General features: G+C 39.7%; 11 protein-coding genes across 51 annotated transcripts; 3 read left to right on the plus strand and 8 right to left on the minus strand.

Annotated features, from left to right (window-relative positions):
• Positions 1-16,294: 16,294 nt before the first annotated feature.
• Positions 16,295-373,681, minus strand: LOC117419463 (ELKS/Rab6-interacting/CAST family member 1). Of its 15 annotated transcripts, none has more exons than XM_058986432.1 (22): positions 373,433-373,680; positions 358,853-359,985; positions 310,522-310,938; positions 306,536-306,610; positions 304,609-304,764; positions 298,778-298,861; positions 291,467-291,634; positions 284,321-284,488; positions 263,549-263,686; positions 260,476-260,616; positions 259,343-259,483; positions 256,674-256,709; positions 253,570-253,763; positions 247,154-247,165; positions 215,556-215,691; positions 194,191-194,322; positions 189,123-189,176; positions 180,249-180,409; positions 119,445-119,592; positions 90,436-90,531; positions 48,043-48,228; positions 16,295-24,784 (listed from the first exon to the last, which is right to left on the minus strand). In XM_058986432.1, the coding sequence occupies exons 2-22, from the start codon at positions 359,552-359,554 to the stop codon at positions 24,647-24,649; spliced, it is 3,483 nt and encodes a 1,160-aa protein (XP_058842415.1). In that variant the 5' UTR covers positions 359,555-359,985; positions 373,433-373,680; the 3' UTR covers positions 16,295-24,646. The 15 variants fall into 15 exon arrangements, with proteins under 15 accessions (XP_058842415.1, XP_058842417.1, XP_058842416.1 ...); XM_058986442.1 differs by lacking the exon at positions 16,295-24,784 and adding an exon at positions 88,043-88,110 and having other exon boundaries at positions 48,093-48,228; positions 373,433-373,681; XM_058986434.1 differs by lacking the exon at positions 256,674-256,709 and having other exon boundaries at positions 373,433-373,679.
• A 4,204-nt stretch (positions 373,682-377,885) lies between these two features.
• On the plus strand, positions 377,886-397,157 carry rad52 (RAD52 homolog, DNA repair protein). Of its 3 annotated transcripts, none has more exons than XM_058986447.1 (12): positions 377,886-378,081; positions 378,549-378,656; positions 379,725-379,826; positions 380,857-380,950; positions 381,747-381,814; positions 384,368-384,486; positions 385,051-385,126; positions 385,676-385,935; positions 389,381-389,583; positions 393,769-393,828; positions 394,223-394,450; positions 396,298-397,157. In XM_058986447.1, exons 1-12 carry the CDS (start codon positions 377,971-377,973, stop codon positions 396,360-396,362), a joined length of 1,494 nt encoding a protein of 497 aa, XP_058842430.1. In that variant the 5' UTR covers positions 377,886-377,970; the 3' UTR covers positions 396,363-397,157. The 3 variants fall into 3 exon arrangements, with proteins under 3 accessions (XP_058842430.1, XP_058842429.1, XP_033888633.2); XM_058986446.1 differs by having other exon boundaries at positions 377,887-378,081; positions 393,766-393,828; XM_034032742.2 differs by having other exon boundaries at positions 377,999-378,076; positions 393,766-393,828.
• Positions 397,158-397,625: 468 nt separating this feature from the next.
• Positions 397,626-589,011, minus strand: LOC117420145 (serine/threonine-protein kinase WNK1). Of its 11 annotated transcripts, none has more exons than XM_034033709.3 (32): positions 587,647-589,010; positions 584,869-586,116; positions 493,174-493,346; positions 481,075-481,295; positions 479,286-479,443; positions 464,849-464,937; positions 457,903-458,122; positions 455,134-455,503; positions 452,653-452,813; positions 444,673-446,022; positions 437,048-437,122; positions 436,850-436,885; positions 434,936-435,061; positions 433,335-433,559; positions 430,944-431,017; positions 429,981-430,143; positions 429,572-429,688; positions 426,507-426,659; positions 426,345-426,399; positions 423,784-423,945; positions 421,576-422,783; positions 420,753-420,836; positions 417,656-417,742; positions 417,150-417,219; positions 416,626-416,702; positions 415,693-416,303; positions 414,209-414,411; positions 412,623-412,808; positions 411,469-411,561; positions 406,830-406,871; positions 403,699-403,916; positions 397,626-402,984 (listed from the first exon to the last, which is right to left on the minus strand). In XM_034033709.3, the coding sequence occupies exons 2-32, from the start codon at positions 585,700-585,702 to the stop codon at positions 402,652-402,654; spliced, it is 7,974 nt and encodes a 2,657-aa protein (XP_033889600.3). In that variant the 5' UTR covers positions 585,703-586,116; positions 587,647-589,010; the 3' UTR covers positions 397,626-402,651. The 11 variants fall into 11 exon arrangements, with proteins under 11 accessions (XP_033889600.3, XP_033889594.3, XP_033889593.3 ...); XM_034033703.3 differs by having other exon boundaries at positions 411,490-411,561; positions 433,335-433,760; XM_034033702.3 differs by having other exon boundaries at positions 433,335-433,760.
• Positions 589,012-617,028: 28,017 nt separating this feature from the next.
• Positions 617,029-671,931, plus strand: ninj2 (ninjurin 2). Its single transcript, XM_034033271.3, has 4 exons — positions 617,029-617,188; positions 667,614-667,848; positions 668,262-668,417; positions 670,862-671,931. The coding sequence occupies exons 1-3, from the start codon at positions 617,156-617,158 to the stop codon at positions 668,405-668,407; spliced, it is 414 nt and encodes a 137-aa protein (XP_033889162.3). The 5' UTR covers positions 617,029-617,155; the 3' UTR covers positions 668,408-668,417; positions 670,862-671,931.
• Positions 671,932-679,525: 7,594 nt separating this feature from the next.
• LOC117419839 (dynamin-1-like protein) lies at positions 679,526-710,156 on the minus strand. Of its 4 annotated transcripts, XM_034033103.3 has the most exons (20): positions 709,723-710,156; positions 706,877-707,024; positions 703,249-703,284; positions 701,473-701,519; positions 700,334-700,405; positions 699,742-699,828; positions 699,050-699,212; positions 697,002-697,122; positions 692,675-692,806; positions 692,020-692,226; positions 691,056-691,176; positions 686,500-686,655; positions 685,259-685,348; positions 684,764-684,856; positions 683,936-683,989; positions 683,648-683,728; positions 682,452-682,613; positions 682,069-682,178; positions 680,779-680,938; positions 679,526-679,899 (listed from the first exon to the last, which is right to left on the minus strand). In XM_034033103.3, exons 1-20 carry the CDS (start codon positions 709,822-709,824, stop codon positions 679,843-679,845), a joined length of 2,199 nt encoding a protein of 732 aa, XP_033888994.1. In that variant the 5' UTR covers positions 709,825-710,156; the 3' UTR covers positions 679,526-679,842. The 4 variants fall into 4 exon arrangements, with proteins under 4 accessions (XP_033888994.1, XP_033888995.1, XP_033888996.1 ...); XM_034033104.3 differs by lacking the exon at positions 703,249-703,284 and having other exon boundaries at positions 679,527-679,899; positions 709,723-710,148; XM_034033105.3 differs by lacking the exon at positions 683,648-683,728 and having other exon boundaries at positions 679,527-679,899; positions 709,723-710,144.
• An 8,147-nt stretch (positions 710,157-718,303) lies between these two features.
• On the minus strand, positions 718,304-840,936 carry LOC117973509 (FYVE, RhoGEF and PH domain-containing protein 4-like). 5 transcript variants are annotated; one of them, XM_058986455.1, is made up of 19 exons: positions 840,299-840,936; positions 779,206-779,295; positions 777,389-777,478; positions 754,012-754,167; positions 745,833-746,001; positions 743,985-744,507; positions 738,562-738,651; positions 736,925-737,070; positions 735,513-735,669; positions 730,570-730,708; positions 729,012-729,070; positions 728,420-728,566; positions 726,309-726,481; positions 725,221-725,251; positions 724,659-724,754; positions 723,927-724,052; positions 721,757-721,906; positions 720,974-721,114; positions 718,304-720,125 (listed from the first exon to the last, which is right to left on the minus strand). In XM_058986455.1, exons 1-19 carry the CDS (start codon positions 840,402-840,404, stop codon positions 719,877-719,879), a joined length of 2,838 nt encoding a protein of 945 aa, XP_058842438.1. In that variant the 5' UTR covers positions 840,405-840,936; the 3' UTR covers positions 718,304-719,876. The 5 variants fall into 5 exon arrangements, with proteins under 5 accessions (XP_058842438.1, XP_058842439.1, XP_058842441.1 ...); XM_058986456.1 differs by lacking the exon at positions 840,299-840,936 and adding an exon at positions 817,825-817,916; XM_058986458.1 differs by lacking the exon at positions 840,299-840,936 and adding an exon at positions 817,648-817,751.
• Positions 840,937-848,216: 7,280 nt separating this feature from the next.
• LOC117420152 (protein bicaudal D homolog 1-like) lies at positions 848,217-985,972 on the minus strand. 7 transcript variants are annotated; one of them, XM_058986453.1, is made up of 10 exons: positions 985,472-985,972; positions 920,881-921,093; positions 889,197-889,349; positions 888,133-888,582; positions 872,329-873,432; positions 871,878-872,029; positions 869,577-869,657; positions 868,347-868,554; positions 855,869-855,944; positions 848,217-854,374 (listed from the first exon to the last, which is right to left on the minus strand). In XM_058986453.1, exons 1-9 carry the CDS (start codon positions 985,694-985,696, stop codon positions 855,897-855,899), a joined length of 2,634 nt encoding a protein of 877 aa, XP_058842436.1. In that variant the 5' UTR covers positions 985,697-985,972; the 3' UTR covers positions 848,217-854,374; positions 855,869-855,896. The 7 variants fall into 7 exon arrangements, with proteins under 7 accessions (XP_058842436.1, XP_058842437.1, XP_034782360.2 ...); XM_058986454.1 differs by lacking the exon at positions 855,869-855,944; XM_034926469.2 differs by lacking the exon at positions 869,577-869,657 and having other exon boundaries at positions 848,218-854,374; positions 855,869-855,954; positions 985,484-985,972.
• A 24,601-nt stretch (positions 985,973-1,010,573) lies between these two features.
• On the minus strand, positions 1,010,574-1,017,176 carry LOC117419728 (uncharacterized). Of its 2 annotated transcripts, none has more exons than XM_034032739.3 (11): positions 1,016,696-1,017,176; positions 1,015,401-1,015,688; positions 1,014,736-1,014,840; positions 1,014,482-1,014,629; positions 1,014,087-1,014,388; positions 1,013,623-1,013,830; positions 1,013,402-1,013,542; positions 1,013,165-1,013,316; positions 1,012,838-1,013,053; positions 1,012,487-1,012,725; positions 1,010,574-1,011,820 (listed from the first exon to the last, which is right to left on the minus strand). In XM_034032739.3, coding segments are annotated over exons 1-11 (2,436 nt in total). In that variant the 5' UTR covers positions 1,016,698-1,017,176; the 3' UTR covers positions 1,010,574-1,011,185. The 2 variants fall into 2 exon arrangements, with proteins under 2 accessions (XP_033888630.3, XP_058842444.1); XM_058986461.1 differs by having other exon boundaries at positions 1,017,099-1,017,169.
• Positions 1,017,177-1,021,192: 4,016 nt separating this feature from the next.
• On the minus strand, positions 1,021,193-1,036,604 carry LOC117419421 (V-type proton ATPase subunit E 1-like). Its single transcript, XM_034032151.3, has 9 exons — positions 1,036,338-1,036,604; positions 1,030,565-1,030,630; positions 1,030,105-1,030,214; positions 1,027,699-1,027,765; positions 1,026,626-1,026,715; positions 1,025,431-1,025,499; positions 1,024,158-1,024,252; positions 1,023,079-1,023,166; positions 1,021,193-1,021,897 (listed from the first exon to the last, which is right to left on the minus strand). The coding sequence occupies exons 1-9, from the start codon at positions 1,036,368-1,036,370 to the stop codon at positions 1,021,835-1,021,837; spliced, it is 681 nt and encodes a 226-aa protein (XP_033888042.1). The 5' UTR covers positions 1,036,371-1,036,604; the 3' UTR covers positions 1,021,193-1,021,834.
• A 951-nt stretch (positions 1,036,605-1,037,555) lies between these two features.
• On the plus strand, positions 1,037,556-1,067,718 carry LOC117419500 (bcl-2-like protein 13). Its single transcript, XM_034032289.3, has 7 exons — positions 1,037,556-1,037,714; positions 1,040,034-1,040,220; positions 1,048,009-1,048,107; positions 1,048,805-1,048,961; positions 1,052,190-1,052,259; positions 1,053,720-1,053,863; positions 1,065,199-1,067,718. The coding sequence occupies exons 2-7, from the start codon at positions 1,040,088-1,040,090 to the stop codon at positions 1,066,129-1,066,131; spliced, it is 1,536 nt and encodes a 511-aa protein (XP_033888180.3). The 5' UTR covers positions 1,037,556-1,037,714; positions 1,040,034-1,040,087; the 3' UTR covers positions 1,066,132-1,067,718.
• A 7,161-nt stretch (positions 1,067,719-1,074,879) lies between these two features.
• On the minus strand, positions 1,074,880-1,089,728 carry LOC117419929 (BH3-interacting domain death agonist-like). Its single transcript, XM_034033327.3, has 5 exons — positions 1,089,593-1,089,728; positions 1,083,470-1,083,785; positions 1,081,935-1,082,068; positions 1,080,996-1,081,217; positions 1,074,880-1,075,290 (listed from the first exon to the last, which is right to left on the minus strand). Exons 2-5 carry the CDS (start codon positions 1,083,729-1,083,731, stop codon positions 1,075,279-1,075,281), a joined length of 630 nt encoding a protein of 209 aa, XP_033889218.3. The 5' UTR covers positions 1,083,732-1,083,785; positions 1,089,593-1,089,728; the 3' UTR covers positions 1,074,880-1,075,278.
• Positions 1,089,729-1,097,792: the final 8,064 nt, after the last annotated feature.

Consider the following 1,097,792-nt stretch of genomic DNA (forward strand, 5'->3'; position numbering starts at 1 on the left):
ACTTACTGCGGTATATCTACTCAATATAACACTTCCTGCAGTATACCTACTCAATATAACACTTCCTGCAGTATACCTACTCAATATAACACTTACTGCGGTATATCTACTCAATATAACACTTCCTGCAGTATACCTACTCAATATAACACTTACTGCGGTATATCTACTCAATATAACACTTCCTGCAGTATACCTACTCAATATAACACTTACTGCGGTATATCTACTCAATATAACACTTACTACAGTATTCCTACTCAATATAACACTTCCTGCAGTATACCTACTCAATATAACACTTCCTGCAGTATACCTACTCAATATAACACTTACTACAGTATTCCTACTCAATATAACACTTCCTGCAGTATACCTACTCAATATAACACTTCCTGCAGTATACCTACTCAATATAACACTTACTGCAGTATACCTACTCAATATAACACTTCCTGCAGTATATCTACTCAATATAAAACTTACTGCGGTATATCTACTCAATATAACACCTACTGCAGTATACCTACTCAATATAACACTTACTGCAGTATACCTACTCAATGTAAAACTTACTGCAGTATACCTACTCAATTTAACACTTACTGCAGTATACCTACTCAATTTGTTTCTCTGAGGATACTGTAGGTCTCTTCATATTTATGATAAAGGATTTGCCAAAGTGTCCTCCAATGAATGGGACACTACATAATGCAAGCATAGCACACAATCATCTAATTTACACAGTAAAACAACGTGTTAAATATATCTGTCATTTTAATATTTACGTATAAGCTACACATGCAAGTTTCAGTTACATTAAAGTCCGTGGCATAGGGAGTCCATTTACATTATTTAAACGCTATATTAAAGGAATAATTTATCCCCTGTATTTGCATAATATCCTATGATATGTGTTCTGAATCATCACTATTAAGGATGTTTGATTTATCTTGGGGACTGTCTCTGAGGAAGCCTGAGCAAGGTGGTATTTCAATAATGAGGCCATATAAAAATGACCACTAGGAGTGCACTAATGGGAGGACCAAAGTAGAGACATGGACCAGTGGGTTGGAGACAAAGACAGGCACAGAACAATGGGTTAGAGACCCACACCAGTGATTTAGAGCCCTGGAGCAATAAGCAGGGGCTCCCAACAGGTCAGAGACCTGTCAGTCTGGAACTCATCTAAACGGTACCATCTTAAAGAAGAAGAATTACCACAACACATTAGCTCAGTATCTTCTTTTCTCATATTAATTCATGTATGTCATTCTGCTAAATTATTATTATTATTATTATTATTATTATTATTATTATTATTATTATTATTATTATTATTATTATTATTATTATGTGTTTATTTAGCAGACACCTTTATCCAAGGCAACTTACAGAGACTAGGGCATGTGAACTATGCATCAGCTGCAGAGTCACTTACAACTACATCTCACCTGAAAAACAGAGCACAGGGAGGTTAAGTGACTTGCTCAGGGTCACACAATGAGTCAATGAGTGAGTCGGGAATTGAACCAGGGACCTCCTGGTTATGAGCCCTTTTCTTTAACCACTGGACCACACAGTCTCTGACGTGGTCAATCAGATAAGTTGTGATATCTACAAGAGGGGCCAAGTTATAAAATATTAGGGCTGACTTCCTCCCCTCTCCTCCCCTCCCCTCCCCTCCCCTCCCCTCCCCTCCCATAAGTGATGTTACACAAGTAACATTTATAAAAAACAATCTCCTGGGATTTGAACCCGTGCCTCAAGGAGAGGCTAATCCCTGGCCTCACTGTTTAGATCGCTAAGCCCTGCTTCACAGTGTTCTGTTTCATGATATCCAAACCTGGTTTGAGTGACTAATGTGGATGTTTGCAAGTCCATAACTGCCTAGTGGCCACGGTGGTAATTAAATATTAAATTAAAAAACATTGACAAAAAAATAACTGCTAGAGTTCGAACTACAGTATTTTCATTCCTGACTTCATGTCACTCACCACAAGTTTGCACATACATCTTTATTGACTATGTGTTTACCTTCTTCAACTAGGAGACTTCACTTTTTGACTGCTTACTTCTTTTATAATAGACGGTGCAGGAAACCAGGGCTTGTTAATTGTTTAAAATGTAAACAAAAAATGATTTTCTTTTTAAATGCATTTTCTTTAAATCATTCAGTGATACAAAAACTGCCAAGTCTGGGGTAAGTTCTCCCTAATTGCTGCTTCTTGTTTATTTTGCTAACCCAATTTTGCTAACCCATTTCTAACTTGACAGCTGTGCATTGGAAATGTTTTAAACAGACACACTGTCAAACTAAACCACATATAACCAGACAACAACAGCAAATTTAAGGTCTATTAAACTCCTTCCAATTGTTTGTTTTTCAGTTTTGTATCCTCAACATTAAATTTGTCTCCATTAATAAAATAGGGGCTATTTAGGTTTTATTATACATAGTTGTAAAATTGTGTTTTTAGGACAGTGTTGTTAATATTTTCAACATGTTCACAAAGACATTTTATGCTAAATTATCGAAAGAAAGACAAATGTATAAAATGAAAATATAAATTTAAGAAGCAGACATGGAACATTATAAAAGCTTTGAAGGTTGTTCTCACTGAACCATGATGTGTTTCTTCAGTAAACCAACACATCAGCTATCACATTGCTTTTAAACAGGGCTCTTATTAAATTACATGTAAATGTCCCATTCTAAAGCAGCCAACATTAGTGATCAGCTAGTTCAAAATAGAGTACCTTCAACATCCATACAAGTACAAATGCAAAGGTCATGCTAGGATCAAGCAAGAGCAGAAAATGCAAGTTTAAGGCAAGGACTATGAAAGGATGCTACAAAAAGATAAGGAAGGATTTCATGCACGCCTTGCACAAAAAGTTCAAAAAGGGTAATGCGTAAATGTTGCAAAGGATATATGGATCGCACAAGGGGCTTGAGAAGTGACTGGATGCATTATGCATGCTTTTTGAAAGGCATGCATGGAATTCTTCTTTATCTTTGTGTTTGTTACCCGTGCTTAGCTCTTGCTTTAATTATAGGAAAAATCTTCTGTAGCAAAAGTTTTGCTTTTGTGGATGAGGAAGAAAAGGTACAAGAAATAGATGTCTACAATTATTTATTTCAGCAATTCTTTTTGCAAAACTCCAAAAATGCTAATTTAAAAGTTTTCATACCCTGACTAGGAAAATGAAACGAACAGCTAGTTGAGGCACCTTTAACAATAATAACCTCTTTAGAATATTTGTCAATGAGCTTTTGGCATGATTGTTTAGTGATTTTTGAACATTCTTCAACGCAGAATGGTTCCAGTTCATTCAAATTCCAATTTCTCTTGTGCACAGCATTCTACAACTCATACCAATGATTCTCAATATGATTTAGATCAGGACTTTGACTAGGCCATGCCAGAACCTTGATTTTATTCTTCTTTAACCATTCTGAAGTAGATTTTGATGTGTGCTTTGGATCTCTGTTGTGCTGGAACGTCCAGTTGTGCTTTAAACCAAGTTTTGTAGTGGAGGGTTTCAGATGATTGGCCAATATCTTTTGGTATTCTATACTATGTTACAATACATTAACATGTATTGTAACTAAATTTCCTGTGCCATTAGAGGAAAAACAGCCCCATAGAAGGATATTACCACCTCCATGCTTGACAGTAGGTATGATGTTCTTTTCTTTGTACGCTTCACCAGACTTTCTCCAGCATGACCAAATAACTCGATTTTTGTTTCATCACTCCACAAAACCTTTGACCAGAACTCATATCCATCATTCAAATGCCATTTTGCAAACTTTAAGCGATTGTCCTTGAGATGTTTTCCTAAGAGCGGCTTTTTCCTTGGCCTGCAACCATCGAGACCTTCACCATGCAATACTTGACTTATGGTTAAAATGGAAACCCCAGTCCCACTTGCAGCCAATTCACTTTGAATATCTTTGGCAGTCAATCTCAGATTATTATGAACCTTCCTCACAATTCTTCTGCTTGTTCTTGGTGAAAGAAACTTCTTTCTTCCAGACTGAGGGAGCGTTGTGGTAGTACCATGAGTCTTGTACTTCTTGGTAATAAAAACAATAGTTGAAATTGGGATATTCAAATATTTGTAAATCTTCTTGTATCCTTCTCCAGCTTTATGACAATAAATAATTTTCTGCCTAAGGTCTTCAGATAGCTTTTTACTTTTTCCCATATTGACTTATTGGTAATGACAGCAACATCCTATGCCAAACCCTTTTATAATCTCTAAGAATGTTCACCTACAATCCAGCATTTTCTACACTTTTCTACAATTAGGTTCTGCATTATCATATTGACATTTCTAGCATCTTGTAGACAATACTAACTAAAGGGTATGAATACTTTTGAATGAGCATTTTTGGAGTTTTGCAAAACAATTTCTGAAAAATATTTCTTGTAACTTTTTTTCCTCATCCACAAAAGCAAAACTTTTGCTACAAAAGATTTTTCCTAAAATTCTTTGTTTTCGAGAAATTATAAATTTCCATTGAGGTATGTAAACTTTTGACTACAACTGTACTTCCAAGTCCACCTAAAAGATGGACTAAAATTTTTCTGGTGCACCTTTCCTTTGCTCCAATATTGGGTTATTATTCATTTTCTCTAAATCTACTTTTATCTGGATTTGAGTCCTAATTGTCTGGACTGAACAGTCCTCCTCGTTCCATTCAGCATGTGACAGTGTGACCTTTCCACTCCACTAGCCTAACCTCTATAAATATGTAGAGAAGATGGGGCTGGCAGTTGATTGGTAAGCCTGTCACATGATTTGATTTGATTGGATTTGGGTAGAGTGAGGAAGGCTGTTCAGTCCCAACACTTAGGATTCTCATGGCAAGCACAGTGGAGCTCAAAGCCATGTAAAGAATAACAATTATACTAACTCCATATTGAACCCAGAAGCACTCAGAACAATGGAAGCAAACAGCAGAAACCAGTGAGGGGAGTGTCAAAAAGAAATTATAATGACTGTGATAAATGTGCAAGAGTAAGTAGTAATGCAACATAGAAGGGTGAGGTTCTATAGTTGCATTGCTACAGGGCAATTTATCACAAAGAATATTTTGATACGTCTTTAAATTACCCCACAGAGTAGCTGCCGTAGGGCTCCGCTTCTGGGATGGCTAAAGGGGTTAATTAATAGCAGCAGGAAGGGGGGAGGGGAGCATTATATAAGGTGGCGAATAGCGAGGTATGGGACTGAACAGCAACAGGGCAGTCGGTGCAGGAGAGAGCGTTATTCTTTGTGTGTAGAAACAAGTGCTTAAAAAGTAAGCAACGTGACCAGGAGCGTGGGTTTCGTTTACAATAAAGCATCAGACCAGGAATAAACGGAATACTGTGGAGGATACCAGCGAAACAAACTATGGACACGGGAAGACAACTATGGTGCAGCAAGGTAGTTGAAATAAACTTTTAATATTCTCAACGGGAGTGTGGTTGGGATTTTAGAAGGAGATCCGTGTCGTATATTTTTACGCTGGGAGCTGTGAGTGAAGACAGCAGCCAAAGACTGTTTTATTCCTGCGGTAACACGAGCGTGGAGTGTGTTGACATTGTTTTAAAAAGCGTGTTCACTGAACTTGGAGTGCATGGTTCAGGAGATAACCCGCTTGTAAAATAACGCTGGCACCGGAGACTGTACCATTTTATAACAAGTAGCGCTTTGCGCAAATTGTGCTTGTTTTAAGGACTGTGTACTATTCAAAAGGATCACCAGGACACGCGGTGATGAAAAATCCCTGCAGCATATAACTGTGTGTTGGAACCACAAGTAATGGACTGTTTGATAGAGTAGCCCCAAGCTCACATGACATTTGAAGCAACTTGCTCTTTAATTGCTGTTATGCGGTGTCATGTGTAGACAGTGTAGACAGTGTAGAAGGTGAATAATTTGTATGTGTGAATGGATATGCAGTTGCCTTATTTTGGGGAATTTTTGAAGGACTAACCGGGATTAATGGGAACTACAAGTGAACCAATTGAAATCTCTGATCTTCACATAATTCAGTGAGATTACGGTTTTGCATGTTTTCTTTTTCTAATATATGAAAAGATAACTTTGGAGCACTACAGAGCACATATACTGTAATTCTTACTGTGGTAAGCAAAGGGTTACAGGACCCATACAACCCCGGTCTCTCTTCACCTGCCAATCCTATACTAATGTCTCTGCCTGGACTCGTCAGGCGGCTATATGTAGGTCTTATCAATGAGACGAAGTAACCCAAGCTAGTCTTCTTCACCTTACCCCATGGGAGAGCAAAGGCCAATGCAGCGCTTCCTGTGGGTACACAGCTGAAATTGGGGACTCTGTATTAGCAGGATTCAAAACATGCTTGCATGAGAGCTGCAACCGTCAGTTTGTTTTCTTTACATTTAGCCTCTTTGTTTTATATACAGTGCCTATAGAAAGTCTACACCCCCTTGAACTTTTTTCACATTTTGTTGTGTCAGTGCCTCAGAGTTTCATGCATTTAAATGAGGATTTTTTTCCACTTATCTACACACCATACTCCACACTGTTAAGGGGAAAAAAGTTTTTATTGAGAAAAAATACATTATTTAAAATACAAAACTGAAAGATCATAATTGGATAAGTCTCCACCCCCCTGAGTTAATATTTGATGGAAGCACCTTTGGCAGCAATTACAGCTGTGAGTCTGTTGGGATAGGTCTCTACCAACTTTTCACACCTTGATTTGGCTATATTTGATCATTCTTCTTTACAAAACTGTTCAAGCTCTGTCAAGTTCCTTGGGGAGCGTTGATGGACAGCAATCTTCAAGTCATGCCACAAATTTTCGATTGGATTTAGGTCGGGGCTCTGACTGGGCCACTCAAGGACATTTACCTTTTTGTTCCTTAGCCACTCCAGTGTAGTTTTGGCTGTATGCTTTGGGTCGTTGTCATGCTGAAAGGTGAACTTCCGTCCCAGTTTCAGCTTTCTTGCAGAGGGCAGCAGGTTTTCCTCAAGGACTTCTCTGTACTTTGCTCCATTCATTTTCCCTTCTATCCTGACAAGTGCCCCAGTCCCTGCCGATGAGAAACATCCCCATAACATGATGCTGCCACCACCATGCTTCACAGTAGGGATGGTGTTCTTTGGGTGACGCGCTGTGTTGGGTTTGCGCCAAACATAACGCTTTGCATTTTGGCCAAAAAGTTCCATTTTAGTTTCGTCAGACCACAAATCTTTTTGCCACATGGCGACAGAATCTCCTGAGTGTTTTTTTGCATACTTCAAACGGGATTCAAGTTGGGCTTTCTTGAGTAATGGCTTCCTTCTTGCCACCCTACCATACAGGCCAGATTTGTGGAGCGCTTGGGATATTGTTGTCACATGCACACGCTGACCAGTCTTGGCCATAAAAGCCTGTAGCTCTTGCAAAGTTGCCATTGGCCTCGTGGTAGCCTCTCTGATCAGTCTCCTTCTTGCTCGGTCATCCAGTTTGGAGGGACGGCCTGATCTAGGCAGGGTCTTGGTGGTGCCATACACCTTCCACTTCTTAATAATCGTCTTGAACGTGCTCCAAGGGATATTCAAGGCCTTTTTTTATACCCATTCCCTGATCTGTGCCTTTCAACAACTTTGTCCCGGAGTTCTTTTGAAAGCACCTTGGTGCTCATGGTTGAGTCTTTGCTTTGAAATGCACTACCCAGCAGAGGGAACCTACAGGAACTGCTGAATTTATCCTGAAATCATGTGAATCACTACAATTTAACACAGGTGGAGGCCACTTAACCTGGTGTGTGATTTTGAAGGTGATTGGTTACACCTGAGCTAATTTAGGATTGCTATTACAAAGATGGTGGACACTTATCCAACCAAGCCATTTCAGTTTTTATTTTTAATTAATTTTCTACAAATTTCTAGAATATTTTTTTCACTTGGAAGTTGTGGGGTAGGATGTGTAGATAAATGAGAAAAAATATTTTAATGCATTTTAATTCCAGGCTATAAGGCAACGAAAGGTGAACATTTTGATAGGGGGTGTAGACTTTCTATAGGCACTGTATGTGACTTTGAGAGGTCTGAAAAAAATCATTTTAAAATGCAAAAATAAATATATTGCCTCCTCTCTATTTTAAGTGTTATTTTAGGCTTTTCTTTTTTTTCATGTTTTGCAAGCCGTGTTTTTTTGGCAGCGTCTGCCCAAACCACATCGTTTCAACTCCCACACCCTGCCCTCCTTGCGCCTCGAAAGGGCCCTCTTTCAGCTTCATATGAAAAGAAGGCTTCTCATTTCACTTGGGCCTGAGGTGGATTTGGCTCTCTCCAGCCATTACACAGTAAAGGAATTCCCTCGCCACTGTCCCAGTGGAAGCCACATAAACCGACTGGTTCAAGTAAAGAGACGGATTGTGAAGCCGTCGTCTGACCTGAACTGGAAGAAGCAACCTTCCCAGGCAGGGACTCCTCAGCTCTGCTTCCTGAAGAAGAAGGTGTGAGAGCCTGGATTAACCCTCTGCTCGCTGATAGGACTGTTAGGATTACTGTATGTTAACCACTGTTCTATATTAACCACTATAGACAGTTAGAGGGACTGTATATGTATGTATTGCTGAAGCTTACAGGATGATGCTGTAATTGGAGACTAATCGATTAATCGTTTGTGAATCTAAATTAAACATTCACTGATCGACTGATCGCCCTGGTGCCACTTGGAGCCTCAAGCCTCACCTATATATTTTAATACAAGCACATGCATGTTTTTTACTTCTGTTTAAAAGATTTTGTGAAGAGTGTACTTTTCTTTGCTCCTGCTTTTTAATAGCATTTTTTTCAATGCATATATTAATATGTATACTAATAAGCACATGCATGTTTTCACTTGGATTTGAAGACTTTTGTCCTTCTTGCTTGATTGTGAACCAGCAAGCAAGAAATTATTTGACATCAGTATGTGTTAAATATATCTTTTCTATGTCTTGTAGTGAGGAAAGCAAGTTAAATCAAAGCTAGGTCATATTTAAGTAAACTGCATCTGGACTATACTTGGTTTTTTTTTTTTTCCCCACTACTGTTCCTGAGGAAAATCCTCATTCCTCCCTGCACTTGTATTAGTGAAACAACATCCTCTTTTTTTTTTTTTTTTTGTTAAATATACTTTTCATAGCACGGAAAGTTTTATTATCTAAATTATGAATCACAAAGCCACTCAACCAATCAAAATGCCACATTTCAGAAATTCTAGTACATATCATTAAGTGTCATCTCATGCAGGGTTGACAAAAATTGTAGACAAGGGTAACGACATTAACTATGAGTTCTACAAAAAAAAAAAAAAAAAAAAAAAAAAAAGATTTATATGTACAGATGACCCGGTCTCTTATGTAAGTGTTTCACAGTTTTGCCCACCAAATATTTTCACAAGACAACTATGTTGTACCACAAAAGAATAGGGCTAACTGGACATATTGATTTATAATAGCAAACATTTATCAAAATCAAAGAGTCCAACTTCTTGTACCTGAGCCGTGCTGTACGACGGCTCGGGTCAGGTTGCTCACTCTGCGGCAAGTTATTTCACATGCTGTCAATGTGTGTCGTGGGCACCTGATCTTTTCACAGTACTGACATCTGTGGGGATAAACTTTCAAAGGCTATGGACCCTATTTGTTAAATTTCAAGGACTGTTTTATTGAAGCCCATTTTAATTAATCAGAGTTTACAGTCCAAGAAACCTGTTTTTAAAAAAAAAAAAAAATAATCAATCAATCAACAATACAAGCATTCCTTAAAGTTACCGGTATATCAATATATCTTTTCATTTGAACTTTGCACAGGCATTATGAAAAGTGTGATGGCTGGCTGTCCAGCAGTCCAACTCTTAAGTTTCACTTTATTTCTAGAGAAAGACTTGTCCAGTTGTGATGAAACTCGCTAAGAACATTCTTTAGCACATTTTTAAAGCCATCAGAATCTGGGGGTACAAGAGAGGTGGCATTCTGTTTGTCTGTATGTATGTCAGATGATTTTTACATGTGCATACAGTGGAGAGTGCTTTCTGTTAGTAATGCTGGGGGGGAAGTTAATGGTACTGACATGCTTGTTTTGAATATATTTGTGCTCTTCCTAAAAGAAGGGAAAAGCCACTCTGTTTGAGAGTAGTTGTAAATAATACCCTTTACATTGTTGTAGGATTGTCCAAGGTACCTTGTAAATAAGCTGCCACATTTATACTTACAACTACTATAGTGTGGGTCAGAACTGTGTCTCGGGGTGTGTGGTAAGTATATATGACGCTGTCTTAGTGTGAAGTGCAAAGTGGGGAAAAAAATAAACAGACAAAAAAGGTTGATAATGTAGTGTTTATATATACAAAGGCAAAGATGAATACAATACAATGTCGTCTTTTTTTTTCAGAAATCTCCAAGATATTTTTTTTTTTTGTCACACAGATAGATAAAGGCAGAAAAATACCCAAAAAAATGAAATTGTTAATAAATTGAAGGAGAGCCCATACCAAGACTTGTTTCTTCTTTTGATTTCAAATGTAAATACAAAGTATATGCCTATAAATGATGGACCAGTAAGAGAAAAAAGGCAGGACTGACGGCCAATCAAAAGGCTGTGCAAGCCAGCGTCTCGAAGCACCGAGAGCTTGGGACGTCTAAACCCAGTCCTGGTTCATGGGTAACGGCAGGTGGTGTTTGTGGTATGGCAAGAATCACATCCCACCCTCCGCGTGCTCGAGTCAGGGCTCTGCTGTCCCTGTGTAGAGCTGAAACACTCGCAGAATGTGTACTAGGCACCGGTTTTAACATAATGAAAATGATTTTGTCTCTAAGGGATTACACTGGAGATGCCTGCTGTCTGTCGTACAGAATCAGTGGAAACGTGTGACATTTTCTTTTCCTTGTAGTCGACAAAACACTTCAGCCTCTGGTCTCGGTTGAGTTTGTCTTTCCTAATTTATATAGTGGGTGGTGGAATAAACCTTTGGATCCTGTTATAACTGAATGGTATTTTCTGTATTTAAATAATACCCTCAAAATATAATTGACAAGCGGTGGACCTAATTCCAGTAAAGATCCAATCAGTACATTTTTTTTTTTTTAAAACCCACACTAGACTGTATATATTTTCCTTATTTTTCATCTTGTAAAAGCTGCCCAATCTGTTCCTCAAGCTCTATCCTAATTCCAAAATACTTATAAATACAAAAACACCTTCAACATACACTTTGTACTGTAAGTTAAACATTGTAATCGACTTGTAGGTAATAATGAGTTGAAATAATTAGCAGAACAAAACTGGAACTGCTGCTTGAAAAGACGTCAGCAAAATGTGCAGATAAAGAAAGGCAGCTCAATGATTGAATACAAGATTGATCGATTAATTGACCATGTATTGGCATCACAGTCTATAGGAAACAGTCTTATTCATTAGCCTATAAGAAACAAACCCTGGTTGGAGCTCTCCTCTGTTAGACACATACATGATTTTCAGTTATGCTTATATAAAACACATCGTAGTTTCAATACCGCAGTCTCAGAATCACACAGACATTATTTCCATCAACAGCCTGCAAAAAAAAACTAAAGAAATAAAGAAATACAGAGGTACCAAGTACAGAGTCACAGTACTTCTTCAAACACGCGTACATTTCTGAAAATCTTTGCGTTTACATCTTGTTTTGACACAAAGTTTTTAAACAAGTTTCTATTTATTATTTTTTTTTAAAAAGACCTCAGCGGTAACCGTTATGTTCAGAAAGGTAACCCTCCCTCACATTCTGTGCAAAAGTTTACATGAATTCTATATATCTATACATATATATGTATGTTTGGTAGAAAGTGCACTGCTACTAATGCTTACTTATTGGCGCCTTCATCCTGAATATATATCTTTATAACACTTGAAGACAGGAAACCAACACGCACACACATACACCACTAGACATGGTTAATATATTGTCAATGATGAAAATCCCTTAAAAAAAACAACTAATTTTAAATAATGGAACACTTGAATTTTCAAAATGGACCATTAGTACACGCTACAAGTTCACTGGGGATTTTCATGTGTTATACATTACAATATTATTTATTGATTGATTTATTTATTTATCAATGGGACCTTAACATTGGAAACATTTTACAAATCCACAGAAGCTGTATTGGACAGATTCCTTCACTAAGTCCAGACTAATGAACCCCTTTGCTAACCCTCCATATCTGACTACTTAAATAGTGTACTTTATTCACAACAGCTCAATGGTCCTTTTGACCACATGGGACTCCAATTTGAATGCTTTTATAATAATTACAACAAATCACTATTGAATCATCCACCCAATACAGTTGTAGTGCTATTATTATTTCTTCACAGCTCAGATAATCGGTTTAATTATATTTGACGCTCCATTGGTTTAAGGTATGTATAAATCAAGACCCTCTTTTCCGCCATCTCTTTTTTCAAACTGTAATTCTATATATATATATATATATATATATATATATATATATATATATATATATATATATATATACACACACACACATACAGCTCTGGACAAAAGTTTTGCATCACCTAGAATTTTAGGATTGAGACATACAAAATTCAGATACTGTATCAAAAGGGAGAGACAGAAATGGAAGTTGGACTGAAAAGTTGTTAACAGTTTGAACAACACCGGTACTGTATTTACTGTAGAAATATTGCATGAATCACAAGTATAGGGAATTGGGGGACATGCTGTAGAAGCGTTGTATCCGAGCCGCGTTATAACCGAGAGCCTTATAGCGAGGGAGCACTGTATATAATATATATATATATATATATATATATATATATATATATATATATATAATCATCATTTAGATCTGTTATTTAATATCACGTACTAAAAAATTATATTGCAAAAGTCTATCGGAAGCCATAATAGTAGTAAAATATTTCATGTTTGATTTTGAAATGCCACATTTTTTTTATTTTTGTCCGTTTCTCATGGAAAACTACAAAGAAGTATGTCATTCAGAATGTTAACGTAACATTATTTAGCAGGTTTCATTCGACTTTATGAGGCAAAATGAGTCCATATAGGGTGATGCAAGGCCATAGCTCTCTCTCTCTCTCTCGATATATATATATATATATATATATATATATATATATATATATATATATATATATATATATATATATATATCTATATATATATATATACACACACACACAGGGCCGGGCTTAGGGGAAGGTGAGCAAGGCAGTGGCCTAGGGCCCCACACCTAAGGGGGCCCCGCACGCGTCACAAATTTAATGCCGTCTTCAGAGTCGAAGCAGTCCCGAGTATTATGTCGGCCCCTCGCAAGTACGAGTCGTGTCATTGTAAAAGGAAAATATAAAGAAATTCAAGTCAAGCGGCAACAAGGAGCTCTGCTGCCGTATCTAGACAAACCACCAAATAAAAACCTGCTTCGGGAAGGAAATGAATCCGATTCAGACTCTTCACAATAATCATCTCCAAAATATTGATTTCTGCTTACCAATGCAACGTTACCACATTTGAACTTTCTGACTGACCAAGTGGACGTCCTCATGTGAGTGCACCCCACCTAGGGCCCCACACAGGATAAGGCCGGCCCCGATGAGTACTGTCAATTAATCAGTTAACTTCTCCGATTAATGCGTTCATTTATTTGGAGAATTTTTTTTTTAACGCGCGTTAATCACGCGTTTGTTTTTATTATTTCTTGACGTTTACTTTTTTAAGCTTATTTTTGTAATACACCAGGCTTTTATTACCATCTAGTTTGTTTGTGCGCTGTGCCGATTGCTTCCCGACTGGTAACAGAGGGGAGGGGAAGCCTGTGTAGAAACAAACAAACAAAAAAAAAAAACCCTCTCGTTTGCAATAAGTGTCTCTTTCTGTCACAGCTGATATGCGATGTGACAAAAGAATTCTACCCAACGTAGCATCGCCTGTTTACAGAATATTCTTCTCATTAGTGAATCGACTACTATTGCAGGTACGTTTTTTGAAACGCATACGTATATATTTGAATATCAGTGAATAAAAACGGTTTTGGTATATTAATGATGACAGTCTATACATTACTTGGACCTGAAAACTTAGCAATTCATCTCAACCTGACAAATACTGTGTCGCCAAAATAAATAACATAGTCATCCCGGCCGTACCCAGCCATGAAAAATGACCCAGGCACTTGCCCGTGCCCTCCGCCACTAAAGTTTTTATAAACAGAAGAAAAAAGATACAAGGGCATTGTTAATATATGTTATTTATTTAAATACAAAGGTTTAGTTAACAGGTTTTTTTTCTGAATAAGATACTATTATTGAATTTTGAGTACCTGACGTTCTAAATTTGCAGGACCTATGTACAGTGCAAACAAGTAGCCTTTTCTTTGCAAGTGTCTGAAATAAAGAAGTATCCCATTTACTTCAAATGCAAAGTCAATTCTAAATACACCAGAACGGATATTTAGGGTTTGTGGTTTTTTGGGTTTTATTTTTGAGCGCTATATGCACAACGAAGGATGAAATGCATTTTATTTGTGGCAAAGCAACATGTAAAAGGGCCTAAATATTATTTGTTTATTTAGCAAACACCTTTTTCCAAGGCAACTTGCAGAGACTAGGGTGTGTGAACTATGCATCAGCTGCAATCATTTACAACAGCGTCTCACCTGAAAGACGGAGCACAAGGAGGTTAAGTGACTTGCTCAGTGTCAGTGGCAAGTTAAAATCATTTTACTCAGACACTGCAAGAGGCATCTGGGGCCTCATTAGAAAGAGCAGGCATGTGTACTGTGGTAACCAAGGAGACCATTCTCCCAAAACACAAGCAGTTGATCGAAAGTTTAGGGGTTCTGCATACATGCCAACAGTCCCTATATGGTCCCGATTTCCTAGCAAATGTCCCGCGTCCCGATGCATAGGAAGAAAGTCCCGATATTTACCCATAGAAAAAAAATCGTTTATTCTGCAGAGTAGAGTTAGTGAAAACCACACGCTGTGCTCTTCGTGCGGCTGACACATCTGCTGATCACTAACTTATACAAAGGTAAGAACGCTTCATTGGGTCTATTTCCATGCGTTTATGGATTTGTCAAAGAAAGTGCTCTATAATATGCCAGCACAACAAGATGAAACAGAGAGCAATGCCTATGATCTGTCTAATGACTACTATCATTTTCTTTTTATAAAATAATTATTATTATTATAAACAATGATATTTAAATATTCTTCAGAAAGTTTACATCATTATCTTCAGTTAGATGCTGCCAAGCGGAATAAACTCTTGCATGTGCAAAGAACAAATTTATGGCGCACACAAAACATTAATATTTAATATAGTGTCTTCATTGTATTTTTTCTAAAAAGACATAGCGATCTACCGGTTTTGGCACAAATGTGCCTTCTCCTGATGAAACAATAAAGAAACGATTCAATATTAATATTTTGTGTGCACCATAAATTTGTTCTTTGCACATGCAATAAATTGTATATATATATATATATATTAAAGGAAACAGATATGAAAATATACAGTATAATTTGAAATGCATTAAGGTAAGTAATGAACTGACTTCACTGTGATTTAGCAGTTGGTTCAAACAATTTAACAAGGGCAACAATATTAATCCAGAAATAAGACAACAGGTTTTTTTATGCTAGGTTGTTTTGCTAATAATAATAATAATAATAATAATAATAATAATAATAATAATACAATATAAATTTCACTTATATAGTGCTCTTCATGCAAGCATTCCAGGGCGCTTTACCAAAGAAATATAAAAAGCCTGTGTCTAATATATAATCCAGCTACAAATAAACAGACCCAAAAAAATACGTTTGCAAACAGAATTTAAAAGATTCAATTGTGCTAGCATTCCTGATATGAATGGGGAGCAAGTTCCAGCGACGATGGGCATTACAACTAAATGCCCTGACTTTTTACGGAGTTCAAATTAATTTTAAGGACTGTCAGAAGATTAGCATTTTCCGATCTCGGAACGACCAGGGACATGTGGGGCGAGCAGAGCTTGAACATAAAAAGGTTCAAGACCATGTAAGGCCTTCTAGGTAATAAGAAGAACTTTTAAATAATAACAACAACAACAACAACAATAATAATAGCATCAGTAATAAACATGAATGAGATGGATGCAGTAATTGTATCAATTAAATATGTGATTAAAACCGAGATTAACTAAGATTTTTTTTTTCGCTTGACAGCCCTAATATATATATATATATATATATATATATATATATATATATATATATATATATATATATACATCCAGAATCTATGCCCTCTGCTGAATCCTTAAAAGTTGAAAACAAACTAATCTCTGCAAGGCAGAAGGAAGCTGCTAAACCAAGTGCACCCTCTCCTATTTTAAAACATCACAGAACATTGTGTCTTTTTAAAATAAACAAATTCCTATACTGCTATATTACTTCCAAAACAATAAAACAGTAATGAGTAAGGAGTTTATTATAAAAATAAAATAAAAAACACACCAGGTTCTCAATGCTTCAGCTCAGAAATCTATTTACCATTTAAAACAATCTTCAGTGTCATAGCTGTAAAATATTGAGCATCAGTATTTTCTGTATTACGGCTTTAACTAGCCATGCTTTCTCCCTGTAAGTATAATCAAAACAATCACTTAAGTTACGCAGACTTTAAAAATCAAAACAAAAAGAACGTCTTCTAAAAAGAATGTACATCACAACACCCAAAACGGGAGTTTCAACATCTTTACTAATGGCCTTGGGTCTTACAGATCTATAACATTGCTGTTTTAGTATCCCAACATATGTGACTAACGACATTTTGAAACAGGGTTATTTTGGATTTTTGTTAGTGTTGAGAGTTTTAGCATTGAATACCTTTTTCGCTAACCGTTAAGAAATCAACAAATTATTATAATTAGTATGCATTGGCAATAAAAGGACAATTTATTATTCTTTCATAACACTAACCATAGTTTATGAAAGAAGTAAAAGCACAGTAGGTAAAGATTGTAACCGAGTCAACGGTGGCTTGTGTGCCATTGTAGCGGTTGTGTAGTTTTATTTTTTGTATTACAGTTTTATCTTGTACGTCAGTGAAATCCAAACTATTTAGCAGCAATCACAATATATCTTTCCCTCGTGTCTTCACTTCACTTGAAATTATACTCTTGCATAGCCACTCTTCTCTAATGTTTTAATGCCTCATTGTTTCTTTTTGAATGCACCCTCCAAACGACCTAACTTTTTGCTCTTTACAAAGTATATTCCAGTCCTCCTCGTTCCGATTCCTGAATCGAAGGCTTTGCTGGCATTACGTCTGTACTAGACTTCAGGTTTCTCTCCCTGCATCTCTATTGCTCCAGTACGTCTGTGCCTCTCCAAGTGTGAATACCATTTTTTCAGCTAAGCCTCGCTGGCTTTAGAACAGTAACAGTCTCTGTCCAGCAACTCCCTTTAATAGGTGACTTGTGGTCAGGGAGCAACCAATAATCAAAACCATAGGGTCCAGAACTGAAGTGATGCATGCCCATTTCACACCGAGAAAGGCTTGTTTGACATGAAATAGAAACTGTGTAAGGGCAGCAGAGAGTGCCACTTGAGCTGAAGAAAAGCCCCATTTTAATTATTATTATTTGTTTATTTAGCAGACGCCTTTCTCCAAGGCGACTAACTGAGACTAAGGTGTGTGAACTATGCATCAGCTGCAGAGTCACTTACAACAACGTCTCACCCGGAACACGGAGCACAAGGAGGTTAAATGATTTGCTCAGGGTCACACAATGAGTCAGTGGCTGAGCTGGGATTTGAACTGGGAACATTCTGGTTACAAGCCATTTTCGTTAACCACTGAACCACACAGCCTCCTTGTAATTCACTGTTAAGATGATTCTTTTAATTCCATCACTACCTCTGTAAAGTCCCTTCGGCTGATCTAGCAAGGGCTACGTTATGCTTCTGCCAGGCAACTTGAATAGCAGCTCATAATAGCACCCAAACTGGGGATTAAAACACCTTAACACTGAATCTATCTATCTATCTATGTATCTAATATATATATATATATATATATATATATATATATATATATATATATGTGTGTGTGTGTGTGTGTGTGTGTGTGTGTAGACACACACACACACACACACACACACAGTCTAACTTCACTGTAACAAACCCTTCTTATAATGAACCCCCTTTTTTTACCGACCCAGGCAGTAAGAAACGTTTTTTTTAATGGAAATTAGCCCTATTAGAACGATCACTTTTACAAAATCTACCCGGATAAAACTATCTTCGTAGTGACTGACCCTGAACTTTCTCCAGTGTGACTGTGTTATTCTCTCAGTGAAAGCAAAGACCTTGGTAAGCTAATTCGAAGAGAAGGCTGCTTCATAGATAACCTATTGTAGTGCGAATCACCTATGACGTATGCAACCGTTGCCATCTTCAAACAAACCAGATCCCAATAGAAAGGTTAAGGGGACAGTGAAAATGTGTTCATCTGGACACCCAGATCCCAATAGAAAAGGTTAAATAGGTGTCAACATTAGTAGACCACTTCAGTTTTAGACCCTCCAATTTTGTACAATTTACAGAACCATAGTTATCTACAGTACACAAGGGCTCCAGAAAACAAGCTATAGGGACCAATTTGCTTGTCAAGCAATCAATAAAATAGCTGTTATTTTTATGGTTATTGCTTTTATAGTAGCGTATTCTTAACAGTCAGACAGTTTTAAAAACAGCACTTGAAAACAAAATCTGTTCCGCAATGCAAATTATCCACCAATCTTGTTTAATATACAAAGGGACCTGCACTTCTTCCATTATAAACTGGTATAAACAGTCTTCAGTTGGCATGGCTCATGAAACAGTGACTGCGCAAACAAAGCATTAAGTTCTGTTTATCAACTGACCAAGTGGTCTGTCTTTAGGGTGACATGTTAATGATTTCACAGGCCCCTTCCCAGATTCAGAAGAACACACTCTGGCAGCAAGCGACTCTAACCCGGAGCTGTAAAACATGAAGGAGTCTGAGAATGTTTGAGAACGACTTTTATGACAGGTACGTTCATGGGAAGGAAACAAAACACAGCTTTATAAGGACACTGAGCTCTGCTTCAGCACATTGGAAAGGATTAAAGGCATTGTATATATTATAGCAAAAAAGAAAAAGGAAAAGAAAAAACGCTGCCCGAGTTTGAGCTCTGTGTTTGTTTGTTTGTTTTCTTAGCCAAAATAGCCAGTAGTTTAAGATAACACCCCCGATCTCGAGAACATCACAAATGAATATATTGAATTCAGTGCTTTTGTATGAAAGCTTTGCCTCAAACTACTTGGTCGAGGGGATTGTCAAGCACACTGGGAGAGGCAATGCAGAGATTGATGAGTCTTTGTGAACGAACATGACTGTAAGGAAAGGTCTTGCTGGTTAATGAACAGTTACTGTCTCTACTCTTGAAACCTGACATGACAAGAATAGAGGAACTGATTCACTTGACAGCCAGTTCACTTTGGTAGGGGTGAGGATGCCATTTTATAAGCACACTAATACCATGGCCATGGTGTTCAAATACTGTATGGTCCACAATCTACAGGCCTAGGCTGGCAACAGGCCTTGGCTTTGCCTTGTGTTGAACACCACCCCTAGGTCTGCGGATACTGAACCCTGTATGAACACCCCGGAGAGTGTTACTGCATTCACGGCCCTTCACTTCACTAACAATGACAGCACAAAGAATTCGGCAAAACTCATTTTAAGAAATACAACCTTGTCATTATTCTCACAAGCACAGTCTTTCTTGGCTTCAAAACATTAAAAGTACAAGCAGGAGATAAGTTTTATAGAGTACTGCTGTATACCGTTGCCCGTTTACGATCTTGTTTATAAAAAATGATTACCACCAATAAAGTATTAATGGAATTTTTCCCACAACTAAAAAAAGGTTACATAAATAAAATATCCTATTTGTTCCGGAGGGTAAACAATACAGCACAGTAACTTATTCTCATTTAGGAATCAAAGGCATCAGCTGAAATATTGGTCTACTTGATAGTTTCTTACAGTAGTTTTACCTCTATAAACAAAGCAAATCATCAAACGCATTGCTGAGCAGTAAGAAGTCTCTGTATATGCTGGTGGGCATGCCTGCAGTTGTGTCAATGGAGCGGTTCATGAAGGGGTTTGTACTGTCTATGCCTCCGGCTAGCTTTGTTTGTTTTGCCCTTTTCGTTGTTGTGGCTAGCCTCTCCGTTTGATCTGACTAATGTGGTTTTCCTGTGTAAAATGATAACTGTGTAACCAAGAAAACCTCTGACTTCAGAACCCTCACCGCTGAAGCTCTGGAGATGAGAGGGCAGTCCTTACAGACCAGCTTCAGTAATCGTTGCCTGAGGAAGACACCACAGCCAACCACCACTCCAACCACCCCGATGATGAATCAGCCAACTGAGCTCCTAACTAGCACCTGAGTCACCAGCCGTGTCATTACCTAGCGCGGGAGTTCTGCGCATTTCATAAATATCGACAGGAACTCTCCCTGAGGAAAGCAGCGTGCGATCACCCTGCTCAGACAGCTGCTGACCTCTGCACGGCTGTGTGTCTAGTTCCTCTACACTGTAATTGCTGAATGGGGGGTGATTGTTTATGGATGCCGATGATGTGTACTGGGAAAAATGTGCACTCTGTCTCATTTACGTGATACAGTGTTTTTTACAATGTGCCACAATTGCCCAAGGTGGAAGAGTCATTTCTGTGGTTACCATTTTCATTCATTCCTTCTTCCTCTGATTATAGGTGAGGTGCTTCCTGTAAAATGTTATCGGTATGTTAAACAATATTTCTATAAAGAAGTAAGCATTCCTTATAAAAAGTTATAAAACGTAATCATTAAGTCAAAAACTAAACTAGCTAAACCTACATTTGCAGTACAGTAAAGGCTAAACTATGGTGAACAGACGCCATTGAATTATATGGTACTGTAACATCAAGTCAAATTGTGGACCTCTCATGAAATAGACCGTAATGTAAAGCAAGAGAGCCCAGCAGGCTATGGAGTTCTCCTAAGACTTGTTCAAGGTAAGCCTTGTATATTAGATTGGAATGACATGCTGTAGGTTCACCAGGGGAATGGGGCAACTGCGCGCAGGAACGTTCTGGTTGTGATCTGGGTGGGCTAACTTCACAACCCCAATTTCTGTTACGAGAAGCTTTGACTCACATCCGCTTTTAATGGCAAAAAAATTAAATGCTAAGGGAATGAAGTTTATTCTGAATAGAATACTTAGACCCACTTTCCTTTTACAAAACTCCAGGGGCTTAATCCTTTCAAACACAGGAAGAGGACAAACACAGTATAGAGAAAGAAAAAAAAAAAAATTCTCAGCCCACAGACTATGGTTAACTGGCCCTAATGATATAACCCTAATACATTTCCAAGTATACAGTGTAATATTGTTTTATAAAACTGAGGTCATGCACAGTTCAATTGGATACTGCCATGGAGACTTGCTGTCAGATTGTAGAAGCCTAGTGTTAGATACCAACAATGACAGCATCTACCTATTATTAAAAGAGATGAGCCCAACGCCATTGTGCAATGATACAGGCAGTCAAGCTCTGTCCACTACTTAAGTTTGTTATTTTAAGTTGTCAGCTGGAATATCATCTATTCCAGTTCTGACTTGTAGGTGTATTATTTAGAAAGTGCTGTGTTTTAATGTTATTAAAGTTTCCTTAAAATAAATGTCAGTTTATTTTATTTCATTTACAAAACCCTAACTGAAGATTCATACAAAGTAGAAACCACGAAGCACCTGTTGTGTAGTGGGTTGTGTTCTTCTGTGCCTTTTGTCAGAAATCTGGCATTTACAAAAAACTTATTAAAAAAGAACAATGTTTAGAAAGTTAGCAGCACAACTTTGAAAATATGTGGCATTTCTGACAAAACTGCCACACTGCATACTGTATTATTCTATGACAAACACATGCAAAACCATGCCTTTATCTTCACGGACATAGTGTTGTGTCAACTTTTAAATTCCTGATATAAATATGATAAGATGGGTGATTTAACCTCTAAAAGACTAGTAACATATAATAACACACCCTTTCATCCTTATTTATAACAGTCTGTAGTATACTTAATAAATATATTGTAGTTTTAAAGGTTTTAATTAAAAAATAGCATACGTTAGTGCCACTTTCCTGTTTGTTACAGCCAGGGAAACTGTCATTCAGCATACTTCCACCTTTCAATAGCTACTCAACAGCTATTCAGTGCGAGCAAAACTAAAAACATTCCCTCAGAAGCTCGCTTTCAGGTCAAGGGTTTGTAAATAATAATGTAAATAATAATATTAATAATAAAATCAATTCCTTTATCAATCATCAGTACTAGCAATCACCACAACCTCCGCTAGTCTATATTTAGAGAAAGGGGACGTTATGCAACCACACATTTTTATGAGCATTATTTTGGGTCAGCTGCCAGTCTGAAATGACCAGTTACTCAAAAATTCAACCATATAAATAAATACAGTTTGACCCAAAAAATGTGAACTTTCAGGGTGAAGTTTCCTTACCTCCACTTTATGTAAACCCCTCTGCTTGTACTAAACCAATTTTCTGCTTTATGGACTGAAAATAATTGAGTAGCTTGGTAACGTTTCCTCAAGTCATCTTTTACTGTGGCCTTGTTGAAACATTTGTCTGCTGGAAATGAGTTTCTTTAACTGATGCAGGTTTTACAGTTAAATTACAATCGCACGATGAGCTGTGAGTAACATGGATCTGCTGAACTTGTTTCCATTAATTCAATGTATTCTCTGTCTTGTGTCCCCCCATGCTAGGAGTCACACACCCTGTTCTGTGCGGTTAAATACTTAACATGACAATGAAACCATCTTTACGCATGTTAGCCAAACTGAGGTGCCCTGATCTTATCTACATACGCATCAGTTTGAAATAATACTCTGATGACTGGAAAGTTCAAGTCTTGCCCTGCTACTTTTTGATTGCAGAGCAGAGAAAAAGCAACATGGCATTTTAATAGATGTTTTACATCCCCCTTTCTGTTTTAAAGTGTTTGCAATTATTCTGAGTGGTTCTGGGTTCTGCTGCTCCCATAGTGAGTTTTCTTTCTCAAAATCTGCCTTTACCTGCTTTGAGATTACCTGGAGAATCCCAAGTGCCAGGACTGAACAGTCTTCCTCATTCCCTTCCAACCATGTGAAAGTTCAACCTCCGCCCTGTAGGGCTGTGCAGACAACCTCAAAGCCAGGTAATAAACCACTCTAAATTATTGCAAACAAGGTGGTTGTTTAAAAAAAAAAGCAATTAAAATGGCTAACGGAGGAGAGGAAACATGTCCTGTTGACATCCACGCCTGCATCGCCCTACCAATGCAGCTGTTAGGCCAGGCTAGCCCTGCCTGTGCAGCTGGAGCCATGTTGCGGACGTGTAGTTGGTATTATGGGTGGTCCACCTTTTTTGCATGATTTCAGACTCCAGGTGATGCTCCATAAACAGCCATTGCTGACCAGAGATCATCTTCGCAGATGTCTCGTGTTTCTGCCCAGTTAGAGGGACTAACAAAACTTTGCACGATGCAATATCGTCAAGGCCGGACTGCAAACCTGGTCGCACTGCACTGGCTGTGCTTGCACTATCAGGAATGAACTTGGTTGGATCTGTAGCTAGAAAGCCTGGGGAAGGGCAAGAAGTTTTCCTTTTTGGAAATACTACTTAATTATATGAATGGACGACAGCTATGGCCAAAAGTTTTGCATCACCTAATTTTAGGATTGAGACATAATTTAAACTATATGAACATAATTTAGATCTTTCATTTAACATCATGTAATCAAACAAACTACAAAATGATATTGCAAAAGTTGACCGGAAGCCATAATAGTAGGATTTCAAAATGCCGAATGTTTAAATTTGTCAGTTTTCGTTAAGTATATGGAAAACTACAAAGCGGTATGTAATGGAATATGTTAACGTAGCATTATTCAGTAGGTTTCAATTGACTTTAGTAAGCAAAGTTTGTTAATTCTAATGGTGATGCCAAACTTTTGGCCATAGCTGTACAGTACTAAGTCAGTTTTGTAATCAGGCAAATCCATGAATACATTAAATAATACTTTCCTCCACACCCAATCGTCAAAGACCAGACAAGGCGCTTGCAGTTGCTATATGTTTTTTTCTTCTTCTTTATGTTCATTTATTTATTATTTTGCTTCAACAATAGAAACCATTGTATCTATCCTGTGACATGGGAATAAATCATTGTATTAATAAAGGGGAATTGTAAAACTACAGTATGTTATTTTTTTCTTTCTTTCTATAAACACTGCAAATCACAAAACACTGATTTGACAGATAAATTGAAGCCTGCAAAACCACCGGGGATGGAGGGGGAGAGGCGGTTTTCCAGTCCCAAATAAAGGGTGTTTTACATAACAGATGTTACTGTGTTAAGTGACTGGGGTAGCAATCAGACCTGTCCCTTGATCCCCCCCCACACACACAGATACCAGACTGAGCAGAGCGAGGGATCAGACGAGTCCCCTTCCTTCCTTTCTTCCTTCCTTCCCGTCACGACGACTCCTCCAGCGCGTTGACGACTTGTTCCAGGATGTCAGGGCAGTGATCGGCTATCTGTTGGAGGACTGTGTTGGCATATTCCTGGAGTTCCGCGCTCTCCTTCTCGCATTTCTCCAGCTCGGCCTCCAGCTGTGTGAGGGAAACAAACACGTATTTTATTTTGCCATGTGCTAATAAAAACAAAACTAAATCAAAAACAAAAACAGCGTGTTGAAGTCTTATGATAAATTGTTTATCCACGATAGCTGCCCAACTTGGTGGTGGATTCAAATAAAAAAACACAGTGAAAGTCTATAACTTCTCCTTCAACGCTTTCACACAAACTTCAAGACATGTAGGATGACACGCCAAATGTTAACATGAAAGTTTATGCTTCGTATTTCATTAAGATGAATCAAACTTCTTTTGTGTGTTTTTCAATGTTCAAGTTACAGGATATTAGTCTGAAGCAGCATAAGGGAATCATGTAAACACTCAAGTTCAGTCAACTAAGTTCATGTACAGGGAGTACTGTAAGATGCATTGATTTTTTTGTGTAGGATTTTCCATAAAGCCATGTCAGGGAAATAGGGTGCTCAGCTTGCTGTTTCTAACAATACAGCAGGTGTAGCTGAAGGTGAACTCGCTCAGTATAGCTTATTACCAAAAAATTGGAGTTATCCCATTTTGAAGTCTCTTTCCTAAAAGGAGCTTTGTTGTAATTTCAGCTGTTTTGTGGCGCTGTTGAATTCCTTCTATAAGTGCCATGGAGCCATGAGAAGTTCACCAAGTCAAAATATACATTACATTAATACATACATGTGAGCAGGGAAATAAACAAACAAAAGAGCCTGGAAAATTGAACTGCTCCTGCCCTCCTTGGAAGAGATCTCACAAGAGATAACATGACACCACAGTATTCCCACCCCAGGGATGAGAAGCCCGAATCTATATATGGAATAGCCACCGTGCTCCTGTTGAGCATTCCACCAGCCTGGCTCAGCGGAACCTCCGCAGGGGTCAGAGGGCGCAGGAAAACGACCGGCAGGTGCAACATCAAGTGACTAGGAAAGAGTCAGAGGGAGGTATCTTCAGGAGTGATTTACCACTTTTTGCACTGGTAAGCTCAGTGAATTAACACACACTTAAACACATTGGCCTTCTGACCTGTGGGGCCCCTCTCCTTGCAATCTAGTCCCAGCTATGGATTATCCTGCATGGTGAAAATGGCCATTAAAATGTACAGTATTTTATTATGTATCTAGAAGAGTTTCGTATGAAAAGTTGACCCAGTCTCTTATTGTCTTCTCTTGAGAACTTTTTTTGGGTGGGCAATAGGAATGTTTGTAGTACTGCAATACTGTACATATCTGCAGTTCTACATGAGGTTTAAGACTTCTCTTCCTTGGTCACCCTAAAATGAAAGCCTTCTTTCCTTTCATTAGCCAACCCGCCCGTTTTCTCTATTGACCAGCATGCATTGCAGCCAGTAACATGCCCCTGAAAACACTGTGGAGGGGAAATTATACACAAAGTGAGTCGATTACTTCCTACAAGGGAAATCAAAAAAACGAAATCGAAAACCAAGACCTTGCCAGCTGCTACCAACATTGAGGCAAAACAAAAGGATGATCAATGTAAATGTACAGTTAAAGCAGTGACGGTGCTGTAGCAGAATGGAATTAAAGGAAGACATTACATACTAGATAGTATACTACAGTATACAGTATTGCAATACAGGCTGATATCCACCACATGGGGGGTTTCTTTCAGGCCTCCATGACTCTGATTAGGGTGAAATGGTTTGCTTCTTACACAGAACTGTAGACTATTTTATAATATACAGGTAAATAAGAATATTTAAACAGTACGGCTTATCCTGATGCAACATCATTGCCATCTGATACAAACTAAGACATGTTTAGATGGCTGTATCACAGCACTATCGGGGTCTGCTGTATATTATAAAGGTGCTTTACCTGCACCAGAGAACGTAACATTCCCAGAACCCCAGCCTTCATCGCCTGACATTTACTGAACTAAAAAAATAAATAAACCCACCAAAAAAATATATAAACACAATAAAAAGAAAATAATTTGTCAAAATGAAACTCTCTTTCATCAACTCTATAAGAAAGAAAGGAAATCATTGAATAAGAAACATCTCAGGGATCCTTCTCTCCCGACCTTGCTGTTTATACAGCACACTCTAGCTGTGTCAGGCAAATGTAACATTAGCTTTATATTATATTTAAATTCCATGACTCCAAAACCCATAGTTTTTAGACCATAGAAAATTGAATATTTGGCAGGTCATGTAAATTATTATTATACTTGGCTTAAAAACACAAAATGTCAAAACTTACCAAGGTTAATGCTGAAGACATCTGTAACAATATACACGGCTCGGAACAAATTTTGTATATCTTTTTTCATTAGCTAAGGGCACGCTACAATTTAAAAATTAAATACAATTCAATTAGCTGGAATAACAGACCTGAGTTGTCAGATGAATATTTGCTCTGCCTGGTCTTTACAGTGCTCTGTATTGGAAGCTTGAGACTGTTACCACTCACAAAATTACATATAAAAGGGTGTCTACAAAACATGCCATTTGTTTTCCACCATTTTCCTGTCAATCAGTGTTAGGGAAGTTACTTTTAAAAAGTTACTTGAAAATAATTGTAACTAGTTACAGTAACATTACTTTGAAAAAAAAAAAAGTTACAGTTGCCTCTATCACTCCCCTCCTCAAAAAACCTACCCTTGACCCCACCTCCCTCCAGAGCTACCGTCCTGTCTCCCTCCTACCCTTCCTCTCCAAAACCCTCGAGCGGACTGTACACCGCCAGCTCTCTGCTTTCCTGTCCAACCACTCTCTGCTTGACCCTCTCCAATCTGGCTTCCGCTCTGCTCACTCCACTGAAACCGCCCTCCTGTCTGTCACCAACTCACTTAAGTGTGCCCAAGCTGCCTCTCTCTCCGCTGTCCTAATTCTCCTCGACCTCTCTGCTGCCTTTGACACTGTTGATCACTCTATTCTACTATCATCTCTTGCTGACCTGGGGATCTCTGGCACTGCTCTGGCCTGGTTCTCCTCCTACCTCTCCAACCGCACTTACCAGGTAACCTGGCGTGGAGCAACCTCCACACCTCACCCTCACTTAACTGGAGTCCCCCAAGGGTCAGTCTTGGGTCCTCTCCTGTTCTCTCTCTACACCCGCTCCCTGGGCCCCCTCATCGCATCCTATGGTTTCTCATACCATTTCTATGCTGATGATGCTCAGATTTTCCTCTCCTTCCCCACCTCTGACTCCACCATCTCCTCCCGTATCTCTACCTGTCTGTCTGCTATTTCCTCCTGGATGCACTCGCTGGCTCAAACTCAACCTCTCTAAATCTGACCTCCTTTTCTTTCCCTCCTCCTCCCCCTCCTCTGATCTCTCTATCTCTGTTCCTCTGGAATCTACCACACTCTCTCCCTCTTCCTCAGCTAAGAACCTTGGAGTCACCCTGGACCCCTGCCTCTCTTATTCCCAGCACATCTCCACTCTGGCACGCACTTGCCGATTCTTCCTGAGCAACATCCGAAGAATCCGACCCTTCCTCACCAACTATGCTACCCAGCTCCTGGTCCAGGCCCTGGTACTCTCCCGCCTAGACTACTGCAACTCCCTCCTGGCTGGCTTCCCTGCGTCCGCCACCCGTCCGCTCCAGCTCATCCAGAACTCTGCTGCCCGCCTGGTGTTCTCTCTGCCTCGCTTCGCCCACGCTACCCCACTACTCCGCTCGCTCCACTGGCTCCCGATCACCGCTCGCATCCAGTTCAAAACTCTTGTACTAGCCTACAGATGCATTGACCAGACTGCACCCAGCTACCTCCAGACCCTCATCTCTCCCTACACCCCCACTCGACCTCTCCGCTCCGCCTGCACTAGAAGACTGGCTCTACCTCCGCTACGCTCCCCTGCCTCCAGAGTCCGCTCCTTCTCCACCCTTGCTCCGCAGTGGTGGAATGACCTTCCTACAGATGTCAGGACTGCCCAGTCCCTGACCACATTCCGGCGCCTCCTTAAGACTCACCTCTTCACACAGCACCTGTCGAACTCCTCTGTTTGTGTCCTGGGACACTATCACCCTTCATTTAAATGTGCTTTATTTTGTTCTTATCTGCCCCCTATTTTACTGCATTTAATCTTGTACTTCAAAGTACTGTAATCTGCCAAGTGTTTAACCTGTAGTATTTTGTATTTAATCATATCCTGATGTAACTATCACTATTTAATCATATCCTGATGTAACTATCACTATTATCTGCTGTATTATTGAATTGTGGTTTGTCACACTTGAACAAAAGTTATTGTATTTCTTGCTCTTATTGTATTACTTGTATTGTAACACTTGAAATGTATTTGCTTGCGATTGTAAGTCGCCCTGGATAAGGGCGTCTGCTAAGAAATAAATAATAGGTACTTTTACAAAGATTGCTTCTTTTTTTGGTTTAGTCAGGTTGCAGCTCAAAATATTCTTTGAAGACCCAGCTATTGAACCCACTCGTCCCCTTGTTTGTTTTTCATATAAAATGTAATCCGTTACATTTTGTTATCCATCTGAAGAAAGAACCATTACAGTTACAAGGTACTGAAAATTGTAATCAGTCATAATATCTCAATCTAATCGTCCAACAAACATCTGATGCTCTATTGCATAAACTAGTGTAAAGTACACTTATCTTACACAAATATGTTTTTCCCCCAATTTAGAATGTCCAATTATGTTTTTTCTCCTCTATCCACTCTGAATGTGTTCGGTGTCTGGTCAGTAGGGTTCGATGACGAGAATAAGTCCCTGCCGGTTTCCCAACCCCCACCCAGGGAACGTCAGAGCCAATGTGACGCCCCCTTTGGAGTCCCCAGAAGAGTTCGGCCTCTTTGCACAGCCTGGACATGAACCGGCGCCGTCCAAGCTGTGTGGCTCATCCTGTGCTCCTTGCAGCAGTGCTTTAACTGGATGAGCCACTCTGGGACCCCCTCACTTTACACAAATATGTTAATATGTAGTACTGTAAATATGCCTACCACAATACAGATACAGCAGTCTCCATATACAGGAACACCTCCTAAGAGAACACTTCGCCTAAGGGAACACCCTTGTGGTGAAACTGATTTTTCCCATTGTAAATGCTCCGGCTAAAGCAACAGGAACTTCACTTAAAAGAAAACCTTCTTGGCACTGATAGCGATTTGTTCACAACTGATACAGTACTGTTTTATAACCTGATAACTCATCATCATCAAACTTAAATTAAAATGGTTTATTCAGTCTTCAAAAGCGACTTGTCATCGTGAGAGTGTCTGGAGGCACACTGATTGGTTTATTAAATCTTTGCATAAGCGCAGTCATATCATTGATTAGTTTTTTATTCTGATTTCCACAAGTGCACCTCATTGCTACAAAATGGCATGCAAACAAAAGGTGAAATGTGGCGCTGTTTCTCTTGCTACAAAAAGTTGGAAATTGTTCGAACTCCTGAAAAAAACCTGAATCAGACACAAGTCACCAAGCCATCTGGCGTTTCCCGATCTGGTGAGTTCCTTCATCTTGTATATTGCTGCTGCATTTTTTAACGTGTGTAGGGGTGCTGTGTTAAATTAGTTTACAGTTGGTTTACTAACGTTAGTTTGTCTGTTACTTTATTATTATAGTTTATTAACATACACTTGGCTATTGTTTTGCTTTTATTTATTCAGTTCATTTCATATGTTGATGCACGTGCATCATGACAAGTAATACATATGTATTTATTTATTTATTGATTAATATAGTGTCTGGTGGCTAACTCTGTTTTAGAGAACACTTCGGCTATAAGAACACTTTGCTTGCTTCCCGAGGGGTGTTCTCTTAGCTGAAGACTATTGTATTAAAAATAATTACTAAGATAACAAATGTAATCTCACCAATGGGTGTACCGATTCACTATGTATCAATGAATCGCTTCTGTCTTTACATGCTGTATCATACTGTAATCGAGGTATATATCGTTTGTATTATGATACAAGACCAAAAGCACAACATAGCTCATTGTAGGTTACCAAACGGCTCTCGAATGAAGAATAAGTGTGTTTTATAGTTCGTATGACTACAGACTCTTCCTAGTGATTTGTTTTTTGTCTTTTAACAAAAATAGTCCATCGTTAAATGATCACTTGATTTTGCTATACATCGTACAAGCAGCCCACCTGGACCCTCACATGTATCGACCTGCATATCGCGACACGTATCGTGACAATAGTGTACCATCACAGCCCTGCCTAGGAAGCACTGTGCATAAGGCTTGCTAACCACGTTAGAAATCATTTTTTAAAAACACCGCCCTTAAAGGAAGAAAAAAAAGGAAAAGAATAGCTGTTTGTACAATATATAGCGGTCTATTCAACTGATCTAAACATTGGTGGACTTAAATTTCACCCTCAAATAGATCACAAACTATGACCCTCTGGCATTTTTTTAATTTAGTCGTCGCCAATGGTTTTTACCCCAGTTTTCTCCCCAATTTGGAATGCCCAATTATTTTTTTTTTATCCCGGTTCACCGCTGCAGCCCCCTGGCGACTCAGGAACGGAGGCTGAAACACGTGTCCTCCGAAATGTGTTCCTGCCAATCTGTCATTTTTCGCACTGCGGATCCACAGTGAAGCCCCCCAGCCCGGGGGGAGGGAGGGTTAGGTCGGCCAGGGTGTCCTCGGGTCACCGCGCACCAGCGACCCCTGTAGTCTGGCCGTGCGCCTGTGGGCTTGCCTGTAAGCTGCCTGAGGGCTGCGTTGTCCTCCGACGCTGTAGCTCTTGGGTGGCTGCATGGTGAGTCCGCAGTGTGAAAAAAAGCGGTCGGCTGACGGCACACGCTTCGGAGGACAGCATGTGTTCGTCTTCGCCCTCCCGAGTCAGCGCAGGGGTGGTAGCGGTGAGCTGAGCATAATAAAATAATTGGCCATTCCAAATTGGGAGAAAATAATAAAAATAATTGGCAACGACTAAATTTAAATAAAAAAAAACAAAAACAAAAACAAAAAAAATTCTGAATGGCCCATCAGTTACTACTAGTGCTATTGATTTTTGTTCTTTCGTTCATTGAGCGTTTCGGTTGCATATAAAAAGGATAAGTAAAGTAGGGATGTTAGATTCTTGTTTAACTTCCTAAATGTTTAAAATTTAAGATTAAATACATTTACAATTTAAAAAAAAACAACATATTGGGAATACTGGAAACTCAGATAACCCATAACAAAAAGCCCTCCAATAAAGTTCAAATAAATGACAACATTACTGTGTATAAGACTACATGAATACAACACTAATGTCTATATGTAATAGATTGTAAAGAACATATATACATATATATTTCACACATGCATTTTTCTGATAATACTTAAACTTTTGCCAAATTGCTCACCAGTGATTAAAAAAATTAATGCATAGGGTAGTGTGTGACAAGAGAACTGAATGCCCACCTGGGGGAGGGATGCTACATAAGCACAGAGCCCAAGAATCCCACCCCGAGGGTGGGCATTCAATACTCATTTATCGCACACTACCCGATGCAGTATTTTTTATAATCTCTGGTGAGCAATCTTTTCCTGCTAGAGTTCTACAGTTCTGTGCTGTTATGTGAGATATGGCTGGAATTCCTGTCAGTTTGACAGCTCTCGCTGGGGTCGCACTCTGTGTAACGCTGTGTTTGGAATTGAGTTTAGGTCTCAAGTGAATAGAGTTTGGTGATCTCATATTATTCCCCAGGAGTCCACACAACTGAGCAGGCTCATGAACAGCACTACCAGGCTTGATGGTAATACAAAACTAAGGTTTTCGCAATGTCCATTTGTTACACTGCGACATCATAAAACGTCTGTTAATTTTACAAAAGTATAACCAAACAATGAAGTCATATAATCCAGGTTATCTTAAACACTCTCAGTGGTGTTTGTTTCACATTTTGTAACATTTACATGATTTTTTTTTTATTCCTTTCAAAAAAACAGATGTTAATTTGAGACTGGAGGTAACGCTTTGGCCCACTGTGTTAAAGTCTGTTAAACAAAATGGTGTTGAAACATCTCTGGAAGCTAATGAACCTCGTGTCAGCGGAGCGGTGCGGTTCACAGAATATTTTACCTTTCCGAGTACCCATTATTTTATATGAGATGAATTACAGGAAGCTTAATGTGAATCCCTCTGGGACTGCACAGAATGTATTGGTGAGACTGCTGATGGTTCCTGTCCTTTTGCATTTCTTTTTATACCACTCATGTGGCTGTATTTCCATGAGTTATTTTTATGTTGTCAAGTAAAGTTAGTAGCAAGAACAAAGCATTATATGACGCTCAAATCGCCATATTTCATTTTAAATATCATTTGCTGTCAGTTAACTGCTGTGCTGTAAGTCACATCAAAGTGCACCTGGTGTAAGAGAAGAGAGACGAGGAAGCCATACCCATTGTGTTTATCATCTAGAGAGGGAGCACTGGTAGAAGCCTGGTGCATAAGGAACATGTAAAACAGACCCTCTGATCTGGGAAGGGCACTTCAAGCTGTGAGCTAAGCAGCTGTGTAATCTGTTTAAAAGCACCCCTGCTCAAGAAGTTGGCTGGAGGGGGAGTGCGAGGCTACTGGGAATCCAATTTATTAACTGCAAGTGCTTGCATGGGGAGCCTCTGGTAAAGCGGTGTCTTTCTGTCTCAATTAATATACATGTACATCTGCTTAATAAACCTGTTTAGCCAGGAGGAGAGGACGGGCAGGTGCAGTCAATTTGGAAATACGAAATTAAATGTAATAAATTCAACTCATGAGAAACGGTTTGACTAGAAAGCGTCCAATATTGAAGACTTCCAATTGAAAAGTTTGTCACTGATTTGTATTAAGTTGTGTTTCATGGTCATGGGTGATAGAAAGATTCAGTGCAAAATGTTCAGAATGTAACACACTGTTTATTCAAATGTTTGTTTCATATCTACAGTAATAAAAACATATTATTGCATGTGCTTTCAAAAGTGCACAAGCAGAGCCTGACTGCCATAATTCTTAAATTGACCATTTTACAGATATGGCTACTGGGCAATTTAATTAATTGAATTATTATTGACATAAAAAGGGAACATAAGCTATTCAGATTCATGCAGCCTTTCGCAGTATTTTGTCCAAATGACATTTACTTAATATTAAGGCAAAAGCATTTTACTGTATTGAACTGGGAGCTGGAAGCTGTTATTACGGCACAGGCCAAGTGCGGGGTCATGGCTATTAAGAACTCAATGGGTGAATAATAGATGTGTCGAGCCGACTTCAAAAAAGCCAACTTCCCAACGTTTTGATATGTTTACATACCTTTGTGAAGGGAAAGTGTGTTTGAAAACAAACAGTGGAGGTACTTACAGGCTTTGGATGTCATGGCAACTAAACTTATTTATTTATATATCACATAAATCTATTAATGTGATTGTGACATCATTCACCACATACTGTAGTTGATGATGTAATGATCTACTATTCCTTTCTATTTAAACCTTCAGGCATCATGGTGCTGAGTTTATTTATCCATTTATTTGTACATTGTCTAATTTAATTTGTTCTAAAACTACGAATTTGAGGTCATTCATGTTATGCTTGTTCTTTGTAAAGTGCTGAACCACTGGTTAATTTACTTTTGTATTTCTAATGTTTGATAGGCGATTCTGTATGCGTTTGTATAATGTTGTACCTGTCTCTCCTACATATTTAATTTTATTGCATTTTTGGCAACATATACCATAAACAAGGTTGCTAGTTTTGCATGAGGGATTTTTTAAGATTTAGTACTTTTTTCTCTATTTTCAATTTTATCTTTACAGATATATTTGCATACCTTACATAAGAGCATAAGAAAGTTTGCAAACGAGAGGAGGCCATTCAGCCCATCTTGCTCATTTGGTTGTTAGTAGCTTATTGATCCTAGAATCTCATCAAGCAGCTTCTTGGAGGATCATAGGGTGTCAGCTTCAACAACATTACTGGGGAGTTGCTTCCAGACCCTCATAATTCTCTGTAAAAAAGTGCCTCCGATTTTTTGTTCTGAATGCCCCTTTATCTAATCTCCATTTGTGACCCCTGGTCCTTGTTTATTTTTTCAGGTCGAAAAAGTCCCCTGGGTCGACATTGTCAATACCTTTTAGAATTCTGAATGCTTGAATCAGATCTCCGTGTAGTCTTCTTTGTTCAAGACTGAACAGATTCAATTATTTTAGCCTGTCTGCATACGACATGCCTTTTAAACCCGGGATAATTCTGGTTGCTCTTCTTTGCACTCTTTCTAGAGCAGCAATATCCTTTTTGTAACAAGGTGACCAGAACTGAACACAATATTCTAGATAATGTCTTACTAATGCATTGTAAAGTTTGAACATTACTTCCCTTGATTTAAATTCAACACTTTTCACAATATATCCGAGCATCTTGTTGGCCTTTTTTATAGCTTCCCCACATTGTCTAGATGAAGACATTTCCGAGTCAACATAAACTCCTAGGTCTTTTTCATAGATTCCTTCTTCAATTTCAGTATCTCCCATATGATATTTATAATGCACATTTTTATTGCCTGCGTGCAGTACCTTACACGTTTCTCTACTAAATGTCATTTGCCATGGGTCTGCCCAGTTCTGAATGCTGTCTAGATCATTTTTAATGACCTTTGCAGCTGCAATAGTGTTTGCCCCTCCTCCTATTTTTCTGTCGTCTGCAAATTTAACAAGTTTGCTTGCTATACCAGAATCTAAATCATTAATGTAGATTAGGAATAGCAGAGGACCTAATACTGATCCCTGTGGTACACCACTGGTTACCTCGCTCCATGTTAATGTGCTTGCTGTGGTGTATTTAATATCATAAATATAGCAGAACAAACTCACAGCAATTTAAACTTGTTTTTACTGAAGAATAAACAGTATGTAATCATAAGAGCTGTCTGTGTTACTGTCAGATCAGGATGTCACTAACACGGAGCATGGCAGCTGCAGCATGCTGTCTCCATATTACCTGTACAACTGTACACAATTAAAGGTGCAGTCACCAATTCCATACACAACACTTGCAAAATATTAAAAATATAAACATGCAGAGTCCACAAATAAATTAACCATTCAGCAGCACGAGGCAACAAACAAGCGAGTACAGACACAAACCTGGTTGTAATGGGGTAGTTCTCGGTTTTACAACAGCAGTTTAAGACTGCACATAGTTACTGGTACACCTGGTGGTCCCTGCTGGAAACGCTGGTATTTGAAATGAAAAGGTTGAAAACCACTAAACTATAGCATCACCAGCCAGTGAACATCTTCCTTCAGGGTCTTTCACCCACTTCTGGGAGCACAGGAGCTCTCGTGCTTTCCACAGGAGATGCTTTTCACTGCAGACTTTAAACAGCCCCCCATTCTCTCAACATGACAGCCTGTTCGGAATTAACAAAGTAACGTAATTTTACCAAAAAACATTTCTCACCTACGGAATCACCAAATATGCAATTCTCACCTTGATCTTTTTCTTTACCTTTTAATTGTCTACATTTTCCATGTTTGCCATTTTTTCCTTGACTACTGGACTTTCACACCTCTGGAATAATATCAGCAACTCTTTGAGGAGTCACCCAGTGACGTAGGTATGCGACCCAGCACTGAAGACATTGAAAACACTTACAGTCTAAACATTTGTCACTGAAATTATTTCGTTTCTTTGAGTATTTCTACATTGATGATGAAAAACGACAACTTCCCCAAACCACCGCTGATGAGACGATGCCCCCAGCCCCTCCTCTCTCTCTCTCTGTGCCTCCAGCTTGACTTCCCATTAATGGTGGGGTCGGCTGCAAAACCCATCACGCGTGCTTCAATAAATCTGCATACAAAACCCTTCTTCCAAATGTTGAATGTTATATTTTATTCTGAGAGCAAACAATGATTCTTTCAAAAGGAAACGGGCCCTTTTCATGTGCAGACATGGAAGTCCTTTCTCTGGGAGCTGCTGCAGGAGTTTTCTTGAATCCCCAGCTTCAGCTGAGCTCTCATCTGGACATGCTCCGCTCCGCTCCGTCCATCCGTCCGTCCGTCTGTCTGTCCGTCGTTTTGGATATTTAGTATTTAAACTCCAGGATATTTTTCCCTTTCCCTCCTCCGTTCAAGTGATACAAGTTTATTTCCGAATAAACTCATTACTTGTTGCTTTCTAGTGAGGTCCTCTTTGTAGTTACCTCATGTAGGATATTTATATATAAATATATTCCTTAATTTCTGTGTTATTAAGCAAGTAGTTTCAAATATAATTTTTTTGTTGTTGTTGTGTGTGTTTGTTTTAAACATTTCCCTGACTATATTATGGTGTTTGCATTTATTTTTCCACTCGAACACCGCCAGCCAAACCTACTCTACAGAAATGTGAAGTAGGTGGGGGCGGCAGAGCTGAAAAGTCAGACGGCCACCTGATTTTAGAAAGGCTGTTCAATCCCAGGCAGACTGGACAAGCCTAAAGCGGCTCAAAGCCAGGTGAAGGCAGATTTAGAGAAAAATAATAACTCGGTATTGGAAACAGCACTAGAGAATGATTGCGAACACACATAACAGGATATTAAACAGGTAAGAAAATAAATATTATGAACATGTTATAAAGTAACCCTTCAGCATCCTCATATGAATCTTTCTACAGCCTGTCCACAGGCAATGAGATTTAAAAAAAAAAAAAAAAAACCTTTACTTGATCAGTATCTTGCTGTCACATACTGACGTTCTGAAGGTGCTCTTTGGGCCGTCTAACAGAAACCAGAAGAAATCCTCATCAAATTCAGCATCTGTGCTGGATATAACCAGAGAACCGGAACATATAAATATCCACCAAGCTCGTTTCCTTTTAAAAAAAACACCCAAAGAACTACAAAGGTACAGTACAATTAATAACATGTCATTGCTTTAATCCCCAGACAGCAGCAGGCTGATCTGAGACAGAACGGCACAGTAATCAGTGGCACCGGTTCAGAGATTTCTGGGAATCACGTGGAGCTACAATAAGGATGGAATCACTAATTTGTTGCACGGCTATGGCTAGTCTTTCATATTATACAACTTTATTGTGTTTTCCATTGTATTTTCCTTTCCAGAAATAACAAGTGCTCACAAGAGATGTGTGGGATAAAATGACAGTTGAGAACTTGAAATACTGTGTTTTTTGAAACCACAGTGACCCTGGTACCCACTGTACCGTATAGCAGTACTACAGAAAAAATGACAACTGGTTTATATATTCCAAATGAATAGTCTTGTACACCTGTGATATTTATGACTGGTTTCACAGACCCCTATTAGCACTAATTTAGACTACCTAATGTCACCCCAAGTAGGATAGTCCAGAAATGTACAATGTACTAAATGTTGTATTACTGTGTAGTATATGCTAGGTATGGTTGGTAATAGCCTTGTTATTAAAGTATTACACATCTAAAACTGAAAAATAAGCAACCCCCTAAATGAAATGCTTGAGTTGTTTCTTACTTCTGGTTTTGTAACTTCATTGGGCCCCTTTTTCCTTTTTGAACGGAATGCAGTAGTAAAGATGTCATACTTTTACAATCCTAGAATACATCACAAGCTCCCTTCCAAGCTGTAGTACCATAGGCGGTGTGTATAAGAGGCTTGGGGAGGTTAAGCCTCCCCAAAATAAATTGCCCAAACCCTCACAAGAAATTGTTCTGACTAACACAAAACATATTTGTGAAACGTGCAAAGCAGGTCTGACAAACATATTCTCGTTTTCCTCCTGCACAACCGCCAGACCGCTAGGACAGCTGGGATATCAAAATCAACACTGTAGTATAGATACATGATTTAGTTGTATTTCAATGTCATTCGAGGAGACAATGCTTTGCTGGTTTAACGTCCATTCTTCTCGCCGATCTGAGCCCCATATAGATATTCGAAAGTTTACGGTAAGAGAGCAGTTATTTTTTTTTTGCAAATATACCTTATGAAATACGTTGAATGCCCCTTGATTATAAATACCATAGTAAGTGCATGTTTAGAAGCTTAATAGCCAGTATTAATAATTGATTTAAATTGGTGTGAAGTGATGGAAATGGTGTTTGAAATTGGTGTAGGTCCTGTAGGACTGCAGAGCAGGTTAACGGATTTAAAGGTTTTAAAAAACAGTGCAGCTTGTTATCCTGACTGTTTTTCTAATTTGCTTAAATAGGCAGAACATGTTTTAAAGTACAAGCTAGTACTATATTAAACTTTATTTATTTGGCTGCCCTATGTTGGAAAAAATGTCAAATATATATGAAGCATCCCTGAGTGGTTTTGAGGTCTGTTTGGTGCTATACATTATTATACAGTACAAGTTCTCAAAAAGACGCAGGAGAACGAATCAGGTTTACAGCTTTTATTTGTGTCTGTCAGTCCGACTATTTTTCAAACTCAACACAATGAATGTGTTATATATATAAAATGTGTGTGTATCTTACTGTACATCATTCGGTTTAATAAATGCAGGGAGGAAAGTGTGGAATAGCCTCCCCAAACGAAAGACTCACGTGCTGCCCATGTGTAGTATTGTGTGGTATAGGCCACTACACTACTAAATAGTAATACCAAACTACTATAAGGACTACCTTAATCCTATAGAACACACCAGTTCTTCCTTGAAAGAACACCAGAGTAAGTCTGTTTAATCCTCTGGATCACTGATTGATAAAGAGCCAGCAACCCCTCGTCACACACTGTGGATCCCAGTTTGGATTGGAGATCAACCATCCAAATACTGGCAGGGTCAGACTACACGTAGGTACAGGTTGTAATAACGTATACTGATCTTCATGTTTACATTCTGGTAGTGGACTAGTCTTCGGCCTCATTTCCATATGCCACTGGGTAGATCGATTTCAATTGGGACAGTCAGACTCAGTTAAGATTGCAGGCTGGCAGAGCTCAATCTAATATTGATGGTGGAAGTTGAGATTGAGTTTTACAGACTAGTCTCATGGTGCAGATGGGAATATGACAGTTTGAATTAGTTTATTATATTATCTGGGTCCACAGAGCCCTGGGATCCCTGTGGGTATAGCTTGGTGATACTCATTCACCAAGGCCAAAACCTCAGGGGAATCCTTAAAGACAAATAGCCATGGAAACAGGCCCAGGTGGCAAGGGACAAACTAACCCCACCAACTCCCCTGGTCCCTAGCAAAGTTAAGTTAAACAAGAAGCCCCAGTCTTGTAAATAAAAAGTTAACAGCGCACTGAGCACTTGTAAATGTCTCACATTTTTATACATTACAGTTTTTGGATTTTGCCACATCAACATTTTTTAATAAATTTATCTGAATTCCGCTTGGCTGCAATGTCTGGAAGGCCTTCAGGCTTGGTATGCTGAAGGTATGTAAGTTGAGGAGATCGCCAACACTTCACGCATAATAAACTTAAAATAGTGTCAAAAATGGGTGGACTCTCGCAGCAAATCACACCTTAAAGAGAAAAAGGCTTACAAAAAAGATTTTCTGCCTTCCATTAGCAAAATTACATTCTTAAAAGAATCTCCTTTTTTTCTAATATTTTTTGCTTTCATAGATTTTTTTCACAATCCTGTTTACCCCGTCACAAAACTATAAAGTTAATTTCCTGTGTTACGGACAAATCGGACCCCCTCCCCCTATTCATGCCAGCATTTTCAGAGCACATAGGCTCAATTAGGCTCCAAATAACTGTCACACAGAAATTGAACCCAGACAGTGTTTGTCCTCAAACGTATTGTGTTATGGCAGTATAAATGAGCTACACCTGAGTCAAAGTAAAAATAAAAACTGGAAAGGAAACCACTTGTTTTTAAACACTGAGTGTCGTACTGAACTATCTATTACTGACGTGTGTGTGTGTATGTGTGTTAGCTCTGAAATCTTTCTTTTCGTTGTTAACATTCTGATAACTTTTTACATTTAGGACTTTAAAGTCTGTTTGAAAGCTCTTTTCAAAATATTCGCTCTAGTGCACACTGATAGTGTAAGGATTACTGCCCACATTGTCAAACAGGCAACACAGCAATAACGATCCATGATGTGGTACGAACAGAAAAGCCAGAGCACTTATTGTTATGTTTAAAAAATAAATAAATAATGTAATTGCTTCCTGCAGTGATTTAGAGGACAGATCTCAAACCCCAGTGCACTAGACATTGCTGGACATTTTGAAAACAGACTTTAAAGTTCTAAATGTAAAAAGTCGTCAGGATTTTAACAACAGAAAGAAAAAATTCAGGTACGTTATTTAAACAGTTGTAGCAACACGTGGAGCCGTATAACGCTATATTTTTTGGAAACCCGCTACTTTATCTTGTGAAAATAGAGAAACAGTGAGAAAACAATGCTACAGGAAGGCTTGTTGTGACACAGAATCTCATTCGAGGCAGCAGCTGGGTTACAGAGCTAACACACATACACACATGTCAGTAACAGATTGTTCAGTAAGCAGTTCTCAGAAATCCTGCTACCATGTCAACACGAAATGTGCTGCCTGCATGTGTAAAAAGTGGTCAAAAATGATGGACTGAATGGGCTAACACTGCTTCTAAAACACAGAGTAACTATGAGGCACACAAATATAGAGAACATTTTTGAATACCTAAGGCATTTTTTTGTTTTGTTTCAAAGAATATATGTAAAGAAATTTTTTAAAGCTATAAAATTGAAAGGTCACCTTATTACTTTTTTTCTGTATGCCATAGAAGGCTAAAGAAAGCAGATACATTTAATATTTAATTAAAAAAAAAAGATTTTTCTAAGATTTTTCTGCAAAAACCAATGAGGTATGTCTTTGCAAAAGTTCACAAAACAAAATTCAATGTACAGTCATATTTTTTAGACAAAAAATTGGTGAAGAACAAATATGTAAATAGATATTGGTCTTGTTAAAATGCATTACCCTGAAATTTGACCTTTGACCTTTTTTGGTCTCAGAATGCATATAAAACGACCCAATCTTAATTAATTGTTAGTAATTTACTTTACACACCTTAAATAATAAATAGTGAGAAAACAAAAAAAAATCAATCTGTTAGTTATTTTTAAACCCTTTCCTCAGCCCTACCTTTACTCTCTCCGTTAGTTGTAAGCAGTAGTATAGAGGAGTCATCTATTCGGGTGATGATATAATGTTTTTGAAAGCTGTAGGAAAGCACACTAAGTTGATCAAAAGGATAACAGGCTGGCTGTCCAGAGATTCTTGGACAGGACTTTTTTTTCTTTGTTTTTTTCGCTGGCGGGAAATAACTTGTGTGTTCAGTATGCAGACTACAGGGAGAGAAAGGCAGCGCGACGTTGAAGAACTCACATATTCAAACAACCAGGAGCACAAAGAAACATGGACCAGTAAGGTACCTTATCACTAATTAGATCAAATAATTTTACTCTGTATTTCTTGACGTTTGTTAGTCTGAATTAGATAATCGGAGTCAATATGGAGGCTAGGGTTACCACTGTTCATTGCCATTTGGGTATGAGCTGCTCTCTCAAAGCTCCACTGTGCAAAGTTTTTTTTTTTTTTTTGTAATTTACTCCTTTGCAGGATACGATTTCTGAGCATCTAAATTTAAATAAAATTACAAATTCATTTGTAGCGTTGTCTTTGTGATTGCTGCATGTTCCAAACTAAAAGTCTAAAATACAAGCAAAGAACCAAAACATCTTCAACAGAAGAAATGGGGAAGTAGTGACAATACTGCTGCTGTATAATTATGCAAACAGATGCATATACTTTTGTAATGGGAGTTGTATGCAGGGCTATTTTAAGAGAAAGAAAAAAGTGAAAATCTATTAGAAATCCAATTACAAGGCTTTAATTCGGTCTTTTATCAATGTTACAGTCACAGCTTACCAAGCTGGTGCACAGAAAAGCATGCTTATAAACATCTCGACCCACACGCCTTGCATTTATACTTATCTTTAACCATAGGGTTGCCTAGACTCTGAGACAGGCCTGTATATTAAATCAAAGGATTAGCATTTTCAGAGAACAACATGTACCTAAGTGTAGGTCCGTGCACCTATTTGCACGATTATATCATACTGTGGATAAGAGGTAAGGAAATGGATTTTAAAACCTTGGTTAACACTCTGCAAGACAATTTCACACACACACACACACACGCACACACACTGCATCACTCTCAGTCTGATGGCATTCCTACAGGGACGCACGCTTGCCCAGCCAGCATGGGGTGTGACAGGAGCTCCTGGACAGACCTGTTTGGACATGATGACGGGGCTGCCCTGGGATACCCTGTCTAAATATCTTCACTTCCTTACCCCACGAAAACCAATCTCCTCTCCAAAACCCGCAGGTAAAAACACACACAGCACCCCTTGTCATTCAACACATGCTAAAACGCTTAACAATACGATGTGTTCCAAGTAAGTCTTGGATTATTATTGTGGGAAACTGCATTTTAATATTCCTTTTTATGTGATGTAGGAGTAATGCTTCCAGAATTTGTTTTTAACACATTTTAGATACTGTAGACAAAGAAGACGATTCAATTCTTAACAGACTCTATATACAGTAGGTCTAAGAAAGATAAGGACTATAATATAATCAAAAACACAAAAATGGGTTTAATGTTCCTTGTGTTTTATATCCTACAACTTTACCTGGCTGGCTATTACATGCATTTATAACTATGTGTATAACAATGCTTCCTACTTTATGGCCTTAACTTTTACTCAGCTTCCATTATGCCCCCTTGTTCTACTCCCTGACTTTGAAACAGTTTGTCAGCGCTAAAAGAGTGCAACATGGCTTTAGTCTGCACTGGAGCAGAGCCTGGAGATTTAGGAAACACAGGGACCCTATCTTTTAATTATCAGTCTATCCCCCTTCCCCTGTTTTCCGGCCTCACTGACCCCTCTCCCAGGGATCCTCTAAAACACATTACATGCCTGCTTAGCTCACAGCTTGACCCATCACAAGAGTCCGCTGAGACAAGACAGAGGAGACTGAAAGACAATAAAACCTTCTTTACGTTTGTGTGTCCGTGTGTGTGTGTGTGAGTACGGGGTAGAATGTCTACATTAAAAAAAAAACTCACTAAAACCACAGTTCTAGTACTTTTCATTTTCAATAATATAAAATATGTGCTACAGTGTTGCCAGGGATATAGGAATATACCTATTATTTCCATAAGTTTTGGAGAGATTGACTTGTGAACTGTACTGTAGTGCGCGTGATCGAATTCAGCTCCATGTTATTATTTGGGTTTATTCAGCCAAGTTTAATATCTCACAAGACTATATGCCAAAAGGAAATTCTATTAACACTACTACTGGAAATAATGAGTACAGTCTGTTCTTGATGCCGTCATATTTAACCAAAATGCTATAAATCCTATCGACTGTGCGCCACCAATCCCATTAAATTTACACACCACAGCCCACCAGAAGTGGTAACATCCTGCACGCTCTCCAATCATTTTTTTTTTTTTTTTCAAATTGCTTCTCACCCATCTCGTCTTCGTATTCTGGTGTTTCTTATATGTACATTGAGGGAAGAAGGTCGATTAATAAATCCTGGTTATACTGTGTTTAATAAGACACCTCTGACCTTGCTATCTATACACTGGGGCTAATCAAGCTCGTATTAAGACCTGGAATGGGTGAAAATGCTACGCAATAGGGCTCTTATTTCCATCCCTGTAATTCAATAGTAATCTTTTGAAAAAAATGACTCCACTTTAAAACGACCGGCTGCTAGTGCAGTCTAGGAAAAATAACCCGCCCCAGTCTTCGGTATTCCACTGTCATAATCTTCTAGGAGTCATTTGCATAGAAGACACTGAAACCATTCAATTAGTTGAGTCATCTTGTCTTTTTTGCAAAGTTACTAGTCTTCAAATAGTTAATGGCTAAATCTGAAATGTCCCCAATAGATCAATATTGATAAATTAATATGTATTTCCCTAATTTAAAAGTGCTGTGGCTGAAATAAAAATAAATAAATCAAGAAATGTTATCTAAAAGTAAACGTGGAAAAATGCATTTGAAAATGCTGTTATTCCAGGAGGGCATCAGAATATTACACAAAGTCCAACTAGCGCGTTCCTCGTACCAGTGCCACACACTTTGTGGTCTCACTGCCATCAACACACGTGTACTAATTCTGACATATTGAATAACACTGAAAATACTTACTGTAGTGTTTCCATGCAATGTCTGCTTTGCATGAAGGAGCATCTGCATTGCCCTGTAGTCATTACATACAGTAGGTCTGCTTGCAATGTTGTCGTTTAGCGACATTGAGAATAATTTCTAGTAGAAACCTTTGTCATGAAATGTATTAGGTTTATGTTAGTATTTCTGAATTTAACAATATTGAGTGATTAATAATGTATTGATTTAACCCTTTCAGAGAGCACATTCCCTCGTCATTTCTGGGATGCTTACCGCTGTTCCAACATTTGCCAATTTTTTTTGTATATAGCCTAATTATTACTCAGTAGTCTTTGCAGACAAACTTCAAAGTATAGATTCTGTGTGTGGTTATAAGAATCACTTATTTTAATCATCGTGTATATAAAAATGAACTATAGTAACTAACAGCTAATTTGCCCAGGCCTTATATACTGCATACAGTCGTCCAGCTGAGCAGTTTCATGGTTCAGCTCCTCTGCAGTACACTGCCTCATGATCAGGCTGCTTTATCACCTAATAGTTCCTAATAAAGTGTTCACACCCTGAATTACCAGCTATGTAATCAGATTACAGCATGCAGAAAAACTGACTTCAGTGCACTGAATTATACAGCCCTATTACACTATTTTAGAGCACAGGACAGTTTGTTCAGAGAAACACTCTGCTATCGTAACATAAACTGGAGGTTTTTGCTTTCAAAAGTGTCACTAAAAAAACTGGTTGCCTATAATTAGGGCTTCTGATTTTCGGTTTTAACCGATAAAAAACAATAAAACACCCCAATACAAAAATACATATACTGGTGTATATCCAATAAACACTGGAAAAACACTGGAAACGTTCCCAGTGTAGTTGGGCAATGTCCATTCTCCTTGACTTGTATCTATCATTGATTCGTTCTGAATACTTTAAACCCACCCCAACTACTGAGTGGCAGTAAATTCCTACATTTCTATTGGAGGACTGTAACACGCTTGCGAGAGTTAAAACAAGATTACAATTAGAAACAGAGAATTTATTGACTCTTGGTTCCCGTTCCCACATTGGAAGGCAGCATGATCTGGATACACGATGATGCTCTACATGCTCTGGAAGAAACTCCTTCTACAAATTTAAATCAACACTAATGGAAGAAACCTGGAAGACATCATGCAGTACAATTCTAAGACAAAATGCTCCAGTTACACACAGTTTAAATCACAGGTCGTTCAAACCTGTACATTTAAAAGTAATACAGACCTTGATGCTCAACTGACTGCAGTACAAACTTGTATTTTTTTCATGTCTTACCATAGTTTACAGTTGCTAGGAGACGTGCTTGTTGTGGAAGACATTTCCTCTTGTGCACAGAACACAGAACGTAGTAACTTATCTTACCCAGGAACCCAAAAAAAAGAGGTGGTGGTGTTTTTGTCATGATTGTTCCATATGTTCAGATCCTTAACCACTAATCGTTTGATTTCATAAACGTGATTTATAAATCGCTCTAGAGGTGCTGATGTAGTGCAGGGTTTCATGCCCTAGTGACCGAACCTATTTTGTTCCTTACTCGCTGTTTTGCAGGTGACATGCAAATCAGGTGGCAGATGGGTGCAGCGCGATTGCAAGCAATTTGGTTGTGCAACTTTCTGTGCAAGCAGTTGCTTAGATGTTAACCCAGCTTCAGAGTCATTCCCAGTCTAACTGCACTGCATAAACCCTTTAAACAATAAACCTTCCGTAAACAATAATTCATATTCAAGCCCTGACTTTGTGAACAAATGTATTTGGAACCAGTTACGGACTTGACATAAAGAATTCCCTTTAAATCTCAAAGAGAAAAAGCAGTCTAGTTTCCGATACTTCAGAGAATGCACCTTGTTTTAAAATGGATATGATCTCTGTTCTTTATCACGAAACAGGAAAGACCTTGTTTTGAGCTCGTCATACCTTTCAGAATTCACAGCTCTGCTTTCACTTTAGGAATCTCACTCTGCTTACAGAAACAACATTTTAATGAGTTGTGCGCCGCTTGAATTAAAACAAAAAATCCTAGAAAAGGCAAAGGATACTTCTGGTAAGCTAACTGGATTTGTCTTTTATTCAGATGGCAGCTGGCAGACAGAGCAGCAGGAAATGATTCTCAATCTTGTTGAATCTACAGATCATTGCTCCGATTATTCCACTATTCTGATAAAGTAATTGTAGCGAATCATTTTCTCCACCATGCACATCCATTCATTATATAGGTCTCAGATGTGCAGCTTTGAGGTCTCAAAAGCTAGTGTTTGTAAATCACAGTTCTAATAAACAGTATCAGCTCTTAAGATGTGGTATTTAACGTTGATGTATTTTCTCAGTTTCAATATTAATAACATTAAGAACAGTTTTACAATAAGGTGTTTCTTGTAGTATATTTGAATAGTAAAACATACATGTGCATTCAAAGGAAAACATCGTACCCTGTCCTGTAAGAGAATTTCTACAGCAAATTACTTGACTAAAAAGATGTTATGAAAAGCTCATATTACCATTTTAACAAAAGTTTTTTGCTTTAAAGTTTTCATGGGAGCAAATGTATAATAACACTGACCCACAGGTATAACAAACTGGCTGAATAAAAGGCTGTTCTTTAAGATATTTATTAATTTTTTAAAACAAGAAAAACAAAGTCGATTTGAAAGAGAGATTCTTGAAGTCCAGATGTGGTCCAGTTTTGGACAATATTTGATACATTTTTGTTAAAATGGATATTTGTTTTGAAGCCAACCAGTTGTCAGTGAGTACCCCACATGAGAAGATACTATACAATAGAAGACTATATTGTACTGCCAAAAACCTTTTGAGTTGTTCTTACTGCAAAACATATGGGTTCTGTATGTGTTCTGGCAACACCAGCGTTTCATTTTTTTTTCTTATGTGAGGCTTAAAATAAATGCAATTTTGTGACAGGTTTCTTTCCTTATTTCATATTTATATGAAACATTACACAATGATATTTCGAGTGGTACAAATGTTACTGCACCAGAACTTTTCCTACAGTGATTATTTTTCTAAAGGAAAATAAACATATTGAAAACAACAATTTTTTGTGTTACACCAGTCTTCGGTATATTTGTGTTACAAACTGAGTCAGGCCTATTAATAAACAAAGTTATCCCATAGTAACCATGGTGATGAGAAGGGCTCACCTGCTCCAAGCTCATCTTCTGCAGCTCCTCCTCCCAAGCTGCTCGGTCGTCGTGGTGATATGAAGTGGGTGGGGCTATCCCTTGGAGAATCTTGGGGTCCCGGTCTTGGCAAAGTGCGGTCAGGTGTCCGATGTACAGCTTCAGTTTGCTGCGGTTCTGGTTGAGGTCTAAAAGAGGGGGGATAATCTACACATGGGGGGAAGAAGGAACAGAACTTAGAAAAATCCCTGGGTATGGATTTTAAATAATCAAGAGGAAGAATTTATTTTTGGGCTTTGCACGTCTACATGTCTGCCAAATCACCTCCATTGGGGTCCATGACATGATTTGCATGTTTGAAAGCAAATTACACAATTCCAAAATCAAAACAAGTAAAATTTGAACACTGTAGTTGTGTATGGCACGTCTTTTTGAAGCAGATCATAATTAGAATACATGTACAATTTTAATCCATGAAAAGGATATAATAGAAAGTGCCCGAATCAAATCAAGCTTCTTTTTAGGGCCTGGTTGGTTTGGTTGAATAACCTTGACTTAGTGATGATTCTCCCTAGGGATGTGGACAAGATTAACACTTGACATTACCAAAGGGCACTTCCTTTGATAAAGTCCAGCTTGCCGAAACACGAGTGTGCTTGGGGTGAACAGTGAATTTTCTATCTGATAGCTTAAAAACTTTAAAAAAAGCCACGGTTTTACAGATGCAAAATAAAAGAAATAAGGTCCCCCCACCAAATTGAAGACTGGCAACTGAAAGGGTAGAGGGGAGAACAACCTGTGAGCAAATGAAAATGAGAATAACCCAAGTGACAGCGCTGAAACACGACCACAGGGCCAGGAACCTCAGCAAACCCATTACAGAATGTTAGCTTTCCTGCAAACCAGGTCACTATATCAGGGAATGTGTGCTTCGAGTTTTGCATACTGTGCTGAAGACAATAATTCTACAGCTATGTTCGCTGATCTTGTTGTTTTTTGCAGTACGATACCTGATCAGATTAGGGGTGACCTGAACAAATCCGCAGCAGATTCTCCCAGCTCGGATGTCTGCTGCAGAACACATACCGCCTCACTATGGAATTCCACAAAACATATTCAGCATCCACCCAAGTTTAGTTACCAGGGACCAGCAACAAAGAATATGCCCTGTGCTTCTTACAAAGCAACATGCTGTATTTTAAGAAACTTCAAATACTGACGGTAGTTTGCTATTCAAGTTTCACCGTTAAAATAATATTTACTAAAATGTTAGAAAAAGTAATCTTTCTAGGGAGCCACTGTAAGAGATGGGAATCAATCTTGCCTAAAAGAAGTTGTTTTTACTTGTAGTGGAACTACCACTGGGCATAACTGCAGAAATTACTTTCTTAGTCCCCCCCATGTGTATCGAATCCTATGCAGACATTTTTCATATTTCTTTCCTGCTTTGCATACATTTTTAAACAACTTCAGTCTACACTATGTTGTTACTGTAAGCCTACATGTGATCAACATTAAAAGGTTATATTGTTTAAAGATTGTGCTTATATTAAAATAGTAGACAGAATATAACTTTAAAAATGAGCAAAATTGGACAAGTGGGTCACAACAGGATTCTATACAAATGGAAAACATAAGCTAAGTTAATTTCTGCAAATATGTGCTTTGTTTTTCTTGTTAAAGAGAGAAACAAAATCTCCCGTCTCCCAAGTTACTTTCCCTTTCTTAAATATTTTTCACAGTGTTTACGAGTGGTAATAAAAATGTATGAGGTTCCTATATTTTATCAGTACCTATCCAAGTCTACAGCATCCAACAAATTAATTTATAGCATGTAAAATCCTAGGCTGTTAGTATCAAAGAAAAAAAATACACATTTACTTTCAGCTGTGAGTGAATCTATAAAAGTGAGACAGCAAAAGAAACAATCACTTATTGAGGAAATATTACCTTTGAGATTTTAGAACGCTTCCACCCAGTAAAATATCTATTAAAAAAAAACCCTGTCAGTTTACCAGGTCTTAGCTCTTGACACAAATGTAACATTTGCGTCCGCACACTTTAGTAATGATTATTATTACATGGATTTTTTTTTCCAGGGGAGAATGTTATTCTGTTGATGTTGGCATACAGGGTTTTCAAGCCTCTGGGTGTATCTCGGGAAGAGGGAATTCCAGAGTGGGCTTGGGAAGAATTTCTCCCATCAGGAGCCAAAGCCGGTGCTCTGGAATCAATTAGGCACGGCACAGCCCCTCTGCAGACAATGCTGAGGTATCTATAACAGAGAGACCTGCACTCATTACTGCAGGGCTCGCTCCCCTCCCTCTCCAAATGGTTTTCATTTAGGGCTTGATTGCAGTTTTTAACACCAATGACAGAGAGCAGGAGAGAAATGCAGAGAGAGAGGGAGAGAGAGAGAGGGAGAGAGAGAGAGAGAGAGAGAGAGAGAGAGAGAGAGAGAGGGGGAGAGAGAAGGAGAGAGGGGGAGAGAGAGAGAGAGAGGGAGAGAAAGTATAAATGTTATAAAACTACATGATTTAAATATTTGCAACTTAAAATATTTTAAATAAGCAGTTGGAACATCCAATGACTGAACAATACAGTCCTTGGACCCAAAAGTAAAGACACTCACTTTGTAAATAGTTTGGAAAATACTGACATGGTTAAATACAGACAGGGCTACTTATTGCCCAACAGGATATAGAGAACTTTTAATCCTGTCAATTAAAAAAAAAAAAATAAGGACTCCCGAGTGGTGCATCCAGTAAAGGCGCTCCACGTGGAGTGCAGGATGCGCCCTATAGCCTGGAGATTGCAGGTTTGAATCCAGACTATGTCATTTTCGACCATGACCGGGGATTCCTAGGGGGTGGCGCACAATTGGCCAAGCGTCACCCGGGTAGGGAGGGCTTAGGTCGGCAGGGCAATCCACAGTTCACAGCGCACCAGAGACCCCTGTGGCTGATAGGGTGCATGCGGATCTGCAGTGGAGCCATTCAGATCTGTGTTGTCCTTCGGCACTATAGGTCTGGTGGCTTCGCTGTGGATCCGCAGTGTGAAAAATGACAGATTGGCAGGAACATGCTTCGGAGGATGCGTGTTTCAGCCTCCGTTTCCCGAGTCGCCGGGGGGTTACAGTGGTGAACCGGGATAAAAATAATAATTAGAAAAAACCGGGGTAAAAACCATTGGTGACGACTAAATTTTTAATAAATAAATAAATAAATAAAAAAAATGTGGCAGAATTTCAGGTGGAATAGTAGCATGGTATAGAGGAGAGTACACAGGAAAGAGAGGAGTCACACATCTATCTATGTGCAGTGTACCTCCCTCCATCAGACTCCCCTTATTATAATAAAGAATACCTCCAGAATATAGAAGCAGAGGTTGCCCACTGCCAAACAAAAGGAAACAATATTACTGTGTGGGGACTTTAATGCAAGGAGAGAGAGAGATTTTGTTACCACAGATGGGAATAATCTCTTATTTGAAAAAACCTCTTTATATCATAACCCTATCACTAACCAGAGAAACAGCTTTGATAGTATAGTGAAGAAGAATGGAAAGGAGCTGCTTCACCTCTGTAATGGGAGGACCAGGAGGGACTCGCTAGGTAAATATACATACAGCTCCACATTAGGATACCGTGTAGTTGACTATACCATCACAGATTTAGACCCACACAACATAAATGCTTTTGTAATGAAACCACAAACTGTATTGTCAGATCACTGCCAAACAGTGCTCTATCTACACACAGCAAATCTTCACAACATTAACCAGAACACCCTGTCAAACCTGCACAAGCTCCAGCCCACCTACACATGGGCACAAAACAACAAAGAGCAATATGAAAAAAACTATTGCTGAGACAGTCATTAATCAATTTTCAATCAAGAAATTATTATATTAGGCCCTAGAAGATTTTTTTTTTTCAACACTGGCTGAAAAATCAAATCTAAAACTCAACAGAAAAATATGTAACACCCAAAAACGCAACGATAGAAAAATGGTTTGACAATGAATGTAAACTAATGAGGAAAAAGCTAAGAAGTGTAGAGTAGTGGTTAGTGGAGTAGTGGTTAGGGCTCTGGACCCTTCACCGGAGGGTCGTGGGTTCAATCCCAGGTGGGGGACACTGCTGCTGTACCCTTGAGCAAGGTACTTTACCCAACCAAACAACATAGAATTGCACCAAACCTACTGTCATACCCTAAAACAATATAAAACCACTCTTCTGCAGAAAAAACAAAAATATGAGAGCATTAAACTATCAAAAATAGAAGATTTGATTGACAAAAATACCTTTTGGGCTACTTGGCAAAAATTAAACCCCCAAAAAACAGATAGAGAATTAGGAATCCAAAATGGAAACACATGGAAAAATTACTTTGAAAAATTATACAAATCAATTGCAAACAAAGAATTAAATCTCGACCAATTACACATTCTAAACTAACTAAAAACACTAGAAAAAAAATAATTAAAGACAACCAGTCCCCCCCAGACACCCCAATCACAATGCGAGAGGTCAAAGAGAAACTTCAAACCCTGAAATCTGAAAAAGCTTGTGGTCAGGACAGCACCCTCAACAAAATGCTCAAATACAGTAACCCAGCGCCCTGGTAATACTCTTCAGCTTAGTATTAAATACTAGATATTTCCCAGAAACATGGCATATAGGATTAATAACCCCAATATATAAAAAAGGCGATAAATTAAACCCCAATAATTACAGAGGAATCTGTGTAAGCAGTAATCTAGGGAAGATGTTCTGTAGCATTATGAATAACCGAATGCTGCCCTTCCTACAGGAGCACAGTGTCCTCAGTAAAAGCCAAATAGGATTCCTCCCCAACCACCACACTGGAGAACACATCCACACCCTGCACATCCTGATTCATCAACACGTACATCAGAAAATGAAAGGGAAAATCTTTGTCTGCTTTGTTGACTTCAAAAAGGCATTTGATTCAATCCGGCACCAAGAGCAGGGTCTGCAACACAAACTGGTCATACTCAAGCAGGACTGTAAAACCTGGGCTCTGGATGTAAATTTAGAAAAAAACTAAAATCATGATTTTCCAAAAAAAAAAAAAAAAACAGACTTCAGGGAAAAAAAATACCAATTTTGAATAAACAACACCACACTAGAACACACAACTAGCTGCTGCTATCTGGGCCTGTTAATCAGCTCATGTGGGAGCTTCAAATTAGCCATTCTAAAAAATATTATTACCTAAAACCATCTGTAAAGATTTGGACAAAACTGTTTGATAGTGTTATTCTTCCCATACTGCTGTATGGGAGTGAAGTCTAGGACCCCATTATAAATTTCAAATTCGAAAAGTGGGAAAATGGTCCAGTTGAAAACCTCCAACTGGAATTTCGTACAAACATCCTGAACCTCCACAGAAATGCCCCAAACAATGGCTGTCGAGCAGAGTTTGGGCGATTCCCACTATTTCTTAAAATCTAGAAAAGAGCCCTCTGCTACTGGGTGCATTTAAAGCAGAGACCCTGGCTCCTACCACCACAAATCCCTAAAACACAGAGAGCCTTGCCCAGAGAGAGACCCACCATCCAGCTGGCCCTGAAGCTCTGTGAACAGACCCATGCTGATATCACAGCTTCACACCAGCTGGGGCAAAACACACCCATCTCAGCTCAGGAAAATAGTCTCTTCCCAAAAACAAAATTATTTTAACTATTGGACAGACCAAATTAAAAAACAAACTGAAATAAAAGATCCAAAACTGCGACAGACCCTGACAAAATACAGGCTAAGCGACCACAGTCTTGAGGTGGAAACTGGCCGACACAGGCAGACCTGGAAACCAAGAGACAGACGCCTGTGTGGCCAGGTAGAAACAGAGAAACACTTCGCTAGACTGAAGCAAATACAACAAAGTCAAAAATATTTACTACCCCAAATTCATCAGCAGGGTTCCTGGCTTCCACCACTTAGATCAGGAATTCCAATTAAAAATAATCTGGGAGAGAATAAAGAAACAGCTAAAATTGCTGCAGAATTTATAACTAATTGCCACAAAATGAGGGACAAAATATAAATTTAAAATATAAATAACCATGTCTCATAATATTATTAATTTATTTTCTCTTTTTGTAAATATCTATGTTCTATTTCCCTATATACATTTCTTTTTGTTCTGTAAATGCTTTGGCAATACTTGCATAACTGTCATGCCAATAAGGCTAATTTGATTTTGAATCGAGAGAGAGAGAGAGAGAGAGAGAGAGAGAGAGAGAGAGAGAGAGAGAGAGAGAGAGAGAGAGAGAGAGAGAGAGAGAGAGAACCCCTCAATTGTCCCACACAGGAAATTTGCATCTGTCCAGCACATCTGTATTTATCTTAAAGCCAAAGAAACCTCATCATTATTGATGATTTTTAACCCTAGTTAATACCAAAAGATACAAAATAAAAACAGCAATCTTATGAAATCCATAATCTTAGCAATAGTCAATATGTTAGTCTATGTTTTCAATCGGGGTATAGTTTTCCACACAATTCTGTGATACATCTCCACTTGTGGAAGGTCAGTCTGACTCAGGGGGTGTGATACGAATATGAGGGGGAATTTAACTTGAACGAATGATTGCTTCCTTGGAATTTCAAAGGAACAAGTTCTCAAATTTGTATGAAAATACAGCTGACTTCCCACCACTTACTGTAAAACATTTCCACACTGCCAGGCAGAGCAGGCTGACTCAAGCCATTGTTCCCTTGCACAGCTCTGCACTCTCCCCTGCCTCTCTCGCCTGACTGGCACACCTGCCATACCAGTGAGCTGCTGTGGAAATGCCTCTACCTCACTAGCCGCAGCGGAGGGTGCTAATCTCAAAGTCAACAGTTGTTATTTTATACACTGATACCTAATCTTCCCCCGACGAGGCAGCTATATAAACTCACCCTCCTCAGTTAGCGCTCCTTAACTACTGGGGAGCAGCTCAGCGCAGCAGCCAAACTAAAGAAAAAGGACCCGGGCTGGGTTTCCAGAGTGAGCAGATGCACTGCCGAGCTGTCTGTAAATAAGCTGTTTTTAGCTTTAATGCTACAAGAATCTCTTAGAATCATGTACTACTGAGCCCTGTGTTTGTTGACTAATAGATGTCGTGTACAAAGATAATTAAAGGTCATGGGATTTGGGGAACTTCTCCATGACACAAAGGCAACATTCATGCTCTCCTTCAAAAGACTGCATGCAACCTTGGTTTCAAGTCTCTACTGAAATATAGCTCATGGGCCTTGACTCTCCACCTCCCCTAATATTAAGTAGTGTTGAAAAAAAAACCCTTTCATTTAAGTTACTGTGTATATAACAGTTTAAGGAGCATTAAACAATAAATGTATTTTAAGAGTAAAGCAGACTCTCGCTAATCCAAACTGTTTTCTAATCTCAACCATCAAATTATAATGAAATGCAGGCTGATCGCAGCCGTAGAAACCAAACTTCAATATCATAATTCCATTATAAATAATACATGTATTATTAACTTGTGATAAAAAACATATAGAAAAGGCTTTGTTAGTATGACACAGATTACAATCAGCACTAAACTCTAAAAACCTGAACTACTGGGGTCAAAATGCAAAAGCGACACCTACCACAGGGTGTTCAAATATGGGTCAATATCCACACTCCTAGGGGTGCTGTTCAGCACAAAGCAAAGCTATTGTGCATTTAAAATGCCCCCCCCCACACACACTCTATACACCCTTCCCAAAGTGAATTCATTGGTTGCCAAGTGAATCAGGCAGAACACCAACAGCACTTCATAAACTGCAGGTCTTTAAGAGCACACCTACCCAAGTACTTTCCAGGCTCCGCCATGCTTACCATCGGTGATCAAATGTTGTTTTGCAACAATCCTGTTTGGTAGTAACTACAACCATACAACTAGACTACTTCTTACCATTGAGATGCATTGCTATGGCTTTCATTACCATGAGCTGCTGGTATGGTTTGGAAGGGGAAGGGTCAAAGCTTCTGAAGTCCTTCATTCCTTCTGAACACCACGCAGACTGGTCTCCCTGGGTCTGCTGCCTGTTATTTAGACGGTGGACGTTTTTTGGCTTTGAAAGCCTAAATGATGGTTCCAAATGTATAGTGATTATACAAACTTTCAGTACGGTTTCAATCAAGGGAACAAAAACAAAGGGAAGAGAAGGAAGGAGGATTCTTAGCCTGTGGACATACTTTAATTTATAAAAGGGGGGCTACTCTGATCAAAGCCAACAGCTGTGGACATTTTTTGGGATGTGTAACATCCTGGGTAACAGATTTCAGATTTACTTCTCATAAACCATTTACATTGATGCTACTTAATCCATAATCTAGATCTACTTTTAATACAGAAGCCCTAACTATATGATTGTGCAAACATTTTGTTTCCTGCAACTGGGCAGCTTTATACAGACTACTGTTTCACCACTTTGCCATTGAGAATATCTCTAACCTTCTTTACAGCCTGGATTTAATTCACTAAATCCCTATTATGGCCTCCACACACTATACAAGACTGACATGGTTGTCAAAGAAGATCAGGCTGGGAAAGTCAAGGTTGATACCCTCACTCTGGTCTTTCATTTACGACCCAGAGCTCATTCACAAATGTAAAGCTATTGGGCTCTTGGTTTTAAGTCTCAGCTGAAAGACAGGGCCTCCAAACCTCATGGCAGGGTGTTGGCAGATAAAGCACGCCCATGTTGGATTTATAAGGCAGGCTAGCACTCTGTGACATTCTGTCCACCGAGTCGTCAGCATTCCCTCCGTATCAAACTGCCAATCTTCCTCATGCTGAGCAGCCACCCTCTTATCATCTCTTCTTAACAGGAACTGTCTTCGGCGTCTTCTGGTGGAAGCTACCGCTGACCATTAACAACTGGAGCCACCACTGCTGCAGCCGCTGGGCTCCTAAGAGCTGTGCATGGCCTCATTGGGATAGCTTTCTAATGTCAGGGGCAGCCGTTCAACTCAACAGGGTTTAACCAGTTAATCAGCAGTGATACGATATCCCTGGGGGGAGGAATTTGTCATCAGGGAAGGACGCATCAGCAATGTGGTAAGGATATCCACTCAGATTCCAGAGTGTTGGGTAACTACGCTGCTGGTATAAGCAGCTGTAATTCTCTCCTGCCAGAAAACTGCTTGAGTGCTCTCGATTAGGGGGTGAAAGGCTCTCTGGGTTGGGAATGCCAAAGTTGGGGTTTAGAAATCATTTTTTGTGATGTTGAACATTTGCGAGGAGAGTAATTTTACACGACTTCCGTACCCTTCTATTTCAGCAGAAGGCAGGAACAGGGGAGATGTATTTAAGAAATGGCAGCAAAACATTTTGGGCCAAATCTGACACTTGGGTAACATTCAGGAGCTGAAAGAAAAATCCATCTAATCATATAGGAAAAATCTTGCTTCTTGCTTCTAAGAACAACAGATATGAAACACAGTACGTCATTATTGAAAATTACGTTAAGAACAGCATATTAATGAAGTGTATTAAATGTACAATCTATCGCCCACATGGCCTAGCCGTGAATTAGCTGAATGTGTGTATTACTACATCATGAAATAACTAGGAAGCGCTTTATTATTTTCAAACTTTGAGTGGAAAATTCAGATTAATTGTGTCTTTATAGGTTTACAACTGTAAACCTTTTTTAAAGCGCCATATTTAATTTTTTAAATTCACAAAAAAAACTTGGAGATTAAAGGTGGAGATTATGGTTAGGGCTAGGGCTTTATAGAAGGAGCATCTCTCTTGAAGGTCAAAAACAATATGAAAAATAAGAACTTATCACAAAAATATAGGACCTCACTAGTCACAGAAAGGTAGAAAAAGATTCTAATTGTAACCGCTGAACCATGAAAAATCATCAATGGGAAGACTCTAATGTACAGGGTGTAATGTCATAGACATTATCATCTATTATTAGGATGTTCTCTGTCCGGGCGACCACATCCCATTGACTGTCTGCACGACACACCAAAATTAATTTGTTCCTCTTTTCTGAAAGAACAAGAACAACCAATAACAACTAACAGTAACAGAATACTTAAAGAGTATAAATTGGTATATTAATGACTAAAGAATAAACAACTATGCACAATGTTCCAAAAGACACAAGGGACAGTACACGCTTATATACCTCCTTACTGCAAGATGTTAGTGTGTAATGGAGACCCAACATCGAGTTTGCCACAAACTTGGATTGAAGCTGGAAGCAGAAAACAAACCAGCGTGCATGCCTGGGTGGAGCAGGGGCTGCGGCATGGGCAGGGTAAGGAGGGTTCAAACTGAAGGCCCTGAATCGAGAATAAATTCTGTCTCTTAGAATGAAGGAGGAATTGTGGGTGCGCTGTGCTCAGCACGGATCACGTTTCATTTCTGAGAGTAGCTGTCAGTACACTGTCACTGTAACCCGAGCAGAGTGGCCAGAAGCAAACAGCACAGAGCTGCAGGGATCAGGTGGACAGCTATTACTGCCCTGCATACACACACACACACGCACACACACACACGCACACACATTTCTTAAGGCCAATGACTTTTTATTTCACTCAACCTTTTTGTATTTTCTGCCTTGTAAGTTAGAGGCCAGACTTGAACAATATGCACAATATTGTAATTATCAGGCCATCTCACAAGGACAGCGGTGCCCAAAATGTTTCAGTTTTAATAATGTAAAATGCAGCTTTTATAGCCCAGTAATTCAAAACTATATCAGTAAACAAAGCATTACAGATATATAACACTATATCTCGATAATACTCTGTTGAATGGACTGTATTTAATACGCTATAGTCCTTCAGAGACCAAAAAAAACACAAAGCAAAACAGTAGAGCAAAATATTTCAAGCCAACCTAAGCAATTGGTACTAGTCAGGATGATAAAAACTAAAACTTACAGTTCTCAATACAGAGCCATACATGCCAGCTCAAACCACACTCAATAGCTGATATTCAATAACACTGTGATGATATTTATGAATAACTGTTTTTACTGTAATAATATTAGATGGGCCGGAGTCTGTTGCTGAAAAGGCCAGGGATTGTTCTCTTAGCCTGACAAGGTGCCCTTCGGAGGTTAATTCCCATCAGTTTACCTAATAGCAGCTCTGTCTGTGGCTGCAGTGAAATACATTGCTCAGTGCTCCCCTGGGACCCTGCAGCTCAGCTATACCAGATGCTCGCAGTCTGAGAAAATGGAAGCTACAGTATTCTACTTTACTGTGTACAAGCCAGCCTCTGGGGAAACCCACAAAAAGATCCTTCTCAAGGGTTTAGTATTTCTGGTCCATTCTACTCCTGTATTATCCCTTTTCCCAAACCTGGGGATCCCTTCTGCTACCTACTGGTGCTTGCAAGACAGCAACAAAGACATGGACGCTCAAATCTTGCTGTTGGTCATGCAAAAATAATGCCCTGACGTAACCACAGGGATTTATCCAAACAGCACTGAATTATCTTTGTACACCTTGCAGGGCTACCTTCTATTTAACAGTGCTGACTCGTTCAATCTTTGTACGCACGGGACACGTCAGAAATGGTGTATAACGATATTAAAGCAATTTTGCTATAACGCTGTATGTGAAGAAACCGACTGAAAACTTTTTTCTAACTGAGAAAATATCTACAGCTTGCCTTTTAGATTTCAAACCAAAAAAAAAAAAGTGTCAAGGATGTAATGAAATGCAAAAACTTAAGAAGAACTGGAACAAAGGGGTCCCCGAATGGCTCACCTGGTAAAAGCACTGCCGTGGGGTGTGCAGGGTGAGTCATACAATCAGAGATCGCAAGTTCCAATCCTGGTTGTGCGAGGCAGCCGGTCTTCGCTGGGGAGTCCGGGGGTGTGCCGCATTGGCTTTGGCACTCCCGGGGTTGGGGAGGTGGAATCCAGCTTAGACTGTTTCTCCTCACCGCTCTGCGGCGACCCCTACAGGCCAGGCGCCAAGTGAGCATGGGGGCTGAGATTTGCTGGGCTGGTCTTTGTCCTCCAGAGGCTGATAGCCTGCAGAAATCCGCTCTTGAGTTCCTGGGTGTAGAAAGACGCCGATTGGCTCATGGGATCGGAGGACGCCCACTGAGCCTCTGGTCCCTGAGCTTTAAATTATAATTGGGCATTCCAAATTGGGAGAAAATTGGGGGTAAAAAATAATTGGAGATTCTAAATTTAAAAAAAAAAAGAAAATGACCTGGAACAAAATAACATGATTGATACGTGAATATGTAATTTTGCACACCCTATTTATTATGCCTTTAACACTGTGACAACTGAATTATTTTGTGAATACGACACAGTGCATGTTATTTGGAAGTCGATTCCATGAAAAGGACAGGACTGGCATTTGAACCCAAGCTCCCAGCTTGCTGTGCATGCCTTCTGTCAGTTGAGCACCATCTGTTTGTTCCACTCCAAATTCTTCCCGTCACTGCTCCATGTAGCTTTCATCTGGGAAGCATACTCCAGCCAAGAACTTCACCCCTCTATCTCTCCAGCTACACACATGGGCCTGCATTCACTTCGCACCACACAGTCACTGAACTTCTGTGTTCGGGGACACATCAGTTTGGTCGTCTTTAAAGTAAATATTATTAGTTACAGTCCAGTTAATATCTAACTTCATCTGTAATTAATTATGTCGTTCACACACTATTTTTATACAATTTCTTGTCTGGATGTTTGGCTGTTTTTATCAAAGCTTGTGATTGTAGCTTGTGAATGACTTGCTGGACTTTATAACGGTGCCCGAAATAGTTACTGATCCTCTAAAACACCAAAATCACTCGCCTTCTGACTAATATTAGATCAATGAGCATAATCATACTGTGTGCACACACTGGCATGATTTATTGTATAAGGCAAACTCACTTCAAGTCGGGTTATATGAAATTCTCTTTGAGGCGAATGGTGACTGCAACACCTATCAGCCTTGGTTACTCTTATGAGCCCAGGTGAAAGTCTTAGAACCTAGAATGAAAATCTACATGCCTGCTGCTGCATAACTTTAGAAGATAAATATACCCAACTAATGCTGTTTTATGCATTTTTTTTAAATTACAAAAGGCAGAATGCACAACATACATCTCCCGCTGCAAATCAAAAGTGACTTGCACCCACAAGGCACCCACATTACACCCAGATTCTCATACTCTCATTCTAAAGAATGTCTTGGTAGAAGGTTTCATAACTGTCTAGGCAGATACGTGTAGGTGACATGCTCTTTGAGCTCACAGGGTGTTGCTGTTGCTGCAGCACGGGGAGGAGAAACAGTCCTGACTATAGGAACAGCAGCACCGACACAATGCCCTCAGGAAACTCCAGTGAAGATCGCACCCCTGCACTCACCTGACCTGCACACTTCACGGTTGTGCCTTTACAAGGTGAGGGACTCTAGAGCCCAAGTGTGGCTTACTTACATAGAGGCCTTGCCAATATATCCTCAGCAGGGTCAAAAAAATAAAAATCATTAAAGAAACTTCTTAGGCCAGAAGACAAATGTTTCAGCTATCTGCCTTCCTCTGAGTAGTTATGAATAAATGAACCGAGTGGAGATGCTTAACAGTGCAGCTACATCAGGGTCAGTGAATAACTACTAATAGTGGCCAAGACTCACAACGCAGTCTATCAATCCACAGGTCTAGATTCATCCAAGAGAGAAACACTACAGTATGATAAAGCTCTACAGTTTTTCTCCCACATCTCATCGAATAAGCACATCATTAGGGGAACAAATATCCCTGGAAGAAAAATTTAAGAAAATGATAACTGCAAGAACAATATGACTCCCTGATCCTCATGGCTTTCAGCAAATAAATTCAAATAAATAAACAGAAACTCCCCTCTCTAGGACTCCAGCCAGGGAACCCATTACAGGGTGTGAAGTTGAAGTCAAAGCTAGCACCCGGTACCTGGTAGAACGACCACATATCTCAGGGCTGCTTTTAAGCACCGCTGATTAACGGAATAAATGATTACTTTCTTTCTTTTGCTTTTTAATTCCTGGATAAAATGACTTTAAATGTTTGCCAGAGTTATTTCTCAAGATGTATATATAAACAAAAATAAAGATGACTGGATTGATACAAGTGCCTCCTTGGATTTTATATTGTAAAATACGCAATTTAGATCACAACTGAAGAGATTAGTATTATTGTTGTTATTAAATGTCTTCGTATCAGTGCATATCCGATGGTTTTTCCGTCACAATTAGCTATACTGTTTAATTAATGATGTATTATCTTATGGGGTGCTGTGTAAGATACATGCTGATTTCCACCCACTCAAGGGCAGAGTGGCCAGTAAGCCCACTTGTAGCAAAGCTATGATAAGAATGTATTGTAAAGCACCCGATACATTATTCTCTATATATCAGATAGTAGGTATTAGGGTTATATCAGATGGAAATTACGTTACTAAGATCAGCTATTCTTATTTTACTATAGACTGTATTATTAAAGCATAGGGTGCTATAGGGTGTTACAAGTAAGATAATGGTTAATTTTCACCCTCAATCAATGTTACTGTACAATGTTAAAACAAATAAAACACACCAAACTGTATATGTAAGACTGTAATTCCATCTCGACTGGAAACAAATGCAAATGCTTTTAGGTATGAGACTCATTTGCTGGCCATACTAAATACTGACTCTGCTTAAATAATTAAAATATAGCCCTTTGCATACCAAGACTAGGTATGTAAGTCTGTGGTGTATTTTTGTAAAATTACATTAAACAAAGTAAAATTTTTATATTATTTAAACGATGTATCTACTACTGCTTAGATGAACTAAGTAAGGCCCCTGGAATCCAGAATAGCCATTGGATATGATGACTCACGAATATTGACACCAGTGCCAAATCGGTGGCCCACCTCTCTGTCATCCTGTTTTGAAACATTTCACTCTATTAGCTGACAAAGGGGGGCAGCAGAAATCAAGTATATTTTGCCTTTTGCTTAAGATATGACTTGACCATGAAGGTTTTCAGAGCAGAACAGGTTGAGCACAGTTGGAAATTAATCAGAAACAAAGGGTATTTGGGTTTTGGATATGCAATGGCAAACAGCCTAAGAGAATGCGTTTAATATGACGGACGTTCCAGTGACAAATGATCAGTAAAGACACAACACCCTGCCCCGTTAACAGCCCAGGACAGCTTTGTTTGCACTGAGCAGATGCCAGAAGTGATTGAGCGCCAGAGATAAACCCCCCAGCTTCCGATTTCCACCCCAGCACAGTTAAAGATTCTATTTAGGGTGAGAGTTTAAGAGCCACAGTTGGAATGCCTAACACTTCCTATCCTCCCAGATCCATCCAGTTTCCTGTAGTATCACAGCACTAACCAGATCTGCCACTTAAGAGTACTAAAAGGATTAGTAAGCACTAAAAAAGCCTTTCATTCAATAAAACATATACCATACACTACTCCTAACTCCTTTCCTCTCCCCTCCCTCCAGTCAGAGATATGAACATCCTTCAAGACACATTCCACCACTCTGTGGAGTCTACACCATGCCATACTGGGGCTGTAAGTGGCCAAACGTGGTATTAAATACAGGTCCTAATCAAGTGGACAGGCTGTGTACATCTCCCGGCAAGGATATGAGTTATAGTGAACATGTAGCTCTGCATGGTCTACCTCTACAGCATGCAGAATTGTAGGACCATAAGAGTATTTAAAAGGCTAAACTTTGCTGAAATGATCTAGCACCAGAAATAAAGTTGAGGAGTTTGTAACAGTGTAGCTTGGAAAGAAATAGGCCCCTGTTCACCATAGTAACATCTGATAAGTTTTGGCGGAAGACAGGCCCTCCCGAATTCCTGAGCCCGGAATAGGCCTCTGAATGCATAAGAGTTAGCAAGCATGGATGCACCTGGTTTTCAAGATTGGTTGTTGCAGAAAGGAATAATTATAATTAAGCGAGAAGCTGGTCTTTGTTCCAGTGAATTATATAGTCAGTCAGAAAAACGACGATGCTATCAACATCTAGCAAGCAAAGTCAGAGGAAAGGAAAGAGCAGCGGACAACAGCCTAACAACAGCCTAACCGATTAGCTCCTCGCAATATTCAGAAGGAACACTACAGAATTTGGTTAAAATTGTGAGAAACTTAAATAATACAAAAAGGACGGAAAGAGAATAATACCAACTGGACCACCATTGGAGAAAGAGGATCAGTCAACAAACGTTGAACCAATAAATTAATGAACTGATTTGGCCTGCCGGCAGCAGTCAGATTTACAGCAAGATTTCCTATATACTGAGCGAGCCTGGGTTGTCTGACCAGGAATACAGACAAACTCTACTGCAAGTCTGCCTCTGACACAAGTCGAACCACAGAAGACTGAATCATACCCTGCAAGACAAACATTGAGTATTCCCAGTTCAACTGAAAGAGATTCAACAGAATCTATATGTGGGAATGTAATACATATATAAGCAGAGAGAGAGTTATAAAGTATGACAGGGTGTGGCCATAAGTCACTGTACTGTACAAACCAGGGGCCAGTGTAATAGCAGACTGAAATAATTTAACAGTCCGACAGAGTGGAAATAATTGAAGCGATCTACTTAATTGAAATTGGTGCTAGAATAAATATAGAATGAATAAGAACAAATATAATGGGTGTGAATTCTAATTAAGGGATATATATATATATATATATATATATATATATATATATATATATATATATATATATATAATTAAAGAACAAATTGCTAACGACTGATTGTGATTTTGTAATAACCTGTTAAATAGAATTTACTGAGTTTGTATTTTGATAATTTTCCTGACCTCATATATACCGTAAAACTTCGCAATATACCGTAAAACTTGCAATAACTGCATTACACAAATATGCATTACATGTAGGCCTACCTTAAATTACGTTTTCTAGTATTATTTATTAATCCTGAGAGTCACTTTCATTGCTGTCACTTATTAGCAGTTCATTACGCTCAAGCTCCTCCTCATCTTCCTCAGCTTCAATGGCAATGACACAGACCCGCCGTTTATATACAATATTTGCCAGCAGACCCGGTGCATATTGGAGACAGGCTATTTGAGACCCGGCAATTATTTGAAGTTTTACGGTATATATATATATATATATATATATATATATATATATATATATATATATATATATATATAAACAGTTATCCTATTTACATGTTTTAGTCATGCTATTTGAGTATTGATTTAAGAACAGTCTGACAAATATAAATGTTGAAAACTGCTTGCTTTTACTAATTGTTATGCTTTTAATAATTGACATGTCACATTTAAGTTGAAATATTGACTGAATATTATCCATTGTTAAACTTAATGTACTTATTACTTTGACACTAATAAACTTTCTTACTTTTGTACCATATTACTGAACTCACTTTGATGCTAATTAATTAAAACCATTACACATATCAGCTAGTTACTCCTGATTGGGTATTGTAAATGTATTTACATGTTAATACTTCCCACAGAATAGTCCAGAATACCCATCTCACGTTTCTTCTGTGAAGCAATGCCCATCTCATGTTTCTTCTGTGAAGCAATGCCCATCTCATGTTTCTTGTGAAGCAATGCCCATCTCATGTTTCTTCTGTGAAGCAATGCCCATCTCATGTTTCTTGTGAAGCAATGCCCATCTCATGTTTCTTGTGAAGCAATGCCCATCTCATGTTTCTTGTGAAGCAATGCCCATCTCATGTTTCCTCTGTGAAGCAAAGCCCATCTCATGTTTCTTCTGTGAAGCAATGCCCATCTCATGTTTCTTCTGAGAAGCAATGCCCATCTCATGTTTCTTGTGAAGCAATGCCCATCTCATGTTTCTTGTGAAGCAATGCCCATCTCATGTTTCTTGTGAAGCAATGCCCATCTCATGTTTCTTCTGTGAAGCAATGCCCATCTCATGTTTCTTCTGTGAAGCAATGCCCATCTCATGTTTCTTCTGTGAAGCAATGCCCATCTCATGTTTCTTGTGAAGCAATGCCCATCTCATGTTTCTTGTGAAGCAATGCCCATCTCATGTTTCTTGTGAAGCAATGCCCATCTCATGTTTCTTGTGAAGCAATGCCCATCTCATGTTTCTTCTGTGAAGCAATGCCCATCTCATGTTTCTTCTGTGAAGCAATGCCCATCTCATGTTTCTTGTGAAGCAATGCCCATCTCATGTTTCTTGTGAAGCAATGCCCATCTCATGTTTCTTGTGAAGCAATGCCCATCTCATGTTTCTTCTGTGAAGCAATGCCCATCTCATGTTTCTTCTGAGAAGCAATGCCCATCTCATGTTTCTTGTGAAGCAATGCCCATCTCATGTTTCTTGTGAAGCAATGCCCATCTCATGTTTCTTGTGAAGCAATGCCCATCTCATGTTTCTTCTGTGAAGCAATGCCCATCTCATGTTTCCTCTGTGAAGCAATGCCCATCTCATGTTTCTTCTGTGAAGCAATGCCCATCTCATGTTTCTTGTGAAGCATTGTTAATCTAATGTTTCTTCCGTGAAGCAATGCCCATCTCACGTTTCTTCTGTGACACAATCCCAGTGCACCACTACAATCTTATTCTGCTAGGCAAATGTTATTATTACTAATGTGATTAAATATAGTCATATGTTTTGGCCATAACTGTATTTAATTTATTTTTTAAGAATTGTTATGTTTTAAGTATATTTTAAAAAATGGCATCCAATAGTCAGTGCTGTAAGAGTTTGAAAAAAGTGAACTCTCTTTGCTTTATTGTATGTGTTTTTCTTTCTTTGATTTTCATAAAATATAGCAAACATGTTTGTTCTGTTTTTTTTCAGATTTTAGTAATGTAATTTAATAAAAAAAACTAACTGTGACTTACTTTTTCTTATTTATTTATACTCATTAACACTATTTTTCATTAAAAAGTCATTGCCGCAGAAAACACTCTTTTCTCGTTGCAGATTTCCGTGGGGACTAATATAAATATTCACTCTGTTGCATTTACCACTAGAACATGTGTTGTTTAAACAGTGCTCCTTGTTTATTTCACTTCCCAGTGATTCACAAATTTGTAAACAGCACATGTACTATGCTGTGTTGAGAGCCTTTAATAATTCAGAGCTGTCAATATTTAATGTGCAAGTCAGATAGTCAAATAGAGGACGTTCTGTACAGCTATGGCCAAAAGTTTTGCATCAGCTAGAATTTTAGGACTGAGACAGAAAAAAAAAAAAAAAACTATATGAATATAATTTAGATCTTTAATTTAACATCATGTAATTAAAGAAACTACAAAATGATATTGCAAAAGTCTACCAGAATAGTAGTACTGTATTTCATATTAGATTTCAAAATGTCACATTTTTCAATTTTCAGTCAGTTTTTTGTTAAGAATATAGAAAACTATAAAGCGATATGTAAATTAATATATTAACGTAGCATTATTCAGCAGGTTTTAATTGACTTTATGAAGCAAAATGAGTTAATTGTATAGAGTGATGCAAACATTTTGGCCGTAGCGCAGGTAAAATGCAATTGTGATACGCTTACATACAGGCACCTCTATTTACTCATCACAGGGGAATAAAAAATTACAGTTCTGCAGTTGTGTAAAATCTATGTAAAATCCCCTTCATCCAAATGGCTGTAAAAAAACAAACTATTTCCATATCTCTGGAGCAGTTCAAAGACAAGGGGGTTTACGCTATTGAACTAGCCCAGGCGGGTGATCTTTGAGAGGACACTTCTTATCTTCAATGCCTTGAGAGACGTCACAGACTGAAGCCGCAGGACAGACTCAAACCTCTAAATTACACTCCTAGCACGTTACATGAGCACTGACAGCGGAGCAGGCCAGCCAGGGGCAGAGGCACAGTGACATGTAATCAGGAGCAGCATTCCACTGCAAAGATGCCTTACAGGCAACACGTGATTAGCAACAATTATGCTATTAGATTTGTAGATTTTTATTTTTTTTTTCTGACAGGTACATGTTTTATGTGGGACTTGAGTTAAAAGTGGAAATCAAGAGTGGAGATAATCGTGAGCTGATAGTGCCGGAGAAAAGATGTCAAACTGCTGATAGGACTGCTGATAGTCATCTGGGGAGTTTGAGGAGTTTAAGCTTTCTGTCAGAACTTGATCAAGCAGGGCTGGGATAGGGGATCTACAGAGACACCTTTTGTAGTAACTATGAGGACACAAAGCAGCAACACCCTGAGGCAATGCACAGAGAAGCTGAACCACGTGATATGGGAATTAAAAGATCATGTAGTATCTAAGGCCTAGGGCTTGAGAGTCTAAATGGGGGCATGATAATGGGAAGAGCAATCCCTAACCAGTCTGTCAAGACATCTTGTGTGTCCCTGTGAAAGTACAGCATTCGCTTTCATTGCCCTGGGTTGAATACATCCACAGCAGCATTTCAAAGTGTCCAGCTAGCCTCAGCCTCTATGTGGCTTGAAATACATCGGTCTATGGTGTTTAATGATTGTTATCATCCATTAACTATTAAGCACTCAATGGCGCTGAATTTAAAAATACTAAAAGAAACTACAATTCAGTGATAAACTTTGACTTGAAGCGTTGAAAAAGACCCTAGTCTGAACATCTGCCATCGAATCTTAGTTTCTTTTAGTATTCTAAATGGTGGCTGCATTCAAAGGCAATACAAACAACTCACAGTCATACCGGAGGCATTTCAAGACCAACTTGGTCCTGGTATGAGATATCAGTTTTCGTAACTAATGTATTCTTGTTGTTGTTTGGAATTGGTTTGTATATCTTTTTTCTGTTTAGTCATCACATCCTGGGGACTTGTTTAGATTCACTTTGTGCATCATTTGCTGTTTCAGTCATCACATCCTGGTGAATTTTTAATACTCACTAGTTTAAAAGCATCCCTGTGCTTTCAACACAAATCTCAAATGTGTCTTCTCTCTAAATACAGCTGGCACACCAGAACCATTAACCTGTCCCCTTGCAACACTGCCTCAAGTGTATGTAATGGAATACTTATTGTACATCCACTAAGGGTTGACAAGCTAATGGTTACACTCTAATGTACCAGCTGAACTTAGAAGACATGTTTCAGTTTATAGAGATCACAAATGTACTTGAAACAGTATTTATACAGTATGCTTATGGATGTGTAAATAATGTGAAAATAGCCTTCTAAACTAGGGTACAAAAATAGGACTATGAAGAGCTGCACCATGACACAAGCTTATATAAAATGCATTTTTTCCTTAACAAGTAACTGCGACACCTGTTCACTGGAGAAGAATGCAGTTTTAATTTGTGGTGTGTTCAGGGACAGAAATAAAAATCCACGCAACAGCTCCAATGTTTCAAATTAAAAGAGTAAACGAACAGCTCACTATTTTAACCGTAAGCAAAACAAATCTTCTCTTTCTTTGTATTTTAATTCGCAAAATAAAAAGCTGATTATTTGTTTTGAATGGCCCGTGGTTTGATTTTTGAAGATTTTCTTTCTCGCAGAGGGGGCTGAGCACTCCTGGAACCTCTCAAAACCATGACATGAAGCCCTACCTGCCAGGAACCTGCTAACACACAGCTGCATGCTGTTTGGATTTTGTCATTTTGTTTTAAACATGCACAACAGGGCTCTCTTGGCTGCAGTGATCTAGCCTCTTTCAAGTCCTGCTTACAGTATTTCAGTCCCCCATTCCCCTCTCACTCAGGCCTATCCTTTATTGGCAATTCATTATTGCGAAACTATTACTATCCTACTAAAGCCAGCTGGCAAATCAAAGGACCATAGTGCCAACTTCTACTAAAACAACAATGCTTAATGCTTTCTGCTGTACATCTCCCTTATCAGGGCAGACATAATTATCCACCGATGGGGATATAGCAGAGGCGGTCATACGCACGTTCGTTATTGGGAGCGTCTCTCTCTGTCATAATTACATGTATTTATACCTGTATAATTACATGTATCTTGACAACCACTTAACTAATTTTGATGAAACTTGGCGTATTCATTCTTTAGCATATGATGGTACATCGACTATATGTCACTCTATACTATTCTGTAAGTAAAGTAGATATACTTCATGGTCATCAATTTTTTCGTCATACTGACAGCTTTAATGATGAATTTTTTAGACACTTGTTGTTTATTAATAGTAATTACATAGTACACCAGTGGCAGCCATTCATGAATGTCAAAGTAGTTCAGAAGGATATTGTCAGCGAATTCTACTGAGTACTATGCAGCTCCTAATTCTACTTCTGAGTGGCTGTAGTACTTGGTAGTCCAAAGATGTAGTAACAGTGCTGTCATTTAGTCAGGGAGAATTTCTAAGTAATCACAGCTTTGGAGGATAGAGACCAGCAAAGTATATACACACTGTACTGTCAGGGCTTGAAACTGGAACTAGCCATGACCCAGTTCTTGGTTTCAAAACTTCCCTGGTTTGGGTTTATAACTGAAATGACCAGGTACCAGGAGTTTGAACAGTCAGGCCCCTGGTAAATCTGCTCTGAACTCATTGCACTTCTCATCACAGTATGAAGGAGTCACACCTGTCTGTAGGTTTACTAACAGGAGATGCCCATGCAGCTATGAGGGAGGAACAATGTATTTATCATCAATCTCCTGGCTCCAGATCATTTAATCCTTTAAGGAACGGGATCGTGTTAACACGATACGTCTGGTGCAAGCCCAACACTGCACATCACCCAGTCAACACCATCCCAACTGTCAAGCATGGTGGTGGCAGCATCATGTTATGGGGATGCTTCTCTTCAGCAGGGACTGGGAAGCTTGTCAGGATAGAGAGGAGAATGGATGGTGCAAAGTACAGGTGAATCCTTGAGGAAAACCTGTTTGAGTCAGCCAAGACTCTGAAACTGGGGAGGAAATTCACATTTCAGCAGGACAATGACCCTAAGCACGAAGCCAAAGCCACACTGGAGAGGTTGAACAAGAACAGAATTCACGTTCTTGAGTGGCCCAGTCAAAGTCCTGACTTGAATCTAATCGGGAAATTTATAGCAAGGCTTGAAGATTGCAGTCCATCGACGATCCCCAACAAACTTATCAGAACTGGAGCAATTTTCCTGTGAAGAATGGCCAAAAATTTTACCATCCTACTGTGCAAAGCTAGTAGAGACCTATCCAAAAAGATTCAGAGCAGTAATTGCTGCAAAAAGTGCTTCTACCAAGTACTGACTTAAGGGGCTGAATACTTCTGCAACCAGTAAATTTCATTTTGTACATTTTCTTTGCAAGTTTTGCTGACATTTAACCTCCTCCTCATATAACAGTGTTCAGTTTAACCACTACAGCTTTGAATAAAAAAAGTTTGTTTGAAAAACTGTGCATACATTATTTGTAATTCAACAAAATGTGACATTATTGGTAGGGGGTGAATACTTCTGCAAACCACTGTATATTAGAATATTTATTCTGTCTTATGTGTTTTTACAACATTTATAACTATCAAGAAACTAGTGGATATAAGCAGATACTATTTCATGAACTAAATGTATCGGGTATGTTTTTTTTTCCTTATTACTGATAATAATGGAATGAATAACTTATTTTATTTCTAAATATTTATTTTGAGAAAATAAATCGAGAGTAGTGTCCATTATTGCATATAAAGACCCTGAGAATAAACATGTATTATGTCATTGCAATCACTCAGGTGAAATAATGTCTTGTAATTTACCCAAACATCAATATTTTTCAACAAAATTTTCAGGAAGTATTGTACGGTCCCTTGTGTCATAGAATAACACATTTTTATACATGTATCTCTAAGAATATTGTGTTGAAAAAAAATAAATGTAAAGTCTGCATGGTTTATTAAGTACTTTATAGTGTTCCCCAGAGATTTTTGTTCCCCAAAAAACTACACCATTTCCAAAATGCTACTGTAAAAAATAGATTTGTACTCAATTTTTATAGGTACAGGGTCAAATATAGCCAAAAAAAGCCTGGTCCTGGGGGAGCATCCCACTGAAAAATGCACAGTCCTGAAAGGGTTAAAATAACTGAAAGTTCTGAAACCAAAGACCCTGTGCAGGGCTAGTGTTAGTTTCAAGCCATGCCTGTTCAAATGTGTAGGTGGAATGGAACCTGCAAACCGGAGTAGCTGCATCATCAGAAGCGTATAGAACCTCAGATCATCACTAGTGTATAGATCCTCAGATCATCACTAGTGTATAGAACCTCAGATCATCACTAGTGTATAGATCCTCAGATCATCACTAGTGTATAGAACCTCAGATCATCACTAGTGTATAGATCCTCAGATCATCACTAGTGTATAGATCCTCAGATCATCACTAGTGTATAGAACCTCAGATCATCACTAGTGTATAGATCCTCAGATCATCACTAGTGTATAGAACCTCAGATCATCACTAGTGTATAGATCCTCAGATCATCACTAGTGTATAGATCCTCAGATCATCACTAGTGTATAGAACCTCAGATCATCACTAGTGTATAGAACCTCAGATCATCACTAGTGTATAGATCCTCAGATCATCACTAGTGTATAGATCCTCAGATCATCACTAGTGTATAGAACCTCAGATCATCAGAAGCGTATAGATCCTCAGATCATCACTAGTGTATAGATCCTCAGATCATCACTAGTGTATAGATCCTCAGATCATCACTAGTGTATAGATCCTCAGATCATCACTAGTGTATAGATCCTCAGATCATCACTAGTGTATAGATCCTCAGATCATCACTAGTGTATAGAACCTCAGATCATCACTAGTGTATAGAACCTCAGATCATCACTAGTGTATAGATCCTCAGATCATCACCAGTGTATAGAACCTCAGATCATCACTAGTGTATAGATCCTCAGATCATCACTAGTGTATAGATCCTCAGATCATCACTAGTGTATAGATCCTCAGATCATCACTAGTGTATAGAACCTCAGATCATCACTAGTGTATAGAACCTCAGATCATCACTAGTGCATAGAACCTCAGGTCATCACAAGTGTACAGCACAAAAGAACCCTGGAAAACATCAGCAACTTCAAAATGTATGCAGTTACTTTTCACTTCAACCTATAATTCATCCTAAGATGAACTGTACTGTGTACTGTTACAATCCATATTCGAATCACAGCAGTGTTGGCTAAGGATTTGGACCCATCAAATATGATAACATTTTAAAACTCATATAAAAAAAGGATGCCAAATGAAAAAGGTGCATTATAATAAGGCTTTAATTTTGTGCTGGGTGCAGATGTAAACGCAATGAACCTCTTTGTTTACTGACTCGGTTTGTTTTGATAACCTCTGAGAAAAGTTCAGGTACCACAGAAGAGAGCTATAATGGCAAGCAGCATGCACATGTGTATAGAACAGGCAACCAAAACAAATTGAAGAACTCCAATTATATCCCCTTCAGTCACAGCGTGTAGAACTGTACCACGTTAGCGTTCCTATCTATGTATCTATTGTATAATCCATACATGTTTCTTCAAAGTTTTGGCAGGGCTACTTCTCGAACTCCATACGGTTCACACAATCTCTTTTAAAATATCTAAAAATTAAAATAAAAGATTGTGAGCGAAGGGGACATAGTTGTTTCAATTTAAATACCTGACTTGATATGTAGGAATGTGCCTGTTTTATGTAGACGGAGTCTTTGATCAGGGACACCATTTCAGATTTCAGGGGGGGGGGGGGGGGGGCACTTTAAGCAGGGTCCACGGGCCGTTTATTAAGGGAGTTTATTTTCTGTGCTTATTTCCGATATTTTTTATGAATCATACGATAACAGAATTACCAACACAGGACAAACAGGCAACTTTTAAAGCTAAGCATGTGCAGCTGTGGCTGCAGACCCAGTACCAAATAAAGCCTTATTTTTAAGCTTATATATAAGTTCAGAACACACAGGAGATAACATAATAAGATATTACTGATCCCGCAGCCTTGATATATCTTAACACAGATATCAGTCACAAAGTTTGACACATTGCGCACTATTCTTAATAGAGATTTTGTTTTTTTTGTTTTATAAAAAATAATCTACTTTCCCCTGCAATGACTTCTTATCATGTCCCAAATTGAAGCATTTGTTTTCAATAGGCTACAATACAGTTCATATTAGATTTACAAATAATTCTCTCAAGGATGCAAAAATGTAAATAATCAGATTGTTTAAGAACTTTCTTGATCTCTTTGGCAATGAAAGATGTTACTGAAGTGCTGGTTATCTGAGCGTCACTGGCTTTTTCTGTTTTTGTGATCTCTCATGCTTACCACAAACATCACCATTCTTGATCCCACTTCCCACCATTAAAATTAGTCTTGCATAGTTTACAGAAAGTGTGTATTTTTCCAACGTTGCTTAGGATTATCTGAGAATATGTTGTGGTCGAAGCTTGAAATTTGCATCAATATATATATTTTATTTTACAGGACAAAGAGGGCTTATCGCACACGCAGCCATCGTAGATGGTCAACTATGTGAGCTTGCCTCGTGCACTGAATGCATGCCTGCCACAGGGCTCCCCTGGGTCCTAAACCCTGCTGGGTACGGAAATGAAAGGCTTGCTGACATAAAGAGGAGAAAATCTCGGGAATTGTCTGGGAGAAGTGTCCAAAAAATGGCAGAGTCCCAACAAATAAGGGAGAGTTGACAGGTCTGCATTAATGTGTACTGTTACTAAAATTAAAAAAGGCGCCCGTCTTGATGCGCTGTTGTGCACTGGTTTGTGTATGTGTGTGTTTTTAATTTGTATTTCTCTGTTGCCCTTTGCTACCCACTTCTAAACGTGAAATCCCAATACAGTTATAAAGTTTAAAATAAATAAACTAACTCACTTAAAACAGATGAGACTTGTAAGAGTAAACAAGGCTGTATAGTTAACCATTGGGAATTCCTTTCTTGTAGCCCTAAAGTGAAGTACCTTAAGTCATTTGCTCCACTACAGATAAGAACCATCTGCTCGCTCAACTACCCAAGCGCAGACGACTGTGGAATCGAGCACACTTAGCTGTTCTCTGAGACTTACAATACCGTAGCTGGATGTTAAGAGTACCCATGTCATCTCTGTGTGCCGACCTCACAAACCAGCCACTCCAACAGTTCCTATTCCAGCCTCATCCAAATCCTTAGGAAAGCTTCCCAGGCACACACGTCAGAGGCCAGTGTAAGACCCCCAAGACAGACAGTTTTGTTAAATACTGGGTTGCCTGCAGGATAACCCCCTAACGTGCCACACACGTGCTGATTCTCCCCTTCTATCTTTAAGAGCAATGGCCCCACATGATGCCCAGTGAGATGTACAGAGTTATCACTCTTGACACACTCCCTCAAAGGTCAAGAATCCTGCTTCTATAAAAAGGCTGCGGTGAGCTCACCCCCTTAGACAGCCCTGGAAGAGCAGGAGTGAGGTCATAAAGACCTCCGGGCGTGACCTCTCCCTGCTTGACCTCTGGGTGGAGCAGAGGTAGATTTAAAGGCTGGCTTCACTTAATGACTGACTTTTGTTTGTTAGCTCTTACAGATAGACAAGCTAATAATTATAATAAAAAATACTTCTAAGAAGTCAGGCTGACAAACATTTTTGCTACAGTTCCTACATCACTGTTTCAGATTTCTGAAGGCACTAGCTGAAATGTTATTGTGCTTGAGTTAGTTTCTTACAATTTTAAATTTTGTGGATGAAATATATATATAAAAAATAAAATATTGCTTTTGTAATTGTATGGGTTGCCATGCAGTTAGGGGTTAAATACTGTTGTTATTGACTTTATTCACAAAGTTCTTTTCCTGCTTTAAATAAGATATCAAGACTTTGATAAAGACTTCCCATTGATTATTTCATGTATTACTAGTTTATTTTGGGTCCTGCTGTAAATAGAAGTGCATTGTGTCATTGTAGTCTAGACCCAGACACCTGAGTCTCACTTAAATCCCTCTCAATTGAAAATCAGCATGTAGAATGAAAAGATGAAGGCCCTTGTATAAATAGGTGCCTACAACTCCACTTGTTTTAAACAAACAAATTAGCTTATCTTAAAAGATCTCTTAAGACAGCGAGGTAGACAGGATCCTCTCCCTGTCTTTCTCTCACACACACAGTACACACCCTTTTTTTTATCAGAGGAATCCCAGATCATCAATCAAGTTCTCCTGTTTAAAAAGTTATCAAATCATTCTTATCCCTGCCTCAGTCAGAGGACAGGTTCATTTTAACATGCAAACAAACTGGGTCCCAAGTACTTCCCAAGTCTAAATTATTTTGATTAAAAAAGCATTCCTCATTCAAGATTACTTTAATGTCCACATTTAAACTGGATTTCTAATGCATCTCAAAAAGATTCTGCACACATTCAAACTATTTCCAAGTGGAGGGAATGTAAATTAACTCATGGATGTATTTTATCTATGATATTCTTCTAATATATGGATTTATAAATCACAACAAAAGAATGCTTGACCAATGTAAAAAAATAAGTAATATGTTAAATGACATTTCCAACCATTTCAATTCCTAGCCTTAAACACCTTCCCATTGCATTCCTGTAATTTTTATTTTCATTGCTAACTTTTTACACTTGTAACTTTAAAGTCTGTTTCAAAGCTATTTTCAACATGTCTGTTCTAGTGCACTGACAGTGTAAGGATTATTGCCCACATTGTCAAACAGGTAACACAGCAATAATGATCCATGATGTGGAACAGAAAAGCCAGAGCACTTGTTATGTTATCCTGTTGAGATTTAGGATAGATCTCCAACCCCAGTGCACTAGACCGACAATTCAAAAAAAGTGCTTTGAAACAGACTTTAAAGTTATAAGTGTAAAAGGTTGTCAGGATGTTAACAATGAAAAGAAAAATGACAGGTACATTATTTAAGTAGTTGTAACAACACGTGGGGTCGTGTAACTCTGTACTTTTTGGAACCCTGCTTCTTACTGTTTAAAGGTAATGCTGATCTGAAAGCAATCAAAGACATAGATCCCAGCAAAAAAAAACCCTTAGGGGGAGCCTGCTGATTGCTGAAGTACTGTGTTGATCTGGGGTGCTGAGCAAAGAATCCAGGCGCTTTCCAGTCCTGTTCCAAATCAAGGGGAATTTCTCACTTGTGGCATTGCTGAACATCCTCAGCACCTTCCCACTGCGCGAGGGAGGTGGTCTGGAACAGAAACACATTCTGTCACATCAGCAGGAACAGACGCCAGCTGTTTTTCTCTTTCTAGCCTACAAGACGCCTTTAAAATGTTTATGTAGTATAGAACTTGGAGGACCTATATATATATCCCTGTAGTCCCCCCCATGCTCTCTCCCACGGCCCCCTAAGCACGGCTCATCATCCAGTAACTGTGCAGAGAAGGTGGCACTTCAAAGCAGGGCTCATCATCCAGTAACTGTGCAGAGAAGGTGGCACTTCAAAGCAGGGCTCATCATCCAGTAACTGTGCAGAGAAGGTGGCACTTCAAAGCAGGGCTCATCATCCAGTAACTGTGCAGAGAAGGTGGCACTTCAAAGCAGAGCTCATCATCCAGTAACTGTGCAGAGAAGGTGGCACTTCAAAGCAGAGCTCATCATCCAGTAACTGTGCAGAGAAGGTGGCACTTCAAAGCAGGGCTCATCATCCAGTAACTGCGCAGAGAAGGTGGCACTTCAAAGCAGGGCTCATCATCCAGTAACTGTGCAGAGAAGGTGGCACTTCGAAGCAGGGCTCATCATCCAGTAACTGTGCAGAGAAGGTGGCACTTCAAAGCTTTCTCGTACTAGCAAGTGCTTTGAACAGTTTAGAAAAGCCCATGAAATTACTCAAGTTGCTGTTACTTCTGATTTTTACTGTACTTCCTTATTCTGGTTAGTGGATTCCACGGCTACCTGCAGCATCCCTTGACCCCTCAGTGACGTTACTCTAAAAATCCAAAAACAATCAGACTCTATCAGATATCTGACCCAAGAAGTACAATGTGGACTGGACAGTGTAGTAGATTGTATAAACCCTGTGCTGTTATAACATTTGTTAAATTGACACGCCTTAGTATTACTTGAATAAACCCACAATAAAATGGCAGGGACTCCATTTGTGTATAATAAAGTGGGTTCTGTGAAGGGTCAACCTGGGAGATCAAGATGGGTATGTTAAGTTGAGTCTTCAGAGCAGACATGCCATCTATTAATCATTAGCAAGCACGGGGGCAGAGGGTATCCCAATACTACCCCAAAATAAAATAAGGAGACTGTGTGGTCCAGTGGTTAAAGAAAAGGGCTTGTAACCAGAAGGTCCCCAGTTCAAATCCCACCTCAGCCACTGACTCATTGTGTGACCCTGAGCAAGTCACTTAACTTCCTTGTGCTCCGTCTTTCAGGTGAGACGTAGTTGTAAGTGACTCTGCAGCTGATGCATAGTTCACACACCCTAGTCTCTGTAAGTCGCCTTGGATAAAGGCATCTGCTAAATAAACAAATAAACAAAAAAACTAATAATAATAATAAAAATAATTAATAAATACTCCCTTCTATAACTATTAAACACTGAATGGTGCTGAATTTACAAACACCAAAATAAACTTAAAAAATTAAAATGACAAACATTTCAGCTAGAAGTTTAAAAAAAAAAAAAAAAAGATTTAAGACACTGAAAAAGACTTCTAGTCGAAAGGTTTGGTCAGTGAATTTTATTAAAAGTTTCTTTTAGCATTAGTATTACTTGCTGGTAGGTAGTTTATACCAATACAGTGGTATGCATATAATCACCTGGCCTTATTCTTCAGTAAAAACTGCTACAGTTGCTACAGCTTGAGACATATTGATTTGATTATCAGTCCAAGAACAACATCCAGCCTATCAGAGAGCAGTACCTGTAATAACTTGTTCTGTTGCTTCCTCGAATCATGTTGAGCGGTTTCTCATGTACCCTGTAACGTAATACTGTCTACTGATGCACGGTGTTCCCATTACCAAAGTTTATTACATTTTTACCAGACAATGATATTTAAGTAGTGTTTATCCTTGCCAGTTAACAGGCTCTGCAGGTTTCTTCCCACCCAGGAGGCACAATGGTTTCTGTTTGAAAGGACTGAGATACAGGCAGGAGGGCTTTGCAGAACTAAGTCATCTTAGTAATCTGACTTTAAACACATCCTTCAGGAATCCAATGCCAGGGACTAACTCTGTCTTGCGTTCGCATGGCAGTTTAGACTAGAGGACTAGGAGGTGTCTGGAACCTCAGGCTAAAAATAAAATATTCAACTGTACATCACTACACAATGCACTACAGTTATCTGCATGTGTGCTCCTGTGGTGGAATATAGATAATTCAGGAAAGCATTCTGCTCCAGCGTGCTTTCCCGAAAGCAATTTGGTACAATGAAATTTTGAGCACACACCAATGGCCGTTTTTACTTTCTGCTTTATATTTTCAAAAATCACATTATGTTGAGACTGCATCATGGAGGAATCTGATCAAATATAGCTAATATTTTTCCTATATCGTCTCCTGTTCCAAACAGAGAGGACAAATACATAATTCCTTTAAAATAATTGACGACTGCATTGTGAAAAACACGCACATTTACATGCCAAACTTATTCATTTGGCAGGAAGTGCCTGAACTTGGTACATTGTGGAGCCTGTAGTCCCTTTACAGAGACTTATATGCATTGATATATCAGTACTTGCACTGCAAGCATGTAAAGCAGTAAAACCAATCTTTGCACAAAACAAGGCTTGGCTGTAAAACAAGGCTTGGCTGTTTAATGATGGACCTGAATGTGATTGAGTCAGTATGATTAAAACACAACAGAAAAACAAACCGGAGATGAATAATACAGACTGTTAGTTGATGGCTTTTCTAAATGACTAGTAGTAAAGGCAGTTTGTTTGCATTATATAATTATGTCAACTTTACTATTATCTATGATTTTCAATGGTTTCAATTAAAGACATTAGTTGCCTTGTAGGTATTTACCTAAGAAAATAAAAAAGTAAGCAAATAAAAAACATACAAACAATACACATTTTTTAAAAGCTTTGAAAAATGTAAGTGCTTTGTTTCAAGATTTAAAATAATAAACACATTTCAAAAGACACACAACATGGACAGCAAGAAACAAACACACAAACTTTTACTGGAATAATGCAAAGCTATGACGTACTGTACTTAGCAAAATTAAATGTATGTCACTGACTCCCACCCACCCCGATAGCAGTTTACAGAACATAACCTCTTCAGTAACCCTGATCAACATCTGTACTAACAACATCTGGTCAAACTGAAAATGGCAGAAAAAGAAAACTGCCCTTAAAGATTTATACCAAGGTCAAATGCGGACAGAAAACAACAAGAAAATACAAACACGGTACGGAAAGCCTTTGCAGACATTCAGATAATTAAACTACACCTAACTAGCCTGACATCAGCAGGACCCCGCAAATTCATCACACTTCCCAGAGGCAATCCTGGCCAATTTTATACTGTGTGTCTGCAAGAAAGATGCCGCGGAATACCAACTTCTTTCTCTCAGAGGCATGGCAGGCAGTATAGACATGTTTTGCTCTCCACAACTACAAACCTGCAATGTACCTGTAGCTATACCGTTTAATGATTCTTATTTAACTATAAATTATGAAAAAAGAATTACAGGTTGCTGTAAAATCCAAGCAGCTTCACCAAAACTCAACAGAAATGTTCTGAAAGGGAAACTCTCTCTGAAAACAGACAGACGCTCATCACAATACTTTGTAGACAGTTAGGTAAATGTACTGCCTATTACTGTATCCAACACTTTGCGTTCTATGTATTTACTTGCCCACTGGTTCTTAGTGGTGGATGTTTCAGCGCTATCAACAGGTAAAATAATTGCCTTGGGGAGGGAAGAATAATTAAACAAAGGCAACAAAATCAAACAGTGATGATGATGATGATGATGATGATGATGAAGAAGCTGAAAGTGAGATTAAAGTGCCACCAACAATTAAACAAAAAAGAAAATGTTAATACAGCAATCAAATAAAAAAAGAAAAAACAAGGGAGTGTCTTACACAAATATTTGGATACAAACACAAAAATGACCAGTACGCAAGGTTTGAAAACAAACACAAATGTATATATACTTCTTCAGTTTGATCATATATTCTTTTTTTGTAATTAGTTTTTCTTAAAGATGGAAAGTCTTTTTCGCAGTCCATTTCCATTTGGCATGCCTTCCAGAACTGTATTGATTATTAGTCATTGCTGCTGCAGCGGATTGGACTGGCAGACATTAAGGCCAGCAAAGCAATCTCAAGGAGTAAGGTCATGGAGCAGGTGAAGTGATAATCTGTCTTATTTGCCATGTAATTTAAAGAGAAACCTGGTACGAGTGTGAAATGTCACGGGTATCTTTACTGATGTATTATTTTTCTTCAGAATCCCTTTGCATATTGTTTTCAGTTTTAGTCATCACATCCTAGGAACTTTGTTAAAACTCAGAAGTTAAAAGCACCCATGTGACCTCTTGTACGGCAGAGTGTAACCATTAAACTGCCCCCGCCTGCAACACTGCCCACAGTGAATGTAAGAAACACCATATTTTTTCTTTGTGGTATCTCTTCATTTTTTTTTATTTTTTTTTTTATAAATTTAGTCGTCGCCAATTATTTTTACCCCGGTTTTCACCCCAATTTAGCATGCCCAATTATTATCTGTATCCCTGGCTCACCGCTCGCAACCCCCCTGCCGACTCGGGAAACGGAGGCTGGAACACGCGTCCTCCGAAACGTGCTCCTTCCAAGCCGTCATTTTCCACAGCAACGCCACCAGACCTATAGTGCCGGAGGACAACACAGATCTGGCGGCTCCGCTGCAGAGCCACAGGCGCCCTATCGGCCACAGGGGTCGCTGATGCGCGGTGAGCCGTGGATTCCCCTGCCGACCTAAGCCCTCCCTACCCGGGCAGCGCTCAGCCAATTGTGCGCCGCCCCCTAGGAACTCTCGGTCACGGTCAGCTGTGACATAGCCTGGATTCGAACCTGCGATCTCCAGGCTATAGGGCACATCCAGCGAGGAGCGCCTTTACTGGATGCGCCACTCGGGAGCCTGTGGTATCTCTTCATGATTAAATAAATACATCTACACATGTGTTGCAAGGGGGACAGGTTAACAGTTACACTCTGGTGGACCAGCTGTACTTAAGAGAGAAGACATGTTTGAGAGCTATTTTGAGGCCACTGAGGTGTTTTAAATTTCTGAGTTTTAATTAAAGACACCAGGATGTGATGAGTGATACTGAAATAATTTACAAAGTGATATACCAAGTACCAAGTTGCTCTATAAGGTGGTTGAATAGATTTGTATTCATTCTTAGATTTCCAAAAAAAAATAGGTCACTTAAACGGTGGAAGAAATCAAAGATGTATTACTAGAGTTGGATTTTTGGATTCTTTGAGGAAACCAACAATAAGCAATAAGACAAGACAGAGGTTGAATTCCATTCTGGTAGCTAAAAGATTGATCATTTGGAATAATGCTTTTTTATTGAATATTATAATAAATATAATAATCTTGCTCATATCAGTTGATCCGGAAGAACTTACGTGAATTAGCTCAGAGGTTTGGATTGTAAGAGGTTTCATATTGAGAAATTCAAAGCAAAACAGACTAATACATTGCAGTGATAATTAACTTCTTGCAGTGTTTTCCTGCATACTCAAACACCCACCTAAATGTATAATTCACATTTTTTTTTCTCTCCTAAACACAGCTTTCTAACCTTTGAACAGCTGGTAATAAATATATTAGGTGCTGATCTGCTTCTTCCTAAAGCATCTTTTCGAAATGAACTTCCCTAATATTCTTTTACCAGGGAGTCACTTTCCAAGATTCCCAAGTGGGATGAGTCTGGAAGGCACTGTTCAAAAGTTTGTATAAAAAGAAAGCCTTGTGGTACCAAAGAGAAATTCTAACAATGGTGCTTCTTTCTCTATTATGGGAGGATCTGGAAAAACAGATTAAAAAAAGATTTTTTTCCATTTTTTTTTGGTGACCCACGCAGATGGATTTTTAATTTAAAGACCTTTAAAAGGCAGGGGGTTAGGGATGGTTTGGAGAAGTGAAACCCGCAAACAGCAATTCCAACCCTGGCACAGGCTTACAGGACATTAAATAAATATCCCCATTCCTCCCTACTTCTGGGTCAACCATGGTCCAAAAGACTATGTTTATACAATAATTGAAATATATAGCCTCCTGTAATGGAGGGTTTGAGTTATTTCTACAGGGTCTGATCCTGCCCTTCCCAGACAGTACAGCGGAAGTGCTAGAGTTACCACAATCATACCCAAAGTGACCCCTCCCCTCCTCCACATACATAGTGTGAGTGTGTGTGTGTGTGTGTGTGTGAGCGAGTGTGGAAGTTTGTGTGTGTGTGTGTGTGAGTGTGTGTGTGTGTGTGTGAGCGAGTGTGGAAGTTTGTGTGTGTGTGTGTGTGTGTGTGTGTGTGTGTGTGTGTGTGTTTGGGGGGGGGGGCGTGAATGTGTGTGTGTAGGTGCGTGAGTGGGTGTGTGTGTGTGTATGTGTGGATGCATGAGTGCGTGTGTGTGGTGTGTGTGTGTGTGTGTGTGTGTGTGTGTGTGTGTGTGTGTGTGTGTGTGTGTGTGTGTGTGTGTGTGTGTGGCAGGTTTATAGTGCTTGCTGGGTCAAAAAGGTCTCCACAAGGAAGGAAAGTGTGACACAACCTACCTTATGAGGACACAGGCCAAGTCCTTGTAGTGTTTAAACAGATATTAAACAATCATTATTGTTTTTTAAAACAAACTAAAAGTACCCAAATATTTTGTTTGTTGTTGGCTTTCACCCTGTGTTGAGTTTTGTTTAAAATATAGTGAGTCAATGGAAAGTCCTCATAAACACTATAAACGAACGTGTGTGTGCGTGTGTGTGGTGGAGGGGGTCTGGGTTTGGGTTTAGGAGGTGAAGCAGAGACGTGGTCAAAATTGCATCACCTTTAAATGTCTTTTTAATGCATTTTGACATTAGCTGGACACATTTCGTACTTGGTCTGAGGTGGGGTGACAGGGCTACTCATTTGCTGTTTCCCTGTGCACTGTAGTGTGTTTTGATTTATAAAACTATTTAATTGCATTGCCTTTGTGTGCTATAGTGTAGTTCTGGGCAGATACTAGACCTTTTAGAAAAGGTGGTGGCAGCTTGCATACTACCAGTTTAAATCCAGCACACGATTCCATAAATACAGTTGTAGTCAAAAGTTACACACCACAATGGAAATTTATAATTTCTAGAAATCTCTCGAAAAATCTTTTGTAGCAAAAGTTTTGCTTTTGTGGATGAGGAAAAAAAGTTACAAGAAATAGATGTCTACATTATTTATTTCAGCAATTTTTTTGCCCAAAAAAAATGCTAATTCAAAAGTATTCATACCCTTTGATGCTATGATAGGTGCTAGCAATTTCAATATGATAATGCAGAACCTAATTCTAGAAAAGTCTAGAAAATGCTGGATTGTAGGTGAACATTCTTAGAGAGTATAAAAGGGTTAGGCATTGGATGATTGCTGTCATTACAAATAAGTCAATATGAGAAAGTAAAGAGCTATCTGAAGACCTTATGCAGAAAATTATTTATTGTCATTAAGCTGGAGAAGGATACAAGAAAATTTCCAAGCATCTGAGTATCCCAATTTCAACATATTATCAAGAAGTACAAGACTCATGGTACTATCACAACACTCCCTCGGTCTGGAAGGAAGAAGGTTCTTTCACCAAGAACAAGTAGAAGAACTCTGAGGAAGGTTAATAACAATCCGAGATTCACTGCCAAAGATATTCAAAGTGAACTGAGTTGAGTATTGCATGGTGAAGGTCTCAATGGTCGCGTGCCAAGGAAAAAGCCACTCTTAGGAAAACGTCACAAGGACAATCATTTAGTTTGCAAAACAGCATTTGAATGATGGATACGAGTTCTGGTCAAAGGTTTTGTGGTGTGATGAAATAAAAATCGAGCTATTTAGTCATGCTGATAGTCGTTTCGTTTGGAGAAAGTCTGGTGAGGCGTACAAAGAAAAGAACACCATACCTATTGTCAAGCATGGAGGTGGTAATATGCTTCTATGGGGCTGTTTTTCCTCTAATGGCACAGGAAATTTAGTTACAGTACATGGTGGGGCTGCTACGATTAAATCGAAAATCGATTTTTCAATCGAATCCATTCCTCCTTATATACATCAATATAAATACTGGATAATCTATTCAATAATTACATTTTTGTAACGCACATAGTTAAAAACATTATTTAAGTTTATCAACAAAACTGCACCGAATCCTTGCTATTCACAGTATTTCTGCCATAGACAAGCAGTGGGCGTGCTCTTCTTTTCCTGCTCGTGTTAACTAGCATCTGATTTGCTGGTCCCATCCTACCAGCGAATCAGTTTGGAAAGTGTTTTGTAAGTACAACCCTCTGTGTACTGGCTGTATAAACAAACAAAATAAAAAGAAAGAAAGCGTGCCACCTGGTCCAGAGCAGGACGACAGGCTTGTATTCCTGGCAAACAGCCTGTAAATAAATTACACACATTGAAGAAAACTGACTGTATATACGTTTGAGTTTCAAAATGAGCTGTTATATAATGAATATATAACAATATTCAATGACTTTAAAACTAAATAAACAAACGATAGTGATGTTAAACGCAATTTTGGAGAAAGGATCAGCTAGCGGATATGCATGTTGTGGTAAGTATTATTATTATTATTATTATTATTATTATTATTATTATGTTTTAGACAGGTATTTCCATTGTGTGTTTTACAGATAGTGAAGGTTAGGGGGTACAGTATTAACAAGATGCAATGTGTGATGCTGCAGCTGTCATTGAACAGTTTTCATAAACTTGTGTCTAGTTTATATAGATTACATTCCAAAGTACTGTAATCTGTTTGGAATAAATATTTTAGTAACACTCCTGTAGTATGTTAAACTTGCTTTAGGCTTGTTGCGAATGTTGTGGTTTTTTATCTTTTTCTCCTGATGCTACCAAGGCGTAATTACCCCTCACATTCAATTGTTGTGCACAAGCTTTTACTTCACTGCAATGATATTAAAATATTGTTGTGGGAAGAGGAATGCACCGAAAATGTATGGTACAATCATCGACATTTACTCGAACAATTATATTTTGTGTGCCCAATTAATCGATTGCTATTTTGAGGCTTAACTGACAACCCTAACACATGGTAAAATGGATTCCATAGCATAACAAAAGACACTGGCCAAACACCTGAAATGCTCCACTACAAAACTTGGTTTAAAGAGCAACTGGACATTTCTTCAACACAATAACAACCCAAAGCACACATCAAAATCTACTTCAGAATGGTTAAAGGTTCTGGAATGGCCTAGTCAAAGTTCCGATCTAAATCCGATTGAGAATCTTTGGTATGAGTTGAAGAAGGCTGTGCACAAGAGAAGTCCTTGGAATTTGAATGAACTGGAAAAATGCTGCGTTGAAGAATGGTCAAAAATCACTAAGGAATCATGCCAAAAGCTAATTGGCAAATATCCTAATCGTTTAAAAGAGGTTATTATTGCTGAAGGTGCCTCAACTAGATATTAATTTCATTTTCCTTGTCAGGGTATGAATGCTTTTGAATTAGCATTTTTTGAGTTTTGCAAAACAAATTGCTGAAATAAATAATTGTAACTTTTTTCTTCATCACCAAAACTTTTGCTACAAAAGATTTTTCCTAAAATTATTTGTTTTTGAGAAATGTCTAAAAAGTTCCATTGGGGTATGTAAACTTTTGACTACAACTGTATATATGACTTAAGAACATAAGAAAGTTTACAAACGAGAGGAGGCCATTCAGCCCATTTTGCTCGTTTGGTTGTTAGTAGCTTATTGATCCCAGAATCTCATCAAGCAGCTTCTTGAAGGATCCCGGGTGTCAGCTTCAACAACATTACTGGGGAGTTGGTTCCAGACCCTCACAATTCTCTGTGTAAAAAAGTGCCTCCGATTTTTTGTTCTGAATGCCCCTTTATCTAATCTCCATTTGTGACCCCTCGTCCTTGTTTCTTTTTTTAGGTCAAAAAAGTCCCCTGGGTCAACATTGTCTATACCTTTTAGAATTTTGAATGCTTGAATCAGATCACCGCGTAGTCTTCTTTGTTCAAGACTGAATAGATTCAATTCTTTTAGCCTGTCTGCATACGACATTCCTTTTAAACCAGGGATAATTCTGGTTGCTCTTCTTTGCACTCTTTCTAGAGCAGCAATATCCTTTTTGTAACGAGACTTATAGACTTGCTGACTATGAGACCAGGGCTAGAGACTTTACACTGGCTGAACTGTTTTAATTAGTTTTTTGACTAAATCAATTAAATTAATTCCTGCCTTGCCCATTATGTTATGGAGTAATGAGATTATATGATGACATATATACACAGTATGCAAGCCCAGTTTTGAAAACTGCTCTGTACACTCATTGTGTGGGGTACGAGAGTAATGATGAAGATTCTTATTCAGCTAAGCATACAATCTTAGCATCTATTTTATATCAATTCTCTGATTTCTGTGTAGATGTATTCTCAGCAGGGTGTTTTTCTTATCAGGTTTGTGCGTAACTCAATTTTTGAACATCAATTTTAAGGTGCTTGTTTACTTTATTATTTGATAAAAAGTCAAATAGCGACAAGTAATCCATGAGACCTTCTTTATTAGATCCATGATGAACCCTGGCCCTTAACTTTGATTAGAGTAAAGTAATACAAGTGTTCTCAATGGTGAAGCTTGTTGGATATAGTGTATATGCAATTTGATTTCAAACCTTGTCCAAAATGCAACAATAAAAAAAAGCAGTGTTCACAAACTTCTGATCACAACAGGATTTAAATGGTGAAATGAGCAAACACAATGCCACGGCTGCAAAATTCGAAAATGAAACAACAATTAAAAAAGATGCAAGTGATTGGTGGGGGAAAAAATCAATACAAATTAGTTTGTTTTTGGCTTGCTTTGTTCTGTAAAAAGGTGCTCACCCTTCGGAACAAAATGGCTGCTTGTGAGAGCATCTGATTGGCTATGCCCAAATGCCCTCCTCATCATCCTATTGGTTGAGAGATGGCAAGGTTTTGCCCAGTGCAGCATGGGATTGAAACAAGAGTTGGTTAGTGTTATACACAGGTAATGAAGTATTAAGAAAGAATCAATGAAGCTGCAGTATTCCTATTAAGAAGATTAATCAGCAATATTAATCTGTAAGATTGATGGAAATTTGTGTGACGCTATTTGTGGTAAATTTAGAATGTCCAATTACGCCCCCTCACTGCAGCAAATTCCCATAACAGCTCAGAAGATCTGAAAGTCAGTGGGCATCCTCCAATCCCATGACCAAGCCAATTGCCTCTTTACAGCCAGGAGTTCAAGAGCGGATGTCAGATTGCTACTGGCCTGTGGAGGATGAAGGCCAGCCCTGCAGGTGTCTGCTTGAGCACAATGGGTGCCTGGCCAGTACAGTCTGCTGCAGCGCGGTGAGGAGTCCTGCTGTTTTTAACCTTTATAAACTATGGGTGCATCAGAGCCAATCCCCAGTGGAGATCATCATCTTTGCACAGCCAGGACACAAACCTGTGCTCCCCTGACTGTATAGCTCTGCCTGCACACCACATGGCCATGCCTTTACCAGATGAACCACCCAGGGAGCCGTGAGTCTCTATTAAAACACTCAGAAGGCTGGCTTTATTCTAGGCGTGTTGTTTTCTGAAAAGGAAGCAGACTGTGTTGCAGACAGGCACTACAAACGTCACCCAGCCTGCTGCATATTCATTACACAACCAAAAACCACATTTATAAATAGGGAATGGTTAAGGGATACTGCAGCTTAAAATATTCACAAACTAACTGTTTTAAAGCAGAATATGATGCAAAAGGCAGTCAAATGATAAGCAGTTAACTTGTTAAGGAGTTTGCCAATTTCAATTCGAACTAGGTCAGACGGAAAATACCTAAAAAACTTAAAGAATGGCTCATTCTACTGCCTTCATTTGTCTTGGAAAAAGAAAAGAAAAAATGACGCGACTCCAGTCCTCTGGTAAAATCGAGAAATTCAGAAGTGACCCAACAGGCACAAACTTGGAAACAAGAACCGTATAAAGCACCTGTCAGGCACTCGTAAAATGAAATGGTTGTCAGAATCATGCACGTTGAATTTCTGAAGTTGTGCGTTTCTCCCTGTGTGTTGTGAAGGTCTCTGGTCTGTTGTTATGGAGTTCCTGTCTGTGATTCCTATACACTGTTGTGTATTGAGAGACACAGGATGTATATAACTCAATGCACATTTGAAACAAATACTTTACTAGCTTAACAATTTGAAAAGAACAAAGTCAACACAGGGTTGTTGATGATAATGTTGGTGCTGTAATTAAGATGATGTAAATCTTGCAAATTTCAGGGACAGGCTGCATTACATAATGAGGAACACATTATAGACTTTGGTATACAATATACTATGGAGTTAGGTTAGTATACAAGGAATGTAACCCAATGTCAGTGCGAGCTATACAAAGTGTATGCATTATATTTAGAAAATGACAGTACTAAACCTGAAAGAGCAAGTATGGAGTTTCCGAAAAATATAGTGTTACACGTCCCCAGGTGTTGCTACAACTGTTTAAGTAACGTACCTGTAATATTTCATTTCATTGTTAACATCCTGACATCTATTTACACTTAGAACTTTAAAGTCTTTTTCAAAGCTCTTTTCAAAATGATTTAGAGGACAGTTCCCAAACCCAGAGTGGACATTTTGAAAAGAGCCTTGAAACAGACTTTAAAGTTAAGTGTAAAAAGTTGTCAAGATCTTAACAATGAAAAAAAAAAAAATACAGGTACATTACTTAAACATTTGTAGCAATATGTGGGGACGTACAACGCTATATTTTTTGTAATCCCGCTACTTACTCTTTAATGTAGTGTCTTAGAAAATCTTCTGAAGTGTTAGTGAAACCTCTGGTCTTTTACAACCTTGTCATGAGTTACCGTTGCAGCCTCTTCCACAGATATGCAGACCAATCTGTTCTGAGGAGAATACTTTGGGAGCAGTTATGCGGGTTGTGTTACAGTATGTACACAGAGGAGACGGCTACAGTAAGTCGAGAGAACGTTCTAAAATATACACTGTTTTTGATGATGCTTCCTAAAGAAGCACCGTTTCTGGCATCTCATGAAAGCTCATTCAATCCTGCAGGTGTATTTGTAAGTGGTGTCGGGTAAAAGAGAAAGGGAGCGTTCCTTCTGCCCAGGAATCAATAGCCAATCCACCAAGTGCACAATGAAAGGGTTTGGAGAGGTGGCTGGGAAGTAAGGCACTCGAGCGAGTTTCCCAGGCTGGAAGCTGGGCTGACTGAGGTAATAAAGACTGAGACAGCCTCACCTGGTCTGGGGAGGGCTTGTGGTTCGTCTGGTCAGAATGGCTTTTCAGGTGGTCGTCCTCGTAGTTATCAGCCATCAGTTTCATCCGGTTCTGTGTCTGGAAGGTAGAAAGAGAGAGAGAGAGAGAGAAAGAGAAATTTATTTGGGTGAATTTATTGAACTATAGTGTGTCTAGTATAGAAGTATCTTGATTTGATTAATTACAGTTGTAAATATTGCATTAGTTTACATTTTGTAAGTCATTGTTAAGATTTTTAGGATCAAAATATGAACTGTTACAACATTTTTTATGAGTAATGCAAAAGGGTGTTGAAATAGGAGGCTGTGTGGTCCAGTGGTTAAAGAAAAAGGCTTGTAACCAAGAGGTCCCTGGTTCAAATCCCACCTCAGCCACTGACTCATTGTGTGACCCTGAGCAAGTCACTTAACCTCCTTGTGCTCCGTCTTTCGGGTGAGACGTAATTGTAAGTGACTCTGCAGCTGATGCATAGTTCACACACCCTAGTCTCTGTAAGTCGCCTTGGATAAAGGCATCTGCTAAATAAACAAATAATAATAATAATAATACATGGTCGCAAACTTATGATCAGTGCCCTGCACCGCGCTGATCGATACTGGATCCACCGTCACCCTGGTCAGACCCGACATCTTCCAAAGGGCTGGCAAGACCAGCCGGGCTAAAGTAGCACCTACACAGGTGCAACTGCAGACACAGATATATTTGCTCTAGCATGCAGTGCATTGTAAACCCCAAGACATTACATAATATTCCTCTCTTATTTAGTGATCCATTTTTTAAATGTTTTCTTGGGTTATTAAAATAGAGAACTGTTACCATTTATTTCAATACAGTACAATGAGTTTACCAAACAATGCATTACAAATAAAAGCAGTGTAAATGATTTCAGACAAAACCTATACAACTGGAACCTATACCTGCACATTAAATTTATAAAAATGACTCTCTGTTGTGTTTTTTGATTCTTTTTTCTCACACATGAATCACACAAACACACACACGGACACACACTCACCGAATCACACAATACTTTGGAGTATTTTTTTTAAAATGTTATTAGGATGTTTTTTTTAAATTTATTTTAAAGGACGGCGAAGGAATAACAAAAAAAAACCCTACAGAACTAAAATACGCAGTTCGCGTCGTTTGTGGTGTGCAGTAGATTTTTTTTCTCTCTCCATACTAGTCCGGAATGCATTGGTCCCTAAAGAGGTGAATTTCGCGGTGACCCCTCAGTGTCACAATTTTTGCGAAATCGCGAATTAGGTAGATCCCTTCTTTAACCTGTTCTGCAGTATAAAGGGTTACTGTAACAAGGGAGCACTGTACTATGCTTTTGCCCATTTTTACCATGTGTTTGAACACACCTTACATTCGTTTCCAGTAATTCATCATGCCTGCCTGTGCTATCCCGTGTTTCCTATACCCTTTGCTATGCATTACTTTACTTGCTGTACTGCAGTAACCCTTTAATTCAGTAGCCCAGTCTCCACATCAGAAGGAACCCCTGTAGAATTATCATGCTCAAGCCCTGAGTGTCTTGATCTCTGCATTCTTCTGCGACTGTAAAAAAAAAAAACAATAAAAACAAGACAGGCTGAATACAAGAGCTATCTGACCGCTAACTTCCTCAGGACATTAATCACGGTGAGGATCTAATAACAATCTTTATAAAGGGGGTTGGAACCCAGAAGTAAATCAGATGTAAACAGAAATTCAGCTCACCCCATCTCACCTACATTGTGGCCCAACTGAACTCCTGGTTCAGAAGAGGGTTTTGGAACATGATTAAAACAATGTGCGTGGAGTTTTATTAAAATAGCCCAGTCACATTAGTCGACACAGTGGAGGGCCAAATGAAGTACTGTCGACGTTTAAATCCAAAATGTGAAAGCTCCTAACTGAAAAACCTGAAACTTTTATTATTCAAGCCTCAATTAAATATTTCACTTAATCAGCGAATTGTGTTTGGAACTTTTGGATTTGGGATTTGAAAGTCAAATGCACAAATCGTAAACCAAAACTCGAAATCCCAAAACCTGAGAGTTAAATACTCAAAATACAGTATGTTCACATGGTGATTAAATGACTGACAAACGCTTCATTGGGCCTGGCATAATAAAAGTCATGGCGATCAATACATGATAAAAAAAAAAAAAAAAGTATTAGTAAAATAGTTTAATATGGTAAGATAAAGAGATATTGGAGCGGTGCACTTAGCACAGCTGCTCTCTACCGGGCAGCAGTGTTTGACGACTTCAAGGAGAAAAGGGGATGAGCCAGGAACAAACTGGCTGCAAATCTTGTGAACCGCATGGGACAGTGAACCTCCCTGACCCGCCACACTCACTGCAGGCCCGTTTCTCGGCTGAGTCAACTCAACACTGTTTGACTCCAGGACTTCATGAGTGTGTTCACAATGATCTGTGATGACTGCTGTTTATTTAGTCAACGAGTTATGCTGTTACAGTACTATCAAGATGAACTTCAGACATACCTTAAAAGGGGGTTTTGAGAACACGGCAATAAAACCATACGGTCTGGATATCTCTTCCCCGCGAACAGTAAGAACGCATTTTGACTTTACATTTCTTCTACTGCAGTTTTAATTAAAATGATGTGCATTTGTAATATACATTTCTGTCTATCTATCTATCTATATATCTATCTATCTATCTACCTATCTATCTATCTATCTATCTAGATGTGGAATAATGTCTTGCAACTAATGTAAATACAAAGTTTAATCTATACCAGGCAAGTGGTTGCTACGATACAGCCTTCAATAACTCAGACAATAAGCTGTCAGTAGCATAAATAAGTCGGCTAACTTCTAGCAACAAATGTTCATGCAAAGTTACAGGAGAGTGGTTCCTGAGATCCATAAAAAGTAGGTCCCTAGTAGGTAACTATGTCCTGGTACCTTTACTAAGTAATGTCCTGATATATCCGCTGGAAAAGTGGATATATCAGGAATCACGTGGCACGCGAAACGGATTTACGAGCACCTCCTTTCATCAGGGATAACAAAGCATTAGCAATCTGATTAATGAAAGGGACTATTTACTGCTGTGCTGATGTCTTCATTCTTCTGTTGTATTTCTTTCTCCACTAGGCCAGATTAATATAAATGTGATGGTTGATCTCCTCTGTTTGGATTTCTCTTCTTTTGAAATGAAACACCGTAGCTAATAATTTGAATGACTAGCCCCAGCTAGTCTGCATACAGTGCCCACTGGGAGAGCTTTAGCAAAAACGACTTATGCAGGAATACAAGGACGAATTAACATTAATCTCATCATGACTTTAATAAATAGCCAGCGGCTGGAAGAGGACGGCTAACAAGAGTTCCAGGCAACGAGGGGTGCAGTGTGGGGAACATTTTCTTTGTTGCATAGAGGAGGAGAATCCCATGCCCAGCAGACAGGCAGCCTGTATAACCTGGTGCACTGGAGTGGGAATGGGTTGGGCTTAACACTAGGGCAGGGATTTATATGTTCACATTTTCTTTCAAAATTTAAACGAATATTCAAACACTCTTTAACTTTGAATTAGCTGGAAAACAAATGTATAATTCATACCATGATATACTAAAATAAATATATACATAAACCCGGTACCCCATCAATGTATCTATTAAATAAAAGACAGAAAGACTCCTGTACACTAGAATTTTAATTTTTATTTTTGATTTATGCATTATTTTGATACAGTCATATAAAACTGTTATAGGAATGAATATGAACAGGGTCCTTGTTGTCACCGAATGCACTTCAAGCAGTGCTTGCCGCAATCAACAACCAATTTCAATTATCAGCCAGATGATAATGTGTAGACGTCACAAAAGCCTTCAAAACGAACGCACACAAGCATGTGCATTATACATAGTAATATATGCATTGCAAAACAAATATGAATGGAAGAGCTTTATTCTAGCAATGTCACTGGATAGCTGAGGCTCGAAATAGGGCACGTTGGCAATTCATCGATCAAGTGTTTTATTGAAGCTCACAAAATTAAAAAACTGTGCACCTGGACGTGCGTGTCGAGTTAGATTTAACTGTCTGTGCAGTTTTCCACGAGAAAGAATCAGCCTAAAATCAGCTCTCTATCACAGTCGGTAGGATCCGCCGTCTTACAAACAGAAACATTCTTCATCCGAACCTGTGTACTGTATTACACTCAAACTTACAGCCCTGGTGAAGGATCAAAAGACAATCTGAGGTGACGCACCCTGGAAATGGTTTCTTCCGAGTTGATGCTTGGTTTCCTTTTATTACAGGGGACAAGCGTGTAGCACAGCACTGCCAGTCACTGACAAACACTGCTGAAACATCAAAGCCCCTCTCAGTATACTGAATATTTAATTATATACACAGATCGGAATACACAGTACAGTTGTCTTGAGAGCTCTGTGAAGATCACTTGGTTGCACGTTGTTACTTTGCCGCTTTAGGAATCGTATGGATTCGATTTCCAATGAACTTTGAAGTAAAATACAAATGAATAACTTTCTTCTGGGCCTTTAAACCTGGGAGTACTTGTTCCGAGTCTTCACAGAGGTACAGTGCTGTTCTGGGAGTACTTGTTACGAGTCTTCACAGAGGTACAGTGCTGTTCTGGGAGTACTTGTTACGAGTCTTCACAGAGGTACAGTGCTGTTCTGGGAGTACTTGTTCCTAGTCTTCACAGAGGTACAGTGCTGTCTGGGAGTACTTGTTCCTAGTCTTCACAGAGGTACAGTGCTGATCTGGGAGTACTTGTTCCTAGTCTTCACAGAGGTACAGTGCTGTCTGGGAGTACTTGTTCCTAGTCTTCACAGAGGTACAGTGCTGATCTGGGAGTACTTGTTCCTAGTCTTCACAAAGGTACAGTGCTGTTCTGGGAGTACTTGTTCCGAGTCTTCACAGAGGTACAGTGCTGTTCTGGGAGTACTTGTTCCGAGTCTTCACAGAGGTACAGTGCTGTTCTGGGAGTACTTGTTCCTAGTCTTCACAGAGGTACAGTGCTGTCTGGGAGTACTTGTTCCTAGTCTTCACAGAGGTACAGTGCTGATCTGGGAGTACTTGTTCCTAGTCTTCACAGAGGTACTGTGCTGTTCTGGGAGTACTTGTTCCGAGTCTTCACAGAGGTACAGTGCTGTTCTGGGAGTACTTGTTCCTAGTCTTTACAGAGGTACAGTGCTGTTCTGGGAGTACTTGTTCCTAGTCTTCACAGAGGTACAGTGCTGTTCTTGGAGTACTTGTTCATAGTCTTCCTGTTCTTCAGCAGTATGGTCCCCTTTCCTGGATCCTGCTGTCTTAAACTCACCTGCACTCCTTCTTTGAATCTAAATGGAATGCACCTTTCCACAGACATTCAACCCATTTCCACAACAACAAAACACTGAACAGCACCGGCTGTGCTGCTTATTTACTGTCTCAGCTGAAATCCTCTGGAGTTTCCTCAGGCATAAATACTGAAATGTGCTAAAGATTAGATCACAATGTGACCAAATAAGGTTATAGCTTACAGACCTCTACCACTTCTTGGATAATAAACTAGGTCTATTGTATAAGAATTCTGGACTTTCTGATATCAAATTGCAACAATAAAATGAAGGTAATGGATTACATTACCAATAAATGAAAACACCACCTAGGTCATTCACTGCTGTATGTGCAGTGTATGTATTGGCACCCTCATGATAAGAAAAACAAACTTGTGTGTTTTTGTCCATATTTATTCTTATACATAAAGGAATGATGGCTATTCATATTTTGGAAATGTAGATTTCACGCAACTAAAGTAAACTATCAGTGATTTACTGTAGTCAAGCGTTTCTTTTTTAAACTCCAGGAATCCCACAAAAACTACAAACAAACAACCTGATTGGGCTGCACAGATCTTGAATTATATTACTTAACTGCCTGGATATAGTTTTGTAAAATTAAGTATTTTTCTCCTCTAAAAAAAATAGGAGTTAAGTTAACACTGGAGTTAACACTTTGAAAATATGCCTGTATCAAACCAAGGAAAAACTTATCAAGATATTTAATAGACAGGAGTGTACAATAAATAGAGAGTAAGACAGCACCATATTAATTGCAGTTTACGGGACAAGAATCGAATGCAATCCAAATCATCTACAGGGGGCTAGACCTGTATGATAAAGGTTTGGTGAAGATATGGCAGTGCAAAATCAGTGCAGATCGAAGACTGTAAAAACACAGTATACTGCAGCAGTAGGCGCAATGAAATTTAACCCAGCTATGATACACTGTATACAAAATGAAAGGGTGACCAAATAATGTTGGGGCCACTGAAGTCAATGATTTCCCTGGTTCGATGTTAGTCCTGAGAGCCTCATGTGAGTCAGAGGAGCACAGTGGCCTTAATGTTTCAAAGTAAGGATAGCGCCACTCAATAGAAAAGGCTGGTAATGTTCACTGTTTTTAATGTTGAGAGTAAACGCTCTCCCCACTCTTATTAAATCCCCATTCAGGGCCAGTTAAATGAATGCAAAATACATTAAATCTTACCCTGTTGTGTCAGTCCCCTGTGGTTTGTTTATTGAGCCCCAACGGAACCTCAGGGCTTTAGCGATGTAATTCACACCTCTGATATGTGATGAACAGAAACAGGTCGGTTGGCATGGTAACAGGTCGTGATAGAGCTGCCTGGTGCTCATTATTACACAGCTGTTGAGCAGGAGAATGCACACGGCCTCACATCCTGCCTCGTGCTACCTGCAATCTCCCAGCATGTTGTGTTGGGGACCTGGTCTATAGAACGGTTGTCCTGCAGGGGAGTTGCAAGACAGCATTGTGGGTGGCTGGGACATAGCTTTGCAGAAACCCTATTCAAACTGTACAGCACTATTTGTGCAGCTGCACTACAATACTGCAAACTGCAGTGCTTTGGACACAGATGGGGTTTATTCATTTTATTTAAACATGCATATCTGAATACAGACATTAAAATAGGGCCCTTTGTGTACCACACAGTGAATTATCATGGAAACGTTTGTCAAATTTTATTACTTTTAGTTGTGCTGTATATTTTCTGATAAAGTGCATGAAGCAATTGCAGCTGACAATCTAATTCCAAAATACTGACCTCTCCTGTATTTCCCTTCGCTATAAACTGTAGGTCTTGAATGTGCACGTATTTCAATTTGAAACCATGATCTCTTCACGGGGCAGCAGTGTGGAGTAGGGAGTTTAATCCCAGGTGGGGGACACTGCTGCTGTACCCTTGAGCAAGGTACTTTACCTTGATTGCTCAGTGTATAAATGGGTAATTGTATGTAAAAATAATGTGTAAAAAATAATGTAATTGTATGTGAAAATAATGTGATATCTTTAACAATTGTAAGTCACCCTGGATAAGGGCATCTGCTAAGAAATAAATAATAAATAATAATAAAGAATTCTCTGTGAGTGTTCAGGGAGTCTTGCACTTGAAATTGTCCCCACCCCCTCAATGGCTTCTTTCCTGTCATTAATCAACCTGATGGTTCCCCTATTGACTGACATGCTTTGACCCCAAAGACACTGCCAAGGAGAAATGACCTAGGAGGTGAAACTTCAACAAACTTCCTGAAGGTTAAGCAATCCTTACCTATATCTTGAGAACTTACAAGGCAAAGCCTCCAAGAGGTTCTGGAAGGTGTCTCCAGGGATGTTAATCTATTCTTTCATAAATATTTCACGCAACTGGTGCCGACAGCTCGGCAGAGGACTGTGAGAACAAACGTGCCGTGGTCAACTGGATTGAGACCTGGGGATGGCGATGGCCATGGAAGATGCCTGAAGTCACTAAAACCATTCACCCACAGTTTTGGTGCATTGGGTGGGTGCATTAGCGCCTTGAAAGTAGCCATTGTCATCAGGGTACAAGCACAGAATTGTTGGGTGCACTTGATCCCCTACAATGCTTAAGTAAACTACAGCATTTGTTCAGCTTTCCAGAGTAATCAAGGGACCCAGGGTCCTAAGATCTGGCTAGGCAGTGTAATTTGATGAAACTGCACACCTGTAATGATATGCATGTTACTGGCTTGAGACCTAATGTAACTGCACGGACATTCCTCTTGCGTGTTCCTGTTTTATTCGCTGAAGTATCTGGATACAGGATACTGCAGAAAAGGCCGCCAACAATGCGTGACACAAAGGCACCCTCTCCTGCCTTTCATCCAGTCTCTCAACTCCTACATACACCCTCTCCTGCCTTTCACCCACTCGGCTCCTGCATGCACCCTCTCCTGCCTTTCATTCAGTCTCTCAGCTCCTGCATGCACCCTCTCCTGCCTTTCACCCACTCAGCTCCTGCATGCACCCTCTCATGCCTTTCATTCAGTCTCTCAGCTCCTGCATGCACCCTCTCCTGCCTTTCACCCACTCGGCTCCTGCATGTACCCTCTCCTGCCTTTCACCCAGTCTCTCAGCTCCAGCATGCACCCTCTCCTGCCTTTCATTCAGTCTCTCAGCTCATGCATGCACCCTCTCCTACCTTTCACCCACCCTCAGCTCCAGCATGCACCCTCTCCAGCCTGTCAGCTACTCTCAGCTCCTACATACACCCTCTCCTGCCTTTCACCCACTCGGCTCCTGCATGCACCCTCTCCTGCCTTTCATTCAGTCTCTCAGCTCCTGCATTCACCCTCTCCTGCCTTTCACCCACTCGGCTTCTGCACGTACCCTCTCCTGCCTTTCACCCAGTCTCTCAGCTCCTGCATGCACTCTCTCCAGCCTTTCATCCAGTCTCTCAGCTCCTGCACGCACCCTCTCCTGCCTTTCACCCACTCGGCTCCTGCACGTACCCTCTTCTGCCTTTCACCCACTCGGCTCCTGCATGCACCCTCTTCTGCCTCACCCATTCGCAGCTCCTGCATGCACCCTCTCAAGCCTTTCACCTACTCTCAGCTCCTGCATGCACCCTCTCCTGCCTTTCACCCACTCTCAGCTCCTGCATGCACCCTCTCCTGCCTTTCACCTACTCAGTTCCTGCATGCACCCTCTCCAGTCTTTCACCTACTTTCAGCTCCTGCATGCACCCTCTCCTGCCTTTCACCCAGTCTCTCAGCTCCTGCATGCACCCTTCTCCTGCCTTTCACCCAGTCTCTCAGCTCCTGCATGTTTTTCAGGTGCAGTTTTCAACCAAACATCTGCCCGGTTCGGGTTTAAGGTTACAGCTATGTATCAACTGGGCAAGTTTATGTGCGTTTGAAACAGAAACCATATGGCACAGAGACTGCATGACATTGCTGCAGTTTATCACAGGCAGCTCACGTCAGAAGAAAAAGAAAACGGAATGAGAATTTCTCAGAATCCAGCGTGCGTCTCGGCCAGGTTTAGCGTGCACCACGCGCAGGGGATAACCAGGAAAATGATATTCTGCTTTTACGACATTTAACAGAAAAATCTGTTTGAATAGCACATTAAATAATTATGTGTTATGTGGTAATACTGAAGATGTCAGCAATCTTTTTTTTTTATTTTTTTTTTACTGTTGATGTAGTTTTACCAGGTTGCACCAATCAAGAAGCTGCAATGCATGGAACTACCACATGATAGGTGACTGTGGAATATTCAGATAGAATGTCTAGCTTTAAAACCAAGAGAAAGCAAAACATTGGTAAATACATCTATTATTTAAAATGTTTAAAATAACAATAAAAAGTACATTAAAAAATACTAAAGGAAACTTAATAAATTCAATGGCAAATGTTTCGACTAGAAGTATTTCTCAGTGTCTTCAAGACAGATGGTAATGCCCTCTAGTCAGAGTTCTAGCGCTGAGATAAAAAGCTGTATTACCTGTAGCAAGTGTTAAAACAAATATATATTTGTTTCTTTAAATCACAATTTTGTAAAATAATTCTACATTTGCAACACCATTTTTGCATCCGTGTCTTGTCACAGCACCAACATACTGAAAAGCAAATTCTCTTGTGCAAGAAATTCAGGGTTCCTATTTAACTATTTAAACTGCAGTATTTTCAACTTTGCAGTACTGCAGCATATAGAGCATTCGAGCACAAATGCATTTTTCTCCTTTAAAAAGTGACTGCATCCAAAATAAAACGGTGTATTTAGACTTTAAAAGCTGCTACCTGGCTGGGAGTCAGATCAGATTAGTTGTGAAGCTCCATGGAGCCAGGCACGAGTTCCAGGGTGTGGCGCGTGCACTTTGACCTCTTACTGCTTTCCAGCTTGTTCGGCATATAGTTTCCTCTGATCTCCTTCCCTGCTGCCTGTAAGCCAGGGGGTTGCTTTGCTAGCGGTTACTGCTTAATTGACGTCCAGGTTTCCTAATTGCGAACTGCGGTTGCCAATTCAAATAATACCAGCGCATGCGTTATACAGAGCGGCACAGGGCAAAGTAACCACGCAGTAACCTTCAATTCAACCCTAATGGTCAAACTCAAAACAGCATGGCTATTCCATTACATTTTCCTTCCTGAGAAGCCAGTTGGCCAATTAGCACAACTGCTGCTACAGTGGATTTAATTTATTTTATTTTTTTAGAACAAATTAAAAGGGTACCATCCGACAGGCAGGGGGTGTTGTGTGTCCCTGTGGAATTGATGGAGTCTGGTGTTTCTCTATGATGAAGACAAACTAGCCATTTGGATTTTGCTACATCACTATTTGCCACTGGTGGTGGTAGAACTATTATTAAGACTTTACCTAATTAGTGTGACCAAAATATCATGAAAAATAACTCACTTGTTTTAGAAGAAAGTGTTTGTTTTGACTTGGTTTTCTTCACTGAAATATTATCAAACCTGTTAAATGTGCCATATGTTTCATAGGCTTTGGCACTTAATGTGATAACTTTCAATATACTGCTTGTAGCTGGTCAGGTGCAGAAATCTGTGCCTGACTGAGTGGGCGGATGCTAAGTCGGATGTCAATCATATAGGACCTGCATGATCTGCGCAATCCTTCAATAAGGACGCAGTGGGTCAATGACTTACAGTACTAGATCAATACAGGTCTTTCTGATTCACCATGAGCAAGTTAGAAATAAGACAACTACTGTGGGTCCTTACTGTGCTCCCAGTATCTGCCCCACTTTGTCACGCACAGTTAAATGCAGCTGATTAGACACAAAGAGTAAATCTAAAGTTTTCACATTAGGTGGCAAAGCTTTGCGTATTGGCTAGGGTTAACTTGGTCAACTTCTTTTTAAAGATTTTGAAGAATTCAATCTAGTCCCCCTCTAATTCTTCCCTATTGTAGGCTAACTTCGATACCCTCAACCTAGTTCATTCCTTCAAACCCTGGGATTAGTCTGCTTGCTCTTCGATGGACTGTCTCCTAGGGCACACTGTCCTTTTTGGGGAATCCTGTTGCACATTTGGTGCCTTTCAATACTTTTTGGTGAATGTTTTTTTTTTTCTTCTTCCCCCACAGCAGTGTGAAGAATGATTATAATTGATTTAATCCTGGTGTCTTATTTTGACAAGTTCACTCAAGCTCGTGGTTTGAAGCCTTTTTTTTTCTTTCATAGATTTTAAGAGAGCACGGAATATTAATGTGCAATTCTTTATTAATGATGCCTTTTTAAAAGAGAATAACTCACCCAAGAGCCGTTTGTAGTTGAATTAGATCAGAATCACACTATGGGCAAGTCGAGGCAAAAACACTGCATTTACCAAACAAGGACACAATGAGGCACCCAACCTCACTGCCAGACTGAAAACTATACTTCATTCATCACATCTGTAAATCTCTGGGAACATTAGTTAAACCATGCAGTGCGTCTGTTGCTACAATAAAGAAAAAGGACCCGTGCCAAGTGTGGTATTCTTTAACTTAATTCTTCACAAGCATGTCAGCAACAAACACCCTCCTGCTGTAAATACATATGACAGCCATCCGTATCATGAAAAAGTATATGACAGCAACCTACATCCACCCCACATGCCCACATGGAACAGTGCGACATACGCACAGACAGGCACACTACTGCCTCCATATATATTTGTTACCACAATCAGAAAAGCGGGTCTTTAGGTATATGTTAAAGTGTGCGTGTTAAAGACAATGGACAGGCACCTCCAGATTCTGATGCTCACAATAGCTTGTGCTAGAAAAATTCCAATAGTAATACTAAGAGAAACATATAAAAATCCTTTGACACGTTTCGACTAGAAGTGTTTCTCAGTTTTTAAATGAGTTTTGGGTCTTACACCACAGGGCTTGGTGTGGCCTCCACCCCAAAATGACAACATTAAATCTGACCTGCTGTGCGTTTCCATTCGCTATATAGGTCTCAAATGTGCAGTTTTGAAAAAAAACAAAAAAACATGTGTTACACAAAATCTGTCTTATTTTATTCCTTGGTCATTTCACCTGCAGTGAAATTGTCCATACCCCTTCAGGGCCTACTTTCCTGACATTAACCAGCTTCTCCTATTAACCAGCCACAGCCAGTAACATGCTTTGACACTAAAGACACTGGCAAAATGACCTAGGATGATGTGAACCAGTGACAGACTTCCGGAGCGTAAAGAACAGAAACCGATAACTTTCTTAACCTAGTGCAGTATGAGGAATCACCTTTGCCATTTGTTTAAAGACTGCACATTTCAGACCGATATAGTGAATGAAAGTGCAACACATATACAATTGATGGGATTACTATTGTGCTAGCTACAACCACTTAACAAAAACACTTGGCCAGCCAAAAGGAGACACACACTGTACCATACCCTAAAGCTCTTGGCAAACACAAAGAATAGATTTTAAATGTTAACTCTGCTTAATGGCAAGATTCTGCCCAGTATTAAAATTTCATATGATGGTGGTTTTCTGTCCTTAAAAGCCTCTCCCATGCAGCAATCCTACTGCTCAGTTTATAAGTTCAGTTATACTGCAGTTCTATTCTTCAGAATCTAGATCCGACACTTGAAATGCGTCACAAGTAAAATACTGCAATTAAAAAAAAAGAATTTATGACTGGACATGGCTGTTTGATAGTGATAGGCTGTTTTGTATTTACAGCCCTTTTGTCCTTTGACAAGTTTGCCATATTAAAAGCCTAGCAAAGTGCAATAAAGCATTGTGAAAGTATGGTAAAGCCTAGGTAAGCATCGTAAAGCCCAGAGAGGTTTGGTAAAGCATATTATACATGGTAAGCTATGGTAAATGCAAAGTTTAACCACGAGAAAGGCATTGGAAAGCTGCAAAATGAGCATGCAAATGAACTGTGGTAAACTTCCCTTAGCGTATCCAAAGATTTTGTCGTTTTTTATTTTTAAATCACATCAAGTGCTGAAAAATACAACCAATCAACAGAGAAGAAACCAGGGCAAGCCATCCGTCCTATCAAAGCACCAGGAAGGCCACGAAGCTCTACATACATTTATAATACATTTGTGCAGCAGCGCTGGTTAAAATGAGTTCTCTGATAAAGCTTCCAAGCCTGGCAAACCATGAGAACTTCTAAGAGATCATAAGGTGCATGGCATTGTTTATTTGTGTATGTGATTATTTATTGCTGGTGCACTAGTAAATGCTTCCTCTAAAATCAACACTGAATACCCATATCCTATTTGTCATATAACATCTCATGCATGTAAAATCCTGAATCAGCTGGCAGCAAAAAAGTAAGGGGGAGGGTGGGGGGTCCAGGAAACTAGATCCCACTTATTTAATCCTACAGGCCTCTCAGGGGATTGATTTATGTACTACACACACTTTCCAAAATATCACTTCAAGGTGGCAAGCCAGCAGGGGGCATTTGAAATGTAATAAGGTATTCGAGAAACACATGTTAGCTGTAATGTGAAACAACGGAGAGACAGAGTGGGGGAGGGGGCATTGTCTACTTAATAGCCCCCCTCCCCCCCTTCCCAATTCGGAGCTCCACTTACATCCACATATTATAGAATTTACCAAGAAACGTGAACCCGGTTTTATAGAGGTAATTTCAAGGGGAAAAAAAGAAACAAAAATCATATTCATAATACATTTTATATAGCATTTTTGGTATGTATTCCATTAGTAAAGTAAAGGCTATGCAAGGTTAAAGCAATGTTTATGGAGAGTTAACATGCTGCATATATCAAACCCTCCACACCCTTATTTTATATATGTTTTATTTTCTTTGTAATGTAAAAGCCAGTCTTTCAAGCAAACCTGGCTCTGTACTCACGGTAAGGGATTTAGCAGTGCATGTTTACATGACTGGTGTGGTATCTGGGTTTTAAAAGTAGATCCATTGTGTCATTTTTTTTTTCTATGCGCTCAGATTTATTTAAAGCTCTTGCCTTTGGGGGCAGATGCAATTTTATTTTATAGTGTGTGTTTTTCTATATGCTGATTAATAAACTGAGCAGGTTGCTTAGACAGGCAGTCTTTAAAAGCACTGCCGATTTAAATCCTCTGTATGTCCGAGACTTGATACATATGATCATAAAACAATCATACGGTGTGCAGTATATATATATATATATATATATATATATATATAAATGTACAGTGGAAAGCAGCTGTTATGACCACCAAAGGCAGTAAATGGTTTTAATAGAGTTTGAGGGAGTCTCCCAGTTGAAAGGGGTTGACAGACAGTGGTCTTGTTGATCTGGTCTATACAGGAAGCTGGTAAAAAAAAACAAAAAAAAACACATCTGGGTTTCCAAAGAGGTAGTTTCCTTCAGGTATTAGCACCAGCTGTGTTTGGAGGATTAATCTTTTTTCCCCACTAAAGATGACCATTGTGAAATGCAATCTTAATTTTAACTCAAGGACCATGTACACAAGACTTGCTGGATTTAGTTGTGTTCATCACAAGCAGTTTAGTGAAGATGCTTGAAGCAGATCAGAAGCATGTTCATCACAAGCAGCACCAGGACTCCTCAGCGCAGTGCTCTGTTCATGCAGCTCTAGACTGATTGATCCCCTGAGGTTAGCTCACTTGCTTGCAGCTTCACATACTGCTTTTTCTTACCAGCTCTTAATTATTTATATATTTTTAAAATTACTGCAATTGCATTTTAGAGATTGCATTGATCTGAAAACCATAAAACAAATCTCCCTTCAAAAAATGTGTTTTTTGAAAGCGCATCAAAAAACATCTAATAAGTCTTATCCACTGAGCCTTTTGTTATTTTACGACCAATACCATTAATTCAGTGTGATCTTGGACTGTCTCAGTTAAAATGAGTTACAATTAACAAGCAAGGAATTATTATTATTATTATTATTATTATTATTATTATTATTATTATTATTATTATTATTATTATTATTATTATAACTACAATTCATCACCAGTAATCCACTTTTTAATTTATTTTTTCATTTTAACCTGTTGCATCAATGCTTTCCAACTAATGAGAACAGGACGTAACCCACCAGTGTTCCTGCTGCATGCACAGGCTGAGCTATATATCAGGTCAAGGCAGAAGATGCTTTACACAATCCAGGAACATCTACAGGTCCCAACTGAAAGAAATGCTTTAGAAGAAACAATTGGCCTGGAGCCTAAGCGTGATGTCTGTTACCAAGCTGATATGCATGGATTTAAGGCATTTCCTTTGCCTTTGTAATACTTCACCGGTTCCAAGAAGTGGACATGAGATGAAATGTTGGATTTGAAAGAATGCAAGACAGAAAAAAATGGTATCTGGCAAAAAACTCTGTAGCATTGAAAAAAAAAGTTCTTCTACGCTAGGTGTCTCTCAACACTGGATGTATAACACAATTTATTCTGACATTCTCACAGGCCTCCTAAAGCCCTTTGCATTATGAAGTGTGACAAAGAATTTCTATGAGATGCAACTTGATGCACAGCATTGCAACTTGGGTTAGCATCCCTCTTTATAAAGATTCTCCTGGTGAAATTGTAGCATCCTCATCCCAAAGTATGACAAACACCCGGCGTGCGAGACTGACTGTGAGGACGTGAGGTGGGGAAGCATATTAGTGTTGCGCCATAGGAATGCCTGTGCAACGTCAATATGCTTCACCCCCTTACTTTTCCAGCCTTGAGTAATGTTTTCAGAAGCAATTGCTGCTGGACTAGTTCACAGAGAAGCATACATAGCATGATATTAAACAGGTATAAAATGAAATATTAGAAAAATGTTCAGTAGAACCACAGAGTTACGAACACCAGACTTACAAACTGACTAGTCAACCGAATACTTCACTTTTAGCTGGAAGTATGCAATCACTCAACCATGCCTATATCACAACCAGAATCCAGTTTTAAAAAGCACAAGGTTAACCTACTGAAATGGTAAGAACTGGGAAACAGAACCGTGTTACACTTTCTATTGAAAGAAAACATCCAAGAAAAAAGTCCAACAATTTTCAAAGGAAATGAAAGACAGCAGAGCAGATTTCAAAGCAAATACAGGTCATTTTACTTGGAACATTTTAGTTTTAAATAAAGTTAAGTGTTTTTCCCCAAGCCTGAAGGACTAAGCAAGCTGCACAAATGCATTTTGTTTAAAATAAAATAAAAACTACAGTACGTTAACCCAGGTTTTCCTGGACGTTTAAGTCTGTGCTTTTGCTACAGTTACAATCTGAATAGTAAGTTCAATTTAACATTTTCTCATGTATAGTAGGGTTTTAAAACTTTTCAAACACAAATACGAGTACAGTAGTTGTCCACCAGACACAATATGCCAAGCCAATCCCGATATGTATCAATAATTACAAATATATTTATTACGTCATGACATACGTGCATCAACATATGAAATTAACAGAATAAGTAAGAGAAAAACAAATGATAATAATAAACTAACGTTAATCAAGTAACTGGCAAACTAAATTAACAAAACACCCCTACATGTGGTTAAAATGCAGCAGCGACTCCAACAGGAATTATAAATACCAGAATAAATTTGAACACAACGGTCACACAGCACCGCCCTACACAAGCACCAGCTCTAGATTACTCTCGCGATGACAAGTCAGTTGAATAAACCATTTTAAATTTCAGGTTGATGATATTATTATTATTTATTTCTTAGCAGACGCCCTTATCCAGGGCGACTTACAATTGTTACAAGATATCACATTATTTTTACATACAATTACCCATTTATACAGTTGGGTTTTTACTGGAGCAATTTAGGTAAAGTACCTTGCTCAAGGGTACAGCAGCAGTGTCCCCTACCAGGGATTGAACCCACAACCCTCCGGTCAAGAGTCCAGAGCCCTAACCGCTACTCCACACTGCTGCCTTGATATGATAATGATGAGTTATCAGGTTACAAAACAGTACTATATCAGTTTTTAATTGGTGAACAACGAATCGCTAGAGGTCCCAAAAAGGTGTTCTTTTAAGCTAAGTTCCTGTTCCTTTAGCCAGCGCATTTACAATGGGAAAAACCTGTTTCACCACAAGAGTGTTCTCTAAGGAGGTGTTCCTATAGGCGGAGAGTGCTGTATTGCATTACTGTGCTGTATCCTTGCATTTATTCACCAGATTAAGGCGGTAGATAGCAGGTGTACACATTTATTAAAACCATTGAAAACACATTTTCAGAGCTGCAGACATTTCAGAAGGTCCATTCCCAAGGTGTGCGTAATTCTGAGGTTCTACTGTATATGATATAAATGATCTCTTTAAAATGCTCGCCCCACCCTTCTTACTTTTTCCACTGCCTTAGTCAATCCTGTGAGATTGGGTTTGTATTTTGTTAAAATGGTGTTATAATAACCACGGGATGACGCTGTGTCTAGAAACTTAGTGGTGTACTTGCCAACGTTTTCTATCATTAGCAAACCAACATTCTTACAAGTCCCCATTTCCTTTGCTGTGAATATATATATTTTTTCTTTCTTTGAAGCCATTTATCCAGCTTTACACAAAAATTAAATTCCTAGATATCACTTTATTTAAATTTTAAAAATCACTGTAACTATAAATGTTACAAAACAAGGTTTGTTTAAGTAGTGTGCTTGTTTGGCCCAAAATGGTGTAAATTGCATTTTAGTATAAAGACCATGCAGATGAATATAAAACAATAGCACTTGGTTTCTCCATTAACATCCTGTGCTACAAGTAACCTGACCCCACATAGGTTTCTGTCAACACCAGGGCAGTACAAGGAACAGGTGGGGTCATATTACCTGTAACATAGAAAGTGAGTTCACAGCATTGTGGCAGGGAAAATAGTCAAAGTGAAAACAATATCAAGAAAACAGAAAGAGGTAAGAAAACTACACACACACACGCACACACACTCAATAGAGGCGATATTGTAACTATAAATGATAACAGCTAATTTTGAGCTTTTTTATTTTAAGAAGCTATGGCACCAGGAACTGCTGGCAGGAGCTGAATCCCTCTTGCGCTGCAGCCGAGTGCCTCCACAGCTCCACGCTCACCTCGGTGTCTTCATTAACACCTGGGGATTACAGTTCTCTCTTTCAATACCACGAGCAGTGAGGCCATCTCAACAAGCTGCCAAAAGAACGTCAGCCTGGGATCTGTAATTATACATTAGGAGGGGAAGCGTTTGATTTGTCTATGGATCTAGAAAGCCATGTTTTATTAAATCCTTCACATCAACACCACCTAAAACAAACTGGAAAAGGCCTTTGATTCCCAAGATACAATTAAACTGCGTTTAGACCCGTTTCTCTGGGTAGTGAGGGTGGGGGTCAAGCTTCCTCCAAACACCAATTAAAGTATTCTCAGAGATAGGCAACAGCTCCTCCTGAGGGATTAACCCCTTGTCTGCCAGCCAGTTTACACCCACTTTGTAAAGCATCAATGGAGTAACCTTGTAATCCCCTGCAAGTGAAAGACAGGCCAACTGGGACCTTTTTATCCTGAGCTGTGCCAATACATTTGGAGTGGATTTGATGTATTTAAAATAATCCTCAACACAATGAAACACGGTGTCAGTGAATGGAAAATAAAGACAGATAAGTCTGAGTTTTCTGGACTAAAACCCTTTGAAATACCAAGTAATAATACAGGGCTGGCTAAACTGGAAGAGTTGGGATAGTTACCTATTTTCAATTAATGGATTTATATGTAGTGAAACCTTGCTATTAAGGCCAGAAAGGGAAGAACAAAATGTGGCCTTAATCAGGGGGTGTACTTTCAGTTGGTGAGGGGAGGAAAGAAACCTCATGAACTACTGCACAACGCAAGCGACGCAAACTGCGTATTTTTCTTTTGTAGATAGGCTTTTTTTTATTTCTTCGCCTTCCTGTGTGCATTGCACTTTGACAAAAACAAAAACGTAAGAAAAATATAATTAAAAAAAAATAAAAATACTCCAAAACAGTTAACTTTCTTGCTTACTGTTCAGATGACGATGTTTTAATCAGCCTATCAGTGCGTCTGTACTGGCTTTTCTATGACCTGCTGTACTGTGCGTAGCAGGTGGGACAAAGTCAGTGCTGCATTTTTTTGATTTTGGTTGCTAAAATCTAGTTTTCAACATTAGATTTAAAATACCAAAAATGGACGACAAAGCAAAACAAGCAAAGTATTTTGGCTGAGGATCGTGTCAAGACATTTCCCAAATAAACTGTACATGCAGGTGGAGGTAATTGTTTTGCACATCTTGTAATGTGACAAAGAAAATACGAATGATTGCTATAACTTCAGAATCACACATTAAACAAATGGCTACTGCAGAGGCTGCTGAACAGAACGTAAAATAAACAGCTTTCAGAAACCAAACTGGAAAGTCAGTGCAGACAAAAAAAGTATTCCTGCGTTGGTTGTACCCAAGTACCAGCACTTCAGGTACAACCTAGCACAGCCACCTCGGGTCAAACAACCTGCTGTTTACTTTTTAAACACAGTTAAATTTTAGACCTGAACAGGCACGTTTTCTTTGTTTTGACTTGGTACTGCTAAAATAAATTCCTGGATGGGACAAATAACGAGACAACGAACGTGCTGCATATATGGACTTAATTAAAGAATGCCAGATGCCCTTGGGTAATCGAGTTTTGGGGCTGTTTTTAATCGATTTCCACATCTGTATAACTTGGCAAAGCTTTGCCTTACACTTCCAATCAATTCAGTGGATGCAGACATGCAGTCTCAATGTATGGGCAAGTCCACACCAGACAGAGAATGTCAGCAGCAACTGTTGGGAGATGTTGCATGCTTGCCTTTTAACAAATGACAGCACTCTGTTTTATTAAGGAAGCAAGTACCACTATTTTTAGGTTTTTTTAGTGCTCTGAAATATTAGGTGTATTTAATGTTTAAATTGGTCAGCGAAATGTCTGTAAAATCCTAATTATAACCAGGTCCAGACGGAATCTGCAGGGAATTTTTTGAAATTCTGCAGATCACTTTACCTAAATTCTGCGGAAAATCTGCGGAAATTAATATATTTGATTTTATGTAAAATATTATTTTGTTTTATGAATAAAAATAATATGAAACATACTGCAATGTACATATTTGCTGTTTATTAACAAAAATGTGCATTTATCCATAATGTTGAAATCTTAAATTGTAAGATACTTAGTAAAATTAAACAAGATACTGCTTTTTTTTTTTATTACCAGCACGTCACATTTTAGCGTAATAATAATAATAATAATAATAATAATAATAATAATAATAATAATAATATCCCCACACTCTGATACTACAATATTTATTAAGACAGCGTTTCATAACGTTTATTTAAAATTTGGCTGAAACTATCAGATAAACACATTAAAAAATCTATAAAGTTGTGTAACAAAAATAAGCTTTCAGTGTTTAACTAAATGTAAACAATGTATTTAATATTTAATTTATTATAATAGAGAACTCAATTTAACCCCCAACCAAATAGCATTCAATGTTTGCATACAGTAACTATACTAAAGTGATTCATACAGTGTATGCCTGAAATAATAAATGTATACTAGTTGAAACATAGCTACTTGGAGGAATCTTTAAACAAATGAAACTTGACATTAGCTGATCCATAATTTCGTGTGCTCTTAATACTAATATTGATGCTGCTATTGGCTAGTTCACAAAACTTGAAGACAAGATTTGCTATACATGTCTACAGTGCAAAACAGAAACAAATATAGTCGTAGTAGTAATAATAATAGTAATAATAATAATAATAATAATAATAATAATAATAATAATAATAATAATAATAATAATAATAAATGCTTGATTTGTTTTGCTTTTCTGTTGATGTGCCTCTGAGATTTCACGTGTTCAAACACGGTCTTCTTCTGAAGGTAATCGATCGATTTCTGACAGAATGTACTAAAAAGCAAACCCCATCTTCATAGAAATCACCTGGAAATTGTTGAGCATGATCCCGTGCACTAATTTTGGTTGAAATGTATTTTTTTCCTGGCATCATTAGTGTTTTGCTTCCTGTTTTTGTCTGATTTTAGCATTTGTCTTGTTTTTAATAACTACAGTACTCAATACTGGTAGCTATCAATACTGTATTTCAAATCAAATTATTGTGCTCTGATCATGTGAATGGAAATGCAACTGTCATAGCAACGAACTCTGCCAATGCCATGGACAGTGTAATATACATCAACATGAATCCGGATGTAGTTAGTTTACATTAATCTTTACTGTTTTTAGGTCTGTGTAGTGCGTGATTATGCTAGTACTTGTGTTACTGCTGTAGTGTGACACTGTACGTAATGCTTTATTTTGCACATCATTTGAATACATTGAATTCCGCACATTTTCGTCAAAAATCCGGGGACGCGTATTCCGTCTGGCCCTGATTATAACCCTAATCATAATTGGATGACTTGACCATGGGCATATGATTGAATCCATTTTTTCCCCCGCTGCGTTCGGTCTTTTTTGCTTTTTAGTGACAGGCTCGTCAATTTCGCCAGTAAAACCAGACGCACAGGCACACGCACCAAGAAAAACACATTAAGCATACTGCATCATATGACTGCAGGTTAACAACTCACTCAAACAACACACCCTAAACCAGTACTGCGAGACAGTACAGCAGCCACATATACAAAATTTCCTAACGAGAAAATAAAAATGTGACATTTTACACCTGGGTTTTCAACGTTTACTCTAAATGGCATCCCGACAATACCTCGATCGGGATGCGGGACAAAGCCCCTAATATCGGGACAAACCCGATTTTATCAGGACGTCTGGTCATCCTAGTCGAAACATTTGTCAAACAATTTTACTAAGATGTTAATTATTTTACCCCAGATTTCTCTTCAATTTAGAATGTCCAGCGATTCCCCAAACAGCTCGGGAGAACTGAAGGCTCAGTGGGCATCCTCTCATCCCACAACCAAGCCAAATTCCTCTCTTACACCCAGGAACTTGAGAGGTGGTGTCAGCGAGCTACCAGCCTCTGGAGGACAAAGGCCAGCTCTGCAGGTGTTTGCCTGAGCTCCCCAGGAGCCTGCAGCACGATGAGGAGAAACAATCTGTGCCAGTTTTACTAAGCCGTGAGAGCACCAGAGCCAATGCAACGCTCCATCCTTAATCCACAGAGCAGACCAGCGACTTCACACAGCAGGATGTGAACCTGCACTCCCCTTACTGTATGTCCCACCCTGCACACAAGGCGGACATACTTTTATCAGGTGAGCCACTCGGGGACCCCTACTGTTTATTTTATGTTGTTTTTTTGTTTTCTTTTATGCAGACTGTTCTAATTTCTGTTTTAGTTTGCAATACTTTTTTATCTAAATGAAAAGCGTGAATGAGTTACATCACGTTGGATTTCAGAGGTTGGCATTTTAAAGCATCTTGGTCTTGTTAGAGGTGCAATTTAACGATGGTTTGATATGTTTGGGGCGGCTTAACTACAGGGGTGGCCTGCGTTGATTGCAAGGTGGCCTTACTTTTTACTGTGCGTACAGTGATGTGGACCTCAAAGGATTACTATACATCAGGTCCCAACAGCCACCAGATAAGAGGACTTCTCATCGAACTGGGAACCTAAAGGCAAAATACCTGAAATATATCCTATTGGAACAGCTGTTTTTCACTTTGTGAGATGCTAAACAATGAAGACAAAAAAACATTTTCAATGCTGAATTCAAACCAACGAAGGCACTGACGGACACATTCTGTCTAAACATGTGTCTCTTGGATTGCACCTTGAATGTATACGTTTAAACATATGCAGGAATTCGATGTAGGACATGTCTCCTTGTCACGGTACGGACGACTGCGCATCATTAAATCACAGACCTCTAAAAGACACATCAATGTACTAGGACGTGATCTTTCTTCTTATGTGCTAATGCTGGTTTAATGTAAGCTCATTCTTCAAATGTGCATTTGTGCAAAGGAAAATATATGAGCCAACTAGAGATTGAACCCAGGTACTCTGGAACTCACCCAGGCACACACCCTGGTGAGCAGGCGGGCCAAGTGTTTAGCGTGAGGTGACCCTGGTAAATCTCTTTTCTACAAGCCTGCTGATCGTGATGTTTTTCAACAGAAACCTGCATTGTTGGTGAACTTTGTATGTTAGCTCAATGGGAAGAATGCTATTTTTTTTTTTTTTTTACTCTTGAGTGTGCAGAGGTTCAATTGATCTAAAACAGGGGTGAATTTTTAAATTATAACTGTTAGAGACCTGAACAGAGGTTTATTTAAAAAAAAAAACAACATCTATTTAGTTTAATTGAATCAACAGCCTTATTTAAACTGCTGAGAAAAATAAATAAAAAGAAAGAAAGAAAGAAAGAAAGAAAGAAAGAAAGAAAGAAAGAAAGGAACTGTGAGCTAATTTCACAAGTCTTACATCCCTCGTGGCTTAGGTTCCAATCCAGCTAAAGTTTTAAGTAAAATGAGTGTCAAAGTTTAGCTTGTTGACTCCAAATCTTTGGCCGGTATTAAGATAAACACCTCATTTAAGTTCCTCCAAACTATAAGCACCTGAACAGAGATAGCAATACTGAATCATTTATATCGTACTTCTTAACGTTGCTGTTTAAAGTTAAACCAGGGATGGAATCAAGACCCACTGCACAGCAGTTTGATCCAAAGTTTGTGTGACTGTAATGGAAACAGATGCTCAAACTGAACATGACAACAGATAAAGCATCTCCTGTGCAATTAGACAGAAAGAAGACATTACAGTACTGGGTGTATAAAACAAACAACTAAAGAACTAAAGATAAAAAAAGAGATAAAATACTTTCAAATTATAATTAAAAAACAAATTCATTTTAATGACCTGAAAAGTGTAAAACGAATAACAAAATGTCCCCACCAGTCATTCTGCATTGGTAGTAAATGGCTAATATTTTGGATACCAATCCACTTATTGGATGATGGGATGGTTATGTGTATGTTCTGGGATATGTACTGAACAACGGGTCTAAAATGGGCAACAAAAAATGCCCCATTTACTTATCCCACCTAATAGTTGTTGGAGGGTAGTGTATGTAGCTTTTTGTTTAAAACTGTTAAACAAAACCTGTGTGTTCTCTTTTTTAACCTCCCCCAACTTCAAAGGAGGGCTGAAATTGTGCTTTGGGAAACTGTGGCAGCTTTACAGCAAATCTGTGTGACCATTATGTCTGTAACTGCACAGCAGAGCGACGCACAACACAAACCCGCGTGAATCTGTTTCTTATTAAGAGTGGCGACTGGAGATCCCAGAGCAAGGTGAGTGGTGGACACTGCCTGCAGATGAGTTATAACCTGAACAAAGGACAGTAAATCTCCGGTAGACCCTTAAAGCATCTGAAAAAAATAAAAGAGTACTCTGATATCTTTGAGTCTTAATGGGGCCAGTATAGCTTCCATGCGCTACAAAAAGGCATGGGGCGCTAGAGAGAGGCCAAACGGCAAGACCCTGAACTCATAACGCTGTCCCTGAAAAGCGAACCACAGGTACTAAAGTGTGACGGTTTTTATGGGGATATGGAAATAGACGTTTTTCAAGTCCACTGTGGTGAATCAGTCACCTGGCCTGAATGACTGTAACATCTGTTGCACCGTCGATATTTTGAATCTCCTTCGGCTCAGATACAGGTTGACCTGCCTGAGGTCGAGGACTGGTCTGAGGTCACCATCCCGCTTGGGCATGGAGTAGAACCCGTCCTCCAACTGCAGATGTATCATACGAACAGGCTGAGACACCACAGCTGCGTCCTGTGGGTCCATGACTGCAGCATAAATAGCTTCACGCAAACCAACACAGCCCTAAGACAAGAAAGCCTGCTGTCAGAGCCCTGACAGCCTTCGCAATAGTACTGCAAGCAGAGACCAGGGCAGCAGCGAAACACTGCGGGAGACTGCAAACAGAGCTGAGCCCAGCAACTGCTACTGAATCGAGATGGTAACCTCGTTCGTTGTACAGTGTACCGGCGGGCACTTTTGGCTAACCCAAACAGTCTGAAAACTGAGGAAAGCCTACTGTTAGGCTAGTTTCAGACGGATGCTCCAGAGGCATGCCGAAATCAACTGAAATTAAGTACGTGTTAGAGCCGCACTTCATTAAATTCGATGAGCCAGTTTGTTTCATACTGGCGAACCGAAAGCGTATCGCACTTATTCCAAAGGTGTCTTAAATAAAGTCGCATCGTAGACAAATGATGATATGGTTATTATAAAGAAAAACTGCGTTATTTGAGAACAGCAGGCCTACACAGCGCAGTTCAATCGTGTCAAACAAATACAATACAAACACAATACAAACACAACACAAATACAATACAAACACACAGCTAAACAAGTTTTAATGACATTTAACCATCATTTATGTCTCCTTTATTGTAAAATAATAATAATAATACTAATAGATCTGAATTTAAAAGGTTTTCAGTCTTTAGGGACTGTTTTTACCCTTAAGACGACCATGATCTATTCACCGCACTACAATCTAATCACCAGGGCTATCTCCGTTTTCAGAAGCCTTTCAGATAAGGTCAGATCAGCGAGCAGATTCTCCAGGTAGAAGCACGATTTTCGGTCAGTTAAAAAACAGAGCTCGAGTTACAAGAACACGAATCACAGCATCCCCATGCAGTTAAAAAGCCCGTCACTGACAATCTTAGGAAGATCTTAACTATTTTCTTACAAACTTTAAGTTTTGTCTTAAGAAGACTTTCAAGAATACGAATTTGTATATCATTTGTGTACATTAGCATTAAGTGCAGCTTAGTTCAGTTCCCCGCTGGAGCTCCTTATGAAACCAAGGTGCAGCAGAGCCGCTCGGAGCGGCAGAGGAAGGCGTGCTAGCGTCAGAAGTGCGTCGAGGCGAACTTAATTGTTTCAGGCGGTGCTCTACTCATGTACTTAATTGGGACTTAGTCCAAATGTTGAGCTTGAATTGAGTTCGGCACGCCTCTAGAGCATCCGTCTGAAACTGGCCTTGGAGCCCTAACAGCCTTCACAATAATGCTGCAAGCAGAAGTGATGCGGCAACGAGACACCGTGGGAGAAACAACAAGCAGTTTAACCCAAATCGATTCTCGGTCAAATGCGTATTTCTGTGAAAAAAATAGAAAATACACACAACAGAAACACATTTTTCACACAAAACAGTAACAACTCAATTACCGTCAATATTATATAATTTTCGTCACAAAAAAACAAAACATAATTTTTTTTAACTTCAGACGAAGCTAGTAGCCTGAGAGAGAGCACAAGGAGCTGATTAAGGTTTTTCGATCCTGAGGAGCAATCATACTTGCTGGCTTCACGCGGGGCACAAGGTAGCTGACGGAAGTTGACGGAGAAGATCACAAGAATTGAAACAAACACGCCTGGCGGACTAACGAAAACCACGGTTGAGTGCACAACACGTCTAAGTAGAAATTACTATACGCACATAACAATTAAATCACCTTCATTAGCGTAATTTACACAAGTTAAATACAAGTAACTTGATACTTATCTGTTCTTAGTCTCTCCCGTCAGGTTCGGATGAAAGGAAAAATTATGACAATGTCTGTATCTGCAGTCCAGTTATGCCCTCGGGGGCAGGCATGACTGCGTCACAGGCTCTGACATGCGGCTTTGATATATCTTATTCAGGTTATCAGGGTCTTTAGGATAAACACCCATGAGGTAATGGTTACATTTTGTACTTGATAGTGAACTCTAAGAGGCTGGAAAAGGCTCAAAATGGCCAAACAAGCTAACTACAGCCCCCCAAGTGTGGCCCTTTTCAACAGGCACTGGGAACAGCTCTGAGGTACAGTGCCGTTGGTGCTTGAGTGAACATTTTCACATTTCACATTGAAAATTCTGTCAGAATTCAAATGAATATTCAGCTTTCAATTAGCTGGAGAAAAAGGATAATCCATCATTGTATTACAGTATGTGTCAAAATGAGTACTCAGCAAGACTACAAAGTAGAGAAATAGCCAGTAAGAATGCTTTATATAGTTATTACAAGCATGTATACACATAGGCTTCATTAACAAGGTTTTTGAGATACATATATATTGTTTTATGATATATTTTTAGTGTATTAATAGTTTCCGATTTTTGGTTTTAACTGATGAACACTTATAAAACACTGTTTGAACTGCTGTTTATACTATAAACACAGAAAAAAACACTAGAGGCTACTACTTATTTTGCAGTCTCTTCCACCCCCCACACCCCATCACATCACATTCGTATCAGGGTCTACCATGCACTAAAGAAACTTGCATGCACTGTTAGACTTTCATTACCTTGGTGTACAAATTCAAAGTATCTCAGTGGCTGTATTTAGCTGTGGTTAAGATAACAAGATAAAAAATACATGAATCAGACCCACAGCCTCCCCACCAGAGCACCACAGCGATGGAAATAAGACTCCCATTGCATAGCAGTTTGATCCATTCCTGGTTTTACTATGAGTTTAATAAGACACACTTGAGCTTGTTACCTATACACTGTGGCTACTCAAACTCGTAGTAGAACTGCTATGCGACAGGAGTCTTACTTCAACCCCTGCATCACACTGCTGAATGAAAGCTGTGCAGGACCTGGGTTGTGTGTCTCACCGAAGTGAAGATGACAGAGGATGAAAACAATTAACCATTTTGAACTCCAGCACAGATCCTCTGAAGGAATGGGTCTGTATGCATGTGTGTGTGTGTGTGTGTGTGCGTGCTGGAGATCTGGGGAGGAGGAAGAGGTGAATAATCCGAAGATTACGATAACTGACGGGCTGCTGTTCACATCTGCTCTTTGTTAGGCGGCTCTCTGTCCGCCTGTCTATGTTCCCCCTCGTTCTTTATACATTTTTTATTTTGAGCTGCACCCCGGCCTCTCTGAAACAGACAGCCTGTGTTCTTGCCACGATCCAGTCAAGCAGACAAACTGCGCCACAGGAGGTAAATTAGTAGCACATTGATCGGAATCCAGCGCCTGCCTACATGACAGAACGAATCCACGATCTGAAGTGACAGCCAATATTAAAAAGAAAGTACGCTTCTAAAATTTCTACTGAACAAAATAAAAAAGGGGCTCTTCATTAAATTATTACACTATTTTAAAGGCTGGTTTCATAGACCCGGATCAGCACTCATCAGTCCCAAATTAGTAATGAACACACAGGTCGTGTGAAACCAGTCTGCTGTGTTCATAAGTAGGTAATGGAGATTATTCAGAAAGCCTAATTGTCTGTAACCCTGAAATACATTTTCAATAATTAAATAATGTATGCACACTTTATTAAGAGGTCTACACCTTTAACCTGAGAAATAATAATATGAAAACTAGAGAGCTGCATTTAACTGGTAAAATCCCCAGTACCTGCTATTCATGTTCTTTACAGAAAAGTTCCTAATAGATATGTATGCATACATTAATCATTAGACAACATACATACAGACACTCATATGCACAACTGTGTTATTCAAACATTAGTTTGCATCAGTCCTGTCTTTCCCGTAGGCTATAATTTTACTGATACCAGTGATTGTCCAAACCAGTTGAACCTCCATCCTCCAGATAGACGGATACATGGGGAGGGGGTGGAAGGCGGCACGGTTTATAGACTACTTGTGGATTACCCCACCTCTTATCCCCCCTCATGTCATATTTCCAGGAAGTTAATAAATGGTGCCCTCTACCTGCTGCTTGAGTTGCTGCACCAGGCGGTCCTTTTCCCTCTTGAGTGAGGTGACCTCGTCCTGAGTCTTCTTCTTCTTGGAGGAGGAGAGCTCCAGCAGCGCGATGTTGGCATCCTTCTCGCTGATCGCTGCCAGCAGCGCCTCCTGCCTGCAACACAGAGCAACAGCACCCATTAGACACGGCTCAGCCTTATCTACAGTTGGGCTCAATTCCAGTTTTTCCAATTCCTTTTTTTTTTTTTAAATTTGGAATCGGCAATTATTTTTCTTATTTTCTCCCCAATTTGGTAAGCCCAATTATTATTTATTTCTACCTGGCCCACCACTGCCACCCCTGCACTGACTCGGGAGGGACAAAGACGAACACACGCATCCTCCGAAACTTGTGCTGTCAGCCGTCCGCTTCTTTTCACTCTGCAGGCCCGCCATGCAGTCACCTCAGAGCTACAGCGTCGGAGGACCACGGCAGCTCTGGGTACGCAGGCGCCCGGCCAGTCTACAGGGGTCGCTGGTGCGCAATGAGCCGAGGACACCCTAGCCGACCTAAGCCCCCCCCCCCCCCCCCCCCCGGGTGGCGCGCGGCCAATTGTGCGCCGTCCTTTTTAAAATCAATTCCCATTTCCAATTCCCATTCCCTTTTAATCAACGCCAACACATCACTGATCAAAATTGCAATTAGCAGTATTCTGTTAAAATCAGCTTTCCACAGTGGCAACAATTACTTAAATTGAAGTCACTGTTAGTCAATTAAACTGGCTTCAAATGAAAGCCGTTGAACAATGACAACTATTATGTCTCTAAAATATCAATTCCAATCCCTTGGTGACCACGACATAGATCAATAATATGTACAGAACAGTACACATTAAGAATCAACAATTTCATAAGCGATTCTCCAGATATATGCACAAACATAAGAGTAACACACAGATGGACGGATGGACGTACAGACACCCTCATAAATCCCCAGAGAATGTTGATGCCAAGTTTCATGAAGTTCTCCAGTTATATGCAAAAATGTGTATTATACAGATGGATGGATGGATGGACAGACAGAAACCCCCTATATGTCTAGTATCTGATATTCTACATTATTTAAACTAAACAATATTAAGACCGTTTCATGACAAATGGAGAAGCGGTTCTCCAGATAAATGGAAAAACGTAAGTGTGACATACAGATGAACGGACAGACAGACACTTCCATGTATCCCCAGAATCTGATACTCAATAGCTTATGTTAAGTAAATCTGATACCAAGTTAATTGACAGCTGGATAAGTGGTTCTCCAGTTACACTGCCCCCTTGATATTTTCCTCTTTGATAACTCGCTAATTTGGTTCATGCTTGGTTAGACCAGGTTGACAGTACATTGTAAAAGTACTATATTTTACTGCGTAAGGGCACTTCAGTAATTCACCATTTCCAGTATTTCTGTTTCTTGATGTGTAAATCAGATGGCGATATAAAGAGAGAGCATGTTATCTGGTAAAACATTCAGTCAAACAAGGCAGCATGTCTGGTAAATCCTGCACTCTCTGTGGTTCTTCAGTAGACAGTTTTACTCTGTTGGTATTCACAAGGATTTTGCAGTAATAGTGACTGCAGAAATACCAGGGTTGCTGAGAGCTTGAAACAGAATTTACATCCAGGTCAGCTGAAATTTAACCTGTGACCCAGAGGTGAAAGGTCACGGGCTTTTGCAGTCCCTTCTGAACCTGGTGGTAGGTGGTCCACACATGGCAGGTTTCACACAAGCCGGTGCGAGGCCAAGCTGCTGCCAGCGCAGTACCTGCTTGGTGCATTCATATAAACAGAGTCCCAGGCGCCAGCTTGTCAGGATAAAATGCTTCCTTCACTTTAGCCTTCAAAAGGGGGTGGAGTATTTTTAGCTTCTTGACAAGTCTCCCTTCTCCGTCTGTCTGACTAAAATCATTGGTGACTGCTTTCCGTGCAAATGCCTGACTATAATTCAATCAACCTTCTCTCGCTCTCGCTAAATCCCAACAAAACATATCTATTGGCTCACTAGTGGTCCAACACAATCCAGACAGTATTTTGTATTTTATAAGCCATAAAGTAGATTCAGTGGGTTTTTTTTTGTATGTTTCTAGTGTTTTAGATGTTACTGTTTGGTAAACTATTCCAAACATGTTTGCATAAAAAGTGCATCTTGTCTTGTGTTTTAAACATTTACTTATCTTCCATTTGTGACCTACTGTGCCAATTCAGGATTTAATAAACTTCAATTGAACCCCCCCCACTCTGTTTTAATCCCATTCATTTTTCACAACACTATAGAGAGAGTACTAGAAATTAGGAAGTATTGTTAATGTAACTCAATGAACACATGGGACATGCTTTTTATTTATTTATTTCTCCCACGTTTCGTTTTAGTTTAGTTGTAGTTTACTTTTTATCCATAACTCTGTCCATAGTTTCAAATCTCTATGCTGAATAAAAGGGATTAGGGACCAGCGGTAAATATCTTGTAACTTTTCAGAAAGCCTTGCATAAAATCCTTCTGACCTGGGGCAAGAACATTCAGAGATGCCTGAATTGAACTCTGTCATACTTTACATAACATGGATGAGCAGTTTCTTTAAAGCTTGTTTTAAAAGAATACCCAAATGCTGTACTTCTCTGATGAATTACGACTACAAGTAACTATCAGTGCAGTAGCCATGAGTAATCCTATTAGTGAACACAGGACACAAATACCAGACACAGTTGGAAAGTAAGTGGAGACAGACTTAGGACAGCTACTAGGAACTGGACGAGCACCAGTCGGCTGAATGACTTTCTCTTATTCATGAAATTTCTTGTATTGCTATACTGAAGGAGTTTCAAGGTGACTGATTGCTAATAGTAATAATAATAATACACTCTTCATAGTCTCACAGTAAGTTACGGTAATTTTAAAGTAATTTCGAACACTCAATCATCATTTTGGTATATCCTCCTCCAGGATCCAGCAATAGTAGCACAACATAAAAATAACACTGTGAATGATAACAATGGCCAGCACTCCATTCATGATTCATGATTCAGTCCTGCAGCATCAAGGCTCTCCACATCTAGGTCAAATCAAACACAACTGTTTCCATTTGAACGGCCATTTAAAAGACAGATATAAAAGATTGACGGCAGAGGGGCCTGAGTATTCACACACAGGAAATGAGACAATGAAGCTGGCCCGGATGAGAGCAGGGGCTGGAGTCCGCAGGGGAAGGCTAATTTCTACAGCTCCCTAGCGCCCCTCCCACTGTCAGCAGCCAATGGGGTCTCAGCATCCCCTGGGCCCGACAGTCATTTCCAAGGAAAACCAGAGAATAAAAAGCATGTTTAAAATCGATCAAGCACATCCTTGGAGGATTCGCATTACCCACAAGAGCTCGTACAAGCCCATTCCACTTCTCAGTGCGGTACTTTATCGCAAAAAATAAATGTAACATAACAACAAAAACTTTAAAATGTGTAACGAGTTTGATTTGATTTTCAAATATCGTTAGCGCTGATGAAGAAGGGCCCTGCCTGACACTGTAAACAGAACCAGACTTCTCAACTGTTTCTGATTCTGACTCGGTTTTCGCAAACAAAACTATTCAGACAACATCAACAGGCACGCTGAGAAAGTAAATAGAGAGGAGAGAATCATCATACCAAAATTAACATGCATGCCTGTATATTTCTAGACCTCGCATGATTTTCAACATTGGAAACACATACTATTAGAAACAAAACATGAACACCAACAATGACAAATGAATTGTCCTTACCACAGTGCTTCACAAATATTATAACGTACATCATTTTGAGCCGATGAATCCTGACATTTCTGACTACAGAACCAGCACTGACTCGGAGTGCCCCCTACTGGCAACATTATTAGCTGTTGAAAAAATGTGTTGTTACTGTGTCTGGTATTGAACAATAAGCTTCGAAAAGATCCTATTTCTTGTTTATTGTTCTTCCGTGGATTACTTGCATTAAAGTTTATATTTTGGCAATCCAGATATAAATAATAATAATAATAATAAAAGATGAATGCTCCTGGGGCTTACAGTAGATGTTTTTCTCTGCAAGTCATGTCCTGAAAATAGCCTGATCTTGGGTAAAAAAAAAAAAAGGTTTTGGCAACACTGTGCCTTTTTCAGTTACCAAAAAGGCTCATATATAAACACACACGCACTCATACATATTCCCCTTCAAATTGGGTTTAATAGGTCAATCTCGTTAAATAAAGGTGTTGGATGAAAACCAAAATCTCTCCTCACGTTATCTGGATCGTGTCCATGACGAAAATCTCCCATCAAGAGCTAATGAGATGTAATATTTCACTGGCACACACAGATAAAGCTTGTCTGTGGTGGCAGAAACCAGCGTGACTTTAAAGCAACTTCTGGTTTTCAAAGACATGTTTTTACTTGATTTGAACAAAAGCCTCAAAGTTACAGGCGAGGGAGAATGAAAGCAAGCCTTCGTGAGGGGCTAAAGACTGGGTGTGAAAGGAAACTGAAAAGCAGAGAGCTGCATTTATACAGCACGCAGGCTCTCAAAGCACTTTACTAACACTGTACAAATGAAGCACTGGGCAACCAATGGGGTAGATTCAGCTGGTAAAAAGAAAAAAGGATTGCATAGCAAAATAAACTGAAATTGTGGGTTATCACATTTTTCCAGCTCATAATAAACTTATAATAGATGTCCAAACACCCACATGTTTTAATCTACTGCACAAATGAACAATACTGTTATTTTTTCAATTCTAGTGGCAAAGCTCTAAAAAAACAAACAAAAAAAAAAAACGAACAAACACACAGCACATTCACTTGCTTTCCTCGCATCCTAAAAGTATCTGCTGGCATACGAGTTTCCAAAGCATCTGTCGTGCCGCTCTTCCCAATATCAGGCTTGTCACTGTTCCACTCCAGAGGGAATGCACTAAAGCAGCACAGTGGAAGTACCTCCTTGAACCCATCGCAGACAGTCTCTCACAGGTGACCCTTGCAGAGCGGGGGGTTGGCTTTTATCAGCCTGCTTCCTGCTCCTGACAGCCTGCTCTTTTATTGTAGTGATAATGAATGTAGAGGCCAGAGCGACTCTCCGTATCCAACAAAACTTGAGCCTCCCCCCATCCCTATCTCTCTCTCTTAGGAGCCCCAGGACATCCTTAGCACTCCTGACATGCCTCTGTTTAACATCTCTGTTTAACATCAGCTATATAAAAACAACAAGCTGGACAGTCATTGTCTCAGTACTCGACATTGAAGACCTAAGAGATAACCAGTCTCTTTACAGGCGATGCTTGGCACTGACTGCATTTCTAGCAGTGACAAAACTATTTGTCTAAATTACCAGTAACGTGCATTAGCATGCTTTGCATTGTGTAGCTAGTACCTAAGCAAAATATTGCAGACAAAATGAGACCATGAGAGCTCCCCCCCATAGCTCTGTGAGCACCCCGTCATTCAGCGCTGTGCCTCTCTCAATCTGCCAGTTGTCTAATTGCACCAAACTGTGTGGTGCTTTTGGGACTAATGTCAACCACACTTATTTCAGTCATCTACACAGTCCTCTTTAAAAAGGCAAGACCATTGAATTATCTAGCCCTCCATCCATTTCAATAGGTGCTTATCAGGCTTGTAAGAACACAGCCGTCACCCTTTCAAAGGGGCTTCAATCTTCACAGCATCCTTTACATATTTCAGCTGCTCAACTGACTTTACTTTGGGGAAAGCCACTGCCAAAAACAGCTAAACTATTTTCATCTTTTTCAGCCCTTCTTGGTCTTTGAGGCTTTGAACTTCCTGAAAAATTAAATAGTCCTTGATTGAGAATCTTCTTGTATTTTGTGAATAATATTTTCTAAGAATGTATCCAAGAGCCAAAATAAGGATATAGGGGCTGGAGAGATGAGAATGGCATTCAAGTTCTGCAGGTTTTCCACAGTAATTGGAACAGATTAGGAGCTGGCTTTACAGCCTTCTTCAAGAATAGCCTAGATGTTAAATAAGAGACAAAAAATATGCTTTTCACAGGACGGGTCTATTTGAGTAAGCAGACCTCAAGTGTGAAGAAATTCAGTGCCTGTCTGTGAAGGCTATGCTTTCGTCTGCATGAATGGCCTGATCACCCTGCCAAGTTCACACTGTATTTTTCAACAATCCACGCATGAACACTGGAGGCTTGTCAAACGCTTTCCAGCAAGATACAGTATTGGCAAGCTGTCTGCCTGCCAGACACGCTAAGCCAAGCACATCTGAGTCCTGGGAAGTGACAAAGCTCCAGTTCTCTGACTAGGCCTCCCCTGGATACAATGCATACGCTGCCCAGAAATACAGACCGATCGGTAGCGTGCAAATACATGAATCTCATATATCGTATATATGGTTGTACTGTTATAGCGTTGGAACAACAATTGGTTATTGTTATATTATTGATCATTTCCTTAGCATGGGTGCTACTTATGAAGGCCTTTGTTTTCCCATTCCCCTCTCCACCTACAATTACTGTTTTATTCCTGGCCCTGCTGTAAAAAGCAGCCCGGGCACCTGGTCGTTAAGCACTGAATGGAGCCAGCAGTGCTTGGGAAAGCAGCCTGTTTGAATTGGCAGGCCGGCCCTGAGGGCAGCAACAATCACTCAGCTCATTAGCAGAGTGTCACGTGGAACTGGCTTGTCACACATCCCCCTCCCTAGGCATCCCCAGCCAGCCACCTCAGCCTGCCCAGGGCACACATCACAAACACTGCCCAGGTAGCAGCTCCCAGGATGCCAGACCCCAGCCACAAACCTCCAGCTTCCTAGGGCCAAAGGACAAGGGTCCATAAGATGAGAATCTTACCTACAAGTGACAGACAATAATGACATATTTAATATGTTGTTGTTTCACCTTTGATGGAACTTCCATAGGCTGTATTTGCAGAAATGAACTGGTCTATTCTTATTTTTTCCATGTGTATTGACTACAATATGTATGCCCACATGAGCAATTTTGCTAATTTAAAAGGTTATTTTTTCCGAATTTGTATTATATAATGAGCGCCATCTTTGAAAAACTTAAATCTTCATTATGATGTGATGGATATGAAAAGATGATATTATTTAAAGATGGTGCACACCTTAAAAAAAATTATGCAGAGCAGGTAAAATGAGCAAAATTGCAGAAGTAAACCTACACAGGACTCAATATGCATTGGAAAGCTAAGTAGCAATAGACCACTTCATTTCTGCAAATACACACCTTGGTAGTTCCATTAAAGGTGAAACAACTTCCTTCTAATTTGGCCATGCCTGGTGTTACAATAAAATGCATTTGATTGCAGGACAGCTTTAAAACAAAGTCACCTTTCTGTATCGAGGGTCCCCTTCAACTGCTGGAGGGGAGCGGTTTACAAAACTGGGGGTGCGAGGCTGTGGAGGAAGTGGTCCAGACTGGAAAAGGTTAACCCAAAACCCCTGGAGCTGTGGGGCTCCCTCCTACATTTTTCCCATTCCTTCCCTGGAACAGAGATATAAATCTGAGCTGAAGGGTAAGGACAAGCAGTTGTAAACTGATTCATGGTTTTCAATACCCCGCTCCCCCGAGAGTGCCCTGTTTATTAGAGGGAACTTCTGAAATGAAACGCAATTTCCCCTTCTACCCCCCCTCCCCCCATCCCCTTTCAAATCAGGGCACCTCTTTCTCTTTTTCTCCCTCTCGAAACTACTTGTGAATGTTATTCAATACATTTTTCAGGGCTGGCAATTTTTATCTTTGCTATAAAAAGGAGCTGTCAAATCTGCCATGACACGCAGGTTGGCTAGACATCGAGCAAGCCACTGAGCAGGCCCGTGGTGGACCGGTTTGTTTCTGGGGATCCGGGGGCACAAGTCCAAGGTCAGGCACCATAAATCAAGCGATCAGGTGGCCAACCATTGCAAACATGTTTTACTGCATGTATCTATGTGTGTGTACAATCCTAGCTCAGTGCTGCACACAATACAGCCAAGCCTGCTCTATATAGCTCCTCCTGTTACCACAAAATTCAAATGAAACACAATATAGTTAATAGGGGAAAAGCTCCTGATAATATCAATCAAATGTATCAGTCATACAGCTGATTTCCTGCCCACCTAATACCACTATGATTAAAGATTAGAAAGTTTACATGCAAGTACAGTGTGCTGTACTTTATTGAAATGTAGCACAATATACTATAACAAACACTGTAATTTGTAATGTTTTTACTTATTACTATGTATTACATCAGTTGTATTAATGTGTAAAGGTTAATACGTTGTGATATATTCACTTATTATAAATCCCACAAATGAAGATTGTACTCGGGAATAGCTTTAAAACAAAAAATACAAAAAACACTTCAGACCACTTATTCTGGGGGTTTACATCAGCATGGAACATGGAACTTTATGTGCATTCCCTGTATATTCCACTTTCATGTACAGTCCTGCTGTTCCACACTATCACGTACTATAAACCTAACTTTGTGTTACCCAACATTGACTTGGATTGAATTACACATAATCCATTATGTGTCCTCCGCTAACCATTTTATGAACCTACAAATGTAAAATAAAGAGTCTTAAAAGTGTAAGCAAGCAACCAAGTATATATATATATATATATATACACAAAATCACCATGACCTAGATCCACAGCATGTAAAATAGTATGTGGAACAACTTATTCACCATGACCAAGATTCTAATAACCTGAAGAACATGTGCAAAGGTCTATTAGAATTATCTAACCAGTGCCTAATCTTAATACTGCTTAAAATGTATAAACCTGAACCACATTTCACTGTTTGTGTGATGTTAGTGTGGTGTCCCTTTTTTTGAGGGGGGGGCGATGGATGGGTAGACAATACAGGAATAGTCTTATTGCATTGTTGTACAAGGCTAAATTGCGTGCATCTGGACGCTCTCGATGTATTTTGTTCACGCAGTGCGTTCGTAGAATTCAGCATTTATATGTATGTGTGTGTGCGTGAAGTGTTCGCGATAGCTGCATAAGCTCATGAAATGCAGTTTTACTTTGTCTGCATGGTACAGGACGGGTGTGTTTGTTGTGTGCTGACTAATTTGTTGCTTGAGGCTGTGCGTGCACATTTCTTGTATTTTATCTGTAAGGGAAACGCCCCTTTTCACCAGTGTTTGTTTTGTAATTCTGCCTTCACACGCGGCTTGAAATTCAGTACTTTTTTTTTTAATTGTTTTTTTTTTTTTAACTGTTTATTGAATTTGTAACATCAATTCAAGTAAGCTTATACCACTACTCCACACTGCTTATTGGGCAGCAGTGTGGAGCAGTGGTTAGGGCTCTGGACTCTTGACCGGAGGGAGGGTCGTGGGTTCAATCCCAGCTGGGGGACACTGCTGCTGTACCCTTGAGCAAGGTACTTTACCTAGATTGCTCCAGTAAAAACCCAACTGTATAAATGGGTAATTGTATGTAAAAATAATGTGACATCTTGCAACAATTGTAAGTCGCCCTGGATAAGGGCGTCTGCTAAGAAATAAACTGGGTCAACACAATCTCCCATGGAGGAAACTCCAGCATGATGATTACAGAGTTAAATAGTGGTGGTATTTAGAGCTGTCACTGTTTACATTAATACAAATAGCCCCCTCCTCCCCCAAGTGTCACCCCAATTGGACACAACAGAGCCAAGAAAGCATGCCATCTGTACATACTGTAGCACTACACTAAAACGACCTGTGAGGATAATAAAGTGAGCATTGCATAACTGCAATGAGACAATGGTTTACTCACCCATTAAACATGCCCAGCTGTTTTTACATCACAGTGCACATCCCACACTTATGTACGCCTTTACTGCGGTTTACTGAAGGAAGTGACACAGGGCATAATGGAGGGGACACTAAAAGTTTATGAGAACCTCATGATTGGGTTACTGCTCCATTGTCTTACAGTACATCAGACATATTACTAATAGTGTGACCCGCAACCTTCTGAGAAACCAGAAGGCAGGATATTTACAGTAGATGCAGGGACCAGTCATGCCATTACTAATGGATTACAATCCAGAGCCCTAAATTGCTGTTGCTAATACTGAGAGACAATTTAGGTATTTGCCTCTGTGACCATACCCAGAAATTGTATTCCTCATTGCAAATAGTCTACACTGCTACATACAGGTTGAAAGGAGATTAACCCCACAAACTATATTATATTCACGTCTACAGATTTTAAATCTTATTATCATCCGTGGAAAGATGATTTAAAGAACTGCGCGACCAAGGCAAGGCAAATGGAAATTAGATACTATACAACCTCTTCATTTCCATTCATTTTAACGTCCAATTTCAATATTTTAAATGGGTGTTATTTACACAATGCACTGCGTGCAATCATACTGTTTGTCCTTCATTGATAAAACGATGTGTTTTTATACAGTATATATTAGTATAGACAAATAAATAAACCATTAAATACATTTGTTTTGTATTGTACTTCTTGGTTCAACGTACAAAAAAGAGCAAAACATGCAGGATTTGAACCCCCACGGAATATGAAAACAACTTGCAGCAGTTTTTGCCCGCCTGAATGCAGAAACCCATATGGTGATGTTTGTCAACTTGCAAATCAATCAGCGATTATGACTCTGGCTGGGTGACAAAGTGGTCCCTGGAGCCAGCTTCAGGCACAGACACAGCTTGGGGTTCTGTTTCACAACTGCTAAGAGCGGCGCTGCTTCAGCTAGCTCTTACATGGAGGAATCCTCCTTTTTTCACGCATAAATCTGGGCTTAGATGTTTCAGGGGTAGCTGTCTAATCCCATAATTAACATGGCATTCAAGAACCCTTGTACACGGGCACCTTCATTATGATGCAGGAATTTTCCATTATACCATTTAATAACACTGCAGGCTACTCTGTCGTAAATAGCTACCATATTGCAATTTATTAACAACACATATAACTGTGCCCCAGGGTTATTTTAATAGTACACTTCAACATAATTACTTGGTGTGTCTCATTGTCCAGCTTTAAATTGAAAGTTACAATATATGCAAACAGTACAATGCTGTGCAGCTCTTCTCATTGTAACTAACAAACCATTCAGCACCATTCTGAAAATATACAAAAAGCCTTGCATGTTATACATTCCTCTGCAGCAGTGTGGTTCACAAGCACAGAGGGTTTTACGATGGTTTGAGAGCCATTTGGAATGGAGCTGTGTATCTGAGCAGGACAAAGAGGCACTGATCCCACTGGAGAGGGGGGAGAGAGCTTATCCTGAACCACAATAGAAAGGGGCGGGGCTTATCCTGAAGCACAACAGAAAGAGGCGGTGCCTATTCTGAAAGGGCCCATTGTTGCCCAATGACACAAGGGGCGTGGTTCTCACCAGCTGAGCTAGAACACTCTCTTGAGGTTTTTTTTTTATGTGCAATAATTAAGAATTGGTGGTAACGCATTACGTGGCACTAACTACAATGTGCTTGCGCTCTTCCTACATGTTCGTACTTGACATGTTTGGTGGTCCATGTAATACCATCAATGGGTCTTGTAAATATTACCTTCTTTCCCTCTAGTCTCCCCTTGTCATATAACCTAATTTGTTAGAATGGGGCATAAATACAAAATCATTAAACCAAACTGAGTGCTTGTGTAACACACATCCCCCTTCACTGGCTGTAAATAAAAATGTATTTCTATAAAGCGTTGGAACAAAGACTTGGACTGGAAGGGTCAACTTTGCCCACCCTTCACCTATATATACCCCATGCACAAATGTAAATGTGACACACGGATATCACCAGATTCTGATACACTCAATAACTTGTCAAAGAATAACCTGGAAACTAGGACTTCAGACTGAAATTATGCTTGTAATCTCAGGGAGTAATTATCCAGGTTAAAGTAAATTGAAATAAATAAACGTAAACCTAACCGAGTTTCATCAGCCGGATAAGCATTTCTCCAGATGTATGTACGATTGCCATCTGGGATAACTACTGTGAATGGACAGTGTATACAGTATGTTAGTTTGGGTCTACCTGTCCTCCTACTTTGCACTATATTCACCAGACCTAAGCACCATGTTACTGGATGCTGATGCACTATTGCACTACTACATCATTGCAGACATACATGTTTGTAATCCTAACTTGTTGCATCTTATTTGATATTGTACTTGAGCTCTGCATGGGATACAAGTTGTACTACAGTAAAACTTTAACGAACTAAGTCAAGTAGACAACGCATTGGCTAGTGCCTTCTTCAGTGTGCTCAGTGTGTCTGCTTGACTTAGGTTCTCGTAGTTTAACTTTCGAATTCTGACAGAATCTTGACGTTATGGAAACGCTGCAGTGTACGTAGGTTCTCATCCTGACTCAATAACTGGTTTTAGGTTTGCCATTGTTACAACAGTCCTGGAATTAATTTTCAGCAGAAATTTTGCAGTGGTTAAAGTCCATATGGTATTATCCATCACTCAGCATTGTAATATTGCAAATGATTACTTCAATTTAGATTTGGGCGCCAGCCTCCAAATCCATAATGCTAATGACATATTTCTGGCATGATACTTATTTTCTTAAAGTAACTGTATTCTGAGCTAATATATTTTTAATTATTTTATCCAAGTTTTCTATATCACCAAATACAGTGAGAATGAAGGCAACTTAGAGAAAAACATGGATTTTCATTATAAAAAATGCCAGCAACAAACATTGCCCACCATAGCTGTAAACACAAAATTAGAGCTATCAGCGTCATAAAACAGACAGCTCCATCGGAACTCTATAGAAAAATGGGGCATGTTGAGCTTACTTATTTAACATGTAATGACCCATAGGTTAATTCTCTAGATATAAATAAACAGATAAAATTAACATACGTACAAATGTAAAGACAAACATCTCCTTATGATCTCAGATTTCTATACTCTCAATAAGTGCTAAAGAACCTCGGCTTGCAAGTTTCATTACACTTGTATAAGTGGTTCTCTGACTAGATAAAACTCTGAAATGTGAGCAAAAGCACCAGCGTGTAAAGCAGTTCTCCTGGTCAGCGTGCAAGTGATTTTAAGTGAGACGAAAGTGAACAGACCACAAAGTTCTACCTTATTTGGGTGCAGCAGAGACAAACTAGCCTGACACACTTTAACTTTTAGATTACTTTAAAATTTCTCTCATTTTTTTGGAACAATTATTTTTATTCATTTTCCAATTTTCTCCCAATTTTGGAATGCCCAATTATTATTCAACCTGGCTCACAGCGGCAACCCCCAAACTAACTTGGGAGAGACAAAGACGAGCACTCGCGTCCTCCGAAACGAGTGCCGTCAGCCGTCTGCTTTTTTTTCGCTCTGCAAGCCCCATCCAGAACTTACAGCATCGGAGGACCACGCAGCTCTGAATTTGCGTACAGGCTGGCCTGCATGCACCCGGCCAGCCACAGGGGTCGCTGGTGTGCGGTGAGCCAAGGACTCCCCAGCCGACCTAACCCCTACCCCACCTGGGCAGCGCTTGGCCGATTGTGTGCCACCCCCTGGGAAAACCATTAAACGCTCAGCAGCGGTTTTGGCTTCACCCCAACAAGAGGTGGCAACTCTTGTACATATTGATTAAAGATAAGCGACTGTACTGGGGTTAAGCCCAGTGTATGAAAGCTGGGGTCCCCTGTCTCTTAACCACTGGCAGGTCTCACTGATCTGATCTTTTTATGGCAGCCCAGGGAGGGGTCTGAGGTTATCTGAGGTAACATAGCTCAGGAGGTACAAGAACAATTTTTTTCTGTTCCTGTGGAGTCCTGGTCTTTGGGAGATTCAGTAAATAAGGGTGATTCTTCAGGAGACACTGTTTTAAGTTATAAAAGCAGTCTTAGTACAGCCTATCCTCTTACAAAGGCTCTATTGGGCCCCTATTTTCCACAGCGGGCAAACTGCCTGTGTCATACATTTACTATAGAGTGGGCAATTTTCCCATAGTGGAAAATACAGACTAATAGTCTGCCTGCACTCTGTTTAACAGGAAAGACGGAGTGTCGGAGGTATCTGTAGGCAACAATGCTACAATGTCTCGTCATTCTGTAACTTTTCCAGTCATTCAAGTTGACATGGTAGGAGGTTTTCTTAAATTATTATTTTAAAGAATTAAAATGAATCATATCGCAGTGTCTCAGCATGTATTGTTTTTACGTGGTAGCCCTTACATGACTGGCTGTAGGCGCACCTGAATGACAGCTGTAAAGTGTAGCCCCTCCGATTGGCTCAATGGATTGATATTCAATATACGGTTGGGAACTATGTCAGCAACATCGGACCTGTAAATTAATTACAGACATCCTAAAAAGCAGAAGCTTGCCATTTCTCAAACATTTACTTTTACATTTCAGCTGTATTACTCATATATTACCAAATATATGTGTTTTATGTTTATGACAAATAGGATTTACACAGCTTCTCTGTGATGTGTAAAGCACAGTGAGCTAGACTTTAAACATGCCGGTCAGCATGTTACTGAACTGGTGAAGTCAGAGGGCTCTACAAACTTCCCATTTTCTTTTAAAGTGTTTTTTGCTCAAATAATAACCTGGTAGCAAAACATATTTTAAATAAATCTAGTGTAAAGGATTTGAAACTTGATAGGCAAAAAAGGGGGATGTTCCCATCCATTACTATTAAACACTCAATAGTACTGCACTATATCAAATTCAATGACAAATGTTTCAACTAGAAGTCTTCATTCTAGTTGAAATATCTACCACTGCATATTTAGTTTCTTTAGTATTGGTAAAGTAACTATGTTCTTTTGTACAATACATTCCTAACTTTCCATCAGGCCGCCATTAAACTGGGGCTCAGCTCGCACCTACAATAGGTCTCTTTCCTAGTGCTGATTTAAGGAATGGAGTGTAAAACTGCAAAGCAGCTCAATACCACCCCTCTCCCACGAGGCCCGACAGATGGAGGATAAAACGCACAGGGATTCCGAGAGGGTCCGTCAGTTCTTCAAAACCTGACAAAAAAATAAGTTCCAGGCAAAGCTGAGAGCAATTAGTCAGAGTGAATGACAGCTTTAATCAGTTACAAAGAGCATGCTCAACAAGCTAAGCCCCGATGAAAGAAAACGTTAATGTTCCCATTATAAAGCTTTACAGCAGAGGAATTTACTTTTTTTTTTTTTGTTGTTGTTGTCGTTGCTGATTCTTTCCAAATCGAAAGCTGTCCAGATGCATTCCTCCAAACCAGGCTACAGAACAGCACACATGTGATCACCCATCATTAATATATCATGAATCACTTGTCACTTATTTCATAGGTGGGAATGCACTGATCCATCCTTGAACGTGTTCATCAAGGGAGCCAATTCCTTAATTAGGAAAAGATACAAAAATCCAATTTTCCAACCACAATGTATATCACGTAGTACTTAAATACTCACTCTGTGGCCACTTATAATTTAACTCACATTCACAGATTTATTTTATCATAGGCATTCACCTGCACTCGTTTAAAGAAAATTCAGTCTTTAGTCAGCTACTTAAAGTTCCCCTATCTTTAATCACAGTTCAAGTACAAAGCTGATGCCAACGTAAGAAGCTGGACAAAAGAAACATTCTTCCCTTTTACTGCTGTGGATTTTTCATTCTTTTTAATAGTTTTGGTATTGTGTTTTTTACAAGCATATGTGTGCATCTGTAATGCCAAACTGACAATGAGAAGCTCTGTTTTGTACATAGGTTTTCCTGCCGGCCAACAATAAACCATGAAAAACAGAGCCCGCTTGGCTTCAACCTTTACTAGGTAACCTTCCTGAGGAAGAAACATCACTCTATTCTAAAAAGGCGACATCATTAGAAAGTAATGGAAATCCATTAAAGTCAAGCTGAGCACACCTATTCCAATAGTGTAAAAAAACAGCATCGACTTTGTCTGCTTTACCCCCCTTGGAGAAGCAATCAAGATCCCAACTCAGGGGGGAACAGGCTTCTCATTTAGGAGACAAATATATATTTTTTTATTACAGAGTGGTTCACACTGTAAGACTTCAACCCGATTTCAGAAGCCAGATTTCTGGACATACAGTAAAAGTCCATATACACTAAATGCCACCAAATCCACAGAGGACAATCATAAGAGGTTTGACTACACATTCAAAGTACATGACAATGGGGACTCCCGAGTGACGCATCCAGTAAAAGCGCTCCGCGTGGAGTGCAGGATGCACCCTATAGCCTGGAGATCGCAGGCTCGAATCCAGGCTATGTCACTGCCGACCATGACCGGGGGTTCCTAGGAGGCGACGCATAATTGGCTGAGCACCACCCGGGTAGGGAGGGCTTAGGTCGGCAGGGGAATCCACAGTTCACCACGCATCAGCGACCCCTGTGGCCGATAGGGCGCCTGTGGTTCTGCAGTGGTACTTGACAATGACTCTGCCCTTGGGAATCACAATGGTAGTTTTGCAATCTTAGGAAACAACAGGAAGGCAGACTCGTTGTCTCTCATAATTGAAGCTTTCTTTTGTGTAACTGTCTCAGCACAAAGGCCAGCCAAGGTTTTGATGGCCTATCTATTGCAGGGTTTTGTGATTCCTTAAAAAGCGGGTCCTAGTTTATCCGAAATGTCATGTTATGTAGTTTGGGCCGATTTCAACCTACACACAATAACTAAATTATAAATCACAAAAACGAAGACAGTACTTGTTCTTTTTTAAAGTATGTTGTATATTCTGTGCAGAGGATGACTGTACACAAGATGTACTGGGATTATGACACATCCTTAAAGCTGGTTTCTCATAGGCGACTTATGATTTTCCGCATGACATGGGTGTGCCAAAACAAACAGAGGTGCCCAGGACTGAGTAGATTTATAAACACACTGTGACAGGGCATGCGCTGCTGCTGGTTCCTCGGTGCATGCGTGCCGCTGCGTAGGCAGCTAGGACACGCAATGGGAGAAGTGTTGATAGGCAACTGATTAAGCAGGGAGGCTCGGGCCGGGGATGAGCTGATCGTGAGTCCCTGATTGGCTAGGGGGTGTGCCCAGGGAGCCTGCGTGCAGGACATCTCTTTTAGTGGGACTACAGCTCACCGTTTGTGGGCAAACTTTTATTTATTAGCTCAGTTTTATTTTGTCTTTATTAAATTGAATAATACCACTGTTGGTACCCTAGTGTTGGCACTGTTTGCTTATTAAATCTGCGTGCCTGTGTGGCGTGTCACCACCAGTGCTCTGTGTCTGACTGCTTATTAACAGTGATGACCCATACAGGTAACACTCCCCCTGTTACACACACACACAGAACACAGATTCCAATTAGGAATGAAAGGCAGCGGGCGCTAAGGGAAATGGTTTCTTGATAATGCTGTCTGTAGCTTTTTCATGCTCGAGCGTATGTGTTTGTGTCACGCCCAGCTTCACTGGTTTCCAGTTTAATTTTGTACCCACTTCTAGATTACCTGACCCTGCTCCAGAAATATAACTCATCCTTGCATATTTTTTGCTATTGTTTGTTGCATGTTTATATCACCATTGCCTAATTACTATTTCTCATGAGACGAGGTGGGGAAATACTGGCTAAATTCTAAAATATTGCCTTCAAGATCTGAATCTGGGCTGAGATGGCTTCCCACATGTGATCCATCTGGGTCTTAATGGCCCGGTTGCTCGGGGAGTGGCAGCAGCTAGCCTTCCTACACCTCAGGGAAGGGGGGAAGAAGAGGATAAGGTCGATGCCGAAGACCTCGAGGGGCTTCTGCCGCTGTGCTGTCATTTTCTGACTGGAGCACAATCCGCCGGCGGCAGTGCCGCACGCCACGGTGAGGGAGACATATCCCTCTGAGAGGAGGTCGATGGAGCAGGTTCTGCAAAACCGAACGCCTGGTGAACACTGCACAGGCCCCACAAAAGGAGTGATCCTGTAATGCCTGCTGAGCATGCTCAGCACCAAGACACCACACACATTGATCGTGCTTATCCTCTGAAGGGATAGGCTTCTTGCAGGTCGTGGAAGAATGGAACCCAGGCATCGTTGCAGCAAGACTGTAGTAATGCTCACAGGTGGCACAACGGTACAGTGCATGGTATGGACTACGGTACAATGTACGGTGCAATACAGTATGGTATGCACGGTATGGTGTACTACAGTGCACGGTGCAGTATGGTGTATTACCATGCACGGTGCGGTACGGTGCACGGAGGCATGGTGCGGTACGGTGTGGTACAGTGTACAGTGCCGTACAGTGCACTACGGTGCATGGAGGCATGGTATGGTATGGTACGGTGCACCACAGGGTGCAACACAGGGATGCAATGCAAGAAACTGAGAGCGCCTGTTTACAGCTCTCACCCAATGACAAGCCTTTACAAAGCAGTGCCGAAGCTGCCTGTTATTGTGGCATGGGCAGTAGAGCAAAGCTCTCTAACTGCTGGGCTACAGCCCGCAAGTTAGTCTATGCAGCTCGAGAGCTAAACACAGTGCCAATCCAGGAGCACTAGCTTGCAATCAAGTCTGAGCCCAGACTGCTGCGACTGCTTAAGCAATAAGCTGTGCGCACAGCACCTGGAATAAAAAAGTTTTAACCTCAATATATATTTAAACATAGTTTAAATTCTCAATATGCTTGTAAAAAACAAGTCCAGCCGGAGTTAAGGTAGAAAAGAGAGAATGAATAATATTAATAATACTGTGTCCCCGATCTGCGGGTGCAGGAGCAGGCAAGTGTCACGAAAACGAAAATAGTGTCACGGTAAAAAACACAATTCAATTATTTAAACCATTTTTTGCTTCAGCGGTTTATCCCAAGGGGAAAAAACAAGGAAAAATGGAGACAGGTGTGCTGACGTCACAGGCGTAAGACATAGCTTTGGGTAGAGGTGTTAAGTTGAATATAGTATTTGTAGCATTTACTGTCCACATGGCCTGACTGTTAATCAAGTGATTTATGGAATCGTGAAATACCGGAAGGACCGTATATTTTTTTTATGTGGCCGACACAGAAATAACATTGTTTTTCAGAAAGATGATGTGACCAACCAATCAGTTCTGGGGAGTCTCCGTGTGAAGCAACAACACTTGGCTCGAAGCCAACATGACAAAACAGGAGGCTGCAGCCCACGTCCCTTTGAAATACCAAGCCTGCTCAAGCCGCAGCTGAGCTTTGGTCAACTGCGGGTCTCATGCCAAGCGAAATGGAGAACTCAAGGGAGCAAACAGCAAGCAAACTAGAATCAAACCTGCCGTTTAATTCAACCACAGCTTCCTGGCCCTACTGTGTCATACTCCTCTCCGGAGACCAGAAGTCCCTAGCGACTGTGTTTGGTAATCCCAACACAGTCCTTAGCAGTTTCCCCTGTCCCTATCGCTAAACCACTGAGCAACAGGGCACAATTTATCCTGAAATACACAGAAATACATACCGCAGGCTGATAAAAAGTGGAGCCTTGCCTACTCTCTCATTCTCTTCCCTGGCAAAGCGGTTCCATTCTGACTGGGAAAGAAACCCACAACACCCCAGATGTATTTACTCTGTATAGCTGTCATTTGCCATGTATAACCTCTCTCTCTCTGTTTTTTTTGCAGATAACATGTGGGTCTTGCATTGATTTTTATCATCTATAGTATTTTGATGAGCTGTAAACCACTGCAATTCAAAAACACTAAATCAGTCTTTTTCATGACATACTTTAATATGTAATTGACTGTTTACACAGAAGGTTTAAATGCTTGATCTATGAAGGTTTAAATGCTTTATAGCCTTAAACAGAAATACACAAGCAATCATGTAAGATGTTAACTGAAGTGGGCCTTAAGGCTAAATTCTGTAATAGTATGTAATTATAAAAGGCCAATCAGAATAACACATAACAAAGTAAGTAAACAATCTAAGTGTAGTGCGCCCCCCTTTATAACATTGTAATCTAGAGCCATAGTAAAGAGACCTTGCTATTGGTGTTCTGCCTTATAATGAGAATTTTAAGGGCTGAAGGAATGGTATTATGGGTTAATTGGGAGCCATGACAATATCGCTGCAAATTAATGGCTATGGAACAATTTCCACACTGTTTAAAGAATGTCATTGGACAGATCCACTGCACACAGTCTGAGCAGGGGTGTGCTAAAGTTCAATCTGATGGGATTCAATAGTGCAAGAGCGAGGTGCCAGTCATAGGCCACAAAGTCGACCTTTGCAGACCCCTCCAATGCAAAATTAAACCACAAGCAAGCCACGTACAGGCTTGTGGTGCAAACAGGAAATCCATAGTGAAATGTATTCCAGTTACGAGTGATTTTCTAAGAGGCCATCGTGGAGTGAGTGTGCCTGGGAAGTCTCAATACAAAGCAGCTCCATTGTTAGGAGACCAGCGATACTTTAAATGAAAGCATCTTATCCAAAGCAAAAGGTTTTAGCAAGCCTGCGACAAACAGCTGTTCCATTCCGCTGTATTTAAGACATTTTGATGCTTATTATGGATAAATAATAATAATAATAATAATAATAATAATAAACTCCACAAACATAACTGTGGATGCTGCAAGGACACAGAAGGAGCTAGTGTGTATCACAGGAAAAATGAGGGAATCAAAATCTGTCACTGACTAAATGAAGAAAAAGGGCCACAACAGAGGAACTGAGCACAACAATGACTAACAGGCTCCATTACTCAACCAACTATCTGAAATGACTGGTAATCATCCATGTGTCAGTTCTTATTGCTCAAAAAGCTTGTGCGTTTAAAAATGCACATCAGCTATTACAGTGCAGATTGCTCTTGATGTAAAACTTGTTCAGTAATCACTTTGCTTGAATTGAATACCTGTTTCCCCTCCCTTTTTTCCCTTGGCTCAGCTTTAAGGTTTTGGCCAAAAAACCACCTGTTTCAATTTAGGCTGCTGTTTTCTTTTCAAGAGACATAAAAGCCAGTGGAGAGCAAGGCGGCGCATTGTTAGACATTAACATCATGCAGCACAGGCACAGGCACAGGGCAGGGTGAGACGCTGCCAGTTAGGTTGACCAACTTTTTAGAAATTTGTCCACTTTATAAAATCTGACAGCAGGTATGTAAAGGAAACTGAAAAAAATATATAAAAAAGAAAGCAAACAAGAGCATAAACAGATCGGAAGGGCAGGCAGGAAGAAAAATACAACCATGTCCTGCACAACCTGGTTTGGGGAGTTCTCTTAGCTGCCCTGCTACTGTAGATCACAGTGCACTGACTACTAGCGCTGCCAGACTGGACAGGCTGCAGCCCGGGGTCTTTGAGAAAGGACAGTCTTCAGTAAGTGTGCTTAATTTGTATTTCTTAGGGAGTATTAACCCTCAATCAATTGTCTTACCCTTAATATTAGCACTCCATTGAATGTGTTGATAATCTTTTATTTCTTCACTTAATACAGAGTTTCCAAACATTTCAAACAGAGCACTATGGATTATTGGATCCTGGTACCTTCCCGGTCCAGAAGGTTGCAAGGTCTATTGGTATAGCTAGACTATTACAGTGAGTTTGGAGCACACGTGAAGCGAGGAGGTACCAGCAAGCAGCAGAAACCTTTCATCTATAGCATTGTCTTTGTGACTCCTGCATGTTCCAAACTGAAGTGTAAAGTAAAAGCAAAAATTATTCTAGTTACAAAAGGGATACCAGCAATAATATTTTTAGTAAGAGGTAAGAAATGGATTACAGAATGTGGTTAGTCTTCTCTTAACTAAACAATCATTTTTCTGGTGAACAGAAACAGGAATGAATGTCACAGCACTCAGTATTATGGTCTTATTATCAATATACAGATACACACACATATGAACCCGCTTTATATCGTGATTGCCGTGCAGGCACAATTTGTGATATAAAGCGGGCCATGACATGAACAGAGTTTCACGTTTGCCTATGACAGCACATTACGAGTGCGAGAAAAAAGAAAGAAAACTAACGGTGAATTAAAGAGCAGTGTTTTAATGCTGTACATTTAGTTGTTCTTTACATTTAAACAAATGCATACCGTTTACTACACGACAAATAAGTTTTGTATCATTAACTGGAATGAAGCAGTTTATGTCACTATCTAAAAAAGACATGAACTGTCGACTGCTGAGAGCTATCAATTTGACAGACTGCACAAAATGTCAGTTTATCAGCAGAGATGATTACTGGTTGTTATTTGAGTTGGAAATTAATTATATCCTGTGGTTACTTAGTAAAGCCCGGCCACGCAGCATTTGACAGGCTGCACAAAACGTGACAATAAGCGGGTTTGTGAGATTATATTAAGAGAGGTAATTTCTCAAAGAACCAATGGTGCATGGCAAGTGGTTTTCCCCAGCAGGACTCAGCCCAGGCAATTTATAGCCAATTCAGAGACCTGTTTCTCATCTTTCAGGCCAGGGATCTCTGGGCTCACACATCAAATACATGAGCAGATCTGCTTCACCCAACCAGCAGGAAACAGACTCGAGACAAACTGGGATTTCGATTTTATTTCTTTTTGTTACAGCCACCCCCGAGGGCAAAATCGAGGTGACAGCTGGCTGATCAATTGTCTTTTTGCATTCAAGTGATTGTCATTTTCCAAGCCATGCACATCTATACACTGTACAGGTCTCAAATGTAAAGTTATGAAACAAATCCAGGTTCTACCAGACATGTATTTTTACTTCAAAACATGCAGTACTATCTGGTACTACACTAGGTAGTACACTAGAAAATCTCTGTTTACAGGGCCTGCTTTCAGACAGCCATGCACTTTCCTGGTCAAAGTGTCCCCACCCCATCTTTCCTGTTAGGAACCAACCAGCAGCTTCCCTTAATGACAGACATGCTTTGCAGCCAGTAAGATGCTTGACCCCAAAGACAGTAAAATGACCTAGGAAGTGCAAGTGTAACACATTCACTGTAGGGGAAGGAAATGTATATTACAGTAGAGAGTTAATTATCCAAACTAATTGGGACCGATACTAGTTCACATAATAGATTTGTATGGCTAATAGAACAGGTATTAATAACAATTACTGTACTTTTAATAATGTATAGAATAAAGTTAACATACACAAGTACCTACTGGTGATATAGCTAGTAACCTATTCTATCACATTGTGCATACAAAATTACAAAGCTTTACAAATCATTACATGAATGCAGTTCAGTAAAACATTAACACCTACAGTTAAGGTAATGAAATACTAATTAAATGTACCATATATACTGTAGGCTGGGTGGAAAATCCCAGCTTAGCAACTGACCCACTTTGTGTGACCCTGAGCAAGTCACTTAAGTTTCTGTAAGTCGCTTTGGATAAAAGCATCTGCAAAATGACTAATTAATAATAATAATAATAAAATCATCTAAAAGTCAATTTTCTAACCGGGTGTAGCAATGGTGAATAAGCATTCACAAATAATGATAAGAAAACGGAACTAAAACCTCCCTTCATCTCCCCTGCAATGCCAACCCCACTTAATGACATTTTACGTTTGTGTTTGCCCTCTGAGCTGGATGCAAAGTTTATCGTTTTAAGTTACTGAAACACGTTGCATCTTTTAAAGTAAGTGTAAAGTCATTTTACAGTAATGTGTTGATTTATACTGGGTTACGACCCTGACTGATGATGTCATTAGCATAGGGTGCCGGTTGTACTAACAAGGTCAAACAATAGGTCATGTTTTACTAAACATTTTAAAACTAATAAACAAAGAATTACCATAATGAACATTATCGTAGTATGTTGCTTAAAACATAATAACACAATATATTCATAATAAAGTTGAGTTGTTATCTATAAGCAGTAACACGTTTAAAGCTTGGGACTCGCTGTCTGTAGCTTGGTGTTGTTTACATTATCATCAGTATATTTTAAGTGATTGGAAGCTGAAATTACTTTTTTAAAAACACACTTTTCTTATACTAATACAGTATTGGTGAGCGATAATCAGTTCGTTTGAAAACTAGGCTTTAATCACTGATAATAGGTGCACAGGCGGTGATTCTGTGAGCGCTCCGGGGCTCAAGCACCAATGGGGGAAAATAAGGTCCTGCACAGTGCAAATAAATCACCTGTTCTGTTTTTCTTTTGTATTTGTTTTGCTCTCATTAGTATCTATAGTAGATTCAGCGTCCGTCAGTTCTGGAAGATTCTATTGCACTTGCTGAAGTGCTTTTCTCCCACTGCTAATTAAAAATAATAAATAGCCACCTAACAATTTCATCCCGAGTGCTACAGTGAAACGTACTGTCTTTAAATTGGGACTTTAGTGATGACCGCATGTGTACGTGAGTACGTTAATTATTGTAGATAGTAATTCATAGCCAGCCAGCATTTTTGTAAATAGCAACACGTAATGTACAATAAAATAAACATTGTATTTGTGTCATCGGTGTCAATTTCAGGCAGAGCTTCATGGTCGGCAAGGTGACACGGCTGTGAGAATTGTTTTCCTCTGTCATCCCGTCTGGTGCTGTCAGTGTCAGTTTCTCAGCACACAGTACAGTTAGTCGCCCAGTAACGAGGTGCAAACAGGTGATTGATCAATCTATATGAGCGTTTACGAAGGTGTTTTGTTAAAAAAAAAAAAAAAAAAATGTTAATCTAAATTTATAACAGTGTTTATTTTTTAGCAAAATAAAATCTAAGCCTATTTTTAATGGACCCCAACTACTGTTTTTGATGCCAAATTAGGCACTTCACTAAGGACTAGTAAGTTTGCATTAGGACTAGCAAGTCCTTTGGACTAGTAGCACAATATTGTTAGTTTCTAACCCTACTTTGCATTTCAATTAATATCAGGTGCATCTGCCTTACTGACTAAGACTCTTTCCTTGTATTCACAGTAAAAATAAAAGTCACACCAGACCTCTGCGAGTATTCAGTTACCTTTGATTCACTTGCCCCAATGCTTTCCACCTCAATCAATAACACTTTGTTAAAAAAACAATTCTCATGTTTATTTTATTGCTGAAACATTGTAATATCCACACTGGTATACCGTGCTTATTATTTGAGGTGAAGTTTCCATGCAATGGTGTTGAGTTTTACACTACGCTATAATAACTATTGGACGTCTGTTTATTACACTTGTCGAGCGGTTAGCTTTCATTGCACTTTTTATTTTATCAGAAAGAAAGCAGACCTTGTCCACCAAAGGTAGTTGTGGCTGTAGGAAAACAAACATCCTCTTTTAAAACCAGCTTGTCACTACATCCCTCTGAGTCAAACAGGCTACTGATACTACCACTGCTGGTTCTAAATTCATCGCTTTGTATATTAGTTGAGGAAGCTGACACATTAATTTTTGTTATACTTACATTTTACATGAAGTATATATTGAGCCAAGACAGGCTTCAAAGTCCTATCCTAATAGAACTTTAATAGAATAGAAGAGTTTAATACTGATACCGCATTGCAAACTAATTTTGATTGGCACTGCAATTCGTGTACTTTAGAAAAGTACCAAAAACAAAACAACAAACTGTGATAGTATTGGTATTTTAAACTATTGGTATTTTAAATAATTGCACAGAGTCATCAGATTTTGCAATTTCATATAAAGACTGCAGCGCTATAATAAAAATGCAATCAAAGGTCTAATCTCACACACCTTAACAAGCGCCACCCTGGTATTCTGGGTCAGTGTCTTGCACTCTGTCCTTCAGTTCACTGACATTCGTACATGTGCCATCTTTGTGTGAGGCAAGACAGCAGTAATCTTCAATGTCGTGGATCTAGTTAATTAACAGCAGGTTTTACAGTATACATCCGATTACAATTCGGTAGTAGGGCTTTCTGCTCAAAGTGGATATTGTCAAATAAGCTTCTACCCTCATTTTATTACAGTTGTTTCGTCACTGATACAATATGTGATCACCAATCTTTCCTACCAGTTACATGTGCTACAGTACACTAGTTAACATGATTTACAGAAGCGTTCACTCAGATCCCCCTAAATATACAGTACAGGGTCCTGTCATCAGAGCTAATAATACACAGTGATTAAAACGCCTCCTTCCATCTTGAAGGGAACCACAAAGATAACAGTTGTACAGCCGGTTAAGGCCCAGTGCACGCACGGGTAACGAGAAAGGTGCTTGGAGCTCAGAGCTGCCTGTTTTCAGGGCTGGGACCACACAGGTTCACTCAACAGTACTAGCAGCTGAGAAAACTAGAGCAAACCCATATCCTTCACTCAGGGAAACACACACACACACGTAACAAGACATTAGCAGCATTTTTTCCCAGGTGTGTTTACTGCTTTTCCATCTCGAACAGTAAATTAATCTTATCTTCATGGAAAGGTGTTGCTGTTGAAAGCCTTTAAGAATATAAGAAAAAATCCTAGCAGCTGATTGATTCCAGAACTGCGTCTAGTCAATTCTTAAACGATCCCAATGACTATAACTAATACTGAAAGAAACTTGAAGACTGAAGACATTGAGAAAGATTTTGAGTTGAAATGTTTGTCATTGAATTTACATATTTTTTGTAGTATTTATTTCTACATTCCGATGACTCTGCAGCAACAACGTGACTTGGTAACCAATTCCATGCACACTATAAAAAAAAAAAGTCTCTTACCCTTCGTCCTATGTCTGTCTTCACTTAATTTCCAACTGTGTCTCTGTGCAGTGGTTGAAATATTGACTAGGGTATTACCTTTGTCAACTCATTTAAGGCATTTTAAAGGAGTGGATAGAATTAAAAAATACAGCACAACTTTTTGACCTGTATTTTTTTTTCTATTCTATGGTAATATTCAATAACATTACATATGTCACACTTTTATCTTGTAACTGGAAATTGGAATTTTAGTGAACACAGAAAAGAAAACCAAAGAAGCATAATCTACTCATATTATATCAAACATTTACAAACATGAAGTCAAATGAAAATGTGAAAATTAATTGATCTAGAGGTTAAAAACAATGGAGCACTGAAATGGTTGATGTTCACTCGACACCACCTGTAATGGAACTTTGGTGACAGAATCATAGAATACTGTGTACCAACTATAAAGACCTTATGTCACAGCATGTGGTCGTATCATTGATATGGCCAGAGTTTAAAGCAATACGGGTGAAAGGGTTCATTTATACTGGAAATGGAACTTAAGTAAGAAAATCTAAGCATACAGCTGTGTTCCAAACATTAAAGACAATAACTCAAACTGTACAGTCTAAGCAGCTGTACCTTGGCAAGCATATTGGTGTGGTGACTGGTTGACAAACTTATACAAGTCCTCCTACGGGGATACCTTATTACAGCCATGTTGGGGTGCATGCTACCCACATGTCTACCTTGGTCTTGACAGAACAGAGCCAGAGAACATTATAATGTAATTCTTTAAAACGGGAAAAAACAGCACAATATGTACAAGACCATACAGAGAAAAAGGAGCTGTGTATTTCAAATTAAGACAGCTCGTCTGCCCAACACTTTCCTGCAGTAATTACTCTGGTTATTTATAACCCCTCTGAAGCGTACACCACACTTACACAATCAGGAGAAGAGAGACGCTGCCTATTACATTATAAAAAAAAAGCATATAAAAGTAACATACAGGGACATACTGGCTGACAGAGTTTATGAGACCTCACAAATCTTGCAGTGAAGGGGTCGTTATGGTGGCTGTAAATTCTACCCATCTACCCAGAAATATAGCCTCCCTACATGATATATATGCAGTAATGTATGTATGTTCAGAGATTTTCTGTATTTTCTGTATTTTCAGTACAGTTTCGTAAAATACAGAAACATAAAATTAGACTGTTTTATTACATAAACGTGGCACATTTAGCGAATTGAACTCCAATACACACCCCAGACACATACCAAGCGCAACATGATGGACGCCAATAACAGGATTTCTTGTTTTGCTCAACAGGGTATGTGATATTAAAATCAGGATTTTGATGGTCACTTTCTCTGTTTTTTAAAGACAGAAAAATATACAACTGTTTCGGAGAGAATAAGTGACCAGTGCATAACCCAGGTGCACCCCTAGTGGTCAAAACCTGAAATGTGTTCCATAATTAATATTATATTTCAACAATGAACCCAAGTCGGCTCAAAAGAAATCTCTTCTGAAAAGGAGAGTGATTTATCACAGTATGTTGGTGCAGGTAATGTCAGTAAGATATATACCCCAAGGACATGCATAAGACAGGTGTTACTCAGCAACCTATATGTCATGTACAGTAGCACAGCATTCAGTAACAAATGTCCATGCATAGCGTCATCAAAATGGGAGCTGGGATCCTCGAGATGTCCATTGGCTCAGCTGATCAGTATTTTGAAGAAATAGAATGCTGAAACTCAAAGAGTTTGAACACACATTTGCAAACTCATTCACAGAGCTAGATTATTCCTCTCTCGTTTAAATTCCCAGCAGTGAACACAGAGATCATTAAAACACGTTCATTTGTTTTCTCAGGAAACATTCCAGCTACCTTTTCTAACACCCACAGGAGTGATTGGAAGTGATGCGTGAATTCGGATTTGGAGCTGGGAGGGTTGCAGTGTTTTTTTTGTGTGTCATTTTACTAGGCAACAATTTCCTGCGCGAGTAACGCTGTACTCCAGCTCAGCTTCCTGCAGCACGGCGTATCATAAAAACCCATGGGGAGTTTGTTTCTAACCACTTCACCTTATGAATTATATAAATAGCAACCCTCTCCTCCGGTATGTATTGCATCTAAACCATTTCTCACTTTCATCAGCTCTAACACACATAATATCCAAGGTCATATTTCACACTGGATTGTATTGAAACAAGTATGCACTGAAACTTGCTATGGCTGTGAATAACTATGTGTGTAAAAATGTAAACATGACATGCATACGGCAAGGGCGTAGCCACGAGTGCACACAGGCTCACCCAAATCTGCGCCTACGTGAATGCCAAGTTTAAGTACATTTTATAAAAAATAAATAAATAAACGTCAGCTGTGCGACCCGAAGGCGGGTGTTTAAGTTTAAGTCAAATAGGCTATTTTTTTTTTTAACTGCCGCAGGCTTTAGCCAATCAAAGCAAAGCAGTAACTGTGATGGAATATTTGGGTGGGATCTTCCTCTCGCACAACAAATCATGTGCAAGCCACGTTTAATTGACAGCTTGCGAGGCAGTTGGAGCGAATCTGTTGAAAGCCTGTTGAAAAGTCCCAGACGTTTATTTTAATGTGCATTAAAAGTAAGTTAGTAGTAGTGCGGCGGCCAACATCGCAAAACAAATATGCACACACTTTTAAGAGTTTAGTTTAGTAGAAGGGCTCAAGTGAACAGGATTAAGACAGCTGGCCGAATGCTGACAGATATCTTAAAATTGCTGTCCTTTGAGAGATATGTGCGATTTTCTGGAGTGTCATGACTATATAACTGTAAGCCCCGACGCTTTATCCTGTGTAAGGTGGAGCGGAGACGAGAGGATACTAACTAGGCAATGGTAAGTAATTGACTGACTGTCATTGTATTTAGTAATTGCTTAAAATGTAATACTGTGTTCTCGCTGGTTTGGTGACGCTGCCTGTTTGACCTTTTTAAAGTGCATTCACTGTGAATATATGCAAGTACATTTATTTTCTGTCTACTTCAAACATTTTAAATGGTTTACATGGGATACATAGTGTTTGGGTGTGTTCCGTCTATAGACAGTTTTCAGTCTTAAACATATTTTGGGAACTGAAAAATGTGGGTTTGTTTGGAATGTGTACTGTCGCAATGGCGGGCATTGGCGAATCAACAGCTGACATAAGCAACAAATAAAAGTTGCTTTCAGCTTCTTGCAATTTAAAGTGAAAAAATAGGCATTTTATTTTCCTTCCAGTATTTCACACTTTGAATTCATACTTTTAATCAGCGCCATGCATTTGGTTACTATGGCAAAGCGCTAAAATGTTGCTGAATTTGTCACTCAAGGCTGTTTTTAAAAAAATCTATTTTTGTCTGCTTGTTACGTTTTTTGCAGCCAACACAATATCTTTGTTTAGCTGTACCTGAGAAAATGCAGTGAAAATGAAAGCAGCCATATTTAGCTGGAAACGAGGTATTCCCAGCACAATTAAGATTTTAGTTTTGGTTTGAAGGCAGCAGAAGCTTAGCCTGATTTTTATACGATTGTGCCGCGTGGCAAAAGCAATTGTTTTCAATGAAGGCGGTCACGTGCAGCGGCAGAGGGAAGCGGCACTCAAGCAGCACCGCAGAGCGGCGTGCAGGAGATAAAATATTTTCAACTTTCACCGCACCGTGCCGTGATGTAAACTACCAGCAGCCAATCGGGGGAAAGTAGGAGGCTCCTTTGTGAGGAAGAAATAAAAAATAAGAAAATTAAAAATAAAATGGAGGGAAAGCTTGTGGTTCTGATTTCAGAGTCTCTAGAGTTGTATAAAACAACATTAAGTAGGTTTGAAATCTGCCTTTATCAAACCGGAGCTCCTGTATCAGCCGATGATATTCGCCGTACCTTTTTCTTTTCTTGAGGATGTCAAGGACCGACAGCGATCTTACATTTTTTTCTTTCTCCGGTAGAGCACAGCGATCGCAATTCTCTCTTTTTTTTTGCTGTTCATTGTTCCAGGTATTGTGTTGTCAGATGCACAGTACCACTGATTGTTGCCGCTTTTACAGTTCCCCCCCCCAAATGTTTGATATGATGGGATGGCAGTAGCTGCATTTTTTAATCATGTGTATACGATAATGCTCAATAATATCAGTGTATAATGATGCCTTTAACTCACACTCTCTTTGCCTATACCCAGCAAACCAGACAAAACTCACAAAGAAAGAAAATATCTCAATTTTTAAAAGCAACATGTTTTCATTTTATTTTAAACAACACAATTGCCTGATATTTTGGGTAATTATGGGGGGATTATAATGTTTTGCTCCTCATTACTTGAAATATATATTTTTTTACTAAGCTTTGTTTTCCTTTATAAAAAGAGTTTTCCCTTCCCGCTGGCATTTACTGTTTGTTGCTTGGCAACCAAAAGTCACTGTACATGCAGCCGTGACGAAACAACAGACCGCCCACTGACTTTACCCTGCCGCTTCCCTGCCACGTTCGGTGTGAACAGTGGTATGAGGCGACTGCAGAGAGGCCGCATCTGGTGTGAACGCCCCTTTAGAAGGGTAAATGTGTACTATGAAGGACCAGCCTTTACTAGCTCTGTGATGAGAAGCCATAGCCATAACCATTTAGGTGCAGTGGGCCACTATTCAAGATACAGTAAAACCTTTTAGTATCATTTAGTTAACATACGGAATCAGTAAACGGGCACAGTGATCTGTATGGTACAGTGTTTCAATACTGTACAGCAACTTACATGTAAGCCCTTAAGCTTCTATTTCCTAAAGTGATATTAGGTAGAGGGAATATCAGTATGACTGATATTTGAGATAATAACCAAAATGATATTATCAGGCGTTGTCCTCACTGACTACAATTGTACAGTATTGTAGCATTTGGGACATTTCAATGCAGTGATAAGCAGATTTTTGACAGTAACAGGAGTTACAAGCAAAGGACTGCCCGTTAACTGATAAAGTTAGTGTATGTTAAAATAGTGCACTATGCAGAGAAAAAAAATGAATTCAAGAAATAAGTACATCAGGACACAGTCAATATATTTTCCCTTCTAATCTCTCTTCTAAAATAATTGCCTGTCAGAGCACTTTTTTTTTTCTTGGAAACATTTTAAATAGATATTTAAGGAAGATAATTGCTTGGCGCTCGCAGCATATAATCAAGTTAAAAACAGCCTGCTTGGGGTTTTTTTTTTTTTTTTTGTGAAATATATTCTGTTAAGTGAAGATATCCAAAAAAGTGTCAATACCCGAGCAATTTAAAATAAAAACATGGTGATTAAAGAGCTATTTGATTGTTGAGTTTTTTATGTTTCTTCTTAAATAAAAAAGCAATAAAAAAAGCCAAAGAAAGGTATTTGGACTTCCTTATAGCCTAAAATACTGGTTTAAATTTGTTTTCTTGTGAATAGTTCACAATATCATTCTTACCAAGCAGAGACCCTAAACACAGTTAATATATACAGCTGAACCTGTATAAACCATAAAGAAACCTAGTATAGCTAAATACCAGTGTTATGTGTACATGCGTGTTCTTGTTGTTTAAATTAATTGTGTATAATGTTCTGTGCCAGTCATCGCATCTTGGTGTCTTTTTAAAGTAGACCTTGTGACTTCTATAGAACAGAGTGTAATCTGTGACCCTGCAACACCATGTGGTATTGAGTAAATGTAGTGTATTTCAATTGAGGGTAAGTTAAAAGCTTAAAATACATGGTGCTAACAAAATAACTCAAGTACATCTTACCTGATATATATATATATATATATATATATATATATATATATATATATATATATATATATATATATATATATTTATATATATTTCTTAGCAGACGCCCTTATCCAGGGCGACTTACAATTGTTACAATATATCACATTATTTTTACATACAATTACGCATTTATACAGGTTTTTACTGGAGCAATCAAGGTAAAGTGCCTTTACCTTTACATTTTAAATAGTGAGCAGATAGGTTTGTTGATTGTTTGAGTAGTATTGTTCCTTGGGATAACAAAATACTGAGCTCAAGTCATGTGATTTCATAAAAACGCCAGGTGCTCAGTGTTTGGTATCTGAGTTGAGTTAAAATTGCCAAAATGAGTTGATAAAGAATCTATATAAATATCCATTCAAAAAGATGATTTTAATTAACACAAGAACAGCGAAAGATACGACCGTGCCCCGCTTGAGTAATGAAGATCGCCTGGTTGCTATCGGCATGACTGAAGGCGGCCTGTCTGTGAGAGAAGTTGCCCGGAAAATTAGATGTTCTGCTTCAACAATCAGCAGACCAGAGAAACCAGGAAACTGGCTCTGTGAGGGACAGGCAACGTCCTGGAAGGCAGAGGGTCATCACACCGGCCCAGGACTGTCACACCCGACTGATCCATCTGTTTAATCGTTTTCATATTGCAGTGGCTACAGCACGAGAAATTCCAGGAAGAAATAACCCGTGCATCAGCAGAATGACTGTAGCTCGTCGTCTTGATTACAATTTCATGACTTCAAGAAAACATGGCCAGCTTTTTCTTCTGACCTGAGTCTAACAGAACATCTGTGGGACCAAATCGCCAGTGCCATTCACAGGAGACAACTGCAACCAGCAAACTACACAGGAAGAGTGGCGGAACATCCCACAGCAGTCTATCCAGAGGCTGATCAGGTCTATGCGTCAACACTGCCAGGATTGTGTTAATGCTTAGGGAAGTCATACCTGATACTAACTTTGTCATTTTTTTCATTTTGACAGTGTGTCACGTTTCATACTGAAAACTTGTGACTGTTTGATCTGTATTTTTGTTCACATTTTCTGTGATTTTGTTTGATATCTATGTTTAGAATATTTGATTAAATCCATTAGACCTGAGTGTTGCGTTTTTTTTGTGCATCAGTATATAATTAAAAATCAAATAGACGTTTAACATAATCTGTGCCTCTACATAAAGCAAAATGTGAAATCTACAAAGGGATGGGAATAGACATCTGATAAGATTTAGTATAATTATTTTGTTAGCAATATGTACTTTAAGGAGGCTGTGTGGTCCAGTGGTTAAAGAAATGGGCTTGTAACCAGGAGGTCCCCGGTTGAAATCCCACCTCAGCCACTGACTCATTGTGTGACCCTGAACAAGTCACTTAACCTCCTTGTGCTCCGTCTTTTGGGTGAGACGTAATTCTAAGTGACTCTGCAGCTGATGCATAGTTCACACACCCTAGTCTCTGTAAGTCGCCTTGGATAAAGGCGTCTGCTAAATAAACAAATAATAATAATAATAATACTAGGGGTTCTATTAAAGTAGCAGTTTGGATAAATAGTGTTCTACTGTACGAAGAGCTGTAATGTTACTAAATACTATAATAGATCACTCCTTTGTCGCTTTCTTTTTATTTTCTTTGAAAGCTCGGCTGGCTGAACCTTTTAGTTCATTATCCCTGTATTGTCACATCTGGTAGGAATGAATGGTGAGAAAATTCTGGTGCCTGATCCGTATTAGTGTCAGCTACGGCTGAGCCTCCACAGGGACTGACACTAATGGGTGGAACTAAGCCCTTAACCTCACACATAAGCGCTAATGTTGGAAAATTGTTACGCCAGCCCCACCACGTAATGGGAACCAATTGCACCCAATCTCATGATCAAAGTGACAAAATAAGAACAAAGAAATTCCCCAATAATGATGAGAAGGAACCCAACCTTCTCTTCTACACCTACTACAACAGTGGGGTTTTCAATCCTGGTCCCTAAGTTCCGCCAGCGGGACAGGTTTATATGTGCACTGGAACAAACTGTTACATTTAAACAAATATTACATTTCTTTGGAAGCAAAACCATGTACTACACATAGTGATGATCTACAGAGTACAGGTTATCTTCTACAATAATGACGGCCAACAGTTCATGTAATTTCACTTGCGTGAGGATAGGGCTACTACCACATTTAAAACTTCCAGAGGAATACAAGTGAACTGTAGGCCCTCTTTTTTATTAGTGACCATGTAGGGGATGAACATCAATAAACATATTCATTGAGGACCACTGAATTATTAATGAGTCATTTAGCAGACACTTCTGTTCAAAGTGACTCACAGAGACTAGGGGGAGAGCTACGCATCAATAACTGCTGCTGCAAAGTCACTTACAATAGGACCTTGGTTTTACATCTCATCTGAAGGATGAGAATAAATGAATGAATGAATAAATCTGTGCCTATACTTTTTTTGTACATTACATGTACCTTGCAAAGAGAAGCCTTAACTACTTTAAACTCGGTCCATTTACTGCAAACAACACCCTGAATGGAGAAAGCAAACACACATCAGTAACCACTACACCCTGGCACAAAACCAACCACGTCAGATGGTGTGATTGTACAGTATATGTGTGCATGTTGTACAGTATGTAATTATATTCAGTGTGACATTTTCCTGATGTCCCTTTCAAGATGTCATAACTTCCTCAGCAATATGTTTTGATCTTGCTCAACTAAAAAGGCATCATAAAGGTATGTCTTTCAGGAAAGTTGTTCTGTCATGTTATTTACAAGGACCTGTCGTTACAGATTGGGATTCTCCAGTCCCATACTTGATTAAGGCAAGAAGAGAGTTCAAAACCTTAGTTACTTACTGTATTTCTTTTACAAACGATAAGGCAGTGGCCATGCGTTTTTAGAAAGTGAAAAAGAAATTGTACAAATATGACGTGGGAACTAAAGATGAAGTCCCTTATAAATGATGTATTTTTAAATAAAAATACATTTTGTATTAAAGAAAGAAAGAAAGAAAGAAAGAAAGAAAGAAAGAAAGAAAGAAAGAAAGAAAGAAGGAAAGGGGATGGCACTTGATGCAGTTCCATGGCATGGAGCGAACGTTAATGACCCAAGCGGCTCTAATGACTCCTATCATATCGGACGTGACTAAGCAGCATTACCGCTAATCTGCCCAGGAATTCTCAAATGGCTGCTGTCTCGTAGAGTTGACTGCGGGAGGCAGACCTCCGGGGGAAGGGGCAGCGCTGGGAAGACACGCCAAGGGTCAGGCGATAATCAATGAGATCAAACACAAAAATAAATCACACACCTGACAGGAAGCTCTTCTCAGTAGAGCAGGGGTTAAAAATGAAGTGGGTAAACTAACCGTTTTGGTGTTCATGGCCAACACTAAGGGTGTGCAGAGATTACAGATTACACGCATGGTGGACGTGCAGAATTTTGAGTTAAAGGTTAAATCAGAAAAGATTCGGACCATCATTAATGCATGCTATATAATACATTGGAATATGCCTTGGCTTTAACACTTGGTATAGCCAGGATTTGCTTATAGCAGACGTCTCAGAGACATTAATTAACGTTATTAAAGTTATATTGATTAATAATTTATAAACTTTCCTAAAACTCAGCTTTACGTTTCAGCATTTTATACCATATATATACATACATATATGACTATAATGACATGCCTGCGATTCCCAGTACAGCATATTCTTGAATTAGCTGTCTTCTGTCTGTCAGGAGTGAGGAGCCGCAGCAATTTGTATTTATTTTTTTATTTTTATAGTAACCGTAATCGTAACACACACACACATATATATATATGTGTTATACATATGTAATTAACCTTGATTTTAATAAATAACACAGGGAAGTATTGAGGTTCAAGATATGAAGAACGAAAAAAAAAGGTTTGCCCTCTCAACATCCCAATTCACAAATATGCACAGACTTAATTGTAATAAATCAAGTAATCTCTAAAACTAAACATTCATTTTTTTAAAAAAAAAATTTGGAAATCGCCAATTGTATTTTACCCCGTTTTCTCCCCAATTTGACATGCCCAATTCGTAAGCCTGGCTCACCGCTGCAACCCCCACACTGACTCAGGAGAGATGAAGACGAACACACGCGTCCTCCGAAACGTGTGCCATCAGCTGTCCGCTTCTTTTCACTCTGCAGGCCCGCCATGCAGCTACCTCAGAGCTACAGCGTCGGAGGACCACACAGCTCTGGGCCGCTTGCAGGCCCACAGACACCCTGCCAGTCTACAGGGGGTCGCTGGTGTGCGGAGGGTCGAGGACTCCCTGGCCGATCTAAGCTCCCCCACTCCGGGGCGGCTCTCGGCCAATTGTGCGCCGCCCCCTGGGAACTCAGCCACAGCCGGCAGTGGACTAGCTGGGACTTGAACCAGTGAAGTCCAGGCTATAGGGTGCACGCGGAGTGCCTTTACCAGATGCACCACTCGGGAGCCCTAAAACCAAACATTCTTAACATTCAGATTACATTATATGTTTATTTTCGGTAGGTTAAAGGTCCTGTCCATATGTGTTTCTTCAGTGGGAGTTTTGATCTGTATCACTAACCGAGGCCTCTGAAACATCCTCACTTCTAAGTAGCTAATTGGCTACCGGGCAGCGATGACTTAGTGTGAACCGCTCTTAGTGATAAATTAACAAGTATTGTCCTGTGTGTGGTGCAACTGTGGTGCAACTGAAATAAGAGAGTGCTTAGTTATAAACTAACTAGTAACAACTAAGGACTTAGTACAGACTTTACGTTCTAACTTAGGAATGAACTTACACATAGCTGGTGCAACCCAGCCCTGAGATATAAAAGCAGCCTTCTCAAGCGAGACATGCTTGTACTGTATCTCTGATCATGGGGTCCTGGGAGAAAGGTGGGGGGGGAGAGGGGAGGGGGGGTGCAGCGCTGTGTAATGGGTTTACCAGAACACATGGCAGGGAGTTCCCAGTGCAGATGGAACTGATACTGTGAGTAATAGCAGCGCAGAGGAACAGGGGGAAGGCTGCACGATCTGAAAATAAAGGAAACCCCTTGAGAAACACTCCTCCTTTGATCTACAGATCCAATTTCCACACCCATAAGTGATCCAAAAACACAGATTCAGAGCCTCTACGGGTGCGTTGCCCCTCTCATCATCCACAGGGCTCTGGTGTGATTCACTGGAACCCTAGCTCTCTGGTGTAGATACAGGATTTACCAGCAGGTCTGGTACCCAAACAATTGAGGATGTACTTCTCCCACAATACAGTAAATGATTACAAAATATACGTAATAACAGTATGTTGTACAATACTTAGATCTACTTTAACAATCCTATTAAACTGAGCAAAACTTCATTAGGTTTAAGAGAAATGGAGCCTTCAACTTAGTTATGAAAATCAGGCTGTATATTTTGTGATTGCTATACATAAAGTAGTGGCACATGCAGTGCTGCATAAAAAGCAACCTTGTGTTTACAAAAACAAACTTGTGTGTTTTGGTCTGGTCGGTCTGGTTTTCAGTAAATCCCAGGTGGTCTTATAAATATCCACTTCCACACACCTCTTGAACAAACAAGCTCTGTGCCGACCAACATTCTAGCTGCTATTTATCCTATTCTTATTCCGAAGAAGGAATCCATCACTGCTAAAATGTAAACACAGGTTGCCATTTGCAATTTTACCTAAAAGAAAAGTTTGTTTTTGTTTGACAGCTGTATTTGTATCTCGGTCAGCTAATAATGGGGGGTAAACTGTTGGGTTAGATGCTATTTTCCTCGGTAACCAGGATCCCCCAGACTATCCATAGCAACAACGTAAATAAGTGACCACATTCACCTTCAATTAGTCTCTTTTTAAACATTTAAAACATGAAAATTAACAAAGCTCATTTTATTACAGAATCTCAGAATAGCCAGAATGTCCACTTATTCACCTACTTGAATTACAAATTCCACATTATTTTCATTCAGCAGTCTGTCTATCTTGCTATCTGTGATAGCGTTTCTACAGCAAACCGTAGCCACTAAGGCTGCATTCACACTGGGTCCGTTTCAAACTGACTCGGTCTGGTTTTGTTTTGTTTTGTCCAATTTAGCAAGATTTTGGTTTCTGACCAAATTTTCTACCAGAGCTTCAGTTTCTCGCACTGTCCATGTAGTTTAGGATTATCAGATTTCCACAGTGTTTAAAAATTCAACATCGGGTAAATTTATTGCATATCATAACAACTCATAATTTTCTTAATATTGTCATCTAGTCTAAAATCATCTAGATTTAAAAAATAGATCAGCTATTACCATTTAAACAGATGGTATACACATAATCAGAATGATTAAACAAAATCCATAAGATTGTTTATTTTATTTTTGAATGGCGCTAACACACAACCTAATACATTACTCTGCTATTAACTTGCTGAGCATGCTGATACAGTTTTGTACTTAATAAAAAAATATATATATACAATAACAAAACTAGGACGATTAACAATTTTACTGTTTCCAACCGGAACAAAAAATTAAGGCTGAAAACTGACAATCTCAATTTTTCTAGGATGTCTGGTAACCTTAATGCAGTTCCCCGAGACGTTGTTTGTTTACTTCTGAGTCAGGTTACCTTGTATAGTTTGCTTCCCATGTGCAGAAGGACCGAGTCCAGGTTCACATTGAGGTTTGGCAAATGCACCAAGCCCACCTCTTTAGGTGGACTCAGTACAGTTCGCTTTCCAAGCAGACTTTGCTGTTCACACTTCACACCAAACATACCGAACCGTAACAAGTGCGGACCAAACCCTCTAAACAGACCCAGTGTGAACACAGCCTAAGATGCTTGAGTAAATATCACTATAAATGCTACACATAAGGAAACAATAAGAGCTGTGTACCGTATTTCATGTACATAAAGGCTACCTTTCATACTGGGCTATCAACCCCAGGCACAAACACTTGCTGTTTTAATTTGAAACAGCCGTTGTGCATAAAGGATGCTGTCTCTCAAAGGTCACGCTGGCTGCTACAGCAAGTGCGAGAGCGGCCCGACATCATGGAGATATGACCGATGCCCAGGTGGCTCGCTCTTGGGAGGTCTTACCTCCAAGCTGGCAGCGGTTCAAGCACAGGGAGGCAGCGCTGCTTCAGAAACGTACACATCAGGTGTATGGTTTCACAGATTTAATGCCTCACTGCTTCACGACTGGGCTCTCTTTCAGGGGTTGACACCTCCATTGGTTGTCATGAGGTTTCTTTCTGGGAACTGGATACTAATGTTGCTGCAGTTGAGCTCTGGGGTTTTACACCTGGGATATGGGCAGCCAGCCCTGTTGACTTCTGTAACACCCCTTTCTACTGTGGCTGCCTTGTGCGTTTTAGTTTAAGTTCTAGTTCTTTCTTTTCTTTCTTTCTAAAGTTCAGTTCACTTCTTCAAACATGATTCAACGATCCAACAGAAAGAACTCTGGAACTCTCTAAAATACACAAAAGAATCACAAAAAGGAACTGTTTGTTTGAAGCCTATGTGGCACCAGGCTACTTTTCAAGCATGTTGTTGCATTTTTAAACATTTATTTCTTTAGATATTGCTGCTTGAACCACTACAAAAATACCTAAAAATGTCGTCTTCTTTAGAGTCACTTTGTAGATTCATTGCTGTTTCTGTCATCACATCTGGGTGACTTTTTAAAACTTTTAAAGCTTAAACCAACCCCTCAAAAACTTGTCTTATCTTGTCTCAGCTGGTATACCACAGTGTAACAAAATAACCTGCCCCCCTGTGTTCAGTGTGGAATGTCTTAATAATGTATTTCTAACATCCGCTGGGGAGTGTTTCAGGGGGGCAGGTTAATGGTTACACTCTGGTGTACCAGCTGAACTAGTGCACTTAGCAAGAAGGTTGAGAGATCCTTTTTAGGTCAAAGGGGGGCTTTTAATTTTAGAATTAAAAAAAAAGGTCACCAGGATATGATGAGTGAAACAGAAAAACATTTACAAAGTGAATCTAAAGAAGAATGCATGTTAATAAAAACTGTGATACTTCATACGCATATCAAGTTGCACTTTAAAACACCTGCTCATTGGAATGAGACTACAAAACGTACATTACGTAGCCCCAACAGACGGTAACAGCTCTAAAAGACAGGACTGGATCGGAATCAACTACAATCTACCTATTTATATAGTAAAGGGATAGCATGAAAAATAAACATAAATCACTCAGAGAGGACACCGAAGGCTCAAGCCGAATGTTCCAGTAATGCATTTTCTCTGAGTGCGGCTACTGAGACATCACTTCATCTTGCAGACTGTGGTCGTCTCCTTCCAGCACTGCTGCTATTTGTTACCAATTATTTCTATCTTCATATATCTCGTCCCCCAGGTTACAAGTCACCAGCTTTACTTATAAACGAATCCCTCCAATGATTCTTCTGGCTGTTTTTTTTAATGCACTGTGACATTTTATTTGTATTTATTTATTTATTTATTTATTTATTTATTGGTTGGTAAAAAGGGGCAAACAAAAAAAAAAAACTAAAGTCTGCTAGAGTTTTATTTCCAGAAGTAAAAAACAAAATAAAGATAATAAAAATGAAAGTAGAAAGTGGGGTATGATCTCACATAACTTCCATATAACTTCATTCCCACTGAAACTCGGGCCATCTACCGCCAGTGACCACAACATCTGCAGCCTTCTTTATGGATTACTGCTGGGCCAACACAGGGTTTGGTCAAAGCCACAGCTCATTTCTCTTCTCTCTTGACGGCACTTTGGGTTGGGAGGCTCAGCAGCTTGTTAACAGGGGCACGGTGTCTATTTCACCCCTGGATAGTCTGGCTTGACTGCAGCCCTCGGAAGCCCCAGTGGTCATTTCACACAGCATTCCAGAGTAGGGTCTGATCTGAAAAGGAGTCGTCTTCTAGTGGCCCACCACTGGCAAAGGACGAGGGTCTGTAAGCTAGGAATCTGCCTACAAGTGACGGCCGAACGTCAGTCCCGGGCCCCTAATTTGGATCGATATCAGATTCGGCACAGATTTTTGGACAATGGATCTTTCCTGAAGCACAGAAGTGCAAAGTAGTTGCCAGCAGTTTTTTATTTTTATTTTTACAGAATTACCCTGCTGTAAAAAGGCACGTTTTCACATGTATGTTTGTCATCTCCAAATCACAGTCAAGAAACTGGTTTCATTAAAAAAAAAAAAAAAAAAAACAGCAATGCTACTGTATGTACGGTATGAACAAGATGTCGAGAAGTCAACCCTACATCTCTGCATTCCTTACCTGAAGGGCACATTCTAAACCCCAGGAATTCCACTATGGAGGCACTCTAGTACAGTGTTCTTGAGAACAGGGGCTGCTATTTACATGCATGCCAGGGTGGAAAGGGTTAAGCACAACTAGCACTGTCTGAGACACAGCATTGCACTGTCTTGCAAATGTCTCAGCCAGATTGATGAAGTTCAGCCACATGCATTTGCTCCATCCGTCTGCCTTTCCCCTTTACAAAAAAAAAAAAAATAATCATGAAATAGCCCTCCCACAGGTGCGATAAAAACAGAACTTACAAGCTTTTCCTTGAGACAGTGGAATAATATTTAAAGGTGCACTGTGTGTAGGATTTCCTTTAAAGAAAATTGAAATATGGCTGCCACTAGCCATTAAACTAAGCCTCCTGTACTCCCGAGGAATGTGCCGTATAAATTCTGTCTGATCAATTCCATGCCATCTCCAGGTTTTCGAGACACACATGTACTGCTGCTCATGTAGACAATTGCAAAAGGCTAAACCCCATAAATATTCTATGAACAGCCGAGCAAATTCTGAAACATGTTATGCTCCTTCAAAACACAGGACTGCCGACTGTGTCAGAAGTCAGGGATGTGTTTTGCATGTGGTGGACAGGTTTCTCTACCACTCAGGGAAACTTCCCTCCACCGGTACTACTTCAGTACAATTCTCCCTAAACCTGACCAGTGAAACTATTGCTCCTCAGTATTTGTATTAGTTTACGCAAGCCTGAAACATCATGCCATGCCACCCAGTGACATCTGACACATTTTATACGCAGCAGCAACTATGGTAAAACTCTACAACATTTTTAAAACCTTCCTTCTGATTATTCTTATATCAGACATTCTGGTATGAGTAGCTGAGTAGTAATTTAACTTGCTGTTCCTGTCTTCCCTTCCTTTTTTGTGATGTTTGTAAGATTTTATTCTGATGTTCCAATACAGATTTATTTATTATTTTTCCCCCAATTTGCAATGTCCAATTATGTTTTTTCTCCTCAACGCAGCGAGTCCCCACACAGCACAGACGTTCTGAGGGCGTGTGAGCGTCCTCCGATCTCATAAGCCTAAAGCCACAATCACTTTTACGCTGAGCAATCCGGAGCAGAGGTGGGTGGGCTACCGATCCCGGAGAACGGAGATCAGCCCTGGCAATTATCCACTCTGAATGTGCTCGGTGTCCAGTAGGGTTCGCTGTTGCGCGATGAGGAGAAGGAGTCCCTGCAGGTTTCCCACCCCCACTCCGAGAGCCTCAGAGCCAATGTGACGCCCCCCTTGGGGTCCCCAGCAAAGTTCAGCCTCTTTGCACAGCCTGGACGCGAATTGGCACCTGCGCTTCAAGCAGCAGTGCTTTAACTGGATGAGCTACTCGGGGACCCCTCCACCAGAACTTTTTACCCAGCTGAAAATCCCAGTAACTGTATGTGATGTGGTGACCAGCAAGAGTTAGAAACTGGGACACACATTTACTGGTTCCTTACATATATATTTTTATTTTAGTTTAAAACATGGTTAGGCAGGCGACAAAAGAAGAAAGCACTGCGGCTATTAAGCCTTCGTCAGCGCATCTCAGGATATTGCCACGGTTCTCTTTAAAAATATTTTTGTTAGCTTTTTATTTTTATTTTAAATGACCTCCTATCCATTGTATAATCACAATATGGCACTCCAGGGTGTGTGTCATTGAGGGATATTGCCACTTGGTGTAGTGATATCCCACAGCGACACACACCCTGTTGTGCTATATTGCTATATTGGTTAAATATCACATTGCAGCCGCAATCTACCTACTTCATTGATCCCGTTATGGGCCCAAATCCCGTAAGACACCTGCAGGCATGCTGGTCCTACAAGCTAACAAGCAAAGCAAACTGCATTTGCATGTCAAACGAATTCATTCGAAAATGATGACTAAACCATTCTGCAGCGTAGTGGTACGTGCATTGAATATTGGGAACAAGGTCTGGAATCCCTTCACAGGCATTTCTTCATTCACGTACATGCAGAAAGTATTCCAAAAACTCTTTATATGTGCTTTATATATGCTTTTTAAAGTTTAGTACGCATGTCGTCACTCTCTGGGTTAAATTTAACTGTAGCCCCAACAGCTCCTAAATTCAAGAAAACCATTCTGGAACCAATAATTTCATTTAATAAATTGAAAGAGGTCTAAACTGAGGGTTTGGACCCACTCCCGGTTTTTATTTTGCTTGGCCAGCGTTGACCAGCTTTGTTTTATTGCAGTAACTCAACCTGTGATCTCTTCTTTCATCTTATCAACCACCTGCTTGAGAAATGTCACTATTCCTTTGTTTCGGACTGTTGAAACCAGACCTATTTATTTCTTTCCACGCTTTCCTTGAATGTGGACCTTCCTCGTCCAACAAGCATTCGCCAAAACAAACCACAGGTTGCAGGTGTGGAGGATAGGTCAGGGAGTCAAACACGCACACACAAACACAATAGGAATGTGCAGAGTTTTAAAGTTAATAAGCACAGCTGATACAATCTCCTTGTGAGAATTGGCTGAACAAGAGCGTGACTGAGAACAGCCAACAATGACCACAAAGTCTTTCACCATTAGAGAGAGAAGGCCAAAGCTTTTAATATCACTCATTTGTCTCAACTGAAAGGGAAATTCATTCTACATCATTTATAACTTTAGATTCAAAATGAGACCAAACGAAATTCTTAGTCCAGAAGATACATGCTACCAGTCAATCAGTAAAAAAAAAAAAAAACTAAATAAGATTTTGTAGTCTGGCTTAGAACAAATGTTCGATAGAGGATTCTACATGAACAATCATGGAGTACTCCAGTTATTCTGCAAATGACAATAACCAACATGTTGTTTTTACTGCCATCCTCATGTGTGGTTATGGAGTAGTCTTTTTATATAACAAGTACAATATATGGAAAAGAAAAAAATATTTATACGTTTAAATGGCTTTATTCAGGAAAAGTCTTTAAATATCTAGATCTGCATGTCTCCGTAAATTATTATAGATCAGAAAGAACTGTTTAAACAATGCATGTGTATATTTTTCATTATGTGATGGTGCTTTTGTGAATAATGCATCCCTGGTTAGTTTTGGGATATTTCTGCATTACCCAATTAGAGCCATCTGTCACCCTTTCTGAGTCAAGTATCGTAAGGTAAATCAGCATATAGTACAGCTGATCTCCATTAACACCACTGCGTGACCCAGGCAAACGCTGGCACCTAGGTCCTTATTAATTGAAAATGGTCATGAGATTATTGCTTTAAGAAGATTTTATGCACTTTATTTGCTGTCGAGTTCTGTGCTGCTGATACAATTAAATCACTACAATTAAATCACAGCTTACACCGACTCAAAGCATCAGCCACTCCTTTTGCAATGTGAAACCTTTGAAGGCAGGCCAGAGCTCTTTTTTACCTCTTCTCTAGCAATGGTTTAAGAAATATGCGCTTTGGCCACAGCCAGCAAATTTGGTCAACATTTAAGTGGTTTCTGACACTTGGTTAGGCAATCATACTACACACCAACCAGCTGCAATATTGCAAATGATATGCCATCTGTATTCATTTACACTGGTATAGTATATACTAGGGGTAGAAAGACAGTGACTGCAACACTTTGCAACACTTTACTGTTTGTGCCATGTATTCCAAAACTGCTTGGTATTTTTAAAAACTATGTATTAATGTTCTAAAAGGATTTATATGCAAATTGATTGGAACCGCAACTGCAATTCCGTCCATCTGAAACCACACGCTTCATAATTACCTCACAATCATTTGACGTGCAATTAGCCAACTTGCATGTTTCTATTCGATTAGTATGTATGTATGTATTATTATTTGTTTATTTAGCAGACGCCTTTATCCAAGGTGACTTACAGAGACTAGGGTGTGTGAACTGTGCATCAGCTGCAGAGTCACTTACAATTACGTCTCACCCAAAAGACGGAGCAGAAGGAGGTTAAATGACTTGCTCAGGGTCACACAATGAGTCAGTGGCTGAGGTGGGATTTGAACCGGGGACCTCCTGCTTACAAGCCCTTTTCTTTAACCACTGGACCACACAGCCTGTATGTCTGTACATGTATCCATGTAGACATACAGTACATGTACAAATAAAGCACATACACAACAGTTGACAGGATATTTTCCAGTAATTTCTTCACATGTTTGTGCTGGTAGCCCTGCAGTCTTGTTGCCTCAGGCTGCCACGTTTCATTGCCCGTGAAAAGACAGTGAATAGTTTCTCCACAACAGCAGGTCTGAATGGGGCGCACAGCTGCTTCGTCTCACAGGACAGAGGGGGGCGCCGTACCGAGCCCACCCAAAGGAAATTCCATGGAAAACGCAAAATCTGCCATCGATAAGAAATATGGATGTCTGTCTGACCCCGGAATGAAGAGTCCATGAGAAACAATGAGGCTACTGTTTGGATGAACATCTATCATTGAACAGCAATTCATTTCCACTTGTTTTCTCTTTCTGTGGACCCACCCCAGAATTACTTTACTGTCATTACTCAAGGAATACAAGCGTCTAAACTAAAGTTATTATGTCTACCTGCTCAAAGAAAGGGCCATTCTTTTATCAGCATTCTCTCCACAGAAGGTTTTTTTTAAAGGACGCACAATACCTCATAAAGGAGTTTAGTAATGCCCTTTTACGTGTGAGAAGAGGGTCTGGTGTTGTAGACACTTGACTTTGGGGGTGTAGCCCCAGGAGGAAAGGTCAGAGCATGCTCTTATAGGTACACAATTCAGGATCGATATCACACTGAACTGTTGACTCACACCCTTTAAGATATGTGCCTTACTTATATTAACTATTGCAAAAGTGTTACCATTTTGAATGGTGTTTTGTGTGACTGACTCAGAGTATATGGTCTTTAACACACTGCTGTTAAACACTTGTTTGTCTGCAGTTAGGCTGGCATTCACAAATAGCTCTGTAAACAGCTCGCCACCCATCCCAGTGCACTAGTTTCTCCACCAGGCTACATGTTTATTTGAGGCAGTGAACTGGGGGAGGCAAGTGGGGGGAAACTTCCTGCCCTGTGCTGTGTTTTCAGCTAGCCCGGCTCACTTGTAGTTCTGAATACACTGCAGCTAAAGCTCTTTACACTTTCAATAGGGGTCATTCATTTAGGAAGTATTATCAGCAGAAATGGTAAATAGTACATGGAAAAGGCATTACCCTATATGTCTGTAAATTTGACTTCTTACAAACTATTTGTTATTTGACCGTTACAATCCAAGCGTTGGTTATTATGGATAATTTGCAAGATTCATTAATTAAGTAATAGCTTTTTTGTGCTGTTTTAACCTGATTAATTCTGATTAGGTCTGCTGTACTAGATTACTAGATTAACTTACTAGATGTATGCAAATATATCTTCTTTTTTTGTTTTTGATATGTAATGAAACATAGCAGTTTGTGATCTTACCATTGTAGCAATCCTTATGATAGGACTGCCCTTCATACAGAATTATTGTATTGCCATTGACAAGCCAATTACAGCCTAAGAATTGTACTTAAACACAATGGTGCTAAACATCAGTGCTATACAAAGGAAACTATCTGCTAAGGCATCCTTTCAGTAAAAGTAAAATAAGGCATACTTCAAACAGAAGTGTGTATGTGTGCATGCTGTGTGAATTAGCAGCATTACTGTAGTACATGAAACACTGAACAAGTGAAATTTGTGATTGATTCTACATATGTGTACATGCTCCTTTTTACCTCATGTTATCTGGTGTGTTTTAAATTCCTCAGTACACTTTCCACAAAGTGTCCCTGCACATTATACTTCATGACACTTTGGATATCTTTCCTTCTCCGTACACCCCGCTGTCAGGTCTTCAGAATACATTCACTGCGCTGTGCTCTATACACTACATTAAACGCACCAATACATTGCAATCGGATACCATAATGCTTTCATTTGTATCAGAGCTCAACATGCCCTCAATCCTTATTGTCTGGCGCAATGTGCAGCACGAGGGAGCTTGATTTATTTTCTGCAAGCTAAGTCTTGCACCCTCGCCTCCATCCGCAGAGAGGTCAACAAATTACTTCATCAAGACGTACCTGCAAACAAGTGCTCGGGGACTTTCACGTCTTCTGAAAAATTAATTTCAAAGAGTTTTACACAAGCCAGCGGAAAAATCTGTTTTATTGAGCTGGAGAGCTGCGCTGCTGCTTTTTACAGATGATGCTAATAAGAGATAATTACTTACTTATGTAACTCTGTTTATACAAAATACATTTCATACTTGTAAAACTTCATAAAAAGACCATTACTACAGAAAGCGGAATAGACTATACCATAGATTTGACATGCATCATAGTACTACAAAGTACATGGGATTTCTCTTAGACATAAGGATTTAAACTGGACTAGATGTACTGTACGCATACATCTTTTTTTGTTTATGATCTGTAATGAAACACAACACTTATTTTGCAGTAAAACGGCAAGTTCATTCACACTGTAACTATAAAACACTGAATAGTGGTATATGTAGTAAAAAAAAATGTAAGGTGACTGTGTGAAGTGTCAAGCACATTACATCCTGTGTTCATAATTTCTGTGAAAGAGCTATTGTATTGTAGTATTTGGGATTTTTAACATGTGAGGCACAGTATTCATGTTTTAATATCACACACTAAAGTACCCATTCAATCTGAGAACGTCATGATAAAAACAAAAGTCTTTGCATTCAATAAATTATTTGTTTTCAACTTGGGAACTGAGTTACTGTCAGAAATAATAAAATAAGCTTATTAATGTTCAATGACAAAAGTTTCAACAAGAAGACGTTTAGGGCAGGATTTTCAAAAGTTCATAAATGAGAATTCCAGTGTCAATCAACAAATCATTATGTAGCATTGATTTTGGCATTTTCAAGAGGTCGTTATGCCTATCTCGTTAGTAAATAATCATGCTAACGTGATTTCTGAAATTATGTTGATTATATTAACATTATGAAATAACGTTAATATCTTAACAAGCAGTGCTTTTTGCAACTATTTCTTTTGTTTGCGTAGGAATTTAAAAGCAAATCCGGGTTAATTGTCATAATTTATCAGGAGTTAATTTGCACTTGGAAAAGGAGGGTTTTAATTAACGAAAGACTGCAACTCACCTTGAAACTGAAATTTAACAGACCGTGGCTGTGAGGCAGGCGATACAGAGGCTACCTAGATAATTCAATATTTGCACTTATGGAAATATTTTATATACTTGTGGTTGTGAATGAGATTTGTTCACTTGTTTTAACAATTTGTAACCTTAAGCCCGGAACACACTGCCTGATGACATCACAGGAAGGGATGCATGGATGCATAAAGTACAGTGGCAATGGGGCGAATCAATAGAAAAAAGATAAGGCTATGGCAGTAATACATATCTGCAATGTTGGCTAGAACTTAAGGCAACGTGATCGTGAAAACCACATATGACTGGAGACATGCATGTATTCTCTCTCCCTCTATTAAACACACACACGGTATTCCATTGGTTTGTATATAATGTCCATGCCAATATTTTTTGAAAACAAGAAACAGTGCCAGAGAAAATGCATGATAAGAGGAATTCACCAAACAATTAATTATAAACAAATTGTGTATTGGGTTGGGGAGTTATATCGTAATTTTAGAAGCGTAATAAATGTATAATGAAGTGTTACTTACATGGTATACATGTACTGTATAATAACTAACAACTACAAACACAAATGACACAAATGTACTTAATTATAGCCTACAATCGTAAAATACTAAAATACATACAAATGTAAATGTCAACATGAGAAAATAAATTCCAACCGATATAGATAGATGGCTTACCCCCCTCGCCCCATCCAAAAAATAAATACATAAAAAAAATCTGTGCCGTCCGATTTTTACCCCACACGCCAGATAATCGGAAATTGCATAGTATATAAGAACATAAGAAAGTTTACAAACGAGAGGAGGCCATTCGGCCCATCTTGCTCATTTGGTTGTTAGTAGCTTATTGATCCCAGAATCTCATCAAGCAGCTTCTTGAAGGATACCAGGGTGTCAGCTCCAACAACATTACTTGGGAGTTGGTTTCAGATTCCCACAATTCTCTGTGTAAACAAGTGCCTCCTATTTTCTGTTTTGAATGCCCCTTTATCTAATCTCCATTTGTGACCCCTGGTCCTTGTTTCTTTTTTCAGGTCGTAAAAGTCCCCAGGGTCGACATTGTCAATACCTTTTAGAATTTTGAATGCCTGAATCAGATCGCAGCGTAGTCTTCTTTGTTCAATACTGAATAGATTAAATTGGTTTAGCCTGTCTGCATATGACATGCCTTTTAAACCAGGAATCATTTTTTTTTATAGCTTCCCCACATTGTCTAGATGAAGACATTTCTGAGTCAACACAAACTCCTTGGACATTTTCATAGATTCCTTCTTCAATTTCAGTGTCTCCCATATGGTATTTATAATGAACATTTTTATTGCCTGCGTGCAGTACTTTACACTTTTCTCTATTAAATGTCATTTGCCATGTATCTGCCCAGTTCTGAATGCTGTCTAGATCATTTTGAATGACCTTTGCTGCTGCAACAGTGTTTGCCACTCCACCTATTTTTGTGTCGTTGCAAATTTAACAAGTTTGCTTACTATACCAGAATCATTAATGTAGAAGTCATTAATGTAGATTAATACTGATCCCTGTGGTACTCCACTGGTTACCTCGCTCCATTTTGAGGTTTCTCATCTAATCAGTACTTTCTGTTTTCTACATGTTAACCACTCCCTAATCCATGTGCATGCATTTCCTTGAATCCCTACTGCATTCAGTTTGAGAATTAATCTTTTATGCAGGACTTTGTCAAAAGCTTTCTGGAAATCTAAATAAACCATGTCATATGCTTTGCAATTATCCATTGTCAATGTTGCATCCTCAAAAAAATCAAGCAGGTTAGTTAGACACAATCTCCCTTTCCTAAAACCATGCTGACTCTCTCCCAGGATACTGTTACCATATAGGTAATTTTCCATTTTGGATCTTATTCTAGTTTCCATAAGTTTCCATATAATCCATATAAAAGTCAAGCTTATTGGTCTGTAGTTACCTGGTTCGGTTTTGTCTCCCTTTTTGTGTCTCAAGAGACTTTTGCATGATCTTAGTTAGCGGTTTGTAAATAACTTCTTTCATTTCTTTGAGTACTATTGAGAGGATCTCATCCAGCCCAGGGGATTTGTTTATTTTAAGAGCTCCTAGTCCCTTTAACATTTCTGCCTCTGTTATGCTAAACTTATTTAAAACTGGATAGGAACAGGTTGACATGTGGGACATGTGGGGCATGTTGTTTGTATCCTCCTCTGTAAAAACTTGTGAAAAGTAATCATTTAATATATTTGCTTTTTTCTTCTCTTCCTCTATGATGTTGCTATTTGTATCTCTTAGACATTTTACTTCCTCCTTGAATGTTCTTTTGCTGTTATAATATTGGAAAAACGTTTTGGAATTGGTTTTAGCCTCCTTATCTAAATAAATGTACATTCTGTATGACAAAATGCACAATTTTAATTGAAGTTTACAAAATAGATATTCCCATTCTTTTTTATTTCATTTCCATTTGGCTGCTGCTCGCTGGTGGGAGAGAAGTCTCACTGTATGCTAGTAGTTTCCATAACAGCGAATTATGCTTCCATTGACTCAATTTCAAAGCATTAACAGATTGATTTAATTAAAACATTTCATTTGAAAATCACTTGCTACTAAACCACGTTACTATACCACAAGTTCGATACAATAACACTGTTTTTTGAAAATCCTGCCCTTAAAGTCTTTAATTGACCTTATTAAGTTTATTTTAGTATTTCCAAATTTGGCATTATTAATAGTTTTGGATGATGCTTTGCAGTGAAACAAACTATCAACTACATTCTGCGACTATTGAGGAAAAAAATAAATAAAAAAAAGTTCAATTTCACTTTTCTGGTTTTAAATTCTAAACAATATAAATTGATGGCAAACACACTTTAAAACACTTACCGGTATAGAACCTTGGAATGGACTCGTTGTTCCTTTACAACGTACAAGAACATTAAAACTCACCTCGTCTATTTTGCCATCAATCACAGCTGACCACCGGATCTGCTGCCAGTCCCCACCCTTGCTAAACCAGACTCTAACTGGGTACTTTATCAGTCTATTAGCCTCATTCAGAAAGAAAGCAAGCAATTTGTCCGCTTTACTAAGTGAATTATCTCCACCAACTGACAGAAACTCCTGTTTGCATAGAGTAAGCCGTCCGTTTAAACCCAAAAGGGTGCTAATGATCCTAAAGCTGTCAGAGTAATTAATGGTGGGACTACAGATTCCCCTCTCCCAATGAGGGTCCTGTGGTTAGGGGCTAGATTAACAATCAGACAGGAGACTGAGCAGGCAGCATGGAGACACAACCTTCACACCCGCGTGTGGGCATGCACAAGTGTATGCTTTTATTTATTTAAACTGTTCGCATTAACCAGCTTACACCGGGCAATTTCTGATCATCGGATGATTGCAAGTTTAACGTAAATCAATCAATTATACGTCGATGCCTGAATCAGTGCGAATTGCCTGACAGAATCCTTCTAGCTCTGGCTGAACTCCTTCTAACCATTAAAACATATTCTGCAGCAACACTGCTTTGTCTTTTTACGACCATAGTCTGTTTTTCAGGGGTTTTTTTTACATTGAAAAAAATCCGTTTTTAACAGGCTTTTATTTTTCATACTGTCCGATAAGTGAATTAATTGTTTCTTTCTGCTATTGACGTGCTGAAGCATCCTAGACACTGCTCAAATCGAATCACAGATTGCAACAAAATACAGCAAAGTGCTCCATGACGGGAGATGTAGTCGTCTCTTGTGTTCTTTTTGTACTCACGAGATAAACACCTTAGCTATGCAGTTCAATCTTGTCACATTTCATAGAATCTCACTTGGGGTTAATATTTTTGCTCAACAAAAACTCAAGCTTTGACTGTGTGTATATAATACATATTAGAAAATGATTGGTCAAAACATCTCAAATCCCTAGTAAAGAACCTTGAATGTTACCCTTCAAACTATGTTTGATCGCTGTTCCAAATCAATCTGCCGGGAAATATGTAAATATTCATTTTTGTAATTCACCCTTTTCTGCGTGATGAAAGGAAATCTCCATTTTAGTACACACCCTCTGAATGCTGTCTTTGAAATCGTGTCAACTAAAGACTGCTTCCTCTGTGTCCTTTACAATCAATCTACCTACAGTATATAAATCGAGTTTAGCAAATAAAGAAGAAAAAAGAGAAAACCACATTACTCTTGGAATATTGAGGAAAAAGGTTGTATTCATTTGCAACTAAAACTGCATAAATCATGAGAAAAAAAAGGAGACACTTTAAAATGTTCATTTTTTAACATAGCCACTTTCTAAAATTGCTTAAATATAAACAATGCGGCAATGACAGCAAAACTGTACTGTGGAACACTATTCTGGTGACATTATCGCATTACTGAGTATCCTCCCAACACTTAAACAGGGGGTGAATGAAGTGACAGCCTAAACAAATACTGTTTGTTGAACAAGATGGGACAGAGTCATCAGCTCATCACACCAATTTGAACAAGTACCTGAAGAATTGACTCCCTGCGGTTTCAGACACTCAATCAATCATTTAGATGCCCGTTCACTTATTAATTCATACATTCCAATGGCAATACATATTTGCTACCAATAGTCCAACATAAAAATGAGCAGTAATCTTATAGTAAAGGACATTCTTGTTAAGTACAAACACCCATTCAGTGCGTCTATTACAATTTGTGCCACTCCCTTTGGGTTTATCATAGCTTCTATAGAGCTTGTCACAGCAGGCACATTGCATAAAGAGGGTCTTCTTTCCCAGCCACGGTCGATTGAATTGCAATGGTCCTCATTTAATGGGTACAAGATAAAGATATTATGCATACAGAATGGTGCTTGTGTCTAATTCAGTTTTGTGTGGGGTTTAGTTTTGTGTTTTATTAAGGGTTATTCATTGTGGGCATAATGCAAATTATATAATAAACACAAAGAAAGTTACATTTAATTATTATAGCAAACACAAAAAAGCATGTTTTGCTATTGGTTGTGTTTGTTATATGATTGGACAAAATGTGATCAGATAGTTCTGTTTATTTAGGTAGTCAGGGACAGGTTATAATGTATTATTTGTATTTATTTGACAGACACCTTTATTCGAGATTAAATGTCAAAATACACTGCTTTCAAGGCAGTCAAGGCAGATAACTTTGCTAGTGACTTATGACTTTGCTTTGCTTCTGAATTGCTATAATACCTGCATAAATTAATAATTTTACCACTTCAATGAAATTTAAGAAGAAGAAATAAGAAACTACTGCAAATAAAAAGAAAATATGAATTAATATTACTACCGGGATCAAAAACACATGCAGGAAAGAGTTTAGGATATACCTACTATAATAAACACTTCATACAACTCACACTGCATACCTTGTCCTTGTCTGAAAGTGGGTTGAGGCTTTGTTTTGTACCTTGTCTGGACTTAGACTGCCCCCTACGGATGGTGAATAGGGAGACTCACTGGACTCCTAATGGGAGAAACTACACACAACTATACGCATAAACTATACACAGCAAGCTAGAGTTTAGGAAGGCAAAGAGAAAATACAGTGCATGCCACAAATATTACATCATCTTCCATTTTCATGTTGTACAGGAGTCTCCACGTATAGGAACACCTGCTAAGAGAACACCCTTGTGGTGAAAGATTTTTTCCCTTGCAAATGCTCCGCCTAAAGGAGTGGGAACTTCGCTTAAAAGAACACCTTTTTGGCACCGATAGCATTTCGTTCACAACTGACACAGTACTGTTTTGTTACCTGATAACTCAAACATTATCAAACTTAGATTTAAATTGTTTATTCAATCTTTATTCAAATGTGACTTGTCATCGTGAGAATGTCTGGAGGCACACTGTTTGGTTTATTCAATATTTCCAGAACCGCCGTCATATCATTGCCTCGTTTTGTATTCTGATTTCCACGAGTGCTCCTCATCGCTATAAAATAGCATGCAAACAAATGGCGAAAAGCCCTGCTGTTTCTCTTCGAGGAAATTGTTTGAGCTCCTGAAAAAACTTGAATTAGAAATATTGCCAAGCAATTTGGTGTTTTACTTATTGGTTCATACTGTGTCTGGTGGTCAACTCCGTCTTAAAGAACACGGCTAAGAGAACACTTGGCTTGCTTCCCGAGGGGTGTTCTCTTAGCCGGAGACTACCGTATTGTCAAAATATGGTTTAACAGCATTGAATAAACAATAGCGAGAAGTCACTGTTTCTTTCATCACAATTCAATGCACTTTCCTTGGACCTTTTTAAAGTCCGGTGAGAAGGCACCCCTTTCTCTGCCTGGTTTCCTAGTGTTTAGAAGGGCAATCTAATGGCTAAGCCATTCATCATTTCCCTGGTGAGAATGCTGCACAGGCAGTGGTGAGCTCCCACCCTGCCTCATGCAAATCTCCAACTGCTGCTGTGCCCACACACACTTGCCAACAAAGCTGTTTCTGGGCACATGATATATCATGTTCCCAGTACACTGTGTACAATTCAATCAATTCTGCTAATGTAATCCAAGAGATGCAAGGCAACAAGCATAGCAGCCTGAGGGAGGAGTCAAAAACCTAACAGGTCACTACCTCCTTCAACATACTTGGTATACAACTTCACCCAATATACTGTACGTATATAATTCGACATTCCAGTTACCATGCCACCAATTATTATTATTCAGCACATGCTTTTATCCAAAGCGACTTACAGAAAATATAAAAATGAATTATAAAGTAAATACAAAAAGATATATAAATAGGAATTTAATAAAGATTGAATAAGTGGGATTTGAGAAGACGGCGAAAAGCAGTAAAAGACTGAACAGTCCTGAGGATAACCGGTAGCTGGTTCCACCACAGGGGAACAAGGGAAGAGAAGGAACGAGCATGGGAGGAAGGAGAGTGAAGAGGAGGAGCGAGCACGGGAGGAAGGAGAGTGAAGAGAAGGAGCGAGCACGGGAGGAAGGAGAGTGAAGAGAAGAAGCGAGCACGGGAGGAAGGAGAGTGAAGAGGAGGAGCGAGCATGGGAGGAAGGAGAGTGAAGAGAAGGAGTGAGCACGGGAGGAAGGAGAGTGAAGAGAAGGAGCGAGCACGGGAGGAAGGAGAGTGAAGAGAAGGAGCGAGCACGGAAGGAGAGTGAAGAGAAGGAGCGAGCACGGGAGGAAGGAGAGTGAAGAGAAGGCATAACAAGTCGGCCATTAGAGGATGAGCGGAGAGGGTGAGAGAGAATATAAGGAGACACGAGGGATTGGAGATAGGAAGCCAGTGCAAAGCACAGGGGTAGCGTGAGAGTAGCATATTAGCATACCAGACGAGCAGCATATTTTTTAATAAGTTGAAGAGGGAGAATAGCCAAAGCAAGGAGACCAGCAAGGAGAGAGTTACAGTAATCTAATCTAGAAAGAACAAAAGCTTGGACCAGTTGAGTGGAATAAGTAGATAGAAAAGAGCGGATTCTATAGATGTTGCTAAGAAAGAATAGACAAGTAAGTGTTAGTGAAGAGATGTGTTGAGAATAGCAGAGGGAAGGGTCCAGAATAACACCTAGGTTTCTTGCAGGAGGAGAAGGAGAAAGATTGATAGCATCAAAGGAGACTGAGATAGAGAAGTCAGAGGAGAAAGGAGAAGAAGGAATGTAAAGGAGGTCAGCTTTAGAAAGGTTGAGTTTGAGGTGATGTGAATGTGTCCAAGCTGAGACTGCCAAGAGACAATCTGAAATGCGGGAGGAGATATGGGAGTCAAAGGAAGGAAGAGAGAAAGATCTGTGTATCGTCAGCATATGGTGATATGAGAAGCCAAAAGAGATGAGTACCTAGTACGAATCACATTAAACACCGAAAACATAAGGGGAAAGTACCAGTTTCCTCACCTTGGTGAATATGTTTTTGTTTTGCTTTTTAAATGCATCCAGTCTACAGACCTCTTCACCATTTGTCAACACAGTCAACTCTTAAATGCAAAACCTTGAGTCCAGATTTGAGTTTTTCTGAGAGTTTTGATAAGCTGCTCAGTGCCAAGTACAACAGCAGACGAAGCTGCGTTATTGATTTCACGTTGGCTCCGTTTCGCTCGTCACAACCCACTCAGCAGCAAGCTGGTCTCTGCTTCGGGGGCTCATTTCAGATTTATGGACTGTTTTAAAAGTTTTTATTTTTAAATGTGCAGTTTTCTAAACTCTCACAGATACACAGTCTCCCTCTTGCCAGCTCCAACCTCACCGTTTTATTATAGGGCTTGGAAGGGATTCTGTGCTAAGCAGCTATTTGCTGCCTCCGTACTTGGGGAGTGTTTGGCTTGTATGGCAGCGCACACGTTGCATTAATTCAAACAAATTATATCAAGATAAGGATCCCAAGTGTGCTCTTCTAGTTTTATCTTCCAAAACAATGAATTAATGCCGTGTGTGGCCTGCCATAAAAGCCAACTGCTCCTAAAAAGGGCAAGATTCAAAACACTAGATCACAATTTCAGAAGTATGAAGCTCGAGTGGAAGGATACTGTAGTGCCCTGTTTAACACTGAGATTAACAAAAAAAAAGTCTACTTAACTTTGATTTAATGGTTTATAATGGTTCAACACTGTGTCAGTACTGTATAACTCACACTAGTTACCAAGATCGTGTCAGATCTGCATATACGCCAGAAACTCAAAGTATTTAAGGTTAACAGAGTTTTACAAATATTTGTTTTGTTTGTATAAATATTAAAGTTCCCAAAAGGTTAACTCTTGAATTCTAGTTTATATTATAGTGTATAAATGACTACGATCCACTGAAGCTTTAAATGCAGTCGACTGACAGCTGACCGACCACCTACTGCTGTATAGCGTGTGGAGCTGCTGTGCTGGTTGACTGGTCCTGAGAAGATGATAAAATCAACAATTCCTAAAACACTGCAAACTTCCTCTGTAAAGCTAGGAGAAGAAGGGTGCAATTCCATGGGCGCTTGGGCAGGGAGCCCCCATTGCCAGCCATACAAGGACACACATGTCATGTTCGTGTCCCCGCTGGACTGCCGATACCCGCTGGCAGGCTGCCTTGGATGGCATCAATCCTTCTGATGCGTGGAGCCCTGGGTGCCAGCTTGAGAGTTCTCAGAGCGATGGTGTTCAAGAAGCACTGCAAATCTGTTCTAGTGCACAATGTCATGGAGGCCCTTACTGCATTGGGAGGAGTGGCAGGAAAGCTCATGTACGCACTGTAATGCATCTGACAAGCACTATGAATTCTAAGTCTAAGTCAAGTTACTTTGTTTATTCAATAACCTGTAAAAAATTCAAAACAAGGATACCTGGTTGTACTTTTAATAGTGCAAATGTTGACGTTACTACATCCATTCACAGAAAGTCAACAGTAGATGTTTTACATTGAACTGCAGTCCACTTAAAAAAATAACTCCTTTCCAACTCCAAGTTTCTTGCCTTTTCTTATCAGTCACTGCGTTGTTCTGCTTAACATTTAGTATGTCTTTATATTCATGATGATGATAACGTAATTGCCTTTCTAATTTCGATGTTACCCAAATTACTTCTTTTAGCACTTGCTATATACATTATTTTATTTCAGTTCACACATTCAAAGTTCGCCGGTGCCACGCTCCCAGAACTGTTTCACGACTGGCTAGCAACAGCTGCAGAAGCTGCTATGTACAGCCATTACAGAGGAACTCAAGCAGGGATCTGTTAGCATTAGCTAAAAACAAGGCAATACAATTGGCAACAATTTCAAACAGAATACGATTACTGTAGAATGTTGCTATTACAAGCATTACATAACTAATTAGTCTTATGTTTAATATGCAAATAACAACGGGTTTAAGACTGACATAACATGTGTTAAGCGTCAGCATTAAAAAATTAAATAAAAGAAAAATGTGTTTGCTTCTAGTAGCTAATGTATAAGGTATAATGTTTTTTTTTTGTGTGTGTACTCAAATATATAATATGCTATTATAATAGTTTTTATTTATTTATTTTCCTGTAATTGTGTATTTGACTACACTGACCCATCCCTAATTAGGATTATTATAATTCAGTTTTAGTGTTGCTGTGACCATATGGTAACAGCTCAGTTGCGGGTTTGCTTGTGAATATCATTTGCACACATACATTTCAAATCTTGAATACAGTATTTTCATTTTCCGGAAAGCACACAAATGTGTGCATGTTAAATGGCTGAAGTAACATATATTGAAAGGCTTTGTTTAGCCACTTTCTTTTGAGACGTGGGCTCTCTTTGGTTACCATACACAGTTAGAAACAAACAGAAAATAAAAACCGTCATGAAAAAATATATAAATATATTGGGCCAGATAAAATTGCATCCGGACCAGTAAAAACACTAGCTCAGTGGCCCAAGGGCCAGTAGTTAAAAATCTAAACGTAGAGCCCTGTTATATATCAGAGATTGTAAAAGATTTGTAATAAACGATTGACCTTGCTTTTAAGATTTCATATATACTGTGTTACAAAAGCTTAAATAAGTGCTACACATTTATTTAAAATAAAAAAGTACTGATAAGTAATGTTATAAACTATTTATTTATATATCTGCTTTGCTTGTTTTTTTCTCACAACTTACAGTACCAGAACCGCTGTTTTTTTTGTTTGTTTTTTTATCTGATGAGATCAAATGTGGCAGAGCCAGGAAAAAAATAATATTCAGACTACAGTGTAAAATTACATTGTCCAGAACTGCCGGCAGATAGTCTTTAAAAATACATTAAAAAACAATTACAATTGCACTTATATAGTTCTTAAATTGGTGACAAATAAAAAAATAACTTAGGGTTTGTGAAATTCGTAATTTTAGTGGATGCAGAGCTCCAGAAAAAAAGATGGAGGGAGTATGTGATAAACTATACAGGACATCGTGGTGATTGGAGTTCTGCGCTGATGATGACCTCAATCGAAAGGAACAGAAAAAAGCATGATAAAAATAGCCAAAAAATAACCAAACCACCAAAGACAACATTTACCCTCTAGATGCTTTCAGAAAACACTGGCAGCACTGATCAGAGGGGCGAGACGCATGCATTACCTGTTAAATGTTACTTCAAGTTCAATGTACAAATAAAACGTGAATTCAAATCATTTGGTTTAAAAAAAAACCAATATTTTAATTGGAGTTCCGGTACTTTAAGATGTAGGACTACACCACTGTATGTAAGGTTGGTGGTACCGCCAGTATTGTACTTCAGCCTTGCATAAATAACATACCGCAATGTTTGATGCTATACAGCTCAAAATCTCAGGCTGGTTCTTTCATATTTTCTTTTGTGTTAGCACAGCTCGCAATACGAGTTCTCTTTTTTATAACATAGTGGACACAGAAGAGGGTATACCATATACATTACATATATAGCGTAACAGAAGCACGTGTTGTGTGAAATACTGTGACAATGCTTTAGAATTCAGTGTATGATTGGCCAATGGCAAGTTTTTATTGTAAAGCACCCTGGGAAACTCTGCGTGAAGAGCGTTGTATAAAAGTTAATTGTATTGTATTGTGTATGCATATGCCAAGTACCACAATGTGATGATGAAAAACATGTTTAATCATTCACACAAAAACCTTGTAACCCAATTACTTGGCCAAGGGAGAAAAAAACAAAGCTTTATAATTCATTTCACAGTTTTCCTGGAAAATATCAGAGCACCACTGGGGTTTGGACAGGAACGGGTCGGACAGGAACACAGTTCACCTGCTTCTATTCACTGTGAACGGTGGCACCTGTCTCAGTGACCATCATTAACCTGTAACAGTACTACCATATTTGAAACCAAAAGAAATATCTAAAACTAAAGGGCCCTGGTTATTTACCTAACAAAGACTTTGCATTTGTAACTACTGAAAATGATTACAAACATCACAAAAAGCTAAGGGAACAGAAAAAATAAAATAAGACAGTGTGATTTGAAACTACTTGCTCTTTAAATATTAAAATATTTACATAACTACATACATAAATAAATGAACTAATAAATAAATAAATACAAAAACAATTGCATGAATGTTGGAAGAAAAAAAAAAACAGTGTTTCTTACTTCATCTCCAACACCTCCTCCAGGTGTTTCCTGCGCTCTGCGCGGAGGGTGGTGAGGTGAGCTTCCTTCTCCGCCAGGGACTGCTGAGTGGACGACAGCTTGGCTTTCATGGACTCCAGCTCCTGCTTCACCTTCTCCATGGCGGCCATCAGCTCCTCCATCTGCACAGAAACACAACACAGTCAGCCTGCGAAGCCAGCAGGGCTGCCACCTTGAGCCTGCATGCCTGTTTCCAAAGAGAGGACCACTGGTGCGGCTCCATGCTGTGGATGTAGGTAAGGCAGAAAAGATCGAATGGCACAAAGGATACAGCTCTGAGATTTGAGCATGCATATTACTTTCAGCAAAGGGCTATCTCCTATATATTGGGTTTGATAAAGGGGAGCCCCTTTGAGAGTGCATGAGTGTTTCCAAAGAGGTCTCCATGCTTGGGTTCAGGAATTGAAGGGGACTCCACTGTATAGGGTTGCCCTTTGATGCATGCAGTTTGCAAAGAGGATTGATCTCCCATGCTTGAGTAGGAAAGGGGGGGACAGAATAACACAGCCTGACTTTGATTTGCAAATACAGCGTTATCTCTGTAGTAAGAATTCACATAGTTATGACCAGCACGAACAGACGAACAACGTCCTGGCAGAGTTTACTGCTGACTGTCATTCATTACAAGAATGGAAATAAGATTCAAAATGTATAGCTGTTTGATCCATTCCTGGTTTCACTATGAGTTTAAGACAACACATCTGAGCTTGTTACTTATACACTGTGGCTAATCAAGCTTGTTGTAAAACCTGGAAAGTGTGAAACTTTATGCAGCAGATATTTCAAAGAACACACTATAATGTACATGAAAACTTACTGCCGTTTCTTGGTCCCTAATCATTTAACTCAGTTCACTGGCTACAATCAGACCCACATCAGAAGTTGCAGCACTTCATCTATAGTGTAGTGTTTTAATATTTGCATATTAACAGTAAAAACTGATCAACAGGGGCTCCTGAGTGGCGCATCTGGTAAAGGTGCTCCCCGTGGAGTGCAGGATGCACCCTATAGCCTGGAGGTCGCTAGTTCAAGTCCAGGCTATTCCACTGCCGACTGTGGACGGGAGTTCCCAGGGGGAGGTGCACAATTGGCCGAGTGCCACCCGGGGGGGGAGGGCTTAGGTCGGCCAGGGTGTCCTCAGCTCACCGCACACCAGTGAACCCTGTAGACTGGCTGGGCACCTGTGGGCTTGCCTGTAAGCTGCTCAGAGCTGCGTTGTCCTCCGACGCTGTAGCTCTGGGTTGGCTGCATGGCAGGTCTGCAGAGCGAAAAAAGAAATAGTCAGCTGGCGGCACGCGTTTATGAGGACAGTGTGTGTTCATCTTCACCGCTCCTGAGTCAGCGCAGGGGTGGTAGTGGTGAGCTGAGCCTAAAAATACAATTGGATATTACAAATTGGGAGAAAAACGGGGTAAAATCAATTGCCGACTACTAAATTAAAAAACAAACAAACCAAAAAAAAAAAGATCAACTAATGAATAACCTAAACTCCACATCAGGAAAGCTGAGTGCTCAACTTGCTGTTTCTAATAGCCCCATTCCAGGTGGGCTGGTGGAACTAATGGAAGGTGTTACAGTGCAGAAAGCCAGGTTTGCTTATTAGTCTGTTATAAAACAACAACTCTGCTACATTGATATGGAGCCTAGAGAGGACCATGCAATAGCCAAGCTTCTGTATTAAACCCACTAAAACAAGCAGTTTCTCCAATTCACCATCCGTCTATTAATCTGACTAATTCTCAAATTTGAATGAGCTCACAAGCCATCAATGTAAAAAGCACTGTGCTAGATACTTCAAGGTGATGAAGGCACACATGCTGTTGTCTCTGTCTGCTGCACCGAGGGAATCCCAGTCACCTGCAGCCCGCTACACTGCAATGAATTCCATGCACAGCCATGCCTGCTTGTTAAGAATTCTTCCTTTTGTTTCGGTCTCCATGGGCTTTAGAAATGAAGAGCACTGAATCTGTTCTATTGAACAAATTGGTCTGCCGTACCTCTCCAGGCCTCGAGGATACAAATCCTCTGGCTGTCATCTTCTCTCCGTTTCATCACAGCGTGCCAAGATGTGAGCTATTAATTAGGCCTGTTCACTATTATTAGATCCTGGAGCCTCGAACAGTTACAGACATACTTTTTTTTTTTTTAAATCCAAAACAACCTAATTGGGCATAGAGAATTTAAAAAGGTCGATAAAAAGCCCTATGTGATGCTGCAATGCTTCAACACACTGACCTCTTTGTTTAAGTTATTATTATTTTTTAACCCCACCTACTGCAGAATATTATTTTACATAGAGACACACCACTCTACCAGCCAGCAAAAACAAAAACATTAAGCATTCAGCCACACTTAAAGTATCTCGTTCCAGGCTTCAATTACAATCACTAGGCCACTCTCCTTACATGCTTATACACATTGCTTATCTAGTCCCTCTGCTGTAACCACTAAGCCATACTGCTTACCTCCCAGTCCCACAGCTCTAACCATAAGGCCACAATACTTCTTACACTTTCACTTCTAACACTACTTCCCAGTCCTCAGATTTTTAACATTGGGTCAAACTCTTCCTTAGCCATCAGCTATAACCACCAGGCCACCCTGCCTTCCAGTTCTTCAGCCCTGACAACTGGGCCAAACTGCATCCCAGAACTCGGCTCTAACCACTGGGTCAACACTGCTTCCCAGTCCCTCATCACCAACCACAAGGCCACACTGCCTCCTTGTATCTCAGCTCTAACCACGTGGCCACACTGCTTCCCAGTCCCACATCACTAACCACAAGGCCACACTGCCTCCTTGTATATCTCAGCTCTAACCAATGGACCACACTGCTTCCCAGTCCCTCATCACTAACCACAAGGCCACACTGCCTCCTTGTATCTCAGCTCTAACCACTGGACCACACTGCTTCCCAGTCCCTCATCACTAACCACAAGGCCACACTGCCTCCTTGTATATCTCAGCTCTAACCACTGGACCACACTGCTTCCCAGTCCCTCATCTCTAAACACGTGGTCCGGAGCTCCAACCACTTGGCCACTGTATAACACTACCACACCAATTTAAAAACAAAGCGTCGTCTCTCAGATACATGCAAATTTCTTGTGGCACTGTGCCCTTTTTTGTGTACTTTAATCAACTATAAATACTATATGTTTGCAGTGGATCACTAATATATTCTGTGTGTTGTGGAAAGTTGGCTTCCCTTCCCAGTGAGAGTGTGGATATTGTTGACGCACTGTACTAATCTCCATGACTAACCCCTTACCCCCTTCAAGCCCCGGCAAATGGAACTCATTTGGGCCTGACAGGGGGGCATGGCGGGCTAGGGAGGAATGGCATCTTTCCCTGTAAAAGGCTCTAATCGCTAGCAGGCTGACGGGAAGTGGGAGTTGCGGAGAAGGGGAGGAATAGCCAGCTGTGCTCCCTCACAGCCACACAGATTGGGCACTAACTGTTGTCTCTATTGCTAGATCTGCATAATCGCAGGCTTTCATTATTAGCGGTATTCAGATTGCAAAGCAAATGTTCCATCTCAGTGGATCTGTGCTACTGAAATATCATCCTCTTCTATTAATAACAATAGTTAATTTCAGTTAGACCGGGAACCTGTAATAAAACGTTATTGAGAGAATCACAGAATACACACTGTAAAAGACACTATCCCAAATGATGTGGTCTGTGTATGAAATCACTACCGCAAACAATTTGACATAGGAGGCTTAGACACTGTGGCGGCGGCAATTTTGTATATTTACTGTCAGAACAGGGTTATTGTTTCTTGTACTGTATGATACCCCCAATCTAGTTTAACTGAGAATCACAGAATGCAGTTATGCACAGTGTGGATCCAATATCTCAAAGGATTAGGGCAGCATCACAGGGCTCCAATATGGCAGCCATGCTAAGCCACAGGTCAAAGTGACGGGTACCATTAGATTGTGGTTGCAGAGTTTCCAGAACTAAACATAAAATAAAACATGAAGTTGGGATCTGATAGTTTAAGTGATATTTGCAGTGATGCCGACTAGTGCACAAAAAACATATAAGATGCCCAACAATAAATACCAAGCTTCATCACCTGTTCTCTTGATATGTGTAAAAGCGTGACTGACATACACATGAATAACTCGATAATGTTTTATTACAGGTTGGGTCTAACTGAGACAGTCAGCAAGGTTTCAGGAAAGGGAGATTGCAAAGCATATGACATGGTTTATTTAGATTTCCAGAAAGCTTTTGACAAAGTCCCGCATAAAAGATGAATTCTCAAACTGAACGCAGTAGGGATTCAAGGAAATGCATGCACATGGATTAGGCAGTGGTTAACATGTAGAATACAGAAAGTACTGATTAGAGGAGAAACCTCAAAATGGAGCAAGGTAACCAGTGGAGTACCACAGGGATCAGTATTAGGTCCTGTGCTCTTCCTAATCTACATTAATGACATAGATTCTGGTATAGTAAGCAAACTTGTTAAATTTGCAGATGACACAAAAATAGGAGGAGTGGCAAACACTGTTGCAACAGCAAAGGTCATTCAAAATGATCTAGACAGCATTCAGAACTGGGCAGACACATGGCAAATGAAATTTAATAGAGAAAAATATAAGGTACTTTACGCAGGCAATAAAAATGTCCATTATAAATACCATATGGGAGATACTGAAATCGAAGAAGGAATCTATGAAAAAGACCTAGGAGTTTATGCTGACTCAAATGTCTTCACCTAGACAATGTGGGGAAGCTATTAAAAAAAGCCCAACAAGATGCTAGGATATATAGTGAAAAGTGTTGAATTTAAATCAAGGGAAGTAATGTTAAAACTTTACAATGCATTAGTAAGACCTCATCTAGAATACTGTGTTCAGTTCTGGTCACCTTGCTACAAAAAGGATATTGCTGCTCTAGAAAGAGTTCAAAGAAGAGCAACTAGAATTATTCCTGGTTTTAAAGGCATGTCATATGCAGACAGGCTAAAATAATTGAAACTATTCAGTCTTGAACAAATTAGACTACTTGGCGATCTGATACAAGTATTCAAAATTCTAAAGGTATTGACAATGTCGACCCTGGGGACTTTTTCAACCTGAAAAAATAAATAAGGACCAGGGGTCACAAATAAAGGGGCATTCAGAACAGAAAATAGGAGGCACTTTTTTACACAGAGAATTGTGGGAGTCTGGAACCAACTCCCCTGTAATGTTATTGAAACTAACAACCTTTGGATCATTCAAGAAGCTGCTTGATGAGATTCTGGGATCAATAAGCTACTAACAACCAAACGAGCAAGATGGGTTGAATGGCCTCCTCTCGTTTGTAGCCTTTCTGATGTTTTTATGGTCTTATGAAGTATGGCAGCCGTCTCGTCTGTATCCCCATCACCAGGGACATGCACTCACTGCAGGGACAACAAATTAATCTGTACAGTGGTCCCCGTCTCTGTCTCTGTACAACGCTGTCTTCTTGTATTAACTTGTTATGAATTACATTAGCTGTCACACCTCCCATTGACAAATAGTGTAGGCCTGTCAGGATTCCTGTCCGTTATTGTTTTCCAAGCACGAGAAAGCGACTTTTATGGCAAAATGAGATGTATAGAAATGTTCCTAAATCTGGCTTTTTGATGGATTATGTTGATGGTACTTTGCACACAGGGAAAAGTTCTTCAAAAGTTGCCAGAAAAAAAAAAGAAAAAAGTTGTTGGAAAGCGGCCTTGCGCTACACTGCTCTTCCTTATATTATCCACTAAAACACTAACTCAGTTCCTCTGCTTTAAAGCTGCCTTCCGGTTTGAGACTGTCTTGGCAGCAGAAAGCTAATGCTTTTAAATAACTACATTATTGTTTTTATTTGTGAAGATGTATGAAGTCCGCTTAATTCATTATCTTCAACTAGCGTGGCTTTGCACGAGCTGGCTGTCTTCCCGGTTGCCGTTAGCAACAAGCAGACTTTTCTCATGGGCTTTCTCAGGCAAGGAGGTTTACAATTGCTGTTGTTATCTTTTTATTATACTAATAATTAAACCAATATTAAAACCAACATGAAATTGTACAAGTGCTATGTTTTCATGCTAAGCACTGGGAAAAGACGTTTTCAGTTGTATAAACACCTTCTCACAATTAAAATCGGATTGCATAATCTTTATGTCAGGGGTTTCTAACCCTTGTCCTGCAGAGCACCAATCCTGCAGGCTTTATAAGTTTCTTTACATCATCAATGGCTAAAGATGTTAATCTTGACTAATTAAGCCAATAATTGGTTAAATTAAGTAACTGAGGGCTCGTTTGAACGAAAACCAGAAGACTATGTAGCTCTCCAGTACCAGGGTTGGAGATCAGTGCTTTACATGTACAGCCCTGTTAAAGCTCCACAATCTCACACAAAAAATACAATTGGCTTGCATTTGTTTGCCATTATATCGTCCACAGCTTAGCCTTCTGCTTACTTTATCCCATGGTAGTTATTGCTGTCTGCAATTTCAGTATTGATAGTGCAGTAGTTACCAACCTGGCACATTAAAAAACAAAAACAACAAGTAGCAAGCAAATGTGCAAGAAAAAAAAGACAAAACTTAGAGATATTTAAGAAGAGAAGAAAACTTGTATACAGTATGCTCTAAGGATACTTGCCTCCTTACGCTATGAATGCGGACACAGAGAGAGAAAAAGAGAAAAACAAGAGATAAGACAGAAGGAAGAAAATGGTGACAAACACGAGCAACAACTGCAACAACATTTTGAAAGTGTTTTGATGGAGAGGCTTGTGATGGATGGACTACCAGTTTCCACCATAAATCACTAGTGAGGAGACTCCACTCATGGGCACAGCCTCGCAGTACTGGAGGGAGTCAAACACCATTGCCACATTCCCATTTGCATCAATGAAATCTGTCCTCTTATCTTGTATAATGCAAAGATCACAGATCGTTTACCATTCCCATCTTTCACCTTCCCTCTAGTAGACATTTGATACCAGCCTGCAGTGAGATTTACAATTGAAACTCACTGGGTCACGTGCTTCAATAGAAAGAGTGCTCGAGAGTTCTACCAGCAAGCTTCAATCCCAACTACAGCGGACAAAGTCACATTTCAAACCAGTTTGTTCTCAGTCTGCTTTAGATAAGGGGGGACTTGAATGAAGTCTTCACATTTTAAAAGACATTGACTTTAACCCTAAACAATACAGCACAGAAATAAGGACCAGAGGACACAGTTGGAAATTAAGTGGAAATAACCTCAGAAGGGAAGGTGACACTTCTTCAAAGAGAGTAGTGAAGGTATGGGATGAGTTAACTAGTCATATTGTTGATGCTAAATCCCTGGGATCCATTAAGAGACAACTTGATAAAGTTTTGAGATCAATCAGCTACTTGAAACCAGACCAGCATAGATGGGCTGACAATGGCATTGGCTATTGTCAGTCACGTTCAAGACAGTGCTCTCGTTCACAGTGAGTGAGCTCATCTCTGTTCACCTGAACACCCTCCACTATTCAAGCAGAGACTGAAACTTGTGCTGAACTGTGTGTCGGTTTTGTGAAGTAGACAAATGTCCCCTGGAGGACAGGTTGAGACACAGGCAGACTGGAGCAGAAAGGCACTGGGGTTGGGTAGGGTCCACTCTGGCTGCAGGGTGCTCAGGTTTTGCTATGGAGGTGCAAATGGGAGGAGGGTTGCCATTTTGCACCTGAATTTCCACACCAATTTGAAATCCGCTTAATTCTTTATCAATCTTTGGATTCATTTTAGTATCAAACTGTAAAATTTGCTAGAATCATTCCTTTTGCAAAGTACGTAATGATTCCAAGTCTTTTTTGCATTTGTTTTCAGTGAAATCAGTCGATTAATTTGTATTATAATTAATTTGTTAAATGATCCAAGAATAAGCCTTCATTCTGATGTCTATTTTGCATGACCTTGCTGTAGGTTCACTCTTCTGAAGGGTGTATTGAAACAAATGTCAGGTTTCTACTGCCTGGTTGGATCCACAGCATTTCAATCACTCACTGTAAAATGAAGCAACCACAGGCCATCATTAGTGATGGTACTGAAGCATGTGTACTTAGGCCAAGTAGGAAACACTTCCAGGCTTTAATTTAACATGAACAGCAACTGTGCCAGCCAGCTTTATCACACCTAGTTTGGCCGCTGGATATTTTCCATTTGCAGCTTGTAGACCACAGAGAACAAAGCTTTATTTCTAAAGGTTTATAGGCTAGATCAAAGAAATACAAGTTAAATAGGGTTTTATACAATGAACCCTATTTACCAAAGCTTTTTCCACTCCAGTTGCGATTTGCACCATGTTTGTGAAAAACTGAGAAACAATAAGTTAATTTAAAACCTGCAGACAATTTAAGGTCACCAGTGGTTCCTCCTACCGCGCTGCAGGGGGAGTCAAGCGATCAGGAGCTAGCTGCTTCGAATCTTGGTGGAGCATTGCGTGGGTTGCTGCACTGATGTGGTTTGCTCACGTGGAAAACAAAGGCCTGGGCATCAAGGTCAGGTCGATATTGCCCAGGTTGGGTCCTGGTCTCCAAGGTACAATAGCTTTGTAACATTGATTTCTTATATAAATCTACAGAAGACACCATTGTTCCTGCACTTTATGTAGGCAGGACTATTGGTTTCTTTCATGAGCATTACATTCACAAACACCAAAATGTTGTGAAAAGAAAATATCACAATGAGTTCCACAACATGATTTGAAATGTAAAAAAAAAATTATAACCACCACCACAAAAGATGAAATAAGCACACACAGGAACGATGGTAATATACGTCACCAAAAAAAATGAAATGCCAAAACAAGATGATTATTCATTTCGTACCTTGAACCACTTAAAGCCAGCGTGGTTGGAGTCATGCATTCGTTCATATAATTGCTTCATACAGGCAGTGAGTAGCACAGCAGTGGTAGACAAGAAAAAAGAGAAAAAAAAAACAAGAAAAAAAGAACAAAAATAAAAAGGAAAAAAATCACGCAAAGAAAAAATTAGAAGCAGGGACTTTGAACGCATCAGTGGAAACAGTCGACAGTCAGCATTAAATCACACAAGTAAAGGATCCTGACAACAGCGTTTTAGAGGGAGAATATAAGACAAAGGCAAAGCAAGCACGCTTCTCAAGTCAGGTGCAGAGTGTTAGCAGAGACAGGGAAATAACCTATCAAACTTAATTCAAATTCATTCAACCTGTATTCATTTATTCTGTTTTGAGTCTGCATTAGACAACACATTCTGATTGGGATGTTTTGGATTTTTTATATAAATGGTTTCCAATAAGTCTGGCATCACAGGCATAATTGTTAATATTGGTTGTCTCTCTGTTATTTAACAGAGAACATGCTGATTGGCATACTATACGATATTGCCTATGATGTCTGATATAGGACACACTAAATATTACCGACTCCCAAGCCCCTATCAAGTCTTTTAAAAACGTTTTCCTATGTCATTTTTCCTGTCCCTTGTGTTGTACCCTCACTCTCCTCGTCCTCTCACTCTCTCTCTCTCTCTCTCCCTCTTGTGCTGCGCATTTGTGTGTGTGTGTGTGTGTGTGTGTGTGTGTGTGTGTGTGTCTCTCTGTCTGCCTGGTCCCTGTCAGCGCTGGCAGATTTTTTTTGCAACACCACGCCCAGTTTTGGAAGTACCAGCCAAAAGTAACCAAATTGTGCTTTTTAAACCAGACAAAAACAGCAAAAGACCTAAATATATATTACAAAAGCCTACATAAGTGCTAAATATTTACTTAAAATTAAAAATAACACATGTAAGTAATGTTATGAATGATTTATTTATTTATATATGGGCTTTGCTTGATTTTTTCTCACAATTTACAGTACAAGCAAGCACTACTGTTTCTTACTGTGATGAGATCAAATGCGGTAGATCCACGATAGTTTTGTTTTTATTCAGAAGGTAATGTAAAATTAAAGTGTCCTGAACTGTCGGCGTATAGTCTATAAAACAATAAAGAAAATAATATTCTAATTAAATTTGTACTGATATTGTTCTTAATTTGTTACAAAAAAAAAAAAAAAAAAGCTTTTTTATTTCTCCCTATTTTACACTTAAACAAGAACCCCGGTCAAATGCATACGAGTGTCAATCATCAGTCCTGAGGAAAGAAGTAGGCGGGTTCACAATTTTCTTCAGCCGGATTTGCTGAATGCCAGTGTGGGCATTTGTGTGATTCGTCATTTTATTGGATGCTGAGCTCCAGAACAAAGTCACACCCCGGTGGGGGTGGGGGTATTAGAGTATGCAGGGCATTGTGGTGATAGAAATCCTGCACTGATGACGACCTCATAATCAAAAGGAATAGAAAAAAAACCATGTATGGTACAAATAGCCAAAAAACAGCCAAACCGCCAAAGACAATATTTACCCACTAGATGCTTTCAAAACAAGCCACATTTCTAACTGTTGTCTGTAAAAGGAAGCATTTCTACTATTATTATTTATTTAATTATTTATTTTCAATTTCAAAATTTTCAAGGCTACTCGTAGAGTACAGACACACCGGATGAGGAGACAATTAATTTGAATAATCCTGTAAATTGCTTTGGATAAGGCGTCATCTTAATTAATTAATTAATTAATTAATTAATTAATTAATTAATTAATTAATTAATTAATTAATTAAAAAGAATAATAATAATAATAATAATAATAACCATCATCATCATCACCCTCATCCTCTTCCTCCAGGTCTCTCTTGTTTTGCTTAAGGGGTGAGGACTTTTAGCTCAACTGCTGCAAGTGGATGAACTTATGTCATACTGTGGCGACTGCCTGTCTGTCTGTCCCATAACCACCTTCCAGAGCTTTCTGGCCTACAGATCAGGCATAGACCCCTGTCTGCAGCTGTCTCTGTAAAGATAGCATACACCACCTGTGGCTACAGCCTGTTCTGCAAATAAAGAATGTTTTCAAAGTTGAAACTGATATGTGAAGTTTCTGTTGCATTTTCTTGAAGTTGATATATTGTATGTGTATGGTACAGACTTGACACTTGACCGTTGTGACTTGAGACTTGGCTGTTGGGACTTGGGACATGACAAAAATGACTTGGTTACAACTCTACATTTAGCTATGGCAGGATACATTAACTTGACCAGAGACAACTTGGAAATAAAACCATGGGAAACTATGGGAATTGTAAGAAACTTGTTAGGCTAATGACAGAATTTAATTTCTTACCTGTTTCATACCCCATTGTGTGCGTTCTGTATGATCGTCTATTGTTGTTTCTGCTCAGATCATTACTTAGCAGGAAAAAAAGGCTGCTGAAAAGACTCCTCAAGGCTGATTGTGGGGGTGCATATTAGTACTGCACAGACTTCAGTGCACAATGCTTCTCCTATGCAACCACAAAGCTTTGAGGAGTCTAGTGGTTGCAAGAGGAATTTTACACATCTAATTATTAGTGGTCACGTCTAAAAGAATAAGAGCTTTTTGAGTGTGCGACCAAACTTGTCTCTGCAAGCATCAGAGCAAAATACAAAAATAAGTTTTAAAAAAGTAAACGTCTAGAAATACTAAAGACAAACACGTGTTAAAAAAATTAATCTCCAAATAAATTAACGCGTTAAATCGCAGAAGTTTATATATATATTTATAAAATATTTGATGATGGGTTGAATAATTTAATTAGGCTTTAACTATAGACTGGGAGACTGGGATAAGATCCTTTAGATAGTTATTTGGTTTAAATTTACAATTGCTTTCATGCATACTGTACAAGTTTTGTAGTTAACTATAATTACACTCTTTAGGACAAATTTGTATAAAGATTGAAATTAGTCCAAATTGAATGAAAATTAGTCCAAATTGAGGGATACAATTTTAAAAGCAGAAGCATAGCCTAGTGCTCATGTAACACAAATAATTACACCCTGACGCTATACGCGTGTGGAAGTGATTAAGCTCTGTATGTGTGTGAATTCACAACCCCCTTTAGTCAAACCTCACTGGAGCTTCACCATTCAGAAAAGGCAAGGAAACATACATGAGGAGGCTGTGTGGTCCAGTGGTTAAAGAAAAGGGCTTGTAACCAGGAGGTCCCCGGTTCAAATCCCACCTCTGCCACTGACTCATTGTGTGACCCTGAGCAAGTCACTTAACCTCCTTGTGCTCTGTCTTTCGGGTGAGACGTAGTTGTAAGTGACTCTGCAGCTGATGCATAGTTCACACACCTTAGTCTCTGTAAGTCGCCTTGGATAAAGGTGTCTGCTAAATAAACAAATAATAATAATAATAATAATACATATAGATCACTGTGACCTGCATTCAGTCAATCAAATATAGGCAGGCAGTGACCGTCAATATCTCAGGTCAATGGGTATCATTGATGTCATGACCTTTTGTGGTGAGGGGGGGGGTTCACACCCAGTGAGCTCTGGGGTGCCAGTACACTCGTGGGACATGTTTCTTATTCAAATATATGCCCTATTCCAACACGTATCTATTCAGCAATACCAAGAAAGGTAGTAAACAAGAGTCTGATTGGTTGCCTTGTTGTCATCAATATGTTGGGTACAACTGCTTCTCTGAGACAGTTTGCTCATTCAAATCAATGGTGCATATCTGAAGAGCAGACGATTATCTATTTAGCGACACCAAGATGTTTATTAAGTAAGCGTTGGGTAAAACAAATGTCCTGCCCCCCTTCATAGTTTTACATTTATTTACAATCCAGCATTTGCTGTTAAATTGTTTTAACCAACTGCTAAATCACAATGGAGTCACTCACTTTATTACTCACCTTACTGCAATTACAATCATCAGTTTCCTTTAGTTTCCTTTACTCATAAACTGATGTTTTTCATTGCCGTTTAAATAACAATAAAAATATTAATGATTTTGAATTCTCTTTTATTAATAATATGAATTTGCCTAAATAAAACAAAACATTCACTGAGTCACGGTTATAGCCTTCATAAATGTAAAAAATTAATGTGTTTATTTAAATAAAACAAAGCTTAATGTTAACGGGTCTGCAGTCGGTAGTTGTCCAACAGCACTGGTAATGGTATCGTACTTAGCTTGATTCATGAGTTTGCGATCCTGAATTTCTTTGTTGTATTGACTATTTGTTGTTGTATTGTTGTTGTCTGTAGCAGAAAAACTACTAGAAAGTGTATTTTGAGAAGTGAATGCATGTTTAGCACGCAGGTGGTACAGCAGACTAGACGCACTTCTGTGATACTGGAACTCACTTCTGACAGTAGATACAAGTAACCCTCTTTCTATCCAATGAACCATCAGAACGTTTTTAAAAAATAAACTTCCCATTCACAAGTCCTTCAGTTTGAGAGCTTTGCTACATAATGCGGTTCCGTGACTGATTTTATATTCCAACAATGACTACACTCATTTCAATCCTAGCATGCACTCGATTGTATTAAAATGGTGCCGCAGGAAACGAATTACGGTATGCTAAGAGAGACAAGACAGGAGTGCGATTAACGTGTCTTAAAAAAAAAAAAAATCTCCCAAAAAATTAACACGTTAAACGCAGCCGTTAACTACGATTAATTGACAGCCCTAACATTTACACTATATGGAACAACATATAAGTTTCAACAATTTCTGGCTTTCATAAAAAAGGACCTACCAATCAGAGGCAACCTGAAACACAGAAAAATTGTGCTAAGGAATGCACATACCAGGGTTTCATCACAAATTGCTGAGTGGTTTTCAATATAGTGTTAGACATTAACATGGGCAAGCCGCCTACCTCTAAAATCAGCTAGAGCGGATTATCTTGCTCACTTTGCTCTTGGGCTATTTCAGATCAAATACTGCCCTATGAAGCACTCTCAATATGAGGTACAGCAGGTGTTGAAACACACACACACACACACACACACACACACAGACCAGGAGGACCCACCTGCTTCTCTGCGTGTGAGCGGCCCGATTCCTCCTGGGCCAGCACCATCTCTCGCTCGGCAGTGATCTGTACGCTCTCCCTCAGAGCCTCCTCCAGCTCCTCAATACGATCGTCCTTCTGACGCAGGGAGTCCTACAGGGAGGCACAAAAACCAGCAGGGGAAACGTTAGCAAGGTGCGTTGTTATTTAAATTCTTCCCTTCTTGGACCATTTCCTCCATCACAGGTACTGGTAAATGAAAAGGACAGGGGTCCATAAGATGGGAACAATGATGTAAAAATGTAATGGTTACTGTGTTAGCTTTAATGGAACTACCATAGGGTATATTTGCACAAATGAACGTATCTGTTGATGTACTACCTATTTTTTTGTGTGTATCAAATCCTATGTAGGCCCATTTGAGCAAATGTTGCAATTTTAAGGTACATTTTCCTACATCCATCTTTAAAACACCTTAATGTAAGTCTCCAGCATTATGCAATGTGATAAATATTTTAAAAACAATATTGTTTTTAGATGGGTCTATAAAGATAAAAAAAATATTTCATTGGCCATCATTTCCCATTGGGCCTATAACCTTGTCCTTCAGTGACAACGTTTTTAATAACAGACTGTTATACTGAAATTTTATGGTGGTGGTTTTTCCATTTAAGTGTACGCTACATGCCTCTCGAGCCATGTCCATGCACGACTGAAGCAACGGTCAAGTTTATCAAAGCAGCAAACTAGTGTTTGCTAATGGTTTAGTTTACTTTGCATTAAAACAATGTGTCCGCTTCAATGAGTGGTGAAGCTGTATTGATGCCTGTCCAGAGCGCGCTCACATCTGGACACTCCTAAACACAACTGCATCTCAGTAGGTTTAATCCTGGGCAAACGCATTTAAACAAATCCTTGATTTATCAATACCAGCTGCTTACTCCAGTCCTGATGACTGTGCAAGATAAACAGCAAAAAGATAACAGATCTAATCTAAAAGATCAGTTGATTAGTCTTTCAGCAAGGAATGCCCCTGTGCAGTGAACTATTAGTTTCTAGGGCTTTTATTTTGTGTATTTCCAGATTTAATTGCTCAACCTAAATTTATGCTTTGTTTAGTGTTGGTGTGTGGGTGGTGGGAGGTTAACTTGCCTTTCTGAGTGGCAGGACTTGAAGACTGTTTACACGTTAAGCTGTTCTCATCATATGTGCCCCATGCATCTTTGACATTCTGTCAGTCTTAGTAACGCATCAATCCAGTGTAGTACGCTTCAGTCCTCACAGCTGTGTGCCTGCGAGCGATCAGCCCTGAGATGTAAACTTGGGGTTAGGCCAATAGTGTAAAGATCACTGAGACCGTGTTTATTACAATTCTCCGGTAACAGTCAGCTGGGATGAGCATTCTTCCTGTGTTTATTTGACCTGATCACGCACTGCACTGGCCATCCTTATTAGATCACCTTACATACACCTTCTTGTGATTGAACATTTTGTTGAAGTGCTTACAAATATGTTACTAATTACATAACCTAAATATGACTGAACTATTAAAAAGATTCATATTGAGAAGACAATCGTCCAATTTGGGTATGGCTTTACAAACTGGGAATTATGAACTACAGGTTATTTTAATAAATACTGGAAATGTATAATAAAGGAATTTTCCAATATGATATACCTGCTGTGCTAGCCTTTTATACAGATCTAAAAAAAATAAGGAAACCCAAAGTACAATGAAGAACTTATTTATATTGTGATGCGTACAAGCATGTGTTTCTGGAAAGCTGGGATTCCAGGTCGTATCAGACTTAATGGACCACAGACATATCGTCTTCCTCAATGCAACAATCACTCAAAACCGTGTGGGAATGTGACATGCACGAAGCGCCAGACTGATATTACTGTGATTAGGATGCGGATAAGCAGTTTTAAATGTAGCTTTTCATTTTGACTTAGACAATATTTTCTTATTAAATCATATGAATTAAGAGCAACGCTTCTGGTTCTGAACTAAAAGCTGTGACTTCATCATAGAAATGTATGTGGCATTTGCAAAATGCAACATCGCTGACTTCATTCACCAGGCATACTACAGAGAATGTGATACCAATGGTTTGGTTTGGTTTCTATTGATATGAATTGCTGTTTAAATTATCAGTAACGCTGGATTTTCTTTGGTTTTAAGTTGACAAACATTTTGGCTAAAGTCATCGGTGTTACAACACCTAAACTTTTCGTACTTGGTCGTTTCTATACGTTTTCAAGTGTCTGAATTTGATTGACAAGAATTCAGTTTAATCTGGAAATCCAAATCCATTTGCACATCTTAATTTATTGCTCTGACGAAACTCATCACATTAAAATTACAGCCTTTGTGTGCGTGTATGAGTGTGTGCTAAATTCCGTTTGCAAAAAGTAGTGTAGTTTTATATATGAATACTAGCAGTGCCATTGCAATAAATGATCTATATGTCTTCGGAAAGACAGATCTTATCAGGTTTATGTCATGACAATGTCATTTTTTATAATCATCCGCTAATTAAAAAGACGACTATGGCATTGTCCTTGCAGCAGGCATAGCGGTGGATATCCCATCTGCCTTTCCTGGCTAGCTCCGCCATTTATCATCCTGCATTCAGCTCCTGACAGCCTGAACTTTTCCCTTCAGATTGTCCTCCTGCTACTGCTTCCAGTCTGTCAACACGTGCATTCAGTGTGCAACATCCCCCTAGAAAACAGACCCCTGTCACTGTTCACTTCAGAAATTTATGGGTAACTGGATTAAAATGTCATTCAAATTGCTTTTATGGCGTTTGTAAATAATTCCGAGTGGGTTCTGTTGCTTCCATATTGATTTATCATTTTCTCTACCAGCCCTACCTGCTCTCTGCTTGAATGGAATGAGGAAGGTTGTTCAATCCTGGCCTTCTCCAGACAAGCTCAAAACCAGGTAATGGCAGATTTAGAGAAAAAGTCAATAATGGTGTAATGAAACACAGAACCACTGCAACAGTTACAAACACCATACACAATGAAGGGGGAATGTAAAAATTCAGTGTGCAACATCCCCCTAGAAAACAGACCCGTCACTGTTCACTTCAGAAATTTATGGGTAACTGGATTAAAATGTCATTCAAATTGCTTTTATGGCGTTTGTAAATAATTCCGAGTGGGTTCTGTTGCTTCCATATTGATTTATCATTTTCTCTACCAGCCCTACCTGCTCTCTGCTTGAATGGAATGAGGAAGGCTGTTCAATCCCGGCCTTCTCCAGACAAGCTCAAAACCAGGTAATGGCAGATTTAGAGAAAAAGTAATGAAACACAGAACCACTGCAACAGTTACAAACACCATACACAATGAAGGGGGAATGTAAAAAAAAAAAAACTATTCAAAACAACATTCAAAGCCAATTATTCTTTAATAAAAAACAGGAACACATGGAGACAGCGGCAACTGATACATCAAATCGGCAACCACATCGATTCGGTCTGCTAACCTTGTTGTTTGAAGACTCTTATGGGATCTGAAATCAAAATTGATTCTAGGCGTCCTTCCCAAGGTTATAAAAGTTTATTGGGCAAGCCCTGGTCGGCATTGAGTTCCCATAGCAACTGAATCCTTTATTTCTACTGCCGTATACGAGGTTTAAGTTTATACTGAGAGTTTTTCATTGTATGTTTTAACTGATGAGCGCTGATACAACACCCTTGATACAAATACAAATAAATAAGACAGAAAGAACACTGAGGGCTTATTTTGTGGTCACCCTCCCTCCCTCCCTCCATGGTTCATGGTGCAGTTGACTCTATTTTGTGGCAATGGCGGTACAGCTCACACTGTGATTCCCATCCTGGCAGTTATTTGATTTGAGCAGTTCTGAGAATCACACATCAGTGAGAGATACCGAAAAGAAACTACCAGAGTACTTTTAGGACAGCAAAACGCACATAACCATACAAAATTGTGGCCATTAACAAAAGAACAATCACAGAATAAAACCCAGAAAAACAGAAGCCCCATTTATACTATCCATTGGTTAGCCAGACCTCACAGATTCTTGCCTTAGCATAAACAAAAAATACAAATTGTACATGTTTCCTGTACAGAGACAGTGTCCAGTTAGTATAGGGATCTTCCCCTTCAGCTGTAGAACCTGCTCCAATATGCTGACACAGGTGAGTTTTAGTCATAGCTGGGTTTCCTTGCAATGGGTGCACAAGCTTAGAAAATGTAAAGTCTGAACGTAAAGCCTCTACCCAAGGTAATGTGTAAAAGCAAAGTCCGTTAAGACTTACTGTACACTATGATATTAATAATGAAGCGAAGTCTGAACTTATGCAGCGGGTGCAATAGAAAACTGTTCATTAGTCGCTGGTCTTAAACCCAGTAGCCTCCAAACCAGAAATGACTCAAAAGAAAAGAAAAGGACAGACTGTATACCAAACCTGCTTTTGAAACCAAAAACCATTGATTTAGATGCATTTTATTGGACTCACACTGTTATTGCACGCAGACTGACAGCAACAAAACTGCCCGACTCCTAAACAAAGAGATAGACTATTCATTTAAACACTGTCATTAAATTGTATCTATCTTTTTATTGCTGATATAAACAAGACAGCCCAAGTGAAGGGCTTTAGTTTATATTCGATGAGTCCTCGCAGCAGGAATACAAGGGGGTTGAGGGATGTAGCTTTTCCAAGCTTTGATAGGGTCCTGTGGTACTTTATTTCTCTTATTAAGATGTAGGATGATGTGGCCATTCCTAGCCCGATAGGGCTCTCCTTTTAATGGCGAAAGCAAAACTCAAAAGGAAAAAAGGGGGACATACCTACTTAAACGTTAGTCATTATTATTATTATTATTATTATTATTTATTTCTTAGCAGACGCCCTTATCCAGGGCGACTTACAATTGTTACAAGATATCACATTATTATTTCACATTATACAGATATCACATTATTTTACATACAATTACCCATTTATACAGTTGGGTTTTTACTGGAGCAATCTAGGTAAAGTACCTTGCTCAAGGGTACAACAGCAGTGTCCCCCACTGGGGATTGAACCCACAACCCTCCGGTCAAGAGTCCAGAGCCCTAACCACTACTCCACTACTCCACACTGCTGCCCTAATCATGTTTTGGCAAGCCTGCCTTTACCCCTATCTCACTCCACCCTGTACCATAACCTAAATGAGGGCCACAAGGAGGGGGTTTTGTGTAATAAACTGTAAACTTTTATTTTCCTAAAACATTTTTACCATTCCGTACGTCATAAATGTGGTTCGGGCAAATGTAAACGTTCGCTCTTGGTCATGAGAGACGAGACCACCAAATATAAACAACTACACTGGCATCCACAGAATTCTCCCAACGTTTATTTAGTTTAGCACAGTTATCATACAGTTACCTAAGCAAAGACATTGCTATCGTACAAATGCATGAAATTCTGTCAGATCACTTGGCACTCTCATAGAAAATTCTCACTAAAGCTACAAAATACATAATATGCCACATTCATTTTGCAATTTTCCCATGGTTATACTATGCATTTACTATAGTTTAAATGTTTTGTAATATGCTTTACCACACCTCTCTGGGCTTTACCATGGTTTCACTCTGCTTTATTACACTACGCTATGCTTTTACTGTGACACTTTTGGAAAAATTCACAAAAACCGTACATAAAAGCCTAGAATTACATCTTGGGATCCTGGTTTTTCACCGTATGTTCTGTATTTAGGTGAATCTTTATGCATTAGCATACATGAGCGTCACTCCATAATGCTCAAGACAAGCAAGTGAAAACATACAGCTCAACTTACTCAAGACTTCCTTTCAACTAAAAATGGTTACCTTTTTTATTCCGGTTGAAAATTCTCTTTGCTTTCATTTTTTGAGTTCCATATAAGCAAAAAGGTGGTGTGTTGGATCCCTCACGTTACCTTTTCACCGCTCGGAGTAATTTCTATACTGTGAATAATATTTGCTCTGGGCCACTGCACTGTGAAGTATTTTATTCAACTACACAAATAGACTGTATTCACATGAAAGGATTTACAATTGAACAGTTTAAAGATTAACAAGAGGAATCCATCACCATCCATCACGTATTACACATTACAACAAAATACATGGAAACCAGAAGAAAGATGAGCAGCAATAAAAAAGCCGTTTTTTAAAACCTGGTTGACTTGACAAATATAATCTACTATACAAGCTAGAGTAAAACATCCCCAAAATTAAAACCAGCACAGAGTTTTTTTTCTTTTCTTTTTTTTTATTAACACCAGAAAACTTGGTGAAATTTCTTTGGCTATAAAACAAAAGTAATAGAAAAAAGAAAGAAAGACCATTCACAAATGTATACAGTTTCTGAAAGGCAGAGGAAACACACGGAAATAATAATATTAAACATAACGCAAATTTGTGAAATTTTCAAACCTAAATGTTGACTGCAGCCACAATACATTCGCTTAATTTAAAAAGACAGTAATCCTTTTTGTTCAACGAGATATTTCATTACTGTAATTATACACATGTCAGAATCTATTTAGTGATAATGCTGACACATTGGGTAGCCAAATGAAAGCCATATGCACAGCTAGAGAGAGCTGAGCTGGAATGGGACAATGAATAGACTGAGCCACATCATACTGAGAACATTCATCACGAGAGGGGACAGGCATGACAAATGCACCAGAACTTCAAAAGAGTTTCTTTTTTTCATTAAAATGATTTGAGCCTGACCTGTTCTTAAAATGCTTTTACAATCCCTCCCCCAGCCACCACTTTTTTGATATTGGCTAGGAATCCAGCTCTGATGCCAGGATTCAATTGGATGTGTCTTTGGTTCAGGTATCAATCCTGGGCTTTGCAGAATTGAAAAGGATTGAAAGCTTTGCCTGCCAAAGCCCTTTTGCGTGCCAAGGACTTGATAGAAAAGTGGCACAAACAGGTACACTCCTATATACCCCAATGAAAATGTGCAATTTTGCAGTTTTTGCTTTTCCCCCCAGGTTAAACTATGCATTTACTACAATTTCCCATGGGTTGACATGTTTTTTAATATGCTTTACCATATCTCTCAGTGCTTTACAATGCACCTATGCTTGACTGTGCTTTATTAGACTTTGCTATGCTTTTACTGGGGGGTAACTTTTATAAGGGTAAACATAATCTTTTTTAATCATGATGTAGAGGCAGAGGTTTGCATTGTTTCCATACCTAATGCTTGCAATAGATACAAATCAAATAACAGTGAATTGCAAAAACCGTGCCGGTGTGTGTGTGTGTTTTAGGGATGTAACAATACCCTAATGTTTTTATTTATTTTCTCAAATTGGAACACAGCTTAGTTTACACAAAACAAAAGTATATGCAAGGAGTACATCTTACTGCTCGTTCTCTCGCTTTTCCTATTTATCCATTTTTGTCACATCTAACTTTATTGTTCACTGGTCTCGTTTTGGCAAACACAACAGCCCAAAACGAAACTTAAAAAGGTGCAGTCCTCCAAATCCGAACTGATAAGTAAACATTAATAGTTGTCTTACATTAACATGGCTTCCAAGCAAAGCATGTGAGCATGTTTCTCACACCAATTTAATTTTGTACTTTGCACCGATGCATTATGGAGTGTAGATGCTTTTTCTCAGTAAATCTACTTCATTAAAAAAAAAAAAAAAAAAAAAAAATGGTTATGATTTTTTTTCTGGGGTACACCGTTCATAATACTTTAGTTATCTGTTTATTTATCTTTAAGTAAGGCTTCTTATTTTATCTCTGGTAAGAAACTATATCTGCTCAATAACTGTAGATAAAGCATTCTGTATTGGAAGCCATCGGTTATTATTATTAATGGATGCGACAGGATGGCTGAATGATGACATCACCAGACCAGGAAGCTGACACAGAGGCAGGCCTGTGGGTTGATGAGCTGGGGCGCGTTTTTATTGAATTAAACAAAACAATGCTCACAGAGCCAAAGTAAAAGTTTTAAACAAAAAACGTCTCGCACAACAACACAAAACAAACTACCAACAAGTACCATGCTGGGGCTTTCCACATACAGTCAACACTCACATATCCGATCCTATAAAATTTTGACTTCAGTGACGGTTAAACGAGTGTGACGCATATCTCATTATTTCATCTGATTTGATGTGTATGTAGGTGAGCACGTTGTAACCTACCACCCAAACAACCCCTCGCCCTGCACACACACACACACACACACATATTTTGTACAAAGAAAAAATTTGACTTGGGTTTGAGGAACTGAACAGGGAGACGTTGATTCTTTCATTGAAATTTGTTAGCGCGCGAGTTGGGGGAATAACACAGCAGTAAAGACAAAAACTTGTGAGTTTTTTCAGGGAACACAAAAAAAATACAATGTCAAAAATACATAGCTGAAAGGACTGTGTTTTAAATAAGTAGGCTTCCATTTAGATGCATTGTAGTTGGTTTTGTTGGTACAGTACTATATTTTTAACAGTAGTTGATGTAGTATTTTAAGTAGTATTTTAATTCAGAACGATATGATTCTGAAAATATCACTTGCCAAAACAGACGACTGGAGACGTGAACTGTAATACAGTACATACTTTTAAATCTGATACGTATTGCAGCAGTATGTCAAATTCCCCATTAACGACCCAACAGCAAAATGAAATCAAAATGTTACCCATGCACAGAACTGCTTAAAATGTAAAAGGCAATGCAATTTAGCAAAAGATTTAAAAATATCTACAACACCAGTTTCCACAATTAAAACAGTATCCAAAGTCAGTATTCAAAACTGCAGAATATAGTGCTCGATAAGGCCCTAATGTCACAGTCCACTTGCAAAGGAAAATGCACAAAAGCAACAAAAGATCATAGATTTAAAAAAAAAAAAAAAAAAATGCATCACAGTATCTAAAACTGTTGAAAGATTAACTTTTATATTACTGTGCCTTGTCTTGTTCGCTTTGTTTTTGGAGGAAGTGCTGTGTAACTGCAGTGCACAATAAAGACTGATTTGCCATGCCAGAAAAAAAAAAAACATGGGCTGTGACGCTTAAACAAGTCAGCTGTAACACTGAAGAGATGGGCTTTGGTTTTTGGTTGCATAAGTATTCACCCCCCTGAGTCAATACTTGGTAAAAGCACCTTTGGCAACAATTACAGCTGTGGGTCTTTTTGGATAATTCTCTACCAGCTCTAACATCTGGATCCTGCAATTTTTGCCCATTCTTCTTGGCAAAATTGCTCAAGCTCTGTCAAGTTGGATGGGGACCGTTGGTGAACAGCAATTTTCAAGTCTTGCCACAGATTCTCAATCGGATTGAGGTCTGGGCTTTGACTGGGCCATTCTAAGACATTCAGGTTCTTGTTTTTAAACCACTCCAGTGTAGCTTTGGCTGTGTGTTTAGGGTCATTGTCCTGCTGGAAGGTGAACCTCCGCCCCAGTCCCAGGTCTCTTGCAGACTGAAACAGGTTTTTGTCTAGAATTTCCCTGTATTTGGCTCCATCCATCTTGCCCTCAATCCTGACCAGTTTCCCAGTCCCTGCCGATGAAAAGCATCCCCATAACATGATGCTGCCACCACCATGCTTCACCGTGGGGATGGTGTTCTCAGGGTGATGAGCAGTGTTGGCTTTGCACCACACATAACGTTTTGCGCTAAGGCCAAAAAGTTCAATTTTGGTCTCATCAGATCAGAGAACCTTTTTCCACATGTTTGCTGTGTCTCCCACATGCCTTTTGGCAAAATCCAAACGGGATTTGATATGGGTTTTTTTCAGCAATGGTTTTCTTCTCGCCACTCTTCCACAAAGCCCAGCTTTGTGGAGTGTCCGGGTTATAGTTGTCCCATGGACGGTTTCTCCCATCTCAGTTGTGGATCTCTCCAGCTCCTTCAGAGTTACCATTGGCCTCTTGGTTGCTTCTCTGACTAATGCCCTCCTTAACTGGTCACTGAGTTTTGGTGGACGGCCTTCTCTAGGCAGAGTCGCAGTTGTGCCATATTCTTTCCATTTTTTAATAATGGATTTAACGGTGCTCCGGGGGATGGTCAAAGTTTGGGATATTTTTTTATAACCCAACCCTGATTGGTGCTTCTCCAGAACTTTATCCCGGACTTGTTTTGATAGCTCCTTGGTCTTCATGATGCTGTTTGTTTAGATATGCTCTCTAACAAACTCTGGGGCCTTCCAGAAACAGGTGTATTTAATCTGAGATCATGTGACACTTTAATTGCACACAGGTGGACTCCTTTCAACAGACTTCTGATGGCTGCACCAGAGCTTATTTAGGGGTGTCACAGCAAAGGGGGTGAATACTTATGTTTTTTATTTGTAAATAATTTTGAAAAATATGTAGAATTTTTTCCCCACTTCGACATTATGGACTATTTTGTGTAGATCAGTGACAAAAAATCCTAATTAAATCCATTTTGATTCCAGGTTGTAACACTACAAAATGTGGAAAAGTCCAAGGGGGGTGAATACTTATGCAAGGTACTGTAAACACCCCAGTCCAGCTACAAATCCAAATGGAATCACCGACAGAGGCAACCACTAAATAAAGGTGCCTATAATATTAAACAAACTGTTTTATAACTTACTAATGCATTTCCTTATTTTATTTATATGTATGGCTTTATATTGAAGTTAACATGTTCATGGAGTTTAAGAATTTAATGTTAAAATATAAGTAAGGTAATTAATTTGCAGAGTCAGTGTGATACTTCGAAAAAAATGTGCTGAGCCGATAAAGAACGCGTGGTTGTACAGTAGTTCAAGTAACATTGCAGTTAAAATGGAAGGCTCTTTTTTAGTGCCTACCCCATTTTACCCTCTGAAAATACATTTTACTCTCTCAGTGTTCAAATTAGAGGGTAAGTTACTCCCAGACCCAAAACCTTATCTGGAGCTCTGTGTGTGTGTGTGTGTGTATGTATGTATATATATATATATATATATATATATATATATATATATATATATATAGATATATAGATATATACACACTTACAAGAAATAGATGTCTACAATTATTTATTTCAGCAATATTTTTGCAAAACTCCAAAAATGCTAATTCAAAAGTATTCATACCCTGACAAGGAAAATGAAATTAATAGCTAGTTGAGGCACCTTTAGCAATAACAACAATGAAATTTGTCAATGAGGTTTTGGCATGATTGTTTAGTGATTTTTGACCATTCTTCAACGCAAAATTGTTCCCGGTCATTCAAATTCTGAGGACTTCTCTTGTGCACAGCCTTCTTCAACTCATACCAATGATTCTCAATATGATTTAGATCGGGACTTTGACGAGGTGATTCCAGAACCTTGATTTTATTCTTCTTTACCCATTCTGAAGTAGATTGTAATGTGTGCTTTGGATCTGTCATGTTGGGGCGTCCAGTTGCGCTTTAAACCCAGTTTTGCAGCGGAGGGTTTCAGATGATTGGCCAATATCTTTTGGTATGCTATGGAATCCACGTTACCATGTATTGGAACTACATTTCCTATGCCATTATAGGAAAAACAGCCCCATAGAAGGGTATTACCACCTCCATGCTTGACGGTAGGTATGGTGTTCTTTTCTTTGTACGCCTCACCAGACTTTCTCCAAACTTAATCACTATCAGCATGACCAAGTAGCTCGATTTTTGTTTCATCACTCCACAAAACCTTTGACTAGAACTCACATCCACCATTCAAATGCCGTTTTGCAAACTTTAAGCGATTGTCCTTGTGACATTTTCCTAAGAGTGGCTTTTTCCAAGGCCTGCGACCATTGAGACCTTCACCATGTAATACTCGACCTATGGTTGAAATGGAAACCCCAGTCCCACTTGCAGCCAATTCAATTTGAATATCTTTGGCAGTCAATCTCGTATTGTTATTAACCTTCCTCACAATTCTTCTACTTGTTCTTGGTGAAAGAACCTTCTTTCTTCCAAACCAAGGGAGCGTTGTGACAGTACCATGAGTCTTGTACTTCTTGATAATAGAAACAATAGTTGAAATTAGGATACTCAAATGCTTGGAAATCTTCTTGTATCCTTCTTCAGCTTTAAGACAATAAATAATTTTCTGAATAAGGTCTTCAGGTAGCTGTTTATTCTTTCCCATATTGACTTATTGGTAATGACAGCAATCATCCTATGCCTAACCCTTTTATACTCTCTAAGAATGTTCGCCTACATTATCATATTGAAATTTCTAGCACCTTGTAGACAATACTATCATAGCATCAAAGGATATGAATACTTTTGAATGACCATTTTTGGAGTTTTGCAAAAAAAAAAAAAATGCTGAAATAAATAATTGTAGATGTGTTTCCTGTAACTTTTTTTCTTCATCCACAAAAATTTGTTACAAAAATTTTTTCCTAAAATTCTTTGTTTTCGAGAAATTACATTTCCATTGGGGTATGTAAACTTTTGACTACAAATTAAAATATATAATATTTTTGTTTACAATATTTTGTTTTGGTTTTTTTGTTTTGTTTTTTACAAGCTGTGGTGCTTGGAAAAAAAAAAAATATATATATATATATATATATATATATATATATATATATATATATATATATATATATATATATATATATATATTTTACCTCTCAGCCAAGGTTGATATACAGATATCAAATCAAAGTAGTGCTATGAGGAATCTTGGTAGGAAGTTTAAGCTTGTAAAAAAAAAAGTTTTTCTTTCTAAACCAAGTGAAGACAAAGAAGGTGAGCTTCGGTCAATATGCTTGTCTTTTACCCATGGAAGGCAGGACTGAAATCCAGCTATGACTGGAGCCATACAAACATTCTGATTCTGTTGCTCCCATATTGAGTTATTAGAATTCTCTAGATCTGCCTTTACCCGGTTTTGAGCTGCTCAGTTTGTCTGGAGAATCCTAGGCGCCAAGACTGGACAGCCTTTCTAATGCCATTCCAGTCATGTGACAATATGACCTGGCAGAACTGAAAGGACTCCAGACAACCTGAAAGTCAGGTAATAGCAGATTTAGAGAAAACTGATAACTCAACAGAACCCCAAAGCACTCAGAATAATTACAACCACCATCAAATAGTAAAGGAAATGTTAAAGCAGCAATTAAAATGACTCATTAAAAAAAATACTGGGCAGAACACAACTGAAAGACCTTCGTTTTCAAATAACACATGGGAATGTCAGACTAAGCACTGGACACAGGCTTCTTAAAACCATGGAACTGCACCTGCCAAATGTAGCTAGTTTCAGCAACAGCAGAGGATCTTCAAAGTGCTTTCGCTGTGGAAAAACAGCTGGGGCCGGGGAGAAGGCCTTCACAAGCTACTTAATGGCTTTTAAAGTACATTTCTATCCCACAGGCAAGTGAAAATTAAGACGAGAGATTCAAAATTGTCTTACATGTGATGAAGCTTTCATTTCGTGCCAGGGGTATGACACCACCAGTATATGAGACTAAAAGGAATCAGATGGTGGTTAGAACTTCAGGCAACAAACGAACAACCTTCGGGTCAGAATCGGAAGCTGTGGTGACTACTACACCTGCAGGAAATCTGCATTATGATTATAAATATCCTGAGCAATCACAAGACAAATACAAGCAATAAGAATAAACGGCAAGTTCTCTGCTTACTGCTCCACACTGGAACATGTATATCATAAACCAGAAATCCTTAACAGTGATCACCTGTTTCAGCTCAATTATAGAAATGCTAAACATTAGGTCAAATTAGGTACTGTAATTTATTGAACACTGAATCTCTCCATGTTACACTTTCAATTTAGATTCATTATATTCTATCAGAATTTTATCATTTAGGTTTTCTTTTGTATTGAAATTAATTGTACTGTACATAATATAATATATTACTTTTTATATAATAATGATATCTTTATTTTTATATAACACCTTTTTATATAGTGGACCACCATCACAAAGAGCTTTACACAGTTAGGCTGTGAACTGTGCATTATATGCAGAGTCACTTACAATAGGACATTGATTTAACATCTCATCCAAAGGATGGAGCACAAGGAGGTTAAGAACATAAGAACAAAAGAAAGTTTACAAACGAGAGGAGGCCATTCAGTCCATCTTGCTCGTTTGGTTGTTAGTAGCTTATTGATCCCACAATCTCATCAAGCAGCTTCTTGAAGGATCCCAGGGTGTCAGCTTCAACAACATTACTGGGGAGTTGGTTCCAGACCCTTACAATTCTCTGTGTAAAAACGTGCCTCCTATTTTCTGTTCTGAATGCCCCTTTATCTAAAAGTGACTTGCTCAGGGTCACACAGTGAGTCAGTCAGTGGCAGGGGTGGGATTTGAACCAGTGACCTTCTGGTTACAAATCCTGGACTTTAACCACTGGACCACACTGCCTCCTTAATAATACAATAATATTACACCACGATTGAGGAAGTTCACCATCAATAAAGCGTTGCATAAACCTGCATTAACTATTGTTAATACCCTTCTCTCATTATAATTATAATAATAAAACTATCAGAATGTCTTTAGCCCTCGGAGTAATTGTGTTAATGTTATTATAGCCAAAAATGACATTACTGTCATAAAAATATATCACTTACTGTGAAGAGTAACTAAGCTTTGAAACAAAGCAGGCCTTCCATTCAAAACCCCAAAGTGAAAGAGTGAATTGGCACAGTCGTTCAAGGTTTGACTTTTTCATTTTAAAAGCTCCATCAATAACACGTTTGACATTGTTTCAAATATGATCGTAACAGTTGCTTTTGGCCATATCCATGTATTATTTTTCACACTCGTTTGTTTATGGTGATTTTTGCAGGATGAGCAAGACAACTCCAGCAGCTGCAGCTGTTTTAGGTATTCCGAAAATCCAAAAGCTAGTGCAGCTTGGAAGATCCGAATGCATGGTGTTGGACATTTGAAACAGCAGCAAGCAGCTATCAATGATCTTCCCAACTGCCAAAGGTGCATCACAGTGATTAAATAAAATGGCTGTATGCGAACGGGTTCATTTAAGACAAAGACCGCCTCTAAAGCATTTGAAACAGTAACAGCAGCTCCATCCAGGGAGCTCTCTGAAGGACACAGTATGAAATTGTCAGGTTGCCAGGCAGCACACTACAAACTCTTGAGGGTGAAGCCAAACGCTTTGTGATATGCTGTTGGGCAGTCCCCCCAAAATACGAGCCACTGATATCTTTATACTTTCTTGTCTTTGGAAGTGGGACGGCTGGCCAACCCTTGTGTGGCTGTGAAGGAACAGGGAGTCCAGCTGAGCAGGTGTACGGTACCAAGCACAGAGTGCACCGGGTGTACCGAGCGCCGAGGGCACTATGTGCACCGAGGCACTAGCACTGTGTAAGCTGGGCACCATGCACACCGGGTGCACCGTGCGCTGAGTACTGAGTTCTGTGCAGCACCGTATGCACTGTATGCACTGTATGCACGTGCACCAAGCGCCTTGAGCAACGTTTGCACCGAGCACCGCGTGCACTAAGGCGCTGTGCGACCAAGGTACCGAAATACCATGCGCACTCTTGGGGAACTGTGTTCTCCCAAGAGTGTTGACTAGAAAAGACGTACACACGCACTCCTTTAAATCAATACTGCACAGGCAGCCGTTCACACACAACAGACAGTAAGGAAAGGCAGCCTGCAACGCAAGCGAGCAGGCTGCTGAAAGAAGGAGGAAAGAAAAAGAGGCTTCAATTTTGGAGCTACTGATTCCAGGAAAGCGGCAAGCCAGCTTTCAGCACGAATGCAGGTGAACTGCAGTCGACTCAGAAAAGCTCTTTCACAAAACGCTCAGTTCAACACAGAGGTCTTACCTTACCGTCTTGAGAGGCAAAAAGAGAAATGACTTCTGTGGAATGATGGTTTTAACCCCTCGGTAGGCGGGACCGAGGATGTCATCCAGGAAGGGGCCTATCGGCAGCTCTGATATAGACAGCTCAGTGAATACCTACCAATAGGCAGGCATATCAATGTTTTTGTGCTTATCTTCGAATTGAAAGGGAACCTAAAGTGATACAATGTAAGGGCTCTACATTCTACATGTATTTATATTTCCACAAATGCTATGTACTGTATCACTGGTGTTCCATTTTTGAAACCTGAATTGACAGCTTTATAGCAAGATAACACTCACTTGGAAAATATCTGAAAGCAACTGCTTTGCCTCAAGATCCCAAGTACTGTCTTTTCAGTTTGATATTTTTGGCTCCAAAAACATCTTCATTCAATTTGCTGGCTTAAGACTCCATTGTTGCTTATGTGTATCAGGTTGGATGTGTTTTGCTTCGTTCCAAAAGTCCCAGTTGACACTATAACTTTAGCTTGTGCTAGATGCTATCGGGGTGATTAAAAGCAGCCCTGATCTCAGTTACCCCAGAGTCAGCAGCAACAGCAGCTGTGCTGAGAGCGGCCATCCCATTCGTATTGATTTTAAACCCCTCTGCTTTGGAAACGTGGAAAATAAGCTGAAATGTGAGAATGTTTGTTCAACGGGTTGCTAAAACACAGCTAAGGAATATGGAATATTGCACATATTTGTTTTTTAAGTTGTAATGTTGTTCTATTAATCCAATCCAAGCCGCAGTGACCAAAATTGCCCTTGCCTGGCCCTGTTCTTCCTGACACCAAACCCAAAGGCGGATTATATTTTACATTTTCCTAAGAACACTTTATTTCTATTTAAGAAAAAAATTGTTTATTAGTTACTAGCTGTTCCTGAGCCAAACCGCAGCTTCGCTATCTGAATCAGGATGTGGGGTTCTCAGATTTAAGTCACATCAACAAAGCCATTGTTAGTTTGATAAAAACCAGTTTTGGTTCAAGTCATATCTCACTAACATACAGCAATTTGTTTCATTAGGAGACTCTGTGTCAGGATTTTCATGTTGCCTGTGGCATTCCCCAAGGGTCTCCACTGAGATCCATTCTTTTCTTTTTGTACATGTTACCGCTGGGTGAGATAATCTGTAAACATGGTGTTAATTTTCACTGCTATACCGATGACACACAGCTCTACAGCTCGTAAAACAGGGGTGTCCAATCCAGGTCCTGGAGGGCCGGTATCCCTCCTGGTTTTTGTTCCAACTGGGTCCTAAATTACTTAATTAGAACAATAATTGGTATTAATTGGTCCAATTAAGTAATTTAGGACACAGTTGGAACAAGAACCAGGAGGGACACCAGCCCTCTAGGACCAGGATTGGACACACCTGCTGTAAAACCTGATGATACCCTGGCTGTATCAGCCTTAGCTGAATGCTTTACTGATGTGAAGAGATGGATGTTCCAACATTTTTTTTTATAGTTAAACTCTGATAAGACAGAGGTTCTGTTATTCGGTTCTCAGCAGCAACTAGAATCTCTAAAAATCGATCTGGGCAATTTGACCACAAACATAAAAACGGAAGTGAAATATCTAGGGGTCTTATTTGACTCTGATTTATCTCTGAGTCACATATCCGCAATGTCACCAAAGTGTCATTTTACCATTTGTGGAAAATTAGGTAATTTCCATTTTTGTCTCATGCTGAGAAACGAATTCATGCTTTTGTGTCTTCCCGTCTTGACTATTGCAATGTTCTATTCGCTGGGCTTCCGGGTCAGGTCTTAAATCGCAGCTGCTAGGCTTCTCAGCAGAATGAATAGAAAGAGACCAAATTACACCTGTGCTGGCTTCACTGCACTGGCTCCCAGTGAAGTTTAGAGTTGATTTTAACATTTAACTTATGATTAAAAAAGCACTTAAAGGTGTGGAACCAGATTATATAAAGGAGATTCTAGTCACAAATATACCTTCTTGTGATTTAAGATCAGCTGATGCAGGCTTGCTGTGCCTCCCACAAGTGTACACAAAAAGGGCTAGAGAGCTTTTAGTCCCTGTGCTCCCAGACTGTGGAATTCACTGCCACCTCATATCAGAAGTGCTGCATCAGTTGATGACGAAGTCAAAATTGAAAACGTACTTTTTCAGATAAGCTTTTTTTAACATTTTTAAACTGTGTTTCTCTTTAATCTCTATACAAGTGTATTACATTTTGATGTTCTTCTGTTTTTTTTATATTGGCTTTTTTAAAATGAATTCTAAACTGTTTTTCTTAACCTCTATACACATGAATTGTATTTTGATTTTCTTCTGTTTTGTCCTGTACAGCTCTTTGTTTTTGTTTTTGTATGAAAGGCGCTATATAAATAAAGTATTGATTGATTGATTAATTAATAAGATATTATAAAAACAACCCAGAGTGCTTTTCTCTAATATAAATAGATGATACTGTCCATTCCATACCAATCACAAGACAGAACATCATTCTTACTGCATGTAGGTCACCACAGGATGCATTCAGAGATCCACAAGAATTTGTGTTGAGTCATGTGGACACTATTACAAGTCAATGAGTAGTGATGAATATTAGGGTAAAAAAAGGTAACATATGCATATGCAGGGAGGGATTAAAATACTTGTAATAATAAGCCAGTGTGGCAATGTGCCCCGCCCCTGTGTGTATTCTTGTGTTTTATGTTGTATGTTACATGTGTTAATGTTGGTGTATTGTAGTTGGTACACGGGATATAATGTGGGTAATGAGCAGTATTTAAAATGTATAATTGTATTTAGGCACGGGATTGCACTTCACGTGCATTTAAAGTATTTAATATGTGAGCACGAGGTTGCACATAATTAATTCACGTGCTGGGATTCAAGTGAATAATTAATTAGTAATTGAATCCCAGCACAACGGTGTATACAGATGCACGTTTTACTCACTCGGGGTTGTGTGTTCGGTGAGTGGAGAACGGGAGAGAGAGAAGGAGAAATAAAAAAGATAACAATTGCTATTGCGTGCTGGTAGGACCAGCACGATACTTGTTTGTTTATTTAAACTCACCGTGTTTGTGCGTCTGTCCGTCCACCGTTTGTTAATGTTAGTCCGTTTTGTTTGTCTATTTATTTTGTCTATTTTATTCTTCTGTTTTCTGTTTAAACCTTTATTTATAATAAACTGCGCAACAGCGCTTTCATTCATTATTTTCACTCACAGAGCTGTGTGTTCATTTCTGGTCTGAGGTCACCACTAAAGCCAGCCTGTCACAGCCAGCCACTTAAAATTAAACAGGACTGGATATATAGAATTTGAGGACAATAAAAATGTATTATTTTAAAATCAACTGGTAATCATTTAAAAAGTATATAATAATTGTAATTATATATTATATGTGGCATGACTTTAAAAAAAACACACTACAGAAAAACGAAATCAATGTAACAGAACATGTCTTTTGTGGCGGGGGGCGGTGGGGGGGTTCAGGTACGCACATGGACACCTGGCAGGCATGAACACATATGGTGCTGATGAAAGTGTGCAAGTCATAAGAAAAGTGCTCATAGTTCAGCAGAGGCTATCCATTGAATAGTACCCAGACAGGCCAAAGCCAATGTACCATGTGGTTACGGTGAACAATTTACCATGTGCCAGGCCAATATGTTCTACAATAATGTGTTTTTTTTATACGCTGCACTGTTTATCAAATCACCTTCCATGTAAAGTATAATATAAGTCAACACATCATCTTATGCAGTTTGGGCAAGAGGACAGCAAAACAAATCTAATTGATTAAGTCTATTCAACTAAAATGATTACAATAAGAGACAGCCTCCACAGGAAACACATTACCTTATATAGCAATCACATACGCAGTGTGTCCAGGAATTAAACATTTTAACTGAGCATTATGTTCTATGAACGGGCCGTCATCTGTACACATACACGATGAACAGACATGTTCACAAACCCAGAACGATTTACTTTGTGATTTATAATGAAATTTACAAAAGCACACAGGCTGCAATAGGACTTGACATGGTGGCACAGTGAGCTGTAAACCAGGCCTGTAATGGTTAGCCCAGCCACCGCGAGGTCACGGGTTGAACCCCAGGGTGATTGACGGTGCTCAGGGAAAGGCTGTTAAAGCGGTCAGTCCAGGGCAATCATGAAATACAATATCAGCTTTGGGCCTTGTGGTCCTGCAGCATCTGCTGCTGCATGAGGTAATACACTTTGAATCATCTTTTTTTACATTTGTTTTACACTTGGATGATAATGAATGACAAATATCTCCCCATCATTCTGCATGGAGATTAAATTGATATTTGTGGTGCCACTGCACTTTTGAGACGGTTTGCTCATTAAAATCATTGGCATGTATGTGATGAGAAGCTGATCTATTCATTGTAAAATGGGCAACAAATGCCCCACCACAAAGTATCATATGCCATCAGGGGTGGTGGAATAGTTTTGAGTGTAGTGAAAGTGAAGGAGGACGTCATTCAGTGAGGATTTTATATTCTACATCTCAGTTCTTTGGTAAAAGATTCTTGAGTACTGCCCGCTGAGAAATCTAGAGGTTTGGGAAACTTGTGTCTAATGTGTTTGTCCAGAAAAAGGATTAAATGGTTATTGAGTGTCAGTGTGCAATGAACTGTATTCACTTAACCAACAGGTTGCAGTGAAAACAATCCAATTTTGCTTATTACTATTAAAAAAATAGTTTCTGGAAAATGTCTAAAAAGATGGTGAAAGGGGTCCCCGAGTGTGCAGATTCGCGTCCTGGCTATGCGAAGTAAGCCGGTCTTCGCTGGGGATTCAGAAGGAAGTGTTGCATTGGCTCTGGTGCACCCGTGGGTTAGGGAAGTAAAACCGGCAGAGACTGTTTCTCCTCATCACTCTACAGCGAACCCTGTTGGCCAAGCGCCCAGTGAGCTCAGAGCAGACACCTGCACAGCTGGCCTTTGTACTCCAGAGGCCAGTAGCTCGCTGACATCCGCTCACGAGTTCCTGGGTGAAAAAGGAAGCTGGCTTGGTCGTGGGATGGGAGGACGCCCACTGAACCTTCGGATCTCCCATATGGGGAATTGCTGCGGTGAGGAGAAAAGCGGTTGGGCATTCCAAATTAGGAGAAAAATCGAGATAAAAATTATAATTGGACGCACTAAATTAAAATAAATAAATAAATAAATAAATAAATAAATATAAGATGGTAGAAGAACTCCCTAACCCACAAACAGTTTGCAGTAAATTTGTTTTCGGTAGGTAATAAGGATTTGTTATCTAAACAAAATGAAAATGTGTTTTATCAAGTTTTTACAGGATTTCAGGACAATTTGTGTCTTCCTGTAAGGTACTCAATTTACATAACTTAATTTGCTCCCATTATTGTAACAGAGATCCACCCTCTACCCTTGTTCTGTGTGCCGCGGCCTACCTGGAGCTGTTGGGAGCTCATCAATGCCGCTGCCTACCTGGAGCTGTTGGGAGCTCATCAATGCCGCTGCCTACCTGGAGCTGTTGGGAGCTCATCAATGCCGCTGCCTACCTGGAGCTGTTGGGAGCTCTCGCTGATGTTGTCCTCCCTCTTGCGAGCCTCTTCCATCAGCTGAGCGTTCTTCTTCTTCTCTACCTGCTCCTTGTGCTTCAGGTTAGCCACCTTCTTGCTCTGGTCCTTCATCTGCCTGTAAGGTGGGAAAAGAAGTTGGATATTTGTTAACACTGGTTGCGTCTCTATTAGTTTCAGGTGTAAAATGTCTTTAAATCAATTCAGATAATGGTGATGTGTGGTGCAGCTAGTCAACTAGGCGTGGCCGCCCAATTTAACATCCTAACAGAACGATATATGATATTGCCAATGATGCCTGACTTATGGGACTCCCTGTTCATGACATTACTGGTGCACTCTCATGCATCTGCCCTGCTGGCAGTGACATCAGATCCATTCTACCATTCTCATCTAGAGCAGAGAGAGGCTGACAGATTGACGGCATAATCATGTGCAGCCTCTTGGTTGTTTTTTAGATTTGAGCAGCTGACCCTGTAACAAAATATGCATTACATATTTTTGGCTTTTCTCAACATTTACACAGCTTAGGCAGATAAAGCTGAAGATAATGTGACCATTTCTATCCAATGGGACAGTAGATATCACTTTCTATCCAATGGGACAGGAAATATCACTTCATTATATCCAAGCTAGCTAGGCACCAGATACTGTGTTAAAGCTTAGTTTGTAGCCTCAATTAAACAGCTCTGGTAAACCAAAATCTTCATCTTCCCTCAGTACCCAGAGACAAAATGCTGATGATTTCAATAAAAAGTTGATCACACTGAGCCAGTTACTATGCACATGGCAGACCTGAGCTCTGAAATACTATTCTGCTGCAGTGCTCTTAAATGGCTGATATAGCTTCTGTAATGGACAGCCATCTATTTAAGTTAACATTTCCCTGGACCCTTTCCAAGATGCTAATTCTATGGAAAACACCAGTTCCATATGTCCCAAGCTATTACATTTTTCACACCTTGGCAGTCGCAAGAAAGTTTGCCTGATGGAAGAAGACATCCACTGAGCTCAAAGCTGCAGGAAACATTCCGCCAAACTCCCCAACTATAAAAAAAACTATGCTGCTAAATAACAAGCTTTAAAGTTCCTTTATGTGATATAATAATGATCTCTGGACACCATGATGGCCAATGCATGCACTTGTTAGGTGTGAGTGTTGCCTAGCAACAGTAATGAAGGACCAGGTAAACACAAATGGATAGATGTCAGTTTTTTGCTCTAAATAAAAATGGATGTAGGAGCAATAACCTGTTAACCCCTACTACCGTCACCTTGTGTGGAACCTTTGAAAGGATCTTCAGACCCATGCTTCACTGGTGCACTAAGCAATTGATTGATTACACAACTGTTACTCATAGCTAGCAACAGTATAATATATTGAGATACTAAACGACTGGTTAATTATTAAAAACACAACAAGGACACACAAGGCTTAGGTCTTACACCACTACACTGGGTCAGGTTTCTTCAGTACGAAACTGCCTTGTTTTGAAACACACCAATCTTAGTTTCTCAAGGAGGTGGAGCTTGGGAGTCTGACTCGTTGTGAAACTTGTTTACCAGCCTCACAGTGGGTTTTTGGGTTGGAGTGGAGGCGTTTTGAGAGGGTGAAAAAGAGAGAGACAGAAAGAAAGAACAAGTCTATTTCAGATTCCAGCCCAAGTCGACCACACCGCAGTGAGTCTGAACACAGGACAGGGAAGGTGTGGGGAGAGAAATTACAGGCGCTGGGAGTGTTTCGTGGCTGGCAAACTGACATTAAAGGCTTTAGTTTGGGTCCCATCAAAACGAATGCCCCTTGCAATGCTTCCTCAGCCCTTTTCCTGTCTTACTGTACTGTGTAACACCCCTCCCCACCCTCCTTTCCCCCCCCAAGCACCTATTTTTTCACAAATATAAGTCAGCTGCCTAAGCACTTTAATTAATTGACTCACAGAGGCCAATTGTAAACGTTCCTACCTATTTGGATATCCGATAGACGATAGCCTTTCCCCCTCCCCTCTGCAATACATAGCTTTAACAGGCCATAAATAACTGGAAATGTTTTGCAGTGTTGTTTTTTCGAGGTTCAGCCATCTGCTGGGCTTGGAGTTTCACTCCAAGCTGCTGCTCCGCCTCTCCACACCTTGTGGTAAAACAGACTGCAGCTGTAGACCTCACGCTTCAAAATTACATTTCTCTGCTTATAAAGCTAAGCGTTACCCCTCAGTATAAAGACACAAACTATTAACAAGGAATTAATAGTTTGAAGATCTGCGGTAAGCTGGGGAAGTAGGGTTTGCTGTTTTCATACAGTAACCAGAACGTCACATGTTGTGCACTGACTCCATCTATGTCTATGAAGTCATGGAGGGCACTGCATTGGAATGTAAGTCTTGCAGTCACCATTGGGTTAAAATGAATGTTCTGTCTTTCAGCATTGGTGAGAATATAATATTTTGTGGGCAACCACTGCACTGTGGGATGGACTGCTTATTTGAACAGTGATCTATTCAGGGAAACCCAGATAGGTTAAACAGGGACAAAACATTTATTTTTTATTAGACACCAATAATTAAAGGTGACAGAGAGAATAATGCAGAAGACACAGCTGTGCCCCAAAGACAATGGGGTCTATTCAATAGCTCTGAATGGTATTACTGTTGTTTAAATAATTGACAAAACCAAAATCTACTGTGTGAGTCTCTTAAATGTATTTTTGTCTTTAAAAGTTTCAATAAAACAAAATCACGAACACAAAACACAGGTCAGGCTGGGCAGATTGCTTTCACTGATCCTATGTTTATTTTAATCTCCGTTTCTTTCTCCTCTTGTTCACCCTCGTTCCTCCTCTCGAACACTCACCCAGAGCAAGGAGAGCTGCAGGCTTTTATATGAGTGATTTTAACAAAATAATTACAAACACTTAAACTATAAAATTCAATAAACGGCACCAGCCACATTCTCACAACATGTCTGGCAGATACGAGCTGTTACCATCGCATCTGCCAGACTACATCCAAACCAAAACAATAACAAAGAAACATCGGATTTTTAAATAACACAACATCCATTCAAATCAACAATAACAACACACTCGGCTATTCGCAGTATACATAATAATAATAATAATAATAATAATAATAATAATAATAATAATAATAATAATACAACACAAATATACTAGACCCCAGGCGAAGCAGAGCTGGCAGCGATCTCAGGAGAAGCAGAGCTGGCAGCGACCCCAGGAGAAGCAAAGGAGGCAGCGACCCCAGGAAAAGCAAAGGAGGCAGCGACCCTAGGAGAAGCAAAGGAGGCAGCGACCCCAGGAAAAGCAAAGGAGGCAGCGACCCCAGGTGAAGCGGGACCGCCAGCAACCCCAGGTGAAGCGGGACCGCCAGCAACCCCAGGTGAAGCGGGACCGCCAGCAACCCCAGGCGACCCCAGGCGTCGGTGAGCAGGCGACGGCGAGCAGGTGACCCCAGGCGACGGCAGCAGCGGACCCCCAGGAGGCAACGGCAGGAAGGGAGCCCCTGGCCATGAAGGAGGCAGCAGGAGCTCCACTTCTCCCTCTGGTGGTGGTTTAGGCAGAGGCCCCTCCCTTTCTGGCTGCACAGGTGGTAGGGGCCCATCCCCTTCTGGCTGCAAAGACGGCAGGTGCTCCTCCCCTTCTGGCTGCGAAGGCGACAGGGGCTCGTCCCCCTCTGGCTGCAGGGGCTCCCCCCCCTTGGGTGCTGAAGACGGCTGTGTCTGGTCCACCTCCCAGAACCACTCTGCAGCCTCCCCAACCAGACCCTGGTTCCACGCCTCTTCGTACTGGGGGTCCCCGTAAGGGCAGTCCTCCCAGACGTGCCCAAACTCGCCACTGGCGCTGCACATAGGAGCCCCTTCCATCCTCCACTGCTCCTGTTCGGCTGCCCAGTCCGGGGGACCAAATGGAGTTGGAACCCGGGACTAGGGATGTCACGTATATAAAATTTTGACGGTATAGTAACCATCAAAAAATATACCAAGGTTATCTTCATACCGCGATAAAATGTCATTTTTTTGTAATCCGTTTTTAAATGGCTATTTAAAGAAACACACTGTGGTCAAGTCATTTTTTAACAAAAAATAACTTTACTTTAAAGTTTAAAACAAATCTTAAATGTTAAATTGCTGTAGTTAAATTTCTGCTACAAAACTTGTTGAGAAAATAAAAAGTTTCCATCAATTTGAAAAACAAAATATTACAGCAGAATGTCTGTATTTAATTATACCACACTGATGAACTGGTCTGGCTTTGAAATCTCCTTTTGCAAATGAAAAAGGTGCTATACATTGTACAACAAATCAAATTACAGAGGCAGGAGGTTGTTTTAATAAATTTGCACACACCTACGTACATAATGGAATGCTGAACGTGTAAATAAATTAAAAAAATATATGAATGTACAGCAAGTTATTTTAACAAGGAAGTTCGCTAATCAGTATACTGTTAACAGCAACACGACTGCATACTTATTTTATTACAGCATCTGAGTTAAACGGAACAGCAAAGGGGACATGTTGCAGATATGAAGACTTACATTTTAAATCAGCAATGTTTATTAGGCAGTCAGACACTGTTTGTCTAGATCTGCATAAAAGAAAATTTACAATTCAAATTTCCTCTTGTGGAGGTATTTAATCACAATGCATACTGTATGTTCTACTTCGTAAAGATTATAGTGATTCCACTAAAACAAAACGTGGTGAAAACGCGCTTTCTGTGTGCTACCAGCCTGATTTAAGAGGCAAAATAAAAACTAGGTTGCAAAGGGGAGTAGGGTATCTACATTAATACAGTACAGTTTACACATGCTACGTAAAAACAGAATTTATATTTTCCCAGGACAATTGGCAGCTTACTTAAATAACATACATAATAATAAAGTTGTGTACTTACTGTTCATAAGCCACTTCTCTCACGCAATTTTTTAAGAATATATTCTGTGGTAGAAAGGTATAATCCTTATGCAGCTGTATTTTCTTTATAATGCAGTAGCAATGCGTTATGATCTTGGCAAAACCGAACATGCAACACAATTGTTTTGTTTAGCACTGGGACAAATTACGCAGCTTGAATTAAAATGTATTCTATATACGTCACAGAATTTTAAAATGACAGTATAGAAACTACCATGTAAATGAAACCACTGCATTATAATGAGGCGTGAAATAAATAAAAACAAGCATTACTGTACTTTCTTCAAATTAGTGTTCAAACTATTTTCTTGGAGGGATCTGCTGTTTGCACAAAATCTCACCCAGAGTTTATGCTGTACTGTAATCCTGGAGTTTAGCACATGCTGCCGGAGCCCCGGAGTCTCTCAGCTACTACTGCTACGACAACATAGTAAAATATTCTCGATTGTTTTAAATGTGGCGTTCTATAAGTTAGAGATATATTTTTAAGGTTTGCCATCCGACATCGCGGTTAGCGAAAGCATAATACAGTAAATGCCGTCTCTTGCAGCAGGTGCTGATACGATCAGCGATAGGTTGAAACAATGAACGCCCGCCCTTGCATAATATTGCTTAGTGCCAATTGGTTAATGCTAAATGCCAGCACCCGCACGGCAATTTGCTGAAACAGTTGCTGTACCACTGTCTTGCTCATTCATAAACTAAAATTAAATCGGGAAACAAACAAACAAAACTCCAAAATGCCGGTGCGGTTCACCGCTGGACAAACAGTGAATAAAAAAAACGTGCCGATACCATGAACTCAGTAATGATGGTATAGAAAAATGGTTGTGGTTTCAAAACCTTGGCAGTTTATACCACGGTTTACTGTAAAACCGGCATACCTGGGACCACCACCTCTTAGGCTGCTGCTGCTGTTGAGGCTGCTGCCGCTTTTGCTGCTTCTTGCAGCTCTTCCTCCCCATCCTCTTCTTCCTCACTCCAAAAAGAAAATCAATAATCCAAAAAAAATAATACTTTAAGGCACCTGCAGTGCCTTTTCTGGCCTGAGTCCAGGAGGCACTGGTGAATCCCACTGCTGCCACCACGTGTGACAGGGTGCCTTAGTGGTGACGTCAGGCCAGAAGCAGGAAGAACTCAGAGATACTACAGGTACGATGCAGTGGCACATGCGCCGTTTATTTAAACATATAACAAAAATAAAATAACAGGTTTTAACAAAAAAACACTTTGCTCACAGAGTGAAAATAAAAGTTTAAATAAAACAAAATCACGAACACAAAACACAGGTCAGGCAGATTGCTTTCACTGATCCTATGTTTATTTTAATCTCTGTTTCTTTCTCCACTCGTTCGCTCTCGTTCCTCCTCTCGAACAGCCACCCAGAGCAGGGAGAGCTGCAGGCTTTTATATTAATGATTTTAACAAAATAATTACAAACACTTAAGCAATAATTCAATATACAAGCTGCTACCAGACCACATCACAACCAAACAATAACAAAGAAAACACTGGATTTTTAAATAACACAACATTCATTCAAATCAACAATAATAACACACTTGGCTATTCACTGTCCTTTATATTATTATTTGTTTATTTAGCACACACCTTTATCCAAGGCGACTTACAGAGACTAGGGTGTATGAACTATGCATCAGCTGCAGAGTCACTTACAAATATGTCTCACCTAAAAGACGGAGCACAAGGAGGTTAAGTGACTTGCTCAGGGTCACACAATGAGTCAGTGGCTGAGGTGGGATTTGAACTGGGGACCTCCAGGTTACAAGCCCTTTTCTTTAACCACTGGACCACACAGGCTCCTATTATATATATCATCATCATCATCATCATCATCATCATCATCATCATCATCATCATCATCATCATCATCATCATCATCATCATAATAATACAAAACAAATATACTTTATATTAGCAGAACTTTGCCTTGCCCCCTTTTCATGTGCAGGGCTCCTCACCCTGTTACAGCATAACAGTTCAACAAAAAGGCACGACTTGCATTCAAATTAGAACTCTTCCGATTATAAAAAAAGAAATACAAAGGGCTTGAGTTTTTAACAGCTGAAAAGAATATGCGTGCGTCCGCATCAGATGTCCCTTTAACATTGTTATAATAATGAAAAATACTATATTTTAATAGAAGTCATTTCTATCTGAACTATGGCTGTTAATTACTGTTAACATTTTATGTTAAAAAGCAAAGCACAACATTTGAATTAATCTCACAAATCCTGACTAATTTAACTATCATACAATATTCAGCTTCTGTTTATATAATATTGCCATATAATCCAAAAACAACATGCTTTGAAACAAAAGGTAAAATCACTAGATTTATATTGGCCTTTATGCTGTGTTCTTGTCAATTTTCTGTGCAAAAAAATGCATAGACTTACCAGTGAAGCAACTCAACTCATTTTACACAGGGCATATCCAACGCAAATGTAGAGGCCTAAAGTGTGTATCCTAGCAACCTGCTGACATTGTTTATCTACCGTAATAGTACTAAAAGAAGCGCACGCAAGGTTTTAATGCAAACCGGCAACAGGAGACTTCAAACTGGGATCGAATTTGATGCATCGATTCACCAATATGTAATCCAAGCTCGGGATATTTAAGGACAGATAATCAATAATTGATGCATCGATTAATTGTTGCACCACTGGTGTATACCCATCTTAATTATTTGCTTAAACATTAATGTTAAGCTAATTTTGTGCCCACCACCCCCTTCGATCCCAATCTGCCCTCTCCTCTGGTTGGCACACCATGGCCTTGTTCTGAGCTATCCCCAAGAAATAACATCACGACATTGCATATTAAACTGCCATGGATACCACAGAATGCTTATACATCTTCTGGCGAGAGTCGCCGTTTTATAATTTGAATGCTAAAACTGCATCAACGAGCCTACAGCAATGCATCAGGGGGAATATTAAACTTCCACACCTATCAACAATTGCATGGGCTTTTATAGGGATATTTAGAGCCAATTTTATGACAGTGGATTATTACTGCACTGTACCATTTCCTAGTACATAGCAGAACCTACAATTCTAGTTTTATTAATTACTACTTCGGTTCTCCAGACTGTTCTAGTGTCATCACTTGGGATGGCTTCTTGCAATACAACAGTAATTTGTTTAGTCAAACCGAAGGGCTGCACCCAGCTCTATGAGAATCTGTAAGATCTGGCCCACGGTGACTCAGACAAACATTCTACAGGGTGACTGTCACAGACAGCTTCGTGGGGACGTCAGATCCGGAAGAGAATGGACACAGACAGTCAGTACTGCAGGGTATGAAAGCGCTGATGCTCACTTTTAATAATAAATAAAACGTTTGACCAAAATACAAAACACTGATACAAAATAAACAGTACAGAGGCCAAAAACAAACACACACGGAACCAAACAAGTATAGAGTAGCAATTGCGTCTTAGTTTCAATTAGACTTTTCTCACGACTCACATCTCTTGTTCCGTCTCTGAACACACTAACCTCGATCAGCCAAAGCTGGGGGTTTATATACATGTGACAGTCTCCAAATTAGTAACAAATTTATCAATCTGGAGATGGTCACATTCTGCACGAGTTTAGCATGTAAGAGGAATTTTAACCCCATCCATACTGTAAAATAATGAACAATAAAGCATCATGTTTTTACACAGTAAACAATACCTTTAAATCACAATACAACAAACACAATTCAAAATAACACACAATAAACAAAATACACACAGGGGTCTTGGTCATAGTCCTGGGCCAGGAACACAGACATCCATGGGCCCACAGGGAAATCCCCGGCAGCGGAAACGCTGCCCATGGCAACACTGGCAGCGGCAATGCTGAGAGACAATGCAGTCAGCGGACGTGGCGACAGTGCCAAGGCAGGCTCCCCCAGCTTGGGCGGTTCTAGCAGCGGACATGCTGCCAGTGGCAATGCCGGCAGCAGCACTGCCATCAGAGGAAATACTGACAGCGAGGCAAGGTCCTCCTCCATTGGCCCCGCTTGTAGCGGAAAGGCAGACAGCGGGGTGGCACATTTCCGGCAGCGCAACTACTGCGGGTGGAGATGGTCTTCTCACCTCTCCCCCCCTTTCTCTGTAGCTGGTGGCTCCCTTCTTTTGGGCTCCGGCCCCAGAATTTTCAGAAGTGCCACTGCTGCTGCTAGACATAACATATCCCTGTTCTCCATCCCTGGCCCACAGTAGGTCAATCACAATCTTAGGGTTCTGTAATCAGTCCCATATCTCGTTCGAGGTCGTTGGACGCTCATGCTCCCCCCTCGTGGGTGCTGGAAGCTTGGTCCCCCCTTCGTGGGTACTGGACACTCGGGCTCCTCCCTTGTGGGCGCTGACGCTTGTCCTGGCTTTTTCCGGGGACGACCGCTCCTCTTCCAGATGTGGGGGGTGGCAGTCCAGTGATATATGCCCGTCTTTGCCAACTGCAAACCACCACTCTTCCCCTTTTAGGCATATGAAGCAGGTGTCCTGGTCCGTCTGGGGTGCTGTTACGGCCTTCAGATGGATCCATTTCTCTGCATCTCCACCTCACCCTGATTGAAGGCCTTCATAAAAAGGGGGTCTTCGTAGGGGCATACGTCCGGGAGGTGCCCATACTCTAGACAGACAAGGCACCATTGAGCCCTCTGTCCTCCAACTCCCTCTGATGAGCATGCCACCTCTCCATATACTCCTGCACTTTGTCCATGTCCCCGCAGTATTGTTCCTGGCTCTGTAGAGGCGTTATTTCCCACTTCTGAGCACCATACGTCACAGACAGCTTTGTGGGGTCGTCAGACCCGGAAGAGAATGAACACAGACAGAATACTGCAGGGTATGAAAGCGCTGATGCACACGTTTAATAATAATAAATAAAAGGTTTGAACAAAACACAAAACACTGGTACAAAACAAATGGCACAGTGGCTACAGTGAGTTGCAATTGCCTCTTAATTTCACTTTGACTTCTCTCACGACTCTCGTTCCGCCTCTGAACACACTAACCTCGATCAACCGAAGCTGCAGGTTTATATACATGTGACCGTGTCCAAATTAGTAATAAATTAATAAATCTGGAGATGGTCACATTTCTTAGCATGCTGTAAAATAATGAACAGTAAAACATTGTGTTTTCACACACTAAACAATATCTCTAAATCATAATCCAACAAATACAATACAATACAATTTGTGTTACAAATAACACAAAATAAACACAACACACAGGAGTGGGGTGTACCCCGTCACAGTGACACAGCGTTTAGATATTACTGAATGCATGTGCGGGATGTCATTTGCTTAAAAAGAAAGTGTTATCAGTTGTGTGAAGTACAGCACATTTACACAACTTCTGCACTACATTTTGCAGACATTTTTTTCGTCCAAACTTTGTACATATATCTGAATCAGCCCGTCTATGGGTGTGATCACCAGTAATTTCCCCGGCTCACAATATCTGAGTAATGGCACAAATGCCTCAGGCTAGGATAGCGGAAATCTCTGTTAAACCCAGACTAGGGAGAAGTGAGCTCTGGCAGTGCGGCCAGACTGGTGAAGAGCTGTAAGAAACAGAGTCCCATCTGCATTGTTTGTACAATTCTGTGCAGTTACTTAAGCTTATTAATGGCAAATTGCACTTGAGAGAAAAAGAAAACCAACAAACTGTGACCACAAGCCGTCTTCAAACCCCCAGTCTCAGCAGTCTCAGGAGAGTGAAACCACTGGCAGCTTGCACAAAGCTTTCCTTTAACAACAAGCAGAAGAAGACTTCCCTATTATTCCATTATTCCAAGCGCCCCAGAGTCTTTTCTGGGAAAACGAAATCCATTTGCCAGTTCGGTTTTCATCAGGATCAGAATAGTCATGAACTGGTTCCTGAGATCCACCGTTCAACAGCTGCTCAGACAATCAGGTGTCAATGACAAGCTTTGCAAACTTTTTATTTTTTATTTGTTATAAAATCTCTCTTTTTTTAATTTTAGGGTCCTCACAAGGAAAATGTGAAGGGCCACATCAGTGAAATCATCAGGGGGTAGGATAATGCTGTACTCAACATAAAAAAATGGACAGTTTTCACGCTTTCCTGTTACAAACCACTCCTTCAGGAGTTACATTTGTCAGGAATGCTTCAGATTTCTCAGCTGGTTACAGTGGATACAGTTCACAGTGAGGGGTACTTGCACCATTGTATTAAAGAGGGTAATAGCAGAGATCATAAAACAACACAAGCATAGCAGCGACAGTCACGGCTGTAAACACAATACTAGAGCCTTCAGTAACATGAACATGTAGATCACCCTGACCTATAGCCACTGTATGCACATTCAAAAATCTAAGTTTGACTAACATATGGATATACAGCTCTGGCCAAAAGTTTTGCATCATTTACAATTGAGACATCAATTGATGGCGCCAATTGTGCGCCATCCCTTGGGAGCTCTCATCCACAGTCAGCAGTGGAATAACCTGGACTCGAACCGGCGACCTCCAGGCTATAGGGCGCACCCTGAGCTCCACACGGAGCGCCTTTGCCGGATGCGCCACTCGGGAGCCCCTAAAAGAGTGTTATTTTAGGTTTGTGTTAACCTACAGGGACTGCATGGAGAACAGCATCCTGAGATCTCACAGTAGAGTGCCAGCTGGGGCACAGGGAGAGAGCAATGCAGAGGGACGGTTTGAAGGTCCAAGGCGAGGCAGTGCCTTGTAGGTTAAGAACAAAATGTTAAACTCAAAAAGAAGTTCAAGAAATGTTCTGAGAGGCATGAAAAGATTAACAGATACTAACACGAAACAACTTAGTTGCAGGTACTGTTGAAGCAGTTAATAAAATATTATGTGAACTTTTATACTGTTAAAATCGCATTAAATGATTTAAGGAACTGCGAGTAAGATATAGCATCAATGAAAAGAAAGATTTTTTTTAGGCTTGAACACTTTTTAAGATATAGATCGTCCTAGAGACCCAGTTTGTCAGTCTATCCAGGGTAAAACATTACAAATAAAAACCTCTAATAAACACTCCCCATGACTGAAATAGACAGCTACGTGACAGGAGTATAGACCTCCATGTGACAATATGACCTTAACCCTTTGAAGCCAAAAGCCAAAGCCAAAGCCAAAACTAACTTACAGATAAGCATCTTAACTTTTGCTTCTGTATCAATTTAACTTCTGACAGTCAGAGACCCCGCAGAGATCTAAGGGCGTGTGTGAAATCCTTTTGTTATTGCAAGGAAGTGGAACTCATTTAATCCCCCCCGTGTTGGTGAAAGAGGGGCTTTGTATCTGAGCAAAAAAACAAGGTATATCAGCAACAACGCTAATCGGCCATCTGTCCCCGATATACTCCCTGGGTACCATCAAGGGCAATGTTTTCTCAGTGTTTCAGGAAATAAGCGCCATTAAAGAGACAGTATCTTTTAATCTGGCTCTTTACCTCACCTGTTTGACCCCAACCCAAACGGATTAAGGATTCTTTATACTTTATCAAATCCATAAATCTTTCCTGTTTGGCACTTTTATTAGCTACATAGATCTCAAATGTGCAGTTTTGAAAGAAACACACATGTTATAGCAAATAATTTAGTTTCATTTTAAAACATGACATCTGGTACTACTTTAGGCTAAAGAAAGTTCTCAGTTTCTATGCCTTATTCTCAAGATTCTGTTACACTTGCACTTCCTGGGTCACTTCCAGAGTATTTTCTGGGTCAAAGAATGGCTGAAAAACATCAGCCACCTAGGGAATCTTCTGGTTGGTTCTTGACAGGAAAGAAGCTATTGAAGTTGTGGGACAATTTCACCTTCCAGATGAAATGACCAAGCAAGTGCAACACTAAGCATGAACTGCAAACAGACATTCTTTGACAAAGTGTAGCACCAGATTTCATGTTTTGAAATTAAATACTACATATCTATCTATCTATCTATCTATATCTCATAATCTTCAACCTTTATCAATCCACTGCTGGATGAAGGCCTCCCCAAGATTCTTCCACAAAATCCTGTCTGCTGCATCCCTAATCCACATTGCTCTGGCGTGTTTCCTAATTTTATCTTGCCATCTTCCTGGAGGTCTTCTTCTTGGTTGCTTTATATTTCTTGGGATCCAGTCTAGTATCTGCTTGGTCTGGCGATGGTCTGTTTTTCTTGCTACATGTCCGGCCCACACTGCCACTTGAGTTTTTTCGCTCTTAGAATAACGCTTTTGTTCGCATTTTTATCCATTCCTTCTTTTTCTTGTATCTTCTTGTTATTCCCAGCATGCATCTTTCCATACTCCGTTGAGTCATTTGTAATTACAATGTGCCCAGAAGAATTACAAACAAGAATACAAGAACCACATAAGGCTAGCATCAAAGCAGGTTTGAAAATGAACCTGAAGAATACTCAAGTCATGTTCAATAAATATACCACTCCACAGGCAACTGAAGTCAATGGGATCAAGCTTGAAGTGTGTATGTATACATACATACATACACACACTATATATATATATATATATATATATATATATATATATATATATATATATATATATATATATATATATATATATATATATATATATATATATATATATATATATATATATATATATATATATAGCAGTGTGGAGTAGTGGTTAGGGCTCTCGACTCTTGACCCGAGGGTCATGGGTTCAATCCCCAGTGGGGACACTGCTGCTGTACCCTTGAGCAAGGTACTTTACCTAGATTGCTCCAGTAAAAACCCAACTGTATAAATGGGTAATTGTATGTAAAAATAATGTGATATCTTGTAAGTCGCCCTGGATAAGGGCGTCTGCTAAGAAATAAATTATTATTATTATTAATTATTATATATATACACACACACACACACACACAATCACTATCACACCGTACAGGGTTATTTCGGGCAGCTGTTTATATCGGACTGTGGCAGTGTGCCCCGCCCCTGTGCGTACCTTTGTGTTTCATGTCGTCTGTTATATATGGATATACTGGTGCATGGGATATAAATGGGCCTGCGTAGCACGGGTGATTTAAAATACATAGTTGTATTTGGGCATGAGGATTGCACAATCACCTCATGTGCTGATACAGTATGTAATACTATGTGAGCACGGGGATTGCACAAATTAGTTCACATGCCAGGATTCAAGTGAATAATTAATTGGTAATTGAATCCCGGCACAACTGTATATATAGGTGCACGTTACACTCACTCGGGTTAGTGTGTTCGTGAGTGGAGAACGGGAGAGAGAGAAGGAGAAAGTAAAAATAACAATTGCTCTACGTACCGGCTTTCAACCAGCACGATACTCAACCAGCACGATATTTGTTCTGTGTTCGTTTGTTTTGTTTGTCTGTTTTGGCTAGTGTGCCGTTTTATTTTACAAAGTGTTTTGTGTTTTGTTAAATCTTTTTATTTATTAAATCTGTGCCGCAGCGCTTTCAGTTACCCAAGTCTGTTGTGGTCTCCAGTTACTTACTGGCCTCACGTCACCACTACAGCCAGCTTGTCACACGTGGTGTCAGAACTGGGACAACAGCACCTCCAGGACTCAGGCCAGGAACAGTACTGCAGCTGAAGTTCATTTTTCCTTTTCCTTTTCTTCAAGAGGAGTGGGAGTGGGGGTTTTTTTGAGAAAAAAAGAAATTGAGAACCGGGAGTGCTGGGACAAGGACATGTTACAGCTGTGTATAATGGTATTTAAAACAGGATTCATTTATCTGCCTTTTTACTCTGGTCCCATCGCAGTCAGATATGCGATGGATTACTGTACATTTCATTACATTCATAGGTTTTAATACATCTTTTTTATTAGTGTAATGCGTGTCTTAATAAAGATTTTTAACCGCATACACGCTTGTTTGTTTTGTTTACTGTACTGGTGATTGGGGGATATTTTGAATGTCAGGTTATTGTGGGGAGTTTATACCGTCCATCGCTTACTGCGGGTGAATCACGTTAACACAAACACGCCCGTACTAAGCGGTGGCGACTGTATGTGTATATATATATATATACTGTATATATATATATATACATAAAACATATGGAAGTCCACACCAGTTAAGATTTATGAAATTATTTTGTAAGGTACAATAATTTTTCCTTAACTTCCTTAACGTGTGCTATGTCCAAACCAAGTTTTATTACAATTGGATAAAAACGTTATCTATGTAAGTAAAGCTTTAAGTACAACATGCATACAAATAGACAGTTTGCAAGGAATGTGCTTCTATCTCCAGGATCTCTTAATAACTAGCAAACAGATACACCATGAGCGTTGACATAAGACAGTAATTATTTCATGAATGACGATGGCCGAATGACCCGGACGAGCCGCTGAAGAGGTCGAGTGGGCTGTTTACAGCGTTCCTCACGAGTGAAATAACCAAAGCTCTATGAACATTCATGGAGTATTCGGTTTATATAAGTATAATTGTACAGAAAAGAAAGTATTGTAACCTATGTTAAGCAGGCGAATTTGGAAAATGACTTCTTTGCAATGCAGCATAATTTGGAACAGTGGATTAAAAAATAATAATAAATTGGCACTATGTGTGCTAATTACTGTTGGTGCACGTAGCAGGACATGACACGAAACAGTTCACTTCAAATGACACTCAGACAACTGTAAGGGGTCGTGCTCCCACATGTGTAAACACATAAAACAGCGTCTCAGTCTGAAGCTACACAATTTCTGAATGTGTCAACTTGTGACTTCCTTTGTGTGGAGCGCTGGGAGTCCTCATCCCATTGCAAAGAAAGTGATTTTTGGATGACAAAGAAAGGCTGTAGGAGCTTGCCCTACTGTAGGAAAGGAATGCAGTTTTGTTCAAGTGCCAAATGAAAGTTTTCTGAGATCTCTCTTGTTCCCATCTATCGACCGGACATGAAAGATCTTTGCATTAAATCACAATTTTAGCCAAAGCAAAGCAAGGCTGTCCAAGTTTGGGAATTCATCGGGTATGAACCAAAAATATAGAAACCGCTAATGAAACTTGGAAATTCCCAAATGGGAAATAAACAACCAGTTACAAAAACAGCAGTATGTGCTAATTAACAACCAGGTTGGCCAAGTATTAAATAGAACTTTTTGCTTGAACATCACTTTTATGAGAAATCCCAGATCTGAAATCTGTCTGGATAGTAACTATATATATATATATATATATATATATATATATATATATATATATATATATATAGTAGTCAGAAGTTTACATACCCCAATGGAAATGTATACTTTCTAAAAATTTCTCAAAAACAAATAATTATAGGAAAAATCTTCTGTAGCAAAAGTTTTGCTTTTGTGGATGAGGAAAAAAAGTTACAAGAAGTAGATAATCTACAATTATTTATTTCAGGAATTTTTTTTCTAAACTCCAAAAATGCTAATTAAAAAGTATTCATACCCTTTGATAGTATTGTCTACAATATTTATGGTACTGTCAGTCACAATGCTTCCTCGGTCTGGAAGAAAGAAGGTTCTTTCACCAAGAACAAGTAGAAAAATTGTGAGAAAGGTTAATAACAATCCGAGATTGCCTTCAAAAGACACTCAAAGTGAACAGGCTGCAAGTGGGACTGGGATTTCCATTTCAACTGGCAATGGTCGCAGGCCAAGGAAAAAGCCAGTCTTAGGAAAATTTCACAAGGACAATCGCTTAAAGTTTGCAAAACGGTGTTTGAATGATGGATATGTGTTCTGGTCAAAGGTTTTGTGGAGTGATGAAACAAAAATCAAGCTATTTGGTATTGCTGATAGTCATTACGTTTGGAGAAAGTATGGTAAGGTGTACAAAAAAAAAGAACACCATACCTACTGTCAAGCATGGAGGTGGTAATATCATTCTATGGGTCTGTTTTCCTCTAATGGCACAGGAAATGTTGTTCCAATACATGGTAAATGGATTCCATAGCATACCAAAAGATATTGGCCAATCATCTGAATCTCCGCTAGAAAACTTGGTTTAAAAGCACAACTGGACGTTGCAACACGACAACGATCCAAAGCAAACTTCAGAATGGCTAAAGAAGAATACAATCAAGGTTCTGGAATGGCCTAGTCAAAGTCCTGATCTAAATACGATTCAGAATATTTGGTGTGAATTGAAGAAGGCTATGCACAAGAGAAGTCCTCGGAATTTTAATGAACTGGAACAATTTTGCGATGAAGAATGACATACCAAAACCTCAATTAGGTGTGTTTTAAAAACTACAAACTGATAGAAAACACAAAAAAATAGATAATCTTGTAAAACTTTAGGTGATTTTTCACTTTAGGTCACTGTAGGTTGACCTTTGCCAGGTCATAGCTCGAAGGGGAAATAAAATTTCTGAACTCAACGGGCCCGAAACCCCCAGGTGAATTTTTCTAGTCGGGCACAAAATGCCCCTTTTCTGGTTGAGTTGGCATGGAATGACCCAGTTGTAATACGCATATGTTTGACAGCACGTGGCTATAAAAGTTAACGTCGCATTATATGTATTTTCTTTCTACAGAAGTGTTTTTATTAGTACAAATGCAAAATGTTATTTTCGTGTGACTATGTTGTTAAACAAATGTATAAATTGTTGTCCAGCACACAATACAATACTACGTTATTCTTTGTATTCATTTTCTGAAGTAAACAATACCTGTTCGTTGTTGTCATAAATGCAACAAGCAAACCATATCTGTTCATTTTTTTAACATTTATAATTATAAAACAGTTTAAATATAAGTCCTATGTTTTCTTCTAGTAGTTTACAATAACTTACCTGCTCTATTATTATTGGTATCGGCCGATATGGGGCCATTATTTTGTTTGGTAAATTAGAAACGTAACAATTTTTTCTCCTAAGTATGTTTCAGTGTCTTATACTGAAAAATACATCAAAATGTACATATAAATACAAATATATATTTTACTTGATTAGTGTACTCATCTCTTACATGTTGAAGTGTAAGAGACAAGTACACGAACCAAATAAAATGTTTTGAAAGAGTTAATATTACTTTATACAGTTTAGTTAATTGATTGTTGCTCATTTTTATAGGCTGCTTTTAAGTATTACTAGTGCCCATAACATTCAACACTTTAGAGAAATGAATTTCTTCAACCACTATAAAACCGTCAATGGTAGAATATATATAGCGTTCCGCATTTCCGGAATTTACCAAAAAACTACAGGATTTTTTTTTTTTACTATTTTTTAGGAAATACACAATATTTTGATTAAAATGCTGTTTTATTTTGACATGGTAATAAGCAGCTCCACACCATATCCTAGGATACGTTTAGACAGAGGATCAAATAACGTTTAAACGTCGCACGTGATTGGTTACAAAAAGCCAAATGGCAGAAGTGGGCCACAGATGAGGCAGAGGATGCACAGCGCTGCAAATACTGCTGCATTGAGGTACATGTTCGCGCTGACAGAATAAAAGAACATACTGAAAGTAAGTGACACATTAAACTAAAACAAGAAAGTGAACTGAGAGACAAGCAATCCATTTATGAAGCTTTTACACACGCTTTAATAAAAGAGAGCGCAGAATGACTGTGTTAATGAGTTTGTCAGAGCGCTGTGCTTTGCTGGACAGCCACTGTTTATTGCAGAGGGGTATGTATTGGTGACTTTGTGCGACTGTACTGTCCATCAGCGAAAACACTGCCTAACGCCTACAATTTTAATCGGAAATATTTGACAGAAAATGATGATGCTTTAGTTGGTACTTGGTAAACTTAAGGAACGCATTGATGGAAATGTCCAGTGTGATTTTTGACGCATCTCCCGATGCCTTGAACTGTGCAGTTCAGTCAATTTTCTTTTCTTTTTATGATTTTAAGGCGAATAAACCTGGCTTGTTTTGTGCTGATGTGACGTTCACACCTTCTGCAGATACTAGCTCTGTCAGCACAGTGCTTGCCCAAACGCTCGCAAAAGTACCAGCTAACTTGGGAAAATATGGCCTCGATTTGCACAGATTCTGCTTACATCCCAGGGACGTTAAACTTAATCAGAAACCAGAACTGCTACGGAGATTTTTTCCCTGATTTTTACCAATGTTTCAATTAAAAACACATTCTAACCAATTTTATCCCTATTTTAATATTTGTAAAATAGACTCTGAAATATTCCCGGGAAAAATTTGTTAAGATAAAAAACGAAAATGGGGAACACTAAATATAGTAATACAATAAAAAGAAACTTAAAGACAATGAGAATGACTTTCTGCAGCATATAAGGGATGTTGGTATTGAGAATTGATTAAAACACTGCTTGAGGTTTTTCAGAACTTACAAACCAAGCTTAAGTGCAACCAGCACTGTACACAGCACCACAGTAAAGGTGCATCCAGCACTGTACACAGCACTACAGTAAAGGTGCATCCAGCACTGTACACAGCACCACAGTAAAGGTGCATCCAGCACTGTACACAGCACCACAGTAAAGGTGCATCCAGCACTGTACACAGCACCACAGTAAAGGAGCGAGCAGCACTGTACACAGCACCACAGTAAAGGTTCATCCAGCACTGTACACAGCACCACAGTAAAGGTGCATCCAGCACTGTACACAGCACCACAGTAAAGGTGCGAGCAGCACTGTACACAGCACCACAGCAAAGGTGCATCCAGCACTGTACACAGCACTACAGTAAAGGTGCATAAAGCACTGTACACAGCACCACAGTAAAGGTGCGAGCAGCACTGTACACAGCACCACAGTAAAGGTGCATCCAGCACTGTACACAGCACCACAGTAAAGGTGCATCCAGCACTGTACACAGCACCACAGTAAAGGTGCATCCAGCACTGTACACAGCACCACAGTAAAGGAGCGAGCAGCACTGTACACAGCACCACAGTAAAGGTGCATCCAGCACTGTACACAGCACCACAGTAAAGGTGCATCCAGCACTGTACACAGCACCACAGTAAAGGTGCGAGCAGCACTGTACACAGCACCACAGTAAAGGTGCATTCAGCACTGTACACAGCACCACAGCAAAGGTGCATCCAGCACTGTACACAGCACCACAGTAAAGGTGCGAGCAGCACTGTACACAGCACCACAGTAAAGGTGCGAGGTGATAAGCAGTGTCCTTCATCAATGCATTCCCATCATTATAGATCACATGTGATCTGTTTCCACTGTTTTAATAGAAACAGGTCTTCAGTAGAACACATAAAACTGGTATTGTTGCAGGAATGGAAATAAAACTCCCATTGCATAACCATCCCCTGGTTTCACTATGAGTTTAAGACAACACATCTGAGCTTGTTACCTGTTCACTGTGGCTCATCAAGCTTTATTAAAACCTGGAATGGGTGAAAATGCATGCAATCAGTCTTATTTCCATCGCTGTTGCTGGCACAACGTTTCCAATGAAAAGTATAAAGCATTACTTGTTACTGTTTCAAGCTAGGTGTTTCTTTCTGGACTCGTAACATTAACATTGATTGTTGTAGATGTTAGGCCTAGATACCCACACTAGTCCTGCACCCAGGGTCCTGGGTTTCAGAACCCCCCCTTGTTAGGCACATTATTAAAATGACCCAGTGCTGTGAATCTGACAAATCAGCCGCCTGCAAAGGCTAAACTGATCACACTAACACAGAATGACTAAAGCTCACCTACTGTAAGTTTACTATTAGGAGCTATTCATGTTGTTCAGCTACAGTATAGGGGAAAAACAGTTTGCAACTTGTCAAACCTCGTCTCCTGATCCTTAAAACATTAAAAACAACGTACTTAATTGAAGCCCACTGGTCTTTGGACTCTTTGAACTTCTAATCTTTTCTACAATGGCCTTGAGGCAAATGACGGAAGAGAAAAAGGCATTTTTGGAGAAGGACGAAGGCCGGATGAACATTCTGATCTTGTGGTCTAAGTTTTCCCTCCATTGGATTCTCCCTCCTGGGGAGAACGACACGCTGGGGAGTTGTTTCAGCACCTTTAACGGCCAAACACAACCTGCCCACTGTGCAGCCGGGCCAAAGTGTCTGCCACGAGGGCGCACACAGAGCGAGCCCTGTGCTTCTACAAATACAGCTGTTGGCCGGCCACTCGCTGGCCCGCTGGCTCCATGAGAATTTATTGCCTCCCTTCCTCGCTGCGGCGTGTTATTGTAGTTGTCGTCTCATTAAAGCTGTTACAATTTATTTCTGGGGGTCTTGTTTTTCTTGTACGGGATTCAGCAAGCTCGTCATTTTTACAGCTAAAGCCATTATCTGCCGTAATAAAGCAGGGATTCAAAAGGAGCTGCACACTTTATATGACCTTGTGACAACCTGTATTCAAAGGGATACTCTACTCAATTAAAATCCAAGAGTTACAGATCCTGACAGGGGTCTATTGTAATGCTCTAAACAGAGGCTATGGAGGCTCGTTATACCACAGTTGCCTTTTAGCACTTTATTCCCTCCTCCCCCGCCCCCCCCCCCCCCCAACTAGCGCTCATCTCAGACTAATTTACCTAAAGTATGATTAGATCTGTGAAACCAGCTGTATGTCTTTTATATATTAAACTTATTTTTGCTGTATGTTTCATAGTATTATTTAAATGTCACTATTGTTTTTCATAGACCACTTTGCTAGAGGACACGTATATGTTTACATTCTGTAGCAAGGGTCAAAACCAGTTTTCATTGTACTGTGGATTTGTTGTGGCTGCTTAGGGACTGCACACATTTAATTAATTAATTAATTTTTCATACATGAAAGTAGCTGAACTAGCTGCTTTTCTGAACAGTTTTGGTAGTACCTTGACATACCTGTGTTGACATCACGAAGGTCTGCTGCCAGTGGTCAGTTGTCTCTGTTCAGCTAAAGCCATTTTGTTTCTGGTTATTGCCATAGAAACCTCAACCTCAAAAATACACCAGTGTTTCAGACATTACCAATGAAAACATATGGAAAGAGTAAGTATTGTGTTTAATTTAAAACAGAAAAGTTTTCACACATAAAATATAAGCACCGTAGGTTACATCCAAGTTACAATCCACTAACAAACACTCAATGGGATTCAACACGCCACGAAGGCACAAGTGAATACCAAAAGCCTTAAATCACACATACCAGGGAATTTCAGGAGAGACCTAATTGCATGAGAGTGTCTATGCTGTCTGAATTGAGCTGACTAGTTGAAACTAGTCTTGTTGGATGTCAGCACAGAAAAGGGCATCTTCCGAAGAGAACCATGGGTGGGACCCACAATGGAACAGGATGTGTGTCGGCTCAATTGAAACAGGACACAAAACCTGCAGCCAGCACTGTGGACAGGATCAGCCAATATAAGAAGGCATTGGGGAGGTTTGAAAAACACTAGCATTACATGGTATGAACAAGTATGTCAGAAAAATACATACCCTGCCAAAGTTGTAAATGAAAAATATGAGCCATAAGTATGAAGATAAAGTTTATGACCATGATGAATATCAAGAGTATACAGAATAGTAAAACGTACGCTAAGTAATGTTAATACCAAGTTTCATCACAATCAAGATACACATAAAAATGTGCAACGCACGTACGACCACCTCCCGGCCTCAAGGGATTTCATCTCCTGCAGTGTACAGTAAACCTCAACATAATACTAGAGTTAATAAGTCATGCCCCCACTGGATCAGTAACTATACTTGTATATCTGTTCAGATTGTTGTCTTATGCACAAAGACAGAACTAATATTCTAAACATACAATTCATTAGCAAACTCATACTGGCAACAATGCAAACTGCAAGCTTTTAATAAAATGATTGGCGACTTGCATACAAATAAAGCCCTCTTAAAGCAATATCACTGCGATACATATAAAGATATACTGCACTGGCATTCCCACCTTAGCGTAACACAGCTGGACAAACCTGTGCATCAGTTCCAACATAATAAAAACATTTCACTGCATGAATTCTACAGTGCATTTGCAATACAAGCCATCACTGGCTTATTCCAGTATTCATCCAGGTATTCTGCAAAAATGTGTTTTTATTATCATGAGGGTGTCAATCCTGTTAGGGACACAGTCCACAGTCCTGTATCTACAAACATTCATCATTAAAACCTAAGTCTACCCAGCCATATCCTCCCTGTGGCAAGAGGAAGCCTGAGCACTGCAGCTAAATATGTGGATTTCATTTTCCATATTATTTCTGCACGCCATATATACACATACATACATACAGCTGTAGTCAAAAGTTTACATACCCCAATGAAAAATGTATAATTTCTAGAAATTTCTCCAAAACAAATAATTATAGGACAAATCTTCTGTAGCAAAAGTTTTGCTTTTGTGGATGAGAAAAATTACAAGGAAAATTAAATTAATAGCTAGTTGAGGCACCTCTTTTAAACGATTAGGATATTTGTCAATGAGCTCAATGAGCTTTTGGCATGATTCCTTAATGATTTTTATCCATTCTTCAACACAAAATTGTTCCAGTTCATTAAAATTCCAAGGACTTCTCTTGTGCACTAAACTCATACCAAAGATTCTCAATCGGATTTAGATCGGGACTTTGACTGTTCCATTCCAGAACTTTGATTTTATTCTTCTCCATTCTTAAGTAGATTTTGATGTGTGCTTTGGATTGTTGTCGGTTGGAACGTCCAGTTTCACTTTAAACCAAGTTTTGTAGAGGAAGGTTTCAGATGATTAGCCATTACCTTTTGTTATGCTATGGAATCCATTTTACCATGTATTGGAACTAAATTTCCTGTGCCAAACAGCCCCATAGAATGATATTACCACCTCCATGCTTGATAGTAGGTATGTTGTTCTTTACTTTGTTCGCCTCACCAGACTTTCTCCAAACAATTTCTTGATTTTTTGCTAAGAGTGGCTTTTTCCATGGCCTGCGACCATTGAGACCTTCACCATGCAATACCCGACCTATGGTTAAAATGGAAATCCCAGTTCCACTTGCAGCCAATTCACTTTGAATATCTTTGGCAGTCAATGTTGGATTGTTATGAACCTTCCTCACAATTCTTCTGCTTGTTCTTGGTGAAAGAACCTTCTTTCTTCCAGACCAAGGGAGCGTTGTGGTAGTACCATGAGTCTTGTACTTCTTGATAATAGAAACAATATTTAAAAATGGGATACTCAAATGCTTGGAAATCTTCTTGTATCCTTCTCCAGCTTTATGACAATAAATAATCTTCTGCCTAACGTCTTCAAATAGCTCTTTACTTTCTCATACTGACTTATTCGTAATGACAGCAGTCATCCTGTGCCTAACCCTTTTATACTCTAAGAATGTTCACCTACAATCCAGCATTTTCTAGACTTTTCTAGAATTAGGTTCTGCATTATCATATTGAAATTTCTAACACCTTGTAGGCAATACTATCACGAAAAGGGTATGAATACTTTTGAATTAGCATATTTGGAGTTTTGCAAAAAAAAAAAAAATGCTGAAATAAATGATTGTAGACATCTATTTCTTGTAACTTTTTTCCTCATCCACAAACTTTTTCTACAAATATACTATATATATATATATATATTTCAATTGGGGTATGTACACTTCTGACTACAACTATATATATAGCAGTGTGGAGTAGTGGTTAGGGCTCTTGACTCTTGACCGGAGGGTTGTGGGTTCAATCCCCAGTGGGGGACACTGCTGTTGTACCCTTGAGCAAGGTACTTTACCTAGATTGCTCCAGTAAAAACCCAACTGTATAAATGGGTAATTGTATGTAAAAATAATGTGATATCTGTATAATGTGAAATAATGTATAATGTGATATCTTGTAAAAATCGCCCTGGATAAGGGTGTCTGCTAAGAAATAAATAATAATAATATATATATATATATACAGACGTGCTCAAATTTGTTGGTACCCTTATAGCTCATTGAAATAATGCTTCATTCCTCCTGAAAAGTGATGAAATGAAAAGCTATTTTATCATGTATACTTGCATGCCTTTGGTATGTCATAGAATAAAGCAAAGAAGCTGTGAAAAGAGATCAATTATTGCTTATTCTACAAAGATATTCTAAAATGGCCTGGACACATTTGTTGGTACCCCTTAGAAAAGATAATAAATAATTGGATTATAGTGATATTTCAAACTAATTCGTTTCTTTAATTAGTATCACACATGTCTCCAATCTTGTAATCAGTCATTCAACCTATTTAAATGGAGAAAAGTAGTCACTGTGCTGTTTGGTATCATTGTGTGCACCACACTGAACATGGACCAGAGAAAGCAAAGGAGAGTGTTGTCTGAGGAGATCAGAAAGAAAATAATAGACAAGCATAGTAAAGGTAAAGGCTACAAGACCATCTCCAAGCAGCTTGATGTTCTTGTGACAACAGTTGCAAATATTATTAAGAAGTTTAAGGTCCATGGAACTGTAGCCAACCTCCCTGGGCGCGGCCGCAAGAGGAAAATCGACCCCAGATTGAACAGAATGATAGTGCGAATGGTAGAAAAAGAGCCAAGGATAACTGCCAAAGAGATACAAGCTGAACTCCAAGGTGAAGGTACGTCAGTTTCTGATCGCACCATCCGTCGCTTTTTGAGCGAAAGTGGGCTCCATGGAGGAAGGACCCAGGAGGACTCCACTTTTGAAAGAAAAACATAAAAAAGCCAGACTGGAATTTGCTAAAATGCATATTGACAAGCCACAATCCTTCTGGGAGAATGTCCTTTGGACAGATGAGTCAAAACTGGAGCTTTTTGGCAAGTCACATCAGCTCTATGTTCACAGACGAAAAAATGAAGCTTTCAAAGAAAAGAACACCATACCTACAGTGGAACATGGAGGAGGCTTGGTTATGTTTTGGGGCTGCTTTGCTGCGCCTGGTACAGGGTGCCTTGAATCTGTGCAGGGCACAATGAAATCTCAAGACTATCAAGGCATTCTGGAGCAAAACGTACTGCCCAGTGTCAGAAAGCTCTGTCTCAGTCGCAGGTCATGGGTCCTCCAACAGGATAATGACCCAAAACACACAGCTAAAAGCACCCAAGAATGGATAAGAACATTCTGAAGTGGCCTTCTATGAGTCCTGATCTGAATCCTATCGAACATCTATGGAAAGAGCTGAAACTTGCAGTCTGGAGAAGGCACCCATCAAACCTGAGACAGCTGGAGCAGTTTGCTCAGGAAGAGTGGGCCAAATTACCTGTTAACAGGTGCAGAAGTCTCATTGAGAGCTACAGAAAATGTTTGATTGCAGTGATTGCCTCTAAAGGTTGTGCAACACAATATTAGGTTAGCGGTCCCATCATTTTTGTCCATGCCATTTTCATTTGTTTTCTTATTTACAATATTATGTTGAATAAAAAATCAGTCTGATTTCTATTAAATATAGAATAAACAATGGTGGATGCCAATTACTTTTGTCAGTTTCAAGTTATTTCAGAGAAAATTGTGCATTCTTCGTTTTTTGTGGAGGGGTACCAACAAATTTGAGCACGTCTGTATATATATATATATATATATATATATATATATATATATATATATATATATATATATAAAAAATGAAAATGTCACCTTATACTTTTTATCTATTACACATCTCCCACGGACCTCCAGCTTTCCTCCAGCCCAGGCCGCCCTCCCTGACTCAATGCACTAGGGTTCCTCAGAGAAATGGTTAATTTCCATGAAATGAAGTGTGACTTTCAGGTTGTGGCGCAGCGGCTCCATAGCTATTAGAATTAATCTTTTATACGTGGGTCTGGGTCTGGGGCCGGATCCCTGGTGGAGCCTTGGCCGTGCGCCACCGCTCCTCGCTGATTCGCTGATGGTATGCATTCGGTGCTATTCGGAAGCCGCAGGACAGCTATAAATACAGAGCCCTGGCACAGGCCGGGGCAGCAGAGACACAGACAGAGCCAGGAAGGTGCTTTTTATTGATATTTCTCATTCTTTATAGGAGGCCCTCTGAGTTTACAAAAATACAAGGGCAAAAATCCACACATTGTGACCTACCCTATGGTCACAATGGAGTAATAGTAAATCAAGACTTTACTGCTTTATTAGTACATGTAACTTCTTGGATCTAAATTCTGCCATTGCGTAACACATTAATTAGAACCAAATCTCTCTTTTTACCTACTTCCACTTTAGACTGTACCTGTTTAGGTCAATTAAATAGACCACAGTAAATAAATATGCCTTCGCTTTGGCGCTTCCTTCAACATACTGTAAGGTGTGTGAATAGGCAGCAGGGCCAGTTGAGATGCCCGACTGGCAGAGGGAGGGTGCAGTGCACAGACCTCAAGGACTCGACACTGAGGACGAAACAATGGAGGGAGCTGCCGAGGAATGCCAATAATGCATTTTTCCAAAGTGAAGACATCAGCTCACACCAAGGGACATTACAATGGGTGAATCTTTTTTTTTTTTTTTTTTAACCCACACTCAACTGAAAAAAAGGATGACATGTCTATCAAAAACCCATCAACAATCTGTTAGGGTTGCTTCGAGGCAGTTTACAGTGACAATAGCATAGTGTATTAAAAAAAAAAGGCAGAGCTATAAATGATAGTGTGAAGACAATCGTTTCTGCTAATGTCTGGCCCCGTGGGGTATCATTTTGATCTTGTTGGGAAGTTAATCTCGAGACATGCCCTAACCAACCAGGTTTAATGGAGGTGGGTTTAAACCCTGAGGATTATTTTACAGCAATCTACTTATGATAATACCTGAAGTATTACCCTTAAAATTTAAAACACATGCTAGAAGTCATCTTTCTTACTGTGCAATCAGGATTAGACAGCACTGTTTCTGAAACTAAGAACACACTCAGTCACAAACTCCCCAGTTGCTCCAGATTCCTGATTTCCTGTCTAAATGTATTTTTACTTATTATTATATTAATTTGATAGTGTGACCTCACCGATTTTGAAAGAGTGATGTAAAAGTGCAATTTTTACCGTGGCACAGCAGGAACACAAACATTCTCTTTGTGGAAGTCAAAAGGTTAAAAGGTCAAACCAAAAGTTTGACACTAACATAAAGGAGTTGCTGCCCGTTAACACAAGCCAACACAAACAGTTTCTGTTGCGATGAGCCTGGTTGAACATCAAACCATGCTTCCGAGTGTGAAGACAGGATGCCAGGATATGAACACACCGTACCACCCAGTACTCTCCATTGTACATTGTGCCTGAAATACACAAGCAATTTTTAAACTAAATAAACAAACCTAACATTTCGCCAAACAGGGGTCTAATTAGATGTTTAGATTTCATAAATACTCCGCTGTGTTAAAAATTGTTATAATAATATTTATTATTCTGAAATAAGCAGGGAGGGAGGGAAACAGTATCTGGCCACAATTCTTTAAATTAAAAGTTTTGTTGAGTTAACAAGCTGTTTAATGAAATCATATAAAAATGTTGTTTCTTTTGAGTTTACATATTTTTGCTCACCTTCTTTTAATTATTTGTTTTTAATGTCTACAGTGCCTCAGAAACCATGGAGATTTTAGCAGATATTGAGAGAAGTGTCTCATAAAACTTTGGTACTGTAACTAATACACTAATGGGCTACATTAATATGACCTAATATTGTGTTGGGCCAGTGTTTGTCCTGATTACAGCCTTGACACGATGTGGTACACACTCCACAAGGTGCTGGGAGTTGTCTCTGCACCAGTTCCGTGAAATGTGAATGGATGAGAGGACTGTGATGACGACCATGTCGCTCAAGTTCCTCCCAAACGTGCTCAACTGGATTGTGATATGGGGATCGTTGTGGCCACAGAAGATGCCTGAAGTCTCAGTCATGCTCCTCAGGCCATTCCCGGTGGATGGATGCGCTATCGTCTTTAAATTAGCTATACCCATCAAGGTACAGTGAAGCACTTTGAGTTGATCGACTCTGAATGATGCAGAGTACATGAGAAATACATACTCAATTTGATTAGCCATTGAACACTTATAAACATAAATGCATATAAATAAGTAAATAAATAAATTAATTAAATAAATAAATCTCAAGTCGAATGTAGCTCACATTTCTACATGCAATCTATGGGGTTTTCATTATTTAATGATTTACCTGCCAAATTGAAACTCTATTTTACACCTATATTTTAATTTTGATTCCTACGTTGTCATTATTGCCTATCTTTCACAAATCAAGGAGAAAAAAGGAAAGGTTTTGCTTTTTATAAAAAATTACATGGAAGTTTAAAAAAAAAAAAAATGTACAACCTTGTGTGTTCTATTTATAACCTACCTACCCTAAAACACTTAACAAATCACCCTCCTGTGAATATCAGAACTCCAAACCATAAACCATGTAATTATAACACTTGGATGAAGTCATGATTGTGGTTCACCCACTTGATGTAGTGTACAGTGCTACATTATACAAACTTTTACCATGACACTCCAATCTCCAACATGCATTGTTTGCAGCATGTGATAATTCAGGAAGGAGCTGATGGTACTGGAAATTCCCTGTTGCTTGTGGATGGGGGAATTAACTGGAATGGAATTTGTATAGCAATCACTTAAATCTTTATGGAATGTAACATTACATCTTTACAAAACATAGACAGTAGATTAATAAATCACACACAAGAAATTCCACTATAATGACAATATGAGCCAAATAAGGGATGGAACCCCATTAACCAACCAACCTTGCATAACAATAGAATAACAATAATACTTTGACACAACTATTATTAAAATGCTTGTACAAGCTATCAGGTCACCTTGTACGTCTGCTGAGATAAGACACTATATTAACTGGAAAATGGTCCAGTCTGGTTAAACTCAAGAGTGTCATTACTTATTTCTTTTCAACATGCCTCCCCCTGTTCAAATGATGTCTCCTCAGGACATGTTCACATACAACATACAATACATATCAAGCCTGTGACCAGCTGACACTGAACAGCAGTAACTTGACAGAAGCAGGACCGACAAAGTGCTCATTAGTTTCAGGCTCCACTCAATGCCTGGTTACTTATAAGCAGTGGCCCTGCTTCAGCACATAACATCAGGCCCCAGTGCCTTCATTGTGGGGTGCGATATGCATCAGTTTGCAACCACACTTGATGATCTGTCTGAACCAGTGGTCCTTAGCTGTGCCCCTGGGCTAATCTGATCATGTGAGATCAGAGTGTTGTGCAGGCGATGGCAGCTGACAACTGATGTATTGCTGGGGAGCTAAAGCCATTGTTTTGTCCCATTTAAATAATATGTATGTTAAAGTAATTGTAGCTAAAAAAAATTGTACAGGTTTCAAAAGTGAAACACGTGTTTTAGCGATCATGTATTTTCATTTTCAAACATGATCTGGTACTTAAATATGTCTCTATTTGTAAGCCATGCTTTTGGACTCTTGCGCTTCCTGGGTCAATTCACTGGCTTCTTTCCTGTCAATAACTAATCAGCTGCTTCCCCTATTGACTGACATGCTCTCAGCCAGTAACAAGCTTTGACCAAGAAGACATTGCTGAGGTGAAATGACCAAGGAACTAAAGACTTCATGGAAGGCAAGGCAAGCAAACGGACAACTTAGAGTAATACCAAATGAATGCTTCTTCAAAGACTGCACATTTGAGACCTATGTACTGCAGCCAAGTGCAAAATGGGTACGATTTACAGAATTATTTTGTTACATACAACTACTTTGATGTCCTTTTATTTTACATTTCGGAGTACAGTAAGTAGTTATTATGAATGTGAAAAGAGAAATGATCATGCTTTCAACCTCATGAGTAATACACACATCAGAGGACCCAGAGTCTGGACCATCCCTTGGCATACTGAGGGTTAGAGTCAATCATGAAAAACTACTGTGCGGCTTTGCTTCATAGCGATATTCAGTCAAAGCAGGACACCACAGATAAATAAAGCTGGTTCAGACCTACTTATGCATCACAGATAAGGTCATTTAAATATTTAAAATGGACCATAATATAAGTCAATCTTTGGAGAAGACGGCACCATATTAGTTTTTAAACTAAAGAGTACTTGCATTACTGTAAGCAAAAGGGTAAAAATTAAATACACATCAAATGACACCGTGTAACAAACCGATTCAGTTATATTCCTGCACAGATTAAGAAACGTGTTTTAATTAGAGGTTATTGCCATTAAACAACAGACATGATTTTATATATATATATAAAAAAGTAAAACCAGGCCGCAATGGATGTTCTGCACGAGTCCAAATTGCTTCAGCCTCTGAAATGCTAACTACTGTATATTAAATGAACAGCACGTATCCTCCAGACACTGTATCAGCACTTCAGCTAAGTGATCCTCATTCTAAATGCTCTGAATATTGAATGCAATAACGCATATACCTTATCGATATATAATTCAAACAAAACAGCACTGAATTTGCATATTTGCATATATGTACTGTATGCGAGTGCTACTTACTAAGTCATAACATTTTCAAATTTTTCAACCACACTGCATTGCATGGAATGGACATGGCATAAGTTATCATCCGTAACATTATTTTCCAGAACTTTTTGGTTTACTCAAACCATAGGGCAAAAAATGTATGTACCCTCCGACGGATTTCACCAAAACATTGAATCGGCTATATTATATACAAGAAGTACCAAGAAAAACAAACAGTAATATAAAGTAGATATATGAGTTTGATGTGTTTTAATGTTAGTTCAAAACCATCTACTGACCTTGAAGCCAAGCTGGAGAAGGCAGCAATCCAATGCAGAGATGTGAAGGAAAGAGTTAAGAGAGGGTTAGTGTGCAGGCAGAGATGAAGGGGTTACCAGTAAACACACACACAGCATGAAGCACAGCTCACCAGCAAGACTCAGACAGACAAAGAGGGCAACCCATTAAATTACTGTACGCCACTCAAAGGCGTTGTGCTTCTAAACACTAGACAATAAACACCACCTTTTCTTCCTCTGCAGAATAAAGGTCTAAAACCTTTTACATTCCAAACGATTAACAGACTAAGCTTTAAAAAACCTAGAAACTTTCATAAGATGCATTAACACTTCCAGTCTAGATGCAACATTTGCATCACTTTTGTTTCACATATTCCACGCAGCCAAGGGGTTCACGCCTAGTTTTAAACATTGTTTTTGAATCAGTACATGTGACCATTAAGTGCTCTAAACCCACCACCCAAATCACATAAAACTATTATCCCTCATTTATGTTACAAGTTCACCATCTGTTGGTTAAAAATGGCACTACTGTGCCTACTTATTAGGCAAATGGAAATTTCTATATCACTCTTGGTACTAGATTCACTGTACTGGACAACAGTCGACTTATAATGTATTTTAGTACATTTCTCAAAGGCTTTTGCAGATTGCACTAGTCGGCTTCAAACAGCCAACACTAAATTACAAGTTACAGGAAAAGCACAGTTATGTAAACTATCTGCCAGAGTTTTGCTCGTAGAGAGAACAGTTAATAGATCTTAATGAACCAGATGTTTTTCAAGACTTGGTAACTTCTGACATTTCTGTTAGCTCTCGGCTGCAATCAAAACAATTTGGGTGCTGGGTGAACAAAGGCGGTTATGAAAGAAAACCTAAATCCAAACACCCTTTCTCTCAGATAGATGTCACCCGCTAGTTTACAACGTGCACTAATGAGCCCCGGAATAAAGCTGTGTTAGTCAGGCCCATTGACACGCTGACAATTCACAATGGATTTTTCACAGAAAGGGATTATTTTTACATAATCCATTTTGTTTTTAGGCTTGGTCTTCTATAGTTTGACAGGAGTGTAGTAGTAGGTTAATCACAAGTGAAGGTATCAAAGGTTTCACCCTGCAATAAGTAATTCCTAATCCAACATTGCAATTCTTTGTCATCCATCGTCTTTTTTTCTTAACTGTAGACTGTCTAAGCTTGTTGGCCAATTAAATGTGCATGTCACTTGGCAAAATTATTGAAACATATAAACACATTTTCTTACAGTAGATGATTTGTGATATTGTTATGAATAATTTAAGAAGTGTTTCTCCCACTTTAGTACCCGTGAGTCTGTCTGAAGTCTGCCCAGGAGAGAACCTTCTCTCAAGGGAGCAAATCAGTCTCTGTGGCCCTTCAGACCACTGGCATATCTTCACGAGGCTGTCTGCAAAGGTGCCAAATTGAATGGCAGCTTTGAACCCAGCATGCCTGAAGGCTTGCAGCTTGACCCACTGCAGCACCTTATTGTAAGCAAATAATCAGATTCTGTTTCCATGTTTAGTTTTCCCACACTCTGGGGTCTAAATAATAGCACTTATAAGATAATTAAAATACTGATCTTTGTGGACAAGACACTAACAGTGTTTGCCAGTCTTTTTAGGGTATCGCTTTCTGCAAAAATATGTAAAATGTCAGGGAGGGTCTTATTTGAATGAACGATCAAGGTTATGATGATCTGAACATCGTTCTTACCATGATTACACATTGTTTTACTGATACATGTAACACAGCACTCTTCACAGATTCTTACTTTAAATATAAAAAAAGATCTTGGCACTCCACTGCATCTTCAACTTGGAGCCATGTTTTTTTTTTTTTGTTTTTTTTTTCTAAAAAAAACTAAGCTATAGACTAGCAGCATGATTTACCGGGTATTAAATAAATTAATGATAGTGGTCATTATTTTCCAGAACTTTTTTGTTTACTCAAACCATAGGGCAAAAACATGTACACTCCTCTGGATTTCACCAAAAAATTAATTCATTGAATCACCTAAATATAGCCAAGCAGCACAGAAGAGATACAGCAGCAAGTGACTGACTTTGTTCTGAAATCACATGGAAAAGAGACAAGCACGCCATGCAAAGACAGGTGACAGGCAGTGATGAAGACCCGTACTGGACTGTATCAAGGAACCATGGAGGGACACGGCTTGGTTTTACTGAAAACAAAAAAATAATCTTTTTGGACGATTTCCATTTCTTTAAAATGTGCCTCTATGGCAAATTGACCACATTTTAAGTTTCATCCCAATTGGATTGCCCGTTATCTAGATATGTAAAGTAAAAAGCCTGACGTACGTGCATAGGAGGACACCTCTGTATAGCTCTGTTACCAGGAGTCACAAGAGGCTAAAACACAAGGCAAAGAACTGAATTGTCATGTGTCAACGCATCACAGCCCTGCTAGCAGGATCGACAGTGCCTCATCAGAGCGAGACCCTGTCAAACTCTCAAGGTCAGGTGTGCTGAAGTGCTACAGTGATATTTGAATGCAATGTGAAATCCATGTACACTGCTCCCTCCTTTTCAGTGAGTCACCCTAGCCCTTGAGATCTACAGGACCTTCGCGTTTCATTACCGAACCATGAAATGTGCTGCTCCTTGCACTTGCAGGATGTGGACCTGCTGCAGCTCACTAAGAATACATGGAGGACAAAGTGTCAAGGGAAGTCTCATCCCTTTCAAACTTTTTACTGCTCTCAGGATTTCCTTAGTCTGCTCTGTGCATATTTATAGGCTTGGGGAGATACTGTTGCAGGGCCTCTGTTGTAACTCTACCATGAGATATAGTTTTCCAATTCCACTTCCTGTCTGTCTTATCTGGTGATCCCTGTAATAAACTGTGCTGGGTCTTAATTCAATTGCTACACTCATTTATCATGCTGACTATATACACATATTTTTTGTCCACTCAAGCAAAAATTATTATGTATTTTACATGCAGGTCAAATTAAAACTAAAATAATTGCAGGAAAGGCTACTGCAGTGTGCTCCCTTTCCTTGGCATCAACAACCCTACAAGATAGATGATGGATGAGGGATGGCCATAAAAGTGCACGTCTCACAGTTACCATCAACATTTTCTTTGTTACCCTTTTAAAAAAGACCACTAGAGCGACAACTGTAATGCCTGATGGTTGATGACTGAAAGTATCCCTTTAAGACACAGCCCAGGTAATGCCTCCCCTGCAATGCCTTGCTTTAAGAAGTGTTTATCCACACAATCCCCCTACCATGCAGTCTCTTGAGGTCAGGACTGCCCGTCTGTACAGCCTGCCCTACACTACGTGGAAAGAGCAAGCTAACCTGCATTGTAACACTGCATTCAGGAAGGACCTACAAGTGAAAGCACGGTGAAAGTAGACGTCAGTCACTTATGGACTGTTCTTACAATAAATAAATACTTATATTCAGTTTTACTAACTGCTACTTATTGACCATTGTAATTCATGTATATTGTATAATATTTTATACAAGTCTTACATTGTTTTGTTACATTATGGATTTTATTTACAGTTAACTTACCACTGGGGTACCTAGTATAAGCATTGGCACTCGGATTGCAGGTTGAGTCATGCAAGGGTGTGTTTGAATCCTGCTTACTCTATGCCTGGGAACCCACAGAGTGCTGAGTTGCTCTTTGCAGTCCTGCCAGGTTAGGGAGGGGCAACTTCAGCCATTCCGATCACGCGCCTTGAGAGTCCAGGCAGAGAAAGTAGCTTGTTGTCAAGGTTACATGAGAGAAAAGATGCCAGTAGCAGGACATTGGTCCTCTTGATCGGTTAGTGGGTTGCGGTCGTGAAGCAACATTCAAACTGGGCATTTTTTCATATCGAAAAAGTGCCTTGCAGCACTTTATAGAGGGCACTGCTGGGTGCTTGTAGTAGAAATGTATATTTTTCCTCCAGTGTCTGAACTTTGTTTTCACCTGCGTCCATCACACACCTGTTTCTACTGCCTCTGATTACGGATTGCTATGGACTACTGAACTAGTCAAGCGGATTTTGAACAATCCTGTATACTGATTAAAACATCACAGTGTTTTCTGTGCAACATTTTTTTTTTTTTAAACAACAAAGCAGCAGTGTTGGGAGGGGAGGGGAAGGCCAGGGAACACATTGCAGAGCAGTTTGATCCATTCCTGGTTTTACTACGAGTTAAATAAGACACACCTAAGCTTGTTACTTATGCACTGGGGTTAATCGGCCACATAGTAAAACCTGGAATGGGTGAAACTGCTATGCAACAGGAGTCTGGTTTCCATCACTGCCAGGGAAGCTTAAACAGGTCAGCATGCAGCCAAAAGCTCCATGTATCTCAGACTCACTTTCCAAAGAAGTCCCACACAAACCCCCCCATGTGCTGTGGGGCCGGCACTGCCACCTGCTGGTGAGCCTGAGCGGTGCAGGGAGCTTGCTTTCTGAAGGATAGACATGTCGGAGGGGGAAGAAAAGAGACACACACAAACACAAACACAAACACACAGTTGAGGTGTGGACGGTCGAGGGAGGGCATGGAGAGGGACGGGTAGAGACACATGGCCAAACGAAAAGGTTAAAGAGACACAAAAAACACAAAAGAGCAACAAGATGGCAACGCACATACATGGACACAGAGAGCACAAGAGTTAGTACAGTGAGAAGAGACAAGAATCACAAGCTCCGCTCCGCAGCAAAAGCAACAAACATACGATCACGATGGGACATCAACAGTTTTACTGGCTGTTAGGCTTGTAACCTGCTTTTGTACCCACCCACCCTCTTATTGGCTTTGGAAGTTACCATGTGTTTGAAAAGATCCAGGTTGTTGCCCAGAGAGCATGCCTCAGTGGAGCAATCTTTCTCTTTGGGGGTGAGGGAGCAAGTCAGTCTCCATGCCTCAAGTCTGCTCTGGACTGGAGGGAGCACCCTTTCTCTTTGGGGGTGAGGGAGCAGTTAAATCTCCCTGCCTTAAGCCTGCCCTGGACTGGGCAGGACTGGAGGAGCCACCCTTTCTCTCAGGGGTGAGGGAGCAGTTCAGTTTCACTTGTTACTTGACCTCCAGAGGTGAAAGGCTAGTGTATTATCAAACTCCCCCTCTGCAAAACCACTGTGATAACTAGCATGCAACCTTTCTTAGTTTACACACACAATTCTTCATGCAAAAAGAAAACGTAAGTATCAAAATTATTGCATTTCAACAAATGCCACTGAAAGCAATTGTAATGCTGCATACGTGTCGCACTGTCATTTTAAAATTGATTCAACCTTATTCCCAGCTAGAAACTATTAACCAACCTCCCAGGTGCTAACCACTAGAGGCCAGCTGACTTCCAACAGAACATCATTCTGTCATCAGCATTGAGCATTAAATGCATGTTTTAATCTCATTTAAAGCCATCTGATCAATATCTAAATCAGTCTTTTTTGGTCAGTTTATAAAACCACCATACGTTACCTCATTTTGTTATAAAATGTCTTTGGAAACCTGGTTCTATACATTGTGCCCTACTGAACTGTATACTGAACCAAACAAGCTCTGTTAGCGCTCTTGTAAATGTTTCAGTCTGGTCATCACAAAAACAGAGTTCATTCCAGTAAACCATATAACTATCTATCTCTCTATAAATATCTATCTATCTAGCTATAGCTTAGTTATAGGCATGTAATTGGACTCAAGCTACCTATCTGAGGACTTGATCCCCAAACCTTCTCTATATATCCTGCATACAAGCCCACCTGGAACTGAAGTCGGGTTAGGGATTTTAATTGTATTCTAGTGCACACAGGTTCAGAATCATCGACTCCTCCAAACCTGTCTGAGTTTGGCATGTATATTGTTTTTTTGGAATCAAAACAACTATTAAATCAACTATATATATATATATATATCAGACTGACTACTGGTAAAGTGATATGGTGTCTCTTATATGTTATATTTATACTGTATTCAGGGTTAAGTAAAACTTCACACTAGTACTGCACCCAGTCCTGGATTTCAGAACTACCAGTGTTTAGGTATTATTGAAATGACCAGGTGCATCCAGGCCCCTGCTTAATCTACTCTGAACTGACTGCTCATGAATAAGTCTTACCTGTGCCTTAATATTAGTAGATGTTCATGCAGCTACAGCGGAGGAATACTTTATTTAATAAGGGTCTGATTGTATAAACTCCTGCCTCCTGATCATTTCAAAAACTGACCTACTTGAGGGTAGTTCTGAAACGCAGGACTGGGTGCAGGCATGTGCAAGTTTATAACCTTGGTATGTGTCTGAAACAGGATGCCTCCTTATAAATGAGACCTTGGTCTCAGTGAGTGATATCCCAGTTCACTTTGAAAACTCACTCACGACAAACCCACACAGACAGGCACAGACAGACAGACTCCTACCTCTCCAGCTCAGTGATCTTCTTGTCCTTGTCATTCTTCTCGTTCTCCATCTCCCGCAGGATCTCCAGCAGGCGGTCCACCTCTGCCTGTGCCTTGCTGGCCTCGTCCCTGTGCCGTGCCACCTCCCTCTCCAAGCCCTGGATCCGATCCGACAGCTCTGTGCTCATCCGCGCCTCCATCGCAGATTCCAGGGCCTGGAGAGACGATGCAGAGATCAATTCTCTATTATTTTACCCACTGAGAATGTTCGAAGGGACACCAGAACACAAAAGCACTCAATCAGTAACAAACAACAAAAAAGGATATATTCCAAAGTAACTGGTATTATCTAGGGTTACAATTTTAACAAATATCTTTTTTTTTGCCACTGGTTGGTGTTTCATCTGAGGTGTCAGGAAATCAAAATCAAAAAGCAAAAGTTGTCTCGTTGAGCCCCAACACATTTCAGAAGCACATCTGCATATTTCAGCCTACAGTATGAGGTTTCTAACACAATGGATATGGTCTACCCCTGTGTATGCAATTTAATTCGGATTGGACTGGTCCATCTTCTATGCATTTCTTGGTTCGGATTTGGTTAAACATGTTATAAAAGCATTTCAAGTTCAGTGCAGTATGTTCTTATGGCAGGGCTGAGGCCTTACATGCGAAGAATGCTTTGTGTATTTTGTTTGATTTTTCGTTTTGTGTTTATTGCTGCAAATAATTTGCGAGCCAGACTCTTCCGCCGGAGATGTGTTGCCAGCCGGGTGTGTTTATAGGGAATCCTGGGACTGGCTGGTGGATGTGTCCACTCCCCGGGGCTACAAGCCAAGGACCAGGACTGGCCATGCCATGCCATCACGGACAACAAACCTGTCTTTATAAAGTAAATCAAACCTCCAACAACGTGTGTGGAACCAGGATAAGGGCAGGATTTTAACCTACAAGGAGCAGGTATTAGTTTAGGGAATTTAAATACCACAAAGTACACGTCTATCCGCGGATAACCCACAACCCCCTATCACAGTCCTGCAACCGGTGGTTGGACTCTCAATACGCACTGTACTTTTACTGTATATTGGTGTTTCTTTGCACGTTAGTACAACAAATTTACTGAACTTTTCCACTGCAAGATGTCCTGTTTTGTTGTTAGGAAATATTCCCGGCTTAAAAACCTTTCCCAGATTATGTTTTTTGGATACCACTAAAAAGGGTTGAAGAATTTACTTAAAGCAAAACATTGTTTTCTCAAAAGCAAAAAACAACAAATGGGCCCTATCCCAAATAAAACAGCTATAAATCCAGGATAGACTAAAAGAGAAAGAAACCTCTGATTAAAACTGATGGACCTGACTCTTCAGCACAGCACTGGCTCACAGTCATAGCCAAGACATTGTAGTGAAGTATAGAATAACTAAATTCATTGTTTACCAGTAATAAGGCACATTTAACACAGCAGTGGCAGTAAAAGTATTTATTTGCACTGTATGAAAGCTCCTCTCTTGCCAGGCTGCACAGGATCTCAGAAAGGTTATTAATGCACGTGGTCCCCTTTTCAGCTGGCAGGGAGCTTCCCGTCTTGATTAATGCTCAAAATTAATTAACTGGAAAAGAAGTACAGTTACTAAGTTACGTACAGTATCATGCAGCCCCAGCTGTAACATGCTGCCAGGAATTCGTGTGTTCAGCACTGCTAGGCATTATATGTATTATTATTATTATTAAAGTAGACATTTAAGGACCTTTAATTTTTTACTTATTAAAAGTCTGGGCATAGTTGCAGAATTTTCCATTTCGGGGGCCAAATAACACACTCTGAATATTGTCTGAAAAGCTTGGGCACGTTTCTGACAGCAGCCTTTAAAAGCAGACTCCTATTTGCAGGGTAGGAGGTACTGTGTTTTCAAATGTGTATTTCTGTGTGCAGTGCTACAGATACATATATGCAAGTCCTGTCTGTTGCAAATAGATGAGCCTAGGTGATTTTGTAGAATTTAGAGCCATCTAATGGAAACCTGTGTAGTGTCAGAATTACAAAAAATAAACTTGATCTTCACTACCTGTGCACTAGATGGCGCTGGCTCTTAAGGTAGGGCTAAGGAAAGGTTTTAAAAATAACTAACAGATAGATTGGGTTGATCTAGCCTGGGTCTAAGGCAGGCAAATAGAACCGAATAAGCTTATTCTAACTCAGATCAAAGCACAGTAACACAGGGGTTTTCAGTATTTGCAATAAGAACCACTCGATGACATCATTAAAATTAAGACTGTAAACAGTTGTTTTTTTTTGTTTATTTGTTTTTTCAAGCTACTTTTACGTTGTCTCAATGTTAAAACCCTACCTTAATCCGATTCACAAATCTTTTTTAAGAAATGCTTTTAAAGAGTGCTTATAAATATTTTATGAAACGTGGGCCAGTAAGGCTTTTCCCTTTTTGTCATGAAAACAATGGATAGTTCTTGAATACAACTTTAATATGATGTATACTGCAAGCACGTGTGACTTGGCAAGCATAGTGATTTTTTTCTGTTTTTTTTTTTTACCTACCCTGTATTTATTTTTAAGGAAACATGGTGCAGAGATAAAACCAACTGTATGATAATTGATTAATATCACTGGGCAACACTTCCATCTTCAGTTATTGAACCAGGTTTCAGACTATCAGAAGTTAATTTTACATTAAGCTTTAAAAACACCAGGACAAAGAAGCTGGTTCAATAAATCCAGTCTATTTTAAGGAGTTTATCCGAATAAACTCAACCAGGTTTGTTAAATTGATTCAAATATAAATTGATTAAATTGTACCAGTTGGCTTTGATCAATTAAAAAGCCTATTTAGATTCACATAGGCTTTACTCCAACCCATTCTTGTTTTTGAAAATATTCTGGTTGAATAAGGCTTGAGGGCTACATGTTTTCTGGTTTGAAATCGTCTGCTATTGTCAGATGATCTTCTGGATTTTTTGACGCCCCCCAACCCAAGCATGGTGTCACTTGTACTTAAGCTTGTATCCCAGTTCACACATACAGACACACAGGCAGAGGGGAGGGGATGTGAGAAGATGCAATCAGAGGATCACAATGGAGCAGGCAATGGAGATTCAAATTGTGAGGCACTTACGAGTTTGGAGGGATGGCCTGACAAGAGCTCAGTGTGCTTTTGGAGAAAGAAAAAAAAGGCAGGAGGAGACAGAGAGAGAGAGAAAAGGAGGTAAAAAGGAGAGAGGACAAAAAGTATAGAGAACAATGACTAAACAGAGTCTGTCTTTAAAAAAAAAGGCACTAGTTAAGGCACAGTATATACAGTATATTAGGGGTTGGGGACAGTATGGCTCATTCATAAAGTGAAGAAAGTTAAACACAAGGTTCTTATTAAACAACATGTACTATAGGATCCAGTTTAACACATTTCTTAAGAAATACTGTACAGTAATGAACTTATTAAACAATGGCAATTGACAAACCTAACAGGGCTTAGGTTTGTCAATTGCCATTGAACACATAATACTAAACACAGTAGCCTGGATTAACCCTTCTGAATCCACCATCTTTACCGAATTATTTATTTTTGGCATGTTTGACCAAAGTTTTCTTGAGCCATATACATCTCATTGCATTCCACAAAGTGGCTCTTTTGAAGTGTCATGAATCCTTCCTTTAAGGTACAAGGGACATATGTGTCCAACAAATAAAATTATGCTAATTTTCTTTTTTTTGCAATGTGGTGCATGAAACATGGTTTAAAATCTGATCATCCAAATTGTCAGTTTCCTCCTTGTGATACTTGATTCACTCTCAAATATATTAAGAAGAAAACGTTTGAACAACAGCTGAATTTGTATGGCAAGCTAGTAACAGCAGCTAACTGCTCTAGGCTCTCTAGAACACGTCCTCATGATCCACCAGCTGTATTTCTCAATTTGCTCTTTCTTTTTTGAAAAAAGTAAAAAGAAAAAAGGCAGCCCTCTGTGAAACCCTTAGTAACTGTGTCAGAAACAAGGTCAATTATTAATGAAGTACCATGACCGCGCCAGTGAATTACTGATACTGTAGCACAGCTGAGCTTTCCACTGAAAATTCCCTCATTCGAGAATTGAAATCTAGCACTTAAACAGCTGGTAAAACTTCACAAAAAAGTTAAGTTGAGAAGGGATAGAATAAAGACATTACTGTGGATAGCACAATATTTATAATGAATTGATTATTACTTCATAGGTCATTTGATTATTATACCTCACAACTCTGTTGAATGAAATATCCATTTTTTGTCCCGTTGGTCTTGGTTTGTCAGGCCCCAATTTTAACTGTTACCAAGCAGATGTGAATTATTTAAATTAGCGATCGTATTGGGGTGCTAGGATCCCGAAAAGAAAACTATCACCCCATCGATTAAGGTTCATTTTGGATAATTAAAAATGAGTTCAAACAAACATGGTAAAAATGTCCATATTCCTTTATAGAACAGAATTAAGAAATTACTGGTATGAAATATACTTTTGATTTGCAGCAAATTGAAATTAAAGAATATTTGAATATTTCTTTTTTTAAAGAATATACTAACATGAAAAAAGTACAGTAGCCAGTTCTGGATACACACCTGTGCTTGGCAAGCACACAACTCTCCTCGGATTCCCTTATAAAATCAATCAAACGCTGCCTTTAATTGTGGAGTTTGTGTATTCTGTAACAGGAGCTTGTTTCTGCTCACCCTTAACCTCCCTGCAGCCTCGGAGAGCCCGGCCCGCTGCCTGAAGCATTTACAGAAACGACGTCTCCCTGCCAAAATGAATTACTCTGCTCTTGCAGTGTGATTGAGTGCAGGGCGGGTGCTCCCACACTCTGCTTCCACTCATCACTCCCGAGGCTGGGAGGGGAGGGACCTCACCCCGCTCAACCGGCGGCAATGAAGACATCTTCCCGGCAAGGAATCAGAGCTCAGTGGATGGGGAGCGAGTTTACTCATATCCCTCAGGGAGATGACAAGCTGATTTCTTCTCATAGATTAGGAGAATGTTTTCAATCCTGATCTCCACTGATAAACTGTCACCAATTTAAAAGTAGAGAGAGCTACCAAAACAATTCCAGTAAATCATAACTTAATACGTATTGCCATCTCTTCAGAGATCTCACATTTTCCAGTATAAAAAATGCAAGAATTATGGTAAAAGCGTATTTGATTGATTATCGCTCCTTGAAGATATGTCATCACTTCTGGTACATACCTGCGTTCCACTTGTGGAGGTCACTTGAATATTGCATTGATATTGAAAACACACGAGTAATTGGAAAAGCAGTGATTGGTTACTGAGGACTTCTGGGAATTTTAGCTACCAAGTTTTTTCTTGGTAGCATAACCAATAGCTGTTTTTCTTATGACTCATGTGTTTTAACGTCTCTGCGTTCCTTAATGTGACATTAATGTACAAGATGGTAATTTTAGTTCACTAATAGCTTAGAAAAACAGCACCATTATCAAAAAAACAAAATCCATAACATGTGCATCTTTTATAGAGGAAAAAGTGATAACTTTTGAAATCACCGTAACTGATATTAAGTCAAATTTTCCTTACATTATTTTGTTAGGACAATGTATTTTAAAAGTGTAATGAATATCCTATAGTGTGTGGCAAATGGTCAAGGACCCCGCGTCTGGGCCTGGACTCCTGGGTTAAGTGGCTTGGTTAGCTTTGGTTGATATAGTGAACAACACGACTGGTGCCTTCCACTCTTCAAATGGAATGGAATTTGAATCCGTTGACAGTGGTTCCCACATTAGCACAGCGGCATTACCTTTTTAAGTTGTGTTTCCAGTTTGAGGATTTCCTCTTTCTTCTGATCCAGCGCTATCTCCAGACTCTTCAACTTGGAGTCCTTCTTGAGGCCAGAAGAAGCCAGGGACGAGGCGCGCTCCTTCAAGTCCAGAAGAGAAGTCTGGGGAGGTTGGAGGGGGTGTAGAAAAGGGAGCTTGTTAGTAAATGAATAGAACCTTTAAACTTTAAATTACATGTAGACTTATCGATGGCTCAGACAGAGTAACACATTTTAGTATTAAAATGGAAACTCTAGGGAGACACTGTGGTTTTAAAGAGATTTAATAGGATGGAGGCAGGGTACTGTTCTTGGAAGTTGTTTTTAGGAATTCCTCTTAACATTGTTTAAATAATGAATGTTAATATTAACAGCATGATTTTCAAAAGGGGCAAAATAAAAACGAGGTCGGAAAATGATTCTTAAAGCCTGATTAATGTAACCACGTCACTTGATTTATATTTCTAAAGCGTCAACAAGTGAATACACGACTCACTTCATCTACACCCTTTACGCCATATACTTAGTGACCCAAGTCACCTTTTAGTGCTGCTCCTATTGATCTGATAATGCTGCCTCTAATCTTGTGTCTCCTTCCTTCATGAGGGATTCATAAACTGATCAGGTTTCTGCAGATATAGTTGGGTACCCCTCGTTGAGGCCAATGAACAATGGGTACAGACACTAGACTGCTCTCTCTCTCGCAGATGAAGGATCATTGAAATATACTGAATTATCTTCAGAATTAATGGCATTGGATAACAGGTTTTATTTGTTTAATGCAGGGATGGAAATAAGACTCCCATTATTGTTTAGCAGTTTGATCCATTCCTGTTTTTTTTTTTTTATACACACCTGGATTTGTTACCTATACACTGTGGCTAATCAAGCTCGTAGTAAGACGTGGATGGGTGAATCTACTATGCACTGGGAGTCTGATTTCCATCCCTGTTAATGTGTTAGATAGTAGCAGAGTAATGATTTGGGAGTTGCAGTAGATGCAGTTGCATTGTTTTGTGGACATTTCAAGGACCACCTGTGATTTGCTCCTGTATCCCAGGTGGGGCACGCCTGCCTGTGCTGTGCCATGCTGTGCTGTGCTGTGCTGTACCCACCTCTTTGTCGGAGAGGTCTCCTTGCAGCTGGCTGACCTTCTCCTTCAGTTCTTTGAGCTCCTTCTTGTTGCTGTCGATCTCCTCTGTCTTCTCACGCTCGTCCCGATCCCTGTGCTCCTTCAGCCTCTCGATGATGCGTTCCTGCGGATACACACAGACCCACTCAGCTTCCATGCAGCACACTCATTACAAAATAAACTACATTATTAGTAGTAGTAATATTATTATTATTATTATTATGGTTTATTTAATTGCCAGACCTCTTTATCCAAGGAAACTTTAAATGGGAAATCATCTTTCTCAATGTTGTTTTTTTATCACTCGAAAAATTAGGCAAATGTTTAGAGAACTTTAGGCTTCTTGTTGTTTCAGTACTACTCTATATTCTAGGCCCTTAATATACAGATTTCTTTCCTAGGGTTTTACTAAAGCTACAGGTCAGACTGGTTGTTAAAATTTTGTATTCAGCAAATAGAAGCAGGTGAGACGCTTCTGCATCCGTCTCACAATATGGGCATTTCATGTATTGCAATTGTATTGATCTATTCATTTAAATATATATATTTATATGTATATATATATATATATATATATATATATATATATATATATATATATATATATATATATATTATATTATATAAAATTAAAAAAAAAACATGCAAAAAATTGGCTTTTGTATATCTCATAATAGCACATTAAAAGGATCAACTAACAAGGGTTTATACAGTATGTAGCTTCTTTTCAAATTGACAGGGTGATTTGCTTAACTTTTCTAAAAAAACAAAGGCACTATTTACAGATTTCTTACACAGTAAAACCCTGATTATCCAACATGACCTTGTCAGTGCAACCTTCCCAGCGTGGTCCCCTCTACTCGCCGGTAATGCACTCTAATCAGGGGTCTACTGCTTAATTAAATGCTGGGTAGGCATTCCGGAGCACCATGCTTGTATGGTAATAAAGCCTTTAGAAAAGTGGACACAACAAAGCTGAGCCCCATGACAGCTGTGGGGTTCATTTAGCATGTAAAGTCTTGCACTTAACTTTGACCCCGCTTTCAAGCGTTCCTGATGTCTGTTCTTATTAATTATGCATATGCCGTGCCCTAAAGTTGATTTAAAGATAATGGCGGTTTATTCTTTAAGCGTTTAGCTTTAATTAACTATACATTTCACTGAGTAATAAAAAATTGTGGGGCTCCCAAGTGGCGCATCCCATAAAGGTGCTCCGCGTGGCGTGCAGGATGCGCCCTATAGTCTGGACGTCGCCGGTTTGAGTCCAGGCTATTCCTTTGCCGACTGAGGACGGGAGCTCCCAGGGGGCGGCACTCAATTGGCCGAGAACCACCCAGGGGGAGGGAGAGTTAGGTCGGCCAGCGTGTCCTCGGCTCACTGTGCACCAGCGACCCCTGTAGTCAGGCTGGGCGCCTGTGGGCTTGCCTGTAAACTGCCCAGAGCTGCGTTGTCCTCCGACGTTGCAGCTGTGGGTGGCTGCATGGTGAGTCTGCATTGTGTAAAGAAGCAGTCGGCTGACGGCACACGCTTCGGAGGACAGCGTGTGTTCGTCTTCGCCCCTCCGAGTCAGCGCAGGGGTGGTAACGGTGGGCTGAGCCTAAAACTAATTGGACATTACTAAATTGGGGAGAAAACAATAAAAATAATTGGCGACCACTAAATTAAAAAAATAAATAAATTTAAAAAAACAATTAAATAAAATACATTTAGAAATTGAAAAAGACTGAGTCAAAACGTTTGTCACTAAATTTAAGTTTCTTTGAGGATTTCGAGTCAATTTTTAAAAAAAAACAGATACTTTACATTTTAATTAACTTCCATTTAACACACAAGAAAGTATCTCTGATTTATAGCAGCTACACAACATTAGTGAAAAGATCTGTTAACAAATTTGGGGGGGGTGTAAAAATCGAGCTCTTTCAGGACCCCTATTTAGAAATACTCGCCTGTCCTTTCTCTTTTCTTTAATTTTTCTACCTTTTCTTTCCAGAGTTGCCATTTATTCCTTGCTTACTGCACATGACCTACTGTAACTAGCACCAGTCACGCCTCTGCAAGATGAATACATTCCAGTACTTTCAGAATGAGTGGGGTGAAACACTGAAGGCTTGTAAGCAAAATGTTTGTTATTATAACATTTATTTTAGTATTTCTAAATGTACTGCTGTTGAGTGTTGTATAGCTACAGAAAACGTAACATTGTCTCTAGAATGGACTGGCAGCAGGAATGGCTTTTACAAAGAGTAAGGGATTGTGTGGTTAAATACAAGGCAAGCCTCATCAACCTCCAGTAACCTCAAATCACCAGAATAAATAGTGAAGAGGAAAAATACATTACATCGAAACTTACATAACCCTTCATCCCATGACATAATTGCCCCTGCTGTGCGACACTGGGGATATGTGCGTAATGACACTAATGATACAATTAAATGAGTACATATTTCTGTTCCTAAGTGGAAGAATGAGGTTTGAGCTGTGCATTATTTTAGCTTTTTATCCCCACATCCAGGCGATCAGGTGCAGAGTCACCCTGCTCAAGGACACTATTGCATGAATCCAAACAATAGGGGGGCTAGCAGCGCCTCAAACATTCCCTGCATTTCACACAGAGCTGGAATATCAGAACATGGCATTGATTAAAAGTGACAGTGGGAGCGACCCCACAGCACCTCTGTTTGAAACCAGGTCAAGCGCAGTATAATGTTCATGGAATTCCTCCTCGAACACACTGACAGCACAATGCATTCCTCTGTCACCGGCAGGGAGGGGTGTCTGCATCAATGCAAAGGGTCACTTACAAACTTCTAGCTCCTTTTGTTTTGATTTTCAGTTTTAAAAATGCTGTGTTTCTTGTTCTGCTCTGTTTTTTCTTCAGGGAAGAGCCTGATTGTTGCTAGATGGGTTGAGAATCAGCACTCCAGGCTGTACATGCCCGATTGTCTTCCCCGAGACTCTGCCAATGCTGTACTTGATAAGGGAGATTTGATACAGTAGATTCTTATCAGAACGGCCCAGTGTGGGGGACACCCCAGGTTTAGGTGTGGCGCACTGACCTTCTCAGCCAGAGCCTCCTCCAGCGTGGTCAGAGCGGTGTCCGTGTTGGAGGTGTCGGTCTGCAGAGACTTCACCCGCTCCTTCAGGCTGGCCATCTGCTTCTCCTTGTCCCGGAGCTGCTCCTGCAAGTTCTCGATCTGCACAGGAACAAAAACACCAAGAGCAGTATGTTAGCAAACAGGGGCGTAAAGATTCATCATGGATCCATCAATTGTGATACTTTCTTTACGTTACGTCTATATGGTGATTGAAGCCAAAGGAAATCACACTGGACAGCATATGGATAGAAGCCTTTGAATGAGGGACCACAGTGGCCACGATGGGTCAGAGTGGAGCACATTAGCGGCATAACAATTAATTGTGTAGCGATGATTCGTGACACTTTCTTTACAGGATACATCACAGAAGTATGTATCATTTCTATGGTGATACCAGAAAAAAAAGAACAACAACGCTCACTGTAGTTCACCAAGTGGCTCTTGAAGGAATACGTGTTTTATAGTTGGTATGAATACCCTACCATCTGATTTAATTTTTTTTTTTTTTTAACAAAACAGTCCACCGTTGAATGACTATTTGATCGTATTATGCTCCATACATCATACAAGTAGCCAATCTGGACCATGACCTGCATATCACGATGCATGTTGTATAGAGACATTAGTGAATCGTCACACCACTATTAGTAGCATGGCATTGAAAATAAAATTAGAGGCATCAATATTATTATTATTTATTTCTTAGCAGATGCCCTTATCCAGACTTACAATTGTTACAAGATATCACATTATTTTTACATACAATTACCCATTTATACAGTTGGGTTTTTACTGGAGCAATCTAGGTAAAGTACCTTGCTCAAGGGTACAGCAGCAGTGTCCCCCACGTGGGATTGAACCCACAACCCTCTGGTCAAGAGTCCAGAGCCCTAACCACTTCTCCACACTGCTGCCCATCATGAAAAATTTAAAATCACCAAGATCTAGCTCCACAGCACGTAAAACCTGTGTGACATACTGCAGTAGTGACAGCACCCAAGAGCTATTATAACCCTGGCCTGTGCCAATATAGAACATTTTCGGTAATAATACTGGTGCCTTTTTTAGATGTTTGTTTTTCATTGTGCGTTCCCAGTATATATTTTGTTGCACTTGTTTTTGATCATTTAAACCCTTTGCACGCATTTGAAGATGATCTAGTCATGTACACCATGATATTTAATGAGCAAGTCTGAGTGGGGTTATAATTTTAATATGTTTGCAGAAAAGACGATTATCTATTAGGCGACACCAAGTTAGCAGTGGGGTAATGGTGAGCCCACCCCACTCGCGCTGCAGTAATGCATCTGTGCCAATACTAGTTGGAAGGTTTTCTTTATGCTATTTTTATACCTGGGCTCCTGAAATAATAAGTTAATCCATACTAGTATTAGTAGGACACTTTGAATACTTTGTATGCAGGATCCTAAAAAGCCTTAATGCTAATGGTGTGTACCAAACCACAGATTTGTAAAACCCAACTGTAATAGTTAGCATTACTGTTTTTTTTTTTTAAATAGCTGCCAGGGAATGCACTGAAACATATCCAGTAACTCCATTATAAACATTATTTTAACCCAACGCCCGGTGTCCACCAATCAGTTGCTGATTACATTAAACAGAAGATAGCAGAATGTTTGGAAAAAGATTCATTGGATCACGTTTTGCCAGACAATTTTATTTAAAAAAATAAAATTAAAAAGAGAGGAACAAGCTTTGGCTGGTATAGCTGCCAATGAAAGGAGAAAAAACAGCTGTGTTTTTTAAATAATTTGTGACACGTGTCAAGTGTTTTACCTCAACGGCAGGTGACAAGATAATAAATGAAATACATAAATGCAATCCATCAAAGAGTTACAGATAATGGAATCCGTACTGCTGATGAACAGCAGGTCTCGGATTATAACAGCAACACTGCATTTGCTACTTAAAAATAGAAAATGCATTATTCAGAAATATTAAAAAAAAAGATATATATATTTACTTTGGTACTATATTATTAAATATTTCTTAAATCATAACTTGTGCATATGATAAGTCACGCTGGTCCATATACCGGAAAGTACTACACAGTTTGTTTGTTTTTTAAATGATACCTTTAAAAATAGGATCAGCTGAATATGTAGACAACTTACAGGTCAGTAGAGTCTCTGTATTAATTAATAACAGAAAATTATTAAATCATACATTTACAGGAACTGGAAGTTAGGTAAACCTCTTGATCGGTTAAGCAATTAAAAACAGGGCACAGTCTCAGAGTCTCCTGCTCACTGTTCTCTTCATGAGATGTTGCTTGCTCTTCAACCAGACAGCTTCACAGAGAAACCAGGTGGAAATGTGGAGGACCACATTTGGCCACTGGAAGACTTCTAGCTGATGTGTTTTTCATTGAATTGTATATATATTTTTAGTATTGCTACATGGTATGGCTGACATGAGTTTTACAGGGCTTAAAGAAGGGGTTCTCAAACTGGGGGTAACAAGTTGTGCTGTGAAAGTCTATCAGATTAAGCATGTATTTCTTGCTTATACCATAAAAAGAGAGAGAGAGAGAGAAAGAGAGAGAGAGAGAGACGCACGCCGCGTGAAATCCATTCTCAAATTCTGCGGATAACTCTGGGCTCTCTGGCGGATTAGGGGGTCAAGAGCCACAAAATTCTTAAAGCTTCAAATCTGTTCAGGGATTTGGACGGCATTCCTCTGCTTTGATAGAAGAGGAAGTGTAAAAAGCACCTCTTTAGGCACTTACTGTCTGGATCACAGCAACACTCAGAGGATTGTACATCTGTAAACTTCCTTCTCAATTTAAAAGAAAGGAAATCATTTACCAGACTCATTCGCACAATTGGAGATCTATTTACGAGCTACTAGGACACTTTGAAAACAAATGTCTTTAAAGATGTAATCCACATTTAAAAAAAAAAAAACTTAACAGCTCCACTACTAACACCTACTGAAAAGAAATTGTATAATGCCATGCGAGGAAATGTCACGGTTCGATAACTCAAGAATGTAGTTAATTCACAGGTTAGACCATGTTGACAATAAAATGTACACGTACTACACTATAAGGGCCCTTCACAAATTCACTGTTTTAAATATTCCACTATTGGATGTTTACTGCACTGATGCACTAGAAATCAGTTCGCCTTTAACAGTGGCTGGAACAGAGGAGAATACAGCGCATCTTTCTAATTGGAAAGGGGCATATATGCAGTAAAGGATACCGTTAACAAGGCAGAATATACCAAACTCGATCACCTATGGCTAATACAGCTTGGTATACTGGCTACCTAAACTTATTCAAAGTCCCATTACCTCGATATGTCAGTCTTTTGGAATCCTGAACAGCAAGGTTAATTGAGCACATATTTCTTAATTTGTACCAATTGCACAAAGTGGTTGTTTTACATGCATGCTGAAACTACAGGCAGCAGGGGACTTACCCTTGCAACAGTGGAGGAGCAGCTACACGGCGCTCATTGCTGGTGCACCCGAGCCTGCAGATAAAAAGCTTTGTGCTGAAGGCTGAGGGTCAGGAACCTCTCCTCTGGGTGTTCAGATTTGTGTAAATGCCAGCTGACCTTGTCAACATTAAACCATAACCCCCAGATAACAAACACAAAAGTATGAATCATTCGGTGCTAAGTGGACTATGCTTGTATGTTTTGCATGACAGGTGTGACAGTCCAGACATTCAGGAATAAATGTATTAAAATAGGGGGATTTTATATATACAGTGCCTATAGTAAGTATTCACCCCCCTTGGACGTTTTCAGTTTGTTGTGTTACAACCTGAAATCCTGATGCATTTAAATGGTTTTTTTTTTTTCCTTTGATTTACACAACCTACTCAACACTTTGAAGAGGCAAGATCATTTTTATTGTGAAACAACAGTTAATGAAAAATAAAAAACTGAAATGTCTTGGTTAGATAAGTATTCACCCCCCTGAGTCAATACTTGGTAGAACCACTTTTGGCAGCAATTACAGCTGTGAGTCTTTTGGGGTAGGTCTCTATCAGGTTTGCACATCTGGATTGTGCAGTATTCACTCATTCTTCTTGGCAAAATTGTTCAAGTTCTGTCAAGTTGGATGGGGATCGTTGGTGGACAGCAATCTTCAAGTCTTGCCACAGATTCTCAATCGGATTCAAGTCCGGGCTTTAACTGGGCCACTCTAGGACATTCACAGTTTTTAAGCCACTCCAGTGTCGCTTTGGCTGTGTGCTTGGGGTCATTGTCCTGCTGAAAGGTGAATCTCCGTCCCAGTCTTAGGTCTTTTGCAGACTGAAGCAGGTTTTCCTCAAGGATTTGCCTGTATTTAGCTCCATCCATTTTGCCCTCTACCCTGACAAGCTTCCCAGTCCCTGCCGATGAAAAGCATTCCCATAGCATGATGCTGCCACCACCACGCTTCACAGTAGGGATGGTGTTACCTGGGTGATGTGCTGTGTTGGGTTTGCGCCAGACATAACACTTTGCATTTAGGCCAAATAGTTCAATTTTTGTTTCATCGGACCACAGAATCTTGCCACATATTTTCAGAGTCTCCCACATACCTTTTTGCAAATTCCAAGCAGGATTTTACATGGGCTTTTTTCTGAAATGGCTTCCTTCTTGCCACTCTTCCATACATGTCAGATTTGTGGAGTACCTGAGCTGCTGTTGACACATGGACAGTTTCTCCCATCTCAGCCATGGAACGCTGTAGGTCTTTCAGAGTTGTCATTGGCCTCTTGCTGGTTTCTCTGACCAATGCCCTTCTTACCCGGCTGCTCAGTTTGGGAGGATGACCTGCTTTAAGCAGATTCTGGGTGGTGCCGTATACCTTCCACTTCTTAATGATCGACTTGACTGTGCTCCAAGGGATATTCAATGCCTTTGAAATCTTTTTATACTCCTTCCCTTATCTGTGCCTTTCCACAACTTTATCCCGGAGTTTTGAAAGCTCCTTGGTCTTCATGATAGTATATTTGCTTTGAATGAACTACCCAACTGTGGGACCTTACAGAGACAGAAGTATTTAATCTGAAATCATGTGAATCACTTTTATTGCACACAGATGGACTCCATTTAACTTATTGTGTGAATTCTGAAGGCAATTGCTTGCACCTGAGCTTATTTAGGAGTGTCATAGCAAAGGGGGTGAATACTTATCTAATGAAGACTTTTTCACCCCCCCCCCCCCCCCACACATTTTTTCACACACTGAAAGTGTTGAGTAGGTTGTGTAAATCAAAGGAAAAAAAATCCCATTTAAATGCATCAAGATTTCAGTATATAATACAAGATTTCATTGTATATAATCTCTGACTATTCATGTAGTTATCTTTCACCAAAATTGTGCAGAAGCAGTTAGACAAATCTGTTTAAGCCAGTTGTGATTTTGCAAGCTGTGTTACTGTAATTCATTATGGGACATTATTTTGAAGCAAGCATTAACAATTGTAACGTTTTAAACCAACAATGCAACTACTTGCAGTATGTAATGAGACCCTTCCAATGCTGAAGAGTTTGTGGCACTAGTGGAGTGCCAGATTGCACCCGAAGAGCTCGCCAAGCCACCACCCTCACCAAAGAGCACTGCAGTTAACCCACTTCGGGGTGTGGGGGGGTAATCAGGAAAGCACCAGAGATTTTAGCACTTACATCTGTTATAAGTGTCAGAAACCAGGATATATAGCCAGATATTGTCCCGGAATAGAAGAACCGATGCAATGCAACACAGTACAACATTTCTGTGGTAGTATTATTGTACCAGGGTACCAAACGGAAATAAGCCATATATTGCAAATGCAAAGGTGAACGGAACTGAGGCAAAAGCACTCATAGATTCTGGAAGTGCATTGACTTTGGTGACACCCGAATTTGTGGGTACTGGAAAAATTGATCATAATCTCAAAACCGGTATTACCTGCATCTATGGGGATGTCAAATACTACCCTACCACTCTGCTTAAAATCTCTTGTGAAAAAGCTGAACAAGAGATGAGGGTAGGAGTAATTCCCAGGCTGCCCCACCAAGTAATACTGGGTAGAGATTATCCTGGGTTTAAGAAACTGGTACAATTTAGTGGGAAACTGGATAGCCCTGAGGTAAACAAAGAAGTGGAATTTTCATCATCATCAGAGTCTTTTTAATCTTTTTCCCTTCACTGATGCAGAGATATTTTCAGAACCAGGAAAGAGGGTACCATGAAAATCACGCCGACAGCGCAGACTGGAGAAAGAATGGAGAAAGAATGAGGTTCCCCGGGTAATGGTAGGAGAGAATACCAAAAGAGGACAGAAGGGGGTAGGAACACCATGCTGTAGTGAAGAAACAGTTCATGAAACAAGCAAAATAGTGCTGACCCAGGATTTCGAACAGGAAGAACGGTATGATACTCTGCAACGTGGTAGTAAACAGTTCTGCAGGGAACAACATAATAACCCTACACTAGTGAACACTAGGGAAAGGGCAGTAGAGGTAAACGGTGTGCCGGTAGAAAATGCAGTAGTAAATCCACAAGAACGCTTCACTGTTAAAAATGATTTAATATACTTATCGAAATACGATGATTAATGGTGCTCCTGTTGAACAGTTGATTGTGCCAAGAGGGTTCCGAAACATAGTGTTAAAACTAGCACACTATCATCTGTTTGGTGCACATTTAGGGGGAGGGAAAACCTTACAACTCATTCTCCAACGGTTTTATTGGCTCGGTATAAAAAACGATGTTGATCGGTTTTGTAAGTCCTGTAGCACCACTGGAATCCATGCCCATTATAGACGTTCCCTTCGAGCATATCGCTATGGATCTGGTGGGGCCCTTGAATAAACCAGCTCGAGGGCATGAATACATCCTAGTAATTATGGATTATGCCACTCGATACCCAGAAGCCATACCATTGAGGAATACAACCTCAAAGTCAATAGCTAAAGAAATCATACAACTGTTTTCAAGGAGATCCTTACTGATCAGGGAACCCCCTTTGTCAGTAAGTTAATGAAAGATCTGTGTGGGTGTTCTGGAGATGGCCACAACTGCCTGCAAAGGTGACCTGAGTGCCAATTACTGCCAGGAAATAAACCTGCTTGCCTGCATCTTTTAGATTGCTATAACTTCCATGGCAAAATGTGTTTAGAAAACTGTCAGATATCGTAGATTGAGCACGAGCATTCAGGCCCACATTAAACCTGTTCTGAAATGGTTAAGGTGTGAAAAGGAATCACACAATTGTGACAATATAAAACTAGCAAGAAACAACTTCTGCCACACTTCCACCTGCCTCTGAGACTGATATGAGTGGACTTGAAATCAGACGTGTTCACCTCCGTCAGAAGCAGATCCAGATTAAATCCATTTCAACTGGGACTTGTCGCCCCTATTTATTATTATTTGTATTTGTTTGCAGTGCGGATAAAAGCGCAGCGTCTTTTGTTATTGTTTTTTATATTTATATTTTAAAACCCCGTGAGGATGCATGACTGATCAGCTACTGATTATTTAACTAGCTGACAGTCATGCATCCTTACCAAACGCGTGCAGACTGTGGCCGAGGGGTAATAAGATAATTAACAGCTAGTTAATCCCTCCGCCAGAGTATAAGAACCTGCAGCTGTCCGTGCTGCAGGGTTGGGTGCACAGAGAGGAGGTACGGGGAGATAGAGAGAAGACAGAATTTAACAATTGCTAAAACGTGCTGGATTAGCCAGCACGACACTTACTTGTTTGTCTGTCTGATTCGTTTGGCCCTCGTGCCCTTTGTTTTGTTGATTGTTTAAATCTTTTGTTTTGTTTATTTATTTATTAAATACGCTGAGTGCAGAAGCATTCAGCTTCACCCGCCCGTCCACTGTTTTGATTCAGTTACTTCCTGGTCCGTGACGTCACCACACCTCACCACTGCGAGCCATCCTGCCACAGGACTCTATAAATGTAAATAGCAATTATACAGTACAGAACTGCCCCAGTTTGATACTGGAACAAGAAGATAATGAGTTTTACAGACTGGTGTCATGGTGTACATGGAAATGTGGCATGTGTGAAAATGCTGTTACAATATTATTCTGAGTAACTTCTTATTTTTATACTGTTTAAATGATAGTATTGCTGAGAATATGCCTTGACTGTTTAAAATAGATATCCTCAAGACTCTAGTGAGACTTATAACTGGTTCAATAACTCAATGTCAGGACAGAACTGGGAAATATTTATGTTTCAGTCCCAAACCGAATCCGTATTAAAAAACAAAAAATGCAGCGCTCCTCAATCTGATCTTCATGCCTGGGTGATTTATGGAATGTTTATAATCGCTGGTTCCCATGTTTTAGCACAGATCACTCATCCAGACTGGGATGAGACCAATGACAGCAATGCATGTGGAGAGCCACAGCAATTCAAATTCACAGGAATATGATTATTGTCCATCTGTCATACATTGTTTCCTTGTATTTCTACTTTTAACTTCAAAAACATTCAAACACATGTTTACTTAAAGAAATCTGTCTTCTAAAACAATATCTCATTCTCGGCGCCTGCTACAATGTCACTGCAGCAACTTGGAGAACAACAAAGAAGGCCTTCTTAAAGCATTATCGTTATATAGTCCTTCATTTTAAGATACCAGTAATTGGAAAGGATTAGTAGCTGCAGTACACTTTAATGATAGGTACTTGCTAACTCTGTTTTAAAACAGCTATGGTCCACTAACATAACACAGTGAAATGATCACAGTATCCATTAGTAATTGTAGGACAGTATTGCCACGTGGGAAAACTTTAACAATAAAGCCAAAACAAAAATGCTTTAAATTTAAAACTAGTTAATAGACGAGCAAGCACTGACAAAATCAACTCATTTTATATGGTGCAGAACTAATTTATTTTGACATATTGTTTAGGGATGTTGCGATACCTGCACGGTGGGTGTCTTATTAGTCGTATCTACAACGAATCGACGATAACAATCCAAAGCAAATTTGCACCATTTTGTTACAGACTTTCAAACAAGTTTGGAATAAACTGTTTTGTCTGTTACAGTACTTAATTAACCCCTTGTAAAAAAAAATAAAAAAAATAACACAAAACAGCTTAACAAAAAAGAGCAGTCGTACAGGTACCACAGTAGCAGGCGCAGTTTACACTGCCTCAGAGTTCCTGATCACATCACAAATTCCAGATTTTCTAAATCCACTGATGTAAATGTCCGGTCTGCTTTTAATTTATTCAAGCAAATTGGCTTCATCACCCACTGCCATTCTCATATTCACTTTGACATTTGACACATTCTTTCCCTTGCCCAGCGCTTCTTTACCATCTGCATACCGTCTCTCAGAGGTCGGGATCACTTACTGTATTCCACACTCTGATTGGTGGAAGAATTAAAACCGCCAATAAAGCCAAAATAAATTCCCCGTTAAAATGTCACAGTATTTTTGCAGTTCCCATACTACGCATTTACCATAGTTTACCATGTTTGTTATTATTATTATTATGCTTAACATATTATTATTTTTTTGTTTGTTTTACAATGCTTACCTATGCTTTACCGTGCTTTCAGTATGCTTTATTACACTTTACTATTATTATTATTGATGTTTTTATAGGTGTTAAATACCCTTATATAACTTTTATAAGGGTATTTAACACCATAATAATAATAATAATAATAATAATAATAATAATAATAATAATAATAATAATAATGATGATGTTCTTAGTCCTGGTGCCGATTTGGCAGTGGCTTTGTGATGCTGAGAACATCAATTATTTTTCACCATTGACGTAAGAAAACCATAATCATTTTTTGGCATCTTGTCTTGATAATCCTACCTAATCCTAGGATTGCCTCTTGTCCTCTGTGTCGTCCCTGACTGGCAGCACAGCTAGCTGATCTCACGCCACAGAAAAAAAGAAACGTGATTGTCGCCTGTTTCCTACTATAAAGAGGGCTGACGATCTGAAGACCTTAGGCAGAAAATGATGTATTGTCATAAAGCTGGAGAAGGACACAAAAAGATTTCCAAGCATTCGAATATCCCAATTTCAGCTATTGTTTCTATTATCAAGAAGTACAAGACTCTGGTACTACCACAACGCTCCCTCGGTCTGGAAGAAAGAAGGTTCTTTCACAAAGAATTGTGAGGAAGGTTAATAACAACCTGAGATTGACTGCCAAAGATATTCCAAGTGAACTGGTTGCACGTTGGACTGGGGTTTCCATTTCAAACATAGGTCGAGTATTGCATGGTGAAGGTCTCAATGGTTGCAGGCCAAGGAAAAAGCCACTCTTAGAAAAAATTTGCTAGGACAATCGCATAAAGTTTGCAAAACGGCATTTGAATGATACGAGTTCTGGTCAAAGGTTCTGTGGAGGGATGAAACAAAAATCGAGCTGATAGTAGTTATGTTTGGCGAAAGTCTGGTGAGGCGTACAAAGAAAAGAACACCATACCTACTGTCAAGCATGGAGGTGGTAATATCCTTCTATGGGGCTGTTGCCCAATCATCTGATACCCTCTGCTACAAAACTTGGTTTAAAGCGCAACTGAATGTTCTGACACGAGAACGAAATCTACTTCAGAATGGTTAAAAAAACAATAAAATCGAGGTTCCGGAAAAGCCTAGGTCAAAGTCCCGATCTAAATCTGATTGCTAATCTTTGGTATGAATTGAAGAAGGCTGTGCACAAAAGAAGTCCTCGGAATTTGAATGAACTAGAACAATTTTACGTTGAAGAATGGTCAAAAATCACTAAACAATCATGCCAAAAACTCATTAACAAATATCCCAATCACTTAAAAGAGGTTATTATTGCTAAAAGTGCCTCAACTAGCTGTTAATTTAATGTTCCTTCTCAGGGTATGAATACTTTTGAATTAGCATTTTTTGAGTTTTGCAAAAAAATTGCAGAAATAAATAATTGTACACATCTACTTCTTGTAACTTTTTCCTCATTCACAAAAGCAAAACTTTTGCAACAAAAGATTTTTCCTCAAATTCTTTGTTTTCGAGACATGTCTCGGAATTATAGATTTCCATTGGGGTATGTAAACTTTTGACTACAACTGTATATGCGTTTTACACATCCAGTTTACAGAATACTAATGGAAGGATAGTCCATCACAACGAATGAAGTGCTTTAAATGCAAGAAGAAAATAGATTTTCACAATACAGTCAAACCCTTTTAATATCACTTCAAAAGGAACTGAACACAAATGGTGATAGGTTGAACCCTAACCCGAACCCAAAATAATCATTCAAAACACAGAAGAGTGTTGATATTGCACTGTACAACAAATATGCCTGCTTTGCTGTGGAACTCAAAATATAGAACTAGGTTTTACATGAATTACAAAAGTAGTCATCAGTGCAACTGTCTTCTCAAAACGTCGCGTCACCTACATGTACAATATGCAGCTTACCTGCATGTAAACCTTTGTGTATACTTTCTCAAAGGGATCATAAGCAGGCAGGAAATCAGCTGACTGACTGATACATGTGAGTGATACTAACTACTGTGATTCCACTGTGGGGATAATAAGCGGAGGGCAACATTAACAGTGAGTGACATTAAGAGTTTTTATTTATTGCATATAATAAAGACAATAGAGGCTGTGACGAAAGTGTATTGGACTAAACCAGTTATTTGTATTATAACTACAATGTTTAATCCAGGTGGACGGATCATGCACGTCTTTCCAACCCTTACCTGCTGTATATTCATCTCTCTCTCCAAACCAGAATATCAAAGGGACATTAGAAAAGTTCACCTGTGTGCTGCTACATTTGAGCCAACTACTGTACAAAAAAAAGGGGAAAAGAAAGTGTACTGCAGTAGAACGTGCCAAAGACTCCTCTACCCCCTGGAGGGAGGGCCAACCCAGGCTTCATTAATCATCATTACACCCCGACGTGTCTCCCCCACCACCTCGCCCGACAGCTGCTGAAAGAGAATTCAGACAGCAGCAGCCTCAGACGGGAGCACTTCTTATCACTGATCATCAAAGCAACCCCCCCACTCCTGATTACACAGTGTTGATGTTCAAAATCCACCTCCTGATAAGACTAGAAAATGTATTTGTTTGCTGCAACCCTCCCTATCCGTTATTTTAACCTTGTTTTTTGTGCACTCTATTAAAATTCAACGGTATGAAAAATTTCAGCCGCTATTTTTCAAACTCAAATACACACACATCAATTCATTGTTTCTTGGTAAGTGAAAGAATATTTTTTTCTGTTTCTGTGTTTGATGTGCAATGAGGACCTGGGGTGAACCATACACTGAAGTCCCAGTAGATCCAACACACAATTCAATACTGATTCCGGTCCTGATGAGAATGTATGATGTTTAATGAAATACCTATGAGGTGGTTTTCAGTCTTGTATCATGATACACATCTCAATCACAATATATTATAAAAGGCACTTCTCACCATTCACTAATATGCATTTAATCTTTTTCTTAATATATGCACATATATGTTTGTGTGTGTGTGTGTGTGTATATATACATGTATGTATGCATGTACAGTAGGTATGACAAATTAAAGTTTGGTAAAATCAGGTGAACAGAAATGTTGCTTTTTTTCACATTTAGACATTTGATATGATATTTAGAGTGTGTATGTCTAGTTACTGATAGTCACTTTGCAAAACTTTTATTAACAAATCTTTAAGGTTAATACAAGTTTTGTAAAGCAACTGAAAAACTGCAACAAACACACAGACAAGAAGCTAAAAGAAATGTTGTCTTGTACCAGAACACTCACAAACAGGGTAAAGGAAGGGATCAAATCAGAATCATTATAAAAAAAGGCAACACTAGGATTTACACTAAATGTACCCACTAACAAAAAAAGAACGCAGAAACTGCAATATTTCAAATACTATGTACAGTATTGTAAAGGGAAATAAAAAAAAAAGAACAGAACAATTCAAGACTGGTGATTGGGAGAAGTTTACATCTTTTCAGTAAAAATGAAATAGTATATATTATATGTATATAAAAACAGGAATCTCAAGACTTCAAGTTCTGTGAAGTGCCAGAAGCCACCAAGCATACCATGGATTGCATGTCGCTCGGTAATGCAAATGAGACGTCTCAGAGATCATCTCAGAGACGCAGATCAGCAGGGCTTGACAAGTAAGTGGCAGAGAGCCAGGGTGATGTCTCTCTCTGTCTTGGCTTTGAGCACAGAATCCTTCGTTAATTAAAAAAAGTTATATAAAACTTCCAGATGTCAAAGGCAAAGGGAATTGCATTTCTCCTTGTGATATACACTACCCACTGACGCAGCAAGTGTAGCATACAGGGTTTCCAAGTGAATCTCTCAATAGTACAAGCAAAAAAAAGGTTTGGTCCTGATTTTAAATGGTGGGGGTATTCAGAGGTGCCAATGTTTAAATCAATGGAAACAGACCCCATAGAGTACTGGTGAATGTATGTGGTTATTTTCAAATGATATTTGAGTAAATTTGCTTGCCCTTTTTAAAAGTATAAATTTGATGGATCCCAGAGTGGCTCAACTGGTAATAGCAGAACCGCATGGCGTGTAGGGCGAGTCATACAGGTTTGTGTCCTGGCTGTGTGGAGCTGCCAATCATCACTAGTGATTCCGCAGGGTGGAGCCAGCTGGATAGAAAGGCAGAATTGGCAGGGACGGTTTCATCTCACTACGCTACATCATTCCTTACTTGCCAGATGTGGGGCAAGCTCAAAGTGCATGGGCCAGCAGCGTGCCAACTTCTGCTTTCCTTTTGTATTTCAACTTAATCCGTTTTGCCCTGTTAAGTAATGTTGAAGCAATTATGAACAAAATGGGATTTGCATTAGGGGTACAACAATTAAATCGATGCATCGATTATTGATCATCTGTCCTTAAATTGTACAGAGCTTCGATTACATTTTGATGAATCGATGCATTGAATTAGTACCCAGTTTTAAGTCTCTTGTTGCCGGTTTGCATTAAAACCTTGAGTGTGAGTGCGCTGCTTCTAGTGCTAGTACGGTAGATTAGCGTATTGCTAGGATACACACTTCCAGCCTACATTATGCATTGGATAAGACAAATCAGAAGTAGGCCGAAAAAGCAGCTGAATTTAGTGATAGTTACATTAGTCAGAGTTTATGAGTAATTCAAATGCTTTGCTTTTGGACATAAAATGTAAACAGTATTGAACAACCATAGTTCAGAAATTACTTCTGTTAAAATATAGTATTTTTTTATTATTACAATGTCAATCTGATGTGGACGCAGGCATATTCTTTATTATTACAATGTTAATCTGATACAGACGCACGTATATTCTTTTAAGTTGTTAAACTCAAGCCCTTTGTATTTCTTTTTTTATACTCGGAAGTGTTCTAATTTGAATGCAAGTCGTGCCTTTTTGTTTAACTATTATGCACAACGGTATTTTTAGTTATTAGATTTTCTGTTAAAAAACCTAACGTTTGTTTATTTTGAATAATAAAACATCAATGCATTGATTATCGTTGATAAATGTCTTTACGAAATTAGGGTGCTGACTGCACCTCTAATTTGCATTTTTAGTTTCATTATTTTATTATCAGAGATAAGTTACTACAGTTTGAAAATGGCCGCCATTGGGACCGATTTCACAAGGCATGCTTTGTTTTTGTGCTTGCATTACCAGGTGTTGGACAAACATTCTGGCAGCGGCCTCATTAACATGTTCACCTGAGCAATTTTGAAGACAATGCACACGTTTGCCTTTTTAAACTAACATCATTGGAGCAAGACTTACTGAACAAATGGCAGTGCAAAGGTATCAAACACACACGTATAAGAGAAGTGCTTCCAGTGCAGCAGAGACCTTCCATAAAACATCCAGACAGGCCGAAGCCAAATCACGTCAGTCCAGTGGCAAGGTTTCAGTTCAAACATGTTCTGTGATGTCATGGTGTCTATACAGAGTATCAAGAGAAGGGAAGAAAGCTGACAACTGCTAAAAAAATATATATATGTTGGTTCCTTTGAGGTAAACAGCTTCCTGCATAATTCAATTATCTATGCCTTCAGGCACGAATTGTCCAGAGGCAGGCCGATGTCATATTCTGTTAGGACAACGTAATTAACGATAAGCCACTTTCAGCAGAGACCGTGTCACTGCCTGTTCCAACCGCTAGAAGGTGTGGCAATGCGCCCCGTTGTGGCTGTCCTCCTCCCAGCTCGGCATGCAGGATGAGGGCTGCAGCTGTTGTTGTTGTTGCTGCTGCTGCTTCTGCTGCTTCCTGCAGCTCTTTCTTCCCATCCTCGCTTTACTATTTTTTTTTTTTTTTTTTTTTTTCACAAACCCCCCTCTCCTGGTCAGACCAGACAGGAATACACAGACAGAGACGGTGGTGATGATGAGCTGAGTGCAATGGCTGCACTCAGCGTTTATTAACAAAAATAAAAGGTTTGAAACACAAAAAACACTGGACACGGCACTTGCGCCAAAATAAACAGACATACAAAACGGACTAACACTAAACAAACGGTGCACGGACAGACAAACAGACACGGTGAGAACAAACACTTTACGTTTACGATCTTACTTATTTTAACTCTCCTCTCTCTCTCTCTCACCCGTTCTCCTCTTCCGAACACCCAACCCTGACTGACTAAAAATGTGCCTATTTATACTGTTGTGCTGGGATTCAATTACTAATTAATTATTCACTTGAATCCCAGCACGTGAATTAATTCTGTGCAACCCCGTGCTCACATATTACATTTAACCAGCACGTGAAGTGATTTGTGCCCTCCTCGTGCCTAAATACAAATCTACACTTTTTAAATACACGTGAAACACAGACCCGTTTATATCCCGTGTACCAATGACTATACACCAACATTAACACACGCAAGCATACATACAACATAGACAAATACACACAGGGGCGGGGCGCATTGCCACAAAGATAAAAGACAATTCTTATAACGATGCATGTGTGGGCAGCAAACACAAACTTCAATAGACTGCATGAACACACAAACTTTTAAACCATCCCAAACGTTCAACCAAGACCTCATAACTCTCCAGTGACTTGTGCTGAAGCAATAATCTAAAAACTGAGTGGATACATCCAATATACAAGCCAGTAGATTACCTGAGAGACAGGGTCAACTGTACAGAATATCTTATTAGAAATGCCTTTTTAGAGCAAACTAGAAGTAAGTGACTATAAACTAAACAAAATGCATTGCTTTCACAATGCTGCCTTGTAGGACATATCGACATATTATTGTAAGCCACCGAACATTGAAAACATTTTAGTTTTGAAGAATTTCTTAATTTAAAATTCTGAGAAACTGTTTCCAAGATACAGCCTTCAATGGTAAACTACTAAAATTGTAAATGCAAGCTATTTTATAATGCTATTATTTTACACAAAAAAACCCTGCAATTTCGGTAAGAGATAAAGTCCCCCCCGTCCCCCCCTTCAATTAACCCTTTCTTTCACTGGGAGACTCAACAGTCCTCAGGGGAGCCACACGGGCAGATGATTTCTGAATCTGTAAATTAAATGCACTGTTAACTGTGCTCTTGTGCTCCTATTAGAATTCAATGAGGTTGTTGGAGGAGGTAGTGGTACAAACAAGGCGTCTGGTGACCCGTGGCCCAACGCTTCATTAAGCTTCCCAGGTCGGTACAATGAGGCCACTTTCCTCCGCCCCAGCTGGGGAACCGACTCGTGGCACAAGCAAATAATATATACAGCAGCTGGGAGAACCAGGGGAGACAGAGAAGGGACTCCAGTCCGAAATCATGAACGTTTAACCCTTATTGCCACCAAGAAACGAAACATACCTCCTCTCGGACACATGAACACATTCTCTCAGCATGCAGTAGAACTTAGGACATGTGTGGTTTTATATGAGATGGAAATAATATAATATCAGGGATGGAAATAAGAGTCATAGTTCATTGCAGTTCCACCCATTATACGTTTTAATACCAGCCTGTAACAGGGCGAGGAGCCCTGTACAGTGTTCTGTTTATTTATTTTCAGAACGGGGTTTCCCCCTCCGCCCCTGTGTTATTTTGTATTTGTTTTGTATTATTATTATTATTATTGTCGTTATGTATTATTGTTCTTACATGACGGAGAAGCGCCGTCGGTATTGTTTTTGTATTTATTTATGTATTGTATTTAAATATGACGGCGTAGCTGTGCGTTTTTGTTTGTTATTGTTTTATTTAAAAGGTGTTCTGGCAGAAGCGAGAGTGGGTACTCGTCCTCTGCCAGGAATAATTCAATCTCGTGCAGAAGGTGGCCATCTCCTGAATTAATTAAGTGATTCATTTGTTGCTAAGTCAGGAGATGGTCACCTGTATATAAACCTGCAGCTTGCTGCACTCGGGGGGTGTGTGTTAGGAGCGAGAGGAGAGAGAGAAAAACGAAACTAAAAATTAAATATAGGATCAGTGAAGGCTACTGCCCAGCCTGACCGGTGTTGTTTATACTTTGTGTTCGTGTTTTTGTTTTGTTTACCTGTTTTATTTTCGCTCTGTGAGCAAGTTTCTTTTTGTTAAAACCTTTTATTTATTTTTGTATTATGTAAATAAAACGGTCCTGTCTGAAAGTGCCCAGTAAGTATTGGAGCCATTTGGAAAGTCTAGATGAGATGAGGCAACCTGGCAACCTAATTGATTAGCCTATAGACATTATAATAATACTCGGTACTACTGTATTGTTTAGTTTAGCTAACTGCTCCAATAGACTTTCTCCTGTCTGGTTACGGCAGTTCACAGCCGCACAGGAAGGCATAATAACAACGCTTTCAAATTAGACTTTACGTGTAGAATCTACACAAACTACTCCACATTGATAAAGTTAAAAAATGCATATAAAATATAAATAAGTAAGATTTACAGATAAAAACAGTGCACAGTGAAGTCCATCATTAAGAAGTGGAAGATGCATCATACCACCCAGACACTACCCAGATCAGGTCGTCCTCCCAAACTGAGCAGCCAGGCAAGCAGGAAACTGGTTCGGGATGTCACTCTGAAGCCAACAATGACCTTGAGAGATCTCCAAAGTTCTGTGTCTGAGATGGGAGTCAGTGTTCACACATCAACAATAAGCCGGTCCCTACACAAAGCTGGCCTCTATGGACGGGTGGCAAGAAAAAGCCATTACTCAAAAAGCCTCATCTTAAAGCACATATGGAGTTTGCAAAAAAGCATGTAGATGATACTGCAGTCATGTGGAAAAAGGTTATGTGGTCAGACAAGACAAAAATTGAACTTTTTTGGTCTAAATTCCAAGCGTTACGTCTGGTGCAAGCCCAACACTGCACATCACTCAGTCAACACCATCCCAACTGTCAAGCATGGTGGTGGCAGCATCATGTTATGGGGATGCTTCTCTTCAGCAGGGACTGGGAAGCTTGTCAGGACAGAGGGGAGAATGGATGGTGCAAAGTACAGGCGAATCCTTGAGGAAAACCTGTTTGAGTCAGCCAAGATTCGGAAACTGGGGAGGAAATTCACATTTCAGCAGGACAATGACCTGAAGCACAAAACCAAAGCCACACTGGAGTGGTTGAACAAGCAGATAATTAATGTTCTTGAGTGGCCCAGTCAAAGTCCTGACTTGAATCCAATCAAAAATTTATGAAGATTGCAGTCCATTGACGATCCCCAACAAACTTATCAGAACCTAAACAATTTTCCCTGTGAAGAAAATTTCACCATCCTACAGTGCAAAGCTAGTAGAGACCTATCCAAAAAGACTCATAGCAGTAATTGCTGCAAACGGTGCTTCTACCAAGTACTGACTTAAGGGGCTGAATACTTTCTGCAACCAGTAAATTTCGTTTTGTACATTTTCTTTGCAAGTTTTGCTGACATTTAACCTCCTCCTCATATAACAGTGTTAAGTTTAACCACTACAGCTTTGAATAAAAAAAGTTTGTTTGAAAAACTGTGCATAGATTATTTGTGATTCAACAAAATGTGACATTATTGGTAGGGGGTGAATACTTCTGCAAACCACTGTGTGTGTGTGTGTATATATATATATATATATATATATATATATATATTGGGCAGCAGTGTGGAGTAGTGGTTAGGGCTCTGGACTCTTGACCGGAGGGTTGTGGGTTCAATCCCCAGTGGGGGACACTGCTGTTGTACCCTTGAGCAAGGTACTTTACCTAGATTGCTCCAGTAAAAACCCAACTGTATAAATGGGTAATTGTATGTAAAATAATGTGATATCTGTATAATGTGAAATAATGTATAATGTGATATCTTGTAACAATTGTAAGTCGCCCTGGATAAGGGCGTCTGCTAAGAAATAAATAATAATAATAATATATATATATCTATATATATACAGATATATATATACACACACACGTACCTCTAAAGGAATAATCTACTGCATTAACTGCAATAAATGCAACACACTGTATATTAGGGAAACTAAAAGGCGTTTAGCAGACCGGTTTGTAGAACACTTAAGAAGCATTCGGAATCTCGTCACTTCAACAGTGATGATCACACTGCTGAAGGCATCACAGTCTGTGTGATCAATCAGTGCTATGGAACAAATGTTGCTCAGAAACAAAAGGAACGAGAGTTTATCTTCAAACTGGGAACTTTGGAACCTCTGGAAGCGAACATTCTATTCTAATCATCATGACATCATCCACACAATTTTTGTATAGTTACAATTCTTGAATAATAAGAAGTTTACTGCACGGTGTTTACTTTTCTTTTTAAACAGCTGAAGGAGGGCTTTTACCAGAAACGTCCTGAAAATAAAAGATTTTTTAATCTTTTAAACTTTGTGTACATTTTTTAAAAAACCTTTTCTTTCATATGCCTTCAGTTTTGTACACTGCAGTTTTACATATATGTATTTTTTATATGTGTATGTATATAGATATATATATATATATATATATATATATATATATATATATATATATATATAATATACATACACACCACTTTCTGCAGTACTGTACATTAATTTACAGTGACAGTTAACAAAAATAAACAAAAATAGTTTATATGTTTATATGTACAGTACTGCAGAAAGTGGTGACAACATTTTGCCTGTACTGCCGATGTAAGTCACATGAAAGGGATTAACCAATCACTTGCGGCCGTTCGCTGATCAAAAAAGATCAAAGGTTGGCCAAACTCTCTCTATATATACGACTGAGATAAATGATTAGCCCTCTGGTGTCTCATATTTACATAGCAACAAGTAGGCTTGAGATATTAAAGTTGGAAGGAAACCATCAGAAGTGGCCAGCTAATACAGAGATGTTTTCTAGGAACTTCCAGTGAGATCATGACAGACTACAGAAACTCATTCACACAATACAAGGAATATCAATGTTACATGTCAACGCTGAACTATGTATAGTCGTGGTTACGGAACTTAGTTTGAATATCTTATCTAACTCAATAGAACTCTTAACAGCAATGTTCACTTGGGTCTATACATAAACTGTGTTTAATTGAAGGAATCCACAATCCTTTTTGCCATTGTGAAATCTGCAATAATGTACACCCAGTTATCCTCTATTACTTAATTGTATCAGATTGACATATTTAGAAATATATAAATGTGTGTGGTGTGGCAGGTCTAGGACTGGAATTGTGATATCTTCATTAATATATAATATCAGTAAAGCCATGTACATCAGGAACTTGTCAGAACCACAGTCTATAATCAGCGTGCTGGTAGTTTCAGTAACGGTGGAGTCCTACCTTCTTCTGCAGGACGTTGACCTTGCGCTCCTTCACATCCAGCATGTCCTTCAGGTCGTGGATCTCACCGTTAAGCGTGCCCTTCTCCTCGTTCATCTCCTGGATCTGCTTGCTCTTCTTGTTCAGCATCGTCTCCTTCTCCTCAAGACGCAGGCGCAAGGCGTCCACCTGACAACAAGGACCCACAACCACGTTATTGGAAGACATGCCATACCCTCACAGCTAGCATACAGAGGTGTTTCATCATTAGGCCAGTGTTTCTACAAGACTCACTCCCAAGCAATTACTTAAAGGGTTAGGAGCTTGACATGTTTAATTATTTCTTTTTTTTCACCTAACCCCTACCTTTTTATGATGTTTGCCATTTCAGTTACTTTTCTATGTAGTATCAGAATCCACCTGGCATTATCTGAGCCTGTAGACTCCTATCAGAATCCACTTGGCATCATCTGAGCCTGTAGACTCCTATCAGAATCCACCTGGCATTATCTGAGCTGGTAGACTCCTATCAGAATCCACTTGGCATCATCTGAGCCTGTAGACTCCTATCAGAATCCACTTGGCATCATCTGAGCCTGTAGACTCCTATCAGAATCCACCTGGCATTATCTGAGCTGGTAGACTCCTATCAGAATCCACTTGGCATCATCTGAGCCTGTAGACTCCTATCAGAATCCACTTGGCATCATCTGAGCCTGTAGACTCCTATCAGAATCCACCTTGCATCATCTGAGCCTGTAGACTCCTATCAGAATCCACCTTGCATCATCTGAGCCTGTAGACTCCTATTAGAATCCACCTGGCATCATCTGAGCCTGTAGACCCCTATCAGAATCCACCTGGCATCATCTGAGCCTATAGACTCCTAATTGCCGGCTCCTTTTGAGTACTTCCTGATTTCAAAGATGTCACACAATGCATCCATGTGCAACAGTCAGAATGATTGTACAGCAGACATCATAAAGAGGTTAAGGGAAAAAAACACAACAAAACAAAAAAAAATACAAATTTGAAGATCTTTCATTCTTTAGTCAACCTTTAAATGTCGTTGCTAATGGTAACTGCTATTCAGCATTCATACACCCCCACTGCATTGCTCTTGTCATGGCTTGTATACTGATTTATCATACAGCCCTCATAATGTATATAAATTGTGTCTGACAAATCTTTTGCTTTGAGAACCATTGTACAATATCCCCTCTTGCACAAGAGCAATTGGGTTTTGGTGGCACTGCATTGCACTGGTTTAAGAATTACTTAGCAGGTAGATTACAGTCAGTCAGCGGTCACTCAAGGATTCAAGGCAGATTCACCAGAGGTACCACAAGGTTCTGTGTTAGAAGTACCGGTACACACACACACACACACACACATATATACACACACACATATATACACACACATACATATACACAGGGTTATCCCCAGGCCTTTTCTGCCGGCTGTTGCCGCCCGGCTGAAAAAAACAGATATGCCCGTCTTGCAGATGCTACTGTGCATTTAACAATAAGGATTGATTTCGCTTCTAGCAGACTAGATCAGTTGCGCGTTGCTCTCTGAAAAAAAAAAAATCCTGGAACCACATGACAGCTGTGTTATGTTTTGACACACCATTTAACCAATCAGAGAGTTGAAGGGGCGGTTTTTCTGTGTTAAGCACTTCGAGAGGCTAAAACTTTAAAAATGGCTGCTAAAAAAATAATGACAATGAATGCAGGGGGTCAAAATAAAATCTGACAATCGACGCAATCCACCGCCTAATACTATATTTGCACCGGCTACTTTATTAAAAATATATTAAGATTATTTTCGGTTATTATCATTCAGTCCATTTTTTGTCGTATTATTGTACTGTAAGGTGATATATAGTATAGAATAGCTATACATATGCACCAAAAACAAAACAAACAAACAAAAAAGCGTATTCCTTTTGTTGTGACATCGTAACAATATGTACCCAGGTGCTTGTGAGAGATATTGGGGGTTCATGTAAAGAGGCTGTACACCTTTAAGAAGAAAGGCGTGATGGGATATCAGCTGAACACTTATCAGCTGACATACAAATGCTTAAGTGCAGAGGTGCTGGATTATTACACTGCGGTTTCATGCAACAGTTATGATGGTGACCAAACGTGTGTGAGTACGGTTGTGTATAAAAAAAAGGTTAAAATGAACAGCTGCATTACAAAAATGTAGAACAGCGAAAAACAACAATAGACGTGGATTAACAAAATGCCCTGAAAACTTAAAGAAAGCAATTTAAATGAAACAATGAGCCTAATAATGAAGCTAAAAAGGAAGCGAAAAGGTTACCTTTTTTTTTTTTTGTGAACGCCAATAAACCTGCGTTATCTTTCCCCTGTCAAATAGTAGAGTGCCTAAATAAGCACAGTAATTTACCATCAACCAGATAGTCTACAAAAGACAACACATTATTCAAATTCTTTGTCGTATTATATATTTAAGGTAAGGCAAGTTTATTTTATCCTTTAAAAGTGCTCCCAGCTATAATGTTCTGCCGGCCAGCTGTACAGAATTCCTGGGGAGAACCCTGATATATATATATATATATATATATATATATATATATATATATATATATATAGATAGATAGATAGATAGATAGATAGATAGATAAAGGGGCCTGAGTTTTTGGCATTTTCAATGCTCTTCTGGAAGTTCAACTGAATAGTGCCATAAAACAGACTCCCCCTAAGTTTATTTAAAAAGAAAAAAAAAGGGAAAAGGTAGGCGCCATATAGAGAAATCCACAACCAAACAACTCGTTTTTCAAAAGGACTATAAAAACACAAATTTTAAATTAAATAAAATTTAAAAAAACACTGGATAGTGAATATTGTGCTTTTGTGAGCACCAACGCTCAGCACTGCCGCCCTGATAAAGAGAAGCAACGCACTCCAGTCCCGATCATACACGGAGATGTGTGCCACCCTGATAAAGAGAAGCCCCTCGCTCCAGTCCCGGTCATACACAGAGATGTGTGCCACCCTGATAAAGAGAAGCCCCTCGCTCCAGTCTCCAGGACATACACAGAGATGTGTGCCACCCTGATAAAGAGAAGCCCGTCGCCCCAGTCTCCAGGACATACACAGAGATGTGTGCCACCCTGATAAAGAGAAGCCCCTCGCTCCAGTCCCGGTCATACACAGAGATGTGTGCCACCCTGATAAAGAGAAGCCCCTTGCTCCAGTCTCCAGGACATACACAGAGATGTGTGCCACCCTGATAAAGAGAAGCCCCTCGCTCCAGTCTCCAGGACATACACAGAGATGTGTGCCACCCTGATAAAGAGAAGCCCCTCGCTCCAGTCTCCAGGACATACACAGAGATGTGTGCCACCCTGATAAAGAGAAGCCCGTCGCCCCAGTCTCCAGGACATACACAGAGATGTGTGCCACCCTGATAAAGAGAAGCCCCTCGCTCCAGTCCCGGTCATACACAGAGATGTGTGCCACCCTGATAAAGAGAAGCCCCTCGCTCCAGTCTCCAGGGCATACACGGAGATGTGTACCACCCTGATAAAGAGAAGCCCCTCGCTCCAGTCTCCAGGTCATACACGGAGATGTTTGTACACAATCTCACAGCTGGTGGCTCAGTGAGGGCCAATGGAAGCTCGCTGACCCTGAACAGCTAAGCACAATGTGAGCTGCCTCCTCTCAGTAATCCCATTCCAGATTAGCAGGGTTTTTTCTTATTCATTAGCTGAATATGCTGCAAACCATCCAGCTGTAGATGCCAGACAGCTTCTCAGTTAATCTTCTTTTCTTTGATATGTGAAAACAGATGATTTGTCATTTTAAAAAAGGACTTGCTGATGCCATCAGAAAAACATTTCCGCAGGGAATCGTCTGGCTCAGTGGCGACACAGACTTTGCAATTGTCTTGGCTGATCCTAACAGATGTATCCTCAGACTAATATCCGACATTCTTACTTGAAGGAAAAACTAATATTTTATAAAGAAATGTAATGATTGAACACAGATGTTTGACAATACCTCATATGTAAGCGTCAATGCAGTTCCCAAGCAAATGTTACAACTGGATGACCTGTGCTAAACGCTGTTTGACCTGGGACACTTCTGTTCCCTTACAGCGTAAATTCACAAGAGATCGTGAGAACTGAAGGTCCGTGGTTGTCCTCCGATTCCTCTACCAAGCCAATTACACCCAGGAGCTCGACAGCACATGTTGGCGAGCTACTGGCCCCTAAAGGACAAAGGCCAGCCCTGCAGGTATCTGCTCAAGCCCACTGGGCATCTAGTCAATAGGGTGTCCTCGGCTCACCGCGCACCAGCGACCCCTGTAGTCTAGCCGGGCGCCTTCGGGTTTGCCTGTAAGCTGCCCAGAGCTGCGTTGTCCTCCGACGCTGTAGCTCTGAGGTGGCTGCAGGGTGAGTCTGCGGTGAGAAAGAAATGTGGTCGGCTGACGGCACACGCTTCGGAGGACAGCGTGTGTTTGTCTTCGCCGCTCCCGAGTCAGCGCAGGGGTGGTAGCGGTGAGCTGAGCCCAAAAAAAATAATTGGATATGCCAAATTGGGAGAAAATAATAAAACAATTGGCGATTACTAAATTAAAAAAAATAAAACATAAATACTTTTATTCTTGCATATTTTGAAGTAAGAACGTATACATATCCTAGGATAAAAACACCCATTTTGCACTTTTGGCATTGTCATAATGCACAGAGAGGGAAAACAAGTCACTTTTTGTTTTATTTCTGCTTTACTTTATAAGCTACAATAGGGCTTGAAGGTGTCATTGTTAACCTACTACTACTAGTTATACTACTTTGCTCTAGACTGGCACTTGGATCACAGACTGACATACAGGAAAGAAGGTTGAAAGTAGGGAGGAAACCGTTGTCCCCAAAGTTGAAACTACAAGGGAATGCAAACATACTGGACTGTCTACAAGCTTTGGCGTGCAGAAAAGGTCCAAATCAATGAAAGAACATAGTAAACCGACAACAAGGAACGCAATGGTTAAGGAACGTTGCAGCTTTAATGTGAAATCCAGGAGCTCATTAAAAGTCACGTCTGGTAAATAGGGCTGACTCAACAGCAGACAGGAGGGTCAGGCCGGCGCTCAGCGGCTGCTGTTCTGTAGATCCATGGGTGGGGCAGGAACTGTATACTTAGCAGGTGATGAAGTAATATTAAAAAAACACAAGTGTTGGTGCATTTTTTCCCCACAAGCTCCTGAAATCTGATTGTATCATAGCATGTGACACGACTGAGGTCTTTGTGTGGTTTCGGATGGAAAAATAGTGCTGCTATGTGAACTGATTTGTATTATTACTATGAATATGGAAGATTATCTTATTGTGTCTATGCTTATAAGCAGCACTTCAAAGCGGTCCCTATAGACAAACAAATAAAAAGCTGTGGTAGTTATTATTAATTTATTATTACTACTACTACTACTACTAATACTTCTATTATTATTATTATTATTATTATTATTATTATTATTACTTCTCAATCAAGCAGAATAGTCTGATTATCTGGCTATAAACTAAACTAGGTCTATTACGATCACCTGGACTGTCTTGCTTAAAGTGTCTTCTCAGTGAATTTAGTGTGAGGTTGACACCAAACTGTGATACAGCACTGCCCTCTGGTGGCCAATAGAAACTACTACACATTGGATTTTTATACTTGTATGATTTTTAATGTACAGTAATCCGTTGCATATTCGACTGTGGTGGGACTTGAGTAAGGGCGGATATGTAAAAAGTCGGATAAATGAATCCTGTTTTAAATATCATTATACACAGCTGTAACAATTATTATATTCACACAATTGTTTTGAGATTCAGCTTTTATTAGGGAGCTCCCCTAAATCAAATGTTTAGAAAGATACAGGGTATTAATGCTTGTGACAGAGTAGCCGTCTGCCATGTGGGTGCGTGCATTCGCTGCTGAGTGACAGGCAGGAGAGATTGAGACGGCGGTTGAAGGTGATACGCCCCGCAGGCGAACAGGATTTATTTACATATCAACACACTGAACAGCTCACGTGACACTACCAGCAATGGCAGCGCACAGAGCACATACAACACAGTGTACGAAAACTTTGGTAGGACCTACAATCTCTGAACGAACCTTCTCTGTTCAATAATAAACTAACGTTGCTGAAGAGGTTGATCATGGCGGATAAACGTTTAGGGTGGATACGCGACGGATTACTGTACTGCATAAATGTATAAATATGTTTTACCACTCATTTAACATCAATAGATTTCAAAATAGCATTAGGTATTCATTTGTATTTATTTATTTATTTAATGTTGAAAATATTTAACCTTTTTAGTGTCAATGAAGAACTCCTATTACACACAGTGTTCCCAAGCGGGGGGTCGGGGACCCCTGGGGGGGACAGCAAGGGTAGCAACACATAGAGAAATGTTGTGGTGTTTGGGGTCATACCCAGCCACCTTGACCTCAGCTCTACTGGGTCATACCCAGCCACCTTGACCTCAGCTCTACTGGGTCATACCCAGCCACACCTGACCTCAGCTCTACTGGGTTATACCCAGCCACCTTGACTTCAGCTCTACTGTACATGTATGGTCTTCATTTCCAATGCCTGCGCTAACAGTGTGTAGAACACAAGGAAGCGAGGGTCAGGACAGATTTCAGCGTCATTGGGAGCCAAGAATGTTTGGGAGCCCGTTTTAGACAATCTGTAACCCCAGCAGAGGTGCATCCTAAAATGTCGGTTTGTGTTATGCTTTAGTTATTTCATTATAAAATCACAAATAACACTTCAAAATAAAGCTAACTATCAGTTACTTTTGATATTGTAGTTTGGTCTGTACAGCTGCTACAGTATCAGCATGTATTTCATTGTAAACCTGGTTCAGATTACAGGTTAAGTCAGACCAGCGGTGTTGGGATTAGCGAAGGTCTGCTATATCTCTCAAAAGAGATAAAGTAAAACATTTCAAAAAGATCAATGTTTTAATAGGTAGTTATCACATAGAAAACCTTCCGTCCATAATTATTAAACATTCAATCGTGCTGAATTTGGAAACACTAAAAGAGACCATGAATTCAAAAGGCAAGAGTCCCTACCTCTGTCTGGAGAGTCATGCAATGCAGTGTATTTCTCCAGGGTCCCTACCTCTGTCTGGAGAATGGCTGATCTCTGCTCCTTGGCAGTCAGGGACTCCTTCAGGACCTCAATGTGCTGCTTGCTGTCTGAGAACTGGTTGGTCAAGGTCTCCAGTTTGGTCTGCATGGCCAGCAGCTCCGTGTCCCTCCGAGACAGATCCTGCTTCACCTGGTCAATCTGTAAGGGAGGGAGAAACATCAATCAGTACCCAGAAAACAACACTGATACCCTGTATGGACATTTACACATGGCGTACACGTGTGTACTGCATGATGGTATTCTTCTGAAGTAGATTTCTCCAAGAGGGACCAGAATAAAAAAAAAAATCCAAATCCAAAAATAAAAATAAACAAACAGTTTAGGTAAACTCCCAGTTTCGGTCTCACAGTTACCTAAACAAAGGTATTTTGTTTAAATGTATACGTTTAAAAGCACCTCTTTGGCCTAGAACAGGCTCCATAATGTGTCTTCTCTTCAAGTACAGCTGGTACACCAGGGGGTAACCATTAACCTGTCCCCCAGTGAAGGTAAGAAATACAGTAATAAGAAATAATGCATAGAGCAAACATGGCATTTGTTTTTTTTACATTGGTTAATGGTTCATCTCTCTTAATTGGGGCAGCAGTGTGGAGTAGTGGTTAGGGCTCTAGACTCTTGACCGGAGGGTTGTGGGTTCAATCCCTGGTGGGGTTGAGCAAGGTACTTTACCTAGATTGCTCCAGTAAAAACCCAACTGAATAAATGGGTAATTGTATGTAAAAATAATGTGTAAAAAAGAATGTAATTGTATGTAAAAATAATGCGATATCTTGTAACAATTGTAAGTCACCCTGGATAAGGGCGTCTGCTAAGAAATAAATAATAATAATAATAATAATAATAATTCAGACTTATAGCAAGTTGCTCTTTGAAAACCCTTCTCATCTATAAAAACGTTAACAGTGTTCAAAGAAGAAGTCAAACCATAACAAAATCCACCGACCCTGGGAGATTAAATCTAAAAACACATCTAACAAACTGCCCAGGTTAAATTGAGAGAATGCGAGAATGAAACTACTAAATACAAATTGAAAAGGTTATGTCGTTTTGCCTCACACAAGCTTTTTAAAATCTCTGTAGACAGATAGGAAAGTCAAATGTACTACCTTCCAGCTAGAGCATGTAGGGTCGTTTTAGAGCAACAAAGTTTTGAAGGAAACTGAACAATTCCACAGAAACAATAAGTGCGAAAATAAAGGAAAAGTTTGTGTCAGACAAAAGTTGGAACACATTTGCATTTAGTTTTTGAATCAGTTGAATTCAGGATTGAATTGACTTTTTAGAGGTTTTGTAATTATGTTATTACAGTACTTTGTACACCAGTAGCATTGTCCAGAGGTAATACACAGCTGATCAGTAGAAAAACATTACAATGCTTACCACTGGTAAAGTACGAGACTGGAAAGCAATGTTAAGGCATAGGAATTCATTGTGTTTTCAATGTTAAGAATTAGTGGCATTTTAATAGCATAGAACAAAATATAACTGACCACTCATGAATTGGCAATGGTACTAGTTAGAACCTGTAAACATGAAATTCAGGGGACAGGCGCATGAGTTACTTGTTAATCCTAATTCTGTATTTCACAATTACAGTACAGTAATAAAACACACACAAGAACTGTTGTGTTTCATTGGTTACTGAAAAAAAAAAAGTCCAGCTATTAAGTCACGTTTTAGAAAGTAAACCAACACATTACATCGATTTGTTTGAAATCTCTCTTTTCAAGATATTCATGGCGTTCATTCCAGTCTTTAAATTAACTCAGATAAAACACCTTTTAGTTTTACAAAACTAGAACCAAACAACCAAGTGATATATTCAAACATTACCAGGGGGTCTTGTTTTTCTTTTCGTAGCATGAACAGGATTGTTTCTGCTAAATATAGGAGTTAATTAAATAATGAAAGAAACGCTTTAAAGATACAAACCAATGCACAACAACCTGCAATGCTGGGTTACCAGCTTGCTGTGTTGCTTAGCAACAGCAATCTACAGCACAAGGGGACCCTATCTTCCATCGCCAGATTCTGATACTCTCAAGAATTTCCAGTCTAACCAATACTGCAGTACTTTATATCATTGAAAGACAAGGACTTTGACAAAACCAAAATCTCTAACAATGAGTCTCTTACTGTATTTTTGTGCAGGTATTTAGCTTCTACACATACATAAACAGCTAGTATAGCGTTACATACATGTTCATAGAAAGGGGTTACAATTGACTAGGTCACCTTTCATTTAAATAATCGCGCTTCCTCCCATCCGCTTGCAACTATTCACTGTTCAGTTCTTGTGCAGGTACTTAGATTCACCACTGTTTAGATCAATTGAATAGACTTTGCTATGTGCTGAAGAATGTCCTTACCATAATTGATCATAATTGTGTAAACGGTTCTATAAACAGGAGAGAATGAATCGGAACTGTAAATTTACCTCCCGACCTGGAAGGGCGCCAAGTAAGGTTGGTGGTACGCCTTCACAGGGATGGGCCAACTCGATGGTAGGACATTTTGGTGAAAGGGCGTAGCTGTAAGACTGCTGAACAGCTCTGTTGTGATCAGCTGTGCTGAGCGTGGCGCCGTACTGATCACAGGGAGCAATTTAGCAGTACAAATGGGATACAGCAAGACGCCGGAGCGTTGTTTTGTTGTTTTGTATTTGTGAGCAGACAAACTCCACGGGAGCTGAAGCTACGAAGCCAGCACAACCACCCAGAGCATCTGCACTAACCCCCCCCCCCCCCCCCAACCTGTTACAGCACCATGGAGCACCGGCACTGCACCCTGGAACAGTGCTTCCTGTTTATTTTTTTTGGGACCTCAAGCCCACTGTTTAACTGCCCGATACAATTGCTGTTAGAGGGGATAGTTTACTGAAAATTGGCCTGCGTGGTTTGATGGTGACAGGGTTCCAAAACATTTCCAGCGGCCAATGACAGGTACATGTCACTTCGGATATCAAACCTCGATTCTGGCCGGAGCTTTTTCTAACTCCAGGGGACTGGGATAGAAATTCATTCCAATCTCTGTCACTTGAAGAACGTACTTTAGCTGGAGGGCAAGGAGAGATCAGATAAAGTTTACAGTCCAGATTAATGGTATAAAGCAGCGCTTGTGCTGGGTTTAATACTGCCTGACATTGAAGACACTGCAGTGATGAGCTGCACAGGAAATGCTGTGTTTTTCTTTTTTATAGACATACAGCACTCCAAACAGTGGGGGGCCATAAACACCTTGTAACAGAAGAGATGCAAGCACACACCTCCGTGTTCGTGTAAAACACTGTACTGCAGCCAGGGTTAGAGACACTCAGCCCTGCACTTAGTACTGGGCTTCAGGTAGGTTTGGGCATAGGTTTGAAATGATCAGGTGAGGTGCCAGGAATTTGAATAGGATTTTCAATGTTAAGAATAAGTGGCATTTTATTAGCATATAATAAAATGGCATTTACCATTCCTCAATTGGTAATGCATTTGTAACCTGTAAACATGAAATCCAGGGGGCAGCACAGAGGAAGGCAGTCATTGGAACAGCACAGTGCTTTACTGCCCATTCTCCTCACAGAGACCTGAATGAACCTGCTTGCAGAGGGAGGGGAGGGCAGTCATTGGAACAGCACAGTGCTTTACTGCCCATTCTCCTCACAGAGACCTGAATGAACCTGCTTGCAGAGGGAGGGGAGGGCAGTCATTGGAACAACACAGTGCTTTACTGCCCATTCTCTGCACCGAGACCTGAAGGATTCTGCTTGCAGAGGGAGGGGAGGGCAGTCATTGGAACAGCACCGTGCTTTACTGCCCATTCTCCTCACATAGACCTGAATGAACCTGCTTGCAGAGGGAGGGGAGGGCAGTCATTGGAACAGCACAGTGCTTAACTGCCCGTTCTCCTCACAGAGACCTGAATGAATTTGCTTCAGGGATGGAAATAAGACTCTCACTGCATAACTGTTTGGTTTATTCCTGGTTTTACTGTGAGTTCAATAAGACACACCTGAGCTTGTTAACTATACACTGTGGCTACTCAAGCTTGTATTAAAAACTGGAATGGGTGAAACTGCTGTGCAATAGGAGTTTAACTGCCTTCCCTGCCTACAGATCCACGAACGCCTGGTACTTCCTACCCTGCGGTATGTCAACCTTTTCATGTGGAGTAGTGGTTAGGGCTCTGGACTCTTGACCGGAGGGTTGTGGGTTCAATCCCCAGTGGGGCACACTGCTGTTGTACCCTTGAGCAAGGTACTTTACCTAGATTGCTCCAGTAAAAACCCAACTGTATAAATGGGTAATTGTATGTAAAAAATAATGTGATATCTTGTAACAATTGTAAGTCGCCCTGGATAAGGGCGTCTGCTAAGAAATAAATAATAATAATAATAATAATAGGGTTATTATTAGTGGGAATCAAAGCAGCTATAGATTCGGGACAGTGTATTTAACAAAACTCAAAATCTTGTTCTTTTAAATAACATGCTCAACAGACTATAGTTCTGAGAGCCAGGACTGGGTGCAGGACTAGTGTGCGTTTCTAATACTGGAGGAAAGTTGTGCGTTCAAGCCCTGGAAGAAATCAGTGCTCAGGTCATGATAATAATGAAAGATTTAACGAACGGACTGTGTTCCCCGGTAATCCCAGACGTGAATGGCACTACAGTACAAGCTTGCATTAAAACTTAAGAATGGATGAAAGGAATCCCAAACTTCCTGAAGGGGATACCTGCTGATTGGGACATCCAGGCATTGCTATAGATTACGGATGTGGATTGCATCAGTAATTTGTAGGCTTTTTAAAAGGCTTTTCTGACTGTAGAACTCAATTCAATTCAAATGGAAGAAAGGCCATTTTTAAATCAACAAATTGTGCCGTGAGGACAGTTTGATTACATTTGTATTCTACCCAGAATAATGAGAACAAAAAAACACCACAATGCAATTGTGTGAAGGAAGGTGTACTTTTCCCTCCCTGAATCAAGGCTCTTTTTTAGCTTCTGTGAAGTGCAGCAATCGTAACAAATTTAAGCAGCTTTGTTTTCACTTGTTTAAGTTGAAATTGTAAATTAACTCAATCAACGCTGCTGATCAAATAATCAAATTATCAGTTTGTGCAGCTTGATTATCCAGTGACAGTGAATTAACCAAACACTGCACACACTAAAGAAACGAAGAGGCGACCTCTTGACCATCACATGACCTTGAAAACAGGTTTTATATATAAAAAAAAGCAAAAACAATCTTGAGGCTGTATTCATAAAAGTTAGCGTGTGTACCAGCAATATGCTAAATTCCATCTTTCTAGAAGATGTGCAAAATGATTTTAGCAAATGTCTATATTTAGCCTGCTACAAAAATCTGTCTATCTATCTATCTATCTATCTATCTATCTATCTATCTATCTATCTATCTATACACATACAATTTGCAGCAAATATTATTTTGCAAAATATACATTTTTTAAAAGCATTTTGCTGAAACACAAGCTAGCTTACTGTATATGAGTTCAGCCCCTTACACATGTAATATACTGCATCAATAACTATTAAACTCTTAACAGTGCTAAGTGTTAAATAAGTGCTAAAAGCCTTCTAGTCGAAACATGTTTCATACTGTACTCCATGCATGCCACACCAGTTAGACAGCTCTACTGTGAATCCAAGTCTTGTCGCCAGGTGAAAAGGTGGGTTAATGTTTTATTGCAGGAAGACACTAAAAGGCTAGGCGGTTATTGGTAAACAGCTCTAGGAGTGCCACAGAGGGAGTGAGAGAAACACAGAGAGAGGGAGCGAGTTAGTAAACCAGAGGCTGGAGGAATGCCAACGTCTCCTAGGGAGGGGTTTGTAGAGGCGCTTATTCAATCTAGGGAGGGGTTTGTAGAGGCGCTTATTCAATCTAGGGAGGGGTCTGTAGAGGCGCTTATTCAATCTAGGGAGGGGTTTGTAGAGGCGCTTATTCAATCTAGGGAGGGGTTTGTATAGGCGCTTATTCAATCTAGGGAGGGGTTTGTAGAGGCGCTTATTCAGTCTAGGGAGGGGTTTGTAGAGGCGCTTATTCAATCTAGGGAGGGGTTTGTATACACGCTTATTCAATCTAGGGAGGGGTTTGTATACACGCTTATTCAATCTAGGGAGGGGTTTGTAGAGGCGCTTATTCAATCTAGGGAGGGGTTTGTAGAGGCGCTTATTCAGTCTAGGGAGGGGTTTGTAGAGGCGCTTATTCAATCTAGGGAGGGGTTTGTATAGGTACTTATTCAATCTCTCGATGCAATGCACCACGGATATTTAGTTGACGATTCACATGCTAAACCTGGAACACTAAGCAGCAGCTCACGACTCGAAAAAGTCCCACTGATTGCAAAGCAAGTCCTCAAACTGTCTGAACTGTGTTTATTGTTTCTGAAAACCCATGCTGCTTATTAACACAGATCTGAAGTGTTACATGACATAAAATCAGCAGGGACATTCCTGCGGCGCACATGTTTTATGTAACAAAAAAAAAACACACACTGATAACAGCAATGATGGTCATGAATATTGCATTGCCTCACATTTGCCAGTAATTATCACATTTCTGTTTCTGCAAAATATGTTTTATCACCTAAATTCAGTATCATGACTGAACTGTTGCAGTGCCACTTAGTTATACGATTTGGTTATCATTTACTGGGTATAGAGAATGTTGTTTCAGTAACCTCCTGCGATGTCAAAACAGCATTTTATTAAAGAGTAAAAAGATTTGACAATCATGTATCAACGCATTTTTACTTGCCCTGGTCTAGCTTTTCATCCTCGATTTTCAGAGCAATTGGCTAAGCTAGAGGTTTTTGTGGGTAACGCAAAATAATTCAATATATTTGAGTTACCTACTTAATTATAACATTTGAGTTACCTAGAACCTTTTCTGTTTATATCACGCATAATTAACCATTAACTTATGATTATATATTAAGTTAAAGTAGAATTATTTTTGTCTTATGGCTTAAACCTTGCCATTGCTATGGGGAGCACTGAATTCAAAGCTTGGCGATGCAGTTATTAGGACGTCGCCGCTACAAGCTTGCCATTAGAATATGAAAAATAAACGCGTAGGTAGCTCCAGACAATAGCACTGGGACATGCCGATTATACAGTGACCCCCCTGGTGACGTGGCCGAGCCCCCCATCTGCCCGCCACTTGTACAGTACAATTGAAAGAGAGAGAGAAGGAAAGAGAGAGAGTTGGCAGTCGCGTATTCCCCGCCCCAGAATCACTGCAGCGCATTCACAGGAAGTCTTACGACAGAGACCTCGAGCTGGTGGCCAGCCGCCTGCTTTCTCAGCTCCTCCCTCTGGACCTCATTCTGGTGTAGCTCCTCCTTCAGCTGCTCTACCTGTCAGGACAGCGGCCACGGTTAGTGTGACAGGAACAAGCACAGCCAGCAGCACTGGAATCCAGCGACAGTAGCAACGTCGTTTAGAACAGGGGCTCCCAAACTTTACCTGTGGGCCACCCGTTCAGCTGCATTAGGCACTGCAGCCCGCCATTAGCACTTCTTAAGAAAAATTACAAATTTAAAAAAATTTAAACCTGTAACACCGTAAATAACCTTAATCTAAAATGATCTGAATTTTATTTTGTCTTCATTAGTATTTTTTTGTTCCTTTTATATATAAACCTAAAATGTTGTTGCTCCCACGGCCCACAAGGGACTGCAACTTCATTTAAAACAGGAAGGACCAACCAGGTTACAGTGCTGACCTAAAGGAAAGTTAGGTTATTATCATAACCCTGGTTCCCTGAAATAGAAATGTAATCATTCCCGATTGGGTACTTACCCGCTAAAGACCCAAATTCTGAATATTGTAAACCAAAGTTTAATAGCTTTGGATAATTCTCCATTTCCCTTTCAAGTACGAAATGTAACCATTACCGAATGGGTATTTACCTCCTAAAGACCCGAATCCTGAATATTGTAAACCAACACTGCTCTTTGAGCCTGTGACGCAGTCATGGCCCGCCCCCGACTGCTGCAATCATGGATGCACATTTTTATTTCAGGGAACCAGGGTTATGATAATAACCTAACATTCCCTTTCAAATACGAAATGTAACTATTACCGATTGGGTGAGTGTACCAAAGCCGTGTCTGCTATCCATTTGGACAGTCGTTTTTAGACAGGACTTGACCATGGGACTTCACCCCATAGCAGACAAAAAAATTGCCTCCAACTTTTCGACCTGTCAGTATAGTACGCCACTGGGCAGAACGTATGGAGTTGCCGCTCTCTGTCAGACTGGAAGGGAGGTGGATGGAAAGCCTCCAATTCTACAGACTAGTTGACATGGAATGCCGAGATACTCTTTGGGGAAAAGGCAGGACTGGTACGGAGCGTAACCCTTGTCCTGGCCCCTGTTAAGCAGGCAGGGGCTCCCGAGTGGCGCATCCAGTAAAGACGCTCTGTGTGGAGTGCAGGATGCACCCTATAGCCTGAAGGGTCGCCAGTTCGAATCCAGGCTATTCCACTGCCAACTGTGGACGGGAGTTCCCAGGGGGAGGCGCACAATTGGCCGTGCGCTGCCCAGGGGGGCTTAGGTCGGCCAAGGTGTCCCCGGCTCACCGCGCACCAGCGACCGGTTCTCTTGCACGCAGAGTAAAATCTTGCGGGCCACACGATGCAGACTGGGCAACCTGAGTCCGGCCTGGTGGTTGATGTAAGCCACCACTGTTGTGTTGTCTGTATGGACGATAGCATGTCTCCCTCGAACCTCCCGCAAAAAAATCTGCAAGGCCAGGTGAACTGCCTGCATCTCTAAAACATTGGTGGAGACCATGCCAAGGGGGGCTCCCACACACCTTGCACACCCCGGCCATTCCACACAGCTGCTTTGTCCCAGTCAGGCACACGTGCCTGGGAAAGTCAAAGCTGCCTAAGTGCAGCTACCAGCGCAGCCAGGTTTCTACCTACAGCCTGTCTGTTGAGCTTGGACACACAAAGCAGGTTTTTGTTAACCAAGCGCAGCCCACCCAGCTGTTGTGGTGAGGGCCTGTGGTTCTTAGAGAGGGACCGCAGCAAATGTGACTGGTAGGCTACCAGGATGCTGTTGTAGTTCCCTTGCCCTGGGGCGAATGCAGGGGCTGAATAGGCTCTCTTGAGGATCACCTCAAAGACCCGGCACTGCTTGTCAGGGCAGACAGCGTTCTTGGATAGGAGCGCTAAATTAGGTGCATGAACCAAGGCGATAACAGAAACCTCAAGCGGCGGAAAACGGGCTTCTCCGCATCATGCACCCTATATAGGGCATCCATCGATCTGGATACGCAGGGGCTGTTGCTGGATGGTCCCAGGAAGACTGGATCTCAAAGACAAAATCCGGGTGAACTGGGGTGTATATGGGAGAGGCGGTAGGCTCATCATCGAAAATCAACTGCCTTGTTTCCCCTGCTGTAGGCAGTGGCCTTCTTGATTAGCCAACAGAGAAAGCTTAACCGCAGGAGACGTGCTGTCGGACTCCCCGTCCTCAGAAGGGAACACCAGTATGTCCTCCTGTGGCCAATCTGTTCTCGCAGCTTAGTGGGAAACAGCTGCCCAGAGCTTTTCCATCTGCTTCGAGTCTGCCGATCAACTGGAACGATGACTCCTTCTTCTTCCGTGGGGGAGGGGAAAGAGAGGCAGAGCTCGAGGAGGATGAGGAAGTCTGTGAAGACGGCTTCCTGCATGGGCTACTTTCCCGGGTGCGTCGTCCGCTTTCCCTTAGCACAGAGCCATGGGGTGAGGATGCAGTCACCTCTCTAAGAGGGTGATGGGGAAGAGCACTGAGCAGGAGTAAGGGACGCAGAGCACTCTGTAGAGCTGCGGGAGAGACATTTCTCCAGCGTGCGCTTGGAAATAGGGGCACAAAACTCGCAGAAGATGCAATTGGCCAGTGCCTCTTCTTGGCATGCTCTGGACCCCCAAGCAGTAAGAGCACCTGCCGTGCTTGTCCTCAATAGGCAGACTGGTCTAACAGGGATAGAACCTGGGCAAGCAATGCAGTGTAACATACAGTTGTACAGGTGCTTCCTCAATCTGCTTACAGATATCGACCTGGCGGGTCAAGACACGAGCGGGCTGGAACCGGGTCGGTACTGGTTCAGGACTGGTGCAATACAAGTTTGAACCTGGCCAGTTTGGTACCGGTTCCGTGGCTTTTGCACAGTCTAGGAACGGGTCGGTACCGCTTTGGTGACTTTAGCACCGGGACGGTACAGGTACAGTACTGGGTATGGGTCCATCGGTTCACAGTACCCGGGGGTAGCAACGTACAGGGATGCCCATCTGTAAAAGCCACTGGCAAAACCACTCAGTCATTCCTGCACAGTGCTGCTGAGCCCAGAAGTTGCTCTTGCTGCACGTGTAAAAAACAGAAAATTCACAAAGAAAAAATACTTTCTCAACAAAAAACAGTAATTAAACAATTATATAAATAATATAAATGTCTTGTATAAGCTCCAGCCAGAGCTATGAAGCCTGGGGGAGAGCACAAAGTTAGACGACTTATGTTGCTGGGAAGGAGCGACTCGAGCCGCTGGCTTTACATGAGGCACAAGGCCGCAGAGGGAAGTAACGAGCAACAGGCTGTAGTGCACATAATACGCGTAATTAGAAAAAACTATTACAGCGATTACCGCATTCCTTCGAATTTAAGACGCCCTCGAATTTAAGACATAGCCCAAATTTCCCACCCTCAATATGAGAAAAATATTTAAATAAAATATCAAATAAATATGCACTTACAAAGATACAACCTCAATTGCGCATATGGAGGCAGTTTGCGGCAGTCTGCCATTACTCACACCTGTTTTTCTCCCAATTTGTTTACTGTGGTATTGTTTGACATGTCGAAATATACGGGGGTCTGATCTGTACGCATTTCCGATCTGTACAAGCTGGTACTTTGTGAGAAATGCTGAATTTGTAAAAGCTTCTCTATGAATTCCTCAGGAAGCTAATGACGCTTCTTTGAAAATGGCTGCCTGTATGTCATGGATGATTCGAGATCAGGCAGTAACGTTGCTGGTTGTGTATTCGGGCAGGGACGTCTTTTGTTGGCGATTTTAATACACGCATCATTATACTTTACTCTAATTTAATATGCAGGCTATTTTTGAGAATAATAAATAAGTTTAAATATTATATACAGATAAAAGCAATAATGTACTTATCTGAACAAGGATCTCCAATCAGGTCAGTCTTGAAAGGAAAAATGGAGCTGAGATCTATGAGTGCAGTCCTTTTGTGCCCTCGGGGGCGGGGGCATGACTGCGTCACAGGCTCAAAGAGCAGTGTTGGTTTACAATATTCAGGATTCGGGTCTTTAGGAGGTAAATACCCATTCGGTAATGGTTACATTTCGTACTTGAAAGGGAAATGGAGAATTATCCAAAGCTATTAAAGCACTCAACAGTGCTTATATTACAAATGCTAAAATAAACTTAACACATTCAATGACAAACGTTGCGCTGAAGAAACAGAAAAAGACATCTAGTCGTCATTCAATTTCTAGCTGGAGAATGAATCTGGATACATTGAGCTAATAAAATAATTCTTACCCAATATGGGCGTCTGCTAAGAAATAAATAATAATAATAATAATAATAATAATAATAATAATAATAATAATAATAATAATGTATGACTATCACTTTGTAGATCACTCATATTTTTGTTAGTGGAAGATCCACACATTACAAATGTGTATTTCATTTTTTTAATGGTATTTGATTAATAGCAATTAGCTGAAAAAAATTGCAGATCGCCTCGGTAAATATTTCAAGGCTGCACTTCCGATCATAAAATTTGTGACAAATATGGAATGCAGCAATTTGTTACTGAGGAGGAGGAGTTTCTTAGCGCATGAGAGACCTACAAAGTTATGGCAACACATACTGTATTAGGTAAGATTTAGCTTTATTTACTTCAAACTAGGTTAAAATTATATTGACTTGTACAGGGATTTAGGAAGGACACTAGCGTTGATAAGACCCAGATTTGCAAACAAGAGTCCAGAGTAGACATGAACTCAGAATGATGGCACTTTCTACAGCACAGCGCCCCCTAGCACCATTCTGTAGAACTGCACTGGATTAACCCACAGTGCTTCATGGACCTCATCACTTAATTTTCCGAGTACACCAACCCTGCTCAGCCCAAAGCCGAGATCCTCAGATTCAAGGGTGCAGGCTTATTAAAAGCCTTGTTTCAGAGTACCTGCCCCAAAGAGTTTGGGTTTCACCGGATGCTGATCCGAGTAAATCTGGAACCAAATAAAAGGCTTCCAAATTGTTTACAAACTGGCTGAAGACTGATTTGAAACAAGCATTTAAAGTGTTTTTATTTTTTTCATTTTAGGTTTTAATTTCCCACATTCACAGCAGGACACAGTGTGAAGTGAAGTATTCTTTGGCAGTTTCCCATCCAGATCCGTGTTCCATTTACACTGTGTGTCGCTGTGTTCTGAGAGAGACTTCTAAAAGGAATACAAGGTTAGAAAAATACCTGAAGTTCTAGTGGCAAGGCACCTTGATGGTAACAATCAACCCTCTCAGTAGCTCACCTGTCAGCCCCAGCATGGTGCTGACTTGTGTACAGTACTTAGTCACAAACACTGTACAATGACAGCTAACACCTGATGTAAAAGCCCATTGCCCCTATTCCTAGAACACTACAGAGGAACTCATTGGAGGCCAATGTTTCAGCACAGATTCACCCAGCTGCGTTTACTTTAATCAGCAACATCAATACCAATTTAAAAGTACAAAAGAATTGCTAATCCAAACCAGTTGGTATCGGACCCGGTTCATATATATGTACTGATCGCAATCTGTAAAATAGTAAGTGTGTCTTTATTTGTTTTTATATACTGACATTTAAAAAATCAGTAAAACCTTTTTAATTACAAAAACAGCTGTAAACGTTTTACACGCTCATTACAGATTTATGATACTGAAGTTTGTCTTTTTAACAGCTGTTATCTGAAAGCATTTGGTTTGTATTATAAAAAAAAAAAACACACACAGGGTGTTAGATCAGCGACAACTGTACTGTGAAATACATTTCTACGCAGACACACACTGTATCTTTCAAGCCATGCCAGTACCTTATTCTTCATGAACTTGGAATGGCTGCGATAGACCTCCATTTGCTTCATTTCTTCCTCCCGCTCCTCAGTGCTGACGGCTCCGTTTGACTTGAGCATGTGCACCTCCTCTTCCAGATTCAGAAGCTCACGCTCCAGGGAGCTGATCTTAGTGTCCTGAGAGGCAGGAGCGAGAGAGAAACAAGATGATGAAAAAGAAGGCGGTGGCAGCTTCCACATAAACCCAAAGAACAACTCTGATCATGGATCTGCTCGCTTAGAATGCAGAAAGAAACCGAACAATCTCTGAAGGCTGTGGCTAAATGAGGAGGAGGCTGTAGATGGATAAATTTAACAGGATTTAAAAAAAAAAAAAAAAAAAAAAAAAAAAAAAAGCCACTTGTGGGTTGTGCGCCTCTGCCACATGCAAGTGCTAATTGGAGTGGTGACAGACCATGAGCTTTACACAGAAGCATAATTGGAAAGCTGCGGTAATATACACCTGGAGACTGGCAAGCAGGTGAGAAAAATCTATCTGGCAGCTATCCTTCCGAGATGACAGGAATAACTGTATCCAGGGAACCCTATCAGGTGCATTTGTTATAAAAAATGTATGCTGTACTATATATCAGTAGAAACAGATATAGCAGGAAACCCAATGCATAAGCAAGCAGGGATATTTTCCAAGCCCCAATCGATGCATTCAACCAAATTCACTTTTATGTTTATACATGATCTTTAAAAAGTGTCCAAAGTGATTTGTTCACGTGTGATGAGTCAAAAGGGTTTCGGTCTGTAATTCAGCCTCCCGACAGTAGAAGGCATCAAATCAACTTGGGACTTCCCTTACCAAGATCTCGTGACCATGACGAAAGTCATCTTTATGAGGGGCGGCACCTTGGTGAGGGGCGGAAGTACGAGTATGTAAATTCCAGCCACTGGAGTCAAGTGAGGTTCAAGGACACTTGTTAGTTTGGAATTGGTGTTCCACTGACTACCGGGGCGGGGCTTTGCATACTAAAGGGAACGTGCTACTGTGTCCGGGGTTGGTCCCACAAAGTAAAGGCGGAGGAAAGGCTGGAGGGAGAGAAGCAGTGCCGGGTTCTCGTTGTTTTATTATCACGGACGGAAGCTTTACTAACGTTGTTCTTTTTGTTCTGATCCCCTTTTTTTGTTCAGCATATCAAGAAGAGGACTAAGAAGCTTCCGTTCCTTTCGTTTGGTTTCTCCAGCACTCCCTCCCTCACATCCTTCTTTTGTTTGTTTATTTTTGCGTGTAAATATTAATAAAGTAACATTTTTATTTTACACGTAAATTACTGTCTGGAAATTCCATTATTACTCACACGCCTCACATCATGATTTTTTCTTTCTTTCTATTTGCATGATGATTGCATCATGTCTGGTTCTTATTGCAATTACTCTGTTTTGAAGTGTTTTGGTAAGTCTGTTGAGTTCAGGAGCTGCTCTTCACTTCTACTAGCTTGCCTTAAATATATAACATAGGTGAGATCAGCCAAATTGTCTTTTTAGAGTAAGCGCCATCTAGTCATCTTCCTTCTGCTTTTTCTATCAATACACAGCAGTGCACTAGATGGTGCTGGTGCTTACCAATATAAAATACACTAGCTGATCCACGGCAGGCAGGTAGAGCTGAAAAGCAGTTCCTAAACTCCATTTCAAAAGCACCTTAACACTGACTTATCGAATACAAAAAAAAATAATTGTAGTTTGAAGAAGTTTGAAAAAAACATGCAATTTGAAGCTATTTAGTCTTGTGAATTGGGTGACGAACTCTGGCTACAGTCAATCAGATTGCTCAAATTGCTTGGTGCTTTTGTGATTTGAACTGATCTGAACACAGAACTACAGGATGTGAAAAGCGTGACAAATTAGCCCCCTGTTTCACCCAGCCCCGTGATCACTGCTGCCACCTGGAGGAGCTCACCTTCATTTCGATGACGGTCTGCAGAGCCTTGGTCTTGGCAGACTCGGGGGCCCCTTCATACCGCCGATGGATCTCCTGTGAGGAGTAACAGGGAGGAGGGTAAGCAGAGTGACAGGGCGGTGCATTTCAGATTGCAGTTATAAATGGATGGAACAGCCTACACGGTAAAACAGCAGAAATGGATTCTGTCCCATTAAGACAGCTCCCATTAGTAGGGAGCGAATTGTGTGCTAGGAAGGTACGATCCTTGATGGGCCGAAAGGCCTCTTCGCATCCCCAAACTTCTCTTACATTCTGTATTCTGGTCAACGGCTTCTACATTTTAAAAGAGATTTAAATACATGTAAAAATGCTTTGTGAATGTGTGACAAAAACAATAAAGGTGTTAAGCATTTTACGCCTACGATATAAACATGCTTTCTGAATTCTAAATTGAAGATGATATCACCCATTTTGATACCTACAACTTTAAGAACATGCCTAACGGCAGTCTGCACAATACTGCCTTTATTTATTGTTTTCTTTACATAACACAATTTTAAAGCTCTCTGCATTTCCACCCCACTCTCCTTCACAGGCAGGCCTGGTTACAATGGCCTGGGTTCAGATGCATCCTGTGATGATCAAACAGAGCTGAAAGGGCCTTAAATAAACAGCCTCTCACGAAGGGAGTGTTGTGGGAAGATGAGAGGCAGAGTTCGGCTGCAGCTCAGGCGCTGCTCCTCTTCCCTTGCAGGCAGCTCGTGTTAGTCACTGATCAGCTGCTCTCCTGGGCTACTGGGGTGCACTTCATTACCTACGCTCATAACTCACACAGATTTTGTTATAAAGATATAGACTGCAGAAAGGATAATGATCCCGGAGGTTTACAGTTATTCAAAAACCCTGAAGCCAACTTTGACCTGCTTACTAATGGCACGCACAATGTTTTTGTAAGTAGTCTTGTTGGGATGCTTATTTCTATGAACGTTTACAAGGGTTACAGTATAACTTCTCAACATTTTGTTGGCTTTGGCATCATAATGGTGGGTTACAGATTTTTACAACAAACTTTTCCCCCAAAACACCCCCCAAAAAAATCACACACTCACTAATAGATTTAAAACCATAATTATATGTGAGGTGGGTAACAGTTCTTTACGTGATATAGTGTCTCATAATAGAGGTATAAATCGATTGTATTGTGACCAAAAGCACGACACAGCTCACTGTAGTTCACCAAGTGGTTCTTGAAGAAGAAGTGTGTTTCATAGTCGGTATAAACACATACTCTCCCTTTTTTATTTTAACAAAATAGTCCCTCATTAAATGATCATTTGACCTTGTTATGCATCATACAAGTATCCCATCAGGACCATCACACTGCAACGTGACACATATCCTATCGTGACCTGCATATCACAATACATATTGTACTGTGACATTAGTGCATCGTTACACCCTAGTGCACAGTGTCATTTATGTTAGGCAACCACCCATCTAGTTAAATACATAGTGTGTGCTCTATGATTTTGGGGTGTCAACATTTTGTTTCCCAGTAGTAACAACAGAATATTTATGGGGACAAAATTTCTTACAAAGCTTTCTTTGTTTGGAAACAAAACTAAACAAAAAACACAATAGAACTCCCACCCCCCCACCCCCTTCTATGCCATTCAATGGAAATGAATATAATGTTCTCCAAAAAAACAGCAACACAGCAAAACAACATTACTCATGTCTGTATAAGAAAAAACATGAAAACCGAGTTAGTGAAACTAGGAACCGTCTCTGATTTTTATACTAGCATGGGCTTCTATGGCAGATGGCCATCATCTTCTAGAGGAGATGCAGTGTGCGGTGTGTTGGTGCCAGTTTGTGTCAATACTGGCAGGAGATGCAGCTTGGGTAGCTTCCCACTATTGTTAGAGAATGAGTAAAGTGAGATTGTTCTCTATTATGTTTTTTTCAGACTGGCTGCCTGAATTTTGCACTAAAAATCCAAACAAATATCAAATGTAATGTATTGTATTTTCTTAATATAATCATCTATTTATGTACTTGAGTGGTCCAGACTTCGGGTGAAAATCAGTAAAATAAATAAATAAATAAATAAATAAATAGTTTTTTCCAGAAAAATAAGTATAAACTAAAAACGAAGGGCCCTAGGTATGTGTCATTAAACCACGACTGGATCAAACTGCTATGCAATGGGAGTCTTACTTCTACCCCTGTACAACCTATACTTCACTATCAAGGAATAAAGGATTAAAATCAATGTAATTACTTCAAGCCCCCTGCCAGAGCTCTTATATACATTTTAGCTCCATTAGCAATGCGCACAGAGAGTTAATGTTTAACTACGGCAGCTCTCAAGCTAAACACTCACAAACAACTCCTGAGCTGTCATTGTGACTATAGACAAAGGCAAAGGATGCTGTGCTTTGTGATGTCATCACTGAGTGCAGCCACTAGATGGCGATCCTCTCTTCACACTTGTCTCTGATTAAGTTAATCATTTCTAGTTCCGAACATGACAAAACAGGACACTTTGAAACATATTCCGATGGAAAGTTTCATCTTAAAACTTAATTTACATTAAAACGTAGGTTCTCTGTCAGACAAACAGCCCCAAAACTTGGATTTTGGGAACTTAATAATAATAATAATAATAATAATAATAATAATAATAATAATAATAATAATAAAGGTGCCGTACACTGTAATAAGTAGTATCATTTTAGGAATTTATATTTTCGCTAAATGTATTTAAAATGGTATACATTACATGTTTAAACTGTACAACAAAGCATAGAAGAATAAAAGTAAACAGCAACTGTTTTTCCTGCCTGACGTCACAAATGCCACCGTGACTGTCATTTACTGTCCCGGATGTAATTTATTTGTGCAAAATATCTGCCAGTGGAAAAGGAAAATGTTGTATACTGTATATATTAAACTGTACGTATTAAAACTTGTTTTGAAAGATACAGGGTATTAATGCTTGTGACAGAGTAGCGGTCTGCCATGTGGGTGTGCATTCGCTGCTGAGTGACAGGCAGGAGATCGAGACAGAGGTTGAAGTTGATACGCCCCACAGGCGAACAGGATTTATTCATATATCAACACACTGAACAGCTCACGTGACACTTCTAGCAATGGCAGTGCACGGACCACATACAACACAGTGTACGAAAACTTTGGTAGGAGCTACAATCTCTGAACGAATCTTCTCTGTCGAATAATAAACTAACGTTGCTGAAAAGATTGATCATGGCGGATAAACGGTGAGGGTGGATATGTGACGGGCGGATATGTGACAGACTACACTACATGGATACTGTAATTAATAACACAGGACTAGAGATCCTTCCACTCTCCCAGTTAACAGGGAGAGATACATACTTGGCTCCAGTTTAAATAATCAGCTCATCCTCCAGCATCTGCAGCAGTGACTGGCTTTTATAAAACTGCTCTCCGCTGCCTGGCCTGTTTCTATGACGACCGCAGACAATTCATCCATTATCATCTGTGAAAAATCTTCCCTCAACTGCCCTCAATAAAAGGTACCTCATCATTTTGTGTGTGCATGTGTGTGTGTTGCTCCTCTCAAGAAACAGACATTAAAACCAGCTTTCCTTTACATTTACAAAAAGCAAGACACTGGACGATCTGGCACGGACGCTGGTGTGTTTGTGGAGCATTGGCAGGGGTCTGGTGTACCCGACATTCGTGTTCAATTTTATATTTAGAAATATTAAAAGAAACTCTTAAACTCAGTTACACATTTTTCAGCTACAGCTACAATACGTATTAATGCATAGCAGTTTGAACCATTCCAGGTTTTACTGGGAGTTTGATAAGATACACCTGAGCTTGTTACCTATACACTGGCTCATCAAGCTTGTAGTAAAACCTGGAATGACTGGAAGTGCCATTAGCAGCATCACTAAGAATTCTACGAGCTGCTTTGTAAATGTGTGCCTATTCCCTGTACTGTTCGTCACCTCGCGAAGGGCACTGTTCTCCTTCTCCTTCTGGTCCAGCAGGCTGTCCAGATGGTGGACGTGCATCTCTGCCTCGGCCAGGCGGCGTGTGCGCTCGTGGTCCTCCTCGCTCGCCTTGGCCGACATCCCCTTGCTCTGCAGCATCTCCAGCAGCTTCTTGATGGACTCGTCACGGGCGCCCAGCGTCTGCTTCTGGGTGTCGATGCGCAGCTCCATCTCCTCCAGGGTCTTGCGCAGCAGGAAGAGCTCCTTGGCCTGCCGCTCATAATCGGAGTACAGCCGCTGGAAGTTCTCCTCGGTCAGCTCCGAGGCCAGGGGCTGGCTGGGGCGGCTGCAGCTGTCCTGCTGGAAGAGCTGGTTCAGGTCTCTCTGGATCCGCAGCTCATCCTGCAGGGCCTGGATCGTCATCTGCAGGTGCTGGGACAAAGACAGAGACAAGAGTGAATATGTGCAGGGCAGGCACTGACACAGGACAGGCTGTACCCTTGTAAGAGTTTACCATAGTGAAAACTTAGCAAAATGAAAGCACAGGTAAACATTGTAAAGCCCAGAGAGGTAAGGTAAAGCATACTAAAAAACATGGCAAGCTATAGTAAATGCAGGGGATAACTTCAAAAATAGATTTTTTCCAGTTTGGTCAGGCTACAGCTTGAAATATTCTTTGAGGAGCCAGCTATCAAACTACTCTTTACCTCCTCTGACACCATTTTCTAGCAATATGACATGAAAAGTGCGTTCATGAGACATGTAATGCTTGACTTTCAGTGAACGCTTATGGATTTCCAAGTTGCAGAATGCATTAGCTGTAGTCCTTTTTTATGTAACTAAATGTAACTATGTTATTTTTTCACATAAAATGTAATCCGTTACCACATTTTGTTATCTGTCTGAAAAACGAACCATTGCAGTTACTGAAAATTTTAAATCAGAGTACAGCAATGTGTTGCATGTAATGCATTACTCCCCAACACTGTTGGCAAGGGAAATGAATATCAGTAATCCTCAACGACTGATATTGATAATTAATTGTTCAGATAGCTTTGTATTGCTGTGAATGGTGCAGGTTAACATACATTCTGTATTTCTGTTGTTCTAGACCTCTTATCAGGCACGCATGGAATCTGTTTTAAATTAAACTACAGTAAAACTGTGATTCTCCAAACACCTCTATTATCCAAACAGACCCTCAATTTCTGGTATTTACAAAACAGTGCAGTAGTGTAGGTTATATAATTTACAGGTAAAGGTGGTTTCTTCCTTGGCAAAGTCATATAAAAAATATTACATGGAAATAACCTACATCTACTTTATCATCAGCTGTAATCATTTGTGGAATACAGATTAATAGGCGCTGCCAAAATGTATCTGCTAAAATGAAGAAATACATTTTTATGTATAAATGACACACATGATGTGCTGCGATGTTTGGCCTTAGCATTGGGAGACAAGCGCAGCATTACCAACAGGTTGCCACCAATGCCAGCAATATATGACACACGAAGAACAACATTCTTCTGTACAGTGGAGCAACCTCCAAGAAAAGGTGTTAAAACCACGTGGGTTGTCGAGGATTTGTGGCACACTCCACAACCCAGTTTCTCAGAGACAGCGAATTCAGTAGTCAAGTTGCGACGCACAGTAAAGAACTTATCTGAAGCAGCAGAGAGGAGCAGCAACTGGCTGTGGTTGAGACGGAAATATTCTGGCTGGGGATCTCAAGCACAGTAAAAAGAAAGCAACGTCGATGTAAAGGAAGATAAGTAAGCTGGGCTTAGCTGAGTGGGGGACGGAGGGGGGTGTTGCTGGGATGCCAGAATCACTGTCGAGCCCTCTTAAGGTGTTGTGGGCTAGTCGATGAAACACCAAGGATGGAAGGTGCCCACTGAAGACCCCAGAGAAGTTCCCTACTCAGCTCAGTCCAGACGGTTGTCATGCTGATGCGCTAGGGAGGCCGCACTGTGGTTGATCCCCTGAGCCAGCATTGCAGCCATTGTGTGTGCTGATGCACCAAGGAGGCAAAATAGGCTGATCCCTGGAGCCAGCATTAAACTTCAGCCATCAACACCAGGCAGAAGGATATCTACATCATCAGATGGAAGGAAACGCAGATGGATCACATTAGTTTACAATAAAAGAAGCCTTAGTTGGTGCTTATCTTGGCAAGAGCGGAGTCCAATATCAGCATGAAGTTTTACTCTCATGTAATGGAAATCATACCGTACATACAGCTTCTTCTAATTGCAATCTAATTGCAATGACATTCATCCAAACACACTCTGTCATCACATGAGAAAATATTTGGTTCCCAAGGGCTGATTACTGATGAAGGTGAAGGGTACAGTTGTAAACAAAACAGAAAGCTGAAGGACACACAAGTCAAGATGTCTGGGAGTGGGGCTTTCTAACTGGAAAAAATTGAACAATCTGACCATGTTTATCAACCAAAAGTGGGCAGGTATGGAAATAAAACTCCCATTGCATAGCAGTTTGATCCATTGCAGGTTTTACTACGAGTTTAATAAGACTCACCTGAGCTTGTTACGTATATGCGGTGGATAATCAAGCTTATATTAAAACCTGGAAAGGGTGATACTGCTATGCAATAGGAGTCTTATTTCAATATTTTTTTGTTGGAAAGCTCTTGAAATAAGGTTTACAATTATGCTTTCCGTTATTTGCCTTGGTCCCACATGGAGAAAAATGAGCTCATCAGAATGGGGATTTTTATCACCTTCACAAACATTTTCACAACGTGGGCATGAGTTACACCGCCCTTCCTTTTGCACAAACACCACCTAAACAAAGTTAAACATTGTAGACTATGTGTACTTTTCAGTGCCATGCTTTGTTTTTCTGCCATGAGGACACTGTTTACTGTGTGCCCAGCTAACACACTCTGGACCGCTTTAGTCAATAATTGACTTTCACTAAACACGGTTCTGTTGTGCCGTTGGCCTCGGCTCCCTCTAAGTAATGTGGTTACTCCAGGAGGGAAGGCTCTGTTCATCCCTCATCGTTCCCTGAGCACACTGGTTGCCAGGCAACAACAGCTGTCTGTGCAGTGAAAGTGATCTAACTCTTAAACGAGACAAATAAAAAAACCTACAACAAAAAACACTGTGTACTATATTTACATTTAAAAAATGTATCTGATTTTAATCTGTCCATTAGCTTGCAGTACACAAGTGTGTAATGCAGTTATCACTACCACACAGTATTATTATTTTTGTTTATTACAGTTCATGTCAGAGGTTAAACTTTTCCACAGAAAATGCTGCACCATCCAAAATATTTATATATATATATGTATATATAGGTTACCACACAACGATGTGCCTTCTGAAATGAAGGGGGTAATATATACAAAAAATAGGAACTCATAGCCAGTCAAAATCTGTCACAAAACTCCTTTTAATAATATGCTAATACTGCTTCTTAATTAATAAATACCTTTTTGTCACTGTGTTGTCTTTTTGCAGTAGAATTCAGAATTGCTTGTTTCCAGTATAATTACGTAATATCTTTATGAAAAGAACTCAGACAGCCTGAACATATTTAATTTACAACGGGACGTGCAAGGTGACATCGTGTTGGAATTCTATACAATGTAGGCTATGTAGTAACAGCCACACTAAGAGACTGCTTCAGATGTGATTATCTACCATATCGCATGTTTAAATACAACATCGACATGCTGCATTTGGACTGTGCTTGCTTCTGTAGTACCAAAGACTACAGGATGCCCTTGCTTTCTTTTCAAACCCATTAAAAGCCCTTAAATAGGATACTTCAATAGAGCCATATTGTCAAGCTCAATGAGCTCAAAGACAGGACAATAATAATAAAGCAAAGCTGGTCAGTGACGACTGGTATGCAAAGAAAAGAACCTCAGCCACATCATCATTTGCTTTGTTGCAGCATAGCATGAGCTGTAAACTACTGTGCCAACTGGCATCATAACTCTATCCTTAGGGGGGGGCTGTTTGTCTGTACTACTTCATCATTTCTGTCTACAGCTGTCTTCCCAGATAGCGCTTCTATTTTTCTCCCCTTTTTTCTCTATTTTTCTCTTTCATGCCCAGCGGTATCACAGCTCTTGAGACACAATAAGCAATCACCTGAGCGCATCTTGACAGCACTCTCACTTCTCCGGGCGCAGGAGGGTGTTCCTGCCGTTTCGTTAATGCTTGCTGTAACTTCGGCTCCCATTCAGGTACGGAAATATGAGTAATACAAGGAGTATGTGGATGAGCACTGGGAGCTACCTGAAGCTCAGGAGAATGTCAGGAATGCATATAGTGAAGACCACGAATGGGGTGTCAGCTTTCTGTTGTGCAGTAATTCTTTACAAAGGATCCAGTCTATCCTGTATGAATAGCATTGTAACGGTTCATGTTACAATACGAGATGTATCAGGAGTATCAAGAAACTCGTGAATTCTGTCATTTGTTTCCACTCATCGTGAAAATAGGATAGGAGCAGTTAGTGTTTTGAACTGGTTTCAGTGCAAACTTAAAGAACTTCGCAAATGTCAAATAAAGGTGAATACTTACACAGAACTATACAAAAGTGTCAACATTAAATTCTAAGCAACTAGCAGAGCAATATCCCAAACAATTTCATTAAAGTGGAGGGAGCAGCTTTAGAGAAATAAACTTCAAATGAACCGAAGCCTTTTGTGCAGAAAATATACCTCTGCATGCACTTGATAATGCAAAACCTAAAGGGAGGACGGTTTACAGTTCTGCAGAAGCATGAACCCCGATTTACAGATCTTGCAGTCGTTCATCTGAGGTGCTTAACCTGTCAACAGTGTAAATGCAGAACGATCTATCTAATCTTTTAAAGTACATTTTGTAAAACCAAAACCAGAGTGTGTTTAAATAGACACGAACAAAAAGGATATTGTAAAATTCTCAATTTACAACAAGAACTTTTATTTAAAAAAACACACATCGGACAAGGTATAGGCCTACATGTTAATTAAAAGTAAGCATATTCCTGTTACGGTTGTTAAGGTACTCTACAATGAGCCAGATCGGAGTATTCATTATGAATCTGTCAATACGCTACAATGAGCCAGATCAGAGTATTCATTATGAATCTGTCAATACGCTACAATGAGCCAGATCAGAGTATTCATTATGAATCTGTCAATACGCTACAATGAGCCAGATCAGAGTATTCATTATGAATCTGTCAATACGCTACAATGAGCCAGATCAGAGTATTCATTATGAATCTGTCAATACGCTACAATGAGCCAGATCAGTATTCATTATGAATCCGTCAATACGCCACAATGAGCCAGATCAGAGTATTTATTATGAATCTGTCAATACGCTACAATGAGCCAGATCAGAGTATTCATTATGAATCTGTCAATACGCTACAATGAGCCAGATCAGAGTATTCATTATGAATCTGTCAATACGCTACAATGAGCCAGATCAGAGTATTCATTATGAATCTGTCAATACGCTACAATAAGCCAGATCAGAGTATTCATTATGCAATGGCCTACATCTTAAACCATCAGCACACGCATTTAAATCAGTATCAGGCTGCAACTTAATTACTGAATGGGTGAGCCAGGTAAGCCACACGCTTTCATAACTCGCAATGGCAGGTACTGTACTTGCACAGACGGTAAATCTTGTTAAGAATAAATGTAAAATGATGCAATATTTATGGTAACTGCACTGTGTGTTATTTTAGGAACCATGTTGCATTTCAGTCTGGAATGAGAAGCAATGAATGACACCAGTGGCCAGAGGCCTCATTTCTCAAACGTTTAAGCTCTGAAGAAAATGGTCAGTCGACCCAAAGCTTGTACTCTTTGGATCTATTATATAGAAAAATAATCTCTCCTGGCAAGAGTGTGTGGGAGTCCCTTTTCTCTTTCTGAAACTCTGAGCTAACTATGAATCAAATCCAGTTTGTATCAGGAGAGCAGTGGCCTAAATATAATAAGGCTGTAGCTTTCAACTCTTTTGAGATCCTTGCTTCACTTCCAGCCTCATCCATTAGCAGAATGTAATGGGTAAGCTCACTTTAGGGCACTGCCTAACTAGTAACCCACACATCAACTACAAATTCTGATTCTTCATCAGTCATTATAGAAATAGATTTTTAAAAAAAAAACAATTGTCAACAAAAAACAAGCAGCCCAGAGGCTCAATGAAAGGAGATTGACATCTCTAATTGAGTGCTTTATAAACATGAAATAAAAGGTGAAAACAGGTGTGATCTGATTTTTATTTATTTTTATTGGCAGTCCGCAAAATTAAGTTGTGGTCCTTATCCGGATCTGTAGATCACGTACTTGCCCACCTATTGAGTAATCTATCCGAGGTGTTTAAACGTTACAGTATATGAATTGCCCTTTTATGTTTCACTTGCTATTGCAGGGTGTTTACAATCATTCTAAGTCGTTCTTTTGCTCCAATATTTAATGATCATTTTTCTCTAAATCTGACTTTCCCTGGCTTTGAGCTGTTTTGAGCATGTCCAGAATTCCTTTCCAGTCCAAGACACGGGAAAAAGCAAAAGCAGTCCATAAGTCTCCGGCAGAAAAGCCGGAGGAGAATCACATACAGAAGGAAAAAGCTCCTATTGCGCAGCACATTTCACCCTTTCCAGGTTTTACTATGAGCTTGATTAACCACAGTGTATAGGTAACAAGCTCAGGAGTGTCTTACTAAACTCATAGTAAAACCAGTGATGGATCAAACTGCTCTGCAATGGGAGTCTTTTTTCAGCCCAAAACTACTCTACATTAACTGTATGTAGACAGAGAGTATGACCGGTTTTAGAAAATGTGTCTTACCGTACGACGAGGTCAAAGTATTTGTTTTTTACAGCACTGGAGAAATATCCCTGGATTGAATCAACCACCTTTGTGGTTATCCCAGGATTACCCATAAAATGCAGCTATACATTTATCCTGGTGGTATAAGTATACTAATAATGAATCTGGAGAATTTTTTTTTGTAATTCAGAAAACTTTAGTTTTTAGGATAGTAGTTTCACAAAAGGCCTAATATAAATCTAGAGAAAACGTACTTTGCAAAGCATGATGTGTGGCCAAAGTGTACAATAAACTCCTTAAACAAATCCTGGTTGTCTGCCCACCTAATTGTTGAAACCAGGTAAATAGCTATATGTTTACCAGTGAGCCTTGAAAACTATGTTATCCTGAACAGGGACCAGGGATGGAAATAGGACTCTCATTGCATAGCAGTTTGATCCATTCCTGATTTTACTATGAGTTTAATAAGAAGCACCAGAGCTTTGTTGTCTATGCACTGTGGCTAATCAAACCTGGAATGGGGGAAACTGCTGTGCAATTGGAGTCTTATTCCTATCCCTGGCAGGGACTGCAAACTGTAAAATATAAAAAAAAGAAATCACAGCAACTAGCTTGTCTTGTGTTAAAACAAGTTCCTGGCCACAGCACTCAGACAGACGGCAGGGAACTGCCAAGTAAACAGAACTCTCTGGTAGAGTTCAGCAGCCAAAGGGATTCTGACATCTGACTCAGCCCATGCAGAGGCTTGCCGAGAGAATAATTAACGACAGAGGTTTCCTGACTGTTTGCTCTGAGGCACGGCCTCGCTGCTCCCCAAACTGCCTTGAAGCCCATGCTCACTCACTCACAGGCAGCAGGCAGAGTCATCATCAGGCCTGTTATTTCAAGGCAAAAAGAAAATGTGCAGGCCTTGGTTTCCGATTACAATCATTCCACGCATTCTGTAGACTCCTGATTCTTCCTGGCTTGCTTTAAACCTAAAAAAGGAGCTGGGTCAGTCTTATTTGAAGACCAAATAGGATACCATTATAAAAATCATCAAAAACTATATTTTGTAGAAGTAGTACATATTAAAAGAAAAATACACCAGGAGTTGTTTTAAGGGGGGGGGGGGGGGGGGAATTAGAGCCAGCAGTAACAAGTACTGTACCTCACAATTAACTACAGTTCTGTACAGGTCACAATTTACTACAGTTTACTGAACCTGTATTTTTACTTTCATTTTTACCCAAAACAACACAAAGCTGGGATCTCGGCGTAGCAAATTCAGTACAGACAACTTTGGGGGCTCAGCAGCTTTCTGCATGTTGATTTTGAGGGGCTTATTCAACCATGCCAGCATCTAGGCAACCAAAGAGCTAACTGGTGTCACCATGACGATTCCTCCAAACAACAGGCTGTACAGTCGGAACTCAACATTAAGAACACACCAGGAATAGAGTTCAGTCTAAAATGTCTGGAACTTTAAAGCATGTGTTATTTTCAATGATTTAATGTCTACTGAGTTAACAAGTAAAATGAGGCCAAGCTGTGTTTTGTGTTGTTTAATTAACACACTTTTAACAGGACTATATGTTTTAATAAATACAGTACCTAGTGACTTAAAAAGGCATTAAAGGGGATTGCTTGAAAAATCCTGGCATCTGCATCCCCCTAAAAAGAACAAGAGAGGATTTTCAAACCAGACAAGGCCATTCGGCCCATCAGTGCTTTTCCAGGTACATGCAACTGACTGATCTCAAAACTGTGTCTAGTCCGGTCTTAATCGATCTGGTAACAATTGAAAATAATGGCACCAAATTCATATGAATTTCAAGAGTTTCCACAGGAGTAACATCAGATTAGAAATGTTTTTTGTAATGATTTTTCTATTGTATTCCTGAAGATGATTGTAAAAAATTGCCACAAATCCATAATGAATTTCAGCAGGAATAGCAGCTAATGCTTTGGAATTGTAAGGCATTATTTGCAAGTGCAACCATACAAAATGATTCAGCATCACCAGCATGGCTAGGTAACCCACTCCATACCCTCACCAATCCCTGTGTAAATAAGTCTCTTCTATAAGTGCATCATTGTTCTCAGAACCTTGAACACTGTGACATTTCAAAATAAAAACTCTCCTTCCCATCTTCTGTGAGTTTTGGTCCTTTCCTGTTACTTATTTTTAGTTATGACAACCTCAATGCATACATTATTTACACTCTTGGTGTGCTGTTCTTGTTATCTGCCCTGTGCTGGTTTTTCCTTTGATTTATTCAGCAGGAGATTCATTCCTCCAGCTTGGCGATGAATCACAGGGGAGTCACAGTCAAACATCCGGATCCATTCAGCTACAGTAACACTGTTGCTTCCCTTTTGGAATCTCTGGCTCATCAGGATTGAAGACACAGGCAAATTGCCCCCACCATAGCAAATGTATTATATGGGCAATTTACCCACAGTGGAAAATCTGGCCCAGAGGGTCATAATTACAGAGCATTTAACAGAATGTAGTCAGAAACAGCCTCCCACTCCCCCCCCCCCCCCCCAGTTTGTTTAGGTTACATTTGTACTGTTTCAAATGAGTCTGCAGTGTTATCTAATTTATATTTTATAAAGTTAAACACTTTAAATATCACGTTAAAAGGGACTGTGCAAAAACAGTGACAATAATATACTTTTTCAGCAGTTCAGCAAATATATATGTTTTCATGTGGAACTCGAAATACAGCACTGAGCAGATCTGCAGTCTGCAATCTACAACAGTACAGTAATTGTGCAATTCGTACTGAATTGCAATTACAATATAATTGTAGTGGAACTGTGGCACATTGTAATTCTACCATATAAAGTGATCGATTTCAGTTCAGTTATGGATTCATTTGTCATTCGATCATTCTTGTATTTTCAACACTTTTGGTGACCCCATTTGTTTGAAAAAAAAACAAAACAAGTTATGCAGTATGTTTCTCCATTTGTACCTGTGATTACTGCTTGGTTATTTAAACTAAATCGAGTAAACATGTTAATGTGTGTAGTTGTTTTATGTTACTTTTTAGTGTAATTGTAATTATAAATTGTAATTTACTGCAGCATAATTGTAGTTGAACAAAATAGCATTGAAATTGTAATTGCAATTTCAGCAAACAATGCTGCTGTAATTGGAATTGTAATTGAGCCCTGGTCTGGTACTAGCTATTATATTGATTAGTGTTTTTTTCTACTAAAACTACTATAGTATACCACATTATATTAATGAATAGCAAAACATTAACCCTCTCTAAAAAAAACCTGAATAGGTTTCATGAATTTCTAACACTGAAAAACAAGCTCTGACTTCTTCAGTTCCTTCCCAGAGCACTCAGACAGATGGCAGGGAACTGCCAAGTAAATAGAACTCTCTAGTAGAAGAAACAAAAAATCAACTTAAAAAGTGCATCAGAGCCTTGCATCGGGGGCCCTCGTGCGTAGCAGACACACGCAGTTCATTATCAGGGGCCCTCGTGGACCAGACAAGCATAGCTCATTATCAGGGGCCCTCGTGTGCAGCAGACAAGTGCTTTTCATTATCAGGGGGCTTAGTGTGGACCAGACGAGCGCGGCCTGTGCTCTCAGTCGTCAAGCTGGTCTGTGGACCACCCACCGTTCTGCAGCCAGAACGTTAAACTATTATCAGATCCTGTTACTCCTGTATCGATTAAACTCTGCTGGCTTCCTGAGCACTTCCTGGTCGATCTTTACAAACCTGCTTTTAATGTCAAAGATCTATGGCCTATTGCTAGAGATGCACTTACCTCTCTGTGCAGTAAGATATACAGACTTTGACAATGATACCTAGTATAATACAAGTATTGACTGAGGCTGTGACTTTGAGGAAAACTGTTGCCCGTAGGTTTAAAAAGTTACAGGCTGTGGGAAATAATGGGCAGACACTAATGCTATATTCACAACCACATACTATTATTATTATTATTATTATTATTATTATTATTATTATTATTATTATTATTATTATTATTATTATTATTATTATTATTATTATTAGTTTCTTAGCAGACGCCCTTATCCAGGGCAACTTACAATTGTTACAAGATATCACATTATTTTTTACATACAATTACCCATTTATACAGTTGTTTTTTTTATACTGGAGCAATCTAGGTAAAGTACCTTGCTCAAGGGTACAGCAGCAGTGTCCCCCATCTGGGATTGAACCCACAACCCTCTGGTCAACCACTACTCCACACTGCTGCCTGCACCATACCATGGTAAAAAGCGTAGAAATAAAAAAAATTAAATATAAATATATATATATATATATAATATATAAAAATCACATACATATATCGAATGCACAGTACCGAGGACGGAAAGGGTACTGCACTGTATTAAAAGCTATTCTACAGTGCAATGCATTTATTTATTCCATGGGCCATTATTTTCACATCTCACAACTGCACATGCTGTCGTGTGTTTTACATCACCCTATAGAATTAACTCATTTTGCTTCATAAAGTCGAATGAAACCTGCTGAATAATGTTACGTTAACATACTGAATTCAGTGGCGTAGCCAGGATTGTGTTTCGGGGGGGTGAAGATTTTTGCAGTACGTTTGTTACACAGGCGCATTTTGTTTTTGCTTAGGTCTACACAAGGTTAGGTAAATCATACAAAACAGAAAAAAAATGTCACAAATATTTTACAGAGGAAATGTAAAAGAACACAAATCTAAAAGGTGCTTGTGCAAGAAGAGCCCTTCAATAAACATTTTGATTGGTTTGTTTCTGGTCTTCCTATCCCAATTCCCTTCTAGAAAGAAATGGTGCAAGAATATTTCAGAAGATTAAATTGAAGGAGAGATCCTCATCCAGCCTGATATCCCACTGCCATTCCTATTGGCTGGGAGGGAGACACACCTCAAATAATACACTGAAACTTGATAATTCCACCCAAGCTTCGGGGTGTGAATTCTTACTGACACACAAGCTAGCTCTGGGAAACATCTCTATTTCGATCATGAGGGCCTGATGCATGAGATAAAACAGACCATTTATAATGTGCCACAGCCACAGTGTACAGTATAGTACACACTTAGTGGAAGGGCAATCTTAACTGACATGTTTTTAATTAGTCTGATCGTTTACAATACTTGGTGATTAACAGCTCTTATTCTTTTATGGTAGTCGGTTCACTAGAATGGCCCATTGATTCATCACTTTTGAGAATGTTCTCTGCAAAACGTTAGCAGTTGATTCAGAAGCACCCGTCACCCGAGTGTGCCATCTGACCTCGAACAAAGCCAGCCTGCTGTATTGCCCATCTTGACTGAAACCGACATGCAACAGGGAGATTAAGCATTTATTACAGAATACATGGAATGGTGTGTGGGTAACAAATCAGGGTCATGTGAAGGACTGCTCATTTACCGTCCCCGTTGGGCAAATATTGCAACCATTATAGTTTCTTATACAGTGCATAACCAGAAGAATCAGATTCACATTGCAATCACTGAAATATATTTTTTCTGTTTTATTTTTGTAAAGTGTGTGGTTAAGGCACTATGGACTGTTCTGGCACTTCTTTACTCACAGTTATATGTAACAAAGCTAGATCAGCCAACCCTTCTCTGTGTTATTAAGTGCTATTAAGGTAATCTACTCTGTACCACCAGCAATACAAAAGAAAACTTGATCCATAGTGGGTGAACACTAACATACATGGTTCTTACTGACAGACTTTGTCCCCTATGTTAAATATGTTTATGGCTGGCAACTGGAACTGAAGAACAGCTTCTAAACTCAGGCAAAAAGCACCTTAACCCCAGATCTTATTAAATTGCAAAACAAACACCATTCTTGAGAAACTGAATGATTGCATACATATAAAATGTAAAAGGGAAAGTAAAACAAAAGAAAAACTCAAAATGAAATGTAAATCTTTAAGGGAACTGTTTGTATGTGTTACAGAAGCACATTTCTAAAACTAACATCCACAAAGCACAACATAAAACAAATAATGCCGTCTCCAATAAAATGACCTAGAAATCAGAATTTTAAAAAACACTCCAAGACTCTTTCCAAGGTTATGGGAAGACAGCTGCCTTTTATTGCTATGTGTTAATCCTGCTGAATATCTCCTCACAGACATACACTTGCCTCCTAGTGTAAACACCTGCAGCCCCTCAGACATACAGTACTCACACAAAATCTATTCTATTAAAGGTGGAACATCTTCCATAGTAAATATTTCATTTTTGGCTGTCACTTGTAGGCACAATTTCCATTCTCTACAGCCTTATTCTTTGTTAATAAATTTAATCAAACTCACTTTGGCCTAAAACAGATGCAATTGTAGGCTGCTAGAGACAAAAGACAAGTGTATTAACCCACAGAAGCATCCGATTCCAGCAGTGCTTCTTGTATAGTAATCATTCCTGTCTGCTTCAATCCTTAATTCCCGTTTCTAAAATACCAGTGCTTGTTAGGCATTCAGAACCATTCAAACAACAACAACAACAACAACAACAACAACAACAACAACAACACCAACACCATCATATATTTAGATTCTGATCGATAGCAGTCTGGTTAAATTTGGATAGCCTACCCTTATCAAGTTTTTAATAATTAAATTGTATTGCACAATACATGCACACTCTCAACCTGTCCCTGGCTTCAGGCCTGGTTCTGCTGCCCTCAAGACTGCCTGAGTAACACCAGTGCTCAAAAACATCTCCCTTGACACGACTGTCTTATCTAACTTCCATCCCATATCCAATCTTCCTTTTCTTTCCAAAACTCTGCTTGAATCTCTGCAGTCTGGCTTCCGGCCACATCACAGTACCAAAACTGCTCTGCTCCAGACTGTAAATGACCTTCTGCTTAATGCCAATGCTGCTGCTTTTGATACCATAAATCATAGCACTCTTCTTGACCGCCTTCAGAAATATGCTGGGATCTCTGGAACCTGTCTCTCCTGGCTATCCTCTTACCTATCTGGACACATGCAGTCTATTTCTATGATGGAAGCAGTGCTGATGCAAACCCTGTCACTTGCGATGTCCCTCAAGGGTCTGTTCTTGGTCCTCTTCTCTTTAACATCTACATGCTTCCCCTGGGTAACCTCATCTGCCAACACAGCCTCATGTTTCACTCCTATGTAGATGGCACCCAGCTCTACTTAAAACTAGACCCTGCATGTCCCTCCGCCATGATCCGACTTAGCTTGCATCCAAGACACCGAGGCCTGGATGTCTGCCAATTTTCTACAGCTCAACACTAACAAATCTGAAAAACATCTAGTAGGATCAAAAACTCAACTCAAGAATCTCACTACTGCTTCCCTGAACCTTGGAAACTGTCTGCTGCTGCCTTTCCCCACTGTATGAAGCCTTGGTGTACTTCTGGATAGTAACCTCTCCTTTGATGCCCAAATCACATAGCACATGAGACCTTAAGAGACAGGGTCACTGTTATTTATGAACTCACATAAATAGCAACTCACAGCCCATTTATATTCTGCTTTTGTTCTCATTTTCTTTACAATAAATTGACTTCAGGGGATGTCCCAGATATCCCAGACAGACATACAAATAGTTGAATTATTAAAGTGGCGTGTGTGACGATGTAGTGTCTGGACATTTACTTACTTATTTATGATTACATATTTTAAGAGGTTGTTGCCTATAAGATCTGTAGATTCATCAATATAGAAAAAACGGTTTTAATTAAATACAGAAGATCCCTGTGTTAAACCAAATTACTGTATATAAATCAGTCAATAAATCTATTAGTACATTTCTGTGTTCCTTATTATATGTAGAATCTTTTGGAAATGTTTCTGCTGAAGCGCTGTGGCTAGCTTCTGATGAAATCTCTCCTACTGATATTTTACTGATATATATATATATATATATATATATATATATATATATATATATATATATATATATATATAAAGAATATTGTAGGTTTGTGGCAATGTGCCCCGGCCCTGTGTTTATTTGTGTGTTGTGTGTGGTGTGTTAATGTTGGTGGTACATGGGATATAATGTGGGTAATTAGCACGAGTGTTTAAAATGTATAATTGTATTTAGACACAAGGGTGGCACAAATCACTTCACGTGCAAATTAAAAGTGTATTGATATGTGAGCACGGGAGTGCACAGATTAGTTCACGTGCTGGGACTCAAGTGAATGATTAATTGGTAATTGAATCCCAGCACAACAGTATACATAGATGCACGAAGCACTCACTTGGGGTTGTGTATTCGAGAGTGGAGAACGGGAGAGAAAGAGGAGAAACGTAAAAAGTAAATAGTAAATAACAAATGCTACTCGTGCAAGAGGACTCGCATGATACTTGTTTAGTGTTCGTCCACTGTCTGTTTTGTTTGTCCATTTATTTTGGCCTCAAGTGCTGTGTGCTGTTTTTGTTTAAAACCTTTTACTTTGTTCATTATTAAACCGCGAAACAGCGCAATTCACATTTCACTTCGCAGTACTGTGTGTTTCTTCAGTTTGTTTTTTATTTTTACACAACTACTATGCCCCTATAAATAAAAAAATTCTGAATATCTAACAAATATTTTTTAACATGTACTTGAACACAAAGATGTTTAAAAAATGGCAAATGAAAGAGAGTTCTGTGTGATATGTGAGATTTAATATAGAAAAAAACACACAGGATCAACACAGCAGCTCTTGAGCATCTATTTGAAAGTTTTAGACAGCAAAAAGTAAACAAACCAGATTATGTGCGTGCAAGCATAGTGCTCTCTATGGAAAGCCATCTGGATCAAAAAAAGTGTTGTGCTGCATTAGAGCGAATCAGAATCTCATGAGACAGAAAAAAGGCAAGCACGTCATTCTGAAATGCCTCGCTTAAACAGTGCCCAACTTGCTGGAAATATTGTGAAGTGATTTTTTATAGATTGTATATATTATATATTTTTTTGGTTGCAACTTTCTGTTATGTGGAATTTAATAAACGAGAACCAAAACGGTGTGTTTTCTTTACCCTTCATTTTAAAACGCCATTTCCACGTTTGTTTTATTTGAAGTGTTTAAAGTTACATTTCAGTTTTCGTTTGCTTGTTCAGCTACAAAAAGGCACACGTAAACCTCATGTTATTACTTTATGAAAACGTGTCTATGGCCACTGTTTACTGTGGAGAAAAGGCAATGGCAAGCAATGAAAAAAGTAAAAAAATAACTCAAATGCAGTGTCAACTTTATGTACTATTTATTTCAGGAATAAACAAAACAACATTTAACGTGAACTGCTATTTGGCATCCTTTGTTTTGTAAGGTAAGGCCTACACAACATATTCTTAATTCCTGGGATATTTTTGTACTTTATCGTGTTACATATTGTAACATCTTGCTGTAAAATAAAGGCACACACACAGGGGCCATGCCCCACCCTCCCCCTGCTATGCTGTCTCTGCCTGCGTTCTGAGCAATATAATGGCTTTTATTACTTTTTGAAAACGAATATCCAAACGAATATCTAAATTACGAATGAATATCCAAACATGAAAACATGAAAATCCTGTGTTCATCCAAGCACTAACTATATATATATATATATTAGTGCTGGGACGAACACAGGATTTTCAGGTTCTTTATCGGCTCAACGCATTTTTTTCGAGATATCACACTGACTCTGCAAATTATTACTTTACTTATATGTTAGCATTACATTCTTAAACTCTGTGAACATGTTAAAACTTAAATACAAAGCCATACAGATAAATAAAATAAGGAAATCCATTAATAAGTTATAAAACAGTTTGTTTAATATTATAGGCACCTTTTTTTAGCGGTTGCCTCTGACGATGGTTCTAGTTGGATTTGTAGCTGGACTGGGGTGTTTACGTTTCAAACGGTAGCTTCAAATATTTCTTATTCTTACTGTGATTGGCTGCAAAGACAACAGGGCTAGCCAGAGATTGGATAATGTGTATTGGCCTAGTTTTTCTTGTGTACAGTTTCCCACTAAGTGAAGACATTGTATTCTGGTAGTTGTTAGTGGAAGTTTTAGGGGAGGCAGACAAGCTGTGCAGCAGAATTGCTCTGCATATTTTTACGCATTAAATTTAAATTGAGTGTGTACTTCAGATTTTTTAATGTGTACAAACGGCAGGTACGCAGCTTATCTGGACCGCTGGGTGTGTATCTATGCAAAAGAGTGAGCGTTCTAATTACACAGCACTACATTCCAGGGGAACAATGAAATGAAGCACACAACTCGGAATCCTGAAATCTGAGAGAAAATATCCTGGCCGAGAGAATTAGTAAGACCTACATTCCCTGCTTCCCTGTTTATAACGTTGTTCCTTGTGTTAGACTGGTTATCCAAATGAAGAGCTAAAACAACAACTCCTGTAGTGGTGCAGTAGGTGCCATATAACTTCACAAGAAATGAAGCTGGACTAATACATAGCTTTGAGTGCAATGATTAACTACGATATATAAAACATAAATCAACTCAAAAGTCTCTTCTTCAAATCATTATCACTATTACCTTGATTAACACAGCAAATACAACTGAACGCTGAAAACTAGGAAGGTAATTTCCATCCCCTCTTTGTATCCCTGTGGCAATGCGCCCCACCCCTGTGTGCATTTGTGTGTTCTGTGTATGTATGGTGCGTATGTTAATGTTGGTGTATAGATTGGTACACGGGATATAAACGGGTCTGTGTTTCACGTGTGTTTAAATTGTATATTTGTATTTAGGCACGGGATTGCACATCACGCACGTGCATTTAAAATATAATATGTGAACACGGGGTTTCACGTAATGAATTCACGTGCTGGGATTCAAGTGAGTAATTAATTAGTAATTGAATCCCAGCACAACAGTATATATAGATGCACGTTTCTGTCACTCGGGATTGGGTGTTCGAGAGTGGAGAACGGGAGAGAGAGAAGGAGAAACTAAATAGCAAAATAAGATCGTAAATATAAGTGTTTATACCCACCGTGTTTGTTTGTCTCTCCGTGCACCGTTTGTTAAGTGTTTAGTACGTTTTGTTTGTCTCTTTATTTTGGCGTGAAGTGCCGTGTCCTGTGTTTTTGTTGTTGCAAACCTTTTATTTTCTGTTCTGTTTATTAAATGCTGAGCGCGATCACGCGCTCAGCTATACCAAAACCCCAAGTCTCTCTGTATTCCTTCCTGCTTCTGGTCTGACGCCACCCACTCTGGCCGTCTTTGTGACAATCCCCCATACACTCTTTCAAACCCACAGACTAATAGTACCTTCTTGTAAGAGAACAGGTCAGTAGCTTAGCTTGAATAAACCAGTAATATCTAAGATCATATTATACTCCCCACTGGTAGTGTTTAATAGCACTTTTACTATTCTTTCCTAAAGCACTTGCCATTCTCTGTCTGGTCTCTCGTCCAAATACAGACCGAGTAAATTAACTGTACAGTAGCTGCTGTGAACATTTTTTTTCCCCTACTGCTCAGCTACAGTGCCACCCAAACAGAGCCTCGTGGCATTTATTAAATGGGAAGCCCTCCACCCCAGACATATATGAAGATAATCTGTATCCTCAGGTGAACAGCAATGTGTGCTATAGCAAGAGGCATGCTTTGTATGAAGGAAGCCTGTGTGCATTGGGTGCAGTGTGTAAACAAATGAATTTTAAAAAGGAGAAGAAATATAAAAAGCTGGAGGGATCCTCTTCGAAGTCGCTGTTCCCTGGCAAGTTTTAATGAAGAGATGAGTGGAACGAGTGCCTGGGGTACGGCAGAACAATCAGAGCCATCTGCTTAGAAGAGCTATGTGCTTACAAGTGTAAATAATCAGCTACCAATATGCCTACGCCTGCTGTCTCTCTCACTCCCTCTCTTCTCCTTTTCCTTTTTTTTGTGAGGGAATTTTTCCTGGAATTTGTTTAAAACTTACGCAACGAGTTCAGATTTGCCAGCCCGCAGCAGGCAGCTGTATAAGTTTAGACAATAACCAGTAACAGCAGGGGCTGCTGGTTCTGTTCATTAGGTTGAGTTGGTTTGCAAACGCTGTAACAAAGCTCTCAATTGTCTCAACTGTGCAGTTTTGAAAGAAACACATGTTGCACTTCCTTGGTCACCTAGAGGGTGAAATCATCCCCTCCAACACCTTGTTTCCTGTCATTATTCTACCAGTCGCTTCCCGTTTTGAGCGAGATGAGCTGTCGGGAGAAACGTCCTTTGACCCAGAAGACACTGCTGAGGTGAAATGACCCTGCATGTGTAAGTGTACAAGGAAACTGAGCACTTTACCTTACCTAATGTCATGCTGTAAAATCAAAACCCATGTTTCCTGCACTTTAAAAACTGCACATTTCAGACCTATATAGCGAATGGAAGTGCACGGCAGGTCAGATTTCTGGAACTATTTTGTTAGCTACAATATCTTCAAGTTGAGGCCACGTGTAATAGGGATGCGGGTTATCCACTGCATGCCAGGCGTGAAGGATTTATTTACCAACGAAAACACAACCATGTGACAATACCAGTAATGGTAGAGCACGGGCAGGCATGTAACAAAACAAAAAAAGTAATAATAATAGAAACCCGCAGTGGGTAAAACAAAACTAAAGCTGGCCACAACACCAGCCAACAGCGCTGCTCCCACAATAAGGGAGGTTCTGCTCCAGGAACCATCTCCCTGGCACACACTTGAATAGACTGGGCAGGATTAAAATCCCCTAAACTAATCCCTGTTCTTGAATGCCAAGGATCCCTGTATCCTCAGGTGTGCTCACGACCCCGGTACACTATGCCAGGTACGCTGAGTGTGGGGGTGTATTACATGGTGCTGCGCTATGACAGGTACGCTGGGTGTGGTGGGGTGTATTACATGGTGCTGCGCTATGACAGGTACGCTGGGTGTGGGGGTGTATTACATGGTGCTGCGCTATGACAGGTACGCTGGGTGTGGGGGTGTATTACATGGTGCTGCGCTATGACAGGTACACTGGGTGTGGGGGTGTATTACATGGTGCTGCGCTATGACAGGTACGCTGGGTGTGGGGGTGTATTACATGGTGCTGCGCTATGACAGGTACGCTGGGTGTGGGGGTGTATTACATGGTTCTGCGCTATGACAGGTACGCTGGGTGTGGTGGGGGTGTATTACATGGTGCTGCGCTATGACAGGTACGCTGGGTGTGGTGGGGTGTATTACATGGTGCTGCGCTATGACAGGTACGCTGGGTGTGGGGGTGTATTACATGGTGCTGCGCTATGACAGGTACGCTGGGTGTGGGGGTAAAATAATTTTGCAAGTACAGGAGCAACCCTACAGTACAGATATAAAGTATATCACCTACAGATGGTACTTCCTAGACTCCAGAATTGAACTTGTTCTTAATATTTCAACACAGCTTTGAAAACATTGGCTTTGTCCATTCTGGGTTATTTGTTATCAAATAGAAAAGCAGTAAAGATTAAAAAATAAATAAATAAATAAAATAGTAACCACAAAAATAAAAGTACTGAATGCAGACCCGAGTCATTGAATTTTGATGTGAACAAGTCTACAGTATTGGAGCACAAATACTGTGAACCACACACAAAATGTAACCGTAACAACTGTATAAAAGATTCAGCTTGTTTTAGTATTACTGTACAAATTACATTTAAAGTACAAATCAATCTAAATCTGGGTAGCCCTAAATTAATCTGAAGGGATAACTGAAGTATGCAGCAGTTTGAGCCATTAAAAGAGTCTTGTACGAAATGTGTGTGTTGTGTCCAGTTATGCTCACATCACAAACGAAAGTCTTAAATCTTACCCTGAACCTGTCTCTATGGGGTCAGATTTACAGCTGGGCAAGTGAGCCCAATAAAGCACAATTAGGCCATAAGCGGTGACCATTTATCGTTCCCTCCCGTGACCTTGAGCGAGGAGTAACTGATTCCAACTGAAAGAACTTGTTTCTGAGTTTTACAACATTCATTGACTTGTTGCCAAGAGCAAAACTTGCACAAAAGCGAGAATTCCTCTGCTGAAAGTGGAAAAATTCAGAATCAATTCAAAGGTCTGCAGTCGACCTATCGAATTGCGAGTTAAGAATGGGTGCAGTCACTGAGTGCACCTTATTTGAGGCAATAACTAGTCCTCCCAAAAATGTAATGGCAGCAGTAGTGGTTAGTGCTCTGGACTCTTGACCGGAGGGTCGTGGGTTCAATACCATGTGAGGGATACTGCTGCTGTACCCTTGAGCAAGGTACTTTACCTAGATTGCTCCAGTAAAAAAAACCAACTGTATAAATGGGTAATTTTATGCAAAAATAAATGTGACATCTTGTAACAATTGTAAGTCGTCCTGGATAAGGGCGTCTGCTAAGAAATAAATAAATAATAATAATAATATGAAACAAAAAATCTTAACTTCAATTTTTGATACTGCAGGGATTTACCACTACTTTTTACTTTGTTGTTTTATTTTTTTTTTGCAATTGAGGGATGTTAAATGCTTTTATATATTTTTTTTATATTTATTTTGATCAACACACTACACTGCTATAAACTCAGGCTACCTTGAATTTTATTAAGGTAACTTAATTAACACTTGAATTAAACTAACTGTGACTGTGACTTTTTCTTATTTATTATATTCGTTCAAACTATTTCTCATTAAAAAGTAATTCCCGCATAATTGAACAAATTATTTGCAGAAAATCTACTTTTATCTTTGCAGATTTTAGTTAATGTTACTGCAGATTTCTATGGGGACTAGATAACAATCAAGATGGAGTCACCCAGTGAGCAGCATGTTGTTGAGCAATCGACTAGAAAAATAAAGTGTTTTCTCCATTTATTTCCCAAAGACACCTGTGCATCCCATTCAAACATACTTGTCTTTGAAACCGCTTTGGCACAGCTACAACTTAAATCAAGCACAAGTCTATATTCCAGGGGATGGGATAACATTGATTTCAATGAGGAGACAGGCTGGGGATCTGTAACCACCCATCACACAAACAGCATTATAGTACAGTTTGGTAATGCTACAGGCAGGCAGACCATTACTCGTCCATCACTCAAGAAAAAGCAAAGGACTTTGAAGACAACAATTCTTCCATTGCTGCTGTATCAGCGCAGGAAAAGACAGGGACCATCCATGCCAGACATGGACATCAATTTATCTTCTGATAATTATGCCCATTACTTTCATCACACCCACTGCATGGCTATGGCGTGCATATTCATGAAGGAAGTTGATCAGGGTTCACACAACCTGCCCAGCTGGACTGATTTCAACACGCTTTTTCATGACACAGATGACTCGACTAAATCTTCCATTGCATGCCTTCCCGTCACCTACAGAAATGGACAGTGAACATCATATTATTGCTCAGCATTAAGAAGCCTGACAAACTGGACAAACTGGTTTTCAATCAAGCCGTCTATGGTTAAAACCCAGGAGATTCTGTGGACAAACTCTGTCTTTAATGAGCGGCTTATACTTCGCCTTGGTGAATTCCATACAAGCATTTCCTTTCTCTCCATACTGGATCGACGTTTCCGTGATGTTGGTCTGTTTGATATTCTTGTGGAGTCTGGGCTTGCAGCGCATGGAACAGTGAACGCTGTTCTTGAAGGCAAACATTACAATAGGGTGATCCATGCTCACAAGCTGATGTTCGAGGCCCTGCAAAGGTTACGATTTTGAGCATTCATTGAATCACTGCCAGATATCAGCAGGGAGAAGATGGTACGATTTCTCAAATACATGGTCGATGCTTTCCCTTCTGCTCTATTCAAAGACTTGTGCCATGACAGTGACTTGGCGGAGATTGTACACATGCTGCTGCTTAAAGTCACATTTCCAGCTCAGGGGAATGGACCATTCAGCAGCAAACATGTTACGGATTCTCGGCGACAGCCTGCGATCAGGTCATATAGCACACAGGCAATTACGATTGTGAAAGGGCGGGGGGCATCACTGGTATAACCCTGAACCGTAGTGCTGTGCACAGATGGATCTTGTCGCAGAGTGAGCAAGCTGCCATTGCACGTAAGTGTGAGAAGATGGCTGGCCTTCATGATGCTGAAAGACTGCGGAAGGATCTCGACCAAACAGTCTGGCTTCGAGATGAGAGAGCTGTGAAAACTATCATTGAATGTATTGATGAGATGGTCAATCCGTTCAGTCATGATAATTCTGAACTGTTGAACATTAGCTCCAGGGTTGTTGCCATGGCATCTGTCAGTAGAGACCTGCTCGATGCCCATGATTGACGGTAAAGGGCATTGATTGAGTTCATGAGTGATCGCAGCCAATCAAAAACAAAGTTGGCTTCCATGATCCCATTCCTAAGATGAAGCTTCAAACGTGTTCTGAACTGAAGCTGAAAACAACAACGACGGGGAAGGAAATCGTTCTTCAGAGTGATCGGAAATTGTTTGCACGACTGCTGATCGTTAGCCGAAGTAGGAATATTGACTTCAGAAAAATTATGTCATTCACTCGGGCGAGGGCTGTACCCTCTGGCGAGTACAAATGGATTGCTGGCTAAAACAACCAAGGCAACACTTCATCACATCGAAGAACAATGCAGCGATCGTCTAGTTGATAGCATCCCAAAAACTTTGGCATTGATATTGGATGCAGTGGCTTTAATCCATACCCTCCCACAACAACTGCCAAATACATTTGTAGAGCGTGCCGTCTTCATCTTGCAACACATTCTTAAAATCAGGTCAGGCAACAACATTATCATCGTGTTGATATTGTCTTTGATAGATACCCGTCAAATCAGCATAAAATAACACATCCGGAGGTCTTCAGCAGATATATGGAGCAGATCAAAGGCTTGCAAAACAGGGGAAATATTTCCTCATGAATGGACAAAAAAAGGAGGCTCTGATTGAGTTTTTCTTTGTTTCCTGGTATCAGATCAGCCCATCCACCTTGGCAGATACAATTCTCTTCATAGCCCGTGGTGAAATCTGCTACCATATTCAAGTCAAGGATGGAACAGTTTTTTTATCAGTAGTGCCAGAACTTGGCTGTGATCATGAGGAAGCCGACACCAGATTAGCTTTTCATAGCAAACATGCAGCTGCTCAGTTTTCTAAATATTGTGATCAGTAGCCCTGACACTAATGTTGCTGTAATACTATTAACTATTATCATGGACCATATTCCCTGTCATCTTTACTTCCATACTAGAATTTGTCTGTCAACTTTATGGACAAATCAGCAGCAATGTGAACGAGGCACGTTGCAAGGCATTCGGTCTACATTCATCCTGCAATCAAAGCTGCCCTCCGCATCAGACTCTCTATTGCTGCACAGTAAGCAGGCTAATTATCAAGTGGCTCTCCACTGCCATGAACTCAATGCACCCAGTCCAATAAGCCATGGTTGGATTTTGACTGAAAGTGGACTTGGATGACACAATAGATGACAAAGGATCCAGTTCCTGAAGACCTGCTGAAATACGTGCACTGTGGTTGTAAGAAAAAACGCTGTGACACTAAATAATGTTCTTGTCGTTCTGCAGACTTGTTGTGCACTGAATGTTGTGGTTGCACAGAGTGCCAGAATGTATGTGTCACATTGCCCGATTAATCCCCTGAGGAAGATATAAATGAAAGTGATTCAGATGAAGACTTGGCCGTGTTAGACAATCATCTTATCTATGATATGTCTCTTTATTACTGTTTATTATTTTGTTATTACTGTTTATTATTGTATTCTTGTAATATATTTTGATGTACTGTATATATAATTCAGATCATAAAAGTAAAGATTGTTGCCCTTCATGGATCTCCTCATGTTCATCTCTACCATTAAGCACTGGCGTGCCATGTTTCCAAGTTAGCCACAACTCATTTCATCATTCATGGAAAGTTGCTTTAGATCACTTATGTTGTAAACCACCTCTCCTGTCTCGAGAAAACCCTGACCCTGACCCTGGACACACCTTCTATGATAGCTAGATCTGCCTCTGGCCTGTTTCTGGCCTCCATCTGATTTCAAGAGTTGGTTACATATTCTCGCTGAATACTTTGTAGTCCTGGTTTGTCATAGATCACCACCATTTGGAGTTATAACATATATCGCATTCCCCAAATTCTGGTGTCTGTACCATTTTGACACACCCCTTAACTCTTCAGACATTGGTAGCAGAAGGCTAAAAGTCCAGGATTGTATACAGCTCAGAACTTATTAGAAGACTATCTAAGAGGTGACATGTGATGCTTAATGTGCCATATATGGCCTGTCCAACATGGATCAGATTACGATATTGCTGCCTAATTAACAAATTTTCATTAATTATAACTTTGTAATTAGTTGACTGAAACATTATGAACTAGCATCATTGTTCTATAGGACTGGCAAGTGAAGTCTCTAGGCCCAGCATGAGCGGAGATATAAGCTTGTGAAAATGGTCCACATGCTAAAAACATAATTTGGCTCGTTGCTACATAGATTCACTGCTGTGTATCACCCGATTGTAATTTGAATAACGCTCCTTTTAATGTAAACGCATAACAAATCCTCCCAATTGTTTCTTTGCTAATTCTGCCTTCTTATTTGCAAAATGTAACAAGGAGGTGTGTCTCCACACAGAATGTCTTTATGAAACAAACAGTGTATAGTGTAGTGACCACATCAGCAAAGTGATCAATTTCCTTCAAGGAATGTACAACTAGAAAAACAGCTTTGAGCTTGTTTCTTCATCGTCAGATAAGAATTAATGGTTATACATTGTGAAGTATAGCTTTATTAAATGCAGGTACAGTGGAAAGTAATAAACTAAACAATAATTCCATCTGCCAGTTGACGTCTTTTTTGCTTTATTGCTCTCTACGTGTTTACAACTGGCAAAATTATCTTTAATGGTACTGACTCATACACGATCAATCGAATGACAGCAACATTTGCAGAATAGTATCCCACCATCCTCATGTAGATAATCAGAACATGTTTTAGCTCTGTCTTTTGCTGAAACTTTTTTTTGTTTTCTCTTCGTTGGTGCAGCCGCCATGTTGAGTTTCAACAGACACATGAGTGAAGACACACGATGAATTAACTCAACTTGGCTGTGTGTAGTGCAAAAATACAGAAAACTGGAGTTACCAGGAGAAAAACACAACTATGCAAAATTCCATTCCCAAATCATAAAATCACAGCCCTAAATAAATAGTAAAATAACACAGAGTAAGAACAAGACGCAGTACAGGAAATTCATTGTCGTTTAAACTCAATCACACCCAGATGTTAAAACTGGGAGTAAACAAAAGCAATATTAATGTTAGAAGTAGGAACAAAATGCATACTAGAATAACTTCACATTGGTATAACTGCAACTCTCTAAGAGGCACATTCTAAAAATGTTCACATTTAGACTGTAAATTCCATGATACAGTATCAGAGTCAACTGTGCTGAATTGTGTGAAGGTTTTGTATGACTGATCAGTCACTTAGTGTTTAGTGGAGATCATTATGAACTGTAATTAAAACCCAGGGGTGAAAAGCTAGTACATTAAACAACTCTGTGAAAACAGAAGCTATATTTTTTTTATAAAGTTGTTTAGCTTTTTCAGCACAAAGCGAGCAAGAAACTTGCACAGCTAAGGTCACACAGTGAGCAAGCTTCTGCACAGGGATTCAAAGTGAAGTTTTGTGTTTGCTAAAATATAATGAAAAGTGCCTTCAGCAAAAACTGCTGCCTATATCATTTTACAGCTGGGTTGTAAAGGTCTGGTCTCCAGGTGTCAAACTGTCAAAAGTCCACAAGCATGTAACTGTGTTGGAATGCAGGAACCTCCCCCCAGCTATCAGTGCGATACAATGCTGTGAGTAATAAAGGCTTCACATGACACCCCCAGCACTGAACTAATTCATTTTACACCCACCTTTAACACTGCTGTCCAAAACCATCTTGCATTAGTAAACAGCAGGATTAGCAGTTCAGGCAAATAGCGAGGAACGATACACTTGGCTTTTAATATAAAAAGTGTGTTCTTAAATCTCATCCAGAAATAACCCTGCTGAGCTGCATGTCATTCTTACATAACCTGCTCCAGAGAACATTACTGCACATTACAGTACCTCGCGGTTTCAAATTGCCTATATATGAGAGTTTGCTGGATCTATACCAGGATAAACTATGTGAATCATGCTTCATATTGTGAAGATCACTCGACACTTGTCATCCGTTTCCTAGGTCAGATTTGCTAGTTGTTGTAAAAGATAACTGTGATCAACCTTGTTGTCTAAGAAACATTAAATTGGGACACATTAACAAAGCTGTGAAGTCTGCACGTTAAAGAATAAACAATATATATATATATATATATATATATATATATATATATATATATATATATAGCCAACTTCCCAACATTTCGGTATGATTAACATACCTTTGTCAAGGGAAAGTGTGTTTGAACACAAACAGTGGAGGTATTTGTAGGCTTTCTGATGCCATGGTAACCACACATTTATTTCTCTTTGAATTTAATGTTTTTGTGATGTCATTCACTATATAGCTAATGATTTAACAATCTACTGTTCTTTTTTATAACCTACAGGCATTGCGGTATCTAGTCTATTTATCCTTTTTTTTATTTCTTCTATATTGTCTGATTTTTTCTAAAACCAAAAACTTTAGGTCATCCATGATGTGTCTGTTCCTTGTAAAGCGCTGAACTATTGGTTCATTTACATTTTTATTTCTTATATTTGGTAGGTGATTCTGTATTCTTTTATATAATGATGTACCTGCCTTTCCTACATATTGTACTTTATTACATTTTATGCAAAGACAGTCTGCAGTGAATTTTCTGGAAAAGTATCCATTGCCATGATTGGTGATATCTGGTTACCTGGTTACGATCTTGCCACCTCTCGCGATAACATGAGTGAGACTTGTCCAGCTCACGTAATAACTTGAGAAACTCAGGAAACCCTGGAAACGCTATTTTTTTTTTTTAGCCAACTCACATTGCCTCAACTCAAGTTTTGGAAAATTCAGGCTAAACGCTATTTACTAATTTGTTTGTTTGTTTATTTATTATTGGGATTTTGTAAACGCACTCGTCGTTTCTCCAGATACAAGGCAGAAAAAAACAAACAAACAAACCTAACAGCGTTACCGCAGCACGCAGTTCAGGGTTAATTCGGCACTGTGTTATTGTATTATGACAGGGTGTACGGACTGTTAATTTTACATTTATTATACATTTTCAAAAGCTCAAAAAAATACTAACAATACAAAATAAACCTGCCATTTTTAAATCTTTCAAAATTAATTAAATAGCTGCAAATGATATTAACATCTTATTTACTGTACCTTTTATATATTTTTAAAATGTTTTCCATTCATTCTGCTGCTCCACAGCTGAGTTTCAATAAAATTATCTGTCGCTATCTGTGAGCTGATTTGACTTCTCTCTTATCTCACACGTGACCAGTGCTGCATTTTGTTTATTTTACTTGGCCACTGGAGCACGTTCGTAGACAAAGCATCACACGTCCTTTTCTGATCAGAAAGTGACATTCCGGTCACATATTGGTAAATTCAGCTAAAAAAAAAAATTTTCTAAAGACTCAGTTATGGACAACAAAGCTCAGAACTAAATGACCACAATTATCATAAGATGTTAAACTGTAATATCAAGCCATTTACATTTTAATTAAAAATAAGTTATAATAAAATGAAGAATTAACATGTAAAATGATAATTAGTCTGAGAATAACAACTAATGCCTGATTATCAGTGCATCTGACATAATGTGTGTTTGTTATGTTTGTTAACTAATTTAAGTTACAATTTAGGTTTGCTTATGTTGAAATGTGTTCATGTGACAACAGTAATGCCCATATTACAATTAAACTGCCTCAGTGAATAGTGAGCACTTGCTATTTAGATAGAGACCATCAACCGATTAGATAACCTAACCAGTACTGTAAAGATAAGATTACAGAATATCATGTAGTATATGGTGGGGTGCCTTTTGTTTTATTTATTGCTTTTTACGGCGTTATTCAATAAAATAAAATAAATAAAAAATGAAAATCGAAATTATCGTATTTGTGCTCGATTATTTAAATATTCGCTCAGCACACCTCGACTAAGCGGTTTACCGGTCAGATACCTTTTCTTCAGGTGCAAACACACCACACCTTCACTGTTCTACACACAGCACTACTACTACTACTGTTACCAGCTCCCTGGTGGTCCTCTCTCTAATGGAGCTTAAATCGTCATTTTTATTTTTATTTCATGTACCTGGTCCCACTTAGCACCAATTACCTCGTCTGAGACCAGCCACATTCTCACATGTACCTTGGCAGGCTGGATTAACCCCATCCCTGCCAACCCACACTATTTACAGGCAGGGATCTACCCTGCCAAAAAAAAAAAAAGTGTGTATATATATTATATATATATATATATATATATATATATATATATATATATATATATATATATATATATATATATATATATAAAGAATTGAGGGAAGATGGTCATGAGCAAACAATTGTCCATATGTGTGTGTGTGTGTACAATAAGTGAAGGCTTTGTATGGTTCTACTATGGTTAGGCTATAGAGACATCACACTGTTGTGAAACTCTTAAGCAAAGCAACACTGTAGTCGTTTTCCTAATTATATAGTGCTTTACTAATTGTACTTTACGGACACACCAATGTCAAGCATGATAGAAATTACAAAAACATTTGTAGACAGCCAGCCTTGTTTGCATTTTATGTTGACCTTGAAGTGGATGCCCAGGATTTAATTGAACAGGTTAAAATGAATGAAATAGCTTCAGTCTACTAACAAACAAACAAAAGCTGGGTAAGGGGAGATTTATATAGTATAATATATTCCACCTAAAACTTGTCTTAGGCTAACAGTATTGGGGTATACTTCATCCATGTGGCAGCCCTAAATACCCCTACCATTTACACTAGCAGTTAAAAAAACAAAAATGAGTAAAACCACAAAGAAAGTGATGTCTATAATTTCTAATTGTTCTATTGAAAGATATACATTACAGTAGAGATTCAGCTTTATAATAACACATTATTACGTAACATACATTATAATGAAAATTAACATGTAAAAACTAATTTTATACTTTGACAAAAGTATTTGGGCAAGCAACATATTTCGTATGAAACCCATTCATTGCTAATTATTGACAATTATATTTGAAAACCAACACCTGATGATAATTACAGAATAAAATACATAATCATCAAGTGCTGACAAATTGGCAATTTATGATTAAAAAATGGTTAAAACTAAAGAGTACAGCAACGATCTCAAAATGGCAGTGCAACTAAACGAAAAAGGAGAAACCACACCAGAAAAATAGCAGAAAGACTCTGTTTACCGAAAAGCACTGTGTGGGCTATTATTGACAAACACAAGCGAACAGGAACTACTGCAACTAGCTCCAGGTGTGGAAGACTAAGAAAGATTTCTGCTAAATCTGGAAGAAGAATTGTTCGAGCAGCCCGGCAAAATCCTTGGAATACTGCAAAAGATTTGACACAGGAATTGAGGGAAGGTGGTCATGAGCGAACAATTGTCCATGGGTGAAAACCAAGATGGAAACCTTTGTTATAAACAATATACGAAAGAAAGCGATTGGAGCTTTCCATTGAATGCTTGAAGCCTGATGATTTCTTCAACCAAATTTTATGGTCAGACTAATCTAAAATAACTTTTTTCACCAAGAAAGTGGCAACATGTTTGGAGGAAGAGAGAAGAATTGAAAGAAAAGTTCATCATGCCCAGTGTTAAACATGGTGCAGGTTGTGTGATGGGATGGGCTTGTTTTTCTTCCTCAGGCACCAACGACCTTTGTATTGTAGAAGGATCAATGAATGCTGCAAAATATCAAAGACATTTTACAATCTCATTTGTTACCCAATGCTAGAAGGCTTATTGGACAGATGTTTGTATTTCAGCAGGATAATGACCCTAAGCATTCTGATTACAGTTATGGATTGGCCATCTCAGTCCCCAGACTTGAATCCCATCGAGATGTTGTGGATTGACTTGAAGGCTGTTGTTGCAAAAAGGAAACCAAAGTCGATTGCAGAACTCAAAGCTGTATGTGTTGAAGAATGGGCAAAAATATCCCCGGAAAGATGCCAGAAACTGGTTTCAAAATACAAAAAGACTGCAAGCTGTAAAGGAAGCAAAAGGGTGGGCACACAAAATACTAATGTAAGGGAGCCCAAATACCTTAGTTAAAAGTATGAAATTAGTTTTTGCATGTTATTTTTCATTTTATGCATGTTATGTAATCATTTGTAGTTTAATTATAAAGCTGAACCTACTTTAATTTATATCTTTCAGTAGAACAATTATACATTATAGAAATCACTTATTGTGGTTTCTCATTTTTCTTTACTTGCCAAATACTTTTGTCTGCGACTGCAAATAATAAAAAAAGGTGTAAACCTGGTGTTTTACTTACTTTTACAGACAAACATAATCTAAAGAGACTCACATACACACACACACACACACACACACACACACACACACACACTGTTACAGTATATACAGTACAGATGTTTGTTTTATCAAAGCTGGCCCCATTGTGTTTTATGTTAAATTGAGAACGACCTGTTGTATGAAAAACACACAAAGGGCAGTTTGTATCCCAGTTACTTCCACTCAGAAAGGCCTAACTTATTGTACTATAACTATTGGAGATAAATTCATTAAAAAATAACGCCTTCATTAATCTTTGAAACTACTAACCAAGCTCAACAGCAAATAAAAGCTCCCAATCAGCCAGCAGGGGATTGTTCTTCAGTGTGTTATTAACCGGACGAAATATACAATTAGCCAGGCAGAGGGAAACGCAGCAAGCCCTGAAACAACCACAATTCATTACACAAAGCTGTGATTAGGCCGCCTTTATTTACACCGGCCTAAATGGACTGAGAGCTACACTTTATCTAGTAATTACCAGTTAAGAACAGTGCAGTTCAAAGCACTGTAGACTGGCATTGGGAGGCAAGACCCTCTTCATTTTACTGATTCTTATTAAAGTAACTTCACAATAGAAGTGATAGGTGAGGCTTTATGAGATGCCCTGTTTACAGTAATGTCCTCCAGTACAGTAGCTTAATATCACACCTGTTAATGTCACCCTCCCACTTCTTATCAACACATTGAAATGACCTGGACAGAATATAATGGGAGTCGATGGAGAAAATTTGGTTATGGATGCTAGTTATCTAGGGATGCTAATAATCTCTAAACAAAATTCTGTGAGTAAAACAAATATGCCATGCTTACAAACTACAGCAACGAAAAAATCAGTAGAAGTTTTGCACTTTCCCAAACCAGCCCAGCTGCAGCAGGCTGGTGCGTAGCAGACACCTCAGGGTACACTGGAATCAGCCCATATGAAACACTGCTGAGAAAAGAGTGGAGCGGAGAAGGGGGAGGGGAATGCTTCCTGACGATAACTGAAGCTTCATTCCTCAGCTACTGTGTCCTCCCCAGAACTCTCCATAGAAGGAATGCAGGCAGCCACACAATCTCCAAACAACCTCTGCCGGGGCCTTGGAGTGTATTTGTATGCGATGAAAAACGGAGATTTGAGTTTTCCTTGATGCAGGGAGGGTTTGCGAGGATATACAGTAATCTGAACTGCTGGGTTTCGTTTACATCTCTAACTAAGCAAACCAAGTTCTCATAGACATGCACTATCAGTATTACTGCAATGGCAGTTAAATGCCATTTTTGTTCTCTTTTTCTTGCTTAGAATAGGACTGGTGGGAGGGACAGGGGTGGGGTGTTTGGTCCTCATCCAAAGCTGTGATGTCACAACACAGAAGAAAGCAGTAGGCAGATGCCAGCTTCCTAGGCTCAACGGGAAACTGTAAATGTTGGCTCCTATGAAACACACAAACCCAGCAGGGTCGTACAGATGGATGGATGAGGTGGCTGAGGAAGTGAAGGAATATATTTCATGACAATCACTGGGCATAATGGAAACATGGGGCTCTGGAGACGACGTGCAAGGGCATTTCAACACAATGAGCAGGCAGGCGACTCTGCACAAGAAAAATCTATTTCAGCAATAGACTTTTAAACCAGGAAGTAATAGCCAATTGGCACTCTGATGTTGCTGCCATATATGTTTTGAAGACATGTCTGAATGTTTTACATATAAAACAAAAATTACTGCAAAAAGCATGATACTGAAGAGATCTCAAACCTAATAAACTGAAAAAAATATTTAAAAATATTAAAAAATGTATATAAAAAGACATAATCCACCCACGTTAATTAATGCATATTTGTTTGTTTCCTCTTTAAACAAGCATATCAGTGCTTGTATAGACAGACAGGCTGACTAACACTATATATATATATATATATATATATATATATATATATATATATATATATATAAAATCAGTAGAACCCCAGAGTTAAGAACACCAAAGTTACAAATGGACCGGTCTACTGAACACCCCTTTCAACTGGAATTACGCAATCACTCACTGTGATCGTGTGGGTTGTAGTGCGTGGTGAATGGGTGATGCAGGTGCTCCAGACAAGGACACAACTCAAAGTTCACGGTTCAAGTTCCTTTTTATTCCTTGACCATCAATTAAATAATAAAGCTGGCTCTACCCAACCATGGGTATTGCCAGCGCCAAACGGGTTTAAATAATAAAGCTGGCTCTACCCAGCCATGGGTATTGCCAGCGCCAAACAGGTTTAAATAATAAAGCTGGCTCTACCCAGCCATGGGTATTGCCAGCGCCAAACAGGTTTAAATAATAAAGCTGGCTCTACCCAGCCATGGGTATTGCCAGCGCCAAAACAAGGGGTTGCAGTCCCGAAATAATAATCTCAAAACACAAACACAACACAAACACGTCTCCGGACAGTGAGTGCTCGAGTGCAGGTGCGGTGCTGGATACAATGTTGCCGGTTAAGTGCAGGTGCGGTGAAGTCCGGGTGAATCGCTGGCCTCGGGCTGCAGCTCCCAGATCCGTGCTTAATCAGTCTGACAAAGACAAAACACACACGATTGCAAAAACAAACCAAACACTTAACTCTCCTTCCAAACAGTCCTCGTTTTCCTCCCATCAACCACAACAAAGGAACCGATTATGGCGTCACGTCCCCCTAAAGTACCCTCAGCCCCGCCCCCTCCGATAGCTAGTTCAATCACGTATCCTCCAATTCATGAATGAAACTTTGCTTACCGTACTAGGGCGGGGACTCCTGGTACCGTGACGCCATTCCTTTCCCTTTCCCGACTGCCCCCGGAATGAACTGCCGAAACATTCAATACAGGGCACGCAATTCCTGCTGTACAGTGCTCTCACAGGTCGAGAGGGAGATTGTTGATTCAGATTCATTCGCTCTTTGTCACACTCACCCATGAGTGCAATGTAACCACATAGGCGCTCCTATAAGCAGCATGCTGGTCACATAGAAGGCAAAATTACTGTACCAACACATCCAGAAAGGTGAGGCAGATTGCAAAGCAAGTGCAGGCAATTTTAATTGGAACATTTAAGTTTTAAACAAAGCACAGTTTTCTTTTTAACTGGTAACTGATGCAGTTAAGCATCATCCAAGAAGTACATCTCAATGCTTTTCCTGAGGCTGCAGTCTTTACAGTGAGTTAGCTCAGCCCTCCCTTTCCACGAACAGGTACCAAGTATTTACATTTCCCCCCTCTGGTGGGTTACAATGTTTTTTCAGCTGTTCAATGCACAGATATGGAAAGCTGCTCTTCATAGGAAGACGCAAACACCTTGTTTCCTCATTGCATCTGGGATGTCAATAGCAAAATCAGTAAAAACACAGAGTCAGTTTAGTGGTTCATTCCAAAAGATTGTGGCTGCACTACTGTACTTTCATTAACAGACTGTTATTATCCATACTGTTACAGTACAAACTTCTTTTTCACAGCTGAATCATTTGACAAGTGGTTTGCAATGATCAACCAATCAGTGCAATCCAGAAAATTAGGACTGACCAATGGAAGGCCACACAAAGGGAAGCAGAAGGAGTAAGAGGAATCTGAATGCAAACAAAGCCCATGCAAATCAAGCTAATGGCAGTTATCGTTAGCAATGTGATTGACAGCTTATCTAGGAAGGATGGGTTCAGAGGTCTTCTAGCTGCACATTTCTGGCAGTTTCATTTTAGAAAACACTAGTCCAGAATTAATGTAGCCACACAAAGATCCCAGTGTTCATATTTGACGATTGACGATGGATCTATACAATATTCGGCTAGTTTCACAGACTCCGATTAGCACTAGTCTTGGATTACTTTACCTAAAACAACATTAGTTAGTCCTGTCGCTTCTATATTCAATTTTTCTTCAAAATCTGTCTTGACGGCTTTCAGAATTGTCTGGAGAATCCTAAGTGCTAATTCCATTAAATGGAACAATATAACCTTTCAGCTCTGTCAGATGCACCTACCGTACTCTCTGTCTATATATTTGTAGAGAGGCGTGGCTAGCAGAGTTGAAGTGTCACACTGTCATATGTAGGGGTCTACTTAAATCGCGGTAAATTTACGTATTTTTCACAGGTATGTTGCGGAATAAAATTAGGATTTCGCGGACATGGTTAAACATTAAATAAACCTAAGTAGACAGTATTTCAGAACACTATAAAGCCTAAAAATAGTGGTACTTGCTTCCTTACTACAGTGTGCTGGCATTTGCTAAAGGCACGCATGCAGCATCCCAATGCAGTTGACTTGCCCGTACATTGAGACTGCACGTCTGCATCCACTGAATTGGTTGGAAGTTAAGGCAAAGCTTTGCCAAGTTATACAGATGTGGAAATCGATTAGAAACAGCCCAAAAACTCGGTTACACAAGGGCGGGCATCTGGCATACTTTAATAAAGTCAATGTATGCAGCACGTTCGTTGTCATGTTATTTGTCCCATCCAATAATTTATTTTATTAGTACCGAGTCAAAACAAAGAAGACGTGGCTATTTGGGTCTAAAATTCCAACTGTAAAAGCAGGTCGAAGCGAGGTGGCTGTGCTGGATCGTTTTAGTACTGATTTAACTTGCAGACAGGAATACTTCTTGTCTGCACTGACTTTCCAGTTTGGTTTCTGAAAGCTGTTTATTTTACGTTCTGTTCAGCAGCCTCTGAAGTAGCCTTTTGTTTAATGTGTGATTCTGAAGCTAAATAGCGAATGGATCGTATTTTCTCCAAATACACATTAAGATATGGAAAACAATTACCTCAGTCTGCATGTACAGTTTCTCTGGGAAATATCTTAAAATGATCATCAGCCGAAATATTCTTTCTTTTTTTGTAGTCCATTTCTACTATTTTACCTCCAATGCTGAAAACTAGATTTTAGCAACCTAAATCAAAACAATGCAGCACCAACTTTGTCCTGCCCCCTCCTGCACAGTACAGATCACATAAAAGCAGTAAAGACGCACTGATAGGCTGATTAAAACTTTGTCATTTGAATAGTAAACAAGAATGTTAACTGCTTTGGAGAATTTATTTTGTAAATGTTACTTGTGGACATTTTTTTGTTTGTTTGTTTTTTGCTTAAGTGCAATGCACACAGGACGGCGAAGGAATCAAAAAGGGCTATCTACAGAAGGAAGATGCGTAGTTTGCGTCACTTGCGTTGTGCAGTAGTTCATTTAAACAAGTTTTTTTTTTTTCCTCTCCTTACTTGTTTGTATGCATTGGCCCCTAAGAGATGAATTTCGCGGTGACCCCTCAATTTCATGATTTCCGCGAAATCGCGATTTAGGTAGGTCCCTAGTCATATGATTTGAAGGGAGTGAGGAAGGATGCTCAGTGCCCGGCACTTTCTCCAGACTAGCTCAAAGCAGCTCAAAGCCAGGTAAAGGCGGATACAGAGAAAAATAATAACTCAAGCAAGCAAGCGCTGTCTTTCTGAAAAACACACTGCCTTTTTCAAGTCATCTGCTACGGGGAGTGCATCTTGCGGGACTTCACATGCGCATCTTGTGAGATTTCACACCAAATCGAGTCAAAACACAGGTTAAAAATATAGATATATGTCAAAGTTATATGTTGATGATGAGCTACTTTTTACCTAAGGGGCTCTGCTTAAGAGAAGACTGGGTATTACACTGACGTCAAGCCCCTGTGCATCCAGTCTTATCACAGATATGAATCTACGCACACAAACACACCTGTGCACTCCCTGTGGTTGTCACCATCTGCTGCTATCATCAGCCCACTGTTATATCACCATGCTGTAGCTGCAAGCCACGATTACTCAGGCCCATTTAACCTGGGCTCTCAATGTATTATTTATCCTTGGTCTGCCTCCATAAACCACACGCTTCAGGAGGAGTTTACTGAGCAGATCATCAGGAATCACAGCCAAAGGATCCTAATTGTGCAAACAAGGGTCTGTTTGAGCAGCGCTGGTTAAACATTGAATCGGTGGACTTCCGAGTCAAACACCTTCCACTTTCTGTCAGCTATTCCTGTGATGCTTCTGAGGTTAGCTTACCAGCTTCTTGTGGTTTTTAAATCGAACCGGACTGGAACAAAAAACAAGAGATTTTATGGACTAAAACTAAATAGGATTGTAGGATTGTGGGACTGTGGCAAAGTGGTTTGCAGTGCACAGGTGTAGTGGTGATGCAGTGCTCAGGAATGATAGACACTAATACAGTTCACAGTCAAACACAGCTCTTTAATCAGTGGGGTTGCTGGTTTGGCACCCTTAAATAATAGTACCTGGCTCTACACAATAATGTGTATTGCGCAGGTAAAAACACGCACAGTCCCGAAATAATAATGCTGTTCACACACACTTTATACACACACACTCACAAGTCCAATAGTGGGTGCTCCTTGTGCAAGTGGTGATTCAATACAGTTAATGGTGTAGAGGGGTCCGGGGTGGGTGCTAGCTTTTAGCAACAGCTCCCGGATTAGTTAGCCGTTTACAAAATGACAAACGTAACAGTTATTAGACAATACAAAACAACACAAAACACTCACGGTGCTATTCTCGCTGTGCTCCACTTACAGGTCCTTTCGTAACCTTAGCAAAGGAACAGATCACTCGGCCACACCCCTTGATATACCTTAAGTCACAGCCCTTTTGGTAGCGACTGCAATCACGTCTCCTTCAATCCATGACTGACACATCGCCTACCGCAGTAAGGCGCTGACTTCTAGTATTGTCTGACTTCCAACTGACCCTGGAATGAACTGTCAAACCATCCAGTCCGGGGCACACTGTTCCTGTTACACAGCGCCCTCACAGGTCGGGAGGGAGATTGTTGACTAGGATTCATTCGCTCTGTCACAGGGACACTGCAGCTTTAAAAAAAATAATTTTAAAAGAAATAAAAAACAGCTTGCTTAAGTTAAAAAACAGAAAAGAATATAAATGAAAAGCTCTGCACACAGCCACTTTTTGTGTAGGAGTGAGAGAATATGCTTATCAGTTTCACGGACAATTATGTCGTTCCAATTAGCATTATACAGCTGGTGTATAACTGTGGCTGCTAAAGTAGGACAACGAGGTGTGCAGTGCAAATCCTGTGCAGATCCTGTGCACATCCCTGTGGAGCTTATCTACACTGTGGGCAATGACAAGAAATGCATTTGTTTGAAGCCATATTATCATAACCTGGGTATTTTACCATCTGTTACACAGACCCATGTTAAGAACTGGGGACAAATTTGCACTCTCCATTATAATTCAGGAATACAATGCCCCCCAGATAAATAAAGATGTATTTATTTAGAAACACGTTGCTGAACCACTTCTTAAAAAAAATAATTACTGATGCTTCTTAATGAAGAAAATCTTATTTTTCAGCAAGTGGGGAGGACACCCACTATTCTAAAAGGTGTAGTTCAGTGGTAAGCCTATAACAAACCACTAGAGTAGAGCAACAGTTTGGCAAATGTCTTCATTTGTGTACAGTATGCTTAAATAGTTTACAGTTCATATTTTTAAAGAGAAATTACCTTAAAATGTAATTTTAGTTTTTTCTCTAAATCTGCTTTCACCAGTTGAGAAGACTAACATGCTATGACCTTGTCCCTTCAGTTGTGAGGCCAGAATTAAGGCCACATTTCGTTGGTCCCTGGCCTGGCCTTAAGCCCTTGCGGTCCTATGTCGTAAAAAACAGGTTTCTAGTCGTTTTTTCTCTGGAAAAGCCGAGAAAACCATTCAATGGCCGCGTGAGACCAATAGGAGCCGAGAGAAGCCGAAAAAAAAAGGGGGCGTCTTTCATGAATACAGATAGCCCCGGCACCACATAGATAACACGGACATAAACAAACAAGAAAGCTGCTTCTGCATCCAGCGCTCAAAGAATATCACAGACATTTGCAGAGCTTTTTTTTAGGTGTTATAGTAATAAAATAATGACTTGGATCGCATTATTGAGGAGTTTGGTGATAAAATGAGTGATCAGGAGATGATTTATCGGAATGCACTACTATGAAGAGGTATGTGAAAAATACAGTGAACAAAGGGTGGGGTGGGGCTGGAGATGCAGTACTGAGTGTCCTGTTGATATGCAGTGCCTTTTAAACCTATTTTACTGTGAAAAAAAATACTTTTGAACAGCGCGTCTAAAATAAACTGCGCGTGTGGAAATAAATTGGACCTGACGCGCCTGAGACTGGCTGAATAAATAGACCGCTAAGGGTTAATATCGAGGTTTCACTGTAAATTAAAACTCAAAATTTCTATATATAAAAAATAAAAAAAGCTGGATGCAAAGCTTAGCATCCTGACCTGACTGTAGTTTACCATTGCAATATCCTTTTGAACCACAATAGTGCTCTGAAGCACAGTCAGGAAAGAAGATAGACACAACACTCAGGAGTTGCAAGAAAAATAAATCATACAATTACTATAAAAACTATTAGGAATTCCAGAGTGGAATTTAGGATGGCAGACTGTTATGGGGATTGGGTACCAAACACGTCTGAATTGCAGGTATTTAATTCTGTGTCAGATGCTTAGAAAATCTACAATAATAAAATGAGAAGCAATTGCTTTCTTTCAGTTTTGCTTTAATGCCTCTGCCTGAAACGGTCTTGAGCAGCCAGGTCATACCAGCCTGTACCGCCTAAACATTTTATATAACTGACAGCAAACTTTTAAAAAAAAAGCTGATCTATGCAAGTTATTGCAAGCCCTAGTTTGCTGTGTCACGTTTGCAGAATGAATAGGCCTATTTAGCTTCTCCTTTTTAATTCCTTTCCCTCAGGTTTCTCAAAAGGTTGATTGACCAGTTTTTTGCTCCATAAGCCAGGAATGTGAAAGCGTTCCTAGAGCGAGCTCCATCACTCACAGTCTATTTTCAGTGCCCACCCCCGCCCCCGGTGGAAGCACAGATTCCAGCTCTGTCTGAAAGCAGCAGCAGCAACAAGCCAGGCTTCAGGCACACAGCAGGCTGCTTTACCCCTCACACAATGTTACTGCCTAGAGGGTTGCCCACGTGAAATTACAGATAGTTCTGCTTCATTTCCCAGAAGTTTAAACTTTTGGATTAAACACATTTCAATCCTTTAAACTTTAACATATTGGGATTTTTTTGAAACCAGTCAAAAATGCCATTATGAGAACTCCTCCATTCGAGTGTGGTTATTTTCATTTTTTTACTACAGTACATCATTAAATGAGGATGCATGTGTACAAAATGTATATGGTTACTGACTAAACACTACAGCTAACCTCTACTGTATGGTTGAAATGCATATCTCTGACAATGATTAAAAGTGTAAGGAAATTTACTTAAATGTTGAAAGTGCAGAACTTGTAGAGGATCCCAAAATATAAAGGGATGTATTGGGTGTACAGCTAATCCCTTTTAATATCACTTCACTCAGCAGAATAAGTTGATAATATTTTTTTTCTATAGAGTCTATGATTGCCCTTGAAATACCAGTCACTTAAACCTATTATAACATTCAATTAGTTTCTTTACAGCTGTAGGGTTTATTAAAAGTATTTCATGTATAGATAATGGAATTATATATTTTCATGTATTTATTATTTTAAATACGATGTGCTGATTTTAGTAGGTTAGTGAAAGTTCTCAGTTTGCAGTTGTTTCAGTTTTACTTCCCAGGTCATTTCACCTCAGCGTTGGGGTCAAGGCATGTAACTGGCTGCAATGTGTGTCAGCCAATAGCAGAAGCAGCTGGTTGGTTAATACCAGGAAAGGCTTTGAAGGGTTGGGGGCAATTGTACAGTAGGAGAAATGGCCAAAGAGGTGCAACTTAACCTGAAAGTAAAGCTTCCAACAGATATGTATCACACAGCAGTATACAGTACTACCAAATACTATTTTAAATGAACATCCTATTGCAAGCACAGAAGAAGCAAACCTAGATGGCTGACACAGTGAAGTACTGTACAGTTGAGCCAGGCAGCTTTCAAGGACAATAAAGCTGGTGTCTGGTGCAGCTACAACTACTTTTGGGGAATGTAAAGAAGAATGCAAAGGCTGCTAGACTGTAGAACACATGCAAAATGGCAAATATGTTTTAGTCTAAAATTAAACAAGCTTATGGGACACTGCATCTTTAACAGACAAGGCATGTTTGACTTTGCAATGAATTAGGGGGGGGGGGGGGGGGGGCACACAAACAAGAAAATCAAATTTGTGGTTTTCTAAATTGGCTAAATAAAAATGTCCTAACAATCTGTCGTCTAGCATTTCTGGCAAGTCTGCAAGCCGGGGATTCATCTTGCAGTTGAGGAAATATCTTCTTAGTCAACCTCTGATAAGAATTTTTACAGCACAAACAGTGATTTATTAAAGAATGAAACAGTAACTCTTGCATTATCATATACAACAAGTCAGAAGAAGAGGATAACTTTGAAACTCAAAAGCAAGGATTAACACTAGATTAACACCACTGTAGAATGCGGTCAGGAGTACAGCAGATAAGCAAAGGTGCTCTACAGTAATAGTTGGAACTACAGTTTTGTTCATTTGGTTTTCAGTGGCAATAAATATTCTGTATACTGTAAAAGGTAGGTTTTCAAAAACTATACCTTACTATTACACGGATACATAGCATCCCAGGATGCTTTACAAAAGAGAAATACAGAGCTTCACAGCATAGCAGCTAAAATCACCAGCACCATTGCTTTAATTGAAAGCCAGGGACTATCAAAAGATCCTAACCCTAAGCCAATCTAGAGAGAGTCAACTAAACAGATGCTGTAAATACACTTTAAGAATGTAGAGTAAAAAACTAATTAATTCTAGTAAATCTTACAGGTCCTAGGATAGTGGTGGTAACTATACAAAGAAACACAACTGCAGTACAGCACACAGGTAGGTTTGCTCACTTCCAGCTGCCAAAAACAAGAACATGTAATGATCTCCATGGATACAATTGGGTTTAAAAGGTCAAAATAAATTATGCAGTGGAATTGAAAGAATCCTACGAATGGCAACTCCAAAAACCCATCAATCAAATACCGGAATGGCCTCTGCGCTCCCCACTTTCTGCTTTCCAGGACTTAAAGCTGAACTGGTTAAAGCTCAGAGGAAACGTTCACTTTTATTTATTTCTATAATTATGCTGTACATCTGCAGCACTTATTCAGGAGAAAGTTCTATACAATGGAAATTTTGCCTATAAAAGTGACAGCCAAAAAGGATATACAGTAGTTAATATGGAAGGTTCTTTCAGCTCTAATGGAAATGAAGTTGTCAACTACCACATTCTTATTGCCTCACCCCCTCCCCATGAGTAACAGATACTATGTAGGCCCACGTGTTAGGATGGGGATTTTAACCATTTAAACTCTAAAGATGTGGTTAAATGTTGAATAATATGCTAGATGTATAACCAGTCACGTGACAAATTTCACCAAGCACATGTTTTTTAATGTATTCATTTTAGAAATTTATCATCATATACGTGGCATATCCAACTGCTGTGGTGCCTGAGTAAGGGCCTAGATTATAAAAAGGAAGGGGTTTGGCAATTGCCACCAAGTAGTTTTTCCAATTGGTCCAAAAGAAAGATTGACACTGGGGCGGGTTTTATTCTCGGTTGATCTGGCGCTTCATTGGTGCACTCTGTGTTCATACTGCAAGAGGGTTAATGACAAGCGTTTTTTTCTGGCGTTTGTTATATATTTTAATAAAATGTCATCTCTAAACAAAGGAACGAGGGAAAGCCACGTTTGGAAGTATTTTGAGGAACCGGACGAGAAAACCATGGTATGTAAATAATTATGCCAAACAAAAGTGGCGTACCACAAAAACACAAGTTCAATGCTTCACCATTTGTAATAAGAACATTCAGAAATTACTGTGGATGGAGCTACTGATGTCAGCGAAAAGCAAACACCCATAACAACATTTGCTATAGATTTGCTATAGAAAGCTATTTGTTTTAAAATGCTCAGAGCCCTTGCAGGTAACGCGCTTCCCCCAAGATGGCCGACTTCAAGCTGCTGCTCCTGCTCTCCTCCCCTTCATCTCCTCCCTTCTCTCTGGCCTCTTTCCCTCTGCCTTCGAACAAGCCTCTATCACCCCCCTCCTCAAAAAACCTACCCCCGACCCAACCTCCCTCCAGAACTACCATCCTGTATCCCTCTTACCCTTCCTCTCTAAAACCCTCGAGAGGGCAGTACACCGCCAGCTCTCTGCTTTCCTGTCTAACCACTCTCTGTTCGACCCTCTCCAATCTGATTTCTGCTTACTTCACTGAAACTGCTCTCCTGTCTGTCACTAACTCGCTAAACTCTACCCGTGCTGCCTCACTCTCCTCTGTCCTAATTCTCCTTGATCTCTCTGCTGCCTTTGATACGGTTGATCACTGTATTCTCCTATCCTCTCTCGCTGATCTGGGAATCTCCGGCACTGCTCTGGCCCCCAAGGATCAGTCTTGGGTCCTCTCCGGTGCTCTCTCTACACCCGCTCCCTGGGCCCCCTCATCGCATCCTGTGGTTTATCATACTATTTCTATGCTGATGATGCACCCTGTCACAGTTGGTTTTTACCTGGAAAGTTAAACGGCAGGACAGCAGAGGTTGATATAAGACTCCAGCTGAATTGGAGTTTGAGCCACTCCAGCTTTTACTGAGAGCGAACATAGTGAGTAACAGCATTCGCACTAGGCCGCGCCATTGCCCCCCTGAAATAAAAAATGTCCAGCTGAATTTCTCGCACCCGCATATCCCCCTTCCCAAAGCAGACGCAATACCAATATGCAGTAAATTAATGCATTTTGTATTAACATGACATGTCTGACAACAGGCTCATCTTTTTTACTTGTTTGTTTACACTTGCGTTTTCATTTTATTCTCCAGTCCAGTAGAATACGCTCGCACCCTCCCTGGTTACAGTCAGTTTCACAGTAAAGCCTGGACGAGAACATCAGGCTTGTTAACAACATGGCCCGGCTGAAATAAAACCTTGTATCCCAGTTACATCCGACCATTCTTCATTACTTCTGGAAGAATAAGTAATCAGCTTCGGCAGTGACTGTTGAAATGTAGGCTATTATATTTGTGCTTAAAAATACAGTGAAATTCATCTGCTGTAAACGTATCTATTTGCTAAACAAAATATATGTCTGATTTGGAGATATGGAGTGACCTAGCAAGTGAATGGGAGAAAGCTGTGCTTCTGTGTACTGCAGTACAGTTTATAGACAAAGTGCAGTAGATTTGTGAAACGAAAACCGCACCATTGATTAAAACAACAAAAAAGTAGCCTGCGGTAACGTTATAACATATGTGAATGTTGTCTTTTCTATGACAGAAAATGCTAAAATCCAGGGCCAAAATATTTCAGTATGTGTTAAGCACCAACTGTCTTTTGGCCATTTCGCCAGTAGGCCTATAACAGCATGATAATAAATATATATACAGTGTATGTGATTTTATACAGCACTGTATATAATACATCTTGCATTGAGGAAACACCACTGGAATCGCAATAAAGGAAATTATTATGTAATACAATGCACGTGCAGTCACGGTTTTGGTAAGTAGCATTTTCAAAAACATTATGTACAGTATCATTATGTACAGTATTAAAATATGTTAAAATATAGCAAATCCACAAAACCAACAAAATACATACTGTATATTTTACATTTTATTTTTAGTGTTCTGCGTAACACGGGCCATCGTTTAACCTTGAAAGAAAATTAAATACAGAGTACCTGAAACAGATATACGCGTTTATCATATCAACAACATCAACGTGTGTTGTAAAAATAAAGCAAAAATGGTTTTGAAAACTGTCCAAAATACTTACTTGGGGGCTAAGAATGAAAAATGTAAAGAAAAAAATGCCATTTTTGATATGGAAATTGTCAAAATAAAGGGGAAGCTGGAAGGTAAGAATTTACCAGTCAGGACAATGGCATTTAAATACTACTACTATTAAACTGTATCTATTGGTAATGTGTTTTCTTCTAGCGGTTTTCAAACTGGGGTACACGTACCCCTGGGGGTATGCGAGAAAAATTCTAAAATGGCGGACAACGTATTTTATTTAGTACCACTTGCCAATCTATTGCAAACTTTTGTCATGTAATCAACGTTTAATCGCTAACACCAGACTGATGTACTGTGACAGAGCGTTCAGTGTACATACGACTAATTTACATATTAAATATGTAAATTTTAAATGAGCCATGTTGTTTAAATGTCATATAAACAGTTGGGCGGTTACTGCAGTCTGTGTTTGGGATAAAAAAAATATATATTACATATTTTAAAAAACTTAAAACATTTAACTCATTTTATTCCCAGTGTGCGTTCGTGCCTGCAAATCGATATTTATTTTTTGCAATGACCCGATTAAAGTTTATTGTAATTTAAGTACTTCATTTCAAAATACAGACTGTATGGCCAATCAGAAACCAAAGTATTGCCATGTGGTCTAGTTTGACATGCCGTTACGTCTGGTGTGAGAGTAGCAAGAGTTTTTAGCTTTCAATCCAGTGAAAAAATATGGATTGTTGGCTCAATACTAGTACATTACTAGCAAAGGGCAATCAAGACGAAATACCGATAGAGATTAAAAATGCCAAAAATGTCTTGAGACTGAAGCTCTCTCCAATATCCCTGCCCTCATCGGTGATTTGTGTGGTAACAAGCAGGGACATCCATCACACTGATACTAAGTAAAAGTTAATATATATAAATATATTTTTATAATTAGCATCAATACTGTATGTTTTAGTCAGCAAGAATTTAAAAATGTCAATATCTTTTCGTAATGAGGTCAGCTGTAGAGATGGAAAGTGAACTTTTCTTTGCCTTGCGTGGAAAGTGAACTTTTCTTTGCCTTTTCTGTAATTTATTATCAATAAAAATACATGATTGCCTTTTGCTATCACAGAATAAGTAGTCCTATGTCATTTCTGAGTGACTGAGTTTAGCATGGAGGCTTCGTTGATTTTAATTAATTAATAAAATGATGATGTTTCCAACAACTAGAAACCAAAAGTAAATAGAACATATTTCTTTCCGTTATAATACTGTAACTTTTATAATTGTATCAATCACACACTACAAAAGTTCTTGTGCGGTTTGGTGTATCATGTTATTGTACAGATCTTTTTTCTGTTTTCATTTTATTATGACTCTGATGGGGGTACGTGGTGGACTACATTTTTTAGAAAGGGGTATGCAACTTAAAAAGACTGAAAACCCCTGTTCTAAATGTGATCTGGTACAATGAATATCCTCTACTCAGTGATACACCAGCATCACTGTGACACGTTTCCCAATAATTTTCCCAAAAGTGACAGTTAGTATTCTAGAGACACCTTGGTTTTATCTACAACTTTACAGTTTTATTTTTTGTTCTTCAGAAACAAAAGGTCAGTAAACTCTGTTGGCACATTTAAAACAAACAAAAATAAGAAATGGTGGTTGGTTCTGAATCATCAGACCTATTGACCCCCTCACTGAAGAAAATGTCCCCCTAAAATTTTGAGAGGGGGCCACATTGACCCTTAGTCTGTAAGTCCTGGAGCAAACACTGGAGTAATTGCTAATGTGTGTCTCAATTATTAATGATCCCAGCTAAACCTCAACTGACAGCTACTTTCCTATGACAGTGTATTAATAGCAGGCTAGGCGTTTCACAAGCAACAGTAACAAAATACCTGACTGTACTGCTGTGTTTCCATTGCCCAAAGTTACCGCTCCCAGGTGCATTCTTGTTGAGCACTACCAGTCTCTTGAGACGAGTAATAGTTTCCACAGACAGTAAGGCATTTCACACACATTTTCAATAAAAAGTAGACAATAAAAAGAATTTTACAAAAATTTTAAAAAATCATTAAGATAAAATTTGGAATCTTCAGCAGACATTATAACATGGGTTTGTCCTAAATTAAGATGTGAATGAGCCAAGAAACGAACAAAACAAGACAATAAGAACAGTCCATGGCAGTACTGCCGTGCACTACCACAGTGATCCATTCATGGTCAGTTGCTTGCATATATGTTTTCTTTTTTTTTTTTACTTCATTAAAACAGTGATTTGAAACCACAAAGCTTGCCACTTTCTGCAAACTGGTGTTTTAGAACTTTGATCTGTATTGTTCTTAAGTATCCATGCATCATCTGCCTCTGCTGGCTACACCCTGACATCCATTAGTGTTAGTAAAACTTATGCCAATATATTGGATGCAGTCAATCTATTCCTGCACATAATCTCTGCACTAATGCATCTAATTTAATATGACTGTCTAGCCTATAGATGCTTTCCGACAGCCCTTGGCTGTATGAATAAACAGCTCTGCTAGATTCTCCATCTGAGATTTTAGCCTTTGACATTTTTGTTGTTAAAAAAAACAAAACAACATTTAAAAAAGAAAGGAGCTAAACTTCTAGAATTGATAGAGAATTCCAATTGTGGACTCCACTTTTTTTTTTCCCTGGTAAAGGGTTTTGACTTTAATAATAAAATATTTTTTCGGGATTGCTAGATTCTAAATCGAAAAAGGAAAGGTAAAGATATTTAGACTACAAGGTAAAAATAGAATTATGACGCGTTAGTAGCTAGTGCTTTCATCAGCTTAATTTATAATACTTTTAATGTATCCCAGGACAGCCACAGATAGATGTAATCCAGGGGGATTCTAACACTGACTACAATAGACATTTGGCGAGACAATTGTCAACTTGAATTAGTTACTTGTAAGCTTTTAGGACACTATTTTTCCCAATGGACAAAATAACACAACACCCATACACATATATAACATATATAAAGCTGAGGAAACATAAAGCCATTTTGTGGCTTGGAACATAGTTTCAGGAGACTAGATTTCAGGCCTCTGCATGGCACACCAGGGGAGATTTGGGGTTTGATACAGTAAAGCTGCCTCAAACTAGGTCTCCTGGAACCAGGTTTCAAGCCACTGCTCCTGAAAAAGTGGCTTCATGTTCCCTCGGCTTAAAAGAGGCAATTCTGAGAATTAAAAGGACTAAATGGGCATTTCCTGCCATGATCCCCGATAATCCCCTCCCTGTACGTTTCAAGAGTCTTACCTGGCCTTCCTCCTGCATGACCCTGAACTGCTCCTTCCAGATGGTGATCTTGGAGACCTCGTCCTTGCGCAGGGCACGCTCCTTCTTCAGCTCGGGGCTCCAGAAGGTCTTGATGCTGTTCATGGAGGAGCTGAGCTTGCTCTCCTTCACCTCCACGTCCTTGCGCAGCAGCTCGTTCTCCCGCAGCACCTCCTTCAGCTGGGTCTGCAGGTCCATGATGGTGTTGTCCCGGGCCTGGCGCAGGGAGTGGGGCACCGTGGAAGCCATGCTGACGGCCGGCAGGTGATGGTCGCCGAAGGCGATGGTGTCGCTGGCTACCCCGCTGTGTGCAGGTCCTCCCGGGCCGCTGGTGACCGTGATATTGGGGCTGCTCCCCATGGCAGTCATGCGCACCCCGTAAGGCAGCCGGCCCTCGGAGCGGCCCAGCGTCATGGTGCTCTTGGGCTGGTCGGACCCCACGCTCTCGTGGTCGCTCAGGTACATGGGGCCTGAGGTGGCGTATGCGGCGTTCAACGATTGGATGTTCTCCATGGACAGCGTCTTCCCACTTCCTCCGCCCACACCACTCCCCGAGCTCCCGCCCGTGCTATTGGTACGTCGGTGGCCCAATCGCGGAGACCGCGGCAGCCTTGGGGAGCGGCCAGGGCTCTGATTGTTCCCGCCCCCGTCCATCCTACCCACTGACCGGCCGCTGCCGTACATGCTTGTTAAAGTAGAGCAGATTTATTTTTAGTTTAGTTTGTGTTTTGTTTTTTCCAAAGAAATCCAATTTTTTTTTTTTTTTAATTATCAGTGTGTTTTTATTTTTTTTTATTTTAATTCAATCACCGTTATATTGTAATGTTTCATATTTTATACAAGTCAACTGATACACTGTAACAATCTTTTTTTGGTCTTATAAAATGACATTGGTTGTTTTGGTTTGGTGTCAAAACAAGGTAAAAAGTTTGCCAAAGTGGTGGTTTTACTGTACAGAAAGAACAAATACTGTGTTGTGAATTTAATCGTAAAAAAAAAATCTGATGAAGTTGATTTTTAAATGAGTGTGTGTGTATTGAACAGGACAGATGCAGCTGAACGTTGAAGACCAGTTCATAAGTAATCCATGATCTGAAAATCTCAAAGCGTATCCACTGCAATGAAAGAGAGGGGGAGAGAGAGAAAAAAGGAGAATAATTAAAATAAATAAAAGCCACATAAATACATTCAGCTAGATCAGATTGCAAAGATTGTTCCTCAGGGATGGAAATAAGACTCCTATTGCACAGCAGTTTCATCCACTCCAGGTTTTAATACAAGCTTGATTAGCCACAGTGTATAGGTATCAAACTCAGGTGTGTCTTATTTCCATTCCTGCAGTACCTTCTGCTCTGATGTGATTTTTGCTTTCCAACAATCACACATTGCAAACAAATTGCTTTTACACTTTAAGGGGTCTGGAAAGAATAAGCCACCTTTATCATAGAATGATGCTGAACAAAAATGTGCTGCGCAGACATCAGGCACAGTATTAGGCAGTGGAAATACAGCAAAACAAATTCATTGCACGAACCCTCCAAGCGGCAAAGCGCTGGTACAGTATGGAGTGCGCTTGCCTGCGGTGTTGAAATGGAAGTCCCAAGCTTGTTCACAGGCGTTCTCGTCGCTACAATGCTAACAGTTCTGCTGGGTGTGGGTTAAGATGGGGTCACACTAAGTGACAAATGTTGTATGCGTCATAAAGCTGATTGTCAGATTTGTGACAGATGGGGGACTAAACTAAATGAGATATCAAATGCCAGTCTTGTTGTCCATTACACGATCATTCATAAAAGTGCAGTGTTATCACAGGTATGTATGTTTATTACGAGTGTAACTATACCCTAACATCACAATACGATATGACATGCATCCTGGTGGGATACGTCTATGATGCATAAGAAGATCGAATGATCATTTAATGAAGGACAAAAATGAAATGTGTTACAGAGTATGTATTTATACCAACAAGGAAACACACTTAGCCAACTCCTACACACCAGACGCGATGCGACAAAATGAATAGAACACATATTTTTGATAAGTATCTTTCACACCACTGGCGACACCACAGGTGACGGGAGGGCGACGCAAATTAAATAGGATTGAATCATATCATGCGACATCTAGGGAATTGACCAATCAGAGAACAGCTTCAATGCACGGTGTCCACCAGGATGAAGCACTATCTAAAATGACGGAGGAAACAATAATACTTACCATGGAATACCCAGAGCTTCAACGACAAAGATCATCGCAATTATAGACACAGAGATGAAGGATAATATATGGGAGTTAATTTCGAAGGAACTGGATGAGTCTGGTATGTATGGTTTATTGCCATATGTGTTGAAACACCATCGGAGAAGACACTCATAATTTCCACATCATGTTGAATGAATATGTGTGACAGAATACCGGCAATGTTTAAAACAAACAAAAGATTACTTGGAAATTGTGTTAAAGGTTTTTTTGGTTTTTTTTTTTTAATTTATTTATTTTTGCTATTGTTGTTACTATTGTTATCAAGAATGTATTTTTGTATAAAATACACAATAGTACACATGTAGAGCGTTTATATAAAACCAGTAAAATGTTACAAGTAAACGATCTGTGTAGGCAGAGTTGTACCGCACATATAAGCACAGTGGTTTTAGTGGGAGTTTAATTTGGAGGTGCTCAGTTTGTCTACTCATCAGGAGCGGTGGCTTATGCAGTTCTAACATCTTAACTAGTAGGGAGCTTTAGAGAGCTTCCATGTTCTGAAGCCAGTGTGACACAGTCAATAAGGGTGGCAATAGTGTGCTAAGGGAGAGGAAAGTGAAACTCATAGTTTGAACCTGTATTCTGTGAAGCTGTGCTATGAACTGTTTGTATCCTGTGCGACAGAATAAACATTCTATTTATCTATGTATAATACCAATGTCCGAGTCTCCAGCGGCTGACGTGATTGTGAGAGGAGGTTGTGGGCTTTTCCACTCCTTTACAATATGTACCAGTCTTGATCATAGTTTTGTCAATCGCAATTGTGAATAGTTTTATAGATCTGGTCATTTTTCAAATCTATCACATCGTGTCTGTGTGGCTTCAGGCGTGTATAGTCATGTCGCTGCAAAAGTATCTTGTTGCCCAGTGGAAAAAAATCGCATCACATCTGTGTAGCGGCCTTTATTCTTCCTTCAAGAACAGCTTAAACTGCAATCAGCTATGTCATGATTCATCACACACACAGAGTAGGTTGCATCATTGTTTATGGAGGACAACGTGGTTGTCCAACGACTCAATATTTCTTTTCACAATGCAAAAAAAAAATTACAAAAAAAAAAATCTCCATTAAAAAATTGTGTGGATAACATTATACAAACATTGGTTATATTGTAACACTCTGTGCCCAGATTCATAGGAATAACGTGGTTGGTTTTAAGGCACTTTCTTATCTATGACAAATTACTAATGATTCACAATTTTTGCCTACATCGACAGAGTTATGGCAGATGTTACACTATCTACGTGCAACAGACTGGTCCCCCTACAGTGTATCGAAGTTCTAATATAACATTCTGAGCTATGCTGCTAATTGCTACTTGCTAATAATCAGCAACACAGAGCATTGTGCTGATTTCTAATGACAGCCATCAAATGAACTACATCATAGGGCCTAATACAAGCAACCATACTGAGATTAGTGGTGATCAGAAGGTTGTGTCTTCTACTCTTACTGCTACTATAGCATAGGACTGGGCGACAGTAACACTTTCAGTTATTAGCAACGTTTTCCCTTGTTCATTGTGCTTTCTCTCTCATTCACGTGTCGGCTTTTTAAAATAAAAACCATACCATTGTATCTCTCCCACAATAATAGCGGGCGGATTGAAAAAAAATCCTTATGCCCAATTCATTTATTAATAAATATTTCTGATGCCCAGTTTAATTACATGGCACTTAGCCCCCACTCATGCCCACCCCACCGCCCCAATTCTCTACAGGAAGTGGAACGAAGCGTCTTGGTAGCAGTGGCGCTTATCCTGATTACCTTTAGAGGACTGTCAGCAACACAACAATCAAAAACATCTTTTCAGTACAATAAATAACTAATGTTGCAACTCTACTACAGTATACCGGTTCAAGAGAGATCCCTATCCCAGCTAACACAGCATCAGGCTCTGCTGGTCAGTAACAGGGCTGCTGTGTGGTTATGTAGTAAGGAACAAAAGCCCAGGAATGTGGAGTTCAACTACTAAGACCTGGGCTGCAGTACCATGCAACCGCAGACAGGCCACCTGACCTCCTGCAGCTGTAAAGCAAGCACAAGCAAGACCCTGCAGATGTTGCAGGTCAGCTTGACATTCCAGGGAAATAATACTCATAACAATTACCACTGGGACAAGTATTTGAATATTTGAAGAAACCCAGCTAGAAATGTATTCAGTGGCAAAAATAACCATGATCTAAATGACTTCTGATATAAATAAATACACACATTCTACTGTGCAAGAGAATTTCTAGCCTGTCTTCAACAGGTAATTAGAAGGGGTTCTGAGTTTATTATTGTTGAGCGTTTTATTTATTTCTTTATTTTATTGTAATATGGTACTAATAATTGTACTTCCGTTTTCCAGCTTATTCAAAATTACACAGTATTTTCATTTTAAAATTTGAAAGGCTATTCAAAACACACAAAAATAATCTACAACCTTACCAACTACACAAAATAAAATGCGTAAGAATGATAATTTAATTATGGTCAGTCTTTCAAAGAAGCAGGTGTTGAGGTATTGAACCCGATGTCCTGGCTGTTCAATACAGGTCAAAGGGTCTGGACAAGCTAAATGACCCATTGCTGGTAAATGTGTAGTATTGGAAGTAGCGGAAGTCTTTTTTTCTCCCATCTACTAATGGGAACAAGACATTGGGTAATATTGGCTCCTAATTATTTTCAGCCTAAAAATTGTGCTTGATTATAAAGTACGCTGCATTACAGAGGTTTTACTGTACCTTAAATATATAAAATGACAAACTATTTGAACACTTCTATTACAGTACATGCAGTGGCAGTAATATTCAGGTATAACCTGTAGTACAAGGCTGGTATTCATTTTAATTTTAATTTACCATTATGTATGCAAGGATTTCTCTGTAGATCAGGAGTCTCCAATCCGGCAGGATTTTATAGGTGTCTTTACGTCACCAATGGCTAACAATCTGTAACACATGCTAATCTTGGCCCAAATATAACTCTGAATTATACAGAATGCTGGTTTGTAGAGTGGCTGGATTGGACAGGTGTATTTGAAGTGGTTTATGCAGCTATTGGGTAGTTTTAAACTCCAGAACTGGGCGCAAGACTAACCCTGCACCAGAACCCCAAGATAAAATGTACAGCCCTATTATGTACAGTGGGGTGCTAGAATTCATTACGATTTCTGTTTTTCGTTGTTGCAGCATTTTCCTTTTGCATACAATTTTTCTCCCTCCTCAGTCAAAATCTGAAGGTCACTTTGATCTGCTTCTTCTGCCTGCTGGTTTGTACAGCTGTTCTGAGATCTGCTTCTTCTGCCTGTTGGTTTGTACAGCTGTTCTGAGATCTGCTTCTTCTGCCTGTTAGTTTGTACAGCTGTTCTGAGGCGAAGTAGGTGAACACGTTGTTTATTAACTACAGGTGGCACGAGCAGTCTTATCTTACAACAGACATGCGACAACTGTTAATAGGGTTGTAAAGGCTATAGTTCAGCCTTTACAACTTACTAATAATAAACTCATTACTTTCTCCTGTTTCCTTCTGCGGTCTGTTTTATTGTGCTACAGTACTTTAATTGTAATGCTAAAACTACATTTGACCGACATGTATCTTGGTTCTACACCAAGAGAGAGACAGAAATTGATTGGCAAAGAATTTCCTGTTGCTCTTTGGGTGATGTCCAGCATTTTACTCACTTTCTCACTGCCAGAACACTATGCAAGAATATTTCTGAATGAAAACGGACCCATGGATATTCATTTTTAAACTCACTGTAGCAATAAGGTCACTTACTCTGACGTCAGTGGTCAATCAATTACCATGCTCCATGGCATTCTTGGATACAATAAATGAATTAGTTATTACTGTCACCACAGAAGAATTTAAATTGACACATTCACGAATACACAAAGGCTCTATCTGTAAATGACACACAAGCTTCATATTCCAAATACAGTAATCCGTCACATATCCGACTGCGGTGGGACTTGAGTAAGGGCGGATATGTAAAAAGACGGATGAATGAATCCTGTTTTAAATACCATTATACACAGATATAACAATTACTATATTCACACAATTATTGTTTTGCGATTCAGCTTTTATTAGAGTGCTCCCTTAAATCCCTGGTTTGGAAAGATACAGGGTATCAATGCTTGTGACAGAGTAGCAGTCTGCCGTGTGGGTGCGTGCATTCGCTGCTGAGTGACAGACAGGAGATCGAGACAGAGGTTGAAAATGATACGCCCCGCAGGCCAACAGGATTTATTCACATATCAACACACTGAACAGCTCACGTGACACTTCCAGCATGGAGCACATACAACACAGTGTACGAAAACTTTGGTAGGATCTACAATATCTGAACGAATGTTCTCTGTTCAGTAATAAACTAACGTTGCTGTAGAGCTTGATCATGGCGGATAAACGGTTAGGGCGGATACGTGACGGATTACTGTATAAATACACAGCCTGGCCACTTTATTAGGACCGGTCTACCCGATCGGATTTTCTCCTGGTAAACCCTGGGTCCCTTGATCACTCCAGAAAGCCGAACTCAGGCTGCAGTTTAAAAGACATTAGAACTGATTAAGTCTATCCAACAATAGGAGCTGTAGTCTGATGTCAGTGGATACTTTCAAGAAGATTATACACAATGCACTAATGGTTTGAGGAGAATAACCATGACAGAGACCTCAGGCATCCTCCAAGCACCACAATCCACAGATCTCAATCCAATGGAGCACGTTTGGGTTGAACTTGAGAGACACATTTGTCATCATGATCTTCTGCCTACCTCTCTACCCATACTGTACACTTATATAACAATGACTGAATGGGTCCACATCCCACAAGACACCTTCCTGCACCTTGTAGAGTCTATGCCTCCTCATGTCAAGGCTGTGATTGTCAAACAGTGGCCAATATTAGGTATATCATGATGTAACTATAGACTCCCATTGCTTAACAGCTGGATCCATTCCTGGTTTTTACTAGTTTAATAAGACACACCAGAGATTGTTGCCTATACACTGTGGCTAATCAAGCTTGCAGTAAAACCTGGAATGGGTGAAACTGCTATGCAATAGGAGTCTTATTTTCACCCCTCTATAGGTCCTAATAAAGTGTATGTATTATTTTTCTTGGATGTGTCAAACATAATCAAGTATGACGCTACTATAAATAGATTATGTATTTATTAATCTGTTCTCAGAATCTAATAAACTATTTCGAGATATATAAAAATATGTTTTACTTATTTTATCCCCCAATTAGCTTTGTTTCAGTCTTTCTAAGCAGCCAATAAACTAGTTTCTAGATTAAGTACAGACAAATAGAAGGAGAGGTGATACCTTTTATTGGACGAACTAAAATGAATCACAAGCAAGACCAATAAAAAGTATCACCCTCCTTCTCTTTGTCTTTCATCACTGGACTTACAAGGCTACCATTTCATCTATCAACTGAGATTAAGTATATCAATTTTATACCACTGTCTGTTGAAGAAAAAACAACATACTGCAAAATCAAAAGCAATTAATCTCAAGGTGAAATTACAAACACTGTAAAGTACATAAAAAGCCATCTGTTACATTTTTCAGAGGAAGGCATCACAATCACTAGCACATTAATGCTTTATGAATATTACACTTTGAAGCAATACAAGCAGCAGGAATGTTCAGAGACGTCTTTACATGACCTGTTAATCACGGTTTCAAGACAGGATTTATTATTTATTTTCTGAACACTTTAGAAGAGTGTGGGGGCTTATATCAACATATGTATTCAAAGCTACCATTCTTGAACCCCACCCCGAACAGCAGATCTACAAGTTTAATACGATACACTTGAGCTTGTTACCTATACACTGGTGCTAATCAAGTACATATTAAAGCCTGGAATGGGTGAAACTTATTTCTGTCCCACAAAACAGCCCAATGTTTTATATGTTGTCCACGTGACTCATCATTAATGTGGTGAAGTGATTTAGCATTTATCTGACTTGGTCTGCACTAGAACATTTTGGGGTCATTCCTAATAAAAGAGACAAGCCTCTGTAAAAAAATAATTATTTCCATCATCCTCATCACAGTCCCTGGAATTCCTTGTGGTATACAGCAATGAGATCAGATTTGCCACAACCACATTCTGCAGCCCCAGTATTATAAGCACATTTCATGAAGATAACTTTCCATACCAGTACTGTAATATGCAAGTATGTACCACTTCTTTAGGCATGGAAATAAGACTATTCAATGTTTTACTACAATCTTGATTAGACACATTATATAGGTAACAAGCATAGGCGTGTCTTACAGGAGATTTACGCACACATGGTTTTCAGTTGTCTGCATCCCCACCGCAGATTATTATAATATTATTATTATTATTATTATTATTTTTTTTTTTTTAAAGCATGCTGGTAACACAGCTGCGTTGTGTGAGGTGCAAGCTTCATAATGTTAGCGAGCTCATATTCTACATTGTAGTTCCTGCTGTGGAGAACTGGAAAACATGGACCTGGGAATGTCTTAAATCGCTGCAGACTGAAGCTGAACCTATAAAAATTCGCACCCCTTTCGAGAGACCTCCTCCGGTTGCGTGTTTTGCCAAAATCCATTTCAGGCTTTCTTACCGACTGCTTCCCAAGCATAAGCAACTGTGTCTGAAAGACGTTAGCGGCTGCTGACAGAAAGAAATGGCTCAGAAGTTCAATGGATTTTTTTCGCTGTCTATTTAGCTGTACTTTAGCAATACAGCTAAGTTTAAGGGTCTACTGATTGCTTGTCAATTAATGGTAGTTCTGATGTTGTGTACCGGTATTTATTTTTATTTTTATGCTACAGCTGTTTCAATAACATACCTGTAATTATTATTGTCATTGTTAACATCCTGATGACTTTCTACACTTATAAAACTTTAAAGTCTGTTTCAAAGCTCTCTTCAAAATGTCTGCTCTAGTGCACTGATATTGTAAGGATTATTGCCCACATTGTCAAACAGGTAACACAGCAATAACGATCCATGATGTGGTACGGAACAGAAAAGCCAGAGCACTCGCTGTTATGTGTTGGGGTTTTTTTTTTTTTGTTTGTTTTGTTTTTTGTTTTAAAAGCACAGAACATTTAAAATAAAAATACATCAATTACAACTAATTAGTCAAAATTCTTACCTTTCAAATGAGCCGTTCACGATCACTCTAGGAGAGTGGTTCCCAACCTTTTTCAATGTAGGGACCACCTTAGTGTTTGGATTTTTCCCCACAGACCACTTGTACGCATTTTTTCACAACAGCATTTTGAAATTAATGTTTATGTGTATATGTATACGTACATGTAGAAAGTAAGGTATTTATATAACGTACCTAACTTATGAGATTCCTGGGTTTGGATCGTCGCTACCAGGTCAGCAATGAATGTGGTCATTGTAAGCATTGAAAGTGACTGATGGCAAAGTTCCTGTTTGTTTTGTTTCAATTATTTCTTCTCATTTGGAATGCTTTGTAGATAAATGGCATCTCAGTGTTGCAGGTTTAAGACAAATTATGCACGGAGGCTCGGGTCGTCCTCGGATCAGGTAAATGTAAATGCCAGTGCTGGTCTCTGCAACCGTTACCTCGTGTAGAAAATTAATCTATCCATTTCTAAAGCATCTTATTTATTATTTGCCAACTTCGATCAACGTACATATAAACACTGGAATAAGAAACCGAGGTGTGTGGGAAGCAATCTGAAACATTTAAAAATGATCGGAGAGTGTACCGGATGTGTCTTATCACTTCTGGTGGGTGATGTGTACATTTTAACAGGATTGGTGGCACACAGCATCATAGCATTTTGGTTAAATATGACAGTGTCAAGAACAGGCGGTACACATTATTTCCAGAAGTAGTGTTAATAGCATTTGCTTTTGGCATTTAGTATTGTGAGATATTAAACCTGGCTGAGTAAACCCATATAATAACACAGAGCTGAAATCGATCATTCACACTACAGTACAGTTCACAAGTCAAGCAACAAATATAGCCTATTTTTGTTTCACATTAACTTTTGTTACTATATGCAGCTAACCTCTCCAAAAACGTATGGAGAGATAGGTATATTCTTATATCCCTGGCAACACTGTAGCACATATTTTATATGGTGAAAATGAAAAGTACTAAAACTGTGGTTTTAATGTTTTTTTGTTTTGTTTTATTAATTTAGGTCATTCCAACGATTTAGGAATATCCAAAGCAGTGCGCTACTTTCATGTGGAGCGAAAAGCCTGGGAGAGCCAGATTACAGTTCTTTCCCCTGAACAGTGAACACAGGCAGTAGAGTGAGCACAGATTAGAAAGATGTGCATTTACGTAAATGCTAGATGTAAAAACATATTTTTAAAGTAATGCTGGCTAAAAAAAAAAAAGTCTGTAATTTTGACAAGACAGATGTGCCTTCATAATGTGTAAGTTATTTAGTTAGTATTTGTTTCACATTTGAAAGCTGTTTCAGTTAATGGCGGCTTTGAAGGTGATGCTTGGTATTGCACCAAAGGGAGCTGTAATATTAATTTATAAACACACCAGTAATAAAAGGAAACAGATAAAGGAGGAAAATGCAGACTACATACATATCTTACAATTACATGTCACGTGGTTAAAGCAGTTTGTTGTGTTGCTTAGTAATAACAGTAGCACAGCGTGTGATTGTGTAGAAATGGGTTTGTGCATGAACTGCGTGGGAGCTGTTTGTGGACCATCTGGAGTTTACTCACAGACCACAGGTTGGGATGACGTCCTCAGTCACGGCTACATCACAATGCAAAAAGCAACTTGACTGGTGATTGGACAGCTGAGATATCATGAGAAAGTGTCAGTTTCAAGTTTGTTAAAAACATGGAGGTGGTTGTGAACTATCGGCAAAAAACGATCCCATAGTAATGTTTCTTCGAGTGACGGTTCACAAGCGAACAAACAGAAGAAACTGTTAAACGAGGGTGATAATGAAGAACAACATATTAACAATGCCCCAGTAGCTGGACCAAGCACTTGTCGGTTTCTGTTGAACGCCAAACCAAAAATTAAAGTGCGGAAGTACCAAGATGATTATTTAAAATGTGGTTTCACTTACAGTTGTGAATAATGAGGAACAACCATAGTGTGTTATTTGTTCAGACATTTTAGCTAATGACAGTATGTGGCCTGTGAAGCTTATGAGGCACTTGCAAACAAAACGCCCATAACATGTCATCGAGTTCTTCAAGCAACATGTGAAACAATTGAAAAGGCAAATCATCTTGCTAGAAAAGCAGGTCACTATTCCATCAAAAGCCTTGAACGCTTCTTTAGAAGCTTCTTATTGGATTGGCAAAATCACGAAGCCACACACTATAGGTGAAACATTAATTCTTCCTGCTGCCATAAAAATGTGCGAGATTGATACACGCATCCGGAACAGTCCGCTTCTTGTATTCGTACAATACTGTTATAAAGAGGATGTATGTGAAGAGCTTCTGTTTCGCCAAGCATTGGAAGGGAGAGCTACAGGGGAAGCTACTTTCTCTCTTGTTGAGGAGTTTTTCACCACAAACAATCTTTGTTGTATTAATTGTGTTGGTGTATGCACCAATGGGGCAGCTGCATTTACAGGAAACAAGAAAGGGTTCAGAGCCAAAGTAAGTGCTGTTGCTCCGGGTGTAACATTTACGCATTGTATCATAGCTTCAAAGAAACTGCAGCCCAAAGAAACAAAGTGCTACAAGATGCCGTGAGTGTTGCGAACTTCGTGAAAGCAAGAGCATTGACCAGCAGGCTGTTTTCCATTCTTTGTGGTGAATTGGGATCCAAGTATGACAAGCTCCTGTTCCACACAGAGATGTCTCGTGGGAAAGTACTCGGACGCACTTTATGGATGAAAAGTGGCTTCTAGTACCGTGCTACCTGGCTGATATCTTTGATAAACTCAACGACCTTAACTTTCACTTCAAGGTATAGCAATAGCAATATTTAGCTGTTGAGTGACAAAGTGTCTGCATTTCGCAAAAAACCTGTGCTGTGGAAAAATCTGTTTAAGAATGGAAAATGAAATGTTTCCAATGTCTCAGTGAATTACTCCAGGAAAATGAGTTGAATCACAGTTTTATTTATGACGTTGTTTAATGAGTTGAATCATAAGAACCACTGGCCCATCCGTTTTGCAGTATTTTGAGGTATGCGCATGCATCAGCAGTTCATTACATTTTGTCCATGTGATTACTGACGCAATTATTAATGTATTTTTAAAATGTGAACTTTCAGTATTATAAATGACATGTACTTTTAACACATCAAAACACATCTCAGAATAATGCAAAATTCGGCATGACACCGTACTTAATACTTTAGAGGTGTCGTGAGTCAGCATTTATACACGATTCAATTACATCCGGATTGGATAAAGTCTGTGCGCAGTGAAGTACTGAAATATTTTGGTGGCTTGAGGTGGCTGATGATGGAATTGTAAAACAATATAACAAGACCTTGTTTTTCTCCATGGATACTGTAAAGCAAAGCACCACTAAGTTAAAGAAAGCTATTGGTTTTCATATGGAAATATCTGTTAATGTCTAATATATATATATATATATATATATATATATATATATATGTGTGTGATATTGCAATTGTGTTATTATATTTCTTTATTTTGGAAGACTTCGAAATACATGCACGATATCGATATAACATTTTCATATCGTTGCCCACCTAGTATAAATGTTTATATGATCATATTCCTATCACTGCATGAGCAAATGGTAACTGTAGTCTCACAAAAGTGTCTCTGGCAAATGGACATTTTTAAAAGCAAATGAAGAGACTTTTTTTTTTTAAACAAGTGTCTTAAATTGGCTGTGTTTTATGGTTGGCACATCCATTATTCACCAAAATGTGATTGTTAGGCCTTGTGCTGGACAAACAGTTGGCCACTCTTTTGGTACCCCTATACTGCAGCTGCTACATCCTATGGTTTTGATTATTTGTTACATGGCATTAAACATAAAAGCTTAGAGAAATTGTTTGTCTGTTACCAGTTTTAAGTTTGCAAAAAAAATAATGTATAATTAATGGTTTGCAAAAAATAATGTATAATTAATGGTTTAAAAAATAATAATGTATAATTAATGGTAAATGTACATCTGTTTGACAACAGGAAAACCCGTCACATCGCAATTGATTGCACCTGTACCAAAATCTCACATCGTACAACTTTACCATTACACGGGTCAAGTTTTGCTAGGCGTACCATATTGTGACGATGCACCACTTTATAACAGTACACCTGTAAAAGTATTAAATAATAATAATAATAATAATAATAATAATAATAATAATAATAATAATAATAATAACAACAATAATAATAATGTTGTTGAATATTGACATAGTACAAAATACAATGCATTTAGTTGACAACAAAGGTATACACAAAGTTATCCATGTTCTTAACCTTATTAACGCAATAATATATTTTAATTCTCATGCTACGCACAGGCACCATAAAGCCAGCGGAACTGTATAGATTGTTCATATTTATTTGCCCTACAGCCAAATGGAACGGTTTAGCCACCCCACAAACAAACAACCCGTCATAATAATAATAATAAAATATTACTTTGTCTTATTTATTGTTAATGTTCTTCACAGTGAAGATGTTCGGATTGTGCCAACAATGTGTTTATGGTTGTCACTCCAAACGAAATCAATGTGTGTGCATTCTACATTATCACAGCATTAGAACTGTATCAGGCTGCTTAATTCAATTAAAGTACAAATAACGATTGATTTTATAAAAGATGTGCGTTTTTGCACATCAAAATAAAACTCTCATACGTTACTTAAGTCTTGAGTAGTGACAATGTAAAATAATGCATTTAGTACCAAAGCACTAGTAAGGAGATATATATATATATATATATATATATATATATATATATATATATATATATATATATATATATCCAGTTCGTACGTGTTTTTAAGCCAATTGCATATATCCCCACCATACCTAGGCAAAGCACAGTCAGAGGAGACACCCAGCTCTTCTGTTCTGTTCTGTCAAGCCAGTCTCAACCGTTCACCAGAGTAAAAAGACTGCTTTATATAATTGTCTATATTTATTTTCATACCGGAATACTATAAAAGGAATCGATGTCATTGTAGAGCCATGCATAACTAAGCTGTTAGTATATACACTAAATACATACAGACGACTCCCCTTGCTTGCTAGAAGAGCTAACATGACAGTCTAGTAGTACTATCAGATGAACCCATTAAATAATAATACAATTAACTACTTATAGCCTACCGTCCAGCTGGAGTCTCATCCAGTTCCGGTTATAACGTTGCTAGTCGCCCAGCATTGCAAGGGAACCGTTAATAATTCCAATTATATCTGATAAGTAGAAGCGCTCTGTTCATTCCCGTTTCTTATTTTCCCCCTCTTGCCAGCACCACCAGCTTCACTTTGCCAGGCGCTTCAATGACGTAGAGGCAATGCGCGTTCACGACACTGGCCTTCGCCGCCGCCGCGGAGAGGGGCCAACAGACGCGCCATGCTGGGAAGGTCATTTCCGCAACATCGACGTTATACTGAGGTCGCATTATTGGAAAATTAAAGCATACATGGAGGGTCACGCTGAGGAATGCAACGCTAGTCGAATTTGTTTGGAAACATGAAGTTAAAATGGACCGAAAGCATGTGATCTGTATCTTACAGCCAGGAGTTGCTGTGTACCAAACAGCTGCAATGGAACGACAGAATCATAGAACACAGCTGTGTATTCCAGATGTGAAGATTACATGTAGTGGAACTTGACTGAGCGAATCATTGAGTACAGCTCTCTACCAAATCTGACATATGTAGGTTTGAGGGTTCAGTGGCTGCAGTTTTGTAATATTACTGCCACTAAAGCGATTTCAACAAAATAAATTATACAGTACGATACCCACAATCGAACCTGCTCTCACACTCCTAGATTAAAGATATGTGCCGCATATGAAGTCAATATCTCGAAGCGTTCGGTCATCATCCGGAAATCAAACAGTCAAATTACCACAATATGACACAAGATTAGAGGTCAAAAGGTACTGTTACATTTTGCATGTCTCCATAATATTGAACATATGAAGTTGGCATTTTAAATGATTTTATGAGTTCTGAGCAGTTGAAAATTGATAGTATAACATTTCAAAATGTTTCCCCCAGATGGCACTAAACAAAATGACATTTTTTTTCTCCTGTAGCTGTAACTGCCCCAATGCAAACAATTATTATTAAGAACAATATCATAGAAAGACTATATGTGGGAAGATGAATGCATGCTTATGAATAATATTACAGTAGCTTCAAATACAGGATGATGAACCTGTGTCATTTTGTTGAGTTCCATCTTGTGTTTTACTACAGCACCATCTAGTGTATGACGTGTACATTGCAGGCAATCATCCTAAGTTTCTTGCATCGCCATCTAGTGTTTGAGATGTACATTGCAGGCAATCAACCCACAACTGCAAGTGTCCGTTCAGTAGTGTACCTGTCTACAACAAAAAGTGACTGAACTTCCATATTATCGCTGCAGTTTAAATAATACAGTGTTATTCTTAACTGGGGAATGGGTGGGGACTTTACAAAGTCACATTTCGCATTTTAACATGTCTTTGGTTGGTGCTGTACAGAGCGTGTGAATGTGGCTTCCCCGCCTGCAATGGCGTCAAACGAACGTTATAATTACTCTATCAGAATCATATTCATTGAAAATATTATATATATATATATATATATATATATATATATATATATATATATATATATATATATATAGTTGAAATAATATGAATACTATTAGTAGAATTATAGAATAACAGTCCGTAAAGTGTTCTAATGTTTTGTGAATAGGGACCACTGTGTTACGACAATGTAGGCCATATTTTCAAAGTATTTGCTTCAATCTTTAATTAACTCCTACTTCTTAAAAGAAAATCAATCATCTCAATGCTACCAAATGAGAGACAAACAACTTTAGGGTGCTTGGCAGACCTTGTATTATATTATCTAGCTGTATCTATTAACATGTTTTCTTCATCCAAAAAAATAGGAGTTAATTCAAGACTGGAGTAAATGCTTTGAAAATATGTTGTAAGGTAATATACCAGTAATACAAGGTCTGTCAAGTTGTTTGTTTCTCATTTGGTATTATTATTATTATTATTATTTATTTCTTAGCAGACGCCCTTATCCAGGGCGACTTACAATCGTAAGCAAATACATTTCAAGTGTTACAATACAAGTAATACAATAAGAGCAAGAAATACAATAACTTTTGTTCAAGCAAAGTACAAGTGTGACAAACCACAATTCAATAATACAGCAGATAATAGTGATAGTTACATCAGGATATGATTAAATACAAAGTACTACAGGTTAAACACTTGGCAGATTACAGTATTCTGAAGTACAGGATTAAATGCAGTAAAATAGGGGGCAGATAAGTGCAAAATAAAGCACATTTAAATGAAGGGTGATAGTGTCCCAGGATACAAACAGTTCTACAGGTGCTGTTTGAAGAGGTGAGTCTTAAGGAGGCGCCGGAATGTGGTCAGGGACTGGGCAGTCCTGACATCTGTAGGATTGGTAGCATTAATGTGCTTTTTTTCTCTTTTAAAAAACTGGAGTAAATTAAAGACGCTTTGAAAATATGTCCCAGTATTCTTTTTAGGGTCCCTATTCAAACTGTGGGCCATTAAATGTGCAATGATCATGTCTATCTGTCTGTCTATCATACTTTACATCAGGGATCTCCAACCCTGGTCCTGGAGAGCCCCTATCCAGCAGGATTTATAGGTGTCTTTACATCATCAATGGCTAAAGATCTGGAACACCTGTTAATCTTGACTAATTAAGCTAATAATTGGTGCATTTAAGTAACTCAGAGCTCAGCTGAAAAGATAACTAGAAGTCCCTGTAGCTAGGGTGGCCAGTGGTGTAGTCGAGGGTATACACAGGTAAACAGCGTTTACCCACTTTTATAGCGTTTACGTACTTATCATATAAGGGATACAGAGTTTACTCACTTCTACTCTCCTGTGATATGCAAATCCTGGGTTAAAGACAAGATATTTTAATCAGTGACCATCTGTGTTGTGTTGCTGCGTGGGAGACTGACAGCTGAGAGCTCTCAGTCACAACTGTGGCACGAGCAGGGGGGCGTGGCCACTGGACTGAGTGTTCTGTTTGTGTGTGTGTGTGTGTGTGTGTGTGTGTGTGTGTGAGTGTTCTGTGATCGGTTGTTTGTGTTCTGTTAATGTTCTGCTGTTAGGCACACTGGACCTGCAGGGCGGTGCTAGTAACCTTCATCCTAGCCCGTGAAAGGACGCTCACAGAACTGTTCAGTAAAGCACACTGTCGGGTCTGTGACTGTTCACATGTGAACAGCACCTGAGAGGGGAAAGAACTGTATAGGGGGCTCTGGTTGGCTGAGGGCCAGTAACAATGTATTTGTTCATGTTTATCTGTTCAATCTATCTGTTCAACTCCACCAAACAGGTTAGTTTACACACTTACCCATGGCTACGGGACAGTCCCTAAATGTAAAGATCAAGTCCCGATCCCGGACTAAATGCCTCCGGGATGGAATATTTGTCCCAGATTCCTATACACAGCGCAATCTTACAGTTTAGCGCTACAGTCAAACTATAGCATATCTATTTGGAGCAAAGCCCCACCCCCGCGGCATAATTTTGCACGGCCTTACATAGTCCCAGAATGATTGACACATTAGATAGCCAATCTAAAGCATAAAACTATATAATCCCACTATCATGTGACTTTTTACACTCACATCACATGTTCCCCAACAGCCTGACACTGATCTGCTTTGGCCAGCAATCAAAATACAATTCGTAAAATATATTAATTTCAGTATTTCCTTTGTTTGTGCAAAATGGCTGACTCTCTAAAGCTGAAGTGACACTGATAGTGATACATTGGTAAAGGAAGGAGTACCATATAAGGCCTACTCCCCCAAAGAAAAAAAAGTAAGCACCTGTGCAAATTCAGAGAGGAATGGGTTATTATACATCATACACGTGGATTAGGAAACGTGCAAATCACTCAACAAGAGTTTTTTCTACATTATGTAGAAAGTAATTTACAATTGGATACTGAGGTGAAAACGTTGTTAATAACCAGTCAAAGTTTAATTTTGAAATATTGTTATTAAATATAAAACATAATACCTCCCCCCCCCCCCCCCCAAAAAATGGCAGGTGTCCCGTTTTTGCATTTTGAAAAGGTGGTCATCCTACCTGCAGCTGACCAGGACATAATAATAATAATAATAATAATAATAATAATAATAATAATAATAGTCTCGCCGGAGGACTGATTCAGTTTTTCAGACAGTGACGTCACAGGTGATAATTAAGTGTTTGGGGTTCAGATGTTTTTTAAATCTCGATATCGGTTTATGTGTAGATGATTCTGGAAGCGCGGGCGTTCCTGTGGTAATATTTGGTAGCAGGTGAACCCAATGTGCGGTCATAGCTTTCACTACTGGCGGCGTCACGGGCTTGCAGTTTATTTTTACCACTTTGAAAAAATGTAAACGATTTAATATGGTATTGGCTGTAATCGTATAAATGCATACAGAATATTTTATTATTTACACTTACTTTATTAATCCTAATAATCAACAACAAACCAGTAATGTATAAAAACAAAACCACACATATACGGGTATACATTTGTAACAGATACGATGACACGAGTCCCAGGTCAGGTACACAGATTTAGTTTTGCCTTTACTAATATGGCCGCCTGTGAGATTGTTTGACCTCACTCCCAGCATGCGCAGTGTTGAGCCGCCGTCTTCCTTCCTACCGGCAGAAGCGGGAATCTACAAAACAGCAGAAGTGTGCATTGCAGAACGGAATAAGCAGCAGTTATCATCAGGTTATGTATGAGCGATTGTGTTAATAGAAAAATGTTGCACCGATTCAAATTTTAAATCTAGCCTACACGAACAATGCGATCGCATGCAGAATTATTTATTTTGCTGCGCTGAGTAGGGAAATGTGTTAGAAATAATGAAATCCACGCAATTCACTGCAGTGCTGTATTTGGTGCTACATAACATACGGGGTTTAGTATTATTTACATTAAGTTTATTACTGACTAACTGTGGCTAATCAAGCCAGTAGTAAAACCTGGAATGGGAGTAACCAATAGCGGTCTTATTTCCGTCCCTGTTTTGATTAAATGAGTTAGAGAATAATAATTGAGGTCAGTGTAACCTTTAAGTAAATAATCATTTGCACAGATTTAAAATAGTGTATGGTCTTTCTATCTCCCTATCTATTTGCAGGAGTACCTATCTATTTCATTGCACAGTACTGACTCAAATTGCTGTACTTTGTCTGCCTAGGAGGAAGACCTGAAGTCAGCTGACAGAACTACTATGATAAATGGCAGTGGAAGCGGAGCTCACATTGAGTTCAAGGGCAGCAACAAGCCCTCAATGTGCTTTGGTCAGGTCTGTCTGTTATGCACCATTCAATTGATTTAGCTAAAATACTTTTCTATACTATACCATAACAAAGAAACAATGTAAAAGGTGATGCATTTTTATTGAATGAACATACTGTATACATTGAAAATATACATGCTTCAAGACTACATACAGTAGGTCCCACTATATACTATGAAGCAGGTAGAATCAACAGGGTTCAAATAGGCCACACAATCGAAGACCAAGGAGCAAAAAAGCATGGCAAAACCACACAGCTAGTTAGAGGTAGAGATCACTGAAAACCACACAGCTCGTTAGAGATAGAGATCACTGAAAACCACACAGCTAGTTAGGGAGAGATCACTGAAAACCCACAGCTAGTTAGAGAGAGATCACTGAAAACCCACAGCTAGTTAGAGATAGAGATCACTGAAAACCACACAGCTAGTTAGAGATAGAGATCACTGAAAACCACACAGCTAGTTAGAGATATTGATGAAAATCACAGTGTTAGAGATAGATCAAGAATAATGAAAACCACACAGCATTAGAGATAGATCGAGATGAATGAAAACCACACAGTGTTAGAGATAGATTGAGGTGAATGAAAACCAGCTCACTGCAGACATTCAGCTTTTAGAAGTGGTTGAAAAAGGACATTCCTAGAATAGTTAGTAAGTCTTGTTTATAATAATAATATGTACCTCACGGACCTGACAAAACAGAGTGTGTGAGAAATACACTTAATTAGAGGCAAACTCTTATAAAGATATGATATCATTAAATCTAAATTTAAAAAAACAGATGAAAAAACTGATATTAACCTTCTAATGTGTTTTTTATAGAACCATTGTGGTTAAAAGGTTTTTTGTGATTGACATTCAGAGTGTGAGATCTCTCAGTGACATTATAAGTGTAGTAGCTGCTAATAGGTTCCAATGGAAATGTGACTTATAATAATGGTATAGAACTAGGGAATTACTGAGAACTCAAGTACTGTGTAATTTGACAGTAAAATGTAATATTCTCAAGATATAAATGCTATAAAGTATACCTTCTGATATTGATGTTTTTCTTTGCTATTTCTACCAGTCCCAGTATACAGCAGAGGAGTACCAGGCAGTTCAGAATGCACTGAGGCAGAAACTAGGGCCTGAATTCATCAGCTCCCGCCAAGCTGGAGGGGGACAGAAGGTACAGTCAGTGGTGCTCTCCTTCCTGAAGCCCCACAGAAACCCCGCTACTGTACAGCCAGTGCTGTCCTACCTGGAGCCCCACAGAGACCCCACTACTGTACAGCCAGTGCTGTCCTTCCTGGAGCCCCACAGAGACCCCACTACTGTACAGCCAGTGCTGTCCTTCCTGGAGCCCCACAGAGACCCCACTACTGTACAGCCAGTGCTGTCCTTCCTGGAGCCCCACAGAGACCCCACTACTGTACAGCCAGTGCTGTCCTTCCTGGAGCCCCACAGAGACCCCGCTACTGTTGTTGGGGGAGGGTGGGGTCTGCCTGGTGAGGCCACCGAAGATTCCTGGAGGCAAACGATGTTCATGAAGCAGCAGTGCATCGATAATTCCATTGAACCTGCATGCTATTGCTTTGTGAACATGGGCCTGGTCCAAATGTCAAGTGCATTGCATGAGATAACCAATTGGCTTCTGAAGAATTCCAAGAAATTGGGATTGATGAGCACTGCTAAATCCAGTAGCTCCTGTGATAAAACCCTGTGGGTTTTATCACAGGTAAGGTACAGTAAAGGGGGTATCATATTTTTTTGGGGTGGAGTTGAACTATCAGTGCTACAGACGTGGTTAAGACATCACATTTTAACTATACAACAAATTCTGCAAACATGGTTTTAGATATTAAAATGATTATTTATATCCTAAAATCTGCTCATCCAATTGGAATGAATCATGGACGTTCCTCAGATAAATGGATTCAGAACATAATGACGGCTTCAGCTTTGCTGAACCTGTGCTTCTACGGATGTTGGTCATTAATTCCTACGTTTCCATCATATTGACGCCTGTAATGTGTCATTTATATCCTTTGTGGGTGACTGTGTGATACCTGCATAATAATTGGTGTACAGTTTCATTATGACATTTGCCTGCAGCAACCATACAGGGCTTTTCAAATAATTATGTTATAACTTTCTGTGTGAAGTTTATGAAGATTAAAGCAAGGCTAACCCGCTTGGATGTATTGTTTTTCTCCCAGGTTTGTTACATTGAAGGACACAAAGTCATCGGGCTGGCCAATGAGATGTTTGGCTATAACGGCTGGTCCCATTCCATCACACAGCAGAATGTTGGTGAGCATCAGTTCCTTCATGCTGTCCCTGGGGGCTGCGAAGCCCATGGAAACAAGACACCAGCCAATTTGAAGGCAACTTTCCTAGCAACTAGTTTCACAATTTTAAAGTGATTTTCACTAAGGGTGTCAAATCACGATTGTTCAGACATTGGAGCTTGAACTCTTCACGCGGTGAAAATTGCTTAAAATGTGCGGCAAGTTGCCTGAATGTTGCTTTGTTTCATGGGCTTAAAGTGCAGAATCTCCTGCAGTGTGGTGTAGTGGTTAGGGCTCTGGACTCTTGACCGGAGGGTTGTGGGTTCAATCCCCGGTGGGGACACTGCTGCTGTACCCTTGAGCAAGGTACTTTACCTAGATTGCTCCAGTAAAATTGTATGTAAAAATAATGTGATATCTTGTAACAATTGTAAGTCGCCCTGGTAAGGGCGTCAGCTAAGAAATAAATAATAATAATAATAATAATAATAATAATAATAATAATAATAATAATAATAATAAAGAAACCAGGAATGGATCAAACTGCTATGCAACGGGAGTCCCTGTTGTATGAAGTACACAGTTAGTTCAATTGTGTAAGGCCATCCTTAGAAAATGCTGGTTTGTTGTATCCCGCTCAGATTTCTGGAACTGGGTAGGTAATTGTTTCAGCTCAATAAAGTATAATGTAAGCAGATTTCTTGTATTAAAAGAAACATATCTTGCCATGTTATTCAGACATCGCTTTGTTGAATTAGCACAGTGTCTGCACTGTAGCACTGGTTTGCCATATTAACCTTTCTGTATCCATTCCTCAGACTTTGTGGATCTTATCAATGGCAGATTCCACGTCGGGGTCAGTGCTTTTGTGAAAGTTCAGCTGAAGGTAAGACCAAACTCTAACGGCGATAATAAGGATTTCAAATATTAGTCATTCATTGGTGTCTGATTTTAGAATTGGGTTTTGTAGGATGGTAAAACCTGGGAGAAAGATGTGTCCTATGATGCATTGACCATCCTTGTGTCAAAAGCCAGGACATTTCACTCCTTTGGTGAAATGGCTGGTGAACTGCTCTTTTGGTCAGTTGTATTAAAAGTTTTTTTTTTTTTTTTTTTTTAATTTAGTTGTTGCCAATTATTTTTATTATTTTCTCCCAATTTAGAATGGCCAATTATTTTTTTAAGCTCAGCTCACCGCTACCACCCCTGCGCTGACTCGGGAGGGCGAAGACGAACACACACGGTCCTCCGAAGCGTGTGCCGTCAGCCGACCGCTTTTTTCACACTGCGGACTCACCATGCAGCCACCCAAGAGCTACAGCGTCGGAGGACAACGCAGCTCTCGGGCAGTTTACAGGCAAGCACGCAGGCGCCCAGCCAGACTACAGGGGTTGCTGGTGCGCGGTGAGCCGAGGACACCCTGGCTGACCTAGCCCTCCCTCCCCCCCCCCCGAGTGGCGCTCGGCCAATTGAGCGCTGCCCCCTGGAAGCTCCCATCCTTGGTCGGCAAAGGAATAGCCTGGACTCGAACTCGCGACGTCCAGACTAGGGCACATCCTGCACTCCACGTGGAGTGCCTTTACTGGATGAACCACTCAGGAGCCCCATAATCATTTAAACTTCGTCAAAAATGTGCAGTTCAAATATTAAGAAGCGGGTGTCTGCAAATAACGGCTACTCAGTGTTTTCTTTTTTTTTTTTTACTTCCTATGTATGTGCCAGGCAGCCATTTCCGGGTTTCTTTGTAACCAATAGACGATCAGCTTTTTCCACAGCTAGCCAATCACAAGTGATAGGGGAGGGATGTAAACACTTTTAAAATGTTTGTGTGTAGGGGCTAGACTTACGCAATTCAGTTTTCAGAAACTTGTGTGGCTCTAGAAATATACCCGGCCTGTCTTTCTAGCAACAAAACGAACATTGGAAAAATAAATCAATAAAAACTATTTGTCCAATGGGCAAAGTATAACGGCAAAACCTGTTGTCCTGGGCGTCGGGCAATATGAATTGCACACCCCCTGTATATAGCGAGGGATCTAAACACCACCAGCATCATCTAAATCAGGGGTCTCCAACCCTGGTCCTGGAGAGCTACTGTGGCTGCTGGTTTTTGTTTCAACCAATCTCTGTTACTTAATTGAACCAATTATTGGCTTAATTAGTCAAGATTAACAGGTGTTCCAGATCTTTAGCCACTGATGATGTAAAGAGACCTATACAACCTGCTGGATAGGGGCTCTCCAGGACCAGGGTTGAAGACCCCTGATCTAAATCATGCAACTATGATTACTAACATGCACATGGTTGAGGTTCCTTCATAGCCATTGGTTGAGGTTCCTTCATAGCCGGTTGAGGTTCCTTCATAGCCATATAGAGCAATTGAATATAACCTAATGTTTGGAAATAGTGGGTACAATTAGTAGCTCTGTAGCAGGGTTAGAAACTCGCACAACCTAAATGCTGCTGAAATGTTCCCAATGATGATCTATTGACCTCTGGTGACCACACATATCAACAAATCAGAAAGGGGCTATCCATGTGAAGAAAAACAACACCAAATATGTAAGGTTATGTCAAGAGAAACCGAAGTTCTAGCCCCATACAGTACGTGACCTCACGCCTCCATTAAAGCCGATTGTGTCACGTGGGGTCGGGTATATCTCAGAACCTGCACCCCTTTGCATTCACAACAGTGACTTTCAGGATTCTCAGGGATTTCTTTAACATAAATGAATATCATATGGAGAACTAAACTGAAAACTAAGGCCCTTCTGGGAAACGACATCTAGTTCTGTGTTTCGGATCTACCCTCAATGAATTCAATTATTGAAATGATTGGGAGCCAGGAGTTCCTTAGTCCTATAACTCCTATTGATCCTACAGACAGGTAAGACTTATTCCTGCTGCAATAATTGTGATCAGAGTAGGTTTAGCAGGGTCCGACGGCTCAGATTCCAGGCACTTCATTTCAATAATATACCTAACAGTGATCTGAGGAAGCTTTTCATTTTGGAGCTTGCCGGCTTCTATTTCTTTATACATGGTCGCCCTGCACTGCATTACATAGGGATGGAAATAAGACTCCAATTGCATAGGAGTTTGATCCATTCCTGGTTTTGCTATGAGTTTATTTCGACACACCTGAGCTAGTTCCCTTTACACTGTGGCTAATCAAGCTCGTAGTAAAACCTGGAATGGATGAAAGTACTATGCAATAGGAGTCTTATTGCCATCATTGTAACATACATATACTTATTGTTCAATATAGTAAAACAATATTCATTAATAACTAATAAAACTTGTACCTAACACAAATGTGCCAGCCCAAGTATGATTTATTTCCACATAGACACACTTGTACAAAGGGATTCTGAAACCCCGGAGTGTGTGTGAGTCTCTTGCCCTGCCTATAGCGAATGTCTTGTTTGCTTGTCACCAGGATGGCTCGTTCCATGAAGATGTGGGGTACGGCGTGAGCGAGGGTCTGAAATCCAAAGCCCTGTCCCTGGAGAAGGCCAGGAAGGAGGCCGTCACCGACGGACTCAAGAGATCACTCAAGTACTTCCTTTTTCACTCTTCTCCATTAGCGACGGCAGTGTCTTTCAGTAGACATCGTAGGGATAATGTGTTACCGCAGGTCCCAGAGAAGTGCTGACCAAGGCTTTGAAGTCAGGATCATCACTGCTCCCCTTCTGTGCTGAAGATCTTTGCAATAAACAACACCCTCACCGTTTAAATATGAAATACTACCAATCCGCCTTACTTTAGATGAAAATACACTGAAGAGACTTGTACATACTTTTCAGGGTTCAAAATAAGACTCCCATTGGATAGCAGTTTGCTCCATTCCTGGTTTTACTATGAGTTTAGTAAGACACACGTGAGCTTGTTACATAATATACTGTTGGATGTGCTGCTTTTCACAAACTAATGATTGAAGCCACAACAGTGCTCAGATCCACCAACGTTTGGGTCAAATGAATACACCCCAGTTGATCTTTCTGTTGGTTAGTAACCAGGTTTATCATCATTGTCCTGATTGCAGTAGATGTAGTTGACTGAAGAAGCACTAGAGGGGGTACAGTTTTCTATTCTAATATATAGGTTTTGTTTTCTGTTCAGGTGCTTTGGAAATGCTCTTGGAAACTGCATCCTGAACAAAGAATATCTCATGGCTATCAATAAGATTCCCAAACAGGTACAGGGTTAATCCCATTGCAGTGACGGCAAGGGGCAAATGACTTGGCTAGAAGTAATGTGACGATGAGAGTGTAGCAGGTCAAGAGTAGGTGTTGATTATCATGCGGAGAGAAGCTGAGAGAACCCTAATCCTTAATGCTGGGATTGAACAGCCTTCCTAATTTCATTCAAGTGTGTATACATGTAGAGCAGGCAGGGCTAGCAGAGTGGAAAGGTCACATCATTTGAATGGACTATGAAGGCTGTTCAGTGTTGCAGGTTGAAGCAACGCATCCCAGAAGCACAGAGAATGATTACATACACTATGAAATAGCAAAGGGGAAAATAATTTAATTGGCAGTTCAAACTACTTAAACTTGAACAGTTAAACATTAGCATATCTGACCACAATGTCCTGTATGCACATTTACTTCCCACTGATGGGCAAGAAGCACAACTTTATAGACCTATTAAATGATCTGTAAGTATAAACTTCCCCTTCAAAAGAAATGGCAACAGCTTTCAGTATATTGTGTGCGACCCCTCCCTGCCTTGTCTCCTGGCTCAGCCCCCAGCCCCTCTCGACCCCTCTGAGACGAAGCGCTCGGACGGCGAGCCCCTTGTGGAGAGGGCCCGGTACAGCAGCCTGCTCCAGGCAGAGAGCCGGAACTGCACTGGAGCCGTGACGGGTCAGACAACTCCCCAGAACCAACACAGAGCCCCCCCTGCGGAGGAGAGCAGAGGAGGGGTGCCCCCGCACTCCCACCCCCAGCCCAGAGCACTGGAGCCAAGGGGGAGCAGTGAGAACAACCAGCCCAGCCTCAGCAGGTGAGACCATAATCGGGGAGAGGTGGATTGCACTGTAGCAAAAGCTACAGGGTAGTGTAGAGTTATTAATCCTCTCGTGGTATTAATTGCCCTGGTGACAGGGCTATAGTTGAGATTACCTTATAAGCAGTTTGAATGGCACACTTTTTTCTACCAAAGTCTTTACCCACATTTCTACCTGTATCTTGATAACCGCTCATCCAAAGGTAATGAAACTTGGTATGTTTAATCTTGACACACCTGTTATACACATACTGTAATGCTGTCACCTGACTCGGCTATTTAGAAAGCTATGTCTTGTAAACTGTGCTGTCTGCTCTGAATGGAGGTCATGATTGGTGAACTGCTTTTCAAGTCACTGAGCCCCTGTAATGGTTAATCTGCATCCTATGTGGAAATGCTACTGAATGGGACTTGCTGTCCCATTCAGTGCTGCTTTTATCGACATGTAAGATCTCAGCTAGGCATTTGTACAGAAACACTTCTGCTTCACCACCACTGAATCTGTGCCCTCCTGAAGGTATGAGGCTGAGGGCAAGCCCAAACACGCCTTTCCAAATTCTCTCCAACGATTATGCTGTGGGATGTTATCACGGTAATTGCGATACAGCACGATATTTTACAAAGAACTAAAAAAAAAAAAAGAATTCTTTCAGATTTAAAATGTTAACTATTTGAAATTTAAAAAAAAAATGGTGCTTAACAACAGATATTTACAAAACAGATTAAATACAGAACTCTCAGAACAGTTTTTTAAACCTCTGCGAAACACAAGTATCAAGTTACTGTAGATAAACTGAAGTGCCATTTTAATCCAGATGTGTCCTTGTTTTTTTTTAAAAAAGGGTTTTGTTCCGTTTCTTTACCAGATTAGTTTGGGTCCTTCTCGTAATTGTTAGTTTGATTTTAAGGATGTTAAATGTCTTATTCCCAAATCCAATAGCTGTGCTATTACTGGGTTAAACGCATTTCTAAATGGAGCGGGTCACGTCAGCCTGCCCTAAGCTTTACTCCAGTACCAGTAATTGAGCATATGAAAATAAATAAATAGAAAAAATGTGAATACAGACTAGCTGCGGTGAGCCTATCCTTACAGCTTTTTAAAATGTTTCTCGTTCAGAACTTACAAAACGAAATAACTGCGTTAAGACAACAGGGGTGCGTTCTATAGGCAGAGCACTCCAGAGAGTTACGTGGCACTTTCTATTGAACGACCTGCATGTCGAGAGCGCTTCGTAACGTTAGCTAACATTCTGAGGTGCTTACTGGGTCGGCGTAGTTAAAAATAATTACAGCTGCAAGGATATAGTGTGTGCTGAGCTTTTAGGGAGTGCCAAATATATTGACGTTTCTGTTCCAGTACACCATAGCCTTGTGTCTGTTTTAAATAGTGTTAAAATGTGTGTCCTCCTTAAGCTATGTAGCTAATATATATATATATATATAATTTGGTTTTTTAATCATAAAACGGGAATAATTAAACACATTAGGATTATTATTATACACATTTTACTTAAGGCTGTTTTTAATGAACACTGTGTTCCTTAACGATGTTGCTTCTTTATAAAGAGCTTGGTGGTGATTGAAATGCGTGAACATATTCGTCATGTTGCTGTCCTTTGAAAGAACAGCTCAACATCAGTTAAAATTGTCCCTCCCTATTCAATAACCTGACCATCGTCTTTTTTTTTTTTTTAAACCAAAATGATCCCAGATAACAGTGTATTTTTAGGAGGAAAGAGTTTGTTTCTGTTGTTCTCACGATTCTCTACATTTGTTGCGCACTGCTCTTGTTGATTTTTTTTTGGCTATATAAAACCCAGTAAAAGATTCATTATCGCCATCTATTGGATGTTCCTATTATAGTTTTTTCTGCATTCTGTCTGGTTGATGCGTCCATCTCAGAGTGGACAAAATCATAAATAAATAAATAAATTACAGCGATAATTAAAACTACTGACGATAGAATAATCGTTAGAATTTATATCGTGATTATCTTTTTATCATCATATCACAACACCCCTACTCCCAGTGTGCAGAACTGTCGATCTCTCCTGACAGACTCCCTGTCTCCCTCTGTGTGTGTGTGTGTGCAGGACTGTCGATCTCTCCTGACAGGCTCCCTGTCTCCCTGTGCGTGTGTGTGTGTGTGTGTGTGTGTGTGTGTGTGTGTGTGTGTGTGTGTGCAGGACTGTCGAACTCTCCTGACAGACTCCCTGTCTCCCTGTGTGTGTGTGCAGGACTGTCGATCTCTCCTGACAGACTCCGTCTCCCTGTGCGTGTGTGTGTGTGTGTGTGTGTGCAGGACTGTCGAACTCTCCTGACAGACTCCCTGTCTCCCTGTGTGCGTGTGTGTGCAGGACTGTCGATCTCTCCTGACAGACTCCGTCTCCCTGTGCGTGTGCGTGTGTGTGTGCAGGACTGTCGAACTCTCCTGACAGACTCCCTGTCTCCTTGTGTGTGTGTGCAGGACTGTCGATCTCTCCTGACAGACTCCCTGTCTCTCTGTGTGTGTGTGTGTGTGTGTGCAGGACTGTCGATCTCTCCTGACAGACTCCCTGTCTCCCTCTGTGTGTGTGCAGGACTGTCGATCTCTCCTGACAGACTCCCTGTCTCCCTGTGCGTGTGTGTGTGTGTGTGTGTGCAGGACTGTCGATCTCTCCTGACAGACTCCCTGTCTCCCTGTGTGTGTGTGTGTGTGTGTGTGTGTGCAGGACTGTCAATCTCTCCTGACAGACTCCCTGTCTCTGTGTGTGTGTGCAGGACTGTCAAACTCTCCTGACAGACTCCCTGTCTCTGTGTGTGTGTGTGCAGGACTGTCGATCTCTCCTGACAGACTCTGTGTGTGTGTGTGTGTGTGCAGGACTGTCGATCTCTCCTGACAGACTCCCTGTCTCCCTGTGTGTGTGTGTGTGTGTGTGTGTGCAGGACTGTCGATCTCTCCTGATAGACTCCCTGTCTCCCTGTGTGTGTGTGTGTGCAGGACTGTCAAACTCTCCTGACAGACTCCGTCTCTGTGTGTGTGTGTGTGCAGGACTGTCGATCTCTCCTGACAGACTCCCTGTCTCCCTGTGTGTGTGTGTGCAGGACTGTCGAACTCTCCTGACAGACTCCCTGTCTCCGTGTGTGTGTGTGTGTGTGTGTGTGTGTGTAGGACTGTCGAACTCTCCTGACAGACTCCCTGTGTGTGTGCAGGACTGTTGATCTCTCCTGACAGACTCCCTGTCTCCCTGTGTGTTTGCGTGTATAGGTGTGTGTGTGTGCAGGACTGTCGATCTCTCCTGACAGACTCCCTGTCTCCCTGTGTGTGTGTGTGTGTGTGTGTGTGTGTGTGCAGGACTGTTGAATTCTCCTGACAGACTCCCTGTTTCCTAGTGTGTGTGCGTGCGCAGGACTGTCGATCTCTCCTGACAGACTCCCTGTCTCCCTGTGTTTGTGTGTGCAGGACTGTCAATCTTGTGGATGTCTCAGGCTCCGTAGGTCCGGAGGCAGACCCCAGGTACCAGAGAAAGCTGAGGCAGCAGCAACTGCAGCAGAAGTTCCGGGAGCAAATGGCAGCAAAGAAACAGCAGGAGGAGCAGCAACAGAGAGCTCAGCAAGAACCCACAGCGCCCCCTTCTGAGCAGAGGCCAGGCAGCCACCGGCAGAGTAAGGGGAACTTGAATATGTCTGGTTGAACATAAGAATTGACATAAGAATTAACAGAAAAAAAGTTATTCTACCATGCAAATATCTTTATCCAAAATTGGATTTTACATACACCCCTCAGTTATCCAAGCAGCCAGCTGTTCATGTTGTGTTCAATGTTCTTCAGCTGCATTGTTATAGAGAAAACAATGTTGAGGTTACTGCAGTTCTACATACGCAGTAAGTGTACAGGGGTGTTATTGTATGTAGCATAGCCTTAACTCTGGCTTTCCAGTAGGTTAGCGAGGCAAAATCTGCAGTGACTTTCTCCTCGTCGTGCTTCAGTGGAGCCTACTGGCCAGGTGCCCGGTGAAAGCAGACACCTGCAGGCCTGGCCTTTGTTGCTATATATATATATATATATATATATATATATATATATATATATATATATATATATATATATATATATATATATAATCATACACACTGATGCACAGTGAAAACGCAACAGTGTAAGTTTTACTTCAGTAGTTCATTGGGTACATACATAATGTTATTTACATTTTAAATAGTGAGCAGATTTAGTGAGTTTGTTAATTGTTTGCGTAGTATTGTTCCTTGGGATAACAAAATACTGAGCTCAAGTCATGTGATTTCATAAAAACGCTAGGCGCAACGTTTTGGTATTTGAGTTGAGTTAAAATTGCCAAAATGAGTTGATTAAGAATCTATATAAATATCCATTCAAAAAGATGATTTTAATTAACACAAGAACAGCGAAAGATACGACCGTGCCCCGCTTGAGTAATGAAGATCGGCTGGTTGCTATCGGCATGATTGAAGGCGGCTTGCCTGTGAGAGAAGTTGCCTGGAAAGTGAGATGTTCTGCTTCAACAACCAGCAGACTAGTTCAGAGAAACCAGGAAATCGGATCTGTGAGGGACAGGCTACGTCGTAGAAGGCAGAGGGTCACCACACTGGCTCGGGACCGTTCAACTGACTGTTGCGTTGTTCAAGCCAACCGGTGGGGACTTTGCAGTCCATTTATTAAGTGCGCGTCAGATCCAATTTATTTTCACACGCGCAGTTTATTTTAGACTGTTGTTTAAAATTATTTTTTTTCACAGTCAAACGGGTTTAAAAGGCCCTACATATCAACAAAGCACTCACTAGGCATCTCCAGCCCCGCCCCACCCCTTTTGTTCGCTATCGCTTTCACATATGCTAATAAATAAATAATAATAATAATAATAGTCGTACATACTGATCGATCATCTCCTGATCACTCGTTTTATCACCAAACTCCTCAATAATGCAATCCAAGTCATTATTTTATTATTATAACATCTCAAAAAAGCTCTGCAAATGTCTGTGATAGTCTCTGTGCGCTGATACAGTACCATTCAGCTTGTTTCCTTATGACCGCCCCTATGTAATGCCAGGGGCATGTATGACTAATCATGAGATACGCCTTTTTTATTTTTTTTTATCGGCTTGTCTCGGCTCCTGTCGCTCCCACTCGGCCATTGAATGGCTTTCTCGGCTTTTTACGGAGAAAAAACGACTAGAAACCCGTTTTTTGTGTTTTTTTGATGATGTCGGACAGGGTTCGACAATGGACCGGATAGGAATAATTGCAATGTCGGACCAGGTCTGACATAGGACCACAAAGGGTTAACACAAGAATGCCTTTGGTGCAGATTGAGGCAACCTTACTGCTCAGCGATACATTGATGAAGTCCTTGAGGCAACAGTTTTTCCGTTCCTGCAAGCCAATCCGGAAGTGATTTTCCAGCAGGACAATGCAAGACCACACAGTGCTAGGATTACAATTGCACGACAATGTTGAGGTCTTGGCGTGGCCAGCTTTTTTTCCTGACCCGAGTCCAATAGAACATCTGTGGGACCAAATTGCCAGTGCCATCCACAGGAGACAACCGCGACCAGCCAACTTAAGCCAGCTGGCTGCAGCTGCACAGGATGAGTGGCGGAACATCCCACAACAGTCTATCCAGAGGCTGATCAGGTCTATGCGTCAATGCTGCCAGGATTGTGTTAATGCTCAGGGAGGTCATAGCTGATACTAATTTTGTAATGTTTCATTTTGACAGTGTTTTCACGTTTCATATTGAAAACTTATGATTCTTTGATCTGTAATTTTGTTCACATTTTCTGTGATTTTGTTTGAGATCTGTTTAAAATATTTGATTAAATTCAATAAACCTCAGTGTTGCGTTTCTTTTGTGCATCAGGGTGTGTGTGTGTGTGTGTGTGTATGTGTGTGTATGTGTATATATATATATATATATATATATATACATATATATATATATATATACACACAGTACTGTGCAAAAGTTTTAGGCAGGTGTGAAAAAATGCTGTAAAGTAAGAATACTTTCAAAAATAGACATGTTAATAGTTTATATTTATCAATTAACAAAATGCAAAGTGAGTGAACAGAAGAAAAATCTACATCAAATCAATATTTGGTGTTACCACCCTTTGCCTTCAAAACAGCATCAATTCTTCTAGCTACACTTGCACACAGTTTTTGAAGGAACTCGGCAGGTAGGTTGGCCCAAACATCTTGGAGAACTAACCACAGTTCTTCTGTGGATTTAGGCAGCCTCAGTTGCTTCTCTCTCTTTATGTAATCCCAGACAGACTCGATGATGTTGAGATCAGGGCGCTGTGGGGACCATACCATCACTTCCAGGACTCCTTGTTCTTTACGCTGAAGATAGTTCTTAATGACTTTCGCTGTATGTTTGGGGTCGTTGTCATGCTGCAGAATAAATTTGGGGCCAATCAGATGCCTCCCTGATGGTATTGCATGATGGATAAGTATCTGCCTGTACTTCTCAGCATTGAGGAGACCATTAATTCTGACCAAATCCCCAACTCCATTTGCAGAAATGCAGCCCCAAACTTGCAAGGAACCTCCACCATGCTTCACTGTTGCCTGCAGACACTCATTCGTGTACCGCTCTCCAGCCCTTCGGCGAACAAACTGCCTTCTGCTACAGCCAAATATTTCAAATTTTGACTCATCAGTCCATAGCACCTGCTGCCATTTTTCTGCACCCCAGTTCCTGTGTTTTCGTGCATAGTTGAGTCGCTTGGCCTTGTTTCCACGTCGGAGGTATGGCTTTATGACCGCAAGTCTTCCATGAAGGCCACTTCTGATCAGACTTCTCCGGACAGTAGATGGGTGTACCAGGGTCACACTGTTTTCTGCCAATTCTGAGCTGATGGCACTGCTGGACATCTTCCGATTGCGAAGGGAAGTAAGCATGATGTGTCTTTCATCTGCTGCAGTAAGTTTCCTTGGCTGACCACTGTGTCTACGGTCCTCAACGTTGCCCGTTTCTTTATGCTTCTTCAAAAGAGCTTGGACAGCACATCTGGAAACCCCTGTCTGCCTTGAAATTTCTGCCTGGGAGAGACCTTGCTGATGCAGTACAACTACCTTGTGTCTTGTTGCTGTGCTCAGTCTTGCCATGGTGTATGACTTTTGACAGTAAACTGTCTTCAGCAACCTCACCTTGTTAGCTGAGTTTGGCTGTTCCTCACCCAGTTTTATTCCTCCTACACAGCTGTTTCTGTTTCAGTTAATGATTGTGTTTCAACCTACATATTGAATTGATGATCATTAGCACCTGTTTGGTATAATTGTTTAATCATACACCTGACTATATGCCTACAAAATCCCTGACTTTGTGCAAGTGTACCTAGAAGAATTGATGCTGTTTTGAAGGCAAAGGGTGGTCACACCAAATATGGATTTGATTTAGATTTTTCTTCTGTTCACTCACTTTGCATTTAGTTAATTGATAAATATAATCTATTAACATGTCTATTTTTGAAAGCATTCTTACTTTACAGCATTTTTTCACACCTGCCTAAAACTTTTGCACAGTACTGTATATATATATATATATATATATATATATATATATATATATATATGTATATATATATATAAAAAAAAAATCAATCACACTTCTCTAAACAAATACATTTTTCACCCCTGGTCCAAATGAGTTCAGGCAGTTGAGGTTCTACTGTGTATTTCAGGAGTGGTGACTGGCTAGCTGAGGGATGTGGTGTGCCATCTCATCCTGTAGAGCAGGGCAGGGTTGAGATCCATTGAAGGAGCGCTTCCCTCCACACTGACCTGGCATTTCTCTTCCCCAGCAGTTAACCACAGCACCCCCGTCGGGGGCAGAGATGAGGCTTTAGGGGACCAGTATCTAGCAGGTAATCAAAGACATGTTTCACATATCAGCACTGACCTTTGTCCAAGTACAAGCACCCCCCCATAGCTAAGTGCAAAGGCAAGATGAAATTAATGAAGGACTATACTTAAAACTTGTCGGTGGATTACTAACAGATGCTTTATTATCTGCCGTATGCGCGCATACCGCATACTGCTTGTATTTATGTGGTTACACAGTAGAGGTAGAAACTCTGCAGTACACTTTGCTCATGTTTGGGGAGGCAGAGCGGGAGACTGGTTCATATTTCTGGTTATGTATTGCTATTAATAAATATTTTATGCTGTTCCTTAGCATCAGTATGTGCTGAGTATTAATAACTCTTCCCTGACCCCCCCCCCCTCTCTCTCTCTCTCTCTCTCTCTCTCTCTCTCCAGATGACCCTCAGATGTGGGATTTCCCCATAGACAGCAGTGACATTGTAGATCTGCCCGCTGCCCCCACAACCCCCCTGGGCAGTCACCAGATGATGACCCGGAGCAAGACCCCCCAACGACAGCAATTCCTGAGACCCCCTGTGAGACCCGGCCACTGCCAGCCCGGCTACAGCCATGGAACCAGCGAGCACAGGCTTCTGCAGCAGCCAGCCAGTGACCAGAGAACAGGTACAGACACTGGAGTGGAGCTCCAATCCACAGAGAACAGGTACAGACACTGGAGTGGAGCTCCAATCCACAGAGAACAGGTACAGACACTGGAGCTCCAATCCACAGAGAACAGGTACAGACACTGGGGAGGAGCTCCAAGGCTGTTAAAGCATCTGCACCTCATAGTACTTTTATTTTCTAAGTTAATACATCATGTGTTTAGTGTCTCTTATATCTTTTATACAAGTTAAGATGTACTGGAAATGTATGGACAAATAATTAACGTGATTTAAAATGTCACTTTTGATTCAATGTAATGCCTATTTTATCAGAACGTCTGTATCCTTTGCTTAAATTTCATTCTCATTGGACAAATCGCCTATTCCCTGGTCTCTCTTTGCCACACACTGCATGGGGTGCACCACCTACTGGAGGTAGGCATGGATATTCGGATTGCTGGGGAGTGCTTTGGGCAGATCATTAACATATTTTATGAGTGCAAAATAAGATAAAGACGCACAAACCAAACAGCAGGTCTACTGTAATTAACGGGCGGACAAGTTTGCAGAGGGTTAACCCTTTGCGGTCCTATGCCAGACCTGGTCCGACATTGCAATTTTCCCCTGTCCGACATCATCAAAAAGACGTAAAAAACTCTTTTTCTCCGGAAAAAGCCGAGAAAACCATTCAATGGCCGAGTGAGACCGATGGGAGCCGAGAGAAGCCGAAAAAAAAAAAAGGGCCGTATCTCATGCTTCTGCATCCAGCTCTCAAAGAATATCACAGGCATTTGCAGAGCTTTTTTTAGATGTTATAGTAATAAAATAATGACTTGGATCGCATTATTGAGGAGGTTGGTGATAAAACGAGTGATCAGGAGATGATTTATTGGTATGCACTACTATGTAGAGGTATGTGAAAAATGCAGCGAACACGGGGTGGGGCTGGGCTGAAGATGCAGTACCTGTTATCCTGTTGATATGCAGTGCCTTTTAAACATGTTTTACTGTGGGAAAAAAATACAGCGCGTCTGAAATAAACTGCGCATGTGAAAATAAATTGGACCTGACGCGCCTGAGACACGCTGAATAAATGGACCGCAAAGGGTTAAAGAAAGTAACTATAAGCTACAAGGGATAAACTCCTGCCTTGTTACTTTAGTTTCATGTAAAAAGAGACCTTTGTTGTATGGTTAACTCGACTATTGATTCATATCCCCAATGATATAGTGGAGGCGTTCATATACTCCAGAACCGCTCATCCGTTTGTGATGAAACTTTGGCATAAGTTCATGAGAGTTTCAGAATGTGGTACTACTTGTGTTTAGTCTCATGTAATTTTGCTGAAACCTTTTAACTTGATGGTTTGATTTATTTTTTTTTTTTTTATAAGACTTACTGCATTCTGTAAAAGTAGGCAACAGAGTTGTCTTTCCCAAATACAACTAATATTCCCAAGCGAGTATCTTAACCACTTCTGCAAAATGATCGATCCTCTGGGTTTGGGGTACTGTGGTCATTCGACATTGTTTACAGCCTCCCTCTGTGGTTTAATGTGGACCAGTGCGATTCACCCAGGCGTGGAATTAATCCAAGAAAGATCTTAAAACGATCTAGAATGAATTCCCTTTGTAGCCGTGAAAGTTTTTCACAGAGTGTAGATAGAGTTCTAGTCTGAATCTCTTCCCCTGTAGTTGCTATTCCCAGCGCCTCGCACTGCATTGAGAGATCAAGTTTTACCTTCTCATATAAATAGCTCTGCTTGTGGAAGAAACCGAGAGTTGGAAATGCTTTTTTTTAAATTACTTACTTTAAAATGACTTTAAACTTATTTTTTTAATTTATTTATTTTTTTAAATAATGCAGTAGAACATGGCAGCCCGTACAGACAAGGACAGCATATGAAAAAACGGAAACTGGAAACGACCTGAGTGATTCAGAGCTGCAGCAGGCAAGGACGTTCGGAGGCAAGGTTATGTCTATTTACATAACTACACTTTGTTACAGGCCAGCGTTTGAATTTATTGATTGTGGTGAAGTTTCTGTTCTGCATTATGCATCTTGTTGAATGTTACTTTGCTTCGCAGCACCCCCTGCTGGTGTAGTTGTTGAAATTATTCAGGAGGAGCCAAGAACTGGAGTTAACCAGAAAGAGGGTAAGCAGGTGCCGGTCCTGAAGCACATTGTACTGAAGGTTTTGATAAATAAAGTGCTTTACTTTGTTCCGTTTTAATAGGTTGTTCAGCCCTACTATGACCATGGCTTTTTGAAGTCCAAGTAATAAATGCCACTGGTCTAAGCTTATATAACAATGACAGTAATCATTTAATTGCTTTAAATCCTTACCCAGAACAAGGTGTTTGGTGCTTCCTTGCAATAATTTTAAACCAATCAAAAGTCTTAGCAGTGGGATAGGGTAGTTTTATTGGTCAAGACTATTAAATTCCACCCTCATATCACATGCACACTGGCACCACCTCAGAATCGGTCAAAGACACCAGTGACTCCCCTTATAGAGACAGGCTCAGTGACACTAATGTTGGCTGATGGTGCGTTTCACCTTTATAGTAAACCTCTCTGGGATTTGAATACTCGCTTGGTAGAAGTGCTCCCATTGTACTCAAATTGTAATGTTTTTTCCTCTGTTGTGAATTGTATTGTGTGCTCTTTGTTAATAATGTGTGTATGATTTAACAATTAAAGATTAATTCATTTTTTTCGATTGATCATTGTTCTCTTCAGTGTTGCAGACTGAGTTTGATTTGTTAGCCAACACTGCCATCTTCAGTACACCACAGGTAACACAGGGTGGGCACAGCACAGCACTTCCACACATTTTCTCCTAAATGACTCTGACAGAGCAATGTTAACCAGTTTCTCAAACGCTGAGAAATGACACTGAACGTAATGAAAGCAGCAGCAGCACTTTTACTGGTAAAGGTATGAACATCTCAATTTTAGCTGGAGCTCCTGATGTCATGGGGGTTTGGGAGCCCCTGCTGTATGCTCCAGTGTGCTACGGTACTTTATACATCAACACATTTCAACGATGCTGCTAGTGAGATACAATATAGAACAACATGAATTTTAAAGTGACGGGTGTTGCTTTCTTCAGCAGGTCTTGCTATTTACTGCTCATGTGGGCATGGGTCATCTTAACAGTGGCAAACAGAAATGCGACTCAAAATGAATCATTTATTTGAATGGTTTTGTTTAATAAGTTTACAAAGAAGGTAACAAATTTTTACTGTAGCGCAAAGCGCAATCTTACATGAAGCTTGAACACCCTTTATTTAGTGCAAATATACAATTAGATGTTGCAGAGGATTCCCTAATTATTATTATTATAACCTTTTGAACAATGTTAAATAGTAAAACGGCCTTCCTAATGACTTTAGCAGCCATTGACAGATCTAGAGACCAAAACCAAAAAAAACAGATATTGCAATACAAGAACAACATAACTTAATGACAGCTCATTAGCATTAAGTAACAGTATTTTGTTTCTTTATTTCCACAGGAGGGATAATGACAAATAAAACCCAGTTTCGATTTGTATTTTCTTTTTAGTTTGTTTTGGAATATGATCCCATGGCCGAACATGCAGTGCTTACAATAGAAAATGCTGAAACTTGGGCTTGTCTTGTACTATATTGCATATCATTTCCAGCAACCGGCACTCTGCAGAAAGCATTCATTACTGAAAGGCATACAAAATAAAATAAAATAATAATAATAGCAGAATCTGCATTCTGATGAAGTAGAATTGCAAATACACATTCTGAAACTCAGTAACATCCCTCCATTTACAAACAGCAAATAACCAGGAAACCGACAGCATGTTTCACTAAGATGCACAACCACAACTTTCAAAAAACATGTTTTATTGCATTGCAGCCACTGTATTACTCTTTAAAAAGTAAAAACACATTGTTTATTTTATTTACCTAGTAGTTTGCGGGTTAAACCAAGTCTCTTCCCTACAGGGCATGGCACTCTTGTGATTTTCTGCACTTAAATGAGCAAAAACACAAAGAAAGTGGTTTATGGGTTTGTTTTGGAGGATTTTCACAGCTTTAAAAAAAATCACAATTCTACTCTGTAATACTGTACTTATCTTTAGTATTTCTCTGGAAAGGGTATCTGCTATCAAGCAAAAGCAACGATACAAGTAAAATGTTGTGGAAACAGTAAAAAAACAAATGCAAACACCCACACAAAAAGTGAACTGTGAGTATTCTATTTTATACATAACCAGTTTCAAGTGATAGGTTCCTGTACCACCAGTATTAATGATTCACTGAAAGCAAGGAGCAAGATGGGAGGTAAGGAGGTTTTGTATTGCCTATACCATTGCAAACAAACCCAGCAACTTCAATGCAAACTGTTGGTCATTACATTGACTTCATGCACGTTATTGGTGTCCAATATTTCACTATAATTGCTTGCAGTATTAGGGGCTGCAAATAAAAATCTTTAAATGAAATATAGGCAGGTGGATATTGCTTCATGAAAGACTTTTCAAAGCTTTTAAAACGTGCCAGCATGAGACTAAATAACAAACATTCTGAATGAATTTTCAGCAGCCTCTGAGTTAATTACACAATACCTGGACTGAATACAACAGTCTTTCCTTACAGCCCACAGCAGAACATCTACAATGCAATATAGAAAATGATCATGCTTTTAGGATACAGCAGTCAAAATAAACAGAATGCATGATCTATTAGCACTGGCCTGTTGAAAAACAGGCTAGCCCGAGAATCTGTAACATGCTTATTTGAAGTAAATAATCCTCCAGTAACCGTTTTGATTACAAATATGGCAAGTAAAAGGAAATTAATTAATTAATATATTTAGAATTTATTCTGCTCTGGCACTGCTGAAAGCACAGGTCTTCTGTGGGAGCATGTCCTGTTTTAGCATTTTGATAACCCTAATGTACAGACGATAATTTGATGGGTGTATTCTGTGAAATACCAGGAACCCACTTTGCCTGAATAGATGTTAATGCTCCCCCACTCTCAGTTTTCTACTCCTAAACGCAGTGAAGGAAAATACTAAAAGTGCTTTCTTAAATCTAATGATCTACACAACATGCCATTACAACCCTCGACAAACAACTCAAAGGAATTACTGAACCTCGCCCGAAAAAATTATACATTTTATTCGGACGAATTTAAAAAGTTGTGGGGTTCTGAAAAATACAGCGTTATCTGTCCCCACGTGTTGCTACAGCTGTTTAAATAACGTACCTGTCATTTCTCTTTTCCTGACATTTTTTACACTTATAACTTTCAAGTCTGTTTCAAAGCTCTTTTCAAAATGTCCGCTCTAGTGCACTGATATTGTAAGGATTATTGCCCACATTGTCAAACAGGTAACACAGCAATAACGATCCATGATGTGGTCTGGAACAGAAAAGCCAGAGCACTTGTTATGTTTTGTTTTTTTAAATTGCTTTTCCTGCAGTCGTTTAGAGGAGAGATCTCAAACCCCAGTGCACTAGAGCGGTTATTTTAAAAATAGCTTTGAAATAAGTTTACACTTAAAATTTAAAGTCTGTCAGTATGTTAAGAATGAAAGGAGACATTACAGGTATGATATTTAAACAGTTGTAGCAGCACCTGGGGATGTATTACACGCTACATTTTTCAGAACCTCGCTACTTACTCGCCAACTCACTTTTCCACAGGATAAATATTGATTCTACTGCACAATAACCCTCTGTCCACCACTCACCTTGACACACAACAAACTGGCTTCTAAACTTCCTTCTAAACTTCCTTCAACCTCAAATAAAATACCTTTTTTTCACACTGGTCAATGACCTCCCCAAGGCTGCTGTGAATTCATTCAGAGTATACATCTACCTCAGGTATTTGACACTTCAATTATTTGTATAATTTTTTTGTAGAATCTGTCACTATAAAGAAACGTGTGGAAACTGCTTCAGGAATCCTTTTAAATCTTCACAAGAACAATATTCGTAACAGAATTATCATGTTGTATCGAGAACCTGTTATTACCAGTATTGAGAAAATCTGGCTACGTTAAACTGTTCTAGACCCAATGTACTTTAAAATCAAATTATGAATCTAAGTAAAAACACATTTAAAAAAAAAAAAAGACTGGATTACCTGGTATTGGAGGGGGGAAAACAGCGTCTCATTTCACAAGTGAAAATCCTTTCCTGACAATCTGTGCCAAGCTTCATTCCAAACGTATCGTCTAACACTGTGTGCGCTCTCGGGAATTCAGCTCCTGTTCCTTGCATTAGGTTTAGCTTCTAACTAGCATTGATCTACGCTTTTCCACTAAGACAAACACTGGCACTGAAATGAATCCCCCTCCTTATACCTCAAACTTGTAACAACTCCTGATCATTTCATACAGCCTCCTCCTCCGTCCCCAAAGGTACAGGCCCCAAGTGCTACTGCAAGTGCGTCAAATATTCCAGCCAAAATTAGAAGCAAAAAAAACAAACAAAAAAAAAAAAAAGACACAAAAGAAAAGTACAAGGCACTATAAATCCAGCAAGCATACTGGGGTCGGGGGGGAAAGGAAAAGACAAGTTATTCAAGTACATTAATTTAATCCATTTTACATTCACATTTATTTATCTAATATAAAGAAAGTACAAAGAAAAAAAAGTTAAAGTGTCTCCAATAAGTACTATATATGGATAGATCTAGCCTTATTTTTATTCTTTTTTTTTTTAATAACCCTCTAAGTTCCATGTTTTTCTTCTTTTTTTAACTAATGTTGTCCAACAACATTTATATAATCACAGTGTTTCAACATCAAAAACTGATGGGTAAATACATGTCCGCACAGAATGCTTTTTTATTTGTTTTTAACCTATTTAATTTAAATTTAAATCCAACTATTTATATAGGCCCCCTAATGCTGTCATGATTATAAAAGCTGTTACCATTAGTAATAGATAGTAGATTTAAAGCTTAAATGACCTCACAAGCAACACTGGTAGAGGCTGACTGCTTTTATACACCATGCAGCTGATGGTCGTATGTGAGAGAGAGATAGAGACACTTCCCTGGACACAGGGCATGTTCACAGACAAGACTGAGCCCACTTTACTGTAACTGACCCGCATTTCATAACCAGCATTAATAAATCAGGACACCTGAGCCCAGCAAGCCTCCCCTCCCCACCCCACCCCACCCCACACACCAAGCCTGGAAGAAGCAGTGAAACCATTCTAAAAAACAACAATTCATTCAAGCTCTGACCCTCCCTCTCTGGTCTGCTTTCAAACACTTCCCTGCACTTACACCAGCTTCTTAAAAATGAACAAACGCCACTAAACACGGTTTGTTCGGGAGATTTATTTTAACGCATCAAACTGCAAACCTGGAGGAGATCAGGCAATGGTAGCCTGATCTCTACAGATCCAGCTTGTATCTAACCTACTGAATTAGCAGTGTCTGTCTTCTTTTTACTGATCCAGTATTGGATCCATGGAGCAATAGTTAGTGTAAAGACACCCATTTTAGTTTCCTTAAAATGCCTGATTGCTTTTATTCTGGACAGGGTGGGGGAGGAGGGAAGCAGGGAGCGAGGAATTTAGAATCTATCTGCATGTATTATCTGCGACTCAAAAAAATTATAATTCTTAAGTAACCAGGGGCGTCCCAGGTTGGCCCTCCCACTCCTGGTCTTTGTTCCAACCCTGTTCTAAATTGTTACCAATTGGACCAATTAAACCTCCATCCAGACCCTGAAATCTTTAAACCTGGAGTGGAATCGCCCTCCAGGACCGTGATTGGACACCTCTGTTCTAACCCATACCTCTTTGATACAGAAAGAACAGCTACCATCACACCGTCTTTGGCCACTGAATATTGCATCCTTGTGTCCATTTCATGTATTTATTTATTTAGTTAGTCATTTCTTTGTGAAAAACCTCAGGTTGGGAAGACCAAACGTGAGTAACCCCAACAAGTCTGTCCGTGAGGGTTAATGTTGATATATATTTTTTAAACAGTATGAAAATCTTCCAGTCAAATAGCGCTGGACGATTCTTGCTTTTCCCTCCCTCTCGCAGCATGGGGTTAAAAAACAAAAAAAACAAAACAGCAACATTGGTCGCCCAGCTTGGTTTCTATACGGAAGCTCCCATCACCTTGTGTTGCACTCCTATCCTCCTCGCACCCCTCCCTCTTGGCCGGACTCCACCTGGCCCCTAGGGTGGGTTGCCTACGTCATGCGCAGGTTTGGTCCAGCCGGATTGCTCATGTGAAAGCCCTGCAGCGAGCCTGTACTGACTGGCTTGAACTGGCCCGGGGGCTGCGATGTGGTGAGGAGGCTCGCCTGCTGCGTGGGGCCTGTGGAGCCAGCCCACTGCGTGCTGTAAGGGGCGGAGGGGAAGCCGTACTGGGGGGTCGGGCACAGTGGGGTCTTCCCGTAGGGACCCAAGGAGGTAGCGGAGGGGGCAGGGATGGGTGTGTGCCCACTCACAGAGGATGTAATATTGGGGCACAGGTGCCCCGGGGCGGAGAACTTTCTTCCCATGGTGGCAGGCGGGATCATCTAGTATTGAAAAAGAAATACAAATGAATAAGTGAATTGTTTGATTTCCAAAGTCCAGGACTTTTTCTGCCAAAGACTGGTAGCACATCGACAAAAAGCCCTGCCCACAGTTCTGCTTTTGCAGACAAATGAAAAGAAATAACAAATATTTCAACTAAATTATTTCCAATGTCTTTAAAATAATTGTAGCTACCAAAATAATTCCATAAAATGTATAAGTCATGCACATTTATTCATTCTATAGGTCTCAACTGTGCAGTTTTGAAAAAGCACATGTTACAGCAAGGTTAAAGTTTGGAAGAAATGCTGTTTGACTTGTCTAGTACTTTGTGGTTCCTTTCACCTGGAGTGTGAAACTGTCCCACTCATCACTGGCTTATTTTCTGTCAATAACCAATCAGCTGCTCCTCTATTGACTGGCACGCTTTCAGGCAGTAACATGCTTTGACCCAGAAGACACTGCTGAGGTAAAATGACCCATGGAGTGCAAGTGTAAACAGATAACCCAAGAATAAGGCACAGAAACTAAATTTCCTTTAACCCAAAACAATATGAGACACCATGTTTTAAAATTAAAATACATGTGCAATATAACAAATGTTTCTCTTACAACTGCACATTCGAGATATATGTAGCTAGTGGAAGTTAGCATTAAATACAATATGAGCAGCCCTGACAACAGGAGGAGGCTGGGTTATTTTGCAGTTGCCTTACATCACAGTAGTTGTGGCCCTGTTGCTGCTGCTGTTGCTGTTGCTGCTGCTTGGAGCCCCGTTTGCCCTGCGACAGGTTCATGGCATCGCGAGCCCAGTTGTCCACCAGTTTGTGTAGATCGTCTGTGAAGGTGCCTTTCCGGGTGGAGGGCTGGGTGGAGGGCTGCGCTGGGGCCTGTCCCGGGGCCCCTCCACTCACTGCGTTTGTGCTGCTCGTCCCTGGAAGACACATAGAGCTCAGTTAACTGAAGGCACGGATACATTTTCTGAACAATATTAGTCTTATTAATAATTCAGTGATTTGGAATACAAGTGCACGTGTACTGCTCGTAATGTGTGTGCGATTTTTAGAGATTTTTTGTATTGTGGAAAAATGTCCACAATAGTATGAGACAACCCCAACCCCTGAACCTCTTTAATTCCAACTTAAGCTGCATTTGAACCCAGGCCGCCAATACTGTACATTGTCGCTAATATGAAAGGGCCAGCTCTGGTTAGTTGTGATTGATTCCACACTAAAAGTGTCTGCTTTAGACTTTGTTTTATGTTTTTCATACTCTTCTGTACTTAAATTTCATCCAAGACCATCCAGAACTACTAAACACTCTTTAAACAAACCTTAGAAGAAAATACGTAAGCTAGCGTTTTGGCAAGTACAGATAGCCATAGGTTTGTTTTTGTTTTTTGTTGTAAATTTAAAATGCTCTTCAAAATTACTTTCAAAGGATGGCGTGCACTGTAATTTACTATATGCAGGTCACTGACTGAACTGAACTTCCACTCAGGAGAACTGGAATATTACTCTCTACAGCTGGTATAGCTGTTTCATTAGTGTGTTTCAGATTATAGGTCATGTTCTTCTGCATTACAGGGCCAAAGAAACCTTAAAGCTCAGCCAAACAGTTTCCCTCAAGATCTGACCCTTTACTGCTTGTTGTACAGAACTGAGTACATTTATAAGCTGCACACACTACCATAGTCTCTCACTAATCAAGCATTATAGCTTAAATGAGTGGAAGTGGGCTTGGTACAAGGTTTACCTTAATTATAAAATTAACTGTTTCAAATCAGTATGAATCCAACACTATTCAAGCAGGTTACATGTTTCTAAATCATGATGGTTTCAAAAATATTCAAGAGTGAAAATGATGCAATTATATATATGTCAAAATTTAGAAAGTATATACTAGACTAGAAGATGCAAATACATTCTAAAGCTCTAACTTTTTGTCCCTAACACTGCAGAAATGATTACAGTAGACATCATAGTTATCATCCCTGATGCTAGGTTTACTCATGTAGAAACTTGTGTTGTAGTTTGTTTGTCGTTAGTTTGAGAAAAGGGAGACATAAATGTACTTTTAATGCAGCAGCTATGGTTGCTCAACATTAATTGAAATTCAAAGAACCATTGAACTAACAATAATTTGGCACAATGCAGCGAATGACATGAGAATAAATAATATTGCAGTGAGCTGTGGAAAAGAATGACAAAAGGAAGAATGAAAAGCAGTAATTGGTTAATGCACAACCCTTGAGAAACCTCACTCAGCCCCATACTGGCACCCATTTTGTTAACTTGCTTGACAATTAATGTCTGCAAATGCATTCTTCTTGTTTTAAGAATAACAGATTCAAAATCCTTTGCGGGGAAATTACTTCAGGGAAATGGTTGCCCATACAAGCAGATGGGATTTATGGAAAAACCGCTTCTGGTATGGGATCCCCTATGGATTATCCAGTGAAGGCAGCATTGGGGATCATGTTTGGAGACCCGCAGGGAGAGATGCATTGGCCTTTGCTCTCCCACAGGGTTAGAGCGACCCCTACTGGTCACGCTCCCAGGGTTCAGCAGCTTTGCTCAGAGAAGCGGGACGGAGTCATCCTTTAACTTCAGCTCATCTGAACACAGTGGGTTGCAGCGGCGAGGATCGTTTGAATTGGGATAAAAAAATAATAACATTTTTGACAAATCTGGAAATTAATGCAAAAAATGGGATCAGCTCTACAATGCAGTACGAAAGGAAGGATTCTGACAGCTTGGGTTTTTGTTGCCAGTGAACTGGAGTGTGGTATTTTAAGAGCCATGCAAATGGAGCAGCCAGCAATATAAAGGCCACATGCAACTCTGTATAATTAAAGTCATTATATAATATAATCCTCTATCCTGTTACTAACACCAAGGCCTGCAATACTGTGCAAGCGTAAAGAATGAGTTCAATCTAGTCTCTGCTTGGCCCTGTTAAATAATAAGTTCTTGCCAAAGCAGAAAAAAACAATTAAAAAAAAACAAAACATATTATAAAAAACAGAGAAGCTATTTTAGCAACACTAGAAACAAAGCATTTGATGAATTGATTTAATTGTAATGCACATTGAATGCTTGGGATTATGGAAGAAGCACTGTACAGTCCTGACTTTAGCATTTAATAAAAGACTTGTTGTGGCCCGGGGGCTATGCTTCAAAATAATGCCATGCTGTACCTGCTAAACCTGCAAGGTATTGAAGGGCAGCACCGGCATCTTCACCACAATCTGGTTAGAACATTAATGTTTACGTGTGTGGTGCTCTCACTTGGCAAGAATGTAGTGATAGAGCTTGTGTTTGAAGCACTGTGGAAGGTAGTGGGTTTGAACTACTCAAAGGTTAAAGTGCTGTGCTGCAGTGTGGAAGGCTGTGGGTTTGAATAGCTTAGTGGTTGGTGCTGGGCTGCAGTGTGGAAGGTTGTAGGTTTTATTAGCTCACTGATTACAGAAAGTATTGGGCTGCAGTGTGGAAGGCAGTGGGTTTGAGTAGCTCAGTGGTGCGAGTGCGGGGCTGCAGTGTGGAAGGTATGCCAAGCACTCAGAAGTCACCTCTTCAGAAACTGATGTACCTTTATTAGACCAGGCTGTTAATGAATGGAATACTACTATGAATACTGCTTTAGCTTGTAGAGCCACTGCCAGCCCGTCCTTTTGAGGAAACCATTGCTATTCAATAAGGCTTTGTAAGGACTGCGCAGATGTAAATGTTAAAGTCAGGCTGACATTGGAGCCAGGCTGGGCAGTGCACACTGCCTCACCCTTGTGTCACACAAGCAGGAAGAGGGGGAGGGGGGGGAAGAGAGATGTTAAAAAAGAGATAATTACTACAGAGCTGGTTGCAGGGGCACACTTTTTTCACCATCTTCCCTGAAGCATGAAGAGAATATTGAATTGAAAAAGGCAGTTAATATCCAGTAATCCATCTAGTTACTGTGATCTTTAACAGTACAGGAACATGCTGTGCTAGTATACTCTGACCTTACAGTAACACCACCCAGACACAGGGGGAAGAGTCACAATGAGGATCTCAACCGGGGCTTAAGCTTCACATCCATGCACACAAACCCTTAGACAGCGTTATGTCAAATACTGGGGAGGGAAACTTTTTTTCTATTTAAGAATTTAACACAAAGATGGTTCTCAGAAATAGTGACTGTATCTCCCTTTCAGGCCACTAATTTGAACAATGTAAGGAATATATTAAAACAGAGATTCTATTTTGACAAAACACACAGTACAAAAACAATGCTTGGACACAACTGGCATACAATTGTGCCCACATATAAGTAAGTCAGTTAAATGTGGATGTTAGCAGGATCAACACAGTAGTTTTCTAATCCACTTTTAAAAATCTCTAGATTTATTTGTTTATTATTTGTTACTGATTTACACTGGCATCCATGAATATTACCTACTATTTTTCCTGTAGTATTATTCACAAAATATTTACATGTTCCAGCAGATACCTGAACTGTTAAATCATCACAATCTCGATCTTAGACATATTTAACATAACGTTTTATCCACCAACTTAACCATTTTTGGATTATTCAATGTGAACCAAATGCATTACTTCGCATTGAAACACATCTAGCGTTGTTTTTTCAATACAAGCAAGAAATTCTAATAGTTCAACCTTATTATTTATAGGAAAACTTGTTAAACAACTGAAAACAAATTAAGTTGATCAAATTCATGATCTCTGCTGCTAATTACATTTTAGAATGATAAAAATGCGGATTTTCAAAGCTGCTTCTTCGCTTGCTGTTGTTTCTACTTGTCATGCAAAGACAGTCCATCTTTCGGTCTTGTTAAACCAGGGAAACAGGTTCAAAGCAAACCCAATTTAGAAATTTGAATAAACGTGGGGGCAGTTTTGACCCCGAAGGATGATGCCCGTTTTCTGCGACGCTATAAAGCGATGCTTCAGATGTGAAACTGACCCAGGTGATACTAGCACACGTCCTGGTAATACACAGATATGACCAGCAGGACTTCTTTAACAAAGCCTCCCGTTGTTTTAAAATCAGCATATTATCCTCCAGTGATGGTGAATGGAATGAGAAACTCTTCAGATAAACAACTAAAACAAAAGGAGAGCTTTGCTTAAGAGGTCTGCTGTAGTTGAAAAAAAGAAAAGAAAACCCTGCAAAATATGGTTGTGACAGCAGTGTTTAATCACTTAAGAAGCAATATTATCAAACACTGCCCACTGCTTGGCCATACCCAGTGCATGCCATGCTTATTCACATACAGCAGCATTACTACCCATGTTTAACAAAGACACATACCTTTCATATAATTAAAAGGCTGCATTACCTGGTTTTATTCAGCAGCCAGAATGCATTAACACATACTTTGAAAAATGGTGTTATGTACCTACATGTTTAAATATTGCAGGTATTTGTATGGGTATTGTATATGCATGCATTAACAGGGTGTCTCAGAAATCTAGTATCATACAGAGCTGGCGTTAGTTCTCTTTGGATGGCACAACATTGCAGTCTGTAGCTGTCAGGCAGAAATAAAGAGACTGCAGGCAGGAAAGCTTTGCAGAACACTGGGCCAGATTTATCAAGGTCTTCACACCAGTAGCTTTTCAAGCATCAGTAGCTTTTAATTTAATTTCATTCTGTTTTTTTTTTTTTTTTAAGTTACTGTGCATCTTTTATGACATCTGCAATAATTCTGAGTTTTTATTATTGCAACTATTCAAATACTGTGCATTTCTGTTATTTGTATGTTTTGAGGGGCTTTCACCTGAGTTTAGGAGCTGCTTCTAAAGTTGGGTCTTAAAGGATCCAAGTGATTCTGCTTTAATAACATTACTAGGTAGTCTATTTATCTTACAAATCTGTTGAATAAGTATCTCCTGCCCGCCTAAGTCTATTTCCAATTACTGTAATGTCCAGTTAATTCTCTCATTGGTCTGCCATAGATCTGTAACACAGGCAAGACCGGACAAAGTTTTAAAAGTAAGAGCCATCCAGTGATCTGGTACTTTGGATCAAGTGTCCTTTTGCTTTGCTGGCAGTACACTGCTGTGCACTAGATGGCGCTAACGCTTAATACAGATAGCAAGTGATCCTCTGGTTGATCTGGCCTACCCTACAAGGCAGGAAACCAGAAGTGCTACACAGGCTTATCAAAAAAACTATCAAAATCAGGAGGAAGTAGCTGCAAACGACATGTTCTTGTTTTAAGTAAAATAAATCTGTTATAAAAAAACATATTGATTCAAAAAAGTGTGTGGATGTTGTTTGTTACCAATTATAAAATTGTTGTATGGTTCTTTAACAAAAAACACTACAAATTGCAATTTGGTGTGAAGATCTTGATAAATCTAATTCTATTGTATTTCTAGGGAACGGTCCCACACAAAACTGACATTTGAAATGTAAACAGGAAGAAATATGTTTAATATAAAAGATATATTCTTTAATGCTTCAGGTCTAATTGAAAGAAAGTGGTTGTAAAACCGCACGCAGTATATTCCAGTATGAGTCCAGCCTTCCAAGATGCCCTGTATGTTAGTTGTAGAATACTTGGAGATACAACATGTCCACCAGATTAGAAAGTGTTATAAAAAAAAATGTGCTTCTCCTAATCCCTTAACAAGTACATTTTAGATATAGCAGCCTCAGGCTAAAAGCAGCTTCAGAGCTGCAGATTTAATCCTCTGGGATAATAACATTGTCAGGGTGTTAGTTCGTTCTGCAATGCTTCACTCTTGTGATGCAGTGCAATGCCGTGCAGGCGGAATGCAACAGATCAAGCGAGCGTTCAGGGCATGCCTTAGAAAAGCATGTTATTATATGAATGTGTGCTCAAAAGTTTCAGAACAGGTACAAGAAAAGATGGCCTTGCTTATATCAACCTATACAATCAACCTATAGTGGTTTTCTGCAGTGGCCATGACAATTGGATCATCTTACATTTTCAGCCATTCTGAAAAGATTTCTGTTTGAAAAAAAAAAATATTCACATGTTTAATCACCTAATTATCACTGCAATGTTGGAAAGAAAAATATATCCGATCAGAAGTTCCAGCAGACTGGGTTATGGTTTGATATGGTAATGGGATTTTATACTGGGTACAGTGGATATCCCAGGCTGCCTCTATTTAATACAGACAGTGCCAGGCATTGATCAAGACCCACCAAAACTCACAGAAACTCAAGCAACTCACAGACGACTTCAAACAACGTTGTCTATTGAAAAATGCATCTTCCTGAAACTTCCCCGGACAGTCTTTAAATTAGACATTGACTGATTTTACATGTAGTTTAAAATAAGATGACGAATTAATCAACCAAATTGAAATAAATGGTAACTTCTAACTATGTTTAATCAATAAATATTGATTACAAAAAGTGATGCAATATTCATGGCCACCACCATACTGTATATATCTAGGAAATGGACACTCAGCAAAGTAAGGCTTTTATGAATAGACTAGGGGGTATCCCCCATCCTCCTCTAACGATGAGAAACAGGACATATTCTCAAAGCTTTACTCCAATTAACTACTGCTTTTCTTAAAGGAGGAACCAAACAGCAAACATGTAATTCAAGGTCTCAAAGTAATTGTAGCTAACAAAACAGTTTCATACATTTTCCCCGCCATGCACATCCATTCATTGTACAGGTCACACATGTGCAGTTTTGAGATAAGCACATGTTTTAGCAAATGTGTTTTCGTTTTTTAAAATGATATATCTGGTATTACACTTGGTTAAAAAAATCTTCTTGGAAACCATGCCTTTTAGATGGTCTTGCACCTGGAAGGTGACATTGTCCCCACTCCTTCACTGGCTTCCTTCCTGTAAATAACCAATAAGCTGCTTTCTATATTGACTGACATGCTTTCAGCCAGTAACATGCTTTGACCCAGAAGACACTGCCGAGGTGAAATGAACAAGGACGTTCAAATGCAAACAGATAACATCTGAATAAGGCAGACAAACCGAGAGGTGCCTTTAATATAAAGTAGTACCTGATATGTGTTGCAATGAAAATACATGTTTCTTTCAAAAATGCACATTTAGTCCTATTTAGCTAATGGAAGTGCAAAACAGGTAAGGGTTATGAAATTATTTTGTTGGCTACAATTGTTTGTTGGCTACAATTAGTTTTTTCTCATTTTGTAATATCAATGTAGTTTTTCTGTTTTGTTTTACCTCCTCATAAACACATTTCCAATTCTAAAAATGCATATAAAAAATAATAATAATAATAATAATAATAATGTGGTCTTGTGGGAAAGGCTAACACAATCACATGTGTCTGTTTTGTGTGTCGGGGTGGGGGGAGGGTACCTGTGCAGAAACTTTAAAAAGGAGTTTACAGAAAATGGAAAACTGATGGATGTAAAAAAAAAAAAAGTATAATAAAATGTCAAAGACAAGTAATGACAACAACAAAATAACAGTCAAGGAGAGAGACAAGGAAAAGCGTTACACACAAAGAGCCAAGCAGGGCGTACTCAGAAATCGCGTCCTCCTGCCACCGGTTTTGAAGGTCACTCGCTCTGACCCACAGCTGAACTTTGCACAGCCTGCGGCACAAAGAGGGAATAGAAACAGAGAGAGAGAGAGAGAAGAGAGGAGGAGAGACGCACACAACACACAGTAAGTATGATACCAAATCACAAGCCATGGACAACAGGGCAAGACACGAGGCGGCAGGATGGAGATGTGGAGACACCTGGGAGATATGCTTCAGGGAGATTCTTGACATCAAGTAGAGTTGGATTAAAAAAATAACAAGACAAACATGATCAACCACAGCCAATCACATCCTGTATCTTATATACCCCCTTTCGTCACTGCGTGCATAATTGAACCGTGTTAAGTTTCCTAACTATGCTTTCATTGATATATTTCTATCTTCACATTGAAACTTCTCATATCTCATGCAAACCGTTTAAAAAAAATGTAAACAAAAGAAATAGTGACCGAAGGATATAAATAAAAATTTTACATGTAATGTGAAGACCAGCATCTTTACAAAGGGCCAAGGATACTAAAAGGGTGCTTGCCTACAATTTCAAGCCAATCTGTCCTTTAACTATCGGCACAGTGCTTTGTGTTTCACTCCACCAACATCGTGAAGGCAAATTTTCCTTCAAAAGCTTTCATAGAAACAAACACCCATACAAGCTAACATATGAAGCAAGTAACACTATAAACAGAATTCCGATAGTGCCCATCGTGGATTGCCTTCCCCTGTCAAATTCAACTGCCCAGTTCTGTTGTTTTCCACAGCTGCAGCATAAAGTGGCCAAATGCACCACCCAATAACTGCAGTTAATACTATCTTAACCTTAATTGCCCATTTTTTTTTTTTTTTTACTACATGCAGGAAATCTATTAGATTCATGTAACTAGACACTATTCCTTGTACCAGACAAACAAAATAGAAAAGCACCCTACATCTGAACGACAGCCCCTTATAAGAAATACGTTGACATGTGACAAAGCATGCTACAGATGATTTAAACTGAATGAGCTAATTCAGGTTTCGGTTCAAACGAACTGCCAAGTGCTACACAAGGATGGGGGATTGCTTGTGAACGTGAACACTGCAGGGCTCATGCTGGCACACTGCCGGGCTCACCTTGCGCAGGGGCGGACAGGCTGGGCACGGAGAGAGCCGCGTCGCTTGTGTAAGCAGAGCACAGGTTCTCACTGGAAGGAGACGGCTTGAGTAGCTGGCAGTGCCCAGTCTCCGGGCCTCCCCCCGGGGGGAGCAGAGTGTGCTGAGGCGGGAACATGGAGGGAGCGCTCTGAGCAGAGAAAGTGCCTGCAAAGGAACAGGATTGCAAAGGAACAGGATTGCAAATCACTCAGTCTCTATTCAAGGATTTAACTAGAATAGCTACCAACCTATCTCTCTTTTTTCAGTTCTGCATTCCTGTCAGCCGCCTTGCTCCAAAACGATCCACTTTGAATCAATGAATCATGACACTCAATGACAGGGCAGCATGTCAAGTTAGCACATATACAAACGTGGAGCCAGCTGGTCTACCATTGCTTATCTCAAAACTCATTCCATAGCATCGCCACTTTGTCAAAAAGTCTTTTGTTACAAGATCAAATCACAAACAATCACATATATATTTTTTTTAAACCTTATTACACGTCATTACAAAAAAAAATAGTGTTGCGACAAACGTGTTTTCATTAGGGGTGCAACAATTAAATCGATTATTGATCATCTGTCCTTAAATTCATGTTGCTGGTTTGCATAAAAACCTTGAGTGTGAGAGAGTGTGCTTCTTTTAGTGTTAGTACGGTAGATTAGCTTGTTGCTAGGATAAACACTTTAGGCCTCTACATTTGCGTTGGACAAGTCCAATCAGAAGTAGGGCTATTGTATTTACGTTTTCTTGATTTAAAAATTAAGGCAATGCGTTTTTTGTTTTAAATCTATTAAATCTACTGATTACCTTATTTTGTTTCAAAGCATGTTGTGTTTGGATTATATGGCAATATTATATAAAAAGAAGCTGAATTAGTCAGGATTTGTGAGATTAATTCAAATGTTGTGCTTTGCTTTTGAACATAAAATCTTAACAGTAATTAGTTCCGATAGAAATTACTTCTGTTAAAATATAGTATTTTTTTATTATTATTACAATGATAAAGGAACATCTGATCCGGACGCACACGTATTCTTTTCAGTTGTTAAACTCAAGTCCTTTGTATTTTTTTTTTTATAAATCAGAAGTGTTGTAATTTTAATGTGTTGTGCTTTTTTGTTTAACTATTATGCACAACAGTGTTTTTATTTATTGTATCTTTTGTTAAAAAAAACAAATGTTTGTTCTTTATTTTGAAAAATAAAACATCAATGCATCGATTGATAAATTCCTATACGATAATTCGAATATTCTTTCAAACTACAAACTTACTTAACTCTTTCATTCAGAATTCGCTGGTACACCATTAAATAGTACAGTAGAATGCATATGTGTTATTTATTTCAAATGTCAATTATGCATTGGTTTTCTTAACATCTTATTGCCACAGTCGCTCATAAATTATTTTATAGGAACGAACACAAACATACATTTAAAGAAGTGAAATGTTGAAATATGTTAACATTTGGTTCAACTAAAGTCTGAGCAGGATTCAATATGTATGGGCTGCATGTTGCAATGGTTTGTGCCTTGGCAGTGGTGTCAGGTGCTCACTCTGTACCTGGCAGGAGAGGGCTCTTGCTGCCCTGGGAGGTGCTGCGGCTGGACTTGCTCCCCTTGCCCTTGGTGGGTCTCCTGCGCCTCCCTGAAAGGGGGGCTGCAGGGGGGATGATGACGGCTGGGGGCACCTTCCCCAGTCTGGTGTAAAGACACTCAATCTCCTGCTTCTGTCGTGACTGCAGAGCCTGGATCTCTTTCAGATGTCTGACAGAGAGTGAACACAAATACATCATCAAAATCAGAATGAATCACAAGGACACGTTCCTGGATGGTCATAGAGAAGTTCACCAGTGAAAATATTACTTCTACTTTATAAAAAGTGTTCACCTTGTGACCTCCACTAGGCACAGCGGCCCACCACTGGTTAGCATGGTTTTGTGAGTTTTGTTTTATTAAAAGTATTAAACAGATAAAAAACATTTACACATAAAGCCTTATGTAAAGTGTTAATTCAGTGTCAAGTATTTCACTTCAGCTACTGTAGAACTGATTCACTGAACAGCAACAGTGGTTTCATTTATTCATTCATGCTCATGTTTTTTGCATAGGTCATTTTGCAGGGATGAAGTTGCATATGTGGCCCGCAATTTGGTAATCACTGCAGTATCAGTACAATTCGAAAAATCACATTGGAGTTGGAAGATATGTAATTAACTGATTTAATCCATTCATATGCACTGTTTGAATGCTTAAAAAAAGGAACCGTCAAGATAATAAAAAAAAATAGTTAAGACAAGAGGTGTTAGTTTCCATTTAATCAGTGCTTCCATTAAACATGCTTACTTTACTACAGGAGTGTTTGTTACTATTCAGACTAGCCCTCATAAGAAGCCCTTACTTATTAAAATACTGCAATATGTATTTGTACATAAGACTGTATCTACAGCATTTAATTCTATATGGAAAAGACGAAGAAATATTAAATATGAAATAAACTGGATTACACTATATACTTACTGCTATATGAAAACATTAACAAGAACACTAAGGGCTGGTTCATACCTCTGTCGCAGATGAATATGAATGCGATGCATCAGCCACAGCAAGCTATAAAAGCTGTACAGCTTTACTCCAACCATGCAGCAAATGTTTTTTCAACATTATCCGACCCTATGCGATTTCAGGTCGCAGACGCGTGAGAAAAGGCTGTACGAAAAGAGACGCGCGTCGGGAGTGTGGATGACGTAACTCCAACCTGAGACCCTTGACTCAGACCAGAAATGATGTCGGAGTCTAAAGTATGGACCAACCTTAACGCCTGTACTTGACCTGCATATCTTTGGATAGACATTCCTGGCAAAATTTGAAATGTTTAAACTTGAAACTATTAACACACCTATATATTGCGTCCTTAACTTAAAAACCCTCAAGAGCACTAAAAACTAAAAGACGAAAGGCACTGAAGACATTAAAAGAGATTTTGAAAAATGTGTCTATTGAATGTATTGTTTCTGCTAGTAGTTACCAGCCCTAGTTCAGACTCACTTCTCCCTGAGCTGATGCAGCTCCTTCTTGAGATCCTCCTCCTCGAACTCCGAGTCGTTGTCACTGCTCATGTAGGAGGAGATGAAAGAGTTGCTGAGGCTGGGCAGGGGCAGGGATCCCTGCAGCTGAGGGGAACTGGGGCTGCCCAGGCTGGCACACACTTCCTGGAGCTGCGATGGTCCGTTGAGCTGTGTTAATGGCTCCGTGGGGCTCTCTATGCTGGGCAGGCCAAGCTGGGTTTCCCTGGCCGGGGTAGTGCTCCCTGCCCCAGCTGCTGCCGGCTCGTCCTGCGCCTTGATCACACAGAAACGGCCCACCCTGGTGTCAGCTTGGGTGGTGACCTGGAACCTGCCGATGGTGGTGGGCGGGGCGGCCTCCTGGCTGGGCTGTGCTGTCCGGTGAGGGGAGGGGTGCAGGATGAGACCATCCACCACATCCGGAGCTGTGTCAGCTCTGCAGTGGGCTGGCGGCTTCACCATCGTGTTCTCTGGGCTGGACAGCAGCGAGGTGGAGGAGGAGGAGGAACTAGAGGAGGTGGAGTCTGTGGAGCTAGGCCTGCTTCTGTCATCCACCTTTGACTGAGGCAAGACCACATCCGGTGTCACTGACACCTGGGAAAGAGAGCGGGAGGGTTTATTGAATGCTACAGATAAATTAAATTAAAACAGACAGCCAAATTCAAAAGTTATATAAAAGGTTTTTAAGGGAATTTGATGCCTCCATATAACCTAATCTGATACATTTAATAGCTTATTGCTACAGAATGTCTAAATCAAGTTCAATCACAATTGGATAAGCTGTTCGAGTTCACTCTAATTAATGTAAATCTCTTAATTGTATGTACAGGACCCTCCTATATGCAGAAACCCACTGAATAATCCAGCATCTATTCTATGAAAAGAAACAGCCTAATTAAAATCAGGAGGAACTCACCTGAAAGCGCCCAAGTTTCACAACTTCAGCTCCTGCACTAGCAGCCACGACAATACTGCTATCTTCCCCTTGAGGCCCTGCCAAGAAAAAGAGGCATGAATTCCACAGTTCGGGGCGTTGCAGCTGTAACCTGCCTGGAGATACTTGTCCAACAAGCAGCATTTGCCACAGAAGCCTTTTATTCATCTCAGGATCTTAGCACCCAGTAAGACCCAAATGTTGGTCATTTAAGCAAAGTATCAGGCTAATTTTGTCGCAACCCTCCAGGTGCACCTGTATCAATCTTGCTCATCTGGAAATCCACAATATGATGCATTCTTAATTAACTGAGGGGTGGTCTGATCAGTTTATAATCATGTTGAGATAAACCACCCCTGGATTTTGTTTTAAACATTTTACAGCACTGAGGAATCACTCAGGTACAGCAAGTGGTTGGGTGATTCCCCAGTGCTGTAAAATGCTGTGGCTTATCCTGGCAGTGCATACATTAGATTGATCAAACTGACCCCTGAATCTTTACTTACCTTCAGCAACAGGCTGTCCGGCAGGATAACTCTGGTCGGACACACTTGTTGGGGGTGCAGTTACTGCAGTCTTAAAAACAAAAGCACATTTCCCACTGACTTTTTAAGCATTATACAGTAAACTTACAATGTAGCCTACAGTTTAAATTAATTTTATCAGACAATAGTAGTATTCATAGTATGCACCAAAAATGATAGGAGGCTAAAACTACACCACCTGCACTTGGCAGAATAGCAGACCTGAGAAAGCCATAAATCAGAAAGGGCCAACACATGCGTTGTTTGAGCAGATTGTTCGAAAATAAAACCCTACTCTAACCTGCTTGCACATTCCTGCTGCAATCCCTATGCATACAGTATGCAGTGATTCCAAGTGCCAGACACCTCTCTCAGACCTTCACAAGTAAAACACATGCAAGTGCAAAATGAGGACGCCGGTTTCCTTGGGTGGTCAGCGCACAGGGAGATGGTGGAGTAGATTTGCGTCTCTCCTTCTGGTTTCTTACCTGAGCAGTCACGGTGTTAAATGGGACCGTCTCTGGACTGAGCGCCCTTCTTAACTGGGCGTCAAGATCTTCCAAAGGCTGCTGAGACTAAAGAAAAACATGAGGTAAAGAAAGCCAAGAACACCACACCCCGAGGAACGCTGGTTCCCTGAAATAGAAATGTAACCATTACCTCGGATATTAATCCTTTAATACCGTCTAACCTGAACAGACATATCAAAGCTGCACATAGTGCTTGTGACGTAGTCGTGCCCACCCCCAAGGACATAAACGACCACTGACACAAATATCATTATCAGACTGCTGCAGTACAGACACAGCGACCTTTAAGGTTAATTGCTACATTTCTATTTCAGGGAACCAGGGTTATGATTTATAACCCAACGTTCCCTATCAAGTATGAAATTTAACCATTAATTACAATTACCATGGGAAGACATACCAAAGCTGTCGCAAGGATTATTGCAGACCAACTGGAATGCTACAAGGCTTGGCCAAGGCCACCTTGCGCGTTACCATGAGGAACCCAATACAAGTAGGGCTATAAAATTGAGGGAGAACTCACCTCTGTTTATGCTGTAAGGGTCGAGCTTGAAGTCACCCTTAATGTCCCCGACAGATGCGCCCTGGAACAAAGCCCACGAAGTTACCATGCCCCTGGTAGAATGGGCAGTGAGCTTCTCTGGAGGGGGCAAGTTGGCTCATTCATATGCAGTCTTAACCGTATCTGTGATCCATCTTGACAGCCTCTGTTTAGACAGAGCTTTCCCATAACGGCTAAAAAAACTGCTCAGACTGCCTCCAACTTTGAGTTTTGTCCACATAACACGCTAGTGTCCGTACCGGGCAAAGCGTATGGAGCTGCCACTCTCCATCAGACTGGAAAGGAGGTGGATGAAAAGCCTCAAGTTCCATTGTCTGGTTAATGTGGAATGCCAAGATGGTTTTCGGCAAAAAAAGCAAGATTAGTGCGAAGTGTGACTTACGCCCTGGCCTCTGCAAAAATTAAGCAGGCTTTTGCAATCGTAAAAGCATGCATCTCACAGACCCGCTTAGCGGATGTGATCACAAGCAAGAAAGCCGCTTTCACAGATAAATATTTCAGCTTCGCTGAATGCAAGGGCTCAAAGGAAGGCTTCACAAGAGCTTCAAGCACCACATTGAGCCTCCAGCGAGGGACTATGTCCTTCATAGGCAGCCACAGCTGCCGAGCTCCTTTCAAAAATTGGCCCGCCAGGAAATGCGTTCCTGGGGAGACCGAATCAATTTTATTATGACAAGCCGAAATGGCTGCCAAATAGACCTTCAATGTAGAGGGGGATTTCCCCTCATCAAAAAGGTCCTGTAAAAATTGCAGTATAACTGCCATGGGACAGTTTGTAGGGTAAAACCCCTTGGGCAGACACCACATTTGAAAAACACCCCACTTGTACCTATACTGAGAACATGTGGACTGTGCTCTGGCATTCTGTAAGGTGTCAATGACCCTATTAGAAAGCCCAAGAGGGCTCAAATGGTGCCGTTCAGGGGCCAGACCCAGAGCTGCAGGCTCGATGGGTCGGGATGCCACAATGTCCCCTGAGCCTGACTGAGCAGGTCACAGTGTTTTGGCCAGCTCCACGGCTAGCCTTTCAGGAGCTGTTTGCAAGCAGATTGACCCAGTGTGAGCGTCTCGGTCTAACGCAGGGCAGCTGTGCCCAGCAGCTGCATTAGTATTTCTGTGGAAAAAGACAGAAAATACAACAGAGAGAAAAATTCTCACACAAAACAGTAACCAAACAATTACCGTTATTTTAATATATTTTTTATAACAAAAAATAAATGTTTTATTTTACGCTTCAACCGAAGCTAGCAGCTTAAGAGAGAGAACACAAGTAGCTGGCTTAAGGCGTTCGATCCGGGGGAAGGGGCAGCGAAGCTCCCGGCTTCGCGTGGAGCACAAGACCGCTGAGGGACTAAACAACCACGGCTGAGTGCACAAAACGTGAAGTAATGTTACTTAAACACGTGAAAACAATCGTAATAAAGTGTAAAAACGCAAGCGAAAAATCTGATACAACACTTTGTGTCACTTATCTGTTTGCAGAGATCTCTTAAGGCAGTGAAAAGATAAATGATAACGATATTTGTGTCAGTGGTCGTTTATGTCCTTGGGGGCGGGCACGACTATGTCACAAGCACTATGTGCAGCTTTGATATATCTATTCAGGTTACACGGTATTAAAGGATTAATACCCATGAGGTAATGGTTACATTTCATACTTGATAGGGAACGCTCTTTAAACATAAATAATAATAACAATGTAAGTGTGACACTAAAGTCCCATAGGGTCTCAATAAATACACTCATGTTAATGTATTAAACTACATTTAAACGTTATGCATGAGAGCCAATTCATCAAGATCAGATGCACGGAATACTTTGTGCTAAACAGTGTCCTTACAAAGTTGCATTACAATTGTACAAGCAGTTCACTAACTATAAGCAAAAATGTAATTTTGCTAAAGAAACACAGTGGTGACCATCCACCACAACAAGAACCCACTAACGAAACACTTTCAATGCCTTTTCCTAATAAAACTGTCTTACTTTATCTCCAGAGGTTTAAAAAAAAAAAAAAAAACACAACTAAAAAACTAAAATCATCCATTTGCATTTCCACTGAACCAGTAAAAATGAAAGTAGATTATTTAAAACGCTTCTTGCCGATTGCAGACCCTTTTTTACCTGTATCCTTTCAAACATAAATGCTTTTCAGGGATGAAATAAGACTCCTATTACATAGCAGCTTCACCAATTCAAACATGTGTACTTGTAACAAGCCCAGGTGTGTCTTATTAAACTCTTAGTACAACCAGGAATGGAGCAAACTGCTATGCAATGGGTGTTCTTTCCATTGCTGCTTTTGGACAGGTACATGAATTTCCTTCTAAACAGAACTCCTGGTTTCGAAGGTTGAAGCAGAGACCATGCTTGAAAGTACTGAAAGGGAACTCCTGCATGCGTAGACTTCTGGATAGTGTTTAACATGCTTGTCACAGAGGAGGAGAGTATGACAGAGAGAAGAGAACAGGACTGTGGGTAGTAAAGAAGCACCTGGGTTAGTGTAGGTCCTGGAAATGGGGGCTGCTGTTCAGTGGGCGGAGTGCCAGCCTGCAATTCTGTGCCTACAGGCAATACCTAAGACAACGAAGGGGAAAGGAAAATGTCTCAATAGGATTTATCAAAATGCTATAAGATTTTATAAATTAAATCTATAAAGGACCAATACATTTAAAACAATGTGAATGTTAAAAGCTACATGGAAATTGTGTGTAAAGTTTTGATTTAACTGGCACGTGACACTTAGAAATGAGAGGTGTTTTGTTGTTGGAAAATCCACTCAACATGCAATTAATGACAGATTTAAAGAACCTCAGACTTGAAAAGGAAGAGAAGCACCTAGCATGCAGCATTCAGTACGTTTGCAATCTTCAGGAATTTTCTTTCAGTCATTGGAGGTTAAAGTAAGGAGGGTTAGAACAGAATTATTCGCAAGAATTTATTCACTTGAGAAACAGGATGTGAAAAGTAATGGCTTTACAACAATTAACACCTTGTTCATTTAAAAAAAACACACCACACATTATTACATATTCGTATTTCTTCTAGCCAATGCATTTCATAATCTCTTCCATCTAACCTCACCAATGCTCTAGGTTCAGTCTTGCATGTATTTCACTTAACCTTTTTTTGTCAAACAAGCCACGAGTGAGTACCATTGTTTTAAAACGTTACTCGTGGCTCTAATATACATATGTGCTTGTAAAATTAGAAGTAATTATGACAATACTGATACTCTCAACACTGTTGTTACCAAGATTTCTCATAAACTGAATAAGTGCTTCTATGTGCAAGGTAGAACTGATAAGGAACCTACCGGTACCCGTCCCAAAGGAGGCTTGGCTTGCACGTAGCTTGCAGGGGTGGCAGCCTGACCGGGGGTGGCTACAGGGGTGGCGGTGGATAACCCTGTGCTTCCGAGGGGCAGGCTGGTTGGGGGCGCTGCCAAAACGCTGGACAAGCCCGCAGCAGCTGCTGTCCCGGATGGGATCTGAGCTCCAGATGGGTCGCTTGCTGTGCCCGAGCCGTGCTCCATGAAGAGATCGCGCAGCTTCTTATCCAGGGTCTTGATGTCATCGATGCCGGGTTCCCCCTCGCACTCTAGGGAGTGTGTATGCGGCTGGTTGGGGACAGAGGCCAGCTGCGGCTCGGTGTGCACTAGTGTCGGCTGGACCACTGGGATGGTAGTGGTGGCCACCTGCATCAAACTGGGGACTGAAGGCACACTTGGTACAGCAGGCAGCAAGGATGGCTGGGACACAGGAGCCTGGGATGCTGACACAGCAATGGGTAGAGAGGTGGAGGCTGGAAACTTGGGCTGCAAGCTGTCAGGCTGGGGCGGTTCTTGCACTGGGGCACCAGTGCTGGTTATTGGAGGACCGGGCAGGGAGGCAGAGGTTTGCACCAGAGGAAGATTTGCGCTGGCGAGGACTTGCTGGGTCGACTGGGACGTCACTGGGAAGGACACTGAAGTGGGGAGGCTGGCGTGAGACGGGAGAGGGGCCGCTTGGGCTGGCTGCGGTGTCACAACTGGAGGAGCTATGGAGGCCGGCATGCTGATGCTAGGTGGAACTCCACCAATCGCCTGCTGAGGGGGTGTGGTGAGAGGTGGGGATAAAGTGCTAGTGCTACAGTAGATCAGCTGCTGTCCAGACTGAGACAGAGGAGTGGTTATGGTGGCCTGTGTGCTAACTCCCTGGCCTGTGATTTGTTGAACAGCAGGAGGGGGCGAGGCTGGAAGGCTGGGCTGCAATGTTGGAGCTGGCTGAGAGCTCGAGCCGGCCTCAGTGACTGTGCTCTGTGCCTGGGTTGAGGGAGGGGATGCAATCTGGGTGCTGGATGGGGTGGAGACTGGGGTCAGTCCTGTTAAGATAGGGAAGGGCAGCATGGTGAGGTTGACCATGGGCGGTGCGGTGCTGGGTCCCTCCTGGTAGGCAGCATTGCGGAGCTCAGCAAAGGCTTGCTGAAGGCTGACGGAGGCAGAGTGGCAGAGGCTTAAGCTCTGACTGTTGGGAACCACTGGAACTGCAGGAAGAAAGAAAGAAAATAAATAAAAATGTCAACAGCAACAAACACACCATTGTTTTTTTTTTTTTTCACTGGCCTGTTGCTACAAGTGATTTTTTTATGACAATACTACTACGACTACTACTACTACTAATAATAATAATAATTATTTTCATGACAAGCCAAGCTCTGTGGATTACGTGAAATATCAATGACTGAATGGACTAACATTTCTTCCAGCACCTTGTGGAGTCTATGTGATGTCATGCCAAGGCTGTGATCAGGGTAAACAGTGGCCCAAAATTATTCTAGGTACAGGTCCTAATAAAGTGGCCAGGCAGTTCATATGCAAGGTAAAACGTAAGAAACTACATCATGACAACAAATATGTTGGAGAGTTCCTTCTTCAGCGTCTACTTTTAACAATCAGCTTCGATATGTAAGAATGTGTAAGAAGCGTGATACATATATCCCCAACTTCTGAAATTTTCTTAAGCAGCTTCAAATACCATTTTAATATATTTATGTATATTTACATTTAACATTTTATGATGGTTCTGTTGCTGTTGCTTTTATCCGGTAAGCTTTCTTGGAGAATGCTAACTGCCGGGCATTGAACAGGCTTTCCCTTTTCTATTCAAATCATGGGGCATATTATTATTATTATTATTATTATTATTATTATTATTATTATGATTATGATGATTTATTTCTTAGAAGAAGCCCTTATCCAGGGCGACTTACAAGATATCACATTATTTTTACATACAATTACCCATTTATACAGTTGGGTTTTTACTGGAGCAATCTAGGTAAAGTACCTTGCTCAAGGGTACAGCAGCAGTGTCCCCTACCTGGGATTGAACACACGACCCTCCGGTCAAGAGTCCAGAGCTCTAACCACGACCACCATGCTGGTCCCACCTTTCTCTATAGCTCTATCCTTATCTTCTGGCCTGTACTATATCCCCAGATAATAGTCTCACTACAACATCAATGCTGCCTCTGGTTTCCTTACCCGAAGCTGGCATCTCCTTGGATGAGGAAGGATCTGGAGGAGGAACAGGGGTGGCCGTGGGACCAAAGAACTGGTCTTTGAGGCGGGCCTCTGGAACAGGGCTCACTATGAACCGGCGACCGGCTGAATGGACCACCTGAGCGGCAGAGCTCACCTGCGCACCTAGAGGAGGAAATTAAACGAGTTAAAGGGGGGGGGGGGGGGTCAGTTTAAACCATCACACAGTTCAGAGCAACTAAACATATGAGCCAAACCCAAGAGATGCAAGCCACTAAAAGCATCCAGTATGTTAATCCCTTTATTGTTAATTAAACTGTTTATTTCTAAATGGGGAGCACTGTCACTGTAGAGCTGAACATTGTACAAGCAATGCTGCTGCTTCTTTGCAAATTTGACACAGTCAATCAATGTAAATGGACAGTTTTACTTAGTACAAGAAGCAGGTATATTTTCAGGGTAGAACGAGTGCTAATCTGAGAGTCGAATGGTTGAGGTACAGTGCCTTGCGAAAGTATTCGGCCCCCTTGAACTTTGCGACCTTTTGCCACATTTCAGGCTTCAAACATAAAGATATGAAACTGTAATTTTTTGTGAAGAATCAAACAACAAGTGGGACACAATCATGAAGTGGAACGAAATTTATTGGATATTTCAAACTTTTTTAACAAATAAAAAACTGAAAAATTGGGCGTGCAAAATTATTCAGCCCCTTTACTTTCAGTGCAGCAAACTCTCTCCAGAAGTTCAGTGAGGATCTCTGAATGATCCAATGTTGACCTAAATGACTAATGATGATAAATAGAATCCACCTGTGTGTAATCAAGTCTCCGTATAAATGCACCTGCACTGTGATAGTCTCAGAGGTCCGTTTAAAGCGCAGAGAGCATCATGAAGAAGAAGGAACACACCAGGCAGGTCCGAGATACTGTTGTGGAGAAGTTTAAAGCCGGATTTGGATACAAAAAGATTTCCCAAGCTTTAAACATCCCAAGGAGCACTGTGCAAGCGATAATATTGAAATGGAAGGAGTATCAGACCACTGCAAATCTACCAAGACCTGGCCGTCCCTCTAAACTTTCAGCTCATACAAGGAGAAGACTGATCAGAGATGCAGCCAAGAGGCCCATGATCACTCTGGATGAACTGCAGAGATCTACAGCTGAGGTGGGAGACTCTGTCCATAGGACAACAATCAGTCGTATACTGCACAAATCTGGCCTTTATGGAAGAGTGGCAAGAAGAAAGCCATTTCTTAAAGATATCCATAAAAAGTGTCGTTTACAGTTTGCCACAAGCCACCTGGGAGACACACCAAACATGTGGAAGAAGGTGCTCTGGTCAGATGAAACCAAAATCGAACTTTTTGGCAACAATGCAAAACGTTATGTTTGGCGTAAAAGCAACACAGCTCATCACCCTGAACACACCATCCCCACTGTCAAACATGGTGGTGGCAGCATCATGGTTTGGGCCTGCTTTTCTTCAGCAGGGACAGGGAAGATGGTTAAAATTGATGGGAAGATGGATGGAGCCAAATACAGGACCATTCTGGAAGAAAACCTGATGGAGTCTGCAAAAGACCTGAGACTGGGACGGAGATTTGTCTTCCAACAAGACAATGATCCAAAACATAAAGCAAAATCTACAATGGAATGGTTCACAAATAAACATATCCAGGTGTTAGAATGGCCAAGTCAAAGTCCAGACCTGAATCAAATCGAGAATCTGTGGAAAGAACTGAAAACTGCTGTTAACAAATGCTCTCCATCCAGCCTCACTGAGCTCGAGCTGTTTTGCAAGGAGGAATGGGCAAAAATTTCAGTCTCTCGATGTGCAAAACTGATAGAGACATACCCCAAGCGACTTACAGCTGTAATCGCAGCAAAAGGTGGCGCTACAAAGTATTAACTTAAGGGGGCTGAATAATTTTGCACGCCCAATTTTTCAGTTTTTTATTTGTTAAAAAAGTTTGAAATATCCAATAAATTTCGTTCCACTTCATGATTGTGTCCCACTTCTTGTTGATTCTTCACAAAAAATTACAGTTTCATATCTTTATGTTTGAAGCCTGAAATGTGGCAAAAGGTCGCAAAGTTCAAGGGGGCCGAATACTTTCGCAAGGCACTGTAAAAATGATTTAATAGGTTGATTAGTCACTACTTTAAAAACGTGTGAACGTACTGTTTTGTAACACTGCTGTTTGTGCACTATATTTTTAAAAACTGCATGGAATTTCTTTAAACTATTAATTAAATGTTCTGAAATGTCATATGTTAATAGTTGCAACAGCAAATGCACTTCTGTGCATCTGAAACTGCATGCTTCGCAATTACTTCAGTCATGTGACATGCGATTCGACTCCTAACAGTTTGAGTTCAAATGTCACTTTGCTTTTTGATTACTTGACTCATAGATTTATGAATAGAAACAGCAAAAAAATAAATAAAGAAAACAAGATTAGACATAGCTGAAATGGTTTCCTTCCCGAGAATGCAAAAAATAAATAAAATAAATAAATAAATAAATAAATAAATAAATAAATAAATAAATAAATATTCTACCTGTCTGCCGAGGAACAAAATATGCAGGTTCCGGACCTCTGAATTCACTCTCCATCTTTAAAAAAAAAAAAAAAAGCAAAACTTTCATATGGAAGTAAAGCATTATGGGAAGTGTAGACAAGATAACACAAGTACTCTTTGCAGTGATGAAGAGCAGCTCACCTGGGTCTTGCCCTTGTCTCTGTTTCCCCCGGGTTCCCCCTCCGGCTCTCCGCTCGCATCCTCACTCAGCATCTCGTCCGCCTTTTCAATGATGTCGCGCACCTGCTCAATGAACGAGTCTCTCTCTGACTCCAGGATGAACTCGCTCTGAACCTGCGGGAGACACACCGCCACATCAGGTGGGCTCTTGTGGGAGCAATTCAAGCAAGCTCTTGTATTTCATATGTATTTATTTAACCACAATATAAGCACTGAGATATTCATCTCATTTGCACCTATACATACAGGACATGCTAAATCTGCAAGCTCCCCTTTAAGATGTATTTTTTTTAAAGATTCTCTATTGGTTACTATCGTACTATTTTATGATGTATTTTTCCTTATTCTATGGTCATTTCCTAGTATTACAGTCTGTGCAAGAAGAGAGTTTTGCTTAGTGTCCCTAAAATACTACCATACTTGTATTTCCTGTTTTATAAAGTTTAACGTCCATAACTATCAATCCTACGACACTTGATGTAGAACTAATTAAAAGAAACTAGTGAAAGTGTTTGACAAACATTTCAACTATGATAGAAGTCCTGATGAACTTGCATAACAGAAACTAATTTATTGAAGTATGTAGAGGAACCAATGTAGAGCTTCTTAAAAGTCCTTTTACAATTCAGATATTAGGGATGTGCTTTTGGTAATTTTTTATGAACATTTAAACTCTTTGCAATATCAGCGTTTAAATGTTTAAACCATATCTACACACACACACACACACACACACACACACACACACACACACACACTCTTTATATTACATTCTGATACTGACAGCCCTGGTTAGTATTTTCTAAGCAAATAAACCCTAAATAAGCAAATAATGTTTTAACATTGCAAAACAAACAAACAAACAAAAAAAAAAAAACACCTACACATCAAAGTATATATTGAAAAGTTTATATTTATGGTTGTAATTAAAGTTGCTAGTGAAGATATAACTTTATACTATATACATATTGAACACATTTTCGGTTAGTATAATGTTTTTAGAATAGCGTGTTTCTTAAAGGTTCATTTAACAAGAAAAAAACAGGAACCTATTACGTTTTTTATTTGTTATAAGTAACTTTGCCCACAATTACACGGTTTAAAAAAAAAAAAAAAAAAAAAAAAAAGGAGACGTGCATCACCCACTGAGAAAGCGAACTGTGCTTACAAATGAAAAAAAAGAAGATGTGCATCACCCACTGAGAAAGCAAACTGTGCTTACAAATGAAAAAAAGAAGATGTGCATCACCCACTGAGAAAGCGAACTGTGCTTACAAATGAAAAAAAAGAAGATGTGCATCACCCACTGAGAAAGCGAACTGTGCTTACAAATGAAAAAAAGAAGACGTGCATCACCCACTGAGAAAGCTAACTGTGCTTACAAATGAAAAAAGGAGACGTGCATCACCCACTGAGAAAGCGAACTGTGCTTACAATTGAAAAAAAGGAGACGTGCATCACCCACTGAGAAAACGAACTGTGCTTACAAATGAAAAAAAGGAGACGTGCATCACCCACTGAGAAAGCGAACTGTGCTTACAATTGAAAAAAAGAAGATGTGCATCACCCACTAAGAAAGCGAACTGTGCTTACAAATGAAAAAAAGTTGGAATTACTTTCTTTCCCTGGTAATTACCAGGGATAAAATAGCACACAATTTTGGAATTTTAAAGAGCATTGTGACTGATATTAAAAAGTGTGCGGTCTTTGATAGTAGCGGTGGGATTTTTTAGATCAATTGTTGCTCGAGACGAGTACTTGAGCATTACAATTTCAGAGTACTCAAATCATACGCCCCTCTCCTCTACATAATGTACTAAACATTGCCACAAGTCCTATTTTAAATGCCAAATTAACACACAATCAAGTAATATATTAAGTAATTAGTATAATGTCTGTCTTTTTGTGCAGTTAATTGTATATGGTCAAGTATTACTAAATAACGTAAAGTATTCAAATTCAAGTATCCACACAACTTTACATTAAATAGTAAAAAGAGATGCCAGGCCTACCTGTTTGAAGTGTGTCTCAGGGGTCCTTTACTTTAGTGCAGTAGTTCCAACATACAAATAAAAACTAAACAAACGGCCGTTTGGTCCAAAAGCTTACAGAACAATTTCAAGTGAAAGAAGCCTTCCACCTATGGGAGGATTGAGGAATCGGGTCACGAGTCTGTGGTAAATGCAACTTTTTCTCCCTTTGAAAGTTTTGATGAACAGCTGCATCATGATTTTATTTTAAGTTTTTCCAGTCTCGCTGTTATTGTTTTATGGGTCGGCACAGTATTGGGATAATCTTACATCGATTTCAAAACTGCAGTATTCACGATTCACACGCACTGTCCTCATAGGGGATAACGTGATCCTGCCCAATGTTCGGCCAGATCTATAGCAAATGTTGTTATGGATGTTTGCTTTTTATTGTCTTCAGTAGCTCGATCCACAATAATTCTGAATGTTTTCATTTCAAATGGTGAAGCATTGAACTTGTGTTTTTGTTGTACGGCAATTTTGTTTGGCATAATTATTTACATACCACGGTTTTCTCGTCCGGTTCCTCAAAATACTTTCAAAACGTGGCTTCCTTTGTTTAGAGATGCCATTTTAAATATAGAACAAACTCAGAAAAACGCTGGTCATTAACGTTATTACCGTGCCGTGGAATTGATACCATACCACGCCTACTACAGGCATGAACACACACAGTGCACCAATGAAGCGCCAGATCAACCGAGAATAAAACCCGCCCCAGTGTCAATCTTTCTGTTGCACCAATTAGAAAAGGTACTTGGAGGCAATTGCCAAACCCCTTCCTTTTCATAATATCCGCCCTTACTGTGGCACTAGAGCAGTCTGATACGCGACGGACTACTGATGATAAATTACTAAAATGAATGCATAAAAAAATATGAGTTTACATTACCGGTTATACATCTAGCATATTAAACATTTACCACTTCTTTAGAGTTTATACGTTTAAACGTTTAAAATTCCCATCCCTATCAGATATGAGCCAAAGGTATTTACCATTATTTCCGCGATTTCCTCTGGATTGTCCCCATCGAGATCAAATTTGAAAGTAACCATTTTCCGGTTGTGTGTCTCCAGCTGGCACTCAGCCACTCGGTCGGGTATGTTTGAAACCTGGTGGAAGAACAATAGGTGGAAACTATGTCTCAAAAGAAAAATCATCACTGCAACTGCAGCAAAAACATTGACTGGATACAAGCATGCACAGGGATTATGAAGTCAAACATTGACGTAGAAGTTAACCATCAAAGTGTTTCTCATGCATGCTGGGAAAATGCTGCAATCTGCCACCTCAGTAAAAAGTCTTGTTTTTTGGTGATACACTTGGTGTCCCTAGAATACTACTACTCATATCCTGTGCTTGTTCTGCACTGTTACACAATGATGGCCTCCCTGTTAAACTCACGCTGAGAATGCGCAGCTTCGCCCGGGACGTCTTCTCGTGGCGCGAGCGGCTCCGGACTGACTTGCGGTTGAGACGCTTGGTGGATCTGCCCTCGTGTCTCTCACTGGAGGCTGTGGCTCCTTCATTCCCGTCGCTCATTCCAGATGCCACGTCCGAATGCACACTACAAACATTTAATGCCACAGCAAACTAACTTGTCTGAAGTGAAAGTGCTATTTTGTTTGCTTGTTTGAATGTGGTACAGAAATTAATACTGGAAAGTAAAGTTTTTTTTTTTTTGTTTTTTTTCTATTTTTTTTATTAAAAGATACAATTTCACCATAAAACATAACTCTTCAACCTTTTGGTTAAATGTGTGATATTGATTACCAGCAGGCTTTTAAACAGTGCATCTCTTTAACTCAATGTAAAAGCACTGGGGGGCAAAGCCTGTATGTATGAGTTGGTCCAAATTACTATATACTTTGAAGATACAGTGAAAACAGATTTAGATTGGACCTGCCACAGTTTAGATAATTACAATATATTCCAAAATGTTCACAAAAAAAGTGGAATAAAACATTTTTTAAAGTTGATTAAACAGTAGCAAAGAAATTGAAACGAAAAACGGTAAAGCTTGAGCAGATTAAACTAAGACACTGCTTCAGTATTAAGCTTTAGGATTTTACGATTATATTTTTCATGACATTTTATAACTATTCCTAAATGGTGTGGAGATACACATGCAAACATCATTCTGCCAAGCGTGGTGCTTGCTAGGATTGATAATGTACAAAAACATATGATAGAGCCAGATTCACAACATTATAGGAGGGGTAACATTTCCAGAGAATGGCAGCTCTATATCAACAAATATTTTGGAGCTCAACAAGCCATCACGTGGACAGTCCAGTCATTTCCATGCCTGCGTTCTTAAAGCCAGTTCACTTTGTACAGATGCCGGATACAGAGTGAGGTCCTTACCTGTCCACAGAGGAGTTCCCCTGAGCCTGCAGACCCTGCATCTGCTCGCTGGACTGAGAAACACTCTGGGGCGCCTGCAATGTCAATGGAGGAGATTAAAGAAAAGATAAAGGTGATTTAGTGCTAAAAGGTAGAGAGTGACTAGGAGGTGGGAGCAAGTGGTTCAAATAGACAGTGATTGGAATTTCTCCACCAGTACAAAAATCAGAGTAACCCTGTATCCTATTCAAAAAGCAGGACCTTGTCCATCAGTCTGTCACTGTTAAACATGCAAAAATGTCTAGAAGTTTCACCAATCTTGCATAATCTGATAAGCTAAACAGTTAAGCTACTAAAGTTAGTTTATTTTTCCCAATGCAGCCCACCCTATCGGTCCACAGGCAAAATTGGCTCTCTATCGGCTGACTCACCCAGCACTAAATGTGGTAGCCGTACTAGCGCCTTTACTAGGGAAGCCTCAGGGGAACCCTTTATATGGTGATTCTGAAGTAGTGCAAAGTACTGTTCAAGGTAAAAGTAACTGGTAGTCATTGGCAGTCATAGTCTTGTATGAAACGTAGAAGTAAAGGTTTATTCAGATCACCGAAATAAGAATATCCAGATCACAGACCTCCACTCGTATTATACAGTGAATGATAAATAAGGAATACATGAGTGGACTGAGGGATATTAACGAATGAAGTACAATACACACACGTAGCTTACTGAACAGAAATCATTCCCCTTTTCAGTTTTCTGTTTTCCAGAATTTGTCTACATTACTTTAGCACAGTGAATGAAAACCCTCGATTACCTCCAAGCAAACAAGGTCTCTAGTTCCTGTCATACCAATGCTTACAAAAAGGGCAGTACCAGTCTGGGAATGCTTTTCATTGAATTTAAACCAGTTTGTTGGTAGCTATGTCTGTCATATTTTCCATATCGCAGAAAGCAAGATGCAGAAATAAAAAATCTACTTGTGGAACAAAACTGTAAAATCCCTTAATCTTGGAGGATGTATCAATGAGACTGTCTTACTTATTGAAATCCTTGCCTCCACTTTTACAAAACAGAATGAATGTTCTTTATTTTTGTTCTATAAACAACAATTACGCGTTTGTGGTCATGCATCAGTTCCTACAGTTCTCTGAGAACTGAACTGAGCCGGGAGAAACCTTCACAACATAAATAACACTCTCAGACTTTGGCGAAAAAGTTATAATTAGTCAAGGATAATTGTGCCCTGCATTTGTTGTTTAAAAACATTCATCATCTTCTCTCTCTCTCTCTCTTGAATTTTCAAGTCACCTTAATATAGTTTAAAACTCAATTTGGAAATAAAATGTACTTACATTCCAACATTTTTGATGTACATTGGACATTCAAAGTAATTTAAAAACAAAAACATCCAATGGCATTGTTTTACAATCAGTGGGAGAACATGCATGTTAGAATGCAGAAGGAGAATACGAGAGAATAGGAAGCTATTCTAGTGAAAGCTTAGATAGAAAATGAACCTCAAGAATGCAGGCTTTGCAGATGCTATTGTGCTGGCTTGACTGAAGCTGGCAGACTAAACTGCTGGTATGCTTATTAAAAATAAATGGGAAAAATTACTGGGACTGTTCTTTGGGAAAAAACAAACAACAAGTTTGCAAGACTTCCAAAAAAACCCAGACCCATTCATTAACTGCGCACACCCTTTTAAACCACACAAAGCCTCTGTTATTACAGCGGTCTGTGTGTATTTGGCAGTGTGGAGGAACAGCCCAAGACAATTTGGAAATACATGTAAAAAAAATATTTATTTAAGTAGAAGACGGTTAATGTCATCGTTGGAAATAATTATTTTTGGTTTAAATTGATCTCTATTGAAGCCATTGGTACTTAGTAAGCCCCACAGCTGTATTCTTTTAGAGCATTTTACTGTAGTAGGAAACCCACCTAGATTGCATCAAGCATGTATTTTGGATACCATGGATAGGTGGTTGATGCACCAGGGTAATCCCCCAGTGCTCTAAAATGCTCCAATAAAACTCAGCTGTGGGATTTATTAAGTACTAGTTTTAATTGTGACCTAATGGTAACCGAACATAATTATTTTAAACTATTACATAAATCAACTTTTACTTAAATTCATTTTTGATAATTCTGATGTGGTACATGTTGATTAAATTGGCCATTAGGTACCATACTGAAGGGTTTTTAACACCTCGACACATCCAACTGATGGTGTTTAACCTCGACACATCAAACTGCATTTCTCTGCCTACCATTCAAGACTCTTACAAAACAAATGCACTGATGGCTTTAACTGTGTCAGCCAAACTGTTCTTGGGTCACCAAACCAGGTGCAATGCCATGGCCTAATGTCCTAATTAAGTGTTAATGAAACCAGGTCCAGATATCTACCTGGTGTAGGATTTCGCTGGGATGAAGGTGTGGCTGGATCAGGAGTTTCCCCATGCTGACTGCTGACACGGAGTAGGCAAGCTGCTGGGGAGACACGTGCGCTGGAAGCCCGGCCTGAGCTCCAGCAGACACGCTCGGCGCTGCTACCATTGCTGGCAACTGCTGCTGCTGCTGGCTAAGGCCGGCTGCCATGGTGACAGGAAGAGAAGGCGAAGGAAAGCCAACCTGAGCAATGGAAAAAGGTGGCATTGATGTCTGCGGCTCACCGGCACCAAGAAGTGGAGGGGGGTAGGAGTAGCTGGGGAGGATCTGCCCTGGCAGGGGGTGGGAGGTCATGGCCACAGAGCTGGGCTGGGTGAGACCCGGAGCCAGGATTGGAGGTAGAGTTTCGATATAGAGGGGATGCATAGGCTGGGACACAGGAGGCTTTGGGGATAAAATGGAAAGAAATAAAAAAAGATGATATAAAAAGAGTGGGGAAAAATACAAGGAAAAGATGTGCAGTTTTGACAACTGGTTGTCTGTCCATGGTTCAATTCATTAGGAATATTCATCATGGTGTTGGTCCTAATCTTTCCCTATACTGTGCAATAGGAATATTCAGGACAATATATTCCCTGATTATAAATTGCACTTTAACCTATGTTGTAAAATCACACAAATAACGCATTGGCTGTTTTGAGTTTGGACCTACAGGGTAATTCACTACTTTATGATTCTTTGTTTCCAATTTATTTGTTGATTGATTTGTATCCATGAAACTGAAAAAGCTAGTTGTCAAAAAGCTGTGGTGAACAGGATAGGGGTTGCAAACATTCAGAGAAAACCCCTTCAACACCTACACAAAACAGGGGCTCTCCTGTGCTTCACAAGCAAGCAAGCAAGCAAGCAAGCAAGCAAGCTCATGATTCAAACAGCAAAAGCTTTCGGACACAGCACACAAACTGAGGGTCCGTGTACACTGGAAAAAGCTTTGACCTTTGCAGAAAATCAAATTACACTAAGACTTTTGTCTCCATTTTCTGAAAAATGTTACTTGGGCTACACGGCTGAGAAAATGGCAGTGTCACACAAATGGTAAAAAAAAAAAAAAAAAAAAAGGTTTACAAATTGACAAGTAAACCAGCTTGTGCCCTTCTTCAACTAGTCTGCAAATACCTGCAACACTGCGAGCTGCGCAGCCTGGTAGAGAAAGTGCAGCTGCTCAGCGAGAAGGGGTAAGACTCTGAGTGCTTAGGTCGCTAGCACACAGCTGACAGCCATGCAAAGTGACAACATGCAATAAAAGAATGGAAATCATAAACAGAAGAAATCAAAAATGCCAGCAGGCTGGAAGACTCTTAAGTTTTCAATTAAAAAACAACAGATCACCTTTAAACTTCCATAACTTTAAAATGCTCAATCAGAATTCTAAGGTAAAACAAAGTCTAGTAGACAAACGGTTTGGCTGGTGATTTCATGGAAGGCGGCACTAGTGGTAACATTTGTCTACAATATTCCGGGAGGTCATCTACAGTGTTGTCTTTAAAATGTCTGCATATTCCAAACTGAAGTATAAGAAGTTAGAATTGTTTGCGATTATTATGAAGAGCAGCCATTACCTGTGTCTGGTTCAGCTGCAGAGAGGGCTGAGTAGCTGCAATGGAAGCTGTTGGCTGCTGCTGGAGTGAGTATTGCGCCATCTGCTGTGCAGGAGGACCACCAAGGGAGGTCTGCTGGGGAGCAGCCTGAAAAAACAAACACAATAAATTGTTTCACAGCATAAAACTGTACATTCGTTTATCTTAAAATATCTTAACTTGTTTTCCCCCAATCTCTTAATGTAGGGCTAGTTTTATAACTTGGCTAGAGCTGTGTAAAGTCTATATATCATTAATAAAATATGTATATTTAAAAAAAAAAGTTTCTCACTGTTATTCAAAATTGTTTTGCTGTTTGTTTTCTATTTGCATGTTTTCATTCTGACTTGGATGGAAAAACATTATTCCAGCGACACTATTATAAACACACACAAAATTTCCTGTGTTACAGATAATAGGACCCTCCTAATGTTCTCTGCTGCCAACAGGATATTCTTCTTGGGACAGGTGGGGTCCTATTACCCTGTAACAGAGGAAGTAAATGGAAAGAGGAAACTATTCCATTCATCTTTTATCAGCTTCACTTGAGTGAAAATAGAGTCACAAAACCAAAAAGAGCAGCAGCTGCAGCACTAGAAATAACTTGATAGAAGGCTATCTTTATGAGGTAAGAAACTTAAAAAAAGATGATTTTACATTGAATTTATCACACACTGGTTACATTTTAAAACTCTTAAAGCACAATGTGGCCTCAACACAGCTTTCAGAACTATGTCTACGTTCCAAGTATTTCAGGTACACTGGTGTTCAATCCTTGACCTCTTCCCCTGCAGAAGTTCAATCCTTGACCTGTCCCCCTGCAGGAGTTCAATCCTTGACCTGCCCCCCTGCAGGAGTTCAATCCTTGACCTGCCCCCCTGCAGGAGTTCAATCCTTGACCTGCCCCCCTGCAGGAGTTCAATCCTTGACCTGCCCCCCTGCAGGAGTTCAATCCTTGACCTGTCCCCCTGCAGGAGTTCAATCCTTGACCTGCCCCCCTGCAGGAGTTCAATCCTTGACCTGTCCCCCTGCAGGAGTTCAATCCTTGACCTGTCCCCCTGCAGGAGTTCAATCCTTGACCTGCCCCCCTGCAGGAGTTCAATCCTTGACCTGCCCCCCTGCAGGAGTTCAATCCTTGACCTGTCCCCCTGCAGGAGTTCAATCCTTGACCTGCCCCCCTGCAGGAGTTCAATCCTTGACCTGTCCCCCTGCAGGAGTTCAATCCTTGACCTGTCCCCCTGCAGGAGTTCAATCCTTGACCTGCCCCCCTGCAGGAGTTCAATCCTTGACCTGTCCCCCTGCAGGAGTTCAATCCTTGACCTGCCCCCCTGCAGGAGTTCAATCCTTGACCTGCCCCCCTGCAGGAGTTCAATCCTTGACCTGTCCCCCTGCAGGAGTTCAATCCTTGACCTGCCCCCCTGCAGGAGTTCAATCCTTGACCTGTCCCCCTGCAGGAGTTCAATCCTTGACCTGCCCCCCTGCAGGAGTTCAATCCTTGACCTGTCCCCTGGCGACACGCTGCCCTTCGTGGATATAAGAAATACCACAATAGTGAAAGTAGGGAAGTCTTCTAAAATAATAATTGAGCTCTCTCTTTTTGTCCGCACTCTTAATAGTGCCTCACACAATTGTTCTTCATGGTGGCAACTGGGTCATTTTAAATCTGGGTGGTTTCAACTATTTCTTACTGACATTGCATAAAATCAAACCTCACTTTTAGTACATTGCAATCTAGGCTTAATCTAATCTATTCTTAACTCAATTTAGAAGCCCCTTGTCCAATAAAAGCAAACTATATTGAGACATCAAATGCTATGGCTTTGCAAAGGCAGCAACAAGCCAGTCAAAACCAGAGTAGAAAGAGGAGCGTTTTGAAATAAAAATGAGTTTCTCTACCTGTGGGGGTTGCGTTGGGGTGTAGTAACCTGCATACTATAAGAAACAAACATAACATTGTGTGAGAGATAAAGAAAGAAAGAAAGAGAGAGAGGCAGCGCTGGCGTTAAGTCGTTCAAATGGGAAAGAGAATGGTTATCTTATTACTCCTTAGGAATACAGTTCTGATACTTTACTCAGGAATGGGGCAAAGGTTACCTGCTGTGTGGAGACTGGTCCAGGCTGAGAGGTGGTAGGCAAAGAGAGACTGGTTGGAGGTTGTTGCCCGGGCGCCTGTTTTAGAATTAGAAAATGGATACAATTCAGAATGTGTTTTTTCTTGTTTGTGCTTAAGTAGTGAAATAAAAAAAATAAAATAAAAATAATATATTATATATATATATATATATATATATAAAATAAATAAATGAGTGTTAGTTAAAATGAGTATCATGCATGTGTGTGTGTATGTGTATATATATATATATATATATATATATATATATATATATATATATATATATATATATATATATATATAACACAAATGAGTAAATAGAGATACTATATATATCTGTGCAGAAACAGACATATAAATTACATTTTAACCCTGTCATTGGCTGGGCATCATTGTAAAGGCATAAAGTCCACCAATACCAGGATTAACCCTTAGAACGCTGCTGACAAGTATACTTGTCTTTAGAGTATCATGGCTGAGAAACTATAGACGAATATGCACCTTGGTGATCGCCTCTCATGGAAACAAGGAGGCACTTACAGTAGCAAGCATGAAATCTAGCATGTTTGTGCACAAGCAGCTGTTAAAACCTGGTCTTACTTTAATAACTAAAGAACGGTGATCACAAGTAACAAGAAAAAAAAAAAAAAGACTGCAACACTATGCCAAGACGTGTGAATTTGTGGTTGTCACATTGCACAACACTAGCATTCTAAGGGTTAACATGCATCTTGTTAAGTTGCAGAAGTCTCAATAGACACTATTGTACGATTCAATGAAACATTGTATTGTTTTCTGAGTGAATCTGAGTATGCTGTATTCACATGTAGTGCAGTGAAAGACATTATGTACATATTTTAACCATTTCCAGCCTAAGAACAGTGTGACTGTTTCCAGAATGACTGATGCCTTGCTTCAGCAGTGGACAGTGTCAGAAGCATACCTTAGTTCTTGTGATGTCGACAACATGCATCAGTAATACGGGAAGAAAAAAGGCAAAAACTGTCAATGATTTTGTATTTGAACCGGCTTAAACTAAATATGTGAATGAATTAATTAATGAATAGATGATTCTTCAAATTAAACCTGTCCAAAAACACACCCTGATGTTACTGTGTGTGCGACAGATGGGTGAAAGCTTTATGAATGAGTAGGAATATTGAAATGAGCATGGGAAGATAATACAAAACCAGGAGGCAATGGGTTCTCCAATGGTTGGATGGATGCCACTGAACCCTACCCTGCACCCAGGTTGCTATGCATGTAGAGCCACACAGGCTTAGCTTCTCTCTGGGATCTAAATATGGCACTGACCATCAGTTCAAAAGAGCTTCTATGCCAAACTTTGGAATAATATTACTTGTATATAAAATATATTGTATATACAAATAAGCACACACGTATGTGTGTGTGTGTATATATATTATATATATATATATATATATATATACACACACATACATATATATATACACACAGTGCCTTGCAAAAGTATTCAGACCCCTGACCAATTCTCTCATATTACTGAATTACAAATGGTACATTGAAATTTCGTTCTGTTTGATATTTTATTTTAAAACAGTGAAACCAATCAATTATTGTAAGGTGACATTGGTTTTATGTTGGGAAATATTTAAGAAAAATATCTATCTTGCATGCATAAGTATTCAACCCCTGTGCTGTGGAAGCTCCCAGTTTACACCGATGAAAGAAATTGCCCTAACGAGGACACAATTACCTTACCATTGGCCTCCACCTGTGAATCATTAAAGTTGCTGTCACATTTTCTGGATAAAAAACCCACTGTTGAGGGATCATTGGTCAGGCTGTGAATCTGAAGGAAAATGAAGACCAAAGAGCATTCTACAGAAGTTAGTGATAAAGTAATACAAATGCATAGATTAGGGAAAGGGTACAAAATAATATCCAAGTGTTTGGATATCCCAGTGAGCACAGTTGGATCAATAATCAGGAAGTAGAAGCTGCATCACACCACCCAGGCACTGCCAAGAAAAGGCCGTCCCTCAAAACTCAGCGCTCAGACAAGAAGGAGACTTGTGAGAGAAGCCACAGAGAGGCCAACAATCACTTTGAAGGAACTACAGAGTTCAGTGGCTGGGAGTGGAGTAATGGTGCACCAGTCAACCATATCAAGAGCTCTGCATAACACTGGCCTGTATGGGAGGGTGGCAAGAAAGAAGCCGTTACTCAAAAAGTACCATCTGAAAGCACGTCTGGAGTTTGCCAGAAAGCATGAGTGTGACCCAGCTGCGATGTGGCAGCAGGACTGGGCATCTAGTTAAAATTGAAGGAAGGGGGCTCCCGAGTGGCGCATCCAGTAAAGGCGCTCCACGTGAGTGCAGAATGCGCTCTATAGTCTGCAAGTCGCGAGTTAGAATCCAGGCTATTCCTTTGCCGATCGAGGACGGGAGCTTCCAAGGGGCGGCGCACAATTATTATTATTATTATTATTTATTTATTTATTTATTTAGCAGACGCCTTTATCCAAGGCGACTTACAGAGACTAGGGTGTGTGAACTATGCATCAGCTGCAGAGTCACTTACAACTACGTCTCACCCGAAAGACGGAGCACAAGGAGGTTAAGTGACTTGCTCAGGGTCACAATTGGCCGAGCGTCGCCCGGGGGGAGGGAGGGTTAGGTCGGTCAGGGTGTCCTCGGCTCACCGCGCACCAGTGACCCCTGTAGTCTGGCCGGGCACCTGCGGGCTTGCCTGCAAGCTGCCCGAGAGCTGCATTGTCCTCCGACGCTGTAGCTCTTGGGTGGCTGCATGGTGAAAAAAAGCGGTCGGCTTGACGACACACGCTTCGGAGGACAGCGTGTGTTCCTCTTCGCCCTCCCGAGTCAGCGCAGGGGTGGTAGCGGTGAGCCGACCGTAATAAAATAATTGGCCATTCCAAAATTGGGAGAAAATAATAAAAAATAATTGGCAATGACTAAATTTATAAAAAAAATAAATAAATAAATAAATAAAATTGAAGGAAGAATGGATGGAGCAAAATACTGGGAAATACTGCAAGAGAACCTGCTTCAGTCTGCTAAAAAACTGAAGCTTGGGAGGAAAATCACCTTTTAGCAGGACAATGATCCCAAGCACAAGGCCAAAGCAACATTGGAGTGGCTCAAGAACAAAAAGGTGAATGTCCTACAGTGGCCCAGTCAAAGTCCTGATCTCAATCCCATTGAGAATCTGTGGCACTATTTGAAAATTGCAGTCCACAAGCATCGTCCAACCAACCTGAACAACCTGGAGCAAATCTGCCAAGAAGAATGTGCCAAAATCACTCCAACACTGTGTGCAAAGCTGGTACATACTTATCCCAAAAGACTTAAAGCTGTTATTGCAGCGAAAGGTGGCTCTACCAAATATTAATGTGTGGGGGTTGAATACTTATGCAAGCAAGATATTTCAGTTTTTTATTTTTCTTAAAAATATTTCCCAACATAAAACCAATGTCACCTTACAATAATTGATTGAGTTTCAGTGTTTTAAAATAAAATATCAAACAGAATGAAATTTCAAGGTACCATTTGTAACTCAGTAATATGAGAGAATTGGTCAGGGGTCTGAATACTTTTGCAAGGCACTGTATATATATATGGTATATACATATGCATATACACATACAATGTCATATACAAACATTACTTACACTTGTATACTTACTGTGTATGCATACATCTAAATATACAGATATATCTACACAGACAGGGAGAAAGCGAGAATACGTGGAATAGAAATGTAACCATTACCGTATGGGTATTTACCTCTTAAAGACCCGAAACCTGAATAAGATATATCAAAGCTGCTCGTCATGCCTGTGATGCAGTCCTGACCCACCCCCGAGGGCACAAACCTCAACGTCATGTTTCCTTCAAGCCCGCTGCAATCATGGACGCAGCGACCTTGAAGGTAAATTGTTACATTTCTATTTCAGGGAACCAGGGTTAGGATAATAACCCAACATTCCCTTTCAAGTACGAAATGTAACCATTACTGAATGGGTGAGTGTACCAAAGCCGTCGCAAGGCAATATTGCAGAATGACCGGACTGCTACAAGGCTGTGCCTTGTGCGTTACCATTCGGAACCCCGGTATCAAGTGGCTACGGCTAAAAAATTGAGGGAGAACTCACCTCTATGTTATGTTATAAGGGTTGACCCTGAAGCCACCCTCAACACTCTAGTTCCAAAGCCAGGGTTTTGGGGATCCATGACATTTAGTCGATACAATCTTGTAAAGGTATGGGGAGTAGCCCAAACCGCTGCATTGTAAATGTCATCGACAGATGCACCCTGGAACAAAGCCCATGAAGTTGCCATGCCCCTGGTGGAGTGGGCAGTGAGCCTTTCTGGAGGGGGCAAGTTGGCCAGCTCATAGGCAATCCCGGCCATTTGGACAGCCTCTGCTTAGACACGGCTTAACAATGGGAATTCGCCCCATAGCAGACAAAAAATAGTTCAGACTGCCTGGGACAGGTGGTTGATTCCTGGGAGGCAAAGAGATTTATCTCTGCTCTCCCGAACCTCTCCCAAATGAGGCTCACCACCTCCTGGTGAAGCCTCCACTCTGAGGCGCTGGGGCTCTCCTTGAGAGGAGGAGGTCCGCCGCCCAGTTTATCACCCTGCCTGTAGTGAGAGGAGGTTTTCGTGTGCCCAGAGCAAAAGCTTGCAGGCCACACAATGCAGACTGGGCGGTGAGACACTGTCAACAGGCGGTCGCGGTTCAACGCAGCTGAAAAACCCTGCTGTTGCGCAGGGGACCCAATGGAAGGGTCTGGGAAGCTGTTGCCATCAAGCCCAGAAGTTTCTGGAATGTTACTACCATGAGCGCTCTGTTGAGCTGAAAGAGCTCTAAACAGGCGGCTAGAGTGGACAGCATTAACCTTGAGTCCAAGTGCACTCCTAGATAGGAGGCTGTCTGAGAAGGCGTAAGCTGGCTCGTCGCACGATTTACTGTAAGGCCCAACCGTTGAAGGTGGCTGGTGACAAGTTCTGTGTGGGCCTCTTCCTGTGCTGGAGACTGGGCACAAATGAGCCAGTCGTCCAGATAATTGAGCACTCTGATGCCTTTGTCTCTCGAAGAAGCCAGGTCAGCTTTCATGCACTTCGAGAAGGCATGGTGAGCTAGGGAGAGGCTTGAGGATAACCTCAGAGACCCGGCACTGCTTGTTGGGGCAAGTAGTGTCCTTGGACAGGAGTGCTAAATTAGGCGCCTGGACCAAAGCGACAATAGAAGCCTCCACCGGCAGAAATTGGGCCAGGCCCAGCTTTTCAGCATCATGTACCCTATATAAGTCGTCCATCGACCGGGAAACAGCAGGAGCTGTTGCCGGGTAATCCCAGTAAAACTGGATTTCAAAAAGAAAATCTGGGTGCACTGTGGGGGACACAGGAGAGATGGTAGGCACATCATCGACAATGGACTGCCTTGTTTTGCCTTCTGTAGACCAGGGCACTTGCAAAATTGCAGTGGCCCTTTTTATCAACGACAGAAGCTCTGCTGACAAAAGAGAGCTTAACTGCAGGGGATGCGCTGCCAGACTCCACATCTTCAGACGGGAATATCAGCTCTTGTTCGCCCTCCTCCTCAGAGGCGGCGATGGACAGTATGTCCTCCTGTCGCCAATCTAAGCTCGGGGGCCCCAAGGGGACAGGCGGCGCTGAACGTTCCCACAGTAATTCTACGAGAAAAGTTCATTGGTGTGAAACAGCTGCCCAGAGCTTTTCCATCTGCTCCGAGACAACACTTCATCTTCCTTGGGGAGAAGGAAAAGCAGAGGAAGATGAGGAAGACTGCTTCCTGCGTGGGCTACTTTCCCGGGTGCGTTGTCTGGTCTGTCTTGGAACAGAGCGATGGGGTGAGGACGCAGCCACCTCTCTAACAGAGGGTGATGGGGAAAGAGCGCTGTGCAGGAGTAAGGGACGCAGAGTGCTCTGTAGAGCTGCGGGAGAGACGTTTCTCCAGCGTGCGCTTAGATAAATGTGCACAAAACTCACAAAAACTGCGGTTCACCAGTGCCTCCTTGGGTGCTCTGGGCCTAGCCAGGAAGAGCATCTGCCGTGCTTGTCCTCAAACAGGCGGACTGACCTTGCATGTGTTGCCAGGGTAAAACCCAGAAATGATGCAGCAATGCAGAGTACAGTATACAGGTGCTACCTCAATCTGCTTATAGATAGCAACCAGGCAGGTCAAGACTCAAATAAGACCGGTTTGGTACTGGACTGGGGGTATTTAGGAACGGGTAGAAACCGGGTCGGTTCGATGACTTTAGCACCGGGTTGGTACGATACAACACCAGATCAAAACCTGGACAGTACTGGGTTGGTTCGGTGACTTTAGCACCGGGTCTGTGCGGTACGGTACCGGGTCGGTACAGTACCGGGATGTTATGGATACGGCACAGAGTCGGAACAGGTCGTGACTTATCACCTGGTTGGTACGGTACTGGGTTGGGAACAGAGCGGGTCGGTGACCTCAATACCGTACGGTACGGGTCCACCAGTTCGCAGTTACTGCGGGTAGCAATGTACAGGGATGCCCACCTGTAAAAGCCACCGGCAAAACCACTCAGTCAGTACTCACACGAGACTGAGGGAATCCTGCTTGTTAGAATGAACTAACAGCCTTCGTAATGGTGATGCTAATGCTGTCACCAAAACGGCATCAAGATACTGTGGGAGAGATTGCAAGCAACCACAACTGAAGCAAGTATCTTGGTCCAGCACAGTGCTGCTATTAGCCCAGCAGCTGCTCTCAATACACATGTGCTGCAGCACCACGTTTCAGACAAGCCTGCTCTTAGTCTATGTAAAAACAGAAAAAACACAATGATAAAAACACTAACAAAATATTAAATGCAACAGTTGCATAAATGATATAAAACGTCTTGTAATTTTAGCCAAAGCCAAAATGAGAAATAAATAACTCCAGCCGGAGCCATTGCAGCCTGGTGGGAGAGCACAAAGTCAGCCGACTTATGTTGCCTGATCTCTAGGAAGGAGCGACCCAAGCCGCTGGCTTCACATGGGGCACAAGGTCGCAGGGGGACATAACAAACAGCAGGCTGTAGTGCACAAATATGCGTAATTAGTAAAACTAATACAGCGATTATTTTTACTATGGACATAGAATTTGTGTAAAAACAAAATAAATGCTAAATATATAGCAAAAAAAAGTAAGTAGTACTTATCTGAACCAGCTCTCCTGTCACGTCAGTTCTTGAAAGGAAAAATAGCATTGAGGGAGTGGGCGCGCCATGACTGCGTCACAGGCTCGATGACCAGCTTTGATATATCTTATACAGGTTTCAGGTCTTTAAGAGGTAAATACCCATACGGTAATGGTTACATTTCGTACTTGAAAGGGAACTGCAAGTTTATATATTATAATATTATTTGTAAGGTAAAGAGCAGGGAAGTTATCTACAGTAAGGAGGTTGTTTTGCTGCATTTAACACATTTTCAAATGAACGCCCAACAAGGACTAGGCATCAAAACCCTTCAAACAGCTGGAAAGGGTTAAAAACATGACCACAAGGAGTGATAGAGGTTTGGGAGAAAACCCTGAAGGTGCATGTAAGTACCAAAGGAAGGACCTGTGCCATGGCTGGCTCAGAGTAACTAAGGTCTTGCTGGATGGCTTGGTGGCACGATGTGGTTCGAGCCCAGGAGCCTTCCAGGACATGGAGGTGGGATCCGGGACCTCCGGAGGAGCACAACGTGTCGGCCGTGGAAAAAACAAAGAAGGCTGGCTTAGCGGGGTGCGGGGGGAGAGTGTTTCCATGGCTCACGTTGAAATAGCCGTGAGGGATGGGCTGGGCAGCCGAGATGTTGCTGGGGTAGCCAGGTGGGGGGGCGGCGGCGTGGGGAGGAGGGGACTGAAACTCCCCGGTGTCGGAGGAGTTGAACTGAGAGGAGGAGTCGCTAAGCTCTGGGCTGCGGTCCTTGTGGAGCAGCAGGTTTCCAGGAGGCAGTGGCAGCTCGGGGCTGATGTAGTTGTACTGTTCTTCTGTGACGGGCTGGAGCCAGCGGCACACCCCGTGGCCTTGAGAGCAAGCGGAGGATGACTGGTCCTCCAAGTTCAGGTCCATGGAGCCCCGGCGGCTTCGGTAAATCCTCTGTGGGGACGAAGAAAAACCTGCCCCGCCGTCTCCCGGCAAGGCATGAACATGGAACTCAAAAACAGAGCCAACACTACTAGTGCTGTCAACAGCCGTAGCCATCACTGGTGGTGCAGAGAGAGGGAAGGACATCTGCTGATACCACGGGCTGCCGTCCATGGAGGCAGCTTGGGAATGTCCAAAAGATGTGCTCATCGGAGGCAGCTGAGCCGCGGTGTTCTGCGCGTGAGTCGGGATATAGGCCTGTCCCGTCTGAGAGGGGTCGTATACGAGGCTGGATGCAGCATGCACTTGCTGCTGAAGGCTGAGTTGGGTGAACGGATGGCCGGTCACAGGGAAGCCTGCATAGGCCAAGGCCTCATATTGGTCTTCAACTGGCTGCACTCCCCTCGCTAGCATAGCCGCGTGAGTCAATCGCCAAAGATTCTCGTCTTGATGAGCCATTTCTGGTCTGGCGTCTTTGTAGCCATACACATGGTCCGGCAATTGGCTTTGCATGCATAAGGGTTCGTTGGCGGATCTGTGTGGCCCCGCCCCTGGCATGGCAAGCACAGAAGATGAGTCATCAGGCCCAGCCAATGGGTCAGCACCGAACGGGTGGAGGGTGTGGCCAAAGTTCCTGTAGGCTGGCTGAAACTGGCGGGTGTGGGCTTCCAAGATGGAGGTGCTCTTGCGGCGCTGGCAACTGGGCATTTTGGGAGTGGAGGTTGGTGGAGGAGAGAAGGAGATGGGCCTCTCCGGGATGGTTGGGAAAAATATCTGGGTGTCCTGGAGGGCAGGGACTCCCCCGTACGGATGCGTCATAGACTGTGGCTGTATTAACATGAACAAGAATGATCATCTTTAAAAAGAACACACATCAGTTTCCATCATCATCATTAACAACAACAACAACAACAACAACAACAACAACAACATTACTGGAGTATGGGAACACATTGTAGAATAAACGTCTTTCAGGACAAAACTAAACAGAACATTAAACGACTGCAGTTTCATTAAATACAGCTGCGGCACTAGCCCCTATGAATAAAGACTGACTGAAGGCTGCTGCATACAAATTCTTCATTTTAAGCGCTCGGTTTACATTTTTGGCTGCATAATATAAACCCCTGAATGGATAAGCTTTACGTTGTTGGTTGCTTTATACAATGCGTAACCTAAGCTAAAATATTTTAATATCATCTCTTACATTTCCATATATGAAAACTTTGGTATTTCGTTATTTCACCTAAAAATAGGTGAAAACTGTTTTGGGGCACTTCAAATCTCTGAGCTGTACCAGGGAACATTTTATTACATTTTCTTTTCTGTAGGGATACTTCGTGTTTACAGCACAGCTCCCGTTCTATAAAATTGCTTAAGTATTCTCAATAGGATCAAATCAAGTCCTTTGTACCTCTTATGCTCCATTCACATGTCTTAAAGTGTTCAATTTAAAAAGACCACCTTAAGTGTTTGAGTTCTGTCTACAACTGAGGATAACAACTTTAATGTGTTCCAATACTGTATAAGAGCTTGAAAACAACGTCAGATGCGATAATGAGAATTCCAAGAGAAAACGAAACCCTTTAAAACGGACATTACACTGATGCAGCAAAGTAGCAGCAGCCCAACCGGATTTAAAAGAGGAAGGCATTGTGCCAGGAACAGGCTGTATTTAATGCTGACTCAGGCCTCCAAATCAGCTATTCAAGGGGACAGTAAACTAGTAAAAACATTCTGCCATTGCCTGCAGTTATTATCAATACTGTCATTGCTTGGATCTAATAAATTGTATTAAGAAAAAAATAACAATGGCTACAATGGTTAAAATCATTAAAACCATTAGAATGTTTTGATTTAGGAGTGCAGCCTGTAACAGTAGTAATCTAATCGTATTACATAGTGTGTGGTAAGATAAAAAAAAAACGCGTTAAATGGGTCATCTGGAACATTGTTTTTCCTTAAGGGAACAACATGAGATGCCAATGTGTATTATTAAAAATGTACTCACACCACAGGATTATATTACCATCAACTGTGCACTGCCAAATATAATTAAAAAAACAACAACATTGAGGGCTACTTCAGGCGAGTGTGTGATGTAGGCTAATAAATCAATTCTTCCTAGCAATCTTCATCAGACACTTCCATTTGCCTCTATATAAAACAGAGAAATAATGAACAGTAAATAAGATTAACCCTTTATGACCTGTGGTGGTCCTGTCAATTTGGTGGCTTTAACTTGCCAAGTTTAATTGCCTTTCACTGAATGGGATTTTAAATTGCAGCAGTGCAGGGTAAATAATCATACGGTACTGTATAGAAATCTACATTTCAAGTCAGTTCAAACATTCTTCTCAGAATTAGGAAGACTGCTTAATATTTAATAATAATAATTATTATCTAAGAGTCAAAGGGCCTTTTTTTGATAGTTGACAAAATGCCCTTTATGTGAATTACACACAGAGACCGCCGTGTGCCTCAAAAAAACCTTTAAATACATTTTCAACTCACAGCACAAGCTTTGTACTGCCAGCACCCAACTAAACCCTGTAGCAAAAAATACTGCTTAACTTTACTGTCCCCTTGAAATAGCTCTTTCCGAGACTATGGTCATGTGACCTGCACCGTGACGCACTAACATACAGGGCTGGCAAAGAGGGCTGGCAGGCTAGCACGCCGCCTCTGCTGCTGCCGTGGTGGTGCTGAGTGCATGGGCAGGACGCCTTCCAGCGCTTTGGAAAGCTTTTCCACAAAGGTCTCTTCAGGGGGGGTGGTCCACAGGCGGGGTGAGAGGGGAGAGGAGAGGGCTGGAGGCGGGGTGGAGGGCAGCTTGGGAGGACAAGACAGAAAGGAAGCGCTGGCAGCGGTGGAGGAAAGATGGGGGACGGAAACTGACATGCTACGACCACGCCGAGGCTGAGGGAATTAAAATAAAATACCCATAAATTAATTAAAACAAAAAAAAAAAATGAAAAAAAAAACCCACACAAAATAAATTGAGCTGACCCACAGCAAACTAAAAAACAGCCTCGTATTTGATAACAAGGTGAAATGGATATTACTGGACTGAATGAAGGGAATAGAATTAATAAAAGCATGACGAGATGAAATGAGGACGGTTGACAGCTCTCACTATATTAGCAGGGTTCAAGATTGTGGCCAGTTTTTTTAATCCTAGGACTGAATGTGGCAAGCCAAGAAATGCATGCAAGGTTAATCCGATTCTGTTTACTACCGGCAGATGATCTAATAATTAAAAAGCCTTGAACCCCTTTGACAGATCATGTTAACACACTAATTATTATACTTCGCAAAACTTGTTTATCAGGAGACAACGAAAGGGCTGGAGGAGATGCAATTAAAAAAAATAAATCAATTAAGGGAATCTATCTGCACCAACTACATTTCTTAATGTCTTGCGACATCATTAACAAAATTACTATCACGAGATATCAAATACACCGGCTGTTATGTTATCGAAAGTATACCTCATTCGTAACATGAGGTATTAACAAGGACAGAAAGCTAATAAATCAATAGTTGGCATTGAATGCAGTGCGTCTCAATTTAATGACGAACTCGCCCCATTTTTCCTTGGACATCCCTGTTGCTAGGAATCATGGTAGTGATAGGAGCCACAGCGATTATACACGCCCTTCCAATTGCAGTGTCTCCTATGAATCATGTGATCATGTGACATCCAAAGAATCAGAGGAAGTACTGGAATGGGTCGTTACCAATTTCAAAATGAAGAATTTGAGCATTGCATCGCATTCAAAGTGCAATTTATGAACAGATTAATTAACGTTATCCTTTAGGAAACTAAAATAACACTAAGAGAAAAAACAGCTGGATTAAATTGGCAGCAGTAATATTATGACTAACAGTCGTGACTTAGTGCCCAATAGTTTTAGTAGTAATAATTGTGTTTTCGTTTTTTTAACAATTCTGAAAACAGGACCCGACGGCATAGCCAAAACAAAAATTGGAAATTCATCGAACAAAACAGTTTGACAAACAAAACTAGGATTTAAAACCAGTAACATTTGACCGGATGTCAAAAAGACATAAGCACAGTAGTGCTTCGAGCGGCTATGTTGTTTGTTGGACATTCTTTGTGATCCAGCCAACACTATAAAAAAAACAAAAAAAAAAAAAGCATAACTTCTGCAGTCCTATTTTTACCATCTTGGTTGACACGCATAACATTTTTCAAATAACCAGCTAAAGAAAGGTTAGCTACATGGTGTACTACAAAAACATCTACCAGATTCAGGAGTTCTGAGTTTTCTTTTTTTTTTCTTTTTTACAGACAAGAATTAAGTGTTAGTACGAAAATTCAATTGGTTTTAAATACTAAAAATAGTAAAAGCAGAAGAAAAGCGTTTTTCCAGCACATGAATCTCGTAACGTTTTTACTGCTGGGCAGATCAAAAACCCAAGTATTAAACCAAGGAAAACAGAACAGAAATAACAATTTAAAAAAAACAGGAATATTTTGGGTATGGTTCTTGATTCTCAGACCGTGCAACACAAACTTTTCAACAGCTAGCCATCAATCCCTATTTTCCACGAGACACAGACTGGATATATTATTTCCCCAGACAATGTTACCCCCCACCTTGTATTAATGAGTGTGGCTGATTAGAGACATTTATATATATATATATATATATATATATATATATATATATATATATATATATATATATATATATATATATATATATATATATATATATAATTTCGTCTGATCTTAACCCTTTACTGCCCTGGGTATGTTCACATATCTATTTAATGGCTATCTTCTCAATGTCAAATATATTGGACACTGGTCAGCAATGGGTTAATAAACCCGAGGCAAAACAGTAAGAAAGAAGTAGATGATCCAGGTCCGATAAATGTAAAAGTGAACTTGATCGGGGACAATGCAGCTTTAAATAGTAGCTCGATTGTGTCAGACGCATTGCGCATGCTCTTAAAATCCTCGGGGACGTGCGAATGAATTATTCTGCTTCACAGCAATCGGAAATAAAAGTGGAAAGCTCCCTCTCTGCAAGCAGACTGTAATGTGCCGTTTGGTTCTGATCTGGGGCAGATGTGGTTTACATTCCAGAGAATATACAGAGCCGAGCCTGCTGGAAACACATGTGGCAGAAACACATGCTGAGGGGGGCGATCGTTGTTTATGCAAAACTATCCCCACGAAATCCAAATCATGAGCATTTACATTCCAGGCTTCCCAAGGGGAATAAATCAGGCCAGCTACCCATAATAAAAATACATTTAACAGGGTTTTGGATAACCTCACTTTTTTTAATGCAGTACTTCTGTGTAAGTATTATGGAGCAGCAGCAGCCTTTTATGACGGTCTCTGTGTTCTATATTTGAATCTGGCTCAGGTTACTTTGGTGGTCTCAATAAGCCCCCAGTGTCTGTGTCAGTAATGTCTCTGAATGGGAGACACACAGCAATGAACAGCAGTGTTCAGGTTAGTTAGTTGCAGAGATTTTATATGGGGACTGCAGGACTATGCAAGTGTATCAGTAAGTGAATGCTTGTCATTGAACCATATGATAAGTAGAGCACTCTCCTGATATGCACATAAATAACTGGGATGATATGCGTAAGGAAGCATACTTAACATATTCATAACTGATCAGCTGGGAATAATGGATTGATGGGCTGCATCAGTTTGAACCTAGGTACATCAAAACAGTTTACAAACTTCATGGCATCAGTTCTGAATGATGGAAACAACGTAGAGAATGATAGAAATAAAGAAATAAAAATGACAGACAGGGTTACACAGCCTACAGAAACTTGAAACAGGGAACAAATGGACTAGGGTGCAGTAGCGTGGCTGGCGAACAAATGAAGAAACTTAAAGAAACAAAGTGTTTTTTTTCACATGCATCATTCTAGAATGATATTAAATTCCAAGTGAGCATGACTCAGGCTTGTCATGTTTCATCGGAAAAATACCATTAGCAATCAAAGCAACATCTCTCAAACCTCGCAAGCATTAATGAATAACAAAATGAACACATTCCCACAAAAAGGTTGCCACAACTTAAGGAGTATGTAGCATTTAAGTATCACAGTGTCATGCAGGTGCAAATCAATTTCAAACATTTGGATTTACCTAAAGAGTAGTTTCAAATGTCATTTGAATTGCCTTTTTACACCCCCTTAATATTTCATGGTGTTGTATGTACTATTTTGATGGTCTGGAGAATCCTAGGTACCAGGGCTGAACTGCCTCTCTCATTCCTTCCAAATTATGTGACCTTTCAACTCTCACTGTCGATATAGAATAATCTGAACTGTCACATGATTTGAACAGAATAAAAAAGGCTGTTCAGTTCCAGGAAATTAGGACTCTCCAGACAGAATTAAAGAGAAGAAAAAAAAAAAAAACACCTCAGTATTGGAGCAACATAACCCAGAACCACTCAGCATGATTGCAGACAAACAGAAATATTAAAAAGCAATAAAAACGACATGTGAAGCTACCTACTCGAAGTAGTTTAGGATCTTCTAAAATGACCAGGCCATTCATTCAAAAACAGGGTGCTCCAGGGGTCTGAGGGAAGGCATTCCTGGCTGTTGGCTGTTTTTTAAAAGGGCTTAGTCTTGGACCCTTGGAGCTTGCATACATCAGGCTAAACCAATTTACCCACTGACCAGCAAACAGGCACTGATTGTTGTTGGATCCAACAAAATCCTACTTTTTCAGAAAACTGATGAATGTAAAACTTAATTGGATTAACCTGTCAACTATTTAGGAACTCTCAACATTCTCTAAAGGATGTCTTCAAGCTGACTGATGGTAAACTCAGGATCACCAGATTTCTGTGATTATGAATTAATTGGCTCTAGAAAGAAGTGAACTAATGTTTGACGTGATTGAAAAGAAGCTAAAGTTCAGTACATATGTTGTGTCAGTCTATTCAAAACACCAATAAAAGGGAGTGTATATTTCAAAGAGAAATCTGTCACAATACAGTGACCTTACTGAACAGAATCCAGTCCAATGTTAATTGGCGTGGTGAAGATATGCTGTGGTATTTTCATGAGGGAAGCCTAAGTAAATGGATCACTTTTGCCCTTGGTTAAACAAGTATGTCTCGCCATTACTTATATTACAAAGTTTACCATGACCTACATCCATAGTATACGGCATATAGACCATGATGTGGGACAACAGAATAATTAAAGCCAAAGTAAAACTTAGAAGAAACTAAACCAAGTTTAGTTCCGGTTAAACTGAGGAAGTCAACAGCTGAAACTCGAGACTTTTTACAAGCTTACATTTTTTGTTTGGAAGTTACAGATTCTAAAAGCTACTACCAGTGTCTCTCCTAAAAGCTGTTGTCCCCAGGATTGTTAAACTCTTGTACTAAGATAATGAAATACACCAGCAGTGCTGCTGACCCACATCACTGCACTCACCACAGCTGGCTGCTGGTACTGCTGCTGCTGCTGTCCTCCAGGGGCCTGGCCCGAGGACACGGGCTGCTCTGGGGGAGAACTGTAAGAGACAGTCTGCTGGCTGCCCAGGTGAGCTTCGGAGAACACAGAGGAGCCCTGGCCACTGTCAACCGTGCCATCCGCTGAGGAAACATAAGGAAGAAAAAATAAAAATTTAAAAAATGTTTTTTTAAATAATAAAATATTCCTGTTTCAAGTCTGAAGGTGATCTTTCATAGTCTTTTTTCATAGTTACTCCATGTTTTTATTGACTGTTTCCCCTTTTGATAGGTGAGTTGTATGTATGTATGTATGTATGTGAGTTTTAATAAAAATATGCTGTCAGAACTACAAATGGCCATATTGTGGATTTGACCCCAAGTACATTCTAATCATTGCAGTATGTAGCATATAAACTGTTCAAATCAGAAAAATTACATAGAGAAATGTTAACTCGTAATGAGGGGAAGATAATATGAACATCTTTTTGCCAAGTGTCCCGATTTTATTTGCCAAACTTACTAACAAGCAAACCCAACAATTAACCAGATTTAGAGGTTGGTTCACTTATTTATATTTCAGTTACATTTTTGAGTTTTCCAATTTTACCAAGCTAATGGCCTTAAATGGGAGGGTCTATTCACATAATTTAAACGAGTTAAAAAACAAACAAAAAGAAAACTTACTTAGTCTATTTTTAGGAATTGAGTACAGTTTAAAATGAAATGTTTCTGGACTGCTTTCAAAAAATAGTCAAGAACATTTTTTTTTTTTTTTTTTTTTTAAACGATCAGGAATGTATTTTTGTAGTGCACTATAGTGAACAGTGTTTTTCAAGACTTTGGAATTAGTTAATTAGACAACCCGCACTTTGCCAGCCAGCTACATACTATGATCTTCTGTAAGCTGTTTATTTCACAGGTTTCCTTACAAGTACTTGTGTTTGGACAATAACACAAAGCAGTAAGACCTGCATGGATTGGATTGAGCCACACAACACACTGGAGGTCTGACAGTGCACAGTTTGTGGAACACTGGAAAGAAAAACACAATGACATCAATTAACAGTACTGTATGTATGTATGTATGTATGTATGTATGTATGAATGAATGAATGAATGAATGCATGTCTAACTGCCACATGCATAATCTTTTAAGACACACCTGAGCTTGTTACCTATACACACTGTGACTAATCAAGCTTGTAGTAAAATCTGGAATGGGTGAAACTGCTATGCAATAGGAGTCTTATTTCCATCCCTGATATGTAACTGAATAGGCACCACTTCCACTGCTTAAAGATTACAGACAACAGTCCCTTTTTTTAAATGATTAAATCATCCAAATATCATTCATTTAGATCAGCGCATGTGAGTCTCTTTAGTCTATTTCTGTCTGTGAAAGTAAGGGAGATGCCAGCAATGGCACAATTAAAATTCAGAGCCAATTAGGTTTAAGAACAGTCAGGAGACCAGGCGGACTAGTTTAATGCACCAGCCCATGACCTCTGGGGGTCTCAGCATGATAGAGGCTCAGGGACTGGTCTGGTAAGCACTGAGGTCACTTGTAGAACTGTGGGGAAGCTATCAGCACCGTGCCTGACTGTATGTAGCTAGTGCTGTCAGCACCGTGCCTGACTGTATGTAACCAGTGCTGTCAGCACCGTGCCCGACTGTATATAGCCAGTGCTGTCAGCACCGTGCCTGACTGTGTATAGCCAGTGCTGTCTGCACCGTGCCTGTCTGTATGTAGCCAGTGCTGTCTGCACTGTGCCTGACTGTATGTAGCCAGTGCTGTCTGCACTGTGCCTGACTGTATGTAGCCAGTGCTGTCTGCACTGTGCCTGACTGTATGTAGCCAGTGCTGTCAGTACCGTGCCTGTCTGTATGTAGCCAGTGCTGTCTGCACTGTGCCTGACTGTATGTAGCCAGTGCTGTCAGTACCATGCCTGTCTGTATGTAGCCAGTGCCCCTCACCACTAAATACACAAAAACATTAATACATGTACTGGAAAGTCAAAGAAAACCCAGAATTATCGATCATTTAGAACTCTAGTTCATATCAAAAGAAGCCAGTATAATGAAATTTAGCCCAGTGATATTTGTCTGGTGAATGGAACCAGCAATGTGGCTTTCTTATTTGCTGTTTTGTTCATGTCACATGATATTTTGAGACACAGTTGCATCCAATGCACCATGCGGTGATGTGGTCAACTTACTTTCTAAATCATCCTTTACATCACACTCAGTGTACAAGACAATACAGCTGCACTTGTCTGGTACTTCCTGGAATTCCAACTTTCCAGAAGCACATCACAAAATGTAAAAAGATAGTAAAATATATGGGTTCATTTCTAGGTGCTTATTCTTAATGATTGGCTTTGTTTGAGTTTTCTTTGACTAAGAGAAAAAAAAAAAAAAAAAAAAAAATCAAGAGAAAGCCCAGTACAAGGAAGGCTCATACATGCGATGGAGATGCCAGCCTGTTGGTACTGATGCTGCTGGTGCTGGTCTACTTCTGGCTCCTCTGGCTCCACTTGGCTTTGGGGGCCTGTGGTGGTGGCGGTGGGGGGAGCCGGGACTTTGAACTGGGTCTGTTGGCCAACTACAGCCTGGGAAGAGGGTGTCTGGGCCTGCTGTACTTGTTGCTGTTGTTGTTGCTGCTGCTGTTGTGCTTTCAGCAGTTCTCCTTCCTGCTCTTCCTGTTTCCTCTTCTCCTGCTCCTCGCGCACCAGCTGCCTCTGCTCTCTCTTGCGTTTGATCAGAGACACGCGATCCTTGATCGCTTTGGCCATGGTCTTGTGATCCCCGTCGCACACGTAGCCAGACTCCACCTGCAAGAAAAAAAAATAGTATGTACTTATTCCTAATGGGGATCACTGTGCTTGCACGTTCTACCTTGTTGTCAAATAGAAACAGCCCAATCTTAGGGGTTACAGTGGTAAAACACAATGGCAATGCAACTGAAAGTAATCAGTGTGTAAAGTAGACCAACAGGTATATAATTACTTGAATCTCTCGCGTTGTACGTGACATAAAAACTAAATAAAATCTGTGGATACCAACTGTATTCAAAACATGCGAGACACATACTAAAATGAACATGGCCTAGATGTTGCCAAAAAAGTGTGTTCCATCCTTGAACAGCCACTACAGTTGCTCATTTTATTTTATGAAATGAAACTTTTACTGATAGTGCCACCCACGCAGGAATTCTATAAAATTACTTCTCCCTAGCTCCCAACCTTCTACTTGATATGTTTACATTTCCCTTATTATTTAACCATTCAGTGTATCGCGTTATTATATTTGATCTGCCTTTTCCTTGTTCTGAACTTGCTTTGAGCTAGTCTGAAGAATCATATATGCCTGTCACTGAACAGACTCCCTCATTCCATTAACTGGGAATCTTCAACTCTTTCAGCCCCATCTACTCTTTCTGTCTCAATAAATGCAAAACAAGCAGGGCTGACAGAGTTCAAAGGTTGATTTGAATGGAATGAGGAGGGCTGCTCAGTGTCTGATAATCAAGATTCCCCAGGCAAGCTCATAGCCAGGGAAAGGCAAATTTAAAAGAAAAAAAAAACAATAAAACACCCACAACCACTAAGCGATTGCAACATCATACAATAGTAAGGGAAATGTAAAAAATCCAATCCAATGACATATGCAGCTATTTACTACCATAAAAACCGTTGTATAAGTCGATTTTCTAGCATTTTTGCGTGGCCCTTTAAAGGGGGGAGCGACTAATACACTGGTGCGACATATGCGCCGGTGTCTAAACTACTGTATCAGTGCCACAATGGGATTACTACAGCCACGGTTATGTCTGACACAAACTTTACTGTGAACCCGATTTATTTGTTCAGGATCTACGGCATTCAGGTCACGTTGCTAGGCAGAAACACAAAACTACTGTTCTAATTAAAAGTTTTAATTTCTTATGCTCAAAACCCTTAGTCATTTTGAATGTTAAACGCAAGCTTTCAGACTTTGAATGTTAAACGCAAGCTGTCAGTTTCTATGAATTGTCTTATTCCCACCCTCCCAAGCCGTTGATTTGTCAACATTCAAACAGAACCCGCCCCTGGGATCCGAAGCAAACAGCTATTGGTTAGAAAGCAGAGTAGTAAACTAAGTCTTCTGTTCGTTGTAACTGCAATGCTATAATAATGCAGGTGACTTTGAGACTGGATAAAGTAGGACAGTCAGACAAAAAAAAAGAAAGTGCTACTCAACAGGTTTGAAATTTGAATTTGCAGAAATACATGTTAATCTCAATGCTGAGAAAACAGTACGTGACGGGAGACTGAACAAAGACAAACTTAAAATGCTGATTGGAGGAATGTGTTTATGGCCCGATGTAGAAAACATTTTGTTTGAATGGAGTACTTTGAATGACTTTAATACATACTGTAACTTGTTCTACATGTCAGTGCAACGCAGTGGTACACTTGTAAAGTATGTGTATGGTTATGTTTCTGATTAACAAAACAAAATGAATGTATTTGTACAGCTGGAAATGTAATGCAATTCTACTGCACTGTATGCAACACTAAAATGTTGTGTTTACTAGTTATTAAATGGCACACTGTTTAGTTTTATTTTTATTTATTTTTTTGCTTTTTTATTTGATGAAGCAGCACTGTTTAATACTTTTCTTTTAAATTTGAATTAATACAACACATTTGTAAAAGCCTATGCAGCGAGAACTATTACCTAAGTATGGTTTTGTAAAGAAATGTTCAGTAAAGCAAAGATGATATGTTTTTGAACTTGTTTAGGTACTTGGTAAGCTAAAACAAAATAGTGGTAGGTTAATACAGATGTGATGTGGGATGTTCAACTTGATGTATTACGTTCTGTTAATTGTTACTTTTTAAATTTTGAAAAACAGAATACTTTCTAGCAGTTTAACTAAAACACTGTACAATTATTAATGGAATAAAATGTTGTAAACAAGAGTTATTTTGAAACTAAACCTGTGTGTATCTCTATATTTATCAGTGTCGAGCATGTAAAAAAAGTATTTTAAAACACAAAAAAGTTGTTTTCCTAAAATTGAAGTCTCAAAAAGGAGGGAGCAACTTTTACACCACGTGAGACCTATAAAACGATTTTTACAGTATGTATTTTTTTATGGCAGCTGCTTGTAAGATCTTCAATAATAAAGCCTGTGTAACCTGTACATGAGAGGAGCTCATCCATGTCAGCTCCACGCTACACCTACCATCTCCTGAGCAACATCCTCAGGCACATCTCTATCCAGGTCGAAGGAGAACTCGATGGCTTCATTGTCCTTGTACTTCCCCTTTAGCTTCTTGATGTCCTCTATCCGAAGCCAGAGCTTGATGGCGATCTTCTCCCCATCGTCCTCCTCTGCCAGCTCCACCCGCACACCGGTCTCCTCCTGGAAGAAGGCGTGGTTCAGCAGGTCCTTGATGGCATACCTAACAAGAGGGGGAAGGAAACCCAGACAGCATTCACAACTCATGCTAAATACGCACTCCCCTTTCATATATTCTTCCCTTGGAATACTGGAGGCTGTGTGGTCCAGTGGTTAAAGAATAGGGCTTGTAACCAGGAGGTCCCCAGTTCAAATCCCACCTCAGCCACTGACTCATTGTGTGACCCTGAGCAAGTCACTTAACCTCCTTGTGCTCCGTCTTTCGGGTGAGACGTAGTTGTAAGTGACTCTGCAGCTGATGCAAAGTTCACACACCCTAGTCTCTGTAAGTCGCCTTGGATAAAGGCGTCTGCTAAATAAACAAATAATAATAATAATAATAATAATAATAATAATAATAATAATAATACAAGATATACAGTGCCTAAAGAAAGTTTACACCCCCTTGAACTTTTTTCACATTTTGTTGTGTCAGTGCCTCAGAGTTTTATGCATTTATGAGGATTTTTTTCCACTTATCTACACACCATACTCCACACTATTAAGGGGAAAAAAGTTTTTATTGAGAAAAAAATTATATATTAAAAATACAAAACTGAAAGATCATAATTGGATAAGTCTCCACCCCCCTGAGTTAATACTAGGTGGAAGCACCTTTGGCAGCAATTACAGCTGTGAGTCTGTTGGGATAGGTCTCTACCAACTTTCCACACCTAGATTTGGCAATATTTGACCATTCTTCTTTACAAAACTGTTCAAGCTCTGTCAAGTTCCTCGGGTAGCGTTGACGGACAGCAATCTTCAAGTCATGCCACAAATTTTCGATTGGATTTAGGTCGGGGCTCTGACTGGGCCACTCAAGGACATTTACCTTTTTGTTCCTTAGCCACTCCAGTGTAGCTTTGGCTGTGTGCTTTGGGTCGTTGTCATGGTGAAAGGTGAACTTCCGTCCCAGTTTCAGCTTTCTAGCAGAGGGCAGCAGGTTTTCCTCAAGGACTTCTCTGTACTTTGCTCCATTCATTTTCCCTTCTATCCTGACAAATGCCCCAGTCTCTGCCGATGAGAAACATCCCCATAACATGATGCTGCCACCACCATGCGTCACAGTAGGGATGGTGTTCTTTGGGTGATGTGCTGTGTTGGGTTTGCGCCAAACATAATGCTTTGCATTTAGGCCAAAAAGTTCCATTTTAGTTTCGTCAGACCACAAAACTTTTTGCCACATGGCTACAGAATCTCCTGAGTGTTTTTTTGCATACTTCAAAACGGGATTCAAGGTGGGCTTTCTTGAGTAATGGCTTCCTTCTTGCCACCCTACCATATAGGCCAGATTTGTGGAGTGCTTGGGATATTGTTGTCACATGCACACTTTGACCAGTCTTGGCCATAAAAGCCTGTAGCTCTTGCAAAGTTGCCATTGGCCTCTTGGTAGCCTCTCTGATCAGTCTCCTTCTTGCTTGGTCTTGGTGGTGCCATACACCTTCCACTTCTTAATAATCATCTTGACCGTGCTCCAAGGGATATTCAAGGCCTTTGATATTTTTTTATACTCATCCCCTGATCTGTGCCTTTCAACAACTTTGTCCCGGAGTTCTTTTGAAAGCGCCTTGGTGCCCATAGTTGAGTCTTTGTTTTGAAATGCACTACACAGCAGAGAGAACCTACAGGAACTGCTGAATTTATCCTGAAATCATGTGAAATCACTACAATTTAACACAGGTGGAGGCTACTTAACTTGGTGTGATTTTGAAGACGATTGGTTACACCTGAGCTAATTTAGGATTGATATTACAAGGGGGGAGGACACTTATCCAACCAAGCTATTTCAGTTTTATTTTCTACTAATTTCTAGAATATTTTTTTCACTTGGAAGTTGTGTGGTAGGATGTGTAGATAAATGAAAAAAAAAATGTATGCATTTTAATTCCAGGCTATAACTCAACAAAAGGTGAAAATTTGGAAAGGGGGTGTAGACTTTCTATAGGCACTGTATAGGGCCATATTTTCAAAGTGTTTCCTCCATTATTTAATTAACTCCTAGAAAAAAAAATCATGTTCATTTTCCAAAATTGTACAGTTCTAAAATAAAATAAAACTGGGGTAAACCCTATAGTTCATATTTTTTTTTAATACAATTTTGTAAAAGCATACATTTATCATTTACATACCATCTACATGTTCAGAATAAATCAGGACTGAAATAACAGATGTGTTTTTTTTCAGAAATCCAGATTTAAGGATTTAAAAAAATGCCCAGGGGTGATAGAGAACACACACAGTAAGATAATAAGTAAGTCTGAAATTAATTATTATGAATATGTAGATTAATTATTATAAAAACGCTGATATGAACTGGATATCTAATTATTATTGTGCTATGTACTGTGTATAGCGACTTCAAATTGTATTTCAATGCATTGATTGAAATTATAATCAGAATACAGGCTAACTTCACCATAACTAGGGACCTAGAAAAATGTTTGTTACAGCAGGGTGTTCACTATCATAGGGTTTGGCAATTTGCTGCATAAGAATTATGACTTTAAATTATCATGAATATATAAGTACTTATTAAGATTACTTCACATTGATCAACAGTTAAACAGTAGGCTATGTTTAAAAGAAAGCAGTAAAGAAATATTTACACTTACATGCGGAATACAGTAATTGCATGTCTTTTCTTTTGAAAAAAAAATCCAACATAGATTGCTTCAGCTTTTTCTTGCTTTTTTCAATGCATGCCGTTTCAATCTTGTTAGCCAGTCCAGTCCAGTTCAGATCCTCAGTTCCAGGTAATGACTGTGTGAAGCTAAGTTGCTATTGCCTTTCTGAACTCATCCAGTGAAGGGATAACTGATCCTGTGACTTCCACGTCACCAGACATGTCCTTATCCTCTCCCCGACTCAATGTCACTGATTCAATAATGTCCTCATCGCTCATAGCTGCTCTTGTAGTGGCTTCTTCAAATTAAATTTCCTTTAATTTTGTTTCTAAAAATTCCCAGTGTACCGCATTCCTCTTCAGCATGTTTAACGCACATCACAAAACATGTTTCTGACACCTGGTCCCATGCTCTGTGTGAATTGCATGGCTTGCACAATGTCCACCTGGATTTTTTTTTAACACTGTCCATGCACTCTAGTAGAAACTTCCTGTACCAGGAATTGAATTACTGAATAACCCCGTTGCCCATGGGCTATAGTACACATGTTGCATTAGGGGGGAGAAAGTGCAGGGTAGCTGTTTTCAGGTTGCTGACTTTCGGATGCGGAGGGGAATTGTCTGAAAAGCAGCACCTTACGGCGTTGAGATTACATTTTGTTTGCCGAACAACCTAATCCATTCAGTCCAGATTTCTCAGTTCCTCCAGGCTTTTTTGTTGTGTCTGTACATTACTGGCAGCGTCTTTACATTTAAAACACCTGGGATTTGCTGTTTTACCAATGATAAAAGGGGGCAGACAATCGGTTCCATCCAGGTTTCCTCCTAGTAGAACAGTCATTCTCTGTTAGCTTCAGCTCAGACATGGTCAGCATTGGCCAGTTTTATGAGCTGATAAAAAAAGTCCAGTTTTCTAAATGTTATAAATGTCTCTTGAATTGCAGTTCTAGATAAGAGATGGAAAAACATCTGGTCAACCATGTGCTAGTCACCTCCATGTAAACTCCAGCATTTTAAATCATGCCGCTATTTAAAGCGATTTAGCCATCCATTTGCCTCCGACGCCTTGAGAAGGCAAAATGTTCACATCACCCGACACAAGAATGATTTAGCAGACTTGATTTTTCCTCTGTTGGCTCGCATGGTTGCAACAGTGCTCTTTGCTAAGTAGAGTTCTTTGCAGACTGATCATTAAATTTTGTTTTCAGAGACAAAGACGATCTCTTACTCGCCATCTTCATGCACTTTGCCTGGTTGCAGATGGCTCCTCCCTGGTTGCAGTTTGTGAGAAGAGGGTGGGCAGGCAACGATTGCATACGTCATGCATGATTCGCACTACAATAGGTTATCTTTGAATTAGCCAACCGTGGTCTTTGTTTTCACTGAGAAAAGAGCATTCACACTGGAGAAAGTTCAGTCTGACTGAGATCGTTGTATCCAGGTCGGTCCTGTAATGTGATTGTTCTATAAGGCTAAATTTCCATTGAAGAAATCTGTTCTTGCTGTTGGGATCGTTAAAACGAGGGTTCGTTGTAAGATGGGTTCATTATAGTGAAGTTAGTCTTTATATTATTTAATTACATACTTCATACATAGTATTGTATGGTTTTATAGACATATATTGCATTGAAAACTGATGGCGATGATTTAAAATAACATTCATAAACAATGTCTACCTCAGCGTTTGCTGCCATTGTCTTTCTGGAGCCATTAGGCACAACTTAAAACAAAGCTTTTGTCTGCCCGGATGAGTCATAAAATGATTTGAAACCACTTCTTATAGAGCAAGCACCACCATTAACCCCTGTAATCTTAAAACCACTGCTGTGTCTGAAGTTTTGAAGGAAATGAGTCAATGAATAATTATTATAGCTGGAAAAATGCGAGTGACTAGGCAGTACCACAAATAACACAAGGCTTTCAAATCAGAAGTGAAGTAAGCCTGGATTAGAACTTCCTTGGAGAGTGTGTAGCTTTTCTGGTTCTAATTGCAACTACACAAATATTCACTCAATAAGCCTGTGTTAAGGAGCTGTTCTTCAGGTCTAGTTCACAGACATACTGTATCTAGGCTAGATCAGCACAAGTGTCTTTATATTAGTAAGCGCCACCAGTGTACTGCCAGAAAAAACTAAGTAAAGTTGATCCAAAGTGGCAGATCACTAGGAGGTGCTGGTTCACACTAGCCTGTGTTACATATATCTGTGGTAGGCAACTGGAACGGAAAAACAGCTCCTGAACTCAGATAAACATTAACATCTGTATTTCAGCACTGCAATAAGAACAACTCAGAATGACTGCAAACCTCACTAAAAGAAACTGCTTTCCCTTTGAATCTTATTTTTATTTCACAAATTTACAGACAGCACCATATGACTTGCACGGTCTTTACCTTGGATAGAAACCAAGCAGAAGACAATACGTTATCAGCTGTGACCACACAACCTACCGTTTTGAAGTACTGAGTCAAACGTATTTACATTTGCAGTATCTGTTTGTGGACTTCATATCTATTATACAGAGCTGGGTGTGTGGGAAAACACCAAGGTCCTTACTAAGCGCTACTGTACACAGTCACATCCATGGGCAGGGTGGCTCAGTTCAATGCTGCACCTTTCCACTGGAATCTTATCAAGAAGACACACAACTTGAATTTTTGTTCAAAAAATATTTCTATAATTTTTCAACCCAATTTTAAAACGGCCAATTCCGAGTGTCGCCTCACCAGGGCAGCCGCCATACTGGTCAGCAGGACCGCCTGGACTTGTTAGGTAGTCAGACCAGTAGGGATCGCCCCTCAGCCAGTTTTCCTCCTTAACCCTTTGCGGTCCATTGTCGGACTGGGTCCGACATTGCAATTATTCCTCACAGGTCCTTTGTCGGACTGGGTCCGACATCATTATAGCAATGCAATAAACGGGTGTTTAGTCGTTTTTTCTCCGGAAAAAGCCGAGAAAACCATTCAATTGTCGAGTGGTAGCGACAGGAGCCGAGACAAGTCGGGGGGAAAGAAAAAAAATAAAAAAAAAAGCGTATTTCATGAATAGTCATACATGGTATCAGGTATCAGATAATGGGCGTCCATAGTAAACAAGCTGGCTAAGTGCGTCAGCGCACTGAGACTATCATGGACATTTGCAGAGCTTTTTTCAGATGTTATAGTAATAAAATAATGACTTGGATCGCATTATTGAGGAGTTTGGTGATAAAACGAGTGATCTGGAGATGATCGATCGGTATGTACGACTATTATTATTATTATTATTTATTTCTTACATAGCTGAAAGCTATAGCAAACAAAAGGCTGGGGCGGGGCTGGAGATGCCTAGTGTGTGCTTTGTTGATATGCAGGGCCATTTAAACCCGTTTGACTGTGAAAAAAAATACTTTTAAACAGCGCGTATAAAATTAACTGCGCGTGTGAAAATAAATTAGACCTGGCGTGCCTGACGCGCGATTAATAAATGGACCGCAAAGGGTTAAATAATTGACAGTGCAAAGTCCAATGCAGCGCTCCCTGTGGTCTGGCAAATTGGTGCTTGCATGACTCCAAGCAACACTGTTTTTACTAGGGCCTGTATTCACTGGGTGCCAGATTAGTAGGGGTCGCTGAAATGCAATAATGTGAATTATATCATTTTCCTCCATTACCCTGTGGAAGCACAAAGTTCAATGCTGCTCTTCCTGTGGGCTTATTCTGATTGAGCTCTCCACCGAAATCAGGTGCTGACAATCAGGCGAGGGTCAATGGTGTGAATTCAAAGTGAAACAAGTGTTGCTTTGATTTGGGATGATTGCTGCATTTCTTAGACTGTGAAGAACAGAATTCTGTTTCTTCAGTTGTGTCACTTGTAATGGTAAATAAGCCCAATCACCTGTGGAGAGCTTGATCCAAATAAATAGGTTCATGCAGCACTACAGTGGGCCATACATTCACACCATTCTAGCATGACTCACTATGTACTCAAAGCAACAGTGCTATTACTAGTGCCTGCAGAAGAAGAAGAGATTATAGAGATGCACAGTTCACACACCCTAGTCTCTAAGTCGCATTGGATAAAGGCGTCTGTTAAATAAACAAATAATAATAATAATAATCATCATCACCTCTCGTCTTTGTTTTGGCGAATGCATCCTTCAATGATCTCTTTCACTTCAGGTATCGCTACCTTGTCAAAGCTGCCGGGCTTTACTCCCTATGAGAAAGAAAAAAATAATAATTAAAAAAAGAAGGAGGGAAGAAACAAAATCACCATAGATCAAGGCTTCCAGCCCTCCCATGTGCTTATGGAAAATTCCAGGTCAGGACTATATTTAGAGTCAGAGCTAGAGAGAACAGGAGCTGCCCATACTGCAGAGCAAGGGCATGAACTTGAGATATTACAGGAATACTTTAGGAGTTTTAAAACATTTATGACTGGTAATGAATGTGACACATTCCACTGGGCTAAGATGTAGAGTAAGCCGTCTCGGTTTGTTAATGAGCAAAGGGGGGGGTTAAGATCCCTGCTTGAGTGAGCGCACTCTCGCAGCCATGAGGGGATGTGGAAGAAACTGCCAATTCTTTGCAGAATATGCCATGTTCAGTATTCTATACCCCTCAACGCTGGGGCTCAACTCTGCTCCATTTCCAGGGTTTTGTTCAGACATGCCCCAACACTTATTTACACTCTGCATTGCTTGACAGTCCACATAAAACACCCTGAGCTAGACTGCAACATTAACATTTGAGTTATCCATTAACTTCACACACACTTCATAGCAGTAATGTATGCTAATATTTCAACGAAAAGTCTCTATCAAGGTCTTTAAGGGACTTTATGGCAATGTTGTTTTCCGCACCAGTGAGCCCAAAGTGACTTTGAAAAGCCACTATACAAGCTATAACAGCTATAAATGGTAGTGTAATTACTGTAGACTCACATTCCTGAATTCCAACTAAAATTCAGCAGATGATCTCTAACCTCAGCTGGAATTGGTATCCCTGTGGCCAAAGGAAAAAGCCAAGGCCCAAGGGGTCTGCTTTTAATGAAGGTGACAGACTACCTTTAACCCCAGCTACGGAAGAACTTAAATAAACAAATTGCAAAACTCTTACGCATGGTCTCGTCAATCAGCTTTCAAGCAGAGCAGTCGTTTTCCTCTTTAGAAACAGTCATTGTAACAAGAGCCTAATACCTTTCATCTAGAAGGAATTACAAACTGGTCTGTCATAATAGGTCCTTAATTGTCTACTGTCAAAGTAACGAGAGACTTACGGGAAAACAGACATCGCAATAAATGCGTAAAAAGCACAGACTCCATAAGCATGAAGAAGCAATCTTTTATTGATTACCCCTTTAACATATTGCTGTTCAGTTGTTTTCAGTACTTTGCAATGCCCTAATCCAGTGGTTCAGGTGGTCCGCGGAAAGGTTACATAATTACAGCAAGGAAGTGGCGGCATAATTCATAGATCCCATTGCAAACCCAAAATTTGAGATCTTAAAAACTCAGCTACAGAAGCAGGGAGAAAATGCAAGCATGGAGAATATCTCCAAGTTAAAAAAGTCTAAACTGTCCATCTTTCTTGTATTGCACTCACGTGCACTCAACACAGCAGCTTGAAAAGTAAGGGATAACACACGACAGGGTGTGTGTTGTGTTGCATTAACATACAGCTGTAGTTGGGTTGGAGACACAAAGCTAAGTGCCTTCAACCAACAAAGCCGTATGTTAATGAAACACAACACACACGCCCTGGAGTGTTATCCCCGCTTATAAAATGGATACAGTAAAAAAAAAAAAAAAAGTGTTTATTTTCAAGAAAAAAATATATATATTATATATCCTTCCGCTTTAGAAAAAAAATAGTCCTCAAACAAGGATCTATTTGTTGTAAACAAACTGGATGTTTTCAACGCTTCCATTTATTGTAACTGTTTACGGTGCGACTGAGACCAGCACTGAGGCCAACATACAAAATTGAGTACTGTCTTGACCAGCCGAATTACACACCGAAGCATATAATTATCCTAACAGCCCGTTTACATTTTCAAGACAAACTGTTTTTAAGTGGATTACCATTTCAATAAAAACACCAGCTGCTTGTAATTCTAGCCACTTGTCTACAGTCATGCCTCAGAAAAGATCAAATGTTACGAAAGGATTGTCACTCATTTTTAAAAACTTTAAAAAGATCTTACAACAATGTGTATATTTATTGCAAGTTTAATAAGCATTGATAATTTATTAATTGAACTGTGCTTTGACAAAAATAAATTCTGCCGTGCACTGTACTATTTTGCATGGTAAAAAATCCTCAACAGCCAATCAGCGCGCAGCATCCAAACATTCTGCTTATAAATAAAGATTATAGCTGGACATTCGTAGCTGTGACTGTGTTGGACCTCATGGATGTATTGTCATTTCAGAGCAAAAAAGTTTGAGAACCACTGCCCTAATCAAAGTGAGCAATGAATTTGTAATTAAAAAATTGATTTATCTTCTGTGATGCGATATGAGATGACTGAATTAAAGCCAGACTGGAATATTAATTAGGAAGAAGAAAATGCACTCAGTGTGCTATAGTCTGGACCAGGGGTAGTCAATTATTTTATGTGAAGGTCCAAAATTCTTAGTTACAGCAAGGTGAAGGTACAGAGCACATTTTTTTATTTATTTATTTATTTATTATTAATTTTTAGCAGACGCCCTTACCCAGGGCAAACTTGGTTCTTCACTTGGTTTAAGAAGTTTTTTGTTTTTTGGTCATCAAAACGACTCTTTCACGAGTCTGCCTTTTTTGCTGACTTGTTTCTACATGACTTCTTTGCCTGCCAAAACTATATAATTGTATAACTACTGCATTCTTACATGTTTCTGTGTTAGCAGACCCACACATTGTGTTTCACCATTGCAAAAACAAAGCTTATTGTAGCTTATAGAAGTCAATTACAATAAATATAAAAACCTAAGAAATAATACAAAAATAGTACTTTTACATTCAGAACATTTGTAATCTGCTAATACTCACAGTAACTTAAGTGGGAGACGTGGTAGGGCCTCAAGGGGCTTGAGTTACAGGTGAGCTCAGTAAGAGCAATACACAGCTATGCACCAGTCAAAACAGAATGTTAAATATTAATACTATGAATAATGTTCATCTTGGAGAATACACACACTCATATCGCTTAAATACTGTGTGCTTTCCCAGAGGAGTATGCTACACAACAACATGAATACACATTTACTTGTACGTGTTTTTAAAAAACATGATATTATGTTTTACCGGTAATATTTTTTAAATTGGCTTGGAAAACCTACTTAATAAAAAAAAAAATTCTTTGTGAAGTGCGATTTTTCTAAACTCGAACCATAAGGTATGACAAATGTATCTGAATTGGGTATTAAAAAAAATAAATAAAAAAAATTACTAATGACATGGTAAAGGATAGCGAGATATGGTAAACCATATTAATAAACATGGCAAACCAGTGTAAAACTATGGCAAGCTTGGGAAAACTTCAAAAAATTATATTATTTATATATACCAAAACATTTATAAGGGTAATTGGATTTCACACCTGATTTAAGAAAGGCAACTAACAAAATCTGCCTTTGAAACGATCCAGCAGTTACTAATCCTAGTATATAGACAGACCTAAATACTGCAACATCTCAGTCAGCTAGCATAAAACATTTTTAAGCAGAGAGAGAGAGAGAGAGAGAGGATACCAAAATTAGTTTCTTTCGGGTATCAAACTACAGCTACAGACAAAAGTTTTGCATCACCATATAGAATTAGATTTTGCTTCATAAAGTCAAATAAACCTGCTGAATAATGTTACATTAACATATTGAATTGCATACCCCTTTGTAGTTTTCCCATACTTAATAAAAAACTGACAAATTGAAAAATGTGACATTTCAAAATCTAAACATGAAAATACTGTACTATAAGAGTTTCCAGTGGACTTTTGCAATATCCATTTGTAGTTTATTTGATTAAATTATTTTAAATAAAAGTGTTCATAGTCTTAAAAAAAAAAAAAAGTCTCAATTCTAAAATTGCAGGCGATGCAAAACTTTTGGCCATAGCTTTATGTTTGGCACCTAGAAACACAGATGTCAAAGCTACAGTACAAAAAAGAATGTGTGATTACAGTACGCCACCCACCTCCTTGGGGAAGTCATTCTTGTCAGCCTTACAACAGCAACAGCACTGGGAATTGACGATTACAAACAAAGGGTAGATGTCTTTCATTCCGAAATCCATTGGAGAAATGTACAGCATGCCCGGGAACAGAAAAAGGCCCGCTCCTTAATGCAGAGTTGAACAGAATCTCACGGCTAGCCTAGCAGAGACCATTGTTCCTGACTCGCACACACACTGCCAAGTTGCATCGAACTTCAGAAAAACCTCCAGGACTCCACAAGTGACAGGACAACTTTCCAAGTGGCAGGTGTGCTAGCTCCAGCTCCTCCTAGCAATTACATCACATGACTATACATTAGCATGTCCTCTAAACTACTCCCTGCCAAGACACGGCTTATTAGAATAGCCTGAAAATAGCCCTTTTTAAAGCAGGGGACCAAAAGGATGCGTTGTGGTGACTAAGTATGCAGCTCTGGGATTGCTTTCTGAAGGACTACTTAAATAATAACCACCTGCCAGGTATTGCAATATTACAATTATTTTAACCTTTTCAGTGCCATTTTACTATTGTAACAGCGTGCCTCTATCTGGCCACATGGTGTCCAGTTTTGATCTTTTTGAGAAGTTGAATTCCCGTGAGAAGTCGTAATTTCTAGATTGTACATGTTTGTATCGATGTAGGTTATTTTTGTATGATTACATTTTTTTCTTTGTGTGATTTAATTCCTCCCCAATCATTTAAATTGCTTTAAAAGGGCAGGAGTAGGGATTAAGATCAGTCCCAGAGAACAAAGAGCCACTAAAAATAACTTGTGCATTAGCAACGGCTGACTGCCCCCCTATCAAGCTGGCAAACTAGGACTGCAAGATCTTCACCAGTAACACGCCAATTCATGTTCTTGCTGAATCACTGTTAAGATGATCAGTGTCTTTACTGTATCATAGCGCATGGGTGTGTTTTAGTGCATCTCATGGATTTTAGCTGTTTCAGGAACGTTCAGAAGAATCTAGTCAAGCCATAAGTCTAGATGTCCAATTGATAACCAGTGGAAAGATTTGTGTATTTCTTAATTTTAAAATTTAAAGATTTTCACTGTGAATTCCACTTTTAGCTCATGTGAAGAAAAAAAAAATCCCTCTATTAACAGTATAGTACTAACTAGTATTATTTAAAACAAATGCCATGTTTCGAGACAATACTCGGAAAATTAAATGTCTTAGAATGGTAGTTTAAATGGATAAGGGAGTTCTATAGGACCTATTCTGTATGTTAAACTCTATTACATGCAGCGATCCAGATAAGCTGTGTACTGGGTGTTTAATGCACTGAAAAAATATGAATTGCATATGATATTTAAAATTTAATGTGTAAAGAATATGCATAGCAATTGTGCAACACTTCTTGAGTTTGCGTGTTATCAAGCTTCTTGTACTTCGCTGGTTTCTTGCATCTCAATTGTCAATTGTGAATATCCTGCAAGTGGTAACAGTTAATTGTAGCCTGCCTGGGAATTGCCAGAAACACTTGACTAATAAGTTTTAAACAACAAAAACTAAAAACACAATGCGTATTTGTGACTGGTGAATAAGCGACTGGATTTTTGATCTTTGGGATTTCTTGGCACAGTCTTAAAGAATAAATAGCGGGGTTCCGAAAAATATAGCGTTACCCGTCCCCACGTGTTGCTACAACTGTTTAAATAACACACCTGTCATTTTTCTTTTCATTGTTAACATCCCGACAACTTTTGAAATGTATAATTTTAAAGTCTGTTTCAAATATCTTTTTACAAATGTCCACTCTAGCACACTGGGGTTTGAGATCTGTCCTCAAACACTGCAGAAGGGCAATTAAACTAAAAAAGAAACATAACATGCTCTGGCTTTTCTGTTCCATACCACATCATGAATCATTACTGCTATGTTACCTGTTTAACAATGTGGGCAATAATCCTTACACTATCAGTGGAATAGAGCGGACATTTTGAAAGGAGCTTTGAAACCAACTTTAAATTTATAAGTGTAAAAAGTTGTCGGGATGTTAACAAATGAAAAGAAAAATTACAGGTACATTATTTAAACAGTTGTAACAACATATGGGACCGTGTAACGCTATATATTTTTCAGAACACCGCTACTTAGTCTTTAAGCCCCTTTCACACTGGCATGTGAGTCGGCTACGCGATTTCACAGTGCTTTTTGAAGAAGCAGGGTTGGCCTGGGTGACAAAAACAAGTACACAATGGACGTACACAATGCCCTGGAAACAGCTTTCTTCGGATGCTTCCTTCCAAGCTTCTCTGGATAGAATGGGCAGCCAAAATGTTGACTAAAGAAAATGTTTCTTCATCCCTGCTGCAATCTGACTCACGGTGTGTCTCAAATCAACAGAAATAAGGATCAACAGAAATGCTCCTGACAGAAGTGAAACCTTTATGCAGGCGTGGCTGTTTATTACCCATCATACATTTTGTCTCGCTCGACCCCAGTCAAAGAGCGTCGACCCACATCCTGAGGTGGGTCGCTGTCAACCCGGGTATGACCCTGGCACGTGGTTTCACGCGGGATTGTGACCCGGGTTAGAAGCGCCAGTGTGAAAGTGGCTTTAGTTCCCCCTCAACCTAACCTACCAAGTTGCCTGTTTTTCAAACACATTTTTTTGGAAGGTAAATCTGTATGATAAATACAATATTCTGTGCTTGAAGAGAGTGGAGATGCTTTATATTGCTATATCATTGCAATCTGTAAGGAATGCAAATATTATTGTTTCTTTATTTGCATTTGTGCAGTATTGGTACAGTTTTTTAAATATTTCTGGACATCTTTTTTTGTTTTTGGGAGCATGTCTGTCAACTTTACAGATTTGCAAAAAACAAATAAACTAACAGCCTAGTACTAGTGAGAGGAGACTCGGGGAAGGCAGTAGCTAACTACATCAAGATTAGTAACTAATATTATTAAGATTATTAAGGCAGGACTAAATTGCTGGGAAATTAGGCAGAAAATGTAAGCCGTAAGTACAGTATATGTTGAAAGTACTCATGACTTCAAGGTAATGATGCATTTTATTCACTCAAAATACATTTTACTCACATAGCATGTAGACTGAAGAGTAAATTACTCACCGAAAACCTTATCTGGAGCGGTGATTACATGGTTTTCAAAATATTAATGCAAAAGGTGCATGTCCGTTTTGTGTGTTTGTGTGTGTTTGTTGAGCAGTCATACATGAGAATACATTGCTTAAAGAGCAAGTAGCTTCCAGTGTCATTAGAATTTCTTTTTTACATTCCCCTTACTATTGTATGGTCTTTGCAATCATGCTGCATGGTTCTGTGTTCTGTTGCTCCAATATTGAGCATTGTAACGTTATATTGGCAGCGGTCAACCCCAAACTCATTTTAATCTTACAACATTGAAAAGAAATTATAAAGGAGAATATTCTACATTCATTCCAAATCAAGTGTCCCAGATATTTTCATTCTAATGTGTTATAGGCATGCCTGTGCTGTATCAAATTCACAAAAGGTGTTATGCTGTGCTCTCCATAGTTTTACCTGAAATCAAATCAGTGACATTCTGAATCTAAATTAAACTAATCTGCATGCCAGTTAGCATACATTTCAACAAGTATACAGGACTTGCGTGTTGTGTCACATTTTTTAAAATGATTTCAGTAATAGGTAACTTTACAGAACGATACCTCTAGAAGAGCCAATTAAAAAAGAAATAAATGGATATACTGTATGGGCATACACAAGATTATTTTACTGGTCCGCTGTTTAGAGTGGAGTTATCTTTCCTATACTACTATAGCAGTCTGCCGTTTTAAATGAGGTTATCTTTCCTAGACATCTATACCTATCCGCAGCATTGAAATAATTGATCAACATAAAAAATATTTTAGAGCTGCAACAGATTGACGTCACAGGACTTTGCTCGTTGCCTGTGTCACTTACAGCTACAACCTACATTTGGAGACTGTAAACAAACTGGACTGGCATCCACACCTGCTTTCTGATAAAGTTGAATGCACTGAAGACCTCACTGAGAATTCTGTAAAACAGACACCAATGATTATATTTGTGTAAAACAGCTTTACTGTAAATGTGTGAAAAAATGAGGTAGCAACACATTCTTGTCAAACATACCAGGCCAAGCCTTGCAACATTGAAAGAAATAAAAACATAAAACAGTAGTGTATCCACATACTAGCAGTGTCCATTATTATCCAGCTGTCAGAATAAATACATAGCTGGATTGGAATAAATCCAAATAACATCATGTGGGTCATGCTGCTCAACAATGGCTTGTAAAACAGTAGCTTCACTGTATCGAATTCAACTTAAAACTGTAACTTGCTCCAGCAGTGGGGGGAAACTGTCTTCAAGCGAGCATTTAAATGCTGTATGAAATGACTGCATGCTTTTTTAAAGGAATATTCACAGCTAAAGTTTTAACTTTAATTGTTTGTTTTTTTAACCAACCATTGTTTTTATAAACAAATTGCAACAGTAGTAATTAGGTGACACAATTTCTGGTGAAACAATTCCTACGTATTAATTGGGACCTTCATAAATCCCCAGATTCTAGGTCTTTCAAGGTAAGGAATGTCCACTAAGATTCATCACAGTCAGATAAGCGGTTCTCTAGATACATATATAAAATATAAATACCGCATGCTTGCCCCTTGGAGGACATGCGAGTTGCCATCGAGACAGTGCCTAAACAAAGAACTGCTATGTTGCCGGTGCTCCAGATAAGCGATCAGAATAAAAACAGAAAAGACCCTAATACAGCTCTCAAGCTGAACTCTAACTGCATTTAGCTATCTTGTGACCCAGCACTGGTTTAAAAAACACTCTGGAAAAGGATGCCCGGCAGCATAGCCAGAATTAGCGTACCGTGACATTCTAAGAAACTGACACTATAACCAAGTTAATAACAATTCGGCTAATGCAGTTTTCTTAAAACGTGCTCCTGAATTCATTTATTCTAAACCGGCTTGCAAACAAGAATCTTGGACAATACTCTAGCAAATATTTGTATTTATAATCCCTTACAAAAGTTTATGATCGTAAACAGCAATGTAGCTTTTCCATGGTTATACTTGCATTTACCATTGTTCAGCCATGTTTTTTTTTTTAATATGCATTATCATACCACTCCTGTGTTTACAAGGTTTGCTTATGCTTTACCATGCTTTGAATATTACAATTGGCTATGCTGTTACTAGGGTACACTTTTAGAAGTGACTTTTCTGTTCTGATAGTTTTAAAGCTTGTAAATTATTTGTGGGAGTTGGTTTACTTAATTAAAATGATGCAAGTCTCAAATATAAAACGAAATAAAATGAAAATATCATTATAAAGCAAACATAGAATGACATTTTTAAATGGGGAGGTTTATACAAAAAACCTGAAGGGAACAGAAGTGGCTACCACTTGTGCAGATGTATAACTTGGAGTGAGTCGTTTGGGAATTAAAATTGTGCTGGAAGAGAAGAGACGTTTGTTTCTAAAATGCCTAGACCGTGCATAACAACGGTGACAAAATAATGATGTGCAAATTTTGCAACTGACGGCTGGAATTCTTTTTGGGGAAAATATGGCTTGTTTACTTCTATTTTGAATTAGTATTGTAATTCTCTGTTTTAATTTCAAGTGGTGCAAACTTTGCACTGGAGCAAATGCTGTTTTGAATTTGAATGAATGAATCTGCTTTGCTTAGTGTTTAAATACCGTGAAACCCCAAGCTTGCTGTATACTGTTATATACTTCTATACCTCCCCAAGATTGAAATACAATTCCTATCATTTTTTTTTAATGGGTAGATTGCAGTATGTGCAATTATTATGACAGCCCCACAATAGTAGTGCAGTGTAAATAAATATATTATATATATATGGTTAATCTTGTATTTTTACAGATGGCATGGGCAGTATCTACTGTAAATAGGCAGTTATTTCAAGAGTGGGGGACTGTATGTTACTGTTACTGCCGCTAATGAGAAATTATGGTAACTAAATTATTTTTTGTGCGAGGTCTGTCTGTCAAAATGTTATAAAAACAGCAGAAAATGTTTAATAAAAAACATGTACGTAGTTCAAACATGATGTACACTACACTATTATTGACACACATCTATTTTAGTTTTATTAATGTGAATCTGTAATAAAATGAAATAATTATATTTGTGAAAAATAAAACAAAAAATTATAAAAAATAAATAAATAAATAAATTTCACAGGGCTCCAGGCATCGTCAATTAGGCAAACATTTGTAGTATTTATTTAAGTGATTAAAAAAAAAATTATATATTTACACAATTCTTTCACATTTAATTTTCACAGGGAACTATGGGTACATTTCATGGAAATTGTGAAATCTTTGATAACTGAAAAAATAAAGCCTTAGTCATAAGTGACAATTGAAGTAGATTTAGAATACAGGTTATAATTTATGAAAGTTAAGATTGACTAGGACAAAAATACAGTAATTTGCAGTATATTAATTATACCATTCTGCAACAAAATAAGTAGATAATACATAAATCACAGATGATCCCAAAATGTATTGGAATCTAATAATATACTTCATCGATACATTATTATATAATGTGGTTTAAGCACAAGAAAATAATTAAAGTATAAAATAATTGAATTACTGTACCAAGCTCAAATGAAACGGACTGGAGTGCTTTATGACAGGTGCTATATTAACGGTGTTGTGCTGTATTACTTTCTCAATCTAAACCAAAAGACATTAAAAATACCGCTAGTCAAAATGTTTGCCATTGAATTTATTAAGTCTCGTTTATAGTGTTTCTAAATTCAGCGCTATTGAGTGTTTAATAGTTATGGAAGCCAAGTTAAGTACAAGCACTACAAATTATCCCCAGGACTCGCACTCACGCATGGCTGCGGAAAAAGCTGTCATTTTCAATGTCACGAAACACACCTAAGAGTGAGTATCGCTCTTACAAAAATCGACAAAGCGTAGTTAGAACTGGTTTTAGAGAAAAGAGCTGGCTTTTCATTAACCTGAAGGGTTAAAGCAATGCTTTTGTCTTTGAATGACAACCAGCTAAATATATGTCATCAAGCTTTTAAAAGCACAGGTTCTATCAACAGGTAATTGGCTCTGCACGACAGACAGTGTAGATTAGCCCTGTGATAACTTTCAGAGGTTGATCAGGAGATACGAATCTGATTTCACAACAAAAACACTGGTGATCACTTCCCCTATTCTTTTCAATGAAGAAAAAAAGAAATTAATAAAACGATGCTGTACGTGAAGCTGATGAAAGACGGTCCTTGGTACAGTTTGCTGCACTGTTAAACGAGCACACGGGTATGATGGGATGATTCAGCATGTGAACAAGGACACAGCGTCCTTCAAGTCAGCCACATAATTAATGTATCCAAGTTTATTAACTAGTGCTGGGACAAATATCTGAATATTCAAACAAATATGGCTTGAGGCAAAAATGACCATGTTTGTTTTCGTACCTCGAATTTATAACTTCATCAAGCAATCGTGCAAAGGAGACCCCTGCATACATGAAATAAACTTCAAACATGCTACGCTGCAGAAGTGTTTCCCTGCACTGCATAGAATAAGTTTTTTTACTGTAATATGTACCATATTAAGAGTTGGTATTTGATCACCCTACAGTATATCCTGCCAGGCTACAGATTAGTTTAGTCCAGCTGTGGGTTACCCCAGTGGTGTACAGAGTGATCATATAAACACCTAACTTTTTTTTTTTTTTTTCCAGCTTATTAACATTGAAAAAATCTGAATATTTCTTTTTAACAAACAACAAACTGTACGCTTGTCTGATCTGCAATGAACCACTGCTCCATCACTATCTTCACAATCCAACCTAAACATCAACACACTGTAAAGTAAGTTAAGGTCCAGTGTACAGAGAGTACAGCACGTTACTGCATGAATGTCAACATGGTCTTGCCACAAATGAACCGGATTTGTGAATGATCAAATCTGAGAGCACTTCATCAAAAACAAAAGCTAAAAGACACTACACACTCGCTGGCAAGGGCCCAGTGACTGTCTGAAAATGCTCATGGATTGCTTGGCCAATAAAGGGTCTCAATTTTAGTCATAAAAGTTTAACATGGAATATCTGCACGGTCATTTTGCAGAGTCCCATGATTTTCTATGGCACAAAAAACAAGTCTAGAATGATCAAAGAGCCTCATCACTGCATCTCCTGCACATGTGGATGGAGGGTTAAGTTTTTCACAGAATTAGCAGAAAGATGAACAAACTTCCCCTAGGCAGTTCTCCATGAAGTGGGGTTTAAGCCTGTTCTGGCTCATTCTTTCACTGACAGACCATTTCATTTACTGCAGAAATATTAAAATATGCCAAAACTGTCATCAGATTAAAACATGCCACAATGTAACAGCCACAGTGTTTAGCTTTGACCAACAGTATGGAACACAGGGAAGAACAGTATGTCTCTGTGTGGGTTATTATTTTCACACACTGCAGCAGTATAATTTAGGCGAGCATGAAATATAAGCTAAACTGTATCTATGTCCAAAAAACAACAGATCCAAAATGAAGACACAAGTTCAAATGTTTGTCTACTTGACTGTGTCAACTCATTATACATACATGACATGTATTACAGAATAGAGGTCAGGGATGACATTTGCAGTAAGAAGCTAAAAAACAACTTGGTTGAGGCATAAAAAACAGTGGAAACCAGACCCCCCCCCATTTGCACAGCATTTTGATCGTTTCATGTTTTTTTTTTTTTTGTTTTTTTTTTATATCCATTCCTGGTTTTACTATGCGTGAAATATTTAATATATTTTGGACACAAATATATTTTCCATATTTTTTTTTCCATTGGTTTATTTGGGGGTAAAAGGCATCCTCATATGAGGTCATCATGCATTTGCATCTTCCAGATGACCCCATACAAAGACTAGAGTTTTTTTTTTTGTCCATCCCCATATTAAACTTGTTACCTAGTCACTGTGGCTAATCAAGTAATAAATCCTGGAATGTGTGAAAATGCTATGCAATAGGAGACTTAATTCCATCCTTGAAATATGGCAGTTATCTTAACTAATGTATTACTCTTCTTGTTTACATTCACTTTGTATATCTTTTTTTTGAGTTTCGTGTTGGTGTGTTTTTAAAAGCCATGGGTCCTCAAAAGGGCTCTCACTGGAGTGTTAACATTAACGTATACAACGCTCTGCCCCCAGTGGATGTATGAAACACCACAACTTGTTCAACGTGGCATTTCTTACAGCCACTAGAGGCAGTGTTGCAGGTGGACTGGTTAATGTTCACAATCTGGAGTACCAGCAAAGACACATTTGAGAGCTCTTTTGACAAACAGAATATGATATACAAAGAGATTATAAACAACAAGAATACATTAGTTAGGTATTGTGTACGAATGTCTTCTGTCAGATGAGGTGTACTACTTATAGCAGGACTTTCAAAAGTTTGGTCAACTTGCACCAGAATAACATGAAATAGGGCAGCAGTGTGGAGTAGCGGTTAGGGCTCTGGACTCTTGACCGGAGGGTTGTGGGTTCAATCCCCAGTGAGGGACACTGCTGTTGTACCCTTGAGCAAGGTACTTTACCTAGATTGCTCCAGTAAAAACCCAACTGTATAAATGGGTAATTGTATGTAAAATAATGTGAAATAATGTATAATGTGATATCTTGTAACAATTGTAAGTCGCCCTGGATAAGGGCGTCTGCTAAGAAATAAATAATAATAATAATAATGAAATAATCAACTGTGAATTAGTGCAGTACAATTAAGTGTCAACGTGGCCCAATTAGTGAATTATCAAATTGTGTAATATGGAGGGAGCACTATTTCAAAGAATCATGCATCAAAATGTTTGTTTGCAACAGATGAACTGGTGGGCATATCATACGCTCGTGCCTAAATAAAACATTTCACAATTGTTGTCTTTCTATTTAGTTTGACATAAAACAACAGTAACCTTAAAACAAACAGCTGAGGAGACCTGATATCTGGAAGCTAGTGTGCACACTGTGCTCCCCCTTATAAGGCATCCCTTTATACTGTGGAATAGTTTATAATGTGGTACAGTTATAACTAGTGCTGCATAAACCGATTAGTCAGATTGAGCTCTCCACAGAAATCAGGTACTGACAATCAGGTGCGGGTCACTGGTGTTGATCGGGCTGATCCACCATTCAGAGTGAAACAAGTGATTTCTGTGGAGAGCTCCCCTTTGCCCCACACTAGCACTAGTATTCTCAAACAGAAATGGCATGGTCTCTTCACTATGGCTACAGCGTTATAAATGGGGAGCACGTATGTGGATTTCTTAATTATTAGTATTTTTTTTTTAAAAAGACACAGGAGCAAAACTCACACTGGTGACTCTGCGGTAGATCTGCGCAGCATTCTGACACTCGGAGTACGGGTACTCAGAAGTTGCCATCTCCAACATACACATCCCGAAAGCGTACACATCCACTGACTCATCGTATTTCTCCTCATACATCTCGGGGGCCATGAACTCAGGGGTACCTTAAATTAAAAGAACGATTCAGACTCTGAGTGTCTCAGAGAGCAGAGAGCCGGGCTGCTCGGCTGTTGCTGCTACACACCGGGGGAGGAGGAGGAAGACGAGACGGAGACCACCTGTGAGGAAGAGAGAGAAGGAGTGGAGGCAAAAAAAAAAAAAAAAAAAAAAAGGAGGGGGAAGCTCTACTCAGTTAGTCTGCTGTGAATGAGGCACAAGTTTCCTCTGCAAGGCCTTTTGGAGCTGGTGTACCAAACAAAAGAGGTCAGGGCCCGTACGTTATTTTACAGAAGAAATATGTAAATTGTAATACAAAAAAAAAAAGAGAGAGACCAGACAAATCCACAAATTATAGCAATGACTGAGGGAAATGTTTTAGTCAAGAACGGACGTTAGCCAATCTAATAAATTAAAAAAAGACCCCCAAATAATATTTGTTAGTTTTCAGAACTGGCTCCTTTAATTTCCCCTGTGATTAATTTTAAGCGAGAATAAAAGGTTAAAAAAGACTAGCTATGGCTATGACAAAACCTAAAATAAAAATATGCACATTTGTTTTTTTTCTACTTACCGTACTGACCTATCAGGAAAAGGGGAAAAAGATTAGATTAGGTAAACCCATAGCTAGTCTTCAACAAGCAATGCTCAGTACACCTTTGAAGCCACTGAATAAAAAAGGCCTTGCACAGAAAAACAGAAATGTCTACATAAAATGAAATTGTAATTTATATTCCATAGTGCTCAGGCCACTTACCAGAGCCCTTTGCTCTCATACTTACTGTCTGAACTGCAGTACATAATTTAATCCTTTACTGCAGATACAGGGACAGAGTTGACGTAACACCCTACAATCAAAATATACTAAGGAATGCAAAACAAAAAAGAACAAAAAACAAAATAGGTTGATTAAAAGAAAAGCAGCAGGTTGTGCAAGGTGACCAGGTACAAAAATATCAATCATGATCAGAAACCTCTCACAAAGGAGCACCACAAATCTGTTAACTATATCGCTGTTTCATAACAAACTGGCCACAGTTTTTAATGAATTGTTTGGCTACTGAATTCAACTGCAGTAAGTAATGTATATCGCAATACATGCACGTAGATTATTATCAGTATTTTACAATTCAATGCTTTAGGTCAGGTCAAATTTAGATTTTTTTTTTTTTTTTTTTTTTTTTTTTTTTACTTAGCTGTGATTGTTAGAGGGAGTTTTTATATGGGAAATAACATATTGGTTTTATAACTTTGTCTATTTTGAAAGAGAGAATGCTTCATTTCCTGTTTAAGAGCACACACACACAGTGCCACGATTTAGGTTTGACAACATATTGAACATTCAATTACTAGCTCTAAAAATGTATTTAGGCCGATTGATTTTTAAAACATTGAAATGTTAGTTTATTTAAAAAATGTACCACGCTTCTGAATGCACAAGATGAAGCGGTAAGTGTGTTAGCCATTTGACAGTTTGCAAAACATTTAAAAAAAAATTGTGGCCCGTTTAAGATGAAGTCTTACATGTGTAGAGAAATACCCATTTGCACCACCCCCTCCCCACATAATGAATTCATTGCATTTCCCCTCTAGAAGATATATTGTACATCTAGCCTGTTCACGACTCGGAGGAACGTACCTATAACGCTCTTGGCAAAGGAGGCTCGTTTGAGCGTGGCAAGACCCAGGTCTCCGATCTTGACTGAGCCAGTGGGGCCGGTGATGAAGATGTTGTCGCACTTGAGGTCCCGGTGTATGATGGGAGGGGTCCTCGTGTGAAGGAAGTGAAGGCCCTTGAGAATCTGCCTGCACCAACTGCGCAGCACTTTGATCTTCATCACCTTGAACCGCTTCAGGTACCTGTAGATTAGAAAGCTGATGTTAAAATGAAAGGGGTCCACCACAAAACGAATGGAATGCAAGCTGCTGCAGTTTGATTCACAACACAGGGATGGAAATAAGACTCCCTTTCCATAGCAGTTTAATCCATACTATGTGTTTAACAAGACATATCTGCACTTGTTACCTATATGCTAATTAAGCTTGTAGTACAAACTGGAATGGGTGAAACTGCAACAGGACTATTTTCATCCCTCTAATGACAATAATGTCCCTATATAGGGGATCTTTTAAGAACCAGGTATGTCCAAACCTCCCCAACTGGTTATAAAAAACTGTAGCGCTACTTCCTGTATCTTGTGTCTGTCATTACAACCGCCCTTTTCAACAGTAAGTAGAGACGATGTTCTCAAAGCCAGGGGCTGTTCATTACTGGTCATCTCCCAGCTCTTATATGTCTCCTCTTGCATGTGAGACTGTATCCTGGCAAGGAAGCGAGGTAGAGGAAACTGGAGAAATGCATTGCTCAAGACCTGAGCACGCACCCAATAAGCTTCTATTCCCACACAAAACCTGTGACCTGATCTGTGCTCTGACAGTGCCTACAGACACAAGAGCGATAAAGCCACTGCAAGCTCAGGGCTCTACAGTTGTCTCTTTGATCACAGGTGATGTGAATTAAATGTAACAAATAATACTAAAAATAATCCTGATTGAGTGTAATCTGTAACACATAGTTTCCCCAATTAGCACTAATTTTAGACTGCCTTGCAGATAGCGGTCTATCTTTCATGGTTTATTTGTTCTACAATAAACACAAATGTTTGTTAACTATATGGCTACAGTAAATAGAGACAGTTACCGTAAAAAAATTTATAGGTCGCACTGGCGTAAAAGTCAAAATATTGTACAGAATCTCATATATAAGCATGGCATTTCTATCATTATAAACATTTGTCAATCTTCATGTTTTAATTCAGTGCGTTTACATGAGCATAAGAATTCCGATATTTTTCGGAAAACTAAGTTTTCCGAAAACTAATTCCGATATCAAAAGTCATGTAAACACAGTTTTCAGAAAATGTATCGGAATATTCCTTAGGTCAGTTTTCAGAAAACAGCACCTAGAAATTTCCGATTCAATTCCGAAAACGAACCAAATGTATATCATGTAAACGCACTTTTCAGAAAACTTATTCCGATAGCGTACTGCACATGTGCAAACTCTGACCTTCATTCCTGCACGTGGTTTTAGAAAACAGAGAAAATAATAACAATATGTAGTCAGTCTGCATGGATCCATTTGCTCCGTTATTTAATCGTATTTTGTCATATACTTGTACTTGCTAGAACTGAAGTCATTGTATTTTATCTTGCTCTTAATATTATTAATACATGTACTGTGATTCTTTAAATGTATTTTTGTTTACGACTGTAAGTCGCCCTGGATAAGGGCGTCTGCTAAGAAATAATAATAACTAATAAGTTAGGAATCAAGTAATTTATCCGTATGTATTTTTTTTAATAGCCCATACTGAAGCAGCACATGTTTTCCAGCTTTAAAATTATGTGATAATTTAAAATAATGTCTGCAAAAGAAACTGGTAATATAGAACAGGATGAGCTGTTGGAAAGGCTGATTGCACATTGTGGGGAATCTGAAGAGGTATAGGATAATAATCTTTGAATTTAAGACCTGACACTTCGATAAAGCACTTATTGGATTGGTCTCCGTTCTATCGCAGAAAAAATGTCCGGTCTGTTCAAATCGTACTTAGGGTACTACAGTACTTTGCATGCGAAAATATCCTGCGTTTTCCGAAAACTTCAATCCATGTATACAGTTGAATTCTAATTAGACTTTCTATCGTTAATCATGTAAACACAGAAAAGTGACGTTTTAAGAAAGTCAGTTTTCTGATTTAGTTTTCAGAAAAAGCTTTGTCATGTAAACGTACTGATTGTTTCACAAATCAATGGATTGTGCATGTGCAATAAATAACAAATCACTTATGTTCAAATTAATATATATATATATATATATATTTTGTTTTAACATAGCATTTAAATATATATATATATGTAAATACGGTAAATAGCAAACTAGGTTAGCAACACTAAATCAAAGAAAAAAAAAATCATTACTTTTTTTGCCCTGGGAAAGTTTGTCTTGAAATGCTTCTAAAGTTTTTTTATTTATTTATTTATTTTTTTTAAACATCCCAACAAGTAAATTACACAACATTTTCTCTAATCCGCTGATACCTTAGCAACTATGGTGCTTGTTTGTTTTTTGTAACTTTACTAGATTGCTGCTAACTTACAAAAAAAGTAAATACCTTAAATTTAAAAGATTAGTCTGCCTTGCCAGAGGCTCTCAGGCAGCAATTTCTGTGTTTCTTTGTAACCAATAGAAGATCAGCTTCATCCACAGCTAGCCAATCAGAAGTGATAGGGGTGGGCCCTAAACACTTTTTGCAATGCTTGTGTGTAGGTGCTAGACTTCCGCAATTCAGTTTTCAGAAAATTTGCGTGGCTCTCTAAAAATATACCCAGAGTGTCTTTCTAGCAACAGAACGAACATAGGAATAATAAATAAATAAAAACTACTTCTCCAACAAAGTATAAAAGTATAAAATGGCAAAACTTGTTGTCCCTCACACAAATCTTGTTGTCCCGGGCATTGGGCGATACGAATTGCACGCCCCTAGAAGGCTACGCCTGAATAAAAATGAAAATAAAGATTTTTCTTTTTCTAAATGTGAAATAAAAAGCTTTATCAAATTGCACAAAAACAGATACCTACCAATCCATCAGTATTGACATCTAAAAGATTATGTAAAGTCACAGGCACAACACGCAGGACTTGCAGGCTGAAAATTATGCTAATTAAATAAAATAAAAAATGTACACCTATTTAGCCATTAAAGAGTAAGTAGCAGGGAACTTTAGAAGTAATGTTAGTTGTAATAGTTGTTTGGCACCTCTGCTTCCAACACTACCTCTTTATGTACAAGACTTGTCTTATCTTGTACAAATAACTGAATTAGCACCCAATTAGAATGTCCTATACAAGAAATCTTCAATGTTACTTGTAAAATCTTAATGTTACAGAATTTATTGTCTTCAGCCAGTTTTACAGGCTGTGTGCAGAATTGTTACCTCCCCAGAACTGACAATGTTCTGGGATTTTTGGCTATCAATTAATGCAGTTGCTTTGTGGGTGCACATTTTTGAAGCACAGCTGAATTTTAAGTAGGCCCAGCAGCCGCTGTGAAGCAGCTGTCACACTCCCTTGGCAGAACAACCAGTTGGCACTAAAAGGTGATAATTACTGGTTGAAAAGTAAAGAAACAGTCCAGCTGCCAACACTGAACACCTCACGACTGGGTCTGGAACAGTCAAAAACCCACAAGAGACATTCCATCCTCCCCGATCTCAGTTGAAAATTGATACATTGATTGTTACAGTGGCATGCATAGGAATTCATTTTCAGTTTAGGGGGGGCACTATCTGTAGGTATTTAGTAACATGCAGCATTAAAAGAATATAATGTAGGCTAATTTCATGTAAATGTCTGCATATGAAACTTTAGCATGGGTTGATGTGGTCCTGTCCACTGATAATCTAAAATAGCATGTGTTTGGGGGCTTTTTTGGAACAGCAGGTTTGTTTATTTTTTCAGGTACCCAACCACTTTGTGCTGCAGGTCACATGATCTGACTAAAGAACTTAATGGGTCCGGGCAGTCAATCGTTATGCAACGCTCGGGTCAGGTTGGAGTCGGATTTATTCAATTAATGTCTTGCAGCGTATCCCATCTCCATAATGCAAAAAGGTATGCATTACTATTAAAGAAAGCAGATTTTCTTTGCCAATATTTTTTTTTACTATTGATAAACTTCTCACAGTACTGCTGTCCTGCCAAATTCAGCATATGCCCGAAAATCAATGTGGTAATGTGTTCCGGGTGTTCAGTGTCCTTAGCAAGAAGCAGTCAAGAAACTGCAGTGCATGGTGGTCAATCTCCAGGGTGAACTCTCTTCCCAGCAGGGAGTATCAAAAGGAGTCCAAGGCCCACTTAATGGCTAAACTGGCTGCAACTGTCCAGGATCTCCTTATAGCAAGACTGCACCAAGACCAACTCCAGATGCATCGGTTTTAAGGCTGAGGCTATACATCGATGTATATTCCATATCCCAGGATACTTTGTGTCACGTTTTGCCAGCGAACACTTTTTTGGATTGACAGCGAGGCCTGCAGCTTTAATCTTTCCCAGCACAATTTTCAAAGTGCTGAAGATGCTTTTCCCAGGACTCACTATAGATGACCATGTCATCCAAATATGCGGCCGCAAAACCTTCAGTACCTGTAGCACTTGGTCCATTAACCGCTGGAATGTCGCTGGTGCTCAATGGAGTCCAAATGGCATCACTGTGAACTGGTAAAGACCACAAAGTGTCTTGAATGTTGTGTATTTTCGACATTTATCCATTAAGTCGAGGTAGTGATATATCGGACATCTCCGAATCGTTCTATTAGGTCATCCAGCCGAGGCATGGGATAGGGGTCAAATTTAGACCCGAGATTGATACCCCAGAAGTCAATACAGAAGCGGATACTTCCATCCTTCTTTGGTACTAGAACCACTGGGCTACACCATTCACTATGGGAGGTCTTGATGACACCCAGCGCTAGCAACACCTCGGTCTCCTCCCGTAGCACTGGCAAGAGTCTTTCAGGAATTCGATATAGCCTTTGCCGCACTGGATTGCTGTGCTCGAGTTGGATGCAGTGCTCCATGATGTTAGTACAGCCAGGTTTTTCTAGAAACAATCCTTGTGGCAAGACATCTCTCAGCTCCAGTTGACTTTGGCTGGGAAGATGAAAAGTCTTGACTTCCAGTGGTATTATCATAGGGAAAGTATTGCTCTAGGGTCTCCTCATTCTTTTTGTCCTGGCTGAAAAGTTAGAGATCGGGCAGCTTGGTCATACTTTTTGTGCCTGTTGGGCCTTTCCCAAGTTCTCCTGAGCCAGTGCGGGCATCTCCTGCAGTTTGTCTCGCATTCTAAGGACATAGGCAACCACACTTAAGTAGGTTGATTGGTTGGTTGCCCCCCAAGTCTCTAAGGATGTCCAGTGGTCCTCTCACCTGACGTCCATACAGCAGTTCAAAAGGCGAGAACCCAGTGGATGCTTGAGGCACCGCCCGATAAGCAAACAATAAATATGGTAGCCAACAGTCCCAATCCTTTCCATTCTCGGCAACACCTTCCGTAGCACACTCTTCAAAGTCGGGTTAAAACGTTCAAACAGGCCATTTGTCTGAGGATGGTAAGGTGTGGTCTTTATCCCCTCAACCCTAGTAACTGACAGACCTGCCTCAACGTTTTGGATAAAAAGTTGGTACCCTGATCAGTTAAAACTTCCTGAGGTACTCCTAGAAAATAATTGCATCAATGCTGCTGCTATCTGCCTAGCCTTGATATCCCTTAAAGCAGTGGTGCACAACACAGGTCATGGAGGGCCGGTGTCCCTGCAGGTTTTCATTCCAACTGCACCCTAAATTACTTTATTGGACCTTATTAGAAGCTTAATTGGTCCAATTAACCAATTTAGGGTATGGTTAGAACAAAAACAAGGAGGGACACCTGCCCTCCATGACCTGAGTTGTGCACCACTGCCTTAAAAGGAAATGCTTCCAGGTATCGAGTAGCAATCACACACGACTAGTATATATCAATTACCCGCTCGGCTCCTCTCTAAGGGTCCCACAATATCCATGGCTATCCGCAAAAAGGGAACATCAGTAACAGGCAACGGCATCAGAGGTGAACGAGCTACCTTTCTGTTGGATGAGATTTGGCACTCTTACAATACTCATAGACTGCTGTATACATGCCTAGCCAATAAAACCTGCCGGCTATTTTTGCAAATGACTTAGTTCTTCCCAAATGTCCAACACAGTATGCCCCAATGCAAGTATTTTCCCTCATAAAGCCCGTGGAACAATTAACTGCTCTCCCTGTATGGTCCTATGATATAATATTCCTTGTTTCATAACATACTTCCCCTCATGTACCAGGCTAGATACTTTTGCCTGTACTACCCCCTCTACTTCAGACAATTTCTCATAAATCAAAAACAAAGACGGGTCATCTCCTTGGAATTTAGCAATATTGCCAGGGACTTCCCAATCTGTCCTAGAGCTGAATTCTGGCTTATGCCTATCTTCCTGAGCCCCGTTCAACATAGTTCCTTGAAACTTCTCTAGCCGTCTCTGGCATTTAGACTTCCTTCGCTTAACCATACCCCCCTTTATTTCCTAATTTCTAAATGGTAATTCATCAAAAAGGATATGGCTCCTGGGCCTGTTCATGGTCATGGCCACATTTCTGGCCTGATTTTGTCGAAGGAGGTCTACTAGGATTGGCATGCCCTGGCCCAGAATTACAGGGCAAGGCAATTCCTCTACTAAACTCACTGTCACCAGAAACATCTGTCCACAGATACCATGCACACATCATATATGTATTTTCATTGCACCATTCCCTTGGTATCCATTTATCTTCCACTATTGCCTGTGTACTACTGATGTCTAGTAATGCATGCAATGGTCTCCCTTTGATTTCTACAGTCTTTTTTTTCTCTTGCCTCTCCCTTCCTATGCCTGCCTGTGTAGGTCTGGGCACACAGCAAAAAATAGTTGTCTTTGTTCACCTTAGTGGGCATTCTGGCTTAAGTCCCTCCTGACAACAATTAAAGCAAATCAATTTACCTTTGTCTGGCCTATTAGTTTGAAAGTTACTAGCCTGAGGGTTAACAAGACCAACACCCTTCCCCTCTCTGCCACCAAATGTTAGGGTAATGTGTTCCAGGCGTTGAGTGTCCTTAGCAAGAAGCAGTCAAGAAACCAAAGTAATGTGCAAAAAAAAATAGGTTTTCTTTTAATTTTTGCAACCTAACAATGAACAGGAACAGAAAACATAACAAAACAAAAAAAAGTTTAAACTTTATCCCTACCCCTACAGCTATCCCTACTGTTAGCTAGACTTTAATGGATATTAGCACTGAGGGTAGACCGCAACCCCCTGTACTCATTCCGTCTCCCTCTCTCTGCATATGAGCTATCTCCCTATTTTAATAACCTTAAGTAATTTAACCCCTCCCCCTGAGTGCTTCTAAAAAGAAAAGATGGGGGCTAACTAACCAAAATTAACTTGGTAACTTCCTCATCTGAGTTAATCATTACCACAAAAGCTTTTAGTTTACCATAGGTATATTCACCATCTTTTGCCAAATTAATTTACATTGCTACATAGTTTCCAGCACAAACCTACTTGCACTACCCTCTTGGGCTAAAACTGAGCCACAGACGTTCATGCGCGCTCCCTCAAAATGGTGGCGCCCATACCCAGCCAAAACAGAAGATCGCCTGCAGACTGCTGGAGAAAAGGTAACCATTGTCTAGTTTACTTTGAGTTTTTATTTTAGAACTAGCTCAGCTGTCTACGACAGACTAAGGGGTTATATCACAGAATATGTGCACCTATTCTGTAAAATAAACACAACATCTACCACCAATATATCTGTGATTAACTTTCTCCTTTCTTTTACAAGCTACGACCCCCAGTCTGACCGAGAGCACACACAACCCTCACCCCCAGGTAAGTTATTCCTCATTATTAATGGTTTTGCTTTTTGGTTTAAAAACACTGCCAAGATACATTATCATTTGAACAGGAAAGTCCAGCGCTTATTTAAAATGTCAGGGCTCAGGCTTAGTGATGGAGAACGGGTTTCTCTCCATCACAGTGAAAAACAAAACAAAAAATATTGACTGTGTTAATATGCATATTACTGATCATGCTATGCTATTCTGCAAAGTTCAACCCAAATGTCATGGTTAAGTTACAATTGTAATTAAACATCCCTGGAAATGTTGCATCTCAGTGGATCAATTATTCTGCTTTAACCCTTAGCGGTCCATTTATTCAGTGCGTCTCAGGCGCGTCAGGTCCAATTTATTTTCACACACGCAGTTTATTTTAGACGCGCTGTTTAAAAGTATTTTTTTTTCACAGTAAAACAGGTTTAACCCTTTGCGGTCCATTTATTCAGTGCGTGTCAGGCCCGTCAGGTCCAATTTATTTTCACACACACAGTTTATTTTAGACGCGCTGTTTAAAAGTATTTTTTTCACAGTGAAACAGGTTTAAAAGGCACTGCATATCAACAGGACACTCAGTACTGCATCTCCAGCCCCGCCCCACCCCTTGTTCGTTACATTTTTTACATACCTCGTAATAGTAGTACATACCGATAAATCATCTCCTGATCACTCGTTTTATCACCAAACTCCTCAATAATGCGATCCAAGTCGTTATTTTATTACTATAACATCTAAAAAAAGCTCTGCAAATGTCTGTGATGTTCTTTGAGCGCTGGATGTGGAAGCAGCTATCTTGTTTGTTTGTGTCCGTGTTATCTATGTGGTGTCGGGTCTATCAGTATTCATGAGATACGCCCATTTTTTTTTTTTTTCCCGGCTAGTCTCGGCTCCAACATAGGACCGCAAGGGTTAATATCTCCCAATAGTAAGCTATTTGGTATGTAGGCTAGCATCACAGGTACCAGTATGAACTTCACTAAAAAATAACTTGTTTCATGGCAGCCTGATGTTTGCTGAGGCTTATTCCTGCATTTCAACTGATGCCCTGTTGACCACCAGAGGGCAGAAGTGTTTAGCAAGTAAGTTTCTCTTATAATCTCCAGGTCATGCGGTGCTGCCACAAACACATGTCAGAACTGAGTCAGAAGTCCTGTCAACCAGGAATGTGAGGAATTTCTCTATTTTAACAGAAGTTGAGTGGGCTGTTTTCCGCCTGCTTTGTGTTTGCTTGAGATTATGTTAAGTGTACAACTTCCTTCTGGGGCAGTACCTGAGCTAAACAGTTGATTATCACATCCCACCCCCTTTCGTTTGGTAAGATTACAAATCAAAATGATTATTATTTTTTTTTTACCATTTTGCCACTCCTAAACAAAATCTGCTTAATGACTGTAGCACTTCCTACTGAAACACTAATTGGGGTCAATTTTACAGATCTAAATATCTAAATAGTGCCATCCTTTACATTCGAAAGGACCCTCCCTGGACATAATTTTTCACACAAAACTTATTATAAATCACTAACACTGATCTAGTACTCAGGAACTGCTATCAAACATACTAACCTTTTTTTTATTTTTTTTATTTTGCTGTATGTTCTATGCATGGGATGACATCTGTACACAGGTTTAGATGTACTGAAATTAACAAATCAGTAATAGTGATTGGTTGCTTTCTTATATGTGATTTATAATAATGATCCCCTGTTAAGATTGATTGAATAGACTTCCTTGCATCTAAGCAGGGCCTTTGCAAGTCCATGAGAATTAGAAACTAAAGCTGAGGGAACACAAAGCCGCTTTTGGCTTGTAACCTGGATCTGGGAGTCCTAGTTTGAGGCAACTTTGCTGCTCCCTCAGCTTAAAACATTCTGTCCTGTGTAAGGTGCCCAAAAGTAGGTTAAAAGAAGCAAAGGATAACCCCTTTTCTTAGGCAAAGTGAAGGCAGACAGAAACTAGATGTAATGGAGTGTGAAATTCACAATGAAGTACAGTTGCCTGATGTAAATTAAGTGTTTTATTCAGCTGTTTCCTTTTTTCACCAGTACAGCAAAGAGTGCATCTTTGCACTGAAGTCTGCAGTGTGAGAACATGCCAAGTCGAGTTCAGAGTCTTGGAATTAAGTGGCCAAAAAACCCTTTGCAAAAAACTGGCGTTTCAGAGCTCTCCGAGCAGTATTTATAGCACATAGACACAGCAAGAACCGGCTAATTGTTGTCATAAATCTGCAGACTGTCAGAAACTTCAGACAAGCTTTGTTCAGTTTCACTAAAGTAGGACAAGATGGTAGCTAGTTGTTTCTAAATGTACCCACATTTTGTGTGGTTTTGTGATGTACTAAAAAAAACAAAAGCAGTATGTCTTTCTAGATACCCCTGTTAGCCCTCCCCTAAATCCTCCTATCATCTCCAGATGACACCCTAGTATGGAAGTCAAGAAATTTAAAAGTGCACTTTCCCACGACAATGCTTCATTTTACACTAAAACATAACTCATTGAAGATAGTGTACTACATTTTTCCAAAGTTAAGACTACTGTACATCTATTTTGCCTTTAAGCCAGCTTGTTTACATTCCCCAAAAGGTAGTTTTAAGAACATAAGAAAGTTTACAAACGAGAGGAGGCCATTCTGCCCATCTTGCTCGTTTAGTTGTTAGTAGCTTATTGATCCCAGAATCTCATCAAGCAGCTTCTTGAAGGATCCCAGGGTGTCAGCTTCAACAACATTACAGGGGAGTTGTTTCCAGACCCTCACAATTCTGTGTAAAAAAAGTGCCTCCTATTTTCTGTTCTGAATGCTCCTTTATCTAATCTCCATTTGTGACCCCTGGTCCTTGTTTCTTTTTTTTCACGTTGAAAAAGTCCCTTGGGTCAATATTGTCAATACCTTTTAGAATTTTGAATGCTTGAATGAGATTGCCGCGTAGTCTTCTTTGTTCAAAACTGAATAGATTCAATTCTTTAAGCCTGTCTGCATATGACATGCCTTTTAAACCCAGAATAATTCTGGTCCCTCTTCTTTGCAATCTTTCTAGAGCAGCAATATCCTTTTTGTAGCGAGGTGACCAGAACTGAACACACTATTCTAGATGAAGTCTTACTAATGCATTGGAAAGTTTTAACATTACTTCCCTTGATTTAAATTCAACACTTTTCACAACATATCCGAGCATCTTGTTGGCCTTTTTTATAGCTTCCCCACATTGTCTAGATGAAGACATTTCTGAGTCAACATAAACTCCTAGGTCTTTTTCATATATTCCTTCTGCAGGTCCGGGTTACAAGTTGCCCCCCTCTTTGAAACCTGCCAGCCGTGTCACTCTGTGTGAGCCAAATACATTGATGGCAGGTAAAAATGCGTGTCTTCTTTTGATGATTCTTATTAACAATGAAGTCCAGTGCATCATATTTTCATGCCCAGTGCAAAAAATGACAATACTGACTGACAGGACTATATGTACAGTAGATCTGGTCTCTATGGGATAAGGCCATCCTTTCTGCATGACAGAACCCCTCAGTTTTATTGTCCTCTTTCCCACCCAACGTGCTCATAAGTGTCACCTAAAACATAGCAGACAGGGTTAGCTGTACATACAGTATTAACGTGGATTTACCCAGCCCCCAGACTAGTACCCAAGCCTACCACTCATTCTTCAGCGAGGTCAGACTCTGTCAACCACTAAACCAGCTACTTGGGAAGTTGTAAGTGGTACAGAACTTCTGCATCTGGTGCAGCGTTTCTCAAAGCTACCACCAGGGAAATGTTGTGCATGCCACAGCAGACCAAAGTAACCCATCCCCTAGTAGACCACTATCGGCGCCTAATCATCTTTTTAAAAGGAATTGGCAATGGTAACTGCGTTCGTTCAGCCCATTTCATTGCTGTTGTCATGATCTGGGCTCTCAGATTCCTACTGCTGCTTTCCTTTGGATTACATTTAAATCACCATAATAGTAGATGGCCACCAAATATTTTGGTCTAGTACGTGGTACCGTAATCCTATGTCTAACACTACACTCGCTAGAATAGGACAGTGTACCAAGTAAGTCCTATGTACAGCACATTGTACAGTAGTCCTATTCTAGCAAGTGTAATACTTCCTAGGTCTAATGCATCGTACTGTAGTCCTATTGTAGCAAGTCTATTAAGTCCTATGTCTACCAAGTGGTACTTAGTACTAGGAGGTCTAGTATGTCCTATACAGCACTGTACAGTAGTTCTACTCACGTTTTCAAGGTCCCGGACGTCATCAACTCCGTCACCAGCACAATGCATTTCTTCCCCTTGTATGTCAATTCCCAGGAATCATAAAACCGGACGATATTCGGGTGCTGGAGCCCCTTCAACATCCCAGCCTCCTCCTTAAACCTCTGTCTCTCTGACTTTGTCAGCTTTCGGTCCTGGAGAAAAGAAAAAGAAAATGACATTAAGCCAATTTAAAAGACAATGAATTGTTTTTAATGCCGACGGCCTAATTTTAAAAGTTTTTAAAGAAAATAAATCAGTTTAGGCTATTTAAAAAAAAAAAAATATTGCATTTATAACCTTTCCTTCGATTAATGAAAGAGTCAATGTAAGTACATTTTTATTAGGACATACAGGTAGTGGACAAAAAAAATGAAAACACCAATGTAGAGTCACTTAATAGGGTGTTGGGCCACTATGGTATCCCACTCTGTGGAGTTCTCGGCGGACCGTTTTTGATGAAACTGGCTGCTCGTGCCCCAGGTTGAAATTTGCAGTCAATTGATCTGCAGTTGTTTGCCTGTTTTGCCTTGCACTTCGAATTAATGCACAGGTATCACGATCCTGGAGTATGCGCTTCCACCCACTGTTGCCCTTTGCCAGTATGGAGTAGTGGTTAGTGCTCTGGACTCTTGACCGGAGGGTCGTGGGTTCAATCCCCAGTGGGGGACACTGCTACTTTACCTAGATTGCTCCAGTAAAAACCCACCTGTATAAATGGGTAATTGTATGTAAAAATAATGTGATATCGCCCTGGATAGGGGCGTCTGCTAATAAATAAATAATAATAATAATGATGTCTTTCCCTCGGAGTTTCATGCCGACATCACCTTAGACACCGTTGCTCGTGAAACATCAGCAAGTTGAGCTGTCTTGGTCACTGAAGCTCCTGCCAAACGCGCCCCAACGCTCTTTCAAAGCCACTGAGGTCTCCTCTTGCAGCCATGCTAGCCATAATTATAGGCAACCAGGCCTGTCCAGCATTTTTACACATGACCCTAAGCATTCTGGGATGTTATTTGCTTAATTAACGCATGAGCCACACCTGTGCGGAAGCCCTTGCTTTCAATATACTTGGTGTCCTTCATTTACCCTGGTGTTTCTATTTTTTTGTCCACTACCTGTAGTAACATCATATTTGGTAACATCTACGTTTGGTTTCATAGACCCCAGTTAACACTAGTCTTGGACTAATTTACCCAAGGTAACACAAGGTAGACCAGGATTAGAGCTAAAATCGGGGTCTGTGAGTCATTTAAGTAAGTATTTCCAGCACTTAAAACCCTGTTCCTCAAATACATCGTTGTTTCACTTTTACTGCAGCATGTGTATAGAAACTACACTTAGAAATACCGGAATGCCTTCATTGTTTCATTAAGATTTATGTTTTTCAACATGAGAATTTACATTAAAAATGATAATCAGTACAGAGAAAATGTAACATTTGTGGATGTGTCATTCTTTGGCACACTAGTGCATAGTGTTAAACTCTTACACAGATATTAGACAGTGAAGCAAGCCCAGTTTCAAAGCTTTACACTGGTTTTATCCGAGCTGTTGGTCTAAGCTTTGATCATCCTAATCTCATGTTGGTTCCTGACACACAGTAAGGGGGTAGGGGGGTTCTCTTGTGCATTTAACTAAACCAGAATGCAGCCCAGCATCTCCCAGGATTTCAGTGGAGTTTTTGTGGTGAGTAAGTTGGCGTGCTGCCTCATAGCTCAGCAAGGAAATGGTGTTTAATCTTTGTCTTGAGGAGTGGGGAGAGTGGTTCTCTGCTCCTTTCCACCAAGGCAGGACATGTGGAATTATTTAGTGAAGTATTAGTCTGTGAGGGAATGCAAGTAAGTAAAGTAAGCAAGCTGGCCAGTCAGCAGCTGAAGAAGATGAGACGTGGATCGAATCTTAGAGACAAGGACAATGACCTAATAGCCACGGATTAACCCTTTGTGCACCTCGGGTCTTGTCTCAAGAACGTGAAGAGAATGCAGTGAATTGTTTCTTGGGTTTACAAAGAAAACAAAAAGGCACCACAACATGGTGAACTTTTTTAAACAAGTTCATCTACTGTTACGTCCCATGTCATCGTAGTAATATTTTAAAATTGTAAAGAAATGTTCACGATTTGTCGATACACAGAGAATCGTTACACACCTACTGTTAGTGTACATTAACTCAATAGGGTTTTCACTTTACTGTTGAAACTAGACCTATAAAAACCACCAGCCTCAATATACTATACCAGAGTTTCATAATGCAATGTTGACAAATATGATTTCCTGTGATGAATATACTGTAATATACTGTGCCCAGAGCAATTCACAAAGGAATATTCTGATCTCAAAACCGTATCAACTGAATCACCTCCCAACATGGTCTGACCAGCTCATGGTTAAATTTACTGGCCCTGTCTGTTTATCTAGTCTGCAATAAAGAGCAAATGAAAGGGGCAGCAAATAATAATTGTCACTAAAATCACAGCGGGATGTTTTCAACATGTCTATTCACCCGTAGTGTAAATAAAGCAGTAGCCACTAGTAGGTTTTATTGGTACTAGGTGGTACCAAAATGAAAATAATTAGGAGCCTTAAAATACATTAATATTTAAAAAAATATAAAATAAACTATATACATTCAATGACAAACTGATTGAAACATTTGTCATGTCATGTATTTAGTTTCTTTTAGCATGCCTAAATTTAGCACTATTGAGTGTTTGATAGTGATGGATGAATCATATTTTAGACCTCAACTGCATCCATCCAGGGTTCGTACACTTCAAAAGAATGCAGAATTATTATTAAATTTCCATGTCCATTTTACCCATCAAGGGACATATTTCACATGACTTAAACAGGGTTGAGTGACAAGATTTGGCCAGAGTATCATGCTTCATGTATTTGGGCAACGCAGCATTCGTCCAGTGTGTTTGTTCGTCTCCCTTTTTCATTTCTTGACTTTTCTTCCTGTTCTTCACTACTTGTGTCACTCGCGTCATTTATATTCTCTTAATTAGCATCACCAGACATCCATTCTGTAGCTATAATTAACTGCTTTCTTAAATTATCCCTCAAAGGCTTGTTTATAAACGAAGTGTCAAGACCAGGAAAGAGACTGCAGGCTCTAAAACAGGGCGACTATTTCTCATGCTTGCTTGTTGTCACAGCACCTGCAATCTGGCACCTGTTGCAAAACAACTAAAGCCGATTTCTTTCATTGGTATTTGTACCACAACAAAATAAAGCTACAGTGACACATTCTCTGAAGTTGCGATCTGCAAACACTAGTCATATTTAAAACTTAAACCTAAATGACTACACAAGGCTGTAGCCAGCTATGAGGCACCCGAGGCACAGGCCTCTGTTAAAATCATACTAAATAGGGGGGCTCCCAAGTGGCGCATCCAGTAAAGGCGCTCCGCGTAGAGTGCAGGATGTGCCCTATAGTCTGGACGTCGCGAGTTTGAGTCCAGGCTATTCCTTTGCCGACCAAGGACGGGAGCCTTCAGGGGGCAGCGCTCAATTGGACAAGTGCCGCCCGGGGGGAGGGAGGACTAGGTCAGCCAGGGTGTCCTCGGCTCACCGCGCACCAGCGACCCCTGTTGTCTGGCCGGGCGCCTGCGGGCTTGCCTGTAAGCTGCCCAGGGCTGCGTGTCCTCCAACGCTGTAGCTCTTGGGTGGTTGCATGGTGAGTCCACAGTGTAAAAAAAGCGGTCGGCTGACGGCACACACTTCGGAGGACAGCGTGTGTTAGTCTTCGCCCTCCCGAGTCAGCGTAGGGGTGGTAGCAGTGAGCTGAGCCTAAAAATAATTGGCCATTCCAAATTGGGAGAAAATAATAAAAATAATTGGCAACAACTAAATTAAACAAAAATAATAAAATAAAAATCATACTAATTATTTATTTAGGCCCTTTTACACGTTGCTTTGCCGCAAAAATAAAATGCATTTCATCCCTAGTTGTGTGCATACATTAATTCCCACAGATATCTATAGCCTCTGTGCTCTTCGACATCTTTACTGTCTATTTACTTATGTTGAGTGATTGATGTGTTTAGTAAGCTACTGTCTGTATTTCAATTTAATATCGTTACTTAAAATATATATAGAGTTTCTGGTTGTTAATAAACCAGTATTGTAGGCTGTGACTACTGGCAATTACTGTGTACAGTAGAGGCATAATCAATGTAAAAAATGTTTGCGTCGTCAATTGCAACGATCGAATGACAATTAAGGCAGACCTCGTTCTCACCCAACATGTTAATATTACGTGCTAACCAATGTAAGACATTGTTTATAGGTAACCGTAGCAGCATTACAGCAGAAAACCAATGAGCCCGATATTTCAACCTCATTCTAACTACTGTATGTTGGGAAACGTTAGGCTATATAACATGAATAGTGGGAAATAACAGGCTTGAAGATCAAAGCCTACATGGGGTGAAACAAAGTACACTATAACTATACTGCATGTAATGTCTGTAGTAGAGGTCTTCACGGGTCCAAATTAATCAACCCGACGACGAACCAACAATTATTTACCCGACCCGATGTAAAATTCTTGTTATTAGACCCGGCCCGAAAAAACAGTGGAACACTTTCCCTTTCCCCAACTTAGTATATGCACTGACTAGACACAGTATTAAAGCATTAAAGCATTGTGGCTGAACTACATGAACCTACACAGATGATTGTAAAATTAAATATATAATATGTTTGTGTAAAAGATAAAAGATAAATACATTATCTAAAAATCAAATGTACTGAAGTACGATCTCGTAAATGGGTAACTATTACAAACTTAACACAAGAGCAAATGGAATTGAGATGTAAAATTTGTGTTTTGCAAAACTTGTTTTCCTTCTTTGTCTACAACAACAACAAATGATTCACACACCGCAGACTTGCATTTTTCTGTGAGCTTTTGTTCATGGAATTTGTTTTTAAGTTTTTCTTTCACGTCCTTCATAAACGAATCCATTACTCCGACTTTTAAGAATGAACTAAAACACCTTCGATATGGGTCACGTGTCTGCTGCTGCACTCTGGAAGCCATGTCATGTACTACTGGAGGAAGCCAATCCATGCAACAAGAATTAAAAACAATGAGTTTTTAGTACCAAAGAGAGCCTCTTTAATAGTAATCAACAGTTTGTGTATTACTAAACAAAAAATCGGACCCAACCCGACCCAATCCGAGTGTTGCGTGACAATTTCGCACCCAAAAACCTGTTCGGTCTCGGGTCCAGGTAGACCCGTGAAGACCTCTAGTCTGTAGTACGCTCGCCCCCTATTTGACATTCCATGGTCTGGAAAACATATTTTATTTTCCCCTGACTTTCCAGAAATTCCATGACCCATATGAACCCTATCCATCTTATGTATATATTCAAATGTCATGGATATGCTTGGTATGAAATCTGCAGAAGGTAGGTTTCAGTTACCCACAGCACAAGGGAACTTGAGTTCAGTACAGCTGTCCCAACAGGCTAAGTTGCCCTTGACAGCAGTTGATATAATCTGTAATACTGACATCAGCAGAAGGACTAAATACATTACAATCTACTACTCTGAGCTCTCAGTAAATGATTGCTTGGTAGTCTACAGTTTGATTTGGCTTGGAAAAAGAAAAAAACACATGAAGATCAGGCCATTGTGATGTCCTTCCATTGGGGAAACCCTCAAAAGAGATTCTTAAAACAAAAAGTGCTGGATTTTAACAGATCAACAAACCATTCCCAAACTCAACAATGGAAAACAAACTGTTTCTGAAACACAACTCCCTGAAAAGTTGATGGATGCCAACTGTGATAAGACATTAGTGCCCAGCAGCTACTGCTATAGGACTGCCCGTTTGGAAACCCTTAACAGTATCCTTACTCAACAGTGCTTGCACACCGTAGATCAATCACTGTTTTTGTTTGTTTTCTTAAGTTGCAACCTGTCAAAACTTGTGTTCTTAAACTGGGGTGAAAGAGAAAACACAGAAAGGCAGTGAGGAGTCTAATCAAAGCCCTCATTGTTTTTCACCTTTCAGTGTTCACCACCTACTGAAATCGCATTGACAATTCCTTATCAACACAAGCGGGTTCCGGCTGCCATGTGATCCTGTTTTTACAGTGTTGGGAGTATTGAAAAGGAGGCGGACACCAGCCATCAGGACAATTGAGTGTTTATTTCAGGACACACCAACTTTTTTGTGGCTGGTTGGCTGGTCTGACCAATTAAAATAAAACAGCAGATTCCAGTAAACAAATCCTCAGCATCCAGAAAAATCAAAATCTAGCAAAGGAAGTATGTACACAGCATCAAACAAAAGCAGCATGTAATGCTGGACTTTAAATCTATTAAAAAATGATCAATAATCTGGTCTCTCCTGATGGTACAAACTTGCTCACCGACTTACTGTGCCTGTTCCATTCCCCCACCATATCAGTCCAAACCTTCTCAGCATTAAGAAGTTACACAGTAAGGGTCACAAGCTTTTTAGAAATCTAACAAACATCCAAAACAAAGAAACCTATGAAAATCATGATGTGTGCTGCAGCTCGTGCACAGAACACTATGTGTAAACAGATTCCAGGCATTCTGCAGTATCATGATTAAGAAAATATCAAAAGTTCTTGGTATGCTGAATGACTTGAAACCTTGCTATGGTTTAAGACTCTTGTTCCAAAGCAGTTTGGGCCAGTTTATAATCATGTACAAAGAGACATGGATAAGAACATCAAGTCAGAACATTTATTGGTTTGAAAAGATTGAAAAGGGTAATCTGTAATCTGTAGTCTTATGTAGAAGCAAGTACAGTCAGAATGCAGCATATTGATGTTGTGTTTTAAACGTGCAACATGTTTCATGAGCAGAAACTTCTGAAGCAGGGTCTTCATGTGCTTGCTACTGTTTAGTCAGCATTTTACTAAACTAAACTTTATTTTTGCTTGTACATTTTTGTATTGCTCTAAAATAACTTTCTGGTTATCTGGCTGGCTTTTTTTTTTTTTATCCCAAAAAGGTTGGACAGCTCTGGTTTAGATAATTAAAACAGGTTCAAAGGCTATTCAAATCAAACATTTAAAAACAGTGGATGGGAGTCTATTTAGCAAAACAGCAGAAAGGGAACCATCATTAAATTGATGGCTGGTGCTTAGATCAATTCAATTGGCCGGCAACTTTAAACCGAGAAAAAATCCTTCCGTGTGCCGAAAATACATTAGCTGTCAAGCCAATTAGTGAGAAGTGATAACCTAGATAGAATCTAGCTGGATACACAAACAATACAACACAGGTTTGTGTGAAGCTTGCTGCACTAAGAGGCTATTGATCAGTGATCAGTCTGACCGAATGTTCCGCGGTATATTGATACCTATGGTATATCATGATACCAAAATCCTACGATACTTAATATCGGGGTAAAATAAAAATAATTGTGTGCTTTAAAAACAATATGAACTAAGCTTACTTATTTCCACTTAGCGGAAGTGACCAACTACCCTGTGAGCTCTGGGAAAGTTAAATTATTGCAGCAGTCATGGCGAATGCCGGAGAAAGAAACTTCGTGTGGAACTATTTTGGATTTCAGTCAGATGACTACGGCAATCTGGTTGAAGGCAGACAGCCAAAATGTCTAAAGTGTTTTAAAAGTAGTGAAAAACAAGGGAGGAAACACCACCAATGTATTGAAAACATCTTTCACATCACCACCCAATCTCTTTGCCGAAGTTTACTTGTTTCTTCAGTCCTTTTAATTTAAGTGAATCCCAGTGTATATTACTTATAAAAAAATTAAAATGGCACAGCAAAGATAACAAATAAACAGGAATGCGCTAGAAGCTGATCAAAAGGAAGTTCATTGATGCTTGTTTATTTCGTCATTACAGTACATTTGCTATAAGCTGCAAAAATATAAATTGCAGGTATGTGTCATTAAACTTAATTGCTGGCATATCAGTTTCCATAGTACAGATAACAGGATCAATGTGACGCTTCACCTGCAGAGGAAAGCACAGGACCTTTAGAAGCTTCCAAATCACACTTGAAAAGTCCGCCAATGCAGACTGCTGCAGGTTCATCATGACCACAATAAAAAAACACTACACTACACTTTTACACTAGCCACGCACAGGTGTCGTTGTCCATTAAATCAACAGTACAAAGGTCACTCTTGAAATCAGCACTTAAAGGATGTGTTGCAGTAAGAATACCTCTCTTAAGAAAGGGGAACAAGACTAAAAGGCTAAAATATGCACAAGAACACAGACATTGGACTATGGAACAATGGTCAAAGGTGCTTTGGACTGTTGATGGATGGACAACGACACCTGTGCCTTCTGCCAGTTCTGTTGTCAATTCAACGCTGGTCTTCTTTCTATTCCTTAAGGATATTATTTTCAAGTATTGCTCATCCTTGTTAGACAGCTTTTCAGGTCTTCCAGTCCTAGGTTTGTCATTTACAGATAATGTTTCTCTGTACTTGTTGATTATGCTTTGGATACCACACCTTAAAAATCAAGTGATGCGAGCTATTCCACTCAATTTTTTTCCTTCTTTATGCAAGGTTGTTATAATAGTAGAAAACACTAGTGGAGGCTTTGAGTAAATTGTTGATGCTCATAATGCATCAGAGTAGAAAAATGCAACGTCAAGATTTTTGCACAGCATTGTAATTTTTTTTTTTACTAAACCTATTTGGAAGTGGCGATTTTCAAAATATCTAACACTATAAAATTGTAAAATGAATGCATAGTGTTTAAAATTAAGGAATACAACGTTTGTGTGTATTCCCTAACGTAACACATTACTATGTTAGTTTAAAAATAAATGTTTTACAATGTACATTAATCAATCAGGCTAGTCTAGTTTAGCATTATACTCTGTGTTTACTTGTTTTACTTTCTAAAAGATGTGAACAGTACAGATTCATGGAGGTGTTATGTTATATGTGACTTTAAGAACATAAGAAATGTTACAAACAAGAGGAGGTCCATTTGGCCCATCTTGCTCATTTGGTTGTTTATTGATCCAAGCAAGAATCTCATCAAGCCATTTCTTGAAGTAACCATGTTAAATCAGCTTCCACAACAGTGCTTCATTCCTTACTCACATTTTTAGGGCACTTCTAAGATACCCCTGTATGTAAAACATCTGGCCTAGTTATAAAAAAAAAGTCTGCTTCAAGGAATGTATTTCTGTGTTATTTTGTTATATATAAGAATTAAGAGATTCCTTGCAGTTGGCGTATTTGAAGCTGGCTGAAACGCCAGAGTTCTCTTTTTATATGTAGGAAATAAAGGAAATTGTGTCTTTTACATTAAGTGTTGCGCTTTCTTACCAGTTTTATTTGAATGTTAGTCGGTGGCAATGACCTTAATAAATATAAAAAAATATATGCATGGTATCGTATCGAGGCTCCTAAATGAGGTATTGCAGAACACTAGTCTGACCTCTCATGGGGTAGATATCAGCTTGTATCGTAAAGCTGTACTATATTACATTATATATGTGTTTCCTTTTAAAAGTGTACCGCTGGATATATGTCATTTTTGCAGTTTTTCTAAGCCTTTCCCATGGTTACAGTATACTATGCATTTACCATAATTTCTTTTTTTTTATAAATGCTTTACCATAACTCTGTGGGCTTTATAATACTTGCCTAAGCTTTACCATGTTTTCACTATGCTTTATTACATTTGCTATGCTTTTACTATAATAAACATTTCCGAGGGTTATTCTTCAAAACATGTTTCCAGTATTTTCTGGGGGACCCCCTGGGCTATCTCAGCAGACACCGGTTTGAGAATAATTGCTGTGTACAGCAACGTGCCAAATAGTTTAAACAGTCAGAGAAGGTTAGCCGGTAAGGAAGCAAACTCATTCTGCAGGCTGTTCAGTGTTGTGGAGGCTGGGCGGGGCTCAATGAACCAGCACTGCAGGATGTGGCTTCTAGCCTAAGTTTCGAGGAATGCTGCTTATTATTATTATTATTATTACTACAGTAATCTCCACATACAGGAACACCTCCCAAGAGAACACTTAGTCTAAGAGAACACCCTTGTGGTGAAACTGATTTTTCCCATTGTAAATGCTCCGCCTAAAGGAACAGGAACTTCACTTAAAAGAACACCTTTTTGGCACCACTAGCGATTTGTTCACAACTGAACGCAGTAGGGATTCAAGGAAATGCATGGACATGGATTAGGAAGTGGTTAACATATAGAAAACAGAAAGTACTGATCAGAGGAGAAACCTCAAAATGGAGCAAGGTAACCAGGGGAGTACCACAGGGATCAGTATTAGGTCCTCTACTATTCCTAATCTACATTAATGACTTAGAATCTGGTACAGTAAGCAAACTGGTATAGTAAGTGGCAAACACTGTTGCAGCAGCAAAGGTCATTCAAAATGATCTAGACAGCATTTAGAAATGGGCAGACACATGGCAAATGACATTTAATAGAGAAAAGTGTAAGGTACTGCACGCAGGCAATAAAAATCTGCATTATAAAATACCATATGGGAGATACTGAAATTGAAGAAGGAATCTATGAAGACCTAGGAGTTTATGTGGACTCAGAAATGTCTTCATCTAGAATATTGTGTTCAGTTCTGGTCACCTCACTACAAAAAGGATACTGCTGCTCTAGAAAGAGTGTAAAGAAGAGCGACCAGAATTATCCCGGGTTTAAAAGGCATGTCATATGCAGACAGGCTAAAATAATTTAATCTATTCAGTCTTAAACAAAGAAGACTACGCGGCAATCTGATTCAAGCATTCAGAATTCTAAAAGGTACTGACAATGTCGACCCAAGGGACTTTTTCAATGTGAAAAAATAAACAAGAACCAGGGGTCACAAGTGGAGATTAGATAAAGGGGCATTCAGAACAGAAAACAGGGGGCACTCCCCATTAATGTTGCTGAAGCTGACACCCAGGGATCCTTCCAGAAGCTGCTTGATGAGATTCTGGGCTCAATAAGCTACTACCAACTAAACAAGCAAGATGGGATGAATGGCCTCCTCTCGTTTGTAAACTTTCTGATGTTCTTATGTTCTTATAAAGTATTGTTTTGTAACCTGATAGCTCACTGTCATCAAACTTAAATTAAAATGGTTTACTCAGTCTTTTCAAAAGCAACTAGTCATCGCGAGAGTGTCTTGAGGCACACTGATTGGTTTATTAAACCTTTCCAGAACCACCGTCATATCATTGACTTGTTTTGTATTCTGATTTCCATGACTGCAGCGCTACAAAATGGCATGTAAACAAAACAGCAAAAAGCGCTGCTGTTTCTCTGTTACTTTATTATTGTAGTTTATTAACATACACTTTCCTATTGCTTTTCTTTCACTTCAGTTCATTTCATATGTTGATGCACGTACATCATGACAAGTAATACATATTTATTTAGTGATTGATTGATAGATAGATACTGTGTCTGGTGGCTAACTCTGTTTTAGAGAACACTTCAGCTATAAGAACACTTTGCTTCCCAAGGGGTGTTCTCAAATTAGCTAGTTATGCTTAGTGTACATTTTTCTTTTTTTTTTTTGCATCAATAAATTAGTGATGGGTTCCAATACTGATATTTTGATATAATATCGATAATTTCCATATTGCAATATCGTGGGATTAAAATAATAATCCACGTACACTCACAGAGACATACTTTTTATTGCTAATACTGCTAAAAATACAACGCAGTATAAATCAAGTTTATTTTATAATTAAGATACCACAAACCCTATACATACCAATCATTGTCAGTCTAGTAGGCAAACGCCACAATGTGGTGTATTCCCATAAAACACAGCAGCAAGTAATTCGATGAACCAAACACTATTAAAAGAAAAGAAGTAACTCGAAGTGTATAAGCTCACTATAGGGGGCTCCCGAGTGGCACATCCAGTACACGGGCAGCAGTGTGGAGTCGTGGTTAGGGCTCTGGACTCTTGACCGGAGGGTCGTGGGTTCAATCCCAGATGGGGGATACTGCTGCTGTACCCTTGAGCAAGGTACTTTACCTAGATTGCTCCAGTAAAAATCCAACTGTATAAATGGGTAATTGTATGTAAAAATAATGTGATATCTTGTAACAATTGTAAGTCGCCCTGGATAAGGGCGTCGGCTAAGCAATAAATAAATAATAATAATAATAATAATAATAATAATAATAATAATAATAATAATAATAATAATAATAAAAGGCGCTCCGACCCTGTAGCTCTTGGGTGGCTGCATGGTGAGTCCGCAGTGTGAAAAAAAGCGGTCGGCTGACAGCACACGCTTCAGAGGACAGCGTGTGTTCGTCTTTGCCCTCCCGAGTCAGCGCAGGGGTGGTAGCAGTGAGCTGAGCCTAAAAATAAATTGGCCATTCCAAATTGGGAGAAAATAATAAAAAATAATTGGCAACGATTAAATAAAAAAAATAAATAAATAAATTTAAATATCACTACAGGGCAGTCATTTTATCCAAATCCTCCTCTGACGCAGTCCCGCGTACCTAGTTGTAAAATATCCAGTAGATGGTGCAATACTCCTTTTTAGGTATAAGGTTAAGACACAACACACACACACACTAAAAGTATTGTTTAACCATTTTATTTCATTGATTGGCGTTTAGGTACCAAACGCTATTTGCATGCTAAGCACTATTGGCCATCCGTTTTGCAGTATTTTGAGGTATGCGCATGCATCAGCAGTTCATTACATTTTGTCCATGTGATTACTGACGCAATTATTAATGTATTTTTAAAATGTGAACTTTCAGTATTATAAATGACATGAACTTTTAAAACATCAAAACATGTCTCAAAATAATGCAAGATTCAGCATGACACCGTACTTACTACTTTTAGAGGTGTTGTGAGCCAGGATGTACACGCAGAGCAGCTGAAGATTCAATTACTTCCGGATTGGCTAAAGTCTGTGCACAGCGAGGATTGAAATATTTTGGTCTTGAGGTGGCTGATGATGGAATAGTAAAACAATATAACAAGACCTTGTTTTTCTCCATGGATACTGTAAAGCAAAGCACCACTAAGTTAAAGTAAGCTATTGCTTTTCATATGTAAACATCTGTTAACATCTGTATATGTTTACATGTTTGATATTGCAATTGTCTTCTTATATGTTTCAGTGTTTTGGAAGATATCGTTGCCCACCACTACAATAAATCTACAAACAAAACAAGCCCCAGCTGTTTGGTTTTATAGCTGAAACCCCGGCATCTAATTCAGATGGTCCCTGACTTTCACAGGACTAGCAATGTATATATTACATTTACTGAACGACACTGGCCACCACCCTGAGGGAGTAAAGATATTGCATTGACGGTATATTGCGTGCCTCCATTAATAAAGCAGTAGAGGTTCAAAGAGAATAACTATATTTAAAAGAGGGTATTTATCACATTGTAACTCTTAACTTGTCTTAACTTAGCTAGGCTAGCTATTAGTCAGTGCTTTAACATTGCATAAAAATGAGTATGCTTTTTTTTTCCAGGAGGGGATTTTAAGGGAGGCAGGAAAGCTGGTGACACAGCTGCAATGTACAATAATGGGTTGACCTCAGGCTGTTGCTCTGTCTACTTCAGGTGCATTATCCAACCAGTAACACTGAAGTCTCATGTGAGTCTGTACTGTACAGTAGTTCTGCAAGTTTAAGGGAGGAACGACAGGATGTGATTCAGGCCCTACCTGATCATACAAGAAAACCAAGTGTAAACTGAATAAGGTTCTAACCAAAGCGTTAGATGTATATACACCCCCCACCCCCGAACGGGTGTAACCTGATCAATTAAGCAATACAAAAAAAAAAGAAAGAAAGAAATTGGCTAAATCCACAACTTTAAAAAAAATATATATATATTTTTTACCCACTACTTAATCAAAAATTAACTAACAAAATTCATGAAAATATGTGGATTTTGTTTTTATGTGGATATAAAACAAAAACATGTGCATTACGTATTATGAAATATATTACGCGAGACCATTTTTGAATAAAACACTGATCCATTCTCAGTAGGGCTTTCTAGTGCAGGCAAACTGAGTGAAGGGTCACAGTGCACCTGGAGCTCCCGGCACGTTGACTGTTCTGAATGAAGAGCTTGAAAACAGCTGCTGCTGTTCTGCAGGAGCTCCCGCCTGCTCTGGAACTGCTACTCAGTCCTGGAAATGGGAAATTCAGAACACGCCAAACAGATGCTTCCAACCGTCAACGCAGCAACGAACCAGCCTACATCTTTAAATACTGTAGCAATTTCCTGTACTGTATCATTGGAATGGTATCTGGGTGCTACCCAAATCAAAGCCAGATAACTGCTGGTACTGCACTGCAGAGGGATGGAGTTCACTGACTTGAAGCTGCAAACACATACACCCGCTACTGAACGTGTGCCTGCCAGTGAACAAATTAAATATTAATAAATGACAGCATTCCAATATAAATTCATCTTTAAAAGCGTACCTTCTGATATGCAACTTCCAGTCACAGACAACAAAGTAGCTGCCAACTGGGGCATGCTTTCCCTTTGAATGGACTTTACTATTCCAGGAATTGTGGTGGTAATACATGGTGGCAATTCCAATAAAAAACATCCTGACACAATATGATGACAATTGACCAAATGTACTAAAGAACCAAGTGAAGAGCCAATGGTTTTGCTGTCTCTATCTCGTGGAGTGGTGTATCAATTCGTAGACTACTAAAAGAAAAGCATGACTCATCTCTTCGTTTAACAAGGCATCTGTAATTATCGGTTTGTCAACATAGGAAGATTGTAATATATACTATAGAAGAAGCCCTGCCAGGTAGCATGTTTTTAAATAAACTACTACAGCATTTATCGCCAAGAATCCACGTTTGTTAGGGGTGCAATAATTAATCAATGCATCCTTAAATTTCCCAAGCTTCGATTACATATTGGTGAATCGATGCATCAAATTAGAACCCAGTTTGAAGTCTCCTGTTGCCGGTTTGCATTAAAACCTCAAGTGTTCTTTTTTTGCTATTACGGTAGATTAGCGCGTTGCTAGGATACACACTTTAGGCCTCTACATTTGTGTTGGACAAACCAAATCAGAAGGCGGCGGCCTATTGTATTCACGTTTTCCTGATGTAAAAATTAAGGCAATACGTTTTGTTGGTTTGTTTTTTAATCTACTAAATCTACCGATTACTCATTTTGTTTCAAAGCATGTTGCATTTGGATTATATGGCATTATATTATATAAAAATAATCTGAATTTAGTACGAAAGTTAAATTAGTCAGAATTTCTGAGATTAATTCAAATGTTGTGCTTTGCTTTTGGACATAAAATGTTAACAGTAATGAACAACCATAGTTCAGACAGAAATTTCCTCTGTTAAAACACTTTTTTAATCATTATTACAATGTTAAAGGGACATCTGATGCGGACGCAACGCATATTCTTTTCTGCTGTTAACTCAAGTGCTTTATTTCTTTTTTTTTTTTTTAATCAGAAATGTTCTAATTTGAATGTGTTTTGCCTTTTTGTTTAACTATTATGCACAACAGTGTTTTTAGTTATTGGATCTTCTGTTAAACAAAAAAAAAAGAATCTTTGTTCTTTATTTGATAAATGTTCTACGTTGATAAATGCCTATACGATAATCGAATCCGAAATTAGGGTGCCGATTATATTTGTCCATGCACTTAAATAACATCATCACAAACAATGTAAATGTCATGAGAAATCCTTAAAGATTTTTTTAAAGCTATTACTAATACTGAATGGCAATGTAAATTATTCTGGTATATATCCCACCCTCAATAGAACAAGAGCCTCTCCACAATATCACACACATTCTTAGTTACTAAGTACAACACTGTGATGATGATTAAACACTGTGTGTTTGTGAGTGTGTGTGTGTACGCTGTTGTTCTCCAATGACAAACACATGACCCTGGGGGTCAGAGGGGAGGGGCTGTTCCACAATACAGTTCATGTCCTAATGGTGAAGACAGCCCTCTTTGTTAAAGCAGACTGAATGAATTCCAGGAATTACACAGTCTCCTCTGCTGCCTCGCCCCCTCCACCCCCAACCAACTTCTTTGCAGACCTCCACTCCCCCAACCCCCAAACTAGAAGGAAAGAAAGCTGATCCTCATATCCTACTGAGTGAAGGACACAGCTCTGGGTGAATGCCTTTGTTTGAACATCCTCTACTGTGAACTAATGCACAGCTCTCTCTTCTCTTCCTCTCTCTTGCACTTACTGTGCCTCTCAGGTTACACAGTACAGTGGAAAGCTCAGCCAGACTAGGGTTTCATTGTCTGATAATCCCAACTTGGATTGATGTTGTGTATGTGTGTGTGTATATATATATATATTATATATATATATATATATATATATAAAATGGATATCCTGGCTCAAAACCAAACAGGACAATTAAACACATCAGTCACCCATGAAGTGCTTGAAAACATTTCAGGAGAGATGAATTTTGGCCTTATTCCCTTCAACTCCGCAAAAGACAGCTGCATACGCAAATGAAACAATTTTATAAGTGCCTAAACAATCTAAATATCGCAATGTTTGTCAGCCGCTTTTGGAAATACTAATACAATAAAAGCTACAATTGGTTTTGCGTGCACAGATGATATCTGCCGAGGTGCACAGAGCTAGGAGGCAATATGGAACGTTTAGGTTACTGCATGTGATCTGAATAAACTTTGCCAACTAGAAAGGCTAATTCCATTTATTCCCTTGTTACCCTCAAATTACACAATGATATTAAAACACAATCTAATTTTGATGAGAACTGCAATGTTGTTTGAATGAAACAGGTTACAGCTCCCTTTGTGAGTGGGTAAGAATTGTCCCACCCCAAGTAATTTGGCATAACATGGACAATGTTTTGGGGTAGCACTGCTGTTGTGAGAGGGCCTGCTCATTGTAATCATTTGGATGTTGAAGAGATGACTATTATCTTCAGTGTGTCTCTAATCCCCGACTAACATGTTCTGTTAAAAACAACAATTAAGCATACGATACCCAGCTAATGGGGCTCCCTCAATTTCAGGGATAAAATTGACAGCAAATGTCCAACTCCCAAGCACACCAGAGGAGCTTTTGAGTAACTGTATTAAAACTCCAACACAACACTAATCTCACTGTGTGCGGACTACTGTGAACCACTGTCCCAGGCAGGGTTGCAAACTCACTCCCCTTGTATAAGTAAATGAACAGGTTGCAGGAATTTGAGTAATCAGGCTCCTGCAAAATCTGCTCGGAGCTGACTGCACTTACCACAGCATGAATAAAGTTCACCGGAGTCTGCAAACTAATTTGTTCAAGTACAGTAGCTACAGGGGAGGTAGAGTTTATTTATTTGTGACAGGTTGCTGACACCCCTGGCTCCTAATGATAAAAACAATGTACTTACTGTAATTAAGGGTGCTTACTGAAACCCTGGGCTGAGTTTCTAACCCTGCTAAAGGGCCAATTCCCCTTTGAGATGATGGAGGCAGTGTAGACAAAGCTATGCTGCACCACCACCACTCTTAAGCCATGTGTGCTGCTGCTACTCCGCTTGCAGTTTTAAGAGCAGGTTACCCAGGGGTGTAGCTAGGAATGGAAATTTGGGTGGGCCCCAACTTCGGATGAACAGGCAAGTACAAAAGGTCTGACGTCACAGGAAATAGTTTACATTACAAACATGATTTAAATCAATTAAAACTCTGATACATCAAATATCTCCCCAGGGTTTGAGCAGCGCAAAGTAGCCAAGACTGAAAATGTATGGTGCCGAGTGAAGCAAGGCAAACATTTTTTGCATTTTGTAACAGTTGCACGTATACACTACAAATACAAAGCACGTATGCATACAACCTACAGAAACAAACACACTGTGCACAATAATTGTAAAAAGCGTTTCATTTGACAAAAAAAATGCAAACAGAAATTAAAAAAATCCCCAGCTGTATTGCCTTTACTTGGCTGTATTGTAATCTCTTAGCTATATTGTAATAACTTGTTACCTCTGTAAGTTGACCTGCATAAGGGCGTCTGTCAAGCAAAAATTTAAAATCATGCTAAGCTCCTGCTGCCTTCAAACCAAAACTAAAATCTAGCTGTGCTGAGAATACCTCGTTTCCAGCTAAATATGGCTGCTTTTCATTTTAAAATCACCCATACTTTTAAATTATTAATAAATTGTATCTTTTTTTTGATTTATTCAAGAAAACATAATAAACATATATAAAATTACAGGCAGATGAGACAAAGTTCCAAGCTAAATTATAACATTATAAGAAATAGTAATACTACGAAAGAAGAAAAAAGAAAATCAACAAAAAAAACCTAGGGTGTAAATTAAAAATCTTATAATATTTTGTTGTAATCAGACAGTTTTTTGTTTGTTTTAAAGAATCTAAATAATATTTAAATACTTCTAAGAAAACTCTGCATTTGGGAATAGAATTTTAAAACTTAGATTTGTGTACATGAAACTTGGCAAGCATTAAAGAGATTTACAATGAATCCAAGCCCTTTGTTAGAATGTGAAGACCTGTTCCATCATAGATACGCAGAAATTGTAACATCATACTTGCCAAAACAACATACGTACTCGCTAGGTCATTGTAGTATGACACAAACACCAATCATGAAGTCGGTATTTGTTTGACCCCGTTGCCAAAGTAACCAAATGCTCGGCGCTGGTAAAAGCATGAATTCACAGAGTGAAATACTGTAAGGAAAATAAATACCTATTTTTTTCCACAGTAAATTGCAAGAAGTTTAAAGCAACTTTTATTTTTTGCTTACGAAATTAAAAAGTACACATTCCAAACACACACTCATTTCTCACGGTTCTGGAAAGCCCAAAGCCCAAAAAAGTCGGAAAACTGTCTATAGACAAAACACTCCCAACCACTCCCATGTAAACCATTTAAAATGTTTGAAGCGACAAAAAAAAAAAAAAAAAAGTACTTACATATGTTCGCAGTGAATGCACTTTAAAAAGGTCAAACAGGCCGCGTCACCAAACCAGAGCGAAAACAGTATTACATTTTAAGCTATTATTATTATTATTATTATTATTATTATTATTAAATGAAAGTCAGTCAATTACTTACCATTGCCTAGTTAGTATCCTCTCGTCTCCGCTCCACCTTACACAGGATAAAGCGTCGGGGTTTACAGTTATATAGTCATGACACTCCAGAAAATCGCACATATCTCTCAAAGGACAGCAATTTTAAGATATCTGTCAGCATTCGACTAGCTGTTTTAATTCTGTTCAATCGAGCCCTTCTACTAAACTAAACTCTTAAAAGTGTGTGCATATTTGTTTTGCGATGTTGGCCGCCGCACTACTACTAACTTACTTTTAATGCACATTAAAATAAACGTCTGGGACTTTTCAACAGGCTTTCAACAGATCTGCGCTAACTGCCTCGCAAGCTGTCAATCAAACGTGGCTTGCACATGATTCGTTGTGTGAGAGGAAGATCCCACCAAAATACTGCATCACAATTACTACTTTGATTTAATTGGCTAAAGCCTGCGGCATTAAACAAAAATAGCCTATTTGATCTAAACTTAAAACACCCGCCTTCGGGATGCACAGTTGACATTTATTATTTTTATTTTTTTTTATATAAATGTACTTAAACTTGGCATCACATAGGCGCAGATTTGGGTGAGCCTGTGTGCAAGTGGCCCACCCAGGCCCACTTGTGGTTACGCCACTGAGGTTACGTCTCTTCTTGCAACAGACTTACCATCACTTAATCCAATAAAACATTTTTTGATTTCTGAGTATTTAGATACTCCTCATTCAAAACAGACCCTTTTAAAAGACTGATGTTACCATGAAGTCAAAACAGATGTTTTAACTCTGATTGCAGACTATGCAGATGTGTAGATTGTTGGCACATTATTTTAGTATCAAATCTAAATAAAAGCCAGGAGAGAGAAAGAAGATTTGTTCAGTCCCTGGGAAGTGACTGGATGGGGGAAACAAACAAACACAAAACAAGCAATTTGGTATTAGGCTTCCTTCGTTTAACAAGTAACAGCAGCCAAAAAAAAAAAATACTCGCCACAATGGCTTCACCCAAAAAGCCCCACGTGATGCAAGCCGTTTGGTGCTGAGCATGCTCGCTCATCTGGTTCGACTGAAAAAAATGGGATAGTTGTTTACAATGACTCAGTCAGTGGTTGCCCAACTACAAGCCTAGGTTGAACATGTCTGTATACTGCAGGAATTTCTTATCAAATGTTATCAGTGTAACTTAAGACAATTGAGGTGTGGTCTACAAAATGTTGATAAATCACAATTCATGTGCTATCAGGGTTATCCCTGATTCTATTTGGCTAACAGTAACATAGGTTGCATTGTGTGCATCTCTTCTACAGCTTAATGTAGGTTTGAGCAATGTAAACAAACACACTGATTTTTTTTTTTTTTAGAACAAATTAAGAATTCAAAAGAAAGCTAAAATATGAAATACAGTACAAGACACCACAAAATGACATTTCAGCGTGAACCTCAACATACCCACTGAAACACCAAATGCTTTCTTTTCACATCAGGGCAGTGTGGAGTAGTGGTCAGGGCTCTGGACTCTTGACCGGAGGGTTGTGGGTTCAATCCTAGATGGGGGACACTGCTGCTGTACCCTTGAGCAAGGTACTTTACCTAGATTGCTCCAGTAAAAACCCAACTGTATAAATGGGTAATTGTATGTAAAAAAAATAATGTGATATCTTGTAACAATTGTAAGTCGCCCTGGATAAGGGCGTCTGCTAAGAAATAAATAATAATTCTTTCTTTTTGTTTGCAAGGAAGGAAACACTCAATGTTAAGTGAAGGAATTTAGTCTGCATAAAAGTGAGCTGGAAGCATTTCGAAACTACAGTGTTACATCAGGGCCAGCAATCCTTTTATAACTACTGACAGACTGAGCAAGTCAATGAGTGACAGCATCAAAAGGTCAAAATGAAGAGAAGCGTATGGGATTGATGTGGCACAAGCAATTGCCAAAGAATTGCAATAGCTGACAAAGGTCTTTCATCTTTCAACGTTAAGTGACATAGGCTGTGCAGTGCTATAAATATAGTAAAAGTGATGACAGGGGTCTGTACTGTAGTATACTTCAAGTACTTTCCAATCTCCCCCTGAGGACTAATCCAATCACAGAAAACAGTTAAATCCTCTAATCCGATCACTTCAATAGCAGTACGGCGTCGGAGATAACAATGGGTCAGAAATCAGGGTATGCAGATCTCAATGTGATAGGTATCACTGGACAAGTTATAGTCCTGATGGGCAACTTTGTATGATGTGTAATAAGATCAAATATTGAATGCAAAACATAAATGACATTAAGGGATACCATGTATTTTATTAATAAGCAGTTCATGCAAACAGAGGGTCTTTGTAATAGCAAGACTTTTTTGTAAAATTTGTATAAAAATGATCAGTTTATCGAATTAAACCATTAAAAAAAACCTTAGCTACATAGTGGGTTGATCGAGCCAGGTCCATGCTATCTCCCTCACATCGACTCACCCTGATCTAGTTACACAAACCCTGGGTGATAACCAGACTGCTACAGGAGATGACATCATCGACACACAGCAGAGCAGTTCACATGTGTGACCCCCAGACCCACACCCCACCCTCCAGAACCAACATGCTCAGGCTCCAGAGCAGATAAAAAATAAAAAAAAATACAAGATTAACACTTGGCCTGCAGATTTACCAATACCAGACAGACTGCAAATCCTCCAGCAAGCTTTACAGTGTCCAGGCAAAATAGACTCAGAAGGGAGTAGAAAAGTCATCCATCGTGACAGATGCTGTGCTTTCTTTACATTAGCAAGCAAGGAAGGTGCCTTTTGCTAAAACCGTCAGCATTACATAGGATTAGCGAGAAGAGAAGCAGCTCCAGGGATGTAACAAACATATCTGTAATCAATTTCGTAGGGGATTAAGGAACGGTTTATTTTATTTCAGATGTCATTTATGCATTCATATTATACAGGATATGGTAAACGCCTATATTAAACTATGGGCTCTATTTAGCAAAAGCAACTAAGACAATGTGAACAGTATACAACTTGCAAGGAATTACTCAGAACAGGAATTGACATGTTCCTAGTTGCATCTACCTTTCCTAGCTACCTTTATACCATCAAAATTGTATTCCTTTCAGAACATTTTCCATTGCTCTTCAATTCCTCCCTAAATAGCGCCCTGTGTGTGTGCGCATTGTGATTTCTCGTGTGCAGTTACTGTACTTAACCTTTACTATGACAAGCCAAGTTACTTGCATCATGTAATACAACAAACTGAATTATGAATCATCGCTTTATATTCCTACAGTACACAGTTCAGGGAACACAGCTCATTTAAGTGTTTCCTAATGAATTATTGGGAAAACCCAGTGAATTCAATTTCCAAGTTGTCTTAGAAAAATGTGTTTCTATCCCACGCACCCCCACCCAAAATCCCTGCACTGTAGCAGCTAATTTACAACACAGGCCTGAATTTAATCAAAGTTGATGGCATCACAACAGTAATACTTTGGCTATGGCACTCAAGTGCTATAGTGCCTGTACATTCTAGAAAACAAGCATGTACAGCGATTACTGAGGCATTCTTGGCTGTCACCATTGCAAAATACTATTTTGAGGGTACATTTAACCCTTTGCAGTCAATTTATTAAGTGCGTGTCAGGTGCGTCAGGTCCAATTTATTTTCACACGTGCAGTTAATTTTAAACGCGCTGTTTAAAAGTATTTTTTTTCCCCACAGTCAAACGGGTTTAAGGCCTGCATATCAACAAAGCACTCACTAGGCACCTCCAGCCCCGCCCCACCCTTTCGTTCGCTATAGCTTTCACTTATGCTAAGAAATAAATAATAATAATAATAATAATAATAATAATAATCGTACATACCGATCAATCATCTCCTGATCACTCGTTTTATAAAGGCCTCAATAATGCGATCCAAGTCATTATTTTATTACTATAACATCTGAAAAAAGCTCTGCAAATGTCTGTGATATTCTCCGAGCGCTGATGCAGTCACAGCCAGCTTGTTTCCTTATGGCCTCCATTATCAGATGCCAGGGACAAGTATGACTATTCATGAGATACACCCTTTTTTTTTTTTTTCGGCTTGTCTCGGCTCCTGTCGCTCCCACTCGGTCATTGAATGGTTTTCTCTGCTTTTTCCGGAGAAAAAACGACTAAAAACCTGTTTTTTGCGTCTTTTTGATGATGTCGGACAGGGTCCGACATTGGACCTGATAGGAATAATTGTAATGTCGGACCAGGTCCGACATAGGACCACAAAGGGTTAAGAATAAATACTTCACCCAGTTGTTGCTAGAAAATGGATAATATTTGGGGTACAACTGCACTACCGGGACGCATTACACATACAACCCTTTCATTTATTTAAAGTGGGGACGTTTATCTATATTATTCTGAAAGGTCATAACAGCACCTTGAGTGGAAAACACATGCACTCAATGTCCCAGTTATGCATTGATTATTTATCCCAATATTTGTTGGTGTTGCAGAGGTCTTTGAAACCTACAGCTACTTTACTGATCCCCCCTGATAAACAAACTGAATACAAGGCCATTTGCAGCTCAGGTCTGTGACAATACCAAAAGTGATGACTGCAACAAGGAATTTTAATGATAGACCTCCGATAGACAGAGATAGCAAGACAGAGAGACAGTAGTAACAGCAACAGAGTTATTCATGCTAACCACTCAATAATATGTTCCTGTAACAACTTACACACAAATGTATCCATAAAAGCAAAGCAAATAACTTAAAGGGAAAATGAATCTACAAAATAAACCGCCCTCCTGCTAAACTGATTATAAAGGGAGATTCATTCTCTATGCCAAGCACCATGTCAACAAGTGTGCAAGGATACTTCCACCTTACTGTTGTGGATCAAACCACTGAGGCCTACTGTATCAGCAGCATTGATGCCTAGATGCAAGATATAGTTGTGGTATAAAACTAAAATGATTCTTGGTACTGGGTGGACCTTTGTGGAAAGTTGGAAGATGCAGATTATGGTTTCGTAGAAATGCAAGACACTTGCTTTATTTTTATTTGTTTTTTTAAACAATATTACGGATGGATTGCTGTGTCATGTACACTGGCTCAATAAAACACTGAACTGCAATAAAACACTACTGCAAGAGCTCCATCAGTACTACAGAGACAAGCTAAAGGCGCTCCTATCAGGAGCGGACCATTTTACTCACTCCTTTCAGTGGTAGAAGTACTTCAGACACTGTTGAGAGCTGACACACAAAGCTATTGGCTGCTAGCAATCTATATGATTTCCTGTAAAGTGGACCATACTCCAAGTACGGTTATGGAACTCAAAAGTGGGGACATTATGAGAGAGGGGTGATCACATATTCATCCAGTGCAATTAAACACCTTACAGACTGGGCTACCCTGTTTACGACACAGTTCTGCTAAAATGTCACTTCTTTTACAAGCGCTAACAACAGCTGCTTAATGCATACTCTGCTGTGACCTAAAAAAATATGCAACAAAAGGAAGTTCTTTTGCATAGACACTTATCCCCGGTAACCACTTTTTCACATCCTTTCTCTGTAGCAGACCAGCACAGTAAAACGGTTAAAATCATAAGCAACTCTAAAACTGCATTTTAAGGTCGTATTACAGTAAGTGATCCATGGCTACCTCCAATCATGTAGAGCGATTTGAGTCATTCTCTGTTTAAGTCATCACTGCCTGCTGACTTTTTAATAGGGTTTCAATAAGGTTCTCAAACATGTCTAATCCCCATGTACTACTGGTACACCAGAGTGTAACCGTTAACCTATCCCAGTGCAGCACATTGCCCCCATCGGGTGTAAGAATTACCACATTTGTTCTATGTGGTATTTCTTGCTGATCTTCCATCCACTGGGGGCACAGTGTTGCAGAGGGTCAGGTTGCTGGCTACATTCTAGTGTACCAGATGAACTTGGTAGGCATGATTCTTAGAGCTATATTGAAGTAATGACACAGGAATTTCACTCTTAAAAAGAAGTAGTGTCCCACAGGGTTTAAAAGATGTAGTGTCCCATAGGCTTTAAAAAGATTACCTTATAAGCCCATGTTGAAATATCTACAGCGCTGTATGCACGTCCTGTACAGTGTTATCAGTATAACACCGTTTAGAAAATCCTGTTTCTGTTTGCTACCCTGAGCTACTGCTCTGTCCTCTCCAGCTGCTGCAGGCACCCGCAGGGGCATCAGGTTCAGCGGCAAGGCGGCTTCAAAAGAGTGAGGTAGATTGCACCCCTGCAGCCCAAACTGCAGATTGAGAATGTAACCAAACCGGAAAGCCAAACAAGCCCAGGGTTTGATGAAATTCAAAAGCACAGAACCGTCCCCTGCAGAGGTACTATCCTAGGACGCTGCAGCTTTAAAAAGAAAGAAAGAATCATGCAAAGAGCTGTTTTACGATTGGTAAGCACAGGTTCCTAGCCGAGGGATGGTGCACACAAGCAGCGATGAGAAACAGCTATCTAACAAGAAACAACCAACCCCAGACTAAACCCAGAGGCTCACTGGAACATTTCAATTCCGACCTCCCCCTGCTAAGAGGATTTTGCAAGCTCCATTTACTGCTAATAAATGTCTAACACTGGTCTATAAAAAAGCTGAAGTATTTCCTCTTATTTTTTAGACAGAGACTGTTTGAAAGACAATTGTTTGTGAAGCGTTGTGCAAGAGGGAAATAAAGAATCACAGCTATAAAACTGCACGCGCAATTACTGCCATTTTTTGGACCAACTCACTACAATGTTGTTTTTCATAGGAAACCCAAAATGCAAGTTAAATGAGCATTAAGGGATTGCAAACCTTTTGGTATTTATTTTGTGAGCATATGATTCTGGAATTCTAGGAAGTACCAGGCATGATAGAACACTGACATACTGTACTGACATCTTTCCTACAAATTCACAATTTTTCATTTATTTATTTTTTGTTTGTTATAAACTAGGGTTCTGAATAACACTGGGTTTTGAGCAGTATTTGAAGTGTTTTAGAAAAGGCTCAATTATATAATTAAGATGATTAATTATTGCAGTACAATGATCCTTCAACATTTCATCATGTAATTTTATAACGCGATTAATTGACCGTTTGGTCATGTTGACAGTAAATTGTAAAAGTCCTATACTTTCCTGTATAAGTGCCCTGCACTAAGTGACTGTTTCACGGTGTTTTGATGTGCAAGTCAGATAGTGAAATAAAGAGGGAGCCATGTACTTATTAATATTTTAGTGTTAAAGCAGGCAGGGCTGAGTGCTTTCAGTGTTTACACAGTATAATTTCCTTGCTTGTTTTTAGAAGGAAGCCAGCAGAGGCTGCAGCTGGACTTCGTGAGATTTACCACCTCAAAAAAAAAAAAAAAACTGCTGACGTCTTTGGATTTTATATATTCATCAAAAACCGTAAAAAAGGTCAAAAAGGAAAAACAATAAATATTCAATTATGAAAAACAAAAACACAAAAGCCCCAGAACAATTAATTTAAAAGCAGAATTTTCTTTTCAATGTCTTTTCTGTGGTATAATACTGTACACTTGAGAATTGCTATTCATCTATTTTAATACTATATACAATTCATTTTTGATAATACGATATGAAAACTGGAAAGAAAATCCATACTATCAAGGATCATGTTTTCTAAAGACTGCAGATATCTCCAGTCTAGAGGCTACAAATCAGAAGGTCTTGGTTGCTAAAGTCCGCTGTAAAAATCAAACTTCATAATTCTGTGTGTAAAACTGTGATTGCATGTTCTATTCAACAAGGTTATCAATTTTATTTTATCACAAAATCAGCATCAAAACCATAAAACAAAGGCATTTTAGTATTGTATGTATTATGATCAGTACCCCAAACAATTATTAATTTGATAGTTTTAGGTTTCAGCCCAGAAGTACTAGTAACAGCAATCAACCACAATGCCACACATTGACTATAGTTTGTGCTTCTCTACATCAATACCCTTTAACCTGGTAATATTATCCCCAAAACTAAGAAATCTGGAGCAAACCTGCCCTATGAACTAAAGAAAGGCCAGAAGAACACCCAACATTACATATCACTCGTTGCTCTGCACAACACTGATGTCATGAATTCTTTATCATTGAAGCCATTAAAAACCTTCATTTGTTATTTGTTTAGTGTTTTCTCAGCTCTAGTCAGCACGCATTGTTCAGCCAGTTCATGGCACCAGCCAAGCCAGTTCTATGGGAATGTTGGGTCATACTGTAGCTGGAATCTGCCTAGTCTTATCCTGCCTCCATTCTTCATTCAGGCGTGTTTCCAAATCTCCACTTGCTACAGCCCAGCCAACTGGCTTTAAGGTAGAGCACAGGGTCTCACTGCTGTTTCGGATGTCTGAACTGCTGACCCTTATTTGCATGCTATGAATGTGCTTCAAAAATGCAGGTCTGTTTAGTGCGGAGGCAGGCTACACTCCCAAGACGACTAGGGCTCCTGCTCTCCCAATGTCAATCAGGGACAGTCGATTGTGGTTTTTGAAAGCAGACTTAAGACTAAACTTTTACCTGGGTACGGACATTCACTATAATTTAGGTTTAATTGTCAAACACTAGCCGTAGTCAACATATGTAACATTCTAAAATGGCATTTAGTGTCAATTTAAAAAAAAAAAGTTTAAAAAGGTATAAATTGGCTTTTTATGATGAAAGAAAACAATCTAATCTGCATTAATGATTTTACCCTGAATAAATAGGAAAATATACATTCCCACTACTACTCTCCAACAAAGTCAACTCTTGACAATACTTGGTGTGGCACAGAAACAAGGCAACACGGGACAATTGCAAAATAAGCAGAGACAGACAGAGGGCTGTTTTTTGTTTTAGTTTTTTTTATATAGCGAGACGAGGGTATGGAATTGGTTACCTACCTATGTTGTTGATGTTAAATCACTGGAATTAGACCCTACATAACAATTTTACTACTAGGAACCAGACATGCACGGGTAGGCCGAGTGCCCTCCTCTTGTTCATAAATGTTCTTTTATGAAATGGAGTCTTCTTTTGCTATAGTTAAGACGCCCCATAAAAGAGATGCAGTGGCAGTACATAGGCAATATTTGGGATACTTGTGGTCCAGATTGCATGAATGGAAGATGGGATAATAGCTTATTTCAAGGATACAAAGAAATTTAAAAGCGAACAAAAACTCTACATATTTAGTACTAAAGCAGTGTATTGAGAGTCCTGCAATTTCGCTCCAATCTCACTGTGATCTTCCCTATTCACAAGTATCTGACTATACACTGCAGGAGTCATTAGAAATTTGTCACTGGATGTTCTGTCAGCTGAGACTGTGTTGATTTCAACGTGGTCATCTGCTTTGGAGTGCAATGCATAAGCTGGCACAAATGAAGCTCTTTAAGAACCCCCGAGAGTGGTACTGCATCAGAAATAAACAGCGCCTTCTTTCTCTCTGCCAGTCCGCCTCATAGTCATGTGTGTTTCACAATCAGCAGGGTTACTAAGGTTTACAATAATACAGTACAAAATAAAAAAAACTGCTCAACACTCTCCAGAAAAACTGCAGAATGACCCAAACAGAAGCCTTCTTGGTTTCCATCTCCCGTGTCCACCCACAGAACCAGCTCGCTGTATTTGACTATCACATTCAGTCTTTTTAGGTTGGTATAAAAACAAAAAATTGTATTAAAATCCCACAAAACCGACCCAATTTGGCACAATGCAGTACAGAGAAAACACAACAGGATTGAGTGGCAGACAGGGGTTCTCTGGTCAGGACTGGGGTGAAGCTTTCATGGTGTCAGTGCAGTTGTCTCACATCTCATGAGAACAAAATTCACACTATTTGTAGATTCAAGTGAGCCATTTTGTATTACATTTATTGTAAACAGCAACCTTGCTTTACACTACAACATCTCTAAGATTCTCACGTCAAGTAAAACTATCAAAGTGCCTTTATCACTAGCCTAAATGTTTATACGGAGGACGGCACAAGCCAAAATGTTTGTCTGCTTCAATTAGTTTCTTTTAAGTTTTACCTTTTATTTTATACCGAGTCTCATGATGTTATGATTGGAAAATAAACAAAAAAATATAGGATTACATAAAATTTGAATTTGTGATTTTAAAATGTATACGCAACTGGCCTAGAGCTTTGGGGTTTCTTTAAATCACGCTAAAAGCAGCATAGACCAAATTCATTCAAGAGCCTCCACATGTTAATCTATACAAGGGGCTTTAAATCAGAGTGGGAGAGTGATGAACTGCTGGCTTCATGGAGATAGCAGGTAAACAGATGTGTTTAGGAAGGCGAGAGTACAGTAAACACCCTGAACAGTTTCAATACAGCACTTCTTATTCCTGAAAACCTTCCATACAGGGTGGCGGTTTAAAAAAAAAAAATTAAATTGAGAACGTCAAAAATACTCCTGAAAAAAAGATTTTTTCTGGGTTTTTTTTTCCTTCTGTTTTAAATTAAAATTTTATTAGGATAACAAAGCCCTCTGTGTAAACATCTAAACCATCCAACACATGACAATGATGATCTTCAGAACTGGGTTCATTTAGGAGTTAAAGATGCAACATGTGATTGTAATATAAATTAAAACGAGAACGCATAAACCAGCCTCCCATCTACAGTATACCAGTGGACCTCGCTTATCTCACTGCTGTAAGGCCATTTTGGTCATAAAATGGACCTAGATCTGGGGTGTTGTTTACTGTGGTTGATTATACATAAACCACATGTGATGATGAAAAGGTTTCCAACCTAAAGGAGACCACATTTAGGAATGTGTCTGCTCTATATGCAGTATTCTCCACTTTGACGCAAATCATGCAAATTACATTTCTTAGTAGTGCTGGGACGAACATGGGATTTTCATGTTCGGATATTCGCTCATAAATTTAAATATTTGTTTGGATATTTGTTCGTTTTCAAAAAGTAATAAAAGCCATTATATTGCTCAGAACGCAGGCAGAGACAGCACAGCAGCAGGGGTAAGGGTGCGTGGCCCTGTGTGTGTTCCTTTATTTTACAGCAAGACGTTACAATATGTAACACGTTAAAGTAAAAAAATATCCCAGGAGTAAATACGTTTCCTTTACCCCAGTGAATTAACTACAACATAAAGGATGCCAAATAGTTCAACAGTGTTTTGTTTATTCCCAAAATAAATAGTACATAAAGTTAACACCGCATTTTATTAACTTTTTTACATTTTTTTTTTTCATTCCTTGCCATTGCCGTTTCTTCACAGTAATAACATGAGGCAAAAGTATGACAGCCTGGAAACAAAGAGCATGGCTATGCCTCAGGGATCCATAATTAAAAGGACAGAAAATTAACTATTTTAAAATGTTGGGTTTGCCTACCCCTGCAGTGCCTGCCCTCAGAGGAATTCACACTAGAGACTTGCAGCAGGTTGCAACATCAAGCAGTAAGGCTGGGTCAATACAGGGTCATTGTGAATTCTCTCTAATTGCAGCTCGAGGGTGTTACGAGGTGCTATCACTTCTCAAACGTTTAAAACATCAGGTACAAAGTCATTTACAGGTTTAAACTTTGAACTGACTGACGTGTCGCACACCGTTTTTTTTTTTTTCTTAGTTTTTACAAGATTAAAGCTAATTAAAGAAATTAAAAGATAAAGTTGAATTCAGGTTTGTTTGTTACTGTCCCTGAGATTACTGGAGATTAGGAGGCTGTGTGGTCCAGTGGTTAAAGAAAAGGGCTTGTAACCTGGAGGTCCCCGGTTCAAACCCCAGCTCAGCCACTGACTCATTGTGTGACCCTGAGCAAGTCACTTAACCTCCTTGTGCTCCGTCTTTCAGGTGAGACGTAGTTGTTAGTGACTCTGCAGCTGATGCACAGTTCACACACCCTAGTCTCTGTAAATCACCTTGGCTAAAGGCGTCTGCTAAATAAACAAATAATAATAATTACAGGGCCAGTGCACCAAACTGAAGAATGCACAGTATTTTGCATAGAAAGGTTTGCTGTATTATGGCCTCAAGCCATCTGGAAAAGACCTCGAACATAGTGTGGCTCAATTTTCATGATTTGGTTAATGGTTTAAAAAAGAGCTATCCAACCTTTTAGGCAAAAAGAGTCATAAAAAAAAAAAAAAGACAAAATTCCATTTTTTGTGCTTAATAAACATATTACATGTTTAACAACTTCATTTGTTTTTACATTATGACAAACCAAAAACTACCAGTTTCCCAATCTTCACCTCTTTTACTGTGGAATTTAAAAGAGCAATAAGGCTCAAGAACACGCCTTGGAGAGCCCAGGTTTAAGCTCTAAGCCATTAAACATCCTGCAGCCTTTATGTAAAATGTAATGAAGGTTCTGTTTTTAAATACCAAGGCAAGGGGCGCAGGTTCAAAGCATGGTAACACAGACATGCTAAAGAAACAGAATAAAAACACACACACACACAATTCAGGAAATACCTGGACTGTGCACTTGAAATTATATTTCCTGGGGAAGCCCACAAGCTGAAACACCATGCTTTACAGCACCGAGGCCAAATCAGCTGGAACGCACTTAGAATGTTTAAAAGAACAGCTACAACCATCACATTACAGCCACTACTCTGCTAGAAGTGGACCAATATACTGGCACCATCCACTGAAGGTATTTTAACTGTAACCTAAAAACATGCGCCACTCATTTATGAGGAATGACAGGAGTCTACAGAGTCAACCTGTGCCATGCCATGCAATCCGACACGGTACTCTCTGCTGTCATCAGGCACTCAGGTTTCCAGTGGATGAGTGAGAATACTTACTTGTTCAATAAACTACTTGCAACTTTATCAAAAGGTTTCATATTTAAGGACCTCTATGGTACTGTTAAATGTTATCAGTATATTTTGGTTACGCCAGGGGTTCCCAAACTGTGGTCCGCGGCCGCAACACAGTCCCGAGTGGGCCGTGGAAGCAATGACATTCTATATATTTTTTTTTTCTATTAATAGCGAAAAGCAGGCGACGGCGGTAGCTGTAATGTAGAAAAATAAAGTGTAGCAAGACAGTATTGGAGGACTGTCAATCAAAGCAGAAATTCACAAAACAGAGCTAACAGATTGTCTACCTGTAGGCGGGATGTAGAGCGAGAGCTCTGACAATAGGGCAGTGTTAAGGCCATATGATCGCTCTGCGTTCAGTATTAATAATTACAGTATGTCGAATCCGCTACCAAACAATACATTTTGCATTCGTCTTTTTTGTGCATGGCAGTTCAGCGTGAGAGGTAATAGTGTTCAGAAATGAGGATTTAAGAGTGTGCACGTTGTACTGGTTTTACTCAGTGATTCCTGTGCAGGTATTTATGAATGGCAATAATAAGAGACATGCACTTCTTTCTTGTTTGATGACCAAGAACAATAACTGCATTTCTAAAATTTTCAATTATACAAAAGGTACCTAATTTAACTCAAACTTGTTTAGTTTTTAGAATTTATTTTATTTACTACAATTAAACTGTTTAATTTTTTTTATTTTCACTCATATATTGCATATTCTATGTGATTTCCATCTTTCACAATATTTATTCAAATTAATAAAAGGACAGTTTAGATTTGGTTTATATTTAATGTTACAGGTTTAAACATATAAAATGTTTTTTTAAATTTGAACATTTTTACAAGGAGTGTTAATTAGTGGGCTGCAGTGCCTAATGCATCTGAACAGGTGGGCCTCAGGTAAAAAAAGTTTGGGAACCCCTGGTCTAAGCTAGTACTGTAACAGGACTTAAGTCATAATAAGAACCTCCTACTGCTGCAAGCTGGCACAGTGGCGTGTCTCAGGGTAGGACAGTAACCAAACTGGACTACTGACAAGCTTGATTACTGATTATATTTCTTTATTGTCTACTGGATTGAGGTGTGCCAAATGTTCAGTTAGCTTAAAGTATTCAATTACAGCAAACACAAAGGTTTCTGTCACTGAAATGACAAGGAGTATGTACATTTTCCCTGGTTTAATGCACATCATCTCCCAAACAGCTACTGTATAAACACGCTGGTCTCCCAGCTATAAAACAAGCAAACTATCAGATCCAAAACAAGCCAACTTCAATGTATTCTAACCTGCTTACAGCAGTACCAAAATCGATATAAAAACTCGAGAACAAATATTTGCAAAGAAATACAGGCTTGGTTCATGAACTGAATATAAATATTGACAGAATGAATCACAATGTATTTCCTTCCCTTGTCAATATGATTTGTGTGTCTATAGATACCAAAATCCAGCACCGCTGTGTCGTAACTGAAATGTCTTTCAGAAAATTCAACTCCAAATGGCCCCCATGGTCTAAAGCTAATACAGAGAAACACCCACTCTGTAAAATACTGGCTGTACTATGCACTATTTTGCTGCAATGATCAATTGAATAACTTGCATCAGTTAATTCATATTTTCACACTCAATTCATTGAAAATGTCCTGCTACATTCTTGTTACAACAGTCAAAAGTGTAGAGGAGGTTTTACATCCCTGTATCAGCCCAAAAGTGCACTTGATTAAACACTTTTACCACTATAGACATGGTCACTTGTAAACTTATAAAACAAAAAAAAACAAGAACAAGACAACCGGCCATATGGCTTTAATTAAATTAAAGTTAGATTTAAGCTACTCATTGTGTTTGGCACTTTCCGCTTGGACTACACAAGATTTAACTTCCAGACCAGTAGGAAGATTCAAGGAAATGTTAGAATTTTATGAAACTGTAGGGTGATGAAAGAAAATCAAAGCTCTTGAAAAAGAAGAGCCGCAAAACTGGCAATCAACACCCTTAGGTGTAGACAGTGCAACAAAATAATATGATGCAAAACATCCCAGGTCTGATTCAAGGCTTTTTTAGATTACAGCAACAGGCTTCCAAAGAGGTCAAATCTGCTTTCAAGACAGTTCCCAGTTCTTTATATGTAACAAAATCTTTTGAAACGTACACTATTTCTTCCCTTCGCTTGATTTCCCTTTGTCCTGTAACTGAATCCATATTTTCGAAGAGATCTGGTTCTAAGGGAGCTTGTTACTGTCTTTACACAATCTGGCGGGCATCTGCCACTACTACATTTATAGAAGGCTTTGATTCATATGTGCACTTTAAATGTGAATATAAATTAATATCTCTCAAATATTCTCGGAATGCACATCTATGGTTCGTCGCCTGAATGCTTCAACTGACTAGCCTGTCTAATGTAACCACCCCCATTGCATATTTCAGTAGTTGTGCTACTTTGGCAGATGTAAGCAATGCCACCCTGAAGCTTAATCGTATTGTATGTACAGGAGTAAGGTGCAACAGTGTTAAGATAGAGTTCATTTAAGTAGCCCTATTATTGAACTCCACAAAACTGTCTAACCCTCACCATTGGGTGTCTACTGTAGATAAGCCTAAAGCAGTTCAATAAGATAATTCCCTTGGAAAAACAACTGTTCATGGCCACTGCATGAAGCTTACAGTAAAAGGCTAGTCACCCTACTGTAACAGCGAATTACACTGTAATAAGGATTACCTCACAACCCAGCATGACTAAAACACCATGTCTAACTGCTTCACTTACACACACTTGGATTCCTACAATTAGAAATGGTTATCGGGAAGAGACTTTTGCTTATGGTTTTATGGGCCACTTAATTTCCCATTATGACCACTGAGGCATCCTAAAATGTTTAGCTTAGAAAAAAGGAAACCAGAGAAGAGAGTTTTATGGACATGTAGTCAAAATCACAATGAACTGTAAACAACCAGTTCAATGTACTGTAAACAACCAGTTCAGTGTACTGTAAACACCCTCCATAATGCCACAGTAGCAGAAAAAGCCTTAAGGCTTTATTCGTGGGTAATGCATGTAATGAAATGCAGCTACTGAAAAGGTACTACAACATGTTAGCTGTAACTTCAAAACTCTCAAACTATTTTACCACAATATGTTACTATCAGACCAGGGGGGAAATGCCAACTTACTAGAAAGTGTTTAATCATTTGTTTCTCATCCATGGGACAGTGAATTCATATGCACCCTTGTGCAGCACATGAACCTCGCCATTCAGCACCAGATCCCTCACTCTGGACAGACTTCAGTTATTCTGATCATTTCTGCTACAAGGGATGCTGCTTCCTTCTGTTCATGCGAGAAAATTAATTTCGCTTAATGCTAAAGGCATGAACACAAATTTGCAGCTTGTGGTACATTTCACATTGCACAGATTCTTGAGCTGTTGTAGTTTTTCATAAATTACATCCTTTTCACACTAGCACACCCGAGCCGAGCCGGAACGGAGCCAAGCCAGAACCAAGCAGAGCCCACCCAGCGCGGTACAGGTGTGATCACACTCCTGTTCAAAGTAGAAGCTGCACTGTGGAACGTGACGTCAAATTTAGTAGACACAGGCACACAGAGGAGTAGTGTGGATTTGTTTTGGAGAACAGATCCCGAGGTTGTACTGTCTGAAACGATAAAGTCTACCAAAAGATTTCACAGGAATTGAGAAATATGGGACTAAACCGCAGCGCAAAACAGTGTTGTGAAATAATAAAAAAACTTTGTATTTGTTTTTCACATGTTGCTGAATGCAAATACAAACCGAATAATTTCATTTAATATTATTATTTAGATTAACTACTACTAATAACTTTCAGTAAACACTTCAGTAAAATAGATTTAAAAGTAGGGATATTAAAAACAAAATCTAAACATAACATTAAAGATATTTTTCTTTGACTTGTTTTTATACATGCAATGTGATGGTATTTTTAAAAAAAATGACCATACTGAATGTGATTTTCATATACTTTGCACATTTCCAATATATGTATCTTATTTATTTAATTTTTTTCTGTTAAGGACCTGTTTATAAAAGTAACCACAAAATAATACGTGCAATTACTGATCAGTTTATTCATTAGAAAAAAAGGTAACGCTTTATAATGCGTGGGATAAATTAATATTGAATAGACATGCAACTGATATTAAGTTAATGTTAAATTAACATTTAACATGCAGTTGCATATTCAATTTACGTTCCATCATTCCTTGTTACTTTCCATCGACTTTTAAATCAGATTAACTATTTTCAATAAGGACATGTAAATAATGGGAAATTATTACACATTTTCAATGGTAACAAAACGTAATATAAATGGACGTGACATGCAAATACATTTTCAATCAACATTTGGTTAACATGTAGCAAGAAACCACCTATTGCATATTTATTAAATATTAATTTAACTAATTTAATATCAATTGCATATCGCATATCTATTTAATATTAATTTATGCCACGCAATATAAAGCGTTACCGAAAAAATATATAGAATACAATTAATGAATAGCAGTAGACCTTGCAGTTCACACACTAAGGTTTTATTTGTTTCTGTTTTAAATTATCCCTGTCAGTGTTAAACAATTTAAAGGAGAAATACTTTCCAGAAGATAAGTCGCCGAATTCAACACATCGGCGTCGGTCGTTGCAGGTCTGTGACCAAAAACTGCGTCCATTAAATCATAATATTTCCTTTTTTGCGGTCTGACCTGCTTTTATTGTTATGATCTTTTGTCTTTTTTGTAATCCTGTTTTATTATTTTTTCACAACACTGTTTCGCGCTGCGGTTTAGTCCCATATTTTTCAATTCCTGTGAAATCTGTTGTTAGACACTATCATTTCGGGAAGTACAAGTTAACCCCGCCCCCAGCCTTGCTCAACCCCGAGCCAGTACCAGATATCTTGCGAGGCCACAGTTTCATAGTTCCGGCTCAGCTCGACAAAATGACCAGTTTGAAACTAGCCGTACCGTGCGGCCTTGGCTCGGGTGTGCTAGTGTGTTCCTCACAAGAACATGAAAAACCATTCTGCTGCAAGTTGCTGATATTACTGAAATTAAAAAAAAAAAACATTTACATTTGACTTATTTCACAAAGGACCCCCCAAAAAAATCTTTTTTTTTCTACTTTGGAGCTAAAAAAAACAAAAAACCAACAGTTTCTGATAACTGCTTGTTTCAGGCTACAAGATAGTCTTGCCTTAAAAGTTCTACAGACAAACCACCATCATTTATGGTTGTGTTTCACCAAGGAATTTAATGGACAGCCAGTCAGATTGAGACAGGTCACAGAATTATCATGACTGACCCTGCCAGACACCCACTTATCTTTTATAGAAATGAATTTGCTTCAGAAAACATTTGAAAAGGACTAGAATACGGCATTAGTAAAGCAAAATGGAATTAAAAACTGAAACTCCACCTTGACATAGACATTTTCCTTTATACTTTTACTGGATTTCAAAAAACAAACAAGATAAATACGCAAGACCTGTTGAAATACAAAGGAGAGTGTGTTAATAAAACCAAGTAGTCAGCCAAGACTTACGATGATGTGACCAGGTACTTTATGCTTAGATCAATGAATTTACCATTACGTTGTGTGGTCTTGGATTTTTATTTCTGTTTAAATGCCTTAACCTTTGCATCTTATTACAAGCTACTAAAAAACTTTGAAAAGGAGTGGCCATACCAAGCTGTATCGTCATTGTTAGTGTTTTGCAAGATAAAACTAGAAATGGGAATGTGACACAGTACAGCGCTTTCATAGCCCAACTGTAACCCCTATGTGCAAATCTGTATTCTGTCATCCTTGAAAAATGTTAGTGTAATGTTTCACAACATACAGTGTGCACAATTCAATGCTGAAAGCCCACTCTATATCAGTATGCCTCAAGTACACAACAATCTCTTTTCCCTGCTCCCCACTGGCCTCTCACAGTTGTTTTCAATTGGTTTTGTTGCTTCTGGGAGACTGAAGCCTGTATGCAATTGTTGATTGAGAAAGTGTTTTTTTGCCCTATACTAACCACAACATATACAAACTTGATTTTATGAAAACAAATACTATGTGCAAGTGTGAAATGCTGTGTGTAACTGGGAGGTAAAAAGGCCACAGAATATATTTAGTGCTTATAAACAGCGGTCAACTAATCTCCACCTTCTGATCCAGTGTCTTACCAGAAATGTTTTATTTCTTCTGCGGATCCTTGTGGAGGACTCCTCACGTTTACTGTAAGCACTTTGTTTCTTTACAGAACACCTTGCACTGATTATAAGAATTACTACACCTAAGCTGTATCCCGTGTTGTCCCAAAAGTAGCATTATATTGTTTAATATAATGCAGATTACTTAGATATCTTAATATCCCACATCATGGCCATAAATAACCTGGGGAATACATTTCTCATCATTTCCTTGGGAGCGCTGGCCGAGAGAAAGAGAATTTATCTTAAACTGTTGTTTTCAGATCAGACTCCCTCACTGCAACAGGGAGATATCAGATCAGGATCATGTTGAAAAATACATTGCTGCGATGTTTCTTGTAAACACTCCCATGTGAAAACATGAACTCTAAAGACGTACTGTATTGGGTAAAGTGTTATCAGTAGCAAAACAAAAACAAAAAAAACACGTTTTTGGATTACAGCGATTGAAATACAGGAGATTGAAACTGTCAATTATAACCTCCCATACTGCAAGTATAGCAGGTGAAACTATTAGGGAACATAAAACTAATGTTAACATGGTATTCTTCGGTAAATGCAGGATATCATATCATTTTATTTGCATGTAGGAAAGGTATTCAAACTATTTGCACAGTTGAGCTGTCCAGAGATCTTACAGGATCTGGAATGTACCAATAAAAGTATAGACAAAACACTGTACTGAACTAGTGTGTGCCAATGGCATATCACTACTGTATCTGTAAAAGTTTGTCAAATCAGCATCTAAGTATTATAGTAAGACCATGCTACAATCTTCTTTCTATCAGTTAAGTGTTTGAGAGCACCAACACTTGATTGTAAAGGCTGCTACACACCAGATGCAATGCGACAAGCAAAACTGTGCAGTGATGCGACAAAATGAATAGAACCTATGTAAGTATCTTCACACCACAGACGACACGACGCGAAATAAATAAAATCCTAATTTTTGCGATTTGTCGTGCAACAACTAGTGAATTGACCAATCACAGGACAGCTTCAATGCACGTGGTCCAGCAGGGTGAAGTAGTATCCAAAATGACAGAGGAAAAAAAAATTAAAAAATAATACCCAGAGCTTTAATGACAAAGATAAATCGCAATTATAAAGATACAGATTTGAAAGGTAACGTATGGGAGTCCATTTCAAAGGCTAAGCCTGGCATCTATGATTTATTGACATATGTGTTGAAATATTGTCAGAGAAGGCACTCAAAAGGCTACATCATATTGACGAATTTGTACCAGTCTTGATCATAGTTTTTGTCATTAGCAATTTATGGTTTTATTGATCTGGCAGTTTTCCAATCTGTCGCAGCTATGTCGCTTCTGGTGTGTATTGTCATTTTGCTGCGAAAGTATCTTGTCGACCAATGAAAAATTACATCTGGTGTGTGGCGGCCTTAACTGTTAGCCCTCACAAAGGGAGCAGCCATCTATACAGAAGTTCACAATCCTGCACTTAATTTCTCTATTACTTATACAGTAATTGGACACTTCCTAAACTGTCACATTTAAAAATAAAACCACCTGCACCTCAGCATTTGGAAAAGCCAGTTCTGATAGTTTAGAGAACTAGAACTGCACAGCAATTCACCGCTTCAGTGTTGATGGGGAATGACTCATGTAGGACTAGTACGATATAGCATATATTTCTTTAAACAAAGGGTTTCAAATGAGGAACTGTTTTTAGAGTGTCCTATGCTTTGCTTGTAACTTCTTTGGTGCTAGAATCCCAGCAGTGACAGCGATTGGTTGTATCATTTTCATGCATTAATATGAATAAAAAAAATATACTGCCGCAACATTGGGATACAGCAACAGTAACAATGTGTTTCTTATAAATGCTGCACTTTTTTTGTAATCTTTCAAATCCAAGCTTGAATAAATCAAGGTTTTATATTTTTGCAGAGGTGGTACTAATAATGTTAGAGCTGTAAATAGGGAGCAGCATTTTTAAACTGCAAGCATAAAATTCAATAAAACTCGTAAAACGCAAATCAGAAGATTTATTAGTGGCTTAAAGGAGGTCTGGTACAAATTTGGATTCCTCAAAAACACCAAACTTAGTGAGAGGTTAACTAGACCCAAGCTATTAGCTCAAGTTATTATTCCATCTAAACATCAGAGCTCCAATGGCAACACAGCTGTACTGTACCATTAGCTAAACAATGCTGAAAGACTTCTGGGATGCTGCATGTATAATATTCCCTAGTGTCCTCTTCCCTGCCTATCCACTGTACAAGAAAAGGATGTGCCGAGAATAACCAGCCACAGACAGACTTGTTTAAAAACAGAGGGTGGGAAAATGTGAATTTATATTTAGGTTTGACTTCAAACTCTGGGGCTACATTCAAACAGAGCCTGCTGTGCCCATTAACCCATTCTACTCCATGCCAATACCAATGTACTTTAATTGAAGTAGGTACAGAATAATTTAATATGGTACAGTATTTACAGTGCCTTGCATAAGTATTCCCCCCCCCCTTGGACTTTTCCACATTTTGTAGTGTTACAACCTGGAATTAAAATGGATTTAATTAGGATTTTTTGTCACTGATCTACATAAAATAGTCTATAATGTCGAAGTGGGGAAATAAATCTACACAAACTTATTTACAAATAAAAAACTGAAAAGTCGTGATTGCATAAGTATTCACCCCCTTTGCTGTGACACCCCTAAATAAGCTCTGGTGCAAACAATTGCCTTCAGAAGTCACATAATTAGTTGAATGGAGTCCACCTGTGTGCAATTAAAGTGTCACATGATCTCAGATTAAATACACCTGTTTCTGGAAGGCCCCAGAGTTTGTTAGAGAGCATATCTAAACAAACAGCATCATGAAGACCAAGGAGCTATCAAAACAAGTCCGGGATAAAGTTCTGGAGAAGCACCAATCAGGGTTGGGTTATAAAAAAATATCCCAAACTTTGAACATCCCCCGGAGCACTGTTAAATCCATTATTAAAAAATGGAAAGAATATGGCACAACCACGACTCTGCCTAGAGAAGGCCGTCCATCAAAACTCAGTGACCAGGTAAGGAGGGCATTAGTCAGAGAAGCAAGCAAGAGGCCAATGGTAACTCTGAAGGAGCTGGAGAGATCCAGAGATGAGATGGCAGAAACCGTCCATGGGACAACTATAACCCGGACGCTCCACAAAGCTGGGCTTTATGGAAGAGTGATGAGAAGAAAGCCATTGCTGAAAAAAACCTGTATCAAATCCCATTTGGATTTTGCCAAAAGGCATGTGGGAGACACAGCAGACATGTGGAAAAAGGTTCTCTGGTCTGATGAGACCAAAATTGAACTTTTTGGCCTTAGCGCAAAACGCTATGTGTGGCGCAAAGCCAACTCTGCTCATCACCCTGAGAACACCATCCCCGAGGGCTCCCGAGTGGCGCATCCAGTAAAGGCGCTCCGCGCGGAGTGCAGGATGTGCCCTATAGCCTGGAGATCGCAGGTTCGAATCCAGGCTATGTCACAGCTGACCGTGACCGGGAGTTCCTAGGGGGCGGCGCACAATTGGCTGAGCGCTGCCCGGGTAGGGAGGGCCTAGGGTCGGCAGGGGAATCCACGGCTCACCGCGCATCAGCGACCCCTGTGGCCGATAGGGCGCCTGTGGCTTTGCAGCGGAGCCGCCAGATCTGTGTTGTCCTCCTGCACTATAGGTCTGGTGGCATTGCTGTGGATCTGCAGTGCGAAAAATGACGGCTTGGCAGGAGCACGTTTCGGAGGACGCGTGTTCCAGCCTCCGTTTACCGAGTCGGCGCGGGGGTTGTGAGCAGTGAGCCGGGGATACAGATAATAATTGGGCATGCTAAATTGGGGTGAAAATCGGGGTAAAATAATTGGCGACGACTAAATTTAAAAAAAAAAAAAAAAAGAGAACACCATCCCCACGGTGAAGCATGGTGGTGGCATCATGTTATGGGGATGCTTTTCATCGGCAAGGACTGGGAAACTGGTCAGGATTGAGGGCAAGATGGATGGAGCCAAATACAGGGAAATTCTAGAGGAAAATCTGTTTCAGTCTAAGAGACCTGGGACTGGGGCGGAGGTTCACCTTCCAGCAGGAGAATGACCCTAAACACACAGCCAAAGCTACACTGGAGTGGTTTAAAAACAAGAACCTGAATGTCTCAGAATGGCCCAGTCAAAGCCCAGACCTCAATCCGATTGAGAATCTGTGGCAAGACTTGAAAATTGCTGTTCACCAACGGTCCCCGTCCAACTTGACAGAGCTTGAGCAATTTTGCCAAGAAGAATGGGCAAAAATTGCAGGATCCAGATGTGCAAAGCTGGTAGAGACTTACCCCAGGGGGGTGAATACTTATGCAACCAACAAATGTCTTTTTTTTTGTTCAATTAACTTTTGTGTCATAATAAAAAATATTTTGCACCTTCAAAGTGTTAAGTTTGTTGTGTAAATCAAATGGTAAAAATCCCAATTAAATCAATTTTAATTCCAGGTTGTAACACTACAAAATGTCGAAAAGTCCAAGGGGGGTGAATACTTATGCAAGGCAATGTATATTCATACTCAACATAGTTTCCTTGTGTTCATCAAAGAATCATTTGGTGGACAACAAGAAGCAAGTATGTAGTGTATCATACAATAATTTACATTAATTCATATACAATGAATTGTTTTTTTACATTTTAACCTCAATACACCTGAACTGCATCTTTTTTTATTGTTCTATCCTAATTTTTATTATAAATTTTTATCCCCGTTGACTACAATAACTAAGGTCTGAAGTTTATAGCAACTGCTACAGATTTACTTTATAATAGTTACGGTGGCAACAGAATTATTTTATTTATTTTGTAACTTATTTAATTGTATTTTTCTACCCAATTTGAAATGCTCAATTCAAATGTTGTCTCACCATTGCAACACACCCACCTAACAGCTGAACCTAAGCAACAGTTACTGATCCTGGAGGCAAGGGCCCAGCCTGGGAAATGTCCACCTAAACCGGGCCTGAAAATGAACATGCCAATGCAGCGCTCCCTGGGGTTGCCAGACAAGATGGGCAACTCAAGATTAAAAAGACAAGTGAAGCACGTCTGCATGACTCACCGTGCACTCCAAGGGGCAGTTCATTTAATAGAGGAGCCCCTGGGGAGCCGCGACACTCCAAATTACAAAGCAGGAGTTGTATTCTGGTTAGCTGATATTTATGACAAGCTGGCGGCACAGATGGACTGCATTGTACTTGACATCTTTTCCCTTTTTCAAAATGACACCAAGTTTTTGTGCAGTGTCAAAGCGTTCAGAGTGATTGAAAGTTCCAATGCTCAAGAATGAAAACTGATGGCTGGTTGATGGACAGAGTTATCCTTGGGGTTTCTGCTTCCCCTGAATCATCATCAGGAGGCTGGAGCAGAAAAGCTGAGCGAACATGCTAAGGGTGCATCAGTAATCTAACAGCTTCCTCTTTGAGGTCTGTGTAACACTGCTTTGACTGCCGCCTCGTGGGGATCTTCCTCTTAAACTGGGCCACAGGTCACCAATGGGACTCGCACTCAATGTCTATCTGTTAGGCTACATGTTTGTTGGAATGTTGAGGTAAAATCACCTTCAATATTAGGTCTTTATTGTTCACTCTCAAAATGTGTACATTGGTAAGCATGGACAAAATCGCAGAAAAATTAACCAGCAACAAATCTTCATTGCAAAAACAACCGCATGAAATGCTGTGTTAATAAGAAAAATAAATCCATACTGTTGGCCCACAACACACTCAAAAATGCTTCAAACTGTTTCAAGATTAACAATTACATCAATACAAGTACCAGTTATCACAAAATCAAAGCAAAAGTGACTAATTTGTTTTTCTAACGTGTACATTGATAAATAAGAACACTGGAAAAGGAGCAAAATACGAATATTATTATTATTATTATTTATTTCTTAGCAGACGCCCTTATCCAGGGCGACTTACAATCGTTACAAGGTATCACATTATACATTATTTTACATTATACAGATATCACATTATTTTTACATACAATTACCCATTTATACAGTTGGGTTTTTACTGGAGCAATCTAGGTAAAGTACCTTGCTCAAGGGTACAACAGCAGTGTCCCCCACTGGGGATTGAACCCACGACCCTCCGGTCAAGAGTCCAGAGCCCTAACCACTACTCCACACTGCTGCCCATTGCAAGACTCAATGCACGAAATACTGTTAATACAAAATAAAAAACTACAAATACACTAAAAGGTAACCCTGTTAATATCAGAAAACAAGTTTGTATTTTACTTACTATCAGCACGCTCAAAAAACTGTATACATTATGTGCACCTTAAAATAAATTAAATTCAGTTTTCTCATTCATCTTGACCCTCAGTGTCTCTTCATCGCTGTTGAAAAACACATTGGTAAGCTCGCTGTACAGCCGTGTGTGTACTGACTGGAACATTCAGTATGATGCGCATTATATTACTATTCATAACCCGCCATTTAAAAGAGACCCGGCGTCTATCTACCATATTTCCCAGAAGCCCTGGGGCTTATTAGAGACCCGCCGAGTATTGGAGACCGGTGATTATTTGAAGTTTTACGGTACTTCAGTAGTAATACCACCCCCCTATTAAGCATGTTCTATTGTTGGTCCTTTGACTGCCTCTATAGGAGTGATGTCACTGAACAGTTATGACAACATCACAGGCAGACCTACTCTGCAGTTTTAGATCAAGCCCTCTTGCTGAATCTGCTTTGAACTGATCGTATAACATCTCATGGTCAGGTTAAGTCTACCAAGCAGGGCTGTGGAAGGTTCATGCAACATACATAATCAATTCATACACATACCCGGATCATTGCTGGCATCCGATTATGATCATGATCACGTTAGTAACAAAAAAGGTGGACTGGGTGAAGGACAAGTGGCTATACCCACACCTGGGTCTTCAGACCACAGAAATGAATTCAATTTCAGACCTACAAAGAGATGAGCCATGACAAAAATCTAACAACCTGAGCTAAAAATAAATAAATAAATAAACCATGCGTCAACTGTCTCTAAATTGCTTCCTCATCACACTACCGTGCCAGTGTCAGCCACCCACTCCAGCATCTGTAATCCATAAAGCTCAAGGGCCAAAATCATACAAACTGTGCTATGCAAAGATTTTAGGAACATTTCACCAAGCTTAATTCACAGACATCAGCAATGCTGGAGCTCAGACTCAACAAGTTTGAAGTGAAACATGCAGCTCCTGCCAATACTGCAGTTGTTTTAAAAGCCGCACTTTAACCATTTATTAATTCTCAAAAATATCCTGCGTCTTAAATTTGAGTACAGTATAGTGTTGCATGTATTAAAAATTGCCAACAAAAGACCATACCCGAGTACACAAACAGCAACGTGACTGACTGCCGAGAAACGATGAACAAAGACGCCATTGCCTGAATACACAAGCAGCAATGTGACTTACTGCTGAGAAAAGACCAACCAAAACGTTACTGCCCGATCTCGAATCATCCATGACATACAAGCAGCCATTTTCAAAGAAGAGTCATTAGTTTCCTGAGGAATTCAAAGAAACTTTTACAATTTTAGGTGTTCCTAACAAACAGTACCAGCTTGGACAGATAAGAAATGCTGAACAGACCCCCATATTTTTCAACATGCCAAGCAATACCACAGTTCACAAATTGGGATAAAAACATGTGCAAGTAATCTCCACGTGTGTATGTTATGTTCTGTTGGTATTGTACATACAGTTCTGACCGTTGTATTTGCAATGCGGTCAATGCTGTTACACGTTGACTGATGTTGTGGAGTGTTGTGTCATGCTTGCAGTTGCTGGGATGCGTGATGTGTGAGTGAGTGAGGGGTGTGTGTACGCAGCACAATAAAACAGGGTCAGTTTTCAGATGCACCAGCATAACTGAGGTTGAATCTTTGTAAATGCATATTTTATGTTTTATTTTTTCCTTAAATTGAGGGTGGTAAATTTAGGCTGCGTCTTAAATTTGGGGGCGTCCTTAAATTTGAAGGAATACGGTACTATAATACAGGCCAAGGGTTAGATAGTTTTTAAGAGGAATGGATCCGACACACAAAACTCCAAGCGACTTGCTAGCCTGCATTGATTCAGGTGTATGCAAATAAAAATGCTCACTGGCTTCAGTCAGGCCTTGGGACCAGGAAACAAAGGATATGAGAGCCATCAGCAAACCCAAACGCTGAGCTGAATACCAGGGTTAGACACTCAGTCACAAGGCATCCCAGTCCTGGGATTCTGAACCACCCTCTATGTCTTGAAATGATCAGAGGCCAGGAGATGGAGCACAATGAGGCTCTGTTAAATAATACCCCAACAGACAATTCAGGATCTCTGGTGAGTTTCCAAAAATATGTAAAATTGAAAGGTTCATAATAAAAATTTTAAAAAAGTGAAATTTGGGATACAGTTCCTAATGTATATCACATTTTTTTTTTTTTTTACAGCAGCGTAGAGTAGTGGTTAGGGCTCTGGACTCCTGATCAGAGGGTCGTGGGTTCAATCCCCGGTGAGGGACACTGCTGTTGTACCCTTGAGCAAGGTACTTTACCTAGATTGCTCCAGTAAAAACCCAACTGTTTAAATGGGTAATTGTATGTAAAAATAATGTGATATCTGTATAATGTGAAATAATGTATAATGTGATATCTTGTAACAATTGTAAGTCGCCCTGGATAAGGGCGTCTGCTAAGAAATAAATAATAATAATAATAATAATAATAATAATAATAATAAATGGACAATTTATTATTCCCTTTATTAATCCCTAGTTCTTTCCAGTGCCATGACAACCAGACAGGTTTTAGCTGTGCATATAAAATTGTACTTTTCATGGAGTTTACCAATGCACACATCGACACTGAGGAATTGCAAATCTGTAGCTTTACATAGCTCAATTGGTTTGATGTTAATCAGTTATGGAAAAAGTACCATGCTCTTTCATTTTCACCTCCTCCCAAACAAGCACAGAATGTCCCTGGTGGTGAGGAGCCCAAATTTCCCCAAGTAGCTTTTTTCACAACTAACAAGGTGATTTGAGTGATTTGAGATGAAATGCACCTGCCTTCATTGGTCATCTCAACTGAGGAAAATTCCTATTAATAACAAATAATCCTGCTTTCATTAACTGCGGCAGGATGTGTTGGTTGTTGACAGCTTAGAGTAACTCAAAAGGCAACCGAGAATCTCAAATCGATGAAGCATTTTATCAAATGTATTTATTTTCTGATTCTCAAAGCCATGACAAACTAGACGATCCAAGTGTCACTGTAGTCATTATTCTGAAACTCTGTCCAGTATCTCGAGCAGACTTAAGATATTATTGTAGCTCTTGATCTCTATTCACACTGAACAGAAACCCTAAACCAGTCAAACAGTTGCTTCCAAATCAATAGAAAGAACAAAAAAAATGCCCACTTGTAAAACTGAATAGTGGTGTTAGATACATGGAGCGTTGATGTGATTACTTTCTAATCACTCTGTATATAAAACGTTTCAACCTGATGTGTATAAATGATCTGTGAATATCAAAGAAATTACCTTACACTGTATAGTTACTACATAAGCACCAAGGGCAATATTTTTTATTTCACATTCATATTTCTGGTATAAATTTAAACGTTCAGACAGAATTCTAAACGATTAACGGTTGGATAAGGTTAAAACCCTTTAACTATTAACGCCCCTATAGATAATATTTGGGGACCCACTGCACTAGAAGGACAGGTTGGTTGTTAAAATATTTTAGTTTTTGAAGACAGAATAATCATTCAGGGAAACTGTTTAGTAGGGAAGAGGCCTGAGTGCAGTTAAATGGGAAATAAATCACCTACCCCCACAGCACCCCTCGCTCTGCATTCCTAGAAAATTGATCCATTTAGAACTTTGCAGAGTGTACAATTACATAACACTCTGAAGTTTTACTCAGTCTCCAGGGAAACTTGAAATATACATTACAGACCAGTGTTGAAATAATCTTAAAAACATATGCGATCAAATACAACCCCACAGTGTCTTCAAACTACTGCAGCTGAGAAAAGCTAATCAAGTTCAGACAGACACCACTAAAGAAATCTAAATATAAACCAGAGTAGATAGAGAAAAACAAACAAGCTGTAGGGCTTTTATTGAATGAGACCTGTGAGCAGTATCTCAATACCAGCAGATAAAGAAACATGCACTTACTGCTCTGCTGCCTTTCTGCTCAAGCATACAAGTTACACTTAGGCTGCAATCATATTCATTTATTTTATTTCATTGATGCAAATATTATAGAACCAATGAGCACTTTTGCCTAGGAGTTGCACACAGTCAAACTCCTGCAGGAATTATGTGCCAGTGGATTTTTTTTTGTTCTTGTTTTGCTTTACGAAATGATCAAATGTAAACCGTGGAAGATTTTAGAAAAAAATTAAATAAAAAAAGGTCAACGCACTTGATTTAGTGCTTATGGGAAACAGATCCATTAAAGCTGACAACATTTAAAAAATAAAGCCATGCAGGCACATACAGAGGGTCCTAATCAAATATTAATCATGCAGTAACTGAAAGGTTAAAACTAAACTGAGCATTGGATCCGAGTCTAGCCAAATGTAATCCGAAACGTCTATAGGAGGCTAGCATTGTATAAGTCTGGGAAGGACTGGTGCAAAATCAAGGCTGTCATGTTCACCATGTGACACAGGCACACATACAGATCAGTGCGTAAGGGTCCCCTTTTTATAATGAGCCCCCTAAAAAAAGGATACATTTTCCTACAGATCTACCAAGCTTTGAATTTGAAACTGGTTACCCACTGGATGTGAAAATGATCTTCCAGGGAACTTAGTGGTGCAGTATTCTTGCTATCCTTTCAATACCCTGGGTTGAATGAGTGAAATGAGTTTGGTCTCAACTAAGCAATCTGGACATTAGCCAACACCACATCATAAAAGAAAAAAAATAAAAATAAAGAGAGGAAAAAACTCTGTTTCCTGATTTCAATGCGCCTGTTGTCTGTTATCAACATTGATCTACTTCTTGATGAGAATTTCTGTTGGCGTTTCATAAGAAAAATCGATCCGATCAGATAGCAAATTGACACTTCATTTTTCCGCATGCTGGAAGACACAGGCTTACAGTATTATCTGAAACTATCAGGAGTGCTGCGGGTACGAGTGCAATCGACCATCAACAGAAATTTAAAAAAAAAACGTTATGTATTTATATTAAAATAAATAATTCATATTAAAATAAATAATTCATGTCTAAATTCAAGAATGAAGCTGAAAGCAGCATTAAGATTCAGGCCAAATGCGTTTGCATATATGTTGGAAGAGACAGGTTTAACACACAGAAACTCAGTGGGGAAAGGGAGGGAACATGAAACCATTTGCCTCAATTTATATTGCATCCCCACATGAATGGCCACAGAATAACTGTAAGCTAACAGAACTAGGTCAAGCCTCAAAGCATCCGCAATTATAATATGGTGTAATGAAAACCTAAATATGGAGAATTTTTTTTTTTCCCAGATAACTGTGCTGGTGGAAATTATTTGGCAGTCAAATGAATGAAGGGCCTAGCTTCTTGTGTTGAATATACTAAGTGGATAACCACCAAGTACAAGACCAGGCATCCAATACCCACAAAAAATTCCAAACCATGATTGCCCTGGAGCCAGGCATGACTGTTAAAGTAAACCGTGCTTGAAACTCGTACTAGCCTGCCCTGGGGTTGAGGTAGGCTCTACTATTGGAATGACCAGGTGCCAGGAGTTTCAACAACCAGGCCCTAGATAAATCTGATCTGAAATGGTCGCATTTCTCATCACAGCATGAATAAAGTTGGTAGGTTTACTAAAAGGAGTTGATCCTGGAGCTACAGGGGAGGAACTAACGATTGATTTAACATCAAACTCCTGGCACCTGATCATTTAAATAAAATACTTAACTGAGGGTAGCTGTAAATCCAGGACTGCATGCAGGGCTAGTGTGACTTTCAAGCCATGCGTGAATATGTACAGTTGACCCCATTTCATCTGAATGTCCCCACATACCATAAAACAGATACCACAAGAGACAGGGTCAACTGTACAACTTATAATTATGCCTGTTATGCCTGTACTTTAATTTTTGTCTCATGAAATTGAAGCCCACAAATTGCAAGCCAGACTCATGAATAAGTAAGTCACCATGACTTAGATACTAATTCTCTCAAGAACGTGTGCGAATTAAAGGATATACCAAGTTTCATCAGATTCTCTCGCTGGATTTAAAAGTGTCAACACAACAGTGTACAACATTTTACAGTTCTTTTTCCTCATCTAACATCTCGTCCCATGATGGCTAACTGGAACACTGCTGCAGCAGGTGATCCCGGTTTCAAACCCTGATGGCATTTTTTTTTGGGAGGGCAACAATCTTTCCCTGCACTACTCTCACTGAAAAATAAATACGTACATACATGAATGAATACACACAAACACATTGCCATGAGATTTACTGTCTTTTTTTTTTTAAATAATAAAATATTCTACAGAAATCTCACATATAAGCATTTCATTTCTATCATTATAAACATTTGTAAATCTTAATGTTTTAATAGGTTTCACAAAGCAATGGATTGTGCATGTGCAATAACTAATATCGCTTCTGTTCAAATCTAGTAACAAAAAATTCTATATATAAACTTTTTTTTAATATAGCATTTAAAATCTAAAAAAAATGTATATGGTAAATAGCAAACTAGGTTAGTAATACTAAAATAAAAGAAAAAAATTCATTACATCTTTTGCCTGGGAAAGTTTGTCTTGAAATGCTTCTAAACAGTAAACCTTTTGTTTTTAAACACCACAAGTACACACTTGACCACAAAGTGTTACAAATTACACAACATGATTTTTTCAATCAGCTTTTTTTTTTTTTTTTTTTTACTAGACTGCTGAATTTAAATGTCAGGTTTGTGTATTAAGAAAGCAGTATCACTTATTTTCTAAATTTACAAAAAACGTATAGAATACCTTAAGTTTAAAAGATTAGTCTGCCTTGCCAGCGGCTCTCAGGCAGCTATTTCTGAGTTTCTTTGTAACCAATAGAAGATCAGCTTCACCCACAGCTAGTCAATCAGGAGTGATAGGGGTGGGACGTAAACACTTTTAAACTGTTTGTGTGTAGGTGGTAGACTTCCGCAATTCAGTTTTCAGAAACTTGCGTGGCTCTCTAGAAATATACCGTGTCGTTCTAGCAACAGAACTACTTTGTCCGACGGACAAAGTATAACAGCAAATCTTGTTGTCCCTCACACAAATGTTGTTGTCCTGGACGTCGGGCGATAGGACTTGCACAGCCCTTCTGTGTTACCTGTTTGACAATGTAGGCAATAATGCTTACCCTATCAGTGCACTAGAGTGGACATTTTGAAAAGAGCTTTGAAACAAATTTTAAAAGTGTAAAAAGTTGTCAGGATGTTAATGAAAAGAAATTACAGGTACGTTATTTAAACAGTTGTAGCAACACCTGGGGACGTTAACACTATTTTTTGGAACCCCACTACTTACTCCAAGTAGGAGGTACTAGTTGTTTAACACTAGAACCGCCACAGCAGTCATTTTTCACTTTTAAAATTTTAATTACTCTGTGTGAAAGATACACGGTTATATGACCTTGACTTTTCCTAAATACATGTATTAAATAGCCTGACGGTGTTTGAAAGGCAGGATCGCAAAAAAAAAAAGTTACAATCCCCTCTACCTAAAACCGCCAGAGCAGTCATTTTGACTGTCTTTTACAAGACATGTTTTTAATTTTGAATATAACCTACAATATTCTATTTTATTTTTATATACAAGCCTGTTATCTCTACTGGACCTGGCAGCCATCAGTTCTTTTGTTTTGTACAAGGAATGTACCAGGAAGAATATCAGTAGAAGAGATTTCATCAGAAGCTAGCCACAGCGCTTTGGCAGAAACATTAATCAGAAAACTGCAAAGCAGCAGGCTGCCGCAGCTCAACCTGGATTCTGTGCTGCACTGAGTGACACACATGCAAGAGAAAACATACTGTTGTTTTAAATTAAGTTAGAAAATAAACCCTTTTACATTTAATTGTTCACTTAAATACGGTGTTTCGGCTGTGCAAATGTTTGATATGACGTGCTTGAATAAAACTTGACTTGTATCCGATAGTTTATCTTCCATTTCAAATACTGATGTTTAAAATGTAACCGTCATAAAGACTGCTGGTGGCAGTTCTAGTGTTAAAGCAACCCACTAAAATAGGATTTCTGGATGAATATTTGAAGTTCCATAATCTCTGTGTACTCTACTTCATCAGACACCAGATACTGTTGGCTCACCAGTTTGTTTACTTTTACCCAGTGTATTTTTAGCTGCTGGCACACAATCTCTCTCCTTTCTTAAAGCCTTCTCTGTGATCTAAACCAGGGGTTCTCAACCGGGCGCCCGTGGCCCCCTAGGGGGCCTTGAGGAGATTTCAAGTGGTCCTCCAAAAATAAACCACAGAATGTGTTATTTTCCCTGCATGTTTATGACACTGAAACCTATTAGCTTCAGCATGCGCAGAAATTAATGCGTTCTCGGGTTATGTATGGTATAATAGAGCTATTTCAGATTACAAAAGCAGGGAGGAAAAAAAAAAAATCACTAGAAACACACACAATAAATACCAGATATGAATACATTTTTCATTCGACCATCAGCATCAAAACAACAAAACCCACAGAATGAGGATACAGAACTTCCTCAACAAGTTCAAATGTAAGGGCTGAAGAACAGCGAGGAGGTGGTGCTGTGAGTAAAAAACATAAATCTGTTATTAATCCTGCAAAATGAAGGAAATACTTAAGACAACTACTTGAATTTCACAGTTTTTATTTCTACGAAGTGGAGATATACCTCAACCGCAGTGTGTATTGTGCACGAGTACTGTCCAGTGAATGTTTGGAAACCTCCAAATTAGAGACATTTAAATTACTAGGCATGAAATATTTAAAAACAAACATTCATTATTTGCGCGAAAGGCTAAGAAAATACTTGCCTCTAAAGCCGTAATGAAATCCACAACTACCGCGGATAAAAAGCTTGTAGTGTCATCGTACATAGTGGCGCAGAAAATTGCTAAAGGAGTTGATAATGCCGTGTGCCAATGACATTTTAAAAGGACATGTTTGGTGAGCAGAAGGCCAAGGAACTGGCAAAAACACCAATGTCAAATGACACTGTCAGAAGACAAATCGCTTTTATGTCAGAAGACATAGTTTCGCAGTGCATTGATCGGCTCATTGGCAATTCAGACAGCTCCCTCAGAACCAAGTTCAGTGAAATGCCGCTGGAAGCATTTTGGTGCGAGTGCTCTGATGAATACAGCACTGCTTCTTCTGCAGCACTGAAAGTGTTGGGCCCATTCAGTACAACCTACTTATGCAAAACCAGATTTTCAGCCATGACATAGGTGAAAACAAAGTACCGAGCCAGGATGAACACTGACCATGACATGCGTGTGTGCTTGGCAAAGCTACCTCCACATCTTGACAGAATTGTTGCTCAGCACCAGCAACAAGTTTCACATTGAGTAAGTAAAACGAAAATATTTTATATATATATATATATATATATATATATATATATATATATATATATATATATATATATATATATATATATATATATATATATACACACACACACACACACACTACCGGTCAAAAGTTTTAGAACACCCCCATTTTTCCAGTTTTTATTGAAATTTAAGCAGTTCAAGTCCAGTGAATAACCTGAAATGGTACAAAGGTAAGCGGTAAACTGCCAGAGGATAAAAAAAAAAAGTTTAGGTTACCAAAAACTGAAAAATAATGTACATTTCAGTGTTATACAAAAATTGCAAAGAAAGCCAAGGTGTCAGTGAGTACAGTTTCCTACACCATCAAAAGGCACTTGGAAACTGGAGGAAACTCTGACAGGAAGAGGTCTGGCAGACCCAAAGCCACAACAGAATCAGAAGACAAGTTTCTGAGAGTCAACAGCTTGCGTGATAGGCGGCTCACAGGACAACAGCTTCAAGCACAGCTTAACACTGGTCGAAGTATGTAAGTCTCAGTTTCAACTGTGAAGAGAAGACTTCGAGCTGCAGGTTTGACAGGTCGAGTGGCAGTAAGAAAGCCATTGCTAAGATGGCAAAATAAGAAAGAGAGGCTTGCCTGGGCCATGAAGCACCGCCAGCGGACTACTGAAGACTGGAAGAAGGTCTTATGGACCGATGAATCAAAATTTAAAATCTTCGGTTCATCACGCAGGGTTTTTGTACGCCGTCGAGTAGGCGAAAGGATGGTTCCTCGGTGTGTGACACCAACTGTCAAACATGGAGGAGGAAGCGTGATGGTCTGGGGCTCTTTTGCTGGATCCAGAGTCGGAGACTTGCACAGAGTGAGTGGCACCCTGAACCAAAACTGCTACCACAGCATTTTGCAGCGCCATGCAATACCCTCTGGTATACGCCTAGTTGGTCAGGGGTTCATCCTACAGCAAGATAATGACCCAAAACATACCTCCAGGCTATGTCAGAACTACCTTAGAAGAAAAGAACAAGATGGTAGGCTTCAAATCATGGAATGGCCAGCACAGTCTCCAGACTTAAACCCCATCGAGCTGGTTTGGGATGAACTGGACAGAAGGGTGAAAGCAAAGCAACCTACAAGTGCAACACATTTGTGGGAACTTCTGCAACAGTGTTGGGAAGAACTTTCCGAACAATATTTGATTTCCATTGTAGAAAGAATGCCACGAGTGTGTTCGGCTGTTATATCTGCAAAAGGTGGCTACTTTGAGTCAAAAATTTAGATTAAATTTTGTTAAACAAAACGATTCCATGATTTATTTTTTATCTCCAATTGTTTATTCGTTCTATGCTTTAATTTCATAGTACATTGAGACATTAAACTCCGTAAATTTCAATAAAAACTGGAACAATGGACGTCTTCTAAAACATTTGACCGGCAGTGTGTGTGTATGTATATATATATATATATATATATATATATATATATATATATATATATATATATATATATATATTTAACCATTTGTGTACATTATTTTTATTTGGTTTTTTAAAAAGATCAACCTATTATATATATATATGCGCATCAGCATAGCAGTTTGATCCATTCTTGATTTTAGTAGTATAAGTTTAATACGACAAACCTGCACGTGTTCACACTGGGGTTAATCACAAGCTGGTTGTAAAACCTGGAATGGCGAAACTGCTATGAATAGCAATAGGAGTCTCATTTCCATCCCTGATGTGTGTATGGTCGACCATGGAATTTTTATAGCGTGACAGGGGCTCAGAAGCAAAAAGGTTGAGAACATCTGATCTAAACAACCACTCTCCGACTTCTACGTACACCAGAACAAGGGGGTCTAAATGGCACGTAGTATGCAATCTCTGTTTTAGCTCAGGGAACATTTGTTTTTGTATAGTGATATAATTTAAGGAGAAACATCTTGGTAAATGTGTATAACTGTATGAAGCTTTGCACCTTTAAAAATCTCATTTTTTTGGAACTCCATTTACAGTTCTCAATAGCCATCTGTTCATCTGAGCAATAGATCGTCAAGTCTGGGTCTAAAGCTGTAACACCTTATTCTTCGTCTTCAGCATTCTGCACTCCAAGTACCACCAAACAATCTGTCTATCTTTCAAGAACTGAAATAAAACGAACAGTTTCAAAACGGGGATTATTCTGGAAGAAAGAGTAAGCACTGACCGAAAGCCAAAGCTCAAAAAGCAAAAGGCAAGAGAGAGGAACTGAAATCTGGGTACATTTTACTTCTACATTCTGTCATAGAACCCTGTGGGGTTGCATCAGTGTCTTAGTCATGCACGTGACTGGGTTAAGCAGGCGATGCAAGGAGAGCGAGGCTGTTGATATTGAAATGAAACGCACTAACTAGGATCTAGATTCTGTGCAGACTACCAACATTTTCCACTGACCCAGCAGCAGCCTCAGTTCTAAAACTATTGCAGCAGGGGCTGCAGCAGCAGATATTGGTATTCTAAAAGACAATGAAAAAAGGCATCAGATGTTTAAAGATTAACTAAAGATCTGTCTGCAAATACGGGGCATGCTATTCCAGGAACAAACAGTTTTGCTGCAAAGGTACACACTGTGCGCCCCAAAGTAACTGGAGCCAATTCAAACAGTTTAACGTGAGTGGCAGCCTCGGCAGCAGCCAGCCCTGTAGCCGATAGATCGTTATTAAATCCTAACGCTGCACAAATGGGTACTGTACCTGTAATTTTAAACATGAATTCAATGGCTGGTTATGCAAGTCACTGTCACATAAAGAGTAGTGTTTCACCTTTCTTGGTTCTTGAGGGGGAAACAAGCGTGTTTCCCCCTCAAAAGCTTCTTTGACCCAATAACTTGAGAGCATCGATTGCGATCTGCAGTATTTGACAGATCGACAGACATTCCTGAAATTGTGCTTCAGAGTGGTCTAGGCATTGTGCTATGTTCACAAAGGTTTGCAACACACCCCAGCACCATTATACAGGGACATGAAGCAGTTGCACAGATTTCCTTTAACAATACTTGAAAACCAAACTATTCTTGTGAGAATCTCCAAACTGGATAAATTCTCTGGAGGATTTCTGTGAATCACACTTTAAGTTTATTCAGCAGTCACAGGGAAAAGGCCTCCAAAGGTCTTATTTCAACTTGGTGCCAATAAAATCAATGTTTTAATTGTGCAGTCTTGCAATAAACATGCAGAATAATGACCAATGATTAAGTGTCAGGGTGCTGTTTCACATGTATTGGGAAAGGATCCAAACAATGGTATAAACCTAGCAAATATTGAAATGTAACAATTGTAAGTTACCCTGGATAAGGGTGTCTGCTAAGAAATAAATAATAATAAATAATAATAATAATAATAAAAGGAAGGATTGTTCTTTAGTCAAAGTGGAAATATAGGTCAGGAAATCTAAAGTAATAGGAAATCGCCACACCTTGTTTTATTTTTATGTATTTTTTAAAATATTTGTTATGCTTTCTTCTCCTTCAGTGCTCCTGGGCTTAAGGGCATGTGCCTATCTTCCCTCAAATATAAATGCATGACCATTCCTGATTGCAAAGTATGTTGGGTCATGAAGGTTTCCTAATACCTGTAACATGGGAAGTGAAGAAGAGGAGGAAACTAGCCAGCCTGCATTAACAGTACTGTGGAGCAGAACAGGAGGGAACAGAAACACACCAAAGTTTCTAAGAATTCTGCAATAATGATGTAAGAGAAGAACGATTAACATGTACCCCTTCACAGCAAGAGTAAAATCCATTAGGGTTTTTTTGCCTTTCCCTGATGATCATGAAAGAACATACACTGAAATCGTTTTTCAGAGCTCCACAATTCCACATTTCTGTGCTCCTACTGGTCGAAGGCATCAGAAAACACTGCGTTTCCTGCCCTACAGTAGCACCACTGCGAATAAGAAAGGACTCTTGCTCGTCTTGGGCCTCTCATATTCCTCTGTATAATACAGGTCTCCAAAGTTCAAAAGAGCACCGCCTGTTACAAGCTCCATGCTGCTGCCAATTATATCAAGGTGCAGATTGTTACTAATTTCCCGGAGTGATTTTGTAATGCTACGTTTTCCTCTGCCAAGTCTGCATATTAAAGCGTTTAAATGAACAGCACCAAAAACTGTTTTTAGCTGAGCTTTTTTTTGCCGCAGAGGTAATGCAAGTCACATGTTTCTGTTATTGATTTTTATCATTAGTAAATGTAACTTATTGTGTAAGCCCAAGAACAAAATGTAGCCGTTTCTAATGCATGTTTACTTAGAATCTCACGTGTTCCTCACATGTATTACTGCAGTGGTCCTTTTTTTGTTGTTGTTTCTGCAACGTTTACGACTTGGGTCTATTTCTGTCTTTGCTCATTTGCCCTTGCAATAAAAGTAGCAATTTGTTTAATTTAAATTCTATTTTTAACATTTATAAAGGTTATCATCTTGCTAAAAATATCTTTATTTCTGTTATGCTGATCAATCTGGCTATTGGGAAATTAGGCCACTTTTGTTTGTTTAGGAATTGGGCCATACCCCTCATTACTACCAAAAGTCTTTTCATGCACTGTACTGCCGATACTCACCGGTACTCTGTACCATGACTTATTTTGATGTCGGTACGGGGTACCGGGACTTATTTAATCTGCTTTTCATCCAACGCGAATGCATTCCATCCACTCAACGTTTCTCAAATGCGCCTTCATTCAGCAGTTTGTGCTGCTTGCATTCTGTTTCCTCATACTGCTTCTGTTAGCTGCTATTGGCCACCATTAACGTCAACTGCATGTTGATTGGCCGAGCTTTCATTCTGATCAGATTTCATTTTGGCATGAGTCACAAACCTCTGCCCATTTCGTTTTGTGTCGGTGCTCATTCGTTGATCAACAAGAGAAGACTTTAGCAGTGCAACGTGAAAACAGCGGTATGAAATAATTCTCATTACTATGAAGTAATAATTATTTTCTAATAAATATTAGAAATAATGATCATAACGCGTTTTGCCTTGCACAGATTTACCACATTGCCAGAATTTGCACAAACTGTTCTAAAATGGCAAGTAATGTGTGGGAAAGTAGGAATTAACAATAACATAAAAAACATGATCAAAGCGCAGCTTCAGATTTCGTAAGCTGGTCAGAATCGGGATACAGATGGAAGCGTGCCTCACGCTTTTCAAACACTGGCCCAACATGCAAGGTACATGTTAAGCATAGTGATCGACGTTTTGTTTTGTTGTGATCCTAGTATTTTCTGTTATGAGGACTGCAATAAACAAAAACAAAAACGGTTAGGTGCTTTTTCTTTGTATAATGTCTCTTTTTCTAAAACATTTTGAAGAGTTTATTTAAATTAAATGTCAGTTTTCACTTGCATGTAAACCACAGTAATGATATTACTTTATGGAAATGTATTTTGCCACTTTGTTTCTTGTGCAGAAACCACAATTCTGCCTGAAAAATCTTTTTCTGGAATAGATCATGGTAATTAATCTACACAAACACAACAGAGAAGCACACAGAACATATTATTGTAAGATACGTAACTACAGCAACTTGGAGAACAACAAAGAAGGCCTTCTAATCAGTTACAGTATTATCGTTCTTATATGGCCATTAATTTTAAGAACCAGCAAACTTTTAATTATGATAAGCATTTGCTGTCTCTCAGTTTTAAAACTATGGTTCACAACATAACACCGTGGAACGATCACAGTACTACCATGCAGTAATTGTAGGTCACTATTGCCACATGCAAAATCTTTAACAATAAAGACGAATCGAAAATGCGTTTATTTGCTTTTAAATCATTTCAAACTGGTTAATAGACTAGCAAGCACTAGCAAAATCAGCTCAGTTTTATACAGTGCAAAATGTTTCAACGTTTTGTTTCTGGACTTTGCCATGCCTGCATTAACAGTCGTATCTACAATGTGCAATATTAATCAACCATTTTGTTACAGACTTTCAACAAGTCTGACACAAACAATTTTGGCTGTTACTTAATTAAACCCTTGTAAAAATAAATAATTAATAAAAATAAAATAAAAACACAAATGCGTAACATATAAAAAAAAAAGGAAAAACAGTCCTACTACAGTAGCAGGCACAGTTTACAGTGCCTGTGGGTTTCTGATCGCATCATAAATTCCAGATTTTTTAAATCCATTGATGGAAATAACCGGTCTACTTCTAATGTTTAATAAAATGGGCTTCATCACTGCCACTCATATCCACTTTGACATCTGACACATTATTTCTCTCGTCCAGCGCATCTTTAATCTTGTCTGTATACCAGTCTGACAGAGGGCGGGATCGCTATGACTACTGCAAGCACCTCTCCGATTGGTGGAAGTATTATTGGCGATCCAATCAAAATAGCCAGTAAGCACAAATAAAGTATCCGTCCGTTATACAGTATAGCCTAGGTTAAGATGTGTGCTGTAATTAAATTAAAAAAATCCTGAACCTTCTAATGCCCCCCAGTTTGAGAACCACTGCCCTAATACAATGGTCTTCAGAGTTAGAGCTTTCAAGTTCAACTCTGTCTAATGAAGCACTGCAATAGTTTGGGGTTTATTTTTTTAGAAGCATGTGGTTTCTCTGCTCGTTTTTGAAGAGCATGGTTAACTGCTAACCATGTATTGTACAAGGTTTGTATTTAAATACCTCAGCAGTGGAACTTAAAGATTACAGAAGGGTGTCTTTTATAAACATCGAGCATTACTGGGGAGTCCCTGTCAGTCCCTATAGTAATTTTGTCATTCACTGCCAAAACTGTTTCTTTGCAAAAAGGCCAACAATCTTATTCAACAGTACCGATGTGCAACACCTTGCAGATACTCTTAAACAGAGTTTCTGTTAACTGGTAAATACCCGTCAGAGATGGCTTCAAGAGCTTGTTGACGGGCAGAGACTGAAGCCGCCCGTCAGTTTGACTGGCAGCAAAAGGTCTGTGACGGGCAGCCAGAAATATTGACTGACACCAACAACAGTGAATGAGTGCGCCTCTAGACTACGCCTTTTAACACTAGAACCACCACGGCAGTCATTTTGACAGGTTGAGGTTTTCACATTTAAATTACTCTGCGTGTCTGAAAGTTATGCGGTTGTCCGTTTCTGACTTTTCCTAAATACATGTATTAAATACCCTGACGGCGCTTCAAAGGCAGGATTGCAAAAATAAAAACATTTATAATCCCGCCCACCAAGCCTGTTGTTCTCTACTGGACCTGGCAGCCATCGATTCCTTCATTTTGTACAAGGTATCCACCGGGGAAAATATCAGTAGTATACCTGTTTTTACACACTAGGTTTTTTTATTTTATTATAGTTTTTCATTTTTTGAAGTAGTGCTTTTTATGTGGCAAGTTAGAAAATAAACCGTTTTATGCTTAATTATTCATTTAAATACGGCGTTTCTGCTGTGCAGATGTTTGAGATGATGTGCTTGAATAAAACGTTTGAGCTGTATCCGACAGTTTGTCTTTCATTTTAATATTGACTGCCGGCGGCGGTTTTAGGTATGAGTATAACCGTGGTGAATAATTCGGCAGTTCCTGTCTTAGCGCTTGCTTATTAACAAAGGAAGTCACGATAGGCCGATTCAATCCACACTCCCTCCTTTCGTTCCTCCTGAAGGGGAGGATTTATTTATTTTGGTTTTCATCCATTATTGTGGTTGACTGTGCCTTGTGTGTTCATTTCAAATAAAAAGCAAGTGCAGTTCATTTTTATATTTTTGTATGTTTTTAGGTCAGTCTAGTCTTAAGGGGATTGCAGTTCATGTCAGCACTATTAAGACACGATGGAAACACCCAAAACCTTACCACGTTCCTTGTCAACAAGAAAGAGGTTCTTTATGTGAATTTAGTGCTCATGAAAAGGTGAGACAGTAGTATTAGTCCTTCGTCAGCAATGGTGTGAACCTCAGTCCTAACCTGAACATGCCCTGCCATTCAGCTTTAGGCTTCTCAAGCACAGAATTTTAGTGTGGTAGTTTACTGATGCAGACTAATATCCACTGGAAATTCAGCCACTTTGTACTCGAGCTGTATTAAAACCTGGCCTCCAGACTGGAAAGGCAGGCTAATGAATTGGACACCATGCCACCAAGCCCCTTTCACATTTTCTAACCATCAAGAAAGACAGTGGCTCATCCAGTTAAAGCGCTGCCACGGGGAGCACAGGATGAGTCACACAGCTTAGACCACGCCAGTTCGTGTCCAGGCTGTGCAAAGAGGCTGAACTTTGCTGGCGACCCCGAGGGGGGGCGTCACATTGGCTCCAACGCTCCCGGGATGGGGGATGGGAAACTGGCAGGGACTTATTCTACTCATCGCGCAACAGCGAACTCTACTGGCCTGACACCGAGCACATTCAGAATGGATAAGAAGCAGGGCTGATCTCTGTCTTCCAGGATGGTAGCCCGTCCACCTTTGCTCTGGATTGCTTGGTGTAAAACCGATTCTGGCTTTAGGTTTGTGAGATCAGAGGATGCTCACACACCCTCAGAACGTTCATGCTGTGTGGGGACTCGCTGCGGTAAGGAGAAAAAACATAATTGGACATTTCAAATTGGGGGAAAATAAAGAAATAATAATTGGTTGCTCTAAAATTTTAAAAAAAGTCAGCTCCATTTCAACCGGTTTGGGGAATTTGTAGATAAAACATTGTGGTTAAAAAGCCAGAGCATCAATGGCCTAATAACATGCACAGATGTAGTCTATTAAATCTAATGCAATTTTGATACACCCAAAGGGCTCTGCTAATGTCAGTAAACTGAATTCTGCAACGCAGTGCGTCACATGCAGTACTGTCCTGGGTATCAGGTTCATTTTCATCAGTAATGCATTTCCAAGTGTCGTTTTATCATCGGGAAGGCTACATGTGCAGGAATGCCGAGCCATTCCATCTTCTTAATACAGATCTGCAGTCACTGGGGAAAGATGCACCATTAACTCTCTGCAAACTTACTTGGCATGCAGTAGTATTACACATTTAATTGAATTTCCTGGCAAGAGGGTCGATGCCAAGGAGGATTTCAGAGAACCAGGATAATTTGACAAGCCACTTAGGAAATAATCTAGAATATATAATAGATCTTGAGATTGAACCCAAGGCATGTGCATTATACACAGGGTGTATTAGATTAGACTAATTTATATCGAAGTTCATCTCTAAAGTGCAATGGTCTTGAACAGATCAATGCCATGCAAGAGGAACAACACACAGAGTAAGCTTTTTACACCATTTGATAGAAGACCAAAGTCCCTCAAGCTTTCAGGTAAGACTTACAAAATCCTCACACTGACATACAGGAGAAACTGCTCTGCAAGTGTAAATACTTGTGCAACAGAACTCATGGTGTTCCTGAACTGATCCCCTCTACTGCAGGGCACAATAAAGATAATTAAAATGATTGCGCCTCTGGACTGAAACAAGCATGCCCAAGGTACAAATTGGTTATTTTAAGAGCTGTCTATTCATTACATACTGCAAGTAGTTGCATTGTTGGTTTAAAACGTTACAATTGTTAATGCTTGCTTCAAAATAATGTCCCATAATGAATTACAGTAACACAGCTTGCAAAATCACAACTGGCTTAAACAGATTTGTCTAACTGCTTCTGCACAATTTTAGTGAAAGATAAATACATGAATAGTCCGAGATTATATACAGTGCCTATAGTAAGTATTCACCCCACGTCTTCACAGTTTGTTGTGTTACAACCTGAAATCTTGATGCATTTAAATGGGATTTTTTTTCCTTTGATTTACACAACCTACTCAACACTTTCAATGTGTGAAAAAAATGGGGGGGGGGGGGGGGGGGGGGTGAAAAAGTCTTCATTAGATAAGTATTCACCCCCTTTGCTATGACACTCCTAAATAAGCTCAGGTGCAAGCAATTGCCTTCAGAATTCACACAATAAGTTAAATGGAGTCCATCTGTGTGCAATAAACATGATTTCAGATTAAATACTTCTGTCTCTGTAAGGTCCCACAGTTGGGTAGTGCATTCAAAGCAAAGATACTACCATGAAGACCAAGGAGCTTTCAAAACTCCGGGATAAAGTTGTGGAAAGGCACAGATAAGGGAAGGAGTATAAAAAGATTTCAAAGGCATTGAATATCCCTTGGAGCACAGTCAAGTCGATCATTAAGAAGTGGAAGGTATACGATACCACCCAGAATCTACTTAAAGCAGGTCATCCTCCCAAACTGAGCAGCCGGGTAAGAAGGGCATTGGTCAGAGAAGCCAGCAAGAGGCCAATGACAACTCTGAAAGACCTACAGCGTTCCATGGCTGAGATGGAAGAAACTGCCCATGTGTAAACAATAGCTCAGGTACTCTACAAATCTGGCATGTATGGAAGAGTGGCAAGAAGGAAGCCATTTCAGAAAAAAGCCCATGTAAAATCCTGCTTGGAATTTGCAAAAAGGCATGTGGGAGACTCTGAAAATATGTGGCAAGATTCTGTGGTCTGATTAAACAAAAATTGAACTATTTGGCCTAAATGCAAAGTGTTATGTCTAGCTCAAACCCAACACAGCACATCACCCAGGTAACACCATCCCTACTGTGAAGCATGGTGGTGGCAGCATCATGCTATGGGAATGCTTTTCATCGGCAGGGACTGGGAAGCTTGTCAGGGTAGAGGGCAAAATGGATGGAGCTAAATACAGGCAAATCCTTGAGGAAAACCTGCTTCAGTCTGCAAAAGACCTAAGACTGGGACGGAGATTCACCTTTCAATGACCCCAAGCACACAACCAAAGCGACACTGGAGTGGCTTAAAAACAGTGAATGTCCTAGAGTGGCCCAGTCAAAGCCCGGACTTGAATCCGATTGAGAATCTGTGGCAAGACTTGAAGATTGCTGTCCACCAATGATCCCCATCCAACTTGACAGCTTGAACAATTTTGCCAAGAAGAATGGGCGAATATTGCACGATCCAGATGTGCAAACCTGGTAGAGACTAACCCCAAAAGACTCACAGCTGTAATTGCTGCCAAAGGCGGTTCTACCAAGTATTGACTCAGGGGGGTGAATATTTATCTAACCAAGACATTTCAGTTTTTTTTTATTTTTCATTAACTGTTGTTTCACAATAAAAATTCTCTTGCCTTTTCAAAGTGTTGAGTAGGTTGTGTAAATCAAAGGAACTCTGTAAAGGCTTATTTTTTTTTTTTTTGGGGGGGGGGGGTTCCTTTTAGGGACTCAAAAATAAAATGATCCTCAAAATATAAAATATTGAGTGAATACATGCGCTCTCATTTATTTATTTATATACGTATATATATTATATACATACACACATACTGTATGTATATATGTATGTATATATATATATATATATATATATATATATATATATATATATATATATATTGTATATGTGTGTGTATATATATATATATATAAAATGAGAGCACATGTATTCACACTTAATATTTCAATATTTTATATTTTGAGGATGATTTCATGTGCTGAGAATGACTTTTTTTGAGTCCCTAAAAGGAAACCCAAAAAGACAAAAAAATAAGTCTTTACAGAGTTGTATTTAGCGTTATGCAAATCACCCTGCTGAGTGAGAGAAACCACAAAAAGTGGAAACGGCGCAATATTGTTCAAAAGGAAATGGCAGAACGCAAATGAAGTGTTTCAGCTCCGTCTTTAATAAAGAAAGACGAGACACAATCACTTTGCCCAAAAAACAAGCCCTCTTCCATTCTGGTAAATAGTACATCTCATTTCTGGAACTGCTCTGCTTGCACCAACACCTTCTTTAGCATACTGGCCTTTTAAAAATATACATTTCACCACGTTGATAAACAGAGGCAGGGAGTTATAGTCGGCTAATTCATTCGTTTTTCACATGGTTCCAATACAGCCCATTTAAAATATCAGCTTGTTGTTTTCAACTTGTCCCTTAATACCACCAATCCCCGATTCGGCACAATCAGTTTTCAGGTCCGGAATGAGGTGCTTTGTGAAGAGAAACGTGCCATAGTGGAAGCCAAAGGCAGGCTGTTCTTCCTATCTTGTCACTGACACTAATTTCTCAAGCACCAAAAATCTGAGGAAAACAATGAAATACTATGTGATTTTCAAAACCTGCTACTACTACTGTAGACAAACATTTTCAGCTAATTTGATAGTTTTGGAAGTTGATAAATTGCTGTCTAATTTACTGTAGCGTGCTGCCAAATGAAATGCATCTAGACATGCAATTATGTGGAACAGAGATGTGAGCTTACAAAACGACTGACGTGCCTCTATAGGAATTTTAAGAATTCTGAAGCGCAAACATAAAATATGTGCTTCAAACAGGAGTCTACATATCAAAAAATATTCTCCTGTCCATTGAAAACCAAATAAAAAAGCATTCTGTATTACCTAGTCAATTTAAATCTCAAATCACCAAGACCCTGGGTTCAATAACAGAGACAGATAGACAAATATATGTGCTTTGAATCGTCATGCATATTTAGCGAACAGTAAGCAAGCAACATGGAAGAAAATGGAATTCAAAGCAATGGTTAGCACTCCTTTCAAACAGCTGTTAATATGTCTATCATTTGAGGGCCAGACATTTGTGCTGGCCCTTCAATAGCACACTCCATGGAGAGGCGAACTGCAACTGCAGAAGCTTCAATCTGCAATTTCAGCATGACAAACCAATAGATACTGGCTATGTTCTTGTCCCTTGTAGCTTTGTGTTGCCTGCCTTGTGACTGACATCACAAACACATAATAGAATTGACATGAGTTGGCATTTCAGCCCATTGAATTGAATGGGAAGGCACGGTCTGTACGCAAACCACAAACCGTAAAGTTCAAAGACGAACGCCTTACCATTCAACTTAAGAGCAAGCGCTGCAGTCGAGGGATGAGTATGTGTCTTAAGTTGATGTCAGTTGAACTCATCAGCTGCTACAAGGTGATTCATTACATTCTCCCCCCACCCCCTCTTTGATAAAAACTGTGATCTGGACTACAGAGCCGGTGTAGTGTTAGAAAGTAGTACATTGTCAGAACGTGGTATGCATACCACAACTTGACTCATGTAATGGCAGAAAGCGGTACGATGTCAGATTGCAAGTTGTGCACCGTCATATTTTGGTACATGTGCAATCAATTACGATCTGATGGGTGTTTTCCTATTGTCATAAGAACATAAGAAAGTTTACAAACGAGAGGAGGCCATTCGGCCCATCTTGCTCGTTTGATTGTTAGTAGCTTATTGATCCCAGAATCTCATCAAGCAGCTTCTTGAAGGATCCCTGGGTGTCAGCTTCAACAACATTACTGGGGAGTTGGTTCCAGACCCTCACAATTCTCTGTGTAAAAAAGTGGCTCCTATTTTCTCTTCTTAATGCCCCTATCTAATCTCCATTTGTGGCCCCTAGTCCTTGTTTCTTTTTTCAGGTCGAAAAAGTCCTTGGGTTGACATTGTCAATACATTTTAGAATTTTGAATGCTTGAATCAGATCTCCATGTAGTCTTCTTTGTTCAAGACTAAACAGATTCAATTATTTTAGCCTGTCTGCATACGACATGCCTTTTAAACCGGGGATAATTCTGGTCGCTCTTCTTTGCAGTCTTTCTAAAGCAGCAATATCCTTTTTGTAATGAGGTGACCAGAACTGAACACAATATTCTAGGTGAGGTCTTACTAATGCTTTGTAAAGTTTTAACATTACTTCCCTTGATTTATATTCAACACTTTTCACTTTATATCTGAGCATCTTGTTGGCCTTTTTTTATAGCTTCCCCACATTGTCTAGATGAAGACATTTCTGAGTCAACATAAACTCCTAGGTCTTTTTCATAGATTCCTTCAATTTCAGTATCTCCCATATGATATTTATAATGCACATTTTTATTGCCTGCGTGCAGTACCTTACATTTTTCTCTATTAAATGTCATTTGCCATGTGTCTGCCCAGTTCTAAATGCTGCCTAGATCATTTTGAATGGCCTTTGCTGCTGCAACAGTGTTTGCCACTCCTCCTATTTTTCTGTCATCTGCAAATTTAACAAGTTTGCTTACTATACCAGAATCTAAATCATTAATGTAGATTAGAAATAGCAGATGACCTAATACTGATACCTGTGGTATACCACTGGTTACTTCGCTCCATTTTGAGGTTTCTCCTCTAATCCGTACTTTCTGTTTTCTACATGTTAACCACTCCCTAATCCATGTGCATGCATTTCCTTGAATCCCTACTGCGTTCAGTTTGAGAATTAATCTTTTATGCGGGACTTGCGGGTCAAAAGCTTTCTGGAAATCTAAATAAACCATGTCATATGCTTTGCAATTATCCATTGTCGATGTTGCAGCCTAAAAAAGAATCAAGCAGGTTAGTTAGACATGATCTCCCTTTCCTAAAACCATGCTGACTGTCTCCCAGGATACTGTTACCATATAGGTAATTTTCCATTTTGGATCTTATTATAGTTTCCATAAGTTTACATATAATAGAAGTCAGACTTATTGGTCTGTAGTTACCTGATTGGGTTTTGTCTCCCTTTTTGTGGAACGGTATTACGTTTGCAATCCAGTGTGCCGGTACAACCCCTGTGTGTCAAGAGACTGTTGCATGATCTTGGTTGGCGGTTTGTAAATAACTTCTTTAATTTCTTTGAGTACTATTAGGACGATCTCATCTGGCCCAGGGGATTTGTTTAACAAAAGAGGTACATTTACGATTGATTATACGTAATTTTTTTGCAAACTTAAAACTGGCAACAGTCATTTCTCCAACAAGAAAAAACAATTCACGAGAAGTCCACCGCAAAGTTGTACAAGTAAAAAAAAAAAAAAAAAGGTACAAGACCCATTGTATTGTATATGATAAATATTCATATACTATTTTCTTAATGGTACATTAAAAACTGGAAAATATGATAAATTAAAAAAAAAAAAAAATGTAAGACCAAAAACAGCATAACGTACCATATTTGAATGGGCGCTTCCCTGCTTTTTTAGCGTAATTTGTTTAGGCATGCACGAGCAAGTGCAGTGTGCAGAGTACCACTACACAGGTAAGAAATTAAAGTTACTTTCACCTGCGACTATAGCATCTACTTTGACTTCAATTCTGGTAATCTGCCAATCTGACTTGGACATTGCCAGAACTGTATATATACTGTGTTCTTCAATAGTACAGTTAGTATTATTTGTTTTGCAAAACAGAAGCGTTATGTTTCACTTTCATTGCATTTGCACTTTTATTAAGTCTGTAATACAATGATGCATTTATGAGACTGTGCTTCAGTTCATTAGATTTCAGGTCATGTAGTAAACAATTAAGACAAAATAACATTAATTTAAAGTTAGACAAAAAGATAGTTACACTTGCACGGTGATCACCATGTTCGCTAACCGGCTGCGCTCCATCCAGACATTTAAGCCAATCATAGCCAGTCCTGGCTGATGGCTGGCTGCTACTGCGCATGTGCACCGTAGATTTGGGCGCTGGCAATTCTGAGCGAGCACAGCCTAGCTTCAGCCCATTAAACAGATGGGATGAGTGGCATTGTTGATGTGCCAGTGTCACGCGAGAGGGGTATATGAATACGCACATCACCCAGAAGGGAAGCGCTATTCATTAATAATAGACTGGGGGTTCGGTGAGCAAGCGAACACTGTTAACTGGCCAACCCTGGTATTTCCCATTTGTGTAGGTTCATAAATGGAACAAAAAAAATGAAGTTCACAGAAGACAGACTTCTAGCTTAACGCTGCACAGCATATTGTTAATGTGTTTTTCCCGCATCCATAATAAATCATTTTCATTTTGGTAAATTTAGTGGTATTAAATTATTCCGTCATTCTTTTTTTTTTTTTTTTTCGCTATCAGTCAGTCCAGAGAGAGATTTTGTAAAGAGCCTATACATTTCTCTTTTGCGTCTAAATACTAAAATGTTCTTAATGCATTGCTTATTGTAGATTACTTATTTGATATTTCATTAGGAAATTGATTTCTGATTGCAACTATGAATAGGCGGATGTTTACTGGTGCATTTGGTAAGGCTGAGGCGATGTATCGATCCATCATATCGTTTGAACACTATCGATTGTAGTGTAAAGGTTTTAAACAAAGGGACGTTTTTTTTGTAAATCGGTAATCATTTATTGGATTCCAGTGCAGAGCTACCCGTCTGACTCCCTGAATCTGCATGCAATAGAGCTCACTTTCTCTACGCCCTCCGCCAAACAGAGCAAGTTAACATTTTTATGCTAAAGTTAACAAATATCGACCGTGATACAATGCCTTCTGATGTTTTGCAATTATTTTCTAAAAAGAGAAGATGGCAAGAAAGTAGTGTCGGATACTCAGGTAACACAACTAATATGCGTGACCATTTAATGAGACGGCACCTTACAAAACTCCAAACAAAATCCGACAGTGATAAAAATAAACATGTACCATCTTTTTAAGGAAAAAAAAAAAAGATCCCAATGGTGACAGAGCAAAGCAGATTACAGGTATGATTGTGAATGTAGAGACGCAAGGCCTGTAAATATTGTTGAGGGAGCTGCGTTTCAAAAATTGGTTACAAATCTTGCACCAGGCTACCAAATGCCTTGCTGAAAGACAAGTAAAATATTGCTTTGATCCTCAACTGGTACAAATTGCGACGGATAAGGTATGAATAATTTTTATTTTTTTTTGGTTACTATATGCACAAACTGATGTATCGTATCATTTAAATCAGTATAATTGTTTTTAAACCTTTACTAGCAATGTTGCACAGTAATCCACAGCTCCACATGTATTACTGCTGTATTGTTTTTTGTGTTACCCTTTCATAAATGTAAATGAATCAATGCATCTCCTTTTTTGGAAAACGATATATCAATGGTGAAAGATTAGGCATCGCCCCAGCCTTACCATTTGGTGTACTTATCCTCCCCCCCCCCCCCCGTCATGCCATGACCATTGTGTCGGGTAGTTTTTATATAAACTATCGTCCCAAGTTGAGATCGCCAAAATAGCTTGAGAGGTATTCTGCTACATCACTTCTGTATTTAACTACTCTGACCCAAAATCTAAAGAACAGCAATAGCTACTGTATGAGTCATAACTCCAGGAAATTGCTCATTTCTAGTGACGTTTAATTACACTACCTATAGGTTGGTCATACCTGCGCTTACAGAGATTACTGGTGTGCATGCAGTGCTGTAGTTCAGAAATAAAAAAAACACACAAATGCAAGGCGTACAAAGGAAGATTTCTTATTTTTTAAAGATGTGTGCAAGTTTAACTCGACAATGTCGCCAAATTCCATCTTGACTTGTTTACCCCCTTTAATTTTGCAGAATAAAAACCGCTTTTGCTCATAAGCTTTAGCCCTGACCCCGACAAAAGCTGTGGAATTACATGAAACTTCGTCACACGCTATAGATCACCACTGAAAGGAAAAAAAAAGCATCCCCTCAGCACCGCAAACAAAATGATCTAGATATGCAGCTCCAGAGTACCCTAAGCCTCCCTAAACCTCAAAAAACACTTCTACCATTTGATATCATCTTCCCCAATTACAACAATTGCATATGCATATTTAGGCTACACAAGCACACACACATATATACACCAGGGCTTGCATTTAAAGTCCATTACAGTATATGTACCCCACTGCCAGGTACATGCATTTCCTGGAAGTGTGACATGTCTAAGGACTTGTATTCCCATTATCAGTCACCAGTTAACTAAAGCAATTTGTGTTGAGAAATGCAATTTGGTGCCGAATTACATAAGACAACAGCAAGTGCCTCAGCCCATGTATTGATTTAGATGGATGCTGCACGATTTCTAAAATGAGAATGCCACGGTAGTCTTTGGTGGTAGGATCTAGAATGCACGATTTTAAAAGCATTCTAGATCCCAGCACCTGCGTATGATTTATAAAGCAAATGCTATAATTTGTTCCAACGTGTCAATTTAAACAACCATGTCACCATGCGTCTCAGATTTTTATGAAACTTGGTACATAATTATGTAATGCTAAGATATGAAAAAATCTAAAGTTTTAGCTCTCAACTCCAAATAGTTTCTGAGATATGGTATATCATAACTTGGGGTTTTCCACCCCGTTTTTGCCTCCCAGATGATGTGATAAATCGCACACATTGAGGTAAAAAGCTAGTAACTTTAAAAATATTTATGATAGGGCTAAAACATTTTCAATATTATTAGAGTTTTAGGAATAGATTCCAAAGATCACATCAGAAACTCTCCAAGTTATACATTTCATGGCTAAATTGAGGTCCAAAGTGAGGTAGTTTTACAGATGTGCAAAAATGAAGATGTGGCTTAGGTGGAATCAAGTTGAGATTTGCTAATAGGGGTCTAACTTTGTTAAGAAATTCATTTTGGGATCTTTCTCTATTCCTGAGATAAGAATTATATATAAATTTTTTTTTAAAAAAGCTTTTTTGGCAGGTGGAATTGCATTTTCAGAGCATATTCTCTTCCAATTTGGGGAAAGAAAGTGTAAAAATGTAAAGTCTTTTGACAGATGTTTAGATTGTATGACTTTGGTTGTGTTTAAAGATTCCTTATGATTTAAGAGTTAAATACTGCTAGTTACCACTGCTATGAATCTTAAACCAAGACAAACCCATTAGACCCGCCCACCCCCCCAAAAAATATTGTAACAATTCACAACTTCTAGCTTAGGTGCCCCATAGGTTTTAAAATATATTTACCTGCTCTTTAACTTCACGATCATGTTTACTTCAAACCAATTACTGTGCAGTTGAAGGCAGAACAATAAAAGACTTTTACTATGTTAGTTCACATTTATGCAAAAACTGCAATTAACATGTACATTAACAATTATGGTGACAGAAAAAAGGAAAAACAGCCTTATTGAATGAAAACTATTTTACAAGATAATGGAGATTTAACTTGAAGTAATAATTCCAAGTTTTTTTCAGCTTTTTCTATTGTGCTTTCTCAAGTTTGTACTGCCTCCCACTGTTACCAGTCATAGTAAGAACAGGAAAACAACACAGGATGTGATCAAAAGACACATGGCATTCATCAGGCTGAGTTGGCCATGACAGCATGCCTGAGGGTTGGCGCATGAACTTTACCAGCACATCACTGTGCTCATCAGACCATTCTTTAGAAAGACAAAACATTTCCATTTCCTCTTTGTTCAGGAGGCACAAACTTGTGATGGCTGCGGGCACCTGTGATGGTCTTGGCAACAACAGGCGCTGCTCAAGTATTGTTGAGTGTTGTTTAACAGCTTCAGGGGAAATGTAAAATAATTTCTCTACCTTGATGTTTTTCTCAGCCCATGTGTACAGTTGATGGGTAGTCAATGTTTGATTTAAAGCAGTAGCTTGCAAATTGGCTCTTGCTACAAGTCATTTTACTGTTCCACCAATGCCGTCGCAGGGGCTTTTTCCATAACTGGTAGCAAAAAAGTTCCACTCCACTTCAATACCAAAACCCTCGTGCTGGCAGCAGTTTTGCAGGCTCTTGCAGTTCTTGTATTGTGCAGCTGCTCCATCACTGAAGTAATATGCATGCAGAAGGGAAGTTTGACTTCAGGTACTGCATTACTGTGGTAATAAAACAGTATACTGTAGCTGCTCCATAAGCCAATTCATTGCTCACTACACACAAGGCAATGAAGTTTATCATTTTCTTTTTGCCGGTAGTACACTGTAAATGGATGGAGTGTTGTTTCGGATGTCTCCCAGTGGAAGCCCTGTACTGCATCTTGACAGATAAATTAATCATTTTCTGTAAAATCTAGCAGGACAATGAGAGAACTTACAGGAAGTGATCAGGCTGCATATCCTTCAGATATGCAGCCTGAGCTTTGGTAATAAAGTGGTGCTTGTCCACTGCAGCGCAAGTAGTGCTGATGAATTTGATAGTGTCAGAGATTCTGCAACTTGGTATGTGCATCATGAGTCCACTGCTTGTATTGGATGTCTTCATCATCCATCTCAGCTTCTTCAAAGAGCCCCTGACAGATTCTCTACCCCAGGGCATTCAAGGCAGCGATGGATCATGCACATGTCTACTCTCTGTGGAGCATGCCATTTGCAGGAATAGTTCCTTGTAATCTAGTTTATCTGAAAGTGCTGAAACCAGCAGCCTTAGACCCCATTCACACTTGTGATTTAAGGCGGTCCAGCGATTACCTGTGAATACTAGCAAGTTGCTATTTCCTGCATTCTAAATACCTCTGTGTTCCTGAGAGAATAATGTGATTGTGGGTGGGGGGGAAGCTCAGACAGTCACCCCATTACAGACCATAACAAAAGGTCAAAATAGTCAATATATGTTTTTTTTTTTTGTTTATTTTATTTGCTACTGTGCTGCATTGAAAAAAATATATATTAATAAGAAACATCTGCTACAAATCAAGGATTACTGTATATCCCAGTAGCTCTTCCATTCTAATTGCAGGCTAGCGTTCCATTAAAAAAAAAAAAAATAGCCACATTTTAGGCCTGCTTTTCAGTCATCTATGTGAACATGCAAAGGCACCTTAAACCACAAATGTGAACAAGGTTGCGGACCTAAATATGTGGCGGCTCTGGGTGACTTGGGTCAGCACAGCAATGTGAATGGGGTCTTAGATTTCAATGAATCTCAGTTATGCAGACACTGTGCATACCACTTGCATCTATAGTCAAGCACCAAGGTGTTCACAGCTTGCAGAATTTTTAAAATCATTATCCTCACAAAATGTGTTCATTGCACTAACAACTTTAGATGTCAGGACATATCCACATTTCTGTGGAACATCAGGCACTATTCCAGAGGATTTCTTAAGTTTTCGGGATTTATTTACAAACTTTTGAAAGTTTTTCAATTGACCAGCTTCACGGGGCAAGAGTTAGCAACTTACATTTTCCTTGTCTTCTAGAAACACAGATTTAATTTTTTTGAGCTTATCCAGAAGTCTTGTTAAATCAGTGCTGCCATCACATGCCTTACTGGTCTGTCCAACATCAAACTGAGGTATACTCATCACTCTTAACATTTTCTTCTCTATTTTATTGGGCTTGATGAAGCTTTCTTTTTCCGTAAGTTTTGCGGCAATGGGAAGGCACTGCACATAGCTTCAGGGGTGAACATCCAAGGTTGCTGATGCTGGTAATCAGTTCACCCTGTTCCTCAATATCATATTCATCTGAAGATTACTTGGTGTTAATGTTATGATCATCTGATATCCTCTGCAAGATCTGCATAACTTTTGACCAGGCTTTATGTCCTTTCCACAGATTCTTTTCAATTGGCTGGCAAAGTGAATGTTGGTTACTCTCAAGGAAGCAGAGTGGAGTGAAGAAATAATAATAAATGGATTAGGAAACTGATTTTTTTTTTTGGTTAAGATTACAGATTTTTTTTTAATTTAAATGTATTTTCTTTTAATTATATTTCACTTACTATTTTGTTATATTGTAATTATTCGAAGTGGTTCTGGTTTGTCACTTCAGTATTGAGTTATTACTATGCTTTGAGCTTGTTTGGAGAATGTTTTGGAACTAAACAGCTTTCCTCATTCCATTAAAATCAAATGAGACTATGACCTTTCAACTCTGCTAGCCCCACCTATGTTCTCTGTTTATATACTTGTACTGTGGAATTTGAAAGGTCACATGATTAACAGAATGAAGAATGCTCAGGGTGAAAATGGGCGTCTACCTGGTAATGTGTGAATTGAAATAAAATAAAATAAAATAAATGAATGAAACCTGTAAAACACTACCCCCTTACAGCTGTATTATTCCTGCTTTTTAAAAATCTAGCTGGAGGATCATTTGTGACTTAAGCATCAAATGCAATCTTTCAAGTTGGCCGTTAGTTATATTGATGCCAGTTTATTTAGCCATTATCTTTTACTCTAACTTATACATGGACTTGTTGGTTCGTGCTTTAGCTGTACATAACCATTTTATAACAATTATGTGCATATTGTCTAAACTGAGAATGTAGTGTCCCAACTATGGAACACTAGGCACAGGTTAATACAGTTTTTCTTTTTTGTGATAACTCAATTCTGAAGATGTTATTGTCTGGTACAATACTTGTGTCTGGTTCAAGACCCTTATATTATTGATTACCCATGTACCAGAAAATAAAATTAAATTGAAAATAGCAAAGGCTAACAAAATAAATAAATACTAGAAATGTTCATAAGTTACATATGCGCACAAGTACACCAAGGTAAACTTTTATAAAAATGTAGGCATGAATGGGTTTAAGTAAAGATTATAATCTAACATTGGAGCAACATAACTTGGAATGATTGCTAACACCAAAGAAAAGGAAGGTACTTGCTCCTCAACTAACTTACAAATCTGATACAGAAAGGCCAAATTAAGTGAATAACATATAGATTAATTAGTACAAAAAACTGTTGAAAAATAAATATCAAAATATAAAAAACAGTACTCAAGTAAGTTTCAAAACTACGGATAAATAAGTTGAAGTGTTCTGTTTAAATTCTTAATAAATATTTAGTAACTTTGAGCTCTTACCTTTGATCACTGCCTTGTGAACTGAAAAGGCATCACAGCACTTCACGTGATGGGTTGAATATCTCTGTAGAAACACTGCCTTGTGATGATGGCACCTAGTTGGATTCTTGCTTACACCATGTGTGCCCTGCGTTTCAGATTTCTAGAGCAGCACCTTTTTATTTTCCTCTCCAAGATCATTAATAAACAGCAGACCTGTGGTCCGTGTAAAAATTATTTGGCGACACTGCTGATTGTCAGTGAGATGGAGCACTTTCTAGCTTGCACTTCAGCCATCCCTAAACAATGACTTTTCAAGCTTATTGTAATGTTGGGTCTGAAACAATTTCGAGTTATTAAATAAGCTCGTAAGTGTAGTTAGACTACCTATTTTATATGAGGGTGTCACCCCATGCATTCTGTGTTGTGGCACGTTAATAAGCAATAGTGGAAAGATTAAGTTGTACAATTGCTAGTGTAGTCATTATAAAAATAATAAAAAGGACAATAAATGTAATACAAATATTTATTGTTTTGAGATGATAACTCCTGTGTTAACATAGAAGGTACATTCCTACTACAGTAGACTGTAGAAAGAAAATAGAATCTTTGTCACTGCTGGTGACTTCTGTATACCTGTTCCCACAGAAAATATCTGGACTGAGAAAATGTGCTGTTTCAACACTTGAGTGTATGCAGTACAGGCTTTAGAAAGAACATGGAAAATGCAATTTTCTGTTGCTGGTGAGCAAAATTACATACATGCCAACAGTCCCTATATGGTCAGGACAGTCCCGATTTCCTAGCAAATGTCCCGCGTCCCGATGCATAGGAAGAAAGTCCCGATATTTACCCATAGAAAAAAATGTATTCTGCACAGTAGTTAGTGAAAACCACACTCTGTGCTCTTCGTGCGGCCGATCACTAACTCATACAAAGGTAAGAACGCTTCATTATGTCTATTTTTACTGTCATGATGGTCGTGTCGAGCCTGTGGACGTAGCAGACTGCTAAAAAAAAAAATCCCTTGATGACCCATTGATCCTCCATTTAACCATGAAATGTATGAATTTCAGTAGCTGTATCATACTTATTTCAAAAGTTATTGGCTTTTAAAAGCACTGTGTGTGTGTGTGTGTGTTCTTTCACAGCATCGGCTACCAGAAAACGGGATGGTACCCCCCTAAGTATAACCTCAGGCACTATTAGTTGACCGCTCAAATTTCAGATCTTTCCATAACATTGCTTTAACTAACTTTGTACCAAGTTTCATCAAAATCAGAGACATATGGTGACATTTTCACAAAATGTTGGGTCGATTTCACACAGAATGACCCAATAAACAAACAGAATACTTTCAGCTCTCGGCACTTCCCGTCACAATTCTACTGAAAATCTTATGGATCTTCTAGACACGTCAGTTTTTATTTATTTATTTATTTTTTTATACCGTTACAACTATCATACACATTTTCAATGAAAAACAGCAGACTTGATTTAGGATTAAATTATCACTCTTATATTTTACTTGTATGTAAAATACTTCATACAGTATTCAAATACTGTGGTTTACAATGCATCAAGACGCTATTAATGAAAATTAAAGAAAAAGCCTCATAATTTTATTCCGTTTAAACTCCACCACCGTTAAAACAAACACAAAATGCAAGGGTTCGAAATTACAGTAAATGCTAAAAAATAAGGGGCTCCCGAGTGGCGCATCCAGTAAAGGTGCTACGTGTGGGGTGCAGGATGTGGACGTCGCAAGTGTTGGTACATTTAAATAGAGATAAATTCATTATTAGATCTTATAATACAACTCATAGATTGAATTTACTATGAAGGTAAATTCTGGTTAAATTTAGATAGAGAGACAAAATCTTTCTGTCTTGAATTCTGGTCAGAACCTGAAGAGCTGATTAAGATCTTTCAGTTGTTCCTGTTCTTACTCTAAACAAAAGGATGACCATAAGGTTGTTCCAGGACAGGTTATCTCCTGTCCTTGCTTTGACTAAAAGGTTAAATTACCTTCAGGCTTAGGAACAAGTTTGATTTATGATGGTGTCGTAAAAGCTAGCCCCACCAGCGAGATCTGGACAGTGTTAGATACTTGGACTGATTAAGAGGTTGTATAACTGTAACCAAAAGAAACTTGTCTTCTTGTGATTGGTTTAAAGAAAAATCATGATGTCACTGAAAGACTGCATTTAATCTCAGAATACTGAAATGTTTTTTGTATTGCTCTGATCTGTGCTTGGAGAGAGGATACCTGCAAACTGTTGTCACCTTTAAGATGTCTGGTTGTAACTTTGCAGAACTTTTATCATCTTCAATAAACTACACTTATCTGGACTCGAAAGCAAGAAGCCCGCAACTTCTATTTCGCGTCTTCTTTTATTGCTTATCACAACAGTCCAGGCTATTCCTTTGCCGACCGAGGACAGGAGCTTCCAAGGGGCGGCGCTCAATTGGCCGTGCACTGCCCGGGGGGAGGGAGGGTTTGGTAGGCCAGGGTGTCCTCGGCTCACCGCTCACCAGCGACCCCTGTAGTCTGGCCGGGTGCCTGCGGGCTTGCCTGTAAGCTGCCCGAAAGTTGCGTTGTCCTCCAACGCTGTAGCTCTTGGGTGGCTGCATGGCGAGTCTGCAGTGTGAAAAAAAGCGCTTCGGAGGACAGCATGTGTTCGTCTTCACCCTCCCGAGTCAGCGCAGGGGTGGACTGAAATATTCAACCTCATAACTATCAAAATAACAACACCTTAAAGATTTAACAATGTTTTTATTTACATTTTTACTACTCTGCAACTATCAAAACACAAAATGTTGTGTAATAGCCAATAATTATTTAAAGCGAGTTACACCTCAAAATCCATTTGCACAAACATACAGTAATGGCGAGTGTCAGATTTTACTTATTGCTGGTGTTTCTTTGTACTTTGTACCTGTGAGTGATACAGTCATGATGCCCACCATGTTTCACAGAGAAGTCTGTCAGTCAGTATTCACACGTTAGATTGAGGCACTCGACCTCTTTTAATGCATGACCATTCTGTGGTAAATTCCTCTCGATATTTCTGACAAGCCAACCTCGATCTTTTGGATGGAGTGACATTTGTTGTTTGATTTGTGATTCCTATTTTAATAACTTATAAGTCTGGGATTTTGTCATGGAAATTTGTACTAAAAATCATAGAGCAGTCACGGTAAATTTGTTCAAAATCACGGAGGAAGGGAAATGTTGTGTGAAGTCACGGGGACGAAAATTCAACTTTTTTTTTTTTTTTTTTTTTTTTTTTAAATACAATATACAGTACCTACATAAACATAAATTAGTCTATAGGAAGTAGGGAAAAGGGAACATTAACTAAATATGTATGTATTTATTTATTTATTATGTTTTTCACATCCGGTTCAAGTTTTAATCCTGTAAATCGGTAAACTTCACAGTATTAGTATTTGTTTTGTTCACAGGGTTCGACATTAACCATGGCTCGGCGGCCCAGGGCCGGTAGTTATGAAGCACCACAGGTCCGACTGGGCCGGTTACATTTAACTAGTATAATATACATAGTGCACATGGCTTCCCTTTCACGAATCCAGGAAAATGGGCCAGTGTGCCAAAAAGCTGAAAACGAATTTACAAACCATTTTTTAAAAACATAACTACAAACTAATCCTAACTTTCCCGCCGCACGTCATATTTGTTGTACAGTCCGACTCAGACTACATACCGAAGTGCTGTGTTGGTATTCGTTCCCGCGACATGGCAAATCTTTTACAAATTGGGTTCTCTACAACTAAGCAACCAATAAGCCAAAAGGAAAGTGCTGAAATCAATAAATCATAAAGAAAATAATTATGAAAAAAATGAAGATGAACATTTAGAGTGGAGGCTTCATCTGGCTCAATTATGACAGTAAAAAAATAATAATGTTATGCCTTGTTTGGCGTCAGTTTCCCAGACTTGCAGATAAAACAGCAGCTTTATTTGTTGTGAATTCATCATTTCATTTACATCATCATATCTAGATACCCAGATACGCGATCGAATTGTCTAACTTTTTGATTTGGGATACGACGTGTTCAGGTCAAAAATGCCATTCACAATCTTTCCAGGACTCGTTGGTATAGTTGGTAAATTGAATAAAAATAAAACTTTTGAAAAAAGGTATGTGTTTTTAGACATCTTCATCGTCTTCCGAGTCCAGCATCTCTTATACGATCGTTAAGGAGGCCTATGCGTATGTTTCTTTTATTAAAGCTATACCACTAAATATGTGTTTTTCTTTTTGTTTGCATGGATACAAAACTTAAATATGTAAATATTATATTCTAACACTCTATTTGGACAAAGTATGTGTTTGCTATGACAATTAAAAACAAAATATTGATGTTCTATGATCATTTAAAAGTTAAATCCACCTGTGCAGTAGGATCACAATAATCCTGGTATTTTGGATCAGTAATCCTGATCTCCTCATTTAAAATTTGAAAAACCCAATTGCAACATTTAATAGTTATTAAAAGTGCGATCGGATTACCAAAACGAAATCCGGATCACAGTAATCCTGATCGCATTTCGATGTTTTGAAAAACCCAATTGCACAATATAATCCATATCAAAATGCGGAAATCCGATTACCAAAGTTTTGAAAAACCGGTCCCAGGGGTTAGAACAATCAGACCCCTGCCAAATCTGCTCTGAACTGATCACAACTATCACACCAAAAGAAATTATCTAAAAGGTGGCAGATTGACAGGTAGTTTCCAGATGACTTAATGCTACAGATCCCTCTGCAGTGTTGCCACTTTTGTATGCTGTGATGTCCGTATCGTTCTGTTTCCACACTATGACACTAATTTCAGTCAGATCACCAGCACTGTGGCAGGGGGAGCATGATCAATACACTGCAGATGGAATTCTCTTGTGCTCCTGACTTACGCTCCCAAATAATATTATTTAACTAGCTAACAGAATATTTAAGGATCTGTTTGCTGAAATTCCAAGTACCTAGTACACCTAAACTGGGACAAAAATGTATTACAGGGTTTCCAGGTCAGTGCTAATTTCTAATCTGTATAAAGCCACACAATTTGGTGAAATGACCAAGGGTAGGTAGCTTAGGCAACACAATCAACTTAAGAAAACAACAAAGAGAGCACTTGGATTTTTAAATAAACGACTCTGTGGTTTCTTTTCTTAAAAAAAATAAATAAATAAAAAACTTAAAAAAAAACAGGTAACTTATTAGCTGATTCAGCTCCTGTCAGTCTGAGATGTATTATATTAGTCACATAAGATTTAAAGAGACACTACGCACTTGTGAAGCAAGCCTTACTAAGTCTGGATGGTAGTCAGACGGAAGGTTTGTTTGTTGTTTTAGCTGGTAATTGGATGGGACCACAATAGAGTGCAGTGCCTGGCTTAGCCCTGCACACTTGTTAAATTGACACTTCCCTCAAGCCCAGATACAGTTTTAACAATTTACTGGGATTAAAAAAAAGTTAAAAATGTATTTTCTTTTCTTGGTACAATGAAACCTCCATTTTAAGCAAATTTGCATGCTGATAGAAGCGCTAATTGTTTAAATAACTTACTGTAGAAAAACAGCAACCTGATTGAAGACTTTAATGATTTGTCTGACTGAAGCTTTGTGGCTAATTTTCACATCAAAATGCTTCAGTGTTTTTTTTTTTTTTAAGACTATTAAAGCACACACTCAAAAATGTAAGACGGCTGTTTACACAAAGACTCCAAAAGAACTGAGAAGACTGATGATTGAACGCTCCTCCCTGCTCTGCCTAAAACTCAAGAGTGGTGCTGCAGTTTCAGCACAGATGCCACTTCTCATCCCAGAAGTCCCAACAATTACAGACACTGCCAGATTTGATCTGCTGTTGTCTGGGGGTCTCTCCAGTAAAATCTGTAACTTATAACCAAGACAATAAAACCTATGTGGGGAACATCACATTTACAAAGGAGTCCTGGGGCCAATGCAGCACAAGTTTTGTTATGCTCTATAGAGCTGCTATGAAGCTTAGGCTGTAGTATAGAGCTGGGTTTCCCAAACTTTTTGATTGGTGACCCAAATGAACACAGGAATAATGAACCACGATCCAAAATGATTTGGTATTTTAACTGAAATAACCAATCAAAAAGCAATGTTTACTTTATTTGTAACTACACTACACTATATAAGCATTCAGGCTGCGATAGTTTTATAGGTTGCTAAAATGTTTGCTTTTATCAAAATTAACTATTAGTTAAAAAAAAAAAAAAAAAAAAAAAAAAGGTATTAAACTATAATGACAAAGGCACACAAACCTGGGTGGGGGACAGGGACCTGGACAGGCACTTAAACATTCTCTCACACGATAGCCAGCCCAGGTTTGAATTAAGGGTCCCCTTCGTGTGGACAACGGCACTGCACACGATCGCAAACATGAATTCGCAGTAGAGCCCCCATGGGGATTAATGGACTATGTGACAGCATTGTGATAATGGGTGGTGGGACGGGAATGCGTGACTGTGATTGCATTTCAGTGTCGGCTCGTGACTTTGACAGGCGAGGTACAAATCACAAAATAGTTATTACCACCCCCACTCAATGGCTAACATACTAAAAGTAAATTTACTTTGTTCAGGTGATTGCATATATGCCTCAGCTGAGAGAATTTTAATGCATTCAAATAACAGACTGCAGTCGCAATGTAAAATATATCTTCACCAATTAAAAAACATTAGCACTGTAAACAACACACAAAGTACAGAATTGCGGATACAAGTTTTTATAATCAATGGGCAAATCAGAACCTTAAAACCAGATATTATTTAGTTCTACAAATAATTGTGACACCAGCGTGGAACATTCGCTATAAAAGACAAATACAATATCACAAAATATTTAATTTCAAAACAAACAAGGCAGATTGTCATGTTGTGACAAGAAATTGACAGTTTTACTCCATGGTAACAAGCAGATCAAGGTCTGTGCGTCATGCAGCAGCACTTTGCTTTCGGGCGTTGCGCTTTCGCTGCTGGTGAAAGCGAGTTGAGACTTTTAAAGAATGTCACTAGCGCTTCTGTGGACTTAAATGTATTTAATATTCTTAAATGTGTATTTCTAAATTAATATGAATACGAATATGCAAAATGTTTTTTTTGCCTTTGGGAATTATTGGTGAGGCCATGCCCCACTTGCCTTGGCTGCTCGTTCTTGTAAAATAAACTGTGCATTTGAGACCAGAATACTTGCCTGGATTGCATCCTTTACCTCCACATTACAATATAAATTTAAAATTGTGTTGCAACATATTGAATACCAGTTTAATTTTCAATTCAACATCAAGCATTGCAAATATACCAACAGCAGTCAGTTGTGGAGTTTTTTGCAATATGCATTGTAAACAGGAAGGATAATACATTCATCTCCTTTTCTGAGACAGTGACTCATTTTAAGAAAGTCTTGCTGTTTAGCTATTTGATCACCTTTTTTGTTTGTTTCTTTGAGCTGCAATAGGATTAATCATTTTCTTGTTTTGCATCCACTTTAACAACTGTTTTTAAAATCCCAAGTAACCGTACATAAAATGTCACCTTACACTTTATTTTTTTGGTTCATATTTAAAGCAGAAGACTGTGTAACAGCAGTTTAAAATGCTTTTTTTTTTTTTTTTTTTTTTTTTAAATCCTGGTAGCTGAATATCTCATGTATAACTATCTACTGCTGTAACTAATGGCGTTCGCATGTCTCACATGGTTTTAGTGACTATGGAGGATGTAAACAAACTGGAATATAGATGCTTGCTTTCACACAAAAGTCTAAACTGCGAGGACATTTTAGTATTTATAAAACTATCCTGGAATTCCATGTATGTACAAATATTGTTTCGGCATTATTATCAGTTTCTTTTTTAAAACTCCATCTTATACTTCTTTCACACAGATGAGTTATGATGGCTTAGAACCGGCAATGATGCGGCACTTTGGTCTGTGTGAATTGCCTATACCGTCACCAAACCGTCATATTTTATGCTGTCTCTGAACCACATTGCGAGGAGGTTCAGAGACGGCACGGAACCGTCTCAACTCCTGTGTGAATGGCTATGCCAGCACTGAAGCGCTATAGCGCAATCTTTTGTAGCTGTTGACAGTATATGCAACAGGTAGAACCTACAACTTTAAAAACACTGCAGTTGGTATCAGACGGCTGAATGAAAATATTAATAATGCGTCCCCACTTAAATATTTTTATTTCAATTTTCCACATATATATTATTAATAGAGGACAAAGCGAGCAGAGGGAAGTTTACAGTGCACTACAGGTCTCCAGCGCCATTCACTAAAGACAAGAAATTGATATATATAACTTTTTTTTACCCATGTTATTCTGCATATTTATTTACAGTGGTTTGCAGAAGTATTCACCCCCTACCAACAATGTCACATTTTGTTGAATTACAAATAATGTATGCAGTTTTTCAAATGAACTTTTTTTATTCAAAGCTGTAGTGGTTAAACTGAACACTGTTATATGAGGAGGAGGTTAAATGTCAGCAAAACTTGCAAAGAAAATGTACAAAATTAAATGTACAGGTTGCATAAGTATTCAGCCCCTTAAGTCAGTACTTGGTAGAAGCACCTTTTGCAGCAATTACTGCCGAGTCTCTTTGGATAGTTCTCTACTAGCTTTGCACAGTAGGATGGTGAAATTTTTGCCCATTCTTCCCAGGAAAATTGCTCGTTCTGATAAGTTTGTTCAGGATCGTCGATGGACTGCAATCTTCAAGTCTCGCCATAAATTTGCGATTCAAGTCAGGACTTTGACTGGGCCACTCAAGAACATTAATTATCTTCTTGTTCAACCACTCCAGCATGACTTTGGCTTTGTGCTTTGGGTCATTGCCCTGCTGAAATGGAATTTAGACCGAAAAGTTCAATTTTTGTCTGTCTGACCACAAAACCTTTTTCCAAATGTCTGCAGTATCATCTACATGCTTTTTTGCAAACTCCATACGTGCCTTAAGATGAGGCTTTTTGAGTAATGGCTTCTTTCTTGCCACCCATCCATACAGGCCAGCTTTGTGTAGGGACCGGCTTACTGTTGATGTGTGAACACTGACTCCCACCTCAGACACAGAACTTTGGAGATCTCTCAAGGTCATTGTTGGCTTCAGAGTGACATCCCGAATCAGTTTCCTGCTTGCCCGGCTGCTCAGTTTGGGAGGACGACCTGATCTGGGTAGTGCCTGGGTGGTATGATGCATCTTCCACTTCTTAATGATGGACTTCACTGTGCTGAGAGGGATAATCAGTGCCTTTGAAATTTTCTTGTACCCTTCTCCTGCTTTGTGCCTCTCTACCACTTTATCCCTGACTTGTTTCGAAAGCTCCTTGGTCTTCACGGTTGCTTTGTTGGATCACTATGTGAGTTGCAACTTGAAAGTCTTTATAAACCTGAGGGAAATTATCTACAAGTTAAACCACTTTGAGTACACACAGGCTGAAACCATTTCACTAATTTCGTGACCTTTCAAACAAATCATTTGCACCTGAGCTGATTTAGGGCTGCAGTAGCAAAGGGGCTGAATACTTATGCAGCTGAAATTAATCTGTTTCTCTGTAAATCTTACTTATTTATATTCTATATGCATTTTTTAACTTTATCAATGTGGAGTAGTTTGTGTAGATTCTACACGTAAAGTCTAATTTGAAGGTGTTGTGGAGTTCACTCAGGTGCCAACAAAATGTGAAAACTTTGCAGGGGGGTGAATACTTCTGCAAACCACTGTATTTGTTTTGTTTTGTTTCCGTTGCCATGAAAACGATTTGTTGACCGACAGGTTTGAAAGTTGTACTCGCAGGATCCCTTGGGCTGTGTGAAAGGGTTATGACGGTATTATAGCGGCATAGATTGAGCAATTTCGTGCTGTGTGAATGGGTATTTTAAAGAATTTTTTAAACGTCTCCGAGACAGCTCAGTAGCTGCTTTTGTGTGTGAAAGTGGTATTATTTAAATTGTTATTTTTTAATATTGTAGGTGCAGCTTGCAGACTGAAGCCTCACTATTTGAACTTCTCTATACAGTGCAATGAAAAAGCACACAAGCAGCTATTTTTCTTACTCAATTTTGTACTTTAGATTTTACATTTAGTTCAGAAAAAATTAGCAAATGCTTAATATATTGACAAATGTTATACAGTGCTCCCCCTTTATATCGCTGTAGTCGGGAGCCATAGTTTAGAGACCATGCTATTTGTGTTCCGCCTTATAACGAGAATACTAGTGTTGGTGCAAATGGGAGCCATGACCATACCGCCTTATAACCTGTTCCACAGTATAACAGGCTGCCTTATAAAGGGGCAGCACTGTATATTTATTGAATGCATGTGCCTTTTCGATCACAGTGTGAAAAGCCTGAAATGGCTCAGTCCTATCCATTTCCCCACATTAAACAGTAGAATTAGATCACTGTTTAAAGTGGAGGGAGGGGTCTCTAGGACTTACACAGGCATTACAATTTCAGGTTACCAATGGCAGAAATGAGTAGGGCTGCAACGAAGGGTACATTTTGACCTTCAAAGGTTCAGAACACATTACCGAAAGAAGTTTCAAACCTTCGATGGTACTCATTTGAATAATTTACTGGTGACATCACCATAGCTACTTGTTTATTTGATTGAAAAACCTATTATTTTACAGGTAAGCATATAAATAGATTAAAACATTCATATGTATTTTAAAAATACATTGTATAGAACGGTAATCCTGTTTTTATAATTTAAATAAATAAAAATACACATTGTTTATTTACATGTATTCAAACTTAATTTAACAGTCACCGCTGCTAGCAGGCTATCAGTCAGTCACATTTTACTACTTCTAGAAATATTAATAATAATACTAATAATAATAATAATAATAATAATAATAATATGAACTTCCGATTGTAAAGTGACCCCAGAGATTGGCTGTGCCTCCATGATACATCAACAGTCACTTGCACAGTTTGCATTCAACTTTTTTTTTGGTCGTCTGGGCATTTAACAAAAAAAATCCCAAACAGCAGAGGGGTTTCGAGACATTTCTATCAATACAGCTTACGCTATACAACGCTTTACTGTCAAGATGGTGAATGAAGAAATTTGCCTCTGGTTAACACAAGCTGGAGGGGGAGGGAAAGGACAGTGCTCAGTTTTTTCAAAATTAAAATTATTATTAGTGTTAGCGTATACTTTGTATGTTTCAAACATATTTTACCATAGCACTTCTCTTACACTGTCCTGTACACTAGGTATTCAGTACCTATTTCACTGAAGCACTACAACCGCTATAGGTACCGCCCCAGTGCTTTGGATATACCCTGCTAGATTTGCTACGTATAATGATTTGGTTGGATTTTAATACAACAACTTTTGTTTATGTAATATGCATTACACAAATAAAAAGATCAAATTGTGCATGCGAGTGACAATTAATGTGATTTATAGTATTCACATATTGTCAAACTATTTCTCTTAACAGAAAAAAAAAAAAAAAAAAAAAAAAAAAAAAAACACAGTGCGTGAATGGCATCTGACAAACCTTCGAAGGTTTAAAACAATCTTCAAATTCCTGGCTAGCGAACGAACTTTCAAACCTTCTAATCAGCCCTAGAAATGAGCATAGTACCTAGAATGGCCTACGCAAGACGGCATTCAGGCAGGTATTAACCTAGCAGGAAGAATCTAACAGAAAGAGGTATTATTTACTGCAGGAGAATGCAGGGATGGAAATAAGACTCCTATTGCACAGCAGTGCCACCCACTCCAGGTTTACTACAAGCCTGATTAGCCACAGGGTATATTTAACAAGCTCAGAGGGGTCTTATTAAACTGGATCAAACTGTTGTACAATGGGGTCTTTTTCTATCTCTGCAATGGTCACAACGGCTCCTGTCCTAACAAGGGGCACTGGAATTTGGTTGACAGACCTATTTAAAGTGGTTGAAGCCAACATAATAATTCCATCTATCTCCTCCGTCACAAACTTCCATTGCTACAAAAGGTCTCAAATTAATTGAGTCATTGCCAATGGTTTTTAATCCAGTTTTCTCCCCAACTTGGAATGCCCAATTATTTTTATCCCGGTTCACCACTGCAATCCCCCGGCGACTCAGGAAACAGAGGCTGAAACACGCGTCCTCTGAAACGTGCTCCTGCCAATCCGTCATTTTTCGCACTGTGGATCCACACCGAAGCCACCAGACCTATAGTGCCGGAGGACAACACAGATCTGAATGGCTCCACTGCAGACCCGCAGGCGCCCTATCAGCCACAAGGGTCGCTCATGCGCGGTTAACCGTGGATTGCCCTGCCGACCTAAGCCCTCCCTACCCGGGCGGCACTCTGCCAATTGTGCACCGCCCCCTAGGAACCCCAGGTCACGGTCGGCAATGACATAGCCTGGATTCAAACCTGCGATCTCCAGGCTAAAGGGTGCATCCTGCATTCCACGCGGAGTGCCTTTACTGGATGCGCCACCCGGGAACCCCTAAATATGCATTTTAAAAACTGGATATCAGGTACTACACTAGGTTAAAGACAGTGTTGCTCCAAGGTCACTTCACCTGGAGAGTGGAACTGCCCCCACTCCTTCAGTGCCTTCTTTCTGTCCAGCAACCAACTGCGCCCCTGAATTATTTATTTATTTAACCAGGAGACGAACCTATTGAGACCAAGGCCTTATTTAAAGGGGTTCTAGAAAACAATAAAAAAGCAATTACAAAGTACAAAACACGATAAAAACATGTGGTTCAAATTTAGCAGCATACAGAGATCAGATAATTGAATAGAGAAGACATATATTTGTTAATGTGACTGAATGAGAAGCATTGGCAGGAGGTTCTAAGCAATTTCCCAAATTCGCTCTTTAAAACCAGAGAAAGAAAGATTATCAAATTCCATCTTCGGACTATGATGGAAACAGTTCCACATGAATGACTTTTCATGCACTCCTTAATTAGAAGTAATTCTGTTAGAAAGCATCTTGCGGCAGGACTAGCAGAGAATTAGTTCACCATGTACCAGGACTCATTTTAATTTGCTTTTATTTTTTTGGGTGCTTTTCAGAGTTGATGGACAATGTCACTGATACTGTCAGGCAGACTAGCAACACAATAGCTTCCCCTCACAGCTCTGACACCGAGGGACAGTGTGCATCTCAATCCTGGCCATCAGTCTAGAAGAACTGGGCACGATCAAACGGTGCTTGGGTACATTCCCTCATTTGCTTAAAACTTGAGCTAGATCATGTCAACTTCCAGATTTAAAATTGTGGCAATTCTTGGGTTAAATGAAATGAGGGCCTCCTGTTATCCCTCCTACAGACACACCCAAACATGCTGTTGAAAGCACAACTATGTGCAAGAAGCTATGTGTTCCAAGAGCAAAAAAACAGCCCCACCTGGTGATCCTGTCATTGATGATTAATCAGCGTCACTTCATGATTATTCAGACTGACCAGCTTAACAGTTAAGGACGCCTCTCTAACCGTGCTTCAATTGAGACTGCGTCAAGAAAAAGAACCTGCCCTCAAGTACCACTCAGTAAACTTCTCATCCCCTTCCCCACCCCAGGACTGACAAACAGTGCCACCTGCCGAGAGAGGTAGGCAGCAGAGTCTGGTCCATCAGTCTGAATACCTATGTACAGTATATGTGTGGATCTCAGATTTCCTTCCTCCCACACAACTTTCCTTCAACTTCTTGAAACATTCTCATTGACAGCTGGGCCTTAAAATTAGAACACTAAACTGGAGGAGCCCGAGCACTCTGGGGTTGTTGTACTTCACTCTAAGCAGAGTGCTGGGAGAATTTTTTTTTTTTTTTTTGGGGGGGCAAAAAAAAAGGCACTTTTGCATATAAAAAACTATATTTATATATATATTTTACTGCATCATCATTCACACTGGTGTTGCTTTAAAATAAGCTGATTTCAGGAGACCTACAGCTGTTCATCACTGTGAGACAGAGCGCTCTCCCATTGCTTTTGCCATTGCCTAACATGAAGTTTTTGCATTCATTCTTTTTAACCAACGCTCCATTTCTTTTTTTATTAACTCTTTACACTCAGCCCTATTTCCACCTGCTTTTCACTGTTTTCACTGTTGTCCTTTAATATTATGGAAGTTGCAACAGGATCAGGCATACTATGTGGAAGAGATGAGGATAGAGGAAAACAAAAACGTTTTTCCAAAATAATCATGTTTGGTCACTGCTATATACATTGCTATCATAGATGGATCCCAAAAAAAAAAAAACACACTGCACCATTGAACCTCAATATTAAATGGGGGGGGGGGGAAGCTGTATCGGCACTTAAAATATCCAGCACTACTTGTATTTATTTATTTATTTTAACCAGAACTACTCAGAATGCGGCTCATAGTGCTTTCATCACCGACACTCACTTCCTTAGAGATTGTTGTAGCGTTTCAGGCATTCTAAATTGGGTGAAAAACACAGTAGCTTGGTGTCATAAAATATCTGCGGTTTTTCCCACACTGAAAGTTGCAGATATGTGGGAGCAACTTGGAAAATGTGCGATTCCCGCAATCCCACGCTGAAATTCAAGCCCTGCTAAGCCCTCGTACCTCACCTTTTGCTCTTAATATGGTTTAAGTACACGCAGAGTTCGATTGCACTATTTAATCCTGTTCAGAACAAGTAGCGAGTAAAATTATTAATTCAGTTTGGTTTGTTAATGCGCAGCAGTTGTACGTGTGTGTGTATTAAAACTGCACTATAACAACCTCAGTAGGTGCTCGGTGGATTTCTGCGCAACTAATGATCGCATCGTTTCAGACATTTCCATGCGATAAACATGACAAAATTATATTATATATATATATATATATATATATATATATATATATATATATATATATATATATATATATATATATATATATATATACACACACACACACACACTGTACTTTCTTCCAAAAGCATAAATAAAAAAAACAGCCTCCGTGCTGGCGCCACACAAACCTAACGAATGTCGTGTAATGGTGGTCTGAGTTCAGGTGTTAGTTTAAACAGGGAGTCACTCACTTCAGTAATGAAAGGTGTGTGTGTGTACAACAAACAACCGCAGTGAATGCAGTTTGTTAATACGGTTGTCGCGCTAACTGCAGTGTGTGTGTGCGAGGCCCGAGTGATATTTCAGGTCCACAAATTAAAGTCACCAAGACAATGGTTACAAGTTTGACAGGCTGGGATTAGGAATTCTTGCTCTGACTAGGTACCATAACCTTTTCCCTTTGGGTCTACAGTCAGTTTAGTCACTTACTTGCAAGAATATTATCTGTGCATGCATGGATGGAATATATGACTGTGGTTATACAACACAGCATGATGTTGGTGGGAATAAAAATAAGTGTTAAGGGTTAAAAGAAAAAAAGTCCCTCACCTGCAACTCACACCAAGCCACCTCCACCGTTGTTTCGGTATCCAACCCCTTATAAACGGTTTTGAAGGATCCTTGGCCAATCTCGATGTCAAACTTGAGGAAGCGCCCGTCGGGGGACGTCCCCACCGCCTTGGTCTCCACCTCTTCATTGTCCTCCTGCTGCTGCTTCTTCTCTGCTGCCTCCCGGAGCTCCGCCTCCGTTTTCACTTGCCCTTCCCCTCTGGAAAATCCTAACCCTGCCTCTTTCAGAACTTCCTTCCCTTTCTCCTGTTTCCCAACCACAACATTGCTGCCAGCGGCACTGCCATCACCAGCATCAATCTTAGACTCCCTGACATGGTTACAAGCTTCTTTGTCTCTGGCAGGAGCGAACACCAATGACTGCCCATCGCTGACCACCAGGACAGGCATGCTCGGCTCTTCCGTGTGCCCGCTGGTCTCATTGCACACCTCTGGGGCTACCTCCACTGGAGGCACCTCTGCGGGCTGGGGGGCCAATGCAGGGGGCTCGCTGGGCTCCACAATGATAGAGGAGAGGGAGCTGTCGGAATCAGGAGGGGAAGACAGGATGCAGGCATTGCTGGGCAGGTCCAGGGCCGTGGCGTTGGAGTCACAAATTACGCTGCGGCGGAAGAAGCGGTGCTCCGCAGCTCTGCTGTCCTTGTCCATGGTGTGCCTGCGCTTTCGGAACTCCACCTCTACGTGTCTGATGTTCAACAGGTTCACCCCCAGCCTCTCCCCCACAGATGTATCCGAACAGGACCCGTTCCCGTTCTTGGGGGGCGCTAAGAATGTCGATATCTTGTCTGAGTTTTCAGACATTTTAGCTAGCATGTACAAGTCTTAAAAAAATATAATAATAATTCCAAACCGCTTCCAGGAAACTCCCCTTTTCAGACTCCTTTTCCAGCCAACAACCCCGCCCCCAAACAGGTGTGTCCTGGTAATTCAGTAGGGACAGTGAATGTAATTACAGTGCAAAGGGTCTGGGCCCTGGACAGGAGGTGTTCTTTTATAGTTCGAAAAGAACAAAATGCAGTCACAGAAAAGGAGTCGCAAACACTGAGAAACTGGGACAGTCCAGACCACACCATCCATTCTACAATGCACCAAAGATAGCCGTCATTGAGCTACAGAAAAACAAAATCTACAAGGCAAGGGCGGGAGGAGAGAGGCGTTCTTGCTTGCTTATTGATGATCAGCAAAAACGTATTTGTAATCCGACACGATCCAGACGGAAAAGGTTTACTGAAAGATAAAAAAAAGAAAAAAAGATTTAAGCTTTGCACATTCACATTTAGATTCTCATTTCCACTAAGCATTACATAGAGTACTTAATCTGGTATGTGACTCTGACCAGGGGTGATTGGAAGTGAATCCCTTGCACCATTAAAAACAAATTAAACCATCACTGATAAATCTCACTTGAATCAGCAGCATACTATCCAATAGTACATTTCATCCCAACCAGAAACCGGCATAACTCTGTGGTATTATCTTGGAGGCTGTTTTCTTCATTCAACACTTTTAAATTTACTTTTTTTTTTTTTTTTTTAAGAATCACTGGAATTGCAATATCTGCAAGCAGCAAACCATTCTCTCATGTTCATATTACTTGCAGTCAACTCCTGGCAATATATGTTTTAATTATCATCATTATTATGCACAGTCCTTGGCTGAGCATATTTATATTACTTCTGAAACAAAACAGGAAACACACACTATCTATCTCAAACTGACATCATTATAGGAGTCAATCTGCTAACCATGGATTGGGGTCTCAACAGTATATTCACACACCCTAAGCTTTCTGCAGGCGGCATCTCCAGCAGTTTGTCAGGTAACCCACCTCAATGCATGCACGTGGTGTTCCACAACAAACTAAAAGGTTAGAATTTCTATTTTAATTTTTTTCTAAAAGACCAACCAGTATTCATACATATCAGAGACTGCAGGAGGTGTCTTTGTTACACGTGCAAGTTGCATTGCACAGCTAATGTAATATATAATAATTCCAAAACAATAGTGGTTGTTAATGAAACCTTCTGCAAAGTGAGCTGCGAAAGTAAAGCGCACTTAGACCAAGGATAGAGCACGGTGACCCACTAACAAGTACGTCTACACACCGCCAGTCAGGCACAAACGGCTCAATTTATAATGCAGTATTTTCAGTCATGCCTTCTGGTCTCGGATTATTTATTTATTTATTTATTTTTGGCCCGTATCTGTGTGCAAGACGGATTTCTGGTTTCCCCGTGTGGGAAATCAAAACGGAAGCTTGTTGGTACTAAACTACGCAAGCTCATTTAGCAGCTGCTGCCACCGATGAGGATGATGGTAATTATTATTATTTGGCCTACCTAAAGCAGGATTAGCGGCAGTGTCGTGCTGTCTCGGATTCAAGATTAAGAAAATACAGGGAAACAAATGCTGCACAAAAACAGCTTAACAAAGAGTCGTCGTTTGCTGTTGTAGCTGCGCAAATCAACCATAAAACATACTGCATCAAACTGCGCCGTATCTTGCACTAAGGCAATCAAGAGCGAAATTGAGATTGCAAATGGAAAGCTACCAGAGTTTATATGGAGGTGCCCATATACCCAGATAATGGGGTAGTGGTCTTATAAACTAGAATACACACACACTACTATTCCACTTGTATGTGCAGGGTTTACACTTTTGTTTTGGTAATGTCACGTTTTCACACACAAATGACACGATCATTCTATGCATATAAACCCAAACTTAGCAAAAGGTTAAAAAAAAATGTAAACTTACTTCTCATGCGAGGTTCACTCTGCAAACTCGTTCATCATAAGAGAAACCCTGGCAACAGAACAAAGTATGTCCACGGACAGGTCGATCTTTGCTATACAGTCGAAGTTATCAAAAGATAATTGTTGTTAATAGTACTGCCAATCCGATTCAGTGTATAGTTCCCATCGCGAGGCAGGACATATTTCAAACACAGTCCGGGCAGAAACCCCACGTCGATAGTTTCACAGTTCAAATGACAGAATTAAACTTTATCTCAACTGTATTTTATTGCCAATGCAAACACAGATACTCGTGCGGTTGGAAGGTTTTTCAATGCGCATCTGCCACCTTCTTCCGTGCTCTACGTGTTTAAATATTTCAGTTCAGCGTGTAGTTTCAACAATACAGCCACATCTTACATCTGCTGAGAACAGCCACCCTGTGATTCGTCTTCCAATTAGCCTTTTTTCTATGAGGTTAATATACCAAGCGCACTTACAAATGGTAGCGATCACAGAGCCGTGTGCCCGTGGATTTTTACGTCAGTATCTATGATCCATGATCAAGACTGGAAAGCAAGCTTGTTACAGGCTGTACCTCCCAGGGCCTTCCCCTGGCCTTGATAGTCGGCTGTTCTTCCTCGCTCCGGGGTAAACCTCACTGACTGTGTGACACGGCCAGCTACTGCTGGATACTGAGAAGCCCGGTTCGGGGAGAGAAACCCTTATATCTAAGGAGAGGACAAGAAACACCTCCACCCGTTCAAAATACTCTCCCTCCAAATACTGTACTGTAATGTAATGTATCCATAATTATTTGGAAACACAATTCAAATAAGAAAGGAAGAATAATATTAAGCGGTTCTAGTAATGCAGTGGCATTATGTTGCCCACAAATGCAGAAAAAAACGATTCCAATCCATGTAATAAAAAAATAAAGAATATCCTTTAAACTAAAAAAAAACAACTTGTTATATTATGGCTTTTCTACTATCTCTTGTAATACCCCAGCGCTCCAAAAATGAGTTTGCGTTTTCAATACCTGAAGCAAAAAATACGAAAATAAATATTTAAATAATAAAAGAAATACTAACTTAATTGCTCACAATTATCACCAAATTATATGTTATTACTTTATTCGTAATGAAGATGTTATCCCTTACACACGCTTTAGCTCTGTCTAAATACTAAATGGCGACTAAAGCTCCTAAACCGACAAGAGTCAGAACTCTCCCCTCCCCTCAATCCTAACGCGAGAGCAACGCGCCTGCGCGACTTGTAATTTGCTCATCGGTTTTGTAGTCTTTTTACCTGAAGAACAGCAACTGTTCCTTGCTGTCAGTGGTCAGAATACTACAGTTCCCGTGGAGCATTTCTGAAACACGCGCGGAGACGCCAAAGAACTTCAGAAGATTTTTGGAAACGCCAACGGTCACAAGCAAAATAACGAACTACACTTCCCTTGGTTCAGTGCAATTTATTTTAAAACTGAGTGCATCATAGGAGTTGTAGTTTTTAATTATGGGAAACTGCCCTTCCAGACTGAAATGCAAAATATTCGTTGGAAAATCTCTGTACTTTACGTACATTATGTAGTTGACTGGGTCGAATATTAACCTGCTTTCAATATTTGCACATTTATGCAGGCATTGAGAATGGGTCAAGAAAAATAGTTACTGCAGACTACAAACATTTAAAAAGAAGCCTTTTTATTGATGTGATTTTGGGCCAAAAACCCCCCACCTTCTTAACATTATATATCTGATACAAAAACACACTGGACATGTGAAAAAATGCCAAGTTATCAAAAGATCAATTCAAGAATTAAGTGATAAAAACGAACTATATACAGAAACAGAATAAACAAAAACTGAATGCTCTGAGTACAGACGTGCTCAAATTTGTTGGTACCCCTCCACAAAAAACAAAGAATGCATAATTTTCTCTGAAATAACTTGAAACTGACAAAAGTAATTGGCATTCACCATTGTTTATTCCATATTTAATAGAAACCAGACTTTGCTTTTGATCTTTTATTCAACATAATATTGTAAATAAGAAAACAAATGAAAATGGCATGGACAAAAATGATGGGACCGCTAACCTAATATTTTATTGCACAATCTTTAGAGGCAATCACTGCAATCAAACGTTTTCTGTAGCTCTCAATGAGACTTCTTCACCTGTTAACAGGTAGTTTGACTCACTCTTCCTGAGCAAACTGCTCCAGCTGTCTCAGGTTTGATGGGTGCCTTCTCCAGACTGCAAGTTTCAGCTCTTTCCATAGATGTTCGATAGGATTCAGATCAGGGCTCATAGAAGGCCACTTCAGAATAGTCCAATGTTTTGTTCTTATCCATTCTTGGGTGCTTTTAGCTGTGTGTTTTGGGTCATTATCCTGTTGGAGGACCCATGACCTGCGACTGAGATAGAGCTTTCTGACACTGGGCAGTACGTTTCGCTCCAGAATGCCTTGATAGTCTTGAGATTTCATTGTGCCCTGCACAGATTCAAGGCACCCTGTGCCAGGCGCAGCAAAGCAGCCCCAAAACATAACCGAAAGCCTCCTCCATGTTTCACTGTAGGTATGGTGTTCTTTTCTTTGAAAGCTTCATTTTTTCATCTGTGAACATAGAGCTGATATGACCTGCCAAAAAGCTCCAGTTTTGACTCATCTGTCCAAAGGACATTCTCCCAGAAGGATTGTGGCTTGTCAATATGCATTTTAGCAAATTCCAGTCTGGCTTTATGTTTTTCTGTCAAAAGTGGAGTCCTCCTGGGTCTTCTTCCATGGAGCCCACTTTCGCTCAAAAAGCGACGGATGGTGCGATCAGAAACTTACGTACCTTCACCTTGGAGTTCAGCTTGTATCTCTTTGGCAGTTATCCTTGGTTCTTTTTCTACCATTCGCACTATCCTTCTGTTCAATCTGGGGTCGATTTTCCTCTTGCGGCCGCGCCCAGGGAGGTTGGCTACAGTTCCATGGACCTTAAACTTCTTAATAATATTTGCAACGGTTGTCACAGGAACATCAAGCAGCTTGGAGATGGTCTTGTAGCCTTTACCTTTACCATGCTTGTCTATTATTTTCTTTCTGATCTCCTCAGACAACTCTCTCCTTTGCTTTCTCTGGTCCATGTTCAGTGTGGTGCACACAATGATACCAAACAGCACAGAGACTACTTTTCTCCATTTAAATAGGCTGAATGACTGATTACAAGATTGGAGACATGTGTGATACTAATTAAAGAAACTAATTAGTTTGAAATATCACTATAATCCAATTATTTATTATCTTTTCTAAGGGGTACCAACAAATGTGTCCAGGCCATTTTAGAATATCTTTGTAGAATAAGCAATAATTCATCTCTTTTCACAGCTTCTTTGCTTTATTCTATGACATACCAAAGGCATGCAAGTATACATGATAAAATAGCTTTTAATTTCATCACTTTTCAGGAGGAATGAAGCATTATTTCAATGAGCTGTAAGGGTGCCAACAAATTTGAGCACGTCTGTATTTTGTGGTACTTGACTGTTAATCAAATACTTCAGGATACTTACATATAAATATATTGAAAAAAATAGCAATAAAAGTATTAAAATAATAACCAATAAATAATCACAATTCACACAAGTACTATTTTCATACTAACCACCTCACACCAATAATTTCTCCTTCAACTACACATTGTAGTACAGGAAGAGAGTCACGTTGACTTGCTTGGCCTTCAGTCTTGAGTGTCTCTTTGAAATGAGCTCTCCAGATTTGGAGAACACCCTCTCACTCTGCACTGATGTCGCTGGCATACACAAGTATTTCCACGCCAGCTTCATCAGATGGGGGAATCTGACACCTTCCGATTTCCAAAACTGAAGAGGACACTGTCTTCTGTCAATGTCTGGGACGGCGAGGTACATCTTGAGCTCCATGGCAGTCCTTATTTGGATTCTGTTGTGTTACCTAACAAACAGAGAAGGATTCATATCGCTATCAGTGTATAGCATTTCTACAGGGTAGGGATTAAGACATGTATAACAATTAACTGAATTGCAATAATTTATACTGACTGAATTACTAAATGAAAAAGTAAACAACAACAACAACAGCAGCAACAACAATGACAAGGTTTTTGCAGTGCTTTAAATCTAAATATACATACCTTTATTGCCTCCTCCATGGTCGTCCAGTCCTGGTGAAAGATCATCAGGAGGGATGCATCCAGGGATGACATGGCAGCTGAGAGGCTCCTTGACTGCACAAAATGCTCCAGCGTAAAAAATGTGTAGTTCCACCTGGTTTCCACCTCCTGAATTCATTGCTTCATATCATGGTGAAAAAGCTGCCAGCTTTTCTTTAACAACGGTGCTGGTTCTGAAATATCCCACGATTTTTTTTACCCTTCTGTGACAGATAGCGAATGAATCCTAGTCAACAATCTCCCCCCCAACCTGTGAGGGCACGGTATAACAGGAACAGTGTGCCTCGTACTGGATGGTTCGGTAGTTCATACCAGTTCATACCAGTATATTTCCATGTTGACAAAACAAGTTAATTGTCATTAAACTCGGATGTCCTGTAATATACATATCTCTTTTGAAAGGAGCCAAAAAAACAAAACAAAACAAAACAAAAAAAAACAATTGGCTTTACAAAAAATAGGAGAATTTACATCTTTCAAAAAATAGGAGTTAATTAAAGAATGGAGTAAAGGCTTTGAGAATGTGGCCCCATGAGTCCTGAGAGCCCCGAGTATATAAAACAAGCCTTGGCGCTGCAGACTGTGTCAAGAAATTTTATTTAGACAGCAGTGATACAAGAGTCCTCACAACAAGAGTGGGCCTTATCCACTACAGTACGCCTCCCAACTCCTGCGTCATAAAAACTCTTCCTGTTTTCCAAGGGAAATGAAAAATAATTTTATACAGTGGAACCAACATGTATTACAGTAGGTTTCAATACCCATAGATCTATGTACTGTGTTACTTTTAAATAAACAAAAAAAGAATAATCTACCTAACTTTGATTCCTAATTTTTTTATTGAAGATGATAAATATATCATGATAAATAAAATAGTTTTCTGCATATAATATATACTTCTAAGTTTAAAGTCTGTTTCAGAGGTCTTTTCAACATGTCAGTTCCAGTGCACTCGGGTTTGAGAGCAGGGGTGTGTCTTCTAAATCACTGCAGAATGAGCAATTATGGGGAAAAAAGAAGATGAGCAATTATGGGGGAAATAAAAAAAAGCTCTGGCTTTTGTGTTCTGCACGACATCATGGGTCGTTATTGCTGTGTTATCTGTTTGGCAATATGGGAAATAATCCTTACACTATCAGCTATAATACTAATAACAGTAAAATAATAATAATAATAATAATAATAATAATAATAATAATAATAATAATAATAATAATAATAATAATGCTGAAAAGACATTTGAAACAGATTTTAAACTTCTAAGTGTAAAATGTTGTCAGGATGTTAACAATGAAAAGAAAAATTGCAGGTACATTATTTAAACAGTTGTAGCAACACGTGGGGACGTGTAACGCTGTATTTTTTGGAACCCCGCTACTTACTCTTTAAGTTTTGGATGCTACAAGTATATACTACTTAAAATGTCCTTATAGCACAAAGGCGTCTTCTTACATTTTTCAACGTAATCTGAACGCCTGCCACTGCCACAAGCAAACTATAATCCAGTTTGTCATGTATTGCAAAAGAGTAGTGAACTCATAAACATGTGCTATTACTGCCCTCGTTGCCTGATGTCATGCTAGAGGTGTGCTCAAAATGCAAAAACTGCACAACACAGCTACTCTGATGCGGGGGACATTGCATGCTGTATTGAGCACCAGCATTCATCATAGTTTGATTTGATGCATGCCACGTTCAGCAGCCCAAACCAAATCAGAGCCATAGTTGTAGAAACTGGGCAAGCATGAATGGAATTGTGCATCCGGTTACGATAAGGGACTTTTTACATAGCGCTCGTTTCAATTAAAACCCAGTTTACCCAGGGAAGAATTTGTTTGCACAATTCACAGAACAATCTATCGAAACTAATACAAAGAAACTTTGGCTGATCTAGGTCACATATATCAGGCAATTTGAACTGAAGAGCAGTTCCTGAAAAAATAAAAAATACTAAAAGTAAAAATACTAAGCTACATACTTTTAGAGCTGAATTTCCTTAAAAATGTCTTACTTTCAAATAAAGATACATTGCACTATGGCATTTAAAAAATGTTTTGGAAACAATGAGCAATTTCAAAAGGGAGTAAAAATTAATCAATTTAAATTAATAAGATCATTTTAAACAATAAAATGCTTAGTATAATTTTAAGGTAAGCACTATGAGATTACCCCATACCTACATGCCTTTGGTCTATAATCCATTGTGTCATATTGTTATTACAAATGAGTAGTGAAATCATATATATTATTGACCCCCCCCCCCAGTCCCTGATGTCATGCTAGAGTTGACGCAATGTGCTCTAAAGGAGCCTGTGTGGTCCAGTGGTTAAAGAAATCCCAGCTCACTCACTGTGTGACCTTGAGCAAGTCACTTAACCTCCTTGTGCTCCGTCTTTCGGGTGAGACGTTGTTGCAAGCAACTCTGCAGCTGATTCATAGTTCACACACCCTAGTCTCTGTAAGTTGCCTTGGATAAAGGCGTCTGCTAAATAAACAAATAATAATAATGCAATAATGCAGGGGACAAAAATAGAAAAGTGTTTCCCCTATACGTTTCCCATAGTAAAATCATAGCACAGTGAAAGCATGGAAAGTACATGTCAACAATATAAAACCCAGAGAGGTACAGTAAAGCATATTAAAAAACAGGGCAAACTTTGGTACAATAAATGCACAGTATACCCCATGGGAAAACTGCCAAATTAGATAAGAAGAAGTAAGAAAATGAATTTTAGAAACATTACTTTTGTACGTTACCTTTCTTTCTATGTTATTATTTGGTTAATGTTGTTGTTAAATGATTGTTACATGTTATTGTGTTGTGCTTTTGTATTACTGTTTTTTCGAGCATAATAAATTAAAAAATAGGGACTTGCCATTAGTGATATCATGAATATAAAGTTAGGTGGCCTCCACGTCTCCAAACTGGATGTTTGGAAGTCTGAATGATTTTTTCTGAAGCTCTGGGGAATAATAGGTACATTTAGGGTATGATTGTGCAGAGGACCCCACAATAGTTAAGAGGCTTCACCAAAATACTGTAAAAGCTATTTGTGGATAACCTGATTTCCATATTTGGGTCAAATAATACAAAATGTGAGACCATGACCCCCCCAGTCATCCCTTGGTATATTGAGCTGTGTTGCCATGGTGTCACGACTCTAATTTGAGCTGTGTTGCCATGGTGTCACGACTCTAATTTGAGCTGTGTTGCCACAGTGTCACAACTCTAATTTGAGGACTGAATTGAAAATTGAGCCCAGTTTCGCCTGTGAAAGGAATATTTTGGCATTAGGTTCCCATGCAGAGGGTCCTCACAGTCACGTCATAATCGCACAGCACCTGAATTGGTAAAAATGTGTGGATAGTTTTTTGGGGATTATAGCCAAATGCAATCTGAAACGAGGCTAGGAGTGTATGATAAAAATTTGGTGAAGTTTGACAGTCAAGGCATTTATGTTCATCATGTATAGTGGGGCAGATAGACAGACAGACGGACATGATCAGCGAATAAGGGACTTTTTTTAATAAGAACCCTTATAAGTACTGGTACTTGATGGAAATAAATATGTCATATTTTGCTGTACTACAAAGTCTTTGCTTAAAGTGAGTGTTTAATGGACACATTTGTATGGGTATGAAATATCGAAGTGGTGTTGTACTGTTGTTTTGATGTGCTTTGTCACATCCTGGTGACTATTATTATTAATTTCTTAGCAGACGCCCTTATCCAGGGCGACTTACAATTGTTACAAGATATCACATTATTTTTACATACAATTACATTATTTTTTACACACAATTACCCATTTATACAGTTGGGCTTATGCTGGTAAAGTACCTTGCTCAAGGGTACAGCAGCAGTGTCACCCTCCTGGGATTGAACCCACGACCCTCCGGTCAAGAGTCCAGAGCCCTAACCACTACTCCACACTGCTGCCCCATTTTTAGAACTTTTTAAGCAAAAGCACCCCAGAAGCTTTAAAAGAGCTCTCGGAATCATGTCGAAGTTCATCTGAAAAACATGATTGAAAGATGATCACAGAAAAAAAAAGAGAAATAACTTTTATTTACAGAATATATATATATATATATATATATATATATATATATATATATATATATATATATATATATATATATATATAGGCCTAACAATGAGTAAAACAATACTCTCTCTCTCTCTCTCTCTCTCTCTATATATATATATATATATATATAGACTAAATCCATCCAACCATAGTATTATTATCAACTAGATTTTCATGTTCTTATTTCATTGTGTATATGATACAACTGTGCCCACTATCAGTTAAACAAGAAGTTAAAGAAACATGACTGGCACATGTCTAAGCCACAGACTTCCTGTGCGCAGTATTCTCCTATGGTCTGAGTTCATCTCGACAGGAAGAGCAGACTACCAGCCAGCAGTAAACATGTTGGCTGTGGCACCAGCTCTCAGCCACAAGCCTGCAGAAAGACACGCAGCTGCGTGATGCTTCTGATCCTGAGATTGCTCTTGCTTTTGTTTCGCAGTGTGCCATTTGGCAGATTGCATTGACATTGCTAAGAAGAAGGACGTGCTGCTGAATCTGAGTAAACCCCAACTACAACCTGAGGGAAGGACACACAAGAAATACAGATTCACTGTAGTTAATACACCGTTCTAAAAGTTTACCACGATTAGCGTTGCATGGTCATTTATCAATGTTTCCATGCTTTTCCCATGGCTATACTATGCACCATAATTTACCACGGTTTGCCATGTTTTTAAATGTACTTTACCATACCTCTCTGCTTACACTATGTTGTTTTAACTTTGCTTTTACTATGAAAAAAGGCCAATGCACTACTACATGCACTTAGGATCCACGGTTTGGTAAATATATCCATATTTTGAAGTGTATTCGAAATTTCTTGAAACAATGTATTTACTTGGGTGGAACTTTTATATTAATGATCACTCTTAACAACTACCATGTTTAAATTTTTGTTTCATATGTGTTAATAATTAATGAACACAAGTTTTTAAAATTAAAGAGGTCTTGGAAAAGAAAGTCTCTTCAAACAGCAGAGTGCTTAGTGATAAGGGTTAATAAAGAAATAAAAGGCAGCAGTTAGGTGTCATTGTCCTCAATTAAGGACAGGCTCCTTTTGAATTTATGGCACATTTTTAACTGGCCTCTACCTGCTATTTCAATTTTATCATAACAATAGAGTTAATTAACTTACTCTAATTTCGTTACCCGCAAAACTTAAATCTAAATGTAATGCATCAAATGACATAAACACAGTCTGTGTTCTGATTTTTTCAAAGAAAAATATATTTGGTATTTAATGGGTTAATATATACCCCATTAAGTTTAGCTAAAGAACTGATATGTTTTATTGAACATATGACTTATTATAATTCTATAACTCATTGTTAGTTATGTCTTAGTGAATTGTATACAAGGCATGTCATTTGTGTACAGATATGGCCAACAGTTTTGCATCACCTAGAAAAAATTCATAAACATAATTTAGATATTTTATTTAACATCATGTAATCAAAGAAACTACTAAATAATATTGCAAAAGTCTACCGGAAGCCATAATAGTAGTACAGTATTTCAAGTTAGATTTCGAAATGTCACGTCTTTCAATTTTTGTCAGCTTTGGTATATGGAAAACTTCAAAGCGGTGTGTAATTCACTATGTTAGTGTAACATTATTCAGCAGGTTTCATTCAGTATTATGAAGCAAAATGTGTTAATTCTATAGACGTTACAACAGAAACAGACCACACAGGGAAGAAACTGTGAGTGATGCGTTTAATAAAACAGACCTTGTTTCTGTATGGGGACTTGAGCGCTGCAAATGTATTTCATTACTGTTGTCCCTGAAGAAAAGATAAGCTGACACCAAACTCTCTATCACAAGGACATCTGCAAGAATCCTACAGATCACTGGTCAATTGGCAGGAGAGCTTCTATAGTCCATAAAATAATTACAACAAAATCAATTTGTGAACACTCCACCTACCTGTTACTCCTTGTGATTTTGATAATATCTTATCTTAAAGGTCAACAGGTCAAAGTTTAAGTCATTATTTCAGAAGCAATCGCGCCCTGAAGCTGTTTGGAGTGCAGGGTGAGTCATGCAAGTGGGTGCTTGCTGGTTCGAAATCTGTTTGTGCTGAGTTGCCTGTCTTGACTGGGGGCCCACAGTCAGCACTGTGGTTGTCTCATGTAGGTAATGGAGGGAAATTGTCTGGGTATAGTTCACCTCATCATCAGTGCCCCCTACTGGTCAGGTGCCCAATCAGGCAAGCGGAGTTTTCAGTCTTCCTAAATGGTAGGTAGATTTCAGTGGTGAATCTGCAATCAAATTGGGTAGAAAACAATGGGTAGAATAATTTCTTCAGATCAATCAATCAAATCAAAACAAAGCCCTCGACTCAGGCTCATCTGAAGCCTTTAAAACACTGACCCAGACACAGACACAGAAACTGGATTTTAGCACAATTGCGCACATTTATTAACCACCAACAAATAATAAATAAACAAAACAAACGCCTAACTCCTCCACCGAGCACTGACTACACTGACTACCACAGAGGACGGCTAAGCCGTTTACCTGTGCCAAAACACTTGTACATACAGTACGCATCAGAACACATAGTACCTTTTTGTAGACCACACAGGTCTCTCTTCCATGCGGCTTCCTCAGCCTGGCACACAGCCCTGACTGCAGGGTTTCGACCCCTTTTATACAGGGGCTCATTCCCGTGGCATTCTGGGGAATGTAGTGTCCCTCACTACCTCTCCTCCCCCTACTCTGCCACACTATATATATATATATATATATATATATATATATATATATATATATATATATATATATATATATATGTATAACACACACACACAGACACACAGTACCGGCAACAACAAATGATTTACATCAAGACTAAGGGTGGGGATTGCATTGCCCATTATTCCTTACTCAGGTCCCTGAATTACTAAATACCCTGGTATCTTTTTAAATATATGCTAAATGTTTTAATGAGCCATACACAAGTAGACTGGTACCCCAAAATGTTCTCCTTTTTCTAGGAAAGCAGTACAACTGGGGATGGGGAGCTTGTTGCCAGATAACCTCAGACTACTTTCTCAGTAAATATTTTGGTATTCCTAAATAGAAAATCATCTGCTCTTTAAAAATATGTAAGATATTTTAATAAACACTCTCCCAGCTGCTGTGGTACCCCAAATTTGACCCTGCCAAGGACAACACTACATTGGATATTGTACCGTTGTATCGTTGCCATAATTGTGTGCCGGTACTGTGTGTGTGTGTGTGTGTGTGTATATATAGTATATATATTTCTCTTTCAATTCGAAGATGACCAACAGATCAGGTATTCTCTGAGCATTTTATATCAAAGCTGCCTATAGGCCCCTCCGCGGAGTGACGTCCTTGGTCCCGCCTCACCGAGGTAATAAATGGTCACTGCATGGAGATCTCACCCTCTTTTGCTTCTCACAAACACGTAAGTAAGGTAGGTATAACTAACCTCTTCCAGTTGTGTGATCGACTCTTTTTTGACCTCTACGGTCAGTTCAGACGAACTGTCTGCAGCCTCGGGGGTCCCGGTCTGCCCCCTCCTCCACCTGCCTTCATGCCTGTTGCAGAGTATACCCTGCAGACTGGCTCCAGCTTGCAGCCACTTAAGCTCTCCAAAGAGTAGCAAGCGGTCGAAGCGTTCAAAGCAGGCTAAAGATATTTCAGACCTGAAGAGTCAGATGGCCCAGGTCAGGCTCTGCCTCTGGCACTTGCTGCGGAACCAACCCCGCTTGCATCGGAGGTTGCCCCGGTCGTCTCAGAGCGAGACGAGGCTATGAGCACGGAGGACAACTGCGTCTGAGAGCCCTAAGGCGGACAGACGGTCCCGTTCAGGGGCCAGACCTACAGTTAGAGTCTGACCGGCTCTGGGTGCCAGAGGGTGCCTTTCGCCTGACTGAGGAGATCCATGCGTAGTGGGATCTCCCAAGGCTGGCCCTGCAGCAGCTGGCAGGTGCTCGAGAACCAGATTCTCTTGGGCCATCTGGGGGCCACCAGGAGAACTGTCACCTTGTCTCTCCTGACCACCTTGAGAAAGGCAGGGAGCAGCGGTAACAGCGGGAAAGCATACAAAAGCGCCTTGGGCCACTCGTAGGCTAGGGCGTCGACGCCTAGTGGACCGCCGCAGCCACGGAGGGAGAACCATAGGGGGCAATGGGACGGATAGGAGATTGAATTCCCTCTGCCCTTTCAGGAATTGAGAGGTTATGTGGATAGAAAGAGAGCGCTGCGTCAGTCTGACCAGCTCTTCGTTTGTCATGGTGAACGGACCAGAGGCCAAGCCCTCTATAAGCAGCGGCTGTCCCATTGGATTGTGGACACGGTCTCGACTGCGTATACTAATGCCGGCCTACCCCCACCTGGGAGGGTGGCAGGACACACTACCAGAGGTGTAGCTACGTCATTGGTCCTCTTCAGAGGTGCTTCATAACCGCCCTGATCAATTAACCGCCTTGCTAAATAAATAAATAAATAAATAATAATAATATGTAAAAATAATGTGTAAAAAACTTAAAAAAATAATGTAATTGCATGTAAAAAATAATGTGATATCTTGTAACAATTTTAAGTCTGCTAAGATATAAATAATGATTTCAGAGGGAAAATGCAGCTGTCTGCAAAAGCAAGCAATAAATGCTTAGGACAAGCAAGCGTACTGAGTTAGTCTTATCCTTCACAGTACTGAGTTAATCCACTTGAACAAGATCATCATGAATCTGATTTGGTACGCTGCAATCTGGATCTTGCTTAGTCTAATTTAGCAGATGATCTACCTGTGATGATTAATTTCTGGTATGCTGCAGTCGGGATTAGAAGGTGTACTAACTGTAGTCCAATTAAGTGGTAAACCTGCTTAATCCACTAGTTAGACACATCAAGTGGACTAAATTTGGTAAGCTGCAATTGACCCATTCAGTCTGACCTTCAGACACAGTCAAACAAAACTCTCTGTATAAAGGGGACAGACTAGCCCTGCTTTCCCCAAAACTGTACAAGCATAGTTCTCAGTTTTTCTGTTTACTTACAATATTTTAGTTTTAGCAGCAACTGCTGTTACACTGTCATTTCTTCTCTCTCTTAACAAACCCCACGCCTCAGCTTTTATACAGACTGGAATCAGGTGCAGCTGATTCCAATTGCCAATTGAGGTAGTTAGGTGAGTGAGCTGCTAATCTGCTCAATCACCTCAGCCACCTTGCCCATACTTCTTCAGGTAAACCCTGGCTTCACCTGCCCTTATTTATTATTTATTTCTTAGCAGACGCCCTTATCCAGGGCGACTTACAATTGTTACAAGATATCACATTATTATTTACATACAATTACATTATTTTTTACATACAATTACCCATTTATACAGCTGGATTTTTACTGGAGCAATCTAGGTAAAGTACCTTGCTCAAGGGTACAGCAGCAGTGACCCCCATCTGGGATTGAACCCACAACCCTCTGGTCAAGAGTCCAGAGCTCTAACCACTATTCCACACTGCTGCCCCAATACCTGCCCATATACACGGTGTACAATTCTTGAAAAATACTTCTTGTCCAGGGGACAAAATGCTAGAAAAATCTATTTGTCCTTCTTAAAAATCTACTTGTCCCTCACCTTCCCACAAAACACACACACACGAATAGAATACAACTTTTAGGAGTTTGCTTTTATTAAACAATGAACACAATCAATTATTATTTGTTTATTTAGCAGACGCCTTTATCCAAGGTGACTTACAGAGACTAGAGTGTGTGAACTATGCATCAGCTGCAGAGTCACTTACAATAACGTCTCACCCGAAAGACAGAGCACAAGGAGGTTAAGTGACTTGCTCAGGGTCACACGGTGAGTCAGTGAGGAGCTGGGATTTAAACTGGGTACCTCCTGGTTACAAGCCCTTTTCTTTAACCACTGGAGCACACACCCTCCTAAAGAGTCACTTCTATTGTATCTTTGACAGATTCAAACTACAAAGCGCTGTGAAAATAAGATTTGAGTCCCCTGGATTCAAACCCAGTCTCTTAGGGTAAAGAGGATTCAAACCCAGTCTTTCAGGGTAAAGAGCATTCAAACACAGTGACCTATCCCACTGTGCCGCCTAGCAGCTCTAGTGATTCAGTGATAAATGATAATTTTGCTTCATGAAATCATATAAAAAAAAACCTACTTCAGTCCAAACATACTTGCCAAAACTGAGCCCATCTAATTTTTGTGAATGACAAATGGCAAAACAAACATGATAATTAAAATAAAATTATTCAAACTACGTCAGACTTCACACACCTTGTATTATGAGGTGCAGCATTTCAGTACCTTATATACTTATACCTATATATCATGATTTTGGTGTAAAATGAAAACCAAACACTGTATTTATAAAATTCTTTCTGATCCTACTTCCTGAGAGTTGTGGCTCCACTGATACTTTTACAGTTTTTAGGTAGGAGATCACTAAATTACACTTAGGGAGACATTTCTAAAGAAAAATACATTTCTGAGTACATTTTAAAACTTTTTTTTTTAAATTCAAACTAGGTAATCGTATTCTATATTTCATCATAGAGTGAAAACGTTATTCTCTTGATAATCTTCAGACTCTATGCTGTTTAGAAAGGTATGATACGGTGTACTTTCGGTGGATATTTGTCCTGATACACAAGCCGAAAGTCAGGTTATGTCAGTCAGACCTCAAACAGGTAGAATGTTCAGTGGAGTGGAAGGGTTAAAGTAAGGGTATTCAATTACATTTACTGGAGGGCCAGATAAGGCAATGTCCAAATCTTGGGGGGCCACAGGGCACTCTTGATGTGCGTAAGGGGGGTCCACTTACAATGATACGATTTATGATTTCCATTTAATAATACAAATACAAAGCAAATATATTTATCACTGTAATGCTATTAAAACTGCATGCTATTAATCGCTATTAAAACTATTACATTAAAATGGACATCTAATTTCCTTTCTTTTTGTCAAAAATTTTGATACTTGCCGGCTCGAGAAATTGGGGGGCCAGAACAAAATATTGAGGGGGCTACACCACACTTTGTGTGGCATGCATAAATACATTTTAATCATTTTCCGTGTCAGAAGTGGAACAGGAAGCATTTAAACAGCAATCTTAAGGAAAGATAGAAGTTACAAGAGAGGAGTAATTATTTGAAGCAGCTAAATGATAATAATACTAAACTGTAAAAAAAATATTCAACGGTTATGGAGTGTAGTGACGCGAATGAGAGTGAATGTGCATGCAATGTGTGACTAAACTAAAGTTTATTGATTGAGGGCAGCTTATATACACAGTGAGTTGTAAACAAGGTAGGAGAAGGGTTATTACCAGATAAAGTGCAGTGATTATTTGTTCCTGTATTATGGCGTGTTGCCAATAAATATCGCTTGTTAGGGGACACAAATGCCATGTAGATAGTGGTGACCTTTCAACTGTGCATATCTGCAACTAGCATTTGTAATGAAGGACAGCTGACCAGGGCTGCCAACTGTTTTTACAAAAACCTGCCTACTTCTTCCTGAAAAAAAAATAATAAAAAATAAAACAATTAAAAAGCATGGCCCCAGGACTGAATTTATCACTGCTATGCACTAAGTTCTGTGCAGCTGGATGTCTTTGAGATCGTTGTAGTTTGTATCATTTACAATGTCTTTGATGATCTCAGACAAGCAATCCACAGTGGAAATGGTGGTGTGATTTGCCGCTAGAAACGCTTGTTTCAATTCTGCGCTTCTCTTTTTGTCGTTAACCTCCAACACGAGCGCTACATGCAAGCAGTTTATTATTTTATTCAATGCAGAATGTGAAGTAGCATTGTTAATATGTTTCATTGTTTTTGCATGTCTTATTGAGACTCTGCAGTATTGCAGAAGCCTTTGTCTGTGTCTCCTGGATCAGCAATTAGCCACCCTGAAAAAGAAGACTTTATTTAGCTATTTACTTTCATTGTTTAAAGATGCACTCTATTAAATTTCTTATTTTCAAATACAATAGAAACTGAAAAATATCATGAATAAAAATAGCATAAATTTTTTTTATTTGAAAATAAACCATTTATAAGGGAGTTACTCTTAATCGTGCCACATTTTAAGGGGTATTTTTTTCTTAACAAGTAGCTTTCTAATATATTAAATATTTCCTGTTTTTCCTCAATGTTTTCTTCTCCTTTTGAATTCGATTGATCCCTGCTAGCCATTCAGAAGTGAAATTGGTTTAATGTATGTGTTTTTGTGCATGCAGAATGAAGAAATTGCATGCAAACGAGGGCGCAACATTTTAATTTAGCGATTAATCTATAATTTTAATAAATAATAAATGCAGAACATAAATGTGTGTGCTACTCTTACTCAGATTCTGATTGGATGTTATGTTAATCATGGCAGAGATTTCATGTTAAAAAAAAAAAACAACCCTGCAGCGTTTTGCTAAAACCACCCAAAAATAGACAATCCGTAGCATCAACTTCTGCAAAACCGAATGAAAAACAGCCCAATTTTGTAGAAAAACTACCCAGTTGTCAGCACTGCAGCTGACATCCGACGGGCCAGACGAAAGGCTCTCCAACTGAAGAACGCTGGTTTATAGTGTTTGGTGAAACCGGTAAACAGCTTAGCTGTCTGGTGATAGTTAGTGAAAAAAAAAAAAAAAAAAGTTTAGTTAATACTCTGTGTGGGAGTTAGGTTTTGTTTTGTTTTGTGATTGTTTTTTTTTTTATTATTGTAAATGACAAAAGTGCGCAACAGCGCTAAACTTTACGCTCTGTGTCTGGTGTGTAAAAAGGGTGAAAACGAGCCTCAGCCACAAGGATGTGTTACAATATATATATATATATATATATATATATATATATATATATATATAATTTGCTTTTTTTCTGTACAGTTGCATAGGCAGCAGCTACAATAATCCAGATCTCCATTGCAGTCAATATAGGGTCACTTTCATTGGTGGTGATGAAGTCTGTGGTTTCCCACAGGAAGGGAAACAGGAAACTATTGCCAATCCCTGACAACCGCAGTGCTGGTGACTAAAAGCAATGGCTCTGCCAGCAGGGGTCAGCAGAGATCATAGCGTGTGGCCATTTTATTGGAAACTTTTAGGAGCCACAGCAGGGACTGTTTACAAAGAAGCTGAACCATGTGGTGTGGAACCTGATAGACTGTACAGTATAAACCCCAAGGGCGGTTAACTGCTATGCTTTATGTTAGAACTTACTATGATGTTTCATCAGAAATGCATGTTATAGCTAAATTATCAACCCCCCCCCCCCCCCCCCCACTGCTCTTCAAGTTTTTAGTGATAAATTGTATTAGACACACTGTATATTTATATGTATAATTGCTTAAGACCAAAATTGCAATATTAAAAAAACGGACAGCAAACCTGAGTCGCCCAAACATTCGACATATTAACAAAACAAGAGCTCATGAATTCAGTACACTCGATAGTTAGAATGAAAGCTGTACACATTGTTGATGTAACCAGAAGGATCCCGGTTCAAATCCTGGCTCACTCACTGACTCACTGTGTGACCTTGAGCAAGTCACTTAGCCTGTTTGTGCTCTGTCTATCGGGTGAGATGTTGTAATTGACTCTGCAGCTGATGCATAGTTCACATACCCTAGTCTCTGTAAGTCGCCTTGGATAAAGGCATCTGCTAAATAAACAAATAATTTTTGTGGTAAAATGGCCTGCGAACACGAAACATTATTTTACAATATTTGAAAAACATAAAATGCATTTATCATTACCTGTTAAGTCTACTATTGCCCACATACATTTTTGACTTGCTTATTTAATTGATAACTGGGTAAAAGTGCGCTGTGAAGACATGTTTGTGACCATTTTCTGCAGTTAAACTTCCCATGACACAAACCTTCTCTCCTGTGTATGATGATGAGTGTGGGTGGGTCATGTGAGTAGTCCAGACCCAATGAGAAACTATCATCATCTATGGTTGCTAAGTAATTTAAAAAAATAAATAAACATGTACACTGGCACCAGAATTTAATGTTGCTGGTGCTATATGAGGTACCCTGGAACTAGAATCTTTAAGTCATAGTGCCAGATTTGCACCCCTGGCATGCCACTGGTTGAAAAAAATCAGTAATGAGATGCAGCTGATTAGTCAATGACAGCAAAGAAGTCTTTCAAGGGTTGAGGACAATTGCAATCTCCAGATAAACAGTATATATTACTGTTAACCTTTTAAGAGTTACTTAACTGTATTCCTACTGTAAATCACTGTTGCCCTTTTAAGTTACCGATGACCCCGATGAAGGTTTATGGGAGCTCCATTTTACTGGCAGATAACAGGAATGCACCAGGAGACCCTGAGCATGTTGGGATTTTTTTAACATTTGTGAAAAAAAGGTTACATTTAAAACTATGATTGTCTGTGACTGCTGTTGAGCTAACAGGATGTGTGTGGGGTTACCCCAGAAGACCATTACATACTGCAAGGTGGGTTTAGTATTTAGCAGCATTGACTGTGGTTACTATCCCATCACCAGGCAAATGCATCTCCAGCCAATGTTTTTGTTCCCCACAGAATACCAAGGAACCCTTTTTTCTAAGACTGTATGGATCATATTTCCAAAGCATTTATTCCAGTCTTAATTTAACTCAATTTTTTTTTTAATGTACATGATACAAAACTTAGAAGCAAAATGCTTTAGAATGCTTCAAAGACCATGAATAGCAGTACTCACATTGTTTGGTTCTAGTTTTGTAAAATCTGCAGCTTTTTTTCTCTTTTAAAAAAAAATAGGATTCAGTTAAAGACTGGAGTAAATGCTCTGAATGTATAGCCTGTGATGAAGCCCGTCTTGTCAGAAGTCTCAGTCAGTGTATATATTTTAGTGTATATATTTTTTCTTTAAACAAACCTAAACCTAAGGCAGGGAAGGCTAACTACTTTGACCCATTTTCTTTTGTTTTTAAGTTTCTGTTCTTCAAACCCACACCATACGTCCTTTTACTGGTAGTTACTCCCTTACACAACAACTCTCCTACGCGCTCTCCCATTCAGGCTGGGCCTACTGCCGGCACTGAACCACGTCTAAACAAACATTTCCTTTGTTCTTTTAGGTGGTGTGGACAGCAGGGGAAATTGACTTCAATAATTCAATTCCCACCTGACCACATTCCACACTTTTCTAATGAACTAATAAAGCAATTTATCAATGAAACACTTTAACATGTGGCTGTGTAAAAGCGGCCATCTTGACCCCAGGCTGTTTCTCTAAACCTGAGCCCAAGATGGCTGCCAGCCACAAAACACACATTTTACTTGTGCAGGACCTCTGCCCTGTCAAAAGCTCTATGTATTTACCAGAATGGAGCATTCTGTCCTGCACTTTGGTAAAGTGCTGATAATCCAAATACATTTTGTACCTGATAAAATGACAATAGTTGTTGAAACAGGGCAGCAGTGTGGAGCAGTGGTTAGGGCTGTGGACTCTTGACCGGAGGGTTGTGGGTTCAATCCCCAGTGGGGGACACTGCTGCTGTACCCTTGAGCAAGGTACTTTACCTAGATTGCTCCAGTAATAACCCAATTGTATAAATGGGTAATTGTATGTAAAAATAATGTGATATCTGTAAAATGTGATATGTTGTAACAACTGTAAGTCGCCCTGGATAAGGGCGTCTGCTAAGAAATAAATAATAATAATAATAATAACAGTGAACAACATCTTAAGTGCTATTCACTAGGGCAGGGTTTGGGAAACAAGCCAACAGTTTATGTTGCTGTTGATTTGAAAACATATCCATTACATCGATGCCAGCTCCTTTCACAGTGACCAATATCTATGACATCAAGAATGATGTCATAGATATTTTTTACAATATGAAAGTCTGCTTCTGCAGTTATTTTATACAGGATTCTCTCAAATACTACCAGTGTTTAAAAATAACTAGATCTAATTAACCTGACATGGGTTATTATTATTATTATTATTATTATTATTATTATTATTATTATTATTAATAATAATAATAATAATAATCTTCTTCTTCTTCTTCTTCTTCCCATATACCCGCATGGACATTTCCCATCATCCTCCTGCTCACATATGTAACTGAGATGGATTTACCAGTGAGCAGGAGGATGATGGGAAATGTAGTTCTGAGAGGTCCATGCGGGTATATGGGAAGCCATCTTGAGGCAGGGAATGCAATCTAAAGTTTAAAAAAGTGGTCAAAATGTAAAAAAAAACCAAAAAAACAAAACAATGCAGATATAAGATACCCGGAGTGTGAGGGGCAGGCAGGGAAACACAATGCAGATCTAAGATGGCCAGAGTGTGAGCGCAGGCAGGGAAACACAACACAGATATAAGATAGCCAGAGTGTAGGCAGGGAAAGAGAGATGCAGGTTTCAGCTCTTACTAGTCAAGGAAAGACACCCACACACAGACCGGTTACAGAAGCAATATAAGCAACAATGACTTGAATTTTCCAACTTCCCCTTAAGTTGTCATGAGAATATCCCTTTATTTAGTTCAATATTCCAGTTAAGGGACGTACAAAATTATAAAAAATATGGGACATTTGTAAAGACAGAAAGTGGGATTACTGCATCATTTTTTGACTAAATGAAGCCATTCCTTATCATTAAATTGAAAAATTCTCCCTTTTCTTGTGGCAACAATCTTTACAGGATACTATTGGATATGTGGATGGGGGGGGGGGGGGGCTATCAGTATCTCAGTCACATTTCATATTAATTCTAACACTACACAGAACTGCAAAAAGAAACACCACTTATATTTAGAACAGTTGTTTTGTTATTGGGTTCTTTTTACAAGCCGCTGTAAGGAGAGCCATAATTCAAACAGAATCCCAGGGTGCAATGCTGCTTGCTAGTTCTATGCAGTCACAATGGTTTCATTGCAGAAAATGTTGCCTGTGCTTCAAAATAAAGCTAAACAAGCCAGACTGCAGCTGCAGAGCCAGAGACCCTGCCAAGAGAAAGAAAGGGTCATTATGAACTACGCTGCCAGCTGAAGTAGTGACTTGCACTGCCTGTTAGCTGGGGACCGGTTATATTCAGATAGTGCCCAGGTGGGATTAGAGAGGTCTGGGGTGATATAACAATGACAAATCTCTCTCTGCATCTGTCTATCTGAGGTTAGGATTGAGGTGTGCTTGCTAGGGTGTGCATCTGTAACTTCTGCCCCCTTCAACGGTGAGAATCTCCATATAGAAATTACAGCGGCACACCCTGATGGTCATTATTTTAAACCCCTCATTTCAGAAATTCAGCTTTTAAAAATGGATAAGCACGCACATTTTTGCATGAATAGCTGGCAAAATTACATCAATCTACAGTAAGCCAATCTAGGACTGTTTTTTTTTTTATTTTAACTGGTACTCAACTACCTCTATCAGTCCAGTTTTTTTGAGACTTTAAACAGTAAACTATGGTAAATGCATAGTATAACCACAGGAAAAGCATGGGGAAATGACTGTGCACATTTACTGTGGAAAACTTTTAGAAGCGTATAAATGGTATAAAGTATCCCTTTAAAACTACATGTTTTGACAGCATGTCTGGGTCAAACTGGGTAACACTACAATCAGGACCTCTAGGTGTAACAAACTCAGTTTTATTAGTAAACCCACTGTTTTGTAAAACCATTTGGGTAAACCACTGTGAACCCATTGTGTGTAATGAACACTGTGCACTGGGAGGGCGTCCCTGCAGTAAATATGATGCAGTCTGCCATGCCCTTGTGACAGAGACTTCATGTTGTGACTGACCTCAATATGGTGACCTATGGATGGGGGCCTGTGGCAAAGTGGCTGGGTGGAAACAGGTGCAGGAGTGATGCAATGTGTTAAAGAAGCAGACAGAGATCATTGAAATCCGGTTTGGAAATGTTTTTATTTTATTTTTCAGGTCTGGCGACCAAACAGTAGTCCCACGGCAATACATGTTAACCTTTAGGTGTGGTTCAGGGTATGGTACTAGGCCCATGTGCCCTATCATCTTCTTCCACTAATTAAATATATTCTATTTAAACCTCAGTCACTTCCTTCTAGTTGTCTTGTGTTTTTTTCGTTTAGGCTTAAACCAAAGCGGATTGCAAGACTCATTGATTTCTCCTAAACCAGCAAATTGCATTAAAATGGAGTACTTACATCAACCCTCTTCGGACTCTGACGACCACGGATTTTGTGTCTGTAGCAGCTCATTCTCCTGCAGCTTCAAATCAGGGTCAAATCACTCCTCCATTTCTGTCTCCGTTCAGTGGCTCTGTGTGATCCGAACAGCTGCCTCTCAACCAAGATTCTCAGGGTGCACCAGCTACCCAAGGAGCTAATCTTCATCGTTCTAAACGACTCCGGCCTCAGGATGCAACTCCAGAGCAATTATACAGGAAGGATTGGACTTTAAATAAACTTATAAAGTCCCTTCTTAAAAACGGAAACGCGATCCTAGCAGGTAGCGATCGGGAATCTCTATTCATTCTCTACTGCAACTCCATCTCCGCAGTCTTTCCTCCTAAAAAAGTTCCCCAGCTATGCTCAGGCGTTCAGCAGACCAACCAGACAGAAGGCAGTCTGCGTCAGAACAATTCATCCCGACAGCCAGCACTTCAAAACAGCAGGAACCTGCTTCAGCCAGATCAATCCAACAAGAGCACTCCTTGATGTTCAGCTCTAACATTGGTACCTTCAGAAGATCCTCTCATCTTCAACCTTGCCACTGCTTCAGCTTTTGGTTCCTCCTCCCCATCCACAGCTAGGCGTCATTCAATATCCCCGCAAATTCGGTGCAATATAATTGAAGGCAAGGACATTAATCTTGTTTCTTTACTAATGGCGACATCAGAATTCCTAGATCACAGAGTAGTGGATTGCGGAGATCTGTCAGTTACATTAAAATCCAGAGACCCCAGACTACTCAAAAATCTAACATTGGGTGAATTCGTCCTTGCTTTCTCCATATTTCGAGATGTACTATGCTCTGTCTCAGAGCTAATGCATGTGGGGTCTGCGCTTCCACAGGTCATTCAACATCCCTCTGCCCTAAGGCTGCTATAGCATCAACTTCTAAAGCAGCACCTGGTACCACCTCTAATTATTCAAATAGATCCTCCTTTCACAATCCAATACATTCCTCAGCACTTCCCAATCAATCCACAAGATAAGACAAATACAGGCGCAAAATCAGATTCACACGAGGAAGACAAATTTGCAATAACTTCAACACCAGTTTCTGTTCAAACAGGCAGTGTAATTTCATTCACATGTGCAGCACTTGTGGAGATGCTCACACCAACTCAATATGCCCTTTAAATCGCAAGTGACTTTCTCCGATGCTCGTGGTCACCACTCCCATAAACATTCCGGCATTATACAACAAATTAAAAAATCATCCTGACATCAATTTCACCAATTACTTAATTGACGGATTAAAAAACGTGTTTTCAACTGGTCTCACTGAAATTCCTTCATCCTCATTTCAAAGTAAAAATCTTCATTCTGCTAATCAAGATCCAGAGTCAGTTCAATTCCTCATCGAAAAATAAATTAAAAAAGGATTTATAGTCGGCCCTTTTGTAGCTCCTCCTTTTCCAGTTTATAGAATTAATCCTATTGGCATAGCAACTCGGAAAATGTCAGGGAAAAAGCGTCTTATTGATTTATCAGCGCCGCGGGGTTCAAGCATCAGCAGTATCAACGCGCTTATTCCTCAAGATCAATTTTCTCTTCATTACATTACTATTTCAGACGCGATTCACTCAATTAAATTAGCAGGTTGTGGTTCCTGGCTAGCAAAAGCGGATATATCTGATGCATTTAAAGTAATGCCAATCCATCCTTCTCTCCGCCACCTGTTTGGTATATGCTGGGAAGGAAAGTTTTACTTTGCCACTCAATTAACTTTCGGTTGCCGCAGCAGCCCGAAGATATTTGACACTCCGTCAGAAGCATTATGCTGGATACTTCTCAATGCCTGCCATGTTCCATTTCTGCTCCACCTGCTTGATGATTTTTTGTTGATCTCCCCTCCTTCAGATCCGCCAGCAGAAGCGATTACTAATCTTAAGAGTTTGTTTTTAGAAGTTGGCGTTCCGCTCTCAGAGGAAAAAACAATTGGCCCCCTGCATTCTCTGGAATTTCTTGGAATCATGCTAGACACAGAAAAATTCGAAGCCAGCCTCCCTGAGCCCAAACTCAATCACATTCGATTTCTTATTCAGAACTTTCAGACAAGTAAAACAATTAGAAAACGTGCACTGCTTTCATTGCTGGGTCACTTCAACTTTGCAATTCGCATTTATATCTTGTTTACTTGCTCTTGCATCAACAGCAAAAAACTTGGATTCCTACATAAATATTTAATCAGAAGCTAGGAAAGATATTAAAATGTGGTCTGCTCTTATTCAGCACTGGAACGACTTGTCCATGTTTTATGACGATTTCATCTCAGCACCGCACGACATGGCTTTGTTTACAGACGCATCATCTCTTGGATTCGGAGGGCTTTTTAAAAATGAATGATTTTCCAGTATATGGCCCCAGGAAATTGAAAATCTATCTCCTCAGCTAAAATCTACAGCTCTTCTTGAGATTTACCCAATAGTTGCAGCAGCCCAGCTATGGGGTCATCTCTGGACTAAGAAATCAATCTTATTTTATTGCGATAATTTAGCTACAGTTCATATTATAAATAAAGGACATTCCAGTTCCCCTCTTATGCAATTACTGCGGCGGCTAGTATGGATTTCAGTAGCCAACAATTTTCTAATACAAGCGCGCCATCTACCGGGCATATTTAATAATGCAGCTGATGCTCTCTCTCTCGTTTACAGATATCCAAATTCCACAGCTTGATTTCTACAGCTCTGCCATCCCCAGCAGCAACTCCTCAGTTCAACCAGTTCATTTTCAACTGAATTCAACCATCAATAAGCTATTATTTCAGCTCAAGATTACATGGCTTCAGCACTTGCCCCTTCTACCAGATCTTCTTACTCTACAGGTTGGGCTTGTTATGAAACCTTCTGCTCTCAAAACAGGATCAATCCTACTTCTTTCAACCAGAATTGGATCATGGCTTTTATAGTTCATGCAAAGGATTTTCTGCATCTGGCACCAGTTACAATTAAATCATATTTGTCAGGAATTCAACACCAATTTCGCTTGATGTCTATTTCTTCCCCAACCATACTATCAATCCCAGCCATTCGTCTCCTCCTTAGAGCAATTTTCAAGAGCTCTCCGGCTGCATCTACCACTCGCCTGCCTATCTCTGTTGACATTCTTGGCAACATGATTTCAATTCTCTGCCAAGGCTGTTTTTCTCCAATCAGTGACCTAACAATGGAAGTATTATGTCTTTTTGCATTTTTTGGTTTTTTGAGATGCTCTGAATATACAGTCCCGTCTATTTTCCTTCTCTGGGGATTCGCTGCAGTAACCTTACTCATATTCCAGATTCTCATTTTATTCTCTTTCTACACATTTCAAAAACTGATCAGCTTCGGCAAGGACAATGTATTCAACTTTCAAAAATTGACTCTCCTCTATGCCCATATGCTTCCATGCTGAAATACATTACAGAACGTAAACCCAAATCTCCTTCCGACCCCCTGTTCATCAATGCAAGTGGGTCTGTTGTCTCAAGGCATTGGTTTTCTTCTCAGCTCTCCACTTTGGTTTCCAGAGCAGGACTTCCCCCTCAGTTCTACACTCCTCATTCATTCAGAATCAGGACTTCAGCAGCAGGAGCAAAGATTAACCAGCATTTAATAAAAAATATGGGACGCTGGACTTCATCAGCAATCGAAGCTTACATTCATTCTTTACCAGCCGAAATAGCATCTGCCCATCAGTCCATTGCTAGTATGTCCAGAGTGGGGACGACCTTTTTGCCTGGGCCACCAAAGGTTTCCTCCTTTAAATACATTTTAAAAAAAATATACAAAAAAAATAAAAAGGGGTGTTTTCCTTCCCACTGTGCAGAGGGTCTTCACATAGGCTGTAGGATACAGTTAAGTGTTTTTTCTTTTTTTCCTGTGTCACGATAAGTCCATCTTTTGGGGGTTTAGTGATTCCACTTTCTCCAACCCTTTGTTAAGCATCGCTTCATTTACCTTATAGAGGAGGGGACCCCTGGCCAAACCCCTCCTTTAGCATACATGATTGCTTGTCTTTTTCTCTTTCAGGTACTGATGCCTCTATTTATGTGAGGGCCCCAAGCGGTGGAACCCCTCTTGTTTGTCGGGTCTCCTCAAAGACGGTGACCCCTCTCCTGTTTGTCGGGTCTCCTCAGTGATGGAACCCCCCTTCTATTATGTTGGGCTTTGAAAGAGGCGATACACCCCGCTCTATATGTTCTAACATCTACTAACTTGTTTTCTTTCCGGTTTGCGAGCCTCTTCGTATGTCGGGTAACCTCAAAGACGGTGCCCCTCTTTGTATGTTGGCCCCCCTCCTGTTTGTCGGGTTTCCTCAGCGACGGAACCCCCTACTGCATATGTTGGGCCTTTGAAGAGCCAGAACCATTTTTCATGTTAATAATACTAATCAGTGTTTTTCTTTCTGGTTCGCGAGCCTCTTCGTTTGTTCGGTCATCTCAGAGACGATGACCCCTCTTTCGTATGTCGGGTCATCTCAGAGACGGTGACTCCCCTCCTGTTTGTCGGATTTCCTCAATGACGGAGCCCCTCTTTATATGCGTAGGGCCTTTGAAGGACGGAACCTTTCTTTTATATATTTATATATATTATATATTATACGTTACTAACTTCATGTCTTAAATCATCACAGCAGATGGCCTAGTTCCACCCCGTGAAACACCAATGTGTACAGCACGGGGTAAATAACACGGGAACGACAGTCCCAAATAATAAACAATATCTGCCCCACAATAATACAGACATGGTCACCAGTCCTGGGTGCCTGCAGTAGTGCTCGTGGTGGGTAATCCAAATTTATATTTGTGACAATGGTGAAGTGTTGTCCGGTTTAGTGCTGGCCATTGGCGACAGCTCCGGATCTGTGTTAGCCGCCTAGTAATGCACAAGACAAGACAAGTATAAGACAAACAAACAAAAACATGGTACTTTTTACATGCAACAGGGTCCCTCACAGTCCTTCTCAGTTTATTTACACAGACCAATGCAAAGGAACAGATTACGATTCTCCACCCCCTTTTATGCTGTCACACATGACCCCTTGGTAAACGAGTGCAACCACCTCTCCAATCTGAAGCTGTCACGTCGTTTCCCTTCCAGGTCAATGCTTTATTGCAATGGAGTCTCGCCCCCTTCCTAGCTGGCTTACTTCCCTTGAACCCTGGGAAAGAACTGTCAGGCCAGCCCATCCAGGGAACTCTGTTCTCGCTGCTTAGCGCCCTCACAGGTCGGGAGGGAGATTTACAACCAAGAATCATTGTATTTCTGTCACAGGGCCCTATGTGGTAACCCCCCTTCAGCACATACCCAATTAGGCTATGAGGTTATGAAGCTTACAAATAGTGTCTTGTGCATAAATGAGAAGCACCTGCCATACCACTGTTAATAGGGTGTTGGGACACTATGGGGAGCAAGGGTGGGCAGTATAAGCTGATTTCTGTCCTACCACTCCAATAAAGCACCTTGATTTATCGGTCAATTCCAGCACCTCAGTTTGTTATTTAGTATTTTGTTCTTGACATCATCTTTGTCTCCGTTCAGCTGTAGAAGCCAGGAACCTCACTGCTCCATGGATACTACAACAAGTTTTGAAAAATAAAAATAATTACATTTTCAGTCATATCAGTGAGAATGGACTTACTCATGAGTAAGCCAGTGTATTAAAGTGAGTTTATGGGCTCTGAATCACTCCTGGTTAGAATGGGTTGACGTCTGCAGGGAGTTCTCTCTATCAGCCCTCCATCAAAGATGGTCAGATCTTAATTTGCAACAGGGAGATGCAACTGTGTACAGAATACATGTCAGGGATGACAGCCTTTGCACAACAAAGGAATCTGTCGTGTGAGGGACATTACGTTTGCGTGGTATAAATAAACATTTAATTGACATACAATTACCAATTTATTGAAGTTCATTTAGATCTTAATAAACAGTGCGTATATTCCATATATATGATAAATATGTTGATTACAATTCATATTGGTAGTTGCCTACTTTCCAACAAGTATTTAAACCATACAAAGGCAGCTATGTATAACATTATTACATTTTGGAATACAATGGATATATATTGTTACTGTCACAGGGCTTCTATAAAAGGTAGGTATTGAGACGGCCATTGAAATAGAGATGCTATTAAGAAGTTATAATTAACAGATGGAAGCAGAACAAATGCTTTGTAAACACAAAACACTAAAGCAACTGACTAAAGCTCCTACACACTCTACAGAACAAAAGATATTTGCATCATTTTATATCCACCTGCCTTGCAGCTGAATTCACTTTAATTAACTGATTGGCAATTGGCCAACCACCAGTCACTTAGACCTCACTGTAAATTACTGTATTATTATTACTGTAAATTACTGTATTATTATTATTATTTAGTCATTTAACAGATGTTTTTATTCAAAATGACTTAACCACCACCAAAATACACACTATACAGTATTAATATGCCTACTGATAATGTGTAGGGTCTTCACCCTGTCACATTTTCATTTCCATATTGGCTAACTGAACTTAAATAAATGGTTAATTCCATACCAGATGAAGTCTAATGTGCGTCACACAAAAAGCATTAGTTTAACCAAGGCATAACAAATTCCTAACTTTAACATTATTATGAGTCATTTATTTATAGTTTTAATATACTAACAGGCTTGTTTTGCTTTTACAAAACCATCTTGCTTACTTTGTGCTGGAGATAAAGTGAGTAAATCTGTATTTATCAAGGCAATTTGCTGACTTGTCTTGCAATACGTACTCTACAGTATGCATTTTTTATTTAGGAATTCATTAAAATGTCTTACATAATGCAGTCAGTTCTTTATTTATTTATTTTTCTTATCAACACTGAAATAGTGGCTAGTTTTCCTTTAAAATTTTTGTCGTTGCTTGGTCAGCCCACACAACCCCCATCTGTGAATGAATACCACACTTGTTCAGCTGCCCAAGGCTGGTCAGCCTGCCCATTGCCCTTGAACGTCTTAAGAACTGTCTGGTAGTTGTTGTCTCTGCTTACTGAGCTAACAAACTCCAGCGGGACTAGAAACAGCACTAATATGGGATCGGCAAGAGGTCGCACTGAGATGCAGGTATGCAAAAGAATTTCAAAATGCACACTTGTTGTTTGACTATTTTGTTTCATAAAAATGTCTTTCTGCTCTGTTTGTTTTGTACAGTGGGTGTTGAATTTTTCAGGCAGGTTAGAAAATTCAGAACTTGCAGTGGGGCACAATTACATTCCCCAGAGGCCGGTGCAATAAACTTTAATGGGTTAATCAAAAATCAATTAGAGCACAGTTGCAAGGAAACAGGGACCCGTAATGTCCCCGGAGATCAGAGGACAGCGTTAACAAAGCACTTCAAGCACCTAATTGTCAAAATTTCAGTAAGACGAGTCTCATTTTAGTGGAACTGTTATTTATATCGTGGTGTGTTTGGCTGGGATGGTGTGATAAAACTGCCTTGCTTGTTATACATTATTTGAAGGATATAATGCAAAACATGTTTTTGTAGTGGTAGAAACGTGACCTTGAAGTTTCTAGGGGGTGATTCCACTTACCTTGTGCAGTTCTTCTCCTTCTTCTTGGGTCTGTTTATATGTATTTTATTTTGCATCTACAATATACAGTATTTATGTTTTTTAATTTCTTTCTGGAGTTACGACTGTTCCCTAATATAAGTGTGTGTGTATATATATATATATATATAAAGCATGACATCGGGTAGAAGAATTCAAAGTTCTAGGCCTTCTAGGAACTGGGTTACCCGATTCCTGGAAAGGGTTAATTACACCGTTTTTGACCCTAAAGCACTACGAACTAACGCGCGTGTGTTTGTGATTGTAGGCCGAGATAATCAAGTTTTAAGGTCGTTGTACGTCATGGCCGAAGCAGGGGAGAAGGGAAGGGAAGGGAATGCAAGTCAGCTGACCGCAAGCATTTCTGTGTGTTCTGCTTTCACATTTTTTAAATGGTCAGTTTGAGAAATAAACTTTTTTTCAACAGCTGACCCTGCTTTAGTACAAAGCTCAAGCAACATACTGTTTTACATAATGGTAACGTTGCTCTTGAATTACTGTGGCTGATTCTTTGGCTGAAGAGATATTATCAGCTCATCATCTAACCATGGAATCTTGTGCAATTAAATCACTTAAACTCCTGACGGTAAACAATGTAACAAAATCTACTGGGATGCAAGACGCAAGAGAAAAAGGAAGAGGAATCGAATCCTGAAAATGGATTTGGGTAATATCGAGAACCGGGTAACCCGTTTCCCCGAATACCCTATGTCATCCCTAATATGTTGTTTAATGTTATTATGGCAGATGTTGTTATCTGTAGGATTATTACTGGCACTAAACTGCCAGTAGCTGCACAAAACAAATGCCTGATATAACTACCTACCCCTATAACTAAAGCAAGGCCAAAAAAAATAAAAGTCTCAGGATTTCTCTTTCTTCAGCATTGATTTTAAACTACTAGAAGGTATGTTTGTTGGAGTTTCTTAATAGCAGGTGAATTTGTATTGTTAAAAAGAAACCCCCACAAGATTGCTGCCAGTAGATTTGTTACTGGTTCTAATCTATTATTATTATTATTATTATTATTATTATTATTATTATTATTATTATTATTATTTTACTCTTAAGAGGCAGTCTCCTGACAAGCATTTTTCAAGGGTGCATCTGTTTGCTATTAGAATGAATGGCCAATTCAGTTACTATATAATTGAAGAACTGTAATGTATTGTAAAGTAACACAATAAGCGCCTGTGTTCTCCATCTACATAGCATCATGCGAGTGCAGGGGATTGCACTATAGAACACAATGCACAATGCTGGATTGAACAGGGCGCTAACAGGTACTATGACAGCATGTAAGACTTTATGAACTTTGCTCTATCTATTTATATGAAGTACAGACACACACAGCGCAGGTGGTTATTTGTAGCGCCTACAGGAATTTTAGTTCCCCAATTCAGTTTTTATTTGGAGCTACAGTATTTGCCCTAATGGAAAATATTAGATCATGTGTTAATCAGCAACTAAACAACTTTAGGGGAAGAAAAAATGATTTTCGTTTTTTAAAATCTGTTTTGGTTTCTGAGCTGTAACACCCAGCTCATGTACAGACTAGTACTTTTAATATTTGCATATCCTGAAATAATGTAAAAAATAAAACAATAAAAGGAAGCACAAGAGATAATACATCTATTTGTATCACTGCAGCTAAAATTACATCTGAATTTTGCTGCCCAGGTGCCTGGTGAGCTCAGACGGACACATACAGGGCTGGCCTTTGTCCTCCAAAGGCTGTAGCTCGCTGACATCCGCTGTAAAGTTCCTGGGTGTAAAGAGAACATTAGCTTAGTTCTGGGGAATTGCTGTGGTGAGGGAACGTAATTGGACATACATTTTTGAGAAATCTGTAGATAAAGTAATAGGCCACTCTAAATTAAAAAAATAAATAAATACAATACTATACTGCAAAATGGCATCCCGACTCATTAGGATCAATATTGGTGCTCTACAGCATCACAACAAATAACAGCATCCAAAAATTCTGCTGTATTATCAGTTTGTAAAGGGAAGAAGTCAGGACTAACTAACAACAGTCTGTCTGACTGTGCACCAAGCTTGAGAAGAAGTACACAAACAAAGATAACAAAAATTGAAATTTAAAATAGGTGTTTAAAAATACAATCCTGAATGAATGTCCTGGTTTTAGCTTATCTGGTCATTTCAGTTCCAGAGAGATTATAGAGCCGAGACAAGGTGGTAATAAGGTTTTGTTCTGGAATACGTCAACAAGATTTATAAGCCAAGCTGTCACTGCCAGCCTATCATGCTACAGGACACGTATAATTGTAGTTTCTGTGGTTTATTTCAGTGCTCCAGGATTTTGCTGTTTCTAGGACCTGATATTGACAGGTTAGGAAGTTAACTGACCTTTATGAAAGTTGAATGCAGTAAGGCGTAGCCAGCTATGTAATAAAAGTTTTACACGTTTGCAGTGTTTTTGTACAGTAAGACCACCTATGTTGGAGGTCCACTCGTCTATAGAGATGACTCTGATAAAGCCCTCTGTATATACACTGCAGCTGTTGCCTGTTTAACTTGCTTCAATTTGGCATGCTTTAATAGATAATAGTTTTCAGTGTATAAACACCACAGCCCTTATTTTGAAGCACAAAGACAGTAACATTGCCACTATTGGGAGTCATGGTAGTCACTCCAGCCAAGTTAGATTAAAAGAAAAACTACCTTGACTACCTTTACATCTAGAGTACTGACACACTGTGTAGATGTTTCTTAGCTTCAGTCTGTGACATATTTCTAGTTTAAGAGGTTTGATTTCTTCTTAAAAATAATTAATCTTCTTCAGGTAAAGTCAATCAAAAATAGTTTATTCAGGAATGAAAATGCTAACAGGAACAAAGCAAATCAAAGAACACGTACAGCATGCGGTAGACCTCAGGAGATGTAGTGTCTGAGCTGGCATCAGTGTAGATGTTAGTTTCTGAGCCCAGCTTTCATGACATCAGAGATGTTAGTTTCTGAGCCGGCATCAGTGTAGATGTTTCTTAGCTGAGCAAAGAAATTACTTCGTATAGCACACATATACAGCTAGCTGATGTAATTTCCTTGACCAAATTTGGTCTTATTTCCCTAGCATGATGCCTGTTGTGAGACAAAGCACACTGGCATTTCTTCACTTTACCAATGTCAGCAGAAACCCAGATAACAAGAAGTTACATTTCAGAACAATGCTATGAGTTTTGCTCAATTCTCACAGACGGCAAAGTGCCATACTCACGCATCAATAGGTCGAACAACAAGACTGGTGATTGCAAACAGCTGATGTGCACCAGCTATGTACAGCTTAATGTTAAGACTTCATTAACCCTGCGTTGATTCAGAGCTTACATTAAACACAAGAAAATCACACAATGTTTAATGACAGTTTCAATGGTTTCTTTACCATTTAAATGGGAAGCATAAGTAACAGTATTATAATGGAAAAGGAACAAAGGCTGATGAAACAGTAAGGGCTTGCACAGTTTAACTGGAACAATGTGTACCCTGTCCCACACAAGGTGCGCAGTTATCAGAAAAAACCTACATGTTCCAATTGTCTAGTGTATTATTATGCATTCTGTGACACTTACCTAAAGTTATAGCATGTCACTTTTAACAAAAGTAAATGGTTTGTACATAGGCTCAAAACAGTTTATTAAGCAGAAACAATTTATGCGAAAACAAAAGTGTTATCTGTCCCAAGGTCACAGCTGTACTCTGAGTTATGAAAAGCCAGTCACTCCCTACAAGGCCAGGGCAATACATAGGCAAAAATCCTGACACTAGGTTCTGTCTGAACCTGTGAGATCTCTGTAGATTCCACACCCAGTCCATCCAGCCTCCTATCCTGACCCCTCACCTAGGTGCCCTGTCCCACTCCAAAGCAAAACTGTCTCAGAAATTCTCACACTCTCCTGTCAGCTCTGGTCTTCAGTAGGTTTCCAAGGCGGTTGAAACATTCCGAAACGGCCTGTGAAAACTTACTGAACCCCCCTTGACTCACGTGGTGACCCCTGGGTGCCCTCCTCACGGGACTCATGTAGCACCTCTCTGTGTGGGTGAGCTCTCCAAGTAATGTGGGTTATACAGGAGCTGTCACTAGCAGCAGTGTAACTAGAGCCGAATCATTTGACTAGAACCATCCCAGGATTGTATAACCTATTTATTAGCTGATTAGAATGACTCTGCACTTGCTGCACCACTGTGAAAGAGCTGGGACTGCAGGTCTGTCTTCAATAGGATCTCACAATATGATATAAATAAATACTACAAATAATAATACATACATAATAATATACAGGCACTGGGGACCAGTCTAGAGACACTCCTTTATAGTATTTGAACATCAGTCGTTTTCAAAGCAAATAATATTGTGTAGCGATCCTGGGCCGGGTAGCTAATTTTAGCAGTGATGGTTCTACTGGTCCCTGTAGTTTGTTTCAACACAGGAAGCGACCAGATACCAGGAAGAAACCTTTTTTTTTATCTACTACACTTGAAAAATCTAATTCTCCTGGATAAAAGTTTTTAAAAAAAGAAACAAAACATCTTTGACACAAGAAAAGGGGGAGGGGGAGGCATTGCTGATGCTGCTGATGCTATTAAGAGGGAACACATAAGAACATAAGAGAGGTTACAAACAAGAGGAGGCCATTCGGTCCATCTTGGTCGTTTGGTTGTTAGTAGCTTATTGATCAAAGAATCTCATCAAGCAGTTTCTTGAAGGATCCCATGGTGTCAGCTTCAACAACATTACTGGGGAGTTGTTTCAGACTTCAACAATTCTCTGTGTAAAAAAGTGCCTCCTATTTTCTGTTTTGAATGCCCCTTTATCTAATCTCCATTTGTGACCCCTGGTCCTTTTTTCTTTTTTCAGGTCAAAAAAAGTCCCCTGGGTCGACATTGTCAATACCTTTGAATGCTTAAATCAGATCGCTGCGTCTTCTTTGTTCAAGTCTCAATAGATTCAATTCTTTCAGTCTGTTTGCATAGGACATGCCTTTTAAACCAGGAATAATTCTGGTCGCTCTCCTTTGAACTCTTTCTATAGTAGCCATATCCTTTTTGTAGCGAGGTGACCAGAACTGAACACAATATTCTAGATGAGGTCTTACTAATGCATTGTAAAGTTTTAACATTACTTCCCTTGATTTAAATTCAACACTTTTTACTATATATCCGAGCATCTTATTGGCCTTTTTTTTTATAGCTTTCCCACATTGTCTAGATGAAGACATTTCTGCGTCAACATAAACTCCTAGATCTTTTTCATAGATTCCTTCTTCAATTTCAGTATCTCCCATATGGTATTTATAATGGACATTTTTACTGCCTGTGTGCAGTACCTTACACTTTTCTCTATTAAATGTCATTTGCCATGTGTCTGCCCAGTTCTGAATGCTGTCTAGATCATTTTGAATGAAGAGCAGAGGCCCTAATGCAGATCCCTGTGGTATTCCGCTGGTTACCTCGCTCCATTTTGAGGTTTCTCTTCTAATCAGTACTTTCTGTTTTCTACATGTTGACCACTCCCTAATTCATGTGCATGCATTTCCTTGAATCCCTACTGCATTCATGTTGAGAATCAATCTTTTATGCAGGACTTTGTCAAAAGCTATCTGGAAATCTAAATAAACCATGTCATATGCTTTGCAGTTATCCATTGTCGATGTTGCATCCTCAAAAAAGTCAAGCAGGTTAGTTAGACCCGATCTCCCTTTCCTAAAACCATGCTGACTGTCTCCCAGGATACTGTTACCATATAGATAATTTAACAATTTGGATCTTATTATAGTTTCCATATGTAGTTTCCTGGTTCAGTTTTGTCTCCCTTTTTGTGGATCGGTATTATGTTTGCAATTCTCCAGTCTGTTGGTACAACATCTGTCTCAAGAGACTGTTGCATGGTCTTAGTTAACGGTTTGTAAATAACTTCTTTGATTTCTTTGAGTACTATTGGGAGGATCTCATCCGGCCCAGGGGATTTGTTTATTTTAAGAGCTCCTAGTCCCTTTAACACTTCTGCCTCTGTTATGCTAAAGTTATTTAAAACTGGATAGCAACAGGTTGACATGTGGGGCATGTTGTCCATATCCAGCTTTGTAAAAACTTGTGAAAAGTAACCATTTAATATATTTGCTTTTTTTTCTCTTCCTCTATGTTGTTGCTGTTTGTATCTCTTAGACATTTTACTTCCTCCTTGAATGTTCTTTTGATGTTATAATATTGGAAATACTTTTTGGAATTGGTTTTAGCCTCCCTGGCAATGTTCATTTCTATCTCTCTCTCTTGGCCTTTCTAACTTCCTTTTTGACTTGTGTTTGCAGTTTCAAGTACTCTTTCTATGTACTTTGTTTTTGGTCCCTTTTAAATGCTCTGTAAAGTGCCTTTTTTCTCTGAACATGTTTATTTAATTGATATATTAAACCATTTTGGCAATTTTGTTTTAGATTTTGATTTGTCTACTTTTGGGATATATTTGTTTTTTGCCTCTAGTACTACATTTTTTAAAAATAGCCATTCTTTCTCTGTGGATGTTTTCTGTATTTTACTCCAATCTACCTTAGCTTTAGTCGTTACTTTTTTAGACGTTTTTAGCACTTCAAAAGAGACCATGTTGCTTATTTTGTCTTCGTTATTTGAAAAGACTAAATCAAGGCATGCTCCCCTCTAGTTAGTGCCTTGACAGATTGCGTTAGGAAGCAGTCATTTGTCATTTCTACCATTTCAATTTCAGCTGTTGTGCTCCCCACGGGTTTTCCCATTTTATATGGGGGGGGGGGGGGGGGGGGGAGTTGAAATCCCCCATTAGTATGGCTTCTCTTTCGCTACACGTATTTCTAATGTCATTGTATAACAGATTGTATTTTTCTCTGTATCTGAATTTGGCGGTCCCAGTTACAGATTTTGATAACAAAGGGTTTCCCCAAAACACCCATTCACTAACTACTAATAGGTCTATGAGCGTATTCATTTGCGATAGACAAATTGTCTATAAATTCTGTTCCCTGTCTCTTTATAGGAGGACTCACAGTCTGCATTATAGGGACTGTGTTCAACCTCTCAAATGGTCGTTTGTTAGTTAGATACAGGCCTTTTTCATGGATCATTTGACAAAGTGTTGAAGCAGGATAGTTGCCATCCGAAGACCACTCAGAAATTGTTTTGCGGTGCGGGACTGCGGAACTGGGGTTCCCAGAGTTTCTTGACAAGGCACGCTGAGTTATTTGCTCTAAAAGTTTATGGTAAGCATGTTGTAAACATTGTAGAAGGTCTGTGGTTAAAGATTTTGTACTTAAATAGATAAACAGGTTTTGATGCTGACTTTATTTCTTCTGAAGATTGAAGTTTTTAGATTTTTCTGTAGAAATTCTTTCCATTGCTATCATTTTTTAAAGGATTGCATAGCATTCTCACTACTGTTTCACATGCAATACCCTTTTACTCAGGAGGACAGTTTTTACGCCAGGCATTAATACATTAGTGAGAGCATCTTTGTGCTAGACTTGCTACCATTCGCCTTCACAGGGTTGAGGTCAATTCCTGTTTTTCAATTCCAATTCCCATTCCTACTCCTTTCTAATCAATTCTAACACACCATTGAACAAATTTGCAGTTAGCAGCATTCTGTTAAAATTAGCTCCTCACAGTGGCAACAAATTACTTAAATTGAAGTCACTGTTAGTCAGTTAAATTGGCTTTAAATGAAAGCAGTTGAACATGCATTCAAATTCCTATTCCTTCAAAAAAATCAGAATCGGAATTGGATAAAGAGCAGCTCAGCTGCCCTCTGACTGCTGTCTCCACTAGGGGGAGCACCCAGTAATTCACTGGAAAAGCGACAGTCGACCTCAGAAACTGGTAGTTGACTGATCGCACGCTGCGGTTTCAGAGCCGCAGCAACATAGTTATGTTTCTGTATGTGTAAAATGTATATTAGTAGCAAACTAGCAATTTCACAGTTCTGTATTCAGCTGTTTAAATTCCTATTCCATTTCACAGTGTCCTGTGAAATGGAATAGATCAAATGTACACCACATTTGCATCCGTTTGCAATGTATTTGCACATGACAGAATGTATTTGATTGATTTCAAATACATTTGAATAATCTATCAAATGCATTTGGCAAGTGTTGCTATTTAACCAACTCCAAGTGCAATTAATGATACAGCTATTAGTAATACATTGTCAAAGTAATCACATGGTTAATTGAGAACTTACAAGTGTTTGAAGTAATTTCAGAACACGTAATTAATCACATGAGGAACATGATGAAAGGCCTTTGTTATAACAGGGAGTACACTAAAAAGTAAAGGTCATGCAGGGGTTATATTAATAACCTACAGGTTCAACATGAAGCATATTTTCATGAAGGAGCTCATTTTTAAACCTTAAGGTTTGTGGTAAATATTTCAGTGGTTCAATTAAGAACCTTCCATATTTCTGTGTCTTACTCATTTTCCTTTTCATTTAAAATACAGTGCGAGAGAGAGATTGCATTTTTTGATTGCCAAGGTTGAAAACAAAATTGTTATAAAAACATACAATACATGCTTGTCTGTATTAGGAATCCTGCTTTCAAAACAAAAGTCTAAGTAGAGGAAACTTCTAATGCTTTGCTTTCCAGTTCGCTCCAAATAAAGCACATGCAGCATGTCTGTATTGGGATCAGTATGCAATTTACCACTTTTTTAATTATTTTTTTTTACATAAAGCCATTTTTATTTTTTTTTAATCCATGTTACCATTAAGTCTATTTCATAAAGGTAACTGAAGCTGCTATGTACACAAACGTTTGGACTGGTGGTGGTGCTTTTCTTTATGTCATTCTTCTGCCCAATAAGCTTTTGCAGTTTTCATATTATTTTTAAATATGACTCAAAGGTAAGTGTGCTGAAAGCTATTCCGCTAGCTAACAGAGTCCGTGAGCCACCACGAGAAATAACAGAAAAGAATTTCACGAGACGGGCTGAAGACTATTATTCAACTAATCTCTCAGAGGTAAGTGACAGTGTCATCTTTATCCAGCGTTAAAAGATAAATACATATATTATAATACATCCTTATTGTGACTTAAAATGATTTAGGGATTAACTTACCAGTAGCTAATGTTATTGGCCAGTAACCAGAACACTACCCAAATAAAAATGTCACTTTACATACAGTACCTCAGCTGATAATTTAATTAGCCATGAAGTGGAAAAATAATATTTGATTCCTGATACAATAAATGAATGTTGAATAGACATTTTCTGCTGACATTTGTAACTTTAAATAATTATTGTCATCTATCTGAATGGTAAAATGGTTTGTGATCTTTTCCCCTCAGATACATATGAAAACTCAACCGAGTTCACTTTAACATGACACGTCTTATGAAACTCATGAAATGCTAAAAGAACAAAGGCTTCCACTAACAAATGCTGAAGTTGTCGACACAATGAAAGAACAGAATGGAAAACAAGCAGATATCTCCAACAAAAGACTAAGAGAAACAGAGGCTACAACAGTTCAGAAGACAAAGAGAGTAAAGGTTAGAAAATATGTTTACTTAAGGTCAAGAGCCAAACAAGTTTGATGGTATTTATTTGAATTTTTTACACATATATGTTTGTTTGTGTTTTCAGGGGAGTTGTGGGTGGCTTTTTAAAAAATGTAAACATAGAAAGGTACATTATTATATTTATGATTTTTAGCACAGCTTAAAATATTGTGATATAAGAATTGATGCATTACAACTAAAAATAAAAATGTAACAATCATAAATAAAAGATTAACCATGTTATATGTTTTTATACTTTAGATAATACATAAAACAGGAGAGGATGAAAAAAGCCTACAAAGCCACATAGAAAAAATGAAAGGGTAGTGTGGAAAATTAAGACTTAACATTAGCATCTTGCAAGAAAAAATGAAAAGGACAGCACACCAAAGAGAACTGTATACGAACCGTCAGAGCACTAAAGACGTCCTTGATGAATACCCAGCACTTCGGCTGCCAAGCATAGTGAGTTTCAATTAACACATTATAAAATGTTTAACTAGAACCTTAACATTAATTAATAAAAAGTAATACGTTGGGAAAAATGAAATGTATAACATATTCTTATTTGAGGCAAAGGGACCCACTTAAGAAATGTCACATCTTATAGTTATACATATAAAATAGATTTTCAGACTTAAACTGGAGTGCCTTTCAAACAAATTTTAAAGTAAATAAAACTGAGACTATATCAAACATTTCAGATTTTCTCAAAGGGGTTTCACGTGCACATGAAGTAGATTTTGACTGTTTTTGGGATGGTTGCAGACAAGATCATGAAATAAATCAGAAGACAAATGGGAAAAGATCATCTGCATTTATATGAAGAGGCTTATGAAAAGCAATCAGATGACGCACGCAGAGGTATTACAGTATGATTGTATAACATAAATACACCAGTCACAATGTATTATTTTTAAAAGTGCACCTTATACTAATTTGTAACAAAGGTAACAATCCTGATTTTCTTTATGTTATTGACAAGGCACATTTCTGTACTTATTTGAATGTTATTAAAAAAAATATCCAAGGAAATTATAGTTGACACCAGTGTCAATAACAGAGTATTTGTAAAACAGTCTGTGTTCATCTGAAACGCATGTATAATGTATGCAGAAAAACTGGTCTCTTGTGATTAGTCACATGTGGTTATATATTTTTTAAAACAGAAAGAAATGTGCAATTATACATATACATTTTTTTTCTAGAGCACATCAGTTCCATGTCCAGTAGTGGGCATCATGGGCAACCCGTTTCAGCTTAACAGTGAGGTCAAACTGTTAATGGATGGACAAGAATTTCTGGCTGAGGAACTGGACAACATCACAATGGGCTTTGGCCTCCTTTTAGCCATGTATTTTATTTTTGATGTGGAACATGCACACGGTGCAGGAAACACTTTGTTATTTATACAGAGGTTCATTGTGGGTATAGGGGAAGATAGTAGGATTCCACTCACAGTTGTTAAAAAAATGCAAAGATAATTTAAGTAGGTAATGTTTATGTATAGGGTTTTGTTTTCTTTTCATCAAATGCTTTTCAATGTTTTAGTTTGTAGTGTCTCAAATATGATGAAATACTAATTTAATTAATCCTAAGTAATATAAAATGTAATTGACCATTTTCTTTCTGTTTATAGTTTGCTGCTGGTGCAGTTTTACTGTTTGTTACTGAGGATCATTTTGAATGTAATATACTTATTTATGTGTTCATTTATATAACATTTTAAATAATATACTAACGTATGTATTAATTTATATACACTTTACATTGATAATTTTCTTATTTTAACCTTTAATTGTTTTAATAGTTATGAGGTTTTTTCTAAATGGATTATATTATTTTTATTTTTTAAATTTTGACTTTGTAAGCATTTCAATTAAACTTTATTGCTGTCATACCAACCTGTGTTTATAATCTGTTACACTCTAAAGGGTTATATTTCATAGGTTTTGATTATATGTTTAGCTTTTATACACCTCATTGTATATACCAAAGGTATTTATCATATTAGAAATCCCATTGTTTGTACATTTCTATAAATCTAGAACTAAACCATATATGGAATACACAGTTCTATAAATGGTTCTAAAATGAACCCACAGGCTCAGAAAGGAACCATTATATATAAGGTTCTACAGGGAACCCCATCAACAAGGTTCTTTGAAGCACCTTAAAAGGTTCCCCCACAGTGGCAACCCCAGGAACCCTTAAAAGGTTCTTATTGGAACTATTTATTCTCAGAGTGTAGTTTGAATTGATAGAGAAAAGCTTCCATGTTTTCAATTTTTGCTGAGGAGTTTCAGTACAGATTTGTAGTGCTGGCAGAAATAAAGAGAATTTCATTACACTTTTCATTACATCGGGTAACCTATGCAGCAGTTTGAGAGAGCTATAGGTCGAGAGACGGAAGCACGGATGGAGTTTATTACTCTTCTGAGCTAAGTACAAAGGAATCTATGTGGTTCTGGTGAGAAGCTAGAGGTCCGGTTTCTTTGGTCACTACTTAGAATGAACCACTGTGCATATAAGGCACTGTTTAAGTTTTTAATTTTTTTGCACAGATTGTTCCTATCTCTGGTATACGCTTGGAGTTGGATTCTGGCCAATACCACTCGTTAACGATTTATTGTAGATTGTAACGAACTCCGTGCCTCCTTTTCTTGGCAGTATTTTTTGTTTTGTTTTAAACTGATATCGCTGCCATTTTTTATATGTTTTATTATTTTAGCCTGATTTAAACTTTCTGTATATTTACATGTATAAATATCCACACACAGCCACTTTTAGTTAGAAGATTCGTAGGATTAATCAATCAAAAGATCAAAGGGTGACGTCACAGAAATGTTTGCATTAACTGTAGGTCCGCGGGGTAGCTGACATTGGACTGCTATTATGTCTGCTTTATTATTATTATTATTATTATTATTATTATTATTATTATTATTATACATATGTAGTAGTAGTAGTTGTAGTAGTACTGCGACAATTACTTAAATTACATATGGGGCGTAGAGATTTTAAAATTTAAACTTAACTTGCATTACTAAAATGGGGAGCTGTCTTCAGCACCACAAGTGATAATTATTATTGTTTTTGTCTGGAAGCATGAACATTTATTTAGGAAAACAGACATAATGATCAATGCTGTTGGTATGTAATGTACGGGGAAGGAGTACATTTATGACGATCTGAGCAGTTTTACTGCCTCGTCCGGACAGTTTTGCCTCAGTCAGGCAGAGTTTGTTTTAATAACAATAATAAAAAACAAACACTGCACATCCCAGAATGATAATTACAGTTTGTATGTAATGTAAAATGCATCTATTCATTTTCAAGTGAGGTTTTATTATAATTATACACAATATAGAATGAAGACAAATGTAAGGCAACGCCTACAATAACAGAGCTTTAAAATTCAAGTTGCTTGATACACAATAAGGACTACATTCTCAGGCCTGTTGCAATTGACAGTTATGGGCTGCCAGACCCTGTGTTTAATTCTTTGTTTTCCATATGACGGTAGAAGGTGTGCTCACTCCAACACCCCTGGCTCTGTGATGTTCATAGCTGCCGAAGGACTGCACGCATGCCTGTGTTTTCAATTGAGCTGTCAGTGGAAAGTTACAGATGTAAACGTTATATAACAACTAGGACGTCTGATTTTCGGATGAATTTTTTTTTTTTCAAATTCGGGTGAATGCTTTTTTTAAAAATCGGGTAGAATTATTTAATGAAAAAATCGGGTGAATTCGGGTGGATTTTTTAATTTTTTTTATATATAATCAATAAAGAATAAATATTCGGATAGAAGTCGGGTTTTATTTAGAAAGAAATAAACCAATGCTTTTAAGCACAAAGTGTTGACAACAAAGTTGTCGTATATTTCCACACATTGGAGCATGCAAACTTTTGACTCTCTATCTCTCTCTCTCTCTCTCTCTCTCTCTCTCTCTCTCTCTCTCTCACACACACACACACACACACACACACTCTATATGGAGGCATTTCCCCGTTCCAATCAAGTAGTGGCTTTGCAAGTATAATTGCACACAGAACATACGGGAAAACTAAACAACTTTACTCCACCCTGTTTTACAAAGAGAAACGATCGACTGTTACATCTAAATGCTCTTGGCTTAAACACACACTTATAAAACAAATAACTGGGAACGGTTTATAAGGGGTACTCCAGGACTGCCCAGAAGTGTGCTAACTGATTCAATCATCCTTCTCCAAACTACAGTAAGACTCCTGTTCCTAACTATTCCACGGGAGTCCCTGGTTTGTGTGGCTGTTTTGTAGACTGTGCCCTCGTGAGGTCTCTGCTCCTGTTGCAGGCTCCTATCACCTCTGCACACAGCTTTGCCACAGGGAATGCAATTTCATATTTATGGGATTTTAATGGGTTCAGACTTCAAAGGCATTCTTGGCTGCTGTGGTTGATATGACTCACATGTGAAAGCAGATTTTTATTATTATTATTTTTTTTACTTTACGGGAGAACGTTATTAATTTTGGGTTCGGTCCAGGAGCCTTACCTTGAGGTACGAACTGTGATCATGACTCATTAAATAGCTGTTTGCTGTCATTCTGAGAGGTTCTGGTGGCAGTTTCACAAATACTGTGTTTAATTATTTTTATTTTGTCAATGTTCATGTGCTTTCCCTGGAGTTCAGGAGCTGCTCTTTGGTTATCGTTGCCAGCCATAGATACATGTAATTTAAGCTAGATCAGCCAGTGTCTTTACAGATGTAAGAACCAGCGCCATCTAGTGAACAGCTGCTTTGGTGCAAATTTTTGTTTTTTACATTTATATACAATCCTGGAACAAAAAGTGAATATATTCTTCAAATTGTATTAAATTACACTTCATAGGAGGAATCATATTATATGTATATATCCTTGTATACATTATATATAATATAGGTTGTAGCTGACTAGTTTAAGAGATGCCTGTCTCTTGAGTGAAACATTGTTTTGAAACCCTCTCTGAAACAGTTGAAAAGGGTTTTCCTGAACTGCAAGCTTGATTGAATTGATCAAGGCTTAAAAACAGTCCTTAACTAATTTCATGACTAATTTAAGGATTTTTTTTGTGGTTAAAACAGGTCTTTTCAAACTGAAAATAAACTTCTTAACCTTCTCTAAAAAAAAAAAAGTTTTTGAACTTTCATGAGCCTGATTTTATTGATCAAAATGAGCTTTAAAAAGCTTAATACAGTTCAATATCTCTGAACCATTTCAAAGGAAAGTGTTTGTAAGTACTAAAAGGAAACCACAAGTCCCTTCTGCCCATAAAACATCTATTTCAGGTCAAAAAACAGAACAAAACCACAATAAAACACCACAAGCATGATAAACTACACAGCTCTCTGCGAATCAATCCTCCAGAAACACTGCGCTGATGAAGGCATCATCTGAAAATCTTATGAAGCAATGCAACCTAACTGTACAGTAAGCTGTTAGGGTTAAAAACAAACATATCCACATAATAACTGTAAGTAATATATGGTTGTTCATTAGGACAGTGGAAAAAAATGTAATTGAAATGTGTGATGTTGGGGTGACAAGATAAATGATCTCATGATCTCAGCATTTCAAACTGTTATGTCAAAATCACAAGAAAAAAATTATTCAGTTTTCTCAACAAAACATATTTTATGTAACATTTTTTTCCCATGTCTCAAATGAGCCATCGCAGTGATAATTTAGTATTCATTAAATCTTGTTCATTTCTCTGGAGAAAAATAGGTTTCCAAAATTAGGGCTACCAAGGAAAACTGAAAAGAAGACACAAAAGCAAAATGATTTTGGTTAATGTAGGTTTGCTGGAGCTGCAGAGCATTTTCCAGTAGCAGGATTGCAGTGCACTGCAGACAGTACCTGAATTGCATCAGCCACTTATTTTTATTTTTAGGGATATCCCTTATAAAAGTTTAAACATGTGTAACACAGCATAGTGAAAGCATGGCAAAGCATTGTAAAGAATAGCAAGGTATGGTAAAGCATATTAATAAACATGGTAAAGTACAATAAATGTATTGTAACAGCAGGTCCCAAGGCGGGCTGGTGAGATGGGTGGGGCCGGCGCGCTGGGTTGAACGGGAGAACTCAGCCTGTACTTTTCCATCCAGTGAGGTTACCCGCGGTCAGGCTGGAGCCCTGCCCTCTTTCATCTAGAGTGTTCCAATCCCCAGACTGAGGCATCTGGGCTGGGGGATTTCCACACAGCTGTCATTCTGGAACCTTCCAGCAGGGTGAGGTGTCCGTTCTGGATTGGCTGGAACAGGCACCGCCTCCCTCCATCTCTCCTATAAAAGGGGCTGAGAGCGGGATCCCGGAGTCAGACAGAAAAGGAGAACAAAGTGAAGAGAGAAAGAGAAAAGAGAAAGAGCTAGAGAGAGAGAGAAAGAGCTAAAGAGAAAGCCGACTTGTAGAAGCGTGAGCTGTGGCTGACAGCAGCTTTGTTAAAGCGATTATTAAGGCTAAAACAAATAAAAAGTTTAGTCTTGAAACCTTGTCTTGCGTCCTTCTTGACATCGCCACAGTATTGTATAACTAGGAAAAGCATGGTAAACCTGCAAAACTACAATGCAGAAATACTGTGGTAAACCTTTATAATAGATTGCCATTATAACCACGGATTGGTAGTGGATGCAATGCAAGGCAATTTGCCAGTGCTGTAACATGCTCTAAAAAATGGAGCTGTGGCTTATCACAGCAGGGTATCGGTTGAACAGATCAGCTGGTTAGTCATGTATTTTTATTGGTAAAATGTATTAATTTAGAAGCAATGACAATCACTTCCGGTGTACCTACAAGGCAAACAGCACTTCATAACTCATGAATTGCATTTTAAATTTTTTGAAATTATGTATTCGTGTGACTGTACTTTTATATAACATATTCATCAGACTGATCATCTGACAATGTCAATGTCAATTAAGAGCCTGCGTGCGAATCTTTACCTTAGAACGGCAGATGTTTTTTGTTAAAGGGGTGTTTTTTGGTTTATAATGCAGTGCTTTCACAATGCATGACAAAAACTGGGTCATCAGTATTTTCTAGAAAATACATTTTAAAACAACTAAAAGTACTGCTAATTCTAATTCTTTAGTTTAAATGAGGAAAACAGACAAGGAAGTAGATAATTATGCAGCCTGTATAACCTTGGGAATGAACAGTTGGTGCCAGGTATATTAAAACAATATATACAGTAGTATTAATAATAATTAATAACACTGTAAATTATTAAGACCAACAAATGCAGTTTTTCTTTAAACAAAATAATGTTAGGTTACTTACCGTAACCCTGGTTCCCTGAAAGAAGACGACCACCAATGACATTATGTATGGGATATGCCTGCCCATTGGGTAGGTATTGCTGAGCTCTCTATACCAGAGCTGCCGATAGGCCCCTTCCTGGGATGATGCACTCGGTCCCGCCCACCGAGGGGATAAAACTATCATCCAAAGGAAGCCATTTCTCTTTCTCTTTCAGGGAACCAGGGTTACGGTATGTAACCTAACGTTCCCTTTCAATTTGAAGACGACCACCAATGACATTATGTATGGGATAATGTATACCAGAGCCGTCGCGAGCAACAGCAGCATATGAGAGACGCACAGCATTGTCTAACCCAGAGGTTAGCAGTGTGAACTTTCACCCTCAAGGACCCTTGTGCCTACAGAAGGCAAGGCAGGGTCTACCACATTAAGAAGGTAGAACCTGGAGAAAGTATGTGGCGTAGCCCAGCTAGCTGCAGTACAAATATCAGACATCGAGTCACCTCTGAAGAGGGCCCAAGATGTAGCCAACCCTCTAGTGGAGTATGCGGCTACCTTACCAGCACGCCAGCACCATTATACGCAGTTGAGACTGTATCCACAATCCAATGTGACAGACGCTGCTTAGAGAGGGGCTGTCCTAGGGTCCGTGTCCTGTGACAGATGAAGAGCTGGTCAGATTGACGCAGAGCTCTTGTCCTATCCACGTAGCATCTCAATGCCCACACTGGGCAGAGGAAATTCAATCTCTCATCCTCTGTTGAAGCAAAAGGGGGTGGATGGAAGGACTCCAGTTCCACAGAATGATTAATGTGGAAGGCTGTGATCACCTTGGGGAGGAAAGCAGGGTTGGTGCGCAGAGACACACTGCTGCCATCCTCCCAAATATGCATGCAGGAGCTGTGCACAGACAGCGCCTGCAGCTCACTGACCCGCTTAGCGGAAGTGAGAGGAAGGCTGTCTTCATAGACACATACTTCAGCTCTATGGAGTGTATGGGCTCAAACGGGACCTTCGTGAGGGCCTCCAGTACAATATTAAGGCTCAATTTGGGGAGAACAGTCCTCCTGTGAGGGCGTAATCGCCGAGCGCCTTTAAGAAAATGGGTAGCTAAAAAATGCGCACCCGGAGACATTGAATCTACAGGGATATGGCAAGCAGAGATAGCCGCTAAATACACCTTCAAGGTGGAAGGTGATCTCCCAGCATCAAGCATTTCTTGCAGAAACTGTAAGATGACTGGCATGGAGCAAGATATCGGGTCATAGCTTCTAGCCAGACACCAAGCCTGGAAATATCTCCACTTATAGGAGTACAAGGACCTAGTGGAGTCTGCCCTAGCACTCTGCAACGTACCTACAAGTGCATCTGATAGCCCTAGGGCTAACCAGCGGTCCCTTTCAGGGGCCAGACCCATAGCCGGAACCTGCCCAGTTCCGGGTGCCAAAGAGAGCCTTTCGTCTGACAGTAAGATTAATAATGATGATTCACTAGTAAAACCCTCTCCTCTCTCCTACACACACTCTCCTCTCTCCTACACTCTCTCCTACACACCCTCTCCTACACACACTCTCCTCTCTCCTACCCTCTCTCCTCTCACCTACGTGCTCTCCACAAACAGACCTCTTTTGTTCCCTTTTATACCATGTGGCCAGGGGCTTGATTGATTCAATCATCCCATCACCACCTGGCCACATTCCACACTTTTCCATTCACTTTCAATCACACCATTAACCATTCAATCTAACAATCAAACCATGTGGCTGTGCAAACAGTGGCCATCTTGGTTACAGGCTGTCCCTTCACCAAGATGGCCACCAGCCACCAAACTCTCACTCACAGACACACACACCGCCACACACCTGTACACCCCCATGTGCAGAGCCTATGCTTTGTCATAGAGGGATAATGGCACAGAGTATGCTCAGGCACATTGCTCGTAGCCATGAGGTCTTTCTGAACCTGATCAGTCCTCGGCCTCTCTGAAGCAGAGACTGCCAGTTGTGTTGAACTGTGCTGAACTTTGTGGTGCATTTGTGTTGTGGATTAATTGAGACCAGTCAGGATTTAACCCAGGCCTCCAGAGACTGCCTAGCCCACTAGACCAGTGTTTTTGTAACCTTTACTACATAAAAACAAGCTACTGTCTTCTTTATATAAAATAACAAAGGGATGGTAACAGACTGGAAAGTCAGACAGCAGCCTCCCACCCAGAACCCGAGTTTCTGTTATTGTTTCCTAAGATAATCCCGAAGAATGTTCCATCATCCATGTGCTGGGGACGGAGTCGGCAACAGGAAGCTGGAGGGGTGACATCACACGCTCCAGCTGGCTTGCGTTGCCAGGGGGAGCCACAGGAAACGGTGCACGCCTACATGCCAAATAGGAAGTTACACCTCTCTTTGCAAAATCTCCTGGCTCGGACTAGGAAATAAAATAAAAGGACGGCAAGGGGCTAGGCGTCGCATTGACTAACTCACTAGCCTCCCAAGTCTTTCACCTCTGGAGTCCTGGCTTCGAATCTGGATGGTTTGTAAGACAACATCACAAAACCACCACATCAAATAATAAGACACTATCCCTCACAGGGTGTGCATATCCCTGTTTGAGGATATAGTGAAGATGGCTGTTTGTATGTATGTATGCATGTATGTATGTATGTATGTCACACTTTGAAATGCTGCTTATATCTAGAGAACCGTTTGCCCAACTGTCTTAAAACTTGCAAATTACCTTCTTTAGCACAAGTAATAATATCATAGTTCTGGGGCATATGGAGGTTGTCTGTCTGTCCATCCAATTGTGTTTCTGAATGTAATTTTAGAGTTTTATTCATTACTTAACACCCAATAATACTACATTTAGAAATACTAAAAGAAAGTAAATCATCTCAATGGTTTTTTGTGACTTCGTAGACCTACCCGCGATGTATTGAAATCATTTTCCTCCAGTAACTTAGTTTCATCCCTGCTGCGATAGTTTAGTTAGGACTTTAGCATGCAAATGTACGAATCTCATTATATCAAAGTTTCGCTCTTACCCTTGATGTAGATTCAACTAGCGGTTCGTATGTGAAACTTCCTGTTTAAACGTTTACAGGCTTTTAGTTACATTAAAATAAAGCACCTTAAAATATAAAAGAAACCACAAAAATGTATTTATTAATTGTCTATATTAAATAACAATGACAATAAATACAATTTGCTTTGGTTTCTTTTATATGTTAAGGTGCTTTATTAATGAAGGGAAGCACGGAAACAAATCATTGCAGAGTTCTTTAATTAAACACAAACTGAAATCTTTTTTTACAAGTAATTAATTATGTAGTGCATAGACAACTGAAATACACCAAATTCATCTATGAACAAAAAAAAATCTATTAACAACAAAACAGCATATCTTAAAATTCAATTTATGCTAGGATGCACATCTTTATTTGAGCTATGTACTTTTGCTCCACAGTTTATTGAAATACATTTTATTTGAACTGTGCAAGCACAAAGTGTCAATCATTCCCCTCAGCCTCGCCCACTTCCATCGAGGAAATCGGGGCTTGCTCTTGCTGTCTGCCGACACGTTCAGCCAATCACAGCTAACTTTAGTTGGAACCCAAAACTGACACTCAACAGAGGGGGCGCCGAGCTTTACAGAAGGACTGGGTTAGTTATTTATTCCCGATGCAAGGGCTGAAGTTAGTTACTTATTCCTGATTCTTGATCATTTATTCTTGATCAGACCGCTCTGAGGAGCTGGGTATGCAGTGTTGTCACTGGACCAGCGATGCACCCGCGCAGAACTGTGGAGTGGGCCAATCAGGAGTGCGTGAGAGTTATATAAGAGTCTGTGAGCGGGTTATTTTTGTGTGTTTTTCCAGAGTTCCTGACTAGAGCTAAATCCATTTCTAAGAGCTTCCATTTGCTAAAGAGCATCCATAATAAACAAACGACAATTATCATTGTCTTCGACCAATCCTGTTGCAGTGTCTTCATTGCTCCGCCACTGAAAACCTTATACGCCGCCGTTACAGTATTTTGGGTAAGTAAAATGCACCTTGAAGTCATGAGTACTTTCACTAAATACTGTACATACTCTAATGCTAACCTATGGGGTATGCATGAACTACAGCTTTACATTTTAACTGTAATGTTACTTTGAACTACTGTACTGTACAAAAACTCTGTCTTACAGTAAAAACAACAATTATTCTTAGTTGCTTTATTGACCACAAACAATATGGCTGTGAACCAAATAAAAAGAGAAATTTTAAAGCTGAAATCCAGAATCCAAAATCAAGAATTCAGTAGTTTATTCACCAATTACAGGTCATGAGTGGATTCAACAGCATTTCATTTTTTTTTTTATTGAAAAGCCAGTATTATTGGTCATGCGTTTTTGGCAATTTTCAGGCAGGCTACAATGAGCTGTCCCAGGATTCTCTAGCTACCACATGCAGTATATTAACAACTGAGCACTGAGACGCTGGGAACCAATGAAGTACGAGAAGCTTGATAACATGTGGACTCAAACTGTGCAGCAAAATTGCTAAACGTATTCTTTACACATTCAATTTAAATACCATACCTAATTAATATTTTTTCAATGCGTAAATCACCCTTTACACATCTTATCTGGAGTGCTATTTGTAAGTATATTCAGACACTGCTTCAATAGTTTACTGTGCATTTAACCTCAATTTTGTTACATTTTTACTGTACTTCTACCTACAACTACAGATTGTTTTCAATCCAATTAAAAGCCTTAAAAGGGATTTTTCAATAGAGCCATATTATGGTGCTCAATGACCCATACGGTATAGGACTCAAGAGCCATCTGTTGGGCATCCCTACTTCAAACAATTCTTAAAATAATTCTCCTTGCATTATGATATTGAGGTCTGGGTCCCACAGCTCCTATCAGCTTGCATTTATGACAGCATGGTTCAGATTATGGTATCAGTACCTGAAATCAATACTTGTATCAGACCCATTGTGTTACTGGTCACACTATGGCTTAGTAATGCTTCTGCTAAGAATTCTTCAATTAGAAACCGCAGAACTTTTATCCACCAATCAGGAAACGGCATTGTGGGGCAGGAGCACTACCACACGGTAGTCGACGGTTGAACTTTCAGATAGAACAGCCCTATATATCATGTGACAAAGAAGTATGCTGGTGGCTAGGTTGTAAATCAAACATTCCTTCATTGTCGGCAACCTATGTCGGCAAAAAGATAAAAACAAAAAGCTCCCTGAGAAGAAACGGACAATACACTTTTATTTTCCATTTGAAACTGTGCTGCCCTTTCCTTTATGTGCTTGTGGCAGAGGTGTAGAATATGAAAACCAGAGCCAGCAGAGCTGCTGAGGTAAGGGCAGGCAGAGTGCAAGTAACAGAAAAACAGGCCTCCAGTTTCTATCCTGATTTTCTGTTTTTTGTGAAAATTTCAGAGCCACCTATTATTGACAGAGTCTTCCGTTTTCAAACACTGCAAGGTTTTGAAGCAACAACACATCATCTCCCCATCCTGCTGTCCTGCTTATCCAGAAAAAGAAGAACACTTCGGGGTACCATGCTGCTTGTGAGATGGCTTGCTCATTAAAATATGCTGCATATTTTTAAATTTTTAAAAGTCGTCAATTATCTATTTAGGGCTACCAGGATATTTAGTAAGTAAGGAATCTGCATTAGGAAAAACTGGCAATCAAATCCCCACACACACTTTTTTTTTCTGTAAATCTGTAAATCATTAGTTAATCATATATATATATGTATACTGTATATATATATATATATATATATATATATATATATATATATATATATATATATATATATATATACAGTATACATATATATATAGACATTCTGTCGCCCCAGGAAAACTATAAACGTGGGCCCCCCCCCCCAAAAAAAAATTGACATACCAAATTGATTTATGGGTCATTTTAGTAAGAAATACAAAATAACTTAATGATTATGACAGCATCATTCTCCTGGCCTTTTTTGCTGCAAAGGCATGCAGGGCTTCCTTCAGGTTAAGGTTTTGGGCTAGTTCATGTTCAATTGAAATAGTCGCAAGTCCATTCAGCCGATCCTGTTTCATTGTAGACCGCAGATAACTTTTGATAAGTTTCAATTTCGAGAAGCTGTGCTCCCCACTTGCAACGGTGACCCGGCAGTGTTAATAGAATTCTCAGAGAAATAAATGCGTTTGGAAAAAACAGAAGACATATTGTTCTTGCAAATGTATTCCAATACATCCTTAGGTTTGGATCCCAAATCCATTCTTCTGGACAGAGCTTTTAGCTCGTCGCACAATCCAACTGCATCTTTTGAATCTCTGTGTGTGAGAGCCATTTCAATAACGTGGCACTGGTGGAGTATGTTGTTTGTTCCCATTTCAGACACTTTGGGGATGTTGTACAGAATTTTGAACACAGCACTGTGTTCCTGAAGCTGTGAAAAACGTTCTTCCACTGATTGAATAGCAGCGTCCAATACTTGATTAAAAAAATGTACCCTGAATTTCTGTTTGGGATCATTGATAGGCTTGTCTTCTGCCTCGTAGTGGAATTGTTTCTTTTCCTGACGCGATCAAATTCGTAGTTCAGGTGGAAAGCAGGCATCAATGTTAAGATCCTCTGCCAGCTACCTTGCATTTGTAACTGCCTCTACATAGCCCTGGTCTGTCTGATAGTTTTGAAGATACCTTTTTATTGTGTCCAACTGCTCAATTGTTTGACTGAGGTCGAAGTTAGCTGCCTGTAGCTTTTTGCTTGTTAAATTAATTTCATGCAATATAACATACCAAACCACTAAGCTGCACACAAATTTGAAGTTTAGCATTTTACCTGCAATAGATTTTGCTTGTGATTTAGCACCGTTGCTTCCAGTGAGTTTACTATCCTCTGTGATTGAGAGAAGGGCTTCATACACTTCACCAAGCTGATACTGGATTGCCTTCACTGCTTCAACTCGACTTTCCCATCTCGTTCCACTGAGTGGTTTCACTGTAAGACTTAGGCTTTTGGTGTGTTCTTTAAGAACACCCCAACGATGTGTGGAAGCTGAGAAAAATGCATATGTGTTTTGTATCTGGCTGAAAAACTCAACAGCCTCCGTACAGGAATTAGCTGCATCGTTTAGCACTAAATTAAGCCAATGGGAACTGCACAGAAGAAAAAAAAGCTTGTGGATTCAAGTCTTGTATCCTTTGCTGTTTTTGTGTTTCATATTGGCTCAGTTATCATAGCCCTGTCCTCTCATGTCTGCAATGTCAAGTCCCAGCTCACAAAGTTTCTGCAGAAGTAATTAAGTCATTCCAGCCCCCGTTGAATCCTTTAATTCAATTAATTCCAAAAAATGCTCTTGGATGTTTACACTGCCTGCCACATTGTCGCAGGTTTCATTCACTGACAGAAATCTAACTATCAGAGTCATTTGTTCGATTTTACTTATATCAGGTGTGCAATCCAAAACCACCGAGTAGTATTTTGCTGTTTTGAGCATTGACAGTACCGTTTCCTTAATCTCCGTTTCTTTAATAACTGGATGATCTAATTTTGAATGGTAATGGTCGTGGATCTCGTGTGATGTGATACACCTCAGATGTTCCTTCATCACACAATCAAACATCCCCATTAATTCCATAAATTTTAGGAAGTTTCCATTGTTGTGCTCGAACAGCTTATCTGATCTACCATGCAGTGCAATATTTTGAGTGCCCAGTCTCTCCAAGACATTCTACCAATGTTGCATTTCCGCTTCAATAATACGTTCAATAGTAGTTTTGTTTTTTAGTCGTGTCTCCAGTTCTTTCCATTTTTGGAACGATTCTAGGTGATCTGGAGACTTTTCGTGCTTGTTTAAAATGGAATGTCATTTTTTCCAATCTTGAGTCCCATCACACGCAAGAGCAAATTTTGCATTTGGCACAAAGATTTTGCAGCAAAAGCAAAATGCTGCATTTTTGCTCCTTGAATAAACCCGACACGGCCTACCTACTTCCTCTCCGTTTGCCAACACTCGAATGTAATGTTTATCAGTGAATCTTCTATTGCTGCTGTCTTTAGGAAATTTAAACGCTTTCACTGGTTCTTTTTGCACTAACAATTGTCTAAATGTACCGTCTACTTTAGGCCATTTTTGCAGGGTCCTTTAAAACAGCAGCATCTGAGCTGTAACTTTCTGCTGTGCTGTTTCCACATTACTATGCAAAGTATCTTCTTCTATATCTACAGCACAGTGATTGTCCGTTTCCATACCTGATGCCATTTGAGCCAGTGAAGATGAAATATCTCCAGATTGTTCGATTGCCTCGTCTTTTCCATGCTGGTTAACGCCCCTCTCTGTCCGCAGACTGCTGCTGTCCACGGGCACTGACTGACTCGATGATGCAGCCTGCTCCGAATCATATTTAATATATTTAAAAAGAGACCATCTTTGGCTCGTTACAAAAGCCTCTTTTTTATTTTCTTTTGCGGTATTCCGCCCCTGACAATTGCCGTCTTCCATCTGACATGTTGAAAGTTTAAATCTATTTTTTAGATTTAGAAGTATACGTTAAAAAAAAAAAAAACAGTTTCCATTAGAGAAGGTAACGAACGACCCCGTGACCGCGTAAAAAAAAACAGGATATCTGAATACTTATTGGTTGTTTTTGGAATGACGCAGTCATACAAGCTGAAGGTGTTAAAAAACAAAAACAACATACAGTATTGTAACACATTTTTATATATTTTATCAGACATCACAGTATAATTCAAACTGGATTTTCTTATTATCTGTTTGTTTAGCAGACGCCTTTATCCAAAGCGACTTACAGAGACTAGGGTGTGTGAACTATGCATCAACTGCAAAGTCACTTACAGTTACGTCTCATCTGAAAGACGGAGCACAAGGAGGTTAAGTGATTTGCTCAGGGCAACCAGCATGGGCGTCATTTGGGGGGGGGGGGGGAGTTTCTGTGAGAAGTTAAAAGCCTTAAAGGAAAGTGTTCATGCTTCGGGACATCAAAAGTGTCCATTCAAATAAAGAGCAAGCTCTGTAGTTGAGAAGTAAGTTAGTGTTGCATGCTGATGTTAGTATTATTAACTCATCAGCTGCTATGGGTAGATGTACTAGGATGGGCCAGTCGCAGCGCAAACATACCGCAATTTGCATTTTCGTTAAGACAATTCACAAAGTGCACATTTTGTCGTATGTACTAAAAAAAAATATGTTAATGAAGAGAGCCGCAATATACTAATTAAAATATTATTTGCGTCATCTTATATTTATACAGTGCCTTGCATAAGTATTCACCCCCCTTGGACTTTTCCACATTTTGTAGTGTTACAACATGGAATCAAAATGGATTTAATTAGGATTTTTTGTCACTGATCTACACAAAATAGTCCATAATGTCGAAGTGGGGAAAAAAATCTACATATTTTTCAAAATTATTTACAAATAAAAAACTGAAAAGTCTTGATTGCATAAGTATTCACCACCTTTCCTGTGACACCCCTAAATAAGCTCTGGTGCAACCAATTGCCTTCAGAAGTCACATAATTAGTTGAATGGAGTCCACCTGTGTGCAATTAAAGTGTCACATGATCTCAGATTAAATACACCTGTTTCTGGAAGGCCCCAGAGTTTGTTAGAGAGCATATCTAAACAAACAGCATCATGAAGACCAAGGAGCTATCAAAACAAGTCCGGGATAAAGTTCTGGAGAAGCACCAATCATGGTTGGGTTATAAAAAAATATCCCAAACTTTGAACATTCCCCAGAGCACCGTTAAATCCATTATTAAAAAATGGAAAGAATATGGCACAACTCTGCCTAGAGAAGGCCGTCCACCAAAACTCAGTGACCGGGTAAGGACGGCATGGGCATTAGTCAGAGAAGCAAGCAAGAGGCCAATGGTAACTCTGAAGGAGCTGGAGAGATCCAGAGATGAGATGGCAGAAACCGTCCATGGGACAACTATAACCCGGACGCTCCACAAAGCTGGACTTTATGGAAGAGTGGCGAGAAGAAAGCCATTGCTGAAAAAACCCATATCAAATCCCATTTGGATTTTGCCAAAAGGCATGGGAGACACAGCACACATGTGGAAAAAGGTTCTCTGGTCTGATGAGACCAAAATTGAACTTTTTGGCCTTAGTGCAAAACACTATGTGTGGCGCAAAACCAACACTGCTCATCACCATGAGAACACCAACATATTTATGCAACCAACAAATGTCTTTTTTTTTGTTTAAATAACTTTTGTGTCACAATAAAAATATTTTGCACCTTCAAAGTGTTAAGTATGTTGTGTAAATCAAATGTCCCAATTAAATCCATTTTAATTCCAGGTTGTAACACTACAAAATGTGGAAAAGTCCACGGGGGGTGAATACTTATGCAAGGCACATTCTATAGATTCTATAGTGGGTCCCCAACCTTCACCCCCAAAAAGCTTTTCATAATCATACAGTAGCCCCTCGCTAAACCTGACATGTTTGTCCGACATAAGGAGGTTTCAGGTTTAAGAACAATACAATAATACCGCTCACACGTACATTTGCAGTTCTCGATGTATTTTAAATATAAATCATTGTGCTGAAATAACACAAATGTGTTTTGGATAGGCTACACATTACATTATGTAAAAATATAAATCTGTACAGTAGGCCTATACAGTATACAGTACAGTAGTAAAATCAAATGAATACCTAGCACACTTTCTTTTAACTTTAGCCTACTGGTAACACCAAATAAATCATGCTGCTGTATTGTACACACTGGTGTAGAATGCGAATAAAAGATTATTTTTAATTGAAACTAAATGATTTTAGGGTTTTTTATTTTATTTTAATTTATATTATTTTTAACTTGGTCTACTTAGTAGCTGTGTCCAAGTGGGTTGCAGTGGGTTGCAGTGTGCAGGTGTGGAGGTGATGTGATTACGAAACAAGACAGACAACAAAGTTCACGATCAAAAAATAACGCTTAATTTTTTATAATGCCGGTCTGGCGACCACAAAGAATAATCCCAGGCAATACACAGAAATGTGTATTGCACTGTTTCAAATAACGGGTTACAGTCTTGAAATAATAAACACAGTATAACCCACACAATGACACACACACACAATCACAAGTGTAGAGTGAGTGCTAACATGCAAGTGGTGAAATACAATTTATTTGTGTACAGTTGTGAAGTGTTGTCTGGGTTGGTGCTGGCTTTAAGCGACAGCTCCCGGTACGTGTTAGCCGTCTAATAAACAAACAAGTATATAATTAGACACAACAAAACAAACAAACACTAAACACTCACGGTACAATTTGGTTTTCCTTTAGCGGTTCGCTCTTAACCATAACAAAGGAACAGATCACCTAGCCACGCCCCCTTTTGTACCTTTAGTCACACCCCCTTGGTTAGCGAGTGCAACCGTTTCTCCTCCAATCTGCGGTTGCCACATCGCTTCCCTTCTGGGGCGATGACTTGGTGTACCGTAGCTCCGCCCCCTTTCACCGACTTCCACCTTTCCCTTGGAATGAATTGTCAGACCATCCAGTCCAGGGAACTCTGTTCCCTTTACACAGTGCCCTCACAGGTCAGGAGGAAGATTTATAACCAAGATTCATTCTTTATCTGTCACAGTAGCCTAACACACAATAGATCATGGTCCTATACAGATGCTCAGAATGAGCTGGAGGGGTTTGTGGCACATATGCACAGTCTATTGCTCCCATCACGCTGGAAAAACAGAAATGTCATAGAAATTTGATTTCAAGGCTTGTAAGTACATACTGACTTTAATGAAAATTAGGCACTTGGGTGTTCGTCTCAAAAATACATTGAGCACAACTGGCAACACACGAGAAAAAGCAGAGTGGGAAATGCCAGCAACAATTGCGAGTGTTTAGAACATGCTTTCAAATTGATGAAATTGATGTGTGTCAGAATTGTCGGCAGCTTTAGTACATCTCAATACAATATTTCTGATCCCTCATTTGCACTTTGCGTTTGTTTAGTACATTTCATGCTACACCTCCGATTGGTTTGCATGTGGTTTGCAACGATTGTGACAGACGCAACACTTAAGTAATAGTCTTTCTATCCAATGAACTGTCAGAAAGTTAAAAAATTAATAAACTTCCCATTCATAAGTCCTTCACACTTGTAATGCTGCACTTATTGTGTTGCATTCACCCGAGTATATTAAAATATTAAAAGACAAACGTGCGTTAAAAAATGAATCTTAAAAAAATAGAATGCGTTAATCACAGAAATTAACTGGGATTAACTGACAGTCCTAAACAGAACATTAACGGAATATAAACCACCAAACACAGAACACTCACACACTCACAAACAAAACACGCAGTCCCGAGGCCACGCCCTCCATGCTTGCGCTGCAGTTCTGAATGAGAGCTCTCAGCTGTCAGTCTCGCATGCAGCAACACAACACAGACGCTCACTGTTAAAATATCTTGTCTTTAACCCAGGATTTGCATAGCACAGGAGATTAGAAGTGAGTAAACTCTGTATCCCTTACATGATAAGTGGGTAAACGCTATATTGCCCAAATTTCAAGTGGGTAAACACCGTTTATCTGCGTATACCCTCGACTACAGCACTGGCTGTAAATCCTTATCAAAATAAAAAGACAGGGTCAAGGGATTTTTATTTCTGGAATAATAGCACGACAATCATAGCATGCTACCTCTATTTTCCTTGTAAATGTAGCTAGTGTGACTTTGCAACTCCGATAGCCCCCTTTTTTGAGGCTGCAACATCGACAATGTATAATTGCAAAGCATATGACATGGTTTATTTAGATTTCCAGAAAGCTCCCGCATAAAAGATTAATTCTCAAACTGAACGAAGTAGGGATTCAAGGAAATGCATGCACTTGGATTAGGGAGTGGTTAATATGTAGAAAATAGAAAGTACTGATTAGAGGAGAAACCTCAAAATGGAGCGAGGTAACCAGTGGTGTACCACAGAGATCAGTATTAGGTCCTCTGCTATTCCTAATCTACATTAATGACAGATTCTGGTATAGTAAGCAAACTTGTTAAATTTGCAGATGACACAAAAATAGAAGGAGTGGCAAACACTGATGCAGAAGCAAAGGTCATCTAAAATGATCTAGACAGCATTCAGAACTGGGCAGGCACATGGCAAATTAGATTTAATAGGGAAAAGTGTAAGGTACTGCATGCAGGCAATAAAAATGTGCATTATAAATACCATATGGGAGATACTGAAATTGAAGAAGGAATCTATGAAAAAGACCTAGGAGTTTATGTTGACTCAGAAATGTCTTCATCTAGACAATGTGGGGAAGCTATAAAAAAGGCCAACAAGACCCTCGGATATGTAGTGAAAAGTGTTGAATTTAAATCAAGGGAAGTAATGTTAAACCTTTACAATGCATTAGTATGACCTCATCTAGAATACTGTGTTCAGTTCTGGTCACCTCGGTATAAAAAGGATATTGCTGCTCTAGAAAGAGTGCAAAAAAGAGCGACCAGAATTATTCTAGGTTTAAAAGGCATGTCGTATGCAGACAGGCTAAAATAATTGAATCTGTTCAGTCTTGAACAAAGACGACTACACGCCGATCTGATTCAAGCATTCAAAATTCTAAAAGGTATTGACCCAAGGGACTTTTTCAATGTGAAAAAAGAAAGAAGGACCAGGGGTCACAAGTGGAGATTAGATAAAGGGGCATTCAGAACAGAAAATAGGAGGCACTTTTTTACACAGAGAATTGTGGGAATCTGGAACTCCCCAGTAATGTTGCTGAAGCTGACAACCTGGGATCCTTCAAGTAGCTGCTTGATGAGATTCTGTAGCGACCGCCTTGCTTGCCTTGCCCTAAGGCCGGCCCTGTAAATAATAAGTATTGGAGGAGCAATATAAAGTAAAAAAAGCAATTACAATGACATTGAAGGTGCTTCCTATTTAACTGATGGTCTCTGCAGACAGACAGTCTGTGATTGCAGGGGCAGCCTGTGAGGTGGCTCTCTTGATTGTTTTAGAGCCAGCTTAGTCCAGGGGAGATCAGGAAGCTGATTGATTCAGAGCCAGTTCAGTCCAGGGGAGATCAGGAAGATGATTGATTCAGAGCCAGCTCAGTCCAGGGGAGATCAGGAAGCTGTTTCAGAGCCAGCTCAGCCCAGGGGAGATCAGGAAGCTGATTGATTCAGAGCCAGTTCAGTCCAGGGGAGATCAGGAAGATGATTGATTCAGAGCCAGCTCAGTCCAGGAGAGATCAGGAAGCTGTTTCAGAGCCAGCTCAGCCCAGGGGAGATCAGGAAGCTGATTGTTTCAGAGCCAGTTCAGTCCAGGGGAGATCAGGAAGATGATTGATTCAGAGCCAGCTCAGTCCAGGGGAGATCAGGAAGCTGTTTCAGAGCCAGCTCAGTCCAGGAGAGATCAGGAAGCTGTTTCAGAGCCAGTTCAGTCCAGGGGAGATCAGGAAGCTGATTGTTTCAGAGTCAGCTCAGTCCAGGGGAGATCAGGAAGCTGATTGTTTCAGAGCCAGCTCAGTCCAGGGGAGATCAGGAAGCTGATTGATTCAGAGACAGTTCAGTCCAGGGGAGATCAGGAAGCTGATTGATTCAGAGCCAGCTCAGTCCAGGGGAGATCAGGAAGCTGTTTCAGAGTCAGCTCCGTCCAGGGGAGATCAGGAAGCTGATTGTTTCAGAGTCAGCTCAGTCCAGGGGAGATCAGGAAGCTGATTGTTTCAGAGCCAGCTTAGTCCAGGGGAGATCAGGAAGCTGATTGATTCAGAGACAGTTCAGTCCAGGGGAGATCAGGAAGCTGATTGATTCAGAGCCAGCTCAGTCCAGGGGAGATCAGGAAGCTGTTTCAGAGTCAGCTCCGTCCAGGGGAGATCAGGAAGCTGATTGTTTCAGAGCCAGCTCAGTCCAGGGGAGATCAGGAAGCTGATTGTTTCAGAGCCAGCTCAGTCCAGGGGAGATCAGGAAGCTGATTGATTCAGAGCCAGCTCAGTCCAGGGGAGATCAGGAAGCTGATTGTTTCAGAGCCAGCTCCGTCCAGGGGAGATCAGGAAGCTGTTTCAGAGCCAGCTCAGTCCAGGGGAGATCAGGAAGCTGTTTCAGAGCCAGCTCAGTCCAGGGGAGATCAGGAAGCTGTTTCAGAGCCAGTTCAGTCCAGGGGAGATCAGGAAGCTGATTGTTTCAGAGTCAGTTCAGTCCAGGGGAGATCAGGAAGCTGATTGTTTCAGAGCCAGCTCAGTCCAGGGGAGATCAGGAAGCTGATTGTTTCAGAGCCAGCTCAGTCCAGGAGAGATCAGGAAGCTGTTTCAGAGCCAGCTCAGTCCAGGAGAGATCAGGAAGCTGTTTCAGAGCCAGCTCAGTCCAGGAGAGATCAGGAAGCTGATTGATTCAGAGCCAGCTCAGTCCAGGAGAGATCAGGAAGCTGTTTCAGAGCCAGCTCAGCCCAGGGGAGATCAGGAAGCTGATTGTTTCAGAGCCAGCTTAGTCCAGGGGAGATCAGGAAGCTGATTGTTTCAGAGTCAGTTCAGTCCAGGGGAGATCAGGAAGATGATTGATTCAGAGTCAGCTCAGTCCAGGGGAGATCAGGAAGCTGATTGTTTCAGAGTCAGTTCAGTCCAGGGGAGATCAGGAAGCTGATTGTTTCAGAGTCAGCTCCGTCCAGGGGAGATCAGGAAGCTGTTTCAGAGCCAGCTTAGTCCAGGGGAGATCAGGAAGCTGTTTCAGAGCCAGCTCAGTCCAGGGGAGATCAGGAAGCTGATTGTTTCAGAGTCAGTTCAGCCCAGGGGAGATCAGGAAGCTGATTGTTTCAGAGCCAGCTCAGTCCAGGGGAGATCAGGAAGCTGATTGATTCAGAGCCAGCTCAGTCCAGGAGAGATCAGGAAGCTGTTTCAGAGCCAGCTCAGTCCAGGGGAGATCAGGAAGCTGTTTCAGAGCCAGCTCAGTCCAGGGGAGATCAGGAAGCTGATTGATTCAGAGCCAGCTCAGTCCAGGGGAGATCAGGAAGCTGATTGTTTCAGAGCCAGCTCAGTCCAGGGGAGATCAGGAAGCTGTTTCAGAGTCAGTTCAGTCCAGGGGAGATCAGGAAGCTGATTGTTTCAGAGTCAGTTCAGTCCAGGGGAGATCAGGAAGCTGATTGATTCAGAGCCAGCTCAGTCCAGGGGAGATCAGGAAGCTGATTGTTTCAGAGTCAGTTCAGTCCAGGGGAGATCAGGAAGCTGATTGTTTCAGAGCCAGCTCAGTCCAGGAGAGATCAGGAAGCTGTTTCAGAGCCAGCTCAGTCCAGGAGAGATCAGGAAGCTGATTGATTCAGAGCCAGCTCAGTCCAGGAGAGATCAGGAAGCTGTTTCAGAGCCAGCTCAGCCCAGGGGAGATCAGGAAGCTGATTGTTTCAGAGCCAGCTTAGTCCAGGGGAGATCAGGAAGCTGATTGTTTCAGAGCCAGCTCAGCCCAGGGGAGATCAGGAAGCTGATTGTTTCAGAGCCAGCTTAGTCCAGGGGAGATCAGGAAGCTGATTGTTTCAGAGCCAGCTCAGTCCAGGGGAGATCAGGAAGCTGATTGATTCAGAGTCAGCTCCGTCCAGGGGAGATCAGGAAGCTGATTGTTTCAGAGCCAGTTCAGTCCAGGGGAGATCAGGAAGCTGATTGTTTCAGAGTCAGTTCAGTCCAGGGGAGATCAGGAAGCTGATTGATTCAGAGCCAGCTCAGTCCAGGGGAGATCAGGAAGCTGATTGATTCAGAGCCAGCTTAGTCCAGGGGAGATCAGGAAGCTGATTGTTTCAGAGCCAGCTCAGTCCAGGGGAGATCAGGAAGCTGATTGATTCAGAGTCAGCTCCGTCCAGGGGAGATCAGGAAGCTGATTGTTTCAGAGCCAGTTCAGTCCAGGGGAGATCAGGAAGCTGATTGTTTCAGAGTCAGTTCAGTCCAGGGGAGATCAGGAAGCTGATTGATTCAGAGCCAGCTCAGTCCAGGGGAGATCAGGAAGCTGATTGATTCAGAGCCAGCTCAGTCCAGGGGAGATCAGGAAGCTGATTGATTCAGAGTCAGTTCAGTCCAGGGGAGATCAGGAAGCTGATTGTTTCAGAGTCAGCTCCGTCCAGGGGAGATCAGGAAGCTGATTGATTCAGAGCCAGCTCAGTCCAGGGGAGATCAGGAAGCTGATTGATTCAGAGTCAGTTCAGTCCAGGGGAGATCAGGAAGCTGATTGATTCAGAGTCAGTTCAGTCCAGGGGAGATCAGGAAGCTGATTGTTTCAGAGTCAGTTCAGTCCAGGGGAGATCAGGAAGCTGATTGATTCAGAGCCAGCTCAGTCCAGGGGAGATCAGGAAGCTGATTGATTCAGAGCCAGCTCAGTCCAGGGGAGATCAGGAAGCTGATTGATTCAGAGTCAGTTCAGTCCAGGGGAGATCAGGAAGCTGATTGTTTCAGAGTCAGCTCCGTCCAGGGGAGATCAGGAAGCTGTTTCAGAGCCAGCTTAGTCCAGGGGAGATCAGGAAGCTGTTTCAGAGCCAGCTCAGTCCAGGGGAGATCAGGAAGCGTTTCAGAGCCAGCTTAGTCCAGGGGAGATCAGGAAGCTGATTGATTCAGAGACAGTTCAGTCCAGGGGAGATCAGGAAGCTGATTGATTCAGAGCCAGCTCAGTCCAGGGGAGATCAGGAAGCGTTTCAGAGCCAGCTTAGTCCAGGGGAGATCAGGAAGCTGATTGATTCAGAGACAGTTCAGTCCAGGGGAGATCAGGAAGCTGATTGATTCAGAGCCAGCTCAGTCCAGGGGAGATCAGGAAGCTGTTTCAGACCCAGCTGTCCAGGGGAGATCAGGAAGCTGTTTCAGAGCCAGCTCAGTTCGGGGGAGATCCAGGAAGCCAGCTGCAACCCTGGCCTTGTCTCGTGGGATTTATCAGAAGAGGTGTTGCCTGGAGACCTGATAACATTCATTAAAGTGTACCGTGTTTTTTTACAGCAATAAAGATGTTGGCTGAGGTGGAGCAGAGCTCTAAAGCCCTGTCTTTCACCACGATGGCTTCTTAATAAAAAAAAAAATTTAAACAGAGGTCAGTTCATGTCCTCAACCAGGCCTTGTGACTCCAGTTTTGACTGGTACAAAAAACTAGTCAGGATATGAAGGCTATTCAATGATTTTTACTCAGTACAGTAAATATACAGAGTATAGTTCATTAAGTCTGTAGAAAATCTCCACCCAGCTCTGGAATACACATGGAACATCTCAGAAGCGGGTACCAGTATGTCATTGTTAGATATCTCCATCACAGCTTTGAATTCCACCATTGACACCACTATCTACTGCAAACCAACCGATTCTCATTCGTATCTGCAGTGTGACTCCTCACACCCAAAGGCTTGCAAGACAAACTGTACATTGGGGAAACTAAAAGGCGTTTAGCAGACGGAACATTTGTGGAAATGCTTTGTGGAACATTTATAAAGCATTTGAATCAACAACACTACGTTTCCAGTAGCCCGACATTTCAACAATGATAATCACACTGCTGAAGACATCAGTCAGTGCTTTGGAACAAATGCTCAGATGTACAAATGTACAAACGAGAGTGAGAGAGTTTTTGAGTTTTAAAATCCCTTTTTTGTATCCAAAAAACGACAAAAAAAAGTTAGTTTTTTTGTTTTGACCTTTATAGGAGCACATTGAGCTCCCCATCCTTGCTCACATCACACACCCAGTCCCCAATGCACCAACGGTCTTTAAAACTGTCCAAGTCCTGCGCCATTTGATAATAGTAAAAATCAATCTTAATCCTGGAGCCCATCAGGATTCTAAAAACGCTCACAGCATTACTAAAACCAGTGGCTAACATCTTGTTCTTTCAGGATTTTAAAATGGCCAATTTCATCTGACCCAGTACAAAGTTAACCAGTGAGCTCCTGTTTCTTTATTTAAAACTATATTTAATGTTAAAAACAAAGAGCTGTTTTGTAAAACTCCCAAGAAAGCCAGCAGGTTCTCTAAAAACACAAAAAAGGGCTGCAGCTGGGGGCAGTCCAAAAACAGATGGAAAACATAAGGGGCACTCATCACTGACCCCCGGCTCCACACGGCTCAAGTACTGGTTTGTAGCTATAATTCCGTGCAGCACTCTCCACTGCAGGTCTCCGGAGCGCTTGAGCAGGGGCAGTTTATATAAAACTCTCCAGACAGGGGATTCATTGTCAGGTGCACTAAGGTGAGCTCTCCATTTAGTGTCCCCCCGGTCCTTCAGCTGTTTATAGTGATGCTTTTTAATGCACATTTCATACAGCTGTTTTTTTCTCTGCTGTGTAGAAAGCCACCTCTACCACTTTCTTCAACAGCAGTATTTTGCCAGGTGACTCCTCTGGCACTGAGGGAGAGACCAGCACTGCGGGGAACAGGGGCTCCTGTTCTGGAACCAAGCACGTCAAAAAACTAGTCAGGAACTGGGACACAGCTGGAATAAAAGCCTGTAAACCACTCAGGATCTTTTCTACAAATCGCATTGATTTGATGTTAAGTGCTGTGACTAACTCCCTGCTGGCTTTCCATTTAAATAGACTAAAATCAATTAGCTGGCCAAGCTTAATAAAACCTGCTTTATAAAACACTGCAGACATATGTGCAGAATTAAAACTCTCACATTTAAAGAAGGGGTTAAAAAACAGGGGCTCCTCAAAAACCCCATTGTGTGCACAGCGACTCCTCTAGTGTTTTTTAAAATCCTCCATGCATTAAGCATGTTTTTATAAAAAATATCCAGCCTGCTATCATTGAGCTGCTCAGTGTGTATTAAAAACAGGTGCTTGTCGAGCCCCAGCCCTCCCACCCTGTGCAGGAGTGAGTGAGCCAGGCCTCTCCAGCTCAGCTCTGGGGCATAGAGCAGCTTCTGGGCAGCCTGCAGCCTGAACACTGCCACTCTGCTGGGGATATCAATCAGCCCCTGCCCCCCTCTCCTCACAGAGGAGGTACAGGACAGCCGGATGCAGCCAGTGATGCCCATTCCAGGAAAACTGGACCAGACACTTCTGAATCTCATTTAACAGACCCAGGGGATTGTCCAGACACACCAGTCTGTGCCAGAGCAGGGATGCCACCAGATTGTTAATAACGAGGACCCTCCTCCTAAATGAGAGTCATGAAAGCAGCCACTGCCAGCTCTGCAGCCTCCCTTTCACTTTATCCAGCAATCCCTCTCAGTTCTGTTGCATGAATGCTTCTTTTCCAAAAAATACTCCCAATATCTTAACCCCAGTGTTTTCCCAGGTCAGCACTGGGGGCAGTGATGGGGGAGTCACTCCCAGCTACCAGACAGAAAAGCTGCACTTTTTGCCCAGTTGACCCGTGCTGAGGTGGCCTTTTCGTAATTCTTAATGTAGGACTCCAGCGCAGTGATGTCCCTGTCATTGGTGATGAAAACATTAAGGTCATCAGCATATGCGAAGAGCCTGATGGGGGCGCTGTTGGGCGCAGCTGGCACAGCCAGCCCTGTCAGCTTCTCCCTCAGCTGGTGCAGGAAGGGCTCTATAGAGAGAGAACAGAGCATCCCTGAGAGAGAGCAGCCCTGCCGTATCCCCCTCTGCACAGGGAAAGGGACACTCAGATCATTGCTTACTTTCACCAGGCTAAAACATTCTTATAGAGGAGTCTAATATTAGAAATAAAAACAGGGCCAAAACAAAATGCTTTCAGTGTATGAAACAAATACTGGTCAGCTTTATCCTGGTCAATTGAAATTAAACCAATATGAATATAAAACATTTTGGACACATTAAAAAGGTATCTTATTAAAAACAAGTTATCAAAAATGGATCGCTCTGGCACACAATAGGATTGATCATTGTGCATCACTGATCCTATTTCTGTCCGTAGTAGATTTGCCAGTGTCTTGGAAAAGATTTTGCAATCCGAGCACAACAATGAGATGGGGCGCCAGTTCTTAAGGTTGCAGAGGTCTCCTTTCTTGGGTAGCAGCGTGATTACTGCCCTGCGGCAGCTCACAGGCTGCTCTCCATCCTGGCTGCGCTTGTAAATGTCCTGTCCGATACAGTTCCAGAACCGTTTATAAAATTCAGCTTGCAGCCCGTTGATCCTGGGAGCTTTCTGATTGGAAAGCTGCATGACGGTGGCAGTGAGCTCCTGGAAGGTCAGCGGGGTGTCCAGCCCACGTTACTCCTCCTCACTCAGACTGGGGAGCCCCTGATGCAGCCATGCCATCTCTCCCAGGTCACAGTTCTCAGCCTTATAGAGATAATTGTAGAAAACCACTGCCGCACGCCTGAGCTCTGCAGGGTTGGAGACCTCTCTCCCGCAGTGCAGCCTCAGACAGCTCATCTGCTTGCGCTCCGCTGTCTTCCTTTCCAGGCTGAAGAAGGCAGCTGTGGGAGCAGCCATGTCTTTAAGCTCAGTGAAACGGTTCTCTGAGAAGGGAGCCCTTCACCTTCTCCTCCAGCAGGCTGCCCAGGTGCTGCCATCTCTCCTGCAGGCCCTGGTACTCCTCCTCACTGCGCTGACCATCCAGCTGCCTCTCAAACTCCACAATCTCACTCTCTAACTCACTGACCACTACATCTACTGACCTGGTGACACTGGGTGTATTGCTCACAAATACTTTAATTTGGATCTTTCCGATATCCCAGCACTGTCTCAGGCTGGCAACTTATTTTTTTTCTTTTCTCCAATTCTCCCAAAATAATTTTAAAATAATTGATGAATTGTTTGTCTTCCAGTAGTTTTGTGTTAAAGTGCCAGTATGATTTTGAATGTGTTTTGGTGGGTAAAGAGATAGTAGCAGATACAAATTGATGATCGGAAATAGAGTTGGGTGAGATGCTGCATCTAATGAATTTATTTATGTGATGCTTTAGTGTGTAAAACCGATCCAACTGTGCCCCTGATTGACTTTAATCTATGTGTATTGTTTGCTGGTGGGATGTAAATTCCCCTGCACTGACATTTGAGTAGAAATAGTACATTTGCAGAGTATAGAAAATGTTTCTGGTCTGGGAAGAAGGATTTTACCTCTACTCGCCTGCTACCCTTTGTTTTATCAAGGAAAGTGCTGATTTCTTTAACCCTTTGCGGTCCTATGTCGATCGGACATCATCAAAAAGACGTAAAACACAGGTCTCTAGTCATTTTTTCTCCAGAAAAAGTCAAGAAAACCATTCAATGGCCGAGTGAGACCGATAGGAGCCGAGAGAAGCCGGAAAAAAAGGGGTGGATCTGAGCAATACACATAGCCCCGGCACCACAGAGATAACATGGACATAAACAGATAGCTGCTTCTGCATCCAGTGCTTAAAAAATATCACAGACATTTGCAGAGCTTTTTCAGATGTTATAGTAATAAAATAATGACTTGGATTGCATTATTGAGGAGTTTGGTGATAAAACGAGTGATCAGGAGATGATTTATCAGTATGCACGACTATGAAGAGGTATGTGAAAAATACAGCGAACAAGGGGTGGGGCGGGGCTGGAGATGCAGTACTGAGTGTCCTGTTGATATGCCGTGCCTTTTAAACCTGCTTTAATGTGAAAAAAAAACTTTTAAACAGCGCGTCTAAAATAAACTGCGCATGTGAAAATAAATTGGACCTGACGCGCCTGACACGCACTGAATAAATGGACCGCAAAGGGTTAATAGTATATAATTTGCCCTTACCGGTTTGGCTGGCTGAGATGTCAGAGAGCTGCAAGGTGTCAGAGAAATTTCCATCTTCCTCTACGCCCTCCTCGTATAATGACATCTCCTCCTCGTCCACCGATTCCTCTGCCTCTACCGCCACCAGCTCCTCCGCCACCGCCAACCCCCTGGGCTGAGAGGAGCCGCCCAGGACAGGATCCCCATCCGAGCCGGCTTGAACTCCATGTTCGTCTCCACGACTCCCCCTGTACAGCTGGGTACCTCCACTGGGGCCGACAGAGATTCACCTCCGCTGACTCCACCCGATACCTGAACCTGAGATGCGGGATCAGTGGGCTGGGAATCACCTTCCCCACCCTCCTCCGTCCGGCTGCTCTGTCCCACCGCAGTGCAGGACTGAGACCCTCCGCCACTACTGTGAGAAACCATAATAGGTCCCCAAATCCACCACTCACCCCCGCCCACCATGTCGGCAGCAGCAGAATACGCCTTCCTCACCTTCAGCCGCCACTTCTTCCCTGCCACCTTGAACTCTCCCTCCGGTCAGCATCAGCCGATGCTATAGCAGCCTCTGGTTTGGCTGCGGGCTCGCTGCTGGTGAGGTGTTGCTGGGCTGTGTCGCCCGGTTCCAGTCTCTCTGTCCCTTCCACCTGCGCTCTCTGAACCACCCCAGCCCCCTGACCGTTGCCACTGCTATTACCACTCGGACCTGCTTCTGCTTTTAACTGGGGGCATGCATGTTTGAGGTGCCCCTGTTCCCCACAATAAAAACATTTAATTATGTCTGTACTTGCAAACACAGGCGACATTGTTTTGCCGTATCAAGAGAGCTCTCTCTCAACTACGGCGTTATCAATGAACGGGGGAATATTTGAAAGAATAACTGTAGTCAAAGGTGTAGGTAGGGGCATGACTGAAATTAATGAACCATTTCTAACAAACCCTTCTTCCACAATTTTATTGACCAAGTTTTCTCGACTCAGGATTGCTTTGTTCATTCGTGAGGCAGATTTAATATTTCCAAACCCGACTGATTTTCCCACCGCCAACGACACATCTTCCACGGTGACATCAGAGTCAAGTATATATCTGAACCCGTGTCTCTGAGTCAGCCCCCCCCCCCCATTCCACCCGAGTGGGAGCCCATCCCAGGGTGCACAAGCTGACTAAAAAGTTTGTAGATATTAAAACAAACGTACATAGAAAAAAACGTTTTAAACTATTTTAACTATTTTAAAGTTACTAGTACAGCTCACTGTTCGCACAGTTCACTGCTCCTTGGAGAGAGAGAGAGAGAGAGAGAGAGAGAGAGAGAGAGAGAGAGAGAGAGAGAGAGAGAGAGAGAGAGAGAGAGAGAGAGAAAATGGCATTAATATCCAGAAGAGCACTAACACTAGGCCCTGCCCTGGTAGAAAACTATACACTCTGCTTGAGAGAACAGATTAAATATCGAAACAAACTCCACCTCTACAGTCTCAACAGGGAATACACCCTGGCAAAGTATCTCATTATCCAGAGCACAGTGGAGACCCAGAGAGGAACGACTGTGTACCCAGTGCCACAGTGGAGAGATTGAGACTGAGACCCACTTCATCCTCTACTGTGAGAGGTACAGAGAGCTGAGAGAGTGATACTCCCTCAGGCTGGTCGACAGAATAGAAGGCTTTCTGCTCCAGAGCCAAGAGGAGAAACTGGGGGAGAGGAGAGAGGGAGCAGTGATAGCTGCAGAGTTTGTAGCATCCTGCCACAAGGCCAGATAGACAAACCCGACAACTGTAATTTCTGTTTATTTCATGGCTGTTCTTTTGTGTTAATGCATTGCTGCATATATTTGGCAATACTTGTTGAACCTGTCATGCCAGTACAATGAGAGAGAGAGAGAGAGAGAGAGAGAGAGAGAGAGAGAGAGAGAGAGAGAGAGAGAGAGAGAGAGAGAGAGAGAGAGAGAGAGAGAGAGAGAGAGAGAGAGAGAGAGAGAGAGAGAGAGATTGAACCAAAAAAACAATTAAGCAGTCAAAAAAACAACCCAAGTTACAAAATAAATATTTTTAGAGTGACAAGGTTAAAATAACAAACTGAGCTCCCCCTCCTCACTCACATCACACAGCCCACCCTCCTCACACCACCTCTGTTTAAACTTGTCCAAGTACTTTACCAAACGGTAATAAAAAAAAATCTACCTGAATCCTGCTAACAAGCAGGACTCTAAAAACACTCCAGGCATCGGTAAAACCAGTGGCTAAAATCTTGTTTTTTCGAGATTTATAAATGGCTAACTTCGCTTGACCAAGGATAAAATTAACAAGCACACATTTTTGACGCTGTTTTGATTTGTAGGTGATACTAAAAACAAGTAACGTTTTACTAAAAATAACACCAAAAGATGCCAACAGGTCTGTTAAACGCTGGAAAAAGGGTAGTAATCGGGGGCAGTCAGTGGACAGGTGATCCACAGTCTCGGAGGCAGGGCAGAAGGGACACTGTTCACTCACTCCAGGCTCCACATGGCTCAAGTAGCGGTTTGTGGCCACAATACTGTGCAACACACGCCACTGCAGGTCTCCTGAGCGTTTGGGCAGGGGCAGTTTATACAGAGAGCGCCAACTCGGGAGCACGGCCTCGCTCACCCCCAGGTGTGCCCTCCACTTAGTATCCACCAGATCTCTCAACTCGGGGGAACCGTGAGATTTAACACACAGGTGGTACAGTTGTTTCATCTCTGTGGCATGAAAATGCAGCTCAGTGAGGTTGTGCACTGACAGCAGCCTCCCTGGCTGCTCTTCCTTCGCCAGGGGGACTGAGGGAGAGACCAGCACTGTGGGGAACAATGGATCGGGTTTGAGGACCACACGTTCCGTCAGACACCTCTCCACAAACCCAGAGACAGCCGGACTCAAGGAGGCCTTCAGGTCAGCCAGCATCTTCTCCAGGAACCTCTCTGATCTGATACCCAGCAACACACTCAGTTCCCTGCTGGACCTCCAACTAAAATCTGTGAATTCAATAAGATGGCCCAGTTTTGTAAGTCCAGCATTTAAAAACACACCACACATAGTAACAGAATTAAAATGAGCGTGATTAAAAATAGGATTAAAAAACAGGGGTTCTTCAAATATCCACTGGCTGCACAGGGAAGAGTCAGTCCTGCTGGTGTGAAGGAGGTGCCATGCATTAAACATAGTACTATAAAAAGTGTCCAGTCCTGAGTTGGGGAATCTGTCAGGGGAAATTAAAAAAAGATGTTTGTCCAAACCTAGCCGGCTGGCCCGGTGCAGCAGAGAGAAGGCCAGCCCCTGCCAGCACAGCCCTGTGCAGTAAAGCAGTCGCTGGGCTGCCTGCAGTCGGAAAACAGCCACCCTGCAAGAGAGGTTAATCAGTCCCAAGCCCCCCTCGTTTGGGGGAAGGTACAGCACCATGGGGCGCAGCCAGTGATGTCCGCTCCAGAAAAACTGCAACAAGCTCTTCTGGATTTGCTCCAACAGTCCAGGGGGGGGATTCAGGCACACCAGTCTGTGCCACAGCATGGAGGCAGCCAGATTATTAATGATGAGCACCCTCCCCTTGAAAGACAACTGGGAGAGGAGCCACTGCCATCTCTGCAGCCGCCCCTGAACCTTCTCCAGCAGCCCCTCCCAGTTTTGTTGCATAAACTGTTCATTACCCAGGAACACTCCCAGGATCTTGAGACCAACTGTATTCCAGGACAGGGTCTGGGGTAAGGAGGGAGGGGTAGCACCCTTCCAGCTGCCAACCAGGTACGCCCCACTCTTGGTCCAGTCGACCCGGGCTGACGAAGCCCTCTCAAAGGTATGGATGCAATCCTGCAGGGTGGCTACATCTCGATCTCCAGTGACAAAGACATTCAGGTCATCAGCATAGGCAGAGAGTTGTATGGGCAGGGCATGGGGCAGTGCAGGCACTGCCAGGCCAGTCAGGTGCAGACGGAGCTGATGCAGCAGGGGCTCTATGGAGAGGGAGTACAGCATTCCAGAGAGACAGCATCCCTGCCGAATCCCCCTCTGAACTGGGAAGGGCCGACTCAGGCTGTTGTTCACCTTAACTGTACTAAACACATTAAAATACAAAAGATTAATATAAGAAATAAAAACAGGACCAAAACCAAAAGCCTTCAATGTGGCAAATAAATATTTGTGATCAACCCTGTCAAATGCCTTCTCTTGGTCAAGCGAAATTAAGCAAAAATTCAGGTTAAAAAGTTTGGATACATTTAAAAGGTCCCGAATTAAAAAGAGGTTGTCGGCGATGGAGCGACCGGGCACACAGTAAGACTGATCCCGGTGCACCACTGACGCCAGACAGCCCCGCAGCCGGACAGCCAGAGCCTTGGAAAACAACTTGTAGTCACAACAGAGAAGAGACACTGGACGCCAGTTCTTAAGGTTACACAAGTCCCCCTTTTTAGGCAGCATGGTGATAACGGCACGGCGACAGCTCAGTGGGAGTATTCCCTCCCTGATACACTCAGTCAGCACATGGTACAGATCCTGACCCAGCAAGGGCCAGAAGTGCTTGTAAAACTCTGGCTGCAGTCCATCGATGCCGGGTGCCTTGCTGTTGGACAGCTGCATAACAGCTTTGGAAAGCTCTTGAAATGTGAGGGGGGAATCCAGTTCACTGCTCTCCCCCTCACTCAGTCTGGGGAGACCTTGATGTATTTGTGCCGCATCCAGCAGGTCGCAGCCTTCAGATTTATATAATTCACTATAAGATTCCACTGCTGCATGGCGCAGCTCCGCTGGGCTGCTCACCTCCTTCCCACAGGGCAGCCTCAGACAATGTATCTGTCTCTGTTCTAGCCTCCTCTTCTCCAGGCCGAAGAAGAAAGCTGTGGGAGCATCCATGTCTCTTAGCTGAGTGAAGCATGCCCTGAGCAACGAGCCCTGCACCCTCTCCTCCAGCAGCCTGCCCAGACACTGCCTCCTTTCCCATAAGCTCTGACACGCTGCCTCACTGCTCTGGCCATCCAGCTGCCTCTCCAACTCCAATATCTCTCTCTCCAGCTCACTGACTGCCGCTGCCACACACCTAGTGGAGTACTGAGTGTACTGTTGGCAAAACACTTTAATCTGTATTTTACCAATGTCCCACCACTGTCTCAGGCTGTCAAAGTGACGCATCTGTGTCTGCCAATTGGCCCAAAATTTTTTAAAATTGGCAGAGAGAGAGAGAGAGAGAGAGAGAGAGAGAGAGAGAGAGAGAGAGAGAGAGAGAGAGAGAGAGAGAGAGAGAGACCCATGTACAGTGTGTCCCATAGTCATCCCTTGACTATCTGCATGACATATCAAAATTATCTGAATGTGTTCCTCATGCTTAAAGGCATTTAACACCCAAAAGAAAAGCAGACAACCAGTATTAACAATTATGCCTGTGATGCCTGACTTATGGGGCACCCTGTATAAAGCGTCAGAAATGCAGCTTTTAGAAGCCTTTTTTGCTGGAATAGTTAAGCCTAGTAAATAACAGTCTAAGCAGGAACAACAATAGAGAATGATAGAGAGCACCCATAATACAATATTACATGTATGAAGTAACTTTCAACTGGGAGATGCAGCTTGTATATATTACAGAACACATACCATTTACAAGATAATCAGCACGCTTACACAAAAGCATAAAGTGTGTATTACATATTGTGGGTGTTTTCATCACCCCCCACCCTTGATATATTTCTTCTCCCAGCAGATTCATAAACTATAGTTTCGGCAAGATCTGAGAAATTGCTTTACATATCACTGCCAGTCACCCAGGGGAACGCTATGAGCCCTGTGTTATGCCTGTGTGCTAAAGTATTGTTTTAAATACGTCTGTATTTATTTGACAGAGAAATGTGACATTAATCTGCAGTCAGTTTAGACATTTTAACTGCCTGTACGCCCTAAGTCGGGAGTCTTTTGTAAACTTGGCTATAAGTGCTGAGTTTGACATTTGTGTGTTAGCTGATTTATTGGAAATGAAGGTTTAGAGACTGCAAATATTTCTCTTTCGTATAATCATGTAAATGGGTCTGCCTGAGGGCCTGAGATGCAAATAAGAGACAGCGTGGAACTTCAAAAGAGAATGGAAATGTGGGTTTGTGAGGATCCCACCCAGATACGCTTGTGCAAAGCAGAAAAGAGCATTAATCCCCAATCACCCAGGCGACGCACACAATAAACACACAGTAATCTAACCTGGACTGCCTCTGCACAAGCAGAAGAAAATACTACAATTAAACAGTTCATTAAGCAACTAAAAGGGAGGGGGGAAAAAACAGTCAAGACTGACTGGGGTTGAAAGTGAACCCACATTCATATTTATTCGTGTATTTATTTATGGATCAATGGTTCACTGTTACTTCACCCCTGTTTTTCTATCCAGTTTGAATGTTAATCTCCAGGACTGAAGACCATGCGAGATGTCATCACTGGCAATGTTTACAGCCTGGAAGTGGTAAGCTAGTGCCAGTTTGGTACGATTAACATCGTTCCATGTTTCAAAATGCGTCAGCTTGAAGAATCAGTATCTTTCTCAGCTTACTTATCTCCTGTATTGCCGCTGCAAATCTCACTTATCACACAACTTCAGAACAAATAATGCAAGGGACAATGAAACTCGGTAAAAAAATTATTTTTTTTCATAGAATTACCCATTTATACAGTTGGGTTTTTACTGGGGCAATCTAGGTAAAGTACTTTGCTCAAGGGTACAGCAGCAGTGTCCCCCACCTGGGATTGAACCCACAACCCTCCGGTCAAGAGTCCAGAACCCTAACCACTACTCCACACTGCTGCTTGCATTTGATAAACAGTTTGTGTGGTTCAGGATATTAAGCATGCCTGAAATTTGCATGGTATTTTGCTGAATGAAATGCAACAGTACAGTTGTAATTGAGTCTCAAAAATTGGGGGTCTTTGGCATGCCAAGCTTGAGTCGAGTCACAGAGTTTGTTCGATTCGAGTCAATTCGAGTCATTAGTTCTGACAGTTCGAGACAGTTTGATTTAGCGGGTCGCAGCGATGAGGCGACATTCCAAGTGGAGCATTTCAAATTGGGTAGGAAAAAAAAATGTTACAAAAAAACTGATTCTAAAAAACAAGAATGCCTTTTCTCTTTTCAATAAATCTGTATTTTGCTTCAATGATCTGGAGCAGCTATTGGTTCAGAGTGTGAGAAACACTTCAAAGGGAAGGAAGCCTGTATGCCTGCAGCTACAACCACCTGTAGGTACAGTAAACAAACTTGAAAGCCATACTGTACTGTAACTGAGGCTGGCTTTCTTCTAGCACAGAAGGGTAACTAAGGAAGGATGTATTAAACAGTCACTCAGGAATCATATTATTATTATTTGTTTATTTAGCTGACGCCTTCATCCAAGGCAACATACAGAGACTAAGGGTGTGTGAACTATGCATCAGCTGCAGATTCACTTACAACTACATCTCACCTCGAAAGACGGAGCACAAGGAGGTTAAGTGACTTGCTCAGGGTCACACAATGAGTCAGTGGCTGAGGTGGGATTTGAACCGGGGACCTCCTGGTTACAATTTCTTTTCTTTAACCACTGGACCACACAGCCTCCTATATTTAGTGTAAACCGAAGCTGCAGGATTGTAGGGTACAGATTTGTAGTGATTCTTTTATGGGTCTTCTATGAATTAATACTCAGTTCTGTAATGTACTTGAAGATGAGCATTCATCAGCTGGAGACTATATGGACAGAAAAACTTTGTGGCACTTCCCTTATAAAGGTTTCCTGTAGTTAAAGCCTAGCAAAGTGTAGTAAAACACAGTGAAAGCATTGTAAAGCATAGGTAAACATTGTAAAGACCACTTCTCAGATTAAAACTCTTGGGCAAAATCAAAAATAAACATTTATGAAAAATAAAAGCCCAGATAACACAGGTTATCTACAAAAAAACTGAAACGTTCAAAAAATAAACACCAAAAATGGGAATAAGTAAACACAGAAAAACCAAAGCCCTGAGTACAGCTTATCATTTCCTATATTCCACATGGACAATGCAGCTGCATCCTGTTTGATATATAGCCTAAATGCTCCTTTAACATCCACACTTTCAATAGCACCTGAATATAGAGAATATTATTTAAATCGTTCTGCTCTGCGACTGAGGGAAGGAGACAATTCTTCACACAGAGAGTGGTGAGGGTATGAATGGGCTACCTAGTTATGTTGTTGAGGCAGAATCACTTGGATCCTTTAAGACCCAGCTTGACAAAGTTTTGAGGTCACTCAGCTGCTAGGAACCGGATGAGCGTAGATGGGCCGAATGGCCTCTTCTTATTCGTCAATGTTCTTATGTTCTGAAGTTAAAGGTTTTGGGGTACAGTAGTAGTCTGATTTATGTGTAGATTTTGATGGACCATTTGCCCCTGGTTAAAGCAACAACATGTACGTGGCCCACATCCTTCCTAACAGAGTTATGTTCAGTTCCTCCCTAACAGGCCCCTACTGGAAAAACAATTTGACTTCAGTTCATGATTATTTCTTCTTTTCATGACGTTTTTTTATATTGTACTGAATTGGGATGATGAAAGTTTCTGGACTGGCGTTAGCGTTGCTCAACTGCTTTTATACTTTACCAATGTGCCGTCATTGTCCAGTTCTGTTCACCGCATTCAGGGCATTCTTGGCACTTTTCATCATGTGATTAGCTGGTCGTTCCAACCTGCAGGGGGCCATGATTGTGTTCCATAACTTCAGTCACAGCATTTTGTTGTCATGTTTCATGCATTTTTATTAAGTGAGCGATGCCCTGCAGTGAGTTGCTATGGTGACTGGCTTTATTTGAGGCCTACTATATGGGACAAGCTATAAAATGAAGAGGAGAGTATGGGACTAGCTATAAAATGAAGAGGAGAGTATGGGACTAGCTCTAAAATTAACAGGAGAGTGTGGGACTAGCTATAAAATGAACAGGAGAGTATGGGACTAGCTCTAAAATTAACAGGAGAGTGTGGGACTGGCTATAATATGAACAGGAGAGTGTGGGACTGACTATAAAATGAACAGGAGAGTATGGGATTAGCTATAAAATGAACCACACAGGCCGGGGGGAGGTCTGGTCTCATCGTTGCTTTGTTTCCCTTCCTGTATTCAGCCTGTGTCTGACTGACCCCTACTTCCTGTCTTACCCCTCGGGCCTTATTGCTGGCGTCTCCAAAACACGCTTTCTCATTTCCCAGCACACAGGCTGGCCTCCCACTTCTCCTTTCCTTGCTATTTGTTTTGGAGAGGAGCAATGTTTTTTTCTTTCTTTCTGTTAATGTTGGTCAATGTACAGTAGCACTCACGAAAGCTGAGTGACAATGGTGCTGGCTCCAGCCAGGTACTGAGCTGCCTCTCAGAGTTTAGACATGAGTGCCCCTCAGTGATGCCCTGAACACCCCTTCCCTGCCATATCGTTCTCTCTCCAGCACACACTGACAAATCAGGCTGAATTGAACTGTGGCTTTGTGATGCAAACTGATGTACTGTACTGAAGAAGGCATCAGCAGAGAAAACCAAACTCGTTTAGATGAAAAAAGGGAAGTGACTTGCTACTGTTGCACAATTTGGATTGTGTTGGGTTTCTGATGAAATAGAGTAAACAGAAGAAATCAATTTAAACAGCTTGACTAAAGCACTCTCAAGTTGTCTGTTCTCATTTTGTAACATTAACATTTCTCAAAAACTAGAAGTTAGACTGGAGTAAAAAGGTAAAAAATATGACCTACTAATATGAACCATATAAAAGCAGCGGCCTCAGATTCTGAATTGATGGTTAGAAATTCTTTGAATTTGGTGCCACCCAGAGGCCATTAACGAGAATGCATCCACATTGAGATTGTTCAAGTTCAGTGGCTGGTGATAAATTCAGCCTGATTTGTTGTCATGCAACAGGTATTTATCATTGATGCCTGTGTTGTTGTTCTTGGCCTGCTAGACATGATCATGATTTGAGTTTGTCAAAAAAGTTTGTTATGTAATTTACTGTTTTTTTTTATATTATATAAAATATAAAAAAATATATATATATATATACAAACAATAACAGAGAATTATATAAAAAAGGTAAGAAAATGCAGATGATATCTGTTTAAAAGATATAATACCTTGACCTGCATTCAAGGTTATTGAGCTTTTAACCTCATCACACAACACTGCCTGTTACACTTTACCCTTTAAACTCGGTGATCAGCTGCGACCACTCTCTGCAAGAGCCTGGCTCTAGTTGGTTGGAGACAATCTGATGTTTAAAGGAGGAGCGTGTAAAGGGCAGTGTTGTGTGATGCACTGTGGTTATGGATTCTGACCCCCATTGATGAGGTTAAAAGCTTTATAACTACTCCTTCAGAGGAGCCTGGCTCTTTTGTGCCATGGTGAAGTCGCTCAGTTGTGTTGTGTGTGGTCAGAGCCCAGTTACACCAGCCACAGTCTTAGATCTGCTCTTGTATCTTTTCCACCCAAGGATGAGCGCAGCGCCCCCAGGAGAGACGCGACCCCCCTCAATCTGAACCACTACGCCACCAAGAAGAGCGTGGCGGAGAGCATGCTGGATGTGGCTCTGCTCATGGCCAACGCCTCGCAGCTGAAGGCCGTAATCGAGCAGGGGCCCGGGTTCAAGTATTACATCACCCTCCTCGCCCTCATCAGCCTCTCTCTGCTCTTCCAGGTGGTCATCGGAGGCCTCTTCATTGCCATGGGTGAGTAGAGACGGCCCCAGCACCAGTCACACAGATACAGGATACACCATGAACATTCACAATGCAGTTATTCCACGGATCAGGAGAGATGATTAATGGTTGTTTACGGCTATCCTCTTGAGTATAGCCAGGCTCTTGCATCGTGGGTGCAGCATGAAAACAATGTGCTTTAACTGTAGCAAACTCAAGCATGTGTCTCACTCTCCATAAGTGACACTGGAGGCGCCTGCTTGCTGTCTCTGATTATGCAACTAACTTAAACATTGGAGATAAAATCTGAGCAAAACAAACTAAAGAAACACAGTAGAGCACTAAGAATAAGTGAATGTTTGACATTTTCAGTGTCCCTTTTGGAAAGCTGTTATACACTTTGTGCTCAATCCTCTGTCTGCCTGTCCGTCTGTCTTTGCCAGCTCGGAAGGACCTCAACGATGTGGGGAACCAACGGAAGCTGAATATCCTGAACAACATGGCAACGGGGCTGGTGTTCATCACAGCGATCATCAACGTCTTCATCACAGCATTCGGGGTCCAGAAAACAGGGCTCTACCCCAACTGACAACACGCAGGTCAGTCCACACAGCCTAATCAATATGGGTGTCAAACCATGGTGTGACACTGGAAACAATAAAAATAATTTAAGGAAACTTTTAAAAAAAAAGAACAAGAAACTGAAAATACAAGGAAAAAACTCAAAAAGTCATATTTCCATTCAGTGGGAGTGTGGTGGCGTACCTCAGTCCTTGTGCATATTTTATGTTTTGTGTTATTTTGTATTTGTAGTATTATTATTTAAAGGTACTTTCTTTGTTTGAATGTTGTTTTGTTTAAAACATGTGCATAATGTGACCATCTCCAAATTAATTATCAATTATTTTTTTATAATAATTATCAATCGTATATAGAAAGAGCGGATAAACATAATACATCGAAAAAGCAATTGCTACCCGTGCTGGTTTTACACCAGCACGATACTTGTTGGTTCCGTATCGGTTTTGTCTGTCTGTTTTGTTTTGTTTGCATCTTTGATGTATAATAAACTGCGCATCAGCGCTCCACTCACCCCAGTACTGTGTCCTGTCTACTTCCTGGTCTGACATCACCACAAGCCATCCGGGTCACAGGCGGAAACAAGAGATACCTGAAAAAGACTTGTACAAACACCTGTAGAATTTCATTTATTTTGAATGTATTATTTCTTTTCCGTTTCATTGTGTTGTCTGTAGCAAAAGTGATAATGGCGGTGGTTTGTTTTGAAATGTTATTCACTTTTGTATGTTTTAAGAAACATAGCAAATATAAAATAACATATTTGTTGGTTTGGTACAGCCCAAAACCAACCAGAGACGTATTATTGTGTAATAATATATTCTCATTTATACATATGGTTATGGACAGTATATCAGAAACAGGGTTAGTTAAAGAAGGTGCATCTCAGAATCGCACCCAGTCAAAGCTAAAAAGCAGGTGGAGGCTGGGGAGGGGGAGGCAAATTTTATTTATAGAGCGCTTTTCTCAGACCCAAAGCACTGTACAAGAACAACAATACAAACATACAATATACAAAAGTACAGACAAAATATCAGTTCAATAAAACAAGTCAAAAGTTAAAATAAATCAGCAAAAAGGTGTGTCTTTAAGTGAGATTTAAAAATATCCAAACTCAGAATCTCGAATAGATTTGGGCAGCATGTTCCTTAATCGCGGGGCAGCACTACAAAAAGCTTGGTCTCCCATAGTATGGAGCCTAGTCCTAGGTTGAATAAGACATCCACCATCCAGGGATCTTACATTGCACACTGGAATGTACTTTTGCAATATATCTCTCAAATAAACAGGGGCAGCACCATTTAAGGCCTTATAGGTAAGGAGCAGAATTTTGTAGTCAACCCGATACCCAGTGCAGTTTATACAGTACAGGTGTTATGTGCTCACAAGAAGAGGTATGAGTTCAAACCCGGGCTGCAGAATTCTGCACATACTTAAGCCTATTGAGTACTTTAGCAGAACCCCCAGTCAGAAGAGCATTGCAGTAGTCCAATCTTGAGGAGATGAATGCATGAATTAAGTTCTCAGCAGAAGATGAAGACAGAAATGATAAATGGCAATGTTACGCAGATGAAAGAATGACACTTTAGTTATATTTCTAACATGAGCTTCAAACGATAAGATGGAATCAAAAATAATACCCACGTTTCACACTTGAGGTGAAGCCACAGCCAAACTAAAATCAATGACCGTGCGCAGCAGTTGTTGGGAGCCAATCAGCATAACCTCAGTCTTGTCACAATTTAACTTTAAGAAATTAAGCTGCATCCAGTGCTTGATATCAGACTGAGTAGAGGAGTGTTCGCCACATCAGTGTTGGGTTAGTTTGTACGGTATATCTGGGTATCGTCAGCATATAAATGAAAGCCAAGACCATGACGTCGAATAATCTGGCCAAGTGGAAGCATATATACTAAATAACAATGGTCCCAGGACAGAGCCCTGGGGGACACCTTGTGTAACTGGGGCAGTATCAGATTTATAGTTGCCTTGGATAACAAATTGCTTCCTATTAGACAGATATGACCTGAACCAACAAAGAGATACCCAAAACATTTTCCATGCGCTCCAGCAAAATATCACGAGTAACAGTATCAAAAGCTGCACTCAAATTTAGAAGAAGAATACTGAGAGATCCTGAATCAGCAGCCACCAACAAATCATGTGTTACCTTCACAAGGACTGTTTCAGTACTGTGCTTAGCTCTAAACCCAGACTGGAAAGATTCAAACAGCTCATTAGATAACTGAGATGTGACCACCCTTGTCAATCACTGGCCGTATCGTTAATAAGAAACTAGCTGAATGATTTGTTATTGGAAGTGCCTGAAATAAGCTTGATGTTTATGTTATTTGGTCTGAGGTTAATAGTGAGTTTCCTGCCTGAACCACCGCTTTGCTTAATAGAACATTGGCTCATGTTCAGTTCGAATGTCTCATATTGTTTTTTTTTTCTCTTCTTTCAGATTTCAATGTACATGAAGATCTTCTTAAACAACGTGCATATTCACAGAAGATGACGTTCACCACAGCCCCTGTAGAGACTTAACTGCTTCAATAATACCAGCATTAAAGGCATCTGCTAAAATAGACAAACATGGCCAGTGAGAGAAATTCTGTACGGAACTGGGAATGACAATACAACGCTAACTCATCATAAACAATATCTGCCCTGTGCACTGGAATTGGACACAACACTTAATTATTCCTATGAACTAGCAATAATCTCCTTATGATAGCCCTTGAATGGTTGTCCTCCCAAAAATGTGTTACATTCCTTTAACAAAGCAAGCAACCTGAACACTTTGTAACCCCTAAGTGGTCAGGTGGGGTCTATTTGACCCCAGGGCCATGTTTCACTTGTTTATTAGACCCTACCTCACCACTTATGTACAAACTTGTGTGCACACAGATCATCTTGTTTGCTGTATTTTTCAGATTTAGAGGCATGAGCGACAAACCCATTCATGGGGCGCAGACGAGAAGACCACGTTTTCATGTAGGATGTAGATGTGAAAAGGCAGTTTTTGCCCTTCACATTTTGTGCCACTTTGCCAAAGATGCTATGAAGAAAGTGATTCCATTGATAAGGTGCTTATTGTCAGAGCTTGTGTAAAAGGGCTTGTAGATTGTTGAATGAAAACCTTTTTTGAAAAGACCTTTATCTTTACTGATAACGATCAATTCATATATGGGGTCATATTGACCCCACTTCATCAGTTACACGTCACCACTTAAAACATGGAGTTATAACGCTTGCTTGCTGTCGTTCCCTGTATAGCACTTTGTACAGTACAAAGCTTTTAGTGTATATGCTACAGCAGGCATGCAACCAAACGCAAACAGGTTTTTAAAGATGAAATTCATTTTTAGAAGTAATTCAATTTTGTTAAACAACAGGTATGTTTTTAGAAACACTTTCACAGTAACAACTAAATATATTGTGCCTTTTCTTTTACTCAGAGTGGCTAATATTATTATTATAAATCTGTAGATTTTAAAGGGGTTTTTATTAAACAAATACATTTCTCCTCAACTGCTCGTCTTGAGTTTTATTGATAATGATTTCCCATATCCAGGAGCAGGATATTCCATTGCATGGGCAGGGACACCTCTTGAGATGCCCACATGACCTGTCGCTTTCTCTTTTTCATCATATCATATAGTTAGTGGGTCAGTGCTGAGCAAAGTGTTTTCATTTAATACATTTTAACTGCAGGTAGTAAGGAGTTTCATAGCCAGAGGGGCAACTAATGTCATTAAATGATTTGTTAATTTAAGCGCCATACACAGATTGGGGTCTATTCAAATAATCTCAACAGTGGTGGCAGATCCACCATTGTTTTAAAGTAATACTAGAAGGGAATTGTAAAAGCAATATCCAAGGCACGATTTCTTCATTCAATATTATTCAAAATTTTCTTAGGCAGAGGTTTTGCAGTTTTAGAATACAGAGCTAAAAGACACATGCTGCTACTAACTCGTGGTACCGCTGTTCTGTTCACTCCCTACCTCTCACTCTGACACTTTGCATAACATTAGCTGCACAGTACAAAACATTACTACTAAGTAATACATTTGCTGCATTAAGAATCATAAAATAATACTTATCAAATACCAACATATATATTTTACATCTGTTTAATTTGTATTATTATTATTATTATTATTATTATTATTATTATTATTATTATTATTATTATTAATAATAATAATAATAATAATAATAATAATAATAATAAAAAATCTGTTTTTATCTTTTACTTTACTCAGTAGTGCAAATATTATAGCCTGGACAAAATATTGGAAAACACACACCAACATTGCAGACTTGTGAACACCATCTCTAGCAATGACGTCAGTTGCCATACCCGCTGTTTAGCTTTGCACCTAATTAGCACATAACTCTCTCCTGAGTTTGATTCCTTCACATTCACCTTCCACTTGACCAGGTGCTTTCCCACAAACCAAGTGGGTTTGAAGCAACGTATGTTCATGCTGTCACGCTGCATCATCATTATTATTATTATTTATTTCTTAGCAGACGCCCTTATCCAGGGCGACTTACAATTGTTACAAGAGATCACATTATTTTTACATGCAATTACCCATTTATACAGTTGGGTTTTTACTGGAGCAATCTAGGTAAAGTACCTTGCTCAAGGGTACAGCAGCAGTGTCCCCATCGGGGATTGAACCCACAACCCTCCGGTCAAGAGTCCAGAGCCCTAACCACTACTCCACACTGCTGCCCTCATCAATAAAAATAAATAAATAAATTAAAAAAATAAATAAATTATTGCGTAGCGGTGGTTTGTCCTGAACTTCTGACTCTGGGCTAGATTCTCAAAGCTATTTATTTTAAATTTAGCTAAATTTTTATCTGAATGAACAAAACACAAATTAAATGTCTAAAACAAATAAGAAATAACTGTATACTTCATTCAAGTCCTGAATTAAAATAGTTTTATTTAAAATTAGTAAATCGCCATTTTTTTTTTATTATTCTCTCCCAATTTGGCATATCCAATTATTTTTTAAGCTCAGCTCACCGCTACCACCCCATGCTGACTTGGGAGCGGCGAAGACGAGCACACGCTGTCCTTCGAAGTGTGTGCCATCAGCCGACTGCTTTTTTTCCACCATGCAGCCACCTCAGAGCTACAGCGTCGGAGGACAACGCAGCTCTCAGGCAGCTTACAGGCAAGCCTGCAGGCGCCCGGCCAGACCACACACACAGTACACCCTTGCTATAACACCCTTCATTATAACGAAACTTTGGCTACAACGAACCTGGCCCATGGACCCCGCCCCCACCAAAAAAAAAGCACTCTGTTTTTTTACTTGTTCAACAACCAGGAGGCAAAGCAAAATTGATTAAAGAAAAAAACAACAAACCTTTCATATCAAACTTGGGGTTGATATTGAATAAAAACTCAGTTTGTGATTCTTGCATGTTGGATTAAGATTTGGTGCACTTTGAAACGATTCATGTCAGATTGATTTTGAATAAAAGTTTAGCTTCAATTTGGGATTTTTGCTTTTTGTACTGTGTTTTAATTCTTTAATGAATTGGATAAAGCAAAGGCATACATGAGATGAACAGGTACATGCAATTCTACTTTTATTCACAATCTCATCTCATTAACTTACTCCAATAGTTTATCGTTGATTTTGATTGTCCTTTTGCTATAACAAACCCCTCGATATAACTAACAAAAGGCTTGGACCCCAGCAGGTTTGTTATAGTGAGGGTGTACTGTATATCGTAAGAGGTACAACGATGGGTATTAGAAAATGGATAAATAAAAGTGTGTCTGATGCTAGTCTGAAATTCATATCTCAGTGGTAGCCAGTGAACAGAGCAAACAGCTTTCAGGATGAACAGCCAGCGAGCAGAGCAAACAGCTTTCAGGATGAACAGCCAGCGAGCAGAGCAAACAGCTTTCAGGATGAACAGCCAGCGAGCAGAGCAAACAGCTTTCAGGATGAACAGCCAGCGAGCAGAGCAAACAGCTTTCAGGATGAACAGCCAGCGAGCAGAGCAAACAGCTTTCAGGATGAACAGCCAGCGAGCAGAGCAAACAGCTTTCAGGATGAACAGCCAGCAAGCAGAGCAAACAGCTTTCAGGATGAACAGCCAGCGAGCAGAGCAAACAGCTTTCAGGATGAACAGCCAGCGAGCAGAGCAAACAGCTTTCAAGATGAACAGCCAGCAAGCAGAGCAAACAGCTTTCAGGATGAACAGCCAGCGAGCAGAGCAAACAGCTTTCAGGATGAACAGCCAGCGAGCAGAGCAAACAGCTTTCAGGATGAACAGCCAGTGAGCAGAGCAAACAGCTTTCAGGATGAACAGCCAGCGAGCAGAGCAAACAGCTTTCAGGATGAACAGCAGCGAGCAGAGCAAACAGCTTTCAGGATGAACAGCCAGCGAGCAGAGCAAACAGCTTTCAGGATGAACAGCCAGCGAGCAGAGCAAACAGCTTTCAGGATGAACAGCCAGCAAGCAGAGCAAACAGCTTTCAAGATGAACAGCCAGCGAGCAGAGCAAACAGCTTTCAGGATGAACAGCCAGCAAGCAGAGCAAACAGCTTTCAAGATGAACAGCCAGCGAGCAGAGCAAACAGCTTTCAGGATGAACAGCCAGCAAGCAGAGCAAACAGCTTTCAGGATGAACAGCCAGCGAGCAGAGCAAACAGGATGAACAGACAGCGAGCAGAGCAAACAGCTTTCAGGATGAACAGCCAGCGAGCAGAACAAACAGGATAAACAGCCAACGAGCAACACAAACAGGATGAACAGCCAGTGAGCAACACAAACAGGATGAACAGCCAGTGAGCAACACAAACAGCTTTCAGGATGTACAGCAGCGAGCAACACAAACAGCTTTCAGGATGAACAGCCAGTGAGCAGAGCAAACAGCTTTCAGGATGAACAGCCAGCGAGCAACACAAACAGCTTTCAGGATGAACAGCCAGTGAGCAGAGCAAACAGCTTTCAGGATGAACAGCCAGCGAGCAACACAAACAGCTTTCAGGATGTACAGCCAGCGAGCAGAGCAAACAGCTTCCAGGGTGAACAGCCAGTGAGCAGAACAAACAGGATAAACAACCAATGAGCAACACAAACAGAATGAACAGCCAGCGAGCAACACAAACAGCTTTCAGGATGAACAGCCAGCGAGCAACACAAACAGCTTTCAGGATGAACAGCCAGTGAGCAGAGCAAACAGCTTTCAGGATGAACAGCCAGCGAGCAGAGCAAACAGCTTTCAGGATGAACAGCCAGCGAGCAGAACAAACAGCTTTCAGGATGAACAGCCAGCGAGCAGAGCAAACAGCTTTCAGGATGAACAGCCAGCGAGCAGAGCAAACAGCTTTCAGGATGAACAGCCAGTGAGCAGAGCAAACAGCTTTCAGGATGAACAGCCAGCGAGCAGAGCAAACAGCTTTCAGGATGAACAGCCAGCGAGCAGAGCAAACAGCTTTCAGGATGAACAGCCAGCGAGCAGAGCAAACAGCTTTCAGGATGAACAGCCAGCGAGCAGAGCAAACAGCTTTCAAGATGAACAGCCAGTGAGCAGAGCAAACAGCTTTCAGGATGAACAGCCAGCGAGCAGAGCAAACAGCTTTCAGGATGTACAGCCAGCGAGCAGAACAAACAGCTTTCAGGATGAACAGCCAGTGAGCAGAGCAAACAGCTTTCAGGATGAACAGCCAGTGAGCAGAGCAAACAGCTTTCAGGATGAACAGCCAGTGAGCAGAGCAAACAGCTTTCAGGATGAACAGCCAGTGAGCAGAGCAAACAGCTTTCAGGATGTACAGCCAGCGAGCAGAACAAACAGCTTTCAGGATGAACAGCCAGTGAGCAGAGCAAACAGCTTTCAGGATGAACAGCCAGTGAGCAGAGCAAACAGCTTTCAGGATGAACAGCCAGTGAGCAGAGCAAACAGCTTTCAGGATGAACAGCCAGCGAGCAACACAAACAGCTTTCAGGATGAACAGCCAGCGAGCAACACAAACAGCTTTCAGGATGAACAGCCAGCGAGCAGAGCAAACAGCTTTCAGGATGAACAGCCAGCGAGCAGAGCAAACAGCTTTCAGGATGAACAGCCAGCGAGCAGAGCAAACAGCTTTCAGGATGAACAGCCAGCGAGCAGAGCAAACAGCTTTCAGGATGAACAGCCAGCGAGCAGAGCAAACAGCTTCCAGGATGAACAGCCAGTGAGCAGAACAAACAGGATAAACAGCCAACGAGCAACACAAACAGGATGAACAGCCAGCGTGCAACATAAACAGCTTTCAAGATGAACAGCCAGCAAGCAGAGCAAACAGCTTTCAGGATGAACAGCCAGTGAGCAGAGCAAACAGCTTTCAGGATGAACAGCCAGCGAGCAGAGCAAACAGCTTTCAGGATGAACAGCCAGCGAGCAGAGCAAACAGCTTTCAGGATGAACAGCCAGCGAGCAGAGCAAACAGCTTTCAAGATGAACAGCCAGCAAGCAGAGCAAACAGCTTTCAGGATGAACAGCCAGCGAGCAGAGCAAACAGCTTTCAGGATGAACAGCCAGCAAGCAGAGCAAACAGCTTTCAAGATGAACAGCCAGCAAGCAGAGCAAACAGCTTTCAAGATGAACAGCCAGCAAGCAGAGCAAACAGCTTTCAGGATGAACAGCCAGCGAGCAGAGCAAACAGCTTTCAGGATGAACAGCCAGCGAGCAGAGGAAACAGCTTTCAGGATGAACAGCCAGCGAGCAGAGCAAACAGCTTTCAGGATGAACAGCCAGCGAGCAGAGCAAACAGCTTTCAGGATGAACAGCCAGCAAGCAGAGCAAACAGCTTTCAGGATGAACAGCCAGCAAGCAGAGCAAACAGCTTTCAGGATGAACAGCCAGCAAGCAGAGCAAACAGCTTTCAGGATGAACAGCCAGCAAGCAGAGCAAACAGCTTTCAGGATGAACAGCCAGCAAGCAGAGCAAACAGCTTTCAAGATGAACAGCCAGTGAGCAGAGCAAACAGCTTTCAAGATGAACAGCCAGCAAGCAGAGCAAACAGCTTTCAGGATGAACAGTCTTTTATTTGTGGCTGCCGTGGATGTTAAAGCTTACTTCGAATCTCTGAGGAATGCTACTTTTCATGAGAGACACCCTTGTGTGTGCAAATTACGTGTAGAGTCCAGAACGGGCTTCCAAGTATCAAGTCAATACAACAAATAATCCAAATATTTTTTGTTGCATTATACAATTTTGAAACAATATTCCAACACAAGTATCTCAACAATTTTACAATTGGCTTTAAATTTAAACAAGACATTTATCATGCTCCACACTGTTAAGGGGAAAAAAAAGTTTTTATTGAGAAAAAAATGATATATTAAAAACACAAAACTGAAAGATCATAATTGGATAAGTCTCCACCCCCCTGAGTTAATACTTGGTGGAAGCACCTTTGGCAGCAATTACAGCTGTGAGTCTGTTGGAATAGGTCTCTACCAACTTTGCACACCTAGATTTGGCAATATTTGACTATTCTTCTTTACAAAACTGTTCAAGCTCTGTCAAGTTCCTTGGGGAGCATTGATGGACAGCAGTCTTCAAGTCATGCCACAAATTTTCGATTGGATTCAGGTCAGGGCTCTGACTGGGCCACTCAAGGACATTTACCTTTTTGTTCCTTAGCCACTCCAGTGTAGCTTTGGCTGTGTGCTTTGGGTTGTTGTCATGCCCTAAGATGAACTTCTGTCCCAGTATTAGCTTTCACTTGGAAGTTGTGGGGTAGGATGTGTAGATAAATGGAAGAAAAAAAACTATTTTAATTCCAGGCTATAAGTCAACAAAAGGTGAACATTTTGAAAGGGGGTGTAGACTTTCTATAGGCACTGTACATACAATCCCAGGGAACTATATTCTGTGTGCATAAAAGGCCAGTGAGTGAAGTATATACAGTACATAAAATGCCAGGAAATAGAACTATATTAATCACATGCCAGGGAAGATAACTATATAAAAAATCCAGGGAAGAGAACACATTTCTTTATTTTTCAGTTACTGTCATAGACAAGCTAGCTAAAATACTAACACTCTGTTAACTCCTCATCATCATCATCTTCAGTTACATTTTTGTTTTCATGGAGCTGGCCAGATGTGGATTTTCCAAATCCAAATGCAAATAAATTGGACTGTTGCTTAAGTTTCTTTGACATTTCATTTAAGTAAGAGTTTTGTGAGGGTCAGACCCTCACTGTAATATTGAATTGCCGGTTATTGTGATTGTTATTCTATTGGCGATAGAGCCATGGTTTATTATGTATTGTGCATGCTGTTGATCAAGGACTGTATGTTTGATATATGACGGTGTATTGTTGTAATTAGATTAGGGTCCTCGGCTCATCGCGCACCTGCGACCCCTGTAGTCTGGCCGGGCGCCTGCGGGCTTGCCTGTAAGGTGCCCGAGAGCAGCGTTGTCCTCTGACGCTGTAGCTCTTGGGTGGCTGCATGGTGAGTCCGCAGAGTGAAAAAAAGCGGTCGGCTGACGGCACACACTTCGGAGGACAGCATGTGTTCGTCTTCGCCCTCCCGAGTCAGCGCAGGGGTGGTAGCGGTGAGCTGAGCCTAAAAATAATTGGCCATTCCAAATTGGGAGAAAAATAATTGGCAACGACTAAATTAAAATAAATAAATAAATAATAAAAAAATAGTAGCTGCTATGGCCAAATCGTAACATTTGGCATCTTTGCATTTCTTAAGTCTCTGATGGCTGGAATCGATTTGTTTTCCTTGATTTGTGACTGTATATAATATTAAATGACAGGAAAGAAGGTGTTGAAAGGACAGAGAGAATTTAACTCTCCAAGTGAAATAACAAATATCGCATGTATATTTGATGCAAGATCAAAATAATTCAGTTCAACAGACTTTCTGAAAGTAAGGCACGCAAGCCGAGTATTGTATCAGGAATCTTTTTTTTTTTTTTTTTTTTTTTTTTTAAATAAAGTTTATAGAACACGAGACCTGTATAGTGAATGGAAATACAACATTTATGGACTTTTTTCCTGAGCGATACCTCTTTAAAAACCCTCCACAGGGATAATTAAACCCCAGCCAAATACAAATTGCTCAAGAAAACCACACAGAACACTTTCATATTTTCACTTTTTTTTTTTTGTTTGTTTTAATGTTGCATTACATATGGAAACCACATTATTCATTTGTAAGCCACACTACAATAAGCCTTGTATTTGTTCTGTATATATACTGAAATGTGAAAGTTCTTGATTGATAGTAAGGTTGTTACATAGATGATACGTGAATCCCATTCATGTAGCTGAGAGTCCATAAATAAAATTCAGCCCGGTACACGATTAGACAACAGTGCATTTTCAAGTCTGGAGCATTCAAGTCACTAGCGTCTTTGACAGCTGGGACTCAGATAATGCGGGGAGTCCTCACTCACCACAGGTGCGTCTCACGGATTTCAGCAATAACCTGACTAGCTCTTTGTAGGGCCTGAAACAAGAGGAGAGAAGGCATTTACACATTACACACACACACAGGTTGCATATTAGAAACACCTGCCAGAACACCATCAATAGACAGGGAACAGGACCACCATTCAATGTGGTGAGGTGTTTAAATTGATGCCAACAACAGTCCAAAACAAAGGTTGCATAATCAGATCAGATCGAATGGTTTGTGCTTAATGAAGGAAACGTGAAGGATCAGAGTTTCAAAAGCAAGTGAAAAGGTTCATTTCTACTGGACACCATCTGTAATGGAAAGTTCTTCAGAGAATCATAGAATGCAGCTTTATCCAGAACTATAAAACACTTACTGGTGCTAAATTTTGAGATACTAAAATAAACTAAATAAATGAAAAGGACAAACGTTTATACTAGAGGACTTTTCACACTGTCTTCACCTGAAGGCATTGGATAAGATTTCCAGTTGAAATTTGTAAACGTTTACAAACCATTCGACAAACAAATGTAGACTAGAAACTGAAAGACTTCATCAAAACGTTTTCTTGCAGTATGTCTATAGAACACAACTGTAAATAGTGTGTGTGTAGGAATGTAAGGTTGGCAGGGGTGGGGTTAAATCTGTCCCTGCCAGCAATCACAGGTGTGGCCATTCCCCAGTTAGGTAATTGATGCTAATTAGGGAGTGGCCACATGTATAAAAGGAAGGAGAAATCCTTTGTCTGGTGGAGGAGTGTTTATTTGTTCCTGTTTTTTGTGGTTGTTTTATTAAATAAACTGCAGTTTTGTGTCTCCTGCTTCCTGCTGGTAACGGCTTGGGCCATGACGCTACCCTGTCACACACAGCTTGTAAAGCAATGGGTCTGTGTGAATACAAGTTCTCTGCCGCTCTGTCCCCACGCAGTACCTTCAACATGTCGGCGGCCTCGTTGCGTCGCTGGGCCATGTCCTCAGACTCTGTTAGCAGGTCCTCCAGCAGCAGGGACTTGTAAAGCTGCCCCACCAGCTCGCTCTGCAGGTTGTCCTTCACGTTGTTCACCAGGAAGTGCATCACAGCCTTCGGGACGCTGCATGACAAGAGCAGGGCACAAAGACATTCATTCGTTTAAAGAAGTAACAGCCGGCACCACCTAGCGATCGCCACTTTGGATTAAGTGTCTTTGTTTGCTGGCACTAAACTGCAGTACACTAGATTGTGCTGGTACATCATATAAAAAGTCTCTTTTTATTTTCCAACTTCAGTGGATTACCCTTTCTCTGCCTATGTGTCTATTCCCATCAATTCAAGGTCAATGACTGCCACATGCATAACCAGGTCATTTCTTCATTTGGAGATTTTGACAATTAAGTGGGGGTGGAGACCACACCAAAGCCCCTGGTATTAATGTGACTCAAATCAATGGACCCCTATGAAAATGTTATTATATCAAGAAACCAATACATTAGTAGGTGTTCTGTATTACAAAGGGTAAAACCTTTTCTAGTTTGTTATAAGTGAGTGTTAGCCTCGCATTTATTCCATGTGCATTTAGTGCTCCTTTAATTATGCACCTGTCCCTTTATGAACACTTTAACACATACTGGATACAAGGTTTTGCACTGGAGCTTGCAAGTAGCTTAAACTTGTAATGGTCTGAACTTTTTCTTTCATTAGAAGTCTGCTGTGTTCAAATCAGACATGTGGAGGATTTTACCCCATATTCTCTTTCTACAGTTGGTAATTACAAAAGTTAATTGCATCAGTGAAGATGGTATATAAGGACTGATTTAATTGCAAAATATGATATATATTGTGCAATTAATGAGCTACGGTTACCAATTGAAGCTGAATTCAGAACAGAGTAAGTTTTTTTTTTTTTGTATTTTGTGTGAAATATACCTATGTGCATATTGAACCTAGGACTGGAAATAGTTGTACATTGATTGCTGCACGTGTGTGAATTGCATTGCATAAAGCAATTGATAACATTGTACTGGTGCATTCTGTGAGGTTTCATATATACATTTATTGAAGCTAAGAGCATTTAAGTAACACTGAAGCCCTGAACTGATTTTTATAATAAAAGTACCAGTTTAGAAATACTGGTTTATGATAACTTAATTACATCAAAACTGAACGCAATGAGAAAGACTAGTTAAAAAGTCTGTGAACAGAAAATGTGATCATATAATAGCATAGTACTTTTTAAAGAGTTACCTGTCCTGAATATTCTTCCTGACGATTAAGAAATAGGACTTGATGAGCCGCTCGATGACTTCGCAGTCACGCTGCTCCCTGGCTGACAGTTTCCTGGCCACTGGCACTGGCTGAGGAGTGCAGAACACAAGGGGTTAATTGGGGGAGCTGCCCACTGCCCTGCAGAAACCTACAGCTGCTTCACAGGATCATAAACTAGAAAGAGCATGTACAGCAAGTACTGTTTTTAGTGCCAGATGCAATGTGCACCCACACAGCGAAAGTAAACGTACGACAGGTAAGATTAAAGGAATTATTTCATATATATACACACACACACACACACACATATTCTATATCTATTTCATATACTGAGAGCTGAGAGATTCATGAAAAGTACCTACCACATCCAGCAGGTTTATGGCATGGCCCTTCTGGGGGCTGGCCGGGAGTGAAGTCATGTACTTGGTCTTCTCTTCGTAAGCGCCATCTTCGGATTTGGACGCTTTCACCATTCCTCTCCAGCCTCCGGTGCCTGCGTCCTGGGTGCCATCGCCTGGGGCTCCCTGGAAGAGATGGATGAGGAGTGCTCAGTCACTCAGGGTGCATTATGGGAGAGGAGGGGGCAGAAGCAAAATGAGCAGGGAAAGTCACAGCTGCTGTCACGTGGTATCATGGGGATTACTACACCTCCCCCCTCCAGCTTCGATTTGAAGCATAAGAAAACACCCACTGGCTTACTGTTGCAGATTACTGTGTACCAAGTATTGATTTTTATAATTATGATTGTGTGCTTACTAAATTTAGTTCTCACGAGAGATCAGGAACAATGTCACTTTGCAAGCGCACATTCAATCCTGACAATTGCACCGATACCATCTTGGGCCTCGCTCAAGCAGCGCATGATAACAGCAGCGTTGTGTGCAGAATTGTGCTTCCACTTGTGGCTAAGCATACTCAACTCAATTACCTGAACCCGATTTGAACCCAGGCTTCCCTTTTTTTTTTTTAAGCAATCATACTGGTTTTGATATTTTGTATCCAAAATATGTCCACTTTGTCCTGGGTCTCAAACTGTTTTACCATGGGCATCTGCGTCTTGCATTCACTGTCATACTTCGGATTGAATTAAAGTCCCTCTTAAGCACTTTAAATTTAGACAGAAATACGATGTGCAAAATAATCTAATATTCAAAAGGCAAAAAAAAAATGTTCTTTGAAGACAGTTGTAGTGATGGGTATCTAGTTCTTCTCTTACTACGACTGGATTCTTTGCTGATGGTTTTTTAAAATAAATCTGCAACAATATGCAGTAGATAAAGGGCAGCAAAAGTATCAAGGAATGTTCTGTAATTATTTTAGGGTAATTACGCCTATTTTTGGTGTAAGATATACAAGTTTCTGAGAAGATTACCAAAACAGAAAGAGAAAAGAAAATGCCTTTGGGAGGAGATTTGCAGGGAATTATTGAGAAGAATAATAAAAGATGGAAAGTTAAGAGGAAACAAGCAGTGCAAGCAGAAACAAAAATGTGAGCTATCCAGTAGATCATACAAGATCCACACAGCATGCTCCCGCCACGTCATGGCGGATGACAGACCTTGGTGCCCTCGGCCTCAGCGGCAGCAGCAGTGGAGGGCTCCAGAGGGGCAGGAGGGAGCCCGCCAGGAACTTTGGAGGACTAGAAGGAGGCGAGAGACTGAGGTCAGAAGAAATTAGCAGCTGACTACAGGGGATCATTGAAAACTACCACTGTGCAGCAGTGTGAGCCATTCCAGGATTCTCCCCCCCCACCCCCGCCCGTTTTTATTTTTAAATAGGAAGAATAGATTTGAATTGAATGAAATAGGAAACAAAAAGATATTGTGAACAGTAATTTCCCCCACACCTTATCACGAGGTACAGAGGGTGGCAGCTCCCTCATTCTGTTACGCCTTTGCTCCTGGAACATATAAAGATGATCAGTAATGTTATTTCAAATACACAAGGAACAACAATGACTGTTTGCAAGGTAAATTAATCAGAACTTGGCAGTCATTGTAGCTACCAAAGGATTCCATAAATCCCACCTGTTTTGCATTTCCATTAGCTTCAGGCGTCTCAAATGTGCAGTTTTAAAGAACTATGTTGTTGCACACATACATTTTATTTATTTATTTTTAAATATGATAATCTGGTACTACAACTATGGGCAGGTTTTGCATCACCCTATAGAATTAACTAATGAAACCTGCGTAATGTTACATTAATCACTTTGCAGTTTTCCATATACTTAATGAAAAACTGACAATTTAGAAATTTAGAAATCTAAAACGAAAAACTGTACTACTGCGAGGGCTTGTAGTATACTTCTGCGATATCATTTTGTAGTTTCTTTGATTACATGTTAAATAAAATATCTAAAATTATGTTCATACAGTTTGTTGTCTCCATCCTAAAATTCTAGGTGATGCTAAACTTTTGGCCACAGCTGTACATTACACTAAAGGAAGTTCTCCGTTTCTATGCCTCTTTGAGTTGCACTTCCTGGATCATTTCAGTCCAAGCACCCTACACTCACTTAAAAAAAAAAAAAAAGAAAGAAAACAAAGGGCTTTAGGTAGTGCCCACAATTGTGTAAAGGCACCATCTCAAACAGGTGTACGCTGAAGAAGGCACTAGTTGAAATGTGACTTAGTATCTTACAGGTCTTAGCTTGACCTGAAATAAGACTCACCTCTATGTTGCTGTTCATAAGCCCACAGGCATCTGCAAAGTCTGGGTGTTTGGTGTTGATGTAGGCCAGTTCAATAGCCACCAAGTTATGCACCTACGGAAATACATTGGCTTCAGTTGACAAAAAGTTTCCTTTCTAATCTCAAATAATTGTTTGGGTTATCATGTCAGTGGCATCCTTGTATCATGTGAAAAGAGACAAAATAAACATGGTTTTAATGTTTTTGTTTTTTAAAGTCATAAAAGTATTTTTGTGTTCTTTCTACATGTGTGGATAGATTCAGCAGAGAATACGTTTTTCATATTTCATGGAGCATTTTTTATTTCACAGATCTCCTCTATCTTGGATTCATTTAAATTCATTTAAATCCTAGATCCCAATGGTTGACGAGTATTCAACTGAATGGAGGTGACAGACCTACCATTTCATTGGTAACTGAATGGAGGTGACAGACCTACCATTTCATTGGTAACTGAATGGAGGTGACAGACCTACCATTTCATTGGTAACTGGTAACCTCTTCCGCAGGAGTGATGTAACAACTTCCACTATAGCATCGTGGAGCTTCGGAAATCTCAGCAGCTCCTGAACAAGACAGAGGCATCTCTATTAAACATGTGCACCACTGCTGCTGCTGCTGTGTAATTTGGAGATGGGACTGTATCTATCACGGATATCAAGGCATTAAGTTAGCAATAGATATGAATGGGGTTTAAGGGACAAACAAAATTCCCTAGACTTCTGCATTCATTCATCTGTTGCAATACTTGTAAAAGGTAGCGCACACCCATCTATGCTAGATTTCCTACTGCAAGGCGAACATTTCCAGGCATCCATTGTCTATCTATACTACTGGTATTTGTCACAATGCCAGTAGTGTAAATAGACAGTTATCCTTTAATTGCCTCCCATTTATACCCGTGTGCTTTAGGTAACTCCAGTGTTGCCCTACTTCCCTTTGAATTATCAGTAGATAATCACCAGTCACACAGAGTGCTACAACTGTTCAGTTTCAGTTACTCAGCCTTACAACTCTTGCTGTGCCGTAAATCTCTTTGCAATGTGTTTTAACATTATAAACTGTTTTAGAACATTTTAATCTTTAATAAGAATGTTTAATTAGTGTAAACAGTTAAAAAAAATGGTGAACAGGATTTCATTTAATGTTATTTTTTTCCCTGTGATTGTACACAGCAGCGCAGCATGTTGTGTTACTGGCAGCCTCTGTGGTTGTTTGCCTGGACCCAGGAGAACATGCACACAAATAGTTTAGACTGTTTAGTAAATAAAAAAATCACCCCTTTATTTCAAGCACATGCAGATATGTATTGCGATTGAGTTAAGTTACATAATAACAAATAAATAAATAAATAAATAAAACAAATAAACAACAAAACTGCCTGCTGGTCTGATCTGTTCTGTTGCTGTTCTTCAGTGAAAAGTCATGAAACTGAAGGTGAGAAACTTGGGCAAAGTCAAGGGCAGTGACTTTCAAACCTGGTCCTCAAATACTCAAAAGGGGCTATGTTTTTGTTTCAACCAAGACAACGCTTACAGACAGACAGTTTCTGCGACTTCACATAGAGTGTAGCTGCAGCGATTGCTCTAGAATCTGTGATCATCATCAGACTGCAACACATACTGGACAGCTGCGTGTACTTGAGGACCGCGTTTGAGGCTAGCATGCTGGAGATGAGATTCTAATCCCAGTTCCCTGCCCCTCCGCCCCTCTGTACCTGCGTGCTGTAGTTGCTGCAGTGCTGGATGATCCTCTGCATCTCCTCGTGCACCAGCTCCACACAGCGCAGGCTCGGCTCCTCCAGCCTCTTCACCTGCCGCTTCACTAGCAGCTCGAAGGAGATTTCAGGGACAAACAGAGCAGGACGGGGCCCCTGAACGAAACCATGCACAACACATACGATACATACAGAACACATTACAATACATACAGAAATTGGGGCGCACAGGTTCACAACTTGCTTGTCAGTAGGTAGTGCATACCCATCAATCTATTTCAGTTGCAAGGCTTACATTGCCAAGTAGACATTTGTCTACCTACACTACTGGTATTTATCACACCACTGCTATTCTTTAAATTGTTTAACAAAGTGCATTATTCCAAGGACTGATTTTATGATTCTACTGATGACACACACAGATAAATACAGTGCCTCCCATTTATACCCAGGTGCTTTAGATAACTCCACTGATGCTCTCCACCCCTTGGTGTACTGGTATATAAACCGCTCTCTGCGGTCATGTATAGGGAAGTATTGCACAACATCTCTGCACATATTTGAGAAGCTATGATTGTGTTCTTGTAGCGCAGTTCTGCACAGATGCACGTTCTTTGAGGGCTGCTGCGTGACGTCACTAAGCTCCACCTGCTGAAATCTGTGCAGATCCAGCACAGCCCAGCGCAGCTCTGAAAAGTTGCTGCAGGAGGCTGGCTGAGGCTGTGAACCAAAGAGACGATGCAGAGATCATGAGTGACCTGCCAATTGTAATTCAAATAGCTACTAAAACTACTGCTGCCCCCTTGTTAGTGGAGGGGGAACAGCATGTTATCTTTATTCAAAGAAGGGTAAACAGCCTTGTCGACGCTATATTAAATAAATGGTAACACTTTAACTCTTTGCAGACGGCCCATTATAATTTCGATCGATGATGGTATTGCTTACCACGCGGTGACAAGTGTGTTATTGTTTTTCAAATTAGCATAAAAACCTAAGTCAGAGTTCAGACAATCAAACAAACAGTAAGTCCGGTCTGTAGTTCAAGATCGATATTTTTATTTCATTTTTTAGTTACTTTTCCTTTTTTTTTTTCTGTCGAGCGATTCAACGACCATAATGCGTTCTACAATTACAAAGAATTACCTAACAGCACACTGAATCGCCCCAAAATGTTTATAAACAAGCAAAACATTTACTGTAGAGGGCAGCAGTGTGGAGTAGTGGTTAGGGCTCTGGACTCTTGACCGGAAGGTCGTGGGTTCAATCCCAGGTGGGGGACACTGTTGCTGTACCCTTGAGCAAGGTACTTTACCTAGATTGCGCCAGTAAAAAAAACCCAACTGTATAAATGGGTAATTGTATGTAAAAAATAATGTGTAAAAAATAATGTAATTGTATGTAAAAATAATGTGATATCTTGTAACAATTGTAAGTCGCCCTGGATAAGGGTGTCTGCTAAGAAATAAATAATAATAATAATAATAATAATAATAATAGTGAAATAGTGAAATATCTGTGTGACAAACTTCAGACATGGCAAACCAATCAAAATGTATTTCACTAAAGCCCCTAACCAATGGAGTTGAGTTTTTGGATGCAGTGCAGCATTTCAGTATCTATGGTTGCAGTGTTTACTCGAGATTACCGTAGACCATGGCATCAAAGCACAATTCTAAATTGTTTTGCAAGACCCAGAACGCTTACTGATCCAAAAGATATACAGTATAAGACATTTTTATAGAAGATGGAATGAATGCCGGGAGAAGAACATCCCCGGAATTACTAACTTCTTCACACTGATATGAAGATTCTGAAGTAGACAAGCCTGTGGACATTCCGGTTTTGCTTGTTTAGTTTTCAATAGATGTTAGTTATGTGAAATAAGCCCTGGTCATAAATAGACCAATATGTATAAGGATAGTACATTGTTCAATGGTTTAGTGTAGGCTAATGTGTTTCGCTTACCATAGTGCATCAGACTGTTGTTAGTGTTACCCTTTATTTTATTTATTTACATTTTTTGTTCCTTTTTCATTTTGCCATTTATGAACTTGGTCCAATGTAGTATATTACTTGTATAGCTATTAATTAGTTATTATAATTTAGTATTTATTTAAATTGAAAATGTGTTGTTTTTTAAATACTTTACGGACAAAGTACACTTTAAGTATTTTGTTATAACGAGTTATAGCAAAATGTATGGAATGAAAATGTATCTTACGACAAAGCTGTTATCTGAATGTGGAATGGTAAAGTAAGCCTATAGAAAATGTACATTTTAAATGTGAGTTTTTGTTTCAATATGGTCCATATTCATAAAGCATTTTCAACCAAATCAAAAATAAGCATTTGAACTGCCTATAGGGACTGTTAAATTAACACATGAAAGATTTATCTGACAATACAACTTCTTTGTGTTGTTTTCCAATAAGGAAAAAAAGGTCAATGCTTTATAAATGTGGCCCTACGGTATGTTTTCTCCAGATCTCTTGGAAAGCCTGTGAGTATTGAAGTGTGTGGAGGGCTGTACAGCAAGACCTGGCTAATAAATGGTAATCTCTGATCAATACATTTTTGTGGTTGGCTATCCTAAGGAGTGTACTGTGAAGAGGTGTAGAGCCTGGCATTACCCAAGTTATTTTTACCTCGACAGATTTCAAGGTCATCACCACTCTGTTAACTGTAATAATAACTAAATAATAACAAAAATTGTATTTAGTTAAGTGTAATAATAACTATAACTAAAATTAAACCAATAACTAACTAAAATAAAAAAATCATAACTACAACAAAAAAAGAAAACATAACTAAAATAAAATCACTGTAACTCACATAAGCCAATCACTTCTCAAAAAGGTAAAGATGCGCACCTGTCAAACAATTTAGTATAAAATCAAGACCATACATGATATTTAAAAAATGATTTTCCTGCGGTGTGTGGCTACCACTGAACTGTATATATCTTAAGTAGGAGATCATTAAATTACACTTATGAGGACATTTCTAAAGAAAAATGAATTTAAGTAGATTTTTTAACTTTTGTGTCACATTCAAACTAGGTCAGTGTGGGTATATTTGATCACAGAATGAACTCATTATGTATTTAGTAATCTGCAGAGCAGCAGCTTTTTAGAAATGTATAATACTGTATACTTGAAGTAATGTGGTCTCTGATACATGCTCTAAATTTAAATCATCTCAGTTGACCCTCAGAATGTTAGAATTCTCACATTCCGCAAAGGCTTGTGGTAACACCTTAAAATAAGTGTATGTAATTCCAATGTGACCAACACATGATTTCCTACAGATTTCAAATGAAATTCCTATTGAATTCAAGTCACAAGCACCACTTCGTAACACATGAAATAATCATGAACAGACACTTATTTTAAAGTGTTCAAGAAGTGTCTGTTCATATGTAATTCATGATGAATTGCAGACAAGGAATTAAATTACTAGAATTAGAATTGTATTCATCAGGAGTTCCTATTTTAAAACGCAGATAAATTAGTTCATACGTAATTCATCATGAATTAGACACTTATTTTAAAGTGTTAACCAATAAATGAATTAATCGATATAAAATAGTAATTAATAGTAAATTAAACAAAGTACTAATCCAGGATAAGTAATGTATACTGTTACAATAAAGTTAATGTTCAAAAATTACATCAAACTGACTCTGTATAGTCTGATCATCCTATAGTTCGTTTCTGGATTTTTAAAAATTAAAATTGTTATAATGGACTGCAAATGAATGCAAATACATGTAATTACGTTTCATTATATACATCAAACAAATAGAATAAGTCAGTAATTATGCAACTACTAGAGTATAAATAGGTGATTTTGCTGCAAGCTCTGGGAAGGCGTTTCTCGAGTGGTTGCGTGTGGACGTCAAACAGAGCAGCAAGTGCAGCCAGCTCTGGGACACAAGAACACAACGTGTTAGGATTGATTTGTTTTTACCAATGACATGCATTGGTTAAGATGGGTGAGATCCTTAGAGTTTTGGTTCAATCGTAGAACAGTCTGCAGGCATTAGAGTGTTTGCTTGCCCCATTGAATGGTGGAATATGTGACAGCGAAATCAGCAATCAAGGAAGAGTACAGAGTTTTTCTTTTTAACCCGGCATTTGGCTTTAATGATGCAATATTATTTTGTCCCAGATTTACTCAGCTTTTGCTCAGGTACAATGTTTGCTCCCCTTCTTACCACGTGGAATAAAACAGCCTCAGAATCAACTTGAGCTGAAACATTAATCTCTCTTTATTCCACTAACAAAAGCAAACTTTGCGTTGAAAGAAAAGTCTAATAAATCTAGCCTATTGAGTTGGATTGTATGCTGAAATCGGTACTACCTCGTTATAATGCCTGGTTCCCAAATACAGCGTTATAAAAGGGGGCTTCTGTACACATTTATTTCAGCAGGCCAGGCTCCATAATCAGCCCCAAGTGTTCCCTTGTACCTGGCCAGTTGTGCTTTAAAGCTGCAGCCCTTTAAATGTACATGTATGTGTTTGAAGTAGCATTGTAATGTAATCATTTCACTCACCGTGGCGTTTCTGATGGCAGTTAGAACGTCTATGGTAGTGAGTCCACCTAGAGGATCCACCGATTCTAATGTGCGGCCGAAAGTCTCGTGAAATATGTAGCAAATCCGAGCGCCACCACACCTGCAATAAAAAAAAATATATATATAGAACTGAATCTTCTAAAACAAAGAAACAAAACTGGAATTGAATCATGTTATAGATCTGTCATTTCAGGAAGGCACTTTAGTGTTTTATCATCCTTATAATAATAAGTACACAGATATTAAATAGTAAAACACATTCTGAATGTGCGATGAATACCCAGCAAGCTTATCCACTCAGGCAGCTGAATTTTTCCAAGTCATTTTATAAATCCATGTATTGTCTCGGTCAACCACAAAAAAAGAAAAAAAAACATATGACTAACACATGATGTAATACAGCAGCCATGCTAGCTTGGAGGTAAGACGCATTATGTGGACCCATTTCTACAAGATTACTGGAACAGTCCAACAGCACTCACAGGTACAGCTGGAATAATACATATTAATTGTGATATAATTCAATAATGTGTTTTGTCTGGATTATTTATTGTGCTGAAAAAATAATATCAATAATTGTACTCTTATAAAAGTTTACCACAGTAAAAGCATAGCAAATTTGAATGAAGCATAGTGAATCATTGTAAAGCAGGGTTAAGCATTGTAAAGCACAGAGTTATGGTAAAGCATATTTAAAAACATGGCAAACTATGGTAAAAACATGGGAAAAGCATAAGAAAACTGCATATTTACTGTGCAAAAGTCCTGCTTTAGGAGGGCTTTAACAATAAACCATGTTTCACAGTCTTTGAAATCTAAAAAGGATCAGTGCTCCTGCTACCAAGATGTATCTTTTGTTAGAAAAGCCAACAAGAGAAAATGCAGACAATTTTCAGCTGCTGATGGCTGATTGAAAAAGTCAGCGTGGTCTCGCCCCACTCACAGCTCGGAGGTCTCGATGTACTTGGCGGTCCCCTCGATGGTGTGGCAGTACTCGGAAGCGAACTTGGTGATGAGCTGCAGTAGCGTGGCACTCTTGTCCTCCACCGGCTCTCCGTAGCTGTTGAGCAGAGACTGGTACTGGGCAGCCAGTACATTGATTCTGGTCTTCAGCTCAGGCAAACAGTCGCGGATGTGATGCATTAACAACCTGAAACATACAGGGGTGGCAAATATTCAAAGCCTGTTGTATTACAAACTGTTATTGCTATTATGCCCCCCCCCAGGACAGAATATAATTTACAATTATATAACCAATATAATAAAAAACAAACAAAATAAATAAATAAAAAAGCACCCCAGAGAGGAAAATGTGCTTCCAATCCACTTTTAAAACTGTGCGGAAGTTAATTGCCATTGATTGGTATTCCATTGTAAAGGTGACGGAAGGACAGATTTTCTTGTTTTGAAATTAACACATTAAAAAAGACTGAGAATCTAACACATACATTTCAGTACATAAAGCCTTTTGAATAGAAGTGTTAAATCCAAATACAGATACAATAAAAAATGTCTATACAGTATAAAGAAATAAATGTCCATTGCAATTGCACAACCGGTTCTGTAGCTATATTTTAGAAAATGCATGAAGACTGTACCTGTTCAGAGTCCTGGCCAGGTATTTGGTTCCATTCCGGTTGGCTAGAGAAGGATACTTCTTTTGCAGAAAGGCATATTCATCTCGCATGGCTTCTGCCACGATTTTCTTATTATTGATATCCAACTGACTCCTGCAAAGCAATACAAAACAACAAGCTGAAGACTGTGCTGCTGATGAAGTCACCAAAGCGGCCGAAATGGTGTCCGCTGGTGACCCGCAAAGCAGGTTGGGTTCGGGTCGGAATATTAACTTTGTCGCGGTCTGTGGTTTACGTGTGGATCAGAAAATGTCATTTATCGGGTCAGACTCGGGTCTGAATTTGAATTGTCAAAAACGTTGTGTCCTTTCAGCGTACTCGTATGTAACCCTTTCCCAAATAACGTAAGGTAAAAGTACTTTCTGCACCAAAGCAGAAGGCAGTTAGGGAGGAGTCAGCTGACTAAGCAGTTCTGTTTGTTTTGCTGCTTGTCTGATACGTCATAAGATCCCTTCATCACATCTGCTTGGTGATATTAAAAATATCTGTGGAGAAACAAAAGATAGCGCAGGGTTTATATCATGTAGTGTGAGAGGTAAATCAGAAGTGTGGAATTCTTTTGGAATCAGAGAATGAAAATAATGAACATGTGACTGGATTCGTTGATTGTAAACCCTGTCATCATGTTTTTGTGAACAGCCATAAAACTGAAAACATCTCTGTGAAAACACAGGTGTAGCTCCCTTTCAGCTGGTGGCACAAAAGGAATAGACAGGTATTTTATAGTAAAGTAAGTAAAGGATAGTTAATATGTTACCATGTTAAAATATATCCAGACCATCTGAATTTTCTTTTTGATATTGGCGGACCACACAATAATCAGTATAGCTGACTGAAAAATAAGCACATAAAAAAAAAAACACTATAATACTAAGAATAACCGTAGACTTACCTTTCTTTGTTTTAAGGTGATGTGTGGGCCTGTTTTTGTGAGCAAAGTTATTTTAAAATTGGAGTTTTAAAGAACGGTTCTAGTTTACTTTTCATAACACAAAATTTACAAAGAGGGGAAAAAAAAAGATTATTTTTAAATTGAATTACAGCAGAAGTTGATTTGTGTGAATTCATAATCTGTGAAGTTACATCCATGAGGTCCCAGCACAGTCGGAGCTACGAATCTCCAGCTAGAATCTTTATTTATAAAACGGAATGTTTGGATGCTGCGCGCTGATTGGCTGTTGAGGATCTTTTACCATGCAGTTATATAGTACTGTACAATGCATGGCGGAACTTATTTTTGCGATGCACAGTACAATTAATAAATTATCAATACACAACATATTAAATTCACAATAAATATACATATTGTTGTGAGGGGTCTTTTAAAGTTTTTAAACAATGAGTGACATTCCTTTCGTCACATTTGATCTTTTCGGAGGCATAGAATTTCAAGAAAAAATAAAAAGCAAGAGACACAAAGATTTAACTAGTCAACAACTTCATGAAATCAAAGAAAACAAAAATACTTTGGCAGCTTGTGTTTTTATTGATTTGATAAAACAAAGAAATGGTAAATCGACTTAAAAACAGTTTGTCTTGAAAACCTAAACTGTCTTACGATAATTTATGCTTCAGTGCGCAATTTGACTGATCAAGAGTACTCAATTGTGTTATGTTAGCCTCGGTGTGGGTCTCAATCACTTTGTAAAGAGTGCGGACATAAACTGCAATGATAGACTAGTGACCAATAATTTAAAAATGCCAATAAAGTATTTTTGTATTAGCTTCTCTTTTGGTATTTTTAAATGCTTGGTCACTAACAGCTAACATTGCAGGTTATGTCAGCTCTGTTTATGGAGCGATTGAGACCAGCACGGAGGCTTCATTTATTTTAATTATTTACAATAAATGGAAAAGTTGAAAACCTCCAGTTTAATGTTTACAACAAATACGACCTTGTTTGAGGGACTATTTTGCCTCCAAAGCAGAAGGATTGTATATAATAAAACGGTTAGTTCTTTTGAAAAATAGAAACACTTCTTATTTTTTATTGTATCCATTATATAAGCGAGATAACGCTTTGCTCCTCCAACCCAACTACAGCTGTATGTTAATGCAACACAACACACACCCTGTCATGCGTTATCCCTTACTTTACAAGCTGCTGTGTTGAGTGCACGTGAGCGCAATACAGGAAAACGCCCTAGTATAGAATACAATTTAGACACTCCAAAACTATAAAGGACAGAGAGTTTAGACCTTTTTTTTAACTTGGAGATATTCTCCATGTATGCATTTTCTTCCTGCTTCTGTTGCTGAGTTTTTAAGGTCTGACATTTTGGGTTTGCAACGGGATCTATAACCATGCCCCGGTTCCTTTCCGTAATTATGTAACCTTTCCACGGACCACCTGAAGGGAGCCAGCGGACCACCAGTGGTCCACAGGCCACAGACTGAGAACCTATTGTATAAACTCATTGTGGAGAATGGTAGAGATACGTGTGTGTGAATGTGAGTCAGTCGACGCAAGCAGTAGGTAAAGGACAAACACTTGCGGGTTGCGAGTTCGGGTCGGGTCCTGTAGTAGTGGGTCGTACAAATCGGACCCGCACAGGACTCTGCCATATGTATCACAATATGCAAGTCGCAATACAATATGTATCACGATATGCAGGTCGTAATACACAGTCCCTGAGTTGCAAATATCTCCAAAACTGTTCACTACCAATCAAGTTATACTTAGTTATCAATTCATGGTATGACAAACACCCCATTGTTGTATCAGTCACCCAACACCCGTATTCCCTTATCAAGCCATTATCGCACCATATGGGTGAGGTAGTCTGTTTAAATTTGTCCATATCTCATTTGAGTGTTTTAAAATTGGGTTAGCACTGTCAATCCCACTCTTTTTTGGGGCTTGTTGCGATAAAACATCAATGGGGAAAAAAGGTGGCGAGTCAGTGACTTTTCTATTTGAACCCATGTATTATGTAGTTCTACGTTGGTCCCTACACCTTGGTCCAAATAATCAAATCAAGTAAAATGCTTAAATGTTGATGGTGGTATGTTTAATGGTAACATTGTGGAAATAGTTAAATTGTGGGGCAACCATCATTTTAATAATATTCATCGTTCTCCATAGGGTAAGTTTAATTATCTTCCATTTATCCAGACTGGTTTTCATTTTCTGTAGTAATGGGGTAATGTTAATATTAATCATTTGATTGAGATCCTGGGAAAGCAGAATTCCCTTTATATTTCATGCCACCTGGGAGCCATTTAAATTTCCATGAGGTCACTGTGCTTGATGGACATAATTTGGATATTGGCAAGGCTTCAGACTTATGCCAGTTTACTATATCCAGATATTTTGGAAAAAGATTAATCTGTATCCAATAGTGGCGGAATGGAAGCAACTGGGTCATCTATCAATAACAAAACATCATCAGCGTACAGGAGCAACTTGTGCTCCTTGTCACCACCTTTGATTCCTGGATTTGCTCCAACTGCGGCAGCCAGAGGCCCTAAAACAATGTTGAAAGAGGGGCAAAACCAAACCACGAAAGGGCACATATGAGACATTTCCACTCAACTCTACAACCCTTTTCTGCACCAACAGGGGCAGATCTGGACTGATTATTCCACATAAGATGCAGCAATCTTCTCATATTGTCAGCAGACACTCTATTTTAAACAAAGCCAACCAGATCAGCATGTATAATACTTGAAAGGACAGTTTCCAACCTCATAGCAATAGCCTGATCCAGGATCTTGCAATCGACATTAATAAGACTGATAGGTCAATAGCTAGTGCAATCCATGGGTCTTTATCTTTAAGAATGAATGATATTAGAGCGTCATTACATGTGTCAGGTAAAGGACCAGTTTTTAAAGCCTCTGCGTAGACCCGTGTCAGAATAGGGGCAAGAATAGCAATGTTTAGATACACAATGAACTGCTACACCTCTATTCACTACAAAGAATCGGATGAGTTTTATAAAAGCATAATCAATCAATCTATTTTATATACCACCTTTCATAGTGGACCACCATCACAAAGCACAATTCAAATAATTAATTTATTAGACTCGATACAGGACAGCTCTTTCTGATTTGATGTAACCAAGTCAAGTTTGAGTCCCCCCCCACTTCCAATAAGGTGGGTGGTACGGCGACATACAGTGGACATCCAAATTATTTGCCCTAGGATTGGTTTCTTCCATACTCATACCTCCAAATGCTCCATCAGGCACTGTGTTTGATGCCAAAAACATGTTACAGCCCATCATTTAATACAGACACATCACCCACCCCACCCCACCCCACCCATTAGGTAATTTCTTACCTATTGACAACGCCTATGATGCCCAGTTTCACTGGAATGACTCTGCCCATGAGCACGTCCATGGCATCAGTGCCTGCGTCCATCAGGTCCAGTTTGGTGATGACTGCCAGGGTCCTCCTTCCTGGAGAGTGACAGAGACAGAGCCGTGAGAAAATACTGTGGCACTATTCACAGCATCTTATTTAGAGAAAGCTTTCTTTTTTTAAATGGATTCAACAATGTTCTGTATACATCAAACAGTTCTACAGTTTTCCAAAAGCCTCATGAATATCAAGCTATATTTAAATTAGTGCTAACAGACACAGCAGTGACATACCGAGTTCTATTCACAATTTATTATTTCAGAGAGTTTATTGTTTTGATTTCCTCCCTACCCACCCCCTATTAATTTAGGATATGTAAATATTCTAAAGGCGGGCTGTATAAAAACTGCTTCATCCTGGTACCTTTGATAAAGATCACATGGTTTGATTGCAGCTGTACCTTTGGAATGACAGGGCAGCAGTGTGGAGTAGTGGTTAGGGCTCTGGACTCTTGACCAGAGGGTTGTGGGTTCAATCCCCAGTGGGGGACACTGCTGTTGTACCCTTGAGCAAGGTACTTTACCTAGATTGCTCCAGTAAAAACCCAACTGTATAAATGGGTAATTGTATGTAAAAATAATGTGATATCTGTATAATGTGAAATAATGTATAATGTGATATGTTGTAACAATTGTAAGTCGCCCTGGATAAGGGCGTCTGCTAAGAAATAAATAATAATAATAATAATAATAATAATGAGTTTTGAAATACCATATTCCGGTTAATTTTAAATCAACATGTTCGAACTCCCCTAGTAAGTAAGTCATTTCTCTATGACACAGCTCTAGTTATCTTTATCTGCCTTTCACTCTCCCACAACAGTTGAGACTTCAATTACATTACATTCATTTCTCTTTTCCCAATTAAAAAGTACATTGAATTATTTAAGAAAGAGAACGGAACAAAACATCCTGGTAAGAGTGGTGCTTATCATTTGTTTAGGTTTAGATGACAGTCAGTATCAAAGTTATCGCCGATAACTCAATTAAGAATGAATTTTTCAGTACAATAAATAATCAAGACACAGGAAATCACTGTATGATTGATGACTGATGCAGTCCTCCTCCTCTCTGTTGCTGACTCACTGGTGTGAGTCTTGTTTTTTAGATTAACCCAGAAGGATTCGCTCAACACAACAGTCAGTCAGTTTAAAACTCGCACGCAAATCAAAAAAGGCATTTTATGCATAATGTACCAATTTCAGGGATGACAGACTTGGGATTTCAGGGATGACAGGGATGTGCAGTCCTCATTCCAACAAAATATTTTCTAAACAAGCCTTTTCATATTCAAGTGGTTACATAACTCTTTAACAATTCTTTCTTTTTTAACTCTTTTCCAGTATACAGTCAGCACTCGGATATACAACACTCAGATACATGTCAGTCGCGTTTTACCATCCTTGTATTAAGAATAAAATCAATCCTCATTATATATATGTAACAAATTAATGCACTTACCCGTCACACTTGATTTCCGACTTTCACCAGTTTTCTGATACAAAGCCCATCTCTTCAATGTTACAATTGACTTGTTTAACCATCACAGCCCATGATTTTTTTTACAATGTGCTCACCTACATACACGTCAAATCAGATGAAATAATCCGATATGTGTCACACTCGTTTAACCGTCACTGTAGTCAAAATATTATAGGGTCGGATACATGAGTGCTGACTGTAGCTTGATATCCTTTTGGTTCATCTAATAAACAAAACACTCACAGTTCATGCATTTCACACACACCCTGCTAATATGATAGATCACTACAAAAGATATCAACAGAAGAGTACCAGACACCGACAACCTCCATATATCATACCCAAATAAGGAATGTGTCCTTATCGGTCACTTCCAACAAGCTTGCCTTTACGTTGAATTTAAGGAAATACACAGACAAAGCACAGCAACATATAAAATAGAAAAATACTACAAAACCACATGTTATTTTGTAACATCTCTCACCATCAGGGTCCACCTCCCTGGCCACCTTCAGCGCCTCCGATGTGGCCATGTCAGTGTTGGCGGCCGTCACAGCTAGGATGATGCTGTTGGGGTTACTGATGTAACGCAGGATCAGATCTCGGATCTGGATTTCAATGTCTTTCGGCTGATCCCCAACAGGAACCTAAACAAAAAAAACAGCGCTTTACAAGAGGCACAACCCTCTAATAGCTTTCCTGCAGACCCAGCACTTGCCCCCTAGACCAGGTCACTACTGCGTACAATGACAGGCAAAAACTGGAGAATGCGAGTGAAATTCTGCAATGTGTGCAAATGTTTGTGATCGTGTGACATCTCATGTTATCTACTAGGTTTGTGTGCAACTATTCAGCAACAATCATGCGGAAGCAGAAGGATCTCTGAGATTTCACAAGGGGCTTGATAGTGGACTCCTATTCAACCGGCTCACTCCTCAAAACAGTGACCAACTTATCCATCTAGACAGTCCCCAGGGTGTTGCAGGAACACCACTTTGTATATATCATTGTTCTGCTTCACTCATCACAACCTGGTTTTGCAGTCGTACAAAGAGGTTCTGGGTTATGGTGCTCCAATAATGGTATCTGTATTTTGATTCAACTCAATGCATATCATTTCCGGACCTTACATTTGTTTCTCTGCATCGTGACAAATCTGATAACGAATCGCTCTACCTTTGTAATCCCTGGCAGATCCACCAGAGTCAGGTTCACAACGTGAGGAGAGAAGATCTTGAGATGAATGGGCTCGGCACTGATGCCCTGGAAAAAGAAGAACGAGGATTGAATTATCCACAGAGTAATGTACTCAGTTTTAATAAACTTTCTAATCACCAGTGTCTACATCTAGATAGACATAGTAAGTCAGAACTGCATTCATAAAAGTTAGGAGTATGTTATAATATATAAAACTTTACTGCCCTAAACCTGAAAATATTTAATACATTCTATAATTACAAACAACTGAAGAAATCAAGAGCTTAATTAATTATTTCTGTATTGTAATATTAAAAGGGAATTGTCCCTTTTCATAAAAGGGGTATTAATGACACATTGGAGTGAAATAATTTTTGCCCCATTGTTGTACCATCAATACACCGGCACAATCTACTTTTTAGATTTACAGGAGGGCTTAACACTGCAAGCCAGTATAAAATACAATCATCAGAACAACAAATCCAGTTCCCTTTAAAAATGTAAACCTGTGTAGCGTATTCAGTGTGCAGATACGGGCCAAAGGGTACGAGCAGAAAATCAGCAGGGTTACCTTGTTGTTTCCAGAAATCCTTTCAGTTTCATTTTCTATCTCTTGTCTGATTTCATCAAAATCGGTGTAAATCTGAAACACAGCACAGTAAAGTATGAAGCAATTTATCGATGTGTGTTACAGTTTGAATCTTTGCTTTACAACATTTAGTTTAATAGTCTATACATCTTTCACATACAGGCTTCATGGTTGTCTTTTTCAAATGGGTGCTAATCCCTTAACTCACTAATAAAATCGCCAGTGTTTCACTTCATCATAATAACCGTACAACACAGATCTTAACACATTTTAGAACAATGTAACTTGGGTTATAGTACTGTTTATTAAACCTTGGTTTTAAAATCCGCCCTGTGATTCAGTAAAACACCATCACGTGACAGAATATAGATTGCACTATGGCCTCTGAAGTTCTTAACAGTCTATATTCATAGAAACAGTACATATTTCCATGGCAACCGCTGACCATCACATCACAAAGAAAAAATACAGCGGAAGCGTGTTTTCTTTAGCTGTCTGAAGATAAGCTTCAACAAATTCTAAACGAAAAAGATGCTGAAAACACAAAAGTTGTAACAAAAACACAGACTTAGAAGCTGCGGAGAAATACACTGTCTGAAACGCTGTCAGAGAGTTATATACCGATGTCCATAAAACGAATGCAGATAAATCTGTCTTTCAAGGTTTAATAAAACGGCCTCTGGCGGTGGGCAAAATAATCCTGTCAGACACTACATCCCCCCTCTGGGACAATAGTTTTCCACTATACGCCTCAACTCCAATCCACATTTGTATAATTTAGTGCAGTGCTTTTGCTACTGTAGGTTAGTGTTCAAGAGATACAAGAGGTATAGCTTATACAAGGGATGTAACCAACGGCTGCTCAGCCTTGCACGTTGTGGATACAGATTATATATTTTTAATCAATTGCTCTGAACAAAAATCATAAATCAGCTGCATGCAAACGAATGAACAGTTGTCACTCTGTTTTACAGAACCCAATTATCAATTACCTTGGACTTCGTCACTTAGACAAGACGCTTGTGTCAGACTGGAAAAAGTACATTCATAACAACGCTGCAAAAATGTATTCTGATTCGGGCTCATCCCACACTGAGCAGCAGCACTGGAACGGAGATTACCTTGTTTTTTGTGTGCAGAAACTTGCCCCATTCTTCAGATTCAATACCTAGGAAAAAAAAGAAATTTAAATAAAAGATACTCAAGTTGAATCAGGCAGGTGAACTGTTAAAAAATCTGAAACCCAGAAAACAGGGCTGGGGTGCATTCAATAAGCAGTGTGCTCTCTCGTGGCGCCTGTAACATAAGCATTTATTGAACAGTTTCCCCAACAGTAGACAAGAAATCGCTGTGTATTAAAACAGTTGCTAAGTTTTGTAATTTTTGTATATATTTTTTTATGGAATTACTACTACTGTATTTTTGTAATGTAAAGTTACTGACACTTTCTTTGGTTTAGCATCTTGAGACGGGAGTCATATTTGTCACGTTTCCTTTTCTAATATAAAATTGTCACTGTCACATTGATCAGTTTTAAAAAGCCAAAATGTTATTTATCATACATGTGTTGGCCATATAAATCCATATTTTAAAAAATCCATTCGCTACCGCAGTGATAATACAGGTAGGCCATTTTGAACCTCCAGCGAGGCAGTTCTGAGCTTGACTCGCTACCGTTCGGAAGCGCTGGCAGCGTGCGCATCGTTCAATAGGAGAGCCACGTAACACCCTGGGGCGCCCTGCTCATTGAACACACTCCTGGTCTATCTGCCTGCGTGATTGCGTGCATGGATAAAGAAATGAACTATTTTACTATTTCTCACCTTTAAATACAGTTGACGCCGCTTTATCGGGATGGCTGTCCAAATTAAACTAGAGGCATTCGAGAGGACCTTACTCACACTTATATTCATAATTTATGACATGCACGAGAGAAGTATTTTTTACTGTTTTATTTCATTTCTAAATGAAAAATCACAATAAAAGTCAACATTTGTAAATTCCTAAACAAAATTAAAATCGCTGAAAAAGAATGAAAATCATATCTTATCATAAGGCGAGACACCTGCAATGTCGACACGGCAACTTTCTTTGCCACAGCAGCCCGAGAACCCACAGGAGATTCCGGCTGTTCAAGAGTTCAATGTGGTTTACGCAAGTCACAGCGTAATCACGTAATCACTGCGCTGCACTACACAAACCTATCTTGCTCTGAAAAGCAATCTCCATTCATTTGAAAATACTGTATCCCAATTAAACGAAGTGACATCCCAATTAAATGACATAAATAGCAACCGTCTCCCAGAGTTCTGTCCCATTTAAGCAGAAATCCTGATTATCGGTGTCCCGATTAAGTGGCGCCAACTGTACTGTTATTTCTGTATTCAATTCTGGACTGTTTGTACTTACAGGAACATTCTGATTGAACCACATGGTACTGCACAGCGGGGGTATAAATCAAGAACTCAAATTTATTAAAAGGGGTAAAACAGAACTTATTTCATCCCGATGTTCTCCAACTCTGTGTTTGGTTAAATCTGACTTAATTTTAGCACAGTTATAAAGTGGTATGATTGTGGCTCTCTTTCCCTATAATTCCAGCATGCAGAGCTTTACCAGGTGCACAATGAATGGCGGATGACAGCTGGGTTATGGAGATGGTAAAGTGAAAAACAGAATGTGAAAACTTGAACTCATCTGCATTTTAATCAGAGCTCAAGAAATCACGCGTGGACTATACACATGAAGCATTTGTTTGTCTACAGCACAGGCGGCTAGCACTTCATTAAAGCGGATACTGGCATGGAGGAGACACAGTTAACCATAGGAAAACAAAGACATGCGGACAGCACAGACAAGACACAGACGAGGACAAGAAACAAGAGTAAAGAGGAAACCTTTGTAAAGGCGTCCATTTTTCCATGCGTTGGGGTCTGCAGTTGAAGAGAAACAGCACAGAAGAAAAGGTTATGGACAGTCATCTGCACTGGTGAACCCAGAAACCTGTCCATAATTTTGCATTAATATATACTGTAGCAGGCATTCCTGCTAGGCAATTTAACACACCAACAGGAATACCTACTGGGGACAATATCAATGAAACTATGAACTAGAAAATATTTTTGGGTGTATGAAGACTTCTTTGTAATGGATCATATCCAACTACTTCAGAAGTCCCCAGTTCAATGACAATTTCTAAAGCGCCAAGAAGAATACTGACAGCTATACTCAGAACCGGATTGGTTTAAAATGTCTAGCAATGCCCTGCTCTGGTAGCAGAACAAAAACAAGACTTTTACAACTCTACCCTGGTGTTCTGTTGCTACTTCCTGTGCAATTGCCAGGAGGTCCCCGGTTCAAACCCCACCTCAGCCACTGACTCACTGTGTGACCCTGAGCAAGTCACTTAACCTCCTTGTGCTCCGTCTTTCAGGTGAGTTTGAACGTAGTTGTAAGTGACTCTGCAGCTGATGCATCGTTCACACACCCTAGTCTCTGTAAGTCGTCTTGGATAAAGGCGTCTGCTAAATAAACAAATAATAATAATTGCTTTCTGGAATAGCTGGAATAGCTGATACTCAAACCACTACAGTGCCAGAAAGCATTCGACAAGGCTGCTTAAAGATCAAACAAAAATACAAGAAGGGATAGTGAAACTGGTTCAGATGTGCAGTCTCAGTGCTGTGTTGTGGACTAAAGCAAGATCAGCTAACACTCACTTCAAAACCTCAGCCAAAAGAGGCAGGTAACAGTAGGGGTATGGTCAGCCAGAACATCAGTTGGGCTTTTTGTAGTGGAGTAGACAGTTAAGTTGATGCAAGCTTAAAAGGAGAGGGCTCTATGACAGAAGTGAACAATTGTGAGAGTGGCTTGCAATCCTACTGGTCAGACTCCCAAACAGTTCTGGTTCAGAAGCTTGGCAACATCCATTGGTTAGGTTTGGCAGGTTGAAAAGAGGCGACTGGTTGGACAGTAAGACTTAGGTCGTCCATTGATCTTCGATCCTTCTTATTGGTAAGTGGGTTACAGCAGTGAGGCAACATTGGCCATTTCAAATTGGGTAGAAAAACCAAGGAATGGGATTTAAGTAACTGATTTGAACAGCAGAGGATCAAAGCAAAGACATTGTTTAAAGACAAAGACAGAAATACTGTACACTGAAGACTCACATGCACTGTTCGAGGTTTGATTTTCATAACCTTGGGCCTCATTTTAATTATCTAAACAGTGGCGTTACTTAGATCCGACAATGTTCATATCAATAGACCCCTTTGGTTTTCTGAAACATTGTAGAAATATGACACAGCACCATAGGAAAAACAGATACTTCCCCAAAACATCACATCGCTAAGACCTGACCTCTGATGCCCTTGGAGTCTACACATGGACGCCCAGCTGGATTATGACATCCTTAGATATTTCAGATGATCCCAAGGGGAGGACTCATTTCCTCTACGAAGATCGCTGGTTCATGTCCAGGCTATTCCACTGCCGACCGTGGACGGGAGCTTCCAGGGGGCGGCGCTCAATTGGCCGAGCGTCGCCCGGGGGGAGGGAGGGTTAGGTCGGCCAGGGTGCCCTCGGCTCACCGCGCACCAGCGACCCCTGTAGACTGGCCAGGCACCTGCGGGCCTGCCTGCAAGTTGCCCAGAGCTGCGCGGTCCTCCGACGCTGTATCTCTGAGGTGGCTGCATGACGGGCTTGCAGAGTGAAAAGAAGCGGACGACTGACGGCACACGTTTCGGAGGAGATATATATTTCCAACTGAAAGGGATACTCGACATCTCTAGTATTTGTATTGTTTGATAAAAAGTGCACAAACTGACTATTCAATTATCTGGATTGAGCTCTCTTCCACTAGGTGAGGGTCAATGGTGTTCATGGGGCTAATTCATCATTCTAATTGAAACAACTCAAGAAACAACTTCTTAGATTTATGCTGATTGCTGATCTCCGCAGAGGCTAAGAAAAGATAACAGCTTTGAGGGGAGCAGCAATCTGCAACAATACAATACAGTTTATGTTGCTCTGGTTGCATACTTGTCTTTTACTTAAGGGTAACAGCTGATGCTTTTATACAGATTTTACACCTATAGATTAATGTAGGATGAGAGGATGCGCATTGGTTTGGGGTTTCACAGTTCCCTGATCTGAGGACAGCCACTCATAACATATAATTCAATCATTCCCAAAGGAATTGTTGGATTCAAAGCACAAAACCTGAAATTATTATCTTTCCAACCACTTGAAACTAACCAAATGTTACTTCAAAAGTATCTATACCTGAAATAATGCATGTATTTGGCATCCAAAACAAGCAACTAAAGCTTGGTTCATAATAAACTAAGGCTGGGGCCACGTGTGAACGATTTTGGTAGCATAAGGCTTTCTGGTATGTTTTCTTCACATTCTACAAATTAAATTGGACAGTAAAACGAATCCTTCCTTATCAAATGATCTGTAATAGCAATGCCGTGGTGCTATAATAATGAACTGGCTCTTTAAAGGGGGAATGGACAGCACAGTGGCAGCTACAATGGTGTGAGCCCTGTGGCCACACTTTCACACTGACAACGTTATGAACCACACAGACACTGTTAAACAATTTCAACGACGTCATCATCCTCTGATCTTTTAATCGATTAGCTTTCAAATTCAATTGAAAACAATTGATTTGTGGAATTGCTCATTTGGAAACAAGTAGTATGTACATTTACTCTAACAGAGTGGTAATAACCAATGCTTTAAAATGATTTTATTTTTTATTACAAAATTTTATTCCTCCTCTCACCATTTATTAAGATGAGCTATTTATTTTTTTAATGTTAAATCTGGGATATACAAACTTTTGAAATACAATGCTGTCGATATTGGACTGTGCTCTCACACTCTCTTTCTCTCTCTCCCCCACACACTTCATAGTAAACTGGAATGCTACAGCTTGCATGCCAATATAAACTTGCCTGTACCAACTGGTTTCATCTGTCTAAGGATCTCCTAATAGGATTACACTGCTGTCATAAATAGATTTTAAAATTCTGCTTTACCCCACAGCACAGGGCCACTTTATGTTTCTGATCTGGCCTTTGAAGCTAGACAAACTTGAAAAACAACTTGGTACGTTTATGAAATATCCCAGTTATCTTAACTAAATGTGATCTTCTTGTTTTGAATGACCTTGTATTTAATTTTCTATTTCAATCACCCCACCCTGGTGACTTCTTAAAATTCAGAAGTACATCACTAAGAAATACTACATTGAACAAATATGCCATTTCTTACATGCACAGGATGCAGTGTTGCAGGGTGGGCAGCTTAATGATTACACTCTGGTGTACCAGCTGAACTCAGAGAGAAGACATGCTTGAGAACTACAGGTGCTTTTAACTCTAGAGTACTGAAACAGAAAATTATATATATCCATTACAAAGCAATTGTAAACACCAAGAAGAATACATTTGTTAAGATCAATCAACTATTTTATACAGGTATCAAGTTACACTTCAGGGAAGTTACAGCAGGTACCGTTTTCTTCTCCTGCAGCTTTGCTTCGATCCTCTGGGGACAGGTTCACCAGCTGTAGGATGAGGGGTCTCCGAGTCACCACCCCTGTGCCTCTGGGAAGCAGGTCCTTCCCCACCAAACTCTCCAAAACGGAGCTCTTTCCACTGCTCTGGAGAGGAAGGGAAATAATACTGCACATCACTTACACATTATAAATCATGTAACCAGCCAGAAATCCAGTACATCTTATCCCATGCATGTGTACTAATGTCACTCCCTGCACAGACACAAAGTTAAAAATGGTGCACACACATATGTACATATGTACAGAGGGCCATCATAATCAAACAGTGCCTGAAAGGGTACAAATATTTGTATAAAATGAAGCTTATCAGATTGTAGCCAAATGCAATCTAGAAAGACAGATTGTGTGTATGATAAGCTGGTGCAATATCAAGGCAGTTATCGTGCTCACCATGCAGCGTTCAACAGACAGACAAACAGATCAGCACACAAGCAGGATAGCTGCATTTATCCATAAAGCACATTCACAATCCCCGTTTAAAATCCTTTATTTAAATGTGCGGTTCAAAGCTGAAGTTATCTTTGGACTTACTGTACAGTATAGGAGACAAAGTAACTATTGTTCAGTCACTTGACTTCGCATATTATCAGCTAATAAAAAGGACAGCAAGCTCTCTCTGTTGTGAACCCTTTTGTTCTCACGTGTTTGACTCAGCACCACAAAGTAGAGGGAGACTCACAGGGAATGCACACAGACATATAACTATCCAGTGAAAGAAACAATCCTAATCATGTAACAGAATGGATGATCAAGCCTATTAAAATTATTAATATGTATATTATCTAGAGCTCGTGGTACAGTCTAGAAGAAAAGCTATTGAACTGATAGACAGACAGATACAGTAATGTAAATAGGTCAAAAGCAGGAAGCAATAAGAGATTGCACAGAGAATGTTTCAAATTGCGATCTGTGTAATACCTTGGGAAACATTAAGATTTTACAAACCTCAAATATGAAATGTATAATCCTCTACATATGGGATCTTTATTCATGACTTTGATCCACGAGGTAGAATAAGTACCATTCACTGTGCAATTAACCAATAACCAGCTATTATGAAGAGCATGCTAAAAGACAAATCACCAGAATAAAAAATATATGATTCCAAGGATTGTAGTGTATCCAGATCCTGCTCCCTCCTGCAACAAAGCTGGTTTTCTGTTCCCTCAATACAGAACTCATTTCAATCAGAGCACCAGCACTGTTGCAGGCAGAATGGTTTGAATACACTGATGTTTAGAAGAAAAGAATAATACAATCTAGCAAGAGTGGCAGCAGCATCCCTAGTTTCACAGAGGTGGTGTGGCCTCATTGCAGCTGCCCAGACTAATTAGTTTAGTTCTGTGGTAGGATCTCAGCATCTCAGGACCTGGAAACATGTGCTGTACCTCCAGATAACATAAAGGCCCCCTCAGAGATGCAGATCCCCGACATGCAGAGGCTGATCAAGGTTGATGAAGACTACCACGTCCTTTAAAAAGGGTTTTCTAACAGTGCTTTTGGGCAGGGTCATCTGAAGATGGGATAACTTAAAAGATGCGTTTCGAAACATAGGGAGGTTAAGAACATACACTTTACAGGAGTACTATGTGAAACATGGGGTGCAGTTAATTGTGCCAATGCGAGTTTAAACTTAAAACTGGGTGGATTAAATACAGTGGGAAAAATGATGTCAGAGTATAGCGATTTAAAGGAATGCCATAATAGTCATAGCGGGTGGTAAAGACAAAACAAGACACCATGTACTTACTTGATGTACATGTACTTGATTCAATTCTAAACTGCACAAATCCTGTATCTCCTAAGTTGACTAGGGTTATATTTCTGATAACGTTCCTAGTGGATTTATTATTTTTTAAATTTGTGTCTTCCCCGCATCGCTGTCCTAGATTATTTCAAATTCACATATGGAAGTACCTGGAAGGGTTTTTAGAAGAATCCCAAAATATTAGCTCTCAACTCTCATCATTTTTTAAGTTATGTTTCAGCTGTAGTAGATCCAGGACATACCGTTTATAATCCCTGCCCGCTGCCAGTAGTAGCATGCGAATGCAGATATTTGGTTCACAGTAAACTTACATAGCTACATTCAGTTTCACAGGGGGAGCATGGGGAACATAAACAAACTAGACTGTCAACACAACCAGCTTTCTGATCAAGAAGGACACATGTTTAAGACTGCAGTAAACCGGCATCAAGGAAATGTATTTCAGTAAACAGAACATAAACTTCTTTCGTTTGCATTGACAGAAACACAGGCAGATACATTCACTTTGGCAAGACATGCTCAATCGAAAGCAAGGTGACTTAACAGTCACGGTTTACAGAGGAGTTCATGCGTGGCATTGACCAGTATGAACTCACAGCATCATTTAGCATCATTATCAGTGCATGTTTCTGTGTCGTTTTCATTGGCTTGCCCTGTCTTATTAACCTGTCACTTTCAAAAATCTTCACTGCGGCGCTGCTGTTGCGCACGACGCAGCACAGCCATGATGAGTAATTACACACACACATATAATATATATAGTACATTAAATAAATATGGATTATGTGTATATCGCGTAAAATACATATTCTGGTGAACAACTTAGCACGCACATATTTTATTTAAAAAATGTTTTGTATCCTCCTAGTACAGTGTACGCATTTATATTTTCATATTTCACTTCACGTAATACTGCAATGTCGTCTGTTTTCTGTTTTCTATACCGTAATAGACATACCATATAAAATATATACAACCACACAAATTTAGCTTTGCTTGTTTTTTTTTGTATACCTGTGTTCCTACAACAGCAATCTGCGGCAGCTGGATAACATCGGAGCCCACCGTGTTGAAGACATCCTGAAGTTTGTTTATTACCGGGATAAGAGCCTCCATGGTTCAAGGAAAAGGAGAATTTAGAAAATGAATGAACTACCCTCTTACAGTGAGGCGCTGAAAGTCATCCAATGTCCCTCACAGTTCCACCATTTAACCAACCCGGCCCTCGAAACGACTGCAACACTGTTATCCACGCTGCATTCTGGGGCTTGGTGTTCTCAGGGAAGGAAATGCGGTAGCGGTTATCAGCAAAGCAGCGAGGAAAATAAACTACAAATCCCAGCGGCGGTAGAGTACGAGAATCTACGAGACTTCTGGCGCTTTGAAAAATGGGGTTTGTAGTCCTTTATAGGCAACCGTGAAGCTGTCAATGCGATACTGGATCACGTGTCCGAGTCTTATATCACGTTTCTGTCTGCAAAATAAACATTAAGATTTAAGTTTATAAGATATAAAAAAAGCGTTTTCTCGTTGTTTTGAAAGTATTGGTCTTTTTTGTTTAGCAGTGTAACCTTGAATGAATGCGCTGTATAGGTGTTTAAACAACTGAAACCGCTCTGTTGATGGGAAAATCAACCATAATTTCTTGGCTTTCCCTTGGCAGTTTATAAATTATTGAACCAGTATAACCACTCTCCAACCAGCGTTGCAGCCTCTTGAACCACCATGACCAGTTAAAACCAGCACAATACCAGCTCTTACCAGAACATAGAAGTTTCACCCATTCCAGGTTTTACTACAAGCTTGATTAGCCACAGTGTGTAGGTAACAAGCTCAGGTGTGTCTTATTAAACTCTAAAACCAGGGATGGTCAAACTGCTAGCAACGGGAGTCTTGTTTATAGCCATGATTCTGGAAAATGAAGAAAAAGACAAAAGCAACTTGAATGAGAGGTAACTCACCAATATTGTTTTCTAGCTTGTTTTTGTGCTAATGATTTCACAATGTATCCATGGTGTGCAAATACAGTGATGCTAGGTTAATTTAGAGGTTTAAGAATTATACAAGAACAGTGTATTCCAGTTAATTGCGTACATGGTAATTGCATTTTCCTGTTAAATGTGCGTGCAGTAGATTCCTGTTAATTGCACATCCCGTGTGCCTAACAGTTGTATGAATGTACACAGAATATGCTGTTATAAGGAACTATTTACATTTTCATAAGAAATCTGCTTCACAATTGTATGCAATTATCAGGTATACTATTAGGCATGTAAGAAAAGAGTTAATAAAACTATGACTGAGATGCAGCTATGCTACTATCAGGGAAATTGTGTTTTATTGCCTGAGAAAGGGGCAATAAAATGAACTGAACAGACCTCAATGTATGTGATATTCTCGCTATGTATAGGACCCCAAGCCGATGGGGTCGTATTTATTTCGGCTTTGGGTCCTATACACACACACCATAAGTGAGCATACACCGTACAGTGTAGGCTTTTCAGCACGGTAGACTTTTTATGTAACTAATATGAATTCGCTTTTCCACATGGTAGTGATGGGAAAAGTGAAGCCTCGTGAATCACTGAGCCCTTTGAACCATTGCTTCACCAAAAGGTTCACTGATCCGAATCACATGCTGCGCTTCATGCTCTTTAGTGCCACCTAATAGTAGATTTGCATAACCCATTATCTTTAAAGTCAAGGCATTCATAAAATGTAAGACAGTGTGAAGATGGAGTCTGTCCTGATTAAAGAGGAGTTCCCTGAATTTGAACTTGTCCCCATTAGAGTGGAGTTCTGTGGGCTGGCTTCCCTTCCCATTAAACAGGAGCTCTGTGAGATGCAGTGTGACAGCAGTAAGCCAGAAATCTCTGTGATTAAACCTGAGCACAATGAATTGGAGATCCCCCAGACAGAAGAACCTCTTCCTGTTAACAAGAGGTGCCCGAAATTATCGGTATTAAACTGGAGCTCCCTGAAGTAGAGTTTGACCACTTTGAACCAGGGAAGGAAGAATCTCAGGACTTCAAACCAAACATTAATGATCTGGAACCTGTACGCCTGCGGGAGTGTAGTGTGGTGCTGGAGAGAATCAGAGTGAGAGAGATAGGGTCTGGAGAGGAATATTCTCCAAACAACATGCAAGGAGGTGGAAAGGAAGATGTGTGGTCATATTCACAATGCAGTTTAGCAGGTGAGTGACTCAAAGTAGCTGTGATATTGTCATTCTAGATTGCGTGATTCTAGTGTGGTTGAGAGGGAGGGAGCATATTGGTTAGATTACCTTAAAACCTAATCCGGCATTGCTTGGTACCAGTAAATTGTGTCGGATTTAACAGTGTGCTGGATAGTTACTGTAAAACAATGAATACTGTACCACGGCATTTTTAATGTACATTATCTCTTAAACTTGTAAGTTCATTTTGTTTGACTAAGGTTACTTAAGTTACATAAGTTATATCTTTGTGATTTGTGTTTCTCATAACTGCACAGCTACAAAACTTACCTGCTGTAACAATGTACAATTAGCATTTTGAGTTTAGTTTTTGAAACTCTCAAGATGTTATATAAAGTAAGTCATCTTAGTGATTTTTGTTTATTAATTTTTTTAGGTGAAATGCCGACAGGGTCAAGAATGACAGCTGTAGCAAAGAAAAAGAAACAAAATACAAGAGAAGAGACAGAGAAAGCAGTAGAAGAGATAAAGGCAGGAGGAAGTTAGTGTTCTGTAGCAAAGAAATCTAGTATTCCCCACACTACTCTGCAGGACTACAAAAAGCTGAAGTACTGCAACAAGCAGCACACTAACAGTGCTCTCACCACCTCTGATGAGGCAGCACTAATCTGTCACCTCTGATGGATGGCAGACCATGGCTTTCCACTCACACGTCAAGTCATAAAATGCCTGGCCTTAAATATAATTCAGGCAAGTGGAAGACAAACCCTTGTGAATGTAGAGAAGGGTCTGAGTGACAATTTGTGGTCACGCTTCAGGAAGAGCCACCCTGAAATTTCTTCAATGCCAGACCACCTTGAAAGATCAAGAGTCCACGCTGGAACCCCAGAAGTTATAGAAAGCTTCTTCAAAATGTATGAAGACCTGCTCATCAAATGCAATGTGCAGGGAATTTATAACTGTGATGAGACAGGATTTGGTAACAAAGGGATCACATGACAGGACATGACCACTCAATCCCACCTTCATTATTTTCGCTCGCTGCCTTCCAAGCACAGCATATGCTTTAGAAGGGCCATTGTGTGACAGAAAAGGGGTATCAACGATTCTCATCGAAAGACGTCCACTTGTTGGTACTGTACCTGCATGCAGGATTCAGGCGCTTTCTGCTGGCATTCAGGTTTTCTCTGTATTGTTTCTGTGGGCATCTTTTCTTTCCAGAATGTGTGAAACGGTTTGCCGTGTGATTTTATAATTTTGCACAGCTGTTTGTGTTAGTTTTGGTAAAAGTTCAGCTTGATTTCAGGCTTAATACCTGATGCTGAGGATGTCTTTTAGTGGTTTAGAAAAGCCCTTGATCAGAATGGGACATGCATATTGTAAGTGCAGTTTATTTGCAATGTATCAATACTTTTTAAACATTAACTTCCAATTGTACTTCCATTAAAATACTTCTAAATGTATAATACTTTTCATTGTTCTGTAATTGAAATTATGTTTGAAGCAAAGTGTATTTCAGGGGTTCCAAAGTTAAGGTTTGAAATGTTCTCCTCAGTTTAGCTGTTAGCAAAATGGGCTTGAGATAACAATGCCTAGCAAGCATATCTAAAGGAATGCGAGATGGCTAAAGGGGAACGCACTGTACCATACCTAGGACAATAGATGGTTAATCTAATTTACACGCTCGAGATGACAGAAACTGTACCAGCACCCTCCGCTACTCCGGCCAAGGCTCCCAAGAAGAAGACAGCCGCTCCCAAGTCAAAGAAATCAGGAGCCAGCGTGCCCGAGCTGATCATGAAGGCTGTGTCTGCCTCCAAGGAGTGTCTCCCGGGCCCTGCTGAAGAAGGCTCTAGCAGCCGATGGTTACGATGTGGAGAAGACAACTCTCGGCGCAAGGTTGCAATTAAGAGCCTGGTAAGCAAGGAGACTGTTGCAGACCAAGGGCACCAGCGCTTCGGGGTCCTTCAAGATCAACAAAAAACAAGCTGAAGCCAAGGAGAAAGCCGCCAAGAAAAAAGCAGCGCCGAAAGCCAAGAAAACAACCAGCGTTTCTGCGAAGAAACCCAAAAAGCCAGCAGCAAAAAAGCCAGTCGTGGCCAAGAAATCTTCCAAGAAAGCAAAGAAAGCAGCCAAGAGCCCGAAGAAATTTAAAGCTATAAAACCAAAAAAAAGGCCATGAAGAGCGTGGTGCTACTGGTCAAAGGCTGTGATCGGTTTATAAAGGGTAAAGGTGAAACACAATGGGCATTGCAATGTGATTTTCTGTACTGTGATACTGTGATGCATTTCAACTACTAACACTCTGATTCTGGCAGAAAGTGGGGTGTGCTGTCAGTTTAACTCTGGCTGTCAATGCAGTCAGTGCCTAGGAGCGGGAACTTACACAAAGGAAACTATTCCACAACTTATCTGATAGGGATGTCACGGTATTACATTTTGACGGTATGTTAACCGTCAAGATGAGTAGAACCCGAATGCTGTCTTCTGATTGGTTGCTGCAGACAGCATTAACTGCCAGGAAATGCCCTCAGAATGTCCACAGAATCATCACCAATAAAGTACAGTAAGGGATCAATCCGCCAAAAACAACATCTAGTAAAATAACGGTCAGCTGTCAGAACCACAACATAAAAATGACAAAATTTACTGACTGCATAGTAAACTGGACTCAAAACCCATGAAACAATGGCTGTAACAGGTCACAAAAACGAGTGCTCTATAAAAGCAAAATACTGGGCTCCATCTCTGTCTAACAAACAAGAATGGTCTTCACATCTTTCCAATGTCTTAACTCCTGCAATTATTGATGTCCACCAGCCATCAATAGTTGAAAATCAGCAGCAAACCTTCCAACAAACTGCAAACCTGCAAAAGCACATTCAAAAACCGAAGCCCAATGCTTTGCACCACCCTCAGAAATCTCAGCCACGAACATACCCGCTATGTTTCAAAACTGCACTTTCACAGGAAACCTGCAATTCAACTTGAAATGAATAAACTTTGTTTAATAAGACTGTTAGTTATAGAGTCAGTTTGTTATATTTACCTATTTAAAACGGTTGCTGTTATTATTATTATTATTATTTATTTCTTAGCAGACGCCCTTATCCAGGGCGACTTACAATTGTTACAAGATATCACATTATACATTATTTTACATTATACAGATATCACATTATTTTACATACAATTACCCATTTATACAGTTGGGTTTTTACTGGAGCAATCTAGGTAAAGTACCTTGCTCAAGGGTACAACAGCAGTGTCTCCCACTGGGGATTGAACCCACAACCCTCCGGTCAAGAGTCCAGAGCCCTAACCACTACTCCACACTGCTGCCCATTACTAATAGCAGATGAAACACATCTGTCTTTTGTATAAATGTTATCCCTGTCTTAAGTAAATTAAAAACAGAACTTTATTTAGATTTTTTTATGCTTGGTGTGTTTGTTGAGAAAGAAATTGTTTCCTTCGCTGTTCACAGGCGGAATTATGCTGTCGAAGAACCGCTGCAGCAGCACGGGACAAGAGCACTGCAGGACACATAGAAAAAGAAAAAAAAGGTTAAAATGTTATTGCTGTTAAAAGTTTAAATGGTTTATAACGGCAATAATGACCTGCAGGCTGGGCATTTCCTGGTTGGACATTAACAGCATTAAATATCCCACGGGTATCGCCATACCGTGGTATAATTTATTTTTATTATCAGCTATTAAAACCTGTATAAAGTAGCTATTTCAATAAATAAAATACAAAATAAAACATTAAAACAGCTTTACATAGTTGTATGCGTTTCATCTCCTTCTTCTGGGTTTTAGCTGGAGCATATGTTCCAGTTCTCTCTACAATTACAAAACACAATGAACATCCCAAACAAAAGGACATATTTTAATAAGCTTCTGTGACGGTGCAGAGTTTGCAAAATTTTTCTAAAAGGAAAAAAATAAAGCGTTCAGTGTTTCAAACAGAAATCAGCTTAGTGTTCATTTAAGTGCTCTTCGATAAATGCACCCATGTTTATTCTGACCAGCTTTAAACAGTCATATAATATTATGCAATCTTTGATTGACTAAAAGCTATTGAATGTACATGTTGTCTTCCACATTACACTTGGTGAATGTTTTGTTTAATATATATATATATATATATATGCTTAAAAAGAAAAGTTGCTACAAATTGTAAAAATGCATACCGGCAGAAAATCGGTCATTAATTTTGACAAAATTAAAATAATGATAAAGGGATATTTTGCACATCTGTAAACAGTAAGTAACTGGAGGATTTGCTTCAGTGATTGCACAGTACTGTAGGGAAGTCATTGACAATATTGGGATTGCAGTGCAGTAGCATGCGTCTAAAAATACTGCTTCTGGTTTCTTTGTGCAGAGATAAGAGCTGGGCTTGAATGGAAGAGCAAACATAATTTACAATACTTATACAAAAGCCATGTATTAATAGTTGGTTGATTTTTGGGGGAAACCTTTGTAATAATAAAAGGTTAGTTTATTTCTCAAAAATAATAATTTCAGTCCTCTTGATGTGATTTTCAATAAAAACAGTTTTAATTCCGGAACAAAAAGGAAATGGAATGATACACAGTAACTAAACCACATGCGAACTGCACAAACAAATCACCAAACAGGACACTCTATCGATTGAAAAACCTTCAATGCCAGCTTGGATAAAGAGTACAGAAATACATAGGTTTAAATAGAAGGCAAAACCAGCCCCCCTCCTTCCCCCAGCTGAAGCCCGACACCCAGTGGGAACCTGCATGTCGGATGTGATCGTGTTTTTAACACCTATGCCCAAATCCGCTCTATATAGGGGAAATAGCACCTTGAAAACCAGGAACTTCCACCCACGTTCAAAGGGTACTCTGAACTTCAAAGTAACCAGATCTTATCCTGTTTCCCCAGACAGACAGTGCCTTTGGCAGTGTGAGATTAAGGATGTATTCCTTCTTACCATAAGAGAATTGTAAAATGGTCACAATTAATACAATACTTAAAATCTCACACCTTTCTAAAACATTTCAGATCAATCCAGCAAGGCATTCTGAAGTAGTAACAGTTACAAACGAAACATCCAAACAAATAAGAAAATGTATAAAAATCAGTATGTGTGCAGCAGGCTTGCACACGTAACAATGTTTTGAGGTTTTTGAGGCCTTGTGACAGGGAGACCCTGTCGCTGGTTCTCGATGGAAGCAGCTGGGACGCGCAACAGGAGACGTGTTGCTAAGCAACTAATTGAGCAGCTAGGCTCGCCCGGTGACCAGTTGATCGGGAGGTCCTGATTGGCTGGGGGGGGGGGCATGCCTGGGGAGGCTGCCACAGCTCGAGGCTACTGCACAGCCACAGCCATACAGATAGGCGCTGAGATTGACTCATATCAACCCGGGAGCTGAAACAATGGAGCCAGCACCAACCCTGGGAGTATCTACCCCTGCACACGACCACAACCCAGCAGAGCGTTTGCTCCACAGGATGAACTACTATGGAACCCTTCAACTGCAAGACGGTGCTCGTGAAGGCATTGGCCAGCTGAGGCAATGTTTAGAGGCAGGAATCACCATGAGAAGGCCGGAACTCCAGGGGAGCTCAGAAGTAGGTTAGTTTATGGGAGGTTGATCCCAAACATTGTATAGAGAGGGTTTGCGTAGAGTGGTAGGTTCCTGGAGCAGGACGTTCCTTTTAGATAGATTGGCGTTCTCCATTTGTGTGGCAAACTTTTATTTTTAGATTTGTTTTGTGTTCTTTTATAAAATGTGACACTAAGGCTACCACTTGCTGGTTACCCTAATGTTAGCACTTGTGTGTTATTAAATCTGTGCAACTGTGCGGCGTGTCAACACCCAATGCTCTGTGTCTGCCTCAGTATTGTTCAGTGACGACCCACACATGTAACAAGCCCCCGTTACAGGCCTGCAGAGAAAAATGTCACATTCCAGATGTAATGCAGCCTGCTTCAGTGCAATTTCCACAACTCCCCTTATTATTGTGTAATTGAACTTAATGACTGATAGATGAGACACTTATTTGTGATGTATCTAATGACTTTTTTTTTTTGCACCTCTGCAGTATATCTGCATGGATTCTGAAGAACTTTGCATGTGTTAATGTTACATACTTACCTACATACAGAAGCCTCCTTATACCCTGATTCTAATACTAAAGAATATATGTGAAGAAGTGAATAACATTGAGAACAGAACAATGCAGCCTGGGACACGAAACATTCTCAGCTGGCATTCTTCATGTCAGACTTTTTCCACTGTTTCTGACTGTAATCATCCAACAGCATATGTAAAAATCAGACATGTGATGTACATAAATATATGTGTATATGTGTAATTGCTCTATAACATAATACATGTAGTGTAACTGTAATCATAAAGAAAAAAATAACATCTAAAATGACAATCACTTCAGTTTATTTACACATTTTGTCAATTTCGACAATTTAAAGTGCGTAATTTTTCAAATAATTCTGAAAATCACGGCCATATATGTATATACAATCTATTATTTTACATTCAAAGTTTATTTTTCTTAATTTTTTTTAAATTTATTTAAACACTCCCCAGTAATTAACAGCCTTAAATGAATTGCAAGACAAAATAAACTATACATATATTTAAATCATTAGTACTGTAATTACATTGGGACTGATGAGATGGAAAAACACCACAAAATACAATAACCAACCACAACAACAAAAAAATATGGCATTTATTAATTTATTTGGAATTTATATATTTTTTTAAACAAGGTCACATAAACTTGTTCAAGAACCATACAGTCACATTTCAAAATGTAGCCCATTTCTAATTTCTTTACTGTATAAAAACATAATCAATAACTTAACTTAGAAAAGGAGACTGGCAAGGTTTGCTAATATGCGATTCCACACTGGTATAAATTAGTTCAAATAAAATGGTGTTACAGTATTGAAAAGCACTTCAACATTATTACAATCCAGTTCCTTTGTAGGAGTGTGATTGGGGTACGCTCTCCAGTGTGGGCTCCCACTGTCTTCAGCTACCTTTGCTCACTTCATAAATTCCATTGGCTACATTATTTAAATCATTTTAGAAGTGAACATTTTTCTATCTATGGCAACACAGAGTAAGGATAACATGCCGCACAGCCAGTGTACTTTTTCTAAATCAATTCATTTTATTAATTGTTCCCTAACTTGTGGATGGATTGTGGTTCTTTTAAAGCAGATTCTGTTTTAAAGTAACTTAAGGACTGGGTAAAGCAATATACTTTTAATAATGTTCATGTAATGTCAGGAAGACATCCACTCTACGGCTACAGGCAGATATCAATAGTCAGACTGATGGATGGATAAATCAAGGATCTGGTCATCCAAGCTTAAAATCCCCAATCTGAATGTCACGGGAGGTAAGTTGCATTTCAGAGTCGCGTCACATCCTTGCAAGAATTACTTTGCTTCAAGAAAAGCTTTTAAAAAACAGACTTGCAGCATAAAACAAAGACTGCAGATGATTTGAAAGAAGTGTTCAAAGAAACGCCACTGATTTGCTGTAGAAGGTCTTCTTTGTTCTTGTGCAAGCTTGTGCATTTTTGGAGATTACTGAGATAAGACGAGACACAAATCGCCAGTTGAAGCACCAAGTTATGTGAATAAGAAAATGTCCGAAATGTGTTCAGGATGTCATCTCTTCATATTACCGCAAATGCAGTGACAAATGTTCCCAGTTGATGTTTTTACAATGGTGATTCTTAGTGCACATCCAGAAGCTGGCCCATCCAAACAGCTCTTTTTTTCCTTCTCATTCCTAGTGTTAAAATATACAAACCTACTAAAATAACTAATTATCCTATCAGTACTCGATCAGATTGTATTGTTGAGAATAGAGGTGGATATGAAAAAAAAAAAAAAAATCTACCTAGGGAGCAAACAGCAGACAGTGGATTGTATTGAAAGCCCATGCACATTCACAGGACGGTGTGTTTCAGAGACTATCTGACAGGCTGTCCTGTGAGGCTGCAAGGTCTGCGTTGGGTTCGGGCTCATTGAAGTCCCCCGTCACCGCCAGCTTGATGACCTTCAGCCACTTGTTTTTGAGCTCCTCGCTCTCCGCTGAGAAGCTGTGCACAGACTTGGACTGGGTCAGTTTGAAACTGTGCGGCAGGTCCCCGCTGCGCTGGCTCTCCTCCACCGTGTACCCCAGCAGAGGAATCGTCGCCTGGGCTTTCACATCCTGACGGGGAGAGAGAGTGGTTTGCAGAAGTCAAACGGGCACATTGCTGTGTTTGTTATTAGGTTGAGAGAATGATCATTTCTTTTTTTTGACTTTTACCTTACTACTTAGTCCAGAATAGGAAATAAAAGGTAATTAAATAAATAATTAACAAATGGAACAAAATAGAAGTACTGTAGCTTGTATTGACTTAAGCTCCTCCACCAATACATCATGTTATGCTAGATGCCATCATGGGCACACATTGCACAGAGGCACCACTGGAAACAATTATTTTCATGACCCTGATACTTTGTGTTTTTGGTATGATTCACCATTATCAATTAAGCAGAGACAAAAGAGAATCATTCAGAATGCACATGATATGTATTAAAAAGGCAAAAAGGCACAAAATTTGGAAACTATTAAATAACTATTCCTTTAATGCTTTTAAGACAGCACTGAACACTGCATCCTCACACATAAAACTGTACAGGTAAGAGAAAGGATCCAGTTGGAAAATAGGATGGAGATAACAGCAAGTAGGAATAGGTAGAAAGTTGAAGGCGGGGCATGTATCGTTCTAGACAACACTGCATTGTTTAATGCTTTCTCCATGAGCTGACTGGGTGGAATGGAATGACGGAGCGCGGCATGTATCACTGTTCTAGACACCGCTGCATTGTTTAATGCTTTCTCCATGAGCTGACTGGGTGGAATGGAATGACGGAGAGCGGCATGTATCACTGTTCTAGACAACACTGCATTGTTTAATGATTTCTCCATGAGCTGACTGGGTGGAATGGAATGATGGAATGTCATGATATGCAATAAGAATACTGCAAAACTAAAGATTTGAAGTGATTTACCTGTTGGGCGCCATATAAATACAAAACCAGTCCTTCGTTTCTGGGGATGACGCACCAAGCTTTCTGCCATGGTTTTGTCTTTTCTAAATACTGCAGGAATCCACAGATAATGCTGTTTCCAGAGACTTCAGCAGCCTCAATCTACAGAACAAATGACAATCATGCCTGTTATTTATTTAGTTTAGTTTTTAATATATATATTTTAAATTTGTATGTATATATATATATTTATTGATGAATGAAACTCATTGAAACACATGACACTATTTTATTTATTAAATTATTTGCCTTGGGATCATTCGTGATGAAAAGGTGCTATAAAAGTGTATGTTTTATTATTATTATTATTATCATCAGTATCTACTAAACACCTCACACACACCCAAAGGATAATATTTAAATCAGAACGTGGTATGGATAATCCGTGATGTATTTTAACACTTTTTTAAGCCCTATTTTGAGTGCAAAGGCACATTTTCTAAAACAATGCGAATGGTCTTAATACCACAAAGAAACCACTTTAGGTTGCAGGTGGGATCAGTTAATGTATTATTTTATATCATTACAATGGTTTTATTCCAGGCGATCTAGTGGCTTGAAAATCTCAATGTCTACACGGTCTTGTTCTATGTAGAAATCACACACACACACACACACACACACGTTCCCATCACTGCTAACCAGATCGCTCTTGCATCTAAGCTGGCTGTTTTTGAAAACCTAAATAGCTTAGCAGTGAGTGTTTTCCAGAGTTCTGCAGCGATATTAAATCCTACTTCATACCTCCAAGATGCCTTTCTTCTTACTGTCATTTTTCTCCTCGCTGTCGGAGCGTCCCATTAAAATGAAGTAGCAGTCTTTGCAAACCTTGTTGATTTTACTGTTGTCGTACTCCAACGGAGCTTTGTGGTCTGAGCATTTCCAACACACAACCTGAAACCAAACAAAGCAACGCAGGTCAAAATACATCTACGGAACCCCACTTAGTTTCCATCCTTAGGCCATTTTTCACTGCTTTAGGTTTAATTATACCCTTTGAAGAACACAAATCAAATATGAAAGGAATTATGTGTGCAATATTTTTGTGCATTGAAACATATGAAACATATGGACTTCGAGAATTGAAAATTGACTGCACATTTTAACAGTGACTAAAATTCAGACTGCTTTAACACCCTTTGCATGAGTTGTGGCTAACTAGGCACTGCTGTCTTGGTTTTTTGGGTTTCACAGTACAGTACTCACTGGAAGATCTAGAAACCTACAGACAGTCAAGGATGAATGTAAAACTCTTAATCGTAATGCCTGTGTGTGACAGAGAGAACGAATCGATGCTGTAAATCTCCCTCCCGATCAGAAAGGACTCCAGGTTGGTAGTACACTTCCCCATAGACGGGTCGACTCGATGATGGGTGGAAACTGGAAGTCGGCCATCTTGGGGAAAGTGCGTAACTGCAAGTACTCTAAACAACTCCATTGTGATCAGATATGGGTCAGGCAGCGATTGGATAAACCATGGCAACGGGCTGGTTGCAGGGAGGAGTTTGGTGTCGTGTCTGTTTGCTTTGTTTGTTACATGTTGTCTTTTTGTGTCTTGTAGAGGAGGAGTAAGGAGCCTGGGGCTGTAGCCACGGAGCCCAACAGTAAATATCTGCAGAACGAAGGCTCCCACAGCGTAGCTCACAGAGTGTAGTAATTTACGTAGTGCTTCACTGACCCTCATCACTCCTACCACGTGACCATAATACCCCAAGAACCTTAGGTTTAGGGTTAGGCTACTGTTGTGTGTATTTAAAGTTACGGCCAATACCCCATGAAGACTGGGAGACTAATACTGTCTGGACATTCAATTTATGTAGCACTCCCCTCGCACTTGACACACCGTGACAGGAAACAACCCCCTGATGCTTGTCTACAAACCCTTTGTGTTGTATTGTACCTGAAACAGGGAAACCCTTTGTGTTGTATTGTACCTGAAACAGGGAAACCCTTTGTGTTGTATTGTATCTGAAAATGGGAAACCCTTTGCGTTGTATTGTACCTGAAACAGGGAAACCCTTTGTGTTGTATTGTACCTGAAACAGGGAAACCCTTTGTGTTGTATTGTATCTGAAACAGGGAAACCCTTTGTGTTGTATTGTATCTGAAAATGGGAAACCCTTTGCGTTGTATTGTATCTGAAAATGGGAAACCCTTTGCGTTGTATTGTACCTGAAACTGGGAAACCCTTTGCGTTGTATTGTACCTGAAACTGGGAAACCCTTTGCATTGTATTGTATCTGAAACAGGGAAACCCTTTGTGTTGTATTGTATCTGAAAATGGGAAACCCTTTGCGTTGTATTGTATCTGAAAATGGGAAACCCTTTGCGTTGTATTGTACCTGAAACTGGGAAACCCTTTGCATTGTATTGTATCTGAAACAGGGAAACCCTTTGTGTTGTATTGTACCTGAAACTGGGCTAAACGACCTCGTTTGTAACATTCTGGTTCTATAGGAAAAAACTTCGATACATTGATAACACAGATGTTTTTTCGCATCTTTTCTGTTCTAATAGACACTGCTGTTTTCAAACATATAATTAATGTTGAAGCCAGCTACATTTACAATGCTACCTAAAGAAGAGAGTTATAGACAAAGACCAAATGATTGTTTTCAGAACTATCATTTTTCAAGCTAGTCATGAGGCAAAGAAGGGTCTTTCTGACTATCCAAACTTCCACCCATAGCATCTATGGGGAGCAACGGAGATATGGGATTTGAATGACAACACTCTTATAAAAGTTTCTCATAGTAAACGAAGCACAGTGAAAGCATGGTAAAGCACTGGTAAGCAATGTCAATCACAGAGAGGTATGATAAAGCATATTAACAGACCTGGTAAGCTGTGGTAAATACATAGCATAAACATGGGAAAACGTTTGTAAAGGCCCTTGGCGGGCCGCTGCACTCACGAATCCACATGCTCTGCAGTGATGTCTCCTCCTGGTCAGTGCGTTGAAGGGCTCCTTGCACTTCATACACATGGTCACTTCGTTGTCTCGTATCCAGCGCGGGGCCCTTTTCCCCAACTCTGCAGTCTGAGAAGAAAACACTTTGCCATCAGCTGATTTCAATCTGTAGTTTAACATGTGTTACCAAGAGTCACAAATCCATTGGGCTGACCCGTCAGTGCAAAACCAGTTGCATATCTACAAGAAGCAACTTTATGCGGGGAGCAGGCTTCACTGTTGAAAATAATACATCCGTGAGACTCTTGCAAGCAAAATAAAAGTCCCCTTTTATTTGTAGGTTTTGATCAGAAACAGAAGATGATCACAGTGCAACTTCACAAATATGACAAAGTCAGAGAGAACACAAATAAAGAAAACAATGCATAGTCTGCAGCATGACCGAGTATTGATCCGCTAACTAGCTCACCTCCTCAATGATTACCCATAACTGGACACCAAGCCTTGTACTCTATCCGCTACTTGGGTGTAGATATGCAAATTGGCTTAAAATCAAATATTAGATCTTAAAGGTGTAGCTATTCATTAGACAGAGGTTCAATACAGTATCACAATGCATTCTGCCATACTTCTCCATTCCACTGTAAAATACCTGATCAGGAAATTATACTTTTGGTGCATTAAGTTTATTATTAAACCTGTGCAATGAAAAGCAGACAGAAACTGAAGACTTACTGAAACTTCCAGAGGGTGCTCCTCTGGTTCCTTTGCTATGGCCATTTTGAAGGTCTCGTTCTTTTGATGAAAGATATCTATTGTTTTCTGGATGGCCTGCAAATACAAAGAAATGTGTTTTAATTTTAATATTCAGTAAAGCAGCACAATCAGTGGCACCTCTTCCTTTAGACAGCAGCAGTGTGGAGTAGTGGTTAGGGCTCTGGACTCTTGACCGGAGGGTTGTGGGTTCAATCCCCAGTGGGGAACACTGCTGCTGTACCCTTGAGCAAGGTACTTTACCTAGATTGCTCCAGTAAAAAAAAAAAAAACAACTGTATAAATGGGCAATTGTATGTAAAAAAATAATTTGATATCTGTATAATGTGAAATAATGTATAAGGTGATACCTTGTAACAATTGTAAGTTGCCCTGGATAAGGGCGTCGGCTAAGAAATAAATAATAATAATAATTGACAGTGTGTTAATGACAACAAACAAGGCTGGTTTGACGTGTTAACTGATAACTCTTGACTAAGTTTTAATGGAGGCAATGGATATAAGACAACATTAAAGTACCTACCATTATCCAGTCGATTCTGTCTTGTTCAGAGCTATAATTGTAAACGAGATATTCATTAATAATCAAGAGACAACAAACACAAATATTACAAGTGAACAAACTTGATACTGACACCAATTGAACAATTGAACTGAATTGTTTTTGAAAAACTACAAATACATTAAAACCTGTCATTCGCTCAGCAGTTACATTGAGTAAGGTTACATTTTCTAACCAATTTTTGTGCCATTTTAAAATGTCTGTGTTCAATAACATATTGCAAGCTCTGTCTTTAGTGAAGTTGCAAAGGGTGCAGCTCCTAAAATAGGTTGTTAAGTGTTTATAAAACCTGGTAAGAGACCACTTTCAGGAACATTCCACCAAAGGGACATATTCCAATGCTGTTGGTTTCCACTTATGACTGCTTTAACCCTTTTTTTCCCTGGATATGACTGCAGTGGTAGCTGGGGTTATCTGAGACACTCGTGGTAGTTTTGAAGATTTCTTAATCTTCTTTGTGTATTTCTAAATTCCTCACTATTGAGTGTTTAATAGTTACGGATGACTGTCCTGCTTCTCAAAGCAGCCTCTTGCTAACCTGGACCAAGCAATGATAAGGAAATGCATGCAGATAGCAGCTGTACAAAACAAACTTCTATATTGTAATTGTGTGTGTACAATATCGATGCCTCTTTTTTATAGATTTTTGATAGAATGTACCCATACAAACAAACAGAAAATATAAAGACTAAACAATTCCTTTTTTAGCGCTGTACGGATCAGTACACAGAATAAAATCACTGATCTGAACGTGGTCTGGTCCCAGCTGGTTTGGATTAGCGAGACACTTCTGTAATTTGAAAACCACGCTGTACAGTTCCTTATAAAGGTTTCCCACAGTAAAAGCAGAGCAAAGTGTAATAAAGCACAGAGAAATTATGGTAAAGCATAGGTGAGCATGGTAAAGCCCACAGCAGTATGGTAAAGAATATTAAAAACATGGCAAACCATGTTAATTATAGTAAATGCATAGGAAAAGCATGGGAGACATGCAAAAATACTGTGGTAAACTTTTATACAGGTCGTCTCTGTCTTCGGTTACTTCTCACCTGGCCTGGAGCTCCAGTGTCCGCTCCTTCCCAGACACCTGGAAGGTGTACGGATAGTCTTCATTCAAGGTCTCCAGCACCTTCAGGTCTTCAATGCCCAACCTGTTCCGGATGGTGAACTTCTGCCCCACTAAGCTGAACTTTGGCACACAGTACAGCAACATGTTGTTAAACTGCGAGGAGAAAGCAGAAACAAAACCTTCAATAAATTGTCTGAGAAACAGAGTTGGCGACTTTTTGGATTTTTTTTTTTTTTTTTTTTTTAATTAAAAATCAGATTTATTTGATTTAAATCATTTTTTTTCCTTAATTATGTAATTTTTTTTGTAGTACTGTAGTTGTAGCTCTACAGTACCTCCAAACTGTAAATTTAAGGATGTTGGAAATGGTGGTTTGTGAATAGTTACATACCAAACTAAATTACTCAATCTTAAATTAACATATAAATAAAGCAATGTGGCATCCTCTAAATGTAAACTACAAGAATTTAGTGATGGAGTACGCCAGAGAAAAATACCCCTCACTCACCCCAGTCATTCTTTTCTTTTACTTTTCTTTCTTTGATTTCCTCTTTCTGTGTCAGTCCAAACAAACACAGTTGTTGCTTAGGACTACTTTGCTTTTTATAGTGTGTTCAATTGTTAAAGTTCCTGATTGCACCACTAAATAAACCTGGTTTCAGCGGGTCTTAACACAGTGCTCAACTGTCTATTTGGGACCCCATTGCACTGTCATCAGAATCGCTTTGCCGAATATGTTAATGATGGGGCAGGCGCTCTATAACGGGGCAAGACATGTCTTCTTATGTCTTCGGTCCATTATGCGCCACAGAATCGGGGGCAAGTGCTGTTCAGCCAACCCTGCTGAGAAATGAATGATTTTTCATGATCCTATTTAAAGTCTTTCTTGGCTTTCTTGAATCCATTAATTAAGCTTCCATGTCCGGGGGCCACAGGTTCACCCTATTTGGAGTTCGCATGCAGCCTATAGGCCTCTGTTTTCACACCGCTGGTTTACTGTAGAGTCATTGAATTTGCCATGCAGCCTTTAACATGATATTGCAATGACCCTTTTCTACCAGCAGATGGATCTCAATTCCATCAGTCATAAATTGTCAATTATAGAAACTGCGGCTCTTCACTTATTTAGAAGATGTGTTCATCTGGTCAAAGCAGAGGGCACAATGAAAAAAACATACATCTCTCTCTCTCTCACTCTCTCTCTCTCATACAGTGCACCCTCGCTATAATGTGGGTCTCAGAGGACACACAATGTGAGCGTTATAACTGAAGAGCGTTATAAACGGGGTAGGGGGTGGGGGGCGCCGCGGGACACAACAACACATACCTGACTAAAATACAAAATAAAATAACTCCCTCTCTATAATGCACATATAATGAAGCAAAAATGTAACTTTCTGTGAATTAACCATGCATAAAGCACCATGTAATGAACGCTATATTTTTCACACACACACACACAAAAAAGGTAACATTCCCACTCGTCATTATAATGAGCAGTTTTTAAACTATAAATAGCCTGGTTAAAAGGCGTCGGGAGTTCAGTTCGAAGCGAAAGACAAGCAAACCAAGTGCGAGAAGGAGAGAGGGTCGGGAGAGGGGAAGAGGGAATGAGCTCGCCCCAGGTTCGGCTGCCAGAGCGGGGCTGAAGCGAAGGTGAAGAGTCTCGTCTGCAGCTCCTCTCGCAGCAAAAAAGTAAATACATTAGGAAAGATAACCACGTAATAGGCCTAATATTTATTTGGTTATATAACAAATGCTAAATAAGATGTCTGTGTTATAAGTGCCAGCGCAGCTTTACTTCAGTTCAGATATTGTATCAAAAGAGAGAGACAGAAACAGAAGTTAGACTGAGAAGTTGTTTACAGTTTGAACAACACCGGTACAGTATACTTTCTATTATATATATATATCATTAATAAGCCGCTAGAATACAAATGTCTAAACGGTGTGGAATAAAAACTGCTAGTAGCAACTTTTGAACTAATACTAATACAAAGAGGGCTGAATTTGGACTACAATTTGTCAATTTCAGTAAACACTTCTGCAGTTTCTGCCAAGCCAGGATGCTTGTCTTGATTACAGACTTACCAAGACCAGATATCGTTCCTGGGCGGAGGCATTGCGGGCTGCAAGCTTCTGGATCTGTCCTTCTTTAATGAACTCATTGGAAGGGTTGACTATGTCCTCCTCATCACCCAGCATCTCGTACACTTCCAGAAGCTTCTTCAGATTCTCCTGTGAGTGAAAGAATATCAGTCCTGGGTGCTCCTCACGCTCCCTGTGTCACTCAGGACAGGGGTAAGCCTGGGTGCTCCTCACACTCCTGTGTCACTCAGGACAGGGGTAAGCCTGGGTGCTCCTCACACTCCTGTGTCACTCAGGACAGGGGTAAGCCTGGGTGCTCCTCACACTCCTGTGTCACTCAGGACAGGGGTAAGCCTGGGTGCTCCTCACACTCCTGTGTCACTGAGGACAGGGGTAAGCCTGCGCTTCTGCACTCTCACCCCAGGAGGTGATGAGAAAGAACAGGGTGTTTACAATGTCCATATGCATGCAATTGAATTCTTAAAGGAGAGTAAAGTCGGGGTAAAACACTGAAAATTAGAAGCTCTAGTTATTTAGTACTGATCTGTATTTTTATTCTATCTGGGTTTTTTTTATATAAAAAAAATGCACTCACTGATTTTCGAATTGAGCTATTTGAGTGCGTGGCAGCGGTAGAAATAATTTCAAGTGACTCTGGAAAAGATTTAAAAAAAAAACAGATTTGGTTCAAACATGAGCTAACATTTAAATAACACAAAATGAAGAATTAGGAGGTACAATCAGCAACAAAATTCCTAATCTAATCCTGGACAGGCAACTAACAACAATTAATGCATTGCAGGAATGGAAATAAGACTCCAGTTGCATAGCAGTTTCACCCATTCCAGGTTAATACAAGCTTGATTAGCCACAGTGTAGAGGTAACAAGCTCAGGTGTGTCTTAATAAACTCACAGTAAAACAAGGAAAGGATCAAACTGCTAAATTAACAGGGAGATGCCAGTTTAAAATGCTCCAACAAATTACAAAGTAGCTCTTCAAAATGAGGACAATGGCACTTAATGATTTTTTATTTTATTTAGTATAAACCTAAAAAAAGAATTTGAAATATTTTTGCAGAGAGTATTTCACTTATGACTGAAAATATTTAATTGCCACTTGTTGCAATAACATTTTGAACTGGTCTCACAGACCCCGATAATCTTGTTATCTTAGCTAAAGCAGTTTAATATGGTGTCTGTGAAACCAGACAACACTGCTGCAACTGACTGAACCAACATCTTTTTCAGCACTGCAGAAACTCGCCCCCAGAAATAGTGAGTGGGAGGTCTCTGACAGACTGAAATAAAACAATCCTGCAAGACCTGAGAACCACAGCCAGCCCCATGCGAGAAGAAGCAGAGGCAAGACTGTGAAGATCAGGCACAGCAGAGGCAACACTGTGAAGATCAGGCACCGCAGAGGCAACACTGTGAAGATCAGACACAGCGGAGCAGGACTGTGAAGATCAGACACAGTAGGGCAGGACTGTAAAGATCAGGCACAGCGGGGCAGGACTGTAAAGATCAGGCACAGCGGGGCAGGACTGTGAAGATCAGGCACAGTGGGGCAGGACTGTGAAGATCAGGCACAGTGGGGCAGGAATGTGAAGATCAGGCACAGCGGGGCAGGACTGTGACGATCAGGCACAGCGGGGCAGGACTGTGACGATCAGGCACAGCGGGGCAGGACTGTGAAGATCAGGCACAACTCTTTATTGACTGACACCTTGAATAAGCAGCCACAGGTTAATTCATGTTTTACTGTATGCTAGTTGTCTTCTTATAAGTCAGTTCTGTACTGTACTGTGCTGTGCTTGGCTGTTACCATTGTAATTTGGCCCTATTTCCCCACTGTTGGATAATAAACATCTATTACATTGCATTAGTCTTTTTAGTATATTTCTGGACCACGCAGCCCCCTATGTAACTATACATGTATTGTTTAAATGCTGTTGGCTACTCTTTAGATAACTTGAATGAGTTATTCAATACCATCGTTATAAAACCCTGAAGTTTTGTATATTCTAAGAAAGAGTGAAGGAGCTTGCTAGCACTGTTAGGGTTGTTGGTATTAGTCCTATTTGGATTGTTTCAGTCCTGGTGGTATTAAGATCTATTCCCTGTGGGTAATAAGGAGTGGTATTGGGCTCACTCTCTGCGTCCTTGCGGTCTGAGGACTCCTGCGGCAGCTTCTTCAGGTAGTCCTTGAGCAGCATCTCGTAGCGCGGCACTCTCTGCACCGGCTCCAGCATGTGGTGCTGCAGGGTCAGGCTCCCACACACCTCCTGCTTCTGCAACACAACACAGCAGAGCTGCCGTCAACACAGGACAAAACACTGGACACCTTCAGACAGCACAGGACAAAACACTGGACACCTTCAGACAGCACAGGACAAAACACTGGACACCTTCAGACAGCACAGGACAAAACACTGGACACCTTCAGACAGCACAGGACAAAACACTGGACACCTTCAGACAGCACAGGATAAAACACTGGACACCTTCAGACAGCACAGGATAAAACACTGGACACCTTCAGACAGCACAGGACAAAACACTGGACACCTTCAGACAGCACAGGACAAAACACTGGACACCTTCAGACAGCACAGGACAAAACACTGGACACCTTCAGACAGCACAGGACAAAACACTGGACACCTTCAGACAGCACAGGATAAAACACAGGACACCTTCCGACAGCACAGGACAAAACACAGGACACCTTCAGACAGCACAGGACAAAACACTGGACACCTTCAGACAGCACAGGATAAAACACTGGACACCTTCAGACAGCACAGGATAAAACACTGGACACCTTCAGACAGCACAGGACAAAACACTGGACACCTTCAGACAGCACAGGACAAAACACTGGACACCTTCAGACAGCACAGGACAAAACACTGGACACCTTCAGACAGCACAGGATAAAACACTGGACACCTTCCGACAGCACAGGACAAAACACTGGACACCTTCAGACAGCACAGGATAAAACACTGGACACCTTCCGACAGCACCGGACAAAACACAGGACACCTTCAGACAGCACCGGACAAAACACTGGACACCTTCCAACAGCACAGGACAAAACACAGGACACCTTCAGACAGCACCGGACAAAACACTGGACACCTTCCGACAGCACAGGACAAAACACTGGACACCTTCAGACAGCACAGGACAAAACACTGGACACCTTCAGACAGCACAGGACAAAACACTGGACACCTTCAGACAGCACAGGACAAAACACAGGACACCTTCAGACAGCACAGGACAAAACACTGGACACCTTCAGACAGCACAGGATAAAACACTGGACACCTTCAGACAGCACAGGACAAAACACTGGACACCTTCAGACAGCACAGGACAAAACACTGGACACCTTCCGACAGCACAGGACAAAACACAGGACACCTTCAGACAGCACAGGACAAAACACTGGACACCTTCAGACAGCACAGGATAAAACACTGGACACCTTCAGACAGCACAGGATAAAACACAGGACACCTTCCGACAGCACAGGATAAAACACTGGACACCTTCAGACAGCACAGGACAAAACACAGGACACCTTCCGACAGCACAGGACAAAACACAGGACACCTTCCGACAGCACAGGACAAAACACTGGACACCTTCAGACAGCACAGGATAAAACACTGGACACCTTCAGACAGCACAGGACAAAACACTGGACACCTTCCGACAGCACAGGACAAAACACTGGACACCTTCCGACAGCACAGGACAAAACACTGGACACCTTCCGACAGGACAGGATAAAACACTGGACACCTTCAGACAGCACAGGACAAAACACTGGACACCTTCAGACAGCACAGGACAAAACACAGGACACCTTCAGACAGCACAGGATAAAACACTGGACACCTTCAGACAGCACCGGACAAAACACTGGACACCTTCCGACAGCACAGGACAAAACACTGGACACCTTCCGACAGCACAGGATAAAACACTGGACACCTTCAGACAGCACAGGATAAAACACAGGACACCTTCAGACAGCACAGGATAAAACACAGGACACCTTCCGACAGCACAGGATAAAACACTGGACACCTTCAGACAGCACAGGACAAAACACAGGACACCTTCAGACAGCACAGGACAAAACACTGGACACCTTCAGACAGCACAGGACAAAACACTGGACACCTTCCGACAGCACAGGACAAAACACTGGACACCTTCAGCCTGACACGTGGAGGCAGAATCCCAGAAGAGATACTAGCCTCAGGGCTCATTAACTTCATCTTCATCTCGTAGAGTAGGGCCTGCCAGCATCAAGCATCAAGGAGGGAGGAAACTTGTGTGTCTGTCTAAATTGTATTTACTGAACTGAAGGTTACTCTACGTAAAAGTCACCCAAGGAAATCATATTACATGACTGCGGCAGAGTGCAGCTTTTACAGCTCTGTGTATTGGTTGTATAGAGTCATTGTAACAAAAAGGAAGTAGCATTTAATTACATCTTCATTGAGAGGAACAGTAGTTATCAGCTCTCTATACAGCAAGGATAGTTTATGTGTTTTCAGGGTATTGGCGCAGCAAAAGTAAATCAATAATTTGTAGTTCCCTAGACCATTAGGTGAAATGTAGAAAGTCAATACCTCTCATACAGTAAGAGAAATAAGTCGCCAAAGTAAGGTAAAAATGCCCTTCTCCTTTTTCTCCCAACGTATTTTTTTACAGACCTCAGGCACTTTTATCCACGCATATGTATATTACAGGACATCAGAGTTTAATGACAATTAAATTGTTTTCTCAACATGGAAATATACTAGGGAACACATTCATTTTGACATCTGTATCATCTATATTAAATGATTTATTGATATTTTAAACTGGACTAGTCGCACACAACGCACACCAAAAAAAAAAACATTTTTGAAGACCCCAGGGAGTTTTATCCACGCATATGTATATTACAGGACATCTGAGTTTTAATGACAACTTGTTTTGTCAACATGGAAATATACTAGGGAACGCACTTATTGTGATGTCTATATATCACTTATATTAAACGATTTATTTCTGTTTTAAAATTGAACATTTGCCTGCAAAAAATATCTTTTTTTTATATAAATATAAAAATAGGTCTGACGTGTGGGATTTGAAACTATACCCTTCAGTTTGCAAGCGTGTTGTGTTATACTGTCAGTGCTACACGATTAGTTGAGACTAGCGGTCTTCACGAGTCTACCCGGCCCCGAAGACCCGAGACCCAACCCATACCAAACGAGTCGGGTCCGATTTTGTTTACTCAGTAATACACAAACTGTCGACTACAATTAAAGAGGCTCTCTTTGGCACTAAAAATCATGGTTTATGGTTCCAGTTGCGTGGATTGGCTTCCCCCAGTAGCACATGACACGGCTTGCAGAGCGCAGCAGCAGACTGCTCACAGAAAAATGGAAGTCTGCGGTGTGGGAATCATTTGTTGTTATTGTGGACAAAGAAGGAAAACAAGTTTTGCAAAACACACATTTTACATCTCAATTCCATTTGCTCTTGTGTTAAATTTGTAATAAAATCACACACTTATGAGATAGTACTTCAGTTCATTTGATTCAGATAATGTATTTGTCTTTGAATCTTCTACACAAACATATTATATATTTAATTTTACAGTCCTCTGTTCATGATGGAATAAACACTGTCTGTAGTTCAGCCACATTTCCATGTTGACTGGGAAAAAAAACCACTGCTTTAAATACTGTGTCTAGTCTGTGCATATACTAAGCTGGGGAAAGGAAAGTGTTCCACTGTTTTTTTGGGCCGGGTTGGATCCGGGTCTAATAACAAGAATTTTACATCGGGTCGGGTAAATAATTGTCGGTTCGGGTTACTTAATTTGGACCTGTGAAGACCTCTAGTTGAGACAAGCAGTATTTTGAAAGATGAATCTCAGCCAGCTGAGACTTCGAGACTTTGTTATATTTTGGAGATTTTTCAAGTCATCATCATCATTCTGAGATTCTGATTTTGAGCTCTGAAAAATGTTGGTTTCCTGTCAGTGTAACACTCATTGTGGTCCCTATTGGCGCAAAGAAGTGCAGTTCCTCTTGATACTGTTGATAAGAGTAACGCTATTTGTGGTCCCCACTGGACAAAAAGGAATGCAAATTTTTCTGAGTATTAGCTATGCTGAAGGATAGACTATATATTTGGTAAAAGTAAACCATTAATAAATATTGAAATAAATTATTACATAAATCAATATAAAGACATTTATTTCTTTCTTTATATATGTTGATATTTATTTATTTATTTTTCACTATCATATAAACACTGCCATTTAATACTGTATGAAACAAAAATAAATACTCAACAGTTCAATTGTATATTTGTGAATATTTTTGTACATAAAGGTCGTCATGCTTTCATATATTTTTACTTTCAAATAAAAAAATATATTGTACCGACCCGGACAATTGCTTTGTTGCAGGACTTGTTGCCTGTTCAGTTTGTCTTTTATATGTTACATGTATTGTAAGGGGAACGGGTCACGCCATTACTTAGCATGGGAAGGGTGTGAGTGAATGAGTGGGGAGAATGTGTGGTGTTGTTTTTTGGGGTTGCAGAGCATGGATATGACTGGCTGATGAGCCTGACAGCGGCGGGAAACTACAGGGTTTAAAAAGAGGTGGGGGTCAAGGTTGTCCCAATTATTTCTACTAACTTGGCTTGTGTTTTTCATGCGTTCAATCCGATTTTCTTGTGCCTGAAAAACACAAGTCAAGTTAGAAGAAACAATTGGGGCAACCTTGGCCCCCATCGGTTTTACAGTTGTGCCTATTTGCTTTGTGCTGGGCAAGGTTGCCCCAATGGTTTCTTGAAACTTGGCTTGCGTTTTTGATATCTCCACTTTAAATGGCTGGGCCCTTTTAATAACTTGGTGTTTTTTCACATTTCCAGTGTGTTTTTGTTTCAGATTATTATTATTCTTTGAGCAGACAGTTACAATATTCTCCCTGCATAATCCTGTCTGCAGTGGTCACTGTAGCTGAATGTCCTGGATGATGGTTTTGCAGTGGTCTGTCACTGTACCTGAATGTCCTGGATGATGGTTTTGAACTGCGGAGACCTGTCTGTCCAGACCTTCAGCAGCTCCATGGCCTGGTCGAAATTCTTCACATATTCTCCATACATCTTCAAAAAGGGGGTCAGCTTCTGAAGGATGTCACCTAGCCGTGGCGTTGAGGTCCTACACATGAATCAGACATGAATATAACATTAACTTATAAAGTTGTATTTCTTTCATGTTATCAGAGAATTCATGATTTCTGTGAAATGCACCCATTGCTGTGTAATATGCAGTTCCCCATGAAAATTGACATTTCTGAAAGAATAGTGTAAATATACATTTTTTTTTTCACTTAAAAATAAGTACAGCAAACATTTGCCTTTTGGATGCACGACCTGTTACACTGCATTTAGGAACCTGGCAGTCGGTTTAGTTTAATAATTGAGCACACCGCATAGACAAGCACGATTTTTAAAAAATGTCTTCAATGAAAAGGACACCAGCTGCATCAAAGATCAGAAATATTTCTGCTAAAGATCGCTCTGACCAGTACAGGAAGGGGACATTTCACGTGTCTGTTGTTATTTTTACATTTGTTTATGTTTTTATTTTGTTTGATCATTTTTACTGATGGTTAAAATAGAATATCTTTAAAAGATGGACAAAAAAAAAAAATCCTGAAATATTCTACAAATTTAGCATTTACTGTTTTTCAGGTAAGCATTTAAATAGTTAGGAACATTTGTTCTTGTATAATAGCTCTAGAATGTGACTACACAATTTTTTCTGCTTTCATAAATATGTTTAAATCATGAAATATCTTCAAACACCTATTTTTAGACTATGAAATGCAGTGAAATAAGCCATTTTTACCGTGAAAATAATACAGCCCTAACAATAATGTAATGGCATCTATTCTAATGTCTATTGCATATTCTAAACCCTTTCATCTTGGATATATTCACAGATTTCTCTACTGTGGAAAGCACGCCTGTTCTAACACATCTTAGCCCCATCTTGCTGTTTCTGTGATGCTCTCTCTCCAATGCCATAGATCCAGCACGTGTTCGATTTCATACTAGACCGCCTTGACCGTGCCAGAGAGGAAAGTAAATGAATACTGAAGCCTGCAGCGCCTGGGATTCCCAGTAGATCTCCCATCCAAGTACTAGCTAGACCAGCCCTGTTTAGCCATGGCAGGAAATAGGACTCCAATTGCATAGCAGTTTGATCCACTCCACGGTTTCACTATTATGAGTTTAAGACGACACACCTGAGCTTGTTACCTATAGACTGTGGCTCATCAAGTTGTATTAAAACCTGGAATGGGTGAAACCGCTATGCAATAGGAGTCTTATTTCCAGCCCTGTTGGCTTCTGGAGATCAGATCCGTGGGAGTCAAGCAGTCGAAGGAGTTCACGGTGGTCTCTCTTACCATTCTCCCATCCGCTTCTCCAGCTCCGGTAACAGGAACCGCCCATGGAAGGCGTTGATGGAGGAGATGTTGGAGAAGATGTTTTTTACCACGTCCACTGGGAACGTACCCTTGTTGGCTTCTTCCATCAGTTTGGCACAAAATACCTGCGAGTGACACAGACGAAACAACACTGATGGGGGTGTCAGGACGTCTGAACACTTCGAGATAATGACAACCAGGTAATGCGACTGATACTTTCCAACAGCGTATGTATAACCACTAGGGACTTTTTCTTTCTGATTGTGTCATTGTGGGTGGGGGTGTTTTCAGTGTGGGATTTTGTGGTCCAAAAACCCCACAAAAATCGTACCTTGTAAGTACAGTCAACCCTTTTTGGTATCACTTCAAAAGGGACTGAACTTAAATAGTGACAACACACAAAGTTTATCAGTGCACCAATGTTATGCAATAAAAGTACGAAATATTGCATAGACTACAATAGTGATCTTTCTCAATGTAGAGTCTATTACACTGTACAACACATTTTAATGATTATAAACAACCTAGATTTCTTTGATCTTTTATTTGAATCTCTTTTTGTCGAGTTGGTCACTGTGTTAAATGGGCTACTCACACATGGAGTAAACATTGTGGTTAACACAGGAAGTTCACAGCCATGTGCAAACTGTTACTCAGACACACCGCTTTCTGGTACTTCTCTACTCCACTTCTTTAAGGAACTTCAGCTTTTAGAAGCATTAACTTCGTCCTCTTTGTATGCAATCATCAACTATATATATATTTTTTAAATCATACTACAGTTTTCAAATCATGTTATACTTGGATCCGAAGCCATGTTGTTAAAGACTTGGACTTTGTATTTGTGTTTTATATAAGCAATTTATAGTGTTGTGTAATAAATATTTCTACAGATGCGCTGCAGTCCTTTCCTAAACACACAGCATTTTAAGCACATGGTATTTTGCAGAAGGTCTTTGTGCCCCTTTCAATATAAGTTAAGTTGTGTGAAGGGTCGGGTGTTCCTTATTGTAGAAGAGATATCATCTCGTGCGGTTTGAGTGAGAGATCAATGTAGTGAAGCTGAGCGAAATGATGGCTCTTTTAAAAAGAGACACCCTACGCACAAAGTATTCACTTATTATAAATCACAAAAACACAGATTGTACACATGAACATAAAGTGTCACTGTTTTTTAACTTTAGAATTGTGCTGTTGTGTGGACGGGATGACTTCGGTACAGAAGATGTACTGAAATGAACAGTGATTGGTTGATTTCTTATACTATACAGTACATACTTTGTATTGCACTACACTTAGACAACATCAATAGATAGAGTTATTTGTTTTGAGCACAGTGGCAGCCAGACTCTGACAATAACCATGCCATTACATAATGACATGGTAATTACCAATAGTTCATAGTCTCACATGGTAACTACCATGTAATTACACGGAAATAGCCTTGAGAAGGACTGCTTGTTGTCTGATGAAATTACATGGCAACTGCATGGTACATTTCCATGTAATTACACATGTATCCACTTGTAGTTACTATAGTATGTGAGAGCAGTAACGATTGATCATTACCATGTTATTATGCGGTTACTTAAGCCCTGTAATCTGATGGATCTCACCTGGTCTAGGAGGTTTACTCGGGTGACGTAAGCTCTTTCCGTTTGTAGAAGTTCCCTGGCGATCTTGTAAATTTTCTGTTCATTTGTTTCCTGAAAAAGAAAAGAAAATCATTATTGTAATCAGAAACCACTCCCGCAAGCCCATTTTGATCAATTAATTCATGTTTGCAATTCACCCTGAGTAATGTCAGCTTGAAGTACATAATTCAATGTTTGTATCTTCACTATAAAATCAGTGGATCAAGGAGGGGCTTGTGTCAGAGTGAAGCGCTAGGATAGGGCTGTCACTGTGCTCTAGGATAGGGCTGTCACTATGCACTAGGATAGGGCTGTCACTATGAACTAGGATAGGGCTGTCACTGTGCACTAGGATAGGGCTGTCACTGTGCACTAGGATAGGGCTGTCACTGTGCACCAGGATAGGGCTGTCACTGTGCACCAGGATAGGGCTGTCACTGTGCACTAGATACATTTGTTACACAAATAGAAATTCAAGGTTAAAGGTCACCACAAGCTGAATAATCACAGGTTTTTTTACATCTCATTTTAAGGCTGATGAGAACATGCCGTTAAATGTCACAAAAGTTAAAATGATTGACACATTAAAATGTTGAATTCAAGACACTACTGTAGCAGGCCCTGTAGACACACTGACACATTCCAGTGGGAAGATTTCAGTTCCTGATATCTGTTCCGGTGCAACCAAAACATCTGGGTGTTTAACTTTTTACTTTAAAAAAGTCTACCAGAGGATAACCAATTAATAGTTCAGTGTTGCATTTAATGAACAAAAAGAATGGCCATATACAGTTTAAATATATTACTGTCATTTATAGTAGACCCTGATATTTTTGTGATGCAGCCTCTCTGAGATGTCCTTGTATCAACTGGCTTGTATCAGATAGAATTAAAATTCCACTACATATTATAAAGAATACAGTGTAGGGTGCTGTATAATATACAAGCAGATTTTCATACACTCCAGGTCAGAGCAGCCACTTGTGGTACAACTCTGACCTCTCGAGGGGTGTAATCCAGCATATACTGAACTCCATTGTCTATTGTGTTTTGCTTCTCAAGACAAAAGCTAACACAGAAATGCTCTTTACAGGACAGATTCTTTTTTATCACGAGTAACAAAGATACAGTAACTGTTATGGTCAGAAGTTAAACTTCTGTTGCAAGACAAAGTATTTCCTCAATGAAATGTATAGTGCGGACAGTGATGCGCTGTCGTTACGGATTCTGTTCCGTCGATGATATGAGATATAGAGCGGACGGTGATGCGCTGACGTTACGGATTCTGTTCCCTGTCGATGATATGAGATATAGAGCGGACGGTGATGCGCTGACGTTAAGGATTCTGTTCCCTGTCGATGATATGAGATATAGAGCGGACGGTGATGCGCTGACGTTACGGATTCTGTTCCCTGTCGATGATATGAGATATAGAGCGGACGGTGATGCGCTGACGTTAAGGATTCTGTTCCCTGTTGATGATATGAGATGTTGGCTCTTTTGCATAGTGGTTAAGATGCTCGCTTGCAGTGTGCGGGGTTGGAGGTTTGCGCCCAGCCCCCACCCTGTAACAACGATATAAATAACATCCTTAACACAATATAGAGGTAGAAGCTGACAACAGAACAGCGCTCTACAGGTTCAGAGACCAGTCTCGTTCGCAGAGTACTTTACAAGCTTCAATCGTGTTGCTCACTTTATTATACAAGTATATCAGTGACACACATCCCGCCAAGTCTCTAAATACAAAATTACAGCTACCTGTAATACGATGAAGTACATCACCATTATGTTTGCACATGTATGGACAGATGGTCGCTTCCATATTCCCCCAGCTTCTAATAATTTGTGCTAAAGAATCTTCCAAACAACTTTCATTACAATTAGACAAGAGGCTTTCAGGATATATTTTGAAGTGAGACAAACAGAGACAAACAGACAGAGACATACACACATACAGTGAGACAGACAGACAGACAGACAGCACAGCACACTTATACCCAAATTTTATGACGATATACTTAATAACGTATTCAAAAGAAGGTCCTTGGCAGGTTTCATTACATAGAGAGAAACATACAGAGAGACAGACAGACAGAGACAGAGACAGAGACATACAGAGAGACAGACATACAGAGACAGACAGAGACATACAGAGAGACAGACATACATACAGAGACATACAGAGAGGCAGACAGACAGGGACATACGAGAGACATACAGACAGAGACAGGCAGAGAGACAGACAGACAGAGACAGAGACATACAGAGAGACAGACAGACAGTCATACAGAGAGACAGACAGACAAAGACAGACAGGCAGAGACATACAGAGAGCCAAACATACAGACAGACAGCATACTTATACCCATATTTTATGACAATATACTTAATAACATATTCAAAAGTCCTTGGCAGAACTGACAAACAGTTCTCTAGAAATATGTTGAAATGTCAGTGTTACCTACAGACAGCCTCCATACACCCCCCGATTCTGCAATACTCAATAACTAATTGTGCTTAAGAAGGTAACCAGCAAATGGCATCACTATTGGACAAGTAGTTCTCAAGGTAAAGTAAAAATATGTGATATACAGACAAGCGGTCCAACAGACAGACCTCAGCTTCTGATACACTTAATAACTCAAATAATATTCTTCTCAAGGAGTATCGCACTAGATGAGTCTCAATATTTCTTCCCACTAATATTTTGGAAATCCCTGAAAGTACAGTAATTATGTAACAATATTAATATCTACTGTACATAAATTACAACACTTACATGACATCTCCCGAAGATGTGGAACTATTTCCATCAGAGTATGAAGATGAAATCTGATCATCTTTCTCTCTCTGGTTTTAAAGATCGTATTTGGGATTGTTTAGAATCTACTGCCAATGCTTCATGCTTCTCCTTTAGCCCACATCAACAAATAGAGATGTCCTGTTTATTCTGCTCTTTGATCTCTGTATGCTGCTGATTCTATTTGATTTCACTGTGTTGTTTGCACTTTGCAATTGCCCTTTTTCATCAAGGACCTCCCTTGTAAATGAGGCATCGGTCTCAATGGATGAATCTCGTGGTTAAATAAATAAATCAATACATACATACATACATATATACATACATACATATATAAAATAAACATCAGAAGACTTTACAGTGCTTTTACACCAGCTTACAGTCATACTAACAAGAAGTTAATTATAAATAGCCAACACAAAAACCTGTTACACAAATCCAATTTCTATATGATACAGTATCGCGGCACACAAAAATAACCCTCCTTACCAGCCATTCAGGAAAAAAAAAAAACTCCCGCCTAACAAAAATTTAAAGAAATATTGCACTAAAAATAAATGACCTTGATGGTACAGTATACAGCACAAGTGATCTATGCATACAGTTCAAAAGCAAGTTGAAAAGTTCCTATAATAAGCCTCGCTGTGACTAGTGGAAAGAATGTGGTAAGTGGTGTCATTCTAAAGCTATGAGCACTACAATCAACTGATAAATTAAAACTCAGTTAAATATGCTGCTGTTGCTATGAAGTTCCACCTGCTAGTATAAATAGCTTCAGGCACCTTTAAGAACGTGATACATAACAGATTTATTGTTTTAATATTATACAATAACTTTGAAATGAGGTCAGTGCTGTTCTGCTTCAATAACATGCTGTCGTTCAATTGCTTCAGCTGTTCTTTGTTATTAACAGGCCACATTATTTTAGTTGCCACGCGGAGCTTATAAAAACGGTACTTCCTAAAGTAACTGCTCTGTGAAGTGTTGCAGTCTGATCCATATTTAGCCCAGCTGTAGAACTCCACAGCAACAGGGCTGAACAAATGGTTTAAAACGCCAGCACTTTGGACTGAAATAAAGACCTACATTTTAATAAACAAGTATATTAATATTCTCCATCAATACTGTAAATATAAATATAGAGCTACAACTACCATGTAAAATGTGATCATCGTGACCAACAACCACTGACAGTATAAAACAAGTGTGTCATACGGAGAGATAGGGACTGACCGACACACAGGCACTGTCCAAATACTCTCATATTCGTATACTCTCAATAAGTTCAAGAATGTCCTCACCAAGTTTTTATTATTTTTTTTTTTTTTTAAATGGTAGAGTTTCTGACCAGACTTAAAAACAATACATTTAAATAAAAACAGGTTTTGTTTATAAAATAATTTGAAATAAAATAAGTCAATAGAACAATCTACACTGTACAGTATTTCAACACATCCTTACTGTAAGCACAGCAATACCAAACAATCATTTCTAAATCAATGCGCCATTCAGTACAGAAAGTACCTACAGCAAGAATAATTCAGGGGCAATGTGCTGCTTTCTCATGGTGAAGATAAACAACTAGTCCGGCAGAACAAAATATGGTGCAGTACTGCCTTTGAGAGATGACTCACACATGGTAGGGTGGATAAAATGACAGCTAAAAATAGGTACCACACCGCAGCTCCGGCCATTCAGGCCACTAAGAAGTCAGTTTATAAAAGCTCCCTTATTTTGAAAGTTCAATGTTGACAGGTATGGGGTAGTGTTCTGACATTCTTTACAAAGAAACGAGAAGCATTCCCACAGCAATACAAAGAGGCCCTGCCCCCCACCCCGCACACATACAGATATTGGTAGTTTATGCTTTTATGAATCCATAACATCAAAACGCTCAATCAGAATTATAAGGTAAAGCTTATAAGAAACTGAAGCGCACCCACAAAACATTTGTTAACTTTAGCTTCTTATAAGTGTTATGCTTTTATTTATTAAATTGCGTATTTATTAAATTGAGGTCAGACATACAAAAACCACCAAGTCAAACATTTATATCTAATGCCATTGCTCATCAATGAAAAGAGAATTAGCTCGGACAAGTTTTTAGGCAACATACAAATGCATGCAATTGTTTTTTTCCCTTAAATCTGTACCACTTCACATGCAGTATTGCCATTGCAGTCCCTGTAAAAGAATTACAGTGCATGGCGCAGAACCTGTGCTCACTTCTGACTTTTAATTCCGCCCTGCAGGCAATACTTCCTAAAAGTTAAGCTCAAGCTGTTAAACGTCATCGCATACAGGGATTTAAGATAACAGACTGCTCAACCATTCTTCTGATGAAAAACAGGGACTTCTAATAGAGCCATAAATACATTACACATGTGTAATACAATAAAAAAAATGTTTGACTAAATAGTACCATCTACACCAAGGCACAGTTTGAGTAGTTTTCTGCATCAATATTGACTGTACTTGCTTCTATCAAAGACTATGAACCATCGGATAGCCCTGCAAGAAAATAATTTGACCTGGATGCAGTAATAAAAAGTGATCAGCCCATTCCAAAATCCTTTTTGCTAGGAAAGCAGGAATATCTTACCTTGATTTCCACGGTATCCTCGTTCTTATTATTTTGCTCATTTTCAGGTTCCTCTGTTTTCTCCAGCTCTGGTTCTGAACCATCTGTGCTGGTCCCATCCACACACACTCCCGGTTCTGTATCCAGAGGGGCTACAGCCTGGCTCTCTGGAGTCCTGCTGATGCTATTTTTAGCCTGACCTTTGCAGGCGTTTGTAGTTTGTGTTGATGAGTCCCCTCTCCCTCCGTTCACTAAAGCACTGTCCGCTGTGGTGCTGTCTTGCTGAGCTGGTCTCTCGAATGAGGACTGGGGCACATGTTTTTTATCGGTCCCCTCCATCTGCGCTACCACTCCATTGGTCGTGTGTTTCTGTGCTTCCTGGGGCTCCGAGGCTGCATCTGTGCTGTGGTTAGACCTCGCAGGATCTGACTTCTGTTTGTGGCAGTGCGACGAGAGCCAGGAGTTCGGGGTGGTGCTGTGCTGCTTCATGAGACTTACGGCAGTGTTCGCGTCTTCAGTCCCATCTATCCTTGCTTCGAAAGGGCTTGAAATGAGAAGGAAAGAAGGAAAAAATAAGAGAAATCAGATTGAAAAGCTGCCTTGTAACCTGAAGGCAGCAACTTCCTCTTCAGTGCTGAAATACTGCTGATGTTGTAACAGAGCAACCAGGAAGCTTTACCACATAAAGTAGAGTCTAAACACAGAGAACCACCACTGCAGTCCCAGGGGGGTGCCTGCCCTATATCTAACAGACAATGTTTTAGACAGCTTTACTTTTAACACATATAAGACCATTTTGCAGCATGTCTTGGGTTTGTTTGAAGCTGATACGATGTTACTCTTAATTGTATGACGAGTGGAGTCTCTCCACCATTCACTGTCATTGACATTCTAAATCCTGCTTCACAAAGACTCCCATTAACAGCAAAACACAACCTGCTGCTCAGTCCGTTTCTTTAAATATATACCAAGCTGCTACATCATCCCCTTGCAGTTTCTAACAAATCTTACTGTAATAACATTTAGCATACCGCTACAAACAACACTTTACTAAATGTAATGAATACTGTATAATTTGAACAGCATCATACGTTTTTAGCACTTGTACAAGGCTGTCTGTTTATCAGGTTTTACATGGAAATGAAACTTCCAACGGGAAGCTGTGAGTCCCAATAGCAAGCCACATGACTTCTACACACCAGCAATGCTACAGAAGGCTTTACTGTCATGAAGTTAACCAATTCAGCATTGCAGAGAGACAACCCTACTCTAACTAAAGGAATAGAGGTTCCAGTTTACTGCTCCGCTGTGTTGAGTGGAGTTATTTTCCATAGACTTCCCTAATAGGCATGTCATGTTTGAGTGGACTTATTTTTACCTTGCTCTCTTTACAGGTCTCGCAGTGTTGAGAGTTGAATTATTTAAATATTGTCAGACTGACAAACCTCGAACCCTAGTAGGTTGCAGTAAGCAGCTCAGAAAGCCACGTGGCAGTGTCCATCCCTATTCACTCTACATAGTGTCAGATCTAAACCAAAGACAGCACTGGCCCGGCCAAGGAGGTCCAGAGTTTCTCAATGACTGGACTGAGAGCAACCGTGGCACTGTATACTGTCTTCTAAAAACAGCAGATTGTGATGGGTACTGTATTGTTGGATAAGCAATGTTATATATGTAATTAAATGCATGAATGAGCCTTTGGACACCACTGTAAACAAGATGATTTCACAACGGGTCTTCTCCAGGTTACATATTTTAATTAAATAAATAAATAAATAAATAAATAAATAAATAAATAAATACACGTTGGTGTGGTTCGCCAGGTTTTAGGAAGACACTGGTGTAGAGCTGCTGGCTCTTGCACTGTACCTGCTTCCTTCAAAGCGACTGATGAGGTGGGACACCTTGCTCTTGGGCCCCCCCTGTGGCGGTGGCGTCTCATCCATCCTGCCTCTCTCGCTTAGGGGAGCTTTGCCGCCGCTACTCTGGTTCGTTAGTCCCGTCCCCGGACTCTGGAGGGCAGAGGGCTTTGAAGGCACTGCCGGAAAACAAAAACAAAAACAAATGCAGACCCTTTAGAAGTGTGTAGACTGCAGAAGTTCAGCCTTATTGGTTAAGTGACCCCTGTAAGATAACAAGACTGTACATGCCACCTGTAAATAATAAACACAAACCGACTTCGCATCAGAATGGCTCTGGCAAAACCAGCAGATCAAAATGACGTCCAGATTTGATATTATTTTGATTTAATGAGGGGCAACAAAAATGTATTCAAAATTTAAGGAAACACTACAACCATGAAAATCTCTGAAGGATACTGTGGCAATGCGCCCCGCCCCTGTGTGCATTTGTGTGTTCTGTGTTGTATGTTGCGTGCGTGGGTTAATGTTGGTGTATAGATTGGTACACGGGATATAAACGGGTCTGTGTTTCACGTGTATTTAAAAAGTGTAGATTTGTATTTAGGCACGAGGAGAGCACAAATCACTTCACGTGCTGGTTAAATGTAATATGCGAGCACGGGGTTGCACAGAATTAATTCACGTGCTGGGATTCAAGTGAAGAATTAATTAGTAATTGAATCCCAGCACAACAGTATATATAGATGCACATTTTCACTCAGTCGGGGTTAGGTGTTCGGGAGTGGAGAACGGGTGTGGAGAAGGAGAGTTAAAAAGTGAAAATGTGCATCTATATATACTGTTGTGCTGGGATTCAATTACTAATTAATTCTTCACTTGAATCCCAGCACGTGAATTAATTCTGTGCAACCCCGTGCTCGCATATTACATTTAACCAGCACGTGAAGTGATTTGTGCTCTCCTCGTGCCTAAATACAAATCTACACTTTTTAAATACACGTGAAACACAGACCCGTTTATATCCCGTGTACCAATCTATACACCAACATTAACCCACGCACGCAACATACAACACAGAACACACAAATGCACACAGGGGCGGGGCGCATTGCCACAGATACCAATACAAATGCGAAAACTGTGAAATTCATTTCAAACATTTACAGCCTTATTTTTAAGTACAGTTGGGTTTACATTATTTATATTTATCAGTATCTGATCTGGCTATTTACCAACAAAACACTAAATTACAACAAAAAAGAACCTCAATAAAATTGACAAACAGTGTCTTCAATGAATAAAATACACCAGATGGCACAAGCAAGACGTTCTGCTGCACTTTCACAGCTTATGACAATGAAAGTTACACCAGAGTATATCCTAAATGTCTTTCTATTTGAGTGATAAAACTGCGTATGCAAAACAGATCTTGTGAAAGATACAGGATTCTTTTGTTATGCTCTAATTAAACCTCTTGTGAGTACAGCAGTTGACACCAATACATGCCACTGATCAAAGCATCTTCACTTCCTGGAACATGATTTAGTGCAGATAATGAATATCCACAAGACCCTGTGACAACTGACACTGCCGTAGGTGTAAATAAGTGCGGTTGGGTAACTATTTTGGTTCTTCCTTTTACTCCTACGAAGATAACTGTGCACATATCATGTGGTACGGTGCTCTAAGTAGTGCCTACAGAAATGTGTTAACGCAGAAAACCTTTTTAAAGGAACTATTTTAATAAGACCTCAAAATGACAACCTTTTGTAAACATTTTATTTAAAATCAGCATGTTGGTTTTCATTGTAATTTTTAGTTTGTCAACTTTATTAGGAACTATTTAGTAAATCAGACTCATCACAAGGCAAGGTTGTGCCAGCCATGAGATGTGTCACGAGATTGACTGTACAGTATATGAGGCCAAGAGCAGTTAGCTGCTAGTCAGTTGGCAGCATAAGAGGCAGAAGCAAATATTTCTCTGAGTGTGAAAGGGATATTGGGCAGACCACTAATCTGTATTGCAGAATGCAGCTACAACAGGGAAATCAGTCTCCTCGATGACTTCAATCACTATGCGCAATACCCCAAAGCAACTGTACCAGGCAGAATTTATAACCCTGTGTACAGTAATCGTATTTATAAATTCATTTATTCATGTATGGTCATGAAACTATAGAGGAATGTGTAAGGCAAAAACACCACAATTAGTGGTACAGTAATCCACTGAGAATCCGTCCGTCACGTATCTGCCCTAACTAAGCGATTATCACTTTCACAGGTGGATTCGATATTTGAAGATAATCCAGATTGTGATTATCGATTATTCTAATAACATCATTCGTAGAGGGAAAAAGTCAAGTACAAAAAGGTTCCTGATTAATGTTTTTTTATTTTTATTTATAATTACAAACTACAATAAAACTTCAATAACTTTTTCAACAGCACTTTCAAACTGACAAAACCTACAGTATATTAATAATAATAATAATAATAATAATAATAATAATAATAATAATAATAAATACATGGCAGGCAGTTTAATATATTAAATATATATTAAATATAATGTAATACAAGAAAGAATGGTAACCTGAAACAAAATATTATAAAACATAATTCTAATTAATAATTAAATTTCTTAACCTGCCTCGCTGATTAAACTAAAATGAGAAACCGAGTCAACAATAACAGATACATACAAGTGAAAGTCCCAGTAATACAATACAATAACTTTGGGTAGCTCACTTAAATACATATTTATATCAACATCCATGAGCCTTCGGTTTCGAGGGTGGTTGATCTGACATGGACTGACCCTATATTTATATCATTTAATATCTGCCGCTTTTCTCTTGCGGAAGGTTATTGATAAATATGTAAAGAAAATAAAAATACTTTGTATTTATGAACTTACAGTATTTAAACACTCGCTCACCTTCTTTCTCTGACAAGTATATATAATGAAGTTCTGATACTACACTCCCGGGATGTTTTTATTTGTGACGTTGTTTTGTATGCATTATGGGAGCTTTAACAGGAGGACGGGCTCGAGGTTCTCTTGGACTACAGATCCCAGAGAGAGAGAGCAGCTTCAGTGGCTGCCTGACGTGAACCGCTGGCATCCATGGCTGGGATGCGAAAGTAACTTTTATGATGAGTGACCATAAAGGATACGTGACTATAGTAATTGTGTGACTATAGTAATTGTTACAGCTTTGTATAATGGTATTTAAAACAGGATTCATTTATCCGACTTTTTACATATCCGCCCTTACTCTGGTCCCACCGCAGTCGGATATGCGACGTACTGCTGTATTACTAAAAGAAACAAGATAACGGTTTCTGTGGGGTATCGGAATCAATGTCTTGGCAAGTTTAGTTTTACTGAAGTATGCTGCTGATAAAACGGTAATAAAAATGATGATTTAAACACCACATATTAGGCTCGTACTGATTGATATACATGCTGTAGCCTATGTCGAAAGAGGAAGGGATTTAGTGTAGCGCGATTTGGAAATTGCTGAAAGAAGAACATGCCTTTACATCACCTGGAATTGCAACAGAAAGCTTCTCACATGTCAGAAGGGGACAGGAGCCTGTTGCTTTGGTAACGTGTGTCCACATTATACATACAGTTCAAATGAGTCGCATTACAGTAAGTCTTCCACACCAGTAATCAGCCTCCCAGCTTGGTTATACAGCATATATCATACAGGGGGGCCAATAACTCAGTCATCTTCGGCAGAACTGTATATTGGCTGTCTTTAAGCAAAGACGAATTCAGATCTTGCTGAGATACAGGGTTGTGGCTGCCCTTTTATTTTTAAACAGAGAACATCCTAACCCTGACAATATGATATTACCTATGATGCTTGACAAATGGGACACCATTGTTTTTTGTGGAAATACTGAGGACTGACTGGGGAAGACAACATACTCATAAAGCAGTAGAAGTTGCGGGATTTCAATTCTTTTCTTTTTTGGGTTATTGTTGATCATGGTATCTGGGCTATAATAATACAGAATTAAGACATCTTTATTATTTAATCCTTCATCTATAAATATGTCACCACTGCTACCTTACACGTCAGACAGTGTGTAATATATATATATATATAGGCGCCTAACACATGGAGCAGAAGGGGCACGTGCCCCCCCCACTTTGAATATGGGGGGGTCAAACTATATATTTTGCCCCTCCAATTTTTTCATTTATTATTTATGAATTATACCTTGTTGTGTTTGGCACTGGTTTGCTTTAAAATAAAAAATACAAATGTAAAAGTATACTTTTATATATATATATATAAAAGTATCATTTCAAAATCGCACAAGCCTGATTTTACTTTAGTGAAAAAGTTGGCTACAATTATTTTTTCATTCAAAACTAAGCTTACTAAGCTGTACTTACTAATAACCTAAACTCACAATTGTTTAATAACACTTAGGTATATTATGTTCCTGAATGACTGTAAAAAAAATGTGGAAATAAATGCTGATTCATAAAAAGGTCTATTCGATATTTACCAATACAGCTCATGATATACTGAAATCTCCTAGATTCCATTGGTCTGGGGCAGGTAAATTTCACATACTTGGCACATCAATTTTTATTTATTTATTTATCTGGGTGCCTAAGGATGTGGGATGTGGGAAGTGGGAGTGCTGTCGGTGTGGCCGAATACAACTATACTCTTGTTAACGTATGAGCAGTGTATGGCTGATCTGCACTGCCTGTAATATTGTCATGAATCAGCTGTTTAAACTGTGTGAGGGCTGGCATTTAGTGTTTCAACCAATTAGCACTAAGTATTTTAATGCAAGGGCAGGTGCTTATTGTTTCAACCTATCCTGTTATAGCGAGCGTTTACTTTCCGAAAGACTCGTAGCAGCTGGTTTCGCTGTGACAATTGAGCTCAGCAGTGTCTGATGCCTCAGCAAAATGTGAAAAACATTCTCTAGCATCCAGCACTACATTTAAAACAAAGCAGAGCAAGGAATATTTTAACTGTTAACATACATATGTCAATATATCTATCAATAAACAAGCCATGTTATAACATGTGTTATTGTTTGTGTTTGTTTAGCGCTTCCCTTTAATAAGCTGCATGTTGGAATTATAGGTACTGTATTGTGCAGATATGCCACTGGAACTGGTTCTGCCATTTTGTGCTACTTGTGTTTATAATTAATAAATGCTCAGTTAGTAGATATTCTATATTTTGTGCTGAAACACCTGTCCAATTGTGTGGGTTTACTATTACAAAAACAGTAATTTGAAAAAAGATTGAACAGTAAAAATGAGGTTTACCAGAGCAAAACAAAAAAAATCTTCTTTACCTTTGCCCTCTCACTATTAAACAAACTCAGGCGCCCCTGTGTGTGTGTGTGTATATATATATATATATATATATATATATATATATATATATATATATATATATATATATATATATATATATATATATATATACACACACACATATATAAAAGAGTCTAAGAACTGACTCAATTGAAAGTTAAATGATCTCCAACTCAAGAAGGCAGAAGGTCAGTTTTCTACAACAGAGAGCCCCTGCCATTATCTCCCCATTTAGTATTCATTGCTGTTAAGTAAGTCAAAGAACAGAGAGAAAGCGAGCAGACACTGTCTGTCAGTGGAGCACTGAAAATGATTCAGGACTTCCTGCTGCTAGTAGGAAACGGATGAGAGTAAATAGTGACTGGTGGACTACATGCTGTAAACGCTTTCGAAATTACTGCAAGATTAAATTTACACTAAAATAGAATTCTTTGGTGTATATGTATTATTTTCCTTTGTATTCAATCATAACTGACGGTAATTTTAAGGTTAATAATCCACATTTTAAAATGCTTAAATCCATTTTTCTCACTAACTTTATTCACATTATCACTGTTTTGCTTTTTACATTCATTTGCTGTACAGTGGATTTCATGGTCTGATTGCATTCAATTAGATCAAGTCCTTTAAATGCCAGCATATTCCAAATTGAAGTATATAAAAAACAAGAAAAGTACCAAAAGAATGTAAACAAAAGAAAAGGGGATCAGTGACACTATTGCTCATGCTCATAGGATAAGGAAGTATGACTTTGAAACCTCCCCTTACTTAAACAATCCCTTTAAGAAAACTACTTCAGAATTTCCTTATTGGTTAATTTTGCACTACCAATATTTAACACAAGGTGGTGGTAGAGACATACCCAATTGAAAGTTAAAGTAGAGTTTCTATGATACATAAGTTAATAAGAACATGTACAAAAATACAGGAGGCCAGAAGAGGGCGGTCTCACTAGTGCATTTATTGGGAGGTAAAAAGCTGTTCAATACAGAATGTCCTTTCTGAAAAACACATTTGACATGTCTTGTATTATCAAAGGGAACAATAGCGCAACAGTGAGGTGGTCTCCTGTAAAAACAATATCTCAAATGCTTCCGATGGCAATAAAACCCAGATTATCAGCCAGTACCTGATCTCTTACTTTCCTGACATGGTAACTACCAGACAATAATACCCTTTTAATAAGTGCTACATTTATTAATGTTGGAATTTAAATAGCAATTTGATATGGGTATGAAATATTACTGTTCCACATGTCCGTAGTGTGCCCTGAGGTCACAAGATCTTGGATCATTGGTGGAACGAACTTGAAAACCCCTATGTATAATTTGACCGTTACAATTCCCCAGGCCTGCATCTCTTAATTGTATAGGTGTAGTTCTGTATTCAATGTGTACAGCGCTCTGAGCTGCATCTCACACTTTGTAAGTCTGTTTGCTGTTGTTGTTGTTGTGATCTTAACTGTATTCTTCCTTTTAGATTCTTCGAAAATCACTTTCTGTCCAGCGTGTTGCCTGTGGTACACCAGAGTTTAACCATTGACCCCCTGCAACACTCTGTGACCCCAGAGGAAGGTCAATGGTGTCCCTCTTGGTGTACCAGATACAGTGCTCCCCTTTATAAGGCAGCCCCTTTTATACCACAGACTCGGTTATAAGGCAGAATTGTTCTGGCTCCCATTTGCCCCATAATGCCATTCCAGTAGCACTCTCATTCTCATTATAAGGTGGAACACAAATAGCATGGTCTTGTAACTATGGCTCTTGACTACAGAGTTATAAAGGGGGAGCCCTGTATGGTATATTGCATTGACACCACAGGAGTGCTTTTAACAGAGTTTAAAAAGTCACTAGTATGTGATGACTGGAACAGAAAAGCATTGAAACACCAAGAAGAATGTTTACTTTCTGTAAGTGTGATATTCAATACTCAGACTGAGTTGATCTTTTAAGGTATGGTCTTGGTGTGCAGGTTAATTTCCTTTGTAAATAACCTGTCTAATGCATAGCCTGCCCCTTTTTTTTTTTTTTTACCCTGTTTTCCTTCCAATTTCAAATAGCCAATTATTTTAGGTTCAACTCACCATTACCACCCCTGCGCTGACTTGGGAGCAGCGGAGACTAACACACACTGTCCTCCGAAGCGTGTGCTGTCAGCCGACCTCTTCTTTTCACTCTGGAGGCCCACCATACAGCGTCGGAGGACAATGCAGCTCTGGGCAGCTTACAGGCAAGCCCGCAGGCGCCCGGCCAGTCCACAGGTGTCGCTGGTGCGTGTTGAGCCAAGGACACCCTGGCCGACCTAAGCCCCCCCCTACCTGGGCGACACTCGGCCAATTGTGTGCCGCCCCTTGGAAGCTCTCGTCCACAGTCGGCAGTGGAATAGCCTGGACTCGAACCTGTGACCTCCAGGCTATAGGGCGCATCCTGCACTCCACGGGGAGCGCCTTTACCGGATGCACCACTCGGGAGCCCCCAGTCTACCCCTTTAAGGGTTCGTAATTGATATTACGCTCATTTTCATATCTCTACCCAAGCTGCAGATAGATTCTTTTTGTAAGTAAATCAGATTATTTTGTCTAGTTGTTGGTAATCACTGAGGAGGAGAGCTAGTGAGCGGGTCAGTACTCTAAGAAAGTATTTTGTATCTCTGTGATTTGACATATTAGCAAAGATGCATTGAGATCGTCTTATACGTGCTGATCAACACCTACAAATAAAAGGGGGCTTTTATTTTACTTGCAAGAGTGTCGTGGAAGTATTATTTTCAACAGTAAAGACTGCACCCTGCATACAGTTCTTCACACATTCAGACTACCAACCTGGAGGCTCGGGGCTGGATGTCTGGCATGCAAGCCTGCAGGCTGGACTTCCTCGATTTATCCCCAAAGCATCTCTGTGGCCGGCACTCTGTGTTATCCACGAGTTTGGGGTGGCCGGCTTATGCTCTGGTAAATGAGGTTTCGGACTGCTGCCAGCTGCAAGGACAAATATGAGGAACACAGTCAGTACAAGAGCCTCAGTACAGAACTAAGCACATGAGAAGATAAACTAGAACATACAGTATGAGAACAAACTCACTAAGTAAATCTGGCATTCAATTAGACTGGGCTTGTAAAGTAAGAGCTCACTTACACTACAAATTCACACAAAGTAATGTTGTAATATTAGCTTCTAAGACAACCCTCTTTTTTGTAATAAAACTTTTAAAAATGTAGGTTTTTAACAGTCACTGATCATTAAATGCAACAGCGGATCATAGGATATCTATCTTTATATTTTCTTCTTTTAAAATTACAATATTTTTCTGATGTGTCCAATGGGGCCCTTATTGAAAGCTGCAAACTAATTTCAACTGTGTCCTTCAGGAGGTGAAAGACTAGTGAATCAGGACTCACTAAGTGGGAGGTCGATATCAGATTAACAGCTTCCTGCTTGCAATGTCAAGTGGTTTCATAGTCAATGGAGATAATACACAAGTCTACCAGAAGACAATGTGACCAGCAGCAGAAGATGAGCCAAGGGAAAAGTGTGTGAAATAAAATACACTATTTAAATCACACTCAGTTATTTTCATAGCAACTGATATCTATATATCCATGTGGCTTTGTACTTTAAGCAATACTACAAAATACAGTACAAATCTTAGTGTGACATACAGACAGACACTGTGTAATAACTAAAGATTAACCAAGTGTCATTACGATTGGATAAGGGCATCTCCAGAAATGTGTTAAAATAGTCTGAAATATGGGCGGATGGACTCCACATGTCCCTGATGCTGGCGCTCCACAGTGTGCGACAGACCTTGTGAAGGGGATGTTCATCCAAAGCAAGGGATAATTATGGTTCTTTTATCCAGGATTTGCCAGAACATGCATATAAACTTCCCTTCCTTGTGACCAGCTGGATATAGAGGACAAGCTCACTGCAGTCACAAACATTCTAGCGCATCGTATTTTGCCGTATGGTCCTCTTGTTCACAGAAACATTCAATTGGGTGGAATGGAAGAGAGGATCATAAAAGATTCACAATGCTTTACTGTCTAACTGTCGTTGGCACACTAGCTTACTTACAGTACATGCATGTGTGTGCTTAAACCTTTCTCTGCGCTCTGTTGACAACCTCCAGCAAAAAGTAAATTATTGATATATGTGGTATTGCAATTCCCAGCCCAGGTCTGAACCAGTGTTCACAGGTACATAAGACTGTGGTCTTGCTAGGATGTGGTTTATGATTGCTACGCTATTTTTACTTCAAAAAGTATTACATCAACCAAATACCCCAACTTATAATTGTCCCAAGGAGGCAGTTTTTATTGATCTATATCTTGAGTTGGCTGACCCGGGTTTACTATGTTTAATTATATCATTAACTGCTTTAATTAGTTCAATGAATCCATTTAGAACCAAGTTCAGGCTACAGAAATATTCACTGAGTAAATACAATTAGTGATTCAACAAATTATTCCATGTCTTGACATTCTTTCAGCATGTGAACTATAGATAAATATTCACAGGACTTAAATGATGTGCATGTTGTAAATGAATGAATGTATAACTTTCTTTTCATATTTCTAAATTCAGCACCATTGAGTATTTAGCTATGGATGAAAACAAATGACGTGAAGAGCAATCATGCATTATTTAGGTAGCATGAAAAGGGTAATAGCGAACCCCCAAAACATTCAATGAAATAAGAAGTTTTACATTCAAGTTACTGTAAGCTTCAAACCATCAGGGCAATACAGCTGCTGTGTGTTAATCATGTCTAAACTGATATGCGGTGTTGACTTTTTTGTACTGCATATAGAGTGCATTTTATAATGAAAATCAGTCTGTTTGGTCAGAAACTCAAGACTTTTTTTGTGTTTCAGTGGCTGAGCTGAGTTCCGCTCCCCCTCTCATGAAACCACAGACTGTGTTAAAAGCAGAAAAGAGCTGCCCTATCTCCTTGGAATCTGGAACACGGATGGGTACCACAATAGAATGGCGTGCTGCAGCCACGAATCTGTCAATACACATTACACCACCAGGTGTGGTAGGTATTGATGCTCGCCCACATGCTCTGGTATATCTGCTACACATACCAGTTTATAACATTTTTTTTTTTCAAATATCCTTATAGTTTGGGAAGCGGTTTAATTTATAATCCAAGTTACAAAACATGTCTTCAGCTGTGTATATGCAGTCAATCATTATAATGTAATTCATGCATATTTTCGTTATTTATTGGTTGTAATCTTATGTTTTATTTCTGGTAATTGAGATTCATTGCTGTGTACCTTATTATTTTATTTTGAGTTATTCTATGCTGCTACTTAAAAAAGTTATTGTTTAGACTCAATGTTTTCTCCTGTCTCCATGGGGGAATCTGCCTATGGAATTGACTGGAATTGACTGTAAAACTTGAGTTCCTTGATAACCTGATATAAGAAAAAACATATGAAATATAAGAGAACCACATGATTAATTCCTGCACACTCCTCCCTTGGGTTCTTCCTGAATCATTGTATTTAAAAATCAGCCCATTTCTATCAACAAGAATATTCATCGGTTGCTAGGATACAGAAACGGTAAGGATTTAATCGCAACAAAGAAAACCTGATCAGCTTTCTGGTTGAGAGTGCAGGGCTTTTACAAACCAAATTAAAATGAAGATTTAAATACTGGTATACCAAGCTTATTCCTGGCTATTAGGGCTGGCATTAATCAAATTTGTACAGGCACTGCCAGCATGCCCCTCACGCCATGCTTCCTATAGAGAGGCGTCCCATTCACTGATGTCGTTCTGCGATTATCAGAAACATATTTTTGAAGAAAGCCCCCAGGCCTCGTGCTCTTGCACTCCCTCCTTTGTGCCTGACACAGTATGCAATCTGTCAGCTTGTTTATTGCGGAGCAAAGCTTACTGGAAATATGTAGTCTGATTAGCCAAAGCTATTCCTCAAGGCCACTGGTTTGCTAACACTGGCATGTATTGTTTTTGCCAGAAAGCAGCAATGGATATCCTTCATGTGATTCTGATAAGACTGCTGTGTACTGGCTTTCAGCCCAAAATGAATCCAGAGATGTTCTTCCAGGATCTTTTCGTACAGTCTGTTAATATCAGATACTGGTTACTATGTTATGTCCTGATTTCTTTTTGAATAATGTTAATAATTTAACATTATTCCTTCCCAGTTAAGATCAACTGAATCCTGTTTAAGATCAACATTTTTTTACTAGCTTTCTTTTGGTTATGCCTGTTAAAGTCCCTTGCCTCAGAGACCAGCACTGGGCTGCGATGCCATACAGAAAGCACACATTGCATACTCTTGTGTAGGGATGGAAATAAGACTCCCATTACAGTTTGACATATCTTTGTTTTACTAGGACTTTAATGGAGCTTTGTTACCGGTACACTGTGGCTAATCAAGCTTGTAATAAAGCCTGGAATGGTTGAAACGGCTATGCAATAGGAGTCTTATTACCATCCCTGTTGTGTCATGCTTTATTTGTTGAAGAATCGTCTCCTTTACAATGGGGTCTCAGGGGCAGCTAACATACGCACACTATCCATCGAGTTCCAGCTCTCATATTAAACATTACAAACACATTCACACTCACATATAAAAGCACTTGCATATTACACAGTCTGATTTAAACTCATTTTGCTTCTGAATTTCTGCTTGTGCTCATTTCTTATACTTTCTGGTAGACCATTACAATCATTACTGTACAGTTAGATGCTCCATATACAAATGACTGCTTTTCACACGTTCCTTTCTTATTTTAGGAACATCGTAAGCCTGTGAGAGCTCAAGAAGAGCGTTGACTTAAATAAACTGGGATTTTGCTGGAGACACTTTTAAAGCGAAACAATAGGAGTGAGAGCTTGTCTGACACAAGAGTTCAACCTAGCCAATCTACTACACAATTCACACAGGTGTGTCCTTTAATGACACTCCCAGCCAATCTACTGCTCATACTCTTGCATTGCAAGGAAGGTGAACATTACATTCTATAATTCCAATCTGATTTCACTCAGCCCTGTTCATAAAGCTTAAAAAAATATTATTTTAAACAAGAGGTTTTTTTTAACACTGTGAGGAATATAAAAATGTAAAAAAAAATGAAACTGTCCTAGACTGTCATCAAATGAATATACTATATAATCACTGTTTTTTATTAATAAGAATCACTCTTTTAAACAACTCATTAGATGATGTGACTAACTTTTAAATAGAAAATAACAGAATAAGACCTAACTGGGTCTCAGCAATGGAAATATCATATAAAATAAATCGGGATGTGCTAAACCATTTACAAAATCTTATCAATAAGCTGCATGCTAGGATTTAAGCACCTCTTTGATTAGCGTATCACTTGGTACCATTCTTTTACACCAGCGTTTGTATAAAATTGAAAATGAAATAACATTTAAAATGATATAATCTAATCCGAAACAAATATTTTGGTCAGGAAATCAGAAGCATCTGTTTTTATAAATTTTGTCTCCATTTTGTCTTCAGTTTCATAAATCATGCTTTCAGATCCTAATCGCTTATGAATAAGTATATGCATGACAATTATATTAAGAATCTAAAATGTGTTTTATACAGTACAGTTAAAAGTGTTAACCCCAGGGTCAGTTAAAGCTCTGCCCCTGGGAGCACAGGATGAGTCACACAGCTTGGACGGTGCCAGTTCGTGTCCTGGCTGTGCAAAGAGGCTGAACTTTGCTGGGGACCACCGAGGGGGACGTCACATTAGCTCTGACGCTCCCGGGGTGGGGGATGGGAAACCGGCAGGGATTGCTTCTCCTCATCGTGCAACAGCGAACCCTACTGGCCAGACACCAAGCACATTCAGAGTGGATAAGAGGCAGGGCTGGTCTCTGTTCTCTGGGATTGGTAGCCCGCCCACCTCTGCTCTGGATTGCTCGGCATAAAAGCGATTCTGGCTTTAGGCTTGTGAGATCGGAGGACGCTCATGCGACCTCAGAACATCAGTGCTGTGTGGGGACTCACTGTGGTGAGGAGAAAAAAACAACATAATTGGACATTCCAAATTGGGGGAAAATAAATAAATATAATTGGTCACTAAAAAAAAAAATATATATATTTTTAAGTGTTAATCCCAATAAAGTTTAATATTCAGAAAACTGTTGTGACATATATTATAATAAAAATGCTTTTAAAATATATATTTGTTAGCATTTAAACATTCCAATGTTTTCCGAAGCAGTATAACAAGAACCGACTACATATCCATGGTAAACTCTGTTTCATAACACTAGATTACTTCAGACATCATCTCACAAGAGCAGTCTCCCACAAAGACTAAAACAGGACCCCAACTGATCAGAAAAGGGCAGTTTCTTTATTTCTAAAGAGCACCAGACCTGTTTCTCTCTTGGTTACACATTGCTAAGATGATAATTATTAGCAAAACATTATTTAAACAGGAATTCTTTAAATTGACAATGACTTTCAAAACAAATCTTTTTAAATCCCCTTCTTTGTATCAAGTGCTCAAGCTCAGGGATGTGGAGTGGTCTGATTCACTGTTTCCAAATGCCAGAAATAAACTACATTGCAACACAATGGTGCAATCAATTGAAGGTTAAGAGGTCATTTGAAATAGAGGAGTCCTATGATGCAACATCATATTTACATTATCTTATGCTAAATAATGTTAATGCCAAGTTTCATGACAATTGGACAAGAGGTTCATGCAAAAGTGTGACGTACATACACACTGTACTCCACCATACCCGCTTCGCAGGGGGTTTCATCTCCAGCAGGGGGCAGTAACAGTTGTTTTTTTTAAACAAACAATCTGCTTGGTCAGGTGTTAAAGTCAGGGTCTCTCCTGTCTGAGTCCACAAAATCATCTTAGGAAATACCAGCTTGAACACACAGCCTCCAACTCACACCACTAAGCTACTAACCCTATCACACCCCAGTGAACAACATCCTAAAAGCACTGCGTTGTTATTATTATTATTAGTTTATTTAGCAGACGCCTTTATCCAAGGCGACTTACAGAGACTAGGGTGTGTGAGCTATGCATCAGCTGCAGAGTCACTTACAATTACGTCTCATCCGAAAGACAGAGCACAAGGAGGTTAAGTGACTTGCTCAGGGGCACACAATGAGTCAGTGGCTGAGGTGTGATTTGAACCGGGGACCTTCTGGTTACAAGCCCTTTTCTTTAACCACTGGACCACACAGCCTCCTGTTGTTAGAAAGTATTAAGATGTATACAGTTTATTTGATCAGATTTAAGATTAACAGCCATCCACAGCATCATCACCATGTTGTTTTAAATCACGTCTACAGTAAATGACAGTCCACAGGAACAGCAAAACACTGAACACGGTAATGAAGATGAAAGCGTGTGTCTTTGGGGAACGTTCCCAGGTATGCTGCAGATCATATACATGTACCTTGACATTAAAGAGATAGTAGCTTCTAAAGCCATTTTAATGTGCCTTCCTGTTATTTACAATCATAGTGCTTCTGAGTTCTGTTTCTATAAAATCTGCCTATACACTGAACAGTCTTCCTCATGTAACAACACACACACATAAAGATAGTGTCCTATCCATTATTGTAGTGCATTCTCTATGGGGTCTATTTCATTGAGCTAAACCAGTGGCTCCCAACATTTCCAGGACAGGGAGCAGCTACAGGCTACTGCCAGCAGCACAGGACCAAGAACACAAGGGTCACTGTAGGTCATCAGCAAACCAGCAAATCCATACAAATACCGGTCATCACTTCAGAATTATCTGGGTTTTTCAATTAGCCGATCATACTGTAATCCCCCAAATCCCAGTTTGCTAGCTAGATTACCGAGTTTTCAATGAAACCAGACAAGTGTGCATATGCTGAAAAATATCGGTTTATATGCCAGAATGGTCTTAAGCATGCAGGACCATGATGATTCTGGAACAATCAGGAACAAGCAGGAACAATCCCTGTACACCATCTGATTTGACTCTTGTAATGAATGTGAAGATCACAATGGTGTTCCAAAGCACACTGGCTCCAAAGGATACTAATATCTATATTCACAATGTGCTATTTACAATTCTCAATAAACTACTCTAACGTACATGTACAACACATTGCAATAATTACAAAAGTAACAAAGCATGGGGTTCGTCTGTAAACAAAAAGCTATTAAGGGTAGAAATCCGTATGACAGAATGCGAGAAGAATTTGATAACATGATGTGATCAGGAGCTTGTCCCAATTCTCCTATTACATTCTGTCCAGGACATTACCAGGAGTGATATTAAGCAGGTTTGATTGTAAATGTGTTGGGCTATAGCTGAGGGCAAAATGGCTGCTGTTGTCACTGCACCTTGCTGTAAACTGCCAAAAGCTTGCATGAAGAACTAACAGTACTGAAGCTTCACAGGACACACTAATACAATGTATTTTGCTCAATTTCCTTCTCTGCCCAGTTTCCTCTCCTATTTCTTTTTGATGTAGTTTCTCAACCACCGTGGCCTTAATACAACATAGGGAAGAGGGGAAAAAATTAAAAACAGGCAGAACCTAGGCTTCACATATGATAATGATTTAGCAAATATTTTAAGGAACAGCAAACCTATAAAGTTGGCGTCAGTAGTTTTAAAACATTTTCTCACTTCTCATTATCATTACAACATTCTCACCAGCCCTGCACTGCTTTGATCTTAAATTTTCCAGCGTTACTACAGCACTGTGCCACAGAGAATGGTACTCTTTACTCTCAACGTGAGCGCTCAAAAAGGCAGACAAAAGCACTGTGTCGGGGTGCAGTGGGCTGTGTATTTTTCAGCAGAATGCCTGCAATATTATGGGAGTACTAACGCACTGCAGGTAAAGTACACAGAGCAGCAGGGGCGGCCTGCAATCGCATTGAAGCACAAAAACTGAAAATGCTGTTGCCCTTAAAGCTTTGTTTATCCCCCAACCGGCTGAAAAACTTCTTGCTCTGGATCAAATTTTGATCCAAATCTATGCTGACATTTCTAAAAACCAAGGGGATGTGTTCTTCCTGGTTTGTAATCCATTCATGTATGCATGCCACAGAGAACAGGGACTGTTAACTGGGTTTAAAACACTAGAATAAAACAATACGAAAAATGACAAGTACATCAGTGATATACATCCCAGTAAGAATGTGTGACATACAGCCTGATTGATGGACTGACAGCTAAAACTATAACAAAAGTTTAGTAGACAAATGTTTCGGCGAATTACTTTTTCAGGATGGTACCATATTATGATACTATTAATCACATGTGCTAAACAAAAAGAATGTGCTTTAGCAAGTTTCATCGATTTAGGATAAGAGGTTGTATAGCTAACTTTGGAGAATGCAAACAAACTGAAACGTTTGCTTGCACTCTCCATTTGGTTAACCCTTTCAGTCCTGGCCTTATCCTAGCACTGTGTGTTAACATACAGTGGCTCTCAAAAGTGTTCACCCCCCTTGGACTTTTCTACATTTTATTGTGTTACAACATGGAATCAAAATTGATTTAATTAGGAGTTTTTGCCAATGATCAACGCAAAAAATGTCCATAATGTCAAAGTGAACAATAAAATATACAAATTGTTCTAAATTAATTACAAATACAAAACAGAAAATAATTGATTGCATAAGTATTCACCTCCTTGAGTCAATATTTTGTAGAGGCACCTTTGGCAGCAATTACAGCCATGGGTCTATTTGGATAAGTCTCTACCAGCTTTGCACATCTGGACACTGCAATTTTTGCCCATTCTTTTTTGCAAAATTGCTCAAGCTCCGTCAAGTTGGATGGGGACCTTTGGTGAACAGCAATTTTCAACTCTTTCCACATATTCTCAATTGGATTGAGGTCCGGGCTTTGACTGGGCCACTCCAGGACATTGACCTTTTTGTTTTTAAGCCACTCCAGTGTGGTTTTGGCTGTATGTTTGGGGTCATTGTCCTGCTGGAAGATGAATCTTCTCCCAGTCCCAGGTCTCTTGCAGACTTCAGCAGGTTTTCCTCCAGGATTTCTCTGTACTTTGCTGCATCCATTTTGCCCTCTATCTTCACAAGCTTTCCAGGCCCTGACACAGAGAAGCATCCCCATAGCATGATGCTGCCACCACCATGCTTCATGGTAGGGATGGTGTTCTCAGGATGAAGTGCGGTGTTAGGCTTGTGCCAAACATAGCTCTTAGCGCTGAGGCCAAAAAGCTCTATTTTGGTCTCATCAGACCATAGAATCTTCTTCCACTCGGTCTCAGAGTCTCCCACATGCCTTCTGGCAAACTCTAGCCGAGATTTGATGTGAGTTTTTTTCAACAATGGCTTTCTTTTTGCCACTCTCCCATAAAGGCCAGTTTTGTGAAGCACCCGGGCTATTGTTGCCGTATGCACAGTGTCTCCCAGCTCAGCCGTGGAAGACTGTAACTCCTTTAGAGTTGCCATAGGCCTCTTGGTGGCCTCCCTGACTAGTGCCCTTCTTGCCTGTTCTAGACAGATTCACAGTTGTGCCATATTCTCTTCATTTCTTAATAATGGACTTTACTGTGCTCCGGGGGATATTCAATGCCTTGGAAATGTTCTTATATCCTACCCCTAATTGGTGCTTTTGAAGAACCTTATTCCGGATTTGCTTTGAATGTTCCTTCGTCTTCATGATGTAGTTTTTATTAGGAAATGTACTAACCAACTGTGGGACCTCCCAGAGACAGGTGTATTTAACCTGAAATCATGTGAAACACCTTAACTGCACACAGGTAGACTCCATTCACTAATTATGTGACTTCTGAAGACAATTGGTTGCACCAGAGCTTATTTAGGGGTGTCATAGCAAAGGGGGTGAATACTTATTCAATCAATTATTTTCTGTTTTATATTTGTAATTAATTTAGAACAATTTGTAGATTTTATTTTTCACTTTGACGTTATGGACTTTTTTGTGTTGATCAGTGGAAAAAACTCCTAATTAAATCCATTTTGATTCGATGTTGTAACACAATAAAATGTGGAAAAGTCCAAGGGGGGCAAATACTTTTGAGAGCCACTGTCTGCTGTCTGAAATCACGTTGGAACCTCACTGCACTCCTAGGTAGTGTAGAAATATATGTAAGAAAAATCCTGTCCTGTTCTCATGAATACTCAATAAAGGAGTTCATTTTTTAATTATGTAACTTAATATCGATAAAAATAATTCAGAACTGAAAGGGTTAAAATGTTATTTTTCTTCTTCAATAAGCATAATTGACAATAGGTTTGATGTACTATGTTGCAACTAAAGGTATTCTCCTGATGCATCATACTTCAGTTAGTGCAGTAGTAAGGAAGCCTGGCCATTGCCTCAGTAGTTAATGCGCAAGGATGATTACAGCAGCATTGAGCATGCTCCAGGGTGCAGGAATGAAATACGAAGCAATTAAACACGGAACATGCTGCAGAAATAATAATTCCAGGCATATAGACTTTTCAAACTTCACAAACAATACGTTCTATTTACTTACATTCACGGCAGTCAAACGGGTGGAAAATCCTTCCATTGTACAGCAATATGTTCAGCAACAATACAGCTGCATACGAACAGTCTTCAGTTTAACTACGACTTATATCTTCTTAAAGTATTATGCAGTTACAACGTTCCTATTTCTTATGTTTGTCTGTATTTCTTACTGTATGTATGATTTTAAAGCATATCTGTATGGTATATATGGTCAAAAAACTGTACTTGCTCTAGCTACAAACTAACTGCATCATCTGTCCCTCTGTCCTTTTTTTTCACCATTTTCTTTCCAACTCAAATTTAACAATACTGCCTGAACCACTATTGTTAAATACCAGAATGCCATATTACAAAAAATACATTCTGTAGGCATTACTAAAATGACGGTGGAGGATGAGCCCTCATTGTATATGAGACTTTTTCTTTAGTGCGCCTTGGAATATCGTTCCATCTTTTCTTAATCTCCTCCACCATTCTTATAATAATGCCTACACTCTAGAAGTAAAGACTCTCGTTAGAACCTTGCTGTGCCACTATAGGGAGACCTTTTTGATGCTTCTAAGAACCTTTTTGACATGGATTCTATATTCTCTATTTGCAGACTTTGTTTTGTCATGTAACCTATGAAAAAATGTATTGAAAATTGGAGGAGTTTGCAAAACAATACAGTACCGGTATTATAAACCGTACTTTACAATCTGACTTGATCAGAAGGGTTAAAAAATTAGCTCTTTTCAAAATGTTATTAAATGTTTCTTTGTCCTTGAAAACGATGTCTCCTTCTTGCTGCAGTCAAGTCTCCCACATCACCTTACCTTTTATATAGCCTACTGTCTGACTGCTGCAAATTAACGCCTGCTTTTCAGAGTTCTTAAAATAATCACGCAAATACGAGGCCTGCAATTACCAGCAGCTTTAATACATTAGACAGAATATTTAATAGACCTCATTTGCAAAATCCCTCCCAATTATAGCGGTTTTGTTTAGAAATGCCCCAGAATTACATATGCATATACAGAATTACATATGCATCAAGGGCTAAAGCGCACAGAGACATTGCCCCCACAAATCACGTGTTAATTGCGTGTTTATGCCATTGCGTGTGTTTTAAAAATCCCATCCAAGAATTCAGAACCCTCAGCGCCCGTTTTACAGCCGTAAAACATGCGCAATCCTTTTATAAATCTGGGCCTGAGCATTTCATTCATAGGTCCAGAAACACAATTTAATGATCAGTAAAAGATGGTTAAATTCTTTAGATTCAAGCAAGAAATATTCATCAGGTTTCATGTCAGACTGATTAAAATAATAGTGGCGCCCCATACTGTGTGTATGTCTCCTGGTTAAAATAATGCACTGTGTTACTGTATTTACTGTGGCTACTTCAAAGTGAAACGTCCTTTAGTTACAATAAAGGCTTAAGTCATTACAATATCTTTAAAAGGATAAATCATTCATGCCTGCTGGGCACGCGGAGTGGATACATACAAAAATTAACTTCAAATGATTTAATTGCCTGTTCAACTTTTTTTTTTAATTAGGCTTTTAAATAACCATTAAATAATCATTTCCTTTGCTACACACAGACAAGCTGGGAGATCAAAGTCACCTTTACCTGGCTGCCCTGCTTAAGGATTCCACAAGGACTCGTTAAAACGAGAGTGAAGGAGAACAGCCAAGAACCAACTCCCTTGTCTCCATCAAACCCATTAAAAGCATGCCTGTTTCCAGCTCTACCAAGGGGAAAGTGGAAGTGTTGTTATTTCTCTGTAGAATACGACCGATTCTGCATTCCATTTTACATTATTTACTGACCTTTTTCTATGTAGCTCTCCAAGTGTAGCCGGATGTGTTTATGTATGACAGTTTGGGTTTGTAACGGATATAAGCAAGTCTGGCTTTTGAGGTGTGATATTTTGCTGCATATATTGGTCTGGCAGTGAGGATGCAGTGCATTATGTATGCTATTTATAAAACAAGTGTTAAGAGATATAATTGATGCTGCTGACTGTATTTATTTATTTTTTGTTTTACTCGATGTCACTTTAGAATCTATCTTGCACTCATTCAATTCCAATGGCAGAATGACTGGGAATTGTGCTGTTTGAAATTACACTAAGCAGTAATTACGCTAAGCAGGGCTTGTTGGTTACTCACCTGTCCTGAGGAGGCTGTGTGGTCCAGTGGTTAAAGAAAAGGGCTTGTAACCAGGAGGTCCCCGGTTCAAATCCCACCTCAGCCACTGACTCATTGTGTGACCCTGAGCAAGTCACTTAACCTCCTTGTGCTCCGTCTTTCGGGTGAGACGTAATTGTAAGCAACTCTGCAGCTGATGCATAGTTCACACACCCTAGTCTCTGTAAGTCGCCTTGGATAAAGGCGTCTGCTAAATAAACAAATAATAATAACCACAGAACTCCAGGAACATTTATGGTGTCTTTTCTATGTATCTAGTCTAGGCTTCTGGAGTGTAGAACAAAATAGTTACGGTCGCAAAGTGGGTAAACAATACAAGTCAGTATGATTGCTAAAAACAGTACCTTCTGTTTGCATTACAAAGCTTACCCTGGATGGCCAATACTACAGGGCAATTACACTAACCAAACAGATAGCGAGATTACAAAATCAGAATTCCCTATTCACAGGCAGTCAGGATATACCACATGATGTATTAACTTTTTATTCACCGTCACTCGTTTTTTGTTTGAATAAAATCATTTGGCAGCCAACAATAGTAATGTGTATTCAAAAACAAAAGGCTGAACGTCAGTCCCACATTAGGAACATGCAATAGCCATCATGTAAACTACAAACACTGCAGGCCTAATTTTAAAAAAAAATGCCCTCCCTCCTTTCCATTCTGGTTAGTTTTAGAACATTAAAATAGTTTTGGTCCAAACAGTGGCTTGCACTTACAGAATGGTGCACTGTGTCTGTGTGGGAGTGTGTGAAAACTGCAATGTAAGTTCCTAAATCATACACGTGCCATGATTCACTTCGTAACCTAGACACCTTGCCTCATCAAATCACTAAAATAGTCTCCACAATGATGATCTGAAAAATAATGCACACAGTACATGTGATTTCAGAATTCTGTCTTTACAAAACCATTTGCCTGATGGACCGTCTGTGAAACTGAATATTGAATATGGGATGAATACAGAATGCACAGCTAAATAAAGATACATCACTCCTGAATGTCAACTGCACAAGGGTTAGACTGAAAATTAGAAACATCTGTGTTATTTAGCACAACTCCATCATATACACTGTCTAACCACTTTCACACTGGCATGCTCTGCCCGGGTCAGAACCTACCCGGGTCAGGACCCGGTGTCATGCGGGTCGGCTATGCGATTTCACAGTGCTTTTAATAAAGCAGGGTTGACCTGGGTGACAGACGCAAGTACACAATGCGCGTATCAATGCCCCGGAAGCAGCTTGTTACGGACGCTTCCATCCAAGCTTCTCTGGATTGAACCGTCAGCCCAAATGTTGATTAGAGCAAATGTTTCTTCATGGTGTGTCTACATGGTGTGCCTCAAGTCAGAAAAATATGTAATAAATATCTCCCTGGTGAAGTCACAGTTTTCAAGACAGCAGAGCGGACACATTTTTATAGAGGATTGATTGCAGAAGCTTGGATGACAGGTGCTTCCATAACCAAGCCAAACAACTGGTGAACTGTGAAGACACTATCGCCATTTCATATTCATCAAGTGTGCACCAAAGATGTCTAATTTATCTTCATAGTTTTTTGTGCATCCTTATTTATATCTAAACCAGCCCTCTGATCCCCTACTCAAAGCTGCTGGGCTGTGATTGGTTGCTCTCTGTTAATTAAAGCTGCTCAAGCAATTACATTCCCTTTTCAATCTGATTTTCATTCTGCCAGAACATTATAGTGTCCTGGTTAGTTCCTGTTTCGTTCCGACAGCACAATGTAGAATGGTCACCATTCATAAAAACAATGACCCCTTGTAACAGGGGGAGACCTGTGCTGACTCTTCTGACGTGTTCATAGTGCTGCAGGGAGAGGGCAGCGGCTCGTCAAGATCCGCCTGTCAGTCATGGCAGTGACACGGAGAGGTGGGAGAGTGGGTGTGCGGACTTTCCTTCTCTCTGAGTGGCTGGGAGGCGGGTCTTGGGGGAATTGCTGACCCTATAAGTTTCATTCTGCTGTTCCCTCAGGTCTGCCCACGGAGACGTAAAAGGCGTGCGGAAGCGCTGGAGAAAAAAAAACAGCCGGGACGAAAATCCCAGCAAGACAACTAAATAATAAAAGAAAGAGATAAAAGAATCAGCGGTAGCGGTGGAAAACTCTTGGGCAGCCCCGATACAGTGTATAGCAGGCTGAGGGAGCCGCTAGGGTAGGACGGAGACCCGGGCCGTGCGGGTAGCGACGGTTGGGGTGAAGCTGCCGAGCGCAGCACTTTTTATTTTGTAGTTTTGTTTACTGTGTTTTGTTTCCCCTGTTCCTTTCGCCTTTTGATTAGTGTTTTTGTTTCAACCTCTGTACCCTGTACCGCTCTGGTATAGTTGTGGCTCTGTCGCTACCATAGCTGGTACGGCAGGCCACAGACAACAGCGCCCTCTGCGGGCTGACCCAAAATCAGTTTCTAATAAAACTGGGCACCTGTGCGGTGTTTTCAGACCCATTTCTCTGTGTCATGTGTCAGTGAATTACCCACCACCCTTCCACACCCCTCTTGACATTTTCCCCCACAATGTGTACGTCCTGGATGTTAATCACCACCCACAAAGTAAACAGCTACAGTTCCACTGAGCAGATTCCCCAATGCTCTAAAAGGACTGTATGGATTCATCTTTCTGGGTCTACCTACTGCACAGTGCCATTCATGGATAACTGTTTTAATAATTGGGTCTGGTATTAATAAAAATCAATAGGGGGTTTTTGGGCCCGCTGAGGTCAGAAATGCTAATCTTGTTTTTTTTTTTTTTTTTTTTTTTTTTAAATTTCCCCTTCAACCTGGCAAAAGTCAACCTAAAGTAAAAAAGTGACCCTGACCAGAAAAATCACCCTGGGCTCAACTTAGTCGCTACCATCATGTGTAGCATCTTGTTCGACTCGTAATAAATATGGCTTTCGAGAAAAAAATACCAGGAGCATCTAACTCACTTTTGGCAAGTTGCCAGATGAGGGGTCAGTAACAAGTTTTATTTGAACTTCAGCCCAACCCTTTACCCTGTAGGGGATGTGGGTCCTAAAATGTTAGTATTGCTATAAGAACCTTAGGGACCACTACTGCAAATTTTGTGAAGCCCCTGCCACTGGTCATTAACCCCCTCTGAAATTAGAATTTTTGGTATTTCTACCAAGTTTTGGGGGGGCTCCAAAAAATCACCCAAAGATATTTTTGGATAGATGTTGATGAGATCTACAAGAATCAAGCAACACCTTTTGGTATCCGCAGATTTTGGATTCGTGCATTGCTTATGGCCACTTTGGTGAGGCTAAAGTACCACATAGTCCTAACTGAACTGGCGTTATTCTTCAATTTTGCATTGTCTGGGTTTAGATCTAGAGTAAAAAGTGACAGGGTGTGCTTCCAGTGGCACTGTCTTGGAGCTGAGGGGTTATAAACTTGCATGTGGAAATTAGATTTCTTTGTTACAGTGACACATTTGAAAACCTCAATTAGGAGCGTTTTAAAAACTACACTTCCACTTCTTGTCTAAATATACAGCTTAAGAGGACCATGTTTCCTCCATTAGTGCTGATGACACATAAATCTCAGATGATGGACAAAAATTCAGGGTCGGTGTCGTGTGCATGCAAAAAAAAAGATCTCGTACCACACACTGCTAGAAGTGGTCTGAAGCTTACAAAAGTGTTTTGTTGATAACCTTTCAACCTAACTGTGCTGTCTCGTGCATCTAATATTTAGCAACACTGAGTTCCTGTTCCTGATCTCGTACTCAGCATTCAGTGGTATTTTTCTGTCTGATTATTAAAAGTTTATAAAGACAATAAATCCCTCAAGCAGAAGGTACTGCCTTTTCTGGCTGAGTGTCATCATGTCATTAATTGACTGTGTGGACACCAGTGACTGGGAAAGCCTGCGATTGAAATACAACCTTCACAAAAGCTAGTTAAACGGTGTCAGCGTCTGCTATGGAAATACGTCCTCGTAGAATGATTTAGTGATAACCATGCCCAAGTCTGGTTACCTGGTCCCCCGTGTGAGTGGAGTGGGTTTCCCTAGACTGCACTTGCAGGTCTGCAGTGCTGAAACACTTCTGGGTTGTAGTGGTTTGTATCCTACGGCTGCTCGCTATTTTTGTTTTCATCACAACCCCTTGTCTACAGTTCATTCTGGGCCCTCCTGAAAACAAGACACCTCAAAAACTAAAATGTATAAACACACATATATACAGTAAATACAGGTCTAAACAGAATTCCGGTACTCTGCAACAATCCTTACAAACTGTGCAACTCCCATTAGGAACTACTGCAACAAAACACAGAGACTTCAGAGGCCAGGTTCATAGAAGAGGACTCTGTGCCAAACTGACTGTTAAAGTACAGCACCCCACTGAAGTTCAAGGTGAGAGGGAAGACAGCATTCAGGCACCAGGTCCCTTGCTAAGTGTTAGAACACAAACCCTGAGCTACGGGCTGTCATTATGGCTCAATAAAATGCAACAGAGCTACAGTATTATCTCGCTAATCTACTAGCTTATCAGTTACCCAGAACAACATGCTCTGTTAGGAATGCAGCTCATGCAATTAAATCTAAACAAACTCACCAGAAGGTAGGTCATCACACATGGTATATACCAAAGAAGGACCCAGGTCTGCCCTTACTGAAAAAGAAAGCCAAACTCGAGAAACTATGATGCAAACGTACAGTGCTCCTGCTTAAAAGCAGATTAATAATTAGTTCCTGTTTCCCACTTTGAACCTTTGAATGTGTTGAAATAACCACAATAACCTCCTCAAAACAAGAAAAGCAACATTTCTCATGACTGCAAACCATGGCGTCTGTGTATCTCTATCTACCTACAAGCATGTTCTGTTTTACTGTGCACTGAAATATATTTCCTCAGTTTACTACGTTCTTCCAAAGTTCAGTGCATTCCAATTTATCAGGCGATTTGATTTTTAGGTCCCTCAAAGGTTCGTTTTCCAAGGATGGAATTAAGACTCCCAATGCATAGCAATTTCATCCATCCCTGGTTTTACTATGAGTTTAGTATATGTAACAAGCATAAAGACTTACATACACACTAATCAAGCTTGTATTAAAACCTGGAATGGGTGAAGCTGCTATGCAACAGGAGTCTTATTTCCATCCCTGGGTTTCACAAGCACCCTGTTGCCTCCCTCCAGAACTACCGTCCTGTATCCCTCTTACCCTTCCTCTCTAAAACCCTCGAGCGGGCAGAACACCGCCAGCTCTCTGCTTTCCTGTCTAACCACTCTCTGCTCGACCCTCTCCAATCTGGTTTCCTCTACTCACTCCACTGAAACTGCTCTCCTGTCTGTCACCAACTCGCTAAACTCTGCACTGCTGCCTCTCTCTCTCCTCTGTCCTTTTTCTCCTCGATCTCTCTGCTGCCTTTGACACTGTCAATCACTCTATTCTCCTATCCTCTCTCGCTGACCTGGGAATCTCCAGCACTGCTCTGGCCTGGTTCTCCTCCTACCTCTCTGACCGCACCTACCAGGTAACCAGACGCGGCTCAACCTCAGCACCTCATCCTCTCTCAACAGCAGTTCCCCAAGGATCACTCTTTGGTCCTCTCCTGTTCTGTCTCTACACCCGCTCCTAGGGCCCCCTCATCGCATCCTATGGTTTCTCATACCATTTCTATGCTGATGATGCTCAGATCCTCCTCTCCTTCCCCCCCTCTGACCCCACCATCCCCTCCCATATCTCTACCTGTCTCTCTGCTATCTCCTCCTGGATGCACTCGCATCACCTCATACTCAACCTCTCTAAAGCTGACCTCCTTTTCTTCCCATCCTCATCTTCCCCCTCCTCTGATCTTTCTATCTCCATTCCTGTGGAATCTACCACACTCTCTCCCTCCTCCTCAGCCAAGAACCTTGGAGTAACCCTGGATCCCTGCCTCTCCTACACCCAGCACATCTCCACTCTAGCACGCACTTGCCGATTCTTCCTGAGCAACATACGAAGAATCCGACCCTTCCTCACCAACTACTCCACGCAACTCCTCGTCCAGGCCCTGGTACTCTCTCGCCTAGACTACTGCATCTCCCTCCTGGCCGGCCTCCCTGCGTCCACCACCCGTCCGCTCCAGCTCATCCAGAACTCTGCTGCTTGCCTGGTGTTCTCTCTGCCTCAATTCTCCCACGCTACTCCACTGCTCCGCTCACTCCACTGACTCCCGATCACCGCTCGCATCCAGTTCAAGACTCTTGTACTCGCCTACCGATGCCTTAACCAGACTGCACCCAGCTACCTCCAGACCCTCATCTCTCCCTACACCCTCACCCGACCTCTCCTCTCCGCCTGCACTAGAAGACTGGCTGTACCTCCTCTACGCTCCCCTGCCGCCAGAGCCTGCTCCTTCTCCACCCTCGCCCCGCAGTGGTGGAACGACCTTCCTACGGATGTCAGGACTGCCCAATCCCTGAACACCTTCCGGGGCCTCCTCAAGACACACCTCTTCAGACAACACCTCTAATACAATATAGCACTCTGCCTTTAATGCACTTTAACCTGCACTTATCTGCTCCCTATTTTACTGTATTTAATCATGCACTTAACCTAATCTGTAGTATTTTGTATTTCACCTGCACTCGTATCTAACCCTGATGTAACTATCAATACTGTTATCTGCTCTTGAACTGCCCCGATATCAAATCGTACTGTGTTTTGTATTTGCTCTTATTAGGACTGAAGTCATTGTATTTTGTACTTGCTCTTAATTGTACTGTAAATATGTATTTTTTGTATACAACTATAAGTCACCCTGGGTAAGGGCGTCTGCTAATAAATAAATAAATAAATAAATAAATAAATAAATAAATAATGTCAGGCCACGGTTTGCAGCAGTAAGCTGTATCGATTTCATATTTTGCTACACTGATAATAGTTTACAGAAAGCAAGGAGAGCGAGTATTTTCTCAGTTGCCTTTGTGGAATACATAAAATATGTTATTAATGCAGTGAGGCACCACAACTTTCAATAAGGAATATCACTGGATATTTGTAATGCAGGTAAATGATGCATTTTACACGTAACAATTTACTCAAGTACTTATCTCCCTCTTAGTAAGACTAAAGGAATCCTGCAGTTGAAATCAACCCTAACAGACCTGTTTAATTTTCAGCTGTGCTGAGCCTCACACTGAGCTGGGTTTCAGAACCAGTCTCTCGCTTCTCAGACCAACCTTTAAAACAAACATAACTTTCTATTTGAATGTTCCCTCCTAAAAGACCAAACAAGCTCCCTCTTGCCAGTGTATCTGAACCAAATCAAGCACTCAATGAGGAGTCCTCCAAGCCTCACCATCACAGGCACAACTTGTCACCAACTCTCCTGTGCACACACCAGTGAAGATACACAGTACCGCTGAGGAATGTTAGCACATTTAATAAAAACAAGAAGCATCATCATTTATGTCTATATGTGTGTGTGTGGGAAAGACTGCACGTTGAGATTAAATGTAGGGAATTATCTTTGAGAGGTGTGAAGCTCATGTTTGGTAGCTTACACTGATTAGTACTGCTAGGCTGATGTGTGAATTGTACTCCAAAAAAATCCAAAAAAACCCAACACACTATAGATTACTATAAGGAAATATATAGACATATCTGTAGATCTCTCCCGTTTCAATAGATCTGTGGATTTCTATCATTTTCTACAGCTATGTAAAACTGGCGATACATTCTTTTCATTTTCTGTAGATTTCGCTAAATATCTACAGAGGGTTATATTGAAAGAAATACCTAAAACAAGTCTGCGTCTGTACAGTATGTCTTTATGTGTGTCTGTATGCATGCAGCATGTCTGTATGAGTGTATGCATGTACAGTTTGTGCTCCATCTAGACTGCCTCAGAGAGCCAAGGCAGGGTTCTCCCTAGACTCCATGTTTCTATATGCCTCATGCAGGTATAATGGAAGTAACTGGAGGTGTGAGTCAGCCGCAGCTGGTATCATGATTCCATATACACACTGTAAGAAAATAGCATTGCTTACCCTCACTGCACTGCAACAACCCCCTGCCTTTCAATCCTGGGCCTCTCTCAAGCACTAGAAATAGGGCTGAATTGTGCAGTGGATTTTGACACAACCCACTTAAGCCGTGTTTGAAATAAGGCCTTGCCAAGGCATAAGAGGTTATAGAATGATCCCACTGTGCCACCTATGCTCGCTTTAATAATTTAACAGTGTTATGAAACTGGTTAACACACACACACACTCACAAGCACACATGATATCCAAACCTGGGTACAGAGCTCCAAGCCCCTCCCAGCCTGGTATTCAGCGAGCTGTATGCATGCTAGGCATCTTTTGCGGCTAGGTATCAAACAAAGGCACAGGACATTTCATAAGGGAGAAACTGTATCTCTGTCTAATTAAATTGAAATCCTAAACTGAATTAAAACAGTGAATTTGACACAGCAGCAGCTGTGGAACAGGGAACGCTTATGCTGGTAATCCCTGTGGTGGTTTAGTTTGCATTTGCCACTCATCTGTATTTCCAATTGGCAGCCAGGGCTCTTTGAGCTCATGGGAGTTGGCATGTGTTCTGTGGCTGACTCCTGTCTTCCTGTATGAGAAGGTGTCACCCTGCCTGGCAGCATTGCCCTCGGGATCCCACTCCTATTTCTATTAGTCTCCTGCTAGCAGCCAGAGTACATGAAGGGACTGGGAGATCATTTAAATTGTAGAAACACCGACTGGACTGTTACCAGCACACTGAAGTGCCCATGCCAGAATACAATGTGATGGGACATGCTCCTAATATTACTCACATTTAACAGTCATACAGCTGACTTCATATCATTTTGGGAAAATAAATGCATGAAACCAGAAGATCTACATGTAAGTAAGCTGCGGTACAGTATAGAAATGTTCTGGATATAATGGTAGAGCCACATATTGTGTGAACAAAAACAAAACCATGCCACGTTGCAAAGCAATCCAGAACACATTTACAAATGCACCGCAATGCATAATCCCATTTTCTTTATAAATATTCATAATGAGTATGGTATTTAAATACAATTCTATCTGGTCACTAACAGTTAACAATACTATTTATGGCAAGAAGATCAACTGCACACATTCTGTTGTGGGAGATTGAATCTTTAAAAAATAAAACCACTGCTAAATCCCAGTAATAAAGAGAACAGCACTGGATTGAGTTTTTTATTTTCTTTTTCTTTTTTTTTGGTGCTAGGGTTGAATATTTATTTGCATTCAGTTTGCTGCTGATTTACTGGGACAAAATGCCTGTGAGGAATGACGTCTTTTCTGATTAAATATTGGTTTGAAAGAAAGCAAATACAGCAATGCGATATTCAAGAGGCACTACTCAGAACTGTGATGCCAGATTTAAAATCCACAAACAATATCATATGACAATATCAGTTCTGGAATAGAAAGAGTATGGGTGGACTGAAGCTGGCCCCTTACTCTAGCTCTACAAAGACGTGGCCTTCACTTATCTTTCATAACACAATGCAGTTTGTATCATGAAAACACTGCTATGGCATCAACACAGACAGATCCATTTCACAGGACATTAGTGCTAAACAGTCAAACTGCTGCAGAGTCAATTACAAAAATATCGACTATTGTCCTGTTTTACAGCAGTGAGATTAATTACAGTTCAGCACCACATTGCCCCCTCCCTCGATATCATCAACCATCATAACTCGGCACTAATGCACAGTCTTTAGTGCAAAAGCTCTATAGCATGGTCTTTAGTGCAAAAGTACAGATGGGCAGGCTAGGTGGTGCAGCGGTTAATTCACAAGCCTCTCTTGCCTCAACCTGGACCACAGCTACACGACCTTGAATAATGTATTCCCGGGCCCTGTCGGGTCTAGTACACAGCTGGCAGGTGTGCACTGAATGATTCTCTTGAGTACTGGGCTGCAGAATGTTTATCAGCCCATCTCCCCCTTGGCTCAGAGCAGTTTTATAATTAGATTAGAAGTGGAGGAAGTGGTCAGCACTGCTCTGTGTTCCTTATTGAATATCCTCATGCAACAGGTCAAAAACATTAAAAGGAAGGGACACTTTCTGAGTGCTGCACCACAACACTGCTGGTAAGCTCGTAGGTATACTGTGTGAAATCAATTGCTTTATTGATCAGGATCTAGAAAGATGAAAAGTTAAGAGGACCTCGGTATAAAACAAACAGAATTATATTGCCAGGCAGAATGGGTTTCTGTGTATTAATTTCCTAATTACGTTTACCAGGAACAAATCATTTAAAATTAAAGTGTAAAAAGTTGTCAGGATGTTAACAATGAAAAGAACAATTACAGGTACGTTATTTAAACAGTTGTAGCAACAAGTGGGGACGTGTAACACTATATTCAGAACCCCGCTACTTACTCTTTAACAAAATCAATTTTATGCATGCTGGTTAATGTCTATTCTTCTTGGAGTGTTGTCCCGATTTCGTTTTTCTTAAAGCACAGTACAATTTACACCATTTTATTTCAACAGAGAAAGTGGTAGATTTGGATACCTTTTGTTTGAGAGACTTTCAAAACCACACAGGCTCCTTCATCGGGGACCCGGGGGAGCGAGCTGAAACTGTGCTGTTTACCTTTCTCATCTGAAAAAAAAACCACACACAAAACAAAAACAAATCAGTTTTTATTAAACAATTAGGTAAAGTAATCTCATGTAGATTTACTTTTTTGTACTTCCACTACAATGGCAGGTTTTGTTTACCAGGCCTGGAATATTGACTCCCATTGCATAGCAGTTTGATCCATTTCTAGTTTTACTATGAGTTTAATAAGATTCACCTGAGCTTGTTACCTAGACACTATGGCTAATCAAGCTCGTAATGCTGTAAAACCTGGAATGGGTGAAACTGCTATGTAATAAGAGTCTTATTTCCATCCCTGAATTTGCACTGACAAAACACCTTAAAGACATTCAGTCTTTGGTTATCTAATTGTGAATCCTGTTTAGTTAATTGTAGCCGTGGGGTGAGTGAATGGTAAACTGCAAACCGGTAACACAGAACAAACAATTTGGCATGACACCTACTTGGATCGAAGATCCCCTGCCTGGTTGTCGGACAAGGCAGGACACCCCATAGAACTCAACTTAGAAATTTAAAGTAGGAGATAGGGGCAGGTGGTGGGTTGCGAAAGAACAACTGTTTTCTCATAAGCTCCCAGCTCAGTACTGAGCTAAAGGTTTACCACCATTAATACAATATACCAAACACATTACATAACTGTGTTCCACACAGCAAATAAGTGCTTTAGGGGTGGCAGACCCATTTTAAAGAAGCCATCAAATTTGACTATGAGGTTGCTTTGAAAACCCAGCACAGTCCATGCAGCAAAACCTTTGTACGGCACTGTATGATACATGTCAGTAGATGGAGGCTATCCCCATATGTTCTGTCACCTGGTGTGCCAGATTTCCTATCAAAACACATTCTTTCCTTCAATTTCATTTTACAGCTACACAGCTGTATAAATGTCCACCGAGTCTGTAAAGGACAAGCTGAGGACTGTGCTGGCTATATGAGATTGCAAGTAATGAAGACATCTGTAATCAAGTCACAAATTCAGCTCCCGTGGAGAACTCCACTTGCAGTTATTATCGATTCAGTTATACATTGTGTGTTTCTTACAACAAGAGCGTGAAAGAATATGAAACAATGCCGTTGGGGCGCTAAAACATAGCCAGTATCAGTAGCAGCATATATTCAAATATAAGCAAATTGAGACAGCTTTACTGGAGAAGTCACTATACTTTGCAAAACCTTACCTGTGGTAGCAGAAATGTTCCTGATGACTAAGCAGCAAATTAAAAACAAAAAAACAATGTCGTTCTTCTTTGTGGTTGATTTTCATTTTTAATTACGCTTGGCTTCCCCCCTCCCCCCTATTTTTCTATTTTACAAGGAAGTTAACTGCATTTATATTGTTAATACTTAACCTAGCCTGGGCTGTACTTTTGGCACAGCAACACACCTCCAGTTGTTCCAGAAGTACCCTAAAGAGACTTGCATGCTGTGTTTGACAACCATGACACGCAATCAACCCTCTTTTAAACTTACAAATTAAAACCCTCCTCTTTCAGTGCAGGTGGATATCCTAGTTCTTGGTCTCTTTGCTCCAGGGTCATGCATTGCACCGTTTTTCTTTGTTCTTTATTCATAGTACAGTAGAACCTACCACATTCAATCCTGTGAGATACGATTCCCTCTATTTAATGTCTATTCTTCTTGGAGTGTTGTCCCGATTTCGTTTTTCTTAAAGCACAGTACAATTTACACCATTTTATTTCAACAGAGAAAGTGGTAGATTTGGATACCTTTTGTTTGAGAGACTTTCAAAACCACACAGGCTCCTTCATCGGGGACCTGGGGGAGCGAGCTGAAACTGTGCTGTTTACCTTTCTCATCTGAAAAAAAAAAACACACACAAAACAAAAACAAATCAGTTTTTATTAAACAATTAGGTAAAGTAATCTCATGTAGATTTACTTTTTTGTACTTCCACTACAATGGCAGGTTTTGTTTACCAGGCCTGAAAATATGACTCCCATTGCATAGCAGTTTGATCCATTTCTAGTTTTACTATGGGTTTAATAAGACTCACCTGAGCTTGTTAGCTAGACACTATGGCTATTCAAGCTCGTAATGCTGTAAAACCTGGAATGGGTGAAACTGCTATGCAATAAGAGTCTTATTTCCATCCCTGAATTTGCACTGACAAAACACCTTAAAGACATTCAGTCTTTGGTTATCTAATTGTGAATCCTGTTTAGTTAATTGTAGCCGTGGGGTGAGTGAATGGTAAACTGCAAACCGGTAACACAGAACAAACAATTTGGCATGACACCTACTTGGATCGAAGATCCCCTGCCTGGTTGTCGGACAAGGCAGGACACCCCATAGAACTCAACTTAGAAATTTAAAGTAGGAGATAGGGGCAGGTGGTGGGTTGCGAAAGAACAACTGTTTTCTCATAAGCTCCCAGCTCAGTACTGAGCTAAAGGTTTACCACCATTAATACAATATACCAAACACATGACATAACTGTGTTCCACACAGCAAATAAGTGCTTTAGGGGTTGCAGACCCATTTTAAAGAAGCCATCAAATTTGACTATGAGGTTGCTTTGAAAACCCAGCACAGTCCATGCAGCAAAACCTTTGTACGGCACTGAATGATACATGTCAGTAGATGGAGGCTATCCCCATATGTTCTGTCACCTGGTGTGCCAGATTTCCTATCAAAACACATTCTTTCCTTCAATTTCATTTTACAGCTACACAGCTGTATAAATGTCCACCGAGTCTGTAAAGGACAAGCTGAGGACTGTGCTGGCTATATGAGATTGCAAGTAATGAAGACATCTGTAATCAAGTCACAAATTCAGCTCCCGTGGAGAACTCCACTTGCAGTTATTATCGATTCAGTTATACATTGTGTGTTTCTTACAACAAGAGCGTGAAAGAATATGAAACAATGCCGTTGGGGCGCTAAAACATAGCCAGTATCAGTAGCAGCATATATTCAAATATAAGCAAATTGAGACAGCTTTACTGGAGAAGTCACTATACTTTGCAAAACCTTACCTGTGGTAGCAGAAATGTTCCTGATGACTAAGCAGCAAATTAAAAACAAAAAAAACAACGTAGTTCTTCTTTGTGGTTGATTTTCATTTTTAATTACGCTTGGCTTCCCCCCTCCCCCCTATTTTTCTATTTTACAAGGAAGTTAACTGCATTTATATTGTTAATACTTAACCTAGCCTGGGCTGTACTTTTGGCACAGCAACACACCTCCAGTTGTTCCAGAAGTACCCTAAAGAGACTTGCATGCTGTGTTTGATAACCATGACACGCAATCAACCCTCTTTTAAACTTACAAATTAAAACCCTCCTCTTTCAGTGCAGGTGGATATCCTAGTTCTTGGTCTCTCTGCTCCAGGGTCATGCATTGCACCGTTTTTCTTTGTTCTTTATTCATAGTACAGTAGAACCTACCATATTCAATCCTGTGAGATACGATTCCCTCTATTTACCGATGGACCTCCGGCATGTGTCATTTACACATGCTGCTACCAAATGAACAGTATAGATGGAAACTGATCAATACACAGTACTATGGGTCTAAAACAGTCAATTCAGCTCTTAGCAAGACAGAATGGATTCAGTTGCAGATTAAAAAAAGAAAACAGCACAGGAAGAACTGTTTTTGGATTGCTGCTTTATAAATTACCAAATATTATATTAGTGCTTTGTTTTGCAATCATTTTCAATGATTTTCTTCGTATAGTATACTTGCAGCAATGCACTTAGTGCCCTAGTGTTAATAAATCAACTGCATAATGACTCCATCAGAGATATTTTCAAAATTTTCAGATCAGCTGAATAGACCTCACTGTCTGTGTCTATATTCTGGGCCAGCCTAACCTAGGCTCAAGACCCCACCCTAACTGTGCCAGCAACTCTAAATCTGGCAAGTTGCACAATAATCAAAACAGCAGAAAGACAGAAATTGAAAGAGTAAGAAAGAATGAGAAGGAAACCCGTGCACGTACATACAGAGGGTCCTCGTAATCACACAGTACTTGAAAGAGTAAGAAAGAATGAGAAGGAAACCTGTGCACGCACATACAGAGGGTCCTCATAATCACACAGTACCTGAAAGAGTATGAAAGAATGAGAAGGAAACCCGTGCACGCACATACAGAGGGTCCTCATAATCACACAGTACCTGAAAGAGTATGAAAGAATGAAAAGGAAACCCGTGCACGCACATACAGAGGGTCCTCGTAATCACACAGTACCTGAAAGAGTATGAAAGAATGAGAAGGAAACCCGTGCACGTACATACAGAGGGTCCTCATAATCACACAGTACCTGAAAAAGAGTAAGAAAAAATGAGAAGGAAACCCGTGCACGTACATACAGAGGGTCCTCATAATCACACAGTACCTGAAAGAGTATGAAAGAATGAGAAGGAAACCCGTGCACGTACATACAGAGGGTCCTCATAATCACACAGTACCTGAAAAAGAGTAAGAAAAAATGAGAAGGAAACCCGTGCACGTACATACAGAGGGTCCTCGTAATCACAAGTAAAACATATCTGTATCAAACCGAGTTAAGCACAGTATAGCCAGATGCAATCTGAAAAGTATAAAGGAGGCTAGCAGTGTAAGATAAATGTTTTTTTGAGATTGATGCCAAATCAGTTATAGTGTTGAGTCTGATAAACAGACAGACAGACGGACGGATGGACCCGTACCCCTCTGCCACATTTGTATAAAGCAGACAAAACTTACTTGCCCTTCAAGTAAAAAAAAAAAACAACAAGAAAATACAGTACCTGAAATATTTTCAGCACAAGGGAAATAGTAACAATGTTGCTACTGAACATTAACAATGGATTTGAAAGTCTTGCCTAGGCCACGGCAACTGAATGACGCTGAAAATTAACTTTTTGAAAGATTCTCTTTAAAGCAAAATGTTCAGGGTCTATAAAATCTAAATTACAGGATCTCAACCATTGTATTTTACTGAGTGTTCAGTAATACTGTTGGCTCAGCAAATTGCTAAAGACCACCAAGGGCATACAGGCAGTACAGTGTAGTAGAAGTAAACATTTCAATTTACACCAGACACACTGTTCTGCAATGAAATTCATTCAGAACATCATCAATACACCCTTTTATTGAGGCTGCAGGCCTAACAATTGAAAGAATGTGGAAAGCTACAGCAAGTTCAAGGTTATGAAAAAAGTCCTATGCTGCAGATGCCGATTACAACAATTGCCTTAACACCCGTGTTTCTACAGATGAAAAGTCACCACACCATGCGATTTCCTTGGAATCAAGAAGATATCAAAATGAGCCAGCAACTGGAATTCTACAGGCAAAGATAATGTCAGGTGGTAAAATGATTAAAATTCAAATTTGAAGCAACAGAATGAAAAGGAAAGAAAAGGTGAAAAATAGAAATAATATTTGAAGCTACTTACCAATTAAAAACGATAAGCCAACTAAACAAATAGGCAATAGCCTAAAAGTATTACCTCTATATTTTATCTCAGCATATATAAAACTTGATCCAACCCAGCTAAAAACGTTAATGAAACCACTCAATCACATAACCAATCAGCTGGTGCCTATAGTAGAACAAGAAGTTTTAGCTGAAACATTTCTTATAGTGTTTACCATTGATGAAAAGCAGCTCCCAATGTTCTGTGCAGACTGGTCTGGTGCACGCTTTTTGTGTACACGTGGAGGAGCCCTTGCCTTCCCTGGGTTATTAGCTGTTGCAGCTCCTTCTGCTCCTGCTTGTGTAATTAAAACAGAAGTCCTGCTGGGCCACTGCCGGACAGCTGCAGCCCTGGTCAATTACTGCCTGGGCAAATGCGCATACAATTACCAGCACTGCCATTTTAAAGCTGGAATGAACATCACATGCAATTAATAATAAAAGGCTTTGCATTCAGTCCCTATGCAGAAAGGGAATAACAGTGCTGTATATTTTCAATATACTTAAAATCCTAAAGTTATGCTGACAACTTCATAAGCTACCTGAAAAATAACATCTGCATTACACCCCCCCTTGTCTTCCCAATGAGTGCCCCCATCTTAACAAAAACACTGTCCAGTGGGTACCTGGACCACAGCTGCTGACCAAGTCCTCCTCGGAATGCTGTGATGTCTACCCTGACGGACAGGCACACCTTCAAGATGATAATGCAACTCATGCTATGTTCTGGTATTGTCTGTGATTGGACAACACAATCCCTGGATCTCAATTCAACTGAGCATCTGTGGGATGGAATTGAATAATTGAGGGCCGCTGTCATCTCCTTTCATTGACCCAGTTGCATGAATAAGTGTGAGACACCTATATTTCTCAGGACCGAAGACTAACAACAGTGTGAATAAACAAGACAGCCCTGTCCACAGTAACAATGACTGACCCTTTCATCCTTCTATCTTGTGTAGCATAATTCCATTGTATTGACTGTATTTTCTACAGGGGCAAAAGTGTGTGACGAAGCTGGGAAAGACCTTTCTGAATAACTGAACATGCTGGTAGTCTGTGATCTTACACTATCTATCTATGCACTTGTATGAGAACTTCAGGGATGCAAATAAGACTTCTATTGCACAGCAGATTCAGCCATCCTAGTTTTTAATACAAGCTTGATTAGCCTCTGTGTATTCATAACAAGTTCTGCGTGTCTTACTAAACTCATAGTAAAACCAGGAATGGAGCAAACTGCTATGCAATGGGAGTCTTATTTCCATCCCTGGAACTTCATAACAAGATGAAGTGTCTCATCTACACACTGATGGGATTTGAAACTCACTCAAAATCATTACAAGATTAGGACTGTACAGTATTGGTATGATTGTACCAAACCCTGCAAGTCAGATTCTCTTCCTTTTAATAAAAAACGCAAGCCTTGCTGGTTTTGAGACTTTCTGACTCATCACTGTCTAATTAAATAAAAAAAAAACAATTCTAAGAAAGTTTTTTCTAGCATTGTTGCACTATTTTTAAGTCTATACAAAGATCATAGCCATGGGTTCTATGACTAACACTTTATGATCGATACCACAGCCTTACTTTTCTTTGTGATTCAGTTGGTTTCAAAGTACTATTTCTACATATCATACGTTTGAGTGTGTTATAGTTATGGATCATTCATTTTATAGAAAAGTTCTCATTTGGCTTTACCAGCGTTCGACAATGAGAGCGTCTTTTATAACCAGAATTTTTTGGATCACAGCAAGAGACAACAGATCACAGAAATGTTCATCATCACTGAACGATACTGTCACTTAAAATGTGTTTTTAAATGTATTTATTAAAATTGTCCCTGCCAAAGCGGCATGACACTGGACAGTTGCCTCACATACTGTACATCAATTATTTACAGCCTTTAATAATGAATCATTAGAAATAATCCCGGCTCTAAAATCAATTATCTTTTTGTGAGCAGGGGGTTATTTAAACATGTCAAACATGGGTGTGCGTGCTTCCATCAAGATGTGCTTTATAACCGTTTCCGCTTGAATAACCCTACTGCATCATAATGTTGGACAGAAACTGCTGTGCAATGAAAGTTGTATTAAAACATCTAAGCACAGATTAAACAGCCAGCAGCCTGCTGGAAGCTGCTAATAAAGCACAGTATAAAGATGCAGCTCATTAGCAGAAACACAAAAGTCTCACTGTACAACCGATACAAAAGGTATTTCATTAAGCATGTGGTAAAACTCTGAAAAAAAGCCTCTTTCTGTTTTCCAGCAGTTTTCAATCAGAAGTGAGAATACATCCAGTGTTTAATGCTTATCAGTCACTGCCAAACACAAATACCAAACGCCTGGAAATTCACTGCTTTCATTATCACGCAGGTTGTGCAAAGCTCAAGCAGTTAAGACATTGATAAGCGGCTTCTGCTTCTTGGCTGTAAGAAAGCAGGCGAACGCTCAGGATTGTGACCTGCTGTACCGTGCAAAGACACAGTGGCCACTCGAACATTAGCAGCTTGATAGGAGGAAAGGGAAAACAGATTTAAATAGCACAGACCCCTTGATCAAGCCACACAACACACTGAAGCTATATGGGCTCAAAGCAGTGAATGTGGAAAAGGCCACATACTGAACAAACACACAGAATCTTATATTATATATATATATATATATATATATATATATATATATATATATATAATTTATTAATTTATTATTTTTTAATTAATTTTTTTTTTTTTTTTTTTAGGACAAGTGATTTTTAAACAAAGCAAAGCCCTTACTGCTACGGTATCAGCATCAGCCCCCAGTAAAAATGAGAACATGGTTTAGCTTCTCTGCCATATTCATTTAGACTTTAATCATTAAACAAATCTTTCTACAGCACTTTTGTAGTCATACTAGCCTCTGACCATTTCCGATCCCCGTGTATTAAGACAGCCTGCAAGAACAGCTATATAAAAGACTGGGGTTTCTGTGAACCAGTATCCAGTAAAATCACTTTCCAAAAAGGCAGCACTGACCTCACGTAAGCAGCACTCCAGTGAGTTCTGTGAAATCCCTGTTCCCTGTGTCTCCTCGAGCCAGCACAACTTCAGCCCTTATTCCAGAGCAGAAACCTGGTTCTAGCATGAGCTACCCTGCTTTCCTCCAGACACCCAGCGCTGCAAGGATAATCACATTCCAGCAGACAGCAAGCATATGGGACTTTCAGCAGAAACCATGTCTAGGGCTGAGCTCTGTTGTTGCTGCCGTCTCTGCTTCTGCTGCGATTACAATTGCTGCTTTTGTGCGGCTCTTTCCCTCAGCCTGTGCAAGTCTGCAGTGAAGGAACTCCCACCCCTCCCTGCCTGCCACTGGGCATGCCCAGCAGGTGCTAGCGGGCCCATCAGAGTGAGGCAGAGGGATTAACACACACACACACACCACAATAAACACAGCAGGAAGGGGTGCAGCAGAGGTCAGGGTCTTGAGTGCTCAGAGCTCCTCACAACAAAAGAGAGGAACATTGGTTTAAAGTCCTTCGGGTTTGATAAATGTAGGTTCATCATGACTTGGGCTTTATTAAATTGATGTGAACAGTGGCAGTACCACTTCTGTTTTAATGTCTCCTATCCCTCCTCCCCAGCAAGCCTGGGGACATGGAGAACGTCGCTCTCAGAAGACCAATTGTTAAAGCCCACAGCTGTGACATGCTCTGTCTCTTCCTGAGTGGCTGGTTTCTTGTAGCACTGCTAAAGGTCTCTGACAATAGCCCTGGGGGACACAGGACACCCGATTTAGTGAGCAAGGGGTTTGGAGAACAGCATGTGCATTAGTGATGATGGACCCCACTTCAAGCTAATTATAGCAGGAAGCATGGGACACTGATCTCCCATCGTCCCAGTCCTCCAGGTTTTAACAAAGTACAGACTATGCTGTCTATTGATATTTATAATATAATGTATCTAAACTTATTAGAGGAATATATATAAAAAAAAAACTGCAGTGTACAAAATTGAAGGCATATGAAAGAAAACATTTTTAAAATGTACACAAAAAGGTTTAAAAGATAAATCTTTTATTTTCAGGATGTTTCTGGTAAAAGCCCTTCTTCAGCTGTTTAAAAAGAAAAGTAAACACAGTGCAGTAAACTTGTTATTATTCAAGATTTGTAATTATACAAAAGTCTGTGGATGGTGTCACGATTATTAGAATAGAATGTTCATTCCCAGAGGTTCCAAAGTTCCCAGTTTGAAGATAAACTCTCGTTCCTTTTGTTTCCAAGCAACATTTGTTCCATAGCACTGATTGATCACACAGACTGATGTCTTCAGCAGTGTGATCATCACTGTTGAAGTGATGGGCTACTGGAAATGCAGTGGTGTTAATGCGAATGCTTCTTAAGTGTTCTAAAAACCGGTCTGCTAAATGCCTTTTAGTTTCCCCAATATACAGTGTGTTGCATTTCTTGCAGATAATGCAATAGACTATTAGAGGTACATGTGAAATGTTCATGAATGTTGAATGCAGATTTAATGCCTCTAATCTCTGTTTCAGAATGAATGTATTTACAGGTATTACATCGTGGTCTATTACATGGATATGTGCCTTTCAAAGGTTCCCCAGAAGGACGAATATCACTGTGTACCACATATTCTCTTATATTCTTGTCTCTTCTATATGACATCAAGGTGGGAGTTGAAAATATATACGCTGTAGATGGGTCTTGTTGTAAAATGTTAAAGTTTCTTTGCACACTGACTGTATCTTTCTGTTGGTAGGGTGGTGAGGACCAGAGGGATTCATCTGTGTGTTGTATATTGTTATTATATAAAACACACACATGTCCTCACTTTTGGTGAAGAAATCTTGACCGTTTCTGCAAATACGTCTCGAGTCTTAACAGTTGTGAATAGGGAACCAAGTCACGACAAGCCTTAGGGTGTGAGGAGTCATACTGCAGACATGAATGAGAATCAGCTGGTTTGTAGTACACAGTGGTGTTAATGGTGGAATTCAAAACAGTGATGGAAATGTCTAAGAAAGATATACTATTGCCAGTTTCTGATATGTTCCATGTGAAATCCAGGTCTGGGTGGCATTTGTTACTGACTGAATGAACTGTTTAAAACCTCACTGGAGCTGGTGGAAATTCCAAAGATGTCATCAATGTACCTAAGATATAGTTTAGGTGTGTTCCCATTGTATTGCTGTAAAAATGTGTTTTCAACTGATCCCAAAAAAAGGCAAGCATATGATGGTCCCATTTCAGTTCCCATGCTAACGCCCCTTACTTTGAAAGGCAGATATCCATGTAACAGACCACGATGTAATACCTGTAAATACATTCGTTCTGAAAGAGAGATTAGAGGCATTAAATCTGCATTTGCAGCTGTGAAAGTTACAGAATGCACTTCTTACAACACGTGTACAAAATAAAGAAAATATCAGCGAATAGAACAGTTTAGAGACTGCTATTTGACTGAGCTGTACTACAATAGTTACAAAACAAAATCTAGCAGCAGAGTGAACTCCTACACTCCAGTGTCCCTTACAGAAACAGAAACAGGACATAATTACAGCTCTGTAATCCACTGATACACAAACGCAAAACTGGAATCAGCAATATAAGTGAACTAAGTGCAATATTACGTGTCTTTAACCCTTTCAGGTTCAAGGGACATATGTGTCCCACAAATATAAATGAAGATAACTTTCGTAGCCTTGTAATTAGGTGCACAAAACAGGTTTAACATTTACTGAGTTTGGGTCCTGGTCCTCCAAATTGTCAGCTTCCTCCTCGTGATACTTGAGTCAGTCTCAAATGTATTTTAAGAAACCGTTTGAACGACCGCTCAATTCCTTATGTCACTTAGGGGGTTAATAACATTAAGTACATACATAGGCATAGTAAACAGGTGTTATTAATTTGTATTTTAACTTTACCATTGCTATGGCTGAACAGATACAAAATCAGGGATTCCACATTTGAATGGTTTAAATGACAGCAGTATGAGAACTGCTGCTGTTTCGATTGAGTAGAGCCCATTACCCCTGTGACACTGTATTTCAATTAGCACACAGTGTGCACTACAGAGTGACTGCTGACTCTGTGGTTTACTTCAACAGATCACTCATTGCTTGTGACCTGTAGTGTCCTCATACGTGCTCGAAAGATGGGGTCACTGCAAAGTCAATTGATAAATTATTTACATCTTTTTTTAAAATGTCATTTAAAAAGTACATTTTTGTATCATTTGTCAACAACCACCGCGCTAGCTTACAGTAAATAAGTCAAAGGAAAAACTAACAACTTTGTTCCAACTTCCTCGTTTTTAGAAACCACAGGAGATTCACCATGATGCGGAAATCCTTAGAAATAGAAAGGTGCCAAAGATTTGACGAACAAAGTTTTCTGTTTTATTTATTTTTGCTAGGTTTATGAACACAGCACTTAATACATGAAAGAGGCTGCATGAAGTTCTTCTCCGTGCCTCACAGTCCAGTCCAGTTCACATGCTTGACCCAGTTCAGGAAGTAAGCCCATAAAACACAGTTGAAACAGGAATTCAAACAATACAAGTAATTCTGAGGTTGATCAAAATGTTTCAAAGGAAACTCAACCCAAGGGCATGAATTTCAAAGCATGGCCTAAATAAAGCTGCTAAAAAACAGTAAATAAAACAGACGAAAATCACACATTTTGCATTTGCAATATTAGACTACACTAAAGTTGAAAACAAAGCATATTTATACTTTTTTAAATTAGGAAAACTATAAAAGGCAGTTGACACGACTCACAATCCACTTACCGTTTTGGCACACACACCCTCCTCTTTAGCACACACACACCCTTCTTAAAAGGCTTAAAAGATGCTTGCTACCAGCATTTTCACACAGTTCAGAAAATGTGTCAGTACATTACCAGATTCTGATACTCTCAGTAACTTTTGGAAAAGACTGATGCAAGCAAGTTGAATCACATTTGGACAATTGGTTCTCTGGATATCATAAAATACATAAATATTTATATTGTGGCAGACTAGGCGGAGGAGGAGGTAAAGAAAATGTAGTCCAGGAGAGGTTAAAGGACTACATCGCCCAGAATGCCACGGGAGGGAGGCAGGATGAGATTCACCTTGTTCTAAGGTATGTCAAGGGGCAGAAATATTTGTTCAGGGCAATCTGCAGTCATTGTGAATGAAAGCGGCTGTCAGTAGCAAAATGAAAAAAGGTACTGTGTGAAACCTTTGTGCGTGGAAGGGTTTTGTGATCGGAAAATGGCTTAGCGGTCCAATATAGTGAGGAACGGGAATGAAAAGAAAGTTTTGATAGTACTCCATGTGGGCATTAGGTTTTGTTTTGTTTATTTTTTGTCTTGAGTAAATAAAAGTGCACGCAAGTGCTAAAGTGCAATTCTGTTGTCTGGGTCGGTGTTTTAAAAGGGCAAAACGAACCTCAGCCGTAAGGCTGTGTTACAATATATGACGTGCGTACAGAAACTATAAATGAGGTTTATAAGTATACAACATAAATCCTATGCAATCCTATGCATACACATTCCTTGCAAGTTTCATTACAACTGGACAAGTGGTTTTCTAGATACATGTAAAAATGTCGGTGTGGCATACATACAGACAGTGGTACTGACAGACTCTTATTTCCCCCATATTCTGATATGTGACTTGCATACAGACATTGTGAAGCAAGCCCCCCTTCACTATATTCCTGCACTATATATATATATATATATCCCTGGGATTTAATAAGAACAACCCTTTAATACAACATCTACAGAATTCATTGCTGCCTGTTAGTTCAGTGTTATTTGAAATATTATAAATATGTTCTTAGGAAAATTTGAATAAGAACACCACAACTTCTCACTGTACTTCGGGTATTTATTTTTTTTTAACTACTGTAAAACAGGATTTTTTTTGCGGCAACTTAGCTTCGCTAATGGCCTTCAAGGTCAATTTTTGCTGCAATAAATGTTTATGCTTCTTTTTCTTTTAATATACTGCACATGTATGAATGATATATTTCACGGCACGTGAATTTTGCAGATTTTTAATAGACGTGAAATTAGCAAACATTTCTTGCTCGTGAAATATTCTTGCTTTACAGTAGTTGACAAATGCATGTACTGTAGAAGAAAAAACTTTTTTGAAGTGATATCAAATGTTAGGGGCTTGTGCCCATTAAAAGTAGGACGTTTCTGAAGGAATGTATTTTTAAATACAGTCAGCTTATAAAAGCATAGATTCAGAACACAGTGGAGAGGGAACCCACTAGTGCAGCCGCTGGGTGCATTGCAGGCAAAACCAGATACTGTACAGCAGACCTGGGGGCAATTATAAATTACAATGACAGCAGAATTATTCACTAAAATTGCAATTACAATTACAATGCTGTTTTGTTCAATTACAGTTATAATTATGCATCAAAACACAACTGCACACTGACAGAGATGTACTGTTACAGTGACACATTTGAAACAACCAAAACCTCAATTAGTTGCATTTTAAAAACTGCCTTCTTTGCACTAATGGCCTCCCGTCACATTTCTGAACTGTTTATCACTACACTTCTTTACATTAGATGTACCGGCCTCCCGTCACATTTCTGAACTGTTCAGGCTTGTACAGCACTGTACACAAATAACACCACCCTCCAATAATGACAGAATCAATCTGAGTCATGTGCTAAAGTTGCAATGGCAAGTTTCTTTTAGTACACATCTAACCACAAGAGTATGCTATGGTTTATTCTCACACCACAAAGTCAGAGGGCATATCAAAACACAACTGCACACTGTCAGGGATGTACAAAATCATATGACTAGATAAAAAATAGAAAATTGCAAGAAACTTTTAATGAACAATAATTGAAAGCTGCTCCATTCCTGCAACCACGATGTTTAATAGTTTTATACAGATGCAACTACTTTATTCATCTCAGAAAAAATACTTTCTTTGCTTTTACTTAGCGACCATTTCCCACAATTCGGGTAATGCATACAGATAACCAGGGCGGGCGGGGTGCCTGAGTGAGCATTATTGTCGTTTGTAAAGAGCATATCAGCACTGTTTTTTAACAACACAAAAATTATTATTATTTTTTTTAATTGTAAAATTGTAAAACACGTCTCTCATTTTGAGTGATGATTTTATTTTGTTGTTTCATTAAATATTTGTATTAATTTAGGGAAAAATGCATTATTTATATTTCATTTTATTTATTTTAAATCTTCGGTAGCATTAGTAATGTAATTTACCTAAAAAAATGTAGACTACGCACACAAGTGTGTGCTGTGTATGGAATATGGAAGGCCATCCGGGTTCAAAAACGCGTAATTTAGTACACATTTCAAATACTTAGTAAGTGTATTGATTTGGACCTATCAGAACACATAACAAAAATATGCGTTCTAAATAAATGTAAATTAATTGCGCATTTTCTACATTCACTGTCTGCAGTCATTTTACAGTAGTACCTACGTAGGTGCTGGTCATTTTACAGGCATGCAGTGTAATTACAAGAGTAGCCAATCACATTCGGGATGAAACATTTTTTTCTGATGTTTGACCTGCCCTGGATCCATCAAGTACAGAGGCAATGGAGCAATCAATGACAATATGTGAAAACATAAGGCTATGGCACAATTTTGGCAAGAAGGCGATGTGACCATGAAAAGCAAATATGACTGGAGACAGGCTTACATTCTCTCTCACTCTATTAAAAAAAAAAGTATATATATATATGACCGGAAACAATAATCATTTCGCGATTTGAGCATTTAAAGTTATAAATAACGCAAGAAAGGTTATTTCGGTCTTTGAGCGAATTATTTTGATCAAATTGCGAAATGTAAAATATCAAATAAGCAAAGAGCAAAACGCAAAAGAAGAGACAGCTTCATCGGTCTTTGAATAAAGCAATATAATCAAATTGCAAAATGTAAAATACCAAACACAAGCAAAGAATAAAATGCAATAGAGAAAGAGAATACATGCATGTCTCCAGTCATATGTGGTTTTCACGATTACTTCACCTTAAGTTCTAGTCAAAACTGTAGATATGTATTACTGCCATAGCCTTATCTTTTTTTTATTGATTCGCCCCATTGCCACTGTACTTTATGCATCCATACATCCCTTCCTGTGATGTCATCAGGCAGATTACAAACTCTTAAAATAAGTGAACAAATCTCAATCATAACCTCATTAACTCATGTACTGTACCTAAATGACTAGTTATATTTGTACAATCAGTTCAAATACTGGGATCTCATTTGTGCCAGCGGTAACCAAAATGTAGCCAGAATTTTAAAATTCTTAGCTATGCAAATTTAAATTTCCTGATGGGGGTAAACCAGGTTTCTTGAGAACAGTTATGTTACTCTAATCAGTAACACAGGGAGTCTCGGTTATCTTTATGTGATAGATGAAGCTCACTTTACTGTTTTACCTGTTTGATATTCTGCCCCCTATGCAACAGTGAGTTAGTACATGAACTATCTCAACACAAAAGTTGCGGAGTGATTTCTGCAGCAACCTCTCTTTAAAATTCGGTTTTTAGGAGTATTTTCAGAAGCTGTACCAGATCCAGAACATGAGACAGGTATATAAAAATCTAAGCAGAAACATACTGTGACAGCGAGAGAATGAATTCTAGTCAACAATCTCCCTCCCGACCTGTGAGGGCGCTGTATAACAGGAACAGTGTGTCCCGGACTGGATGGTTTGACAGTTCATTCCAGGGTCAGTCGGAAGCCGGACGTCCAAGAAGGGGGCGGAGTCACAATACCAGGAGTCATCGCCTTAATGTGGTAAGCGATGTGTCAATCATGGATTAGAGGATATGTGATTGCACTTGCTACCGAAGGGGGCGGGACTGAAGGTATATCAGGGGATGTGGCCAAGCAATCTGTTCCTTGTGTTATGGTTACGCAAAGACCTACCAGGAAAAACCTGTGTACTAACCGTGAGTGTTTTGTTTGTTTGGTCCTGTCTAGTAACTGTTGTATTTGTCATTGTTAGACGGCTAAACTATCCGGGAGCTGTTGCTAAGGGGCCAGTTTCCAAACCAGGCTTCACATCTCTCCTGTGCACATTTTTTGTATTTCACCACAAGAGCACTCACGTGTTGTATCGTGTTGTATTATTTCAGGACTGAACCCATTGTTTTGCATGGAGCGATACACATTGCTGTGTAGAGCCTGTGCTTATTATTTAAGTGTTGTTGACACGCAACCCAGCCAAATAAAGAGCTGTTTTACCATGAACTGTCTTGTGTATATTATTCCTGAGCATCGCAGAACCACTACACCTGCGCACTGCAAACCACTTTGCCACACATACCCAGATAATTATGCAATGCACACATAATACAACATTAAACAAGACATTTGAAAATGTATGTTGTATAATGTAACCTCTGTGGTTCCTCTAGTCGTCTAGCAGGTAGGAATTCACATAGTATATAGTAAATAATACTATCACTGGGCTTACAGCCTTCTTCATGAATGCAATAACATGCCCTATTTAAATACCTTTAACTTGTTTTTTAAAGTCTGCTTTGAGTAGAGTTTTGCATGCATGACACGTTTTTCCATTTTAAAACAGTGAAACAATTCTAGTCAAATTTCTGCAAGCATCCTTCCCCCACAGTGCTTTTATAGATTATAGCTGTGACTGTCATCACCACATTCAGGCTCTGTCAAAGGAAGGGTGTCAAGCCAGTATATATTTATAAAAAGAAACCAGAGGCGCGTTTCCTTTTTTTATTTTTCTCTAGAGCTTTCATGTGAAATACAGTACAGAGTCAAGTATCTGGAAGTCTTAAAAGACACTGTCCACTACCCAGAGCAATTTAAAGAGCCAGTAGCTTCAAATGACATTTTAATAGTTATTTGTTTTACATTTCCCTTTACTATGTTATGGTGAGTGCGATCATAGGGAGTGGTCCTGGGTTCTGTTCCATCAATACTGAGCTGTAATCATAAGTTTAAATGGAAGGCTGTCCAGTGCTGGCACTTAGTACAATTCTCCAGACAAGCTCAAAGCAGCTCTAAGACAGGTAAAGGCAGATTTCGAAACTTAATAAATGCAGTAGTGCTTCTAATGTTACACTACTGAGTGTTTTACTATGCCTTGTGTCTACTGCCTGGTGCTACTGGCTTCAGCTGCCCACGGCTAGCCGTCGAAATCAAAAAAGCGTTTCAGTGCTTTTTCCCCCAAAACTGGCCAACCTTGGAAATTCTTGCCGTGCATCAATGGTCACTGGTGGATTGTGGGATAGTATTGTGATTAGTTTTAAAGAAACTGCCAGCAACAAATAAATGTAACCATAGGCTCATTGCAAATTAAAAGTGATCTGGTTAAGAAGGAGAGCAAAGTCAAACAAACAGCCAGGTTTTGCCGCTGTGTTTATCACGAATAAAAAATAAAAAGCGAGTCCTCTGCTGTTGGTGAATACAATGAAGTTTAAAGAAAAACAATTAAGAAAATGTCATATGTGCTGTTTACCTATATGAAAGAAAATCAGCCAAAATGGTGGTGATTTCCCTGCCGGTTTCTTCTCTACAAGCACCTCCTGGCTACGTGATGATGCACTTCCTTTGTAGTCAGTTTGGCTACATCAGATATGAGATACAAAACCTGCCCAGCAACCCCACTCAGCCGTTTGGACTACCAGTAGAAACACCTTGTTTTGTTGCCATGGGCAGCCGTAGCCAGGAGCGCCAGGCAGTGGAAACAGGGCACTAGTCACGCATACAGGCAGGGTTAGACAAAAACGATTACTCAATATTGGATCATTGAAACCCTGAGCCAAACACCATAAATTAGTAAGAGGAATTTAAAAGGTACATTCAAATGACATACTATAGAGGTTATAACTGGCAGTGTGGTGTTTTTTTAAGCAGTTTAAGCTAGTCGCTTGCAGTAGTGTTCACTCAAACAATATGTCCCTGTTATCTTCAGGGTTTGTATCAATTATCCAGAAAATAAACTGGTCTACTTACACCCCTCCATTTGTCTAATTTCCTGAACTGTAGATCGCTTTTACTAAACAACAACAACAACAACAATGGTAACACTTTAAAATACTGGCCCCCATAATGAATTCTGACTGAATACCACAGGGATTACACTTGAATATCATCTGCACATCCTCTGAGTTCTGAAGTAATTCATTTTGAATTCAGCCCTGTTAATTTGTGTAGATTTAACTGTCCGTACTCATTCCATGTTGCTTTGTAAGAAATTATGTTGATCACATGTATAAGGCATGCATTCATGCCCTCTTACTCACTCACCAGGGGACAGAGAAGTATTAATTCATGAAACTGTTTAAATACGGCTGCGTTCCACAATGAAGGTGCATATTTTTTATGAAACATTGAAGAGCCACTCAGTAAATGGGCCCGCTTGGCATTAAATGCTGAGACTACTGAAGGTTCCTGCCTCCACTTCATACCACTGTGGCCTTGAAACTTACCACAGGCCTGTAAAATCCTCAGAGGTCTGTAAGAATGTGTGGGAGTCATCATGAGTATCCAAAAAAACAAACACTGTACACAGCAATCGTACTGCCCTGTTTACTTTCACCGGAGGTCCTTGTGATCCTTGTTTTTGTAATTAGCAGCTGTCTGCCAAGTGCTCAGATTGCACCCGTGTTACTGTATTTCAGAGTTAGATACACCTAGCTCCTTGTGAAATATTGAACAGGATATTAGAGCACTGCTTTTAACACAGAAGTGTTAGATTGTTCCAATGAATAAATACAGTGCACTCTGTTTTTAAAAATCCCATCCGTCCCGGGTGATGTGATTCTTATAAGCGGTTGATTCTTAAAAGCGGGACGATATGATTACTGTGGTGCAGAATCAGTATGTTAGTATGAGAATGTAAGAGCATGTCCCCTCACAGTTTTTCACTAAGCAGAGATGCAAAGCTTCGCAATCCCTCCCCCCTCCTCCTCCACATGCATATCACACAATAACACTGCTGTACTCAGTATGTATTCAATGAATGTGGATTCACTTTATTGAAACACATTTTCACTAACAGAGAACACAAAAAAGCATACCTGCACAATGCAGTGGTGCAGTCACTTTTGATTACAAACAATGCAGTGTTTCCTGCATCATTGCACGATCCACGCTGCGTTCGTGCCTAATCACGCGAGATGTGATCAAACTCAAATTCAAAAACAGCTTTATTGGCTATACCGAAATGATTTTTTTAAGCGGACTGCTTGATTCTTACAAGCGGAATATTTTACATTGGTTAGTATAGGATTGATTTTGTCCCAGTGGTTTTGATTCTTATATTAGTGATTCTCATAAACAGAATGCACTGTAAATAAAATAAACAGCTATACTACTGGTACTCTGTCTACACATTTTGCAATGTCTTATATTACAGTGCTGGATTAATTTTCCTTTAAACACAATATTCTAGATTTTCAAAGCTCTTTACTTAACTTTTTTTCAGAATGGCAAAAAGCATCCTTTGTTACCTAAACCAAAAATAAAACAACATTTTATTAGGGATTTGTAAATTGTTTTTACAGTAAGTCGTTTCTTTTAGAATTATTGTATTTCGTCCTTTTTTTTCTTTCAGTAAGAAATAATTAGTAAATTGCTTTGAGAATCTGGTGTAGTGGGTGGCAGAAGCAGTTATTTTTTCCCCTCAGAAAATGAATTCAGAATTGAACTGCCAATTTTAGTCTGAGCAGTCTTTGGAAATGTTTCTGTCTTGTTTTTAAAAAAAAAACCTAACCTTAATATTTAAATGGATCATTCTGGGATAATTAGTTCATTGCAAAAATAAAAAGAAAACTTGCCTACCCCTTCAGCTGAACTTCCCGTATTTTGTGTCAGAGAAATGAAACCTGCGAGTGAGTAGTGCTCTAGGACCGCTCTTGTTGCAGCACCACAGCACGTGCATCTTCATCTGAATTATGCTGGTTATGAATAATGCTTCCCCTTCAAAAAACATCTAGAGCAACCATGTGCAGTACTGCAACAGTAGACTCTTTTGTGGAAGTGTGATATCTGCTTACTATTTGCAAATCCCAAACTTGCTAAACAGACAAAAACACTTTATGCTTTGCTTCCTCAATACTTTTGATAAGAAGTGCAAGTCCCCGTCTATAAAAATGTGCAGTTAGTGTAGGTCTCAAATAAAATACTGGACATACCCAAATAGTTCTACATGTCTCATGGAATCTAGTTACAAACATATATGCCACACTTTGAAATAATCAGGCACTGAATGCTCCCGTATAATTACATTTCGTCACTTAAAAATATATTTTTTCTTTGATGGTACAAATAAAAAAAACAGGGGCCCCCCGAAGTAAGCATTTTTTTAGGTACTTCAAAATGCTGTGCCTGTCTGTGCACCTGTCTTTAATTTCTCTACTGATGAACAATAGAATTGCTTTGAATTTTCAGAAATCCTCCATACTTTTATCACAGACTCCTATAGACCTTTTGAATAACATTTTAATGTAATTCGATTACCTGCTGATTTTATACATATGTTATCTTAATATCTTACTGTTCTTGCACACTTCTTTGTAGACACTTAACCTATAGATGAATGGCGCCCGAGATTAAGAGGACCCTCTACAGCAGGGGTGCTCAACCTTTTTGCTTCTAAGGGCCCCACCCCCCCCCCCCCACTATAAAAATTCAACGGCCCACCATATACAGTGCCTTGCAAAAGTATTCAGACCCCTGACCAATTCTCTCATATTACTGAATTACAAATTGTACGTTGAAATTTCGTTCTGTTTGATATTTTATTTTAAAACACTGAAACTCAAAATCAATTATTGTAAGGTGACATTGGTTTTATGTTGGGAAATATATTTAAGAAAAATAAAAAAACTGAAATATCTTGCTTGCATAAGTATTTAACCTCCAACCATTAATATTTGGTAGAGCCACCTTTCGCTGCAACAATAGCTTTAAGTCTTTTGGGGTAAGTATGTACCAGCTTTGCACACAGTGTCAAAGTGATTTTGGCCCATTCTTCTTGGCAGATTTGCTCCAGGTTGTTCAGGTTGGTTGGACGACGCTTGTGGACCGCAATTTTCAAATAGTGTCACAGATTCTCAATGGGATTGAGATCAGGACTTTGACTGGGCCACGGTAGGACATTCACCTTTTTGTTCTTGAGCCACTCCAATGTTGCTTTGGCCTTGTACTTGGGGTCATTGTCCTGCTGAAAGGTGAATTTCCTCCCAAGCTTCAGTTTTTTAGCAGACTGAAGCAGGTTCTCTTGCAATATTTCCCTGTATTTTGCTCCATCCATTCTTCCTTCAATTTTATGCAGCTTCCACTTCCTGATTATTGATTCAACTGTGCTCACTGGGATATCCAAACACTTGGATATTATTTTGTACCCTTTCCCTAATCTATGCATTTGTATTACTTTATCTCTAACTTCTGTAGAATGCTCTTTGGTCTTCATTTTCCTTCAGATTCACTGCCTGACCAATGATCCTTCAACAGTGGGGTTTTTATCCAGAAAATGTGACAGCAACTTTAATGGTTCACAGGTGGAGGCCAATGGTAAGGTAATTGTGTCCTCGTTAGGGCAATTTCTTTCATCGGTGTAAACTGGGAGCTTCCACAGCACAGGGGTTGAATACTTATGCAAGCAAGATATTTCAGTTTTTTATTTTTCTTAAAAATATTTCCCAACATAAAACCAGTGTCACCTTACAATAATTGATTTTGAGTTTCAGTGTTTTAAAATAAAATATCAAACAGAACGAAATTTCAATGTACTATTTGTAATTCAGTAATATGAGAGAATTGGTCAGGGGTCTGAATACTTTTGCAAGGCACTGTATATGTCAAGACGTGGAGGTATCTTCGCCAAGCACACACGCATGATGTCATGATGTGGATTCATCGAGTTGTATAGCAAAATCATTGTCACACAGCTGATCAATGCACTGTGAAACTATGTCTTCTGACATAAAAGCGATCCGTAGTCTGACAGTCTGACAGTACATAGTGGCACAGCATTATCTGTGCCACTATGTACGATGACACTACAAGCTTTTTATCTGCCGCAGCTGTGGATTTCATTACGGCTTTAGTGCCAAGCAGTTCCTTAGCCTTTCGTTCAAAAAATTAATGTTGCTTCTTTTTGATTCATGATTGGTAATTAAATGTCTCTAATTTAGAGGGTTTCAAACATTCATTGGACAGTACAAATTACACACTGCGGTTGAGGTATAGCTGTCTTTGTATTTCCTTCATTTTGCAGGATTAATAACGGATTTATGTTTTTTTTAACTCACAACACCACCTCCTTACAGTTGAAGTTCTGTATCATCATTCTGTGGGCTTTGTTGTTTTGATGCTGATGGTTGAATTAAAAATGTATTCATATCTGGTATTTACTGTGTGTGTTTCTAGTGATTTTTCCTCCGCTTTGTAATCTGTCGTGCTCCTGTTGAAATAGCTCTATCAACCCGAGAACATGTTGTGTAACCCGAAAACATGTTAATTTCTGCGCATGCTGAAGTTAATAGGTTTCAGAGTGTCATAAGCATGCATGAAAAATAACACTCAGGTTTATTTTTGGAGGACCCCTTGAAACCTCCTCAAGGCCCCTAGGGGGCCACGGACCCCCGGTTAAGAACCCCTACTCCAGCATACGCGTGTGAGCTGTTTTTATAACGACCATGTAAAACTGGACTGGGTGCAGGAGGACAACTTTATTTCCTTGGTTTTCTCAGCACAGGCAACAGATTTGCAAAAATACCAACGTGTTGTCAAAATGGTGCCAAATAGCCCGACAGTATCAATGTCCGTCACTGTGGAAAGGCAACTTGTGCCAAGACAACTTGCGCCAAGGCCATCTCAAACACAGCTGGTATCCCTAGCATGTAGACCAGGAGACCAGCAGTGCCACCTGCTGTCAGCTCCACATTCTAACTGTCAGGAACAGCAGCCAAGCTGAAACTCCACAGTTATGTCTTGACAAGCTTCAGAATGAGGCAAAAGCTCTGGAGCCAGCTGTCCAACACACTGTAACAAAATCAGCAACTCTGAATGCATCAGACTGTGGGCCTTTCACCTCTACAAGTACCTAACTAGGTATTCAGAGTGTCTCCCATTCTCATTGTTTCGAGGCTATGTATCGCTCTGGGTTTCTGTATTCTGGGAGAAATACAAGACATGACTTCTAAAAACTAGCCAGAGACTGACAACACACGTTTCAGAGGACGAGTGTGTTCGTCTTCGTCTCTCCCGAGTCAGCGTGGGGGTTGCAGTGGTGAGCCAGGATTAAAATTGGGCATTTCAAATTGGGGAGAAAATGGGGTAAAAAAAACAGTTGGCGATTCCAATTTATTAAAAAACAAAAACAAACAAACAAAAAACAACAACAACAGCTGCACCCCTAATTCCACCCCTAAAGCCAAACTGCTACATGTTATATGTGCGAGTGTCATTCTGGCTCTGGGATATGGATAATAATCATCTTGTATTTTTCGTGATCCAAACATATGACGTATGGACATTCATATACAATATATGCACAGATTGTGATACTCTCAATAATTTGATGGAAAGAATACTGTAACCAGGTTTCACCACAACTGGAAGCACTGTAATGGTGCCATGCCCTCCATAGTAACGTATTTTGGAAGGCACGGAGCAGTAACTGCAGCATTTTCCCACACCAAGGCCAACACTTACTGTGGGATCTCCAGCCAAGATGGGCAACTTGACACAGCCAGGAGGTAAACCTGCACTCACCTGACTGCATGACTCGCCCTGTACACCACATAACTGTGGGGATCCAGTATGTATGTTTAATGTACTTATTTTACATAGGGCAGGCAGCACTGCAGTTGTGCTCCAAAGGATGTGGCTTGGGCAGTACTATTTATGCAACACATTCATTTAATTCCATTGTTATGTGTGGGTGTATTAACTTGTATAACAAAACACAAAAAAATAAAATGACCCAAATCTCACAGCTGTGGAAAGCATGGCACTTTATATGCGTTTCCCTGGAACCTGCCCTGCCCTGTTTCTACTTTCTATAAAGAAGGGAACCTGCAAGTACCACCAGTGTTTCCACTTTCTATAAAAGAAGGGAACTTATCTTCCTAGGCGCTGCCTGGAAGCAACCTCATCATTGCTAAGAAACACACAAACTGAGAGAGAGAGAGAGAGAGAGAGAGAGAGAGAGAGAGAGAGAGAGAGAGTCAGTCAACCCTGCTGTAAAACTGATCAGTCTATCCTGTTAATAATCAAGTGTTTTATCAAAAAATTATATTAAAAAACTTTAAATGTGTTAATTAGCCTGCTAATATTTCACTATCCACTTAACTAAAGATGTCTTTTAAGCAGAAAGACTATTACAGAAATTACCAAGTCAGATTTATTATAGTATAAAATAAGCATTTAAATTACAACCACATTGAAGATAAGGTTTACTTTTGTCTCTCATCTTAAAAGATGGTGCATGTATACAGAGCTGAATAGATGTCATAATACAAAGATGGCATCAGTCCATGCACGCTAATGACAGCAAAATACCAATATGGTGTGGTTTACTTGCACTGTAGATAATCTGCACTGTTGAAACACAGGTGAAATTAGCAAACAGTTTTAAAAAACAGCTGTAAAATGTGTATATCATGCATACTAACCTAACACTTTTTCTTGTATTGCCCAATGGTCTGATCAGCCTAATCTCAGGGGTAATTTGTAAGGCTGGTGTTTCATTTGTGGCTACATTGTGTCTGATTTAATATAAAAACCCATTGTGAAGCTGGGACAATGATAATATAACACATCAGCTAAGGAGCTGAGTGTCTGTTGTGTCCCACACTGAAGAAGACAGATCTTTACTGTTCTTTCTCTTTAAAAACCAAAGAGAAGTAAATACCATCACAAGTTTAACATTGGCATTCTGAATCTGATTTACTGTACTACTCACTTCCTTAAAAAATAAAGTGCAGCATTGTTCTCTCTCTCTCTCGCCACACTCTGGCCAGAGCTGAACAAAAAAACCAAAAAAAAAAAAACCAATGCTGAGCGCAGCAACTCTTAATTAACTGTTTCTGTATTCTTAATAGGAAGTGTTTTTGTTCACTTTAGCATCGACTAAGCATATTCCGCTAAACAGATTGTAAGCTCCACAGGAGAATCAGTACCACCTCCTGTATAACACGGAACAAATTAATTAGACTCACAAGTGCTGGGGTTCATGGGGAATGTATAAATACAATATTTCACCTCCCTATCCCCCAGTTTCATGAAAGAGAGTCCCCAAAGTTTGATGGTAAGACAGTAAAGAAAAATAAACTGAGCCAAAGGTTTCATTTTAAGTATAAAATAAAAAAAATAAAAAAGAATCAGTTTGAGAGACAGTACTCGGCATCAAGGTCCCATCAAATGAATTGCAGTTCATTAGATGCCAAGCGGAACTTCTCTACCAGTCACCTTCATTGGGATTCCAAATCCTCTTGTAATAACATGATACGTTACAGTATGGATGAACAAACATCATAAAGAGTCCATGCGCAGCAAAGCAACAGCACGGTGTCTTCCAATAACAATAATTAAAACTAGGACATTAAAACAAGGAAGGACCAAAGCATGAGTCATTTTATAGATACAACTGGAAAAACAGCCAGTGGAGACTGGACACACTCCACTGATGGAAAGATTCCCACTGCAGCAGCTTGAGCCATTCCTGGTTTTACTAGCTTTTACTAGATCCATTCCTGGTTAAGACACACCTGAACTTGTTACCGATACACCGTGGCTAGTCAAGCTCATAGTAAAACCTTCAATGAGTGAAGTGTTAAGCAATAGGAACCTTATTTCTATCCCTAGACTCTCTCACTAATATAATACCCTCAACTTTGCAATATCAACCTTTCTTCTTGAAAGATAATCTAAGAACTGTGCTCTTTTTACAGGATGATTGGCCCCTCACAAATTTCAGGGATTAATGACAACACTAGACTAGAGATAGAGATAAAGATCAAATAGAGTAAAAAGAAAGATCCCCGACTCTGCACTCAATGCATAGCAATATCCTATAGGACAGCAGCATAGTAATGACAAAAACGCAGTAAAATAAACAGAGATGGGGGCATGGTGACAAAAATTTAAGGTGATAAAGAAAAGAGCCAGAGGGAACACACTACATATCAGTAAGCTCAAGCCACAATTAACATATGTACTTCCTCTCGCTTGCAGATTCTGCTCTCTACCTACCCCCAATCCCCAAATCCCAGCCTCCCCTTATTATTATTATTATTATTATTATTATTTATTTCTTAGCAGACGCCCTTATCCAGGGCGACTTACAATTGTTACAAGATATCACATTATACATTATTATACAGATATCACATTATTTATTTATTTATTTATTTTTTACATACAATTACCCATTTATACAGTTGGGTTTTTGGTGGAGCAATCTAGGTAAAGTACCTTGCTCAAGGGTACAACAGCAGTGTCCCCCACCTGGGATTGAACCCACAACCCTCTAGTCAAGAGTCCAGAGCCCTAACCACTACTCCACACTGCTGCCCTTCCCTTCCCTACTTCCACCTCTCCAACCCCCCCCCCCCCCCCAACTAATCCAACAATTGTCAATGTGAACCAGATTACCCTGAGGGGACTTGCTGTGAGCCAACAGGAAACAGGAAAAATTAACAGCAAATTGAACAACCGCACGCAACATGCATATAACCTAGTATCCCATGTATTCAATGATTAGGTAACTAACTAGAGTACAGATTGTCCCCAACTATAACAGAAATTAATAATGACTAGATTAATGTCAAGAAACAGCAAGTGGAAATGTGCAAACCTGATAGGTCACTGTCAATCATACAAGGAGCAAAATATTCCCATTTCCATACTGTGAAGGTACAAAAATAGTAATGCGGAGCAAAGTTAGTCCCTCGATACCGACGTTCCATCTGGGCTAAGGGATGTGAAGCGCAGGGCCCTGCGCTCAGAGGAATCAATAGCCCCCCCCCCCCATCGTATCCTGAAAACGCTGAGCAAACAAAAAAATCAACCTCTTCAGGAGGAGTGAAAGACAGATGCTCCCCTACATGATTAATCTTCAAAACATCTAGAAACACCAATAAATTGTCCTAGGAGCGAAGCTTCGCTCTCACTTCACCAAAGGCCCTCCTCTTCACGGTGGTGACAGAAGAACAATCAACATAAAAAGAGAGCTTTTGCCCCTGTACGATGACTGAAGCGGATTTTCAAGCAGCCTGGAGCAGTCATTGTCGATCAGTGCAACGAATATCATGGTGCGTGGTTCATTGGAATCCCGAGGGCCACCTGCATATATACGATGCGCTCAACTTAACTCCAGAAAAGGGTGGTGTGACGGGGGTGTAATAGGGTCCCCCTGTAATCCGCCCTCCCGATCTCTTGTGGTGTTGCATAGGGCAGCCCGAAGTCGGGGCGAACGACCTGGAAACGATCATACTGGGAGTTCTGGTGTGGTTGGTCGTTTTGCCCTGACGCGGAACCGCACAGTCGCCGGGTTCACTTTCTGCAGTCAGCTGTGCTGTGTTCGCTGGTTGGCTGAGGTGGGGGCATTAGCTGATTGCAGAGGTGGGGTTGGGCAGTATTTAGGCTGCGCTGTTTCTGCATTCAGGCTCTCTGTCCTGGGTTAGCAACAGGAGTACGCTCGGCTGTTGTGTGTGTGTGTTGCTACTTACCTCTGCTCCTATTCCAGACCTCTGAACAGGCGGCTGCCTGCGTCCCAACTACGTTCTTCTCTCCTCGAGCGTATGTTTTGGAAGTACCCGGAAGTCTCATTTCTGCTCAGGGCAGTGAGTGCTGGAGTATGCTGCAGCTAGTGCGTGAAGGAGCCAATTGCAGACACAGCGCCACCACCACTGACGTGGCCATTTAAAGAACGGCAGCTACTATCCTTTGGAGCACTACATTATTATTGTGTGGGACTTGTTTGTTTACTCTTTTTATTTTTAACCCGGTTCTACCATAGTTGGTACTACCGGGGGTTGTTGTGTTTGTTTTTGCAATACCTGCTACTCTGCCTGGGTGCTGACTGTGGTTTCGGCCCTGTTGTTTTTTATTTATTTAATAAACCTCTACTCAGTCGCCAGGTGGCACTGAGGTTTGCCCACAAGCTTCCTGTGTGTGTGACGTCCTTTCTGGTCCTCCCAAAGACTACACCCACTACACTCTGACAGGTGGTCATCAGCGGACTTCAGGGTTGCAGAATTTTCTGCTGAGGAAAGTAGATGGGGTCATTACCTTCAGCCGCTTCAGGAATCCCCACCAGTCTGACGTTACAGTGATGATTTCTATCCTCAAGGACCATCCTGCATGGCATCAATACGAGCGTTGCACTGATTGAGCACGTCTTTTTGTTGTGGAAGATCAGCTCTGGTGATATCCTGCCTGGCAGTTAGCTGTGTCATACAGCAATATCAAAACCCTCCTGTTTAAGAGTGCTGAGGATAGTAGCTGTTTCGGTTACGTTTTCAATCACAGGCCGTAAAGTCGCGTCAATTGCTTCCTGAACTGATCCACAGAAAGTGCGTGTAACCTCTGCCAAGTGGATGTCCCAATCATCAGGGTCAAGTGACCTCTTTGTACGCTTTCCCTCCGGTGTGGATTGAGGGGAAGCAATGGGTCAATTGCCTGAAGTAGCCACCCAAAAATGGTAAGTAAACAATTTTTATATAAAAAATAATATAAAAAGAGTGTAAGTTGTTCAATTATAAATGAAATAGCAAAGTGGCGACAGGAGCTCTAGCAGCAAGCAGCCATCCTAGCCGTAAGGTCATGTGATCTCCCTTTCATCACACTGTTAAATCGCTTAATTCACTGTGCAAAAAAAATACTAAAAAAATAAAATAAAATCATAAATTACAAATTATAACTCTTATCTTAACGAAGTATTAGAACTGCATGGTACTTGAAATATATAAAAGCTTTGTGAAAATTACCTCATATATCTAGATGTTAGAAAAATAGAGGAAAGCCTGGCACCAAATATTATTCATCTCAAAGGAGTAGCCGGACATTAGTAAATTTATATATTAGTATATTAGCGATAAAGGCTGTCTAAGACAGATGTTTTAGAGTTAATTAAGCCTTATGACGCAAGAAGCAGGGAAAAAATACTATAAAATATTGGGGTAAACTTGCAGTTTATTCATCAGTTGAGTTTGGTAAAACATACTTAGCTGATCCATCCCCTGAAGATCTCTTGTGAAACCGACTGCTGGTGTGTCGTATTCAGAACCTAATTAACTCTGGGCAAGCATCGTTTTTGCTTTTGTGTCTCACCTATATCGGAACATATGCTTTAGGTGTAGGGTTATTATATTTAGCTTTAGATAGTTTGTATATTGTCTGCTTTAGGATTAGCGGTGGGTGCTCTCAGCTACAGTGCCTTGCGAAAGTATTCGGCCCCCTTGAACTTTGCGACCTTTTGCCACATTTCAGGCTTCAAACATAAAGATATGAAACTGTAATTTTTTGTGAAGAATCAACAACAAGTGGGACACAATCATGAAGTGGAACGAAATTTATTGGATATTTCAAACTTTTTTAACAAATAAAAAACTGAAAAATTGGGCGTGCAAAATTATTCAGCCCCCTTAAGTTAATACTTTGTAGCGCCACCTTTTGCTGCGATTACAGCTGTAAGTCGCTTGGGGTATGTCTCTATCAGTTTTGCACATCGAGAGACTGAAATTTTTGCCCATTCCTCCTTGCAAAACAGCTCGAGCTCAGTGAGGTTGGATGGAGAGCATTTGTGAACAGCAGTTTTCAGTTCTTTCCACAGATTCTCGATTGGATTCAGGTCTGGACTTTGACTTGGCCATTCCAACACCTGGATATGTTTATTTGTGAACCATTCCATTGTAGATTTTGCTTTATGTTTTGGATCATTGTCTTGTTGGAAGACAAATCTCCATCCCAGTCTCAGGTCTTTTGCAGACTCCATCAGGTTTTCTTCCAGAATGGTCCTGTATTTGGCTCCATCCATCTTCCCATCAATTTTAACCATCTTCCCTGTCCCTGCTGAAGAAAAGCAGGCCCAAACCATGATGCTGCCACCACCATGTTTGACAGTGGGGATGGTGTGTTCAGGGTGATGAGCTGTGTTGCTTTTACACCAAACATAACGTTTTGCATTGTTGCCAAAAAGTTCGATTTTGGTTTCATCTGACCAGAGCACCTTCTTCCACATGTTTGGTGTGTCTCCCAGGTGGCTTGTGGCAAACTGTAAACGACACTTTTTATGGATATCTTTAAGAAATGGCTTTCTTCTTGCCACTCTTCCATAAAGGCCAGATTTGTGCAGTATACGACTGATTGTTGTCCTATGGACAGAGTCTCCCACCTCAGCTGTAGATCTCTGCAGTTCATCCAGAGTGATCATGGGCCTCTTGGCTGCATCTCTGATCAGTCTTCTCCTTGTATGAGCTGAAAGTTTAGAGGGACGGCCAGGTCTTGGTAGATTTGCAGTGGTCTGATACTCCTTCCATTTCAATATTATCGCTTGCACAGTGCTCCTTGGGATGTTTAAAGCTTGGGAAATCTTTTTGTATCCAAATCCGGCTTTAAACTTCTCCACAACAGTATCTCAGACCTGCCTGGTGTGTTCCTTGTTCTTCATGATGCTCTCTGCGCTTTAAACGGACCTCTGAGACTATCAAAGTGCAGGTGCATTTATACGGAGACTTGATTACACACAGGTGGATTCTATTTATCATCATTAGTCATTTAGGTCAACATTGGATCATTCAGAGATCCTCACTGAACTTCTGGAGAGAGTTTGCTGCACTGAAAGTAAAGGGGCTGAATAATTTTGCACGCCCAATTTTTCAGTTTTTTATTTGTTAAAAAAGTTTGAAATATCCAATAAATTTCGTTCCACTTCATGATTGTGTCCCACTTCTTGTTGATTCTTCACAAAAAATTACAGTTTCATATCTTTATGTTTGAAGCCTGAAATGTGGCAAAAGGTCGCAAAGTTCAAGGGGGCCGAATACTTTCGCAAGGCACTGTAAGTGCATATTGTAACCATATTGATTTATAGTATTGATGCTGTTAGTCTGTTTGCCCAGATTGCCTATGAGCTTGGATTTGACGTGTTCTGTAATCACTCGATACATTTCTAAGCATTTAATAAACCAAAGGAGTAAAAAAAAAAAATATATATATATATATATATATATATATATATATATATATATATATATATATATATATATATATAATTTTCTGATTTGTTAAACATTGAATAAGCTGAGTCAGTGTGATTATTCTTGATTGGCTGTTGTCTGGGTATGTCAAAATCTGTAAGCAAGTACACAAACTATCCACGTATAGGAGTTTAAACAATCTATATGTCCTCCTGATGCTCCCCTGACTATTACAGAATAAAATGAAGTACACAAACGTGACATTATACAGTAGTATTACAGAAATAAATCATTTTTACATTTAAATAAAACAATTTACGGCGTTCGCGTGACTGCAAGTGAAATATATAGCCAACTGCTCCTTTTGATTTCTGATGCAAAGGCAATTAAATACTTTAAATTCAGAATTTTAATTATTGTAGTTCACATCTTGCACTTCTAACCACTGGAGTCCATCAGTATTTCTGAAAGCTCACCTTTTTCCAACCGATGTATCGCAGTTAGTTTAAACTCTGTACAGTATGAGTTTATATACCCTCTTTTAATCAGGTTCTTAATTTGAGTGATTTAGTAGGCCTCTTCTATCTGTTCGTCTGCTATTTTTGTCTTTGGAGTCGCAGCCTTTTTGTCCCCCCAGTGTGTCTCTTTCAATCACGCAATTCACAGTGACCTAGCATCACATTTAACTGGATCACTATTGGGGGACATGCGTTGTGTTCGGTATATCCAAATGTACGGTATTATGGAGTCTGTATTCTGAAGGGACTACTGTATCCTTTTATTGTTTTATATTTTCTAGTATGAGGATTGTGAAGGATATTTTTACCATATTATGATAACGAATGTTCAGTTTGGTTATTAATTTGAACTCTTAATAAAAGCTTGTCCTTACATTATACACTTGGGAAGGTGCATAACAATTGTCAGGATCTGACTCCTAATATGAAAACAATCAGTCACACTCTGGTGCAAGTATCACTTTTCCCCCAGTTGTGCGATGCAGAATGATAAAGCGCTAGCATGGAGATAACAAGTTTGTACCTCAGAACTGAAAACAAGCTTTTAAACAGACGTGAAACCCATTCCCTCAGAATGGAAGCAGTAGAATGAAGCGCTCATTGTTCTAATTTGATACACAGCTCTACTTAAGAACCACTGCCTCTATTTAAAAAAAACATCCCTTCCCACAAGGGACTTTATTTTACTCTTCCAGCAAACCACTCGAGAGACAGAGACAGACGTATAGAAAAGTACAGCCATCAGTGCTAAAATAACCAGTAATGGGTTCTCTCATCTGAAATACATATTGAGCCCTTTTCTGAAGCAACTGTGGGATAGCACCATCATTTTGATCGCCAGTGTGTGTATGTATGTATGTATGTATGTATGTATGTATGTATGTATGTATGTATGTGTATATTATATATATATATATATATATATATATATATATATTATATATATATATATATATATATAAATGAATGAGTTATTGGAAATCACATCCTGTGATTGGTTAAAACCTCATCATAGGAGGAAAAATTGATTAAACTATTGCCCTAACATCCTTACACCACCAGTCAATAGTCTCTGTCTGTCAAGGCGAAATATCGCCCTCTAGCAGAAAGTACAGATATAGCAGGACTGCTTTGGGTTAACTACGTCAACTCCTTTTAAGATTTTAAAAGACTTCAGTCCTGTCCCCCGATTCAGTTTTCTTCCAGACTAAATCGCATGTAAACACAGTACTAAAAATGAGAATGCATTTCATTTAAAATCAAATAACTGATTGCAAAAATGTCAGCAGGATTACAAATACCTCCAGAGTCCTTGGATTAATACACCTACTGATTGTTCAAATGCATAATCCTCCTCCTCCCTCTCAGCAGGATGTTGTGACCAGCATTGGCAGTTTAATATCCCAGCCCTTTTCCTTCCTGACAACCCCGGCCCTTCACCCCAATCAGCTGAAAATGAAGTCACTTTCACTGCTACCAGAGAGTACTAGTTTGTGGGTGCCAGCAACTGCTGGAGCCGTCAAGGAAGGCCGAACCACCAAAAGGTCTTCACAATAATGCTGTCCTCTTGTAATGCAGTTGTTCAGTGCAGGGCAAGGCCAGGCTAGGCCATTTGGTCCTTTGAGGCCAGCATCACTCAGACTAAAGCAGTGGTCCTCTATAAAAGGGCAACATCAGTAATTACAAAGTGTTTGGAGGAGGGGGGGTGCATAGGAAATGAGAGGATAGGGGGGTACTCTAAATACAACTGCAAATATAAGAATTTTTGCATCTGTCACCAAAAGTCTGAAGTGCCCCAAAAAGGCGAGGCCGAGTGCCAAAAGTCAACAACAACAACAAAATGGATTTAAAATTATAAGAGTTGTCCTGAATGAAACTATAAGCTCTTCACAGTTTCAGATTTCAGATCCTTTAGCAGTCATGTGTGTCACAATTGCATGAGATTTGTAGGTAGAGCTGCACAAGTCGATTATTGATCATTTGTATTGGGCTCTCCACGGTGAGCAGGCGAGTCCCAGGTGAGGGTCAGAGTAGGGGCAAAGAACTTTGTTTGATAGTGAGGCGGGGGGGCAAAGGCAAAGAAGAACTGCCGACCAGAATGAGGCGAATTTAATTTTTTTTGCTAAGAATCTCTGGTAAACTTCATTTTTACTGTTCAATCTTTTTCAAGTTAGTAAATAAATAAATAAATAAATAAATAAATAAATAATTGATGCGCCAAGTATGTGAAATTTACCTGCCCCAGACCAATGGAATCTAGGAGATTTCAATATATCATGAGCTATATTGGTAAATATTGAATCACCCTTTTTATCAATCAGCATTTATTAATACGTTTTTTTAGTCATTCAGGAACATAACATACCTGAATGTTTATTATTAAACAAATGTGAGTTTAGGTTATTAGTAAGTACACACGTTTCGATATGAAAGCTGAACATTAATATCCGCAAAGAACAACTAAGCTACAAGTTTAATGAAAAAACAATTGTAGCCAATGTTTTCACTAAAGTAAAATCAGGCTTGTGTGATTTTGATATGCCACTTTTATATATATATATATTTACTACTGCTTAATCTAAGTTAAAAATAAAAGACTTTAGTGGGAATTGAACTTGAACTTGTTCATGGCCCTGCGGCAACATTATCCAAATTTTTAATTCTAAAACCCAACATTATTTAATTTTTAGTAATGGTCTGATACTCTCTCTTCCTTCAGGTATTTTTGCGATAAATACAAAATATGCCTATATTTACATATTAATATTTCATGCAGTCACCTCTCCTGACCACCTGCCGAGTTCACATTAACATAACAAAGTTTTTTCTTGCTGTTAGCGAACGTAAGCCACAGTGCAGACCTTGGGTCAAACCAATATCTTCATGTGGGGAGAATTTATTGTTATATCAATTGTTTATAAATGTGGCCCATCCTCTGATTACTTTTCCATTTTTATATTTTATTTTAAAGATTTTAAAGCAAACCAATGCCAAACTGTGGCGCAATGTCCCACCCCTTTGTATATATTTGTTTTTTTATTATTAGTTATTGTTATGATTTATGTAAACATGATCGGTGAAAAGCCTTATTGTTATAAATGTGTATTGTTATTATTTGCGGCATGGATGAAAAGTCGCCGCCATTATCTATTATTGTTTTGTGTGAAATACCTCGTGAGACTGCGTGACTGATGGCTACTGATTATTTAACTAGCTGATAGTCACGCAGAATTAGTAAACCTCATGCAGACACTGGCCAAGGGTAATAAAATAATTAATTGCTAGTTAACCCCTCAGCCAGCATATAAAAGACCTGCAGTTTAGCTACATGAAGCAGAGTGTCACAGGCCAAACGCAAGACGCGAGTCTGAAGAAAGAATGAAATAATTGTTACACATGATAATATACTTGTTTATTATTCTGTGTTCTGTTTTGTTTTGGCCCTTGTGCCGTTTGTTTTTGTTTTGTATACATGTAATAAAAGTACTGAGCGTCGTAGCGTCTCAGTTTTGCCCCACCATTCCTTGTTTTGGTTTCATTTCCCTGGTCTGAAGTCACCCCTGCAGCCATCCTTATCACACAAACACAACAAGGTATATTACATAAATAATGAACGAAAAAAAGTGTTGTTTTTTTTGTTCATTATAGTTTGACCATTATAGTCTGACCCACCCATATTCAAAGTGGGGGGACACATGCCCCTTCTGCCCTATGGGTTACGAGCCTATGGGTCAGGGATGCTGTGGGGGTGCCGAGTGGTTGAATAATCAGTTTGAGCCGCTTGGTTTTAGCTCTGCCAAATTAGACAAGAAAAAAGAAGCCTTCTGGAATACTGTACAAGTCAGGGTGCTACATGATTGATGTGAACCCTGAAAGGAAAGAGAGTAGCTACGTGTGGACACAGGGTTCACTGTGCAGGGTCTGTCATGTGAACAGCTAAAGAAAAGTCACTTCGCGGACCTGTGTGGTTGTATCGTTCGTGCAAGTAACCACTGCTAGGCCATTAGCAGAGCCCAATGTTTGTAATGATGTTTTATTTCAGTTTTTTTTTGTTTATTGTCTAAAGTAGAGCCTTGTATTTCAAATTAGGATGTGGTTATCTTGATCAACCTTCCTCTGTCTTTTTGTTTCTCGTCGGTAGAGAAGGTTGCATGCTGATTTTTTAAACTGTTTCATCAGTATTGTAACCAGAGATTCGAACCGAATTCTTCTGCGTTCCGGTTTGGCTCCGAACCAAACCAGAATTTACGGCTCAGGTTCTGAAAGTTCCGAACTGCTGATTTTGTTCCAGTTTGAACGAAATGAAATACCGGTTCAATTTTTTTCTAGCCAAGTAGGCGATTGTATTGGTGCTCATAGGTCTTCATTTTCACGAATTAAATAAAAAAAAAAACATTAAATACAGTAAACTCCAAGAGAAAGTGGTGTGACAAGTTATCCCTCTGTATCAATAAATGCACTTACTTCCTGTCTTTTGCCTAAGTTCGAGTTTACAACTTGTTCTTTCCCCCAACAATCTTGTGTGTTAACGTCCTTACATTCTACGTATTAACTTAATGCAATGTCTGTCTGAAATAAACTCTGCAGCTAATCCGGATCATGGCTCCATCAAATATGCCGTTCTGTTCCACCTTTCAACTTCGTGGTTTTAACTTAATAAAAAAAAAAAAAAAATGTTTTTTTTTTCCAGGGTCTACACAGCTGCTGTATATTTGAAAGGCATTTTTCTGACAAACATCTCTTCAAAGCATTATATATTTATTATTGCATAGCTATTCTGTTTCAAATAGAAGATATGCAGAAAAAAAAATCCTCTCCAAGTAATCAATTACGTATGATCACTATTATTTAGCGCTAAGGGGAACATTGTTATCATCAGAACGCACATTTCACAGCAAGAGATATACTTCTTTTGGACAATAAAAATGAAACACTTAATTAAATCTGAATCGTTAAATTATTGAGAATACAACAAAATAAACATTGCTGTTTTCTCAAGTCGACGGCAATATCCAGGAATATAACTAGCAAACCTCTGAATAACAGATCACTTCACTTGCCACACATACTTTTATAGCTTGTTTTCCGTGTACATAACTTATTAAGTTAATAACAGCACCTGTTTATTTTAAGCGAATACAAGACTGATCACGTAACGTGGATCCAGCATGCAGCTGACCACAAGGTGGAAGCCTGAACTGAAGGCAAATTAAATATAGTGCGATTTGATTCGCTGGCTGCGTAATAACTTAACAATGAAGTATATTATACAGCAACAAGTGCAAGGGCAAAGGCACTTCAATACCACCATTGAGAAAGATATTAGTCACGGGTAGAAGCAGATCAACTATATTTCTAAGTAGTTCTTGCTTCATTATAATGTAATGCTTTCATACCATTAAAATCTGCTTTTTCCCTTGCACAGGTTTTGGCTGTGGGATCGGAGGACGTCCACTGAACCTTCAGTTCTCCTGAGCTGTAAAATTGCTGTGGTGACGGAACATAATTGGACATTCTAAATTGGGGAGAAAATTGGGGGTAAAATAATTGGGCACTCAATTAAAATAAATTAAATAAATAAATACATCTTACAAAATATGCACATCCTAAAAAGAGGAATCCAGGTCAAATGAAACCAAGCTAAATGAGACTTCCTCTTAAAATGCTATTTTGATGATTCTGTCCAGTCCTGTTATGACGCAGATAAGAAACCGTGTTTAACACATTGTGTACGTGACCCAACAGGTGGAATGCAGTGCCCAGGATGAGAATCAAACTGTAAATCAAATGGGGAAATGAAAACCTGTAATGCTTTGTCATTTGCTGATCCCAGTTCTGTTAGTTTAGAAACACATTCCTCTCATGAAACATACAGACCCTTTACAGGAAATGCTACTGAAAATGTATATAACAGATGCACAATTTGAACAGCTAATTATAAAAAGATAACCAGGCATTCCAAGAGTCATATTTTTAAGAGATCATCTTGTTTGTGACACACTGAAAGTAATTTCCAACAGGGAGATGCAGCTTGTATATGTTCCAGAACACATGTTAAGGATTCCATTTGAATAACACATCAATCAGTCAGTCAGCTGAGGGTCAGGATAGCTACACAGCAGGGCAGAGGTTCATTCTCTTTTCTTTTTATGAAAAGTCAGAACCAAAGCCTCAGATGCCGAACCAAAAAACAGAACCACTTGTGCTGCACTCATGCTGGGCTCCTGTCAGAACCACAAATTAGTAATGGCAGTGTGCTGGGCTGTGCCTGTGATTTTATATGGGTGTGGTACAGTATGTTATATGTAGAGTAGGGTGTGGTACAGTATATTAGATGTACACTAGGGTGTGGTACAGTATATTAGATGTACACTAGGGTGTGGTACATTATCTTTGTTATAATTAGTTGTCTCTAGTTTTTCTGGTTCCATGCTTCATACAGAATTTGTATATCACTGAAACTTTTTTTCATTTTAGCAACTAAACTAAACTAATTCTTGAATTTTTCTTCCTCCTCATGTATCAAAACACTTTGAAATCTGTCCATCAGTGAAGACATTTGTGTTATTACCTACAGAGGACACAAGAAGTCTTATTATTATCTTACTGGGCTTACACCTAACAACTGGAAATAGGACGGCTGAAAACACCTGTAGTTTATACAGATGTAATTACTAACGGCTTTTTATATATATATACACACACACATACATAATGACATGCAACTAAGCAATATGATTTAACTTGATAAACAAAACTTCACAACTCCCTGATCCAAGTCTATTCATTGTAAGTACCCATTAACAATATAGTGTTTTGAACAGAATCTTCCATGCCAATAATAAAAATTATCGCTGTGTCCCCATTTAGAGTGAGGTCATATTTTGACAACAAATGTACAATGAAAATCTGATATACTGTATAGGAAAAGATTTTAATATGATTTTCTAAAGCGTTATCTTACAGTGTGCAGCATTCAAAACCAAACCTAGAAATTACTCACAGTGGAAAATGCATTACATAACACAACTAGGAGGATATCCTCCACAAAGACTTTTCTTCATTTTTCAACCCCTTTACAAAAGTAAGCTACACTATGTCACACATTTCCCAAATTCCCAGAATTATGCATTAAGAAAAAACACAAATTTCAACAAAGTGCATTGTTGCAAAGCATTACAGATTAAGGACTCTCTACTGGACCATTGTTGCAAAGCATTACAGATTAAGGACTCTCTACTGGACCTAAGAGAAAACGATTTAGCACGACTGTAAAAAGCTAAAAACACAACACATAGGTGTCAATCAATTGATCTAAAAGGTGGCAATCTAAATACTGCTATAGTTTAAATAATACATTTAAAAGGACAGTGATTAGAGTTGTAGCTGTTTACAATTGAAAACATCCCATACTCTTTCATATATCAATACTGAGAAACACAGGCACTACATAAGACCCACAAATAAGTTTAAAAAATAGAAAAAAAGAAGAACTATTAACCAAAGAAAATGGTAAATTAATCTAAGACCCTGGATTAGTCATACTATAAACCCAATGGGGAACAGCTTGTCATCCACCACTAAGACTCTTCGTACACTAAACCCAAAAGGACTACTGTGTGTCTCTTTACACTGTTATGAACAGAAACCTCCTATTTTATTATATTTGTATTTAACCAGGAAAGTCCAGTTGAGATTAAAATCTCTTTTTCAAGGAAGACCTTCTTAAGAAGGTGTCTATAATACAAAAATAAAACACCACAAATTCAAATGAGCACAACCTATACAAACAAGTTTATCAAATTATAAGAGACAATTTCGGAGCACCGGCCAGAAGATAAGAATGTCTCGCCTACATAGATGTCAGTTTTTAGTTTGAACTTCTTTAAAAGGGATCAAGACAGTGAGGTTCAGTTCTCCCAGAAGTTTACTTCAAGATCAGGGAGCTAGAAAACTGAACGTCTCCTAAAAACTGAAAAAAGAAGAACAGCCATGGCATGCACAATTAAATGAATTACCTTTATGTTTCCAAAACCAATACTTGCGACGCCGGTTCATTTTCAGGATCCAAAACCACCTTCAGAATATTCTCTACAGTGTAAAACCTGACTCCAGCCTGCCTTAGCTCTGAGGGATTTAACATTTCTTCAGTGGGCGCAGGTTTGCTAAAAGCATCAAGGTTTCTCGTCACCTACCAGTGAAGACGACCCGAGGCACTTTGGAGAACGTCGGGCAATCCATTTTTGGTTCACCGGCCAGAGATGTTTATAGAGTCAGCTTTACAGGAGGTCTGCGTCTGAAGAAACCATCATTTCCTGTTCACAGCAATACAAAGCCTCGAGAACTGGAACACAAATAGGACTCGCCCTCACCCCACCTTCTTCACAATGGACCTAATTAAAAATATATATACTAACAACAACCCAAGCTGTATTTGCAGAACTGCTGCAGAATTACTAAACACAGCAACACTGTGTAATGATACAAGCTTACTGAAACACATAAAGAAAGTCATTGACTAATGTGTATCAACAATTAAAGCAGTTACACAATTATGAATGCTTTACACAACTAATTGCAGAGAGATGAAGTGGAGTACTGGCCATATTTTCCAAGGTAAGGCATATCTTATTTAGGTCAGTAAAATACATATTTTATTGTTACTCTTCAATACATTGCGTTTATCAAATAATAAAACTAACAAAAGACACAAAACAAAAAAGACGTGTTGGCCAAACGAATAAACAAATAACAAATAAGCATCGTGCTGGTGTATAAACCAGCACGCTTAGCAATTGTTATATTCTCTTTACCTCCTGTCTCTACTCTCATTCTCTACTACGAACACCCTTCCAATAATGAGCTTGGACACACACACACACACACACACACTACTACAAATAATAATACTACAATACAAATAAATCATAAAAATAGTGCACCATATATACCTAGGTGCGGGGCTCCCCATCACAATGTGCTTTAAATTAGATATTTAAGTAAAATTGGGTCAGTTATGTTCCCTCACAACAGCAACTCCCCACAGTAGCCCAGGAGAACTGAACATCAGTGAAATGTATTTTTTTTTTTTGTATTTTAAACCCAGGAGCTTAACGCAGATATCAGTGAGCTATCAGCTCCTCTGGAGGTCAAATGCCAGCCTTGAAGGTAAATGAAGAAAAAAAAACCAAACAAACAACAACATTTGAAGGTCATTTATACAAGGTTTTTGTATTGAAAGTGGTAGCCGTAAAGTTTTGTTTAGGGCTTTTGAAATCTTAATAAAAATGTTTATTGATCATATTTTTGCTTTATGTACAATACGTTAATTACATGTATCATGTGGCATATTGCTTGGTGCAGAATAACCAGAAAGAATTGCAATACAATAATTACAATAAGGCACCTACATACAGTTGGTATAAAATCCTGGAACAGATGAATAAATGCATTTGTTACCCAGTTTACCCTTCCTCATTAAGTAGCATTAATTAGATACTGGATTCTACAAATTCTATAAAAATGGGTCTGAAGCAAGAGAGGTTAATTAAATAATGCCACGGCCGGCAGCTGGCTAATGAAGGGAAAGATCTGTTTGGAAAACATTCCTAAAATCAGAAGCTGTAAATTCACGGAAGCATATCCCACAATGGAAAGCTTGAGACAATGCATAGTCCCTCTCCAGAACTACTTTACTGTAAATGCATTCACATGTTAAAATTAGAAGTGGTTTCTCTCCTTCTACTGTTCTTAAGCATGCAGACTATAAACAGGATGCAACAGCTATAGTTCTTTTGAAACTAATTAGGTTTGCTTTTTAAAAAGAAAAGCCAGTACAGTATCTTCAAATCAACTTTTCAGTTAGTTAGTTTTTTTAAGGTTGTACCAAACAAGTTTTCGTAATTGAATATTTTAGACGATTTGTTTTTCTTCACCTTTTTTTAAATATCAGTTTATTAAACCAGCTATGTCAAACAGTGAAATGTCAAGAATGATTTTTATATACTTTCTTTTAGATAGATATTAATAGGATTTGCCCAACATTAACATGCTTCAAAAGCAAACCAACAATAATTTATGCTCATTATAGACTAATCAATACAGATTCCTAATCTTGTAACCTGTAATTAAGTGCTACAGCAATAATTATGTAAAACTTGAATAAATATAAATGCATACAAAAGTGTTCTTTTTTCTAAGTAAAAGCTGTTATAGGTAAAAGCTTAGGCAAAAAAGCCTGTAATGAAATTATTACAAAATGTAAAATTGAGTATGCTGCGTGTAAAATGTCAGATATTTGTAACATTCTTATATTTGTCGTGAACAACTTTGCATTTTTAGTTCTGTAGCAAAAACAAATGTCACAGAAGGTGAGAGTTGCATGTCTACATTTTCTGGCTACAGTAGCTCACCAGACGGTCTTGCACACTTGCAGACTTTTTAAAAATATGCTCACTTCACTTTAAAAATCAGCAACAGATAGAATAATGAGTGTAACACCGACAACATTTCCAAGACTTGAACACATTAATCCATCATACAATGCAACAATGCAACCAAGCCAATGCAACTTACGTATCAACGTGCTACTGTATGTCCTTTACTATTTTAAATATGAAGCTATTATATTTTCCAGGTTAAGATCAACTGAATCCCCCTGAATCCCATTACGCTAAAATCCAGAGGTCAAGATCATATCTAATTGATGATCATACAGCATGAAGGCAATGCACAATCACCACCTGTGGCCACGACAGCAGAGTTACTGCAGGATGGAGATGTGTCTTTAATTCAAAGACGTGGTCACATATTACATCTCCAACCTCTGCTTAATAGGAGGGGTCCAATCCAATCCTGAATACTGAAAAATTAAAAAGGATAACATTGTTTAACACTTTATTTTTTTTATTTATGTTTTTTTAAGAACAAAAAACATATTTTATAAAAAGACAAATTTTTTTTTAAAAAGGCATTAAATCACATCTATTGGGTCAAAACAATTACTTCAATACTTAACCACAGGCATGTCATTTACAAACTGACCAGTTACATACTAACAGATTCTACATGCAAGAAAACATCATAAACCACTGCATTTGACTAACAAATTCATCAGAGACCGAGATCAGCTGTGTTTACATTTGTGTCTTTAATGTTCTGAATGCTGGATATTAAACCAAACAGTTCCTCTGATTCAGAAGTTGAGTCAATGTAACTCAGTTTATAATACAGCATTCAAAAGCACTGGGACTGTATATAATAAAAAGAGACTGTAAACTCCAGTCCAGATGTTTGAAAAAGAAGAGAAGGAGTTTCTGGAATAAACTATTCCATATATCCATGGCTGTATTTGATGACCACAGGACTGGGGAGGTGCAGTTGAAGGTAGGGGTCGGAATGTGTTTCCAATTCCACTGTAAGCAGGAATTTACAGCTCAAACGGGACAATAACAGACAAGACTATACATAAAAGTCACAATATGAGATTCACAATCCAATATGAATCACTGCATGATATGCAAGACAATAGAATGATTAGTAGTGATATATTTTGTTAAAAGGCCACACTTAAATTAGATTCACACCAGCTATAAATCCCTACCTGCTGGATCAGTGGCTGTATAGAGCAGGCCTCAGAAGAGCCTCGCAAAAAAACAAAATGCTTATTATGAAAATAAAGTGTTTTTATACGCGGTCTTGAAAAGCAGTCTTTTCTTTGCACTTCAGTAAGTCTAAACTGGTACAAATGGCTTTTGTCCATAAATATTCTAACATAATGTACTCATTATTCAAGACCCATTTGCTACACTACAAGTTGCTTCTGTAAGTATCTCGCTTCATTGATATGCTAGCAATGGTTTCCCCCTAAATAACTATATGAAAACACTTTTGCCCAATAATATGAGGATACTAGTAATCACTTGTAATCAGTGGGGCCTATTCAACTGATCTTAACACAGCCAATGTTTAGAATGATTACAATAATTAGGGCTCTTTTATGTGCTAAGTTTATGAAAAATAAAAAAACAGTGCTCTTTAGAATGTTTTGTAATATGTAAAATGCCAGGAGGGAACTTATTTGAATGCTTTAAAACTTGGTTTGCTCAAATGAAAAGTGTTCAATGTAAAATATTGTAAGAAGAATGATTTTAAAAAATCTGTCACAACAGGTCAACAGCAGCACACATCCTTATGTATCTTTTTTTCTGTGATCGCACAGTAGATCGAGTTGTAAGCACTGCTAAACAAATGACCTTCAAAACAGCAAAGATGAAAAATGCTCAATCTGCAGTAGCATTCCGCAGAACTATCACTGTTACACTACGGTGGCACACACATTGGCAATACTCACAACTACAACGATTTTGAGTTTTGCTGCAGGGACATTAATTCAGTTGACCTGTGCTTCTTCACCAACCAACATGCTGCCCTATAGCTCCACCTGCTGGCAAAGGAGTGAAACAGCTGGACTATTTAAAGGAGTGAAACAGTTGGACTATTTAATTGCTGGTTTAACAGAGGTGGATATTTCCAATCCAGTGGGAACTGCAAGTTTATATTGGATGCTGCACAGAATCGATTTAGTGGTGTTAAAGAGTAAGTAGATTTAAATGGAATTCTTAGTTTTGATGATAGGCAACTGGAACTCAAGAGCAGCACCTCCACACAGACTTAAAGAAACATGAAAGCACAGTATTTGAGTCACAAGGAGAGTCTGGCGAGCTGCGGAAGTACAAGGAGAATCTGACACCGAAATCTAGAGGAAGCAGTGAAAGCTGCGAGGAGGGAAGAGGAAATGAACCAAGGACTGGCTGGCTGATATCTTATCACTTCATTTGTATAGTTTACAATAATTGAATTGTGGAGTGAAGCACATCTGGATTTCAGAGAGGAAGGACAGGGATGAGCAGCTAACAGCGTCCTTGAATGGTTGGACTTTTAAAACGTCAAAAGAGTCATTCAAAACTCAGAAGGCAAAATAACACAATTGTAGACTTTAATGAGAGTGACAACAAAAATAGACAGCTGGAAGAGACTGGATGGCTCCATGTCAAAAATGTGATCATCAGGTCACATCATAATACTTTAAATTAACATTTTCCTATTCATTTTCCTAGGTCATAATTCGATACTTTTCTTATTTGGTTCATTCATTTTGTTTATGTGCACATCAGACAGAGAAATGCATAGGCAGCACTGTGTAATACATGTACAGCAGCATAGGATGCTACAGTGTTTTTGAATGGCACTATGGTATTATTTTTTAAATGGGATGCAAAGCTCATATCGGTCTTCATCATTTAACACTGGGCCCCTTTCTCAAAAGCGTATCCCTCAAGTTTGAAATAAACAAAGAAATAAAAAAGCAGCTTAATATTCATTCCATCACATCCCCATTGGAGCCTATCAGCAGCAACCACACTTCACTGACAATGCCGATCTCGCACTCAGAATGTCAGTGACAAAGAACTTCTATACTCTTGGTCTACTTGAGTGTGCAAGCACCCTGAAGTGTTTGATCCCTTCCATATTTCATACAAGGACAGGCAAGTCAGTATTTTATACATCGCCCCTGATAAGCATCCTTCCTGCCTTTTTTTTTTATTATTTCTGTAGTTCACTACTATTTTTACTTAATAACTGGCTGTAGAAGACTATATTTTCTAACACTTTAATAGTAGGCTACTTGCAGTCAGCAATGAATTATATGTTTCTTTGCTAAGCTCAGGTTGCTCATTTCATACACCTGCATATAGATGACAGAAAAACAACCTTGAAAAACAAACCAGTGTTTTTATTTAGTAGATTATATGGGGGGTATTGCAGCTATGGCCTAAAGTTTTGCATCACGTCCTAAAGAATTGATAATGTTACGCTGACATATTTAAATTACATATCGCTTTGTAGTTTTCCACAAATTGAAAAATGTGACATTTCGAAATCTAACATGAAATACTGTACTACTATTGTAGTTTCCGGTAGACTTTTGAGATATAATTTTGTAATCTCTAGATTGCATGATGTTAAATAAAATATGTTCATATAGGTTTTTTTTTTTTATATTCTACTAGGTGATGCAAAACTTTTGGCCATATATGTGAATTATATTCGAGTGCATAGCCTACGGTATTGTACTGATAACTAGTGCATACTGCTCCTGTATGTCAACGTAACATTATTCATTCTATAGGGCGTGATGCAAAACACTTGGCCATAGCTGTAATGCCGTTGCAGATTGTTGGCCCGCACTTACACAAAAATGATTGCTTTATGACTCTTGTCAAAAAGGTCAGGGAAATTAGATGATCTTCTCCTCCATTTTGAGTGAAAGTGAAACAGGGCGTGATTTCAAACCTCATGACATGAAGCTGTTCTCTGATTGCTCAGCTGTGTAGTTGTCGCGTAACAAAGGCAGGAAGAATGCTTATCAGGGGTGATGTATAAAATACTGACGTGCCTGTCCTTTTATGAAATATGGGAGGGATCAAACACTTCAGGGTGCTTGGACACCTCCGTAGACAACAGTTTCATTCATGAATTTTCCTATCAAGCACGTGTTGTCAGCACTTGGCTGTGATTGGTTACTCCACCAACAGTACCGCGTGGTAGTCCGGATTCAATTTGAGCTGTACCGCTCAGTGTCACTGCATCCTGCAGACTGCTAGGCACTGGGGCTGAAACTTTGGATTTTTTCTCCCATTTTTCATGGATAATGTACTGATGGTGAAGAGGTTGTAGCAGCGCACATCTTACAAAGAAACAAGTATAGAATATTTTAAAATCAACTGCCTCATTTCTGGCCACGTGGGTTTCGTTTTGATCTTGTTGGGAAGTTGACCAGGTTAGAGGCGGGTTTGTAACACAGGTGTGCAGGGTAGCTGCTAGGACTCATCTGAGGATTATTTTACAGCGAACTACTTTGGAAATTACCTACAAAAGGAATTATAACCCTTTTCAAAAAAAAAAAAAGAAAACACATTATTTTTCCTTTTTTTCTGTTGAGCTCCTTTAGCATAGATGACAGCCTCTCCAGTACAGCTACCACAGTACAGAATAGCATATGATTTGCATTGTGCAGCTGGATTGGGTGTGCTCCTCGTTGCTTGTGTTCTTTTCAGAACTGCTGTTCTGGTTCATTTGTCACAAGTTTCTCACCAGGAACACCCTTGATAACACGATATAGGTTTCTGCATCACTGCACAAGCAAAGCTAGAAAGGGGAACGTGCAAAATAGTTTACTTCGAGATCTACAGAGACTTTTTTTCTGCCTTCACACAAAGTGGTGTCAACTTTGCAGAGTCATAAATGCAAATGAATAATCTTTAAAGGTTCTTCATATCAGCTGAACAGACAAAGGTTTAATGTAGTTGCAGCCAACAAAATAGTTCCATGAATACCTGTTGTTCACCTCACATTAAAAAGAAACACATGCTACAGAATATATATATATATATATATATATATATATATATATATATATATTAGCCTAGATTTTTTTTCTAGTCCTTAAACTGGGACAGTATGGAAATATTGTGAATAACTTCCAACGTGAAAGCTACGGGGAGGATCTCAGGTTTTTATTTTCACTTTGGCAATGTTTGATCTAATATCATTTTGAAAGTGAATGCAGAGACTCACGGTGATATTCAAAGTGGAATCTTTTACTTTCAAAAACTTTTGTGAATAAATTATCTTATGGTCTTTGTAATGTCAATTCAATACAACAGGTAGTCATTATATTACACAGGAGCAATTCAATAATATAAAATTCTCAGATTCTATTTTATTGCTGATTACTGCTGCAAATCTAGTCCCTTTTCTGCCTTAAGAAACTGCATCTTCTCTCTCTTTCTCTATGCTATCCTCCAGTGTCCAATCTGCAAACCAGGCCCTTCCTGTATGAAAACATTACATATCTCAATGTTTCTGTTTATTAAATTGTTACTTCATAGAATCTACTCTACTGAATTTCTTACCATTTAATATGACATGGCATTTGTTCTGCTAAAAACAACATAACATGTAAAATGTTCTGAAACTTGTGAAATATTTTTACAACATGAATTTCACAAATGTGAAAATAACTAGGTCATAAATTATGTTGTATTATTCACAAACATACGTTTCTTGGAGGGTACCTGTGGTGAACTGAAAGTGAATATAGACTTATTTCAATAGAAAATATGTTTCCAAATACTTTTGTAACATTGTACAGCCCCTCCTATTGTTGTGATGGGCTATTTTAATGCACAAAGTCTTCAAACCACGACAAGCTTCGGTGCACTGCGTTGTAAACATGTCACGGTAATGTGACATGACATCGTTGATTTCCGCATTGTCGCCTATAGCTACACACAAAGCAAAGCCGTTTGCACGCAGATATACAAATATCATGGATGAAGAGAATAATTCCAACACAATACAATATTACCTGTATGGGCCTTTATTGTTAGACTACAGTAGTCTAACCTCTTCACACAGCGAGAGTGAAGTTCGCAGCAGTAGTGGATAAACCTGCCCACAATTCTCTGTGATTGGTTGCAAATATGACCGTTGACTGTTCAGTAATTCTCCAGCTTTGCACACGCTGTACATGCGTTTTTAAAGCTACTGGTCATTGAACCTTCTTTAGTCACATCAAGTGTTGCACTGTAATATGTTAGATATGGTAGAAACACAGCAGCCTGCATGAAAATACAATATTCTGTCATTTCTGTTACCAGCGCGACGATGCTCTGGGGAATAAACGGGATGAAATGACTTGTATAACCTTTTTCAGTACTGGAAACATCAAAATAATAATAATAATAATAATAATAATAATAATAATAATAATAATAATAATAATAAATACCTTCATTGCTCATTTCTTGTAAAGACTCCAACATAGAAGTTTGTTCATCACAGTTTTCTTTTGAAACTTCTCCAATCGCATGAAAATAATTTGTTATTTTCTTCATCTTGGTTTGACAAGTTTTCAAACTGTCTGGAAGCTATAATAAAATCAGTGAAATTTGCAGGGTATGGGATTTGTAGTTTTTAATGTGTGGTTAACAGTGGGCAGTGGACACCAATAAACTACATTCCCAGAGTAAATTACGATTGAGCTATGAAAGTTTAGACCCGTGTGGGTTTTTTTGGTTTTTTTTTTAATGTTTTATACTGTCTAATATTAATATTTTGTGAAATGTTAATATTAACGCCTTTACACTAATATCATGGATGGTCTCATTTTTATACATATATATTTTAAACGAATGTGTGTTATTTTCTGTCAATAGTCTATATTTTTTGGAGGGGGGTTTCAGTTACGATACAGGCTATTTAAACATGGGTCTCGAGCAGAATCTGCCGAATGTTCCAATGGTTCCAGATGTTCAAACGATCTGACGTACCTACATTTTAACTTTTAATAAACACTCCGTTTCAGGTTCAATTTCATTTTAAATTTCACCAAATCTAAAAACAACTCATCAAATCAAGTGATTCGCTAAATTGACAACACTACTTTGCTAATGAACATATAAGTGTCGCTGTGTGTGTGAGAATTGAAAGGAATCGGGGAGGGATGAGTACAGCCAACGGCGTGCTGCAGATCGCTGGAAAAGTGATTGCATCACTTTCATAGCAACGGTCTTAACGACCACGAACCTGGTTCTGGACAAAACAACATGACTGCGCCTTTGAGATAAAGACAAATACAATGTCTTTGATTACATTTGTATTTAGGAACCTAAATTAATAAATGTGGCAAATTGTGAGTAAATTCTGGTCATGTCATCAGTTTTTTCATTTAACGGTTCCAATGGTAAACATTAAGGAAAAGGGTAAGCCGTACCAAAATGTGTAAACAGACGTTGGGTGGGGGGAGCTGGGAATATTGTTGGAGACTGTAGTGCGATTGCCGTGGAATGATTGCATACCGAATTTGTGTTTATGAGCTGTCGCTGCCGGTTTGTGTTATGTGCTGTCGAATGCCAATTATTTGAATTTGAGAGTAAACCGTCGTGTGTGTGAGCGAGGTATCTGTTGCTGTTGTCTCGTGCTTCCTGCCGTGTGTGACATGCGGCTGCTGTGCGGTATGATTGGAGGATTGAGTATGCAAATCCCGTACTGTACCTGGCAGCCAATGAGCGGGGAGGAGTGGTGTACTTAAGGGGGGGCATGACGCTGTTCAGGGGTGTGAGTGCTGGAGTGCGAGAGAGAAGTGGACAGAGACAGCGTGTAAAAGTCGATTTTCTAAAAGAGCAAAACAATAAACAATAAACGGTAGTTCTAACTGCCATTAAATCTGAAATCCTTTCCTGTCTCCCTTACCGCCGCTTAGGACCAACACACACCGCCGCTACAATATGTTGAAATGACATACCACTTTTACACCCTAATGCCCATTACAAACAGGGCCTCTGTTTCTACACAAATGACAACAGAGTCTCTGTATAAATTGTGTCTTTTCACATACAGCATATTATGCACATCTATACACATTTAATTTTAGTTGGAGTACAAACAGGTTAGTTAACTGGTCGAGTATTATGACAGCATGCACTTCTTGTGATATCTTTTTTTTTTTTTTTTTTTTTTTGATTATTTTTCTTTTCCCCCAAATCATACGGGTTAATGTTTGAAAAATAAGCTCCGAAAAATTCACAGAAAATTTTACTACTGTAGTAATAAAAAAACAAAATGTGGAACACTACGAGTACTAATGCCATACTGTAACATTTACTTCGTACACTCATGCTAGCCTACATATTACCAAACAAAATACTGTTGGTGCTGTCAAAAGAAAACTAATGACCCGACCGGAATGTATTGACATTTAACCATGTTTTATTAATTTAATTAAACGCTACAGAGAATAATTTAAATGCTTAACTTCTTTAAGATTTTATGAAACAATGTTATAACAATATAGACGTTAGCCGATATCGCGGTTGCTTGGCCAAAAATAAAAACAAGAAAACAAAAATCTGTACGCCACTAGATGTCACTATTGACCATCAATCGCAAGACCCACCTGTTCTCTCTTGCTTTCCATGCTCTTTAAGCCTGATATCTGCTATCAGCTGCTGTGTTGCTGCTACTATTTCATGTATTATGTTACTATAATTACATTTTGGTGTTACCGTATCTTGTAAAGCGCTTTGTGATGGTGGTCCACTATGAAAGGCGCTATATAAAATAGATTGATTGATTGATCTTCATATTAGAACATTTTTTATTTAAACGTTGGTCGTGTACATATTTATTTTAACTTACTTTTATAACAAAGTGTATGTGTATATTCAAAATTAAAATATTCACTAAATGCTTATTCACAAGAAATAAAATCAAATGGAAATAAGTGAAACAAATATCAATAATTAACACGTAATAACATTAATAACAACAATAACTATTTGGACAGAATATTTTGTACTGTAGACCCAAATTTGCCTATTGCACAATATAACATTTGTTTAGCCTCAGTATATAGGCTACATAAAAGTATTGTGTAAACATATTTTCTGTATTTCAATAAATATACAGCTTTGTATGTTTTGAAAAGTCAACTAAATGAAGCTAAATCCAAAATTTAGATCTGAATGCCAAGTAGTTTTCCTTTTTATATCACCTTTACTGTTTTTGCACATACTAAAATGTCATGTTTGTAGGTTATAGGACAAAAGCAATACAGAAAATGAACTCTAATTAGTAAAAGGAATCTAATTGCAAAGCTTAAAAAAAGTTCATACTACAAAATAAGCTTGTCCTCATGGTTAAAACACAGATTGCCTGTAAACCACTGGTTTACATTTTAATTTTACATTTTTAATAAAAAAATGTTCTCCCAGATAGCAGGGGTTTGACATCTTTTGACATTATCTGAAAACCAGATTGATGTCAATTCAGAATGATTTAGATTACTTTCATCCCTCACCACTCCTTTTTCTAATTATGTGACGCTTCATTGTTATAGACAAGTTATAAAACTGCACACATCTTGTCACTGAAAGTATAGGTAAGATTACATGATTGTTTATCTTAATTTCCTGGATTATTTGTTTAAAAAATGTATAGATACACAGAGTATAAGTAAAGATACTTATCTTTTGAAAGAAAACTAGCAATGCAAGGATACTGTGCAAGCCCAGCCAAGTCTATAGCAGGAGGAACAGATCAAGAGTTATATAGGTGCAGTATAAACAGGCGAGTTTTGAAGAAATGGCAGAAGGTAGCATACGATTGAATAGTCCTGAGATGCTCTGGCAGCTGGTTCCACCAGAGGTGAAAAGAAGAAATGAGCCTGAGTGAATGGAGAGTAATGAGAAGGCATGACCAGCAGTCAGGCAGTAGAAGAGCAGAGAGGGTAAAGAGGACTGTAAGGAGACACAATAGATTTGAGGTAGGAGGAGGAAATGTGATGAAAACAGTAGTAGGCAAGAACACAGAATTAAATAGCTGGGGCAGGAAACCCGTGGAGAGTGCAGAACAAAGGTGTGGCATGAATGAAGCTGGGCATGGGTTTGTGCTAGAATGACCTGTTTTATTTTGATTCATTTATTGTCCATTATAATAATAAAAGTTTACTGAAAGTATACTTGGGGTCATATAACCAACATGTTATATAAACGATTGTGCTGATTTGAAAGTAGCCTATTTTTTAAATATATTTTTGGGATTTCAAAACTTGAAAGTAAATGATCACGAAAGTTTTCTAATGAGTAATGTGAGAATGAATGAATGTTTTGGCTCTGTGCCTTGTGCTGTTATGTCTAGAATAAACACGAGTCGTGTAAATTTTATTAATGCACATTGTATTAGATATAACGTTACTGTTTACAGATATTTGTTTTTATATTTATTTGATATACAGTACACACACACACTCACAAGATTGATATTGAGTGTATATACAGTAAGAAGCACAGGGGATACCAAATTGTTGTCACCTGGAAGCCAGACCAGGGAATTATTATTATTATTATTATTCATTTCTTAGCAGACGCCCTTATCCAGGCGACTTACAGTTGTTACAAGATATCACATTATACATTATTTCACATTATACAGTTATCACATTATTTTTACATACAATTGCCCATTTACACAGTTGGGTTTTTACTGGAGCAATCTAGGTAAAGTACCTTGCTCAAGGGTACAACAGCAGTGCCCTCCACTGGGGATTTAACCCACAACCCTCCGGTCAAGAGTCCAGTGCCCTAACCACTACTCCACACTGCTGCCCTAGGAATGGACACACACACACACACACACACACACACACACACACACACACACACACACACACACACACACACACGACTGTAAGGTAAAGCGCTGGTGCATGGATTTATTACAAAATAAAATATTTAAACAAAACAAAACATTTTTCAAAACAAATAACGGCACGGTGGCCAAAATAAACAGACAATAAACAAACACCGCTAACATTTCCCCCCCCCTCCCCCCCTCCACCCCTCCCCCCCATCTTTGTGACAGTGTGTAAAACGACATTCCTCTACAAAGTGGATCAACTGGCAGTTTGTGATTTTTTCAGCAAGCACATTAGGGAGGTGGTGCCATTCCAAAGTCAGACTAACAGCTGGAATGCTACAGCTCTATTTGAACAATAGCCATCCGGATGACGAAGACTAACTTGGAGTTGAACTAACATGATTTTTATTTTTTACAACAGGGAACTATTTGTAATATTTGAAGTAAAAAAAACCAACAAAAAACATTTGTTTATTGATTAGTGGCGCTGGTAAGCTTGTAACTTAGGATTTGAAAGTGTAACCATTTTTGTTTTATTTATTTAGCAGATGCATTTATCCAAAAGCAACTTACATTTCAAGATTAGATATTATATGACCAGGGGCACACAGTACCTGTAAAAGGACCCGAGGGACAGCCTGTGTGTTCTTTAAATCAATACCTAGGACCTGAAGCAGAAAGCTAAGGTTTTCCAGGAAGGGGTGTGTTTCCTTTGACCAAACACATTTTGTGTTGCATTTTAACAAAAGCTTTCCTATTGCATTTTAATTACCAAGCACACACATAATAAATAATAAAACATATTAAAAAGTATATTTGTTTACAGGTCTGCTGTTTGTGTCTCCAGCCTGCAGTTCCATGCAGAGCTACGGTATCTGTTCCTTACAGGTGTGTAGTGATGAAAGAGTTAAAGGAGGAACACTGAGCACACCAGCACAAATTGACCACGTGCCTGTAGTATTGCTCAGGTTTGACTGACAAGATGAGCATTTCAAGAACAAGTGCCTGACTGGTGTTTGATACACTAGGAAAGTCCCTTGTCCTGAACATTTGCAGGACATGGGGTGTGGAGAATGGAGACAGCTGTCTAAGGGAACCATTTCTTTCCTGCTTGCTTCAGCAACAACCAATCCTTTGTTCAGACTGGCTGATATATCGTTTCAAATATTCAAAGGAAACCAGCCAGAGAGACTTCAACAGCACATGAAGCAGTCATCAGTGTAGAATCATCTTGTCTGGAGCAATGACAGGAAATGTGCTTCTGAAGTGATAACATGACTGCTATGGAAGCACTGAAACAACAGCAAGCATGAGCACTGATTTCTATGTAGCCTTTCCATTACGGAATGAGAGTAACACATCTAGAAGTTAACACAGCGATGTCGAAGCGTCCTGTGGAACTGGTTTCTATTTAGGTTTCATGTACAGCAAGTGTGGAACTTAATATTATAAATCCTCAGAATGCCACTTTTTTATTCCAGAGCATTCAAATACTGGAGTGGAAATTCTGATACTAACAGCCCCTATGAAAAATTGAGCCAGTCTCAAGTACTGCAAAAAAAACACACTAGTACTAGGCAAAATAATTATAATAGACTAACTATTGATAGACTTAGACATTAAAATACTTAAGAGGTAATAAGCAACAAAAAGACACACCCTTACAGTGAATTCTATATCTAGATATTATTTATATCAAAGTGTGGGGTACGCAGTTCCTTACTTGTAAAGTGCAGCAGTATTGTCTGGTTCACGAAGTTCCTAGGATCGGTATGCACTCTCTATTGAACAGTGCAAATGTATTATTATTATTATTATTATTATTATTATTATTATTATTATTATTATTATTATTTTCAGCTCAATGAGCTGGGAGGCTGGGTTCCTAATTTACATATATATATATATATATATATATATATATATATATATATATATATATATATATTATAAAATTAGTAATCGTTTGCCCCTTTAAAATCGTTTGCCCCTTTAAAATCAGCAGACCCAGACACAGAACGGTACTTTTTAGCACTTTTATTATTTACAGAAATAAAAGAGTGCTAAACAAAGCTTTTCTTCATGATCCCTATTCTATCTATTCTATAAACCAGACAGCTAAGTCGTTTACCACTATTTTGACACAGTTTTTCCAATTCTATAGTTTTAGTTCCATGATACATAAGTTGCATGCCAAATTGTTAATAATGTTAAGATAATATTAAGAGTTAAGACATTTTACTGTCGACTTGAGAAAACAGCAATGTTTATTGTATAAAAAATGTATTTTGTTGTATTCTCAATCATTTAACGATTCATGACTTAATAGTTTCATTTTTTTGTATTCGTTTCATTTTCATTGTCCAAAAGTATGTCTTGGTATTGCAAGTATGTCTTACTGTGAAATGTGCATTCCAATGATAACAATGTTCCCTTTAGTGCTTAAAACCACAAAGTTGAAAGGTGGAACAGAACGGCATATTTGATGGAGCCATGGTCTCGATTAGCTGCAGAGTTTTTTTCAGCATTAAGTTATTACGTTGAATGTTAGGATGCTAGCCCACCGAGATTGTTGCTATATTTCGCTGTTTTGAATTGTTTAAAAAAAATATAATAATAATAATAATAATAATAATAATAATAATAATAATAATTGTAAACTCGAACTGAGGCAAACAAAAGTTGCAACGGAGAAAAGAAAAAAAAAATCAGAAGATTGCTGTCAGAACCCACAGCACCAGTTCATCCACACATCATTAGCAGCCACAAATCCTTAAGAAAGGACATGCGTGCTATATCATAAACACTATCGCAAACACATGGAAGCAGATCAATCTGTTGAAGGTACCCCTAACACCAATCTAGTTAGATATCATGACATCAATTAATTACACCTTAATAAATGGCAAAAATACACCCAACAATTTACCTTTTTTTAATAAACACCAACAATGTTTTGCTAACTGTTAATAGTAGTTGTGCCCCATACTTTAAAATCCAAAACACATATAAACTTAATAGTTTTTAACTTTCCTAACGCCTCCCCAGCTATGCATTCGAAATGATCAACTGTGAGAATGCTGGAATGGCAAGCAATATGGGCTGCCAGCTTTAATTCACATATTTTAACAGTGTTGTCAACTTGCACCTGACTAAATCCTGTGTCAAATAAAGTTTGCGCATTTGAAAAGGGAGAGGCGTTTCTTACATGCTTCTCAGTCTTACTGAGTTACCAGTTCACTGTGAGTTCATGTTTGCAGTATCTTCAAGCCGCTTTGCCTCATCACCAGGTACACTCCTAATCCATTCTTTAAAACCTTTTTTTTCCCCAGTCTTTGCAGTATTTCTTTCCATATTCTGCTGACTTGCCCAGTGGCATCTCTGTGGTGTATCGCGTTGATAATAAAAACCTGTTAATTGATACTTTTTCCCTCTCCTTAATGGCTTCACGCTGTTGATAGAAACAGCTCTGTGAGTGGTTTCAAACTGCTGCTTAAAATGACTCAGTGACCTCCGTCCTGATTCGCATGGTCATGTGCATTGCACAGTTAACCTCTGTCCTGACTCCCGTGGGCATGCGCACTGCACAGTAGGATGTTCCTGGACGTCATCCCCCTGCCCTGTTAACGATGACTGAGGTACCCTAAAGCTTGTGTGCAGGGGACAGATCATTTTTTAACTGTGTATTCACCTTTAATAAAACACATTAAATCTAGCCAAAAAACCTTTTAAAAGTAACCCAAAAAATGATTACCTGCGACCCCATAGATATTTCCCGTTGCTCTCTTATCCAAGTCGCCAAATTCCGTGAGAAAACCGCAGACCTGGCAACTCTGGTGTAGTAGTTCTTGCAGAGCAGACGCCCTCCTCCTTGATGTAAATAAACACGCTTTAGCTCAGCGCCCGCCTGTATAGCAATGGCCTTGCAGTAGTCTCGAACTGTGGCGCAGACGCTTTTTGAGCTCTGCGCAGCATACCCGGGCACGCCCCCCAGCCAATCCAGACCTCCCGATCCACTCAGCACTGGGTGAGCCTAACTGCCCAATCGGTTGCCCAGCAACGTGTCTCAGCTGCACACACTTGCGCAGGAACCTGCGACTGGGCTCCCTGTCACATGACAGATGTTGCCGGCTTGTCGCCTCATGTGACCACCCTGGTAAACACCCCGGCGACACACCTGCGACGTGTCTCCCACTTAGGACGATGTTCTATTTTTCAGGCGACACGAGGGCACCATTTTCAATGCCAGCCAATCATATCTGATAGTAGTGTCACATGATAATAAGGATATAGACCATAAAGTCAGACAGATTCCTGCATTTCATCCAATGACTTATGTAGGCTATAGATATGCAATAGTGTGTATGTGGATAAGCAAATATTAATGTCCACGATTACAATAACATCTTTAAGCTATGAATAAAATTCTTACAATAATAAAATACACCTGTAGCACATTTAAAATACGTTTTATTTTAAATTAATTTGCTGTGTATGCAGTATGCATGTCATTCCTATATTAACCCCCAATCATAACATCTTTGATTTTAACAGTAAAAGAAGTGAAAAAAAATCTCAGGTCTGCCTTCTTGCTCTCAAAAGCCTAGAATTAAAAGTACAGGACTGAAAACATTGTTCAGGATAATGAATACCGATATATTTATTATGTTTGGCATATTAAATATGTAGACCTACTAACTAAATAATTCTACTAATGTACACCTTTTTATTTAATTAAGAAGGAACTACAGGTTTGTGAATGTAATTAGTAATGGTCCTGTTCTCATGTATACTTGATAAAGGAGTTTGAATTATATAACTACATTTTGCATTCATCAGCTGGACAAAAATAAATCGGAACTGAAAGGATTAAAGGAAAAAAAAACTAAAAAAATAAAGATTTGTTTTTATACAATACTGAAACAATGTGGTTATGAACAGTGTTAAAGGGCTTCGGGCCCATCTACATCTGTAGGTCATTAACTGTCAGTCAAGGGCTTTAAGACGGAATTGTTGCATTTATTCCTGTACTGCTTCTTAAATATATTTATTTGCATTTAGTGCTGACCATTGTATTGTAAAATTTTTTATTAAACATAAGAAAGCTGCGAACTTACAAACTTCTGTGTTCTGTTTGCTGTATGCCGCTGTATCACTACAACACAAACATATAAACTGTCCAGACTTAATGGATAGGAGTCAATTTGAATAAAAGAATACTTGAAATCCTGCCGGTTCTTTCAGCTTGAATTACACATGAATACTCTCATATTTAGTTTACAGGCCAAATCTTGACAGCAATTATATTTAATTTTCCTAGGAGTTGTTTATCTCCTGCGGATTTAGAATGAAAGCTGTGCAAGCATGTTTGAGCTTTACTCAGAACTTGGATGGGAGCCTGCAGTTTGCTGTAGGGTAAGTGGTATGAGCTTGTGACAGCGAGCGAATGAGTCCTAGTCAACAATCTCCCTCCCGATTGGTGAGGGCGTCGTGTAATAGGAACAGAGTGCCTCGTACTGGTTGGTCTGGCAGTTCATTCCAGGGTCAGTCAGAAGCCAGCCAGCCAGGAAGGGGGCGGAGTCACAATGCTCAAAGTCCTTGCCCCAAAAGCGGTATGCGACGTGTCAATCATGGATTTGAGGAGACGTGACTGGACTAGCTATCGCAGGGGGCGTGACTAATTGTATAATTGGGGATGTGACAATGTAATCTGTTCTTTTTGATGTGGTTACGAAATTGACCAAAAATGAAACGGACCATGTAAAAACAATTGTGAGTGTTAAGTGTTTGTTTGTTTTGTGAAACCTAACTGCCTGCGTTTGTCACTGATAGACAGCTAACACGATCCGGGAGCTGTCGCTACAGGCCAGCAACAAGCCCGGACTACACTGCACCACTTGACACTGTAAAATACCTTGCACCGCACCTGCACTCAGAGCACTCGCTATCAGGAGAAGTGGCTGTGTCTGTGTTGTGTGTTTGTTTATGTATCAATTCGGGACCGAACCCCGTGGTTTGACTGCTGACAACACCCGTTGGGTAGAGTCAGCATTTATTATTTCATGGTCTCAAACCAAGGAAAAGAAAGAAAATAAAGAACTGTTTTGAACCGTAACTTCGTGTCTGTCCTTGTTGGAGCACTTGTTTCACGTAATCACCTGAACACTGCAAACCACACTTTCACAGAGCTACAGTTAATAATATAGGAATGCACCAGAATCTGTGGCTTCAGGGTCTGTTTTTGTAACCAAAAATAAACCAAAGACCTTTGTGACTATAATGGATCCCAGGCTGCAAAGAAGACCAGGGGAGAGTAGGCAGAGGTCTATCGGCAGTGTGGATTCAATTCGGTCACCATTAATATTAGGATTGCATCAACCACCTATTCATGGTTATCCCAGGATTATGCCTACATACAAGTGATTGACGCAACCCAGGGGGTTCCCTGGTGCTGTCAAATGCCCCCAAAATCCAGCTATGGTTTATCCTGAATAGTTTCAGCTGATTTATGAGTTTTCATTAAAAATGATTATCCTTCTTGCTGAGATCCAATAATAGGAGTTTTAGGCCAGAGCTTCTCAAACTGGGGTCCGGAGACCGAGGGTCCCCAGAGATGCCCCCAGGATATTCTCGAAACTTCCTATTTGCAAAACAGCATATGTATATATAATGAACATAAAACAATATATTTCACTGTAGCAGTGAGAAACAGGCATTGATACCTCCAGGAAATATAATGCATTAAACATCTGCTTTCACTGCAGTGCAATGTTTCTTACTTGTTAGTGATTCACCTTCTCTGTTCTGGACAACTAGCCATACCAAAGATTAATATGTGTGGACTTAATGAACAATACTGAATGATACAGTCTGATTTCTGACAGAGTATCTTCATAAGGTCTAGCTTGTTGAAAATAAAGGGAAATTGCATTTTCCTTCTAATGAGAAAATGTGCTATTTTTGTCAGTCAATCTTGTCTAAGATAATTAGCATAGGTCACTATTGGAATTGATAACAGAAGGCTGGGATAACATGGGAGTTTGATACTGATGTCTTTAGAATACTGAAGACAAACCAGAACTTGCTGGGAAGGTGACAATATGAGACAAGAATGAAATTCAGGAAAATGGTCAAAATCAGTCCCCCGGGTCCCCCCAATGATGTTTACAGGTTAGTTTACAGTACAGGGCAGGTTTGTATTTTTTACAGCAGAGGTTCTGCTTTGAGCCTGTGCTCTATTCGGCAGGCCAATCCGGGTACTTCCTCTGCGTAGCAATATGCTCTCAAAGCTGCTGCTTTGACGCATAAAAGATCTATTATGAAACAAGCTTTCATTTTCTCAGAGTCTGCTGTGAGAATATCCATTAGCCTCTCACACCTACTCATTCACAGCCTGTGCCAAACACAGAATACATATTCTCTCACTCACATTATTGAAAAGTATATGACTTGACTGCTGAGAATTCATTATGGAGAAAAAAGTAAATACTGTGAATTGTCCTTTTACCGCTTAATGAGCTTTCTTTCCATTTGCTATTAAAAAATAAATAAATCAATAAACCAATAAACAGCTGGCATGTGTTTTTTTTGTTGTTGCATGGGCACCCTCTACCCTGAAACCGACAATATAGTATATAGGACATGTCAGGGACCACATAAATGTGACCCATTGTAGACCAAGGCATTCTCAATTTTGTTACCCAGTCAGTGCATACACATTTTATTTCTCAAGCAATAAATCAATACAAATATTCACAGCTGTTACTCTGTGTAATCAGATCAGAGATTGGATTGGAGCTGAGACTCGGGTCTGATTATATTTGGCCACGAATCAGATATTGGCCAGTCTATCATTCCGTTTTACTTGCAAGCATTTCAGCCAGCAAATACCACACTCCCTGTGTTACTCTGCAGCCAGTTTATTCTGACAGCACACATGATCCGCAAGCTTCAGAATGACAGATCACAAGCATCAGATTATGCATTCATTTGGAACACCCCTGTTCCAAATGAATAAGCGAAATAATGAGGATAGACATAATATTGACAAGTATTTAAATTGGTTTGGGGTGTGTTTCAAACACTTTACACTCACAAACTTTTAACACAAAAATAAGAAATAAGACTCCCGTTGCACAGCAGTTTGATCCATTCCTGGTTTCATTATGAGCTTAATAACACACCTGAGCTTGTTACCTATACACTGTGGCTAATCAAGCTCATAGTAAAATCTGGAAAGAGTGAAACTGCTAGGAGTCTTATTTCCATCCCTTCAGCAGTGCAAATCAGACCCGAGCGAAATACTAAAAAGCAAACTGCACCAACATACACAGCCTACAAGACAAATACCTGAATGCTGATCATTCAGAGACACAAAAAAGTAAATGTACAGCAGACCTCTTTCATACGGTTTTGAAATATAAATAAGTCCCAGTGATAAGCTAGACAATCAATCACAGAAAGAAAAAAAAAAAAGAACTATCATATCTCCAGTCTGCTAATTGCAACATTTTTGTGTAATTGTGCAATTTTAACAAAGATGCAAAAAAATAACCAGGTAATCTGAAGACTTAAGTTCCCCTTGCATTGCAAGTTGTTTTTTTTACTAATTATTATTTTAAAAGGGGGGGGGGGGGGTTCTATTATAAACTTCATCAAAAATGAACTTTGGCATTTTTTAGGTTAAGGCGCTCAGTTGAATTACCAGTACAGGCATGTCAGTCATTCCCTGTCATTTAAAAGACAAAACAATGTTGCATGGCCTGTGGAAGTTTTGCAGTGTTAACACAGGCAAGTTGTACAGGATTCCACATTGTACATGTGAATTACTTGCATGTTCATTATGAAACAGCTACAGCAGCACTTACTATGATTTATATTAGGCTATGCATTGATTTAGGAACGTGAAATACAAACAAATCAACTGCCTACCTTCTTGAAAATATATGAACATTATACTGTATTAAAATATCAACAGGTGTTTTTGTTTATTTACTTGTAGGATTGAGCAGCGGAGATAAACAATTAAAACACCAACATATCGTGAAAAACATGAAATTACTGCACACACCAAACTGCAGTATACTTGAATTTAACCAAAAAAACATGTATCAGTAGGTATTTGCAGGCATTTTTCGTGTTCTGGTTATTCGGTTAAAGCTATTTGACCACAGTAACAAGATCCTGTATAATCAACTTTACATAATACAAAGTCATGATACATTTCAGACATGTAACATGTCACAGTAACATCGTAACGTTATTTATTTTAGTTTTTTTCATCATTGCTAAACAAGCAATCAATGCAATTTGGGGCATACCTGGTTCCATCACAAAAGATGCAAGACTACAGAACGGTTTGGTTACCAGGTCCACGAAGTAATATCAATATAATACACTGACACTTACCCAACACACTCTCCTCCGAATGTCCCCTTCCTGGCAACACATCTTGGCAATGTTGCGCACAGGTATTACTCTTCCTTCTGAATGCAACCCTTCTGAAGTCATCCATACTTTTAAAAACTTTTCTTTTCCCAGTCTCACCCACCGAAATGTTAACCCACCGCTCTACTGTGGTGCAAGCAGATACCGCCTCCCTCAGTTGAGTTCTCCACTCAAGTTGTTGTTCATCTGACTAATTTAAACTCCCTCTTGTTTGGGAAACACAGATATCATTTCCCCGGCTACGCCCTACTAGCTGTGTTACGGAGCTCGCTTCTTCAATATTTCATAGATTAGTTCTCCCCATACAAGTAAGAATAAGAACAAGAGCAGACAGGCTGCTACAATAACTTTTTGTTGTGGTTTCAACTCCATCTCTTATCGGTCGAGCTTCCTGCATGACTATTGGCTTTCTACTCGTGTTGCATTTGATGCAACCTATCCGCTGCACTGACACCGCGCTGTTCCTCAATGCACTGTTCCATCTATTCTGTAAATATTCATAAATTGACATTTATTGCCCTCCTCACTCAAACTTCTCCTCCATGTCTTGTTAGCAGTCCTGTTGCAGTTACCGTGGGTGTCTAAGATCCTCCCCCTTGCAATCCAATGGGCTCTTTGGAATTGTCGTATATTGTTCAGGTTATACCGGGCGGTGCAGGTATTATAATGGAAGCATGGCATTAATTGAGATTGAGAGGGACGGTAGTTAGAGCCAAGTTGTTAGCGAAGCACGAGAACTGCCAGACTCTCATACAACAAGTATAGTCAGTGTTGCCAGATCCTCCCCCAAATAATCTCTAGATGAATGTAAGACAACCTTTAGAACTGCCCCAAATACCTCTAGGAAAAAAAAAAAAATAAAAAAATGTATGAGGGCTCAAGTTCTTGTTTTTCAAATTGAAAACACAAATAATTTGGCAGGTGAAATGTTCAGTAAATACTGAATCTATTAAGAGACACTGAAATCAAACTTTAAATAATTCATATTAAGTCCTATTGCATGTGCATTTTCATAGAAATTGTGCTTCACTTATTTTTTAAAGTTAACAGGAATATGCAATTATCATGTATGCAATTCATTGGAAAGCACTGTACTTGTATAATTCTTAAATCTTAAACCTCCAGTAATATTATATTGGCACACCATGGCTACATTGTAAAAAATGTAGTTTTTTCTTCATTTTCCAGAATATATATTCACTGACTGGCATAACACTTAAACACTGCTCTTACAACTAAATGAATTTCCTCTGCAACAAGTATTAGGCCCCCACCTGTGCCTCTCACTCAAATTCTATGCAGAATAGACTCTAGTGTGCCTAGCATCCCTAATACGTGCTGCATATGAAGTGATCTTATACTGGGCAGTCAAAGTAAATCGAACGTCTGGAGAAATTCTCTAAAAATCAGAGTGCAGCTGCCAACATCTCACAGCCAGTGGTGTAGTGGTAAATAGAAAAGTACCCTGTTTGATGGAGCTGAACAGATAGATTGAACAGATAGTCCTTTCGAGGGCTAGGGTGAAGACTAGCACCACCCTGCAGGTCCAGTGTGCCTCAGCAACCTCAACCTCAGCAGCTCCAGCAGGGCCCTTGACAGGCTTGCAGCCTCAGACCCCGTTTTCAGCACACAAGCTGCTTACTGGTGCGCTTGCACCTCGGACACCTGGGTGCTCGCCACCGTGCACAACGGTTACGCACTTCAGTTCCACTTGGGACCTCCTCCCTTTTGAAGAATCACAAACACTTTCATGACAGACCTTCTCCAGGCCTTGGTACTTCAGAAGGAAGTGGCCGCCTTGCTGTGCAAGTGAGCCATCTGTCTCGTAGACCCCACTTCCCATGGAGAGGGCTACTACTCGAGGTACTTTCTGGTGCCCAAAAAAGATAACGACTTTTGCCCCATCCTAGTCCTGAGGCTTCTCAACGGGTTCTTAAAAGAAAGGAGGTTCCAGATGCTGACTCACCATCACATTCTCCAGTCAGTCCGGCCAGGCGACTGGTTCACCACAGTGGACTTACAGGACTCGTATTTTCATGTTCCCATTCGTCCAGAGCACAGGAAGTATCTCTGCTTCGCCTTTCAGGGAAGCGTTTACGAGTTCACTGTGCTGCCGTTCAGCCTCTCCCTAGCTCCTCGTACATTTTCAAAGTGCGTAAATGCTATCCTGGCCCCCTTGAGGATGCAGGGGATCAGAGTAATGAACTATCTTGACGACTGGTTGATCTGTTCCCAGTCGCGAGAGGGAGCAGTGGCCCACACGGTGGTCATGACAGGAAAGGTCTGGCATGCCTGAGATTTGATGAAACTATAACCTTCAGTTTGCAAGCATGTTGTGTTAACTGTGAGTGCTACATGATTACTTGAGACAAGCAGTATTTTGAAAGATGAAGTCAGCCAGATGAGAATTCTCAGGACTGTTAGATTTTGGAAATTTTTTGAGTCATCATTCATCGTCATCATCATTCTGAGATTTTGATCTTGAGCTCTGAAAAATGTTGTTTTTCTGTCAGTGTAAAGCTCATTGTGGTGCATGAGCCTGGGGACTGGAGACTGTCCAGTGCTGAACTTGAATGAGAAACTGTGCATCTGAACGAGCGTATTATTTTTGTGCTGTGAATTCCGGCCCCTGACAGAAATTCTCTGTAGTTTAAAATAAAACAAACATTTAGAGAATTCAACACCGCCTCCCTGAATACTAAACATGAAAACGTTACAATATACTAAATGAACGGATCAAGCTTATTATGATAGTTTGCAAAATCATATGAAAGCTTTCAATACAATCGGGATAATACATAATCATCATTTACAAAATCTTGTTCTTCTCGTTAAAAACTGTAACTTTACTACTATACTTTATTATTATTTGTTTAGTTGGCAGACGCTTTTATCCAAGCTGACTTACAGAGACTCAGGTGTGTGAACTATGCATCAGCTGCAGAGTCACTTACAATTACGTCTCACCCGAAAGACGGAGCACAAGGAGGTTAAGTGACTTGCTCAGGGTCACACAATGAGTCAGTGGCTGAGGTGGGATTTGAACCGGGGACCTCCTGCTTACAAGCCCTTTTCTTTAACCACTGGACCACACAGCCTCCTATATACTATTTGCAAATGTTGTGAAATGGAAGGACAAACTTTGTGGTGTAAAAGCTACGGCGTCCGTATTGCAAACTGCATTAGAAGCATGTCTTGGGTTCTATTCCCACACAGGGTTTATATTGCAAACTTAAAAAAAAAGAAATGTATTTTATTTATGTGTAACAAACACATTTTTAATGTGAAAAAAATGCAGTTGAATGACACTTTCATTGAACATAGATATTTTTGCACACATAACTTTTACATATATATATATATATAAAGGCAGGATTTGAACCTTAACTAGTCATACTTTCACTACATACCCGCTATGCTACACAGATTCACATCTTAATCATTTCAACAGACTAGACTACTATTTACATTTACCCTATCCAAACAGCAATACATTGCCTCAATATAGGTTGAACAATTGTGCTATTCCAGTAATGTGTGTGTGTTATTACCCATTAAGTGAAAAAAGAAGTGATATCTGAAACAAAAACACATTGGAAATGTGAAAAAAATTGCAAGTTTTTATCAACTAACTTGGCTTGTGTTTTTCAGGCACAATAAAAGCAGATCGAACTTGCATCAAAAACACAAGCCAAGTTAGCAGAAACAATTGGGGCAACCTTGATCCCCATCGGTTTTACAGCTGTGCCTATTTGCTTTGTGCTGGGCAATGTTGCCCCAATGGTTTCTTGAAACTTGGCTTGTGTTTTTGTTATCTCCACTTTAAACGGCTGGACACTTTTGCTAACTTGCAGTTTTTTCACATTTCCAATGTGTTTTTATTTCAGATATAGGATTACCCGCCACCATGAAATGAGGACAAATAATTCAGCCAACCTGCAGTACAATGTGCTGTAAGTAAATGTTGATTGTAATATTGTAATGCTAAGGGCTCTCACATATTTAAGACTGCTGTTACCTTAAAAGACTGTGTAGAAAAATAGCAGAGCTATTGGAGTCTATAAGGAAATGCCGTTTGGGAAAAAGAGGCTCCTTTTTTTCCTTTGCTTTCTGATGTGAATAAATATGTACTTTTTAGCCCCCTGCTGTTGTAAGTATTAGCAGGAACACGTTTGTGACATGTTTCAAATACAGATAAAAATACATTGTGATAAAAACAAACTGGATAGTAAACAACATGATTCTGGCTCAATAAGAACAATGATAAACAGACACAACAGACCTGCATTCCACTGAATTCTGAATGTGATAGTGCAGCAGTGTAGCTGAGAGTGCCTTACTCATACATGTCTCATTTAGGAACTGTTTGGCATCAGTCTTACTCTTTCACAAATCCCTCTCCTATTTGCTTCAGATCTTGCTCATTTGGATGCCGTTCTCCTGGGTTCTACTGGATTGTACTGTGTTTAAATGACTCTGTTATATTGAAATAGTATTGCAGCTCTTGTAAAGTTGTATGGTTGGCTCTGGGTACATGTGTGATATTCACTGTACCCTCTTGTTGTACCTCATGCAGTATGCTTAGTGTTCCGCATTTTCGGTTTTTATCTTTTAAAAAAAAAAATCTGGGAATTTTTCATATATTAAAATAGAGATAAAATCTGTAAAAAAAAAAAAAAAATGGAAAAATCAGGGGGAGGGGGGAAATCTCATTATACACACTTTATATGTGGAATATGATGGGCAGCAGTTCTGGTTTCTAATTAAGTTTAATGCCCCTGGCATGTATGATGAAGCAGAATCTGTGCAAGTCAAAGACACATTTTCCCCAAGTTAGCTGGTACTTTGAGACCGTTTGGGCAATCATTGTGCTGACGGAAATAGTATCTGCAGAAGGTGTGAACATGACATCAGCACCAAACAAACTTGGTTTATTCGCCTTGAAATCATAAAAAGAAAGGGAAATTGACAGAACTGGGTGGTGCAAGCCATCGGGAGACGTGTCAAAAATTACCCTGGACGTTTCCATCAATGCGTTCCATAAGTTTACCAACTAAAGCACATTTACGATTAAGACTGTCGCCGTTAGGCAGTGTTTTAGCTGATGGACAGACGATACATACATACCTCTGCAATAAACAGTGGCTGTCCAGCAAAGCACAGCGCTCTGACAAACTCATTAACACAGTCGTTCTGTGCTCTCTTTTTATTAAAGCGCATGTAAAAGCCGCAGAAATGGATTGCTTGTCTCTTAGTTCACATTATTGTTTTAGTTTTAACATGCCGCTTATATTTCAGTATTTTATTTTATTGTCAGCGTGAACATGTACCTCAATGCAGCAGTATTTGCAGCGCTATGCATCCTCTGCCTCATCTGACCCACTTCTGCTATTTTTGCTTTTTGTATACTTTGAAACATTCATTTTCTTTTGAATATTCATAAACTGATTTACATTTTTCCTCATCCGCTAAAAATATTATATTTTCGTGTAAGTATTACAATTTAATTTTTGATCTAGCTAGTAGTTACTAAGTCCACCGATTGCCACAATAATCAGACTTTGATTGGCCTACATAATCCAGCGTGAGCTGGACGGCGAGCGCCCAGTTGACCTGCTCAACCATCCCGTCACTCTGGGGGTGGAGGGGGGTGGTGCAGGTCTTATAGATGCCCAGCCTCTTGCACAACTCCACAAAAACCTGCGACTCAAAGTTATGTCACTGGTCAGGCATTTCGAATCGGCAGAACATGGAAGTACGTCTCTACGTCCCTCCGGCAGTGTCCCCAATAGCAGAAAGCCCTCAGCCTCTGCAAGGTCTTGGTCACCCCGAAGTGTCCCTCTGCCAGGGTCCCATGCACGGTCTGCAACACCCGCTCCCTCAGGACCGTGGGGACCACCACCTGCCAGAGGTCCATAGATGCTGCCAGGTGGCGCCACAGGCGGCAGAGCGTCCCGTTGTGCAGGCTGAGCTTGTTCCATTGCCCTACAAAGCCCTTAACTTCCTTGGAGAGGGGTGCCATCTCTTCCAACGTCTTGCCATGACGGGGCCCAATTCTGGGTCAGCTGCCTGCAGAAGTCCCACAGGGCCTCCTTCCGGAGCAGGACTCTCCCCTGTTCCACTCCGGCGCCCTCCTGGGCCCATGTTAGTTCACCAACCTGGTGTATGGCCAGCCAGGCCATTGAAAATGGATTATGCAATCAATTATTTTCTGTTTTGTATTTGTAATTCATTTAGAACAATTTGTAGATTTTATTTTTCACTTTGACATTATGGACTTTTTTTGTGTTGATCAGTGGCAAAAACTCCTAATTAAATCCATTTTGATTCCATGTTGTAACACAATAAAATGTGGTAAAGTCCAAGGGGGGTGAATACTTTTGAGAGCCCCTGTAAGCCCCCAGGATGCACTGCAGGCCCCAGGTAGACGGACACTCAGGCTGCTATCCCTCTGGCTTGTCTACTTGGACTCCAGTCCGGTCTCCCTTCTCTCTCTCTCACACTTCCTCCAGCTGAGGCTCCAGGGGGTCACGCAGCCGTGTTTAAGAGGCCTGTACAGCATCTTGGTCATAATAATGGTGGTTACTGGGTAGTTCTCTCTTTCTGTGTTATTCTCTCCTCACTGGTCAGTTCGTCTGTCGTCTCCTTGTCCCCCTTCACCCAGCCTGCAGCCCTTGTATAATGTCCCGTCCCCCTCTCGCTTCCAAGAATCTGGTTGGCGGAAACCTTCCAGTAGCCCTCGCCTCTCGTCCAATCAGCGCTCCCGTCAGCTGTCAATCATGGAGGTCCTCCGGGGATCTTAAAGGGGCCGCCAGCTCCCACAAGGTCGTTACAATATGTATTTATACCGGCAAAAAAAATCCAAAATGGCTCTGGCTTCTCTGTATGTCACTGCTCTTGTGTTTTTATTTTTTATTTTGAATGAACCAGCCACCGATCCATCGTAATAGAGCAAACAACACTGCAAATTAAAGTTTACTGATTGTGACCAATGCTTGAACTAATTTATTTTCACGTTTTGTTTTGTTTATGGACATTGCGTTACCTGCACGGTGGGTGTGTTCAGTAATAGTCGTATCTACAACATATCGACAATAACAATCAACCATTTTGTTACAGACTTTCTAACAAGTCTGGCATAAACAGTTTTGGCTGTTTCTTAATTAAACCCTTGTAAAAATAATAACACAAAAATGCTTAACATGAAAAAAGAACAGTCCTACTACAGTAGCAGGCACAGTTTACACAGCCTCTGGGTTTCTAATAACAATTCCAGGTTTTTTTAAAATCCATTGATGTTTAAATCCTTTAATGTTTTCAAGCAAATTGGCTTCATCACTGCCACTCTCATATCCACTTTGATATCTGACACATTCTGTCCCTCATCCAGTGCTTCTTTAACCTGTTCTGCAAACCAGTCTGCCAGAGGGCGGGATCGCTACGAGCACTATATGCAAACCTCTGATTGGTGATCCAATCAAAACCGCCAATAAAGCCAAAATAAATTCTCTGCCAGTTATACAGTACTATAGGTTAATATGTACGCTGTAATAAAAAAACAAATCCTGAACCTTCTAACACCCCCCCCAGGATACATTCCGCGCCCCCAGTTTGAGAACCACTGAAATACATGACAAACTGGTATTACCATCTTGCTTTGAATCAGATCCCTGGGTTAGACCTTGTTTTATTGTGACTAATGAGAACTGATCTCAAGGGGCCTGTCTGTGTACAATACTTTTTCTTTTTAAACAGATGTGCCACTTCAGAATGGGAAACATTATTTTCATGGTGTTCTTTGTATGCTATATATGCCATTCCTAAAATGTGAAACTGCACTTTGGTTTGCATTTACAGTGGCTGCAACGCTCTAGCTCACCCTTGTGGCGTCCCTCTGCTAGTACAGCATTTATTATTATTATTATTTATTTCTTAGCAGACGCCCTTATCCAGGGCGACTTACAATCGTAAGCAAAAACATTCCAAGCGTTACAATACAAGTAATACAATAAGAGCAAGAAATACAATAACTTTTGTTCAAGTAAAGTACAAGTTTGACAAACCACAATTCAATAATACAGCAGGTAATAGTGATAGTTACATCAGGATATGATTAAATAGTGATAGTTACATCAGGATGTGATTAAATACAAAGTACTACAGGTTAAAAACTTGGCAAATTACAGTATTCTGAAGTACAGGATTAAATGCAGTAAAATAGGGGCTGATAAGAGCAAAATAAAGCACATTTACATGAAGGGTGATAGTGTCCCAGGATACAAACAGAGGAGTTCTACAGGTGCTCTTTGAAGAGGTGAGTCTTAAGGAGGAATGTGGTCAGGGACTGGGCAGTCCTGACATCTGTAGGTTTCCAAGGAAACTGCTTTTGTATTTTTTTTGTTTACTTCGTTCAGTAAACTTCTTTTGTTTATGTCATGTTGAAGTTCTGAGAATATCATTATTAAGAGACTTTGGTTAATCCTTGGTGTTTACCTGCGCTGAAGTGTGATTGTACTACAGAAACTCCTGGTATTGTCGTCAAGTCTCACTGGTTATATATATATTGCAGAGCAGGTGGTGTGTTCTTAGTCTACAGAAAGCTTGTTAACAAAGCAAACTACACCTAGGTGAGCTTGGATCCTGAACAGGATAGTTCTGGAGCTAAGAAAGGTTAGGCTTGGTCAGTACTTGGATGGGTGACTTCAATGGAAAATCCGGTTTTCAGAATGTGTTGATGGAGGCTGTCAAGCAGTGCATTGGTATTGGGTCAGGCCATCTCTATAATCAGGATGTTTTTGCATTTGAGTGGATATTCTGGGATAGAAATAAGACTATCATTGCATACACTTCGATCAATTCCTGGTTTCACAATAAGACACACCTGAGCTAATCAAGCTTATAGTAAAACCTGGAATGGGTAAATCTGCCGAGATTTCTGAGTTCTATTGCTGCAGTATTGAGTTATTTCAATGTTTCTTTAAATCTGCCTGTTCCTGGCATTGAGCTTGTTTGGAGCCCCCTAAGTCCCAGGACTGAACAGCCGCTCTCATTCCATACAAGTCATGTGACCTGCCAGCCCCACCTACTCTAAGTTGAAAGGCCACCTTGTCACGTGATTTGAATGGAATGAGGATCTTGAACTGAAGCTCAAAGCAAAATGAACAGAACTCAATATCATAGCAACAGAACCCAGAACTAATTTAAAAACACAATTAAATGACATTTGAAGCCATGCTGAATTACTTCTTGTGTATTTATCTTTGCTTTATTGCATACATTTAAAGGGGTAACCTCATCACGTCAAATTAGTGCTGTAAGGGATGGCGGAAGGTGTTTCTAATGTTTTGTCCTGTATCTATACATTTTTCCAGTCTTCTATGAAAGAAACAAAGACACACAGACAAACAAATAATTCCAATAATAGCCAAATGATTTTCCATTTATTTAATCAGGAAACAGGTATGCATAACACTGTTGTAAATTTAAGAAGAAATAAAAATCTAAAACCCAGTATAGCATATTGCCATCTATTTTTCTTTTCTTTTTTGTCCTGTTTCTCCGCAGTGGTGGTGACTCTGTTTCCACCCAACAGGATCTTTACTTGTGCAAACAACCAGATATTTAATGCTTAACAAACAACATGAAGAAACAGTCCATTCACTTGGATATAACTATCACACAAACGGCAGCTGTTTTGCTCAATCTTCATTTTCTTGTTGTATAGTAAAAAGCAACCACCATTTCTATCGTTCTTACACATTCTCCTTAAGTGAAAGACTTCCTTTGACAAAATACGGTTATTTTGTGTCAAGCTTTCTTGAACACCTGACATTTTCAAAATGCTTCACCATGGAGAATGCAGCTCTAAATAAAAGGAATCTCAAAAAGGCATATTTCCTTCCTTTCTTAACACTCCCATATATAGTATTACACTTACAATTTAAGAAAAAAATACATGAGTAGCAATTGGATGGCTAATCAAGTAAAAACATCTTCATGCAACTTAAAAGTCATTCAACTTATGTTACTTAAAATGACCATCTAAGATGTATCCTCCATTCAGCCCCCTACTCAAACCCAACACTTGAGAACAATGGCAGACATTTCTTATTTCCTGCTTTATAAGGACTGAACTAACAGGCTTGGGAAAGGGAAGCAGAATTTTACCAACCAATTGCAGACAGTCCTTTTCAAACAGGCCCCTCTTCAGTTTACAGACATACCAAGTTTCTGACTGTATTCTAATATGGCTTCAACTGAATGGGGTTCAGTTATAAATAAAACATTCACAAAAAGCACTGGGAAGGGCTGGAAATGAGAACAGTTCGGCCAACTGGTCATGTTAAAAATACTGCTGAGTAATTCATAACTTCATGCAAACAACATTGCTTTTTTATGAATTTGTCACACGGGACTTTTTTTTTTTTTTTTTTCCATAACAAGTTGGTAAAATATTTCTTTGGCGACTGCAATTAAAAACAAGCAAATGTGCAAAAGAATGGAAAAATAAAACCCACAACAGATTCATTCATTACTGTCTTTCTTTGACAGTGTGGTGCATCTCAAAATTCCACTATACTGGAGTACGATGGCTTTTGCCAAGGTGGTAGGGTGTATACATTCAACTGCATTACCTACATGTGATATGATTTTGATTTGCCAAAACTAAAGGGAAATCTCTGGTTTGATCACTGTGTGTCCATATTGTCTATATATATATATATATATAAATACGCAACTCAAAAAAAAAAAAAATCCTTACTGAATAATTACAGTTTTTGACTGTCTGTCATGTGTATCGTTTCTGCCTCTGACTAGAATTCCTGTTGTTTATACTCCCATTCTGCCCTGGCTACAAACTGCTTTTCCAGGTTCAATAGGCACATTTTGGACACAGAGCCCATCTGAGCGTGTTTACCCAGGTGTATTAATGCATAGCTGTAGGTTTGTATCCATGTTATGTCCCTCTTTGTGCTTGGTAAGAATGGTTCTTTAATGAACGACTCTGTTGAAAGGAATCCATCAACATGGTTTTTTTTTTAGCTTGCTTGCTGCAAATGTATTTTTTATATAACCATGCTGGTTTTTAAACAACCTTGAATTGTCAGATACCAAGCTAACTCTCCAGCTTCTATGTTTTTGCAATGGGAAAGATGAAGGCACCTGTTTTATCCAACAGCAGTAAACTCTTACTTCTCATTCACTTTGGCAGGGTACAAATAAACTTGCAGATGTGTTAACAACAGTAACAGTCTCTCTTTGTTAGTTAAGACTGTGAAATTGTATTTTGGAGGGTCACTTTTTACGTTATCATTGTCTAAAACCAAGAATGTTGTGCACATTGCTACCTCTCAAAAATAAGCACCTTTTGGGGGGATTGCCCTAACAAACTTCATTTACAGTAAAGACATTGAAATAGTGAACAACATACACAGGCTGGCCACTTTATTAGGACATGTCTGCCCCATTGGTTTTTGGCTCTGGTGTGGGGTTTGTTCCCCAGGTGTACCTTGGATTGCTTTGGAAGGCTAACAGTTTACCTCAGCATCATTGCAGATCAAGTCCACTCAACTTGTCCCTTGATGGTGATGGCTGCTTCCCAGATGATGGCACACTCATCCACCCGGCCAGAACTGTGTGTGAATGGTTTGAGTCGTGGGACAGGGTCCACAATTCCCACATTGATTATGTTTGGGACGAACTTGAAACATGCATTCACCTCATTGCAAAAATTAACATCCATCAAGCACCATGTGGAGTCTATGCAAGCAGGGGCCCAACCCAATATTAGGTACAGGTCCTAATAAAGTGGCCGAGCGGTGTATAGTTTATATATATATATATATATATATACATACACAGGGTGATTAGAAAGTAATCGTTGATGTGGTGCATTGATGTGGTAAACTTACTTTCTAATCACCCTGTATATGCTATCTTACCATAATTAGATAACACTGGTAATGTTAACAGCTTGCTGGTATGTTGACAACAGTGTTAGAATGACAGAATTGCATGAATGTTTGCATGAAATTATGTACCTATTAAATAGCTATTCATAGCACCTGTTCTTTATATATATATATATATATATATATATATATATTTATAAATTAATGAGTTTTATAAATAACTGTTGCTTACACCTAGCTGTTACAACAACAAAAAAACCAGCTATACTAAATTAAACTGATTTTCATTTTAAAAAGGCATCAACGTAACACATTTGCTAGAAGTCAGTAGAAAAGAAATGCAGGTATTTGACTAGAAAATACACTCCATTTCCAACCATTTTTTTGTGCAATAAAAACGGCCACACTCCGGCCTACCACTGTTTCCACTACACCAACCAGTCCTCACCGCTGTATTCTTTCTTTACTACATAAAAAAGAAAAATGGAACACAAAATATACTTCAACGGAATATATGATCCTATTAATAATAGTAAAAAAAACCAAAAAAACACTAACGTAACAAAAAAATATATATTAAAAAACACTGTATTTCAATTCCTTTATCCCCACACGAATATACATTATGTGGCATTTTGGTTAGTATTAAATGCATACTCAAATCCTCCTTCCAGAAATAAGGCTGAGATATTTTTTGTTATTTTTTTTAGTAGAGAAGCAACTGAGTTTAAATAAAAATAAATACATGTTTGTGGAAGATATTCCATCCATAGATTAATCTGATGTACATAAACCATGTAAGAGGCAAAAGTACAGAAATCTGTAACATTGCAAATAAAGTAACACTGTCTAACTCCCCCTGCTGCACTTTCTTTTTCAATTTCCCTGCTAAGTTTCACCTGATCCATAAATATAAAACAGTCAACAAAAGAGGTCAATTTAGAAATGCTAAAAGAAACCTAAAAAAATCAAGGACAAACGTTTTTTAAACAAGTCTACCAGACTGATAGTCGAAACACTTGTCACTGAATTTGCAAAGTGTCAGTCTGCACAATGAAGGTAGACCTCACATTGTTACGCTATGAAATTGGGACGTTTAAACCCTGTTTGCAGTTTGGATTGTAAACGAAGGTCAAAGATTTAATGTATGTCAAAATAAATCTGTGTAATATACAGACCTTTACACAGTTAATCATAATACCTTCTGCGCAGCAAGGTCTGGTTGAAAGTGGCTATGGAGTAATCACAAACGTCGACCTGTTTGTTTGAGAGATCCAAAATCTGATTTAGGTGGAGATTGTTCAATTTGTTCCCCTTTTGAACAACTAAATGAACAATCGAGGGAGAGACAAGCGCGTGGATTGCCGGTTTTAAACCATATCCTATCTGAGAATACAAGATCCTACCCAGGTTTGTTGTTGAATTAATACCTAATTCATGGAATAACAAGTCATTGAACAGTTTATTTAAACAGAACCCTGCTGTGTGCAAGGTTTTATAGGCAATAACAACATGGGCCTAAATCAAATCAGTTTATGGCGCTGTCATAGCAATACTTTATAATGGCAATGGCGCAGCCTTAATTTTGATTTAATCCGAGCCTTATTTCTGGTGACAGATGGAAACACCCCTACTGCGTAATTGGACCCATAAGCTTCATAAACACTTCTTTCACCTGGCATGCCTGATTCAAGTTCTGACCGAAGTCCCTTACTGCAGCTCAGATCAAGGAAGGTCTGGTCTGAGTTTCTTCACGCGTTTCTATTGAAGGTCAGAAATAAATAGATAGATAAATAATAAATAAATAAATAAATCAATAAACAGGTTATTTCAAATAAAGTCTTCCTGGGCCGCCCCTGTGCATGTGTCCTTTCGGCTTCTCGTACAGCTTCAGTCTTTAGGTTGGCAGGTAGTCTGAGCTTGACGTCACTATGCAATACAGCACGGAAGCCCTTCTGGCTGGTTAGTGGCACAGCCCTCCTCATGGGGCTCCTGGGCGCTGTTCTCTGGCTGAGCTGTTGCACAGGGTTAGGGGTGGGGAGGAGGCTTAGACAGGCAGTTGAGGGGTACACACGGGGAGCTGGGATGCGCCTGTTCTTCCTGAAGAGCTACCGGTACACTAGGACTGCAAGTTTCAAGAAGAAAAACAAAACAAATAAGAAATATAGGCTCTGTGCATGCCACGCTGTAATGAAGTAAGTTAGCACTGTAACAGTGGGTGAAAGTAGTAATAGTGTGAAACACATGGCAGGAGAAGACTGTACTGTACATAAAACAGAACAACTGGCCTTAATGAGGACAGTGCATTAGTTTGTTAGCGATGGGAAAGGAAATTACAATGTGTTAAAAGTATGACTTTACAGTAAGAGTCCTTAAGTACAATGTAATAATATGTACACATAGTGTATGTAATTGCACTGTAATAACATGCTTAATTACACACTGACTGCATTGTAAATGCGCATGTGGTTGTACATTTACTATGTAGTTACTATGTAACCACACATGCAATTAGTGTAATTACCATGTAGTGAAAGACACTTATTGTAAAGCACTGTCAGTCATAGCTGTAACAGCAATAATTTACAACTAATAATATAATAATATAAGGAAAGGGGCTTATATATAGTGTATTTTTAAGGTGCATATACAATATAGACAAGTATAGGCGGTATAGGGAGTTGTCGGTTGTTCTCCTAAATGAATGATGTGACATGGGAATGATTCAATGACCAACTCTACAGTGATTATGAATTATGTAAGGGAGAGGAGATAACTGCTGCCACTCAACTCACAATGACTATACTGTACTTTATTTTAATTGGGTTGTCTGGAGAACCCTATTCCAAGGGCTAAACTACACAATGAAATAAAACTGTACAGCCCCTGACCTCACTGCAACAAACATCTACAGGAGACCAGAGACACTGCAAGCTGAAGCCATTCCTGGGTGCTTGAGGTCGAAGCGGGAGACCAGCACGTCGTTACCAGTGAGGTGCCCATTCAGCTTGCTCAGCTTTTTTCTATACGATCAGGGATAGCCGTCTCCTTATGATATTATTGTACTTTTTATGCAAATTGTTTTGAGATGCTGACTGGTAACACTTTTAATAGGATACGACTGTATCTTTAAATAGGTATTATACAGTACATGCAAATGTTTCTGGTCATTCAGAACTTAAAATATGGAAAGTGTTCATCAGCATTCCCCAACTGCGTAACTCATGCAAATAACAACATCAGCAGCGATAATGCTGAAAAACAAATACGGTACAAAAGGTCAAAAAATGAGGTTGTTGTAAACTTTGTATTTATTTCAGTAAACCATTGTCCAATAGCAATGTCCTCTATGGAGTTCTTACTAGCCAGAACCATTCAAATGTCTCTTATACTGTATATTATAATAAGGGAAACGGGTATGGGGGTAGAGGAAATACAGGACATGATTAAGAGTGGGATACACTGGCTGTGTGCTATGGATCTTTGGAGTTCTGTGCGTGGTTGTTCCATGCAACACTGAATTGGCATGCTAGGACTGAACGCAGGCTGGTTGATACTTGTTCTATGAACACCACATGCGGTTGAGTGGGTAGTTATGACGAGTCAACTAAAAGATTACCTGGCTGTTTGAGATTTCGGCCTTCGCCTTAGTTGTGGGGAGAGTGGCAATACTGAGGCAGCAGGCTGCTGACAATCTACAAGAAACTGATACATTAGACAGATATACAGAGAGGTGACAGTATAGGGTTAATAGAGAAGACAACTGCTGTTCTGAACACCATGAGATTAAATGAGGAATGGCCCGGGAGTGTGTCTCTGCTGGATTTCTTCACAAGAGCTCTTCACTTGGGGGGGGACGGGGGACTTTATGGTAAAATGAGAGCCACAACCGTGCTGCCTTATAACCAGATCTGTGTGTTACATTGTAAAATGGCTTGGGTGAACAGAGCACTCTGATTGTTTGAGCAATATTCCAGTGATGATGTTCGACAGCAGAGCACTGGTTATTTCTCTTTAGCCAGGTGCTTAGCAACGCACCTAGTCGTGCGGTAATTTCACAACAACGCAAACATTCCCGTGTGTGATTGCTTAAGCGTACTGTTATACAAAAACAATGCATTACGTTTAGGACTCAGGAGTTTTCCTCAGCAAGTAAATACTCAAAAACAAAGTACATTTGAGCCTCAAAAAAAAGTTTACTTCTGATGTTAGAACAGGCATCAATCAAGTCAAAAGCGACACAATTGCAAAGGTACAGATGAGTACCACTTTGTTTTGCATAATACACTCCTTAATGTCCTTCCTTTTGACCACAAACCTACAGAAGAAAAGGGAAGAGAGTGGGGAAGAGTGGCACTGCTGTCACTTTAAGGTATTTAACATGTAAGAAATGAAATGGTAGATGCTCCTGTATAAGGTTTTATTTGGAATTTACTGGAATCTTTTTTACTGTACCAAGAAAGTTAAAATCATGAAAAAACAACAGCATGCCAGATTCTAATATAAATAAGCAATGAATGTTAAACATTTTTTATAAAAGCAACAACACACTGCAGGGGTGCGGTAGGCAGTGGTCAAAAAGCATTCATTCCAGATTATTTGAATTAGTGTATTCAATTTGGATTTAATATGAATGCCACAGAGATTCTTTTGACGAAACAGGCAAAGCTTGAACAAATCAATAATGAATGAATTCATCATATATGTTTACTGAAAATGAATGCTTAAATTATCCACTTTGAATCTCATTTTGCAATGAAATTCCATTCGATAATGAATCTTGAATCCACAAAGGATAAAAAATCACAAAGGGCAAGAATTATCAGAAACACTTTAGTTTAGGGATCCATTATAAGTAGTTTTTTATGATCAATAAACAGGGTATTCATTTTGCTAATAAATGTACATGTTATAATTAGAAATAATATCACAGAATGGCAAAGCAATATACCTAATTTCAATTGTATAATTTCAATATACAATTGAAATTAGGTATATAAATATATAAACTCATTTATAACAAAACTAAAGTGTTACTGATCTGCCAGGGTCTTGTGAAATTTGGAAATTAAATAAAACAAGCGTTTGAGTCTTTAAATTAACCTTTTGAATTGTTCCTGGTGTTTGTAAAATGAACATCTATTGTGTCACATGTGTTTTACAGCATCCAAAGGTACCAAAATGAATTTTAAATTCAAAACGTAATTCCTATTTGGTTAAAGTAATTCCAAGTTTTTCATATTTGTAAGATGTAACTAGTAATGCTTTTCTTGCATTTCTATTTTGACATCGTTTCGCAGTGTTTAGCTGCACATCCGGTACATGGAGTCTATTGCGAATCTGAGTCTCTAATGTCTGCTCTTCATACAGCCATATGCCAGGATTCAGGGATCTTCTGCATGTTTTCACTTGTTTTGATGGAAAATCACCATCCTCAACTGTTATATATGATCCATATATCTACACCATAGTTCTCTCCTTTCCCATGTCATGTCTCAGTCCAAGGATAGCATTTTATGACAAGTCTTCCCCTTGTTATTCGGGATTCAAATGAAAGTTCTCCTAGTTGCCAACATTGACTTCCCTTTCTAACCAAATATGTGTCCTATAAACGGCCATACTGTAAAGGGTGCCCCCTGCATTGTGTCTGGGTGCTGTGGTGTCAGCACATTAGTGTTTGAAATCATTACCTATAATATGTATGGAACTGGCTAGAATCTTGGAATGTGTTTGAAATATGACAGTTATCTTAACTAATGAATTCTGCATCATTTTGCATTTCAGTCGACACATCCTGGGGACTTTTAAACCCTGGAAGTATAAAGCACTCATGTGGCCAGCTCTCAGAATCATGTCTGAACTCCAGATGCAATAAAAGATAATTTATAGTATGTGTACAATTTACTGTCAACATGGTCTAAATGTAAATTAGCAGAATATTAGAATTATTGTATAGTTATAATAGTACCTTTCTAAAATAGATAGCTAGAATAGTACTATCATTAATATATTATGAGCCTAACTATAGTCAAAAGAAAAGCTGTACATTAGAAATCATTAGTGCTAGAGGTGTGTAAGCAGCTGGCTCTCAGGTCAAAATGATTCTGATTGTGGAATCAATGGATTTAAATGGGCCTCCGACTTAGTGAATGTTAAACACCTACAGATTCTTCTTCTTTTTTTTTTAATAAAGGGCAATGGGTCCTTTCACAAAACTTTAAGGACTGTTTTAAGAAAAAAAAAAGTTTTAAGAGTGTTTATATTATTATTATTATTATTATTATTATTATTATTATTTATTTCTTAGCAGACGCCCTTATCCAGGGCGACTTACAATTGTTACAAGATATCACATTATACATTATTTCACATTATACAGATATCACATTATTTTACATACAATTACCCATTTATACAGTTGGGTTTTTACTGGAGCAATCTAGGTAAAGTACCTTGCTCAAGGGTACAACAGCAGTGTCCCCTACTGGGGATTGAACCCACAACCCTCCATTAAAGGGCATGTGTAGCAATGTGCCCTGCCCTTGTGTGCGTTTCTGTGTTGTATGTTGCATGTTGTGTGTAAATGTTGGTGTATTGTAGTTGGTACACGGGATATAAATGGGTGTGTGCAGCACGAGGATTTAAATTGTATAATTATATTTAGGCACGGGATTGCACTATCACTTCACGTGCATTTAAAGTATGTAATAATATGTGAGCACGGGGTTGCACGTAATGAATTCACGTGCTGGGATTCAAGTGAATAATTAATTAGTAATTGAATCCCAGCACAACAGTGTATATAGAGACACGTAGCACTCACTCGGGGTTGTGTGTTCGGTGAGTGGAGAACGGGAGAGAGAAGGAGAAAGTAAAATAAAGTAAATTAAATTGATAGTTGTTTTCACTCACCGTGTTTGTTCGTTTGTCTGTTTAGTGTTTAGTACGTTTTGTTTGTCTATTTTTTTTGGTGAAGCTGAGCACCTGGTTGTGCTCAGCATTTAATAAACAAAACAAGAGAACACAAAAACACAGGACACGGCACTCTACGCCAAAATAAAATAGACAAACAAAACGTACTAAACACTAAACAGACAAACGAACAAACGCGGTGAGTGAAAACAACTATCAATTTAATTTACTTTATTTTACTTTCTCCTCCTCTCTCCCGTTCTCCACTCACCGAACACACAACCCCGAGTGAGTGCTATATACACTGTTGTGCTGGGATTCAATTACTAATTAATTATTCACTTGAATCCCAGCACGTGAATTCATTACGTGCAACCCCGTGCTCACATATTATTACATACTTTAAATGCACGTGAAGTGATAGTGCAATCCCGTGCCTAAATATAATTATACAATTTAAATCCTCGTGCTGCACACACCCATTTATATCCTGTGTACCGACTACAATACACCAACATTTACACACAACATGCAACATACAACACAGAAACGCACACAAGGGCAGGGCACATTGCTACAGCATGACAGTGGGAATTAACTTCTAGCCCTCTCTCTAACAGTTGAATAAAAGTGTCGTGAATTGAAAGCTTGATTTAATGACGTTGTATTGCTAAGGCCCCTTATCTATGCTTTGTCATGTTTTCTCTGTGTTTCACTACACTTAGGATTTTACCTGGCTACTACTCTATATAGTGCAGTTAAATTAAGATGAGATGGCAATCTCTACTATGCTGACAGCGCTATTTTGACATCAGTTTGAATCCCCTTCTTATAAGAACGTATTGCCTTATAGCAAGATCTGGTAAAGGCAACAACAAGTAAAGCCTGCACTCAAATTCCAAGTTCAGTTCTCCAGAAAAATATTATTTTTATTTATTTACAAGTCAGTGGTGAGGTGGATACAAACGCATTCATGTTACAGAACAAAAGTGAAACAAAATGTAAAATCTAGAAACTGTGTCCCGAAGTTAAAGGGGCAACAACCAAGGGTGTGAAAAAACATTTTCTCATAATAGTAATGAGCAGCTGGACTAGGTAATATTTCAAGAACATAGGACCTAAGAATAGTCTTTAAAACATCAGCAAAAATCATAACCAGGTAACACAACTTAAAGATAATGCATGCTTATATAACATAACATCATGCAAATGCAAAGGCACTGAAAAAGTTTAACCAAGAAACCGTATAGATTATAAGATGGGAGCAAAGAGATAAATACTTTGATGGGATTTTTATCTAACAGTATTCAACTGCTTCTCCAAACCCTTGATGTACAGTGGTTAAAAAAGATCATTCACATCGATTTGAAATAAATAAATCAAAATACAATGAAGGTGCTTAAGAAATAAGAGCACACTGGCAAGCTATTCCTCGTTCAATCCCATGACAATGCTGACAACATGTTAGTACATTTAACAAAGGAGGCAATGAACAAACACACTTGTGTACCGTAAGTCTCAAAATGTATTATTTCCTTTGCATATTACACAGAGACAACACAGATACAGCCACTATGCACACATATATACAAACACAATGTACATTTAAACAGCTACATAACAGTAGATTGCTACTACAGTATCGGATCTCCTAGTTGATTCTGTTTTTACAAAATCGTTGTTCTCCATTTTCCTACGTACATTCACTTCCCTGTCTGGTCCTTCATAGAAAAAAATACATATGCTGTACCACAATCATCATTATACCACAGGATTCATGTTTTAACAAACTTGAGAGCTGTTTAGCTGAAGGGGAAGTGCATTCATAATCTGGGATAAAATATAGTTAGACAGCATCTGTGCAAGTGTGTGCCGGTGATGGATGTTTACATGGGGGTGGAGGAACAGTTTGACACATTCATAAAGCAGAGACTGTGGTTACAGGTTGGGAGGGCAGTTGAGCTGCAGCCAGTAAAACGAGGAAACATTCCTAGTTTATTAAAGCCATCGTTACTGCAGATACAATGGTCAGCAGTCCATATGGATTCTAAACTGTGGCTACAATGAATTACAAAATAATTCTTAAATGGAATGTCATTTGAGATCAACGATTTCAGGCCTGGGGTAACATTTCAAGATGTTCTTTTTTCGGAGGGTGTTACCTTTAGAAGTGGCAGAGGGAGAAGAGCAGGGATCTCTACAGTCAACTGGTTTAAATGTTATTCTGCTCAAATCGATCGGAACTTGAACAAATGCACATTTCATTTTGAGTAAAATGACTGTATTTTACTACTATGATAAAAATTAACGTTTATTTAAACAATGTACATATATATTTGTATCAATAATAAAATAATAATAAACATGAAAAAGCATGTAAGCAGGTGTCCCGTTTTCCACTGGTTCTTATAAATACAAGCACATTTACACTGCCTTCCTAATGCACAGGATAACGGTCCAGTATAATGACTCACAAAACATACCAGCTACCTTTCTCTCCTTGGTTTTTAAAATAATGATCACTAACCCTTTTATTATTGCTCATGAAGGAACTACAAACTCTAAAAGGCAGTGTCCGACTGTACGTGTTCTTCGGTCACACGATTTCACTTAATCAAGTGAAAGAGTGGCATCAAAGCAATGGAAAAATAAGTGTTAGTTTTGATGAGTGAAATCTAACTTTTGTTAAAGATAACATTTTATGAATTCATCAAACCAATGCTTTACTATCCCTTAACTCTTATTTGGTTTATTAACATTATTACTGGCCCCTCTTTTTTACTGTGCTAAGAAGCATTTGTTTCTTCAGCGTTCATTTGGGATATGCAAGTATTTCAAACTGCAAGGCTATAGATAAACTGCTACACCCTACTGCTTTGCTGTACAGCACACAGCCTGATTGCAGCTCCACTTTTGGAGTGAGTTTTAACTGCAGCACAGGTACCAGGAAGCAGCAGTAATCTATAGCACTACATTTAAAAACTCTGCATTACAGAGCAAAGAATTACAAGATCTTAAACAGAAAAGGGGGGCTCTATAGCACAATACTTTCTTATTGTAAATATATGTGTATAGTGGGTTATATCTTATTGTTTAATTGTACAAATATGGACTGTACTTGATTTATAGTGGGAAATCTAATATATAATCTATAACACATTGCATTGATACTTAATATGTATATAGCCTATGTTCACAGCACCTTGTTTTCTAATATTATTATGATCTTAATGGAACTCAAACCTGTTTTTGATGAAACGCTAATATCATAAAGCTGTCTAGATCTAAATAGTAGCAGATCTTAATAACGCTGCCCTAAAATGTATAAATCTGCTTTTCTGCAGTCTTCATTTCATTGTATTTTTATTGAATGTAGTAACGTTAATTAATTCACCTCTGGGGGAAACCCCAGCAGAGATTAAGAACGCCTAGCAGGATTAATATAGAGCTAAAGAGCGACATTATTAAAAGATCTGACACAGATTATTATATTAATAAGATTATTACAATTTTACCAAATTACATCTGTATCTGTATGTATTATTCATATTTTACATTTGTATAAAATAATAGCAATAATCCCTGCTAAAATCTTGTAATGCTTGAGTCAATCAAACAATACATCTTCCTTGTTCTATTACGATATCCAGAGACGCAGTACAGTATCCCCATGTAATGAAACCCTTATTGCACCAGTAGAGGCTGTGTAAGAAAAGATAACATTGGTAGTTACAGTTATTACCCTGTTCTTACATGGTTTTGTATGCCCCATAGTATATATATACACGTTATGTTAACAAAAGATTTTGACCTTTTTGTTTGGTGCATGTCTGTCTATGACTGGAAGACTGATTGAATTGGATCTGGGAATTTCACAGGCCATCATAAAGCTGCATTCTATTCTTCTTTAAATGCGGATTAACCTGCGCTTTACAGTTTTTCCACTATAACCCAAAGCACAGCAGTCCATGTCTGTTTATTTTATATATACTATGCCCTTCCAAATAGAGAAAACAAGTTTGGAAGTCAAACTTGTATGGTGAAACTCACACAGCAGTTTGTTAAGATTCTCCGCAGAGTATTTTTCGAAGTCTTCTAATCTCAGCGCTCTTGCCTGTAGGTATTTCAGAAACACTGTTAATCACTTTTCTCTAAACACGCTAATTATCAGAACCCTGGTTTGAAGGATCTGGCACAAAGAGTCTTTGAGCTAGTTGGTATGGGTACGATTAATGTTGTGTATCGTTTTCTGTTGCACTTATCACATCCTGGCTGCTTCTTAAGACCCAGCTGTGGTCTGAGTAGAGCGCTCAGAATCATGTCTAAACTCCAGAGCACACTAGAGTGTACCCATTAACCCGTCCCGCTGGAACTCTGCTAGTGGGTGTAAGTACTACTTCATTTAAAGCAAGCGTTGCATGTCTTACATTCACTAGGGGCAGTGTTGCGGGAGGACAGGGTAATGGTTACACTGTGGTGTTTCTGATGAACGTAGTCCAGACATGCTGCTGAGAGCAGGTCACATGAGTGCTTTAAACTTTCAGGATGTGATGACTGAAACACAAAGTGAATCTAAACACGAAGAAGAATTCATTAAGATACATGTAATATTTCAGACCCCTACCAAATTGCTCTTTAAGGTTAGGGTCTTGGTTGTGTCTGTTTTGTGTTTTCCACACTCTGCTTTTAACATGAGCTTGTCAGCAGGCTGAGGTATTCTGAGTCCTAAAAAGCTGTTCTGATAACGTACTCTTTACTGACAATTAGCACATTATACTTGCCTCGCTTATATGCAACTTTGTAACTAATCTACAGCGAGTACAGTAGTTGAAAGTAACATTACATTAATAAAAATGTATACAATCCTTGACTGACTGGGTTTAGCTGGACAGTACCTCTACTGTATGTACTGTACTGTAATAGAGTTATCCAGGGTTCAAATAGTTTTGTCATCAATACCTATTATTTGGGGTAAAGTATTAGATTTTATAGGACTTCTGTAATCCAGCACAATTTTCTGGTCCCAATCAATGCTGGATCAGACAGTTTTTCTGTTTACTTCAAACACGTGTCACTTGTTTTTCCAGGCAGCAGCTGAATGATTTTGCCATTGTTTCTGGTGTATTGATGGGAAATGTTGGTTTGAAATGATCTGAACTCTGTTGGGTTCTATTCACAAAGGATCAACTTATTTAAAGACTGTTGACGCTCTAAATTTTGATGGCTCATTTCAGGTAAGTCTTGTTACATTTTCATCCAGGTCATTTCATCCCAGGTTAAAGAACGTCACTGGCTGCAAAGCATGTCAGTCATTAGGGGAGGGCAGTTGGTTGGTTAATGACTGGAAAGAAGGTATTGAAATCTTTGGAGAGAATTACACTGTCCAGGAAAGACAAGTATGACATAGTACCTGAAATTAAAGCATGTCAACTTGGTGCTTTCTGAGTATCAAAACTCTGAGTATAGGTGTGTTTATATATATATATATCTCATTATATATTTTTTATTTTTAATTCTGTTAAAGCTTTGTGAACAGGAATCTGGTATTGCTTATAGGAATGCCTGATGCATTTGAGGTTTATTTGATTGATAATGTATTCAATCATTAGAAGCTGTTCTCTCAATAAAATCACTCATGACTAGGTGAGGTATCATGTTCTGGAGTTGTCGTTGTTTATATTGCGCTCTACACAGATTTAGGACATAACTAATACTTCATCAGCGCGTATGGACGGAGAGGTTCCCAGTCAGTCCTTGTCAACAATGCAATACATTTTAATTTAAAGTTAATACGCTGAGTGCAGGGGTTTCTTATTGCCCTGTAGTTTCCGGTGAGAGGACTGCAATGCTCAAACTGTGTGAAATTATTTCTGTTAAAACAAAAAAGAACCCACAAACAATGTATTGATTTATCAGGCATCTCAGAAATGAGGATCGAACTTTGGAACGACTGTTAAACATAAAATTTTTTATTTTCTAGAACTTTAGAACTGTGCTGTGTGTTCCGTATACGGGGTGACATCTGCACACAGGATGAGATGCACTGGAATTTTGACAGATCCAAACAGTGATTGGTTGATTTTTCATACGTGATTTATAATTGTAAATCAGACCTATATGTATTTCTGGTTTAGTAACTTAATTGTGTGTGCTTTTCTTTTCTGCTTATAAAGATTGGAATATAAAGATTTTGTTAGAAAAAATAAAATAAGTTACTCATGTAATAAAAATCGAATGAATCTAGTTTGTATGATGACAACATGATTGTTAAAGTTTCCATTTGAAAGACCAAAAAAATACAATGGTTTAAATGTTTTTCTACAATATTTGTAATTATGATTCAGAGGGTTTTAAGGTCACACATTTTGAGATTTTGTTTCTTTTTACTGAAACATTTCATTTAGCACTTCATGCAATAGAACAGAGCCGTTTAACAGTCTATGTAAACAAAAATCTCCAAGCACTGCATTGCATTTAGAGATCAGAGTTACAGCTCTGAGGTAATTTAAGGTCTCAAAACCTTTTTAATATGTTTTTGATTCTCTACTCCCTAAAGTTGCTTCCATCAATTTCCATTTGAGTTGCACAGTAAGTAATTTAGTAAACTTACTGGCAGTGCTATTTGCTATGTTTGTCTCAAACAACTGGTTATGAAGAACAACTTTTCATGAAAGCTAAATGTATTCTTTATACAGGGAACTGTTTTTATATTGCCCCTTGCTCTGCCTGCATGCCTTCTTGTAGGAATCATAGGGGAATCACACATGACATTACATGACATGATTCGTTCCCAGGCTGTGCAAACACTCAGGTTTTAAGTAACATCCTTTAACATATTTTCAGTCATCAGGTAATAATTTTAACTAAGGCTGTATTTTTTCACGGTTTCCATGATATTTACCCATCGCCGTGTAATAAGTAGTTCCCTTTGAAATTCCCATTTCTGAAAGAATAGTGTAAATATCCATTTTTGTAGCACTTAAAAATAAACACAACAAACATTTGCTTTCCTGCCGCATTGTCACATTTATGAACCTGGCAGCCGGTTTAGTTTGCTTCTGGTAAATGACTGAACACATTGCATAGAGCTGCACGATTTCACAAAAATGTCTTCAACAAAAAAGACACTAGCTACATCAAAGGTAGCTAATATTTCTGCTAAAGATCACTCTGTTTAGTACAAGAAAGGGACATTTCACACGTCTGTTGTTATTTTTATTTATGTTTTTATTTTATTTTATTTATTCACTGATGGTGAAAAGAGAATGTGTTTCAAATGTGGACATAAAAAAACGACATACTGTGTTCTGCAATTTAGCATTAACTGTTGTTCAGCTAAGTATTTAAATATTTTGGAACATTTGTTGTATAATAACGGTATTGAAAAATGAAAATTGATTTAATATCAATACAGACATAAAAAGTAAGACAAATAATTGCAGATAAAATATATGTGGTTTTAATGAATCTGGTTCTGACAAGCGTTAGACAATTTTATTTTTATTCACAATGTGTGGCAGTGTGGCAGAGTGAAAGCCCTGCCGGTGTACGTGTGTGTGTGTGTGTGTGTGTGGTGGGGGGGGGATATTAGGTTGGCAGGGAGGGGGTTACATTTCTTCCTGTCAAAACACATGGCTGGAGCCAACAATTGAATGAACGATGAAGTCATTAATTAGGCTCCAGCCACAGGTGTATAAAATAGGTGTTCAAGGGTGTTAGGAGGAAGGCTATAATTCATGTTGGTGATAGACGTGAAGGTGTGTGTTTGGTGTTCTGTGCTGTCTCGTCCTGTATTGTTGTGAGTTTTGTAGACCTTTAGTTTTGGCCCTTGTGCCTTTTATTTTGTGTTTTTGTGTCCGTTCTGTGTTTGTAAATGAAGTGCGCATTTGTGCTCGAAACTGCAGCTTCTGTGTTCTGAGTGTCTCTTCCTCCCGGCTACCCTGTCATACAATGCCAGGAGACTTTTTGATTGTTTTTATTGACAGGTACTTAATGTGTAGATTGCAAATGATGGAGAAAGCATTGTTTAATGTTTTCACAATGAACACATTTTTAAGTTTATTTCTGTTTAAATTAATACCTGCCGACATATGTTAAAGGGAATTACTTGGAATATTGGGAGTAGTTGCACATGCCAATACTTTCATAACCCACAAACTGTGATGAACATAGGATAGCACAGGATTCAAGTGAAGATTTACTACATTAATATATTAGCTTTTACTATCCACTGTAAATAAGGTGACCTGCAGGACCTGCATTCTCTTATTCCTTTCTCTCTAAAACCATTAGCCCAATCTGCGCCCTAGTAGTTATTAGTAGATATTACATATCTATCTTTGTGCCTACCTTCTTGCTTATAAATGATTAAAGCTATGGGCTGACATCTAACTTACTTTCACACTGGCATACAAGTGCTAGCATAAATGAAGACAACCAATTCAGCCATTTTATGGTTTTGGACAAAAGTTATTTAAAAAGAAAAAAAACAGTACTGTATAAGGCACTGAAGTGCATTATGTTTGCATAAAAAAACTGGTTATATTACAACTGTCGTAACATAGGGCTTCTCCACACTAACGCTCGAAAAAAAAAATCTAATCAAAAATTCAAATCAAAGTTGAAACACTCTCCAGATTCCTGCTTGTTTCGATTTCTTTTTCTAACCCTGAGGAAGTCGGATTGGTTAACAATCTAAAGTCATAAAGGCGAATCCAGGTTTGGTCCAGCTGGGAATATAAATGCATTCCACTGTCCTCTCAGCACCACTGTCTCTCCCCCAGATTGTGTCACTGCTGTGAGCCCTGAGTCTGTATGGTGGAGGCACCTGGGGTGGATGGAGGAGTAACTAAGGAAGATGGTGGTGGGTCTACAAAAGACCGGCCTAGGGTAGATGGTCTGAGGCCTAGGATAGGCGACCTAGGGTATGGAGAAGATGGGCGAGTGAATGGGTGGATGTCTGCAGGAGATAGTCTTGTGTTTACAGTGAACTCTTTGGTCAATGCTCGAGTATCTACAGTAAACGGCTGAGTGCCTAAGCTCCATAGCGGACTGCCTGCATTGATCGGTTCAGTACCTGTAGTCCACTGCGGAATGTCTAGGAGGGAAGGTGGGGTGCCTGTGATAGCTGGCGGGCTGCCTACGGTGTCAGGCGCTGGTACACTGCCGGCTGCCTTGCGACTTACTTTGGGAGTGCTGCTCTTGATCTTGGTGGCCTTGCCCTTGGTGCGGCGCGACTGCTCGTGGTCAAACTCCAGGTCCTCCAGCCGCTGGGTCAGGGCCAATTTCTGCTGAATGGCCATGCGGAGCAGAGAGTTCAGGGTCTTCTTCTCATCCTCCGCTGCGGCCAGCTGCCTCTGCATCTCATCCAGCTGGGTGACGTACTCATCACACCTGTGAGAGAGAGACGAACAGGAGAATCCATTATACCATCGACCGACGCGCCATTTGTTAATCGTTCTTTAGCCATGCATCATGCATGTGAAGACACAGAGGGTGGAAGCAATGTGTTCGATGAAATGCCAAGGCACAGGTGGACCATTTTGAGATGGACCAAAAAAGGAACAACTGATCCATGCAGTGAGAGACTGACCTCTTTTGCAATCATGTTTGAGATTAAGAGGGCCCAATTTTAGTTTCACTTGTGTGAAACGCAGAACAATGTTGTAAAGCTTGTAAAGCTGGAAGGACTAGTATTTTACTGCTTACTGTATATCAAAACCCAAGTTGTTTCTAAATAGTTTTGTATCATTTGTTTTTTCTCATTGAGGCAAACTATGCACCTGATTTAAATAGTTTGTATTTCACCTATTTCAATTGACAAACGGAATCACATTCTATGTAACCGCTGAAGTTTAAACAGAAACATTTTCAGTTTTCGAGTAGGATTAAAAGAAAAGATGATGTTCTTGTCACTGAGATTAGTTCATTGTTAGAGAGTCATGTCACTGGGATTAGTTCATTGTGAAAAAGTCTTGTCACGGGCAGAAAAGTGTGACCCCTGTTTATTTATTTATTTTTTAACAAAATGTATTTTCAATTTAAATAAAGATTTGAATAAAACAGCATCAATCAAACTCACATAGTCAGCAAACCCATACATGGAGCAATAGTGGCACCAAGTGGCTAGATCGCATGTGTAATCTTTAGTTTTTTTAGTGCCTTTCAATCTCTATGCCTGATAATACTTCATGCTCTATTTTCCTAGCTGGTAGACAAACTCCATTCCATTTGATCACCCTGAGCCCATATAAACAATAACCACATACTGGAGTTTAAATGAATGTGCAGCACATGCTTTGCTGCCATTACCCCAGTCTTCCTTCCACGAATACGAATGCTGTCACTGCACATCACCACCACTGCACCATTACTGGGTTTTAAACATATCATCTAGAGACCCTACTGATATGTACCATGCTTTTTGGTTCGCCATGATCAGCAAAATTTCAAAACCGATGCCAATTTTCGATCGCCCCTCCAACCCGGAAAATTCGCTGTTTTGAAAAAACACAAACCAAACAAACAAAAAGAATGGTCACAGGGCATATTCAAATCACTATACACTGACAAATCAGAGGACTTTTTACAGAATGTGTGGCAGTGGCTCACTGAAACACATTATGTAAAAAGCACAACACAGTTAACAAGTGACTCTACATTAATGTACCCCCTCAATTGCAGTTGTTTTTAAAGAGGTAGGAAGTTAAAATTTAAATTGGAAGCAGCAAAATACGATAACGGAATAGCGATATTGCTAAAAGGGAAAAAAAAAAAAAAAAAAAAAAGGTAAAAAAGGTTTCATTCATTGAACCCAATTGATCAAAGAAGTTTGGTTTTCTAAATTACAATTTCCCCATTTTTTATATGAAGTTTCTTCTCATTATTTTATTTATTGCACATTGTGCAGTGGAGTAAAACACTTAAACATGCTCACATAGGCAAGATTTATCAAGGTTTACACAAAAGTGTGAAAATGACAATGAAACTGGTAATATTACAAAAGGGTTGACTGCAGGGCTCAAAAGTGTGTTACTAGGACTGTATCCATAAATTTAAAGCAGTTGATAGTAGTACATTTATAAATATCAAACGCTTGTCATAGAATTTTACATTTTGCACCTGTTTTAGTATTTCTATGTTGCTGGTCCTAGTTTTGTACAACATCAGTAATACAATTAACATTACAACTGTTTATTCCTCTAAGAAAAACGTTTTCATATGGCAAAATCTGGCTTCAAATTTATTTTTCTTTCTTTTTTTTTTTTTTACTGTTGCTTTGTATGTGTTTGCAATCACTGTGTGCGGTATTCTTACTGCAATTACTCAAAGTCTATGTTACGTTGCCTTCACCTGAATTCAGGAGCTGCTCTTCAGATCTAGTTCCCTGTAACACTAAATCAGCCAGTGTCTTCACAGATTAGTAAGAGCTAGCGCCATCTAGTGACCTAGTGGATCAAGGTTCATTTTGCTTTGCTGGCAATACATGTGGCTGTCTCTTACTAATATAAAGATACCTTAACAATTAACAAAGCTGTCATTTGAAGTTACTTGTTTGATCAATCTCTCCCCATGTAATAATAAACCAAAGCCGGCATACACTGGGACAAGAACTTGATCTGCATTTCACATTGGGGTCTTTAACACCATAGTACTGGGCAGGCTGTGTTTCTTACTGGTGAGCTGAGAATTGAGAATAGGAAGGTGACATTCAACACAGGAACACAGATGAACAGCAGTGCAAAAGAAAGGAAAAAAGAAAGAAAACATGCAAAGCTGTAGTGACATGCAATTCATCCACTTCCTGGTAAAATCCGATCCTGCTGACCCTGATCGATTTGGGGTGATTAATTATGTATAAAACTGAAGGTCACAGATATAGTGTAAAGGTGTTATAGGATATCACTTACCCAACTGTTGTACTATTGTCTCGTAATAGTAGCCCTCACCTCCTCTAATATGAAACGCAAACTACATTAATCCCCTGGTTACTTAATCAGGATTACACATGTGGCTCATGGAAGCCCAAACAGCCATGTCACTGGAGATGGAAGATCTGGATTCCTATACTGTATGTCTATGTGTGCTGCTTTAAAGCATTACAGAACACCCAGTTTTAACACTCTTTACAAAATCCGGTGTATTAGTATGTATTATTTTGGGTTATAATCAAGTATTGTGACATTATTGATAATAGTCAGGATTATTTATTGCAGAAAAAAAATTATCGATGATCGTATTATCAGTGATAATCTGACAGTCATTAGAGCTAAATATAATCAGTGCCACTGCTACTGAGACGCTCCTTTCTCTTCCTGTAAACATGTGTCCATAAAGAGATGCTGCAGGTGGGGTGTTAAGTGCCATTTAATGAAATTGGGCATTGAAAGAAATATACTTTAATTCAGTCCCCCTCTATTGTGGAAGGGAACAGTGGTGTGGCTATATTTTATAAAGCCAACAAGTGAAAAGCAGACTGAGAAAAAAAGAAAAAGAGTGTAAGAGAGAGGAAGAACCACTAACTAGGGAGAAGGTCTCAATTAAAACATGGTTTAAGACAATAGTGATATTTCAAGCGTCTCGCTCCCCTGCTGTGTTTATTAAATGCCTTGGGTTTTATCGAAAGCCAGTCCCTAATGAAATGGCTCTTGGAAACTCTTTAGTGTAATAATAATAATAATAATAATAATAATAATAAACTCTGCTGTGCTTTTCACCTGGTGGCAAACATGGCTCTCAGGGAGGAGAAGGTGGCTGCGTCTTCCTTCAAGGCCTTCAGCTCGTTTCGGAGTTTCATCATGGTTTCCGTCACCATTGACTTCTCGTTTTCATATTTGCTTTTCAGGTTGGCGAGAGCAACTTCAGCTGTCTGAAAGAATTAATGCACAGGATTGTTGGCAGCATATTATATCTTATTTAGTGCCAGCTGGTGAGCCTGTACAGTACCATCAAGTAACACTTGCTAAATTGGTTCAGTTAAGTACAGTGGACATTTATACTGCAGAACCAGTTATAAGGCTGTACTGTCTTGGCTCCCTGTTGTCCCATAATACCATTCTACAAGCACATGCAAATACTGTACAATATTCATCTTTTTCATATTTGTAAGCCATCCAACACGTTTGAGTGTTAAATCATGATCATATTCTTAATTATCACAACCCTTACCTGTTTGTTGGCTTTCAGGACTAAGCGCAGCGTGGCTATCTGCTCCCGCTTGGTGCTGAGCAGCGATTTTAATTTGAGGATCTCCTCCATCACCGCCTCCTTGTCTTTATCGATCATGGGGGCCAGCTCCCTCGCTGCTGCACGCTGTCTGGAGAGCAGGAGGGACCGGTCCACGGCTTTCTGCAGGTGCTTGATCTGGTCTCGGATGATGGCATTGAGGTTGTAAATGTTCATGGGCTCCTTGCGGAGGTCGCTGGATTCTGTGACGGGAGAGGAGGGCGGGGCAGTTATCACGGGAGAAACTATGGGGGTTCGAGTGGGACTCTGGCTTTGCTCCTTGCTGGCTTCGCTGGCGTCCTTTGGAGCTTGTTCCGCTGGGCTCCTGTGTTCCAACGGGGTCACCATGGCCCGGCGTGCCAGTCGCGGAGATAAGAGTCCCCTGGGGTCATCAGACCCCTTTAGGCTCCCGCTGCGGGTCACTCGGCTCTGCCTGTAATAGTCCAGCATCACCCGGTTGGGCGTCTCATTGTTGCAGAGGCAGACGTGGTGGTAGAGCTGGGCCAGCTCCTCACTGAAGGTCACCAGCTCATCTTGGGCTGTGTTGAGGGTGTTGTGGTTCTCGTTGGCCATCCCAGTCACCGTCTGCAATTCTCTCTCCAGGCAGGAGATCCGCTCCCCGCACTCCTTGTGGGTCTTCTCCAGCCTGGCCACCTGCTCGTCCAGCACCTGGATCTTGCTCTCCCCCTTGGTCTTCTCGTCCGTGTAGCTCTCCAAGCACTTGTTGTACTTCTCCTTCAGGGCTTTGATCTCGGCCTTGAGGTCGATGACCTCGGTGACGGCCACCTTGTACTTGCACTCCAGGATCTCCAGCCCGTTGATGTCCACTTCGTAGTCGTGGCCCTCCTGGGAGGCTTCGCGGGCCGATTTTTCCGTCTCCAGGTCCATCGGGAGCTCCTTGTTACTATGCAGCCTCTTCATGGAGTTGACGTGCTCGGTCAAGCGGTGTATGCGCTCGTGCTGCTCCGTCAGAGCCCCCTTGGTGTGCTCCAGCTGCGTTTGAGACTCCTCGAGGTTGGACAGGAGGTTGGCTTTCTCTCGCTCCACCTAATAGAAGGGAATGAACCACAGCCTTTATTTCTGATACTTTGTACAGTACTATGTAGATTACAGATTACAATATTATTAATTAATATAATTAATTTAATTCTCCTGTACCGGACAGTACATGCGCAAATTGCAGGATTGTCCTTTCAGTTTCGTGTTACTTTATGTCAGAACATTTAAATGCTGTAAAACTGTGATTGATATTAAGTGTGATAAAAACCATAGCTAGCAGGAGCCCCAATCTACTATAGTTCTAGTGTTTCAATGTGATAAAAAGCAGAGTCCAAGGGTGATGGGAGAGGGCATGATCCCTTTAGCAACCTTGATGGCTTTTAAAAGACTGTTTAGATCATTAAACAGGGTCAATGGTCCGTAAAAAGATAATGAGGATTCAGCTTTATAACAGATGGGCTAATTATTTTCAGCATTTTTAACATTTAACATTTAAAATGCTACGAAAATGATACTGGCGTGGCGCTAAATGCAAAGTAATTTAGTCTTAAAAGCATTAAAGCTTTCTAATAGCTGCTGACAAAATCTTTTTTCTTTGCATCTTTTGCATCTTTATGGATATACTTTTTCCTGGCTTGAGGAAACTATCTATGAAATAACAATCAATAGGGGAGATTTTCAAGCAGTTCTCATCAAGTGGCTCAAATAAAGCCTGTTTGAGTGTTTCATTTTTTATTAGGTTTTTTGAATTGCGTTGATCGTACCTTATTTAGGTTTCTCTCATCATCCTCTCCATCATGAACCACATAGCAGTGTATAATGGATGTTGTAAAAGGAACTGGATTTATTGGTTTTGTCACAGAAGGTTCTGGTACATCCCTTTTGTGCTATAAGTCATTAGATCCTTTTGCATGGAAGGCCTCATTGCAAGGATGTGCGGTTCTTTGATGGACCTAGATTCAGTTAAAATGTGTTTTCCCACTGACGATGGGAATGGGAATGTAGAGATTGGAGCCCAGCTGACAAGATTTAAGTTTTTGCAGGTATCAGGCTTTTAAAGACTGTCACCCACACCTGTGAGCAGAAACTGACTCACTGAGAGCAGAAACTGACCCAAGACTGTCACAGCTACTGGAAGCAGGCTGATCTTTGGGATACAAATTGAACATTTGTGAAACTGCAACAAATATTCTAATGACTGTAATGTGTTTTAAAGAATTTAAAACCAGTAGAAAATATATTAGCAGATCTCTGTAATACCTGTGTGGAGAAGTTCATTGCATTGAAGGTCAGACTGACCTCCTCAAAGTTCCACACCTCCCTTGTCAGGCAAAAACAAATTTTTTAATTAGACTCAGAGTCTCAAAACATTCTGATCCAGCGAGAGCAGAATGGCAGAATCTATGGAGCATAGTTAATATGCCAGAAGCAATCGAACTAGGTTTGATTATAGTAAGAAAAAACAAAAGTATTTAAATAAATAAAAAACCTAATATAATAACATTAAGTAAATGTATGAGCAGTCCTAAGTTTTAATATTCAAGGTTGCATTTGCTGCTAATTAAAAAATAGCCTCTTGCCTTCTGTGTATATCAATGAAGTAAAATAGAATTGCAGTTTATAAGAGATTGACATAATTAGAACTACATGTTATAAAGTATGAACTGTAACTTTACATATACAGTGAACCGATTTGTAACCTCGTCCTTACCAGCCTGTAGTAAAAGCAGTGTTGAAAATGACTCATTGGTTTTGGCCAATGTAGCGTTTTTTTTTTTAGTGGCCAGCGATTTAAAAGCCAAGATCCTCTCTATAATGAGCAATCTTGTTAATATTAACTAACGAATTACCGAAATAACAGAAATGTATTAGAACCTGGCAGGAATGGAAAGCGCAGGACATGTTAATACATTAAGTTAGATATTGGTTTGAAATTATGAGTATTGGAAAATGCTTACAAAAGTGTTTTAATCAACCCTAAAATTGGCAAAAAGCAGAGGTTGTCTTAAAACCTGCTTTAACTGGATTTTGTATGAACAGTGAAGAAGGTCAGACTTAATTCAGTCACTATAACACTACGGCATTCTAATATATTAATGATAGCCTGTATTTAGATATAAATAACTGGACCTTCCATTAAAAGCTTAAAAGATTTATCAATGGAGTAAAATAATATTACAATTTCTAGAAGCAACTGTTATACTGAAGTAATTTAATTAGAAATACATCTTATAATGCCATTTAAAGTTAAACTGTTGAAAGAACATATTAAAAGTTTATTTACAGGGAAACTGTAGAGTTTAAAAGTGAAAGAATTAAATGTTTGTCTCAGACACACAGTAGAATTCTGGAAGGGCATTAGACCTTCAAAAAATAAAGCTTAGTCTTTGGCACCTCAAAGCAGAATTCGGTGTTGGCTCTTGAAAGCGGGATTTGCCAACCTTGGATGATAACCAATGGAAGGTGCTTTAAGAAAGACAGGAGTATGTATCTCATTATAATATAAGAAAATAATGAGAGCTGAGTTATACAAATTAGGATGTAAGCTTTTTTTTATTATCTGAAAAAAAACCGGTCCAGGTGTCTCTTGAAATCGGCCAAAAAATGACTCCATGCAGTGAATTTGGAGAAGTGCTTACAGTGAAGCTTCATATTAATTAAAACACTAGCCTTGGCAAGTAAACAGGGTGTCTGAAACCTGCTTGCGCAGCAACTTTTAGAAACAGAGAGAGGTCAGGCATAGTCTGAGAATGGCACAGTTAAATAAGGCTATTATACTTAACATGTTCATTATAGTTTAAAATTTAAATGAAAATAACTGAACTGGCCACTGTATGCTTATTCAAAGGCAGTCTTTGTCCCATACTTTGTTAACACACATTTGTATATGAAGTTAAACTGGCCCATTGACAACACACTGAAAAGGTAACATAATATATTCGACTAGGAGGGACATATCATTTTGACCCAGCTTAATATAATCAAATAGAGCTGGTGTTACATATTAAAAACATCTCTCATATATACACATATAATTGTATTATATTATAGAAAGGATTCTGTGAACTTTGGTCCACCTTACTTTCTAGAAAAAGGAGGAGTTGGAAAAAGACAGTGATGAAATCATGTTCCAATATTTTAAGTTATATCCAATCAGTTTTGAAAAAGTGACCTGATCCTTCTTGAATGTATCATTAACTTAAAGATAAGAAATGTCAAGGCTGAGTGATGATTAGATTTACTTGGGACTTCTGATGTATTCAGTGGAGGGAAAATTCTATATAAGCCCAGAGCAAGACCCCATTCGATATCGCTCAACTTGCTAACTACAAGCTGATGTGATCCATGCTCTGAGGATCTCTGAAAAACTGATTGCTGTTTGGTCGAATTTAGAAGTCTCTACCTTTTGAAGACAGTTCTTATTTTTCCTGTCCTTATATTATATTCTACACTTCCATATATTTTGGAAGGGAAGAACTATTTTGAATGTACGTCTCTTTTATATTGATGCATTGATATAAGGTATATATTTATATAAATTATGTTTTAGTCTAAGAGAGTTATATACACATATGAATGTTCTAGAATTTAGTGGTGGGTGTTGTTAGCTTTATGCATGCATAGCCTGAAGGCTAAATACATAATAACCATATTTGTAAAACTGTATTGAAGTACTAATGCTGTTAAACCTGTAAAGGCTCTGGAAACGCCCAGGCTGCCTGTTAGCAGGGATCCAGAGTGGCTTGCAACCACTTGATCAATTTTTAAAGCATTTAAGAAACCGAAAAAGAGCACTGCTACTTAAATGAGTCTGTGTTATTTTCTTGATTATTAAAGTCATGTGGATACGTTGCAAGCCCAGTGCACGAACAGTCCACTTTCAGGAGTCTGAAACATATAATATACTGTATATATAAATAAAAATAGTATGTGCGAAATTTGACAGTTTGAAGATCTGATTAATATTAATAACAAAACAGCTCTGCACAGCTTTTGGGTTTTGTGTGAATAATACAGCAAACAAAGCCTTTCAAACAAAGCCTGGCAGATTTGTGATACAGAAGCAGCAATAAGAATGAGTTACCTCCTGCATTTATGAATTCATAAATATTGAAGAATGTGCAAGTGAGTGTCTCTACAAAATGGAGAATGCATTATACTAATGCAAGTACACTTACTACTGCCATAGACTTGTTGCTCCAATTAAAGCATGTGACAATACAGTCCAATCAGCTCATTATAATAATCTTTAGCCGATAAGTGCTAATAGAAAATGCAATTACGATCCACTCCATCTGTGGCGATATCCCACAACGACACACCTGTGCTATACTGATTATAATATTGCTATGAGTTCATTTGAAATTTGAAATAACTAACAACCATAGGTTTAAAAGAGAACATGTGACGTCATAGCCATGGTGATATCTCAGGACACCGACACGGCTGACATCACATAGGCCATTGAAATGAATAGGAGGACGATCCTTGCCAATCTATTGTAACTTTTTCCAATACTAGTGGTACCTAGCTTCATTATGCATTTTTGCTTCATTTCATCTATAAGATGATCAGTTACAGTAAATATGGAATAATCAGTCCTGAGGTTACTGGGTGATGCTGCTTGATTCGTGGTATACTGGTACATGGCTTGGGTTACATTTGTGCTGCTGCTGTGTAATGGCTGGCTATTTGTCCTCCGATTGGCTACATCGAAATAGACTGAAATTCCAAATAACGTTTTTTTGTCTGACTGTATAAAAACTGTAAGCAAACGTATAGATTAGATACATTAGTGACTGTGTGGCTTTTCTTGAGGAAATGAAAGTCTGGTGACTGAAATAAATAAGAAAAAATACACATATGTGGGACAGAGGATAGTAAAGTGAAAGCAGGCAGGCAGAAATGATGTGAAGTCACATGACTAGTGCCAGCATGGGGTTAATAATTCAAAACAAAAACCACAGGGGAGCTGCAGTATTTAAGTGCTGAAATGCTCGTGGTAAGATTGCTTTAAAAAATAAATAAACATGAGATGTTTTTACAAATAGGCTTGTTCATTTCCGTGAACAAATATTCATAACTAAGAAATTATTTCTGCTCTCCACACAGTTTTGTTGGTTCTTTTGCCAAGCAGGTGTAACATTTAATCAAGCAGCTTATTTCGACGCCAGCAAGAAGCGCCAGCAAACCGAAGAGCCTCAACAAAAGAGCCGGGAGTCTAGCTGTGGGAGTCCAGCAAGGGGAGGCCTGCGCTGTGACGCTGTTCGACTAGATCCGAACCTAACGAGGCTCTAGAAGAAGTTATCTACTAGTCAGGTCTGTACCCTCCACCCTACTGCTCCTGTGCCTGCTACTACTGTACCTTTTGTCTTGCTTGTCCTGCTATGACTGTCTCTCACATCCCTGTTCTGTCCTCCCGTCCTCGTCCTCTGCCCTCCCTCCGCTGCTGCTCCTCCAACCCCTCTAACCTCATTTCTCTGCCTCTCCCCCCCTCCCGCACACTCTCTGGTGCACTCTAGAATTGTCACTCTTCTGCTAACAAAGCTGATTTCATATCTGCCTTTGCCTCCCACCTCTCGCTCAATTTCCTTGCTCTCACTGAAACCTGGCTGTCCCCTGATAACACTGTTACTCCTGCTGCCCTGTCCTCTCTCTACGTCCTGTCCCATACCCCGCGTCTCACTGGACGGGGAGGTGGGACGGGTCTTCTCCTCTCTCCCTCCTTACTCTTTTCTGCACCCTCCGATTTCACCTCCCTCTCTGTCAGTACCTTTGAATTTCATGCAGTCCAACTAACCTCTCCCTGTCAACTCCTGCTCATTGTTCTGTACCGCCCCCCTGGGCCTCTCACTCACTTTCTGGATGAACTCGACTATCTACTCTCCTCACTCCCCTCTCTGTCTACCCCGACTGTCCTGTTGGGTGACTTCAACATCCATCTGTCCAACCCCAGCCACTCCAACCCCGCTGGATTCCTCCCTCTCCTTCACTCCTTCGACTTCTGTCTCTCTCCGTCCCCTCCTACCCACAAAGCTGGCCATCAACTGGACCTCACCTTCTCCAAGGCCTGCTGCCCCTCCACCCTCTCTGTCACCCCCCTGGACCTCTCTGATCACTATTTCATCTCTTTTTCTCTGTCTCTCCCCACTCTCCCTGCTCCTCCTACCCCCACTGTCACCTCTCGCCGTAACCTCCGCTCTCTCTCCCCCTCTGTCCTTGCCTCCACTGCTCTCTCTCACCTCCCTCCTATCGATTCCTTTTCACAACTCTCCGTAGTCTCTGCTACCTCCACCCTCTTCTCCTCACTCACCTCCTCCCTCGACTCCCTCTGTCCCCTCACCTCCCGACCTGCTCGCCCCTCCCCTCCCCATCCCTGGCTCTCCTCTGCACTCCGCTCGGCAAGAATCACACTGCGATCTGCTGAAAAGAAATGGAAGAGAACCAAACTCCCTGCTGCCCTAGACCTTTACCGCACTCTCCTCTCCTCCATCTCCTCTACTCTCTCCTCTGCTAAATGTGCTTATTTCCAATCTGTAATCGAAGCCTCCACTAACAACCCACGTAAACGTTATAGGCAGCAGTGTGGAGTAGTGGTTAGGGCTCTGGACTCTTGACCGGAGGGTTGTGGGTTCAATCCCCAGTGGGGGACACTGCTGTTGTACCCTTGAGCAAGGTACTTTACCTAGATTGCTCCAGTAAAAACCCAACTGTATAAATGGGTAATTGTATGTAAAAAAAAAATAATGTGATATCTGTATAATGTGAAATAATGTATAATGTGATATCTTGTAACAATTGTAAGTCGCCCTGGATAAGGGCGTCTGCTAAGAAATAAATAATAATAATAATAATAATAAACTATTCTCTACCTTCTCCTCCCTCCTAAACCCTCCCCCCTCCTCCTCCCTCCTATCTCCCCTGACGACTTTGCCTCATTCTTCTCTTCTAAAATCTCAGATATCCGCAAACTCTTTAACACCTCTCCCTCCCCCGCACCCCCTCCTGCTCCAACCCCTACACCCACTACATCCCCTACTAACTCGCCCTCCTTCTCCACCTTCTTGCCCCTCTCAGACTCTGACCTCTCCTCCCTGCTCCAGGGTCACAAACCCACCACGTGTGCCTTGGACCCCCTCCCCACTCACCTCTTTCAAGCTGCTGCTCCTGCTCTACTCCCCTTCATCTCCTCACTCCTCAACACCTCTCTACTTTCTGGTATCTTTCCCTCTGCCTTCAAAAAAGCCTCTATCACCCCCCCTCCTCAAAAAACCTACCCTCTTCCCCACCTCCCTCCAGAGCTACCGTCCTGTCTCCCTCCTACCCTTCCTCTCCAAATCCCTCGAGCGGACTGTACACCGCCAGCTCTCTGCTTTTCTGTCCAACCACTCTCTGCTTGACCCTCTCCAATCTGGCTTCTGCTCTGCTCACTCCACTGAAACCGCCCTCCTGTCTGTCACCAACTCACTTAAGTGTGCCCGAGCTGCCTCTCTCTCCTCTGTCCTAATTCTCCTTGACCTCTCTGCTGCCTTTGACACTGTTGATCACTCTATTCTACTATCATCTCTTGCTGACCTGGGGATCTTTGGCACTGCTCTGACCTGGTTCTCCTCCTACCTCTCCAACCGCACTTACCAGGTAACCTGGCGTGGAGCAACCTCCACACCTCACCCACTCTTAACTGGAGTCCCCCAAGGGTCAGTCTTGGGTCCTCTCCTGTTCTCTCTCTACACCCGCTCCCTGGGCCCCCTCATCGCATCCCATGGTTTCTCATACCATTTCTATGCTGATGATGCTCAGATTTTCCTCTCCTTCCCCACCTCTGACTCCACCATCTCCTCCCGTATCTCTATCTGTCTGTCTGCTATTTCCTCCTGGATGCACTCGCATCACCTCAAACTCAACCTCTCTAAATCTGACCTCCTTTTCTTTCCCTCCTCCTCCCCCTCCTCTGATCTCTCTATCTCTGTTCCTCTGGAATCTACCACACTCTCTCCCTCTTCCTCTGCTAAGAACCTTGGAGTCACCCTGGACCCCTGCCTCTCTTATTCCCAGCACATCTCCACTCTGGCACGCACTTGCCGATTCTTCCTCAGCAACATACGAAGAATCCGACCCTTCCTCACCAACTATGCTACCCAGCTCCTGGTCCAGGCCCTGGTACTCTCCCGCCTAGACTACTGCAACTCCCTCCTGGCTGGCCTCCCTGCGTCCGCCACCCGTCCGCTCCAGCTCATCCAGAACTCTGCTGCCCGCCTGGTGTTCTCTCTGCCTCGCTTCGCCCACGCTACTCCACTACTCCGCTCCGCACTACTACTCCACTGGCTCCCGATCACCGCTCGCATCCAGTTCAAGACTCTTGTACTAGCCTACAGATGCCTTGACCAGACTGCACCCAGCTACCTCCAGACCCTCATCTCTCCCTACACCCCCACTTGACCTCTCCGCTCCGCCTGCACTAGAAGACTGGCTCTACCTCTGCTACGCTCCCCTGCCTCCAGAGCCCGCTCCTTCTCCACCCTTGCTCCGCAGTGGTGGAATGACCTTCCTACAGATGTCAGGACCGCCCAGTCCCTGACCACATTACGGCGCCTCCTTAAGACTCACCTCTTCAAACAGCACCTGTAGAACTCCTCTGTTGTATCCTGGGACAATATCACCCTTCATTTAAATGTGCTTTATTTTGCTCTTATCTGCCCCCTATTTTACTGCATTTAATCCTGTACTTCAGAATACTGTAATCTGCCAAGTGTTTAACCTGTAGTATTTTGCACTTAATCATATCCTGATGTAACTATCACTATTTAATCATATCCTAATGTAACTATCACTATTATCTGCTGTATTATTGAATTGTGGTTTGTCACACTTGAACAAAAATTATTGTATTTCTTGCTCTTATTGTATTACTTGTATTGTAACACTTGAAATGTATTTGCTTGCGATTGTAAGTCGCCCTGGATAAGGGCGTCTGCTAAGAAATAAATAATAATAATAATAATAATCTCGGCTACTAGTAGAATCCAACAAGTCTCCTATTGGTGTACAATTGCCAGTAGAACTGTGCCTTTATTGCATGCTATAGATGAATCTAGTAATTGCCTAATAACTCTTCCTGACAAGGCAAGCTTGTGTCAGTGGCTGCCTTTCTATTCAGCTCTGGACAAAAGTTTTGTGTCACCTAGAATTTTAGGATTGAGACATAATTAAAAATAAAACATATATGAACATAATTTAGATCTTTTATTTAACATTATGTAGTAAAAGAAACTACAAAATGATATTGCAAAAGTCTACCAAAAGCCATAATAGTAGTACAGTATTTCATGTTAAATTTTGAAATGTCACATTTTTCCAGTTTTTTGTGAAGTACTGTATTCCTTCGAATTTAAGACGCAGCCCAAATTTCCCACCCTCAATTTGAGGAAAAAATATAACATCAAATAAATATGCATTTACAAAGATACAACCTCAATTACACATATGGAGGCAGTTTGCGACCGTCTGCTATCACACAGAGCATTACAGTTATATGCTGCTTCTCGTTTCCAGTCATCATTACTCACACCTGTTTTTCTCCCTTTTTGTTTGGCATGTTGAAAAATTCTTTAAAAAGTGTGTCTTAAATTCAAAGGAATACGGTATATGGAAAACTACAAACTGGTATGTAATTTAATATGTTAACGTAACATAATGCAGCAGGTTTCATTCGACTTTACGAAGCACAATTAGTTCATTCTAAAGAGCGATGCTAAACATTTGGCCACAGCTGTACCTAATGAATGCAGACAGTGCCACTACAATGGCAGTAGTTCTGTACTATGGGTAAATAGTATCTCAAATACAGCTAACAATTGCTAGAATGGTATCAATTATTTTACCTACGTTATTTTCCCCCAACTTGAAATTTCTAATTAGGATATAGCCTCTTGAAGACAGTCTAGTTGAAACGTTTATCATTGGACTTACTGAGTTTTAGTTTAGTATTTCGAAATCAAGAGGACTGAAAATAAGTGTTTGACCTCTGTCCCTCTGTTCTGACCTGTTATAACCTGCCAAACCTACTCAATGGATATTATCAGGCTACTAAACGCTGGAGGTGAGCCACAGTCTGGCTAGTCTAAGCTCGGCCAGTAAGGGTCACTGAAGCGGGACAATTGTTCTCCCTAAATGACGATAATGCAACTTGGCATAACCGCTTGCATGACTCACTCCCCTAGGTAGTGCGTTTTACAAGGTGAGACACGGGGGACTTCAGAGCAACACACTGGGATCGTATTAATTAATCTAAATTCCACCCTACTGCTTACACTGGATTCATCAAAACCTACTGTAATTGAACATACTTGTCGCCTCAATTAAGAATAACCAATCATAAATATTTAATATACACTGAATCACAGTACTTAATAAGGAATCAGAACTATGCAATGGATTGGAACATGAGATTAATTAATACTTCAGGGTGTTTTGAGGCTCACGAGTTCAAGGAATTCCTAGAGAGGATGTAATTACCAGCCTGGAGGAGGGCTGGGAATCAGTACATTAAATGTAACTCTATTCTGTCAGTTATGATTAATATTTATGTATTAATGAAATGTGTTTTTTTTCTTTCCCAGGATACTTGTTTTCAGCAAAAATCAAATTCCACAAAAAGAAATGCAAAGTTTTTGATTAGATGTCATCCTTGGCATATCTGACTGTTCAAGAATCTCCCAGACAGAAATACAGAAACACGGATAAATGATGGTTCCATGTGGATCACACAAAAACAATCAATGAGCGAGACAGAAACACAGAGCCGTTTTTCAGAGATTATTGTTTTGTTTACAAAGAACCACTGTGTTTCCTGTTGATCCCACTCGTAATTAACAATTTACATATGATGAGAGATTAATTGTTGTCATTGCTGTGGGTAGCTCTGAATTCAAAGCTTGGCAGCCCTATTTTGATTGGAACAAGATTAGATTTTTTTTTAACGATCATTATAAATAAATAGGATAACTGAATCAGACCGTTTATTTAAGTTTAGCAAAGTTTATGGTAAAGCATATTAATAAACATGGCAAACCAGGGTAAACTATGGTAAATGCGTAGTATAACCATGGGAAAAGCATGGGAAAACTGAAAAAATGTGCAAAAATACTGCAGTCAACTTTAAGGTGGAATGAATATGACATTATGAACAATGTTTCCATGTCAATATCCTGCCATTCCTCTTGTCAACATACCAGTAATTTAAAATGAGAAAGAGGGAGCGGAGGGTACCTTAATAGCAGATGTCCTTTGGAATAACTGTCTGTTTTTCTTGGTCATTCTATTCATAACTTCAGCACCAGAGCATTAAACATGAAACCCCAGGCAGCAGCAGTGGACAGTACCAGTGTAAGGGAACCACTTGTCTTATTGCCTGGGCAGTAAAGAATCCTTGATTCTTGCACTGCTGTGCACAGTACTGCATGCTGTGCGGGTCGATAGGAGAAGGTGAAAGAATAGGGAGTGTCAAGTAATGCTGAACTGTTAGTTTTCTTCTCCATCACAGAAAGAGGTTCGTTCTCTAGAGGAAGATCATGTAACACATACAGTCCAAGGGTAATCATGAATCGTGGATTTTCAGCAAGTCAGCTGAGGATTTTTTTTGTTTTTAAAGAAAGGTACTAGTAGTTATTCTGTACTGTTTTATTCTTTTTATTTAACATGACTGCATAATTATTCAGAAGAACAACCTCCCTGTTTCTCCCGTCGAGTCACCTACAGTTATAGAGGGTGTTTCAATCACACAAACCATTGTTCTTTTCATTTTGTCTGTGCCAAAATACAGAAGAGTAAGTAGCTTCAAATTGAATTGTTTTAGGTTTTTTTTTTTTTTAGTCCCATTACATTTTTTAAATAACGTTTGCAATTATTCTGCATGGTTCTAGCTGTAATTAGTCAAGCTCTGTGTTTTTATTATTTATTGACGTATGTGTTCAGGTGCTTTGTCCCGCATTCAGATGCTGCTCTAGAGTCCTAATGGCCTTTAATAAATATCTGTAAGTGTAACAGGGCCAGCGTACCATCACTAGCAGTCACTCTTGAAAAGGAATAGACAGGACTTTGTAAGGACGGTGTTTGAGGATACACCCCTGCAGTGGGATCAGCGCAAAGCTACCTTACACTTACACTTCCCTACAGTGCACTGTTTAGCAGGACTACTTGATAACGGGATTGTAATCTCCTAGGTAACCAGTCTTCTTTCAAATGTTCTGTTGTAAGTTGCTTTACTGCACGTGGCCTTTTTGGTTTTATTGATTGATTTAGTGGTGTCTTAATTAGATAATTGCCTTGTTTATTTAAATTGTTTCTTTGTGTGAGACGGGAAGGGTCGGTAGGTGTGGGCCTAGGTAGTCTGTGTCCTTCTCCTCTCATCTGGTTTAAAAAGGGGAAAGCCAATTGCCGGTTGGGGGAAGCATTTCTTGTTTGTCAAAGCAGGTCAGTCAGTTTGGGGCTTGCCCTCAGCGCACCGTAAAGGTAATTGGTTATTTCTTTTTTATTTTTATTGTGGTTGTTATTTTGTAAACGCTATAGTTGGTTAAGTGATAGTGATTTTTTTGTTTGTTTTGAGTGCACTAGTATTGTATGATTTTTGTTATGTTTCAATTTTTCTATAGATTTATATTACTATTAAAATTGCTGTGGTTTTGCATATAAAAGGTGGGGGTGAGGACAACAGCCACCTAACTGACCTGCTAGTTAGGTAATATTTTTTTTGTTTGTTTGTTTTTTCTGTTTAATGTTGAAGTCCTGCCAGTCTAACATTTAATTAACCCTTAATCCTTGGGGACCCCTGTATATTGCTGATGTTTCTAACACAGTTGCCCCCCTGTGTGTTTATGAACCATTTGGTTTTGTTGTAGAATCCTTGCTGGGGAGATCTGTTTCTATCTGTCCACCATCTCTCAATGAGAAGTGCAATTGCTGCTAGGCCCTGGTCTGAGGACCCTTCCTGTTGAATAGTGTATTTTTAGCTGCCATTTATTTATTTAACTGCCTTTCTCTTATTAAAACTGTGATAGATTTTATTGGTTATTTGAACCCACTTTATGTAACTTTGAGACTACTGTAATAAAACGTTTTGGACTTTTATTCTGCCTCTGTCACTCTGTTGCTATCTCTGGTCATTTTATCGCTAGTCTACGAACCTGCTGATTTGTTTTGTTAGTAGATTGAGTATTTGCAAATTTAGTTTAGTAGTGCCCTTAGTGGCGGTGTTGGGACCCCTTGGTGGGTGCTCCTGGGTGGCTGCTACACACTGTACCACTGCGATCTGTCCTGCTCAAGCCCGTGCTCGAAGTCTATTGCTGGTACCTGCAACTACAGCACACATAATTGTAAAAGAAAAGAATCCTGGGCCTCTGTGTGCTGTTGCAAAGTCAGTTACTGGGTCTCTCCCATTCTGTCAGTGGATACCCACAACTCTCCTTTCACAGCAACATAGATTACACCTGCCACTTTGCAAAACTTTTAGTTTTTCTGGCAATACGCCACTTATGGTTAAAGCACCTTAAATATTTATTGGAAAAAAAAAAAACACACACACACACACAATTTGAAAGTACTAAGAATGTTTGCAAACATCATAACGAAACAAGGGACAGTAAAATAATTCAAAGCTACTTACTTACTCTTAAAAGATGTCCCACATTCATGTTCCATCTAAAAATAGACGTGGTGTCTGTTCACCACATCCTTCAATCATCCAGCCTTCCGTACAGCTGGTTTATTTATGCTGGAATCCCTATAGATGGTTCTAGCTGTAGGAACACAAGCTTCCTCCGATGCTAATTTACCACGACACCACTCCGGCAATGTGCACATGACTACATATAGATTACAAATGACATCTTCAAGCTGTTTTGTTAGTGTAATACAGTGCATGTGTAAGTATGTGTGTGTCTGGCAGAACAATGAAGAGGGAACAGGCTTTTATCTGCTACGCACCAAAACTACAAAACTCTACTCCTTGGTTAATTTGAGATGCTGATGTATGCACCTGCATCATGCAGTTCAAATCATGCATGAAAAATTGATGCTATCAGATTCCTGAACAAAATGTATCATGGTGATTTAAATGTTCTCTTTTTATTACTATTAAACACTCAGTAACACTAAATATAAAATGAAAATGTAAAAAATGCAATGGTAAAGGTTTCGACCAGAAGTCTTTTTCAATGTCTTTTTATTTTGAATTTAAATAGGAGCCTTAAAAAGCAGAGGTCTCTGTCTCTCTCTGTCTATTTTTGTCTGTCTCTTCATTTTATTTGCTATTTGATTTTCTTATACTTTGTGCTTTTAAAAAGAAACCAGTTTATACTACATGTGAGGGAGTTCCAAAGTGTATTCATATTTCAACAGCCAGCTTGTAGCAGTGTTGACTTTACAATAACTCGCTTACAATGTGCAGTGTCACTGGCTCACGTCCAGCCTTCGCCCTGTTACACTGATGCAGTGACCCAACTCTCATAGACTGGCTGCAGCTGATCACCATGGTTAAAGTGGGGGAAGAGTGTAATGGGCAGTGTTGTGTGATGCAGCTCTTTTGCTTTGTAGATAAGACGTTTGCTTGCGGTGCGCAGGACTGCTGTTTCACGCACAGCCTCTGCTCTGTTACCCCTCACTCACTGATTATATTTTCAATACCCACTTTGTGTATGCGTGGCCAAGTCCCATTGCTACAGCGACTAAACACCCATGTCTGTGAAGACCTACCTGTAGCAGCTGCTGTTTGAGCTTCTGCATCTCAGAGAGGTTGAGTTCGCTGAAGAGGTCGGAGACAGGGTGCAACGCCTCTCCTTTCCGGGAGGTGGAGCCCCGGTAGTCTCCGTTGAGCTTGACCAGCGGGCCGTGGACGTGGACGTGCCCGTTGCACTTGTCCTCGTTGTTGGGCGTGCCGTTGTTGGCCTCCTCATTGAACTTGAGCCCGTCGACGGAGATGCTGAGGTGGGTGCTGTACATGCTGTCGCTCATGCTGATGTACTGCGAGAGCTCCTTGCGCAGGTTGTTCTTCTGCTCACGCTCGTTCTTCAGGGTGTCCAGGGCCTCCTCCAGCTGGCTCTCCGAGATCTCCTTCAGGCGCAGCGCGTCTTCCAGCTGGCTATTGAGAAGGACCGTCTCCTCCTCCAGGCATTTGATCTCATGCTTCAGCCCTTCGTACTCTACCTGCAGAGGGCGCACAAGAGCAAAGGAAGAGTTTGTGTAAAAGCTTTTACAACGTATTACCATGAACATTCCCTACACCTACATTTTATCTGTACTTTTTTTTTTACCAATTATGTTTCCAAAAACAATTACTGGATTCCAATTAATGATTTAATTATTATTGATTGTTTGTCTTCCCTTTCTTTAATCCTTTTGAAAATAAAAAAAATATTTTGATTTCACTTTTTGACTGTTTACTCAGAAATGCACAATCTCTGCAGAAAGATTTAACCTTGACAAATGAAGTAATATCCCAGGATGCCCAGCGGTGCATGTAGCTCTTAAGGTAGGTCACATGTATGAATGTGACGAATCGTTGCTTTTTTGCTAGTTTCAGCTTTCATTGTCATTTTGCAGCCTTGGTACAGCAATAAAAATGTCAGCGCCCCTGGTGAAATACAACTTCATGTAGCAACACAGCTTTTTTTTGCCTCAAGACCCCACCTCCCCTTTGCCCTTTAGTATCTTTTTAGGTGATGTGTATGTTAGCTCTGCCCATTTAAAACACTTGTAATGCAACTCCAGTGAAGTTCTGAGAAGTGCAACGTGAATGCAGTGTGTAGTGTGGGCCTGACCTGGTTCTGCTTGAGGGTGGAGACCAGTTTCTGCAGCATGATGTTCTCCTCCTCCAGCTCTGTGTAGTCCTGCAGGAGCCTCGTCTCCCGGAACTTGTACTCTCGAATCTCATCCTTCATACGAGTCCTCTGCAGCTCGAGCACCTCGTTATTCTGAAACACAGAGAACACAGCGGCTCAGTCTCTCTGCAGCTCGAGCACCTCGTTATTCTGAAACACAGAGAACACAGCGGCTCAGTCTCTCTGCAGCTTCATAGACAATGTTATTCTGAAACACAGAGAACACAGCGGCTCAGTATCTCTGCAGCTTCATAGACAATGTTATTCTGAAACACAGAGAACACAGCGGCTCAGTATCTCTGCAGCTTCATAGGCAATGTTATTCTGAAACACAGAGAACACAGCAGCTCAGGCTCTCTGCAGCTTCATAGGCAATGTTATTCTGAAACACAGAGAACACAGCAGCTCAGGCTCTCTGCAGCTTCATAGACAATGTTATTCTGAAACACAGAGAACACAGCAGCTCAGGCTCTCTGCAGCTTCATAGACAATGTTATTCTGAAACACAGAGAACACAGCGGCTCAGTATCTCTGCAGCTTCACAGACAATGGCATTTACAATTGGTCTAAACAGTGGCAGGCCTTAAGAAGGTTTATACCATTGTAATATTAAAAATAGGAACAAACTTGCCAGTTAATTATTTTAAAAGATAAAAACACACTAATGTATTGAAGTTAAATAAACACAAAAACTACTGTCACTTTCCTGTTACAATCACATGCTGCACAATTCCCAGCTAAATCTAGCAAAAGTATCTAACGGTTTGCCATGCTGTTATATCATAAAACTACACTGTATGTAAAACTGTAATATTCAAAAGCATTACTTTGCCTGTCACTCAGTGAAGTTATACATTCTTCTTGTGTGTATTTTAGACAGACATCATGTTTTATTTTTATTTTTTAATTTCTGCCTTGTAGTTTCGTCGCAGTAACAAAGTAGCCAAAGACACATTTTCATAAAGTAATAGCATCACTGAGGTTCACTTATGTCTTTTTTTCAGCAGTACACCCAATAAAATAAATGTAGAAAAGGGGGCGTTATACAACAACAAAAAAACTCCCCGTTTTGGTTTTTGTATTACTCTACTCATAACAGATAATAGGATCACAAAAACTTTGATCGCTATACCTGCATCTGACTCACTCGCCAGATCTGAAGCAGCACTTTGTTGATCATGTGTTTTATGTTAATCCCTGTCCCACACATCACTTGCCATTTTAGAAACTGTCGCACAAAATCTGGCAAGGTGGTAAAACACATTGTGATACGTATTTATAATATCTATCAACTATAGAATTTATGGCAGACAAAGACGTGTATGTTTGCCTTTGAATTTATGTACAGTTAAGAAAATAATGACACATGACATTCAGTTTCATTTGGGATATAGGCAGGCTGCAGGAAGTGTAAATGAGCGTGCTCGCGGCTTATAAGAGTAGTACGATATAATCACATGAAGGAATCAATTTAGTTAATCTTGACTGGATTTAGTTTCAATACAGCAAGACCTGTCAAGATGCCGGGTAAGTGGGCAAAGTACAGCAGGAAGTACTTTAAAGATTGGGAAAAGGAGAAAGGGTTAATGAAATGGATTAGAGGTGTGCCTGGAGTCAAAGCAAAGGCTTTCTGTAAATATTGTAAATCAGAAATGAGCGCACCACAGTGATCTCATAACACACAGCAAAACCGAGATGCATATGAGAAACATTGCTCCCTTTTCTAACTCCCAGACTTAATTTGATATCGGGATAAAGCCGGTAAAAGTTGACAATTCTGTCAAAACATGCGAACTGAAACTAGCAGCGCACATTGCGTGCCATTCAAGCATTTTGACTGTAGATCACTTGAGATGCATAGTTAGTGAAATAGCACAAAAAGACATACATCTACATCAAATGAAATGCTCAGCGCTAACTAGAAATATCATCGGCCCTGTCATGCAGCAGGAACTTCTTCAGGACATTGGGAATGAATAGTATTCTTTGATTATCGATGAAAGCACTGACAATAGTCAATGAGATATGGCCTTACATTACTGTATAACGCCAAATACAAACTGTAAAAATTGATGCACTTTCTGTATAAAAAGAACCATGGAAGAATGTTACTGCAGTGGCAAAATGTTTTAAAATGGTATGAACCAAAACACACTGGTAAACCACTGCAGTACCACGGTATCCCTCAGTGTGCTACTGTATGAGGACTGATGGGCAATATTTGTTCCAAATCCATTACTATGGCATAGGTTCCAAGTTTCATCAACTGGAATGTTGGTCCAGACTATTTGAGAACGGGGATATTAGGGGGGCTAATTTACTTGAATTAAGAACCCATCAGTGAATGAAATGTACATTCACATGTTGATAATGACAAACTTCAGTTTTTTTACATTACCCATACAGTGATTTTGTGGTTTGTACGACTGTCGCAGGTCTGCGTGTTTTAATGCGAAATGCTAGTCACTTGGGTGGTCTGAATGGCTGGTAATGCTGTGGTCTTGTAATGTTTCTGCTGGGGTTCATTCAGGGCAGTGCATTAGTATTATAATGCTACGGCAGTGGTATTTTTCAGTAAGTGTAATGGAAAGTATAAAACTAAAATCTACGTTACTATCTTTGGGGAATCTTTGATTTGCAATGGTAACGTCATGCAATGGTATTACAACAAGATCACCTGTTTGCAGAATACTACCTCATCATAGTAGATAATACTTCAAATATTAGACAAGGAAGTAGCTCTAAATGATGATCCAATATTACATCATTATAATTTTTCTTTAATGTCTGTCCTTACTTGTTTATGAGATCACAGTGATTGAAAACACTATAAAAGACAATAGAAAGGTTGAACATATATATATATATATATATATATATAGACATATATATAGAGATATATATATATTATATATACTGTATATATATATATAATGAGATATGATGCTACTTGATCTATGAGTATGTATATAGGTTTCTAAAACAAATGGAAAACAAGAAGGGGGTGTCGTGATGCCTGAAGTCAGGAGGACGTAAACTGAGGAGCTCCCTTCTACACCTGCACCTCTTTTTTTTAATCCTCTCAATACCCTTCCTGTAATTTAAATTTATTAAAAAAAAAGATTAATTCGCCTACGCAGCCCCAAGATGGCGCCTATGCCTTGGGTTCTGAGACATACGACACAACAATACTGAGAGAACTGCGAGAAATAAAAGAAGCACAAAATACTCTCGTGAAGAAATCTGTAGCAGTTGAGGAACATGTTTCAACTGCAGAAGAACAAATTTCACAACTTGAAGACCGGATAACAAAAACAGAAAAAGCAGCGGGCGTTTCACAGAAAGAGCTTCCGAGAGTTAAGGAAATAGCAATAGATTTAGAAAACCGTTCTCGGAAGAGTTAACTATATTAGCTTTAAAAAGTTTTAGTATTTATGTTTTGAGAAATATACTGTTGCATTCTTTATAAAAATGAACGCTCTGTTTTATCTGCCTCCAACAAAATTCTTTATATACATCAACTACATTTTAGCGTATGTTGTGATGTAGCAATCCTAAATTAGCTCAGGTGTAACCAATCGCCTTCAAAATCACACACCAAGTTAAGTGGCCTCCACCTGTGTTAAATTGTAGTGATTCACATGATTTCAGGATAAATTCAGCAGTTCCTGTAGGTTCCCTCTGCTGGGTAGTGCATTTCAAAGCAAAGACTCAACCATGAGCACCAAGCGCTTTCAAAAGAACTCCGGGACAAAGTTGTTGAAAGACACAGATCAGGGGATGGGTATAAAAAAATACTCAAATTTACTCAAGAAAGCCCACCTTGAATCCCGTTTGAAGTATGCAAAAAACTCAGGAGATTCTGTAGCCATGTGACAAAAAGTTTTGTGGTCTGACGAAACTAAAATGGAACTTTTTGGCCTAAATGCAAAGCGTTATATTTGGTGCAAACCCAACACAGCGCATCACCCAAAGAACACCATCCCTACTGTGAAGCGTGGTGGTGGCAGCATCATGTTATGGGGATGTTTCTCATCGGCAGGGACTGGGGCACTTGTCAGGATAGAAGGGAAAATGAATGGAGCAAGGTACAGAGAAGTCCTTGAGGAAAACCTGCTGCCCTCTGCAAGAAAGCTGAAACTGGGACAGAAGTTCACCTTTCAGCATGACAATGACCCAAAGCTACACTGGAGTGGCTAAGGAACAAAAAGGTAAATGTCCTTGAGTGGCCCAGTCAGTGCCCCGACCTAAATCCAATCGAAAATTTGTGGCATGACTTGAAGATTGCTGTCCATCAATGCTCCCCAAGGAACTTGACAGAGCTTGAACAGTTTTGTAAAGAAGAATCGTCAAATATTACCAAATCTAGGTGTGCAAAGTTGGTAGAGACCTATCCCAACAGACTCACAGCTGTAAATACTGCCAAAGGTGCTTCCACCAAGTATTAACTCAGGGGGGTGGAGACTTATCCAATTATGATCTTTCAGTTTTGTATTTTTAATATATAATTTTTTTCTCAATAAAAACTTTTTTCCCCTTAACAGTGTGGAGTATGGTGTGTAGATAAGTGGAAAAAAATCATCATTTAAATGCATGAAACTCTCAGGCACTGACACAACAAAATGTGAAAAAAGTTCAAGCAGGTGTAGACTTTCTATAGGCACTGTATATATATATATACACACAGTATATACATATCTAAAGTTTTTAAGTTGCAAACTTGAAGAATAGCACCCCCTTAAGATTCTGAAAGCCTAAAACTGCGTAAAAGATGGGTTGGACATATTTTTCACTCTTCCTTTAGTTCCAGATCTCAAAGGGTTCTGAGTCTAATCCATAAACAAATTCATTGTAATGTGCTAGACGAGATGAAGAAGGAAGATTTGTTGCAATTAGGGTCAAGATAGGAAATGTGGAGGTGGGTCTTGCCAGTGTGTATGCTCCTAACACTAAACAAGCTGAGTTTTACAATCAGACAGGATCTAAACTCTCACAGTGGAATAAAATCCCACTGATTATTGCAGGAGATTATAACACAGTCATAGATTATCATCTTGATAGGTCTTCTAAATATATTAATAAAATTCATTAGAAAATATGTTAAAAGAATTAGGCCTAATAGATGTGTGGAGACTTTTTAATTCCTTTGGCCAAGATTATACATTTTTCTGACCAGCACACAAGTCATTTTCACGAATTGATATGATATTTACCTCTAAATCCGTTAATTGCTGCACCCAGCTACCTCCAGACCCTCATCTCTCCCTACACCACCACTGGACCTCTCCGCTCCGCCTGCACTAGAAGACTAGCTCTACCTCCGCTACGCTCCCCTGCCTCCAGAGCCCGCTCCTTCTCCACCCTTGCTCCGCAGTGGTGGAATGACCTTCCTACAGATGTCAGGACTGCCCAGTCCCTGACCACATTCCGGCGCCTCCTTAAGACTCACCTCTTCAAAAAGCACCTGTAGAACTCCTCTGTTTGTATCCTGGGACACTATCACCCTTCATGTAAATGTGCTTTATTTTGCTCTTATCTGCCCCCTATTTTACTGCATTTAATCCTGTACTTCAGAATACTGTAATCTGCCAAGTGTTTAACCTGTAGTACTTTGTATTTAATCATATCCTGATGTAACTATCACTATTTAATCATATCCTGATGTAACTATCACTATTATCTGCTGTATTATTGAATTGTGGTTTGTCACACTTGTACTTTGCTTGAACAAAAGTTATTGTATTTCTTGCTCTTATTGTATTACTTGTATTGTAACACTTGAAATGTATTTGCTTACGATTGTAAGTCGCCCTGGATAAGGGCGTCTGCTAAGAAATAAATAATAAATAGAAGAAGAAATAAATAATAATAATTAAAGACACCTCTAATGCTAACATAGGGGTCATTCATATATCTGATCACTCCCCAGTATCTATTTTATTTACACCCATGTCCTCCTGCAAACGTCTTTCACACTGGAGATTTAATGTCTCATTAGTAAAAGATCAAGCTTTTAAAGAATGTATTCATGCAGAAATGAAGGAGTTTCTTCTTTTTAACAAAACTCCAGGGGCCGGTTGTACTAACGAGATAAATAAAACAGATCGGATCCGGGCTCACTGGAGCCGGATCTTGAGAAGGCGTGGTACTAAACGGATCATGAGCAGGCTCCACTGATCCGTTTTTTTAATCTGATTCTGGCGCTGCGCATGCCGTAACTAGGGAAACTGACCAATGAGAAGCGAATATTCGTGGAGCAGACTTTAAAGATTCTGAATGTCAGAATGTCAAGTGCATTTAATTTAAAACGACATAAATCCTGGCTATACATTTTTTTTTAATAACGTCCATACTGGAACCTATCAGAAGCAACTACTACATTTATAATTTAAAAATCCAATGCTTCTATAAACAGAGTGAGAACATTAATATCTTTTTTTTTAACTTCTAAAAAGTTTATAATAAATGTTACCGTTCACGGTCGTGTGTATTTGCTGACCGATACGCTCACAATGCTGTATTCTTTACAGCGGTAAGTTAGCCCCCAAACACACAAACAGCTAGCTGCAGCATCGGTTCAGGGCAAATTATCAACACATTTTGAGCAAACTGAATCAAGGGCTGCCACTAGGAAAATGTTGCAGTGTTCAATCTGATTAAACCAATGATTTAATGTAATTGAGAAGATAACAGCAGTATGACTTTAGTTATGACGCTTCGTCACAGTCAGCTCTACTGTATTGGGCCATGATATATTATAGACCTGACTGAGTGTTTTCTATACAGCGATATTTTCTTAATATAGTATTTATGGCTACTTTTAAATGCACCCTTACTTAGATAACGTTAATGTTTTCTAAAACGTTAAAGTATCTCCATTTTCATATAATAATCTGAGGGAAATATTTTTGTGAAATCCTGCTAATATTTGAAGTTTATTAAGTTACCGTTATGGTCAATCAATTATCTAAATACAGTGTGCTTATTTAAAGATTACTTTAGCAATTGTAAAAAGAGTGACCCCGGAGATTGGTTATACTAGGGTTACCATATGGCTCCAGATTAACCGGACGCTTTGAGACAGACCGGGATTTCAAAATTCCCCCTAAATTGAAAGTAATTCACGTATAAATGAGCTCCACCTTTGCTGAGATTAATCCTGCTGCGGTGGAATTGCTTGGGCGCAGCAAACAATTCACACTGATCAGCTGCTTCTGATCAGATCTTAATGAACGAATAGCTAATTTATCGATAGAGCAACGAGATGATGATGGGATTGTATTTGCAGAATAATATGGGCGATTGAATTTTAACAAACAGAAAAAAATAGCGACTGGCTGCAACTCATTCTTAGTTTAATACAATTATTTGACGCGCATGCGGGTATTTAAGCACCATTCTTAATTGTAGCTAAGGATGGTTCATTTACACCTTCATTTATTTCAATTTAGGGGCAAGTTTGAAATCCCGTTCTGTCTCACAGCGTCTGGTTAATTTGGAGCCATATGGTAACCCTATACCTCCATGATATGAGTTGCTTGCACAGTTTGCATTCAACTTTTTTTTGCTCGTCTGGGCATTTAACAAAAAAATCACAAACAGCAGAGAGGTTTCGAGACATTTCTATCAATACAGATTACGCTATACAATGCTTTACTGTCGAGATAGCAAATGAATAAATTAAAGGTTTGCTTCTGGATAACACGAGCTGGAGGGGGGATTTAAATTATTAGTGTTATCGTATATTTTGTATGTTTCAAACGTATTCCACCATAGCACTTCTCTTACACTGTCTTGTACACTAGATATTCAGTACATATTTTACTGAAGCACTACAATCGTACCGCCCCAGTGCTTCGGATACTATACCTGCTCCTACACGGCAGCGGCACCATATATTGCTACGTATAACGATTTGGTAGCGGATTTTAATACAACAACCTTTGTTTACGTAATATGCATTATGCAAATCAAAAGATCGAATTTTGATTGTGAGTGACATTTAATGTGTGATTTATAGTATTCATATATTGTCAAACAGTTTCTGTTAACAGGAAGAAAAAAAAAAAAAACAGTGCGTCTGTGGCGTTTGATGAACCTTCGAAGGTTTAAAACAATCTTCGAATCCCTGGCTAACAGACGAACCTTCAACTACAGCCCTAGTAAAGAGTATCCTTAACCCTCAATTAAGTAAAGTTAAACTCAAATTAGAACTCAGGAATAAACTTCCTTTATCTCTGTGGGGCAGGACTGCTTCAGTTACTACAAAAATGATTCTTTCTTCTTTGTTAGTAGCCAGAAAAAGTAATTTTGTTGTCATAGAAAAATAACAGTTCCCTAATACCGAACTTGTGGAAAAACCTATTATTAGATAATATTAATTTGGAAAAAGTCTCCTACTCCTTTAATAGTAATATGGACGAATATAAAAACATTTGGCATAAAGGGTGAACTTACCTTACCTCCTTAGATTTGTTAGACTGAACACAAAGCTTATTGTATGTACACATGGTGGGCAGCAGTGTGGAGTAGTGGTTAGGGCTCTGGACTCTTGACCGGAGGGTCGTGGGTTCAATCCCAGGTGGGGGACACTAGTGCTGTACTCTTGAGCAAGGAACTTTAACTAGATTGCGCCAGTAAAAAACCCAACTGTATAAATGGGTAATTGTATGTAAAAAAATAATGTGATATCTGTATAATGTGAAATAATGTGATATCTGTATAATGTGAAATAATGTGATATCTTGTAACAATTGTAAGTTGCTCTGGATAAGGGTGTCGGCTAAGAAATAAATAATAATAATAATGGCTTGGGTGTTGGTATGTGTTGTATAGTACATTTCAAACTGTATGTTTGCATAGGCATTCAATGAATTTGTAACTTCTGTCTTTTTATTATTGTTATTACTGCATTATTGTGAACTAATCTTATATATGTTTTTCTCTGTTTTCTTTAAAAACCCAATAAAAATTTAATGGCAAAAAAAAAACAAATGGAAAACATTTGTTAAAATAAGATTGATCACAAACTACTGTACGACGCAGAGAGAAAAAGTCATTAATTTTGTAGACAGCTCAGGGACTTTCTTGGCTTCTGTTTCCTCTTGAGTAAGTGCTAGCTATTGCGATGTCAAAAAACAAACAAAAGAACAGGCTAGTTTTGCTTTAATTGGACTGCAGATTTATGTGTGGTTACGAAGAGGCAACATTAGCCTCCTCCAAGCCTCCAACTACTGTAGTCAAAGATAAAGCAGCCTTGTACCCCCGTCTCATGTTGGTTACTAACACAGTGTTTTATCTGCTGTCTCGTCTTGTACATTAGTCGATACAATGAACTGCCATTCCTTAAGATGTGGCACACAGTCACTTTTGATTACTCATCTGGGATAAAAAATACACTGGACCACATTTTGAAGGCAGCATTTTCTGCGCAGAATAAAACAATTGTAAAAGCCTATTTAACAGCCAACTAACTAACTGCTCAAGGCCTTACACATGGCACCGTAGATCATGTGGCTCAAGTGCATTCTGTATTTCATAATACTGTAGTTCCTAATAAAAAGGCCATGCACAGTAACTGCATTTAGATTGCAGTTGTGCTGTTATTAAACCAAGTGAGAATGCTGTTCGTTACACTTGTCAGTCCTGGATGTCAAACTAATGGCAAGTGCACTTGTGGTGGTGGCAGGGTTTACCTGTGGTAAAGTGGCGTGCGGTCAAGGCTTTTCAACGGCAGGAATAGCAAACCCAGAGACAGTTCCTGCGATTTCATGGGGCAGTGTGTGATGCCCACTCACAAAGATTTTTTTGTGACGCGAAATCCTCCATTGAGATGTGACAATCGCAGTGGGCAGTGTGTACCGGGCTTTACTGTTAAGGCAGGGTAACACCTTCACTGAGCTCTCTCTACGACACACTCTCCAAACAAACAAACAAACATTTATACCATGTGGCCAGGGTTAATTGACAATCAATAGACCAATCAACAACTGGCCACACTCCACACTTTTAATAAACTAATTAAACATGAATTAACATTTCACCATTAAACATTACCAAACAAGTTAATTAATTATTAGGTGGCTGTGTAAAGACTGCCGGTTGTTTGCCCCCCAAAAAGATGGCTGCCAGCCAAAAAACACACAAAGCCTCTGCTCTACCACCCTACCCTAATATATAGAAGAGTGACCATCACAAATTCTTGAGTTTGTCAGTAGCCTGATATCGATGAATTATGCAATGTAACACATTACATTTGCATTGAATAACCACTAAGTTCTGCTTGTCAGCGACAGAATTCTAAAGAATTGCGTGGTTGTCTCCTCAGCAGTAATGAAAGGTATGTAAAATCACATTGCTCTTCAGCCAATGGAAAGAAATCCATATTCTCAAGCAAAGAGAAGCATCATTCTCTGAACATTAGCGAGCACTGTCACAGTCCATCATCGGTGTTGTTGTGTAACAGGGTTAGGGTTAGATCAGTCACATACCGGGGCTCCCGAGTGGCGCATCCAGTAAAGGCGCTCCGCGCGGAATGCAGGATGTGCCCTATAGCCTGGAGATCGCAGGTTCGAATGTCACAGCCAACCGTGACTGGGAGTTCCGAGGGGGCGGCGCACAATTGGCTGAGCGCTGCCCGGGTAGGGAGGGCTTAGGTCGGCAGGGGAATCCACGGCTCACCGCGCAATTAGCGACCCCTCTGGCCGATAGGGCGCCTGTGGTTCTGCAGTGGAGCTGCCAGATCTGTGTTGTCCTCCGGCACTATAGGTCTGGTGGCATTGCTGTGGATCTGCAGTGCGAAAAATGACGGCTTGGCAGGAGCACGTTTCGGAGGACGCGTGTTCCAGCCTCCGTTTCCCGAGTCGGCGGGGGGGTTGCGAGCGGTGAGCCGGGGATACAGATAATAATTGGGCATGCTAAACTGGGGAGAAAACCGGGGTAAAAAAATTGTGCTCTTGTCATAATAAGTAAAAACTGATAGAACAGTCAACACATTTCATAATTGATTAGTGCAGCACTATTTTACATGACCACACTATTTTAAATCATGTCTAAAAGTAACTCTTAAAGTGTTACACAACACCTTGCAGTGTTGACAAGAAACACATTCTCATACATTTGTTGTGTCCCACATTTTCTGTATTGCAACATTATATTTTTTTACCATATTGCCGGCTGTTATAACACATCACACACAAATCAACATTTCTCATCACTTACTCTGGATGGTTCGCCAGAATAACGATAATTTCACTTATAATGACTGCAGTGTATCCAGATCACACACCCTCCTGCAACAATGGTGGTTTTCTGCTCCCACAATACGCCACTCATTTCAATCAGAGCACCAGCATTGTTGCAGGAGGAAGAATGGTCCGGATACACTGCAATGTTTGGAAGAAAAAAATCTTTTTCTCTTGGCAAATGTAGTAAAAGTTCATAAAGTAAATCCCTAGTTGATTTACCTGTTTGAACACAAGCACTGTCTCTCAAGTGTCCCCATTGTGGCATATCTACAAAGCTCTAACTCAAGAAGCATTGACAGAATGTTTGACAGAGTATACATACATATAATAATTTAGTAAGTTAAAAAATGCCCCAACAAATCTACAGACTGACTAGATAAAGAGAAAGACTCAGCAGGAATACTGTATTCCTGACACTTATAATCTAATAATACACTGGTATTGAAAATGTGCAATCAGCATATCTATATATACTTGTAACTAGCGCTGAAAGAAAATTCCCTTGCGAAAATGTGCCTTGTAGTGCTGTAATATTGAAAACAAAATTAACTGGTCTAATTGTGAGGCTGAACATAGGCTGTGAATAAATTATACTGTAGAGAAAATATAATTCATAAACAGCAAGTAGGCAATATGTGATCGTGTACGTACAGGTGATCACTGACTCTTGTGTAATGTCCGCTTGCATATTGCAGATGGAACTGACAGCAGCCCTTTTTTGATATTGGAACAAGCTGAGATTGGGTTTTACACAGGCTTCATGGTGCAATTGGAAATGTGGTTCGGGGACAGTTCAGGTTTTATAGTCACACCACAATGCTAGTCTGGAATCTCTTAAACAAAAGACAATGATAGAAGGAAGTGCTGCCCCAAAATGACACGGTGAATTTAGAGCCATGTGATCATCCCACATCCAGCTAACAAGATTAATAATTTCAGGGCTATACTGTTAAAACAGTACAGTAATGACCTCAAACCGTGCATATATCATCAGCTTCTGTGTTTCAATAGAGACATCATAACACAAAGCAAAGTCTTTCTCGCTAGTTTACTAAGCATACTGCTAACACTGCTGTGTCACCAATTGAGGTACAGACTTCATATTTTCAGTGTTATGGAAACTCCTTGACAAAATGTAGCAACACACTTTGCCTTGACCAAGGACCCAATATGTCAAGTAGACAAGCGTTTCAGCTGGTGACATTTTTTAGTCTCTGGATGACAAAGACCAAACGCTTCAAGATATTGGCTTCGCATTTGGGTCACAGCTGTTTTTAATGACTCTATAATATTATTAAATACTGCACTGTCAAAACTTTGAGAGACCACTGAGATGGCCCATTCCACATTACAGTTTGGAGCACACCCTCATGCATTGTAATGTAGGCTGAAAACTTGGTGTCCTATAGGAACACTTTCTTGATTTTGAAAAAAAAAACAAAAAACTCATTAGGAGTGATTTTCAGAGTCTTGGATGTTGCTCTAACACACAGAATGTGGAATGGGCTAGAACCAGTCTTCATATTTGCAGGGTTACATAAACACTGCGTGTAAATGTGTCAAATGTTTGACCTCAGGCCTCCTTGGCCTCTGACTCATGGCAGCCATTTTCTAATATCTAATATCCTTATTCGTATCCTTATTCTTCCGTGATGTTTTCTGAATGTATGTTCTACAAGAATGGCTGGCAAGCAGTACAGAAAGTCCAGGGCATAGCCAGTGTTATTTTATTACATTCTCGCCCACTATTCTTCACTTTGCACCACTGGGAGAAGAAACTAAAAGTCCTGAGAAAAACAATTGCCTTATTGTGTACTTCGCATGACCCTACAGATTTCAAATGTGTTAACAGTATGATATTAATATAGATTTGATTTAGAAAAAAGAAAAGTGCACTTCTGTGGCAATTTAGTCTTGCTAGATGTTATCCCATATTTAATGCTGGAAATAGCAGCAGGTTTTATTAGATAACTTAATATGGAAGAGCCTATTGCTTTCACCATAAATATAATTAGTTAATGGAGGAAAGCTAATACAAAGCACCCTAGTCTTAGAGTGCAAATCTTACAGGCTGATGCAACTGTTACACAATTTTGCTTTAAAAAAACTGTTATTGTACATACATTTTAATAACTATGTCAAACGTCAGGTACGTCAGTGTGTCTAAAACACCCAAGTACGACACTGCACGTATATTATACAAAGAAAATCAGTCAAAATGAATGCAAAGCAAAGCACTGTACTATAGTGTATGGAAATGTGCAAAACCAGTTCTTACCGTACTTTCTCGTCTATGCCAAAGTAATGTGATAGATTTGTATGCACCATAAGTGTGTGTTAACCTGAGACAGAAATGGAGTTTATAAAAACAACAACAGCATCAACAAAAAGAGCGCACACACCAACACAAACTGGCTTCGGAGCTCAACTAAAAAAACCTTGTTTCAGCTTTTTAAAGGTACAGTAATTATATGAATATCTTACTTTCTTGTTTCTGTTATTGAACATGGTTAAACTGCAGTATGTCAACGTGAAGTGGCAGCATGTAAAAAGTGAAACTGCATTCCCAAACACACTGGCTTTTCTAGCATCTAGCTTTTATCTGCAACTGAATTCATTCTGTCCTGCTAAGAGCTGAATTTACTGTTTTAGACTCATAATAAATGGTGCCTTGATCAGTTTCCATCTGTACCGCTCAGTTGGTCGCAGCATGTATAAATGACACAGGTCCATCGGTTAATAGAGGGAATGCATTTTATACTCTTAACAATTTTACCCTGACAATCTTAGGGTGGTAAACAAAAACACAGTGGAAGGGACTGTTTGGAAAGTGTTCAGTTCCAGGATGTAAATTCTGATGATCCACTGAGGTGAAAACGACTGTAATAGGTGAGCCAAAGAAAAGCGACTCCAGCAGCATAGTCTTGAATAATGCTCCTACATCGGCAGTACTGTAAATCAGTTTTGGATAACTAGCTCATACCTCTTGTACTGCTTGATAACTTATAGCTAAAAATCATATCTAACAAAGAGAACCATGTCATACAACACTGACTAGATCACCAAGAGATTTGTTTAATGTTATTATTATTTGTTTATTTAGCAGACACTTTTATCCAAGGTGACTTACAGAGACTAGGGTGTGTGAACTATGCATCAGCCGCAGAGTCACTTACAATTACGTCTCACCCGAAAGACGGAGCACAAGGAGGTTAAGTGACTTGCTCAGGGTCACACAATGAGTCAGTGGCTGAGGTTGGATTTGAACTAGGGACCTCCTGGTTACAAGCCCTTTTCTTTAACCACTGGACCACACTGCCTGTTACTTATTAATTTGCCTGTTAATGTTACCTATATCCAAAAAGAAAAACATCACTGGATGTGAGCTGGATGAATGGGATGCCTGAGCTCCTCATTCTTTTGGGATTCCTTCTGTGAAACTTTATTTCTCCCTAACTCTGCCCATCAATGAGAACCCCATCATAATGTCTTTCAAGAATATAAACCAAATTACATAAATGTACATATATAAAATACTTCCTGTGTTATAAACAGGAAAGCTCATTCCAGGCCATTAGGTACAATATTCATCTAATTCACTTCCTCATTTGTTATCCTATACTGACATTTTAAGATTCTGATGGTACAATTAAAAGTGCTTTGTTTCTTGTAAGAAAGTTAGTTTCACTCCTTACAGCTTCAATGAATCTATAACCTTACGCATCCCTGCTGCAGTATACTCCATCTTCAGGAATATGTTAAATGACTGTCTGCCCGACAACGCAGGAAAGACATTAAACACCTCTGTGACACGGGTGCATTGCTTCTGACTGCTCTGATTCATCAGCCCTTTTTTATCAATTTTTATTTTAAAAAATGTGGGCAGAGATAATAGAGCATGTCTTGTTTGTACAACGACGCGGCTTGGATTGTCAAAAGAGGTGGCAGGACGAAAGACGTGAGGTTAAACAAAAGTAGCTCACCTCCATAGAGAAGCAATCGGAATTGGTGGCTGTTCCACTGGCATTTTACCACCAGCAGAGGAGGCTGTATAAAACAGTGGATTGGGAGGACACGACACATCTGTCAAATCAATGCTTAAAGTTAATAAAAACATGATTTAACTTACAGGTATAAATTATAATACTGACATTCTATTAATTTTATTTCAGATTCCAGCAGCACTCTGGAAATGCGAGAAATATGCGCTGAAAAGCACACCACTAACTGCCTAAATGAGGGAGGATAGGTAGAGCACACCCATACAGATCAGGGACCACCTCTGCAACTCACCACCCTGAAAGAGAACCGTCCAATGTTAAATGGTGAACAAAACAGGTAATACATAGGGGGCTCCCAAGTGGCGCATCCAGTAAAGGCGCTCCGCGTGGAGTGCAGGATGCGCTCTATAGCCTGGACGTCGCCGGTTTGAGTCCAGGCTATTCCACAGCCGACCGTGGACAGGAGCTCCCAGGGGGCGGCGCTCAATTGGCCGAGCGTCGCCCGGGGGGAGGGAGGGTTAGGTCGGCCAGGGTGTCCTCGGCTCACCGCGCACCAGCGACCCCTGTAGTCTGGCCGGGCGCTTGCGGGCTTGCCTGTAAGCTGCCCAAGAACTGCGTTGTTCTCTTACGCTGTAGCTCTTGGGTGGCTGCATGGTGAGTCCGCAGTGTGAAAAAAAGCGGTCGGCTGATGGCACACGTTTCGGAGGACAGTGTGTGTTCGTCTTTGCCCTCCCGAGTCAGCACAGGGGTGGTAGCAGTGAGCTGAGCTTAAAAAATAATTGGCCATTCTAAATTGGGAGAAAATAATAAACATAATTGGCAACGACTAAATTTATTTAAAAAAAAAAACAAAAAAAAAACAGGTAATACATTAACAAAAATACACCAATGTGCAATTACAAATCATGAACACCACTTTAAAGAAAATAGCTACAGTAGGGAAACAAATACATAACACTAAAGGTGTAATTTGCTTACAATTGCAAGTCGCCCTGGATAAGGGCGTCTGCTAAGAAATAAATAATAATAATAATAATAATAATAATAATTGTAAGCAGCATTACAAAACTCATCAATAACATAGAAAAAGGACAAGATGCAATAACCAAGTCAGTAAATGATGGACAGAGCAGTGGCCAACGCAATTATTGAAAGTAACAGAAATTTTACATCATCCAAAATTCTATTAACTGAACCCATACAATCAGCGCAGAATCAGTCTCTCAGACTACTGTCACACTACAGGCTTCCACAGCCACTACTGCAGTACAGTGCAAAGAGTCCGAAACCCAGACGAGACCAAGCCCAGGCGACCCCGAGGTGGACAAGGGACTTGAAATAAGAGAGCAGAAGTCCAAGGAGGAAGAAGTAATTGTGGTTTCAAATCGGGGACGTACTATTAAAATAAAAAGAAAAAACAAGCTAGGAAAATGATATGTATTGCCAAGTTCAGTTTTTTTCACATATAATTTAATATACTGTGTATGTGTAGATATTCATATTATTTTTATATAACAATAATTGAAGTAAAATGATGTAATATAATATAATATAGGTGTTGAAATAATGAAGTTATTTAAATATTTGTGTTATTTACTGTTTTGTGAAAGTAGTGTGAAAATCCAAGAAAAGTATGTTTAAGAAAAGTTAAGATTAACTTTTCATTTTTATGGAAAAACATTTTCAATGATTCTGTTTCTAACAGCCCAACCTGTTCCTCAGCTTCATGGTCTTCTTCAGTGTCAGTATCTTGCAGTCCTTGCTCATATTCTGTCTATTCCTCATCTTCATGGTCTTCTTCAGTGTCAGTATCTTGCAGTCCTTGCTCATATTCTGTCTATTCCTCATCTTCATGGTCTTCTTCAGTGTCAGTATCTTGCAGTCCTTGCTCATATTCTGTCTATTCCTCATCTTCATGGTCTTCTTCAGTGTCAGTATCTTGTAGTCCTTGCTCATATTCTGTCTGTTCCTCATCTTCATGGTCTTCTTCAGTGTCAGTATCTTGCAGTCCTTGCTCATATTCTGTCTGTTCCTCAGCTTCAAGGTCTTCTTCAGTGTCAGTATCTTGCAGTCCTTGCTCATATTCTGTCTGTTCCTCAGCTTCAAGGTCTTCTTCAGTGTCAGTATCTTGCAGTCCTTGCTCATATTCTGTCTGTTCCTCAGCTTCAAGGTCTTCTTCAGTGTCAGTATCTTGCAGTCCTTGCTCATATTCTGTCTGTTCCTCAGCTTCAAGGTCTTCTTCAGTGTCAGTATCTTGCAGTCCTTGCTCATATTCTGTCTGTTCCTCAGCTTCAAGGTCTTCTTCAGTGTCAGTATCTTGTAGTCCTTGCTCATATTCTGTCTATTCCTCATCTTCATGGTCTTCTTCAGTGTCAGTATCTTGCAGTCCTTGCTCATATTCTGTCTGTTCCTCGGCTTCATGGTCTTCTTCAGTGTCAGTATCTTGCAGTCCATAACCCAAGAATAAGGCATAGAAACTGAGAGCATCCTTTAATCTAAATGAAAATACATGTGTTTCTTTCAAAACTGCACATTTGAGACCTATTTAGCTAATGGAAGTGCAAAACCGGTAATATGTATTAAATTATTTTGTTAGCTGCAATTACTTTAATAAAAAATACACAGTAAAAGGGTGCCACTGTTTAGGTTTGCCTTTGTTTTTATCATTGAAAGGGAAACATGATGCTGATGTTAATTTATACCAGTAAATCACAAGACCCAGTTATACCCAGTTTGAAAGTACAGATTTGGAGCTTTCGAATGATGTATCGCATGTCCTGAATACACGTTTGTAAGCGAAACTACAGCAAACCAAAACTAAGGCTTGAACAGATAGCGTTCCGTTTTCAATGTTATTTAGAAGCACAGGCTTTGCGCTTTCCATTGATGTCAGGCATGCTCGTATGCATACTTTCTACCACCCCCTCATTCAGAGCTCCAGTGCTGTGACACGCAGCAAATCGGTAGGTGTGTTCAAGTGCCTGAAACTCAAAAACGAACACAGTCAATACACCAAATGAAAGAGGAGGCTTGGGGCTTTCCAATGATATCTCACATGCTCGGATGACATGTTCCTAGAATAAACTACAGCGTCCAGAATACAGCGGTGCCTTCACTTGCTAGGAGACAGCAGTACACATTGGGCGTCTTATCCATTTTGCATAGCATAAACAAAACATTACACCAAACGATGGCTAAAGTAAAGGAAAAGCATAATAAAGTGTTCATATACACATTCATTCATTTACTCCAGTTGTTAGTTATACGTAAGGCCCTGTGCAATTTCAAATACTACACACTTTAAACAAGAAAATGGATTTCTCTAAAAAGGCTAAAAATGTGTCTGCAGCAGATCACATAAAGCAGTACTCAGCAGGAGTTTTAAACAGTGATAGAGGTAAGCTCTTCTGTACATCCTGCAACGTTACTGTAGATCACTACCGAGAATCGGCTGCTGACAGGTATTTAGATTCACGTATTCACCGAAAGAGAAATGCGGAAATCCAGAGCAGTACTGCGACTGCTTTATTTGCAAAGAAACAAAAAACTGTGACTTCCATGTTCCAAAAGTCCACTGAAAACCGCGAAGCATGAAACACATTCAGTTTTGACCTGACAGAGGCGTTTGCTTGTGCAAATATCCCTCTTGAAAAATTGGACAACCAAAAGTTACATAAATTCTTTAGACTGAATGTAGCAAATGGTGAAGTAATTCCTTCATCAGCCCAGCTGAGACATGAATACTTACCTAAAGCTGAGTATCACAAGCAGGAGATTATGGAATTGGTAAAACAGTCTGGTTGCTTGTCAGTGGTCACTGACGAGTTGACTGATACCCAAGATCAGTATGGGTTACACATTGTATTTGTTTTGCAAGACCTAAAGGTGAACATGCACCTGACGTACTAGAACTGAAAGCTGTCCTTGCAGATACACTTTACCTACAGGCTGTTAATTACAACACCGTTTCACAAGCTATTGTAAAGTGCTTGAATAACTGACATTAATTTTGAGATATAAAGATAAATGCACATATGTAACTGAGATGGATTTACCAGTGAGCAGGAGGATGATGGGAAATGTAGTTTTGAGAAGCCCATGCAGGTACATGGGAAGCCATCTTGAGGCAGGGAATGCAATGTAAAAGTTTAAAAACGTGGTCAAAATGTAAAAAAAAAATAAAACAATACACACATCTTACATAAACAGTTGTAGCAACAAATAAAAAGGTCCTTTGCACCCTTTAATTTATGGGCATTAGTTGATTAATTGTTAGATCCATGCACATTTTTAATACAGGTAACGATATTATAGCGGCTGTCCTGCATAGTAATACTAAAAAGCATTATAATTATTTTTACTTTAGTAAATGTAACACATTTTCACAGAACATCGGTTGTTTACATAGCTACGTACTTGGCTTCCTTCGTGTATTTCTGATCTAGCAGAACCTGAGGCACCGAAGAGATTAAGCCGTTCTGAATCTTGTTACAGGTACCCGACAACACTGTGGCTATTGACAAGTGATTGCTTAACATGCTGTTGTAGTCAGAAATCAGAAAAAGTAATTCCACATAATTACCTCTGTTTGAAGAATTGGTGCCTTCATCAGTTCAGGTATTTCTGGTGTATACCTCAATTGTTTCTGAGAAAGTTCTTGAAAATTGATTCCTAACCAAATCAACTACAATGTCTCCTTTGTCTTATGACATTTTTTTTAAAATTTGTAAAAAAAGCAATCAGAAAATGTTACTTCGAAGTTCTCAATATAATTCACAATAACTGTCTCTATAATAAGTAATATCGCGCGAAATTTAACTATGCTTACACCCTACCTTACCATATTTATGTCCCTCCTCTATTCACTAATGATTGGACAGCTGTAAAACCAGGGAAGATCTTTGACTTTCCCATTGGTTAAAATCCCAATTATGTCCCTCCAAAATTACCATGCAAAATTACTGTGGTAAACTTTTAGAAGTCATCCATAACTTAATAGTGGTAAATTTATAAATACTAAATTTATAAATACTAAAACAATCTTTGTAAAATTGGGTGACAAACATTTTGAAAATATACTGTAAGTCTTTCTAAATGTGTTGAATGTCTGAAGACAGTTAGAAAGACATATACAGCCATTCCTGTGAAATTGCAGGCAGTATCAGTGGTGTCAAACTGCAGTCAGAGCGTACAGTGTGTTAGAACTGCAGTGGCATTGCTGTTCACCTGGACTCCTGGGGTCTGACTTTATTGAAAGGTTTAACCATTCCTATATGCGGTTTATTCTTTAATGCAAAGTGGTCAGGTTTACTGTCTTAACAGAGGATTTATATGTTTGGGACTGCAGAGGGCCTACTGAATACAGGGGGGTCTTAATATTGAGGGAGACTTTGCACTGCCATCAATAGGAGCAAAGCAGGAATTTAAAAAAGTGGCCTTAATTGTGAGTGTGACTTTATAATACAATATAAATGTATCAGCGTAATATTCTTACTGTATATTTTAAAGGATGAGTGTTAAAAACACTTTTTTTTCCCTCCCATATAACTACTGTTTGCCTGGCCAAGTTTCACGTACAGATGTACAGAAATTAGCTTTTTCCAACACTATTTGTCTTGTTGCTTATGAATTGTATTGACTGTGTCCCAATACCGGAGGGTATTGTAGTTACGACCACCTGCAATCTGTAGCACATACTTTGTGTAAAAGGGCTGTTGCTGGAATTTCTGTTCTATATAAAACATACATCTTCCTGTTGTAAGTCACTTTCAGTCATGATGGGCAAGACAGCAGATCTGACTGACATTAAATAGTAAGTAGCGGGGTTCTGAAATATATAGTGTTACACATCCCCACGTGTTGCTACAACTGTTTAAATAAAGTACCTGTAATTTGTATTTTCATTGTAATATCCTTACAACTTTTTACACTTATAACTTTAAAGTCTGTTTCAATACTCTTTTCAAAACATCCACTCTAGTGCACTGTTAGTGTAAGGATTATTGTCAAACCGGTAACACAGCAATAATGATCCATGATGTGGTATGGAACAGAAAAGCCAAAGCACTTGTGTTTTTTTTTTTCTTCCTGCAGTGATTTAGAGCAGGGTTTCCCAATCCTGGTCCTGGGGACCCACTGTGTCTGCTCGTTTTCATTCCAGCTGAGTTCTCAATTACTTAATTAAACCCTTAATTGAACTGATAATTTACGTAATTAGACTTGTTAGACTTGGTTGGGAAACCCTGATTTAGACGACACATCTCAAACCCCAGGGCACTAGAGCAGCCATTTTGAAAAGAGCTTTGAAACAGACTTTAAAGTTATAAGTGTAGTAAGTTGTCAGGATGTTACCAATGAAAAGAAAAATGACATGTACATTATTTAAACAGTTGTAGCTACACGTGGGGACATATAATGCTATATTTTTCGGAACCCTGTTACTTTTTAATAGTGGGCTGATAGCTGACAGCTGGCAGGTGCTTCAGTACCACGACGAACACAGTCTCGAAGGAGATGGCTACAAGTGTCAATCGGGATGTTGAAATGAACGCTGCATCCCTCAACTTCCCTTTAAAGCAGGGGTCTCCAACCCTGGTCCTGGAGAGCTACTGTGGCTGCTGGTTTTCGTTTCAACCAATCTCTCAGTTACTTAACTGAACCAATTATTGGCTTACTTAGTCAAGATTAACAGGTGTTCCAGATCTTTAGCCACTGATGATGTAAAGAGACCTATAAGACCTGCTGGATAGGGGCGCAACACGACCAGGATTGGAGACCCCTGATTTAAAGAAATACAAGGCCGTTTTCCGCTTGAACAATTTCAAACACCTTGCAGGCTGGTCATGTCCAATCAGTGCCCTGCTGGCTGCTCACGGTGACCCTCTACTTGGTGGTTCTGTTTCTATGCACACCCACTTGGTGGTCCTGGTCCTATACACACACTCTTGGTGGTTCAATTGTTTTGTCCAGCACCTGTTTAGCAAGACCTAGCAAGACAAAACTACTTTGAGGCTGAAGGCTGAGGATTTTGTTCCCATGTTCTTGTTTTTATTATTATTATTTATTTCTTAGCAGACGCCCTTATCCAGAGCGACTTACAATTGTTACAAGATATCACATTATTTTTACATACAATTACATTATTTTTTACACATTATTTTTTACGTACAATTACCCATTTATACAGTTGGGTTTTTACTGGAGCAATCGAGGTAAAGTACCTTGCTCAAGGGTACAGCAGCAGTGTCCCCCACCAGGGACTGAACCCACGACCCTCCGGTCAAGAGTCCAGAGCCCTAACCACTACGCCACACTGCTGCCCCTGTTGTTTTACTGCCTTTACTGTAACTAAACTTTACTTTTAAAACATGCTGGGTTCTTGGATATGTCAGCAGCATATGGCTTTAATGCTGATGCAGCTGCACAGCCCAGTGTGATAACAACCCTTAGGACAGGTGCCAAGTGATTTTGGGGCATGGAAACTGATTAGGCTTGTAATAATGACGGCCACGCTGGGCATCACAGCTGGCAAATGAGGGAAGATTTGAAAAGCTGGCTAAATATATATATTTTTTTTTATCTCACAGTTTTGCTTGTGTGGGTATCGCTTAATGGTATTTTTTTTTTTTTTTTTTGTGGATGTGTGCACGATTTCCACTTCATAATACACACACGCACACACATTTGGCAAAAATGTATTGCTATTGAAAAAAAAAGTAAGCATGTTTCAGAAATGGTTATGCTTGTTACACACAAAAATAAATGCTGATGAGCTTAGTGTGGCAGTCAAGTGAAAATAAAAATCAATCAACTATTAACGCTAAGGCCTAATTTTCCAACATCCTCGTTTAGGGATTTTATAGTGATCAGAAAATATATGTCTCCAAATTTGGAGCCGTAAGTGTTTGGGTAATTAGGTCCACAGCATACCAATCCACTGCAAAGGTCTCTATTCAGCCAACCTCGTCCAATTCAATTTGCAGTGGAAAAATACAGTATAAAATGAGTTATTTTTCTGCCTGCTATATTCTGCTTATGCTTTCATCCACATGAAGCTGCTATTCAATTGAAAATAGAGGCTGAGGAAGATACTGGGTATGGTTTTCCTGTGCATAACATTCTTCTCCAAGTAAATGTAATGAACTATGTTGTCAATAGCCCTTATAAAAATGAGCACAGTATTTTTGCAGTTGTCTGTTGCTTCCCCCATGGCAATACTATTGTTTTTATCATATTGTAGTTTATATCGTAGTTTTTTAATGTAGTACTTTATTGTTTGAATGTAATATTTATACAGAAAGTAAATGCATTAGTTCATTATGTTATACAAAAAGTATTACTATAATAAATGTTTATATTTGAGTGTATATAACATAGCTGCCTTCTCACAGTAATGTAAGGTCATAGTACCTCATTGATCCTTTGGCCCCTCCCTTATGGCCCCTCCCTTATTCCTGTTCATATAAGTCATATCTGTACCTCTCTGGGCTTAACACAGCTTACCTAGGCTTTACCATTATTTCAGTATGCTTTATTATACTGTACTTTGTTATACTTGTATAAGGGAGGGAATTCAAATAATAAATCCTTGCAGAACTATTTCAACAAATCCTGCAAACACCTGTCCATCCAGGCATTTATTATTTGTGGCACAAGAGTTTATAATCCACTTGACTGGCACTATGGTCCTGGTGTGACACTTTTTCATATCATCCTATCAAAATCTTTGTAAAACATTTTACAGACATACTCTGGTGTGGTGATATTGATTTTTCTTATGTAGATTGCTGGACTTTAATCCTCAAATGATCCACTGCTTCTGTATTTTAAACCTGCCTCCACTAAACCTGGTGGACTACGAATTTTCTACTTCTCAATGAGATCAAAATGGGACCCCACGTGGCCAGCAGTGGTGTCCAAGTATGGTCCTGGAGGGCTATTCCACTCCAGGTTTAACAGGTAAAATGATAGAATGAACTACATTAGGGTCTGGTGGACTTTAATTTGTTCAATTAAACAATGTAGAACAGGATTGGAACAAAGACCAGGAGTGGAAGGGCCACCGTTGGCCTATATTATCCCCTATGAGCAAATAACAGGCAAATTGCTCCCTCCTTATAATTATATCATGGGCAAGTTGTCCACAAGGAACATCAGGCCTGGTGTGTTTTAAAGAGACCATGCTCTTTTTTTTGTTGCTATTTTTTGGAGGTTGCACATTGTTAAAACCTTTATGTTTAACAATATATTTATGACAGAACTACTTGTCATTGTGTGTTAGGAGACACAGTAAAATTCAATGTAAATGGATGCATTCTCTAAAACATACAAGAGATGAAAGAATCCTAGGTAAGTGTTGAGAAAGTTCTAAAAGTAAAAGGTTTTACACCATCGCTGTAACATAATGTATTGGCTATTATAGATCACATATGAGAAATCAACCCATCACCATTCTTATCCTGGGTACAGTTGTGATTCCATGAACATACAGCACAATTCCTAAAGACATGGTTACTCTTTCATAATATAGTACTAAATCCGTTTTAGTAATTATAATAAAGTTAATTTCGTGCATCCGGTATCTCTTAGTATAGATGCTCTTTCACAACCAGAATCAGGAGGTGGCATACAATAAGAACGCTACACTTTTTCATTTGCAAACTAAGCTTCAAAAACTGCAGATGTCACCAAGATAAATGGGACAAAAGCTTAGTGTAATCCACTAGATATTCGCTTTTTTAGATTTAACGCAAACTCTGTTTCTAAGATCCTGGTTCTCTATAACAAATCTTTGTTAAAAATGAAGGCTCAATTGATTATATCTTCTGGTTCCAAATAGATGACAGTAATTACAGTTTAATTGACTGAAAAGATGAATGAGACGGGGTAAGGCAGCTTTGTGTCCTGTGGGCCTCTCAGTACATACAGCAGTCAGATGGAACCATTTAATGATAAGCATCAAAAAGCTTCTCCCAAACCAAGGAGGACAATCTAATACAATAAAATTAATTTGTATTTGTTTGGAACACAGATGGGAATATCAACAGTGAGTTTTTCCTGCAATTTACACTATTGGTTGTAATTGGAATTAGTATACACTTATAATGAACAGCAAATGTTTAAATTGTACAATCTACAGACATTTACAGCCTTGTTATCAGTGTTATAATTGTTAACAAAACCAGAAACTGAAACAGGTAAAAACTGGAAATATATGACTCCATTAAAAACCGAATGAAAAAAAAAAAGAAAACTAAACTAAAATGGAAATTAACAACAAAAACAAAAGAGAATTAATAATAATAATAATAATAATAATAATAATAATAATAATAATAATGAATGTGTGTTTCCGTTGCTGGCAAGCAGGGAATAAATATCGCCTTTAATATCGCCTTTTCTCATTGGGTGATTCATACGTCAGTGAACGTACTACGAGACCATATGGCGCAGGTTCACTTGGGAGTTGTACCGAACTTGTCAAGTTACACATTTAAAGAAACAGTCGTCTGCTCTACAATGAGTTTGCATTCCACACCGACAACGAGCGCAGGACGAAAGCACTGCATTGTGGTTTTCATAAGTCATAGAAAAAACCTACAGAAACCCAGATGATTCACAAAGTGAAATATATGAAACTGAAACTGATATTAATGAAACTACAATAGGAATTATCATTAAAACAGAAACTGTAATAGATAATAACAAACTGAAACTCGAATTGAATTTGTTATTATAAAATGGAATAGAAACCAAAATAAAATAAAAATCACAACTGAAATTACACTGCTTCTTCTTTACTGTAGCCGCACGAATTGTACCAAATAAAATACACCCTACAGACTGCAATTCCTGCGCTCTTGTGATCAGTCGCCAAAAGCCCTAGGAACCACTGTCTCTATAATAAAGACTAAACAAAAAGGTGCAATTGGGTTATGTGAAAATCATTTTACAGTAGGTCTTGTAGGAAGCCTGTGCACCATCAGGCAGCGCTGTGTCCCTGAAGTCAGCATTGTGCTCTGCAACCACTACATTTACTGCTGAACACATTTTATCTTAACCTATGCAGAAGAAAACTGATCTGATTCACTGCCTTTTAGTTTGTACTCTGGTAGGCTGCTTCAAATTACTAAATGTTCTCTTCCTACAGCTATTTTAGGAGCAATGTAGAGTGAACAAAAACACTGCATTCTCAGGGGCATTCTGTACTGTAAGGCGAATGCCATTGCAAATCAAATCGATTGTAAACATGATGTAAAATGGATATACCATTTTTAAAAAGCCTGTATCATTGCTAAGGACAGAGGTTTAATGTGGTAGTGCAACAGTTAATACCGGACAGCACCAGTAATGAAAGCTGAATGACAGAATCATAGAATACAGCTTAGTATCAAATGTGAACAGTCTATCTCAAAAATGTACGGTCTGCATTCCTGCCATGGCCAATTTGGCTACTTTACTGAACAGAATCATAGAATACAGCTGTGAACCAATTGAGGAGATGGCAGCCATATTAGTCAATATCAAAGACACACATTTAGCATTCCATTATCATATACCCTGCAAGTATGAAGTCAGTACCTCAAATAGTCTCTCAGATGAGATGCTTTGACAGGCACGGCCAGACTGACTCGCCATTGCCACCTATTGGTGGAGCGGGTGCCGTGCCCGGAAGTCAGCCTCTCATGGAGAGAGGCTGCCATGCTAATGAAGCAACAGAGGATGCTGGGAAAGGGAAATGTTATGGGTTATTGTTGGATGGTGCTAGCTGCTGTTTGGCTGCCTAATAAATTGCATTGTACCTGCAAGAACTGTTGTGTGTGTCCATTGGATCCTGTGCTCTCTACACATAATATTCTACGTTTATATTATACTACTGCAGAGAGTATGGGGCTTTTTCAGGTAAAAGCAAAGAACCAAAGACAGTTTAAATCAATGTTTTATATGGAATAAGGAGATAGTCTTAGCCTTCTGGCAATTCTTAACAACTGTTAATTAAACAATTAATGGACTGTGATTAATTCAGTCTAGTGGTAGATAAACGAGTCTGAGAATGAATGCTGTTGGAGCCTGAAATTCTATAATTACTATAATGTAAAATGGGCTCTGGGAACAAGGGGGCAGATTACAGCTAAAGCTAAGACAGCATCAGAGTTCTGAGAAGCTGTGAGAATTGTTTGCCTCTGTAAAATTTATAAAAATGTTTATTTTTGAGAACAGCTTGTCCACTCGTTAGAAAACTTGCTTAGGAACATAATCTTGTGTTATAAGGAGGATGCTTGTCAGTCTGTCTGACTGCTTTTATGAGTTTTGCTTGTATCTCAAGAACTTCACTTGTCATTAAACTTGCTAAGGAAATTCTTTAGCCCAAGATATGGTGATATAGTGAGGCTGTCTGTCTATCCGTCCAAATGTCTGTATGAAACTTGAAAATTAATACTGTTGATAGTATTAAAATCAATTGATGGAAATAAGACTCCCACTGCATAGCAGTTTAGTCCATTCCTGATTTTAAAAAGACACATCTGAGCTTGGTACCTATACACTGTGGCTAATCGAGCTCTTAGTAAAACCTGGAATGGGTGAAACTGCTATACAATAGGAGTCTTATTTCCATCCCTGAAATCTATGCATAATGGTGGATATAGGTCATGTTGGTCTGCTTTTGCATCCTTTTGATGGCTCTAATTTAGAATGTAACACTATGGGGGGGAATGTCAGTGACATGTCTGTTTAATTCACCAAGCACAACGACAAAAAAATTCAAAGTGTAGAAAAAATAAATATCTTATTTTAGGGCACAAACACGACAGAAAGAAATGGACAGCAATTATCTAGTGCAGTATAGTGATTGATTGTAAGAGTATCGGTTCATTAGAACTGTTGGTTCATTACCCCCATCCGGCTGCAGAAATGTGAATTCAGGTAATGGCTTTCATTGAATTCCTTACGATGAAAAGTGCATGCGTTCATGCAATTTGTGGACTAATACGAGGAACAGACAGGTAATGGGGCTGCTCCTCATTGACTGCGACAGTGATATGGTGTAAATGCAGGGCTATTGATAAGACATGAATACATAACGGCAAGGAGAAGGAAGGTCATTCTTCAGCAGCGCATGAATAAACCTGCTCTTAACCCTCTGTCAGCTGGGAGCCACTTCCTGGATGTGATTCTGATGCAGGACATTAGCCAAGGAAAAACAAATCTTTTTACATTATCAAACATTTGGTCATTTCTCCAATTAAAGGGAACCGACAAACAATTACTTCCCAGTGTCATTTTCAAAATGATAATATTTTTCATGATATTAATAACATTATTTTATTCTTTAAATGTGTGTTAGTAATCATACAGAAGGTCCTTATAATGTCAGATAAAAGTGTCTACAGCCGGGGGTGCGCAGGTCTCCGCCTGGCTGTGCGACGTCACCGGAGTTCCCTGTGGATTCCGGAGAGAGCCGTGCATTGACTGTGGCGCTCCGACGGGTTTTGGTAGGCAAACTTACACTGTTTCTACTTATCGTGCTACAGCGGACCCTACCAGCCAGGCTCCCATTTGACAAATGCATAGATGTATGGACAGGCACCTCCTTATATCTCATGATTCTGACACTGTCAATATTTTGAGCTAAAGAATGTTCTATCGATGTTCATCACAAATGGATATGCAGTACTCTAGGTGTATGTGAAACTCTGACATGTGTTTGTACACACGGTGCCTCAGCTATATCCCAGTCACTGGGTATATTTATCCCTGACTGGGGACAATACAGAACAAACTCACTACATCACCACATGCAGAGGTGAAAGCTGAAAGTCATAAAAGCTCAGCAAGGAGCTGGAGTGGGGGTTCGATTCCCAGCTGCCATTATAATGCACTGTCGTAAAGTTTTTCATGGAAGCTAATGGACCAGGGTTCATTGTCATAAAGCTACGTTGCTATGGAGATTGTAGGCCATACCAGCAATAAAAATGGGTTACTGCCTAAATAAACACCTTGAAAAACAAGCAGTTGGCTTTTATCAGTATTGCTTTGTTTTCTAAATAATATAAAAAAAAAGTTTGATGGTGACATTGTTTGGATTAAATAAAATACAGCCCAAAACACTAAGGCTGTAAGCAAAAGCAGACACGTAGTCCCCCTCTGCATGTGCAGACATCAGGGCATTTCTATCATTCAGAAGCTTTACACTGGATTTGGTCACCACAATGGGACTCTGTTTGCATCGTCTGACCCCTGCCTGACACACTGCCCTTTCCTGACTGCTGACTCGCACTCAGCATTGTGAATGAACTCTCCTGCCTACCAGCTCCAAATGTCACCGTTCCAAAAAACATCATGTGACCCCATCCTGTCAATACAAGCTGTCACATAACTGCAAGCAGTGGCTGGCTAATTTTCCGGACCATAAACACTTCTCTGCTGTAATGACGGACTGGGTCAGCGATCAAAAATTCAACTCGGTGCATTATTGACGGATGTTCACTAACCTTTGCAATTAGCGTCTTTGTGAACTGTATTCTCCCCAACAGCGGTGTAGGGTCAGGTGAATGACGTCACCCCCATAGACAATAACTGTATATAAACTAGACTGAGCGAGCCTGTCGATGTGACCACATATAGAAACAATATACATCTGATTATAGTTTAAATCACTTAAATAACAAAACAAATATATTAATTAAGGATCCCCACTTTTTTAATGAGAACCCTATAAAGATTCAAAGATTAATTCATATACTGTATATATCATTTTAAATTAGGAGTGAGATTTGTCCTGTCCTTTCTTTTAGGAGTCAGATTGCTAAGTCTGATTCCAAAAGTCTGGCGACTGGTTTCACAGACCCTGATTAGTACTAGTCTTGGACTAACTTAGGGTGACCACCCGAAATGTAAAGATCAAGTCCCAGTCCCAGGCTTAATGCCTCCGGGACGGCATTTGTCCAGAATTTGTAGACACAGTGCAATATTACAGTTTACCGCCACAGTCAAACCATAGCATATCTATTTATAGCACATCATAGCACCGCCCCTGACGCATTATTTTGCAATGCCGTACACTCGCTCGCTCGCCAGTTAAAACAATACAAAAATGTATGTATATATCCAGTTGCGCCCCTAGAAACCTTTCACATGGTCCGCACAACTGAACCACACCGACATCTCTTCTCACTCTGCACCAACATGCTGTAAAGTGTTTCAGCCAATCAGAGTGCTGCATTTCTGCTCTTTCCTGAGTTTCCCTTTTTCAAAATGAATAAATACAGCATGCTGCCGTCGAGACAGAACAGCCCCTTCACTGACAGCCAAATAGTCCAACAATAAAAGCTACAAATAAACCGAATTTATTAACTAGCTCACAAATCTTTTAGGCTGGTTTCATTTCTAATAATTTTACTCTCACAATCACTACAACTAATCATTACCCCCCCCCCCTCCCCCTTTAAGGGAAACAAAAAAAAATAATATGTAAATATACCCCAGCATAAGAAATGGCAGGTGTCCCGTTTTTGCATTTTGAAAAGGTGGTCACCCTACCTAAATTAACATTAGGTAGTCCAAGATTAGTGCTAATCTGGCCAGCCCTGGGATTGACTGTATCTACATTTGTTGATAAAAAGGCCAAATTAGCCAGGGCAAGAGATCATTGACGAGCAGTGTTCTGTTCAGTACCTATGCAATGTACAGCAACCACAGTTCAGCTGCTGAAGTTGTTCCATTGACTCCTGTAACCCGAGCATTTCTGAGGTGATTCAAAGCTCATTTCCATATTTCAAATGATTATTACTGTAGGTAATTCACTTTGCAGGCTATGAAAAAATAAAAACTGAAACAAAGTGAAAGTGAAACTTTTTTTTTATTAATGTGTAAAAATAATAAAAATAGTGCAAATAATAAAGTTACCTGTGTTGGTGAAAAAGCAGTTGTAAGGCTGATAAATGTGAATTATATTAAGAGAGACAAAAATAATTCAGTTTTCATTCCGGCAAGTACATAAATACAAAAGAAACAAAATAAATAAAATGCTCTTGTTTCAATGGCACCATAAGGTGATCCTTCAGACTTTAACACTTTAGCACCAGTGATATCAGCTAAAAAATGACTTCTTGTTGAAATGTTTCTCAGTTAATTAATTAAGATTCTTTTAGTATTTCTCTATGTAGTACTGTCAAGTGTTTTTTATAGTCCCATGTGAATTCTGGAAAATTACTTCATTACCTTTCTGAGGTCCTAGTGATATCAAGTGGGGTGAAAATCAATTGTAAGGAAGATACATGTGATTGATAGTAAATGGAATGAGACAATAATGTCCCCATTGACCCCCGTTATATTCAGGTCTTTTTATTTTTTTATTCTGGCAAGTTGTTTAGTTACCTCCCGGAGGTCCTGCAGCACTGCGTTGAGCCGCTCGTTCTCAGCCTGCACGTTGGACATGACGCTCTTGTTCTGTTTCATTTCGGTTTGCAGCTCCAGGATCTTGCTCATGTAGTAGGCCTCTTTAGAGGCAGACTCCTGCAGCAGGTTTTCCTCGAGGGTCTCCCCATCCTCTGCCACCTTCCTCTGGATCGAATAGGCCTGGCCAAATGCCTGAGGAGATCAGACGAAAGAAAAGACAACTGGATTATGCTTTTTCACAAAAAAACCTGCTTCCAACCCTGCACCAGGTTTTAAAAAGTTCACCTGAAAATGCAAGACAATTAAGGGCTGGATTCTCAATTAGTGCATTTTTTTCTGGAAGGAAAGAAACAATTAGAATTCTAAAACAGTACAAAACAACTTCAGGGTACTTACAAGCCATATACAAGTTTACCGCAGTACATTTGCTGAGTCATTTAGCAGTTTTCCCATGCTTTTACCATAATTTACCATGGTTTGCTATGTTTTTAAATATGCTTTACCATACCTCGCTGGGCTTTACAATGCTTACTTATGCTACACCATGGTTTCACTGTGCTTTATTACACTTTGCTATGCTTTTACTATGGTAAACCTTCATAAAGGAAGCCCCTAAATGAAAAGTATGTTGTTTCTGACTTAGTAACTTTCATGGGTGTGTTTTTCTTTCTGATAAAACTGTGAGAACAGCGTTTTGGAGTAAATAATGTAACTTTGAGAATGTCAGCCCCTTTGCACAACAGTATGTACTACATAGTGTAGGTCTTTCTAATTTATTGACCAACCCCTGCACAGAATATTGAGGGAGGAAATACCAGTATCTGTGAAAGTCCTTACAAAAAGATACAGCACTTAAAAAGCTGATGTAATATACAGAGACTGATGTAACCAGCCCTTATTGTTGAATTCAGCAGTGCAGTTTGATCGATTTGTTTTGCACAAAAAAGCACCGCTGGTGTAGTTCTATGGCAATGTCTGGCATATCTCAAGGGACTTGCTTGAAAATAAAACAACACACCAGTATATCAGTGAGGACGCCTAGTTAATGGACAGCTTGGCTTTCCTTTAAATGCCAACAGGGTTATGTAAAACACATCCTAACGTGATGAGGCAGTTGTTTACACCGTTTCATTCAATTCCATTACAAGCTGCTGTCAGGCTGATAAAATCAGATTCCGGACCAATGCCATGCCAGATTTAGCTTTTGAGTTCTAACAGGATTCCAATTGATGACAATGAGCTAAACATTTTAAAAAGAACTCTTTGGAATGATGCTGAAATGGGTACTTTATCTGAACACAGCAGACATAAAAGCTAGCTAAGATGAAGTTAATTAAATACAAACCGATACATTGCTTTCTGTTGAAAAACGCTGTTGTGTCCCATCTCAACTGTATAAGTGACATAACATCCTCTGCCCAATCTGGAATATTATGTTGTTTTTATGACAATGCAATGTGCATACAGCTAATATATATATACATATAAAGAAGGGGGAGGATAAAAGAGAAATGTAGTCTTGGGGTTTAAAATGAGTAGCAGGACTACATCCCCCAGAATACCTCAGGGCTTGGAATTTGAGTTGGGATGATTAGCACCTGGTACTAATGTAATGAGTAATCTAGCACACAGATATAAAAGGCGCTGAAACTGGCTATTGGGGTACGAAGGTCTGTGTGATGGCTAAGGCCTGCGGGAAGACTCTGTAACTACCACAATAAGGTAAAATGCATTGTGTGTGCTATTACTTATGTTTTGTTGAACTGGCAAACGGTTTAGCCGTCCAGCTGAGAGTCAGGGATCACTCAAATTTTTGCGAGTGTTCCAACTCAGTTAGGCTTTTGTTTATTTGTTTTGTTTTATGTATAAACTTACAGGTACTGCCCTGTTTGTTTACAAAGACAGTGAAAAAGATTGAGGTGTTTTCAAAGTTACAAGCCAAGGTAAGACTTTGTCACATAATTCAGGATCTTTTTCACGGTGCACGATATCGATATAAAATGTTCATATCGTTACCCACCACTACTTAAAATCAGGCATTTCCATCAAGATCAGCCCAGTTAGGATTGCAGGCTGGGCAGCAAAACTAGATCTCTCCAACTTACACTGATGGCGGAAATTCCCACGACAGGCGGTTTTTAAATTTCTGAACACGATGTAGGCTGAACACGAAGGTTGTGAATATATTATACTGTCAGGGAAATGTTGGAGGTTAGAGAATAAATTGCAGATGGACTGGGACAGCCAGTGGACTGGGACAGCCCCAGTTTGATATTAGAACAAGATTGAGTTTTACAGACTGGTTTTATGCTGCAATTGGAACTACAGTGCATGGAAATACAGCTTTTACAAACCATTCTTAGAAGTAGAATAAAAATGTCAGTTTTAAGGGAAGGCTGGGTAATATCAGCCACTGTTAGAACAAAACAGGGCCAGGGAGATATGATTGCTTCCTGCTGGTCTGCTGTCAATGTACTGAAGCTGCCTGAGAGAGCTGACCTCACTACCAAGGGAAAGCTGTTCTGAGGTTCAGCCCAGGGTTAGTGTTGCTGTGTTTAAAGAACAGGGTTCAAAAGGAATGTGTGGCAAAATACTATTACATAATCCTGCAATGAAACATGGGCAATAACTACTCGGTTCACCTGCTGGACCAGACCACAGTGCAGTAGGCTCTCTCTAATCCAAAACCTGGTAGCCTGGACTGACCTATAATCTGGATCACTCTACCAGAATGAAATGCATGCTGACAGCAGCTGTATAAACTCTAATTCCACTGTATAGTACTGTGCAAGGTCATCAGTTAAACAAGAAATGGGTAAGAGCATATTAAAATGACACAAAGATACACAGCTTTTTTATTTTCTTTTTAATTTTGAGTGCTCTATTATTTCCCCCAGTTTTTCTCCAGATTCTAGAATCTCTAATTCCATTCCCTCACCGCAGACACACCCAAGAGCTCGACAGGGGATGTCACTGGCTCCTGGAGGACAAAGACCAGCCTTGCAGGTATCTGCTTGAGCTCACAGGGCAAGTGGCCAATAGGGGTCTGCTATTCAGGTGACTTAGTCCTCTGCCAATACAACTCTCCCTCTAGAATCCCCAGCAAAGATCAACAAGCTGGCACAGCAAGGATGCAAACTTGCAGTCCTCTGACTGCATGACTCAACCTGCCCTTACCAGGGAAGCAACTTTGGAGACATCACACTCTTGTTTTTATGTTATTTACTTCTTTCTTCCCTTATAAAAGTTTACCACAGTAAATTTGCATAGCAGTTTTCCCATGCTGTTCCCATACTGTTCCCATACTATTCATATAGCATAGTTTACCGTGGTTTGCCATGTTTTTCAATTTGCTTTATCATACCTCTCTGGGCTTTACAATGCTTACCTAGGCTTTACCATGCTTTTACAATGCTAATTACTAAGGCTGAGGAGATGCATCGATTTTGCGTAAAGAGTTCAAGCAAAGGAAAGTTTTTATTTTTTATTAAATTTGGAATCTGCAATTATTTTTTGCATTAAGCGCAGAGCTTCTCTGCTCCCCTCAGGTCTGACTCTCTGAATCTGCATGCGATTGAGCTCACCTTCTCCCCCCTGCCCCGCCCCCTGTGAGTGTTTACTGAGGGTATTGCATCTGTGCAGGAGTCTTCAAAGTAACAGAGCAAGTTAAGAGCGTTGTGCTAGAATTACAAATACAGTGTCGACCGAACTGCAAATACAATGCCTTCCGATGTTTGGCAATTATTTTCAAAAGTAAGACAGCAAGAAAGTAAAGTAAAGAAAGTAATGTTTGGGATACTCCGGTAACACAACTAATCTGCGTGACCATTTAATGAGGTGGCACCCTACAAAACATCAAACAAAGTCTGCATTTATTCATTTGAACTACCCCGAGTAAAAATGAAGAAAAATAACCAAGATCGTTCCAAAAGTTGTATCTTTGGTCAGAAGTATTAAGCATCCCGGCAACGTCAGTCCCTAGTGAGCAAGTATTCAGTAATGTTGGGAAGATTGTAAGCAAGTGCCAGACATCGCTTAAATTAAAACAAAATGTGGAGACTGTCATGTCCCTTAACACAGTTCAAATATGAGCCAGGGACAACACTCTTGTTACTAAACTGATGTGGATAGTGGAAACTTTTTTAAAATCTGTTTCTCTCTTGATTGGTTGTTACTCTGACCTTGTTATGGATTTAAACAACTTTTTTTTTATTATTTTGCTTTGACCCCCAACTGGTACAAATCAACACAAATAAGGTATATATAAAAAACAAATATATATATATATATAGTAATTAAATATATATAGTAATTATATATATATATATATATATATATATATATATATATATATATATATATATATATATATATATATATATATATTACTATATGCATAAACAGATGTAATCAATTTTAATATGCATAGTACTTTTTTAAAGCGGTACTACACAGTAATCCACAGCTCCACATGTATTCCTGCGTTTTTCTTTGTTTTTTTTTACCCTTTCATAGCGTCGACAAATCGATGCATCTGCTTTTTTGGAGAACGATATATCAATAGTGAAAAATTAGGCATCGCCCCAGCATTATTAATTACACTTTGCTATGCTTTTACAATGGGAAACCTTCATAAGGTTTGCTCTGGCTACACCTTCTATAACGAGCATTCGCTTTAGGTTACAGCAGTTTCTTAAAAGAAGCTCATGTTATAGAAAACATACATTTTCAATTATAAAAGTAAATATATCTGGTACCAGATAGTATATTATACATTTGGCCTCTCTATCCCCGTCCGTTAAAAAAACAAAAGCTGCGATCATAACCTTGTTATACACAGTGGATGCCTTATAGTCCACTGTATTATTCTATGTGATTGTGGTGCTTGAATAAAGAAAGCACTTCAACAATTAAAGAACTCACAAGAAAATGATTCTGCAAAGAGCACACTCTAAGTCTAATATGCACTACAAGCCAGTACATTCTTCCTCTGTATGACAATACAACAGCGAATCATGACAACTGCCAGCCATCCGCAGTACAATGGACCTCTTTAATCAAACCATGAGTTACTTTGTTCTGTATTTATTCAATAGCAGATTTGATTCTGTACACAGCTTTGAAACACCACGCTTTTTAAACAAGCTTGCCGAATAAATTAATGTACTTGCAGGATGCTATTCATTATGGTGTCGCTATCCTTACTGTGAAAATACTAAAAATACCCAAACTGTGATAAAAAAATAACTGGTTGTTTTCATCACGTTTACTCTTTCCAGCATTGCTTCTGTGAAGAGGACAGCTATTCTAAAGACATTGGATGTATTTTGTTTTTTTGTATTGCAAGAACATTTTCCAAAAAACCAGCAATGTTTACTGCAATTTAAATAATTAAAGCAACTGATTCAACGTTAGTGATGCAGCCGCACTGTGGAATGTAGTGGGTGTGGTACTAAACTGCAGGCACACATTGGCTACTGAATGGACTACAAAACTGTTATGTGTAAAATGACAAGGATGCACAACATCACTAAATGTACTTTGGCTTACGTTCAAGTACAGTACAGGCTTACAGTACAACGCTGTATTCAACTTTTGCTTGATTCAACTTTATTGAATCAAGCACTTTAAGGATGCCATCGGGTCTTGCATTGATGGAAAAGATGCCTGTTTTAATTATCATGTTTTTAGTGGATAGTGGAAAGTCATGTTAATGGAGTGAATTTGAGATTTTATCAGATTTACCCTTAAAGTACAGCCTTTCCAGGAAACTGACTGAGATTAGGCCGTTAGCTAGGATTGTTCAGCAAAGCACATAAAGAATACACAAATTAAAAGACACATCAGATAACCCCAGTAGACCCCGATATTGATGTGATACAGCCAGCTGAAATGTCTTTGTATCAGACAGTTTCCATCAGATGGCTTGTATCAGATATAAATTATATCACATAAGCTACACTTTTTAATGACTCATATGTAACTATATAGTATATAGAATGTAGTATATAAGTAAGATATAAGATTTTCACACACTCAAGGTCAGAGCGGCCAGCAAGCCCACTCGGGGGTAGCTGCACTGTCCTCTCATGGGTGGGTCTCAGTAAAATCACAAATAACTAATGATTCAAAATGCAGGAGCTATTAGAACCTGCCATTTGATCAGAAAGACATTAACGCTGCAGTGGCATCTATTATAGATGCTTCAGGAGGCTATTGAAAACAGTGTTCCCAGAAGGCATCCCAGATATTGCAGACCAAAGGGAAAATAAAAACCTAATTAGTTAGAATAGGTCTTATACATTAACAGGGATCACTGTACTTGTGCATGAGGCACTTATGTACTTCTGGGGGGAAGGCTTTTTTTGTCGTTATTTAAATAGTGTTTTACCAAATGGTGATATTTCTTGTGTCCACAAGGAGCAGAGTATTGCAGGTTAGAGGTTAGTGGTACTGGTGTACTTAATAGTTCAGACCTGATTCGGAGAGCTCTATTGAGGTCACATGTGTGCTTTGAACATTTTAAAAAAGTCACCACGATGTGATGACTGAAAATGATACAGCGTGAATATATACATGCCCGTAATGACAAAGACATTCAACAACTGCTGACTGCTGTGCCAGTCATTCGGTCAAATTCACTGCCTGAGAAATCACAGGTATGTGGCAAGATACAATATGTGAGATACTCAGGGAGCTGCTAATATGTTGCACAGATGAAAATATCTGGTGAATTTTCTGGAGGAAGGATGATCTCTTTTCAAAGTATATATATATATATATATATATATATATATATATATATATATATATATATATATATATATATATATATATATATTTTACAACCGCTATGATTATCTACTTACTCACACACACACACACACACACACACACAAAATACTGACAATGTGTAGACACATCATTATCTAAATAGTTTTACATGACTAATTCATTTGTAATATATAAAAGCTGCATCTCCAACTTGTATATTTGCACCAGAATGGGGACATTTTTATAAAAGTACGGTTGACATCTGTATACAAGACATATATGATTTCCAAAACCAGACATCAGACACAAATGGAGTTTATGCTATCAAATGATAGATAAGAAAAATGTCATGTTTGACTGAGAATGCATAGCAAAATCCAAATGTGTTGCCTTCATGCAAGTATTTAATGTACGCAATTCTTAAAAAAATAAAACATTTAAAATAAATGTGAGGAACATCTGGATGTACTCACTTTGGGTTTGGAAGTCACTTCTTCAGTAAATGATGTTTCACAGGGGAATCTCCTTAAATCAATACTTGTCTAGACTTAAAACCCATTTACTTTATTTTTCCTGGGCTACTAATGGTTAATTGTGAGTAATTACCATGTCCGTGTCTTAGGAATCCTGTTTGTAAAAAGCTTACTCTAAATTCTTACTGTATTGTATTGTATTGTATTCAAAATTTACTCATATGTCATAATACATTCTAAATCAACAAGATAATTCAAAGACAATTGCACTGGAGGAATATTACTATATGTGCAAAATCTAACTTACTTGTATATGGATAATTCTTTTCTATAGGGTTCCAAACATTTGTCCAACTGTCTGTCTCAATAACATGCAAACAGATTTTAATTGCAATAGTAGAATGAAATGTAAAAAAATGAAGTGCATGTGCTGTAGATTGATTGAATGTTCAGAATGAATTCACTTTTATTGGTCATTCCGTGTGAAATCATTAATCATTCAAGTCAATAAAGTGCAAGTGACTTGAATTTCTCTCTTTGGATGTCTGTAGGAGTTTCTCTTACTATGCACATCTGTTTCTCTGGACAGTGGACACAGGCTGCACCATTATTTCACAGAGAGATTTGTTTATTCCTTGGTGTCAAGAACAATTAAAAGTGGACTATAAGGCACCTTCACCAGGAAAACAAAGGTAACATTAGGAACCGTTCTCCACCGATGAATAGAAAGTCTAAAATACGACAAAAAGAAGAAATATTACTCTGTGCCTTCATTAGCACAGGAAATTAAGATACTCTGTCTGGCATAACAAGCCTTTGCCTTAGCTGCTAATTCCATCTGTGTCTGCACTCTGCTCTTAGCACTTAAGTGATTTAAAACAAAAGGCAGCAGAGCCAAGGAAATTAGTTAGAAGAAGAGGAGGCAGGTGCAAACAGAATGCAAGAGGGAAGATGATTGACCACTAGCAGCAATATGTAAAGAATACGTTAAGGCCGTACAATACAATACAGAAAAGAAAAATCGAAATCTTTATTAATGTTTCATAAACATATAAACATACAAATTGGAACTGGAACTGCAATTCAAGGGGTGAGGCTCAGTCCGCTGTGCTAAACCTATTGGCTACCCAATACTATACAGACCAAGCCCACCTTTCACGAACTGTTCTTCAGGTCTTTCTGTGTGCTTCGGTGTGCTGTTCTATGCATGGGAGGACACCTCAAGACAGGATAAGATGTACTGGAATGTTGGCAAATACTTCACTGTGATTGGTTGTGATTCATAATGCAGCATTCAAGCACTGCCTGATTAAAGAAAGAGGGTAACTGTCATGCTAATAAGTGGATCTCCAAGACTTACTATGTGTATCAGACTCTCTAATCCCTTCCCAATCAAACCCAGCTTTATCCTAAATTAGTCACTTACTAAGACCTGCAGCGACAACAGTAATCTGGGAGGCTGGCTTTTCATTTTACACAGTCATTGTACACATGCCTTCAACTCTGTGTTATTTAGCGTAACATTTTGTGTGAATACTCCAAAGTGGTTAACATTCTTGTTTACTGTTCACATGACAACAATGTTTTAATCGTCTGTACTGGCTTTTCTGTGACCTGTACTCTATAATAGGAGGTGGGACAAAGTCACTGTTGCATTGTTATTTTGATTTAGGTTGCTAAAATCTAGTTTTCAGCATTGGAGGTAAAATACCAAAAATGGACGACAAAGTAAAGTATATTTATGCAGATGGAGGTAAATTGTTTTGCACATCTTGTAATGTGACTTTGGAGAAAATACAATAGATTGCCGCTATTTAGCTTCAGAGTCACCATTAAATGAAAGGCTGCTAACAGAATGTAAAACAAATAACAGCTTTCAGAAAACAAACTTGAAAGTCAGCACAGACAAAAAGTATTCCTGTCAGTTGTAGCCTAGTTAAATGAGTCCTACAGGTACGATCTAGCACAGCCACCTCCCTTCAAACAACCTGTTGCTTACTTTTTAAACGCAGTTAGAATTTTATACCTGAATAGGTCATGTTCTCTTTCAATTCGAAGATGACCACCAACAATACTTTTGGGATATGCCTGCCACAGGTCAGGTATTCACTAAACATTTTAAATCAGAGTTGCCGATAGGCCCCTCCGGGGAGTGTCGTCCTCGGTCCTGCCTCCCGAGGGAACAAATAGTCACTCCACGGAGCTCACTTCCTCTTTTGCTTCTCCCTGCAGTAAGGTCAGCAGTGTGGAGTAGTGGTTAGGGCTCTGGACTCTTGACTTGGAGGGTTGTGGGTTCAATTCCAGATGGGGGACACTGCTGTTGTATCCTTGAGCAAGGTACTTTACCTAGATTGCTCCAGTAAAAACCCAACTGTATTGTATGTAAAAAAAATAATGTGTAAAAAATAAAGTGAAATCTTGTAACAATTGTAAGTCACCCTGGATAAGGGCATCTGCTAAGAAATAAGGTAAAGTACTAACCTGCCCAGTTGCTGTGATTGAGTCTGTATGAAAGAGCTCTCACTCAAATTTACTGCAGTTCCCCTGCTTTATTTTAAGAAAATATTGCTGGAAGTCAGCTTGTCACTTCCCTGGAATCAGTAACTCAGCTTCTGTGAACTGAGCTACAATCGTTGCGAAAGTGTGCTTCATTAAATCTTTCTTTCTTTCTTTCACCAGTCTGCATCGCTTTGCGTCACAGACTGCTTTCTAACCCACAGCATCTGCTGTTGTGTGTGTTTTTCTCCTGCTATTTGCAGCAAAAAAAAAAGTACACCAGAAGCATCTTCGAGTTTTCCGTGCTGCCATTAGAACTCTCCTTAGCCCCCCACACATTCTCAAAGTGCGTGGATGCCATCCTGGCCCCCTTGCGGCTGCAAGGGACCAGGCTGTTGAACTACCTAGACGACTGGTTGATCTGTTCCCAGTCGCAGGAAGGGGCAGTAGCCCACACGGCGATCGTGACATGACAGCGGAAACAACTCACTGCCCCCTATGGTTCCCCTCTGCCGCTTCAGACAGGTGAGAGAAGGCGACAGTTCTGCTGGTGGCCCCCTGATGGCCCAGGAGAATCTGGTTTTCGACCTTCTGTCACCAACTGCAAGGCCAGCCCTGGGAGATCCTGCTACGCCTGGATCTCCTCAGTCAGGTGAGAGGCACTCTCTGGCACCCAGAACCGGACAGACTCCAATTATGGGTCTGGCCCCTGAACGGGAATGCGTCTGTCCGCTTTAGGGCTCTCAGACACAGTTGTAGGTACACTGCAAAACGCTAGGGCCTCCTCCACAAGGTCGTTGAGATGTGTGTTGACAGGACGAGAGCTCTGCGTCAGTCTGACTAGCTCTTCGTCTGTCATGGTGTAAGGACCCTGGGTCAGGCCATCTCAAAGCAGCGGCTGTCTCACTGGCCTCACCTGGGCGGGTGGCCGTGCACTCTACCTGAGGAGTGGCTACATCATGGGTCCTCTTTAGAGGAGCTTCATTTACCGTTATATGTACTGCGGCTAGCTGGGCTATTCCGCATACTTTCACCAGGTTCTACCAACTTAATGTGGTAGATCCCTCTATGCCTTCTTTAGGCACAAAGATCCTTGAGGTTGCACGCTCGCACCGCTAACCGTGGTTTTGCGGTCTTGAGATGTCCCTCGTCTGCTGTCTCCGCTCACGCTCCCTCGCGACAGCTTTGGTATAGTTTTACCAAACTGAAAGGGAACGTTAGGTTACGGATGTAACCCTGGTTCCATGAAAGAGAAGACGACCACCAACCTGTGAGGTTGCATCGGTCGCCTTCGCGGGTTCGATGCAAAAGAGGGGCTTATCAGCAATGCTGATATAAAATGCTCAGTGAATACCTGACCTGTGGCTGGCATATCCCAAAAGTATTGGTTGGTGGTCGTTTTCTCTTTCAGAGAACCAGGGTAACATCTGTAACCTAACGTTTTCTTTCTTTTCACTCTGTACTAATAAAATAAATTCATGGATGGGACAAACAACATGACAACGAATGTGCTGCATATATGGCCTTTATTAAAGAATGCCAGATGCCCTTGGGTAACCTTGGGAGTTTTTGGGCTGTTTCTAATCGATTTCCACATCTATAACTTGGCAAAGCTTTGCCTTACACTTCCAACCAATTCAGTGGATGCAGAACGTGCAGTCTCAATGTATGGGCAAGTCTTCACACCACAGAGACAGAGAATGTCGGCAGCAACTGCTGAGGGATGTTGCATGCTTGCCTTTAACAAATGACAGCACACTGTTTTAGTAAGGAAGCAAGTACCACTATTTTTAAGCTTTTATAGTGCTCTGAAATATTATCTACTTAGGTTTATTTAATATTTAAACAGATCTTAATTTTATTCCATAACCTACCCGGGAAGAAAATGTAAATTCTCTGCGATTTAAGTAGACCCCTATCTATAATGATGGCTATTTTGCGGTGTAGAGTGGTTTTGTATTTTGTTGTCTGCTGTTGCCATTATGTTACTCGCTGTTTACTCACATGGTCTTGTTCTATTGATATCCTTTAAATAAAACCAGAAGGCAATTACTCTCAAGCATTTCGAAGATGCAGTCTCCATTTTCCTGTTAATTTCCACTTAGGGTATAGAACACAAGATTACCCAGACTTAATGCTTGCTCTTCTGCTTCTTTCTCGTTGATTTCTGGTGTTTCACACAATACACTCTTCAATGTATACTATAGCCTAAAAATATGGTAACACTGAGAGGCTAAATCAGGAGTACACTGGAGACAAGAAGTAGCCCAACAATATAAGAACAGAAAAAAGTTACAAACATGAGGAGGTCATTCAACTCATCTAGTAGCTGATTGCTTTCAAAACGCTGTCAAGTTGGGTCTGCAAGGATCCCACTGATTCAGCATCAGGACTAGGTAGCCCATTCCATACCCTCACCGCTCTGAGTGAAGAAGTGTCTCTTACCCTCCACTTAATTTCCAGCTGTGTCCAAAGCAGACTGGATACACGATGGCAATAGATCAATGGTACTCAATTTCAGTCCATTACAGTCCGGGACCTTTACCAAGCAGGTCTACTTTTTTAAGAACAAGGGAGGACCACTGCATGGGCAGCATTGTGGAGTAGTGGTTAGGGCTCTGGACTCTTGACCGGAGGGTTGTGGGTTCAATCCCTGGTTGGGGACACTGCTGCTGTACCCTTGAGCAAGGTACTTTACCTAGATTGCTCCAGTAAAAACCCAACTGTATAAATGGGTAATTGTATGTAAAAAAAAAATAAAAAAAATAATGTGATATCTTGTAACAATTGTAAGTCGCCCTGGATAAGGGCGTCTGCTAAGAAATAAATAATAATAATACAGTAAGTACCTCAGCCTCACCTTTGAGATCCTACAGGAACAACCTAAAATAGTACTATTGCCAACTTTGCTATCTTGTGGCTTTAGTACTTGAGTGTATGGCAGGATCCCAATGTACATTTATATATATATTACCAAAAGTACATTGAAAATTGGGAGATCTTTGCAGTACGTAATAAATATTAATTGTGTCCATAAAAAAATAACAGTGATGTTGTTTATAGTTCAGCCTGCCAGTTCCAACTAGAAGAATTTGAGGTTTTATCTCATTCTGCCTGCAGATTAGTTCTTCCAAGCGAATTTAGATCATACATCAATCCAACATGTTTATGAAGCTTAATTGGATGTCACTGCTGGATAGAAGGCTCAGTCATCTTATATAGTTATAACTGTCTGCCAGGGGATGTTCTGCAAGGTTTGTGATTGAGTCAGAATATTCTCCCAGATCTATTCCAGTAACTTTGCTGTAAGAGCAGCTGCAGCAGGTACTTGTTTGGACAGTATACTGGAATTCTCTACCAGTGTTAGAAATGTTAAATATAATGTACTAGAAATGTTAAGTCCACTTTCTAAATTGGATTAAGGCATCTGCCAAATAAATACAATAATGATAATGAATGTTTTTAATCACTTTGGGGTCAATTTTAATGATCTAAACAGTGGCGGGTCTGAATAGCTCCACTCTTCACATCTGTATTAATCCCCCAGGGTTGACTCACTTATTAACATGGATATGTACAATATATTTACAGTAACATGACACCCACAAAAAATCAGGATGTTAGGATGCCAGTATTAAAAGACGTTACTTTTAGATCAGGGCTGTCCAACTGTTTTGTCTAGAAGAGCCATACCGATTACCAGAGACTTTGTATAGGCATACAAAAAATTGTACATATAGGAACTACAGCTAGGGCCAAAAGTTTTGCATCACCCTATGGAATTAACACATTTTCTAATGAAACCTGCTGAATAATGTTACGTTACCATATTGAATTACATACTGCTTTGTAGTTTTCCACGGAACAAAAAACTGTAAAAAGATGAAAAATATTGACATTTCAAAATGTAACATAAAATACTGTACTACTATGATGGCTTCCGGTAGACTTTGCAATATCATTTTGCAGTTTCTTTGATTACATGATGTTAAATAAAATATCAAAATTATGTTCATGCAGGTTTTTTTGGTTTTTTTTAGAATTATGTCTCAATCCTAAAATTCTGGGTGATGCTAAACTTTTGTCCAGAGCTGTACAGAGCCGACATTGCTTCAGCAGCTTTCTGTTCAATAAACATGATACATGCTTGAAGCTCAACATCAGTATGCTGCATTCTCACTGTACTTGCTTCCCACCTAACACTACATTTTGTCCTTGCTGTCTTTCCAACCCACTCTTAATCTCAAGGCTATTTACTGCTATTAGCAAGATATTTTAAGGAAAAAACACCAATTCTAATTCTAAAAATTGTAACAACCTCTATACACAGTAAAACACAATGTTCAAGAATTAATCAAAAAATTTCATGGACCAGATTATTAACACATTTTACAATTTAGTTCACTGTAATGTTTGTTTTGGTAAAAGTGTTACCAAAATAAACATTACACTAGTATATTAATACAAAAATGTGTTTGAAATCTGTTGAATTCTTAAACACTTGATTTAGATTGTACAGTTTATTACTGGTTCGGTAACTTACATTTCTAATAGTCTGTTGACTTTAGCACAGTGACTGGCACTCCCAGATAAGACTGTATTTATAAGTCTCATCTGGGCACTCCCAGATAAGACTTATAAATACAGTATAAATACAGTATAAATATTGTGGTTTCATTATGTCACTGGAAGCAATAGTGGAATCAGTGTTGAATTGTTTTGGGAAATGGTGTTTGCCATTAGGACCGCTTATCTAAACCATCCATTAACAGTACAGTAATAAAAGAAAAAAAAAGGATCAACCGTGCTCGAATATATTTTCAATTATCTATATATTTATGTAACCTCTTTTTTAATTTTAGCTACAGCCTACTGTTTTCATTGGAGGTGCCAACACTTTGTATTCATCAAACAGTATTGACCAAACTACTAAACTCAACACCTGCCAAAGACAGCATCAGCCAATACTTTTTTTTAGCAGTAACGGAGCCAAAACATCACACCTTGCACCTATATTTTATATTAAACGTTGGCACGTACCAATACCAGCCCTACATAATTGACTGCTATCAAGATTTGCTGAATTAAAGTGATAGCCATTCCCTTCCTTGGTTGGGAGATTTTACTTGCAGAAATAACTTTACCCTTTCTTCTAAGGATACTGATATACTGGCTTAGGTAAGATTAGAATTGTGTGCTGAGCAGAATTAGTTCTGTGAAGACTATCCCCAGGTTTACATTTTAATTTTGGAGCCGCTATCCTTACAGCAGCTTTGAAAAAAACAACAAATAACAAAAACTATGATAACTGTGTGCAAGTATGTTAACATTGCATAAAATGCCCAAACCATCACTTACCACAGTCGATCTGGTCATATTTAAATAGGAAAGCAGCCCTAAAACTTTCACTCTGTCACCCTGTGAACTCAGAGTTCCCTGCAGTTACTGTTGAGGTGCAAAACCGGACATTTCAACCTCTTTATTTTCTTTACTTATGGTGTCTATTCATTAGAAGGGGTTGTCTGTTGTACAAGGGGATTTGGGTTTGAATTCAGCACAATGTATTACCTGTCCTTTGTTATACCAGCGGCCCTCCTAACTCCCATAATTGAACTTCCTAATAAAATCATAAAAAACAAGAATACAAAACAATATCAAGATTGACATTTGTTCTTTTGCTATCGATGATTTATGTGGCGACATGTATGACCAGAAAACTGGGGACTAATTATTGATTGCCTGCCCCATGCTTTTCGATAGGCAGTTATTGTCCAGGATTACTTAGAAGTGAACAATGGGCTGACACTGCAGGATTAGATCAATCCAAGAGTATGGTTACAGTAAGAACCTGACCTTTCAGGGCCCTGGCGAGACAAGCTAGAGATTTTTCTTTGCCTTGTCTGGCACATCTTCTAACCTGATTGCAATGTGCTGAAAACACACACATACAGACAACAATTGATACAACAGCAGCTTTAAAACACATTTGCGGTCTCGTTTATTTCATTAGCACACTGCGTCAAGGGTAATTTGAAATCTGAAAACAGCAGACGTCGAATTACCAATCGCATAAAATAACTGACAACAGCGCGTTTGTCAGAATTGCACTGCAAAGAGCAACACAGCAAGATTCTTTAAAATGACAAATTAAGGGGCTGTCAGGAAAACAGAGCCCTAATTCACTGTATCAAGGTAATTGGCCCTATTCACAGAAATGTAAGGACTGTTTTAAGGGCTGTTTTTAAGGACTGTTAATTAATACAAACTAATAATCCCTCTTTAAAACAGCTGAAAATTGTTGCATAAACTGCCAACTTGATTTAATTAAACCAATGCAATCACATATAGAGGGTCCTCATAATTACATAATAAATCACACAGTATATTTGCTATAAAATCATGTAAAAAGTGTTTGTCAGATTTGAGTCAAATACAAACTGAAATGTCCATAGGAGCCTAGGTGAGTATGATAGAAGTTTGCTGTTTGCTAGCAGATCAAGGCAGCTATCGGGTTCAGCTTGTGGAGTATAACAGACAGACACGTTCAGCGCATAAGAGTCCCCATTTTCTTTAACCAGTCCTAACAAAACGTTCCTTAAAACAGTTTCGTAATAGACACCAATAAAGCATCAAGATAGCAAGAAACAGCTCTTTACTCACATATCGTTATCAGAACAATTTTTCACGAAGGAAAAACTCAATAAAGCTACCAAACCAGAGATAAATAACTGAGACATTTCATTTAGGGGCTTGCAAGTACTTTTGAGTTGTAATTTGTGTTAATAATGACATTTGGAGTAAAATCCTTTCAAAATCTGTTGAAGGACAAAGCAGTTAAATGATAGTCTTTCTACTTTTATATTGTTAAATATGGGCTATTAACTTTAACAAACGCCACATCCTTCAGAATTTAGGAAACATTAACTGGGAGAAAGTGTTGTTTTTACGAGCAAAACACATTCCGCGCTACAGCTAGAAAAACAGCACTCTCACTTATCTGTGCAGCAATGTGCTGCACTATAAATCCTCGGGAGGCTATTTTTAACTTGTGCTATTAAATGACCTGTTATGGTAGGCTGCAAACTTAGACAGCCTCAATATCATCGATCAGGGAATGGTTTCAGTGAGATAATAAAACACGCTTCCCTGACCATCTCTGGAAATTTGAATGTGTTCGTAGGTAGTATCAGTAGCATTACAGCAAACACTGGTGCAGTGGATGAAATTATCATATCAGGGCATAGACTAGTGTAATGTGCACTGGGATTCCCAACTGAACAGCACAAACTGTACTGCAAAGTAAACATGAGTAGTGGAAAAAGCATATTTAAGCGATCAGTGTTTCTGAGGTATGGCAGGAGGTTGAAACAAATGTGCCCAAAGATGACTGGGGGAATCATAGAAAACCGTTGTGTACCACAATGTAAACCCATTATCTCAGTGCTTGGTCTTTATCATCCAGGAACCAAAAGGTCACATGATCACAATATGGCAGCCATATTAGGTCGCAGATCAACGTGAACGGTGCTTTTAGGTTTTTGTCCGAGTAGTCCGAGTAGTTTAGATATCACTGAAAATATGAAGTCAGCATCTGAAACTCTCTATAAGATATGAGCAGTTAAAGAAGCGGATAAATTCTTCTTGCCTCAAACAAATAATTCTGCATATTTATTCACAATACTAATGTTATGCCAAGTAAACACAGGGATATGCTGACGTTCACTCAGAAGGGACACATGGCTGATAGATGTAAAACTGTACATTGGATTTGAAAGCATTACAGGCACTTGAAACCCCATCTAAGTAATTTAAATGCTAAGGCGCTATGAATCAGACAGGGATTTAACAAGTCCAGTACATCTCCAACAAACCATGATATAAATCCTGTTAGGGAGGCTATGCATGGTGATAGTCTGAACGATGAATAAATATGACTGAATTGTTGGGACATTAATTATTGTTTGATCACACATGATTCAATGTTGGCCATCACTTGTACAGTATCATGCTACATTTACACAACGCTGGGCACAGCTAGCCATTCATTCATTTACTGAGCAGCAACAGCCCAGTACATACTTCAACCATGCAGTTATGCAGACATAAGTGTAGCCATAGCTATGAAGCATACATATGTAAGATTTGTGATGAAGAAAAAAAAAACGTTCTGTAAACAATAACATGAGCATTATTACTCTATGACGCTGTGGCAGGGCAGAAGCTCTGCATGTGTAGATAGTGTATTTTTATTTGGTTGTGTGAATAAAGATTATATATTTTTTATTTAAATTTGTCAGGGATGGGGTTAAAATCTCATCCCTGCCCATTCCATGTGCAGAATGTGGTTTGGTCCTAATTGGTTAATTGATGATTGATTAAGCCTAGGCACATGCTTTAACCGCCACAAAATCATTTTGACGATTTGAGGTTGTCAAATTTAAATTACTCTGTGTGTCTGAAACACAAACACAAATGCTGTGAATATCCAAATGTCAACCAGTTTGCTCGCAGTATGATTACAATTTTTGCAAGCACTATTTGAGCAAACATCAACGTTGTGTTCAAGAATGACAGACGATCACCTCCATGCAGTGCTTAGGATAGAAGTTTTTAATCTCCAACCAGACATCGGAAAATTGGCTAGTGAGATGCAAGCACAGGGGTAACATCGACCTACCCTACTGGCCCCCAAAGGTGAGGCCATTTTTTAATATGGCTCTCCATTCAAAAAGGTTGTGGAGCCCTGGTCTACAGGAAGAGAGAGGAATCTCGGTAGCAGTAATGCTGATGCTTTTGAACTTTAGATGACTGTCAGAAACATTAATCGGTGATAGTAAAATAGCTAATTAATTAATAGATAAATTATCGATAATGGATTATGGTCCTTGTGAATCCTAGCTGACAACTCCAGTACTGCTTCAATCCCTTAGTCGAGGATGTGCTGAAGACTCTCACTGCTCAGCAGATTTGTGAATCCGAGCCCCCTGCTAGCTGTGGGAGGGATCAGCAGGTTCGTGAATCCAAGCCCCCTGCTAGCTGCGGGAGGGATCAGCAGATTTGTGAATCCAAGCCCACTGCTAGCTGCGGGAGGGATCAGCAGATTCGTGAATCCAAGCTCCCTGCTAGCTGCGGGAGGGATCAGCAGGTTTGTGAATCTGAGCCCCCTGCTAGCTGCAGGAGGGATTCACAAATTGCTGGGAGAACCTTAATGAACTCAGTGGGTCAACACGCTTCACTTGTGAGCATTTCAACTTGCAGGGATATTTTCTAACTGAAGGACGCTCAATACAAGGTCTAATAAACAGGTGTGAAAGGTAAGAATCCTATCACACCTGTTTATTAGACCCTGTTTATTAGACCCTGTATCTGCTGACAAATAGCTACCCTTTGGCATGTCGCTATCCTTGACTTAAATGACTTTAAAAAGCAGTCAATACAACAGATGTGTGAACTTGGACTCCCAGCGAGGGTATGTTTTAAGAGGGATGATGGACTGTGTTGTGTTTTCTAAAAGCATAATTATAAAATAGTTCATGGAAGTGTTGGTGATAAAGCATTCTCAATTAGAGTTATAAAGCATAGCTGCTTACTGTATAGGAGTCCATGTTAGACGCTAAGCTTGTACAACTACTGAGTTCAATGGCATACTGCCATTGATATAGTACCAAGTATGAAGCTATAAAAACTATAATTTAATGTTAAACCTATTTACAGTAAACACTGACATTTTAACCCTGAATTCATTTTTTAAAAAAACACCTGTGTTACCTGTATTTTTGACACACAAAAACACAGCCTACACCTACAAATACAATTATCATCATAAATGTAATTTATTCTCATAAAATATAAATGAATGCTGTTGCTGTGGGGAGCCATCTCAGGCCTCAAGACACATATTCTCAGGTTCATCTAAGCTCGTCTGGTTCCTAGTAGCTGCTTGACCTCAGGACGTCAAGTCAAGTTGGGTCTTAAAGGATTCAAGTGATTCTGCCTCAACAACATTACTAGGTAGCCCGTTCCATACTCTCACCACTCTCCTTCCCTGTCTATCCACTTATTTTCCAACCGTGTTTTCTGGTGCTGGTTTCTGTGCTACGCTTTAAGTATTGGTTCGGGTTAACTTTGTCAACTCCTTTTAAGATTTTAAAGACTTCAATCTTTGAAGTTCAGTGTTTAAACTCTGGGATTAGTCTGGTACCTCTTTTTTGGACTCCCCAGGGCCACAATGTTCCTTTGGTGCTGAGGTGACCAGAACTGAATACAGTAAGAACATAAGAACATAAGAAAGTTTACAAACGAGAGGAAGCCATTCAGCCCATCTTGCTAATTTGGTTGTTAGTAGCTTATTGATCCCAGAATCTCATCAAGCAGCTTCTTGAAGGATCCCAGGGTGTCAGCTTCAACAACATTACTGGGGAGTTGGTTCCAGACCCTTACAATTCTCTGTGTAAAAAAGTGCCTCCTATTTTCTGTTCTGAATGCCCCTTTATCTAATCTCCATTTGTGACCCCTGGTTAATTCTGGTTGCTCTTCTTTGCACCCGGGATAATTCTGGTTGCTCTTCTTTGCACTCTTTCTAGAGCAGCACTCTAAGTGAGGTCTCACCAGTATATTATACAGTATACCAGTACACCAGTATATTATACAGCCTCATCATAACCTGCCTGGATTTGTGCTCTACACTTCTGGATATATACCTAAGCATTCTTGGGTATACAGCCAAATATGTCACTTGAAAATGAAAGTTTAAAAAATACTTTTGCTTCAAACAAATGTTTATAGATGGGACTTTATGCTTTGTTACCTTTACAAGCAACAAAAGCCTTTAATTTCTGTTTTGCTTCTTGATCTATAACAGATACTGAAGATGGATAACCCCCTACTGCTGTAAGTGGTATAAGGCGCATTCTATTTGGCAGTGGTGAGCAGATTATAGAATATAATTGAACATTCTGGGATACAGCAGCTTAAAGAAGAAAAACACCATTCCCTAAATGCTTCAGTCTCAAAACAATGATAATAAAAACTACTATTAACAATAATTTAGACATGATGTAAAGAGCTAAACCTATGCCACAGCTACAAAATGGTGTTTTAGACTCACTTAGTGCTAATTATTGTCATTCACGTCCCACTTTTCTGTTTCTTACAGTGTAAGAGAAGATGCACTTTCAGTTTGGAGAATAAAATGTTAAATCATGCTGTCACACTTCAAAATGGGTCTTCAAAATGACAGGACTAAACAAACCCCTTCTTCGTTTAAAGAGGGAGGGTAGTTCTAGGCACTTGGAGTGAACTGAGCTATTTGTTCAAACCTCACACTGTGCCTGTCCACTGTCTCCAGTATTGATATGATGCTGGTTTGTCAACAACAAGCCCCAAGGAGGTAAGATCTGTAAGCAGTGTGAAGGGTTTAACAGGCCCTGATTGACACATCAAACTGCTTACATGCGGAATCATCATCTGCAGATGCTTTTGTTTCGCAGATTTCAATCGCTAGTGTTTCAAACGTCACTTACTGGAAAGACAAACCAATGGAACGGTGTACAACTTCAGGGATCCCAGAATGTTGCAGTGAATGTCATATCTTTGCCAAAACAGCAGCTATGGTATTATGCTTTGAAGATGATTTACACTTTATTTCACTAGATGGAAATAATTTAAGAAGGAAAAGAAAAAAGCAACAAAAGATAACACAGCTAATGGCAGTTAGTCCTTTTGGATGATTAAAATAGGAGCACAATGCCATAGATTCTACCAGACTATTCCCAGTTCTCAATTTTTACCCAATACACACTAACTAAATAATGTATGATTTTCATGTGTAGAAAACATGATCATGAATGAAGGGAATGGCAATCATGTGATTTCACTGGGTGTTGATCTCATAATATTTAAGTAGCATTGACAGGGTATAAATAATATAATATTCTATCTTTTTCAGCTGGTTTCACAAAGTCTGGTTGTCACCAATCTTACGAAAAATAGTCCATGATTAGCGCTAATTAGGGTCTCTCTGCAAACAAATACGAGTGTCTGCTGAACTACAGAACATTCTAGAATTACTGCAAGCAAAACTGTAGACAGTAAACACTAACTGGCATACAAGATGATTATGTGGTAACATGGAGACACATTTATTTTGTCACACATATATAAATATATATACAATATATACAGTAGCAATAGAAGATTTATTTAAATATTATTGTACTGTTTAAATTGTTTGTATTGAGGGGCTCCCGAGTGGTGCATCCGGTAAAAGGCACTCCGCGTGGAGTGCAGGATGCGCCCTATAGCCTGGAGGTCGCTGGTTCAGGTCCAGGCTATTCCACTGCCGACCGTGGACGGGAGTTCCCAGGGTGTGGCGCACAGTTGGCCAAGCGCCGCCCGGGTGGGGAGGGTCTAGGTCAGCCAGGGTGTCCTCGGCTCACCGCACACCAGTGACCCCTGTAGACTGGCCGGGCGCCTGCGGGCCTGCCTGTAAGCTACTCGGAGTTGCGTGGTCCTCCGACGCTGTAGCTCTGAGGTGGTTGCATGGCAGGCTCGCAGAGTGAAAAGAAGCGGACGGCTGACGGCACACGTTTCGGAGGATGCGTGTGTCCATCTTCGTCAGCGCGGGGGGAGGCAGCGGTGAGCCGGGTTGAAATCAAAATAATTGGACATTTCAAATTGGGGAGAAAATAAGAAAAATAATTGCTGATTCCAAATGTATATTAAAAAAAAATGTTTTTATTGATTTGCAAAAATTCCAAATCTGGAATGACATAACAGGAAGTTGACAAAGAGCCAAGGTGCAAAACAAAATATATCCCTCTTCAAACAAGAGCAAGACACTTGGCCTTGGCTCAAGTAAGATCTACTGGATTGCTTTGAATACAGCATTAATAACATGGGTCTGACAGTGTGTGTCCTACTCTTAATAAGACAGCTGGGATGGGCTGGAGTGGTCTGTGGTGTCTTTCGAAAACTCAGAGGAGATTAATTTTGAAGCGCTCGGAGCACACACTGGCTGCTCCAGCTTCAGAGCTGGATTCTCAGAGCGTTCACTTTCAAAACGGTTAACGGCTCGCTGTGGTGGATGCGGGTATATTCTAAACCTATTTTTATTATTTATTTCTATATTTGTCATTTTTATGTTTCTTGAGAAAAAAAGATATTCCACATATTTTAAGTTCGGGTTTTACATTTTGAAGCGACTGAAGCGGAGAAAGGGGAGGAGTTGTCTACACGTTAGCCTTGTTCAACACCAGATTTTCTTTTTTTTAAACAGTACCGCCACACACACACAAAAAAACATTAAACTGAAGAGCAGCACTAATAATTACAGTAGTATTAGACTTAAGAGTTGAAAACTCATGTAAAAAAATATATAAATAAAAAAATCGGTTATATCGATTTAAGAAAAAGCCATTAAACTGCACAACTGCATAATGATCATAGTTAATAATAGTACTGTCAGTATTAAACCATTTTAGGTTGTTCGAAAACTAAAGAGAAAATTCATGCTCAGAATAGATAATCGTCTCCTCTTTAAAAATACGCTAAATATTTTAATGAGCAAGACCTCTCACGAGTAGAATGGTACTGTGGGGAAGCAACGAAATACGTGAGGCTTGATAATATGCAAACTCAGCGAAATGTATATGTAATTCGTATGTAATTCATATTTTTTCAATACTTAAAACACCCAGAATGCAGCTTATCTGGAGCGCTGGGTACAATATTCAATGCATTTACAATACTATATGAAGTTTTTTTTAAATATATAACATACCTCTTTGTGCTTTACAATGCTTACCCATGTTTTAACTATGCTTTATTACACTTTGATGTTTTTACTATGGGAAACTACCATTCTTTCACTATGCTTTATTACACTTTGCTATGGTTTATTATGGGAAACATTTATAAGGGACTATTCTATCAGAAACGCCATACTGTACTATATAAAATAGCCTACATTAACCGTGCAATCTGTATACAACACGTAGAAATTATTCTAAAATTGTGCTTTATAGTTCTAGTCCAAATATTAGGGAATTATCTGTGACTCGTTTGAAAATGTATGACTCATAAAACAGCTGATCACAGAACTAATCTTCGAATACCATTTGCCGTTAATGAGAAAAGCATGCGTTCTATTACAGTATTTTTTCCTTTGCTTTACAACAATAATTATGTAGAGATACAGACACATAAAACGCCATTGGAAGACTTGCAGATGTTCTTTAAGTTGGTAACAAGGTGCTCTTTGATTGAAATATTCCACTTCGAAAGGCTATTATCCTTTGCTATTCCTCAGCCGGTCTGCATGTCACACATGGCAAGTCAGCTAATGATCCCGGGGAGACCAGGCAGCATGGAAACTGCCAGATGAAAAAATAACAACCTTCTTTGGAAGCTTAATGGTGGTAGATAACAAAATAACTACTCGTTATTATTTGTTTATTTAGCAGACACCTTTATCCAAGGCAACTTACAGAGACTAGGGTGTATGAATTATGCATCAGCTGCAGAGTCACTTACAACAACGTCTCACCCGAAAGACGGAGCCCACGGAGGTTAAGTGACTTGTTCAGGATCACACAATGAGTCAGTGAGTGAGGTAGGATTTGAACCAGGGACCTCCTGGTTACAAGCACGTTTCTTTAACCACTGGACCACACTTCCGTTTACTATGTAGTTCTCAAATGTGCAATTCTGAAAAACGTTTTAACGAACAATCACAACTGTCCTAGATTAAAGACATTCATGTTTTCATGACTTAGTTTCTGGTAGACCTGCACTCCTTGTTCGTTTCAGTTAAATGGAAAGCTGAAAACTGTTATGCATGTTCATTTCTGGTAATGTTGCAACACAATTAACAGCTTCCATATGTTTCATGCCTAATAAAGAAGATATAAAAAGCACTGATATATTTATTTAAAATAAATCTATTTTATATACAAGTAGTTCAAATTGCTTTTGTTCCATTAATAAAGAGCTGATTTTTTTGTAAATGTTAATTGTTTGAAAGCTACAATGACCTTTTAACAAAACATTTTGGGAATATTTTACAATATATACTGGATTCTGCCGAGTCAACGCCCCAGTTTGAATGTTTATGTAAAGCCATTTATTTTAGTGGACCGAAAATGTCACGTTTATATATTTATATATTTTTTAAATGCAAGTTTTATTCTAGTATTTTTCACATCATGTTTTTTCATGATGTGCTTTTGCACTGCACACTGTAGCTTTAAAGTTTAATGTTTGTGGACATACTGCAGCAGCTCTGAATTGTATTTCACCAGTCACTCATTAAATGTGTTAACTGCACCTCTTGATTCTTTAGCGTGACTGTGTGCTGTGCTCTACCTTTGAATTTTAAGCATGCTTAATTAGTGGGGCTTGCGAAGCAAGAGTCCCCACTTTAAATCATCGACATATTATTATTATTATTATTTGGCTACTCCTCTTACACCATTTAAGCTACAAACGCTGTTCAAACTTTAAAACGTGTAGACCGGTCTGGAATAGTGTGCTTGTATACAACTTTTTGATATATTTTATACTTTTTAAACTATTAAGCTTTTTGTCCTTTTTTTGTCCATCTTCATTCACTTTAATGGGACTTTTTTCAACATTCTAAAGCTCCCCATATGGAATCTTCCTCTACTTCTCTGCTATTCAAATATGAAATCGAAACAGAAATAACTTTTACCAATCAAGAGGTACAGCTGTTTTAGTAACCACATCAACTTCTTTCAGTAGGCTGCTTCCCACTGTTGAATTAACTGTCATAGAACTTTGAGAAATTTCAAATTATAGCACATTCTAAGCATGAGAGAATTAGTAAACAATGTGACTTTTGACACAAATCAGCTACTTTGGCCACTTTCCCAATAAAGCAAGCCCCACAACTTTACTTGTAAAGTTACCATCTAGTTGTAAACGGAATCTATCTACATAATGTTAATAATTCCTCTAATTTCGCACCTGCCCCCGCCCCCACATACACACACTTTTGCCTCAACGACAACTTTACGCCCCCCTGGGCATTGACTCGTCAGAATCCGGTAAACACAAAAAAAAATTATGTTGCTTTTAATTGTGATCTTCTTGTGATCTGTATTAAAGGCGCTGGGATACCATCTGTATTTAAAATAACAAAACAACACAGTGTTCACTGTTCTTCCCCATTCAACACTGATTTGTAAAATCTCCTTCATGGGAACGAAATGTTATATAAAAAGGAATGTTTCCTGCATTAATCCATGTCTCAAAGCTAGAAATCCAAGCTTTACCGGACTAATCAACTTCCTCTGCCAGCAATGGTTTGTCACGAGTTCAATTCTACACAGAAACATTCAAGAGAAGCCCAAATTACCATCAGAGTTATTAGCAAGACAAGAGCCCCATCTCCTTCACTCCCTATGATTGTTATCATCAAGGCGCTTGGTTTGGCAAAGAGAAAGACCCTACATGAACTTAATGTGATAATAGTGAAGGCCTAAGCTGTGCTGGTGGCGGGCCAGTGAGTGATTAACACGCTATTGCAATGCTGCTTTTTGTTGAGAAAGAAAAGACGCTTCCTGTTTTTTATAAGGAAAGCTCACTAATGAACTACAGTAGAACTTCGGAGTGACATCTTCGGAATGGAGGCTGTTTGTAAATCTGAAATTAGTTTTCAATGGTTTTAATAAATGTGTAGACTTGCTATCTACACCCTCAATCCGATGAATAATACCATGACACAGCACAGTAATGCAATACTCATATTGTTATGATTCTAAAGTCTTCAAAACAGTACTGTAAATGGAAAAAGGCTAAATTTAAAGAGTAAGTAGCGGGGTTCTGAAAAATACAGCGTTACACGTACCCACGTGTTGCTACAACTGTTTAAATTAATGTACCTGTAATTTTTCTTTTCGTTGTTAACATCCTGTCTGATTCAATCCTCTTTTCAAAATGCCCGCTCTAGTGCACTGGGGTTTGAGATCTGTCCTCTAAATCACAGCAGGAAGCGCGATTAATGGCTTTTCTGTTCCGTAGCACATCATGGATCGTTATTGCTGTGTTACCTGTTTGACAATGTGGGCAATAATCCTTACACTATCAGTGCAATAGAGCAGACATTTTGAAACAGAGTTTAAAGTTGTAAGTGTAAAAAGTTGTCAGGATATTAACAATAAAAATAAAAATTACAGGTACATTATTTAACAGTTGTAGCAACACGTGGGAACGTGTAATGCTATATTTTTCAGAACCCCGCTACTTACTCTTCAAGTTACCATTGAAATCATAGCTGTAGCAAAAACACAGATTTAAACGTCCAGGAAAAACCTAGCTTAACAAAGTGCTTGTTTCTAAACAAAATGCAATTGTGCAGTTTACTCAGTCATTCAGCTTCCTTTGGCTTGAAAAAAAACTGTGCTTTGTTTAAAACTAAAATGTTCCAAGTAAAATTGCTCGTACGTGCTTTAAAATCTGACTCACCTTTCTGGATACATTTGTTGGTACAGTAATGTTGCCTTCACCATTGTGCTTATAGGGTGCCTATGTGGTTGCTTGCACGCATGGTTGAGTAATTGCATACTTCCGGTTCAAAGTGGGGTGTTCTGCTGTGGGGGGTTCTACTGTACTTGGCCTATTTCTGTAACAGACCTGCCCAAGCTGTACATGGAATTAAAACATGTATTGCATCAAGAACTAAAGCAGCATGTCCCCTAATGGGTCTCTTTTTTTACTGAAGATTTCATTAAAAGTTATATATAACTATCATTTTTATAACAGCGAGCTATACACCACACTCACCACCATAAAAAGGTTACCAACACATTTGTAGAAAACACTATTTGTCAAAATCCGATATAGAATTATAAGGGATATTACAACATGCAATAGACTGTATATAATATCTTACATTGCAGCCTGTCCGGAGAAAGGCATTCATCACTTCGCGTAAGCTGAAGGAAAACACAGGATCCATTTTACAAAAAACAATACAGACCTGCTCGAAAGGGATACAGAATGCATTGAAGTGCATATGAATCAGGGAATTGGATTTCTGTTTTGTGGTAATCCAAATGGGATTTTCTGACTCAATTCAAAACTGTGATCCCCTTGGCTCATGTTATCGTTCTATTGCAGTTATCCTTTAATTGTTGCCTGTGCTGACATTTGCAGTTTTGAATATCTTTAAATTGTACAGGAGGTTGAGGTGCTGCTGCAAAATATTTTAAAGAGTCTAAACCAATGTTTTAAAATCAATTCCTTGGATCTGTTTTTTTTTCCTACATTATTTCTGATATTGCATTGTGCCGAGATACTGGTTCTTCCATTGTTTGTGTTTGTTAATTCAGGATATTAATCCAGAGCAACTACATCCTGGTACTTTTGTTGCGGTTTACATGGTTTGATTACAGCTAGACCATTTCAGTGAATTTTAACAATAACACAATAAGGGAAGTAGCTTTTTTCTACATGGTTTTTGCTTTGAAATATCTGCAATACAAGCAAAACACCAAAAGATCTTCAACAGAAGACAGAGTGATAATGTTGTTGGTACTAATAAGAGATAAGGACATTGATTTTAACTCCTTGTTGAGCATTTAAAAAGGGTGCAATCAGGAAAGATGATCTCGTCATAACTAATAGCAAAAAAGATTGCTGGCATCATTTTCTATTTTATTCAATGTCAGGATCACTTCTTGTTTTAAGTATGGGTGATTTTAGTGATTATTGATTATTTAGCCGCTAGTCCTGCCTCTCAAGGGGTAAAGGAAAGATGAACCCGTGTACAGGGAGGACTGTGACAAAGCCACGCACTTCCCCCCATGAACGGGGCTGCCTGCAGTAAAGTGGAGGTTGAGGAGCTGGATGAGAGATTTGCAGTGGGGAATGCATTGGCAACAGCCAGGTGAGTTTACCTGAGGTTTAAATAACAAGGGGGGAGTGATCAAAGAAGGGAGCAAGCATAATCCCTCCCCCGAATCTCAGCCTAGGCTTCTGAATTAGGTCAATCCAAGTGAAAAAACAGACAATATTATTAACTTCTGCAAAGTACTATGGCATGATTAAAATATCAAGTGCGCGGGGCTCCCAAGTGGCGCATCCAGTAAAAGCACTCGCTAGAGTGCAGGACACGCTCTATAGCCTGGATGTCGCGAGTTCGAATCCAGGCTATTCCACTGCCGACCGTGGACGGGAGCTCCCAGGGGGTGGCGCGCAATTGGCCGAGCGTCGCCCGGGGGGAGGGAGGGTTAGGTCGGCCAGGGTGTCCTCGGCTCACCACGCACCAGCGACCCCTGTAGTCTGGCCGGGCGCCTGCGGGCTTGCCTGTAAGCTGCCCAGAGCTGCGTTGTCCTCCGACGCTGTAGCTCTGAGGCGGCTGCACGGTGAGTCTGCAGAGTGTAAAGAAGCGGGCGGCTGACGGCACACGCTTCGGAGGACAGCGTGTGTTCAGTCAGCGCAGGGGTGGTAGCGGTGAGCTGAGCCTAAAAATAATTGGGCATTTCAAATTGAGGAGAAAATAATAAAAACTAATTGGCAATGACTAAATTAAAAAAAAAAAAAAAAAAACAGATATTTTCAAAGCGTTTCCTCCATTCTTTAATGAACTCCTATTTTTTGAAAGGAGAAAACATCATGGTAATGTGGTGAAATGAAAAAGAAAACACCTTGAAAGTGCTTAAGAGAACTTTCAAAACATAACTTAGTTCTGTTTTACTTTTGTAAAATGAACAGGTGTTTTATCTCTTTCAAAAAAATTAGGGGTTCATAAAGCACTTTGAAAACTGGACCCAAATGTGTTGCTGTTTTACCTCAGTGGGGTCATGCATGAAATTCCACTTCTGCCTTGTTTTCCTTTCCTACGATACAGTCGATATTTTAGATAAATAGTTGTGAGAATATTATATCAGACATATAGATATTTAAGCAATTTTAGGGTACAAAAAAACACCATCCGTCACTCTGGTCACACAGCAGTCATGATTGTGAAAAGCAACAGACAAGAGCTACAGTGGCCCAAATCAGAGAAACAGAAGCCTCGATAGAAGCAGTGCTGCTTTAAACTTGTAAGGATGGGATGATCGAAACAGAAAATTATATTCGAAGTACATCTAGAGCAGCAAGGGAAATATACTGATGCACAATGAAAAAGCATCAGTCTAAGTTTTACATCAATAGCTCATTGGGCACATACATATGTCATTTACATTTTAAATAGTGAGCAGATAGGTTTGTTGATTTTTTGAGTAGTATTGGGATAACAAAATACTGACCTCAAGTCATGTGTTTTCATAAAAATGCCAGGTGCTCAGTGTTTGGTATTTCAGTTGAGTTAACATTGCCAAAGTGAACTGATTAAGAATCTGTATAAATAGCCATTCGAAAAGACATGATTTTAATTAACGCAAGAACAGTGAAAGATACGACCGTGCCCCACTTGAGTAATGAAGATCGCCTTGTTGCTATCAACATGATTGAAGGCGGCCTGTCTGTGAGAGAAGTTGCCCGGAGAATGAGATGTTCTGTTTCAACAATCAGCAGACTAGTCCAGAGAAACCAGGAAACTGGCTCTGTGAGGGACAGGCTACGTCTTAGAAGGCAGAGGGTCACCACACTGGCTCGGGACCGTTCAACTGACTGTTGCGTTGTTCAAGCCAACCGGTGGGGCGGTGGAAGTGTGATGATGTGGGGAGGAATCTCCTTTAACATAAGAACGCCTTCGGTGCAGATTTGAGAGTAACCTTACTGCTCAGCGATACATTGACGAAGTCCTCGAGGCAACAGTCTTTCCGTTCCTGCAAGCCAATCCGGAAGTGTTTATTTTCCAGCAGGACAATGCAAGACCACACAGTGCTAGGATTACAATTGCACGACTTCAAGAAAACAATGCCGAGGTCTTGCCGTGGCCAGCTTTTTCTCTTGACCTAAGCCCAACAGAACATCTGTGGGACCAAAGTGCCAGTGCCATCCACAGGAGAAAACCACAACCAGCCAACTTTTGCCAGCTGGCTGCAGCTGCACAGCAGTCTGTCCAGAGGCTGATCAGGTCTATGCGTCAACGCTGTCAGAATTGTGTTCATGCTCAGGGTGGTCATACCCGATACTAACTTTGTAGTGTTTTCATTTTGACAGTGTGTCACGTTTCATCCTGGAAACTTATCATGATTCTTTGATCACATTTTCTGTGATTTTGTTTGATATTTATGTTTAAAATATTTGATTAAATCTATTAGACCTGAGTGATGTGTTTCTTTTGTGCATCAGTATATATTCCTTAAGATATTTCATACCAAGCTGATCTTTAAGCAGGGCTGTACCATTATATAAACGGGGGAGTTGCCATGGCCCGATTAAACACCAGCAAGCTGCTACTTAAAGTGGTTGTAGCCAGCGTTTATAAATCTTACTTGCCTTGCACTTCTATCCACTATATACTCTTAAATCAGCATGTATTTTAAACTGTTTGCTTGCTTTGCTATCCAGGAAATCTGTTACACTTTGACTTTGGTCATTTTAGCTTAGCAGTGTCTTTGTGGTCAAGCATCTTACTGGCTGCATACAATGTCAGTCATTAGGGGAAGCAGCTGGTTGGTTACTGACATGAAAGGCCCCGAAGGGGTGGGGATAATTTCACTCTCCAGCTGAAATGAACATGAATGTGCAAGATAATCGGAAAGCAAGGCCTGCAAACAGAGATTTCTAATCCCTAGTGTAATACCAGATAGCATGTCTCAAAATGTAAAAAATAATGCTTGCTAAAACACAGACCTCTTTCAAAACTACACATCTGAGAAATATATAGAGAATGGATGTGCAAGGCATGCACAATGTATGGAATTATTTAAATACAATCACTTTAAATAAAAAAGGATATTTGTACTGTGTCTACATTCCTTGAAAAAAGGCACAAGGAGACATGAGTTCCATTAAAAGAAATGACTGTTCAGGGCTAAATTATGTATGAAAGAACCTTATCTTGATGGGCCTGGCATTTTTCATGTGCTAAAAGACCTCATTTGAATACTTCATTTTCTTCCCTATTCATTTCTGTGATTTACTTTCCTTACATTAGCAAAAATTAAACACTAATTCCATGGGCAAATCACTGCACTGAAATACATTTGTAAAAGTAATTATACTTAGGACTTTTTTTCTGTTTTTATTAATTGTATTTTTCTGTGCTTATTTTTACCTATTTTCGAGTTTTATGTAAATCGTTTTTTTTAGGGGCTTTCATTTTTGATATACCATTTTGACATCCTGATTGTAATCTCGTTTCCAATAGAAATGTAGGAATGTGCTGTCACTCAGTAGATGGGACGGGTTTAAAGTATTCAAACGAACCAATGATAGATACAAGTCAGGAAGGGAAATGTATTTATTATTATTTTTGTAGTAGGTTTTATTTTTTAATGGGAAAAGGGTAAAGTCAACATGAATTGATTAACCACTTCCACATTTTTTCTGCTGTTTTCCAGTGTTTATTGGCTATCCACCAATTTCATTTTTTTCGTATCGGGGGTGTTTTATCGGGTTTTATTGGTTAAGAAGCCCTAATTATACTTCATATAAAGTACTGATTTATTGCATTCCTAACCAGATACATTGCTATATTTATTTGTTTTGTTTTGTTGTTTTGTAAGTCAAATACAATTATGGGAACTGTGCTAACACTATCATAAATGCACTAGCATTTCAGCTAACCTACTATTTATATTTTTAGCCAGAACAGTAAATAAAACATTTTTAAAAGTGTGTAAACAATGGAATGGGAAGCACCACCACTTATTCTAAGTTCACCAGTTGATTGAAGTCTTTAAAATGTTTGAAGGAGCTGACATAGTTAACCCTGACCAATACTTTAAGCACAGTACAGAAACCACGACCAGAGGACAGCTGAAAATTAAGTGGAGATAGACTTGGGACAGAGGGACTTATTCTCACAGAGAGTGGTGAGGACAACGCTCCAGGTAAAGTTCTGGATCATTGAGTAATGTACTCTCCAATTTAAACACTATGAGGCTGATGTAAGTCTAGTGCAAACAATTGCAGCTGCAAAATCAAAATTGCCTAGCGGCCAGGCAATTATTTTGCACTGCGGCATTTTTAAGCTTAAGAGCAATGCAAATTACTCATTAATTACTATTCCATGATCAGCGCGGACACATTAGCATAGGCCTCCTTCCATATTCCAATTGCAAAGGCAGAAGCGTGGTAGAAAGTTCTAGCAGAATGACATCAGAGAATGTGAGCATCCAGTGTCGCCAAGATAATGAGTGTGGAGGAAGCCAACGCTGAACTAGGAGTTTTTTAGCAGCAGTAAGACCAGCTAACAAAGTTTTCTTTTGAGGAACAGAGAGCTGAACTGTAGAGTCGTCATTGAGAAGAAGTAAAGAAGGCTCCAGAGGAAGTTTATAATCAAGTATCCTTGATAAAGTGGAAGCAACACAGTTCCAAAAAGAAAAAACCTCTGAACAAGACTAAAACATTTGCATAAAAGTGCCTGGAGTACCCTGTTGACAAAATCCACACATTGGATTGGGGGTAAGCCCCATTCTGAATCTCCTACGTGGAGTTAAGTAAGCTCTATGACATAATTTGTAGTGAATTAACTGGTGGTCTGGGTTCCTTGAAGCTGAAAAAATATTAGCCCACACAACATCCCACGAGATCTCTTTGTTAGACGGATGGATATCGTGGTCCCAAGTTGTAAGTAGACCCAGGGGTTTGTAAGATTTTTGTAGCAAATGATTATAAATAACTGATATCAAACCTCTTGTCATAGTGCTATTAGTGAGCCAGTTCCTTATAGGATGAATAGTGGGGATTGTGTCCCAGGGCACTCCATGTGCACGTAGAGTCGATCTTAGTCTAAGATACAGAAAAAAAGAGGAGCCTGATAAATTAAAAGTTGATCTTAATTCCTGGAAGCTGAGAAGGCCACTGACCCCAAATAAGTCCCCAAATAAATGAATCCCTTTGCCTGACCAAGCTGAACATATAAAGGGTTGATTAGCAGTAAGAAAGGAACAATTATGCCAAATAGGAGTATGGTAATGCCATTTCTCTTTAAAATCCATATATCGCTCAACAGCCTGCCAGATTGCAAATGAGTTAGCTATGATAGGGCCAAACTGTGTAATACATTTATTCATAGAAAAACTATTAAATAAGACATCTTCTAAACGATGTGGAAGGACTAACAGCTTTTCAATTGAGTGCCAGGGGGTAGAGGAGACGGTAGCGAACCAGGATCTAAGGGGACGTAGCTAGAAAGCAAAATGGTACAATTTAAAATTCGGTACCGCTAACCCACCTGCTGATCTGGCACGCTGAAGCATGGCAAATTGTATTCTGGATTGCCTCCCTTTCCAAATAATTTTTTTTATTAGAGAGTGTAATTTATCCCAGTATGTATTAGGAGGGGTTAGAGGAATCATATAACTAAGGAAATTAACACAGGGAAGGATATTCATTTTAACAACAGAGATCCTTGATTGTAAGGAACATGGGAGCAAGGACCATCTGCCTAAATCGGTTTCGATTTTCTGTAGCATTGTAAAATAATAATCTTAATAATTGAATGCAAAGGTAAACAAATAGTAATTCCTAAGTAAGTAAATGATTTTTTAACAGGGATAATGGGAGGTATAGTAACTTTACCCGCAGCGGAGTTAAGAGGAAACAAAATAGACTTGGACCAGTTAATCCTGTAACCTGACCAAGCACTAAAAGTATCAAAAAAAGCAAGTACACGAGGCAAGGACTGTTCAATGTCAGATATATATAGTAACCATCATCTGCATATAGCGATATGGCATTTTTGAATGATCCAATTTCAATAGGGGAGGACAAGTTCCCTTGTCTAAAAGCTTGGACCAAAGGCTCAAGTGAAAGAGCAAACAATAAGGGGGGAAGTGGACAGCCCTGTCGAGTGCCTCTATGGAGAGTGAATGGTGAAGATTGGGTAGAGCTAGCTAATACAGCAGCTGACGGATTGGCATATAGAACACGAATCATATTAATAAATGAATCCCCCAAGCCCAAATGTTTTAAAACTAGCCACAAATAATCCCACGCTAGCCGATCAAATGCCTTTTCGGCATCTAAAGACAACACTGCGCTCGGGGAAGCCTGGTCTTTAGATTCTTGAATAATATGCAACAGCGGCGTACATTATCTGAGGTCTTTATGAAGCCTGGTCTTTAGATTCTTGAATAATATGCAACAGCGGCGTACATTATCTGAGGCCAGGCGAGTCTTTATGAAGCCTGTCTGGCCCGGATGTATCAATTTATGAGTGAAAATCTCAAGTCGCGGAGCTAAAACTCTAGCAAAGAGCTTAATGTCAGAGTTCAATAAGGAAATTGGTCAATAACTGGAACATTCAAGGGGGTCTTTCCCTTTTTTTAGCATAACTATGATAAGAGCCAAACTTTGGTTTGGAAAAAATGAGCCTTTGTCGATCACTGATTGTAGTGCATTCAGTAATACTGGGCCTAGCAGATCCCAAAATGTCACCAGTGGATGATCCACAGCTCTGGAGGAATACCATCAGTGCCTGGAGATTTTCCCTTCCTCATACTCTGAATAGCATGTTTAAGCTCATGGAGAGATATAGGTTCACCAAGTAAAGCAGAGTCCTCAAGAGACAGTTTTGGAAGATCTAGTTTCTGCAGGAATTGAACACAGGCATTCATATCTAAGACACAATCAGACTGATATAACCTGGAATAAAATGAACGAAAAGTTGAGTTAATTTGGTCAGATTCTGAAACCACATCACCTGTGGGAGATCGTATAGCTACAATAGATGAGAAAGATTCACTCTGTTTTAGCTTAAGAGCTAGTAAATGACTTGGCCTGCTACCATGAAAATAATATCTTTGACAAACCCTATGCATATAGACCCTATAAATTCAGTCCTGTGTTTTAACAAAGCATTTAGTTCTCTTTTCTTCAATTCTAAAGCTACAGCTATTGCATCTGAAGAAGCTAACTTTTGTTTATGTTCTAAATCTGAAATAAGGGATTCAAGAACATTAATACGTTTTAAGGATGATTTAAAGATGTGATGCAAAGGCAATACACTGACCCCTTATAAAGCACTTAGTTGTTTCCCAAAGAATGTTTGGGTCATCCACCGAATTCCGATTAATATTTAAGAATTCCACAAGTTTAGAATGGAGTTGAGTGATAAATTCTGAATTTTGGAGCAAAGAAGTATTAAAGCGCCACCTTGTTGATTTCTGAGGGACAGACCAAAAAATAAAGTCAGTGCATAGTGGACTATGGTCAGATATAGTAGCAGGCAGAATATCTATATTAAGAGCCCCTTTAGTAAGTTCAGCAGAAACAAAAATATAATATATTCTTGAATAAGATTTGTGTCTGGCCGAAAAAAAAGGGAAATCTTTAGCACCAGGATTAAATATGCGCCATAAATCGATTACATTCAAATCTAGTGTAAACTGATTAAGAGCCAATGTACTATTACGTTGTAAGTTAGTGGATGTTAATTTGGACTTGTCCAGGGAGGCATCCAGAACCGCATTGAAATCCCCTCCAATCACAAAGGAATAAGCAGATACAGAAAGCAGCAAACTAGAGAGAGAGGGGAAAAAGGAGGGTTCAAAAACATTAGGAGCATAAACATAGACAAAGTCTATTTTCTTACCATTGATTGTAGTTAAAACATGTCATTCTGCCTGTATGATCCTCCCCAGTTCCCTCTATCGAAAGTTTAACACAACGCCTGAACAGTATTGGAACCCTTTTGGATTTAGTGCTAGCAGAGGATGCAGCTACAGGAGAGTAGTACTTGTTTTGAAAACAATGTATATCTATTTTACGTAAATGAGTTTCCTGAAGGAGTGCAACATCAACCCGTTTCCGATACAGAAAATCTAAGCACTTTACACATTTGTGAGGTGAGTTTAGGCCCCTCAGGTTCCAGGAAATAATTGAGATGTCAGCCATACCATAAACTTAAGTAGAAAAAGTAGAAAAAACAAACAAACATATATATCTCAATATAAATAACAATGCTGGTCATGCTGAAAATTCCCTCATTATAGACAGAGGTCCAAAATCCTTGCAGGCTGCTCATCCCCCCCCCTTAAATGCCACATAGGGATAGTAAACATAAGAGTATTCAGCAGATGTGTGTCAAATTATATGTTACTTATTCACTTCGCCAAATGCTTCTGGTGTCCACTCCATGCGTCCCCTCTGATAGGGGTCAGTACGGCATCGTCTTCATTCCTTCCCCGGTGATTTAAACGGCAGGCCCAGACTGGACTTCAAAACATCTTCTGCCTCTTGCACAGAAGTGAAGGAGTGCTGGGTGTTATTGTGCGTCACTCTTAAAGTAGCCGGATAAATCAGGAAGGAACGCACACCAGCATCTCGCATAGCTTTCCTTACATCAGTAAATGCTCTACAGAGCTGGGATGTGGCAGGACTGTAATCTGCATAGAAGCGCAGGATATTACCACCAGCATCACGAATCGGGTTACCTTTCCTGCTTTCCTGCAGAATGAGCTGTCGATCAGTGTAGCGAAGTAGCTTGAATATAACGACTCTGGGTTTGCGGTCGTCACTGGCAAAGCGTCCATAGATCCTGTGCCCTCTTTCAATTTCAAATTTCCGTTGGGAGAGAGCAGGAAACCATTTGGGCAGCATATCTTGCAAAAAGCCGACAGTGCCCTCACCTTCTATTCCCTCCGGCAAACCCACTAGCCTAATATTATTCCTGCGAGACCTGTCCTCCAGATCTGCCACTTTACGCTCCATGCTTTCGAGACATGCAGTACAGTTATTAACTGTTTTCTTTTGTTCTCTCAGCTCCCCTCGTACCGATTCAACCTTTGAAACTAGTTGCTGAACAGTTGCCACATGAGCAGCCAGATAGGTTTTCAAAGTAGTAATCATGTTCAGATGCTCCTGCAGACTACTTTTAATCTCGAGTACAGCGTTACTCACGGTTGTTGAAGTAAGGGCAGCAGTCTCCTTCTGGTGTTGTTGTAGCAGTAGTGAAATGGGGTCCGCCATCTTGTCCGAATCCGCGGGAGCGGAATTCTTAAATTTTTTCTTGAGCGGAGACACAACAGATGCCGAACCTGTTGCCGTTCGGGTTCCAGACATTCCAGATTGTGCTGGCTTTCGGTAACAAAAAAGAAAAAAGTGTGGAAGTCAAAAAATACTAAAACTAGGAGGCGGGCGACTAGAGCTCTAACTGCATTCAACCATCTCAGTCTGCAGGTCACGTGACCTCCATGAGCTGCAATCATGATAAAGAGGGTCGCAATGAGCGCCGCCTGTGCATCGGGGTATTTAGCGGCTGCACTTACAGCCCAGAGGTGAGGTGAGTTAGGAGTACAGAGAGTAGGCGCTGTATGAGATTTGTGGAGCACTTAAATCAAACCAAACAAAAAGAATGTCAGAGGAAAGGCAGTAAAGTCCTCTTGGGGCAAGGAAAAGAAAAGACGTTTTCTGAGGAGGAGCTGAGAGTCCTTACGGTATAGTACAGCCTCAGCCAACATAAGGTATGGTACCAAAGAGGCCATATGATCCTCTATAGTGGAGAACGTCAATGCTGTGGGTGTTACCAGGAGGACAGTCAACCAAGTGATGAAAAGGTGAAATTCAGCTATTAGATCTAGGATGACCTGTGAAGTAAGACGATAACGCCTTTCCACTCCATCGTCCGGCATCCCAAACAAAGTGACCCTGGGTTTGATTATGCAGGGCCTTCTCCATCTTGCCCTTCTCCTCCGAAGGTTTTCCTGCCTCTCCTCAACAAGACCCAAGCGTCGTCGCATCAGGAAGTGGACCACAGCAGCCTCCTGAGGCCCCTGACAGGTCTCTGAAGGTGTGTGCTTTTATACAGCTCTTAATTACTCAACTTCTACAATGGGTTGCACCTTGTAAGAGGAGGTGCCCAAGTGCTAGGCAGAATCCTTACATCTCATTAGAATGTTGGCGCCCGCTTAGTATTCCAGATCCCCAATTCCATGCTCTTTTCATCATTTACATACATTTCAATATCACTTAAATGGATTATTGATGGCAAAGTGCTAATTTGCAGAACGCCAGGTGAAAACCATTCTTTAGTGGCCGCTAAAGTCCCACTTTACAACCGCTAAACATGGTGTGCGCGTGCAAAACTCTGATTTTGGCCTCAATATGGGTGTTTTGCAGCCGTATCCTTACATCAGCCCCTATGTGTGAAAACTGTATTTTGGGAAAGGTATTAATAAAATGGAAAAAGGAATATGCAATGTTGCATTAAAATGATGTAGCATTACACACAGCCCAGTGGACAGGCACAGGAGCACAAGAGCATATTAATAATGACTCGTACTGTTTTCATATGAAGACAAGATAAAAATAACTACATCAACATTCATTAGGTTAAGCAACAAAAGGTTTACAGCCATGATGTAAGACTGCAGAACAAGCAATATCACTCGACACATAAAACACACAGTGCTCTTACAGACAAACAGCAAGGTTATATAGGCAAAGATCAAAGACAAGCACAACATGTTTATAGCATTTGTCCAGTGAATGTGCCTCATCAACTAAAATGGCTGTAAATAACTAATCTACTTATGGTCTGTCGCCACCCCGCGCAGCACCCAACCCTTTTACAACGCATCAGCAGGCACTCCCATATGGCTGATGGAGATATATGTTAATTAAAAATTAATGTTGACTACTTCTGTTACCCTTCTGAAAAAATAATACTGTACGCCTTCTTTATTTCATACTGTACGCCCTCTTTATTTCATACTGTACACCCTCTTTATTTCATACTGTACGCCCCTCTGCATTTCATACTGTACACCCTCTTTATTTCATACTGTACACCCTCTTTATTTCATACTGTACGCCCTCTTTATTTCATACTGTACGCCCTCTTTATTTCATACTGTACACCCTCTTTATTTCATACTGTACGCCCTCTTTATTTCATACTGTACGCCCTCTTTATTTCATACTGTACGCCTTCTTTATTTCATACTGTACACCCTCTTTATTTCACACTGTACTGTACGCCCCTCTGCATTTGATTTACGCTCATTTTTATTCCTTTTCATAACTTTAAATGTCATGTTATTTATTTGTTCCACCTCGTTTCATGATTACTGTTGTCACTGAGAGTGGTTCTGGGTTATGTTTCTCAATATCTTTCTTTACCTGGCTGTGAACTTGCTTTGAGCTTGTCTGGAGAATCCTAGCTGCCTGCACTGAGCAGACTTCCTCATTCCATTCTGACCATTTGACAAAATGTCCTTTCAACTCTGCTGGCACAACCCACTCTTTAGTTTTACAGAGGGTGAGTAGGAGGGACCAGTCAAATTTAAAGGACATTTTGTCAAATGCTTTGAATGGAATGGGGAAGTCTGTTCATTCCTAGGAAGAATTTTCCAGATAAGGTAAAGACAGAAAGAGAAGTTTTGGATCAACAGAACTTGTACATGTTTGCAAACACCATTGAAAGGAAAGGGAAAGGTTAAATATTTTTTAAAACTACTTGCTCTTTAAATTCAAGAACAAGTTATAATAGATGTAACTACAGGGCACATCAAGTGTCTCAGATTTTACCCACTCAAAAGCCTCATCTCTCCTAGCATATTCAATGTGTCCTGTATTAGTACTGCTTAAATATACATCACAATGCCAACATTATCACTGCATCGTCAGTAGTTGACACTGGAAATCCTTTGTTTTACTGTATGTGTTTGTGAACCCGTAGACAGGCGATCGTGTTGGAATCATGTTGGTGGGCAGCTACATCTCTATTGGCAATACGAGAATCCCTAATTGCTACACAGTCGTTTAGTGTTCCGTATCTCAGCACAGCGTAGGCAGCTAGCTGTAAAATCACCATGGTGCACCAGTTGTCACACAGCACATCACTGTGTCCAGGTTTTGGGCTCAACTAAAGCAGCAGCCTGTCACACTTCATGCCTTGGCTTAAATCCAGCCCTTGAGGAATTGTATGAATATTATTCCATCTGACTGTGCATGTCTCCAGAGGGAGAGGATTTGGGCAGCCTCAGTCAGTCTCCTATTGTGTTGTCAACACGCGGGCACAGGCCTGCCTTCCAGATGCCTTGGCAGACTTGGCAAGACCTGGAAAAACCAGGTTATAAAACACATTGCTCTGGGATCTAAGTGCCTTTCATTTAAAAGTTATCAAAATTAAGGGGGTTTATTACTAAAATTAGGTACGTTATAGTATGCATAACTGTGGCAGGCTGGCTCGCAGTGGTGAAGTGTGATGACGTCACGGACCAGGAAGTACAGAAACCAAACAACAGTGGATGGGCGGGTGAAGCTGAATGCTACGGCATTCAGGTGATTTTATTAATAAATAAACAAAACAAAAGATTTAAACAAAACAGAAAACAGAAACCAAAGGGCACGAGGGCCAAACAAATAAACAGACAAACAAGTAAGTATCGTGCTGGCTAATCCAGTACTTTTTAGCAATTCTTTCTTTATCTCCTCGCTCGCTCTCTCTCTCTCTCTCTCTCTCCGCTCTCCCGTACTCTCCTCTCTACACTCCAATCTCTGCAGAACGGACAGCTGCCGGTTCTTATACTCTGGCCGAGGGGTTAACTAGTTGTTAATTATCTTATTACCCCTCGGCCAGAGTCTGCACGCGTTTGGTAAGGATACATGACTGTCAGCTAGTTAAATAATCAGTAGCTGATCAGTCATGCATCCTCACAGGGTTTTTAAATATAATAATAAAAGACGCGGCGCTTTTACCCGCGCCGTAAACAATAATACAAATAATAATAGGGGCGGGAAACTCCGCCACAATAACACAATATTTTTTTTTCAGCTCTTTTGTTTAAATGCAAATATTAATCATAAAATGCATTGTGTATTTCTCATGAGGTTGAGGCCTTGATCGCTTTGCTCTCTTGACATTTCACCAACTGTTTATTCCAAAATGTAAAATAAAATGACAGTACAATACAGATTTGTCAGACGGCACAGGCTGACAGCACAGAGCAACAGATTTGAATGACTTTAGTTCCTCCAGCATTGCATCAGTATTGCGGGCACAATTTTTCCAACGGGCACAGCTTTTAGGATGACTGATGTAGTGTAATCAAAGAAAGTTTAAACCATGCCGATTTGGTAGGTATGAGATGTAATGTTAGTGAGGTTTGTTGACAATCCCTTGTAAGAATTTATACATGTTCCCTTATTTGCACTTCAGAAAGGTTGTTGGTAGTTGTAGTTTTCGCCTAGCAGACACATACAGGAGCTTTTTTGAATAGTAATGTGTTTGTGTGACTGAAGAATGCAACATGGTGTCAGAAGTGATTTTTAGATTGAAAGTTAATAAAAGCTGATCTGGAAAAAAAATGTAAGACTACTTTTAAAACTGAGAAAGAAAACCATGAATAAATCAACTCAAATATATTTTCGTGTGATTATGAAGCATCAAGAAAATACAACAAAGGAATGGATAAATTCCAGCTGGCATCTGGTTTACATCCTTGAGGAGAATTGGAAGCGTTTTAAAGAGAGATTCGAGCTGCATTTGGGCGCAGTGGGGGGGGGGTGCGGATAAAGATGACGAGAAACACAGTCCTCAGTATTTGCTGGACATGCTGAATATCATAAAACAAGAACAACACATATGCTGTAAAGCACTGAGAAGGGAAATCTACAGATGGAGCACTGCATGAGATTTACACAACCTGTCTGATTGCTGAGAAGTTTAGAAATAGTTCCCCTTCAACCTGATAGGATCCTCTCCCCTGGCTAATTTAGTACCATTCACATTTACAACAAAGGCCACAGCACCATACAATAGTGAGCATAATCTAACGCCATGTTTCCACTGAACATGATTTGACAGTCCTGTTCGTTTCCATCAGCGGCAGATCAAGATCAATCAAACTGGGGACTCAGCCCGTTAGGATTGCTGGCTGGCAGAAATAGATCTATCTCTCCAATCTCTCGCAGTCCAATTGACGTACGCGAGAGGCAGGTTTTAATCCTTGAACTGCAGGAAGAAACAAGTAGGCAGAACAGAGGATTGTGAATTAGAAATGCTATGAGAAAACTAGGGAGACTGGTTTTGGAGTGCATGTGTGCCTTTATTTAAGCAGCTGGGATGCACAATAGGAGACGCGTTGCTAGGCAATTGAGCAAGTAGGCTCACCCGGTGCTGAGTTGATCGGGAGGTCCTGATTGGATGGGGGGGTGTGCCCGGGAAGCCTGCACGCAGCTCAAAAAGTGTCTGTGCCACAGCTCGAGGCGACTGCACCGCCATGCTACACAGAGGGGTGCTTTGTTTACATCAAGACAATCGATCAGTTTAAGGGGTGTGATCCCAAACAATTATGGAGATGTTTCATAGTGTAGTAGGTTCCTGGAGCGGGATGTCTCTTTGGTGTGGCAAACTTGTATTTTTATCTTTGTTTTGTTTTCTTTTCGTTATGAAATCCGGTGCTATGATTACCATTGTTGGTACCCGAGCGTCGGGCCTGTGTTGTTTATTAAATATGTGAGCCTGTGTGGCATGTCAACACCCACTGCTCTGTGTCTGATTCAGTATTATTCAGTGACGACCCACGTATGTAACATCACCTCCGTTACAGAGATAATGGAATTCATTTATATATGGAAACTGTATGAAATGTGATGCATAGAGGAGATCTTTGACCTTTGTGTAACTCATAGTAAAGTTTTCCAAAATAAAAGCATAGCAAGGTGTAATAAAGCACAGTGCAAGCATGGTAAAAGCATGATATAACCATGGGAACAGCATGGGAAAACTACAAAATGATTGGGAACATGTAGTTTGGTAAACTTTTATAAGGGAATCTCCAGATGCATATTAGATATTGGAATGAGGATTAGTTGTATACACAAGTTTCATGGTGCAGGTGCAATTGTTGCAGGAGCTGGTCTTAACATCGTCAACGCATTTAGCTGATGCACTATTGCACTAACTTGTTGTCATCGTAACTTGTTGCATCCTATTTCATATTGTGTTTTAGTAGTATTTTTTGAACTTACTGTAAACTACACTGTATTTAAATATGAATCTTGCATTCTAACCCTGTACTGTCCTGTAGCACCTGTAAGTCGCCTTAGATAAAGGTGTCTGCCACAGAAATAAATAATAATTCTTCTTCTTCTTATTATTATTATTATTATTATTATTAATAATAATAATAATAATAATAATAATAATAATAAAAAAAAAATCTGCTATTTCACAGACCTCCCTGTTTTTTAATGATATTATTAAGGGGGTGTCACCCTTGTGTGGGAGAACACCAGCAGAATAAACACACAGTTAAAGAGTGTCTGTATTTATTTCCTCCATTACTAAGATAATGAATATAGATCCCAGTATCTGACTTCTTCATTAGATTTTCAACTCTTTAATAAGAGTGTCAGTACCTCCATCTGCAAGGCCAGAGAGGACGTCCTTTGTATGCATCATCCTTAGGACAGACTTGTGAAATCTGAAAAAGAAGTCTTTGGAATTTTTATTCCCTGCTTAAAAAAACCGTTCCACCGGAAAAAATAAGTACTCGATCAACAGAACAGAAAGCTGTGATGAAATATCCAATTATAGACTCAAGGGGTTTGAAATGCTTTATCCATTATTTGCGGCTGAATCTTTTTGTTAATTTCCTGTCTGATACCATTAAAACTGCCCCATACTGCACAGTCACGCCATTTAATGGCTATTAAAACACATCAGAATGGCCTCCAATAAGGTCAATATGATCAGTAATGAGTAATTTTCCTTTTGTGATTTCAACCATGGAATGAAAATTAATCTGAGCCACTGCAGCCCAGGGTGTGTTGTATTTAAATGGGGTTGGACCAAGCACATAATATTAACTGCTTTCACCTTCTGTTAGTTAATAGAAACAATTAGGGGGTACACAAATCCTGACAGAAAAATAATTAAAAGATTAAGGCAAATCAGCACTTTATCTTAACTGACAATATGCATATCAGTCATTAAACTGGATACTAAAACTGTACCATTATCAGATATCAACATTTTGAATTTTGGAGCATGTTTATGAAGATTTCATGAGTATAAATCCCAGTTTTTAACTGGGTTTAAACAAGAAAGTGTACTACATTTATTTTATCCCCAAAAAACGCCACATACAGTAGGGGATTTCAAAATTATATGGAATACAAAATACATATATATGTATACATTTTTTACTGCACCAGCGAATGTAATGCCCAGAAAAAAAACAGAATTGCGGAGGTGCTACACAGAGCAGGGAAATGGGTATCTAAAGAGATATTGATTATTTCCCCATAACTACTCTCAGATATTGAGAAAAAAAACATGTAATGCATCTCTGACTGTGCCAATGTATACACTTTTTCAATACTTATGTTGCATTTATAAACGCTATAGCTCAAATTGTAATATATTATATAATATGCATGCCCACTAGGACCATTTTTAATGCCTACACAGATTTCTCTCAAGATAAACCAATCTTGACCTCCACCTTCGCACATTCAGAGGATCAAAGATTGTAGGCAATGCCTCAAATTAGAGAAAGAGAATACTCCATGAATGCTCATAGAGTACTGTAGGCAGTCCATGAATGAGGATGGCCATGAGTGAAAACACCCACAATACCATAACAAGAGCAATGTATGGAAAAGAAAGTACGTTCAAACCTAAATTAAACAGCTCAATTCGGAGAATCACTTTCCTTAGATAAAGCTCTGGATCTGCTTAGCAACACAGAGTCAATTGGAACTGCCCGATTTATAATTCTGTATTCTGAATAAAAGCATTCCAAAATGAGATCTGGTTAAAAAATAATAATAATAATAATAATAATAATAATAATAAAATCTTAACAGTGTCGAACAGTTATTCAGTGTTGTATACAATAAAGAATATACACTCCAGGATACACATTAAATGCTATACTTTACACAGATACCAGCTTACCATTTTACTCATGCACTCATGCATTAACAAAGCTTCTCAACTGTTGGATTCTTGTATTCCTTTCATTTTGATCTGATTGTCTGATGTTCCAGTCTGCTGGAAGGCTTGAGAGAGTCATTTAGAGATCAGGGTTGATCCGAGTACTCAGATTATACTGGAGTATCCATTACGATGTTCTCCTCTAGTGTATATAACTGCATTAGGGTCCTTCACTAATTTAATATTTCAGCGAAGGTCCGACAGCGAAATAATCAGGGTGAGCTTCACTACATTTTTATAGTGTTTTGAGGGTTCCCCTTTAACTTAATTTGGTCTCCTACTAAGACAGAAATATAGCCAATCAAAAGGCATGCAATAATATTTTACCCTGCATTGGATTATGGAGACTGAACTTCGACAAGTGAACTTTAGTTAACTTAACGTCTTCTATATTAAACTGGACAGATGTGAAAAGAGGGCTCTTCATGTCACAATAGATATGATGTCTTTGCCTGATTGATGGTCCTACATCGGATGTGACTAGCAATAAATCATTCTCCATTTTACCCAACAACTCTGTTAACATACTGGTAAGAGATATTCAACAGCTTCTCTGTATAAAAGTGATAATAGCATTGCTGTGGTGTGTTCCTCAGTAATGTCATCATCCCTTAGTTAACATTTCACAAAAAACACAGTATTCATTGCATTCTGGCCTAAACCCTTAATAAACTTGTCCCTTTGTGTTTCTGTGGAAGAGTTTGAAAACAGTCTGGGTCATACCAGTGTGCTGAGTCACTAAACATAGGCTAATGAAGCTTAATGTTTATAGAAAGCTTTTTTTTTTTAAAGACTGCTGTGATCTAGGCTTGGATTTATGCACTTCACCAGCTACAGTAATACAAGGCAGCAAATGGTCACGGTGCTTGATATCTGGCAGCATGCTCACTGCTATGGAACAAATGAGTGTTATGTGCGTATCTATAGACTAGGCTGCAGCAAAACAGAAAAGAACAGGCTGGGATATACAGTCAGTAGTGGTCATGAATTGTGATCCCAGCACCTCACTCAGTAGCTCTTAACAATTATGAACATGTCTTTAGTACCTGTGCACATTTCATGAATCTTAAATTGCGACAAAGATTAGAATAGGTTAGAACTAGGAAAAAAAGATCTTAACATCATGTACATCAAGCATATAAAGGGTTAACTACGATTTGTAGTTCAGGGGTGTATCAAAGACGAGTTGCATGTTTTTTCTATGTTTACATGATGGGACACACACTGGGTTTGTACCTAAAATCAACAAAAAGAAAAGCTTGCAGCAGGAGCTTGGGTTATCAAAACCCTCGAGCCCACTTGTGCAGTCTGCACCACATCTGACTCGAACATGCTCTCACTTGTTAAACAGCTGTAATATCTGCAGACCTATCTGGACATGCTGCTATTGGCTTTGCAGGCCAAAACTGGCTGTTTATTGGGGTATATGCAAATAAAAGGAACTACATAATATTCCTTTGCTTGGAACACATCATATATAATCATTTCACTCTCTAATACCTGGTAATACAATACACCACTACTTAACCTGTCCATTTTTGTTTTTCTTCAAGGATGAAAACTAATACAAATTTCAGCTCATCTATTACTACATTAGGTATGTGTCAGTGGCGCATCCTTGGAGCTCAGCCAAGCAACTGCTTGTACAATGCTGGAAATGACTCATATCTCACGCACGCATCTCCACTTTGTTCATTATTGCTGTTGCTCGAGACATACATTACCGAAACCACAACTCAGTGTGAAATCAGCTACATCACCCTTAATATCCAATGCTATACCGGAATCTAAGAACTGGCAACAGGGTTCTAAATGGATATTGATTGGTTCTTTAGTTCTGAGGAAACAGAAGATGGCACAGCATATTGTGCTTAATATGTAAACATAGAAATCTCAGCTATATAACCAACAATAAGAAATAAGAAATGGCTGAATCAAGGTTAGTCCCAGTGCAGGATCTAATTGTTTCTTCAATTATCCTAGTGTTTCAGCTCTTACAACTTCAGCTAATAAACTATTCATCACATAAAAAGCAGTGGAATTGGTTGGTGAAATCAACACTGATAATGCTTTCACCAGTAATTGATAAACATTCATATTTTTGAGTGCAAGTTCTTTCAGTGAGAATGTTGCAGCCTAAATGTGTTAATAACAATCATGTCCCTTCTGTGATAACCATCTTTAAAAATAATATTGTAGGTGATTTATTTCAACTTTACATAAAATAGCACATTAGGAAATAATGAATTTCTAGTTTATCATTATCAATAATCATTTGTGTAACCGATTATGAATAGACAATTCTGATCACCACACCGATAGAAAGAGATTCCTACTTCAATTCTGACATTACTTTCACAATACACTTCCCCTTTTACATTTAGGATCTTATGAACTGCAATAAAAACCTTCACCATATTCCTGTATTTCCTCCACAGTAGCCTGGAGAAATGTAATTTAGTCGTTCAAATTATTCAGTCCTGGGATTAAATTACTGAGATGACTTGACATAAACCACAGAATATATATAAGTCTATGCAACTGCATTCTCAATACAATTTTGAACCCTAAGGTATGCAGATCAGTCCAGTTTTATTGTACACATGTAGGTGGTAAATTATTCTATTAAGATCATTTAAAAAATAAATGACTTTTTTTTCCAAATTCCCTGAATATCTTTATTCTCAGTAATACGCTTTATCCCAAGAGTAATACATTTAGAACTCTTTATTGAATTCAAATAAAAAATATAATTGAAAATCTGCTACTGCTTCATTAAGGATAAATGTATTTTCTTTGAACCTTTATGAACAATAATTAAATGATTGTGAAGATATGAGGATGGGTTTGTATGCAGGTCCTGCCTCTGTACTGGATTAGGAAAGTTAATCTTCCAGTTGGACACTGACCAGAACACCAACAACCTTCCCTGATTTTCAATGAGAACTGTCACAAGACTTGGCCAGCCTCAGGAAAAGAGTATACTGTGCATGTGATTTTTGTTAAACTCACATACACTATTCCTTTTTTAGCGTCCTCATTCAAGCATTACGCGGCTCGTGTCTGTCCATGCTGTGTGTCAGTCACATTTTACATGAACACGATAACTGCCTTGTTTAACATCAATCTTCAGCAGGCTCCTATCATATACTCCTTGTCTCCTGTAGATGTGTTTGATTGCATTTGGCTATAATCAGATAAACTCTCCGTTTCAAATATTTTTAGCCTTGTAGGTACTGTGCGATTATGAACACCCTCTGTAGGTGCATGCGTTGCTTTCCTTTTAAAATGTTGAAGCTTGCTAATCATCTCATGGAAAGTATAAGACAACCACAGTCCCCTGAACGCTGTTGTGTTCTATACAATGTATAGAAACTGCATGTCACGTAGGACAGTTTCAGGTTTAACAGGGATGCAACTTCATTGATTCCTAATGGCAACTGGTAACAGCCTCTTCATTCAACCTCTACTGTACAGGTATAAACGCACAACACAAGCAAGTGTTAACTGTTGTGCAAAAGACAAGGGACAGAATCTGTAACGGCAACGCATCACATGACACAGACCAATGCAAGACATATCATAAACTGAATCCAAATAGTGGCCACGTTTAGGAAAAATTTATCAAGTTTATTTCATGCTAAAAACCATGCTAAAAGTGTTTTCATCAATATTTTAAATGTGCTCGATATTATACAGATTTCATATTTTAAAACCAAATAAAATGGCCTTATAAGCTCTGCAACACCTTGTACCCGACGTACACATTTGTTTGTTAACCTGGAAATATGGAAAACGCACACACACTGTACATACGGCTTTTTAATACTATAGCACAGGGATATCAGCAGGATTTTATAAGTGAGGGGTGGGGGGGCACATGCTCCCATCAGTGACTTTTACCACAAGTAGGGAATTTGGTGATACTCAAACTGCACACAAAGACACACAAAGCACCTTTTCTCACTCGCCACAACAGCAAGAATAATAAATCACACATCACATCGGAGGGACTCGGGCTCTCCTCTTGTCGGTGGCTCTGGAAAAGACCAGGGGTGCACCAGCCTAAACTTATCCACAATCCTAATTTCCACATTATTAAAAACGACTGCTAAACTGAGTAACCTACTGTTCTCACAGGCAATGACTCTGCTATGATATGCCTCTGTTAAGAGCATGATCTCATTAAACGGTGACAGGTTTCCACCACCATTCCCTTTAAAATGCCAAGGGGCAACCGCGAAATTTAGTTGATTTCTCACAAGACCTCAACTGCTTAGTAAACAAGTCAACCAGATTTTTTGTGTGACCCTGAGCAAGTCACTTAACCTTCTTGTGCTCCGTCATTCGGGTGAGACGTAATTGTAAGTGACTCTGCAGCTGATGCATAGTTCACACACCCTAGTCTCTGTAAGTCGCCTTGGATAAAGGCGTCTGCTAAATAAACAAATAATAATAATAATAATATATAGTTACACCCCAAAATGACCTACAGACTAGAAAATTGGAACAAACTCATTTTATCCTTAACAGTAACATCCATAGGCGGTACCTACCCTCCAGAAACTATAGACCTTACAAACATGCAGTTTAGTAAACTAAGCAGTGTTATAGTGGAGGTGTGTCTTCATGAGCTTTGGGGGGCTCAAAATATCTTTCAAAATGAGGGGGGAACTTTAGGTTCTTCCTGTAACCCATTGGCAGCAATGCAGTTATGTCTCATCCATTGATTACAATTTCCATCCCTTCAAGTTTAGGCTATTGATTTTAAAAGCAGGCCTATTGAGTTTCATCTACTCTTTGTAGACTGTCTACCAGTGTTGTTTATGCGTGACTGAGCGCACATGGCGATTGTAAGTCGCCCTGGATAAGGGCGTCTGCTAAGAAATAAATAATAATAATAATAATAACATGGCGAATGCTGGCTAACATACGTGTCTCAATGTATTGTATTCTGAGTGGTCGCCACCATAGGTAGCAAACCTCTGATTAGCTGAACAGACTGTTAAGAGTGTGTGAAGGCTTGTTGTGAGTAAACTGGAGTAAATGCTTCAGAAATATACTATATATTTGTCTCTTACGACTCATTTATTTTACAGTACACAAGCATTTTTCACAGTCCACAAGCCAGGCAATCCACATTGACCTAAACTGTAAACCCAAGCAGGCGTGCTTATGTAGTTAACATGTTTAAGATTCCACATTGTCACACAATCTGCCATTTCAGGGCAGTGCATGACTATATCACTTTGCTGTAATAACTGTGCATGACTTCAGCTTCACCTTAATTATCCTTCACTCAAGTTTGTTGTAATCCCATTGTATCCCTCTGCATTGTAGTGTGGTATGACCATATCTTGACTATCCTTGCTTTAAGTCAAGTCAGCTGAGAAGTACCTTTAATCTAGCTATATCTAAAGAGACACGGACTCCATTCACCCTCAGATTCTGACACACTCAATGGTGTCTATTCAACTGCTCCAAACAAAGGCGTGACTAAATACGGTCATCATTTTTAATGTTTGGATACTGACACAAAAAAGAAAAAAAGCCCTTTATCAACTTTCTGTAAAAAGCAGCAACACATATGACATTTAAGACTTGACAACCACACAAACGATGCTCGGCAGCTCTCCTAATCCAGTAGAAATGAAGCTCTAAAGTGTCTAAATGAAGTGTCTAAATTGGCACCTTTTGTAAAATGGATCATTGTATTAACGTCACTGCTTCTTTAAATTTTGATAGACCTGACACTAACTTCTCAGAAGAAAATCTTTATAAAAAAGCACTTATGTTTTTAATAACTAATGCCTGCATGCATTATTCAGGGTCTGTGGCAGTAGAGCAGACTGGGTATTTGTCGACCGGGGTACTATCGAAATGTACCCAGGGTAGATTCCAATATATTGACGTGTACCCTGGTTTAGCCTCCTCGGTCCTTTTATTCAGTATACCGAATATTTTTCATTTGAAATTGCCCACTCTACGGTCAGCCAGAGAGCACTTGGGTACGCACTTCACAATACTGAATGTTCAATATAGGGATCCTAAATATTGGTCTCATATTTTGTATGTTTTTGTGGTCTTGTGTAAAGCAAATACCGCGTTCCACAGCCGAATTTCGTTTTCTCTTACCAAACCTGGAGGGGAAGTTTCTTGGGTATTGCCATTTGAAGATGTAAGAGATTTTGCAGTCACAAAAAGAGTGTATCACTTTTGAATGCATTCACTTTTATTATAAATACAATAATAAAAGTATGCATTTCTCTTGGTACTGGAGCAAGGTTACAGCAGCCATTTGTATTTTTTTCGACAGAATGTTAATTGCTTTAATGTGCAGTATTTTGGAATGCGGAGTATTTATGCTTAACGAGAGGTCGCACCTAATGTAACTACACCAATTTTCCTTTGTTTTAAAAATCTCCACAGGGTATAATGGTACTCACTGTAGATGCACTTGCCATAGCCTCCACATTTATAGGGGCCGTTTCCTGCCCTGTTACCCACCAGGGTATAGCGGGTTCCTGTTGGGGCTATCATCCCAGAGGGTGAATACTCTATGTCACGTAGATCCAAGGTACTGTCTGGTCTGGTTGGTGGTACTGTCTGGTATCTTGTCTACAGTGACATATTCTACCTTAATCTCCCTTCCGTCTCTCACCATCTCGGCCACCACATATGTCTGAATACTCATGAGATTAATCAAGCAATTTGCCTTGAGGCACACTAGTTTGATCAGCAGCAGCCATGTTGGGAGCTGTAATGCGCATTTCACGTCTGAGCAGAAATGAACGGTTTCCAGCAATTGCTATTTCTCAGTTTGAAAAGCAGGGTGCATTTGTAACATGCCGAGATACCAAACGATAGCTCGCCTAAACCAGAATTTACTGCTACAGATTGGGTATTTGTCGACCGGGTACTATCGATAGTAGATTCTGAACTATTTCACAACCGGAGAAGGAGGAGGGTTAAAAGTTATTGTTTTACAAAAATCTAAAGATTTTTAATTTTAAAGCTATTCCTGAGTGCAATCATTTGTGTGATTTATAGAAGTTAATACAGTAATCGGTCGTGTATCTGACTGCGGTGGGACCAGAGTAAGGGCAGATATGTAAAAAGTCGGATAAATAAATCCTGTTTTAAATACCATTATACACAGCTATAACAATTACTATATTCACACAATTATTGTTTTGATATTCAGCTTTTATTAGGGAGCTCCCCTAAATCCCTTGTTTAGCAAAATACAGGGTACTACTGCTTGTGACAGGGTAGCTGTCTGCCGCGTGGGTGCGTGCATTCGCTGCTGAGTGACAGGCAGGAGATCGAGACGGAGGTTGAAGTTGATACCCCCCCACATAATACCCACTTAATAAGAGGTTAGAACTGACTAAGAATGTTTCAGGACCATTGTGGGAATAGGGACTAAATTTGTTCAAATTTATAGAGGCCCCACAGCCATTATGAAGCATAGTCATGACGGTGCTATAAATTTGATTTAATCTAGGCCTAGGACTAAAAAATGATTATATAGTTGACCTTTTTAAAGACGTATTGTTTTGATTAATTAAATGCAGTCTGACATAAACAAAACTTTTCTGGACTGTTGTTAAAGCACCTGTTTAAAAACAGCACGGAAAGCCACCATATTTCTGTGAAATTTCTACATAAAAATTAATGTTAGATCTTTTCCCTTTTAATAAAAAAACATTTTGATTGCTACTTGTTTTTATTATTATTCACAATAAAAATTGTAAACAGACTGAAATCATTAACTTTAACAAAAAAACACTTGAGTATTTCAGATCACAATATTAGTTTTTACTGAAACGTAAGTTACATTTTTAAACAGGACTGTGGCAATTGTTTGGATGTTGTTGATTATGATGTCTGAGTTTTTTAAATAGCTTTATTTACACATAATCGCAAACTTCTTACACTGTTAGAAAGATTATATGTTCAGGAACACAGATAAAACATTATTTTTGAATAATATTAAGGGATTGAAGAGATTTTTAACTGATTGGAATGCAGTGTTTTTAAGGCTAGGCCTCCCATGATGCTTTGCAGGCAGAGTATATAAAGGGAGTGGCTGATGTGCTTGTTTTAGTTCAGTGTGTGTTTGAAACTGGAAGAGAGCAGGATTGAGTGGACAGACTATTTGGTGTGATTTTTTTTTGTGTATTTGTTTTTAAGAGAAGATAGCAAAAATCTATTTTAATAAAGGGAAGTTGTTTTTATACATAGTTATGGTGTACAAAACCTATTTCAAGCATACAAGGTGTTTTTTTTTTTTTAAACACATTGTAGGACTTGTTTCTCTGCTGTTGACCGTATAACAGAATGACTTCAAATTTTTGTTTGATATTTTCAGTCATTTTAATCAAGTGAAATAGTTTTGTAAACGCTGCCAAATACTACATCATTCTCCAGTTTAAAAAGTTTAACTATGTTCTTGTACTGCTAGTCCTACACCAAGAAATTTAGAAAATGTTTAAACATTTGAAATAAAACCTACACTTCTTGGGGACACTTGGAATACCAACCATAATTCAGCAATAATAATAATAATAATAATAATAATAATAATAATAATTGAGACTTCAACAATTACTTTAAAAACTGATGCATGACCCTGGGGGAAAATGCTCCCTTAACAGTTAGAACACTTATTGTGATTATTTTAGAAATCACTCATTCTCCAAGAGGTTCTTGTCATTGTTTTGAAAATTTCTCTGAAACACCACCCTTATTCAAAGCACTGTGCTTACCTTAGTTAGTTTTTTCAGATAACAATTTGGAGCCCTGACCTTGAAAGAATAAAACATGTTTTTATTCCACATTAACACATCATGAAACTGTCACAATACATCCCCTGGCATGGCTATAAATTAGAAAAAAGTGCTAACAATATGATAAAAACATTGATGACCATGACATCTATCAGCTATGTACAGAACAGTATGGAATTGTACATCTATGAATGGGTATACATGCACCTTCATCGATGGCGCAACTGTGGTCTCTCCAGCTGGGGCATAAATTAAATTTAAAAATAAATAAATAAATAAATAAATAAAATGTTTGTTTTAATTGTTTGGCTCCTTTTTGCGGTCGTGAACTCAGTCTTCAGAGAACAGGAGGGGTGCTTCACAGCCACTCTAGGACAAATTATTTGTTTATTTAGCAGACGCCTTTATCCAAGGCAACTTACAGAGACTAGGCTGCGTGAACTATGCATCAGCTGCAGAGTCACTTACAATTACGTCTCACCCGAAAGACGGAGCACAAGGAGGTTAAGTGACTTGCTCAGGGTCACACATTGAGTCAGTGGCTGAGGTGGGATTTGAACCGGGGACCTCCTGGTTACAAGCCCTTTTCTTTAACCACTGGACCACACATAAATAAAATCTCAATGTTCAAACAAAATATGTTTCTAGTGTTGAGACCACAGACATCTGAAGTGGTATCACAACTCAGAAATTTCACAATGAAAAAGAAGTAGTTCTTTTTAATATCTGGCTCTGCTCTCTTCTTAAGATTATTTGATTGGGGTTTCCGCTAGGCCCTAGTGGAGACAGCTATACTAACTAGCAGTGGCGTGCGGTGGGTTTTCAAGTAGGGTATGCAGTATTAAATGAATGCAACTCAAGAAATTAGAAAAAAAAATTATATACAGGTAGTGGACAAAAAAAATGGAAACACCAATGTAAAGTCACTTAATAGGGCGTTGGGCTACTATGGTATCCCGCTCTGTGGAGTTCTCGGCGGACCGTTTTTGATTAAACTGGCTGCTCGCGCCCCAGGTTGAAATTTGCAGTCAATTGATCTGCAGTTGCTCGTCTGTTTTGCCTTGCACTTCGAATTAATGCACGGATATCATGATCCTGGAGTATGCGCTTTCGCCCACTGTTGCCCTTTGCTGATGATGTCTTTCCCTCAGAGTTCCATGCTGACATCACCTTAGACACCGTTGTTCGTGAAACATCAGGAAGTTGAGCTGTCTTGGTCACTGAAGCTCCTGCCAAACGCGCCCCAACAATCGCCCCTATTTCAAAGTCACTGAGGTCTCCTCTTGCAGCCATGTTTGCCATAATTATAGGCAACCAGGCCTGTCTAGCATTTTTATACATGACTCTAAGCATACTGGGATGTTTATTTCCTTAAGGCATGAGCCACACCTGTGTGGAAGCCCTTGCTTTCAATATACTTGGTGTCCCTCATTTACCCAGGTGTTTTCATTTTTTTGTCCACTACCTGTAGGTTTACTCACCCTATTTTACAGAAGAAATCCAGCAGACGTTCTTTCCTTACAAATTCTTCTATAACAGCGTCATAAAAGCTCTCCAGACTTTTTAGCTTGCCAAGTGGTGTGTGCTTTCTGTTTTAAATACTACTTATACACAGCTGTTACAATTACTATAAATCACATAAGCTTTTGTTACGGAGCTCCCCTAAATCCCTTGTTTAGAAGGATACAGGGTATTAGTGCTGTATACACTTACATTCGTTTCTGCTAATTTTACATAGTAGCACAATGCACAGGTTTAGGGAAAAAAAACTGCAAGTAGTGTCCATTTGCTCAAAAAAATGTGCAGTACTGTACTTTACATGTGTTGGAACAAAAAAGTCTTGAATGCGGGTTTGTTTGAAGCTTCCCTTTTTAGCTGCCGTGGGTGTGGGTGACATTGCTGAAGAGCTTGATCATGGCAGATACACAACGGATAACTATTTGGAAAAATGTCACGGGTGACATACGGACCTCCACTGTTTCATCCCCTGCAACGGATTAGTATCAAAAGTTCCAATCAAGTGCCGGCAAAATGAATATGTTCAAACTAAATGATGCAGCCAATGGCTGTATATATTCTCTATGGCTGACAAATAACAATCCTCTATTGATTTGATTTGGGTCCAGATCAAGGAGTGAATTGTGCCTGGATCTACTAGGGTGGGTGAAGCAGGCATCTGGTGTTTTTTTATTTTATTTATTTATTTATTTATTTATTTTTCTGCCTATGGAGAGTTCTGTTTAGAGTGCTCTGTGCTGCTCATAAACTTTTTATTGATTTATTTATTGTTATTTATTTATTCACCTCTTTTACAAGGGTGTCCTGGCTAGATAACCACAGAACAGTAGCAGTAAATACAGCATACATTTTACAAAACCAAGTAAGTGTCTACAAGGCATACATCAGTGATTCACATAAAACACAACTTTAAAAATAATACAACATCAACATTTCGATGAGGCATCAGAAACATAATTTGTGATATCTGCCCTTTTAAAATAGACATAACTTTAGCCATTATTCTACGTTTTATCTGGTAAATTTTGGCTACCAATTAGAGGCAAACTCATATCCGTAATTGTCCAACCGATTCCATTCCAGAGGCGCACTAAAGCTGAAGGCCGTTTGACCAACACAAGACCATCTTCCCGTTACTTGATAATTAAGTGTAAGGCTGTATCTTAAATTATACTTGGCTATATTTGCCTGTAGCATCAAACCTAGATACCCTGGTGACAAGCCTATTACAGTTTTACACACCAATAGTATCCAGTGAAGCTGTCTTCTGTAATCTAATGAAATCCACCTTAAGGATGCAAGTAACTGACAGTGATGAGTCTGAGGTTGACACCCTAATACAAATCTGGCTGCTTTATTCTTGCATACAGAAAGGTGGAAAAACCTGAGATTTTCAAAACCTAAACCAATCAGGGCCGACACAAGACTTACAGTATTTGCTATTGAAGGTGTTTATAATGCATTGTCATTTAAACCAAGAGCCAATTGTGCTTGGTTAGATATTAGATCAGTAATATTATACATGCTTTGAAAATCATCAAGCTCGTCATTTTGGAATAGTGAAGTAGGGAGGGCAGAGCAAGCTTCACCCTGGGGCTTTTTAACCTCCAAAATATAAAGTCAATTATTGCAGCACAGGGATAATATTTTCTTTTATAGACCAATGCACCACATTTTAAACAAGCCTTTAATAATTTTCGATTTATATAGTAAACAAAACCCACGCATTTAAGTGCCACATACGCATTTATCTGCAATACAGAGTCAGAATATAAGAAAGTTTACAAACGAGAGGAGGCCATTCAGCCCATCTTGCTCGTTTTGGTTGTTAGTAGCTTATTGATCCCAGAATCTCATCAAGCAGCTTCTTGAAGGGTGTCAGCTTCAACAACATTACTGGGGAGTTGGTTCCTGACCCTCACAATTCTCTGTGTAAAAAAGTGCCTCCTATTTTCTGTTCTGAATGCCCCTTTATCTAATCTCCATTTGTGACCCCTGCACTGACCTCTGCACTGGCAGAACTGCTGTGCCAATGCCATGCCAACCTGCCAGTTTGCTCACCAGTGAGAGGTGTGTTTTAAGAGGCTTGCTTGTATGTGTAAAACTTTGACCTTTTCAATTTTAAAACCACAATCTAGCTTGGAAGAATTTCTTTATTGGTACAGTGTTTTGTATATTTTATTATTTTTAATTATGAAGGCTCAAAGTCAGTAGAGGATAAAACTCAAATCCAAGATGTTCACCAGGATAGAAAAAGTAGCTAAATTTGGTGTGTTTAACTAAATGTTACATGATTTTAAAACACATTTGAGCATTTTGTTTTCAGAGGTTGTGTAACTTTTTTTGGATTTTGTTTTCCAATCTCTAAAATTGTTTAACCATGCTAACTCTACTCGGTCTCAACCAAGACAGATAGCAATAGCAGTGATTTCATAGAAGACATTCTAGATCAGAGACTCAAAGGAATGTTATGCTTTCGAATTCACGTAGCCTCGAGTCCCTCATTTATATCCTGTACAGGTGAACAGCTTCCCAATACCTGGCACACACAGGTTAAGACAAAACATACTGTAAAGACCAATTGTCATGCCTAAATCGCGTCATTTTTCCAAAATAAGAAACATTTCCATTTTAATTTAACAGAATCAGCATTGGTTTATTGAACACGCCCAGAAAAAATGCTGCTTGCCAATAAAACACAAAGATGGTTATCACAATTACACACTGTTTGAAAGGTAAAAAAAAAAATATATATATATATAAATCAAGAGTATTTTATTGGATTATAGCCTAATGCAATCTGAAACATCTACAGGAGGCTATAAAAGGTGAAGCTTGGTGCAAAATCATCTTAGTTATCGTGTTCAACGTGTAATGTCTCAAACTGATACAATCTGTGCATAACAGTCCCACTTTTTTGCAACAAAGACCCTAAAAACCTCAAGTCCAGAATTCAAACAAGCTGTATTATCCTCTTTATACCACCAATCACAGAACAATTCTAGGTGGGTCAATGACAGACCCAGAGAAGGCAATGATGGTAATCCTGTTATCAGTCATGATAAAGACCTCGCCTCTCAGCCCTTCATTTGCATACAATCTGATAATCTCCCTCTATTACAGAGAGCTCTATTGCACGAAAGCTTGTAATAAATATTCCACTGTACAGAAGTTTAAATTCAGCAAATGAATGCAATGCAGTTCCTTGTACCATAAGAGACATCTATTCCTTTCCTTTTAAGAAAGGAAACTTTAAAATGAATCCATTGCAAAGACAGTGCAAGGGAGGGAAGACGACAGCCTTGTTATGGCTGCTTTGGGCCTCTTTATGCTCAGAAAATGGCAACACCTGCTTCTCTGAAATAATCTTTTGTCCAAACACCCACATTAAGTCTAGCGAAGGGCTGTTATTTTATCAAAGAACAAAGCAAGGTCACTGCATAGTGAAATAAAGTCATTATGCCAGTCCTCTGGCAGACTTCACACTGAGCTGAAGTGTATCAAGTAATCTCCCTCAAGCGTTTATAACCGGGGGAAAGCAGCTGGACAAGATAGAGAGTCGTTTAACAAGTATCTGGGGAAGCACAACACTGAAGCAGGAGAAGGGACTTCCAAACTGATTGGGTGTGATAGCTCGCTCCTTCAGACCACTTTTCTTAAAGCAACTGTAGCAGTTGTAAACAAATCTACCTATTTTGCACTTGCATTGGATACATTGAAAGAAACGCATGTTAACGCAAATGCACATTTTCATTTTAAAACCTGATCTGTTACTAGTTTAGGTTGAAGGAAGTTTCAGTTCTGTGCCTTTCACAGGAAATGTTAGACTTGCACTTGAGTCTAGGTCATTTCACCTTGACAGTCTTCTGGGTCGTGGCATGTCACTGGCTGAAATCATTTCAGGCAATAGGGGATGTAGCTAATTGGTTATTGACAGGAGAGAGGTGCAAAACAGGTAATTATTTTGTTAGTTACAATCACTTTAGCACACTGCCTTTTCTTATGATACACTAGTGGGTTACGCATACTGTACATCCCTCGACATGTGTCACTGGATGACTCTGCATATAAGACACTGTTTTGGGGGTTACTGATTGGCTTATGGAATAGACCCAAAACTACTGGCAACTGCCAGAATAATAATAATAAAAAAAACACTGAATCTCTTCAGATTTTATACTTAAGGCAACACACAAACATGTTTTGTTGTTGTTTTTAAGGTTGCGTTTATTATCAAAAGCAATAATCAGTAGATTTAACAGATTTTTGTAAAAAATACTGTTGTCACTGTTTCTCTAACAAATCCAAGCATGTGAATTTGAGAGTGTTCACAATTAGCAGCATTGTCATGTAATTGATCCGTCTACACCACATGCCTCCGGCACCGAAGGTAGGTTTTTCTACTCCCCTCCCCCAACTCTGGTGTCTCTTTCTACACTTCCATATGCACCATGACACCAGTCTGCAAAACTCAATCTCCTCTCGTTCCAAAATATCAAACTGGGGCTGCAGCCAGTTCTATCTGGACATTAAACAAAAGTCAGTTCCTGATATCACATTTTTGTATCATTGCTATTTATAACTGTAATATTTCCCAGTAATCACGCCCTTGCCGTTCAGCCTGCAATATTTTCTTCTCTGCAGTCTGAGATTTAAGCCTGCCTCCTGCATCCTTTGCATCAGATGCCCATTGGGTAACTTCCACCATCAGGGTCAGTTGGAGAGAGAGTTCTGCCAGTTCATGGTTTACCGTGTATGTGTGTGTGTGAGTGTGTGTTTATTTTATTTATATGATTTACCATACCTCCTCTAGGCTTTAAAATGCTTAGCTATCTATGCTTTACCACACTTTGCTATGCTTTTAGTATTTATCTGCTCCTTTTGTCATATAAAATAAATGCATTATAGAACCATTCCTCCTAAAATGTACTTGTTCCACTGCTGCATCTTCTACTAAAGCAGTGTTTTTGTGTGTGTGTGTGTGTGTGTGTGTGTGTTGTTTTTTTTTTCCCAACCCTGTCCAGATTTTGGGGTCCTAATTCAGAATGGGGACCCTTATACACTGATCATGTCTGTCTAGCTGTCGGTCATTCAATTCTGCCTTGACTTTTTCAACCGATCTTCACCAAACCTGTATCATACACTCATAGCCTCCAATAGACGTTTTCGTATTGCATTTGGCTGTAATCTTCATATATAATTTTTTTTTTTTTTAATATGTACAGATTTTAAAACCTTTCAGGTATAGTGTGAATTTTTTATTTTGCAGACTGGTAATAAACGGACTCTAGAGCAATCAGTGTTGCGGAGGATGTGTAAGTACAGCTGCATGTGCCCTAGAAAACAATGCAAGCAACAAAAACAAATGGACAGTTCAGGTGTACTTGGATCAGGGTTGAAAACCGTTGATTTATAAAGAACTTGGACTAATGCAATGTTTTAACATCCAAGTTTGGCAGTTTACTATTAATGTATCGCTTCTAAATATATACTGAGGTAAACTGGTAAAAGCATAAGAAAGTTAATTGTAAAGCACATGTGTACAGTAAAGCATTGTAATAACCGAAGTAAACTGCAATATTAATATACACATTTAGGGTCGCCGCAGACCACTGTTCACAATGCGGGCAGCAAGGGGAAAGTCAGCGGGCAGTCTGTTACATTACGGCTGCATGTACAGTGACTTTTGGTTGCCAAGCAACAAACAGTAAATGCCAGTGGGAAGGGATATATAATATATATATTTAACACCCCCACACCGTCATAATCCCCCCTCAATTACTTCCAGGTCCAACTGTGTGTTTGTTTTAAAATAAAATAAAAACATGTTGCTTTTAAAAATGGAGATAGTTGCTTTGTGAGATTTGAATGGTTTGCTGGGTATGGACAAAGAGTTTTAGTAATAAATAAATAAATAAATAAATAAATAAATAAATAAATAAATAAATGCTATCTCATACGCGTTATTATATCCAGTAATTGTTTGGCTTTGCATATAAACAAACATTCTGAATGATGCTTTTTAGCAAATAAAAGCAATTACTACACGGTAATATAAAACTCCTGCAGAGTACCTGGATTAAAAAAGCTTTTCTGAAACAACTTTACATAAGTAATAAAAAGTACACATATATTTAATATTCACTTACCCGATAATCCCATCTGGACACTCACAGCCGTCCAAGCAGTGCCTTTTCTGTTAACATCTCTATATATGTATAGTTGTATTATACAACTATGGGAATTGACTGTTAATCAATTTTTTCCCATTTTCCATCTTCCTAGCAAAACTTCTCTCATCTGAGTTATGCTACACACAACACTGAATAAGTCCTAATGGTGACGAGGTTGTGAATGTATTTGGAATATGCCACGTGCAGCTCTGTCTGTCTTGTGTCTAAAATCATTCTCTATAACAGGGGTTCCCAAGCAACGACTTTCTACATATTCGAAACAGGAGCCAGGCCTGCGTAAAGGGACTACTAGAATAAAGACTAAGTGCTTGTGACTTTTAGAAACAGAATAGGGGTTTCCCCTTCACTACTCAGAGAACCGCTCACGGAGGTGAGGCCGAACCGATCAACCACAAAGGATGGGAAGCGACGGACTTCCCTCGAGGGGGAACGGAGGAAGGATAGGATGACAAACCAAGGTCTCCCTGGCTTACTGAGCCATCTAGTCGAGAGAGGTCAGTCTCGGCTGACGCTCCGAGGCCGCATGGAGAGCCTCGCGATCTACACAGGGAGAACAAAAGTGCTGGAAAAGAGAATAAGACATAAACAGAGGGCCAGGGGTCCGCCCCCCACCTATAAGAGCCACATTCAATAGGTTGAGTCAAATGACTTTGCTCTCCAGAGGGGGAGACTGGCACAGGTTCAAATGAAGATTAGCAGGAGAATGGAAAACAAAAGCCAGGGGTCCCCTCTGGCCAGCGGGAACCTTCCTCTCAGAGGGCGATGCGACGTAGTTGCCCCCTGAGGGGACCGTTGCAGAGATGATGCAGCAAGTGGAGGAGGAAGGGAGGATGGAGGAAACTGAAAATCAAGATGAGAATTAGGAAGCTGGCTACGGTTTAAATAGGGTGATTGACTGGTAATTAAAGGTTGTCTGACAGTCATGTTTTAGCTGGATAATACAGGGGAGGAGTCCCAGCTCCAGCCCACCGAAATACACCAGGTTTCTACTAAACGAAAAGCTGCAAAAAAAAAATACTAATGAAGAAAAAATTTAATTCTAATGCAAAAAGTACAATTTAGATTAAGTTTATTTAAAGTGTCACAAGTTTAAATAATTTTTTCATTTGTAATTTTTCTTAAGTACTAACAGTGGGCCTGCACTGCCGAATGCAGCTGAATGGGCCTCGGGTAAAAAGAAAAGTTTGGGAACCCCTGACCTATAGCATTAAAAATACATCTCACTAAATGCTATGCAGCATTCAAACCAGACCCACAGTCTGTGGAATGATAAATAATGTAGATGTTGTTTTATCACTAAGAATTACCCATCTTCTATTTTAAATCCCAGTAGTTTATGGATCATTTATTGTTGAGCCCAACAGACAGCAATACGCATTGATGCTGCAATTTGACCTTTTGGTTATCACATTTGAGACCACGTACATAAAGCATGCTTACATTCCAATTCACAGAATCACGTGGTTCATTAAAAACCACTATGAGACTGTATTTTGCAGTAAAACAATGTTGCTCACTTGTACATGCAGTGCTAAATGACCCTCACACAAACTTGGCAAATCAGATCACTTTCTTTACCATCACAACACTATTATACAGCAGGGATTACCGATGAACAAGTATTTTAAAACCCATTTCAAAGTGTAACAAAATACTGTAAGAGAATATCAAGCAATCAATCCCATTTTTATTTGATCTAATAGTAGCTATTTTATATTGGTTCCTGGGTGATTGACAAGCTATTCAGAAGAACAATCACGCGTGTTTGAAACTTGCATTTCTGCACGTTCAGACAACTGGGTGCCACTGCATAAACCAACCACTCCATTAAGACAATTCCTGAAAACTGTTACCAGTATGTTCTCCTCTGTACGAAATCCAGTATTGAATAAAGCAGTGAGGAGAGATGAAATAACTACATGTCCTCTTACAATAACCAACACCTAATAGGAGTGCATACAATCTTGAATCAGACTTTCAAATAAGCATTCATATACATCACTACTGACATCATTATTCATAGTCTTAAATGTTTACATCACTCTGCCTGTCTCGTTGCCATGGTGTCGCCGCCAGGTAAAACACAGGTACCCCAAAAAGGTAGCAGCAACCGTACCCCATAAAACAAACTGCAGATCTACCCGACACCTTGTGTGTATGTTGCATGTTTTTCACTTTGTAAATACATTTAGTGTACATGCACACCGATTTGAAAGAGAGCCCGCACTCTTTGCTCAAGGACACCGCATGCTGTCGTGCTGTACCCTACCACCCCGCAGTTGCTCAAGTTACCTGTGTAGTTACCTCTTTGAGCTGCTCCAGCTCTTGTTTGAGGGTGTCATAATCCGCTTCCAGGTCCGTATACTGCTGCTTTAGGGTTTGATTTTCCTCCAGGACCACCAAGCCGCATTCGGCAGCCCTGATTTTCTCCTGGGTGGTTTCCGACAGCTCCCGGGACAGCCGCGCTATCTCTGCTTTATAGTGACCTGCACTTTCCAGCAGCCCCTCTGCAGCCATAGCCGCCTTCCAACAAGACAAGAGATGGATGGGGTGAGGAAAACAATCTGATGCAAATGCCCACCACTTTTTATTACATATATAAATGTATATATATTTAAAAAAAAGCAACCCCGGCGTCCGAATATTAAGAGAAACAAATCCAGAACAGAGGTTTCTTTAATAAGGAGCACTGCTTTTGCTCCGGGTAGCTGTGTTGTCTTCCTTAGCAACTCGGCATCCTTATTTTTGCTTATTCATAGGCAACGGTCCGCCATCTCTCCCTTCAACTGTGTAGCAAAGTGTACAGACGCTGTGCCATTCTCCTGCCCGTGACGTCAGCGTTGCCTCCCTGTGAGTGCATCTCTTGTCTCCTCGCGCTCTTGGCAGATGCAGGCCAGACACCGCAGTTGTTTGTTTCAATGAGAATGCCGAGGATACGCGTTAGACATTTTTTAGCTATAGCCATTTGTTATAAAATAAATGGAAAAACAAAAATTGCGTGACTTGGCATTGCCACACCCTAGTAATAAAACAAGAATAATGTGTAATGTCATGCGTTTGTGTGAGTGGAGGCCAGTGCAGTGATTGAATGTAATAATGCCATTATTATACACCGTATTTGTTTAAATGAATACAATTTGTTTAATTCAATGCGTTGTCCACTGTGTGCTGGTCAGAGCTGCTGGTCTTGCTGGTTCCAAGCTGGCCCAGCAAAACGCCTTGGATAGTATATGCTGGCTGGGTGCCCTGAAAGAGCCCAATTATTAAAATAATAATAATAATAATAATCATTATTGTTTTCCAACTCTCCAGCAATCTTTCTACATCAGATCTATGTAAAAATGATGAATGCAAAAATGTGCTTTTATACATAAATTAATCAGTTGTTATATTATAAACATGTTCTTGCCTCACTCGCAGAAAAAAACAAAATGTAATGAAAATCAAACCATATCTACAGAAATAAACTAATAAATAAAATCCTTGACATGTTGAACTGTAGGGTGGCTATAGTTGCTATGATTGCCCTACCACACATTTTCAGTTTGTTGTCTTTTTGTTTCTGATATGCATATCATTTTTAATTGACTGATATGACACATTGGCGTCAACAGCGCCCCCTATGGCCATGCCACTTATTGTCAGTCCTGTATATTAATTAAACAGTAGCTCAATAGCAAACGTTCTTCAAAACCAGATCTCACCTGAAGGCTTGAAGAAATGTGCACTTTTTCATACAACCTTGATTTAATTTAAAAGCATGCTGGAGCTCCACGTGGCACAAACCATTTCAAACGTGTGTATAACCAAATAAAACTGCTTTTTCTACATTAACTACAGTACATGTTTTTTATGCTTACCACAATCTATTATGGTATAGTATTGTGTATCTGAATATTTCTTACATATTGTAGTACAGGTGTCATTACTCGTCTTATTTTTTTTCTGCAATGACTGTACATTCAGGTAGATACAGTAACTGTATTTTAATATAACTGAGATTCCCAATGGCATGCTACAGCTACAGCTATAGTCATTCGTTTTGTTTTGCCAGTGATTTGAAGTTAATTTAATTTACCTTGGGTAGTGAATCATTAAATGGTCTTTTGGTTAAAAATAGTGGGAATGACTTTTCAAAGAGTTGTGGTCTGTACACAAGTGCTAGAGCAAAATCAACATTAAATATATTTAATAAAGTAACAAATGCCAATTTGTTCCCCCTTGCCATGTATTTCTTCAAATATTATAAAAATGTACTAAAGGTCTGAAATGTATTCATTCCTATATGGGTGGCTATGGATTTCAAATTTAGAGAATAAACCACTTCTTTATTACTGTAGCAATGTCTTTTTTATTATTATTATTACCTTTATATAACGTTTGCACTGTTTCTTATTGCAATATTATATATTTTTGTATGTCTTTGAGTTCCAGAACTGCTCTTCACTTCTAGTTGCCTGCCAGATGTATCTGATGTAGGCTAAATCAGCCAGTGTCTCCTTAAATGAGTAAGCACCAGTGCCATCTAGTGCACAGCAGTGTATTACAAGCAAAACAAGAGAAAAATGAATCAGTGCCAGATCACAAGAACTAAAGAACAGCTCCTGAACTGCGATTGCAAACATCATAAAGAGGATGGGATGGGGCGGGGGGGGTGATCCACTGCTGTTACTCTCCAATTAAAGTCAATGCTCTGCTCTGTTGTGGTTTAGCCAGTTCAGACTGACACATGTGAATAAGATAGAAATGCATTCAGGTAATGGGACACTATTTGTTAAATCTGCTAATGTGTCAATTGTGCATTTTGGGAGCCATTAATGTAATAGTTTACTAGCAGGCAACGTCTTCGGGTGAATGTGGTTTTGAGTTTAGTGTTTGCATGGTGTACCCTCCAGTAACCACCAGTCCTCTATTCTGTGTGCTGACTATTGTTTTGTTTGTGATGCAAATAAATGACTGCTGGCCAATAAACCTGCACTAAAAGATCCCATGAACTGTGGAGCGTGCGCAGACTTAAATTAGTCCGTAGTTTTACAGCAGACCATCTCCTGAGAACAGGATACACCTATTCTTTCACTTCATATTTTGAGACCTACAGACAGTTACTGCAAAGGGTATACCATTTAATGCTAAAACCCTTATAAAAGTTTACCACTGCATTTTTTTACCCATTCATGTAGATTTTACCAATCAGCTAACTGCCAACATTTAAAATCATAGGATCAATTGCAACAAACAAAAGTGTACTAGCTGTGGATGATCCCGTGGTTAGTCCTTCAGGTCTAGACTAAATTAGTACGCTAGTTAGTCCCAATTGCAACAAACCTCTCCCTTACACATAGTCCCCAGCTGCGTATTAAAATGTTTCCAATTAGAACAAACTCCAGCGAACACAGCTGCCCTCTAGATGTTCCTGATAGAGGACTATATTAAATCATCAAACGCTTTAGATTAAGTTGGAGAGTTATTATACTAACTACGATTAAGCGATAAATCTCGCCAACATTTTAACAATCCCTTTATTAAAATTAGGGATGCACCGAATCCAGGTTTCGGATTCGGCCCGGATACCTACTTTTTGAGCAGGGTTCGGATTCGGCCGAATACTTAGGATTTGGTGAACCGAATCCTACATCCGCCCAAACACACATCAATTTTAAAACATCCCTCCAATGTGTGCAGTTTTTCTTTTAAATAAAAGACACGAAACCTGTATTGAACGTAAGTGTTGTATTTAAAAACAGGTATGCAAGAACACACGTTTTGAACTCTGTCGGTCATTCAGCCCATCTTGCTAATTTGGTTGTTAGTAGCTTATTGATCCCAGAATCTCATCAAGCAGCTTCTTGAAGGATTCCAGGGTGTCAGCTTCAACAACATTACTGGGTTGACATTGTCAATACCTTTTAGAATTTTGAATGATTGAATCAGATCACCACGTAGTCTTCTTTGTTCAAGACTGAAGAGATTCAATTATTTTAGCCATACGACATGCCTTTTAAACCCCAGGATATTTCTGGTTGCTCTTCTTTGCACTCTTTCTAGAGCAGCAATATCCTTTTTGTAACGAGGTGACCAGAACTGAACACAATATTCTAGGTGAGGTCTTACTAATGCATTGTAAAGTTTTAACATTACTTCCCTTGATTTAAATTCAACACTTTTCACAATATATCCGAGCATCTTGTTGGCCTTTTTTATAGCTTCCCCACATTGTCTAGATGAAGACATCTCTGAGTCAACTAGGTCTTTTTCATAGATTCCTCTTTCAATTTCAGTATCTCCCATATGATATTTATAATGCACATTTTTATTGCCTGTGTGCAGTACCTTACACTTCTCTATTAAATGTCATTTGCCATGTGTCTGCCCAGTTCTGAATGCGGTCTAGATCATTTTGAATGACCTTTGCTGCTGCAGCAGTGTTAGCCGCTCCTCCTATTTTTGTGTCATCTGCAAATTTAACAAGTTTGCTTACTATACCAGAATCTAAATCATTAATGTAGATTAGGAATATCAGAGGACCTAATACTGATACTTGTGGTACACCACTGGTTACCTCGCTCCATTTTGAGGTTTCTCCTCTAATCAGTACTTTCTGTTTTCTACATGTTAACCACTCCCTAATCCATGTGCATGCATTTCCTTGAATCTCTACTGTGTTCAGTTTGAGAATTAACCTTTTATGTGGGACTTTGTCAAAAGCTTTCTGGAAATCTAAATAAACCATGTCATATGCTTTGCAGTTATCCATTGTCAATGTTGCATCCTCAAAAAAATCAAGCCGGTTACTTAGACACAATCTCCCTTTCCTAAAACCATGCTGTCTCCCAGGATACTGTTACCACATAGGTAATTTTCCATTTTGGATCTTATTATAGTTTACATAAGTTTACATAAAATAGAAGTCAGGCTTATTGGTCTGTAGTTACCTAATTCAGTTTTGTCTCCCTTTTTGTGGATTGGTATTACATTTGCAATTCTCCAGTCTGTCAGTACAACACCTGTGTCAAGAGACTGTTGCATGATCTTGGTTAGCGGTTTCTAAATAAATTATTTCATTTCTTTGAGTAGTATTGGTAGGAGCTCCTAGTCCCTTTAACACTTCTGCCTCTGTTATGCTAAAGTTATTTAAAACTGTCTAGGAACAGGTCAACATGTGGGGTATATTGTCCGTATCCTCCTTTGTAAAAACTTGTGAAAAGTAATCATTTAATATATTTGCTATTTTTTCTCTTCGTCTATGATTTTGCCATTTGTATCGCTTTAGACATTTAACCTTCTCTTTTGAATGTTCTCTTGCTGTTACAATATTAGAAAACATTTTGGAATTGGTTTTAGCCCCCTTAGCAATATTCATTTCTCTCTTGGCCTTTCTAACTTCCTTTTTGACTTGCGTTTGCAATTCCAAGTACTCTTTCTGTGTACTTTTATTTTGGTCCCTTTTTAAATGCTCTGTAAAGTGCCTTTTTTCGCTGAATATTTTTTTTTAATTGATCTATTAAACCATTTTGGCCATGTTTTGTTTTAGATTTGTCTACTTCTGGGATTACTACATTTTTAAAAAACAGCCATCCCTTTTCTGTGGATGTTTTCTCTATTTTACCTTCATAGTTTGCTTTTCTAAAATTGTAAACCTTAGTTTTAGTCATTACTTTTTGTTTTTTAAAAAGCACTTCAAATGAGACCATGTTATGGTCTGAGTTTGCCAATGGCTCTCTGACCTCTGTTTTAGTTATTCTGTCTTCGTTATTTGAAAAGACTAAATCAAGGCATGCCTCCCCTCTAGTCGGTGCCTTGACAAATTGTGTTAAAAAGCAGTCATTTGTCATTTCCACCATTTCAATTTCGCCTGTCGTGCTCCTAAAATCTCAAAATAAATGTCAGTCAGTATTTTAATTTTTGCTTGTGGTAATCCATTGCATTATTCTGAAACCAGAAAAAAATCAATTCTTACAATACTAAATACATTTCATTTAATGATGTGCCATTTGAGGAGGTCTTGGATCAGTTTCTCCCTTTCTTCCAAGTCTTTAATGACTCTCATGCAGCCAGCAAGATGAAAAACAAGGGCATGTTTTTCAACTATTGCCATGAGTTCTTCCACAGATTTGAACTGCTCACCTGAAATATTGTAAATATGAAGCAGTCTTGTTATACTGATTTGTATTTCTCTTCTACAATGTATAGTGGTATAATATGTAATATGGCATGTAGTATTTTTCTAACAGACACATGTCAGGACAAATAGAAAGCAAAGCATGTCATAAATGCTTTGACTTGGTTTGTTTTCAATGATAGTTAAGACATGAGTTTTTAATAATTTGTTCTACAAGTTTTAATTTTCCTTACTTTAGAAAGGATACTTTTGCTGTCATGGTCATCTATATCATCAATGGTAGTATGGAGATCATCAATGCCTAGGATGTGTTTCATGAGATTTCCAGACAAAAAACTTGGTGAGGTCCCCCCCCCCCCACCATGTGCCAGTGATGCAACAATTATTCTTCCAGCCATGAAGTATTCATCATTTTTCTCACCTTAAGAAAATAAATAATTAAAAGCATTAAACCAAACTGTAGCATTTGTTGCTACCAAACTATGCTGAGCATCAAAAGAAACGTATCACTCATATTTGGATAAAATGCACTAGATGTGATCGAAAAATGACAAACTCTGTCTCAGAGCAGGTGCAGTGACTTTTTATTGTGTGGACCAACAATTGACATTTTACTTTCCTAAAGTTATGGGGGGACGGGGGATACTGTGAACGTCACAGGCTAGTAGCTTGTGTGGCAGTGTTGGAAGCAATACAAGCAGTGCATCTGCGCCGCATGCTTTGCAACCAGGTTTCGGATGCTGTCTTGTGGAATCCTGGCCCATTCCTCTTGTAGAGCCTGGATAAGCATCTGCCTGTTCAGTGGTTTCCAAAACCTAGAAGCCACATGTCACCCAAGTTCATCCCACAAATGTTCAATTGGGCTCAGGTCTGGGGAATAAGGCACCCATGGCATGATGCACATGTTTGCATTCTGCAAGAAACCTGTCGTGACACGAGCAACATGTGGACGTGCGTTGTCTTGCTGGAATGTTGTCATATTAGGATGGGCTTGCAAGAAGGGCACCAAGTGAGGCCTTGGTGGTCAACATATCGCTGTGCAGTCATGTTTCCATCAATCACTACCAGTGGAGTTCTGTATCAACTAGACACTCCTGCCCACACCATCACCCTTGGACCTCCCCACCAATAGGTCTCTCGTACACAACAATTAGCGTATTGTTCACCACATCTATGCCATACTCGCTGACATCCATCAGGGCAGTCTGTGCAGATTCTTGATTTGTCACTGAAGAGGACCTGGCTCCACTGAAGGCGAGTCCTCCTAAGGTGTTGTTGGCACCACCTCATCCTGTTGCGACGGTGCACATTGCTGAGCACCGTACCCCTGTGTGGTCGTCTGGCCTGTAGATGATGACGCCGCCTTACAGTGGATTGTTACGACCTGCAGTATAAGTTGACTGGGCAGAGCTAGGCCACCTGCTGTAATGTTTAGGACATAAAGTTAGTAACAAATAGAACATAAAGAGAGAGGCTCCATCCTTCGAAGGCCCTACACATATAAAGTGGGGTTCTGTCATTGAGGAGACCCGACAAACAGGAGGGGGGCCACCGTCTTTGAGGTTACTCGACATACAAAGAGGGGCACCATCTTTGAGGTTACCCGAAATACAAAGAGGGGCACCGTCTTTGAGGTTACCCGACATACGAAGAGGGGCACCGTCTTTGAGGTTACCCGAAATACAAAGAGGGGCACCGTCTTTGAGGTTACCCAACGTACGAAGAGGGGCACCGTCTTTGAGGTTACCCAACGTACGAAGAGGGGCACCGTCTTTGAGGTTACCCAACGTACGAAGAGGGGCACCGTCTTTGAGGTTACCCAACGTACGAAGAGGGGCACCGTCTTTGAGGTTACCCGAAATACAAAGAGGGGCACCGTCTTTGAGGTTACCCAACGTACGAAGAGGGGCACCGTCTTTGAGGTTACCCAACGTACGAAGAGGGGCACCGTCTTTGAGGTTACCCAACGTACGAAGAGGCTCGCGAACTGGAAAGAAAACAAAGTTAGTAGATGTTAGAACATATAGAACAGGGTGTTCTGCCTCGTCAAAAGTCCAAAATTATAGGAGGGGGGTTCCATCGCTGAAGAGACCCGACAAACAGGAGAGGGGTCACTGTCTTTAAGGAGACCCGACAAACAAGAGGGGTTCCACCGCTTGGGGACCCTCACATACATAGAGGCATCAGTACCTGAAAGAGAAGACAACAAGGGATCATGCATGCTAAAGGAGGGGTTTGGCCAGGGGTCCCCTCTGACTCACGGAGAACCCTCCTCTATAAGGTAAATGAAGCAGCGCTTAAATGTTTGGGAATAAAAAAGGAGAACCGCCAATGCATACAGAAAAGAAGAAAAGAAAGAACATTTAACACAAAAAGAAAGAAAATGCTGGACGTGACACGGGGGTTAGTAACTGTACCCTACTGACTATGTGAAGACCCTCTGCACAGTGGAAAGGAAAAAAAAACCCTTTCATTTTTATTTCTTTTTTTTTGAAGGAGGAAAACTTGTGGCCCAGGCGGATAGGTCGTCCCCACTTTGGACATACTAGCAATGGACTGATGGACAGATGCTATTTCGACTGGTGAAGAACAAATGTAAGCTTCGACTGCTGATGAGGTCCAGCGTTCCATATTTTTTATTATTTTTTATTGGTTAATCTTTGCTCCTGCTGCTGAAGTGGCTGCCCAGATTCTGAATGAATGAGGAGTGTAGAACTGAGGGGGAAGTCCTGCTCTAGAAACCAAAGTGGAGAGCTGAGAAGAAAACCAATGCCTTGAGACAACAGACCCACTTACACTGATGAACAGGGGGTCAGAAGGAGATTTGGGTTTACGTTCTGTAATGTATTTCAGCATGGAAGCATATGGGCATAGAGGAGAGGTGTGTGGGGTGTGTGTTTTTTTTATTTATTTATTTTTTTACAATGGACCAGCTTGAATTGAAGAACAAAGGGTCAGAGGATGAAATGGCCTTGCGTTCTGCGATGTACTTCAGTATGGAAGTGTAGGGGTGTGGCAAAGCGCCCCGCCCCTGTGTGCATTTGTGTTGCGTGTTGCGTGTGTAAATGTTGGTGTATAGATTGGTACACGGGATATAAACGGGTCTGTGTTTCACGTGTGTTTAAAGTGTATAATTATATTTAGGCACGAGGATGGCACATCACTTCACGTGCAGATAAAATGTGTATAATGTGTGGCACGGGGTTGCACGTAATGAATTCACGTGCTGGGATTCAAGTGAGTAATTAATTAGTAATTGAATCCCAGCACAACAGTATATATAGATGCACAGTTTCACTCAGTCGGGGTTAGGTGTTCGGTGAGTGGAGAACGGGATTGGAGACGGAGGCAAAGATAATAAGAAGAAGAAGAAGAAGAATAATAGTTAAGTGTTTTCACTCACCGTGTTTGTTCGTCTGTCCTGCACCGTCTGTTTAGTGTTTAGTCGTTTTGTTTGTCTCTTTATTCTGGCGTGTAGTGCCGTGTCCTGTGTTTTTGTTGTTTCAAACTTTTTATTTTCTGTTCTGTTTATTAAATGCTGAACGCGATCACGCGTTCAGCCTCACCAAAACCCCATCTCTCTGTCGTTTGTGTTCCTGTTTCTGGTCTGACGCCACCCCCTCCGGCCGTCTTTGTGACACGTGGTGTCAGAAGTGGGATAGCCGCGCCTCCAAGCGTCAGACCAGGAGGGGTCTGGAAAAAAAAAAAAAAAAAAAAAAAAAAAAAGGTCAATGGCAGAAGACGCCATCAAACTGCAGGGCTGGTTCCTAGAGAATGCTGGGCTGGAGGCCCAGTCTCTGCCCATAATCGTCCGGGCCCTGTGGATGATGGACAGTGAGAGATGGGAGGCCTATCAGCAGGAACACACCCCAAACACCTTGGAGGAAGGTGTGGAGTTTCTCCTCAGCTACCTGGAGGCAACGATAAACGGAACAGCAGCCCAGGTAGCAGGACCACCAGCAGAGGAGTACCTGCTGTCCCCATCTCCACCAGCAGAGGGTGAATGCCTGCTGGTTTTGCCTCCACAGCCCAAGCGGGAGACAGATAAAGAGGTGAAGGACAGGGAGGAGGAGTGCCGCCTAAGGGCCAGGCATCCACGGCGATGTAACAAGCCATCGTCGGGGTGCCTCCTCTGCGACCAGGATCACCTGTTCGCCCACTGTCCCTTCCGCAGTTATGGGGAGGAGCCTGAGCGTCCACAGCCCAAGCGGGAGGAGCCTGAGCGTCCACAGCCCAAGCGGGAGGAGCCTGAGCGTCCACAGCCCAAGCGGGAGGAGCCTGAGCGTCCACAGCCCAAGCGGGAGGAGCCTGAGCGTCCACAGCCCAAGCGGGAGGAGCCTGAGCGTCCACAGCCCAAATGGGAGGAGCCTGAGTGTCCACAGCCCAAATGGGAGGAGCCTGAGTGTCCACAGCCCAAATGGGAGGAGCCTGAGCGTCCACAGCCCGAGCGGGAGGAGCCCGAGCGTCCACAGCCCAAGCGGGAGGAGCCCGAGCGTCCACAGCCCAAGCGGGAGGAGCCCGAACGTCCTACGCCTGAGTGGGAGGAGCCCGAACGTCCTACGCCTGAGTGGGAGGAGCCCGAACGTCCTACGCCTGAGTGGGGGGAGCCCGAACGTCCACAGCCCAAAAGGGAGGAGTCGGTGCGTCCACAGCCCAAAAGGGAGGAGTCGGTGCGTCCACAGCCCAAAAGGGAGGAGTCGGTGCATCCACAGCCCAAAAAGAGGGAAGTCGGGGCTTCCACAGCCGTAGGACCCAAGCTGCCAGCAGAGGGAGAATGCCTGCTGGTCCCACCTCCACCAGCAGAGGGTGAATACCTGCTGGTGCCGTCCCAAGAGCCAGAAGGGGAGGAGTTACAGGCTCAACCCCCTGAAAATTTTTTGGGGGGAGAAGGGCAGGATGCTGGTGTCCCCCAGCAGCCTCTAGCTATGCTGCTGAAGGCAGCACGGCGCGCACATGCCCAGCCGCCACAGCAGAGGGAGCCAGCACCGCCACAGCCTCCCTCTGAGTGGCCAGCATCAGCCCCATCGCCTCTACCTCCGCCACCTCCACCGCAGTGGGAGGACTGCTTGCCCCTCCCACCTCCACCAGCAGAGGGTGAATACCTGCTGGTTCCACCTCCACCGCAGTGGGAGGACTGCTTGCCCCTCCCACCTCCACCAGCAGAGGGTGAATACCTGCTGGTCCCACCTCCACCAGCAGAGGGTGAATGCCTGCTGGTTCCACCTCCACCAGCAGAGGGTGAATGCCTGCTGGTTCCACCACCGCCAGGAGCAGAGGAGCTGGAGCTGCCTCTGCCACTGCCAGAAGCAGAACAGCAGGAGCTGTCTCTGCTTCCCATACCTCCACCACGGGGAGTACGGTGGCCGGAGCCCCAGAAAGGGGAGCTGTCGGCCACGAAGAAGGAGGAGGAGGTCTGGAGACCACCAACCCCAGCAGCAGTTTCGCTGCCGGAGATCGTGGGGGAGGTCCGGAGACCTGCTCCCACTGCAGCAGTTTCGCTGCCGGAGATCGTGGGGGAGGTCCGGAGACCTGCTCCCACTGCAGCTTCTTCGCTGCCGGCAGTACTGTGGTCGGAGCCCCACCAAAGGGAGCTACCGGCTACAAAGAAGGGGGACGAGGTCTGGAGACCACTTTCCCCAGCAGCAGTTTCGCTGCAGGAGTTCTTGTGGCCGGAGCCCCACAGGAGGGAGCTGCCGGCTACGAAGAAGGGGGAGGTCGGGGAACCACCTGCCCCCGCAGCTTTTTCGCTGCAGGACGGGACCAACAGGCTGTCAGCCGTGCCACTACCGGCAGGGGTGCTGACAGCATGGCCAGCCATGGGCCCACTGAAGCCTCCCTTCCCAGCCCGAGACTTTGTCCTGGACTGCTGGATTTTTAAGGGGGGAGGTGGCCGTTGAGGCCATGTGTGCTGCGCACAAGGGGGGGTATATGTGGCAAAGCGCCCCGCCCCTGTGTGCATTTGTGTTGCGTGTTGCGTGTGTAAATGTTGGTGTATAGATTGGTACACGGGATATAAACGGGTCTGTGTTTCACGTGTGTTTAAAGTGTATAATTATATTTAGGCACGAGGATGGCACATCACTTCACGTGCAGATAAAATGTGTATAATGTGTGGCACGGGGTTGCACGTAATGAATTCACGTGCTGGGATTCAAGTGAGTAATTAATTAGTAATTGAATCCCAGCACAACAGTATATATAGATGCACAGTTTCACTCAGTCGGGGTTAGGTGTTCGGTGAGTGGAGAACGGGATTGGAGACGGAGGCAAAGATAATAATAAGAAGAAGAAGAAGAATAATAGTTAAGTGTTTTCACTCACCGTGTTTGTTCGTCTGTCCTGCACCGTCTGTTTAGTGTTTAGTCGTTTTGTTTGTCTCTTTATTTTGGCGTGTAGTGCCGTGTCCTGTGTTTTTGTTGTTTCAAACCTTTTATTTTCTGTTCTGTTTATTAAATGCTGAACGCGATCACGCGTTCAGCCTCACCAAAACCCCATCTCTCTGTCGTTTGTGTTCCTGTTTCTGGTCTGACGCCACCCCCTCCGGCCGTCTTTGTGACAAGGGGACAGAGGAGTGTTGATTTTTGTAAGCTGAATACATTGTCCTTGCCACAGCTGATCCGTTTTTAAAATCCGAAGGAATAGGTTGAAATAGGAATCCTGAATGAGGTTCAGGTCACTGCAGCGGATACCTAGAGTAGGAAAGCTGGAAATAGAAGGAACTGTATATTTGGAGCATCTCAAAAAAAAAAAAAAAAACTTAGGCATATGATTTCCATAGTTAAATCGTCAAATGGAGAAAAGCAGCCTTGGCGGAGAAAGTAATCAAGTTGCCTAGAATGACTACAGAGATAGCCAGACGAGCAGGTGGAGCTGAAGAGCACTTGAAAATTCCTCGCAAGAGGAAACTGGGATTGATAGTATAGTTGGAGAAGTCAAAGACATCAAGCGAAATTGGTGTTGAATTCCTGACAAATAGGATTTGATAGTAGCTGGTGCCAGATGTAAAGATTCTTTTTGCTGTGCTTCAAGATGAAATCTCTCCTACTGATATTTTCCCCGGTGCATTCCTGGTACAAAATGAAGGAATTGATGGCTGCCAGGTGCAGTAGAGATAACAACAGGCTTGTATATAAAAACAAAATAGAATATTGTAGGTTATATTCAAAATAAAAACATGTATTGTAAAAGGCAGACAATACTTTGGTGGTTTCTAGGTGGAATTATAACATCCTTATTTTCATGATCCTTCCTTTCAAACGCCGTAAGGGTATTTAATACATGTATTTAGGAAAAAGTCATGAATGGACAACCGTAACTTTCAGACATGCAGAGTCATTTTAAATTTGAAAACCTAAAAAAATAACTGCCGTGGCGATTCTAATGTTAAATCATCTGCTAACATTTTTTTTTTTTTTAAATTCTTCTCAAACAAGATTTCCTCAGACGTTATAACTACACTTTTTTCACTGCCTTTACTTTCCCTATAGCCACCCTAATCCACTAATCCAATTTTAAAGTATTAACATTATTAAAATATTTTTATTTTAGATATAATAAACCCCCAAACTCTCTTTTTGTCTCCTCCTTTCTTTTTCTATATTTCCTTATTTTCCTTTATTTCTTTCCTGGCTCATAATTACTTTCTTCCTTACCACTTACCTCTCATATCTTGACAGTCCATTTCCTCCTCACCTTTATCCCTTTTTCTGCCATTTTCAAACCCCCTCTTTCCCTAGGAGACCTACTTTGATTTTTTTCTCTACTATATTGTTTTACTGACAAGCTTCTAATCTTGTTTCTCTATGTGACAGACTGGCTCGCAGTGGTGACGTCACAGACCAGGAAGTAGAAACCAAAACAATGGATGGGCGGTTGAAGCTGAGTGCAATGGCACTCAGCGTATTTATTAATAAACAAACAAAAGATTTAAACAAAACAACAAAACACAAAACAAAAGGGCACGAGGGCCAAATGAATCAACAAACAAACAAGTAAGTGTCGTGCTGGAGAATCCAGCACGTTTTAGCAATTGTTTTTTTAAATGTGACTCGCTCTCTCCGCTCCCCGTACTCTCTTCTGTACACCCAACCTCGAGTGCAGAGAGCTGCAGGTTTATATACTCTGGCCGAGGGATTAACTAGTTGTTAATTATCTTATTATCCCTCGGCCAGACTCTGCACGTGTTTGGTAAGGATGCATGACTGTCAGCTAGTTAAATAATCAGTAGCTGATCAGCCATGCATCCTCACAGGGTTTTTAGATATAATAATAAAAGACGCGGCGCTTTTATCCGCGCCGCTAACAAAGATACAAATAATAATAAATAGGGGCGGGACACTCCGCCACACTCACACACATCTGTAGTTATTCCATTGGTAAGTCCTCAATCAGGTATTTTTATTGGCTGTTTTGAATGTAAGCAGATGACATCAAAACTTAATCAGACAGATTGTAAATCACAGAAAATGCATTCAGTTAAATACTCTTTTGTGAAATAACTTTTCCTAAGTTATACATTTTTACTTAGTAATCACATTTCTATTTTTCTGATAGGATTCCTCACAATGCAGTACCAAAATAAATCATACAAGTCCCATAATTATCATTCTAATGAATTTGATTTTAATCCATCTCCTGAATGATAAATTACTTATTTATTAGAGATTTAATTGAAGCTTTTAATACACTATATGTTTAATGTTTGTAAATTTACAAGTTCACAAGTATATCGTTTTTATAACAGTTAACATATTTTACCAGTGAAGCCAATGTATTTAAATTACAAACTGAACCATCTCCATCATCCACTAGATGGCAGTATGACACAATTTTGACCAGATTTCATATTAAATACCCATTCCTCAGACTTTGTAGGTCCTGTTCTCAGTTTCAAGATGCAAGGTGTTAACAAAATGTGTTTTGAAGTTTGTCCCATAGTTCTGATAACAATCTAAATGTGCTTAACAAAGACACATCTTGTTTTGGGGGTTCTTCTCCCCCCATCCGGTTCCTTGGCAGAGTCTGCTTACATGGGCTCTGCATTACCGGCGAAACCCGTTTCTGTCTCTACCCTCTCCCTCCCCTCGGTGGCACGAGGGTCAGGACCCCAGTCGTCGCCGGAGAGGGAAGCCTGAGGCAGGTGTTCTTTTGGGGGTGAATTCCTCCGCGGCCCGCTCCTCGGCGACAGGCTCGGGATCGCTTTCTCGGCCCTGTTGTGAGTCAGGGAGCATGTCAGCAGAACCCTTTTTTTTTGCACTTCCATGCACAAGTGGGAAGATGCACCTGTGCCTTCCTGTTTCCCCAGATGCTACCGGTGACGGTCCCCTGGGGGTGAGGCGTTTAGTTTTACGGACGGCTTGTCCACCCTGCCTCAAAGGTGGTTCCAGTGAAGGAGCCTCCCTTTCAAGGACTCCCCCTGACCCACCACCAGATGGTGCGGTGCTGGGCTTTGTCACACGCTGCCTAGCCCCCCTGTGGACTTGGCCATCGCCTTTTTCTTCCTAAGGGGAGTGGTCCACTCGACAGCCTTCTCCCCATGCGTGCTGACGGGTGGCGCAGAGGGTCCGGCCGCCTTGGGGGCCTCCTCTCCCCCCCCCCCCCCTTGGATGTGAGGGTGAGGGAGGGGGGGGGACAGGTGTAATTTTACCCCCTGTGGGCCTCTGAGGGCCCTGCGGGGGAGGCGGCTCTGCGCCCTGCTTGAGCTTAGGACATCTCTTTTTCTGGTGCTCCAGCTCTTTGCAGTGGCAGCACCACACCTCCTCCGAGGAGAAGAAAATGACATTTATTTATTTATTTATTATTTTTTGTTTTTATTTGTCAACACAAAAACAAGACAACCCACCTGCACTGCAAAAATCACCAGTGCATAATTTTCTTTTAAAATTATATTCCCTCTCAGAAAGGTCTAACATCATCTTCTCAAATTGAGGAAGTGCTCGCTGGTGTACTGCCCGACTTAGTTGTGCTGGCTGTGCTGCAGGCCCTGCTCTCCCTGTATTTGCGATGTTTGCACCATCACTCTCCACCTCAGGACCCCTGTTCACTTGTGTTTCCAGGCCTGATGGATCTTCACTCTCGGACTCTATTATATCTGGTGGCGGCGAAGGAGAAGAATGTCCATTCTGTTGCCGTGAAGTGTTGGTGTTACTGTCTGCTGCATCAGAAATGTGTTCAATGTTTGAGACAGTGGATGATGCTACAGTATGTTGTGAACCTGTGTTGTGGATATTTTGTTGTAGAATGGTATCATTCTGCATATGCAATCTTTTCCTGAAAGGCATGTTACTTTGTGTGGGGGTTAAAGGATGGGCCTGTTGTGATGGTGTTGCTGTCACAGTGAGTGAGAGAATCCGGGGGAACAATGGAGGGCACCGGCACTGGATTCCCCTCTCCTTTGTGCTTCCTAGAACAAAATGTCACAGTTGGTAATATGGTAGATATGTAGAAAGAGTGATTGTATTAAAAAGACTGATAACTGTATTGACAAAATGACATTTATTTGATTGGAGTGTGTTCCTTCTTCCTCACTCTGCATGTCTTCTGCAGCACCTATTTTAAGTACCAATATGCTTCAGTAATGTTATATTTGAACTGTAGACTTAACAGTGGCCAACTCTGGTCCTGCCGAGATGCAGTCATGCAGGTTTTCTAGGTCTCTCTAAATCATAAATCACTGGACATCTTGAACCCTACTAGGGAACGTAAGCCTAGTAATTTAGTCAAGTAATTTAGACTTGTGATAAGAGGAAAAACAGAAGACAACATGCTTCTCCAGCACCAGCCTAAGCAGCTCTCTCAATATTTCATGTAATACAGAATTGCATTCAATTTTACAATTCCACTTCTGCGAGGAGATTTGGTACTATTGACCGTATTTGTATGTGAATTTGGGGCAGAGTTGGTACAGACATACCCGCTGAAAGCCGTGTGCGTCTACTTTTAGTCTCTTCCATAAATTCTTTATACTGGCCAAAGTACTTGGCTGTCTATCTGGGTACCTAGCGTTAAATCTGAGTAATAGCGATTACCAGGCAGTGGTGCGCCTCAGTATTGTTGTAGAGTCCTTTCGCCCATCCTCCACTGTTTCGACAACATCTTTTATGCACTCTATAAGAAAAACAAGGCAGAACAATGTGTCTACCCTTCCCCCACTCTACACAAGGCAGAAGCAGGGGATTAAAACAAAATGATTTTTAAAACAAAAACTAAAAACAGTTTTGTGATTTTAAAATGAAAAGAAACTAAAGAAAATGCTTTTTAATCAAATTAAAAGCCACCGACTCGGGCTGACCGCAGAAAGGGCATGCGGCGTCAGAGTTGGTAAAGTGATGCAGGATCTCTCCTGACGCAAGCGCTCTGTGTAGTACCCTCCATCCCAAGTCCCCAACTCCTCTAGGGACCAGCGGACTCCCGGATTGCTCAGCGACTCGGGATCAACAGTTTTCGCACCGTGGGGGATTCCAGTGCCTGCGCACCCAGATGGGGGTTGTGCAACAGGGGCTCCAGAAGGAATTCCTCCCCCTCGGTCGGAACGGCGTCTCGGCCAATGTTGAACATGCTCCAGGGTCCTGAGCAGGTCCTGGTGAAAGACCAGCAACTTGGGAGACGGATTCCCTGGAGGTCGATCCACAAAAGCTGCCAGTCATAGCCCAGGTCGTGTAACTGGCGCAGGAGGAGGGAGGCAAGCGCACACCACTGCAGGGCCGGGTCTACGTACAAGTATCTCTGCAGGGTCTGTAGGTGGAAGGTGTGCACCTGGCTCTTGATGCACACCAGGCTCTTGGTGCACACCAAACCCTGCCCTCCCTCGGCCAGAGGGAGGCACAGAACCTCGACAGAGACCCAATGCTTTCTGGCCCAGAAGTCAGTCAGCTTCCTCTGGACCCTAGACACAAACTCAGGGGGTGGGCTCAGGACAGTGAGTCGATGCAAGAGCATCGACCCCACCAGCTGGTTGATGACCAGAGCCCTTCCCCTGAAGGAAAGCAGTTTCAGCAGACCCGACCACGACCTCAGTCTCGCAGTAACCTTATCCTCCAACTCCACCCAGTTGGCTGTGACCGAGGTCTCCGCAGGGCTCAGGTGGACTCCTAGGTATTTGAAGCTGTCCGCGCTCCACTGGAATTGTGTCCGACGCGCCAAGCGCCAAACCTGTGAGCCTCCTGCGAAGGAGGCAGAGGAAGGGCTCGATGCACAGCGCGTACAGTTGTCCGGACAGAGGGCAGCCCTGATGCACTCCTCTCCTGAACGCGAGGGGCGCGGTCAGGGACCTGTTGACCTTCAACAGGCACTCGGCAGAGGCGTACAGCATCCGGAACAGGCCGATGAAGTGTGGCCCGAATCCGAATGCTTGCAGGGTTCCGAAGAGATACTCATGATCCACCCAGTCGAACGCCTTCTCCTGATCCAGCGACAGGAAGGCAACCAACCAACCGGTCCTCCTGCAGTAGTGCAGCAGGTCCCGAACCAGGAAGTTGTTGTCGTAGATCGTCCGGTTCGGGACCGTGTAGGCCTAGTCGGGATGGATCACGTCTGCCAGGACGGACTTGAGCCTCAGGGAGGCGGCCATGGCCACGATTTTGTAGTCCGTGCACAGCAGCAAGACCGGGCGCCAGTTCTTAAGGCAGCAGAGATCCCCCTTCTTGGGCAGCAGCGTTATCACCACCCGCCTCATCGAAAGGGGCTTCTGCCAGGACCCGCGCAAAGGCAGGCCCCAGCAAGTCCCAAAACTTTTTGAAGATCTCCACGGTCAGCCCGTCGATGCCCGGCGATTTGTTGTAGGGCATCTGACTGAGGAAGCCCGTCCCACAGAACCCTGCACGCGTCGGAGTCCACGGGATCCGTCAGAAGGGAGCCGTCGTCCGCTAGGAGGCAGGTGATGTTCTTGCGGTCCTTTTTTTTCTCCAACGCGTAGAAGTGTGTGCCGCGGCCCATCTCCCGGAGAAACTGGACCCGCGAGCACACAAACGCACAAAAGGTGCTCTTCTCTTCGTACGCACTCTGCTCGAGTGGGTCCCCACAAGCCAGACGGCTCTCCAGATCGAGCAGCTCCCTTTCCAGCCGCTCGATCCGCGAGTCCCTCCGCCTGCTTGTGCCCCTCGTGTACTCCTGACAGAGGATCTTGATCTGCGCCTTCCCCACCTTCCACCACTGACTCCACGTGGGGAAGCGAGATTGCCTGCCATGCCAGACCGTGCAAAAGTCCCGGAAAGACTGCTCGAAGCGCTCGTCCTCCAACAGGCTGTTGTTAAAGTACCAGCAGGCAGCACTGTGCCTAGCTGTCACCTGGGCCACCATCACGGCCACCAGGTTGTGGTCCGTGAACGGCGCTGGCCTGATGTCGGATGAGCGAACACAGTGAGCATGGTTCCGCGACACATAGAACCTGTCGATCCGGGACTGGTGTAGGTGAAGGCCGAGGCATCCGGGTGTTGCCACCACCAGATGTCGACCAGAGAGAGCCGAGCGATCAACTCTCTCAGGGCTGCGACGAGAGCGGGTAGGGCTCGCACCCCACCCGGTCCGTGGCCTAAAGGGTGCAGTTGAAGTCACCCCCGAGGCTCACAAGCTCGTCGGCGTCGATGGTGTTCAAGTTGGTCGACATCCGGTGGAAAAACTGGACCCTCGCTGGACCTGAGGACGGAGCGTACGCGTTCACCAGGTGGTGCAACAGACTATACTGCACGACGTTGACCACATCGAGTACCGTGGGAACAAAGGACCTGGAGAAGAGCATCGCCACCCCACACGATGACTCGATGAGGTGGCTGAAAAACACTCCCCCCCCCCACCCCCACCACTCCAGCAGCCAGTTGGCCTGGGCCTGCGGAGTTGAGTGGGTTTCCTGCAGGAAGCACACAGAGTAACCCCCTTTTTTCAGGAAGGAGATTACCTGGGCCCTGCGGAAATGGTCCTTGCATCCGTTGACATTCACGGTCCCGATGAGATACGTGATCCTCTGTCAGGGTTAGTTGGCGACACTCACGGGAGATCCTGAGATCTCCTGAAGTTCACCAACTGGTCATGAAACTTTCGGGCACGAATGTGCACGCTCGTGCCCGAAGTCTTGTTGGCGTGACTGGCCCGAGGAAGGATCTCACAAAGTTTAGGATCCTCTGGAAATCCCCCCATGTGTCCAGAGCCAGCTGTACCTTGTCCCTGCAGTGGATGATGGCCTCCAAAACTCCAGGAACTCCACTGCAGGGATGTCCGGAGAAGGGGCGGACAGACTCTCCGAGCCCACGCTGCATGTGGACTCTGAGTCATCCTCCCTCTCCTCCGCCCCCCTCGCGATGGAGAAGCACAACACACTCACGTAGGTGGGTGAGCATGTTGTGTCTTATTTTGATTTTGACCGACTCTCCCAACGGCCAACCCCTAGGGGACGCGGCGGGAAAGACCAGTGGAGGGACCCTCGCAGGGACCGTCTGCACCCTTGTTTTCGGGATCGCAGACGGGCGCTCGTCATACGCCGCCGAGCCAGACGGTCTCGTCCCTGCTCTGGGTCCCTCTTTCAAGGGCCGAGGCATGGTCTCAGACCCGTCCTCAGAAGGAGGGGATCCACCCTCTCGGGTCCTTCCCCTCCCTCTGCGTCGGTCACCGGACCAGGCTCCGTCGTGATTGAGGAGCCCGGGACCACCTCGGGCGATGTTTCCGTTTCCCCCTCGGCGACCGCACCAGGGCCAAGGCCCTCGTCGCCGCCGGAAGGGGAAGCCGTTCCCTCGGTGGTAGGTCGGGGACCGGTTTCTTGGCCCCGTTGTATGTCGGTGTGGCAATGAGCCCCGCCTCTGTGTGCAATTGTGTGTTGCGTGCGTATGTTAATGTTGGTGTATAGATTGGTACACGGGATATAAACGGGTCTGTGTTTCACGTGTGTTTAAAAAGTGTAGATTTGTATTTAGGCACGAGGAGAGCACAAATCACTTCACGTGCTGGTTAAATGTAATATGTGAGCACGGGGTTGCACAGAATTAATTCACGTGCTGGGATTCAAGTGAATAATTAATTAGTAATTGAATCCCAGCACAATAGTATATATAGACGCACATTTCTTGCAGTCGGGGTTGGGTGTTCGGAAGAGGAGAACGGGTGAGAGAGAAAGGAGTTAAAATAAGTGATAAGAATAATTATAAGTGTTTTGTACTCACCGTGTTTGTTTGTCTCCGTGCACCGTTTGTTAAGTGTTTAGTCGTTTTGTCTGTCTGTTTATTTTGGCGTCAAGTGCCGTGTCCTGTTTTGTATTCCATTGTTCAAACCTTTTATTTGTTAATAAACGCTGAGTGCAGCCATTGCACTCAGCTCATCATCACCACCGTCTGTGTTGGAAATCCTTTCTGGTCTGACGCAACCCACTCTGGCCGTCTTTGTGACAGTCGGGGAGGGGATCTACCTCGAGGGCACCACCTTCTGGCCTCTCTGGTTCTACCCCTCCCTTCTGCGCTCCGGCGGCCGCAGAACCCACGTCTGCTTCAGGGGATGTTTCCGCATCCCCCTCCACGGTAGCACGAGGGCCGGAACCCCCATCGCCGCAGGAGAGGGAAGCCTGAGGCAGCTCCTTTTCTGTGGGTGATTCTTCTCCACCCTCAGTGGGGTTCGCCTGCATGAGCTCCGAGTTGTCTGTGGATCCCACGCCTGCCTCAGGGGCCGAGTCCGTCTCCCCGTGGGAGACGGAAGCCTGAAGCAGCTCTTTTACTGGGGGGGGTTCAACACAGGGTTCTGGACCAGTGTCACTACCAGAGGGGGGTTGTGCCTGAGGCAGGCGTTCTTTTGGGAGCCCCTCCTGTGCCCCCTTGGCGACCTCCGCCGAGGTCTTTTGCGTAACGGGGAGGGGATCTACCCGAAGGGCTCCTTCTGCCCTCTCAGGTTCCTCCATCCCCTTCAGCCCCTCAGCGGGGGCCTCTTCCATGGGCTCCGCTTCTTTTCCGGAGCCCTGGACCGCCTCGGGGGATGGATCCTTTTCCCCCTCTGTGGCAGCGCGACTCTCTCCTCACCCCCGGGGTTGAGGTGTTTTGTTTTTCGGGCGGCTTTGCCGTCCTACCTCGCAGGGGGTGCCGTCGAGGAAGTCTCTTTTTCAGGGACTCCCCCTGACCCACCGCCAGATGGTGTGGCGGTGGGCTTAGTCATCCCCTGCTTGGCCACCCCGGTGGACCTGGCCACCGCCTTCTTTTTTCTGCGGGCGACCATGGTCCTCTCGACGGCCTTCTCCCCGGCGCGCTTTCGGGAAGCGCGGAGGGTCCGGCCGCCTCGGGGGCCTTCTCTCCCTTTCCCCCCTCGGATGTTACTGGGAGGGGAGTGGGTACTTTTTTGCCCCCCCTCTGCAGGCCTCTGAGGGCCCTGGAGGCAAGGTAGACTCGGAGGGGCGCGGTGCCAGCGCGGGTGGATTTGCGCCCTGCTGGAGCTTGGGGTACCTCTTCATCTGGTGCCCCAGCTCTCTGCAGTGGTAGCACCGCACCTCCTCTGAGGAATAGAAAATGACATAGTTGGTCCCCTGAAAGGGGATCACAAAACTACCCTCCACGGTGTCCCTCCCCGCCAAGTGGATGGTCACCTGGCGTCGGAAGGGGTTGGTCCTTGCACCCTAGGGGGATGGGTGGATTGCTGTCTTTAACTCCCCTAGGGCCTGAAGATGGGGCTTCAGGATGTCGTCCTTTAAGAAAGGCGGGATGTTCGAAAGGATGACCCTGCTGCCCAACCCCTCCAAGGGTTCTATGGGGATGTACATCCTCCCGATGGCGATTTTAGAAAGAAGACGGCCTTGCCGTACATCTTTGAGGCCACCACAATGGTGGATGGTCCGACCTCCTTGGCCATGGCTTTCACCATGGCCTCTATCGAGAGGGTGTTTCTCAGGAAGCACCTGAACCCGTGCCTCCTGGTTAAGTTTTTAAAGGGGGCTGCAGTCTCCCGTTCAGCCACCTATGCCCAATTTTTGGGGGCTTGTGGAGCTTGCCCACTCATTTTTTTATTTTATTATGTATTTATGTATTTATTTATTTTACTTTCCAAAAATAAAAATAAATAAACAAACAAAATACACACATGCACCCCTGCACTCCAATAGCACAGGGGCACAAAAAAGGATTTTTTTTTTTTCAAACAAAATTATTTATTTATTTATTTTTAAACAAAGAAATAAAATAAAATACACACACCCCTGCACTCCAATAGCACAGGGGCACAAATTTTAAGTGAACACTGAGGAGCTCCCAAAAAGTGTGACCTCTCAGTAGTAGTTGGAGTCGCAGTTGTCTTTGTTGTATTTACTTTCTATCATTGTTTTAAGATGCCCCAGGAACAGCAACAGGGCTCCACCTCTTCTACCACCGGATAGAGCCAGGTGCGCTGGACACATGAGGAAACCTGTGACCTCATCCAAATTATAACAGACCTGGACGTGATGGAGAGCTTGGATCGGCCTCATCAGATTAATGTAAACATATATACACACATGATGCTCTGACTGAAATTAGCATACAGCGTTCCATCCTGCAGGTGCGAGACACGTTTAAGAAACTTAAATACTCGTACCTGCAGGAGTGAAATTGTCTGGGGAGCACTCGGGATCCCAATTCCGTTTCTGGGAGGAGATGCTCTGGCTGATGGGGCAGTGGCTGGTGACCATGTCCTGGACACATCATCCTCCCAGATGTCCTGTGATACAGCAGCCCCAGCACAATCTAAAGGTAACAAGTTATGTATTGATACAGATGTAAGTTTTATGATACAGAACTGGAATTAATTATCATTATCTGGCATGTTGTGAAAGAAGTAATGAGTATAGTTAACAAACAGAAATGTACCACATCGCCAACATAAAAGTGTAAAGTTAATTGTTAGCACTAAGTTCACATTTGGATATGCAGAAAAGTATGCATTTTAACCCTGAAAGAAACACGGTACAAATGCACATTATGGCAATCTTTATTGAAATTGGGACAGAATCCGTGCTTAGCCCCTTCAAAGCCTACTATAGCTACGCATCACTATTTTCTTGTTGTGTGTTTGCCTATCATCCCTAATATTTACTATTACTGTATATGCATGAGTGTTGTACACCTTTTAGAATGAGGATTGTAGTTTGAATCTTTGTAATATTACAAGACATCCACGTTCTATTATACTGTGTGTGTTTTAATTGGATTCTGCGCCTGGCAGGTCTATCGCCGCTGCATTCCCAGGATCAGCACAGTTACTGGCTTCTTCGACTGTTTCTAAGGAGCGCAGGCAAGAAGACGTGGTCCCTGAGGAAGAACCTGAGGTGTAGCGGCACGGAGGGGAGGGACCGGAGGATGTACAGGAACATCAGGATGCACCAGTGCATATTATGTGTAGTTGTTGGTGTGTCTATGTATTATGATTGTTCAGCGACTTTTTACTTTAAAATAGTGACTTTCTAATCTGTTGGTGCAAGAGCAGAGCTCTGAGAAAGAGCTGCTGGGAAACAGCTGAAATGTTGCAGCTACAGAATAAGTAGGTCAAAATGGTCAATTCACAAAGATTCCATGACATTATTTTGCCATAAAGTCTTGTGCACGGAAAACATCAGCTGACCAACTGACAATTTTAAAAAATCACTTAAAAGCATTTACCACTATATTGAGCTTTGATGTTAAAAAAACATCATGTAAATAATCATGTATTACATGTTTTTCTTCCAGTAGGATGTGGTTTTATTGTTTTTTATAGGAGAACCTGTGCAAGCCCTAAACCCCTAAGACTGCGACCCACCAGATGCAATGCAACAAAATGAATAGAACCTATACTTTGGTAAGTATCTTTCACATCACAGGCGCCGTGGGAGCGGTGCAAAATAAATAGGATTGCAGTGTTACTGTGCGATATGCATGTAGAGGGAGTGGGATTATGGAGTTTTGCATCTCCGCTTAATGAAAAACTGTGAGATTTGCATTGCAACAGAAAATAAGTAAGCCACAGATGCTTAAATGCAGTGGTAGTCCTGACAGTAAAATACTGTACTGTAATGTCACTTTAATTCAAAGGCCATTACACTTCACACAGCATGGCAGTTAAAGTAGGCACCTTCACGAGGAGATCGCTTCTCAAGTATACTCTAGTAAAATAGGATGCTGCAGCCTTGAGTAAACAATCGTGATCATAGAACAAGCTGCTTACCCACTAGGACTTGTTTTGATGTATTGTCCTCAGTGATTGAGCACCATTGACATTTGTATACTGTCTTTAAACTGCTGACGTACTTTTGCTAATTGTAACGTGACGTGGCCGAGGGCAGTGTAAATTATCAGGCTAGAGTCTTGATTTACAGTTTAAAACCGGTGTTGGTTTTATTTCTCTTACATTGCGGTGGGAGATCACAACTGCTAATAAAACAAACAAACAAACAAACAAACAAACAAACAAAATAAACCTAGCTCTCAGTTGGAGCACTAACTAAAAAATACTTTGCGTGGTCTCTGTGCATGCATGCGGGAACTCATGACATCTAGTGGTCAACCTGACCTTACCTTTTAAAAGATTATAATTCTCCATGCCGAGTTCAGGTCACTGGGATTTTTTAGAATAGTGTTTTAGATTCTTAGCAGTGAACTCAGCATACAGAATTATAATCTTTAAAAATGCCAAAAAAATCCAGTATTAAAAAATGTTTTGAATTCAAGCTTTGTCCCTTCTTGCTGATTGGGGTTACTTCAAGATTTCATGCAAAATATATTGTACTGTATAATTTGAAAATATTGGCTCCATTAAAACAAAACTTCCATTAGGGAAGGTAATAAAACAAAAACAGTATTTTTCTACACATTTACAGCAAGTACAGCCATTTAGTACATCAGTCATTTAACCACTCAAAATCTCCCCTTAAAATGTGTATAAATGTTAATTATTAAAAACAAATTACATTATTTATATTCATCAACCTTCTAACCCCACTAAGTCTCTTCCTTCTCCCAGGAAAGACTTCCTACCGATTCCATAATCTAACAAAAGCTCAGCGTTCACGTCAAGGTCTTTCAAGGCTGTAAAGAGGATGACATACTCTTTTTTTCCTCCCAGATCCATTTTGTGTACTTCTGGATGAAGGTTTTTCCTCTTTCTGGAGTGGTTTGTTTGCCTGCCAAACGTGTCCCTATCAGGGTGACAATGACAAGGAAAAGTTTGTGCATGCATGCACAGTTTCTTGCCCTGTGAGTTTTTGAAGAAAAAGAAGCAGCCCATTTCCTCTTTAGACAATGTCTTCATCATTTCTTTTCCTTCCGCCGCTGTTACGATGGTCCCATGGTAATCACAGACAACTTCTCCTTTCCGGAATTTCCTGGTTGTGACTACTCTACGGCCCTTGTCTCCATCATCGGTTACCAGCAGTCCCTTCCATTTCTGTGATTTCACCAGCTTCTTGATGTGCTTATTGTCTTTAATGCTTTCTTGTGCTTCCTGGGGCTGCCAAAGCTCAGTAATCTTCTCCACAGACGGTTTGTTGTTTTGCCATCCCTGCTTCTCGATGTACTTTACGATCTGATGGCTTGATGGTTGTCGTCTGGGGAAGTAAGCTGTAAGACACAGTAGAAAAAGGAAATGCAAGTTAGTGTTTTAACCCTTTGCGGTCCTATGGTCCGACATTGCAATCTTCCCTTTCTGGTCCAATGTCGGACCCTGTCCGACATCATCAAAAAGACGCAAAACACAGTTCTCTAATCGTTTTTTCTCCGGAAAAAGTCGAAAAAACCATACAATGGCCGAGTGAGATCGATAGGAGCCAAAAAAAAGGAGCATATCTCATGAATACTGATAGCCCCGGCACCACATAGAAAACACGGACATAAAGAAACAAGATAACTGCTTCTGCATCCAGCGCTCAAAGAATATCAGACATTTTCAGAGTTTTTTTAGATGTTATATTAATAAAATAATGACTTGGATTGCATTATTGAGGAGCTTGGTGATAAAACGAGTAATCAGGAGATGATTTATCGGTATGCACTACTATCAAGAGGTATGTGAAGAAAACAGCGAACGAGGGGTGGGGCGGGGCTGGAGATGCAGTACTGAGAAAATACTTTTAAACAGCGCGTCTAAAATAAACTGCGCGTGTGAAAATAAATTGGACTTGAGACACACTGAATAAATGGACCGCTAAAGGGTTAAAAAAAATCCATAACTAGTAGTTTAAACATCCCTCATCTAGAATAAATCGTATTCATTAAACATGTACCTACCAAGAACATAGTCGATCCTCATCTTCTCCTGCATCTCTCTCCACTTGTCGCAACACTGTCTGTCATGCACTCCGGTGATCACTTTCCTTATTTTGCCCTTTGGAGTTTCTCCCTCCAGTGATACTGGGTGTTGCTGGATGAAGAGATTCAAGGTGTCCAGTTCACTCATCTCTGGACACGTGCCTGATGTTGCAACACTCCTTGTGTGGGTGGAAGACAGTGCGCTTTCTGCATCAGAGCTAAAAGAATGAGGAAAACATGACTGTTAGCAAAGTGATATTGCATTATAAAACTCTTGACTACTACAGTATTTGCAACCTGAATGTTTTGATGTAAATTGCCAATACTCACCGAGACGAGTCGCCGACTCTGGCAAGCTTGCTCAGCAGGGTGGCAGCTCTGCAGATATTCTCAGGCTGCCCATATCGGTTGTGCTTTTCTGATGTTGCCGTTGTGTGGGCTAAGTAATCTGCGATGATAGATTTTTCTTCATTGGTGAAGCCACATTTTGGAGCTGTTTCAAAAGTGTGCCGTGCGACTTGACCTGTTACATTTGGAACGTTGTATCTGTACAAATATTTATTTTAAAAAAATGGATTGGTCATATGAATAAATTTTTAAAAAACGCATTGTATTTTTTACTGTGATTAAACCTAGAAAAACAACATTTTTGCTTACTTTTTATGGAGCCGCATCATATCGTTGGACGGATTGTATATAGGGTTGCCACTTGTTGAAATGAAGAATTTGTCGTTGGCGGGGTCATCTTCAGCCATTAAAAGGGAATTCAGGAAACGTGTACGGATTTGTGTAAAGTATATATGGAACCACTAGAAAGCAAAAGAAAAAACTAAAAACAGGTTTTTAAACAAATACACATTCAGGTAATTTCAAGTGGCGTGACTAGTTACTTACATGCTGCTCTTCTTCATTTAATGAAAATGTTGCCACTTGCTGCGTTGCCGTCTTATGCACCTTCGCAGCAATGACAAAAAAGCGTGACCTGTCTCCGCCTGTCGTCAAAACACACTCTTCTCTCTTCACCCACTCGGACACCTGCAATTATAAAAGAAAGAAGTTAAAAGGTATTTACATTTTTTCTAGAGACTGAATATGATATGACACAAATAACTTACTTTCATATTTTTCACAACACCGGCCCTCTGAAGATGCTTCAGCATCAACAGAGACTGCAGGTAGTACAAGATGAGCAGTGACTGACTGGTGTCCAGTTCCTCATTTAATGTGCCTTTGGCAATGGCTTCCAAAAAATCCTTCTTTGCCACATGAAGAATTCTAAGGCAGTCTTGTGGTGTTTGGCTTGATTTGGCCATCTGTGTATAGCTGTGGAGAAGGTTAACATTAAATAAGTCAAGTTCTCTGAATTATTATTTATTTATTTATTTTACAAACAGCACATTACATTGGTGGCTTTGGTCTGCAAAGCATTGATATAATTCGTATTTTAATCAATCCCCAACACACATACAAATTGAATTATCATTGTGGTGCCTGAACACTGGACTTGGCTGACCCACAAAGACCCTCCTCTGAGACTGATTACACAAGACTCAAATCAGCAAAAATGCAAAGCCTTTACCGTTTTCCAGTGATTTCCTTAGACATCTGTTTGCCGATTGATTTCTGGAAATCCCCCAAGTCGCTCCGGTAGGCCCTGCAATCGCGATGGAGAAGCGTGTCTGTGGAGCGCAGGGTGGTGTTGTAAATGATGTATCGCAGGAATCTTTTTAGGTTTTTCAAGTAGTTGGCGACTGTTTGTTTCTTCAAACCAATATGGGAAAGTTTGGTGAAGAAAGACCTTGTTTTCTCCATGTCTCTGACAAACTGCAGCCCAGGTTCTTGGGGGTCCATAAAATAGAGAAACCTTGCCACATTGTCAACCTGGAATTCAAATGGGAAACAGAAATGAATGTAAAGGAGTGTTCAAATAGTGAAACGATTTTAACAAATAATACAGCATTGCAATCGTCATACCTCCTGTTTGCAGTTTGGAATGCCGTGGTCATCTCGCAGGTATTTCTTGAATCCGGATAGCAAGTCCGAATCTGTGTTGTGCTTCTCATACAGGCCGTGCTCCTTCATCGTCTTTCTCAGTTTCCCCTCCCAGCGTATTCCTGTTTCCCTATTGAAAAGACAAAATTAACAGACTGTTAGAAAATGTAATTGAATCTGCATTACTTCCATCACAAAGACAAACAGACACACGAGAGTTATTTAAAAATAATTACGGTGAGAAGAGGGGGTCCTGGGGCTCGACAGTATCCATGTCCTCTTCCATGTCTTCTTGTGTGGAAGCAGTTGGAAGTACTACAGCCTGCTGAGGCACTGTTTGTCTGAAACATAAGACATTAAAAAATGTTAAATGATGTCAGACTAAAAGTATTACTACCCCTCGTTATATCGCCCCTCGCTATACTGCGGATTCGGATATATCGCAGCGCTGGGGTTGGCTCCCCATTCTTACAGTCTAGCTGCGCATGCCTTTCTGCAATATACATAGACAATTTCACTTAGACTTACTGTTCGTTTTATTTTGTACAACACATCACAAACAAAAACAAAAACAAAGCATTAACAGCATACTGTTATCATATACACATTGCATTGCGTTTTTTTAAGCAATGCACTAGCAAAAGTCACAGGGCAGTGACGTCAGCTCCCTAGCAACAAGCCTCCTATGTTGGGAATGGATTCTTTCAATGCAGCAGTTTGGGCATTTGAGAAAGGAGAGGAAGATTCATGAAATTCATTGGAGACTTAAGTTGTACAGTATTTGTAAGCCTATTTGTTTTTCTATGGGTCTCTCGATATATAGCGGATTTATATTGGACCCTGACACCTGTGATATATCGAGTGGGTGGTGTTTAACCAATAGGCCAAAACCTCAATTTACCCAGCCATCGTTGCTGATGGCTTGTTCCTCACAAAACAGCCACGACTTTCCAGCAGCTGAATGAGGTTTGCAAGCTCTTCATCTTTGGTAATTATGTCTCTCAGCTCGCTAAACTCATACACCCTGCCTTCCCAAAGATGTTTGGTTATGCTCGCTCTGGCTTTATCGACTTCGTTCTCAATTTGCTCCTTAGTACATCTTTTCATGCACACTCTCTGCAGGTGAGTTGTTAATCTATCCTGGAGTTTGAGGCAAAATCTGCACACCAGAGGATCTCTCTTGGATTTCCTGTCGAAAAAAAAAAAAAAAATGTTGACACCTGAACCCAGTATTGTATTATTACAACTAGGGATTTTAATATTACTTCCAACAATACTGTACTTAGAAATTCAGCATTTAATTATGAGAAGAAAAAGAAAACACTTTATAAAAAAATAATTACTTATTATTCAGATAAAGCATTTACTTATTGTAGAATAAACACAATAGTCTCAAGTTTCAAACGAGTTAGCAACCATTAGGAGTAACAGTACTTTAGATTCTCAGTTTGAAGCTTGAAAATATAAGTTAGTGTAATGAATTTATATATATATATATATATATATATATATATATATATATATATATATATAATGTTATCAAGTATGAATGAAAAGTTCCTTAAATAAACAAATTATCGGGGGTTATATAATAAGATAATGTAATAGCAGATAGTGTGACTGTTTTAAAAGACAATTGATAGAAATTTGAAAGCAACCAAATACCTGGAAAAATACTGTCAATATGACACCAAAGTAAATCACTTAAAACCCATTACCCTACTGAATTAAATTAATTAATGCACCTATTTGTCCCACACTCTCCTTGAGAGTTCTCAATGCAAAGTAGTTTGGCCTGAACTGTTTTCTATATGCACTCCGACCACCGGTAATTGAATTGTTTTACTTATTTATGTATTTTTTAAACATTAGTTTGTCATGCAGTTACCTGTAGGCATTATTTTGAGTGCCCAATAGTCTTACCTCTTTGAAACACGACACTATTATTTTTTAATGGCTTCTCGCCTATATTAAAATAGCACACTTTCCACAACCTTTATGGTTTGTGCTGTAACAAACAGCCCTGAGCCGATAGCCAACTAAATATTAGTTATTGTTCCAAAATACAAAAATATATGAAGACTTTCACGAACTAGAAAGATTGATTGACAGCGAAGTAAATGCAAGGGTCGTATTATTTTCTTACAAACAAAGGATTTTTTTTTTATTTACAAAACTAAAATGCACCATACATACATAACTGAAACAGCAGATTGAAGTTAGGAGAAGAAAATGTAAATGTAGCACAAAAGCGAAAGTCCAAATCCCACAACCACAAAACAATCCACACAAAACAGTAAAGCAATCCGATCTGCACAGCGTTCAGTTAAAGTCCTTCCAAGGGCTGAATTAATAATATGTTATCTCTTCTTAGAAAAAAAAGAAAACAGAAAAAAATGCACATAAAAAAAACAAAAAATATCCATATATATAGGTATGTTATCCGTTAGGTTTGTAATCCACAGCACATGGTCAATGGGGTAAGGCGGTGAGCAGCAGAGTTGTAGCACGGTGCACGGTTCGTCCAGAGAAAAAGTCTAACTACATTATTGAAACTGGCTGAAAACAACCAGTTTAATTTAGATAACAACCTGTTTACCAGTTATCAGTAGAAACTAAGACCAGTCCCACCAGATGCGAAACAACACACACAGGAAGTTGTGTTTTTTTTTTTTACCGCTCCCCTTTTAAAAGGAATGACGTAGACATAAGAGACGGGTACTTTACGACAGGATGTGGTCAAAGATGGGTGCGTTCACGTCTTGGCTATTTGCGTGAACTCTGCACAGCCCATAGACATATAGCGGTGCGTTCACGACTTTTTGCCGTCTAGATTGCAGACGGGAGTCTGCGTGTAACGTCACGGTCTGTGCAGACGGAGCGTGGACAGATTTGGTAGATGAACAACATTATTAATGAGAGAAATTCTAATCGCAGGAGTGGATGCAATCGAAGTTCCCTGTGTGTTCCACCAGCTTCATTATTTACAGCATGATCAGAAAATGTATAGTAGAAACAGTCCCTGCTATAAAGAGATAATATAAACGTATGTTTTGTGATGTGAGACAAATTACATCACAAAACATACGTCCTCTCACAAAGGGGTTGTCAGACAGTAAGACTTAAGACTCACCTCTTCAAACAGCACCTGTAGAACTCCTCTGTTGTATCCTGGGACACTATCACCCTTCATGTAAATGTGCTTTATTTTGCTCTTATCTGCCCCCTATTTTACTGCATTTAATCCTGTACTTCAGAATATTGTAATCTGCCAAGTGTTTAACCTGTAGTATTTTGTACTTAATCATATCCTGATGTAACTATCACTATTTAATCATATCCTGATGTAACTATCACTATTATCTGCTGTATTATTGAATTGTGGTTTGTCACACTTGAACAAAAGTTATTGTATTTCTTGCTCTTATTGTATTACTTGTATTGTAACACTTGAATGTATTTGTATTTGCTTGCGATTGTAAATCGCCCTGGATAAGGGCGTCTGCTAAGAAATAAATAATAATAATAATAATAATAATAATAATAATAATAATAATAATAATAATAATAATAACAGTACTGTATTTTGATCTGGGACAAAAATAGTTTAAATACTTGCACATATGGTCACATATCTCACTTCAACTACCTGTTATTAAAGCTGATTTATTCTCATTAATTCAAAGTAGGTTATTCCCTGTCCCTGATAGCCTTTCATCAATAACCAATTACACCTGCTGAAAATAACGGAGCGGTTTTAGGTTAATTTCAACCGTTTAGCATTATTTTATTTTTTTCCATGTTTAAACCTTTAGAATAAATATCTGAATATTTGAAAAGCATAATAACTGCGTGGAAAAAGAGTCAAATCATTTTAATTTGTATCACAAATCAAAGATCACTAGTTGTCCCACGTCTAATCACAGTTTGTAACTTAGTTTAATGTCAATCATAGTTTCATACCTGACAGTAAGTTTTACTTTGCAAAATGTAATCTAAATCAAACCTATGAAGTGTAAGCTTCAGTTGAATGTATATTTCTACAGTATAAGATAATCAATATAATAAGTGAAATAGTTATGATTCCAGGGATGTGGCTAAAATTACAGAAGTGGTGCCTCATTACACAACTTGCACCTGGCCAAGTTGAGGTGGGCAGTATATTTTAAATATGTACTATATGTACAATACATATGCTGGTAACTGAGTATATATTTCAGGTAGAAAATGGCCATTCCACAATACAGTGCTTGCCTCCCTTTGGACATTGTCGAACCAGGAGTCCTACAGAAGAGTGGCATATAGATTCAACACCAGCAAGTCACTAATTTGTACACATGTTCATGAGGTGTGTTTTCTAATATCAAACCACCTCTCGTGGAAGATCACATGGCCCACACATCTTGCTGTCCATGATATTGAACAAGGCTTTTTAAGAGCTGGTTTCCTGAAAACCCTGTGTGCAGTAGATGGATGCCACATTCCCACTGAAAAGCCACAAGGAGGTGAAATTCCAGAGACATATTTCAACAGAAAACACTTCTACTCTGTGAACCTCACTGCTTTTTGCAACAACACTGCCCGTTTCATTCATATAAATGTTGGTTACCCTGGAAGCTGGCATGACGCTCGTGTGTTTCGCATGACAGAGGTGGCTAGATTCCTGCCGGAAAATCACACTAAATTTAGCACCAGATTAGAGAGATTCTTTCCCCATATATAACCCTCTGCGTGCATTAAGGTCGGCTAACGCTGGACTTTTGTGCCTCCCAAAGGACTGTGGAACTCTTTGCCTCCCTCTAGAAGTGCTGCTTCGGTCGGTATTTTTAAATCAAGATTAAAGACTCACTTTTATAGTTTAGTTTTTTTTAACCTAATTTAGATATAAAGTTGCTGGTATCTATTTATATCAGCTACATATTGTATTTTATCTATCGTTCTTATTTATCTCCTTGTATTTTGTACTTATTTCCTTTTTTATAATTGTCTTCTCTAGATATGTAGTATGTTATTTATTGCTATTAATATAATTGTATGTTGTTCATTTTGTGGTTTTACTGTTTTTTTTGTTTGTTTTTGTTTTTTGATGATGATGATTATGCATACGTTCTGTAAAGCGCTCTGAGATACCATGTATGAAAGGCGCTATACAAATACAATCAATCAATCAATCAATCAATCAATAATACCTACCAAAGACAAAAGGGTCGCGTTTGTACCCCGAAATGTATACAATTAGCATGTTGGTAGAAACCGTTGGTTCCACGAATTTGTTAAATAAATAAATAAATAAATAAATAAATAAATAGTGGGTTTAACATCAGCATACTGCAAGACTTCCAGAAAAGTTCCAGAAATGCTGGGTGGATGAGCATCTACTGAGAAATGTGTTGAACTCGAATGCACTACCGCTATACTGGATCCACAATAAAAACAAAATATAATCACCTTATACTGACGAGAGCCTTGCGCTGTCCGGCGTATTCGGATTCAGATATTTATTATTAATATTATTATTATTATTATTATTATTATTATTATTATTATTATTATACTATGTAGTGGCAAAAGTGGGCTAGTAGGGTAACCTATTGAAGAGTTACGACCAGTGTATGTACTGTACTAACATTTTGACTGGATAAGTTTTATATCATTAACCTAAAGTGCTGGATTTTACCTCCGTTCGTAGATGACCATAAAGATCAGAATGGCTGAAGATGCGGTTCTCTAAGAAAACGGGTATATATTACATATGTAGGTTTATAATAAATATATACGCAGTCGAAAAAGGATTAGCAAATAATACAGGGATAGCGTTTTCTTACGGATAGCTATTTTCTTAATATTTTAATTTTATTTATTGTTGTATTTAAGTCTATCTTTTTTAAAATTATTTTTTTGGTGGCCAAATGAGGCAGGCTGCACTTGATGAAAAAACTATTTAACTCAAAATTTACATAGGTGATGCACGCTTTATATTTTGTTAGACAGCCCCCCCCCCCCCCCCAAAAAAAAGTACTTAAAGTACATTGTACAAAATACTGTTTTATTTAAACATTTAACAACTGCTAACCAAGGTTTGTGAATCCCGTTAAGTTTCTAGGTGTTAATTCTTTCACAATGGTGCAGCCTCCAATCTTACACTTTTATGAGGTTTGCAATAATTCTTAATGGTTATAACAAAGTGTGTATAATATAAATTCTATATACTCTGTGTTAAGGCTTTATTAGGACCTGAAGCTAATATTGGGTTGGGCTCACTGTTTTTCCAGATCACAGCATTGACACAATGTGCCAGAGGCTCCACAAGATGCTGGAAGGGGTCTAATCCATTCTATCTGGACTTGAAAAGCTCTCTACCCATCCTGCCTGTCACTGCTGGTGGTGGTGGTCACCGCAGTCTCTCATGGTGACCACTTTCCTGTCGTTCTGCCATTGCTGATACACTGATGCCCAATAGGGAACAGCCTCCCAGCATGGCTGTCCTTGGCACTGTGGCACCTGCTCCCTGTATACACACACACTGCCTTGTTTTGTTTGTGTTTATATTGTGGTTTTGTGTATGAAGGCTGGACAGCAGTTCAACGCAATACACACCAAGACAGTGACGACTTGATCATCATAAGGAGGTGTATGTTGACTGCGTGTTGAATCAGTATTGGGGCTCAGGAAGACAATTATTTATTCTTGAGGTTGAGGTTTAAGAAGGCCGAGCATCTTTATTTTTTGAAACCACAGATACAGCAGATGAAATGATACCAAAGTCATATTTCATTTTCAATTAAATAGTTTCCTAGTCTCAATCACTTAACACTGGAGGCTTGCATTATCATTAAGACAGGAATGGCTTTTTTATTGTCCGTCTTTAATCTACAACACACAAACAGATCTACCAGTCACACTGCACTGCAAAAGACAAACTGCAAGGCTTAGGAAGGAGGGTTGTTCTGCATCAAGCTAGTCACGAGACAGAAGATAACTATGATGTATAGACATACGGTACAGTAAGCATGTGATAACCTGTTCTGTATTTCTATATTTAGTTTTATTTGAACCACCAAGTCAAGCCACGCAATATCACCTCCTGGTGGTAAATAACAGTATTGCAGTTACATTGATGCATGACTTTTATTTTTTATTTTTTACCTCTAACAAATAAAACACAGGGCTATACAACAACACTCATATCTCTCCACTAAACAAAGTTTTACAGTACCTACACAGAATGGAGTCTTTAAATATATTTATATAAACGTCACATGTTTTGTTTTTTTTTTCACCCCTGTTTAAAACCACCCTTATCTGCTTATCCAGCAGCGATGGGTGCGGAGTGCACTAATCCAAGAATTTCCTGTTCGGGTTTGCACCAAAGAGAGCAACTCGGATTTCAGGCATCATCTGCAAAGGAAAGAATAAAATACTAAATCAGGGAGGTAGTCCTATTATTTATCCTACTCAACAATCGATATACTTCTTGAGGAGCTAATATAAAACTTTAAAAATAGAATCTGAAAATGGAAAAGGGACTTTCAAATGTGAATCCTGTAAAAATGGTAGGCACAGATAGTTTAAATGGTACAATATTTGCAGAAATCAACTTTCTAGTATACATTTAACTACAGTAATAATGTCTTTGTGTTCAGTTGTAACATGGGAAATAGCATGCTGCAGCTCCCATGCTCAGTGTTAGTGAAGTCCTGATCTGACAGCATGTAACACAGACAGCTCTTATGATTACATATTACTATTCATTTTTAAGTAAAAACAAGTTTAAATTGCAGGGAGTTCGTTCTGCTATATTTACGATATCAAATACACCACAGCAAGAACATGGTCATATAGTTTTTAGATATTTTCAGTAGCACAATCTGAGAGCTAAATATAGTGAATGTCTTTTTTTTTTTTTTTTGCTGCAATCAAGAAAGCTGCAGTATATTTCATTTTGAATTCCCTTATTTTTTTCTCAGCAGTACACTTCCTAATTACAGTCCCAAGCATTTCTGTGCGTTCTGCTTTCACGTTTCTTAAAATGGTCAGTTTGAAAAAAAAATTCTCCCTACAACAGCTCACCCTGCTTAGTACAAAACTCTACATTACTGTTTTTCATTATGGTAACGATACTCTTAAAATTACCGTTCCTGCTTCTTTTAAACCATCCTTAAACTCCTAACAGTAAGCAATGTAACTAAATCTATTATATCTGGGATGCAAGATGCAACAGACAAAAAATAAATCTGTTTGTGTTGACGCTTGTGTTAACACCTCTGCACTTACAAGCATTAGTGGTTGAGAAATCATATTGTCATAAAGAACAACTGCGGGTGTGTACCAGTATTGGTACACACGTATCACTGGTTGAAAACCACTGCTGTTGAAAAAAAAAAACTAAAGTGTCACCTACACACCACCTCTTGTTACCCCCTATAGTTTTATAACAACCTGTACTAAAGAATGTCTCCAGCAAGCTATCACAATTGGATAAACAGTTCTCAAGACATATGCAAACATGATGTGTGACACACAAACAAGTGCGAATGCCTTCACTATACATTGTGAGGAACCCCAATTCAATTCCATACCTGTTGTGCCATAAGATCCAGTCTGCTTTCCAAGGTGTTGGCCACTCTGATTTTTCCATTAGCGTTATAGATTTCCACACCTCCAGATCTGGGATATACAGCAGTGTAAATTAACATTATTCTGGTAATACCAAGTAAAAAAACAGCAAAACCAAATACACCCTGGGAATTGAACCCTTTTCAGGGGACTGGAAACAAACACCTTACCCAGTCATTTTGCACTGGTAGGAAGTTAATCTAATACAGTGATATTTTAAACCCATCGTTCTCTTTCATTTGATGATTTTTAAAGGGTATATAAGGACCTTTTTTATTTTATTGTGTGTTACATATTCCCATGTGTTGCTACAACTGTTTACGTAAGGTGTGTGTATTGTTTAATTATTTTTTTTTTCATTTTGACCACTTTTTTAAACTTAAATTGCATTCCCTGCCTCAAGATGGCTTCCCATGTACCCGCATGGACCTCTCAGAACTACATTTCCCATCCTCCTCCTGCTCACTGTTAAATCCATCTGTTACATGCAAGCAGGAGGAGGATGGGAAATGTAGTTCTGAGAGGTCCAAGCAAGTACATTTTATCTGCAATCTCCTTTTATCCTTCCGATGTAAAATATTTTTTTTATTTACTAAAATGTGTAATCTCTGCAGTGAATTGTGGGATTGTAGTCCCCAAGGCAAACCCGTACTACATATCCCAGTTTGCACAGCTGTAGCTCTGTTTGAGACAGTTTATGACTTTGGTATGGCAGTAAAAAAGTCAGCTTGTAAACCATTCAATGAAAACTAAATTGTCATTGATTGGCACTCAGTTGCAGACGAGGGAAGCGTGTCATGTTGTGAAATTAGCACATTCATTAATATGCTTGTTTGGTTTCTTCTTAAATTTCTTAAAGGGAATTACTCAGAATATACAAGTATTGGCACGCCCCTAATGGACACGCAGCGGAATAAAAACCTTTAATAACAACTCAGAAGTTAAATCTTTGTGAAAATAGTCCATAAGGTGCTTGAGACGGCATAAGCATGGAAAATTAACTTTGTTTGAAATCTTTTCAAGAGAAACTACTAATTCTTACATTTCTGGTGGCAGGAAGTTATCCTGGTCAATGCGAACATTAATATCCTTCTTCACAGCTGCTTTGAAGATGGGAATATTCTTCTGTACGGCAGCCTAAACAAATGCACACAACACAGGTTTCAACAAACTCAGTTGTACAATACTGAACAAAATCACATGCTTTGGACAGTCCCTCTGTTGGAAAACATGGAACAAGTATTGAATAGCAGTTTGCTACGCATGAGGAATGACGGCTGTATTCATGTTATTTTTCTGAAAAGTGATTTAACATTGGATAGAAAAAACTGTTAATTCCAAAAATACAAGCACTGCTGTGATAGATGAAAGCTGCAAGATGGTAGAGAAGTTACTCTGAAGTTGTAACAACTGAAAAAGATTCTTTTGTGTCAAAGCAAATGGCTGGCCAGCAGCACACGGCTGTACAAACAAGTCCTTTGATCTCCAGCCCTGACATGAAAGAAGCTTGCCCTTCGGGGAGTCCACTGGGGTATAAAACTAGTTAACAGGTTTTTGCTTAGAAAATACATCTGGTTTATGACGGGGTCATAAAGCTAGTTTTCAAGGGGACCAGAAGGAGCCAGGCTCTAAGACTTCAGAGAGATCCAAAGAGAAAAGGTCTCAAGAAGATAACAAAAACCAGATGTATGGACCTTTGTGGCACCAGGGGTCTGAAGAATGCACTGAGTTCAGAGGTCTTCACACTAGATCACACACACACACACACTCACACTAAATGAAATATATGGTAACAGGATAATGAGTTGTACCTTTTCTATTGGTTAAGTGTCAGAGAAAGAGGAGGAGAGAGACAGACACCTATGCAGAAGGGTATTTAATGTCATGCAACAATTGTAAGAACGAGTATTCTGTTTGTCCTGTACCTGGGACCAGACTCCCTGCATATTTCAATAAACCTATCAACTGAATGAAGAAAAGGACTCCGTGCATTTTCTTGAATCTACTTACTCACCATCCTTTTTTTTAAGTTACATCACCCTCTAAATAACATTAGCCTGCCATCTGCCATGTTGGACTGTACCATCATTAGCACCATTAATCAGGCACAAGGACCTAGATTCTGACGAGAGACATTTGTTATAGATGTACGGTATTCATTTTATTTCAGTATTTCTAAATTTGGGTTACTGTATGTAAAAGTCCTTAGATAAGCCTTGCTAAGCCATATTGGACAGTGCTTTCTTCCCAAACCTCCTTTAACCTAAAGAAAGAAACTTGGTCAAAGTTGAAGACTGAAAATAGAATACAATTACCTTCACCATGGGAAGATCCTGTTTACGGCAACGGATAACCACAGAGGGCTCCAGTAGCTGATAAAATCCCTGCCAGATAAATAATGTGTTATTATAGAGGTTGTACCAAACCTCTCCACAGTCAACAGGGGTAGCCAAAACAAGAACTGATGAATCAGCAATAGTTACTTTTATGTATTTTTTTATATATATGGATCATTAACTGTAACAATCGACACTAGTTAAAAGAATATTACTAACAAGCGCTTAGTAATATACATATGCCGTGTAAAAAACTCACAGCCACCATGGGCACATTTAAAGTGTTACAGAAGCTCCTGCAGTGTTTACATGAAACCCATTGCTGTATCTTTGTTGTATCCCGTATTTTTTTTCACCCCTCTTCTGCAACAATGCTGGGGCTCCGATTGAAATGAGCGGTGTATTGTGGGAACAGAAAACCAGAATTGTTGTAGGAGGGAGCGTGATCTGGATACACTGTGAACCTTAGAAGAGATTTACTTCTCCTGGCGAACGCTCCCGAGTAAATGTTGAGAAATGTGTTGCCCAGTTGATTTATGATCCATGGTGTGTGAATATGTCAGTGTTATACTGAAACTGAGACAAGGACGGGACACAGGAAAGGTAACGTAATACGTTTCTTGTAAACTTTCCAGTGTGCCGTGTAACACTTTAACCTTTTATTCGTTGTTCTGATTAAGTAAATCAGACTTTTTCTAAATCGAGAAAACACCATGAGCATTCATAGAGTACTACGGTTATAAATATAACCCACGATCGCCCGACGTCTATCCTCATGAGGGAAATAACCACAGCAATCTATGGACGTTCATGGAGCATTCTTGTTGTAGGACATGTATAATGTTTGAAAACTAAAGTATGTTTAAACTTATATTTAACAGCCGATATGGAACAGTGCGATTCACCCGGCTATTCTGTTATTTGATTTGAATGAACGCAACATAGGATTCCAAAAAGAGATCCGGCGATAAATGTTAAGTTTCACTAAATCAAGGACTTTAATAAAAAGGAAAGTCCAACACACTTGTTTTATAATAGCTATAACTACAGGATGACATCTCGCCTCCATCTTGAATTTGAACCACCAGGATGTTATCTTTAAAACGCACAGTAAAACTGATGGGACTATAACTACATTCAGGCTTTTCCAGGAGCACACAGTGAAAAACTTTACCTGCAGCACTAGTCCTTCCAGCAAGGTGGCATACCTGACCGGATCCTTCGCAATCTTTCCCAGCCTCTGTCTGGCTTCGTTCAACAGATCCTGACGCAAGAAACACACAACCATTACAGCCTATCAATCTAATATAGCACAGCCATCACTGCGTATCCATCCTATCTCGAATAAGAATGATTCTAAATCGTTTCAATATAGCACAGCCATCACTGCGTCTCCATCCTATCTCGAATAAGAATGATTCTGAATCGTTTCAATATAGCACAGCCATCACTGCGTCTCCATCCTATCTCGAATAAGAATGATTCTAATTCGTTTCAATATAGCACAGCCATCACTGCGTCTCCATCCTATCTCGAATAAGAATGATTCTAAATCGTTTCAGGTGCAACGCGATGCAGAAATACTTGAAATGTGTTATGTCAGAGGTTAAGGAAGTCTTTACTGTAATGAAACAAAAGTTATATTACAGAACATGCTTGGTCACATTTCTATAAGATCAGTGGAAGGATTACTATAAATATTTTAATTGCTTAACTACAGGTCTCACATTCCCTGATCAGCACTCATCCTGAATTTCCTAATGTTAGTTACCTCAGGTATAGTAGCCCCAGATTAGTGCTGTGAAATACAATTGTTCAGAGTCATTTCAACATTTAGAAAGAATTTTGCCTAAGCAGTTAACCACTGTCAAAAATATGCAAGACATGTGTAAATGTATAAAGTAGGCCAATTTATTTGCATATTTATTCACAGTACTAACCATACAGATTTAAATGCTGAACACACACCGTCTTACACACAAATACATGTTGCTGTAATTTATTAAAAAAAAAAAAAAAAAAAAGTAATACAAACATTGGCTACAAACATTGACAATAGGCTGGTCTCACAGAACCTGATTAGCACTAATCTGGAACTACCCAATGTTACCATAGGCAAACTAGTCCACAATTAGTGCTAATCAAGGTATGGGAAACCCACCTGAGATGTTTAAACGTTTAATAAATTAAACAGAAATTAACCCCCAGCGTGATGTATGCAAAGAGAAATAAACTCATGGTACTGACCGAAATCAAGTCATCTCTGGCCTTGAGGACTTTCAGCCTGGCCTGGTTCATCAAGTTGGACATTTGACTGTTAAATAAAGCAGTAGGGAACAGCTAAAGCTTTTGACTAAAAATAAATAAATAAAAACACAAGCCCACACATTAGAAAGTTTAAATACACATTGTCTAAACGGGCTGCCCCCTCCCAGGACAGAATAATTTATGCCGCCAATACAATCCCAACCTGCAATGCAATCTGCAATTTTAAATTAAGATGCAATTAATAAACAAATATATCAGTAACACACATCCACACGCATTGGCTTTGAATTCAGAATAAGAGCCATCAGTATGATGAAAAAGTGAATGACCGTGACAAATCAACAGTATGTACAGAATAGTATAGAAGAATTAGCAATGAAATGTTTAATCACAATTTGATGAGCCATTCTCCAGATAGAAGTGTGACATACAGACTGATGGACAAACAGTCAGACACCTGCATATAACTCCAGAATGTGACTCTCAGTAATAATAATATTAACGCCATGTGGCATGATAATTGGATAAGGGGTTCAGATAAATGTGAAGTGTGGCACACAGACTGATGGATAACTGGATAAGAAGTTCAGATACATGGATAAATGTGAAGTGTGGCACACAGACTGATGGATAACTGGATAAAGGGTTCAGATAAATGTGAAGTGTGGCACACAGACTGATGGATAACTGGATAAGGGGTTCAGATAAATGTGAAGTGTGGCACACAGACTGATGGATAACTAGATAAGGAGTTCAGATACATGGATAAATGTGAAGTGTGGCACACAGGCTGACGGATAGTTGGATAAAGAGTGGCAATGTGGCCACGCCCTTGTGCGTATTTTGTTTATATGTTGTATGTTGCGTGTGTTAATGTTGGTGTATAGTCATTGGTACACGGGATATAAATGGGTGTGTGCAGCACGAGTATTTAAATTGTATATTTGTATTTAGGCACGAGGATGGCACATCACATCACGTGCATTTAAAGTATTAGTATGTGAACACGGGAAAGTGCACTTTAATTAATTCACGTGCAGTTGTACCGAGATTCCAATTGAATGATTGACTAGCAATCGAGTACAACTGCATAAAAGCAGCATGTTTTCACTCGCTCGGGGTTGTGTGTTCGGTGAGTGGAGAACGGGTGTGGAGAGAAGTGAAGTGAAGTAAAGTATAGTTGTTTAAACTCACCGTGTTTGTTTGTCTGAGTCCACCGTTTGTTAATGTTAGTCCGTTTTGTTTGTCTCTTTATTTTGGCCTCAAGTGCCGTGTCCTGTTTTGTGTTAAAACCTTTTATTTTCTGTTCTGTTTAATTATTAAATGTTGAGCGCTTCATCAAAACCCCAAGTCTCTGTGTGTTACTTCCTGTTTCTGGTCTGACGTCACCCACTGCAGCCGTCTTTGTGACAGGCACACAGACTGACGGATAGTTGGATAAGGAGTTCAGACACATGGATAAATGTGAAGTGTGGCACACAGGCTGACGGATAGTTGGATAATGGATTCAGATACATGGATAAATGTGAAGTGTGGCCCATGTACGTACATCATCTTTACTGTATCCCCTTCGCAGCAGATTTCATCCCCAGTGGGGATGGACAAAGGAAGAGGACGGTAGGCCTTTGATTGGCTGTTGCTTTCATATTCAAGAGTGCACAAATTACTGTTTCAGATGGAACAGTGTCAAAATGGGGGAGGGGACAGGGACTATTTGACTACTGGCCTTTCTATAGGAGTGACTTTGCTGCATCACCTCTGGAACAAGTTATAAACCTTTATAAATCTAGTCTTGTTGAATAAGCTCCATCCTGCTGCCCATAGACCAGACTGACAGTGTTATGGCAGGTGTTTTGCAATTAGAAAAGTATAAAATGGAAGCATTTCAAATCATCCAGATCTACACACAGATATTAGGGCAGGTGGTTTTGCATTAGCACATAATATAAATTCCCAGTTTAAGTGAAGCCACAGGGAAGTAGGGCTGTCAGTTAAGTCTCCAAATAGCAGTTGATGAATTCGGCACACAGAATCGAATCGTTCAAATAAATATCGATGATTGTACCGCCCACATACCTTTTCACTCCATTCCTCTCCCCACATCGTGATTATTTTAATATCATTGCAGTGAAGTAAAAGCTTGTGCCCAGCAATTGAACACGAGGGGTAATTACGCCTTGGTAGCATCAGGAGAAAAAAAAAAAACACAACAAAACTTGCAACAAGCCTAAAGCAAGTTTAACATACTACAGGAGTGTTACTAAAATATTTATTCAGCAACAGCTGCAGCATCACGCATTGCATCTTGTTAATACTGTACCACCTAACCTTCACTATCTGTAAAACACACAATGGAAATCCCTGCCTGACAGGGAAGGAACTCACATTTTCTTTTGCTGTTCGATCTGCTTCTCTTTTTTTTCATAGTACTCCATAATCTTCAATCTCTGAGTTTGTACGAGACGACCCTTCTCAATGTTAAACTCTTCTTCTGCCTGGATAAGAAAAACGTACAAGGAAATGTAGAAAAGCACTGAAGTTGAATGTGCATACTTTTACACACTATATGCATATGAGTTGTGCGTTATCTGTACGTTATCTATCAAAATTGGCAGATCACTAGATCGTGCCAACTGATCAAGCCCACGTCACATAGATCTACTATATGGCAGCTCCCGACTACCCTAAATGAATAATTCTCACTACTGATTATTCAATCAATAACAACATTCAATAGCTCACCTGAATGTTGATGGCAAATTATTAAAAATGATCTGAAAATGTAAGCGGATGCATTATCCATTGGCACGGGTGCCTGTAGAGAATACAGACAAGGTCATCTTACCTTTGCATCGATTTCCTCAGCTTTCTCATTGGCCTCCTGCTCAATGAAGGCCATCATGTGTTTGATCTGTGAAAGCAAGATAGTTACAACCAGAATGAAACAGAAGCTTAGACAGAAAACTATAAGAAACTATTGACTTGTTTCCACTACACAGAAATTTCCACTGTACCCATAGAGCTTTGAGGAGGCAAATAATTGATGTAATTTCCTGTTTTTAACCAACTTTTTTTTTTTTTTTCCCAGTAAATTGTATTTTCTTGACCTTAAGCCGTAGGTGAGTTGAAAGATGTCACTAAATTTTTTAATTCACTTTTTTGGGGCAAGATATCCCTGTTGCAACCAGACCCTTCCTTTAAATTCACCCTTTTGGAGGTCAATTAAATAATTAAGGGTCTGGTGGGATGGAAGGTTGCCTACCCCTGATTTAAAAGGGATAAGTTGGTCATACTTCAGTATTTCCAAAGATTAACAAAACTAAAAATAAATAAACATTCCCAGTCATACTGTTAGATGTGATCCTTCCTGCCATCTGATTGATCAACATCACCTTATGCTTTCTGTACGGTACCATGTGATCTGTTGGTGGTGCCCCGTCACCACATGTGTCACATAACCATTTTATATCATGTATGTAGTACATTCATAGGAATAATGCATTAACTGCTACAGCATGCCATACAGAATCATACACAGTATATATACCGAGGAGCCTGTCATTAAAAACAAAATAGGGCAGCAATGTGGAGTAGTGGTTAGGGCTCTGGACTCTTGACCGGAGGGTTGTGGGTTCAATCCCCAGTGGGGGACACTGCTGTTGTACCCTTGAGCAAGGTACTTTACCTAGATTGCTCCAGTAAAAACCCAACTGTATAAATGGGTAATTGTATGTAAAATAATGTGATATCTGTACAATGTGAAATAATGTATAATGTGATATCTTGTAACAATTGTAAGTCGCCCTGGATAAGGGCGTCTGCTAAGAAATAAATAATAATAATAAATAATAATAATAATAAATAAGTCTATTTAAATGTAATAACTCCCCTTTATAGTCACAGAGGTAGCTATGTTATTTGCAAGCTGCAGGCTGAGTAAGCACCACTGGCGATCCGTTTTTGCATTATTTTGAAAGTGCATGCTTCAGTGGTTCAACACTTACACTGTTAATGTATTTTTACAATGTGAACTTTCGGTATTATAAATGAGATGTACTTTTAAAACACATCTCAAAATAATGCAAGACTCAGCATGACACCGTACTTACTACTTTTAGAGGTGTCGTGAGCCAGGATGTACACGCAGAGCAGCTGAAGATTCAATTACTTCCGGATTGGCTAAAGTCTGTGCACAGCGAGGATTGAAATATTTTGGTCTTGAGGTGGCTGATGATGGAATAGTAAAACAATATAACAAGACCTTGTTTTTCTCCATGGATACTGTAAAGCAAAGCACCACTAAGTTAAAGAAAGCTATTGCTTTTCATATGTCTATATATGTTTGATGTTGCAATTGTTAATATATTACCTGGGTTTTGGAAGACTGATATTATCGATATCGAAATACGTGCAGGATATCAATATACAATTTCCATATCGTTGCCCACCTCTAATTATATATATATATATATATATATATATATATATATATATATAGGTCAAACACAAAACGCTACCATGTCCTTACAAAATAACTGATGCAATTATAAAAAAATTGTAATTATATATTCCATAAAATTACTCACTATACACCTTCATTTTAAGTAAAGATTGATTATTTCATGTTTGACTTATCACTTAAGAGTCAAAAGGTCCTGTGGTGTGACTGTCCCCAATGGTGTGTAGTAATAAAAACTCTGAATAAGTTCATCTTTTATGCTTTAAAAATGCTAGCTAAGGCTCCTAAATTAATTCTACTTGGATATCCTGTGCTACTATAAGACAGAGTTCAAAAGTATTATCTAAAAAGGTTGTCACCAAAATCAATGTCCAATGGTGTGACGATGAATCTGCAAGGAAATTCAGGCATGTTTGGAGACGACTACACTTCATTTTTGACATTAGGAATTCAACAGGCCTTTGGAGGACTCCATCAAGGTTAGTTAGTCTCTCAGAAATATCTTTTAAATCATCATCTATGCCTCCCTGTAGACATGTACATTCTGTATGTCCTTCAGTGTGACACACAGAAAAGGAATTGATCAAAACAGGTTTTTAAACTGCTTCTCTTACACTGAAAACAAATAAGTCATGAGAGGATATATATGGCTTTATAAGCGCCTGTTTGGAATCAGAAATAGAAAATGTTCTATGCTGTGACAGATATTTGAGCGTCACTCCATAGGACCTAGTCGTCACACCACAGGAAACAAATGGATTTTTAGCCTCATAAGAGGCACTATGTCCTTGTATAATCTATAAAGGCAGTATACATAATTTACCAAGAATTGCTGTAGGATTTTAAGTGATAAATGTTTCATATTTTCAAATATAGCTAGTGCTTTGGAAAATGTTCTACCACAACTGATAATGATGTACAGATTTTTCTTTAACATCTCTTAACCTTTATTTCTTCTGTTTGCTTCCAGATGCCCACTAGCAAAGAGAGAACAGCAAAGTACCGAGCAAAGATCAATAACCATCCTGCTAAGAGAGAGGCCTTGCTGGCACAAAGAGGTATATTATGGAAGGTTCATCAAAGACACAGCCAGAGCCAAAGGAGAATTCTCATATTTGTATTTATGTACCATAGGCCTAATATTTAATCTCCACCCTGTGTGGTCCCTTATGATTGTAACTGCTCTCATTGTTATCATTCAATTTGGTGTGCCATTAATCTTTGTATAACACGATTTAGGGAGGGTGTTAGTAAGATAGAAATCATTGATAACCATCCCCTCAGTATCAACATTACTGTGTTATTGCCTCAGCTACCAGGCAAAGAAGGCTAGGGACAAGTACAGGATTTCCCAAATCAAGGACCTCACTGAAGCTAGACAGAAAAAGACGAGGGATAGTTGGCAGAAATCAAAAAGAAAGATGTTGTCAGTCATATCTCGGAGCCAGAACCTTCCCCTTCATCATGCTTTGTGAAGCTGTCACAAATTTCAAATCATCAGCTAGCATGATCAGTGGAGTGATACTTTTGAACCCCTCCCCCTGCAGCACATCTGCTGTATGATCCCTTTCTCCCATAAAACACGTCTTTTACATGCGACTCTTTCCTTGTAGCATGCTTTTAGAATTTTAGAAAAAAAAAAGGACAAAATTCCTGTGTAAGGAATAGACTACATTTAAATGGAAATAATATCTTGAGCTATAAAGTAGAATGTCATATTTGTTTCCCATACTTAATGTTACTTATTGTACTTAATGTTACTGAAAATGGCTATGAAGTGCTTAAAAAAATCAATTTGTCCCTAAAAGGGGCTGGCCGATGTTGTCCACATTTACTTTTATGTTCAACATGTGTTGCTTTTGAAAAACAAAAACCAAATTAAAATGGTGTATTTTGTTTCAAAATGTTTCCCCAATGTCTAGCTTGTATTTCCTTATTTGTCGCATCACAACTCATTATCTCATCATTCAGACTTCAGTGTAGCGTCCCATGGTGTGACATCACAGTCCTACGGGTGTGCCTGTTTCAAATCGGTATGAAAAATATCATGAATAAATGCTTTAAATCAGTACATCTGCACGATATCAAGGTAAACTGAATAATACAAAGCTATTCAGCTATTTTAGATTGGAAGACTTTTTGAGGAAGAAAATCAACTGACAGGCGTCAGCTATGGCAAAACTGATTACCGTTAGACCACAAGTCTCAGAATAACTCCAAGTATTGCTCATTATAGTAGTACTCTTAGGATGTTACTTAAATTTACTAGCAAATGTGTTCCAAACTGCACTGAAAGGAACATTTCCTTAAAGTATGTTGTACATTTGTTGAGGCGAGGTGGGGTCACAAGGAACCTTTTATGCATCTTGAAGAATTTAGTGAACCAGTGAAGCTACAAGGCTAGATCCGCCCCTGTTAATCACTAATTGATTGATTGTGTTCACTGTTAAATAAAACCAAAATCCTACAAGTTATAGTCTACTTTGTGTGTGTTTTGTGCGACAGGGAGGGGACAAGTAGATTTTTAAGAAGGACAAGTAGATTTTTCTAGCATTTTGTCCCTTGGACAACAAGTATCTTTCAAAAATTGCACACCCCTGTACATACATAATGTAATTATACAATGGTTAAACTCAAACACTGATATATTAAAACACTGTAAATACAGTGTAATAAACCTCCAAACTGATGAAGACTGTTGGTGCTGGTGATAGACTGAACCTGCCAATACGGCTGTGATGGAGTCTGTTAGTTTAGAGAGCCACAGAAGGACTGGCTCAAGCCCCAGTTGGATTTGGTTGAATCCAGACCTACAGTCCTTGACATGCTTTAAGAACTTCAGTGATTATATCTACTGTACCCAGTTCCATGCCACCACAAACAAGCTAGAACTGCTACAGATCTGGAACGCTGTGGAGATGCAAGGAGGGGGAAACAGTTTACTGTAAACTAGAAAACCAGCGAAAAGAGATACACATTGTTTTGGGTCTGATTTTTAATGGAAAGAGGCTTGTTGGTAAACACAGGAGACATAGCAGAGCTCTGAAGATAAAATACATTGCTAATGTAAGAATAATTCTTCAAGGACAAATGTATGTAAGTCAGATTAGCCATGTGTCACAGTCCAAGGTTGTTTCATCGTCCAAAGAGTAGAGTTCTATTTCAGAAAGCTATACGGCTTTAAGTGATTCAATGAATACGCCATCTTGAAAATATTACATTGTAAAAACATTTACCTACGTCATTCCTAAACTGTTACTAACAATTGTTTCTGTTTGTAACATCCATTCCCTTTGTTAAAAAAAAAAAAAAAAAAAAAAAAAAAAAAAAACACACAACAACTCCCTGCTTTTCAGAAACTAAAAAGGGGAACTGCAGCATTTACGTTATAATTAGCAACTTAGGAAAATACAAAGCATCACCGGAGATCCTTTTTGACACCACAGGGTTTTGATATGAAAGGAGCACCGTACACAAATCAAAAGAAATAATTTCTTCAGATATTCAGATATTAGTTTCATTTATATTGTTTATAATCAAGGACGCACATTTTCTGCAATCTCACGTACCACTGGACGCATTTTATGGAAAGGAAAATCAAAAACTAAAATATCATACTAGTGTTCTGTACACTAATTCAAAGACAGCAGATTTAGCTGCACAAAACAAATTAATATAACTGGGCAGTAGAATTTGTACTGGTAATAAGAAACCCCAAAAAGACTGCTGCCAATAGACTTTCTTCTGGTTTAGTCCGTCCTTAGAATTATCCCTAACAGTTATACCTCTCACTAAAAACTATGAATGGTTTTATTAGATTAGAATAAAAACAAGCATTGCATATGGACTTTTTGGCATAATTAATGCATATGAACTTACTAGAGTTGGCAGCATATACGTTTCTAAATGAGTTATTGATGATGAATGACATAATGGCTGGTTTTACCCAAACAGCAACATTAGGTAGTCCAATATTAGTGCTATTAGGGTCTGTAAAATCAGCAGTTACTCTTTTAGTTACACTTAAATAACCTATAAACTTAAAATATTAGACAATTATTGAGATTAATCCTACTGCACAATCGTTTCTGGCGAATAGCACTGAATGCGGTGAACCACGTAATGTTTCGTAATGTTTAATAAATAAAACACACTGTACCTGTTTCTGCACATCTGCATCGCTGAGTGCCATGGCTGCGGCGAATAGAGAATTATATTCTGATTAAAGTTAAAAAGCAAAATGATCTGAATATATTGCTGTCTGCTAAAGGTGGTCTTGCCTCTTGACTATCAGTGGCGTACTCGACTCGTTTTAAATACGATCCTTTTTTTTCTCTCCCTGCTGTTTAAATTCAAAATGATCGGGTTTTTGCTGCAGTCGCTAGATGTTAAAATGTCCAAGATCTGGTCAGCTGACTGTCGCCAACCTCCAGCTGGAACTGGATGCACCCGTCACATGACTTGACAAAAACGATTCCCAAAATAAATACATTGAATATATTTTGTAAAGTCAAATCAAACAAACTTAATATTTATCATTTAATACGATTTTTTATTGTAATTATATAAATGTTCCTAAAAAACGAATCTGCATTTTTCACGTTCGTCACATGACAAAAAAGGGAACGCCAAAACCTTACTTTTTATAGTACATTCAATACAGTATCAGCTTCATTATTGCTTTAGCGTCTGCATTTATATTTAATAATACAAAATTAAATAAAACGAAGAAATGCTATTATTATATCTGTTAGTGTCACATGACCTCTTGATACGGAAGCAGTCGACCGGTTTATATTGAACATACGGTTGTATATTTTACGCTGCTTTATTGTGCTGTGGAGATTGAAATATTAAAATTATTAAGTTTTACAAGTCAGCTTTTTTCAATTGTTGAAAGCCAATATGCATACACTTGTAAGTTGTAAAGTTTAATTTGTAACACCAATTGAATGAAATAAATGCACATGTAACCAAAGAAATGGTTGGATCGCGAATTATTAATTTCAATTATGAATACATAAATGATGCGTCAATTGCTATCATATTATGTAATGGTGTTAATGTATCTATGCGAATAATATGCACCCCTTTAAAAATAGGATGACATGTATTTGCAGTGTACGGATAAATAAATGGAATGTAATGCATTGTAAATTTGCTAAAAGTAAACATTTTATAGATGAGCCAAATATGCATCGTATGACCTTTGACACATGGTGAAGCGAAAAATGTACTAAAAACAAAACAATGTATTTTCATGACGGTCTGTAGTTAAAACAAACAAACAAACAAACAAAAAACGACATGCAAGCACATTCTCAATGAATGCAGTAATGATATATCATCAGAAATTGTGCTTCACAGACTGCCCTTTGACCCTCCCATAGTGTTGCTATTTGTTGTGCATTTCTGCCCCCATCATGGCCGCTCTGCCTCCAAATTAGGAACTTGAGTGTTTTAGAACAGAGGAGACCCAGACACACTCTTGCGTGGCCCACAGAGCACTGATACACACTGACTGAAGCGGTGTAAGGTAAGGAGTACAGCGAATGCAGAAACGGTCTATATTTCAGCCTTTAATTGTCATTTAATTTTCTATTCCAGTGCTGGGAAAGGGAAAAACGTAATGCATCTTTGCAACAGTTTAGTTCTTCTGCACATACAGTTTGTTGCATTATTATTCGAAGCGCGTGTCTGACCTCCAGACAGGCGAGAAAACAGATTGAGAACCAAGCCAGGTAATGCGGGTGAGAAGAGAAATCATGCAGGGTGTGTTTGTTCGTCTAACTTTCGCTGAAATGTAATCCATCGCTGTAATAGATCTAAAAAAAAAAAAAATTTGTCTATTGGGTGTCCTGTTGAAAGCACGTGCTCAAAAATGAAATGTGCAATTCTTAGAAATTGCAAGTGTGCATATTGTGCAAATTATTTATTAGGTTTTACTTTTTTGTTAAATTCTCTACCATTCCGGTTGTTCAGAAAAACTTTGGCTAGAGAAAAAATAGGACTGTGATTTATTTTATGAAGTCATATAACCATGACATAACAATATATCTGTATAATTTAAGTTTAAGGAGTAACTGTGCAATGGTGACAATCGTTATTCTGTATAGTTTATAAAGCGAGACTGCACTTTGTAAAGGCCATGACAATTTTAATGTCTGAAAGGTACTTGCGTTTGCACACTCGGGTAGATGGTAACACAGATGTGGAAAAAACAGTTTCCGAGTCCCAAATTAAAATAAATATTGAAATAAAATGTCTAAAATATTGTACTCGTTTTAAAACGGCTTGTTTATTTATTTTAACATAATTGAGTGACATTTTGAAAAAAATAAAAAAAAAGTGTACAGAGCCTTCCAGCATATTAGGCGTGGGCTGTAGTGCTGCATAAGAAACAGTGGCCAACTATGGGAATATCGCCAAAGTTAGAGTTTTTTTTCCAATACATATAATAAAAGCGTCAGAACAACAGTATTTACGATGCATTCCACTACAGCTGAGCAGCAGCCATGAGAAATACAGGGAGTAATATTAGGTAATTTGGATATGTAGCTGGACTGCTGTGTAATGGAACACATGTCCACTATAGTAGGATCAGCTAGTAAGTGCAGCCTGTCTTTGCGTTCAATGTCTGGGTAACTGTGTTCTGATTGACACCTTTGTGAATCCTCTGCAGTCCCCCTCTTCCTCTCACTTCTGACATCACTGAGAGAGTTGTCTTCTACTGGGCAGCAGTGTGGAGTAGTGGTTAGGGCTCTGGACTCTTGAACAGAGGATTGTGGGTTCAATCCCAGGTGGGGGACACTGCTGCTGTACCCTTGAGCAAGATACTTTACCTAGATTGCTCCAGTAAAAACCTAACTGTATAAATGGGTAATTGAATGTAAAAATAATGTGTAAAAAATAATGTAATTGTATGTAAAAATAATGTGATATCTTGTAACAACTGGATAAGGGCGTCTGCTAAGAAATAAATCAATACAAATATAGAGTGACACAGACAGTGGTCCTTGATTTGCACAGTCTCGGGTTACAGGTGCACAATCTACCCCTTAAGAACAAAGATTTTCTTCTATCCACAATACAACTAAAAGCTAACTTCAATGCTTTGCATACTGCACAGTGTATTTCCTGTTGGAGAGGCCCCACTCTGTGTGACTCTTACTCTTCAAAGAGATTTGGTTCTTCTTACAGTAAGTAAAGCATGGGAATTATCCCCTTCAGCCTTGGTAGTACGAGAAACAATTCATGGTATTCAGACATGTTTGACCCAAGGTACCTGGAAGCATTTAAAATTTTTTAAAGTATTAGCCTAATACTTGGGAATGCACGGTGTGGTTTTGGGGCCTGAGACCCAAGAAGAGTAAAATGCCAAGGTCAAGTGGTGAGGTAAATTGAGATAGAAATGCAGGGAGGGAGGTGGGTGGGGGGTTACATTGGCTAATCTTACGAGTCCAGTTCCCTGCTGCAAATTCCAGCAACTGGAAATGACTCCTGTTACATAGCAGTTTCAACCATTCTAGGTTTTACTACAAGCTTGATTAGCCACAGTATATAGGTAACAAGCTCAGGTGTGTCGTATTAAACTCAAAGAAAAACCAGGAATGGATCAAACTGCATTGCAATGGGTGTCTTATTTCCATCCCTGTAGAGTTAAGAATTTGAATATTTACTGGGTCCAAGCAGGTATATAAAATCCCATACAAGGGTTACCAGCAGAATAATTTATGAGTGTAGAGTATTAAAATAGCATGCCACCAGTTCTGACCAGCATAAACCAGTGCTGGCCATTACTGGAATATCAATTTCGACACGGTCCCTTCAGTTCAGTTCTGTTTGTTTGCTGCAGGACACTGAGACTGAGTGACCAGGCTGTGTCTGTGTGAACACTTCTTCTTCTTCGATGGCTGCTGCTGCCCCCTCTGCTGCTGCTGTTCCGGAAGGGTTTCACTATGAAACGAAGTATGTCGTTCTCAATTACCTGGGCCTCATCGCACAGGACAGGCCACAGGGGCAGCAGGGTTTTGCAGTAGAAGGTAAGGCTGGGGAGAGAAAGGAGCACCGTGAAAACAAACCTAGAGGGAGACAGCGTTTATGTAGCCTGCATTTAATTCCAAGGGCAGCATTCTGGCCAAGGCACCAGATGTTTTTACACTTGCGATTTACATGAAATCTGGGTAAAAAACACTTAAAAACATTAGTACTTTTTTTTTTTAACACTTGGTACCCCATACTTTGATACAGACTTTAAAGTGTAAAAAGTTGTTTGATGTTAACAATGAAAAGAAAAATGACAGGTACGTTATTTAAACAGCAGTAGCAACATATAATGCTGTATTTTTCGGAAGCTCGCTACTTACTCATTGAGTCAATGCAACACATATTGTAGCCTATTCTTTAGAACATCATTTAGTTTTTTCTGTATTTTAGTGTAACAAACCACAGCCGATCCCAGAATTTCCGCCTTTTCTATGTCCTCCTCTTCTTCATATGTGTTAGTATTAAAACAGCGACATTAGCTTGTACTCGCTTTGACAGGGTGTTTCATTCCGATTCGATTTACTGGGATTGTTTTGTTAGTCATACAACTATCCACATTCATTTTCTAACTCATTCCTTCATCACTATAGGGTCATTCCACACCAACTCAACCAGAAAAGGGGCATTCTGTTGCCCGACCAGCTCAGATTTTGCTAGAATAATTCACCTGGGGGTTTTTGGGCCAACCTGAAGTAAAAAAGTGACCCTCACCAGAAAAATCACCCTGGGCTCAACTTAGTCGCTACCATCATGTGTACTTCATGTGTTCGACTCGTATTGAATAGAGCTTTTGAGAAAAAAATACCAGGAGCTCCTAACTCTCTTTTGGCAAGTTGCAAGTGTAGGCTGAAATAACTCACGGGGGGCTCCAAAAATCACCCACATTTTTGGATAGCTGTTGATGAGATCTACAAGAATCAAGCAACACCTTTTGGTATCCGTGGATTTTGGATTTTTGAAGTTGCATTTGCAATGCATTCGAGCATTGCTTATGGCCACTTTGGTGAGGCTAAAGTACCACATAGTCCTAACCGAACTGGCGTTATTCTTCAATTTTGCATTGTCTGGGTTTAGATTTGGAGTAAAAAGTGACAGGGTGTGCTTCCAGTGGCACTAGCTTGGAGCTGAGGGGTTATGAACTTGCGTGTGGAACTTAGATTTCTTTGTTACAGTGACACATCTGAAACTACCAAAACCTCAATAAGGTGCATTTTAAATACCATTTACTAACTACTTCAATTCAGAATTTTTGCTTTATGTATTGCGTTTTAACTCGAACAAATAGAATAAAGCAAAGGCAGAATATTGCATACATGAAACAAACAGGTACATGTAATTCTCCTTGTATTCATAATCTCATCTCATTAACTTACTCCAACAGTTTATCGTTTATTTTGATTGTCCTTTCACTATAACGAACCCCTCGATATAACAAACAAAAGGCTTGGCCCCCAATAGGTTTGTTATAGCGAGGGTGTACTGTATTAATGTATCACTTCCTGTGTATTGGGTCACATGGACAGAAATTTCACGTGGTTCGCACAACTGAACCACACCGACATCCCATCTCGTGTCGATAATGACTGCATCAACCTGCTGTAAAGTGTTTCAGCCAATCAGTGCTGCATTTCTGTTCTTTCCTACGTTTCCCTTTCTAAAAATGAATAAACACAGCACACTGCCATCGAGACAGAACAGCCATAATGACAGCCAAATAGTCCACAACACCAATACAAGCTACAAATTAGTAATTAGTTGTAGCCGTTTACAATAGCTTGAAAAAGTAGCACACATGACCATTTCCCTTCCCCTGTTTTTTTATGCTTTTGTTTTGTCACTAAACATTGGTTTTTGTAAAGTTTGTTTGGTTTCCGTAGTGAATTGAACGTTCATATTTGTGTCGTGTTAAATACCCAGTATACTGTAATGTTGTCTAGGTGCTGCACAGATATTTGATGAATTTTTCTGTATGCTTTTAGTAAAAGTTTTTAGTAAATTTAATGTCTTTTTTTTCTTGTGGCAGTATTTCCTGATTTTCAACGTGCACGTCTGTTTCATCAGTTACATTTTGAAATTAAACTGACAGTTTAACTGTGCTCGATTAAATACTGTACAATCTTTTATGGTAATGGGATGGGCATTAAAGAGCCTTCCATTTTAAATGCAATGTTACTTGAACTACTGTATAAAAACTTGTATTAAAATAACATCAGAGACAACAGCTAATCTTATTCACTTTATTGACCACAGCCAGTATGACTTTGAAGATAAGCACAGAAACAGAACTTCTATCTAAACGTTACATTCTTAAACACAGCAAACATGTTATATCTTCATATATAAAGCCATACAGATAAATAAAATAAGGAATGCATTAATAAGTTATTAAACAGTTTGTTTAATATTGTAGCCATCTTTTTTTAGCCTCTTACGATGGTTCCAGTCGGATTTGTAGCTGGACTGGGGTGTCGTGTTTACGCTTCAACCTGTGTAGCTTCAAATTTCTTATTCTTACTGTGATTGGCTGCAAAGACAACAGGGCTAGCCACAGATTGGAGAGTTTTTTTTTTTTTTTAGTTTAGTCGTTGCCAATTATTTTTTTAATATTTTCTCCCCAATTTGGAATGGCCAATTATTTTTTAGGCTCAGCTCACCGCTTCCACCCCTGCGCTGACTTGGGAGGGCGAAGACGAACGCACGCTGTCCTCCGAAGCGTGTGCCGTCAGCCGACCGTTTTTTTCACACTGCGGACTCACCAAGCAGCCACCCAAGAGCGACAGCGTCGGAGGACAACGCAGCTCTCGGGCGCAGGCGCCTGGCCAGACTACAGGGGTCGCTGGTGCGCAGTGAGCTGAGGACACCCTGGCCGACGTAACCCTCCCTCCCCCCGGGCGACGCTCGGCCAATTGAGCGCCGCCCCCTGGAAGCTCCCATCCTCAGTCGGCAAAGGAATAGCCTGGACTCGAACTCGTGACGTCCAGACTATAGGGCACACCCTGCACTCCACACGGAGCACCTTTACTGGATGCGCCACTTGGGAGTCCCCAGATTGGAGAATGTTTGTTTGTTTGGTTGGTTTTTCTTGTGTACGGTTTCCTAGTAACTGAAGACTTTGTATTCTGGCAGATGTAGTTGTTAGTGGAAGTTTTAGGGGAGGCAGACAAGCTGTGCAGCAAAATTGCAATGCACGTTTTTATGCATTAAATTAAAATTTGTGTGTATTTTGTATTTTTGAATGCGTAAAAGCAGCAGGTACGCATCTTATCTGGACCGCTGCATGCGCGTCCAGGCATATGAAGACGGAATTTTGAAACTCAAATGGTACGCACAGTGCGTAACGTGAGTACGGCTGCGGCCTCTAATGCATGGCCTGATTGATGAAATTGCTACAGCACTTTTTTTTTTTAAATCAGGACACCTCAGCTTTATCTAGTGCTGGTATTTAAAATCATCTTCGTATTCCTATTAAAAATGCAAGTATATAATCAAAATCTCTTCAATAAAAGACAAGAGGAGGAGTGATCATATTGCTTCTGCTAATAAGATTAATACATTTTTAAAACCTTGGTTAGAAGTCCTATTAAGATGCTCATTTGGGAACTGGACTGGTTCTAATATGTGCTTTGAATCGCAGAAATGAAGGCTTTTCATTACTGTGTCTCTGTGTAGTTGGATGTCTTTGATGGATGTGGTGTATTTAATTATATTATTTTGTTGCGTGTTGTTGATGAGAAGAGCCTTTCTGACTCGAGAATCACTGGCTGCTCACTCTGCTTTGCATGCTTGCATTTAATGGAAAGCTCTTTGTCTTGTTTGGTTTTAAAATGCATTATTCAAATAGCGGGCAGCAGTGTGGAGTAGTGGTTAGGGCTCTGGACTCTTGACCGGAGGGTCGTGGGTTCAATCCCAGGTGGGGGACACGGCTGCTGTACCCTTGAGCAAGGTACTTTACCTAGATTGCTCCAGTAAGAACCCAACTGTATAAATTGGTAATTGTATGTAAAAATAATGTGTGTAAAAAAAAAAAAAAATAAAAAAAAAAAGGTAATTGTATGTAAAAAAAATAATGTGATATCTTGTAACAATTGTAAGTCGCCCTGGATAAGGGCATCTGCTAAGAAATAAATAAATAATAAAAAAACATAGCAAAGAAAGACAAGCATTTAAAAGGTACACAAAATAACAATATTCAGAACAGGAATCAAAAAGATCCCTGGGTCTGACTCCAGGCACTGAGCTCAGTACACCTTTTCATTCACATTTCCAGGGGTTAAATAGCTCTAGTTCTGCCCCTAGTGCCTGTAGCAGGCAACCTATAGACAGTAAGGCATGCTTATCAAAACTCTCTGATTGGTCAAAATCCTACAGAGGCTGGCTCCACTCAGTCTGGGCTCATGCTGCGAATAGACGGTTGTCAAGTATACCGCAGCGTGTGTGACTCTAATGCTTTTGTGTTCTTACATTCCATCTTATTGTACACAATTAGAACAAGCTAACATTCAGTAGTGTCTGATTACAACATCGCACAGTACATAAAAACTAGCATTCAATTATGTTCAAAGAATTAAAGATAATTCTGCATATGTTTGCCTTTTAATACAGTGTTTTACCGGGTGTTGTCAATAGTGCGCAATTCCTGCAATAAACATAGCTAATTTGCTTACATTCATTGTTAATGTTAAGAGTGTGTAAGTCTCTGGGATAAGAGAATAATGAAGAGGAAAATAATGCAAAGTATGAAATCTAAATAGTGTATAATATCTTGAACCCTTTACCATAAGTCCTTCCTGTGCTGCATTTGACATCCATTAATTCAGTTGTGTTGAAAATGCCCATTAATTTTAAATTAAATATAGACATACGATATGGAATTTAAGAGTAAAATAAAAATAGAGGTTTGTACAGAAAGTAAATCGCAATTTGTTGCCCTAAGTTAATAAGCCATGCTTTAGAATACAGCCCAATGTTTAGGAGTGTTTGCTGAGTATTTTGATTAGATGACAAGGAAGGGATTTGTTAAACACATTCTGTGTGTTTTTAGCACAAACATACTGTACATTCTAGGATTGTATGCCTGCGTAGATGTAGGGAGTGTTCATAGTGGCTTCAATCCATTGTTGGAGGTCAAAAGTTCACATTCCCAGAGATCAGAAAGCAGCCTTTTTAGTAGCCCAGCTTCTGTGTAAGGAGCTGTCAGATGTATTGGGGATTATATCGTGGTACAGCTAGTTTCAGAAGATCTATTTCAATATACAAAAAGCCATTTTTATCCTACTGTTAATAGTGATCTACATGGCCCAACCTATCGCTGTGCCTCTGAGCAATGGAAATGTGTTTTCCACATCACCCCTCATCCGTTCTGACAGTCTGTCGTGCAATTACTGTACCATTACTCGCACATGAGCAGTCCAGCCATTGAACAGAGCAACTCCAACAGCGCAGATTGCTGATTGCATTCATTTTAAAAAGCTCATAGCTTTGGATGTGTGGGGAGCCAGCTTGTTTGGATAGTGTAGGAATCTTCAAGCCATGCAGTATTTCTGGCAGAGTGGCTAAGTGGCATCTGCTACCTGCTTTTTGTTATTATTCCTAAAGAAAATATCATTATTGACCACCCCCTTTCCCTCCTCTGGAGTCCGCTGTCGCTCATCCAGTAAAGGCACAGCCACGAGTCATACAATCAGGAGCTCACTGGTTTAAATCCTGGTGGTGCTGAGTTGCTGGGTGCCCACAGGGATGGGCTGCATTGTCCTTTGGGATAGCTCACTTGATTGTTCCACAGCAGCCCCTACTGGTAAGGTGTCCCACAAGTCCAGGCAGAGACACAAGTCCAGGCCTCCTGGGTTCTGTAGCTTTGTAACATTCAGAGCTTGGGTTTGGCAGATGAAAAGAGGTGATTGGCTTGCCAGCAGGAATAGAAGTTGCTCCTTGATCTTACGATAAGTGATGCAATAGTCAAAGTGGGCTTTTCAAATCCTGTAAGAACAGGGTGGGGAAAAATTGATTGCAAATGGATACCCAACTCCAAACAAATTGAGCTAAAAGAAACGCAACACACTGAGCCATGGGCCTTCACCAAAGCAAAGTAGAACACTTCTCTGGTCCATGCAACTGCTTGCAAAAGACGTCCACACTCGTGCAAGCAGGTTGCCTGTTCATTTCTGTCTGAGAACCAGAAACTTGTAGCAGTGTTCTTACACAATATAATCCTGTTTCAAATTCTGCTTGAAATTTAATGTACTACAGTGTCTTGCCATTGCACATTTTCAGTGACATAATTTAAACCCCTTTTCTAGTTTTTTAATTTTTGTAGTTTCTAAAGAATATCAGTCTTCCTGCTCAAAATCTTTTGGAGAACTTAACATTTGTTTTGCCTGGCACTAATTTAAAGTTGTTTTGAAGTGTTGTGTCACATATGTGGTTTAAAAATAAACTTGGGTTTGAGCAACCCCACTGAAATAGCCGTTTGTCTGCAGCGCTTGCGTGACTTGGTGGAAGATTGCTTTTGTGCTCTGGTGCTCAGCAAAATCACAATGCAAAGCAGGACAATGGGTGTGTGGCAATGTGCCCCGCCCCTGTGTGCATATTATGTGTTGTATGTTGCGTGCGTGTGTTAATGTTGGTGTATAGTCATTGGTACACGGGATATAAACGGGTCTGTGTTTCACGTGTATTTAAAAAGTGTAAATTTGTATTTAGGCACGAGGAGGGCACAAATCACTTCACATGCTGGTTAAATGTAATATGTGAGCACGGGGTTGCACAGAATTAATTCACGTGCTGGGATTCAAGTGAATAATTAATTAGTAATTGAATCCCAGTACAACAGTATATATAGATGCACGTTTCTTTCAGTCGGGGTTGGGTGTTCGGTGAGTGGAGAATGGGAGAGAGAGAAGGAGAAAAGTAAATATAAGTAAATAAGTGTTTTCACTCACCGTGTTTGTTCATCTGTCTGTTTAAGTGTTTAGTACGTTTTGTTTGTCTATTTATTTTGGCGCAAGTGCCGTGTCCTGTTTTTGTGTTTTAAAACCTTTTATTTTCTGTGCTGTTTATTAAATGCTGAGCGAAAGCATTCGCTCAGCTCCACCAAACCACAAGTCTCTGTCTGTTTATTTCCTGCTTCTGGTCTGACGCCACCCACTCCGGCCGTCTTTGTGACAGGGTGTCTCCGTGAATTCCTTGTGCTCAGTAATAATGAATAGATCTATTTATGTTGGAGTTTGTGCAACACTGTGCTTTCCCACCTTGCTTCCCCTTTATATGTTTTGCTGGAATAGTTAGTAAACCTAGAAGTAACCCGAGTGTTCCATTGCCTTGCAACAGAGATTATTATTATTATTATTATTATTATTATTATTATTATTATTATTATTATTATTATTATTTATTTCTTAGCAGACGCCCTTATCCAGGGCGACTTACAATTACTACAAGATATCACGTTATTTTTACATACAATTACCCATTTATACAGTTGGGTTTTTACTGTAGCAATCTAGGTAAAGTACCTTGCTCAAAGGTACAGCAGCAGTGTCACCCTCCTGGGACTGAACCCACGACCCTCCGGTCAAGAGTCCGGTCAAGTAATGTTTTTTTTTGGCACTTTATCACACTTTTAAATACATACACCAAATGTATATAGATAAAAGAACTGTAAACTGTAAAAGGATTTAGAAAACATTGGTAGACTGTAGAAGTAGTCCCCTGAAGGAAACTCAACCACTGTTTTCATGAAGAGAATTCTGTAAGTTATTTTCACAGCTAATGTTTTGTGACTTCAGGCGCACAGGGAGAGACGCCCCAGGAGAAGGAGGTCGCTGCAAAAGTGAAAGCGGAGATCGAAGAGGAGCTGAAGCTTCTTGAAGAGGAGATTTCGAAAGGTAAGTCAGAAAGTTTAAAGGTCCTGGTGGGGGAAAAACAGGTTCTCCGTCTAAGCACAGCTGACCCCACTGCTGGTACATACACTGCTAGGCTGTTGGCTTTGTAACCAAAACTGACAGGCCATTTCCAGAGCAGCGCAGCAAGTTTTCAGCAGCAATACAATTCATGTTCCCACTAAAATGTATTGGAATAAACTATGCAGATAAGTTTGCTGAGAGTGTAAATCCCGCACTCTGATTTACACTCTCAGCAAATGTCCATGACAAAACATGCTAAACATCTAAACCACAACACATTCCCTAGGGTTTTAAGAAATAAATGTTTTTTGTTATATAAGCTTTGTATCTGTTTTTTATTCGATTTAATGACTTCTAATACGTGTCAGTGTTTGTGGCTTCCTCTAGCACTATTTCTCTAGCACTCTTTTGTATGACAGAGCCAACCCGCTTTGAACACAAACTTACATTACCGAAAGGCAAGCCATCATCTTCTCATATGCTCTTTAAACATTAGCCTATAGAAACCAAAAAAAAAAAAAACTTCAACTAGACTGAACGCTTCCTAACAGCTTGCTAGTGCAATATTTTATTTAAAAGGTGCCCTCCATCACTATGTCGCAGTAACAGAAAACATCTCTGTCCAGAAAGCCTTGCTATATTTAACAAAGCAATGCTGTTTCTGTTTAAATCCCCGCAGCCTTCACGAGCACAGGGTTTGACTGCCACACGTCTCCAGTTTTCAGCCCTGCCAACCCGGAGAGCTCAATAGAGGACTGCCTGGCACACCTGGGGGACAGAGTATCTCAGGATCTGTCAACGCATTTACACACCGCCATGCAGAGCCTGCTCAGCTTGTGAGTACAGCACACCACGCTCTCCTCACCCCTCATATTGCAGGCTCAGTCTGTGGCTCCCATTAAAAGTCCTGTAATTGAGTAGCTTGAAACTACATTCATAAAGTTATTTTTTTAGTGTTCAGTTGCTATGTCATTATGTTTACCTTCATGCCGGGTGGTTCTTGTTGCAAAGCCTCAAATACTTTGGTTATTTATTTTGCATTTGCTGTGTTAAGGTGCTTTGAGTGTACAGGAGCTGCTCTTTTGTTCTACTTTCCTGTCATAGACATTTATAATCCAGGCTAGATCAGCCTAAGCGTCTTTATTAAATTAAAAGCCAATGCCATCTAGTGAAAAGCAGGCTCAAGTGTCTCTATGCTGGTTGTACACAATGGTGCACCAGATACAGCTGGCTCTTACTTTGCCTGCTCTAACACAGGCTGCGTATGTCGGTGGATACTGAATACTGAAATATTTGTATGAAACTGAGTTTGTCAGGTGATTGCCTAATCCGTTTGAAAGGTCTGTAGGAGGCTAGGAGTATATGATGCAGGCATTATCGTGCTTACCATATAGAGTGTGACACAGACAAACAGATAGATGGACAGCCATGATCAGTGTATGAGGGTCCTCATTTAACTGCACTAAGAACGACTTTTGAAAAAAAATAAAATAAGACACTGAAAATGTATGCTGAAACTTCTCTTTAAATGGCTTCCTATAAAGGTATGTAAGTCAGTGGTGGCCAATACATCAAACACTGCGATTCATTTTGCCGGATCGCAGCGGGCTCCGCGATCCATCAGTAGGCTATGACCAACCTTGATTATTAGCGGGATTTAATATAATAGTGTCCAGTACGTAAGATAGCAATAGTAAAACAACGACAAAAATGTAACAAACGCACAATCAAAGCATTTATAATATTAAGCACAGGTCATTATAAAACGGAAACTTACCAGCATTTTTCACCCGAGTCTTGAAACCTTTCTGGAGGTATGCCTCTCCATGCCGTTTTGAAGCACTGTGTGTTTAATATATTTTCACGTTTTGAACTTCTGGCTCTAACATTGTCAAACTGTGAACACGCTGTAACTAACATTGCCCTTCTCGAAGTTTGCTGTTCGCTTTCATCTTCTGACATACCTTCATTACGATATTTACAGTACCATGACATTCTCTTACCAAGAATGGTCAGCTCTTTGAATTTCCTGTTAAATATATGTTGTATGATGAAAACCACAGCGAATAGGTTGGAGAGATGAAGACCATTGTCTCCCAATTCAGCCTTCCCATGCTGCATGCTAAGTCGTTTGCTTGTTTGATTTGAGTTAAATCCTCAAATAGTCTCGAAACGCTGAGGTCAAGTGCAGCTCATCCTCATCACTGCCAGCTGAGGGTTTCATCTTTTCATCCTTTATTTCAAGTTAAAACTATTTTAATTTAGTACAGACTGTCATTTTTATATAGTTTACTAGATAATGTTGACATTATTGAAACCCCCCCTGGTGGCCAAACAGTGCATCAGTGATTTGTCTCTATATACACAGATTATAATTTTGTGTATTTCATTACACAAACATATAGATCAGGGCTCTTCAACTAGTTTTTTTAGGGGGCCAGATTGTAAAAGTAGGTTTGAGATATAACAATAACAAGTAGAAGAATTGTAAGGAAAGTTAATAATCCGAAATTGACTGCCAAAAATATTGAAAGTGAATTGGCTGCAATTGGGACTGGGGTTTCCATTTTAACCATAGGTCGATTTTATTGCACGGTGAAGGTCTCAATGGTCGCAGGCCAAGGAAAAAGCCATTCTTAGGAAAACGTCACAAGGACAATCGCATAAAGTTTACAAAACTGCATTTGAATGATGGATATTAGTTCCTGTCAAAGGTTTTGTGGAGTGATGAAACAAAAATCGAGCTATTTGGTCACGCTGATAGTCGTTACATTTGGAGAAAGTCTGGTGAGGCGTACAAAGAAAAGAACACCACACCTACTGTCAAGCATGGAGGTGGTAATATCCTTCTATGGGGCTGTTTTTCCTCTAATGGCACAGGCAATTTAGTTCCAATACATGGTAAAATGGATTCCATAGCATACCAAAAGATATTGGCCAATCATCTGAAACCCTCCGCTGCAAAACTTGGTTTAAAACACAACTGGACATTCCAACACAACAACGATCCAAAGCACACATCAAAGTCTACTTCAGAATGGTAAAAGAAGAATAAAATCAAGGTTCTAAATCCGATTGAAGATCTTTGGTATGAGTTGAAGAAGGCTGTGCACAAGAGAAGTCCTCGGAATCTGAATGAACTGGAAATATTTTGCGGTCAAAAATCACTAAGGAATCGTGCCAAAAGCTCACTGACAAATATCCTAATTGTTTAAAAGAGGTTATTGTTGCTAAAGGTGCCTCAACTAGCTATGAATTAAATTTTTCTTGTCGGGGTATGAATACTTTTTTAATTAACATTTTTGGAGTTTTGCAAAAAAATTGCTGAAATAAATAATTGTAGACATCTATTTCTACATATATAAAGGCAGGATTTGAACCTTAACTAGTCATACTTTTAGTCCAACTACATAATTGCTACGCTACACAGATTCACATCTTCACCCTTTCAACAGACTACACTACTATTTACATTTACCCTATCCAAACGGCAATACATTGCCTTAATATACGTTGAACAATTGTGCCATTCCCGTAATGTGTGTGTGTGTTATTACCCATGAAGTGAAAAAAGAAGTGATATCTGAAACAAAAACACATTGGAAATGTGAAAAAACACCAAGTTATCAAAAGTGCCCAGCCATTTAAAGTGGAGATATCAAAAACACAATGGTTTCTTGAAACCAAGTTTCAAGAAACCATTGAGGCAACCTTGGCCAGCACCAAGCAAATAAGCACATCTGTAAAAGCGGTGGGGGTCAGGGTTGCCCCAATTGTTTTTACTAACTTGGCTTGCGTTTTTCAGGCACAATAAAAGCAGCTCAAACTTGCATGGTAGGATGAAGGCTTTTCAGTACCAGCATTTCTCTAGATAAGCTCAAAGCAGTTCAAAGCCAGGTAGAGGGAGATAAAAATAATACTTGCTGAACAACAAACCCAAATCTGATGGCTCTGTGCAGTGTTATCTGTTCTGTGACCGTGCATCAGGGTGATCTACTTCTTTATGGTGCTGTTTGTTTAAAGTACCCTATTTGTATGTTTTCATTTCCTTTCTCTCTTTGCAGACCCCTGGACTACAAACACTACAAAGAAGCAGTTCAGCAAGTCGCATCTCATTCTCAAGGATGGAGTACGGTACGCCAAACATCCTTTTAACTTTTGTATGTGAAGTTTGAATCTGTAGACTGTATTATCCCCTAATGGGGTATACACAGTTCAATAAGTTGGTGAGAGACAGGCCTTATGGTGCATCCAGTCAATGTTACACTTACACATTTACATTAATAATAATTCACGAGGCAGGAGCCAGGCCTGCGTCAGGGACTACTGAATAAAAAAGTGCTTGTGACTTGGTAACAGAATAGGGTTTCCCCGATTATTCGGGAGAACCGCCCTTGCTGAAGTGAGGCCGAACCGATCGACCTCCAAGGCCGGGAAAGTCTCGGCTGACGCTCCGAGGCCGCATGGAGAGCCTCGCAATCTACGCAGGGAGAACAAAAGCGCTGGAATAGAGAATAAGAAATAATCACATAGAGGGCCAGGGATCTCTCCCCTCTTCCCCCACCCCCGAAGTTGCATAATTAGAAGGGAAGAGGAACCGTTTTTATTAATATGAACAGTAGATTGATTATCGCAAGAGATGAAGGCATTACAGTAGTCAATTCTTCATGAAATTAAGGTGTATATCAGTTTCTCCACATCAAACACTGACAAAGTGTATCTTTTACTGTTAGTTTGAGGAGCTCTGCCATTTTGATGTGTTTAGTTCCCAACAGAGTTTGGGAAAGTTGAAGGGAAGGCACAGGCAAAAACAAGTTTTGGGAAAAAAGAAAATTTGGCACCAAATTGTATTTGCCTCTAGTGAAGCCAAGTACATGTATAGATTAGCTCCAAGGTGTGTTTTTTGGGGTTTTGAACCAACCTGCCTTTTTATAATTGGACACAAATAAAACAAAGCCTTCAGGTTTAATATGTTGAGAAACTTCTGCTGCTGAGTTCAGTCTCCCTATTATTCACATGCATACACTACAGTACAACAAAAGTGTAGTTTGGCAAAGATATCCACATATTGGAATGTCTTCGTCTTTGATTAGGCACGTTAGAATACTGTTGCATAGCAACAGGGCGTGATCCAGCCAGGGTGCATGCAGAAAACAAGAAACTGCTGTCCAATCAGATTTTAATAAATCAAAGTGCTTGCCAAGAACTGGTCCTCGGTAAACCAGCAATCCACATCACAAAAAAATAACCACAAAACTGTGCACCAATGGCAGTCTCTTCTCAGCCTCCCCCCCTTTTACTTGGCTTCCATATGCCCTCCTGTCCTAGGCTCTGTGCTAAATTTGAAGTGGTGACTTGTGTTAACATTATCTATACTATTTATGATTTTATAAAGTTCAATCAAGTCCCCTCTTTCCCTTCTTTCTTCCAGGCTGGAGAAGTTTAGTTTGTGTAACCTGTCCTCATCGCTCAAACAACTGAGTCCAGGGATCACCCTTCTCTGTACCTTCTCAAGTGCAATGCTGTATTTTTTGTGGTGAGGTGTTTTGAAGGACCGAATGTCTGAGTAGTTGTTTTTGTCTCTCTCCCCCCAGGTGTTGGTGCCTCTGGTGCTCCTGCAGAGGCTCCTGAAAGAGCGGACAAGGCAGGGCCAGCAGCCCCTCGGCCCCCTGCTGCAGCTCGGAGTCCAGTATCTGGAGGAGGCTGCGGCTGATTACATCATCCAGCAGGGCGGCTGGGTGAGCGAGGCCTTTCACTTACTGTCTCTGAGTTCACCAGTGTGCCAGCGCTGAAACATTGAGCCTCCATACACAGTACTTACAAATGACACTTTTAACAGGGTTTTATCTTTCCTTTTAAGTTTTTATAATTTTGCAACCGTTGCTGAAACAACCGTTTTTTTTTTTCGTTTTTGGGTCAGGGTTGTGGGAGTGTTTTCAGCCGTTTTTAAAACCCCCAGCTCCTTATCATAGTTTCTTTATAGGCTCCTTGTCCTGGTAAGTGACGCACAGTTTCAAAAGTTTCAGGCTACCTAACAGGACGCTGCTGGTAGCCACTGAAGCCCAGCCAGCTTCAGTAAGGCTCAATTTTCAAAACAAATTGAGGACAGCTGTAAATATTCAAATACCAATATTGTAGCAATTATCCTCGGAATGATTGCAAAAAATCATAAAAGGTAGGGAAGTAAAATAAATACGGTTGTTTTGAAGTTACAGTACTTTTAGGTTATTTAAATATTACAAATCTTTCAGGTTTGTATTTATGTATTCATATCCCCAATGGGGGCATATAGTGGAGACGCCTATACATTGGTACATACGTCAGTATTCCATGTTTAAATGTTAAATTTTGAAGATGAAACACAGTGCACCAGGTGACTAATGTAAAGACACTTGGGCTGATCTGTCCTACATTAGTTCTATATTTAACTAGAACTAAAGAGCTGCTCCTGATGAACTCGGTCAAAGCACAGTATTTAAGTCATTACAAAAAGAACCTCTCGGAATGATAACAAACGTCGTACAAAATGTAATTTTAAAGGTACTTACTAATATTTATCTAATGATCTAGATATGAATATACTTATAATTTTATAGATAAATATGTAATACATTATATTCTCTGTCTTAAGTCACTATTTCATTTGGGATCATTCTTATCTGATGCAGCAGAGCTCAAAATCATTTCTGTAATATTTCATTGGGGTAGCTGCAGGGCTAAAAATACCATCAGAGTGCACACATTTAATCTCATCAGCACCGAGGGCTGTTGGGGGAACACATCTGCCTGCAGATGCAGTATATTTGGTCGTGTGTGTTTTGAGCAGGCTTTTCAAGGGTAGCTGTGCTTTACTGGGGTGGAAAAGTGGGTCTAGTGAAGCCCACAGTTTTACCATTGGGCATGGATAGCTCCCGTCACTTCCCCTCACTTGGATAGGTTTGTTTTGTAGGTTCTCATTCAATAAATTGGAACCCTTTTGCACTGATCCGTTAATCTGTCTGTCGCACACTACACAGTGAACACGATAACTGCCTTGATTTTGTACCAAGCTTTTATCAAACACCCCTAACCTCCTATAGATGTTTAGGGTTGAATTTGACTAATCCGATAAGCTTTTTGATTGTTGTGAACAGGCTGGCTTGGGTGGTGACGTCAGGCCAGGAAGATAGACACAGATAGCTCTGGAGTATGTGCTGCTTGCATGTTTTAATTATAAATAAAAAGATTTAACAAAACAGGAACAAACGCTGAACTCAAAATAAAACGGCACGAGGGCCAAAATAAACGAACACTATAAACACAAAACAAGTACCGTGCTGGTTTAGGTAGGTAGCAGTTGCTCTCTATTTCATTGATCGATCTCTCAAACACCATCTCTGTTCTCCATTCTTGAACACTCCAACCTTGCTCAGCCATTAAAGTTGTGTGTTGTACATATTTAAACAATACGTTTTAAATAATAATGCAACAAATACAAAATAACGCACACACACACACACACACACACACACACAGGGGCAGGGTGTACCCCGTCACAATTGTATACCATTTTTTAACCCTTCGGATACTGTGTGGTGCAGACACAGTTATGAGGACCTTCTGTATGTGTGTGCACTGGTTTTAATTTGGGGGGTTTAGCATTACTGGTCATGCCTGTTTCTTGTTTATCTAAAACTGCACTGCCTGATAGTGCCCCCCTGCTGGTAGAGAGGCTGTTCCAATATTGTCTGTGCATGAACCACAAGACATTACAAAGCTTGGTTTAATATAGGTTGGTCTCCAAGTTTGGGTTTGAAAACCTATTTAAAAAATATCAGTTCGAGTCCAGGCTATTCCTTTGCTGACTGAGGACGGGAGCTCCCAGGGGGCGGTGAACAATTGGCCGAGTGCCGCCCTGGGGGAGGGAGGGTTAGCTCGGCCAGGGTGTCCTCGGCTCACCACGCACCAGCGACCCCTGTAGTCTGGCCAGGCGCCTGCGGGCTTGCCTGTAAGCTGCCCAGGGCTGCGTTGTCCTCCGACGCTGTAGCTCTGGATGGCTGCATAGTGAGTCTGCAGTGTATAAAAAAGCAGGCAGGCTAACGGCACACGCTTCGGAGGACAGCGTGTGTTTGTCTTCGCCCCTCCCGAGTCAGCCAAAATAATTGGACACTACTAAATTGGGGAGAAAATAACAAAAAACTAATTGGCGACTACTAAATTTAAAAGAATAAATAAACAAGTAATCCCCTCAGAATCAAGTGCTTTGCCTCAAACTAGAATCACATTTACTTGTGGGAAGCCTTATGTTACTTTTCAAAAAGATGGAGACAAAAAATTGGCTGATTTTTTACTTCAGGCACCAGGATGTTTGAAAAGCATCACCCTTGGCGACGGGTCTGAGAAGAAGTAAGTGAAGTCTGCACCTTGGTAGCGTGTAAATACATTTTATAAAGAGATGTAATTCTGTTGGCAGGTGCTTCCTTATTCTCCCACAAATTGTGTTTCACAAGGAATGGTCTCGGAGTCATCACTGACTTTATGGGACATCTCTCTGGAGATCAGGCTGTTCCCTTAGTTTCTCTTTGGGGGAAGTTATTGAAGAATAGTCAGGTATCTGTCAAGAACAATTTGAACACCTTGCAAAATACAAAACCCCATTCAGGTTACGTTTATTAAAATGTGGTATGACTTAACACAGTGGAAGACTTGCCCTAACTTGTACAAGCTTTGAGGACTTGTATTTCCTTCGATGGGAAATGCCAGGATAGTGTCAAATGCTCAGTGTTACCTACTTGACAGTATAACCACGTGTATATCTTCCAGGCAGATTTGAGGTCTGTACATATAAGGCAAGGCTGTATCCTCATTGAGTCACTGTGTAATATCTGGGATGGATTTAAAATGTTTTTTTTTTTTTTTTTTTTTTTTAAATGGCAGTACAGGAACTAGACAAATCTGGCAGAAGCCTGCTATAGAACCCTGCAGCTGTGCCCTCGCCACAAACACCTCTCTCTCTCTCTCTCTCTCTCTCTCTCTCTCTCTCTCTCTCTCTCTCTCTCTCTCTCTCTCTCTCTCTCTCTCTCTCTCTCTCTCTCTCTCTCTCTCTCTCTCTCTCTCTCTCTCTCTCTCTCTCTCTCTCCTTCGAGCTGCTTACATTGCCAGCATTAGAAACCTCCTTTCAGAGGATCCTGGTTAAAGAAGTTGGGTAAGAAATGTCTGAATTCACAAAATAGGAGCAGATGCATGGTAACATGCATTATATAGAGTGAATACAGAATGAATATGTAATCTTTTTGTTTATCTACTTTACTGTACGAGGGTTTGTTAAATAAATTATTCTGTAAATTGTGCAGTTTAGTCATGAGTGGTCACAGAAGTAAAATTGTTGCTTTTCGACTATGTAAGTTAAATGTTAAACTTGTTGGGCTTTTTTTTTTTTTTTGTTGGTGAGTCAGAATAAAAGATTGAATTGCTGGATGATGTAATTGAAGTGTCAGTTTTGCTGGATTAACATTTAAGATCTGGATCAAAGATTTACATTGGAGGTGGAATTTGTTGTAAGTGCATCAGATTTGTATTTTATAAAGCATTGACACAAGGGTTTCAAGATCATATTGGTTGATTTTAATTGGTTTTGAATTGACAGTTTTAATAAGGTTAGTTGATGCTGTTTATGCAAGTCATTGAGGGAAAATCTCCCTCAATGACAATGGTGATGATTCTTGTAAATGTAAGGTCAATATCATTCAAGCATTGTATGGTTAACAGATATATCTACAGCTGACAAAAGCATCTGGCACTACAGATCATCTTAAAATATTGCTAGCTTAACCTGTTTGACCTTCTTTTTTTTTTTTTTTGACAGGATAATCCACTATCAACATCTCATTTTGTATTTTTTTTTTTTTCTGTCGCGCAATTATCGATTATATGAACTAACATTTTAGTTATATGGACAGTAGCATGTTTGTTTGTTTCCCGGGATCATTTTTCATATTCAAACTTAATTCAAATATTTGTTTTTTTTAATTTAACGGCACAAAAGCTAGTATAGCACTCTGACAATAGTAGAGAAATACCACACGGCAAAGTCTGAACACAACCAAATTACTAGAAACAAAGCCAGAACTCAAACAGTGCTTTATTTGTTTTTCAGAATTTACATGCTGTATTTGTGATTCATTTTAAAAAGGTTTGAATTTTCATGAGACTATTTATTTAATATGATTGAGTTAAAGGAAAAGGCAGCAATTAAGTTGTTCATTATTGTTTATTTAGGTAGTTTTATGGAAACCCAAAAGAATGATTTGAATTATTTGATATACATAGTTCAGTTTTGATGTATTCCCTTTTTTCACCTTTCATCTGTTTTAATATTAAAATAAACACTCAGGAAATTAATTTATACAGTATGTGTACAGTAATATTTACTATCTCTGTGTGTGGGTACGTGTGGTTAACTGGCACGTAGCCATTTTATATTTGTTTGAAACATGTTTGTAAATTCTCTTTTTAGCGCTTCCCTGCAAGAATATATTTCACCAAGTCTCTAGAGATCCCAGTGTGAGCTGACTGTCACACACAGAGAGAATTCCACGAAGGGGGCCAGGAGAGATGTTAGACTATTGGGCACAAAGGAAGTCACTGCTGGGGGTGGGACTCGTTTATCAAATTGAATTTTTAAAAAAAAATTTATACAGACACAATTAATTTAACCGCAGGTGAAGACAGGGCATTAATAATTCTGGCTATGCCCTTGCCCCTTTCTGAAAGCAGGTTTTCTTTTGCTGATACCTGTTGCAAAATTAACCTACAGTGTGCCACAAATAAAGAACAAGGATGGTGGCTACAAAATATACACAACGCAGACCATGCATACACGTGTATTGTAATAAAACACTGTAGTGTGGCATAGTGAAGTGTGTGTAAAATGATTTAAAAACTTGTATTTATTATTATTATTATTATTATTATTATTATCACCAGCTAATCCTCTAGCATTGCCCCAAGAGAACCTTAAAATACCGGTACATCTGAAAACATATTGCAGTATCTTCTTAAATGTTGTATAAAGCATTAATACATGTAGATGTTAGTGTTGCCACTCCAGAGCATTTTTAAGGTAGAACATCATTGGTGTGAATGAGTGTAGCGTTAAACCCAATGATCCACTAGAATTTATGAGCTACATATGAGAATTCATTCCAGGACTGAAAATTCAAAAAGTGTGGCACTTATTTTAAATGTCTTAAATATACTTTAATGACCAGTTTTTAGCCTTCTGTTTTGTTCTTGCTAATTTCAATTCCCAGTATTTTTCAAAGGGACCCTAGTTTTTATAGAATTACTTTATCACCAGTCAGGATTTTCCTGGGTACTGTTTAATCAGTTGTTTTCAGAGTCAACAAAAACTATTTTTTTTTTAACCCAAACAATTATTTTAAGCACACTACAGAAACCAGGACCCAGTTGGAAATGAAGCAGAGATAGACGTAGGACAGAGGGAAGGAGACAATTCTTCATACAGTGAGTGGTGAGGGGATGGAATGTGCTACAGTACCCAGTTATGATTGTTGAGGCAGAATCACTGGGATCCTTTAAGACCCAAGTTCTGAGATCAATCAGCTGCTAGCTGCTGTTCAATCCATGGTTTTTGTACATTTAAACATTAATTCTAATGCTGTAAGCTTTATGTGACAACTGAGCTAGCTGTCCACTTCAAGCTCCAATTATAGAAGCAAAAAAACTGTAAGGCTTATGGGCACAAGTTGAGTCATACATGAAGGTATTTCAAGAAGCTGGTTTGCATGTGACTGTGTGCATGAGTGAAAGAATTGCAGTGTGTCACTTAACACCTTCCTGTCTGTATAAGTGTATATTACATTGTCTTGTGTGAGACACCCAGATAAAGGGAGCGTGGTACAGTCAGTTATAAGTAAACCTGATTCCTGGAACAGAAGCATGGTAATTAAAAATGGAATCTTGTTTGTTCAGAAGAGAATGATTAGGGAGATTTCTTTTTTAAATAGACTGATCTGTATGGTATATCTAGGGCTTCTGATTTTCGTTTTTAACCAATAAAAATGGAATGAAATCGGTGTATATCCAATAAACACTGGAAATGGTTACTCAATTCACGTTGACTTGACCCCTTTTCATGTGAAAAAAGTAAAATAAATACCTACAAAATAAAATACTGGCTTGTATCTCGCATTGATTCGTTCTGAATACTTTAAACCCACCCAAACTGAGTGGCAGCAAATTCCTACATTTCTATTGGAGGATTGTAACACGCGTGCAATATTTAAAATGATATGTTCTTCCTTGCGAGATTTATAGCTATATTACAGTATGCTAGGGAGTATTTACACACTTACTCCAGTTACTATACATATTGTGACAGAAAAAACAAAAGTAACCAAAAATTTCATACAGCAGATAAAAAGTGAAAGCCCTGAAATAAAACAATTTACATAACTAGAAAATAGCTAAAAATAAGCACCGAAAAATGAAATGAATAAAAACCAGAAGCCCTAGATATACAGTATATCATATTTTGTATCCATGTACTTCTTTACCTGTATATTAAGAACTACCCATATAATTTTTATGAAACTTGGTAAGGGCATTCCTTAGGTGGTTGAGCATGATGGATTTTAAGTCCAATATTTAGGCCCTCTGATAGGTTGGGGTATTGAAAGGTGAAGATATTTTCAGCCACACTGCTAAAGGACAAGGGAGTAAAATATTTACTGTGGAAGATGTTTCACCTTTACTGGAACTACCATAGGGAATATTTGCAGAATTTAACTTGACCATCACCATATTCTTATGCTTTACATGTGTATTGAAACCTGTGTTGGGCCACTTGTGCAGTTTTCTTCGTTTTTAAGTACATTTTCCTACTTTTCACCTATTTTTGGATGCTGTCGTCATTGTTAAACAACTTCAGTGTTCAGTATGTTGTGTAGCATTTAAGATGTGATGATAAAACACAATATTGTTTCAAACCGCACTCTGATTGAAAAATGGTTGCAGTGTAGGACAATTCTTAAAATGAGCAAAATTGAGAGCTTACATCTGATTTGATACCCATGGGGAGGGAAAATGCACTCTAGAGTAGTTTCATTCAACATGAAGAAAAAAACATTTTGTCCGTCGCTTGTAGGCAGAATGCCCATCTTCTAATGTTCTTTTAGTTTAGGCATTTCACAGACGCGTGTTCCAAGTTAATTACCAAATTATCCTTGACTTGAAAGGTGTTCTAGGTAATGGAATTATTGTGTGTTACTTGTTTTGCACTTCCGTTCACTATGTGGGTGAAAGGAACGCACGTTACAGCGTTCTTATTTGTTTGAAATAATCTGGTACCATACCATTTCCTAAATTGGACCTGTTTTTGCATTTCCATTAGCGAAAAACATGATATCTGGTACTACTTTAGGTTAATGAACACTCTGTTTTTATGCCTTATTCACGGGTTACCTGTTTGCATTTACACTTCCTGGGCCAGGTTTAACTCAGTAGTGCCTTCTGGGTCAAAGCATGTTACTGGCTGCAAGTATGCCAGTCACAAAGGGGAAGTAGCTGATTGGTTATTGACAGGAAAAAAGTCAGTGAAGGGCTGGGCACAAGTTCACTCGCCAGGTGAAATGACACAGGAAGTGCAAGACAGTCTAAAGGCATGGCTTGCAAATAGAGTTTTCTTTAACATGGAGAAGTACCAGGTAGCCTGTTATAAAATGAAAATGCATGTTTTCTGAAGCATGTGTTTCTTTTGAAACTGCACGTTTTGAGACCGATCTAATGAATGGAAGTGCAATGGCAGGGGAAATGTGTGAAACTATTTTGCTAGCTGCATTACTTTAAAAAGCTCTGTTTGCAGCCTTACGTTTAGGTAGACCTGCATGTCTAAGGTAATTTCACTTAACCATGAATTGCATTGGTCTTTAAATCCTAGTAGTCACCCCTAATTTTGATTGACTACAGACTGCACTGATTAAAAAATAATAATAATAATAATAATAATAATCTGTTTGATGAAACTGCCAGATGCAAGTTAATGGGTGAAAAATAAACTGGATGATGTAACGTTGTATATTATATATTTTAATAAATTATTTTAAAATGTAAACCGACATGGATTTTGATGGCTCTAAATCACCAGTTCAGTATGTAAAGCATAAACGATAAGTGGTGAATCTCTGAAAATAGTCCACTGGATTTGAACTCTCCGATTCACCACTTGGAGCTGTTTATCCCACTTAAAACATTTCTAACTGAACTGATAACATTATATTATAGACGTCAAGGCGGTCACATAAAATGCTCTCAAAAACGAGATGAATTGAATTCCAGTACATTTGGTTTGTAAGAAGTGTTACACACGCATGGATACTGTATCGGTTTTCAAAGTGATGGACTTTCAGAAGGGAATACAAATAATTCACAGTTTTCTTTGACTAATCAACAGCTCTGTGTTCTCAGTCATAAATCCACAGTTTCAATAGCAAAATGAATCAATTAAAGCAGTGTTTTTCAACCTAGGGTCCGAGCCCCCCTTAGAGGTCTACAGCACATAATAGGGGGTCGCATGACAAATGATACCCTTTTAAAGGGTGTTTTGCCGTCATCACTTATTCGATATTAAATATTGTACATAAGAGCCAGGAATCTTATGTAACACAATATTAAACCAGAAAATGGTAGAAAAATGAGTGATAGAAAATATTCATTTTAATCTGGACAGGTTAGTTAAACTTGAACATTTTTATGTCCGTAAGGGTTGACACAATATCTGCTTGCGTATAGAAGAGTGGTCTCATTTGCTTTTAATATATCCTTTTCAGTGGTATTATTTGAAGCTGCGTCAGTCCTTCTGTTGTTGAAGCTGACACCCTGGGATCCTTCAAGAAGCTGCTTGATGAGATTCTGGGATCAATAAGCTACTAACAACCAAACAAGCAAGATGGGCCGAACGGCCTCTTGTTTATAAACTTTCTTATGTTCTGGTTGGAATTGTAATCTGCTCGGGCAGAAGGACGAAGCTACATCTGCCTACTAAGATTATAGCAACGGATATTGAAGTCTGAATTTGAGAGAGTCTGTGCCCAGTGCCTGGGCCAGCTTTAATTTCTGATTTCCTAATGCTGCTGTAATCCAGCACTAATCCTACAGCTGCTGTAACTGCCCTCTGAGATGAGGAATTAATGGGTGTTTTTTTGCCCCTGGGGAAGGTCACCCCCTTTATCCTTAGACCTTTCAAGATGAAGCCTGAAAACAACATTTTTTGATGGTGTCTACCCAGTGTGTTTAATATTGAGGTCTAATTTAATACCACAGTTAATGTTTTATATTGAAGTCTAGTTTAATGATCTAAAATGTGGCGGATCTTAATTCTGCCGTTCTCTTCAAGGGGGGGGGGGGGGGGGGCAGTTTGTTGGCCTACTTATTCACATGTACATACACTAAGAAAATACAGTGATATTTTATAAATGTTAAGCCAGTTAACATTCAACATTGAAATGGACCCTGTAGTCTTTGGTACCTGTCGTCTACATTCTTACTTAATTGATCAGTAAAAAACAAGTCTTTATTTATTGGTTGGATTTTGTATTGGTTTAAGATTGTACTGGCATTTTTTATGTTTGAGAGTCAGAGTTACAGAACTCTGTTCTGGTTGTTTTAAAGGGTAAGGGTAAGCTTATGGTGAATCATATGAAATTGCAAAACATGTTTGCCTATTGATAGATTTCAAATTCTTTTTTAGGGTGTTTACAATCATTCTTGGGGATTCTGGGTTCTGTTGCTTTCATATTGAGTTATCATTTCCCCTCAATCTGGCTTTGAATTTGTCTGAAGAATCCTAAGAGCTCGGACTAACTGCTTCTCCATTCCATTCAAATCATGTGACCATGCAGCTTGGGGGAGCTAGTACATTCGTTTTGAAACGTAAAAAAAATAGAGAAAATATTTAAATGGGGCAATGCACACCGCACCCGTAGAGAGCGAATTTAGAAATAAATGTGGTTTATTTCTATTTGCGCCACAAGCTGTTCGCGTCGCAATGGACCAATCAGAAATAAGGTCAAAGGTAGTGGCTGTCACACTGTCACTGTCTCGCTCACGCAGAGATTACCACAGAAATAAAAAAAAAATGGACATCAATGAGAATGTAATTATTAAAGTTGAAAAATATAATGTTCTTTTATGATGCCAGTGTCAGTGGTTATAAAGACAATTAAAAAGGACGCCGTATGGCAAGAAATAGCAGAACATTTGAAAATTGGTATGTCTGGTATGTGTCTCTCTTTTTATTTCACTTTAATTTTAGTCAAAGTGACGGGGAGCACCACACACTGGTTTCGTATTTCTGTAAAATGCTTTTTTGTTTTAATAATATTGACCAATAATAATAATAATCACATTAACACAATAACTGAAGATTTTATTTAATTGAAAATCAATAGAAGTATATTGTATTAAACTAATTTCTTCAGTAGTTCCAAATAAATGCGTAGATGTATTTTTTTTGAATAATTTACATGTTAAACCAGAAACAGTCGCTGTTAAATTTCCTTTTTTTAGTGTGTTGTGTACCGATACTCTATTTCTTTGTTTTATGTATTTTATATCGTCTCCACAAAAGAAGGAAACGGTATTTACTTTTCATCACTAGCTACAGTTGTCGTCTTTGTTTTATGTACTCCTGCTGCATTCGTGTCGTTCGAATATATTTATATATTTACATAATGTTAAATAAAATATCTAAATTGTGATCAAAGAAACTACAAAATTATATTGCAAGTGTCTACAGGGAGCCAAACGGTATTTCATGTTGGATTTCGAAATGTCACATTCTTCAATTTTTCGTTAAGTATATGGAAAAATACAAAGCGATATGTAATTCAATACGTTAACGTAACATTATGCAGCACATTTCTTTCAACATAAAGCAAAGTTAGTTAATTCTACAGGGTGATGCAAAACCGCTAAAGAGTATCAGAATCCCGGGATATAAGGAAAGGCCTGTTCATCTGTCATTCACAGTTAGTCAATTTGTGTTAATATGCCGGTCTCTGCTTCCCTCTGCAGGGTACAGTTTTCAGCCTGGAGGAAGAGGAGGACCAAGGGATCATTGCCGAGGACAGCAACGACATCTACATCCTGACCAGTGACAAATCTGGCCAGGTGAGCCCTCCCGAGTCGCTCGCAGTCCTGAGCTCCTGGCAGTCTGACAGCCTGCCCGTGTCCCTTTCAGTGAGCCAGAGCTGGCAGACAGAGAGCCTGCCGGTCTCCCTTGGACCAGAGTCCTGGGCACAGGTCACCATGGACCCAGAAGATCTCAAGAGCCTGGACAGCAACGAGGGAGGGGAGGAGAGGAGCGAGAATAACTCCTCCAACTCGGACATAGTTCACGTGGAGAAGGAGGAGATTGCAGACGATGAAGGGGCCATATCAGTGGCAGGAGTCCTGAAAGTCCAGGGGGCCCAAGAGTCCGTTTTGAAGACTGAACTTAAGGAGGAGCCACCGGTGACCCCGCCAGCACTGCTGGAATCCACCGCTCTGCCTCAGCAGACTGATGTCTCACCACCGGCGGCTGCTGCTGCTGCTGCTGCTACTGCCGTTATCCCTCAAGAGGAGACGCCAAGCAGTGTGCCAGAGCCTGCACCGGTACAGCAACCTGCAGCAGCTGAAACTGCACTGAAAACAGCAGAAGAACCACCCAAGCCTCCTGCAATCGTGGAACCTGTAACGGAGCCAGCCAAACCAGCTGTGCAGGCAGAGGAGCAGGCAATAAAAGAGGTGGTGGTAGATATCTTGAAAGAGAGCCCAAAACAGGTGCCTGAAGCCCCGAAGGAAGCAGAGAAGGTGCCCTTGGCTCCAGAGGAGAAGGTAGAAACGGTGCCACCAGAAGAGGAGAAGGACTCTTTGGCAGACGACAACTCATTCCTGTACTACGGGGTTACGGCTGCCGCAGTGGTGGCGCTGGCTGTTGCTGTAGCGCTGGTTTTGAGGAAAAAATAGTTTAGGACATCTAAACCACCACGTGCTGTCCACCATTTCTAGGCTCGAATTCGAAAAAAGGTCTAGAGGGCGAACCACTAGTTCCGCTATATACAGGCTGCCTTTTTTAATTTAATTTTTCCCCTTTTATGTTTTGATAAGTCAGTAGTAGTCGTAGTCTGTTATTGCTACCAATCCATATATTGGATTTGAATTAAGGGTGTTTTTATTTTTATTTTCCCTAATTTGTTCCTCCAATGCCAGGATTCAATCGTGCAGCGATGCACTGCTTAGGATATGATAGTTTTTACTTTAATTGTAATTCTAAAGCATTTTTAACAGGGTATTCAAGCCCCGTTGTCTTGAGGGAATGGCGTTGGGGGAACTTTCAGGAGGGGGGGGTCGCATTTGACTGAGACACTGGGTTCAGTCACCCTGCCCTGTTTTTCAACAGGCACTGTTGTTAGTGTCTATGGTAAAACTATAAATAAATCCAGTACAGTGAAGATGGCACTAACCAGATATCCCAAATGCTTAAAGGAACCCTCCTGTGCCATAAAGTGGTTAACATCAGATATTGGGTTTTAAATACATGTTTACAGTGACATTAATTTCATCCAAAACTGCACATTGGAGACCTGTATAGCAAATGGAAGTGTGAGATTTATGACATTTTACTTGGATTGCTACAAACACTTTTAAAACTAATTTCTATGAAAACAGACCCCAGTATACAAATTGTATATTTTGAATAAAACTGGAGATGCCACCAAACTTGCCTCAGTGCAATGTGATGTAATATTGCATGGGGGTCAAGGCAAAGTACACTACTGTTACCCTGTAGTAGTGAAATTGCTAATACAATTGACTTACAATATCCCATTCATCCAAAAGTCTGAATGATCTGTTACACACTTCCAGATACAACAGTTATTCATGCTTTAATGTTCCCGATATCTAAACTCCACTGTGTGGCTATGGAATCTAAGGCATTACCTTCCTTAAGTGTTCCTTTCGCTTGGAGGGTCAGGGCTCTTAGGGTTTTAAGACTTTGCAATAAGATTGGACCCTAGTTCTTCTCTTGCGACCCCTCCACCCCCTGCATTACACTGTATTCACCTGGGGTTGAAGAGAGGGTCTTACCCAAAAGTCTTCTCCAGCTAAAGCAGTTTACCCGCTTTAAAGATCTCCCTTGGTGAACCGGATTGCTTAATAATAATTTATCAACTTTACAAACTGACCTGCTTAAGTGAAGACAATCATCAGTCCTTTTATACTTCTTTAAAAGTTGGACACTAAACCAATTATAGTTGTTTGTAAAGGATTAAATGTTTAGTTTAAGGGTGGTTTCAGGGTTCAGTTGTCTTTAGGGTTATAAATGGAAATATGTTCTGGATTGAGTGCAGGCAAATAAATTACAAAAAAAAACTTGGAATTCATGTTATATCTTTTTCTTTTCTTTCTTTTTTTTTTAAACATGTTTGTTTCCCTTTATCCCAATGTAGAATTTTTGTAAAGTAACAGGTTTGTGCTGTTCCAAAATGAAATCCTCTTTTCTGAGGAATGTTTCCCTTGCTGCAATAAACACAATGGTTATTCTTCAAGTAATACGTAATTGAAAACCTTTTGGATAATTTGTAAACCGGGTGGGATAACGTTTGTTGCTTACCTGAAATAAAATGGGTTCAAATGGTGTAGCTGGATTACTCAAATTAGGGGCCTGTGTGAGCTAAAGTATGTCTACATTTCGTGTGAATGAATATGCAAAATCTTGAAAAATGTGTAGTAACATAGGATACTAAAAATGACTGGTTCCCAACAAGTAAGAAATGTAACTATTACCTCATGGGTATTTATCCTTAGACCCTGTAACCTGAATAGATATAACAGACTGCTCTTCAGAGCCTGTGATGCAGTCATGCCCACTCCCGAGGGCATAAATAGACTGCACGCATAGATCTCAATATAATTTTTTCTTTCATCCGACCTGAGACAGAGACTATGAACAGATAAGTGTTGAATATACTTTTATCTGCTTATTCGCTTGTGTAATTACACTGCTAATGCGATTTCTATTACGTGATTATAGTAATTGCTATTTACACGTGTTGTGCACTCAGCCGTGGTTTTCGTGAAGTCCCTCAGCGGCCTTGTGCCCCGCGTGAAGCCAGCGGCTCAGTCGCCCCTTCCCCGGGATCAAATAACCTTAAGTCGTTTTTTTGTGTTCTCTCAGGCTGCTAGGCTGAAGTTGAAAATTAAAAAAAAATAATAATTTTTTATGAAAATTATACATAATTAACGGTAATCGAATGTTTATTGTTTTGTGTGAGAATTCTCGGTGTGTATTTTTCTGTTTCTTTTCACAGAATTTAAGAACATAAGAACATAAGAAAGTTTACAAACGAGAGGAGGCCATTCAGTCCATCTTGCTCATTTGGTTGTTAGTAGCTTATTGATCCCAGAATCTCATCAAGCAGCTTCTTGAAGGATCCCAGGGTGTCAGCTTCAACAACATTACTGGGGAGTTGGTTCCAGACCCTCACAATTCTCTGTGTAAAAAAGTGCCTCCTATTTTCTGTTCTGAATGCCCCTTTATCTAATCTCCATTTGTGACCCCTGGTCCTTGTTTCTTTTTTCAGGTCAAAGAAGTCCCCTGGGTTGACATTGTCTATACCTTTTAGGATTTTGAATGTTTGAATCAGATTGCCGCGTAGTCTTCTTTGTTCAAGACTGAATAGATTCAATTCTTTTAGCCTGTCTGCATACGACATGCCTTTTAAACCCGGGACAATTCTGGTTGCTCTTCTTTGCACTCTTTCTAGAGCAGCAATATCCTTTTTGTAACGAGGTGACCAGAACTGAACAGTATTCTAGGTGAGGTCTTACTAATGCATTGTAGAGTTTTAACATTACTTCCCTGGATTTAAATTCAACACTTCTCACAATATATCCAAGCATCTTGTTAGCCTTTTTTATAGCTTCCCCACATTGTCTAGATGAAGACATTTCTGAGTCAACATAAACTCCTAGGTCTTTTTCATAGTTCCCTTCTTCAATTTCACTATTTCCCATATGATATTTATAATGCACATTTTTATTGCCTGCATGCAATACTTTACACTTTTCTCTATTGAATGTCATTTGTCATGTGTCTGCCCAGTTCTGAATGCTGTCTAGATCATTTTGATTGACCTTTGCTGCTGCAACAGTGTTTGCCACTGTAGTGCAAAACAGCTGTCTCAGACAACACAAGCAGCAGCGCCGCTATCCAGTGTGTTACAAGTACTGTAAAAACAGATACAAATAGTGCAAGTCGAGACTCAAAATCGGTCCGCTGGTCCTGAACCAGGGATGGTATCACTGTTTTGTACCACAATACCACCTTTGAACCGAGTCTGAACGGTGATGAACGGAAATTCTAGCACACCTGTTGGACTGAGACACGCGCTTGCAGTTTTCTCCCTCAGTGTTTTGTTGCCACATCAGTTCTGCTTGCAGGGCTCTAATAGTAGGTTTCCTCAGTTTTCAGACTGTTGGATTAACCAAGAACGCTGCAGCACCCGTGGTAACTGTGGGTCCAGACCTGCTTCTGTTCCCGCCGGTACTCTGTAAATCGAACGAGGTTACCACCTTGATTCACTAGCAGTTGCTCTGCTTCGGGTCTGGCTATCCGCAGCCCCTCCTGTAGTGTTTTGTTGCCGCCCTGACCGGCTCTGACAGCGGGCTTTCCCCAGTCTTAGGGCTGTGTTGGTTTGCCTAAAGCTATATAGGTGAGCACCCCTATATATTGCTTCTGCAGTAACTGTGAGTCACAGACCTGCTCCGTTCCCAACCCAATATACGTACCGAACAGCTAACAAGGTTACTGCACCGGGTGACCCGAACTGGACCGTACCACCACCGAGTTTAACACTCACTGAACCGTGCCTTGCAAGGTACTGTTCAGCACAGCACTAAGGCTCAGGCGCCGTGCAGCTGTGAACCGATCGGTTCATTTTGCTGTCTGCTTGGTTCAACCTCCGTTCATCACCGTTCAGACTCTGTTCAAAGGTGGTATTGTGGTACAAAACAGTGATACCATCCCTGGTCCAGGACCAGCGGACCGATTTTGAGTCTCGACTTGCGCTGTTTTTATCTGTTTTTACAGTACTTGTAACACACTGGATAGCGGCGCTGCTGCTTGTGTTGTCTGAGACAGCTGTTTTTGTTAAAAGTATTGTATACTGCACCAGCCTGTTACAGTACGTACTGTATACAGGAGCTGCAGCTGGAATGTTCCTACCCGGTGCTGCAGGCACCAAATCGGTACCAAACACAAGCTGAGGCAGCAACTGTACATTGCTTGCAATTTGCATTATGCCTGGGTTTTATCCCTGTGACACATGCAAGACCAGCCTGACTGTCTAGTACCAAGCAGGCCTTGTTGACAGCCCAGTTGCTGTCTATCAAACCACTTTTCTGCGAGTTGTGTGCGCATTTCTCTAAGGCGCTTTGCATCTCTAGGAGCTGGCGTTCCTGTCTGAAGACATACCTGTCTGAGTCACATAGCGCATCCCCTGCAGTTATACTCTCCCTGTAACTGCGGAGCTTATGCCATTGATCAAAAGGGACACTGCAGTCTTTCAGGTGCCCTGGTCTACAGAGGGTCCGCCCTGTTCCATTACTGTACAGCGGCGTTACTGCTTGAGCAGGCGCCCCCTTGTGGGTAGTAACAGTACTGTAGCAACCCAGTGCTACAGGCACCAAACCGACCTCGTACCATTCCAGTACAGTCCCGGTTCCGACCTGCTACTGACCAGGGTTTTACAATCCCCAATTTAGTTCCAAGCAGGCCTCGTTGACAGTCCAGTTGCTGATTTTAGCAAGCTGAGACATCAACTGTACATTCTTACAGTACGTTGCTTGCTCTTTGTATAATGACTGGGATTTATCCCTGTGACATATGCAGGGCCAGCCTGCCTGTGGACAAGCAGATGCTCTTCCTGCCTGAGGCAGCAGCACGCAAAGGAGGCACTGGTAAACTGCATTTCTACGACTTTTGTGTACATTCTCCAAACATGCATTGGAGAAACGTTTCTCCTGCAGCTCTACAGAGCGCTCTGCCTCCCTCACCTGTACAGAGCTCTTCTCCATCACCCTCTCAGAGAGGTAGCTGTGTCCTCACCTCATGACTCTGTGCCAAGGGAGAGCCACGTACCTGGGAATAGAGAAGCTCTGGGCAGCAGTTTCCCACAGACACGCCTGCCTGATGGGGACAACGTTCTGTTTGGTTCCGGCCCGCTACCGACCGGTGTTCCCATCCCAGTCTGGTACCAAGCAGGCCTTGTTAACAGTTCTGTTACTGTCGCAGCTGAGGCAGAAACTGTACATTCTTACTGTACATTGCTTGCTATTGCATATGGCTGGGTTTTTATTCCTGTGCCAGCAGCCTCAGGGACCAGCACAGCCAGCTGCGCCTGTGGCCAGACCGCCTCCTGGCACAGAGGCAAGAGCCTCAGGCCAAGCCACAAGGTGAGCAGCGTCAGTCACGGACCGACAGGATATTGCTGTGGTGTCTCGGGAGGTAGCAGCTCTGCTGCAAGAATGGGCTATTCATATGGTACACTGGGTTCATTTGGTTCAGTCTCCAGTACAGGTAGAGGCCCACACTGTGCTTGTAGGTGAATCGTGCAAAGAGCCAGCTCAAACCTCGCAGACAGCCTTCTATTTGGGAGTGCGCCTGGACTCCAGGTCCATGCAGTACACAGTACAGAATGGCCGCTTGTCTGAAGCTTTTCAGCGCCCTCTCCAAATTCAACAGCAGGGTTTTTCAGCCCGCATTGAACCGTGGCCTCCTGGTGACAGTGGCTCGTCAGTGTCTGAAGGCGTTTTCTTGGTGGACGCAGCCTGCCCACCTGCGCTTAGGCGTAGCGCTGGGCAGCGTCACCAGAGGGAGGTCATCACCACGGACGCGTCCAGCCTCGGCTGAGGCGCTGTGTGGAATGGCAGGGGAGCACAAGGGCTATGGCACCCCCCGTGACTGGGTCTCAGTATCAGTATTTTGGAGCTGTAGGCAGCGTTTCTAGCCTTGCAGAATTTTTACAGGAGGGTCAAGGGAGACACATGCTTGTCTGGACAGACAACAGCATCGTGGTGGCTTATATAAACCACCATGGTGGCCTTCAGTCTCCATCGAGTAGCCAGGAAGCTGTTACTCTGAGCGCACGATCACCTCCTCTCCCTGCGAACAGTACACCTTCCTGCAGTGATAAGTAGGCAGTGGACCTCCTCTCAAGGGGAGTTCCCAGTGCCTCAGAATGGAGGCTTCACCTGGAGGTGGTGAGCCTCATTTGGCAAAGGTTTGGAAGAGCAGATAGACCTCTTGCCTCCCAGGAATCGACCCATTATCCCCGCTTGTTCTCCATAACAGGTGCTGGGGACCCACTGGGAAGGCTGTATGCCTTCCCACCACTTGCCATGCTCCCGCTATGTCTGGAGAAAATCAGGATGCTATTAGTAGCTTTTTACAGACCCAGGAGACTGGTTTCCAGTTCTGATGCAGCTGCTGAGCGGCCAGCCATGGAGCCTGCCCGAACGTCGCTACCTGCTCAGTCGGTCGCGGGGGACATTGTGGCATCCAACCCATCAAGCCTGCGGCTTTGGGTCTGGCCCCAGAACGACAACATTTGAGCCTTCCGGGGCTTTGACTGGGTTATTGACACCTTGCAGAATGCCAGAGCAGTGTCCACACATTCCCTGTATGGGTTCAAGTGGGGTGGTTTTCAGACGTACTAGGGTACTAGGGTTATGATAATAACCTAACGATACATTGTATTGCGGTACAGAATTGATAAGGAATCTTCAAAAAGTCAATTCTTAAACATGTTCCTAATTGAAGAATTGGGATGCAAAGAGAAAATGCATTCTTGATAATTTGGTGACTTGGTTTAATATCATGATTTTATTTTTAAAATTTTTTAACATTTGATCACATGGCCTGTGATCAAAACCACAGACAACTGTGGGGGTGGGGGGATTCATGTATGCTTTCATTACAAAGGCAGACTTTGAACTAGTTTGATGTTATGAAGATCATGCACTATGGCTAAAATTGCTGCATTTTTACACTGTCAGCCATAAATAAAATCCCTATTAATCCCCTTTAGTATCATCCAATCTAAAAACATTTAAAAAAATGACACCCTTTTCTATAGACATACTCTTATCCACTTAATTGTGGAGGTGCCTGTACAATTTTCCTTAACATCCAATTGTGATGGACCCCAATGTGTATTATTTTAGTTGTTATTTGGGCACCTGTTACATTAATACCCTGTTCACTTTATTTAAATAATGCACAAACAACACATTTTGAAATTATGAAGTGAATGGCAATCCTGGTTTCAATGCATATTGATCATGCATTTCGATAGTGTGGATAGGGCAGTTACTCCATGTACTGCGAGTGTTGCTCACGGTGGGTGGTCTGGTTTTCCATGTTACGGTACGTTATTGGTTGTGGTTCTCGGAAACCACTTGTCCATTTTTAAACTTCATCATGGTGACTTTCTTTTTCATGATCCAGACATCTTTGTTGTAATTATTTAATCTTTCTGGGTGTCTTAATGTTTTTCTTAGATATTTGTTTTTGTTGTTAAATACATAAAACTTTTTTTGAGAACCGGATCCCTGCCACCAAGTAAAGTCTAGGTTGTGTACAAGCTAGCTCTCCACTCACATGGCTCAGCCTTGAATTTCCCTCACCTTTTGTATTAGCATGGAGTGCCTGTCTAGTAGTTAGTAACATGACCAATGTAAAGTTAAAGACTGATGTCCGGCTTTAACTGCTGGTATTGTTGGCAATAAGATGCAAATCGGGCGTGCCATTTCAATCAGTTCATTACATCTTGATTTCTGAGTTAAACAAGTCCACATCATACATTTATTATGGGATCTCGTCATGTAGATGGAACAGCACTATTTAAGGTCAGAGGATTTTTATTTTAATGTTTGTCACTAAATTTAATGAATGCATCAAGTACCAAATGTTTTTGGAAAGAATGCCAGTCCTGCCAGAGACAAACAGCCGCTTGAATTGTGTAATTCCAGAAATGAACACTTCAGGCTTCTTCAACCCAGATTAAGTTTACAACAACAACCAAAAAAAGAGAACGTAATGGGGAATCGGTAACTTTCCTTTATTTTTTGGTGGTGGAATTTTCATATAAAAAGGTTTGTGAAAAGTAATTTTACAATTGTCACCTGCCCGCTGCCTGTCTGAACCCCACCCCAGTAAATAGTTTTGTACAGGTACCTGGATTAGGTCCTTGTTAACAAACAAAAAAAAATGTTGGGCACCGATTTAGACAGCTAAAAGGAAAGTGTGCGAGTGGAAGAGGATACTAGCAATGGGGGGAGGGGGGGTATTTGATGTACGGATTGTGCTTTTTGCAGCAGAATTAAAAAAAAAAAAAAAGAGAGAATAAAATTATGCTTATGGCTCAGTTGCTTTGGGTCATGATACTGCAGTTAGTCCCATCTGGGATCCTTTAAACCTTTGTAAAGGTACCTTATTGTAACTACAGGTTTTGACAGAACATAGCTGAATTTCATAAAGATTAAACAATAAAACATGATGTTTAAAAAGCAATGCAGTGTTGTAGCTGTCTCAAAGTTATTCATAACTGAATCAACATTGTTGTGTGTTCAACTTTAAAATGCAGCTTCTGTAAATTATTTGGAATTGTGTTGACTATTTTATGTACAAGAACAAAACGAATTAAACATTCTAGAGGCAGAAAAGCTTTTTTTCAATGCAGTATTTATTACGGTAAAAGAATGCATTACAATGCACATTACAGATATTTTAAACAGCTCTACATAAATTGCTTTTATAAGACTTTAGGCAACGCAGGAGCTTATGCTAAATTGTTTGCACAAACTGCATTGATTTCATTTTTAATGTACTGTGTACAAGTTAAGAATTATCAATAAAAAAAAACCAATATACAAAACGAAGTGTTCTTAACACTTTTTGAAAAATTGCAAAGAAACAAACAAAAGTGGTCCCTGAACATCTGGACATTTTCCTTTCCACCAACCCCCCCCCCCCCCCCCCATCATAAAGCATGTAACATGGAAATGTTGGCAACATAACCAGAGATGGCAGCTGGAATTCCCTTTCCATGGTTAAATTCCTCCCTGTTCAAAATAAAATAAACACAATTTATGGAATAAACTGTAAATTATCATTCAATTCAATTTGAGATTATACATATAGAAAAAACACATTTATTATTAAAACATACAATTACAAAACTATCAGCTCATTAACAGTATAAATTAAACAACCCACCTTTTACATTATAACTTAAACATTCTTTACATTGAAACATCAATAATGTCTACATGCTCCTGTCTAAATGCAACTGGAGTAAAATTATACAAAGTGTAGCCATATAGAATGTGCATCTCCAAGCCACGCGATTGCTGAGGCTTCCCTCTCTGTCTTGTATACATGGGTGAAAGTGACCAATGATCTTTGAGTATAAATAAGCTCTGGACCAGTACACTTTCTTATTCAGTAACCCCAAGTCAGTTTTGGTATCTACAGGTGAGTGTTTCATTCTAAAAGCAGTACAACAATTCAGTGTTTTAATCAATGTCAGAAGCAATAGTCCAAGAATTGTGTGTCTCAATCACAGGTGCCTAACTTTGTTAAAAAGTGGGGGGCAAATGAAAGGACAAACTGACGAGCGTAGAAAGGCAGATTTTAAGTAACCAAGCAAGCCTTTCTGTTGTGAAGTTACGGTTTTAGTAACTGCAAGCTGACAATATTGGGCAGGTGTTTCAGCATAAAATGTTCAATATGTACTTACTGAGCAAGCATTAATTACAAATACATGCAAGTAGCACCAAATGGCACAACCTGTACCAGTGGCATCTCTGCACAGAGCTGCACCCAGAATTCCCACATGGAGTTTATTAAAGGAAAGTGTTAAACAAACAAAGAAAAGCAAGTACAGCACTGTTGTTTTGCAGGTAAGTATTCCCTAATTATGGCAGTTTACTATATAAAAAAGTGACACCACTCTGCTGAAGTGAACTATTTCAACAGTATAAACTTAGTTGCAGGAAGGACCATTCAAGAGTGGTTTCTTGTTTTATACCATTACAATGGTGTTATTCCTCCAAGAAATTGTGTCTCTGCCTTTGTGCTGCTAGTCATTTCTTGCTAGTTTTAAAATATTTATTTTGTACTTTAAATTTCGGGACACGCTTTGTACTTGCTTCGGATCGGGTTCATTATATATTTAATAAGGGCTGGCAGTGCGCAGAACGACAGGGAGAGTATCATGTAAGCAACAACACTTTTAATTACCTTACGATTTCAGGTACGTGCCTTTAAATGTAAGATGACACGAAAGAAGGACTGCGACTATTGTCTTTGATAAACAAATAAGCTTACTTGACTTGAAAAACGTCTTAAACGATGCAAGCACATTCCTACTTGGTTTAATTGAATGAGTCGCCACCTACAACAAGCTTCAACATGAAAGCTGGACATTTAATTAAAAAAACAAACAAACAAACAAAACATTGTAACCTACTCCACTAAAGTAAAAACATGCTTTTGTTATTTTGAAATACCACTGCTTCAGATTATTACCAGTGCTTAATAACAGTAACAAAATTTTATTTAGAGTTGGTGTTGAACTTAAACCTGTTCATGGCCCCGCAGCAACATGAACCTACTAACTTCCATATTTAAAAAGAAAGAAAAGAAATAACAAATAAATAAAAAACCATCTGGTTTTCTCTTGCCTTTTTTTCTCCAATGAATATAATTTAATTAATAGAAAATAAAACAAACTAAAACTAACAACTACCTAATTAAATAATTTTTTGTAGTCTCCAAACTGCCACGATGTTGTAAATAGTGTAGTGCGGACTATGGGTCAAACCAATGTTCGTGTAGGGTGCGCTTTATTTTTCTGTTTTATCAAAGTTGGACTTCTAGTGTCTTCTGAATGACTCCAGTTTCTTTTATTACATTTGAAACAGTTTAAAGGCAAAACTTAGAACATTAGTGTGTATACACGGAGCAAAAAAAAGTAGAGAGGAAAAATACAGTTTGCCTCCCCTGTGCCCTGTGGGTTAGGGGGCCTATGGTCTCAATCAAGTTACAGTTCAACAAGAATAAAAAAAACCTCTAGGTCAGAAAAATCAAGCGATTTGCAATTTCATTTTACATGATAAATATATACCACCCCACCCCCAATTTTTTTTGGCACTTCTATACAATCATAGGAATGGACCTGGGAGAGGCCATTTTGACAGAATTTCGTCAACAGACTTTCACCCATGTGTATGTGACTGTCTGGGTTTGCCAGAAGCTATATAGGTGGGCATTACTATATACTGCTTCTTGCGGTAAGGCAATGGTGTAGACCTGTAGATCACTGACCCGCTCCATTCCCATCCCGGTACCATACCGAACAGGGATCGAGGTTACCACACTGACCCGATGCAAGTCACCGTATGAGTACCGTACAGTACAGACCCGGCACTAAGGCACCATACCGGTAGTAAACCAACCCGGCACCACCCGGTACCATCTCGGTTACATACTGTGCAAAGTCACTGACCCGGTTCCCACCATCCCTGGTCCAGTACCAGAGGACTTGGTTCGGGTCTTGAACCGCCCTGTTGCAGTTTATATAGTACTGTACACTGCGTCTGCCCTGTTACATACAGTACTGTACAATGTTACATTACTGTGCAGCGGCGTTGCTGCTTGAGTAGACTGAGGCAGCAGTTTTTTACACTGCGTTGCTGTTTGCATCATGCTGGGGTTTTATCCCTGTGACATGTGCAAGGCCATTCTCCCAGTGGAGGATAAGCACGGCAGATGCTCTTCCCGTCTGGGGCCAGAGCATGCAAAACAGGCACTCGCTGACCGCAGCTCTGCGGAATCCATGTCCACTCCACTTGGGCAGGGCTCTCCCCCATCGTCTGTTAAAGACGTGGCTGCATCCTCTCCAGATGGCGCTGTGCCAAGGGAGAGCAGAAAAATTGCCCGGGGGAAGAGTTCACATAGGAAGCCGTCTTTATGGTCTTTCTCGTCACCATGAACAAATGGAGAAACTCTGGGCACAGTGCTTGCTGAGCTGCTCTGCCTACCCCTTCTGTTCCCTTGTAGGAGGTGCCCATCGTCACCTCTGAGGAGATGAGCTAACCTGGAGTTCCACTCTGAGGAAGTGGACAGACAGGCCATTACCGGCAATTAGTCTATCCCTGTCGGCAGAGCTTCTGCCATTGATTAAGAGGGCCACTGCAAGATTGCAAGTGCCCTGGCCTGCAAATGAAGTACAGAAGCAGTCCATCTTTGAGGATTTTCTTTTTGAAGTCTAATCATCCTGGGGTCACTCAGCTGCAGCTCTGGCTGTTTCCCGGTCGATGTGGGGTTGTTGTACAGCCTGCATGACGCGGAGAAGCTGGGTTTGGCCCAATTTCCTCCCGTAGACGCTGCAATTGCCTCTCTGGTGCAGGCGTCCTAAACTATCGCTCCTGACCAAGGACTCTACCTGCCCTAACAGTATCGGGTCTCAGAAGTCATTCGGCAGCGGGCTTACTCAGCCGGTGCATTTGCCGCAAGGCTGGGGTAACTATAATAGTATACAGGTAGCCTACCAGACCTGTTTATTGAAGGCTTTTTCTGAGCGCCATAGACCCTCACCTCAGCAACTGCAGTTGGTGAATATAAACCTGCTCCATATCTGAACGGGCAGGCTGTGGGCAGAAAACTTGCTGCTTTGATAGCTGCAAAATGACAGCTTTGGCTTTCCCAGGCACGAGTGTCTGATGGAGATAAAGCACTGCTGTTAAATGCCCCCATTATACCGGGGCATATCTTTGGTCCTGCGGTGGATGAGATGCTGCAGCGCTCTCACTGTGCACAGGAGTCCACAAAGGAAGTGGTGCGTCTGCTTGCTAAGCGGCCACCTCCAGTGCGCAAGGCCCCAGTAGCCTCAGAAACCAGCACAGCCGGCTGCAACTATAGCCAGAGGGGGTTTTCTTGACTGGTCCACCACGGTGGACCTCAAGGAATTGTATTTCCACATCCCCATAAGACTAGGGCACAAGCCTGGTTCAACAGCAGGGTTTTTCAGCCTGCACTGAACCGTGGCCACCTAGTGACAGTGTCTCACCACTGTGTAAAGGCGCTCTCTTGGTGGACAACCTGCCCAGTTATGCCTAGGCGTAGCACTGTGCAGTGCCACCAGAAGGGAGGTCATCACCACGGATGTGTCCAGCCTTGGCTGCGGCACTATGTGGAATTGCAAGGGGGGGCAAAGGGGGTATGGAACCCCTCCTTGGCAGGGTCTCCACATAAATAGTTTGGAGCTGCAGGCAGTTTACCTGGCCTTGCAGAATTTTTTGGAGGAGGTTCAAGGGAGACACGTGCTTGTTCGGATGGACAACACTATCCTGGTGGCTTATGTAAACCACCAGGGCAGCCTCAGGTCTCCCAGTCTCCATTGTGTAGCCCGCAAGCTTTTGCTTTGGGCACACGAACACCTCCTCTCACTGCAGGCGGTACTCCTGCCTGGGTGAAAAATAGTGGCAGACCTCCTCTCAGGGGAAGTTTCCAGCATCTCAGATTGGAAGCTTCATCGCGACATGGAGAGCCTCATTTGGGAGAGGTTCGGGAGAGCAGAGATGCATCTCTCTGCCTCCCAGGACTCGACCCACTGTCCCCTCTAGTTCTCCATAAGGGGACCCGCTGGCGATAGATGCCTTGGCACAGCAGTGGCTGAGGCAACTGTTATTTGCCTTCCAACCGCTCGCCATGCTCCTGCTGTGTCTGAAGAAAAATCGGGCAGGACTCGGCCAGGGTGCTATTAGTAGCACCTTATTGGACCAGGAGACTGTGGTTTTCAACTCTGAAGCCACTCTTGAGCGGCCAGCCGTGGAGCCTGCCCAAATGCCGCGGCCTGCTCAGTCAGGCACGAGGGACATCGTGGCATCCAGATCCAATGAGCCTACGGCTCTGTCTGGCCCTTGAAAGGCTGCATTTGAGACGTCTGGGGTTTTCTAATAGTCACTGACGCCCTGCACCATGCCACAGCAGCATCCATGTGTTCCCAGTGGTGAGTCTTTCAGACGTGGTGCCTGCCTCTGTGTTTTGACCCAATGACCTGTCCCATGGCAGTTATACTGCAATTTTTGTCCAAATGGATCACAGACACAGTTAAGACTGCCTATGAGCGAGCCAACTTGCCCCTTCCAGAAAGCTCACTGCCCATTCCACCAGGGGCATGGCAACTTCGTGGGCTTTATTCCAGGCTGCATCCATCAAGGACATTTGTAATGCAGCGGTGTGGGCTACTCCCCATACCTTTACAAGGTTCTATCAACTGAATGTCATGGATCCACAAAACCCTGGCTTTGGAACTCGAGTAATGAGGGTGGCTTCAGAGCATTCCAGTCGTTATGCAATACTGCCCTCGAGACGGCTTTGATACACTCACCCATATGGTAATGGTTACATTTTGTACCTGATGGAGAACGTAAGGTTGTTATCATAACCCTGGTTCCCTGAAATAGAAATGTAACCATTAACCTTCAAGGTCGCTGTGTCAATGACTGCAGCATGGTTGAAGGAAAAATGTTGCTGGCATCTGTGCATGCAGTCTTCTTATGCCCTCGGGGGCGGACATAACTGCATCACAGGTGCTGGCGTGCAGCTTTGGTATAATCTATTCAGGTTCGGGGTCTTTAGGAGGTAAACACCCATACGTTAATGGTTACATTTCTATTTCAGGGAACCAGCGTTATGATAATAACCCAACGACCCATATAATTATATATACATTATATATCACACAGAAACTGGCACTTACCCATCCTCCTTGATCTCTTATGAAGTTCTGGAGGTTTTCATTAATATATTGCACAGCAGTACTGAAAAAGCTGCGTAGCAAAGTGGGAGCATGCACTCCAATGTTCTGCACTAGCACCATGGTGAGGGTGAGCATGACTTTCTCTTGAGGGAACTGCTGCAGCCCCGGGATGCCCTGCCGCATCAAGCGCTCAACTTCGGAGGACAGCAAGCTGGTCCAGTCCTACATAAAACAAAGAGGTGCAACATCTGCATGGGGACAGTGATACAGCTTCCCTGAGCAAGGAAGTGGAAAGCTTAGTTCAACTCCCATAAAAAAAAAAAAACTCTTGGTAGCCTGTAACCCAACTCCGCTTTCTAAAGTTGGGTAGGTAGGGAAGAGATTTTTTATATATTTTTTCTGCTCAACTACAAGTTAACAGTTGGCTAGTATCTTCTGAATGAATGTACCGAGAACTGTACCAGGAGAAACTGTTTCTTTGATTGTAATAAAAATATGAGATTCGATGTCCAGTGAGTTAATAGTAATAAATAATGATAATAATAAAACAGCCTTTAAAAAATAAAACAATCTTTAACCAGACTACGCCCTCTTTCAGTAATGTTGTGCTCTTTAAACGTTACAGAAGACATTATTTGTTTTTTGCATTCAAACTACAGATTGTTCAGCCTCGCCTCCAAATCAAAAGAGCAATACTTTGGAGCGCCAGGGTCCTCCATTGATTGGACAGCCCTGCTCACGGATGCATGAAATTGTATTTAGGTAGGGTTGAAAATAAACGGAAGGACGGGTTTATTAACACTCACAGCATCTTATGTTGATGAGCACAGTAAACCCTCACTAGTCTGAACTAGTTGGGATCAAACCCTGTTTGGGGTACTCATCCTAATCTATACATTTTTAAATGTAAACCTGCATTTCCACATTTTTGCTACTTACTTGTGAAATTCTGTTTTGCATCCTCCTGGCTAAATGACCCGAGGCCCGTGAAACCACACTTTGGTCCAGCTGATCTGCGATCTCAATCAGATTTGCTGCGATTTGCCTCGCCACACCGACATCGATGACACGTCCTGAGCAAAAGTTCAAGGTACAGAATCAAGGTGCTATACGAAAGAGGAAGTATGTTCCATATGTAGCCTAGACTAATTCAAGACTTTGACGAAAAAAGCAAATGTGGGAAGTGAATTCTGTAAATGGAGAAATAAGGATTTAGATTTGATTCCTCACATTATTGATAATCCACTCGGCATTCCTTTTATCCACTGAAACAAGCTATACATTTATACAAACGCTATTTCTTCAAATCTTATGCCCATTGGACATAAATATTGTATTCACTTCTTTTTCCAATCAAGTGACCAGAAAAAGCCCCCTCATGCTTTATCCAGACATACCACACACACACACATACAGTGTGTGTGTCTAATATATATATATACACACACACACACACACACACACACACACACACACACATACATACATATACACACACGCACCACACGTGTAATACCTTATACTAGGGGTGCACCGATAAAGATGGGTATGTACTCATGTCGGCCAATACCTTTAGGGTACCGATAATAGACAGTGCAGGGGGGCTATTGTAAACTATTAGAACAAGACATATGGCCTATATTTAAAACAGTATAATTATAAATGTTAAAAAATGAACAAATTGTTTACTTGTTGTATTTATGACAAAAATTAACAGGTATTGCACTTGTTGCATTTACTTCAGAAAATGAATACAAATGTCAACTACAACAACTTCTGTTAATTTTTTATTTTTTATTAAGAAGACTGAAAGGCTAAAATATCCTCAATAACACAGAAATTGGACTATGGAACAATGGTCAAAGGTGCTTTGCACTGCTGATGGATGGACAACGACACCTGTGCCTTCTGCCCGTTCTGTTGTCAATTCAACGCTTGTCTTCTTTCTATTCCTTCATGATATTTATTATCTTCCAGTATTGCTCATCCTTGTTAGACAGCTTTTTGGGTCTTTCAGTCCTGAGTTTGTCAATTACAGATGATGTTTCTCTGTACTTGTTAATTATGCTTCGGATACCACACCTTGAAAATCGAGTGATGCAAGCTATTTCACTCAATGTTTTTTCCTTCTTTATGCAAGTCAAAGTTGTTATATTAGTAGAAATCACTAGTGGAGGCTTTGAGTAAATTGTTGATGCTCATAATGCATCAGAGTAGAAAAATGTAACATGTCTAAGACTTTTACACAGCAGTGTACGTCTATAATGGAATATGTTATAAACCTCTCTTGAACCAGGACACAAGCTGTAAAACATTGACTTATCGGATCATTCTTTCTGTAAAAGCTGAACAGCTTTATACAATTCCCTGGCTTTTTAAACCACAAATATCTCTTCTTCATATGGCAACCATAGGTAAAGAAAGTTCCTCATATGGGTCAATTCACAATAACAGACAAAGAAAAATCACCATACCTTGTACATCAGGCTGCATCTCTCTGCAAAAATGTCTAATGTCAGAACAAAAATGCCCATCTGTCTGTAGCTCTCCATCATCACCATCACTGAAATGCTCTTGATTGCTTCTCCAGAGACTGGAGTAGTTTGAAATCACAGGCCTCTTCTTATTCAATTCATTTTCCAAAGTCTCCAGTTCCTTCTTATATTCCTGGTTGCTGCACCTCTGGTCCTGTAGGAAAGTGAGGAGAATCCATGGTGTTGTAATGCCCTCCCCCATCTCAACACATTGCTCTGGGCACCACTGCACAGCTTCCTTTTTATGAGTAATAATCTAAAAGAACAAAGAGAGGAAGTTCCATTTTAAAGAATGTACAAAACATATACAGATATTTATATTAATAAAAAAACAACTTCAGCATTTGTTGTTTCATTTTTTGTCTTTTCTTTCATTGGTTATTACGAGATGTGCTTTAAAATTCACATCACAGCTTCCAGGCAGGTTAAGTTAAAATATTAGACAGGAAACATTCACATCCTCACTACTCTGCGTAGGTGTGTGTGTGTGTGTGTGCACGTGTGGGTGGGGGGGTTTGCACATAATTTCACACATAGTTTTTGCAGCAGACATACGTTTCCTCCCTTGAAGCTTTCTGGCACTCAGTTACTCAGTAAGCTAAACAGCCCTCATTGTGCTATCACCTGCAACAGCATGGGGGTAATGAATATCAAATGCAAGCTGTGTTTCAGTGAAGGGATGAAAAACAATTACATTTTCATATCCTGGTCTTACAAGAATGTTTTTATACATGAGCTTGTGATTGTATGTAAAACATGTTTTAAACTGTAGGAGGCACTGCACCAGAATTTAATATTTATATGGATTACACCAATTTTAGCCCTTATTTCCCAAAATAAAAGAAGCTATTTACACCACTGTGGTGCAAATGTACACCACAATACATGTCCAATAGATGGGGTCTACTATTGAAAAAAAATATATCAGCAAAATAGAATTTAATATTTTCTATTTAAAATACATTACTGATAGCAAGTTGCATTTTAAATGCACTTGTGGACGACTATTTTCTATTTAAATGGGTTACTGTTTTGCCCATCCCTGTATACTCTTACATATAAACCCAACTATAAATCAAATATTTCAACATGGGCTTGTGACGTACTAATCTCCCTATTTAAACATATTGAATACATTTACACAGTAACCCTGACCCATAGGCACCGGGTTTGTATAATTTTTGGTGGTGCCCATCAAGGGTCATTTCAAAAGAGCAAGCAGTGTAAACAATACTTCAGTCAAGTCGCTTTAAAGCAACAACACAGACAGAAAACGAAATAAATAATATGGTACACAATAGGGTTGTCAGTTACAAGCCTATCTTCCTGCTCTGGATTCAAGGCGGTGCGCTTTTTTTGGTTTTTTGGTTTTTGTTTGTATACATCGAACACACAGAGGGGTGTACTTACAAAGCATGACTGATTCTCTAGTCGGATGGGACCAGCAAATCAGATTCTAGTTAACATGCGCAGGAAAAGGGGCAGCAGTGTGGAGTAGTGGTTAGGGCTCTGGACTCTTGAACGGAGGGTTGTGGGTTCAATCCCAGGTGGGGGACACTGCTGCTGTACCCTTGAGCAAGGTACTTTACCTAGATTGCTCCAGTAAAAACCCAACTGTATAAATGGGTAATTGTATGTAAAAATAATGTGATATCTTGTAACAATTGTAAGTCGCCCTGGATAAGGGCGTCTGCTAAGAAATAAATAAATAAATAAATAAATAATAAAAGAAGAGCACGCACACTGCTTGTGTGGCAGAAATACTGTAAATAGCCAGGCAGGGCGTTCAGTGCAGTTTTGTTGATAAACTTAAATAATGTTATTAACTATGCACGTTACCAAAATGTAATTATTGTATCGATTATCCAGTATTTATATCGATGTATTTAATGAGGAATGGAATCGATCAAAAAATTGATTTTCGATTTAATCGTAGCAGTCCTACGATAATATATTTCAATTATAGTCCCATAAATAAAGCATAAGAATAAAAGCAATAAATAATAATGTATAATAACATTTGACTGCATGTAAACCTTAGGCCAAGGGTAACGTTTGTTATAAAACAATAAAGAATATTTTAAAACACTATCATATTTGTACATATTTTATATCAAACCATTTTTAAAGACTAGAACATATTCAAGTGTAGTCTGAAGTGTTAATCACACCTCAAACTACCGCCGAATTGAGGTGTCATTTTCTTTTCCTCGGGCACTCATATGGACGCCTTTCAAATGATGCAACGTCGCAGAGAGATTTTTTTTTTTCAGGCTTTTTTTCACACCGCGTGTGTAAAATATAAGCTCAAACATTGGTGGAGCATGGGCACCACGGGCCCATATAACTCTCCACCTATGCCCTGACCCTCTGAGTACCAACTGATACACCACGCGACGCTTCTACGTAGCTTCACATTCAATGATCTACATGGAAGTTACACTATGGTTTTTTATTTTTATTGGCAGATGTTACGACCAGTAGGATTTGTACTGGCACTGAGGCAACTGATTCTGCTGCTGCACCAAATAAATGATTAATTATACCCTTTTCACTTTCCCTGAACGTAGTCAATAAAATACTGGGTTACGGTACACTTAACTCACACGCTCAAAAATAGAAAATGTTTTTGTCGTTAAGCTTTAATAGGTCATTTTACGAACAATAAAGTGAGGAAAATACAGAAATTCTGATGATTTTTTTATGAAATATAGATGAAAACATTACTGCGTATTACCTAACCTTTCAGTTCAGGGCGGCGAGCATCGGATGTAGTAGCCGCTAGAGCTAAATAACTTACATATCATGAAGCACATTTGTTTTTAGCCAGCATTATTTACAAAAAAAAAAATCTACATCTAGCATTCACATAAATGCATATCTTTCTAATCTGTGCTCACTCTTCTGGGGAAATAAAAAGTAATCTGGCTGTCCTCGGCTTTTCACTCCGCGGACTGCAGTGAATATTCCTAACTTGATTTAGAACAGGGCTTCTCAAACTCGGTCCTGGGGACCCCCTGTGGCTGCTGGTTTTCATTCCAACCAAGCTCTCAATTACTTAACTAGACCCTTAATTGAACTGATAATTTGCTTAATTAGACATTGAACAGTTGCATATTTCAAGTTAGCTGTAACATTTGATAAGTAACTTGAACTGCAACTGTTTAAGAGCTGAAAACAAGTAAAAAAGTCTAATTAAGCAAATGATCTGCCCTGGTTTAGAATGACTAATTAAAAAAAAAAAAAACAACCACATTAAAACCAGTTTTGGTAGTTCATGTTCAACAATATAAAATACGTGCTACAGTGTTTCCAGGGAAACCGGAATATAGTAACAGAAGTTAATGTGAAACAGAGGCTGTATTTGTTGCTTGACCTGTGAAGGGTACTGTAGTGTGAATGACCGATTTCAGCTCCATGTTATTATATGGGTTTATTCAGTCAGGTTTAATCTCACAAGACTGTAACACAAGGCAATTCTGGAAATAATGTGTACAGTCTGTTCCTGACACTGTCATATTTAACAAACATGCTAGTATAAATCCTATCGACTGTGCGCCACCAATCCTGTTTAATACACCCATCACAGCCCACCAGAAGTGGGAAGTAACATCTCCAATCATTTTTAGAATTTTCCCACCCAGTAAGTGCAATAAATTGCATTAGAAATTGATGATTTTCTACACGATGTAATGGTTGCGGAGACCAGCACATATTTACATTTACTGGATCCGAGGACGACCCAAGCCCCTGTGCATTATTTATCAGGAGGTTTTGTCATACAAAACACTTTAACCTGATAATTGAGACACCGTTTATCTACAATGCATTCAGAACGTGAAAAAAAAAAAAATTAACAAAAGAAACAGGAACTTTGCCATCAGTCACTTTCAATGTTTACAATGACCACATTCATTGCTGACCAGGTGGCGACGATCCAAGCCCAGGAATCTCATTAAGTTAGGCTACGTTATATAAACACTTTACTTTCTACATGTACATATACTTATGTATTGGTTTGCTGGCATATCTATTGGTTTAATGTGGCATATGTATTGGTTTGCTGGCACATGTATCGGAAAATAATTCTAAGCAGACACAATTTAGACAGCCTCTGGTCCTGCTTTATTAGCACAATTTCACCTTAGTTTTATTTATTTATGTGCTGTTTTCCTGTGGGACAATGTAAAACTGAAATAAATATTTCACATTGATTAAAAGACACTGTTTTGTTTTTTCTTTTCTAAATATTAATTTTCCTCAGGCAAACACAATGGACATCGAAAGCCGGCTAATGCAGCAGGGCCTCAGAGAAGATCTCAAATAAATAATATAAACTGAACAAAGACTATCAAACTTTAGCCAATACGGTTATGATTATTAATGTTATTATCTTCATTATTATTATTATAACGTGCATCTTTGTTCAGTTTATATTATTTATTTGAGATTGCGAATGTGAAGTGGGCCCTTTCGCTTTAATTGTGCACCGGCTTTCGATGTCCATTGTGTTTGCCTGAGGAAAATAATATTTAAAAAGAAAAATATATATATTTTAATCGGTGTGAAATATTTATTTCAGTTTTACATTGTCCCACAGGAAAACAGTACATAAATAAAATGAAGGTGAAATTGTGCTAATAAAGCAGGACCAGAGGCTGTCTAAATTGTGTCTGCTTAGAATTATTTTCTGATATATGTGTGCCAGCAAACCAATGCATGCGTGAGAGAACCAATACATATGCCAGCAATCCAATATATATGCCAAATTAAACCAGATATGCCAGCAAACCAATACATACCCCACAGTAAACCAATACTACATATGCCAGTGAACCAATATGAATTACCATTGAATGAATATTTGTTTTTCATGAACGGCGCCTCATACATAACAAATAGTTTCGAAATGTTGTTGTGAAAAAATACGTAGCAAGTGGTCTGTGGGAAAAATCTAAAGAGCAAGGTGGTCCAGGAACCACTGCGCTAGGGGATGCAAAACAAACAGGGGGTTAGTTTGACAGTGAGACTGAGAGTTAGTTTTATGGGTTAGGTTTAGGTTTAGGGGTACGGCCAGAGCCTCTACCCCTTCCCCTTGGCATGAATTTACTTCAGCAATGAAATGCAATTATCGGCTAAACATCCAGTCAAAAGATGGACAGAATTTTTTTTTTAAAATTCGCTACTACATCCGACGCTCATCGCCCTGAACTGAAAGGTAATAATATGCAGTAATGTTTTCACCTATATTTCATAAACAAATTAATAATTTGTGTACTTTCCTCACTTTATTGTTATTAGAATGACCTATTACAGCTTAACGAAAAAAACATTGGCAAAATGTTCTATTTTTGAGTGTGTGAGTTAAGTGTCCGGTACCCAAATGCTGTACCGTACGATTATTTCACTTTCTTCAGCCCTGATAAACTACTGCACTGGTAATAGGAAACCCCCAAAAGACCGCTGTAAGTAGATTTTCTACTGGATCTAAATCACTCCGTTATTTACTTATTTTGTTTTAAATCATAAGCTTAGTACAAGTCAATTTTATTTATAACAAATTAAATAGTTAAACATCACAAACAAACAGCATAACTTATCAGTTACTTAAGCATTGTGTAGCGAAATGACACATTAATAATATTTTATGATACAAACAAATATTATGCATGAGTTTAAATAACCTTTGTCACAGTAACTTCCTTCTGTCCATGCAGAAATGTGTTTCTGTTGTCTGCGCCGACGAACGTCCTGTGCGCGCACCAAATCAAACAAATAATAACACGAATGACACCAGGACGTCGTTTTCCATTACTTTTTAGATTTTTGATCCGGTCCACGCATTGCAATGACTATCGGCATATGACTGGCGATGTGTGTGTGTTACTCTTCCTTCAAATACTACCGGGGAAAGTTTGGGATAACTTAAAAAACACATGGACGGGAGTTCCCCTTACTTCAGCAATGTAATGCAATTATCGGCTAAACATCCAATCTAAACATGGACAGGGGAAAAACCATGTAATTCGCTTATACAAAAAGAGAAACAGCATCTCAACTTACCTGATGGTGGAAGCTCAAAGTCAAAGAGAGAAAGTGTGCTTTGTTTTGCTCTGTTTTGAATAAAAGCAGCAAGGGGTTTTGACAATGCGGGGCGGGGCGGAGCTGAATGTGAATGGCTGGGTGGGTGGAGATGGGAGATGGGAGTTTCTGAATGTGATGCCCCGGTGTCATGCTGTTTTGTTGAGGAATGCTCACGGCACGTTTTTTCTTTTTCTTTTTTTTTTATTGTAATTGCTCAAACACAGGTATTTCATAGTTTATATCAATTGCCTTGAAAGTAAAGCAAATAACTTCAGAGGAAAACAAACATGTGAGTGACAACATCCCCTGCCAAGGCTGTATCCAAAATGGCAGCTTTCAGTATCATGAAGTTGCGCATCATGACCTACAGCCACCTTATTGTTTAAATTCAGGTTCCACATTGGAACAGATGTCCCTTATACCTTCAGATTCCAATACTCTCCACAATTAGCGTCCTAAGAATGTCCTCTCCTAACCAAATTTCATCTGTGTTTGAAAAAGCACGTCTCTATACAGACAGACTGACAGACAGGGGGCCTCCATGTACTCCTAGATCTAGATACACAATATATTTTGCTAAAGAATATGCTTATAACAAGTTTCATCACAATTAGATACATGGTTCTCTAGATATATCAAACTAAAAGTGTGCTGCATGTAGACCCAGAAGTAGGCACACTGCCTCCACTATATCCTGTCACAGAGCACAATCCATTCCAAGTGGTGGATACTTTTAAGGAACAACTGCAGAGTTTGCAATAATCTATTGGATAACATACTATGAAGGTAGTGACAACATTGCATTCTGGTTACCAGATAACCAGCATGTTATCTGCTGTGCTTTGAACCAACAACCAGGCAGTGGCGCCAGTAGAGATTAACTCAGGTCTAGGTAGATTCACACAATAGCCCTGGGTTCCATAATTAAACTCCCTAATCTGGTCAAGTAATGGATTATTGCATAGGAATACTGTAGGACTGTATCTTTCGGATACACTTATATAATTTATGTAGTATTTTAGATTATTTTAGTCCATTGAGATGAGCTGTGAAACCACTGCAATATAACAATTGCATGAAGAACTTTAAAAGCATGGTGCAATATTCAGTAAAAGATGATTTCCATTACATGAGAGTAGATGTTAAAACGTCATACTGATTTGAACTCGGCTCTTGCCAAGATAAGCACCAACTAAGACGTAGCTTTACAGTAAACTAATGTGATCCATCTGCATCTCCATCCATTTGCATTTCTTTCCATCAGATGATGTAGATATCCTTCTACCTGGTGTTGATGGCTGAAGTGTAATGCTGGCTCCAGGGATCATCTTATTTTGCCTCCCCAGCGCATCAGCACACACAACGGCTGCGATGCTGGCTCCGGGGATCAACCACAGTGTGGCCTCCCCAGCTGTCTGGATTAAGCCGAGTAGGGTACATCTCTGGGGTCTTCAAGTGGGCACCTTCCGTCCTCTGTGTTTTTGTCAACTAGCCCACGACACCTCAAGAGGGCTCGACGGTGATTCTGGTGTCCCAGCATCACCCCCCATCCGTCCTCCACTCAACTCAGCCCAGCTTACTTACCCGTACATCAGCGTTGCTTTCTTTCTATTGTGCTTGAGATCCCCAGCCAGAATCTTTCCGTCTCAACCACAGCCAGTTGCTGCTCCTTTCTGCTGCTTCAGATAAAACTAATCATAAAATAAGACCGGTGTTTTTATGAGGTGCTTTTTAAAGATGAAGTCCCTCATAAACGACTTATTTTAAAGAAAAATACTTCCTGTTGAAATATGTCATAGATTCCCAAGATGTTGGTTAAATGTATAACATGACCATGTTTGTGGTGTATACCTCATACTTACTATTTGACAGTCGTTTTTTTTTTACTTACTCTGTGATTAAAGTTTGCTTTGGGGATATATAATCTAGTGCAGTACAAATCACTGGAGCAAAAAAAGACATTGCATATGTGCAAAGGGAAATATTAAAATGAATAAAACAGGAGCACTTTTACTTAAAAGCAAGTCATTTATAAGGGAGTTACTGTAAATTTCAATTTCACAAAAGAAACTTGATTATTATTATTTTTCTAATTCTTTTCAGTTTTGGGTCTCCAATATTTGGTACCAAAACTGGGAACACACAGTCAAAATGTTAAAATTACTTAATTGCTTTTATTTCTTTAGTTATCAACTGTGTGAGGTATGCATCTCTATAACATGTAAGTCTTAAGATAAAAAAAAATGCCATTTTCAATTGACACACAGTTTTATTCAATGGCCACCCTACTATTCTCCATCTTTATTTGTTTGTGTGTGTGTATAATGTACCAAACATTTTAGAACATTTACCTTAATAAAATAAGGTTTCATAATAGACAAACTTCAACACATATTACCGTGGCTATTGGTACCAAGTATTGGAGACCCATTTACTAAATAATCTGTTCAGAATTTCACCAAACAAGTTAATGCTATTCTAGGAATTATGCACCAGTTAGTATTAGAGTGATGTAATACTCATTATTTTGTGCTTAACAACATTGCCTTAATCTAAGATGCCCTGAACTAGAAAATGTCTTCTATCCATAGTAAAAAATACAAAATGCAACCATGTTTTAATGTGCTACAGAGAATGCTATTTTCAACGAATGTAGTGCAGGGGTTGTCTGGACAGGCAAATGTAAAGCTGAAAGTTCCTGATAAGAGTAATGAGTCATCCAGGCAGTGGCAAACACGTGTCTCTTACTGCAAGCATGTCGGTTACAACAGGAAAGATTGTCACACAAAGAAGTCGTTGCATCTAAAGAAAAAATCCTGAAGCAAACCAAGACCTGTGTGGCTTGTGTATAAATTGAATAATAAAAGCCCTGGTTATCAGTCTTAACCCCTTACTGCTATATTAGACAAGATGTGGCGTTTGCAACCATTCTGACTGGGTCTTATTTAAATGACTCATATACAGTGGATTTTTTCTTGCTTGATAAGTTTGTTTAAGGTTTTCTTTACTTTTGAGTTCAGGAGTTGCTCATTTCTCGCTGCCAGCTACACGTTATGCACAGTGTCTTTATACAAGTAAGTGCCAGCTCTCTCATGTACACAATAGTGCATTGACATCAAAACAAAAGGAAACTTGACCCAAAGTGGTAAATCACTAGACAGTGCTGCCTTTTACTTTTGTAAAGATCTGTGTTACACACAGTACATCTATGGCAGAAATCCAGAACTGAAGAACAGTATTTGAGTAACTGTAAAAAGAACCAGTCAGAATGACTGCAAAATCAAATAGGTATTGGGACAATTAAAAAAATTTAAAAAAAATATGGATTAAAGAATGTGGCAGTAAAATGGTTATTTTTTTCCGTAGTTTTGCAATGGAGTTTTTTTGTACTAAATATGAAGACAGTATCTCAATGTGTACAGTCTTGCTATCCAGCAGAAACCTAAAGTCATACACTGTTTTCCTAACCCTGCAAATATAAAGCCAGTACTAATGGTCACTGAGAAGTGAAGCTTTAGCTGTGCAACAGTAGCATTGTTGTATGTACGATACAGGCATTCAAAGTCATAAACTGAAGTGAGAGCAATATCTCAAAGTGTTAGCTCTTTATTATCTGGGAAAGCCACCCATATCACATCACACGTCAAAGTGAAGCTACCTTAACACTGAACATATGAAGTCGGCATCTTAACTGGGTTATGAGCAGGTGAAAAAGCTGCAGTAGCAGATTCACAAAAATATGTTTACTTGTTTTATTAGGGACACATTTTTAGAATCCTTATTAAAAAAATGGGGACTCTGATGTGCTGATTCTGTCTGTCCGACTACGTGGTGAGAAGACCTTGATTTTGCACCAGTCTTCAGTAAACTCTTATCATACACCCCTAGCCTCCTATACAGTATAATATGATAAACTATTTGTTTTTATGTTTTAACCTGTACATTCACTCTTTCACGTTCAAACAGCTGCTGCAACGCCTAAACTCTCACTTAACAATGTTAACAAGAATACGCTTGTAATAATGATGTATTAGAAAAAGGTAGCCGTACCTAAACACTTTCAAGTACTGTGCGATTCTGAGGACTCTCTGACTGTGTCTGCACTGGTTTATTAACTGTTAACAACCATCTTCCCTACATTTAACAAATGTTGTTCACTTTGTGTTAATAGTTAGCAGATACAGAACAACCTACAGTGCTCCCCCTTTATAAGGCGGCCCTTTATACTGTGGAACAGGTTATAAGGTGGTACGATCATGGCTCCCATTTGACCCATAATACCATTACACTAACACTAGTATTCTTGTTATAAGTCGGAACACAAACGGCACAGTCTCTTACTACTGCTCCAGACTACATCGTTATAAACATTATTACAGTAGCATCTTTAAAAGTTACTGTTAACAAATGTAACCCCATTTGAATGATACAATGGATTTATAGAAGTAGGGGTCTAATGTTTGATAAAGCATTTTAGCTGGTCTTTTTATACTAGATTGTAAATCGGTTACTGTATGTTAAAAAGTAATTACATATATACTTGTCTTGCACAACACAGTTCCGTATATGTAAGAATTTAAGTAAATTAAAAATAAAAACATGGTTCACACTTTGCATACTTGACACAAACATTAAATGTGACGTTACTGCTCATTACACACTTTTAAAGTTAATAGAACAACATTTCAGCTAGAGCTTCTTCAGGGTCTGCTTCACTCGGATTCTTAAAGTTCCATCTTGCAATTAATGTAGTTTGCAGATGAAATGCACATTAACTTGGCGCTTCTTGCTGTACAATCCGAAATAGGATATTCTGTTAACCACAAAGTATTACCATTTTATATAGAACCAAAAATCACCAGATTTGATTTTCTTTTGCTATTTTTATAACTGAACTCCCCCGTCCGCCCCCCCCCCCCCCCCAAAGAAATCCCCTCACATTTATTTTAGGTACTTCCTTTAGCATTTAAAAAAAAAACAAATGCAACGTGGGTGTAAAGAGGATGTTCTTTTTAGAAAGTTCAAGTGTGCCCACTCCTTCTCTTTCCTTGTCCCCCTGTGGTGGAACCAGCTACCAGTTAACCTCAGGACTGTTCAGTCTTTTACTGATTTCTGCTGACCTCTCAAAACCCAGTGATTCAACCTTTATTTGTAAATTTTCCTTTCTATTTATTTTGTATATATGTGTTTGTTTTTGCATTTTTATTGTCTTAGCAGTTGTATTTTGTTTAATTTCTGTTACATAGTTAAACAGTATTAAAAAATTACACGATATATGATTTAAGGTATTTCAAAGCAAAAACAGTCTTTGCAGTCACCACTACGGTTACATATTTTTATGGTTGTCAAGCCAAATATTAGTTCTGAATTGGTAGCAAAAAGGAGAACAGTGAACCACTGCATTGTGGGTTTATGGGACCTCGTCAATTTTTTATCTACTCAGAAGGAAAGAAAATGAATGGGTTTAAGTTGGGTTAAATTGGCACTAAATGACAGTCATTCCAAAAATATTGATAACATTTTGTGCTACAACGTCCTAGGTAAGATGGCTTGCTCATTAACAGTATTTTACAAATTAACTGTTCAAGGATACAAAAGTATTTTGTAAGTAAACAGTCAGAAAAAGGACAAGGGTCTACAAGAGGGGATTTTGCTTACAAATGACTAAAATTAAACATTTCTCTGGAAGTGGTTTCACCTTTAATGGAATTTCCATTACATAGGGGAGTGGTTGGAGAAATAAACTGGTCTGTTGACACATTCTTATTTTGTCAAAGTGTATCGAATACTCTATAGGCCCACTTGTACAATTTTGCTAATTTTTATACGCAAGTTGTTTAGCAATATTGAACGTGATAAATATTGAAAGAATGTAGCAATAGACAATTTAACTTCCACAAATATAAGCTATAGTAGTTCCATAAAAGATGAAACAGCTTTCATAGTAAATATGGCATTTCTTCCATTACTTGTAGGTAAAATTCCCATGTTATACAGAAGACACATCCTTTTTTTGTTGACCAGAAATTGTCTCTATATATATATATATATATTGGTCCAGTGGTTAAGGAAAAGGACTTGTAACCAGGAGGTCCCCGGTTCCAATCCCACCTCAGCCACTGACTCATTGTGTGACCCTGAGCAAGTCATTTAACCTCCTTGTGCTCCGTCTTTCGGGTGAGACCTAATTGTAAGTGACTCTGCAGCTGATGCATAGTTCACACTCCCTAGTCTCTGTAAGTCGCCTTGATCCCCTGCCCTCTGCTCTAATCAAACTGCCTGCTCAACACATGTTGTTCGAACCTTAGGCTACTGAACATTTTTGTCTGCCTTGCTGTTAAGACTGTGAGGTATTTAAGCAAAGTTTGTGGGGAATAATAGCCATTTTCTATACTTTTGAGGCATAAGCAATTAGGAAATAACACTTACTACCCAGGAACAAAAATTGTGTTACATAGTGTAATAGTAATAATAATATTTTTAGAATTGACGAACTTCTAAACTTGTGATCCATCTGCTTTTAAGCAGGGTTCTGGTTGTATAGGACTTTGCCAAAGTCTACCACTGTACTGAAGTTATCATCATTGATGGCAACTGACCAAAGTGATGACTTTATAGAGTTTCATTGGTATGACTGACTAATAAAAACCGTTACTTATTGAATAATAGGAAGAAACGTTATATTACTCTCACACAAGCAATGCACACAGGAGTAGACCAAGAGAATTTGCAGATTGTCCTGTTATGACTTTGTATACTGAGATCATAACATTGCAAACCAATCAAAACACGTGGTTATGGTTCCATTGCAGTGGATTTATTAGCTAAACCTTTACAGATTAAAAAAATATGCGACAAGCTCAATGGAAATGGGTATAATTCACCAAAACGTCTACATTTATTCGAACTTTTAAAAACCCTAGACATTTTCAGAAAATGCGAATTAAGGTGCCTTAATGCGCATAACTTTAAATGGAAACAATTTTATTTGCATAAAATAAGCGAATCCCCCCAAGTGCATTGCAGCTCCTAAGGAAGTTCCTTACTGGGAGGAAAAAATGGCGACTAACAGTAACAGGTGCAACTGGGAGACTGCATATTCTGCACAGCTAGCCAGCTTATACAGAGCGATAGCGATTCTCTTTTCTGTTGGTACAGGTGATCTTAGGCTGAACTGTTCTGGAGCAATATACGGGTTTAGTGCACAGTTTGTTAAAAGCTTCCCTGGTCATCCTGAAATGGGTATGCCAGCGTTGATCATTAAAATGATCTTGCACGATATTTTCCCAAAATATATTGCAACGCTTGTACACCCACTTTCGAGGTGGATTCCGTTTTGTGGTTGTGAGTAGTAACCGCTCCAGGTGATACAGCTGCCTTCTAGATCGTCTCTGTCTCATAACAATACTGATAACTGCTGAAGCAAGCTGGAGTAACAGCATCAGTATTATTTGGCCTTGTTCAAGAACATCCTGAAATTTGAGTTTTTTTTCTGCTAAAACCATTTTGTTGCCGAAAAGTTAACCGCTGTAGAGAACACGTGCACAATGGCTGTAATTCTCCAGTTTGAACAGAATAATGTAGCCTAGATATCTATACGTCACACGTCGTGAACACCAATCTTTCCAGTACAAATAAATTCCTTGCTTTTATGGCATGAATTTTATTAATATAAATGACTCTGATAAACTCATACATTTTAATAAATATTTTATTGTAAATATATAAATAAAATTCAATAATAAATGTAATTAATTACAAAGAAAATATATGTATAGCATTCTGCCTTTTCCCCCTTTTTCTTTTGCAATCCACACAATTTAGAAGTATAGTGACATCAAACATTAGCCTACATAAAACAGTTTGAAATCCCCTTCGTAATGTTCTCGATTTTACACAAACTGAAACACTGCTCTCTATATGACTGTATATAAAAATCAGTCAGATGCTTAACTTTGTGTTTATTCCCTGTTTATTAAGAGAAAAAAATAAGATGAGGAAAAGAAAAAACATAATATTAAAAGTGTGTGCTTATTAAACATTTAACATTTCAAGAAATGTGAAAATGCTTCCTGTAATTCATGAGAAAATAGTAGGCTACCCTTTAGTAGGGTATAACGAAAATATCAGTTAATTAAGATTCTTATGGGGTAAAACAAATCAAGCTGTAGGTAGCCTA

Source organism: Acipenser ruthenus, chromosome 14 (assembly GCF_902713425.1).
Source record: "Acipenser ruthenus chromosome 14, fAciRut3.2 maternal haplotype, whole genome shotgun sequence".
In the NCBI taxonomy this organism is placed as follows: domain Eukaryota; kingdom Metazoa; phylum Chordata; class Actinopteri; order Acipenseriformes; family Acipenseridae; genus Acipenser; species Acipenser ruthenus.

What these genes read in the sequence shown, in the direction of transcription:
- LOC117420145 (XM_034033702.3), bottom strand. Translation starts at nt 585,702, where the DNA reads ATGCTAGCTAAAATGTCTGAAAACTCAGACAAGATATCGACATTCTTA. An exon ending in ACGTCCGGGACCTTGAAAAC is followed by an intron (nt 481,296 to 493,173) that starts GTGAGTAGAACT and finishes TCTAATCTACAG; the next exon opens with GTACCTGAAGCGGTTCAAGG. An exon ending in AGGGCCACAACTACTGTGAT is followed by an intron (nt 402,985 to 403,698) that starts GTAAGGCAACTG and finishes TTTCAATACTAG; the next exon opens with ATGATCCCGCCTGCCACCAT.
- LOC117419728 (XM_034032739.3), bottom strand. An exon ending in CAGGACCCCCTCTTCTCACC is followed by an intron (nt 1,014,630 to 1,014,735) that starts GTAATTATTTTT and finishes TCTTTTCAATAG; the next exon opens with GGAAACAGGAATACGCTGGG. An exon ending in TTCCAAACTGCAAACAGGAG is followed by an intron (nt 1,014,389 to 1,014,481) that starts GTATGACGATTG and finishes TTTGAATTCCAG; the next exon opens with GTTGACAATGTGGCAAGGTT.
- LOC117419421 (XM_034032151.3), bottom strand. Translation starts at nt 1,036,370, where the DNA reads ATGGCACTCAGCGATGCAGATGTGCAGAAACAG. An exon ending in ATCGAACAGCAAAAGAAAAT is followed by an intron (nt 1,027,766 to 1,030,104) that starts GTGAGTTCCTTC and finishes TTTATTTAACAG; the next exon opens with TCAAATGTCCAACTTGATGA. An exon ending in AGGATCTTCCCATGGTGAAG is followed by an intron (nt 1,024,253 to 1,025,430) that starts GTAATTGTATTC and finishes GCATTTGTTTAG; the next exon opens with GCTGCCGTACAGAAGAATAT.
- LOC117419929 (XM_034033327.3), bottom strand. Translation starts at nt 1,083,731, where the DNA reads ATGGGGGAGGGCATTACAACACCATGGATTCTCCTCACTTTCCTACAG. An exon ending in GATGCAGCCTGATGTACAAG is followed by an intron (nt 1,082,069 to 1,083,469) that starts GTATGGTGATTT and finishes ACTTTTGCTCAG; the next exon opens with GACGTGTCATCGATGTCGGT. An exon ending in TGCAAAACAGAATTTCACAA is followed by an intron (nt 1,081,218 to 1,081,934) that starts GTAAGTAGCAAA and finishes TGTTTTATGTAG; the next exon opens with GACTGGACCAGCTTGCTGTC.
- ninj2 (XM_034033271.3), top strand. Translation starts at nt 617,156, where the DNA reads ATGGGATCGGCAAGAGGTCGCACTGAGATGCAG. An exon ending in GAGGTCGCACTGAGATGCAG is followed by an intron (nt 617,189 to 667,613) that starts GTATGCAAAAGA and finishes TTTCCACCCAAG; the next exon opens with GATGAGCGCAGCGCCCCCAG. An exon ending in AGGCCTCTTCATTGCCATGG is followed by an intron (nt 667,849 to 668,261) that starts GTGAGTAGAGAC and finishes TGTCTTTGCCAG; the next exon opens with CTCGGAAGGACCTCAACGAT.
- LOC117419839 (XM_034033103.3), bottom strand. Translation starts at nt 709,824, where the DNA reads ATGGAGGCTCTTATCCCGGTAATAAACAAACTTCAGGATGTCTTCAAC. An exon ending in TTGCTGTTGTAGGAACACAG is followed by an intron (nt 707,025 to 709,722) that starts GTATACAAAAAA and finishes CTTCCTCTCCAG; the next exon opens with AGCAGTGGAAAGAGCTCCGT. An exon ending in CTGGCCAGGACTCTGAACAG is followed by an intron (nt 692,227 to 692,674) that starts GTACAGTCTTCA and finishes TGTATGTTTCAG; the next exon opens with GTTGTTAATGCATCACATCC.
- LOC117419500 (XM_034032289.3), top strand. Translation starts at nt 1,040,088, where the DNA reads ATGGCTGCTGCTGCCCCCTCTGCTGCTGCTGTTCCGGAAGGGTTTCAC. An exon ending in GCAGGGTTTTGCAGTAGAAG is followed by an intron (nt 1,040,221 to 1,048,008) that starts GTAAGGCTGGGG and finishes TTGTGACTTCAG; the next exon opens with GCGCACAGGGAGAGACGCCC. An exon ending in TCATCCAGCAGGGCGGCTGG is followed by an intron (nt 1,053,864 to 1,065,198) that starts GTGAGCGAGGCC and finishes TTCCCTCTGCAG; the next exon opens with GGTACAGTTTTCAGCCTGGA.
- LOC117973509 (XM_058986455.1), bottom strand. Translation starts at nt 840,404, where the DNA reads ATGGATGACTTCAGAAGGGTTGCATTCAGAAGGAAGAGTAATACCTGT. An exon ending in TTCGGAGGAGAGTGTGTTGG is followed by an intron (nt 779,296 to 840,298) that starts GTAAGTGTCAGT and finishes TTTTTTTTTCAG; the next exon opens with ATGAGAAAGGTAAACAGCAC. An exon ending in AGGAACGATATCTGGTCTTG is followed by an intron (nt 726,482 to 728,419) that starts GTAAGTCTGTAA and finishes TTCTCCTCGCAG; the next exon opens with TTTAACAACATGTTGCTGTA.
- LOC117419463 (XM_058986432.1), bottom strand. Translation starts at nt 359,554, where the DNA reads ATGTACGGCAGCGGCCGGTCAGTGGGTAGGATGGACGGGGGCGGGAAC. An exon ending in CCAAGTTCATGAAGAATAAG is followed by an intron (nt 298,862 to 304,608) that starts GTACTGGCATGG and finishes CTGTCCTGACAG; the next exon opens with GTAGAGCAGCTGAAGGAGGA. An exon ending in TGCAGCAACTCAAGCAGCAG is followed by an intron (nt 90,532 to 119,444) that starts GTAGAGGGCACC and finishes TCTACCTTCCAG; the next exon opens with ACACAGAACCGGATGAAACT.
- LOC117420152 (XM_058986449.1), bottom strand. Translation starts at nt 985,696, where the DNA reads ATGGCTGCAGAGGGGCTGCTGGAAAGTGCAGGTCACTATAAAGCAGAG. An exon ending in TCAAAGAGGTAACTACACAG is followed by an intron (nt 921,094 to 985,471) that starts GTAACTTGAGCA and finishes TGATCTCCTCAG; the next exon opens with GCATTTGGCCAGGCCTATTC. An exon ending in TCCTGAAAGCCAACAAACAG is followed by an intron (nt 872,030 to 872,328) that starts GTAAGGGTTGTG and finishes TAATTCTTTCAG; the next exon opens with ACAGCTGAAGTTGCTCTCGC.
- rad52 (XM_058986446.1), top strand. Translation starts at nt 377,971, where the DNA reads ATGCGCAGTGTTGAGCCGCCGTCTTCCTTCCTACCGGCAGAAGCGGGA. An exon ending in CCTCAATGTGCTTTGGTCAG is followed by an intron (nt 378,657 to 379,724) that starts GTCTGTCTGTTA and finishes TATTTCTACCAG; the next exon opens with TCCCAGTATACAGCAGAGGA. An exon ending in CATCACACAGCAGAATGTTG is followed by an intron (nt 380,951 to 381,746) that starts GTGAGCATCAGT and finishes TCCATTCCTCAG; the next exon opens with ACTTTGTGGATCTTATCAAT.